Source organism: Lissotriton helveticus, chromosome 7 (assembly GCF_964261635.1).
Source record: "Lissotriton helveticus chromosome 7, aLisHel1.1, whole genome shotgun sequence".
Taxonomy (NCBI): Eukaryota; Metazoa; Chordata; class Amphibia; order Caudata; family Salamandridae; genus Lissotriton; species Lissotriton helveticus.
In genome coordinates, this window is record NC_136068.1 from 611,940,204 (window position 1) to 613,093,636 (window position 1,153,433).

Below are 1,153,433 nucleotides of genomic sequence, written 5' to 3' on the forward strand. Positions count from 1 at the left end.
ATCTATACATGGGTGATTTTGAATCCAATCACATTTACCAAAACAAAACATGGACGGACAATCTTAAACTTTATGTTCGTTACATCGACGATCTTCTGTTTGTCTGGAAGGACTCCCAGGCAAGCCTTGAACTTGCATTAACCGATCTCAACACCAAAGATGACCGTATCGACTTTACCTGGACCATCAACCATCAAGAGATCGCTTTTTTGGACGTTCTCATCAAAATCACCCCTCAGGGTGTACAGACAGACCTTTTTCGGAAGGCCACAGATCGCAATAATGCTCTACTGTTTAGCAGTTTTCATCGAGATTCTCTCAAACGACACTTGCCTTACAGCCAGATGTTGAGGGCAACCCGTATAGTCTCTGATCCAGAGATCAGGTTGAACCAAATGGCAAACATTGCATTCAGATTTCGTTGCAGAGGTTATCCAGAAACAATCCTCAAGGAAGCTATGGACCGCACGTCCTCTACCTCCCGGACTGAAGCTCTCAAAAGCAAATCCAAAACCGAAGACCAGCGAATGGTATTAGTTTCTAGATATTCTACCTCCAGCAATAAGTACAAAAAAATCATTATGAAACATTGGCGCATTCTCGCATCAGAACCTGATTTCGGAAACCTCTTCCAAGATCCTCCGATCTTTGCGTACACCAGACCTATGAATTTCAAAGAAATTTTATCTAAACAAACGACGGCAAGTACCTCAACCACCCACACTGGCACACGACCATGCCATCATTGCAGCAATTGCAATAACGTAATGAAAGGAAATATCATTTGCCATCCCATGAGAGGTTTTGACATCAAACTAAGCGTAGATGCAACTTGTGACTCTTCAAACCTGGTCTACCTGTTAAAATGCCCATGTGGCAAGGTCTACGTGGGCAAGACAAGCAGGAAAATTAAAACGAGATTAAACGAACACAAATCAAATATAAGGACTAAAAATACCAAGTCTAACATTGCCATCCACTTCAATGAAGCCAACCACAGTGTGGCTCAACTCAAGTACATGGTCCTAGAGATTGTTTCCAAAGTTGAAGGCAGAGACAATAATAAGACTTTACTGCAGAAGGAAACCGCCTGGATTTACAGATTACAATCTCAGAAACCGTGTGGTCTCAATGACCGGACAGAATTAAGTTGCTTTCTTTAAACGCCACTTGTGGGCACTTATTGATGCATAACCACTCTGCTCTGCTATATGCCCATATCTCTCACTGTATTCACCCTCCATTCCATCATGGCCGTTTCATTCACCGGTTTAACACACCTAACTTCCGAAGTCCCTTTTCTCTCTTTACGATTCTCTAATCACTCACTTAACCTCGCATTCGCTCTGCGGAACCTCACCCTCGAGGAACCCGTTTTACGGTCCCGAAGCGTTTGCTGCCTAAGTAAGTTTTCCGCATTTTCTTACGGCTTCTTTCACTTTTGGCCGTTTTATTTTTCATTATTTACTGTGCCGACACCGATCCGATTGTTTTTCAGGATCGCCGTGTCATTTTCTGGCATGCACTTTCGAGCCTACGGCTTAATTCTTTCACTACTTAATTTTCGCACATGTGTATACTTATCCGCTATGTCTGTTAATCACCTTCGAAGACCTCACCCGTTTTAAACCACTTGTCTCACGCCGTAACCTTTGTTCTTTTCGCATGTTGGTACGCACGTTTACAACCACATTTGTCAAACTTAACCTCCAACCAGCACCTTCACTTTTTCTGTTGCCGCTATTGAGATACCCTTTTATGATGGGGCGCATGAGGTTGACACATCAAGTCACTCGCACCAATACCATTATGTTGCATCAGATGTTACAATGTATATATTGATTGGCATTTATTCTCTCTGTTTTAGTGCTCCTTGAGAAGGGACACTTTTGTCCGAAATGCATCGGAGCCACCAGATAATGGATTAAACTTGATGGTTCATTTTCATATGAATGTAATATGAAACACTAACATGAAAGACTTTGATTAAAAAGAATTTTTTTGAAACTCTCCTTAAGAAAACTTTATTCTAAATTGGGAAACTCCCTGTGTTGTTGATTCACAACACACAGTTCCGCACAAGTGTGCCCACCGCAGGGATGCGCCTACACTCCTGTAGCGCACTCAACCCCTCAACTCTTTAGGACGCACTCGAACAGTTGCGTTACCTGCAGGAGCACCTTAATCCTATACATTGTTGACCTGCACACTTACAACTGAATATAACTGCCGCGCGCCACGCCCAAGCTTTCTATTTTCATTCTCAGATTTGCCATAAGTGGTAGACCTGGGAATGCTTCAAAATGCTACACCTTCCAAGGTGAGGTATAACAGACAAAAATAGCATTCTTTCTCCGTATTTTTCCTCTTTCTGCGCGTGCTTCATTCTGCAATGCTCCTCAGGGTTATTCTTGTGCAGGAAGATGCCCCTTCCTGCACAAAAACAATCCTGCCTCCAATGCAGGCACCTTTGCAACATGAAGCAAGGGTGTCTACTTTGTTGCTGGCAGTGAAAAGTTTGCCAGTGCTAGGAAAGAACAGGAATGTGCTGCATAATGTTAAATCTGTGCATTCCTGCCCTTGGCTTGCTCCACTGCCAGAAAACATGTTAAATACGGCTTGTTTAATATTGCCCGTAGAGTTTTGTGTTGGGTACTCAGTGAAAATGCCTCTGAATAGAGGTGAAGAAGGTGTAATAGATAAAAGCAGCATTATTACCAATAAAACCGTTGGATTTTAGCTTTTAGCACAGTTTATAAAGTCCTTTTCTGCAGTGATTTTACTCTATCAGCCGAGGACAAACCTCTCCAGGGCACTCCCATTTATTGCGAGCACTGAACCGCTCCTGGTCAGTGTATCCATCATTACTAATAAGCTGTGCATTTAATGCATGAGCAAAACATATGTCGGATTCACAATAGGAAAGCGAGTGAAAGAGCCTGGAGGGTGGAATAGGCCACAATTGAACTATGAGTAGTTTGAGCACGACCACAATCCTCTCTGTTCAGGAGGCACTAGAGTACTGTGTAACAGCCATGACATGGGAAAAGAGACGGTAATTGGAATTATGTGATTCTGTCGCCGCAGAGACTTCTTTATAATTATGCTTTCCTATGTTTGCCACATAATCCATCACCTGCTGAATAATTTGCAGATAAAAAAAAAAAATTCTACTTTAGACAGAGCAAAAGTTACTAAAAACATGGGAAGTGTTGCTGTGCAGTAGAAAGCCTTTTACAAAGGTTGACTAGTCACCTTTCAACTGCTCATTGCTAAATGTGGCTGTTAAAGTGGCAATGATGAGGGGTAACCTTTACCCAAACAATTTTCATATGTGTAAAACTGACAACATAATCAAGTACTACTATCAGAAAATGTGCCACATCATGCTGCATAATGTGCACAATTTAGTCAAACCTACTGCACGATTTTTCATTTTCCTGATGTATAACTTCAGTGGCCCCATATGAAACTTAGGGTCATATTTACAAGCCCCTGTCGCCACCACAACATCACTTTTAGAGACATTGTGGTGGCTTTATGGGCTTCGCCTTATTTACAAGGCAGTTTTAAGCCACTACACTTAGCGTGAAAGGGGAGGGCAATGGGTGTTGATCAAGGCGCTGTCCCATATTTACAAGGGCAGCATATGGAGCAGAACCAAAATTAAGACCAGGGAAAACCTGTTCTTATACTGGCGAAACAAGGAGAAATATTTAATTTCACCTCGGTTTTGTGGTTTCCATGTGTGCTGTGTTGTGCACACATAGAAGTTTCAAATCGCCATTTCAGATCGTTTATGTGCAGGAAGAGACACCAGTCGATATCTGCCCAGGAGATTCACAGCTAGAACCTGAGATAAGCCTCATTACAGTATAAATGTACATATTATTATTCCTTCTTCTCGTAAAAGTTTCCAGGAAAAGATCACTGATTTGTAATATAGAACTATTCATCTAGCGCACAGAATGTGCCTGCACTCTGAGGATTGTACTACTGAATATCAACACTAACGATATTGTGGTACAAGAATATCAGGTACAGAATATCTAGGGGCGAAATATTGAATGGTCAACAAGAAAATTATGTTGTGAAAAAAAATATCTAATGGTAAGTGCATTTGGGAATTATAGGTTTACTATTCCTAATTACACATCTATGTACCTTGAGGATATATGTACCACGTATAAACATATATGAGGAGTTAGGTATAGAAAATCTAGACTGACTCACCAGCCAATATTTTATTTTCGATATTCCGTCCTTGATATTGCATCGCATCAATTTTGTGGTTTTGGTATTCAGGGGGACACTCACTTGGAGGCATGCTGCTGCATAAGACCACTTAGAATCATTCAGTTTCCCATGTAGAATCTTGAATACCTATTGTGCTGTAATATTTATATAACACTAAGCCTGTGAATATGAAAATGTGTCTCATCTCTGCTTCTATAAGTTCCTGAAGTTAATAAGTCCTTAAAAATATTCCTTCCATGTGTTTGTATAATATGTTTAAAGGCTTCCCAATCTGTGAAAACTGTATAGCCCCTGGCAGTGTTTGTTGTTTTCAAATAGCTGCTGCATTGCTCTGTCTGATTTACATGTTAGTTACATTAAAATGTTTTAATGAATTACTCACAAATGTTGTTGTTTATAATGCATGCACAGAGGCATCGTTAGTAAACATCAAAAATATTTTTCAACCTATGTCTTCTTTTCATTATATTTCATACAGAATAAAAATGATGTTGAAGCCAGGGTATTTGTATTAAGGGAGATGCAACTACTGACGAAAGTGTGAGAAGTAAAACCAAAAAGGAAATATCTAAACAGCAACTCACTTGGAGGGTCTAAATAACCAAAGAAGCAGAAATCCAGTGATTTTAAATTTGAGACTTATACTTCCCTTTGCATTTTGTGAAACTCCGTATTTCATATCTGCATTACCTCCTCAATGCTCATGTGTCTTTGCTCCATAAAGCATTACATTAAAAGCTCTCATTTCAGCAACTTGTCTCACATTATTATTATGGTTTCCCCTAACAATTTGTCTCTACCGCCTGCATTTTTTACTGTGTGCTAGATTTTGTTTTTGCTGGCTTAGATGCTTTGGGCACTTTGCCACTTGTGATCAATGTCAAAGTGCAGGTGCTACCTCTGTAAATTATGATTATTATTGGTAATCTATGATTGGCATTTTTGATTTACTGGTAAGCCCCTCGTAAAATGCACTGAGGGTACCAGGGTCTGTGCCTCAAATGCTACTAGTGGGCCTTAAGCACTGGTTGTGCCAAACACACAAATAGCCTTTTTCAAATGTGACTCAGAACTGCCACTTCAGTGTCTGCACAGAGTTTTAACTGCCATGTCGACCTGGCAGGTGATCCCACTTGCCAGGCTTAACCCTTCTCTTTTGCTACATGTTAGTCACCCCAAAGGTAGGTCCAAAGTACCCCCATGGGCAGGGTACAGTGTTTGCGAAAGGTAGGACATGTACTGGTGTGTGTTACATGTCTGAATAGTGAAATACTGTGCATTTCGTTTTTCACTATTTCAAGGAATAGCTCTCCCATAGGCTATCATTAGAGCTGCTTCAATTAGGAACAGCTAGAGATTTGCAGTTTAGGCTCTCTGAATTCAGAATTTACTAACCCACCTTTTAGTAAAAGTGGTTTTTAAATTGTGTGTTTGAAAATGCCACTTTTAGAAAGTGGGAATTTTCTTGTTTAACCATCCTGTGTAACTCTGCCTCTTTGTGTATTCACCATCTGGTTTTGGAGTTACAGTAGCTGGGGATGTGCATTCACTCAAGACAGTCACAAAGGAGGTTGAGGTATATCCTGCCTTTACTGGGAGACTCATAGCCAGGCTGAATAGACCATTATGTATTTAGAGTGGTGGGAGGAATTTTCACTAGCACCTGAATAGGCTGTGTCTGCTCTGCGCAATGTTGTTTCAACCTCCTGTAGTGAAGCTGGACCAGGGAAGACAGAACTGTTTTTTACTGAGGAACTCAGAGACTCTTGATACAAAGACTACAAAGAGAAAATGCAGTATGTGTATTGGACCTAAGTCCTCAAAACTTTAGATCACGTCTGGAACTAAGAGGACCCTGCCAAGAAGAAGAGCCGAAGAGCTGCCAGGAGTACAGCCCCCTTGTTGTGTGTTGCTTTGTTGGGTTGTCCTGCAGTTGCTGCTTCTATATGTGGGCAGAGGAAAGGACTGAAACATTTGACCTGCTGTGGTATCCTGCTTAAAGAAGATATTTAAGGGCTTGATGTAGACCACTGTGCCCTCGGCCTGGTTGCCCCCTCGCTCCCCGCCTGCTGCCTGCCACTTACCTGCTGCCTGCCTGCCTGCTGCCGATCCATCCCGGCGCCCCAGCCGCCGCAGGGCCGCCCGCCTTGATCGCCGATCCAGCCCGGCGCCCCAGCCGCCGCAGGGCCGGCCGCCTGGATTTCGCGCCGGTTTTTGACGCGACCCCGCCCCCCCGCCTACCGATAGGCCCACGCGCTCCCCGCCTCCCGCCTGACCCGCCCTCCCGGATCCCTTCTTAAGGGGACACCGACCCCATACTTGCAGCGACCACTGTGCCCTCGGCCTGGTTGCCCCCTCGCTCCCCGCCTGCTGCCTGCCACTTACCTGCTGCCTGCCTGCCTGCTGCCGATCCATCCCGGCGCCCCAGCCGCCGCAGGGCCGCCCGCCTTGATCGCCAATCCAGCCCGGCGCCCCAGCCGCCGCAGGGCCAGCCGCCTGGATTTCGCGCCAGTTTTTGACGCGACCCCGCCCCCCCGCCTACCGATAGGCCCACGCGCTCCCCGCCTCCCGCCTGACCCGCCCTCCCGGATCCCTTCTTAAGGGGACACCGACCCCATACTTGCAGCGACCACTGTGCCCTCGGCCTGGTTGCCCCCTCGCTCCCCGCCTGCTGCCTGCCACTTACCTGCTGCCTGCCTGCCTGCTGCCGATCCATCCCGGCGCCCCAGCCGCCGCAGGGCCGCCCACCTTGACCGCCGATCCAGCCCGGCGCCCCAGCCGCCGCAGGGCTGGCCGCCTGGATTTCGCGCCGGTTTTTGATGCGACCCCGCCCCCCCGCCTACCGATAGGCCCACGCGCTCCCCGCCTCCCGCCTGACCCGCCCTCCCGGATCCCTTCTTAAGGGGACACCGACCCCATACTTGCAGCGACCACTGTGCCCTCGGCCTGGTTGCCCCCTCGCTCCCCGCCTGCTGCCTGCCACTTACCTGCTGCCTGCCTGCCAGCTGCCGATCCATCCCGGCGCCCCAGCCGCCGCAGGGCCGCCCGCCTTGATCGCCGATCCAGCCCGGCGCCCCAGCCACCGCAGGGCCGGCCGCCTGGATTTCGCGCCGGTTTTTGACGCGACCCCGCCCCCCCGCCTACCGATAGGCCCACGCGCTCCCCGCCTCCCGCCTGACCCGCCCTCCCGGATCCCTTCTTATGACGCCCCCTCAGCGACCGCGCAGCGGACGCGCGCAGCGGGAGCACCAAATGAGCGCCGAAGGTGCGCCAAAGGTAAGCCCGTCTGCGCCCGTCCGCGCCTGGACCGCGCCCAGTGCCAGGACCCCTGGCCCCCGCAGATCCCAGCCCACCCGCCGGACGTACGACGCCGCCACCCTCATCGCACTCAACGACGGACGAGCCCCGGGATGCTACCGTGCCACCCCGAGGCTCTCCCACGGACCCTTCTGCTGCACCGCCTGCAAGTTCACCTGCATCCGGACCTGCCTCGCACCAGCACCCGCCAAGACGAACACCAGCACCAACCACCTCAAGTGCATCCTGCTCAACACCCGCTCAGTCCACAGACACGCCATCGAACTCTGGAACCTCATCGACACCACAGCTCCTGACGTTGCCTTCCTCACGGAGACCTGGATGAACGCCTCTTCAGCGCCCGACATCGCCATCGCCATCCCGAACGGCTACAAGATCATCTGGAGGGACCGCACCGCCAACCAGATGGGAGGAGGCATCGCCATCATCCACAGGGACACCATCCGCATCACGACCCACACCGACGACATCCTGACTACCGCCGAACACCTACACTTCCAGATCCACACCGACCCGAAGACCACCCTCAGAGGCACCCTGATCTACCGACCCCCGGGACCACGCACACAATTCAGCGAGGACATCGCCGACTTCGTCAGCCCGCATGCCCTCCCCTCCGCTGACTACATCCTCCTCGGGGACCTCAACTTCCACCTGGAGAACAACAACGACCGCAACACCACCACCCTGCTCGACAACCTCGCCAACCTCGGACTCAAGCAGCTGGTGACCACCCCCACCCACCTCGCCGGACACACACTCGACGCCGTCTTCTCATCCTGCAAAGACATCGGCTTCAGCCACGCCACAGGACTCCACTGGACGGACCACAGCTGCGTCCACTTCACCTTCAGAAGAACGACGATCCACCACCACCAGCAACAGGTCGCCCGCAGAAACTGTAGCAAGATCACAGTCGACCAGCACCCTCCCGCCAGCTCAGCGAACCCCAGCCAGGCCGCCGACAACCTCACGAAGTGGATCAGCAACTGCGCGGACGAACTTGCCCCACTGAAGACCCCGCCCAGCAGACCCGGCAGCAAGAAGGCCCCATGGTTCACCGACGAACTCAAGAGCTCCAAGAAGAACTGCCGAGCCCTCGAGAAAGCCTGGAGAAGGGAGCCAACACCGGACAACATGACCACCCTCAAGCTTGCCACCCGGAAGCACCACCAGCTGATCCGCGACACCAAGAAAACTGCATTCAAGGACCGACTGGACAACAACGCACACAACTGCAAGGAACTCTTCAACATCGTGAAAGAGCTCTCCAACCCCAACGCCGGAAACAACGACATCACCCCATCGCAAGAACTCTGCAACTCCCTCGCCTCCTACTTTCACAACAAGATCGCGGACATACACAACAGCTTCAACACCCAACCGACGAACGCCACGTCCGACTCAACCGAACCACCGCCCCCCACCACCACCCTCCGCGCCTGGACTACTATCAGCACCGAAGACACCATCCGCACGATGAACTCCATCCACTCCGGATCTCCGACCGACCCTTGCCCTCACCACGTCTTCAACAAGGCCGACGCTGTCATCGCACCCCACCTGCTTGACATCATCAACACCTCATTCGACACCGCCACCTTCCCTGAGAGCTGAAGCACGCCGAACTCAGCGCTCTACTCAAGAAACCAACAGCGGACCCCACCGAACTGAAGAATTACCGCCCCATCTCGCTCCTCCCGTTTCCAGCCAAAGTCATCGAGAAGACCGTCAACAAGCAACTGGCCGCCTTCCTCGAGACGAACGGATCCCTCGACCCCTCACAGTCTGGCTTCCGAGCCAACCACAGCACCGAGACCGCCCTCATCGCGGCCACCGATGACATCCGAACCCTGATGGATAACGGAGAAACAGCGGCCCTCATCCTCCTAGACCTCTCCGCGGCCTTCGACACCGTCTGCCACCGCACCCTAGTGCAGCGCCTCTACAACGTCGGAATCCAGGAGAAGGCACTGGAATGGATCATCTCCTTCCTCGACGGAAGAACCCAGAGAGTCCGCCTACCTCCGTACAAATCAAAGGCCACCGAAGTCATCTGCGGCGTACCCCAAGGATCCTCGCTGAGCCCAACCCTCTTCAACGTCTACATGAGCCTCCTCGCGGCCATCGCACGCCAACACAACCTGAACATCATCTCCTACGCCGACGATACCCAGCTGATCCTCTCCCTTACCAACGACCCCGCCGCCGCCAGAGCCAACCTTCACGAAGGAATGAAAGAAGTAGCCGAGTGGATGTCGACCAGCCGCCTGAAGCTGAACTCGGACAAGACGGAAGTCCTCATCCTGGGATCCTCGCCCTCCGCCTGGGACGACTCCTGGTGGCCCCCCGCCCTGGGAACTGCACCCAAACCGACAGACCACGCACGCAACCTGGGCTTCATCCTGGACTCCTCCCTCTCCATGACCAAGCAAGTCAACGCAGTCTCCTCGTCGTGCTTCAACATCCTGCGCATGCTACGGAAAATCTTCCGGTGGATCCCCACCGAGACCAGGAAGACTGTCACCCAGGCCCTCGTCACCAGCCGACTGGACTACGGCAACGCCCTCTACGCCGGAACCACCGCCAAGCTCCAGAAGAGACTCCAACGGATCCAGAACGCCTCGGCCAGACTCATCCTCGACATCCCACGACACAGCCACATCTCCGGACACCTAAGAGACCTGCACTGGCTCCCGGTCAACAAGAGAATCACCTTCCGTCTCCTCACCCACGCACACAAAGCCCTACACGATCAAGGCCCGAGCTACCTCAACAACCGCATCAACTTCTACGCTCCCAAACGACACCTCCGATCAGCCAGTCACGCCCTCGCCTCCGTCCCCCGCATCCGAAGAACGACAACAGGAGGAAGGTCCTTCTCCTACCTGGCTGCCAAGACCTGGAACTCCCTCCCGACCGACCTGCGCCTGACCCAAGACCACCTCGCCTTCAGGAAGAAGCTCAAGACCTGGCTGTTCGGGCAGTAGCAGCACCCCCCCCCCCCCATGCGCCTTGAGACCCTCCGGGTAAGTAGAGCGCTCTATAAATGTCTATGATTGATTGATTGATCTTGCCTCCTGTTCTGAAGTCTCGGGGACACAAAAACTTCACCTACAGCATCCTTGAATGCCATTGCTGGAAGTTCTGACCTGCCATGCGGTGCCAACTGAAATTCTGGGCCCTTGGAGGCTGTTCCTGCGGCAAAGAACTGCAAAGAACTAAAGAAACCCGAAAATTGATGCATCGCCCTTCCAGCGCTTTTTTTTCTGACGTAGCACCACTGTGCAGGAAGAATTTCCACGCACCGCCACCGTGTGGCCAAAGAATCAACGCAGTGCCTGTCAGCGGCTTAAAAATCTGCTGCACGGCAAGTCCAGTGCACCATCCTCCGAAGTCTGAGATCACCGCACTGACTCTGACACAAGCCCTGCTATGTGGGTGAAAGGATCGACACATCAGGGGACTGCGGCTGAAGAAATCAAGGCAGCACCTGTTTTGCCGCTGCCACATCAACCTCCAGCACATCCAGATATCACGCATCACACCTGTGCGACAAGTTTTCAACACATCAACCGTAGATTAGAATTGTCTCAGAACCAACCCATCACTTCCCCTTGCAGTCCAGACTTGATGCAAAACTTCTCCTGTGTGCAGCAGAACTGCACATCTCCTCCCAGACGACTCAGGAGCTGACGCATTGCCTCCCGAGGACTCAGGAACCTATGCATTGCTGTGTTTTTTTACGCTTCCCTTCTCTGCGGCTGTTTGGCTTTGTGAATTTTGATGCATTTGAAGGTACATTGTGTAAAATCATGCATCCATAGATTTCTATGGACATAATGGCTAGAACCCTGTAAAAAGTGATATTTTGATATATGTATGTTGGATTTTCGTCGTTTTGGTCTTGTTTGGTTTAGATAAGCAGACTATTTTTCTAAACTGGTGTGGTGTCCATTTGTAGTTTTTTCACTGTGTTACTGTAGGTGTTATGTACAAATGATTTGCACATTGCCTCTGAGATAAGCCTGTCTGCTCGTGTCAAGCTATCCTGACCAGAAGGAAGGGTCCCTACTTGGACAGGATACATACCACTGCTAACTAGAGAACCCAATTTCTAACATTGGCACTCAGAATGCCAGATTATTTTGTCACATGAGAAGGTAGAAATATGAGAATTTATAGGATATGACTCCTTATTTTACCTTTCTGGATCTGTAGCCAAAATCTTCATGACAAAAATATTCCACTCATTTTGTTCAGTTATTGCAGCCTCCTCCATTGGAAATGCTTCCAGAATCCTATCTTTTCCCACCATTCTACCCAAGAAGAGAACCTTGAGGGCGGCATACAATCTTCTCCAGTAAAGGTAGCATCTAAAAAATCATGATCTTCGGGGGAAATCTTATCTACAGGAGTAGGATCAAGATAATTCCATATAATCTCTTCATCTTTTTCCCCACTGCTTAATAGAGCCTCCCGTAAAATACTCAAAACACCTTATGAACCCCAGTAGAATCAGCAACAAGATCACCTTTGCTGTCTCTAATTTCTGAGATCTCTCCTTGGCCATGTTCTGTCTTGTACAAACCACCAGTAAATGTCCCACCCTCTCAGTGTAGTCATGGCATTCCTTCCTCCATGCCAGATAGTTCTCTGTGGTGCCCATTAGTGAAATTACACTAATAGCTGCCTCGCTAATGCAAGTTTATGCTGTATTGTTTCAATATCTGATCCAATCGAGACTGCAGCAATAAGTTGGTCCTTGATATCCCCAAGTTCTCCATATAGTTCTAACATGAGCTGATGTCTTTTTTGCCAATTCAGGCTGAAACTGAGCATTTCTCCCCCTACACCAGCCTTAAAAGTATCCCACACTACTCCCATAGAGGCAGTGCCTCTATCGCAGTCCAGAAACTCAGGGATCCACTTACTCATGTGAGAGATATATTCTTGGTCCGTCAACATACCTCACTGAAAGGACCAACTTTGTCCTTCTCCACCCAACCCAGTGGGTTATGATCAGACATAATAGGGGATATTTTTCAATTTGGCATTTAAACAACAAGCTATGCAATACCAAAAAGTAGTCCAGCTATGCACACCCTATGAGGGTCCCAAAAGAATGTATTCGCCGGGTCTGGCATTTTAGTCCTGTGCCACATGTCAACTAGCCCATGGTCCACCTTCAGACGTGACAGAGCTTTAAAAACCCTGGGTTTACGACCTGCATAACTATCCGTGCCTGTATACCAGAGCCCACCAACCCCATTGATATTCAAGTCCCCACATATTGTAATTGGGGTAAGCCAAATAACCAATTTGATATCCGAAAAGTCAATTATCATGGGGTCGTCCATAGTATTCCACTAGAATTTTCTAAAGTTTTCTTTCCTCTCCTCGGTCCTGACCTAATCAACACACTCTTGCAAGTGCAGAAGGGGCAACTGGCCCAGAGTCATGGTCCACCCCCAATATAATTGTATTTCCGAAATAAGTAAAGCCCTCGATGGACCCTGGGTCTTACAGACCAATCACGCTTATTAATAGCGACACTAAAATATTTTCTAAGGCTCTAGCTTCAGGGTTATGTCAGGTTATAGGGAAGGCAATCTCTCCCATGCAGCACATCTTCATTCCAGGAAGGGGGACCACAGATAATATTAGGAGAGTTATTACAATGTTTGACGCAGCCGCTAACTCAGGAGACCCCATGGCACTAGTCCTGCTGGGTGCAGAGAAAGCATTTGATAGGGTCTTCTGGAGTTATTTGTGGCCACTTTGAAATGGTTTGGAGTTGGTCGGGGCTTCACAGATGCTGTACAAGCAGTCTACAATTAGCTCCAATTGATGGGGTGGCACTCGGGTCAGATACGGATTAGAAGAGGCACACGGCAGGGTTATCCATGCTCCCTGTTATAATTTGCCTGTTATATTGACCCCTTGATTCAAAGAATGGAAGCCAATAGTAACATTAAGCCTACGTATTTTCTGGGATGGAATACAAAAATGTTGGGTTATGTAATTGACTTAGCAGTTATAGCCCTGATCCAGGCTTGGCCTTAGGTGAGATCGATTAAGAAACCCTGGTATTTGGGAAATTCTCAGGCTATTCTTTAAATCAGCATAAAAAACAAGTAGTGCTTAACAAGTAGCTGCTGCTAAATGACACATGAGTAGTGGATTCAAATGAATATTTGAGAGTGAAAATTTTAGCAGATGTAGACCAAATTATGGAAACAGTTATTTAGAAAGCGAGACAAGATTCCGGTAAGATGGCTAAGCTGCCTTTATCTATTGTTGGTAGCTGTAATATAGTTAAAATTATGTTTTTGCCCAAAATGTTATACTTTTTAGAATGATTCCACTGGAATTTGAGAAGCGCTAGTTTAAAGCAGTGGATGATATGTGTTTTTTCTGAGCATATGCCAAAACACAAAGAGCACTACAATGTTAGATGCTTCACAGGGATAGAGTGGGCTGTCCCAAATTTGAAACTTTATCAATGGGCCGCAGCTCTTCAGTATATGTGTTCCCTCATTGGGGGAGATTCGATTGATCGATGGGATGGAGGAGGCACATTCACCATGTATGAGCTCTTACTTGGGGTAAAGGCCGAAAATTGCTTTCTTAGGAATATTGCGCCCAGTTTTTTATAGATGGTTCGCTTTAAGACTCTTCGGATGGCGTATGGGATTTGGTCCTCTTTTAAGAAAAAAACCGGATTGGGAGGGTTCAGGATTAAGATCTCTAGTTAGGTGGGGCTATAGTTTTATTTGAGTATCTACAAGAGAATTACGGGATTAACCAGAAGGAATTATTTTAATAATTACAGATTCATGATCTTCTTCATAATAAAGTCGAGGGGCCAAGAGGTTTTTCTAAAGATGCTCTAATGGAGGTTGTCATGAGCGAGGTGGGGTATTCAATCAATCAGAAATATGGGGGCTTGAATTTTATGTTCCAAAATTATCCCAAGAAATGTAGCGATAAGTGGCAAGAGAAGATTGGAAAAGCCAATGGTGACTTTTACGAATCTCTTCAGCTAGGTCGCAACTGTATAAAACAATACTTGATCTCTACTACACACCAGCAAAAACTTGCAAAGTGGGGGGGCATGGTAGGTGCTCGCTATCCTTGCTGTCAAGGCAGACATCATTCCTATCATTTGTATGTGCCCAGTTTTAGATACTCTTAAGAGGGATGTCACAAAGTCTATGGAGATATTGCTGAATATAAAGGTTACATTGTCCCCACAGCTAATGTTGCTGGGTGTGCATATCGTGGCAACTACTAGATTTGATCATTACTTTTTGTTTGTGGCCATGCAGTGGCTCAAATTTGTAACTTACCGCCTCATTTCACCAATAGCTGGCTCGGCTATTATACATATTTAATCTTGCAAATGCAAATTTGGTGTGTAAAGGATGAAGACCTAGGTAAGTAGGATACTGTATTTGGGCACCAATTCAGCGGTGGAAATGGAATCTGCAGACAGGTCACTCGGACTAACCAAGTTTAGTTATTAAGGGTGACTGCTCAGGTGTATAAAATGAATTATTGTGACTAGGGTGGTATAATCCAGCTGTGTACCAGATTAAATTTGAATTATATTACGGTTTGTTTTGCTGAATTTATTTGCGATCAGGTGTAATGCACTGTTACTGCACTTTATTTGATAAAGGGTGTTGCTATGTTCCCAGTGGATTATCATGGATTGGGCCATAATCTTGAAGCAACTGTAAACCTGGGTTTTAGTGCTTTGACCTAATTTGGATTCTTCACCCCGAAATGGTGGAAGAGGGGATCTTACATTATGTTGTGCTGAACTGTGTGTGGTACGCTGGGAGAGTGGCTTCTTTTTGGCACACTGTGTAATATTGCTCAAATATTTGACACAACCCTATGAACTTATCTGGCATTATGGTAATTTGATTATAGCTGCTATAGGAATGATCTTTTTTGGTTCCACTTAAATCAGCGAATCTTCTCTTGTATTTCTATATTTATATTTGGAAAATTCTTCAATGAAAATGTTTAAAATAAAAAAAGGAAATGCTTTCAATTATACAGCTCCCATTTCAGAAACATGGAGCTCAGGTGTTCCTCACGTTTGTCGTGAATATGGAAGGTTAGCATTCTAGATGTTAATTAGACTGTTGTGATGAAGCTGCAGTCGAACTCTGTGGAATCAAATGACAGACTGCTGCTGCTGTTAGATGGGCATGTTTTACTCATGAGAGAATGAAGAAAATATTTGTGAACTTTTGGAAACTGTCGGGGTCATTAGCGTCGGTTCCGCACCACTAATTAGGATGCGACCGCCACCCTGGCAGTCACATTCCGCATTTCTAACATTGCAGCCGGTGCTGCTGTAAGCAGGACCCTCTGCAAAGGTGAAATGGCATGTTGTGCATTGCCATGCACAACGTGGCAGGCACCACGCGGTGCCTGCCACCTTGTGCTTGGCAATGTAGGGAGGTACCCGCAACTGGCCCCCAAAGTGAATCCCTGCCAGCCCTTCCATGGCAGCATCGTCGCCATGGAAAGGCCTTGATTCCCACCCATCCTAATATGGATGGCGGTGCCAGCTAGGCACCGCCACAATATTGAGGCCAAATTATGCCCAGCCGGCAATCGGAACGATTGCCAACCAGTGGAAAAGCGGCGGACACGCGTTGCGTCCGCTGCAATACCCCTGCCATTATAATATGCCAGGGGTAAATTGTGTTGCGATGGCGGGCGGATCACCACCGCCGGGCCGACGGTGGCGATTCACCCATTATCCTAATCTACCCCTGTGTTCTCATTTTGAATACTGGAACACTAACCATAATTTCCATGAGAAATCGTAAGACAAATTGTTTTCTCTCAAAGATGGCTCATCAAATCCCAGCAGAGGATCAGCATTTTCACAGTGTAAAATGACCTTAGAACTCATCATATTATCTAAAATTAACAAGGCGCCACCATAAAATGAATGATATTGTGACTAAAGTCTATTATTACCCTTTCTCTGTACGCCTTTTTTGTGATCCTCCTAACAAATCTTTCACTACAATACATTTCATGAGGACAAAAATGACTGAACCTGATCAACAACAAAAATCCAGCAGGTGCACTTTTTGTAACCCTCTCCCAAAATAATGCCATTCAAAATAATCCATCTAATAAAAAATTCCACTCTAAATTGAAGGGCATGATTTACAAAAGCAATGTTATTGAAAGAGAAAGATACACTGATCATTTTGACAAGGGTGAAATACGGCCACGGCGTTCGCCTCAGGCCATCTGAGTTCACCCTGGTTAGTATTAGTATTTAAATGGGAGCTGCCACCCTCTTGGATAATATTGCTAAAGTGCCATATAGTGATTATAATGAGAGCATGTGTTTGTGCTGTTGGTTCATTGATGTACTACAGAATAAGCTGAAAGCATTGCAAAGTTGCCACTGGACAGTCACACTCTGAATTGACAAAAACCTTTATTCATTCAAAGTTTTGAAGCATTACAATTAATATGTTTTAAAAACTCCGAAAAACTATATAGGGAACACAGTTCCAGTTTCTAATGTATATCAGTATATCTAGAAAGGTTCTATTAGAAAAATAGATGTAAAATAGTCTTCATACTCATATCTAAATGGATCCCTTATCAGCAGCAGACTTGACTTTAATTTTTTCAAAATATAAGAATTTCACATATTTAATAAATTAGACACCAAAAGTAGTTCCATTAAGTGACTATAACAAGCTCTATTAGACAAAGGTTAATGGCAGGTGTTCTTAAAAAATGTTAACAAAGCAACCGATAGCAAAAAGATTTGGAACAGCAAACATACCCCCAGATGCATCAAGAACCCATTTTTCTATTCCTTAATAGCGAAAAATAACGATTCGCTATTAAGGAATAGCAAAATGCAATGCATGAAGAAATCACTAAAAAAATTGCGATTTCTTAAAATTCCTTAATTGCCGCAATTAAGGAATACCTCCCCATTCATTTCTATGGGCCTAGAGGCCCATAGGAATGCATGGGAAGACATTCTCAATTTGCGAATCGCAATTAGCGAATCGCAAATTGAGAATGTGATTTCAAGGGTGCATGGGTGTCCAAAGGACACCCTGTTGCACCCCTGAAATTGATCTGTGCACATATGTTGCGCACACACATGCCCTTAGGGCATGTGTGTGCGCAACATGAAACTTTGAAAAATGCACTTTAGTGCATTTTTCAAAGTTTTTGCAAATTACCACGAAGTTCAACTTCATGGGAATTTGTGATCCCTATTAGCGAAATCGCTAATTTTTTAAACTTTAACGCATTGCATTTAAGGAATCTCAATTTGAGATTCCTTAAATGCAAATATTCGCAATTTTGCGATTTCTTAATTTGCGATTTTTGCAATTGGGATGATGCATCCCAAATGCAAAAATACCGGTCGCAAAGGGGCAGATTCTGAGAATCTGCCTCTTTGCGAGCAGATTTTACCTTGATGCATCTGGGCCATAATTACGACATTCTGTCAAGATATTCTTGACAACTGGAATGATGATTTTCACTCATGTATCCATCATTCCAGGCAAAAATCTAACTTTCCTTGTTATGTTAAAAAGCACGCTGCTAAGAATTCACTTAGGTGTTTGAGTTCTGAGGAAAACAGTGTGGATCAATTACAGGGGTGGCCGGCTGTGGCTAGTGAATAGCAGGGCCATGGCAGACATCAGTATGGTGGTGCAATTACAACAATGCTGATGCCTGTTCCTCTTGGAAGCCTTGCGTAACCAGCAGCGGCCCGTGCAGGTAAGAGCGGTTGTGAGGGGGGCAGGGTGGGGGGAGATTTCGACAGATGACGACGAGGAAAAATTAATTATTTATTTAATTTTCGTTCGTAGTCGTCTGTTGAATCCCCTCCCAAACCAGCACCACCGCTTTTACCTGCAAGGGTCGCAACTGCTTGGAACCCTTAATCCCTCAAGAATCCATAGGATTTCACCTGCTCTTATTTGCATGCCCTTTTTGACAAAATAACTAAAGTGGTTAGAATAATCAGACTAGCTTTCCTGTAGCAGAAGATTGTCAGGTCATTCATTCCATAGTCTTTTCACATCTTGAGGAACAACATTTTTCAATTAAGGGATTGATGGGTGTTGGACTTGGCCCTTTTTGCAGGGTCATCCCTGAACTTTTTGCCTTCCTCCTAGCCTTTTTTCTGACATGGTGTTGGTGGTTTTAGGACTCTGGGCACTTTATCACTGCTGCCCAGTGTAAAGTGCGTGGGCTCTCTGTGGTAAACATGGTAAGATTGGTTTACACCTGTTTGGCATATTTAATTTACCTGTCAGTCCCTAGTAACGTGGAATACCCAGGGCCAGTAAATTAAATGCTACTGGTGGGCTTGTAGCGCTGATTGCACCAACCACCAAAGTAGCCTTTCAAACCTGTCATTGCAGGGCCTGTGGGTGCAGTGTTACTGCCTCTGTGAAGTGGAACCTAAAGTGCGTGCCATGTCTATGACCCCCCTTTTACTGCATGTCAGTCACCCCTAAGGTAGGCCCTAGCTAGCCATATGGGTAGGGTGCATTGTAGGTAAAAGGTTGGACATGTACCTTAAGTATGTGACATGTCCTGGTCGTGACAAACGGTCATTTTGGTTTCTCACTGCTTGAGGCTGCCCTCTCATAGGAATGCATTGGGGATTCCCTGATAAGTGTTTCAGTGGTAATTCCTGATATGAGAGGAGCAGTGTGGTCAAATCTGGTATGTTTGGAATAGTAATAATATATGCTGTGCAATGGTGTGCGCAGATTTATTATCACTATTTTAGAAATGCTACTGTTAGAAGTTGACATTTCTGTGTGCTATGTGTCTGCCTTCCTGATATGTATCACATGTCTGGCTCTGGAGTGACAGAGGCTGGTGAGGGGTGTGTGGCTCCAGGGAGGGCAGGGTGAGTCAGTGCTAGGCTGAATAGGAGATCTGCATTTGTAGTAGTGGGAGGAGTGGTCCCCATAATCCCTGAATAGGTCTGTGCCTGCCTAGGTGAATGCTGGCTCTGCCACTCTGCGGTGTGTCTAATGACCGAACCTCCACCTGACAAAGGGAAAGAGGAGCCCTGTAAACAAAGTGCTCCAATACACCCCATAACCAGTTGAGGCTGGTTCTCCAAGCCCTGTGCCAGGGCAGAATTAAGGGAATTACAGTATAAGTATTGGGGCTGTGACCCCCGGTGGGGGTGCTTCCTTGTGACTTGGGACTTGCTGCTGCTGGGCCCCAGGAGGAACCACCATGAGGGACTGCCTCCCTGCTGAAGGGCCCTGTGAGCTGGCCTGCCTTGGTCCAGCCTTTGCCCTGGAACTTTTGGGGGCTTAGTGCCTCGTGAGTGCTGTATCTTTATTCCAGGGAGCATGGGTGGCCTGCAGCGTGAGGCTGCAATGTGTGGTGGGAATCCCGGTGTGGGGATTCTGTCCTTGGAACACGTTGCAAGTAATAAAATCAAAAGGTAACCTGAAAGATTATAACTGCCCCTTCCATTTTTTAACTTCCTCCAGACCTCGCCCATGGCCCTCCTCGTCAATCTGTTTTCTGAATTTTGTTTTTAATATCTACATGCAATTTTATTTTCTTGCTTCTTGCACAGAAAGTCTGCATAAGAGCCTTCATGAATTTAATGAATAGAATAATTTAATTTTCTATTCTCTGTGAAGCAGATTTTGAACACCGGTGTGGGCGGCAGAGAGCTTAGTTCTGCAAACGTTTGTGCTAGTTCTATGGCAACCAAAAATACCTGCAGCACGTGCCTCTCTAATCCCTTGGATGACAGTCTGAAATTTGAGGGGGGGGATCGATCATTGGCTTTGTGCTTACACGGTTTACAAGGCTTGGCCTATCACCTCTGTTACTGCTAGAACATAGCCAAATGTCTATGAAGAGCTGTTTAAATATATGAAATGATAATTATGTGGCAAGGAGATCCGTTGTCTCCACAGCTCAGCATGAGGGATTTTATAGCTACTGCATCCCCACTTGTGAACTCCCACATCTTACTGAACTACATTCCCCAAACTTATTTCAAACACAGATTTCCACATGGGAGGAGAATTACAGTACCTAAGGGACTTTTTGTTTCTGTGTTCCCGTCCCCATACCTTTTGTCACTTTTTTCCAGTACATCTGCAGGCTTGTGCTCCATTGCTTCTTGTTTACCTGATGTTGGAAGTTCTAGGCAATAAACGGAAAAGGGCCAGTCTTCCTACAAATGGAGCTTAAGAGATACTCTCAGAAAAGGACACTGTGTACATCTCAACTAATCATACCATATGCTCTCCTGCCTGGAAGCAATATGTTGTTCCCAGCTGACTTCTTTCTCAACCAATGCGCTAGCAGCATTTAACCATAAGGAAATGTACCTACACACAATTGTCTATGTTAAAGTGAGTGTGTGCCTTGCCACACAACAAACTAACCCCAGAAACACAGTCCAGAGCACTTTTTCTAGGCACTTTGGAGACATATAGGGGCATATTTATCTAAGGTTTGCATCATCACTGTGCCAAACATGGGAGCATAGGGCGACGCAAAACCAATAATGCAATTTACCAAGCCACTCATGGTCACCTTACTAGGCCCTGCATGGCTTGGTAACTCTGGAGTTATGCAAGGCAATTCAAGCCACTGCCTTCTCTTACTCTGCCCCAGGGTGGCGTTCCATTGGTGAAGCGTGGGTGTGCCCATTCATCCGCCAATGGATTCTTAAGCTTTCCCGGGTTGACCAGTACTGGTCAGAATGCTACGCCTTCCCAGGGGAGGCATAATGAGGAGAAATATCTTTAATATCTTGATTTCTCCTTGTTTTTTCCTCTTTCTGCAGCACACGTAGAAAGAGGAAAAGGCATCTGAGAAGTGTTTTGTGCATGAAAGTGTCCCTTCTTGCACAACGACAATCCTGCCTGTAACGCAGGCACCCTTGCACCAGCAAGGGTGCCTGTATTGGTGCTAGGCAACTGTTTGTGTTCCAGCACAAGTAGAAAGCAGGAATGTCCCATATCTTGATACTGCCCTCTCCCGTTCATGCTGTGCAGCCGGATGTCTTGCTATGTTGCGTGAAATAATGCTAAACATGTCCCACAATTTCTCTGTTATTAACAGGGCCTTCTCCTCTTCAGAACCTAGTATGTTGTGACTGGAGGCAGGGAGCATTTTCACCAACAAGCCATCCTTAGCACTTACACATAAGGCAGTGTGTCAGCACACCTCTGATGCACGCAGCTTCTTAATCACTTATAACCCATTCCCAATACACTTTGTGTGGACACCGCAAGGGTCAGAAGATTCCATATGTCAGACGAAGCATGGTGCCAGACATACTGGAATGAGACTGCACTCCATAGGATCAAAGAGGATATTTCTCTTTTTCAATCCACCTCTATCTTTAACCCATAAGGCAGTAGGTCTCTACATGTCAGTGAGTGGGAGTTTCTCTGCCCTTGGCATCTCATTCCCGCTCTTGAAACCTTGAATTAAGTGTTCTTACTAAATACCAGACCATCTGAACACACCTTAGTCTAATGCAGTACATTTAGACATGTCTTCAGAAGGCGCGTATCAATCACTAGTAAAACACTGGAACAGCAGAAAATAGAGCAGTGTGCCTGCACACCTCAGAAGCAAGCATTTTTCTAGGACTACCCCATCACCATGCTTCATGGAGCAGGTAGCAAAACTTGAAGGCATTTCAGTTTTCTATCACTAGCAAACAACCCCAGAAGTAGTAAGTAACTCAGGGTCATATGTACAAAATATCGGATTTGTGATTTCCAAATAGCAAATCTGTGGAAATCGCTATAGAGGATCGCAAAATGAAATGCAGGTAACTGCGGATTCCACTTATAGCAATTCCTACGCTACACTATTAGGAAAGTTGCAATTTCCCATTTGGGAATTGCAAGTTAGGAAAAGTCATATTCTGGATGCAGAATGATGATATTGGGCCAGGAAGTTTACGAATACAGGGTGTGGCCACAACCCAGAGGCCCAGGAAGGTGCTGGAAGTGAGGTGTTCACCTGTCTGAGAACTGGCAAGGGAATATCTCTGACTGCACTTCACCTTGTCCAAGGAGGATGGAGACAAGGAATAGGGGAGCGGGTAGCAGAAGGTGAAGTTCTCCAAAAAGGAGCTGGAGCTCCTAACAGAGGAATATGTGTCTCATAATGACCAGATATTTGGAAAGGCTTCTGTCACTGTTCTTGAGAGGCAGAAGACCAAGATATGAAACAGTATCCTGAAGTAGGAGAATTCCAATGGCATAACACAGAGGACCATCCTAGAGATACGCAAATGGTGGTATGACCTGAGATCCCTTACAAAGGAGAAGGTGGCACATGATGACTGATGATCGTGGCACAGGTGGTGGACCCTAAAAAAAATTAAAACCTCCGACTCCCATAGAGGCATTAGGGTTAGTCAACTCCCTTTTACTTACTTAATATAACGTAATGTTTCTAATTATTTAAATAAAACATCACAGCAAATCTGACTCAAATTAGATGCTTGCACCACCTTGGCAATGCATCATGGGAGTTGTGGTACACCATAGTTGCATGCGGAACTGTCGGCTGAAGACTACACTACACAGATATGCACTCCACCAACATTTCACACACATAAAGCATTGTTACCACAATCTTGTGAACAGATATTACCCATTGATTTACACTAACTACATACATGCATTTCACAGAACACACCCAGGAACTGCAAGAAACAATTAAGGAGGAAGAAGCTACTGACACACATATTGAAATGGAGGTCAGCACATCAGCAATACCAATGCCCATCAGTCCAACTACAACAGCTCGGAGAACAACCGTTGCACCACTACCAGACTTTATGGATGGTGATAAGGGATAATCCCAAGGCAGGGACACAACAACACATGTGAGCAGGACACACAGACAGTGTAGAGGGCAGCAAGCAACAGTCCACAATGAGAATGTGTCAGATGGCAGCGCAGAGAGTTTGCCTCTGTTTGGTAGGCTAGAAAAGTCGATCATCTCTGTATAGCGCCTACAAACCAAACACATCAAGATTGTCAATAGGCATCTGCTAAGAATGTCAAGCTCCATACAGAAATTGCAGAAAGGGCAAGCCAGGTAAATTGCTGCCATGGAAAAAGAATGGCATGTGCAGATGCAAAGGCACAGACAGTACCTGGCTCTCTTTGATGCCTTCACCCATTACATAAACAGATTAGCAGTTGTCACAACAACCCTGGCAAGGAGAACTGTAAACATAGAGACTGACATGGTGTGCTGCTGTGAGGATGTTGCATGTGGGCTAGTTCAAGTGATCACAGCCCAGGAAAATACAGACCCACAACCTCTGTGTCCCCAACATTCTGTCCCCACCTGAGAGCAAAGTGGGTTCTAGCCTCAGTGGCACAAATGTATGCAGGAGGCATGCTGTACCTGGCGTACACACGCTGACACACTTCTGGGTCTGACATGTACATACTTCCACAGGCCACTGTTGTTGACAGGGCACCCAACCCCAGCGGCAACACTCGGAGTCATAAGTCTATAGATTGTTTGTTTGAAATTACATATGTTCTTGCCTAGTTTGCACAATGTAACATTCGCAATGGATACTGTTGCTTTAGGAGAGAAGCATTTATGTCACAATCTGAATAAAAGGTAATCTTATATAAGTATGCACCATGCATTACAATCATGTGTGATGTCCATTTTTTACATGTTGTCCTTGGAGTCAGGCATGGTGTGCTGTCCTTGGAGTCAGGTATGGTGTGAGTATCTAGGGAGGGAAGGCATATGCATTGTCTCCTTAAGAGCACGAGAAGGAAAACCATTAGGTCACATTACACAAACAGTTCTGGGCGCTGTATTCATTGAGTCCACAATTATCTTACCTAGTAGAAAAACATCCCCAAATTCACCTTGTGACAGTTATGTATTCCGCTATTGCAGAACATGAATGAGTCGTGGGTGCAGCCTGGGTATCTGGCCACAAGGTTTGTTATGATACAGGAGGCATCACACACTACCTGAACATTGAGTGAATGTGAACTTTACCTATTTCTGTATATGAATTAATTCACTGAGGGGAGATGTATGACGATATGTGTGCTATCGACACAGCCAATGATACTGGGGAACTGTACTACTAGGTAGAACATTAATTTAGTCTGTTGCAATTATTGGGGGCTATTTTAGGAAATATATGTATTGGTTAACCTTGCTAACCATGATGCCCAGGAACCTGTGAAAGAACCTGGAAGAGTCACTCTATGACAACCCCCACCCCGCCCCCCTACCAACTGCTATGACACCCTGGTAACTACCAAAGCCTAGGAGATGTAGGCAACATATTACCGGTACATGTGGTGGGATTGCATTGCTCATGAGTGTTGGGGTCTGCAGCTGGGGTTGTATTTCAGCCATTAAGTCCAGGATTACCTCACAACTGAGCCTGTACTTCTCAAAACTCTCCTCCTTTGTCCGTTCAAACAGGGTGAGCCTCACCCTAAATATCTTCTCCTGTCTGCCCCTCCTTCTCTGTCTACCAGCCAAAATTCTCACCTTCCTTGCCAAAACATACATGGCTACCATTCTGAAAGAGCCAGATGCATTTTGGGTGCCTCTTTATAGTTTGCACCTGGTTACCACCTGATCTGAATTGATAATAATTTAATTTCCTAAATGTCCATTTTTGAACTTGTCGTAATTAGGATATCCTTTGTACATGCAGTTAGCAAATCACAATTTAGAAATTCCTATTTGCGATTTCTTATTTTGCAATTTCCAAAATGCGATTTATACTAGGTTGAAATCTCATTTTGTACCACCGCAAATGCCTTTCGTACATACTAAAATGGCATTTTGCATAAGGCACGAAATTGCAATTTGCACCGTTAGGAAATGCAAAATGCCTTCATACATATAGTCCTTAGTGTGTCTACACTTGTCAAGGGCAGGGAGCTGCTCTGTCCCTAACAAGCTATCCACAGCCCCAAGCTAATGCGTGAAGAATGCACTGCTGGTGGAGGGGAAGGAAGAAAACTTGGGGGACCCCACCCACAACACCCGAACTTCTGCTATTAAGACAGAGGTCAGTTGAGGGCCCCACCAAGTATCCATTGATTCCCCTTTAGGAGGTGTGTGCATGAACTCATTGCATCTTCCGCAGAAGGATGTTGGGGTAACCAGGAATCAACAAGGACAATGGATAAAGGTAAAGAACTGAAGACCCAAGTAAAGGAAGATATGAGCCAAAGAACCATGCTATCACCATACTCAGAAATTAAATCATCAAAAACAGTCCAAATGGGATCAAACGCCTTACCTGTTTTATGCCTCCAAAATGCTAACCTCCCTACAAATATTTTATTTTTAAAGTAAAACTATCAAAAAAAGGGCCACAGGACAGCAGGGTATGTAGACCAGATGAATGCACTGGGCTGGGGTCTGCCGGATACAGACACTTGGGCTCGTCAGGAAAGTTTCCTTGGGTTGGACACAGGATCGGAGGGATCTCCTTGAGGGAGCTGCATGATGCAGGTTCTCAGAGAGTCTACGTTAGGTTAGTCTTAATCAGTGGGCAATAAAGTTCGAATGGTTTACGGAAACATATTTGCCCTTTTGGTTTAGAAGTGAATTTAAAAAAAAGATTAAGTTTTTGTCTTGCGGCTCATGTCCCTTTGGCTGTAGTGCAGGACTGGGGGAGAGAGGGGTGCTAGGAGCCTGAAGAAGCCTGATCTCTTGCCTGGCTGGTGCAGGCAGGAAGTAGCTTCAGGGTACTTTAACACCTTGACTGCGGCAGGAATTCCAGCCCGGTACTGGACATTCCAATCGCGGGCGGGGTCGTGACGGAACTCAGCCGTCATGCGCACAGGCCACCCGTGGCTCATGACGGCTGGGTTCCATCACGAGCATTGAAGGGGTTAAGGTAGGGCCCTTGCAGAGCATCAGCATTCTAGACTTGGAAGACTTTTAATTACCATGCCTTGGGGGAGGGGACTATATTCTTCCAAAGCTGGTACTATTCCAACCTCGGGATTGTCATTTTTATCAAACAAAAAATAGGCTTCCAGGCACTTTCGAGGTACCACACAAAATCCCCATCTGCGTGTTAATACTCCCCCCAAAAGGTGAACCTTGGTGAACAAATGTCAGGTTTTTAAAAGATTTGCAGACATTTCACCACTGAGCAAACACTGACATCCACTTGAACCGGAGTTTCCACCTCAGTGAGTGCCATTTTTGTTTTCTTTTTTTTACAGGGGTGCCCCCTCCATGCCCCCGCTCTTCTCCCCACCCAACCCTTTTCGCCACCTTCAACTGCAGCGCTGTTTAATTAGGCGCTGCAGTGCATGCAGCGAAATGTCCATAAGGTAAGAGAAAATCCTCATATCTTTCCAAAGGCTATCTGTTTTTCTAGGGACCAATATATAACCTGGGTTCTAGTGGATACGTAGAAACTCTCCTCCTGCTGCTTTTGCACCATGTTAATATTTCTACCAAATTGAGGTCCACTGTATTAACTCTGCTCCAATTTTGCATCGATTGGGGGCCATTTAGGAAATTACATTTTATCAATTCAGATCAGGTGGTAACCAGGTGCAAACAAATTTCTGGTATCCTGAGGAGTCTTCAAAGGACATTGGGTAGCATCGCATAATACAGTTATAGGTGAGCCCAATTTATTGAGCTAATCAAAAACAAAACATATATTACATTTACTTACATCAAGTTCAAAACTGTTCTAGTAAAAAAAGTTTACAAATATCCTAATTTGTTATTGTAGAGATGTGGGTTGGGCGGGCCGGAATAACAGGCTGGGAGGCCGGAGGCAGTGAGCTATGGTTTAGGATTTTATTCACAGGTAAAGTACACACAGTAGTGTTCCACAGAGATATAGGGGAGGTAGTCCGGAGAGAACGTCGTGGCGGGTGGGTTCTGTTGTAGGGTTGATGTCTTGTTCCGGGTCCTCGGTGGTTTGTTGTCATCAGATGTCGGTCGAGTGATGGGTCTCCTCGGAGATATGTAAGAGAGAGAACAAAGTGGGGTTAGTCCAGTCAGACAAGGACTACCGAGTACTGTCACCTTCACCAGGAGTGAGTGGCCAGGAAAGGAAACGTGTGGGAGGGGGAAGGGCAGAGGAGGGGTAAGGTCGACTGAGCAAGCGGGAGGGGTACGGTGCCTGGGGTGTCGGGGTCAGTGCGAGGAGGGTGAGATATATATACAAGGTGCTCGTGACACTTCCTTTATCTATGGGGACAGTGCAGGGTGCTCGTGACGCTCTATATACAGGTCTTACAGGTATGTACACTATAATTACAAAGGGACACGGAGAAAGGATAGAGGGTACTCACGTGCCCCGCCGCAACTCTCATCCGAGTTGCGGCCGCTCTCCAGCCACCTCCGGAGGTCGCCACCAGTCCTCCGACCACAGGTCCTCTTCGTCCTCCTCCTCTCCGCTTTCCGTCTTCTCTACGATCTCCTCTCGTCTTCCGCTCTCCGTCGGGGGTTCCGCGCCGTTCGCTTTCTCCTGCCACGAGTCCGCTGGGCTGAACCCTGTCTTGACTGCTCTCCCGACTTTTCTATGTTCCGGGTGGAGCGTAGTTGACGCACTTCCGCTTCCGGATGGTTCGGGTTCCGGGTCACTAGTAGGGACTTCACTTCCGGTTTCCGGTTTGTCAGTTTCCGGGGCGGCGTCGGTTAGCGGATCCTGTGGGTGAAAAGAGGAAGTCCGATGACCTAGGGATGCTGTTCGTGCCGGCGTGGGGGCGGGGGACCCCTGTCTGCTCCGCCCTTCAGATGAGGTAGGGACCCCTGATTCTCCACATCCCCTATCCCTAGCTGTCTTACTAGTAGTGGTGGAAGGTGCTGGATGACGTGAGAGGTAATCAGCATTGCCCTGGTCTAGTCCCTTTCGATGTAGTGTCTTGAAACGGAATGGCTGTAGCGATAGGAACCATCTAAGAACCCTGTCGTTGTGGCCCCGATTGCGGGCCATCCACTCAAGGGGGGCATGGTCCGTGTACAGGACGAATTCCCGGCCCTCTAAATAATACCTGAGACTGTCCACTGCCCATTTAATCGCCAGAGCCTCTTTCTCCACGACTGCATAGTTTTGCTCCCGCTGAAAGAGCTTCCGACTGATATACAGAACCGGTTTTTCGACCCCTTTTTCATCTTTCTGGGACAGGACCGCCCCCAAACCCTGATCGGAGGCGTCTGTCTGCAGGATGAAAGGTCGGGAGTAGTCCGGACTGATCAACACGGGTTCCGACAACAGGGATTGCTTGAGGAGATCGAAGGCCTGCAGCAGGAGAGGAGTGGGTTGTTGCAACTGCTCTTCGGTTCTGGCGGTCTTTTTCAAAAGGTCCGTCAAGGGAGCGGCTATCTGGGAAAAACGGGGAATAAACCTCCTGTAATACCCTAGTAATCCGAGAAAGGCACGTAGTTCTCTCTTTGTGTGAGGGAAGGGTATGGAGTGTATGGCTTGTATCTTATTGTTTTGGGGACGAATGACCCCCTCCCCTAAGAGATACCCCAGATACTTCACACTCTGGGCCGCCAAGGTGGTCTTGGCGGGGTTAATGGTAAATCCATGACTACCCAGAGAGTGTACCACTGCTTGTAAATGGAGTATGTGTTGTTTCCAGCTGTCGCTGTATATGACTATGTCATCTAAGTACGCCCCGGCATAGCTGGCATGGGGTCGTAAGACCAGGTTCATAGCCCTTTGAAATGTCGCCGGGGCCCCATGGAGCCCGAAGGGCATCACTTTGAATTGGAACAAACCCTCAGGGGTTGAAAATGCTGTTTTAGGTTTGTCTTCCGGTTTTAAAGGGATCTGCCAGTACCCTTTACACAAGTCAAGGGTACTGATATATTGTGCTTTGCCTATCCGCTCTACCATCTCGTCCACTCGAGGCAGGGGGTAGGAGTCGAAAGCCGAGACTTTATTCACCTCCCTGAAATCTATGCAGAAACGGGTGGAGCCATCGGGTTTGGGTACTAACACGATTGGGGAATTCCAACTGCTGTTAGATGGTTCAATTATACCCATCTTCAACATTTGGGTGGTCTCTTCTTTGATAACTGTTCGGCGTGCTTCAGGGATCCTGTAGGGCCTTTGTCGCACGATTTTCCCGGCTTCTGTGTGGATTGCGTGCTCCACGATGGTGGAGTGTCCGGGTAGGGAGGAGAACACTGCTTGGACCGAGGACAAGGCCCGTTTGAGGTCCTGTTTGTTTATGTCAGGGAGGTCAGGGTCTATACAGCCCTCAAAGGGCAGAGAGAGTGAGCCTGTCAGGACAGGGAGAGGTCCCTCCCACTTCTTTAACAGATTGACGTGGTATATCTGGGTGACCCTTCGGTTGGCATCTAACTCCAGTTCATAGGTGACGGGAGTCACTTGTCTCAAGATAGGGAAGGGGCCCTGCCAATGACCCAACAGTTTATGGTCGGAAGAGGCAGGAGTAACAACACCAGGTCTCCTGGGTTGAAAGAACGGGCCTTAGTACCTTTATTATACTGCTGTTTTTGAGTGACCTGCGAAGCTGTCAGATTCTGCCTCACTATTTCTCTGATTTGGGTCAAGTGGGTTCGGAGGTTATCGACATACTCGGGGAGAGGGCGGTTGCGGTCTGGCTCAGCTTCCCATGCCTCGCGAGCCATGTCTAACAGGGTCCTCGGGGCACGTCCATATAACAATTCATATGGGGAATACCCGGTGCTGCTTTGCACTTTGCAGCGAATGGCGAAGAGGGCGAGGGGAAGCATCTCCTCCCACCTTTTACTCTCAAGGCCTAGGAGCTTTTTCAGGGTGGCTTTTAGGGTGGCGTTATATCTCTCCACCAACCCGTCTGTCTGAGGGTGATAGGCTGAAGTCCTTATCTGTTTGACACCCAAATTGGCGCATACTTGACGCATGAGGGAGGATACGAAAGGCGTACCCTGATCTGTTAAGATCTCACGAGGGAATCCTACCCTGCTGAAGATGGAGATAAGGGCTTTAGCGATATTCTGTGTAGTGGGCTGCTTCAAAGGGATGGCCTCCAGGAACCGGGTGGCGTAATCTACTAACACCAGGGCGTACCTACAACCCGTCCTAGAGGGTAACAGGGGTCCTATCAGGTCCATACCCACTCGGGAAAAATGGACGTCAATAAGAGGAAGGGGCTGGGGAGGGACTCGGGGGGGTCGATACCGGCTGTTTCTCTGGCAGACCGGACACTCCCTACAGTACTGCTTTATTTGGCCATGTACGCCCGGCCAGTAGAACTTTTCGAGGATAGTTTGCCCGGTTTTTACATCACTGAAATGTCTTCCCAGCAAATGACTGTGGGCCAGGTATAGGACTTTGTCCCGAAATAATCCGGGGATTACTAACTGGGTGGGGTCCTGGGGCCCCCCTTTTCTATAGAGGAGTCCATGTTTGCGAAAGAAGTAAGGACATACGTGCAGCGGGTCTTCATTGTCCAGGGCACGAGTCCAGGCTTCCTGTAATACGGGATCCTCTTGCTGGGCAGCTCGGAATTCGCGGTCAGTTTCCCAGGGATGATCGTCGACATGAGCAGGGAATGCACCGGTAAATGTTCTCTTTTCTCTTTTCTTTTGTTGCTTAGTCTTTCCGGGTTTTGAGGGAGAGTCCGTGGTCGGAGACCCATGGGGAAACGGGGCCTCCTCCCACCATTTCTTAGGGAGTCTGTAGTGTCCTTCAGGAGGTGGGGAAGACCGCTATAGTCGCTGCCTAATATGGCTTGTTCAGGGAGAGTAGGAATCAGCCCGACTGTTAACATGCTGCCCTCATCTGTGTTTTGTTGTACCCTTACTTGGGCCGTTGGATAGCTCTTGGTGTCGCCGTGAACGCATTTTATAGCGACAGTCCCAGTATGGGGTCCGACAGGATGGGGTAGTTCCTGGGGTCTTAGGACGCTATGTCTACACCCCGTGTCTGCCAAGGCCATCATACGGTGTCCATCGATTCTCACGGGGCAGTGAAAAGGTGGTGGGGTGACTTCGTTGGTGAGGCATACATAATTCCGTGCCAACCCTATGTCCATAGGCTCCTCCTTTTGTGGACACACCCGGGCTATGTGTCCGTATCCTCCACAGTGATAACACTGCGGACCGGGTGGGGGAGGTCGAGGTAGGACAGGGTATGGCATCAGGGGAGCGGGATCCGGTCTTCTGACCGGGGTTGGTGGTCTTTGGGGCCGTGAGTGGTTGCCGTGTGGAATACGTGGATGTTGTTCTTCCTTGACCCGTTGGGACTCTTGGGCTCTACTGTAGGCGCTGGCTATTTCCACCGCACTGTCCAGAGTCAGGCGGGCGTGTTGTCTCACCCATTTCTGTGTGGCTGGATGAAGAGACGCCAGGTACTGTTCCAAATATATCTTTGAAAGGATCTCTTCCTTAGAGGCGGTGGCCGGTTTTAGCCATCTGTTTGCCAAGTCCTGTATCCGGAATGAGAGAGCACGCGGCGTTTCTTGGGGGCCCTCTTTGGCCTGCCGCAAACGAACCCTGTACGTTTCGTCGTCGATTCCCAGTCTCTCAAGAATGCAGGTTTTGACGTCCTGGTAGGGGGTCACTCCCTGGATATTGGCCTGCTGATAGGCGGCCTGTAGTTCACCTGTTAGCAGTGGACCAAGGTAGTGGCTCCAGCGATCGGCAGGCCATACGGCAGCTTGGGCCAAGCGCTCGAAATTTGTGAAAAAATAGTCGGGGTCTTCCCCCGACACATATTTTTGGAGGACCACTGAGGGTAAGGAGGTGGTGGGCCTTTGTTGTCCCATGACGGTGGTCAGTTTCTCGAGGGCTTGGTCCTGAGCAGTCCCCTGTCCTTTAAGGACATCGTGGAGTTGGCCACGGTCATCCTCCGCGGTCTTGAGGAACCGCTCCATCATTTTTCCAAGCACCTCCTGGCTCTCCGCTAGCTGTTTAACCGCGGCCTCCATGCTTCCGGCGGATCCCACTTCTGACACCACCTGTAGAGATGTGGGTTGGGCGGGCTGGAATAACAGGCTGGGAGGCCGGAGGTAGTGAGCTATGGTTTAGGATTTTATTCACAGGTAAAGTACACACAGTAGTGTTCCACAGAGATATAGGGGAGGTAGTCCGGAGAGAACGTCGTGGCGGGTGGGTTCTGTTGTAGGGTTGATGTCTTGTTCCGGGTCCTCGGTGGTTTGTTGTCATCAGATGTCGGTCGAGTGATGGGTCTCCTCGGAGATATGTAAGAGAGAGAACAAAGTGGGGTTAGTCCAGTCCGACAAGGACTACCGAGTACTGTCACCTTCACCAGGAGTGAGTGGCCAGGAAAGGAAACGTGTGGGAGGGGGAAGGGCAGAGGAGGGGTAAGGTCGACTGAGCAAGCGGGAGGGGTACGGTGCCTGGGGTGTCGGGGTCAGTGCGAGGAGGGTGAGATATATATACAAGGTGCTCGTGACACTTCCTTTATCTATGGGGACAGTGCAGGGTGCTCGTGACGCTCTATATACAGGTCTTACAGGTATGTACACTATAATTACAAAGGGACACGGAGAAAGGATAGAGGGTACTCACGTGCCCCGCCGCAACTCTCATCCGAGTTGCGGCCGCTCTCCAGCCACCTACGGAGGTCGCCACCAGTCCTCCGACCACAGGTCCTCTTCGTCCTCCTCCTCTCCGCTTTCCGTCTTCTCTACGATCTCCTCTCGTCTTCCGCTCTCCGTCGGGGGTTCCGCGCCGTTCGCTTTCTCCTGCCACGAGTCCGCTGGGCTGAACCCTGTCTTGACTGCTCTCCCGACTTTTCTATGTTCCGGGTGGAGCGTAGTTGACGCACTTCCGCTTCCGGATGGTTCGGGTTCCGGGTCACTAGTAGGGACTTCACTTCCGGTTTCCGGTTTGTCAGTTTCCGGGGCGTCGTCGGTTAGCGGATCCTGTGGGTGAAGAGAGGAAGTCCGATGACCTAGGGATGCTGTTCGTGCCGGCGTGGGGGCGGGAGACCCCTGTCTGCTCCGCCCTTCAGATGAGGTAGGGACCCCTGATTCTCCACAGTTATGTTATGTTATGTTATGTTATGTTATTTATTCTTTTATATAGCGCACGGCTACTCAAAAAGAGTGTCCCGGCGCTTTAATGGAGAAGGAAGGCTGCCACACAATAACATAACACTGATAAAAGAAAGAACAGAAATACAGAACAAGAACAAACAGGAAACCGGCTACTGAGTGAACAACCAGGTTTTCAAACCTTTTCTAAAAGCAAGGAGACTAGAAGCTCCCCGGAGGGCAAGCGGCAAAGGATTCCACAGCTGTGGTGCCAGCAAACCAAAGGAGCGGCCTCCCAGGCGCGCTCTCTGCACACGCGGGATGACCGCCAAAAACAGAGATTCTGACCTCAAGGACCTAGTCGGTTGATAAAAGACCAGTCTCTTTTGAAGGTATTTAGCTCCCACCATGTGGAGAGCTTTGTAGGCCAGAGTCAAAGCCTTGAAGGCAATCCGTTTCCGGATGGGAAGCCAGTGCAGAGTTATCAACAGGCCAGAAGCACTAGCCCGCCTGTTTAATCCAAAGATTGCTCTCGCGGCAGCGTTCTGCACCACTTGAAGCCGCTGCAGCAAGTACTCTGGAAGGCCCAGGTAAAGAATGTTGGAATAATCCAACCTGGACCCAATCAGAGCCTGCACTGTCACTTTCCTGTGCTCCTCGGACAACAGGGGAAGGAACCTCCGCAGCATCCTGAGGATGCCGAAGCAAGTGCCCGCCACCCCAAGGATCTGGGATTTCAATGTTAATCCTTTGTCCATCTTGACCCCCAGATTTTTAGCGACATGGGAAGAGCAGGATGGAGGAAACATATTAATCGGCCACCAGGCCTGCCAGTCTGGCTCTGTGTCACACCCGAAGAAGAGTACCTCGGACTTATCGGAATTGCACTTGAGGCTGTTCAGATGGAACCAATGGAAAACAGCCCCAAGGCAATCCCGGATACTCTCCTCCTCAAAGTCTCCTCCCCTCTGACAAGAGAAGAGGAGCTGGGTGTCATCAGCGTAAGACACGATCCGGGCGCCATACGACTCCGCCAACGCCGCCAATGGGGTCATGAAGATGTTGAAAAGGGTTGGGCTCAAAATAGAGCCCTGTGGGACCCCGACTCCCAGAGGCGGCATCACGGCGGAGTCTGGCGACGCCCAGACCGTTTGCCGGCGGCCGGCTAGGAAGGAAGAAAACCAATCGAGCACCGTCCCCCGTAGACCTATCTCAAAAAGTCTTGCGAGAAGGCCATCATGGGGGACGGTGTCGAATGCCGCCGACAAGTCCAGCATCACCAGCATGACTTTGCCCCCTGAGTCCAGAACACCTTTAATGGTTTCTGAGACCTCAAGGAGCGCAGTCTCTGTGCTTAGATGGGGACGAAAACCAGACTGGGTGGCGTGCAAGATCTCATTGGTTTCAAGAAAATTGGAGAGCACAGCCTGAACGTGCTTTTCCACAATCTTCGAGAAAGCCGGCAGCAGAGAAATAGGCCTGTAATTGACCGGGGCCTTCGGATCCAGGCCAGATTTTTTCAACAATGGAATCACCATCGCCTGTTTCCAGGCTTGCGGGACCACTCCCCGACTCAACGAGAGATTTAACAGCGGGTTTGCCAGAGGGTTGATCACCTCCGCAACTTTCGCTAAAAATTTAGCGGGGCAAGGGTCGAGGGGCGACCCCGATTTAAGATTGCCCATTATCGCTAAAGAGTCCGGGGCAGACATCGGTGGAAACACATTCAGCGTCACAGCTGGCAAAGCCAGCGGGGATAAGGTGATCTCAGGATTAGTCTGGACCATAGGTCCAGGCGATGGAAAAGAATCCTGTATGCGTTGAATCTTGCTCGTAAAGAAATCAGCAAGGTCTGAAGCCCAGGTGCCAGAAGGTTTATCATCCGAGGTGTTAGACCATGGGGAGATAAATTCTCTCACAATGGAGAAAATCTCCTTGCAGGAGTTAGAAGCGGCTTCTATTCTCCTAGCAAGATATGCTTTCTTTTCCAGGCGAATGTCCCGGTGATAGGCTTTGACCACCGTCTGATAGGTCAGCTTGGCTACCATATCATATTGTGCCCGCCAAGCTCTTTCGGCTACCTTACACTGCCGCCGCGAAGCCGACAGTGCAGCGGTAAACCAAGGCGCAGAGACCCGTTTCGGTGTCAGGCGTGGTGTCAATTCCGGGGCCAGATCATTTAGCCTGTCTAGAAGCCAATCTTGCAAGGTCTCCAGATCCCTGTCCAAATCGCCCGAGAGGGAACACGGGTGATCCACAGCGGCCTGGGCCAGCAGCTCTGGGGTCACTCGATGATAAGCTCTATGGACACGGCCCTGTTGCTGTGCCAGGGCAACCCTCGGTTTAGCTATGCCTTTGATCGTATATTTGGCAAGCAGATGGTCTGACCAGAGTACAGGTGCAATCTCAATCTCCTCAAGAGGGGAAGACGAGAATACCTGGTCCAGAGTGTGCCCCTTCTCGTGCGTAGGCCCCTGCAAATAGGGGATCAGTCCCAGCGGGGTCATAGCCTCGGAAAGTTTAATGGCAGCAGGGTCGGATGGATCATCCATCCGGAAGTTAAAGTCTCCTGCCACGATGCAATGTTCCGTTTTCAGGGCCAGCCCCAACAGCACGGAGTCCAGATCTTCAAAGAACGTGCCGGGTGAGTCCGGGGGTCTATACACGAGCAATCCCTTAACAGATTGCTGTGGAGACAGAGCGATAGAAAAAGCAAGGGTCTCCGAACCTCGAATGTCCTTTACTGGCAAAATCACACACGGGGTGCCCTTCCTGACCACCAAAGCCACTCCACCTCCCCTGCCCTTAGCTCTATCCTTCCGGAAGATGTTGTAATCAGGCGGAATTGCCGTAACGACATCAGGGTTGGAAGAATCACCCCACCACGTCTCAGTTAGCATAAGACATAGCGGCTTCACGGTATCTAAGAGCTCAAAAATGTCCTGCGCATGTTTACCCGCTGACCTGGTGTTAAGTAGCAAACAGCGGTAGCCCACACTAAGAGTATTATAGGTGGGGCATGAAAGCTGAGAGCGGTTAGGGCGCCAGCCACAGCCCGGGCAACGGGATTTCCCGCGATGACGTCCGGGAAAGACAGTGCGGCAGCCTGTGACCAAAGTGTCAAAAGAGCGAAGTTCCGCAGAGGAGTAGTGCAGCACCGGTACCCCAGGAGGACACATCCCTAGTGGAAGAGCCCCACCCGCCGCTCCGATCGCCTCCGGGACGCTGACGGGCGCAGACGGGCAGGACTCTGGCTTGACTCCGGCGCGAGTCCGGCACTACCGCTGCGCGTCACCGCTGCGCGAGGAGGACGAGCATTAAGTAGGGCTCACCTGTGGTCCTAGTGAGCGCTAGAACGCTCAAACAAGTGGCAACTCGCTACTCGCCACCCCCAAGATGGCGACCAGGCGCCAAACACGAAGGCAGGATGAAAGGTGAGACAGATCCGCGAAAAGCACGGTGGGGGGCACAAATTAAGGTGCAAGTATGAGGGCAGAGCAGGATTAAGATAAAATCAGGGGATAATGCAATTTAAAACGAAAAAAAATACAAAAGCGGTATTTTAAAATATGAGCAGCGCTGTAGATCGTAATATCTGCAAAAAACAACAAGTGATGGACTGAATGTGGATCAATGTCACACACTCCCCCAGTCAAAAGATCTGGGCTCAAATCCATCGTTTTTTTGCACTCCACACCACCCTGGGTCAGATAATGGCTTTATGCAAATCAGCTCTGACCCTGTTGCCCCATGGGAACAGTCCAGTCCGAACTACAACAGCCATATCTTTCCCAGACCGGAATCAAGCATCCGAGGACCGGACCGGTTTCGAGGTAACACCTCTCTTCAGCCCGGCTAGCTTGACTCCAAGTGGTGTGGAGTGCCTGGGACCCACGTCTGGGCATCCCCAGCGTACTTAGGGCGGCAATTGCAAAAAACAACAAGTGATGGACTGAATGTGGATCAATGTCACACACTCCCCCAGTCAAAAGATCTGGGCTCAAATCCATCGTTTTTTTGCACTCCACACCACCCTGGGTCAGATAATGGCTTTATGCAAATCAGCTCTGACCCTGTTGCCCCATGGGAACAGTCCAGTCCGAACTACAACAGCCATATCTTTCCCAGACCGGAATCAAGCATCCGAGGACCGGACCGGTTTCGAGGTAACACCTCTCTTCAGCCCGGCTAGCTTGACTCCAAGTGGTGTGGAGTGCCTGGGACCCACGTCTGGGCATCCCCAGCGTACTTAGGGCGGCAATTGCAAAAAACAACAAGTGATGGACTGAATGTGGATCAATGTCACACACTCCCCCAGTCAAAAGATCTGGGCTCAAATCCATCGTTTTTTTGCACTCCACACCACCCTGGGTCAGATAATGGCTTTATGCAAATCAGCTCTGACCCTGTTGCCCCATGGGAACAGTCCAGTCCGAACTACAACAGCCATATCTTTCCCAGACCGGAATCAAGCATCCGAGGACCGGACCGGTTTCGAGGTAACACCTCTCTTCAGCCCGGCTAGCTTGACTCCAAGTGGTGTGGAGTGCCTGGGACCCACGTCTGGGCATCCCCAGCGTACTTAGGGCGGCAATTGCAAAAAACAACAAGTGATGGACTGAATGTGGATCAATGTCACACACTCCCCCAGTCAAAAGATCTGGGCTCAAATCCATCGTTTTTTTGCACTCCACACCACCCTGGGTCAGATAATGGCTTTATGCAAATCAGCTCTGACCCTGTTGCCCCATGGGAACAGTCCAGTCCGAACTACAACAGCCATATCTTTCCCAGACCGGAATCAAGCATCCGAGGACCGGACCGGTTTCGAGGTAACACCTCTCTTCAGCCCGGCTAGCTTGACTCCAAGTGGTGTGGAGTGCCTGGGACCCACGTCTGGGCATCCCCAGCGTACTTAGGGCGGCAATTGCAAAAAACAACAAGTGATGGACTGAATGTGGATCAATGTCACACACTCCCCCAGTCAAAAGATCTGGGCTCAAATCCATCGTTTTTTTGCACTCCACACCACCCTGGGTCAGATAATGGCTTTATGCAAATCAGCTCTGACCCTGTTGCCCCATGGGAACAGTCCAGTCCGAACTACAACAGCCATATCTTTCCCAGACCGGAATCAAGCATCCGAGGACCGGACCGGTTTCGAGGTAACACCTCTCTTCAGCCCGGCTAGCTTGACTCCAAGTGGTGTGGAGTGCCTGGGACCCACGTCTGGGCATCCCCAGCGTACTTAGGGCGGCAATTGCAAAAAACAACAAGTGATGGACTGAATGTGGATCAATGTCACACACTCCCCCAGTCAAAAGATCTTATGCAAATCAGCTCTGACCCTGTTGCCCCATGGGAACAGTCCAGTCCGAACTACAACAGCCATATCTTTCCCAGACCGGAATCAAGCATCCGAGGACCGGACCGGTTTCGAGGTAACACCTCTCTTCAGCCCGGCTAGCTTGACTCCAAGTGGTGTGGAGTGCCTGGGACCCACGTCTGGGCATCCCCAGCGTACTTAGGGCGGCAATTGCAAAAAACAACAAGTGATGGACTGAATGTGGATCAATGTCACACACTCCCCCAGTCAAAAGATCTGGGCTCAAATCCATCGTTTTTTTGCACTCCACACCACCCTGGGTCAGATAATGGCTTTATGCAAATCAGCTCTGACCCTGTTGCCCCATGGGAACAGTCCAGTCCGAACTACAACAGCCATATCTTTCCCAGACCGGAATCAAGCATCCGAGGACCGGACCGGTTTCGAGGTAACACCTCTCTTCAGCCCGGCTAGCTTGACTCCAAGTGGTGTGGAGTGCCTGGGACCCACGTCTGGGCATCCCCAGCGTACTTAGGGCGGCAATTGCAAAAAACAACAAGTGATGGACTGAATGTGGATCAATGTCACACACTCCCCCAGTCAAAAGATCTGGGCTCAAATCCATCGTTTTTTTGCACTCCACACCACCCTGGGTCAGATAATGGCTTTATGCAAATCAGCTCTGACCCTGTTGCCCCATGGGAACAGTCCAGTCCGAACTACAACAGCCATATCTTTCCCAGACCGGAATCAAGCATCCGAGGACCGGACCGGTTTCGAGGTAACACCTCTCTTCAGCCCGGCTAGCTTGACTCCAAGTGGTGTGGAGTGCCTGGGACCCACGTCTGGGCATCCCCAGCGTACTTAGGGCGGCAATTGCAAAAAACAACAAGTGATGGACTGAATGTGGATCAATGTCACACACTCCCCCAGTCAAAAGATCTGGGCTCAAATCCATCGTTTTTTTGCACTCCACACCACCCTGGGTCAGATAATGGCTTTATGCAAATCAGCTCTGACCCTGTTGCCCCATGGGAACAGTCCAGTCCGAACTACAACAGCCATATCTTTCCCAGACCGGAATCAAGCATCCGAGGACCGGACCGGTTTCGAGGTAACACCTCTCTTCAGCCCGGCTAGCTTGACTCCAAGTGGTGTGGAGTGCCTGGGACCCACGTCTGGGCATCCCCAGCGTACTTAGGGCGGCAATTGCAAAAAACAACAAGTGATGGACTGAATGTGGATCAATGTCACACACTCCCCCAGTCAAAAGATCTGGGCTCAAATCCATCGTTTTTTTGCACTCCACACCACCCTGGGTCAGATAATGGCTTTATGCAAATCAGCTCTGACCCTGTTGCCCCATGGGAACAGTCCAGTCCGAACTACAACAGCCATATCTTTCCCAGACCGGAATCAAGCATCCGAGGACCGGACCGGTTTCGAGGTAACACCTCTCTTCAGCCCGGCTAGCTTGACTCCAAGTGGTGTGGAGTGCCTGGGACCCACGTCTGGGCATCCCCAGCGTACTTAGGGCGGCAATTGCAAAAAACAACAAGTGATGGACTGAATGTGGATCAATGTCACACACTCCCCCAGTCAAAAGATCTGGGCTCAAATCCATCGTTTTTTTGCACTCCACACCACCCTGGGTCAGATAATGGCTTTATGCAAATCAGCTCTGACCCTGTTGCCCCATGGGAACAGTCCAGTCCGAACTACAACAGCCATATCTTTCCCAGACCGGAATCAAGCATCCGAGGACCGGACCGGTTTCGAGGTAACACCTCTCTTCAGCCCGGCTAGCTTGACTCCAAGTGGTGTGGAGTGCCTGGGACCCACGTCTGGGCATCCCCAGCGTACTTAGGGCGGCAATTGCAAAAAACAACAAGTGATGGACTGAATGTGGATCAATGTCACACACTCCCCCAGTCAAAAGATCTGGGCTCAAATCCATCGTTTTTTTGCACTCCACACCACCCTGGGTCAGATAATGGCTTTATGCAAATCAGCTCTGACCCTGTTGCCCCATGGGAACAGTCCAGTCCGAACTACAACAGCCATATCTTTCCCAGACCGGAATCAAGCATCCGAGGACCGGACCGGTTTCGAGGTAACACCTCTCTTCAGCCCGGCTAGCTTGACTCCAAGTGGTGTGGAGTGCCTGGGACCCACGTCTGGGCATCCCCAGCGTACTTAGGGCGGCAATTGCAAAAAACAACAAGTGATGGACTGAATGTGGATCAATGTCACACACTCCCCCAGTCAAAAGATCTGGGCTCAAATCCATCGTTTTTTTGCACTCCACACCACCCTGGGTCAGATAATGGCTTTATGCAAATCAGCTCTGACCCTGTTGCCCCATGGGAACAGTCCAGTCCGAACTACAACAGCCATATCTTTCCCAGACCGGAATCAAGCATCCGAGGACCGGACCGGTTTCGAGGTAACACCTCTCTTCAGCCCGGCTAGCTTGACTCCAAGTGGTGTGGAGTGCCTGGGACCCACGTCTGGGCATCCCCAGCGTACTTAGGGCGGCAATTGCAAAAAACAACAAGTGATGGACTGAATGTGGATCAATGTCACACACTCCCCCAGTCAAAAGATCTGGGCTCAAATCCATCGTTTTTTTGCACTCCACACCACCCTGGGTCAGATAATGGCTTTATGCAAATCAGCTCTGACCCTGTTGCCCCATGGGAACAGTCCAGTCCGAACTACAACAGCCATATCTTTCCCAGACCGGAATCAAGCATCCGAGGACCGGACCGGTTTCGAGGTAACACCTCTCTTCAGCCCGGCTAGCTTGACTCCAAGTGGTGTGGAGTGCCTGGGACCCACGTCTGGGCATCCCCAGCGTACTTAGGGCGGCAATTGCAAAAAACAACAAGTGATGGAGATCGTAATATCAGCAGCATAGCGCGCGTGCGTGCTATAGCCTTCTCCAAGGTCGAGCTACTGCCAAGCTCACCTTAAGTAATTTGGGGTTTTAATACACAGTTATAGACTTCCAACAAAATGTTATGTAAACGGATTTAAATGATTAGAAAACATGCTTCACAAGGCCAATCGACCTTTAATCACTTGTGCTATGGTCACATAGCAGAAAGACACCTTGTACAACAAATATTACTCCACGCTAGTATACCATTAAAGGTTACACTGGTTTTGCCTCATTTTAATACTTTAAGTCATTTTGGATAGATAAAATGTAAAGTTATCACCATTATTGTGTAATTTCTGCAGAATAGACATAAGTATCTAAGCATTTAGTCCAAATGCTGTTTTAATGTGCATCACATATTTAGTTTTGTTTTTATTTATTGCATTTTTAATCAAAAATAAAAGAATATGTTATTATTAGGATAGAAAGGAACCTGTGCTAAAAGAATATTTTTTATTTGTTAAGTGTATACAGTCTGCCTGGAAGATGGATTTTTTTATATCATGTTTTGATGGTAACTCAGCACATTGCACTTTCGAGGGAATTCATCCATAAGGAACCAATGTTAATTGGACGGGAATAGTATATATTGGTCAAATATTGTATCCGGAACTTTATAGGCCTATACGTACATTTCATTATGCATGCCTTATCCTGAGTAATTCCAGAATTACGTGTTGTGCAGAGTATGATTTTTTTGTTGTCATTTGTATAAAGTAAAATTTTGAGATATCTCAAGTGACTCCTCTATTCGAGGTACGCTCTTGCCTTAATAAAACACAAAAGATGATTGGAGCTGTTTGCAATTACTCTAACCACTGGCAGTAGCCTGGGGTGGCACCGCAACCCATTGTTCTTTTGCTCACAATGACACCTCAGTCTGGACCCAACTGTATGCAAATGAGTCTTGACCCTGCTCCTCGAGCCCTTACCAGTGTTTAGACTTACCGCAAGCAGCCTCCTATCACCTTTTTGTGCGTTTCCTGTCCCGCCCTAAGTGGCATGGGTATGCCCAGATGTGGGTTCTGTGCTCACTGTGGCACTGGCATCAACCTGTACCCGGCTGTTGAGCCCATAACTAGGGAAAAACCGGTCCTGGGTTTCTTGTGTTCCAGTTCAGGGAGGACCTGGCTTGTCAGTTCGGACTGGACCATTCCCATGAGGAAAAGAGTCAAGACTGATTTGCATAGGGCGGGGTCCAAACTGAGGTGGCATGAAGAGCAAAAGAAAGATGGGTTTGAGTGTTACCCCGAGTGATTGCCAGTGGTTAGACTTATTGCGAGCAGACTCGCGTCACCTTTTGTGTGGCCCACTTGCCTTAGAAAAGGCATGTAATGTTCTGGGCCTAGTGTCATTTTGTGTAGCTTTCATGACGTTTTATGAACTTTCTGGGGGAGAAGAATATGCAGATAACGCACAGCCCTAACCAGCAGTAAAAGCATTCCAGGTGTGTGGTTGGCCTCCTCTACAGATTTTATTAATCCACGTGCCCACCACGACAGTCTCAATTTTTTTAGGCGTCTCAGGTGCTATAAAGGAGTACAGCTTAGCTTAGATTTACTTACTATTCTAGAGGCTTTTGGGAGCAGCACAAGTTGTGCAGCACCAAGTGAATGCCTGTGCAACCCTTGCCAAATCTAGGCCGTAGTCTTTTCTCCCGCTTACCTTTTTGAAGGCGCGTGGCAAGCACACACTACTCCCCTACTAGCTCTCAGCTCTGCATCCCTGCCCACTCCCTCTGCAGCTGGTCATTTTGGCTGCCACCAAATTATTTGCTGCTTTTTATATGGTTTGCATACAGTATCTTTCGTCTCTGCAGATATTCTAAATGCACGGATGAGCTATTAACTACTTGGGCGCGGCCGCGATTCTGCGCCTGTGCGGTACTTTTAAACAGTGGGCGGGTTCATGACGGCCCCCAGCCGTCATCAGCACACGCCCACCGTGATGCATGATGGCCGCGGGCATTCTTAAAGCACAACACCTAGAATGTTTATGGGAGGGGAGTTTTCCGAGACAAGAGATGTCTGAAAAATGGGGCACGATCCTGAGATACTGAGCCACAGGGAAAGGCAATTTATATTTATTTCACTATTCAACGTTTCTAATTGCTACAGGCAACCATCATACTCTCCACAAATATAGAAACATAACACACTGGTGGGAATATATATATATATATATATATATATATATATCACCAACATCCTCCAAAAGAGCACAGAGGCCACAACGGGGATCAAATTTGAAAGCTTCTTTATTTCCAGGTTAGTATCTGGACAGGGCGTATGCATTTCGGCTGCGTGTAGCCTCCTCAGCGCCCAGCGTGGTGTGTGAGGAAAGGTCCAGCGTCTCTGTTGATTCTGAAAGTTCAGCTGTTGTTAATGTTCGTAGAGCTCTGCCCCTCATGCTGACTCATTACCTCCAATTGCAGTGTCCTGAAGGTAAAGTGTACTACATGTCCCAGCATACAACAGCCTGCCAGGGATTGGCTGCTGAATTGTTCTCTACTCCACGAACAAGACTGTGGACCCAGTCTCTCGTTTTTGTCGTACCACCTGGAACAAAGGCTTTCTCCAGTCCCCAACTGCACAACCTTGACGTTCCGGACTCTTCATGCCGGGGGTAAGTGCGCGCTGCGCCTCTCCCAACGCGGAGTTGTGAACTCCGACACCGATACATATTGTCCATAATTGTCAGGGTGGGTCCGATCATTTTCAATGTTTTGTATAGAGAATTAATGTGAACTCCCCATCATCTCGGAAAATGAAAGCCTAGCTATCTTTGGTAACTTATGAAAGGTGGATTTGGGAATGTGGGAAAACTGGTGGAGGTTTTATGGTTTGGTTTGACAGCATAGCACAGCAAACTTATGTGAGCATCACTAGAGAGGGGCATTGCCTCCGCCCACATTTTGGGAGCTAGGAGTACATGTTTTTATTGACCAAGAGTGGTGTGCATCCACAACAAAGGTGCTTTCTCTCCACTTAGCTGTGATCCAGTGCTTAATTTGAGCACTGGCGGGTGGTACGGTATGGGGATGGTGGGCGGGGGAGGGGCTCGGAAAAAAACCTCACTTACCTGATTGCCGCGCCTCTCCTCCGTCTCTACCACATCGTGTCTCCTCAGCGAGCCTTCCAGGAGGTACCCAGGGTCCCCTGAGCCCACCACAATGCTGCATTGCAGCGTTGTGATTGCTCTGAGTGCCGTGGTTCGTTGCTCAGATGGGGACAGGGAGCCTGGGCATGTTCTCCAACTAGGCCTTAATGCAACCTGGGTGGAGAACATGCAAGGTGCGCATGACGGGTTGGCCTAGCCAAGACGGCCGGCCAAAGCATCAAGCACACTTTAAAGTGCATCAACCACTCCACCTCCCCGACATCAGGGGAGGCAAGCCCCACCCTGCCCTAAGCTGATGATTCTAAATAGAAAATGATAATAACTTCAGTTATTATCATTTTATTTTTTATTTTACACTGCTCCCTGAGCAGTGGGGTGACACTCCTCCGCCTTAGCGGAGGAGCTGCCACTGAATTTGAGCTGCTGATTTCTGCTGCTCAACTCCAGCACTTAATTCTCAGCATCAGACTAAAGACAGTTCACCACATTATGGCACTGTCTGTCTAAGTTTGAGATGAACACAACAGTGCTTAATAAGTCAATATACATAAAACAATTAATATGGCTAATACACACCATTCTTATAGGTACAGGTGGCTTGGAATAATCTGAATTGTCACACATATGGGTGTGATGGTAAGTAGTTATGTTTGTACTGCCATTGGTAGCTTTGACAGGGGCAATCAGCAGTGAAGGCTACAGTTCCCTCTCAGGAAGGGCCAGGTCACTTACTTTTTTCCAAATTAAACACTGCAGTGATCATGATGTTCATTTATCGAGCTGCCTGTGCTTGAACTTTAAGGGGCACACATATAAAATTGTAATGCTATTAAAGTGCCTTAGATAACCAGATAATTTATGGTGTTTTTCTTTGGCAGCAGCACAGATGGGAGGAGGGCAGTCATTAACCTACATGGATGTTTAGATCCTCTTTGACAGTGCAGCTGGCTCTTGACTTTTGAACAGGGGCGTAGTAAACCCCAGCTTTAGCAGCTACAGAGGGCATGGTGTTCTTTATGGGCTTCTTCTGTGTGCAGCTCAGCAGACAAAGGCACATCATTAACACTGGAATTCAGCATCAATAGAAGAGCAAGCAGAAGCAAGGAAAAATACAGCTGTCTAAATAGGACAGGAGAAGAAATACCGAACATCGGAAGGAAGGGTGAAAAGAATGCAGTATGGAAGAATGAGTGGCTGGGTGAATGATTATGCGGATGAATGAGTGGCTGAAAGAATGAAATAATGATAGGTGGATCGGCAAGTAAAAGGATAGCAAAGTAGAGGGAAGGGTTGGTGGATGAGTGAGTGAAAAAATAGGTGAATGGACAGGTGAAAGGATAGCAAAGTAAATGGATGGAGGGTTGAATGGATAGGTAGAAAAACAGGGGAAAGGATGGGAGTGTAAAGGGATGGATGGATAGCGGATGGACAGGTGAAAGGATGGCAGAGTGAATGGATGGAAGTGAATGGATAGGTGGTTGGGCAGGCGAAAGAATGCCTGAGTAAAGGTATTGATGGATAGGTGGATGAACAGGTGAAAGGACGACAGAGTAAAGGTATGGATGGATGAATGAGAGGGTGAAAAGATGTGTAAATAGATGGAAGAGTGGCTAGATGAAATGCAGAGTGGATGGGTGGATGATGGATGGATGGCAGAGTGGCTGGATGGCAGAGTCAATGGATGGAGAGTAGAGTTGATGAATGGCAGGGTGGATGGATGGCAGAATGAATGGAAGGATGGCAGAGTGAATGAATGAATGGATGGAAGGCACAGAGGTTTAATGCATGGCAGAAGGGATCATTTGATGGATGGATGACAGAGTGGAAAGATTGATAGATGAATGGCAGAGTAGATGGATCATAGAGTGGATGCATGGCAGAGTGGATGTTTGGCAGAGTGGAAGAGAGGATGGATGGATGATTGGCGGAGTGGATGGATAGATGTATGCACTGATAGATGGCAGAGTCGGCGGATGGATTGGCAGAGAGGATGGATAAATAGCAGAGTAGATGAGTGGCTGGTTGGATGGATAGATGAATGGATGGCAGAGTGGATGGATGGATGCCATTGTGGATTTACGGATGTCCGTTTATGAATGGATGGATAGCTGAGTTGATGGATGAGCGAAAGAGTGGCTGGATGGCAGAGTGAATGGGTGGATAGATGGCAGAGTGGATGGAGAGATGGTTGGATAGCAGAAAGGATGGATGGATAGCAGAGTGTAAAGTTGGATGGATGGATAGACTGTCGGATGGCAGGCAAAGTGGATGGATGGCAGAGTGGATAGATCCTTGGGTGGCAGAGTGGGTGAATAGATGACATAGTGAATGAATGGATGGCAGAGTGTGTGCATGACAGAGTGTATGGATGGATGGATGAGAGTATCTGGAGTTGGAAAAAATTGAATGATGGACGAAAGAATAAACTGATGGCAGAATGTAAAGGTGACAGTTACATATAATAAAGCAAGGCTTGCACATCCTCAATTGCACACATTTTTACCAAAAATCACCTTGAACATTTTCAAATGAATGTCGTTTTAAAAAGTAACTCAGGGTTAGGTGTGGCCACATTTTCTCTCACCCGGATTTCTAGGGGGATGAAGTATAGGAGCACATGCCCACAGACCTTGGTGAAACCTGATCCCTGTGTGCCCTGTTTCCTCACTGTGAGGCTGAGCTCATGTGGATCAAGAGTTGAGCTTTCATGGGGCATGGCTTGGCGCTGGTTCAAGATGGTTTGACCTGAGGAGCTCTGCCATGGTTGCAGAGAAGAACAGGCCTGAATTCTGCAAAAAGGAATGGAATGCTGCTTACCTGACACAAAGAGCTATGGGAAATTTTTTCACTCCATGCAGGTTCATTTTCCGATTGCCATGAATTTTTCACCTCAAACAAGGTGGGTGCACTGATAGAGATGGTGTGCCCGCCATTTTGAATTCTGTTTTAATTTCCATTGCCTCACAAACTGCCTAGCTTTAAACTCAGTGCTCCACAATGTTACTTTACTAAAATAATTCCACAGGTACTTCATAATGCACACCAAGTACAAAGTAATGTTTTCCTTCTCAACTGTATGACTCTTTTCAACAATTTCTCATCACTGCTCTGAGTGCATAAAGAATCTACATGCGGTAAATAAGGGGGAGGAGCCAAGATGGCGACCGAGATGGCTGCGTTAACACTCGGCTCCGTGAGCCTTCTCACCCCGCGCATACATCCTGGCAACTATCCTAAGCCGCAACGGAATATTCAAGTAGGCGATGGACAACTTACACTTACCATTTGCTTCCGAGGCTTCTACGTGCGGCAGACCCGTTGCAGTGTCCCCGATTGTTTTGCGGCCTTCACGTAGCTGGAACCGGGGTCTCGAGTGAGGAGAGTGGCCGGCCGCGAGTGCGACAACAGCGGCCTCTGGTGATGGTGAGGAGTCGGCCGGTGGGCGGCGAAGACTTGATGGCCGATGGCGACAGTGCCGACCTAGTTCAATTAGCGGAGGGCCTTGAGGGCAGTGCGATACCGCAGGGTCGAGGGGTGTGCACGACACTTGGCCCCCCCATTCCGGTGTGTTGTCCGGGCTTCCTACCGACTTTTCCCGGAGTCGGCGGGCAGCTCCCAGGGAGCGGCGGAGATTTTGTTTAGCCCTTTGGTGACCCTCCGATGAGAAACCTGCCTTGACTTTCGGGATCCCCGTGGTGAATCCTGTTCCTCCCTGGTGTGGGGCCCGGTCCCGAGGTGAGCTGGAGAAGGACGAGGCCGGATCAGCTAAGATGGCGGATAGCACCCTCTTACGCACACCTCATCCTGTGGTTCTAGAAAATCCACATACTCCTACTCAGGGGTCTTACCAATAGGTAGTCCATTCAAAAAGCAGCAAAGGAATTGACTACCTATCTGAAATATGAAAAGACATCTTTAATACATACAACAGTGAGGCAACGTCGCCCAGCCACGCCTAAAAGCGACTGAATGAGATAGCCTGCCTTCATGGACTCCGCACAGTCCTTTTATACAGTTTTTTATGCCTTAGGCACATATTTGAAATACATTCCCAGAACGTGCACACAGATGCAAAACCCACTTTCAAGATAAGTCCAGGCCATAAACAATGTCCACATAATGAATACATTCTTTAGCTGACAAGGCCGGATAACCCCAAAACAGTAAGATCACAGCCCATGGCATAAATAGCTCGTGGAGGCAGGAACAGGGACAGATGGAAGTAAGATAGGCAGGGTGTGTATGCGATGAAAAGGTTTTATGGCATGTTGGGCCTTGATGTTATCTTGCTCGGCCACTGGGAGAGGAACTGACCAAACAGGCTCGGCCTGGGGCAATGGTTTCACCTGGTCCAGGTCAGGAAAAAGTCAAACAAGGTGTACGTGGCCTTTTGGAATCGAATTTAGCTGTGTGTTATAGCCTATGTAAAGGGCAACACACAACATGGCTGCTGTACACAAAATGGATGCCAAGGGTTCAAAACAAAAATGACAATTTCGAGGTGAAATTGTTACTGGAACATAACGAAAATGCTTGTACATAGTGTACTGGCTATTCTCGGTCTTTTGATATAAAAATCGTCATGCTATGACAAAGTTTATTACATGAGTCCAGAATTTAAAGTACCACAGACGCACCTTTTGCCCTTACATAGGCAATAACCTATACTCACGCTAGTCTGAGTCCAGATCTATATTTTATAAAAATCCTCAAGATGTTACTGAAGCATAATCCTATTACCTAGCGTCTCTCTCGGGACAGGTCTCCCTACACACGCAGTAGAACAAAGGCCATATATGGCAGGACAAAAATAGGGAGTGCCTCTATCTGTAGTATGTGGTACAAGACCACACACCCAACAATAAGTGAGATCCAACTACTAACTGGTGTTGATGAAAACGATACAAAAGGGATTTATCAGTAAACTCTGATCTCCTAACTATCCGTGTTCGGGTAACATCTGGAAAGATGCAAAGAAGTAGAAGTAGGAAAAGACATAGGTTTGGGAGGTGGGTGCAGATGTGATTTGGGCAGCAAAAACAATCCCACCCATAAAAGACAATGCCTGCTTAAAACACACTAGAAAACGCGTCATTAGGAACATAAGAACAAAGTAGTGACCGCTATTACAAATGAATCATAATTTTCCACAACCCTAAGCAAACGTACATCCTAAAATTATCTAGTACATTTTAGGTCTTCTTATGCATTTCTGTAATTCATTATATGTTCAAGTGAAACAGTGGTGACTCTCATTAATGCTCTGAGGTGAAAAGGGAATACTCTTTCACAGAAAAGGGACGTTATTCTGCTTCTACTCAAGGGAATAGTACTTAAAAATAATGCTAGCAAAGCTGCAAAAATTAGTTTCCAAACTCCAATTCTATACCAGCTCACAGAAAATACCCAGAGTCCGTCAAAGCCTTTGCTGGTAGGCTTCTATTGTCCATCAAATCCGCTTCCAGTGTCTTCTTCGCATTGGGCCTCTTCATTCAGGCTCTTCGTGACTCAGTATCCGTTGGAGTGCCCTCCTGGCAAACACTCATGGCTCAATTACAAAGTCTCAATGTCTCAAGGCAGTGCACCAGTGTCTCTTCCTCGTGGCAGATACTACAGATGATGCACCCTTCATTGATCAAGGGCACAACGCATTTCATGCAGATCCAAGCACTACTGAGAAAAAAAACCAGCAAGATCAGCAGCACTTTCAGACTCCAACACTCATCAGAGTGTCAGAGGACGCTCAAGCTGCTCTCTCATGGGCACCGGAATGTAGTGTCTTTTTATCCTCGGGTGCACTGCCTTTCCGCTGGAGCAAAGGAAAAGAGGTGTGTGGAGGGCCAAAAACTTAGGCCAAGGGGATCAGGGGACCGCGCGCTGTCAGAGGTTCAAGCACATGACAGTTGAACAAACTGAACAAACTGGATGACAGCCCTGCCATCAACAACAGGGATCCTTCGCATCTTTGAAACCAGCTCCTCTTTTCTTTTTCTGTTTACCACGCCTTCTGATGAAACAAATGGCTTGCTTGGGAGGTCACGCTGATGATCGCTGTCACACTGATGATTGCTGTCACACTACTTGGTTGCAGGAATTGTAGAACCAAGAAGTCTGTCTTTCATCTGTCACTGATGGAGAGTGTGCTTAGTCTCGATCACAGGTCTGCAGGGTATCACTCTTCCTTTGACTCTGGAAGATTCCCGCAGAACCTAGTGATATAGGAAATGTGACAACTGTTAGTTTCCTTCAAATCAAGCACAAAAACAGTTCATGGGTTTTGACAAGGGGACTGAAAGCAAGTGGCCTGCAATCTGCAAAGGAGTGGCCACACGCCATGGGACAATGTTGGTCTAGAATGCACTGTCATTTTCAAAAAGCAATTTCAAACATAAAGGCAGTAGGCAAACGGTGTCTCTGGGTTTTTCAATTGGGTTTCCGTGTCAGAGCATATCCTTCATCATCTAAGGGTAAATAACTACATGAAAATTCTATCTAAATGGATGTTTTTACATATCGTGGCATTGTCTAATGGTGCAAATACATATTTTCCTCAATGATTAAGTGCTCCTAAATTCCTTATCTAGAACATCTCAAATAGAGAAATGACATAATACAAAATATCAAGGACATCACAGAAAAATCCCTTTAAAAATGTGCATTAAGTGCACTATGCAATACAAAAGGCTAATGATCAAATGTGCAGACAACAAGATCAGAACTGGAGAGTCCCGCTATTTGCATGATTAAAACACATCTGATCCCACCACAAATTAAAGCAGCAGGAATAAAAGAGAACTGAGGAATTAAAATACGTCATGTTAAAAAGGTAAACTTAAGATATCTCCTTTTGAGATGGAAAACGTGTCTTACTATAACATTGGGTCGGTTAACCAGCCTGTCACTACCCCGACAATCAGTCTGAAGAAAAAAACATTTTACATAACATGGGGGTCCCTAATACATCACTTCAATCTAGAAGTGTGCACATAAACAATACACCCATAATAATAAATGGGCTGACTGGTGAAAGGAATATGGAAAAGGGAAATGGAAATAGGACACAATTAAAACCCCTAGTAACTAAGCATAATGCGACATTGGTCAGGGGGGGGGCAACAATAGAAATAGGAAGAACAAGAGTTTGCTTGGGTGCCTCAGGCATGTGACACAGCACCAAGAGTACGGGGGATACACACAATACCAAAGGTACACACATTCTAATTCCACCATATACAGTAATCTTAGCTAATGTTCCAGTTCCTTCTTCAGGGAAAAATGAAACCTAGTTTCCTTTCAAGGGACAAAGCCATATGCTATTTGGGAAACAAAATATGATTACGTAATGCAATATAAAAATTAGGACACCTTGAGTCACAGATCTATAATTCTATCCTTAGGTCCAATCAAGGATACATAACAATTTAGGGCTGCCTATTCCTTTAAGGGGATGTGCAGTAGGTGACTAACATCAGGTGATACACTTTTGAACCTGTATATCTTTTGAGTTCTCTTTAATATCATTATAGTCAGATTTAGGCATGCACTGGTAAAAATGCTGCCTGTCTTCCTCACAGTATGTAAACCATATCTGTGAAATTTATCATTATACCAAATTCATCCAATTATTGTGTAACAATACGTGTCGTCACACGGATCCCTTCAGAACACTTGAGGAGAACTTGTAATAGTAACAACATAAAATAAAGATGCACAATGCACATGTCAAGCCATCAGATATATTCGCTGTATACTTTATGCACTGTAAACCTGCAGCCAAAAATGCAATATTTGGGCCTGTCTAAATTTTGTCAGGTCTAACCTCCATACAAACTCTATACCCCCCTTTTGACATTGAACACAACACAGTTGTAGTTCTATTGTCAAACATAACTTTACTGTCTTTCTTCTCACATACATGTCCAATTAAAATATCATGACAGTGCCAAATACCCAAACCAAAACATGAACATTTTTTCTTTCAAAGAAATTACGCAAAAACACATCTCCTTTCAATTAACCAAACTCACGTGTCTTGTCTGCCTTAGAATAATCCATGAATAATCTGTTGGCAAAAGCAACAAGAAAAATACACAACACACAAGAAAGACATTTTTGCTAATAAACGAATATTAATTATAACTTTTAATCAGAAGACAAAACATGATACACAGTTAGGGAAACCCAAAAATAAGTTCCTATTACTTAACTGTTACCATCTTGTCAGTTTACCTCGCCATTTCATTTTTACCGTTCCAAAAAGAATTGGTTACACTAATACCCCCATATGAATGTGGCACATATAATGTGCACTGAAAAATACTGCCTAATGAGCAAATCCCCCTTTTTGTTTTTTCTTACTAGGCCTGTAGCCTTCAAACCTGTGAGAAAAGGCTGTATGTTATTTTTATCTAAGACTCAATGCAACACTTCATTTTCTGTAAAATAAACGCAGCTTTCAAACATTATTTTCCTTAGTGTGGAAACACAAAATGTATCAGTTTTGCATATTATTTAGCACATATTTGGGACCTTCAGAGAAACCCCTATGTATTTTCCCCTTTAAATTAAGTTCGTTCATTTTATTGATGTTCACACAGAGAAACCTGAAACCCCACCCTTAGCAGCCCGTGCAGAGAGGTTATTCTGCATTCCTCGTAGGAAAAGTCCTAATTAAGAGATCGCAAATGTCAACATGACGGCCTTCTCCATTATTTACAGTGAACACTAAAAGATAACATCTCAGGAGCGCGGCCGAGTCAGCCATCCTCCCAGCCCCAAACTGCTGTTACACTGAACCCGTCAAAGCAGAAGGCTTATAATCTGCAATAATTCACTCGATGTTGAAAAATAATTTCTCTTTTTAGGCGCTAAAATTATCCCTATTCCCAGATCATTAAACTACATTTACTGTCAATGTGTCTCAAAACGTAAAGACACACAGACCATTTTTTTCAGAGTAAATGCTTGTTGCAATCCTATGATATACGCTTCAGTAGTTCTTAAATGAACAAACTTTCCATAGGCCTAGCTAAAGCTAGAACCTTCAACCCTGATATTAAAACGAGCCTTTTTACTGGCACATTAACCCACTGAATCATAAGAAGGCACAACCTTATATCAAAACCTAAATGCATGCATCTGCTTAAGGCTGAGACACTGTAAAAAGTACTCTGAATGAAAGCAAAATGCTGTTTAAACATTGATTTTACTCAAAATCGACTTTCACATTTTGGGCATTAAAAAATGAATATCCTACAATTTTCTTGCATAATATGCATTATTAGATTGTTTATTACATAACCCATGAGTCAGGCATTTGAAAATAATAACTTATACTTTATAAAAATGAGCTTATTTGCGCCTATGCTAAGGGAAAATTATACACACGAATGTTTGTCATTTTAGTGATGCAACATAACTCAAATCAAATTTTGATGCTAGGGGGTCATAGTATAAGTGTTAAGCTTCATAAATATTAAAAAACGATTTTTGTAGCACTTATTTCTAATAATTATTTTTCATAATTAATAATTATTTTTTCTCTAATAAAACCAATTATTCCTTTTTGTGATAGTTCTACATATAAGAGCCCACTTCATCCCTTGCCTCTTATTTTAAATGCATTAACTCACAAACCTAAGCACATATGCCTAACTTAAAACGCGTCACAAAACCTGCGTCACATTTCGCGCCACTTTTATGAAAAAGGGCTGTCATGCAAAATTCCACCCGTGTTTAACTAGAGAGGTGCTGGCTGAATTAACCTTCTTATTAAATATACTGCAGCTGAAAATGTTTGCCTGTGAACATCTAACACAGTGCATTTAAGGGAAAATGCTGTAAATTTATTTATTTTTGCAAAAACATGTAATTTCGTTTTTGTCCGAGGCCTTATTTATATCCATTAAATGTGACCCACACATATTGAGCTCATTTCAGACATAAACAGAAAGTGTTGAAAACATTTAGGACACACAATACAGCGCGCTCTAACCATTTCTTGTAAATAGCGTTGTCGCAATTTACAACAAAACCCACAAACAAAATAGACATTTAAACACACATTTTAAACACACATTTAAACACATATTTAAACCCTCAATTCAACACTCAGGACGAAAACAGGACAGTCCAGACTGTACGTAGCTGTAACCATATTTACAAGAAACACTTCTCAATAGTGTTCAAAAAGACTGCATAAACAGCTCAACAGACCACTGTATGTGCAAGAAACCAAAAATACACTCAATACACTGGCTTTAGGTGGCAGAACACCAAAAATCGTTTTGCATGTAAAATTGCCCAGAGCAAAGGATCCTTGTTTTGCATTATGTCATATTTTAATTCCCTGGGGATACAAAAATCACCAAGGAAGAAATATGTTTGTATATCTAAACCTATTTAGATATTCCCTAATGGAAGCCGGCAAATTCAAACGTATACCAAAGTTGGCCAACACAAATCTCCAAAAATGCTAAATCAGGCATCCTATATCCCACTAATCTAGCTTCTAAACTTCAAGGGGTTATCTCTATCGATACACTCGTAAATTTACAAGACCCTTGGTTATTGAAAATTGCAATGTTCAAATAATCTTAAGCGCAATACCAAAGTACTACGTAATGGGCGCGACCCACAAATACTTACCAAAATACCAAAGAACTAAGGAGTGGGCGCGACCCACAAAACTAAGGAATGGGCGCGACCCACAAATACTTCAACTGGAGCAGATGGAGAAAAGTCTCTTCATATCCGCCTACACAAATTGCAATTCGCATATCCAAACCTATACAAACCTATCAAAGCTATAGCAAACAAATAGTTGTCCAAATTCTAACTGCCAATTCCCAACTGCACTAACAGTCTCTTTTAAAATACTTACGCTACAAAAAGAAAGGGTTTCTCAATCAAGAGTGGCATCTTTTGGATATTCTGAGTCAGAAAAAATCAAAAACATACTGAGCCGCAAAGACAGAGAATCCCCCAGAACCTCTGTGCACAGAGTACCTTTTTTGTAGATTTCTGTCTTGCCTTCCCCAGCAGTTTTTCCATCCTCTGACACAATACTCCTCAGATAGCCACTGGACGATCGAGCCGCGAGTTGGGCGCCATTTGTGGTTCTAGAAAATCCACATATTCCTACTCAGGGGTCTTACCAATAGGTAGTCCATTCAAAAAGCAGCAAAGGAATTGACAGAGAATCTGAAATATGAAAAGACATCTTTATTACATACAACAGTGAGGCTACGTCGCCCAGCCACGCCTAAAAGCGACTGAATGAGATAGCCTGCCTTCATGGACTCCGCACAGTCCTTTTATACAGTTTTTTATGCCTTAGGCACATATTTGAAATACATTCCCAGAACGTGCACACAGATGCAAAACCCACTTTCAAGATAAGTCCAGGCCATAAACAATGTCCACATAATGAATACATTCTTTAGCTGACAAGGCCGGATAACCCCAAAACAGTAAGATCACAGCCCATGGCATAAATAGCTCGTGGAGGCAGGAACAGGGACAGATGGAAGTAAGATAGGCAGGGTGTGTATGCGATGAAAAGGTTTTATGGCATGTTGGGCCTTGATGTTATCTTGCTCGGCCACTGGGAGAGGAACTGACCAAACAGGCTCGGCCTGGGGCAATGGTTTCACCTGGTCCAGGTCAGGAAAAAGTCAAACAAGGTGTACGTGGCCTTTTGGAATCGAATTTAGCTGTGTGTTATAGCCTATGTAAAGGGCAACACACAACATGGCTGCTGTACACAAAATGGATGCCAAGGGTTCAAAACGAAAATGACAATTTCGAGGTGAAATTGTTACTGGAACATAACGAAAATGCTTGTACATAGTGTACTGGCTATTCTCGGTCTTTTGATATAAAAATCGTCATGCTATGACAAAGTTTATTACATGAGTCCAGAATTTAAAGTACCACAATCCGGGCAGAGAAGCCGCTGTGTGTGAGAGTCCTGGGGTCTGGCACCACGAGAAAGAGACCATGTCCAGAGATATATTGGCTGCGTTAACAACTCTGCAAATGACCCTGATCCGAGACGCCCGGGATCAGGGAAGAAGGATGGCCGCCATTGTTGTCCCACCGCTCCACATCGGCGTGGCTCGATGTCAAGGAAGTGCCGATGTGCCCCCTTCTGCGTCAGTGATGAATGCTCCGGCTACACCTACGTTTGTGGAGAAGCCAAGGAACCCGGTTCCTGATACCGCTTTGGATAGCTCTGTTGTATGTGTGAGTGACTCGTCGGGGCCCTTATCTGTTCGGCGGCTGCAGAAACAACATCGATCTATGGTTTGGACTGCCCCGGCGGTGTTTCAACGCTTACCGAATTGTGTGACTCTCTCTTCCTGGCTGGTGAGATGGTGCGCAGACTGGAGGTTGTTTCCGGTGTCGATACTGACACAGACGGATTTCCGCCATACATGTTCGGCTGGGTTTTGGGGGCTACGGTCCCATAGAGTGACGGCGCTGCCCGGTCCGCCCGGATCGGTTGGACCCTCCACACTGCTCAATATGCCGATTGTTAAATGGACGTATGTTGGTACTATTGATCGAAAAGGCCAGGGGTGAGATCGTCTGGGGCATAGTGGAACTCATTGTTGGCTGACGGTGCTGAGGGGGACACTCAGCGGGGATGTTATTGATTGTGCTATTGATGATTATAGTGTACTGTGGCTGTTCTGATCCTGCTTTTAGGATGTTTACTGTGCGCGGTGGGTGAGGGGGGGGTCGGGTGACTAGATCGATGGCCCTTCTCCACATTTTTTCTTCTTTTTCTTTTTTCTCTTCTTCTATATTTCGGGTCTCTCATTTAGGGCGATAGGCACGCTGCTGGGGGGGGGGGGGGTAGGCCGTAGCCTTCTGCAGGGGTGCAGGGTGGGGGGTAGGGGGATGGGGGATGGGGTCTGTTAATTTGTTCTTTCTTTGTCTCTACGGCCCTTTGTCCTTTTTCTTTTTTGGTGTCGCTGTTTTTCATGTTTCCTACAGTCTGTCTCGTTTTGAGGGGTGGGGTGCAGTTCGCCATGAAGTGTATGTGTTTTTTACATTTATCCTGATTCGTGTGCCCTACCCCCATTCCTTCACTGTATTCGCACTCTTTGCGGATTCCCGCTTCATGCTTGCTATTGTAGGAACATGTATGACCTTATGACATTGATTCTGACTTTTCTTTCTTTATTGTAAAATAAACCTACTCGAATCCTGAATCATACGCAATATGCTTGAATACAAGTTGTGTCCTGGACACTTATCGTATCCCGATTTTCGGGCTGCTGTATCTTTCTATACTGCTTTGCTGGACTTCCGACTTGACTAGCGGCCGGCCGGGATGGTTGTAGGCCCATGCTTGTATTTCCTTGGAATTACAATAAAGGTTCTCAAAAAAAAAAAAAAAAAAAGAATCTGTATGCATTTTTTTTTGTAGCATTGTCTTGATGGTTTGGTACCTTTAACCTTATGGCAGTGGTATTCAAACTGTGGGGCGCGCCCCCCTGGGGATCCGTGGCTACATTCCCAGGGGGGCGCGAATGCGTCTTCAACTATTTGCTATTTGTCACACAGTGTGTCTAGCGCTTTGCTGGGGAGAACCTAGTTTCAAGTTACAACAACAGAGTCTCCTCCCCCATTACAAACAGAGTGGCAGTGTGTGTGTGTGTGTGTCCTTCAGTGCGCCCCCCCCAGGCAGGGCAGGCACAACGTGCAACAGTTCTAGAGTAGAGTGCCACTCAGAGGCACCATCCCTCTGTGTGTGACATTGCCGCCAGCTGCTAAAGAACCCCCCTTTCAAGGCAGCTCCTAAACAAAGCTGCCTTGCTAACAACGTGCTCCATTTCGAAGTATGTGGGCCCATCGTGACGAGTGCTTGAAAAGAGTGCACTCCTGCACGCACAATACTGGTATGTGAGCTCAAAGGGCTTCAGCCCCCCCCCCGTCCTGTGAGACAGCTTCCCGGGAGCACACTCACTGTCCCCACCCCAGTTCTTCACAGGTCTTTAAAAGACCATTTGCTTGTTAATGAGGCTTCCTTGTTTTCACCCCTTCCTAGAGCCCCTGTGTCTCCACTCTGCCTACAGCTGGAAGAGTCCCAGTGTTTTTTTTGCACTATGCTCCTCGCAGAGCGGGAGAAATTAACAACGAGTTCACAGTCTCTTTGAGGCCACGATGAAACAGCATTAAATTCCATGGCCAAAGCGATCCTCGTGGTGAACTACTAAATTCTCCATAATACCAATATTTAAAGCGCTGGTGCCTCTGTGCCCTGCGTGGGGATACTCAATGGCTATATAACTGATAGGAGCACCAGTACGCGGCTTACTCTGTGTTTTTGTTGAGATCGTGTTATGTAATAGTCATATGGGGATTTCAGTGTTCTCATTATAATCAAGGTAATGCATTTTCCATGCCCTGATGTATGATGCAGGTATTTTTTAATACCATAACTGTCAGGATAACGAGTACCATGTCAGTAATTGCACGATGTGCACAGTATTTCTGATCTATGTCGTTTTGGACTATGATACATATATATACATATATATATATATATATAAATACTCACACACACAATATGACACATTTTTATATAATCAGATTTGTAGATATGATTAGTACAGCATGTGCTGTGGCACCAGGTCCCAGTGGTATAAAGGGCCAGCTAAACCCAAAGTCTGTTTTACTATTCGTACTATTAGATTATTATTGCAGTAGGGTCCAGTGGACACTTGCTTTGGCAGAGTTGCTTTGGGTCTCTGAGTAATGATCTAAGGGTGGGAAAATTGTAGCAGAGGAGACACCTTTCTGGGGGCATCAGAGAGAAGACAGTGACTAGGATGTGACAAAATGAGAACTCTTGTTTTTAACGAAGGGCAGAGGAGACATCCCACTTGGCGAGGCAGTACTGATCACTGGTGAAGTAGGTGCAGCAGCACCGGGGTCCACTGGTCTAAGAGGCCCACTGTATTACAGTTATATCTTTTTAAAAATAAAAATTGTATATGAGCTATTTTACCTAGCTAGCATTAGGACCACAGCCACCTTTACTGCAAAAAGGGGGGCAACACATGGGAGCTCATGTTTTTCTGGGAGAGGAAATGTGGCCTTATTATGAGAGATGCTCAATTTGGACCGGGGGAACTAGGTTCAAGTCCCAGCTTTTGCTAAACATCCTGTGATTCTTGGTGAATCACTTATTTTTTCTAAGTCGTACAAAATCTCACCTTGGGTAATGTAATTGGAGTATATTTCTTGCTGCTCAGGGCCATGGGTATCATTACTATAGCAGGTGCAATTGCATTGATCTGAGGAGTGTGATAGGATCACAGTTCACAGACACCAAATTATGGGGAGCAGAACTTTTCTTTGTTAATTCATGTATTTGCTTAATGAATTTGCTATTTTGTAAGTCTTACAGTTATTGTGGAATATATGGCATTGAAAACATCTCCAAGAAATGATCTTATAAGCTCCGCCCCCTGTGCTCAACCCTGCCCCTCCCCCAATCCTTGTCATAAAGGTTTGGAGGGGGGCCCTGGCGTCAAATGTTTTATTTGGGGGGGCTTAGAGCTAAAAAGTTTGAAGACCTCTGCCTTATGGGAAGAAACGGAGGATTGAAGCTTCTTCCATCTAATACAAATAGTTCCTCACATAACATTTCTGTACATACTCATTTTCTGTGCTTGCCAATAATATGGAATAGTCAAGAGTCAACTTCGTCATCCACTACGTCCTATAGTGGAAATTACAACTGGTCTTAAAATGGCTTCCAAGAAATACTCAAGTACCACCCAAGCTACTAAACCAGTTAAAAAAAGACCATCCTTCTCCCATGAAACCATCCAACGTTATATCAATGGAACTTTTGCTTAAGGAAATTTGAGCTCTTACACCCTGTATGGAAAAAAACAATAATAAACGCCAAATCTTGAATGATAATTGGTCACTCATAGATAACAGGGTCACTCACATAGAGCAAAGAGTTAGTGACCTTGAAGATACCATGCAGCCTTTTCAAAATCTAAGATCTGAAGTGTTGCAGCTTAGGAAACATGCTGAAGATTTTAAAAATCAGAATAGAAGACACAACCTCCATATTTATGGTCTGGCAGAAGGGGTGGGAGGCACTGACCCTATTCCATTCTTTCAATCCTTTCTTCCAAAAACTTTAGACCTTCTAACCTCCCCATTAGTAAATATACAACAAGGGCATAGATTGGGCCATTTTACTTGTCATCCTCTGTCCTCACTCAAACCAAGAGGAATCCTCATCTACTTCCTAGAATGCGTTGAACTTCGCCATGTTATCAAGGCGGCTAAAGCTAAAGGAAGAATTTATTGGTCTGGAGTGCAGTTATTCTTAACACAGGCTTATGCTGAAGCTATGACAGACAGAAGGAAAAGGTTCCTAGATATGAGACCAGCTCTGCAGTCCTTGAACGCAAGATTTGGACTTTTCCATCCATGTTTATTTAAAGTAACTTATAAGAAAAAAACTAGGACTTATGAGGACCCAGGGTTATTGCAATGTTTTATCTATAATTTTAGAGGAGAAGAGATGGATACCTCAAAAAATTCTTCATTTTGACTTTCAGTGTTGATTGGGGTTACTTTGAGATAACTCTTGCTTCAATCTAGTAAGATGTTACTCTTTATGTAATACAGTCATGTTTTTCCTTCCTCAGTGTGTGGACTGTTCCAACTATTGTTTTCTTTTTATCCTATCATTTCAGGTATTGGTTGCTATATACCCACAAGGTAACGTCACTATTTTTTTATGTGGTCTGATTCTCTGATATGTGGTGTCACCATCCTCAATTCGTTTTGTGTTTTTTAGGTGTGTTGTTTTTGTTGTTTTTTCTTCTATGTTTTCAGTCTCTTTCCTATCTCTATCCTTATCACATCTTTCTTTTTTCTCTGTGCTTTCTTTCCCCCTACTTGTTTTACAGTTGTTTGTCATTTTCCATTAACACTCTTGCTGCTACATTCCCTTCTTTTATCATTCAGTTTCAGTTAAAATTGTTTTACATCAAAAGTTATATATCTAATCATCATCATCAAGAAAATGTATTCGGCTTAAAGAATAAAACCATAAAACTCAAACAGCCTACAAAGTACCATCATACAAGTTACAAATTCAGAAGTGCACTAAAATCCAAATAATCAAGACACAAGATAAAATACATGATTTGCAATACAAATATCAATTGCGGCTTTTCCTAAGTCTAATGGCGTCCCGTAAAAAACTAACGGTGTGTAAAACAGTGTCGCTAGAAAGAAGTTGTAAAAAGATAAAAGCTGGTCTCACCCTCATAAACCCCATTGTTTTAAAATGGGAATAATAAATAACTTATTGGGTACATAATGAAAAGTACAAAACATTAAAAAGTGCATCATATCCTGAGGAGACTCTCTGTCACAGCCACAGGGCATAAGGCACTGACCTCTATGGGAACCTTGATGGTGTGCCAATAAATAGTGAAAAAGGTTGAGCCAGAACCTCGTCAAGAGAAACTGTTTGTAGGTACTTTTGAGTCCTAGAAGGTAAGGCTCAGTGGTAGGCACAGTTTTCACTATGACATACTTTCGCACGCTCGGTTTACACAGCTCTTTATCCTCTCTATAATGGTGACTATTTCTTAAAAAGCCCTCCTTGACCCAAACGAGGTCCCTTTTAAAAATGCCCTCTGGGTTTGTGTGAAGATCTACTCTTTCTACCCTGGCGAGGCCAACTCTTATGTACTGGAGCCAGCGGACACGCGAGGCATGATCAAGAGTGAGGTAATCCCATCTGATGTCTTTATTAAGTGTATTCTCCTGCTTTGACCAACGTTTGAGCCACAAGGACAAAGGGCGGAAAGCTAGATCATCAGCAAGGAAAGACATCCCCGGTTCCTCGTGAACAACATAAGATGGAGTACATTGCGGAACAGAGAGAACTCTTTGTATGAATGAATTCTCTGTGCTCTGCACGGCCCCAAGTTCAATATGACCCTAAATCTCACTCCCATACCTAACCTTAGAGATACATTTTGCTTGGTAAATCTTCAGGAGGGCCCCTATTGCTTCCCTCTCACTCTACTGGCAAAGTTAAAAACGGCTGCAAAGGCTTTCACTAGTTCCCCTTTCTTGCGATTAATCAAGGGGCACCAGCTCAGGGAGTCATCAAATACTACTCCCAGGTAGGAGAAAACATTAGTTTTAGGTATTGGTGAACACCCTAAATTAAAAACGGGCTGCTTTACCTTTGCCTTGCCAGGGCCCACTTGCATGATGTATGACTTAGAATGATTCACAGATAAGTCCAGCTCCCCATAAAAGAGGAAAAAGAGTTGAGAAGAAGTTGTAAGCCCCTTGCAGTCCTCCACATATAAGAGGACCAGCAGACTGTGATTGCCTACCTGAGGAGTGTTTGCTTTAGTATCTAAAGAATTAATATATACGTTGAAAAGGAAGGGTGGAGGATACACCCCTGGCACCCCCACCCCCTCTGTATATTGAATTGGCGGGATACTTTCAAGTCCTTTGAATAACAAACTACTGCCCTGGAGTCTCGGTGAAGATCCCTCAAAAACCAAATGGTGTTATTATCAATGCAGACGGATGTCATAACTTTGACCTGTCCTCAGCCTTTGACTGGGTAAACAGGTACATGAAGGCTAGTTATATAGGGCAGGCACGAGCCACTGTTTACTTGTTCAATACAAGATACAAATTAAGACACTGCTCCTCATTGGAATGACTGGGGCGAAACCCATATTGAATCTCAGAAAAGAAATCACTTTTGTCCGCCCAAGATACCAATCTATCGAGAATCATGCGGCCCACCGCCTTCACCATGGAGTCCAGGAGGGAGATGGGCCTAGACCATGAATTCGATAAAGCTCAAGAATCAGGGCGGCCAGCCTGGACCGAGGCATTAATAACAGCAGTAAGGACGGGCGACCAGGTATCTATATGGGCGATATAGAGATCGGGCAGAATCCTATGTGCCCCCGGGGCTTTTCTCTTTATCACACCTAGTATGCCCGCTCTAACCCCTAGTTCAGAGAAGACAAGATTCGCCTTACCTTCCACCCTAGGAGTATACTCCATGTGCAGGCCTGATTGACGTGCACAACCCATGGCTTCCACTCCTCCCTTTCAGATATCCCCACACATGTGGATATTAAAGTCCCCTGTTAAGAAGATATGATGAAAGTTCTGAACATTTAGGATACAGCCCTGTAATACTAACCCCAGCTCCGTTATGTGACCCTCACCCTCGAATTGGGCTCCTGCATTGTAAAAATTTACCAAGAGGAGTCTACTCTAGCCACTTGTCAGCAACATCACTTGTACATTGGGCGAGGGGTGAAGTACAGATACTGCAATATCAAGTAAGGCTAACAAGACAAATGTGATAAGCCCCCCCCCCCCCCTTTGCTCTCCCTGACAAGGACAGAGTTGCTGGGACAAAGAGAGTTTTATAGCCATCCAGGTGATAATTACTCTCAGTGGCCCAGGTTTCCTGAAGGCAAATCACATCAAATGTTTTCACAAGGGCCAGCCACCCAGGGCTGTCTATCTTACTTGCAAGCCCCTCAATGTTCCAGGAAAGGAATGTACATCCTCCAATCTTACACAGTACCTGTTCTGGGGGTGGAACATTTCCCTATATCTAATATAAAAGTAATCAGTGGCAATTTTTTACATTCTTTATTATATTCTTTATTTTCCTTTGTTCTGCTGCCAATTTTACTGCTATCTTTCTTACTTAAATGCAGATTACGCATATAATATTCACTTTGTAGAATTTGCTAAATTTGGTTTAATTAGTTGTTTATGACTTAACATGTAATCAATAGAATGTTAAGGGGTTAAGTACGCCTATTAAGAGACAAAGGATACTTACACATTTAGCTAAGTTAAATGTAGATGTTGCTTTATTACGAGACTCGCACATTATTGACAAAGCATTTGGAAGGGTTGTTCGTAACTGGGTAGGTTATGCTTTTTCATCCCTAGGGAAAGGTAAACGTAATGGGGTTGTTGTTCTCTGTAAAACAACTTTAGGTTTAAATCTTTTTTATTGAATGATGCATGAAACAAACGGACCAGAAACGAGCCATGTAGGCCCACCAGGTCGGCTAGCCGGTGCATTGAAAATATGAAAACCACACATAATTAATCCATTCCCACCCACCACCCAGAAGAAGAAGCAAAGGAAGAAAAAGGAGCGAAGGAAAACAGAGACAGAACCACCCCCTCCCTCCCCCGGTCCATCATTTCAAAACAACACTACCGGAACATGTAGGCTCCCAACCAATCTCCCCCTCCTCTCTTTGCACTCCCTCCACTCCTAGCCCTCATCTCTCCCTCAACCTCTCCCCCTCCTCTCCTTGCACTCCCTCCACTCCTAGCCCTCATCTCTCCCTTAACCTCCCCCCCCCCACTCTGAGCACTCCCGCCACTCCTGGCCCTCTTTCCTCCCGCAACCTCTCCCCCCCCACTCTCACTCCCTTCTACCACACCGTCATCCCCGCAACGCCCAGCCTCCACACGTCCCGCAATTGGCTCACCCCCCCTATCACTGACTCCCCGTCCAATAACAACAATACCATCTCTAACCCTTCCACTCCCTCCCCCCCAACCTCCCTACCTACCCGAACACCAACACACTCACTAACACCTCCAACCCCAACTCCACCCACCTCACTAACCCCCCCACCCCCTCCCCCCCTCCTACTCCACTAACCAAGACACTTGCTCTCCATTAATGCCCACCCCCAACTCTATACCCAACCCCACGCTGGACATGATCATGTCAATCCTCCTCCAAGTGAGAGAAGAACTCCACACCCTCAAAGAGTTACTTCTCACACACCCCAGACACCCCCCCACCTCCACTTCTCAACCTAACAACATATCCCCCTCACATCCTACTCACCCCCTACACTGGACCTCTATCCCCTCTCGCAATACCTCCAGCCGCCCTCGGCGCACTATCAAGACTCTCTCGGACCCTGACATACACACCCTTCTCCGCACTTATGTCCCGGTTCGACAAAACCTCTTAGCCACCACACACCTGCCTATTCCTACGATTCTCTCTAACCTTCTCGGACACCCCACGCATAACTACAGAGGCTCTGTCCCCAACAACCTCACAAAAATCCCCCTCACTTTAGATCCCTCCTCCTCCCTCTGCACCCCCAGACTCAAATGCGCACTCCTCAACTGCAGATCGGCCCAAAGACACGCCTCGGAGGTCGCTGATCTCATCATTTCTTTGAACCTTGACCTCGCCATCCTAACTGAAACATGGTTAACTGAATCTTCTACTCCTATCATGGATATCCTATTCCCCCCCAATTACTGCATCATTAGACTTGACAGGTCCAAGAAGGCAGGCGGTGGAATCGCATGCATTTACAAGAGCAACCTTTCAATTAATAAAGTCACCGCCCCTTCTCTTACCTCCTGTGAATACATCTGCCTTGATGTCATCAGTGAAAACAAACCTGTATGTTGTCTACACATCATCTACCACTCACCTGGGGACAACATCACCTTCTCCCAACAACTCATGGACACAATCTCAATTAACTCAGGACGGCAAAACACACAAATTTACCTGGGCGATTACAATCTTCACTGGAATGATTGTAGTGACGCAGTGGTCAATAGCCTCAAAAATTACCTTAATGCCTCTGACCTCACCCAAATTTGCAACAGCCGACCCATGACAAAGGCTCTATCCTCGACCTTATCATCTCCAAAGAAGGCACTACTCAACTTGATTCAATCCAACCATGTGACTGGTCTGATCACCATATTGTCACATTCTTCATCAAGGAAAAAGTTAAACGTATCCCGGTCCAAACTTCCAAGCCCAAAGTCTGGAAAAGAGACTTGAAGAAACTCGATCCAAACTCTCTACCCCCTGACAGCTGCAATCTCCTACTTCCCCCTACCGGTGTTACTGACGTTCAGTGCTTAACTGACCACTATCTCAACTCTATGACCTCAATAATCAACGAGGCTGCGCCGATGCAACTGAAAAGAGTCTCCACCAAGATCTCCAACCCTTGGTACGACGGGAGTCTCAATGAAGACAGAAGGGCCATGCGAATGGCAGAGCGCACCTGGAGATCTGTTCCCTCAGCTCTGCACCTAAAAACTCTGAAGAAAAAAAAAAACGCGTACTTCAGGAAAATAAAACGCTCAAAGTCAGATTTCTTCAGACTCCAGCTCGACCAAGCAAAAAACCGGCCAAAAAAACTGTTCGAGCTAATCCGATCACAATCCAAGGAACAACCCCAAGCAGTCGACACCATGGGCAATGCACCTTCCTGTGAATAGTTCTCTGCTTTCTTTAACCAAAAAACTGACAACATAAGGAGCGATCTCCTTATTGACGCAAGCCTATACCCCAAACCCCACTGCGTTACACCCAATGAACCAAAAAACAATGCGACATGGTCATCCTTTGACACTTACTCTGAAGAAGAAATTGACAGACTACTCAGCACCCTGAAACCATCCAATCACCTCAATGACCCTCTTCCGGCTAACGTTGTAAAAGACTTCACCCCTCTGCTCCTCCCACTCTGGACTAAAATTATTAATTGCTCACTTCAGCAAGGAACAATCCCTGACTCCCTCAAAGTTGGACAAGTTACACCTTTACTAAAGAAACCAACTGCCGACCCCACTGATCTAAACAACTACCGTCCTATTACCAACATTCCCACTCTCGCCAAACTGTTGGAAAAATGCGTTCAACTACAATTGACAAAGCACATAGAGCAGTTTGATCTCCTCAACCCTCATCAATCAGGCTTCCGAGCAGGGCACAGTACCGAAACTGCTATGACTCACATAATTGACGACGCCCTACAAATCTTAGATCAAAATGATACCTGCCTCCTCATCCTTCTTGATCTCTCTTCAGCATTTGATACTGTGAAACATGAGAACTTACTCGAGCTCTTAAGCACAAGAATAGGTCTTTCTGGGACTGTTCTTCAGTGGTTCACCTCTTTTCTACACAAAAGGTCTCAGAAATTCAAGAGCAACAACTTGATGTCCTCTCCGGTACCTGTATCGTTAGGGGTCCCTCAAGGATCCTGCCTATCCCCTACTTTGTTCAACTTAGTTATGGAACCTCTCACCACCCTGCTACAAGCATCCAATGTACACTTTCACATGTACGCCGATGACACTCAACTATATCTCAAACTACAATCCCCCAAAGACATTATCCGTCTGAACTCAACGATCAGAAACACCCAATCCTGGCTGGCCGATAACCACCTCAAGCTCAATGCTATGAAAACTGAGTTCCTTCTGATCTCACCTCCCGCGAAAATTTCTACCACTCAAACCTGGCTTAAATACCTAACTGCACTCAATGTCCAACCGACCATCGTGGATTCAGCAAAATCTTTAGGCATAACACTTGACGCCAATCTCAACATGCAGCTGCATATCAGCAAGGCAACTAAAGGAGCGAACTTCCAAATAAATACCTTGAGGAAACTTAAACCCTTCCTCCCAGCCAAAGACTTCCGAAATGCAGTACAAGTACTAATCATCCCTCGCATAGACTACGGCAGCATCGCCCTCTGCGGCCTCCCCCTAACTACAACTGCACCGCTAAGAGCCTCACTAAACGCGGCAGCGAGGCTCATCACTGGATCTAAAAAGCACTCACATATTTCCCCTGACTTCAAATCCCTGAACTGGCTGCCTTTTGAAGCCAGAATACATCTGTAAATTGCCTGCATGACGCACAAGGCTATACACCTGAACTCACCCGGCAACCTCACTCAGAAGCTGACAATCTCCGGCGGCTCCAGAACCACCAGAAGTGCAAACAATCTTCTGCTGAAGCCTCGAAGATTCCGGAAGGAAAGAACCTACAAACGCTCCTTCTCAGGAATGGCGCCTAGGATCTGGAACTCACTCCCTCCTGAAACCAGGCTCATCCCCTCCACTTTTCTTTTTAAGAAAGAAGTTAAAGCTATCCTCATGGCTAAATACACTTGAACTACTACTTTTGATCTTTAAGACTCTGCGTCGATCTGTACTACTTGTTTGATCCCTTTGCAATGTGTTTTCCTTGTATTATCGACCCTACCCGATTGTTCATGCTCCTTTGCACATGTGTTTTATTTGTATTATCGACCCTACCCGATTATTCATGCTCCCTCTTATTTGTACTACTTGCATTGTTGACCCACCTTCCTAACTATGCTCCCTCGTGTACCGACCCTACCTCCTACCTCCTGCCTATGTAAAGCGCTCTGTTATCTGCAAAGATCTTGTTTGCGCTATATAAAACTTTCAAAATAAAATAAAATAAATAAATAGGCTAGTTGTCGGAATCCAGGGTTGTGAGGAGTAGGAGATGTAAATTTTTCGGGCAATATACATCCCTGAATTCTGGAGCTAACAGGGTGAGAAATGGCTACCAGAGGTCCCCAAAGAAGGAGCCCTTCCCCACCAGAGTGAGGGAAATCTTTTTCATGCCTAGTACTTGCCATAATCGCTGATACCAACCTGTGTGTACACGGATGCAGGAGGTCTTCCAGTGTATCAATATGTTTTGGGCGGCTATGCCTAGGGCTATGACTATCTGTTTCCCACGTCTGGACCTCAAGGGGTAAGTTCTGTATCTAGATATTTATCAACCTCATCAAGAATGTGCGACCAGTAAGTCTGGAGGTGTTCGCAGTCCAATAGGAGGTGAACTAGTGTGCCCCTCTTCCCACACCGTCTCCAGCAGTCAGGAATGTGTGTAGCATTAGCGTAGTGAAGTCGCTCCAGGGTGTAGTACCAATAGTATACTAGCTTGGTGAATGCTTCTGTTAGGCCTGCATGAGTTGCTGTGTGTCACGCTCTATGACATGCACCTTCCCATTCTATAGAACTAAGAGTCCGTCCCAGGTCCCTCTCCCAGCGCCCACGTCCAGCGTGGTAGGTATGAGTGTATCGGGACAAGAGTATTTTGTATAAATCTGAGATTAACTTCTTGTCCGAGGACTGTGTAATGAGCCACTGTTCATACCGGGTGAGAAGTCTGGATGCTTGCTCCCAGTTATCAGGATGCATAGGCCAATGTCGTACTTGTAAGCAGCGCATTCATTCAGAGTCAGGGAGGCCGTAGGCGGTCCTAAGTTGCGAAAAGGGGATAATGTCGCCTTTGTCGAATAGTAGGCCTAATGCTCGGCAGCCAGCAGCTCTACACAATGGGAAGGTCTGCAGACCCATCCCAGGACTAAAGTCTGGATTATCGAAGAGGGGGGTGAGCGGGGAAGCAAAGGTCGTGAGAGCGTGTTGTGCGTTTGTCCGGTCCCAGACGTTAAGGGTTGTACGTGCCACCTAGGAGGCGTATAAATTGGGTGGGCGATGGGATTTCGGGAGAAAGGGAATTTTTATGAGAGACATACCTGCCACCGCCCTGTCTTGGAAGAGCCAATGTTTCTCGGATTCTGCTCGGCTCCATTCGACCAAGTGTCGAAGCTGCATGGCATAGTAATAGAGCGTGAAGTCTGGAATTCCGAGACCCCCCTTATGAGGTGGGAGGAAACTCACCAATCCTTTCATTCTCGGTCTGCGCCCCTGCCAAATAAAGAGAGAAAGGTCCGACTGTACCCCCTGGAGGCTGCCCGTGGGGGGTGGCAGAGGGAGCCTCTGAAAAAGATACAGAATTTTGGGCAGAATCGTCATTTTAATGGCCGTTATAAGGCCTAGCCACGAAATTGGATAATGTTTCCATCGCTGCAATGTCGAGCAAATCTGGGTATGGAGAAGGGAGTAATTAACCTTCCTCATGACTGGCAAGGTTGGGGCCATTTGTATGCCCAGGTAGGGGACTGTCTCATCGGACCAGTGTAAGGGGTGTCAAGCCTGCATTGTAAGGGGTGTCGAGCCTGTAAAACAACTTTAGATGTTAAGCTGATGTCACCAAAAATATACACATATACACAGAAGGTTGATGGATTTTATTAAGCCGAACCATAAATAAAACCCCAATACCAATTTTCATTGTTTATGCTTCAACGCATTTAGACAAATCCTTCTGGCCCACCATTACACATAATTTGATGTCTATTATAAATTAATATTTAATTTTTTGAGGGGATTGTAATCTTGGATTAGACCCTTTTTCAGACTGCTCTTCTAGTACTACTTTTACTCCTTCCTCCATCCATAAAAAATTCACGTCAGTCATCAGACAGCATGCCCTTATAGACTCATGGAGACTTATTATTTGTTTAAAGTTTTATATGGCACAAACTAGACCCGAGACATCAGGTATCAGAGCGCTTTACATAAGCACCAGTTTTGTTACATGAGGACACATTCATTTTTGATAGGCACGGGGAGATTAGGTGATTTGCCCAGAATCACAGGATGTAGAGCGTCGTTGCCGAGACTCGAACCTGGTTCCCCCGCTTCGAGGTCGGACGCTCTAGCCATAAGGCTACATCCTCTCCCCCCGTAGTAATCCATGTCTGAATGAACATACTTGCTTTTCCCTTGTCCACTTCTCACAATCCAGAATTGATTATTTATGAGTCTCTAAAGCATTCTCTCAACATATCTTACATGCTGATATGAAGACCATCTTAATTTCAGATCACACTTCAGTCACTTTAGATTTAGAGTTGCTCCTCATTACTCCTAAAGTAAACCTCTTGCGGAGGTTCTAAAATGTCTCAAGGGACTGCGGTTAGAGGGGGGTAGCCTTGTAGTCAGACTTTCATCAAACGACCTGCCCGCTGCTTCTCCTACTCGGTCCGCGTCTCCCGGCATTGCAAGAGGATGGATATAAAACACTACGGAACTGGATGAGAGATAAGTTATCTACTTAACTGTTTGTATGAGTGCAGCTTTCTGCACTCTATATCAAATTATAGGAAAACCTCCTAGTCAATAGCACCAGGGAGGGAAACCTATGTGCCCTCAAGAAAGTCCAGGACCCACTTGGGCCATTTTTAAGGGCTGAAACATGTTAGCATTAGGGTTATAGGACCATAACTTCCTTTCGACCCCCCTTTTTTCTAGTTTTAACATCCCCTACCACTCCACTAATAAAGGGATGCTTGTAGTCATAGGAGGACTTTTAATCTTTAAACCCTCTGGCCTTTTTATCTTAAGTGCTCCCTGAAATATGGTCGAGTCCACCCTGACCTTTAGGAGTCAGGGTAAACCTGATGATGAAGCATGACGCTACTACAGTGTGTGAGGGTTATTCAAAAAAGAGGAATTGCTTCCTTTCCCTCGCTTGAGCGGTTGGTGTGCCACGAGTTTAGATTGATGCCCAGCTGCCTCTATTCTAGGTGGGATACCTCTGTTTGATTAAGGTATGGTGTTTTCTACAATCATAGATTAGACGGGAACTATGTTTCTTCAATATCCTTGGCTATCAAGAAAGATATTCTTTAATCACCAATAAAAGCTTTCCTGGATTCCTCAGCTTTAACAACTAATTTACATCGACCCATTACTGAAGCAGTTTCAAAACTCCCTTAGCTTTCCTCCCTTTAACCTGATTTCATACTAATTGTAACTATAGGTTATCACTTACTGTATTGTTACCTTTTTCTGCACTGTTGTGAATGTTTTTAAGTTACATCACAAAACGGGGGGCGGCCTTGCTATCATTTTTAAAACCCATCTCCAACTGACCATTAAAAAACTCACAAATATTGGGCTGATTGAAGCCATGCACTTTTCTATTTCAGACGCTGCAGCAGTCTTTCTGACTGGCATCCTGGTTTATAACCCGCCTAGGGCATCTGCCTCATCACTAACGCAGCTGACCCATCTGATTGCGGACCTATCTCTTAAGCACCCACACTTCATTGTATTGGGTGATTTTAACCTTCATGTGGGAGATACTTCATGTGCTCAGGCTAACCGATTTGTGGACACTCTACAGAGTCTAGGTTTGCCGCAACTGATCCAGGGCCCGACGCATTCTGCGGGCCACACCTTGGATCTAATTTTTTCTAATCTCTCAGACATTACTACTCACTCTCCTCTACCCCTTACCTGGTCCGATCACTATCTCCTCATGTTTGATATTCAGTTGACATCTTCACCGAACCTGGTGGAACTAAAAAAGGACCACAGGAGAAAATGGCATAAAGTCACTTGTTCAGCCATTGAGCCCGTCTGTCGATGCCCCTGGGACCCCCATATAGGAGATATTGACACTTGCGTCAAAACGTTTAATACTGCCTTAGTGTCGGCCATCGATATCACTGCACCGTCGTTACCTGTTTCATCGGCAAGATCCCGTCCCTCAGCCCCGTGGTTCTCGGCAGCCCTGCGTGAGGAAAAAAGCCGATGCAAAAAACTTGAGCGTAGCTGGCGACTATCTTATGATCTAGAAGCTAAAAGTACTTACAGAATGGCTTTAAAGAAATTTATCAAACTAAAAAAATCGGCAATGAAAGAATTTTTTGCCCTACAAATCAAAAACTCAGACAACTCGGCAAAAACCCTATTTAACATAGTCAAAGATTTTGTTAAGACTCCCGCTATGACCTCTAATAACATCTCCAGTCAGACCCTATGCAACGGCCTATCAGAGTATTTTCAAGAAAAAATTGAAAAAATTTCTTCCTCCTTTCCAGTGGTCCCTCTACCAGCACAACCCTCTTTCTTTGTTAAAAATAAGAATGATAAAGGACCTGCTTTGATAGCCTTTAAGGAACTTGCTGCGGACTCAGCACTTAAATTGTTTACTCAATGCAAATCGGGCTCTCCTTTAGACCCAGCTCCCCCTAAGGTTATGAGTGACCTAGCTACCCTCCTGATAGAGCCTCTTGTCTCTATCTGGAATGCCTCATTACAGCTAGGCCAATTCCCTTCTGTCTGGAAAGAAGCCATGCTAGTCCCCATCTTGAAAAAGACAAATGCTGACCCCTTGCAATTCTGCAACTATCGCCCCATTTCCCTCCTCCCTAAACCAGCTAAGGTTTTAGAAAAGGCCGTTCAACTTCAGCTTGCGGAATATCTGGAGAATAATGTCATACTTCATGATTCCCAGTCAGGATTCCGCACTGGCTTTAGTACTGAAACGGCACTCCTGGAAGTCTCAGAGACCATTCGAGAGTGTGTGGATAGGGGAGAGGAGGCCATGTTGGTCCTCCTCGACCTATCCGCCGCTTTCGATACGGTATCCCATAAGATACTTCTAGATCGACTGGAGCAGATTGGACTGGGTGGTTCGGCTCTATCGTGGATCAGCTCCTTTCTTCAAGGTCGAACGCAGAGGGTCCTTCTTAGACCTTTCCAATCGGAACGTAAACCCCTTGTCTGTGGAGTGCCGCAGGGCTCTGCCCTGAGCCCATTGTTTTTCAATGTGTATCTGGCCCCCCTGGCGAAGGTGGTCGAGTCACTTGGGGTCAGAGTGATCTCTTATGCTGATGACACACAGCTTATGTTTTCTTTTAGAGATCACTCTGACTCCAGTCTCGCCAGTTTTCGCCACTGTCTGAGTGAAGTATGTTCCTGGATGGCATCCAACCATCTACGACTTAACACTGACAAGACGGAGGTCTTGTTTTTTAAGCAAAAAATTACCATTTCCTCTACCTTGTGGTGGCCGACCGTGCTGAATCCTCCCCCCATTCCTGTTCACACTGTTCGCAATCTGGGTTTTCAGTTCGATGATACTCTGTCGTGCAATCCCCAAATTAATAAGGTTACTGCTGCCTGTTTTGGGAAACTGCGGATGATGCGAAAGATCTTTCCTTTTTTGCCATTAGACGCTCGCAGAACGGTCACGCAGGCCTTAATAACATCACATCTGGATTACGCCAACAGCCTCTATGCCGGGGCCCCCCAATATCAAATTGAACGCCTACAGATTGTTCAGAACGCGGCAGCGAGGCTGATTGGCAACATCCCTGTACGACACTCAGTTGCAGCCTACCGTAAAGAACTCCACTGGCTTCCAATTGCGAGTCGTATTAAGTTCAAAATGCTAACTCTTGCTTTTCGGGCTCTCAATGGAACGGGACCGGACTATTTACGCAAGAGACTAACACTATCTCAGTCAGTGCGATCTTTGCGATCTAACAATCTGCGCCTCATTGTTGTCCCTCGATTTCGCCGCTCCAGAACGGGCGGCAGAGCCTTTGCAGTTATGACGGCTAAACTATGGAATAGTCTCCCCTTAGATCTTAGATTTGTTTCCTCTGAAACACTCTTCCGTAGCCGTCTTAAAACCTGGCTATTCTCATTGTTATAGGCTATACTCTCTTTTAGCTCACAGTCTAAGCGCCGGGACACCCCCGTTGGGGGTAGCCGCGCGCTCTACAAGTTTCAAAATAAATAAATAAATCACTAAATTTCTATACAGCATACATAATGTGTTTCTGTTTATGCTCTTTCTTCTCCTCCCCTATATATGATTTCTTTCTAGTTTCTGTTTGATACATACATTTCATAATTAGCTATGTAACTTGCAGATAACCCATTGTATTTAATCTATGGTTATTATGTACTTACTATGAATATTATCATTTTTTTACTTGTATTATCTATATCGCAATAAAGTTTTACTTAAACCTTAAAAAAGAGTTGAGCTTCCACAATTGCACTTTAAGGCCTAGCACATGTTACAGAAGCTTTGCACAGATACAAGGACAAATAATTTTGCACTATGTTGCTGCTTCAGCAACATGGAATGCAAACTAACAAAATTATTATTGCCCCAGTCACATGTGGATACTAGCCCATGGCTGACGAGCTGTGGTGCCTGGCACGCATGCACTGTGTTCCTGAGGTGATCAATGTGCAATAAAGAGAGTAATTTTAATCAAAAATGCCTGTGATGAGATGCAGAATAAGACCCTTAGTAGACATGTTGTAGGCTACAGAAGGTTTCAATGCACCCAACCTTGAGCTGGTTGTGAACAATGGTTGCATCGGGCATGGTCAGACTGTAATAGAAAATAGACCTGGGCACTAAAATAAAAGTAGCCCACATTTGTGGAATTGGGTAGCATATAAAGTGTCCACATTTGTAAAAGTGTCGTGTGTCACCAGGGAGTCAGTACATTTGCCCCATTGCGCTGCATAGGATGCGACTATAGCCCATTTGCCCACTGGCCCCATCCAATCAAATCTAGGGGCATATTATCAAGGGGGTTTATATCCGCTTTTTGGGCTTTAAAAGACAAGAAAGCAGAGATAAAATTATCTCCCTATTACCTAGCTGTCGCTAACACCAGTTAGCGACAGCTAGTAGGAGATAGCGACCATCTTGGGCCCCGCTTTGCATGTCAGTGAAATTTATCACTAATGACATGCAAAGTGGGTGTGCCAAGATGTTAGCGACTGGAAACAGTTGCTAACATCGCTATCTCCTATTACCAACTTTTGGAGATGTTCGCGCTAAGCGCGAATATCTCCAAAAGTTAACACCTGCCCCTGAGCAGTTCTTAGCCATGTTATCCAATGGTAGGTGGATAACATGGCTAAGAGCATTTGCTCGGTAATGCATGAATATCGGTGACTTTTCAGCGATATTCATGCATTTCGGCCGATTTTTATCGCTTAGGAGATAAACCTTGATAATAGCAAGGTTCCTAAGCGATAAAAATCGCCGCAGTTCGGCGATAAAAATATTTCCGCTAAGCCAACATAGCGATAATTATCGCTAGTTGTTGGTAATATGCCACCTAGTTAGCTGCTAGTGGCACTTCAAGTGGGACTGGGCAAGGGGCACTCACTGTTGCATTCAATGCTGACATGACTAGGGACAGGTTAGAGTCGGAGAGTGCAGAATTAATATATGGTGTGTCCAGCAGCCGAGGGTTGGAGGGCACACAAAATATGATATAAATCTGATAACATACCATGCAAGACTCCCAGTCCACTCTGCTGTATGCACCCAGTGCAACCTACAGTCATGTACACATCTGCCCAAACACAGCCACACAAATAAATAAATACCAGTATTTGTAAAGCACACAGCTACCTCCAAAGTGGTGTCCCGGCGCTGGGGGCCATCGGGAAGATTAAGCAAGCTATTGCCCAGAGTCACATCAGGCGCGCAACACCCCTTGGATTCACGGGGCTTCAGCCCCCCCGTCGTGTGTGTCAGCCCGGGCTGACACAGCTTTGCGGGCTGGCGACCATCTATTTGCAGCCGCACCCGAGTACTTAACAGGCCCTTAAATGACCGTTTACTTGTAAATTAGGTGTTTGTTGTGTTTTCACCCCTTCTTTCAGTCACTCTGTCTATGGTTGGAAGAATTAGCCCCCCGAAATATTTTTCAGTCCCCCCTGAAATTTGGCTCTAGTTGCCCGCCTGAGTCACATGGTGCTGGGCTAACCTGCCCCCAGCACCGTGGATCGAACAATGAACCCTGTGGTCCGGAGTCAGGCACCCTGGCCACTGCGCCACATCTCTTCCACTAACCGACCCACAAAACCACAAAATTAGCCCACACCCAGCCACAAAACCGACCCATACACTGACCAATCAGACGAGCCCTTCTGGCACTGTGAGGGTGTCCTTGAGGCCTGTCAATCCTTGGCAACAGGGCATTATTTCCCTTTCAAACAATAACAGCCCCACCTGGCTGGCTGGGTGGCTTCTCCCCCATGATGGAGAGAGCTCGGAGCCTGCAGCTACAACTAAAGGCGAGATTGGGAGCGTTCACGAAGTGGAAGTAATGAATCGTTTCTTTCGGTTGTCTTTTGCAAGGTTTATTTGTTTTAATAGAACATATTTTTATTGCTGTCTGAGAAGCGCACAGCTGCCATCAGAACATGGTCCCGATATATTCCGTGGACCCATGTTCGGATCAAATGGGCCCCTCTTTACCGTCAGCCGTCCCTGGCTGCGGAGGTCAAACAAACCTTGCAAGATTGAACCCCAGTATCACATACATACTTCTTGGAGGGAGGAATCTGCACCTGGCGGTCTTTACCAAACGTGCAAATCCACATTGGAATTAGACGCTTACAATATTTTAAAGGTTCTGCACTGTGCTTTAGAACAACTTTGCATAGGATATTCTTAACTAAATCTTAGTGACCTGGCACCAAGGTTTGTCCTGCCCTCCAGGGCCTGACAGGCCTTTCACCCCATAAGCTATTTCCCCATTTGACTGGAGTATTTGGATGTTGGTTTTAAATGCCAAGGTCCGTGTTATGTAAAGGGTGCTTCTGCTATGTCTCTGTTTGTACCACCGTTTCGTGGCCCACTGCGAGTGCGCCCCTTAAGGGCCAGTTTGCATCTGCTCCTGCATCTATAATACACAGGGCTCGAGTCAGGGTACCACGCGGGGTGGACGGCGTCCCCCCCACTTATTTTACAGGGAGGACGCCGTCCCCCCTGCCAAACAGCTGGACTTCACTCTTTGGCCTCTCTGGGACCGGATCGGAGCCACCTTTCGTGACGTCACTTCCTGTCGTGACGTCACTTCCGGTGACAGCGTCCCCCCACTTCTATTTTTAGGACTTGTGCCCTGATAATACAGCACGGATGCAGAGGCAAAGAGATCCCCTCATATACATGGGGGCCTTTACACTATGCAAATGAGGTAAAGGCCTCTCATGAGAGCATTAGTGCTACATGTGCACCATGGCTATCAGTATCACAGAAGGGGACGCACAGGCGTCTGCTGGCCCTTCTGTATAACACTTGTGCCCCAGGGGTGCGCAAAGCGGGGGAACACGGCTGCTGTACTTCAAGAGCACAATGTATAATACTGACCCGAGGGCGCTTCCGGTGCCTCTGTCACTGTTCCCGAGAATAATGGCAGCATGCACAGGGATGCTTCTGTAGAGAATAACAGAGAGGAGGGAGACGGGAAATAGAGAGAAGGAAAAGAGAGAGAGGAGAGAGAAAGAATAGACGGATGTAAAGAGAGTGGTAGTGCGAGGTGACGAAAGGAGTGCGGCTGGTTTCAGCATTTTTTTCCTGGTCCGCTTTTGGTTTCCCAGTCCAGCCCTGATGCACTCTCTTGGCACTGAGTGACCAGTCTTAGATTTGAGTTTTCTCGCACCATTGTCATTGAAAGTTAGATGCTTATTGTCGTATGGCGGGGCAAAATTAACCTAAGTGGGAATCTGTTACATGCTGGAGATATGTCTTAATGTTTGGCGCCTACACTGTGAGAGCCGCAACTCCAAATTCTATGATTTCACCGCTAGAGAATTAATGGTCAATGAGTGCCCTCTAGTGGAAAATGGAGCACTTTTTAGGTTAATGTTTCCAGACGTAGCACACATATAGATAGATACATTTACAGGCAAACAGATGTAAAAAGACACTGTTCAATAGACTCTACTTTATAATTACAATACAATACAATAGTCTTTTTAACATAATGGGTCTGATTCACAGAGATTTTGCAATGAGTATGCTATGACTTACCCTTGCAGAACCACTGGTTTATCTCTGAATTCAGGAGTACTCCTAGCTTACTCCTTACTTATTTGTAGTGCTCAATTCACAAAGTTAAATCTACAAATGGAATTCTGTGCCCCCACAGATTAGGCCTATGTTTAGGTGTAGATCTCTGTCTAGATGCAATTCACTACCAAAAAGGGAAACTTACATCAAGTAATAGGAATACATTACCCTGCCCCATTCTTTGACGGAGCGGAGACATGCACAACTAAAATACAAATGGAAAGTTACTACCAGTGGTATGTTTTAGGTGTACATTAAACGACCTTTGTTCTGCACAGTAAAAGTATATGTGTCAAGGCTATGTAGAACTATGAATTGAAAACAAATAGGATTACAGAAATCACACACATGAACAAAATAATATACGCCTGACAATTATTATTATTGGAAGCACATAAAAGAACACACTAGGAGCTGACATCTTCCACTTGTGCTGTCAGACGTTGTAGAGACAGACATCTCCTACATTTGATGTGTATGTCATTGTGTATCTTTATTTGTGTGTTTGGCATATATAATGCGCTATGCTATGCCTTGTCTTTGGGTTTCTGAAGAGCAGTGGGAGACATGAGATGTGTCAGAATGTCTTTTAAATATTTAAAAATGTACATATTTTGAATTGTTTTAGTATGTGGATCTATTATGTTAACATTTTTATAATATGATTTGTAAATCATACATTGTAATGTTTTGTCTGCAAAGTTTGTTGTTAAATGATACAATTTAAGCATGCTTTATGCTTATATTTCTTCTTATATTTTTATATTTGAATAATATAATATGTATGGATTGGTGCAATGATAAAATGTATGTGATCATTCTTTATAAATTAATTTAATTAATTTTTTTTTTGCATTTGTGAAATTTGGTGCTTGTAGGCGTCTGCAAAGTCTAAAGTAACATGACCATTTTTCCTTGTCTTTATGTTTACTGTTTTTTAGGTGCTAGGCTTTCGGCTGGTAGTGCTATTCCTTGACTCCATGGATTTGTTTGTGATTTCCTTGCAGTACTTTTGAGTGGCCAAGTGCTGTGTATGCCCTCCTCCAAGGCTTGGGTCTGTAGATTTCCATCTACACGCAGAAGCAGAGTTACTCATTTTTAGGATTCACAAAGAGCGCCAGACGTATGACTGCAGAGATGCTCAATGTAGAAGTCCTCACAGTGGGAACAGCGCTTTTAGTGCAAACCACATTTTTTCTCCACAAGGAATCGTTTTTGTGTGTGAAAAAAAGCCCTTCCTCTACTCCCCACCAAATATTGGGGTGAACAATTCCCCTCCCCACCTTGCAATGGGAGTTGCTTTTTACCTTTGCTGGAGTAAATCTCCAAGGTGGAAAGGGTAACCATATGTGTGCGGGTGTTCTCAAACGTCCAAGGCATATTACACCTTGGAGCTCCCATTTCCCACCACTTTAGTGGGATTTATGAATGCAGACTGGGTGTGGCAGGGAAATTCACACTTGTAAATGCATATTCACCATCCCTTTTGTGGATTCCTAGCTGATGTAGAAAAGGTGAAATCAGTCATAAACGTATGATTATAACCACATTTCCCTTTCAGAATTGTCTACTTTGTTATTGTGTTATTTGGATTTGGATTTATAAATGCAGATTGCTTGTGTCAGTTACATTCACACTTGTAAAAACATATACATCATCCCTTTTGTGGATTCCTAAAATCAGTCATAAACTTATGTTTATAACCAAATTTTCCTTTTTGAATTGGCCACGGTGTTTTTTTGTTTGCATGTCCCCATGCTGTATTTTGGCGCCCATCGCAGTCATTCAGAGGAACTCAAGAGTGAAATGGAGGGTACAGTGGTCCTCCTGTGAGTGGGCTTTAGAAAATTGTTGGAAAAATGTGGGAGCTGAGATTCTATGGGGAAGAGGGGCAGGTGGCACCTGTTTAGGTTGGTGCTGAGGGAGCCTGTTGAGTAGGAGGGATTGAGTGGGTAGTTATTGGATGGGAGTGGCAGAGTGGGCAGTGTGAGTGCACTTTGTGGTGGATGGGCTGGTCCAGAAAAGGGCTGGCACTTGGAACATGGTGTGGAGGGGCTCTGGGAACCATATTTGCAGCATATGAGTGGGACTATCAGTGTTGCTGGTTCACAGTGTTCAGGCTACACACTGAACTTACCACACAAGCAGTGAATATGGGATGCAGTTAACAAAAGGGGCCATTTTTTACTTATCTGAGTGGTACACACACCTGCAAGGTTTGTATTATGTGTACTACTGATCTAGATCCAACATGATCCGAAGTGGAAGAAGGCTGGTTACATCTGGAGTATTAAAATGCTGCAATGTAGCTCAGAGATGCCGGGTATCAGGAAATGCTGCATCGGGCAATTGCCGATTACTTTAGTTTCACTGTCGGAACTTCCCTGTCAGCGGCCATCTTATGGGAGGCCTTGAAGCCCACAATTCGAGGGTCTGATATAAGTTATCATACCAGGAAAAACGTCACCATCTGGCACAGATACAGGAACTGGAAGACAGACAGGTTACTTTACAATCCCTAATGTTGGAAGGCTCTGACACTGGTGCCCGCCACAATCTACTACATGTTCAGCAGCAGCTGCACCAGATGCTCATGGATAGCGCCAAGGAGGTCTGGTTGGCGACCCAATATAGGGTGACAATTCCAGCCAGATACTCCATAGGCTATGCCATGCCAGAGCATCCCCCATGCAGGTTCCTCTATTGAGGTCCCCAGATGGTGACATATGTGCCTCCCCCGAGGCGGTGGTTGATGCCTTTGCCAACTTCTATGGGGCACTGTACAAAGAACGTGAACTATTAGCCAAACCTCTCATAGATAACTTTTTCTCAGATATCCCCCCTCAATGCCTCTCGGACGAACAGCACAATGCCCTAGATAAGCCCATCTCCCTGGACGAGCTGCAGGCAGCGCTATCCAATACGCACCCAGGATGTGTGCCTGGTCCAAACGGGTTCCTGTATGATTTCATGCGCCCCCATATGGGGACTCTCGGCCCTCATCTAATTAAGGTGCTACATGCGGCCTCACAGCAGTGTATTCTGCCAACAGAGTGGCGGCACGTGGAAATAGTCGTCTTCCTCAAGCCGGGCCGCTCTCCAGAAGATCAGGGCTCATAACGCCCATATCCCTCTTGAATTTCGAGCCTTAATTGCTTGGGAAGGTTCTGGCCGACCGCCTCCGCATGCGTATCCAGGATCTGGTGCATCCAGGTCAATCTGGTTTTATGCCACAATGCTCCACCAGACACAACATTAGATGCGCCCATAAGACTGTTGGGGAGGCCCACCATCTGGGGCGCCCCGCAGCTGTCCTACTGGCAGACATTGATGAGGCGTGTGATTAGTTGAGCTGGACCTACCTTTTTAAACTCTTAGAGGCTGTCAATCTGGGGCCTTGTTTTCGAGCCTACGTGAAACTTTTATATACAAACCTCACCGCCACGGTCACCGTGGCCGGATATTGCTCTGTTCCCTTCCCCATTCGCAGGGCGACGAGACAGGGGTGCCCCCTTTCCCCGCTATTATTTACCTTAGCTATCAAACCTTTGGCAGCATGGGTGCGCCTAGATGCGGTCTTCCGAGGGTTGGAATGGTCGCCGGAGTGCTCGGATAGGATCGCACTATATGCTGATGACGCTTTATTCTTCATATCAGATCCTTGGGCCACCGGGCCGCGGGTACTCCAGATTCTGTGGTTATTTGGACTATGCGCTAACCCAATCAAATCCATCCTGTTCCCCATATGCAGCGAGCAGACGAATGAAGCTTAGGCCTCGCAGCTGATCGTCACAGATGAGGGTTTCAAATAACTTGGAGTTTATATCACAAGGTGTCCAAACGAAGCTTGGTTGCTCCCTGCGGTGTGCGACGAAACAACGGTGTGGTGCCACCTCCCTCTTTCGCTATATGGCCGGTCCACCATTTTCAAAATGGTGTCCCTGCCACGCTTGCTCTACAGGCTGCAGAACTATCCATATCCTATTCCCCCGTTGTGGTTTCTCCACATATATGCGTTCCTGAACAGGTTCCTATGGGGGTGCAGTCCAGGTGGCTCTTGCGACATCTATTCAGTCCACATATTGTGGCAGGATTGTTTAGTCGTATTACTGGGCTCCGCAGCTCTTGGTGATCAATAAATGGTGGTATAGCTCTCAGGCAGACCCAGCTTATGCTGTAGAAAGGCTCTTCATGGCAGATATCCCGCTGCTCCACCTTCTATACAGTAGCTCGTCCTTGGAGGTGCTCCCCCGGCCTGCCGGACGGTGATCCAGATATGGAGGCGAGTGGCCAGGACTATGGGTTGGTGGGGCATGTTGACTAGCGCAACTTCCCTTTGGCAGGGATCACACCTTCGGCCTGTTTCGACCTTGGTTGAGTTCCGCAGATGGACAATATAGGGATATCTACACTTGGAGATATAATGCAGGGGCCCACATTTAAGTCCTTCCAGAGGTTGCAGAAGGATTTTGACCTATACAAATCCCAGTTCCATAGGTATCTACAGCTCCGCCATGCTTCGTCTCCCCTGATACATCTCAAGTCTGTACCTGAATTTCACCCACTGGAGGGTAGATTGTCAATGGTAGATCTGGGTGCCCACAACATTCGTCAAATTTTTCCAACCCTCACTACACACTCCAAAACTACCATACATCGGACCCGGGCCGCATTGGAGGCGGACTTCCCTGCCCTGACAGACGATGATTGGGCAGAGGCGCTGGCAAGCCCGAGGTACTCTGCTGTTTCCACTAGATAGTGGCTGATCCAATTTAAGTACCTCCACAGAATATATTACACACGCCTCCGCCTCTGGAAGATGGAGGCCATTCAGTCCCCAGTATGGCTCTGCTGTAACTCGAACAAAGGGTTGTTTTTCCATACGGTATGGAGTTGTGGGGCACTGCAAAACTTCTGGTCTGGCATACTGTCTTGCATGGGACAACTCAGCAGACCCTAGACTGACACTTCTGCACAGCACAGAGGACATCGGGGGGAATAAATATAAAAGACACCTCCTATTCTTGTGTCTCACACTAGGCAAATGGGACATTGCACAACACTGGAAGGCTACCTCCCCCCCCCCGGTATTGCGACATGAAAAAAGGCCTTAGATAAGTGTATTTCAGCCGAAATAGCGGTGTTTCAGGTGAGGGGCTGTCCACACAAGCATGGGAAGATTTGGGCCAGGTGGGCTTAATATCGAGGTATTGACTTATCTCTCCTAAGCTCATTACAGATGTGGATTGATTGATGGAAACCCATTTGCTGTATTTATATCTTGCTTTTTACGGGATGTATGGTGCATGGTTGGGGGGGTGGGGGGAGGGGATGTTTTGGTCTGATGTTCCACAGGCCTCTTGGGGGGAAACTTTTCAGTACCTAAAGTCTTTACAATCTGCCATGTACATGTACGATGCTTGTCGGACTCTGCCCCCTTGGTACTGCAGAAAATCAAGACATTTCCTGCATGGTCACCCCAGATTTTTCACATTTTCTTAGAATTATTTTTGCTGCCATTAGAACTCTGTGCACTTTACCCCTGCTAAATACAAGGTAAGCGCATGTGCTGTCCCTTTAAGCGTTGTTGAATTTGCTTATCCCAGACTCACATATTTTAACTTACCTATAGGTTCTTAGCACACAGTGTGGAAAATGCATCCTGGACCAGGAAGGTAATACCAGCTGAGGATTGCAGCACATATTGTGCCATTCACAGGATTAGCCACAAAAACATGGCTTCAGGCATACCACATTTAGTCTGACTTCAACAGCCTAAAAATCTGCTGTCAAGCTTGTCAAAATCACCTTTTTTGACTGGTGAAAAACCTTGCTTTTAGATATTATAAGTCACACTTAGGTACACCTTGCCACCCACAAGGTAGGGTATCTGAGAATAAAAATAGAACATGTACCAAGTTAACTATGACATGGTAATCCAGTGACTAGACCTCAAAAGTTGTTTTCACTGGCAGTGCTGTAGCTGAATTCCAGAAAATGCCCAAGTACTGAATATAAACTTAGCTCTCTCACTTGTACCAGAAAATTACTAAAATGGTCATTCAAAGTCTATTTTCTATATTGATTCTGAATCTAATTCATTGGTGAAGTTGGACTTTTAATAAATATTTAGGACAAGTTACTTTTCCTGCCTTTATCTCCTGGAGGCCAATTTGCATTAGCCTACCAGCAGCTGCCAGCCAGTGCTTGACCTTAATGAGGTGGGAATCTGTTAACAGAACGTCTTGGGCCTGATGACAGGATGGCATTCAATCCCTATCAGCTCAAGAAGGATGGTTTGGATTGGTCCAGAAGCTTCATTTACTTGAAAGGGATACAGGTGAAGCCAGTCCATTCATAGTTTGGTGTGTGGACCTCATGAAGGGAAAGCTTTTGGACTCACTTCCCACACTAGTCAGGTTGGCTCAAAGCCCAGTGGGACGGAAGCTACCCCCTGAAGCAGTTTACAGTGGACAAAGTGGGGGAACTGCTCATTTCCTTAAATACACCCCTGACTGGCAGACAAACTCCCTACAAGGGCAGAAGGGCTGTGCCATGTTGGATTTTCCGTAGACCGGTAAAACTTTGGATTGTTTGCAGTAAGGCGAACAGGATGTGTTGCAAAAGTGGAGAGGGTTTATAATAAACTCAGTGGAATTACCAGAAGTTTTTGTTCTGTGGAAGTATCATGAATACACTGAGGATTGCTCCAACTCTCCCAAAGGGCACTCTAGACCCACACAAATTAAATGTGAATCACAATTACCCATGGGGAAATGCAAATGGGACAAAAAAGAAAAATATTTGGTGTGAGGCTTTCTTTACATCAGACAGATTTCCGTAAGCACATCATCCATTTACGTCTCTACAAAATAAAATTTCATTTATTTGTTGTCTTTTGACAACTGTAATAAGCTAAAGTCTAATAAAAAAAATGTAAGTAAACTAAAAACTGGTTTACAAACACCTCTTTCTCAGATACTCTCCTTAATTTTCTTATAGCATGTAAGTGTATCTATAAATAAAAAATCTCAGTGATTACTTTTTATGCTGACATCATCTATAGAGAGAATATAAAAAATGTGTGTTAAAGAACTCACCGTACTTGTAACACTATCTTAGACAAACAAATGAAATGTCACAATATCATAGTCAGTGAATTAAGAACACTCACAACCCATTAAAGTTCATGAAATAAGCAGAAAGTTCAGTCTTTGACTACTTGTTAAATGATTCCCATTTCAGCAATGTGTAATGCCATAGGATGAAGTCATCAGCAAATCCTTGTAAGAGATTATTAATGTTCAGGATAAAAGAGAGTGCTGGGTGAAGGTACAGCCTCCTACCAAACTCCCAAGATCAGTAGTAGTTGAAAGAGAAGCAGACATCCAAATCAACATGAAGAACCACAAAGCCTCAAGGGTTTCCAAGACTTCAGTAAAATGTTTTGGAAGTGTTTTGATTCATTTTGCTTTCTCCTTTTATACTGAAGATTCAAGATGGCCACTATGATAAGATCTCATATGTGAGATTTCGAAGACTCGCAAATATTTCATTTTGGTTTCACTTTGACTTTTTGTCATCTTTGTCCACAGTGACTGCCATCTTGGATAAGGCATCACATCAAACAAATAGCTGAAATAGAATTGTTAAAGGAACTTTGCAGTAAGATTCCATTTCCTTTTATTACAGCCTGTGAGCCTATCTCTGTATTCTTCTTTCACCTTATCTGTGATCATGACAAGATTGTCCCAAGGAACTTTCCAAATTGGTTATGGAGTATTTCAAGAGGCGCGCACTGGCTAGTGCAAACCATAAATGTGGCACCCCAAGATACCCACCTGTGAACACTTTCAAGGATAGTGGATGATCAGAAGAGGACTAGGGGGTATATTATCAAGGGGCTTTATCTCCGCTTTTTTGGCTTTAAAAGCCAAGAAAGCGGAGATAAAATTATCTCCCTATTACCAAGCTGTCGCTAACACCAGTTAGCGACAGCTAATAGGAGATAGTGACCATCTTGGGCCCCGCTTTGCATGTCAGTGATATTTATCACTAATGACATGCAAAGTGGGCGTGCCAAGATGTTAGCGACTGAAAACAGTCGCTAACATCGCTATCTCCTATTACCAACTTTTGGAGATATTCGCGCTAAGCGCGAATATCTCCAAAAGCTAACACTTGCCCAGGAGCAGTTCTTAGCCATGTTATCCAATGGGAGGTGGATAACATGGCTAAGAGCATTTGCTCGATAATGCATGAATATCGCTGACTTTTCAGCGATATTCATGCATTGCGGCCGTTTTTTATCGCATTTGCGATAAACCTTGCTAATAGCAAGGTTTATCTGCGATAAAAATCGCCGATGTGCGGCGATAATTTTTGTCTCTAAACAAGTTAGAGACAAAAATTATCTCTATTGGTTGGTAATATGCCCCTAGATCTGCTGTCTGTGACATGAGAGGAGACCTGGTGGACTGGTCCCTCCTACACCCAGGACAAATAGGTTGACTTCAAGTGTCAGGTGGCTGACCTCCTATGTAGCTACAGGGACACAATAAGGCGCAAAAGGAATTTTTCCTTCTGTGACCAATTGACTAGTTCTAACTTTGCCTGGAGGGGACTGTGCTGGTGGCCTTTGCTGGAGTGAGTCCTGGCTCCTAAGTAATGTCCTGGGGTGCCTGGGAGCTTAAAAGGCAATCCAGAGGCAGTGCTCCAGAAACCCTGAAAAGTTGGGACTTAAAGGTTCGGTACTTCCAAGACCTCCGTAGCAGACAGCAGGACCTTGCAGCAAGCGTGTCCAATTTTGATGCAACTTCAGATACAGCTTCAGGCTTGTCCCGCTGTAATATTTTGAGCTCATTTACAAGCCCTCTGCACTGCTGGAATGTCCCTTTTGTGATGGTCCAGTGGTACAGAGGGCTTAGCCACATCTCAAGGTCATCTAAAGCTACCCTGTGTGGCACTTTTCATGGCCTTATAGAAATGGAGTTAGGCAACACAGTGCAAGTCGCTGGGTTGCCTCACACTTAGATGGGAGGAGTGCTATTGGTGTTACAGTGGATGTTATCATGTAACACCCATGACATTTGACACATTCCCAGATTTATGCAGTTCTGTAAACCTGGGAATGCGTCAAAAGCCTACACCTCCCCAGGGGAGGTGTAGGGGAGATGCAGCGAGGAGCAATAACATTATTTCTCCTAGTTTTTTCCTCTTACTATGTGCTGCATTCAGCAGGTCACATAGAAAGAGGAAATCGCCTCCAATGATTGTTTATGTGCAGAAGGTGTCCCTTCCTGCTCAAAAACAATCATCCCTACTACGCAGACACCCTTGAGTGCCTGCAGTGGCACAAGCAGCCCTTTGAGTCCACCAGCACAGGGAGAACGGACAGGAATGTGCCATATCTTATAGATATATTTACAACAAGGGGTGGTGAGGGACAGAGTCTCTGAATTAAGCAGAATACTCTCACCTAGTCAAGAGATCTTACACTGGGAAGAATTGGCTTTTGTAGTCTGGTCTGCCCTGTTCCCATGATGCACTGGGCTAGGGACAGACTAATTTGCATACAGCCAGGTTCTGAAACTGGGATGGTGCAATGAGCTAAAAAACGGTGTTGGATCTAGCCCTGATCTCTTGACTGGGTGAGAGTATTCTGCTTAATTCAGAGACTCTGTCCATCACCACCCCTTGTTGTGAATAATTTTGTCCACCCTAAGCGTGGAAGGGTATACTCAGATGTGAGTCCCTTGCTCATTGCACCATCAGGATTCAAGCAAGCCGGGCCGAAGACGGCTGAAATGCCAGAAACCGGTCCCCGGAAGCTTGTTTCCTTCCCAGTGTAAGAATTGGCTTTTGTAGTCTGGTCTGCCCTCTTCCCATGATGCACTGGGCCAGGGACAGACTAATTTGCATACAGCCAGGTTCTGAAACTGGGATGGTGCAATGAGCTAAAAAACGGTGTTGGATCTAGCCCTGATCTCTTGACTGGGTGAGAGTATTCTGCTTAATTCAGAGACTCTGTCCATCACCACCCCTTGTTGTAAATATCTTATAGATATGGCACATTTCTGCCCGTTTCTTTTGATGTAGGGCAGCACAGCAGGAAGGCTTGCGACGATGCCCTATGGTACAAAATTGTAGTGGAGGTCCTTAGTCAGAAAGTGAAATCTTTGACCAAGACGAAAGCTCTTTGTGTTTCTAGCCTACCCTCCATCTCGGTTGGCTCGAAACCACCCCAATGTACCGGTCTACTCCTTCCATAGAGCATTATTGGTGCTTAGTGATTTTTGGCACTATTATTAGTAAATCTTTAAAAACTCAAAACTCTGGCTCCCATTATTGTATTTTTGTCATGTTGGTGTCATTCTTTTCATTACACTTATTAACATTTGTTTTATTTTTCTAAAGCAGTTTGTGATTTTTATTGTTGGGTATTTTAACTTGTTTACTGTTTTGGAACTGCATAAATTCTTTGCACGTTACCCTAAATTAAGCTGTCTGTTTTATGCCATAGATACCAGGGGGTTGAGCTCAAGTTAATTTAGTGACTTTGGGGTTCAACCAACAAACTATTGTCAATATTTCCACTTTCTTACATTTACACACTACATGAACACACCAGACTATTCCATGTCATCAGGGACACCATATTGCTGTTCAGTTTTTCTGTTTAAAAATCTGTGTTGTCCAGTGCTTTGGTCCAAGTAGTTAAAATGAGATGATCCAGAAATACAGCATTAGGCTGTCAAATGAAGGTACGGGGTTGAAACATGGCGTCCATGAAACCACAGAGGTATCTAGTAATCTTAACTGTCTACGGACTATGATAATGGATGGATTACATTACTAAAAAGTACAAACTAAGAGTCACATCTTGAAGCAGCGAGACATGGTTGCGTGCTGCAAGAAAGCATGCACTGTGTGTATTGTTTAGATGCACTAATCACATTTCACAACCAAATGATGTGTCATGCTTAATGCATCAGTGTACCTCAGCAGGGGGTGCAATATTTCTATCCCACTGTTATGTTAAACAAGCACTGAAGACTAAGGCTAGAAGCCATCTATGCTGAATCTATGTGGTTCACTCCATGAATATTTACAGGTCTTCCCTTTTTTAAACTCACTAAAATGGGCTCCACTTCCGGACTTCATTTAACTAAGGGTGGATTTATATGAAAATGAAGAAACCAGGAAAACCTACACAACACAATGGAAACATTACATTGTCATGAATGCTTTCAGGGCTGTAGGGGCAGCTCAGTTAAGGATAGGGGTGCGTTTGGGTTACGTTGGAGTTTAAGGTTAAGGTTGTGATTTGTGTTAGAACTAAACTAATGGCTGAGGTTTGGGTTAGGATAAAAAAAGAGTAGTGTGAACTCAGAGATAGGTATGGCTGGTTTTGTGTCACTGCATCTGTAAGCAATATATTGTTATTATTTATATTGCAACTAACACATCATCAATACGTACAATACTTATATTCTACCATTGGATTGTCAACGTTGCATAGTCAATGCCTTTACATCGTCACCTAGCTACCCTTACCAGGTCTAATGGAATTTGAGGCCCACTCATAATTTGGGCCATCATATTAAGTCATGTATATTCTTTTATAAGCAGCCAAATGAAAAAAGGGCTTATGTAAATGAATAAACACCCTAGCCCCTCATAGAAGGCTCGACTAGTACCCCTAAGTATGACTAGGGGAACAACATGTGGTTCTTAGTGCTCACAGCACCAACATCTGCATGTCGCTGTAAATACCAGGAGTTTTCATCCTAAGAAATTTTAGCAGGTTTGATCTGCTGAAATTGAATGAACTTTGCAAACTTTATTGCACCAGGTCCCTAAAGGGTACGAAGAACAGCGCACCATCCACAATTGCGATCCCTACGAAAATAGGGGGGCAGATTTACCAGTCCCTTGTGCCTATTTTATGCTGCCCTTGTGTCACTTTTGTGACGCAGCGGCAACACAAAAGATGCGCCATGGTGCGGGGTATTTACAACGTGATGCATCTGGGAGATGCGTCACGTTGTAAAGCAATGCGCCAGAAGGAGGCGTTCCTGTGCGGGGGGGGCCATTCCGGCGCAGGAACGCCTCCTAAAAGTGTCTGAGTGAAATCTACAAGATTTCTTTCAGTCACTTTTGAGCCCATGCTGCATCAAAACCTTGCGCCTGCAGGCATAAGGATTGATGCAGCATTGTAACAATAGGGCCCCCAGGGCATTGCTGGAGCTGCATTGCGCTTGCGACGCAACTCCAGTAATGTGCCGCTTTTGCGGCACAGATGCGTCACGCATCTGTGCTGTTTTTGCCCCATGGTGCGCTGCATTGTAAATACGTGCATCCATGGTGGCGGACGCCTGGCGCACAATAACTGGCGCATCCCTGCTGGTATGCAGGGATGCGCCAGTTATTGTAAATCTGCCCCTAGGTGTTTAAGCAGGGATTGCAATTTAACAGGCCACCCCTCATCAGGCCCTGAGATTTTTTGGGGTGGTTGCATAGGGTGAAACAACTCTAAATGTGCTGTGTCTTTTGATAGGGGATGGATTGCCCCACCCGGTGGTACAGAAAGTTGCTCTCTGCTGAAATATGCAGCAAAGAGAAGCAGATTATCTGCCTACACTGCTGCTTCTGCAAACAAGAATGAAAGGAAGACGTCAGGTGACTGTAAAGAATGTATTGAATCACGTTGACATATATACTGCCACGAGTACATAGCATCGCCAGCATCACCTTCCCAACCGTTGTCACAGAATCCCCGACCTCCAACATTCCACATGCCACCATTATACGCAAACCCTAACACATCCTCCCTTTTTAATAAAACTGACAAAAAATATTCACAAGGGAAGAGCGGAAAGAAAAGAAGCATCATAAAAGGAAAGAAAAGAAGCATAATAAAACATTATACCAAATCCGCAGAAAGTGGTTTAGAACTCAAACACCACAACATTTTAAAAACGTGAGAAAAAAGTACTTCACATCTCAAATTTGGCTTTTAGATGCCCAACATTGTAATCCCTGTGCCACAATGGTCTGTGTCTTTCATTACTAGCTCTGGTTACACAAGATTCCCTTGAACACTCCAACTCTTGTGTTTCTCTAGTCAAGCCAAAGAAAGCTTTATTCGACTAATTTTTTAACAGTCATAAAATCACATAAAAAGACAATAAAAGTTTCTCTAAGGTGAACTTGCACTAGACCAAGCTTACCCCCTGGAATGATAGAGATCTTATCCATGTTCCACACTTTACCATCATTGGTGTGGATAGTACTTTGCAGTACCTTCACCACTTGCTTGGGGGCAGATAATCTGGAATCGCCTTTAAGAATGTAACCTGGCTTCTTGATTCTGACCCAACTTCCTATCTTAAAATCACAGCAATCAGATTTTGTACCAACACCCTCATATCTCTTTTGCATTTTTTCTCTTATGTCTCCCACTTCTGCCAAATTGGCCTCATCAGTGTGATTACGATCCATCCACTCACACTTGAGTTTAGAATTGGGAACTCTACCCCGCAACAAGACAAAAGGAGAGACCCCCATGGAGCAGTGGGAGTTTTCCTGTACGCCCATAGGATGTTATCCACCTCTGATCTCCAATTTAGTTTGTTGATCAGTGTCAATTTCAACTGGTCCTTCAGCGCACGGTTGAAGCGTTCAACAAGACCATTGTTTCTGGGATGGTACAGGGATGTCTTTATGTTCCTTTATCCCCTGTGAATCTAAAAACACCTTCATTTATTCTGATAGCAATTGTGTATCATTGTCCATCACAATCTGCGCAGGCTAACCCTCCCTTATAAATAAATCTAGAAAGTGAATGACTGAACTAGAGGCAACACTATTTACAAACCCAACCTCAAGCCTTTTTGACATATAGTCAATGAGAACGATGGGTAATTCCGAATTTTCACACAAAATTTTGATAGGGCCGGCTATGCCTAATTCCAATTTGGCCCATGGAATCAAAGGAGAATTCACAGGGATAACCGGAGTAGGTTGGGCCACCTGCAATGTATCACTTTGGACACAAGGGCCACAGTCTCACACAAAAAGTGCCACTGTTTTTCAGTCCCAGGCCACCAGATATATTCACACACTCTGCGCTTCATTGCTCTTATACCATTGTGACCAGAATGTTTTGCTACCATCTAGTTGGAGCTACCAACTGACCTAGCCTCCTTAGTTGACTCTCTTCACATGTCAGTTCATTAGCTCATGCCCATACAGAGTGAAATCCTTATCCATAGACCAGGGGTTGGGCCACCTTTAGCTGACCCACAACTTGACCTTGCTAAGAACAGGATCCTTGACTAACTCATTCTCTTGCAACGCTCCTCTCAACACACTATTCATTGAATTTGTTAAACACACAATTTCATTATCATCATCATCTTCCACTTCTCCTTCTAACGCATCTAGTGGCATTCTGGACAAGAAGTCTGCGATGATGTTCTTCTTGCAGGGAACATATTCAATCTCATAATAACATTTTTGTAAGTGATGTTTCCAACTGGCAATCCTGGGAGTAGGCTTGTCACCCTTTTCATGCTAAACAACTCAATTAATGGTTTGTGATATGTACTTATTAGGGGAGGAACCCCCCACATGTGTATGTGTGGAAATGCGGAGCTCCCCAACAGAGTGGCAAAGCTTCCTTCTCAATGGTTGGGTATGTATACTCTGCACCCCTAAGTGCTCGGGAAATTAATGCTACCACGTTCTCCCTCATGTCACTTCTTTTCTGCTTGAGAACAGCACCCAACTTAAAGTTGCTAGCATCAGTAACTATGAGGCTGTCTCTTGTGTCAAATAATTTCAAAGGACCACCTGATATAATGTTAGACCGCACCTTGTCAAATGCCAGTTGGCACTCATCACTCCACACACAAACAAAGCTCCTTTTTTGAAGAAGTTCCTGAGGGAATGGGTTTTGCCCGCAAAATGGGGAACACATTTTGAGTAATACTCGGTCAACCTCAGGAAGGATCTCCATTGGTCTTTATTACAGAGAACAGGAGCTTCCTCTATGGCATTAAGAAGTTTTATTTTGGGACTGATGCCATCTTTGGATATATAGTGACCTAAATAGTCTACGCCAGGCTGTTCGAATTTACACTTGTCTTCCCTTGAAGTCATTCTCTTCTCTTGCAATATACATAATACCTTGTCCAAACATATAGTTGAAGACTTTGGCTGAAAATCAATATGTCGTCCTGAAAATAGGCCCCCTCATAAATTCTGAATATCTCCTTCATAGCTTTTCTCTATCTACAAGTCTATTGCAATAGGGAAACCAGCCATGGTGCCTAAGAAACTATGTACTACGGAGGGTTGTAACCGGATTGCTGAGTTCTTTGCAACAAAGGTTACCAACATCTATAATTCCTTTCCCCAGAGGACAGACAGCGGCCCTACTTACCCGGAACCCACTAGAATGAAAGGGGAACGACGGTTATCCACTTTTGTTACTCCCCCCACTGCGGAACTTCTCCGTGTTTGTGGATCTATAAAATCCGGTTCCCCTAGAGACCCGACCACTCCTAGTCGGCTAAAGGGTAGTTTGCCAGTACTTGAGCCTTATGTGCGTCATCTACTGGACACCTCCTTTGAGTCCCAGGTGGTCCCGAATGCCTGGAAGCAGGCAGTGGTACTTCCTCTGCAGAAGAAGGCCAACGTCAGTTTTGAAAAACTGGACAACCTCCGTCCCATCTCCCTCCTGCCGTATATGGCTAAGGTGGTGGAAAAAATTGCCAATATACAGCTTATGCAGCACGTGGAGATGGCTTCGCTACTCCACGACTCGCAATTTGGCTTCCGCCCCCGCCATTCGACGGAGTCTGCTCTTCTCGTGGCGGTGGAAGCACTAAGACAGGGTGTGGACGAGGGCCAAACTATGGCATTGATCCTTCTAGACCTAAGCGCAGCGTTCGACACTGTAGCACATTCCACCCTGCTACAGTGTCTGAACGGAGGAGGGGTGACAGGAGCTGCGCTTGGTTGGATCACGTCCTTCCTGTCAGACAGGTGTTTTCAAGTCAGGCTAGGTGAATGCTACTCTAGGGAGATGGAGTTGGGTCAGGGCGTGCCTCAGGGCTCGTCTCTGAGCCCAACCCTATTTAATATCTACGTCTCCCCCCTGGCGGCCATCGTGGAAGGATATGGTCTTCGTCTGGTGTCCTACGCCGATGACACGCAGCTGGTCATCTCCCTTTCGCGCGCGCCCGATCTTGCAGCGGACATCTTCAGGAACTGCATGCAAGATCTTGCTGCCTGGATGTCCGCAAACTGTTTAAAACTGAACGGCAGCAAGACTGAGGTGCTCGTGGTGGGGAGTGGCCCGTCTGCGTGGTCATCGGTGTGGTGGCCGCCCTGCCTGGGTGAAGTCCCAGTCCCCTGCTGTGAGGCCAGGAACCTTGGTGTGTGGCTGGACAGGGACCTTGCCTTCGGCCCACAGGTCGGTCGGGTGGCGGGGGTATGCTTCAGTGTCCTTAGAGCCCTTAGGAAAGTGTTATATCTGCTTCCCATTTCTGCTCGAAAGGCGCTGGTGCACGCCCTCGTCACCTCCCGACTTGATTATGGGAACCTGCTCTATCTGGGGGCCACGGGCAGGGTCATGGGCCGCCTGCAGGTCCTTCAGAATGCGGCGGCGCGGCTGGTACTTAGGCTCCCCAGGAGGTCTTCCGCTAAACCAGCTTTGCGGGCCCTCCATTGGCTTCCCATTGAGAGGAGAGTGGAGTTTAAGGCCCTTGCCACATGTCACCGCATTTTGAGCGGCAAAGCACCTAGACCGCTCCAGAGCCTAATAACCCACTATGAGCCCACACGCAGTCTACGGTCTTCTCAGACTGGGCTGTTAAAAATCCCCAGAGTATCTAAGGCACGTATGGGAGGCAGGTCTTTTAGATACCTCGCTCCCAAACGTTGGAATGCTCTCCCGCTGGAACTGCGACTTGAACCCTCTGAAGTCCTGTTCAGAAAAAAACTTAAAACACATCTATTCAGCAGATAGCCTTGTGTGGGAGGAGGGGGGACAGCTACTTCACTTATCACAGCGCGGGGACACGCCAGTGGCGTAACCAGGCGCTTAATAAATGTCCAAATAAATAAAATAAAATAAGTCTTTGGAAGGCAGACGAAGCAGATGCAACTCTGAAAGGCATCGGTTTGAAACTGAACACACCTTCTAAAGTTACAAATGAGGTCAAGTGCCTGGATTCCTCACACAAAGTACATGGTGGTATGCTGCGGACATTTCTAGGTGGTAAATATAATTGCTCCCTCCATAACACTCAACATTTCACTGATGTAGGGAAGAGGTTTCCTGTCCACCCAAATATTCTGGTTGAGGTTGCGCAAATCGACACATAGATGCAAAGCATTGTCACCCTTATGCACTAAGACCACTGGTGCCAGCCATTCCAAGCTCTCAATGGGCTCGATAACATCTAAATTGCACAGCTTGTCTAGTTCCATGCACAAATTGTTTCTCACTGTGGAAGATACTCTTCGCACCTTGTGCTCTACCTGGAGAGAACCAGTTTTCAATATGATTTTATGCTTGAACCTTGTCAGTTTTCTCAACTGCTTAGTAAATACTTTGGGAAACCTTGGTACCCAAAAGTTGGCAGAAGATACATTCATACACATTGCAATCAATTTGGACCTTGGTTTCATGCAATTTGTATGATTAGGGTTCAGGATTATGGCTAAATCACCCTGATCATGCTATCCCAATAGATTTGAACCCTTCCTTGCCACAAACACCACCCCATGTGTGGCTTTTCTTTCAAATTCTAACAGATCATTAATTTGACCCTCAACTTCAATCCTTTTCCCACCATAAGCACACATCTTCACCTTGGATGGCCGATATACCTGAGGTTTGAACTTCGAGAAGACATCAGGGCGAATTAATGTAAAAGGTGACCCTGAATCCGCCATTTGGCACACATGCACACCATTTATCGTCACATTTTATAAGGGTAGTTTCCTGTGTGCAAGTTTAAACTCTCCCACCGCCTCCTCATTTGCCTCAATCAATCTATTACCAGTAACACATACATCCTTATCACATGCAGTGATTGTTAGAAACACATCATCATCACTCTCAAATTTAGCTTTATCCACATTAGATATCACAGGGTTGCCTGTGTTCCTGCACATTCTCGCAAAATGCCCCTTATGATTTCACTTATAACATGTGACATAAAATGCTGGGCAGTTCTTTGCTGAAGCCACTTGACTGTGACTTCCACATCTAAAACATACTATAATGGCACCATTTGTTTATGTGCTCTCTGAAGTTGTGTACCTCTTCCCATCTCGTTCCAAAGGGGTGTTCTAATTTCTGTCTCTATGCCTATCTTTTATCTGTAGGGCATTCACCACCTTAGGTGTGCTTGTATCCTCCTTGGCCCGACAATTGATTGAAGTATGCATCGGAATTCTCAACAGCCCTGGTAATGGTGATCTTAATCTCTATAAATATACAATGCAGTTCGAAATGGAGGGTCTAAGGGAAATTTAGAGACCACATAGGATTGTATCCCCAATTGACTCAATCAAAAACAGTGTGAAATCCTAAGGTCTATCCCCAAAAAAACATATATGAATTATATTATGAATAGTACTCCAAAAAAACTGATCAATTGATGCACTTAATATCCACGGATCCCTTGATTAATGCTCACAGAGCTAACTGTGGGCAGATCCCTTTACAGGACGAAATCCCTCACTCACCAAAGATGACATGCTTCATCATATGGGATTCTCCTCCCAAAGGAAACCCCTATTTTCTTTGAGGGCTACAACCCCCTCCCTAAGAGGGAGGAGCTCTGGGATGTTTTAGGAGTATGAAGGGTGTTCTAAACCCACATACGTAGAGCAAAAGTGTGAGTGAGGATGCAACACGTACAAAGATTAATGTGAAAAACGTGAAATCTAAAATTGACTAAAGGGTATAAAAAACTTTAATATAGATATGCCCAATGCCAGGATTAAAACAGTGCTCCAGCAGTATTAGTCAAGGGATCTGTTGTTATTAAGTACATCAATCAATCAGTTTTTTTGAGTACTATTCACAATATAATTCATATATGATTTTTTAGGGATAGACCCAAGGATTTCACACCGTTTTTATTGAGCTTAATCTCTAGACTAGGATCATCGGTAGACAACAACCTTTCTTGAATGATTTTTTTCTATTATTTGATCACAAATTAGTTTGTCTTTGAAATCTCTCTACTTGCAAGTAATTGCTAGTTAATGTAGCGCTGATACCATATCATCCCTAGTGTCACCTTGTTGCTGGGCTCTTTGCAGTAACTTATGTCTTTCTAATACTACTTTTCTAGATGGAGAAAATCTATCAGGGTCTAAATTACAGAGTACTCAGCCACTATTCCAAATTGTATCACCTTGCCAGATGCCCCTTCCTACTGTAATTGTACTTTTACTTCTTTAATGGTAGTGTTGCTAAAATAAATCTGCCTTCTGGACCCAAATTATGTATCAGTATGCTTTTTAAACTTATTTGTAAAGTTTTCACCGTTAATGGCATCCAAGAGTGCCGCAAAGGCCTCTTCTCTTTGGACCATACATAGAGAGGGTGTACCTGCCATAGATAAAAAATGCAGGTGGTGCTGTAATGCTTTCCCTTATGGTAAAGTACTTTAAGTAAAACCCTGAACCCAAAGAAGTTCCTTTAATCTGATGTAGCCCTATCCAAAATGGAGGATCCAGTTACAGTCCCTGACTCGATAAATGGTACCACAATCCAAAGTCACTAAAAATAAAGGGAAACAGTATTTCACTTTGGCCGTATTCAAAATGGCCACATAATTAGTAAACACATAACATGGGTGCTGTAAAATGCAATAAAAAGACCAAACTAAAATGGCCATAAATCTGCCTGAAAGAGATAGCACACCATGGACTCATGCTAGTTGCCCACAGTAAAGATGGCGGCTGGGGCCATTATTGCCTGATGGGTACTCAAGGCCTACCTCAAGACTGATGGTGGGTGATACAAAGAACCATCATGCACAGGCCCCGCAGTGGATTGTTGAACTTGATGCAGTCGGCAGTGCTGGCTTCCAAGACATCCGCCACAAAGCCCCAGTCCCTGAACATATCGGGCTGCTACTCACAGCCAAGCCGTTAGCAACTCCCTCAGCCAGTAAGACTGCAGGGACCAATCAAGCAGCTTAGCTATAGTCCTGGGTTCTTGGGACTGCTCACAGCTCCGCACATCTCCACTGCGATGAAAGGGCGGATGATGTGAGAAACTGGTGGTGAGAAGGACTGCCACTCATCCCCAATGAAAATAAGATATCGGGTGACGGTGAAAAATGTATTAATTCAAGTTGCCATGTATGGCGCCACCAGTACATTGCATCACCCCACACAGTCCACATTCCACCATTACACACCAACCCCAACAAAGGACGTGTCACTTTCAGATGAAAGTCAAAAGCTAGATTTTTGGCCATGCGCCTATGTGGTGACATGACTCCCAACTGCAGCCATGACTGGAGGAGAGGAGGTATTTAATTTAATCACTGCCTGTTCTCACCTCTGGCTGCCTCACTCAAATGTTGGGGTAATCCATTTGGGCGAAGACCATCATTCTGGTCAGTTTCAACCAATTGTCTGGAGGAGAGGTAGATTTTTGCAGAGAACTGTCAATTGTACCTTTTGCCACTGCATACATTTATGGGACGAATGTAGAATATCCAAAATTGATCATAGGTTCCTCACCTGTTTGGCTGGGATTGTATACCGCATTTGTGGCAATGAAAATTAAATTGCTTCATTTTCAGATCTACTCACTAACTTATTTACCAATTAGGTTCCAATGGAATGCAAAAACGTGTTCCTCATCCAGGGTTAGATGCAGTCGTTAAAATTTGTGAAGCTGGATTTGTTGGTTTGATTTTCAGCTTCATTTTCTAAGCAGTTGTGAATCAGAATGTGATCTGCATAGATGCACTATTTAAATAGGTGGATGTTGAGCTTTAGTTGATTTTGTAAATGAACATCATAGTTATACATTTAGGGGCTTATTTAGGAGACCCCTACATCACTTTTGCACCACATAAAGTGGTACTTGCATGAAGCAGGGCTCTCATAAAGATTATGCAGCAACACAAAGCCATTCTGTGTGGCTTTGAGTGGCCTCATAAATCATGAGTAAGGTGACGCAGTGCAAATTGCTGTGTCGCCTTATTCTGTGCCCAGGATGCGCTGGGTTTTCCCATGCAATATCCATGGAATTTGATGCAGCCCCTGATTTACACAGTGATGCAAACCTGGGGAAGCATCTAATCTGTACGACTCCCATGGTGTGGCGTAATGAGGAAAAATATGTTATAGAACGTCTCATAGGATTGTTTTTGTGCAGGAAGGCGCCCCTTTCTGCACAAAAAAATACTGCCTGCAAGGGTGCCTACTTTTGCGCTAGGCTGCCAAAATGGCGTAAGCAGAGGCAGAAAAGACAGAAATGAACCGTATTGCTTAAATATGGTGCATTCCTGCCCTTTCGCTTTGGCGTAGGGCAGCGCAGCAAGGAGCCTTGCTGCACTGCCCTATTCTGAAATACAGTAAATAAGTCCCTTAATGTAAATATCAGCCACAGTTTTTTTAGATCGGTTTTGCAAAGTTTAATCTTTTAATTTTATGTTGGTTGAGTTTGTTGGTAGACCTGTGAATTAAGGGTTATAGGGCCAGATGTAGGAGCCTAAATACCGGTCGGTAACGGCCGATTTCGGCAGTTACCGACCGTTTTTTAAGAATTGGCATGTAGGGGCCCTATTTTCGATTCAGTAAAATCACCGAATCGGTAAATTTACCGAATCGGTAAAATATCGATTCGGTATTTTTACCGAATCCGTAACTTCCCGATGTAGGTGGGACTCTTCTGAGTCCCAAGGGCCTTACAGAATCGGTATTTTACCACCCAATCCAATTGGGTGGTAAAATACCGAATCCAGGTGTGCATGCACATTTATGCATGCACACCTATGCTATGTGACAGACAGACATGCCCTTAGGGCATGTCTGTGTGCCACATGGCACACATGCCTGTATTTGGGGTGCTAGAGGGTGTCAAAGTGACACCCCCTGCACCCTTGCAGGAATCGGTATTTACCGATTCGGTAATTACCGAATCGGTATTTCCCATTGATTCCTATGGGCTTCACAGCCCAAAGGAATCAATAGGAAATACCAATTCGGTAATTACCGAATCGGTAAATACCGAATTTTAAAGAATCGGTAATTCAATTACCGATTCTTCCTAAATCTCCCTCCTTCATATTTACCGATTCATAAATACCGAATCGGTAAAATTCGGTATTTATGAATCGGTAAATACGATTCTCCTACATCTGGCCCATAGTTCTCATTCTTTACTTCATTTGTAGCGCTTGGTGCTGCACATACAACAGGATAGACTCAATCGATCTGCAGTGCTGGACAGACCTCTCCAAGTATGGTCATCCTTGGAGTGAATTGCGATTGTAATGACACAAGTATGTGGGGCTTTTCAGTTCTATGCTTTCCTGAGCTCAGGAAGAGATACATTGAAATAGACCTGATTCATGTATCGCATTGATCCCTCAATAGAACGGTCATGAGGAGTCCGCATTTAGCCTCTGTAGTGGGAATTTCCCTTACGCTGCTTTGTCTTGCACTAGGTTTTGATCTTGGCCTGGTGCTCCTCTCAAAAGCAGAACATGTGCCATTAGTCACGCCATGGTCAGGAGCCAGCGACAGACTTTCATTGGTGTCTTGAAGATGAAGGTTGTGAAGTCATCTGGAGGTGCCCAGGATGGGGGCATTTAATGCGACAGGAAGCAAGAGATCAGACTCTTTTTCTCTCCACCACTCACTGGTATAACCAACATTCTGGAGCATCAAAGAGGCCTCAGAGTTTGTCTGCATGCTTCAGGACACTTTAAGGTGAGTGTGGTAGATGGGGGGGTGTGGTAGGCTGCAACGTTGGTGTAGCAGTGGTGCGTTCTTCTTTTGCTCTGGAAAAGCCATGTGTGCAAAGTGGTTATGGTCGTAGACTTTCACACATAGGTTAGGGCACCATATGCTGCACTGGTTGATTGCCCAGGTTACCATGATGAGGCTGATTCCTAGGACAGTTTGGAGGCCATCAATCCAATGTATGGTCTGGGGCTGATCAAGGCTGCTGATTGGGCGTTTGGTCAGACCAAGGGTACTGGGGTGGAGCATGTTGCCTGGCAAGGAGTTTTTTCTTTGTTCAACAAACGGTTTGGCCTGGGTGTGCAGTATGCACACTGGTGGCTTTCCCTATGTAAAGGGAGGCTTGGCACCTTGCTTGGTATTGTCAGGGGAGTGTTGGTCCAACAAATGCTCGGGTGCTGCTGGGGCAGTCGGTGAGACTAAGAGGACTTTAATTGGGCATGCTGTGTTGGCCAATGTGTCTTGCTCATTTAGAAAGCAGATGGCTTTGGTGTGCGAGGTGCACACTGGTATTTTTCCCTTGGGTATGGGGAAGCTCCACCTGGAGCTACTGTAATGGCCATTGGTGGAACGAATTATAAATCCCTAATAAAGAAGAAGGAGCTGGGATTACTCAGCGGTGGTGTAGGAAGTGGGGTGCCGTGGGTGCGGTCCACCCCAGGTGTCCTCACTGAGGGGGGGATGACAAAATGGCAAAAATATATGTTTGAAACACATTTTTTCCATTTTGTCAAGCCGGGGGTGACAAGAAATGTTCCAAATCGGGTATCACCTGACCTTGCTACGTCACTGAGCTGTGGGGTTCATTAAGAACCAGTTGAGGGGGACATTGTGCACTATGGTGCCTTCCCCAAGGACATATTCAAGTTGTATGGATTCTGCTGCGGGGAGTACTGTCTTTGTTGCAACTAAGGTGCACTCCACTCTAATGACCTCCTCACCCTGTGGCAGAATTTTAGCAGCAGAAAGGGGGACTGATTTTCTGAACTGACCCCTTGGCTGGGGGTTGATTTGTGTAGGCACTGGGCTGGCAGGAGGGAGAACAGACCTGCTGGTGGATCCTGGACCTTTCTGCCCTAACCCCTGATACCTGCAGTTGATCGTTTTGGGGACTTCGCCTGGTGACAGGTACCCCAGCAGGGTATTGAGGGTATCGTCCAAACCGCGTGTGATGGAGGGGAAGTTATCACTAATATATGCTTGCCAATCATCTCTCTGATGCCCTTGACGGAGGGCGTAATGTATAAGGAAAAGGGGCCCACTGGCACCATGCATTGTGGAGATTTGCGCTGTAATGGAAAAGTGGAGACCATTGTTGTTTTGTTCGTACAATCTGTGAGCTGGTATTGTACTGATGTCTACTTATCAGTGAGTTTTATCCATTTCTGATACCGAGTGAATAAAAGGCTACATCTTGGTTAAACCACCAAAAGCATAGTTGGTTGACTGTCTCCTTGGGAGGTTTTCCAGGGGGAAGGGCGTCAACTTGCATGTTGTGAGCACACTAAGGCCAGGCGCCCCTCACAAATAGTGGAAGGGGCACCATTAGTCATGCCATGGGCAGGAGCCAGAGCGAGGAGTCCATCACTGGTGTCTTAAAGATGTATGTTGTGAAGTAATTGGGAGGCCCCTGGGACCGGGGCATTTAAGGTGATTGGAGGTGAGGGATTGACCTCTTTTTCTATCCACTGCACACCAGCATAACAGGCATGCTGTAGCATCAAGCACACACCCATCCTCTCTTGGAAAAAGGTGGAATTGTGGAATCTTAGCAGCAGAGAAGAGGGCTACCCATGAAAGTTGGACTGATTTTCTGTACTGAGCCCACGGGCAGGGTGTTGATTTGTGTGTCCACTGGGCTGTTAGGAGGGGGCGGGGGGGAACTGACCTGCTGGTGGTCCTGGACAATTCTGCTCTAACCCCTGATGCCTGGAGTTGAACACTTTGGGGCTTTGTCTGGTGACACGGTCCCCCTGCAGGGACAAAGCTCTATGTGGTGCCCGGGAGTATGTTTTGGTATGGAATTGAGGGTATTGCCCAACCCTCTGTGTGATGGAGGGGAAGTGTCACTAATGTATCCTTGCCTATAATCCCTCTGATGCCCTTGATGGAGGGCATGATGTGTAAGAATATGGGGCTTTCTGGTACAATGCATTCCGGAGATTTGATCTGTAATGGAAAAGTGGAGCCAATTGTTTTGCTTGTACAATCTGTGAGCTAGTGCTGTACTGATGTCCTGGATTCATATAACCAATGTCTACCTACCTATGAGGTTCATCCCTTTCTGATACTGTGTGAATAAAAGGCTACGTCTTGGTTAAACCACCATATTCATAGTTGGTTGACTTTCTAGTTGTGAGGTTTTCCACGGGGAAGGGTGGCGAACTGCACATTGTGAGCGCACTGTCCCCCTTCGTCTGTCTCATCAACGGATTCCTGCCTTTTCCAACTGATTGTTTCTGTCCCTGTCCTTGGCGCATCACTAATTCATGCCCACCTGCCTAGCAGGGCTCCCCATTCATCATATGCCTTTTGACTCCATTATTCAGCAGTGCATCTCTTCTTTCTATCATGTGTGATACCTCAAGGTGATTGTTCATTCTCTTTTCATTTCTTCTAACATTATCTGAAACTGAGGGGAAAGATTACTTTAATCATAGCACAAAGCTACTTTTCATAGGGTCCCTGATTTTAAATGAGTTTCTGCTGATATCTAACTGTCAGTGATCATGAATACAAAAGGGCAGGTTAACTAATTCTGCTTAAATCTTTGCTTTGGGCTGCAAGTCCATCATTAAAAGCTACAGAGCTGGTGGTGTGAATGATGATGGGTAATTCACAATTTCCTCTCATGTCATAAATGGCAAAGTGCAGAAGGAATTCCTGGAAAAGGAAAGTAACTGCCTAACACTGTGAATTTATTTTCTGAATTATAAAGATTTTAATTCCATATTATGCCTCAGTGTCTTTCCTGTTTGCGTATTCCTTTCTAATTTGAATACTAAATTGGCCATGACGACGTACAAGTGATACATGTACTGGCAATCTCGTTTACAAAGGATCATTTATAGCAAATATGTAATTGTCACAAAATCCAAATATGGAATAGCTGGGCGGGACATGTGCCAGAAAATTCAACAAATCGCTGATGGACAGTGAAAATCACGTGACAGGTTAATGGAAGAAACAGTCTTTGCCAATCAAAACTGGGTGTTAAATACTACGACTACCTATACGTTTTTGTGAGCACATTCACTTATCCAGTTAAATACTACATTCAGCCAATAGGAAATGACATTCTGCACTACCATCACACACACCTGAACGCCAGCACTCTTATATTGTGCCAAAATCAGCCTTACCAGAACCATGCATCCAGAAACAAACAGTCACAAACTGATTGAAAAACTGTTTATAGGCATGATCTCAAAAAATAAATGCAAAAATGAGTCAAGGGATTGCTGTAGTATCTCAAGCCTTGGAATATTACATTTATTTAATTATTTGAAGTATGGTTCTTCTGTGTGAGACCTAAGACTGTAAGAAGTGTGAAACATCAGGGCTAGCTTTGTTGTCATCCATTAAAATGTATATTCTGGCTAACATATGGTATTACTCTGCCATTGTGAAACCTGTTGATTCGTAGGGTATCCCTCTGGCCAGATGGCTGTAAAATATGTGTATCTTACAAGATGGCTTTACTGTTTGAATCTTGAGCTGGTGAGATTGGTGTCACATAAGAAATAGCACTGTTTTCCAAAATCTGAGCCTGCCTGATCTCCAATTTTATTGAACGCTCTGGGGTCTGAGTCCGAGTCTGAGTCTATAAAATGCCTGTACACTGATGGATTGCTGATTGACTCTATAATAAAGAAAAAACCTGCAAGATAGCTTTCTTTTTTGAGTGAACCTTTAGTAGGTCATCTGACCAGTGCTATTGCTTTAGTGGCATAAGATTTTTGGAAATGTATTTTTAAATTTTTAAGGAAATACACAAAAACAAAACAGAAAGAAACATCCATGAATATGTCACACATTAAACAGCTACAAGTATGCATATGAAATATACAATGAGTAAGGAAGTGGGTGCCTAGGTGAAGGGAGGGGTGTCAGGAGGAAGGGTCAGAGAGTGGCACTATGTAAAATATTGGAGGTCCAGGATGTGACGGTGTCAGGCATATAGTATGAGCTTTATTCGGTATCCCCATTGGAGGCCACAGTGTCCAATGTTCGCAGCAAATATGCTTTAGGACTGGAGGTGGGGAGTTTGGAGCAAAGCATAAACTTCACTAGTGGTGTCGCAATAAATGATAGCATTTAAAAATTAATCTTTGATGGCCGACCAACCACTGCCCCAATATAGGGCTAGTTGGCGCTCAGCCAGTAGCAGTCGTAAAGCCGCGGGAGCTAGGCAGGGGAGGTTTAACTTAGCCTAGGAGTGTAAGCAGTGCTATGGATCTAACTGGAGTTCAATCATGGTGGAGATCAATGCCAGGATCTAGAGCCAGCATGACTGGATTGCGGGACAGGTCAACACAAGATGTAAAAAGTCTGCATTAGCAGATTTGAATTTTGGACATTGGTGGGAGTGAGTGGGGTTAATTTTTACTAATCAGTGCTGAGTGGTATAGGCATGGTGGAGGAACTGATAATGGCCCACGGGGCAACGGCAACCGATGGCGAGCCCCCAAGACAGGTGTAATCTGGTTAAGACCAATGCGGGCAGCACCAAGAGTGGCGCCTCAGTTTTGAATTTTTTCGGGCGGGACGCCCGCAATAGGTGATTGGCCGGTAGGCTGGCAGGGGTGAGGAGGGGCTCCTGGGTGGTGGCAGGGGCAGCCAGGTGAGGATAAAAGGGGAATGGCTGCCCTGGACAACCTTGTTGCTGTTCCCGCGCCCGGTACCTTGCGGCTGCTCCTTGAAAAGCTGTGGTGAACATGCCTTTTTTTTCCCACCCTCCCATCCCCTTACACAGTCTCTTCTTGTGGGGCGGGGAAGGAGTCATGTCTGGGCACAAAACAGGTGGACAACCTTGGCATAAGTAATTGAAGTGCAGGCAAATTCAGAATTAGGAAGCCTTTGGCTTACAACAAGGGCTGGGGTTGCCATGGGGTGCAGAGAAGGGGTAGGGACTCCTGCTACAGTGATTGCCCCTAGCTTCTCACGGTACTCCCTTACAAGGCCCCGGAGAATGTTGGGGGTGGCGTCTGTGCCAGGGGACCAAGGTACGGCCTGGTTGCTCAGGCCCATCCCATTGGATACCAGGGGAATCCTTTCTTGGGTGGCTCTGGCATGGTATGTTGGGGGTCCAGTTTTCATGCTGGCCCACTCACCTTCTAATTTAAGGGGGCAGGTGAGTTTGCCTTGTGAGATGCAACTTGCGGAATGGGGACCACGGTCCCAAATCATTTGGAATAGTCAATGCCATGGTGCCTGGGGGGATGGCCAGCCATGACTTCTTTTTGAGGACCAGTTGCTAGGAGATGACATGTATTAGTTCCTCTAATCAAAAGATTCTTGATGTAAATATTGTATATGTCATGTGAAAGTTTGGATAGTTAAATAATTTTGTTGATATAAAATGTTGTGTTTATGTGGATTGTAATAAATACGGCCTGAGAATTGTATATTCCTTAGCACAGTGATGGTGTCTGCATGTCTCTGTATCCCTTAAAGGAATCCCACAATCAATACTTGATACTAAATTGTGGCTACAAACTGCCATGTTTAATTTTCACATCATCACTCATAAACATGACAAGTTGTAATTACTTATTTACATATTGCACAAATCCATATTCACATTTAAATATTGGCAATCAGAAACAATCATCTTCACGAACTATCTTCATTATTCATAAGACATTCTATCGCTCCAGCACCAAGGGGGCCCTCTGGCTCGCATCCCCAACTGAGAACCACGAAAGGCGCAACCCACCTGTGTCCTTGAGAGGTGAGCCCTCAGCACTCTGGTCCTTGTCCAGCATTTTTGGGCTTACCCCTCTATCACCAGGCTGACAAGGAGGCTCTTAGAGAATAACATGGGGCCGCTGTCCCATGCCCTAGCTTGTGACCTGGCATCCTTGCCTTCCCAGCCAGTGTCCCCATTCTCCCTGCGGAGAGCTTACCATCTCTCCCCCTCTGTGCTGGCCTAGGGAGTATGTAGGCGGACTCCCGTTAACCTTGTGGTTCAAACTTCTGTGGCTTTACCGCTACACCTACCCCAATACCTAATCTCAGGGACAGGTGGGCGGTAGATTCCTTGGTGGCGACATGACTGGGACCAGCGCGATATGGAGAGAGATCGGAGTGTGGGGTCCTACAGCCTAAATAGGCCTCCAGCTCCTCCCCTCCCCCCTGCCGGTCCCAGCAGGAACTACGTCACCAAGGTGACCCAGAAGGACTTCCCCCATGCTGGTCGCCAAACGGGCTACCCAGGCATGCATGGAGGGTGTGGCTGGAATCACAGGCGGCCAGGCCCTAATGGCGCGCTCTCTGATTGCTCGTGCTTTCCAATGTAACCAGTGCTCATGTGAAGCACTCCAATACCTTCTGGTCGACTTCGCGCTATATAAATTTGCATTAAAAAAAAACAGTGCAGGCTGAGGGCTCGTAAAAATAAATAAAAAGGTTTGGATACTCTTCACCTAATATGTTTTTACAGACTAAGTACTGCAATTGGGTTTCGCAGGCAGAGTGAGCAAGCTAATCAAATTGGTCCAATTATTTTACTAGGGTTCCCCCAACTAACCTACTTATTACAAACAAATGGAATCCTGCAGTGCATTTTGGATCCAAGATTGGAAATGCTCACCCTTTTATGTTATAGAATAATACAACATTCGACACTGAATCATATATGCAGGTTGATTTTTAAAAATTAATATTTTCTTCGAGGAACCATTTAATGAGGTACTTATTCTCGCACAACGGACCTAAAGGTATCAGAAAAGGTTTGGGTGTCCATTGTACAAGAGGGTTACTTAAATTACTAATGAAACTACACAGGTTCAAGCAAAGACCTGATGTAGTTCCAGTTGAGAATGAAACATATTGGCTGGGCTGTTTTCCGTTTTTAAACAATTTGTTTCAAGAATACAAATATTCAATTATTGGACGACGATGGATTTAGCGAAATATTGTGAACCCCAGCGTAAGGGCCCGATTGAAAGATCTTTCACTAGCTTTGTTTCTAAAGAATCTCTTCTGAGTGCTTCTCCCTAGTTTTCAGTTGTTTTATACTGAGTAGAATCTGTGTGACTGTGGGGAAGCTGCCAAAATTAGGCCCAGGTGAAACTTAAATGACGCTGGCATAACTCTTGTAAATTTAGCAAAGCACGAGAACAACCCAATCAACCAGAATGTGAATGGCTGTTGTTCTCGGGAATTGTGTTATTCACACTAATTTTAAGCTCATAATTCATCCTTGTATCAAAAATGTATACAAGGAAGCATTTCAGGCTAAAATATAGTGCTAAAGGAAGGATGTGCATTTCAGGTCACTATGTGTTATTTCCCATAATTTTCCTGAAATTTTGCTTAGTTACACAAAGGCAAATTACACAAATTTTACACACCCTTAGTTCAGGTAAAACATACAGCTTTTGGTGCAGAAACACTGATTTCAGGGCCATTCCTCATTCTTAATGGTAAATCGTCAACAAAAAATTATCACACCTTGGAGTATTTTTTTATTTCACGATGCGAAATTACTGCAACAGACACAAATTAGGCAATGTCCCATATTCATCTCAAGCTCTACTACTCGCACAAATGGAGAGAACTGCAATGCATTTACAGGCGTTCACGTAACTGGCCTGTCTGGGGACATGGGCATTTTTCTGACCAACACTGTGTGAGGAAATGACAGAATTATTCAATGCTGTTTGACTCTGTCGTCTGTCTGATGTTTATATGAAGTGTACAATGTATTGGCTCCTCCAGGGTGCCAGACACAGGCGCTCACTGCTTGTTTGTCTTCAGGATTTATGGTAGTCAGTATGTGTGTATGTAACAGTATCAACCTAGCCTGCAGGGAAAAGTAGAAAGGCGATGGACATTCTCTCCATTATTCTGTCATGTTTTGTGACATACAGTCCTTAATTTGTGCCACTGGTTGTAGGTGGAGGGCAGGAGCATTTATTTTTGGGGACCATCATTTTTCATCATCAGACTTTGAACTAGAGCAAGAGAGAGAACGGTGGAAAAGGTAGGAAAGAGAAAGAAAAAGATAGGAAAACAATGACAAATGGAGAAAGCAGGGATGAAAAAGAAACTCCAAGGGTGAGATAAAGAGAAAGGAAATGTAGGATGGGGGAAGAAAGATGCATGAGGTGGAATCAGCACTAGGCAGCCTTAATATTCATCAACCTTGGCATTTAGCAGCACAAGTGCCAGAGCAAAACTTTGGGTTCCAACACTTTTTCTTAACAAATTAAGTGTTTGTGATTCGTGATCTGCTAAGAAATGACATTTAGAAGGCTGTGCTGTATGTGTAGGTGGCAAGCTCTCAAATGTGCATTGTGGAAAACAGCTGAAGTGAGAAAGTGTCACAGCAAGTTGGCTTTATCTAACTAAATCATGCCTTTATCTTAATACTTTGCCAACTTCATACAGTTGGAGACATTTTGTTAAAAAATAGATCAGTTTTTATAAGTGAAAGAAAACACAGAATCTACCTTTTTGTAGGAGACGTCTCCCACATAGAAGCAGGCATCCATTTTCCTGCAAATCGCAAGGAAGGGGTGATCACCCCTTTGCTCCTTCCCTTTCCTTATGTTTGGCAACAAATCTCAATCTTGGCATTTGAGATTCTCAGGGTCACTGTTATACACAGCGATTTGGATTTTCAAAATTGAAGAGCTGTCATTTTGCACAGTGCATGCTTTACAAGAGAGAAAAAAGCATCTAGTACATCTGGTCCAAGGATCAGTTCTGGCCCTTGCTGGTGGTAAGTCTGCAGAAAGTTTGCAGAACTCCACTGATCAGTTGAATGGTCTGAGATCTAAAAGGTAGCAGGAGAATGATAGGTTAAATCCTTTTTTAAAGGGCTGAGGAGATACAGGAAATGAATGACAAGGCTCCAGATCTCCTTCTGGCACAGCCTTTCACGGAGAAGAGCACGATTGACAGTGTCAAAGACCGTAGACGAGTCTACGGAAATAAGGTTCTTAGGTGTCACTTTACGTGTCATCCCCTGCGCATCACATGAGTCATTAATGCTTGATCCAGAGTGAGTGTTCCAATGTCACCCCCCAGACAAAGGACCATACCATGGTAATATCCAGGAGCTCTTCCTCATCTACCACAAGTCCATTTTGTGTGGTACATTAAAAATACATGCTCTTCAAGGTTCATGCAATGGTTACCAGCCTCGTAGTGCTTCATGCGGCCTCAGCCACCATCCAACACCATACAGTTTCATGCATGACATTGCAATTTATTTTAAAAATATTAAAATAGAAAATCATAATATAAGAATACATAATTTTAATTAGTAATGAAAGTGTATGTATATATACAAATAGATATACTCTGAAACATACAAAACAAATAAACATCTTTAAAAAGCATTACATTAAAATATAATTATATGTATATATATATATATATATATATATATATATATATATATATATGGATATGAACAGTTTATATCAAATAGTTCTAATTAATTATGTGAATTAAATATATAGATTTTATGTGCATATGTATATATATATTTATATATACACTCAACAAACAATATTTAAACAATTAACACAAATAAAAATATTAACAGTAACATACAAATTATAAATATAAACATCTATTAATATATTAACAAAACATTTAGCAAAATTAAAAATACAATTAATTGAAAAAAACTAGCATTTAAATAAAAAATACATGTTTTACCAATAATATAAACACTAAAGAAAATTATAATAAAAAAGTAACAATTACACGTAAGCAACACTAGCAAAGGTGTTAAACGTTAAAGGAGTCAGATTTACTTTCTAACTCCATTTTAAGCAAAAGTGGGAAACGTGTTGAACTTGGAAGGGTATAGATTCATTGTCACTCCAATGTAAGCAACAGTAAGGAAAATGTTGGACTTTGAAAGGGTTTGATTTACTATTCACATTCCAATGCAAGCAACAGCAGAGAAAGTGTTGGACTTTGGAAGGGAAAGATTTACTTGTCTCACTCCAATTTATTTCAAATCAGGCGAAGTATTTAGCTTCAGAGAGATTAGATGTACTATTGCCCTTCCTATGCCAGCAACAATAGGGAACATATTGGACTTTGGAGAGGGTTGGATTTACTAATCCCACTCTAACATAAGCAACAGTTGGGAACGTGTTTGTACTTTGGATGGGGTAGGTTTACTATTTTTACTCCAATCTAAGCAATAGTTGGGAACGTGTTCGACTTTAGAGGGCTAGATTTACTACTCCATCTTCAATATAAGCTCCAGTAGGGGAAATGTTGGACTTTGCATGAGTTTGAATTACTATTCCCACTCCAGTGTAAGTAAAATCAGGGAAAGTGTTGAACTAGATATACCATTTAAATTCCTAAGCGGCAATTTTTTTATCACCCTATTTACAAGGACACGCTAACAAGGGTTAGAGCATGTTTTCTTGCGACTATGCATGTCAGTGTTCAGTATCGCTAATGACATGTAAAGTAGGCGTTCCTGAGCACAACAACATGGGAATCCTCGCTAACACGGCTTCGCAATATTTACAAGCCATGCAGCAGACCCGCGAAGCGATAAAAATTACCGCGCTAACCGCGGTTATCGCAGGAATGTAACGTCTGCTTTTAAATTGACTTAGGCATACTGATAATGGGAGGTGGATTGCCAGGTTAGGTTCACACTCCCCTATCAGAGAGCTTCTCCTTAGCGCTGTGAAATAATCGCTGGATTTCACATGCTATTCCTGATAATCGGCCTCTATCGCTGGAATTACATCGCCTGTTAGCACAACGTTGATAATACGTCGCTAACACGGCAAAGTAATCCAGCGATAAAGTAAATCACGCTAAGCGCGATATGCGATAATTATTGCATCTCCTTGATAATATGCACCTACATTTTTCAACTGGCGATCCATTGAGAGTCTTTCAAGCCTCTTACGTACCCAACCGTCCAAATGTACAAATATTTTTGACTCTCAATTAAAGAAAACAAAAAACTGCGGATCAGATTTACACCAAATCACAAAAAGCACATTCTGCAGACCAAGATCAAACTTCCTGCCAAATTTGGTAAAATTCCATTTGGTAGTTTTTGCTGGAGCCCTGCCTAAAGATGTTTATGGAAAATGCATGGGGAGTTTGCATTTATGGAATCCTCCTTTTTTCTCAACCTCATCTTGACGGATCACCCCAAAACTGTCCAAGCCCAAACTAGTCAAAAAGTAGCACATTTGTGGAAAGTTTTGTGGAGATTCATCAAACAGGACCAAAGCTATTAGGAACATAGAAATACTTGTAGAAATTCACTGAAAAAAACAAAGGTTAAAGTGATGTTATAGTTAGGTGAATATCTCAGTGACAACATTAGTATTTTGAACCAAAAAAAAGAAATTCACCAGCTAACTATAACTTGTACCTGCCATGCACTGTATTTAACATAACATAACATGTGTATGTGTAAAGTGTACGTTCACCCAGAAGGGTATCTTGGCGCTGAATTACAGATGGTTATTGTTACCCAACTCAAAGGTACTAATTTTATCAACCTCAGAAGGATGAAAGGCTGAGTGGACCATGAGGTCGAACACAAACGTATTAGTCAACTAAGTCACCAGACCCGGCATTATGACATCACTCATGACATGTGCTGTGACATCTTTTATGACATTGTTCATGACATCTCAAATGAGGGTACAATGCACTTAAAAATGGGCGGAGACCACACAGACCCCTTCCTGAGCCTCATTAACCCTGGTAACCCACATATCTTATGCTGGGGACTGTGGGGGGAGCCCCAGGGCCCCGCAGTCCCAGCCATCCAGCCACATGGTGCAGGAGCCGACATTGCTCCTGCCCGGAGGGAGCAGCTGGTTTTGCATGCTCCCTCCGGGTGGTAGAAATATGTGTTTTATTTCCCTCCCTGAGGGGTGAGGGCTGGGAAATGGAACATAAGTGTGCTCTCAGCTGATGGGAGCATTTTTAAATCTCCCGCTGACTGGGAGCACACTTGTTTGTTTGCTCCCGTTTGGCAGGAGATTTAAAAGTGCTCCCACCAGACTGGTATGCGTACCAGCCCGTGATAGTGCAAGCAGGGAAAAACGACTTACCGGGGGTGGGCTCCCTGGGACACAGTGAGTGAGCCGGCCCCGGGGGCTAGGGTCCCCGGGCCTTTAAAGGCTCAGGGAGGTGGGCTGAGTTGCCCCCTTCATTTTTTATTGCAATTTACCCTGGGTATGTGGTCCCCGGGTGACATTTTCACCAAGTATAGCGTCCCTTTAAACTTTGTTTTTTTTCAGTCTAAGGTTTTTTTTAATGCAAAGCAGGATATCATTTTCATACCTAACTATAACATCACTTTGCTGGTTTAGTCATTGCATTTCTAGTTTTTTTTAACATTAAGTAATATTTTATGCAGGGTGGAGACAAGAAGTCAGGTGTTACCTACAGTTCCTGAAGAGTCTTTTATAGAAGTGACTCTCAGGGTAGATTTTTCATTAACAAAATGTACTTAGGGTCTCCCTCAAAATTATTATCGGATAGGCCCCAGGCACCTCAGTTCTTTAATGAGGCCCTGCGAATGAGAGACGAATAGTAATGGAGGACCGAATGTGGGAAGCATGTGGGGACGAGCAGGGAGAGAGCATTGCACAAGGGAGAGATCAACACAGGTAAGGGGAGAAGCACACAGGTGGAGAAGAACACAGCATAGTAGTGGGTTACAGAAGAACACAGAGCACAGGTTTATGGGAAGAAGCACACAAAACAATAAGAAGCACACAAAAACAATCTCAACAGGTAGGACTGATAGACTTGAGAGCATGTGTGAGTGTGAATGTTCTCCCATTCGATGTTTGCTTGTTCCTAGTATGACAGCAGAGAGCTGGTGCACGTTTCTGACAAATTCTGTAAAATCTGCTATGGAGCAAAGGGAGAGCTCAATTAAATTAGATACACTCTCAGAAGAGAAGCAGAAAAGGGTCTCTTTGTTATTGCTTTTATCTAATCAGTAGAAAGAAAGCATACTATTTAACTCAGTTGGGAAGTAAACACTGAGGTGAAATAATATTTGCACAGAGAGCAATGTTAATTGCAATAAAAATGTGAAAAAAAACATACAGGGCAGTGTAGGGTACCGGACTCTCTAGCCTGGTGGGGATGAGGCCAAACATGTTTTCAATTTTGCAGCAACTTTGTGTGCTTCCATACCCCTCGGGGAAGGCCAGGACCTGGGTGGGGCGGTGCATTTGCTAGGGGGAGGAGGGTTCATGGCTCAGAGGTTTGGCGACCTAACCCGTGGATCTGATACCTTATTAACAGGTAGGAAGCGCACATCCCTCCTACATGAGCCTAAAAAGGCCCCGGGGACCTCTTCCCCTAGGCTGTGTCATAAAGAAAGGGGAGGGGGCACGCGACCCTAAGCTTAAATTCCCCGGAAACCCCATCCTCCAGGGCTGTAAAACAAATTAAGGGGAGAGGCACGCAGCCCTCCTCCCCATCCTTAAAACCGTCCCGGGGACCCCATCGCCTGGGACCATGTTTTTAATAAAGGGTAGGTGGCCACGCAGACACCTCAACGAGCCAGGAGTGGCCTCAGGCATCCCACGTCCGGGGGCCAGCTCAGGTACGGTGTCCCCAGCCCACAGGGCACTTGCTATTTCCCCGCCCAATAGAACAGGCAGGGAAAGTGCAATATTCTTCTCCCACTGGTCTACCTCCCCCCCTCCCCACACTCTCAGGCAGGGAAATAGAGTGAATGGTTACACCCTGTGGGAACAAAAGAAAGCTGCTACCACAACGGTGGGAGCAATGCCAGCTTCCGCAATGGAGCCCCCAATGAGGAAGTAGCTGTGGCATGGCCTGCGTGGGCACTGGGGTACACCACTTAAAAATAATAAAGCTAGTGTGGGAATTTCAGGAGGGCACATGGGGTAAGAAGGAGGGACCGGTAGAATACATGCACTCTCAAAAGGCCAGAAAGGAAAAAAAAGTTCCTTGCAAATGAGCAGTGAAAAGATAGAAGACAGCCATTCAGAGAGATGGTAAAGAGGCTGGGCTCCAAAAAAGGGATGAACATGAGATGGACATGCTGGGTCAAGGAAAGCCAATGAACAGGAGGTAATCACATTAAAGTGAAAATAATGTCAACCATGGGCGAGCTGTAAGCCCCTGTAAATTCCTGGTGAGCATGGTAACACCTCTTCAGCCAAACATGGAGTCCCTCCAAAGATTGTAAGAGGGAAAAAAATCCCCTGAATATGGTCATGGATTGCACAGTGGTGGGTTCAGAGTCAGAGAATCATATAACGTAGGTACCTTTGAATCTGCAAAAATGTCCACTGTACACATGAACATCCTTAAGCTGAGAAGAGAGTGGCTGTTTAAAAATCTTAAATATATTTCACCTCCTATTCAAAAACTGCTTTAGTGTCTACAAAAACAGAAGAAGCATCTTTACCTTCAGAAAGAGATACTGACCACCTGTCATATAATATGAATATTGATAAGTTTTTCTATAGCAAGTGTTCGGAACAAAGCACTTTCTTTATTGAGGAGTTTGTGCCCTAATGCCTCAGGTTATTTTCTAGCCTGCCCTGTATTTTCTCCAGGCTTTTGGGGGTGCTCCTTGTTTTTGCTATGATGTTTGTGTTATCCTTAAATTAGTACTCGAACATGGTTTCCTTGGTCACGTTGATTTATTTAGGCAGAGGTAAATCCCACACCACAATCTCGCCAGATACAGTTGGTCCACCAACTGTCAACCCATCCCGTGGAACCACATGATATCATTATATTACATGTAGACATCTCAAAGGACTGCAGTCCGAGCCATGCTGGAACTGCCTAAGTACATCATAACACATCTAACCATCTTACAGAGATGACACCAAGTACATGTACAACCTACCCAAGGTGAGAACAAAGACAACACTGTAGTGACCCACTCACATATACCACAAACAACAGATAACCCCTAACCAAAAACAGAAGAACAGACCTGAAACATACAGTGGCTCTTACCAAGCTAATAATATAATAAGAAGCTCAAGGAACATATCAACAAACATAGTCTCCCAGATATGCTGGAGCTCTTCTCTCCCTTGCCTCCCTCCTGACACGTGATGTACCCATGGACTCATCTCCTCCTCTTAACATCACTTCCTCACCATTTGGCCCAACACTCTCAGCTACCAGGAGACTTCCTTCCATGCGTGCCCCTGAGAAATCCCTGTCACTCATCTTAAACCATGGTGAACAGGAATTTTGTAAGTCACCCCGCTCCATTGACTCCTCATGTACATCACCCTGTCTCTGGTATAGTGCGACATGCCTCAAGTTCCACGTCTACCATTTATCAGCATGACTCAATTCCTTCCAACAGCTTTGACTCTGAAGGGCTCCCTGAACTTGCTCAAAAACTTTCTGCATCCCCAAGGCTTCACCTTGACCCAATCACCCTCATCGATAAAGCGCCTACACCTTTCCACCCAGGCACTTGAACCTCTAGTGTTTTACTAGTCACTACTGAGATTGATCTCTCCCTCATCGATGATGGTACCAGTTTTGTCCCTGGAGATCCTCCATGCATCATTTGAAATGGACTTTCCCCAGGACTGCTATTGTTAGTGATGCGGTAGGCCCACAACATTTCGCTGACTGCATCTTGCAATGACAACCCGCACTATGTGCCAACTGCATTGTGCCCTTCACCATTCTGTTAACTCTCTCAAACAAACCATTGCCTTGTGGGTTGTACAATGAGAAACATGTGTGCTTCACTCCCAGAGTATACAAAAACCAAATAATTTCTTGCGAGGTTAATTGAGTGCCATTATCAGTCAGCGGCACTGATGAAACTCCTTCCCTCTTAAATACATCATTCAAAAAACGAATGGTGGAAGAGGTGGTGACTCCCCTCATAAGAAACACAACCTCCACCCACTTTGATTTGGCAAAACTTCTGCAAATCTCTCATATTCAGAGAGAAACCCAAAGGGTCTAATAAAGTCCAAGCATACCTTCTCCCAAACATTCTGAGCCTCTGACACATGTTGTTCCTCCTGTGAAGTCCCTAACCCAACTCTCAGGCATTTCTTAGAGTCCTTACAGGCTTCACATCTCTATACCCAGTCTTTGACTTGGCAGTTCATAAGGGGCCAACGATAGCTCTCCCTCAACCTCTTTATGGTCAATGTTAGCCTCAAGTGTCCTTCGTGTGCCAAACTTTTTTTATCTCACACGCAATCTAGCTAGTGGTACAAATGTTTCCTGCCGCATGATCAACCCATCATCATTTACTGATAACTCGGTGACAATTTTCAAATATGGTCTCACACCGTCTGGTATATTACTCTCTCTCTTCACGCTACCCCTCACCAAGTATGCAACTTCCTTCAAGGCAGTATCATCTTCCATTGCCTTGACCCAATCCTTCCTTGGAATGGCACGACCAAAATCCTCGGTGGAATCATCCACGTTTGCCACCACTTCCTCAGTAGACAACACAGCCGCTTTGTTAGGCAATCTTGACAGACAATCTGCAACTCGGTTTCTCCACCCTGGAACATACTCTTTTCTGCAATCAAACTCCTGTAGCCTAACAGCAAGTCTCGGCGGCACCCCAAACAGTTCTTAGTACCACCTAGCCCCAATACCTTAAGTAGTGGTTTGTGGTCAGTACGTAGAAGAACTGCACTACCCCACAAAAACACTCTGAAGTGATTGGTGGCTCACAGAGCTGCCAATGTTTTACGCTCAAACACAGAGTAGTTACACTCCGCTTCAGTCAATGAACGTGAGGCAAACACAATTGTCTTCTCGTCCTTACCATGTAGTTGTGCCAGGACCGCACCAATCCCTACCACACTTACATCCACAGTGACAATCGTTCTTACCCTACTATGAAATGGTGCCAGCACACCGGCATGTGCAATATCCCCCCTGATCATGGAAAAAAACTGTTTGTTGTTGCTAACCCCACTTGAACCTTTTCCCTTTCCTCAACAATTCTCTCAAAAGTTCAGTTTTATGTGCAAAATCATGTACGAATTTGGAATAATACTCTACAAGCCCCATGAAAGATCTTAGTGTCTCCCTGTCATGTGGCACTGAGCATTCATTATGGCACTAACCAAATTTGCTTTTGGCTTAACTCCTTCCCTTTTCACCAGATGTCGCAAGTATTCTACCTCTTGCATCAGAAATTCACATTTCTCCATACGCAAGGTCAAACCCGCTTTGCCGATGTAAGTCAACACATGGTTGTGCTCCCCCACATCCTCTCCAAACACCAACATGTCATCTTGGAATACAACAGCCTTGTCCAACTCTGAAAGTACTGAGGACATCAACCGCTGGAACACACTCGCAGTGGAGCACAATCCAAAGGGAAGTCGGCAGAACTGAAAAGTACCCTCATTCGTAATGAATGACTTGAGATGTTTGGAGTGTTTGCTAAATCTTACTTGATGGTATGCACTTCTCAAGTCTAGTTTTGCTAAAACTCCAGACACCAAGCAAGTCAACACAGAATCTGAGTGATCCATTGCCCGTCTTGGTGATGACAACTGGAGACAACCACTCAGCTGCTTCAACCGGTTCTCTCACTTTATCTTTCAACCGTTGTTGAATTATGTCCTTCATCCTTCCCTCTTGCTGCCATGGGCACTCTTCTTGCAACATATTTCATCGGCATGGAGTTCTTCTTGAGCTTAATGACATATTCATAGTTCAGGGCCTCCCCTAACCTCTTCTCAAATACTCATTTATGTAACTCCAACAATTCCCTCAACCCCAATGTATCCACAACCATTACTTGATCTGTTCCCTGGGGGTTCACCATGATGTTCGAGTCACACTGAGGAATCCAACCCAGAATGGGTGGCCCTTCCATAACCACGTACATCTTCCCTAACGTGTGCCTTCCTGCAAACTTAATTTTTGCTGATGTGAACCTCACAACACTTATTTCGATCCCTTGGTACCTTTTTAGAACAACATCCGATGTGGTTAAGTTCTCTCTAGGCCATGTTGCATCAAATAAGTCATTTGGGATGATTGTGTACAGTGAACCTGTGTCCACCATCAAGGATACTAAACATCCATTGACGTTGAACTCTTCTTTGGGGCTCGTCCTCCTCTTCTCATCTTTCTCCACATCCTCAACGATACCCTCCTCTTAAACAACTAAAACAATCGAACCTGTTTATTCTTCTTCCACCGTGCCTACTTTCTTCTCTGATTGCTTACACATGCATGCTAGATGCCCTTTCTTGCCACACTTGTGACAATCCTTACCAACAGCTAGCATTGCTTGAAATCAACCATATGGTAGCTGGTCCCGCATCTGAGGCAAAGACAAGCCCCAAATCTCCCTTTCGAGTTTCTAAACCCCTTCAAATAGCTGTTTCTGTTATTGCCACTAGCGGGTGTTTGAGTTTTGTTCCTAACTACATTGACAATTTCTGTGTCTTCCCCAAGCAGTGCCACCTCATTCTCTTTGTTGCCAGTACTTGAAATCTTCATCTCAGGCATGCACGCTTCCAACTCCTCAACTACTTTTTCAATTGCTATTGCATCTTTGAGTGCAGGATTACTAGAGAATCATAATCTTTCTTGTACCTTTTTACTACTGCACTGCACAATAAACAGATCTGTGATCATCTCTTCCGTCATGGCACCAAATTGACACTTAGCGGAGAGCTCCCTCAACCTGGTAACAAAATCCTCAATGGCTCCATTTGACCATTGGGGCTGGGTATAGAATTTGTGACATTGCATGACTACATTGACTTGTTTTGCAAATCTAGTTTGTAGTTGTAAAACAGCTTCCTTGCATTTAAAAATATGTTGTCCCTCCTTACCTAATGAGCCTAAAAGCAAAGCGTTTTTCCTTATAGCTGGAAACCTGGCCCCATCTAAAGCTAAGAGATAATTCTCAAAACAGTCAATCCTATCTTCCCACTCAAGGGGGGCTCCACTGGAATCATCAAAAAAGAAGGTGGTGTTACGATGGCTGTACTCAGATCCATTTTTGCTCTTTGCTTGTTCTCTCAATTTCTTCTTTGGCTACAAGATGGCAGGGTTGTGTGACTGGAACCACTCCAAATTTATTTCAAGTGTAATTTGGTCTTTTCTTGCAATAGAACCCAATGAGGAGGTGTAACACAAAAATGAATGGGAATTCAAGAAACATTTGACTGGCCAATCGGTGAGCGTGGGCTGGACCTTGCCCCTTCCAAACTATATGCCGGTGAATACGATGGTGCAGGCTTGCGAAAGAAAATATCAGAACGTCCTGGGCGACCGCTGGGCAAGCGTGTGGCTGGAACTTGTCCCTAACAGTGTTGAGCCAGTGGCTACAACAGTGCAAGCTTCTTTACAAAAAAACCCCAAAAGAAATGTCACGATTAGGCTTGCTCCAGCACTTCCAAATCACGCTCTTTAACCCCAGGCTCAATCTCCGCTTTTCTGTGAGGTAGCGCTTGCCATCTCATTACATGCACTGACTCCTTTGCACAGCGCTCGGGCTGCCTCACACACTTGCCTACACTTGACAGGCGTTAGTCGATTCAGGAGTGCGCTTCACCTCCCCCACCTTCTTTCCGAGACACCTCGGATGCCGCTCCTTACTGCCCTCAGTGCCGGTTGTCCACCGCAGCACCGCTCCTCTACCAGTTTGAACTTTTCTGCACTCACGCGCTGATGTGAGACTGATTTGACAGTCTCTTGCATCATTGGCTCTCTATGCCTCACCCTTCACCGCCAGCGACACTTCGTGCTCGCTTTTCTTTCCTCAGCTTTAACAGCCTGCTTTTCTGCTCTGCTGATGATGCTCCACACGCTTGAGTTCGTGGTTGGGGTACTTCTGCCCTGGTCCTGTGCCTTGCCCGATCGTCGCCAAAGTTGTTAGGCTTAAATTTGTACTAGAACACAGTTTCCTTCGTCACGTTGATTTATTCAGGCAGAAAAAATCACACCACACCACTGCTCCACCAACTGTCAACCCATACCCTGGAACCACATGACATCATTATAGAACATGTAGACATGACAAAGGACTGCAGCTCCAGCCTAGCTGGAACTGCTTAAGTACATCACAACATGTTGAAGGAGGAGCATAGGCACCCAAGTATCTTTCACTCACAGTCCACAGTGGTAACAAACACCCTCATGCCAGGGACAAACAGCCTGATTCATGTACGGGCCGTTTTGCGTGGCCCTAACAGCGAATCATAGCGACTCGCTATTGAGGACACGCAAAACGGCATTCATGTAGGAATTGCTAAATAAATAGCGATTCCTACATGTTCTCTATTTGCGAGTAGAAATTTCCTACTCGCAAAAAAAGGAATAACTCCCCATTCATTCCTATGGGCCAAAAGGCCCATAGGAATGAATGGGGAGTATCCCTTATTTGCGAGTAGCAATTTACTACTCGCAAATAAGATAGCGATTTTAAGGGTGCCAGGGGTGTCCAAAGGACACCCTGTAGCACCCCTAAAATGCACATTTGAACAGGTGTTGCGCACACACATGTCCAAAGGACATGTGTGTGTGCAACATGCAACTTAGAAAAATGCTTTTAAAAGCATTTTTCTGAGGTCTGACCTCTCGGTAAATAGCGGCCCAAATTAGCAAAATCGCAATTTTTGAAAGTGTCATGAATAGCATTTAAGGAATCTCTAATAGAGATTCCTTAAATGCTAATCCTCGCATATTAGCTAATTCTTCATTAGCGATTTTTGCATTTGGGATTGTGAATCCCAAATGCCAAAATTGCACTCGCAAAAGGCAAGATTCTGAGAATCTTGCCCTTTGCGAGTGCAATTTAGCTTCATGAATCAGGCTGTAAGGCCTTAGTAGCTGTAGCTCTGGGACTGTCGTCTGCCATTTCTCCTCTGAAAAATCAGAGCAGTTCACATAACATGGATTCTTACCTTTCCCATGTGTGTGGTCAAAGGGTCCTGTTTCTGGCTTTGGTTACATGTTTGTATGAACAAGAAACCATGGTGCATAAATACAAGGAAATGTCGGAGCGTGGAGCTGCGCCAAATTTGGAAGCGTCGGACTTCGACATTTCCAAAACGCTGGGATGCACCTGTATTTACAAAAATACCGCACACCCCTGTGTTTTCCCTAGCGCTGGTGCTACAATTAGCTGCCTAGTGCCAATGCAAGCACCCTTGCACTATGGTGCAAGGGTACCTGCGTTGCAGGGAATTATTGTTTATGTGCAGGAAGGTTATCCTTCCTGCACATTAACAATCAATAATGGCGATTTATTACTTCTATGTGTGCTGCCGAATGCAGCACACATAGAGGTATCAAATCATAATCATGTAATGATTGTTTATGTGCAGAAAGGGACACCTTCCTGCACATAAACACATTAATAGCTCTTTCCCTTTAGATGTAACAACCAAGATGTACTTTTGTTTTAGGAACAATGAATTTAAATAATGTAGCTGTTGGTTGAGTTTCAGCCAAAACTGTTTCTGCTTTCTTCCGTACCTCAGCCCCTTCTCCCATTTCTATGGTGTTCCGGTTATGGCTGAGAAACAATTGTGAAGACTGCTGCTGGCAGTTACCAGATTGGTACCAGTTGCACCTTCTAACTGCACCTACTCATAATAGCCATGAGAGGACTTAATTGGACCTCCTCATTGATAGACTGTTTTAAAGAAAAGACACAATTTGGCTGGCCCTGTCTTCCTACCAGCACCCCTGAGGGTGAATAATTACTTTCCCTCTCGAGCTAATAACACATATTTTGTCTGGACTCATAGGAAACTCTGTTCACTAGCCCAGTGAGACATCTTCCCAGTGATAGGGCTGTGCTTTTTCCTATTTTTAGGTCAAGCCTAGAGCCAGCGCACATGCGCACCTCTGCGAGACTTATTGTAGAGGAGTAGGGAATAGAAACCCCGCCCACTCTCCGCCCATATTTGCCATTGGCTTGTGTCATTGTCTGTCCTAAATGCTGGCTTCTGATTCATCAATAGGCTTGTTAGTTCCTCCTTAGTACCGCCTCTTCTTCATTTGTCACCTCCCATGGCGACTGGCCCCTTTACTTCGGTTGTTACAAGGTACGTTTTATTTTGACTGTGAGCAATATTTTCTTTAATGAGGTTCTCATACTGCAGGCACAACATGCTTTGGTGCCTTTTTTACTCTCCCCTCCCTTCCATAAATGCGCCTTCTTCCCCCGCCCTCCCTCCTATTGTCTGTGCCTTCTCCCCGCCCGCCTGCCCTCCCACTGTCTGTGCCTTCTCGCCCCCTGCCTGCTATCACAGAAAACCTTCTCCCCCCTCCATTCCTCCCGTTGTCTGTGATGCCTACCATTTGCAATGCGCTAGGTCTTGCGTAAACGTGAGACCTATTGCTTTGCAAATGCTTGTTTAGTGGTTGGGATTAAACCCTAGATTGTGGAGAAAGGAGGTGAGTTGACCCCAACCACCATGGCTAATGCAGAATTCAGCAGGTAGAAATGTGCATGAAGGAGGCCTCGAGGAACTCAGCTACACAGGAGTTAGAAGGAACTCGCAACACAGTTGGCCAGACAGGTCCAAGAGGTATCTGGGCTACCAGTGGTTTAGGACATACAGCACCAAGAAAGAGAGGTTGGTCAGTATCCTCTCTGACCCAACACATGCGTTGCTATAACTGACCCATATGACATGCTGTGATCAATTTTTTCATTTTTTGTAGCTGAAGGGCTTTGCCTTTGTTTTTTGGGACTGGGACATATTTTTCATCAACAGACTTTTACCCAGAGCAAGAGAGGGACAAGCAGACGAGTAGAAGGCTGGAAAGAAAGCAAAGCAATATAGTTTTGGACAGGATAATAGTATGCACTAAGCAGTTATGTTTCTCCTGGGATCATGTCGGTGTAAGTGTGAATAAAAACCGTGGAGGTTTCCAGAGAGTCCGTTCTGGCCTGGTCTTAGAGGAGACATAAGCGTGGGGACCAAAACTAGCTGTGTGCTCTCCACTGAATTCCACCATGTGAAGTAAGAAGAGTAGAAGGTCTTTTTGTGGTTTGAGCCCTGACACCACAGGGCTTCTTCCTGCAGGTTGACCTGGACTTGGAGTCCCAAGGTATGGCTAGTGGCTAGTCTGGCGCTAGCGCACTTGAGCCATCGTATGTTCTCTTTAAGCCCATCATCAGCAGGTATTCTTAAGCCCTTCCCGACATCCGCACTTGCTTGTTGATCCTCAGCATACTGAGCTCTGTATTAAGAATGTCTTTGGCGTCATAAATAATTCCAAGGCAGGATACCATTTTACAATGTCCTCAACGTACAATCTAGAGTTTCGTGCACAGCATACAATGATCCACATTAAGAAATGAATTCGCTATACAAAGCATTCTTGCGAGTTTTGAACACTGAAGAGTGGTTTGCTTCATTTTGAACACTGTTCAACTTAAGAGGAACTTCTGACTTCCATAGGAGCTCGGCTCACTGTTCCCAATCTGAATTGAAACAAATCACGGCTGTGCCTCCAGTAACTTTTTTTTAAATGTGGTCCGTCTACTCAGTTTCCAAAACCATAATGTTTTCAAAATGTCACTTTTTTGTTTACTTTGCTGAGGAAAACATCAGCATTATTAATTTATTTTCCTGTTGCAGCTACTGTGTTACAGATCATTGCCGAACATTGGGACCTAATCACAAAGGTAAATTAGATTTCAAGCGCATGTTTATCGCCAAATCTACCAAAAGTACACGTACTGGGAATGCGGAAAGGGAATCCTGGCACGGTTATTCATTTATTTGTGCAGAGATCTTTCTTGTGGGTGTGGAGTTCTCCAACCCGTAAATCCACTCAGGGGCTGACAAGTGGGCATGCCGGGTGTGGTTAGCTTTGGAAGCTTTTGAACACCCTCAAACATCGTTATTTGGCTTCATTCACAGACTCCTCACCATCCCATTTTCACCTTGAATAGGGTCAAAAATGAACTTCAGCCAAGGCCTGTTGTAATGTCCCTTCCACGGTAGGAACGGGAACAGATCACCCTCAAATTTTCTGGGGCTGTAGAGAAAGTGTTTGCTCCTTGTGAAAATATTTTCCCTGTGGATATAAAATAGCGAAAAATGTGTATTTGCCATGGAATCCTATTTCACCTGTGTGGATTTATCTGCGATGGAGAACTCCACTCATCAGGAGGAGTATCCTACCTGGAATATCGTGTGACACCTTCTCAGAAATGCAACTGGAATCCTAGACCGTGCTAAGCTTTCTAGCAGGTTTCTGTGAATGTTTGTGAATTCCAGGAACTTGTAAATACACTTGAGTGTAAGTGTAAATCTGTGAGTACAGTTTATGACTTTGTTTGTGAGTTGGGCCCCTTTGACTCTAAGAATCCACAGAACATCATCACATTCAATGATCCACCTTGCTATGCCTTTACCTTTCCCCCATTTGGCATTGCCATATATATTGAACCGCAAACCTTTGCGTCAACAACTTTTACATTGCTAATGCCATCTTAAGGCGCGGCGTAGGGCACTGGTGAGAGTAAACGATAAGGTGAGGGTTACGAGCACTGGTGTAAAAGCATTGATGATAATAGTGACGAGGTTTACTATGTACGGCGGTAGTGGTGTTGTAGTTTTCGTAATTGGCTTTTTAAGCACAGGCTAATGATGTAGTGGGTGAGAAGGTGCATGTGACAATGTAAATGCAGCCAGGATAGTAGCTAGACAGGGAGTGACACAGATCCACCAAGAGTGTTACAAACCGAATAGATCCCAGAGTAAAGAGCTGCAATGGTGCGTCGATCTAGGGATCAAATAGAGCTTGAATAACAATAAGGGGACACATAGCAATAGTAAATACAACCCGAGTATTCTATGCAGCTACTGGTGCTAACCTGTACGCCCCGTCGCTGGGGCAGCTATGTGCTCTACAAGTCTGTTAACATAACATAACATAACCTTGTGACCCCTGATTCAGGTATTTCAGTAATAAACAGTAAGCATTGCTACCTAAGAGCCCTATACTCTCTGTAACCCCAACATTTTGATCCAAACCATTGGCGGCCATTGAAAGGCGAAGGGTGGACCAAAGGGAAGAACAACAGCTCCTCCCCACCCCTCCTTCGGAGTTGCTTCCTTTTTGGTTGAGGGTAGAGAAACTTGTGAATCATTCCTCTTGCACATCAACAGTACAGAAAGGGTGGTCGATGAAGCTGTCACCATGAAGAGGAGTCAGTGTGCTGTGGAAGGCTTGTCCTGCTTACCCATTCTTCTCAACTATAGATGACCCAAAGAGAGTCCAGTCATCTTCTTGTGACAGAGGGCCCTACGGAAGTCAATGGAAGTGCACATTACTCAGAGGGTGACAGACGCTTGCAGCAAGGGCCCACTGAAGTATATGTAAAGTTTTTGTCATGTTGGGAGTGTGAAAAGTATTTCAAGATGGGAAAAACCCTCAAATGAGGATGAGGTGGAAATTAGGTCTTGGCCTTCCCTCATGGCTAGCGATGGCTGGAAGCATCTGTCATTGGGATAGTAGTACAAGGGTGTAAAGCAGTGCTGCCTTCAAAATAATGGAGCAGATCTCTGTATTGGGTTTTATGAGGAAATGACCTTGGAAATAAATAAAAAATGCATGTCTCAAAGAGGACACAGCAGCCATGACCTTGGAAACCATTGAGCATCCCTTTATTAAACGTCATACTGAGTACTGCCTTTGGAAGTGTTTGATCGTCCTTATTACACTGCTGCTCTTCTCTCACAGGTGTTTGGACAAAATCTAAAGTCAAAAATAGTGTGTGGACAAAGTATGGTGTAAAGAATATCGAGGACAAATATATTGTGACCGTAAGTTTCTATGTGTAAGCTAAGTTTTACTATACTTAACTCCACATGTATGTACCCTCTTTTTGTGGCTCAGAATCTGGACCAAAAGCCAAACTTCATTTAATGGGACTGTGCTTGCGGACTGCTTAAAACTCAACCACTGTTCCAGGATTCCCTGGCTGAAGTATTTCCAGAATACTTGTCGTAGTTTGGGACGCGGGACTTGTTTACCTCTCACATCAATGCACCAGCTAGCTCTATTAGGACTCTGAAGAATGAGTTCTTAGAGGGATGCTTGGAGGATAGAATGCGGAGTGCTGTAGATAAACCAATGGTCCAGACTATGTGGGTATTTGGCCAAATGTTAATCCTGCGCCATACTTAATTTGGGTGGGAAATATGCATCATAAATTCTTATTGGCTAGACTCAGTTTATGAATGGTGCACTTTCTTGCTGCTTTTCCGTTACAAGGGCCATATTTTTCACAGCTTCCCTTGTGTGCTTGTGACAACCAATCACCCCAAACAACTCTACATTTTATGTTATTTTGTAAATTTTATTCGCTTGTAAGAAAACGGTACTTGCTGCCCATCTTCAGGGTGGCCAATGTTTGTTATTGCAGAGGTGCTTTCATCTAACTGCTAACCTTGCCCACGATCAAGTTTTGGTTTTCTGCTGCCATATATATAGAATGCACCATTAATCAGAGAGCTACTGTTTTTATGTGAGGTTTTATGAATTTTAGGTGGATATTTAATGGATTTTTGTATATTGATTGTTGTGATTTTTATCTATGTATAGATTGTGTTCTATATATTTGATATTTAACTCATCTAACCCTGGTGACATAGCGGTTCCCTTAACAATCCCATTCCAAAGGACTTTTTTTGAGGTTTTTGTGCCTCTGGCTTTTGTCTGAGCACTGTGGTAGCTTTTCTGACAACTGATGTTGTATGACTGTTTAACATATTGTTATGACTTGAGATTTAAATTTATAATGTTTTTAAGTATGTACTTTGTTTTGCACCGTGCACTATGATGATCCATTGAGCCGAAATAAAGTTGTTTGAATTGAATTGATGTACCTTGATGATATATATATCTTCAAGGTGCGTAGATGTGGGTTTAAGAATAGTTAATCTATACTACCTATTTGCACTTACCTTCTCAATATTTCAGTCTTTGATATTTTTGACATGATATTATGGCCACACAATAATTTTTACCATTGATATTCCATCAAACAATCGATCTCAGGAAAGGGAAGACATTTTAAGAGCAGTCTGTGAGAGCCCGCAGCAAGTACCAGTGTGTACATGAGGGACTCTCACTAAAGCTATGACTGAATCATGGTTAAGCAGTGAGCAGGAATCAACTTTTTCATGGCACATCCTGACACTATCCCCAGGTGCCCCCGAAGGTGAGGTGTGAGCCTCTTAGAGCCACTAAGCGACTCTTTTCATGCAAGTGTGAAATTGATTCTTGAACTGCTTGCTTCATCATGTAACGATGGGCAGAGAAAAAGTGTCACACCATGAGAGTCCATCCGATTGCCATGACTCCTTAATAATTTGAAAATCATGAACATGAAAGAAAGACCACTATCAGAGCCAGTCAGACTTTTTTTTAATTCAAAGCAGTCATCGAACTTGCTTTCCTGAACCGTTTTCAAACCACTGTCAGTCGATGAATAAACAAGTTTTTGCGGTAGTGCAGAGCAAATATTCCTAAGACTCTTTCAATGGTACTTTTTGATCGCCTTCAAATCGACGTCGTCCAATCTGCTCTTTCCAACACTCTTGCATGGATCTTGTCCCTGTACTGACACAGGTCCATTACATTTCACAAAAGTAGTTCTTAGAACAATATCTTCCTTTATCAGAAAGTGCATTTGCCCTCTCCCCCAAGCGCCTTGAGACCCTCCGGGTGAGTAGCGCGCTATACAAATTCTTGATTGATTGAGTTTAGTACTGTAACAGAAGGAGAGGCGGGGCACAATTTCTGTGTAGCATCAGCCTTGACATTTCAAGCCAAGAAAAATAAGTCTTACAGAGGTTTTAATCACGTTTGTTTTTGACAAAAGAAGTAACTTGGGTAAGATCGCTCCCAGGAGAGCTCTTTACAGATGTTATGCTAATTCGACTGAATGAAAGCAACATCTGCAGGTTTCCAAGCGCAGGCACCTATTACAGTGTTTTATAGAGCAACTACTTGATAACTACTCATGCCTTATTCGGTGAAATAGAATTGCTTTTTTCACATAATATTTCCTGGTAAATATTTCCATAACTGATTGGTCGTTCAGCCATAATAACTTCTGCACAAATGGTCTCCTGCAATTCCTATCTTTGATATGGCAGATTCTCCTCCCAATGCTCCCATTCATTGTATGAACAGATGGGATGAAATACCAGTGGCCTCGCACTGTAATATCTAACTATTGTCTTGAATAAAGTGACCAGGCCATTCAACATGACTTAATTGACTGAGACATCTTTACCTTGAAAAAAGCCAAGAAACTTGCTGTTACACTTGACTCCATTCCTTCATTTGAGCTTCATTTCAACACTATTGTTTCTCCTGTAAGCTTGATCCAGAACTCAATGCATCTTCGGTCTTTTGCACCTAAATAGGATTATTGCAAAATGTTAGTGTAACTCTTCTCAAGAAGCTAATAGTATGAAAAACCTTGTCGGCACAGTTTAGTCCCAATACTGGGCATGAAGCAGTGTAACTTTGGCTCCACCCTTTCATGTTTAATTAGGCCACATATATGTGTACGTATGGCCTCATTAACTCATGTGATGTAACATTATTAATGTAATGGGCACTCGAAGAGTTACAGAAGTGCATCTTATGTGTAATCTCAACATTTATATGAGTGTGTATATTAACGTTTTCTTTACAGTAACATTGAGTTGCAGTTCTCACATATATTTGCATTTGTGCAATGACATTATAAGTCTTCTGTGTTCATGTATTCATTTAGATAATACTCTGCATATATTTTATAATGTAACCGTATCCTTTGAATAGTGTTTTACATCTAGATTGTATGGATCTGTCGGCGGCCTTTGACACCGTCCCCCATGAGGGTTTGCTCATCAGACTTCATGAGATCGGTCTGAGGGGGACGGTGCTCAGCTGGTTTACATCTTTCTTGGCTGGCCGCCGACAGACGGTCTGGGCCTCCTCTGGCTCTGCTGAGATGCCGCCATCCCGCAGGGCTCTGTACTGAGCCCGACTCTTTTTAACATCTTTATGACCCCTCTGGCGGCTCTGGCTGAGTCTTTCGGGGCCCAGATCATATCCTACGCGGATGACACCCAGTTGCTCTTTACCTGCCGGAAAGGAGAGGATTTTGACGGAGAGAGTATCCGCGAGTGCCTTGGGGCTGTTTTAAAATGGCTCCAACTGAACAGCCTCAAGTGCAACTCAGATAAATCGGAGGTACTCTTCTTCGGTTGTCAGGCCGATCCGGACTGGCAGGTATGGTGGCCTGCGGATATGTCTCCTCCGAAGCAGGCGTCTCAGTCAGCTAGGAATTTGGGGGTTAAAATCGATAACGGTCTGACCTTAAGATCTCAGATCTTGGCCCTCACTGGCACCTGCTTCGGTCTTCTCCGTATGCTTCGGAAGTTTTTTCCTTTGCTCTCGGAGGATCACAGGAGGATTACGGTGCAGGCCTTGATCGGTTCAAGATTGGACTATTCTAACATCTTGTATCTTGGCCTGCCCGAATATCTCCTACAACGGATGCAGGTGGTCCAGAATGCGGCGGCACGTGCCGTCTTTGGTTTGCATAGGCGAGTCGGTGCTTCGGGCCTGCTTCAGTCGCTGCATTGGCTACCTATCCAACAGCGGATAGCCTTTAAAGCTCTAACCCTTGCGCATAAGGCCTTCTATTCTACAGGGGCCAAATACCTGCAGAAGAGGCTCGTTCCTTACCGACCCTCCCGATCTCTTAGATCAGAGTCGAAATTTCTTGCCATCGTCCCTCGTGTGAGGAGGGCTCGTTTGGGAGGGCGCTCTTTTATGCTTCGGGCTCCTCAGCTCTGGAACTCTTTGCCTCTGACGCTACGCAGCACCCCAAACCTGTTGTCCTTTAGGAAGGGCCTGAAAACTTGGCTTTTTTCCTCTTAGATTTTTATCTTCCCTGAACCCTGTCTTTTATTTTGTTGTGTTTGCCTTTTTTTAGGATGTCAATAAAGCGCCGGGACACTCTTTTGAGTAGCCGTGCGCTATAAAAGTCACAAAATAACATAACATAACATAACATAACATAACATTGTAACTGTATATGTACCCCTAATCATGCATTTAAATACGTATCCAGAAGCTTGCCAAACTAAGTTGACCAAAGGACTTAATCAATGTTTAACCTTCAATGTGAATGTTTGCCTCAGATATAATGGGGCAGATTTATGTTAACTGGCGCATCCCCAGGGATGCGCCAGTTAATGTGCGCCACAGTGCGCCACAGCTCCGCCACCCATGGTGCGCCGCATTTACAATGCGGCGCATCATGGGGCAAAAACGGCACAGATGCGTGACGCATCTGTGCCGTTAAGGTGGCGCATTGCTGGAGTTGCGTCGCAAGCGCGACGCAGCTCCAGCAAGGCTCGGGGGTGCCCCATCTTAACAATGCTGCGTCAAGACCTATGCCTGCTTCAAGCAGGCGCAGGCTTTTGACGCAGCATTGGCCTGAAAGTGACTGAGTGAAATCTTATAGATTTCACTCAGCCACTTTTGCGAGGCGCACCTGCCCCGGAACGCCCACTCTGCGCCGGAACGCCCACAAGCGGCGCAGGGCTTTACAACGTGACGCATCTGCCTAGATGCGTCACGTTGTAAATCGTTCGTAGGGTTGCGCCACGTTTACGCCGACTTGCGTGACGCAACTGCGGCGTAAACGTGGCGCAAGGGCCTCATAAATCTGCCCCAATGTTTTTCTCTCCTCTACCGATACAGTTGCGTTAGTTCATGGCTAAGGAAAGGCACATTGTGTGATTGATATAGTGAGGCAGGAAAGGACTATCTCTGGCAAGTATAAGTAGATTTAACGACTGAAGGGAGGACTACTGTTTGAGTAGCATAAGGAGATGGGAGGAATCCAAGAACTTTTTAATGTGTGGACCAAGGAAAGAAATCACGAGTGTAGCTGCCAGGTTTTGTTGCTTGAATATAGTAATGAATGAGACATGTTACATACGATTCTCAAAGGCTCTGTTGTAGGTATAACTGAGGATTACACTTTAGCTTTGTTCAGATCCCCTTTAAATTCTGAGAGGTACAGACGTCTTAGTGACACTTCTGTTGTGTGGCTTGATGCTACACTATATTTTTCCCCTTTAGAGACTTTCTACACAAGTTCTGCTATGCTGCCACCTTCTACACTTCACTGACTTAATAGGGTTTTCCTGGTTCCTAGTTTAGGCTAGAGCTTAGTAGTTTTCGGGAGCCTCACGTATAGGCAGGAGGATCGAAACTTTCCATGTAATTACAAGACTTTATTTCTCATTCTTGTATTGCTGCTACAGAATTCCTCATTTGTTTTCTGCTATTGAGAATCAATGTTGTATGTCATTTTGTATATCCCTTAGTGAGTCTGTATATGTATACTATGTTTCAGCAACTGGTTAAGATCAGCTTGGCTTTAAATTTGTAATAAATTCAAACTTAATCCCATCAATCGACTTTCGATTTTTACTGTATGGGCAAAAATTGGTAAATAGTTGTTGATCATAACTCCTTTTATTCCGCAGGCACCTAGAAACTTCCATTGCAGTGGGCGCAGAAGAAGGAGTCCACGTTCTATGCATTCTCAGATGGTAGCAGAAGACGGTTAGGTCCTGAGATATGGAGTTAGGTTACAAGAGAATAGCTAAAATCCCAGTCCCAGAGCCCATGGTTTGATATGCAGGATTGGCGGAGTTTCATGGTTTCCGGTGGAGTGGTAGCAGCAGAGAAGTGAGTATTAGTAGGGTTGTGCATGTACGCCTTATGCTTAGCTTGCAGTGTTATAATAGCTGTGTGATTTTTGGCAGAGGTATTTTTAATGTTATGTGAATGGGGTGTTTTATGTGAAGAAGTTGAAGTTCTTAACGGGTCCAACATGGTCTAAGATCCCGGGATGATATTAAAAGTGTAGAAGACACTGTATTCTAATTGTCTGCTGAAGTTTTGTGGTGTCTGTCGTGAGACGGTGTTGACAGCCCAATTGAGATAGGGACATTTATCTTTATGTGTGAGAGTGAGGTATGATTAGTGTGGTGGACCTTTTGTGCAGAGGGAAACTGTACTGACCAGTATGATTCCCCATAGGGTGAGGTTTCAATCAAATGTGTGTCGAATTAGTTTTTGTGTGATTGAATGCTGATAATTTTCTTAATAAAGCACACAATAGTTATTTGTTGCTATTGTATTGCATTTGTTTGTATGAGTATTGCTGAGAAAAGTATGTTCATGAACATTGTAAAGGAGGGTGAACCGCTGCAAGGAGTGAGACTGAAGTCACAGTGGGTCATGCTGGGATTGGTTGGTTGGTGTAAAGCCTCACTGCTATTGGTTGTCTACATCACGGAGTGCCACGCTGTTATTTGTCATTGATTTGGAACAGGAATTGTGATTTAATTATTGGGTCCTATTTAGAAATAAACAATTTCAATTGTGATTATTGACATTATTTGTGAAAAATGAAAGGTTTTGAGGTCATACGGGATTTGATATGGGGAGGTGAGATGACAACTGTTAGGGATGGAGAAGAAGTACCAACCGAAGATATGGCTATAAATGTAGGGCTTAAACAATGACACAAGATCCCTGAAAAATAATTTGCACTGGCTTTTCCATGATATAGTAGATTTAATTTGAGAATCATTGAAAACTTGTGGAGGATTTGTTTATGAAATTTAACTACAGCCTAGACCTACAAAGTTTGAGGTGCTCAATGCTTGGGAGCATGTGGCTAATGCCAGAGAGAATTAAATGTATCAGGGAAGAGCTAGAAAGCCAGTGTGTTCCTATGTTGATGCAAGGTGGGATGCAAATCAGAGGAAGTGGTGAACAGCCATGATAGAGGGACCTAAGTTATATCTGGCATTGACCAGTGAGAAGTTGGGGAAGGGTAGACAAGAGAAGAAAAAGAGAAAGAGAGGAAATGAGGCAAAGGAATCGGCTGAGGGAGGTGAAAACTGTTACAGCGACACTAGTGATAGTCTTTTAGATGTGATGTTGTTGGAGCATCCCCTTCCATACAATGAGACCCAAACAAGGGGAAGTGGAAGTGCTAGTATTAGTGGACACTCTGGAATTGCTACTACAGCAGTAACTGTGAGCCCTAATATAATGGGGACCACCCCAGTGAATATGAATCAAACCTCTGTGGATGGGAGTTCAGGGATTTGCACCCCTCGACCCTCCACAGTTCTGAATGTTACTGCAGCTTCAAGTGTTACAGATGCTCTCACTGTTCCGGTCATCAATGGCCCGGTAGTACAAGTATATAATCACAGCTCCACAAGGAATGTTGCATATATTTTGGCTATTCCTACGGAGTCGAGAGCCCTAGAGAAGGCTCCTTCGAGTTTGAATGTAAAGTCTATTGTCGATGTACCAATGAATGCAAGTTTCCCTTGTGGCATAGACCCAATGGCAAATTAGACTGGATTTGGACTTTTGAGGTCATTTCAGGGATTGCCAAATAAGGTTTCACTCATTAGGAAGCCACCTGTGAATGTATATAGTAGCACCTCAAAGAAGAACCAGTACCAAAAACTTCAGAGGGCCCACATAGACTTGATGCTCAGGAGCTAGATAAATGGTTGAAGGTTCTCAATGCCTCCTAGAATGGAAGTTGAAGCACAGAAATAAGTCAATGAATGATTAAATCATCATTGAACGTGAATTTGGTGGATGTAGCTAATTTAAACTTGAATGAGATGAGATGATAAGTGGAAGTCTTGAATGGGCTTAAATAGACAATTATCAACAAAATGAGCTTGTGTTTATCACCAAGGATTTTACTAGGAGAATGAGACAAGCTCATGACTAATTATTTGAAATAGTTCAGAAATATGAAGTAGGTGTGGAGCGGACAAAGGCTTTACTGATGAGCCACCGGCTCTTCTTACATGGTCAGGACTTATGAAATAGGAGAATACCATGGTTGAAAAAAACAACTTCGGGAATTAATTCAAAGCATCCGGATTTGGTGTGCGCTGGATAAGTGGGAAGTTAAATCATCAAAGAGGGAAAATCCCAAAAGGTCAATGGAGGAACACCCTCTTTCCAGAGAGGGGGAAGCAGGAACTACAATTTTACTTTTACGAGAAGTACTTATTGGAGGTTATGTTTATGTACCTGGGAGCAAGAGTGTTCGTGAGCCATTCATTAATGACTTCCTTGGGCTAAGAGAGAAACCTGTGGCATGATACAAACAAGTTGAGTGGTGTATGAAGATTTCTAAGGTTTTGTAAACTGATTTGAATACTCTGTTTCATATTGTGGTTCCAAGTGATTTGTGGACAGCATGTAAAATAGCCTGGTGAAAAAAAACATGTGAGTAAGAGTTGACTTGAGCCTCGTTTGTGTGGGCCTTTCCAGGTGATCCTTGTCACCTGGACCACTATGAAGTGCGGAATTCTCTCCAACTAGCTGCATGCTGCCCACACTCTATGAGTTCTGTGTCCCCTTGATGATATAACAGCACCTCTCCCAGAAGTGCCAGTGGTGGTCGAGAGGCCATGGGAGCAGGTTAGTCAAGCTGTTGGGGATCAGCAAGAATCTGCCTGAGGTGGGTCCTGGAGAGCCGGTTGTCAAAGCTGAAAATAAAAGAGCTAGTCCCGTGGTTGTGACTGAGCCAGACTCAGACCCCGATAAAGGGACTAAAACTGTAGAACCATGAGTGGCTGCCTTAGAATGTTGGCCTGCGAGGGCAGGAGAGGGGGACACTGACTCGGCAGGGGGAAGGTGACCTCCCAGTCGTCCCAGAGGATACTGAGGATTGCGATCTGAATGACAGACACAGAGAGAGAATACACTCAGGTCAAAGCGGGTCCCCTGAATGGACTTACTTTCTTGCAAATGACAAAGAGAATAGGTCTGGGAACTCTGGAATCATTGTGAAAATTAAACTAAAACTATGGGAACTTGATCTTTGGTTTGATCTTACTATTGATCTTCCTTTGCTAGTAAAATTGAGGGCCTCGAGGCATATTATTCTGGATGTAGCCATGTTTACTTTCTTGGATGCCAATAAGTTCCCTGTGTTAGTGGATGAACTGAAACACTCCATTCTGGAACTGATTGTCAATGAAGTTGAACCGTTTATTTTTAGAGACATTTAAATAGACTATAGAGAAGAAAGAAGACTTATGAAGGCTTTGTACATAATTTAATTGCACATCATTTTAACATGGTATTGCTGCTTGTACAACTCTGTAACTACTGAGTTCTACCCCAAGGTTTAGATTCTAAAGAAATGAAAGCCAATTCTAATATTAATAGACGTAGATACATTATAGCAGGTTCACTAAAAGCTGTAGTCATTGTATTAATCATTGTGCTTATAGAGTTATATCCAGCTACATATAATTCAGTAGAAGTTAAACCTACTTTTGCCAATACTACACCACATCCAGCTGAGAGTAGCCTACAGTTGTGGGGTGCTAAGAAACTGCACACAGATCTATCATGGGGAGATTATGCTTCAAACACTTATTTTAAAATGCTTTATGAATACATTGACACTATGAATCCGAGAGAGTGTTACATGTGTATCTGATGCTTGCATCTGTTGCAGAAGGGATAAGATATCCCTTTGACATATGGAATTTCTTGTAGCCTTCTACTAAGTCTATTTTATGGACGGGATAGTTTTCATTATTATTTTTCAGAAGTCCCCATGTTCAAACATTTGCAGAGGTTGCAGTCAAATATTTTGCATGTCCTAAATCACTAGACACTGCATACGCACATAGACATAATTTGACTTTTTCCATGCCAGATGAGGTGAAGAAATTCTTGAATTTTGGTGGAAGACAAAAGGAGGGATCTAGAGTCCAAACCTGAAGCTGATAAAGATCTTAAGAAACACCACAGGTGGAGTAGTCAGGAAATTGAACATCAGGTGAATGGAAATTGACCTGCCATGACCTTAGAGTGGCAACATAAGGTAAAGCTGTGTATACATGTTGATCAAAACTAAACAGATTCATTATTGTTAGGACAGAGTGACTGTGAATGAGAGGGAAGAATTCATATTTTAATTTGCTCCATGGATGGCATGCACATGTTATCTTGGTATAGTTTTCCCGAAGATTTACCATTTGGTAAAAATATACTGGAAACGAAATCTGGAACTAGACAAGGTTAGCGCAGAGGAAGTAGTAGGAGATATTTTTGGCTCTATGATTCCATCTGTATGTGTGATTCTGAATGATCTAAAAATTAGAAAGCTGTCTGCAATAGTGGATAAACTGGCTACTAGCACTGCAAACTCATTATTGCTTGGAAATACTGAGATGGTTGCGATAAGGTCTATAGTTGTACAAAAACAACTTCCGTTAGACCATTTACTTGCAAAGGAGGACAGAGTCTGCAGAATGCTAAAAGTTCAGCAATGCTGTACTTATATCCCAGACAAAAGTCCAAATCAGGAGAATTTTATTCGGAATATATCCGGGTTGATAAAAGATTTGAAATACTTAGGGGTAGATTTTCAAACATTTTGCAGTGGGAAGCTAACCAGAAAAAAATGTTTTTTTTTTACCAATTTACTTTCCAGTGCAAAAATTATTTTGCATAGGAAAGTACCCTACAAGATACGCAAAGCAGAGCGAAGCATTGCTTTGCAATACTTAGCGCCAAGGGGGCGTTGTATGGGTGTTACATGGGCATTCCTATGCAACCACCCATGCCTTTTGATGCAAAACCCTATCTAAAAACAATTATAGACAGGGTTTAGCGCCAAAAGTTAACATCATCTGAAAGGAGGCATTAATAGGAGAAATGTTTTCATTTCTTCTTTCTTTTCCTACCTGCATGCGTCCTGCACTGTGCAATACATATACAAAGTGAGAAAAGAGTTTCAATTTGTCTAGACATAGTATTTTGTACAGGAAGGGTACCCTTCCTGACAAAAACCTATGCTAGACTCAGGCACGCACCTTAGCGCTATGGCGCTAAGGTGTGTGCCTGCTGCATGGCAGCTGAAATCAGCACCAGCACTAGGGAGAGGGGAGGAGAGAGCCATATCTCTTTAGGTATGGCGCTTTCTTGCTCCCTTCCTGTCACGCAATGCAGTGCAGCATTTTTGGATGCTGCTTTTCGTTGCATGATTTCCTTGAAAATCTGCTCCTTAGAAGCCACAGGAGCTTGGAAAGCCATTGGGAATGGATTGTCTGTTGTAGGTAAATGGCTTGGAAAACTGTGAAGTGGAATTTTGGCTGCCATCTTGAAACCCCTTTAGACAATTTCTCTTTGTGTAGTGTTCCTATTCATGATCTTTAAGAGATACATGTATGCCCAAGTTAGACGGGGATTGAAGTTGAAGAGAGCAGATGAAGAGTTAGAGGAGAGTCAGAGTAAATATTATACATGAACGTCTGGAGGATTCTAGACAAAAGATGCTCAAAGCCACAAGGCATTAGATGGCCTGTTTGCTAACATCAGATTTTAATCTGTGATGGCTTGATTCGCCATCAGAGGGGGGTCTGGATTAGCCTCATTTTGGCTCCATCTTTTCATGTTTAATTAGGCCACATATATGTGAACATATGGCCTCATCTATTCATGTGATGTAATATTATTAATGTAATGTAGCGCACTTAAACAGTTACAGAAAGTGCATCTACTGTGTAATCTCGACATTTATATGTTTATGTAAATTAACATTTTCTTTACGGTAACAATGAGTTGCAGTTCTCACATATATCGACATTTGTACAAGTTGAATGACATTATAATTCCAATATGTCCACACATGCATTTAAATAATACTCTGCATATATTTTATAATTGAAATTCTATCCAATAAATAGTGCTTTGCATTTATATTGTAAATATATATGTACCTGTAATCATACATTTAAATGTGTTTTGAGAAGCTTGCCACACTAAGTTGACCAAAAGCCTTAGGCTTAGGATTTTGCAGTGATTAACCTTCAAAGTGAATGTTGGCTTTGAATGCAATTTTTTTTCTCCTCTGCAGGTGCAGTTGCATTATCTCATGGCTAAAAAAAGGGCAATTGTGTGAAAGAGATAATGAGGCTCAAAAGGACTATCTATTGGAAAAGATAAGAAGATTTGAAGAATGAAGAGAGGACTACTGTCTGAGCGTAATAAGGAGGCAGGAGGAATCCAAGGATGTTCAAATGTGTGGAGCAAAGAAAAAATTCCCGAAAGAAGTCACCAAGTTTTGCTGTTTGAAGATGGAAATTTATGAGACATGTGACATACGATTCTTGAAGGTTCTGTTGTAGGTATAATTGGGGAATACATTTTTTCTTTGTTCAGCTTCCCTTTACACTCTGAGAGGCACAGACCTGTTTGTGACACTTCTGTTGTGTGACTTCATGCTATACAATATTGCTCCCCTTCAGAGAAATTCGACAGAGGTTCTGCTATGCTGACACCATTCTATGCTTCCCTGACTTAATAGGGTGTTCCTGATTCCTAGTTTAGGATAGAGCTGAAATGTTTTAAGGAACGTCATGTATAGGCAAGAGGATCAAAACTTTCAATCTACTCACCAGACTTTATTTCTCATTCTTTGCACTGCAGCTACAGAATTCATCATTTGCTTTCTGTTATTGAGAATCAATTTTCTATGTCGTTTTGGATATCCCTTAGTGATACTATATGTCTGCAACTGATTTATATCAGCTTGCATTTGAATTTGTAATAAATCCATACTTAATCCCATCAATTGACTCTAGGTTTTACTGGGTGGCCAAATGGGCTACATTGTAATTGGTAAATTGTAGTTGATCCTAACCCCTTCTATTCCTTAGGCACCTAGAGCCATCCATTGCAGCGGGCCAGGAAGAAGGAGTCCACGTTCTATGCGTTCTCAGACCCAATGAGTGATTGAACGTATACTCAAGTGCTCCATTGGCTACATGTCAAGGGCATAGGCCACTTTGTGGGTTTAGCTATTAACCCACAAATACTTTCTTCATGATTCTTGCAAATATGTCACAGATGTTTCATATAATATTGGAAAACGTCTTAGCAAAATGAAAAGAAACTTTCTTGCCCATCCACATTTCAGATCTAACACTAAAAGCAGCCAGTTTGCAGTAACAAGTGCCTTGCCCTGGACGTTTCTGTCTTAAAAACTGCAAGAAAATATACAATTTCACATTTTGAGGACTTTTAAAGTCCTGTATGTTAAGTATTTAACTAACTGGTGTCCTTGCCTTGTTTCTAATGTTACTGTTTCTTCCTTTGTTCATCTTCTGTCACCCATTTTTGTCATTCATATCGAGGCATTTGTAGCTGTGATGTACCTTCTAAATACACAATGTAAACAAAATACATTATTAATACATCAGGCATTCATGCTGCTATGAGGTTAAGCTGTCAACTGAGGGAGCACGAAGACAGCCAGACCCCTATGTCTTGCCGCATCTGGTATTGGTCAAAAAGTCACGTGTTCATAGCGGCCATTTTGTTTTTGCAAATAATAGTAATAATGAAGATCAGACTAATCCATTGATGAGTAAATCCTTGGTTCACATCATAATCAACACTCCTAGTGAGAAGAAAGAAGAGAGACAGATGCACAAAAGTATCAAAATAATTTTAATGAGGACAGCAATGGTTCATTGTTTCTATTTTAATAAATATGCTGGATGGTTCAGAACATCTAGCTTGGGCTTGCTGATGAGTTCACTTCTATTCTTGTGTTTCATGTACCAGATAGATGGGTGAGTGCCTGGCATGCAGCAAGAGTCCAACCAGAGTCCTTTTTGACAATTTCGGTAGGGAAAATAGCACATTGGATTTCTCTGTATCTGCCATTAATATAAAGATGTAAGTACTATGACTTGAAAAGCAAAAACGTTTTCTAAATTACGTAACTCAAGTACTGCAACAAAATATGGCTCAGATTTAGACACTTTTTTCTTATTGAATAGTGCTTAAGATAAGGATTTACAATGTATCATTATAGAGTAGCATTACAGCCAACTGCTGAGGGCTTTAATGGTGCTCAGGGCCGGACTGGCTGATGCGGGCATCAGGCGTTTCCCCAAGAAGCTGGAAGGGTGGAGTCGTTTTGCAGCTGTAGGTGCCAGTTTTGTTAATGGGGGCCAGTTTTGCAGCCCATGGGGGGAGGGGCGGCTCTGACAGAATTGCCAGTGCTGCTTTTGGGTTCCAGTCTGGCCTTGATTGTGCCTATAGGGTCTTTTGGAATTATAAGTGAAGGAGAGGGCCTTTAACAACTTATGCAGCCGAGGTGTGAGAGATATAAAACTTTACTCACTGAGGGTTGAATATTCTAAAATAAAAAGGGCAACAATAATGACAGGCTTTGGAATGTTAGAGAAGAAGGACCTCACAGGCTAATATTGGCTAAGATTCACCTCATTGTCCTCATTGGATCACTCAACATTCCAGGTTTCTAATGTAGCATTATGACCCACAGCCAAGAGTTGTAACAGTTGAGACAAAAGGCCTGTAATGCAATGTGAACACTCAGGGTACAATGTTCTAAAATAACATAAAGAAACAAAAAGATCAATAATTGAAATGTTGGAACAGAAGAATTACACAAGCCATTATTGACTCAGAGCCACTTCATTGTCTTTAATGCAGCTCTCACTATCCCAATATTCTAATGAGTGTTATTGATCGACCTTGGTTTGTTCCTTGTGAACCCTGATGGTGCCCTTGCAACCAAGAACGGCCTCCGCATTCTTTATTGTCTGCCTGTTTTTCAATATTCTAATAGTGACTAAAAAATAGAGCCCACTTAGGACCTATGTAGCCTTTTGGGTTGGAGCGTGTTTAAGTGAGACAGAGTGTGCCTATGTGTGAGAACATGTTTCTGTATGTGCAAACTTGTTTGTGTGGGTGAAAGTGAGTGAGGTTCAAGTGACAGGTATTGAGTGAGATTCAGGCACAGATGTAATACTCTTTGACACAGGCTACTCTGCACCAAAGTTGCTGACTAACTTCCGTCAAATGGGGGGGGAAACATTTTTATCCTGTGTATGTCAACAGATGTAAAGAGAAATGCAGGGAGAATGGACAATTTCCAATAGTCACATTAGAAGTTTAAATAAACAAAAGTGACAAAATGAGGCCTAACATGGACCCTGGCATATCTCAAGGAGCAAATGGCTGCACATTCAGGGAGGGGGCGCCGCCCAAACGAAGGCCTGTGTATATCTTTGGGGTATCAAGTGTCAGTGCTGAGTACGAGCAGGTGCACAGTTATATCACAATGGGAAGAACTCAGCCTGTGACCCCTCTCTCCCTTTTTCATGGCAGAGGTATGAGTTAGTGGTATGATCTGTGCCTCTTTGTATCACACTGCAGTTGGTTAATGGCTCTGCTCTATAAAGTCGCATACAATACGCTCTGTGACATATTGAGGAAACGGGAAGTTTTGCAATGGACACAATTTGGTCCAATAATTTATTAGAAACAAATATTTACTGGCTAACTGTACAAGCCAGACGATTGCAAAATGTGATATTGCTAATGACAAACACCACAATCTTAAAATGTCGTGAGTTTGACATTTGAGATTCTGGAGTTTGTTTAGATAAGTTAACAATTTAAGAAAATCTTCTGAACTGGGTGTCCAATTTATGTAACATCATGTCCAACAGAGAATACATGCATCCACCACAGTTTCTAGGAAGACCTATCCGCCTGCTCACAAGCTCAGACTCATAAGCACCCCCTATTCATAAGCATCTTTTATCGTGCCCACTAGATCTTGCAACACACCGCTGATGACGTACGCTCAATTCCTTGATGACCTGCCCAAAGTAGGCAATAATGTGCAATGTCTATCACCTCCAGTTGACACATATCAAGTCTATGCGTTTCTTTTCGGACCATTTCTGGTCCACCATGATGAAAACCCTCCTTAGACTTTGCCTTTTCAGTATAAAGCTATTAGAGGATGCCAGTGTGGGAGCAGAAATCCCAAGCTAACACAAAAGATGCAATGGTAATGCTTGCTATGCCCTGTTCAGGCATAACCCCTAACCGGTGGTGATGTCTGTAAGGCCCACATAGGCTAACATCATGCTGGTGGGAGCACAGAGGCAAAGTAGGTGAAACCGCCGGTAAACGTCGGAAGCGTCGGAAGCGCCGGAGGGACTCGGCAGCGGTGACTCACATCTAGGAGTTTCCAAGACGGACTCGTGATCTTTTGACACGCCGTCTTTCTGATGCTCGACGGTATATCCAGTATTTGCGAGCATAAGGTTCCCATATGAAAAATGGAGGATTGAGAATAGAGACCCAACCATTTGCCCTGACGAAATTTCCAATGACAAGGCAATGAAACATGTCGGTCCAGTCATAACAATGAATGGTATCAATTGAACCATTTTTTAGAAGGTGAAGTTTGGCAGCACCAGAATAAAATCGACTCAGCCAGCCAAACCTCACCATTTTATATTATAATTTATATTTGTCGGTGTTGGGTGTAGGTACTTGTCAACTTTTTCTTGAGCACTCCTCTCTGTCCTACCAGGTAGTGTATTTGTACACTCCCTGTCTGTCTCTCTATTCTGTCTTGTGCACATTCTTTTTGCACTTTTTCATCCTCCCAGCAAGGAAAGTAACCGATGATGAGAAGTGGGTAGACCGGTCATTTGCATACCGGGAACCCCCTTGGGTGTTACGTCCGTGAGGTACTTTCCTTGCTTTCACACATATTTTCTTTATGTGATGTATCCTGTGCACATCTGTTTTGTATATCTTAAGGCATGTCCGGACCTGTAACACAGCACTGGTTTAATTTAGCCGCTTGGTGAGCCAATATGAGGTATGGCCCCTTGAGTTACATAGTCTGAGATTTATACCATGCAGGCTGAATAGGGCTTTTTGTTTCAGATTTGTTGAGTGGGGGGCTGCCCTAGATAGCCTTTCTTCCCCCTTTCATCCCCTTTTGATTGATTGAAACCGCCGGTAAACCCTTTGATGAATGTGGAACTGCAGAGGTATCTCCCCCTACCTGACCATGAAGCATATTAACCAGTAATTAGGGATTTACACTCATGCCATTGTGAAAGTAGGAACATCCTTTCCGACAAGTGTGCATTCTTCCTAGTTAGAATAAGAGACAGGGATCCTATTTTCCCTGACAAATTCCCCTGGCCTGTTTTTGGCACTATAGATGGCAGAAACATGTTGGCTTGACCTAGATGAACAGGTCATTGAACCTAATTATCATCTATCCTTTTCTGTTTTTAAGTATACCTAAGGTACCCTCTATTAAAGGTACTCTTGTGGGTTTACCTTAAGGTATTATTAATTCAACTGGATCCTCCTTTATTGAATACCATCCTTATAAAGAACTCCCTCATATGCAGGTTGAACCACCCTAGTGGCATCATCTTATCAGAGTGGGGTAAGCTTGGCAAGGATGAAGCATGCCACAAGATGTGACTGAGATATCCTCATTCAGTATGACTTCCGTTTCTAATTTTGAAATTAATCGGATGTTAGCCTAAGTGGGGCCTTACAGACATCACCAAGGGTTAGAATTTATGCCTGGATAGGTTTAAGCAAATGTTATCATTGTCTCTTTTGTGTGAACTTATTGTGTTTCAGAGGATGTGCAATTGTTTTTTCTCCAACTCTCCCTTTGTGACAGAAACCTCAAGTCTACCAATCCCAGGAAACTTTGACAGGAACTTCCACACAATCTAGGAGCCATTTAATTTCCTGGCTTAGCTTTTAACCGGTTCCTTGTCATTAGGATGACCTTCAGTCAGCCCTAGTTTTTCACCAAACAGCACTAAGCATGCTGGGATTTGTAATCCATATTTATATTAACCCCTTCCATGCTGATGACGAGCTCAGCTCGTCATCAGCGTTACCTACCGTGTGCTGATGACGAGCTGAGCTCGTCATGTAACGCGGTAATTACAAAAATGCCCCACACAGCGGGAAAAACGGCCGCACGCATGCGGTTAAGAGAATGAACAGCAAGTCCTAGCATACTTAATTGTGCCTGAAAATCCCAGGCAGTACAAAGATCACCCACTTGATGTGGGTCCAGTGCCCAGCTATGACCTTGATGTACTCACTCTGACTGTTACATATTTACTTTCACTGACTGTTCATTTCTGGAAGATGGTGTTAAGGACCTGTATGAATTCAAAGTTGGCAGCACAGGCTCACAGAGTTTCAACACATAAGCCTGCCCAATAGCCAAGATTGACACTTTTTCCAGAGTGTGTTGCCACCACAATCAGAGTTCAGGGAACACTGTTGTTGAACTCATGCAGGGGCTTGGCATCTCCAACGTTTGCCACTAATAGTGATCAGACAGTTGTGTGAAGATGTTATGAAACAAGAACAAGGAGACATTACTTGAGCTTCAACATCTGATTTTCAAAGGACCTGAAGCCCATTACCCTACAGTATGCATTCTCTTGTTTCATATATTGGTGAATGAGGAGTCTATTGGTATGCTAAGAAATTGTACTGTGTGAAGTTGTCATTTGACAGTATCTCTGCGTGGACAGCACTGGTGAGGCTTGATGTGAGAAGCTGTTCTTAGCTCAGCTACTTAAGAGGACCCCAATGAGGTCCACAGGAAACCACAGCAGAACCCCACTCATGTCTTCCGTTACACCCATCCTCACCTAATCCATTGGTTCATCTTCAGATCAAACAACTTCTAAGGTGGCTTTGCAAGTAGATCTTTCCTACTTTAGGTTTAATCTTTGGAATTTAGGTAAAGTCTTTCCTGCTCAATCATCATTAAGGGGATGGATTAATAAGGTTACTTTAACTTGTTTTGTTATAAAAAAAAAAGTGCCCAGAATGATCATTTTTCTTCTTGGTCAAATGTTCAGAAACAGTAGTCCAAATGATGGTTTTACCTCGATTGGGCTACTGTAATTCCTTAGTCTTGGGTCTTCTTCAATAGCTTACACTATGATTCGAACATATTCAGAAATGTGCAGGCCACCTGGTCTAGGGACTGAAAAACTGATCACGGATCCCTGCTCATGTGAACTCTGTGGGTTTCCAGTTCAGGTAATGTTTCTGTTTAAAGCTCTCTCTATTTATAATCAGACCATTTCTTTTCCTGCACCTAGTTACATTCAAAAGACATCTACTCCGAATGTTCCCACCAGATCTCTATGCTCTGAGTCAATTCCTCTTGCCCATATTCGTATGAGTAGTCAAAAGATTAGAGGCTGTAATTGTTTTTGTTTTACCTGAAAAACTTGAAACTTGTTTACAATCTCTCTTCATTCTGCTTAAGTTGTTACCCTAAAACTGCTCGAAAATTACCTTTTCTCATTATTTTAGCTCCTTCACGGTTCTGAACAGCAGCAGGACAGCCTGTATCGAGGTAATCATGTGCTATACAAATAATTAATCAACTAGCAAAGTGCACTACCATGTTTTACTACTTTCCCAGGCAGACTGTTTGTTCCTCCTTGAGCAATTTTGGAAAAGGGGCACCATACCTTAAAGTAGATGCAACAAAGCATACTTCTAACCCCCTATTCTGAAACATTATATGGGCTGTAGTGCAACTTGTTTTATGATGTAGGGTTACTTGAACCAGGCAGATAATGCCTCACCCCTACACCAGGGCATGCAATGGGAAGTGTCCAGCACTTGTGAAGTCATGTTAGGCTGAAGTTGGACACTTCTTGATGGCAGGTGCTGGCTATTGGTTGTGTTATGAGGATGCATGACAAGGGCTTGTATGCATATTCTGTTTGGGTATTATGAAGGTTTCGGGTCGCGTCCTCAATCGATGTCCTCAAACGTGGACAATGGTTACTGTGAAAATGCACGCAATCGCTGGTGTGAACCTACATAGAAAAGAAAGATCAGGGCATGGATGGTTAAGCCAGAGAGGACATTCACAGTAACTTCACAGTATCACAGTGAAAATGTCAACACCAAGAAGGAATGGTATGGTCCTTCTATTAGTCCCAAAGCATCCTTTCCTGCCAGTTTTCAGATCCCTCTTGCATCACGCAAGACAATTCCAGTTGTATCTGGTGCTGTGTAGGCCATTACTTCAAGAGTCTTCCATAGCCTGCAGCAAGAACTGGTTTTGGATACGACACAAGGCAAACCTTTAGTTTTTCCACAAGCAGGCTCCACCGGACTCTGTCTTCTGACCCGCTCAACCCTTTTTCAGGTATAGCTCTGTGCTCCCTCACGATGAGGAGCGTTTTTGTGTCAAGTCCTGGCCTTGCTGTTGCATCATGAGAGACCAGAGGAAATGGCGGGGTGAGGAGCTGGAGGTGGGTCGATGTCGGCCCGCTGCAGCTCTGCCGACAGCACCGCTTCATCCTCAAACATGGGGTTCCACACACTCTGCTTCGGGAGGAACTTTGTCACCCACAGTCCTCTCCAACAAACCAACATATCCAGACATTGGCTGCATGACCCAGGAGGGTTCCTGTAAACAAGAAACACAAGGGAATTACAATCCATGTCATTTGTAGCAATTTTTTTTATTTTTACCATCTGGGACTGGTTGTGTGTCACTATATTGTGGTCGAAATACCTATCTACAAAAATGTCAATCAATTGTACCGACCGACTATCACTTTATGGTTAATGTAAGCACATCCGGGTAATTATACATTTATTATTTTTAACTCCACATCTACCTACTGGAAAGCATAGTGGCAGTCAATATAGTCGATGTGATATTTTTGGGGCTTGATTTTCTGATCACAATATAACGGTATAACACTGATCAGGAACTTAGGGCTGTGATATGGGAGAGGTGTGGTGCAGCGGCCAGAGCGGCTGACTCTGGATCACAGGGCTTATGGTTCAATCCCTGGCACCAGCGGCAGATCAGCTCAGCATCATGTGACTCGGGGCAATAGCTCACTTAATCTCCCTGATGACCCCCCAGCGCCTTGAAACTCTTAAGGGGTGATATACAAACAGAAATTATTATTCTGATACATTTGAATCTTCATCTTAAATTCTATAGAACTCTATCACACTACATCACATTCGGTATTTTAGATCCAAAGAATTACGTTCTATGAGGCTGTTAGTGACACAAACTGATGGCTGGTGCAGGCACATGGAGGCGCCTGCACCAACCGTCCGAGAGATTATCCAATGCTGGTGAAATCCCAGCCCCGGGCCTAGGGCCCTGGCTCCTGTCAGTAGAGAAGATTTGAATCCTTGAATCTGCAATTATGAGTGCTACTGTGTGTGTCAGTGAAAGTGAAAAAGAGTCAGTGAAGGAGTGAGTCAGACTGAGTGAGAATGACCGCTAGGAAGAGTGAGTACGAGTGAGAATGAATAAGAGTGAGGGAGAATGACAGTGAGTGTAACTGAGTGTTACTGTCTGTGAGACTAAGTGGGACCAATTGAGGCTCAGTCACAGTCTGAGTGACTCTGAATGAGTCAGAGTGAGTTGGAGTGAGAATCAGAGAAACTAATTGAGCCAGAGGAAATGAGTGCGACTGATCGAGAATGAGTGCAACTGAGTGAGGCTAAGTGAGTCAGAGTTTGAATGAGTGACTGAGAATTAATGATATTGAGGGAAACTAGGTGAGAATGAGTGAGACTGAGTGAGTCAGTGTGAGATTGTAGGAGTCAGAATGAGTGAGAATAAGTGGCAATGAGTGAGACTGAATGAGTACGGAGTGAATCAGAATGAGTAGGACTGAGTAAATCAGTGGGATCAAGTGAGTCAGATGGAGACTTAGTGAGGATGAGTGAGAATGAGTGAAACTAAGTGAAAATAAGCTAGTCAGTGAGGCTGAGTGAGAATGATTGAGAATGAGTGAGTTGGAGTGAGATTGCATGAGCCAGACTGAATGGAACAGGCAGTGGCGTAACGAACCTTGAGGGGGCCCCCCTGCAAAGCACATGGAGGGGGGCCCCTCCCCGGAGGCTTGACTCGCCACCTATGTGTTGTATTGTTAAATTTATAGAGGGCCTACTACCCGTATGTGGAGCACTGAAGCGCTTGCATACATGAGTAGCAAGCTACAATATGTGTAGGGTGTGTGGTTGGAAGGGCGTTGTATTTATTTTGACGCTATGTTGGAAGTGTTCCCATTCCATGTGGTGCATGAGGACCACTGACTGGGGTGCATGCAGCCTCTTGTGCAATAGGATGTAGCACTTAGCAATGGCTTACGAGGTGAGAGATATGCACACTATTTTGTTTTTCATCTCTCTGCAGGTCCCTTTATGGTATTTATTTTGTTCAAATCCCATCTTGGTGATTATTGCATAGAGTCGTCCAATCTAAAAATACTGTGCCTACTCTTTAAAGTTAATGGTCCTGAGTAGGCATAGATTAAAGAGTGCACAGTGAGTGATGTAACAGTGAGAGAGTAGGGTAAGAGGAGCGACTACAGGGTGAGTGAGGTGGCCATATGTAAGTGCAGAGTTGGACGAAAGAATGCATTGTTAGTGATTGGCTTATTTGAGTGAGATTGCAGATTGAGCAGTGAGGGGGACAGGTGAGTGAAGTGTGACATGAGTGCAGGGTGAGTAGTGTGCTTGTGTGACTGCAGGGTGAGGTACAGCGTGAACAGCGCAAGTCACAAGTGCATTGCCAGTGCAGAGTAATGACTAAGTGCAGGATGAGCGGGTGAATGGTGTTACTGCATGGTGGTCAGTGTAAGTGCATTGTGATTGCTGTGAGTGCAGGTTGAGCGTAAAAGTGAAGGGCACGAATGAGGAGTGAGATGTCTGAATGCAGGGTGCATTCCCAGACACTTGATGTAACTCAGCATGTGATTGACGGCGGCGTAGGGTTTCAGGTATTGTTATTCTGGCATTCATAGGGATCGAGGATATAGGAAATAATGTGCTGATCGTGGAGCAAACTTCCAGTCTTATGATTAGGGTTGCCAGCTCATTATTTTGATGCCCCTACAGGACAAAAATAAGCATCACCTAAATCCGTATTTTCAGCATTTATCTTTGCATACTTCGAACAGCAAATATAAATAAAAACACTTTTAATTGTGTTCTCGGGCTGCCTGAATGATCCTTGACTGATAATTAAAGGGAACAAAGAGAGAAAAGTTGCATTACAAATGAATACATACTTTTTTATTTATAGCACTATTTAGTGTCAAGACAAGGTCGTTCAGTGTCTTTAAATAACACATGGCTGGCATTTTTCTTTTGGCAAACCTTACTTTATATTCCTTTTCATGAAATTCATTCTCACACTACAGCAGTAAATGTAAATTTTAAATGTAAGGAACAGGCAGAGTGGGGGCCCAGCGGGTACTGGAACCAGCAAAAAAAACTACGCCTAGGTAACCAGTTTACAAAGGTATGTGAATATGCAAATGGTCTCTGGCCTCGAGGCAGTTGCCTTCAACCCCCTTGCTTCTGGGCCTGGTACCTTCATACTAATCAACAGCCTTTGATATTGTCCATCATCAGACACTAGTACTGTGACTTGAGAAGCTGGACCTATAAATAAATGATCACCTCCCACCTCAGCGACAGATAAAGCTTTGTATCTAAATCAATATTTACCTCAACTGCTCACATCCTGCTCTGCGACATCCCACAAGAGTCACTCATTTCACTAGTCTTGTTCAACCTCTACCTTACCTGATCAGCGCAATAACCTCACTTGCTACAACTGTGCAGATGACATGTAGATTATTCAAAAACTAGGAGACCCTACAGGCGTCAATAGTCAGATGTTCTGTCTTTAAGGCACTTTACAGTTCCATAGAGACCTTCAAGGGGAAGGCACACAGCAGCGGGGAAGGCACACAGCAGCGGGGAAGGCACACAGCAGCGGGGAAGGCACATAGCAGGGGGGAAGGCACACAGTAGAGGGGAACGCACACAGTAACTACAAGTGAAATTCCAATGAGACAGAAAATGACACTCACTACTGTTGAAACTAGCACCTCAACTTGTCACATCTGCTAATTACAAAAAGACCACTGGTGGAGCAACATTCTCAGTACAGGTGGAAAACACTCGACCTCATTGCCAGCAAATATACAAAATTCTAAAAGTAGAAGTAAAAACCTGTTTCTTCCAAAGATGAAAACCACAATAAATGGTTCCCCTGACTTCAAAACTAATTAACAGAAGAGAACACTTCAGTCAAGCATTCGGGAAGTCACAGAAACACCACCATTAGATTGCACGAGGGGTGGATGCACACCGCACAGGGTACATGAGAATAGTGCTCAGGTAGCACTGGAGTCAAAACCATTTGATTCTATCACTGCTGAGTGGAATGATTGCAGGCTAGATGCTAATTATACCCTCTCAGGGGTGCTAAAATGTCACAGGACCATAACCATTGCACTGCCAGTTGCAGGCTGAATGGCAAGTATACGGATTGCACATGGTGATAACTTACTTGTAGTCCAGCTAAGTATTACCATTACAGATCGGAACTGCAATTGGACACTGTCTGGAAACCACCAACAATCCACCGGAACCAAAGCACTCTATATCAAAGAGGTTATGCGCCTAATGCATGAAGAGATCTGCCATATGTGGCTGCCATCTTCGAAGACTTTATGATATTGCTTCCAACCAGAAGCTTCCCCCTCCCACGTCATCACTGACTCATAGGACATGAATATAATGCAAACCAACCAGGCAGATCTCTTTCTTTGTTGTCTTTTCTTTCTGTTTACTAGACATATATGATTAAGAGTGCAGAAGACTTAATTGGTGTGATCAACAGAGGAGGTTGAAAGAAAAATGTTTGTGATCACCATATTCTACACATTGGACTTCTAGAGTATATTGTAGTTGTCAGCTATATATAGTCACAGCCCTGTGCCTCACTTATCCTTTCTCTCATCACACAGCAAAGAGCTGTGACCTAAGACACAATAACAGAATTATTCTGGTTACACATAAACAACAAACATGCTGACCACATAGGCTCACAGAAAACACATCCTTCCAGCCAAGCACTCCCATATGGTGTAGGGTGCAAACCATCCGACAATGCAATATGGCATTCTGCAGAAGTGCATTAAGCGCCATATAAATGCATCTTTGATACAATGCAATGCAACACACTGTCTATTCATGTGGCACAAAGTTCTTGCACCATATATTTATACGCCTCAAGCTACATCTTCTCTGTCCTTGTGTGCAAGGTTTTCTCACTCTCCATTTGCCACACTGTGGTTGGGATCCCTGTACGGCAGAAAGCAAAACTGTGGCGCTTCTGGTGGTGGGGAGCTACCAATCACGCCCCCAGTCAGATGTGAACATCCTGATATTTTAATCTTAATTGGCTTTGTGTACTTTTTGCTGCATATGCACGGTGTTGTGTAATAGTTTTATAATAAAAATTGATGGTGGGGACGGCTGCACTTTAATAACGCACCGTGCGCTCACCTCACAGCCGAAGAAATCCTGGCCCATATCATGCTGCTGATGCTACCATTTGGTCCCACTATGCCTCGTTAGGCTAGGGACGTGGAGGGCGAGATAGAAGACGGCAGCGACACCCTGAACGAGCATGGCCACGGGCCACGGGCCACCACCACCCACGCACCACTCCTGCCTTGGACAGACTTACCTGAGACCTGGCCTGCAGCTTCAGTGCAGGTAGGCACAAGAGGCAGCAGAAGAGGGGACCCGGGGCTAGTAATAATTAAATTCTGGCCGGCACGGTGAAATACGGTCCTTCTCAAGACAGTCTCTGGCGTGGCTGGGTCCTGGGATGCCTCTCCCCTCACTGGTCACACGTACGCCCTCTATGCCTCAGCCCCACCCTGCGGACTGCGCAGAGCAGAAACAACTGCGCACCGCGCACCCAACCCAACTTTAATTAAATGAAGAGCCCAGGCCAGATGCACGGCTGCCAGCCGAGGCGGCGAGGCCCAGGCCTGCGCACCAATGCATAGCTGCCAAGGTTTCAGATCGCTTTTGTGTGACATTTTCATTATTTCACTGTAATTATGAGTGACATTCAGCGACTATGAGTGACACTTTCTCACGAGCAAAAATCAAGCAATGAAGTTGAGAGAAATATATAAATATCAGAAATTAGATCCATTTGAGCAACAACCAGAAACCCTAATAATAAAGTTGCAAAGCACCAGAAATGGAAGGGCACTAACCAACATGAAACATAGAGAGCTCAGGCCCCAAGCAGGCTACATAGTATTAAGTCTCATCTTCCATGCTCACAACAATACTAGTGTGCACATTAGTGTTATTAAAAACGTTAACTAAAAGTACAGAGACATGTCACGAAGAACGGGGCAGCTCTGCAGCCAGCACTTGACTAACACTTCATAACCTTCCGAATGACGTGACATTCCAGATGTAAAACAAAATAAAAAACAGATGATAACGTTCTTTTATCTTCTGATTCTTCTATGTAGTATGGTGGCTGTGACAAAAAACATTCAGTGCAGGGAAAGGTAAAGGCTTCGTTATGTAAAAGTATGTATTTCATACTGATTATTTAAATTGTCTTCATTTTAAAGTGTGTGCCCCGTTATGTTATATGCAGTCAAAGGTACTCTGCCTGTACCTCACACCCGGACACTGCTCACATTAATGCCTACCAGACATTGGGACCCATGTTAAAAGTTTAAAAGTAATATCTTAGACGATATTGCCTTACACTGATGGCCTGCTGTTTTTTACCACACAGTGAACGTGACACGATAATGCTCATTCATCTTCTTAAGTCAAGATTGGTTATTTTGGGGTCTGTTAGCACCCCAATCCTTCGTGCACCCATGTCTTCCAGTGAACTAATTAGATGAAGTCGTCAGGGATGTATGACGGTACAACGCGTGGTATTACCACGCGTACCGTTACAACGCAGGTTTTACAGCGCAAGTCGTTACAACGACTTGCGTTGGGGGGCGCTGGATAGTGAATAGTTTAATTTACTATTCCAACTCCAGTCCCCGTGGATAGTAGGGAAGGTGTTGGATAGTAAATTAAACCATTCCCTATCCTAGACCGCCCCCCAGCGCAATTCGTTGTAACGAATTGCGTTGTAAAAGTTGCGTGGTAATGGTACCACGTTGTAAAAGTTTCGTGGTAAAGGATGTTCCCCAGACGTCAGCAATAATCCGTAGTTTAGGAGCAATGCTTTAAATCTCAGAGAGGTGGTCACGCTAGTTTCAAACCTAGACCTTGTAAGAACTGAAAGCACGGTCGGACCCTTACAGGAGCACTTCCCAGCCCCGCCCCGGCATGCACACACCACTGCGCAGCCTGCCTCTGGTCAGAGTCAGAGAGATAAATAAATCTAGGGTAATAATTACCTAAGTCTTCGGACAGTTTGGCATAGCAAGCCACGATCCTGGCCACCAGCGTCATTAGGCTGCGGCGCTGAATCGCGCCATCTAATGAAAAGCTGCAGGTAGAGACAACAAAATACCAGCTGCAAAGTTGATAGCGGTGCAAGCAGCAAGGTGGTCCAGACAACTTCCTGTTCTCATAACTGCCTGCCCGCTCCACCGCAGGCCCACCTACAACTTGTCTCTCGCTATGCTCATTGGCCAAATCATGGGACACACACTGTCTATTGCAGTCCGTGAGGCCAACATGTAGTTAAGAGTCCGGGGCCCTTAATTGATGATGAAGATGCCTTGGACGGCGTACCACCATTTAATTCATGAGCCCGAGTGCGCACCATTTAGGCTTGATGGCTTTGCTGAGAGTAACGGGGCCCCCTGGAGCGCTGGGCCCCCCGCACCGCGGGGGCTGCGAGGAGCCTTTGTTACGCCCCTGGGAACAGGGAGAGACTGGCAGAGATTGAGTGAGTCAGAATGAGGGGGAATGAGTCAAACTGATTGAGAATAAGTGTGACTGAGTGTTTCAGAGTGAGAATGAGTGAGAGTAAGTGAAATTGAGTGCAAGTATAAATGAGAATACGTAAACGAGTCTGAGTGAGAATGTGCAAGAGAGTAAGACTGAGTGCAAACGAGTGTGAGAGAACCCTCCGCTAACTGGATTCGAGCCGAGGATTACACCCCATCGCTTTTAAAGGCCACCAGCCACCACTGGTTTGAGGTGGAATGAAGACTGGGCAATCCTGATATTCGACAACCGTGACACCCAGCAGCAATGGACTCTTAAGAACGACGTTTGAGTCCTGCAATTATTAATTTACTTACATATTTATTTTTTAAAGTGTAAGTACGTAGTAAAAGTTTTAATGATTACTTTCTGGTAGAAGGACCAATAAAAAGAAAATCACCCACTCTCATCTATCGAATGAAGCTTCACAGCATCTGCTATAATTTTCATGCCAGTGTTGATGTCCATCACAATTTTTTCCCCCACACCATGTTTTACAGAGAACCCCTGGTAGACCAGCACAGAGACTACAGGTACAAAACAGACTTGAGGGAGAATGTCCAGGCAGATTTTGTATTCTGCTCTTGCACTTATTCTGTTGAATTCAGCACTGCCCACCTGGGTCCTTATTACAGGCATTTGTGCACCCCCCCAGGGCACTTTCGTATTACACAGGGGGCAGCAGATGCTTGTGCAGCCCCTTATGTAATACCGATAGCACTGGCACACATGTAGCACCAGCGCTATGGCGAGAGTACATTCCCTCATTTGCATGGACATGTGGCTCCATGCAAATGAAGGAATCTCTTTGTCTCTATGCTTGCACCGCATTACCGACATGGGCACAGTGGCAAATATGCCTCTCGGAGGTGTGATAGGGCGCGCAGGTCACCCGACTCATAATTTTATCATATACGCATTGGGCCCATAAATTCAAATTACCATATTTGAATCGGGTAACCTTACACTCCACTACCTGTAACCCTGTTCCTTCCTATTTATTTCCAGTGTACCCAACTTACCAATCCACTGCTACGGGTACCTATGATCACACTGGATCAGGGAGCTAGCTGTAAAAGAAAGGCAGACACCAAAATACAAAAATACTATTTACTCTATTTGCACTCATATAATAACCACAGACTCGGGAAGTGTTGAAACCGTTATCTAGTTTTCATCAAGTTCAGAAAGCATAAGGTTCACAACAAGTAAACTGTCAATGACTAAGATTATAAAGAGTATAAACGTGGTGTGGGGAGGATCACCTACCCACCAAAATGCGCGCACAATATAGCATGAAACACGCTGGTTTCTTCATCAGGTTGAATTTTATTCAATTCGACAATTTTTAATCCATTCCAGGATCTTGATTCAGTTCAAATTCAATGTTATTTGCAAACATAATCTTTCTCTTATGGCGCAATTACCAAGGTTGTTCACATTTTTAGCAAAACCCAATAAATTTCGGGTCAACAACGAATGACCCTTCATCAGGGTTCTGTAAAGAAATGAGACAGGACCTGATCAGATACTCCACTGAGTAATACATGTCAACACAATCAAATGTATAATACTGTAGCTATACACAACCTCCCTACATAATTATAAAGTGCACACAAAGAAAATGTGAAATAGTGAATGGGTTTTAATTTAACGGTAGGTGAATCACGTGTTCTAAACATGGAGGGATGACATAACGTGCAGAACCTTATTCTTTCACTATAACACAAACAAAGTTCAAAACTTTATGAGCAAACACTGTAGTGTGTTCGGGTAGACTCGCTAACATCATGGTAACGCGCTCGATGTTAAAGGATCGAGGAATTCAATGCGCTGGTTGCGATAGCTTACCGGGGACAGAGTCTCCACTCTTTTCGTGAACAACAGCTATGCGGAAATAAGATTTACGTGCGAGATACAAATAAAAAAAGAACAGACTAGGTCGTTCACGTGATCGGGATCACAACCAATGGGTGCGCGCTGAATGAATGAAGTCAATGTCATATGATACGAGTGTAGCGGCTTCAACAGGAAATGTGCAACAATTCGTGAACAATAAAGATACATATTACACAACATCTATCCACCAAATAATAATGCACAGTTGTGAGAAATAACAGTAATAATGAAGCAAAACCTAAACAAAATATATCACATTGTGAAAAATAACTGCAGTTCATGAGACACATGAGTTATAAGTAAGTTATGGCTTCTAGTAAGGGAACGCAGAATAAGTCTATAGTCAATGTGGGTTGCTCTTGACTGGATTATTATAAAAAGCACGAATATTCTATCCGATCATTCAACCCCATGGGCTGGGTGGAATTCAATTTTTTAATCCAAAAGTATTCAGCCCTTAGTCTTTGTTTAACGGGATCCTTGTCTCGGTATTGCAGAATGGTCTCTAACACCATGAAGCGTAATTGCGAGATTTGGTGTCTTGCTTCAATCCAATGGCTGGCTACTGTGGATTTCATATTTGCGAGTCTTATGTTGCTCCTATGTTCTGTTATACGTACTTTCAATTTACGTTCAGTTTGGCCCACGTATGTTTTACCACATGGGCATTTTATCAAATAAATGCAATTCATGGTGTCACAAGTACTTGTGTGGTGCAGTTCAATTTGATAACCTTTCGTGGGATGTGTCAATTTTTTCCCAGTTATCACATTACTGCAATGAATGCAGTTTTGGCATCTTAACATACCTCGCCAGTTTGTATTCTCTTTGTGTGGTGTGTTGACAATTTCTTTTAAATTTTTTGATCTCTGAAACGCAAACGTAATTTTGTCATTATACAAACCGATGAGATCAGGTTCTGATTGAATCAATGGCCAATGTTTGTTGATAATACGTTTGATCTTATTGGCTTCAGTGGAATATTTTAACACACACACTGTTTTTTGATCTTGAGACTTTGTTTTTTCTTTCAACAATATTTCTCTGGGTTGCGTTGCTACTTTTGCCAAGGATGAATCGAGGATATCTTGAGGGTAACCCCTTTGACGATATTTTAACGCTTGTTGTGTTAAGGATTCTTCCAAATCTGCATTATTGGTTGTAATTATTTTCAGTCTTATATATTGAGAGGTTGGTAAATGTTTTTTGAGTGGTTCAGGATGAAAGCTTTGGAATAGAAGGCTTGAATTTCTATCTGTTTTCTTTGTGTGTACTTTAGTGCTGATTTTATTGTTGTGTAACATTACTTTCACATCCAAAAATGCAATGGTTTCTTTGTCAATATTGTAAGTGAATTGTATGCGCTCATTCACGGTGTTCAACATCATGATATTCTTTTCCAATTTTTCTCAAGAACCTTTCCAAATGATGAAGATATCATCAATGAAGCTTTTGAAAATCAAAAGACCTTCAGTCCAAATGGGATTCTCCAAAATGTGCTCTGTCTCAAATTTACACATGTAAATATTGGCATATGAGGGTGCCCCCCCAAAGCCCATAGATGTTCCATTGCATTGATTAAAAAAAATTCCTTGCCACTCGAAATAACTGCAATATAATGCGAATTGCATTAATTCCATGATAAATAATCTCTGAGTTTCTTCAAGATCACTGTTCAAAAGACTCCACTCAAGAGCTTCAATGCCCTCATTGTGGGGAATCGACGTATACAAAGCAGTTACGTCAATCGTACATAGCCAGTATGTCATATTTTCCTCAGGTTCCACTGTCTTTAGGAGATTTAAAAATGCTGTGGTATCCTTTATGTATGTTTTGTTTTTCTGCACAATCGGTTGTAGAAATGTGTCCACAAATTTACCGATGGGTTCAGAGATGGATCCGCAGGCCGAAACAATGGGTCTAAAAGGAGGATTAATAGAATCTTTTTGCATTTTTGGCAACATATATAGTTGCGGTCTTCTTGGAAATTTCATTTCGAAACATTTGTGGGTTTTTTGGTTGATCCATTTCATCTGTAGTGCGTGATCTACAATTTTTTGAAGAATCAATTGATATTCAAGTGTGGGATCTGACTCCAAAGGTAGATAAATATTTTCATCAGAAACGTGGTTGTAAACACTTTTGTTGTAAAACTCTGTGTCCATTACGACAAGGGCTCCTCCCTTGTCTGCCTTCTGGAACGTCAACTGTTTCTCTCGACTTAAGTTCTTCAGTGTATTCCATTCTTTGGAGGACAAATTGCTTTTCTTCGGTTTGGTGAAGGGAATACATTGGACTTCTGATAATATTGATCTCTCAAAAGCCTCAATGGTCTTGTGTGTAAATGGTGCGCAAAAGTTACTTTTGGGTCTGAAATCTTTATCCCATGTGTCTTCTTTTTGCGTGTCTTGGATATCTTTAAAGAAGAATCTTAATTTCAGCGACCTGAAGAATTTAAACAATTGTTTCAAATGCAGTACAGTTCAGCTTTGTTGTGCTGGGTCACAGGTCGGTTCCCATAAGCATCTTGTCTGTGGCAGCCAGCTGGCTGGGTTCCACTGGTACAAGGTTTTCTTCCCTCTGCTAGGATGACATGCGCAGTAGGGACTTCTAAGATGGGGTAGTAAACGCCTCCCAGGCCCAAAGGATTCGATTAATAAAAAAGTAAAGGAAAACAATTTAGGACATAGAAATAAATGAATACACTGTATACCAGGAATCCCTATATGACTCCCCTTACTTTATACTAACTTATAGCATTAAGATTAGTGCAAGACGAACAGCAGTGCAAAAGCTGCAGTGCAAGCTTCGGCATGTGAGAACACAAAGCGGCCATTTTAAAGTTAGTGCGCAAGCGCAAAGATTCCCACCAGAACTGCGAGTACGTCACGTCACGTGAGTGTGACCAACGCATGCGCAGAAGAAATTCCCGCTAAGCAGCGGCGATTTTAGAGGCAAGCGTATTACGGTTAGTAAAAACATATGCAAGCTTCTCTGGGACACCCAAAATGTAAGAATAAAGGGGAAATTAATAAGACAAACAGGTTGATTTAGTTCATTAAGGTTATTCGAGGTTCATGATTACAAGCAAGTTGCTTTACGTGCGAATCCTTCCTCCATCAGGTGCACTAAAAGTGCGCCACAAAAGGTGGTGCACTTTCAGTGCCCCTCCTACAGGCAGCCCTCTAGAGGGGAGAAGTGAGGTCCCATAGACCCCCAGACATCCCCTTGCAGGTGGGTGCAGTCACTCAAGGCACCTGCAGGCAAGAGGATCTCTCTCCCCCCTTGAAAGTGCAGGCAGGTTGCCACCTGCACAGAGAAATGCAGAACACCTTTTAAACAGCAGCTCCGTATTGCTCTTGAATGAGCAGGGACGCACTTTCCCTGTTTGCACCCGGCGCACCTGCTTTAAGGTACGCTGTGGCGCAAACAGGAAAAGTGAGCCTTATCTGTAATAGGGCCCCGGACTGACCATCGTGAAAAAGCTCTCACACACATAATAGTTCTGTGGGTAACAATAGCTTCTCCCAACTAATTTTGCTTTTATTTTGTTTGACCAACATTTCGTTCTCATCTGCCAACATTCCCTCCACTAAGACCTCCTTTTATAGCCAGTTTAAAAGCTTTCTATAGGTGAAAGCCTCTTGGAGACTATACCAAAACCTTCCAGAGTGCTTAGAGCTTTCTCATTGCATCATTGGTATGATTTACTGTCATTTTCATTTCCATGCTTCTTATTTGATGGCTTTTCCTTCTTCCTTTTGATTGGCTAACTTGTGACCTCCCACTGCTTATATTTAAGAAACAAATTTTTTTCATTAAGCACTCCTTGACAGAGAAGCGTTTTCTTTGTGCCTTACACTCTCTCTTGTGCTGCTTCCCTTTCCCTTTAATACCCATAACCCCAATAGTTCCCCTTCACCCACGCCCTACCCTATCCTTTGTTTCTCCCCTGCCTGTCTCTGTCCTTAAAAAATGCTTTCATATGACATGTTTCTATATTTTGGAGGGACTGGCACCTAGTAATGCTGTCAGGCCACTCTGCACACTAAAAGCAATTTTGGTTGCCTCTAGTACTCACTCACTCCCGTCCACTTCTGTTCCCCACATTTGCTCCCTTACCCACCTGAGTGGTTCTTTATACATTTGTTTTTGGAGGGTCTAGCAGCTTCGGGTGGTGCTTCAGTACCAAAAAGTAGTTTAGTGCAAATAAAATAAAAAAATTTAAATGTACTGATTCAAGTACATTGCCATCTTGGACTGGTGTATATATATATTTTTAAAAAAGGTGTCTCCATCATTCTGCAAGCACACACATAGAATTGCACAGTTAGCACTAGTGGCCGCGTCCTTGTGTCTTTTTTTTTTTCCCTCGGCAAAAACCATTGCCAACTACAACAGGTAAACGAGGCAAGACCTATTGGCTTTGCCAAATATTGTTTCTCTGTACCACATGTCACTGTATCCTGTTTTAGCTGCACCTTCCTTTTGATCACTCATGCCTTTCATTTCTAATCCTACGTTTTATAACAGTTTGTCCGCAAATGCTTTCTGATCTTTCTTACTCTTTCTTTTAACTCTTCATCCTTTAATCATTTTAGTGATTGCATGTCAGAATATGAAGGTACCAAATATCGTCTTGAGAATGTCAACTACCACCATATTGTCATGTTAAAGTATATATGGGCAAGTGTAGATTTACTTATTCGTATATATATATATATATATATATATATATATATACGATCCATCACCAACAGCCGCTGCCGAGAGTGAAGAGGCCACAGCAGGAGAACAAGTGGGAACAACCTTTATTCAGTCCGCAGCAGGTAAGGATACAGTGCACACCCGCTGTGTATATATATATATATATATATATATATATATATATATCCAAACACCAAAGTTGCCTGTAGTGAGGGGTCCACGCAGGTTACTTACATTAGCCAACTTCTTTAACCCCTTCCACGCTCATGACGAGCTGGGCTCGTCATGAAGTAGCCTCCTCGCACGCTCATGACGAGCCCAGCTCGTCATGTTGTGTGGGATTTCCGATTTCTCAGCACAGCAGGGGAATATGCTGAGCATCCATGGGGTTAATAGAGAATTACATTGCAGGCAGAGAAAAGAACTTCACATTCATAAAGTCCTGCCCGACGCGTTTCGTGCGGAGCACTTAGTCATGGGCTGCGGGCTTGTAAAAGAGTTCCAGTCACAGCTGTTGTATAGCACTGTTAAATTGCTCAGTCCCTGCCCTGATGGGCGTATCCCCTCGCATGGCTCACTGGACTTTGTAGTGCTAATGTCTTTCCCAAGTGGGTTGCAAGTGACTGGACCCAAATTTTCACCTTGTCTTTCCACAGTGGGTAGCGTTGTAACATCTCCTCCACTCACAATGCTGTTCATAATTCAATCTTGGGCTTCTCCTGCTCCCTAGGCCGTCACGCCGCGTGGCGCCACAGCGGGACTGTACAACGGTACAGCGGGACCTCCCTCGCGGCTCAGACTGCGCCGCATTAAATCCAAACACCAAAGTTGCCTGTAGTGAGGGGTCCACGCAGGTTACTTACATTAGCCAACTTCTTTAATAGAGAATTACATTGCAGACAGAGAAAAGAACTTCGCATTCATAAAGTCCTGCCCGACGCGTTTCGTGCGGAGCACTTAGTCATGGGCTGCGGGCTTGTAAAAGAGTTCCAGTCACAGCTGTTGTATAGCACTGTTAAATTGCTCAGTCCCCGCCCTGATGGGCGTATCCACTCGCATGGCTCACTGGACTTTGTAGTGCTAATGTCTTTCCCAAGTGGGTTGCAAGTGACTGGACCCAAATTTTCACCTTGTCTTTCCACAGTGGGTAGCGTTGTAACATCTCCTCCACTCACAATGCTGTTCATAATTCAATATTGGGCTTATCCTGCTCCCAAGGCCGTCACGCCGCGTGGCGCCACAGCAGGACTGTACAACGGTACAGCGGGACCTCCCTCGCGGCTCAGACTGCGCCGCATTAAATCCAAACACCAAAGTTGCCTGTAGTGAGGGGTCCACGCAGGTTACTTACATTAGCCAACTTCTTTAATAGAGAATTACATTGCAGGCAGAGAAAAGAACTTCGCATTCATAAAGTCCTGCCCGACGCGTTTCGTGCGGAGCACTTAGTCATGGGCTGCGGGCTTGTAAAAGAGTTCCAGTCACAGCTGTTGTATAGCACTGTTAAATTGCTCAGTCCCCGCCCTGATGGGCGTATCCACTCGCATGGCTCACTGGACTTTGTAGTGCTTAAAGAAGTTGGCTAATTTAAGTAACCTTCTGTTAACACTGCCCTAGCTGACATTCCCATAACTAAAGCTCTTTTTACAGTTGATTATTTCCTCTTCCATTGTGATGCTTTTCTTCTATCTGTTTCCGATTACCTTTCCCTCCTTCAGGGGCAATTCTTCCTCTGCATGGAGTGATTGGCAGCACTGCTTCTTTTCTCCTTTTTCATTTGAGACTGTCTGCTTTGTATGCTTGGCTCAGCTACAGTGTCTACCTTAGTATTCCTGGTCAAATTTAGGTTGAATCGCTATAAAGATCTGTAGCAGAGTTTGCTGGGCACCTCTTAAAATGACCCATAACAATCAGGAGAAAAGGAATATCCGCTAGAGACCTGTCTGGGGAGGGCACATGAGGTTTCTTACAGTACTGGCTAGCCATGCCATAATTGTGGCCATAATAGTCGAGGTCATTCATGCATGCTGCCACTAGATCCAATTTCAGACCTGCAGCATCTTTTAAAATAACAATATTCAGGTGTGGGCTGGAAGCACTGAAGTCAGAATATTGACGGGTTAACAGAATATCAAGGGCCAAGGGCCAAATGCAAGTTTGTATAGATTTTCAACGCCAAACTCGTCATATACGTACCACGGTGATATACATTCAACAAACGCCCATATTGGCACTCACCTCAAAATCCCATCATACAAGAAAAAAGACATAGGTGGCACATCCTTCTCTGTTCAGGCTGCCAAACTACGGTACCCCCAAACATAAGATGCGCGGATAACTATCTCATCTTCAGAAGACAACGCAAGAGTTGGCCTTCCTTATATCACCAAAGGGTGACCAATTGTCCATAAATTTCACGGATAGTCCGTAAATTGGACCTCACATCCGTTGTCCGTGAGGATCCCTTTTACGGACGCCTTGTGTCCGTAATTTTGGGCCTTTCAGGGAACAGAGCTGTTCCCTGTGAGAGGCCTCAGCTCCCTGATGGGGCGCCTTGCACTCCTCTGAGCACAAGAGCAGCCCCACCCCGCCCATTCTCATTCCTTGTGGGGCTGATTGCCATATACAGAATGACAATGGGTCAGTCTCGGCTGGCACAGCATGTGGTGGCCTCCTCCAGACTCGGTGCAGGGCATTCTGTCACATGGGAGTACAAAAACGCCCATGCTGCTGCTAGGGGAGAATCCAGTTAACCAAAAGAAGGTGGGGAAAGAAGTTCAGAGGAAAGGATTATAGTTATAGTATAGCAGCCATGGTTGCTGCTTTTTTATTGAATAGTCCTGGCTTGTTGAAGGTGTAACGTGAATTGTTGTATTATATATCTGGATGCAATGACAGAAGCAACAAAAATACCAGTCGGGTGGCACATTATATTAAGCACAGATTTTTAGCTTATCTATTTTAAGCCACGCATTTTATTACATCGAACACCCTTTTGGAGAGACACCCCTAGTTTTTCCATCCCACTTAAATCTCTGGAAACAACACCATGTCACAGTCGCCCCACGTCCAGGCACTGTGCATCATGCATGACTCATGCCTTCCACTTTTTCAGATTGCCTATGTGCATGGGCATAGTGAACCCTCCCCCACCCAACCCCTTGCTTTAGGACTACAGCGAGGGTGGAGTTCTTGATGGGTCTCATAATTAATGTGAAACAGTGAGTGAGTAAGTAAGTGAAGGGATTAGTGGATGGATGGCTGGATAGATGAGTGAGATGAAGGGTGGATGAATGAAAGGGTGGATGATGGGCGAGTGAATGGGTGGATGGATGTGTGAAATGATGGATGGATTGATGAATTGATAAGTGAAAGGGTGGACTGGTGAATTAATAAGTGAAAGGGAGAATGGGTGGACGGATGAGTGAAAGGGTGGATGTAAGGCTGGATGAGTGAGTGAAAGGTCGGGTAGAGGGACAAAAGGATGTATAGATGAGTGAAGGAGTGAAAGGATGGATGGATGAAAGAGGATGGATGGATGAGTGAAAGGATGGATGAATGATAGGTTCAACGGATGGATTCATGAGTCGAGTAGATGGATGGGTGGGTGGATGGAAGGATGTGTGGCTAAGTGAAAGGGGAATTGAAAGAGAAAGGGGGATGGGTAAATGGATGACTGAACGGGTGAATGGGTGGAAGTATGAATGACTGGATGGATGAATGAGTAAGTGAAAGGATGGCTGGATAGGTAAATGACTGGATGGATGAGTGAATGGATGAATGGGTGGAAGAGTGGGTGGATGAGTGTATGGATGGATAGGGTAAAAGGGTGGATGGATGGAAAATGGATGAGTAAAAGGGTAGATTGAGGGATGGATGAGTGAAATGATGGATGGAAGGATACGTGATGGATAGGTATGTAAATGGTTGAATATAGACATGGATGTTTAGGCTGAGCCCTGCTGCAGCACTTTCAAAGCACAGGGATGCGTCATATCTATAAGGATATGACGGATCCCTTTGCTCTTCCCTGCTGCTGAGGCACAATTTGCTGCCATGCGCCGGTCAGGCACCCTTGCACCATGGTGCAAGAATGCCTGCATCAAGGGGATGATTGTTAATGTACAATAAGGTGTCCCTTCCTGCACATAAACATTCTGAAATGGTGTTTTTCAATTAGCACACATAGAACTTGCAAAATGTCATTTTTATAATGATTGTTTATGTGCAGGAAGGGACACCTTCCTGGGCATAAACAATCACCAGATGTGATTTCCTCGTTCTATGTGTGATGCAGAATGCAGCACGCATAGAAAGAGGAAAAAAACTAGGAGAAACAAGTACATTTATCCTCGTTGAGCCTCCCCTTGGGAAGTGAAGCATTCAGAGGCATTTCCAGGTTCGCGATTTCTCGTAAATCTGGAAATGTGCCAGGTTCCATGGGTGTTACATGGGAACACCCACAGCAACACCCATGGAACGCCCCTTTCACACAAAGTGCTGCGTGTAAAGGGTCCATATTTACAAGGACAGGAAAAGCCATGCAGGGTGGCTTTTCCTGTCCTGGTAAATATAGGGCAGAAAAACCAACTGCTGGTATGTCACAAAAAGTGACACACCGGCATTGCAAAGGACTTGTAAATAAGCCCCATAGATATTAGTGAGGTGTATTTAACAAACATATTATTACTTATGGATATATTAGTAAATGCTTAACATGTATATAGGTCACTTTATAGTTTTCAAATGTCAATTAATTAGATGCTTACTGTTCCCTGTTTTTTCATCTATCACAATATGTACATTTTGATCAATTATTTATTTATTTGGTGTTTTCCATAGCAAACATGACCCTGCGTAGGGCATCAGAGTGCTTTACAGTTGCACAAACAAAACCTTTTATGTTACCAAGTCATCAGTTACTCTACCATGACTAGATCTAAACATTAAGCTTAAAATACATATATATATGTTTGACTTGTGCCTTGTGCTTTGTGCTCTGCCTGCCACCTATTTGGTTGTTGTTACTGCCCAGGGAGAACTGTGTACTGGTGGATCTGCCCGTCCACCTCCCGCCGCCTTACTCCTTTTACCAGCGTGGAGTCGGGCCGCTGAGCGGAGCGTGGGCGGGGCAAAAGACTTCAACCCCCAGCAGCCCTAGCGGCACCAAGATACAGCTTTTCGCGCCAGGAGGCGCTTAAAAATATCGTCATCCCGGTCGAGTGGGGGCTTCCTGTTTGACTTGTGCCTTGTGCTTTGTGCTCTGCCTGCCACCTATTTGGTTGTTGTTACTGCCCAGGGAGAACTGTGTACTGGTGGATCTGCCCGCCCGCCTCCTGCCGCCTTACTCCTTTTACCAGTGTGGAGTCGGGCCGCTGAGCGGAGCGTGGGCGGGGCAAAAGACTCCAACCCCCAGCAGCCCTAGCGGCACCCAGATACAGCTTTTCGCGCCAGGAGGCGCTTAAAAATATCGTCATCCCGGTCGAGTGGGGGCTTCCTGTTTGACTTGTGCCTTGTGCTTTGTGCTCTCCCTGCCACCTATTTGGTTGTTGTTACTGCCCAGGGAGAACTGTGTACTGGTGGATCTGCCCGCCCGCCTCCCGCCGCCTTACTCCTTTTACCAGCGTGGAGTCGGGCCGCTGAGCGGAGCGTGGGCGGGGCAAAAGACTTCAACCCCTAGCAGCCCTAGCGGCACCCAGATACAGCTTTTCGCGCCAGGAGGCGCTTAAAAATATCGTCATCCCGGTCGAGTGGGGGCTTCCTGTTTGAATTGTGCCTTGTGCTTTGTGCTCTGCCTGCCACCTATTTGGTTGTTGTTACTGCCCAGGGAGAACTGTGTACTGGTGGATCTGCCCGCCCGCCTCCCGCCGCCTTACTCCTTTTACCAGCGTGGAGTCGGGCCGCTGAGCGGAGCGTGGGTGGGGCAAAAGACTTTAACCCCTAGCAGCCCTAGCGGCACCCAGATACAGCTTTTCGCGCCAGGAGGCGCTTAAAAATATCGTCATCCCGGTCGAGTGGGGGCTTCCTGTTTGAATTGTGCCTTGTGCTTTGTGCTCTGCCTGCCACCTATTTGGTTGTTGTTACTGCCCAGGGAGAACTGTGTACTGGTGGATCTGCCCGCCCGCCTCCTGCCGCCTTACTCCTTTTACCAGTGTGGAGTCGGGCCGCTGAGCGGAGCGTGGGCGGGGCAAAAGACTCCAACCCCCAGCAGCCCTAGCGGCACCCAGATACAGCTTTTCGCGCCAGGAGGCGCTTAAAAATATCGTCATCCCGGTCGAGTGGGGGCTTCCTGTTTGACTTGTGCCTTGTGCTTTGTGCTCTGCCTGCCACCTATTTGGTTGTTGTTACTGCCCAGGGAGAACTGTGTACTGGTGGATCTGCCCGCCCGCCTCCCGCCGCCTTACTCCTTTTACCAGCGTGGAGTCGGGCCGCTGAGCGGAGCGTGGGCGGGGCAAAAGACTTCAACCCCCAGCAGCCCTAGCGGCACCCAGATACAGCTTTTCGCGCCAGGAGGCGCTTAAAAATATCGTCACCCCGGTCGAGTGGGGGCTTCCTGTTTGACTTGTGCCTTGTGCTTTGTGCTCTGCCTGCCACCTATTTGGTTGTTGTTACTGCCCAGGGAGAACTGTGTTCTGGTGGATCTGCCCGCCCGCCTCCCGCCGCCTTACTCCTTTTACCAGCGTGGAGTCGGGCCGCTGAGCGGAGCGTGGGTGGGGCAAAAGACTTTAACCCCTAGCAGCCCTAGCGGCACCCAGATACAGCTTTTCGCGCCAGGAGGCGCTTAAAAATATCATCATCCCGGTCGAGTGGGGGCTTCCTGTTTGAATTGTGCCTTGTGCTTTGTGCTCTGCCTGCCACCTCTTTGGTTGTTGTTACTGCCCAGGGAGAACTGTGTACTGGTGGATCTGCCGAGAATAGGTTCCTGCGATTTATAACAGCTACATCGAAGAGCACTCCTATATATGTCTTACATGCCGAAGTTGCTCTGCTTCACATCACGGACATTATAAAATTAGCCCCTGTTTTACTTTGGCATAATGTCTGGTCCAACCCTGCCACAGAATTGAATAGATCTATTATAGAGGACTGCTTAGGCTGTGATGGGATGAAAAATATTAAATGGCTGAGTTACATTAAGAACTTTGTCAGCGAGATTGGTCATCCGGAATATTTTACCGACCCAGCCTCATTGGAACAGCTCTCGCGATCCAAGTTCAAAAAGATTCTGTTGGAACATTTGGAATTGCAAAGGTGGAAAGGTGAAAGGAATAAAAAATCTGTCATGAGCCACGATGAAGTGACATCTCAGAGGGGCCCTCAGCTGTATATTGTATTAGATCATCCCCTACAGTATCGTAGGCTCCTGACATACTTTCGCCTGGAAACCTTTTATAGACTTGTATCATTTCCGAACTGCAATGACTGGGCGAGAGTAAAAAGGCGGTGTCCTTGTGATGACAAATCATTCCAATCAAATATACACTGCACTCTTTTTTGCACTTTATACAGCCACTCTAGAAGACAAATCTTAAAACCCCTCCTGTTAACTTGGGGCCTAAGGAAAGCAAGAGACGCCTATAATAAACTTAGGTCTTTAGACGATTGTATTACCATCAGCACAGTGAGCCTCTACTTGAACACAATTTTAAGAGTGAGAAGGACCATGGTCATGGGATAGCAAGAGTTAATTAAGTATTTTTAACTACTATGTATTTTTACTGACTCCATTGTTTTATCCTTTTTAACTCCTTTTTATTAATTTTAAAAATCAATTTTTAGCAATGTTTAATTCTGAATGGCAAAGATGGAATTTTAATTGTGATTTTATTTGTATACTTTTATGAATAGTGAATTCAATTCGAATAAAGTCTTTGAACTTGAACTTGAACTAAACCCACAACGGGTTAATGAACGATGAGAGGTAGCAAGAAAACAGTCATGATAGATCTGTAGACAATAGCTATACAGTTGAAAATTAAGGGAGATATTTCCTCATATAGAACGATTTTGCTTCCTTTTTGAATGCCGCAATAGATGGGATTCTTCTAATGTTAGGGGGGTGAGCGTTCCAGATTCTGGGAGCTGCCCCGGAGAACGCTCGGTCATGAGTTCCTTTCTTACAAAAGCGAGCCGGTTTCAGTAGTAGGTCTGCGTGGTTCCTGGAAAACCGGCACCCTCCTGATAGAGTGAGTTTCTGGGCTAGGTAGCCTGGCGTTTTGTAATGTATCGCTTTGTGAGTGATGCATGCCAACTTGAATTGAATTCTTGCTTCAAAGGGCAACCAGTTGAGTGCTTTCAAATGAGGGGAGATATGGTCAAATTTTTGGGATCCAGATATTGGTCTTGTGGCTGCATTAAGACAAGCATTCAGTGGGGCTGTTGAGATCTTGGGGAGCCGGGCCAGAGTTGTGCAACCATACTCTATCCTTGATATGACCAGTGCCTGAACAGCTGTTTTGAGATCTGTCTTATTTAAGAATGGTTTTAGTTTTCTAAGGTAGCTTGAATGGAAGCAGGCATTTTTTGCCATCATGTTGATATGTGCTAACATGTTCAGATTTTTGTCCAGAATAATTCCCAAAGATTTAGTAGAGTCAACAATCTTTGGAGTACACTTTATCAGCAGGAATTCGGTTTTCTGAGGGTTTAGCTTCAGGTGGTTGATGGTTAGCCATTGGAGGGTTCTCATTAGTGCCTGGTTCATGGTATTTATCTCTTCTGTCGATGTGACTTTGATGAACAGCTGAGTGTCATCTGCGTGCATGTGGAAAGAAATGTTCGCTTTTTGTAATATATCCGTGAATGGTTCTACGTATAGATTAAATAACGCCGGAGATACTGTTTGACCCTTGTGGAACTCCGATTGTATTTCTGGTTGAACCTGACAAAGCTTGGTTGACTATGAATTTTTGCGATCTGTTCTCAAGAAAGGAACTAAACCATTTTAGGACTGTTCCCTCTAGCCCCATTCTGTTTATCATGCGATCCAGTATTTTAGCATGGTTTACCGTGTTGAAAGCCGGCGAAAGGTCCAGCAGCAGGATTAGGAGAAATGTTTCACTGTAGTCGAGGGCAAGTGAAGCGTCATCCACGATGTGCAGAATTGCTGTTTCTGTGCTATGATTTGGTCTGAATCCTGATTGGAAATCATTTACCAGATTGAATTCCCAAATGTGAAGGCTCAATTGCTGTTGCACACATTTTTCCAGTACTTTGGCTCGCATGGGAATGTTTGTTACTGAGCTGAAATTGTTGGGATCAGAGGGGTTCTCTGTTGTGTTTTTTTAAGAGTGGAATGACTTGCCCAGTTTTTAGGCAGACCGGTATTTGGCCTTCTGTCAATAAAGCATTTATGGCCTTTGTCCATGACAGAATTAGCAGATGGTTTATAGAAGACCAATACTTTGCAGGTAAAGGATCGTTATAGTGATTGTTAGGTTTAGTGGTCGACATGATCTTTGCAATGTCTAGTTCACTGACCTGCTTAAATCCTGACCATCGAGCATTGTTTTTTGGTTTTTCTAATTCAAGTTGAAACTGTTGTTCATCTAAAGTACCCTTATCGCTTTCAATGTCTACGGCTGCTTTTTTAGCCCCCCTCCAGTGAATTTGCTTTGTCTGCAAAGAAAGAGGCAAAATCTTCACTATTTAAGTTTGTTTTTGTAGTGACTGGTGCCGATTTGGCAGATTTATTGGATTGTTCTTTTATTAGATCGAATAGTTTCCTTGGTCTGTTTATAGCATTATCTAGATCTTTCCTGAAAAAGTAGTTTTGTGATTTTAGAATGCTTTTATTAAAGGCTTTCCTGGACTGTCTCAGTTGGGTTAAGTGGGGCGATAAAGGGTGTTGTCACCATTTACCTTCTGAAAGTCTCAGTGACCTTCTTTCTTCATTAAGGACACTATTATGTACAATTGCTTCACTATTGAATTATTAAAAGAAATACATTTTTTTTTATAAATAAACAGAAATAAATTAAAGTACTTATGTATCTATACATTTATTACGTTACTCCAACTGTTAAAAGAAATATATATGTAAGTGCATATCCCAAACCTCATTCTACTCCTGTACTCCCCAAAATAACCCTTTCTAGACTCTTCCCTCCTCTATCCCTCCTTGCATCATCCGAAACCTCTTTTACTATTTAGATCTCCCAAACAAGGCTTTCTAAACCCTTCCCTCATGTATCCCTCCTAGACTCATCCGATATCTAATACATCTCCCTGATCCACTTCTATAGACTTTTCCCCCTCCATTTCGCCATTACTCATCCCAAACCTTTTTCTACTGCTATGATCTCCAAATAAACACTTTCAAGACCCTTCCCTCTTTTATCGCTCCATTCAGCTTTTCAATCCAACTAGAAGGCTCACATGTCCACTTCTCAAAATAATAAATGTTTCCCTATACTAATTCTTCACTAATCCTTTTTAGGTTCCGGAGTAGTGTGCTACTCGTTTCGATGCCTTGTCAGGGGTAGTAAGAACTATGTAAATGAAATTAATATATATATATATATATATATATATATATATATATATATATATATATATATATATATATATATATTCACTGAAAAAACCATAGGTTATAGACCATTTATAGTTAGGAATTAGCATTTAAAAAACCTTATTTTACTCACACAAAACAATTGAAATTCCATATATAGTTAGTTGTACTAACTATATATCGCGCACCCGCAATCCACTGCTGATCATGTCACATATTACATCATTCATGACATGGTCAGTGACATCACTGATGACATCACTGATGACATCTCAAATGACATCACTGATGACATCACTGATGACATCTCAAATGACATCACTGATGACATCACATCACAACTGAATGAGTGGATGTATAAGTGTCTGAATGAAGGTTTTAGTAGGTGCGTGACTGACTGTATGAGTGAGTGATTAAATGTGTCTCACTGAATGCATAGGTTAGTGACTAAACTGTCTTAATTTGTGCATCATTATGTCTGGTATTCTGTAAACTGCTGCATGTGTTGATCAGTAGCTATATGAGTAACTATATGGGTTATTGATTGATTGTCCAAGTATTTGTATGGGAGACTGAGTGTGTGTGTGGCTGGCTGGGAGATGTGTGACTCTGTGCAGATCAATGTGTTCTTGTATCAATGATTTATAAGAGAGTAAGTATGTGTTAGAATATGTTTGAAAATGTAAGGTACTCTATGTTTAACTGTATAGATTAGAACATGGAAGTGTGATTGATTCTTTACAGGACTGACTAGGTGTGTGAGTAACTCCAAGGATGAGTGGCAGAGTGTGAGTGTCTGTATAGGGTGTATGAGTGCATATGATAGTGTTGTAAAGATGAGTGATTGTATGTATGAATGATTGTATGGGTGAATGAGTGAATGTGTGTGTAGACGTAGGAATCAGTGAGTGCGTATGTAGTAACTAGTATTGGTGTGTCAATTGTTTAAAAAAATATATTCTGTATTTAACACTGGGTGTAACAGAGGTTATATTAAAGTGTGAGGAGATGCATTGTATTGTCACATGAATGATATCATCAGTGATGTGACCATTGATGTCAAATGAGATGTCATCAGTGATGTCATTTGAGATGTTATCAGTGATGTCATTTGAGATGTTATCAGTGATGTCATCAGTGATGTCATTTGAGATGTCATCAGTGATGTCATCAGTGATGTCATTTGAGATGTCATCAGTGATGTCATCAGTGATGTCATTTGAGATGTCATCAGTGATGTCATCAGTGATGTCACTGACCATGTCATGAATGATGTAATATGTGACATGATCAGCAGTGGATTGCGGGTGCGCGATATATAGTTAGTACAACTAACTATATATGGAATTTCAATTGTTTTGTGTGAGTAAAATAAGGTTTTTTAAATGCTAATTCCTAACTATATATGGTCTATAACCTATGGTTTTTTCAGTGAATTTTCAAGGTTTTGTAAATGCTAATTCCTAACTATATATGGTCTATAACCTATGGTTTTTTCAGTGAATTTCATTGGTTTTTTAAAAGCTAATATCTATAGCTGTAAAATGTATTCTTCTTTAAATCCAAAAATATATTTTATATGTTTATTAATAATTTTTTTTTAATTTTTTTTTGTTTCGCTCCCGGTCCGCGAACCGGGAAGCTTCCCGTTAGCTCAATTTGATTCCGCGACCCGGTCCGCGAACCGGTAAGAAATCAACATAGTGACGGTATCGCGTTGCCGCGTAATGCGTCTTATGACGTACTGCGTTAGCGCACCCGGAAGTGCCCCGGGGCGCGGACCGAGGCGCGAAACGCAGCTCCCCGGAAGCGATCCGCGGCGCGAAAGCGCGACGTATCGCGTTGCCGCGAAATGCGTCTTGTGACGTATCGCGTTAGCGCACCCGGAAGTGTCCCGGGGCGCGGACCGAGGCGCGAAGCGGAGCGACCCGGAAGCTAACCGGGGAGAGTTCCGCAGCGCGTAACATGAGCGTGAGAGGTCATGTGACTTGTTAATAAAACTTTTCATTGGTTCATTTCACTTTTGGTTTCATAATGATGGAAGGCTAGGTCAGGTGACTTAAAAATAACACTTTTCATTGGTTGAGAAGTATTGTTTTTTCCCAAATGATGAAAACCCCTCCTTCTTTCCTCACTCTGACTTTCATCATTGTGAGAGGAAGACCTATTTTGCTTGTTGGAAAATGGCTTCATTGGTAGCTTCAGCTGGTGGACCCCCACCACCACCACCACCTCCTCATGGGAAGAGAGAACCACCTCCCCAGGTCCTGACCAACACTGAGGAGGAAGAGGAAGAAATGGATGAGGAGGGAGAAGAACCACAATTTTTAGAAGAGTTGCCCCGGGTTTCCAGAAAGAAAGCCAGTTTCATCTGGCAGTTTTTTTCAATACCTCGTGGCCAAAAAAAAGTCAACGCGAGGTATGTCACCTGCCTGATATGCAAGGAACAATTGTCCAGAGGGACGGACAAAAAATATAGCTTTGGAAATCACACAATGCACAGGCACATGACGAGGAAACATCCCCTAAATTACAGCCGGGCGGAATTAAGGGATATGCACGACAATCCAAGACCAACTCCTGTGGCCAGACCAACAATACCGGTTTCTCTAACACCAGAAGAGGCACGGGAAACTGTGCCAAATATTCAAGAAAATTTTGGGCACATGATTCACTTATGTATGCACTGTCGTGCATTATTAGCTTGTGGCAACATGAGCATCAATGCACTCAACCTGGCGTATGAACACCATGATTGCCCTAACCGCCCCCAGTAATTTTTTTTTGCTCCTGTTGAGCCCTTTTCAACGCCTGTTTTTTGTTTTTTCCCCCCCCAAAAAAACCCAAAAAAAATATAAAATCGTTCAAAAAATACAAAAAAAACAAAAAATGTTCAAAAAATAAAAAAAAAATATAAAACAACAAAAATATATAAAAAAAAGTTCTTTTCAGAACTACCTTCCCTTTCCAAAAAAATTGCTAGAATGTTTAGCACTCTGGCAAGCTCTATTTCTTTTGGTTCGCTTCCGGGTTAGCTTCCCGGTACGCGGACCGGGAGCTAACCAAAAAAAAACAAAAAAAGTGTAAGTATAAGGAAAGGAAACAGAGAGTGATGTTAAAAGAAAGACAGCTATAGGGAGTAAAGAAGAGATACTGTTTAATAGATCTATTTACCGAAGAAAAGACAGAAGAGGGTATAATTGTGAAAAACAAAATAGATAACGAAGTGAAAGAAAAAAAAAGAGAGTATAACATTAACAAAGAAGAGTTTCTTGGAGAATGTGAGTGAATGTTCAAAATAAGATTAAAACATGAGGAATAACAGAGAGAAAAAATAGAAAACAGAAAACAAAAAATAACAGAAAAAGATTAATTGAAACAGCAAAGAAATGTAATTAACATAGAGCCATATCATCAACATAGGCAATAAAAGTTTTGCAGCTTTTATTGGCAGAAATGTGTCGCTAAAGCTGCTTTTGTGGCAGAAAACTGCCACTAAAACCACTTTTGCACCAGTTTTCTGCCAATAAAAAGAGCAATAATTTTATTGGCTGTGTTCATAATATTCCCCTTAGTGTGCTTCAACTACACAGAGAAAGCATTATGAACAAGTAGTGATAGAGTGATCAGTCAAAGACACTAAGAGTAATAGAGACGCAGTGAGTGAACAAGAGTGAGGAACTATGAGAAGAGAGGGACTGAGAAAAAGAGTGGAAGGAGTTGAGTAAGTAGGTAATAGAGAAAGGAATGAGGGAAGTAGCAAAGGCAGGAAACTGAGGGTTAAAGAAATGAAGCAGTGGAACTAATAGTAGTTAAATGTGATAGAAATGTAACGAAAACAGTACAAAATATTTACCTTATAATTGTCGTTAAATTACTCACTTTTTGTTTTTATACTTTCAATCTGTGAAAGAGAGAACAAACATTTGAAAAATATTAAAAAATGTATTTAAAAATTAGAAAAGACAAGGGAAAAGATTGAAGGACAAACAGTTTTTCAACAACTTTGACACTTACAGAAGCTTCTGCTTCTCCAGGCCCCCTACACAGTCCTAAAGATATACATTTTAAACTAACAGTATCTTGATGCAGATGAAGTGAGGCCTATCTTAAAACATGGTGCATCTTTTGCATTGCTGTTGTTTCAGAAAAGTGTCGCAAGACACTAAAATTTTAAATAATTGCTTCAGGATGCCAATAAGATGTCTACTATCCAGAGGTTTGTTTCAGGTGAGGCCTACTCAGGGTTGCAGATGAGATTTACACTTGTTGAAGAGTACAGAGGAGATAATACATGTGAAGGTCTACCAATGAAGTGAGTCATGTCCACTGCACTCTTCAACAAAGTCCAAATCTCCTATGTTTCCCTGGACAGACCTAAACTTGATCTGCACAATGTGATTCGTAATGATAGGAAACACAGGTGATGTAATTGAAATACGTGCAATTTATTTTGCTCATTTCACAATCACATCACTTGTGTTTCCTTTGCTTAGGTATCTCATTGTGCAGATGTAGTCTAGCATATGAAAGAATACGCAGAAGTGCAGCACTGCATGCAACAACTTTGACACTTACAGAAGCCTCACCTTCTCCATGCCTCCTACACAGTTCTACATATACATCATAAATGCAAACAGTACAGAATTATTTATACATCTTAAATGGTTTATTTTTGCTGTTCTCAGAATGTATCAAATTTCACTAAAAACAGTGACTTGAAGGTATTCATCGTGTAACAGCGGGGAAAAAAAACACAATCAAAATGATTGTGTTTAAAAAACCCATACAACATCAGAAATCAAAATTCAGAACTCCTTAAAGTTAACTTACTTTCCATGACGTCCAAGGATGTCCTATGAACAGCTTACACTCTTTTGTGCTGTTATTACTTTCAGCCCGCCACTTTCTGAAAGAAAATCTCCATCGTTTTTAAAAACACATTACATGCAATAAATGACTTCTTGCTCTCTACCACAATTTTCCACAAGGCCAAATCTGGTCAGAGCCATTTATAACTCTTGGATTTCTTGTAAGCCAATCCCGTCATTTGGCATTTCCGCAACTTTCAGAATTAAAATGTTGAAGATCATTTTCACAATCCTGGAATAGTAATATCTTCCCCTTCTTGCTCAGTCATGTTCTACATTTCCTATGACACTGATACTGCTTACTATGAAGCAGACTTACACTACCTCTATGACTACTACAATTATTTAATTCTCTACATCACTTTTAATCACAAAGCAATGTAAAACAGTAGACAGCATTGCAGACTTACATTCCCTCTACTCCATGTTTTGATTGGCTACTTCAATTAGCTTATAAAAAGAAACAGTTTTTCTGAACTCATTCAAAGTGCACGTATTTCTCCATGACGTCCAGTCCTATGGTTAGAAGTTATGTCTCTGAACTACACTTATCCTCAAGGCCAAATTGTGTAGGAGCCATTAGAACTTCTTGAAATTCCACAGAGCACATCCCGAGATTATTTCCCTAAAATTTTGGTTTTAAAAACACCAGGTAAGAGTTTTTAAGGTCATACGGCAATTTTTTTTTGAAAATTAAAACAGAATCATTGCAGAATGACCAGCCATTTCTAGACTTTAAATAAGCTGTGTAATGTCCTGATGTTATTGAAGGGCCGTCATGATATATAATTGCTGCAGTTACAAAAGTCCTTCCTGATATTGACAACTGCGAAGCTACAAAATTTTTAATTAAAGTTGTCAATTTTGTTCCATCAGGCCTACATCGTTGGAACATTAAAATGACATACTGGCCATATGTTCGTATAAATAATGTGGACATCATTTCAGATTTACATTGGCTACACTCCATGTTGTGATCAGCTGCTTTTACTAGCTTATTAAAGGAGACTGATTTACTGTCTGGCAAAGTTAAATATATAAATCTTTCTGAGTCTACACTAGTAGTACTTGATACCATACAGTTCTCGCAGTCATGCTGCCATTGATAAGAAAGCCCAAACAGCTGATCTACATCTACACCTTCAGCATGTAATACATCAAGCATATACATTAAAAACTCCTGACAATCTTGCTGAATATTTTGAGAGAATTGTGTTTGGCCTGAACATCTGTCTAACAGATTTCGAATTTCAGACACACTTTCTATGTTTCTTCTATCAGTGCTACATTTCTCTAACACAGAATTTAACAAACTGCAAAATCTTTGATCAGAATTGACCACAATCTCTTCTTTTACATTTTCTAGAGAAAACAAAACATTAACCACTACATTAGCATAGCAGTTGACACCAGAACTGTTTTCAAACTGAAAACCAACAACATCTTCAACAGAATCCTTTTTGTTTCTGCTTGTAATTTTAGGTTCATTGACTTTTTGTCTTTTTGCTACAACCTCCCCAGTATTGTTCTCATTTCTTCGTTTCCGGCCTACCACACGTTTCTCAAACAAAGGATAATGAGGCAAATGTGGCGCATACTCTCTTCTTAACCTATTGTATTCCTTAACACAATCTAGATCCGCACAAATGTTTGTGACATCACACTCAATCAAGTACAATCCCGATAAAGTTCTAACTCGTGACAATGCCACATATGCCATACCCTCCTTGAACACAGAACTGCCAATATTCACCAATGCACTGTCTACACTTAAACCTTGCGATTTATGAATTGTCACCGCATATGCCAAGCAAACAGGAAACTGCTTACGGCGAACATATAAGTCTTTTACAAGCAAAAATCTAGCAGAACAACGACCAATTAGCTGTACTTCCTCAATGCCATCAAATTTAATTTTTAAAAATTCAATTCCATCTCTATTTCTGTATTTCACAAAATCAACAACATTACCCATTGATCCATTTACCAGACCTCTTTCAACATGTAAATTCCTTCTTAAAATTATACGGCAGTTCAAGCACACATTCAGAGTCTTTTCAAAACCTGCAGTTTTAGATATACTCTTCTCTAATGAATCCAATTTTGTTTTCAGATTCTCAGACAAAATAATTGTTGATCCCATATGCTCTACTCTATCAATAGCTTCCAGTTTCACAATCTCTTGCTTTTCTAAATGCAACATTTTGTTGTTAAATTTGGCACATTCTGCAAGAGTTGGCATCAAACATATTCCAGATTTCTTCTCAGTAATTTTCTGAAAAATATTCTCAGGCACAACATCTTGTTCTGGATATAAATTTGACAGTAATCGTGCATGTAAAGCTTCTTTCCCATGCTCGGTCACTTTTCCAATTCTAACATCTTGTAGAATAGTCTTGTAAACTTCATCCTTTGCCTGACGCATATTTTCATGCAGTTCAGCATAATTGAAGTTTAACCATATATTGACATTGCCAATGCTGCCTAGGCACTTCCTGGTATCTTCATGCGTGAGCATTTTGAACACAGGTTGCCCTTTCACTGGTGTCAGCTGCAGAAGATCTCCGAAAACAATGATGTGTTTGCCACCAAATAACACATCATACTCTGTTTTGAGAACTTCTTGCATCCTCAAATGCACAAAGGCAAGCATGACATTGGAAACCATGCTTACTTCGTCAATGATAAGAAGTTTCATTTTCCTCAAGATTCTTGAAACTTCAAAACAAGCATCTCCAGATAGCTTGTGATATTGTAATTTGTTGTCATGCTCCACTGGCAGCATCAGTAAACGATGTAAAGTAATCCCTTTAATATTATGTGCTGCCAGTCCAGTTGGAGCAGTGACAACACAAGACAGCGATGACTCTGTCCTTTCCTGCAAATAGCATGAAATTGCTTTAATGAGGAAACTTTTTCCAGTTCCCGCTTCTCCACTCACGTACAGTCGGACAGGCTTCAACGACGTACATGAGCACTCTTTCTTGTCATGACTTAATCCATGATCAATTTGCATGGTAACTTCGTCATATATTTTCCTCTGCTCAACGTTGAGTTGTCTTTCCAACTCTTCTAAGTTAACCGCATCCTCTTGAGCATGTGCCATGGCTCTTTCCACTTCATTCATAGCAGTGGCAGCTTCATTTTCAATAACAGGTCCTCCTAGTGGATCCTGACTCAATGAAGCAGAACTCTGACTGTCCTGAGAACTGTCTCTGGCAATCTCGGCTGCAATCGTTGCTTCCTGCTCAATTTCCGCATTCAACATTTCTACATATTTGGGAAAAGCAGGACATTCTATGGTCTCCTTGGCGGCATTGAAAGAGTCTTCGTAACAGAGGAAATCTCCAAGCAGTTCCTCTTCTGCACGCCAAGGCTTGAAAAGTTGCAAAAGTGCTAAATAGAAAAACTCCTTTTTTTCAGGAGATTCGCCACTCAATTTTTGATGGTTTACCAAGTGGCATTTTCTTTGCTTGACCAGACATCCCTCACTTCCTATTACAGCATACACTCCTTTCTCAGTATCTTCTTTGATGTTCCTCTTGAATATGTAATTTTGAAGAACCTCATACAGACAAACATTGTCGAGGTGAATGCTTCGATTTGGATAATATGTATCCAACATGTTGGTCTTCAAAATGTCGGTACTGTTTGGCTCCTTTTCCGCCAAATACTCAATTTCCCGCACAGGTTTGAGAACTCGATTACGCGTTGCAGCAAGACCAAGACTCGCCCAAACGATACTCCTGGACTTGGCATAGAGACTTGCTGAAGACAACCGGTCAGAACATTCGTACGCTCCGATTTCTCGATGCGACAACATCTTCAGACTGAAACTGTACAACTTCTTGCTGAGGCTCTTTTCATGGGAAATGTCCTCCCACATATCCTTCAATTCTGTCTTCTCTTTTTTGGTGATGTAAGACGTCACATACCGAGCCACAGCCATACAGTTATCAGCCACAAACTGTATATCCATGTTAGCATTCCACATGGACAAAATCACCGGGTTGTAGTCGTTGATGTACTTGGACTCTTCGTTCCTCTTCAAATTGTAAGTGTTTTTAGGTGATTTCTTCATGACATTGTGTCGCAGCGAAGACATCAAACTGTTTACTCTTCCTTTAGAAATCACCGGTCGTGGAAAGCCGAAACGACATTTAGTGTAGAACTTGTCCTTGTTTCGGAATTTACGACGGCAGTACTTTCCACATCGATGGCTTTGGAAACGCAGAACTTTTTCTCTTAGGCTTTTCTTCTCCTTTGCGTTTGGAACAGCACACGTAGAATACTGTTGGATGAAACTCATCACTGAGTCTTCTGGATCCGTTCCAAATTTAGGTGCATCCTTGATCCACAGCAACATATGTATATGAGGAGCACCTCTTGCTTGGTACTCCTTTCTCCAGAAGAAATCCAACACCTCTCCAAGAGGTGGATTCTTCTTATTCATGATGAAAGACATCATAGCTTCAAATCTATGATTGAAGTACCTACATACATTGACTGGATCCAAAGAGCACAGTTCTCCGGGTGTCTTGAATTCGATGTTATCTACGTTAGCATTTGCCTCTCGTAGAAATTCAAGTAAGTCTTCCCAGCCATACTCGGCACAGCTCAGAGTGAGGAACCATGTGGGAGTTCCTAAGTTCCTCAGCATACATTTTAAATCACCATGACGACGGTACCAGTACTCATTAGTACCACGCTGACACGCCATGAGATTAATCAGGTGAGAATCCAAAATACTGTCTTGGACATTGACTTTATCCATAAAGTCACTTGCCGAGATGTTTTGCATGTGTATACCACTTTTCAAGATGTGGTTCACTGCATATGACAGTCCAGACAGATCGCTTTCAAACAGGAGATGAAACAAATAAGGAATGCATTGTCGAAACCTAGCATCTCCTGCATACAATCGCAAAGTCCGGTATTCAGAAGCAGGAATTTGATGAGGTCGCTCATCATATCTTCCTCCCTGACCTGTTGGAAAAAGCTGTGGGAAACACCGAGCTTCCAAACTTTCCTCCCAAACACTAATGGGACTCCCTTTGGCTTGTTTCATTTGAAACAACTCAATAGCATTCCCCATGACTTCCTTGGAATGCAAAGGATGAACACTATAATGTTCATATATTTCTTCACTAGTAGAGGGTTCTACTTTCTCAATTTGACCAGCACACAAATCGCTATCCTCTTCCTCACTTACTTCCTCTTCTGCAACATATACATTCTTATAGTATTTATTATTTTTTTTCAAATACAATGTTGCCTTTTTAACTTTCCTAACATCTACTAAATCTTGCCATATTTTCTTATTCTTTGTCGGAACCCCATTAACTAAGATAACCAGAGGTTCCTCTTCCACTTTTTCTACTCCAATTGTGTTAATGTTTTTCTTCAAATCTAGAGGCAAATAAACAACTCTTCCCTTTAATCCTCTCTGTAAATCGGATGGAGGCAATTTCCCTGTCTTTGGCTCCATTCTTACAATAGCCTGAAAGGGATGGATACTTTGAATCAAAATAGATTCATAAGTATTTAAATCCTTCAATTCAGAAGGAATCTCAACCAATTCCAGATTATTATGAACTGCTCTAGCAGGCATCTGGTTTTGATTTAATTTGCAACAACAATAACTACACACACGTTGATCCAATCCCAAATCAAAACAATTTTCTACCATCAAGTATGTTGCGAAATCCTTCCATTCACTATTATTTTCCCTTTCACTTTTTGCATATAAATCCACTAACTTAGTCTGATTCTTATAATAAGTGCGTCGACAACACACACAAGTGAAATTAGGCCTCTCACTTGATTTCACCTCAAACGTCGCAATTTCCCTCTGGAAATTATCTGTACTGGAAACCTGTACACTATCTTCCACATGACCCTCTTCTTCTTGCTCAATTTCAACATTCTCCTCTTTACTTCCAAAGTAACAAAACTCAATTTCTTCACATATATTCTTCACATCTATTTCAGAACCATGCAAAAGAGCAGCGCATAATTGTTTAAGCATAATTGCTGGACTCTTAGCATAATACAACATTCTAACTAATTTCCTCACTTTATTATGATGCACTGCTAGCATCCTGAAATGATGAAAAACACTCTGGCATACTCTCCTGGAAAGACAAGCCAGTGAATGACCATGCAAACCTGTCACTTCTCTTACTCTGCAAGGATCTAATTCTTGCAACAACCTTATTTTCTGCTTCAAACTTTTCTTATTAAATGACCGTACAAAATCACAAAGCAAATTGATGGAATCCTGTCGCACACTGCAAATACTACTACACTTCCAGGTGTACACAGGACCCTTAGCACGTCTTCCTAAAACCTCATTACCTAACACCTCTTCTGCCTCTGTTGTCACAAGTTTTTCTTTTTCAACTGGACAACCATCTTTCACTTCATAAGCACGACCACTGGTGTCAACTGCATGCACCAAATCATTATCCTGGAAATAACTCTCCTCATTAAAAAATGCCTCACAGCTTGAACTATGCATCCATTCTCCAGAAAAAACTTCACAAAAATTACTACGATTAACTATTCTCTTCCATCTACTATTTCTTTTGAAATCATAAATTGCCTTGTTTAGCTTCCTAATTCTATTGATTATCAAAATAAATAACTTACGTTTAATTTCAAATGCCTGATCAATAACTTTCTCAACTTTTTTTTTTCTCTTATAAAAAACCAATTTCTGTTGACCTTTCTTAATATTTTTTAACAAATTGCCAATTATCCTGTTGTGGAACATTCGTTTACGAATCTCCCTAAACTGTTGTTTCCTTCTACTATCATGCACAGAGTTATCTCTTGCTCTAGCACTAACATTTTTGATTGGCCTTTCCTTTCCATTTGAATTCCTTCTCGTTTTATGGACTGAAACATTTTCTGTAGTAATATTTTTTTTACTACACATATTTCTTATGAAATATTTTGTGCTCTTACCCGGTGCTTTCTTCGTGACTTGACAAATCTTTTTGTTAGAGGACTGCTGCTTATTTTCTTTCACCTGCTGTCTTTGACGTTTTGCAGCCTTTCTCTGTCTTTCTATTGTTGGCATGGTGAAATCTTGAAATGATCTGCAGTTGAATCTGTGGTAAAATATAATAAAAAATGTTATTAACCATTATTACCAAACAGTAAAACAATAACAGTGATCAAAAACTTAACACACTACTTGACATTTTAAATAGAAGATTTTTTAGTCCTTGCAAATTTACAATACAGAAATAGCCGAAAATAAATGACATTTATATTTATGTTACCTATGCTATTTTATATGTGAATCTGATCTAATTTTATGAGCATATTTTAATATTTTATTGAAGACACTACACATAACCTGCTTTTGAAGGTGTCTTTATTTTTAAATTAAACGGTTTACCTTTTTACTTTTTATTAATTATAAATTTTAAAAATAAATGTTTATATTTCCATAGGCTCAAGCAGGTCAGCTTCCCATCCTATGTCATATAATTCGGACAAATCTGCATCCTCATCACGCTCTTCTTCATCCTCAGGATTTAAATCATCCAAGGGATCAACATCCACTGATGTTTCAATTACAAGTTCAATGATGAGGTCAAAATCAACTGATTGCAGATTGTCGCTCATGTTGAGGTTGTCTTTATCTTTAAAGAAAGATAACAACAATGAGATGTTGCAGAGTAAGAGACAAATCTCAGAGATTATAATAGTAAAATTGTTTAACAAGAGTAATATTTTGCAGCTATTATTTAGCCATGTCCAGCGATGCTGAGCAGGTGAAGCCTATGTCTAATTTTTCACTGAACAGGACTCATCTCTTCTTAACCTTGGATAAGCCTCACCGACTCTGTGTCCCCTGCACATACTTAAATGTAAAGGGGCAGATTTATGTTAAATGGCACATCCCCAGGCATGCACCAGTTAACGTGCACCACTGCTCTGCCACCCATGGTGTGCCGCATTTACAATCAGATAGGAGAAACCTGCGTCAAAACCCTGCGCCTGCTTGAAGCAGGCATAGGTCTTGACGCAACATTGTGGAGATGGTGCACCCCTGAGCGTTGCTGGAGCTGCATCGCACTTGCGATACAACTTCAGCAATGCGCCACCTTAACGGCACAGATGCGTCACGCATCTGTGCCATTTTTGCCCCATGCTGCGCCGCATTGTAAATGCAGCACACCATGGGTGGCGGAACAGCGGCGCAGGATGACTGGCACATCCCTGGTGATGCGCCAGTCATCATAAATCTATCCCTAAGCTTCTTATCTTGTTAGAGATGAACTGCCATATGTATCATCAAAATATTTTGCATTTCCTAAATAGCGAATTTTAAGGAATAAATAGCGATTCTTTACCATTCCTAATTTGCGATGAGCAAATTGCTAATTGCAAGTTACCCATTCATTTCCATGGGCTAGGAGGCTCATAGGAATGAAGGTTTAATTTGCGATTAGCAATTTGCTCATCACAAATTAGGAATTTTTCCAAGGGTGCAGGGGTGTCTCAAGAACACCCTGCTGCACCCCTGAAAAAGAAATTTGGGGGCATATGGCACACATACATGCCCTAAGGGCATGTGTTGGCGTCATATGGGACCTTTTGTTTTTTTTAAAAAAAGCTTTTTGAAAAGAATTCACAAATTACCACCAATTTACCACAATAGTTTCCAAATCCTTAATGTCATTTTTTACATATTTTTTGTTTGATACATTGCATTTAAGTAGTCACAAAATTTGCAAATCCTTCAGTGCAATTGCAAAATAAGGAATAGCAAATTTTGCAACTCCTTATTTTGCATCAAACTTGTTTGATACATACCATTTGTCTAATTAACATTCGCAAAGGCCGAAATTCGTAGAATTTTGATCTTTGCGAATGCTAATTAGCTTGATACATATGGCCCCAAGTGAGGCCTGTCTTGCGACATGGTGCATCTTTTGCATCACTGCTGCATCGGTTTCATGTGGTACGTTTTTTTTACACCATGACATATCTGCCTAAATGCATCAATTTGTAATGTTGTCGCCTCATAGCAAATCTTTTGCACCGCCGCTGCATCATAAAAGTGACGCACAGTGGCACAAAAGAGGCATATACCTATCATAAATCTGTCCCTAGCATTTTAAATGATTAATCCAGGATGACGATAAAGTGTGGCCTATCCAGAGGTTTGTTTAAGGTGAGGCCTACTCAGGATTGCAGATTAAAGTTACGCTTGATGAAGAATACAGAGGAGATAATACATGTAAAGGCCTACCAATGAAGTAAGTAATGTGCACTTTATTGCGCCAGTCATCATAAATGTATCCCTAAGCTTCTTATCTTGTTACAGATGAACCACCATATGTACCATCAAACTATTTTGCATTTCCTAAATAGCAAATTTTAAGGAATAAATAGCAATTCTTTACCATTCCTAATTTGCAATGAGCAAATTGCTAATTGCAAATTAGCACCGCCGCTGCATCATAAAAGTGACGCACAGTGGCACAAAAGAGGCATACACCTATCATAAATCTGTCCCTAGCATTTTAAATGATTAATCCAGGATGACAATAAGGTGTGGCCTATCCAAAGGTTTGTTTAAGTTGAGGCCTACTCAGGATTGCAGATTAAAGTTACGCTTGATGAAGAATACAGAGGAGATAATACATGTAAAGGCCTACCAATGAAGTAAGTAATGTCCACTTTATTGCGCCAGTCATCATAAATGTATCCCTAAGCTTCTTATCTTGTTACAGATGAACCACCATATGTACCATCAAACTATTTTGCATTTCCTAAATAGCAAATTTTAAGGAATAAATAGCAATTCTTTACCATTCCTAATTTGCAATGAGCAAATTGCTAATTGCAAATTACCCATTCATTTCCATGGGCTAGGAGGCTCATAGGAATGAAGGTTGCAATTTGCGATTAGCAATTAGCTCATCACAAAATAGGAATTTTTTCAAGCGTGCAGGGGTATCTCAAGAACACCCTGCTGCACCCCTGAAAAAGAAATTTGGGGGCATATGGCACACATACATGCCCTAAGGGCATGTATGGGCGTCATATGGGACCTTTTGTTTTTTAGAAAAAAATGCTTTTTGAAAAGAATTCGCAAATTACCACAAACTAGAAGTTGGTGGTAGTTTCCAAATCCTTAATATCATTTTTTACATATTTTTTGTTTGATACATTGCATTTAAGGAATCGCAAAATTTGCAAATCCTTCAGTGCAATCGCAAAATAAGGAATAGCAAATTTTGAATTAAGGACATTTTAAGTCATTTCCACATGTGCAGTGTTTTCAAATTATGATTTGAAAATCGTTTTTGGGGAAAAGTAATGGTTTGCAAATTTATGACAAGGACATAATGGTGTATGCTTCTCTATAAGGCATTTCAGTGTCTCTGATGTCATTTTTCCCATATTACATTATAAGACCTTTCCCCATGGAGCACATTCCTTGTAAATATGCTCCCACCTGTGCATGGGGAATTTAGATTTTGACTGTTTGAGTCACATAGCCATGTTAAAAGTCACCCCAAAAAATTGCAAACGCTTTAAAAAAACACATTCATGTGTCTTAAGGACATTTTAAGTCATTTCCCCGTGGACAGTGTTTTGTAAGTGGCGCAAAAGAGGCATACACCTATCATAAATCTGTCCCTAGCATTTTAAATGATTAATTCAGGATGACGATAAGGTGTGGCCTATCCAGAGGTTTGTTTAAGGTGAGGCCTACTCAGGATTGCAGATTAAAGTTACGCTTGATGAAGAATACAGAGGACATAATACATGTAAAGCTCTACCAATGAAGTAAGTGATGTCCACTTCATTGCGCCAGTCATCATAAATGTATCCCTAAGCTTCTTATCTTGTTAGACATCAACCGCCATATGTATCATATAACTATTTTGCATTTCCAAAATAGCGAATTTTAAGGAATAAATAGCAATTCTTTACCATTCCTAATTTGCGATGAGCAAATTGCTAATTGCAAATTACCCATTCATTTCCATGGAGCAGGAGGCCCATAAGAATGAAGGTGCAATTTGCGATTAGCAATTAGCTCATCGCAAATTAGGAATTTTTCCAAAGGTGCAGGGGTGTCTCAAGAACACCCTGCTGCACCCCTGAAAACGAAATTTGTGGACATATGGCACACATAAATTTTAACAACATTCCTTTACCTCAAAAACGATTTTCAATTCATAATTTGAAAACACTGCCCACAGGGAAATTACTTAAAATGTCCTTAAGACACATGAAAGTGTTTTTTTATTGCCTTTCCAGCATGGTTGGGTCACTTTTAACATGGCTATGTAACACAAACATTTAAAATCTAAATTTCCCATGCACAGGTCGGAGCATATTTACAAGCAACTTGCGCCACAGAGAAAGGTCTTACATTAAAATGGGAAAAATAACATCAGGGACAGTCAATTGCCGTATAAAGAAGCATACACCATTATTTCTTTTTATTAATTTAAAAACAATTCCTTTTCCCCAAAAACGATTTTCAAATCATAATTTCAAAACACTGCACATGGGAAAATTACTTAAAATGTCCTTAAGACACATAAAAGCGTTTTTTGATTGCCTTTGCAGCATGTTTGTATCACTTTTAACATGGCTATGTAACACAAACATTCAAAATCTAAATTTTCCATGCACATGTGGGAGCATATTTACAAGCAATTTGCGCCACATAATTCATAATTTTCTCCTAAAAGCACACTATTCTCTATCTAAATTAAAGAAATATTTTCTCACCTTAGCAAATACTTTGAGTTTGAAAACAGTCTCAGAAACACACCAATTTGTCTTCAGCAGAGCAAAAGGTATGCACTCCAGAGTCTGCAGCTATCAAAAGCACAGAAATGCTGTAATTCTTCACACATATCTCTCATGTCACCCAATCAAAACTCTTCCCTCACTTTTTTTCAAATGAAAACCCTTCCCCCCTCTGCCCTTTCTGCCTTTTCTGCATGGCAACCACCTCTTGGAAGACTTCTGGTGTTTGCAAGTTCACACAACTTTGTTGCAATTGAACTCTGAACTCTCAGTGCACCTGCATATCCAGTGCATTCTTTCATTTAATGATTTTTTATTGACCATTCAAAATACATCTTTCAAAGAACACATCCGTGCACCCTAACTTTCTGTTTTCAGCAATCAAAATCCACCAATCACTGTTACTGCTTCATGAACACAGAAACTCCACAGTTTTTTTCATTTTAAACTCTCATTTTTTCAACTGCCATTTCATTGCCACACTTCATCTGACTGCAGGAGAACCTTCTCTCACCATGTTTTCTGTCTGGATTGTTGGACATAGTTATATTCACTGGGCTCAAAGGTACGTTGAAAACAGGAAATTACCTAACCTCAATTTACAAGATGTGGAAATTAAGTGGTTTGGCCACAGAGGATTAAAATGTCACCAATTGATACCATTGGTGAAAACCTTTATGCATTTGCCCAAACCTGACCTGTTAATTGTGCACTGTGGAGGTAATGACTTGGGCACTTTGACTGGTGTAGGTCTGGAAATGCTTTTAAAGGACACCTTTGAGCAATTAATGGCACTTTTTCCTCAGACTGCCTTGGTATATTCAAATATATGCCAAAGACAGAAATGGAGGTGGTCAAACCAATTTTGTCCACAAATTGAGAAGTCGAGGAAGCATGTAAACAAATCTGTTTCAGCTTACATGAGAGACCATGGAATGGGCTCCCTGTACAACAATAACTTGCGTTACTACATGCAAGATATCTACAGAGGAGATGGAGTTCACTTCTCAGATGAGGGCAACAGAGTTTTCACTCTGAATTTAAGAATGTGCATTGGTACCTACTTATAAGTACCTAAATGTACCATAAACCCAAAAGCTCTTCTCAGAGCTACCCTACATCTGATCACTCACAATTATTATTTTACTCTAACATTTTTCACTAATTTCCAACAAAGTACGCTCCCTGGGGCGCTACCCGGTACGCGAACCGGGAGCTAACCTCGCGAAATTTTTTTTTTAAATGTTTTTTTTTCGCACATATAAGCCTCCTCAGCCACCCTCAGAAAACCTAGGGGGTCAAGATAACTCTACCGTGCCCCCTTCTACCCATTCTGAACATTATTTGCCCTCCATCTTGTATCTTAATTCGACCGAAACACAAAATGGTGGACTCCCGGAACGCTTAAGGTTCGCGAACCGGGGCGCTCAACGGTACGCGTACCGGGTCGCTCCCTGGGAAGCGCACCATCAAAAAAGGTGGGAAAGTAGTTCACAGAAAAGCCACTGGAGACAATTTCACCAAATATAGATTAGCTCATACTACATACCAATCCCTACCATTTTCACAAATTTGATTGGAATTCCATTTAGTCATTTAGCCTGTAGACCTCTCTAAATACCCTGAGGTAAATTACTTCACAAAACACATCTGAAGTGTTGGAATTGAAAACCAATGAAAATGTTACTTTCATTTTCTACTTTTTTTACCTGACATTTCATTGGTTATATACCTGAATATATATAAAGGAAGAGAAGAAAACACAGCCATTTTGACTACTACTTCTTGCTGTACATTTCAATAGTATTTTCACTAATTCCTTCAACTTCTTTCTAAAGGTAAGTTTTTATTTTTAAAACTGAAGTATATTGTGCACTATAAGTTAATATGGTAAACTTTTTCTGATAGATATATACTATCCATCTGTAGTAGGTATAGATTTAGAGAGACTTCTATGTTATAGTTATGGATGGAGTTAGGCTTCTCTTGTATAATTATGAATTTACTTACGTTAAATCACATACACTTTTTTATATTCCTACTTCCACTCTGATACTATACACTGCCCAAAGATAAATTCACTGATAAAAAATGCCTATTTAAAATTATTCCCAAAATTGCCCTATCTCTACTAATATATATTTTTTTAATCCAAATTTCAGGCAAAATGGAAGGCGAAAACCAAGTTTCTTTTGAAATGGACCTGCAAGAGAGCAGCCAAGAATTGATTGATACAATTGATCAAATTGACATTGAATTTTTCGATGAAACTTGGGACAATGAACTACTGCAATGTGTACAAGCAGTAGATAACCTCCTTGCAAATGAGGACATTTTACACCCTCAGAGACTACAATGTATATTCCATGATAATTATATAATTTCTGACAATGAAATGTTAGAAAGTTTAATAAATTATGAAACACAATCACAATAAAAAAAATGCTTAAAAAATAAAAAAAATAAAAAATAATCAACAAAAACAACAATCAATTAACATACAGCATTTGAAAAGTCTATCATTCATTTTTCATTGCAGTACGCTGCCCAGAACGCTTCCCGGTTCGCGGACCGGGCGCTCCCCACGCAAAAAAAACCAAAAAAATATTTTTGTTTTTTTTGCCCCGCGGGGCCCTTTTAAAACCTCCACATTAAACCTAGGGGGTCAGGGAGGATCTAGTATGCCCCCTTATGGTAATTTTCGCTTTTGTTTTGGCCTCCTCTTGTCTCTCAATCCTACCGAGAGACAAGATGGCGGCCGCTCCGGACTGTTTAGAATGTTGACAGACACCGGAGAGCCAATCAGCTTAGCTACGCGAAGTTCCGGTACGCTTAAGGTCCGCGGACCGGAGCGCTGCCCGGAGCGCGCTTACAGATATATATCTTTTTTTAAACGTTAATTTCTCAAAATCCACTGGAGCACATATATTGAGACATAGAAAAGGCACATCGGGCTACCAGTCCCTACAATTTTGCCAAGTTTCGTGCAAATCCATTCAGCCGTTCGGGCTAAAAGTGAGGCCAACCGCCCTATGGAAAACTCAATGTTAAAAACACGTTTTGGGACCCCCCTTTTTTCTCGACCCCCCCTGGACGAACCCCCCCCAAATTTCCAGGGGCTGCTCAGAAACAAAATGTTCCATTTTCCAGAAAATTTCAGCCAATTCCGTCCACAAACGCCAAAGTTATTAGACATAGAATTTTCAAAAAACCCATAGAGAAAAAATCCTAACTATATATACCTACTGGCGACCGCCAGTAGGTAATATATATATATATATATATATATATATATATATATATATATATATATATATATATATTACCTACTGGCAGTCGCCAGTAGGTAGTTATAGTTAAAACCTAGTTTACACAGGAAATCCGTAACATTCTATTTGGAATAACTTTGGGGCCGGTGGACAAATCTTCCCAAATTTCTCCAAGAAGATGGCCTGCTCCACTCCGCTCCTCCTCTGAAAGTTTGGGGGTGATTCGTGAAGCGGGGGCTGAGAAAAAAAGGGGTCCCAAAACGTGTTTTCCCCATGCAATTTCCCATAGGACCTTTAGCCGGGGCTAGAGCCCGAACGGCTGAAAGGAATTACACCAAACTTGGCAAAAAGGTAGAGTTCTGTTCGCAGATGGGCCTTTTTGTTAAATGGTGTAAATCCGTGCAGTAGTTCCTGAGAAAATCAAAAGTAAAATCATAAGTACATCCAGCGGTGCATACGGTAAGCTTACTGTAAGCTTACTGTACTCTGTACCTTCCCGAGCACGAGCTGAATGCTAATTGGCTGTCAACTGTCTGTCAACACTCAAAACCAGTAAGTGTTGGCAGCCATCTTGTGCCTCGGTAGACTGAAGCACAAGAAAGCAGAAAAACAAACGTGTAGAACGCAAAAAGGGGGCAGGGTAGAAACACCCTGACCCCCTAGGCCTGCTCAGGGAGTCCAACAAGGACCCCCAAGGCCCCCCCCCCCAATTATTTTGTGGACAAAAATTGCGGGGTACGAGTAACGAACGAGTAACGTACACGTACCTTTCCGAGTACGAGCTGCATGCTCATTGGCTGTGAACACTCCAAACCAGGAAGTGTTGGCAGCCATCTTGTGCTCGGTAGACCGAGGCACAAGAAAGCAGAAAAACAAACGTGTAGAACGCAAAAAGGGGGCAGGGTAGAAACAGCTTGACCCCCTAGGGTCTATTTTTCTATTTTTGAATGTGTGTATCAAGGGTTATATTACGCTGAGAGGAGGTCTGCCACTCTTTCACAAGGATGATGTCATTAGTAATGTCATCAGTGATGTCATTTGAGATGTCATCAGTGATGTCATGAGTGATGTCACTGACCATGTCATGAGTGATGTAATATGTGACGTCATCAGCAGTGCATTGCGGGCACGCGAGTTATAGGTAGCTGAATTAACTATAACGGGGGAATTTCAATGGTTTTGTATGAGTGGAATGTCCAGCTAACGATAACATGTGTGAAACCTATGTTTTTTTCAGTGAATTTCTAAGGTTTTTTAAATGCTAATTCCTAACTATAACGTGTGTGAAACCTATGGTTTTTTCAGTGAATTTCTAAGGGTTTTTAAATGCTAATTTATAACTATAACATGGCTGAAACCTATGTTTTTTTCAGTGAATTTCTAAGGTTTTTTAAATGCTAATTTTTAACTATAACGTGGCTGAAACCTATGGTTTTTTCAGTGAATATATATATATATATATATATATATATATATATATATATATATATATATATATATATATATATATATATATATATATATTACCTACTGGCGATAGCCAGTAGGTATATATAGTTAGGACCTAGTTTCCATAGGAAATCCGCAACATTCTATTGGGAATAACTTTGGCGCCGGTTGATGAATCTCCGCAAATTTCTCAAAGAAGATAGCCCGCTCCTTCCCTGAAAGTTTTGAGGGGATTCATCAAGTGGGGGCTGAGAAAAAAGGGGGTCCCAAAATATGTTTTCCCCATGTTATTTTCCATAGGACGATTAGACACGGCTACAGCCCGAACCGCTGAACGGAATTACACCAAACTTGGCAAAATGGTAGGGACTGGTACACAGTACGGCCTTTTGTTTAAATGGTGTAAATCCCTCCAGTAGTTGTTGAGAAAATTGAATTTGAAAAAATTTAAATATCTATATAAGCTTACTGTAAGCTTACTGTACTCTGTACCTTCCCGAGTACGAGCTGCATTCTGATTGGCTGCCAATGTCTGTCAACACTCCAAAACAGAAATTGTTGGCAGCCATCTTGTACCTCAGTAGACTGAGGCACAGGAAAGCAAAAAAACAAACGTGTAGAACTCAAAAAGGGGGCAGGGTAGAAGCACCCTGACCCCCTAGGCCTGCTCAGGGGGTCCCACAAGGACCCCCCAGCCCCCCCCCCAATTTTTGTTTTTGAAAAATCGCGGGGTACGCGTGAGATCTGATTGGCTGTCAGCACTTCATCCAAGAAGTGTTGGCAGCCATCTTGGGACCATTATACATGATAGCACCTCATTAAAAAGCATTGTAGTTAATAGAAGGTTTTAGGACTTTAGTTACATTATAAATCATTTGTTGATGGTACCATACTCATTTTAGGAATTGTGGTGTGTTCTAAGGTGATTTTACCATGTGAAAAAGCCTTCTGCTGGGATATCATGAATCATGTTTGAAAGAAAACTATTATCTCATGCTTTTCCCACAGTGGTTTGGAAGGGGATCTATAAGCTAAACTGAAAGCATATTTTCTGTAAATTCACATTATCTTTCTCAGTCATGTGAGAATGAAGTCTGACATTCTCAGTAAAACATGTACATCCAACAAGGACAGAGACTGTCAGTTGATTCCTTTGTGTTCTACTGCAGCCTCCTAGAGTGTTCTAAAGAACAACTAGAGCGCTAACAGTCCTACTTATTACAAAGGTATGGCACACCTGAAGCCATCTTGATTGGAATAAAGTGGTAACTCTTAAAACATTTAATTTAAAAAGGAACAAAATGAGGGGGTATATTTTGCCATAGAAAGTATGATTAGTGCTGCAGAAAGCAAAATTAGGGCACATTTTGAGTGACTTCTCAAATCCTCTTCTATTTCATTAAAAAATTCTGACATGCAGTCTCCCAAGATGGCCACCAGAGACAAAAGAGCCCAAATGCAGCCCAAATAGCACCCAGATGTAGCCCAAGTATAGCCCAATGACAGAATGTCCCAGAGTGTTCTAAAGAACAACTAGAGCGCTAACAGTCTTACTTATGACAAAAGTATGGCACACCAGAAGCCATCTTGATTGGAATGAAGTGGTAAGTCTGAAAACATTTAATTTAAAAAAGGAACAAAATGAGGGGGTTCATTTTGCCATAGAAAGTATGATTAGTGCTTCAGAAAGAAAAATTAGGGCACATTTTGAGTGACTTCTCAAATCCTCTTCTATTTCATTGAAAGAATTCTGACATGCAGACTGAAACATGCACTTTGAATACCAGCAGCAGACTTCCCTGGTGAGCAGTAGCTTTACTACAGTGATCTAATGAGCAACTAGAGTGCTAACATTCAGAATTAATGGCAAATGTGTGACACGTCTAAATGCCTTCTTGATGGAACTAAAGTAAACAAGCATTGAAAATGCAATAGATCTCGCCCTCGTTTAAGTTAAAGCCATTCTGTTTGTAATGAGGTGGCTTTTTAGCTTTGCTTTTATTAGTGTTTTTAAAACTTTCATGTAAATAACATGCATATGTATGCATATATGTATATGTATGCATGCATTTATATTTGTATTTATATAGATATGCAGATTATATATGTTTATATATGTATGTATATATATATATTCACTGAAAAAACCATAGGCTTTACACATGTTATAGTTAGGAATTAGCATTTTAAAAACCTTTGAAATTCACTGAAAAAACCATAGGTTTCACACCAGTTATAGTTAGCTGGTCATTTTACTCATACAAAACCTTTGAAATTCCCCTGTTATAGTTAGTTCAGCTAACTATAGCTCGCGCGCCCGCAATGCACTGCTGATGATGTCACATATTACATAACTCATGACATGGTCAGTGACATCACTCATGACATCACTGATGACATCTCAAATGACGTCCCTGATGACATCACTTATGACATCATCCAGTGAATGTGTCGCTTTCTGAAAAATAAATAAATATTTTTTATATATGTATATCTAAAGGTCGATGGAAGATTGAATGGGTAAATAAGTCTCTAAATGGATGTTTTTTTTATAAAATTGATTGTATAACTGACTTATTAAGTATATCTTAGTGAATAGGTGTATTAGCGAGTAATCTTTAAATATTGAAATATCTCTATCAGTGTCTCACTTTGTATATAAGTGGCTGCATGGGGTGGTGAGTAGCTACATGAGTGTGCATATGGGCTATTAGTTTTTTTTTAAGTATCAGAATGAGTGTCTGTATGGTTCGGTGGGGAGTATTACTTAGCGCACAGATGCATGAATGACTGACTCACTGTTCGTATGTGTTTTGAAGACAGCATGTGTGCATGACTTTATAGGTGGATGAGTGTGTGTATGGGTGTGTTAGTGAGTGTGTTAGTGAGTGAATGATTGTCTCAAAAGTATCTTTATGAGTAACTACATATGTTTTAAACTAGTATAGGTGAGTATTGATGTATATAAATGAGTATATGTGAGAGCGAAAGATTGTAAGAGTTCCTGTTTAAATAAGTATGTGTTTCTATAAGTGATTGTTTTAGAGAGTAAGTATGTGTACGAATCTGTAGAAATTAGTGTAGTGGTAGGTGTATAGCTGTATATGCAAGTAAATGGATGTTTGATAGTTTATTTGCATGTGTGAGTAACTCTATAGATGAGTGTCGGTGTGTAATAAGATGTATAGGTGTATGAGTACATATGATGAGTGAGTACATGTATGAGTGCCTATATAGAACTGTTAGTGAATAACTGGATATGTATGTAGATTTTTGAAATACTGAATAGGTTGTTCTAACTGGAATTGGTATCTCCATTTTTTTAAAATGTTACTTTCTATTTTTGAACGTGTGTATCAAAGGAGAGGAGGTCTGCCACAAGGATGATGTCATCAGTGATGTCATCAGGGATGTCATTTGAGATGTGATCAGTGATGTCATGAGTGATGTTACTGACCATGTCATGAGTGATGTAACATGTGACATCATCAGCAGTGCATTGCGGGCGCGCGAGTTATAGTTAGCTGACCTAACTATAACAGGGGAATTTCAAAGGTTTTGTATGAGTAAAATGACCTAACTATAACGTGTGTAAAAACTATGTTTTTTTCAGTGAATTTCAAAGGTTTTTTAAATGCTAATTCCTAACTATAACGTGGCTGTAACCTATGGTTTTTTCAGTGAATTTCAATGGTTTTGTAAATGAAAATTTTTTAATGTAATAATTGTTATATTTTTTATACTGATTTACTACATTATTATAATTTTTTATTTTTAGATATATTATTTTTTAAATTACATTACATATATTTAATATAAATTGATAAAAAATGTTTGTACACCTCTCTGCAACGCAGCCCCCTGACGTGTTTGCAGAGGGGGAACTAATTCCACTTGCATACTGGGGGTCCCTGGGGGCCAACTAGCCCACCTGGTACCTCCAGTATGCTCCAGGGGGCCGCATTGCAGAGAGGTGTAATGAGGCTATGCCCCTTTTTACACCTCTCTGCAACGCAGCCCCCTGGTGCGTTTGCAGAAGGGAAACTAATTCCCCTTTTATATTGGTTGTCCCTGGGGGCCAACTAGCCCACCTGGAACCTCCAGTATGCGCCAGGGGGCTGCATTGCAGAGAGGTGTAATGAGGCCACACCCTTTTTTACACCTCTCTACAATACAGCCCCCGGGCGCGTTTGCAGAGGGAGAACTAATTCCCCTTGCATACTGGGGGTCCCTGGGGGCCAACTAGCTCACCAGGAACCTCCAGTATGCGCCAGGGGCTGCATTGCAGAGAGGTGTAATGAGGCTATGCCCCTTATTACACCTCTCTGCAACGCAGCCCCCGGGCGTGTTTGCAGAGGGGGAACTAATTCCCCTTGCATACTGGGGGTCCCTGGGAGGCAACTAGCCCACCAGGAGCCTCCAGTATGCGCCAGGGGGCAGCGTTGCTTTGCCCCGGAGGGGCAGTGTGGGGGGGGATTGGGCACCCCCCACACTTCTTTATTACTATGCCCCCACAATTTGGTCCCCCTGGGGGGTAATTTTTAAATAAACATACAGGGTTTTTAAAAAAAACATGTTTGGCCTTGGGGGTCCTTGTGGGACCCCATGAGCAGGCCTAGGGGGTCAGGGTGCTTCTACCCTACCCCCTTTTTTGTGTTTTACACGTTTGTTTTTCTGCTTTCTTGTGCCTCGGTCTACCGAGCACAAGATGGCTGCCAACACTTCCTGGTTTGAAGTGTTGAAAGCCAATGAGCATGCAGCTCGTGCTCGAGAAGTTTTAGAACTCAAAAAGGGGGCAGGGTAGAAGCACCCTGACCCCGCGATTTTTCAATTTTTTTTTTCCGCCTTGGGGGTCCCTGTGGGACCCCCTGAGCAGGCCTAGGGGGTTAGGGTGCTTCTACCCTGCCCTCTTTTTGAGTTCTACACTTTTTTTCTGCTTTCTTGTGCCTCAGTCTACTGAGGCACAAGATGGCTGTCATTAATTTCTGTTTTGGAGTGTTGACAGACAGTGGCAGCCAATCAGCATGAAGCTCGTGCACGGCAAGGTGCGCGCATGGTGCGTGCTTATAGATATATATTAGATTTTAACTTTCATTTTCTCAGCAACTACTGGAGGGATTTACACAATTTAAACAAAAGCGTGATTTGCGTATCAGACCCTACCATTTTCCCCAAATTTGGTGTAATTCCGTTCAGCGGTTCAGGCTGTAGCCGTGTCTAATTGTCCTATGGAAATTAACATGTGGAAAACACGTTTTGGGACCCCCCTGTTTTCTCGGCCCCCGCTTGACTAATTTTCCCGAGACTTTCAGGGAAGGAGCGGAGCGGAGCAGGCCATCTTCTTTGAGATAATCGCGGAGATTCATCAACCGGCGCCAAAGTTATTCCCAATAGAATGTTGCGGATTTCCTATGGAAACTAGGCCCTAACTATAACTACCTACTGGCGACTGCCAGTAGGTAATGTACACATACATATATATAAATGCATATGCATATATATGCATATACATATATGTGTATATGTGTGCGTGTAGAGAGAGGTAGAGAGGTAGAGGTAGAAAGGTAGAGGTAGAGAGGTAGAGACTAATAGAGAGAGAAGTAGAGAGAGGTAGAGAGGTAGAGAGTAGAGAGTCAGTAATAGAGAGTGAGTAGTAGAAAGTAGTAGAGAGCAGTAGAGAGAGTAGCAGAGAGTGAGTAGTAGAGAGTAGTAGAGTGAATAGTAGAGTGAGTAGTAGAGAGTGAGTAGTAGAGAGTAAGTAGTAGAGTGAGTAGTAGAGAGCAGTAGAGAGTGAGTAGTAGAGAGTAGTAAAGAGTGAGTAGTAGAGAGTAGTAGAGAGTGAGTAGTAGAGAGTGAGTGGTAGAGAGTGAGTAGCAGAGAGAGAGAATAGTAGAGAGTAGTAGAGAGTGAGTAGTAGAGTGAGTAGTAGAGAGAGAGTAGTAGAGAGTGAGTAGTAGAGAGTAGTAGAGAGTGAGTAGTAGAGTGAGTAGTAGAGAGTGAGTAGTAGAGAGTAGTAGAGAGAGAGTAGTAGAGAGTGAGTAATAGAGAGTAGTAGAGAGTGAGAAGTAGAGAGTGAGTAGTAGAGAGTAGTAGAGAGTGAGTAGTAAAGAGTGAGTAGTAGAGAGAGAGTAGTAGAGAGTAGAGAGCAGTAGAGAGTGAGCAGTGGAGAGTAGTAGATAGTGAGTAGTAGGGAGTGAGTAGTAGAGAGAGAGTAGTAGAGAATGAGTAGTAGAGAGTGAATATTAGAGAGTAGTGGAGTAGTAGAGAGTAAGTAGTAGAGAGTAGTGGAGAATATTCCAAAGTTTGGCACGGCACCATTTGCACAATAAGTCCAATCAAATCATATCACTTAGATTCCTTATTGAAGCGCTGAATCTTGGTGTATATTCAAATGCTTTTATTTTCCTTAAGTTTATGTACCACAGCCAGCCGACGCGTTTCGTTCTGTACAACAGAACTTCTTCAGGGCGTTCTTATTTCCTTCAAGTTATGTCGGTATCCTGTTGTCATATAACTAGATATTTCTTCCAAATGTTAGACGAGACGTAAGTACATTCTTATTCAAAGTGACTAGGTATCAATTTTACCCACACAATTCGGGCAGACTTGAGTAATTTATAGCATCCTCAAAGTCAGTCTTTCAAAAATTCCAAAGTATAGGACATGATAATCCAAATACAAATGTTTCTCAAGAAAAGTCATTTTCAATCGTTCGGAATATCTGCATTTGGGCAGATATGACCCAGGGACCCCCAGTATGCAAGGGGAATTAGTCCCCCCTCTGCAAACGCGCCAGTGGGCTGCGTTGCAGAGAGGTGTAAAAAGGAGCATAGCCTCATTACACCTCTGTGCAATGCAGCCCCCTGGCGCATACTGGAGCTTCCAGGTGGGCTAGTTGCCCCCCGGGGACCCCCAGTATGCAAGGGGAATTAGTTCCCCCTCTTCAAACATGCACAGGGGCTGCGTTGCAGAGAGGTGTAAAAAAGGGTGTGGCCTCATTACACCTCTCTACAATGCAGCCCCCTGGCGCATACTGGAGGCTCCTGGTGGGCTAGTTGGCCCCCAGGGACCCCCAGTATGCAAGGGGAATTAGTTCCCCCTCTGCAAACGCGCCAGGGGGCTGCGTTGCAGAGAGGTGTAACAAGGGGCATAGCCTCATTACACCTCTGCAATGCAGCCCCCTAGCGGATACTGGAGGTTCCAGGTGGGCTACTTGGCCCCCAGGGGCCCCCAGTATGCAAGGGGAATTAGTTCCCCCTCTTCAAACATGCACGGGGCTGCGTTGCAGAGAGGTGTAAAAAAGGGTTTGGCCTCATTACACCTCTCTGCAATGCAGCTCCCAGGCGCATACTGCAGGTTCAAGGTGGGCTAGTTGGCCCCCAGGGACCCCCAGTATGCAAGGGGAATTAGTTCCCCCTCTGCAAACAGGCCCGGGGGCTGCGTTGCAGAGAGGTGTAAAAAGGGGCGTGGCTTCATTACACCTCTCTGCAATGCAGTCCCCTGGCGCATACTGGAGATTCCTGGTGGGCTTTCAGGTCTTATATAGTTAGGATTTAACATTAAAAAAAACCTTTTAAATTCACTGAAAAAACCATAGGTTTCAGGCCTTATATAGTTAGGAATTAGCATTTAAAAAACCTTGCAAATTCACTGAAAAAACCATAGGTTTCAGGCCTTATATAGTTAGGAATTAGCATTTAAAAAATCTTTGAAATTATCTAAAAAAACATATGTTTCAGGCCTTATATAGTTAGGAATCAGCATTTAAAAAATCTTTAAAATTCACTCAAAACACTATAAGTTTTAGGGGTGTTATAGTTAGCTGGACATTTCACTCATACAAAACCATTGAAATTGCTCCTATATAGTTAGTTGTACTAACTATATTTCGCGCACCTGCAATCCACTGCTGATGATGTCACATATTACATCGTTCATGACATGGTCAGTGACATCACTGATGATATCTCAAATGACATCACTGATGACATCACTGATGACATCATCCATGTGACAATCACATACACCTTTTCATACACTAGTAAAATCTTTCATCACCTTTTGTAAAATACAGAGTATCATATTTGAATCCATTGTTACAGCAATACAAGTATCTAAAAACCCACTCAGTGATTCATAGATGTTTACACACATCTAATCACTTACCTGTAGATTCACTCATACATGCTGTCAATGAACAATAGAACACTATCAAAAATACTTATACACCTAAATCGACATTACACACCAGCACACATCCTATTCACATATGAAGTCATCCTACTCACTTATGCAAACAATGGATCATACTTACATATTTACTTAGCTACACACTTATACAAACACAACTTCATCTATTCATTTAGATAGTAAGTCATACTTTGTGAATTATAAAATCATTATTACAAGTATAAAGTTATCAGCAGTGGATTGCGGGTGCGCGAAATATCTTTAGTACAACTAACTATACAGGAGCAATTTCAATGGTTTTGTATGAGTGAAATGTCCAGCTAACTATAACACCCCTAAAACTTATAGTTTTTTGAGTGAATTTTAAAGGTTTTTTAAATGCTAATTCCTAACTATATAAGGCCTGAAACCTATGGTTTTTTCAGTGAATATATATATACTGCGTGTTACTCCAAAATAGATATGACCATCGCTAGGAAAATCAATGACTCTTATCGCTTAAACCTTCACAAGTGGAAACGTGAAGGCCTTTTGAGCAAAGATGAACTCAAATTTTTACAAAAAGACTCCCCTGTTATGCCCAATATGTACTTAATACCGAAAGTACATAAACAACAAATACCAGTGCCAGGCAGGCCCATTGTGTCCGCTATTAACAGTATGTTTGAAAATACGTCGAAATATATCGATTTCTTTTTACAGGAATTTGTGGTCGCATTACCGGCCTATCTGAAAGACACTACAGAATTTTTGTACCAACTGAGCCAATGTAAATGGTCAGATGAATTATTGCTTATCACTATGGACATAGCAACATTGTACACAAGCATATCTCACGACGATGGTCTCCGAGCAATGAAATACTATCTAGACAAGCGCCCAATTGAATTACACACACACAATAAAATGTTATTGGAGATGACAGAGAAATGTTTGCGTAATAATACTTTCCTGTTCAACAACGAGGTGTACAGACAAGAGAGAGGTGTCGCCATGGGGTCGTGTTTTTCCCCCAGCTACGCGGGGCTCCACGTGGGTTGGTGGGAGGAACACGTCCTCAGGGTTGAACATAAGGAATTTTGGCAAAACAATGTACTCAGGTATTGGCGCTATATTGATGATGTGTGCATTATCTGGAAAGGGACAGAGGAGACTGCGATTGAGTTTGTCCAGGCGATCAATACAAATGCATTAAATCTTCACTTCACAGCTAACATCAGCAAGTCTAAAATCAGCTTTCTAGATGTGATGGTAGAGATCAAGGACAGTAGCATACAGACGAGCCTATTTAGGAAAGAAACATCAGGCAATTAGAAGCATCCCCTATGGGGAGTTCCTAAGAATCCATCGATCTTGTAGTAGCCTTGAACTTAGAGATCGATGCCAGCTGGAAGCTAAAAATAGACTGATTAGTCGCGGGTACAAGTCTACACTACTGGACTCAGCAATGAAAAAAGCAAATTCACTGAACAGGGATGAGTTGTTAGACCCAAACAGACATACAAGCGAACATCTTAGGAAAGATAACACCATTAGACTCATCACTGGTTATAGTCGCCAAGCTAAAGAAATTACCAGAATTGTAAAACAACAGTGGCCCATCATTTTGACGGACCAGGTCCTTAGGGACATTGTGCCCAGAGTTCCGACTGTCATCTTCAGGAGAGCCTACACTTTGCGAAATGACCTGGTGAGCAGCCATCCTGAAACCAGCAAAGATAAAGAATGGCTCTGCCCCCGGAAAGGGTTCTTTCGCTGCAGCTCATGTAGAGCTTGTAAATTTGGTGTGAATACCAGAACTTACACAACCCCTTTTGAGGTTAACCCTATATCCCTAAGAGACCACTATACTTGCCGCACAGAATTGGCTGTGTATGTACTAACGTGTAGCTGCAATTTACACTATGTTGGCAGCACGAAGTTGCCAGTGTATCAGCGCATATTACAGCATCTGCGTGCCATTGTTCATGCCGATCAGAGCTACCCAGTAGCCCGGCATTTTCAAGCTGTACACAAGAAAAATCTGGCACAGTTATCATACTTTGTCATAGATGCAATAATCCCCAGTAAAAAAGGAGGAGATTTTGAGAAACAATTGCGGCAATTAGAATCACGCTACATAGTGTTGCTCAATAGTAAGACCACGGGAGGCCTCAATATGGGAGAAGACCTGAACAATTTCTTATGAATGTATTAATCAGAGGGGTTAGTGAGTAATGTTAGGTAGAACACAATAATCACATCTAATGTACAGACATGAGTTACATCTTTCCTAACCACAAAGGAAGACATTAGTATCATCTATAGTTAAACATATGAGTAATGAGTTGGCCTTAGAACGTCCAAAAAAAGAAGTTTTTTTCGTTCTTGTGTTTTCTTCCCACTACCGTTGTAAGAAAGTTATAGAACACACAAGCACTTTAGCACTTTTGCACTATGTGTATTCAAAATAATTTTTTCTGGTTTTTCCTTATTAGCACTATTTTTCACCTCTAAAGCACCCGATTAAGGGATGCACATCATTTATAACTAGGCCAGGTTTAAAGAAAAATATAGGCTGAAAGGGAAGTAGTATGTAATTTATCTCTGAATAAAAAGCGAAATGCATGTCATGAGTATTTTGTATATGAGATTATAATCATTGAGTTGAACCCAATAGGACAACCACATACATTATGAATTACATGATACAGTGGGTAGTTACATTGGAGTACCTTAATATGTATATACATCTGTTCAGATATATGGCCGTTGTATGTAGGCATATAATTTTGCTGATGAAGCCCCGCCCATTTTTTATGATTTATTCTACACTTCCCACTTAGATACTAGGTGCAAACGCTTTTTGTCAAAATGTATAATGAAGGCCAGATTGAATGATTACCAATACACAAAGCATATATACACATTTCAGGCATTTGTGCCTTTAAAATAAATGTACATAAATGTAAATACGTGTAATATAATATGTATATTGTATATAATTCATATAATGTCTGGCATTACATATATGAGATAATAATAAGTTTATCCATGTACCATGAATGTTACAAAATGGTGCCCATATTTGTTGGTCCATATGAGCCCTTGTACCTATGATAGTCTTTTCTTTATGCTTACTATCAGTGTGTCTAAATGTATAATGAAGGCCAGATCGAATGATGACCAATACATAATGCATATATACACATTTTAGGCATTTGTGCCTTTATAACAAATGTACATAAATGTGAATACGTGTAATATAATATGTATATTGTAAATAATCTAAATAATGTCTGGCTTTAAATATATGAGATAAGAATAAGTTTATCCATGTACTATGAAAGTTACAAAATGGCGCCCATGTTTGTTGGTCCATATGAGCCCTTGTACCTATGACAGCCTTTTCTTTATGTTTACTATCAGTGAGCCTTGGCGCCAAATGACAAAATGTAAGCGATTGTGTTTCGTTTGCCGAATTATCAGTGAGCAAGGGCACGGACGTGCCCGAAACGCGTCTGATGGCATTTTTTACCCACCAAATGAAATAAAAAACAGCAATCGACACCACCTGCCTCGGAGTGCTGATTTAGCTGTCTGCGTGCTTTTCTGTGCAGCAAGCACATTTTGGGAAGCTGGATTTGCATATATATATATATATATATATATATATATATATATATATATATATATATATATATATATATATATATATATATATATATATATATATATATCATCAAGGTATATAGGAGTGATGTTAATAAGATTAAATCCATATCTCCCCCGTGTACTTACCTCGTCCATATTATGTCTGTAATATATATTGTGACCCGTCAATATTATTATTCCCTAACATAAGCCAATATTAAGAAACACAAAACGATAACAAACAGCCTCAATCCTGAACCATAACATAGATGTCTCAGAACAAGAACTCATACAAAGGGATGTGAATGTACCTCGGCTATGAGCTGAAGGACCGCATATTATTCCAGCACAGAAACCATAAAATATTAGGTTTATTTCTGGAGTCACTCTGCAGAATCACTTTATGTTTATGGCATTTTAGATAATTTCCTTGTACAATGTACTTTAAAAGGCACTGAACTGCACCATTAATTCCTAAATATTCTAGATGGAGAGCCCTTTAAAATCCCTAGTAGAGAGTCATTTGAGCATTTTCATATCACTGGACATAGCCTTTCTGAGCTGAAACCCTGAAGGGGTGGCATATTGACGAGCAGAGAACTGTGGCTTATAGGAGCAGCATCGAGCTGAGTGTTCATTTTTCACATTTACCCATGCCTGCCAAGTATCATGCATGGGGTGTGACACTAACACATTTCAGTGTGGTGATCCGCATCACCACACTGAAATGCATTGTCACGCATTTTTAATCATGCCAGTCTGAAACTGGCTGCGCAGTGGTGCCAACGCGCGCCACCGGTGCCTATAGCATATTCTGTACCTCGGGTCTGTGCTGCTTCCCACAGACTTGCGTTGCCAGCAGCACTCTGGCTCCGGTTGTTAAACAGTTAAAGAGATCTGACTGCTCAGCTCTGGAGTCAGTGCTACAATGTTATAATCTGCCTCCCCTGCTGCCTAGATGCATTTAATTTCCTGCCGCGGCCGCATCTTTCCGACGTCACTAACTCACACTCTCATCAGACTGGCAGCTGACACTGTAGGGGGCCCCGGGATTGGATGTGACCTCATGCCTCGTCATGTCCTGGAGGAGCCAAGAGGAAGTGAGGTAAGGTGGTTGGCAGGTCAGAGAAACGGCGGCCATTCAAGTGTTGGCGAGTCCTGGTAGTGGTTCACTGCTGTCTGCCCAATAACAACCTGCGTTAGATCGGCGGGAGGCGGCCGGCATCGAGTGACTAACTTGTTACTCACTTGAGCCTTTCATGGCATCAGAGGTGCCATCAACATCGTGGTGATGATAAACCGCCTGCGCAAACTAAGAAGTGCAGGTGGCTACAATACAATTAAACTCGTGGTAGTGCTGCTCGCAGCATGACAAACACAATGGTTATTTCATCAAACAAGCAACGGGCCCGACCTACAGCACAGCTAAGACCCCTGCACAGACCGGGGCTGGGCAACCATTGGAGTTGCTGAGCCACACCATTATGCTCAGGCTGGTGTTTGCTGCTCCGGGAGTCATAAGGCAAGGTGCGGCCCGTATGAATAATCGTGTCCCAAAGTTTGTAAGTAGTGCCTCGTGATGTATGTCTCTATGCTGCAAATTGTTTTATTACTAGCGCGTCGCGGTGATGCGGGCGGTCGACTACATGCTTGTACTAATATGATTGAGCTTGGATATTAACTACATGCACCAATAGAGCAGGTCTAGGAAAAACTAGGACAGTTTAAACTTGATCAATTGAAATGAAATGAAATGAAAAATTACATTTATAGAGCGCATAGACTACCCGGAGGCCTCGCATCGCTTTAACTGAAATCCAAGCCAGCCGGCTGGGGTGATTAACAGGCTCTTCCAAACAAGTGAGTTTTTAAAGACCTCCTGAATGTCATCTGGTTGTTGTTCTCTCTGAGGTCAAGCGGGAGGGAATTCCAAATTCTCGCAGCATTGTGTGAGAATGAGCGGCCGCCCCAGCGAGCTTTGTTTATCTTAGTCGTAGTGGCCAGATGCAACGAGCTGGAGCACAGGGCTCTAAGGGGAAGGTAGGGAGTAGCTAAAGGGAACATTATGGCTAGACCTGTTCTGTGGATAACTTTTTGGACAAGGCACATGGCTTTAAATTGTACCCTAGCTGCCACAGGAAGCCAGTGTAGCTTTCTTAAGGCATGTTTGGCCGACTGCCAGCGTGGAATTTGAAAAAGCAGTCGGGCCACCCAGTTTTGGGTGACCTGGAGTTTGTTGATCACTGCCACAGGGGCTCCCAGGTAGAGAGCATTACTCCTCGCCTGGAATGGGAGCAAAGGGAGCACTTTCCGGAGCATTCTCATCAACCCAAAACAGATAGATGCGGTTTTGGTGGCCTGAAAAGTAAAGTCCAGTGATTTATCTAGCCAAACTCCCAGACTCTTTATCTGAGGTTTGGGGAGGGGAGGGGGGCCTAGACACGTGGGCCAGATAGAGGCCAGAATGGTAGGTGAAGAGTTGCCCAATAACATGATTTCTGTCTTCTCCCCATTCAGTCTGAGGCAGGAGGAGTTCATCCATTTAGCCACTGCTTCTAAACATGAGCTCAGCGTGCTAGACGACCCCTCAGTGTGGTCCAGTGAGACCACCAACTGAGTTTCTTCTGCATAGGTGACAATACGGACCCCAAATGGATGAACTATCTCCACTAGGGGCCTCATGTAGACGTTAAAAAGTGTGGGGCTCAGGGCAGAGCCCTGAGGAACCCCACAGCTGAGTGGCTGCTTGGTGGATACAGCCTCCCCCTCAAACACCTGGAAAAAGAGTACATCCAGGAAGGATGTAAGCCATGCCAGGGCCGCGCCCGACACTCCCATGCCCTTTAAATGATGTAATAGGGTGGCATGGTTAACCGTGTCGAACGCGGCGCTGAGATCTAGTAATATGATGGCTGCTTTCCCTACCCGGTCTAACACAGTTCTTGTTTCTTCGGTCACTGCTAGCAAAGCTGTCTCAGTCCCGTGTTGGGGACGGAATCCCATCTGGGAGGTACACTGCAGATTATTAGATTCCAAATAATCTACTAAGATGTTATTAATGTGCTTTTCTAGCAGTTTACTCATCCAGGGTAACAGGGAGATGGGGCGAAAGTTGGCTAGGTTGCTTTGGTCTAGAGTGTTTTTTTTTTTAAAAGGGCCATGACCATTGCACATTTTCACCCAGTCGGGACTATGCTCGAAGTAATTGAGGTGTTAAGGACGTCGAGAATGACTGGACGGATAACATCCATGACCAAAGTAAGGAACTGTGGGGGTGCTGGGTCACCAGGGGATCCTGAGGTGACTTTAGGAATTATTTTATTTAGGGAAGTAGAGTCCAAGAGAGTGAATTTTTCCAGCATACAAGGGGCTAGAATATTGGGGCATGCTAAAGTGGCGACATCAGATTCGGTTCCATCAGTGGAGAAAGAGGAATAGATGGTCTGAATTTTCTGAAAGAAGAAAGTTGCTAGATTGTTACAGCGGGCTAATGCGCCGTTTGAAGACATTCGCTCAGGGGGAGGAGAGATCAAAGATTTGGCTATTTTAAAGATTTCTCTAGGAGCGTTTGCAGCCAGGTTAATTTTTGAATCATAGAACTGGACTTGGGCTGATTTAATTTCCTTTTTATATAGCCTAATTGTGGCTCTATAATCTGCCTTTATGATCTGTGAGCGATCTTGACTCCACGCTCTTTCCAATTTACGGCATGATTGTTTCATGTCTCTTAATCTGGGAGTATACCAGGGGGCTACTTTATGCCTTTTTATAGAGTGCAAGGGTTCCTTCGGGAGTACTCAGTTAAGGGAGTTAGTGATCCAGTTATTAAAATTAGTGCTAGCTATATTGGGATCTATAACCTCCGAAGGTTTAAGTTCAGCGAGCGCTGATTCCCATTTGGAGGAGGGAAGTGTAGCCCATTTCCTGCCCCAATGTTTTTTAGGATCTTGTATAGGGGGGAATTCGTAGTAGTCCATATAAATGGTATTAAGTAGTGGTCGGTCCAAGGCAATGGCACAGGCGACTCAATATTTAAATTGTCTAGAGTGCTGTAGATGTGATCTAGAAGATGACCTTTAGTGTGTGTAGGGAGGAATCCTTTTTGTGCCAAGTCAATTGCTTGAAAATTCAGTCGAAGACTGTTGGCTGCCGGGTCAAGCGGGTCATCTAAATGCAGATTTAGATCACCCAGCACAGTAAAATTTGCCGAGGTAAGCACTAAGTTGACAGCTAGGTCAGTCATGTTCGAAACAAACTGGCCAAGCATTCCAGGCGGTCGATAGACCAGAAGGCCTGTGAAAGTGTTAGTAGGGGATAGTTCTAAAGAAACAGGAGGCTCTCACAAACTGGCGTAATAGAGGGGGTGGTGCGACATTTGTAATGCTTTTTATAAATGATGGCTAACCCTCCTCCTCCACCCGTGTTGCGATCGGATCTCTTTATGGTGTAGCCTTGTGGGGTGGCCCACACTGTAGTAGGATCGGCTTCCAGCTGGAGCCAAGTCTCTGTTAAAAAGAGAGCATCGGGCTTAAATTCTTCTATTAGCAGGGCCAGCTCTGTGTGATGTTTGGGCATTGATCTGCAGTTGAGAAGAAGCATCTTCCAACTGCGGTAAGTGGCATAATTCCCTATGGTTTTAAAAGATGCTTTCCAGTTGCAATAATTACAACTGACCTTGCTGCCTACAGGGCGTACCAAATGCAGACGATTGGGATTAATGGCTGGTCTTAAATCATGTAAGCATAGGGAGTCATAGGTAATCAAATTGCCCACCATATTGCCGGAGATCGTCGGATCTGGGAGCGGTTGGACGCGGACTGGCGCAGACTGGCTTCTCTTAGGCGCCTCTTCGGCGCGTCTACGGCGCTCCGGCTGCGCGTAACCGCTGCGCGGTAATGGCATAGGCCTAAGTAGATTGGACTAGTAAAAGACTGGAGCGTCACCCTACTAAGATGGCCGCCCGCTAATGGCACCACCAGGAAGTGCAGAGCGCTCTATTCTCCCTCCACAACAATCAGCATAAATCGCTGCGGTGGACCGGGGAGTCAGTGCACAATTTTACAAGTGACTAAACAATTTAAAAAAGGTACGTGGTTTTAAAAACGCTTGCAGCAGTAGTCACACTGTTGTACACCCAAGCGCTAGCGCAGTAATGGTCGAGGTTCCATTCAATTGCCGAGTAGGGGCGGCACTGTAAGAGAGACCGTTCGCCCTCTGCCTCCAGAATGCAGCAGTAGGGGGGTACAAGAAGGTCTGCATTGAGCAGGGGTTGCTGAGGTCAGACAGCAACAGAGAAGGTATTGAGCAGCTCGTTTTCTGAGTTTTCATGGAATGCAAGTTTCAGTTTTGGGCCGAATTTAACTGTGCATATTTATTTTTCTTGCTTTTGTTCAAGTGCGCAGGCCTGCTTGGCAATACCCTTGATAGTTCATTTTTTTTCTTGTGCCACAGCCATGATTTTCTTCTGAGCTGCCACCTGTCTGCCCTGTTACAGCTGAGAACCGACGGTACATCACATAGCAGTCTGTCTTCTCACTGACTGTAAGCTGTGATAGTAGTCGCTCGCCCCTGGGTCGGGTGATTGTGAGAGCCACTGTGGTGCTTGCCAACGTAACTTCTCAGTGCGCCAAGTATCACTGAGTCGGCAGAGCTTGTAGTGTAGCTCTGTGTGACAAACTGCGAGTGGGGTGATGGTGCCACCAGCAGGGTTTAGCAGGTAGTGGGCGGCATGCAGGACCAGGGCACACTGATCAGTAATACAGCTTGTGGATTATGATGTTACTCCTCTTAGAGGTCCTTGTTGCTCAAATGGGTGTCATTTCTATAATGTATATATGTTTCTTTTTTTCATTGCTAGAGTTTACTCTTGAGAAAGTGTCACTCATATTCGTTGAAATGTCACTCATAATTACAATGAATTTAGGAAAATGTCACACATAGCAATCTGAAACCTTGGCAGCTATGTTTGCCCATGGCAAACTCAGGTATATGAATTGCTGTGACAAATCCTGCAGTTCCTTCTAAGAGCTGCTTGTAGAGATCGAGGCTTTTAAGCTAATTTCGTTGGCAATGCAAATTATGTGGCATTATCCAGCACATTATGTGGCATTATTATATCTACCCTGCGGGAAATACCCATCCCCACTCCATCAATTGAGCACATTTTAACCTCATTAGCACTTTTCGATACCTGAATACAGCAATCAATAGCAGGAAAGAGACCAACTAGTGCCTGTCGATACATTGCACTATGTGTACCATGTGATGAAGTAACATTTGATCCGTTTGTGATATAACTATTTTTTTGTTGCAATCTGCAAACTATGCAGTAGAGGACGATTCTATGCGAAATCAGCTCCAGAAATGCATAGTTACAGTGTTCCTGTGGAACTATAGGTAGTAGGTCATTTTTGGTGAGCCCAACAGCCAAGTCCTTGATGGGGCAGGCACATCACTGCTGTTCTAGCAACGAAATGCATGTGGTCCTCCACAAGAGAAGTCAATAAGCAGATTTTTGCAACTATATATATTTTATAGTTCTCACTTCATTGCAAAAATCTGCTTATTGACTTCTCTTGTGGAGGACCACATGCATTTCGTTGCTAGAACAGCAGTGATGTGCCTGCCCCATCAAGGACTTGGCTGTTGGGCTCACCAAAAATCCACCCAGTCCACAAATTGAAGGCCATAGGTTATAAGTTATTGAGAGAGCGCAAACTGACCTAAATGTATGAGTGCATCACACTTACCTGTAGTAAGCACAAATCATGAGGAGAAATGCCATGAGTGCTAATAGTATCTGAAATTATATTCTGAATGTATAGCTAACGTAGAGATTTAAGTAGAAGTGGAACTAATGCAGAAATGTGTGACACTATATGATTTTATTAGATGTGATTATTTCTGAATCCATGTCGTGTAGCTGTTAAAATGTAAGATGGTATGTGGTTAAACGCAGAATGTGGTAGGCCTCAGGGCCAGAACTAAAAGGGAAGGTGTTTCTTTTCACGACATAGATTGTACTAATGTTTGGTCATTGCATTAATGGGCCATGATTTATAGATGTGTTTACTGAATAATAGAATAAGAGTATTAACATGCTTTAATTAATGAAGAAATTGAATGCTATAATCATTATGAGAAATATTGTAGGCCTGAAATGTTTTAACATTGATTTACACGTACATGTCTGGGCCAAGGAATGTTGCGAACCTTTTTGGAAGTCTATGAGAGTTGGGATCTTGGCTGCAGATGTCTGTCTGCAAGAGAAAAGGGGGAATCCAATTATAAATAAAATGAATAGAGGTCTGTTCAGTAGACGGCCCAGACATGGAGGAGGGTTCCGGAATGTTTAAGGGGTATCAGCGGGCCGGAGAAGAGTCTGAGAAGCAAGGTCAACTCCAACGTATGAGGCCCAACACAAAGCAGCATGGAAAAAGCCAGAAGCTACACCACGTGAGAGGCGTCTCGCGAGGGGCGTCTCAAATGTTGTTGACTGTTTGTATTAGGGACAGCACCCCTGGGTGGAGTTAGAGCAGATACCTGAGGACCCTTTAGAGAGCGGATGGGTAGGCAGAGAGGGGTCATGACTGGAGAACTATAGGTTTTCACAAAGAGACTTAGAGTGAGTGACTTCCCTTGGGGGTCATTCACTGCTGACACCTTTGTTAGGTTGGGATTTGGTTAAGTAGGGATACCATCTAGAGCAGGGTAGGGACAGCCTAACCTGTGCGTTTCCTCCAACTTAAATGAAGGAGAGATATGCGTCAATGCTGATAGCTTTATTATTCTTAGAACTTGTGTTAGTAATTTCCGTTGCTCGTCTGAGGGCTTTCAGAGAGCACATGTATGTAGTTGGACCTGTGTATCTCGTGAATCTCATTCTGAGATGCCTGTATTTGCAGCTTATCCTATCCTTACAATAAACTTTTGAAAGCTAGAAGTTGTTTGTGATCTTTTGGAGCAGGGTCCTTTATTGGGTGAACTGGTTTGGTAACAGGGGCACTTTCTTCCTCAAAGACAGGCAACAAAGGTTCAGTCGACCAGATCGAGGTTTGGATCAATAGTGATAGGGTATCGATCAAAATCTCGCCCTTCCAGTTGGTAGCTATAGAGGATGGTTGCCTTCTTGAGGACGGTGACCTAGGCCAGGTTAGCTTACCCCAAGGCCCCTAGAAATCGATGATCGGAAGAACCGCCCGCCGAAGAAGATCCGGATGACGTGAGACAGAAAAAGCAGCAGTATCGGTCGAGAGTGAGTATAAAGGGTCATGCGTGTTAGATTGCGGTGTTTTTGTATTGTATCTATGTTGTAATGTCTGGCGGAGTTGAATGTCTGTAGAGTGACTGTGGAACAGGTTGTGAGCGCGCGCAACCGGTGGAAATCTTAAGTGAGAGCTTAAGTGGTTCGGGTGTATCGGACACCCAGAGTAATTGTTAACTAGTGTGAAGGGGGTCATGAGGTACCATTGATCACCCGAAAGACCGAGATAGGGGGAACGTAAGAGTGAGTGCGTGAGTAACGGACGCTGGTCGGAGGTTACTGTGTGTGTAAGCAACCTATCAGAGAGACGATAGACATTTCGTCAGTTGTGTTGACAATTACATATAGACTGTGGACGTACAGTCGAGGGAAGTGACCGCTTGGTCGGAAGTAGTCATTTTTCGGTGTATGAATGGGACGCATGCATGACCGGGAGACGAGTTGAGAAAGGAGGGGTGCTGCTGCGAAGCGGAGAAAAGTGACGTCAGGAAGTGTCGCGCAGTGATTGGCTGACCGGAGAAAGACCGCGCCGTGATAGGCCAGCTAGCAAAGACGTCAGAAAGTGTCGCGACGTGATTGGCCGACCGGAGAAAGACCGCGCTGCGATAGGCCAAGTTAGCAAAGCCGCGACAGGATTGGTGGATTGTCATCAGGAAGTAAACAGAGTAGCGAGGCTGGATATTGTGCGCATAATTATGAAGTGTTTTAAATGGCTGAGAGCGGTGTTTAAAAAAGAGAAGCGGGGATCGTATGAAGGGGAAGAAGCCCCGCCGGAGGGTACGCCGGCTCGTTACATGGCAGTAAATGTTGGGTTGCATACGATCCTTTGGATATCAGAGTGGAGTAAGATTACGGAAGGAAATGAGGAACTGACGTTCCCGAAGTACGGGACGTTCAGATTAGAGGTGTTACATCGATTAAAATCAGTCATGACCTCAATGAGACCCTTGCCTAGACCGACCCAGTTTGAAGCCCTTGATGCATGGATTAGGGCAGCGCATGAAAAGAATATGAACAGACGACAAGAAAGGGTGAAACGATCGGTAAGGGCAGTGCAGGATGCCAGGTGGGATGCGGATGCTAAAAGATGGAGAGTGCATAACATGGAAGTAAATAAACTGTACCCAGTGTTAGAGGTGCCCGGAAATAAAAGCCCCCTAGAAGAAGATGATGAGAGCGAAACAGAGGATAGCCTGATAAACAGATTATTGACAGACAGGCCACCCCCGTATAATAGAGCAGGGGGAGAGGTCGAGCATAGTGAAAGAGAAAAGGGGGGCAATGCAGGAGAGCATGGACCGCTTCCCAGTTCAGAGTGGGATCCTGAGGCAAAGAAAGAGCTGTCCCAGCCTAGTCAGGTGCAACAGGTAGTCGGGAGGCTTGTGGTACAAAGAGCGCCGGAAACGGAAAGCGCCACATCCTACGCATTACCAGATGCACTACAGGTACCTGTTACCATAGGTCCTATAATATCGATATATGACCAAGAGAGAGCAAGAGGGGAAGAACGGGTACGGAAGGACAGAGAAAGAGCAGGGACGGCAAGGAGGAACGATACGATTAATTCCCCAAGTCAGATGCCGATACCAAGAGAGTGGAGCACCCCGATGCACACAGCAGGGGACCCAGGAGGGGATCTCGGGGGCCCTAGATGGCCAGTGGATCTGAGGGGATCTGGACGAAAATCCTTTCAAGAGCTAAATGAGTACATGAAGAAGTGGGATGAGGCAGTGGAGGCTCACAAGAGCATCATAGCTGCAGAAGCTGAAAGGGAAAGTCAGGACAGCAGAGCTCGGACTCACTGCGGGGCTGGGGAGAGTAGCCCGGAGTGGGACTGTAGAGAGAGAGATAGTAGGGGAGTCACCCATTGGGCCCGGAGTGGAGGTAGAACAGACCTGGAAAACGGGGGCCCCGGGAATGGGAGGGTGGCGCGCCCAATACTCAGTGAAGAGGAGAGGAGAGCGCAAGAGTACAGAAACAGCTTTAAGTGTCCACACTGTGTGCCCGGCACCAGAGAACTGAATGGGAGTTGTGAGAGGTCGCACCATAGTCCCTGTGATGACGGAAATGAGCGCAGCCCAGGGAATATGGGGAACCAGGAAGGATCGTATCGGATACTGAGTGATACTAGGCAAAGGGAGAGTAGCGACCAGAGGGAAAATAACAGAGAGGCGTACGGTGAAAGGAGAGAAGAAGAAGAGAGTGGGCAGAGCAAGAGTGGGGGTAACAGGCCCGTGTTCCATCACCTTCCAAGATCGGATGGCCGAGCATGGGACCTGGAGAGATGGGAGCAAGGGAAGGCACTCATTAACTCTCCCGAGCCCAAACGTAGAGCTCGAAGTTGGGATGGTAGGGAGACTAGTGAGCCCCCTTCGAAAGACATATTGCGAGCTGAGATAAAAGCCAAGAGACTCGATGTCGCCAGCTTAAGGTCAGACCTGGATGACATGATAGATGGTACCCTGCCTTTAGAAAGAATGGAAATGTATGAGCAGGATGAAATACTGTATATGGCAAAGGACATCACTCGAAAAGCGAGAGCAATCCATGAGAAGTTAGTCGAACTAGCAGGCAAATATATGGTGGACCTGTCAAGAACCAAAGCATTACAGGGTAACCACAGGCTACATTACACAGATCGAGACCTAGATGAGAGGAGAACGATTGGGCTGAAAACGCACATAAGGGAACTGATCACTGGAATAAGGACATGGAGGGCACTAGATAAGTGGGAAGAGAGGTGGTCCAAGAAAGGGACCGACAGGAGAAGCACGCTTGGTATGACACCAGGAGGACTGCAGGGAATAGAAGCTTACCCTTTGCGTGAAGTCGCAAATGGGAACTATGTGCATGTCCCTTGGAGTAGGGGAGATTTAGCTGCTTTTACCACCTCCTTCCCCAAATTGCGGGAAAACCCAGTGGAGTGGTACAAGCAAGTCGAGAGATTTGTAAAAATCTCAAAGGTCCTATGGATAGATCTGAACACGCTGTTTGACATTGTAGTACCAGGAGATCTGTGGACAGCATGCAAGGTTAGCGCTGAGTGGCCCACAACGGAGCCAGAGAGAGATGCTAAGACTAATGGGCCGTCCGAGATTGTGATGGCAAAATTCGAGAGAGTGATGACTTGGCTGAAAGAGAAAGTGCCAATGCAAGACATAGATTGGGTCAGAATAGACCGAACCAGACAGGAACCCAAAGAGACCGTCCACGAATATTACGAGAGATTGCTGAAGGCGTTTAAACAGTATAGCGGCTTGGATGTAATGGATCCAAAAGACATAGGGCAATTCGTGTCCAAGTTCGTCCTGGGACTGAGACCGGATATTAGTTTAATGATTCAGCAACACTCGATTTGTTGGCAAAGTAAACCCCTAGACGAAATACTGAGGTATGCCAGGTACTGCTGTGATGAGATAGACTCCAAGGCTAAGAAACTAAAAGAGAAGTTGATGGTGGTACAGATGCAGGCAGCAGGGAAGGGGGGACAGCAGCAACAGCAGCAAGGAACAGGTACAGGAGGAAAGAAGCAGTACAGTCAGAATAAGGGCAATGAGGAGAGTTCCACCTTTAGACCCAGAATAGACATAGCTGCCTTGAAGAAAACGACTAGGTGCCACCAGTGTAACGAGGTGGGGCATTGGAAACGCGAGTGTCCCTACAATGTAGAGATAGGAGAACAAGAGATAGAGGAGGAAGAGATCCAGAGCGCGCCTACAAGAGGGGTGACGCCATACCAGGGAAAGGTGCTCAAAGGGGGGGGGGCTCCTCCCCGAGCCCAGTTCCCGCAACCTCCTCGAGTAGGGACTATGGGTAAGACCTATAGACAAATGCCCCTGTTTGTAGAAGGAGAAGAGTGCTATTATGTGGACCCATTAACCGGACAGAGAGTGGAAAGAGAAGACTGCACCCTCGGGGCAGCCTTGGAGGTGGACCAGAGGGGACCCTATGTCGAAGCAGAAGTAGCAGGGTGCCCTACGACATTTCTGGTGGACACAGGAGCCACTAGATCCACGATCAGATCAGCTGCAGTTCCAGACCTGCCCATGTCTGGAGAGACCATACAAGTGGTAGGGGTCGCAAACAGGAGAATAACCAGCCAATTGACAGAACCGGTACAGGTGAAAATAGGGAAGTACAGCGATGAGCACCAGTTTGTGGTTTGCGATTCAAGTCCTGTGTGTCTGCTAGGGAGAGACCTGTTGTGTAAATTGAATTGTACAATATACTGTACACCTCAGGGAGTGGAGGTATTGACCAATGATGATGACGCAGATTTCAAAGTTGCAAACTCAAGAATATGCGTGGAGCTGTACCCTACTTTGACAGTAGATGAGCTCCCCTGGGACTTGAGAGAGACAGTGGCACCAGAAGTATGGGATTTCACTGGGGAAGAGATTGGATTGGTCAAAGGGGTGGACCCAGTGAAAATTGTAGTGAAACCGCATGCTGAGTTCCCAAGAACACCCCAATATAAATTGACTCCAGAAACGATTGCAGGCATAAAACCCGTGATTGAGTCCATGATTAAACAGGGAATACTGAAAGAAATCGTGGGTAGTCCATGCAACTCCCCGATTATGGGTCTGCAGAAACCAAATGGGAAATTCAGGATAGTGCAGGACCTTCGAAAGATTAATAACATAGTCGTTTCGTGTTGTCCAGTGGTACCGAATCCATCAGTGATACTGTTTCAGATTCCATTCCAAGCTGAGTGGTTCACTGTGATCGATCTTTGTCAGGCTTTCTTTTCGATCCCTCTGGACGAAGAAAGCCATTTTCTTTTCGCATTTAAGCTGGAAAATCGCGTCCTAACATGGTGTCGTATTCCTCAGGGGTATACAGAGAGCCCATCGATCTTTAACCAGCTTTTGAAGAAAAATCTTGAAAGTCTAGTGCTGCCCCAGAGGTCAGTTCTGGTCCAGTACATAGACGACCTCCTCGTGGCGTCAGAAACAGAAGAAGCTTGCAGGGAGGACTCCATTGCTTTGTTAAATCACCTAGCTGCCAATGGGCACAAGGTGTCCCCGGGAAAATTGCAGTACTGCCTGACAGAAGTGCAGTACTTGGGACACAGAATAGAGAAAGGCAAACGAAAGGTGTCACCAGACAGGATAGAGGCGATCATGAAAATGAATGCGCCTAAGACACAGAGAGAGGTCAGGATGTTCCTAGGGATGGTGGGTTATTGCCGACAGTGGATCGCGAACTTTTCACTGAAAGCAAAGCCCTTGCAAAAACTGACGCACAAGGAGGTGAGCGACCCGGTACCATGGGACAAAGACTGTTTGATGGCATTCCTACAGCTGCGAGAGGACCTGTGTCGTGCTCCGGCATTGGGAATGCCTGATTACCATAAACCATTTTTTCTTTACTGTTGTGAGAGAGAAGGTTGCGCGTTGTCTGTGTTAGTCCAAATCCATGGGAATGCCCGTAGACCAGTTGCTTATTTCTCGGCTACTTTAGACCCAGTAGCCGCAGCGTTGCCCGGATGTCTCAAATCCGTTGCTGCAACGGGTGTCAGCATTGAAAGATGTGAAAATATCGTCATGGGGCACCCGTTAGAGGTGTGCGTGCCCCATTCTGTTGAACTGTTGATGACCAGGACCAAAACACAGCATCTGACCAACAGCAGGCTCACGCGCTATGAGCAAGTTATTCTTGCTGCAGAGAATGTGACCCTCAAGAGATGCTCTGTTTTGAACCCTGCCACCTTGATGCCACTTCCAAATGATATCGAGGATGATGATGAATGTACAGACCATGACTGCCTTGATGTGACTGAACTATGCACCAAACCCAGACCCGACATCGTAGATGAGCCACTGACCGACCCAGACGAAATTTTCTTTGTCGATGGCTCATGTGTAAGAGACGAAGTTGGGCAGTTGAGAGCAGCTTATGCTGTTTGTACAATTACTGGAGTTGTGGAAGCTGGGTGCCTGGAAGGAGTACACTCCGCTCAGGTAGCCGAGATTATTGCCTTGACACGTGCTTGCTTGGCAAGCAATCAAATTCGAGTCACCATATACACCGACAGCCAATATGGTTATGGGGTGGTTCATGATTACGGGCAGTTATGGTCTCAAAGAGGGTTCATGACCTCTTCAGGCTCTCCCATTCGCAATGGAGAGTTTGTGCGCCTGTTGTTAGAGGCGTTGCAATGCCCAGCAGGTATCGCAGTTGTAAAGTGCACCGCACATACCAGAAATGAGGACTTCGTTTCGAAAGGCAATAGATATGCTGATGAAGTTGCGCGGTATTGCGCGGAGCAAGGGTACTCTTTCACAGAGGTGGAAGTGGGTGGAATAAATGTAAGAACTGAATTAGCCATGATATTGGAAACTGTTGATACTTGGGATGAACTGTCAAACATGCAAGAAAATGCTCCTGATTCTGAAAAAGAAACATGGGAAAAGGCAGGATGTGTAATGGGTGAGTCCCATTTTTGGGTCTCAGCAGACGGCAGAGCAGTGTTGCCCAATGAGATGGTGAGTCCAATGGCCAGACTCATACATGGTCCCGTACACTTGGGGAGAGATGCTATGCTGAGAGTGTTTAGACAGACTTGGTACAATCCTAAGTTTAGAATAGCAGCAGAAGCAGTGTGCCAGCGTTGTGTGACCTGTCAGCAGCTGAACGTAGGGAAAAGAACACCAGTTGCACTGAGTCACATAGGAAGGTCTGGAGGTCCATTCAATCGAATGCAGATAGATTTCATTGAGATGCCAAGGTGCAACCGCCTCCGATATGTCCTGGTGGTTGTTTGTGTATTCTCCAGATGGGTTGAGGCATACCCTACACGTAGGTGCGACACCCTCACAGTGGCTAAGTTACTGCTTAGGGAACTCATTCCGCGCTTCGGGGTGCCGGCCTTTTTGGAATCAGATAGGGGAACGCATTTTAACAGCGAGCTTGTGAAGATGATTTGTGCAGCTCTGAATATCGATCAGAAGTTGCATTGCAGTTACCGACCAGAAGCCTCAGGAATTGTGGAGCAGATCAATGGCACGATCAAAGCTCGAATTGCCAAAGTGTGCTCCTCAACGACCCTGAGTTGGCCTGACGCCCTGCCATTGGTCCTCATGAGCCTTCGTAGTACCCCAGACAGAAGAACGGGGTTGTCACCACATGAGGTGTTAATGGGGAGAGCAATGAGGCTGCCATCTGTCCCAACTACTGCACTGTTAAATATCACAGATGATATGATCCTGGACTATTGTAAGGGGCTGTCTGACGCCATTCGTTCTGTGTCCCTTCAGGTGCAGGCTGCCGAGGTTCCATCGTGCCAGGGCCCGTGCCATGACCTGTACCCTGGGGACTGGGTCCTGGTGAAAAAACATGTGAGAAGAAGCTGCTTGGATATTCGTTGGCGTGGGCCCTTCCAGATCATCCTGATCACGAACACAGCTGTGAAGGTGGGAGGCCTGCCCAATTGGATCCACGCGTCACATACGCGAAGGGTTCCAGCACCTCGGGAAGAAACAGCTCCTCTCTCGGATAGACGTCCAGAAGAGGACCGAGAAGCCATAGAGGGGGCTAGCCAAGCTGAAGAGGTGCCAGCGGAAGCAGGGAACGAGTCTGACCAAGCTGAGGACGGTCAGTACAACAGCGAAACAGAAGACGCTACAGAAGGAGAAAGTAGCTGGGAGTACGAGTCAGACACTGACAGGTCTGACAGGGAGCGAGAACAGACAAGAAGGAGAAGGAGTAGAAGGGCACGTGGAGAAGCTAATTGGCCGCAAAGAAGGAGCTCTAGCCTGAGGTCAACTCCAGAGGTAACCCTTCCTCCGATATCAGAAGACTCAGACCCGGAAGAAGGTGCTCAGGGCGCTGAAGCACCGGACCGAAGAAGGTCAAGAAGAGTGCGTGTGCCTAACAGAAGATACTCCACACCTGAGTGGACATATCTGGCGACAAATGTCTGTGAAACAGGAGACAGGGAGGATTCGAGCGGTGGTGGTGTCCAGTTCTGAGCCCATCGTCACCGTGGAAATACGACTGTTGGTACCCGGAGTCGAACAAGAAGGGTCACTAACATTCATGCTCCCCAGACCTCCCCGCCTCAGCAAGTTAAAACACATGTTTCTCTCAGAATTGCAATTCCCCGACTTTGGTACAACGATAACAGCACATGAAGAGCACAATCTTCGTTTGGAAATACTGAACTTTGCTATCGAAGCTGCAGGCACAAACCTGATAGTAGACTGTTAAAGGACTTTGTAAATAAAGCAAGCAGAAAAAGAAGATTACCTAGCGCCCAGGAAGCAGAGAATTTTAGGGAACTTCCCTTGAGTTGATGGAGAAGGGCTAGGGTTGTCTTTATTGAACTGTTAAAGGACTTTTGCGAAGAAGGTTGTCAGCTTCCAGTTGTGTGGATTCTAAAGACAAAAGGATTAAAAGAGACTGTAAAGGAACGAGAAGAAAAGAACTTTGTGCCAAGATAAGAGAGAGCTATATTGTCTGACGAAATGGAAGCCGGCACCCAGAACCGCAGAGCTAAATGTATAATAGGTACACTAATAGTAGGAGTGATAATATTAATAGCTTTAGTGGTAACAATTTCTTATGTAAAGGGACCTGAGGAAGAGGCAAAGGTAACTGATGTGAAATCTGTAGAAACGCTTACACCTACTGTTGCTGGTGAGAAAAGGGAAAACATTCAAGAGAAAGCGTTATTAGCTGCAGAAGCCCGCAGGTTACACGTAGATGAGTCCCAAGGAGACTTTAGGTCAAATGCTTATGCTAAACTCTTATATGAATACGTGGATGCCATGGAGGTTAAGGACTGTTACGTCTGCATGCAGTTGCCGGCGTCTGTAGATGAAGGCATTAGATATCATCACCTCCCGCTGACATATGGCATTACATGTAGCTTATTGCTTAGTATATTTTATGAGAGAGATAGTTTTGAATACTATTTCTCCAACTATGATTCAGTGTTGCCAGAAGTCCCAAATTATAAGCAGATGAACAAATGGGACTACTGGAAGAGTGAAGACAGATTGGCCAAGTTCTTCATTCCTTGGATTACCTTAGATACTTCACATGCCCGTAGAAATAACCTGACATGCAAGGTGTCAGAAGTCGAGAAGAAGTTCATAGGGCAGGTGGATGATCGTTACAGGAGACAAAAGATTTTGAAAAAATCAGGGCAATGGAAAACAGATTGGACCGAGGAAGAGAAGGCACACAAGAGAAAGGGTAGTAGTGGTCCAATAGCTTTAGATAAAACGCAGAGAGGAAAGCTATGTCTTCACCGAGCCAAAACGTATTATGAAAATGTATACGTGGGAGAAGTCGACTGTGAACATGCTTTCAATATAGAGTACTATACTAAAGATTTCCTGAAGGGAATGCAAGTGATTCCAAATGTGTATTTTGTATGTGGAAGAAATGCCTACGTGAGACTACCTGACAACTGGTATGGATCATGTTACCTAGCAATTGTTTTCCCCAAAATATATCATGCACAAGACTTAGTGATCATTGAGGGCAAGACATCATCGAGGGGAAGGAGAGATGTAGGAGATGCAGAAATGGTTGGAGATGTCTTTGGAGCTATGTTCCCTCTTTTGGGTCTAATCCTTAATGATGTTAAAATTAGACGACTGGCAACAGTCGTCGACAGGTTGTCTGCCAGCACTGCTCAGTCCTTAATGCTGGTAGAAGGAGAGATGCAATCGATAAGGGCTATGGTTCTTCAGAACCGTCTTGCGTTAGATGTCCTACTAGCAAAAGAGGGCGGAGTCTGTAAGGCTTTGAAGGTTCAGGAATGTTGTACTTACATTCCAGACAATTCGAAGCCCCTTGAGAAAGTTATTAGGAACATAACTGATATTCACAAGGAGATCGAAGACTTGAGTAGAGAAAATGTCTGGGAAAAGGTGGGTCACGGAATGAGTAAAGTTGGAGGGTGGATTTCCACCTTAGGCAAAAGCTTTGTGTGGTATATACTGAAACCTATCATCATAATATTGATCTGTGGGATCATATTGTGGGGATTGGTGAGGGTATTCAAATGGTACAGAGCAAGAAGGTCAGAAAGGGCCCAAAGAGAGCAGCTGCAGAGATTGGCTGCCATACAAGATAATCAGTACAGGAGTCTGAGGGCTCTGGAAGCGCAGAGACAAGTTATGCCAGCAATAACTGCAGTTTAAATGTTAGTGATGACCCCGAGAGGTCATCAAAGGGGGGAACTGAGAGAGCGCAAACTGACCTAAATGTATGAGTGCATCACACTTACCTGTAGTAAGCACAAATCATGAGGAGAAATGCCATGAGTGCTAATAGTATCTGAAATTATATTCTGAATGTATAGCTAACGTAGAGATTTAAGTAGAAGTGGAACTAATGCAGAAATGTGTGACACTATATGATTTTATTAGATGTGATTATTTCTGAATCCATGTCGTGTAGCTGTTAAAATGTAAGATGGTATGTGGTTAAACGCAGAATGTGGTAGGCCTCAGGGCCAGAACTAAAAGGGAAGGTGTTTCTTTTCACGACATAGATTGTACTAATGTTTGGTCATTGCATTAATGGGCCATGATTTATAGATGTGTTTACTGAATAATAGAATAAGAGTATTAACATGCTTTAATTAATGAAGAAATTGAATGCTATAATCATTATGAGAAATATTGTAGGCCTGAAATGTTTTAACATTGATTTACACGTACATGTCTGGGCCAAGGAATGTTGCGAACCTTTTTGGAAGTCTATGAGAGTTGGGATCTTGGCTGCAGATGTCTGTCTGCAAGAGAAAAGGGGGAATCCAATTATAAATAAAATGAATAGAGGTCTGTTCAGTAGACGGCCCAGACATGGAGGAGGGTTCCGGAATGTTTAAGGGGTATCAGCGGGCCGGAGAAGAGTCTGAGAAGCAAGGTCAACTCCAACGTATGAGGCCCAACACAAAGCAGCATGGAAAAAGCCAGAAGCTACACCACGTGAGAGGCGTCTCGCGAGGGGCGTCTCAAATGTTGTTGACTGTTTGTATTAGGGACAGCACCCCTGGGTGGAGTTAGAGCAGATACCTGAGGACCCTTTAGAGAGCGGATGGGTAGGCAGAGAGGGGTCATGACTGGAGAACTATAGGTTTTCACAAAGAGACTTAGAGTGAGTGACTTCCCTTGGGGGTCATTCACTGCTGACACCTTTGTTAGGTTGGGATTTGGTTAAGTAGGGATACCATCTAGAGCAGGGTAGGGACAGCCTAACCTGTGCGTTTCCTCCAACTTAAATGAAGGAGAGATATGCGTCAATGCTGATAGCTTTATTATTCTTAGAACTTGTGTTAGTAATTTCCGTTGCTCGTCTGAGGGCTTTCAGAGAGCACATGTATGTAGTTGGACCTGTGTATCTCGTGAATCTCATTCTGAGATGCCTGTATTTGCAGCTTATCCTATCCTTACAATAAACTTTTGAAAGCTAGAAGTTGTTTGTGATCTTTTGGAGCAGGGTCCTTTATTGGGTGAACTGGTTTGGTAACAGGGGCACTTTCTTCCTCAAAGACAGGCAACAAAGGTTCAGTCGACCAGATCGAGGTTTGGATCAATAGTGATAGGGTATCGATCAAAATCTCGCCCTTCCATTATAACAGGGCAATATTTGAGACAGTCAAATTCCAGTGTGACTTGCGCAACACAACGCACCGACTTAGTCTCTCTGTCCACGCAATTTACACCTAAATTATCCCTTCAGTGGCTATGTCTAAAATCATTTTGAGCCAGTTCCCGCATTAAATGGCTTCAGAATCTTATGCATTTTATTATGCATGGACACGGCCTGTGAAAAATGTGCACTGGTGCAAAAGAATGAGGCAATACTACCATCTAGCGGTGATATTAGGTATCTAGCCTGTATCAACGTGTTTTCTCTGAGCCCATAACCAAAATACTAGTGTTTTTCCACTGTATTAAATCTAAACTTAAGAGCCGCTCAACAGCTGAGAGTGAACAGGCTTGGTCTGCATAGAAACGGAGATGGAAAAGACAGATACATTCAAATTCACTAGGGACTTCCAAAAGGACGCCTCGAATTTGTACCACTTCCAGTTGACCTTCTCAAAAAATCTAATCATACACGTGGACACAAGCACTTTTCAGCCTGTATTACAGAGGCCATTTTGTTTAGCTATGGAACAATTAGTGAGGTCACTAACAGTGCTTCATTTGTAAAAAGAAAAATAAGTACCAAGGCTCTCGTCATGGGATCACTGCAGCTTGCACCACACATTGCCCTGCTGTGCTGCCAATGATACTAACAAAACAACTACTAACAATCACACAAGTGTGAGAATTCAGACTATTTCAGGCCCTCAAAGCTATAAGAATGGCTTGGGTTGCATGTAATAATCAGTTTAATGAATATAGCATTAATAATTAACTGTTGTTGTGGTTATCTCTAAATTAGCTAGACAGTGCCACCGTGTGGCAGGCTGTCAAGAGGCACTGGTGCTGACAATTATGTGCTGGCGCCGAGCACTAGAAACCACTGGCTCAAATTAAGCACTGGTCACTCGTCTTCCCCATCCCATAAACCCTCACAAATGATGCATTTAGAGGCTTAATCTGCTACATTCCATAATGCCCTTTCACCTCACACACAATATCATTGATCTTTGACTGTTTTCCACATTGAGCACTAGTCTTTTCAATATTCTAATACTACAGACCTCATGAATTTAAGTTTTCTCACCATGTAAATATTTTTGCGATTTGGCATCTCCCATGTCAAACAGGATTACTTTAGAAGTCATCCCAGAGGCATTGGATGATCATCCAACTACTCTAGAAGTCATTTTCACATCATCGGACATCATCAATCTCTTGAAGTCATCAGTAGAATTTAGAAACTTGAGCTTGATGACTTGAGGATGACTTACAAATGAGTATCTGATTACTTCACAAGCAGGGCCGGACTGGCTACCGGGCAGTTTGGAATGCTGATTAGCTGGGGCCTGATTTCGTTAATGGGGACCTGCGTGAGCTAAACGAAATTCGTTTTGCTTTCAGTATTTCGAAGCACACGCAGGTCTCCATGAACGAAATCAGCTCCCACTGCAGTAAAATCAGCCAGCAGCTCGGCAGCATTCCAAACTGCCCGGTAGCCAGTCCGGCCCTGTTCACAAGGTGTGACTATTCCTGATGACTTCAGGAGGGTTTAAGAATGAGTACCTGATGACTCCACAATATGTGATAGTTCCTGATGATCAGAGGATTAGCAACTGATTGAAGATGAGATTGTTTCTGATTTGAGGATGATGTGAAGATGACTATCTGATTACTTTATAGGGACTAACAAAAAAAACTGGTCTCCTGGCTAAAAGGAGGGTAGCCATTTGATGGAACAAGGGTCTTGTGCCTACTGCAAAGGAATAGTTTGTGGAGCTAATGTACATAGCTACAAGGTTCCCAGGTCCATGCGTGATATGCTACTCAAGTCCAGCTTTTCTTTGAATTCTGGGACATGTAATCCCATTTTATAATGTAATACACATGACTACAACTCCCAGAGTTCAAAGAAAAAACCTGGACTGAAGCACCACATCACATATGTATCTGGAAAACTAGGCTAATTGTACTGTAATGAATCGGTTGAGGTCTATTCCTTAGTTTTGGCATGCACTTTCCCATCCACAGATATGTTGGTACCACTAAGAGGATATTTATTAGAAATCAATGCTACTGATAAGGATACTTTAGAGCAGGGTATATTGGGGCAGCAGAATCTGCAGAGTAGGAAGCTTCTTTCTGCATCCTTTATAACTATAAGAAATAGACAAGGTCAATATGATTACCTATGTTGGCTGAGCCTAGTTGTAGAGTTACTTTATTAATGACAGTACACTATAGTCTGTTGCATTTGAAAAAAAAGTACATTTTTGTGATTAAGTTCACTTGCCTTTGTTAGGGAGTTTGAATATTTATTTATGTGTATTAACATGTTGAGTTTATGGTGCGCATTTGTTAAAAAACTATAAAGAAATACATTTAAAAAAGAAAGAGAAACCTATCAAGTGGCTCAATTTCGAAGTGAGAAACTTGAAAATCTTGGATTAATCCTAGCTAGTCGCCCAAAGTGTGTGATCTTAGGCAAATACTTCCTTTCACGGAGCCACCTGTTTGTTCATTATCTCATACCTTCCAACACGTGAGCTGATTATGTGTGCTGTACAACAACCTCTTGTGTTTCATATAGTAGTCTATAATGTTGCTCCATCTATAACAAGAATTGGGCTATATACAGGGTATGCATGATCTTTGACATGCCTCTTAGTTTAGTAAAGGCCATATCATCAGGCCGGAATGTTTCTCAGTTCATGCTTAAAAACTTTCACTATTAATAGATAGCAAGTATTCTGATTTACTAAGTTGAGACACTTCAGTGTGTTGAAGAAATACATTTTTTTTGCAGTTTGAAGGCACCTTATTTTCTTCTAACATGATCTTTGCAACCCTGCCAAGTGCCATGCATCGCACGTCAGACTGACTCATTTCAGTGCAGATTCCCGCATTACCGCACTGAAATGCAATGTCACGCCAAATTAGCAGTGCCTCTTTGCCTCCACGTTTCCTCTAGGTGCTTTCAACACAGCAATGCATGTGTCAGTGCAATGTCTGTGGTTGAGGAGAGATGAGATGTCAGCTGCATCTCACTGTTTGGTGTCTTCCTGCCCTCCCCTACTATATTTAAGTCCTGAGTCAGTTGTGTGTTCTTTATTGGTTTTATTTCTTCTCCCTTGCAAAAAAACAACAAAAAAACACACGTATTGGTTTATTGGGTAATTTTTAAATCTGCCTAACGTTCATATTTGGTATATTATTTTATTATTTCTTATGTTAAAACATTCAGTTTGGCAGTTATTTTAGATAAAGATAGTTTTGCGCTGTTGGAAGCATTTTTTCTTTTTGTATATGGCACTGAGCAAGCAGCATCTGAGTGTAAATGTTATTTAGTTAATTTTTCAGTGAATAACAATAACGAATTTATAAATGCCAGCACTGTAAGCACCAGTAGTAACCTAGCGGAGTGCAGGATTGTTGTTTTGGCCTTCGTAAATTTACCCGTAAAGCCAACAGGTGTTTACTGATTGACTTAACAAGCGCTCAGCAGGTGTCACCCAATTGACTTTTTACAGCAGCAGAAAAGATGCTGTAATTCTCCACACTATGGCTAGCCTTAAACTACAGATATATGTAGCTAGACTGCTGCCATATGAGCCACTTTCAGCTCGTTCTGCTTTTTTAGCCTCCTACAAGATTTAAAAACAAAACTACAAGTCCCAGAATGCAATTTTACTGTTGTCTTTAAATAAAAACAAGTAATGACTGAAGGTGCGACCTAATATTTTTCTGAAATATTGTGTTTCACTCGCATGACTACTGGGCTAAAGTATTAATTAGTGTCACTTAGAAAGCATTCGAATATCACGCATAATCACTTAGAAAACATCGAAATGTCACACATCATCAGTCTGAAAACTTGGCAGCTATGTCTTTGTTGCAGGCTGACATGCCAAATATTCAAGGATCGGTTCTTGTATGGGCTCTTACAGTCTGAGCCAACCAGTAACTCAGCTCTCTGTGTCCCTTTGTTGGTTGCCCCGCCTCTATATCCTATGGGGTAGCAGGAAAATGGCTGTGATTGCCAATGCTTGATGGCTGCTAAGTTACACTGTACATTTTCATAGTCCATTTTCTAGCTCTCACATCCCACAGTGTTGTCTCCACCTCAGAACGAAAGCAGAAGCTGAGTTGTAACTCGCAGTATGACCGAGCGGCGAAGAGAAGTTCCACGACGAAGAGAAGTTCCGCTGCTCGGACACTGTGCATATTCATTGCTCTGTTTTCTCAGTATTTTTTTAATGGTGGGACAGGGGAAAGAAGCACAAAGTGAGGTGCATGTGATTTTTGCTGCCTCCTCGTGCTTTGGGTTCTTGGCAAATGCTGCACATTGTTTCAAAGGTGGGAAACCGCCACTCTTTGATATTTACAAAAAGAACAGATGAAGGACAGAATACTGAACAAATCAAGCATTCACCTCCAGTCACAGATCTGGGTTATTTATTTTATTTATTTATTTTATTTATAAAGTTTTATAAAGCGCAAACATGATCCCGAGGTATATCAGAGTGCTTTACAGTTGTGGGGAAAGAAAGGTAACAATTGCAGTACATGTGTCAAATGGGAATACAAAAAAATCAGATATCAAAATAGAACTCACAGGACAAGAACGCTTACATGTACGTGGGATCAGCAGAATAATAAGAATATAACTGGTACATATCGAGATGGAATAAATCCATCGTTTTTTTGCATGCCACGCCATTCCACTTTAGACCCAGCCATAAGCAAATCAGTTTTGACCCTGCTCCCCGCGGGAACAGTCCAGCCGAACTGCCAGGCCAGGTCCTCCCTAAACCTGAAACACGCATCCTTGGACCGGTTTCAGGGCATCACTCCTCATCACTGTTCAGCTACTTACAGTACCCTACAGCAACATCAGCAGAAACTGATAACTCTCTCACAGAACTTTTTATTAAACGATTGACTCCCCTCGTTCCATTAAACCAGTTGAGACAATAAACACATAAGGTGCAATATCACTTGCCTCCATCACCTGTTCACTGACACCTCACAACACGATGTCAGCTGCATGCAATACCAGTCATCCCTTCAGAACACCACTATGATACACACTTGCAGCACCACTTACTGCACTCACTTGCCTTCAGGCAGTTGCAACAGTATTAACTTTTGGCACCAACCACTCACACTATCACACACACAAGATAACTTGTCCACACAACTATTTCTCACCTCATCCACTAACTTTCCCACTCACCACCTTACTCTGGCATTTGTGTCCCTTGACCATTCACGAAACCTCCTGCAACCATAGCCAGAATTGCAACCTTTTACTCACACCAGCAATGAGCTGCAGCCGCTCATTGTGTAACGTGCTCACAGCATCACCATCTAGGCCATTTTCAAACGTCACTCTGCCCCATGAGCCATTCAGTCACATCTTACCCACTGATATGCAAAACTCTATTCTGCCTCACAGTGTGAACCAACCGCTCAAATTTTCTTTCACATCCCATATCCCACTCACAAGATTCATTGCTATTTGCATCATTTGACCCAACTGAGCTCCATCAGCTACGTATACAGCTCACAACAAGACCAGTCACCCTCCTTTGCCATTTTCCAGTCTGTTATTGCAGCCTTCATTCACATCATGACTGAACTGCAGCACCCATTTGGCCACTAAAGGCTTACTTACAGACATACAACCACAACATTCTTCTTGAGCAGTCTCATACATGCACAATAGTTCACTCAAGACCAATTCTGCACTGATGATACTAACCTCTTTACTAATAGTCACTGTTTTACATCTGCTGTGAACAAATTACTTGATTGGAATGACAATCATCAAAATAAAGGAATACAGGCTCTGCAGAATTAAAAGGGGTGTGATAATATCATTAGCAGCTCTCTGCTTAGTGTAATAGGTTAACACACCAGTGTTATAAAGTTGTAATAGTAAAAGTTCCAATCATAGAAAACTCGTAAAGGTGTAAACATGGATTTATCTTGGTGTAACAGGAACATATCCTAAAGTCCTTACAGGTAAGGCTAGGTAAATTTTCAGTGGCATTCTGAAGTAAATTCCAAGCCAGGTATGCCATTTCCAATTTCCTCTTTTGTTTTCTTTGCACACCTAAAATAGTGAGAGGTTTTCTTGTGTTAAGATAAGGAATCTGCTGTTTTTTGTAGACCATTCCTGAATAAATTCTTGGTGTGTGTTTTTTTTTTATCCCGGTCAAAGCTTATCAGACAGCGTAGGTGTCTGGTTGCAAACACACTTCTTGTGGGTATTCTAAAAGCTTCCTTGGGAATGCATTCCAACCATTGCTTACCATTGGCTTTGTGGTTTGTTACTCACATTTCTGGCTTTCTATTTGCTAGCTTTTTATTTTAGGCTGTCCAGCTGTCTTTGTCCCTCCCGTTGGGCATATCCTGTTCACTGTATTCTTCCACAAGTGCTCACTTTATGTAAACATGACTTTACTTTTTGACACATTAGCTGTGCATTCAAAGACAGAGGTCAAGGGAGCTTGGTGTGTACTTTTTTTTCTCTGACTTCAAAGTGAGAGCATTTATGTGACAATCTTGCTGGAAACTCGGGGGAGGAAAGGTTTTTTGTTTTCTAGTACACAACATGTAAATGAATGCACAAATAAAGCACATTTTTGTTAATTCTGAAATTTATTGGAAACAAATACTTTAATATGACGAATTAAATAGGTGATGCAGTTTCCACACATTATCATTTGTGCACTGTATATTTTCATTTGTAAAACTGTGATGTCTGTGCGAATGTAATGGTCATTTTAATTGAAAATGTTGTCTCTGTAATGGCAGTGTACTACCACACAATTCACACTCCACTTTACACCAAACCACTCAACTGCACTCTACTCCAATGTATACCAGTCCACACCACCGCACTTTGCACCACTGCACTCTACTCTACTTCTTCTACTCCACTCTGCACCACTCCACTTGCTTCCCTACACCACTGTAGTCTAGGTCAATCTACTTTGCACAACTCCATGCCACTTTACTTTACACCACTCTGTGCCACTGCACTCTATGGCAATACACTCTATGCTAATACACACTCTACACCAATGAATTCTACTCTGTAACACTCAATTCTACGCCAATCCACTGTATACCACGCTAATCTACTCTGCACCTCTGTATTCTACACCACTGCACTCTATGCCACTATACGTTACAACCCTTGGCGCCAATGCACATTATACCATTCTACTCCACTTCTATCTACCACACTTCAATCAACCCCACTCTAGCCCACTTAGCTCAATCTACCCCTCTCTAACCCAGTGTACCCTACTCCACTCCAATCCACCCCAAACCACTCCACTACAATCTCATCTATCCCACTACACTCCCATCTACCTCACTCCACTCGATTCTAGTCTACCCCACTCTACTCAATCTAATCAAATCTACCCCACCCCTCCCAAATCTACCACACTCCAATCTACTGCACTCTGCTCCAATCTACCCCAGTCTGCCCCACTCCAATCCACTCCACTCCAATCTACCCGATTCGACTCCAGTCCACCCTAATCTGCACCCCTACAATCTATCCCACTCCACTCAAATTTACCCCACTCATATTTACCCAACCCTCTCCACCCCAATCCAATCTACCTCACCCCAATCCAATCTACCTCACCTCAATTGAATCTACCCCACTTCAATTTAACCCAATCTACCCCACTGTACCCCAATCTACCCCACCCCAATCCAATCTACCCCACTTCAATCTAACCCACTCTAACCCCACGCTACCCCACCCAATCAAATCTACTCCACTCTAAACCAGTCTACCCCACTCAAACCTAATCTATCCCACTCTCCCCCAATCTACCCCAATCCACTCTAATCTGCCCCACTCCACTACAATCTTCCCACGCCACTCCAATTTACTCCACTCCACTCAATCTAACCCAGGCAACCCCACTACAGTCTACTCCACTCCACCCCAATCTACTGCACCCCACTAACATCTGCTCCAATCTAGACCACTCGACTCTACCCAAATCCACCCACTCCAATCTACCCCATCCACTAAACGCCAATCTACCCCTCCCTGACTCAATCTACCCTGCTCCAAACTATCCCAATGCACCCCACTTCAATCTACCCACTCTACCCTGATCTATGTCACTCTACCCCAATAAACTGTACCCCACTGAAATCTAGCCCACTATGCTCCAATCTACCCCATTCCACTCTATCCCAATCCACTCCATCCCAGTCTACCCCTCCCCACTCCAATCTACCCAGCTCCAATCTACCCCACTCTATGCGATCTACCCCAATCTACCCCACTCCACTCCACCCCACTCTAATCTATTTCACCCCACTCCAATCTACTCCACTCCTTCCAAGTCTACTCCACCCCATCCCAATCTACCCCACACCACTCCACTCTGCCCCACACCACTCCCATCTACCCCACCCCACCTAATCTATCCCACTCCAATCTACCCCACCCAATTTACCCCATTACACTCTTCCCCAATATGCTCACTCCAATATATCCCACTCCAATCTACCCCAATTCAATCTACCCCACTCCAATCTACCACGATAATCTACCTAACTCCCCCACTCAAATCTACCCCTCTCCAATCTACTTCACTCTAACGCCACTCTACACCAATGTACCCCACTCCACTCTACACCAATCTACTCCATTCCACTCTACCCCAATCTACCCTGAGCCACAAACATTTAGCCATGCTGAACAGCACCAAACTGGTGTACATAATGGCCCATACACATTGCCAAAGCCAAAAGCTGTTGCATAGGCGAGACCTATTGCCTTTGTCAATGCTTGTTATTTTTGCTTTTTATTTATTCCACTGCTTCAAGTTCCTCTTTTGCTACCCTTCCCACTATCTATTGACCCCCACATATTTACTTCTCCTACCACCTGCACCTCCTTTGCTCGCCTGCCGTCAAAGTCCTTTACAAATATTTTCCTTTCGTTTTTTTGGGCCGGCCTAGCAGCTTTCATCTGCTGGCTGGTCATCTCTGTTTTCAATAGTTTTTGGGTGTCTTTTAAAATCATGACTTTATTTTTTTTTGTTTTTACCTACCATCCAAGTGAAATCCCCATCTTGTAATTGTAAATAAAACAAAAAATGTAAATGGCAGCCGCTTCATGGCGTTTGGGTGTGCGTGCATCGTGGTGCAAGCACGTGCACATCATAGTAAGTGGGTGTGGGGTTGTGGGCTGGTCGGACCGGAATAACAGGCGGGGAGGCCGAATATAGTGGGCTATGTTCAGTGGATTTTATTGTGAGTAGAGTACAAAGTCCTTCTCAACAGAGTGGTATGAAGGAGTCCCGGCTGGAAGCGTAGGGCTGAGTTGGTTCGTATGTAGGTTAGGCTCCGTGGGGTGTAGTCCTCTGCTGGGCTGATGTCGTCGTGGTAAGTGCCGGACGCTGGTACTCCTCGGAGGTATACAAGGGAGAAAGAATACAGGGGTTAGTCCAGTTCAGCAAGGACTGTCGAGTACTTCCACCTGCACCGGGGAGTGAGGGAATCGGAAAGCGAGCGTGGGGAAGGGCTGGTTGGGTAAGAGGGGACAGGACCAGTAGGAGAAGGAATGGGAAGAGAGTGTTGGCTGTGTCAGGGATCAGTGCGCAGGAGTATATACAGTGCCAGTGATACTTCTCTATCGCTATAGCTAGTGTGGTGTGCTCGTGAGGGTTTTTTTAATACGATATTTACACTATATACAAGGGAACACGGAGAAAGGATAGTGGTCACTCACGTGCCCCGCCGCAACTCTCGTCCGAGTTGCGGCCGCTCTCCAGCCACCTCCGGAGGCCGCCACCAGTCCTCCGACCAAACGTCTTCCTCCTCGTCCTCCTCTCCGCGCTCCTTCTCTGCTCCGTTCTCCGTCAGGGGTTCCACGCCTACCGCTGTCTCCTGCCACGAGTCCGCTGGTGTGAACGCCTCTCCTTCTTTCCAGCCGGCTTTTCTCTGTTCCGGGTTGTGTTCAGAGGAAGCGCTTCCAGGTCCGAAAGCGGTAGTTTCCGGGTCATCGACTGATGCCTCGCTTCCGGGGTCATGTGCGATCGCTTCCGGTTCGTTGGTCGGGGTGTTTGTTGTCGGTTCCTGGGGGCGGAGAGAGAGAGAGAAAGTCCGATGGGTAAGGATGCTGTACGTCCCGTTGTTGAGGGGAGGGACCCCTGTCTGGAATGCCGCCCCGGCGGGGTAGGGACGACTGCTTCTCCACAGTGGGCACCTCATGTTTTCCACTGAAGTAATCAGGAATCCATCCGGGAGTAATACAGCCTAATCCTGAAATCATTATGGGATCATCCTGTGGTAGTAAAACATCATCACGTTTTCTACTAAAGTAATCAGGAGGCAATTCTGGAGTAGCTTCTGTGATGACTCTAGAGTCATCTCATTTAAATGTGTTGCCCTATACACATCCTTCAGGATTGCTTGAGATGGCTTCCCCAGATAATTACAGCAATAGCCCAGCTAAAGTCATCGGATGACTTCAGAATAACTCCTGGATGATCTTACTTTTTGACTTGGGCTCTGATAGGTCTGTTATAACAGACAGAATTTATATACCGTACAGAAACTGCATTTGTGCTACCCTAATTCATCCTTAAAGATATCCTGAGATAGCTGCATAGTAGCTAAAATGCTTGTTGATAAAATATTTGTATGGAGCAAGCGGGCAAAGGAAGGGTCATTGGACAAGCATTTTCAAATCCCTCTGCACAAGTTAACGTACCTACTTGAACATCTACCTAAAAGTGTTGGGAACAGCTATAATCAGAGTAGATGCAACCCATAGAGTGGGTCATGCGTCCCCTCCTGCAAGTAACATACTACATTGAGCAGATCTGAATGTTTGCTATGCTGTTTTCTCATGTGCAATAGGTATACTATAAACAAATGTTTCTGAAACATCCGGAATACAAGGAGTTAAATCCGTGTAGTGAAATAAAAGTGTAATAACTATGCCCAGTGTTTCTCTAATCAGTAATTGGGCTATTACCCTCTGGGGCCATTTCCTCTTGCCCTTCGTTACTATGAAAGATGTACCAAGCTTGTGTGATACTTCATGTTTTACGGTATGACACGTGAAGACCACAATCATGTGAAAAGTGCACTGTAGTGGATCACCACATCAACCCAAGGAAATAGGAGGCAGGCAAGCCCCATGGTTTTCTTCCCAGGCATGAAGATGGTAGTCTAGATGACCCACAGGGGAAGAGGCTTAAAAATTCACAGACTTGCCACAACACCTGGGAGGAGACACAGAAGGTTGACTATCTTTCTGGGCTGATCCAAACTGAACAACTAAGGAAATTCCAGGGTGACACCCTGTTGTTTTTAACAGCTGGAAGACAATCGCCCTGTCTGGGGAGAAAAAGCGATGACGCTTAACAAAGTACACAATCTGTGAAAGGGTCTGTGGCCAAGGAGTATTTGAAAATGTTAAAAAATACCAGGATCCACGCCTACTTCATCGCTGTAGCGCTGTAATACGGATGCGTACCACGTAAATGACATTCTGTGTTTGTCTATGTAATGTACTCTCTTTGTTTTTTAAAACTGTTTATAACTATTTAGTTCGTATTTTGTGATTGTGTATTGGGCTAATGTGAACACTGCTGATGAGTAATGCTATAAACTCGGTTATATATATGTATTTTTCTCTTTTTAACCATATTGTGATTGCATGACTTTTTAATTAATAAATCAATGTATACTTTTGTATAATCCTATGTGTTCCGATTATCTTTGGGGAATATATGGCACAATATTCTTGAGTGCAAATGAGATTCAATGGAAGGTAAAAATCAGGTTGAATGAAATGTGTAGAATGGTTGATGATTAGATAATACGTCCAAAGGATACTACTCCCTTATCACTGGGGACAAAAAGCCACAATACAAGATGGAATTAGGACAGAAGTAGGAAGAGTAATGACCTGACCCAGATCTTCCAAGACAATTGAAGGGATGAACACAGTAAATGGACCGAGAGCCACCCTCGTCTGCAAGCACATGAACAACGAGTAATACACATATCAGTGAACCCCAGCCCCCAAAAAGAGCAGGATAATAGTAGCCCTGCAAGTGGCCATCCAATTCTGATGTAAAACAGGAGCATCCTGTTATCTAACCTGTTGGAGGGACAGAAAATGGGAACATTTGCAGCTGGACTTCTTTGTAGTGGAGCCCCACAAGTTGAGAGCCAATGTTGAGCTGCAGCGGAGATGACAAAAGACAACAACCAGCAGACAAACATCTACAGAGTGAGCGCTCCCTGCATGAAGACTTGACACAAACAAAACCTGCAGTGCATGATTCCACAGCCTACAGTACATCGAAGGCAGGGGCCAACCATCAGTGCAACGGATACTTATATTAACAGCCCACTGATAGAACTGAATGCGAAGAACCCTCTACAAAAATGCCAAACTCAACGGACTTCCCTGAGGAAGTTCTGAACTCAAAGGTGACATCCTTAGAAACTGCATCTCTCCAACCAACACACTTCTGAGACACCAAACAGTAGGAGGACAGAACATCACCTGAGTCAAAACAAAATGAGGGCAAGAGGTCTCTCAGGAAAGGAACATCAGAATTCAATCAGAATTCTGCAATTGTACAAAACCAGAGACACCGAAGACAAAACAAGTTCTTGCAATTCCTCTGTGAAAAGATCCATTTAGGTCCAAGCAAGGAACCTCAAGATTTAATGAGCACCTCATTAGACAATCCAATAGCAAAGGTAACAGTAGGATCCATGAAAAAGGAGGAGAAACTAAGAGCCATGCACCACACGGCGGCAAAAAGAAAATTAGTGGAATGAGGAAGCAAAAAAAGACTCCTCATCCACGGAGCTGTACAACCATAAGATATCAGGGCAGAAAGTCATCATGTAGGAGACTCTGAGAAGCAAAGCAAGAGTCATGATAACCCAAAGTCTGAGTTACTGGATTGGACAAGATGGAGCATACCAAAAGACTTTTAAGAAGGCCAAGCCCTCAAATTCTGGAACAACCATTCAGTCCCAGGAGACCTGGTGGGATGACCAAAAAAGGAAGGTAAGGAAGAGAGAAAGTAGTCAGTGCTCTGGCTTATTAGGCGAAGACATACAAATGCCATTGTCATCTCCCAAGAACTTGTCTAATTGTCACCATCAATTATGGTCTAGTAAAGTCCTCTACGGGATTTATGTATACTTTATGCATACTTTGTTCAGAGCTACAACTGATGTAACAAAAAGATATTACAAGGAGGTCTTCTGAATGTCCCCTGTCTGTAAACCTCTGGATGTGGGCAATTGAGAAGTGTTAAACCTTGAGGTTCTCCTCTCTTCTATTCTGGTTCTCTCACAGACCCGGATTATCTGTTTTTTCAACCGGGCAGGTCCACAATGGACTGGAGCCTTTGGAGGTCGGTTATTAGGGCAGTAAACAACTGCTGGAGCCTCTGTCTTTTTCTCCAGCTTCCTCAGATAATTACAGCAGAGAAAGGGGGTATTAATGAGAGCAAGAGCAAGAGAGAGGAGGGAAGGAGGAAGAGGTAAGAGAGCAAAGCGGAAGCGAGCGGTCTGGTTTGATCGTTTGCCCCACGCCTGCTTTTGGTGCCCAGTTGGGCCGCGCCCTTTCAGTTGATTTCTTAAAGGGACCGGCAGGAACTTCGGTTCCCTGTTACAGCGCAATAAATGCCCAGGAAACATCATGCACTCAGCTCCTAATGCTCTAAAGTCACCTCTGCACACCGTCTTTGTTGCAAACAGAGGCAGCTGATAAGAAGCCGCGCGCCTTTGTGGGCCTGCTATTGACTAGGTCACTGGAAAGAAGCAAGGCGCTCACCAGCCTGATGAGATTGTAAGCAAGCAAACACACAGGCCCCAGCTAGGAGTCTGTAACTTTAAACAAGGTCATGGAAATGCCATTCCATCTCCAAAAGATGGCACACCAGATGGGAACTTTGTCAGAAATGAAATTACTGAGAGCCCAGGGAGTGGAAAGGTCACCTCTCAGCAGGTTGTGCTCAGCAGACTGGCACTGACAGACACTCTAAAGCGCATAACGAGCTTGAGGGCACAGGGAAAACACGAGCTACATTTTCAAAGATGGTTCTGGGGGTTGGTAAAGGGCACAGAACTGGATCTATGTGAGCGGGGTCGGACAGGCCTGGAGGGAAATCAGGCAGTGCCCGAGGGGCTGGTCTGATAAGTCTGTGTGTGGGATGCTTTTTGGAGATTTGCGGGCCCGATATTACCACAAACCTTGCCCGTAGCAAGCATAAATGCATGCAGTCTCCCATACCTTCCTAAACCCCTATACACTGTGTTTTTACAAGTATGTTCAAAATGGCCCCATTTTCAAATGTGTGCCACTGTATTAGCTATCTGATTCACTAATGGGGGCCAATTTTATTTTGGCGCTCATGACTATTTTCTGTCGCAATCCGACCCTGCATGTGCGCCTTGACCGCTAATGGGATTGCCAGACATGTGCGCTGTTTCCCACATCTGTGGCATGGATTTTAACTTATACTGCTCGCAGATGGTGACTGTATTAGCTCAGGCTCACAAATCTTTTCACGTCTCACGCGGGTGGGCGCTTCAGCTTTGAAGCTGAGTGGGCTCCAGGGTTTTGCACAGCCAGCTTCCTCCATCTCAGCAACCTTCACTCTGGTTGGATGAGTCACAGAATAACTGTAAGAATGGTCTTTGCTGACTGACACTACTTGCCCCATACACCTCCTTATGATCTAGTGTGTAATGCCTCGTTATATTGAAAAGGTGCTATTTTGGAAGGAGTTGATTATGTTTTGGAATCAGGTGTAAACTGCCTCATAGGTATGAAATAAACTTCATTGTCAACCCTCATACTGGTGTTACACTGGGACCCACATTCACTACAGGCTTGCGTTGCCCTTCCGTCACGCGAGCCGATGCAAGGGAATGCAAGCCCTTAAGGCAGATTTCCTAAGATGTGCATAGCCACCTTCCGTGGTGCTGTGTGGCTTAGTAAATCTAGAGTAAAGCAAGCCGTTGCCCTGCGTTACTCTGCGTTCCATGGGTGGTGTGTGAGCATTCCCCACACATCCATTCATGGATTTTGGAACATTCCCCGATTGACTAAGAACAGTAAATCTGGGATGTGTCAAAATGCTATGCCATTCCAACAGGAGAAATATATTTTTTTCTTATGGTTATTTCCTCTTTCTATGTGTGCTGCATTCTGCATAGGAAGAAGAACATGTCTCTGAAGATTGTTTTAGAGCAGGAAGATGAACCTTCCTGCACAAAAGCAATCCTGCCTACAACACAGGCCCCCATGCAGCATGGTGCATGGATACCTGTGCTGGCACTAGGCAGCACTCAGTGTGCCAGGACAGAGACATTTATTAGTAAACATGACACACTCTTACTCTCTCCATTTGATGCAGTGCAGCAATTTGTCTTGCTGTTTTATGACAAAAGTTAGTAAATTAGGCCCTTTGTGCTTTTGAAGTCAAATTTGCCACTGCCACTCCGGGCCAATTCACCCCAGGTCCAAAATATGACAGGCATAACCTTTGCCTATTCACTGACGTCATTTACAAAATTACCTTATTCACAAAACATTCTAAATGATTCTCATGTGCTATATCCATGTTTGAGTACTTCATGCACATTATACACTAGAGTAACTATGTTAAGAGTTTAGGAAAGTTTAAAGATATTTTAATTGATTTTTTGTTTCTCATTTAATTTATTGTCCTTAACTTGTTAGGCCCTTCTAAGACAACAAATGTGAAAGAAGTGCAAGGGAAACAAAATCAGAGCAGCTGGAAACAGGTCCCTTCTTCTCACTTTCAAAGCTGCTTTCCATGTCCTACCCCATTTCTGCTCCTTTTGTTCCTCAAGGTTATGCCCAAGGACCAAGGATCCTGTTGCATTAAGGTCCTGCAGTACAGGCAGGGACAGAGGTGTCCCTTGCATCCGGTCAGACAACTTGGCCGGAGTCTCTGGGTGGTACCTGGGGTGTGGTGGATGTGCAGGGGCCTCTGTCACAGCCTTGGGTTCTCCTGTTCTATGCTGAAGGGTGATTGTCTCAAGGTTAAACCAGAATAGACACAGCTCTCAGGTCCCACAGAGGACTGTGTGGAATGCAGCAGCGGCTTCTCTGTTAAGGCGGAGGAGCGTCGCCCCACTGCTTTTCAGCGGTGCAAAAAAGGAAAAAGAAAATGATAATAACACAAAGTTATTATCATTTTATTTTTCCATGATGAAGCCAGTTTTGGGTGGGGCGGTGCTTGGCTGACATCACAGCCAGCAGGGGGTGGAGTGGTTGGTGCACTTAAGTTTGGCCCCTCTACCCACCTCTCCACTACTGCCCTGGAGCAGCCGCCTCTAGTGGACGTCCCCATTATCGAGCTGGACTGGTGGAAAGGCACAGCAAATTAAGCGCAGTCTTGAAAAGAAGAGAAGAGATGGCATCAAAGGAGTAGCCAGAAGAACAAAATACCCCCCTCTCTGAACCATGTCCCAAATAGCTCTAAGTAAGTGGATGAGGCAAGCAAACACAGCAGTCATTTGGCAGATTGCACACCGAAAGGAATTCAGAAATTCTTAAATCTTCTTCCTTCTCTGCATCCGTCTTTTAGTTTTTTGCCCGTCTTTCTTTGTCTTTCCATCATGCTTTCCATCTTCCTTTCAATTTTTTCTATACTTTTTCCATTTATCCAACATCCCTCTTTTGGTCTTTTTGCTCCATGCATCCAGCCTTCGTTCTCGCATCATACGTTTTTATCGACAGCCTTTCTTATCTCCATCCTTACCTTTTTCCTTCCTTTTTTCATCTTTCATTCATCCTTCTGGCTCTCCAACATCCAACCTTTTTTCTTTCCTTCCATCAATCACTCTATCTTCCGTCCATCATTCGTTCTTCTCTCCATTCATGTTCCTCTCCTTTCACCATCCAGCCTTCTCTCCATCCAAGAGTTTTCTCCATGCTTCCCTTCGTCTCCATCTCCATTGATCTTTTTCTGCATCCATCCATCCTCTAGATTTATCTCTCTCTGTATCCTCCTCTTCATCCATCCATCTCTGCATTCATCCATCCACTTCATCCTTCTGCCCATCCCTTCTTCACTCCATGCCTTTCTTCCTCCCTTCCACTGCAACAGATCGTATTTATGAGCTTCTTGGAGACCAGAGTCTCCGATCAAAATCAGAGCTACCATAAAGAAAAAACATTAATGTTCGAGGTCCATAAAACTGCCCCGTGATCACCCTGCCCCCCAACCTGCTTAAGGGGGTTGTTAATGATATCGCGGGATGGCATCCTCCATATTTGGAGAATAGCCAGAAGAGAAGTCAGGCTCACATTTAAAAAGATGAATGTGTGTCATCAAGAAGCAAATTTATTTTGGTAACTGTCTTTTAAAAGAAACACACTTCACTTCTTAGCAGGTAGCTCCCTTACAATACCTCTCAAAATGATTAAATGTGTGTCACTAGGAAGCTTCAAGTGATTCCATCAGTTAAATCAAAACCAGTTTCCAGGCACCCTTTACATTTGCAGATTGAGCATTTGTGAACATTTCCACTTCAGGCATAAGGCACCCTGCCAAGAAGGTTTGTTTAGCTGTCTGTCCCTCCCTCAGTTTCAGAAGGCTCCCTAAATGACACCTCAGCTGAAGGTTTTCAACTCACTGAATTAACCATCCCAGGACGAATGACTTTTGACAAAAAGTAGGGGAACTGCTTTCCTAAAATAAAAAAGTAAGGGCACACCATACCCCTCAGATCTCCCCACTCCGACCACAGATTGCGGGGGACAAGGTCGGTGGTGCAGCCCCATCACCATGTGATCGAAGAGCTAGAGAGAGAGTTGGTTAGACATCATGGCCGGACTGGCCGTTGCGGGCACCGGGCAATCCCCCGGTGCGCCGCAAGGGTGGGGGCCGGTTTTGGGCCCCCGAGGGCCGTTTTTGTTACAAGGCCGTTTATGCAGCATAGCTGCAAAATCGTCCCTGTAACAAAATCAGCCGACAACCAGCCCCAGCAAAGAGCTCGGTCGCACCCACAACCTCCCCCCGTGGACCAGTTGAGCACTTTGCCGGGGCCAGTTTTGGTTCCCAGTCCAGCCCTGCCCTGGGCAATGGGCGATTTACCTTTCTGGTTCGAGCATGCACTATAAATCGCTGTCAAAATTTGTCCCGATCACCATCACAATCTTCCAGTGCCTTTCAAAAATGAATGTGATCTGGAGTGGTGTATAACTGCTGCTCATGTAAAGCACTCCAAAACCTCTGGGTTGAGTTTGCGCTATATAAACACTAAAAACAATGCACAAAGAAATCAAAACAAAGTGTTTACATAAAAAGGAAATGCAAACACATACCCATTAAGGGGTTGATTTATACAAAGTGAAACCAGAAAAACTGGCTAAATCTCAGCTTATTGCTTAAATTGCGTGGTCTACAGAAAATATTTGACTTCAGCAAAGATCCTTTTTTTTCATTATCACTTAATAAAGCACTTTGAAGTATGTGAGTTCAGAATACTAGTTATATAACATCTACTGTGTTTGATTTAATAAACTTTAATGTTGCTATATACCAATCTGGGCCATGTACAAGGTTAATGTCACAACTTTCTTTCCTCAGTTTACTAATGTTTCATACTTAAAAACTTTCACTTTTAATAAGTATTTCTCAGTGCAGTGCTATAATGTGACCTATTAATGTCAAAGCTTCCATTTTGAAGAGGGGTTGTCACATTTTAGGTGATGTTTGTTATATGATTTACATAGCAAACATTTCCAGGGCTTGGCTCGTGAAGGTGCCCTGAGACCATGAGGCTCTCTAAGATTTGAGCCAACCCCTTGGCTCAGCTCTCCCTACCATTTGTGAGTTGCCCACCACTAGATGCCGTGAACAACTGCCTTAAATCACGAGTCTTCTAAAGCCACAGTAAGGAAGAACCTTGCTTCAAATGGAGCTGTGATGGTGGGAAGAGTGGCAGCTGGAGGACTGATTTGCATATGGCCATGTCTGAACTGGGGTGGCGGAGTGAGCTAAAGAACGGTGATGGATTAAACCCAGATCAGTTGACTGGGGGTGAGTGTTTGTATTGTCAACGCTCCGTCCATCATCACCTTTGGTTTTTCTTTGGTAGATCCTGCCTGGGCCCGGTCAAGAGGAGAGTGTGTATGGTTGTCCCTGGTGCCTGGTGCCTTCTATAGGACCTAGTCCAGCATAGAGACACCGCAGTAATAAGGGGGAGTTCGGGCCTGCGCCTGCCTCTGTCTCTGGGCTGGAACTTGTGCATCTGCTCCTCAGGGGCCAGTGGCGACAGTGACTGGGAATTCCTAAATATATTATAATATCTGCATAAATGATGTGATTGTGGAAAACAGAGAGGGGGTGCTTTTAATGAGTACCAGCACTTCTCAGTTTTCCTCTGTTGAGTACTGTAACTTCTCCTTGGCCAAGTACAGACTGGTACTCCAGGGCTTTAAGTGGGCCCGGTCCTGCTAGTGCTCAGCACCTGTAGTTCTAAAAAGCAGGTGCTGAGACGAGTCTCTATTGGGCTTTCCATTTTTACCCACAGGGTGAAAAAAAAATCTTAACTCTACAGCAGTACCACCCTTTACTGTCTTTGCGGTAACTTCAAAGAGACTTGTTATAGTTCTTTCACAGCCTCATCATTTCAGAACTGAAGCATTTTCAATATTCTATACAACAATGCCATAGTTGTTGCTTATTTGTCTTATACTCCCAAAAAAACCCTGCTCTCCCCTTTCGTAGCTTGGCATGAGCAGTCAGGTTTATCTCAGAGGCAGTGTGTAAAGCATTTGCACATAACGAACAATCATTCTGTGAAAACACTACAAAAAGACACCACACCAGTTTTCAGAAAAGAAACAATAGTTATGTGTAAACAAGACCAAAACGATCAAAGACCAACACACCTTAATCAAAAATATGCATTTTGTAAGTGTGACTTTAAAATGCAGTTCCTTGAAGCCAATAGCTAAATCCGGGGCTACTGCGGTGCAGAAAACAACAGAATCCAACAATTCCGGCCAACCTCGTCAATGTGGACCGGCGTTAATGTCAGTAGACTGCATAACCAGTATCTTTGGTTCCGGCCGACTGCGTCGGGACGGGCCAATCATGGCAAACCGTCGCGGTTGCGATGTGAAGTGTAGCGGTGCAGCGTGCGGTTCCCTCAAGTTGCAGTGCAGGTAACGGCTCAGTCACGGTCGTCCAGCTGCGTTGGTGAGACCAGGGCTGCAGTGCGGAGTGAGGCGATGCTCGTGGTGGTGCTGACAGGTCACGGTGCAAGCGCCAGGGCCGGTTGCTGGGAGCTGGCGTCGCTAGGTCCAAACTGTGGTGTGGGATGGGGAAGTGCATCATGTGTCGAGGTCAGTGGGCAGCGACGTTGTCAGCGAGAACAGGGTGGCAGAGTGAAGGAAGGCAGTGCGGAGTGCAGTGCACACGGGTCGCGGTGCAAGCAGCGGCTCGGTGGTGGAGGCGGTCGTCGTCGGCAGTGAGACCAAGGTTGCAGTGCGAAGTGCAGCTGTGCCCTGTGCGAAGCATTCAGGACACAGAGCCCGCAGAAGTGTCGGCGACAGTGTTGGCTGCTTTCCCCCTGTGTGGCAACTGAAACCCACGGTTCCAGTAGCAGTACCCAGAGGTAAGTAAAGTCTTTGTTGTGCCTGAGACTTTGTGAACAGGAGGCATGCTCCATATCAAGCTCTTGGAGACACTCAGTGACAAGTAAAGAAAGTTTGGCCCAGTCCTTTCACTACCCAAGGCAGAAGCAGTAACTGCAGGCCAACCCAGCAAAGCAACAACACAGCAAAGCAGCAGTTATCCTCCTGGCATTTCTTCCACCTCTTCTTCTTGGCAGGTTCCTTGATCCAAGCGAATGCTAAAGATCTGTGCCCCAATATTTAAACTGCATTTCTCTTTGTTCTCTTAAGCAGAGAGTGCCTGTGCTCAGTCTAAACCTGTTTTGTCCTCTCTGGCCCAACATCCCGCCAGGAGGTTTAGACAGCATTGTCTAGCAGGCCAGGCCCATTCAGGTGCAAGGAAATCTCCGCCCACTACTCTACACAGGATGGCTAAGCAAGAAAATATCTACTTTCAAAAGTGGTATTTTCAAACACAGAACATAAGAATCATATTTACTAAAAGATGCATTTCTACATTCTTAGTTCAGGCATACTAAACTCCATTTCTTCATCTTGTCCGAATGGGAAGATATACTCATAAAATGTTGCAGAGTATTCCCCATTCAATCCTATGGGACAGATGGCATTTCAACAGTGAAAAACAAAAAGGTGTTTCACCATCAGGACTAGTTACACAGACCAGGACATGTCCTACCTTTCACATACACTGCTCCCTGGCCATAGGGGTACTTTGGGCCTACCTGAGAGGTGAGGTACATGCTATAAAAGGGAAAATTAGAGCTTGGGAAGGCAGTGCCCTTGCCAAGTCGGCATGACAGAAAAAACTGCATGCAGAAACTGTAGTGGCAGGTCTGAGTACCCTTTGAAAGGCTGCTCATGTGGGTGGCACAATCAGTGCTGCAGGCCACTAGCAGCATTTTATTTACAGGCCCTGGCACTCTAAGTGCACTTTACTAGGGACTTACCAGTAAATCAAATATGCCAAACATGGAACCACCAATCCATAATACCATTTACAATAGGAGTACTTGCACTTTAACACTGAACAGCAGTGAGCAAGTGCGCAGGAAACCAGCAAAATCAGAGTCAAGGTCAGAAAGCAAAAAAACAGGGGAAACACTCCAAAAGGTGTATACCTGTTGTATTGAATATCTGTATGCAATGACAGAAGCAGCAAAATACCAGACAGGGCTAAGCACAGATCGTTACCTTGCGTATTTTAAGCAACGCCCTTAATTACATCGGCCACACCCCTTTGAGAGACCCCCTTAATTTTTTCATTCCACTTAAAACCCTGCAGTACTCTTGGCGGCAGCCAGGCACACTCAGATGTGTTGGTTAGTACAGAGCAAGTGGAGCTGATGCTGAGGCTTTCAGAGTGGAGTGTGTCTGCGCCCCGCCCTGTGCCTGGAGCATGGCTGAGCCGCAGTGGCTGATGTCCATTATCTCAGGGATTAACAGGGAGAGGTGTGGGCGTCACACTCAATTGACAGCGTAATTGTAATTGTATTTATATAGCGCTTACTACCCCTGACGAGGCCCAATTAGACCCTGAGCAGTCAATCAAACTACTGCATGTTTTACATAGGGGCGGCTGCCTGCCATGGCTCACAACAGGCAGGAAATTCTAATTGAACATGATGGCAGGCGCGTGCTATATAAGTGCTCTGCGACCAGGCTGTCCATGCTGAATGCTGATTGGTGGTGACAGCAGAGCGTGGGTCAAGACACAGCCGAAGTGAAAGAGACCACAGCCACGTGAATGTAGCCACGTAAAATGGCTTTGAATGTTGTCAGCGTGCCTCTTTGTATGTGTGTGTGTGTGTGCATACATGTGCAAGCGGGTGGTTGATGTGGCGTCTTCCTGCTGCCACAGCGCCACGAGAAGTGGAGGGAGTCAAGATGGCAGTCACTCTCTCTTGCTCAATTTCAGAGGCGCAGAGCCTCCCACTAATGTCCTTAAAAACGTTTCTAAAGTAAGCACCGCCACCAAGGGGACGCTTTCGGTGACCTCTGCCAAGAACCCCAGGATCAAAGCTAAGTACTGATACCGCGGGTGGAACTGCAATGCATCATGGGCACAGTCTCTCTATCCGATTCCGCATTGGATGGTGGGAAGCAGCATCCCTTCTGATGAGGGAAGATCTGAAAACACGAGCAGCCTCTGTCTCAAAAGCAGGACTGAGGGACTGGAGGGGGAACCGGGGAGCGTGGACAGTACTTTGTGTGTAGGCATGTTTCCAGACACTGTCTAGAATCCGTGCATGATCGAGTGTTATCTTCCCCGTGCTGCTGGCAGGAAAGCTCAAAGGGCTAGTGCACCTGCTGCAGAAATCTACTTTCAGCTACTTGCTTAGAATCCGGAAGCTATAGCCTTTCATTTGCCCAAATCTGATACAATGTTCACCACTGTACAACTACTAGCAATAAACTGTAGTGGGCTACCACGCCCCATAAAGTATGTTCGATCTTAACAGTGTATACGGACTTCTTCCTATCAACCTTAATTGGGACAAAAAAGAGCCCTGGGAAATAACATCAGTGGGCTAAGAACACTCGCATTGGTATACTTAGACTATCGGGATTCAAATGTTGGTCTCCTAGTTACACAAATTACAATTTATCTAAAAGAGACTACACCCACGCCGCAATGCTACACCTTTAACATTGTATTGTGCCATAAGCTGGTTGTATAGTGCCTTTCCACTTCTTTGCAAGTTTATGGCAAAATTGTGTTCAGAATTATTTATTTCAAAGATCACTGGCCGCTGAGGCACACCAATAAAATGCTAATGTTTTTATATCATTAATATTATTAAATGCCTTATAGCTATGACCTAGACCACGCCCCAGCAGCCCTTTTTGGCTCTTCCTACTCAATTTGGTGAGTACCTCAACTTTTTTTCCCCATTTAAAGCACTGCAGAGAGGATACCCGAATTACAACATGTGTAAATGCTTAGCCTGAACTGTGGTATGACCACTACTCATTCTCCTTTACTCCTGCTGACTTTAAGCGTCAACCCATAAGCACCGGACAATAATACCAGAGAAAATTAACACATCAGAGCCGTGAGATGGAACTGGAAGATATCTTTACTTTGATACTGTTGAATTGCCCATCACAAAAAATCAACAAATTGTGGTTGTTATGTGATGTTTACAATTCTCGAGGTCCAGAAAGTTGGCTATCGTTGAGTGTTGCTGCCATGGTTTGATTTTGTGACACAATGTGGGATTATAGGCAGTGCAAGAGTATAATGATTTGATTACAAGATGTTTTCACTGTTGGGAGACCTTAGGAGTAGGGCTTAATTTGAGCCAGTGGTTGCCGGGGGGGGAGGGGGGGGGGGCACAGCACTCTTTTTGGGTGTCGGCACTTATTTTTGTGCATTAGACATTTCCAGAGACAAAGAGAGGGAATAACACAGAAAGGAAGAAGAGAAAGATGGATAAACCACACAAAGGGAGAAAGCCAAAACCTAGACGAATGAGATAAAAAGGAAGGAAGAGTCTGGTAGTAGATTAAAGAGGCAAGTGGTTGATTTAAGACTATGCAGCCTTTGTACTTGGCGCACTGACATTTAATCGCACCAGCCACAGGCTTCAGAACAGAGCTTTTTGGCACCTATGCTCAATGTTTTACAAGTTAGGCACTGTTTAGGAGGCATGTGTAGAGTGCCAGGTCTGGCACAGTGTAATAGGTGCTTGTGGGGTTTAGGCCTTTCGATTAGTATGGGGCACTGCATCTTGCCTTTTTTGGGGAAGGGGCTGTGGGGTGTGTGATCAGCAAGAGGGAGCAGTGTGGAGTTTAAGTTATGAAATGTCTAAAAGTGAAGGATGTTTGTAGGATGTCAATCAGGGTGTTTTTTAAAGAGCTGCAGGAGGTTGTGGAAGATAAGAGCATCATGAAGCCCTTACTCTGGGAGAGTGGGTGTTGCCACTAGACCAACTTTAATGGGGATTTATGGTCCTTATCAGCTTTAAGCTACTCTGGAGTGGCCATTCACAGCAGTAGCCTGGAGGCATTGCCTTTAGATGACCGCCTAGTGGGTCCCCCTTTAAATGATTCAAATTTTGTCCAGATGGCCACATTTAAAAAATGAAAAGGCAGGTAAGTTTGACACACCTATGTGGCAGTTGCTAAATGTTAATTCCTCCAATGACTCTTCTTCTCCCCATCAATGAAATTAGAAGAATAACCTTTAGAAGCTTCACATGGTTTCTACTTAAGTGTGACCAGGTTTTGCGGGGTTGTGGAGAAAGTCTGGAGGCTGATGTCAGCACCCCCAAAGTTTGGATTGCTGAAACTGGCCTCCGCTACCATACGTAACCTCTCTAAAGAGAGAAAACATGTTTTTATGGTAAAGATTTTATCTGTAATGGGAAGTTTTATTTAGAGGATTGCCTTGGCGCTGGAGGGGGGCGGAGTTGGAATGAAGGCGAGCAGAAATAGGAAGTGGGTGTGCCATATTAATGAAGGAAAGATAGGTAAATAGCTAATAAAAACAAAAACTGTCACCACTGGTGGGGGAGGGGGGCGGGACTTTGTTGAGTTTTGGGATGGAATGGCTTGACATTTCCATGTTTTCAGTGTGCTTATTTCTATGCCTCAGGTGTGGCATGAGTAACATAGGAAATGCAGGGAAAGATTTACTTTGAAATGATGCAAAGCAGTGCTGTGCTGCATTGTGTGAGAGGAGGACAATGCCATATCTACACAGAAATGTTCCTGTTGCTGTCATCACCTGCACTGGTGCACTTTAGGCTGCCTATCATCTTGTTCGAGGGTGTATGTACAATATATACCACACTTCCAGTACAAAAATACAATGCTTAGACAGTTTAAAACGTGTCTAACCTTGTATGTGTGTTCCAGGGTTGGACAAGGACACAAAATAGGCCCAGACACCAAAAAAAGTGGCCCACATTAGCAAAGCATGTAGTTAAATAAGTGATAATATATGGGTAATAAACAGTAGAAACTGGCCCACCAGGCCTTAGAACTAGCCCAAAAATGATTAGGTCTGTCAGATCAACCCATTGGGCACTGCCTGAATGCCCCATAGGCCTGTCTGATCCTGTTGTGCTCTATATTACAGCACACATGCAGAAATGAAAAAGGAAAACGTTTCTCAAATGTTACTTCAAATGTTATAACTTCCTCGAGTCAAAAAGGCGATTTTAGTATGGACAAAATCTGCGTGTGTTTGCATGGGAAGTAGGAAGTAGCGCAAAGGGCTACTTTGCATTAATGCAAGGCTGCTTTTCAGTGCAGATCAAGATTTGTGCTGGAAAGTAAATACCAATTCAAGACTTTGCCCCAGTTTGCATCACTTTTTGTGACACTGCACTGCCTGCTGGCTCTTAATCTTCGACCCACTATAGTAATAAAATTGCCTCCTGCAATTGAAGACCTAAATACAGAGCAGAAGAATTATCCTCAACAGTAGTTGGAATTTCCTCAGCATAAAGAACTATGCAGGCAGAAACTTTTCTAGGGGTAATTGCCTTTGTTGCAGCTTCTCCGATTCACTTGCTATCCTTTGCTAGGGTTCCTAGCTGCTCTCTAGTCTTGCTTCCAGTACTTCTTCCTTCCAAGATGACAAGAAAGGGTGACCCGGAGAAGCCTCTTTAAGGCTCTTTAGCACTCCCTCCCCGAGTTTTCGGATGCACATGCCTCCTTCCAACCTGCAGCAACACTTCCTTCCCTCTAGCATCCTACATATTTCTCCCTTTCTTCCAGGATCCTGAATCACTTTCCTCGTTCCTGGATTTTGCAATACCTCCTTCTTCAAAGGACCTGCAGCCCCATACCTTTCTTTAAGGTTCCTCTTGCATGTTCTTGTACCTTTCAGACCTTTTTAGCCCCGGTAAATTTCAGCAGACTTAACCTTTTGAAAACTATTCAGGGGTGCAGACTTAGTCGCACCCAACCGACCGGTTGCAGTAAACTCCATACCACTTCTGATTGCAATCCCTGTGCAAACTGTTGCTTGTGCAAAAAATGTTAAAACGCTCCTATATGACGTGAGAATGTTCCTCTTAGTCAGTACAGACTCAAAGAGGGGATCACCACAGGAGCGCCCTTGGATTTGTGGGGCATATTTATGAGAAAATGTTGGAGAGCTGAGCTGCACCAAATCTGGCAGCACCAATCTCCGACAACTTTTTAAAATGCAGGGAAGTGTCGTATTCATAAGAATATGGTGCGCCCCTGTGTTTCACCTAGTGATTGTACTAAATTTAGCTGCCCAGCACCAATGCAGACACCCTTGCACCATAGTGCAAGGGTGCCTGTGTTGCAGGGAATGATTGTTTATGAGCCGAAAGTTGTCCCTTCCTGCACATAAGCGATCACTAATGGTGAATTGCTACTTCTGTGTCTGCTGCAGAATGCAGCAGACATAGAAGTAGCAAATCCTCATTATTTAATTATTGTTTATGCCCAGGATGGGACACCTTCATGCACATAAACAATAATTAATGGCATTTTGCTCTTTCTATGTGTGCTGCACAATGCAGCAGCACACATATAAAAAGAAAAAATGAAGAGAAATAAAAGCATTTCTTCTTGTTTCGCCATTCTAACGCCTGCTCTTGCATGGCCTTATTTTTTGCTGCTACCTGAGATTTACACCTCCCTCTAAATCTGGGGCAGCATCAAAGGCAATGGGTGTTGCAGGGGAACGCCCACAAACAGCACCCATTGCATGCCCCTTTCATGCTAAGTGATGCGTGTAAAGGGGCCTTATTTACAAGACGGCGTTAATCTACAAAAAGTGGCTTACCACTGCTTGGTAAATATGGAGATGGGCATATCACTACCAGACGAGATCCCCTTGTAAATATGCCCCTTTGTCCCTTCGCTATAACATCCTAACTAGAAGGCATGGTACTGACCCTGAATAAATAGTACTACTACTACTACTACTAATAATAATAATATTAATAATAATTAATATTAGAGAGGAGATTAAATGCCTTTAAAGCTGACTGAGATGTCACTTCACAGGAGGGACTGTGCTGAACGTTGTCACCCATTGGTCCACTGCACTGAAGCAGATATTACAGTCTTCAGTGACCCTGGTTGAACCCCCTGTCAGGATGTTTTGCTCTAAATGTGTCTACTTTGTTGTACACAGAAATGTTTTTGCTTTCACATGCAGTTAGTTATTGCTGCAATCCCCACAGGGTACAGGAACCCTGATTCCATTTTCTATTTAAACCGAATGCCTCATTATCTAATTACGTCTACCTCATTGCCAAAGTAACCTTTTCTGGTTGAGTGCCATTTGTCGTATGCTACAGAGTTTCTTCTCATAATTTATCCTCGCCCAGCAAAAATGTTTGCGTATTTCTTTATTAACTTATTTATTTGTGTATATATTTTTAACCCATTTAGCTCTGCATATCCAGAAAATTGAATGTCGATGGGCAAGTTGGGCAATCTTTTAATGGAGTTGCATAGATTGAGTTAGTACGCAAGCATCTATATATACAATTTATTCAATAAGTATTTATTAGCTTGCTTGCCAAGGTTAGCGAGTTATGCTATGGGTATTATTGTTGAAAGTATGTGTATTGAAAAAATGATTGGCTAGTAAAAAGGTCGCTTGTCTTTTTTAAACGTATTGTTTTATATTGTATCAAAGAAAAGAGAGGTAGATATTATTATCCGTGTGAGAAACATGAGCTACATTTTTAGTACAGGAACTGAGATGATCTTAAAATACCTACACAGCTCTTAAAGGACTATTAATTGTACTGTAGTATTTTTTCTGTAGAAATATGGATGACTAATTGAGTTGTATATTGCATTTTAATTGTTATGGCTTATTCGGCTGAAAACAATACATTTGCTTTGCCTTTGAAATGATTTCCATTGGAGCACAAAAATGTTCTACGGTCAGCATGTCATCATGCATAACCAACTGAAACAGAGGGAGGGAATGACTAATTGTTGATGGGAGGATAGAAGTGAGAAAAAAGAATAAGTCAGGTCTGAGGAGTAGTGCTTACTAGAGTCAGTCGCCATGCAATTGACAGGCATGAGCAGGGTAATCTCGGTTTTGTACGAACTGGCATATCCCATTTAGGCTGTGGCGTGCTGATCTATAGCACCTGGGACTCCGCGAATAGCCAGTTTAGGTCAAGGATGGGACTTCTGGGTCACTTCTGGCAGCAGTTATAAAAGTTATAAAATTCAGGCAGACCAGGGCCGGACTGGCCATAGCGGGCACCGGGCAAACCCCCAGTGCGCCGCACGGGTGGGGGCCGTTTTTGTTACAGGGCCGTTTTTGCAGCATAGCTCCAAAATCGGCCGAAAACCAGCCCCGGAAAAGAGCTCAGCGGCACCTCTAACCCCCCCGAGTGGGTAGGGGGGCCGGCCGAGCACTTTGCCAGTAGTTCCCATTCCGGCCTGAGGCAGACACTAGGAAGTGGCCTGGCAACTTTGGGTTGCATTGGCTCTTCATTGTCGCTAGTTGGTCCACCGTTGCCGTCCCTCAACACTGTTATTTTCTTCCCCTACAGTTCCTTGGATCCTTGACTTCCTCGCATGTATACCCAGACCTTGCTCTTGTACTCTGTTTTGGCTCTGGCATGCTACTGTGGCTTTCCCCTTTAAATCTCTTTGAACTTATGTAATGTCTTTGTATTCGGCCCCTGCTCTTTTGATTCTGTTTTGGCTCTGGCAGTTTACTGTGGCTTTACCTTTCCGACTCTCTGACTGTCTTGCCTGTTATGCTGACCTTACACCCTTGAGCAGAGGTCTTCAAACTGGGGGGGCTTAAGTAATCTCAGGGGGTGCACCAGTCTCTGGCCAATAGAAGCACAAAGCTTTGTTTGAAGTGTTAAAAACATGAGCGGCAGTAAGCCACCTTGTAATGGGCCATCACTAACAACGTTTGTCATTTATATGCCAACTGGGAGTATGTGTGAAAAGGGGTAACCGAGTGTAACTGCAATGTTTAAAAATTGCCAATTTAGCAGAATAATTGTGAAAAAATTGAGGGGGGCATGTGTTGGCTTTGTTCTGTGGCTGTATTTCCCCCATTCTGTTCATATTTCTCCTATTCTTGCTCAGACGTATCCCGATTCCTTGCCTGAGTTTGGGGCTTAAAAGGTTCACTTCCTCCTGGCTTAGATTCACTGTGATTCACCTGTCCGAAATTGGCAAGTATACAGGCTTATTGCATGGTTGCTTAGAGCATAATGTGTGTCTGATTAACACTAAAACACTGCATGTACCATTTTGATTAGTGAGTCACTCTACACCCTGAGAGTCTCCTTAAAATACCCACACCATGATCAAAGACGTGACACCAGAGAGAGACATATCAAACAAGTTTTCTATGTGCTGCTTGTCGCTCTCTCTTTCTCATCGATCTCCCTATCGCTCTGGATTTTGACTCTATTTGGTGCATCCTCAATGCTACAGACAAATTCACCCTCTGGGGAGTGAGGCGGAGAGTCATCAGTCCTTGTCGGCAAACACTTGGAAAGCCTGAAAGTAATTTTTATGATATGAAGTTTTTATGATTTTTATAAAATACAATGAGGAAAGTTTGGGTGTAAAGTTTTAAGATTTAACAAAATACAGCGAGGATGGGTTGAGTGTGGAGATAGGTGGGTAGTGTAATCCAAATTATTGATGCTTTTTTTCTGGAATGTACTGTCTTGATGCTGATTGGTTTCCATCTTGAGTTCTTCAAGGCTATCTGAGGTTTCACTCCTTAGGCCTGTGGAGTAGTCCAGTGCACACTTTTAAAAGTACTGGAGCTAGTTCGGAACCCTGAGGATCATTGCATGCCATGTTTATTGATTAGGAGCAGGGCCACTCAAATTATGAGATTCTGCCGCCCCAGAGTTTGTCGCATAATTATGAACTTGCCACAGCTGCCACATAATGTAGCATATGTTGCATAATTTAGAGATTTCAGTAAAAATAATGTTACTAGCTAAAAAGGACCAAAAGTTAGTAAATAAAACCACTGCAAGCGCAGTTGCGCAGTGCTGATCCAATTCAAGGGAGGGTTAACCATAACATACCTTACCATACCATACCTTCTAGTTGCTGTTTGCTGTTTTCGTTTTAAAACTGGTAGTATTAACTGACACATTTGCCTGGCACAATTTAGAGTGGTGGCAGGTCTTATTAGCAGTGAGGGGAGCGGTTGGGGCACAAAACCACACACAACCACTCACACTCATGCATTACACACACACATCCATTCACAACACTCACGCCCATATATTCATGCACACACACACAAACATTAAAAATAAAACCATACTTATCTGAGCAGCTCTGCCTTAATGATCCTACAAGGGTTTGGACTGCTTCCTTCCCTCATTGGCCTAAGGTCAGCCAATGAGAGAAGGCGCAGTGACAAGTCTCAGAGGTCGCCAGGAGGGTTGGGACTGCTGTCTTCCCTCATTGGCTGACCTTAGATCAACCAGTGAGGGAAGGCGGCAGTCCCTCATTCGTCACAGAGTTGGATGGGGTCAGTGAGACTGCTGACCCCACCCCACTCTGTGATGAGGTGTCAGTGATTGACACTCCGCTCTGGTCCCTTCACGGCTTTGAACTGAAGCGCCCAGGTCTGAGGCAATCAGTGATTCTCCCCTTTGTCATGAGGAGGGTGGCCTCGATATGCTTCGCCAGGCTGAAGATGTCACGCCCACAGGAGCCGTGACTTCTTCAGCCCAGCAAAGTTTACCTCAGTCAGCCAGGAGCCTGCGCATTTAGCACATGTCTGGCTCCTGGCTGCCTGACCTGGAAATAAAGAGTGTCTGTCAGGCTGACCTTTGCTCAGCTTGACCGACATTCTTTATAGTGGCCAAAAGGTGAGAGGGCATGGCCCTCCAGCCCATTAGGACAGGCCGTGGCTGACTATTAATGCATCTTAAAATTACTCAACTGTGAAATACTGCCACAAAAGGGGCTACAATACTCTGTGTGATGTGCCTTTTCTTGCTCCATAATTTAGTAGCTTCAGCTGCATACTTCAAGAGGCTCTGGTTATTAGTTAGCTCTGTATATCCTAATACAGTTCTACTTATTCTTCAGGAAAGAAGCAAACTCACCACACAACCGCAAGTACAATATCATGATTAGTTTTGGCATTCTGTGATCGATTATATCTATATAGCACAATAAGGACTCACATTCCTTATGCATTAAAACACGCATACTCATAAACGTTTCTTTTTTTTTATATAAAAGCAGCTGTATGTCCTGTAATTACCAATCTTAAAGAACAGAAGGAGAGTGAAATAACAAAGAAAATTACGTTAGGACAGTTTTGAAGTTCACCTCTAAAACTATGTTCCGGTATATTTAAAAATATTGCCTCCAGCCTCAGAACTGTGCATAAATATCACAGGCCACGATTGGCAAAACCTTTTATGACAATAAACCTATGTGTGAATTCACCAGAAAAGGTTTACAGTTACACACATACACGTAGCTTTACCCACAAGTGTAAAGGTAAAACTTTTGGAACTTCAAAATCTTTCCTAGTTTTATGCCTGGAAAACTGTTCCAATTGCTGCTTTCCAGGTGTACAATTATTCACTGGGGAAATGTGCAACTGCATATTTTTTTTTGTTTCGGGGTTTTTTTATCCAGGAAAAAGCTTCGTTTTCCCATTGAAAACTCCTTGCTCTATAACCCTATACATACGTTGGTCTTTTGGTCCTCTTCCGTTCTTAGAATAGGATTTACTCCTTTGCTGGAGCAAATCTCTTACTGTTGCCAAGGTTTGAAAATCTCGGGGAGGAGTTTGTCAATGCCCACAAGCTTACAGGGTTTTGGGCGTTCACAGTCTCAATGCAAACCCCACCTTGATCTACCTGCTCCCAAGCCAATGTGTTGGGCTTGCTATTGCATAAATACCCTATCTGGGCATCACACTTTCCTCTACCATGAGATGGAAGCCACTCATTAGTAAGGCGGTTGAGAAGCATATACTGATAACAGGTGCCATCTTAAAAGAGCATTGTTTTTCCTTGAGCAAATCTATAACTCCTGCTCTCCAGATCTATGAAGTTAAAGCCCTGGGCTCTGCCCTTTATGGAGCGGAACTCTGGGGCTTTATCAACATGAATATCAACGATCTGATTAGGTCTGAGAAGAAATTCCTGAGATCCCTCTCCCTTATACCTTCCAGCACTCCTTCTCATCCCTTGTCATTGGTTTTGGGCATGAAAAGTATTGAGGAAAAGCTAGATTGCGTCCATTACTGTATTGACAAAGGTTATGGCCTACAACTGAGCTTGGCCACTATACCGCTGCTCTGCAGAAATTTATCAAGGTTGACTGCTTTAACAAATTCTCATGGGGGGAGGAGCCAAGCTCGCGTCCGAGATGGCCGCGTTTTAGCTCGGCTCCGCTCGCCTGCCTGTTTTTATCGTCTATCCTGTCGTTATCCTGCCCCGGGAAGTCCTCTTTGCTATGCTGTAGTGCTAAGACAACTTGCAGGCACTCACCTTTTGCTCTGGTTGTCCTTGGGTGCCGTGGATCCTGCACATCGCTCCCGCTCGCTTCGGGGTCTCCAGAGCGGGCTGGCCTGGATCTTCTCGGCGGAGCCCGGACGGGGCGGAGCTCGATGGTCGGCCCTTGATGGCGCTGTGGATGCGGTCATGAAGGCCGTTGTGCGTGTAGGCCGGCTGTGACTTGCTGGCCGGCTCCGGTGGGCCGGTGGCCTTGGGTGGAGGCGCTGCCTTCCGTTGACGGGGCTGACCGTACATTCGGCTTGCTCCCCCTTTGTTCTCCGGTCCGGCCATTTTGATTTCCTCCGCCCGGACTCGGAGAACGGGACCGGCGGCACTGGGGAGCCGGCGATTCCCCTTCTTCTGGTGGCCCCCCTTCCTGCTCTGGAGGTGCCCTGCTGCCGGTCAGCTGGTCTTCATTTGCCTCGCTGCTGCCCGGACGGGGGTTGACGGACGCCGCGGCCCCGCCGGGCTTCCAAGATGGCGGCCGACCCTGTAGGTCTCGGCCGGGCCTGGACGAGCGCTGGAGGCCCGCCGCATGGCCCGGGTGCCGGATACTGTAAAGGTTTTCCTACACTTAAGAGCATCCTGGATGCCCTACTCTCCTGGCGAGCTTCGGTGGCCGCACCCGTTGTCATCCTGGAGGTGGATCTTCTCTTCGGGCCGTTTGGGCCCCCTAAACTGGGTGCGGCTTCGTCGCCGTTGCAGGGTGAAGCTGGATCTATCCTGGGAAGCAGGGGCCCGGCGACGGCCGCGTCTGTGGATGTGCGGAGTTCCGTTGCCCTTCATCGTCCTGTGCTATCTCCGGCGCCACTGGTCCAGGGGCCGGATCCCGTCTGGACTGGACTCAATGGTTCTTTCTGCCTCTCTTCACCTCGAATGACCGACCCTGGCTCCTGTGCCGACCCCGCTGAGTCGACTTTTCTCGAACTGTCCCTGAAACTGTGCCTGCATTGCGTGAGATGTTCTTTGACTTTTCCGGATCATCCGGGTTTCACTCCATGTATCTTATCTGGACTGCCGTTTGATCTCCCTGCTCTTTGCCTTCTGTTTTTCGTGGTCTGGTTCTTAGTGCATCGGACGGCTACAAATTTGGACAAACAAGGAAAGGGCTGAGACGAATTTGCCTCTGTGTGCGGTAGTCTTGTACTGGTTGGATGATCAGCATGTAACGGTATGACTATGTGTGAATTTGTGCTGCTCCTGGAACGTATCCTGATAATTTTTTGACTTCCCGAGGGCTCTGCCTTTTTCTCAGGCGGGTGGGTGGGTGAGGATGATTCTGTTCCTTGGCCCTCTCCCGCGCGTTTTCTTCCCTTTTCCCTTTCCCCCCTCCCCTCTTTTGTCTTAGATTTCCTTCTTGCCTTTGTTCTTCTATATTTCGGGTTCTAAATAGGGCGACAGGCACGCTGCTGGGGGGTAGGCCATAGCCTTCTGCAGGGGTGCAGGGTGGGCTTGTGGGGTGGGTGGGGGGGATCTGTCACTGTGGGGGGTCTTTTTCCACCCCTTTTTTCTCCCTTTTTTTGTTCTATGGCTCTTATGTATTCCCTTTTTCGGAACTCCGTCCCGTCATGTGTCCCCCTGGGGTGTTTCTGCTGCACTGGCCTGCCGGTCTTATTGTGATTCTGGCTCACTGCGTGTTCTGCCACTGACCTTCGATGTATGCCGTGTACCGGTTTATGTTTTCCTGCCTCGTCGCCAGGGGGCGCATGTTTGAGGAGGAGTCCCTTCCTTTTTCTTTTTTCTTCCTTCCCCTCCCTCCTTTGTGGGGGACTTTCTTTCCTTTTATTGGGGTGTGTACCGTATTGATTGATACGATGGGATTTTTCTACATCAGTTTGTTACGTCTGGTTGTAGCTGTGGTGGGTGGGCGCTGGACGGCGAGCGCAATCGCCTCTCCTTGTGGTACTTCCGTTGGGATTGTATTTACAGATATGTTTAGTTCTTGTTGGATTTATCCTGTACTTTTTATGATCGCCTGTTCGCGGCTCACCACGGCCCCTCCCTTTTTGTTTGACTCACTGCCCATCATGATCCTATATTTCCCGTTCCCATAATAGAAAATCAACCTTCATATATCCTGTCCATGCTGGTTGCTCTATAGCTTTCGGCCTATGTCTCCTGTGTTTTTGTTGTCATATCCTGTGGATACTGTTGTACTGCTGATTATGCTCCTGCTATGTGGTGGCCAGCCCGCTGGGTTGTAGGCCCGTATTTGTGAGCACTTTTTGTACAATAAAGGTTTAAAAAAAAAAAAAAAAAAAAAAAAATTCTCATGGCTCCCATATATGAAAAGGGGGTTGACTTCCCTTGATTTGTCCGATTTATGGGAGTCGAAAGTTGATGGCCACTTCCCCTCAAAAGAGTCACTGAAACAGCGGCATTAGCTTAGTGTATTGGTTAATGATGCCCAACAAGCTGCTAGTGCTACTTCATCACGGGAATTCCTTAACTTCAAGTTCTCCTGTGTCCTTGAGCCCTTTTTGGGCTCCATCACTGTTCCATTGGATAGGAAGCTGTATTTCCAGTTCAGAGTGGGCATATTGCCACTGAAATCTTTTACCTCCAAATGACCGGCTACAGAATCTACTGACCGTCCAGTGTGCAATTCTTTCAAGGAAACTGTTCCTTATGTTTTCTTTGCATGCCCAGCCTATGTTCGCCCACGTACTTTTTTTTTTTTTTCTATTACCTCTCTGTAGTCTGTTGGGCACATGCAGTCATTGCACTGCTCTTCGAATTTTTAGCTCTGACTGCTGGTCCCTATATGCCTGTGCAGTTGCCAAGTGCTTGGGTGCAACATGGATGCTCCGAAGGACGGCTCTCCTCCATCACCAGTGATAGGGCTGACCTACTATGTGGATTCTTCTTCTGGCACCCATTTGTATTTTCTCTCATCTCATTGTCCACCCTAAACTTGCATCTGTGCAGTCACTGTACTTGGATGCTCAAATGTAGTTTTGCAGCTCTGCAGTACTTGTATATGCTGTTATTGCTTGTGACTGATTGACTTTCTCACAATTGTGATGACTGTTTTATACTTTACTGGCCATGGACATGAACCTTTTATTTTATTATGTATTATGCACCAACAATGTTGTTTTAATGTGTATATACTGCTGTTTTAACTAATTATTCTGCATTTTATATGTTTTATGTATACTTGTATAGCCCTAGTGACTGATATGAATTATTTTTTTGGGGGCATAAATGTATGTGGAGTACTGTTACATAGTTATAAAAGCATTAACACCAGCTATATACCCTTTGTGGCTACCGTTAGCAGTTGTAAATGGAATTTTGGGCTGTCAACTTATATTTAAAGTTCAAAATGGCTCTTTGAGTCACCACACCCTACATTTTTAATGTGCTGCCCTTCTCTCGTCAGTTTAAATTTTTTATGCTGATAATACAAGACAGGATGTAAATCCATTGCGAAGTGACCAACAGAGATACCTCAATTAAGAATGCACGGATTTCCTTCTCAGTTGATGAACTGGCCCTCCAATCGGCAGAGCACCTTGATCCCACTGACATGGATTCTATCTCCAGAAAGCACACAGTCGCCAACCCGGCTTCTCAAGAAGACACCTGAGATCTGAGGAGCATTTATCTCACTCTTGAGCACTCTTAAGTACTGGTGATGTTGTGTTAGAAGGTGGATTGAGCTAGAGACTATCATTACCAATCACTGATCGTTTAGGGTGCTTGAATTGTGTACCAATAAGGTAGTCTGGTTTGCTAATACCATAACCTGCAGAGAATAACCAGCTGATGATGACAACCTGAAGAATAGTGCCCAATTGAGGGCCTGATTCACAAAAGGCCTCCGCCCTCACGGCGAAGGCCCCGCATTAGTGGTCGAATCTCCGCCATGAGAATTCTCATTGCAGAGATTTCGACCTGAGAGTGAAGAGCCCCATTCGACTGCAGGCAAACCGCCACGGTGGCAGAGGCCCTGTGTGAATCAAGGCCAGCATTTCTGACTGAGAAGCAGCAATGTCTTTCTCTTTCTTTACCTAGGATGCAATCATTCATTCCTTCAAAGTTGAGTAACCTGACCTGGCCAAAGTGGAAATCTAACTTGGGAAACCTAAGAGAAATCCTTGTGTGGGATGATAATGATGGAGTGTTGTTGGATGCTATGACTTACGGGGAGTCTGCACCACTGATGCCAACATTTAGCATTTCTCTTTCTCCCTGTTATGCTGCTGCTCGGGGATGTGCTTGGACATCTGTCCTAGAAGTATCTATGTTGCTTACTACCTTGAAGAGTGTTCTCGGGGACCTATACACATAAAGAATCAGTAGGACAGAATAACCATGTTGATTCTGTGGCCCTACCTTAGCGTCATCTGAACTCTTTGTGTGCCTTGTGCTTTTTACCACTCAAACTTGTTTGGGTACTTGTTCAAGCTGATCTAAGGATGTGGAGCTCACCTCTGTTATAACCACCGTCAGCTGTAGCTAGGGCACAACTTTTTCAAAGACAATTAGCAAGTCACTGCTCAGCCTACTGCAATATCCTTGCCCCAATCTGGAACACATTAGAATATCAATTTGAGAAATGTCAAGATCCCTCAGACTTTAATGGACCAATAGTTACTCCTCACTATTATAAACCCTTCATATATGTGCATTGGGCATAATTAAAATGGTTTTAAACATTTTTCTCCAGGATTCGCTATGGAGAATTTTGTAATTTTTTAATATAATACGTTTTATATCTGTATACTACTCTTATTTGGTCATTATTATGTATTAATCCTTAACTGAATAGAACATGTGATTGGTGATTTCTCAATCCTAGCACTTCTGACAGAGTTAAGCCCTTGAATGTGGCCTGCAGTAGCCAAATAGTGAGCCAAAGGCCACTTCCAAAACCACTCAAGCAAGCCTTTGTCGCTAAACTTCTAGACATGCATGTTGCAGAAATTCTGCTTATCAATGTTGGTCCTCTAACCACTCTCTAGTTCAGTGCATGTCTCAGCCTGTGATGACAGCAGCCTATTGAATTATAGCATCAACTCTAAACCTTCCCTTTTCTTCATGTTAGCCACCCCTAAGGTAGGCCCAACGTACCCCCATGGGCAGGGTGCATTGTATGTAAAAGGTAGGACATACCCTGATGTGTGTGGCATGTCCTGATAGTGAATTACAGCCAATTGCGCTTTTCACTATTGCAAGGCTACCTGTTCCTATAGGCCAGAATGGGCAGTTTGATTATAACATATATAATTCTAACTGACATAGGGAACTAGGTGGAAATTCAAGTTTAGTATTCATGAACTCAGAATGTTAAAATACATCTTTTAGTGAAGGTGATTTTTACATTCTGTGTTTGAAAATACCACTATTAGAAAGTAGGTATGTTCTTGCCTTAACTTCCAGTACACCTCTGCTAGTTTTGTGTATTCCATGTCTGGTTTGTGAGTGACAGGGGGCTGGAGAGGGCCTTTGCTCCAGAAATCTGATGGGTCAGGCTGGGCTGAATAGGACCTGTATTGAATAGGGAGTGAGGGGCAGAGATTTCCTTTCACTGACCTAAGCCCTGTTAGAATGGAGAGTAGGGGGAGGAGATTTCCTTTCAGCTACCTGGGCCAGGTCTGATTTCAACAATGCTATCCCCACCTCCTGCTGGGAAGCTGCACAGAACAGGTTTTGGCTGGGCACAGGCACCCTCTGCCTTCAGAGGACAAATGATTAACTGGTATAAATATTGTGGCCCAGACCCCAGAACTTTAGATCACTTCTGGGAATCAAGACAAACCTTTGCCAAGGAGAAGAACCAAGGAAGCTGAAGGAGGAGACTGCCCTTGTGCTGTTTTGCTATTTCTGGGGTTGGCCTGCAGGGGTTACTTTATTGCCAAGGAAAGGGGAAAAGGACTTTTGTGAACTTTTCATAATCTTGAGGAAGAATCGCCAATTGCTTAAAGTGTGATTGATGTAATTCAGAAGGTGGTTGGCAGGGTCATCATATCCAGAACGGTGTCATGGTTGGAGGAGGGTGACATTCTAACACATCTACAAGCGGGTTTTAGGAAAAAGGTCGGTACGATAGACCAAGTCTTCCGATTTATAGCAACCTATTGGAAGACTGTTTCTGTCGGTAAAGGATCATTATATCTGGCATTTATAGACCTAAAAACCGCCTTCGACCTTGTCCCTCGTATTAAATTATGGCAGGTACTTCAGGACATGGGTTTCCCCGCGCTACCTCCTTGAGCTTGTTAAAAGACTGCACGATGGCACATATGCAAGGATCCGATGGGGGAGTGAGGGCCAACTAACTGACAAAATACCAGTGAATAGGGGGGTCCGCCAGGGTTGCGTGATGGCTCCCACCTTGTTCTCCCTCTTTATAAATGGGGTGGCAGGCCATTTGAGGGAGGACCCCGTGGATGCTCCCACCCTGGCAGGCGAAAAATTACCGACCCTCCTTTATGCGGACGACACCCTCCTCATGTCAAAAACACCCTCTGGTCTCCAAAAACATTTGACCAAGTTTGATGCCTTCTGTGAGGAACGTGGGCTAACAATTAACACTACAAAAACTAAATTAATGGTGTTGTCCCAAACAAAGAGACCAAGGAAGATTAATGTTGTGCTTAATGGATGTTCACTGGAGGAGGTTGATGCATTTGATTATCTGGGAGTAAGGGTGAGCCGGAGAATGAAGTGGGACTCTCATTTAGCAAAAATGCATTTGAATTTGAAAAGGACCACGGGAGCCATTTCCAGAGAACACCGAGCCTCAGTAAGCAGGCCCATTGCACCTGTCCTTGCCATCTATGAAGGGAAAGCACTGGCAGCAACAACATATGGGTCAGAACTTTGGGGTTTTGATAAGATCACAGAGTTAACTAAAACGGAAAATAAGTTCTTTAGAGACTTGGTGGGTTTCCCAGTCTCTACCCCCTTGAAATCATTGTTGCAAGATATGGGCCGCCGTGCAATTAAAGATATTGTCACCCTTCGACCTCTACTATATTGGGTACGTTTGAGAAGGTCACCGGAACTGGCACACTACGCTGCAGTCTTGGACGAACTTATCATCCTGAACAAGTTATCAAGAATTCCGTGGCTGGACAATCTAAGGGACCTGACTACCAATCTGGGGCTAAGTGAAACATGGTTGTCCCAGTCACCACCCCCGAAAGATACAATTAAAAAAATATACTGGGAATGGGTTCAAGCCAGGGAACTCGAGAAATCAAACTGGGGAGTGTTAACTGACCGTTTGTTAGAGCATAAGCCGGTGAGGAAGTTTGAATCTTTTCTCGATGTCATTAAAGTACCTAGAGACAGAACTTTGTTTCTAAAGTTTAGACATGGAACACTTCCCCTGAACACTTTCACCAAGCATTGGAAATCATCTATGTCTAATCATTTTAGTTGCCCTGGTTGTTCAAACCCTAATGAGTCCTTAGCCCATTTCCTATTTGCCTGTAGAGCATATAGTGAATCCAGGAGAAGGTGGTTAAAGCCAGTATGTAGAGAATTGGGAGTCAGGCACCATGTGACGGCACTCCGCATATTGACAACAGATACAACATCTACGATGGTTTTTTGCGGAGTTGCCAAATTCTTGGGAAAGGCCTGGCAGATACGTTCAAGACTTGTAAAATGAGCATGGGGCAGGAAATTGTGTACAGTATACACACACCAGAATATGTCTGATCCTCTGTCCTCTGTTCCCTGTTTTAGGACTTTATTTAATCTATTTTTAAAATGTTGTGCTGTTTTTGAAAAGATTTCACTTTTTAAAAGTTTTAATATTTCTTTTAGCAATGAATTGTGTACTTTTATGATAAAGTTTGTTTTTATCGAATAAAAGTATAAAGTAAAGCTTAAAGTGTGCTTGCCTCCTGGCTGAAGTCTCAGGGGTACAAGACTTCACCACCAGCTCCCCTGAATCCACTTGCTGGGAATTCTACCTGCAGAGGGGTGCCTACTGTTGTTTGAGCCCTCTGAGAAGACTGTGTGTCACTGAGAGCTGGAAACGCGACTCAACAAGGAGAAGAGTGTCGCCGCTTCATCAGTTGCCGTCGCATCACTGAAGAAGAGTGCCGCCGCCACAGCTGTTTGCCATTGCATCACCGACGAAGAGTGTTGCATCACCGGAGAAGCGTGTCGCTGCTGCAGAGGTCGCCGTCGCATCACCGGAGAAGCGTGTCACAGAGTCTGTTGCGGCTCAGATGTTACTGAGTTCGCCGCACGGCCGCCGGGCAGGCATGCATCGCATCCAACGTTGTCGCATCAGAGAAACCATTTTGTTGCATCGCACCGGATCATTACATCGCATCGAGGCGCCATCTTGTCGTATCGTCACTGGGCCTCAGTAAGAAATGCAGCATCAACTCCCCACACAGTAAGTAAGCGAGCCTCAACTATCAAGCGCAGCAGTAAGAAACAGATGCTTCCACTCCACTGAGTGTGAGGAACAGCACATCAACTTCCCTGTGACCCTTTTGTTTGTATTGCGTGACGCATCCCAGGCACTTTGAGAGTAAGGTGTTGCATTTACCATGTACATTGAACTCAGCTATTTTCTACCATTTTAAAGTCTTATTTTTTATTACAGTACTGTGGATTTTTGTTGTTTGGTCTTGTGTTACGTCTAGTAAAGATTACTTATTTTTCTAAACTGGTGTGGGGTCCATTTGTAGTGTTTTCACTGTATTACTGTATGTGTTCACAAATGCTTTACACACTGCCTCTGAGATAAGCCTGTCTGCTCGTGCAAAGCTACCAAGGGAGTGAGCAGAGGTTATTTTAGAAGTGTAGCCCCTCACCCTGACAAGAAGCAAGGGTCCCTATTTGGACAAAGGTACCTACCTCTGCCAACTAGAGACCCCCAATTCTAACAGTGTTTTACTTTCTTTCACAGCAATGTGATGGTCTGATGTCAGGCACAGGTACAGTGATGGGTTTTATGTAGTAACAGTATTTAAACCTAATTTCTACAGGCCAAGGTTTTTCTAAGGACACAACTTCCAATAAAACACTTTATAATAGATGGTCACAGCTTACCTTAAGGCACTCATTTGCCTGCTTTGCAATCAGAATTTTGACCGTGGCACACAACTTTATCATAGTCACATATAATATGTATGGTTGTAGCGAAATAATGTTCTTGGGCAGCTTAGAGACCCTGAAGTATTACAAAAGTTTATGGGTGCCCCTTCAAAGGTGCCTATAAATGCTATGACTTTTAGTCACTAGGGGCCAGATGTAGGTAAATCTATTTTACCGACACTTAAATACCGAATTTTACCGATTCGGTATTTAAGAGTCGGTAAAATAGATGTACCGAGATGTAGGTAAATCCAGATGTGGATTTACCGAATCTTTAAAAGTCGGAATTTACCGATTCGGTAAATACCGACCTGTAATGCTCCATTCATTCCTATGGGCTTTGAAGCCCATAGGAATGAATGGGGCATTACAGGTCGGTATTTACCGATCGGTAAATACAGATTTTTGGCAAGGGTGCAGGGGGTGTCACTTTGACACCCTCTAGCACCCCCAAAAAAGGTTCGGGGGCCATATGGCAGGCATACCTGCCCTAAGGGCAGGTCTGCCTGTCATATGGCACAGGTGTGCATGCACACATTTGCATGCTCACCTGAATCGGTATTTCACCATCAAATTGAATTTGATGGTAAAATACCGATTTCTTAGGCCTTGTGGGACTCATCAGAGTCCCACCTACATATCGATTTTACAGAATCTGTAATTTTACCGTTCTGTAAATTTACCGACCGGTATATTTACAGATTCTGTAAAATTACAGATCGGTAAATTACAGAACGGTAAAATTACAGATTCTGCCCCCTACATCTCAAATTCCTTTTACCGGTCGGTAACGGCCGAATTCGGCCGTTACCGACCGGTATTTGGCTACCTACATCTGGCCCTAGGTTTTTTAAATTGTTAAATGTACCATTTAACAACAAAGGGGCTGATTATGATGACGGTGAACCCGCCACTGACACGCTGTCGTGGCGGGCTCATCGTCATCGTGAGGCCATTTCCCGCCCGCCATATCATAAGGGCAGGCGGGTCCATGGCTGCGAAAAATCCAACTGCCACGCATCCGACGGGCTCCTTGAGCCCGCCAATATGGCAGAGGCCTTCTCATTCCCAAAATGGTGGCGGTGCATACCAGGCACTGCCATTGGGATTAGAATGTGTCTCCCCGGCTGCCTTATCATGGCGGTTCACCCGTCATGAAAAGGCTGGCGGGGATGAAAGTTGGGGGCCCGTAGCGGGCCCCCTTTGCTCCTGAATCCAAGTTTTGAGCACTGGGGAGCACATTTCCCTGCACCATGTGGAAAGGCACCACAAGGTGCTTGCCACGTAGTGCAGGGAAATGTTATATGTGGCAATTTTACATTGTGGCGTGGCAGCCAGCAGCACCCTCCGCAATATAAAATATAGCCATTGCGATCTCCATGGTGGTGTTCACATGCTATTCCCTACTATGGGACCGCCGACAGCATGTCGGGTGGTCCCATTCCCCTAACCGATGGTGTACCGACTTCAGTCCTTCCGCCATCGCAATCACCCCCATAATGAGGTAAAGCAGCCATGGTAAGAAGAATTAAACTGGATCAGCGGAGTTCCAAGCTAGTGCATGGGAAGTATGTTAATTGATTAGTAGACTTTTTAAACAAACCAAGAGGAAATTGTGTACATCTTTGTTTTAATTGGGATGATAAAGATATGGGACTGCACCTCTAAAGACTAGTGGCCTGAGACAGTATCTATATCTAAGAAACCGCCACAGGAACCACTGTCTATGTAATTAAGGATGTTTCCTAATACACCTGTAATAGAATCCTATGCTTGACAAATTCATGACTAGAGTCTGACTCTACAAGGAATAACTGAAATTAGCAGGGAACAAGATTTTTATTTAACAGTTTACCCAGCACTATCATCCTGGGTATTGAACAATAAAACACATGGCAGGATACATTTAATAGAATGAACGATAACTTGGTTATTCAGATGAAATTAATTTTTTTTTTTTTCCAAATGTTCAATTTTGGGTAACAAATATTTTGTGCACACTAACGATTTTAATGATGAATATAGTCATAACTGATGAATTAATGATGTTGCTTTTAAAAATATTTCAATACGATGTTTGGAAGTGTGATTGTTAATGTAGTTCAGTTATGTCCCATTCTGATAGAGACAGCATTTTATTAAGATCGATGCGGATTCGAGTTTTTTGCTGTTGCATATTCCCCGTCCAAATCAATGTCTCCCTGTGAGTCTTTTCTCCCCACAGTTTCCGCAGACCACAGCACACTGTGACCCAATTGATTATTTTCCTTAGAAAGTATGTATTGTGAATTAAACTTCCCATCATTTTCCTGATATATTATTTAGAAGGACACTTCCACCAGAAGTTTTTATGCAAGCTTGCTAGCGCACTAGTGTATTAGTCTTTGAGAATGTTTCATAGTTTATTTTACATCTCCGGACTGCTGTGAAATTTTATGGAAGATTCCTGACTCCCTTAGAAATAGGTTTGTGTTACAAACCTTTTAATGACACATCTGATGTGTTCAGTATGTGCTATAGTTAGTCATGCTCTGCTAAATCTTCAGTTTTTGGTCATTGCTTATGTGTACAATGTGTGTAAAAAACCCTTGTTTTGTGGGTGAGCCATAGAGACTTTTCAGTTTTCTCACTAACCTCTGTCCATTTAGGAGATGATTTTCCTTTTCTACTAGAGATGCTCTTGGTTTCTTTATGATTAAGGCGAGGGTAAACTAAACAACCCGCTGAAACACTGCATCAACACTTTTTCAATTATAACCAATAGTAAAGTATTCTGTAATAGGAGGTTTAGTTTTTTGCAAGATTTGTCTTGAAGTGATACGAAAAAAATGTTTTAAAATGTATGTGATTTGATTTTATGTAGATCATTTTATATATGTGTAGATTTGTGCATTTGGAATACAAATTGTTTATCTGGGTATCAAAATTGATTGTCTTTTATAAATTAAATTTTGATAAAAAAGACATTTTAGGAGAAAATTGAATGAAGATCTTTTTAATGTACTAAGGAAATCCCGGAATTGTCTACTCATTAGATTTAATTTAAAAATAAATGTCTCGCTTTGACTGTGCAAAGAGGTTTTGGTTCAGTGCATATCCTTTTGATCATAATGTGAATTACAAATTAGCAGCACATAAGGGATTCCTTGTTGTTGAACTTAGATTTACTATTTCCACTTCATTCCAAGCGACAGTAGAGAAAGGGTTGTATTTTAAAGAGTTAGATTTATTATTCCCACTCCAATCTGAACAACGGTAAGATAACTGTTAGACTTTGAAGGGTTACCTTTACTACTCCTACTCCATTCCAAGCAACAGTGGGAAGAGTGTTGGACTTTGGACCAGTTAAATTAAGTATGTCTACATTGAGGTAAGAAAAATTAGGGAAAGTGTTTGCCTTGAGAGGGGATATATCTACTATTCCCACTCCAATATCAGCAACATTTAATAAATAATAATAAAAAAAGAAATACATTTAAAATACATCCACTTCCCTCCCTGCTATCCAGATAATGTATCAGCCCACCCAAAAAGTGAAAATACATTTTAAATAAAACAATAGTAACATTAAATTAGAAATTTAACACAAGATTTTTTTAAACAATATATTTAAATAGCATTTTACAAAGTTAATTACTAAATAAACGTTCTACTATATTAACAATAAATTAAATTATGACAAGAAATTTACATAACAAGTAATCTACATAATTACAGTAAAGTAACTAATTTGTCATAAAAAATATTTGTAAACAAACATTCACAATTTAATAACATTTATAATTAACAACATGTATAATTTACATTACTTCCCATGCTATTAAGCTACATCTCCAACAACCAACTATTAAATTATAAAATGTAAACGATTAGAACAACAAATAAACAATTAAAGTATTCACCTGATTAATTATCAATTAAATATTTATTACCATAAAAAGTAAAAAAAAGTCTTTTAAATGACATCTAACCTTGTTCCCCTACGAACCATTCAACCCACTACTAAACTATACATTATTAATTAAACTGCAGAAAAATACAAATTTCAAATTTGAAATTCCAAAATACTTTTAAGCAAATAACAATTAATAAATTAAATAATTTACATAATTAATTATCAAGTAAACATTTAATTAACATAAAGAACAATTTAAAATAAACAACTATCATTTATAATTTGGATAACTACTTACCATCCTATACCCGTACATATTTAACAATCCTCTACTAAGTTATAAATTACTAACAAAATATAAAAAACATCATAACACATTAAAAATGACAAACTATACTATAAAAAGTGAAAACAATCATTAATAATACTAACACCTAAAAATTAATATAATAACATATATTAAATTATTTTAAAAACTATATTTCATGCATCTGTATTATGTTGCTCTATATTTTCGTGTGCATGATATTTTGTACAAGATAGCAATGTGACTGGGTATTTTTGAAAGGATATTCTTCTAATTCCCCAAATGAAAAGAATCTAAAGCCCCAGGACACCAGTATTACCATTATTCACTGTGCTGCTTGGTCCCCAGGACTAATCTCTTTAGAGAACACTCCAATCAAGATACTTCTCATTCATTTCATACTTTGGGCTTGTTTTCACCCTTTACAGTGCCTCGTTGCTTGTCATATAGAGATAACACATACATACATACATACATAAATGCATACATACATATAAACGTACATACCGGGTCACAAAGGGAACATCTGGTGGTGGCAACATACAGGCACAGTGTTTCATCTACAAATAGTGATGGACATAAAACGGGGATCCCTTAGCGTTATGGTTCAATGGTTCTTTTTGGCTTTCCTAGTGCTCAGCACTGGTAGGCTCTGATCCATTTACAGCAGTGGTTTATGGTGGGCATGCCACACACCTTCCCTAGTCCTAGCCTGTTGTGCCAGATCTGGAAAGATGGCACCATGCTAAGATTTTTCAAGCAGTGTCTTATTTTAATGTATGGGCACTTGCCAATTCCTTCCCAGCATCCTTAGCATCCTCAACACTGAAAGTATAAAACCTTCCCAAATACTGCTAATTAGTGTCAATATTGCAAGAACTATGCCTCCCTTTACTACCATGCCTTGTCTTTACTGAAAGAGTCGTGCTCCACCCATCTTGGAAACTCAGAATTATGTTTTAATTCTGCCAAGTCAGCATTTGAAGTGAAACACATTCTACACTTTTTACCTACACTGCCAAAACTTGATGAAGCAATACTCCACAGATTAGTCCTCCTGTGACAATACTGAATGGAAAGGGCACATTTCTGGTGCTTTACTTCATCATCAGCTTTGCAAATACTTCACCTTCTGCAGCTCCCTCCCTTCCATTTCTTTTCTGAATGATGGACAACTTCATAGCTTCTATCCAATGTAAAAACTAAATAAATGCGGAGGCCAAACCTTTCTTATGAGCACAGCTCCAAAGCTTTTAAATGTTGGGGTTACCAAATACCAGGGCTACCTATCTTGATTCCACCTCATGCCTACCCTACATTTCCTGACTCCTCTACTCAGTGTGGTAGGCTTTTTTCATTCCTGCTTCCTCCCTCTGTCAGTTTTCCTTTCTTATTATTCTTCTCTCTCACATTTATGACCTTCCCTTTCTTGCTCTGGATCAAAGTCTGTTAATGTAAAATAATGCCTTGTCCCCAAAATGAAGGCTGATGGCCACTATATGCAAGCACCTGTACAAATTAAGCATTGCTACTTTCCCACGATCCGGTATTAGAAGACTTCCATGCAGGGCCGGCTTTAGTGTTGGTAGCACCCGTGCAACAATCATTTTTGGCACCCCAACATACCATGACCGCCTCCTCGCATTCTCTAACTACATGGGGCAAAAGTGCCCCTCATCCCTCCAATCTTAAATTATTGCTAAACACAGCATTTCCCCCTGAGGTCAGCACCCTCTCCACAGATCAGTGCCCAGGGCGGCCACACCAGTCGCACTGTCCTAAAGCCAGCCTTGTTTCCATGACTTCATCAGGGGATTGTCATAATTTTCCAAAAAATAACTTAGGGTGTGCTATGTTGTGGAATGTTGTTGTTGAACATTTCATAAAGTTGTTTGAGAAGCTATGAAAACTCTGTCAATGTTAACCCTTTCGCCACGGCGCGAATTCGGCCGTGGTGCTGGGGGGGGGGTGGGGCTTGGCGTGGCGCAGCAGTGCTCATGACGGCTCCCGGCCGTCATAAATCACGGTGGGCATATGCTCATGACGGCCGGGAGCCAGCAGAACTCCGCCCACTGATTAATTCGCCAGCACAGGCGGGGAACTAATCGCGCGTGGGCGGAGCGACAACATTCTGACGGCTCCCGGCCTTCATGAGCACACGCCTACCGTGACTCATGACGGCCGGGAGCCGTCATGAGCACGGAAGGAGTTAATAGTAAGAAAAATAATAAAGGATATAAAATCCCCAAAGATGAAACGTCCTCAGGCGTTTGCTACACTTATTTTGAAATTCCATGGCCAAATAAAAAATTAGAGCAAGCCCTGACTCTGACTTCCATTACTTGAAAGTTTGATAAAAAACACAAAGAAAAGAACAGATGAAGAAGGGACAGGAGCATGGTTTCTCTGCCCATGTTCAGGCATGATGTTTTTTGCCAACACATTTGGCTTTTTGGTTTCAACTGAACATGTGTCATCCATCAAATGGATACAATTTAGTCTCACCTCTATTTTCCTGCTCCGCCCAAAGAGCTAGTAGTGGACCGGGAACAAATGTCTGGGTGGGAGTGCTACCATAAATGCTATGTCACTGAAGTCACAGAGATTGTGGACAATCCAAGTGTCACTCAAAGAACAAGTGTAGCAAATGTATTCAGCAGGAGAGTTGTAACGGTGTAGAATTTAGCTGGTGGTGCTTTTGGAGAAAACTGTCACAAATATATTATTAAAGCATGGTGTGGTAGCTCAGTTTCATTTACAGACAGCCTATTTTCTGCCCAAGTGCATGTGAGCAGAGCTTGGGCACCACACTCAGGGGCTTATTTATAAGCCCCTTGTGACGCCGGTGCATCACTTTTTGTGACGCTCCAGTGGCGCAGGAGACTGCTCCATATTTAGTGGGCAGCACTAAGCCACTTTTCCTGGCTTAATGCTGCCTTGTAAATATTGTTCCCTTTGACACCGTTTTCTGCATTAAAGTGTCATGCAATGGGTGTTGCGTGGGGCATTCCCAGCAACATCCATGGCTTTTTGACACATTGTCAGATCTACGAGAAATTGTAAATCTGAGGCAGTGCCAAAAACTTACGCCTCTGGAGGCGTAAGGGAGGCACAACGAGGAGAAATATCTTTTATTTCTCCTTGTTTTTCCTTTTTAGGTTGAGCCTCGAGCAGCATACATGCGGTGCTTGCCAGACTTTTAGTAAGGGGCTTCGCAAAGCTCACCAAGCTCACCACACACTTGTGCGTGTGTCTTTGTTTTTTCTTACAGGCTATTGGGCTTTGCGTGCATCTTTCTAAGAAAGACAGCACGCAATTGGGCAAAGGCAGGTGCATGTCCCACCTTTGCTCCGCCCATGACCTTTTGCGTGAGGTTACCCGCACAGGCGACATCTGTTTTGAATTATCGTGCCCAGACACGGCACAATAATTGAAAACAGATCGCTCGCTGTGGCGCGCGCGCACCACTTGCGTGCCTTTAGAATTCCACAGCTGCTGAGTGGGCTTGTTATGTAATTGTACTTCAGTTAAATGTATTTGATTATGCTTGTAAAGTTCAACATTAAAAGCAACTTGTACCCATGACATGTAGCAGTCCCCAGAGTGCAAAGGTGCACAGAGAATAACAACAGGGGCCAAAGAGGAACAATGAAAGCATTTCATTTTAACAAGGAGCCGGCTTTGCACACCCCAAGTCGGAAGGCATTCTCAGGTTTCCTTGTGGTGGCTAAAAGATGGGCGTGCTCTTGAGCAGAAGCGATCTACTCTATACTCATGATAGTGGGTGTATAATGAGGTCACAACAGGCCTGGGAACCCAAACTAACACAATTAAACAATGAGACATTCTGGCATCCTTATTTGCTGTTGCGCGCACACTACTTGCAGGCTTTTTTAAATTTCATTTTAGCGCACCCGCACGCAACTCCCAGGCTTGTTTCAGAGGTGTCACGTGGCCCCAAGTCACAAGTGTCATTTATGGCCAGTTCTGGCTTTTTTAGGAAACTAAACTTTGACTTTGGAACTTGTAGGTCCATGCAAAGGCGAAAGATGACGCAAAACTCAGCATTCAAATTGTTGTTCGTTAAATGGCCAGGTCTGGCTCAGGGTCATAACGTATGGCTTATTTGGCAACCAGCTGGGCAGTGATTGCTTAACTCTACCACATTCACGTTATCCCTCCCTCCCTCCCCCTTCAGCAGAGACGAGCATCCTGGTGAATGAACAATGAGAGTCTACTATTTGCCTCGCCTCTCCTTAAAAGGTTACTGTGGCTGCCTCTTTAGCAGATCTTGCCATCCCTGCAACGATGGCAGACGCCGCAGAAGGCCTCAATGTCTGTGATGTGGGACCCAGCGTCTCCAAAAATGCTTCTAGCACAAATTGCCGCAGGCTGAGAGAGCTGGTGCCATAACCTGCCCTGCTTACGGGGCCATTTATGGGCATGGATCGGTCTCTCCTGTCCCAGCCTCCATCTCAGCCATGTGCCTTCTTCCATAGCATCTCTGTCCTTATGTCTGCCTTCCTGGGCCGGGGGGCGTCCTTTGATCTGGGCGCCACCAAGCTCACACCCCTGCCAGTGTGTTTTAAACAGGGATTGGTGGGGAGGGCAGTTTATTTCCAAAAGGAAGCTGCGAGTGTGGCAGGCCAGCAGAGAGGCAGAGTCCTCAGCTAGCTCACGGCACATCTCCCTCACTCATGGTTTACTGAGTGGAAATAAATTATCCAGTCACTCAGCCGAATACGTTTTTTGTTTTGTTGCTGGATGGGCTTTAAAGTCCCATTTTAAACACCTATGAAACCAAGGAGTGGGCATAGCTGGGAGTCATGGAACCTAGTGGAGGCAATGAACCAGACGTCAGCCAATATTAAAACACTGTTATAAATGAAGTGCAAGGTGCCTTTCAGACCCCTGGACTCCTGGTGTCACTGCACCTGCCACACCAATGTAATTTACAGGTCTCCAGGTTCCTCATTCTATTCGTCTTTCATTCTCGCCTCCCTATCTCCACACTGCTCTTTTTCATCCATTTAATGCTCTCCTCTCTAACCCCTTCCTGTCTCTCTTTTACTTCTTCTGTCTCTCACTCACCCCCATCTTCTCTTCACTCCTCACTTCTGGTTCCTTCTCTTCCTTTTCCCTTGCCCACTTTGCTCATCCATATCTCCTTTCTCACTTAACCTTCTCTCCTCTCATTCTGTCATCGCCTCCTGCCCTCCTTCCCTCCTCCCCTTGTCTTGCTCTATCCTTTTCTTTTATCCTTTTCCTCTCTTTTTCTTTATTGTTCCGGTTTCCTCTCCTCCCTCTGTACCCCCTTCCCCATAAAAGTCAACACAGCCAAGCCCCTGATGTGCACTGTGCGAAAGCTGCCAGAATGCAGCACAGAAGATGTATACACAACAACACCAGGGTTGGAATACTTGCCAGTGCTTTGTAAAAATGTTATGAACAAAGTCTGTTACACACCTAGCACTGTGCTCATCCCCTTTCTTTTTGAAGTGCATGAACTCTTTCTTGGAGTTGACCCATGAAATACAAAACAAAGGATGTCCTCCTTTAAGTTATGCACATGCATTGGTGTTAATATGACCAGCTGGACTTATTCAGAGGAACCCAGAACAGAAACAGTAATGAAATGTGACCGGTACTATCATTGAACAGAAAATGTAAGGACATATTAATGGCATTGTTATCATGCTCAGGGCTGCACTGCTCCTAGCTACAGCATGGCCATTCACCACTGGCAGATGAAGTAACTGTAGATGTTGTAGCACCCAGGATAATGTGCTGCATGGTTAAATACTTATAAGATCCCAAAGGCGAGACCTATTTGCTGTGCCAATGCTTGTTCTATATGCAGCACACATGGAAAGAGGAAAAAGCCTCCTGTTATTGAATTTGTGCAGGAAGGTTTCCCTGCAAAGGTACCTGCGTGGGGGCACGGCAGCCCATTATGTGCCGGCGCAGGGGAAAAGGACAGGAATGCGCCCTATCTGATAGATATGGAGCATCCCTGCCCTTTTCTTTTGCTGTAGGGCAGCACTGCATGACGGCTTGAGGCTCTGACCTACGGCAAAACTCATAAATGAGGCCCTAATTCTTATACAAATCAAGCACTCAATCCAAAGCAGTATCTTACACAATTATACTGTACTTCACATTGCATCGCGTGGAATCAAACTGTGACACAATCCGGCCCTGCAGACCAGAAGTCAGCCCTCAGCAAAAGGCAGTGACTTTGCAATAAGCTGCCTGTTAAGAGCAAGAGGGAGCTATTTGCCAATGTGATTAATGCATACTTCTGCTCACGAGTCAGATCATTTATCTTCAGAGTGGACAGAAAGTATGGTACAAGGCAGACACTGCTTCAGGAAGTTTCTTTTCAACTGAACCCATCGCAGTTAGTCATAAATCTACAAATGTTGTTGTCCAGCCTCTTACTAAAGGGCAGGCTGAGCCTGCCAGCAGTCTGTCTACACCCCAGATCTACGTTATTCAGGTGGTGTTCGGCACATGCAAGTTCATAATTGCACTCCTCCACCCCCCACCGGCCCCTCCCTCACCTTTAGGGTGTTGCTAATATAGACATTCACCCACCCTAGCGCCCCGGAAAGGGACATCACCAGACCAGAGGACGCCATCTTTGAGCCACAGTGTACTTAGCACAAAGGTGTAATTGTTGAAGGGTCTTCAAGGGGAGTGTGCAGCACTCAAGGGACTAAGGGCACACCCAGTGCTTTAAATAGGCTAGTACTCACCTGTACTAATTACTGCACTTCTGAATTTTCTGCCCTTGGGTACCGGAACTTCTCCTTGGCCAAACAGAGTACCTGTACTCACGGGCAGCATCACAGAAAGGACAAGCATTAGAAATGCAATCGGGCTCGGATTTATTTGAGTTTGAGCTAATGGCATTATAAATGCCAATGTATTGTTGCTATGTGTTGTGAAGTGTGTTCATGTGGTGTGTACTGCCAGTGATCTCCTTGTGAGTGTGAGAATATTGCACCGTTACTGCCTGTGATGTCCTTCTTGTGAGTGTGAGAAGCTTGCACCTCTGCTGGCTGTGGTCTCCTTGTGAGTGTAAGAAGCTTGCACTGCTGCTGCCTGTGATGTCGTTCTTGTGATTGTAAGAAGCTTGCACTGCTGCTGCCTGTGATGTCATTCTTGTGAGTGTGAGAAGCTTGCACCTCTGCTGGCATGTCTCCTTGTGAGTGTAAGAACTTTGCACTGGTGCTGCCTGTGATGTCCTTCTTGTGAGTGTAAGAAGCTTGCACTGCTGCTGCCTGTGATGTCGTTCTTGTGAGTGTGAGAAGCTTGCACCGCTGCTGCCTGTGATGTCGTTCTTGTGAGTAGGAGAAGATTGCACCTCAGCTGCCTGTGGTCTCCTTGTGAGTGTAAGAAGCTTGCACAGCTGCTGCCTGTGATGTCCTACTCACTACTCTACTCTGCACTCACTACTCTACTCACTACTCTACTCTGCACTCACTACTCACTACTCTACTCACTACTCTACTCACTAGTCTGCACTCACTAGTCTGCACTCACTAGTCTGCACTCACTACTCTACTCACTACTCACTACTCTGCACTTACTACTCACTACTCTACTCACTACTCTACTCACTACTCTACTCTCTACTCACTACTCTACTCACTACTCTACTCACTACTCTACTCACTACTCTACTCACTACTCTACTCACTACTCACTACTCACTACTCTACTCACTACTCACTACTCTACTCACTACTCTACTCACTACTCTACTCACTACTCAGCACTCACTACTCTGCACTCACTACTCACTACTCTGCACTCACTACTCTACTCACTACTCTCTACTCATTACTCTACTCACTACTCTACTTTTTACTCACTACTCTACTCACTACTCTACTCACTACTCTACTCACTACTCTACTCACTACTCTACTCACTACTCTACTCACTACTCAGCACTCACTACTCTGCACTCACTACTCACTACTCTGCACTCACTACTCTACTCACTACTCTCCACTCACTACTCTACTCACTACTCACTACTCTACTTTTTACTCACTACTCTACTCACTACTCTACTCACTACTCATTACTCTACTCACTACTCATTGCTCTACTCACTACTCACTACTCTACTCACTTCTCTAATCACTACTCAGCACTCACTACTCTGCACTCACTACTCACTACTCTGCACTCACTACTCTACTCACTACTCTCCACTCACTACTCTACTTTTTACTCACTACTCTACTCACTACTCTACTCACTACTCTACTCACTACTCACTTCTCTAATCACTACTCTGCACTCACTACTTTACTCACCTGGTTCTAGTGTGAAATGCGCAGGGACAGTGACCCACATGTGCAGAAGATGGGGCGGGGTCCGCAGGGAGTGAGTTTAGGCCAGAAGAAAGGGCTTGGTTGAGGTGTTAAGAGTGTAAATGTTTGCAAGCCTCATCTGAGCCTATAAACCCTCCAGCCTCCTAGTTCCAGCAGCACCCATGGGTGCAGGTGAATGTCAGCTTCACTCTGTGGTGCCCATGGAAGGGTGATTTGTGGGCCTGGGGTGATTACACTTCACAGGCAGTCTAGGAATCTCTTTGAAGTCTTATGTTCGTGGTATGCTTGCTGGTGGGAGGGCGCACTTAACCATTTCTTTCTGGACAGACATAACTCAGATAAGGAGGACGCAGCCCCCTCCGCCTCCTCGCGCTGCCCATTCACCTCACACGAGAATACAGTAAATAGCGAAGAGGAGAAAAAAACTGCAAACATCTAGCCCTTGCTGGCACATGTCCGCTACTCCAGGCGAGAGGAAAAAAAAGAAGGCTGAACAGTCATGTGCGCGCATCATCGGCAGAGCGGAGGTGATTGTCAGCCCAGAAGGGAATGCGGATTATGTCAGAAAAGGCTCTCTTTATTAAGGGCAGCCCCACGAGGAAGCGCCGTATTTATTAGGAGGGAGGAGGCGAGCGCGGCCGTCCCGAGCAAAACTTTTACCACTTTTATTCACTTCTTACAAACTACTGCGGCAGCCGAAGTTTTTCTGTCTTTTGCTCCGATATTCCCTTTTGAGGAGTATACATTTACATTTTATTTCAAAGATTTGAAAAACAGAAACTTCCCAAAAATGAAAGTGAAGCAGCCACCAGGTATTTACAGACGGGGTAATATCAATCATAACACATTGGTGTATACGGCTCCAAACTCTTCCTCTGAAGTAATTGCCGGCACTCCTCTCACGGCTACTTTCTGTTCTTAGAGAAAGGGTCCAAGTGTCCGCTAATGATGGCCGCAGCTCTTACAACTACTTTTCGTGTGTCCGTGGGCTGGAATGAGGTTTCTCGCGCACACAGCTCACGTGCCGCAGGACTGAGCAATAAAAAATGATGTAATATTTCACACTGTGTGATTCCGGCTTGGAGCCCTCTCGAGTGCCAGAGTCTCAGGAACACTTTTTCACATTCCCGAGTGCGCTTCGAGCGGGGAAAGCCGAAGAAATGGTGAAAAAAACAAAAGGCGCTTTATTCGAAATACACATAAACATCTTTATGAGGCGTGAACCTTGCAGTGCATTGTTGCGTACCTGTAAAAAATGTATTGTATTAAAAATATATATGTACGTTTAACTTTATTGCAACACATTCTTTTTAGCGCTCTGTAACGACGCTCAACATCCGTGATTCTGGACAAATCACTTAATCTCACCGTGCCTAACAAAACAAGGAAGCTGCGCGCTGAGCGCTGCAGAATTGTGAACGCGCCCGGCCATCTGGATTCACTAACGGAGGCACCCTGACAGCTCCTAATTATAATTTATGTACTTCTTTGCGCGAGCACGAACGAAATATGCCCAAAATGGCGGAACAAAACTACATTTACCCTATCACTTCAAGCCTATTAAAACGAAAACACAAGGAAGACGAATCACTGACCAGATGACAGAAAACGCTAAGGAATGTGTGGAATTCCTCTCACCAAGGCCCTAGGAGATACTTCTTTTTTTTCTCCTTTAACATTAGTTCTCGAAACTCCTCCCAGTTTCACTGGGGAGGAGTCCGAGCCCTAAAAAATGGGTATGTGCTGAAAGAGGACAGCTGACAATGAGTCGGCCTGTTTTCGTGCAGCACTCTGATAATCGAGTGATAACTTGCACTGTGCTAATTTTGGCAGCAGACCCAGGCAGGCAACGTTCATTGGAGCAAAAGGCTTCACGCTTCCCCTCCTCCCCCTCCCCGTCGTGTGTGTGTGTCAGCCCAGCTGAGACAGCTTCCCGGGCACACACACAGTCACGCCCGAGTACTTCACAGGTCTTTAAAAGACCATTGACTTGCTAACGAGGCTTTGTTGTGTTTTCACCCCTTCTAAGAGCCCCTGCATCTTTACTCTGATGATAGCTGGAAGAATCAGCCCCCCCACCCCTCGAAGTAATGTGCTAGTACATCAGGGTATGCCAACACTTGTCTGGAGCAAGGATGTAGGGAAGAGATGGTGACAGAGACACTGAGGCAAAGAGGGTGGGAATCAAGGTTTTGTAATGCGAGGTCAGCGAATGTAACCATTTCTAAAAACAAAAGTAATGAATGCAGTTGACTGTTGAAATGTGTTGTTGCCAGTAGAAGACTGGATTCAGAGAGTACATGCAAATAAGCAATCAATAAAGCCTGTTCCTCTATTATCAAATGTTGACAGTGATAATCAGGCTCACAATTTTAAAGCAAGAATATTTTCTCAAGCTTCATTGTGCATAAGTACTCGTGTGTCACTGTGCGTGATTTTGCATGCATTAGTGTTGGCTGCAGTGTTCAGCACAGCGAATGTATAGCTTCCATCCCGAAAAGCCTTGTATTACCACAGACCGGTGTGAAGCGCATGTGAAAGGGTTTGCTTATAGCAAGTACTAGGCCACTCTTTCTCTCCCCAGTGCAGATACGCTTTTTCTGCAGTGTCTCAACACAAATGTGTTTTGTTTTAAAGATGGTCATTTTCTCTAGGGTTGATGGAGTGGCTCTGGAAGAGGCAGAGTTGGGCAAAACAACAAATAAACTAGCATAGCAAGTCAGAGTCGAATCAAGAGTCCGGCTTGGCTTGAAGAGCCCTTACATAAATAGACTTGAAAACATTAAAATTGAAATAAAAAGTGTATTCTTTAACATGTGGAAGCATTTTACCTTGGTACATAAGATTATATAATCGCATTGAGAGCAGTTTATTAAAAGAGAGGGTGAAATTAGAAACTTTTGAGCTCCCACCATAACCACAATGCCACTAGTGAACTAAGAAGCAAGTCAGTTCTCATGTGTACATTATATATAGCCTATTTTGTTTTATGAATGAAGCAACATTATAGTGCATTACATCTAACACAAGATTTGACTGTACAGCATACATCCTGAACTTGTGTATCTGAATATACGATCATATGTGATCATGAAGAAAAAAGACGGTTCTGTATCATTATGCACATTTACACACCAAGAAAATCTCAATAAAATTAATTATGTGCTCCTGGACACGCCCCTTAGCACCGCCCATAGTCCCGCCCCCAAACCCACCCCTAGTCCACAAATCAATTTGGTGAGAACCTGCACTTATTTGTTTTTCCATTTAAAGCACTGGGCACACCTAATGGACGGTTTGATTACATCATGCTGTATTTGTCACGTGGGTATGCACGTATGGTCTTTAAGTGGTGTTGAGCCAGGGCCTTCCCTGCAGAATAATAATTAAATGTAATTTTTTCTGGTGTGGGATTGTGATAACCGGATCAGAGTGCGGATTATTAACTCTGATAGAGGCCAGAACGGATTTGTACATAACCATTTCTAACGCTTGTTACTCATTCCCCAGGACCACCCTCTGTGTTATGGAATCTGTTGAGTTATAATTTTTAGTCAGAGAGAGCTGTCCAGAAATTCTTTTGTTGTTCTACAGTCGCTGCAGAGCGGTAGAGAGTTTCGGGGGCACCTGTGCACTCATGAATGGTGCTATCTTCTCATGTCCCCTCTTGAATTCTGGGTTCACTCTGCACAACACCAAGAACTAAGTATGCCAGTATCAAGGGATGAGATGTCGAGGTCAGTGGTCCGAATGTCAATCACTTCTACAAGTTCAAAAATGAGACAGATAAATACATACCTATAGGATCGGACTGAAACAGAAAGTAGAACCGGGCACTAAAATAAAAGTAGCTCCCATTAGCAAATCAGATAGCTAAAAAGGTGCCCTGCATTTATGAATCAGAGCAGCTTTGAACTTGTAAAGCCACACTGGGTAAGTGTTTTGTTATGTATTGGAGACTGCATGCATCTGTGCTTGCTGCATGACATGTTTGTGGTAATGTCAGGGAAATAAACAGTAAAAAACAGCCCACCAGACCATAAAACAGTATTATGAACAGTCTAAAAAGGCCTACACTCTGCCCTGTCGGACCAGCTCTTCTGGCGCTGCGAGATTGCCTTATAAGCCAGTGGGATCATTCATAACTATAAGAGTGTAGGGTCAGTGTTTGCCCAGTAGGTGATTCTTCAGGTTACTCTTTTAGAGTGTGAAGGAGGTGCTGAGGCTGCTCTTATTTGGGAGGGCACTTCAATCTTAGTGACACAGCCAGAGAAACTACACCTTATGGTACAACATTTTATGTTTGGGAAGCTCGAACTGCAAGGAAACCTTACCTTTTAGATCACTGCTTGCTTTTGGTGAGGGCAGTTTAAATGCCACGCTGTTTAGAGTAGTCACATGTAGTGCCTTGTATGTGGTGTGCGCTTTGAATGGTAACCATTTAAGTGATGCCAGCACTGCAGTCAGGGCTGGACTGGGAATGCAATCCGGCTCTGAAAATTGAGTTGGGCCGCTGTGGGAGGTGGGGGGGGGGAGTTAGGGGAGCGGGTGGAAAACACAGCAGCTGCTTTTATTACAGTGGGCCGATATTGCAGCTATGCTACAAAACCGGCCCCCGGTAATAAAAACGGAACTCAAGGGGTCCAGAACCAGCCCCCACTCTGGCGGCACACCGGGGAAACGCCCGGTGCCTGCTACGGCCAGTCTGGTCCTGACTGCAGTGATGTCATCAAGTGTCCTGTTCGAGAGCTGAGTCGAATAGCGAAGTGTAAAACTACTATTAATGCAGAGGCGTTTTAAGGTATGGGCAAAGAGGGACATTACCCCGGTCTCACACTTTCAAGGGGCCCCTGAGAAAGTTAACTTTCTCTCTAACTCATATCTGTCTAGTCCTCCACCTCTACCATTAATGTGTTATTCAAAATTGTTTGACGTCATGGGGATTGAATTAGCAGAAAATGGTTAGAAAAATAAAAAGTAGCTCCAAACATTGGTCCCCCATAGTATGTATTTCCCAGAGCCCCCAAAATCCTTAAGATGACACTGCGTTAAGAGTTTTGGGGCAGACAGTGAATAAGGCATGACAGTAGTGTAAATGTAAATGTAAATGTGTGGGACTTGTAAAGCGCCCGTAAGCGTCCCGGCGCTGAAGACCCCTGGCGAACCCGTCCTGGCTTTCCCTGTGAGATGGTCCCTTCTGGGTATCTCCAAGGTGAAACCAGGCATCCCCGGCGTCTGTGGGGGGCCGTTGTAGAGATGAGGCAAGCTTAATGCCCAGAGTTGCCGAGTGTGATCCCTGGTTAGAGTAGGCACCGAGGCAAGAATTGTCGAGTCCGTTGACCCTGGTCCATGACCCTGCCGCGTCGGGAATTGAACCCTGGTCCCGGGCCATTCTCTGCTTCCGGGTCTGCTGCCTCTAACCAGTGAGCCACACCACTCCACAGTAGTCAACTCTTGAAACTTGGACTAAGTTCTTCTAGTCATCTTTGGGCAAGAAATATTTGATATTCCAAATGATTGTGAGAATGTGGTTGGTCTGCATGACATGCCCTTTATGTTTGAACCTGGGATAAGTTCTGCTGTGAATTTCCTCTCTCCCAGGATTTCTTATATCACGGGCAAAAGCAAACCAAAGGGGGGGGGGCATAAGTAGGAGTGATTAAGTGATTTGGGGGAATAAGTATGAGGAATCAGTGTTGATTCCTACAAGTGTTTGCCTGCTACTTTACCTGGATGCCTGGCATACTCTGAAAAGTCCAAGTGACTGGGTTAAATTTTCCCAAGCTGCGGAGTTACAGCAGATCTTGTTCTCCCAGTTGAACGGGTATGGGCCATTACTTCTGCCAGTGGTCACATATATGCATTGTAAATGGTGGAACTACATGATAATGTCTATCAACACCCATAAGGTGTCACCCTTAGAAGAAAATTCTCACACTTGTACATTCAGGATCCTTTGCTGTCTAAAAATATAATAAGAACATATGTGGAAAGCTTTGGAACTAATCTACATCCTTCACTGACTCCTAAACAGGAGTAAAACAACATACACATTTAGCCAGCACTGTAAGTATTACAGTGATCTGTTAAATGTGGTGTTGGATGAACAACCAGTAATTAAATGTAAGGATTGGATTTGGAATTCTTGAATACAATATCATAACGATGAGCAAATCTGTAATGTTTCTGTAGAAAACATAGCATCATCACTCTAATGCTTATCACAATCCTACAATAGAGTCCCTGGACAGGCAACAGATTTTCAGCTAGAAACAAGTTAGGGAAGCCTTACACCTCACTGAGTCATTAAGACATGGATAGATGTGAAAATAGCTGAAATCCATGCTAAAAAGCCTAGCAAGTTACCTTTCTTCACTGAACTTACCTAGGGAGGCTATATTTCTGAGTATGTGACTGATTTGTGGTTATGGTCTACTCAGTTGTTTTTTCAATTTAATTTCATGCAAGTTAAAAGCATTTACTGGTTGACGTACAGTCAGCAGATCAACTGCAAACAGAAGTAACAGGTGTGCACATGATGAGTCACCCTAGATGTAATCGGGAAGTTGAAAAAGCTCTGGAGGGAGCACCCTGTTAAAGAATGTTTAACACATTGCAAGCGCACAATAGTGTTGAATGGAGGACTGCGAAGGCATCTGAGAGTAAGAGCCTTGAGAGCAAGATGCCAGGGGAAAATGCATTTAACTTTTGTAGTAACTTAGTATATAAGTTTAAAACTCATAAAATTTTAGAAAACACTCAGAATCACTGGAGGATGTAATCAGTGATGTAATTTGAGATGTCATCAATTATGTCACTAATCATGTTATGAGTGATGTAATATGTGAGGTCATAAGCATGCATTGCAGGGGTGTAAGCTATTGAATTTCACTGGTTGTGCATAAGTGAAATCTTAGCCTAACTATAACATCCCTGTAACCTTTGGTTTCTTGAGTGAATTTTAAAGTTTTTTTATGCTATTTCCTAACTATAACGTCCCTATAACCTCTGTTTTTTCCAGTCAATTTCTACGTTTAAAAAAAAGTTGTTTCCTAACTATAAGGTCCCTGTAACCTTTGGCTTTTTCTAGTACATTTTTACGGTTTTGAAAATTGTATTTCCTAACTGTAACCTGTAACCTTTGAGAATGAGTATGTGAGTGTCTCAGTGGGTGTGTGAGTGGGGTGTATGAGTGTCTGAGTGGGTGTGTTAGTAGGTATCTGAGAGAGTCCATGAGTGTCTGAGTGAGTGTCTCAGTGGGTTTGCAAGTGCCTCCATGAGTGATCAAGTCAGTCTGCGAGTGAGTGCATGAGTATCTGAGTGGGTCTGTGATTGTTACATTAGTCTCTGAGTGGATCTGTAAGTGGGTATGTGAGTGTGTGAGTGGCTGTATTGTGTGGTGAACTCCTCACCAAAGTCTGTACAAAATGCGATGTGGGGCCACTTGTTAAGCTGTCCATCATCCTGGCAAAAGGCAGGAAGACCTTTGCATACTACTAAGGTGGGCGGGGCCGAATGAAGCTTCCAATTGATTTGCACATTTTCATAGTTTTAGGGAGAATCATGGACTCTGCTCTCACCAGGACAGGACAACGAAGGACCCACTCGTCAGAGACAGATTGAGCTTCAATAGATCAACAATGCAGTCACCTCCACAAAGGATTTCAGATAATTTTTCAATATGGAATTGTAGAGAAAACACATATGAGTTGCCTTTCCAAGCTCAGGAGTTAGGATCATTTGACCTTTACAAAATTGAAACTTTAACGGGGAACCCTGTTATGTTTATAATTGTAATTGCCTCCTGTTGAGGTATAATTTCTGTGAAATGAGCATTAGGGCCAAAACGTCTCTGCCAAAACCTAATGGGAGTGAGGGGCTGCAGGGCCCCCCACCACAAGTCAATTTTGGCCTCGGGGACCCCATCACTTGGGGCCCAGCCGATACTTAATGGGGGAGGGATGCCGGGTGGGCCCCCTCCCCGGGCCAATTTTTGTCCAAGGGACTCCATTCCCCAGGACCTGGCTACGTCTCCCAGGGTGCCCTGATCCTACCCAGGGCTCCCAGTGTGCATGCTGAGGACAGAGGGGGAAGACCCAAGTCTCCTGCTATCCAGCCGGCTCCCCCCTTCCTGCTGGACCCAGCATTGCTCTAGCATGCAGTGAGCTGCTGGAAAACAGCTCCCTGCATGTGAGAGCAATCCTTTTTCTCTTTCCCTGCCTGCCCACATGTCTGCAGGTAGGGAAAGGGATGAAAACTCTGCGTTTAGCAAGTGGGAGCAGTTTGACAGCTCCCGCTTGCTGGAAGCAGAGTGTTTCCTTTTGCTTGTCAGGAGCTGGCACAGCTCCCACCAAGCAAAAGTAAGCAGGTATCTCCCAAGGATTGGCACATCAGGAGATAGCAGGCGCCGACACTGGGGGGTAGTGTTTCGCAAGGCCATATACGGCCTGAGGAAGGAGGCCATGCGGCCCTCTCCTTAGGTATTCTAGGGCCTACCCCGGGGAGATGGTGGTACCCAGGGCCGTATAAGGCCCCTCCCTCTTTTAAAAAAGTAAGGCCCCACCTATCTATTTTTGTATTTATAGCTGAGGCCCCCCTTTTATTATTAAAATGAGCCTTGGGAGGTGGTGGTCCCCAGGGAATAAATAAACCCTTTCAGGGGGGCCCTATGAGCCCCCCATCTTTTTAAAATAAAATATCTACATGCGCCCGGGACCTGGCCCATGCAGAGGCTTTCTTTGAAAACAAGCACGGGAGACCAAGAGAAGGGGCTTAGGGTATTCGCACCCTGACCCCCTTTTTCTTGCATTGTTGCATTGTTTTTGGAAAAATGGCTGCTAACACCTCCTGGTTGAAGGTTGGCAGCGTGGGCAGGGAAAGGTAACAAACCCTCCTGTGTGCTCACTGAAAATCAGTACTGGGATAAGTACTGGAGGTAGTGCCAGGCTGTCTATCTAGTAGGACAATAGAGGGGGTAGCCCCAGATGTGAGTTGCAGCTACCAGTTACAGGCTAGGCACCCTTCCAAGTTAATTAAGTTCATGGGCAGAGTCCAGATGGCCATCCTGTCAGGGGAAGGTCATTCCCTCGCCCTTTGTCTCAGCTCTGACAGCCACTTCACTCCTAATCAAGGAGCAGTTCAGCTCCTGAATGACACTGAACACTGGCAGAAAGGCACATTTGGCTCAGGCAGAAAAAGGGCAACGTTCTAAAAGTGTAATTTTCAAAACAGTAATATAAAGTTCGACTTGACAAATAAGATATATTTTAAACTACTATTAAAACGAGTACTTGATGATTTTTCCACTATTCTCACACTCCAGTTAAGCATTATAAGGTGTTATACTGTAACCCAGTGATTTCTTACCTGAAAGCCAGTCTTCACACAGTGAAAAATGACTTTGGAAGACTTCCACTGCCAGGACATGTAAAACATAAAATATGCATGTCCTACCTTGTAAATTTTATGCACCTTGACCTGTGGGCATTTAGGGCCTATCTTAGATGTGACTTATAATAGTTAAAATGAAGGTTTTGGCCTGGCAAAAGGTTTATTTTGCAAGGTCAAATTGGCAGTTATAAAATTAGATACCCAGTGTGCAGGGTCAGGCCTGGAGACATGTTTTACACTGTCACTTTAGTGGTGGCACAATATGTGCTGCTGTCCAGAAGTAACATTTAATACATTACACAGTGGCTGTCATCAGTGTGTAGCCACAGTGAGGTCAGAGTTTCTTTCCATAGGTGAGCCATGTTTTATTCTTTTAGTAGAATCTGCACAAAACTTTCCTAAAAAAAGTTTATCCACTTTGATTCCTTAATGGAAACTTTTGAGCTGATCTGCCAAGCAGGGGGCAAGAAAAATGGGGGGGGTGTCCAAAAGTGTGGTTTCCCATTTTAATTCCCACAAGAAATCCAGAAAAAAAGTAGCTCAACAGAATAACAGCAAACTTGGCAAAAAGTTAGATCTTTACTTAAAACACATGCCTTTTGTGATTTGGTCTTAATCCGTTCATCCTTTTTTGAGAAATTAGTGTTTACACGCCGTTTGCAGCAATGCAAGCTATGGGTGTCCATGGGAAGCTGGGAGCATGTAAAGTGCAAGGAGTTGACCTCAGGGCCCTGTGGTCAACCCCTTGCTAAGCATGACTAAAGACTGTGCACATTGGTGGATGGCTGTTCACAGGGGGTATGCAGTACCTGGCCCAAGGCTGGACTCTGCAACTAGCCTTGTGCGGTGGGGGAACTATACATCCAATGATGTAATCAATTATGTCATCTGACATGTCATTTAGCATTTCATGAGTGATGTCCTATGTAAGGTCATAAGCAGTGCATGATGTAAATGCAAGCCATAGTTAGTTCATAAAACTCCAACTATGCAATTTCAGTGGTCTTTTCATTTTTAAACATTAATTTGTATCTCATTTCAACAGCTCTCTAAAACGTCACTAAAACTTTGTTTTATATATGTATATATGCCATCTGGGTGTGAAACCTCACCTTGGGAGGAGCGTACTAGTGAGGAAATTTGGCACCAATCACCACCAAAAGCATATGAGAAAAGAATGCTCACTTTGTCTGACCTCAGTGTCAGCAATCCATTATTTTTGTGAATACAGCAAAATGGAAATTAATCATTTCAGCCAATCGAGGCCTTGATCACATGTCAAACCACCCAGCTCACCAATTTGAAATAGTGTATAACACAAAAGAAGCACTCTAAAACAAATCACACAGATGGGCTCCATTTTTAAATTTTATTTCATTCTCATTAAGATTCAAGCAAACTCCCACTTAACAATACATTTCTCATTATGCCACCAAATACATTTTAAAAAGGGAGGGGTCACGTGGCTCACTTAACCAACCCATATTAGGCCCCAGGGGCTTCATCTTTATGTCCAAATATAATAAAAAAGGGGAGGAGGGCGTGCAGCCCCCTAACCGAGCCTTATTAGGCCTCGGGACCCCATCCCCCGGAGCAGTACATTTTTAGGTGCAAGCGCTGCTATGGTTAAGATCTGCTGTAGTTCTGTACGTGCTGGAAGCCCCACCCATTCCCCCATTCATAGTTATCATTGGCTTGTGTCTTTGTCCTTCATAACTGCTACCTTCGTATTTCTTTATAGGCTTGTTAGTTCCTCCTTATTACAGTCATGTCGTCATTTGTATCCTCCCATGGCTACTGGCCCCTTTACTTCGAGGGTTACACAGTACGTGTTATTTAGACTGTGAGCACTATTTTCTTTAATGAGGTTCTACTATTGCCTTCTCTACTCTCCCTCCCTCCCGTTGTCTGTGCCTTCTCACCCCCTGCCCCCACCCGCACTCCTGTTGTCTGTGCCTTCTCACCTGCTTCTCTTCCCTCCCCAGCTCGCACTCCCATTGTCCGTGCCTTCTCGCCCCCTTCTCCCCCTCCCCGCCCGCACTCCCATTGTCCATGGCTTCTCCCCCCTCACTCCCGTTGTCCGTGCTTCCCCCGCCCTCCCTCCCATTGTCCGTGATGACTACCGTTTGCACTGCAATAGGTCTTGCGTAAATGCGAGTCCTATTGTATTGCAAATGCTTGTTGATGTCAAGTTTTAAGAATTATAGGTATACGTCAGTGGGAGTTTCGGCTGCTCTAAACTGCAGAGTTCACTATTACTCACCAATTTACAGTCCTAATGTTGGACTGCGCTCAGCAAGTTTCCTATTCAGTCTGTTTGCTGGTAAAATACAGCTGTGGGATCTCACTAAGCCTGGAGAGACCCACATGAGGTGTTCAGTTAGTACATAAGCAAAGAACATTGTGCAGAACTGGAAACGCTTACACCCCTTACACTGACCGACCCGATGTTATCTGCATGCGAGACAAGTCGTTCACAAACATTTGTTTCGCATCAACGCACCCGGAAGACTTTTTTGACTACAAACTGTTCAGGTGCACAGTGAATAAAGCCAAGGGTTTATTTACTGCCTGCTGGGCTCAGTTGGGGGCCTGGAGCATTGTTGTACCTATGCAGTGTGGTGGGGAAATGGAGGGTTTGGTGGGGTGGCCAGTGTGATCCTGCAGCGATAATACCAAAAGTGGTAGCAAACTAAGGCACGGTACATTTAAAGTGAACCGCAAATCCTTCAGCATTTGTTACTATGCTGACAGTATATCTCCAGTCATGCACATTAGTGAATTGGAAACTGGTAATAGTCCGAACCAGGTGTGAAATTAAACAATAATGCTTAAAGAGGACCCATGTCACGTGCTACCTTTAGCTTGTCTCGGCTTTCACAAAACTTCACATTGCACTCCAGTTTCCCTTTTAGCATTAAGAAGATGGATTGTAAATCTATCTTAGAACATATCTTTTATTGCAATGTTTTATTTGTGACTGAATATTCATCACAACATATTGAATTTCAGTGATTTAGAAAATATTTTTGCAGTATGTACATGAATTGTTTTTTTTTTGCTGAATCAGCTGTTTAACATTTAACTATTTACTTATATGGTAGGCCATGTTTACATTGGACTTCTTTCTGCATGGCTTGGGCTTGTTTTTGGCTTTTTTCTAGTAGGAATTGGGCTTCCTTTTCTTTTATGATACTTCACTCCAGACTTTGCATCAAGTGATTTTTACATTTGAATGTCTGATTTTTTAGCTTGAATGTCTGAATTGTTAACTTAAATGTCTTTGTGCTTCTTAGTGTGATTTTTTTCTCTTAAATGTGTTTATCTAACTAAAAGTATCTCCACACTCCCGGTGATGGTGCAGTAAGATTAATTTTGCGCCACAATTTGATTTTCTTCTTAACTGTTATTGCGAACATGAAAGTGAAAATGATTTGCATGTAAAATTGATTTTTCACCTAAATGTGTTTTTACATCTAAATGTGATTTGAGCTTGGAAACGTATTTCCAAACTCTTTTTCAAGTTGCACCAAGGGTGATTTTTAGGTCGCCGCCTACCAGACAGCGCAGGTTTCTGGCTACTGTGCGAAAGACATCTTGGGGACTTTCAGAAAGCTGACTTGGAAATATATTCCGCTTGTGGATTGCTGTTGGGTTTGTGGCTTGTAACTCACATTTTATGTCTTTCTATTTGCTATCTTTATTTGCTTCAGGCTGTGAAGCTTGCGTTTGTACCTTCCCATGCTATAGCCATGTTTATAGTATTTTTCCACAAACTTGCTTTCTGTAATAAATAGGCATTTAAATCTTGTTCTTATCTCATCACTTTGCTGGGCGTTTAAAGGTCGCGGCCACATGTCAGCTGTGTTTTAGTGGCAGTCTGTTTTTTTTTTCTTTCGAATGACTTCCAAGTGAGAGCGTTTAAAGGAAATAGGAATGTTGCAAGTTTCTCCATGGACCCTGCTGGTGCCCTTTTAAAATATATATATTTTAGATATAGTCATCTCACTAGGTAACTAGTTCCTCATCTGCACAAAACATTTGCACATTTTTTTCAAAATTCCTCTTAGGTGAGTCCATCTAATTAGTGAAACTGCCTTTTTGGGAATAAAGTACAAAACCGCATTTCAGTCTCATCTTCAGCCTAACAAATGGTGATCCTGGGAAATTTACACTGCTTATAGCTATTCACTCTCAAGCACATGATAATATATTTTAACAAGAAAGATCCAGCCACCTTATAACACAATTTAACAATGCTTGGTTTTTACTTTGATGTGTAAAGCATATTCCCTCTTTATGACATTTGTGGCAAGTCGTTTTGGAGAGTTGGATAACTTCAAAGGCACTTTTTATAAAAGTTTTTATGTTTATGTTTAGCTACACAATAATTATGCTTTCCGTATGCCACTGTGCCTTTTTCTGAACATATATATTACTGAATTTAAATTAAATTAAATTAAACTATTTCTTCATTTGTCATTGCAGGCAATAAGGTCATGATTTGAATAGTGCAGCAGGTGCAGTGGCACAGTGTCCAAAAGGTTTAGGAAACACAATGAGTACTGATAATTGAAAAATGTTACTACTAAACAGGTACCCACAAGTGCAGTTACCTTGCAGACACCAGGGTCATGATTTGAATGGCACAGCAGGTGCAGTGGCATAGGAGCCAACGGATCTAGGAAATCCACTGAACACTGATTATTGCTATATTTATCTGACAAAACAAGTACAGTTACCTTGCAGGCACTAGGGACATGATTTGAATGGTGCAGCAAGTGCAGTGGCACAGGATCCACATGTTCTAAAAAACCCACAGAACACTGATTATTGCTGTATTTTACCACTAACCAAGCAGTCAGGAGTGCTTTTTTGGGTCTTTTATAACCATTGCACCCAAAGTAACACCTAGCCTAAAGCATACACCAATAAAAGCTATAACCTATTGAACTTTTCTGTCCACCTACAACTTATATTAGATTCAGCGCATTTATATGGGACATTTTCCCAGTTTTTGTATGGTCCTAAAATACTTCTGAACCTGAAGACATTAGCACATTGACAAGAGCATTCGCCATTCTGTAGCATTAGCACTTCAGCCGTTGTAAACATTATATAAATACTTATAACTTACCATATGACATTCCATCCCAAGCATTGAAAAAGTCAATAGGGCTTGCCTATGCAAGATTTATTGGCTTTATCAATGTTTTTTTAGCCATATTAAACAGCAGCGCTAGCTTCATTGCAGCATAATAAAAAAAAACTATAACGTGGACAATGCTGGCTGTGTCATACAGCTTTTTTTTACAGTACTTTCAGCCATTTAAACCATAGCTAAAAAAACATTAGCAAATCAATAAATCTCACTAAGACCTATTAGCTTTGCCAATGCTTTCTCTTTTTGATTGCACGTTGCACCTAAATGCGAATTTCCTCATATATTGGGGACTGCAGAGTAGCTTTAAAACCAAGGGTGATTTTGCATCTAAAATAATTTGGCACCTAAAGTTTTTCACACTCATGTGATGCTATAACAAGGGTGTTTTTACATCTTAGAATGCAACCAACCACATATGATGTCATTCTAATGTATATCTTTTACACCTAATGTGGCATAGTACTGCTACATTTTCTCAGTGTATTATATGATTTTGCACTTATATGATATCTCAGTCTAGCTGACTTTGCGCTAAGGGTGATTTTAGAACCTTGGTACAAAACCATGGTTTTTCTCTAAAAAATGGGTTTGAATCTAAAACTGTCCCCACATTTCTTTTGATGTTGCATGAATGTGATTTTGTACTCAAGTGTATTTTTTTTTTACTTAACCGCTACCGCGCTAGCGGGTTTTCCCGCTGTGCGCTGATTTTTGAAAAACGCGCGGTTTGTGACAAAGCCAGCCCGTCATCCGCGTAGTGCAGGTAACGCCCATGACGAGCTGGCTTTGTCATCAGCGCGGAAGGGGTTAAAAGTGTATTTGGCATCTAAAGTGATTTTTTGACACAAATCTGTTTTTTAACTTAAATGTAATTTTTCTTCCTGCAAATCTTTTCACACTTCTGTGGTGATTTTAATCATAAATATGATTTTGCTCTTAAACTTTACTTGTACTTCTGATTGTATTTTCACACTCCTTTTTCTTTTTGCTGCTTTTATTCCACAAGCTTGTTGTATAAGTGTCATGCAGCGCTGCAAGCTTGGGGAATAAATATAGACCACAGACACAAGAGGCAGAAGAAGAGGTATGGGGTACATAGACACCAAGAGGCAGATTTATCAAACTTTCAAGCAAAGCAATGCAGTAAGACACCTTGCTGCACTGCGGTGCGTGAAAGGGAGAGGGCAGGAATGTGCCATATTTAATATTATATGGTGCATTCCTGTCCTCCCCTTGCGCTGGCGCACAATATGCTGCCTTTCGTCAATTCAGGCACCCTTGCTTGGTGCAAGGGTCCCTGTGTTGTAGGCAGAATTATTTTTGTGCGGGAAGGAGTACCTTCCTGTACAAAAACAATCCCTAGAGGCATTTTCCTCTTTCTAAGTGTGCTGCAGATTGTGAGGAAAAAACAAGGAGAAATAAAGATATTTCTCCTCCTGGCACCTCTGGCAGGGAGGTGTACAATTCTGACGCATTTCTAGTTCTACCAGTTTTGGTAAATTTGGGAATTTGTCAGAATGCATGGGTAGATGCATGGGGTCACCCATGCTCCCACATGCCCTGCCACAGAGTAATGCAAAACACACACAATTGATGGACGGAATGCAGAACAAATCAAAACATTCATTCCCAGTCAGGAGATCTGGGATAAATCCATCATTCTTTTGCTCACCATGCCACCCCAGTTTAGACCTGCCCATATGGGGTTTCACCCCTCTTCAGCCAGGATAGCTTGATTCCTGTGGCACAGTGAGCCCAGGGCCCACGTCTGGGCATACCTGGCGCACTTAGTTGGTGTCACCCCTCTTCAGCCAGGATAGCTTGATTCCAGTGACACAGTGAGCCCAGGACCCACGTCTGGGCATACCTGGTGATATACGCTGACTTGCGTTACTTTAGATTTATCAAGCCACACAGGGCCATGCAAGGTGGCATTGGGGGATTGATAAAGCTCATTTAGGTTTTGCGTCACCCTGGCGTCCCTTTGCATGGCGCTATATACTGGCCCAAATAATTAGTCGCTATGCACTGGCATGAAAGCCTGACCTACTAGTGTTATCAATGCATTTTCAAAACAGGTGAGGCACCAATACGAACTCAGCTGCACTGTGAATTAAAATTGGAAACCAGTCAAAGATTCTAAGATTCAAATCAGAACCGGATCAAACCGACTACTCTGCAGAGGTGCTCTCTCTTCCCACCATGACACAATCTAGTGCACATCAAAGAATGTGTCAGCAGGGATGCAAAGAAATGTGTACTCAAAAATCAATGATACAACAGTATCGGGTTGTATGATTGCATGTGAGTGTGTTCTAACAGGCAACATTGTCTGACTGTGCTCACAAGCAGCTAGAGCACAAACAGTGGGTACTTTAGATGACGTCATGATAATTACTTAAATTTTTGCACTAAACTTCAGAGTGCATCGTTATAAAACAGGGCAACACAGTGGTTCCTCTCAGGCACTACCATATTATAATTTGGACTTATTTGGAAAGATAGTCAAAGTACTTGCCTGAAAAATATGCACCTCCCACCTGTATAAGACTTTTTTAAGGGGCCAAAAATGTTACTGCTAGTGTTAGGGTTTCTTCATTATTTGTCTATGTAGCAGTATCATTTCAATGAACACCGCACCACCCCCACATAATTCACGTATTGTAAAAATCCTCTTTATATTCCATATATGTATTTTCTGTTTTATTTTCGATAAATTAATTTGTGCTTGCCCTTATTGTATATGGCTGCATTCATATTTAACTATCACCCAGTAATATTTTTTAATACTGAGGAGCCACTGTTGTTGTTGGTCCACATGCATCACTCCCGCAAGTCGCTGATTTACATCCGTGTGTAATGTAGCTACCCACCCCTAGTGTCGGCCTTTGCCACAGTAGCGTCCTGGGCAGAAAGATATACAACCATTTGCAATGCCATCGTTCTTGGCTTTGGGACCCAAGTATTTAGCAATGCAGCACATTGTTGTGGGTCCAGCAACATTTACTGGTTCATTAAAAGTGCCTGGCCTCCCGAATCCTCTGCATTTGATGAAAGCGCGCGCCGTGCTGAAAAATGAAGTACGGCGCCCATGTAGAGAAAAGTTCTTTATTATATGTCCTTTTTGTGCTCCAACCGGGTAGAAGGGTAGCCGACAAACACCCTTCAAACATAGCTGATGCCCAATATTACTGTAGATGCCTGGTGAGCAAATCAACAATAACACTTCAGGCCTATGTGCTAGGCCTGAAGTGTGATCCTTGACTAGGAAAAACCCTGGTTATTGGTGAGAAGAGGCTTATTCAAAAGCTTAACATGTTATTTAATAAATACCAAATCGATGAAATTACGCTATAGTACATTTCATCCCCTCTCTCTATTGTTTTATCAAGCCCTTACAGGTTCTCATTATCGTGCGTAACATGATTACTCTTATGTCAGACACATTCAAACCTAAAAGATGTCTTAAAACTCCTCTTAATGAACGATCTGGTTCTTGGTTGATTTTTTTTACAGGTCTAGTGGCACCCCATTTCCAATCCTGTAGTAACGTCCTACAGTGTGGTAAATGGATAACATGCTGGCACTGAAGGTTAAATATCATGCTGACCTCTGTGTCCCATATTCTCTGAATGTGCTACTTTTTACATTGCTCAATGGCAGACATCGGTACAGATTACTTTTAAGTTTTACATCATCTGTTGACCCCAAGAAAAACATCTGAGCAGAACCCCCGGGCCACCACACTTACTTCATCAAGGGATCATGCCTGCTTTGCACCTAAACATTCTTTCCAAATTGCTGCTGATACTGAGAATGTTGCTGGCATATTGGGTGAGTGCGTCCCCACGTATGATGGCAGACGTCGTTCACCACAGCTGGGGTCATGGATATTGTAGTTGCCAGTGATGACTCTATGTACAACAGCCAAACTTTTACAGTTTATCAGTTTAGCCTGTATGCCCCTATTTATTTAGGTGGATAGTGGCGAGTAACTTATTAGAAATTTAAGAACAATGAACATGTCATTTTACGTAAGGGATGGAAAAGGGTGGGGGGAGCTATCAAATGCCAATCTCTGTGACATTGTCACCATAGGTACAGGGAGGCTCATCAGGCTGCTAGTCCTGCATTGCCAATCAAATGATTTCTCAAACCAAGGCAGTGTAAATTAGTAAAGCGTTTTTGTATCTGTTGATTCCATGCAACCTCATCGTTTAGCCCCTTTTTAGGGCTCGGCCTACGTCCCACGAAATGGGCGTGGCTTAAGAGTCTTTTTATGAGGGCATCGAAAATCTAACCTACCGAATTCCAGAAAGCTCGTGATTTTTGCTAGTTTTTTTGGCGGCTGCATGGCAATTAAGCCTCGCATGCCTGTGTTTTTACAAGCCATCACGCAATAGGCTATTGGCGTTAGAGTTGCTCCGCCTAGTGCATATTCCATGCGGACACGCGCAGCAGAAGGGCATATGTCTTCAATTACCAGCTGTCAGGGCCCGCGGTAATTGAAGACAGATGCTGGGCAAGCGTGCACCAGTCTCCAGTTTGTTTTTATTTCAGCTGTGTGTGTGCGCATGCTGGCTCCCGTCCCGGCCAAATCTTGTTTGTGTAGTGGAAAGCTGAGCACGATTATCGCGCTTTCTATCCTTGCCGTACATTTTCTTTTTAATAATTAGACACACCCTTAAGCATCTCGAAAACTCGGAAGGCGCATCTACAGAGCGCCGATTTCAGTTTTTGATCCATGCTTTACCGAGACATCTCACAAGCCTGCCCACGATCACACCGTGCACGCTCTCTGCCGTCTCCCGGAGGCCCCGAGACCCACCTGTGAGGCTTCTTGCACCGCGCACCGGGCCCTCCATGAATTAGGTCGACATTTCCTTCCCAGGAGCTTTGCTGCTACAGATTTTGCCTTCACTCCAGGACTTGTGCGAGTTTGTAGAATTTTCTTTCACGTAGTTACATGAAATGCAAATACATAATTTTGTGCAAAAAGTACAGAATTATGCGTAATTTACAGAAGCAGAGTATTAAATGGTCTTTAGAGGTAATTGTTCGACATCATTTTGGTGTCAAGTTCTCACAGTTCAAGTGAAGGAGACGGGGACAGTGCGCTCTCAAAAGCATCCCACAGGGGCGTTGTAGTAGGAGTCTTCCACGTGCCTCCCATTACACAGAGTGCTACAAAACTCGGCGCTATGCCCCCTAGCCCCGCCGGGACCCCCCACTCGCAGAGTATACGGCGGTTTCCCTGGTGATAATCAGCGGGCGCGCGCTTGTAAAGTGACAGATGAAATAAACCCGGAGCGGCGCGAGCGAGAGGGAGCCGCCACCTGTGAAATAATGCCCATATATCATGCGCGAGGAGCGGCACCCTCCTACCAGCCGGGGATAAAAGGAGGAGCGACGAGAAAGGCCCGGTACAGGGGATGAAACAGGTACTGACCGCGAAAAGATGCAGCTGACAACCCCACAAGCATCCTCTGTACACGTCTACGATGAAAGGTGACGCTTTTCTTGACATTAGAAATGTTTAATTGCAGGAGAAAAGGTCTGCACAAAATGTTGTAAAGAAAAGTAATTCCACAGAGCTTTTGGAAATGTTTTTTTCAGCAAAGTAAGTGGGATAGAAGTGTTAAGTTTTTTTTTAGCTGAAAAAAGTGCAAGCAAAATTAACGTTTTTTGGAGTGAGTGCAAGTGCAGAACGACTGCAGATTGAGTGTGACTGCAGAGTGACTGCAGCGTGAGTGTGACTGCAGAGTGACTGCAGAGTGACTGCAGAGTGAGTGTGATTGGAGAGTGTGTGTGTAGAGTGAGTGCAGGTACAGAGTGAGTGCGAGTGCAGAATGACTGCAGAGTGAGTATGACTGCAGAGTGACTGCAGCGTTAGCACGACTGCAGAGTGACTGCAGAGTGAGTGTGACTGGAGAGTGACTGCAGAGTGAGTGTGACTGCAGAGTGACTACAGAGTGAGTGTGACTGCAGAGTAACAGTGACTGCAGAGTGACAGTGACTGCAGTGTGTGAGTGTGCAAGGTAAACAGTGTGTGAGTGTGCAGGGTGAACAGTGTGTAAGTGTGCAGGGTGAACAGTGTGTAAGTGTGCAGGGTGCACAGTGTGTGAGTGTGCAGGATGAACAGTGTGTGACTATGCAGGGTGAACAGTGTGAGTGTGCAGGGAGAGCAGTGTATGAGCGTGTAGGGGCACTGTGTGAGTGTGCAGAAGACGAACACTCGAACTAAGTCCACCACACACATACATAAGACCACACACAAAACACCACACCACACACACATACCACACTCACACACACCACACACACACACCAGCCTCTCATCAGCACACACTCATCACCACTCACCACCACACACTCACCACTGCACACTGACCACCACAAACTCACCCCCACAGACTCACCACTACACACACAACCACACACACACAACCACACACCACCAGCCGTCAGTGCACCCTTTCACCAGGCGCAAACACCACCAGCCATCAATGTACGCTTTCATCAAGCACAAACACCACCAGGCGTCACTGCAGGCTTTCACCACGTACACAACACCAAATGTCAGTGCATGCTTTTACTAGGCGCACACACCAGCAGCCAACAGTGCACAATTTTTACAGGCACACACAGCACCACCCATCGGTGCACATATCAATTGTTAACGCATCCACAATTAACTATTGTAGCAATTGTGATATGGTGCCCTTTACATTTAAACGTATTCATCTAAAGCGCAGCATGCCACCATTCCTAATATTCCAATCCAACACACATATTACCACTACACACCACATGCATACACTCCATAACCCACGGCTAAAAGACATTGCCATTTACAATTCCATTAGCTCTAACTCAAAAAAATCCGAGACCTATTGCATTTCTAATGCTTGTTTAACATGTGTTAAATTGATAAATTCAGCATTGTTCAGAGTAAAACTGTTTGGAGCTCAGATTAGGGGTATGTGGTGAGAGTTTCTCAATTATCATACATGCCTGCACTCTCAATTCAGGCAGGAGACTACCGATTTCAAGGCTAATCTCTCGCCTCCGGATTCCTGCAGGCAAAAACCTGATCCCTCAGTGGGCTCTGCCCACAGGGACTGGTGTTGTGTGACTCAGAGTATGCACTGTCATTAACCTGCTCCTGCGGCCACTGCACAACATTTTTGTAACACTCTCTCTGACTGCCATAGCACTTTCTCTATGTTCCAAACAGTTAAGGAGAAAAACATATATTTGCATTTCTGCTGTCCGATCCTCCAGCAGCACACTTACAAGTCCTATACATGACAATAGACCCAATTCAAGGCTATGAAAACAACCATTTGCAAGGCAATCGGTCTTGCCTTTGGGTCCTTATTTGTATTTAGGTAGCACACATTAGCTTGGGTGTTGAAACATCTACTGTTCTTTAACATGGAGGGAAAGTAAGCACCAAACTGCATGAAAAGGCCATGTATGGGAACACATGGAGAGAAATATTGCCTTTCAGTGGGAAATGGTATAGTCCTGAACTCTGTTTTTAACATAAAATCAGTGCCTTCAGTGGTTCTATCATTGAAACTACAAGATTTGAAAAAAATATTGTCTACAGGTGCTCGTGGGAGACAATTTCTATGGACTGGAATCTTGAGAATGCTAAACTGATTTTGGTATTTTACTGACCTCTGCTGGTCGTTTTCTATCAAGAAAGTTAAATAGAGGCAGTTGCCAGAAAAATTTAAAAAAGAAAGTCCCTCAGCAGAAAGCAATCCTGGTATTTTACTGACCTCTGCTGGGCGTGTTCGGTCAAGACAGTTAAATAGAGGCAGTTGAACAGAAAATAAAAGTCCCTAAGCGGAAGCAGACAAGTCCTAGGGCTGATCTCCAGAGCCCACACATTACATACACATATACGTATATAATAAGTATATACTAAAGTATACACAAGAGGTCGTGAATGCTCGACCTAAAAATATATATTATCCCAATAACTTTTTTAAATATCCCACTTTCATCTTCTAATATATTAGCATGTATGAATTATGGAGCAAGTAGGGACATTCACTGTGTGTTTTTTTGTAAGTAATGTTTCATCAGTTTAGTTGGTGTTTTTTTTAGCATCAAGAGCCTCTGTGCTCGTTAGCTCGAACCTTAACCTTTCTCGTTGGCATTCCTATATACCTTAGGGCACAGGGTCAAGTTAAAATATAGATGACATTTCAGCTATTGAAAGTGGTTAGGTCTTATAGGAACCATGAAGTTCTGAACCCCAATTCCAATTGTTGTGCTTTTTTGGTAAATGTGCATCTGTTGCACTTGCTGCAGGGGAAATGTCCTTTCGTGCCACAATTGTTTTTTGTCAGTACTTGTAGTCTTAGTCTGTTCTGAATAATGTCATCTTTAATTAAGCATCCTCTCTTAAAAGCAAGCAGTGGTTTGGCATACCACAGACCACCGGAGGTCAGGATTTTCCAATGTTTGTTGAATGGCTTGCTCTGAGTTTGAATGTGTCCCATAAGTGGTGACATATATCAATCTGCCAGTTTCTATCTTTTCATGGACTGTCAAAGTGAGGCCTTTCGGTAAACCTCCTCCCGCAATTTCTGACAGATCTTTTTTTTTGCACGTGTTTTATGTTTTATAATCCTTAATAGTGGTACAGTTCTTATGAAGTCGTAGGAACTGACCAAAATGCAGATTTTCTTTCAGTGATCTGGGATGAAAGCGTTCAAACCGTAAAATACTATTTCTACCAGTTGGTTTGTGGTATATATTGCACTTTAGTGAAGAATTATAGGCGAAAGTGTCTAAATCCGAAAAGGAAATTTCTTGCCTACTCCTTGTCACTGTTCAAAAGCCAGTCATTCTGGAGGCATGTTCTCAGTAAGAGGAGTGAAGTTTAACTTTTCTTGGACGGATCTTTCGAAAGATTTGTTCCATACAGCACAATAATCTCCTTTAGTCAACTTCACTTTATCTATTATTGTTAGGCCAGAAGAGGTGTTTTAATTGATGGCAGCAGTTAGATGCAACTCTTACCATAAACATCCTGTGACTATAAGTTTGCTGTGTAAAGTGAACCAGCACACTAACTGCAGTGCACCAAAACTCTAACTGCAGTGCACCAATACTCTCCAGTTGATACGACAACGATGCCCAAAAAGCCCATTCTTAGCCATTCAAATACCCACAATGCTACCAGACGCTCCACCCACACATGTGACGTGGCACTAAAGCAATCTAACTAGCAAATTGGTACTGCATCAGAGGAACACCCTAACCCTCTATAAATCATCTTGACAGCAGGGCTGTTTCTACCATTAGGCAAGACTAGTTGGCCGCCTAGGGCGGCAAAAGAGTAAGGCAGCATTTTTTTTATACCTAATGCATTAATTCTTCTAGACTGGATGACGGGGGAGAGAGTGATGGTGGTAAAAGGGAGGGCCGGCAATTTTCAATTCTCGACTAGAGTGGCAAAACACCTAGAAACAGCCCTGCTTAACAGACCGACGTGTACAAACCAGGACAAGCTAGCACCCTGAATCCTGAGCCTTCCCAACATACATACAACAGAGCACCACAGATTTTCTCTAGCAGTGGGAGGACTTCTCGTCTATGAATCTCGTCACATCTGGCATGTCATTAGAAAATTGTTCTGCCTACGAACAGTGATAACTGATATCATCCAACATTTTAATCACGATGGCACAAACACACCCATGAAAGAGTCCTATGAACCAAATTTCACTCAATATGGCACAAACACACACACACACCAAAAAATCATCAGCAAACGCGTAGCTGAGCACATACCAATCACAGTGACACTTTGCCACAATGAGTTTAGTCAATGGTAAACACCATAATCGTGCAAAGGGGCACACCCAGACGGCCCACAGAGCTGCAATGTCATACACATGGCAAAATATGGCATGTAAATAAAATTACGTAACATAATGTCTATGCTTGTTTTTAATGTACCTAACATTTTTACTATGTTTTTTAATGTACTTTTATGAATTCTTTTGTACCTCAATAACAAACTAATTGAATTGAATGTCTATTTCTACCTTAGAACCTGCCCCCCTGTGCTTGTTTGTCAAATTGGCACAGTGAACAAAAAAAGATTAATTGGAATGCCATCCCAAGTAATTACCCGCAGCTGAGATCGATTAAAGCATTCTCTTCTTTTTCTGGCATTTTTCATTGTCTTGCCCTAAGTTTAATGGATAGACCTAGACGCGGGTCTCTTGCTCACTAAGCCACTGAAAACAAGCTAAAATGGCCCAAATGACCAAAACCAGTCTTTTGAGTTGCTTTTGTTCTGATTCAGAGAGATGAGGCTGCACTGTTCCTACTAGTGTAGGGTCAGGACTGATTTGCATTTGGCTGGGTCCAAACTGAGAGTGCATTGTGGGCAAAAAGATGATGGCTGGGATGCAGCCATGAGTTATAACCAGTGGCTGAGATCAATAGAAGCATTCCAATCTTTCTCTTTTTTTATATTTTTCATTGTCTGTCACAGTGATGCAATGAAGTCTGTTGCTCCACTTTTAGAATATCAGAGCTCTTGATCAGTTTGGGAGCTCTATGTATTTCCCTCTCAAACACTCCATTACAAAAGATGTCCCCACACGTTTAGGCTCACACGGTAGAAGGTAGTACATTCCCTGTTCCACTATCTTTGTGATATTTCTCTCAGTTTCTGTCTCTCATCCTCTCTCGCTCTCTTTCGCTCTTTTGTCCGTTCTATCGCTTCACTATTTTCTCACGCTCTCGACCAGTGTATGTTTTCTCCATCTGATCTCTTTCTCTCACTGGCAATGCCTGACCAAATGCCTTAAGGGAAACATACTGGAATTGAAGAGTGTGTCTAATGAGCCAGTCTGGCTTTTAATGGACATGATGTATTCAGGAGCACGTGGTTCGGGCGCCCGGAAATCTTAAGATTATGTGCTTTTCATAATAACTTGGTGTGTTAACATATTCAGCTTGTACAATATAGTCCACTGAAAGTAATAAAAATTGTTGATCCAGACAGCATTTGACGTTCTGTCATGTAGCGACAGACAGGTAGGACGTGCATCAAGTATTATTAAACATTTGTCATTGCATCCAATTATATCCCAGTGCTCACTCCTTTATAAGGGGCCGGTACTGCGTACCACATCATTTTATTTTGAGAGAGAGAGTACCGGCACTTCTCAAGAGAGATGTAATACTTTTAATTGGAGAGTACAGGCACTTCTCAAGAGAGACGTAATACTTTTAATTGGAGAGTACTGGCACTTCTCAGAAACAAGCAGGTACTCTGATACAAAGTACCAGCACTTCTATTTTTCCATTTCCAGCACTGCCAGTGCTCCAGCTTAAAGTAGAACTAAAGTCCATGTCAAACTTTAACTGTCCCACCTTTCCCTCACATGCATTCCCAAGTGTGAGAACACTGAGCTCATTATTAGTGACAGGAGAGTCCAGCCTTTAAATCAACTTTAGGCTTAGGCTTCAAGTACCAGAAGCCCAGCCCGTGCCCCCTGCCCGCCCCCCTTCTAAGGTATAGAAGAACATGTAATGACACTCCTTTCCAACCAGTTCACATTCTCCCTTTCCCGCTACCACCCTCCCAATCACATTCACCCCACCAAGGCCAGTTTGCTCCCATTTCCCACTTGCTTAGAGCAAGCCTCAGAACATGGCTGTTGTTTTCACTAGTCCACAATTGCTTTTGGTCAGGGACTGGAAGTAATTTACAGGCCATGGGCAGGGTCTTTCTTACACACCTTCTTAGTTGTGGCTTGACCATGGAGAGTATGAGAACGGAGGTTGGCAAGTAAACACGAGAGATAAGATATGGCGGTCAATGCTTTACACTCTTCACAACTTGGAAGGGATGAATGTATATTGATTGGCATATAGAAAGGATGGAAGAAAAGGTAAAAAAAACTATTGGTATGCTGCCAGGAAGTAGGGATGCATGGAGGTTGTATGAGAACTAAATATATAAAGGAAAGGGTGAGGGGTCTGTTTCATTTGGAAAATTGGGACGTGACATGTATTTAAAAAAAAGGAGGGAGCATATGTGTTGAGTGGTTAGGAATTTTAGTAATATAAGTCCTGTGCAAAGGTTTTGTAAGTGGCAAAAAAATGTTTTTGGTATCACGCAGTATATATTTTTATAAATGGGGTAGCACTGAGAGATGTTAAACCATAGTGATCACAGTTTGTGATTATGTTAATTTATGATTTACTTACAGTGACCCCCGAAGAAGGGCGTTGAGCCCGAAATGCATTGGGTATTTTTATGGAATGAACGCTGCCTGAAATGAATTTATGCTTCAGGCATGTTCCTGCAAAAGGTCCGGTTGGACACAGTTTGAACAGTAGAAATTTGGAAATGGCATGTACACTCGGCGTGTGGACTCGAATAAAAGGTGGAGAACAAGTTTGGAATACCATGGAGTGCATTGATTACTATTGATTACAGTGAATAAATAAATTAATTAATGCCTAGCAGGCATAATTAGCTGTGCAATTGTCTGGGGCGAGATGATGCCCTACTTCAGTGATGTTGACCATGGAGCTGTCATCAAGGCTATTGTTTTCAATATAAGGAGAGTGGACTGTGGGTCAACTTCCTTCAGCTATTGGCTTTTTTTGTGATCCCCCTTGATCCATTAGTTTGAGACATTGTCAGTCACCTCTAGGATCACCAGATAAGGATATATCTCTCTTACAGTCATGCTGTTGGTAAATGGGTGCATCAATTTGCCTCCTAGGAAGTATTTCCACAATGAATATTCTCACCATAGTGAATCTTATCTTCAGAAACCTTCACTCCCCCCTCTTTTCTCCAGATGGCCCTCTTGTGTCCCTTCTTAGTAAACAGGATTAGCTGAAATACAGAACATCTCAGCCAACTGTCCAGTGACTGGTTTCAGTGTTCGAATTAGAGGGAGACTGGGGAAAGGTGGCCGAATGACGCTGCATTCTGCTGTTGTGTGGAATGGACTGGAGGTAAGCACCTGCTAATATCCGGTATATATTTTTTATTCCAGTGGTAGCAGTGGATAGAATTGCTTCACATCAGAAGTATCACAGATTGGCAGAGTGTATTTGATTTAACACTTTGTAACATCAATAAGAAGGTAAACAAATGGTGTTCTTACAACATCTGACACCCTGCTACCAGCAGGCGCTGTTGTAGTGTCTTCTGAAGGCTTCTGCTACCAAACAACAAGCATATATGACAATGGAGGACACAAACAGATTATGAGGTGAACACAAATTCAGCAAGTGACTCCGTAATTATAGATATATCCATTACAGTATAATGGATCCAGGAAGAGGGTAACAGACATATAATGAAGAAGACCTGTCTTGGTTCTTCTCCCTTCTACCCACAAGAGTTCTGCAGTGGCCTGTCCGATGTGGCTTTCAACAGGGATCTTCAGTTTCTCCTATCCATTTTAACTTCTACATGCTACTGCTACAAGCTGTCATACGACCTTGTGGCAGAACCTGCTTCTTCTATGCAGACGATATCCAGCTTATACTGCTGCTTGATAACCCTCACTATGAGCTTTAGTAGAACCTTCAGACCTGTCTGTATTTCAGACAGACTTAGGTGAACAGAAATCTTCTGAAACTAAATTCCAATAAAACCGAGATCGCCATCTTTGGCCAGAATACTTTTTGATACCACGCCGTGTGGTCTAAGAAGATAGGATCTCTAAGTTCCTCATTAGCCAAGAGAAAGCAACTTGGCATCTGTTTTAATAAGGAACTATCAATGAGAGATCAGGTCGATGCAGTGGTTTCATAGGGAAGAGAACAGTCTCCAGTTGTGTGTACATCATTTTCCATTCTGGCAAGATAGTTTTAATGGCTATGCTTGCTTGAGTAAGAAGCCAAGATTTGAAAGGCCTCTAATGATTCGAGAAGCATCTTCTTGCTTGGTTTTTTTATACTTTGGCCACAGGTAGAAAAATAGAAATCAGGTGCCAATTGGATTCATCTTGTATGTCCACAATTTTTTTGTTTAAAGTAGATGCACACCTTCCTTCCCACTTTTCAGTACAACCCGACTACAGGAAGTGGCATTTAGCACCAAGGTGTAATTGTTGCTTAACTATCTTCAGAACAGATTCTAGATAAATATTGTCAAGGGATCCTGATTAAAGAAATTATTAAAAACAACATAACATCAAACTCGGTGATTGTAGGTAAGGATTCTATCAAACCAACTGGGGAGACACCATCAAGAGGATGGGGTACGATGGACGAGATAGCATGTTTCCTATCGTGAATTCTTCAGATGATGCTCAATTCCAGCAGTGGCCCATCATTATGGGCAGGGGGGCCCTCACCCCCACCTTTTACCGAGCAGGAAGAGTGTCTGTCAGGCTGAGCAAGGTCAGACTGATAGACACTCTTCATAGATGGGGTAGGATGCCATGTGCTGTACATGCATCCCACCCTACATGACTGCGGTAAAGTGTGGGAGCTAGCGCTAATGCCCACTCCTGAGAGTTTGAATGTTTTAGTGACTCTGAAACGAGGTAGGAGAAAGCCAGTAAAATGAAATCTTCCCACTTAGGGCACTTCATACAAAACTCAGGTGGTCAATCTTTTTCAGCCAAAATTATATCTCATCCCTATGTCAGTGTGAGGATGACAGCACCGGAGCGGACCGGAAGTGGAGAAAGACTGAGCCAACTCAAACAGGACCGGAAGCAGGCAGCGGTCTAGTGTTGGCCCGAGTGAGTGGGGAGGAGCTTCTGGACAAAGCGAAAGCAAGAGACTCAAAAGACGCAGAGGGAAGAAGCAAGAGAGAAGGAAGACGGACGGAGTGGATGGAGAGAAGCAGCTTGGCAGAGAACAGCTTGAGAAGAAGAACGGAGGATGGCGAGAGCAGAGGAGTGGAGGACGGTGAGAAAGGAGGAGAGGTGGACAAAGGCGGAGAGGAGCGGAGAGGATGGAGGCAGCAGAGTTCACTGTACATAGTGTCCATACCCGGCAGGCTGAGAGAGGGAGAAAAAGCCTCGGGTCCAGATGCCACAGCCCTGGAGACGGGCTGTGGCAAAAGGCAAGTAGCCCTCCGGGGAGCGCTCTAGTGGGGGTGGTGGGAAGGCACGGGAGATAGGGCACCCGGGTGATGGTGGTTCGTATTATAGAAACCTGCACAACCCTTCCCACACTTACGACTGGGTGACAGTAGCACTGACCAGAGCTAAAACCACAGGATTAGTTACTGACCGACCTGTTCTTTCTTTTGCCTCCCCTGCCCATCGAGAGCACCCAAGAAAGCAAGAGAATACCCAAGAAGCCCGACCCAGACGTCCCAGAAACCAGGAATCCAGGAGAGAAGCCATCTCCTTCACCTTTGTGTTTTTTTTTTATCGGAACCTTTGTTTTTTTTATTTCATTTTTTTGCAGTCCTGTCTATTCCCATCAAGAGAACATTAATAAATCATGTGCTCTTTATCACGGCTTATTGTGTTCCCTTAAGCCCTTCTGGCGAACCTATCCCCTACATTTAGGTTCTCCCAAAAGAGATGGTTCACTTTCCTGGGTATGTCCCCCTCCGTTTGGAGCGTATTTTGTGTAAATGAGGTGGGACACTTACTCTGGTATCCAGTGTTTCTACCGCTACATGTTCACACAACGCTTCTGTCACCTAAAATTCCATCAGGTTCTGGCGAGCTATTGTTACGTCTGCTGTGCTGTCTAACATCGTCAGATACTATCAAAAGTAGGGGAAAGGAATAGCTGGGTTCACCCTCCTCAAATGTATAACTTTAGCAAAACAAAGACACCCAGTACATTTGAAAAAATAGAGATGGATATACCCTCACAATGAGAGAAAAACTTTGTTTTTCTTAAAGATCCCTCACCCACCAGGGTTGCCCCTTGGTGTCATGCTTCAACATTGGGGTCCTTCCAGATCCGCTGTGGATCGAGGCGTGCTGCGACCAGACGAGATATGTGGGAAGACTTCTTGCTGTTGTCTATGATGAAGATGGAGTTGTGGGAGGGGAGTGGAGTGAGAGTGCTATGCAAGTTTAAAAATACCTGACTAGAAGGTTGCCATATTTTATTCCTGCCTCTAGTCGGTAAGATAAAAAAATTAGAGGAAAGATGAAAAAGAATTTCAATTAATCTCTTCCTTACTGTTTCGAGCCCTTCCCCTATTGGCTCTTCATCAGGAACTAAGGAACCTAGTTCCTATCAGTACTACTCCTCAAAAGTCCCTGTTAGGAACGTTTTGTGATGCAAACCATGCAAAATGACACAATCTAGATCCAGTATTAATCTCAGGATATTATCACTGCGTTTCGGTAAAACAAGAAAGAAGGGAGAGTTTAAAAACATCAGCCGGGGGCTGACGACAAATTAATGTCCAAAGCAACGAATGTGCAAAAACACCCATGGTGCATTGGTGCTTCAAACGCACAAAAACCAGTTGTTATACTGCATAAAAGCGCAAAATAAACCTTTAGTCTGATGTGACTTGATCGTGGTTGATAAACTGCTTATAAATAAGAATAATACATAACAACAAGACGAAAAACCCATATGTATAGGAAGACATACATTCTAGACGCCGTATTTGTGGGTCATGATCACGCCGGGGAGGAGGGCGCCTGTAGTCATAGCCTGCAAACAGGAAGGTTTAATGCCATTAGTTATGCGCTTGTTTACAAATAAAGGCCAGCTCAATGCAAGGTTTTACCATATATCGAGGTGTCTCAATAAATAATAGTTTTGTGGTAAAGTGTACACACAAACAGACATTCACCGCTTGCTTCGTCAAGGCTGCCCTCAGCCACTGCACCTGAATCGCTCACCCAGGGACAGCATCCTACCAGTGTGCGTCCCAAACCAGGTTTTTTTGTGCCAGCATGTAGTGGAGTGCTTCCGCACATGTGTCTAGGTTTATTTATTTTATTTTATTTATTTAATGGATTTATATAGCGCTTGAATCACCCCCAAAGGGGTATCTCAGCGCTCACGGACCCACAATAAAAAAGCTGTCACATGGGAGCAAGACTAGAACAGAACATTTTTCAAAGCCTTTCTAAGCTGCAGATGGTCCGGGCACTGCCTCAATGAAATGGGGATCTGGTTCTAGTAGAGAGGTGCCAAATATGAAAATGCTTTTCCCCCTGTCCTTAATATCTTGACCTTAGGTATCTTGAGAAGGGATTTCGAACCAGAGCAGAGATCCCTACGGGGAATGTAAAGGTTTAGTTTCTCTTCCAGATAAATAGGTCAGAGTCTGCTCAATACGAACCCCTATATTTTTTACCATTGTCTTTGGTGCTGGAATAATCCCCAGCTCTCTTGGCCACCACTCTTGGGTCTACAGCAGCGAAGCCTCTCCAAAAAGTATGATCTCAGTCTTTCCAGCATTTGGTTGTAAAAAGTTGTTACGCATCCATTGAGAGATTACCAACATGCCACAGGAGAAGGTGGCTTGAGCTGTCTGGAAAAATTTCTTCAAAGAGAAAGTAAGTTGTGTGGCATCTGGATATGATATCGGGATGAACCCGTAATTCCTTAGAAGTGCGGCCAAGGGAGCGATATAGATAGTAAATAGGGTGGGGCTTAAACAAGAGCCCTGAGGCACTCCCTTGGTCAGTTCTTTAGATTTAGAATGATACGGCCCCAGATTAACGGTCTGGGAGCAATTTGTAAGGAAACTTGTCATCTACTGCAGTGCCCCTCCACCAATACCAGATTCCTCCAGTCTCCTGAGCAAAGTCTGGTGGTCGACCGTATCGAATGCGGCGGAAAGATCTAATAACACCAGGAGAGTGGATTGGCAGCTATCGAGTGCTAGCCTGATGTTATCAGTGACAGCCACCAGGGCTGTTTCGGTGCTGTGCTTCGACCGAAAGCCTGATTGCGATGGATCAAGGCAGCCTGCTGATTCGATATGGTCTGACAGGTGTTTACTAATGTGCTTTTCCAGCAGTTTGCTCATGAGAGGTAGGAGAGAAATTGGCCGTAAATTAGAGAAATCTTCCATGGAAGCTTTGGTATTTTTCCGGATTGGAATAATCTGTACTGCCTTCCAAGCCAAAGGCAGCTGTCATTCCTTTAGTGATAAATTAGGTAGAGAGTGAATTGGGGTTGACAGCTGTTTAACAAGAGAAGAAGAGATTCTGGCAGTTATAACATCAAGCAGCGAACCTGATTTCACATTGCACATTAAGGTTTCCACCTCCTCCTGAGTTAGAGGAGGGAAACTTACCAATGAGTTTACCTTCGAGGAAGGTGAGGGTTCTATATTAGCGGCAACCAGCTGCAAACTACCAGCCGAGGTGATCTTATTATAGATAGTATCTATTTTCTGTATAAAATAATCAGCTATTTTATCACAGAGGGTTTGAGATGAGACCTCCTCTAGATCACAGGCTTTAGGATTTGTAAAAGTTTTCCCAATCTGTAACAAAGCTTTAGGTGTATTCTCTGCCTGACTTAGCTGTTGGCTAATATAGGATTTCTGAGCCAGCTTTATGTTTTTGTGAAACTGGGTAAGGGCTGTCCTATATTTCTCTTTATCTTCAGTAAGATGAGTCTGTCGCCATCGCCTCTCCAAATTTTTGCTATGCCTTTTTTCGTTATGAAGCTCGATTGTAAACCAGGCTGCCTGAGTTTGCCTGGATTTACTAGATCGAGCTCTTAGTGGGGCGATCTGATCAATGGCGGCTTTAGCCACCTCATTGAAATGAGCTAGGCCCTCCTCAGCATTCCTGAGTTCAATATCCCCTGATGAAGTAAAAACTGCTGAGAAGGAGTCAGGGGTAATTTTGTGCAATTGCCTGTAGAGGAACTGGTAATCTGGGCTGGGTAACTCTTGTCCTCTAGGTCCCTGCACTTGGAGGTCAATGAGTGAATGATCCGATCAACTAAGTGCCCATAAGGATTTACATGAGAGGTGGGGTGAGTTGGAGAAGATAATGTCTAGAGCATGTCCCGCTTTATGAGTTGGACCGTCATTAATTTTAGTTAAGTGCAATGTGGCTAGATCAGCCAGGAAAGACCCAGTCTCCGCATTGCCTGGACTCTCACTATGTATGTTGAAATCTCCCAGCAACATAAAGTTATTGGAGGAGATCACATGAGGTGCAATCAGTTCCACTAATTGAAGTGAGAATTCGGCAATAGGACCCAGAGGCTGATAAACTAATGCGCCTTTGCAAATGTACTGAGGGAGTAGATCCATCAGAAATATCAGGATTTCAATCTTATCATTACTGCGTTGCTCCAGTACAGTAACTTTCGCACTATCATTATGGTTTATAGCTAACCCACCACCCACTTTAGTCTGCCTATCCAGTCTTTGAATCCTGTAACCCTCCGGGATTGCTATGATAATTGCAGGGATGGAGCTTGGTTTTAACCAGGTCTCAGTTAGAAAGCCTAGATCTGGTTTCTCTGGGTTGAGTAAATCCCATATCTCCATTGCGTGATTTGGAAGCGATCTAACGTTGCCCAGGAAGCTCTTTCATCTCTGCCTGGGACTGGCAGGTGCCTGCCCTGGATCCTGTCTTATAGCTTTCATAACGGGGAAATTTCTCATATTTCTGCAAGATTGACCCAACAGTGTAGGGCCGTCTGGATTGTATGGCTCTTGATCAGGTCCTATACTCTGATACCTACTGTATATACATGAAAAAGGGCCTTCCATGAAATTGAGGCGCTTCAGCCTATTTGGTAAGTGAGAATGGCACCGACATTGAGGGGTTTTCCCTGAGGTACAATAGTTCTCTATTAGAATATCTTAACCTAAGGTCAGTACCTTGTTCTAGATTAAAATGAGCAGGGGTCCTGGCTTCTGATGACGGTCGGGCGCGGAAGGGCGCAGAGGGCTTGCCTTTGGCACATCTTCGGTGAACCACCGGCGCGTGCGCTGCGTGCGTCCGCTGGTGTGCGTCCACTGCGCGCATCTTCTGCGCGCATCTTCTGCACGCTCCATTCTGCATCTGGATTTATGGAGGAGTTGGCGGACTAGACCGCCAACCTCCAATCAGCCAGGAGTTGCCTCCCGCCACACAAACGGGAAAAAACCTGTGCTAGACCGGGGAGAGCAACCCAAGAAAAATGGCAACAGAAGTAAGGATTAAGGTTGCGGAATACAAGACCGCTCTAGATTTTCAAAAATGGCTGCCAAATCTGGCTCCAAATTGGATCCATTAGGGAGGAGCCAAGATGGCGACCTGAACGGACGCTCGATTCCCGGCTCCGCAAGCTTGTGCGTTCCGCACCTATATCCTGCCCGCGAATCCGGCCTCGCACCACATCGGAACGTAGCTAAGATTGCACTGAAACTTCCAGTGTTCCGCCGAGGTCCCTACCTGCCAGATTTCCGGAGATATCGTCGTGAATGGCGGCGGTCTCCGTATCCAGGCTCTGAGACCAGTGTCGCTCCCTGCCGCCGTGGACCTCCAGCCCTGCTCCGGTCCGTTGAGCCCTGGAGGCGTGGATCCATTCCTTTGTGGCGCCGTCGCTGGGGGGGTCGGACGGATCCCTTTTGATGCACTTGGGCGCCCCGACCCGTGCGATCGGCACACGGTGGTGAGGAGTTCCTTTGTTGCGATCGTCCCCCTTGCTGAGGCTGACCTGCGCTGTCCAGTGTGAGTGGGTCGCCCCCGGGCTGCCCCGACTTGCGTCACGGCGGCAGTGTGCTATCCCTTGCTACGCTCCGGAACTGTGTGCCATACTTGCCCGGACCCAAACCCTTTGAGACTGTAATCGCCCCCCTCCTGTTGTGTACCTCCCGAGGCATTGGAAATGGCGGCTGACCTCTCTACAGCGGCGACTGTAATCTTGCCTCGTACCAGCAACCCCCTGCCCGACATCGGCTTGGGGGCCGCGCTGTACACATTGTCCCGCGCTGAAGAGCAGCGGTGCTTGCATACAAAGTCGGCCTGCCGGAATATCTTTGATGCGCTAGTTGAGCTCAGGGCGGAATGGCGAGCACTCTCCGGCAAGGTGGGCGACGGTGCGGCGCGGCGGTCGGAGGGGGTCCGATCGGCCGCCTCTCGGCACTGTGCTGGATCGACTTTGTCAGATGCGGAAAGGGATGTCGTGGTGCCGAGCGCTGAAGGGGAGGTGAGGATTATCTTTCGATGCCACGACTCCTGTGAATGGCGGTCTGACAGTATTACCGGGGATACATTGTTGCTACCATCCACGGAGTCTGCGACTTTGTTTGTGGGGATGTTGCTGTTTCCCCAACCTCCGTCCACGCTGCAACTGTATCCCCTTGAGACTGCTGCCTCCCGAGTGCCTCCTTCCCAGCGACGGATTGTATGTCGGCTTGTGAGTTTGACTGTACTTCTCCTGCTTGCCTGTGGCCCGGCTGATGCCTTCGGACCTCCATTTTGTCCCTGCCTCCCACTTCTTCATCGACGGTGGCCATTTTACTTCCCGGTTTTGTTTGGATCGGGCCCTCCTCGGACACTGTGCTTAAGGGGACTGTCACGTACTGGCCAGGGCTGAAAAACCTCTGTTTCATGACCGGGACTGACAGGCTGGCGGGGACTCGGATTGGAACACTTATAACTACGCGTTGGATTGTGCGCACCGGGCTGTTTCGCCCTGTTTCATACCGTAAATGAGACTGTTATTGTTTCTTTATTTCACGAGATGGGGATGTACTGCATAGCGGGATTGACCGGGAATGACTGTACTGGGCCCTCCTCCGGCTTTCTAGCATGGGTTATTTTACTGAGGGGAGGGGCGGTATTCATCGTGGGCTGGGATCGGGGGGGCTCCTGAGATCGGGATGGGGTTCGTCGTATTCCTGGTTGTATCTTGCCAGGTGGGGATTGGGGTTGAAATGTTGTACGTACTGGCTACATTGATCCTATGTATGGTGTGGATTGTTTTCCCCCATCTGTTTCTATTATTGTTAGTGGTGGTTCTGCTTTCCAATCATGGCGTCATTCGTGATATTGTGTCCTTTGTCAACGGCACGGTCGGCACCATATACTGGCTACCCTGGTAATTTGCGGGCAATCGGCTCCGCCACGCTCTCTCTGGTTCCTGCCTGCTGGTCGTGGAGGTTTATTGTGGCTGGGGGGCTATTTGTTTAGGGTGGCGTCCATCTTGCTCTCCTTTGTTTGCGTTCTTATTAGGACGGCCATTTTGTTTTTTGTTCCGACCGGGGCGGGTTTCTGCTGGGCGTCATGGTGTAGTGGTCGCTTCGCGACCTGATTAGCGATGGGGGTCTCCGGGGTTCACTTTTGTTAGACTAGCTGGTACGATCTCGAACTGTGCCGCCTCTCTGGCGTATGTAATGATTGTAGCTCCCCACGTTTGTTCTGCTACTGATGTTTATCCTGGTATTTTTGCATGTGGGGTGGGTCTTTGCGTATCCTGTTATTGCCCTTATGGACGGGGTGGTCATTCCAGTACTGGCTCGGGGTCCCGGATGTATCTGATTCCATTCTCCTTTTGGTTGTGTGTACTTCTCGATATTATTGTTTCATTCGGTGAAAGGGGCTTTACTTGGCTGGGAGACCGGGAATCTTGTTAGTGTTAGGGCTCCTCCTCCCGTTTCCTTTTCTCTTTTGGGAGTGGTAGAATGGCTGGTTCTCTTCTTCCTCCCGATATTTCAAGTGTGATTATCTTTCTTTTCTTCTCTTTCCTTCTTTCTCTTCTCTTCTTCTATATTTCGGGCTCTTTACTGGGCGACAGGCACTTTGCCGGGGGGGGGTAGGCCGTAGCCTCCGGATTGTTGTAGGGTGGGGGGGTAGATTTAGTTTTTCTCTTTTTAGTTTCTATGGGCCTTATTTCTCTAATTTCTGCGCTTTCTTGTGCTGGTTTCAGTTCTGGGTCTGCAATAGGGATTTGTAGGAAGTGGGTGGCACTTAGGGTGGTGCGTAACTATGGACTGCATTTACTGTTGTTTTGTATTGTACTGCCATATTGACGGGGTGTTCTTCCTACTGTTGTTCTTATTGATGCCGCCTGCTCCTGTTATGTAGCTACAGTCCGGACTCAGTTCTCCTTGACTCTATTCTTTACTGATTCATATTTCAATCGAAACTTTAGAAATTTAACCTTCAATGCTTCTTCTACTTGGCGGCATGAATCCATTCAGTGTAACTGTTCCTAATTGCTGCTATCTTGCCTGACGCCGCTGTGTAACCGCGTTGCTCGCACCTGTGCTTATAATCTCCGTGGCCGGCCTGCTGGTTGTAGGCCCGTAATTGTTTCTTTTTATGCACAATAAAGGTTTTTCAAAAAAACAAACAAAAAAAAAAAAAACAAATTGGATCCATTTTGGTATTGAAAATGGCCCATACGGTTATCGATTCAGACCAATATAATTTTGTTAACATCTTCTGAAACACCAAAATTCATAGAAATCAAGGGCGTTAATTATCGGGGTGAATTGACGAGGAGTATGCTTGATGAATTTAAATAGATTGGGAAAAAAAACGACAAAATGAATGGACTGTAAAACTCGAGGAACATAATTATGGGCAATGAAAAATAAAAAAATTGGAACTGTTCCAAAGAGCTGATTTAGATATCTGTTGAGCGAGTTCAGTGTTACTAGTGAAAATCCTGTCCTTTGAAAAGGCAGTACTCAAAGGTATTGGAGAAATTGATCCCAGAACCACAAAAGTCTTGCACAGTGCAACAAGGGAGGAACAAACGGTGATCTATGAACTATCAAATGATAGTAGCCTGGTCATAAAACCTGCAGACAAAAGGGGTGCAACGGTATTACAAACAGCGGTTGCCAATCAAAATGAATGCCTGAGATTGTTAAGTAATGAAAGAAATGACCAACGCCTGATAGAGGACCCCACAGAATGCCTAAGAATACAGAAAACAAGCATGATAGAGGAAGCCAGGGCACATGACTGGGTTTCACGAAAAGAGGGAGAAATTTTGAATAATTCTAAACCAATCACTCCCTACTTCTATACTATCTCAAAAATCCATAAATCCTTGACTAGTCCTCAAGGATGACCCATTGTGTCCAGTAGTCGCTCAATTCTTGTCCCTTATCAAAATTTGAGGATGCCTTCCTCAGGCCTCTCATCCAGAAAAATGATAAGTATTTAAAAGATACCCAGGTAATACTATGCCTCCTTAAGGAAGCTCCATTAAATCCTGAGACAGATACTTTGATCAGACTCGATGTGGACAGCCTCTACACCAGTCTACCCCATCAAGAAACTCTGAACATCATAGAAGAGACATTATTTGAAGCAGATTGGTGTTACCATGCACCTAGGAACCTGATACTAGAATGTTGTAAGTGGGCTCTCACAGAGAACTTTTTTTGTTTTGAAGATATGCTATTCCTTCAACAGCACAGAACCAGCATGGGGAGTATCTTTGCCCCCAGTATAGTGGCCCTTTATGTACATCATCTTGAGACACATAGAATTCTCAATCAAGAAAACCCCTTTTTTCAACATATTACAATTCGGAAAAGATATATTTATGATATTTTATTAATCTTGGAGTGCAAAGAGGTAACAGCTAATGCCTTTCTAACATGGCTAAATGATCAAAATACTTTTTTGAAGTTCACTCATACCATGAGTAAAAAGGAGTTGGTATTCTTGGATCTGAATATCATTGTAGAAAACAGCACATTGAAGACCAACACACATGAAAAACCTACAGCAAAACACTGCCTCCTTTAATACAACAGCTTCCACCCCAGGCATCTTAAAGAGAATCTACCATTTGGACAGTACCTGAGGATCAAGAGGAAATGTACTGAACTCAAGAATTACAAGAAACAAGCAGACCAACTAACTAAAAAATTGGTAGCCAGGAACTCCCCAAGATGAATGGTGGTGCAAGCAAGAAAACAAGCATTAACCAATCACAGAGATGCCCTCCTAGAAGCCTGCTCTTTAGAGAACGACCAAGAAGCACGACCTATCTGTATTACAACATATAGTGTAGCTTCCAATCTTGTCTCTAAAATCTTCCAGAAACACTAGCGTATATTGAATTGTGAAAATTTGTCGAGAGTGGTCTACCTGATAACTTGCCCTTGTAAAGTTCACTCATACCATGAATAAAAAGGAGTTGGTATTCTTGGATCTGAATATCATTGTAGAAAACAGCACATTGAAGACCAACACACATGAAAAACCTACAGCAAAACACTGCCTCCTTTAATACGACAGCTTCCACCCCAGGCATCTTAAAGAGAATCTACCGTTTGGACAGTACCTGAGGATCAAGAAGAAATGTACTGAACTCAAGGATTACAAGAAACAAGCAGACCAACTAACTAAAAAATTGGTAGCCAGGAACTCCCCAAGATGAATGGTGCAAGCAAGAAAACAAGCATTAACCAATCACAGAGTTGCCCTCCTAGAAGCCTGCTCTTTAGAGAACGACCAAGAAGCACGACCTATCTGTATTACAACATATAGTGTAGCTTCCAATCTTGTCTCTAAAATCTTCCAGAAACACTAGCGTATATTGAATTGTGAAAATTTGTCGAGAGTGTTCTACCTGATAACTTGCCCTTGTAATTTGCACTACATGGGCATGACCACTGGAAAAGTGAGGACAAGAATCTGTGAACACCTTAGCAACCTACGATGCCAACAGACTACTACTAACATGTCATCCCAATATCTAGAACAAAAACATACACCCAATGATTTGAGATGGACAGTCCTGGGACATATCAAAGACACAGACAATCTAGAAAGGAGACTTTCCAAAAAAGAACAGAGATGGGTGCTCAACTGATGACAGACACCCGGGTCCTTAACGGCAACATCCCACTTGGCCAATTTCTGTAGATTTGCAGTTTTGATTGCTGTTTCAAAGCAAATTTGTACAGTGGGGTCACATAAAACCAAAATAGAATTTACAACACTTACCCAAGAGCTCAATTTTCTCTTTATCTATCTCTGATAATAATGTATCCTCAACTTAAACCTGTAGCAAACATTTTTAGGCTTTACAGAAAAGACACCCTCAACAGATATCTGAATCAGCCCTTTGGAACAGTTCCAATTTTTTTATTTTTCATTGCCAATAATTATGTTCCTCGAGTTTTACAGTCCATTGTGGTTTTATTTTCCGATCTATCTAAATTCATCAAGCATACTGCTAGCCAATTCACCCCGATAATTAACTCCCTTCATTTTTGCGAGTTTTAGTGTTTCAAAAGATGTTAACAAAATGATATCGGTCTGAATCGATAACCATATGGGCCATTTTCAATACCAGAATTGATCCAATTTGGAGCTAGATTTGGCGGCCATTTTTGAAAATCTAGAGCGGTCTTGTTGTCTGCAACCTAGACACACGTGCGGTAGCACTCCACTACGTGACGGCAAAAAAGACCCGGTTTGGGACGCGCACTTGTAGGATGTGTTTCCCGGGTGAGCCGATTCAGGTGCAGTGGCTGAGGGCAGTTATGATGAAGTAGGTGGTGGCTGTCTGTTTGTGTGTACACTTTACCATAAAAAGCAATTATTTATTGAGACACCTCAATACATGGTAAAAGCCTTACATCAATCTGGCCTTTATTTGTAAACAAGCGCATAACTGATGGCACTAAACCTTCCTGTTTGCAGGGTGTGAATACTGGGCCCCTCCGTTCCGGCTTGATCATGACGCACAAATACGGCATCTAGAATGTATTTCTTTCTATACATAGGTGTTTTCTATCTTGCTGTTATGTATTATTCTTATTTATAAGCAGTTTATCAACCACAATCAAGTCACATCGGGCTAAAAGTTTATTTCACACTTTTATGCAGTATAACCACTGGTTATTGTGCGTTTGAAACACCAATGCACCATGGGTGTTTTCGTACATTTGTCTCTTTGGACATTAATTTTACGTCAGCCCCCGGCTGATGTTTTTTAACTCTTTTTAAAGAAACGCAGTGACATTATCCTGAGAATAATCCTGTATGTAGATTGTGTGATTTATCATGGTTTGCAACACAATACGTTCCTAACAGGGACTTTTGAGGAGTGGTACAGATAGGAAATAGGTTCCATAGGTCCTGATGAAGAGTCAATAGGGGCAGGGCTCGAAACATGTTGACCAGTAAGGAATAGATTAATTGAAATTCTTTTTCTTCTTTCCCCTGAATGTTAATCTTACCGACTAGAGGTAGGAATAAAATATAGCGACCTACTAGTCAGGTATTTTTAAACTTGTAGAGCACTCTCACTCTACTCTCATCCCAAAACTCCATCTTCATCATAGACAACACCAAGAAGTGGTCCCGCATACCTCGTCTGGTCGCAGCATGCCTCGATCTGCAACAGATCAGGAAGGACCCCAATGATGAGGCATGCCACCAAGGGGCGACCCTAGTGGGTGAGGGATCTTAAAGAAAAACTGAGTTTTTCTCTCTTTGTGGAGGATATGTCCATCGCTATTTTTTCAAATTTAATAGCATTGTCAAATCCCATTGCCCGTTCAGTAGTACAGTCCTCAGTAGCCTGGGCATTTCTTATTTTAAGGCTAGCTAAATTCTTCTTTTTATATTGAGGTTTACTTTTGGTTTATCTTCTTGTTTGGTAATGAAGTCTGGAGTGCGATGGGCGTCTCTTGGCTCGCTCCCTGAAAGGAACGTGTATCAGTAGCCTGATACCTGTCAGGTTTTTAATGCTAGCACAGTTCCTAAGGTTGTATTTTCTTTCAGAGGGTTTCTGTTGAGGAGACCACCCCATGATTATGATGCATTCTGCTCATTATTTTTTGATTGTTTGTTATCCCATTTCTTTTTGAAAGAATCGGGTGCTTTCTTTGAGTTATCCTTTTCTGGATTGCTTGTTATTTGTGGTTATCCAGGTCTTGCTCCCAAGTTATCTCTACCCAGCGAAGCAGAGATTTATTGGATAATCTTAGGTAGTTCTTGCTCATGTTGTGCAGGAGTGACTTCCCTCAGGCTTTCTCGTATTGCCACTGCTGCTGCCTCCTCTTTTATGTTACCTAACATAATTGTGGAGACCTGGGCAAAATTGCCTATCAATTTCATCCCTAAGTCCAGGGCAGGTTCTGCCTGTACTCATTCTGTATTTGTTTCAATACTTCTGGTATAACTGCTATGAGGGGGTACCATGAGTTCTGGTATAAACGGCAGCGAAAACTATACCCCAAGTGGTACAATTCTCTATCGGGGAGCTAGCAAATCATTAGTATTTTGTGTTTTTCCAGTGGACCCATATGGGAAAATACTGCTTCAAGCTGTGCTATTTTCTATGCTATCCAGAATGACATTTGCTCATGTTTAGTGGGCAATCTTCTCATAATTGCGTTCAGTGTTTGTGGGCTGATTTTTGTCGCATTCACTTGAGGTTGACCTGTTTGAGTGACCCTTGTAGGTTGAATTGTAAGTGTTCGTATTACAAACTGCGTAAGGTTTATGTTCAGTTTTACTATCTCTGTGTAAAGTGTACATAAGTCTGCTTCTTGCACTTTATCAATATCTGGAAGTGGTGTGTAAGCAGCTAGGACTGGCCAGGTCACTCCTTCTCTGCTGAGCGGACCGAGTCTCACATTGTCTGTGGTGTGGGGGAGGGCACCTTTAAACCAATTATTATATTCTTGGTAGGTTGACAGGTCTTCTAAGTCCACGTATCGAGAATATTCTTCAGGTATTTCATCTTCAATGTAACTGTGAAACAACTGCAAAGAGGGAATCCGACCCAAGAATAGAATACCACTTTTCTGAGTGACTCATGTGCCCCAATCATGAAGGTAACACTACTACCCATTGCTGGAAGGCCGTATTCCACTAATTTTAAAGTAAGTGAATGTCTACAATTTTCTATAATATTAAGAGTACCTTCAAGCTCTTTCTCCCCTACATTCGCAGCACCGTCTTGGACAGATATTATGAAAGGAAGTTGTAGGGAAAACAGATGTTTTGCACAATATGGGGAACTATACTCCTTCAAGCTTGAAAAATCTGCAGCCAATACCTAGGATATATCTACTCCACTGCAGCGAATTTCCCTTCCCATTCCAGAAGTCTGATGAAATGTGAGTAGGAGTTTCTGAGAAAGCACGACTGAACTACTCAGATTTGACTGTTAAAAACAAACCAAACCAATGTTGGTGGTGCTGCGTTGTTTAGTTCCTACAAATACGTAGGTTCTGCGTGTTTAGACAACATAAACTAGGGATTGGTGTCTAGACTGATTCCGGACACCCCCAGAGGATGTTATCCCTTTAGACCAGCTAGCTCACTGTGCCACCATAAGCTCCCTTACCTTAACAAGGAGCGAATAGTTTCTGGCAACTATCGAACATGACAACCCTTGATCCTGCAGGATCGTGGAAACAGTGCCAGTCAATCGTGCTCCCTTAATCTCAGGGAGATACACAGAATAAATGGTGGGGACATTTTTTATTAAACATTTATTCAACCAGCTGCATTCTAGTATAACACATGTTTGCTGCAACAATCATTAGACAGAAGCAAATATATAATATTATAAGCACCAACAGAGTAAATATAAGGTACCATAGTGTTAAAACAGTGAATATATGCAGGCATATAATCATGACAGTAATCAAGCATACTCCTACTATGCGGACCCTATCTAAGTGTACCTAGCATGTATGTGGGTGTAAAGCCAAGTATCCCCTAGGAAAGAGCCAACCCTATTACCTGATGGGAGAGAACAAAGGACCCTGTCTTGGTCCCGAGTTGGGCACCCCGCAAGGGATGTCAGACCGATCCCTGCATGTTGTAGCTTCTGCAGGCCGGGACCCCAGTGTCTTGTGTCATCATGGAAGCTTCTCCGTCTATCTAGTGTAGGTATGGTTCTTTTATACCATAAAGATAGCATTGAGGTTCCTAACACAATCAATGTGTTGTGAGTATGATTATGTAAATGAGCCTACACCAATACCTGGAATTATGCAAAGTAGTTATTTCGCCCTAGGATGAAGATTACCCTGACTTTTATACAGAGTATGTTAATCCTGTTATCTACTACATGTGCGTGGGACTTTTCTGAGAATCCTCATGCATAATAAATTAGGCTAGTTTCAAGAAAACCGACCAACATTTATTCAGCACATTACTGGGTAAAAGGTCAGGGCTTGAACAATTATGCAGAGCAAGGTAGGACAAATGTAAGAGAAAAGTCATTTAGCTATTAAGGCCTATATTGGGGTGCATAACAGGAGAGATGGGCATTATTTTAGACTCCTTTATCCATTGGTTTGTTTAGGCCTGATCCTTTCAGCCATTGCTTGAATAAAGTGTCATCTACATTTTGGACCAGCCCAGGGAGTATTTTTTCTCACCAGCAATTCATTGGTGGATTAAATGTATCTGTCCACCTATGCAGTTCTGTGTAAAGCAATTCATTGCAGTGTACAGACTACGAAGTCCTTATATTTTGTTCTTTTATATATGCGTATCAGCGCCATGGTGTGTTTGTATGTGTGCGCATGCGTATGTGTGTGTGTGTCAGAGAGATGCTAAGATGTGTACTCCTTGCAGTGGGACCAATGAATCCAGGTACTGCAAGAGTTGGTCTTTCAGAAAAATTATTTAATGGCACACATCAGTTTCACTCAATTGGGGCAGATGTAACAATGCCAACATCAATAAGTTATTCCTTTTTTCCAGAAGTAAAAAAAAATTGCAATTTTGAGTTGTCGATAATTTACCTTTAAGACATTTCTCCAAATGTGGTGGACAACTAAGTGTCAGGATTTCTGTTTGCTTAAAGGCTCCATTTCCATATTTTAGTGTGCTTATCTATGGCATTTCACTGTCATCTTTATGACACTGAGGGACACCTTATCACAAATAGAAGAAAACAGCTATTTTCATGTAATGAGTTAATCAGTTACATTTTTCCCTTTCGGGCAATTGACTAGCAATGGCATTAAAACATCTTTAGTGTCCTGAAATGGTTATTAAAGTACAGCTGCCAAGTTTGGAACACATATAGGTGTGACATTTCCATCATTACTGCGTACGTATGTGTTTCATTTGCATGCCTTATGAGTGACAGTTTCAGTGACACTTTATCACAAAAATCAAAACAAGAAAACTGCTAAGAGAACCAATCTTGCTTTTCTTTGCATTCAGGTAAATTGAGTTGTGTTTTTATAAACTAAACATGAAAAATACAAACTTCTTGTGCCCAATGGGGCAAGTTTATGTCTTTAAGGCTGCCCTATCAGTCCCAGCCCATTTTTTTCTTCTTTGAGACTTGGACATCTAAACAACATTAAAATAGAGTTCGGCAAGCTACTTAAAGCTCGTACCATAGAACTGGTTCTGGCTTAGCTCAAGGTCCTCATGGCATTTGGGGACCAAAATGAGCCTAGCATTAATGTGGCTTCTGCCTACCACCCACGGTCTGCCATCATGCTGCAACAATTTAAAACAAAGCATAAACCTATGGTGTTAAAAAGGAGAGAAAGAAGGAGCCATTGAGTGGCCGAATTGCTTAAAGTGCAAACAGAAACCTGAGATCCATCATGGCTTCCCTGCTATGAATACATTGTGTGATCCCAGGCAAATATTTTACTTTATAGAGCCTCCTTTTCTCTTCCCTTTCTTTTTGTCACATACAAGAATACATTCAAATACATGAATTCAAGATGTGTACCGTACAATAACAACGTATTAAACAAATGCATTTTTAGGAATTTTAAAGAGACTATCATATTTCATCATGATGCTTGATGCATAAAGTAGAGGCTAACTATGTTCAGGGCTTGCTTGTGCATGGGCTGTTAGAGGCAAGCCAGGCCCTTGGGTAATGATAATTTGTTGGCTCGCCTAACTCTACCTTATAGCAACAAAAAATATTTGACGTACAAGTACATTCTGATATTATTACAACATAAAATAGATATTTCAGCTCACCCTTTGTTGAATGTGAGCAGCTCCGAGAGGGCCATAGTTACTAAGCATTTTTATGATAGAAAATGTTCAGATTCAGCATTTTTTTTACTCCTAAATTGGGACTGTGAATGGATGTCAGAATGGATATCTGGTAGTTGGAAGGGATGTGTTGTAGGCATCCATTCGGAACAACAAACCAGTATGCTATGTATCAGTGTTTTGTGATAGAAATCCAGTCACAAAAAATTGAAAAGTTACTAAGACCTCAAAGAAGGGGTAACCCATCCACAAAATGGAAGGGGTTCCTTTTGAACCCCTTCCCCTTTATGAATTAAAAAAAAGTTTATTGGCAAATAGTCAGTGGTCAGCAGGACCACTGTCAATTCTCAAACAAACAAAAATACTTTTCGTAATAAATGCAGCCGTGTTTCCTTTAAAAAAAAACATACTGCATTAAAAAAAATGATTTGCTATTTTAAAAACTTTCACAGACATAGTGGGTTGCTGACCCCAACAGGTCATCATCCCTGGCATGGCCTCTAATCGTACTACTGAGTTGCAATTTGTAACCAACCTCATTAATATTGATGAAGTAAGTCAGATTGCAACAAACTACATTTCAGAATTTTATTTACTGTCCTATTAGCACATTTGTCAGTTCATAAAATTCTTCACTGGTCACAAAATCCTTGTTGCAATATGCAACCGTTTTCTATACATCTTGCCTCAAGTTCCGTTTTTTATTTTACAGTCTAATAAACTGCCATTTACTTTTCCCTTTAGAAATACAGAACTCCATGTACGAAAAAGCAAAGAAAACACAATAATTGATGGTCCATTTTCATTTGACATGGTACACCTTGATTTCTCTTTTCATATTGGAACATGTTCTACATATAGTTGTAAACAGGTACTTTCAGGATGGCTCTGAAAATCGCAGTTATCATTTTGTTCTATTGTAAGTGCACTTTCAGAAATGATCTGTCCAGTAATGTTATTTCCATTATGAATTGAACCTACACTAAACATTGTCATTATTTTGAAAAATGTTGCTTCGTGTGTATACTCTCACATTCAAGGCTATTGTATGAAATGTTTGGACAATAAAAAATGACAAAATACACTGCAGTGACTAGTGAAGAAAACATTCCAAGCTATTCTCCATGTCTTTACTCAGACAAACACAACTAACCTATTCAATACTTCCTCGCCCATTGACTGTGACCGGTAGGCCAGGCTGGATTCCGATTAGCGAGACTGGGGAAACAGCGTTTACAAGAATGCCATTCCTCTTTACCACGCATTCCTTTACCATGCATGTAAGCATTGGTAAGATAAGCATATATATATTACCTATTGGCGGTCGCCAGTGGGTAGATATAGTTAGGACCCACTTTCCATAGGGAAAGTGTCTTTTGACTTGGCTATATCTGTGGCGCCATTTGTCGATTCTTCATTTAATAAAAAAATGTGTCCTTAGGGGCATGCTGTACATGGAAAGTTTCAAGGAGCTCCTTCAAGCGGGGGCTGGGAAAAAGGATGGGGTCAAAAAAGTGCATTTCCCATGTTAATTCCCATAGGGTGAAAATCCATTCAGTAGTTTTTGAGATATTAAAGGAATTCCAAATTTGTATATCTATGGTCGCAAAGCCTCTGCCAATAATGACGATCTTGTGTAGAGACCTGATTGACAGCCAACACTTCAACCAGGAAGTGCTGCCAGCCATTTTGGGCCTCGGCTTCAGCAAAGTCCCAGAAAATAAATGAAAAAATAAAGAAAGAGTGGCAGGGTAAGAATACAGTGACACCCTAGCTCTGGTGCCGGGGTTCCGCAGGGACCCTGCCGGGGCAAAAAAGCATTTTTTACCCAAAAAAACACTTGCAGTGCAATCAGGAATATTCACGAATTTGTGGCAAAAGAAAAACAAGTGAGTTCTCCCGTGCTTGTTTGAAGATTTTCATCCGAGTGGGCTAGGTCCCCAGGCTTAATTTTATGTTAAAAAAGGGAAGGGTGGTGCACAAGGCCCCCCTCCCCATGGCCAATCTTGGCCCGGTGACTTCCTTCCTCCCCAGGGCAGGCTGATTAAACAAATAACTGGAGGAGGCCACGCAGCCCTCCTCTAGAGGCTCGGTGACCACAACCTACCCGGGGCTGTATTTAAAAAAAGGAGGGGTGCCCATGGACACCCCTCAATTGCCCAAAAGGGCTCCATGGACCACCACTTCCCCGGGACAATGATATGATAGAGGTAGGGAGCCATGCCTCGGGACCACCACCTCCGGGGCAGGCCCTTGAAAACAAAATGAGGGGGGCCAGGGGCTCCCATCCTGAAGCCACTAATAGCCCTGGGGACCGCCACCCCTCCTGGCCGGCTCCTGCTATCTACTGATGAGCCCACTCTTGGGAGATAGCGTTGCTTTCGCTTGGAGGAAGCTGTGACAGCGCAAGAGCAAACATTAACTCTGCTCCCAGCAAGGGGGAGCTGTCAAACAGCTTAAGCTTACTGGGAGGGGAGTTTTCATCTGTTTCCCTGCCTGCTGTCGAGTGGTAAGGGAAAGAGATGACAGAATTTGCTCCCACACGAAGGGAGAAGTATTTTTTGCTGCTCTCTGCATGTAGGAGCAATGCCGGCTCACGCATATGACGGGGAGCAGGCTGTGACCGCAGAGGCACTGAGGCTCTCCCCATAGTCCCATCAAAGCACTCTTGGTGCCCTGGCTGGGGCCAGATCACAAACGGTAGACATGGCCGGGCCCCAGGGGATGGAGTCTGCAGGGCCTATATCAACCTGGGGAAGGGTGCCGCACAGCCCCTCTCCCCAATTTATTTTTCCCTGCCCAATCTGGCCCAATGCTCATTTAACAGAAATTAAACCTCAATGGGAAGTGCTCACAAATATAAACATAGCAGGTGCCCCTGTTGAGGGTTCACTTCTGTAAAGGACAAATGATCCTGACCTGGCTATACAACAAAGAGATCATGCAGGGCCATCAATAGCAGTGCCAGGAACATCTACACCTGGCCAGAAGATTCCTGTGGAGGTGGAACATCAAAGTCAAGAAATTGCTCCAGAATTCTCTCCTCAAAATCAAAAATCTTTATTTGACTATTAAAAAAACAGCCATAAAAGCACACACAATATAATTCAATAAAAAGTTTTGCACATATTAAAAAATACCAACATTAAGGTCATTCGTTTCTAAGTTATAGCACATTGCTTTTCCTTAAGTTAATCGATTTTAAAATGAACAGGGCAGTATTATAACACTCCAATAGGTCCTCTAGAGTTACAAGAAATGTCATTGCCATTTTATGAGACCTAGTTCCATGATTAACAAACCGGGGCTTCAGATAAAAATATCTAGAATTACAATAAAAATTACAGTATAAATAAAAGTGCAGCGTGCTTTGTTTACTCTTATTGTCACACGGGCAAAGTATAGTGTCTGGGGGCGTGTCTTCAATTTTGGAAAAGCAACACAATAATGTACAATACCAAATCTCAGCCTCAGCAAAACAAATCGGTGCTGTGCATGGGTCACATGCAACAGATCACGATTAACTCCCTCTTCTAGCATAAAATATTTATATAAAACCACAGTCGGTTTACTCAGATCCAATTTTGCTCTGAGATTCTGTCTTGATGACAGAAAGGAATCCTTGATCTCTTTCCTCGTAATGGTTAATATTTTTCGAGGGTCCAACTGTACGGATATATTAAACAGATTCCCCAATGTGGTATTAATATAAAGCAAACACCGAATTTTTAGAGCTTTATCCAAGTTTAAACAATCTGAGATAAAAGTCCTGGTAAAAGCGGTCTCTTGACGTCTCCAGATTGATTCCCATAGTAACAATGGCCTTACCATCAAGGTGTCCCCCAAAAATTGCAACCCCAGCTCGTGTGGTACGATGGTATTCAATACTGTTGATGGTAAAGACAACAAGCATTTTAAGAAACAATTTTCTTCTGTTTGCAGGGCCACGCTGTTTGTGTTGCCCCAGAGTCCTGCCCCATATATGGCAGTGCTTACTCCTTTAGCTTTATAAATGGTTACCATCTCCTTGATTGGTCGATTACCCGATTTGGCCTCAAATTTAAAAATCCCTTGGTTGACCCTCACATTTTAGCTCTTGTATTTGTGATGTGTTGGGACCATGTACCATTACCTGAGAATGGTATGCCAAGATAAGAGAAATAATTTACTGTACATAGTAGGGTAAAAAAGGTTTTACAAGGTTTCTTTTTGGACCCACATACCATGGTAAATGTTTTCAGTTTGTTAATTACCATCCTTCGGTGCTTCATAAAGCCTGAAAAACCATCCATCAGTCTTTAGAGGTCTACTGGGGTCTGTGTCAATAGTTCAGCGTTGTCCGCATATAGTAATACAGGTATCGAATGACCAGCCACCCTTGGTGCATCAGCGTGTATTTTTTGTAAATAAATATCAACCTTATTGATAAAAAGGGAGAATAAATTTGGAGTTAACACGCTTCCTTGTCGTATACCCCATCCTACTTTAAATTTAGGTGTACATTTGGCCTGAGGGCCAAAAAAGACCGCACTAGTTAGTTTTTCATACAGACAAAAAAGAAAACTGATAATCACCCGAGGGGCTCCCAGGTCGGTCAGAGTTTGCCTAAGTAGATTATGTTCGACTAAATCAAAAGCACTACTCAAATCGGCAAAACATAAATATAGGTTACCCGTCTTTGCCCTGGTGTATTTGCCAATGAGTAGCTCCAAGTGAAGACATTGTTCAACTGTCCCCAGGTGATGACGCTGGGATTCACATACAGATTTTTCCTTACTATTCCTTGGAATCCCTGGCCGACTAGATCTCTTTAGTCTGCAAAGAAGTGTAAAGGAAAGTTCTCTAGGTTCATGCTTACGAAAAAATTTCCAAGGGCCAAGTACATCTCAATCCAATGTGACCACTGACTGATGAAGTTTAAAGATTTATTACAAAGCCAAAAATAACCGAACATACAAGCACCTCAGCAAGAGGTTTAAAAAATAAACCGGCACTAATACAAACATAATCCTATGCAGAAGTCTCAGAGGACTCAAAATAAAGAGCACTGTGAGTTCCAGAAGCATTAGGTAAGCAATAACAGTTCCCACTGGAAGTCTCGACTGCATCTGTTCCAAAGGGAAAGAAAGGATTAGTCTGTCCCTACACTAACTCTAAAGTGACATCCCTACATAGCATTCCTCCCAGGCAATAGAAAAAGGTGTCAGCTGTGAAGGCTCCCTAAGAAGCCCATTCACTTTTTCCAGGTACGTAGCCCAAGCTACCAAGCTCGTTCTAAGATGCTCCTTAGTTTCTCCTGCCTAGTTCCCACTGAGACCCATGTCTAACTGCATTTCCAATTGAACTGCCTTAGACAGGACTCAGTCTGACTCCCACTGACTCTAACCCTAACTCTGATTGTGACTGACTCTCCTCCCTCGGGGCGCTTTCCCTAATACAAAACCCCAAAACAGTAGGCACGCCCATGGCACACCTCCCTCAGGCAGGTGCAGCCACTCGTACTTTTCCAGCACAGATGCATCTTCTTCCAAAAACCTTTGCTGTGTCCTTGAGTCCAAGGCACCTTCTCCGCCAAATGTTGCATCTCTACATTCCAGTAGATTCCCTTCGTTCCCACTCCTACCAACCTAACTCCTAAAACAATGGATTATTCTACCTAACGAGCTACTTGGCCTTGCACCTGCAAGAGAAATACATTAGAAACAATCCTACACACGCTCTAAGTTACATTTCAAATTCAACTGTGAAAAGGAGCCTTTTCCCAAGGGATAACATTCAACCCTACCTTTCTAGTTATGCTAAGAAAACTACAGTTAGGCCTCTGCTGGCCATTTCATGTCTCAGGCCTTTACACTATTAAATGCATTTCTAATACAACATAAGCATTACATTTAAACCATTCTAAAGCAATATTTAATTCCTCTTCTAAACGTTATTCCTTCTCATGTTAGAGCATCACCCATTTTCTTAATACGCAACCTAAACGTGCAACTTTAATATGGCACGTTCAAATCTAATCCAACAATTTAAACATGAAGCAATAATTTCTATGTTATTTAAGACACATTCTCGAACATGGCACTACATTAATCTTTAAATGATATAAGCACACAACTACATATTGCACTGATCCCCGGCCTAGTACTACATTATAAATGTAGTACTAGGCCGGGGATCAGTGCAATATGTACCCACAATAACATGGTCCTCTAAATATTCGGGTGCTGACTACTTATGATTATGATGCACCCCTACAATTTTCAAAATAACATGGCGCTCTATCGCAGGTGTTCCCTGAACCTGTACTGCACAGGCGTTAAAACATGATACTCCTCAACCCAGTCCTCCAACCTTTTAAGTAGAACCTTACTCATAACTTTTAAGGAGTTATCTAGGAGGGGGTCAGTTTTTCCCCCTTTTTATAGATCGGGACAATGATAGACTCGCCCCATGTTTGTAGTGTTTTATCTGTTTTTAATTTTTTTTATTTGAAAATACAAAAAGCCGATACAAAGGTAGAGACTGCCCCATTAAAAACAGAAACTACCAATAAGGTAAGGAGAGCATTTTATTGAGGGGAGAATATTTTGTAGAACTCAGCCGGGATACAGTCAGCACCAGCCGCTTTCTCATCTGGTAAGCTTGCCAGGGCTTTAGCTATCTCATCACATGCGGGAGATTCCTCTAGTTGGTCATGATCTTCTATACTGAGCTCTGCTAGATTGATTTTGTCGAGATATTAAAAAATGTCTTCCTCTCTCAAATTTCATGACCCTACATTTTCCTTGGAATTTCGATTTTGGTAGAACTCGCAGAATGCTTTTAGAATCTTGATTGAATCATTCGTGATCTCTCCTGAGTTAAGTTGGATTGATAGTATTTCACTGGCAAACACCTGTTGTCTGATTCTGAGGGCCAACTGATGGTCAATGAGGTCTCCACATTCATATATTTTCTCCCTGATGGAAGCCCATTTAGCGATGGCTTTCTCAGCAAATATACACCCAATTTCAGCCTTGCTGGCTATTACTTCAGGATGAGCAGCCTCAATTTCAGCTCCCAATGAAACTGCCAGAGTTAATTTTTCCTATAGGTTCTTTCTCGTTCTTGTTTTTCCTTATAGAGAACCACAAGGTCTCCCCTTGGATGCCTCCCTTCAATGCATCCCATGCAATTCTCACTGTTGCAGACCCTATATTTAACTCCAGAAACTCTTTGTTCCACTCCTGCATATATATTTGATATCCCTCATCATAGAGTAAGACATTTTCAAAGCTCCAATTCGAGGTGTCCCTCCTAATACCCACCCCACTGATGTTTGAGATGAAAGGGTTATGATCTGACATGAATCGTGGGGCAATCTCTAAAGAGCAATCTTGGAGTAAAGAAGAAGAAACAAGAAAGAAATCTAACCTTGCAAGGGAGAGATGCGGGGCTGAGAAGTACGTATAGCCCGGCTGAGTAGGTTTTAAGGTGGCCCACACATCACTAAGCCCATGGGTGTGTATTAAATTGAGCAAGGCTTGATATACTTTGGGCTTTCTACCTGTATAGGGCTAATGATCGCTTGCTTTCCAGTTACTAGGTAAATTGATGTTTAGGTCCCCACCGATGACAATTGGAAGTGACCAGTGAGCGAGTTCTCTTGTATTCCAGTTAATAACTCCGGGATCATCAGTGTTGCTCCCATATATAGAGCATAGCGTAAAAAACAAATTAGGAGGAAGATGACATTCCGCAATCCACCACCTACCAAGAGGGTCAGATTTCACGCGGTTTGAATTCAATGGGTGTCTGTTTTGTACCAAAACCCCTACCCCTCTTGTCCTTGCCCCCTGTGTGGTCCCTCCATTAACCCTAAACCCCAAAGAGTTCAGTAGATGCTTCTGGGATTCCTTCACATGTGTTTCCTGAAGGGTAACTACTTCAGCTCCCAGTAAGCGCAGACCCTTAGCTACTTTCTGTCTTTTCAGGCCATCATTCAGATCACAAATATTTACTGACACAATTTTTAAGGAATATTGGTTACTCATTCTAAATGATTTTTCCCCTCAAATAATCAGATTTCACCAACATACACTTTGTGTACCCCACATTATCATTGTTTTGAACTAATGTGTAATGATGCCTCGAGAGGCTCCGCAGACTCTTCCCTACTAGTGCCACATATTTACTCAATATGTACATTTTTCCTTTTCTCTTTTCCCCTTCTTTTTCTGCATTTTAGTGACTCCTAACAATATCATAATTTCAAGTGACGTGATCTCCACCACCACAGTGCAGTTACTCCCCATCCCTCCCATTCCCTCCCTCTCCCATAAATAGAGCAATCAAGAAAACCCTGAATGATTGTTATCGGTGAGTGTCTTTGTCGCTAGGCCGCATCTTATATTTTAACCCGAGAAAAAGTTGGCCTTGATCCATTTGTACCATATATGATTGAACACAAGAGGAAGAAGGAGAAAAAGCCCAACATTGGAAGAAAGGAACGCAAAAAAAACCCCAAGGTCATAACCAATAAAAGAGGGCACCCCCAGCCCCTAATAGTCTGCCACAAAATGGAGGAGCAGGAGAATCCACAGCATAAGAACAATCTCCGCTTGCTAGGCATCCCGGAAGGAGTCGAGGGAGATGACCCAAGGCGTTACATTGTGAAACTTTTGCGTAAAACATTACCGGATCAATCGAACTGGAACTGGGATTATGAAGTCCAACGGGCGCATTGCTTCCCCTTCAACTTGAAACAACGACGAAATGGCAGCAGCTCATTCGGAGCAAAACCCAAGGCATTCCTAGTGTTCTTTGGGAACTTCCTTCTCAGATAATTTGTCTATGACCAAGCCCGTCCAAACTCATTAAAGGGGGCTAACGGCGTGATGTTCTTTGCCAAACCTGACTTCTGTCACACAACGGTAGAGCGTAGATGGCATTTGCGCCAACTAATCATCCCCTTTCAGCAGCTAGGAGCCCAAGTGTTTTTAATGAATCCTGCCATATTAAAAGTTATTTGGAATGGGTCCACTCAGATCTTTTAGTCTGAGGTCAAGGCAGGGGAATTCCTGGGGAAGACCAAGGCAAAAAAAAGGGAGCAATTAAAGGCTAGAGGAAATTTACCAGAATGAGAGAAGCATACTAAATCTAGCAAATGAGTATTAGCCCAATGGAATGCCTTTCCCTTATTATACCGATTGTCGGGGATGTTATTTGCCAGACATATATTCTGGGGTGGTGTTTTTTCCGTTGCAGCTGAATTAAACACTCTTGTTAAAATAGGTCCCCATAGTTCTGGTTCGGATTTATAAACTTCAACCGGGACTCCATCAGGACCTGGTGCCCGCCCCCCAGCATTCTCCTGAATTGCCTGGAGGACTTCTTTGCATGTGATGTCTAAGGGCAGGGCCTCTCTTCATGGGGTTGCTGATCTAATCCCCCACCATCTCCTCATTGTTATAAAAAATTCTGGAGAAGTGTGCCACCCATTTATCGGCCGGATCAAATTAACCAAACTCTGGTAGATCAACATGCTTAAGAAATGGGGCATTTACTGTGTCCCAGAAGAGTTTGCTGTTCCCGGTTTCTGTGGAAATAATCAGGTTTTCCCATGCTTCTTCTTGTGATACCTTTTTCTGGGCAACTAGAGCTGTTTTATACCCTTGTCATAGGGATTTAATCACCAGTGTGTTGCACGGTGTTTTGGACAGTGCATAATTAAGCACCTGAAGTACTTTGGTGCAGGTACTGTCGAACCACCCTTTTTGTTTTTGGGTATTTTATCAGTTTGTCTAATTAAAAGTGTTTTACTAAATGTGGTAATACAATTAAAATTTCTAATTAGTATGGTTGGGGAAATCTCATCTTGGAGGCAATAGGCGATTTCGCACAGATTATGTGTTATTATTTGCTTTAATGTCCTACTTGGATCAACACCCGTCTACTTTCTTCTAATTCCATTTTTCCTAGAAGGGGTAATATGGTCAGTTAGAGTAAAAACATCACTCTTTGGGCCCTAAAAATACAGAGCTAGGGCCAGTAAATTGTGGTAGCTCAGAATGGAGGGAACAACAATGGGGTTGTCACACCTTAACATATCCCGGGTAGACACTATTACGTGGTCAATAGCCGAATACATGTTTCTCCCAATAAAGGTTGGGACTATGACCTCGTTTTGGCCACAACCTCCTCTAAGTAGGAGGAGATCATATTTAGATATCATCTGGTTTAGGGCTTTCCCAAACTCATTATGGCAAAAGTGGGCAGTTCAGTTCCATCCCTTCACCAAGGCTGGGGCTACATGCCTGAAGGTTGGGCATATCACATGCCTTTATATTAAAATCTCCTGCCCACAATAGGACATAATCTGTACTGATTAGAGCTAAGAAGGTTTAAGTTAAGAGCTGTTACCACATTAATACGACTCGAGTCAAACATTTTATAAAAATGTACTAGGATAAGAGCTTCCTCCCCCTTCTTACTTAGCCATTGGATCTGGGCATGAGGTACCACTGATACAGCTTTTTTAACCCTTACAGAAATTTTATTAGAGATGAGAATCTGTAGGCCCCCCTTCAGTCGACCTGATTGTGAAGCGGTGCTGGAAGGAAATGGGGAGAGAATCCATCAATATGTACAGGATTTATGCACCATGTTTCCTGAAAACATATAATATCATAACAGGAAATAAAATTACCCTGTCAATATTCTCAACCTTATTTGTCAGCTCATTCACATTCCAGGTTGCGAAAACAAACCCTTCCCCATGGTGTTGTCCAGTTTGCCCGGTGTATGTTGCTCTAATTCTAAAGTGGTCTTTTTCTAGTTCCTCCTATGCCTCCCCTGCATCTGTCACCAAAATTTCAACCTACCCACCCATAAGAGAGATCTTTGTTGTATGTGAGCATCCCTGGGCCCTAGTTTGCTTATCTGACTATCAGTAAATGATGGAGTGGACAACCCTTGCTGCTCTGGATTTAGTGGTGGCTTCAGTCAATTGCATTGTTCCAAATTTCTGAGTGGGGCAAATCTATTATCGAGGGCTAACTCTCTATTTCCACCATCCATTGGGGCAACAGATCTCGTTTGTCCCCTCCCCCCAGCGATCTACATTTTTTTACTGGAACTGAAGGGTATCTAAAAAAGAAGAACCCATAGGGTAAAACTTGTATCTGTGTACCCCTTGGGGGTCTCCCAGCAAGTGGTCCAGAAGAGCTCTAGGGCTGTAATGATTATTAAAGTTCAGGATAACACAATCCCCATCCATTGGTTTATTTGTCGAGCCCAGCCACTCCACCCTTCTTGCCATAATAATTTTTTTTACGAGTGGGACAACCCTGGTTACCCCTCTAGGGACCTGGCGGGACAGCCAGTGCAGAGATTTATTTAGCAATTGGATAGTACTTTTCGACCGATCTTTCCCTAGGATTGGAACATTCGCCAAAATCAGGACAAAATGGTCTGAGGCCTGAGGGAGATGCAAAGGCTGGTAGGTTTTAATAGATGCTCCCCTAAGCAAACTATGTTTGTTGGAATGAGGGACCCTCCCCTCCTGACCCTGTGAAGTTAGTTGAATATTATTGTCTAGATCGTTAGTGGCAGTGACAGATGGCAATGAGGGGGTATGATCTCTCTGATGAGGTCGGTGTTGGTGTACAGGATGTGCCATTTGTACTTGGGGCTCAACTTGGGCAGTAGATGACAAACTACTCGCAATGGGGGGTCTATTTGTATTCCCCTCTTTTGTATTTGGGGATCTCAATTCCTCCCTCTCCCCCCTGGGTAGGTTGATTCCCCTGTACAGTACCACTGCTTAGGTGAGGCAGAGGCCCAGTGTGTTGATGCTGGGGCCCCATATGTTGGTAGGAGAGCCCGGAGGAACAATGGCAACATGATGTAACAGACCCTCAATATGCGACATTCGCTCCTCAATCCTGTTCAGTTGTGTTTGCAACTGGTTCAACAATACAGTGATTAGTGTCTCAAACGTCTTCCACGTGTCATCACCTTCTGTTAGTGGGAATGAAACAGAGTCCTGGGTTATCACAGGAGACAGAGTGGGATTTGAGCCAGGGTCAGTTCTTTCGGTTCCATCCTTCCCTCTGCATCTTTTAGGTAGGGATTTCTGTTTTGCCGGCTGCTTTGCCGGTCCACCCCCTTCTGCATTTCTCTGGGGGCTCACAATTCTTGTCAGGCACCACTATTGGGCCCTGGCTCACTATTGATAGCTTAGGTCTAGTATTAGGCTCCTCAAGTGGGTGAGAGCCCACTGGTGCAGCTGGGTGTATGAGTGATGCCAGTGGTACTGATAGGATAGGGGGTGAGGCTAATAGAGGGGTTAACAGAATAGTTATACCAAGTGAAGATTGCTTCTGGGCAGTTAAAGCAATCTCATGAGTCAATACCGATTCTGCCCTTGTTAGAAAGGCATCCAATGGTCCTGCCACACTCCCCACTGTCTGGTCAGCACAGGTCTTCCTTTTAGCCATCAATTATGTCTATATTAGAGTAAATCTAGGCAAGATAAAGAAAGACCCACGCAATCTAAGTTGGCTACATTAGGCTGTGGAACGCGTAACAGTACCATGTTTGATGTATTGTGGGGTCCTGTATCACAGATGACAGAGGGTGGCCCCAGACCAGTCTCTTCTGTGCGCTGATGGGCGCAGACAGGCCCTCCCTTGGCCCGGCTTCACCTTGGTCGCGGCCCGGGCCCGCCCACGCTGCGGTAGTCCTGGGCGCAAGAGAATCACGCTGGCGCCTCCTAGTGCAGAGCCTTAGGGGGGGACTGAAGTCACCGGAGCAAAGTGCGGCATACCTGGTGGACGATGGTGCCCCAAGAACAAAGTGTGGCATGCCTGGTGGATGGTGGTGCCCCACGAACAAAGTGCGGCGTGCATTAAATCCAAAGTGGGCTCCTGCGCTGCGGGAGCCCTGGGCTGTTTTTATATGCCTCAGGGCACAAGTAAATCACACTAGCGCCTCCTGGTGCAGAGCCCTATGGGGGATGGAGTCCCCGGAGCAAAGTGCAGCATGCCTGGTGGACGGTGGTGCCCCAAGAACAAAGTGCAGCATGCGGTAAATCCAAAGCGACCTCCGCTCATGTTGCCTTGTACTGCATGGATTGTGGTATATTTCTAATTGCAGGAGAACAGGTCATCTGCGTACTGCAGTCAAAAACTACAAATGTTAACTTTGTTTTCAACTTTACTTGCTGCACCTTGCCTTGAGTGCATGTTCTAATTTTGCAACCTGTTGTTGCTGATTTACTCAGCATCATAACTGCCAACAAATAAAAAACAAGTAAAAAAAACAGTAACAAAACCAACAAAAAAACGCGGTTGTTTTAGAGCTGCATTGTATGAATGCATGAGTAGTGCCTAGGTGATTAGATGAGCGAAGGAATAGTGCCTGGCTGATTGCATGAGTGTATGAGTAGTACCTGGGTGATTGTATGAGTGCCTAGGGGATTGGAAGAGAGTATGTGTAGTGCCTGGGTGGTTGGATGAGTGGATGGGTGGAACCTGGGGCAGTGTATAAGTGCATGAGTAGGTCTTGGGTGATTGGATGAGTAGATAGGTAGAGCCTCGGTGATTGGATGACCGCATTAGCAGTGCCTGAGTGATTGGATGAGTGGATGGGTGATTTGATGGGTGCATGAGTAATTCCTGGGTGATTGGATGAGTATATAAGTAGTGCCTGGGTGAATGAGTAAGTGGTGCCTGGGTAATTACATGAGTGGATGGGTAATGCCTGGGTGATTGGATGACTGCATGAGTAATGTGTGAGTAATGTGCCTGGGTGACCCTGCTTGATACATTCCGGAGTTTCATGGAAGAGCGTGAATTAGAAATTAACAACTCTAAATCTTACATCATGCAGGTCGTGTCTCGCCCAAAGAAACATGCCCTTTTAAAGTGGGTAATGAGAATGTTTCAGTGACTACCTTATTTTCTTACCTCGGTGTCTTAGTAGATGAGCGTTTACATTTGGGGGCCCTGATCAAGAGGAAAAAAGGGGAGGTTATAAGAGCGAATGCTGCAATTTTCAACATCATCGCGTAGATGGGTAAGCGCCCAATTGCGGCTATGGTGAAAATTTAACAAGTTAAAAGTGTTGCCATTGCCAGCTATGGGAGCGAAATTTGGGGCTATGCTGACACTACTGCTTTGCAGGTGGCGAAGAATGTTTTTTTAAAAAGTCTCTTAAGAGTGCCCAGCGGAACATCAAACCTGGTGGTACATGATGAACTGGGATTGCCATTTATAGGGGATAGCCTGGCTATACACCCTCTGTTGTTCTGGCTTAAGTGTTGGCTAAATAAAGATCTAGCTCTTAGCTATCAGATTTTAAGAGAAAACTTGAGCCTCGAACATATGACACGCATTCCTTGGTTAACCTATATTAAGGGACGTTTTGAAGAGCTGGGGTGGTCGGACCTTTTTATAAAGCCTGATTCCATTACTCGGGGGGATGTGGAAATTGTCAAGAAAACTATCACTACCTTAAAAAAGTTGGGCAGAGATTAATCAGAAATTGGAAATTCTAGTGTCCGCAAACACATGGTGCTCAAAACATCTCCATCTGAGCCCTATCTTTTGTGGCCACTTTCATCGCATGAGCGGTTTTTATTGATAAGGTTCCGAGTAGATTATCTTCATTTGTTGCTTGCTGTCCCAAAAGGGAGCTGCAGAGGTCAGGTGTTAGCATCCTGTGGCTGCGATGGAGTGTCTCCTTAGGATTTGTTACACTTTATTTTTTTTGTAAGTTTTATGAAGTACCTCGCAGAAATTGTTTAACACCTCTCCTGAAGAAGTTGAATTTTAATCAGGTCCGTCCAGCTCACTTTTATTTACAACCGATTAAACTAGAATGTGTATCCTTTATACTAGGTTTTTTGAAGTCCTCATTGCGATCCAGGGATCTGTATGGAGAGCTAGTAAACCTCTAACGCTGATAGGCACTCCCTATCGTGTGTTTTCTCCGTTCTCTTAGTCTTTGCACTAGATGTATATATTGCTGCTTTTGTTTTTATGGGAATATTTCCCCTCATTTTTATTGTTAAGTTTTAACTGTTATATGGATTTGTGTAACTTTTATGGTTTTAATTTAGAAAACTCAATAAAGTATTTTTGAATTTGAATTTGGATGAGTGGATGGGCAGTGCTTAGTTGATTGTATGAGTGCATGAGTAGTGCCTGGGTGATTTCATGAGTTCATTAGTGGTACCTGGGTGATTGCATGAGTGGTGCCTGGTTGATTGCATGAGTGCATGAGGAGTGCCTGGCTGATTGAATGAGTGTATGAGTAGTTCCTGAGTGATTCTATGAGTGCGTAAGTACTGCCTAGCTAAGTGCATGAGTAGTTTCTGGGCAATCGCATGAGTATTGCCTGTGTGATTGGATGAGTGAATGGGTACTGTCTAGCTGATTGCATTAGTGCATCAGTAGTGCCTAGGTGTTTGAATGAATGGATGCATCAGTGTCTGTATAAGTGGGTAAATGGGTGCATAATTAAGGGTACAAGTGAGTGATATGGTGCATCAGTGCTTGTATAGGTGAGTAAATGGGTGCATTAGTGTGTGCATGGGTGAGAGATTGTGTCCTTCAGTGTCTGTATAGGTCAATCATTGGATGCATCAGTATGTGTATGTGTAAGTCATTTGCGCATAATATACCTGTGTAGGTGACTAAATAGGTGCATTAGTGCATGTGTGTGCCAGTGATTAGATACACCACTTCATGCAACTGTGAGTGATTGGGTGCATCGGTGTCTATATGGGTTAGTGCTTGCGTGTATCAGTGTCGATACAGTTGAGTCATTGTATGTGAGTACATCACTATCTGGATGCATGAGTGATTGGATGGATCAGTGCATATATCTGTTATTGATTGGGTACATCAGTGCATGTATGGTTGAGTCATTAGGTGCATCAATATCTATATAAGTGCGTCATTGGGTGCATCAGTACATGTATGCATGAGTGACTGTGTGCAGCAGGTCTCTATTGTAAGTGAAGGGGTGTATCAGTGTCTGCACTGGTGAGTGAATGGGTGGATGAATGCTTGTATGACTGAGGGTTTGGATGTATCAGTGTAAGTTTGCATGAGTGAATGCATGCACCACTATCTCTATGGGTGAGTCATTGGGTGCATCAGTGCGTGTATGTGTGAGTGAGTTTGTGCCTCAGTGTATGTATGGGTGAGTAAATGGGTGTATCAGTGTGTGTAAGGGTGACTGATTAGGTGCATGACAGCATCTAGGTGTATTGGATTGGGTGCATCACTGTCTGTACGTGCAACTGACTATGTGCTTTACTGTACATTTGTAACAATAAATGGGTGCATCATTGTCTGTTGGGGTGAGTAATTGCATGCATTACTTTATGTGCATCTGTGAGTGAGCCATTGTCTGAGTGGTTCTATGAGTGCCTCTCTGTTTCTCTCACATGCTCCTGAAATGGGTGGGTTTCTCTGTGAATACATTATTGCTTATCAGTTACTTTTTTGTTGTTGCCAATGTTCGCAAATACTTACATACCATTCACACATCTATACAAGCACTCACACATTCCTGTACTCACCCATATACCCATTCCGACAGACACTTTCTGTCCAATACAGTCACTCACACATGCAGTCACTTATTGAACACCTACTCAAACAGCCACTCACTCACCCATAGAGCAACTTACACTCCCAGTTACTTACTCATACAGCAATTCAGACAGCCACCAACTCACCCTTACAGTCACTACACACCCACTGATAGATCCACTTACACTGTCTTTTACCCACCCATGCATCCACTGACACACCCACTGACTCACCAATCAGACGCTCACACAGCAACTCACTCACCGACACAGCTACTTACAGAACCACTTATACACCCATACAGCCACTCACACACCCATACGCACAAGGGTACATACAGTCACACAGCCACTCATATGATATATATTAAAAGTAGTGTCCTTCATTTGTAGACCTAGTATACTACTTTAAGCTTTGTAATACCTTAGTATATATGTTTAAAAATCATAAACTATTACAAAATACATACACTCACCGGATGGTGTCATTAGTGATGTCACTGACCATGTCATGAGTGCTGTAATATGTGAAGTCATAGCAGTTCATTGTGGGGGCATAAGTTATAGTTAGCTCAGGTAACTATAACTGCCAAATTTCACTGGTTTTGTATGAGTAAAATCTGACTCTAACTATAACTTCTCTGTAACCTTTGGTTTTTTCAGTGAATTTCTAAGTTTTTTTTAATTGTATTTGCTAACTATGATGTCCTTGCAACCTTACAAAAATGCTTTTCTTACGAAAGTAGGTCCTAACTATAACTACCTACTGCCAACTGGCAGTAGGTAAAAATATATATGTGTGTGTGTGTGTATATACTAGCTGAAAAAATCAAAGTATAAGTGACATTATATGACAACATTAACTAAAACACTAAAACAACCCACAGAAATTCACCAGTTATAGTTAGCAGTACTAACTATAACATGTGTCCCCTCTATGTATTCTTATGACTTCACATATGACATCACTGATGACATGTTATGACATCATCCAAGCATCGTTTCCCCTCATATTGCTCTATAAATTGCAATGGCATTAGAGACCTGACAGTAGTTACAAAATAGCTCTGGAGTATATCAGCCCTCATTACTGCCATCACAGATGCAACTCCCTTAGGTGTAGAAAGCAGGCATTATGTCCACCACTGATCCAGTGCCATACACTTCACAACTAGCATAGTTCACATTAACAATCAACCAAGATTTTTCCTTCCTCCTCGAAGAGTTAAGAGTGCCAGTGGTCTTTGCGCTAATAACATCTCGCCTAGAGAACTGTAACACTCTGTATTCGAACACCAACCAGTATTCCCTTAATACACTTCAGGTTATTCATAGTGCAGTGGTACAACTGGTTTTGGGAGTTCATAAACATCTATCAGTGAGGGAGGGAATGAAGGCTCTTCATTGGCTTCCAATGAGGAAGAGGCTATTCTTCAAAGCCCTGTGTCTGTTTTTTAAGGCGCTTAACCAGCAGGGCTCTAATTATCTAAGAACCGTCTTTAACTGGTATCTTTTTAGTAGACAGTTGAGATCTGCTGGTCAGAGGAAAGTGACTACCCCACGCTCTAGGAAGGTGAGATGGGGTGAGCGTGCATTTTCAGTGGCTGCTGGTAGGTTATGGAACATTCTCCCGGTACACACTGCTAGTATTGCCTCATAATCTGCATTTCTCAAAAATGTGAAAACTTGGCTTTTTTCACAGATGAAATTGCTTTGTTGGTCCCCCTATATGCTCCTGTTGGTTACAGCACTTTGATGCCTATGGTTTAATGGGCTTTATAAATGTACATTTACATTTACATATGGGAAACCCTTATTGAGTATGGTGCTCAATCTGTATACAACTGTTCACAGAATGGCAAGTTTGTAAAATATTGACTGTCAGTTCCAAAACAAATGCTCTTCTACAGGCAGCTTTTACCTGTATCAAACCCCTGATACTCAACAACCTACATTGAGAAATGAAGTTGATATCAGTAGAAAACAGGGTACTGTAAACAGTGCTTACTCTGTGGAGAGAGTTTACTCTGCACCACACTGTTTGTAAACAGTGAAACTTTAATGAGAAATACACCACAGAGTATTAAATAGTATTTACTAAGAACAGTGTCAACTCTATGCAACATCTATAAAATAAGTACAATATTTGCTAAAATAACCAATATATGAATGTGCTAAACATCATCCTACCTGCACCCTTCATGATGTGGCGAAAACTTTACAGATAGCCCATCTTCTCAAGCATAACAAGAACATGTACATAGGCTAATTCTGGTGAACAGTCTTTTATAATATGTAGAAATTATTGTGCTGACATGATTCTGTCTAATAACTCAAGGCTGCTTACAAAAGTTAGCATCTACTAGGTAGAAGCTTAGTCCTGGTGAAAATGTTTTCCACATAACTAAAAAACTTGTGTGAACACAAATCAACTGTCACCTGCACACAGAGATATTCTTGAATACAAAGTTTTATAACATGTTCAATACCTCTGCACATGTGTTTTGTAAACCATTACACCCATTAGCTGGACCCAGTCTGTACAAAATTAGGTAGACAAGTAATATGATACTTACTGTCACTATGTAAACAATAAAACAAACTAGCACGCTCACTGGATGATGTTATCAGTGATGTCATCAGTGGCCATCAATGATGTCATTTGAGATTTCATCTGTGATGTCATAAATGAACATGTTGTGAGTGATGTCATGTGAGGTCATAAGAGTATAGCATATGGCGGGGCCACAAGTTATAGTTAATGCTGCTAACTACAGCTGGTGAATCTCTAGTTTGTCTTAGCCCAAAATGTTAGTGTTGTCATTGACAAATTTACCTAACTATAATGTTACTTTAACTGAGGAAAATGAAATTTTGCCTGACCAGGATGCCCCCTACGTATACCCTATGTTATATGTGTGTGCATGTCATCCATGCATATTTCCTTGTAGTGGCCTGAATCACTAGGCCTCTGCATTCATGTCCTGCATTAGAAATGCCAGTCATCAAAGTCTCCCAAACGTTAAGGTAGCATAAGGCCCATGTATTTGCATTTCATGACTCCTGACACACTGAAAGCCGCAAGAAGCCCAGCAAGAGGCCTGCCAAGACAGTATTATGAATAACAGTTATCTGTTGCTTCACAGAATCACATTTCAGTCTGGTGAAGAAGGTACACAGAACCCATCTGCATAGATAGGGCCCAGCCATTCTGTCTCTGTTTAAGTGGATTACAGTGCTTGCATCCATAGAAAGCTCATGCAACGAACGAATAAATATGGCCTCTCTGTCTTTTAGTGATGAACAACTATTGCTTCAGATAATACATCCCCTATCATATCAGATTGTACAAGATGTGCTAGTCACCCTGACACAAGAGATCTCTCTACTAGGTTGAAAGTCAGCTTCCTCCCAGTTACACGTCAATTGCACGTCATGCTCAAAGTTGCACAATTAGGGCATAGTTCCAGCTAGCTATCCAAACTCCTCCTCTAAGTACCCACCCACCTATGACACCTACCTATCACCTACCTATGACTCATCAAAGTGTACACCCACATGTTCTTATCTCATGTTCTCTCTGCTCTGCCTCGAGCGTTCCTTCTTACGTCCTATGTACAAGATAAAATGTTTATAACCCATGTTCAGTAAATAATTGTTAGAAGACTCTTCCTGAACCTCTGTGGTGATGGAACATATTCTCCCATGACTCGAGTTATTGGAATAAAGCCCATTTAACTTGGACACCACGGATCCTGTCTCTCATTTGATGCATGATACTTTGTTAATGCCTAGAAATTTTGCCAGGGTAATATTTTATTTACCACATAATTTGGCCCCCTTACAGGGACATATCCCTTTCCTCACTCGCCGGAGTTGTAGATCTAGTCTTTGCCCCCTTCTACAGCCGTGACGGACTTCAAAGTGCGCACGCCATCGGGATTTCCCGCTACTCCCTCAGGCCCAGGAGGAGGACGGACTGCGACCAGGCATCCATGCGAGGCGGTGAGGAACGCGGATCGTCTCAACCAGAGCCCAGCCCGTGAGAGAGCAAGGTCCGAGGTCTCCAGAGGTCCACCTGTTCCAAGGCGCAAGCGTAGTCAAGTCAAGTTTCCGAGGCCTTCAAGTTTCAAGTTCTGCTTTCCCGGTGAGTACCACTATGGGGAATGTATCAAGTTTCAAGACGGGCTCATTTTAAATGAGAACGGTCAAGACGGGTCCACGGTTAAACGTGGGCCCGGTAAAGACGTGTCTCATTTCTGAGACCGGTATGGTTGTACTGTATTCCAGTGCACAAAACTGTTTTTCAAGTACATGTTTAACTCTCTGTAATGGTATCTGTTTTAGTGTTTCAATGTTATGTTGTTTTAGTGTGAATGATTGTTGATTGTTACAGTCTATTTTTTGTGTATTGTCCTCAAAATTACGTCAGATAGGGACCAGGAAAGGTATACTAGAAGAGTCAGTTAACATCCCGCCAAGAGATACACCTGGTCATGATATGTATAAAAGAAGTCAAGACCCTCTCAGAAAGACGCTATTGAGTTATGGCGCAAAGAGTCACATAGGAGAACAGAGAAAGAATTCAACAAAGTAGAGAGAAATAAACTAGCAGAGGAAAAAGCCAAAGAAAAAGAATCACGTCCTCTCAGAAGAACTAGCTAGAGCTAGAGTTGGAGCTATAAGTTTACTGTGGAGTTCCTTGTAAATAGCGCCTTGTAAATATGCCTTGTGAATAGCGTGACATTTTTGTGACATGTTGAGTTTCTTGTAAATATGGCTTGTGAATAGCGCCATGTGGTTATGTTTTGTGCAGAGCTTGTTATCATTACGTTAGTCAGGAGAGAGCTGGATCTCTTTCAAGTACTTGGAGAAAACGTTTTGAAGATGTGCGTACGTGTTATGTGATAACGTGGAGAGATGAGTTCATGACTTTCCCATGTACTGCAGTCATTGAGGAAAGATTGTGCTTCAGCTGCCAAAGAGTTAATATCTTATATTGAGAAAGCAGTATTTGTTTTAACATGCTGTTTAACAAGGTGTTGAGGGATTTTGGCGTTTTTTGGTGTTTGCGGGGGCGTGTTTTTGAGCGGAAATTCGTACCCGTTCCAGTGGAGGGATTTGGTTGCTTTTTGGTGAGGATTTAGGGAATAGCTTGGACTACTGTGATGCAAAATTTGAAAAGGATCTGAGCTGTGGAAGTGGTGGAAAAAGCATGTTTTGTGTGGAGGTGCGATTTGCCATGTTATCCAATGGGCGTATTTCTGAAATTGAGATAAAGGTTTCCTTGATTTTTCATTCTGGGTCTGCCTATGTGCTTTGTCAGTTTGCATATTGAATGGTAAACTATTGCATGGAGAGTAAAGAAGTGTATTTGTAAAGGGTTTGCCTTGGAACACTTGATTTTATTGTGTTTAACTCAGAGGTCGGTAGTTGTAAATAAACCAGTCTTATTGAGATAAGGGTTTTTACACGGAGAGTGCTTTAATGTTTTTCACGGTTGAGAAGAAATTATAGAATAGACCCAGTAGAGAATGTGCTATTAATTAGTGTACTGCAACCGTGTGTTTTTTTAAATAGGAATGTTTCTACAGAATATTTTTCCCAATGCAAGCTGCCCTTTAGAATAGCGTTGTGACAGTTAATAGACTCAATTAGAAAACATGGGTTTTTATATTTATTTTGTTTGAAAAATTATGAATCTGGCCCTTTGAATAGGTAGAATAGAAGAGCTTGCACACTTAATTAGGAATAGTGGCTATTTGTAAAATAATGAACGTGGCCCTTTTTGATAGCTATAATACATTACCATCTTAATGCATTGCTATGTGTCCCCTACATTAGTTACATTTGCATTTAGTTTCAAGGCTCACCTATGTACTTTGACAGGCTGCTGATAGAAAGGTAATATCTTGCACGGTAAAAGCAGTGTTCATTTAACATGCTGCCTGTTATATGTCCACTAGCCTTTGTAAATAGGGTTTATTATGTCTGATTCAGAGGTCAGTTAGGCTGCAATGCTTACACAGATGGTTACAGATAAACATTTAGTGGAGACACTTCAATTGATGTATGCAGAGAACAGTCCCAACCCAACAGTCCATGATAATTCGTTTTTTCTCTCATCTGCAAAATGCATAGCCTTGTGTGCAGAAGCAAACTGTCCCTTTTTGTGTGTTAATTTGCCTGCTAAACAAATGCCCATGTTTCAAATGTCTTGCCTTCTAGCTGAATTAGTTAGACAAAAGTGTTTATTAGAAAGTGGAGCTTTTAAGTAGCAGTACATTGTAACAGAATTATTTTAAAGTACTAGCATGTCACTTAGTTACAGAAAATATGTCCTTATTAAATTGGCTTCAGTGAAATTAGAGAATGTTGGTTTAGCTCCCTGGCATGGGTACAGATATGTTTTGAATTACAGAGAATGTGTTTTTCGACCTTGAAGGTCCTGGCTTCCAGTAGGGGGGTTTTTCCCTCTTGCCGTGCCTGTCTTGTTGTTATTGGCCATACTCCAATTCTTTTCCGCGGACGAGACCGAGCTCTGTCTTCAGTAACTTGGCAGCTGTTCTCAGCTCTCAGAGCCTCCGTGATGAGCCGCAGAGAAATGTTTATGTAAAGGGAGGGCTACTCCTCCGACTTACACTAGCTTCCTTCGAATGTGGAGGGAGGAGGCTTGCAGCTCACTCTTTCAGAAACTTGGCAGACGTTTGACTCTTTCAATGAGCTCAGCGTTGGCAGCGACCCAATTGTAGGGAAGAAGAGACGAGTGAGAGGCTTGTCTCCTATTTTGTTATGTTTGACACTGAGCCAGCTCCTGGCTCTGAGCGGAGGGGTAGGTGAGCAAGGAGTGAGTTTGTAGCGAAGTTACCTCCCCAGCCCCTCTGACTTGTGTACAAAAAATTGTTCTTCCTTACAGTCAACACTAAAAGCTTCATTGACTTCAGATAAAGTCACGCTTGCAAATGAATAGTTTTTCCCTCGGTAGTGTAAACAGAATAATTGGCAGGTGTTTTGCTCTTGCAATGTGTTAAGCATCTGGCAGACATTCAATTTTAGATCACAGTGTAGCCCGGCTTGGAGTTGATTCAAAACTCCGAGCGCGAACATCTTTCTAGAGGGAGGGGCTGCTTCTAATAGGAGTGAGGAGTAGCGAGGCTCCAAGTTTTCTGTCTATGCTAGAATAATTTGGATTTTATTAAAATACATTTAGAGAACATATTGTAGGTAGTATGGACATACTGTTCCCAAGATTTAGAGTAGGATTTTTTTTATACTGCAGAGCTTTTGGAAAGAGGTTTCACCAAAATAAAAATTGTGCTTTTGAATTGAAAATTCATTTTATTTGGATATTTATTGCTATATAAATAATTTTTGCTAGATTGTTGACAGTGAGCCCTAGCATCTACAGTCAGACACTAAAGGAACGGCTGGACAGTATTCACATGCCTGCCAACACAGGACTGATACAGTACGTAGACGACATCCAGGCACAGAATGCGAGAATGCATCACTGACAGTTGCAATTCTGTGAAAAGCAAGTGGTGTCACACTTGCTTTCCAAGGGGGGTAGTCAGCTGTAGACAGCTAACACAAGAACGTATTCAGTTACTTACTAACCTTTCACAGCCCATGACACAAAAGGAAGTTCGTGCATTTATTGGCCTCACTTCCCCAGTATGCATATCTAGCCAAACCACTCATACAGTTAACTACACAGGAGGCAGCCATTCTGACTGTACTCCCTAGGACACAAGAACACACCTTGGCATTTGAGGAATTAAAAAGAGCATTATGTCACGCGCCATATTATTTTAATTTATTTTTACATTTGACTGTAGCGAGACTGACAGGTTATGAACTGACATTATTTCAGCCACACATAGAGATCAGACGTTGTAACATTCTGAATCCTGCAACACTTTTGCCCTCAAGTACAGTAAATGCACCACCACATGACTGTGTAGAAGTAATGAATATAGTGACAAGACCAAAACAAGACCTGACAGATATTGTACGCTCTATGTAGATGGATCATGCATGAGAACGAGTGCAGGAGAGTTAGTAGCAGCGTATGCCGTGACCACAGAAGTCATAGAGACACAGAAAATAGACACACTGTCAGCACGAGCAGCAGAGCTCATTGCTCTGACACAAGCCTGCATAAGAGCTAAGCACTTGAAAGTGAACATTTATACTGAATCACAATATGCCTATGGCGTAGTTCATGATTTTGGGGTCCTGTGGCAAGAGAGAGGTTTTTTGACCTCTCATGGTGCCAAGATTCAGCACGGCCAGCTTATTCAGGCCCTGTTAGAAGCCATACATTTACCTACAGCCATTTCTATCCTGAAGTGCAAAGCTCACACCAAAGTTACAGACATCATTTCCCAGGGTAATGACCTGGCAGACCGAACAGCTAAACTGACAGCCCAGACACCAACAGACACGACAAAGACAGAGGTACCATTACTGACAAAAAGTATGACAGTCAGGGATCCCACTCAAGATGTACTCGACATACAGACACATGTCACTGCAGATGAGATAAAGAATTGGACTGAACAAGGAGGGGTCCAGACTAACCAAGGTTGGATGACTAAGGGAAAAAGTACACGGTCTCTTTCAGATTCTATGGTACAAATAATCATAAGCACGACACATAGTCCCGCACACTTGGGAGAAAAAGCAATGTTAGACAGTTTACAGAACATTTGGTTTAACAAGCACATGCGTGCAGCAGCGAAACAAAGTCAGAACATGTATGATCTGTTGCCAGTTCAATCCAGGTAAAGGCATTCCGGTGGAACAAGGCGGATTTCATCCTCCTGACCACCCTTTTGAAGTTCTCCAGATGGATTATATCCAAATAGACAGATGTAGAGGTTACAAATATGTCTTAGTAGTTGTGTGTGCACTATCTAGATGGACAGAAGCATATCCAGTTCCAGATTATAATGCTGTGACAACAGCCAGGCAATTGGTGCGCAAGTTCTTCCCCAGATATTGCCCCGTGTCATCTATTCAGATAACGGTCAGCCATTCTCCTCTGAATTAATGAAACAAGTGTCACTTCTGTTAGGATAGAAGTTCCATTGTGTCCGACACCCAGAAGCAGCAGGCCTTGTAGAAAGACATAATCAGACAATTAAGACAAATGTTGCTGAGATCTGTACAGAAAAAGGTGTGGATTGGATGGTGGCCTTGCCGGTTGCCCTCTTTTACATGCGTATGGTAGCTCATTCCAGAACAGGCCTATCTCCTTATGAAGTAGTTTTCGGTAGACCGCCAAATATGTGGGGTACACCTATGCTTAAGTAAATAACTGATGTTGACAGTAACATGCTGACAGATTACCTGGCTTCCTTGATTTCTGCACTACTCTCTTGTTGTTCACAGGTTGCTGCTGCCTTCCCTGACATCACCCAGGTCAAGGAACACGCCATTGTCCCCGAGAATTTTGTATGCATCCGGAATTTTGATCGTTCAAGTCCCCTTGAGCCACGTTGGAAGACGCCGAAGTTGGCGGAAGGACGTAAAGGCCGAACTCACCTTCATCACTACAAAAGATACTTTGGAACTTTGGAACTTTTATAAAGAACACTGACCTTTGCTAGAAAAGACCCCTCAGCAGGAGTATAAATCTAAATTAAGATCTAGTAAGTCAGACGTAGTTTAATTGTTTAAGCCCACCCGGTGGTGAATCGGTTAGACTTGGTTTCTGACATGTATAAGATCACATATGAGAATAGCAAGAAGAGAGATAAGAAGGAAAAATACTGCAAGATATTACGCAGTAGATGTATAGTTACCTTGATCATTTTTTTATTCTGTGCATTGTTATAATTGGTATCAGTTAATTGCTACATGTTTTCTTTCCCGTTTCCTCACATATACATTCTTCCAGTAACAGCACCGCAGAGCACACATTCAGTGACCTGCCTCCTCATGAATTGTCATATCGACTTGCACTACGTAACAATACATTTATTCGAATGTTACACCATTCTCACCAGACCAGCAATGCAACTGATTGCTGGGTATGTGGCCAACTGCCTCCTTATCAAGAAACGAAGGGAGTTCTGCCCTTCTACCCTTTACCATTCTCACACAATGGTTCGTGTGGAGCATGGTTTGCTCTAATGACCTCAATAGATAGAAAGTACATAGCTTATCCAGGTGGCTGGATATATGGAAACCTGAGTAGAGTAATGAATGAAGCATGCTTTCCAGACAAAGACGGATTCCCCCAAAGAAAGGGAACCGATTTAGAGAATGAAGAGTACGAACAGGGAAATGCATCTGTTAATTTCATAATGTTAAATGTTCAGCCCAAGCAAAATACAGGTCCACCGTTTATTTCAGTTCTACCAGCAAAAGGTGATTTATGTGTTAGTAAGAAAGGCTCAGTACTTATGGGACACAGCGAGTGTAACACTGTAGTAGAGTTTAATGATAAAGGACTTTCTTCTTTCAAAACATCACGCCATACCTATTTCATTTGCAGTCAAACAGCCTATGTACATCTGCCCTTAGACTGGGGTGGGACTTGTTATATAGCATTCTTATTGCCACCTGTTTTCTTGGCCCCATCCAATTATCATAGAGATTCACAACTAGAACATGTTAGACAAAAGAGAGAGACAGATTCTGCAGGGATTGATCAGACTGAAACAGCTTGGGAGCAATATACAGATTTCAACAAAGGATTCTTTTTCTTCATAGGTCCCGTCTAAAGCAGTAAACTGATACGCAGGTTAACAAGGACTCTTGAAACAGTTGTAAATATAACTGCATCTGCCCTGGCGAACTTGACCCAGGAGCAATCTGCTATGAGACTTGTCGTTTTACAAAATCGCCTCGTTCTAGACGTCATCTTGGCGGATAGGGGCGGAGCTTGTAGAGTCATCCGATCTAGTTGTTGCATTTTCATCCCAGATAATGCACCATCTGTGTACGAAGCAATAACAAGGCTCCACAAAATTGCTCATGCCATACATCAAGACCCAGGCACATGGACTTGGTCCAGTTGGTTCTGGGGTATAATATCAGCTTGGGGATGGAAGGTCATGACCTTCCTAGGAATGATCCTACTTATGATATTTGGTTGCTGTCTCTGTATGCAGTGTGGCCCGGCCATTTGCGGCCTGTGTGCCACTGCCTGTGTTCCCCATCCACGTAAACAAAGAGTTAAAGATGAACAAATGATTCTGTATGATGAACTATACGGTCTCATGAATATAGATGTATCCTGAAGGGTTAAGTAGGGGACAAGGAGGGAATGAGGAAAATGAAATTTTGCCTGACCAGGATGCCCCCTACGTATACCCTATGTTAGATGTGTGTGCATGTCATCCATGCATATTTCCTTGTAGTGGCCTGAATCACTAGGCCTCTGCATTCATGTCCTGCATTAGAAATGCCAGTCATCAAAGTCTCCCAAACGTTAAGGTAGCATAAGGCCCATGTATTTGCATTTCATGACTCCTGACACACTGAAAGCCGCAAGAAGCCCAGCAAGAGGCCTGCCAAGACAATATTATGAATAACAGTTATCTGTTGCTTTACAGAATCACATTTCAGTCTGGTGAAGAAGGTACACAGAACCCATCTGCATAGATAGGGCCCAGCCATTCTGTCTCTGTTTAAGTGGATTACAGTGCTTGCATCCATAGAAAGCTCATGCAACAAACGAATAAATATGCCCTCTCTGTCTTTTAGTGATGAACAACTATTGCTTCAGATAATACATCCCCTATCATATCAGATTGTACAAGATGTGCTAGTCACCCTGACACAAGAGATCTCTCTACTAGGTTGAAAGTCAGCTTCCTCCCAGTTACACGTCAATTGCACGTCATGCTCAAAGTTGCACAATTAGGGCATAGTTCCAGCTAGCTATCCAAACTCCTCCTCTAAGTACCCACCCACCTATGACACCTACCTATCACCTACCTATGACTCATCAAAGTGTACACCCACATGTTCTTATCTCATGTTCTCTCTGCTCTGCCTCGAGCGTTCCTTCTTACGTCCTATGTACAAGATAAAATGTATATAACCCATGTTCAGTAAATAATTGTTAGAAGACTCTTCCTGAACCTCTGTGGTGATGGAACATATTCTCCCATGACTCGAGTTATTGGAATAAAGCCCATTTAACTTGGACACCACGGATCCTGTCTCTCATTTGATGCATGATACTTTGTTAATGCCTAGAAATTCTGCCAGGGTAATATTTTATTTACCACATAACCTGAAGTTCTTTTCATTAAATTTCAATTTTTTTTTACAGAAAGTAATACTTTATTACCGTACATAAATGCAAAACCCCTCTGTTGACGGCCTTCAGTTGTGAGGGGTGGGGGGCTGCAGGTCCTAGTCAGTCTATACAGCCAACCACACACAGCACAGCCTTTGGCGGGTGCATTGGGGGTGCCAATAGCGCCTGGCCCTGGGGCCCCACCCTCATGGCCATTCATTTTATAATTAAAGTGGAGTAGACCTATGAGGCCTGCCTCACTGAGCCTCTTTAGGCCCTGGGATTTCCATCCCCTATGGTGTACATATGTCTAAATAAAGTGGAGGGTATCTGTGTGGTCCCCCACCCCAAGACTCTATTGGCCCTGGGGACCCCAACTCCTAGGGCCATGTATTTTTTTAAGAGGAGGTGGGCTGCACAGCCCCCTTCCCCATGCTGTTACCGTCCCACAGACCCCATCCCTTGGTGCCACTTATTTAAATAAAGGGTAGAGGGATGCACATTGTCCCCCTCCCCAGACCGACTTTCACCCCGGTGACTTCATTCTCCAGCACCATTTGTTATCTTTAGGGCCCCATTTTTAAGCAGAGGGGCATGCAGCCCCCCTCCCCAAGCCTATTTAGGCCCCGGGGATCCCATCAACCAAGGCCCATCATAATTTTTAGGGGGAAGAGGGCCACAACCCCCTTCTCAAGGCTTATTTTGGCCCCAAGACCCCATCTCCGGGGCCCTGTACTGTGAAAGGTGGGTGCGCTGGAGCACATCCAGGACACCCACCATGATCTCATAGGGACCCGGGAGGATAGCCCCAAAGTCCTCGTGGCCACAGTCACCTGCCCATATAGAAGAGCCAGCACTGTTCCTGCCCGCAGGGAGCAGCTACTTATGCTGCATCTTCCGGGCATAGGCAATCTTTGATATGTTTCCCTGCCCGCATCAGTGCGGGAAGGGAAATAGATCAAAAGTCGGCTCCCAGTGGGCGTGAGTTTTTTTTAAGCTGCTGCTGCCCTCGAGGAGCTGAGTTCATTTTTGATACCGCTTTGAGGAGATATAAAAAGGCTCTCACCAGGAAAGAACAAACACAGGTTTCGTTGCCCACACCGCTGTGGCTAGGAAATCCGCTATAACCTGAGGGTGGCTCCCAGGGATATAGCATCTGAAACAGCCCCAGGACTTGGGGTCCCCAGGGTCATTATTGACTCAGGGAGGAGGACAGTGCATTCCCCTTCCCCATTTACTTTAGTTTAGCTGACCCTCGGGATGGGATCCCGAGGGCCTTTCGAAGCTCGGGTAGGGGACCGTGTGGTCACCCCCGCCATTCATTAAATAATTCAGCCCCAGTGGAAGAGGTCCCTGGGGCCTCTAGAGGCTCAGGGAGGGTGACCGTGTGACCCTATCACCTCTTTTTATCACAATTCAGGCCCAAGCTTGGGGAAAGGGGCAGTATGGGTCACTCCCCGTATTAACATATTTCAGCCCCAGATATGGGCTCCCCATAGGCTTTAATGGCTTGTGCAGCACCTCTCACCTTTTTTATGATTTCCGCCCGGGGAGGGGGGGGCGGTCTTACAACTAGGGCCACTGGAATTATGGAACTGTGCGGATGCTGTATTTTTCACATATTATATAGATTTTCCACATTTACCACATAATCCACCACAAAACATAATTGTTTCTAGCTCAAACGGTTCAGAGGTTACTGAAAATGCATCGACACATGTTGCAGCACAATGAAGGCCCTTTGATAAGGTTGATTGGGCACTTTGATGTTGCTTATTGCTATATTTGAGTGTTAAACTGGTCCTATTAGAGTGCAACCAATGCCCAGACAGTGTAGACAAGTGTAAAAATGACAAAATAACGAAGTAATACTATAACAATATATTCTGCAATACACTGCATAAATTTGCCTTTTCTTGCCACATAATTTATTCAACCCTGCCACATTATTTGGCCCTCAACTGCTGCATAATTCCATTTGCCCTTTTATAACTAAAGATTGAGACCCGGCTGCCATTATTTTTGCTGCATTTTTTGCAATTATTTCCTTTTGGGGACGTGGGAGGTGGGTTTCTCTATGTTCCTCCCATGGGGATTAGCGATTTAGAGTATCCCTTCGCTGCGCACATATATCTTAATTTTTATAACTTCAGGACAGGGGTCTAAGTCTCTGAGTCCTGAAATGGCTGCTAGCAACATTTTCTAATGTTGCTGGCAGCCAATCAGAGCGCTCACTCTTGTGGCTCCCATGGGAAAGAGATGGCCAAAGGGGAAAAAGCTTCTTGGGCCAGTCAGAATGCTCTATTTTTAATTAGGCACTTCCGCCAAAGTCTCTCAGAGCCTTGCGAGCCCAACCATCCAGAGATACAATAATTTTTTTCCCTTAAAGTCTCAAAAACTACTGAATAGAATTACACAAGATCTAGCTTCTGACCAGATTTTGTGTAATTCCATTCAGCAGATTTTGCAGAAATTCTTCTTAAAAAAGTTTATGGGAAATGTATGGGGATTTAGCATTTTGGGGCCCCCTCTTTTTCTTTCCCCACTGTTTGATGGAGCAGCACTTTCTATGCACAAACTAGGCAAAAAAGAGCACTTTAAAAAAAATATTTTGGGAAGATTAGTCAAAAGCTGCCAAAGTTATTAGCAAAACAAAAAAGGCATTTCCTATGGACATAATGGAGCAAGGTTTCAAACGTACATAAACTTGCTTGTATTCAATCCTCTCAAAATAACCTCTAATTAATTAATCAACATGTTTTATTTACTAATATCTGCATTATGCAACATTTTTAGTATCCAGTGGAAGGTTGACAATGGGCCTTTACGAGTGTCTTAAAATGGACGCCGAAAACATAGGAATTGTACTGCGCATGCGTCCGCCACATCTACGTGGTGTGACGTACTTCTGCTTTTGGTGGGAACTTCTCGCGTCTGCGTACTAGTGCCAGACATGGCCGTTTCAAGCCTCGCATGCTAATGCTTATGCTGCTGTTTGTACTAAGCTAATTCGTTCTGCGTAACTATTAATGCAAAAGTCAAAATAAAGTAATGGGGTTAGAGTAGAGATAAGTGGTATACAGTGCCTTCATTTATTTTTGTATTCTAATATGTTTCCCTTTGACTTTGCTGATAGCTCGTACTTGGGCCTGAATACTGATACAAACACCATCTTGGAAAAGCTGCGCGTGCGCACTCTAGCTCCGAAGTTGCTGAAGCATTGGCATTGAACCCCAGCCAAGAATCATCTTACCCACTATGTCTATGAGAAATTGCCCTTCTGACCTTAGGAGGAACTGAAGCTATATAAATTGTATCAAATTTGTTGAACAGTATTGCTGGGTGGAATAAAAGTGCATGGGAAAATAAATTATGGGCGGTAACCGGAATCAACTGAAACCAATAATGAAATGATCTCATCTTAGTATGGTGTGATGACCTCTCCTCGCCTTTCTGACCAATCACTGAAGGGGAACACATAGATTTGCAACATTTAGGGGTGGTACATTGCCCTCGAAATGGTATAACTAAGGTAGGTTTAGATAGAGAAATTGTCCGCTTGTCCGAGTAGCTGACCTGTCACTGACCCAACGCATGCTATAGGAGATCGAGAGCAGAGGTGCTGGCGGAGCACTCTGTCAGAAAAATCGAGGTGATGTGGGAAATTATCGATTACCCAGTCGGGGTACTAATTGGCTTGGAGTGGTGTGACGCAGGCGTTGCACTTAGCAAAGGTCACCTGTCCGGATCTGCACCTGTCTTGTCCCATGGGCACCTGATTAGTCTGGAGCCTGGTCTTTTGCCCCAGCCCATGACCAGGATTGGTCATTGCACCATTCTAGGTAAATATAATCCATGTGGTATGTCCTTGTGCTATTTCCCTCTCTCACCCTACCCAGGTACCAATGTCTACAGGTGTTGCTGTCATTTCTTTCAAACTTCATGTCCTATTGATTATATTCTTGCTTGTAAAATTTATGGTCACTGTATTGTGGCCTTTCGTTTTGACTCAGAAAATCTTGCATAGATAAAGCTTTTAAAACTTTCCCCGAGTCTATTGTTATTACAGGAAAAGTAAATGTGTTTAAATACTGCCTGTTTATTCAAACTCGTTATTTAATCCCAAGGACTTATATAGCAAAGGTGACAAGGATTGGTAAGACATGGTTTACAAGCATAAGTCCTAAAAGGACTCAAGGTACTGATAGGTGATTAGTTAGTAATCACAGGCAGGACTGCTAGTTCAAGGTATGAATGTTTTATGGGCCCAGGCGAGTATGATAAAATTGAGCTAGTGGTCCCACGCGCTCTATCAGTATACTTTTCTGATAGCAGATTGATGGTTAGGGGTTAGGTAAAAATAGGTAGTTGCATATTGATTATAGATTATGGATTATTGATTGTTATTGATTTTATGTAATAACCAAAATCCGCTTGTATTGTTAAATGTTGTCTGGAATATCCCTGCAAACACAACAATGATGGACAGAATGTGGATCAATGTCACACATTCACCCCAGTCCAAAGATCTGGGCCCAAATCCATCGTTTTTCCACTCCACACCACCCTGGGTTAGACAATGGCGATATGCAAATCAGCGCTGACCCTGTGCCCCATGGGAACGGTCCAGTCCGAACTACAAAAGCCATGTCCTTCCCAGAACGGAAACAAGCATCCGAGGACCGGCCCGGTTTCGAGGTAACACCTCTCATCAGCCCGGCTAGCTTGATTCCAGTGGTGTGGAGTGCCTGGGACTCACGTCTGAGCATCCCCAGTACACCTAGAGCGGTATCTGCAAACACAACAATGATGGACAGAATGTGGATCAATGTCACACATTCACCCCAGTCCAAAGATCTGGGCCCAAATCCATCGTTTTTCCACTCCACACCACCCTGGGTTAGACAATGGCGATATGCAAATCAGCGCTGACCCTGTGCCCATGGGAACAGTCCAGTCCGAACTACAAAAGCCATGTCCTTCCCAGAACGGAAACAAGCATCCGAGGACCGGCCCGGTTTCGAGGTAACACCTCTCATCAGCCCGGCTAGCTTGATTTCAGTGGTGTGGAGTGCCTGGGACTCACGTCTGAGCATCCCCAGTACACCTAGAGCGGTACCTGCAAACACAACAATGATGGACAGAATGTGGATCAATGTCACACATTCACCCCAGTCCAAAGATCTGGGCCCAAATCCATCGTTTTTCCACTCCACACCACCCTGGGTTAGACAATGGCGATATGCAAATCAGCGCTGACCCTGTGCCCCATGGGAACAGTCCAGTCCGAACTACAAAAGCCATGTCCTTCCCAGAACGGAAACAAGCATCCGAGGACCGGCCCGGTTTCGAGGTAACACCTCTCATCAGCCCGGCTAGCTTGATTCCAGTGGTGTGGAGTGCCTGGGACTCACGTCTGAGCATCCCCAGTACACCTAGAGCGGTACCTGCAAACACAACAATGATGGACAGAATGTGGATCAATGTCACACATTCACCCCAGTCCAAAGATCTGGGCCCAAATCCATCGTTTTTCCACTCCACACCACCCTGGGTTAGACAATGGCGATATGCAAATCAGCGCTGACCCTGTGCCCCATGGGAACAGTCCAGTCCGAACTACAAAAGCCATGTCCTTCCCAGAACGGAAACAAGCATCCGAGGACCGGCCCGGTTTCGAGGTAACACCTCTCATCAGCCCGGCTAGCTTGATTCCAGTGGTGTGGAGTGCCTGGGACTCACGTCTGAGCATCCCCAGTACACCTAGAGCGGTACCTGCAAACACAACAATGATGGACAGAATGTGGATCAATGTCACACATTCACCCCAGTCCAAAGATCTGGGCCCAAATCCATCGTTTTTCCACTCCACACCACCCTGGGTTAGACAATGGCGATATGCAAATCAGCGCTGACCCTGTGCCCCATGGGAACAGTCCAGTCCGAACTACAAAAGCCATGTCCTTCCCAGAACGGAAACAAGCATCCGAGGACCGGCCCGGTTTCGAGGTAACACCTCTCATCAGCCCGGCTAGCTTGATTCCAGTGGTGTGGAGTGCCTGGGACTCACGTCTGAGCATCCCCAGTACACCTAGAGCGGTACCTGCAAACACAACAATGATGGACAGAATGTGGATCAATGTCACACATTCACCCCAGTCCAAAGATCTGGGCCCAAATCCATCATTTTTCCACTCCACACCACCCTGGGTTAGACAATGGCGATATGCAAATCAGCGCTGACCCTGTGCCCCATGGGAACAGTCCAGTCCGAACTACAAAAGCTATGTCCATCCCAGAACGGAAACAAGCATCCGAGGACCGGCCCGGTTTCGAGGTAACACCTCTCATCAGCCCGGCTAGCTTGATTCCAGTGGTGTGGAGTGCCTGGGACTCACGTCTGAGCATCCCCAATACACCTAGAGCGGTACCTGCTTGTTTCCGTTCTGGGAAGGACATGGCTTTTGTAGTTCGGACTGGACTGTTCCCATGGGGCACAGGGTCAGCGCTGATTTGCATATCGCCATTGTCTAACCCAGGGTGGTGTGGAGTGGAAAAACGATGGATTTGGGCCCAGATCTTTGGACTGGGGTGAATGTGTGACATTGATCCACATTCTGTCCATCATTGTTGTGTTTGCAGGTACCACTCTAAGTGTACTGGGGATGCTCAGACGTGAGTCCCAGCCACTCCACACCACTGGAATCAAGCTAGCCGGGCTGATGAGAGGTGTTACCTCGAAACCGGGCCGGTCCTCGGATGCTTGTTTCCGTTCTGGGAAGGACATGGCTTTTGTAGTTCGGACTGGACTGTTCCCATGGGGCACAGGATCAGCGCTGATTTGCATATCGCCATTGTCTAACCCAGGGTGGTGTGGAGTGGAAAAACGATGGATTTGGGCCCAGATCTTTGGACTGGGGTGAATGTGTGACATTGAGCCACATTCTGTCCATCATTGTTGTGTTTGCAGGTACCGCTCTAAGTGTACTGGGGATGCTCAGACGTGAGTCCCAGGCACTCCACACCACTGGAATCAAGCTAGCCGGGCTGATGAGAGGTGTTACCTCGAAACCGGGCCGGTCCTCGGATGCTTGTTTCCGTTCTGGGAAGGACATGGCTTTTGTAGTTCGGACTGGACTGTTCCCATGGGGCACAGGGTCAGCGCTGATTTGCATATCGCCATTGTCTAACCCAGGGTGGTGTGGAGTGGAAAAACGATGGATTTGGGCCCAGATCTTTGGACTGGGGTGAATGTGTGACATTGATCCACATTCTGTCCATCATTGTTGTGTTTGCAGGTACCGCTCTAAGTGTACTGGGGATGCTCAGACGTGAGTCCCAGGCACTCCACACCACTGGAATCAAGCTAGCCGGGCTGATGAGAGGTGTTACCTCGAAACCGGGCCGGTCCTCGGATGCTTGTTTCCGTTCTGGGAAGGACATGGCTTTTGTAGTTCGGACTGGACTGTTCCCATGGGGCACAGGGTCAGCACTGATTTGCATATCGCCATTGTCTAACCCAGGGTGGTGTGGAGTGGAAAAACGATGGATTTGGGCCCAGATCTTTGGACTGGGGTGAATGTGTGACATTGATCCACATTCTGTCCATCATTGTTGTGTTTGCAGGTACCGCTCTAAGTGTACTGGGGATGCTCAGACGTGAGTCCCAGGCACTCCACACCACTGGAATCAAGCTAGCCGGGCTGATGAGAGGTGTTACCTCGAAACCGGGCCGGTCCTCGGATGCTTGTTTCCGTTCTGGGAAGGACATGGCTTTTGTAGTTCGGACTGGACTGTTCCCATGGGGCACAGGGTCAGCGCTGATTTGCATATCGCCATTGTCTAACCCAGGGTGGTGTGGAGTGGAAAAACGATGGATTTGGGTCCAGATCTTTGGACTGGGGTTAATGTGTGACATTGATCCACATTCTGTCCATCATTGTTGTGTTTGCAGGTACCGCTCTAAGTGTACTGGGGATGCTCAGACGTGAGTCCCAGGCACTCCACACCACTGGAATCAAGCTAGCCGGGCTGATGAGAGGTGTTACCTCGAAACCGGGCCGGTCCTCGGATGCTTGTTTCCGTTCTGGGAAGGACATGGCTTTTGTAGTTCGGACTGGACTGTTCCCATGGGGCACAGGGTCAGCGCTGATTTGCATATCGCCATTGTCTAACCCAGGGTGGTGTGGAGTGGAAAAACGATGGATTTGGGCCCAGATCTTTGGACTGGGGTGAATGTGTGACATTGATCCACATTCTGTCCATCATTGTTGTGTTTGCAGGTACCGCTCTAAGTGTACTGGGGATGCTCAGACGTGAGTCCCAGGCACTCCACACCACTGGAATCAAGCTAGCCGGGCTGATGAGAGGTGTTACCTCGAAACCGGGCCGGTCCTCGGATGCTTGTTTCCGTTCTGGGAAGGACATGGCTTTTGTAGTTCGGACTGGACTGTTCCCATGGGGCACAGGGTCAGCGCTGATTTGCATATCGCCATTGTCTCACCCAGGGTGGTGTGGAGTGGAAAAACGATGGATTTGGGCCCAGATCTTTGGACTGGGGTGAATGTGTGACATTGATCCACATTCTGTCCATCATTGTTGTGTTTGCAGGTACCGCTCTAGGTGTACTGGGGATGCTCAGACGTGAGTCCCAGGCACTCCACACCACTGGAATCAAGCTAGCCGGGCTGATGAGAGGTGTTACCTCGAAACCAGGCCGGTCCTCGGATGCTTGTTTCCGTTCTGGGAAGGACATGGCTTTTGTAGTTCGGACTGGACTGTTCCCATGGGGCACAGGGTCAGCGCTGATTTGCATATCGCCATTGTCTAAGCCAGGGTGGTGTGGAGTGGAAAAACGATGGATTTGGGCCCAGATCTTTGGACTGGGGTGAATGTGTGACATTGATCCACATTCTGTCCATCATTGTTGTGTTTGCAGGTACCGCTCTAAGTGTACTGGGGATGCTCAGACGTGAGTCCCAGGCACTCCACACCACTGGAATCAAGCTAGCCGGGCTGATGAGAGGTGTTACCTCGAAACCGGGCCGGTCCTCGGATGCTTGTTTCCGTTCTGGGAAGGACATGGCTTTTGTAGTTCGGACTGGACTGTTCCCATGGGGCACAGGGTCAGCGCTGATTTGCATATCGCCATTGTCTAACCCAGGGTGGTGTGGAAAAACGATGGATTTGGGCCCAGATCTTTGGACTGGGGTGAATGTGTGACATTGATCCACATTCTGTCCATCATTGTTGTGTTTGCAGCTACCGCTCTAAGTGTACTGGGGATGCTCAGACGTGAGTCCCAGGCACTCCACACCACTGGAATCAAGCTAGCCGGGCTGATGAGAGGTGTTACCTCGAAACCGGGCCGGTCCTCGGATGCTTGTTTCCGTTCTGGGAAGGACATGGCTTTTGTAGTTTGGACTGGACTGTTCCCATGGGGCACAGGGTCAGCGCTGATTTGCATATCGCCATTGTCTAACCCAGGGTGGTGTGGAGTGGAAAAACGATGGATTTGGGCCCAGATCTTTGGACTGGGGTGAATGTGTGACATTGATCCACATTCTGTCCATCATTGTTGTGTTTGCAGGTACCGCTCTAGGTGTACTGGGGATGCTCAGACGTGAGTCCCAGGCACTCCACACCACTGGAATCAAGCTAGCCGGGCTGATGAGAGGTGTTACCTCGAAACCGGGCCGGTCCTCGGATGCTTGTTTCCGTTCTGGGAAGGACATGGCTTTTGTAGTTCGGACTGGACTGTTCCCATGGGGCACAGGGTCAGCGCTGATTTGCATATCGCCATTGTCTAACCCAGGGTGGTGTGGAGTGGAAAAACGATGGATTTGGGCCCAGATCTTTGGACTGGGGTGAATGTGTGACATTGATCCACATTCTGTCCATCATTGTTGTGTTTGCAGGTACCGCTCTAAGTGTACTGGGGATGCTCAGACGTGAGTCCCAGGCACTCCACACCACTGGAATCAAGCTAGCCGGGCTGATGAGAGGTGTTACCTCGAAACCGGGCCGGTCCTCGGATGCTTGTTTCCGTTCTGGGAAGGACATGGCTTTTGTAGTTCGGACTGGACTGTTCCCATGGGGCACAGGGTCAGCGCTGATTTGCATATCGCCATTGTCTAACCCAGGGTGGTGTGGAGTGGAAAAACGATGGATTTGGTCCCAGATCTTTGGACTGGGGTGAATGTGTGACATTGATCCACATTCTGTCCATCATTGTTGTGTTTGCAGGTACCGCGTCTGGAATATCCCGGCATAAGGAAGGCGGGTGGTAAATAGAAGCCACACTGCTGTGAGGTTACTTACCTTGAGGGATAGGTGTGTAAGAGTGATTGGTAGCAAAGGAGTTCGCTGGTGAAATGTTGGTCTTATATCACCTAGAAAGGGTTGTTTTTACTCGCAGTGCGTGAAGAGTAGGCGGAAAAAGGTTTACTTGTTGTGAAAGAAATTATCTTTTCTTTGAATCTAGTCAATCAGGCACTGTAGTGAATGTTTTCATGTTGTCAATTAATGAAATGTACAATTGAATTTTGAAAGAAATTGAATTATCGTATTACCTTGCAAAGGAGGGAGTCAGTCGCTGGTGCTGCACTGACGTCATAGAGAGCTGCGCTGGGATTGGTAGAAACAGCAGGTGTGTAGCCGTGAGAAAATTGCAAAAAAGGGGTGAGTGCAGAGAGTGAGATTCATGTCACAGAAAAGCCACGCAATCATTGGTTAACGCTGCTTGTAAGTTTAAACTGCATTTGTCATTGAAAATAAAAGATGCGCTGGTATTGGAGAAATATTTCTGCAAAGTAAACAAACAGAAAGATTTGAACTAATTGACAATTCATACAAAATTAAACAGCGGTATATGTGGCATTTAGATCCAGCACTTACAGTAAATCGTCCTGATCGAAAATATTTAGTATTTGCTAAAGAACAACAGATTAGAGGAAGACCCTATAACATGTACGGAGGAAAGAGAAAAAGTTCACTTTTCAAGAAAATAAAGAATTACTTTAAGAAAGACAAAGCTATTAAAGCAAGAGAAGGGATTATTATTCCACCACCTAATACACCCGCATCATACATGATGGTAGAAAGGGGCTACCACACTTGTGTGTGGTTAGAAAATTGGATAGAATATACTAAAAATTAAGGCGCACTAGCTTTTCCAGAGCATGGTACATTTAATGGTAGAGTATTGCACACTTTGTGAACTTGCATGAATGAATTAGATCCCAGACCAAGATTAACCCAATATGTGGCATTAGAAGAATGGGAGACAGAGGCTTTTGAGCGAGATAGATCTCGAGGTGACAAATGTTTTAGCAGATTTTACCACAGAATTCCAAAGGATACTCGAGCCAAGCAAATGAAAAGATGGAGACAGTTCATGTTAGTAGAAAAATTATATCCTGTTTTTACTACAGAAGAACCATCAGGAAGTAAAAGTACAGAGAAAACGAAAAATGTAATTACTAGTGGTGATTCGGATGATGATTATTTAGATGATTTGTTAATGAAAAATCTGCACCTTACCAAGAAGAAACCCATAGAGTTACTCCCAGTGCTCCGTTTTTACAACCACCTTTAGTTCCGCAGATTATACATAAAACCTCATTAGAAAAGGTACTCCAAGAAAGAGAAAAAAAAGCCTTAAACAAAGAGCGTAGTGAATTAATTCAGAAAATTTCTCAATTAAATACAAGTCCTGAAGCCCTGACAATACCTGTAACCATAGGTCCCGTAGTTCCTTTATATGGAGATAAGCAAGTTAATCTTAAAACTCCCGTTCTAGCTACACCGATAGTGCAGCTCAGGAAGGAAAATCTAATAGTCAATGGCCAAGCAAGTGAGTGTGAGTCAGTAATTTCCTTGATGGATTTACCTATACGAGAACCAGTTAGTGACTCGGTCAGAAAAATTTCTCCCCATGTTCAAAAGAAGTACAGATGGAGACATCCTCAGGAACGAAAAACGCAACTGTAGTAAGCCCAGAAGAATTAGATTGATGGACTCGAACCATAGAGAAGCCAAAATCACAATCAAAGGTATTGGGCATATTCAAATTGAGGGTCGAACTAGAAGAAATGGTAGTAGGAAATGTGGCATTAGACAGACTAAACTAATTTGATGAAGATGAATTGTTGTTTTTATGCAGAAGTATTACTCGAAATACAAAAATATACCATGAAAAGTTAATGAATTTTGCTTTGGGAATGGGAATTGACATTGGTAAATCAAAGGTATTACAGAAACCATATAGAGCTGAATTTTCTGACAAAGATTTGGGGAATATGAATGTATCAGGACGAAAATTACAGATAAAGGAACTGTTATCGTTGTTGCAAAAATGGGGAGATTTAGACAAATGGACAGCTGGATGGACAAAGGAAGAGGCACAGGCAAATAAAACCACTTCTGAGTATTTACTAGAAGAAACTGAAAAAGGTGAAAGGTTGTGTCCGATGAGAGAAATACCTGTAGAATGGTATTGACTAGTTGAAAGGTTTGTGAAAATGTCGAAAGTACTGTTAAAAGATTTAGATGGGTTATTTGACATTGTTGTTCCAGCTGATTTGTGGACTGAGTGTAAAATTACAATAGATTGGCCACATGATGAATACCCTAGAGATCCTAAAACAGGAGCCCCATCGGAAGATGTGATGAAGAAATATAATCAGGTGATAACTTATTTAAAGGGAACGATTCCTCCAAAAGAAACTGATTGGACTAAAATAGACAGAACCACCTAAAATAAAGATGAAGCTGTACATGCATATTATGAACGCCTTTTGCAGGTATTTAAGCAGTACAGTGGATTAGAAAACATTGATAATAAGGACATGACACATTTTATTTATTGTTTTGTGTCTGGACTAAAACCAGAAATCTCCCAGATGATTAAAGAACATAAACTGTGTTGGCAAGCAAAGCCTGTCAACGAAATTCCAAGTATGCAAAATACTGTGAAGATGAAATTGATAATAAACTAAAGAAATCTGAAGAAAAGGTAATGTGGGCTCAAGTAAAAATGGCAGAACAACAGGAACTTCAACTAAGTCAGCAAGCAAATAATCAGAGAAGAGGGGAAGGCCAAGGTGGAGGAAGTGGGGGTAAACCCAGAGGGAAAATGAGTAAAGAAGAGGCAAAGAAAAAGTTTCCTTGTCATGGGTGCGGAAAATTGGGGCATTGGAGAAACAAGTGTAAATTAATACAGAATAATAATGTCCAAAATCAAAATTTAAATCCACAGACGCAGATGAGGTGTCAATGAGACAGCTGCAACAGGTAATACAGAATCAGTTACCTCAAGCCCCTATTCCAGATTTTGTGAGTCAACCCAAATACAGTGTGGACACCGGATTTCAGGAGGGAAGCGGTAAGAAAAATATGGTAACACCACAGTTTCTTTTACTGGACACATTTTTTGAAGACCAGATATATTGACGGTGCCTGAGAGGGTGGGAAGAGGATTGCGTACTTGGCGCATCCTTACCGGTAGATCAGTCAGGTCTTTACATTGAAGGGAAAGTGGAGGGAACTGATGTTACCTTTTTGTTGGACACTGGTGCTACCCGTTCTACTGTGAAAACAGCAGACATCCCAAACCTACCCCTCTCGGGAGAAGCGATCCAATTAGTGGGCGTTTCTAATAAACAAATTAGGACCTCTGTCACAGAACCTATGGAAGTCTGTATTGGCAACATCTGAGAAATGCAAAAATTCGTAGTGTGCGATCTAGCCCTGTAAACTTGCTAGGAAGGGATCTACTGTGCAAAATGAAGTGCACAATCTTTTGTACAAAAAATGGTGTTGAAATTCAGACTCCAGATGAAGATGGAGTGTATAAAATTATGCTAGCAAGACAAGAAGCAGAAGTTAAAAAGATGTGCCTAGAAGATTTACCAGAAGAATTAAAAACGTTTGTAAATCTTGATGTGTGGGATTTTCAGGAAAAGAAGTAGGCCTAATGGCAGATGTCGATCCCATAAAAGTGACTGTAAAGTAAGGTGCAGTTTACCCAAATTTTCGACAGTACAAAATGAGTCCTGAAATAAAAGCAGGAGTTGCACAAGAAATAGGGCCTTTGGTTGAACAAGGCATTCTAGAAGAAATAATGAGCAGTCCTTGTAATTCATCTATAATTGGCATAAAGAAAACAAACGGAAATTACAGAGTGGTCCAAGACCCCAGATAGATTAATAAAATTGTCGTCCCATGTTGTCCAGTAGTACCAAATCCAGCAGTGATTCTGTATCAAATACCATGGGGAGCAGGATGGTTCACTGTAATTGATTTATGCCATGCCTTCTTTTCCATCCCACTGCATCCAGATAGCAAGTTTTTATTTTCGTTCAAATTTGATGAGCATGTTTATGTTTGGAATCGTGTTCCCCAAGGGTACCCGAAAAGTCCATCTATTTTTTATCAGATTCTGAAAAAGTGTCTTGAATCACTGGTGCTGCCCGGACAATCTGTCCTGGTGCAGTATATCGATGACCTATTATTGGCATTGAGAACAAGAAATGACTGTGTGATTGATTCCATTGCTTTGTTGAACCATTTAGCAAAAGGTGGACATAAAGTGTCCCCAGAAAAATTGCAATACTGTACAACTTCAGTCAAGTATCTGGGACACCGGATAGAAAGAGGGGTCAGAAGAGTGACATCTTACAGAATCAAAATAATTCAAAACATGAAATTACCCTGTTAGACCTGGCATCATTGGCGTGAGTCTCCCTTCCATTTTGATGGATTGCCTCCTGTGATTTGATATGTTTTTTCTGGTTTTATGCTTTGAGCAATGTGCCACTGCTAATCAGTGCCACAGTGCAAGTGCTCCCTATGTTAAATTTATATACTAATTGGTTATTACATGATTGGGTTATTTCATTTATCTGTCAGCCCCTAGTACAGTGCACCATGTGTTCCCAGGGCGTGTAAATCAAATGCTGCTGGTGGGCTTGTCACCCTGGTTGTGCCACCCACAGAAGCAGCTTGTAAAGTATGTCTCAGGCCTGCCATTGCAAGGCCTGTGTGCAGTCTAGCACTGCCATGTCGACTTGGCCAAGTTCACCCACTTGCCAGTCCCTAAACCTTCCTTTTGCTTCATATTAGACACTCCTATGATAGGCCCAAGGGCAGGGTGCATTGTAACTATAAGGTAGGACATACTCTGGCGTATGTAGCGTGTCCTAATAGTGAATTACAGCCATTTTTGTTTTTCACTATTGAAGGCTACCTGTTCTCATAGGCCAGAATGGGCAGTAAGATTATTACATTCATATAATCCTAACTGACGTAGGGAACACAGTAGAAATTCTAATTTAGTATGCCTGAACTCAGAATAATAAAATACATCTTTTAGTGAAGGTTATTTTAATATTCTGTGTTTACAAATACCACTTTTAGAAAGTAGGTATTTGCTTGCCTAACCATTTGAGCCTGCCTCTGCTGGGTTGTGTATTTCTTGTCTGGGTTTGTGAGTGACAGGGCAGTGGGATTCCAGGAGACAGGCTGGGGCAGCCCGGTGGTGAATAGAGAGATCTGCATCTAGATGGGAGGGAGGAGTTGCACCTGAATAGGGCTGGGTCTTCCCTCTACAATGCTGGCTCCACCCCCTGTGGCGTGTCTGATGTCTCTGTCCTGCACTGGGAATGGAGAGGAGGAATCATGTCAACAGAGTGCTCCAGCGCTATATCTTCCCTCCCCTGTGCTGGCTCCACCTCCTGTGGGGCGCCTGATGTCTCTGCCCTGCACATTGAAGGGAAGAAGAGAGTCTTGTAAACAAAGTGCTCAGGGACTGGTTTGGACTGGGCAGAGGCCTCTCTGCCTTCAGAGAACAGAGGATTTGGGGGTATAAATATTGGATTGCGACCCTGATCCCAATTAATTAGATCACTTCTGGAACAAGAAACCTTTCTGTCAAGGAGAATAACCAAGGAAGCTGCAGGAGTTGTACTGCCCCTCTGCCAGTGTGCTGTTTGCTGTGTTGGCCTGCAGTGGTTGCTTCATTGCCAAGGGAAAGGAGAAGGAACTTTGTAAATGACTTTCATCTACAGAATATTCTCCAAGGGCTTGAACTGTGCTTGCCTCCTGCTGAAGTCTCAGGGACAAAAGACTTCAGCTCCTGAATTTCCTTGCTGGGAATTCTGACTCCATTCACTTGTGTGCCGCTGGGAGCTGGAAGCGCGACGCATCGAGAAGAAGCATGTCGCCTCCGCAGCTGAAATCATCGCAATGCTGGAGCAGCGAGCCTTTGTCTCATCTCCCTGGAAGCGTGTGTTCATCGAAGCTGCCTGTTGTCGCATTACCGGAGAAGCGTGACGACATCGAGAGAGTCGCCATCGCATCACCGGAGAAGCGTGTTGCACGGCCTGTAGTGGCTCCAAAGTACAGAGTTGTCGCAAGGCTGCCAGGGCGTCATCGTCATCGCATCGCCGCATCAAGGGCGCCATCTTCTCGCATAGCAACTGGATCATCGCATCGCATCAAGGCGCCATCGTGCGCACCGCAACGGGCCCGCAGGCCGAGAATCTACGCATCACCTCCGCACCGGTAAGGCTCACGACGAGTCCCCTACTTTGCGCAAGTTCCCCTGGGTCACGGAACCGACGTATCTCCCCTTTTGCGAGCCTTTTGTTCACTTTGCGTTACGCATCCAGGTACTTTGTTGAGAACTTTGTCGCATTTACCAACAACTTGAACTAAGAGACTTTAATCCTATTTTAAGTAATCTTAAGTGTAGTCTTTTGGATTTTTGTCATTTGTGGTCTTGTGTTAAGTCTATATAAAGAATACTTATTTTTATTAAACCTGTGTTGTGTCCATCTGTAGTGTTATCACTGTATTACTGTGTATATTCACAAATGTTTAACACTGCCTCTGAGATAAGCCTGTCTGCTCGTGCCAAGCTACCAAGGGGGTGAGCAGGGGTTAGTAAGGAGTGTAATCCCCTTATCCTGACTTAGAAGTAAGGGTCCCTATTTGGACAAAGGTGAATACCATTGCCAACTAGAGACCCCCAGATCTAACATTGGTGGTCAGCGGTGAGGATTTGGACCTTGCATTTGTGTTTCATATATAGTGATTGGTGTACACTACTAGTGAGTGCAGACCAAACGCGACAACATACTTTTTTTTAGAATCCTTTTTTCTTGGACTGTGAGTTTTTCCTGAAAACTCTCAATTCTTTCTACCATGAGTAAACCAGCATCTGTTGCATCTATGGATCTTGATTTTGAGGAAGAGAGTTTGGAAACCTACACTGTGAAACAGCTCAAGTATCTCTGCAGGAAATTGAAAGTTGCTACACCAGGCATTTCTAAAAATGAAGACTACCAAAAGGCGCCGAGGGTCTGGGCAGAAGCAAGAAATGTCCCTGATCTAGTGGTGGAGCCTGTTGGGGATGCAGATAGGCAAATTGATGGGCCAGAATTTCCAGCCCGGGGAGGGGTGCCATCCCCACCTGGCAGCAGCATCTCTTACAAAGACCTGTCCACCAGACAACTGAAGACAGGGAGAGAAATAGAGCACTGAAGCCGGAGTTGGCTAAGCTTAAAAAGGAGAGTCAGAGGGAAACAGAGAATAATAGGTTGTCCTTGGAAAGGGAGAGAATAAGAAAGGAGCATGAGAGAATGTTGAGGGAGTTAGCGATCAAGGCCAATGGCTTAGAAATCAATCCCTCTGGTGGACGCGTACCATCTGTGCCTTCAGAAGGCAGGGTACATATTCTCAAGGATGTCATCAAGGATTTCCACAAAGGTGAAGATATTGGGCAGTGGTTTGCAGCCTGTGAGATAGCAATGTTGGCCCACTGGGTCCCTGAGAAGGATTGGAGAGCGGGGTTGTGGGGTCACTCTTTAACTGAAGGTAGGGATGCTTTGTTAGACTTGTCCAGTACTCATAGGATGTCTTATACCCACATGAAAGAAGGACTGATGACAAGGTATGGGTTAACTCCAGAGCTCTATAGACAGAGGTTCAGGAATTGTAAGAAACTGGATGGAACCACTTGGGTAGAATATGTGTATTTCTTTTGCAGAGCTATGGATGGTTGGGTGAGGGGTAGCAATGTTGATAATTTTAAAGCACTCTATGATTTGATTGCTAGTGAGCACTTGTCTGCTAATTGTTTTCCAGAGCTATGCCAGCACCTTATTGATAGCAAATTTATTCAAAAGAATTTGCACTATTCTGTGACACAAGAGACAATTGTGCTCTTTCAGTCCTAACCCAGACCCATGGATTAATGCAAGGACCTGTGGCATTTTTTTCTGAAACATTGGACCCAGTGGCATCAGCACTGCCAGGTTGTCTGAAAGTGGTAGCTGCAACGTGCATGCGTCTGATTCTGTTAACCAGAACACGTACTCAACATTTAACTCATAGTCGGATGACTAAATATGAAAGAATCATCATTGGTTCAGAAAACGTGACAATAGTGAGATGCACTGTTTTAAATCCAGCAACCTTATTGCCAGATTCTCACTTTGAGGAAGTGATAGAGGAAGTCGAACATGACTTAATCGACTTAACTGAATTCAGTACTAAACCTTGTGCAGACATACAGGAAGAACCTTTAAAAGACCCAGAGCATGAGTTATTTGTAGATGGCTCGTGTATGCGCCATGAGGAGGGAGGACTAAGCGCTGCTTATGCTGTGTGTACATTATCTAATATAGTCGAAGCATCCTATTTACCAAGAGTCAAGTCTGCACAAGTAGCCGAATTGATTGTTTTAATAAAAGCGTGCAAAATTGGGAAAAATTGGAGAGTAACCATTTACACTGATAGCCAGTATAGTTACGGGGTTGTGCATGACTTTGGCCAGCTATGGATGCCAGCTAGGAACCCCTATTAAAAATGGACAGTTTGTAAAAGAATTACTTGAAGCAATTCAATTGCCTAAAGAATTGGCCGTGTTCAAGTGCGCTGCTCACCAATTTGGACATGACAAAGTGACAGCTGGTAACCGTTGTGCTGACCAAGTGGCCCAACACTGTGCCAAATATGAAATGGCAGTAAACAAAAAAATCGAACCATGTGGAAAAAGCTGCCAACTTATGCTATTGAGAGGTATGAATACATGGGAGGAAGTGAAGACTTACAAAGTGAAGCAGAGCCCAAAGAATAGGAAGACTGGCAGAAAGTAGGGTGTCAGATGAGACCTGAAGATGGTATGATTGTCTTCCTAGATGGGAGACCAGTACTACCTGACTGTATGCTTGCACCAATGGCCAGAATGTACCATGGGGACACACACATAGGGAGAGATGCTATGGTTAGGTTGTTTAGACAGGACTGGTTCAATGTGAAGTTCAGAAACATAGCAGAGAGTCTTTGCCAGACATGCCTAACATGTCAGAGATTGAACCCTGGTAAGAAAACTGTAGTGTTGTCCTGAGAAAATTGGGAAGGCAGAAGGCCCCTTTATTAGACTCCAAATTGACTTCATTCAGTTACCTGCTTGTTGAGGATTAAAGTATGTCTTTGGTCATTGTCTGCCTATTTAAAAAATGGGTGGAAGCGTACCCTACCCGTAGGAATGACAGCTTAACTGTAGCCAAACTCTTTTTGAGAGAGCTCATTCCTCGGTTCAGTTTTCCAGTAATGATTGAGTCAGACCGAGGGAAACATTTTAATAATTAAAATATTACTCTAATCTGTGAAGCATTTAAAATTGAGCAAACGGTGCACTGTGCATACCGCCCAGAGGCTTCTGGAGTGGTAGAACAATTGAATGGCACAATTAAAGCAAGATTGGGAAAGATGTGTGAATCTACCCAATTAGAATGGCCTGATGCTTTACCTCTTGTCCTGATGGGACTCAGAAGCATTCCAGACAAGAAAACAGGCTTGAGTCCCCATGAAATACTCATGGGAAGGGCAATGAGGCAAGCATGTGTGCCAGGACATCAGCATTAACTATATCTTATGATTTACCGTTGGAGTACAGCAAAGAGTTGGCTGACCAAGTGCGTTCTATCTCTCACCAGGTTGGGGAAGACGCTGAAGCCAGACATTCAACTCCAGCAAATGATTTGAACCCTGGAGATTGGGTAGTGATAAAGAATCACACCCGGGAATCTTGCCTAGCCCTAAGGTGGGCAAAGCCACATCGAGTGATACTGGTTACCACCACAGCTGTAAAGTGCAAGGGAATCCCCAACTGGATCCACCCAAGTCATACCATAAGGGTAAAAGAACCTGACGAAGTTGAGGCTGAAGGTTGTGCAGCTGAAGGGTCCCAAGAAGTTGATCCTGAAGTAGTTGACGAAGAGCAACCGAGCACTAGTCAGGATGAAGGGATCCCAGTGGGTAACATACATGAAATAAGAGTGAGAACAAGAAGCCAAACATATTTAGATAGTCAGACTGATAGTGAGGTAGTGAGGACGAGATAGGAATAGAAGAACGTACTCAGATTACCGGAATCCAAGCTAATGATATTCACGAGGAGGACCAGATAAGGACAGAGCAATATACTCAGACCAACAAAACCCCTACCAGAACTCCATTGTCTGAGGAGGGACAGATAGGCTCTAGACAAAACACACAGGCAGAAGACAATCAAGAAACTGCAAGATCTGTGCAGGACCAGAGAGAATTAGCAAAACAGGTTTAGGACAAAGAAAAAACTCCAGGCCCTACAAAGTCATATCCTGAACCAGGTCAGATTAGTCTAGAGGAATCCATACAGGCAGAACAGTCAACAATAATAAGCCCTGGACAAGGTCAGTTAGACAGGATACCGGAAGTTGACGAAAATCAAGTTGTGCCACAACTTAAAGAAAACAAAAAGAACATTTGAAGAATCAGAAAGCACAGTGCCAGTTAAAAGACACAGAAAAGGAGATAAATGGCCTGGTTTTGTTAAAAGGCTGAAAATTCGCCTAGTGACAATAGATGAAGAACCTGAACAGGTGGACGAAGTAACCAGTCCAACTGAACCGTCTACAAGCAATCAAAGAAAGAGAAGTCCAAGCCTGGAAAAGCTGAACAATAAATTCAAAGGCCCTGAATGGACTTACGTCATCCTTGAAGATTTCGAGAATCTGCAAATCAGTAATGAAAGTGATGAAGAATTGATTGCTGATGAAAATATTGAAGAAGAAAGGCCAACTTGAGATAAATTCACAGGTGTATTCCGAGTAAAATTCTCAAAGAGGGGTTAAGCCTCCTTAGTCAAAATGGCTAATAAAAGAGTTACTGGAAACTCGAAAAGAAGTTGTATAAAAACATGTTGTAGAATATGCATATGTAGTGTGCTTATAGTACTTGTAATATGGTTAGGACTGACAATATCAATATCACACTTAATGGCTGCTAAACAGAATGACACTAGTATACACGGAAAGATAGCGCACAACAAACAAGATAGAGTAGACTTAGAAGCACCAGAATTACATCACTTTAGAAATAGAAACTAAACTGATATGAATGTATTCGCTAGTCTATTAGTACATTATGTAGAGACTATGCAAATTAGTGACTGTTATGTCTGTATGAAATGATCTACTTCAGTAGCTGAAGGAGTTACATACCACCATTTACACTGACCTATGGTATTTCCTGTAGTATATTAACTAGCCTGTTTTTATAAAACTGGGAAGTTACAGTATTATTATTATAACATAGATGTTATTTTCTCTGAAATTCGTATCCGTAGAAGAATTAATCCTGTCCTTAGTAGTAAAGACTCACAATTCCTGGGTGAATGTTTCCTAACAATGAAATCAATAGATATAGCTGATGCACACAAAGACAATGTAACATGTAAACTACATGAAGAAGAGAAGATATTTTTAATTTTAGTATAGAAAAGGAGACAGGATTTCCATAGAAAGGCCACTGAAACGAAACCCCAGATACCCAAATGGGCTGAAAGGGAGGAATTTATTGCAACTGGCAAACCTCATGCTGCTATGTCTTTGGACTTTGAAAAGAAGGGGAAAATCTGTCTCCATTGAAAGAAAACTGAGTATAATAATGTATTCATGGGTTCCAGTGAATGTGAACACCACATTCTCATAATTGGGGGTTGGGGACTAAGAGGGGGAACTGATCCAGTATTTCCTGGAGTCTATTATATTCGTGGGAACAAAGCTTACTTTAAGCTGCCTGATCATTGATATGGATGTTGCTATTTCGGAATAGTATTCCCAAAGGTATACTATGTAAAAAGAATCACTGGAAGCAATTAACACAAAAATGAACTAACAAGATATAAAAGAGCTAGTTTTGCAAAAATTGTAGGTGATATATTCAGTGCATTGATACCTTCAGTGGGAGTAGTTCTGAATACTCAAAGAATCTGTAAATTGTCTACAGTGGTGGATCGCTTATCGACTGACACTGCTGGAGGATTCTTATTGATCAATACCGAATTGGTTGAGATCAGATCAATGGTTTTACAAAATCGACTTGCTCTTGATGTATTATTAGCAAAAGAGGGCGGAGTCTGTAAAATGTTGAAAGCACAACATTGTTGCACTTACATACCTGATAAAAGCGTTGAAATTGGAAAGTATGTAAGAAATAATATTCATATGGAAGAAGAACTGAAACCACTGGAGGTTGATAGTGCATGGAAGAGACTGACTGATGGTTTCTCTTCTGTTGGTAATTGGATTTCTAATGTAGATAGAAGTATTGTAGGTAAAGTACTGATGCCAATAATAGGGATATCACTAATAATGTTGATGATAATGATTTGGTGCAAATGCTGCAGAAATAGAAAAAGAAGAAAAGAAAATTACATGAAATTCAAATGGAAGAGCTAAAAGGGGACATATATAAGAGAATGAAAGTTTTCCAGAATGAGAGTGGAAAAAGAGCTCCCAAAGTAATTGAAGAAATTGAACTTGGAGAGTGTTGAAGTTAGCATCTGGTTCCTTAATTTGTGATGATATAAAATATCATCAAGGAGGGGATTGATGGAGCAAGGTTTCAAACGTACAGAAACTTGCTTGTATTCAACCTTCTCGAAATAACCTCTAATTAATTAATCAATGTGTTTTGTTTACTAATATCTGCATTACACAACATTTTTAGTACCCAGGGGAAGCTTGACAATGTGCTTTTACTAACATTAACCCGAGTGTCTTAAAATGGCCGCCGAAAACGCAGGAATTGTCCTGCGCATGCGTCTGCCACATCTACGTGGTGTGACGTACTTCTGCTTTTGGTGGGAAATACTCGCTTTTGCACACTAGTGCCAGACATGGCCGCTTCAAACCTCACATGCTAATGCTTATGCTGCTGCTTGTACTAAGCTTGTTCGTTCTGCTTAACTATTAATGCAAAAGTCAAAATAAAGTAATGGGGTTAGTGTAGAGATAAGTGGTATACAGTGCATTCATTTATTTTTGTATTCTAATATCTTTCTCTTTGACTTTGCTGATAGCTCGTACTTGGGCCTGAATATTGATACAAACTCCATCTTGGAAAAGCTGCGTGTGCGCACTCTAGCTCCGAAGTTGCTGAAGCATTGGCACTGAACCGCAGCCAAGAATCATCTCAAATTGCCCTTCTGACCTCAGGAGGAACTGAAGCTATTTAAAATGTATCAAATTTGTTGAACAGTATTGCTGGGTGGAATAAAAGTGCATAGGAAAATAAATTATGGGTGGTAACCGGAATCAACTGAAACCGATAATGAAATCATCTCATCTTAGTACGGTGTGATGACCTCTCCTCGCCTTTCTGACCAATCACTGAAGGGGAACACATAGATTTGCAAAATTTAGGGGTGGTACATTGCCCTCGAAATGGTATAACTAAGGTAGGTTTAGATAGAGAAATTGTCCGACTTGTCCGAGTAGATGACCTGTCACTCTGTCACTGACCCAACGCATGCTATAGGAAATAGAAAGCAGAGGTGCTGTCGGAGCACTCTGTCGGAAGAATCGAGGTGTTGTGGGAAATTATCGATTACCCAGTCGGTGAACTAATTGGCTTGCTGAGAGAGAGGGGTGTGATGCAGGCGTTGCACTTAGCTGAGGTCACCTGTCCTGATCTGCACCTGTCTTGTTCCATGGGCACCTGATTAGTCGGGAGCCTGGTCTTTTGCCCCAGCCCGTGACCAGGATTGGTCATTGCACCATTCTAGGTAAATATAATCCATGTGGTATGTCCTTGTGCTATTTCCCTTTCTCACCCTTCCCAGGTACCAATGTCTTAAGGTTGTTGCTGTGATTTCTTACAAACTTTACGTCCTATTGATTATATTCTTGCTTGTAAAATTTATGGTCACGGTATTGTAGCCTTATGTTTTGACTCAGAAAATCTTGCATAGATAAAGCTTTTAAAACTTTCCTCGAGTCTGTGGTTATTACAGGACAAGTAAATGTGTTTAAATACTGCCTGTTTATTCTAACTCCTTATTCGATCCCTAGGGCTTATATAACAAAGGTGACAAGGATTGGTAAGACATGGTTTACAAGTATAAGTCCTAAAAGGACTCAAAGTACTGATAGGTGATTAGTTAGTAATCACAGGCAGGACTGCTAGTTCAAGGTATGAATGTTTTATGGGCCCCGGTGAGTATGGTAAAATTGAGCTAGTGGTCCTGTGCGCTCTATTAGAAACACTGACCTAACTATAACTACCCAGCGACAACCACTGTGTAATATATATATATATATATACACCATGCTTGGTAAAGACATGCATGGCAAAGGCTGCGTGGATAAGGCATGCTATGCTACGTCAGTTTCTCTCAACAGGCTCAGGGTGACTCAATCTGAAGCTCACTGGGCGCTATGACTATAGTACGCTTGCTTGTGTGTTCTCTTGTGTTGTGATTTTGAAATATGTCGATATACGAGAAATCTGTGTGTGTGTGTGTAATTGTAACACACACCTTTTTCATTTTGGAAAGTTTTTTGTTGCAAGGTCGGTCATTTCACAGTTTTTATTAATTTAACTAATTAACTACATTAATTTACCGGTAGCTACATAAAAAAAATGTGTTCGATTAAAACAGCTCATAAAATAGAGGGCTACAACGTTTCCCACATTTGCTTTTTATGGAGCTCCCAAGAAAGTCGGAGTGAACGAAGGCCAGCCCCATAGAAGCTCAGGAATTCCGCCTATCTCTTTGGCTTTTAAAGACCGCCAACCTGTTCATCTCATGTCTTACCCTTATGACTCTGTGTGACCTCAGGAATTCCTTTGACGAATCCCATTAGAAGTATCTGAAGATATCTCTAGGTTGGAATTATGTGTGTATCCATGTATATACTGGAGACTCATTGGAAGACAGATTGTTCTTTTTATTTCTGTATACCAGGAAACCTGGGGTGTTTGTTCTGCACGCAGGATGTGACAAGGCATGCCTTTCAAGTAATAAATCTGTCTTTGTTCAGCTTTTCAGCTGATCCAGGGAGAGCGGAGATGCCCTGCAGAGAAAATGTCATCAGACAGAGATGCTCCCGCCAGTATCGGCTGTCACATGCTGTTCCGGTGTGACACCAGCCAGACCTCCCCGTTAAAACCATAGCAGTGTGTTTGTCATGTTTTTTAACCTGACCATGCAGGGACGTAGGGCTCACTAAATATCTGGGGGCGAACAGGGAAAGGCCGTTCACCCTATACAAAGTGCCTGTGATCTTCGCGCTGTATTCCATTCTGAAGTGAGATTGAAAGACATGTAGTCACAGTTTGTGAGTATGCTTTGTTTTTATTTATATTCTGCAATATTGCAAGGGTGGGCATGTGATGTCAAGCGTATGTTTTGAAGTGGAACGGTACTCTTTAACACTTTTACAGGTTTATATGTATGGAATGATGTGCAAAAAGCATGCGCAGTTTGCAAAGTTGAGAGAAAGCAAAACTTTTCTCAAACTCTACGCCTGCCTCGGGGAGGCGTACATTTTTGGCAGGCAGTCCTGTCTGCTGTTTTTCAGTAGACAGTGCTTTGCCTCAAAAATTGTGGGTGGGTGCATGGGAATGACCATGTACAATCTATGTCGTTACCCCCCAGTAGCATGTAGCTCTACCTTGCGTAACGTTAGGCAACTTTCCAATGCCAATCAGAATTCGTGCTGGAAAGTAGAACCTAGCGCAATACTTTGCCCTGGGTTTGCAGCACTTTTGTGATAGAAACCTAGTGAAAAGTGTTAGTATATTTCCCCCATTTTGTGGCAGTCTGTTTTATGACGTATCCAGTCTATCACACACTGTGCGTAATACATTTTTTAAACTGACCTCTATACAATGCTTTATCTCCCAGGCTGAGACCTTATAGGACTATAAGCACACAAGTCGCTTGTACCCGGTGCAACAAGCACTTATGCACATAGATATCTAAAATAATAATTGTAAACAACTAAGCTTTCCTACCAGAACAATGCAGTGCCCACAGAATAGTTTATCTTGCAATCATTTATCATTTAAGGTGTCTGCATTATAGTTTACATGCAGTTATCACCCACAGTTAGGGCCACTGGAATTATGTGGCAGGGAGGACCAAATTATGTGGCAGAACTGACCAAATTATGCAGCAAGAAAATTTAAAATATGCAGCATAACGTGGCACATTTTGTGATGCTATTAAGTCGTTATTTTGACACCTTTACAAATCTTAATACCGGGAAACGGTTTCACATCATTAGTGCCAGTAACAGCCAAATACAGGAATAAGCAACTAAAAGGATGACCAATCACCTTGCAGATGACTTTGCACTGCACAGCGATTTGTAACGCTGCAGTTTTAATAACTTTTGATAAGCTTGAGCTACACATTTTCTCTTAATAGACTCTGAGGAATATGTAGCAAATGAATTACGTGAAAAATCCTAGAAAAACCATGATTGTGTGGAAAATGCAGCAGTCGCAGAATTGCCATATTTCAGGGCCCTGCTCATGGTGAAGTGCTTGACAGGATATTAGTAAAAGCCACAAGCTGGCCCACACACTTGTACAAAAGATTAGCATAACACAGTATAATAATACTTGTCGTGAATGGTTGTGTTCAGTCTGATGTGAACTGCTGTCACCATTTTGTAATCCATCTTGAATTCCAAATGCAGCAAATGGCATCTTTGAACAATGAATGTAAGTAAGAAAATAGAGAACAGTAAAATCACCTGGCAAAGGTAACAAAACAGTAAAGCTTCAAGACAGAAGCGCTGAAGATCCCACTACCTGACATTCAAGCACATAGTGTTTCAGTGGATTAATTTACGCAATCAAATCCACCTCTGGCTGTGGGGTCCAGGCCTATGCTTAAGTAGAACAGATCTCAAGGATCTTATGTAAGAGACACACGCAGCTGCTTCTTGAAAACATCCATGGAGAATTTAAGTTAGGAATGACTATGATTAATTCAAGGATTTTAAATGGGTTTTTCTTGGCTCAATTTTTAAATCTGAATATATTTATTAAGTATTTCAATAACCAGAATAAGACATAACCTTAGCATTGTGGTAAAAAAAACCTGCTGGGTCTATGAATAAAATTGTATTTACAAGTTATATGTAAGTCAACACCACTGAAATGATCAAATAATATTTTATTATTTTCGCCACATCTCTGCTCCCACTTCCATTGTAGACAGGATCACAGTTCCTGTGCACTGAAAAACGAGTAAAATGTAAACATGGACTACATTGCTCTCTATTTTTAAACTTCACACATTGTTGGAGTGTGCATGGTTACACTCTGACAATAAACTCTTACATGACAGTGGCACTCTGTAGGCATTGAGTGGGATGGTACATTGGTCCTCCTCTTTTTTCAGGGTGAAGTTTGGCTTCAAATCGGCAAGCTGGGTGGGGATGCATAACTGCCAAGCTTCCCAGGTCCATGCATGATGAGCTCTTACAGTCAATGATTTTTAGGTCTCGCCTACGCAGCGTGCATGCGCTGTATAGGAAAAAGACCTTTAGCCATCGATTCCCTTTTTCACCCAAAAACGTGCATGCGTTGCATTGCTTTCAATGGCAACGCGTGCACGTTTGGTGATTCCCTTGCGGAAGTGAGCAGCTGGCGCCATATGTTATCAATTATCGCACCTTGCTGCTCGCTCCTGCAAGGGAATCCCGCAGGTCCCCTCCTCCCTCCCCTCCCCCTGCTGCCGCGCGAGGCGCGAGCGGGCTTGTGCTTGTTTTCTCAGCAAACTCTTTGTGTAACATCATATAGGAGTTAAAGTCAGCACTTTTCCTTAATTACTGATGCTTATAGCTAGGAGAAAATTCATGGTGTTTAGATTCTCATTTACCAATTCTCATTCGACACAGAGCACGGACTGCCATTTCCAAGGAGGAGAGCAGCGACAGGTTAGGTTTTGTTTATGAAAGCAGAGGAACCCATTTTGCTCTCTCCAGCTCACCTCTCCTTTGAAAACTTGTTTTTGACAAAAAATATTCAACAATTTAAGGAATCTATGGGCTCTTTCGGGAAAAGTACAGTATTGTGAGATCCGTAGAGTTTCAGACATACTTATTCTATATATGTTTTTTAAATGGGAATTTGATGATGTTCAAACCTACTAGTTGTACAATTTTAAGTGCCAACAATTCTGATGGTCCTCTGGCTCTTGTAGGCAAGCCAGACTTTTGTCACGGTTGCTCATATAAATTGGCTGGCTTTCCCACCTCTAAGTCAGAAGCGCACTAGTCTCTCACCGTTCCAGACTTCTGTTTATGCACTATATGTTGGCGGGCGTGCGTGACACTGGTCAGCCGCCCAAGGGCCTCGCGCAGCACCTGTGCCTCAGTAGTGTTCGGGGGCGCATTTAATAACAGGCCCGAACACCGGCGAGGCCAGTGGGATTCTGGGGACTCCATCGTGCATGGGGAATTGACAGATTGTTTTCAATATGAAACTCCGAAGCCTTCCTATTGGACGCAGCCCAGAACTGAAACTATGTCACGTGAGTGATGTGGAATGAAGCTAAAGAAAAGACTAACATTTTTTTAAAAATGCGAACTTCACGGCCATCACAACTGCGCTCCATTCTCATAGTGCTAAATATAGATTTGTATCCAATGCATCTGCCCTTTACAGATACCATCTCTGCTAACACTGTTAGCAGCAGCCTACCAGCATTAGTTTACAGCAAAACACATTTATCAGTATGTACGATTTAAAATATTTGTGCATGTACAACATAGAGACAATGAACATGATACTTTGTATTGAATTGCAAAATTTACATAGTGCTTACTACCCCTATGTGTGGCGCTGAAGCGCTTCCCTATATCAATCAATCAGTGGGACAATCAGTTACATTTTGAGGCGCGAAGCTTCATACAAATAGTGAGACAGATTGACGTTAAGCCCTCAAATGAGAGATCACACACAGTTTCTAAGCGGCTCCTTCTCATTTTTATACCTAAAGAAATACAAAGGCGAACCACCAACTGCCTTGTTTCAAACACCGAGGCAAAAACTGGAAAATATCTTTGTAATGCCAACATTTCATTCTGGGGAGGGGATAAAGAAATAAAACAAGAACAAGCATTGGCATAGCCAATAGGTCTCGCCATTGGGACCTTTTAAGTTTTTAGCCATGCAACAGTTGATGTTGTTGCACCAAGGATATTGTGCTGGATAACTAAACACTTATATGGTCCCAGAGGCGAGACCTATTGGCTATGCCAATGCTTGTTTTCTTTGCATTCTAGGGCTTGTAGTCTTGGTTTCATAATGAAATACCCAAGACTACAAGTCCCACAATTCAAAGACAAGCACCTGGCCTGGAACAGCTCATAAAGCAAAGACCTGGGAAACATGGCAGGATTGTTGCTGAGCCGGGCCTACGGCACTAGGCGACCTAGAGCCTGAACCTGGCAGCCAGTGGGTATGGGGGCCCTGGTTCTCATCCAGGGCAGACTGCAAGCAGCAAACAGCTTACTACTTTTATTTTGTCCTCAGAGGCACAGGATGCTTTGTGCGGGCGAGCAGGTGGGTGAACACACAAAGAATGGGCAAAGCCTGGAACCTAAATAAAAGGGCACAGGGCTTATGGCAGGGTTGACCTTTGCACCGTCTGCCTCATTGTGTGACTTACAATGTGGTCAAAAGAACTAAAGGCAAGTCCTAAGAAGGCGAAAACAGACATCACAGGTTAGAGTGACCACATTTTGAAAACCAAAACACAGAAAATATCACAAATATAGAAGGACAGCTATTTGGCCTCGATTAAGGGGCATAGAAGGACATAGTTGACAGAACTGACCACCAATAGAAAAGACAAACAATGTGGCACTAAGTGGAATTAAATGCAACTTGTATACATAATAGTATCTATATAACAGATCCACTTTGAGCCATGCTGCTGCTCGGGGGTGGCACGTGGTGCCGAGTGTGGCTTCTGACATAGGATAATCCGCCACATATCATAAACATGAGTCACATGCACTCAGGATGATGTTTGCCAAAACAAATTATTTATTTAAAGTGCTGGCAGCCCCTGCAACGCGTTTCAGCCTCACAACCTTGATCACGCATAATATTATCTTTGTTAACAAAATTGATTTTTGATAAGGCTTAATAATTTATTCTGAACCCAAAAACATGACAACTTGCCTAACATTTGCTAGAAAAGGTAGAGAAAAAACAGGACTGTGCCAGCAAATCAGGGACGCCTGGTCACTTTAACTGCACTTAATACCGTAGAAGGAGTACACTGGTGCATACCACAAATCTATGATGCAGACTATTTGAGAGCGATAAACAAGATCAGTGTTTTAGATATTGCATTGAATTCTTAGTTCAATTTCAGAAGCTTTCATTGGACAAAGGACCGGATTACAGAGATCTCAGGTTACCCCAATGAGTAGCTCATTAAGTCAGAGGTGCACAAGGCAACAAATTATTATAAAGAGTCAAGCTGAGTATCGGCACTGCTTCTATCAGCCTTTACATGAGTCAATCTCTGACAATATCTGCTATGTAAATCATGAAACAAGCATCATGTTAGACTTTGATAAATTGTCTCCAAATTCAAGAAAGAGTATTTATTTCATACAATTAAGCTGTTAATCTAGGAAAATCAGATTTACAAAAAAATATTATTAAAAGTGAGAGCCTATAAACTTGAACTGAGCAACATTCCTGGCCCTGTCCTGATGATAACACTGTTAGTGATCAAGGGGCAAGTTAGTGGTCATGTGTGCCCTATATGTGGCCTAGATTCTTAATATAAATGGAATACAATTAGAGGCTAGTAAATCAAACAGGGAAGCTGGGTTTGGTCCTAGATTTTCCAGTTTCACACTGAGCAATTCAGCCACTTCATGGGAATCTTTTTCTGACATTGAAGGTTAATGCTTTGTCTGTAATTCTTGGAGGATAGGATTAGCATGCAAATGGCAGGCAGAATCCACATTTTATTTTAGGCAGTTTTTTCCCAGCACAGTGAAATTTGACAGGACCCACAGGATGCATAGCCAAGGACTGTATTCAAACCTGGTTCCCTATGTTAGAAAGTTGGCAGTTGTAGCCGTGAGGACACATCATTCCCTTTGAAAGTTTAGATCATTTTGGGCTCGATATTCCAAGAGGAACTCGAGCTGATCCAGATCCATGCATCTGCCTGGAGCCTGGCTAGATCTTTCAGCGACTCGACCGTCTATACATTCAGCCTATTTGCATCTTTAGACTTGTAGTTTTGCATCTATGAAGTAAAAACAGAACTGAAATTCCCTGAAAGCAAATTACAAAACCAAGACTTACTAAGTGTCAAAACGTTCCTACAATACAGAAAGAAAGGTGGTGGAGAGAGGCACAGGTGCCATAAAAAATTGCAATTTCTATAATTTGAAAAACAAAAGAAAACATGCGTGGCCTTTTTATGAAACTTGATATAGCATCAAAATGTTCCCAAATTCCACTATTATTCAAATGTGAATAGTGCAAACGTGTTTTCATTAAAGAACCCCTTTCCTTCTTTTCATAGATTTGTTTTGATACTAAAGGGAAAGATCATGAGCTTGGATGTTAGGAGAGGGTCTTCTCTGACCCTGTTTTGACTCACTTTACATCCTGCTGTGCTGCTTCACCGAGACACTGCAGCACAGGTAGGGGAGTCTATAAAACCAATGTAAAACAATTACCTTGTGTCCCAGTGGTGATATAAGAAGCGTCTGACAGAGGAAATGGCCCTGATAACTGTATAGGTGCTCAGGAGATTGTTCTTATCCTCCTCGTCCTCTCACCCTTTTTTTGCCTATGCCCCCCCCTCCAAAATCTAGGAGAGATATATGCCTGCCCCACTTCCCCATGCAACATGCATCTATAACTCAGCAGCTTGTCATGCCAAGGCTGTTACGGCTCTCCAGGGTGGACAGACCTTTTATTCCACTGGGCTTTTCCCTGGTGGGATGGAGCCTTTGAAGGCAGGGCACAAGTTCTAAAAAATGAAGTGGGGGTCGCTGACGTCATGACAGGAAGTGGCGTCACGAAAGTTGGCTTGCACCATCAGACTCATTGCCTCCCTTCGCAAACCCCTTAGATGCGATTGCATCAGAGAAGCCAGCGCGCGAGCAGCATTCTGAATGGGCTCCGATCTCACCCCAGAGAGGCCAAAGAGTGAATGTGTGGCTCCATTTGCTCCAGTTATCGAGCTCTCGGTAAAATAAGTGGGAGTACGCCGTCCACCCGCGTGGTACCCCGACTCGAGCCCTGTTTGAAGGCCAGCTTTGAAAGCCCAGGCCTCTCTGGTACCTCTGTCACTTTCTCCTCTCTGCTAGGTTAATTGCGGAAGGCTTGCGGAAGGCACGTGGAGGCTTCAGAGGGAAAGAGAAGAGAGCGAGGGAGGGTGAGGATACACAGAAAACTATAAGAGAGGGAGAAGAGAAAATGCGGAGAAGGGGAGAGAGCATGGAAGGATTTAAAGAGAGAGATTGTGCGAGGAGGTCACGGGAGGTCGGAGGAGGAGGTCAGGGTAGGGGGCAGGTTTGAGCGTTTTTTGCCTGGGCTGCTTTCAGGTCCTCAGTTTGAATCTGTAGAGCTCTCTCTGTTGCTCTGCTCAGCTTGTGGATGCTGCCTGCCTGATTAACAGTGACAAGGTGGGAGCTCTGGCAATGGCATCTGGTCCGTTGGTTCCCGTCCAAGTGCCTTAGTTTCTGTGACTCAGTCCATTGCCTCGGTAATTTTCGACCCTGATGCACAAGTTTGCTCAAGCTAATTGGGCGCGGCACACGTATTAAAGTAGAGGTGGGTGAGCCACTAAAGGCTCGAGTCGCACTTGAGCCAGATGTAAATGTAAATGTAAATGTAATTTGCACTTGTATAGGGCCTATCACCCAGGGGTCTCTAAGCGATGTACAAATACCGCTGTGGAACCCTTCCTGGCCTGTTCCTGTGAGGTGTCCACTCCAGGGCACCCCCAAGGTGAAGCCAGGCATCCTAGCGTTGTTAGGGCCGGTGTGGAGATTAAGCAAGCTATTGCCCAGAATTGCAGAGTGGAACCCATGATTATAGTAGGCACCGAGGCTAGAATTATCAGGTCCGAGGACATTGAGCCCAAGATCCTGCCGCGACGGGGATTGAACCCTGGTCCCGGGCCAGACCTCTGCCTCAGAGTCTGCTGCTCTAATCGGTGAGCCACACTTCTCCAGATGGCTGGAACTGGCTGAGCTCGACGCTGTCTTGGGCCCTCACGCCCAAAAGGAGCGGTGTTTTCATGTGGGGTAACCCTGCCACCCATGCTGTAACACCATGCACCACAAATGAAAGACAAAGCATTAGTGAAGGAGGAGCAGGCTTAACTAAATATGTACATACTGCCAAGCAAAGCATTTGTGGCGTGCTGCTACGTATACTATCAAGCTCTCATTTATTTCTTCAAGTCTAAAAAAAGGGGCACCCCTCTTTAGGTCTAGGCCAGCCAGGGACTTTGTTTTTAAGTAAAACAATCAGGCTACAACAAAGTCAATGGATCAGACTTTGATGTGCTAAAGCATACAAGCAGAAGCATACAAAAGTGCTGATGGTATGCATTAGCACTTTAACATCAGACCGATTGGCTTCGTCAATGCTTGTTTGGTTGAGAATGCGGGGAGCCAAAATCTGAAAACACTTTCTCCATATTTTGCAAAAGAAACCGAAGCAACAGGTCAAAAGAATGAACAATAATTATTCTGAACGCAGAAATCAAAAGGCAGGGGAAATACTCGTCATAAGTTCCAAAAAAGGTATGTTCCTTCCTACCTATCTTTCCTCTTAACTTCCTTACTTCCTTCCCCAAATTGCCTACGTTAAATATGTCACTTCATACAGTTGTCAATTTTTAGCCATCAAAACATTTGATTGTGGGACACTCAGCTCCCCTTTTATCATGGTAGGCATGTACTTAAAACAATCACAGCCTATACATGTTATGGGTCAGAAACTCTGGGCTGTCTGAAGGTGTCATGTGACAAGGAATCATTTGGCAACTTTGCACGTGTGAATTATGTATCTACATGTATCTACCTCTATATGCCACTCTGCTTGTTGGCTGTGTATCTGTGATGTATATGTACACAATGGTCAGTCTACATATGTTCATGCATGTGTGCATATGATCCTGTGTTGGAAAATGGGTTTCACCCATTTAGTATGTGCTGTATTTTTCGCTTTTTAATCACTCGGCTATGGATTTTTTTTACTGTGGGTGAGCCTCACTACTTGTGTCTTACACACTATAATGCCATGGTAAATGGACTGCATATCTTTACCGCCAGTGTTTGCCTTTTCTGATGTGGCTGCTGCGATTAACCTATGGCAATGTGCACTTGTCTAGTTACACATGACTACTGTTGTGTGCAGCCCCATAACTGCGCACAGGGAGCCTGGCACATGGGGAACGCTGTAGAGTTAGATATTGACCTAGGGTAGGCCTTATAATATTAGTGGGCACTCATAGGTAAAGTCAGTATGGTTTACTGTTTTGCCTGCAGTGACCCTTTACAGGAAGAAACCTGCCTTAGAGTGCAGTTCCGCTTCCCTTCGGCCAACAAAGTCCTCTGAGGTATCAAACTGGGGTGGAAATTTTGCACCCAGCTCAAATGCCCAGGTCCCAAGAACACCCACATACACTTTATGGGTCAGCCTTAATTTTAATATATTCCTGGATCATTTCAGAATCAGAGCACATGCCTTTTGTCACCCTGCTGGGCCAAGTTAATTAAATTTCTCCCCAACAAGGGGAACAATGGCCTTCCCACCAAAAAGAACTTAACAGTGCTTACCTCAGCTCCTGAGGAGGAAGGGCTGAGGAGGACATTCTTCATCTGTCAATTAGCTGTCACACTGTTCCAGGGTTGGGGATAGCCCAAGACCATTGAACAAAGGGGGAGGTCCAGACAACAGGAGCCAATACAGGAGTGGGCTCCCTTTTGATGTTTTGGTGGGAAAGGCCCTGATAGTGATGTCAGTGATGGGCATACCTGAGGCTCTGTGAGGAGGTGTGACCAGTGACTCCTGGATGACGCCATCCTGAACTGTTCCAGCATGCTGTGCAGGAGGGTTGGGACAGGGGTGGAGAGGTGACGTGGCACCCTAGGATTGTCCAGGAGTACCTGGCTTCTAGAAACTTCCACCCTCTGTTTAAATTCTCACTCAATGGCTGTTTGTGCTTTTTGCTGCTGGACCCTCGCCTTGCAACAGTCACGGACAACTGGAAGGATAAGCCTACTGAGGCAAATAGCACTAAGGACTTTACACCCAGTTGAACCGAGGACCAGTGGGTTTCTCCAAGGGCCAGTGAGGCTGGCCCCCTTAAACCCACTGAGGACCAGTTTGGGAAAAGAGCTGGACTTTTGCACCCAAAGACAAAGACCAGGTGGAAAGCTGGTGTGGTAAACTAGTGGAACCAGCTCCCTGCAAGGTGCACAACATTTTAGGTTAGGAGGCCTGCTGGAACTGCTCTTGGTGGCTAGAGCTGCTTGCCATCAGGGTTAAAACAATCCCAGGATCGTCCAAATCGGCCCAAGGGAGCCTGACTTATGGCATTTTCAAGTTGGTGACCTTTGGTCCCCTTTTTGAGCAATGAAGCATGTGGGGAGCCTGGGCTGGGCCAGGGCCCAGGGTCAGAGCAAGGAATATTCTGCCATTACTGCCCATTGAGAGGGCATGCTTGGGGCCTCTTCCCCAGGCTCATTCTTGCCCCTGGGAACCTCCATTCCTCCAGGGTCCCGGGCAAGAGGCCTGGGTGAGTCCTGTCGCACCATCCCCCAATAGTATACGGCTTGTACCTCACCAGTAAAATGGTGTGTTTGTTTGACAACATAAATGCTGGGATGGTGCGAGTCTGATTCCCCCCAACTACTCAGAAGATATTAACCTATAGTCCTGCTAACTCACAGTGCACCATTTGCACCCCTAACCTCACAGAGTAACAAATGTGTGTACAATCTCAGAACATGACAATCCCAAATGCCCCAGGAATCATGGTAACAGATCTAGAACCCTTTCGCTCAGTCACTTGTGCATACCCAGAGAGATACACAAGAAATGCACTTAGAGGCATTACAATATTTATTGAAGCATTGTGATTCTTTTGTAGAAGACATGTGCTGCAATGGTTAATAGACCGAAGTAGAAGAAAGGAATTAGAATTATGAGAACAGTGAAAAGGATAAACAATTCCACCATTGTGCTAAAGCGTACTCCTACTTTGCGCTACTTAATCTAGTTGCCTGGGGCAGATATTCTGCCAAATCCCTCACTGGATGATCTAAACCCCCTTTACCTGAGGGTAAGGGTATGCAGGCCCCGTCTTGTTCACAAATTGGACATCCTTCCTCACAGAGGGAAAACAGGATTCAGCTGGGCTGAGATTTCCAACAAGCAGCGACCTAGCACTGACAGAAGAGTGCTCCTCTCCTAATACCCAGAAATGTTTGTGTATTTATAATAAACAGCACCCAAGCTTCTGTTCCGAGGTCTCAGCCAAGCTGACATTTACCCTCTTGTGATAGCTGGATCACCTTATGGATGATCAACAACCAACAACATTTGAAATATATACGTTTAGCCCTTGTACTAAATGTTTAAGGCGTTGTGATAGTGTGCCTATGAAGTTGAAATGTAAGCAATATGATTCTAGAGAAATTAATCCTGCACAGTCACGCAAGCAAATGTATGTCAAAAGTGATCAAGTAAGAGAAGAAGGCAACTTAAGAAATGTGTGCATATAAATGATGGCATTTTTTCCTGGGCCCTGGTCCAGCCTCATGACACCAACAAAGAGAAAAGGGGCCTGGGACTCCATCTCTGTACTCCCGACATCAGCACCTGAGGGAGAGCACAGTTACGATCTCCCTAGAAGAGGAGGAGGTGCCTGGGATCCAATCTCTAGGCCCCCAAGGATCCGGGGGGAGCACCGCCGTGCTCCCCCAGTTGCAGTACTTATGCAGTACTCGAACAGTAATAAAGTCAAAACCCAAAATACTTAAAATCCCAAACCACTTTAGTAAAATAGAGTAAATTGTAGTAAAGAAAATTATACCAAAACAACAAAATCCAATTAGTAAAACAGGAGTTATGATTTTTTCAAGTTTATGGTTCAAAATAGTACCAACAAAAGCGTTAGATGCCAACCGCCGTCATCTGGTTGTGCATGAGCAGGAGCATGACAAAGGTAAAGTTTAGGGCTGACCACAATGAAGCGAGGGTCGGCTACAGTTCATCTTGGCAAAATGTTTTGCCTTCTGACTTAGTTTCTGAAATTGAAGTTAAAATTCTCAATGCAGCAGGCTGTGGCTGAAGAGAGATTCACATCATCAGATAGTCACTGGACAAGGTCTCAGTGAAGCCACTGGCTTTTCATGGGAAACCTGACGCGGACGCGCGTGAAGGTGGTTGCATTTTACCTTAGGAACTGCCCTGCGCTAGCTACTTGACACTACTGCCTTGAAACTGTCATAATTTTAATTACTTGCACTCGTGTTTTTAAATCAATTATTAATTTCTTTTCTGCACATTACTGGCATTGTTTGAACTATGTGAGCTGCTTACGCTGACCTCTGTGCTGATCCTCTGTTCCTCCTGCCGGTTTCCCTTCCCCGGTCCACCGCGGGTCTCTGTCCCATTTGTGTGGAGGGAAGTGGCAACTTCCGGTTGGTGGTGGCAGTCTAGTTCTCAGACCGGGTCTCACTACAAAAGGGACATGCAGGGCGGAACGCGTACACGTGTGAAAGTGGTTGCATTTTACCTTAGGAACTGCCCTGCACTAGCTGCTTGACGCTACTGCCTTGAAACTGTCATAATTTTAATTACTCGCACTTGTGTCTTTAAATCAATTGTTAATTTCTTTTCTGCACATTACTGGCATTGTTTGAACTCTGTGAGCTGCTTACGCTGACCTCTGTGCTGATCCTCTGTTCCTCCTGCCGGTTTCCCTTCCCCGGTCCACCGCGGGTCTCAGTCCCGTTTGTGTGGAGGGAAGTGGCACCTTCCGGTTGGTGGTTGGCGGTCTAGTTCTAAGACCGGGTCTCACTACAAAAGGGACATGCAGGGCGGAACGCGCAGCGGACACGTGTGAAGGTGGTTGCATTTTAACTTAGGAACTGCCCTGCACTAGCTGCTTGACGCTACTGCCTTGAAACTGTCATAATTTTAATTACTCGCACTCGTGTTTTTAAATCAAATATTAATTTCTTTTCTGCACATTACTGGCATTGTTCAGACCCCCCAGGATATAGCGGCATGGATTAGCAAATTTAGCGGCACAAAAATGGAAATTTAGCGGCACAAATATGGAAATTTAGCGCCAATTTTGCGGCATTTTATGTGGCCATTTTTCCTACAACAAACACAGATATCTTAGTTTTTTTTAGTTATTTAACAACATGAAGCTATGTTTATTTGGTTTATTTACAATGTGGTGCGGTGGGTGAAGGCTCACAGCTACGGTAGGTTTCATGTCTGGCTGCCGCTCGCGTTTCCATGACCATTAAATGACATCACTCGGGTCGGAGGCTAAAGATAGCTCGCCATTCACGAAACGAGAGGCTACGTGTGTGTCTGGCCGTCACGTGTGGATCAATCCCTCCCCCCTCAGTCCCCACCCGTCTCCCACGATGCCCAGAAGTGCAGTCCCTGAGGGAGGTGCAAGTCTGCGGGACAGCAGTCTCCAGCTGATGGAAGTTAGAATAGGCGACAGGTGGCACGTGGTCTCGATGTTGCCCCTCCTTACTTTCTAGGCAATATTGTTTCAGGTAGCATTGCGTTCTTTACTGCGGAAAACTACTCTATTTGGTAGAAAAAACATTTTCCAGTGTTACTTTATAGAACCAACACGCAGGGGCGGCTGGTGACATTTGAAAGTGGTGGGCGTAAACTAATTTACATATTGCACCGCAGCGAGCGAGCCCGAACCACCTTGCATCCATCCATACATCATTCATGCATCCACCCATCCATCCACCCACCCATCCTGCATCATACATCATTCGTTCATGCATCCACCCATCCATCCACCCACCCATCCTGCATCATACATCATTCGTTCATGCATCCACCCATCCATCCATCATGCATCCACCCATCATGCATGCATCCATCCATACATCATTCATGCATCCACCCATTGATCCACCCACCCATCCTGCATCCATACATCATTCATTCATGCATCCACCCATCCATCCACCGACCCACCCATCCTGCATCCATACATCATTCATTCATGCATCTATCCACCCATCATGCATCCACCCATCATGCATGCATCCATCCATACATCATTCATGCATCCACTCATTCATCCACCCACCCATCCTGCATCCATACATCATTCATTCATGCATCCACCCATCCATCCACCCACCCAGCATCCATACATCATTCATTAATGTATCCACCCACCCATCCTGCATCCATACATCATTCATTCATGCATCCACCCATCCACCCATCCTGCATCCGCACTTCCTGCTTTTAACGTCATTGACTTTGTTGAAAGGGCTTTCTCTGGGCACGGCACCTGCTGCGAAGTGCCTTCTGGCCACTCGGCAATCCCTAGGAACTGGGAGACAAGATGCAGCATTAAACACCATCGGAGGAGGGGGGATGATGAAGCGTGTGCGTCACAACATATCTAGGACTCGACACATAAAAAATGGGCCGGTTGTCAGAAAGTAGAACGGTAACGGAATGATAAGAAGAAAATAGAGTTAAATTACAAAAGAAATTAAGTCCTAAAACAGAGTAGACCCAGCTGGCAAAAATCAGCATGGATATTAAAGATGTTGAGGAAGGCTCGTGATAAACGAGGCTAATGTTGCTGGATGACCGTCAGAACAGTTCGCCTAAGCGTGAAGGGCAGAAATTGAAGGTTGCATGCTGTATTGTAGCTCAGTGTAAATTTGAATGCCCGTGAAAAAGAACTGCTGAAGGCCTTAGTTTGTATTAGTTGTGTAGAAAATGTAGGTACTAAGACTGTAATATAGCAGTGGTCCTGGTGAGCGAGACATTGTGCAACAAGATGGACGCTGCACACCAAATGGAATCTACACACTTGGATGTATTTCAGACCCCCCTGGATATAGCGCCTTTTGTAAAAATGCCGCGCGATTTCTACAAAAGTGCCGATTTCGCGGGCACTTTGGTAAAAATCGCGGCATTTTTACAGAAGTGCCGTTTTCGCGGAAAACCACGAAATCGCGAAATCGCGATATCCTGGAGGGTCTGATTGTCTGATTGTTTGAACTCTGTGAGCTGCTTACGCTGACCTCTGTCATGATTCTCTGTTCCTCCTGCCGGTTTCCCTTCCACAGTCCACCGCGGGTCTCAGTCCCACTTGTGTGGAGGGAAGTGGCAATGGATGGTGGTTGGCGGTCTAGTTTCCAGAACGGGCCTCACTAAAAAAGGGACATGCAGAGCGGAATGCGCAGCGGAACACGCAGCGGACGCGCGTGTAGGTGGTTGCATTTTACCTTAGGAACTGCCCTGCACTAGCTGCTTGACGCTACTGCCTTGAAACTGTCATAATTGCAATTACTCGCACTCGTGTTTTTAAATCAATTATTAATTTCTATTCTGCTCATTACTGGCATTGTTTGAACTCTGTGAGCTGTTTACACTGACCTCTGGGCTGATCCTCTGTTCCTCCTGCTGGTTTCCCTTCCCCGGTACACCGCGGGTCTCAGTCCCGTTTGTGTGGAGGGTAGTGGCAATTTCTGGTTTGTGGTTGGAGGTCTAGTTCCCAAACTGGGCCTCAATACAAAAGGGACATGCAGAGCGGAAAGCGGATGCGTGCATGGGGCGCACCGGCGGCACGCCGAAGGCGCGCCAAAGGCCAACCCGGCTACGCCCGTCCGCGCCATAACGCCGCCAGGAGCCAGGGATTCTGGTCGATCACCTATAAAACACAGTCATTCAATACAATTATCATACACTAGACAAGAGCTTTTTAATCTACAGACTAAACTGCCCTATACCTGTCAAACAGAGTCTTGGCCTTGCCCTGAAGGCCCATTCTCTTGCCGAGGTTGCCATTTCCAATCAACTCTCAATTTATCTAGCTGCTCTAGTGATCTTTCCTCGAATACCACTCACAGAGGATGGAAAAATATGTTGTGCAACATCAGGTCTCTGCCAAAACATTCGATTGAAGTCTGGGACCTTGTGTCTTCAGCCCAACCTGAGATAGGTTTTTTTTCTGAAACGTGGATGAAACCCTACTCGGTCCCTGCCATAACCTTAGGCATACCAGAGGGATATAAAATGATCAGATTAGACAGGCCCATAAAAACCGGGGGGCCTAGCTATTGTACATAAAGACGGTATCAACATCTCTGTTTTAGATCAACGTAGCGATGCGACTGTAGAGATGTTGGTCTTTAGGCTAGACCTGCCCCCACAGGAGAGCTGGAAAGGGGCACTAATCTACCGCCCTCAGAACCTCTATTGGACTTTTCCTTACAACTTGTGGAGTCTCTTGCTCCTCATATGAATGGGGGAAATGATTTCTTAATATTAGGAGATTTTAATGTCCATAGCGAATGTCACTCCAACCCAGATGTTCAGACTCTTCTGGCGGATATATCCCTCCTAGGCTTGCTGCAGCTCAATGAGGGGCCGACTCATATAGATGGCCACACTATTTTCTAACTCCTCTAAGATCAAGTGCAAGTCTCCTCAACAACTTACCTGGTCAGATCATTCAGTCATTGAATTTGATATCCAGAATCTTAATAAACCCAAAACTCCCAATCCAGCTGTACCGTATCTGCGAAGACAGTGGCAGAAGGTGTCAGCAGAAAACTTTCAAAGTATATTCATGAATCCCCAATTTTTGGCATCAGACCATACTGAGGAAGCACTGTCGAAATGTAATTCGACGGTTATTACAGCCATTGACCACATTGCGCCGCTTAATCCTTTCTGAGTCAATCTAAACGCCCGCAAGCCATCTGGTTTACACCCCTCTTGCGAAGTCAGAAACAACTGTGTAGGAAACTGGAAAGAGTATGGTGCCCCTCACATAATGAGGTGGATAGGGAAAAGTATTGTGATTCCCTGACTAGCTACCATAAAAAACATAAAGGTAGCTTGCACAATGCACCTAATGTCTCAGTTAACTCAGGCTGGTCAAATTTGTATCATACTCTCCATTCCTTCACCAATCCTAAGGCATGTGAAAGCTTGGAGATTCCTTCCCAAAACCTGTATGATGATAGTGCCCTACACTTTGCCCAAAAGATAGAACTCATATACGAGAAAATCACAGCAGCTGGCAATTCGTCGCAGACTCCTATGGCCTTGGACCATTTGGAAATGGCAAATCAGCAAAAACTAGAGCTTTTTCCTTCCATCACATTAGCAGAGGTTGAAATTCTGATCCACAGGATTAAATCCGGATCTCCTACGGATCATATCCCAGCTAAATTCATCCCTTCGCTGGATAATCAGCTGTCCCCCTGGTGCTGTCTCTTATCAATCTCTCTCTCTCAGAGGGCTATGTCCCACGGGAATGGAAGGTTGCCAGGTTAGACCCATCCACAAGAAATCCAATATTCCGTGGACTGACCTCTCTAACCTCCGTCCCATCTCTCTTCTTCCATTCTGGAGCAAGATAGTGGAGAAACATGTGACACCCATCTGTCAAACTATGTTGAACTGACTGGATGTTTAGACCATTCCCAGTCCGGTTTTAGGCCCAAATACAGCACCGAATCTGCGTTTCTTACAGTAACGGATAACATCAGAATGACCCTAGATAAGGGCCATTCTATGATTCTGGTGCTGTTGGACCTATCCGGGGCATTCGACACAGTTTCCCATAGTGTCTTGCTCAGAAGATTGGAGGAAGTTGGGTTAAGAGACTCAGCCCTATCCTGGATGAAAAGTTTCTTGTCGGATCACTCTCAAATTGTCAATCTGGGCCCGTATCAGTCGGCTCTGGTGGGTATGACCAGGGGAGTACCTCAGGGCTCCTGTTTGAGCCCAACTCTTTTGAACATCTATATTACTCCCTTGGTCAACCTTATGAGGACTTATGGGTTTATCCCCATATCGTATGCCGATGATACTCAGTTCCTCTTTCCATTCAATACATTTCCATCCTCGCTACAACTAGCATTCGCCAATGGGATGAGGGTCATATCGCACTGGATGCGGAATAATTTCCTCCAGTGCAATGTAAGAAAGACTGAGATCATACTTTTTGGAGAGGCTCCCCTCCTATGGACTCCAGATTGGTGGCCAACGGATTTGGGCCCCCCTCCCTCTCCCAAACTCACAGTTAAAAACCTGGTGATCCGCTTTGACGGTGACCTCAGTCTGAAAGAACAGGTGTCCCAAACAGCGGGTTCCTGCTTCCATGTAATCAGCCTGCTACATCGAGTCTTCCCCTTACTTCCTGACTCTGCCCGTAAAACCTTAGTCCATGCGATGATCTTAAGTCGCCTGGACTACTGCAGTGGTCTGCTGAACTCGGCAAATGATGCCTTGCTCAGCAGACTACAGGTGGTGCAGAACACAGCAGCACGGTTGGTCCTTAATGTTCCACCATGGACCCCTTCACTTCCCCTTCTTGTGAAATTGCATTGGATCCCTATCCGTCAAAGGATTAAGTTCAAAACATGCTGTATCATCCATAAGGCTCTGGTTAATCATGGTCCTTCCTGCCTTGCCGAAAAATTCCTGCCTTATGTTCCCCCTAGATCCCTACGTTCAGGTGCTACACACCTTTTGGGTGTCGTGAGTAAAAAGGGTCATATTAGGAGGTAGAGCTCTCTCATATCGCGGACCACACCTTTGGAATGAGCTTCCGCTCTCTTTAAGACAGTGCTCTGAACATTTGCAGATCAGGAAAATGCTTAAGACCTTCCTTTTCTGTCGCTGCTGATCCTGTCGGAATATGCTGCCTTCACTTCATAGTTCTGCTGAAGCGCAGAGATACCCCTTCGAGAGTCGATTCTAGCGCTATATAAACTATTACAAATACAAATACAAGTACAAACCTCAGAGTGGGAGAAATTAGAATTTTGCACCGAGAGAAAGCCCTTTGCCAGTCGGACACTTTTCATACCTTTGCCTGATGAAGATTTCTGTCTTTGGATTTAGGGCCTAATTATGAGTTTGCTGAGGTGGCCGTCCCTGGACTGCCAGATTACAACTAGAGTGGGAGGACCACTATAGGACTGATCCTGCAGTGGTGGCACAGTAGTGTGAGGCTGGTGGCACAGTAGTGCTGCTGCGGCACCGCCAAGCATATCACGAGTTTCGTCACTGCAACCCTTTTCATGGCGGTGAGCCTGCCATGAATAGGGTGGTGGTGAGGAAACTACTGTTGCCTCTGTGCATGGGGGTGCATGCAGAGGGGCACATGGTGTGCCCTCCTGTTTGTATGCACCCCCTGTCCCTGCATGGAACGAAATGCACAACATTATGCATTTTGTCCCGTGCAGGAACAGGCTGTGGGGCTCGCTCAGCGGTGCCTTTCTAAGGCTCTCCTATGAGCATTATAAAGGCACCCCCACTACAGGACTACCTGACCTGTATTCCAGTCGGAATATGGCAGATGTGCTGACCATGGGTTTGGCAGTGTTGCAGCAGGCGCTGGTGTGGTACCCCACTGCAACACCACCAATCTTGTATTCAAACCCTTAGCCTCTTTTTTGCAGCTCGATTCTTCCAGCAGGATGTAGCTGCAGGCTATAGGTGAAGAGTGCTCTACAAGGCCGGATCCCTTTTCCGGGAGGTCTTGGTGAATTGGAATTGGTGATGTGTAGATGAAAGTAAAGGCACAAGCCTGAATCTTTGACCCAGTGGCCACACACCTTCATCCTATCATCTTGACTGGTCGGTCCCAGTGTTTTGGCGTTCACAGAGCAAACAGTTGGCAAAAGGTTTTGAAGCCCTAGATTTCAGGATTTCTTAGGAGGGGTACACTTTGACACCAGCTAAGGGTCCAGGACATTGGCAACAGCATCTGGGGGTCAAGACTCACTACAAGAGAGGCCAGTAGCAGGGTTTAGGGTAGATCTGGTTATGTTAGAACTAATCAGCTGGGAATGCTTGTTGTTTCCATGTAGCCCAAACAGGAGGTAAGCCCTTTGATTCTTGATTCCACTGCTTTATCCTGGGTACAAGACGGGTAACAGTACCGTTACTTTACGGTTCTTCTCAGGTCACAGAACAGCAGGTTCAGTCTTCTTCTGCTCTTCCACAGCTCTAAAAGCAATCTGTGGATGGTACTGTGAGTAACAAATGTATGCCCAGTGGATGGGGTCATCTCACAGTACCCATCTCTGTCCAAAACCAACATGGCAGAACCTTTACCCCCCTGTGCAGAGCTCCTGTGCCCACCCTAGAGGTGTGATTAGAGAAATGAGCAACTCCTCCTCTGCAGTCACTCAAAACTGGTTCTTGGGATAGGTCCTCCCCCACTGAGTCTGCTGCCTGACTGGCTAGAGGGAATAAGTAAAGGCAGGGCTAGATGTTAGTTACCTCTGCCTTTCTCAGTGTAGGCCCTTTTAAAGTTAATATGGTTTGTGGGCACAGCCCAGATGGTCATCCTGCCAGAGAAACAGAACACCGCCCCACCGCCAAGACCTTTTCCTCAGCTTTGAGGGCAAGTTCACATCTCATTAAGGGGGCTACTTATGCCGCCCTCCCCTGAACATGCTCCTCCTTAACATAGCATTTGTTAATGCATCTTTTCACCAAACTGTTCCAATGAACTGTAGTAAACCACTTCTCCCACATTTGTCCAGCAACGGCATGGACCCCATTGTTGATGTTCCCTACCTCGGAATGTTATCCCCAACTGTTTCTTACCCTTATCTGTTTCTTTACCAAGCTTATTTAACCTTCTGCACCTATCATTGTTGCCTTTCTGTTAATGCCACTGTACAATACATGAAGAATGTGCATGCTTTAGAAGCCTATATTGTGCATTGTGTGTACATGTGTAAATGCAAATAAAAAGATCTTTTTTTAAAAGGGAGGCTAGTCGTCTCCTGGGTGACAGCTGGTAGCTCGGACAAGAAGGCTTCTAGAGGCTCATGAAAGTTAATATGCAACTTTTTTAAAGTACCAATTCTGAAATATAATTACAAATTCAACTTTACCAACTAATTGGGTTTATTATAAATATTTTAAGAAGTGCAAGAATGAATTCCGTAGCTGTTTCCTACATAGAGCTAGAAATGTTAAATGACATTTGTATCCCAATGCTGTCCTGTGGAACAGCTAACCCTGCTACAGTGAAAATAGCCTTTTGCGCGTTTTCACTGTAAGGACATGTTTTAACATTAAACTTTTACATGTCCTCCCTCAAATCCCATGCACCCTGCCTTAATAGGCAGTAAAGCTTCCTTAGGGATGACATTAATATTTTGAAGGAGGGTATAGGCCTGGAAAAAGAGGTTATTTTGGCAGGTCGAATTTGCAGTTTTAAAACTGCACAAACAGGTTACAGTGGTAGGCCTACAGTAATGTTTACATTGTCACAGTAGTGGATGGCATAAGATGCTGCAGTTCACTAGTGACATTTAATTTACAGGTCCTAGGTACACCTTGGTTAACTATACCAATTAGGTGTATATCAATTTCATCATGTTGAAAGGAGAAGCACGAGCGCTTTACCAATGTTCAGCGGGAGTAAAGTGCACAGAGGTCTATAGCCAGAAAAAATAGGGTTCAGCAAAAAGGCAAAAAAACGAAAATCCATGGTGACTATGGAGAAAGGGCAAATTTCCAACAAAGTCCAATTCATCTAATCGTAAAACATCATCCCATTTTTCTTGATGTCACTTTGTATCCATGTCCATCAAAATAGTGATGAAATATCCTTTCTTAATTAAGTCCTCAATGTGCGTTATCACCTCCCTACGCTTCACAATCAGTAATCTGAGACCATTTAGATTAATGCTCCATCCGTAAAATTACATCTGACCTATTTCCTAAAATTTCCCTATTGTGCCACATACTATTGGCAGTTTACTGCCTCATTTTGCCTCTAAAAGAATGCTTCCACTGGAATTAATGAAATACTATTTTATATCTAAAAATTTGAAAACAATTATTGCCATATCATATGTTTATCACATTTAAATGTTTATATATGCATTGTGGAAACAATATTTTTTTGTTATTGTTTGGTTTCAACTACAGATAACTTTAGCTGTCCATTAAAGACTCATTGTTTCAAATACGTTACATATGCCTAAAGAGGGCTGTGGTTCAGTCCCTTGCTCATGATAGGATGACATTGTTGTCTATCTCACTTCCCTATTGCAGATCTGATTGCTTTCCTCCCTAATCTTGCAATTGTTTGTCATTCTCAGGAGCATTTTGGTCTCACACTATTTGACTGGATAATGTAGCCTTTCACTGTCAGACCTTCCTTTGCAGTTCATGAGAGGCACTTCTTTCTGTCTCTTGCTCCTGCACTCCCAGCTCCCCTTGCCCCTCTTTTTAGTCTCTCCATTCCCACCCAGTATTCTCTTGCACCCCAGTCCTTTTGCTCATTGTGTGCTTCCCTCAGCGCTGTTGGTGAGCATCCACCTTAAAATGATTCATCAATCATTCCAAGATGATTGCCCCCTGATGCGCATGCACATACAGCAGGCATCTTGTACTGCAATTTGTTTATATCACTAATCCCCATTCAAAGATCAGCGCCACAGATGTGCACATACATGTTAGCTATCTTTAAATGAGATCTGTTAAAGGAAAACTAAATGCATTCAAAGATGGCCGCCAGTGATGCGCACACATTTATGGTGACTCGTCACAGCAGACTGAACTGAACCGTTTCTTTTTTATAAAATTTTATTTTCCATGAAAGGGTAACAATAAATCAAAATTCCATAACAAAACACAAAAATAACTAAAGGTGTTACGGACCAATCACAATATCATTTCATACTAAATAAATATATTCCTTCTTTTCCATTGCAACATTCAGTTAATTGTTTAGGTAATTAGTGGGCTCCATTTTTGTTGGAATGTTGCATGGCTAAACCTCATACTGTTGTCTTTACTTAGTGAAACCTGGATAAAATGTCATGGTCTCATTGAAAGCTCGACATCGAATTTGTATCCTGATAAGATCAAGCTAGCAGAAATCAAGCAACTGCCATAATGTTAAGAATTAGTAGTTTGTGTTGTGCAGGAACAGATGAATTTGAATCCTACTCATAGATTATAAAAACGGTCAAGGGTTTATTAAAGGATTGACAGATTAAATTTCATTCTAGCAATTTGATAGAGCATTATTTTATTCATAAAACTAACACAATCTACCATTCCTTTGGGCCTGGGTAGGTAGACCAAGAGGGAACATTCCTTCGGGAAAATATTAGCCCTCCCAGCCAAGAAGTGTTACCAGATATTACGGGTGAGCAAGTGGGTTTCTCATTAGTTAACGTAAAATCAGGATCCCCACTAGACCCAGTACCACCCGCCGTCTTGGCAGAACTCACCTCGGTCCCAGCTGATGTGCTTGCCGAAGTTTACAACATCCCATTAGCCACAGCTACGTTCCTTGATAAGTGGAAAAACGCACAGATTAAACCACTGCTTAAAAAGGCGCTAGCTGACCCGACAGATCTTCAAATCTATAGACCAATTTCGCTCCTCCCTTGTTGCTTTAGACAGTGGAGACACTAATTAACCAGTACCTCTCTTGGAATCTAGAGCAACATACCTAATGGATTCATCCCCGTCCAGCTTCCGGGCTTCTTATAGCACTGAAGCCGCCCTACTAGAGGTCACCGACACCATTAGGATGTCATTAGATAAGGGGACCGAATCGATGCTAGTCCTCCACCCTTTGACAGCCTGTTGGATAGGTTGCAAGAGATTGGTGTCAGAGGCATGGCCCTTAAATGGATCCAAAGCAATTTATCGGACAGAACACATTGCGTCCAGCTGGACTCCTTTGTGTCACAAACCACTGCGGTAGATAAAGGAGTCCCACAGGGATCTATCTTGAGTCCCACCTTGTTGTATGTGGCCCCCCTGCCGGAGTCTTCAGAAGGTGTGGGTTTGAGACTATATCGTATGCTGACGACAAGCAGCTGATAGGCCCTATTGAGGATGACACTGCAGCAACCAAACTAAAGTTTACAAACTGTATGTCAAATATAGCCAGATGGATGAGAAAGAACTTTCTGCAGCTTAACTCCACCAAAACAGAGATGCTGCTGTTTGGTAAAGCTGAGGAACTGTGGACCCCGGATTGGTGGCCATCTGAACCAGAAGAGGCGCCCTCCACAAAAAATTGTGTCAAGAATCTAGGCATTACAGTCAATAATAAATTATCGATGTAAGAACAGGTGAAGACATTGTCAGGCACCTGTTTTGGTACAATGCGGATGCCTAGAAAGATCTTACCCTGGATCCCTTTATCGGCAAGAAAAACCCTCATCCAGTCGCTCCTGGCCAGCCGACTGGATTATGGCAATTCTTTGCTGGTTGGAATAAGGGAAGACTTACTATCAAGACTCCAGGTGGTACAAAATACGGCAGCATGCCTTGCCTTCAATAAACCGGCCCGCACCCTTTCTTTACTGCTACTATGCCAATTACACTGGCTTCCTATTAGGAAACAAGCTATTTTCAAGCTGCTATGTACGGTTTTTAAGGCTCTTCAGGTGAATGGCCCTGCCTACCTCAAGAAGAAACTTGAATTGTACCGCCCCGTGCGCCAGCTGAGATCTAGTAATCACAATCTGCTTTGCACTCCGAGAATAAGGAAGGTCAAAATGGGTGGTAGGGCCTTCTCTCATCTAGCCCCCAATCACTGGAACAGTCTACCTGAGGAGATCCGTGCCTGCACCGACCTGTTTCGATTTAAGAAATTGCTTAAGACCTGGCTGTTTTAAGACTCAGTGGGTGTCTTCTCATGCGCCGAGAGATCCCTCTGGGGATGAATTGTTGCGCCATACAAATGAGTAATAATAATAAATATTTGACTCAAACGGATAGGAGAATAAAGACACAAATGTGAATGCCGTGCTGTGGCGCCCAATGGCCATGATGGTCAATATTCCACATCCCCCCACACAACACCCTGAGTGCAGGGGTATGCCTCAGGGGTCAGAACAATTACCGGAACAGCTGCAGTCCCCACCGATGGCAATTATGTGTACCCTGCAACTGACATGTGAACAGCGACATGGAAGACAAGATGGAGGACACCATATCACCAGCGCCTGCAGCCCACCGGGTGAGGCCTCGGAGTAAAGTGCAGCTCAGCCTGTTGAGACCAGGTAGGGGCACTGCTCTGGTCTGGCATCTGCCCCGGTGATGGATCATGCTCAACTCCCCCAGCTCCTGTTGGAGCAGATCGTTCAGGAAGAAGATGATTAAGTGGGAGAGCCAGGAGCCGTGGGGGCCCATTCGGCTTCTGAGGTTGAGCAGCATGGAATATGGCCTGACGAGGGCCCTGCCCACAGTGACTGTAAATGCATCAACCTCTCCCCTCTCTCTGTGCAGAGGGAGACCCCAAACTGCTAGCATGGGATGAAGAGGGCCAAGGCATTGGGGGAAAGATGGACTGACATGAGGTACAGGTGACCGCCCACAACATGGCGTCGGATCTACATGAAACCACCATCTGATGGCTTTGGCCCAGTGGTGATGAGGGGGCCACTGGTGTCTGGTAAGGTGCAGGGGGAGGACACCTGCGAAAACCAGAGCCGACTGGGGAGACAAATCAGTGAAGAGCTCAGACACCAGCTACGGCACATGGCAAAGTCAACCATCTTGGCAGAGGTGAAGTCGAGGGGTGAGACCCAGTTGGGGAGAGATCAGCCAGTGAGGGTGCCTGTGCCCAGAGTGAAGCGGTGGAACCAGCCTGGGAACGGTGAAGGGCCGACCTACTTGGTAGACCTGACAGGGAGATGAGAATTCAAGAGTACGCAATAGCACCAACCCAGGCTCCCGACGAGGCACCCGTCGGTAGTGGACTTACAACCTGACTCATCTCATACCCCCCTGTGTGACCAGTGTGGGGAATTGCTCCATCCCATCACCACATTTAAGGGCCAACAGACCCAAGATGGTGCGACCAAAAACAAACAAACTTTGCCACAGGAAGGAGACACCCTTCCTGAAGGATGATAAGCACTCACGGATGGAAGCAACAGCGGAACATGACCTGGGTGCACACATGTGCATTATACTGGCAGCCATACAAGACCACAAGCTGGCCATGGAAAACAAAATTGAAATGAAAATTGAAATGGTGGTACAGGATGTGGCACTGTTGCAGGCTGGCCCAAAAAAGCTGTCAGAGAGGGTGACAGAGGCAGAGTTCATGCTGGCACAGGCGCAGCCAGGCATCTGTGCTCATGCCTCCCGCATACAGCCCATGGAGAAGGAGATGAGCTGGCTGAAGGGATGAGTGAACGACTCTTAAGGGTGTCCTTGATGCAACAACATTTGCCTGGTTGGTCTTCCAGAAGGAAGCGGAAGGCCCTAGTATGGAGTTATTCCTGAAAGACTGGCTAGCATCAGTGGTGCTAGAAGGGAAGGCGTCCCTTTGATTCTTGATGAAACTGGCACATTGGGTACTGGGCAGGCTGCCACAACCAGGGGCAACACCGCGAGCCACTGAGGCACGACTTCTTAACTTCCGCTACAGAGATGCCATACTATAAAAAGAGTAGATACATGGCCCCATGTTCACTCCCCCACTCATGTCAAAAAACACCCATGTTCACTCCCCCACTCATGTCAAAAAACATATCTTAGATCAGATCTTGTCCCTGAATTGTCCGGTAGACTCCTTATCTATTTCACCCTGTACCTGGTCCGACCACCATCTGATCTCATTTTCCCTTCCCATTAACCTTTCTGTGAGGCCCCCGCTCCCCAAGAATGTGTGGGTCCGATCATGGAGTCGAGTGGACCTCGAAAAACTATCCACCTCACTAACCTCCTCCTACCCCACCTTACATGGTTTATCCACCCTCTCTCAGGCCAGTGCTATTGAACACTGGCTCTCCTCAAGTTGTGACTCCGTCGCCCCGTTAAAGCGGGTAACTTCAAAGCGAGAGAGGGACGCCAACCTGTGGTTCAATGAAGATCTCAAAACCTCCAAACTAGCGGTACGCCAAGCTGAGCGTGCCTGGAGGAGGAATTATTGTCCCGCTCTCAGATCTGAGTTTATTAATACTCTGACCCTATACAAAAAGGCCATCTTGGCTGCCAAAACGGCCTACTTTTCTTCTAAAATCCTCGCAGCAGAGAATCAATCAAGGGAAATTTTCTCTATTGTCCACAAGCTGGCTTTCTCCAACAGGACATCTCTCAAGCCCACTCCCTCCCTGGACCTCTGTCACTCCCTAAATAATTTCTTCATAGAGAAGATTGACATTATTAAAGCCAATATCCCCCCACCGTCCCCATCTTTTGTTGATCCTCAGTGCCCTCCTCCTAAGGGACAACTTAACGCCTTCCCTTCTCTGACTAACGAATCACTGTCCACGATTATTCCTCTTGTTAAATCTGGCTCCCCATTAGACATTTGTCCTGCACACATCCTCCGTCATATTTTTACTTCGTGCCCGGATCCAGCTCTTCACTTCCTCAATGGTTCTCTTGCTCAGGGGGTTGTTCCCAGCTCCCTGAAGACTGCAGTCATTGTTCCTATTTTGAAGAAACCCGGAGCAGACCCCTCGGTTCCCTCCAACTATCGTCCCATCTCAATCCTACCATTTCTAGCAAAGGTGCTCGAACGTCATGTCACCAGTTCCCTGAGCACTTTTGTGGAGAAGCATGGAGTCTTAGCCCCCCGCCAGGCCGGTTTTCGCCCCGCACACTCTACTGAGTCCGTTATACTCTCGGACCTCGACAACCTCAGGGAGGGTATGGATACTGGCCAGACCCAGGCTCTGGTCCTTCTCGATCTCTCAGCCGCCTTTGACACGGTTGACCACACCATCTTGCTTTCTCGTGTCAGGGCGGCTGGGATCGGAGGGACAGCCCTGGTATGGCTGTCTTCCTTCCTGAGTGACCGCACCCAGGCCGTCCGCCTGGGTGATTTCTCTGCGGACTTTCAGAGAGTGCAGTGCGGGGTCCCCCAAGGTTCCTCTCTTTCACCCCTTTTGTTTAATTTTTACATTTCCACGTTAATTTTTGCACTGCAGCAAATGGAGGTCGACGTATACAACTATGCGGACGACCTCCAACTTGTGTTCAATCTATCCTCCTCCCCCGCTTCCATCCTTAACTTCCAGTCTATTATGATTTTTATCCGGGACTGGATGAGCCACAATCATCTGAAACTTAATCCGGACAAGACCGAGTTGGTGTTGACGGGTGGTTCATCCAGTCCCTGGTCCTCACTTTTCTGGCCCCCTTCCCTTGGCCCTCCCCCCATCCCTTCCACCTCAGTTAAAACTTTAGGCATCAAACTCAACTCTGACCTCACCCTTCACTCCCAGGTTAGCGCGGTGGTGTCCTCCTCCTTCCTGTCACTCCGCACCATTCACAAGGTATCCCGCTTTTTTTCCTTTGATGCCCTGAAAACGATCATCTTGGCAATGGTTATCTCCCGCCTGGATTATGGCAACGCCCTATATGCAGGCTTACCTGCATATAGTTTAAGGCGTTTGCAACTGATACAGAACCAGGCGGCACGGCTAGTTTTTAATCTCCCAAAATTCCATCATGTAACACCCCTTCTTAAATCCCTTCACTGGCTTCCTGTTCGTGAACGTGTCCAGTTTAAGCTTGCTTCCATCATCTGTCAAGCACGACTGGGCATGGCCCCGGCCTTCATCATATCAGAGCTAGCCCCCTACGTTCCCACTAGGGCACTACGTTCAGCTTCGCAAGCCCTGCTGACAGTTTCCCGCTTCCGAAGGAAGAAATGGGGAGGATCTAAGTTCTCTGTCCTCGCATCTACTCTATGGAATTCCTTGCCTTTAGAGCTGAGGTCCACCCCCCTTTACCTTCAATTTCGAAAAAAGCTTAAGACCCATCTATTCACCAAAGCTTTTAATTAGACCTCTCGTCACTTCTTCCCCCTTGTTTTTACCCTCTCTCACTTTCCCCTTCTTTGAGGTTTGTTGCAGCGCCATGAAACTGCTGGTGAAAGCGCACTTTTCAAATAATTGTAAATTCAAATTAAAAAAAATTAAATTCAAATGGCCCCTGAAGGGTAGATGGGCACAATGTACATACCTACCCTGACTATAAAACCACAGTAAATAAACAACATAAGACATTCATGAGTGAAGCAACATCTGGGGTATCTTGCTCTCCCCTATGTTCTACAGTTCCCGGCAAAGCTAAGAATAACTGAGAAAGTCACCGCACATTTCTTCTGGGCCGCCGTGGAGGTATGGGACTGGTTCTTAAGCTGTGGTTCCTCACTACCACAGGAGAGGGAACCACCCACAACTGAGCACTGGCAGGAATAACAGAGACAATGCAGACCCCGGTATGATACCATCATTACTCCCACCAAGGACCAAGTCACACTGGAAAGAAAAAAGTGGAAGTGAAGATTCGGAGAGACCAATCTTCAGGGACCATAAACCACTGGAAAGCCCTAGCTCAGGAGCAGGAAAACAATGCTAAGGATGACTCACAGCAGGGAAACCAGGAGTAACCACTGTAAAAACCTAGGACTGTAGACATCCACAGTTGAGAAAATGCATTACACAGAAAAACTTGACCCCTCACTCGATAGACTAAGCCTGACCCATACAGTCACTCCCACACCCAATCAGAGACTCATACAACTAGTCAGACACCCACTCAAACACCCATTCACCCACTCCCACAACCAGTCAGAGACCAAGAAACCACTCATACACCCATATACACACTCATACAACCACTCACACACCCACTTACAGACCCAGAGAACCACTCATACATTCACTCATAGACCCACACAGGCACTCACACACCCACTCAAACACTGACATACAGACTCATACAGCTAGTGGCACACCCACTCACAGACATAGACAGCCACTTATACGCCCTCTCACATACCCAGCACATACTCACACACACTCAAACAACCACTCATGCACCCATATAGCCAATCACACACCTATTCAGAGACCCAGAAAACCTTACCACTCGTACACCCACTCACACACTCATTCAGAGACCCAGAAAACCAAACCACTCGTATACCCATTCACACACTCATACAGCCACTCACACACCCACTTACAGACTCAGAGAACCACTATCACACCAACTCACATACCCACCCTGCCACTTACACACCCACTTACATACCTATCACATGCTCACAGACACACTTACACACCCACTCACACACCCATATAGCCACTTCCACAACCAGTCAGCGATCAAAAAATCACACATACACCCATATACACACACACCACCATCTATACACCCACTTACAGACACAGAGAACCACCCATGCACCCACACAAACACCCACTCAGTCACTGACACACCCATGTACACACTCATACAGCTAGTGACACCCCCACACATCCACTCACACACCCAGCACATACTACACACACTCACCAAACCCCTCACACACCCACTCACATATACATACAGCCAGCCACACAGCTATTCAGAAACCCAGATAACCATTTGCACACCCATACAGCCACTCACACACCCATTTCAAGACCCAGAGAATGACTCACACATCCACTCACAGACCAACACAGACACTTGCACATCCACCCACACACCCATGTACACACTTATATAGCCAACCACACACCTACTCACAGACCCCTACATCTACTTACACACCTATTCACACACCCGGCACACACTCACGCACCCACTCACACACCCATACAGCTAGTCACACACCCATTCTGAGACCTGAAAACCACTTGCACACCCATTCACACACCCATACACCCACATTATAGTTAGGAAATAGCATTTAAAAAACTGAAATTTGCTGGGAAAAAAACATAGGTTTCAGGGATGTTATAGTTAATCCTGGGCAATGAACTCCGCTCCACTAGCCGAAGTTGCAGAGATTGTGATATTACGCATTTCATTAAAAACATGGAATTCATGCAAGAATTCCCACTCGGCTGCAATGGAGTTACCTACTGTTCCCACAAACCTTTGGTAAATCAATGTTACCTTTACATGCTAAAAAAAGCATATAACCAATTCACAAAGGTGAACTTTGAAAAACATCAGGCAATGAGAGAGGTGATGATTTTGGGGTCACCCCGTACCGGGGGGGGGCAAGCAGACGCATTGAACACAAGGAGCATATCATGCTGAACAATTCAGTGGTGGTCCCATCCTCCTAGGACCACCACAAGCAAAGTTATGGGCAAAAATACAATGCCAACCAAAAGGCCGCGCAATGCATTATGGGGCAACATTCTAGAGTTTAGTGAATATTATAGTATTAGCTCTCAGCTGAGCCGGAGAGCCTCTCCCCTTGAGGACTGTTTTGATATTGAATACTATAATATTCTCTGCACTCTAGAAATCGTCCCATAATGATTTGCAGGGCCTTTGGCTAGGATTGTATTTTTGCTCATAACTGTGCTTGAGGTGGTCCTAGGAGTATGGGACCTCCACTGAATCATTTCAGCATGATGTGCTCTTTGTGTTCAAGGCATCTGCTTGGTCCTCTCCCTAGGTTAGGAAGGACCCCAAAATCATCACATCTCTCACTGCTTGCTATTTTTCATTTTTGTGAGATGACTATATGCATTTTAGCATGTAAAGATAGAATTATTTACTGTTTAATTAAAAGCAATGCTTGCTATATTTTCATTTTTGTGAGATGGCTATATATATTTTAGCATGCAAAGAGAATTTGTTTTTTAACTAATGGTATGTGAGATTTCTGTTTAAAACTTTTATTGACAACGGAGTTCATACACAAACTCTGGAATAGGCTACTGCAACTACATTCCTTCGATAAAACAATGTTACCTTTATATGCTGCAAAGCATGTAGCCAATTCACAAAAGTGAGCTTAGAAAAATATCAGTCAATGAGAGAGGTGATGATTTTGTGGTCCCCCCTTACCTAGGGGAGGACCAAGCAGGTGCCTTGAACACAAAGATCATATCATGATCAATGATTGTGGTAGTCCCATCCTCCTAGGACTACCCCAAGCAAAGTTATGGGCAAAAATACAATGCCAACCAAAGGACCAGAAAAGCATAATGGGGCGAGATTAAAGAGTTTAGTGAATATTATAGTATGAGCTCTCAGCCGAGCCAGAGAGCCTGTGCCTTGAAGAATGTTTTGATATTGGATACTATAATACTCACTGCACCATAGAATATTGTTCCATAATGCTTTGCAGGGCCTTTGGTTGGGATTGTATTTTTTGCCATAACTGTGCTTGGGGTGGTCTTAGGAGGATGGGACCACCACTAATCGTTCAGCAGGATGTGTTCTTTGTGTTCAAGGCATCTACTTGGTCCTCTCCCTAGGTTAGTGAGGACATCAAAATCATCACCTCTCTCACTGCTTGCTGTATTTTCATTTTCACTTTTGTGAGATGATTATATGCATGTTAGCATGTAATAATGTTACTTGTTGTTTTAACAAGGCTATGTGAGGAATCTATTCTCATAATTGTGGTGAGACAGAGTTGCGGAGCGGTAATCAAAGAGTTTTTTTTATCAATTCCACAGAATTCTGTGTAGTAGTAGTCCGCCAACTACGCCCACCCTTAGTTATAATTAGGTTCAGATTTTACACACACAAACCCATAGAAATTCAGCCATTATAGTTATCTCAAGTAACTATAACTCGTGCCCTTGCCATGCACTGTTAATTACCCCGCATATTACATTAGTCATAACATCTTCTATGAGATCATTAATAATATCACTGCAACATTTGCAGTGAAATTATCAATTAGACAATTGTGCACGGGGGGCAAGAGTAATAGTTCAGTCAGAGTTTGCATCAGAAATGCATTTTTTGTGTTGTAATTTGGCACCGTTTGATGACTCTCCACTAAACTTTCCAAAAAGGTGCTTTTGTTTTGTCTAGTTTGTGCATGGAAAATTTCAGTGTGATAAGTCAAGCAGGGGCTGAGAAAAAGAGTTTCACAAAATACTAAATACCCATGAATTTTCCATGGGCGTCTTTAAGAAGCTCGGAACAGAATTAGACCAAATTTGTCAGGAAGCTAGATCTTGGTCCACAGATTGTGCTTTTTGTGTTCCTGTAAATCCGTTCTGTCATTTTTGATAAATTAAGTTTAAAAAATATTTGTATATCTGGAGTCTCTCAAGAGTCTTGCGGGAGAACCAATTTAAAAATAGAGCATCTGATTGGTCCAGGGACCTTTTTTTCCCTTGGACCATGGGAGTCAGACTTCCACAGGAGCGAGTGGTTTGATTGACTACCAGCAGCATGAGAAAAATGTTGCTGGGCACATAGGGCCATATGTATCAAGTACAAATGCGTTTGCAATCACAGAATTTCGGCCTTTGCGAACGCATTTTCACGAAATGGTATGTATGTAGCAAATCTGCGTGCAAAATAAGGAATCGCAACATTTGCGATTCCTTATTTTGCGATTGCATTTAAGGAATCGCAAATTTCGCGATTCCTTAAATGTAATGTAAGAAGCACCAAAAAAGTGCAATTTCGCATTAAGGAATCGCAAATTACCACCAACTTCAAGTTGGTGGTAATGTGTGATTTCTTTGAAAAATGCCCTTTTTTGCATTTTTCAAAGTGCTATGTGAAGCACATACATACCCTTAGGGCATGTATGTGTACCACATGTGCACCCATGCTTATTTCAGGGGTGCAACAGGGTGTCCTTTGGACACCCCTGCACCCTTCAAATTGCATTCTCAATTTGCGATTCGCAAATTGCGAATCGCAAATTGAGAATGTCTTCCCCTTCATTCCTATGGGCCTCTAGGAGATTCGCAATTAAGAAATATGTAGGATTCGCAAAATGTATTGCAAATCTCAAATAGCGATTCGCAAAAAATCGCTATTTGGGAATCGCAAAATGACATTTTGATACATATGCCCGTAGTCCTGTGTCCTGATGTTTAATCTAAATAATGATAAAAGGGGGCAGGGTAAGGATACCCTACCCACCCATGCCTCCTGGGGGGGTACCCCTCATAGGGCCAAATAAAAAAAAATCTACACATTTTTTAGTGATTCAGCGAGACTCATGCGGGATCACAGAACAAATCCCCCAGAGTGGCGGCCACCATTTTATATTAGATATATGGGAAGGGGGACATCAGTAGGGCCCCCTCTCAAACTCATTTAGGTCCCCTCCCCCTAGGATGGATATATTTAAGGGAAGGGGGGCACATGGCCCCCCCTCCACAAGCTGTTTTGGTCCCTGCAGCCCCATACCTTGGGGCCTAATGCATTTATTAAGGGGAGAGGCACATGACCCCCCCTCCCAGAGCAATTGTCGACCCCAGGGAACCCATTCCCCCAGGGATGTCGGTTTAGTGAAAATAGAGGGGTCATGGCCACCTGCCTTGAACCTTTAATGGCCCCTGGGACCCCCAGGGTCCTTTTACTTATGGGTCCCGGGGAGCCCACCCCAGGGACACAGTAGTTTCTCTGCCTGCACTACCGCTGGCAGGATAACATGTGTTTTCTCCCTTCTGGTTGGAGCATTTTAAAATCTCTCACCAAGTGGAAGCAAACACTAAGTTGGCTGCCAGCAGGCAGGAATATAAAAAATGCTCCCACTGGCTGGGAGCAGACTGGTGTTCTGTTTCCCTGTCTGCGCTGATGCAGGCATGGAAACAAAACATATACTGCTCCTGCCCGGAGCAGTATATGTTATATATGCCCGGAGGGAGGAGCACACATGCAGCTGCTCCCTCTTCAGATGTGAACAATGCCAGCTCCCACACCTTGCTGGGGTGCCAGCTAGGGCTGCGGGGGCCATGGGATGCCCCCGGGGCCCTCAATGTGTCAGTTGGTGGGTGCCTGAAAAGGAGGGATATGGGCACCCACCAATAACTGATGCGGGCCCAGGGAGATGGGTTCCCTGTGGCCAAAATATCTAAATTTCAGTCCCAAGGACCCTTGGGCCTATTTAGGCCCAGGGAGGGGCCGGGCATTAACCTCCCTTTATTAATCAGCCCCAGGGTATGGGGTCCTCGGAGCCTTATAGGGCTTGGGGGGGGCACATGCCCCTCCTCTTTTAATTAAATTTGGCCCCAGGGATGGGGTCTCCAGAGCTCAATATGGATTGTGGAGGGGGGCTCCATGTACCCTCCCCTTTTTAATTACCTTTGTCCCAGGTGATGGAGTCCCTGGGGCCTGATAAGACTCGGGAAAGGAAGCTGCACAGCCCCGCTCCCTTTCAAACAAAAGAAGTGCAGGGGAATGGGGTCCCTGGGCCTATGAAGGCTTAGGGAGGGGGACCCCATGGCCACCTTCCCTTTTATATTGATTCAACTCTGGGCGATGGAATACCGGGTTCTAATATGGCTCGGGAGAGGGGTCACATGACCCCCTCCACTTTTTTGGTATATTTGACCCTGGAGGATGGTGTCCCAGGGTCTAAAAAGGCTCAGGGAGGGGGCGGTATGCCTCTCTCCCCTTAGATCTTGAAAGCTTGGGGAGCCATGTGCCCCCTCCCTTTTTTATTGGAACTGGCCCTGGAGCATGGGGTCCCTGGAGCCAATTGAGTGTCAGAGAGGGGGCTACATGCCCCTCCCTTTAATATGTCATTTTTTGCCCCAGCAGATGGGGTCCCATGGTTCCAAAGGCAACCCCTATGCCTCACACACCAAAGGATGTGCGCAGTGTGGGTTTGACAGCATTCTAAGGGTTTGGCCATGAGACCTGGTGGCAGACAAAACCCCCCCTGTGACGGCCAAAGATTGTGCGCAGCATGGGGTTGGTTGCCTGTGGGGAGGTTGTCTGCCTCTCTGTGGGTCAGACACAGGCCCTGGATGACCCTGTGCTGTGCACGGCCAAGGCAGTGTGGAGCATGAGGTTGGTTGTTTTTGGGGGGTGGTCGCAGGACCTGGCCACAGATCCTAGAAATTCACTGAAACAACACAGTTTAAAGTAATGTTATAGTTAGGTGTTAATAAAAATTCACTGAGAACACCAAAGGTTACAGTAATGTGAGTTACAACATGTGTCAGTGACAACATTAATGTTTTGTACTAAAAAAAAAACTGAAATTCACCAGTTACTGTTGGCGCAGCTAACTATAACTATAACTTGCACCCCATTGCACTGCCTATGACCTCACATATTACATCACTCATGAATTGTTCTATAAAATATTTTTTTACATCACTAATGGCATGTCAAATGACATCCCTGATGACATCATCAGGGCTTCTTTTGTACACTTTAATCTATAAACTAGTATGGCACTCGAGGCCTGAAAGTGAGTACAAAATAGCTCAGAATTATTATTAATGTCATCAATGATACAACTCCCTTAGGTGTAGCAAGCATGTGTCATGTTTAACATTGACCCTACAGCATACACTTTGTGGGTAGCCTAGTTCACATTATCAATCAACCACAGATATATGGGACAACCTTATTGCACCAGGTGAAAGAGAACTTCATATGTAGGTGAAGATTTCAGTTCAAACATAACAAAACCACGAAAATTCACCATGTATATTTATCTATTCTATCCCTCCACTATCCGTTTCAATCCAAATAAAGTACTAACATGTCCACCACTCAAATATATTTCATGTTTAATTATGCTAATTCACCACTAATCCTTTGTGGGTTCCAGAGTAGTGTGCTAATCGCTGAAAAGGGCTTCAACACCTCATCAGGGGTAACAAGCACTATATAAATACAAACCTTTTCCCTCTTCTATACCTCCACTATCCTTTTCAACCCAAATAATTGACTAACATATCCATCATTCAAATTACTTTCATATTTCACTGTACTAATTCAACACTAATCCTTTAAGGGTTCTGGAGTAGTGTGCTGCTCGCTGAAAAGTGCTTCAACACCTCAGCAGGGTTAGCAAGCACTATATAAATGCAAAACTTTTCCCTCTACTATCCCTACACTATCCTTCTCAATCCAAATAACTGACTAACATATCCACCACTCAAATGACTCTCATATTTCACTATACTAATTCACCACTAATCCTTTATGCGTTCCGAAGTAGTGTGCTCCTCGCCGAAAAAGCACTTCAACACTCCATCAGGGGTAGCAAGCGCTATGCAAATGCAAACGTTTTTCCTCTTCTATCCCTCCACTATCCTTCTCAATCCAAATAACTGACTTACATATCCACCACTCAAATGACTTTCATATTCACTATACTAATTCACCACTAATCCTTTAAGGGTTCTGGAGTAGTGTGAAAAAGTGCTTAGACGCCTCGTCAGGGCTAGTAAGCGCTATATAAATGCAATTACAAAACAATGCAAGCTCCGGTAAATATAACTTGTGCCCTAAAGTAACTACAAATCACACCCTCATCATGCACAGTGTTCTCAATGATGTCAATTCAGATGTGATTAGGGATGTATCAGTGCAGTCATTCACCATGCCATGGGTGATATAATATGTGAGGGTATAAGCAGTGCATGATGAGGGCGCGGGTTGTAGGTTTCTTTAGGGCACAAGTTATGGGCAAGATGGCGGACACGCTCGTGTCCGGCTGAGGCAGGCTATGCGGACTCTCCACCGATAATCGTACCTTCCCCTCTCTGGCCGCAGCGGTTTGGAAAAAGAAGGAGGGAATCGACTCCTAATTATTAACTGTCTACCTGGGTATGCAGCCTGGACATGCTGCTTGATCTTCTGCGACTTCAACCCTCTTATTGGCCTCTGCACTCTACAGCATACACTTTGTGGGTAGCCTAGTTCACATTATCAATCAACCACAGATAAATGGGACAACCTCATTGCACCAGGTGAAAGAGAACTTCATATGTAGGTGAAGATTTCAGTTCAAACATAACAAAACCACTAAAATTCTCCATGTATATTTATCTATTCTATCCCTCCACTATCCTTTTCAATCCAAATAAAGTACTAACATGTTCACCACTCAAATATATTTCATGTTTAATTATGCTAATTCACCACTAATCCTTTGTGGGTTCCGGAGTAGTGTGCTAATCGCTGAAAATGTATTAATTATTAACTGTCTACCTGGGTATGCAGTCTGGACATGCTGCTTGATCTTCTGCGACTTCAACGCTCTTATTGGCGTCTGCACTCCCATCTCTTGTTCAGGAGAAACAGGTACAGCCTTCGGCGGCCCGCCGCAACTCCTGTGCCTTCTGCATCTGGTTCTCGCTCACACTCGGCTTCCACGCTCTCCCCGTGGTGGTTGCAGGGGACGCTGGGCTGCCACAAAGGCCTGGGTCCGATCTCTATTCCTGCTATGATGGCACCCATAAATGCGAGCAGCACAACAACAAAGGGACAGAAGACGCGAGCGGCGGCCGCCGCTACAAGGGGGGTCACAGCCGCGATCACTGTGGAAGCTTCTGCAGCGACGGGTGCTACCGGGGGGCTGCAGAGTCCTCAGAAGCTGTGCTGATTCCAGCAAGGCTTAACACTGAAGCTGCTGCAGCGAAAGCCTCCAATCCGGCGCAAGGTGATCAAGGTGAATTATGGGCTTCTCCTGCCTTGGCTAGAACGGAGGGCGAAGCTGGAGGGATCAAAGCTAAAATACGCGGCATGTTTAAAAAGAAAACCCAGCCTAAAATTCAATCTAAAGGTAAGATTGCTGCCGGAGGTGAGATGAGCAGTAAAAACATTCATCAAGCTTGTAAAGTTAATGACAATGCCTGTATCGAGTCAGTCTCGGCTAAAAATGAATTGCCATTAAGAACCATTTTAAATGATGCGCTTCAGGTTGGAAGCAGTGATGGCTATGCTGATAGTGAATTGTCGCTAAGATCCGCTTTAACTGATACGCATCAGGCTGGAAGCAGGGAGGTCAATTCTAATCCCAATACCGATAGCAATACTGTAACGGAAAGGGACACTGTAACCAGCCCAAGAAAGACTGTGTCATCTCTCTGCAAACTAGAGGCTGCGCTCAATGTTCAGAGGGACAAGTTAATAGCGGTGGCAGACGTTAATGGCGATAAAAATCTGCATAATGCCGGGGCCATGAGCGAAGCAATGATTGAGGTCGACTCCGGGGATTCTGCTGGCCAGTTTTACTCAATGTCAGACCTTTCTAACACTTCAGATATCGAGAGTACAGAAGGGGATTGGCCAGGTGACAGAAGCTTAACAAGCTCTGCTCTTTTGGAGGATGAAGAAAGTGGTATGTCAGCAGCAGGTGGGAGAAATACAATACGCAAGGCCAGAGAAGCTAGGGCTTTGCTTGGTTCCCTCTCTAAAGGGTGTCCTGAAAATGATGGATCTCTCACAGTGGGTCCCTTCTCTATCGAATCTGAGACATCTGAATTGGAGCTGGCCTCAACAACTGAATCCAGGAGTGGGTTTATCGATGCTCTACCAGAGGACCATGTGGATACCGAGATTACCCTAGCCACAATTTATCATCAGTGATGCAACACCGTGAGGAGACGAGGGCAGAAGCGCTGCGAATGCAAGGAGCAGTTCGCAAGTTGCAAAATACAGTACGCAGAGTGGAGATGTCTGCCCAAATTGGTGAGGCGGAAGCTAGAATTTCCTCAGTGAGGGATGAAATGGTCCAACAGAAAGTAGAAGTTTCTTCTTTGAATGCTCTTAGGGATGATATTATTTGGAAGCTAGTCGACCTCGAGAATCGATCGAGACGGAACAATTTGCGAGTTCTTGGTTTCCCCGAAGGAATGGAAGGCACTGATACGCGACAATTCATTCAGGAACTGTTTTCAGAAGCCTTCCCTGATCTGACCCAATGGAGATGGAAAGTTGAGCTACAATAAGCGCCCCGATTCTCCTTTCACAAATGAGATGGTACTAGGCTGTCAGATGGGAAGTCTAGAGCCATACTAATTTGTTTAAACAACTTTCTGGTGCGTGAAGCCTTATATGATTTAGCCAGGCCAGATCGCAAGAGAAAGGGGAAGGGGGTAGATTTCTTTGTACGCCCTGATTATTGCCAGGCCACTGTGCAAAAGAGGTGGCACTTGAGACAACTTATACCTTTGTTCCAAGCCAAGGGAGCCCAGGCTTATTTGCTGAATCCCTCAAAACTAAAAAATATATACAAGGAGAAGACACAATTTTTTGTCTCTGATATTTCTGCTAAGGTAGCTAGGGTAACGTACATAGTGTGTAATTTAGAGTATGAGAATAATGGTGTTGTGCTTTCTCCTTTGAATTTAAACCAGGGGGGGTGGGATTGACAGGTGAAGAGAAACCAGCCTATCTCTACATCACCAATGGGGACTAATCAGTCCCCTTGCCTCATTTGAGTGGGTTTCTGGGTGGGTGAGGGTGGGTTTCAGGGTAGGAAGGGTGGGGAGGGTGGGGTGTGTGGGGCAAAGAACAGTAGAACATTGGTTCTAAGTTTAAGATACAGCCAAAACTTGTTGAATAAAAATCCTATAAGCATATACTTGTGTGTAACAGCTTTAAGTAGTAATGCAGCTGGAGTTCATGATCAAGCTCCGCTAAGTTATTTTGTCTATGAGAATGGGTAGAATGTGTGTTTGTTCCTGGAATATCTGTGGGCTAAATGAGAAGAAAAAAAGAGGAATAATGGCTCAATTACTCAAATCTATGAGAGATGACTTATTATGTGTACAGGAGACTCATATTCCCTGGAATAATAGAAGTTGGCTCAAAGATTTGGGTATGGAATTAGTTGGGTGTACACGATAGGGTACTACGATAAGAGGAGTAGCCGTTCTTAAAAGATTCGGCTGGGGGACATGTAATCGTGTAAAAGAAGACTTGTCTGGTCGCTGGGGGATCACAGAGCTTTGGGGCAGATTTATGTCGGACTTGCGCCATGTTTACGCCGCCGTTACGTCACGCAACGGCGCGGAAACGTGGCGCATCCCTGCGACCTATTTACAACGTGACGCATCTAGGCAGATGCGGCACGTTGTAAAGCCCTGTGCCACATGAAACCTGCGTCAGGTTTCATGTGGGCGTTCTGTCGCAGGGTGGGCGTTCCCTCGTAGGAAAGCCCCGTAAACTGACGCAGTGAAATCTAGAAGATTTCACTGAGTCAGTTTTACGACGCTGCTGGGTCAAATCCTTACGCCTGCTTGAAGCAGGCGTAAGGAGTGACGCACCACGTTATCTATGGGTGGCCTCTGTACATTGCAGGAGTTGCATTGCACTTGCGATGCTACTCCAGCAATGCGCCGCACGTACACCACAAGATGCGTCACGCATCTGCCCTTCCTTGCACCATGGTGCGCCGCATTGTAAATGCGGCGCATCTGTGGTGCCGCAAGGAGGGAATTGCGTGACGCATCAGTTCTGGCGCATCCCTGCTGATTTCAAGAGATGCGCCAGAACTCATAAATCTGCCCCTTTGTTTGGAAGGTTCCTCGTGGACAATATGTACAATCTATGGCCCTAACTTAGACGATCCAGCTATGATGAATCATCTCAGTATTGAGTTAGCGGCCTGGCCCTCACCTCTTATTTTATGCGGGGACTTTAATCTTCATTTGGAAGGGAAGGTGGCTATAACTAGTGATTATATGTATCAGGGGAAGGAAAACAAAGTTTTTAAGGCGACTAGAGGGTTAATTAAAGAGTTTGGCCTAAGTGATGTCGGCCATGTAAAGGGGATGGGAACCCCAGAAAGCACTTTCTTTTCTATTCCTCACCAAAAACATGTTCGCTTAGATTATTTCTTTATCACTACTGGTCTTGTCAACAATGCTAAGTTTGATATTTTGCCCAAAATAATTGGTGATCACAATCCGATTACTTTAGAGCTTAAAGCTAATTTCACCCCCCTTCCGCGAGCCTGGACTTTTGAGCACAAATTGTTACTTGACTCACAGTATGTCGAATATATGTGGAAATGGATTGCTGAATTTTTCCAAATCAACCGCGGGTCTGCTTCTATCCCTATGGTGTGGGATGCTTTTAAACCAGGGGTACGAGGAGAAACTTTAAGTTATTCCATTAATAAACAACGAGAAATCCGTGAGACATGTGCTGCCGAGTCAAAAAAACTTCGCGATATAGAAATACAACTTATGACTGCGGTAGGCAGAGGGTAGGACACCGACCCAATTATGAGTGACTTAATTGCTCAGAAGACGAGGCTGTATCAGAACTCTGCCACCAAAGTAGCCGCTCAAAATGCAATCTATAGAGCAAAGATCTATGAGGTGGGTGAGAACTCGGGCCGAATTTTGGCAAAAAGGCTACGTCAGAAAGAAGTGGCTAAAAGGATAGACAGTATACAGGATGAGACTGGACACATTTATGATAAACCGGCAGAAGTATTGGAGGTTTTTCGCAAATTTGATAGTAAGCTGTACACTGAGGAAGTGATATGTGGTAGTGAAGATAATTTACTGGATTTTAGGGCAGATATCGAAAATTCCTCACTAACATCTGATCAGAGTGAAGAACTGGATACCACCATTATATGGGATGAGGTTGAAGCTGCCTTGACATCATTGGCTGTTGGTAAGGCCATAGGCCCTGACGGCATTCCTTTAGAATTCTTTAAGACCTTTCGATCAGAGCTCAAGGAAGAACTTATCACAGTTTTTTTGGAAGCCCAGATGGAGAATGCACCTCCGTCCTGGCTGGATTCCATAATTACGATTTTTGTTAAAAAAGATAAACCACCTCTGATTCCCCCCTCATACAGGCCTATATCACTTATTAATGCCGACAGTAAACTATATTCTAAAATCTTAGCGACTCGATTATCTGGCATAATTACACCGCTTGTGTCTAAGTATCAGCATGGATTTATTCCTGAGCGTGATACTGCTGATCACGTTCGTCGATTGATTGCTCTTGTGGATTGGGCGCAAGCTACGAACTCCACAATGCCGAAAAGGCATTCAACAGGGTTTCCTGGCCCTATCTGTGGGATATTTTAGAATTAAAGGGATTTGGGCCTGGAATATCACTCGCTTTGAAGGCTCTCTATCACTCCCCAACTGCCAGTATCATGTGGGCGGCCTAAAATCTACTCAGTTTTCAATCTTACGCGGCACACCGCAAGGGTGCCCATGTTCCCCACTTTTATTTGCTTTATACATTGACCTTTTTTTGAATAAATTAAACATAGCTGAAAATATTAAACCCATTTGTGTAGGCCATACAGATTATCGAGCCCTTGCCTACGCGGATGATATCGTTGTCGTTACTAGCGACATAGTTACTGCACTTCCAGTTATAAACAAATTGGCCGACCGGTTTGGGTTATTTTCGGGGTATAGGCTAAATATCTTGAAGCCTCATATTCTTTGTGTTGGAGGGGATCCTCCGGCCAATATAATTACTGTCAAAGAGGTTACCTATTTAGGAATTAAGATCTCACTTTCAGTCTGTAATATTCCAGCATTAAATATGAATGTGGCGCTGACAAAAGTTAATTTAACATTAGAGAGACTAGATCATCTTCATTTATCATTGTATGGTAAAGCGAATGTTTTAAAAATGCTTATATTACCTACATTTTTGTATATGTTCTGCACAATCCCGATTGAATTTCCCGCTACGTGTTTTAAGAGACTAGAGAGGATTTTGTCCAGATTTCTGTGGGGCTATAAGAGGCAATGAAGAGCCTATAAAAAGCTGGTGCTTCTGAAAGATCGAGGTGGCTGGGGTATACCGTACTTCTTGTATTACTATGTCGCTGCAGCACTGCAATATATCAGCCCACTGGTAGTGGGGGGCAGTGCCCGAATCTTGCCTTGTCATGCCCCTTCTATTTTTTAATTTGGGATGGGAGAAACAATTAAGGGCTGTTTGGATTCCATAGTTGAACCCAGTTATTTAAAAAAAACAAGATTTAAAATTTTAAGGGCAGCTTATTCGATATGGAGATTGACCAAACGTCTGTTGGGGATTCCGAAGTTAAACATGTCTACCCCATTTGCAGCATCTGAGATATTACCTTATATCTTTAGGGATCAAATTGCTAATAGATGGATGCTCAAGGTGATTCAATGTCTAGGTGATTTGCTGCAAGATGGTCATCTAGCCTCGTTCAGTGATCTGCAAAAGAAGTATGGCTTAGCAAAGCATGATTTTTTTAAGTTCCTTCAGATTCGTAGCTTCTTGTAGACCTTGGCTCCTGGACTAGAACAGCAATTGAGGAAATTCCCCCTTGTTGAGAGTATGCAGAAAAAGACATCTATAGGACAATATTTTTCTCTTCTTGTTGCAGTACTACCAGATGACCTTGAGAGTCGTCAGTGTATCTGGGCAACCAAGTTAGGTCTAGAAGAAGTTAATATTGCTGAATCATTGAGGTTAGCAAATCAGGTACTTTGACAGGGAGGATGCAGGTGCAGCATTACATGGCTATATTTGACTTATATTATACCCCCAAAAAAGTATCTAAATGGAGCACCACAGCAGGGATTAAATGCAATAGGTGTGGCCAATATGCTGCTGATGATATACATATGTTTTTTTTGTGCCCTAAGTTATCTGCTTTATTTGCTTCAGTTGAACAGTTCTTAGAATCAATAATGGGAGCACCGGTAATTATAATTGGCAAATTGATTTTGATTGGCGTTAGTTCAGAAGTGTCTGTCCAGATAAGATCGGAGAGTATGAAATATTTTTTATTCATATGTATGGCTGTGATACGCGCATGTATAACAAAGGATTGGATTAGCCCGGATTCACCCTCTTTTTTTTAGTTGGCATGCCCGTCTACTAGCAATGTATAATTTAGAAATTGCTATACATAAAACTAAAGGAAGAAGAAAGAGGGCTATGGGAATGAAGATTTGGACACCTATAACTGACTGGATTTAAGTAACATTGTATATGTTTTGTCCTTTTTTCTTCATTTTTTTATTTTGCATGTGTCTCCTTGTCCGATGCTTCTGTGACAATATTTGTTCACGTATCTATTGTTTCACTGTTTATCTGATGTGTCTTGCTTATTCTACATTCCTTGCATAAAACTGGGATATAATCAAATAAAAAAGTTTTTTTTTTTAAAAAGGGCACAAGTTATAGTTACGTGAGATAACTATAACTGGTGAAATTCAGTGGTTTTGATAGTTTAAAACATTAGGTTTTAACTGCAATGTTTACCTAATTTCATTGTCCTTTTAACTATTGGCTTCGTCAGTGAATTTCTAAGGTTTGTTTTTAAATGTAAAGATATTACTACAATTCCTAACTATAATGTCCCTTTAACTTTTGTGTGCAAGGGGTTGGCCTGCGGCCAGGCCCTGCAGCCAATCTCCTGTGGGTACCCCCCCATACCACACATGGCCTTTCGCCATGTGCACACTGGGGTAGAGTTAAAAAACAAAATGGTACCTCACCTCCACTGCGATTCTCAAAGGGGCCGCACTAGGCTCGCTGTGGATCTGTGGACTCCACCTCAAATTATTTTTCAAATTTTGGCCTCTATGCTGAATATGATAATGGTGAACACATTTGTTCATTAACCTTTGCCGATACCATTTTACTATCTCAAACCCCAAGGGGTCTTCAAAACCCCTTAAATGCGTTGGATGGGTATAGACAAAAGGGTCTTGAAATTAATCCAAAAACAACTAAGTATATGACCATCAGACCGCACAAATGCTTTACAAATAAAATGCAGTCAAGTGGAGTTAGCTTGGAGCGTGTGAACAATTTCGTTTACCTGGGGGTGACCATTAATTTTAATCTTTCATGGAACCCTCAGATTGTGAAATCTAAAACTATTCTCAACCAAAATGCTGGCCCAATTGCAAAAAAACTTTTTTCAACATCATCAAAAGCAATTACCCCTGCTTTATTAGTTTATAAAGCTAGGGCTCAATCAGCTGCCTTATATGGCTCAGAGTTATGGGGAGGTGGGGTTCTTTCTCCATTAACCTTAGCAGAGAACAAAATTGTGAGGAGATTCACTGCCCTCCCACAAAACACCCCGGTGATTCCTCTTAAGTTGGATTTAGGCCTTAAACGGATCGAGCACTGGGCCATATGGATGTCTCTTTCCTACTGGATCAGAGTATGGACAACGGAAGAGCTGCAGACATACACACAGGCACTAAGCGAATTGATTGCTCTTGATACATCTGGCACATTTCCTTGGTTGATTCACATCTGTAAGTGGTTTTTGTGCCTGGGGCTGAGCAGTTACTGGGAACACCCGGAACAGCTCACCCCTGATACAAAAAAGGAGTGTAAAACCATCTTCCGGAATTATATAGATCAAAGTATTGTAGTAAATTCTGGTTACAGCTCGCTCATTAATCAGTTTTTAAGCTTTAAAATAAGCTCCCTCTTCGAGCCCTTCAAGGACGATATTGAGCCCCTTCTAGCCAAAGTTTTGTACCTAAAATTTAGATATGGTACCCTGCAAATCAAGAAATTCACGTCTAGGTGGGGAAAAAGGGCAGACGAGGGTAATGATTCAATTTGCACTGAGTGTGCTTTCGGCAGACAAGAAGACCTAGCTCATGTCTTATTTTTTTGTACTTGTTACGAAATCCCAAGGAAAAAATGGATATGTCCTTTGTGCAGGAATCTTGGTATTAGACAGCACATTGAAATGTTACGTATTCTCAAAACAGATACTTCCAGGCTGGTTGTATTCGGATTGAGCAGATTCTTACTATCAGCCAATTTTATTAGATTAAAACGAGGTTTAAAATTCTAACAAGTGAGTGAATATGTTAACATATGATGCTAGGCCTTGCTCAGGAATTGGATTTTATCTATCTACGTTCGTATATCTTGGTAATGAATATTATATGGCTAAAAAGTTGACCTACAATTATAATGAAACATTTTAGGGTATATGTTTTCTAGGAATCAAGGACCCTGTAAGATGTTCTAATGCCTATACTTTATAATGACCAGGAACTGTAACGTACTTATGGAATTGTGAATTTATAGTGTTGTCATTACCAGTTGATTGCAGGTCTATATAAATATTTGTAATATGCTGCTAAAATTAGAATCAACAAAAAATGCATTTTATGATGAGAATTTTAGGGAATTGCACTTTATGAACCATTGAATACACTGTCAAAATTGCACTTTACATAGATTGTTTTTATTCTATTTATATATACTTTTTAATGTAATTGAAGAGTTTTACTGCGTTGATGATTCGGTGAATCGAATAAAGATGCTTTATACAATAGTGTTATCTCAGTAATGTCATCTGAGATGTCATCAGTGATATCATCAATGATGTCATTTAATATGCCATTAGTGATGTAATATGTGAGGTCATAAGCAATGCACGGCAGGGGGCACAACTTAACCTTTAACTGACATTTTCACCTAACTATAACGTCACATTAACCTTTGTTTCTTCAGCAATTTCTGAGGCTTATCTTTAGCTTAAGGTAAGGTAGTATTACCAGACCTAACTATAATGTCACTTTAATCGGAGGTTAATCAGCCGTTTTATATATATATATATATATATATATATATATATATATATATATATTGTAGCAAAAAAATAACGCCGCACTCTTCTCGGGTGATTTCAACACGATTTATTTCAGCTCCATCATACTTCCATCACCTACGCGTTTCGAACAAAACTGTTCTTGATCAAGAACAGTTTTGTTCGAAACGCGTAGGTGAAGGAAGTATGATGGAGCTGAAATAAATCGTGTTGAAATCACCCGAGAAGAGTGCGGCGTTATTTTTTTGCTACAAAATAACCACGAGCTGAGTCCTTGTCTCGTCGCCGGCACCAGCTGGAAGCCGCTCCTCCTCAAAATGACATTTGCTACTAAATATATATATATATATATATATATATATATAGATACATATATACATATATATATATATATATATATATATATATCTATACTACTATTATAAAGAGACAACTTGCACCTTTTGGCAAGGTAAACTCGGGCACCACAGCGCCAATCTACACACCCGATACACCGTTGAAATCGGCAGGGTGTGTAGATGGTCATAGGCTTTAAAAATGTAAAACATAAACGTTATAGAAAAAGTTAAATTTTTACAAAAAGTAGTTCCCCCAAAGTAGAGCCGGCCGCGACGTGCGTCGTCACATCAGGAGCAGGGGAGGAGCAGCGTCCCAGGAGCGGCGGACATGGCGCGCAGGGGAGGAGCGGTGAAGTGAGGCCAGCGGCGGAGCGGAGGGGCGGACATGGCGCGGGGAGGAGCACCGGCGGACAGGTGGTGAGTGGCAGAGCGGCGGAGCGGAGAAATATGGACCGGCGGTGTGAGCAGCAGAGGCAAGGTAAGAATCCGGGGCAGCCAGGGTCAGGGTGGGGGCTGCTGGGGAATGTCAGGGCAGGCGGGGGTAGGGGAAGCCAGCATTTCAGGCTTGCGTGCTCTCCCGCCCCGGCCCCCGCCCGCCACAACATTGTCCGGGACACAGACAATGTCGTGGCGGGCGGGGGCCTGGGGGGGAGAGCACGCAAACCTGAAATGCAGCCCCCAGCCCCCTTCTACACCAGGCAACGCAGGGGCGGGCTGCTAGTATATATATGAACAGGTGAACAAGGCTCGTGGAGCCGAAACGTCTTTGACATACCCGCACTGAAATAAATTGAAGAAAAGGCTTCTGTGGTCCGTGTCCGTGAGTTTTTCTGGTGTGCCTTGGCTAGCTATCCTGGAGCGGGGCGAAACTGCGGAGTACCGAATATATATATATATATATATATATATATATAAATATTTATTCCAGAATTCCGCCACTCGTCTTCTTGGAAAAACAAAAACGGAACGGACCACGGTAATGTGCCTCATGTTTTTTTATTTCGTCAGGGTGCAGAGTCTCGCCATTATGCGTTTCAGTCCACTACAGGCCTTGATCACATGACATACGATACGTGTAGTTGCCGTTATTTAAAGTGAAAGGTGCTCATAGATTCTTGTCGCATGTGCAAAAAATACCATAGACATAGAAAACATTATGTCCGCCACATATATATATATATATATATATATATATATATATATATATATATATATATATATATATATATATGAATAGAACCTCATTGCATAAAAAACATAATTATATCTGTATAAATACAGTACATCATGAATTGATTTCAAAGTTTTCAAAGTTAAAACTCATTTTTAAAAAAAACTTTAAAAACCTTAAAACAATGGATGTTCAAGCAAAAGATTAAAAGATAAAAACAGACGATAGAAAATCTCATCATCCATCCAAAATGTATACCAAGTGGTTTAAAGTATTTCTGATCTGTTATCTGTGACATGTTTAATGCATCTAATCTCGTAAAGTCCTTTTGCATACTCGGTCATCTAAAATTCAATAGATAACCAAGCCAATCATTTATCCATTGTTTATATATTAATTCAAGACATATTTCAAAATAAATATTGAGGTATATTCAAGGTATATTCAAGAAAAATACTTATGGTGGCAGTCCTAAACTCTATGTCTATGAAGAAAGTGCTAGTGCAAACCCGGTGTGCTATGTGCAAATTATGTGTTTGTGCAAAATTCGCAATCCTATATTTTATCTTTGAATCAAGTTTAAGGTGAATTAATTGAAATGTAGGTTTAAATACCCATGAGACCTTAAAAACGTTATGTTTAGTAAAATGCGCTTATTATCAAACATATAATATGTAAATGGTGGGATCTAGAGCCCTAGATCCGATACTCTGTTTACTTGTTGATTTGGACTTAATTCACAGCCTTTAACTGACATTTTCACCTAACTATAATGTCACTTCAACCTTTGTTTTTCAGCAATTTCTGAGGCTTATCTTTAGCTTAAGGTAAGATAGTATTACCAGACCTAACTATAATGTCACTTTAATCAGTGGTTAAGCATATATATATAGTTGACCAACAATTGCTTTTTTTTTTAAATGCTGTTTTTACTTGTTTTCATTTTATGCTGTTTGGTCTGTTCTCATTACCTGGGAGTTCCCTGAAAGTAAAAAAAAAAAATAGACTGGTAAACATTTAACCAAATCTGCGGCATAGGATGGGCATTTTAGGGGCTAAGCATTTGGAGATATCTTAATCTTTACTAGGTCTCACATTGCTATTTTTATAAACGTGCATGATTGGTTTAATAGCAATCGAGTAAGAATATTTCTGATTCTGATTCTGAGGTCTCACATTCAGGAACGTACTGTGATGCAGACACAGTAGGAAGCTGTAAACCAGGTGTTAAATTGTGCTTCCGCTTCTGTTTCTTCACATTCTGAAAACATTTTGTGCATCAAGCAGGATGATGATAACTGTAGACTGGCACAAGGACTGATACTTAAGACTGGATATTATTATTATTATATTGTATAGACACAATGTTATTGAGGTCTGTATGTCACTGAACTGAAGACCCTGTATGAAGTAGTATTTTATTTGCATTAAAGAGAAAATCTTTTCCTGTTACTCTAGAATCACATGCTGGGGTGTTTATTGGCAGCTACACAATCGCTGTTATTGTTAAATAAGTGCAAAATGGCTATATACACAAAGTATCTATTTTTTGGTTTTGACTTGTGTTTGCTGATGCTTCCTGGCAGCTTCAAAGTGCCATTATGCAGCTTGGGTAGCCAAGTTAAATGTGGAATTTCATGTAGTGACTTTTGATCAACTTTCACCCACTTCACAGATGAAAGGCAGATTTGATCCTACTGGGATTATTTGTCCTAAACCCAGTGCACTGAGCTGTCAATATAATGCCCTTATATTGGTAAAACATTTGGCACAGATAAAACAGAATGTCCCTTAAGAGTCTGATTTTCAGTACTTAAAACACAGCTGTTGTGTCATGATCTCATGTTTTGTTGTTCGATAGAATTGTTTTCTTTCAAGCTTCTGTCTCTCTGCTCTTGCTCTGTAACATTCTATGGTGGATGTGGAAGAGCAGTTGCTGTGGGAGAAGATCTGTGTAGGTTGTGTCCTACCTTGCTCCTGTGTTCCTGTGATAAATCTATTACTTCTTAAATTATCAGCGTCTTGACTTTACAATTGGCGACAAGGACTCTGCAGTGAACACTAGGACACCACTGAACCCGTTTAAATTTACTATTTTTATTGAAATTGGCTTCAACGTGAATTTCATTGAAACTGAACTGGAAGGAATTCTGGTATCTTTTGCTAACTTCCATGTGAGTACCTTCTTCATTCAAGCATTTATTTGGAAGGACAACTATGATCTGTGATTTACATTCTTATTCACCTCGAAGGATTGTGAACCTTTAAAGTTTCCATTCGGCAGTAACGCTTTAAAGAGGTGTTATTAATTTTTGTTGTGAAGCTTTTTGCGTATCGGAAGTTTAAACGAAGCTGTAATTTGTTTTGGCAATATGCGCAAAGTAATCTGTGTAGCGCGTTTGAATATGAACTAAGTTTCACTGCCTAGGAAGTGTAAACCGCAACTCTGTGAAGCGTTTGCATAATTATTCAGTAAATCGCGCAAAGCGAACAGCGCATTTGGATGGAAATGATATTTTTACCGTATTGCCAGGAAATTCAAAGACATTACTTTTAACTATACAGCGCATGCAGAGATGTTCAGTAAATCACGCAAAGCAATTTAAAAACAGCGCGTTTGAGTGTAAACAATTCTTTTACCATCAAGAGGGGAAACGTCACAGAACATGCACTACCGGAGTTTCGGAACGAGACGGCAAGAGTCTGGATTCTTCTTGTGTGTTCAACCGCGTACGCGTTTACCGAGACGTCCTATGCAAGCACGTCGTATTGGGCGTAACGTGCTGATGTAACACGTCAGGAAACTATTTTTTTTAAATCTTTATTGCGATTACACCTTGTTGTTAACTTTAACTCTTCCTTTTGAGCATCGATCTCCAAGTGAGTGGAAAAGATTTATATATTTAAAAGGAAAAGAATTTCGAAGTGTGTGCATTTTAGCTGGAAATCTTTCTCATTGTTAATTAAAGTACAATAGACTTGCAACCTATGTGCTGACTTTTTTTTTTTTTTATTATTTTTATTGAGATTTGAGTTGCAAGTTTAAACAGATTATAACATATCCTTCCCTTATTCAAAGTATACATATACATTTTGTAAAAAAAAATATATTCAAAAAGAAATGCAAGACATAGAGAATGGAAGAACATAGATCTTCTTAAGTCATTACTCCATCAATCCACTTTTGAATTGGTGTCCAAATTTTTATGCCAATTAGTTTCCTTTTTCTTCCCTTAGTTGCATATATTGCCAGTTCAAGTTTATATCTGGCTAAGAAACGACCCCTCCACGTAGAAAACGACGGCGGTTCTGGGCTGATCCAATCCTGCGTGATGCATGCGCGCAATTCAGACATCATGATAAATAATAAGTTAGCTTGTTCTAGATCCATTGAGTCTTTGGAGACACCAAATAGTAATAATTCAGGTGATATAGCAATAGCTTTACAGAAAATGTTTTCAATAAAGTTTTGAATATCAGAGATTAACCTTGCAAGTTTTGCACAAGAGTAAAACATATGTATTGTGTCAGCCCCTCTCATGTTACACCGATTACAATTAATTCCCGCAATAGACCCCCATTTCAAAACCTTAGCAGGTGTATAATAAAGATCACACAGAATCATATAATGTTGAGTGCGGGTGCGCCCAGAAAATAGGATAGAGGTAGCCATTTTAATCGAATCTTTTAAACATAAATCCTTTGTTCCTAACTTTTCTTCCCATTTACCACACAGATTATTAAAGTCATCCGGGAGGTAAGTCATTAGGATATTATAATAATAGCCTATTTTTCTTTTATTGGTTATGCTATCTATAAGCAAAATTGGCTTTAAATCCTGCCTTGCTACATTAGAGGGTAAGTGTAAAAAGCTATGAATCTGTAAGTATTTAAAAAAATCATGGTAAGGAATTTTGAAATTCTTTTGAAGTTCACCAAAAGAGAGTAACGAATCAAAATTATGTGTGTATAAGTCAGAGAGAAAAAAAATCCCTTTAGTATTCAATTTTGTCATCGCTTGGTCTCTAAATATTGAAGGGAAACAATGGATTGAATTTAATGGAGTGTATCTTGTGACTTTTCGGATACCAACCACTTTTGTAATAATTCGCCAAGCTTTATACGCTGCCGTTAGAATCTTAAATTTTGTTTTTTTATAGTAGCTTGGTTCTATTATTTTTAGCAAATGATGATTAGCTTCAGTACCTAATACAAGTTCAAATATATTTGGATATAGTGCCAAAGAAGTAGGGATTTTATTACCGACAATCAACGGAGATATATATTGAAGTACAGCTGCTAGATAGTAGAATAGAAAGTGTGGTACAGCCCAACCCCCTCTATGTGCTGACTTTAATAAAAAGAGTTAAGCCATGAAGTACAATAGACTTAACACATATCTGACACGTTATGGTCACACAAAATTTTACCATACAATTTCCTCAAGCAGTTTGGCCTTCTGGCCCGGAACCTAGTATGAAATGGTTACAGTGGAAGGCGTATTTTTTTAACTTTATTGAGACAATTGATGAGGAAAACAAAATGAAACCAGAAAGGAAAGAGAAATTATTTTTACATTCAATTGGAGCTGGTGGTTTAAAAGTTTATGATGACATGGTCAAGATTGCTGGTGGGGGTGACTCTAATGTTTTTTGTGATATTTTAAAGGACTTTGATAACCATTTTTCTCCTAAGGTTTGCATAGGCATCACAAGGTACAATTATTTTCACAGGAACCAACAACCAGGTGAGACTATCGATGTTTATGTTGCTGAATTAAAAAAAATTGCGGAAGATTGTAAATTTGATCATCTTCAAGAACAATTCATTAGAGACCAGGTGGTTATGCATGCCAATGATCCAGCAATTTAAGATAGACTATGGATCAATGGTGATGCTGATTTGAAGGATGTCCTTGCTATTGTCAGAAAAGCAGAGTTGTCAGGCCGCAGCGCCAAAGCTATTAAAAAAGAGAATAAGGACATTTTGGAACAAGTCGTCTCTAAGATTCAGAAGAAACACAAGCAAAAATTGAAACCACAATTTAAAAACAAATCGAATACAGTTAAAAAAGATTCAGTTTTAAAATGTTTCAGATGTGGTAGTGAGTCACATTTGGCTAATAGTAAATTGTGTCCAGCTGTTAAGGAAAAATGTTTAAATTGTGGTCTAATAGGACATTTAACTAAAGCTTGTATTAGAAAGAAGAATAAGAAAGTTAAAATAGTTTGTGATTCCAGCTCTAGTCAGGATGAATTCATTGTTAAGAAAATTTTACATTGTTCTATTGAAGATGAAGAAAATTTGCAGGAGGAAAAACAGTTTTTATTCAACATTAGAGACCCTACAAAAAAAAGTTTAATTAAGAAACCTATTTGTAATATGTCATTTGGTGGTATATCCATTGATATATATGCTGATTCGGGATCCCCGTACACTATTATCAGTAAAGAGGTGTGGAATTCAAAATTTTCAACATTTTTGGGGAATACACTTTACGCTCCCGATATTTCTCCTGTAAGTTATCTTGGGGGAAAAATAGATTTGATCAGTTTTAGACTTCTGAACTTTAGGTTTAAAGGAAGGGAATCTTTAGCAAAATTGTACATTGCTAAAAAGGGACCTTCTGTCCTTGGATGGAAGGACCAAGGACATCTTGACATCATTTTGAATCCCAATAGCCCTGACCCTGCCATGGTTATTGAAGATGGAAGTGGTATGGGGGACTCCATGCTTTCTAAATTTAGCAAAGTGTTTAGTGGACAAATTGGTAATTTCAAGGATGTTTCTCATCGTATTGTGTTAAAAGAAAAAGCTAACCCTAAAGTCCACAAAGTTAGAAATATTCCCATAATATTACGCAAAGAAGTGGAAAATGAATTGGATAAACTGGTCAAACAAGATATAATATAACCCATTGAGTCATCTGAGTGGATTTCACCAGTAGTTGTAGCAAGACGTTCTAATGGTAAAATCCGCTTATGCATAGACTTTCGTCACTTAAATGAAAACATCGTTATTGATACATTTCCTTTGCCTAAAATTGCTGAAATGTTGTCCCTAGTTAAAGATGCTAAATTCTTTTCTACAATTGATTTGTCATCGGCTTATCATCAGATTTCTTTGGATGATGAGAGCAAACATCTTACTGCTTTTATTACACCTATGGGGTGTTTCCAATTTAAAAGAATGCCTTTTGGGTTGGCATCTGCCGCTGCCATTTTTCAGCGCATCATGCACCAACTTTTTGGCAAGCACCCTAAAGTAAGATTTTTCGAAGATAATATCCTCATTTTTGGTAAAGATCAAAATGAGCATGATTCTGTTTTAAATGAGGTTTTAAGCACCTTGGAAGAGACGGGTTTAACTGTGGAACATTCCAAGTGTAGGTTTGCTGTTAAGTCCGTTACATATCTAGGTCATGTTTTGTGTGCTGATGGTGTAGCGACAAAACCTAAATTGGTTGAGGCTATCAAGAATACTCCTCCTCCATCTAACAAAGATGAAATTAGATCTTTCCTAGGGATGGTGGAATTTTATTCTAAATTTGTCCAGGGTTTCTCAAGTAAAGTGTTTAATATCAGACAACTTCTTAAGTCCAATGTTAGATTTTCATGGTCTGAGGAGTGTGAAAATGAGTTTAACTCCATCAAAGAAGCCATTATCCATGCTCCTGTCCTATCTCCTTTTTATTTCGATAGGAAATCTATTGTTACAGTTGATGCTAGTAATAAAGGTTTGGGAGGTGTTCTATCTCAGATTGATGAGTGTGGTAAAGAATGCGTGATTGCTTATGCATGTAGAGCTCTTACTCCTCCAGAGTGCAAGTTTTCGGTCATTGAAAAGGAAACTTTAGCAGTAGTTTGGGTTTTGGAACATTTTAGAAATTTTGTATGGGGTAAGGAGTGTACAGTTAGGTCTGATCATAAACCTTTGGTGAAGCTTTTAACAACTGAAGGGTTATTTAAAGCATCAGCTAGGATTGCAAGGAGGTCCATGCGGTTACAGGAATTCATTTACAAAATTGAGTATGTCCCAGGCAAAAGTAATGTTTTAGCGGACTTTTTATCTCGCATGCCATCTGAATTACAAGATTGTGAGTTTAATGAATGTGATTCATTACAAGTGGCTTTAATTCATGATGACATCCAATTTTGTATTGATAAAGAAAAACGGTGTGAAGAGTATCTTAAGGATAATAATTTAGTTTCACTTATTTCTTTTATTCGGGATGGTTGGCCAGAAAAATCAAAAGTAATCCCTCATCTCAAGGCCTTTTGGGAAGTTAAAAATGAACTTTCTGTAGTAGATGACTCTGTTTTCAGAGGTGACAAGGCTAGCCCTCCTTCATCCTTAAGAAATCCTATTTTAGAATTGTGTCATGAGGATCATTGTGGAATTGTCAAGACTAAGAAGAATGTTAAAAAATGGTATTGGTGGCCAGGTATAGACATCAATGCTGAAAGAATGGTGCAAGATTGTATTGTATGTGCAAACTCAGACAAAGCTCTTATAACTTTAAGACCTGACATGTGTGAACCAATTATTCCGGATGGGCCTTGTCACACTGTTGCTATAGACATCATGGGTCCTATTGGCCCCAATTCGAAGTTTATTATATCAATTGTTGATATTTTCTCTAGATGGCCATGTATCACCATTGTTGACAAGGTTAATTCCGCCACGGTTTTACAATTTTTGGATCGTGTTTTTATTGAGGAGGGTCTCCCTGTACAAGTTATCAGTGACAATGGGGAACAATTTGTATCTAAATTGGCTGAGTCGTACTTTGAAAGAATTGGTATTAAACACAGAACCACTTCCTTATATCACCCTAGTGGTATGGCATGTGTGAGAGATTTAATATGGTTCTCAAAAGTGCAATTCAAATTGCTGGAGTTAAAGGTGGTAATTGGAAACTTCAAGTATTTAAGGCAGTTTGGACGTACAGTACTAACGTTCATGAAGCTTTGAAAATGTCTCCTTTTGATATGATGAGAAGACGTATAGCTAGAACTAAGTGTAATCCTGATTGGTTGCATAAAAATGCATGTCATGACATTTGTATGAATTCAGTTTAAAACAATGTTCTTGAGAAACACTTACAGTATAAATGTACTTTTGATAACAAGTTTGGAGGAGGTTTGGCAGATGATAAATCTGGAATGTGGGTCAAAGTTAAAAAACCTTGGAAGGTTCGTAAAGGAGAGTCTCAATTTTCTCAACCCCTTAAGATTAAAAAAGTTTTACGCAATCCTGTTCTTTTAAGTGATGGGAAGGTATGGAACATTAGAAGAATTGCTATTTACAAAGGTAAAAATACTGTTCCTGTATCTTCTAGTAGGAAGGATACAAGCAAATTTGATGATTTTGTTGAGGAGGGACAAGGTGATGTGATTACATCTAGTTCTTCCGAAAATACAGCTGGAATTTCTTCTGATATATCTGAAAATGTTACTTCTGGAAATGTGGGTGATATTGAAACTTCTATTTCACCTGAGGCATTTAACAATACAGATAATTCTGTTGTTGATTCTGCAACCCCTGGTTTGCAATCTGCGTTGAAGAAACGTGTTGTAGCAAAACCTAAATGGTCGGCAGATTTTGTTTGTTGATTTATTATTTATATTTTCTTTGGACCTATTTATGTTTTTCTTTTCTTTTTGAAAGGGGGAAGATGTGTTGTGTCATGATCTCATGTTTTGTTGTTCGATAGAATTGTTTTCTTTCAAGCTTCTGTCTCTCTGCTCTTGCTCTGTAACATTCTATGGTGGATGTGGAAGAGCAGTTGCTGTGGGAGAAGACCTGTGTAGGCTGCGTCCTACCTTGCTCCTGTGTTCCTGTAATAAATCTATTACTTCTTAAATTATCAGCGTCTTGACTTTACAATTGGCGACAAGGACTCTGCAGTGAACACTAGGACACCACTGAACCCGTTTAAATTTACTATTTTTATTAAAATTGGCTTCAACGTGAATTTCATTGAAACTAAACTGGAAGGAATTCTGGTATCTTTTGCTAACTTCCATGTGAGTACCTTCTTCATTCAAGCATTTATTTGGAAGGACAACTATGATCTGTGATTTACATTCTTATTCACCTCGAAGGATTGTGAACCTTTAAAGTTTCCATTCGGCAGTAACGCTTTAAAGAGGTGTTATTCATTTTTGTTGTGAAGCTTTTTGCGTATCGGAAGTTTAAACGAAGCTGTAATTTGTTTTGGCAATATGCGCAAAGTAATCTGTGTAGCGCGTTTGAATATGAACTAAGTTTCACTGCCTAGGAAGTGTAAACCGCAACTCTGTGAAGCGTTTGCATAATTATTCAGTAAATCGCGCAAAGCGAACAGCGCATTTGGATGGAAATGATATTTTTACCGTATTGCCAGGAAATTCAAAGACATTACTTTTAACTATACAGCGCATGCAGAGATGTTCAGTAAATCACGCAAAGCAATTTAAAAACAGCGCGTTTGAGTGTAAACAATTCTTTTACCATCAAGAGGGGAAACGTCACAGAACATGCACTACCGGAGTTTCGGAACGAGACGGCAAGAGTCTGGATTCTTCTTGTGTGTTCAACCGCGTACGCGTTTACCGAGACGTCCTATGCAAGCACGTCGTATTGGGCGTAACGTGCTGATGTAACACGTCAGGGAACTATTTTTTTTAAATCTTTATTGCGATTACACCTTGTTGTTAACTTTAACTCTTCCTTTTGAGCATCGATCTCCAAGTGAGTGGAAAAGATTTATATATTTAAAAGGAAAAGAATTTCGAAGTGTGTGCATTTTAGCTGGAAATCTTTCTCATTGTTAATTAAAGTACAATAGACTTGCAACCTATGTGCTGACTTTTTTTTTTTATTAATATTTTTATTGAGATTTGAGTTGCAAGTTTAAACAGATTATAACATATCCTTCCCTTATTCAAAGTATACATATACATTTTGTAAAAAAAAATATATTCAAAAAGAAATGCAAGACATAGAGAATGGAAGAACATAGATCTTCTTAAGTCATTACTCCATCAATCCACTTTTGAATTGGTGTCCACATTTTTATGCCAATTAGTTTCCTTTTTCTTCCCTTAGTTGCATATATTTCCAGTTCAAGTTTATATCTGGCTAAGAAACGACCCCTCCACGTAGAAAACGACGGCAGTTCTGGGCTGATCCAATCCTGCGTGATGCATGCGCGCAATTCAGACATCATGATAAATAATAATTTAGCTTGTTCTAGATCCATTGAGTCTTTGGAGACACCAAATAGTAATAATTCAGGTGATATAGCAATAGCTTTACAGAAAATGTTTTCAATAAAGTTTTGAATATCAGAGATTAACCTTGCAAGTTTTGCACAAGAGTAAAACATATGTATTGTGTCAGCCCCTCTCATGTTACACCGATTACAATTAATTCCCGCAATAGACCCCCATTTCAAAACCTTAGCAGGTGTATAATAAAGATCACACAGAATCATATAATGTTGAGTGCGGGTGCGCCCAGAAAATAGGATAGAGGTAGCCATTTTAATCGAATCTTTTAAACATAAATCCTTTGTTCCTAACTTTTCTTCCCATTTACCACACAGATTATTAAAGTCATCCGGGAGGTAAGTCATTAGGATATTATAATAATAGCCTATTTTTCTTTTATTGGTTAAGCTATCTATAAGCAAAATTGGCTTTAAATCCTGCCTTGCTACATTAGAGGGTAAGTGTAAAAAGCTATGAATCTGTAAGTATTTAAAAAAAATCATGGTAAGGAATTTTGAAATTCTTTTGAAGTTCACCAAAAGAGAGTAACGAATCAAAATTATGTGTGTATAAGTCAGAGAGAAAAAAAATCCCTTTAGTATTCCATTTTTTCATCGCTTGGTCTCTAAATATTGAAGGGAAACAATGGATTGAATTTAATGGAGTGTATCTTGTGACTTTTCTGATACCAACCACTTTTTTAATAATTCGCCAAGCTTTATACGCTGCCGTTAGAATCTTAAATTTTGTTTTTTTATAGTAGCTTGGTTCTATTATTTTTAGCAAATGATGATTAGTTTCAGTACCTAATACAAGTTCAAATATATTTAGATATAGTGCCAAAGAAGTAGGGATTTTATTACCGACAATCAACGGAGATATATATTGAAGTACAGCTGCTAGATAGTAGAATAGAAAGTGTGGTACAGCCCAACCCCCTCTATGTGCTGACTTTAATAAAAAGAGTTAAGCCATGAAGTACAATAGACTTAACACATATCTGACACGTTATGGTCACACAAAATTTTACCATACAATTTCCTCAAGCAGTTTGGCCTTCTGGCCCGGAACCTAGTATGAAATGGTTACAGTGGAAGGCATATTTTTTTAACTTTATTGAGACAATTGATGAGGAAAACAAAATAAAACCAGAAAGGAAAGAGAAATTATTTTTACATTCAATTGGAGCTGGTGGTTTAAAAGTTTATGATGACATGGTCAAGATTGCTTGTGGGGGTGACTCTAATGTTTTTTGTGATATTTTAAAGGACTTTGATAACCATTTTTCTCCTAAGGTTTGCATAGGCATCACAAGGTACAATTATTTTCACAGGAACCAACAACCAGGTGAGACTATCGATGTTTATGTTGCTGAATTAAAAAAAATTGCGGAAGATTGTAAATTTGATCATCTTCAAGAACAATTCATTAGAGACCAGGTGGTTATGCATGCCAATGATCCAGCAATTTAAGATAGACTATGGATCAATGGTGATGCTGATTTGAAGGATGTCCTTGCTATTGTCAGAAAAGCAGAGTTGTCAGGCCGCAGCGCCAAAGCTATTAAAAAAGAGAATAAGGAAATTTTGGAACAAGTCGTCTCTAAGATTCAGAAGAAACACAAGCAAAAATTGAAACCACAATTTAAAAACAAATCGAATACAGTTAAAAAAGATTCCGTTTTAAAATGTTTCAGATGTGGTAGTGAGTCACATTTGGCTAATAGTAAATTGTGTCCAGCTGTTAAGGAAAAATGTTTAAATTGTGGTCTAATAGGACATTTAACTAAAGCTTGTATTAGAAAGAAGAATAAGAAAGTTAAAATAATTTGTGATTCCAGCTCTAGTGAGGATGAATTCATTGTTAAGAAAATTTTACATTGTTCTATTGAAGATGAAGAAAATTTGCAGGAGGAAAAACAGTTTTTATTCAACATTAGAGACCCTACAAAAAAAAGTTTCATTAAGAAACCTATTTGTAATATGTCATTTGGTGGTATATCCATTGATATATATGCTGATTCGGGATCCCCGTACACTATTATCAGTAAAGAGGTGTGGAATTCAAAATTTTCAACATTTTTGGGGAATACACTTTACGCTCCCGATATTTCTCCTGTAAGTTATCTTGGGGGAAAAATAGATTTGATCAGTTTTAGACTTCTGAACTTTAGGTTTAAAGGAAGGGAATCTTTAGCAAAATTGTACATTGCTAAAAAGGGACCTTCTGTCCTTGGATGGAAGGACCAAGGACATCTTGACATCATTTTGAATCCCAATAGCCCTGACCCTGCCATGGTTATTGAAGATGGAAGTGGTATGGGGGACTCCATGCTTTCTAAATTTAGCAAAGCGTTTAGTGGACAAATTGGTAATTTCAAGGATGTTTCTCATCGTATTGTGTTAAAAGAAAAAGCTAACCCTAAAGTCCACAAAGTTAGAAATATTCCCATAATATTACGCAAAGAAGTGGAAAATGAATTGGATAAACTGGTCAAACAAGATATAATATAACCCATTGAGTCATCTGAGTGGATTTCACCAGTAGTTGTAGCAAGACGTTCTAATGGTAAAATCCGCTTATGCATAGACTTTCGTCACTTAAATGAAAACATCGTTATTGATACATTTCCTTTGCCTAAAATTGCTGAAATGTTGTCCCTAGTTAAAGATGCTAAATTCTTTTCTACAATTGATTTGTCATCGGCTTATCATCAGATTTCTTTGGATGATGAGAGCAAACATCTTACTGCTTTTATTACACCTATGGGGTGTTTCCAATTTAAAAGAATGCCTTTTGGGTTGGCATCTGCCGCTGCCATTTTTCAGCGCATCATGCACCAACTTTTTGGCAAGCACCCTAAAGTAAGATTTTTCGAAGATGATATCCTCATTTTTGGTAAAGATCAAAATGAGCATGATTCTGTTTTAAATGAGGTTTTAAGCACCTTGGAAGAGACGGGTTTAACTGTGGAACATTCCAAGTGTAGGTTTGCTGTTAAGTCCGTTACATATCTAGGTCATGTTTTGTGTGCTGATGGTGTAGCGACAAAACCTAAATTGGTTGAGGCTATCAAGAATACTCCTCCTCCATCTAACAAAGATGAAATTAGATCTTTCCTAGGGATGGTGGAATTTTATTCTAAATTTGTCCAGGGTTTCTCAAGTAAAGTGTTTAATATCAGACAACTTCTTAAGTCCAATGTTAGATTTTCATGGTCTGAGGAGTGTGAAAATGAGTTTAACTCCATCAAAGAAGCCATTATCCATGCTCCTGTCCTATCTCCTTTTTATTTCGATAGGAAATCTATTGTTACAGTTGATGCTAGTAATAAAGGTTTGGGAGGTGTTCTATCTCAGATTGATGAGTGTGGTAAAGAATGCGTGATTGCTTATGCATGTAGAGCTCTTACTCCTCCAGAGTGCAAGTTTTCGGTCATTGAAAAGGAAACTTTAGCAGTAGTTTGGGTTTTGGAACATTTTAGAAATTTTGTATGGGGTAAGGAGTGTACAGTTAGGTCTGATCATAAACCTTTGGTGAAGCTTTTAACAACTGAAGGGTTATTTAAAGCATCAGCTAGGATTGCAAGGAGGTCCATGCGGTTACAGGAATTCATTTACAAAATTGAGTATGTCCCAGGCAAAAGTAATGTTTTAGCGGACTTTTTATCTCGCATGCCATCTGAATTACAAGATTGTGAGTTTAATGAATGTGATTCATTACAAGTGGCTTTAATTCATGATGACATCCAATTTTGTATTGATAAAGAAAAACGGTGTGAAGAGTATCTTAAGGATAATAATTTAGTTTCACTTATTTCTTTTATTCGGGATGGTTGGCCAGAAAAATCAAAAGTAATCCCTCATCTCAAGGCCTTTTGGGAAGTTAAAAATGAACTTTCTGTAGTAGATGACTCTGTTTTCAGAGGTGACAAGGCTAGCCCTCCTTCATCCTTAAGAAATCCTATTTTAGAATTGTGTCATGAGGATCATTGTGGAATTGTCAAGACTAAGAAGAATGTTAAAAAATGGTATTGGTGGCCAGGTATAGACATCAATGCTGAAAGAATGGTGCAAGATTGTATTGTATGTGCAAACTCAGACAAAGCTCTTATAACTTTAAGACCTGACATGTGTGAACCAATTATTCCGGATGGGCCTTGTCACACTGTTGCTATAGACATCATGGGTCCTATTGGCCCCAATTCGAAGTTTATTATATCAATTGTTGATATTTTCTCTAGATGGCCATGTATCACCATTGTTGACAAGGTTAATTCCGCCACGGTTTTACAATTTTTGGATCGTGTTTTTATTGAGGAGGGTCTCCCTGTACAAGTTATCAGTGATAATGGGGAACAATTTGTATCTAAATTGGCTGAGTCGTACTTTGAAAGAATTGGTATTAAACACAGAACCACTTCCTTATATCACCCTAGTGGTATGGCATGTGTGAGAGATTTAATATGGTTCTCAAAAGTGCAATTCAAATTGCTGGAGTTAAAGGTGGTAATTGGAAACTTCAAGTATTTAAGGCAGTTTGGACGTACAGTACTAACGTTCATGAAGCTTTGAAAATGTCTCCTTTTGATATGATGAGAAGACGTATAGCTAGAACTAAGTGTAATCCTGATTGGTTGCATAAAAATGCATGTCATGACATTTGTATGAATTCAGTTTAAAACAATGTTCTTGAGAAACACTTACAGTATAAATGTACTTTTGATAACAAGTTTGGAGGAGGTTTGGCAGATGATAAATCTGGAATGTGGGTCAAAGTTAAAAAACCTTGGAAGGTTCGTAAAGGAGAGTCTCAATTTTCTCAACCCCTTAAGATTAAAAAAGTTTTACGCAATCCTGTTCTTTTAAGTGATGGGAAGGTATGGAACATTAGAAGAATTGCTATTTACAAAGGTAAAAATACTGTTCCTGTATCTTCTAGTAGGAAGGATACAAGCAAATTTGATGATTTTGTTGAGGAGGGACAAGGTGATGTGATTACATCTAGTTCTTCCGAAAATACAGCTGGAATTTCTTCTGATATATCTGAAAATGTTACTTCTGGAAATGTGGGTGATATTGAAACTTCTATTTCACCTGAGGCATTTAACAATACAGATAATTCTGTTGTTGATTCTGCAACCCCTGGTTTGCAATCTGCGTTGAAGAAACGTGTTGTAGCAAAACCTAAATGGTCGGCAGATTTTGTTTGTTGATTTATTATTTATATTTTCTTTGGACCTATTTATGTTTTTCTTTTCTTTTTGAAAGGGGGAAGATGTGTTGTGTCATGATCTCATGTTTTGTTGTTCGATAGAATTGTTTTCTTTCAAGCTTCTGTCTCTCTGCTCTTGCTCTGTAACATTCTATGGTGGATGTGGAAGAGCAGTTGCTGTGGGAGAAGACCTGTGTAGGCTGCGTCCTACCTTGCTCCTGTGTTCCTGTAATAAATCTATTACTTCTTAAATTATCAGCGTCTTGACTTTACAATTGGCGACAAGGACTCTGCAGTGAACACTAGGACACCACTGAACCCGTTTAAATTTACTATTTTTATTGAAATTGGCTTCAACGTGAATTTCATTGAAACTGAACTGGAAGGAATTCTGGTATCTTTTGCTAACTTCCATGTGAGTACCTTCTTCATTCAAGCATTTATTTGGAAGGACAACTATGATCTGTGATTTACATTCTTATTCACCTCGAAGGATTGTGAACCTTTAAAGTTTCCATTCGGCAGTAACGCTTTAAAGAGGTGTTATTCATTTTTGTTGTGAAGCTTTTTGCGTATCGGAAGTTTAAACTAAGCTGTAATTTGTTTTGGCAATATGCGCAAAGTAATCTGTGTAGCGCGTTTGAATATGAACTAAGTTTCACTGCCTAGGAAGTGTAAACCGCAACTCTGTGAAGCGTTTGCATAATTATTCAGTAAATCGCGCAAAGCGAACAGCGCATTTGGATGGAAATGATATTTTTACCGTATTGCCAGGAAATTCAAAGACATTACTTTTAACTATACAGCGCATGCAGAGATGTTCAGTAAATCACGCAAAGCAATTTAAAAACAGCGCGTTTGAGTGTAAACAATTCTTTTACCATCAAGAGGGGAAACGTCACAGAACATGCACTACCGGAGTTTCGGAACGAGACGGCAAGAGTCTGGATTCTTCTTGTGTGTTCAACCGCGTACGCGTTTACCGAGACGTCCTATGCAAGCACGTCGTATTGGGCGTAACGTGCTGATGTAACACGTCAGGGAACTATTTTTTTTAAATCTTTATTGCGATTACACCTTGTTGTTAACTTTAACTCTTCCTTTTGAGCATCGATCTCCAAGTGAGTGGAAAAGATTTATATATTTAAAAGGAAAAGAATTTCGAAGTGTGTGCATTTTAGCTGGAAATCTTTCTCATTGTTAATTAAAGTACAATAGACTTGCAACCTATGTGCTGACTTTTTTTTTTTATTAATATTTTTATTGAGATTTGAGTTGCAAGTTTAAACAGATTATAACATATCCTTCCCTTATTCAAAGTATACATATACATTTTGTAAAAAAAAATATATTCAAAAAGAAATGCAAGACATAGAGAATGGAAGAACATAGATCTTCTTAAGTCATTACTCCATCAATCCACTTTTGAATTGGTGTCCACATTTTTATGCCAATTAGTTTCCTTTTTCTTCCCTTAGTTGCATATATTTCCAGTTCAAGTTTATATCTGGCTAAGAAACGACCCCTCCACGTAGAAAACGACGGCAGTTCTGGGCTGATCCAATCCTGCGTGATGCATGCGCGCAATTCAGACATCATGATAAATAATAATTTAGCTTGTTCTAGATCCATTGAGTCTTTGGAGACACCAAATAGTAATAATTCAGGTGATATAGCAATAGCTTTACAGAAAATGTTTTCAATAAAGTTTTGAATATCAGAGATTAACCTTGCAAGTTTTGCACAAGAGTAAAACATATGTATTGTGTCAGCCCCTCTCATGTTACACCGATTACAATTAATTCCCGCAATAGACCCCCATTTCAAAACCTTAGCAGGTGTATAATAAAGATCACACAGAATCATATAATGTTGAGTGCGGGTGCGCCCAGAAAATAAGATAGAGGTAGCCATTTTAATCGAATCTTTTAAACATAAATCCTTTGTTCCTAACTTTTCTTCCCATTTACCACACAGATTATTAAAGTCATCCGGGAGGTAAGTCATTAGGATATTATAATAATAGCCTATTTTTCTTTTATTGGTTAAGCTATCTATAAGCAAAATTGGCTTTAAATCCTGCCTTGCTACATTAGAGGGTAAGTGTAAAAAGCTATGAATCTGTAAGTATTTAAAAAAAATCATGGTAAGGAATTTTGAAATTCTTTTGAAGTTCACCAAAAGAGAGTAACGAATCAAAATTATGTGTGTATAAGTCAGAGAGAAAAAAAATCCCTTTAGTATTCCATTTTTTCATCGCTTGGTCTCTAAATATTGAAGGGAAACAATGGATTGAATTTAATGGAGTGTATCTTGTGACTTTTCTGATACCAACCACTTTTTTAATAATTCGCCAAGCTTTATACGCTGCCGTTAGAATCTTACATTTTGTTTTTTTATAGTAGCTTGGTTCTATTATTTTTAGCAAATGATGATTAGTTTCAGTACCTAATACAAGTTCAAATATATTTAGATATAGTGCCAAAGAAGTAGGGATTTTATTACCGACAATCAACGGAGATATATATTGAAGTACAGCTGCTAGATAGTAGAATAGAAAGTGTGGTACAGCCCAACCCCCTCTATGTGCTGACTTTAATAAAAAGAGTTAAGCCATGAAGTACAATAGACTTAACACATATCTGACACGTTATGGTCACACAAAATTTTACCATACAATTTCCTCAAGCAGTTTGGCCTTCTGGCCCGGAACCTAGTATGAAATGGTTACAGTGGAAGGCATATTTTTTTTACTTTATTGAGACAATTGATGAGGAAAACAAAATAAAACCAGAAAGGAAAGAGAAATTATTTTTACATTCAATTGGAGCTGGTGGTTTAAAAGTTTATGATGACATGGTCAAGATTGCTTGTGGGGGTGACTCTAATGTTTTTTGTGATATTTTAAAGGACTTTGATAACCATTTTTCTCCTAAGGTTTGCATAGGCATCACAAGGTACAATTATTTTCACAGGAACCAACAACCAGGTGAGACTATCGATGTTTATGTTGCTGAATTAAAAAAAAATTGCGGAAGATTGTAAATTTGATCATCTTCAAGAACAATTCATTAGAGACCAGGTGGTTATGCATGCCAATGATCCAGCAATTTAAGATAGACTATGGATCAATGGTGATGCTGATTTGAAGGATGTCCTTGCTATTGTCAGAAAAGCAGAGTTGTCAGGCCGCAGCGCCAAAGCTATTAAAAAAGAGAATAAGGACATTTTGGAACAAGTCGTCTCTAAGATTCAGAAGAAACACAAGCAAAAATTGAAACCACAATTTAAAAACAAATCGAATACAGTTAAAAAAGATTCAGTTTTAAAATGTTTCAGATGTGGTAGTGAGTCACATTTGGCTAATAGTAAATTGTGTCCAGCTGTTAAGGAAAAATGTTTAAATTGTGGTCTAATAGGACATTTAACTAAAGCTTGTATTAGAAAGAAGAATAAGAAAGTTAAAATAGTTTGTGATTCCAGCTCTAGTGAGGATGAATTCATTGTTAAGAAAATTTTACATTGTTCTATTGAAGATGAAGAAAATTTGCAGGAGGAAAAACAGTTTTTATTCAACATTAGAGACCCTACAAAAAAAAGTTTCATTAAGAAACCTATTTGTAATATGTCATTTGGTGGTATATCCATTGATATATATGCTGATTCGGGATCCCCGTACACTATTATCAGTAAAGAGGTGTGGAATTCAAAATTTTCAACATTTTTGGGGAATACACTTTACGCTCCCGATATTTCTCCTGTAAGTTATCTTGGGGGAAAAATAGATTTGATCAGTTTTAGACTTCTGAACTTTAGGTTTAAAGGAAGGGAATCTTTAGCAAAATTGTACATTGCTAAAAAGGGACCTTCTGTCCTTGGATGGAAGGACCAAGGACATCTTGACATCATTTTGAATCCCAATAGCCCTGACCCTGCCATGGTTATTGAAGATGGAAGTGGTATGGGGGACTCCATGCTTTCTAAATTTAGCAAAGTGTTTAGTGGACAAATTGGTAATTTCAAGGATGTTTCTCATCGTATTGTGTTAAAAGAAAAAGCTAACCCTAAAGTCCACAAAGTTAGAAATATTCCCATAATATTACGCAAAGAAGTGGAAAATGAATTGGATAAACTGGTCAAACAAGATATAATATAACCCATTGAGTCATCTGAGTGGATTTCACCAGTAGTTGTAGCAAGACGTTCTAATGGTAAAATCCGCTTATGCATAGACTTTCGTCACTTAAATGAAAACATCGTTATTGATACATTTCCTTTGCCTAAAATTGCTGAAATGTTGTCCCTAGTTAAAGATGCTAAATTCTTTTCTACAATTGATTTGTCATCGGCTTATCATCAGATTCCTTTGGATGATGAGAGCAAACATCTTACTGCTTTTATTACACCTATGGGGTGTTTCCAATTTAAAAGAATGCCTTTTGGGTTGGCATCTGCCGCTGCCATTTTTCAGCGCATCATGCACCAACTTTTTGGCAAGCACCCTAAAGTAAGATTTTTCGAAGATGATATCCTCATTTTTGGTAAAGATCAAAATGAGCATGATTCTGTTTTAAATGAGGTTTTAAGCACCTTGGAAGAGACGGGTTTAACTGTGGAACATTCCAAGTGTAGGTTTGCTGTTAAGTCCGTTACATATCTAGGTCATGTTTTGTGTGCTGATGGTGTAGCGACAAAACCTAAATTGGTTGAGGCTATCAAGAATACTCCTCCTCCATCTAACAAAGATGAAATTAGATCTTTCCTAGGGATGGTGGAATTTTATTCTAAATTTGTCCAGGGTTTCTCAAGTAAAGTGTTTAATATCAGACAACTTCTTAAGTCCAATGTTAGATTTTCATGGTCTGAGGAGTGTGAAAATGAGTTTAACTCCATCAAAGAAGCCATTATCCATGCTCCTGTCCTATCTCCTTTTTATTTCGATAGGAAATCTATTGTTACAGTTGATGCTAGTAATAAAGGTTTGGGAGGTGTTCTATCTCAGATTGATGAGTGTGGTAAAGAATGCGTGATTGCTTATGCATGTAGAGCTCTTACTCCTCCAGAGTGCAAGTTTTCGGTCATTGAAAAGGAAACTTTAGCAGTAGTTTGGGTTTTGGAACATTTTAGAAATTTTGTATGGGGTAAGGAGTGTACAGTTAGGTCTGATCATAAACCTTTGGTGAAGCTTTTAACAACTGAAGGGTTATTTAAAGCATCAGCTAGGATTGCAAGGAGGTCCATGCGGTTACAGGAATTCATTTACAAAATTGAGTATGTCCCAGGCAAAAGTAATGTTTTAGCGGACTTTTTATCTCGCATGCCATCTGAATTACAAGATTGTGAGTTTAATGAATGTGATTCATTACAATTGGCTTTAATTCATGATGACATCCAATTTTGTATTGATAAAGAAAAACGGTGTGAAGAGTATCTTAAGGATAATAATTTAGTTTCACTTATTTCTTTTATTCGGGATGGTTGGCCAGAAAAATCAAAAGTAATCCCTCATCTCAAGGCCTTTTGGGAAGTTAAAAATGAACTTTCTGTAGTAGATGACTCTGTTTTCAGAGGTGACAAGGCTAGCCCTCCTTCATCCTTAAGAAATCCTATTTTAGAATTGTGTCATGAGGATCATTGTGGAATTGTCAAGACTAAGAAGAATGTTAAAAAATGGTATTGGTGGCCAGGTATAGACATCAATGCTGAAAGAATGGTGCAAGATTGTATTGTATGTGCAAACTCAGACAAAGCTCTTATAACTTTAAGACCTGACATGTGTGAACCAATTATTCCGGATGGGCCTTGTCACACTGTTGCTATAGACATCATGGGTCCTATTGGCCCCAATTCGAAGTTTATTACATCAATTGTTGATATTTTCTCTAGATGGCCATGTATCACCATTGTTGACAAGGTTAATTCCGCCACGGTTTTACAATTTTTGGATCGTGTTTTTATTGAGGAGGGTCTCCCTGTACAAGTTATCAGTGATAATGGGGAACAATTTGTATCTAAATTGGCTGAGTCGTACTTTGAAAGAATTGGTATTAAACACAGAACCACTTCCTTATATCACCCTAGTGGTATGGCATGTGTGAGAGATTTAATATGGTTCTCAAAAGTGCAATTCAAATTGCTGGAGTTAAAGGTGGTAATTGGAAACTTCAAGGGCCAGATGTAGGTAAATAATATTTACCGACCTCTTAAATACCGAGTCATACCGACTCGGTATTACCGAGTAGGAAAATGAGATGTAGGTAACAATGACGGTATCAAATACCGACTCGGAACCTGTCGGTACTCGGAAACGGTATTTACCGACTCGGAATATACCTACACGGTAAAATCCGAGACGGAAAAACCAAAACCGATCCACCGGTGCCATGGCCCATAGGAATGAATGGCAACTCCCGACCCGGAAAATACCGAGTCGGGAAAAACCGACCCGGTATTTACCGTGTCGGAACTATCCGCCGAAGAATTTGAAACTGACAAACATGTGTGCCTGTGAACCAATCAGGTACTTCAACCACACCCAAATTCCAAGCCACAGGGGAACTAACCAATCAGATCCAAGCACCACACCCCAGTACCTGGGACAGGCCACGCCCATGCAGGTGCAGAAACAAACAGTCAGGAGAGCAGGAGGACAGAGTGTGGAGCAGCCTTTCCTGAGACAAACTACACAGCAAGATGGAGAGCCAGGAGGCACAGAGAGATGCTGCTGAGCGCAAAAGGAAGCAGAAGTTCAGCCAGGAGGAACTGCAGGTGCTGATTTCGGAGGTTGTCAGACATTATGGGAAAATATTTGGAAAGCAAACTCTGCATGTTGCAGAATCAATCAAGCGCAGCACCTGGTTGGACATACAAGGCAAGGTAAATGCCATTGGTGTCACCCACCGTGACCTAGAAGACCTAAAAAAACGGTGGTATGACATCCGCATAATCACCAAAAAAAAGCTTGCTGCCCACCGCAAGGAAAGTGCTGCTACAGGAGGCGGAAGAAACAGAGCCCCCAGACTCACCGACATTGAGGAGATGGTCGCAACAACCCTTGAGAAGGAATGTATACACGGAATAGGAGACGCAGACAGCTCAGCAAGAGGAGCAAAGAAACCAGGTAAGATGCAGGAACATTATCATTTACCCTTTTACCTATTCCCCTCACAGGACAAATCAGACTCCACAACAGGTTTAACTAATGTCCTGCAATGCATCCTGGGAAATGTAGTCATGTGTAGATACCTCAGAGCAGTCAGCGTGCATTGCAGCAAGGGGAGCAACAGACAAGTAGCATAGGCAAATGAGAGACAGGCAAAAGTGCAATAGAAGTGTTTTTAATCTCATGACACAGGTGAACAACATTACTGACACAATGTCCATGTCTGTCCACAGGAGAGTCAAAGCGCAGCACAGCTGAGGTCAGAGAGAAGAGGAGGGAAGGAGCAGGACCTAGCACATCTCACGGAGGGCAGGACCAAGAGCAGGCTGCCCCGATACCTGAGGAGGCAACTGCAGAATATCCACAATCCCCTCTCCTATTTGGTAGTCAGGACACAGGAGCGGCAGAACTATCACCCACCCCCACATCACCATCCCCAGTGCTGGGAAGAGTCAGGAGCCATGATGTGCCCCCTCGCAGAATACTGCAAACATCATCGGAGGAGGAGGAGGTGGAGGGTGACACACAGGACAGAGGCAACACCGAGCAGCAGCCCAGTCCCAGAGTCACGCGGGCCAGTGTCCGAGGGCGACGGCCACGGGAGGTAGAGGATGTGCGGCAAGTCCAAGGTGTCTTCTGCGGACTGGAGGCCACCATGGTGAAGGTGCAGCGCCTGCAGGCAAAAGCAATGATGGGGGTTCAGAGGCACGCACGCACAACTAATAATAAACTGGAAGCAGTAGGCAAGGGCATAGGGGAAATGGCAGAAAGCATGCAATCCATGGCGTCAGGAATATCAGATATCACACAGTGCATGACTGTCCTGTGTGACAAATTGGACAGGGACCATTTGGAGAGACGCAAGGCCCGTGTGGATGTGCGCCAGCAAACCAAGGCCCTGAACAGGTTTGCAACTGCTACCACTGTGCTGTGCAGACGGTCAGTCACGATGCAGGATGCCATAGTGCAGTGCTGCAACAATTTAAGTGAAGGTATGGCCAGGATGACCTCTGCCATGGAGCTAGTGCTCGCGCATCAGACTGGCACTGGAGGCGACACTTGTGCTGCCGAAAGCGAGGGGTCCACCAGCAGGAGTGGTGCAAGCACTCCTGTGCATGACTTACGGAGGAGTGGCAGGCGTGGGGGAAGTGTGACAGGCCAGCGTGAGGACATTGTTTCACAGCCACAGCAGCCCCGCCCTGTGGCCCGTGGCCACAAACAATGACTTTGCACTCCACCCAAGGCTGTAGTCACGGTGGTGTTAACCGTGACAACACACTCATGGAGTGTCAGTATTAGTGAGCCCAATGTGAGCTAACAATGCTGTGGCGTAGTGAATATTAAACTACTTACACAAAGTTACATTCATGCCTGTGTCTCTTTACTCACTCAGAAATATTGTTGTGTAACCTCTGCCCGTCTCAGTCTCCCATCTGTAGCTGCTGCTGCCACTGTGGCTTGGGGCTCTGCCACCTCTGGGTCGTCATCAATGTCCTCATGATATGTGAGCTCCACCTCAGTGCCTTGCTTGGTGGCGAGATTATGCAACATTGCACAGGTCGCTATTATTTTGCAGCAGATGATTGGGGTGTACTGCCGTGCACCTCCACTCTTGTGGAGGCAGCGAAACCTGCTCTTTAGGAGTCCAAATGTGCGCTCAACTACGTTTCGTGTGGATCTGTGAGCCACGTTGTATCGCCTTTCACTCCTGGTGGATGGGTTGAGGTAGGGAGTGAGCACGAAGGACCGCAGGGCATATGCACTGTCGCCTAGGGGGAGAAAGATAGACATTAATTGCAAGTACTTGAGACGTAGATCTAATGTAAGTGTCAGGGTGTGTCAATGTGATTTACCTAGCAGGTATCCATTTCCAAATTCTCCGGCAAGTAGGCGTGTGTATATTCCACTATTCTGGAATATGTATGAATCATGGGTACTTCCGGGGAACTTGGCTACGATGTCAGTGATGAGGTTACCTGCATTACATATGACCTGGACGTTGATGGAGTGCGTCGATTTGCGATTCCTGTATATGTGCTCTGTGGCTGCAGGTGGACAGAGTGGGACGTGGGTGCCATCGATGCAGCCGATCACGTGAGGGAAGTGTGCCAGTTGATAAAAGTCAGTCTTGGTTTTGGCTAATTCTGCCGGTGTAACAGGGAATTTAATATAATGCCCCATCCTCTGCATCATGGCGTCAAGAAACCTCCTGAAGAAGCGGGACAGGCAGCCCTGGGACACGCCACCCACTACAGCTATCACACTCTGGTAGCTCCCTGAGGCCAGCAGGTGTAAGCTACATAGCACCTGGACATGAGGTGGGATGGCATGGGCCCTGGGTGTTGGGTGGTCCAGGAGAGGGTGTAGGTCCCTGATCAATTGCTTGATGGTGTCTGGGTGTAGCCTGTACCTCTGCAGTATTTCAGGCTCTGTCAGTTGGAACAGTGTTATCCTCTGCCTGTACACTTGTTCCTCCCTTAGCCATTCTCTCTGTCCTGCTGCCTGTAGTCTCTGCCGTCTTGCTATGATGTAAAAAGCCGCCATCATGGGTCCTGAGGTGCATTTTGGGACTTTTTTTATAGCCCTCCCTTGGTTACCACCTGCTTTCATTGCATGGTAAATACCGACTTAAAAATACCGTTTTTCGGCAGAATCTGTATTTTTGTGCTTACCTACATCTCCAAGGCTGATTTTTACCGTTTCTGATTTACCGAAAATACGAACTCGGTATTTATGTATACGGTAGATTCCGACACGGTAATTTTACCGGGTCATTCTTACCGAGTCGGTATGTTTCCGACTCGGATTTTATGAAATCGGTAATTTACGGCCTCCTACATCTCATTTCCTCGGTAACGGCCGATTTTACCGGTTTTCGGCCGTTACCACCCGGTAAAAGCCTACCTACATCTGGCCCCAAGTATTTAAGGCAGTTTGGACGTACAGTACTAACGTTCATGAAGCTTTGAAAATGTCTCCTTTTGATATGATGAGAAGACGTATAGCTAGAACTAAGTGTAATCCTGATTGGTTGCATAAAAATGCATGTCATGACATTTGTATGAATTCAGTTTAAAACAATGTTCTTGAGAAACACTTACAGTATAAATGTACTTTTGATAACAAGTTTGGAGGAGGTTTGGCAGATGATAAATCTGGAATGTGGGTCAAAGTTAAAAAACCTTGGAAGGTTCGTAAAGGAGAGTCTCAATTTTCTCAACCCCTTAAGATTAAAAAAGTTTTACGCAATCCTGTTCTTTTAAGTGATGGGAAGGTATGGAACATTAGAAGAATTGCTATTTACAAAGGTAAAAATACTGTTCCTGTATCTTCTAGTAGGAAGGATACAAGCAAATTTGATGATTTTGTTGAGGAGGGACAAGGTGATGTGATTACATCTAGTTCTTCCGAAAATACACCTGGAATTTCTTCTGATATATCTGAAAATGTTACTTCTGGAAATGTGGGTGATATTGAAACTTCTATTTCACCTGAGGCATTTAACAATACAGATAATTCTGTTGTTGATTCTGCAACCCCTGGTTTGCAATCTGCGTTGAAGAAACGTGTTGTAGCAAAACCTAAATGGTCGGCAGATTTTGTTTGTTGATTTATTATTTATATTTTCTTTGGACCTATTTATGTTTTTCTTTTCTTTTTGAAAGGGGGAAGATGTGTTGTGTCATGATCTCATGTTTTGTTGTTCGATAGAATTGTTTTCTTTCAAGCTTCTGTCTCTCTGCTCTTGCTCTGTAACATTCTATGGTGGATGTGGAAGAGCAGTTGCTGTGGGAGAAGACCTGTGTAGGCTGCGTCCTACCTTGCTCCTGTGTTCCTGTAATAAATCTATTACTTCTTAAATTATCAGCGTCTTGACTTTACAACAGCCCTTTCATGTTTTTATTTTGTGTGTTTACCTGCATCTTTGTGCAGGTTAAGCACAATAAATACTCTTCTCAGGGTGCAGACAGTCTGTGGATGCAGCTTTCCTTTATGTCTGTTCAGCATTATCATGTGAAGAAGGAGCACAAGGGACAGCAAGAGTAGAGCGTGGTATATTTATTTATACACACAAACTAACGTGGGTGTGTGAGGTGTACATTATAAGACTCCATGATAAAGTTGGTTATACTAGAAATGCATACCTCATGATGACCCAGCCAACCACCTTCAGTCATTACATCTAGCATAAACCATCTTAAGCTACAAGTAGTCACACTTTCAACCTGATGATTGCAGTAAGGTATTATGAAAGGGTCTAAAAGTGTTGATACCTTTGTAATAAAACTTGTGATATCTAACACTTACATTTGATGTAAAAATGTATCTCTCTGTCCATCCGCCCATCTCTCTGTCCATCCGTCCGTCTATCTATCTATCTATCTATCTATCTATCTATCTATCTATCTATCTATCTATCTATCTGCAACACTGAAGATCTATAAAACCCTCTCTAGCTGTATTTGCAAGTCACTCAATTTCTATACAATTTAAACCCTCTTTAACTATTTTTAATAGTTACAAAAACATTCCAAAGAAAGCATTATCAAATACAGCAAGCTGGCAGCCAGTGCCAGACCAAGGGGCTTTTTTAAGTCTGCTGTTTGCCAATACCTTTTGATTTTACTAAAATTGTGTGTATAATATAGTTAAATACATGGGGCTTCAGTCAGACTTCATCCATTAGTTTGATGTTGTGTCATTCATGTTTTTGTTCCACCCACCCCCTGCATCATGGGTCAATGTGTCAGCACACACAACGCAGCTCCCTTCGATGCCAGTGACTACTATGGTAACGTGTGCTTTTTGGAAATCAAAAAATGTTATACCTTTAGTCAATATTTTTTTTAGATTGATGAAGGCCCGGCCGCTTCCCCAACAATGAAGTTTTGTAAAATCCATGACAGAAGAAAAACAGAATTGCCAAAGCCCAGAGGCTAGTGCCCATTGCTTTGGCAAGGCTTGTTTTGAGTGCCTTATAGCAGCTCCCGACAGATCTTTGTTTCTACTTTCCTGCACCTTCTTGAATCCCCTCTTCTGTATAAATGATGTATCTGAGCATACTGCAACTCCTGTGATATGCAATCCTTTTGCATCAGTGCTGAGAAGATTGCCTTTAGGGCTCTTCCAGTCTCATGATTCCGAGAAGCTGGATGGAATATGCACCTGAATGGGATTCATAAACATAGATAAAATAGAAACCTGCCGACATGACACCTGTAAACCATATTTAATTAAGTGTAACAGCTTTACAGCCACCAATGGAGAAAAAGGCAATCCTTTTTGTTTACCAGAGTACAGTTCACCCTTCAGTAAATTTGTTTTACAGATGTGCAGAGTTATGGCCCTGCTTTCTTCCATCCTTCACACGGCGGACACAACTGCCATATACAACTATAACCGAAACCACCACTAGATAGACATAGGTAATCAGTTAGCTGTCAGAGATTGTGCAGATCAGCTAGAAACTAACTGGTATAAAATATGGCTCACTTTAAATTTCATAAAGGCTTAACAGTTTTAATGCAATGAAGTCTAGTTTTTCACATGCAACCCCCATAGCTTGGGTAACTCGCCAGACTGTCAGTAAGCATATATGAACCATCACAGTTGCCATTACAACCATCACCATTAACGCCACCACAACAATTACCACCACCATTATCACAACCGTCTTACCACCATATCCACCACTACCACCACAATACCATTGCCACCACTATGACCCCTTTACGACCACATCCATCATCACCACCAACATTGTCTTGAACAATTGGCATTACCACCCTGACCATCACTGTTACCACTACCACATCATTAAAACTACCTTTACCAGAACCACATCAACTACCACCATTATACTGCCATTAGCACAACCTTTACCACCACAAACATTATCACACTTACTATTATTATCACCACCATTACAACTACCACTATCACCACTACTACAGCTACCACAATCACTACCATTCCACCACTACCATTACCGCCATAACCACTATTCTCACAACCGCTTTCACAACCATCACCAGCACTTCCAACATCACTACCGTGAGCACCATTAGACTCCTACCATCATTGTGTTCACCATCACCTTCATTACCATCCCTACCCTACCATCGCACAGACACCATCATCACCATCGTGGAGAAGTGTGGCACAATGGTTAGAGCGGCAGACCCTGATGCAGAGGTCTAGCCCGGGACCAGGGTTCAATTCCCCTCCTCGGCGGGTCTTGAGCTCAAAAATTCCACGGACCTGATAAGAGAGGCGGCAGACCCGGAAGCAGAGGACGGCCCGGGACCAGGGTTCAATTCCCGACACGGCAGGGTCATGGACCAGGGTCAGCGGACTCGATAATTCTCGCCTCGGTGCCTACTCTAACTAGGGATCACACTCGGCAACTCTGGGCATTAGCTTGCCTGATCTCTACAACGGCCCCCCACATACGCCGGGGATGCCTGGTTTCACCTTGGAGATACCCAGTAGGGACCATCTCACAGGGAAAAGCCAGGACGGGTTCCCCAGTGGTCTATAGCGCAGAGATACTCCTTCGGGAGTCGTTTCTAGCGCGTTAGAAACCCACAATTAATTCTCGCCTCGGTGCCTATTCCAATCATGGAGTCCCACTCTGCAACTCTGGGCAATAGCTTGCTTAATCTCCACAACGGCCCCCACAACAAGTATCAATATACATTACAATTTACACCAACTTGCTTCTTCATAAAACTAACAGAAGGAAAAACGAATCACCGCTTTTGGGTAAACCATTTCCCAAACATTGTGTCTCATAATAATCAAAAATCCCTCAAAACACACTCAAGTTCCCTTTCTTATTTTTCCTCTTCCTTTAGTGCGGTTCGGCGCTCAATCTCTTTTTAATAAATGCCACACAAATCTGCTTTTAGTTTTCAATAGCAGAATCATTTTCTTTCAATTCTTCAGTCAGTAACTCACACAAGACTGCCTTCTGAATAGATTACAGAAGGACCTTGTCTTTTATCCCGCAAGGAGAACCATGTTGAAGTTGTTGGCACTGTCGTCCACTCCACCTGGCTCTGCTCTAATGTCTTGCTGCCGGTCGAAAGAAGAGTTCACAAGACTGCATAGAGCGCAGAACCTGGTTCTTAATTTGTAAATTTGAGCCTATTTTTTCACTTTGCAAAAATATCCCCTATTATCTACTAATTCCATTGTTTGACATTTAGAGGCCTCACTCGCTGACAATAGCCTCTCCGGGCAAAAGACTAAAAGGTACCAACCAATTATCTAGTTTCAGTCACATATTGTGTTTTGGTCTGATGTTGGCAACGACCTTTTGATATGACTAAAAATGTATGTATAATATACTTGTAGGGCCTGTAAGTAATCCCTCACCAAGCATTAATCTGTTGTTGTGTCATTCACATTTTCCATCCGCCCACTCCAGCAAACTCGTACAAACTGTGATTAAAACTGTGGCATTCCTAATTAAGACAAAACATCTTCTTCATTAATTTTTTGTCATGTCATGTTCTTGCTCCTCCCTTCCAATCTCAAAGATATCGACAAGGGAATATTAGGCTTCCTGATTTTTTTTTTTTTTTTACTCATTGAATTACCCGTTGCCTAACACCATGTCAACTCACTTGCTACAAAACAAAAAGTCCAATCAAAACAAATAAAATACGTGTATTGCCGAGAATCATCAGTGTGGTAACTGAGCTCTGGTGATGCAATAACAGGTATGATATTGAACAGCAGCTTGATGAAAATAAGTCTCATGCCGGAAGTTCATTAAATCCAGCTGTAGGTGCTTAAGTGAAACAATGTGTAGATTGTGGTAAAAAGTCATCTACAGCTCTGCCGAAGCTGTATAAGAGTCAAAGAGGTGCTGCCACGGCTGCCTTCAGCACTGGTGGTGCCCCCCAACCATGGTGGAGGAGGTGACCACCTTCACCACGAATTCCCTCACCACCTTCTAACAGTGCAAGGGTCCATAATCACTCTCTTTCAGATGTATTTAATTAGCTATATAGCATCACTAATACCAGTATAGGGTGTCAGAGCACTTTGCATCACACACACAGATACAATCAATCATCATGTTTAAATCAGTGTATAGCAAATGTTACATAAGCCAGAGGACTACAGGGTGTAGGAGTGACATGTCATCCATACTGGTAGGCAGTATAGTTTAAGAGTGCTTGGTCTGGAGAAGCACAAACTCAGAATTGAAAACAGAACGCCATAGTTGGGAGTTCTATTTAAAGCCTGAACCGCGGCAGCAATTCCGCATCTGGGCCGGCGTTCTATTGAGTGGGCGGGGCTGTGACGGCCATTGGCCGTTCGCTGCACTGGGGAGGGAGTGCTCCCGTCGGCCAACGGCCGACGGGACCACGGAAGGGGTTAATAATAAGAATTGATTTCTACCCAAATTAACCCTTTTTGCAACATTCATGAATGCTCTAATCTATACTTTGCAGTATGCATGCAGTTCTTTGATGACAAATAATAAGTGATATACTGTCCTATATGAGGATTTTAACGTATAATCTGCAAGTAACAAAAGGATGTCTCTTAGAAAAGCAGTATCCCACTGACCTATTTAATTTTTTTGGGTGGAGTTTTATATAGCGCGAACTAGACCCGAAGGGGTCAGAGCGCTTTACATGAGCACCAGTTACGTTACAGACGGACACAGATGGATACATTATATGCACTTTGTGATCTGCAAGGTACACCTTCGTTGCAGCATGCATGTAACATTTTATGATCAGTTACAACCTCAACCAGACAAAACTCCATCTCTCTCCACGAAGAACATTAATCACTGGAGTTATCTTGGCATTTTTATTGTTGCATTGAAATTGCTGGAGGCAAGGAGCGTGGAAGCAGGGGTTTTTAAAACCAAAATAAACTTACAAACCCGGCACCCCCTGAAGGGTGCAGTGGCACTGGTCGCATCGCCCTAAAGCCGACCATGAGTGCTGCTTAGTTGGCACAGTAAGTTGAGCGCATGCTGCATAAAACTGGGTGGTTCAGGGAGGTCACAGGTTCAAAACTCATTAAGTTAATAGAGGGCGTTGCATTCCCACTGCAGAGATATGTGATTAATCTAAAGGTCAGATATTTCCATTCCAAAAAGACAGCTCAGTAGGTATAAGAGTCTGCTACAGTAACCTCGCTGTAGCCGACAGGCCCCTATCCTAGTAAGATACTGTGAGATGTTCCTTGCATGCTTTAGGCATCTCTGTGGAGCCCACAGGTTGCAGATGTCTATGCCAGTGAGGTGCTTTATGGTAAATGCACCTGCTGCAGAGGCTGTGTGCACAGTGCATGTGAAAGGTTCTAACCCCAGCATCATAGCCCAAGATGGAAAAATACCTGCTACAGAAAAATGAATGCATCCTCAATTCACAAAGTACGATTGTTGGAAATGGCCCTTTTTGCATGGTTATGGCCACACTTTTTGCTTTTTCCTCCTATTTTTTCCTGGTCTGTATTGTTGGCTTTAGGACTCTGGGCATTTTACCACTGCCGGTCAGTGCTAAAGTGCATATGTTCTCTGTGTAAATTGTTATTGTGAATGGTTCTCATTGATTGGCATATTTGTTTTACCAGTAGGTCCCTAGTAAAGTGCACTGAGTGTGCCAGGGCCGGTAAATCAAATGCTACTAATGGACCTGCAACTCAGATTGTGCCTCCCACATGGGTAGCCCTGAAAAGATGCCTCAGGCCTGCCACAGAGGTGCCTGCATGCAGTTTGTTAACTGTCATGTCGACTTGGCAAGTGCACCCACTTTCCAGGCCCTAGCCTTCCCCTTTCTTACATATAGGGCACCCCTATGGTAGGCCCAAGGTATCCCCTGGGCAGGGTGCAGTGTATGTGAAAGTTGGGACATGTACTGGTGTGTGTAACATCCTAATAGTGAAATACTGCTAATTTCGTTTTTCACTATTGAAAGGCTAATTTGCCCCATCGGACAGAATGGGGAATAGTTTGTAACATTTTACAAGCATATCTTTCCATAGGGATAAGATAGAAAATAGAGTTTGGAATCCCTGAACTCAGGATTTAATAAGACATCTTTTAGTAAAGATGGTTTTTAAATTGTGTGTTTGAAAATAGTACTTTTAGAAAGTGGCTATTTTCTTATTCAACCATCCTGTGCACTTCTGCCTGTTTGTGAATTGACTGTCTGGCTTTGGAATGACAGGGGCTGGGAAGGTGCAGTGGCTCCAGGAGTCTGGATGAGTCAGTACTAGGCTGAATAGGCCTGATCTTCATTTGGAGTGGTGGGAGGAGTAGCACCTGCACCTGAATAGGGCTGTGCCTGCCTTCTACGATGCTGGCTCCACCCCCTGTGGAGTGCCTGGAGATAAGGCTCACACTGGCAATGGATGTTGTTGTGCACTTGCAGAGTGTCTCCCAGAACTGATTTGAACTGGGCTCAGAGCCACTTGCACGAAGAGAACAAAGACATTTTGGGGTATAAGTATCAGACCCAAAACCCCAGACTTTAGATCGTTCCTGGAATTCAAGAGGAAGCTTTGCCAAGGAAAAGAGCTGGAGAGACTGAGGAGAAGTCCTGCCCTTGCTGTGTGTCTTGGGTTGGCCTGCAGTTTCTGTTTCAGCCAAGGAAAAGAGAAGGACTTTTCTGTATGCTGTGTCCCCTGCTTGAAGGAGATCTCCAAGGGCCTGAAGTGAGCTGGCCTCCTGTCCTAAAATCTCGGGGACACAATGACTTCACCCCCAGCTCCCCTGAACTCTGTTGCTGTGAGTTCTGACCTGCCAAGAGTTGCCTGTGCCAGTTTTGGACCTCTGGAGGCTGTTGCTGTTGTTTGGGAGCTGAAAGAAAGAAGAAACTCAAATGACTACAGAAATTGACGCACTGCTCTTCATGCGGCTGTTTTCCCAACGCATCTCCACGGCGCTAGAAGAATTTCCAAGCATCGCTGCTGTGGTAACCGCCGCAGCTTCTGTCACCGCTGCAAGAATCGATGCATCAAGGGATCGCGGCTGAAGAGAACCAATGCACCGCCACTCGACGCTGCCGCATCGATCGCCAACGCATCCTGGATTCCTACGCATCATACCTGTGCGGCCAGTTCTTCCGACGCATCACCCGCGGACCGGAACCGACACGAAGAATCGATGCATCACTCCCTGTACAGACCGGATTCGACACAACCCTTCCTCTGCGTGCAGCGGGCCTGTTGCATCACCTCCCCAAGGTTTCAGGGGTTTCGCATCTCTTTGTTTTCCAACACTGCGGCTGTTTAGCTTGAGAACTTTGACGCATCTACAGGTACTTTGATGAAAAGTCACACATCCATAGTTTTCTATGGTACACGTTCTTGAAACCTTTTGAAAGTCACATTTTTAACTCTGTATGTTGGATTTATGGAGTTTTGTTCTTGTTTAGTTTAGATAAAGATACTTTATTTTTCTAAACTGGTGTGGTGTCCTTTTGTGGTGTTTTCACAGTGTTACTGTGAGTGTTGGTACAAATACTTTACACATTGCCTATGGGATAAGCCTGTCTCCTTGTGCCACGCTGCCAAGGGGGTGAGCAGGGGCTATCTAAAGTGTGTATCCCCCTTACCCTGACTGGGAGAAAGGGCTCCGTTTTGGATAAAGGTACATACCTCTGCCAACTAGAGACCCCCATTTCTAACAACAATCATAATTAGTGAGGCCAAGGATTAGTGTGCCTGGTGATGAGGTAGGCATGTAACCTACAAATAAAAGGTTCCAACTCAAAAAGGGCCCACTTGACCTTTCACCCTTTTGAGGTTAATAAACGAAACACCTCTGAATCTGCTAATCGTAATAGAAGCTACTGCATGTCTTGGAGAGTATTGGGTTTCGTGCCTTTAAGCAGTGAGCTTGAGTTACCAAAACACCAGGAAAGCCCCTACAGAGATTTTGATCTTTATCTGGTTATAATTATTTTTCAGGTCACAAACATTTACAGTAGGCCACCCAGAAAGCTGCTCCAGCTACTGGTTCCCTGGAGTGTTACTAAGAGTGTCATGTGATATTTACTGTGGGCTCCTGTTCCCTTTATGTTGAAATCTACACAGCAAAATTACAACATAGGGTATGAAGCCCGCTGAGCCAGTGCACATTTTTCGTTTTTTGGGATTGTTTAGTGGAAATCTTATTTCCTTTGGACAAAGCTATTCTGCAACACCTCCGCCAGATCTGGAAGTGATCTGTTCCTCTTATCATTCTCGAAGGGGGCTTTATCGAGCCCCTCGTTGAAGAAAATTCTATACCACATCCAGGGTGGGGAGGGATCATTCAGATTTTGTGGATGCTCAAGGTACTTAGGAGGGAAACCAAACATTTTATTGGCCACTTCCTAGCATGGAATTTACTCCTGAGAATTTCTCTATAATTGTGACGGAAAATCCCCAGTAGAAAATCCTTTTAATGCTGCCAGAAATCATTTTGTGAATTTCTTTCAGGCATATATTGGCAAGTGTCCCTGATGATGACTACCCATGGTAATGCAGTCTCTGTCTCTCCCAGACTACTTTCAACTGCGCCTATGTAGCCATTTTCTAGATCTTTAGGTCTCACCTACCGACAGCTTTCTGTTGTTGAAGAACTATTTGTGCCTTCCAGTGCTAGCACTGAGAGGACTACTTTTCATTAGCGGCTGGCACTGATTGGGGGTGGCAGGGCGTGGGCGAGGGGGGGTAAAGGGATATTAGGAAAAAGAAAAAAATACATCTGTCATCTCTCCTCGTGTCAGGAATGGAACAGTAAGCAGCCAGGCTCCCCCGACCAATCACAATGCTGCAATGCAGTGATTGGCTTGAGCGCTGTGATTTGGCACTCAACCAGGGACTGTGAGCTGGGCATGTTGTCCACGCAGTCTGTAATACAGCCTGCATCGAGAACATGCTAAGTGCTTGTGAATATTTATGCCGGACTAAGAGGGCAGCCAGACAGTCATTGCGCACTTAGGAGGGTGCTACCACTCCTCCCCAGCCCCACCGCCATCACGCAAAGCTACCACAGCAACGCAAAATAAAATGATAATAACATTACGTTATTATCATTTTCTTTTAACTTTCCTTCACTGCTTCAAAGCAGTGGGGCGATGCTCCTCCACCTTAGCGGAGGAGCCGCCACTTCTACTTTTAACTTTTCCTTCTACCACTCCATGGGAGTGCATGCATTTTCATTTTCGCTTCATCAAGTGCTGATTCCTCTCCAAATCCCACCTATGCTATTTATGTTGCTCTCCACAAAGCCTTTCCATTACTCTTATCATCAGATTTTTTAAAGACATTTTAATTCCCTCCCTTCTGCTTCCCTGCAGTGACTGCTGCTCAACAGCATTGAATTATTTCTATGGTAATAACCTTCTCCTTCTCTGCTTACCTGAATATATATATATATATATATATATATATATATATATATATATATATATATATATATATATACAATTTTTACATACAGCTGCAACTTGCTATCGCATTGCTCCATTCTTTTTTATGTGCTTTTGATTATCCTGTAATTTAATTCATCACTCCAAGATTGACGTCTGCTACCATGGAATTCTAAGTTTTAAAAAAAATGGCCACCGTGTCATGATGAATGTACGCATATTCTTGGACACACATGCACCCATACAGGTTTTCGCTCAGTGACTTCCGTAGTGTCATTGCAAAACCAATTTTTTGCCTTTTTGCAAATGCTGGACAGCATCGGCAAAAACCATTGTAAAAGCCAATACTTCTGCATTGGCAACCCAAAAGTCGAGACAGACAGGTTTTGCCAGTGCTTATTTCTCCTTCCAAAATAAAAACTTCTTGTTCCTGGAATTATTGCACTGCTGCATTACGATGTCTGTCACCTTCAAAGCTCTTTTGCGCCCTCTCTTTTCCAGCACCTATTATACATACATTTTGGGAAGTTGGAAACCCTGAGCAGCAGTAATACTGTGCCTTGTCTCTCTGTACTCCACCCCCGCCCGTTGTCTGAGCTAAAATAGAAAGAGGGTGATTTATTGTGTTGTGAATGAAAAAGACAATCAAATGGAAAAGGAGAGAGTGCTACAAAGGCCACAGGGGGCGGGACGCGAAATCAATTTTGCTTGTTCTTAAACTTAAGTAGGGGCTTAGATTTAGACGCTTGTTGACGTTTTGCAATTTGCTAACCTTAAATGATTGCTCTTGGTCATCGGTCAATGCTATTACCTCTGAAGCGGTCCGCGCGAGAGAGGGACATAGATTTATTAATGGTTAAATGAAGACATTTCAGGCGAAAATTATCAGGTGACTCCATGTCATGATCGGGCAGTCCTGGTGGACCTCAAGTGAAACAATTGAATCAAATTAATAGATTATAATATTATTTACAAAAAAGCAGCATGGTAACAAGTCCTGGGTAGGGTGGAAACCTGCTATGGGTAAGGATAGTGACAGCTTTCATACAAGAACTTAAACCATACTCTAGATAACGGTTTACAGCTTTTGGTCTGATCCAGTCTCTTCTACAGGTCCCTGTGTGACAAGTGCAGCTACTATGTGACGCATAGTGGCAGTATGTGTTGACAGGTCTGCTGCACTATTATGTGCACCATGATATGGAGTCACATGGTATGCTCACCTAGTGGATAAGGTGTGAGATGTGAGTAAGGACGTACAAGTAAACAATATAGCCTGCGAACCCACCGTAGTAGGCTCTATTGGCCAATAAAGGCCCGCTCTAGTGCCTTTAACAAGGAAGCAAGCCTTTAATGGCCTGTAGAAACCGCAACAGAGGGCTCTGAGGCTATTAGACTATTCCATCCCTAGAGGACAGAATGTTTTAATTTGTAAAACAAAGGCCTCATGGAGCCTGAGGGAGTTGAAATTCACTCGGACTCCGTAAGGCCTTTGTTCACAGCTGTTGGTGCGAGCAAACATAGGAATGTTGATGCTCTGGGCTCAGGGGGCTGATTTTCACCAAGGGGACCGATTTTCACCTATCAGGGCCTCTCTTGCTAAAGACTTGGAGAGGCAACAGTAATTCTATAGTATCAACCTGTTATGTTTATAATATTGCCTGGTACATGGTTGCTGGACTTACTACAATTTCCTGCAATGAAGTACGATGAAAACACAAGGCTCAGTGTAGCCAAACAGAGCTGCCTGAGACGACTATTCAGTGAGAGGGATGGTCCAACAAAGTTTGCCAGGGCTGCTTTTGGCTCTCAGTCCGGCCTTGTCTGGGCTTCTACCAGTCATTAGAAGCCCGGAGCAGTCCATTGTTTTCAATAGAGCGCTCAACATTCCAATGTTCTAATAAAGTATATATCCATTAATTGTTACAGGCCCTCATCAGGTCTTTCGGAAATGTAACCGCTTCTTCTCAACTCTGGTGGAACTTCACTGGCTTCTCTTGCCACACCACACCAACTTCAAGGCTAGCTACATCACCTACAAAACCATCAGTATCACCCCCTGCCTATGTAAATGAAAAGCCCATCATCTCTGTGTTGTCTCAGCACATCCACAGTCTGGACACCATCTGACTGGAGACATGGAAACAAAGACACCAGTCCTTTGGGGACTTTATTGCTGCCCGGAAATTGGTTATTAATAATAGTAAAACTTATACAATGGTATGAAGGCCCAGAGTTAAAAAACGTAGAACCTTTTTTATGGACAAATCACCTGTGACTTCTGTCGATTCATTCTGCTACCTGTGCATCACTTTCTCTGGTTATGGTTCATGGACTCGTGAAATTACCAATGTCAGGAGCAAAATGGACAGAAGTATCCATGGCATATTCAGATTTTCAGCCAAGCTGGGTTCTAGGCTGGTCAAGGAGATGACTGCAATTTATAGTGCAAGGGTTTTATCCATCTCAACATATGAGGCTGGTGTGTGGAGCCACTACGGTACTAAAGCATTGCACACTAAGGAAAATAGTTTTCTTAAACATCTTCTTAGTCTGGTCATTTCGGGTTCCTCTGAGATTACTCACAGAGATGTAGGGCTTCCGTACCTCAAAGATATAGTCACATCATGCCTCATATTGCTTTGGCACTCTATATGGTCCAAAGTAGAAACTAGTTTAACAAAAGCAATTATTCAAGACTGTTTTACTTTGAATAATACCATGACCATCCCTTGGCTAATTTATATTAGTTCTGTGTATAGCAAATTGTTTAAAATGTCAGTCCAGACTAACCCTTTACAAGTTTTAGCACTTAGTAAGCTGTCTATCAGAGAAACTTTTGGAATACTAGGAGGGAAATCCAGCTTGCTAGGGAGAGCAGGAAATCAACAGTCATGTTTTATTTAACACTTACCTTAGCAGCTGGCTGTCAGGATTATCTAATTTATTTTCCCAATCTTATGCACCGTTTTGTCCTGGTCAGATTCAGAATGGGAATTGGCCATCATTTAGTCACCTTTCACTCAATGAAAACCTGTCCTTCGGACAGTTTTCCTTGTCCATGCCATGGATGGAGTAAACAGAGCACCATGCACTCTATGCTGTTTTGTGACTTTTATTCTGATGATTTGACGAAACCGTATTGCTCTTTCAAATTGAAATTGTATGTGTTCTTATGATGTGATCGACTCTGACCGCATGTTGTATATTAATTGCTATTCGACACATTTTTAGCTGATATTAATTAGTTGTAATGTAATTTGTTTTATGCATACTTTTGTGGTTGTTTCATACACACCGAATAAAGTTTATTTTATTGAATTAAATTGACACCAGGCCTTCTCTGTCGTGGCACCCGGGATGTGTACCAGCATCCCTGGATCCAACAAGAGCTCTTCCGCCCGCTTCAATTTAGAAAGAGTTGAAGGCACACCCTTAAAAGTGGAGCACCACATGGTGAGGGGACAAATAAAATGCCCCACATCCCCCTCCCAGAAACGAGAATGTCCCCACCGGCTAGTTTATGTTTCTGATCAGCACTCTAACTTTGGCCTAGTACAGCACTTCTCTAGCTTTCACTGTTTGCACTGTACAGACCTCAATGTTAAATTGATTCTTGTGAAATTTCGTGTGGATTTCACACCGATCAGTCGGTTGTTTGATCTACCTGTCGGAGAACACAGCTAATGTTTTGCATGCCACTATTGGTGACTTATCTACACTTTTAGACGTTCTGCTGTCAAATCTCTAAAAGTGCCAGACAAAGAAGTAATACATATTGGATACAAATTATGTTGACTCAAGAAAACAATACTTAGAGAATGAGAATAATTCCTTCATAACCTTAGGTGTCGACTTGTCCTGAACTTTGAAGTACCCTATAGCCAGAAGGTCAAGTGATGAATGCAGACCTCCCCCCTCGGCCTAGATCAAGCAATATTTAAAATGGGTTTGAAGAAGCATTTGGGCCAGCCTCCTCTTTCTCTCCATAACAGGGAATATCACCCCAGCAACACAATGATTTTCTTCAAACTAGCTCGTCTCCATCATACCAGTTATTTGCCATAGTTATCAGGTATCATCTGGGTGCTTTAAAAAAACTAGAATTTTTTTGGGGGGGAGCATCTCGTCCGAAATACTTTCCAGAGGTTACTTTAAGCAAACACCACATATTCATTTACAGCGTACAACAGAAGCTAGTGCAAATGCCTCCAAAATCATCATTTAATCATGGTCTTCATGGTCATGGTGGCCCACATGCCAAGAATGAAAAACTGTGGTTCGCCCATAAATCTTAAACTGGAGAAAAATCTTGCTAAATCTATCCCTTCTTAGGTTTGGCATTAGCTGAGATCTTTTAATTTTTACTAAAAGTATACACATGGTCTGTTGTTGTGTCATTCACATTTTTCTTCCTCCCACTACAGCATACAGCATGGGGAAGTGGGTCACCTGACTTCAGTCACAGGCTAACTTCCCAGTGAGTGAAAGCATTCTGCTCTTTCACAAGAACACATCCACATACAAAATAGTTCCGTGCAGAGCCGGTGACTGCTATGCCAATGTGTTTTTTATTTTTATATATTTGTGAGGGTCTGGTCGCGCCCCTAAAAATAAAGTTTTGCAAAACAAAAATGCCAAAATAAAACAAGCAGTAACAAAGCCAAACAAGCTGATAAACAACACCAGACCTGCTTGGCTTTGCCCATGCTTCTTTTAGTTTGGCGAGCAGTGCTGACCAGTGTTTGCTGAGCTGCACTGTGCAGCGCATGCGCTAACTGAGAATTTTTAACATACGCATTTTGGACAGTGCAATCATATAAAATCAGGCGCAGTGAGATGCTGTAACATTAAGATTGCAAGAGTAGTCACCAGTTGCAGCAGGTGCTTAAACCTGACTGCACATAGAACCTGGCTACTGGTCCGAGCATGTAGGGTTGAGGTGCTCGCTAGGCCCAGCGGTTTAGTTAGCCAGCAAGACAAGAATAATGCACGTGTCCTAGTGGTGGTCAGTGAGAGCAGCAGTGAGCCTTTTGATGTGATAATGTTATCCATAAAGGACTCTCAGATCTCAACCTCCTGCCTCTATTCAACATTCACATTATGCAACAGGGTCTTAAGACGGGTGTAGCAGTGAAGGGCCTGGGACGCCCAGCCTATATGTCCAGACTTACCTCTCCTTGTTTAAGCAGTTGGATGGTTTGGGCTTGTATAAAATCCTCTTTTTCTCTGCATTTGATGTTTTTTGTGTTCCTTACCCTTTCCGCTTGTTTGCTGCTTTATTGTCTTTTCTCATTTACCGGACTGGGAAGGCAAACTGACCCCGGCAATTGAGTCTGGCCGCCCATGGGCAGTGGAGGGGCGGGGCGGTGGCAGGGTGCGTGTGGAAAACAGAGGTGGCCCAATATTGTAGCTATGCTGCATAACCGGCCCCCGGTAACAAAAAAGCCCCCCCCCATGGTGGCCCACCAGTTAAAACGGCCAGTGCCCGCTACAGTCAGTCCGGCCCTGGTTGTTTCACCTCCTTTCGCACATCTGCCAACCATTCCGGACTATCATCCCTCCTCTACCCTTTCATGTACTTTACCTTCCTTTATGTCTTAACCTCCAAATCTCTATATCTTTGTATTTTTCACTTTCATCTTTACTTTACTTTCCACTGGTCCTGTTTATAGTTCTGTTTGCTTCACATTTTTACCCCTATGTATTTTGTATTCTACTACTTTTCCTGTCCTCAATTCCTGGTTGCATCTTTCCTTATCTTCTCCTCCCCCAATTACCTCGAGGGGAGGACTAGGGAACCAAAAACGGACCCAAAATGCTCAAACCTGCCCGGCTTCCTTTGTCCCCGCCAGGCGATCTCTCCCTTTCCATCCATCCATTCTCTCTCTTCTCATCTCTTCTCCCACTCCGATCACTTTCTCTGTAACTTCAACCTCCCTCCCTCTCCTCCCCACATCTGCTGCAATAATTCTTCGGGAGCTGGGAAAAGTAATAAAAGGCACCAGCAGCGGTCCGGCTTTTCAAATTGGCCTCCAGGGCCCGATCCCACAGGGAACTGCCCGGTGGAATAAAAGGCCTGCCCGGCTCCCACTCATCTCTACGCCTTTACCGAGCCGTTTTCTCATTGCGTACACACATGTATAATTCTCCCAACTCCTCCTCGCGCTTCTTTTTATCCCAACTTCTGATCTCCCTACCCCCCTTCTTGCAGTCTGATGAAGTAGGAAATGACGCCTCTCATTTCCAGAAGACTTACATCTAACAGGCTCAGGGATTTACGTGTAAATTTAATATCTCACAACATTATCAGCCAGCCGAATCCATCCGATATCGACCTCAGCCAGCACGCTCTCATATTTTTCGACTCCTTAATATATAAATATACATCTGTATATACATGTTTTTGGGCTCAGAAAGCAGAGGAGCGGCGGCTTCCATCAGAGCCCCTGTAAATTTGCTGGCGCGTGAGCAGGATGGATCCCAGCAGGCTTTCCCGTGGTTTCATCCGGTAACCGTCCGAGCATGAGCCCCCCCATCAGGCGGGAGCTGCGTTATATTACCCATTACAATGTGCGATTTGGAAAGCTCCAGTCTCATCATGCCCTAGCGAGATTGTTTCCTTTTCCCAAAATCCCCTACTTTCTGGTTAGTTTGATAGTTTCGGATACTTTTCCCACACACCTGCAGTGCTTAATTTGATTTTACTTGAGTATTGATTTTTCTTGAGCACCTGCAGCGGACCTGCTGAATCCATTCCCACAGGTGCTGAATACCAAGTCTGTCCGGTCTTGGCTTCACCTCCATACACTTCCTCTCTTTTTATATCACTCTTGGAAGCGTTTCACCCCTCTTTTCGCTCTTTGTCACTGTTGAGCCATCTTTCTTTTTCCTCTTTTTTACATTTTCCTGCTTTTCTCTCTGTTAATTTGCGTTAGAGTCTGACGAAGAAAAATAGGTCCTGGTCCTCAAAATGAGTTCCATTTTTCCTCACCTGCAAGCACAGGCACAAATTAAGCACTACCTGCCACAACCAGCCTATGAACGCATTACTCTCGCATTTCATTGCTTTCCTAAACTGCCCCTGTTATCCAGGAGAACATCCATGGTGAAAATGCAATTTATGACTTCATTTAGAGGGTGTGCTACTGGCAAATAATACTCCACAAGAAGATTTACCAGTTTTCCGATTTTGCTCAGTATTTCTCTAGAACACATCCATCCATCCATCCAATCATTCATCCATCCATCCAATCATTCATCCATCCATCCATTCAACCATCCATCCATCCATTTTTAACCCCTTCGCTGCAGCGGCAATTCCGCCGCAGCGCTAGGGGGGTGGGGGGCCGCGCGGCGCTCCCATGCTCGTGACGGAACCGCTCCGTCACGAGCCTCGGGTGCGCTGTGCTGATGACGGAGTGGTTCCCTCACGGCCCCGCCCGCTCAACAGAACGTCCAGCGCAGGCGCAGAATCCGTGCAGCGCAGGCGCGCCGAGCGGGCCGTGACGGAACCGCTCCGTCATCAGCACAGCGCATCCGTGGCTGGTGACTGAGCGGTTCCGTCACCAGCATGGGAGGGGTTAATACTCTCAATTTGGGGGGTTTCAGAGAACCTCATAATCTCGATGTCCCTATTAGCTCCTCTCACTGGGTGTATTGGGATTTCCACAGGATTTACAATGAGGCCATGAACTGGGCTCCCAGTCCCTTGTAATTAGATTAACCTTCTCGGTGGGACATAACAGCAGAGGGGGCATGCTGGGATTGTAACACCGAAGTGATGGACTTCGCTCCGTTTCACATTGTGTGCTGCTTCAGTACATAAAGTCATACAATACAACTACAATCCGTCAAATAGTGGTCAAACAGAACTTCTCATTGCACAAGAAATGCTGCCACGCCCAAGTGTCATCCAGCCTGCTCCACTGATGATCAAAGATGGGTGTGAAATGGTGATAACCATGCTAGCACCGGCCATACCGCACAGATTTGTCAAGCACACATTCATCCCTTGCATCAGCTTGACACTGAATATTAGGTATTTATTGTTACCCAGCTCAATGGTACTCATTTTAGCATTCTCAGAATGATGGAAGGCTAACTGGTCTCACTAGGATTTGAATTTATGTCCATGAGGCCAAACAGGGTTTTTTCGAGTGCATGATTTATTCCATTGAGGCATCAGACCCAGCTTACTCCTGGGCGACTGTCACCTTAAATGCCTTTACTTTGGTCTCAGAGACCCACACCCACTGTGTTTATATTTAGCTTTAATTGTGACCAATATGACCTTTGTGTGTCTATGCAGTGTTCTTTGATTATTTTCCATCACATTCTGAAGGGGATAGAATAAGCCTAACAAATTACCCATGAGGGAGCCATAGCAGTGAAGGGTTTAGTAGATTGTTTTCATATCCTCTCAAAGTTTCCAAATGCCTTCATTATGTTCCGTAGGATGTATTATTAGAATCTCTCTACCAATCGTGTTTTATCATCTCAAGACAATAGAGCTGTAAATCCTGAATAATGTTTTAAATTACAATGATCTGATTCAGCCTCACCCCACCGTTCTTCTCAAATCAAAAGAATCTTTAGTTGGATAAAAATATCCATAATAGAATTGCACAGATAACATTTACAACTCATCTTAATAGGAATTCTATATAACAACCATAAAAAGGATCTCGTAACATGCACAGTTAAATGTACAGGCGCAGAACACCAAATACCAGGCTAGGCGTCAACTCAATGGTCATCAAGTTAAAAGGCATTAACTGCTCCCTTCACGATGCACATATGATTTTGGTCGCGAACAGGAGCTTTTGTTGGCTGGGCTTACATTATGAATAAATACACACCGGCACAGGATTAGAGAGGGGCATCTGGCAGAGGATCCATTTATAGCTTTGAAGACCAGGATTGGTTGCTTGTACAGAGCCCTGCTTTTATCTAACATTCTGCTGTCTTGGTGGTAGTGCTATGAAGCAGGTGGGTATCTAGGGAGATTGAAGAGTGTGCTCCTAATGAAATGTAGATTATTATAGATCTTTATCCACTGTAAAATAATATCGGTACAAGCTACTAGTAAAGAGTTACAGTAGCTAAATGTGTCAAGGACAACTGAAGTGAAGATTGACTATGTGAAAAGAAAGTTTAGAGTGTATTTTGCTTGTACTGAGTAATTGAAAGGGCCTGCTATGGCCATATCAGTTATGGATATATCCATTGAAGGGTTCAAATGCATCTCTAGGTTTCTGATGGAGTGTGTTGTTGTTATAATCTCTGGTGGGAAATTGATAGGATAGAGGAGAGGAACATTTGCAAAAGTAGCTGCAAGGTAAAATAATTTCCATTTTGCGAGTTACGCATCGCTGGGAGAACTGTCTCCTGAATGGCTATGACACATTTTGTGATGTGTGTGTGGATGTGAGGAGGGAAAGCAGGATATAAGTGAAAGGTTTGAGTTTCATCTATAGCATATTAAGAGATGAGGTGTTGAGTGAGAAGAGGAGCAGATCCAAGACTGAGTCTTGAGGGGACCGGACCGGCAAAAGTGTAGGAGTGAAAGTTTTGAGAAGCAACTGACTGAGTTTGATGAATCAGAGAGACACAACGAGAGTCAGTTGACAGTGGATCCCAAATTTGGTTAGGGTGGTTATATGAAGTGGTATGATCAACAGTATCAAAAGCCACAGAGAGGTCTTGGAGTATGGGAACAAAAAATAGGTGAGTGTGGTGGGCACAGATTATGACATCAGATATGTGAGTCAGGGTGGTTTCTGTGGATTGAAGCACCCTGAATCTTGAGTGAAAGGGGTCTAGTAGATTGTATGTAGTGAAGAATGGTGTAAGATGATTAAGAAGTGATAGGTATTGCAAGGACATCAGTTTATCAATTCAGTTATCTCAACCAGGAATTACTGATATCAGGGGCATTGGTTGTTCTGGAATGTGGAATTATAGGTCTATTACAAGGCAGGCCTTAATCAAAGGCCAATAACCAAGAATTTGATTTACTATTCCACATGTTTTACCAGTTTTCTGCATCACTTGCATTTTGATTCTGCTGGTTTCTGTTGGGACTGGCCAAATTGGAATTAAGAGACCTTTCATATTGATAGCTCATGTCTACCAGCAGGTTTTCTATTTTGCATATTGCCTGTCACTAAGCTAGGTTTAATATCATCTGTGATTTCATGTATCATATCATGAGCAATGGAAGAGTAGACCACGTAAAGACCCTAAAATGATATTTTTTGTTTAGGTTTTCCTTAAGGGTCCTGCTAATTCGTACGGAATCTTAGTGACTATTCAACAAACAATTATTCTTGGAATTTCAGTTGCTTTGTAATGATATACCATAGAAAAACACTATCTGCTAGCATTAAATACTGTTTCTACGCATTCATTCTGACCTGTTTGAAAGTACACTAATATCACTCCCTTTATTGCTCCTGCCAAGTCACAGCAAATGCTCCGCTTCCAGCAAGCAAGAGGATTAAAAATGCTCTCGCTTACTGGAAGTGGAGCAGAATTACTTCCAGACACAGGGAGATGCATGTTTAGTAGCTCCCTATGTCTGAAAGCAATGCCAGCTCCAGCCTTGAGGCTCCCCCCGTGGCCCCAACAGATGTGACTGGGTGGTGCCAGAGCACCCACAATGGAGGCCAGGCCCCATTGCTGAGAGCTGATTGGTGGCCCACCCCCTTTCTTCTCCACTCTGCAAACGTGTCTCCTGGCGCTCTACTGGTTGGGGGATGAAGTCCCCTTGTAAGCTGAAAGTTCAACAAAGCGGTATTGCTGTGAGCTGGTTGGAGGCCCCACCCCTTTCTCTACTACTCCACAAAAGTGCCTACTAGTTAAAAAAACATAGAAATTCACTTTAAAATCCAAAGGTTAGAGAGACGTTATAGGTCGGAAATAGAATATAAAAAACCTTAGAAACCCGCTTACGAAACCTAAGGTTTCAGGAACTTTATAGTTAGCAAATACAATTAAAAAAAATTAAAAAACTGAAAAAAAACTAAGAGTTACAGGGATGTTTATAGTTAGGCTCAGATTTCACTCGTACTAAACCATGAACTTTCACCAGTTATAGTTACCTGAGCTAACTAAAACGGACGACTCCGCAATGAACTGCACATGACCTCACATATTACATCACTCATGACATGGTCAGTGACATCACTAATGACATAACTTGTGGCACCTCAAATTACATCACTGATGACATCATCCACAGAACCACTCACACACCCACTCACACACTTATGCAACCTTTTGTATGCTCACTCACACACTCACAAAACCAGTCACATACCCATTTACAGACCCATACAAGTACTCAAACACCTACTTACTCATCCATAGAGCCACTCACCCACCCACTCACTCACTCATACAGCCACTCACACAACCACTCGCTCACCCATACAGCTACTCATACAACTAGTAACTGACCCAAACAGCCGCTCACACAGCCACACACTCACCCATGCAGCTACTACACACCCACTTATTACTGTGAGGTGGTTGCAGGCCATGCCCCTTTCTACACCACTCTGCAAATACCCCACCTTGTGCACTACTATTTGGGGGATGAAGTCTCCTTGCCTCTTGAAGGTACAAGCGGGCCACCTAGCCCTCCTATTACCTCCAGTAAGCACCACACAGCTGGATTGCTGAAAGGTAGTAGGAGGCCACGCCCCTTTTCTCCACCACTCTGCAAACCCACCTCCTGGCTACACTACTGCTCACGGGATAAAGTCCACTTTACTCTTGAGGCCCTCAGTGCGCCAAGAGGCACATTTGCAGAGTGGTGGAAAAAGGGGTGTGGCCTCCGACCACCTCTCAGCAATCCATCTGTGTGGGGCTTACTGGAGCTAACAGGTGGGCTGGTTGACCCCTAAGGACCCTCAGCAATGAAGAGGACTTCATCCCTCAACCAAGAGCGTGCCAAGAGGCGTTTGCAGAGTAGTGGAGAAAGAGGGTGGGGCCTTGCAAGTTGCTGGCTTCCGTTTTCTTTTTAATTTTAGGAAGGGGGGCCACGCGGCCCCCTTCTCATTACCCTTATGGGCCCCAGGGACCCTAACCACGGGGCCTGACCCTTATTTTTATTTTTTATATTGTAATAAAACAGGAGAGGGGCCACGCTGGCCCCCCTCCCCAGACCAAATTCTGCCTCTGGGACCCATACTCTGAGGCTTGGCCTTTGTTACTTTATTTATTTTGAAAGAGGAGGCGGCTGTGCAGGCCCCCCTCCCCAGGCTGATTTTGGCCCCGGGTACCCATTTACCAGGGTCTGGACATTAAATAAATATATACTAAGGGAGGGAGGCAGCGTGGCCTCCTTTCACTGGGCTAGTTTTGGCCCCAGGGACCCCATCCCCCAGGGCAAGGCCTTATCTGTTTTAAAAAAGATTTAAAAATATGGGTAGGGGGCATACACAGCCCCCCTACCCCGGCTGATATTGCCCCAGGGACCCCATGCCCCAGGGCATGGCCACATCAAAAGGGGGCCGCCGGGGGAGCATGCAGGCCTGGGCTCAGTCCCTGTCAGCTCCCCGTCTCCTGCAGGAGCAGACATTGCTTTTGGGCAGAGGGAATGCAAACATGCAGCTCCTTCTGCCCAAAAGCGATTCTGCTCCACTTCATGGAAGCGAGAGCATTTTTCATGCTTTTGCTTTCAAGAAGGGAAGCAGAGTTTGCTATGGCTTGGCGCGGTCAGTGGTGGTGGTCCAGGGGGCTGGGGGACTGCAATGGACCCCCTCTTTACTTAATTTGTGCCCCAGGGAGGTGGCAGTCCCAGGGGTTATGGGGGCTGTATGGCCCCCGCATTATAAAACATTAGCCCCATGGAGGTGGTGGTCCTTGTAGCTGAGTGGGGGGCTGGAGCACCCCCACACATTCTATTATTTATAGATCTCATGGGAGGTGGTGGTCCCCGGGGCTGCGGGGTAGGCTGGAACCCCCACTCATTCCATTATGTATTTAACCCCGGGGAGGTGGAGGTCCCCAGAGCTGCAGGGGTCAGCGCAGTCCCCCCATTATTAATTCAATTGCCCCTGGGACCTGGCCCACCCGGGTTCCAAATTAAACAAAAAGCGGGAGACCGTGCTTCCTTTAAAAAAAAGAAATGCTGCGGGATTCACGGATCCACCGCAACTCCTGCCGAAAAAAAAGACAAATGCTTTTTTTGGGCCCTCTGGGGTCCCTTTGGTACCCTCTGATCAGGCCTATGGGGTCAACGGTGCTTGTACCCTGACCCCTTTTCATATATCTTAACTTAAAAGAAAATTCTTGTGACTCGGTTCAACCAAGTCACAAGATGACTGCCAACACTTCCTGGTTTTGAAGTGTTAGCAGCCAATCAGATCACAGGCTCGAGATCAGGAGGGTTCCTGAATCCTCCGCAGTCACTGTTGTATATCTGAGAAATGTTCAAATTTCTCAGGAACTAATGAACGGATTTACACCATTTAACAAAAAGAGTGCTTACTGAACCAAATGTTACCTTTCTGCCAAATTTGGAGTAATTACGTTTAGCAGTTCGGGCTGTAGCAGTGTGTAAAGTTTCTATGGAAAATAACATGGAAAAAATGTGTTTTGGGACCCCTCCTTTTTCTCGCCCCCCGCTTGACGGATCACCCTGATATTTCCAACACAGCAGCTGACCTGACAGCCCTATTTGTTTTAAAACTTTTGTGAAGATTCGTCAAAGGACGCCAAAGATATTGGCTAAAGAAAAAACACTTTTCCTATAGAAACAAGGTCCTAACTATAACTACCTACTGGCGACCGCCAGTATGTAATATACACACACAGAAATACATATATGTATGTGGCTTTGTGTATAGACATATACACATATATATCTTTAAAGTTTAGTGTCTTAAATTTGTGACAGTGTTCTAAATTACTTTACATTTACTTACTATTATTTACTTTTTGAGAATTGTCTTTTTAAAATGCAAGTGAGTTTTTGGGGGCTACAGGATTGCAATAGAATTACGGGTAATAAGGAGCTTTTAGCGTTCAGAGATGGTAGAGGCTAGGTATAGTAGGGGGTTCTAGGGTTGAGGGATGGGAAGTGTTTGGAGTTAGTAATGGGTTTTAAGAATTGAGGGCTGGGTACTGTTTAGTGGTAGTAAGGTTTTTTTAGGTTTCAAGGATAGCTAGATTTAAGTGGTAGTTAGGTATTTTTGGAATGGAGAGGTGGTTTCTATGGGTATTAAGAGGTATTAGGGGTTTATGGCTCAGGGATGGGTGGAGCTAAGGATTAGTAAGGTTTTTTTAATAATTAGGAAGGGGAATTGTTTAGAGTAGTAAGAGTTTTTAAGGTTCTGGGATGGGTAGTGTTTAGTGGTAGTGTAAGTTTTTTAGGGTTTAGGTATGGGTAGACCCTAGAGGTGGTAAAGGGCGTAGGGCTCTGGGACCAGTAGTGTTTAGGGGTAGTAAATGATTTTTAGGGTTTAGGGATGAATAGATCATAGTGACAGTAGTTTTTTAGGGTTAATTGATGAGTAGACTTTAAGGGTTTACTGCACTTAAAATCACACAAGGGATTACAATTACACAAGTGAAGAAGAATATTAGGTTGCCAGTAGGTACTTATAGTTAGTACCTCTTTTCCATAGGAAAAGCATTTTTTGACTTGCCTATAACTTTTACATCATTTGACCAATTATCATAATTTTTTTTAAGGTCAAAGTAATTCTGTGTGCCATGGAAAGTTTGTGGGTGATCCGTAGAGTGAGTAACGAGAAATAGAGGTGAAAAATAATGGTGCGTCTGTAATGGTAATTCCCATAGGGGAGCATTGTCGAACCCACGGCCTGAACCACTGGACGGAATTACACCAAATTTGGCAGAAAGGTAGATGTTGTTACACAGATCGCGCTTTCTTTTATTTAGTGCAAATCCATTTGATAGTTTTAGTGAAATTAAAACCAGATAATATAGTGATATCGCTGATCGTGGATAGTTCACGTCGGTTTGGCGATTGTCGCGTATATTTTGTGACGATGTTGCGGTAAATCGCGAATGTGCACACCAAAAGGAGTTCTCTGGTCGGCTGGATGCAATTCGAACAGAAAGTTGTGGCTGCCATTTGATTGATTGGGAACGGTTGCCAGGGCTGGAAATTTGTGTCAAAGCTAACATAAGGGTTTAGGGTGGAGATACTCTGACCCAATGTTTGAGAAATAGGGGTGTTAATGACAGAAGTTATGTGTCCAAAGTTAATTTTTTTGATCACACGCGATATTCGTGATGATGCTGTGACTGCCAGCATGGCCCCGTGTACCGTTATGGGGACATGGTGAATATCGCAACATCATCCCGTTTATTGGTGAAAATACATAACGGATATATATATATATATATGTTTACACACTCACCGGTCACTGTCATAGACTCATGTACTCACTCACAAACTCACTCAGGCACTTATACACCCATTTACATACCTACTCACACACATAAAACCAGTCACGTACCAACTCATATTCTCATGCACCCACTCACATACCCATTCAGGTACTCATAGACCCACTTACAGTCTCACTCGCAGAGTGATGCCCCCATGTACAGACCCACTCATAGACTCACCCAGCTGCTTAGAGACCCATACACTAATTACCATATTTTCAGATTGGACAGAGAGGGTAAAGTGGGCGGAGGTATTGCCATTGTATATAAAGAAGCATTGAAAGTCTCCATCTTTGACTCCACCTCAGACAATAACATAGAAATCTGTATGGTTAAGATTGAACTCAGGCCTCAGGATTGTTGTAAAGGTGTACTTATCTACAGACCTCCTGGCCCATTCAAGGATTTTACTCTAAAAATGATGGAAAATATTGCCCCCACACTATCTCTTCCAAGCAATTTTGGGTGCTAGGGGACTTTAACATTCACAGTGAAGATAGTGCGAACATTAAGTCCACTAACTTCCTTGCCGATATGGCCTCCCTAGGTTTAGTAAAGATCAACAAAGGCCCTACTCATTCGGCCAGCCACATCCTGAACATTATCATCACCAACTCATCCCACATATTTGTTGAACCTCCTTGTGCAGTGATCTGGTCAGATCATTCTTTGATCTGTTTTCAGATTAGAGGCACTTAACCTAGCTGCACCCTTACTTGTCCCCTTTGCAACCTTAGAAGACAATGGTATAAGATTACGCACAAATCCTTTAGGAAAAGTTTTGTATCCCCCACATCTGAAGAAGCTGTTGACATCGACACTAGGCTAAAGGTATTCTATGAGGCCATAAAATCAGTCATAGAAACTCTGGCACCGTTGAAACAACAGTACGTCAATCCCTAAAGAAAACACGCAGCCTAGTATATCTCCAAACTTCAAAGGGAAAAATCAAACTGCAAAAAATTGGAAAAAACGTGTCGAAAAACAAAAACTGATAAGGAGAAAGGAATTTATAAAACTGCCCTAGTATTCTATCATAGGAATATTAACCCCTCCCCTGCTGATGACAGAACCGCTCCGTCATCAGCCGCGGTCGCCTGCGCGGCGCGGATTCCGCGCCTGCGCTGAGCGGTCTATTGAGCGGGGTGGGCCATGACAGAACTGCTCCGTCATAAGCACAGCGCAACCGACGCTGGTGACGGAGCGGTTCCGTCACCAGCATGCGCCCGCCGCTCTTCCGCCCCGCCCCCTTAGCACTGCGGCGGAATACCCGCCGCAGTGAAAGGGTTAAAAAGGCAAGGAAAGTCCATATTACCTGTAGGCTAAACCAAGCTAGCAACTCTACTAAAGAACTCTATAACATTGTGGAAAAGTACATTTTACCATGTTCTGTGTCCCTACGTGTCCCCCATCCTATGTTATATGTGCATGATTAATATGCATATGTATTCCCCATGATCGATTAAAGACGCAATTACAGCTGTGTCCATCTCTAGTATGCCAGTTCCTAGTTTTCGTGAATACAACGAGCATCAGGCCTATGTAAAGTTATGTTGCCACGTTTTACAGTGTGCACGTTATTTCATTGTAAAGTCCCTGTTTCTAGGCCTCAAAAGGGCCCGGACTCAGATTCAGCTCCTGTCTCCTGAACCCTCTCCGAGGAGCGATACAGCCCCCACCTGTATCCCTGACCCTTCACTTACTTCCTGCCTCACAGTGCCCGGCTCGGCCTGGCTCTGCCTGCCAGTCTGCCAAGAGTATGTTATGATTCCAGTTATCAGTCCAGCTCTCCTTCTCTGCATTCCTAAGCTACTGAATCGCATCAATAGTTTCAGTCATCGTCTAGCCTTTACGTCTCCATGTAAGAGAAATACTGTATTTATGGTCATTTAATATTCCTCAACACACACTACATGTAGAATAATGCATGCACCAGTCTTAGTGTCTGTTAGCCTTTGCCCTGATAACTTTTGGATTCTATCAACATGTTCTCTAAACATCAGATACTAGATAGTGTTTAGGTACATGCCGCTCTGACTCTCCAGACTTTCGTCTCTTCTTCTAGCGCAGAAGTCATAGCCCCCAGCTTCTCCTTAGTAACACGTCATTGCCAGCTTGCGCGCACCACTAGGTTAGAGGTCCCGGCTCCTTAGGTAGCCCCCTCCATGTTTTCGCCCCATTTGTGACATATTCCGTTACGTTTACATCACATGTCTATGTATACGCCTCCTGTTACACCCACTTTCATCCTTATCTTTCGCGACTGTTGCTAACTCCACCCACTGTCACACCTACTGTATGTACTGTAATGCAATTGTTTTAGTATATATACTTGTGTATTGTTATTAAAAGCCAGCGCGCTCATTCCAGCTCCTGCCCGACAGCTGTCGGGGCCCCCCTGTTGGCTAGCCATCCCAGATCTTGCCCGTGCAGGTTGTCCTGTTCCTGTCCTTTATGCTGTATTAAACCTGCAAACTCCTACTACCTCGAATCATGACTCTTATTTATTGAGCTATCTGTTATTGTTATGTCCAGTCAAAAATAGAGGTATTATTTATTTATTTACCACATAATGGCGCCCGAACAGGGACTTGCCCTTTCCCCACGCGCCGGAGAAGCCACGCAAGCCCCCTGATCCTCTGCAGCCGTGACGGAACCATACCGTGCACGTGCAGATATTTCTGCTTCAAGTATCCCTCAGGCCCACGGAGGAGACGGAGGTTGTGGTCCAGCATCCAGACGAGGCGGTGGAGGAACGCGGCGAGTCCCGACCAGAGCCCAAGCCGAGAGTCCAAGGTCCGAGGTATCCGGAGGCCCACCCGTAACAGAAGTCCGAAGTCCGTCCGTCGTCGTAGCAGTCCAGTCCAGTCCGAGGCCTTCCGTTCTTGCTGCCCGGTGAGTACCGTTGCTGGGGTAGTATCTAGACAGGGTCAATTGTATTGTCTCTGGTCCGTGGGTTTGGGGTACACAGATCCAGTACGAAGTGTCCACTTAGGTGGATGCGGGTCCTGACGTGTCTCTTTATGAGACCGGTAAGTTTCGTACTGTTTTAGCAGTACATCTAGTTTCTGTTCTAGTCCGTTCTGTTCTCGAGAAATTCATGTATTCTGTTTTCAGTATTCCAGGTAGTATTTTGTCAAAACTGTTAATTTAAATGTCATTCATGTATTTCAATGTCGTGGTATGAATGTGTTGTTTAGTAATCATCGTGTTCATTGTGTATTGTATTGTGTCTAGACTCCAGCCCAGTCATGCCATTGTTTTCCAAGTTACGTCAGTTAAAAACTAGAAAAGGTCTGTTAGAAGAAGCAGTTCCTGTCCCGCCTAGGGACAGTCCAGGTCATTTTATGTATCAGAAGCATGGCATAAGTGCCATATTATATCTAGATTTATGGGTGGAGTACACCAAACAGTTAGAAGAAAAGTACAGATGGCCCGTATCGGGTACATGGGATGCCGAGTGCATCATGCGAGTAGAAGAAGTATTATGGAAAAAGAAAGCCAGACAGTCACAGAAAGATGCCATCGAGTTATGGCGCAAAGAATCTCATAAAAGAACCGAAAAAGAAATCAGAAAGTCAGAATTAAGTAGAGAATCCTCAGAAAGAGCCCAAGAAAACATCAGATACTAGATAGTGTTTAGGTACATGTCGCTCTGACTCTCCAGACTTTCGTCTCTTCTTCTAGCGCAGAAGTCATAGCCCCCAGCTTCTCCTTAGTAACACGTCATTGCCAGCTTGCGCGCACCACTAGGTTAGAGGTCCCGGCTCCTTAGGTAGCCCCCTCCATGTTTCCGCCCCATTTGTGACATATTCCGTTACGTTTACATCACATGTCTATGTATACGCCTCCTGTTACACCCACTTTCATCCTTATCTTTCGCGACTGTTGCTAACTCCACCCACTGTCACACCTACTGTATGTACTGTAATGCAATTGTTTTAGTATATATACTTGTGTATTGTTATTAAAAGCCAGCGCGCTCATTCCAGCTCCTGCCCGACAGCTGTCGGGGCCCCCCTGTTGGCTAGCCATCCCAGATCTTGCCCGTGCAGGTTGTCCTGTTCCTGTCCTTTGTGCTGTATTAAACCTGCAAACTCCTACTACCTCGAATCTTGACTCTTATTTATTGAGCTATCTGTTATTGTTATGTCCAGTCAAAAATAGAGGTATTATTTATTTATTTACCACAACATTCTCAATTCTTTTACCAAACCCATGGCTTGTACCACTCAGATCCCCCCGCTCAGGTATCATGTGATAATGTTGCCTATTATTTTGAAGAGAAAAGTAATATGATATATGATCTATATACTAGTGACTCTAAATCTCTGGATATCTCTGTCCTACTGTCTACATCTTTGAGAGAGAATGATGCTTGCTTAGAGAGTTCTCCTGCTCTGCAGGGACCTCAAGTAGAAGAGATGCCGAGAACAGCCAAATCTGGTTCACCGCTTGATATTTTATCAGCCAATCTGTATGCCTCACTAACCACACAACTCGCCCCCTTCATCTCTACTATATTAAATGCCTCTCTGAGTGAAGGGATACTTCCACTTGAATGGAAGGCAGCACAAGTGCTTCCTCTCCGTAAAAAGGCACATGTATGCACAACAGAGTTGGTAAACTACCGCCATATCTCACTCCTCCCACTCATGAGTAAACTCCTGGAAGGTCACATGAATACCAAACTTATGGGGTACTTGGAATCTCAAGGCAGCCTCGACCCCTCGACCTAATTACTCTAAGGAAACCACCCTCATAGGTGTCACAGACTACATCAAACTTGCCATGGACAACAATAAGGCAGTGCTGCTAGTGTTGCTGGACTTGTCAGCAGCTTTTGATACTGCGTCGTACCAGAAGCTACTCTATAGATTGAACGAAATTGGTATACAGGGATTGGCACTAAAATGGCTCGCAAGTTTTCTGGACCAGTGTACCCAAACTGTTAACTTGGGGTCTTTCCGGTCACGCACCATGGAGCTCTCTAAGGGGGTACCACAGGGCTCCAGCCTCAGCCCTACCCTGTTCAATGTGAATGTGGCCCCTCTCGCTAAGATCATCAGAGATCATGGGTTCACTCTCTACTCTTATGCGGACGACACCCAACTCCTCTTATCTTTTGATAATGACAAGGCCTCGACAAAATCTCTCTTCGCTGATGGTATGCGGACAATAATTGGATGGATGACAGAAAACATCCTCCAGCTTAATGATGCTAAAACTGAAATTTTGTTATTTGGCAGCGCTCAAACTCTGTGGTCCCCTGACTGGTGGCCTACAGAGTTAGACTTAGCCGCTACCCATAAAATAGTGGAAAAAAACCTGGGTGTCCGACTGGACCACTCTCTAACTATGAGAGACTAAGTCATGGCCACCTCAGGGGCTTGCTTCCACACTTTGAGTCTTCTCTATAGAGTGTTCCATCTCCTGTCCCTATCTGTCCGCAGGACCCTGATTCAAACCTTTGTAATCAGCTGCCTCGATTACTGCAATGCCCTTCTTGTGTCCGCTAATGAATCCCTGCTGAATAGGCTGCAGGTGGTTCAGAACACTGCAGCCCGCCGGGGACTCAACATGCCCCCAAGAACCTCTTCCCTGCTATTGCTGAGGCAACGTCACTGGCTTCCCATCCAGCATAGACTCAAGTTTAAAATCTGCAGTGTTGTCTACAAAGCACTATATGGCAGAGGCCCAAGTTACCTTGCGGAAAAACTTAAGTACTATCTGCCTGGCGGATCACTTTGATCAGGGGAAAAAGCTCTGCTTGTTATTTCCTGCTACAGAAAACTCTGGGTTGGGGGCAAAGCTTTTGCATATCTTGCTCCAAAGTATTGGAATTCATTACCTGTTCAACTACGTATGTGAACTAATGTCCTCATCTTTAGGAAATTTCTAAAGACAGAACTTTTTAGTAACTGATTGCTCTAGCTTTGAATATTCCGCTCCTCTAGTGTTGTGATACCCCTCCGTAGAGGATTCTGACGCTTTACAAATTCCTTCCTCATCATCATCATAATAGACTCAAGAGCACAGTTTCATACACACTTAGAGACTCCTACACCCACTCACAGACCGACCTCGGCACTCTTGCACCCACTCATAGACCGACTCAGATACTCATGCACCCACTAACATACTCACTCGGAGAGTCATGCACCCATGCACAGACCCACTCAGAGACTCACGCACCCATGCACAGACCCTCTCACACATGCACATATGTACTCACAGACCAACTGAGACACCCACCCACACCCCCACTGACAGACCCACTGCTACATTCATACACCCTCTCAAAGATACACTCAGACACTCATACACCAACTCACACATACAGTCACTCACACACTCAGTCACAGACCCACTTAGAGACTTATGCACTTAATCACTCGCTCATACAGTTAGAGATTCACACAACCACTCACAGAGTCACTCAGATATACATGCACCCACTCACTCTTCCACTGAAAGACTCACACATCCACTCACAGACCCATTCAAACACTTGCCTTCCCAGTCAGACCTACTTACTCATGCATGCACCCATTCACTCGCTCACTCAGAGACTTATGCTCTCACTCACAGACCCATTGATACACTCATATATCCACTCACAGATCCACTCAGTCACTCATACCCCCAGTCACAGACCCAGTCAGATGCTCACATACGCATATAGTAACTCACACACCACTCAGACTTATGCACCCCATCACTAATACATTCAGAGACTTACGCACCCACCAACAGAACCACTCAGACACTCATGCCCCCAGTCATTGATCCACTGAATGACTCATGCACTTACTTACGGAGTCACTCAGACACTAATGCACCCACTCACTCACTCACTCATTTATCCACTTTGACACTGATGTATTCACTCACAGATCCAGTCAGACAGGCATGTACCTACTTCCAAATACACCAAGGCACCCATTCACCTACTCACAGATTGACTGAGAGACTCCTGCAACCAATCACAGACCCATTGAGCAACTGATGCATCAGTCATAGATTCACTGAGATAGTCATGCAGTTTGTTACAGAACCATTGATAGACTGATGCACAGTCTCACTGGTTCATTTACACACTTGTACAGTGACTGAGAGACTTATTGATAGAGAGATGCAGTCAGTCACAGATTCCACTGAAAAAGGTATACACTGTGTTATAGACATATTAAGGAAGTTATACATGCCATTATAGAGTCTTTTAGATAGGAATGTGTTCAGTGTGTTAGTTTTAATCTATATTGCAGATATACGTTTTGTATGTGGTGGTGGCTATTGAATATCTGTTTTTGTTTTGTCATTTTATGATGTACTTGCGGTGATCGCGACTACTGATATAATTGCGGTGCTTGGAATCATCGTGAAAATGAAAAATCAGTTTAAAAGATTGTTTTCATACAAACTCCATATTACAAGGATGTTGTAGTTAGGGATTAGCAGTTAAAAAACTCAGAAATTCACTGAAAACACCAAAGAATACAGGTATGTTATAGTTAGGCTGACATTTTACTCGTTCAAAACCAGAGAAATTTAGCAATTATAGTTACCTGAGCTAACTATAACTCACGCCCCACAATGCACTGCTTATGACCTCACATATTACATCACTCATTCCATGGTCAGTGACATCACTGATGACATCAACCAGTAATTGTGAGCTTTTTGTAAAAGTTACTGAGTGCTAAACATATATACTAAGGTAAATCACTGTGAAAGTGCCTGTACGCAGTGCTTTAAATGGGTTGGTCCTGTCTGGTACGGAGTACCAGCATTTTTTTTAATTTGAAAGGGAGAGTACCGGCAATTCTCAAGAGAAATGCAATACTTTTAATTGGAGAGCACCAGCACTTCTCAGAAACAAGCAGGTGCTATGTTCCATAGTACCTGCACTTATATGTTTCCATTTCAAGCACTGCCTGTATGGGTTAGTGAGTGGGTGTGTAAGTGGTGTATAGAAGAGTGACTGGGTATATAAGGGACTGTTTACATGAGATAGTGGGTGTGTGAGTTTTTGTATAGGTGAGCAAGTAGGTGTGTCAGTGCATGTATGAGTAAGTGAGTGCTTGTGTGAGCATCTGTATAGTTGACTGAGTTAGTGTATCGATGGGTATAAATGGTGAATCAGAGGGTGCATGAGTGGCTGAGTGGGTGTTTCAGCAGATACATAAGTGTCTGTATGGAAAAGTGACAGGGTATGTGAGGGGCTGTCTCAAAGCATCAATGGGTGTGTAAGTGGGTGTATGGATGAGTGAGTGGGTGTATGAGTGTCTGTATGTGTGAGCGAATGGCTGCTTGAAGGGTTGTATGGGTGAGTGAGTGACTGTGAGAGAGGTTGTATGGGAAAATATGTGGTTCTCTTAGTCACTGTAAAGCTGAGTGAGTATATGAATTAGTATATATATAAGTAAGTGAGTGGCTGTGTGAGTAATTGTAGGGATGAGTTAGTGGCTGTGTGAGTGACCATATGGGTGAGTGAGGAGGTGTGTGATTAGGAGCATGGTTAACTGGTTTACAATGTCAGTAGCTGTATGGGTATATGAATGGGTATGTAAGTGTGTCAATGTCTCTATAACTGAATCTGTGACTGGCTGCATTGGTAAGTGAGTATGTGCATGAGTGGCTTTATATGTCAGGTTGTGGTTCCATTACGGGCTTTATGGATGAGTTGAAGTATTACAGGCTGTATGGATGAGTGACGAGATGTGAGAGTGTTTGTATGGGTTCTGTGAATGAGTTTGTTAGTGATTGTGTGGGTGTATGACATGGCTTATGGCGGTGTAAGTGATTGTGTCAGTGTTTCTCTGGCTGATGTCATTAGTGATGTCATCAGTGATGTCATTTGAGATGTCCTTAGTGATGTCATCAGTGACGTCACTGACCATGTCATGAGTAATGTAATATGTGTGGTCATAAGCAGTGCATTGTTGGGGCATGAGTTATAGTTAGCTCAGGCAACTATAACTGCTGAATTTCTCTGGCTTTGTACGAGTGAAATGTCAGCCTAACTCTAACGTGCCTGTAACCTTTAGTTTTTTCAGTGAATATATATAAATGTATATATAAAAATATACATATATGCACACATATGCATATATGTGTGTGTGTTTGTGTATAGACATTTACACATATATAACTTTAAAGATTAGTGTCTTAAATGTTTGATAGTGGTCTAATGTAATTTAAATGTAGCTAATTAGAAAGTTAATATTATTTACATTTCTGACAATTGTTTTTTAAAAGTGTGAGTTTTTTGAGGGGTACAGGGTTGCAATAGAATTATGGGTGGGAAGGAGCTTTTAGGATTCAGAGATAGTAAAGTTTAGGGATAATAGGGGGTTTAGGGTTGAGGGATGGGAAGTGTTAAGATATAGTAATGTGTTGGGTACTGTGTAGAGGCAGTAAGGGTTTTTAGGGTTCATGAATAGGTAAATTTAAGTGGTATTTTTGGAGTTGAGAGGTATTTTTTATGGGTATTAAGGGGTGGGTAAAGGTTAGAGGTTTTAAGAGAGTTATGGGATCAGGGATGGGTGGAGTTAAGGAGTAGTAAGGGTTTTTTAAGAATTAGGAATGGGAAGTGTTTAGGGTAGTAAGGGTTTTTAAGGTTCTGGCGTGGGAAATGTTTAGGGTAGTAAGGGTTTTTAAGGTTCTGGCGTGGGTAGTGTTTAGTGGTAGTAGAAGATTTTTAGGGTTTAGGTGTAGGTAGACCCTAGGGGTGGTAATTGGTTTATGGTTCCAGGACTGATACTCTTTAGGGGTAGTAAAGGGATTTTAGGGTTTAGGGATGAATAACTAATAGGGGCAGAAAGGGGATTTTAGGGTTCCTTGATGGGTAGACTTTAAGGGTTTACTCTGCTAAAAATCTCACAGGGGATTACAATTAAGCCCGGGTAGAGACCTCCGCCGCGCCCACGGAGTGTGCAGAGATTTGCCTCCTCCGCGGTCTGCGAAGAAGGCAAATCTATGCACACTCTGCAGCGGAGCGGAGTTGGCCAGCCCCCGCCTCCACCCCCCTATATTAACAATGAATTCTACATTTAATTTTCAGTAATGTAGAATTCATTGTTAATATAGGGTGGTGGAGGCGGGTGGTATAGCGGAGTTCCACGAAGTTTGTTCGCAACTCCATGGACCTCCGTATAGCCCTGCTACGCCCACTACGCCCAGGGTTAATTACAATTGCACAAGTGAAGAGGAATATTAGGTAGTGTAAAGTCATAAGACCAAAATTTGTTAGGCACCACTTTTGAAGGAGGCTCAATGATACACAAACTGTCTGCACACCATTAGTTTAGTGATTAAAGGTGCCCGTGATAGTCAGAATTTTCAAGACAGAGGAGCTATGGTAAGGTTCAATTACGGCAGATAATGTTTCCTCTTTGCAATTGTTATCCGGAAATGGAATTGTGCTAGTTAAGAAAGGCATGATGATTGTGTATTTTTGCAAAGCTGTTTAGTGGTTGAACCATGCACCTTTTCAGGGAGAGCCTAGTAGTTTGATAGTCATCTTTTGTTAAAGGCCCAATCCGTCACTTAAAGTTAACGCAGAATTAAACTTTCATGCTCAAGTACAGAAAGGCTTCTTGGAAATTACAAATTGTTAAGGATTTTTAAATGGTAGAAAAATTGTGGAATAAACATCAACACAGCCGCAACCACTACGCACAGCTTTGTTTTGAAGAATCTGCTGGGGCCTCCACCTAGGAGGCCTACACTTCAGCAAGCTGGGGAGTTAGAACCCACCATGAGCTGACACAAACTGCTAAGGTTGTGTGGTTGCAGCAGCAGCCCCATAAGTCAGCAGGACAAATCAGCAAGTGAGGATCGCACAGGGGATGGCAGGGGCAGATGCTCAAAGACAAGGGCCATGAAAGCAGCCGCCTTCAACACACCACTGTAGCTCTGCAGTCCCCTCTGAATCGCCACAAGATGCCAACAAAGACTGCACCTCAAGAACGGCTGGGCGGACCCTCTTTCTGGCTGCACATGTATTATCATATTATTTTAACGTGTTTTTATGAATGTGTCATGTAGTGATTGTTTGCTTTATATTTCACAGATATGTCTGAGGAGTGCAATTTTACCCCACTGGAGCCTTATATTGTTTCATTGTTAGTATTATGAACTATGATATTATTGAGATATGCCCTTACTTTTTTTTTCAAACACAATTATATGTATGGATGTTTGCGGACATCATATGAAAAAATGAAATGTTAATTATTGTAGGACCAATTTAAGACAAAATACAATTATAATGTGTCTGGTATATTCCTCTGTCTCCTCTCTAAAGGGAAGATTGACAGTTCTAGATCAACATAAGTAATGATTTTTCTTTAACTTCACCCCATCCCACTCAGTATAGGACGTCATCAATGGTGGATGAGCCCGCCCCAACGAGTGACTAAAATAGACATCCACTTGCTTCTGAAAACCCCCAAAAATGACCACCACACAAAGGCAGTTTTGTTTCCTGAAAGTGGAGGCCAATGCTGATTTTTCCTGCCTGGCATGGCAGACTTTGACAGTGTCTGCATCAGGAAACCCACCTAAAATAGCAGACCTCCCTGATGCACTGATGGCGGGGACCCTGTGGTCGATAGACCACCGGCTATGATAGACTGTCTGCAGACTAGGGTCAACTTTTAGTAACCGTTATCTTTGCCGCTCTGAGTTACTGGTCACACTTGTATTAGTAACTCTGGGATGTTGAATTACCAAAATTACCAGGTGCTACACTCGGTCACTTAGAATAAGGCCTTAAATGAAAAGGGGAGCTGCCAGTCTTGTAGAACAGGAAGTCCGCAAATTTATGGAATGCCAAAATATAAATGGCCTGCTTATTCTTCACCTTTTGATGGCTAGTATTAATTTGCATCTGATTATCCCTTACAAACCTACTCACTTATTTAAGCGTCAGTGAGACAAACATACAATCAGCCCTCAAAGTTCAATTTTATTAGTAAAAATAATAGTAAGAATATTTTAATGAAAAATATGAACACAACTCAGTATGTAGAGCATGCTTTTTCCACAAGGATAATGTTTTTCTCTTTGATGCTAACCGTATCATGGAAACTCCTGCTGACGACATGTGGATGCAGGAGGCAAAGGTGAAGTACTTCTACAGGGTGGTTGGCGACTGCGAGAGTATAGACATTGTCAGGAACCCCTCTCCATTCTTGCATGATGCCCACCCAAGGATTTGTCATGCCACTGGTTCATTAAAACACAACACACATTAACACCAGATGCCTGTTTTGCCCATTGGGGCAGAATACTAATGCTATATTTTGGTGATTAACTAATCATTATAATATGATAATGGCAATGTGATTCACAGCAAAGTGAACGGTGCAATTATTCGAGTATTACTCCTCGTTCTGGGTTGTCATGTTGCATCTTGGGACAGAAAACTATTCTGTATGGTAATGGGTATGCACCCCTGCCCTGAGTGTCCAACTGTACTAATGCTGATTTTTGGTGTCATAGGTAAACCAGGATCATGCGTGTGCACCATGACATAGGCTTGTCTCACGGATTGCAGTCCTGTTGGTCCGAAAGCGCTCCCAAAGTTCTACTCCCAGAGTGGTGGAAGGATACTGCCTTCACCAGGATCAAGCAGCAAGAGTGTGGAGGTGGAACATACAGTTTATGTGATGAGTAGGATTGAAAAGCTAATTTTTAATCTGTTTCACTGAAGTAAGGCCTACAGATTCACTCAGTTTTTAAAAGTTCATCTGTTGTCTGCTTAATTCACTCTTAACTACATCAGAATGGTGTGAAGTGCTATGCAGCGCAGAAGCAGTGTATCTGCCCTGGGTTTATGTGTACCTGGGGAGAGTGGTAGAGTACCTGAAGGATATACTGCTGTGCATGCAGGACATGTGCATGTGCTGGGTGTGTGTACCTGTGAGTGGTACAATACATGAAGTGTCCAGTGTGTGCAGGATGAGTGCATCTGCTGGGTGTATGTGTGACTGTGAGTGGTACAGAACATAAAGGATACAGTGCTGGGCAGTGGACCCCTGTTATATGCAAAGCCTGTATGTATGTGTGCCTCTGAATGGGACAGTACATTGGGAGTACAGTAATCTGCAGTGTGTGCATGCTGTATACATATACTGGATGTATGTTGAATGTGGATGGTACAATAAATGAGGAGTTCTGGGTTTCATTTTGGGAGACCCAGGCCTGCATGGTGAAACATGGAGTAGAGTTAGAGAGAACCCCCCATTCAAATTTGTAGATTGTTCCATTCCCGTAAGCTGAGTGAGACACACAGTGGGGAGAGGAGGACCAGTCCGCCCTTGTACATGCTCTACGATTCAGTGAGAGGTCACAAGAAAGGGGCTTGGCACATCCCAAGAAAGAGATGAGGCTGATAAGAGAATCATAAAGAGTACGACTGGGAGCCCTGGAATAACCTTTTGATGCACATATCACTGTGTCTGACATCCTGGTGTGAACTCTAGTCACTCCTATGGCCTATGTTGTGGCACTATCAGCTTCAGTGACATACCTGATGTGACAGAATTATTTTCAAGAGTAAAGGAGTATTCACTCCAAAGAAGCAGAACCCCAACGTAAAACTTCAAAGATTCAGACCCTAAATCAAATTTGGTGTCTGGATTTGGACTATAAGGAGAGGTTAAGACCCCAAAAAATGTTATCTGACAGGCTGGGTGAGTAGGGGAAGCTCTGTGGCCAGGACTGAGGGCCGAGCTTTAGGGTCCCCTAACCCTGCTGGGTGAGGGGACATCACCCAGGGAATCCAAGACCACCTGCTCTGAATCCTGGAGCACCAGCACCTGCCTGCTTGCCAAGACCAGTTTGCCCAATCTGGAAAAGTAGATCATTGGAGGAAGCGAGGTTGAGTGGGAAGCCCTGTCGAGTGGACTCCCTGTGTGAGGTGTGAAGAAGCAGCTGCAGCACCAATCAGGTCATTATTTGTGTGCATGACTGAGTCAGCAACCCTGTATGCAAGGAGCGGCCACTGAGGTGATAGACTGCTGAGTGGTAAGGGCCAATTTCTTGAGTGGCAGTGGTGTAGCTACCCAGTGTGAAAGGAGGGGCTGCCATGGATAACTTTGCTGAGTTGATCAGGCTGGAGCCTGTGGATAGTGAGTAGTGGTGACTCTTAGGTCCCTGAAGCAACAAGGACTGTGATTGGTTCAGTCCTGTTGGATGAGTGAGGATGTAGTGGAAGCATCGTCACCCAAGTCTGACCAAGAACAGGATCATTGTAGCTTTCCACCCATCGAAAGCATGTGAACACTTACTCTGCAGAAGAAAGCCACAGGAAACCTCCAATCATTGCAAGAGAGTGACCCAGAGGGAGAGAGTCTGCACCTGCAGAGTGCATCTGCTTAGTCTGCAAGCATCTCACCTGTGTGGGACTAGAGCCACTGAAAGCACCTGGGAAGGGGGTGCGCGCCATGACTTCAAACAATTCACTTCTGCCAGAGTGGGTAAGACTTGTTCGAGCCAGGCAGCCCCTGGTGAGCTTTTAGCTAAAATCGAGGGAAGGTGTGCCGGAACACTTTTGACTGTAAATTAGAGTTGTAGTGGACTCTAGAGACTAGGACTCCTAGTGAGGCATACTCTGGATGTGAACAATTGTGAATGGGAAATAACCACAATTCGTAATGCAAGAAGTGAGTAGGACAAGGAAGCACCAGAGAGACACTGGAGCCCCGACATCAGGGGAGGATTGTGTAAATTGTGTGTGCATGTTCCATTCTTCCTTTGGGTGGGTAGCATTTGGAAATAAATACTTCTGTTTTGTTATAAAGTGAATATTTGTCTGGGCAATGATATATTGCTGTGGCTGCACACATTTTGAGATGTGAGCCTGTGTTCACTAATCCGTACCTACAAGTTTCTTATTTCATTTAATTTCATTTACAAAGCTTGATTCACTACTTCTGTATAATGGCACCAATTCCATTTTAGGCATGGGGTTGGCGGCATGCGTGGGTTGGCTGCAGGGCCTGGCCAGTCCCCGCTGTGCTAAAAAAGATGTAGAAATTTATGAAAACAACAATGGTTATTGGGTTATAGTTAGAAAATACAATTTAAAACACTTTACAAATTCACTAAAAACTAAGATTACTGGAATGTTATAGTTAGATTCAGATTTACAAACAGAAACTCATAGAAATGTAGCAGTTATACTTAGAGTTATCTCAAGATGTAGATGTAGATGTAGGTACATAATAGGAGTTACATCACTAGTTTCAGTAATAGTACTAATTGGGTTGCTTATAAGGCTATATTGACCTAAATATAATATAGTAAGGATCAGACTAAACCCAACTCCAAATCATTGCATGTTACTGAAAGTGATCGTTATTCACTTGATGACCAAAACCTACACGTGGATTTAGCCAGATGAGATTATCCCTAGATTGCTTTAGAAATATGTAGATACTATGCAAATAAGGGACTGCTGTGTCTATATGCAGTTGCCGCCATCAGTGGCAGGGGGTATAACTTACCACCATATACCTTTAGCCTATGGGGTCTCATTTAGTCTTCTGTTGTGTCTTTTCTATGGACAGGGCCATTTCCAGTATTATTATTCAAACTATGACTTGATCCTCTCAGAAGTTCCTATGTTCAAATATATCAATAAACATGGCTATTCCCAAATAAGTGACACAGCCAAAAGATAGTTTGTCCCTGTTAAAACATTCAACACTGCTTATGCCCGCAGACATAACATAACTTATCTATTATCAGACACTGAATAAACATTTTTTAACCTAGTGGAGGATAGATACAGAGAAGTGATAGCAAATGCCACTGGGTTAATGAAGATACCTAAATGGTCACAGGAAGAAATGGATCATCAGATAGCAGGGAATACAGGAGAGTTGACCTTGGATTGGCAACATGAGGGAAAATTGTGTGTGTAGAATAACACAAACAAATTAGACACTGTATTTGTGGGAAAAAGAGCGGATGTGACCATACGTTTGAAGCTAGAGCCAGGTGGGAATTATATTTAGATGGGGTGGATCCTGTGATTCCTTGAGTTTATTTTAGTTATTTAAGAGGAAGGTAATAGTTGCAGTACAATCATCAAAAGGAATACCAACCCGAACAGATCAAATATGCATATCAAACAAAAAGGTTACGAACAAAAGGGACAACAAAGGGTAAGATAATAATTGGACCATAGAGAACTGGGAGGGGAGCAAGTGACTAGTAAAGCAGAATGACAGCAAAGGCAGGACTTAGGGTATAAATCCAGAGCATTAGAGCAGTTGATCCGAGACCCTTTTAAGGTAGGAACTTGTTCATGACGAATCTTTTTACTTCCAATTTGAAGGGCACCTTGGACGAGATTCTGCAAACTTCCGGTGGGAGAGAGTTCCAGATCTTCGGCGCAGAGCCGGAGAAGCTCATTGACACGTTCTCTTTTTGCAAAAGATCTGTGGTTTCAGGAGGAGAGAGTTAGCACTCCGAGAAGGTCTATCCCCTTCGGATAAATCTAGTGTGAAAAGTATGCTTATTTCAAGTTACCCAAGAAGTGGTGTGGTACATGCTATCTGAGTATCGTTTTCCCCAAAATCATGTGGAAAGTTTTGATGATCCTGTGTGGAAACAGAGGTCTGGTCTCAAATGAGGAGCTAGTGCTGAGAAATGGTGGGAGACATTTTTGGTGCTACAATCCCATCTGTAGGAGTAATATTGAATGACATTTAGATTAGGAAATTGTTGACTGTGGTTGACAAGCTAACTACCAGTAGCTTTGCTACTTATAGATACTAAAATGGTTGCTAGTAGGTCCATGGTATTGAAGAACAGTCTTGCATTAGACATTCTTGTTGCAAAGAAGGGTGGATTCTGCTGAATGTTGAAGGTTCAGCAGTGTTGTACTTACATTCCTGACAACAGTAAGGATTATCAAAAATATTTGGAGAATATTACTGATTTGCAGAACGATTTGAAGGGTTTGGTAGTGACAGGAGTATGGAAAGCCATCTGAAATGGATTCAGTGAAGAAGTCAAATGGTTTGGAAACTTGGGAAGTGGAATAGTGGGTTCTATCTTGAAGCCTCTTGTGATTATTGTTCTTTGTGCAAATTCTAAAATTGTGCTCTTTAAGGTGTACTGAAGGATAAAGGCGAGTAAGGCAATGAAAAGAAAGAGAGCAGATGTAGAGTTGGAGGAGAGTCAGAGCAAATATTATGATGATATGAAAAGTCTGGAAGACTATAGATGAAAAAGGATGAAGACCACACATTTTTTGATCAAGTTCATCTGATAAGAGATCGGTATAATGATCTAATTGCTTGATTTGCCATCTGGGTGGGGTTAGGAGCAGCATAATTTTAATCTTTACCCTTACACGTCACAGAAAAGTAATATACTCATGTACATTTTTCATTCTATAGGTTCAATGTGTCCTAATATGGCTAATGAAAGTGGAGTATTTGATTGTTCTTTTGAAATGCTTCATTGTAGAGTGTTAGAGAATTTTAAACATGTGCATATTAATGTCTAGGTTTACAAGGAATATTTCGTTTTTTTATATAGTTATCTGTATGTTTCAACATTTGTTCAAAATGTCATCACATATGTAAACATGATTCTTACTTACAGTTACCTTTATATAATCTTATTAGCTTTGTGACTGTTTGTGCACATGTATCTGTATGTCGGGTACACATTTTTTAAATTTAAGTTAACTTGACCAAAGGCCTTAAGCCTTTGGGCTTCAATGTTTAAACTTCAACTTGACAGTTTTGCTCGCTTTGCATGTTCTTTTCTCTGCAGGTGCAGTTTCAAGGCTTTGCTAGTCTGAGAAAGGCATACTGTGTTGTAAAGATAATGAGATGCAGGATGAAACCTTTGGCAAGAAGGAGGCACTTTAACAAAGAACGAGACTGACTTCCATGCCTGGGAAGGATGCTCAAGATCGCCCTGATGCTCCAACTGGAAGGTGGGAAAAATGAAGGTTGTAGCCAAAATCATCTGTGAGACAATGAAGTAGATTTGTGTTTGTTAATTGGTGTTCAGATTGTTAGTTAGGCAGCAGATGCCCCTTAGACTTTGAGCGGTACATACCTCTTGCTATATTTCCCATTGAGTGGCTTTATGCTACACTTTCCCTTTGATTTGGAGAACTGGTTCTGAAGTCTCCGCTATACTGACACCTTTCTTGCTCCTCTGATCTAATTAGGGATTTCCAGATCGTTAGTTTACGATAGGATTAATTAGATGACCTCTAGATGTCCTCTTTCTTATATTTTGTGTTGCTGCTACTGAATTTCCTGTATACTTCTAGGTATTGAGACTTAATTTAATCAGACGATTTGGATTTGCATTGGTGATTCTGTATTTCTATAACATTTTTCTTAGGCTCATTTATATCAGTCTGGTTTTGAGTTTGTAATAAACCCCTTTTAATCCTACTTATTCATTTGGACTCTCATTTTGTAGTCGCAAGATTACACTGTAAATTTGACATTTAATTTGACGTTAACTCCCTTTTACCTCTCAGGCAACTACAAAGGTCTATTGCCAGGGGAGTGATGGTAACAATGGCACAGTGCCCTCGCAGCATTGAGCTCATGAATAAACCAAAAATATAGGGAAAATGGAGACTAAAATTAAACAAATTGTTGAGGTAAATATATGCAGAGAAATCAGTGCTTTTGATTTAAATAACAGTCTTTGTTTGCAGTCAAATTGTCCATATTAATCCTAGAAGGCAATTTCACAATTTGACCCATGTTTGCTGTGTACTCTGTTTTCTCTATGACGTCTGCTAAACATGCCTCACTATGCTGTAAGTGGCATTAGGGCAGAGACCCCTGGGACAGGTTTACTGACAATGCATTATCTCTAATAGGATTGCTGCTTAAGCATAAATACAATCAAATGTATTTCAGACAGGTCTGTTACAAGCTTTATGTAGCAGTCCTTTGCTGTCAAAATACAATTGGATTTTTCTTTTTAGTTGGGTGTCTCTGCCTCTCTTCCATTCATACAGAATGCTCCTCCGTCCTCGCTGCATACCACAATTTTAGCATAGAGGGGACTTCAAGAGAATATGGCTGTAGACGGCCTTTTACACATTTCTGTGACAATGCCATGGCGGACTGGATTGTGGAGGGATATGTAGTAAGGAGCATCAACTTCCTCAGTCCTCCAAAATAAGCAAGGGATGAGCAGAGAAGGAAGCATTGACAAAGCCCTTCGGTCTGGGTTTGATGGGCTAATGCATGTAGCAATAGCACCCTGTAGCAAGACACCTGGAATTGATTCAGCAGGTGCAGACAGAATTACAGTTGTGCAGTGCTCCCTCGTGCAGTTCTATGGAGGCCTTTGAGTGGAGGTGAAAGGATACAGACAATCTGTGAATAGGATTAAGGGAGAGATGAATATTCCACTGCTGAACCAAGAAGTGATTGATTACGTCTCAAGCCAATAGATGAAAGAGGGTGGTTGAAGAAAGCCAACAGCTCAAAAAGGCTGACCCAGACCCACTCTATGTATATTATTAATAATGGATCTGTTTGACAACTAAGCTGTCAGTTCCCACACCTAATATGTTGTCAGTACCCAGACCTAAAAACAAACCAAATCACAAATAGTAGGCAGCAACAATTTCTTTGTGGCAAGCCCCAACTTAACTACACACGTGTCTTTAAGAATCTATTATGTTGCCCATTTATTAGCTTTGTCCCCCTGGTTACTCATAAAAAATGTACTGAGATTTGCAAATTTCTCTCACTTTAACTAAGTGTTTGCACAAGGGGGATTGGACACACCCCAAATTCGTGTTTTCTCTGGCTGGAGAACATTATGCAATACAGCATAAATACTAAAAGAAATGTTTAAAAAATGTGAAATACATAAGCTCTCCTGTTTTTAGTTTTAATTTGTTGTGAATTGTGGTTGGCTTTTGTCAGTATTTTCCAATGTTGTGAACATTTTTAAAAATTAGTGGTAATCAGTACTTAGTCTTTTTTAATCTTTCAAAAAACATAAATTTTTTATTTTTATAGTAATTATATAGAATGTTCCTGCTATGTTCTTCTATCACTCTTTAATTCCGATTGTCAATTCTTCCTGCTCATCAATCCCTTCTTTCTACCCTTTACTTGAATTTGGTTTTTCAAATAAGTTTCCACTGTTTCGTTTGCTTCCCTGCCTGACCTGTTTTCCAACATTCAAACTACTCGTCAGCAGTCCATTCTCATTCCATGTCAAGGATGAGAATGGAAGGAGATATGTTTGTATCTCATAAAGTTTTAATGTGGGCTTTTATTACCCCCTCTGCGCTACTCTGTTCTTCAGTCAAATGGCTACAATTGGCAGAATGATGATTTTTTATTTAGGGCATGCGATATATATTATTGAATGCTCTGTGCTGTGTTAATACAAGTCAGTGTTGCACTGCCTTGTTGATTCCAGAGGCATATGTATGCACAGCGACCATTTTTGCCAACTCTTGAGGATTCAGAAGTTGAAGCTCTACCTCCTGTCAGCAAAAACGGATGACATCATGGTGGTTCCACTTGCCCTGGGATCAGACCAGGCCCAGAGTTCTGCTGTACTCCTGGGGCCATAATACACATTGTCATTGGTTGCACCGGGGGCACCTTTTAAAAAGGTGGGCTCAGCGCAAACAATGACAATGCACCATATTACGATGTATGCACTGCCCCCAGGGCAGCTGGGAACTTGCACTGCCTTGGTGGCAGCGTAATCATGTGAAAACACGGAGCGGCTGCTGGCAGGCACTCCGTGTTTTCCCAGTGCAGGTGGAATTTACTATTAAAGAGGATTAGAGATCCTCCATAGGATCCCCTTTCTCCCCTCCAGAGGGCTGCTCTCAGGGGGCGCACTAACAGTAAGCCACCTACAAGCAGCGCTTCATTTGAGCCGGAGCTTTCTGGTGCTGAGTACCGGCACTTAATTGGTTTCGGTGCTCAGCACCGGCACCTAATTGTAAACACCACACTAAGGGGCCGATTAGGATGGCGGACGGACTTGCGCCCGTCCGCCACCCCTGAGTTGGAGGGACCGTCCGCATGGGCAGCGGCGGTCCCTCCATAGCAATTAGGATGTGACCGCCACCCTGGCGGTCACATCCTGTATGTTTTACATTGCGGCGGATGCTGCTTGAAGCAGCATCCGCCGCAATGCAAAAAACGAAAGGTGTGCATTTGCATGCACAAAGCGGCAGGCACCGCGCGGTGCCTGCCGCTTCGTGCACGCAAGGGCAGGGGGGTACCATAGATACCCCCCATGTGCACCCCCCACGCAACCTTCACCCAGGGGGCCCGCAACGGGCCCCCAAACTGACTGTCCGTATGCTTTTCCACGGCGGAAAAGCCGCCGCGGAAAAGCATGACTCACCCTGCATCCTAATATGGCTGGCGGTGTCTGATAGACACCGCCAGCCATGTTATTGCTTTTCCGCCGTGGTCGCCTTCCGACCGCGGCGGAAAAGCGGCGGACGGATTGGGAGACCCACCAGCCATCCTGATTTGGCGGTGGGTCTTTCAGGCCTCCTCGGCGGATTTCCCGCATACTCCGGGCCGGCGGTGGCTTCCGCCGGCCCGGAGTATGCGGGAAATCCGCCATCCTAATGACCCCCCTAGTGTCTGCCACAAGGTGGTGCTGCTCATATAATTTAGACATGAACAGTATAACAGTTTTTTAGGAATACAATATATATTTTAAAACATTTCTAATACCTGCCTGCCCAGCCATTACTTTTGCTTTGGGGACCTGGAATAATCTGAACTGTTGCATTACATGCAAGAGAGATGGTTAGTAGTTGTTTTGGCAGGGATGACAGGGGCAATGGGTGGTGTAAGCTGCAGTGGCCTCCATGTCAGAACCCTGGCACTTAATATTTTACAAATTAAGCACTGCCTACAAGGTGCCTAGGTTTAGTTGCTCACCCACCGGTCTATTAGTAGGTTCAGACATGAGAACAGGGGGCACATTCGGAGCAATCCTATCCGCAGGTAATAGGCCTTTATTGGTGGAAATATGTTTTGGCACTATTTTAACCTTGGGTAGGAAAAACTCCATAACTTGGCTATATGTCCTGCACAAGCTTCCAGCGAAGGAGCCAGTGGGCAGGGATGTGGCACTGAGGGGTGGGTTAATATTAGACGGAGCGCTAGGTATGGGAATCGACCCCTCCTCAGTGGCAGCAATAGTTTGGGTTGTCTCTTGCCATTGACTAAACTTGTTCATAAGAGTGTCCAAATGATCTAGGCACTTCCATAAATATATACATTTCAAATCTTTCTTATCAATTCAATTAAGTCTTTATTTTGGTCATACTGATCATAAAAGACACAATAATATATAATATCACTAAAAACATACAGTCATTCTCACCAATGCTTAACAATGAACAATTCATAGAAAATAGACAATACAAAAAAATAGAAAATACATTATAAAAACAAACACATTAATATTTGTTTAAAAAAGCTTCCACATTGTTAAAGGTTTAAAATCAGTACTATCCTTTGGTAGTAGTTTGTGTGGGATGCCTTTCAATGCGTCTAAGATCTAAAACCGTTTGAAATGGTCACACTGTATGCTAGGGTCCCGGTACAGGCTATAAATTGTAAGACATGACAAAGCGACAAATACATGATAGAAGATGGCGATAAAAAATAATCACTATCGCCAGCTACTAGCTTTCAGCCTTGTGTCGAATTCTCCACTCCCAACCTAAAAATTTTGCTAGGGCAATCACAATGACCTTCTGAGTGCTTGACTTCAGTATTCGTAAAGCAGTAGCACTCAACCTGGTGCCCATATTGGAGCAAATTCGTTTAAGCCATTTCTCAGTGGATAGCTATATGCTGGACATACAAATAGGATGTGAGGTATTGTCTCATCCATGTTGCAGACAATATGAATATTTGCTATTGAGGGTATTATGCCAAGTTTTAGCAAAATATTTAATCAGTAGTGTACCTATTCGATACTGAAAGAAGTGTTTTCTGTCAATGGGCTTTGTTATGAAGTCCCAGAAGTCTTCATACATTGGTTCCGACTTGTGCCCCAGGAAGATGCTGGTAGGTGGAGAAGTGTTAGAAGAGCACAAATTACCAAATTGCCCAGTATGCTTCTTTAAAAGCTTTTTTGGGGGGATACGTGTTGTTTGCTATATCTTCTGACAAATATCTCATACCCATGTTCACTAAGGAGCTTTTCACCCTCTGTAACCAACTAATCTTGTGAGATGTGTCGGCATCTCTAATGTCTTTGAGTGCTTAGGCATAGTGAGCTAGCTCTGGGGTGGACCATAGTCTTCTCCAATAAGTTAATGGTCTAAATCTAGTGACCTCTGCCAGTGTGTTGCACCCTAGATCATAGTATAGGGGAGTGAGTGGTGTACTTTGGGGGAGTCCAATTAGTCCCCTTACAAATCTATTTTGAGCCAGAACTAATGGGGACAGATTTTCAAATCCACAGAGTTCCGCACCATAGAGGATAAAAGCCATAACCTTGGTATTATATATCTTAAGAACGGGGTCGACTGGCTTAGTCTAGGAGAGCCTATGTTCTTTCATGAGGGCTCCTGCCAGCTGGGAGTGCTTGAGTACCATTAGATCTATCTGGGGTTTCCAGTCTAGATGGTGGCCCAACGTTATCCCAAGGTAAGTAAATATATCTGTTTGGTCCAGTGGCTCCTTATTCATAACAACTCCAGCTTTAAATGCTTTATGTTTGTGCAGAACCATAAATTTAGTTTTTTCCACATTTACCACTAAAACGTGTGCATTGCAGAAGGACTCAAAACGACTTAATGCTCGCTGCTACCCAACTTGTGTTTTTGATAGAATTAGCGTATCATCAGCGAACATAAGTATTGGGATGTTTATGCCTGCCACAGAAGGAGCATCGGTTGGGTGTGCTGAAAAATAATTACCCACCCCGTTAATAAACAATGAAAACAGGGTGGGAGCCAAAACGCACCGTTGGCGTACCCCTTTTAAGATTGGAAACCTGGGGTTGATATTTCCTTGTGATCCCCAGCGGACCTGTGCATAGTTAGAATAATGCAGTTTAACTACAAGCTGTAGGACCTCTGAAGGTAGCCCTAGATCTTTCAAAACGGCCCAGAGCTTATTTCTCGGGACGGTGTAAAATGCCGCTTTGAGGTCTACAAAAGCGGCATAGATGGTGCCACCCGCTAATAGTACATCAAGCCAATAGATCGAAACAAAATGAAAGACTTGGTTGATTGTGCTTACAAGGGCCCTAAAGCCTGCCTGGAATGGGGATAATATATTGTTCTCTGCTATCCAGGTCTATATTCTGTTCAGCACTAGCCTGGCCATAATCTTTTGGGTGGAGTCAATTAAACTGATTGGTCTATAATTGCTAGGGCTAGAACGATCCCCCTTTTTATAAATGGGCAGTATTTCGGATTCTCGCCAAAAGTCGGGAATGGAAGCTCCACTGGCTATCGAGTTGGTAAGTATCTGAATGTACTGAAGCCAGTTGCCTTTATGGGATAAAAACAAGTACGCCGGAATACTGTCAGGGCAGGGGGCCCTACCCTTTGGCACTGAGTTAATGGTGGCTTCCACTTCACTGATAGTAAAAGTTACTGTTGAATCTATGTTGGGCACTTGAAATGAAGAGACGTTCTCTTCAACTGCAAATTGGTCCTCAAAAAAAGAGACCCGCTGATCGAGTGTTATGTGATTTTGGGGTATTTGGTCTGAACCTCCTCTGCCCCACTTTACCACCTGCCAAAATGATTGCATATTTTTCATTTTGCTAGCCTGATAAAGTTCTAGCCACCGTAATGTATCCCATTCCTTTTTTGGTTCTGTTTGTGTAAATTTATACTTTTTGCGTGCTATTTTAATTATACCCATGTCCTTGGTTCTCAGTGCCTTGGATAATTGCTTATATGCTTCCTTATAGGCCTTGTTGTACCAGTGGTCATGTTTAAGTGGGGGCCTCTCGGTTATTTTGTAAGGTTTGACAAAGAAATACCTGTTCTTGTCAAACATGGCCTCCTGGACTTGGGTAATGTTAAAATTGATTTCACCCTGATTGTTAAGTTTGTGTAGACCATCTAGTGTGCTCGCCATCACTTTCTTCATTTTCGCAAGTGAACTTTCATTTACAACAATCCTAGACCATTTGACCCTCCTCATGTTGTTGCTTATAAAAGCATCAGTGGTCTCACTTACGTTGACTATGGGCAAGGATGTTGTGTGGCCTGATACCCTAAGTTTTAACAACAACGGATAGTGGTCATATTTGTTCCTTGCACAAACCTCCATATCAACAAGAGATGGCCAGTTCTCTATATTGATGAGAATATAGCCGATACAGCTGCTTCTCAGGCCATTACCATATGTGTGGGTTCCTAGGTGATCTGAAGGTGTTCTACCCTTCACTGCTCTGACTCCCCTTTCTAAGCTAAATGCTTTAAGTTGGAGTGCTGCCTCAGTCCATTTTTTGATTGGTGGAATCTCCAGTAGGGGAATACCCCATTGGGCATCTTTGTCTGCCCTAAGGTTGCTATCCTCATTATCCAGAGGCTCAAATGTGGTGTTAAAATCACCTACTATAACTAAGTTAAAACCATCACTCACTGAGTCTAAAAACCACAGACTTCAGAGATTGTCTTAGATGATCTTCCTCCCACCATACCACTGGTGTACACATTAACGACAAGTAGGTTAGGGGGTGTTTGGGCTGGACGAGTATTGCCATGATATCAGGCTTGTCGATTTCCTTTTCTTCGATCTTATAGTTGGTACTCTGCCTTACCCAGATTGTTAACCGTCCTGAGGGTCTACCTTTAGTTTTCATCCACCTATCGCTGGCTTTGAAAAAGTTAGGTAGCCAGGGAGGTAGACTGTATTAAGTGCCCAAGTCTCCTGAAATGCTATTATGTCCTGATTATCTATGAAAACTGACCAGTCCAGTGAGGTTATCTTAGACGACAACCCCGCTATGTTCCAGGATACTAATGTAATTTGAGAAATGCCTTGATTACCAATAGAGTTACACAAACTATCCTCCATAGCATTTCCCAGATGCGGAGTCACTGGTACTGTAATATGGTTACCTGTGGTGCAAGATAGGTCGTCCTGCGATGTAATTATAGGTCTAAAAGGATCTACTACAGAGTCGTTCCCAACAGTGCTACTGTTGTAAATTGATCCTATGCAATGACTAACATCTGCCCCTGATTGTGTGGCTTCTGACGATCTAAATGAGTGGAATGAATTCCTTAAACATCAATCTATGTTTTGTAGAGACAAGTCCCCAATACAACCTAACGCTGGGATGTTAAGTGTTTGATTGGAGACTGAATCAGGGGGATTAAGTTTCATCCTGATATTTGTGGGTATCAAGTGAGATGTCCTTAGGTCAAAAGCCACCAGATTATCTACCAATACCGAAAAAACAAGTGTAAGACACACGTAGTCAGAGTTGTTACCCATAGATGGAAATCTTATGGCAGAAGAAATATCTTCCCTAATTATGGATCTGCACTTACGCACATCTCAACCACTGAGTACATTTGTTGATCAGGGATTGCTCATCTTCCTTAATTAAACTAGAGGGTTTTTTTGGTACCATAATCAGAAAGATTTGTATTTTAGTGGAACGGGGCAGGGGTTTGTCGTAATGAATAGCTCTGGCAGGTGGAATTACTCCAGGTTGGTAGCTAGGCCAGAGGTGTTTGAGGGGTTATTTTCTATTGTCTGCAAAATGCAGACTATGATCTCTTTCCCCTACCCCAATATTAGTAGTGATGTGCTGCAAAGTGTTTGGGCCAATGGGTAATTGTTAGTTGTTACAAATTGCCTTAAAGCATTGATTTCGTTGCTTAGTCTGCCTGTGTTCCCATTAAGGGGATCACTTGTTTTAAATACTTGGGGTCTAATCTGGGCTTCATCGGCTGGTTGGGCAGGACTAATGTACAATTTAGGTGCTGTTGAAAGTATGTTTAGCATACCTTTGAGTAGACTAACTTCCTCTGTAAGCTGTTTTGTCTGTGCCTTTAGGTCAGCTATCTGGCCTGTAAACTGGTCCGTACATGAACTTGTACACCTGCTAGATGGCCTGTCGTGTCTGGCAGGTTCGCCTTCTGACCCCTTGGTACCAATAGGGTCACAAGATTCCTCTGTAATTTCCATTAGGGGTAGGAATCTGTTTGTACATATAATGACAGGCACAATGACATTTATATTGGCCGAACTGGGACTTAAAAAAAGAGTGTTGTCATACTGCTAAGACCCAGGGTTTTAGTGTAAAGGAACCCCTGGACCTGGAGTAACTCTAGTGCTGCTGGAGGCAGGTGAAAGCGGGTTCCACACTGCGGAAGCCCACGGCCGAATTTAAAGCGCCCCCTGGTGCTTACTGGTGACAAAGGAGGCCAAGCGCCGCGATGACAGGCAGGGAGGGCGCTGTAGTCCCCCAGGACCTGGTGCAACCGGAGTGCAGCTGGAGGCAGGGCAAAACGGATCCTGTGCTGCGGGAGCCCGCGGTCGAATTTAAAGTGCATCCTGGCGTTTATTGATGACAAAGGCGGCCAAGCGCTGCGAAGACAGGCAGACAGGCAGGGCGCTGTAGTCCTCCTGGACCTGGAGCAGCCAGAGTGCAGCTGGAGGCAGGTGAAAGAGGGTCATTAATCCGTGAAGAAACGGTATTGATAACAGTATTGATAAAGTTGTCCCCAAAGTCCCTATAGTCAGATGCAACAGGTGACACCTCAGTCCGAGTGCAGATACAGCAACTCGACTTACCATTTGGGCTGCTTCTGGGATGCTAACACTCGATGAGGACTGCATCCACGTAGACAATCAAGTACCAGATAAACTAGTATGGGGGGTGTTGTTTCCTTTTGGAACAAACAGGCTTCCTAGTCTTCCTTTTAGGCTTCGCAGTTGAGACTGCTGCAGTTGTTGGAATACCCATAGTTAGTTGTGTCTCAGCTGTATCATGCCCTTTTGGGCTCCCACTAAAAAAACAATGTATTATTGGGGCCGGATCTCTGATGCGGTTGAACACAAAGTGCAGTAGTAGATGCAGGTACAGAGTCAGAGAGAACCCCTCCAATCAAGAGGACAATCTGCTAGGCCTCACTTCCCAAGGACAATCGACACTCAGTTAGTTCAGTCTCGCTGGACACGATGCTAACCACCCTTTCCAACATACTGTCAATGCTACTAGAATAGAAGCGGGGTGCGCAGACGGTATCCCAATGCATTTTCCCATCTTGGGGGCTTAGGTCCAGCTCTTGTTAGTTCAATCAGTATAGGCGAACACTCACCTCAAGCCTCTTGGTTAGCGTTGCTCGAAAGAGGGTGGGCCCAGCCCAGCCTCTGCAAGCTGCTGATGGGCGCCCCTTGAACGTCCCGTGCTGTGGGGGCTCTGGGCGGCCTTTCTGTACCTCCTGCCACTGCGGCGATGGCGTTGATGTAGTCAGAGCCGCTTGGCAGGCTGGGGCTTTGAGTTCTGCCCCCTCTGCAGCAAAGAACATCAGACAAATGGGCTTCAGTGCTATGGGAGCCCAGGGTGGCCTTTATGCGCTCCTGGTGCTGAGGTGATGGCATGTTGTTGGTGGCATCAGAGCAGCTTGGCAGGCTGGGGCTTTGAGTCCTGCCTCCCTGCAGTAAAGAACAGCAGGCAAACATTCGCCCGTGCTGCGGGAGCCCTGGGCGGCCTTTGTGCGCCTCCTGGCGCTGCAGTGATGGCATTGGTGTTGGCGGCATCAGAGCCACTTGGCAGGTTGGGGCTTTGAATCCCCCTTCCCCGGGCAAAGAAAAGCAGACAAAATGGCATTCATTTTTACTTGCTTTAGTGCTGTCCATGAAAGACTAAGGAGTGCTAAATAGTATACTCATACTAATTGTAACTGAAAACCAGTAGCCCTAGAATTACACAAATCTCTGTAATCAATAATTGCACACATTTTATTTCTTTTTACTAAAACATCTCCCCGCTTCGGTACAGCAACATCAACCTCACATTTACAATGAAGTGTATTAATCTTCTTGGTTATTTTACCCATAGAGACTGCCTCACTGTCTTCAATTAGTGCTCACAATTTGCATCTTCGTGAAGTTGTAGACTCTGAAGTTTAGTTGGTGTGTAGTACACCATATGTAAAAAGTAATAATGAATTGTTCTGTGTCGGCTACTCATTAAGACATTGGCAGCAATATTTCTGCTGTGCCTCAGTTATCTGTCTTTTGAAGCTTTTCTGCCATTTTCTTTAACCTTGAGTGGTGTTTTGGGATTGGTCATCACCAACATATGACAGAGTTTCAAAACTATTTATTTTGTCTCAGGAGCTACTATGAGGAATGACAGTTGGGGCATCTCAGGGGGTCATGAGGGAATTCTCTCACCTTCTTCTTCAATAGTAGCTTTAATTTATGGTAAACACATTCAGGGCCCTCCCCAAGCTGTCCCAAAATGTATAGTTGGACGTATGGGGATATTCTTTAATATCTTTATTCGGCAATTTTATCACCATAAAAGAGTACATATACATATACAATTCCGATTTACCAATAAAAATTTGTAAAATACATAAGAACAAGGAGATCTCATTTTGATAGATTTACAACACATCCAGATTAGTATCGGCCTGTAGGGCCCCCCGGGATTTTAATAAACGGGAGCGTGTCAGCCATACATTTCCCAAAAATTTAGCCACCCCACAGATCATGAAGGCAGACGAAGAGTCTGTAGAGAGGACAGGAAGTGCCTGTTTATGGCACCTCAACCCTAATTCCCTGCAGACAGGTTTCAGCCAAAGCTTCCTCGCCCCTTTGTAGGCTGGGCATGCAAAAAACAGGTGGGCCACCGATTCCTTGGGGGCCGCACAGCCGGGGCATGTACGTGAGAGAGCATCAGAGGTCGACCAACTCGCCGTGAAATCAAGTACCGGAAGCGTCCCATAGCGCAGTTTCAGGTACAGCGATCGATCCAACGGTTTAGTTATTAGGTCTAAAAAGGGTTCCAATTTCCTTACACACTTAATTGATAAAAATTGGTCCGTAAGTGAACCCACATTCATAGCCCTCGTGGCCTTACTCTGAACCCAATCCCAGTAAAGTTTTTTAATAACGGCTTTAGGTGGCGGGGATTGCGACTCCCATGCCTCTCTTAGACCCAGATTAATGGCCAAGTCTTTCAGTTTTTTTAGCCATCCTATTTTATTACCTGTGTCCAGCAAGAGTAGATCGTCCATCCCTTCTGCATACTTAGCAAGCTCCTCAGTTCTTCTTAGTCGGGACCAGAAGAGCAACGGGCGAAGCCTCACCAAGTCTTTTAAAGATCTTCTGCCCAAATCTAGTCTTAGGGGGATCATTGGTGTTGAAGCGGGGAGAGCAACCACTTTCCTAAAGAAATTATTTTCTGCCACCATCAAATCTGTAACCCCTTCGAACCCCCAAAGTTCGGAGCCATATAGTGCTGAAGGAAGAATCTGTCCCTCATAGATGGCCATAACTGGAGAAACCGGTTTACTGCTTGATTCCCGGAGTTCCTTCAACGTCACCCCGGAAACTCTACGATGACTAAGGAGCATTTTGGAAAGATGATCTTTCCAGGTCATACGACTGTTTATCCGGACTCCAAGATAGTCAAAAGATGTGACCAGCTCAAGGGGGGCACTATTGAGCACGAGGTGATTTTTAAATCTTTTAGAGGGGGCAAAAGCCATCAATTTGGTTTTTGAGGTGTTGATGGTTAAGCCTCGAGTAGTACAAAAGGAGCTAAACAGGTTCAAGAGTTTTTGTAAGCCCACCGGGGATTTAGAGATTAATAGGGTATCGTCCGCGAAGAGAAGTGTGGGGATTTTCTCCCCCGCCAGGGATGGGGCGTCCGTCTCTTCCCCCTTCAGATGGTCCACAACTCCGTTTACAAATAGGGAGAAGAGGGTCGGAGCCATGACACAACCCTGGCGTACTCCTCTCCGCACAGGGATCTTATCTGTTAATTGTCCCTGCGATCCCCATCTAACCCGCGCATAATTCCCCTCATGCAGCTTCATTATTAAATACAGAAGGCTACTGGGAAACCCCATTTCACCAAGTATTTGCCAGAGTTTTGCACGAGGGACCAGGTCGAAAGCAGTCTTGAGATCTATGAAGGCCATATACAAACTGCCTTTCTTGATGGTAACCGCCTTCCAATAGATTGCAAAAAAGCGAAAGACCTGGTCCATCGTGCCAACCTTCTTTCTAAACCCCGCCTGCAAGTGGGAGAGAACACTAGCCTCCTCTATCCAGTCATCGACTCTCGAGATGATGACCCTGCCGACCACTTTCTGGATGATGTCAATCAGACTAATAGGTCTGTAGTTCGCAGGGTCATCTCTTGCCCCCTTCTTGTGCACAGTAACTACCTCGGCTCCTTTCCAGGAGTCTGGTACTTGATGACCCCTCGTGATCAGATTCATAATACTGGCAATTAGTTTGGCCCAAACTTCTGGCTCAGCCTTCAGCAAATCTCCGGGGATCCCATCCTGCCCGGCGGCTTTCTTAGGGATAAGGCGTCTGATTGCCAACAATACTTCTGAGGGCGAAAATAACAAGTCTGTATCGTCCGGTTTTGCCCCTTCACCCAACCCATTCACCCCAAAACTCGATGTTTCCTCTATGTCGCCATATAGGGATGAAAAGTGAGTAAACCATTGCTGGCTAGTTATATGAACAGCCAGTGGTTGCGATTTACCCTGCCTTGTTTTGTTAATCAAATCCCAAAAGAGGTTCGGGTTCTTACTGCTCACAGCCAAGGAGAGTTCCCGCCAATGCCGTTCCTCCCACTCCCGTTTGGCTAGAAATAGTGCTTTCAGATAATCCTTCCTGGCCGCTCTAACCAGCAAGGAGTCACCCGAAAGCAGAGCTCTTGTCAGATTTTTCCTAGTACTCTTGCAATGTTCAGTATACCAAGGTTTGCAAAGAGTAGACGGCATAGCGGGAACCCTGTTACCTTTCCCCTTGGAAGTAAAGAATTGGCCCACTTGGTCTATTGTCGATTTATAGACAGAATCAAGTAAGGGGTGATGGGGATCAGTAGGCCGGTTGTCTCCCTCCCAGATCTCTAATTTAGAGGTCAAACCCTCAATCAGGGTCTTAATGCTATCCATATCGTCCTCCCCTAGGTTGGCCTTGTCCCATTTTAATCTGCGGTTGTTATTACATGGGACCACCTCTTTAGATATTTTTAAGGAGTCACTCACCCCCCTGGCATTAAGACCCCCCCAATTGAACTTACAGCACAAGGGGTTGTGGTCACTATCCTGACTAGGAGAGACCTTCATATCAATGAGGTCCGCCCAGAATCCAACATTCATTAAGATGTAATCTATTCGGGACGGGCCTGATAGTCTATTAAAGGTCACTGCCCCTGACTGGTCGGATAAAGTCCTGCCATTAAGGGCTCTTAGTTTAAAATCCCTAGTCAGTGCGTTCAATTGAATAACCTTAGGTGACCATTTCTTAATAGTGGGGAGGGAGAGCGTTGGAATGGACCATTTCGAATCCTCCTCTTCAATTCCCAAGGGGTCATCCCCAAGGAGGGGTTCGAAAGTACAATTAAAATCACCCCCCACAAGAATTTTAGCCGAACAAGAGCAGTTGGCTAAGGCCATTTCAAGGGCTGATAGAGTCGAAGAGGTAGAGTCACCCGGTGTCCCTCTAACGTAAACATTAAATAGGTCAAGCCTGGCTGCATCCTCCCGTCCTCTCGCCGAAAGGTGGAGTATATCATTACAGTCCACATTGTGGCGTGTGACCCCATATTTGTTAAAGAGGTATAGGAATTTGTGCATGACAACCATCTTCCCAACCATGGTCAGCTGTAGTTTTACCCAGTGGTCAACCTGCTCAGAATACGTGCCAACAGTTTTGCCTTAGTTTTCTCTCACAACTTTTTCAGCCATTGGATATATGTAGATATCAATGTTTTTCTACAGCAAACAGCCATTACAACGAAACAACTACAACACATGCCATTAGAAAGCATACCATCACAACACAAGTACCATCACATCGCAATGGCATTACAACGCATATGCCTTTACCACGCATGCTTTTACAACGAATTTTGTTGTAAAGGCATGAATAGTAAAAGCATATGTGTTTTACATGTAAGTATACGGTAAGTAAAGGGTTTAGAGTGCGTTTGGGTTTTGGGGTATAGGGGTAATTTTAGGGTTCATGGTGGGTATAGGTTTTGGGGTGCAAAAGGTAATTTTAGGTTTCAGGGTGGGTTTGGGTTTTGGGGTGACAAGGGTAATTTTAGGGTTCAGGGTGGGTATGGGTTTTGGGGTGCTAAGGGTACTTTTAGTGTTCAAGGTGGGTATGGGTATTGGGGTGCTATGGGTACATTTAGAGATCAGGGTGGGTATGGGTTTTGGGGTGCTAGAGGTACATTTAGGGTTCAGGGTGGGTATGGGTTTTGGGGTATAAAGGGTAATTTTGGGGTTTAGGGGTTATTGGTATTGGGGTGATTAGGGTAATATTAGGATTTTAGAGGGGTGTGGTTATTGGGGTACTGAGGGTAATTTTGGGTTTTAGAGGTTATTAAAAACACACACATATATACCATTACTTACCTTAACCACTTTTACCAAGACTATGCCTTTACCACACATTGTAATGGCATTCGTGGTGAAGGCATATGCATGGCAAAAGTGTGTGTTGTAATGGTAATGTGTTGTTACAACCGCGTTGTAATGGCATGCGTTGTGATGGCATGCAATGCACCCACATATACTCTCACATTACCAAAGGTAGTGACCACTCAAATGGGTAGTATAATGTAAATTTTGGGGTATCTTCTGTTAGGGGAAATATAGTGGATTTGCTCCAAATCTTTTAAGCATTCTGGTTACAGGCAAAAGGTTATTGCCAGTATCTTACGTGAAGAGGATGACATAATCTGAGCATAGTTATACAAAAATGTGGCAAGTTTTAAAAAGTAAACTCCTATGTGCCTGATGTTGCCGTAATATGCAAGCAATGGGCTCTGTGCGATGTCAAATAGTAGTGGAGAGACAAGGCACCCCTGTCTCATACCTCGCTAAAGAATGTTTGGTGAAGAGAGCATATTGTTGACCCTCAAAACCATTGTGGGAGAGCGTATAGTAGACACACTCACTTTCTAAAGACCAGAAAAAGGCCTAGTCAATTGAGGGTCAAGTATTACTCCTCTATATATCAAAGGCTTTAGCAGTATCAAGAAACACCGCTTCACTTGCATTTTGGGATCAATTGGTGCATAATTACAAAGGCCGTACGCAGGATGTAAGGCACGGACTTTCCTGGTACACGCCCGATTGCTCAGACAATGCAATAGCGGGTACCAAAGGGAGCAGTCTACCGGACAGTGGTTTTGCTACTATTTTGTTATCAGTGTTAAAGACAATGGACTATAGTAATCGTAACTGATAGGGTCTTTGCCGGGCTTGAGCAGAGTGTTCAGAAGAGCTTCCCTCAAAGTGCCAGAGAGGTGTCCCACATTGACTGCCTGCTGAAAGAATTTAATGAGATTTTGAGCAAAACGTTTGCCATATTCTTTATAAAATTTGATACTCAGTTGCCAATGCCAGGTTCTGTACCATTAGCCATGCTAAGGATTGTGGTTATACTTTTCTCCTTAGTTATGGGGTGGAAGAGGTGTTCTTGGTGACCATTAGTTAGCCACGTTATAATAACTTCATCAAGATAGTTATCAATTTCATATTGAGGGTTTTCATCTGTTGATTGATAGAAGAACCTCTTGAACGTCTGCAGAATAGCATGGATGCTCTAATAACCACATCCTCTAAGTGCAGTTTTCTGTGAAATGTCTATGACAGCACCTTGAAACAGGAAGCCAAAGCAAAAAACGCAGTGGAAGGATGGCACAATGCCTTCCAATCCACATTATTCAGAACTTAACCTGCACTACACAAATGTATTCAAATTGGCCCAAAACTTCATAAACAAACCAAAAGAATGACATGACATCATTCATCAAAAATAAGATAAGTGAATCCACAAATCCCTACAAAAATGGAAAAATATGATTTCAATTGAAATCCCTCAAAGTAATCCTGAGTATCAAAGTCCCTTTAAAAAACTGTTTTAAAAAAGAACTACTCCAGGAAACCCGCAAAAAAAGAAATCAAAGTAAAAACCATTGGTTTTTTATGAACCAAACTGACTTCCCTTAAAAAAAAAAATGAGGACCCCAAATGCCCATAGAACATGTTTGTTAACAAAAAGCTGTAAAAGAAATTGACAAAACCCACCTGCAAAACACATTGCTTTCAAAAAAGTACATATACATAACAGTTAATCATCAAATTATAACTAACACCACAAACATTAACATACAATTGCAATACATTATTAAAACAGAGTAAAACATGAAAACTAGTGTAAATTAGTAACAGCAATAGATCTAAATATACCAAAAACCAACAAACAACACTACAGCTAACTTTAAAACTTCACTCTTAAACACCCCTACCCTCAAAGCCATTAAAAAATCCTTTAAAAAGGGCAAACCTGTCATAAAGAACAGCAGTACCTTACCTGGTGCCAGGAAACAAGACTAAAAATAGCACAAATGGATCACAAGATAGAAGGTTGCAGTAAAACAAAATGGCAACCTACTAAAACTAATAAAAAGACTATGTGCCCATAGAAATAAATGAGAAATATTATTAAAAAGTTGAATAAATGTTTAAAAAGCTTTTCTACACATGCAACACGTATCAAAGTTATAAATAATTATGAAAAAATTGCATAGTATAAATTAGATAATAGTATGAAATATATACAGTTATTTAATATATATACTAATAAAACATGTGAAAATAATGTTCAACATATATATATATTAAAAAAGTTAAGAAATTTTAAAATAATGTAAAAAATATTAAACATAGCAATCAATGTTATACAACAATTATGAATACATTTTAAAGTATTAATTAAACAACAGTGTATAATGTATGCAAATATTTAATATATACTAATTAAACATATATGACAATGTGTTGAAAATATATACGTAAATACATTATTAAATGTAAAAAAAATTTAACAATGAAAATTAAAAGTTGAAAATGTATAACATACAAATGTAAATAAATATGATTTACCTGATTTTTTATGTTTTTGATTGAAGTATGTATGATACAAATTGTACAACTATACAATGATAAAAAATTGGAAACAAATGTGTGACAGGTTTATAATTATACAAAATTTGTGAAAGGTGTTGAACACAACACAGGCAATATCTACTATTTGCAGTCCAATCCAAACCAATTTGAGGAATATTTTGACAGTAAAGGGGCGACACTTACTATTCACACTCCAATCTAACCATATTGGGGAAGGTACTGGACACTAAAGGGGTAACATTCACTATTATCACTCCAATTTATACCAATTTGTGGAAGGTGTTGAATGTTAAAGGGGTTACATTTACAATACCCACTCCAATTTAAACCAAATCAAGGACTGTGTTGGACACTAATGAGGCAACATTTACCAGTCCTTGTCCATCCAATCTAACCCAATTTGAGGATGGTGTTAGACACTAAAGGGGGTACATTTACGATTCCCACTCCAGTCTAACCATATTGGGGAAGGTGTTGCACACCAAAGAGGTAACATTTACTATTTGACACTTCAATCAAACCCATATTGGGGAAGATGTTGGTACTAAAGGGGTAACATGTACTAGTCCCACTCCAATCTAACCCAATGTTGGGAAGATGTTGTACATTAAAGAGGTTACATTTACTATTTCCACTCCAGTCTAAACCAATTCAAGGAAGGTACTGGACACTAAAGGGTGAACTTTACTATTCCCACTCAAATCTAATCCCATTTGTGGAAGGTGTTGGACAGTAAAGGGGTTACATTTACTATTCCTGCTCCAATCTAAACATATTGGGGTAGGAGATGGACACTAATGGAATGACATTTACTATTCCCACTCCAATCTAAACCATATTGGGGAAGATTATGGACACTAAATGGGGGACATTTACAATTTCTACTCCAATCTAAACTAATTTGTGAAGGCTGCTGGATGCTACATGGGTGACATTTACTATTCCCACTCCAACCTATACCATATTGGAAAAGATGTTGGACACTAAAGAGGTTACATTTGCTATTCCCACTCCAATCAAAACCATATTGGGGAAGGTGTTAGACACTAAATAGTTTAAAATTACAATATCTACTTCACAATAAAACATTTTACATAACATATTACAAAATACACATATTACAAAAATTACAGATTCTCACATTTTTTGTGTAGTACAAAATCTAGTGGTATATTTTGTAAAAATGCACAAATTTAACTACACACCTTTACATTTACAGGTATATTTTACATTATAAAAGTACTTTTTGAACCTAATCATCAAAAAATATTTATTAATTTTGATCAATTAAAATGTTTTTGACAAAAATACAAAAATTAACAATAATAAAGTTTGAAAAAACGTGTTCATATTTTAACATTTATAAAAAGATAACATGAATTTTAAAAATCATTTAACTAAAAAGTTTTGTAAACTACACTATTTTATTTAAAATTAATAATTGTTTTAATATACAAAAAATTCTACAGTCTCCTTATTTAGAAATATATATGTTTTTAGTATTCAATATTTATACATATATTTTTTTCTTCAAGAAATATATCATCCTATTAACATAAATCTTAATTAACATCAAAATAAAATGTATTAAAATATTATTAGCATAAAACACATTTTAAAATTCTAAATCATTAATTTCCATATCATTAAAATATTTACTTTATATATTAAAATATAAATATACATTCTTTAACAATAATTTATTACAAACATTATTACAACTAAAAACACCAACTTTAATGTTTTCATAAAAAAAGAATACAATTCTAATAAAATGTTTTATTAAAACACACAATCAAACACATTACAATACATAACATACTAATTAACACTTACAAACAATAATACATGAAAATATTTTCAACATTGATCAAAAAACTTTACAATGATAAAAAAAACAACACTAAAAACTGTATTTTTACCTTCAATATTCCTGTCGATTATATTTTTGTTGTCCTGATATTCTTGAGACTATAATTTTTTTTTCGATATTCTGTCCAAACACGACCTGGTCTAACTATCAGTTCTTTGTTATTCCAGAAATATTCAACAATGCTTATTCTCAGCTAGTTGGGGAAAATAGAACCACCAAGACCTTTGAGGGGAAACACCATTGTCTAAGCCTGCTGTACACAGTGGAAATAGCCAGTGTGAGTAGGTCAGGTGGATGGTCAGACAAAAACCTGGATAGTAGTTTGATATCTACTGCCCATGTGCAAGTGCCTTTTGAGGCAAATCAGTAGTATAGCCAGTATATTGTGGCATATGGTGTATTTTTGCAGGGGTTGTGATATCACCAGCTGTATTATTGTTTTTTCAGTGCACAAGCAACTGGAGGCATTGTGTGCTTTATGTTAGATGTCCTTTCTGTAGGAAGGTGAAATCTGACTATATGGTTACCCCACTTTTTGTCTGGTGTTTTGCTGGTTTTCGACTTAGTTGGACAGGGACCCTGCTATTCAGTGCCCCAGTCTATCTGTTTTCTCTATAAAATGGACTCCATGTACTTTAGGTACATACCAGATTGGTTACTGGGTCACCCTTGTGAGCCCCTGTATATGGTACCTTAGGTACCCAGGGCATAGGTGCACCCAAGGCCTACCAGGGGCTGCAACATGTATTGTGCCACCCCTGGTTAGCCTTCCAAACTGACACCACAGGTCTGTACTCACAGCCTGGGTAAGGTGGTGTAATCATCCCTTACTTAGATATAGTATACCTATATCTATATCTATATATATATATATATATATATATATATATATACATATATATATATCTATATCTATATCTATATCTATATATATATATATATATATATATATATATATATATATATATATATATATATATATATATATATATTCAAAAGCAAAGGCGCCAAGCGCTTCAGGAGGGCTGCCCACGGCACATCCAGACTCTCCAGCCTTCTTCTGCCCCAAGCGACCTCACAGCCTCCCTCCAAGAGGTTAATCAGAAGTCCGACGTGTTTCAGGGTGGACACGCCCCTTCATCATGGACATTGACAAAGTGCACAGCAACTCACCATGTTGATTCAAATGCAATTTATTCAAATCAAGGCCGCCCTAAGTGGGTGTGGCTCATCACGCTGTGCTGCCAGGCATGCTGGTAGCCGTAGTCTTGATGGTGAGTATGAAAATATTCCTTAAGTAGGTTGTGCATCACTGCGCATTTCAGTCATCTTGGTTAATTTTCCTAATATTGAAGGTGGGTGGTAGGCTCTGGGGTGGTGGTTATTTGCGTGATGCGTCGTGCTGAACAAGCAAGGAAAAGTATACTCGCTCCAGTCCTCGCCATGTTTTTCACTCCAGGCGTCTGACGAGGCGGAGCCCCTCCCACGGTCATGGCAGACCGGAAAAATGTTCAAAAGCAAAGGCGCCAAGCGCTTCACGAGGGCTGCCCACGGCACATCCAGACTCTCCAGCCTTCTTCTGCCCCAAGCGACCTCACAGCCTCCCTACAAGAGGTTAATCAGAAGTCTGACGCGTTTCGGGCGGACACGCCCCTTCATCATGGACATTGACAGAGTGCACAGCAACTCACCATGTTGATTCAAATGCAATTTATTCAAATCAAGGCTGCCCTAAGTGGGTGTGGCTCATCACGCTGTGCTGCCAGGCATGCTGGTAGCCGCGGTTAATGGTAACTTTGGTTTGCCTTTATCAAAACATGTTGTGTAAGGTGTCAAACACTTTGGAATACTACCCCCTGCCAGTTCTGGTGGCGGGGGTAGCATTCCACCCTTCTAGAGGGAGAAGACATGTAGTTACTGGTAAACCCGGTTAAAGTTAAACAGAGCCCCAGCATCACAAAATGGATGCTGCTGCCACAGACACGAGTCTGCCCTCCTGATGCTGGACGGAACTCCTGCAGGGGAGGCCTGGACAATAGGTTTCCTGTCCAGGGAGGTGCCAGCTCCTCCCCAGACAGTCTTTAGTGTATTGGGGCAGAGTGGGTTCCATTCAGTGAATGCTTTTCAGACACTACCTGGTGCACACAAGGTGCTCCATGCATTTCCCAGTTCACACAGGTTGCTGGGGCACTCAGCCCCAGCTCTGGTGCGAAACTGGACATAGGGGAAGGGGTGTAACCACCCCCTCCCGAGGTCCACCCATAGGAGGGACCTTAGAGTTAGTCCAACCCCTAAACTTGCTATAGTATAGAACCCCAGTCCCTAGGACTTTAGATTACCCTGGACGAAACTCTGATACATAATTCCTGGACCTTCGACATTCCATATCGACTGGAAGACAGAAGAAATCTCCCTTCAAGGGTGATCCGCGGCTGTGTTTAGACACTGCATGCGTCCCCCGTGGGCCTCCTGCATCCTAACCTTTAGTGATTTTATGCAGCCCCAGCAGTTCTACAGGCCCTAGGCCTGCATTCTAACTCTCACGTGGTTCTTACACCACTATTTTAGTATATGGTTTGTGAGACCCCTAGGGCAAAACATATACTGTGCAACTTATCGTTTGCTAATTAAGTTCCTTGTATTGTACTTTTACCTCTGACCTCATAAAGAGTTCAGAGGGGTTGTGTTTAGAATAAATACATATATATTTGATATATACCTTGTTTGGTGTGCTTTCATTTGATCATTCAAAAGATTATAATTGGTAAAGCAACTAGCTTAACTCAGCTTTAAGTCTTAGCCTGAAGGCTGCTCTCCACAGCTGCCACTCGGATAGCTTTCTATAAGGTTGACTTTATAACCTACCATCAATAAGGGTCGTTTGGACTAGTGCAAGGTGCCCACTAGAATAGTGGACATCATATACCAGGTCAACTTCTCACACTATCTATTTAAGAATCTACGACAAGTTTCAAATTGCCTCCCCAAAATAGCAGACCCAGCGGGATCTATTGCAACTCATCTATGAAGTCATGGAAAAAGGTAGACAGGTCTGAATTGGGGCTGTGCATATTAATTATTGCAATGGGTGTCTTTTCTATTACTCCACTGACTGCTAGATAGCGGCCATTTGGATCACTCATCAGTTGTCCATGTGTAAAGGGTGTGCCCTTTTTTATTGTAATGAATACCCACTGGCATAGTTTAATTTGGAAGCAAAGCATTTATGATCTCGCCAGTGAGATGCAAATCCTTGTTCCTAATGAGGATTCAAATGCGTTTCTTGTAATAAACATATGTTTCTGCATTATGAGGCTCTGCACTGTACTTATGCAAGTCTACATTATATACAGTGGAAGACGTTAACATGTGTATTAACATCTGAATTAATTTATTGGATACCACACAAAAACCTCCATAACAATTCAAGCTTTAAAGAGCCTCACAGAATGAAACATACAGTACCCAATAAAGAAAAAGTAGGAACACCTCTCACTGAGTATGATCATAAGTGAGAGACAGGACCTAAAGAGCCATGTGGAGAGAGTCTCGAAAGGCACTTCAAAGCTTCTGAATTAGATGCGATGGAAGAATTCATGTGGTTTAAATAAAGGCCTTCTTGGTCCCAGAGCCAGCAAAGGCCAGTGGCTCTGGAACAATTTTCTGAGTGGGGATGCTACCATCAATGGTTTGTCGCTGGATACAATAGGGTTGTGTAAAATGAAAGTATTTCAAAAAGAACAAGTGTAGCAAATGAACCGTGGGCATCCAGAAGGAAAATGGCCGGGGAGCAGTGTGTGTCCAGCGGCCCATTTTGGAGCACATTGTCATCACACATATAACTAAATCATGGTGTGGTAAGGTACTACCATTTACAGAGAGCCATTTTTACACTGAAATGGGATATTGAAAAGACCACAAAATATTCTAAATGTATATGCAGCACAAACGATAATGTATAGAAATTGGGTTTCTCATCCATTTATGCATCAGGATTACTAAATTATACAACAAGAAAAGACAAAAAAATGCAGCACATTTTGTGACAGTATTACTTCATCAGTTTGTCATTTTTACATACAGTAACAATGTCTGGAAAAAGTGGATTATGTGGCAAATCTGTAATTATGCAGACAATGTGGTAGCCAGGGAATTGCGCAATTCCAGTGGCCCTGGCAATAGCCTGGCCCAGGAGGGGATAGCGTTTTATGGACCCTATTACCTGCACTGAGAGGTGGGTGAACCACTGAATGCTCAAGCCTGGCTCTAACTCAGCTTGAGGTCCTCTCAGAGCCTCAAGCCCAAAACGAGTTGAGTTTTAATGTGGCTTTTGCCTGCCATCCACGCCTAACCTATGTGGCAGCAATTAAAAACAAAAACAAAAACATTAACCTTTGATGCCAAACAGGACAGGGAAATAAATACCCATCAAAAGGCTAAATACCCCAACGAGGAATCAGAAAACCTAGGACATTTCCAGGCTTGACCAAATTGTGTGATCCTAAGCAACTCTTTTATTTCATCCTGATTCCTTTTAATTTATTACATTTAAGAGCACTTTGAATTACGTGAGATTAGGGTGTGTGCTATGCGAGTGCCTCTCTTGTGTCTGATTTAAATAGATTATAATGTTGCTGCATGTAAAAATCTAGGCCACTTACAGGATGCGCATGACAACTGACTTGCATCATAATTCATTAATGGCATTGCTGTCATGACGGGTGATTGGGTGGACATGAATATCTTTAAGTTCATGTTTAAAAACCATCAGTTTTAATAAATGATCCTGTGAATGATGTAAAATAATCTGATATACCAAATTGACATGCCCCTGAGTGTTAAATAAATCAACTTTTTTAAAATTTTGGTGCGACTATATCACATTAGTATATGGTGCTTGTTGCAGTTAAGGTGCCAAACATTTTCAGGGCTCGGCTCATGCACGGGCTCTGAGAGCCCAGCCAGACTTATGGCTCGGCTCTGGCTGGGCTCCCTCTGTTATTTTATGGGCTCGCCCATCACTGTTGCTACAGAAAAGGACATGCCCCTTAGACTCCATCTAAACATTTTAGGGCAGATTTATAAAGAAACTAACGCAACGCAGTACTGCAAGTCATTTTGCTGTGCTGCGTTAGTTTCGAAGCACAGGGATGCAACATATTTACAATATGTAGCACCTCTGTGGTTCCCCCTGTGCTGGCGCACAAACTGCTGCCATGCGCTGGCATGGGCACCCTTACACCATGGTCCAAGGATGCCTGCGTCGTGGGGTGATTGTTTTTGTGCAGGAAGGGGCACCTTCCTGCACAAAAACAATCAATTGAGGTGATTTCCTCTTCCAAACGCATGCTGCAGCACACATTGAAAGAAGAAAAAAACCGAGGAGAAATGAAAACATTTCTCACCATGGCACCTCTCTACCCCTAGGGTGGCGTAACATTCTGACGCATGTTCATATTTACGATTTCTCGTAAATCTGGAAATGCATCAGTGGACATGGGTGTTGCGTGGGAACACCCAAGCAACATTCATGTCACGCCTCTAACAAGAAAAGTTGCATGAAAAGAAGCGAGAAGCACAGGTAAAGTCACACAGGGTGGCTTTACGTGTGCTTGTAAATATCACTCAGCAGGTTGCGCCGCAGATGCGTTACGCAACGTGATGCACCAGCGGTGCAAGAGGCTTGTAAATCTTCCCATTTGAATCAACATAACACATGGAAATGACACTGCGCTCTACTCTAGCTTGAAAAGATTCCAACACGCGTGTGAAAGCCCGCCGCTCCCTCGTTTTGGACGCCCTACAGGTTCTGTAAGTAGAAATACCCTCTAGAGCCAATTTTACCGGCAGCATTGCTCCCACTTGGGCTCCTTCACTTTCTGCAGGGCGTCAATCGTTCCTTTCATTTCTGTCACTTTGGAGGGCGGAGCATGTTGGGGGAGCCCAGGAATTATGGGTACACACAATTGCTGGTTTCCAGCGGTTTTCGAAAGAGTGTCTCGCCAGTCCACGGGGACCGCGCCTAATTCCAACCCATGAGAGCGCGGCAGAATCGTGACCGGCGATGTATGTTGTGTTAATAAGAAACTGAACAAATAACAAATGTGTTCTATAATGGAACCCCTGGCAGCCTGCCCTGTCGATAAAGGCCTTTTTCCCACCAGGAGCACTTGAAATGCCTTTTTAACTGCTACTGGTCCCCTAGCTACAAGGACTGGGTTTATTTCAGGAGTGCCCCCACTTCCCTTCCATCCGCCCAAGATACGTTTCTGCAACATTACCAATATCCTAAAATAATCTATTAAAGGTCGCAGCAAAAAAAAAAGCACTTTCAAACACTGTCAGTCCATTTCCCCTAAATCTGGTTATGGCTGTTTTTTAATTAATCTCTCGGTGCACTAAAAGGCTGATTTAGGTCAGAAGGACAATGCACTTCAAAGGAGCCCATGGTAAACCATCCAATAGGCGTTGATTTGAGGGCAGGTATTCTAGAGACTGGAAGATTCCTGCAAACAGCTGAGCAGCATGTGGAGAGGAAGTAGGCACCACAGCGGTGTTGGAAGGCGTGAGATGCCGCTGGCCAACATGTCAACAACATTAGAGGTTGAATGCAAGGGGGTGTTAGGAAAATAACTTGGCTCACAATGTACCCTACATGAAGAAAACCTTAATGGAGAAGATGGAGATGCTACGGATAAGGGTCAAATGGGTAGCCGCGGTCCTTGCCGGTAAGAGCGGTGGGGCCGGGTTGGTGGCGGGGGGGGGGAATTCACAGACTGCCACGATGGAAAATTAAATAACTAATTAATTTTCCCTCGTCCTTGTCTGTCAAAATCCCTCCTCACCCAGCCCCACCCCCCACCATTCTTACCTGCACGGGCTGCGGCTGAAAATGGGTAAGGGGAAGAGGGAGATTACTGCAGTTGGAATGAGGGGCGTGAGAGTAAGTACCCACATTTTACAGAACTGCTAGAAACAATATCATTTCAGCCTCTCGGAATAGGATGCTAAAGGGTGGCGAGTTGGATGCATACAGTTAAACAATACATTATTCGGAAGGTACAACACTAAGCAATGACCACTGGGGCAAAGTTTAAGGTTTGAGTTTATGAGCAGGCGGAGGGTGGTTAAGTCCACAGATTGGTTGTGAACAAGTCAGTACTGAAACAAAAACATACGAGCAGCCACTTAACCTTATTACTTGACTTCCTTGGTCTGGTGGGGACAGTTGGGGAGTTGAGCTACATCTTAGGAAAAAATCATGTGTGAATAGCAAAGAATTCAGCTCTTTCAGAAATATGTAGCGAGTTGGAACAAAACACACTCCAGAGTGGCTCGCCTTCCACGACATTGAGGCACCACCAGGTAGAGATTGATTCAGGACCTGTTGTCTTTTCGAGGTGGGATTTCCAGGTAGAGAATCGCTTTGTTGCAAAGGTCTCTATGGTTTCCCTAGGTTGAGAGACTCCCTCTATGTATGTAAGAGTGCTTAGGTGCGGAGTGCTCATATATGACACCCAGCAGGTAGTTGGAACCAATGAAGTGGGATGAGCTCTCGAGTGATGAGTTGTCGGAGGCAAGCTCCTAGTAGTGTTGTTAAAAGTATGCCCATGTCAGTGTTGGGAAAGGCACACTCCATGGTAGTGTTAGGAAACGAATGCTGCATTGTATTGTTGGCAAAAGTACTCACAGTCATGCCATGATGGAAGGTTAACAAAGTCATGCACCACAAAAGAATAGAAATAGGAAAGGTCTCACAGTAGGTCTGACAAAGGCAGGCCTCACAGTTGCTGTAGGGGTTGAGAAGGGAATGCCCTATGCTGTTTGGGAAAAAGAGTCACCCAGATATAGATGTAAACATAGTAGATTCCAAGAGTGTGAAATGAATGCCCAGACACTTCCATCAGAAAGAAAACATTTTCTGCCCTGTACTTGCAGCAAAGGAATATCCCAAACAGCTGTTTAAAAATAATGGCTTGTGACACCCATGTCAAAGGCATTTCCCAAGGCATAGTGGATATTTTTGAAAGAACCATCAATGGTATTGTTGAGAGATGAACATCCCCTTACAAATGCAGCAAAGAGTGCCCACAGCTCTCTGTGACCAAAGAATGTCCAGAGATATTTGTGACAAAGACTTTCAAGGTAATTATGACTGGTGCTTAATATGTAAAAATAAATGCTGGGGTTCAAAGTTTCTCAGAAACCTTCAGGCATCAAAATTCAGGTTTGCTGAATAATAAGGCTATCCATGATTTATTCCACGTCATGCCTCTGTCATCCGCCACCTATACTCCCTGGCCCTTTATCGCTCTCTTTATATTTATTTATTTATTTATTTATCAGCCCAGCTGTCTCCCATTGACAGTGTCCCTTCGACAGTGTTTTTCAGTTTTTCTCTTCTTCCTTCTCTGCCCCTTTACAGCCTATCTCTCTTGTTCTGTGTCAAAATATCTAATCCTGAAAAATAAGTCTTGGTCTTCATAAATGAGTGTTAATGGCCCCTACCTGCAACCAGTGTCTTAAATTAAGCACAGATTGTGACAAAGGAACTTGCTCTTATACTGTAAACAAGGTAAAGAGATTGAAAGTTGTGACAGAGGATTTTCCATGTGAGCTCTAAAACAGGAATGGCTCTCGATAGCATTAATGTGCAGTTTTAACAAGGGAACATGTCCTGTTGGGTGTGACGAAGGATCCGCCACACGAAGATGTAACAAGTGAATCTTGGACAGATCACTATATCTTGAGAGCTTTGAATAATTAATGTGCAGTAGGAGGTGTGACTAGGGTGACCAGATTTTGAGGACCAAACACCGGGACAGGCTAGAAATAAAAGTAGGACTAAAGCTGGCATGTCCCGATTTTTGCATACCCTTGTAAATATAAAGGTGTGGTTTGAAACGCTGTGTACTCTCTGGAACCAGCCTATGAAGAAGGAGTTTTATCCGAAACGCGTCAGGCTACATCCTGCTTGAGTGTGGTGTTTGGGGAATTTGCTGCAGCCTGTGTGCATCCTCGCCTGTGGGACTTTGGAGCTTTATATTTTCACGGCAGCCCGGCCGTGGAGACTGCACCATCGCAGTAAGGAGCGGGCTGTGGGGCTTGAAATCTTGTCAGGCTCGCATCACGGGGCAACAGCACCAGGAACCACTCACAATTCGGGGCCCATCATAGGGCTTTGATTGGGGACTTTGAGATCACAGCACCCAACAGGGTAGAATTAACCGCACTGCATATCCCATGACACCTTGGGGACTGTTCATTGGAGCAGAGCTGGCCTATCGTTAGGCAGCACACTGTTTAAATATAAAGGTGTGGTTTGAAACACGGTGTACTCTCTGGAACCAGCCTATGAAGAAGGAGTTTTATCCGAAACGCGTCAGGCTACATCCCGGCTTGAGTGTGGTGTTTGGGGAATTTGCTGCAGCCTCTGTGCATCCTCGCCTGTGGGACTTTGGAGCTTTATATTTTCATGGCTGCCCGGCCGTGGAGGATGCACCATCGCAGTAAAGAGCGGGCTGTGGGGCTTGAAATCTTGTCAGGCTCGCATCACGGGGCAACAGCACCAGGAACCACGCACAATTCGGGGCCCATCAGTGGACTTTGATTGGGGACCTTGAGATCGCAGCACCCAACAGGGTAGAATTAACCGCACTGCATATCCCATAACACCTTGGGGACTGTTCATTGGAGCAGAGCTGGCCTATCGTAGGCAGCTCACTGTTTAAATATAAAGGTGTGGTTTGAAACGCTGTGTACTCTCTGGAACCAGCCTATGAAGAAGGAGTTTTATCCGAAACGTGTCAGGCTACATCCCGGCTTGAGTGTGGTGTTGGGGGAATTTGCTGCAGCCTGTGTGCATCTTCGCCTGTGGGACTTTGGAGCTTTATATTTTCACGGCAGCCCGGCCGTGGAGGATGCACCATCGCAGTAAGGAGCGGGCTGTGGGGCTTGAAATCTTGTCAGGCTCGCATCACGGGGCAACAGCACCAGGAACCACGCACAATTCGGGGCCCATCAGAGGGCTTTGTTTGGGGACCTTGAGATCGCAGCACCCAACAGGGTAGAATTAACCGCACTGCATATCCCATAACACCTTGGGGACTGTTCATTGGAGCAGAGCTGGCCGATGTAAGGCAGCTCACTGTTTAAATATAAAGGTGTGGTTTGAAACGCTGTGTACTCTCTGGAACCAGCCTATGAAGAAGGAGTTTTATCCGAAACGCGTCAGGCTGCATCCGGGCTTGAGTGTGGTGCTTTGGGGGATTTGCTGCAGCCTGTGTTGATCCTCGCCTGTGGGGCTTTGGAGCTTTATATTTTCACGGCAGCCCGGCCGTGGAGGATGCACCATTGCAGTAAGGAGTGGGCTGTGGGGCTTAAAATCTTGTCAGGCTTGCATCACGGGGCAACAGCACCAGGAACCACGCACAATTCGGGGCCCATCAGAGGGCTTTGATTGGGGACCTTGAGATCGCAGCACCCAACAGGGTAGGATTAACCGCACTGCATATCCCATAACACCTTGGGGACTGTTCATTGGAGCAGAGCTGGCCTATGGTAAGGCAACTCACTGTTTAAATATAAAGGTGTGGTTTGAAACGCTGTGTACTCTCTGGAACCAGCCTATGAAGAAGGAGTTTTATCCGAAACGCATCAGGCTACATCCCGGCTTGAGTGTGGTGTTTGGGGAATTTGCTGCAGCCTGTGTGCATCCTCGCCTGTGGGACTTTGGAGCTTTATATTTTCACGGCAGCCGGGCCGTGGAGGATGCACCATCGCAGTAAGGAGCGGGCTGTGGGGCTTCAAATATTGTCAGGCTCGCATCACGGGGCAACAGCACCAGGAACCACGCACAATTCGGGGCCCTTCAGAGGGCTTTGATTGGGGACCTTGAGATCGCAGCACCCAACAGGGTAGAATTAACCGCATTGCATATCCCATAACACCTTGGGGACTGTTCATTGGAGCAGAGCTGGCCTATCGTAAGGCAGCTCACTGTTTAAATATAAAAGTGTGGTTTGAAACGCTGTGTACTCTCTGGAACCAGCCTATGAAGAAGGAGTTTTATCCGAAACGCATCAGGCTACATCCCAGCTTGAGTGTGGTGTTTGGGGAATTTGCTGCAGCCTGTGTGCATCCTCGCCTGTGGGACTTTGGAGCTTTATATTTTCATGGCAGCCCGGCTGTGGAGGATGCACCATCGCAGTAAGGAACGGGCTGTGGGGCTTGAAATCTTGTCAGGCTCGCATCACGGGGCAACAGCACCAGGAACCACGCACAATTCGGGGCCCATCAGAGACTTTCTTTATTTGGGGACCTTGAGATCGCAGCACCCAACAGGGTAGAAATAACCGCACTGCATATCCCATAACACCTTAGGGACTGTTCATTGGAGCAGAGCTGGCCTATCGTAAGGCAGCTCACTGTTTAAATATAAAGGTGTGGTTTGAAACGCTGTGTACTCTCTGGAACCAGCCTATGAAGAAGGAGTTTTATCCGAAACGCGTCAGGCTACATCCCGGCTTGAGTGTGGTGTTTGGGCAATTTGCTGCAGCCTGTGTGCATCCTCGCCTGTGGGACTTTGGAGCTTTATATTTTCACGGCAGCCCGGCCGTGGAGGATGCACCATCGCAGTAAGGAGCGGGCTGTGGGGCTTGAAATCTTGTCAGGCTCGCATCACGGGGCAACAGCACCAGGAACCACGCACAATTCGGGGCCCATCAGAGGGCTTTGATTGGGGACCTTAAGATCGCAGCACCCAACAGGGTAGAATTAACCGCACTGCATATCCAATAACACTTTGGGGACTGTTCATTGGAGCAGAGCTGGCCTATCGTAAGGCAGCTCACTGTTTAAATATAAAGGTGTGGTTTGAAACGCTGTGTACTCTCTGGAACCAGCCTATGAAGAAGGAGTTTTATCCGAAACGCGTCAGGCTACATCCCGGCTTGAGTGTGGTGTTTGGGGAATTTGCTGCAGCCTGTGTGCATCCTCGCCTGTGGGACTTTGGAGCTATATATATATATATATCACTCGCGCGCAAACATATTCAAGGTTTGCTCCCTTTAAATGGCAGAGCAGGTTCACACTGGTGGCTAGTCTTTGTAGAAAGAGAAGGGAAATCCAAAGAGAAAATGTGTCTCTTTCATGGATTTCCCTTTGCGCTAGACTTATCCTTCTGCAACAGTAAGGGATCCAATGGTTTGCTCAATCCAGGCACTGAACAAAAAAAAAACGGGACATTTCTCTGCTACACCCGGGCATTACACAAAAACTGGGATATTTTCTTAATTTAAGGGATAGTGTCGGGACACCAGGGCACTTCTCCAAAAACCGTGACTGTCCAGGGAACTCCGGGACGTCTGGTCACCCTAGGTATGACACACGTGTGCCAGATAGATGATATGGTACATCAGCTTGGCACAAGAGTTGTAGGAAAGCAGCATCCCTTAACTTCTAGTGAAAAAGAGTTTCTTCTAAGAGCTGTATGCCACAATACCCACAAAATGGCCTCTGGAAGCAATAATCAAGGAATAACCTCTGGACATATCACAAAGTAATACCCATATGAGTTGTGACACATTCACCTTAGGGGTCTGTGAAATTCATGACATTTCTGCAGAATTAAATTGAATTCCGTGTAATTACGATAAATGGCAATCTTTATTTTGCACTATATTTGTAAATTGTGCACTTGTAATTGTACATTTTCTGAATACACATGGGTCCGTGCCAGCAGCCTGTACACTCGTCCTCAACAATGATGTGGGGATTTCCAAATCCAAAGGCACAGCACATGATGTACAAGCAGATGAGTTTATTATAAATCACAACAAGCTTCTGGCAGAACTGAAGCCACACCACAACTATCTCAATACAAACCTTTATATTGCAGCTATATCAACTGACGTGAATGTTGTGTCAAAAATATTGTCAACAAAAATAAGTTTCTTATGTGGACATTTGGCTCAAATCAAAGCATGGCAAAAACAACAGCAGCAGTGGTATTCCAGACATGTAGTCCTGTGAGGCAGACCTGAGCATGCCTCTGACTGTTTCCATGGGCAACGTTACTTTTGTATTGGTAAAACCAAATGCTCACATAAAGATACAATAGAACCTCATTCCAGGTACAGTGTTGAAGTGCCTTCCTAAGAAGCAAATTCAATTCTGGGAACTAGAGAACATTTCCCTCAGAGCTGAAAAGCCCACATCAAACATTCTATTTGCATTTTCTTTTGTCATCCAAAAGCATTGCAATTTAGGTTTTTGATTTCAACTTGGTATTTTCTAAGTTAGGACTTCTAGCCGTGTCAACATATTCACTTTCTCCATCACACCTCCCACTTCTGACTTTTAGCACACGTTCACTGTTCCATCACTAACCTCCATTCACTTTAACCACTTCTCATCACTTTTGCCACTTTAACAGGAGGGCCATATTCCAATTCACCTTTCTGTACACAAATTGGCTTTACAACACTTACTAAATCTCCAACATCTATTTCAAACTACTTTACCCTTTTTCTTTCATCATACCACTCTTTCTGTTTTCTTTGAGTTGCTTCTACTTTTCATCTTTCTTTGCAGAAACAGAATGTTTTCCTTAACCCATTTCAACATATGCCCTGGAGAAAAACGTGTGGCAGCTTCCCATCTTCTCAACAATTCAAATGGTGACACACTAGTATAAGGGTGAGGAGTATTGTGAGAGAAAACCAACATAGCATTGCTGGCATTGCTCACAACACACTATTTTCTCCACTTGATGGAGATTGATGACTTCTACATGAGCTACAGCATAGAACACGATTATTGACTCTCCACAAGAATGTTACCATTGCTGAGATTTACATGGGAGCTACTTGGGTATCAGTGCATGCCCTTGGCAACCTCTACTAGCTTTGTTGAGGCTGGAATCTTAGTTGGTCAAGGATGCTCTCCGCATATTTCGCCTTGTATCATGGTTCTCAGCAACACTATCTTCTCCACCTGTGGCGCTACTCATGTATTGTGCATTATATCAGGACGCCTGTAATAGAAAATGCATTACACCTTCATGGTGGACCTTGTAAACTGAACCAGACCTGTTATATGCATACACCGAACATGCCCATCTTCAATTCCTTTGGTAGGATGGGCCTTCTAGCAGTGGACAGTTGGTGTGCAGTGGTGGGATGGTCCTGGAGTGCCCAGGCACAGCTGTGATTTGACATGATCAATTCTGCACACCAGTTTCAGGATAAGTGATTGGGCCTGGGCTCAGGGTCACATGAGCAGGCCATGCTTCTTCCTTCACCCCTTGCACAGCCCTTACGTTTGGGAAGTGAACCTTAAGCTACCCATCTCCATTTTGAGCCCCAAGCTTCTGTAATCCCTGAGCAGCATAAAGAACAAGGCACAAGGTAAGGTGGTAAGAGCAGGCACGTTCTGCTGTTCAATTTCACTCAAAATCTGATGTTTTTTATGTGGTATATATGTGACTGTGAACATGCCTTTCCTTGCATTACCTAAACAAAACTAAGGTTACTAAAAGCCAGGCCTACCACCCACCAAAGTCAAATCAAAAAGGCAAAAAACAAAACCCAGACCCTACCTGAGTGCATAGAGACTGCTTTGTCTGTTTTTTGTGATTTAAATATGGTTTGGAGTGTATTTAATACTCATTTTGGGGTGGTAAGAGAAGGTTTTTTAAGTGTGTGAAAAACATTATTTAGTGGATTTACAAGTGGTGTTACCTACAAGGAACAGGAACTGGCAAGTGTTTATTGGGCCAGTCTGCAGCAAAGGAGATTGTGAGCTTAACAGCCACTCCTTTCCCACCTCTACACACCAGTTTCAAGCTAAGTGATTGGGCCTGAGCCCAGAGTCACTAGACCTCCAGCACACTTCGCACATTTCCTTATGTTTATGGTCACATGTTCTTAGAATAGGTTTTTATTGGATTTTACACATGCTTATTGATTGGCCCAGTGGCTAGGGCTCCTATTTGATCTAAGGCTTAGGACTTGGGTTCTGATATGTTGACGTACCTAGGGTTCTGATTGGCTCTCTTAGCTCAGATTCCATTGGACGTTGGGCTTAGGGTTTGGGTTCTAGTTGGTTTAATAAGGCTAGGGATCTGATTTGCCCTCAGGGCTAGGGTTTCTATTGGACCTAAGACTAAGGGCTTGGATTCTGGTTGTTTGACAGGGCTAAGGCTGTGATTTATATCTAGGGCTAGTGCTCCCATTGGACCTAGGGTCTAGGTCCAGGGTTCAGATTGGTTGGGTTAGAGCCAGGTTTTCTCTTTGTCCAAGGTCACTTGATCACTAGGGCAATTAAACAGTAGAGCTCAAGAAGTCCACATAAAGGATGAAAGGTTAAGGGTGTTACACATTTGGAAAGGGCCTAGGTCCAGAAACCCTAAATCTCCACCATAAGAATTTCAGGTAAGCCACCACAAATCTATATCAATTAATACTACCTTTACTAAATACACACTCCTCATATACAAATACTGAGTGATGTTAACTACTAATAAATCTCCACTTCAAGCATCTAACTTTTTCAAAACAAAAACAACCAAGACACCGCACAACCTATCACAAATAATGCAACAATTCAATAACTACATCCCATATATCCTGTAAACACACTCCAACTTGCCAGAAGGAAATTAAACATCATACGAAGGCAGAAACAGTTGATCACATGGTTCCCTAACTGTACCTTCCTGCCACAACTCCCCACACTCTACACAAATCATAAGACAACTAAGCAGTTACATCATTATCACCACAAAAAAGACCCCCACATGCAAACATATCTCAAAATTATAATTTCTCTCACAAAACACCCTCCCTTCCACCTCCACGCAAGTAAACGCATATTCTTCAACGCAAGATCCATGAACAAAAATCACTTTAACATCATTGACCTACTCTCAGAAATAACATCGGACCTCACCTTCATTATTGAATCATGGCTTAGTGGAAATTCTGAATCCAAATGCTGCAAAATACTTCACTAGTGAAGCCACTTCTTTTTACTCGCCGATCGCGCCACATTCATCATCCTTGAAGCTGCCTTTTTAACCATTGCGATGCATCAGACGTTACGTGGCACAGCTTAAAATATTTCACGAAATCTAGCGGTGGCCTCACCACGAGTCAAGGATCTGGACTCCTTGCAGTATCCTTCCTTCAGAAGACGCACGCGGCACAGCTTAAAATATCTGTCGACATCTAGCGCTGGCTACATCATGAACCAAGGAGCAGAACTCTTTGCAGTACCATCCTTCAGAAGATATTACATGATTTTAGCTCAACATATTCTACGACTACCAGTGGCTGCCTAAACACTAATTTATGATTTAGACTCTGCAGCACCAACTCTTTCAAATGCAATATGACGGTGACCTGATGAAGGCGATAACGCCGAAACGCGTGTAGTCTCTATACCGCCATTGCCTCCATCAATTGTCTCGGTTTCTATTGTTCTGTGTTTTATGCACTGTCTTCCAATGTATATAATTCTGAGAAATATATTAAAATAGGAGAAAAAAATCTTTGACAAGTGAAGTTAATAATAATAAAGATTTTCATAAAGATACTTAATCTATGTGGAATACATATCCTTTATGTATAATTAGCTGCATATGGGATGATAGAACTATCCATAGGATGACCTGTTCATAGTTCTCCATGTCAATTTTATGACCGACTGAGCTATGCAATCTTCTATATTGTGTTTCTTCGCTATGTATAGCTATTCTATTTAACAAAATAGGGGTCCCCTTTTTCTTAACCTTCCAAATGCTACAAAGCCAACCCTCCTGATTTTCATATCATATAAAAAATCTTATCAGCCAAATTGGATGTGGCCTCGCTACATCGATAAAAAAGACCACAAATAACAATAAATTGAAAACCTCACCATGGTTGGCTATGAATACTTGATGATAATATGCCACCCCACTCCAAATATAACATTCCTTCTCCGTAGTATATAAACCAACAAGCAGTCATGACTACTATAAAGATGTAATACTTAATACAGTAACCAACACCCATCTGGACCACCCAAACCTATAAATTCTATGAGACCTAGGGTTTTAAGAGAATACCTTTACCACAGCTATCATAACCAGCCTTGAAAACTTCATACTACAACTCCACTGCATTGCGCTAGACAAACAGATACCGACACAAAGCACATCCAAGGTTTACCACAAAAGAACCACACATGGGTTAATGACAATATCAAATTAATTAAAACACAACTCAACATACTAAAATCCAAGAAACTCAATAGATGAAACAGACAAAGGCATGCTACAACACTATAACCGAACCTACAAAAGAGCCATTAGCACCGAAAAAAGAAACCACTATGAGCATAACTGAAATACACTTCACTTCTATAGAACTCTATAAAATTCTAACACAATTCCACATCCAGAGTGCCTGTACTCCGAAACACCACAAGACTTCTATGACAACATTTCCAATGAATTGATCTCAAACATTAAAAAGATAGAAAAGGACCATCCATCAATGCATACTTTCAATTGACTGTCACGAAAAGATTTCCTAGATTTTGCCATTGCAGCCAGGCCATCAGGATCAATTTCAGACCCAACATCACTAAAAATCCATAAAGATATCCTTTGCTCAACCTGTGCAGGGGAGGAAGCCAGATGCCTACTCAATAAGTCCCTGGAACTAGGTCAATTCCCACCTGAGCTGAAAGCCTCTTACTTTAGAGCTCTCCTGAAAATAAAATACCTCAGCACATCCAACCTAGCAACGTATGAGTTCATATCAAATGGACCATTATTGGGAAAATAGTTTGAGAGAGTAGTGTTTGCACAACTTTCTAACTCTACAGTACATTATGACTTACTGTCAGACCAACAGTCTGGATTCAGACCATGCAGAGGCAGATGCAGCCATTATATCCATCTGGGATGATCTAAAACACATAGTGGGCAAAAACAGAGTAGCTGACTCATTGTTTGTGGATTCATTCACTGCATTTCACACTGTCCACCAGTACACAATACTGCAAAGTGAACCCAATTTCGGAATCTGTGAAAATGCTCCAGAATGAGTTTCTTCTGATCTCACAGACAGACAAAGTGTAGTCAACTTTTAATACTACATCCTCAAACACAACACAGTGGCAGTCCTCTGAGGTCCATCTTACCCCCTCTATTATTCAACATCTTCTAACCCCTTACCTAATCTGATTAAATTATACAACCTCACCTATTACAACTCTGCATTTTAAGACTGGATAGCCCCAAAGTCCTCCACAATTCACAACTTGATGGCTAACTTCATGCTATAAACACATTGATAACCATATTAAGCTCAATGCCATAAAGACAGAGATTATGACCTGTGGACAATGACAATAATACCACCATATACTATAAGGAATTTCAAGTCCCTCCAATAACAACAAGAGAAGTTAGAAACCAAGGGATAACTATGGATTCAGACCTACCCTTGAGACTGCATGATAACAATGTCACAAAGAGTGTCTTCAACACAATGAAAACACTACGTCCTATCTTCCCATACCTTATACATCGGCATAAACTGCAAGCCAACCTCACACTTGTAATCTTCAAGCTTGACTATGCCAACATCCTAAACCTTGGTGCACCAGCATCCATCATATGCAAAAAAAAAAACTCATCCAAAATGCTGCTGCACGGCTTCTCCACCTTCACCCAAGAAAATGCAAGGCACCAGTCCTTCAATCGCTCCACTGGCTACCTATAGCTAGAGGAGAAATGTTCAAGACACTCTGCATTGTCCACAGAGCCAGCAAGGAAAAAGGCCACTACAAATACATACAAAACTCAAGCAATACAAACCAAACAGAATACTTGGCTCTAGACATGTACCACTTATTGTATCACCTTACCATAATAAATCCATAGGAGGCACTTCTTTCTCGATACAAGCCACCAAGCCACCAAGCCCAGAAGCCCCCATGAGCATATACACATCTGAAGACAGTTGAAAACATGGCTATTTCGTAGATAACTGCACCATGGATAAATCAATCAGTTTATTTGTGTCAATTAATTTAAATTGATACAATTAATTGCAACGAATCGCTAAAACATGAAATTAGAGCAAGACTTTAAAATACTAATCCATTTCAAAATAAATAAATATGATTTTAAAATACTGATTCAGCAAAAGTGTCAGTAACCAACGCTTACTAATGCTTCACTGCCTGATGGCAGTAAAGATCGAATTAACACATTTCCCAAAGCGTGCTAAGTACATGGAAACAATGGTAGTCACACAAAATTCCAGTGCATCGTTAGAGGAGGAGACTCCATTTCACCTAAACATAGGTTTAAGTAAAGTGCTGCGAACAGATAAATACTCTGGACAACAACAGAGTGGGTGAATCATGGACTCTCTGTACTCGCAGAATGTGCAGGGCCTGCTCCCTGATGTTCCTGCCCACTCTAATCGAAATTCATTAATTGGAAGAACCATCATTTGCACTCTAAGAAAGCAGTGCCTGGTCTCCTTGGTTAATGCTGACTTTAAATACTGTTGCTTTTTTATTTCCCTGTATTTTTTAAGAACCTCAGTTAGTCTAATGTCCACTATGGGAACATGATAATTGTTACTGTATCGAGAAGTGAGAAAACAGTCTTTTTAATTCCCTCCATTTCTATGAATTGATGGACTAAGTGTGTTGTGTTTTAAAGAAATGTTTGTATATTTTAAAAGCTTTACTTTTATGGTGTTATTTAAATGCCGAATAAAGATTATTGACTGACTGACTATTTCCCTGTATGATTTTATAATTGGGATGGCATAAGTGATTGAGTGTACGGTTGCTGAGTCAACTTTCCTTGAGATGAATGTGGCCTGTTTCCTTAAAATAGCTTTTATGCTGGAATAAGGAACAGTGAGGAATGTCAGCTACCAGCTAGCTGAACCACCCACACCCCGGCAACAGAGTTCAGAAAAGAACTGCACCCTCATGCGCAATTATCAGCTTCATACCCACGAATTGCACGCACCTCAACACACAAACTGTTTGTGAAATGTAGGTAAGCTAAGAATGGCTGACCTATGGTTTTCCAAGGCATATATATAGTTATGTGCTTGAATATATAAAGGTTATGGCTCACAGTAACACTAAAACCATGATACGCAGCGATCAGCAGCCAATTATAAATTAAACCTTTTAAATTTGCATAAGACATTTCTATACTGAGGGTGGTCCATCACTAGCACTGTGAATCCCAAAAAACAGACATCACTAGATGAACAGGCATGGAATAACTGAAGGAATCTGTCACACAATTATGTTAATTAATCGCTGACGGCCAACCTTCGTGTAACTGATCAAGACGGCCTCATCTGCCTACAACATGTCTGAAGCGCTGAATCCAAACAGCTTTGGGGAATGAGAGTTAAAACTGTTGAGAGCAGTTGTCATCTCAGCTCGATACAAACTAAAAAGGGACGGAGCTAATACGTATCCTTTTTTAAGGTCGTAACTCGCAGCAAACAAGCCTTGAAAGTACAATATGTTTATCAATAACGACAATAATACTGTAAATCTACAAAAACGGTCAGAAATAATGAGCTCCAATATTCAAGAAAACATCAGGGCAATCTAAGATTGAGGACCCTGAACATTAACTGACAGATTTTGACAGACTTCTTTTCGTCTCTCCTTATTGTCTCTTTCCTCACATTCCCTTTCTCACCTCCCCTGCCCCTCCACTACTTTTCTCTCTCCTCTCTCTTCTCTCCTCTCCTAATTGTATTGCTTATGTTTTGAATGCTTTGTGTAATTGTTGAACTTTTTCTGTTACATTGTTGATTCTCATGTAAAGTGCTCTGATAACTCCGGGTCTAGCCAGCGCTATATAAAAGAAATGAACCTGCGGCTGCTGACAATATGTGCTCCCACTTCCCCCAACCCTCCCCCCCCCTCCGCTCCTACTCTTTCCAGCTTCTGTCCTCTGCCCTCGCTTGCCCCTGGCCTTTGTCCCCACCCTGTTTTTCTGTGACCCTCTTCCCTCACCACCTGAGACTGAACTATTTTGTATGATGCCCGATGGAGCTACCTGGTTTTAGCTATAGGGGAGATGGGCCGTGGATTCCCTCCTTGGTCGTCACCTACCCAGTCGGTTTTTAGACAGACTTCCTTACGTCTCTACGGTTGTCTTATCCTCACTCTCTCTCCTCCCCTACCCCCCACTACTTTATCTCTCCTTTCTTTCCTCCCCTAATGTAATGCTGACTGTTCTATTTAATGTTTACTTGTTGTTCTTTTTCTGGTATATTGTCGAACCACATTGTTGCACTTCCTTTCGTCTCTCCTGTTGTCTCCTCCCGCATCCTCCCTCTATTTTTGTCTCTCCTTCCCTCCTCTCTCAATGTATTGAGACCAAACTATTTTGTCTGATGCCCGATGGAGCTACCTGATTTAGCTATAGAGGAGATGGGCCGTGGATTCCCTCCTTGGTCGTCACCTACCCAGTCGGTCTTTAGGCAGACTTCTTTTCGTTACCTACCCAGTCGGTCTTTTGACAGACTTCCTCTCGTCTCTACGGGTGTCTCTTCCCTTATCCTCACTTTCCCTCCTCCTCTACCCCCCACTACTTTCTCTCTCCTTTCTCTCCTCCCCTAATTGTATTGCTGATTGTTTGATATAATGTTTACTTGTTGATCTTTTCTGGTTTATTGTTGAACCACATAGTTACACTTCCTTTCGTCTCTCCTGTCGTCTCCTACTGCATCCTCCCTCTATTTATGCCTCTCCTTCCCTCCTCTCTCAATGTATTGAGACTGAACTATTTTGTCTGACGCCTGATGGAGCTACTTGGTTTAGCTATAGAGGAGATGGGCCGTGGATTCCCTCCTTGGTCGTCACCTACCCAGTCGGTCTTTAGGCAGACTTCTTTTCGTCTCTCCTTATTGTCTCTTCCCTAGCTCCTATCCTCTCTCCCCTGAACCTCTCCCCTTGTCTGCCCTGGGATCACACCTTACTGACTTTGGACGTTGCCTTGACTTGTCTACCAGTTTGTGTCCACATCACCCTTCCTCTCCTCTTCCCATGCTGTGTCTCTCACCCGCCCCTCCCCTTTCCCGTCCTCATTATCTGTCTACTTCCTGTGCTCCAACCCCCCCTCCCCTGAATCTCTCACCTTGCCTGCTTTCCCCCTTACGTATTTGTGCTTATTGTTTATCTCGACCTTACATGTAACTATGTTGCCATTCTCTAAGAACTATGTAACCTTTGTAATGATGTAATCTGTAACTATGATCTGATGCTCATGTAAAGCGCTCTGATACTTCCGGGTCTAGCCAGCGCTATATAAAACTTTTAGAATAAATAAATAAATAAACACATTGCTAAACAATTTGGAGAACTTAAATATATATTCCACCACTGCAGGTCCCAAACACCTATACAGTCTGAATGCTACTTTACATCTTACTAAGACACTCTGATATAGTATGATAATAAAATGCCCATCCCAACAGATCTCTCCACTACTCTCTTCCTCTAACAATGCCAGCTCAGCACCACAAGTATGCACAAAAACTCAGTTTAGACTAGGGGTGGGTGGAACTCACGGAGTTTCCATGGAGCTCGGCGGGCCAGAGTAATTCTGCACGTCGTGCTGCTCATGCCGATTTTTAGCACCGGGTGCCTGATCAGCACTGTCACCATACAGTGCGCCAGAGGACACTACTTCTATATGCAGCTCAGGTGTTTTTTCTACGTGAGCAGCAGCTTTCTCAACACAAACAGCCGCAACCTGCTGTGACTACCCGCATTCAGAAATCTCGCTGGGAGGCATTGTAGTGCCTGAAAATCATGCTAGGGGATGCAAATTCTCAACCTCCAACTTCCCATTATTTAGAACGTTGTTTGGTGTGCCCCTCCATGTTCTTCTCCATTTTTTCATCAGGTGCCCCCTATATCAATTGGTCCTGATGAGACCCTGCATTGCCAAGGGGGTTGAATCGTTGTAGACATTTTGCAAAACAAACCAATTATCTGACCTCTTTGATTGATAAAAGGGCATTTTGGAAACCTGTCTTTCTTTTCTTTTTAATTGTATATATAATTGTATTGTTCTTCCTGTTTTTTCCTTGTTCCGTTTCACGTGGGACATTATGCACTATATGCATTGCACTGACAAATACAGGGTATTTTTCATTTTGCCACAATCAGTGTTTGGCTATTTTGTATTACCTTCTCTTTCTACATCCTACAACAGTTTCCTTGTGCCTATTTATGCATCATATATACATTTATTATTCCAATAAGAACCACTGTTCTTTTTGATATTGTACTAGTGGTCCTGTAGCACTGATTCTGCAATCCACTTAAGTAGCCATTTAAACACGCCTCCAACATGGCACTGCAGCCTGCGCGTGCAGTTTTAAACTGCCATTTCGACCTGGCAAAATAAACCTTTTGCCATGCCTAAATTTACCTTTTTCATACACATGAGTAGGCCCTGAGTAGTCCATATGGCATTGTGCAGTGTATTTAAAAAGTTGGACAGGCACTTTTAAATTTTACATGTCTCTGTAGTGAAAAACTCTTAAATTCATGTTTCACTACTACACAGCCTGTCTTTCACATATGATAACATTGGGTTAACTTATTGCATTTTATAAGTGATAACTTCCAATTGGGAGCAGGTAAGAATAACAAGTTTATTGTCTAAAGAATTGTAATGTAACACCCTCTTTAATGGTAAAATACGGATTTTAAGTCACAATTGTGAAAATGCCACTTTTAGAAAGTTGGCCTTTTCTTGTCCCAACCATTTGGTACTTGCAGCCTGTATCCTGGGTCACATGACTAGATGTAGCTGGCAGCTAGTCTTTGTGTTTTGCTCCCAGACAGTAAAACCAAGGGGGAACAGGTGTTGGCAGGATGGGCCATCTCTGACTTGATGAGGGGGGGAGCTGTCACCTCCCACACTTGCACATCACAAAGGCTCTGCCTGAGCACACTCACTAATGCTTTGGCATTAGTCTTTTATCACTCCAGACAATCTGGGGCTGGGACAGGGAGGCAAGAAATTTCAAGCACCTTTGGTAGGGTGAAAATCTTCAGAACCCCTACTTGAAAGTGGGCAACAGGTAAAACTAATAAACCTTCAGACCCAACTCTTCAGTGCATCTCTGGACCTGTGAAAGACTCAGAAGGACTGCTGTGCTGACTGCAAGTATGATTGCTACTCTGTTGCCCTACCTGAGTGAAATGATTGCACCTGCATCTTGAACCCAGGAGCACCAGAGTGGCTCCAAGGGCTAGTTGTGTGGACTCCTGATCAGAACCACAGGGACAGAAAAGGCTCCAACCATCTTGAGAAGGACGAGACAACGCACGAGTTGGCGGTGCGGGCGGAATCAAATATAGAGATCAGGCCTGGAAGGCAGGAATTCATAGCAGGATCCCCCTACATCTTTGAGAGCTGGTACGACTGACCCTGGCTCCGTGATGTTATTTTGAAAGAATACAAGTGACTAACAATAGCGACGATTTGACACTGCCCTGACGAAATTGCCACTAAGATTTAATGGCGATGAAACATGTCGGCTGAAAAGAAGTGGTTTGCATGTATGCAACCGCTTTTAAATACTTGAGTAAGGACACGAGAGAAGAATAAAGTTGGTAATCGGTGTCGCTTACTTTAGTTTTTAGTTTTTATTATTTTGGGTCCTGTCTTGTTTGGTAGTCGCAAAAACACATAAGGGTGTGTGTCATTTTGAATCTTTTTTTGGGATCTTTTTGGGAGACTTATAAGTTACAGCAAAATGGTTGCCGATGATGATAAAAAGTGAGCATAGCTGGTAAGGAACAAATAAGCAAGCTCCACTGGTGGTGCGCACGTGAGGTACCATTTTGCTTTTTTCACAATTTTTGTCACAAACACATATATGGGTGTGCTGTTGGGTACATATACCGTTGTGCCCCTTTTTAAATATTGATGGGGTATAGCTGGCATTTGACAAAGAGACACTTTTATAAAGAAGGCAAATAAAGTGGAATTACACTACCTTGTAAATATTAAGGAGTGTTTTAAAAGTGAAGGAAATAATTCCATATTCCAAAACGGAGATTTGATAAGCCTGAGAGAATAGGTCCTGTATGTGTATTGATCCAACCATCTTGAACCAGGGCCAGACTGGTCGTAGTGGGCATCGGGCGTTCCCCTGGGAGGCTGGACGGGAGGGGCTGGTTTTGCACTGGTGGGGGCCGGTTTTGTTACAGGGGACTGGTTTTGCTGTAGTGCTGAAAATCAACCCTCAGTAGCAAAAACAGCAAGCAGGCGTTTCCAGCCTCCCCGGGCCAGGCAGTGCTTCCCCAGTCGCTGGTCTGAGGAAATTGCCAGGGCTTGTTGAGCTCCCAGTCTGGCCCTATCTTGAACCCAGCAGCTGGACTCTGTCTGCTGTGAATTCTACACCACAAGTGGTACCACCCCAGTCCTGGACTCTTTGAAGTGGGCCTGAAGGTGCTTTGTCAGCCTCATCAATGCAGGCCTTCGCATTCTCAATCCCCTCGTTGACAACACAGGACTCTGCATTGCATCGCTGCATCTTCCTCTGAACCGCTGATGTGCAATGCATCCTCTAAGCGGGATCTTGCAACGTTACACAAACCAGGATTTAAGGTAGTATGTTCAGCGGGCCTAACTTAGTCCCTGTATCTGGCCCGTGCTCCATTGCATTCGGCTGAACCTTTGACTTTGTCACGTTTTGGTGCGACCAGATAAGCACAGTTGCTACTTTGTGCTTCAAAGTCACTATTTTTAATTACATCTTTGAAATTGCATATTTGTTGTATTGGTCTCAAATAATTTATTAAATGTTATTTTATTTTTCAAGATTGGCCTGGGATTTTTCTTGTGTTGTGTCTTCACTTTATTACTGTTTGAAGTGCTGTACAAATGCATTACACATTTGGGGTTTGCTTGTGTTTCACCTTGAGAGGAATTATGGTTCCTGCTGGAGCAGGGTTTCACCACCCTCAACTAGTAACACAATTTCCTACACTACACATGTTGGCAAGCATTTCAGCGCCCAACGTAGGGTTAGTAAGCACTATATAAATGTTGCAATGCAATACAATACAATTCAATGAAAATAAGCTATGGTACTCTTGGCTCCACAATTCCACCATCATGTATGGATGCTTCTCTAGCTGTCGAACTACTTGTCACGGCATCTTCAGGAAACAGCTGAAAACCCTCCTCTTCCCGTAATACTCCCTCCCGTCCCATCCACCTACTGAGTAGCTTCGCCTAGCGCTGGGAGGCCTCCGGGTAGCCATGCGCTCTACAAATGCCCTTTCATTCATGTATTCATTCACTTGTATTTTAATGTCTGGTGTGTATTTGCCCCAATTCTTTTATGGAAATGATCTGGCCCAGTTGTTTTTGCACTGCATTTATCCTGGCAATATCCTTGCTGTTTTGGCTCTTAGAAATAAGTTGAATATGCCTGAGACTTGTCCCCTAGTCATCTTTAAAATGTTGTCAAGTGCCTGGCATGCAGTCAGTTTGATTTGGTTAGTAGTGAAAACTGAGTTCATCAAGATGAGGGAAGAGGAATAGCTGTCCTATCTGTTCCCCAGAATTAGGCAGGATTAATCAAAGGTGGATAGGACACTTGTAACCACTACTACCAAGAGAAATATTTGGAAAACCCTCATAAACGTTGTGTATAACGTAAGCGGTATATGTTGTTGGCCGCCCCACACAAACGTTATGGCAGTAGTCATTGGGTTTAACAATTTGTAAATTGCCAGCCTCACCCGAGGCGTTCTCTGGTTTTGTGGCAGTCTCCAGAGAATTTAGAGTTACCCCACTGAGAGTGTGCAAAAAGGGTTTTGTTAAAAAAGCTTCCAGACGACATAGATACTCTTTATTAGTATCGCTGGACCGCTAGGTTAAAAAAGGTTGGGTATGCTCGCAGGAAGTTAGGTATCCATAGCATGTGATTAATAGTTTTGCAAGAACGTCGACATGTTTCTGCTCTGTTGGCCAGGGTGGTCTAAGAGCATTCGTCAGGACAAGTACAACATTTAACACAGATAGAAAAACATATCACTACTTGTGATGTTGATGGGTAGATTTTTAAACTTATTAGTCTTACCCTTCTGTTTGCGGTATATGAGGTCACCTAAAAATTATTAAAGAGAAAGGTGGGGTCACTCCTAGCATTTATCCAATATTCAGGAAATGGTTAATACACAGAACTAGATACTGTTTTTGTAAAAGCTCAATTGAGACATAAGGAAACAGGTTAATGGGGACATTAATGGCGAGTAATGGGTGGCGACTGGCAAGAAACTAGCGTTTGCATAGTAGGTCTGTAACTTAGTGATGATAATAGTACAGTACCTAAATTAATTCATAGACTGTGACATACCTCTAGTTAGGTAAGCTATTAAACCTAACGGAGGAACTAGCGTTTGCATAGTGAGTCCGTGACTTTAGTGATGACAATAATGCAGTAACCAAATCAATTCATAAACTGTGACATACCTCTAGTTAGGTGAGCTTTCATATAAACCTTAAAAATGAAGAATCAAGGTTTCATCAGGAGGAAAGGACATTGTCCCAGGCCGCTTTGGAAGTGTGCCGCGTCTTGTGCTGACTCTGCCTCCTGGACGCCAAGAGCACGCTTTCAATGGCGTTTTTACAGGGCATTTCATGAAAATAGAAATGGGACTTATAGCAAGGTGAGAACGAGTTAGGACTAAGTAAAAGAACAATGTAAAATTTGTTTTTTACGCTCGAAGTCAATTATAAGTAAACTCCAAAACGATGTGGTAATTATCATGGCGTTATTTATAAAAATTGAAAAAATGAATTATGACACTGAAATATGGATATCACGTATATTTACAAAACTAAATCTCGTGACTTTCGTACTGCAGAAAAAGTAGTTCTTTTTTGGGGTCTATTAGCGTGCAAAGTGGTGCCAGCAAATATCATCATTTAGACCGATCTGATTGGTCTTAAGGCGGTCCACCCAACGCTGTTCCTTTTCATATAATACTTTATCAGCATTGGGTGTTGTGTCTGGTATTCTTTCAATAACTGTCCACTTCAAGTCCTCAATTTTGTGTTTCTGTTCTGTGAAGTGTGTACAGAGCTTGGTCGTATTCTTGTGTAAGCGAATGTTGCTTTTATGTTCCCCTATGCGTAGTTTAACCTTCCTGCAAGTCATCCCAATATATTTCTTGTCGCAGGGACAGGTGATCATATAGATCACGTGCGAGGTGTTACAATTACTGTGTTGCTTTTGGGTCCAAGTGAATGTTGCAGACAGCTGTAGAGTCTTTGACATTGAGGTGGATGTGCAGGCAGTGCAGGAGCCACATGGGTAATGGCCCGTCACTGGTGTCATGTTGGTATTCCTGATAGGATTGGTTGGATTCATTTGTTTTGGGCGGGTATGTACCAGCATGTCACGCAGATTCTTTGTTCGTCTATTCGCAAAACGAGGTTTTGGCCAGTTGAACTTTCCGGTGTTTACAATGTGCCAATTCTTGCTTATAAGTTTGTTAACCTGATATGATGCAGGTCCAAATGTTGTGACGCAGGTCATGAGGTCCTTGTTCTCCGCTTTTTCAAAAGTTGTCAAGAGGTTTTCTCTGGGTTGATTTGAGGCTCTTTTTTGACATTTCGATATTGTGGATTTTTTATAATGTCTTTGTTGGAGTCTCATGCTGAGAGCTTTAGATTGTGTTACATAATCCTTTTTTTGACTACAGTTCCTTTTGAGCCGTAAGAACTGGCTGTAAGGTAGATTGTCTCTTAATGGTTGTGGGTGAAAGCTGTAATAGGACAACAAACTATTGCAAAAAATAGTTTGTTGTCCTATTACAGCTTTCACCCACAACCATTAAGAGACAATCTACCTTACAGCCAGTTCTTACGGCTCAAAAGGAACTGTAGTCAAAAAAAGGATTATGTAACACAATCTAAAGCTCTCAGCATGAGACTCCAACAAAGACATTAAAAAAAATCCACAATATCGAAATGTCAAAAAAGAGCCTCAAATCAACCCAGAGAAAACCTCTTGACAACTTTTGAAAAAGCGGAGAACAAGGACCTCATGACCTGCGTCACAACATTTGGACCTGCATCATATCAGGTTAACAAACTTATAAGCAAGAATTGGCACATTGTAAACACCGGAAAGTTCAACTGGCCAAAACCTCGTTTTGCGAATAGACGAACAAAGAATCTGCGTGACATGCTGGTACATACCCGCCCAAAACAAATGAATCCAACCAATCCTATCAGGAATACCAACATGACACCAGTGACGGGCCATTACCCATGTGGCTCCTGCACTGCCTGCACATCCACCTCAATGTCAAAGACTCTACAGCTGTCTGCAACATTCACTTGGACCCAAAAGCAACACAGTAATTGTAACACCTCGCACGTGATCTATATGATCACCTGTCCCTGCGACAAGAAATATATTGGGATGACTTGCAGGAAGGTTAAACTACGCATAGGGGAACATAAAAGCAACATTCGCTTACACAAGAATACGACCAAGCTCTGTACACACTTCACAGAACAGAAACACAAAATTGAGGACTTGAAGTGGACAGTTATTGAAAGAATACCAGACACAACACCCAATGCTGATAAAGTATTATATGAAAAGGAACAGCGTTGGGTGGACCGCCTTAAGACCAATCAGATCGGTCTAAATGATGATATTTGCTGGCACCACTTTGCACGCTAATAGACCCCAAAAAAGAACTACTTTTTCTGCAGTACGAAAGTCACGAGATTTAGTTTTGTAAATATACGTGATATCCATATTTCAGTGTCATAATTCATTTTTTCAATTTTTATAAATAACGCCATGATAATTACCACATCGTTTTGGAGTTTACTTATAATTGACTTCGAGCGTAAAAAACAAATTTTACATTGTTCTTTTACTTAGTCCTAACTCGTTCTCACCTTGCTATAAGTCCCATTTCTATTTTCATGAAATGCCCTGTAAAAACGCCATTGAAAGCGTGCTCTTGGCGTCCAGGAGGCAGAGTCAGCACAAGACGCGGCACACTTCCAAAGCGGCCTGGGACAATGTCCTTTCCTCCTGATGAAACCTTGATTCTTCATTTTTAAGGTTTATATGAAAGCTCACCTAACTAGAGGTATGTCACAGTTTATGAATTGATTTGGTTACTGCATTATTGTCATCACTAAAGTCACGGACTCACTATGCAAACGCTAGTTCCTCCGTTAGGTTTAATAGCTTACCTAACTAGAGGTATGTCACAGTCTATGAATTAATTTAGGTACTGTACTATTATCATCACTAAGTTACAGACCTACTATGCAAACGCTAGTTTCTTGCCAGTCGCCACCCATTACTCGCCATTAATGTCCCCATTAACCTGTTTCCTTATGTCTCAATTGAGCTTTTACAAAAACAGTATCTAGTTCTGTGTATTAACCATTTCCTGAATATTGGATAAATGCTAGGAGTGACCCCACCTTTCTCTTTAATAATTTTTAGGTGACCTCATATACCGCAAACAGAAGGGTAAGACTAATAAGTTTAAAAATCTACCCATCAACATCACAAGTAGTGATATGTTTTTCTATCTGTGTTAAATGTTGTACTTGTCCTGACGAATGCTCTTAGACCACCCTGGCCAACAGAGCAGAAACATGTCGACGTTCTTGCAAAACTATTAATCACATGCTATGGATACCTAACTTCCTGCGAGCATACCCAACCTTTTTTAACCTAGCGGTCCAGCGATACTAATAAAGAGTATCTATGTCGTCTGGAAGCTTTTTTAACAAAACCCTTTTTGCACACTCTCAGTGGGGTAACTCTAAATTCTCTGGAGACTGCCACAAAACCAGAGAACGCCTCGGGTGAGGCTGGCAATTTACAAATTGTTAAACCCAATGACTACTGCCATAACGTTTGTGTGGGGCGGCCAACAACATATACCGCTTACGTTATACACAACGTTTATGAGGGTTTTCCAAATATTTCTCTTGGTAGTAGTGGTTACAAGTGTCCTATCCACCTTTGATTAATCCTAGTAGTGAAAACTGCCCTATTCGGGCATGTTGAATTCCCTTTTGATGCTACATATGGTACCAGTGGATAGACCAACCACACATCCACGAACAATGTATAAGCTCAGTATAGCTATGCACAAAATTAACCTAATGACACAATTTGTAAAGGCAAGGGTGCTGAACAGAATGCACTATTGCTACCCATTCGATGCACACAGAGTGTCTAAAAGCCACATTCAAAGAAGACGTGTAACAGATCCGGAACACACCTCCAGACAAAGTCCCTAAATAGAGCATCCCAGAATTATAGGAATGTAGATTAAAAAAAATATTTCATGGATATTTTGAATACAAAAATACAAATAATTCATGTCCACGTATCAACAAAAAATGAAAAAAAGCAAGTAAAGGATTGAGGCAAAGGCATGTGGAAGCTCATAGATGGATTCATCAGAAGCTCGAATTTATGAACATGAACAGAGAGCACAACTTGTGCAGTAGTAGCAATAGCCGACACGTGTTTCGTCAGAGACAGAGCCTTTGTTAAGGCTTGATTAAGTTTTCTGAAGAAATGACAAATTGCTCATGACAAGAAAGCTTTTTTATTAAGTAAATAACTTCCTCGGGAAGTAAAATAATTTTTATATTAAAAATCACAAATGGACTTCTCAGAATGTAAGTAGCAGCCAATTAAAGAATAAGGTGCTCCTACGGAAACATCTGTTAGAGAGTCGGGTCGGACCTGCTTTGGCATGAGCCTTACCACAGCACAGAGTCTTTGGTGTGAGATGAAACGACTTTTCAAATATCGGGTACCCTGAGACTTCTCCGGATTTGCCCAATTCCTGCATCAACCTCCGAACAGAGTTAGAAGGCTCCATGACTGCAATCAAGCAAGATGCCACCCATGGACACTGCAACTTTGTCTGTCCTGTTGCCTGTCCTTACTTCCTTAAATCTGTGTTGGTGCAAATTCTCTCTACTGTGATCACTGCTCCACCTGCAAAACAGGAGATGGGGAAAAACTGCATTCCTGTCTGCTTTCTGAATGTCTAATGACAGTAATATTGATTTTTCTATTGTCTACAATATGTGTTATTTGTTTTGTAGTGTCTACAGAGTTTTGACCTTCTATGAAGCATGATTGGTCAGGATCTATTAAGCCTGGCATGATTAGGCCCCATTTGGTTGCTAGGATACCCGTGAAGAGGTTCGCGCCTGTATTAAATAACAGGTATACACAGTACAAGCTGCAAAGGCTGTGGTCTTTCCCTTGTTTTGAGGAGTTATGTCACCATCTCCTCCAGCATAGGTTTCGCTGTCATGTGTTATTCGACAAACAAGTTAAAAAGCCTAGTCAGAACAGGGGTGAGAGGCCCACAGAATGTTTTGTGAAAAAGGAGCCCCAACAGTTGGGTTTAGAGGATTTTCGTACTTGAGATACCTATACAGGAGAGATAACTTCCTCAAGTCCAATGGGGTGCTCTGGGGGTCAGCCTGAAGCCTGTTGAATTTTCGAACTCTTGTGCCCTTCAGTTTTCGGTCTCCATTTAGGGGGCTTGGATCTTTTCACCCATATAACTCCCATAGTAGGAGCTGAAATCCCTAATTCTCAGTATTGAATACCTCGGCAGCAGGTTAAGCCGCTATGATGCAGCCCCAAGTGGATTTTGCTCTAATTTTGCGAGTCAAAATCTTTAAGCTAAAAAAGTATTATCTAAAACTAATGTTAGACCCGAAGAAGGACTGCTATGGTCTCAAAAATTCAGGGATCTGCCTGAAAGCGAATTGCTGCTAAAAACCCTGTTATCGCCCAGAGGAGAACAAATACCTCAGGAAGCTGTGCCCTCGCCCACCCGCCTCCCGCTGCCTGACCCCTGCTCTATCTTTGGGTCTGGCCGCCGAGCGGAGCGCGGTGCTGGGGCAAGGCAAAAACTACACCACCCAGCATTCCCGGCGACGCATTCCGCGTCAATCGAGCGCCAGGAGCCGCATAAATTTGCTGTCAACCCGGTCGAGGGGGGGATCTGCCTGAAAGCGAATTGCTGCTAAAAACCCTGTTATCGCCCAGAGGAGAACAAATACCTCAGGAAGCTGTGCCCTCGCCCACCCGCCTCCCGCCGCCTGACCCCTGCTCTATCTTTGGGTCTGGCCGCCGAGCGGAGCGCGGTGCTGGTGCAAGACAAAAACTACACCACCCAGCATTCCCGGCGACGCATTACGCGTCAATCGAGCGCCAGGAGGCGCATAAATTTGCTGTCACCCCGGTCGAGGGGGGGATCTGCCTGAAAGCGAATTGCTGCTAAAAACCCTGTTATCGCCCAGAGGAGAACAAATACCTCAGGAAGCTGTGCCCTCGCCCACCCGCCTCCCGCCGCCTGACCCCTGCTCTATCTTTGGGTCTGGCCGCCGAGCGGAGAGCGGTGCTGGGGCAAGACAAAAACTGCACCACCCAGCATTCCCGGCGACGCATTCTGCGTCAATCGAGCGCCAGGAGGCGCATAAATTTGCTGTCACCCCCGTCTCGCGGGACGCCAGGCGAAGCCCGGGCCAAGGGCGGGCCCGTTTCAGTTTGATCCAGGTTGGGCTGGGCCACCCCCCTTGCTTCATTCCATCCGGACCCTACCCTAAAGGTATCATCTTTGCCCATTGACTTTGGACATTTTGAACATTCAACTGTGAGATCTTAAACTGATATAACTATGACTAGGGGTTTAAGAAGTAAAACAGCCCTTAAAGCTGCCTCATTTACAGGACCTATTGATTTATTCATTTCTAAAACAACTGAGGCCATTAATCAAAATATTGCTGTTTTAGAACGTAGGGTGTCCCAGGACCTTGCGATTGCCCGGAGATCTTCCTTGGGCCCTATAGCAACAGCCTTAACCCCACTGCCATCAGCTACCCCTATCCCAATTCTGATACAGTCTGGCACCACAGCACAAGTTCATTCCATCCCTAGTGCTGTAGATTTATCAGCCACTAATCTGTCACTGGAATTGGATTCGACTGAGAACCTTGAGACAACCCCAGACCTTGAGCATATTTTATCCGAAGACCCGGCTCAGGATCTAGCACAAGCCAATAAGCTTAGGGGGGTCAGAGAAGGTGCCGTCCCAAAACAGCCTGAAGCGCACAATAAGGGGAATACCAATATAACCCACCATACTTCCAATAAAAAGAAAGGGCTTATTGTCCCATTAGTCAACAATCCCCTTTCCAGTAAAAACCCTGTTATCTCAGATCCATCTAGTCTACAATGCCCCAATTTGGACAATGTTCAAGAGGGCGGCCCAAGCCCGTCTGACAGTGATACTTCACAACTCCTTGCTAGTTTTAGGGACTTACTAAAATTTCACCTTCAACCCTTGGAGAGGAGTATTATGGCAATAGAAAAGCAACTTGCCATACTCCTCACCAAAATACCCAATCAGACTAGGGTGGGAACTTCTAAAACTGGAGGGGTACCAGTAGCAATTAATTCTGGGTCTACATCGGTTAATCCACCCATACCGCCTGTTACACCTAAAGTACAGGCAAAAACTAAAGAGCCTTTAACCACCTCATTACCTGCTTCAAATAATCGTGCAACTTCCAAACCCAATGCTAAACCCACATCTCAACTCACACCCCAGTTACACATATCCAGTCAACAAAACTCTACCCAACTCCCTCCTGCTGTTATACCCCCAGCCACCAGTGCCATCGCGGCCAAGGGGTTTCTGCAGCCACTTCATGACAAACCCCCGGTTACCCAAAAATTACATCATACAGATACTAAGAGGGGGCCTAGGCCTAAACGCCCAGTTCATCTTCCACCGGAGGTCTCCCCATTTACGGTAATTTTAACGGGAGTCCCGGAACTTCCAGCAGGTACTGATGAACCTTCCTGGTCCCTCTTGAATAAAATTCTCCAATGGCTTAGTATCAACAGGCCACTACAGCCTACTAATACCTGTAGAATATCTTCAGTCCGTAGGGTATCATGGGTGGGGGCGAGTCCTAAGAGTATTCAGGGGGATTGCGTCATTGTTACCTGCGAAGACGCATCCTCGGTGAATCATATTTGTTCATGGCCAGAGTTGGAGAAGAAAGGGGGAATCGACACTCAGCGGCTCTCCTTTTTCTATCCACCTGTATTTAATTTTCATGCTCCAATTTTAGCCCCCAACTGGGTTATTCCTCAAGAACAAGCCTGGAATTATGGAGGCCCCTGGATGACACAAAAGAGCAGGAATAGGGATTGGCTACCCCGTCCCTGGTACCCCAACAAAGGCCATCCTATGGGGAATGGATGGCAAGGTATTCACACCAGCAACAGATTCGACTGTCTGGAGATGGTCGACTGACGTAGTGCCCCATCACCCTCTAGCCTGGGTCCCCCTATGTTTGCAAGCTACCTGTTAACGATAGAACTACAGCATCCCGTATCTCGGACTGTGTACCCGCTGTTGATCGGGCGGGCCGACTATATGATACGGTAAATGAAGGAAGCCCCACAGAACCTTTTCCACCCTATACTATTACCAGTATTAACCAAACCACCCATTCTTGTAAAGGTGCCCCCTGTATTAGCCCTGAAGTGAGTGCGTCCTCTGATGCCTCTAGACCGGGCTTAGTTGTGAGTACCCTGGAAGTTAGTCCAACCATACCTTGTGTTCCTCAGCCGGTGATGACCGTTTATGATACTATCGAGTCTGCCGGTCTTACCCTTATCTCCTGGAACATAGCCGGTATTGCAGGGAAATTAGACTCACCCTTTTGGTCCAGGTTTATTGGGGAAGGTTTTGATATAATCCTCCTCCAGGAAACCTGGTGCCAGGATCAAATCAACATTGAAGGTTACTCATCCCATTGCCTCAAAGCCACCAAATCTAGTTCAGGTAGGGCTAAGGGGGGTCTTCTGTTGCTTCTGTCCAACAAGTTATGCAACTGTGTAGTCAGAAGCAGTTCGACTGTGGGAACCCACAGCCAGGTAGTGAGGGTTGATTGCAGTAAGGGAATCGATCTGGTTATAGTAAATTTTTATAACAACATCTTTGATGCCTCCAGAGGGAATATTTTATTCCCCCTTGAAAAGGAAATTGTAAGGGTTATGGGCTTTTCGAACAGAAAGGCAGATGTTATATGGGCAGGGGATTTTAACCTACAGCCATGCCACCTGTCCAAAGGGAATCCCTGTGGCCTTGGTACAGTAATGTCTAACCAATGGGGGGGAGTGGGAGAGAGGGAGGATTTCCTCCACTTCCCACACTGTCACTATGGATCTATACTTAATAAAATGTTAACCAAACTAGACCTTCACCTTTTAAACTGTAACAAAAACATCCAGACAGATACGTGTCCCACCTTTACAGGAAGGGATGCTGGAACATTTATAGATCATATTTTGCTGTCTAGTACAGGGGACTTTTCCAACCTGTATATCAAAGAGGAAAGCCTCAGTGACCACAATAGCATTTGTATTACCCTCCTGGGTCACGGTACTTCACCAGCGATAGGAGAAAAGTGCTCCACTGATTTAGTACCTATCAGACCAAATGGTCTAAGGATCAGATGGTCTGGAACCAACTCCATGGCCAAACAGAAGGAGGTTATATTTAGCTGTAAAATCCAAATTAGCTATTGTTTAAAAAATGTAATTAACCCTGATTCCCTATTGTCACACTTCATCACTATCAACACTATTATTGAAGGTATTTTTACTAAGGCTCCCTCATCTAACAGAGGCATGAAGCAGGGATGGTTTGACAAACCTTGTATACTTGCCCTTCGGGAATTGAAGAAGGCATTAGGTACCAAACCACGAGACCGTGACGGAATAAAACATCTCAGGGCCAACTATAAAATGGTAATTACCAACAGAAAAAAGATCTTACAAAGTGAAGCATGGGATAAGTTAAAGGAAGCAGCTGAGACCAAAAACTGCAAACTATATTGGGATACAATTAACAGCCCTTTTCTCAACAAAGATGGCATCCCTGAATTAACTTCCTATGTCGCATGTAATGACTGGATTATCCATTTTTCTAACATCTTTAACCCAGAAGGGACACCCTTAGTTGTATCAACTATTGAGGCTTCACCCTGGATACCTCTACCCATGGGAGTAACACTGGATGAAGGTTATGAAGGACTTTCCAATAGTAAAGGGGGAAAAGCTCCAGGCTCGGATGGGGTTCCCATTGACTTACTAAAAGCTGAACCGAATTTGTGGGTCCCCATCCTGGTGAGGATTTTTAATTGTGCGGCAGAAGGCAACTTTCCTCCTTCTTGGGGTCAATCAGTTATAATTCCCCTATTTAAGAAAGGTAGCAAATCTGAGGCCTCCAACTACCGGCCGATTTCACTGCTGGATGCCTCAGTGAAGGTCATGAGCAGGATTCTGCTTAAAAGGTTAGAAACCTGGGCAACTGATTCGAATATCTTAACTAAAGGGCAATATGGCTTCCGGAAAGGTATGGGCACTCTGGAACAATGTGTAAATTTGGACCTTATCATTAACAAATATACTGTAGCCAAAAAGGGCAACCTTTTTTTATGTTTTGCTGATTTGAGCAGCGCGTTCGATTTAGTTAATCATGCTATTCTTTGGGAGGTTTTGCTAGAGTCAGGGGCACCAAAGGAAATCGTCCACTTTTTAGCCAGGCTTTACGAAAAACTCTCTTGTAAGGTCCGTTATGGCACCCTAGGCGAATGTACCCCATTCCTCAAAGTCTCAAGGGGAATTCGCCAGGGATGCGTTTTGGCCCCTCTTTTATTTTCCCTTTTTATTAATGGTGTTGATCGTACCCTGGTTGATATTTCCGCGGATGCACCTTTGATTGGAGGTAATCCCGTCCCACTTTTACTATATGCGGACGACGCTGTTCTTTTATCCCGTACCCAGATTGGCCTTCAGCGCCTAATCGATAGTTTTATGTTGTTTATTCAAAATAGAAGGCTCTGTGTGAATAAATCGAAGACTTATGTTATGTCATGCGGGCAGGCTGCAAATAAGATGAAGCATAGTTTTTTCTTGGACAGTGATAAAATGACACACGTTAAATCTTTCTGTTATTTGGGAATCACCTATACCAACAATGGGTCTTGGACTACTGAATTTGATAACATCAGTTTGAAAATGCTGCGGTCCACCAGCAGTATATTTCGATTCGCCGCTAAGCTTGGATTGAGAAGCATCCCAGATATGACCAATATATACAATATCCGTTGTGTTTCTTCTGCACTATATGGGGCGGGTGTATGGGGCCATAGTGAAGGCCCTTTGCTCCAAACTGATGAAAACAAGTTTTTAAAGAGATTGTTATGTGTTCCTTCTTCTGCCTCTGTACAACTAACCCATGATGAGGTAGGGATCGAGTTTATATCTGACTTAGCAGCATTTCGGCCACTTTTACTGTGGCGTTCTATTTGGGCTAAGCCAGAGACTCGATTCACTCAAGAGATTATTCTTGATTGTATAGGTTTGGACCACTCGTTACGCATACAATGGCTGAGATACATTCAGTTCTGGTACAACCTTTTATTTGATATTGATGTCTTTCTTGATCCAGAACTGGCAGTCGCCATCTCCAAAAAAGAAATCAAGCAAACGTTTTTAAATTTTAAAAAGGCTGAGCGTGACAAAGTGTACGGTAAGTCAGCCACCGTGAAGTTCTATAAGGAACTGAATTTAATTCCGGGGCTTCAATCCTACCTTGTGAATGTGACTCGCCCATCTCATCAATTCGTATTAACCCGAGTCAGATTGGGTTTCGTACACCACCTTGTTGCGTTCCCAAACCAGAAAGTCAGATCCGAGACCCCCTGCCCGTGTGACAACACTTCACGCCAGAGCTGTTGCCACTTTTTACTTTTCTGCAAATGTTACCAATTTTTAAGGGTAAAATACCTTAAGCCCATTTTTATAAAATACAACATCCGATCCGCAAAGACCGCATTGATATTATTATCCTCTTTGGAGAATATGGATATTTGCTTTTTTTTGGCCACTTTTATCTTGAAATGTACAGCTGCCAGGAAAAGTATAGTGTTGTAATACCCTTATACATACCTGTCTGTACTGAACGACCTGTATATGTTGTATACAAAATATTTTTAACCTTGTATTTTGCTAGTTTTATGCCCTTTTGAGACGTACAGCTGCCAGGAAACGTATAGTGCTGCTATTACTTTATACATTCCTGTCTGTACATAAAAGTTGTGTAAATGCTGAATTATCTTTTATGTTATAAATCTACAATATGTATTGTATGGTCCTTTTTCATACGCAAAATTTTTCCTCTCATGCCCATTCGAGCCGCCCTGACTTTTGTCTTGTTTTAAATGTACAGCTGCCAGGAAACACCATTTGGTGTGATAAATATATTTGATTTCCTGTCTGTACACATATGATTCTTTTGTATAACTTTTATATTGCCCATATTATTTAACTATTATCTGTTGCCTACTAATTGTTGCACATGTTTCTTATCCCCTTTTTGCACACATAGGGTATTGTATTTTAATGTTTGCTTGTATGATTTGTACTTTCAGATCGAATAAAAGCTTATGAATTGAATTGAATGAATTCATATCTACACTTTTTGATTTCTTTAATAGTATTCCTCGTTTACCAGAAATAATATGGTCTTTTGGGAAACAGGAAGTTTTAAAATATACTAATTCCGAAGAGAAACACTCTGTAGTGTGTCTCAAAATGTCATATTTTTAGTAGTAGCTTGCCAGAACACAAGGAGTGCAACCCTTAGCTCAAACGTGAGCATTGGTGGCTCTGTGGGGGAGGGGTATTGGAAGGGGTGGTCCATGAGGACAGAGGGACCTATGTTCAGGGCCGGACTGGGAACCGAAACCGGCCTTGGCAAACTGCTCGGCCAGCCCCCCTGGGGTGAGCAGGGAGGTGCCGATTTTGTTACAGGGGGCCGGTATTGCCGGCCCCCAGTAACAAAAACACCCCCTCCCCCCCGGCCTAAAACTGGCTCCCACCCTGGCAGCCTACTGGGAAAACGCCCAGTGCCCGCTACAGCCACGGCCCTGCCTATGTTATGGCGTACAATATAATCCCTTATCTTTAGTTTAAAGAAAGGATATCTAGTAAATACCACCTGTATCTTCAGAGAAAAGCATTTTGGAATTTTTCAAACCCCCCCTTTGTTTCCAGCACAGCACTCATGAAGCAACCCCGGTACATGCATGCAGGTTATAGGTGAGGTATCCGGCATTCTGATTTCAGACGTCAGCAGACTTCACAACACCAACTCTTGCCTTTGTTCCCTCTCCAAGAAAGAGCCGACCAGACAAAGAACAAGATATGAAGTGGAAACTTGGATTGGGGCTTATCAGGTAGGAGCATGAGTTCGGATTGCAGCGCGAAAGCCTCCTCTAGCACCAAGGAGATAAACAAATGCAATTCTCGTTGATTCTTTCTCACATATCTGAACTGCATGCCTTCCATATCATATCTCTCATCTTCGTCTTCCCTAAGTTGGTAAAAGAGCCTGCCAAGGTTAAACTTTTCCAAAGGTTGCCACAAGAAACTGACCAATGCTCGCTCTCCTAACACAGGATTCAGAAATTACCATCGGAACTGGTGGCCCGAAACAGCACTGCCGACAATATCTGGCGTCAAGAGTGCTCAACTCCAGTCCAGTGACGTAACAACGGCCCCCCAGCCCCTGCAGTGGGAAGGGGGCTGAGCTCCAGGGAGCCCCCTCAGCACAGTACCTTGGCCTGAGAGCTCCTGAGTGAGTCCGGAGGAGGGGGGGGCGCCTCTATGTACTTTGCAGGGGGGACTCCTCAATTTTCGTTACGCCACTGCTCCAGTCCTGAGACCTCAGTTGATCTGTTGGCAAATGGGCTTAAGTGTGCTGGAAGACATACTCTAAGCATGCAACAAGCTTACCATGGAATAGCAAACCTGGAGTGCCTAGGTTTAACGTCAGTCCTGGCTAAAGGAGGTTTCAGGGCCAAATGAAAGGACATAAGTAAATCTAGGAGTTTAAAAAACCTTGACTCCTTCCCTATTAAGGGCCTCGCTATGAGTTAAGGGCTACATTTGGATCCCAGTGCAAACACGTACTATTATGAATTTCTATAGCACTAGTTGAGTACACCTCTCTTTCACGCAACCATCGTAGACCCAAAAGCCATATAGAATGCATTATTTCAGAAAACAATGGTCCTAAGGAAACAAGGGATTTTTTAAGAAAAATTCATATAAACCATGATGGGTACTATATATATCTCCAATACCCAGCCGGACATGGAATTTTATTTAAACAATGTTTTCTATAGAGTCACGAATGAACGCAAGGACATTTAAAATGGGGCACAGTCCTGTACCCAACATTTAAGAGGGAAGTGCGGGAAAACACAGTAAAAAACACAGTGTAGACAAACGAAATAACAGGCAAACACTTTAGAGCCAAGGTGGCTTGCACTCAAATGTATAGTACAGCAAGCACTACCAAATAGTATCCCCAATGGACATTTATGGTACTATTTTATGTCGACGACGTTTCGATCCCAGGCTCCTAGATCAGAGTGATCATCATCAGGACTAAAATTAAACAATTGCCTGGTGTCAAACAATGAAGCCTGTGGAAATAAGGAACAGGGAAAAAGAGAACATTGACCCGTCAGAATCAATGTAAGGGTCTAATTTCAACATGTCAACAACTATATTCCACTCATGCATAAACTAAGTGACTTAGTGACTCCAGACGAACATCAAAATTGGAAGACGGTTTAGCTCAGTGACTTCAGGTAAAGGTTGATGTTACAACCTAAAAATTACAGCTTCCTAGGTATAGCTAGCGTGTGTGTGGGGGAACTGGACAGAAGTGTTTGTTAAAAGTATATTTACCGTGGTGCCTTGGGTCACGTGGTGTTTGTTCGTGAGTTATCAAGAAAATACAATCAAGAGTCACCCTCGGCATGTGGTCGAAAGTTGCGGGTAGCGAAAAAATAGGCCGCGTGGTAGAGATAATTAGTTAACGTATGGACTCGATAGAGTGCAATTACTTTCAATACCTAGGTGAAAAACTCTTGATCGCCCGAGTTCGAGGCACGTGAGGGAGGCATAGAAGATATGCAAGTCTTACCACGATTAATTAGGAGTGTTGATACATCCGTGAATGTTAGGTGTGAAGGCCCGAACCTTCGAGCCGCAAACCCAGAACACTTACTTACCCCTATGATATGGCACTTATTAACATCTAACAAAATACATTGGAAAGAAGTAGTATTGTACATTCAACATGACCCAGCGGCACTATGTAGAGCCTCGCTATGAATGACCCAGTGCCCGTCCCATTATCTCTGCTCCCTAACATCTGCCAGAACTACTGATATGACAGACAGTGGTGACTTTGGGGGAGGAGACAGAGTTAACAAGGATTTCAAGTGGGAATGAGGAATTACTGGGAGAATCAGTAATTTAGTTCTTACACCTGGACATTTTGGCTGCTTCCAGCTGCCATAATTTCCAAGTGAAACCCACAGTCTCCACGGATTTACTTGGTACTCCACCCTGAAGTCAGATTTTAAAGCACCTGCCACCTAGAAAAACCAAACACTCATCTCCTGCTGATAATGGGCATATTTATTGACTAAGAAGACACTCAAGCAATAGGCGTATCCTTCAGTTCATAACCGCTAGTCACTAAAGTCACACACCCACAGCACAATCAATAAAACACTCCAACTTGGCTGAGAATATGACCAAACTACATCAGCTGGAATATCACAAGCTGAATGAAGCTTGGGATCAGTGATGTAGCTAGGTGGGGTGGTGGAGGGGGCGGACTCCCCCCGCTCTTACCTGCCGTCTCGGACAGCAATCGCAAGCACACACCCCCTTCCTCAATGCGTTTGCGGCAAACGGGGAAAACTCGCCAGCACCACCCCTGCTCTACACTGCGGCCGCGGGGTGACAAAATCAGGGACCGCTATGGGCGACCAGAGGGCTAGCTACGCCACTGATTGGGTCTGCAGTGATGAATCCAGTGGAAAGTCACCAAACTGCAGGAAGCCATTGGCCGAATGTGAGGTGTATAAATGTAAACATACCAAGTTGTTAAAACCTGGCAGTATTCATTTCTAAAGAGCAACCGTAGCTCATATTTAGGAGTGGATGCTCAAAACCTCTCTACCGCCTTCAGCAGTGAATGCATTGCCCCACAGTATGATTTCTTTATTCAGCTTTTAGCAGAAAATACTGGAAATAATGTGTGGTAACAAGGATATTGGTACTCTATTCCACAAGATTTTGATGTTGACAAAACTGGCTTTCACTAGATGGAATTCTGATGGAATTGCTAGAAGTGGCAAGGTACTTCCATCATAGAGGAAACAGTAACAATCTGTGAAAAGACAATGCCTTCCGACAAGGGTATCAGTTTGGTCACCTTTCTATCACTCTAAAGTTATAAGGTAAGGGTGGGAGATGCCATCCAGGCTGACTTCATTGTTCACCTTTGGGGAGGAAAAAGATACAATATTGGATACAAAAACAGTTTTTTTGAAATATGTAAGTAACATTGTTGTCATAAGGAGACCTTCACACCCCTGTTGTCTTTCAGTCAGCTCAGCGGATTAATGTGCTTTCAACAAATATCCCAAGGTAACAAAAGGGTGAAATGTGTTAGTACTGAAGGGTCAAACGTTGTGTTATCAGAATCCCATAATCTAAATATCATCTGACTGAAATACTATTCCGTAAATGCACTTTACAGAAATATCACTTCATTGAATTAAATTATAGAAATTCTACACATATTTTTGTAGATGGTAAGCAGGACACAATGTTTCTGACATAATACCAATCATATTCTGACCTACGACCAACATAGTTGGTGATCCTTAGGAGTAAAAATATGTGGTCACCATAGAGCAGAGTATTTGTAATGGATGGCATTCAGCAAGATTATGAGTGATAATATATTTACATATTAACATGATATGGCCATACATTAGTCTTACTAATCAATCGTAAGTAAAACATTTACAAAAGCAAGAACATGCAGCATAGGCCCTTTTAGAAGGGTGTAAGGATGTAGAGTACAATTTCTAGTTGCTTGAACAATGACTGTCAAAAGTTAAAAGTTGTGTTACCTCTCTATGGTTGTTCCGCTGCTGAAGGAGCCCTCCTTCCCATTCCGCATCTCCATTGTCAGCGGTGTGTCTGCCATCTTCTCCTCCATCTCTTGATGGGCCCTTTCCCCACAGCGATGAGGAACAGGTGTCAAAGGGGGCTCTCTGCTGGTGGGTCCTACCCTCTGGCAGCGCATCAGACGCTGGTATGCGGTTCTGAAGTCCCTGTTCAAGGCTGCGTACAGAATAGGGTTCAGGGCTGAGTTGGCGTAACCTAACCACAGGACAATAAAGAAGGCTGTTTCATCGACTAGAGTGTCATTCACCCCCTGGTAGGTGAACACGGTGAAGTAAGGGAACCAGCAGATGATGAAGGCCCCCATGACTGCTGCTAGCGTCACTGTGGCTTTGTGTTCTCTGACAGTGGGCAGCGCAGGGCTTAAAGCATTACAACAGTTTGCATGGTTTATCCTTTTGGCTTGTTCCCGGGCAATTTTGAAAATTCTATAGTACATCATACACATAATAACCAAAGGTAGATAAAATGTCAACAGGCCATCCACCAGCACATATTCCCGATTGAGCTCAAACTGGCATTCACTCTTGTTATCTGAGTCCCGAAAGTTCTGAACTCTTTTGTCTTTTGTGTTCCATCCCATGTGAATTGGAAGGAACGACACCATAAGTGACACCACCCATATGACAAGCATTGCTATGGCAACCCGGCAGGGAGTGACCAACATAGAGTAGCGAAGTGGGGCTGTGACCCCGTAGTAGCGGTCCAGGCTAATCATGAAGAGATTGAGGATGGAGGCTGTGCAGAGCATGACATCTAAGCTGGTGTAGATGTTACAGAAGGTGGCGCCAAATGGCCATTCTCCATACAGCAGGTCAACTGCTGAAAAAGGTAGCACCAAAACACCGAGCAGGAGGTCAGTGATGGCCAATGAGACAATGAAGCAGTTGGTCAGGCTCCGTAGCTTGCGATCAAAACGCACAGCGAGGCAAACCACCACATTGCCACAGATGGTGATGAAGATAATAAGTACAAGAAGCAGACCAATCAAAACATTGTAGACTACAGGTCTCCAGCAAGGAACATCAGTGTGGTTGAGGCTGTCGGCCATGCTTTCACAGTAAGGATCCACCTTCCCTGTCATTCATGCTATCACCGGATATTATGTTTTTTGTTTTCCTTAGGGCAAGGGCATGAGCAAGGCATGAGGTGATTTGCTTTCTTAGCCTAAAGATTTCTCCAACACTCTTTTTCTTACTTAGAGAAGCCCAATGTCCCAGGAGGTAGGGTTCAGTCTCATGAAAAAGCCACCTTCCATCTTGAAATAACACGATGTTCGGAATCTTGGGAGTCTTCACTGAAAATTTGACAGATACCAAGTGCTTTACGTGCCATGAACATGGTGTCCTGTTGTTCCCTTGAAGTATTGTTTTGAAATCTCACTCCAATCCATGTACACTGGATACCTTGATGGCAGCCAGCTGTTCTAACAAGAGTTTTCTTTATTGAAGATTTTCTTCGGACTCCTCCGCTTTCTTTTCTTGCATATGATTGGTTCCCTTTCTTGGTTTAGGAGGTACAGGTAAGGTGGGTCTTGAGTCTGCTCATCTGTTACTGGCCACAACCACATGGGAGAGATGGATGAGACAACAAGAATTCTGCTGCATGGTTCTCTGTTGGCATAAGAAGGAGGAAATGCCAAAATTAGCAGCTATTCACGATCTGAAGAAGTCTTGAAGAGATCTTCATGGCCAGAAGATGCCACAGATCAGTATCTGGGACATAAAAAATAATACATGTTAGAAGCTGACATTCAAATTTACAAAATGAAAAAACAAATGCTATTGTTTTTGACAGAAAAAGCACAATGACTATTACATTTTGGGGGAATGAATGGTTTGTTAGAGCATGAAGATGCCTACAGCTTCCTTGAATTGATCAAATTCATACAACACTGTAGTTTAAGTAACTCCAAGGCAGAGGTCTTCAAACTGGGAGGCACGCCCCTCTGGGGGTCCATGGCTGTATTCCCAAGGGGGGATCAAATACCTAAGCAAGTACTTGTAAAAGAAGACGGCATGGAAGTGTAATTGATATATTTGGTGTGTTTGGAGGCTGTCTTCATTTATTTGACGTGCATAAAAAAGTATGGGAACTGTAATGCTGAGTGTCATGAGGTCAGGGTCAGTGAGTTTGGTGGCAGGGTCATAGAGGTGGCTTAAAAGAACAAAATATTGTGGTTGTTTTGAAGATTTTTTCACCTGCATGTAACTGCATATAAAATCATGCACACATCAAATGAAAACTAAATGCAAGTTAAGCTAATCAGTTGGAATGTACTCTTTTTCATTATGAAATCTTAGTTGGTTAATGTGATCACTGCAAATGTCTGTGAAATTGACCAGAGAATCATTTATAGTGATATGTGGTCCCAGATGCTCACAGAAAGCACAGTGAAGAGTCAAGTTATTTTTTTAAATGGTATTACATTCAGTATAATTCGGCTGTCACAACAGGATGTAGTATTTAAGATAAAATGGGTGCTTTCAGAATACATAATTTAGTAATATGTAATCAGATTGTACCTAGCGCAGACATATCTTTGTAAAGTGTCCATTTAAAAGATGCACCTCAAAACTCAGCAGATAGCATCCTTGCATTATTTCTTAAAAAACAATAAATCTCTGTCTCCAGTCTTCAATGGAATCTTTAAGTGGCTCCATCATTTATAGCCTTTTCTGGCTCCCGAGCGGCTTTTACATTTGGTGTTTAACCAATTGTGCACATTTACATTTTTTTGAGGTAACAGGGAGCATGGAGAGCAGTCCTATTTCTTCTGTAGCTCTCTGTTCATACCTCTGCTTCACAACACAGATGAACCTCTCAACCCACACAGCTGCTTTGTTTATGTTTTTATTTTGCAATTGCTATTTTTTAAAGAGGTGGCTCAGAAGAGATGTGTTCTATGTGCAGGCTATTTTTTGCTTATAAATGGACAGAGAAAGCTTCCTCAGACAGGTGCCACGAGTAGGGGCAAGAACTTGAGGGTTTTCTTTTAAAGGGCCAGGTATAACATTAGTGCAGCAGATGTAGTGCTATTGGGGTCAGGAGTGTGAGGGGCCACTGCACAACATTTATTGATGTCTCACAATCAAAAAAGGGAATGTGTGGAAAATTAGTACGGTTTGGTAAACATTATCTGCGCCATCTTGCCTTTTCCCTTGATGCCACACTTTTTGTCGTGCGCACCCGCAATTTTAGGTGCCTCAATCAGAACCACCCTCTGCACGCCACTGACCCCCAGCACAGCTCTTCGCCCTCGCAAGCCCCCCCCGCACTGGCCACCCCCGCTCTCACATGCCCTGGGTCATAAACCCCTCTTCAGCGCAGCTCTGCCTCGGAATCCCATCCTGTTCCCAGCGCAACACCTCCCTTCATTCCTTTCATGGTCCCAGGCCCTTTGATACAAACCCCCTTTTCCTGTGTGCCCGTTTGTCTTCCTCGTTCCCAGGCCGCCACCTGGCTCTGCGGATACTGTTTATTGCCCCCCCCGTACAGTAGGAAGCTTCCCCCATTAAAGGACCCTCGAATTGATCAAAGGAAGCCCCCACCCTATGAGATCCGATCAACCCCACGCACTCCGTAAATCGGCGGAATGTCCAGCTGCGCGATAATCATCACCTGTTGTGACCGGCGTGGGGACTTCAACTGTAAATGTGTGTGGGAACGGGCCTGAAGGGGAGATTCCAAGGATGTCCTTTCATACTTCAAAGCATTGCAAGAATGTGTTACCTGCAATAAAGATCATAAACCTGTGTATAAGAGGCCAGGCCTCAGAGATGCGGTTAGAGCACCTCGTGACGATACTTGCTGTCCGAACTGATGTGTTCTCCTCCGGAGAGAATAAACCCTTGTTTCCTGCCTTCCAGTCTCCAGCGCCTGCCTCTTCATTGATTAATATTTTGTGGGTTAAAGAGGCGACACCGCCGGGCAATACTTAAGGATCTTTGTTTATTGGTTGTCCCTGACCCTTTTTTCTACAAATGGGTGCCCAATTTGCTTGCTAGTATTAGGGGGCAGGTCATGTTTGATATGCAGTGTATAAAGCACAAGCAACAAAGGGGTGAAGGTCCAAGATGTGGGATTTCTATTTTACACAATGGGGCCGTTGCCTTCTTTGAGCATCAGGCCTAAGAGAGATGCTCAGTGGAGAAGGCAGAGGAGACCGCAGGGCTGTAGGCATCATTGGGGCTGCAGATCCAGAGGCAATGGGGCCCAGGGCAGGACATGGCCAACTAAATGATAGTTATGGCGGACCTCCCTTGCTTGCATTAGGGCCCATGTTCACCTATGCCATGTCCATGGTACTTGGGACCTCAAAATTATGATCCAAAGGTGGGGAAAATTGAAGCATAGGAGTCACCACAGGTTGATCCTTAGAGCAATGATGGAAGCTTAGCAAAATGGGAGCTCATGTTTTTTATTAAAGGGCAGGGGAGTCAACCCACTTTGCACAGCAGTAGCTATCAGAAGCGAAACAGGTGTAGTGCCCACTGCATCACAGTTATGAATGTCTTCACAAAAGGTGCATTGGGGCTTATTTACCTTACTAGCATTATGGCTGAATTAATTCTTGGAGCAAAGGGGGGTTGCAACAAGTGGGAGATCATTTATTTCCAAAAGAATCAGAGAACCTCTTTCAAGATTGGAGCGTTGGTCAGGCATGGTGGATAAGGTGAGAAGGAGGCAGAGGAGACAGCCTGCTACACATGGCAGAATTAGTGCAGTAGGTACAGTTGCATTGTGGACCAGAAGCATAAGGGGCACACAACACACCATTTGTTTTTGGTAAATTTCTGTTTTTGTTTGATGCATGTGCTCTTTTATCATTCACACACGTAGTGTGGAGTATGAGCAACAGAACAAGCAACCCTGAAATAATCTAATAATACCAGCACCCTGAACTCAGCCTGTCCCTTGTGCTGGCATAACATGATGGGGGGAGAGGGGTGACTTCAATACCTTTTGCTTTGGTGAGTTCACAGCAAAAGTTGGTTGAAGACCTCGGCTCGAAGGATAGCACTTTATTGAAAAGCATTGTTATCCGAGTAGTAAAATGGCCTGACTTTAATAGCCACATCTCATTAACAAATATCCATAGCCTGTTGTCTGCTCTGCTGTCTAGTGTATTGTACATAGGTTGATTCATGAATGCAACATATTTATAATGGTGTATTTATGCTTCTTAGGGATGCATCATTAGCTGCTTTATTTTATATTGAAGGTCTTTGGGGAGAGTGTTCCAGATGGTAGGGGCCTTGCCAGAGAAGGAGCGGGATTGGGAGGAGCTTTTTTTGTAATGTCATCAATAATCGCAAGGGTATGGACATATGCACCTTTATATGAGTACATTGTACAGGATTGTGTAGGACCTACAGAGAGATATTTTTGTGGTTTTTATGGTAACATTAATCACTCTTGTAAAGAAAGTGATCTTGTTTCCAAGGAAACTACCCCACAACAACCACCCTACATTTGACCATGCCTTCAGCAGGGTTTCAGGAAAAGTATTTGATCAGCTGTCAATGCTGGGTTATGGTCCATCCTCTCAGTGGGCCCTCACTTTCTATAACTCAATTCAGCCCAGGTGAATTTTAGAAGCTCTCTTCCATATTTTGCAGTGGTTCATTGGTGACCCAGTAATATGAGCAAAAAGGGTCAAAATTATTGACTTGAGAAAACTGTTTTGAAATGGATTCATCTTTTCATGATATAGGTTTTTTAGTGACCACGTCCTATGTTTTTGAAATGTTCTCCTTTTTAATTTTATTTCACTTTGTTCACAGGCAGAATTATTAGGGCACTTTCTTTTACAAATTTAAGTTTCTATACCATTTTTCTTTCTTTCAATTCTGTCACAATTTTCTTAGGGCACCACTCTAGACCTTATCATAAGGACGTCTTTTTAAATCAGTAGAAGTGGACCTTTTTAATATTGTGTACATATATTTATTTCTGCTTTATAATTTGTTCACACCAGAATTTCATACATTACCAAGCACAATTGCAAACTTTAACAGACTATTCCAACCTATTTTTATTTATTTTAGAAAAACGTATATGAGACCAGCATTCTGACCTGGCAGGTTTGAAATACACCTATTTCATTTCTGCAATTGTAATAGCTAATTCCACTGGTATCAGTAATTTCAGGTTGAGGAAATAGTCTGGTATTAGGAAATTTGCTCCGGGGGTGCATTGAAAAACGGGTAATTAACCAAAGCTGATTACCTTGATATTTCCTGATTTTCCGTGTGTTTCCCATCCAGAAATGTCATCTGCATTTAGCTGGTTAACATCAAAATGTGGTATTCTCACATTGACTGTGAATATAATTCGGATAGCAAATTGAGTCTAAGAGAGTCACTTGGGGGGCAGGTGGGAGCAGCGCATTTGCCAAAGACCAGCAGATGCCCTGTTAACAAGATTCGAGGGCCCTCTACCAGATTTACAAGAACTTATCCCTGCTGGGCAGGTAGAGGCAGGGCGTTTGTATCCCAGAAACCTGGCAGAGGAACCCCAGCTGCCATAACACAGATATTAAAATGGACTCTTCACTTTAGATAAATGCCACAACCCTACCAATCATGAAATCATGAGCCTGTTGGCTTTAACATCTTGCTGCAAATTCATCAACACTTTGCGCTGGCATAAGGTCACCAAAAGTGGCACAAACCAGTGTAAAGTGTTAATTTGTTTTCTATTTCCAGAGCATAACCAATTTTTACTAAAATGTTTCCTAAAAGTAAGGCAAAGAAACTTTCTGTTACTTTGGTCAAGGTGGTGCCCCGTGGGTGGTGTGTGCACATTCCGGTACTTAGGGGGGCCCCCTCCGGGCTCAATCTGGAGCTCTCCCGGCTAGAGTTCAGTGCCGAGGGGGCCTCTTGGAGCTAGGGGCCCCCCGCACCGCGTGGGCTGCGGGGGCCTGTGTTACGCCCCTGTATGCTACCACCCATTCTTTTTGATTTAAAGTCCTATCCACTACAATAGTGGACAGGCCTTTGTACCAAAAACGAATGCCTCCTTGACGGAGACGTTTACTTGGGAGCATATTTTTATCTCTCCAAACTTTGCATGCGTGTTGCACTGTATGGACAAAATACGACGTTTAAAAGGTTTAATAGTATGTCTTCGTGGCGTTTTCTTGTGCCACAAGGGTACTCCTCCAGTACAAGCCTATGCTAGACATCATGCACACACCTCTGCACAATGGTCTTAAGACATATGAGTGGCACTCGTCTGCAGGCGCTGCTGGTACAGGTAAGAGTGGTGGGGCGGGCGGAGGCGAATTGACAGACAATGGAATAGAGAAAATAAAAATAAAAAATAAATAAAACCACTTACCTTGGGCTTGCCGCATTGCCGACTCAGCGATGCGGCAAGAGCAAAGTGAGTGGTTTTATATATATATTTTTTTTATTTAGATATTCCCTTGTCTGTCGACTCACCCCCAGACTCACCTGTTCCGGTCGCACCTGCTAGGCTGCATATTTGTGAGCCACCACTTGGGAATAAAGCAGCAGCACCATATTTTAATATATATGTGATGCTCTCTCCTGCCAGAGCAATGCCACACAGCAACTTTGGTTGCTGCATTGCGCTGCACTAGAAATGACTACATTTGCCTCCTTGTGGCTTGTACAAAAACTTAATTTAGGAAAAAATACTACTGCACATTGATCTCTCGCACTATGTGCATGGATAGTCTGATCACGAAGAGGCACATCCGTGCAGTGACCTACAATCCAACTATACTGAACTGCACACTAACATAGATCGTAGTTTAAGCATGTCTTGAATGTGGGATTCTCGTTTGAAGTGCACTAAATGTCAATTGTTGCATTCAGTTATTTATAAACATAATTTTCCTTACGGTTAGTGGGACTGTCAATTTTTTGGGATGAATTGGATGTTTACAATGTGCAGCCAATGTAAAATAAACACTGCTCAACATATGCATTTTCTTCAAGGTTGAATGGGCTGTCAAAATGAGTGTGCATCGTTACCTCTGTTCAAGAGCTCTTTACTGTATATTAGTTATCCATAAATCATAATCGAAGCTGTTCGAATATAAGCACATAAATCGAAATGGTTAATTAGCTAGGTTAAACACAACATACATTTGACAAAACCATAGAAGAAATGTGAACCAAGCAACATAAGGCTGAGCACAAGTTTTGAATCTGGTAAACAATGAACTGCAGTTAATCTACCTATAAATAGTACAATTAAAATGAACCATGAAGAAAATAGCATAACACATCGATCTGAAAAAATCATCTAAAATGCACAGTAAAACATCTACAAGTAATTCCACTCATTATGTACATTGTAAGTGTTCATTTCTGCCATATATCGTTTCGATAATTAGAATAACTAGAGAATTGCAGACCGATAAAATGAAACTACTTGTAAAACTTACTTACCCACTTCTCCACCGCCTCTGCTCTAATCCATATAATCAATTCTGATCTAGCATTTGTAAAGAGCAAGTGCAAGAGTGCTATTATATTGTCATAAACATTTTGCCACTTTATTACTCAGTCCATTTATCAATTCATTAAAGGAAAACAAGTGCTGTGGTGCTAATAATAATATAATCAATTCAGAATAAAGTGCGTTAGTGCTTCTAGCAAATATTATATCTTTGGGTGCACTGCAACTTCAGTACAAGAAATTACCAGATAAGAAGTAGATTCAGAAAAACCAGTGTTCTCGTATTAAAATTTTGGAAAAAGAACATGCAATTCATCTAACAATGGATAACCAGTTCATTGGTACCTCAGCATCCTACTTCCAAAATTTCCAAGTGGCTGTGTATCTTTTGAGTCCCCCTACTCGCTTTGCATAGGCCTCTTCAAACTTCATGGTACCGGTCATTTTGTCCTTCCAGTGCAACTTTGTAGGAGCCTTACTGGTTCACCAATTCGGAAGGATCAAGGAGTGTGCAATCAACAATACTACAAAAAGAAAATATTGTGCACTCATTTCTTAGACACCAAATAAAGCCAAATTAGGATCTGGCAGAACTGTACAGCCTATGGCCTGACTTTTATCCTGAAACACGTGCTGCCAGAAATTGGTAAGGTGTGGGCATGTAAAGAGCGTATGGAGCCATCCCCCTTCACCTAATCGCTCAGTTGTTGGAGACTGCTGGATACACGTTGTGAAGATTTTCTTGGGGTATAATATGCCAGCCATCTTGACAGAAATGCCATTCTTTTATAGTTGGCTGCCCGTAGAGATTTAAAGCCTAACTCTGCAATTCGTTTCCACTCATTGATAGCTGACATTGTGTTTTTTATAGCACCCTTGAAAAAAGCCTGCTAGATGTAATTTGCTGGAAAACTCCTTTAATGTTCTCTACCAATTTCCAATTCCTTGCAATTTACCCACATCAAGAATACTGATAATCAATTGAAGCTCTTGTGTATTTTTTGTAGTGGATCTGCAGGAAATGCTTTATCTTATTAAAACGTAGAAAGTGTTGCTCCCACTGAGGGATCACCCTAGCTATTAGATCTCCCCATGAGATAGATTTCCCTTTACCCATTAAGTCACTGAACACTTTGTAATCTAAAGAATTCCAAAATCAGATCTCACAAGCTGTCAGGCAGAGGCCCAAGTAGCTGCCCTCCTCTAACTTTAGCGTAAGTCCATCAAAAGAGGACTTATATACTTTACCCAGGGCGCCCATCCGACTATATATATATATCGCCCAAAAACATATGTCTAGTTCTTTTTGGAAGCTTCCCTATTTTTAAAAACACTGAATCTTTGTTATGAAAAACGTATCTAATCCCCCACTTCTGTTTGGGCACTGAGAGAGAACATCTAGTAAAGCTGCCTGGTAGTAAATATGCATTCTGGGACATGCTAACTTCACCCTGACCGTCTTTTTACTCCAAATAAAACTCCTAACAACTGAATCAAGTTCCTGAAAAAAACTATTAGGAATTTTTATTGGTACATTAGAAAATAAGAATATTAACGGAGGGAGGATAGACATTTTGATCATGGAAATACGACCTATGATGGTCAAGGGGAACCTAGACAATCTGTCTAATAATCCCTTTATTTTACCTAGCATTTTTTCATAATTCAAATGGAAAAGACTAGAAAAATTATTTGTGACCAAAATACCAAGATATCTAAATGGAGACACTATCTTACCTTGCTGCTGTAAAGAAGATGGAAGGTCTAATACTGTCAGGTTAAAAAGCAACAATTCTGTTTTACTTTGATTTATCTTGTATCCTCCAATCTTCGTAAAATCCCTCATCAACTGTATAGTACATTTTATAATATCCTCTACCGGCTGAAGATATATTATCATATTATCCGCAAATAATTTAAGCCTCACCATGACTTCAATGGGTGCCCAGATGTTATTATCGTTGTGAGGTTGAATTGCCAGAGGTTTCATTAAAAAAGTAAACAGAATGGGTGAAAGAGGACATCCTTGACGAGTGCCTCCTTTAATCACAACCGACGCTTCCATTTTGGAATTCACCAACGCCTTGGCTTGAGCGCCATTACATAAATTAGATAGCATCGACAAACACTGGGCGGGAAAACCAAACCTCTGGAGACAATAGATTAAGGCATCCCAAGTCACCATATCGAATGCCTTTTTGGCATCGAACATCATGGCTAGGGCTTTGATTTGATTAATTGAAAAATAATCTATGGCCTGAATTAGAAACTGGGTGCTAGATGCTATTGACCGGCCTGCCAGAAAACTGCTTTGATCTATATGTATTACCTGTTGTGCAACAGCCATCATACGAACAGCCCAGATCTTCCTTAACAATTTGTATTCAGAATTAAGCAGACTAATCGGCATATATGAATGAACAGATGTTGGATTTTTATCTTTCTTAAGGAAAGAGACTATTGTTGCTTCTTGAACCGTGGGAGGGATCTCACCCCCGCCTCTAATGAAGTTAAAAAGATCTCCTAAAACTGACACAAGCTCGCTGAAAACTATTTTATAAAATTCTGTTGGAAAACCATTGTTTCCACTTGGTTTGGCATTAGGCATTTGCTTTAAAGCGTGTTCAATCTTGGTGGGTCTAATGGGCTCCAAATTAGCTTGAAGAGCTACTCTAATAAATGAGGAAGAGGCATGTTCTCATAGTACTGTTGAATCTGACTTATTGGCACTCTATATTGAGTCTGATAAATATCTGAGTAATGCTGCACCAAGAGTTTTGCGATCTCTTCCGGATCATGTACTAACTTTGCTGTTAAAGGACTCTCTAGAGACTTAATTATTACAGTTTCATTCTTAACTCTTGAGGACCAAGCCAGGAGCTTGCCAATGTGCGGATTTTCTTCATATATTTTCTGTTGGTGGCTATTAGAATTATTTACTTCTTCTAAAATAAAGAAATCTCTAAAATTTTGTTTTGCCATTTCTACTTGGCAGACCTCAGGCTCGATCTCTCCACTTCGCTCCCTGGCACCAACAGCGTTATCTAATGCTATCTGGAGACTTGCTATCTGCTGAGAGCTTTCTTTTCTTTGACTTGCTTTATATGTTATCACTCTCCTTCTTAAAGTTGGTTTCAAGGCTTCCCAAATTGAGAATGAATGATTTATAGTAACAAACACAGCACTGAACTGTTTCTTTTTGGCTACCAATCGTGAATTTGAGAGCAACGATTTATCCAGTTGCCATCTTGGTCTGTACCTATGATTTAAATTATCACTATTGCTAGGGAGACTACGGAATGTTCGGAAAAAGCATTAGCCCTAATTTCAGACTGCCCCCTACTTAACGATTTTGAAACAGAAAAGAAATAAATTCAAGAGGCCGTTCTAAATCTATGAAAAAAACATGTATATTGTTTGGTTTCTGGATGGTCCTCTCTCCAGGGGTCCACTAGTTGAAAGCTTGACTTAAAGGCTTGTATTCATTTTTTCATTCTGGGTTTAAGCTGTTGTTTATTATTATTTGAGGTGTCTTTAGCCATACTCAGGATAACATTTTAAATTCCCACCCCAGCTCAAAGGCCCAGATGCTCCCAAAGCAATGTCCAAAATCTTTGAAAGGGAGTCTGTCTCATCAGTTGTAGGATACATAGATGTGGGGTTGAACAAAGTCCAATCCCATCCCTTTAGGGCACACAAGTCTTTCCAAAGTGGGAGCAAGCAACAACGAGCGTGAAAGAGGAGGTTCAAGATTTGCATTGTCAGTGTCGATTCCCTGATGAAGGGCATGAGAGAAATGCCCAAAATGCATTGGATATCATTGAAAGACATGGCCTGAAACATAGTGGAATGTTATCCACATGGAAAATGTCATAAAGTTATAAAAAAAGATAAAATGAAACAAAAATAAGAACATTAAATGAACCACATATTCAACTAATTCTGGAGTGTGTTAAAGAATTTTTTTCCCACTTTGGAAAGACTTGTGTGCCCTAAAGGGATGGGATTGGACTTTGTTCAACCCCACATCTATGTATTTCACGAGACGGCGCCGGACCCTCGTCGTCACCTCTAGGAGCACCACCTAAAATACATGACCTCAAATAACATTGTCTTAACTATAGCTGTGCATCTACCCACAATATACGATTGTTTCATCAGTTGTAGGCCCATAATAATTTATGAAATTTAAGTCCCTCCTGGACTCATTAATGAAACTTGCAGGGAGAGTGGTCCTGACTAAGATACAGACGTGGGCGGAGGAACATGACATCTTAACTCCCATACAATATGGGTTCCGGCCAGGGATGGGTACGGTAGAGCAGGCTCTAAACTTTGCATTGCTACAAGGGAAGTATACCAGGGTAAAGGACGGTTACTTGTATGCAATGTTTGTCGACCTCTCCTCTGCCTTTGATTGCGTGGTGCACACAAAGCTTTGGGATGTATTAGAGGAGATGAATATGGACCCAGCTATTGTTCTCTTCCTGAGACAATTATACGCAAACGCAACGGCCAAAGTAAGGTATGGATTGGGGGGGGAATGCACGGGCTCCTTCCGCATACAGAAGGGGGTTAGACAAGGCTGCGTGCTGGCCCCACTACTTTTCTTGTTATATACGAACAGTCTAGAAAAGGAGTTGGTTGCTAGCAATATAGACTCACCAAGGTATGGTAATACGCAGATAGTTTCCCTCCTGTATGCGGACGACGCAGTGCTGATGGCTAGGACCAAGGTGGGAGCACAAAAGGCCCTGACCAAGTATGTAGAATTTATGCAGGATAGAGGCCTAAGAGTTAATGCCAAAAAGTCTTTTGTGATGTGCTGCGGCAAAGGCAGTGGTAGGTGCAAACAACTCAAAGTGGCAAGTCTCCAAGTAGATCACACTAATACTTTTCCATATTTGGGAGTTGTAATTGAAAGATCGGGAGCTTGGGGCCCGGAAGTGAAAAAAAGAACCTTAGCTTTCAAACGATCGATTGCGGCTGTCATACATTTTGCTAGTAAACTGGGTAAAAAAAAGCCCGGAATTATGCTCAGCATTTATGTGGCAAAATGCAGAAGCATAGCTCTTTATGGTGCAGGGATTTGGGGGTACCATGATGTAACACCACTGCAAATTGTTGAAAACTATTTCTTTAGATATTTGCTGGCCCTTCCTAAGGGAACATCGGTCCATAATTGCCACGCAGAATTAGGTATGGACTACTTAACTGACCTGGTCAGAATCCAACCAATTCTGCTATGGCGCAGAGTCTGGGCGACAGAAGAACTCAGTTTAAACCAAGGAATAATTAGCGATGTGATGGCCCTTGAAAATGTAAGGCGTATTAAATGGCTTGAGTATGTCAGGAGGGTGCTAAATGATATACAAAGGCCAGAATGGTATAGTAACCCTAAATTAATAGGGGTAATCCCAAAGAAAGTCTTAAAGAACCTATGTATGGAGCATTTTAAAATAATAAGACTTGGAGGGGAGGTCACCAAGAAAACTGTGCTTGAGCATCAAGCGCTGTTGACCACCCACAAAATACAACCCTATTTAAACCTCGTGACTTTGGGTTTTGAACGCTTTATTCTCATCAGATTCAGATTTAATTTATTCCACCGCCTAGTGTCGTTTCCAACTAAAAATGATTGGCATAGAATCTTGGCCTTATGCCCATGTGATAACACGTCATCTCAATCTACTTTCCATCTGGTCATGTTCTGCAAATTATACAAAAAAGAACGCTGTAGATGGATTAAGCAATATTTGAGAGGTGGTGCATGGCGGCAATGTAGGCCAGCGTTCCTGAATTTTCAGCAATTAGGGAACCCCGCTTGTATAATGTTTATGACAATGTTTTTAAAAAATGTTTTAAAATTACGGAACTCGCTATGAATTGCTAAATATTCGATAGATTCACTTTCTGGATTTAATAAGTTTTTTAAATGAGACGTTATATATTGATATTGGATTGTATGGATATATTTTTGTATGTACTTGCTTTTATGATTTTTAATATTGTGAAAATCGAATAAAGCTTATTGAAATTGAAATTGAAGTCTTGACCACTGCTTGTTACTTTGACCCAAATCCACCTTCAGGGTGTATTGTGGAGTAGGATATGGCGAGTCTGGGGACTCTGGAGCTGGGTCAACATATGGCTGCTCAGGACCATCTCCAGTTCTCACAGGCACTTTGGAGCATGCTGTAGGTGAGTTTAGATACGGTACTGCAAGAGAAGGAGTGTGCCTTCTACATCCACTGCTGCGGGTGAGCTTCTACAAGGCGGGGGAAAAGGAGTTAAAAAAAGGAGGAGAAAAAAAGAAGGGAGGAAAAGAGGGGAAAAAAACAACTATAACCTGGAGACTAGCGGCTGTAGCTAGTGACTTTTAGAGCCTTGATAGATTGTGAGCTGGCAATTTCGCACTGGTTTGCCATTTGAATGACAAAGGACTTTTGACTCTAACTGTAACCAGAGACTATGCCTGGAAGAATTGCAGATGCATTGAACTGCCAGGTTTTCAACCGGGATGGTATGTGCTTTTTGATTTAAACCTGTAGTTTTCTGTGAAGCATTACATTTACCACCCGGTTGGCATCGCTCGGTGGGTTCCCAAAGTCACTGAAATAATTATGAGGAACCACTCTAAGGTGTCAGGTGCCTTGACCAAACGTGAGGCTGCAGTGTTGGAGCGAAGGGCTAAAAAACGTGGAGGGCAGGCAGCAGTTTGGGCCAATCATACCTCCTTGCTATTTGAGGAATTGATGATGGCTACTAATACAGGCCCAAGCACAGGAGATATCAAGAATAATCTGACATCACCAGATGCTGTTGAATATTCTGATTCTGAGTCTCCAGAATCTCAAGCCCAGACAGATCACAAACATTTGACTGATACAGAAGCTTCCAAATCCAAGCAAGGGACTGGTGAAGACACAACAGTATCACTGCTAAACCGTGAATCAGATTTAGAACAGCACACAGCCCTAATTAGGAAATACACTTTGTTTCAGAAAGTTAAGTCTGCAGTTGCAGCAGATACCCTAGAAGTCTCTCAGATCACTAACTCCCCTGTCACTACCTGCTTCTTTTGTATAAGGCGAACAGGAAATCATGGAATTATCTTTGCAAGGTCCTCAGATGGTGGGTTTTAGATTTTTCCAGCCAAAAAATCTGGATGTGCAAATAGCTGGTGTGGAAGGGGCAAAAACTCAGCAACAAGCCTTTCAGCAGCCTAGTGAAGCCCATTCACTCCAACTGGAAATTAAGGGTATGCTCAATCTTATTCTTGAGTAGATTAGGGAATTGAAGGTCTCTCAAGCATTAGAAACTGCTGCCCTTAATGTCAGTTGAAACAAAATTGAGGAATCAATAGCTCAGCTTTCTGAGAGAGTAAAGGTGGATGAATTCAGGATTTCAGAGCTAAAAGACCAGCTCACCACGACCCAGAAAGAAATTGGCCAATTTCTCAAGCAGAAGTCATTTATTAAATCCCATGTTCTGCCAAGTTTTGGGGGATTTAACTTTAACGAGAGCCCATCGAGTTCCAGCGCAGAGTTCTGCTACATCTAAATTTTTCCAGATAATCCTAGTCAATTTTGGGGATTGTCAAATCATAGAGCTGGGTTTGTCAAAGGCAATATAGCAGAGACAGTTTTCTTCACCGGTAGTGCCCCTGTGTCGAATCTTTTCTGATCTGTCCGCTGTTGCAGCCAGACGCCGACAGGACTTTGTTAACATGCTCCATCTATATAAATAGCAAGGGGTACAGGCTAGTCACAAATCAGTTGAGTTTTTCTTTTCACTGTACTTCTTCTACGAATGAAGAACATCACTGCATTATGATATAAGCCTCTGCCGCAAATCAATGTTAGTGTTCAAGTCCATGAAGAAAGATTGGCTGTAAGACATAAAAGAGTCTTGTAGGACAAGATGATGTTGAAGGCTACTTTTTTCCGACCACCTAATTAATGGTGGCCAAAACGTCATCTGCTGTGCATTAATCCCTGAGAGGATCACAACTTAAAGTGTTATTTATACCGTTCTAACATGTGTGACCATTGTTTGACATCTGCAGAGACATCCATAAAACAGTGAACTTGATTAACCAAGTCATGAGTGCACCTGTTTGATTATGAATTCCTCCGATAATTGCAGTATAAGGGCAAAATCACACACCTGCAGCATAGAGTCAGGAATACCTGGTTATTTCCCTAGTAAAAAGGAAATCCTTGCACAGAATTGCCCCCTGGCATGTTTAATGTCAGCTTTTTCGGTGTTCCATTGTGGGCCCAGCTGCACTGATTGGTGAACACTCATTGACTTGCATGTTTGTTGGTGTTTTGCAGGCAGTTTCACAATCAGAACACTTTCAGAGATTTCTGGCAACTGATAAATACAGAATACTATATCTAAAATGCAATCGGATTTTGGGATCTCTTACCCCAGGAACATTTATACATACATTAGGCACCAACCTATCACATGTTCAAAATAACTTCCTCACTTTAGTGATTGTCGGGTGAAGCCACCTGATAGGCACGTGCCACACCAAGAATTGGGCCCTGTACCATCATGTGTGAACCCCAGCAACACCCACCCCGTGAATGAGCTAAACATTTTGTGTTTTGTCAATCATCAAGGCCAGAGAATGGTCAAACAATGCGCTCCCTTTATCCACAGTTTTCTATTTTAATATTTGCTCATTTCCTTCTCCTGGATTAAATGTCCCTAACAATGTATGCAGCTGTGTCATCTCGCCCTTTTCCTTTGTCAGTACCTTTTTAGAATAGTTTGTGGAACCCTGACAGCCCTTTAAAATTGAAAACAGGCGATCCACCAGTACACCTAAGTAGTGTGCCCTGAGTGGGGAGGCCTTCAACTGGTCTCCCCGCTCTGTACCCTCAATGGAGTACTGCCCTATTGAACCCTCTAAGCAAGCATTTTCTGGGGACAGCAAAATATATTTTGGGGGAGGCAGTACCTGTACTCAAGATCCGGCCCCTTTGAGTTTAACTTTTTTGTTTGTGCGGGATATTTTGTAAAAGTAACGAGCAAACCTTTGGGAATTCTGATCGTGGTTGTATGAACATTTGTTTGTATGTGCATGGGAGATTCTTCAAGAATTCTAGCTGCTCACCTGTAGTTTGCTGTTTTCAAACATTTATTTTCAAGAATGGTGATGCAGGAGGAAAGATGGATGGTGCCCACAGGGGAAACAGTGACAGCCTGGTCCTTCTTTCGGTTATTTTCCTTCGCATGGAGGGTTTTCTAGATGCAGAACACAAGGTGCCCCAATAGAGTAGATCATGGAAGGCGTATCTAGTCATCTAGACAGTGATCATTGAAATACATACAGCAAAGAGGGTCTTCCAGAAGATATCTTCAGCAAAAGAAACTGCTCTCCTGCCTCACTGACTGTATCCATTGAATCTGTAAAATGCACCGGTTTCATTGCTATTAATGTGCTTCCCAGCTCCCTGAACTTGGATGTGCAATCTAGATCTTCCCTCTGCCTGTTGAACATTTCTTGAACACAAACCTGCGTGGACCCTTCTGCTGCTGTTGCTTCCAAATTGTGAAGCTGAGTGTTGTCGATGCCCTGCTGGCTGGGTGCAAAGCTGCAAGTCCCTGCTGAAGGTCTGCTGGTCTGTCCTGCTACTGGCCTTGCTTACTGGAAGACCCCTGCCATCCCAAGGGGTGTAGAGTCATGGACACAGTCCCTTACAGGTTTTTTCTACTTCTCATTAGAGACTTTTTTTTATTGTTGACAACCACTTGTTTTCAGGTTTTCGTGAACACTATAGAAGTGAACATTAAGGGTTTTCAAGTTCAACCCAAAGTATTTCAGCTTTGGAAGGGGCTAAGCAATTCTCTATTTTAGAGTTGTGATTATGATCAGTTACTGATAGCAGACAGTGTGTGTTCAGAGCCAGACAGGCCTTTTATTCAAGCCCTTGGAGACAGTTTTGAAAGTCATGCCTGTCACTTTCCCCAGCTCCCTGAGGTAATTACAAGGAGCACAGGGAGGCTTCGAGGGAGGGAGGGGGAAAGGTAGAGAGACAGCGTTCAGAGATGGAGAACAGGGAGGGAAGGATGAAGAGAGAGAAGGGATAGATGGATGGAAAGAGAGAGATTGAATGAGGAGGCAAAGGAAGAGGGGTTGGTTTGTGCATTTCTGTCAAGTCAATCTTAGGTTTGCCAGTTCAGCCGTGTACATGGTTATAAACATTGATGAATCGTTCCAACATTCTCACAGCTGCATTGTTTCTGTGCTCTGTTTTTGCGTCCAGGATTATGTCTCAGTTCATCAGTTAGTGAGTGTACATATATGTTTTCATGGTGTTGCTTTACATTACCATTTTCATTGTCCATTATGTACTTTTTACTATTTTTTATTCCTATTCCGTACTATAGATAGATATATTTAACTATTTTGAGATAATATTGATGTGTGGAATAAAGCAAAACCGAAGCTTTGGCTGTATATTTCCATCTTTAATGCAGATGTGATTATTGCTAAAAGGTTCAAAATATGTGTTGCTTTAGAATCATAATTTAGTTTCTGTGTAGAGGGCCTGACTAAAGATGAATATATCAAGAAGCCTCAAATAATGTAAAAAAATACGTACACGTTGGGTAAGTGATGCTATTTAATTTTATTTGTTGTATGTTTCCAGTGAAATTTCTAATTATTTTTATGGGTTGTTTCCTGACTCCTGCATTGAATTTGTCCTTCATAAAATATAAAGGTTTTGAACTGGTGATTGTGCTGTATTGTGCCTAGACTCGCTCTTCATCATCTCCTGTGAAGTAGGCATTGACTGCAAGTGTGCACCCACCTGGAGAGTCATATGAGCATTTGGGCCATGTGGGTTTTATTGGCATTATATATTTCAGTCTATCTGAGTGTTTAACATCACTTAAGGGTTCTCATGCTACAGCGCTAATTGATCCACATTTTGTGTTAATGAGCAACCATTATTAATTTCTGGGGGCAGGGGTGGGGTGGAGAGGCACAAGAGATCTTTAAAGTGTTGGTATACAGAAAGCCTTAGGGCCTGATTTAGATCTTGGTGGTCTTCCCACTGGCCCTCCTTGGCGACGGTCTCAGAAAGACTATCGAGCTGACGGTGGTCTGCCCACCTTATTTAGATGTATATGTGATACACAGAAGACTGCCGCCGAAGCCGTCTACTGTGCTGGTGAATCACACGCCTTTGCCGTTCTGTCAGCGGAGTACAACTGAGCAGATTTGGCTGCTCCCGTTGGGCTGACGGCGTCCTATTGGCAGAATAAAGACGGGGTTGGGGGTACAGGTAAGTGATTTTTTTATTAATGTATAACACGTATATGTTGTGTATGTGTCCATCCATATGTGTATGTAGGTTATGTGTAGTGACACCATGTTGTACATGTATGGCGCCCCTTATCTATTGAATTGAATCCTATGGGATATTGGTAACATCATATGCTGATGATACCCAACTAATAGTATCCCTTGACAAAAATTCCAGACTGGCCGAACAAAACTTCCAGAATTGTCTTACCGACGTCTTCCAATGGATGAATGACAATTGTCTAAAATGCAATTCTGGAAAAACGGAAATACTGCCCATTGGGAAAGATGTTAACTTTAGTCCCAATGAGTGGTGGCCTAAAGGAGCCACTCCGCCCCCTAGTTCTGTAGAAACGGCCAGGAATTTGGGCATTCTTTTTGATTCATCGCTATCTTTCAACCAGCAAGGTAGGAGTTTGGCAGGTAGCTGTTTCAACATCATCAAATCACTGAAAACATTCTTTGACTTTCTCCCCATTGATGTAAGAAAGTCTGTGGCAGCGGCCCTAATACTTTCCCGCCTCGACTATTGTAATGGTCTTATGGCTGGAGTAAAAAAAGTGACATTAAAAAAACTACAAAGTGTCCAACATGCAGCGGCCCGTCTGGTACTGAAGCTGCCCAGAAAATCATCGGCCTCTGCGGCTCCTAGACAACTACATTGGCTTCCCCTGCACAAAAGGATTCTCTTCAAAATCTTGTTGACCTCTTTGAGAGCTTTAAATAATATCGGCCCTAAGTATCTCTCAAAAAGATACTCCCGCTACTGCCCCACCAGAGCCCTGAGATCAGCAGGCTGCAACTTAGCCAACATTCCCGCCTTCCACTACAACACTAAAGGGGGAAAAACCCTCAGTGTCCTGGCTTCTAGGGCATGGAATGGGATGCCAAAGGAGCTAAGGCTACTTGATCGAGAAGTTCTTTTTCGTAACCAACTTAAAACTTGGCTCTTTACCCTGTCAGATGCTTATGTACTGACTGCCAAATAGATCTCACGTCTGTTGATTTCCCCCCTCCACAGCGCCAGGATGCTCCTTTCGGAGCGACAGTTTGCGCTTCATAAATTCTAAATTAACATTAACATTACCATTAACATTCTGCACTTCACCCTGCCAACATACACACTAGGCACTATATACCCGCACACACCAGGCACTATATACCCGCACACACCATGTGCACTTAATTTCGAGCCCATCAAATCCACATGCCGGTCCGTAGCAGCTAAGGTGCGCCAGGGCAGGGGGGACCTACACGAAGAGGAGGAAACCACAGACTGTACCTAAAAAAAAACATGAGTTTTCTCCCCTTTTACATCCTCAAAGTAGGAGGGATTCCAGTCAGAATTCCCTTCTAAACTCACCAGAACCAAATACTGATGGTGAGAATCTTGGCTGGAGTCCTGCCACCGCCTGCCTCAGCCCACCCCGCCGAAGGGGCCAGGAATAAAGTCCTGGTGGAGTCGGTGGACCAGCAGTGGTCTTCTCACCCATTGAACCCCAGCATCTAAATCAGGCGGGAAGACAACCACAAAGCCCCCTCCTTAGAGGTCCTACCTAGATCTAAATCAGGCCCTTCGTCTCTAAAGAAGGCCCTCAACAGGGTCAGAAATCAAACCTAAAATAGGTCCACCTTACATCAAATTTAATTGGATTCAAACTTGAAAATCCTGTTGACTTCCCTGCATGGATTTTAACAAAGGGTCCATGTTTTGGGTTAAATCTTGATAGTATGAGTATATTCGATCCCTTACGTTGTTCTGCATTTAGTGCAGAAATCTGTGTATGTCAATAGTTGTACACAGTGAAAGCTCCTTGTGCTTCGGTATGGCTTACCCAATGATTTGGCAATGCTTTTGGGTAGCCACTTTAGCTTTCAATGAACTTTTAGCACAATTGCTAGACAATATAAAAAAAGTTCCAGACAAGAACAATGGTGGAGCCAGGTAGCTGAAGCTTTAATGATCAGCAGGAATGAGCAGAAGACAGCACTGAAGGAAGCAGTAATGAAATGGACCAAACCTATAGAGCAAGGTACACTAAAGAAAATCCAAGGAGAAAGGTCCAGTGAAAAAACTCACAAATGTAGCGAAACCGGATGAAAAAGAAGACAAGTAGGTGATAATCATGCTGTAACAATTCAACAGTATTGGGACATGGCTAACTGTTGGCTTGTCTGATTTTTATACTGTTGAACAGTAATTAGGAAGTATAAACACATCACAAGAAATATGACAGCCATATTGGATTGGCCTTCCTTCGCCATTCAATATGGACAGGAAACCTTTATAAAAGGGCTCTTTGGAGAAATGTAATTTGTGGTACAGACCTCAGGTGTGTGGAAACTCAAGGCCACTACATTGGCACCATGCATGCATTCCACCCCCAAAAATGCTTAAGACCTCAGCTGTCATACGCTCACAATTGCCAGAGTCTCGTCACCAAAGAGAAGGCGCCTCACCACCTGCAATGCCAGAAGTGGCTGAAAAGGAATAAGACAGCCTCCACACCTGACCCCTAGGTGGACATCTGGAGAATCACAGGCCCTCTGAAGTCAGAATGGCTCAATCAAGCAGCCCAGAAGCGATGCTCTATATGCCTCTGACCTACATCAGTGATAAGTTGAATGGCTTCCCTGAGTCAATAGTCAAGCAAGAGGAGCCCTGAACACTCCATATAATCAATCATCAGTTTCCAACTGTGTCCAATGCTGAGATTTTTAAAAATTCTTATCATATAATCGCCTGTGATGTTTGAAGGTCTATGAACCAGTATGCCAATGCAATCTCGTATCCAAACAGGAGGGGCACACCCCGACCATTAGTACCTTATTCCCAGAGTGGAGTACTCTGGTTCGTAGACCTTCAAACATCACCGGCTATTATGGTCGCTGTCGTTTTTTTTTATACAATATTGGAATAAATAAGATTTCCGTACTGTGATACTGATACACAGGCCATTATATGATTACAGAAACAGGACGTGTTTGGACGATTGGTGATATGTCAAATTTTATATTATGCAATGCAGCTATTTAACGCAGTCCAGAGGAAGTTGGCAACATATTCACCAGATAATGAAACATGTGTTGGTTGTTTGCGTGTGGTTGTTTGTACCTTGAATCGACATATCCTGGACTACAGAATGTTTATGAAATAAGAAAACCTAAAGAATAAAGAATATCTCAACTTTGGACACTTTTGGAAACTGATGATTGATTATATTGAGTGCTCAGGACTCTGCTTGTTCATAATCACATTTACCCCTATGGGGTTCTTGTATTAAGGTTCTATGGTACCCAGCCTTTGTCCTTGTAGCACAATTCTACTAATTGAGTAACAGATTACTTGGTCCTGAATATCCAGTTAGCGCCGTTCACGAACCTGACCTCCTTCTTCTTTTGGGTATCAATAGTCAAGCAATCACGTAATAATAAAAATTGAATCTATAACCGTAAAGTGTCAGATATACGCATAGCAGCCTGCCAGTGCTATATTTACTATTCTGCTATTTTGTGTTAAAGGGGAAATTTTTTAAAATATATTCATATGTCAATCTATTTTATAAAGCTATTTATAAAGCTCTTGTACACCTAATTGGCAGGGTAGTGGTAGATCAGATAAGACTCCTCATAAAATGTGTAAATAAATGTGACACACTTTAGTCACATATTTGTCAATAAGAATGCATAGGATTCTGTCTACCTTTGATTTAAGTGATCTTAAGAAAAAAATATGCCCCCACCACACGAAGCACCACTTCACTATTGCTCAAAACTAAGCTATAGCATTACCTTATTATCTAACATTTGACCACTATTAAAAAGATGAGTTACGGTTAAAGCAAAAGTAGCAAAGCTGTAGTTTATTTACCTTTCAAATATAGTACTAAAAAATACATTTTTTATTTAATAAAATATCAAAATGTTTTTTTGTTAGTAGGTGTGGGAGGGAGTTAAGAGGGACTGTTGTTTAACACGCATCAGTAAAGACTCAACACTTGTGGTGTTTTCCTCCCTATACTTTCCAGCTCACATCACCTAATTGATCACTTCCAAGACCACCTTAGACTATTTATGCCAACTACTATTCTCTTTCTGTATGGTATTGCTTTAAAATTAGGGATATGTGAAATCCAGGAGACTTTTGCATGAAATTTCACACAATTTAGGGAAAATGATGGGAAAATACATGTGAAATTACATGGAGTTTTACAATACTTGGTTTGCAGGTATCGAGGGAAGATTTCTCATGGGAAATATCTTGGCTAAAAGATAAATGGAAATATAAGGAGGATGATCGCTTGAACAGAAAATTCTCATGAATTGATACATTTGTTTGCAAAAATCAGTTTTCTGTGGCTGAAAATTACTCAAATTCGTATAATAAAAAATCTTGTAAATTTCATGTTTGGTGATTTTTAAAAATTCTGCTGGCATAAAAAAAATTCCAAAGGCCAATGTGAAATATGACACTTATAGCCTGGCACTTAACCTATCTAGAAGATCATCAGGTAAATGTGCCTTAGCCACCCTTCACTGGCTCCCTATACGTGAGCGCATTACATTTAAAACAATGTGTATGACTCATCGTATCGCCCAAGGAAAAGGACCAAGATACCTCCAAAAACTACTGACCAAGTATCAACCCAAACGATTTTTAAGATCCCAAGGATGTATGCTCTTCCAAGTGCCCAGAATTTGGGCGGTAGATCTTTCAAATACTTGGCCAGCAAACAATGGAACGCACTTCCCACTGAACTCAGAATGGAACCTTCAGAAAAAAAAATTCGCCAAAAATTAAAAACTTACCTGTTCCCGAAAGTATGAGCTTCTTCCTCTGCTCCCTCCGAATTTTCTCCCCCATCTTCCCAATATCAGCCCAGTCCTTGTTCATAAAGCGCGGGGACACACTGTTTCTCTAGTGTATATATATAAAAGGCTTTTATTATTATTATTATTATTATAGCAATGAAAAATCTCGTCTCTGGGTATTTCACCGTCTACTTTATTCTGTTTTGAATCTATTCCTTTGTTTCTTCATTGAAATCCTTTAATGTTTTGGGAGAAGAGGGCCTTTAACATCATTGATTAGCACAGAGAAGTTGTGGTAAAAGCACAACTAATGAGCAGATTTTTCTTAATGGTATTTCCCCCCAGAATCCTGTTATTTTGCATCTGCATATGAAAACAGAATTGTTAACAAAATCTCAATATTGAAAATATTTTTGTAACTAATGGGTTCCTCCCATTTAGCCCAACAGGATTTTTTGTAAATGACTAGCGTTTTTTTAACTCTTGTTGTGAGTGAGTCTCACTACCTTAGTCTCACGCATGCTAAATTCAAGGTAATTGAACAAATAGTGTCCACCTTTTAAGATAAGGCCTCTGCAGCACAACTTGGGTAAGAGGCTTTGGGCGTGTTGAATGTGAACACATGTGTAAATTCATGTGGGCATGTGTGCAAGTTGCACATGAGCGACTACCGTCTTGATCAACACATTATCAGGGCAGAGATAGCTTATTGCAGAGGGATCTTCGGGAATTGGTACTGACCAGGGATGGCGGTATAATGTGAGAGGGCATTCATAGTGAATGCTCTATGGTGTTTTCCCTGTATTACACATTATAGGCAAAATCTGCCGTAAAATACCATTGTTTGCTACTTAAGCCTACAAGGTCCCATGAGGTATCAATCTGGTGTCAAATATGCACCCACGTATGAATTTTAAGTCCTCAACATTCCACATACACACCTCAAGGCACTTTAAAATGTATAATATTTCACTTTATCAGCTCAGATTCAGATTCCAGGCCTTTGTCACTCCCACTGGGACAAGATAAGTACTCTTCTCCCCATCAGAGGATCAATGGCTTCTCCACACAATAGAGCGATTAACAGAGCTTCCTGGGAAAAGACAGGGGTGGGGAATTAATCTGCATCTTATGGTTAATTTCTCACACAGCTCCTGAAATAAATAAGGCAGTTGTGTCAGTTAGTGGCAAAGTTGAGGCTCTGAGGGGAACTCTTACTTTCCCAGAATGCTATGCACGAGGGTTAGGACAGGGGTGGAGGGGTGATGTGGCATCCTATGATTGGCCAAGGTTACCTGGCCCCAAAAACTTTCCACCCACACTTTAAAATTCCTCCACAAGGGAAAGAGCAGACCGTGGTCCTGGGGGCGACGATGGCAAAAGGATACCCAGGTGGAAGGAGAAGCCACTTGAGGTCCTGCAAACATGGACTAAGGACTTTGATTCAAGGTGACGCATAGGACTAGAATGGGTCTTTGAGTGCCAATGGCACTGGCCCCCATTATGACCCATGAGGAACTTCTGTGGACTAGTCCTGGACTTCATGGACACATCAATGCCCGTCAATAAGCTTAGATGCTCAGTGGCCATGGAAGTGTGGCAAGGAGGATGTTTTGCTGGCTGGTTGTGGAGTGGATGTGCAAAATGTCCCATACACAGGAGAATAGCACCACTAGTGAAGCAGAGGACAGGTCTTGTGCAGGGAAGCAGAACATTCAGCTCTCCAGAAAACATGCATTGTAGACCTAAAGGGCTTGAGGCCTAAAGAAAATTCTACTGGTGGCTGGCTAGGGCTGGCCAATAGGAGAAGAACAAGCCAAAGATGAGGAAAATCACCCCTACAGGCCAGAGCTATTCCTCTGTAAAGATTTGGCCTTTTAAAACCCAAAACAAAAGAAACTAAGCATATGGCACTCTGCCCTATCGCCTTTGAATTCCATTGGGGAGGGCCAAGCCTGAGGGTTTGAAAAATCCATTGATGATGTTTAAAAACTCAAGGACTCCATCCCCCGGGGTCCAATGCAGGACTGTTCCAGCGATCCAATCCCAATGGACAGAAACAAAGAAGTGAGAAGCCCTCATAGGCAACTGTCATGTCTAATGCCCTAGACCGGGCGGGCTTCCTTCCCACACTTCTCATGGGCAGCGGACGGCAAATCAAAACTGCTCATGCTGGACAGGAGCAGACCAGAAACCATGCCGGTACTCCCACAGAGCAAGCAACGGCTTATGTGTGTGGGGTGCAGTCTTAGGCCCATGGGCCTTGACTTCACTTGCAGCCCCCACCATCAAAAACCTGCTTGGGGTGCTCTGGATGAGACCAGGGCAGCACTAAAACAAAAAAGAAAATGAGGCCTGAAGCCGCCTTAACCACGGTGGCTAATTTGATATTTTTTTAGCTGGGCAGCGGCACCACCAACAGTTATCAATGTGTTTTTTTTTCAAAGATATTTTTATTGAGTTTTTTGTACAGGAATAAGTATCACATGAGCTATAACCTGTATGCAGGTTTTTGAGGCATGCTGATCTGATTCCAACAATATCTTTGTCAAGCCAGATGCAATAATCATAGATTGGGTGGCTCACAGGCCCATCAGCCATAGTTATACATGTGTAAGTCTTGCACAGCACCCATGATGTCCCCAGCCACTGCCCTCTGCCTCCTTTCCAGGCTGCCCCAAGTTATTAGCGGACTCCATCTTCAGCGACTCTCCAAGGGCCCTATAACTTCTAAAACGTTTGTGGGCACCCTTGTGACTGATACACTAGTTTGTCTGCCCCCATGCAAAAATCAAGGATAGCTTACCAGGCCTGCATCATTGGAAACTGGTCTCACCCCCAGTGTCTGATCACATTGTGATGTGCAACCATCAGGTTGATATTACAGAACAATAGTGCATTACGGTCCAGCGTCTGTTTTCCCGCAAGATACCCAGGGTCACTGATTGTGGGCTAAATTCTACTGAAAGTTCACGACTACTGATATCCTGTGACCCACCACCCCCCATAACCCTAAATCTTGGGGCAGCCCTAGAGCGTGTGCACCAACGTTTGCCTCTGATGGCAGCCCCTTTGACAATGATCATTGTTAATCTTACCCATTAATTATAGCCAGTTCTTTGTAACGAGCGGTCTCATACTGCTGCTGTCAAGACCACAAAACGCTGCTAAAACCTGCACAGGTCTCTTTCTCTGACCCTTTCAACCTCTTAGCACGCTGTTACTTCGCTATTTTGCACATCTCTGGTTACAATCGTCTCAGGTTTTTAAAATTGCTCTGTATTTTCTTGTGTTTTTAATCATCAACTGTTTTTAAGCTCTTTACTGTAATAACTGCGTTTCTTCTCACATTTTGCACCCACCTGATTAGCGAGGCTTCCCTGGTCTGCCGCGGCTTCAAGCCGATTGTTGCAGAGGGAAGACCTCACTCCAGGCACTCACTTCCGGCCTGGTTAGCGGTCCAGATTCCAGAGGCACCTGTTTAGGTGCACGCTGGAACGGACGCGCAGCGGTCTCATACAGCTGCTGCCAAGACCACGACACGCTGCTAAAACCTGCACAGGTCTCTTTCTCTGACCCTTTCAACCTCTTAGCACGCTGCTACTTCACTATTTTGCCCATCTCTGGTTATAATCGTCCCTGGTTTTTGAAATTGCTCTGTATTTTCTTGTGTTTTTAATCATCAACTGTTTTTAAGCTCTTCACTGTAATAACTGCATTTTTTTCTCGCATTTTGCACCCAGCTGATTAGCGAGGCTTCCCTGGTCTGCCGCAGCTTCAATCCGATTGTTGTGGAGGGAAGACCTCACTCCAGGCATTACTTCCGGGCACTCACTTCCGGCCTGGTTAGCAGTCCAGATTCCAGAGGCACCTATTTAGGTGCACGCCGGAACGGATGCGCAGCGGGTGCACGCAGCAGGTTCTCTGTCAGCGCCATAGGCACGCCAAAGCAAGCCCGTCTGCACCCGTCCGCGCCTGGACCAGGGCCAAGAATCCTGACCTGAACACTGCATGTAAACCTTTTCTATACTATTCAAGTGAGAGCATAAAAGCCTTTTGCCCGCCGACGCGTTAGGACTGTAATTTACTCAATTGGGAAAACCTAATAAGTCCGGACCACTTTCCATGTTCAGGTTGCGACACTAAAATCCCCATTATTCTAGATTTGTCTCCAAATCTACAGAGAGAACCCATGACTCTACATCAAACGTACAGTGACTTGCAGTTAGCCCTTTTTAATGATTAAACACAAATACGAAATAGCTGACTTTATCATAGATACCAAACTCAATGTACTATTTGTAACAGAAACCTGGGGTGATGTCACATCTGACTCTGACTTTAACATTGCTGTTCCGCATGGCTACAAAGTGTTTAGACACGACAGACAACTAAATAGAGGTGGTGGATTTGCATTGATACACAGGATTAAATTAAGCGCCCACTGCTCAATAACCTCCACGCCTGAATGTGAGGCCTTTCTTTTTAAAATGACTCCCTTGGACCAAGATACTCTTAAAGGCCTCTTATCTACCGCCCTCCAGGCCTCAGACACAATTTTCTGACTAACTTCCACTCATTGTTAGAGCTCAGTCTCCATTTCAATTTTTTTACAATTTTAGGAGATATGAATTTTCACCTAGAAAAAAACGAAGACAGAGACACAACGGAGCTCCTCAAATTGACATCAGAACTAGGCCTCAGACAGCTTGTTCAAGAAGTTACGCATCTTGCAGGGCACACTCTGGAAGGTCTTTTTACTAACAACTCAACTATCTCCAAAATATCTACCCTTCCGCTAACCTGATCTGATCACCATGCCATTCTTTTTAGATATAAGCTCACTCAACCCAACAGTCCTAATACAGTCCATTCCAGTCTAGTATTGTAGGGTGTACAAGACCTTTCACAGGATTGGCCCTTTCTTCCCCAACTTGATACTTTACATCTCATGAAGATCCCAGAGATCAGAGGATCATTTGCTGCTTAGGGTTCCCGGTTTTAATTGACCAGGTGCACTGGTATATCCTTAAAAACCTTTGGGCATCCACTGTTGGATCTTCACCATATCACAAAATGTGCACAATTGCACAATTGTCTTAAGCTAGACTTCTCCTAGTATGTGCTTTCAGTACTTATTGTGGAGGGGAGATTACAGGGTTGATGGGCCTACAAAGTAGGAGCACAAATTAACGGGACCCACACACAATGAGACAAACACAAGCGATTGTCGCATCTTTATTTATTGCCTCCGGTACGAGCACGGGCAGGAAGGCTGAGTGCGATACAATGTATTGCAGTGGCCGGATGGCTCACTACATCCCTCATAACCTTTCATAAGAATGTAACCATAGTTATTGAACAACTAAATATAGATCCCTTTTAAGACCAAGTGTTCAGCAACTAATTCAACAAATAAAGTCTTGCAACCTTTGGCTTGGACAGGGGTTCTCTCTTAGACAAGAGGGATGTCTGCGCTGAGTAACCCCCGCTCTCTCTCTCTTGCGCGGTGGCTCTGGACTCCTCTCTTGGCTCAGGTTCTCCCTCTGTTCTGTTAGGCTCAATGTTCTCATTCTCACAGGTCCAGAGAGTTGATACGTTTCCAGCAGAAAACAACCACTGCACTTTTATATTTGTGCCGTAAATTCAACATGTGTTTTTGTTGACTTTAAGCTGTCTTCCCACTCTCTTGCCACTGGCAGGTGATGAATTTGTATGTGGAAAATATTTTTTCTCTAGATCTAATGCTCATTTATATCTGTTTGATCGCGTTCACAAGCACCACTTTGTAGATAAACCTTAGCCGATCTTTAAAGTTACATTCAACTGTGGTATTAAATATGTATTTTAGAACTTATATTTCAGTGAATTAATAGTTATTTTAAAAAAAATACAGCTCATTGGAAGGTTGTTGGTGATGGAAAAAAAACCGTAAACTTCCTTCTGCAGCCTGAGCATCTGGTCTGAGCATTTCTTCAATTGCCCCTACATGTGCATCTGGACTAGTGGGCGGCTGCAGATGTAGGGGCATATTCAACAAATAATCATTGAGAGCAGCAAGTCACCTTGCTATGAAGGGATGCGAGATAGGGAAAGGGCAGGATTGCGCCGTATTTAACATTATATGGTACATTCCTGTAAGTTTCTAGCACTGGCGCACAATCTGCTGCTGGCACCAACGCAGGGACTCTTGCACCATGGTGAAAGGGTGCCTATGCTGTAAGCAGGGTTGTTTTATGCATGAAGGGACACCTACCTGCACAAAAACAATCACCTGAGACATATGTCTCTTTCTATGTGTGATGCAGATTGCAGCATGCATAGGGAGAGGTAACAAGGAGAAATAAAAATATTTCTCCTTGCTATCCCTCATCTGTGGAGGCGTTGAGCTTTTACACGCACCAAGGTTTACCAGCAATGATAGATCTGGGAATGCACCAAAATCCATGGGTGTTGGGTGCGAACACCCATGCTCCACCCATGGAATGTCTCCCTGGGACAGAGGAATGCAGTGCAGCAATTTGCGCTGTGTAATTTGTACTTGTAAAGCGCACTAATACCCATAGGTGTCCTGGCGCTGTATTGCATACCGCTGTGGAACCCTTCCTGGCTTTTTCCTGTGAAATGTCCACTCCTGGGCACCCCCAAGGTAAAGCCAGGCATCCCAGCGCTGTTGGGGCCGTTGTGGAGATTAAGCAAGCTATTGCCCAGAGTCACAGAGTGGGACTCCATGATTGGAATAGGCACCGAGGCGAGAATTATCAGGTCCGAGGAAATTGAGCCCAAGAACCGCCGAGGCGGGAATTGAACCCTGGTCCCGGGCCAGACCTCTGCATCAGGGTCTGCCGCTCTAACCATTGAGCAACACTTCTCCACAATGGTCAGCCATGCAACACTACGGAGGGTTACCTTGCCTGGCTTCATAAATCAAACTTAAGATTGCGTTGCTTTTGTGTCCCCATTTCATGGTGCAAAGGCGGCGCAACTTTCATCTCGCAAAGTGTTTGGGTGCAGGGAAAGATGTTAGCGGAGTTATTTGAAGCATTAAAACGATCGAGACACATTAGATGCATGAAATGGTATCCTTCCCTCTCAGACATTGATTTTTTAAGATCAAATAGCATATAGGATTTAAAAGGCCGAGACAGGACTCCTGTGGGTAGCCAACACTCTATATAATGCTATAGTGTCTGGTCCACCTATCACACACTTGGTTTCACTGAATATAATAAGAGGCCCAAGGTTGCCCAGGAAGCCTCTCGCAGCCACGGGCTCTCTCAGAGGCCTTAAGTGCTTTCAAAGCAGAATTGATCAGAATCAAATGCACTGTTATCATTAAGGCGTCCTCCTAATTGTCATCTCTGCTCGGGGCATGAGAGCTGAATCACTGGAATTCAAGTACCAGCAAACAGAATGGTGATTCAGGAAGAATAATCAAACCGGTTGCCATGGAGATAATGGATGCCCTTAATGTCCAGAAACAGTGGCTATGCAGAACACCTGGAGGTTGGGGAGAGGGAGGCGGACGCTCATCCACACAAACTGCTTGGTCAAGCTTGTAGCAGAATCTCTCTATTGCTGACAGTATTATGCTTCGCTCCTAGGAAAGCAGCCACCCCATTTATGAAATCTCACCATCTCGTAATTGGATTCCAGATGCTTAACAGGGTGTTTTAACCATATTAGGGTCTGAAGCCATCTGAGCAGGGTTAGGACATCTATGCTTGTTTTAAAATGGTTTTCCCTTGCCAGCGCCCTCCAGAGGAGCGCTCACTCATTGCATGGTCCTGTTGATAGGTAACTTGACTGACACTCAGGATGTAAAATATTGGCAATCAGGGCAACATTGACACTTTGTTAGTGGCGAGTTATTAAAGTCAGGATTTGATCATGGAATTCGTTATAACAGGGTTGTCATTTCATAAAATATAATGTCAAGTGACATTTTGATTACTTAGATTTATTCAGCGGCTATTCTCCATAGCTTAATTTAGGATGCTATCAGACTATCTTCTGAATATCATCTGGGGCCGTATTACAGACGGTGCCCTGGGATGCAACGGGCGTTTGCACCGCTTTGTGCACCCTCGGGGCACTTTGGTATTATAGAAGGGGGCGCAGATGCTTGTGTGTCCCCTTCTATAATACCGATAGCGCTGGCGCACTTAATGCACCAGCGCTACCTTTGGAGGGTGTTCCCTCATTATAGGGGTGTGCCCTGTGTAAATGAGGGAATTCCTTTGACTCTGCGCCCGCACCATATTACAGAGTCAAAGAAGCTCTCAGGGGCGCACTCACAGTGTTGGGAGCAGCCCTCTGCAGGGGGTAAAAGGGGTCCCATGGACAACCCCAGACATTCCCTTGCAGGCGGGTGCAGTCACTGACTGTACCCGCCTGCAAGGGGATCTCTACTCTCTAAATTCCCCTTCGAAAGTGCAGGCGAGTGCCACCTGCACAGTGGAAACATGGAGAAGCTGCTCTGTGTTTTCACTTGAATGCGCTGCCCCAGGGCGGCGCGAGTTCGCGGTTGGCCTGGGGGCAGCACATTCACCAGAATAGGGAACATTATCATTGTTTGCGCCCGGGGCACCTTTTGAAAGGTGCGCCGGGCGCAAACAATGATAATTTGTAATACGGTCCCTGGCGTGTCCTAATTAAAGCGCACAAAGATATTGCAGCATTGGAGTTCCTAATATAAAATCAACACCCAATGGGGAGAACTCTGTGTGAATGATATTTAGGACATGATATTTATGTCAGACAATACCAAGTAGGTGGTATTATAACATACAATCATCCATGTGCTTGTATGGGTATTGTCCTTAATAACATAGATGCCCCAGTGGAGGCTGTAAAACCACTAAACAAGAGATGTACTTACAGACACAAGTGAGTAAAGCGAACATCTTTGAAAAGTTTACCTTAATCAGTATAGTTGTATGGACTTTTAAGGGCTCAGGCAAGGCATATTATCAGGTTCCCTGTCCGTTACAACTTTAAATTATAGTACCTATTTTCTACTAATTGAAGCTCATATTTTGCCAAGCAAACATTCAGAAACTGAGTTCACACAAAAACAGTTGTCATTTGTCATTCCTGGGCCCCAAAAGCCCTTAATATGCCACTGAGCAAAGAGAGACAGATTCAGAGGTGGAGGCAGACACCGTGGAGAGAGGCTGAGATATGAAAATAGAGGTGAGCTAGATAGAGAGAAAGTCTGTCTTTGTGTGATTTGAGGAAACCTGCAACAGGAGTGTTAGAGGCAACATGGAAATTGACAACAACCGTTTTTGGGCAACATCTACTTTCTGCGGTATTGTAGAAACATGCAGCATTTTATTTTCTAGGAAATACGAAAACTAGAAACGTCACAACACATGTATACAGAGGTTAGATGGAGAATGGCAATGCCTACTCACAAAGGCACTGTAAAAAGCAGTATTATATGTTTCTATTGGCAATGAAGATATTTGCAATATCTGATTTTCTTGAAAAAAGTGTAAATTTACAATATCTTTATGCTTGCTATGAGAAAAGTGGGAATGTCACCTTTTGAGTCATTGTGCTAATTGGTTTATTTATCAGAAATGCATTGCTGCAGAAGATTGAAAAGCCCAGCACACATTTCTGGTATCATACAATTTAAAGTGCATGTGATGCAGAGACTGCTGCAGCATTAAACTACTGACTGTGTCAATAATGTTGGCGTCTGTGACTTGCAGATTACTTACAGCTCTCTGCAGCAAGAGTATTAACCCGCCGAGATATTTCTATGGGAATCAACCCTGTGATTTGGAGCACTGCTCCTATTCACGCAGCCAAATGCTTTTAAAACTAAAAGTCTAAAACCTATTGATTTTGTCAATGCGTCTTTCTTGACGGGGTGTAGTTCTGACTGAGGTGAAGTGAAGATAAAATGGCTCAAAGATCCAAAGTGCTGAGGCTTTTATTGAGCTTCAGGCTTTGATGAAAGGAATCTTTAACTTAATTTCAAATATATTGCAGTGGAAAAGAGCATTAAGCCAACTTAATTCACAAATTCCCGGCGATAGTCATCGAGAAAATCGTCAATACACAACTGACCCGCTACCTCGAGGTCAACAACATTCTAGACTAGTCCCAGTCCGGATTCCGAAAAAAACACAGCACCGAGACAGCCCTCATCGCCGCTACAGACGACATCAGGATCCAACTAGACAACAGCGAAACATCAGCCCTCATCCTCCTGGACCTGTCAGCCGCCTTCGACACGGTCTACCACAGCACAATAAAGACACGCCTCGAAGAAGCCGGAATCCAAGAGAAGGTCCTGGACTCGACCACATCCTTCCTCTCAGGCAGAACTCAGAGCGTCCGCCTCCCCCCTTCTGCTTCGAAGCCACCGACATCATCTGCGGCGTACCCCAAACCTCATCCCTCAGCTCGACGCTGTTCAACATCTACATGGCCCCCCTCACCCACGTCCCTCGCCAGCATGACATCAACATCATCTCCTACGCCAACGACACCGAGCTCATCCTCTCCCTCACCAAGGACCCGCACACCACCAAAACCAACCTCCACCAGGGAATGAAGGCCGTCGCCGAATGGATGAAGAGCAGCCGACTGAAGCTCAACTCGGACAAGACGGAGGTCCTCATCCTCAGATCCACCCCCTCGGCTTGGGACGACTCCTGGTGGCCGACCACGCTGATAACAGCACCGACACCCACCGACCACGCACGCAACCTAAGAATCATCCTCAACTCCTCCCTCTCCATGTCGAAGCAGGTCAATGGCGTCACCTCCTCCTGCTACAGCATGCTCCGTAGGATCTACAAGTGGATCCCCACCGAAACAAGAAGAACGGTGATACAGGCCCTCGTCAGCAGCAGGCTGGACTACGGCAACGCACTCTACGCAGGTATCCCGGCCAAACACCTGCGACGACTACAATGCATCCAAAACGCCTCCGCCCGACCGTTCCTCGACGTCCCCCGTCGCAGCCACATCACCCCCCACCTCAGAGACCTACACTGGCTCCCCATCAACAAGAGGATCACCTTCAAGCTACTCACCCACGCACACAAAGTACTCTACAACACCGGACCAGCCTACCTCAATAGCAGACTCAGCTTCTACACCCCCACCCGCCAGCTCAGCTCCACCAGCCTCGCCCTGGCCGCTGTCTCCCGCATCCAACGAACAACCTCCGGTGGTAGATCCTGCTCCTTCCACGCCGCCAAAACCTGGAACACCCTCCCTACCCACCTATGGCAGACCCAAGACCTGCTCACCTTCAGAAGGTTCCTTAAGACCGGTCTCTTCGAGCACTAGCGGCACCCCCTCCCCTCAGCACCTTGAGACCCTCACGGGTAAGTAGCGCGCTTTATAAATACATTGATTGATTGACAAATTAAACAAGAGGAATGACAATTAAAGCTGAGGGTACTTTGAGGAAACTTTGTCAGGGCACTCTGGTACCTTGTAATGTGCTTGTGAGTTATAAACACATAATAAAATCAGGAAACAGCCTTCACAACAAGGTTTTTATCTCGTTGTGCATTTACCACGCATTTTTTAGCGAATATGCATTTACACGCATGGCAAGACCACGCATATAAGGTAAGTTGGGGCGTGGGGGGGTTTACACCCACAAATACATTGTTTTGCCTGGTATTGGCATGCGTTTTAAATGCACATTCGCGGTAAAATCATGCACGCTAAAAAATGCGTGTCATAGGCATGCGAAGTAATTGCATGCGTTGTATCATGGTACACCTAATAAAATCCCAACTGCATGTAGAAATGCTTACACATTTAAGGACACCTAGAAACAACAGACTGTCCGTGATTTTCAAGACTATTTATGGATTTCTTGGAGAATTCCCCCAGAAGTCTGAAATTCACTTTTGTCAGATGAGAAAAATAACAAAATCAGATGTTCACCTTTGTAAAAAATATTTCCAAATTTCTGGTTTAAATCTATTAAAACGAAATGGTTTCATAAGAAAGGTGTCAAGCTGAAAGCTTTTCAAAGACAATGATCTACCCTGAGTGCCTGTTGCTGCTCTCAGTCGATGACTTCCCGATTGTTTCTTACAGATTAACAACAAAGTGATCAACATAAAAAAATGACATGATTTTCGAATGTATCTCACATGTTAATTTTAGCCGATTGACAAAAAAATAATAATTGGACATGTCCAAGCTAGAATGAGAACACATCTAAAAGATTATAAACTGATGATTTTGTGACTTAAAGAAAGTTTCAATGAGGTTAAGACCCTTCAATCGTGGATCTCTTCTGAGTATGTCCACTTCAATCATAGAAGAATGGTAATAGGGAGTCGTTGTAGAGTGTACTAAGCAGCTGTCGAAATGCATAAAGAAAAGGAAGGGAGCTTTGATCCTATGTAGTGGAGGCAGGACCACCAACTGTGGAGTGGGTTCAGAGATGTGGCTAAAATTAACGAAATAGTCTGTAACTATTTTGTTAGCCTTTCATCTACAGGTAATTCCATGTAAAATATACTGCACACCTTAAATGAAAAATAAATGCAACTTAAATTTGAGTATGGGAAATGCACTTTTTTGGTAGAAAACTCGGTTGTTTAATGCGATCACTTAAGATGTGTGCGGGTAGGTATAACCGGAAGGTCCTAGATTTGAATGTTGGTCAGTGCACTGGGGGAAATAGTGATGTTTATTTATAATGCTAAGAGACCCAAGCCTGTGAGAGAAAGCACCGTGAATATGTAAGTCATTAGCATAAAATATTGATTACATTTTAACACACAGTAAAGAACAAGTTGCACACAGTATAAATAGCCTGTTTCTAAAGGTGCAAAAAGATAGTTTTTAAATCTTTACTGTGGTTTTAAAGTTTTGTTTTTAGTAATACGCTGACTATGCAAATGTTTTTTAGGTTGAGCCTAGAGGCAGCGTGCATGTGCTGCTCTGTGAGCCTTGTTGCATTTGAGTATGGAATAGAAGCCCCGCCCACTCTCCGCCCATATTTCACATTGGCTTATGTCATTGTCCTTCGTAACTACTGGCTTCTAATTCCTTAGTAGGCTTGTTAGTCCCTCCTTAGTTATGTTATGTTAAATTTTATTTATTCAGCGCACGTACGTGCCCGTAGGCTTCATGGCGCTATCGAAGTTTTATGAGAGCACAGCATAACACTTAAAAGGTACATTTCACAAGGGTACATTTCGCACTTATTTAGGGGTAGGCCTGTCTAAAAAGCCAAGTTTTCAAGGTCTGTCTGAAGATAAGAAGGGCGTCACACTGTCTTAAAGATAGTGGCAAGGCGTTCCATAAGGAGGCGGCAAGGAAATGGAAACCGCTGCCACCCTGACGTTTTTTCTTAAATAAGGGAACCATTAGCAGTTCTTGATGGGCAGAGCGAAGGATACGTGAGGGGGTGTATTTGCATACCAAATTTGAACGCCACTCTCTGGGCTACCGGCAGCCAGTGAAGATTTTTTAATCCTGGTCTAATGGATTGCCATTTAGGTTGCTTGCAGATAAGCCTGGCTGCCTGGTTCTGCACATACTGTAATCTCTTTAGCTGACCACCTGGAAGACCTAGGTACAAACTATTCGAAAAGTCAAGCCGAGATAAAACGAATGCGATAGTTACCTGAATCAAAGCAGAATGAGTTAAAAAATTAGCGATTTTCTTTATCTTTCTCAGTTGAAAGAAACTAGATGAAACTACCGTCCCTATGTGACCCTTAAGTAATAGATCCTCGCTGAGAATCACCCCTAAGCTCTTAACTGTGTGGGATTTGGTGGGAGGAGTTCCCATGTCAGATGGCCAGAAATGGGTCCCAACTAATTTCACTTTTCCCGGGCAAGACGAGTTCTGTCTTGCCCGGGTTGAGTTTGAGGTGATTCAGGTTCATCCATCTCTGGATATGAGACATAGTTTCCTGAAATTCCACCACAGCATCAGGGGAGTCCAGTGCAAAAACAAGTTGCAAGTCATCTGCATAGTTAAAAATTGTAACTTTGTGGTTTTTCAAAGAATACAATAGAGGGCGTAAATACAAATTAAAAAGTAACGGGGACAAAGATGATCCCTGAGGAACTCCACAGTCAGAAACAGTTTTTGGGGCTGTAAATGTCCCCAATCTAACCGATTGAGTGCGTTCAGAAATGAAGGACTTCAGCCAGCTCAAAGCAGGGCCCCTGAGGCCGGCCTGCTCGACACGGTTGACATGAATAGAAAAGTCAACCGTGTCGAACGCAGCCGACAAATCAAGGAGCACCAATGCCTGATGAACGTCTCTATCTGCGTTAGATCTCAGGGTATTCTGGACCGCAAGTATCTGTGTCTCAGTTGAATGGCATGGGCGAAAGCCTGCCTGATTTGGTTCCAAATATTGAGTTGATTCGATAAAATTTGAGAGACAGTTAGAGACATGGGCTTCCAGAATTTTTGATAGGTAGGGTAGAAGGGAAATCGGCCTGTAATTCGTAAGGTCATATGGGTCGATGCCGGATTTGTTAGTTAGAGGGATCAGCAGAGCATGCTTAAACCTACTGGGTACTTTGCCCTGTGCAAGTGATTCATTTAATAAGGGAAGAATACTTTGAGGGAAGGCAAGTCCTATTTCTTTAAAAATGTGGGGCGGGCAGATATCATCAGGCGATCCAGATTTGACACGCACAAGGAGTTCAGAAAAGGTTTTTGCCTCAATGGGAGAGGAGGTATCTAATGTGAAAGGATTATAAAATATATCGTCTAAAGGGGTTAGAGTGGAAGAGCTGATTATGTTCTGTTTTATGATGACAATTTTTTCCCTGAAGAACTCATTCAAAGAGTCACATAATTTTTGGGTAGAAATTATCGGGGGTGCTGTCCTATCATCATTGCAAAGATCATTCACTATATCGAATATCTCCTTTGATTTATTCGAAGAGTTCATGATCTTTGTCGAAAAATAATCAGTTTTATGTTGTAAAAGAGTTTTTTGGTATGTTTTCCTAGCTGAGCAATAGATCTCTTTATCCTGTGGTAAATAGTTGGCTCTCCATTTCCTTTCTTTTTGTCTGATCTCGAGTTTTAATTTCTTCAATTCTGGAGTGAACCATTTGTGGGCATCCCTCCCCTGCGATCTGGGGAAGCTTACCAGCGGGGCGTGGAAATCTGCAGCTTGGCACAACCAATGTGAAAGTGCCTTTTCACTGGGTTCTATATCCTCACATTGAGGGGGACGGGTGGTGGCCAGAGTGTTTAGAAAAGCAGGTAGGTCCAGAGACTTCCATTTCCGAATTTTTCTGCCTGCCTGTGGCCTAGGTTTGACAGTCCCGTTGATTGTAAATGAAAAATGTATAAAGAAGTGGTCTGACCAACTACAAGGACGTATAGAGGGCGGAGGTATAGACAAATTTTGTGACCAAATTTGGTCCAGACTATGGCCCTTCTGATGAGTAGAGGAGTGTATATGCTGTTTCAGATTTATATTCAATAGTAAGTCCTTGAGTTCTGCTGCTTGAGAGTCTAATGCCACGTTGTCAAACCAATAGTTCAAATCCCTGATTAAAATAATTTTGGAGTAATTAATAACACAGGAAGCTAGTTGTTCTGCTAAAAGTGAAGGAAACGTGGCCATAAACTGAGGAGGACGATATAGTAAAACTAATAGTAATGCCCCAGTGTCAGTGTCTAACTTAATGACAATATTCTCCGTGTCCGGGAGAGATAGGGGTGAAAGTTCTCGAAACTGATAGGTTTTAAGAATAATAGCAGCTACTCCCCCCCCTGTTTTCCTGGGTGGGTGATTAGCTGAGAGAATATAATAGTCAGAGGGGAGAGATGCGAGTATGTCTGGTAATGAGTCATGGGTAAACCAAGTGTCTGTCAAAAGAAGAATGTCTAGCTTTTCATAAGTCAATTGAATAAAAGATGTCTACCTGGTGTTTGATCATCGACCGTGTGTTAAGGTACATGCAGCGGAACTCTGGCATAGGTTTATTAGGTGTGCCATGATCTATAAACAGTGAGTTCATGGGCAAAGGGTCGACAGTTGGGATAACTTTAGAAATACCCAACTGAGAGATACGTTTTAAAGTGTGCGGAGATAATGGCGGCCACGATTTTCCATTAGGTCTAAGTGCAACTAAATCAGAGGCAGAATACATAACATTTTGTCCAGTACGCCTTTTCATCATTTGTAAACTCCCATGGCAACTGGCCCTTTTACTTCGGTTGTTACACGGTACGCCTTCTTTAGTCTGTGAGCACTATTTTCATTAATGAGTTTCTCTTACTGCAGGCAGCACATGGGCGCCCACTTTCAATAACAACACTGGGACCCACTTTCACTTTAACCCGAGCGCCCGGCATTATCTCAATCCCCCACCCACACCGTCGCTTCTTAATCTCGCTCCTTCGCCCTCATCTCTGTTCCCCCAAATCAATCAGACATAAAGTCCTGCTTCCTCCACAAGACTGTCTACATTGCAGCTATCCTTGCCTGTTCATTTACTTACTTTATTGCGCAGCTTTTCTGTTCTTCACTGGAGCCATATGGGTGCTCCAAAGTTGGAGTATAATCATTTTTGTTTTAAAAAATGCAAAAACATTTGCCATTTGTCAACACTTAACCGCCTTCCATGCTGATGATGGCCCCCGGCCGTCATGCATCACGGTGGGCGTGTGCTGATGACGGCTGGGGGCCGTCATGAACCCGCCCACTGTTTAAAACAGCCGCACAGGCGCAGAATCACGGCCGCGCCCAAGGGGTTAAAAGCCTCACACAACCCAGAATAATACAGAAACTGCATGATTTTGAAGAATAATATTGAATCATATTTTCCAGTTATATCGCGCATAAACTTTGTTCCTTCAATGGCAGTGTGGTTAATGTACCAATTTTCTTTCTTTCTTTTTTCTTTATTGACCACGTAAGGATAAAAGGCTGAGTCGGCCCTGCGGCAGCGATTTTACTTTTCTTCCCCTCATAAATTGCAGATCAGGCGTGTCTCCTTTAATTCTTTAATTTCTCAGCGAGCTCAGAATCGTAATAGATACTTTCCCTTCCTCCATTTGACTGCTTATGTTTTTGTGTAATCTTATGGTGCTCCAGGATGTAGAACTACCTCAACGTAACAGTGCACTTACGTATTGTTAAGTAGATAAATAGTTGAATGAAGTGACCGACTGTCATTCCTTGGAGAAGTGTTAGACGTATTCTGAGCATTGAGTTTTTCACAGTCTGTTGAGAGGACTGCTACATACCACCAGGGTATTCCTTACTCCTGATTTTAACAATAGAGTTTTTTATTGGCACCTGGGCATCAGCTCAGAGTCTCAAAGTCACCCGGAACCCTATAATGTTGTAACTTTGGAAGGCTGTGGAAGTTTTTTTTTAGTAGAGAAGACGTGGAGGTGGTACCTTAAATCTCCTATTAGACAGACAACAGCAGTCGGCCACTGTCCAGAAGGTGCTGTGCAGCTGGCCCTCCCGCCGGTTTCTGCCATGAAGCTACATTCCATTCCAGCACAGCAGTCTGACACTGTCCAGAAGGTTCCATGCAGCCTGGCTCTTCCTGCTGTTTCTGCCCAAATGTATATTACATTCCAACACAGCACACTGCCACTGTCAAGAAGGTGCCATGAAGCCTGGCCCGCCCGGCTGTTTCTGCCCGAAGGTACATTACATCCCAGCAAAGCAGTCTGCCACCGGCCAGAGGTTGCCATGCATGCAGCCTGGCATGCCCAACTGTTTCTGCCATGAAACTACATAGTATTATGTCTGGGGTGACCAGGTGTCCCGAATGGCCAGGACAGTATTGTTTTAGGTAGAGCCTGGGCAGCGGATGCGCTGCTCTGCGAGGCATGCTGTATTAGAGTATGGACTTGAAGCTCTGCCCACTGTCCGCCTATATTTTTCATTGGCTTGTGTCATTGTCCTTTGCAAATGCTGGCTTCTGATTCGTTTATCGACTTGTTAGTCCCTCCTTAGTACTGCCTTGTCTTAATTTGTAACCTCCAATGAGGACTGGCCCTTTTACTTCTGTTGTTACAGAGTTTGTCTTATTTAGTCTGTAAGCACTATTTTCTTTGATGAGTTTCTCCTACTACCGGCACAACATGCTTTCCGGCAACATTCAGCGCCCATGCACGCTTTCCCTTCCCAAGCAGCCCAGAACAAAGGTGGCCACTTCTTTGAAATGAAATAGGTCTCGCATTTACAAGAGTTCGAGCAATTGGCATTGTAAATGACAATGCCTTTTATGTATGTGTGAATTATCAAAACAGATAAATAAAAGGTATTGTTATTTACAATGCCAATAGCTTAAACTCTCACAAATACGAGACGTATTGCATTGCAAATGCATGTTTTAAAGGATTCCATTAAAAAGACAAATTACTGATTTTGTCAATTAAATCCTATACTGGCTCCAAACAGAGTCTGACTGGGACTTAAAATATTCCCTATTGACGAATAAGATTGCTTAAAAAGTGGCTCACCTTTGCAAATGTGGCAGTTTGGAACTTGTAAAGACACTTGTAAAGACACACACCAGACCATAATCAGATCCACAAATAGAAATAAACAAGGCTCACATATTCACCAATCGAACCAGGCCTACGGGCACTGCGTGATTACCCTGAAGGCTCCCAGACAGCCCTTTGATTAGACGATTAACCAATCACCTTTTATTTACCGGCACCCTGGAGAAAAGACGTGTTTCTTCTTGAGGAAACAATCCTTTATTATTCAATTTTAAAATGCCTATTTTTCTTGCCTACATCCAGAGATCGACGAGGTTACACTTCCTGATGAAAGAAGTTCTCATAACATTATTGTGCAGCTTAACAGTATCAAATTGACCCATTTCCCTCCCTAACCCAAAACAGATCCAACTAGCTCACCATATTTTCGTTTCTCTTTATATAATGGGCCTCGGGTCTACTACTTTCTATTCACTAGTTTGAAATATGAGAGGTGCCTATTGTCTTGTCCTACAGTCAGTGCTTAACCCCTCCCATGCTTGTGACGAGCTCAGCTCGTCATGAGCCACGGTGGCCGTGTGCTCATGACGAGCTGTGCTCATCATAACAGCTGCAACGCTCACACGCGGGGCTAATTCCCCCGCTGTGCTGAACATTCTGTGGAAATGGGTGTGGCCGTGACAAGCTCATCTCGTCATGAGCACACGGCCACCGTGGCTCATGACGAGCTATGAGCACCGGGGCGCTGTGCGCGACCCCCGCCCCCCAGCACAGCAGGGCAATTAGCCCCGCAGGCAAGGGGTTAATGTGAGCCAGTGGTTTCCGGTGCGAGGTACCAGATCTTAATTGTCGGCACCAGCATTTAATTTTCGACACCGGCACTTATGACAGCTGCCACATGGTTGCACTATTCGTATAATTTAGAGATGTGCAGAACATCAAATGTTTAATAATTCAGTATGCATTAAAATCAATTAATACCTGCCGCCCAAGCTATTTTATAGCTTTGGGTGCCTGGAATATGCAGAATTGTCACACTAGTAGTGGTGTAAAAAAAAACATTGGCATCGCTGGCAGTGGCAATGGGTGGTGCAAGCTACAGAAGGCTCCTGACTAGAGCCCTGGCAATTATTTTCTTACAAAAGCACTGTCCACATCTTAACTCATCATGTCCTAAACCCTGACCCCCCCCCCTAACCCAAAACAGATCCAACTAGCTCACCATATTTTCGTTTCTCTTTATATAATGGGCCTCGGGTCTACTACTTTCTATTCACTAGTTTGAAATATGAGAGGTGCCTATTGTCTTGTCCTACAGTCAGTGCTTAACCCCTCCCATGCTTGTGACGAGCTCAGCTCGTCATGAGCCACGGTGGCCGTGTGCTCATGACGAGCTGTGCTCGTCATAACAGCTGCAACGCTCACACGCGGGGCTAATTCCCCCGCTGTGCTGAACATTCTGTGGAAATGGGTGTGGCCGTGACAAGCTCATCTCGTCATGAGCACACGGCCACCGTGGCTCATGACGAGCTATGAGCACCGGGGCGCTGTGCGCGACCCCCGCCCCCCAGCACAGCAGGGCAATTAGCCCCGCAGGCAAGGGGTTAATGTGAGCCAGTGGTTTCCGGTGCGAGGTACCAGATCTTAATTGTCGGCACCAGCATTTAATTTTCGACACCGGCACTTATGACAGCTGCCACATGGTTGCACTATTCGTATAATTTAGAGATGTGCAGAACATCAAATGTTTAATAATTCAGTATGCATTAAAACCAATTAATACCTGCCGCCCAAGCTATTTTATAGCTTTGGGTGCCTGGAATATGCAGAATTGTCACACTAGTAGTGGTGTAAAAAAAAACATTGGCATCGCTGGCAGTGGCAATGGGTGGTGCAAGCTACAGAAGGCTCCTGACTAGAGCCCTGGCAATTATTTTCTTACAAAAGCACTGTCCACATCTTAACTCATCATGTCCTAAACCCTGACCCCCCCCCCCCAACCCCACCCTGTTGTCTCACTGTCCCCATAGACAGCTGGACAAACTCTCAAATATTTGGAGCAGGTGAACTGAATTCCTGGAATCCCCAGTGAGTAAGCCTACAAACGGTTGCCAAATTTTCTGCAACTGTTCTGTCCACCACCTGTTGACATAGCGATTCTGATCTATACTTAATACCTCCCACAATGTGTAAAGTCAGGAGCATTGACCTGGTATGGTATCCCTGCCCCAGAGTGCCATGATTATACATTTTTCTGCACAAAGGGCCAAAGCCATACATTTCCCCATGGGGGAACATAGGCAGTATATTTGTTTGTTGGGCAGGCCCAAGATCACATAGATCATTAATTTAGGAATGTATGAGTAAAATATGGTGTCTATATCATCTATGACCCCTTTTCAATTCTGTGGTCCTGATTTACCAAAGCATCTCTCAGAGCTGACTCTGGTAATGGTGCATTTTCTCCCTTTCAGGTATGTTTAATTCCTTTTTAATTTGTTCCAAGTTTCAAATATCATTCACATTAAATAGGGCTCCTACATGTTTACAGCCCCTTTCTCTCCATATTACATAACCTTTGGAGGCTGTTGGGAACTCTGGGTTGCTGTGTATAGATATAAATGCTGATTGGAAGGAAGATGGTCAGCCCCACTTGTAATGCAACATTGCCCCAAGCCGCTAGTTTATCCCCCCCCCCCCAGGCGATGTTTCAGCGGGAGAAAGGCATTTTCCAGATATGGATGCTGGTGATTAACAAATCGACTAAGCACCAGTGTATCTCTGACTCCCTCTTTTGTCATCCAACAAGGTAGTAGAGCTGTGTTGCCAGGTAATACTTAGTGAGATCTGGAATTCCTAGTCCTCCTTGTCTGGGTGTTGTATTCCTCTTTGCTTGGCCAATCAAGGCTTTGTCTCAGCCCATATGAACCAGTCTATTGTTTGCTGCAATCTCTATAGAGTCTGCTGTAATGGCTGGAGTGAGAGCATCTGGAACAAGAAAAGAATCTTCGACAAGATTATCATTTTGGTTGCCACAAATCGGCAGAGTCTTCAAAGTCCTATGTTGGATGTCGCTTCCAGGGTAGTTGCCATTCGAAATCCCAGATATGTGGCTCCATCCTCGGCTCATTGGAAAGTGATCCTGCTGCTCAGCTGGAAGATGGATGCTGAGGATGACGGATATCTGGAGATTCAGGTTAAAGCCTGACATGTCTCTAAATACCTGCGTTCCTTTCATAAGTTCCGGCAGGGATCTCGCCGGGTCTGGCAGGGTTATCGGGACGGGGCAAGTCTAAATTGTATAACAATCTCATTGAGGTAAAGCTGGGTACATGGTTGAAAGCCTTGTCGGCATCCATAGTGAGGGGTAGTCCACTCCAGTGAGCTACGTCAGCCTTGTCTATAATGTGAAGGCGTATTTTGATTTTATCACTACAGTTCCTGCACCATATGATACCAGACTAGTACATCAAGCCAGAAATGAGGGGGTTAAGGTGGCTTTCCAGAATCCATGTAAAGATTTTGGTTTCAGCATTGATCAACAACATGGGTTTGTAAGAGGGGCAGAGAGGGCGGTCCTTTCTTGGTTTTGGTATAACCAAGATGTAGGCATCTAGCACTAAAGTTATAGGTGTGCCGGTCTCAGCAAAGCTGCTATAGAGTCTAGTTACGATAGGTGCCAGATAGATCCAGACAGGAAAGTTTACCAATAAGCAGGGTGAAACTGTCAGGCCATGCTGCCTTGTCGGTCTTCAGGTCGAATGTACTAGTTAGAACTTCTTCAATTTTTATAGGCTGATCTAGGGATTCCACACACTCCCGGGGGAGTGCAGTTATCTTGAAATGCTGGAGAAAGGTTGATATAGTGTGACCCAATTTATGCTCTACCTGTTATAGCTGTGCATACAAATCACAGAATACTTGTACTATGTTTCTGTCTTGAGTGTAGGTTTCCACATTGGAGTCCAGTACTCAGGGCTGGACTGGCCATACTGGCATCAAGCATTTCCCTGGAAGGCTGGAAGGGCGAGACTGCTTTTGCAGTGGTGGGAGCCGGTTTTGTACTGGGGCCAGTTGTGCAGCAGTTCTGCAATATTGGTCCCCAGTAACAAAAGTGCTTCACACTTGCAAGAGCTCACCGCCATCCTCCAGGGGGCTGGGGTGCCAAAATTGCCACTGCTTCTTTGGGTTCCCCGTCTACCCTGCCAGTACTGCTGCTACTTTATCCCTGTTGATCCTGGCCCTTAACCTGCAGGCTAGCAAATGGCCTGCTGCATTCCCTCCAATATAGTATCTCTGTTTAGTGCAGAAGAGTGGCTGTCAATAGGTTTGTGCCAGGCTTTCTTAGAGCCTGTCTGTTTATGTATGTGTTTCAGCTCTTTCAACTGTGTGGTTAATTCTTCCGTATTTTCCCCCTTGCCTATCGATTCTAGTTGCTATGGCAATGCACACCACTCTTGCCACACTACTAAGGACATCACAAAACATGGCCAGCGAGAACCCACTGCTTTTGTTGAGTGCAATATAATACTGTATCACTGTTTGAATCTCCACTCTATGTTGCTGAATGCAGATGAGTTTTGTAGATCCTCCAGCAGTTTTGCTGCAAGGTTTATTCCACTCAAGAGAGGCATTAAGGAACATTGGTGAATGGTCAGTAAGTGAGATTGTGCCTATTTCGGTCCTGGTGATATTTGCTCTGAAGCAGATACCCGGATGTGATCCTGGCATGCATATGTGGCATGTGCTGTGAAATTGTAGGTGCCGTCCACAGACTTGGATGTTGCGATCTCCAAAAATCCAGTAGGTCAAGTGAATTCAACCACTCCCTGCCTGCGAAAAGGCTCCCCCTTTACACCATCCTTGAAGCGGATAGGCTAAGTGTGCTGTTCATTACCAGATTTAGATCAACCCCAATGATCGCATCCATGTGTGGAAATTCATAAGATCTTTTGGATTGTGCCACTCGGAAAGGTCCCCAGGACCTCATTTGGCCCATATATATTTGCCAAACGGAATATAGGTGGGACATAATGGAATATAAGCACCAGCCTCTACCCTCCTCCTCCCACACCATCTCCATAACCCTCCCTTGGAAGGAGCTAGACAATAGGATTGCTATACCACCCCTATTAGCCTGATCAGATGACAAGAATTGCCTCGGGAACTACTTTGATTGAAAGTAAAAGCTGTCCCTCCCCAGTAGGTGGGTTTCTTGGATTAGGTAGGATGACATCGCACTTTATCTCGTGACATAGAGATAGAATCAGCACTTGCTTCACGGGGGCTTTGAGGTCTCATGCATTGAGACTAACAGTTTTTAGGGGTTTAGTCATACTGGTATCTTGGTGTAATTGTGTGCAAGTGCCTTACCACCCATGTGGTTTCCCTCACCCAATTCTTTGGTTTGGTAATGCCTCTGTGTCATTAGGATATGTAACTCCCTGTGTAACCAGAATGAAAAATCTATGAACAGTTTTAAGTAAACCAGAACTAAAAATTTCATTGTCCTTCCCCCCATTTGGGACTACACTTATGTCCTCTTTGGGCCCACTTGACCAGGCCCTGGTTTGGATCTGCATTCTTCTCTGTCTCTGTTAACACCCCAACCCCCAGCAAGACCACACAGGTCCTATTTGACCATTAAGAGTAGTCCCAGGAGCCTTTGGTTCGTCCCTCAGGCTCAAAAGTAGGGTTCTGTGTTCCTGTGTCATTTAACGGAGTTAGGCTTGTTTCTTCTACAGTTACACTGTACTGTGATCAAATGCCGGAATTTTGAGCCTCCATGTGGGTCAGTCTGCTGTAGGCGTAGAACACTTTTGGCCTTAGTGAGAGACCTCAACAGGATGGAACGTCCCTCCCATGGGAAGATAAACATAAAGGGGTGGCCCCATCTAGTCTCCTAAAAATTGGTGACAGGGCAAAATTACAACTGTTTCTGCAAGTTGATCTGTGAAAGGCCCTGCAAGAGATTCCTCAAAAACAATGGCGCCTACTTACTGGTATGGGTTATAAAATCCTCCTTCTTCTTGAAATTGTTTACACAGGTATGAATGTTTACAAGGCAGTTACTTCTCACTGATGGGCCTCCACCCTGTGGGACCTGTCTAGTTTGATCGAGGCCGCACCTTATTGTCCAAGATTAATTTGAACAGATATTGTACATATGTTTCATTATCTGATGTCTCTGCCACCATTGGCGCCCTTGGATTTAGATGTCTTGGTGAAGGGACCTGTTTTCTAAGTCTTCTAGGTGGTTTTGCAGAGTATGTTTTGGTCTTTGTAAAGATTGCCCTGCTTGAGAGCTTCTAGCTCTTCCTCCCTAGTGTTGTCTGCTTTCTCCAGTGTTGACACCCTGCCCCCTCTATCAGTCAGTTCCAGACGGAGGCCCTTCACCTGTAAATCTAGGTAGGGATGACTACGTTTATTCAGGAGACCCCTGTAGAGTTTGGGCATCCCCGGCCTCCACCTGCAGGCCCCTACCCCAGTGACTGCCTGTAAATGCTACATCACTATTAAATTAATTTTGAATGAAACTTTAATAAATGGAAATATATTAAAATTAATTAAAATTATTTTTATGAAGTGCAAATGAAAAAAATCCAAATAGAGGAAAAAAACGTTGCACATTAATGATTATCAAAAGTGATGTATAGAATTGATTAAAATTAATGAAATATTTCTTAATATTATTTAAAGTTACATTATATAATACATGAAAATTAGGTTATCATTAAATAATGTACAATTAAATATATACCAAGTTTATATATTTTTAATACCAACTTATATTTATTTATAGTTCTGTGCTGTTGCAGTACCGATGGTTGGCCACATGTAGTTCTGAACTTACTACAAAAGTGCATATTACTACAAAAGTGTAAATTACATGTGTAAGTTACAACAAAAGTATAACTTACTGCAAAAGTGCTGTTTGTGAATAACACTTTGAAGTACGTTTTGTAGTACTACTGTTGTACTGAAAACCTTACTACAACGTGCAGTTTGGGAATCAGGCTCTATTTGTTTAATTTTTAAGACATTTATTATGGTTTTGGAATTGAAATAAACTTAAAATGTATTATTAAGTAATTGCAGGTATTTAAAATAATTAATTACAAAACTGTTAATACATTTTAATCCATATTAAATTCATGTTTTTAACATAGGTGGGATTATCAACATATATTCTGTCACAACATTATTATTAAATTAAATAAATATATTTTAATATACAGTTAAGTTAGTGTGATGTAATGTTTTATTTGATTATTTCTAGGTTTAAAATAAACATATTAAATTATTCTTCATTCATATTTTATAACAAAAAATATGATTTATTTTCAAATATTTAATAAACTTTTATTACATTTTGTTATAATTTATCATAGAGAAATCACTACCCTGGTGGTGGAAACCTCTGCCTATGAGTGAAAAGGTGTAAGTTGTAATTTTTCACGAGTAAATCCTGTTCTATTCAGCTCCGCCAGTGGGTGGAGAATTGTACGTTTACACCCAGGACTAACTTTACATTTGGAAATGGTGATAAGCAAAAACGTGGAAAGATACTACTTGTTACAGCAGTAGATATGCACATGAGTACATTTACACATGTAAATATACATTTGTTTATTGCTACTAAATGCTATTAAAATTACGATTACAGTGATGAAGTTAAAAAAAAGATGTGCAGAAAATCGGTCTTCCACAGCTGAAGGTAATAAATAATTCTGACTATTTAGGCATTTGGGTGGGCCCACTATAGAACTGTATGGCTCAGATATAAACTTGTTTTGTTCCAGACATCTGAAGGAGTATAAAGTAAAAAATCTGTGACTGCTGCATTGCAAGTGCCAAATGAGCACCTTGGCGCTGTACTGTTCCAAATTGTGATCATAAGCTTAAACTCACTGTGCGGCCAACTCTTTCCTGAGCACGGCCTTTGGCTGTGTGAGACAGCATATTGGGTGCAGGGCCAGGAATGTAGGCCAAGAAGTGTCCTCAAACTCCTATGGAGCCAACATTAATTATTCATGGCCATTACCCTGTGCAGAGCGCGTTGGCTGCAACCCATGCTTCACAAGGATGTTGGCCTGTGCGAAGGGGGTTGGGAAATGGCTGCAGGGACTGGTTTGTGGCAAGGTTCTTTGCTCATCTTCCCATTCAGCCATCACTTCCTGAGCATAGCGTTTGGCTTTGAACAGCAGGGCTTTGGCTCAAGTGTCTAGTTTTTTGGTAAGCACTGTGCTCAACATCCCTTTCATCCATTTCCACTGCTCAGGGCCTCTAGCTGTGCACAGTAAGGGCTGACTGTGTACCTGACCTCTGGATAGTCCCTTTATTCAACCTCCCCTGAAAGTGGCTGTTTATACATACATTGTCTGCTTGGCCAAGCCTGTAACCAGCCCCATCACAGTGATCAAGCTGCACATGGCCAGGCCAGCCCCTGCGCTAGCCTACAACCCACAAATCTAGCTGTCCTTTCCCTTTGGCGACTTGCAACGTACACTGGGCGCTGTGCCTGCACAAGCTCCCATGTCCACAGTGTTCACTGAGCATGGTCTTTGACCATGAATAGTCATACTGTGCATTTTCTTTTCCTGATTTCTCTTTCAAGATTCAAAACCCCCTAAAACTGTGTAAACAATTGTGGATCTGAGTTTGGGTCCATGAACCAGAAACAAAATCTACAAACCTGTACCCCAGGCTAACGAGCCGTGAATCATAAACCATTGGAAAAACCTACCGCGGCTGCCTGTGGGACCTAATATCTGCGTGTTGTCAATGCAGTACAGCATTAGCAAGATGCTGTGCAGCATGGCCAAAAGAGAAAGAAAAAGTGCATACAAAAAAAGCATAATGATGTTGCTGCAGCTGTGTAATTTTGCAGCTGCACGCAAACATGATGATGTGTGCATGTGTATAGGTTATTACGCATGCACACCTACAAAATTATTTAGGCACTGTTCTTTTAATTTACCAATCTGTCTGAGATAGATCAGTAAAAAAAAAAAAGTAGTGACTGACGCATAAAGTACATTTTTTAAGGTGGAGGAGCTGACCACAATTTCCTGCCTGGACATGCCCACCACATCCCAAAAAAATCATTAAAAAAAGACAGTGGGGGTGGAAGGTAACAGAGAATTGTTTGGAAAGAAGCAATGGGGAGTAGATGGTGAGGGGAGGATAGCAAACTAGGGTGAGCAACTGTGGGGGAAGCACACAAGCAAAGAATCATAGACGCGAGAAAGCAACATAGAACACTGGGAAGGAAAGGAGTTTGGAAGGGAGAAAAGTACATGAGAGCGCTTGCAACACAAAGTCAGCAATATTTAGTGCGGAGGCGGGCATCGGCTGGGGGACAAGCACATGATGAAGTATTAAAGATTTGTATGTGTTTATATTTTAGTGAATCATTAATAAGTTGCAGTATACTTTGTCACTCAATTACATATATACACACTGATATAGTACTGTTGTTTTTGAAACAAATTCTCTAAGATGTGTAGAAGTGTGTTTTTCTGATCCTTGTATAAATGCTATCTTGTCCAAAATAGTGCTCACCCTTGTCATTCACGTCTTTCCTCCTGCCCATGTCTCCTCACAATTTCTGCAGCCCTCAGTCAAGCTGATATGTACCTGTTTATTTGCATTGTCTTTGGTGATGCTGTTCTTGCTGAACTTTCCCGACCCAGTCACAAACTGCAAATTTAAACTCTGGTTCACTGTGCCCTATTCATTCATGTATCACGTTATTGTTCATATATCTAGTTTGTTCTACCCTTTCCGGATGGCAGTAACATAGAAAAGGAGGATAATTATTCATGTAGTGGGATAGAATTTAGGTGTTATGGCAATATGGCGTTTATTTTTCATGTGTTCTAATTTGCTCACTCCACAGTGGTTTTGCTGTTTCTGTTAATTTCATATCTGAAAATAATTTATTTTGGTGGTTAGACAGAACTTTCCTGTACTATTCGGAATGCTGCTCGTTAATCTCCTAAATGTGCTACTCATTTTGGACTTATATATTAATAATAATATAACTTAATAACAATTATAACGTCTTATTTTGCATTCCTCTGTACTACCTTTCCATTGAGAGCCTTTGTGCCATTGACTCTGTACTTCTTTACTTTTACATTTTGCAATACAGCGATGTAACCTTCTTTATTGATCTAGACTCAGTCATTGAGCGGACCCATGTACTTAATTGATCGTTTTCCTGATATTTTAATGCATTGGGAGTTGCCTTATCGCGGGACACATTGCCTTCTGAAATTGAGGTTCAATCCAGTCTCTTATTCAGTAAAAGTGAGTATATTGATTATGCTGAATTAAAGGGAGTTTCAGGATTTCCACAAAATGGAGCTAGAAAACTCATGCACTCTCACAAAGTGTGTAAACAAAGAGTAAAAAGTAGTTTCTTAAAAGTAGCCCCGCGAAGGGTCACTCATAAAGCACTAAACTAACGCATTTTTGTGACAGTTACACATTCCCGCAGAAAAACATTTTGCCACACAATTCAGAGCTACTGTACTTGCATGCATATTACTGTGTCCCTACAAATGACATGGGTTCATCAGTTTAGCGTGGAGTCTAACCCAGTGTCTGATTGCTCTTCTGCTGCTGAATGTGGTGAAAGAACTAAGAGCCTGGCAGAGTGACTTGGTTTTGTACCTGTACCTCCAAAGCATGGGCTTTTGAGGTCAGCCCTACCTGGAAAGTCACCAACATGTTCCTGCGACTGGAGCGAATCTGTACACAGTATGTACCACGCACCCACTATGGTACGCAGCAGGTGGGCAATCACTGATTTCTTTCTGTATCCATTAAAAAAAATGTTGTGCCAGGGGTACTTTAATGAATGAAATATGGCACTTTCAGGAATGAAATATGGCTTAGCTAAAGAATTTCAAGATGCTGGCCAAGGAAAGAAAACAATAAAGAAGTAGAAAATAACTCGTACAAACATTTGCAATGCTTTAAAAAGATTTTATTTTTCTGTAAGGATTACTGGAACAACTTGAGACTTTTGCAAACCCGAGACATGAACACCGATATTGGCCTATGGCCAATCTGTTTTTTTTTAACATGGCAGTACTAACAATGTAACATTTTAATCATAACTAATGGTTTCCCTCTAGTTGTTTACATGCGTCAGCATCCTGAACGTAAGAATTGGATTACTTAGTGAGGGGGGTGTGTGCCCCACAAAAGAAATAAACACAGTTCTCGTCAGGGTGACCCACAAAAGTCACTAAATAACCCTGTACTTGACCCTCTGTTAGCTTTGCACAAAAGTAGCCAGGACTAACTTAAATGCAATGTGTAAAGTATTTAAGCAGCACTCAAACAGTAATTAAGTGAAAATGCAACACAAAATAATCCCAAACCAATTTGGAAAATCAAAGGTTATTTTAATATATAAAATGACGCAAAAATTATAAAAATCCAATCAGTAGAAAGGAAGTTATGATTTTTTAAAGTTTAAGGAAAAAAATGGCTCCAAAAAGGTGGGAAGCGGCAACTGTGGGTATCTGATTGCGCTGGACCAAAACAAAGTCACATGTTCAGGTTGACCACGATGGAGCGCCGGTCGGGTATGGGACCAGGTGCAGCACTCTGCAGAGTTGTACCTTTGTACTTGGTGCAGGCTCTGCATCATGCAGCGTCAGATCAGTGAAGTCACAATCAAGAAGTGCAAGGAACTGCAATATGAAGTCCGGCATTGTTCTGCGTGACACAGCATCGGGGTGAAGCTGCCCATCACGAGCTGGAAGGTACTGCAATGTGAAGTCCTGCGTCGGTCTGCACTGCATTGGTTCCGGTGAAGCCGCTGATCATGTGAGGACCTGCGTTGGTCTGCACTGCGCTGCATCAGATTTGGTTAAGCTTTCAGTTGCACAAGGACGAGTACACTCTGACTCCAGCCAAGGGTCCAGGACCCAGAAGACAGCACTTTGGGGGTCAGGACTCACTCCCACCATGTCAAATCCTGTTGGGTCTGGGCATCTGAGAAGAAGTGGAGGCCTCTGAATGCCTGCTGTGTCCTTGTATGCCAAGAGGTCGGGCAACTGACCCTAGGAGTAATTTCTGAGGATCCTGGGTACAAGGATAGCAGTTCTAGTCTTCCTTCTTCAGACTGACAGTCCTTCTTCTGAATCTTAAGCAAGTTTAGGAGTGTTCTGATGAGAGGGTCCGAGGGTGACACTTCTATACCCAATGTGAGAGAAACAAGGACCCCCTGGGTAGTAAATACGAAGAACTCCTAGGGCAGGGAAAAACAAATGTGTGCAAAAATCCAAGGCAGTTATAAATCCTAGACAACAAGTAATGGAGTCCACCAATGACTAGGAACAGGCGTGCAAAAAATACATAATCATACGTAAAGTACAGACATATTTTTAATAACCATAATAAAAAATTCATATATAAAAGAGACTAACATTGTACAGATCACATAACAATACAAAATTAAAAAGTATTATATACACTTGTACATAATAACACAAAATAAAAAGTTACACCACAATTGATGGTTGCTAAGTCTCTGAAACCAATTGAAGAAGAATAACTCGACGCGCGTTTCGGCGAAAACGCCTTCTTCAGGAGTCACATATAACCATACGATGTAACAGAAACAACCTTCAATTTTTCTAATGTTTCCACATGGAGCGATGATCAAACAAGTATCTGTTGAAAGGATTCTTGCATGGGCGCAGATTTAATTTTCACAGATATCTGTAATGATTCGCATTACTGAATAGCGGTAACTTCTGATGATAGGTAAACCATGTATATGATGTCCATGGATATAAGGTGGATGGGAGAATGGGGTTTGATAAAATTGTTGGTTCTCACGAGATTAAAGCAGAAGGTATTGTCGTTTCTATAGGTATATTCAAAGAACGGTCCACGTAGCGTTGCAGTCGTTTTTAATCTGTATTTTTGGCAGGATAATGGCTGATATATAAGTACTTAGAAAACCGGATGGTATTCACGGCATTCCTATGGTGTGGAGTGCCGTCGGTACAAGTGAAGATCTTCAGCCATCTGAAGCCATCTATCAGCCATTATCCTGCCAAAAATACAGATTAAAAACGACTGCAACGCTACGTGGACCGTTCTTTGAATATACCTATAGAAACGACAATACCTTCTGCTTTTATCTTATGAGAACCAACAATTTTATCAAACCCCATTCTCCCATCCACCTTATATCCATGGACATCATATACATGGTTTACCTATCATCAGAAGTTACCGCTATTCAGTAATGCGAATCATTACAGATATCCGTGAAAATTAAATCTGCGCCCATGCAAGAATCCTTTCAACAGATACTTGTTTGATCATCGCTCCATGTGGAAACATTAGAAAAATTGAAGGTTGTTTCTGTTACATCGTATGGTTATATGTGACTCCTGAAGAAGGCGTTTTCGCCGAAACGCGCGTCGAGTTATTCTTCTTCAATTGGTTTCAGAGACTTAGCAACCATCAATTGTGTTGTAACTTTTTATTGTGTGTTATTATGTACAACAAGTGTATATAATACTTTTTAATTTTGTATTGTTATGTGATCTGTACAATGTTAGTCTCTTTTATATATGAATTTTTTATTATGGTTATTAAAAATATGTCTGTACTTTACGTATGATTATGTATTTTTTGCACGCCTGTTCCTAGTCATTGGTGGACTCCATTACTTGTTGTCTAGTATGTAATAACTGCCTAGGATTTTTGCACACACTTCTATACCCAATGCCAGTGTATGGGTGCCCTTCTCTTTGTTAATTCCTGAGCTGGTTCTGGTCAGTTCTGCCCCTTTCCCTGGGCCTGGCACCACATTATCTAGGGTACCAAAGGCTAGGCAGGCCCAGGTGTCAGCTGCGTTTGCCAGTGACAGGGAGGGCACCTCAGAAGTGAAGAAGGGGGAGGGCACAGCCCTTAGGCTACCCTTTGAAGCTCACGATGGGCTGAGTACAACCCCAGGGCCATTTTGCTTAGGAGACCACCAAAGGACCCTTTATTGTCTGTGTGGAAGGAATACACATCACATCACAGGAAAGCCATTACAGTCATGTGGCCTTGGACATTGGCAGAAAGGCACATTTGGTTTAGGCAGGATAATGGCAACTTTCTAATCTTGGAATCTTCAGATTAGTAACTTAAAATCTTACTTTACGATTAGAGAGAATTTTCATTACAATTCAAATGATTGGAAGAAGTATTTCCCTATCTGCCCCCAAATAACAGTTATCACTTATTAAGTGCAATAAGGTAAACCAATGTTATGCTATGGGAGTACTTTGCCATGTTGAAATGGCAGTTTAAAACAACACTACAGGCTGTAGTGGCAGGCCTGAGACATGCTTTACACACAGCCCCTTAGTAGCATTTAAATGACTGGCCCAGGGTACATATGATACCCTATACTAGAGACATATAAGTAAATTAAATGGACCAATCAGTTGTGCACCAATTTTGCCATGTTTAGAATGGAGAGCAGAAGCACTTTACCATAGCGTTTTCCCCATCCTGGGTACATGCAAATGATCACACCATACAATGTCTTTGTTCCTCAGCATGCAACCATTAAGTGAACATTCTACTTCATGAATTCCATCACCCTCGCATTTATGCCATGGAGTCCATCAGGAACCAAAATGGTCCTGTCATCTATAACTCACAAAACACTACACTGTCCCACGTTGTTCAACTAAAAGTGTACCAATAATACATATATACATTAAAACTCTTCAAAAGCTGTTTCGTTGCTCGAATCAATCACCTAGATTTAGTCATGTGAGGCTGCGGAGATACCAATGAAGTATCCATGACTGGCATTGGTGACAGAGACATCGGTACAGTCATTAGGCTCGCTGGATTATCAGGTGGACAAGTCTTACTCCTGACATCTCGAGTTGTGTATGAGAGAGGAAGGTTCTTGAAATGCAAAGAATCTCACGTGATGGACTTTCCACGATGGTGAGCAGTCTCTATGTGTTCTTTACTAGTCATAACCCTCAGTGGATAAGCATCAAAAGGAGCATCAGACTAGCTTTTCTGTTTCTGCCTGACAATAACTTGGTCTCATCTGTTGAATGCAGTGCTCTGAGCACAAAGGCATCTGTAAGTATAGGTCTTCATTTTGCATTTGTGAGATGAATAAGTGGTTCTCAGTTCATCAGTCAATAGATCTCTCAGTCATCCAAACTACAGAAAAGACTCCAACGCATCCAGAACGCCTCCGCACGTCTCATCCTGGACATCCCCTGTCACAGCCACATCTCCGGACACCTGAGAGACCTGCACTGGCTCCCCGTCAACAAGAGAATCACGTTCCGACTCCTCACCCACGCACACAAGGCCCTCCAGGACCTGGGCCCCAGGTACCTCAACAACCGCCTGACTTTCTACACTCCCACCCGCCAACTTCGTTCGACCAGCCACGCCCTCGCCGCCGTTCCACGCATCCGAAGAGCCACCATGGGAGGAAGATCCTTCTCCTACCTGGCAGCCAAGACATGGAACTCCCTCCCCATCCACCTCCGTCAGACCCAAGACCACCTCTCCTTCAGGAAGAAACTCAAGACCTGGCTGTTCGAGCAGTAGCAGACCCCCCTCCCCCAAGCTCCTTGAGACCCCCCGGGTGAGTAGCGCGCTAAATAAATTTTTTGATTGATTGATTGATCCATTGTGGCAATTTGGTTGCTATGCTTCTCCCAAACATTAAGGTGGCAGGGCTATCACCCATGGTAGAAGGGGGAGTTGACCTTAACGGACGAAGCGCAGACTGTAGAACTGATTTGAGTTTATACTTTTCTAGTGCAGCGTGTGAACGGTCTTCTTGAGGGTACTCATAACTCTCTCAAGCACACCTTTTGTCTGCAGCCAGAGAGGTGTGCTTTTCTGATGTTTGACTTTTAAATGAGTAAGAAAGTCTTTAAATTCTCAACTATTGGAAGATGGGCCTTTGTCAGATATCAAAATTGAAGGAAAACTCCATGTTGCAAAAATACTTTCTCGTCTCTAAAGGACTCTGACATGAGTAGTTGACAACAGATCTTCCACAAGGGGAAAACGGGAATATTCATCAACAATTATTAGTAAATGATATCCATTGTCAAAGGGGTCCAAATAAATCAATTGCAATCTTCTCCCATGCATGCTTTGGGAGATCAGACATGTTTAACAGATGTGGGGGTTGACTTAGATGACAAACAGTTGCACAAATGACATGCCTTTCACTCTTTTTCAACTCTTTCATCAAGACGAGGGAACCACACTCTGTCCCATAAAGCTCACTTTGTAGCAGCAACTCCATGATGTCTCTCATGGGCCAGTTCAATAACTTGTTGTCTCAGACTCTCAGTAGGGCAATTCTCGAACCTACTAGATGATGCCTTCTGGGGTAACGAAAGTTCTTCTTTCACACTTTAGAATTGTTGGTATTCAAGGTCATCATGAAGAGGTTGAGTATGTTTTTACCATGACTGGCGTGAAATAATGTCTTTGAGTATAAGCAACTCTCTGTCAGTACTTGTGGCAGCAATGATTTGTTCTACCGATATGGCAGCAGGGTACTGGACTTCACAATGAAGTTAACATAGGCATCAGCCGCTTTAGAAGTAGTGCCATGACACTGTATTGGCACACATGAGAAGTAGTCAGCAGAGTTTTGATCTTTTCCTGGACTGTGTGCAATCGTATAATCATACGACTGTAATTGCAACCCCCACCTCTCAATACTAGGAGGCCTCTTGGCTTTAGGATTGCCGAACATGGTGAGCAATGCTTGTTGGTCAGTGATAACTGTGAAAATGTTTTCCATACAAAAACACATGGAAATACTCACAATCTCACACCACAGTGAGGCTTTCTTTCTCAGGTTGTGAATAGGCAAGTTCTGACGATGACAGACTTCGGGTAGCATAAGCCACAATGTGTCTTGGGGCATTGGGATGTCCAGTTTGCTGGGCAAGGATGGCACCCATCCCCACTGGACTTGCATCAACAGCAACCTCTGACTGCAATTTTAGATCAAAGTATGCCATTTCAGTGGCATGCTCGATTGTATGCATGAGCATGATTTTCTTAAAGCTTTGCTCACATTCACTTAACCATTGAAATGGGACATTTTGTTTTGTAAATACTAGCGCCCCCGCCGTGCGTAGTTTTTTCATCAATACTTTGACAGCGAATGTTGCACTCATATTATCGATGATCTCATAGAAGATGTAAAGAGTGATGTAATATGTGGGGCAATTAGTAGTGCATGGTGTGGGCCCGAGTTATAGTTACCTTAGGACACATGTTTTAGTTCCTTGAGAAACCGCTATGGTTTTATGTGTGCAAAATCTGAACCCAACTAATATGTCCCTGTAGCCTTAAGTTTTTTGGGTGAATTTCTACGTGTTTTCTCAATTCTATTTCCTAACTATAACGCCCCTGTAACCTTTGTTTTTTCAGTGAATTTCCAGGTTTTTGTAAGTAAAGTAATATATAATTACCATACGTTAATCCAACTGCTACTGTGCATTGCGGGCAGTTGGCCCCAGGGACCCTATCACCCAGGCCCAGTGCATTTTTTAAGGGCAAGGGCCAGAGAACCCCACCCCAGGCACCTCTTGGCCCTGGTGACCCCATCCCCTGGGCCCACCATTATATTTATAGAGGAGGGGGCATACAGCCCCTCTCCTCAGGCCAATTTTGGTCCCTGGGACCACTGCTTCTGGGGCCCAGCCATATTCTAAATGGGGAGAGGGCATGCAGTCCCCTCCAAGGGCCCATATCAGCCTGAGGGACCCCATCCTCTGAGGCCCAGTGCATGGTTCTAGGGGAGGGGGGTATGTGGCCCTGCTCTGCAGACCGTTTCTTACCCCAGGGACCCCTCCTGTGGAGCCCAGTGCATTTTCCTAGGGGAGGGGGTATGTATACCCCCCTCCACGTGAAATAATTCGCCTGGGTACCCCATTCCCTGGGGCACAGCATTATAATTTTGGGAAAGAGGGGCACGCAGCCCCCTCCCAAGGCCGACTTTGAACAGTGGGACCGCCGGGTATCTCATGGGCCTGGCCATACTCTAAATGGAGAAGTTAGCAGGCAGCCCACCTACCCAGGCTGATTTTGGCCCCGAGGAGTACATCCACCGGGACCTGTCTGCAAAGGGTGAGTGCCCTGATGCCCACCAAGGGCACCCACCATATCCGTGTTGGGGGCCCTGGGGGAGCCCTGCGCCCCCACGGCCCAAACCATCTCCTCACATCCAGGGGAACCAGCATTGCTCCTGCCAACAGGGAGTAGCTAAAAATACTGCTCCCAGCGGGCGGCAGCAATATTAAGATCTTTTTCCCTGCCCGCATCCCTGCAGGCAGAGAAACAAATCTCAAGTCCACTAACAGCTGGCAGGGGCATTTTCAAAGCTACCGTCAGCTGGAAGCAGACTTCGTGTTTGCTCTCACTTGGCAGCAGCTTTGAAATTGATCCAGCAAAGAAAGAGCAAACACAGATTTCCCTGCCTGCACCAGTGCAGGCAGGGGAGGCAAAATGTCCCGGGTGTGTGCACCCCAGACATAACAAGAGCTGTTCCTGGGGGATGGGTCCCCCAGGGCCCTTAAGGGCTCTCCTTTCTATTTACAGGCAAGCTTCGGAAGATGGGGTCCTGAGGGCCAGAATCAGCCTGGGGATGGAGTCCCTGGGGCAGAAATAGGCTTGAAGAGGGGGGCTGGGTTCCTCCTCACCACGTTTAACTTTGGTCAAGCCTTGGGGGATGGGGTCTTCGGAGCAGAAATCAGCCTGGGAGGGGGGGTCTCGGGCCCTCCTCCGTTTTTATTAAGGCCGTCCTTGGGGGATAGGGTCCTGGGGCCAAAATAGGTCTGGGAAAGGGAGTTGCCTCCCCCTTTCTATTTAGTGGCTGGGGGGATGGGGCCAGGGTTGGGGGCTGCGTGTGCCACCTCACCCATATTAATATTCTAAAATATCACCTGGGACCTGGCCCACCCAGGGGCAAAAAAAAGCTTGGGAGACTGCGATTGTTTTTTTTTTTAAATGTTGTCGTGGATCCTTCATGAATTTGCATCAAAATTTAAAAATAAAAAAGTTTTTGGCCCTCAGGACGCCACAACCTGGCATAGGGGGTCAGGGTATTCCTACCTGTCCCCTTGTGCTTTTTCTTGGGAGTCAGACCGACTTCCAAGATAGCTGCCACAACTTTCTGGTTGAAGTGGTGGCAGCCTATCAGATCTCAGTATGAGACCTGTTGGATCCGTAGACACTCTGCGTCCCTAGATATACATAAATCTTTTACTTTTTTTATTGACTGAAAAACTACTGAACAGATTTACACCAAATTACAAAATGGAGAACTTTCTGGATCAAGATTTAGCTTTCTGCCAACATTTTGTGCAATCCTTGCCTTGTGGAGTACCGCAGGGCTCGTCTCTGAGCCCTATGTTATTTAATTTATATATTTCTCCACTCTCCACCATTATACATTCCTCTGGGCTGCATGCAATATCTTACGCTGACGTCACCCAAATTATTGTGACCATTCCTAAAAACTCTGCATCCACAGCAGTTAATTTCTTACATTGTATGTCTGTGGTCGCAGAATGCTAGGGAAGAAATGCCCTCAAACTCAAAGAGGGAAAACTGAGGTGCTGCTCTTTGGAACACATTCTACAATTTGATGCCTAGTGGCCAGACTCCCTTGTCACTTTGCCTGTCCCAGCGGATAAGGCTAAAAATCTTGTAGTGATTCTAGATACTGAGCTTTCCCTTAATGGGCAGGCCAATCACACTGTTGCCATGTGCTGTTGGCTAATAAGAAAGCTGAAAAAAATCTTTCCCTTCATTCCCATCTTGGCACGAAGCAGGTTGCTCTGGCATTGGTTATGTCCAGAAGTGACTACTGCAACGCTCTCTATTTGGATTCTAACATCAGTACCCAAGTTTAATTGAAGTAGATTACCCAGAATATAGTATAGACAATGAGTGGCCTCAATTGAATTTAGAAAAGCTGTAACCTTTCCATTCAAATGTGATTTTTTATTTTTTATATAATTATTTGTGAATTTAAAAAGTATTTCATAATTTGTGCATTTGCTTGATGAAGCTTATTTCTCGATTTTGTGTGTATTGTTTTGCAGTTCAAATCATTGACACTGCTTAGGGCGGGATCCCTGGCTTCCAGTAATGACTCAATGGGTGTCCCCAGATTCAAATAATGGTTTCATAAATTAATAATACCTTCTTCAGCCCTGTGAGAATAAACTTTGACACACTGAATAAAGCATGTTGATTTCCCAGTGTACAACTGCAGCCTCTTTCAGTGTTCTAATGAACAACTAGAACACTAACATTCTTATTTATGACAGAAGCATGGTACATCTGAAGCTATATTGATTGAATCAAAGCTGTATAATGTAAAGCATTTCATTTAGAAGTGAACACAGCGAGGGAGTTTGTTTTATTTATTTATTTATTTATGTGCTTCTATAGCGCCTGACTAGATCCCCGAAAGGATATCTCTGCGCTTATGGTGGAAAACAAGTACATTTGACCCATGCCTGATCATCAACAGAAATAATGAATCATGTGCAGATTAGTTAGAGGGAAAAAGGTGAGTCTTTAGGTTTTTACGAAAGGATAAGTGGTTGGTAGTGAGTTTCAGATGAATGGGGAGGGAGTTCCAAAGGACAGGTCCTGTATGTGCCAACGAACGACCTCCCTGGCGAGATTTTTTTATTTTTGGGACCTGTAATAGATGAAGATTACTCGATCGAAGTGATCGGCCTGGTACATAGGGTAGAAAGGCTTTAGTCAGATATTTGGGGCCCTTTCCTATCAGACACCTATGAATGGTACACAGAATTTTAAACTTCGTGCGTTCTCGCACTGGCAACCAGTGAAGTTTGGCTAGTAGGGGGCGGGAGGGTGTTCTAGATGGTACATTGAGAACTAACCTCGCCGCCGTATTTTGGACTACTTGTAGTTTGTTTAATTGGCCTTCATTAGTTGACAAAAGAAGGCCATTACAGTAGTCCAATCTACTGATCACTAGTGCCTGGACTAAGGTTTTCCTGTGACCATCAGGTATATAGGGAAACACCCTTTTCAAAAGTCCGATGGCTCTAAAGCAGGTGCCCGCAACTTGGTTGACATGTTGTTTAAAAGTCAGGGCTTGATCGAATAACACCCCCAAGTTTTTGACAGTCTGCTTTGGGACAGGAACTGGTCCTAATTCTGTGGGCCACCACTCCCCAGACCATAGTTTTGCTGCCTCCCCGAACAATAAAACCTCTGTTTTGCCCACATTGCATTGTAGGCAATTCTCAGCCATCCAACATGACACAGCCCTCATGCCTTCTGCAAAAGATTTCTGCAGAGCAGGTGAGAAAGTTTTAAAGGGGAACAGCAGCTGGGTGTCATCAGCGTAGGATATCGGGGTAAACCCAAATGGCCTCACTAAGTCGGCTAGGGGGGCCACATACACATTAAATAATGTGGGGCTAAGGCATGAGCCCTGTGGCACACCCCTGGTGAGCTCCCTAGAGATGGATTTATGGGAGCCCAGCCTGACTTCTTGTGAGCGGCAGGAAAGGAAGCTCTCTACCCAAGACAGGGCCGTTCCTCCCAGCCCTACACCCCTCAGACGGTCGATAAGCACTTCATGAGACACCGTATCGAAAGCAGCAGACAGATCCAACAGCACCAGAATCATAGACCCCCCACTATCAAGTGTCAACCTGATGTTATTGGTCACTTCTAGTAGGGCCGATTCGGTGCTGTGGTTTGGCCTGAACCCAGATTGAGAAGGGTCCAGGCCTTCTGCTGCTTCAAGGTGATTCGATAGGTGGGTGTTAACGTGCTTCTCCGTCATCTTACCGATGTAGGGTAGGAGGGAAATGGGCCGAAGGTTGGACAAATCTGTCCAGGGGAGAGCCGCCTTCTTCCTGATAGGGTTTACCGCCGTTATCTTCCATTCTCTCGGGACTTGTCCTTGCGTCAGTGAGATGTTCATAACTGACTGGATGGCGGGCCCCAAGATGGAAATTAACGGGGCCACCATTTTTGCAGGAAGGTGATCGTTCGGGGAGCCAGTTTTTATATGGTTAATGAGGAGTGGGAGATCTAACTCACTAACTGGTGGAATAGTAAAAAAGGTGTTTTTAATCTGTGCAGGAAGTGCACATGGAGGGGGGGCCCTGTTGCAGTGCCTTGTGAGGCCAAGATTTTATTATAAATCAGATTTATTTTGTCCTCAAAGAACATGGAGATTTCGTCACACAATGTCTGTGAGGCATCGTCAGGGCTCTCACTAGCTGATGGCTTGACAAAGCTTAGCAAGATTTTGAATAATTCTCTCGGGCAGTTTCCGGCCTCTTCTAATTGTAGGGATAAGTCATTTTTCCTTGCGAGTTTTATGTTTTTATAATATTTTGACTGAGCTTCTAAAAACATTTTCCTTTCTTGCTCAATTTTTGATTTCCTCCATGCTTTTTCTAATCTCCTGCATTTCTGTTTTTCCTTCCTGAGATCCAAAGTGTACCACTTCTCTTGTTTAGTAGGAGGGTACTGTTTATGAAGTTTTAACGGGGCGAGAAAATCAATAGCTGATTTAAGAGATTTATTGTATTTTTCCAGTGCCTCTTCAGCTGAGTCTCCTTCGGTGAATTGGGGTTGTTGCCAGTAATCACTCAGATTCTCAACTGATATTTTGTGCCATTGGCGACGGTAAATAGGAGGAGATGGTGTTCTGGATGATTGTTTGGTGGGTCCTGCCAGATAGAACTCAATCAAGAAGTGATCGGTCCAATGGATTTCTGTTGCAGGAAGGCATCTTATTTTAGTACAATTAGTGAAAATAGAGTCAAGGGTATGACCAGCTATATGAGTAGCTCCGCTATTTCTTATCTCTAATCCAAGATTGGACAGATCTGCAGTTAATTGAATAGATTCATGATCTTCGGGGTTATCCATATGTATGTTAATTTCCCCAAGGAGAAGAAAGTCCTCCTTAGCTCTGACATTGGGGGCCAGTAATTCCAGAAGAGACAAAGCAAAATCTGGATTCTGTCCCGGTGGGCGATATGTTAATGCGCCCTTCCATGAGATATTGCTTGTGAGAAGTTGGCCTGATAGGGGATGTTTCCAATTCTGGAACCACCTATTATCAGACCAAACAATCCCGTATGGTGTCAGGTTGTAAGTCAACCTTGTTAGACAAGCTATCCTAGGGGTAGCATGGACTAAGCAGCCTAAAGGCTTAACTTAAGAGGTCGTGTTAAGCGAGCTGTTTTACCACATACAATCCTGTAATATCAAATGAAAGGACACCACACAAGTATATATTATAAAAATATATGTGTTTATTACTAAAAACAATCCCCAGTATTCTTTATGAATAAAGGGGCACAAGCGTTAAATCAAAAGCACAGTTTAAACATACAAAGTTGCACAGTTATGGATGAGGGCGGGTGGCCACTCAAACCATATACTAAACAAGTGGTATAAGAGATACCAATCGAACAGTGGTTAGGCCTAGGGCCTAGGGAATCGCTGGGAGCAGTCAGGACAAGCAGTGCTGAAGTCGGGAAAAGCCCGCGGGATTTGGGTGCAGTGCAGAAAGCGCACGCATGCACCAATGTTAACCAATGGTGCGTAAAAGTTGTAAAGTTAAAGTTTAAGGACACTTCCGCTGAACCTAGAGGAACAAAACTTAAGACACAGACCCTAGAGATGTGTACCAGTGTGGGAACACTGGCGGAGCAAAGTTACCTCACCCACAGGAAGCGGGTGCACAGGGTCGAAGTGGCGTCGGGTTTTGACACGCAGGTTCTTGGCGCTTGAAGCTGAAGATGCTGCAGGCGATGTGAAGGAGAAGTGTCCGGTGGATCCAAGGGTGGATCTGAAGTGGTGAAGACCTGAAAGCAGAGGGGACAGTGTTCAAAGTCACTGACCAGTGGCCACCGTGGAACCAGATTGGAACCAGGCAAAGTCGGGTGCAAACAGGTGATGAGGTGTTGCTTCTCTCTGCAGCCACGTGGACACAAAGAGGTCAAGGACGTCCAGAAGTCGACCACAAGCTGTCCCTCAAAGGCTCTAGCTGATGGCGGTGTCGGCAACTCGATTGAAGCAAACAAGCCTTGGCTAATGCAAGCCATGGGGAAAGTGAAAAAGGCTTATTACTCGGACCAGCAAGGTCAGAGCGGGTACTCCTTTCTACAGGAGCGAGGGCAGGTCTGGAGCAACCAGACTCACAGTGTAAATCGTAGGTTTCGTTGCCAAGATGGCCGCTGACCACGTGACAAGCGGCCGGGATGGCGAGTCGAGTGGCACAAAGCAAAAGGGCCCCACGCAGATCGTGGAGATGCTGGAGGGCTGATCTTTGGTGCAAATGCTGCTCGATTGTGGGGCTTCTCAAACCCCAAAGCACAGAGTCGAGGGTGCCTCGGGTGCTGCGCAGTCAGCGTCTCGGAAGTCTTTCAAGATGTCCGCTCCCACGTCTCTCGGTGCTTCCACGGGTCCCTTCTTTGCAGGGACTGTGGATCGGGCTGGGAGAAGTCTGGGAAGCTGGGTCTTGTCAGGCTCTGCACTCGGGCTCCGGCGGGAGGCGGCGGCAAAGCAGATGTCGAGGTGCTGGGTAGTGCCTGTGTTCACAGGGTGGCCCCTCCTAGGCCACAAGGGAGATGCTCTTCAGTCTTCTGTTCATCAGAATGTCGAAGTCCAGTCGTCTTCTTAGTTTAAAGGTGATTTCAGGATGATCTAAAGTGCATTGGCACTGCTCCCAGTCTTATACTAATTTTGGGGGCTGGATTACCTGCTAGGTCCCCTCCTATGGGTGGGACCCAGGAAGTGGGTGGATACACCCCCTTCCTTTGATCCAGGCCGCCCTGGCATGAGGGCTGGAGTGCCCCAGAACCGGTTTGGCCGGATTATGCAAGGGGCAGCCTTGTGCTCCCCATGCAGTGTCTGGTTTCTTTCAAACCTCCCTGCTACAATCCACTATCTCCTGTCTGAGGGGGTGTAACACCTCCCTGCAACAGGAAACCCTTTGTCCAGGCCCCATTTGGCTGAGTTTCGGTCAGCTTCAGGGGGTCAGACTCTTGTCTGTGGCAGAGGCATCCATTTTGTGGATCTAAGGTCCTTTTAGAAATTAACCGCATTTAAGTAAAGTAACATGTCTTACCCCTCTAGAGGGGTGGAATGCTATCCCCGTCGCCAGAACTGGCGAGGGGATAGTATTCCAAATCGTATGACACCTTACACGACATGTTTTGATAAAGCCAAACCAGAGTTGCTATATAACCGCGAGGATTATAAGGCACTTAAGAGTATATGGTATGGCGTTATCCTGAAACAGCTTAGGGAGTAGTTCCCGACAGCTGCAGACAGGCTCAGCTCATGCTAGAGCTCCATCTCACATGAAACCACGCACTCTGCCTCCAGGATTGATGAGGCCTTCCATAGGAGTGGCTCACAGGTTAATATGTGTCCAGATATAGGTTTAGATATAGGTATACTATATCTAAGCAAGGGGTGATTACACCACCTTACCCCAGCTGAGTGATCAGCCAGTTGTGTCAATTTAAGAACCAGCCAGGGGTGGCAAAAGATATGCTGCAGCCCCTGGTAGGCCTTGGTGGCCCCTATGCCCTGGGCACCTATAGTGCATTATACAGGGGCTGACAAGGAGTCCATTTCCAATTGTGGTATGTACCTAGGGTACATGGAATCCATTTTACAGAGAGAGCAGATGGCCTGGGGCCCTGATTAGCAGGGAACCAGGTCAACTAAGTCAAAAAACCAGCTAAACACAGGCAAAAAATCTGGGGTAACCATAGTCAGGTAGCCACCTTCCTACACAACCCCCCCCAAACGAAAGGAGATAAGGCTATCCTTGGCCAGGTAAGCCTATATTGCCTGAGTGGCCATATAAGGAAGTACCTGCACTAGCATGGGTACCGCCTGTCTCATGGTCCACTAAGCAGTCCCTCACCCTTGGGGTATTAGAGGGTCTTCACCATAGGGAATCACTACCTTGGGTGTGTTTATGCAAAGTTAAAGGCTGGTTTGGATATGGAGTATTGAAGTGAGGCTCTACTAATTTAGGGCTTAGCTTCCTCCAATTATCTTCCACCATGTGTGCCTTTCTTTCTTCAACTGAGTTGCACTGTGCTCTCAGGGTCAACCTCTGGCTACCTAAAGCTGGAGGCTGGGTCCCTCTGTTTGGCTTGCTGGAGGGACAGTTCAGGTTTGGGCCCTTTGGGTCCCAGGTTTGGCTGTGCCCAACAGAATCCATCTGTGGGAGGTCCCTAACAGTTTTTAAGGGGGCTCCCTCAGGAGTTTTTAAAGTTTTCACCTCACTAGGGCTACTAGTTTTGGTGCCCCTAATCTGTTGATGGGGGTGCTTTATTTGACAGGGGGCCCTCTGGGTCTCACTGTCCTTCTTGTCCTCTGCAGCCCTGGGCTGGCTAAGGCAAGGGAGAGAGGGGCAGGTTACCTGCTCCAGACTGGGTCCCACCAGAGAAGGGTCCACCGCCATCAGAGGCTCTGTCAGGCCAGGCCTAACAACCTCTGGGGCAGTTCCTTCATCAGGGGTAAGATCAGTTCCCTGAGGAGGCTGATCCTGTCCTAAAGTCTGGTGAGGGGGAGATTTCTCTTCCTCCTCCATGCTCTCAGTTTGTGTGGAGTTATCCATCATTTCAGGCTTCACAACGCACATATCAGTTTGAGTTGGGGCTGTGGCCATCACAGCCCCACCAACCTTTTCAGGAGGAGACTCAGTTTGGGTTTCTGCTGTTATCATAACAGCTTTGCTATTCTGTTCAGGAAGAGCTTTTGCTAAAGATGGGGCAGAGAGTTTCTCAGCCCTACCAACCTTTTCAGGAAGGACATCTTGGATTGGGGCTGTAGCCATTACAGCCCCACTAACCTTTCCATTGGAATTTATCATTCTAGAATGGATTTCCTGTTCAACCTCAGCCCAGGCTGAGATTTCCAAATCATTACCAAGTAGGCAGTCTACAGGCAAGTTTGGTGACACTGCCACTCTCTTTGGGCCAATGACACCTCCCCAGCTGAGACTTACTACTGCCATGGGATGATTTGTTTGGATTCCATCAATGTTTGTAACCTGGTATGTGGCACCAGGTAAAAGTTGCTTAGAGGGGACTATACCATCAGCCACCATGGTGATGCTAGCCCCTGTGTCTCTAAAAGCTTCAACTTTCAAACCATTGATGATGGGCTCTTGTCTATACTTGCTCAAGGTATTTGGGCAATCAGAGAAGTTGGCAAACCCCATGCCAGTCTCATAAACAAGATCATTGGGTGATGGGGACCTGGATAGGCCAGGGTCCACCTGAGCTCCAAAAGTAAACCCACCCAGATTCCTGGGTGTGCTCCCACTTCCTGGGGGATTACTGCTGACAGTAACAGGAGGTGGTGGAGCTGGCTTTGGAGGTATATTCTCTTTATTGTTATTCTTGGGACAACAGTTGTCTGTTTTGTAATGCCCAACCTGTTTACAGGCATAACAATAAGGCTTTTTCTCAGTTGAAGAAGTGTCTTGGGACCCACCCCCATTCTTGGAGTTTTGGGGCCCTGGGGAAGTCTTTTCTTTATTTTTATCCCCACCCTTATCTTGAGGCTTGGTAGACTCCTTCTTCTGGTTACTGTCCTGATTCTTAGGCCTAATCCTGGTTCTGACCCACTTGTCTGCCTTCTTTCCCAATTCTTGGGGAGAGGTCAGATCAGAGTCCACCAGGTGCTGGTGTAAGAGCTGGTTCTGACAATTACTTAGGATCTGCTCCCTCATAATCAAATTATACAATCCTGTAAAGTCATGTACTTTGCTGCCATGTAGCCAACCCTCCAGAGTCTTAGTTGCACAATCAACAAAATCAGTCCAGTCCTGAGTCTGTGTCTTCTGGGTGTCTCTGAACTTCAACCTGTACTGTTCAGTGGTTAAGCCAAACCCATCTATCAGAACACTCTTCAGGACTTTGTAATTGTTTGCATCCTCATGTCTAACAGTGAGGAGCTTATCTCTCCCTTTCTCTGAAAAGGAGTACCATAAGATTGCTGCCCACTGTTCCTCAGGAACCTGCTGTACCATGCAGGCTCTCTCAAGAGCAGTTATCCACTTGTGGATGTCATCCCCTTCCTTGTAGGGGGGCACAATCTTTGTCAGGTTTCTACTATCATAGGACCTGGGTTTCTCTTTAGGAATATTGCTGCCACCAGTGGCATCTAAGCCACACAATTTCTGCTCTCTTGCCAAGGCAAGTCTAGCTTGAGCCAAGGCTACCTCCTCCCTCTCTATTTGGAGTTTGACAGCCCTCATTCTGGCCCTATGCTCTAGCTTTTGAGAAGCAGTCATGCCTCTCTGAGATTCTCTTGAGGCACTAGAAATATGAGAGTCCCCCGAGGGAGATCTCACTCTTCTGTTGCCTGGGAGAATGACATGGTTGGATCTGGGGAGGTGCTGGCCCTCTCCATTTCCCAGTAGGTCTAAGTTGGCCTGGTTAAGCCTGGCAACTTGGACCTGGCTACCCCTCTGATCCTGATCTTCTGGGTCCTCTACATCTGAGTCCTCCTCCTCCTCTTCTTCTTCCTCTTCTCCTTCCTCTTGAGGGGTATCAGTTACAGGGGGGTTCACTCCTTCTCCTGATTCTAAGGGAGGTTCATTTCCCTTCTCTAAGTCATCCTGCTCTAGAATGGCTATCAGGATAGGACAGGTGGGACTTCTGCCCCTTTTTAACCCTCTTGATATGCACAAGGCAATCAAGTCCTTTCGGGTTAGTTTGTCATAGCTGGAAGTTGCCTTGGTAAGGTCAACTGTCACAGGAGCAGACCCTGAGGCTTTTCCTGTGTCAGACATGACTACTAGTGAGGTGTAAGTGGTGCACTTACCTACACTAAGTGTTTTCCTACTGTACCTTGCTAGTGAGTTGTAGTCAGGGTGTGCTAATCCCTTTAATCTACAACTACTAAGTTCAGTAGAACTTAATATGCTAAGCTTTTGATTTATATGTACCTAGAGGTACTTGATGTGATCTTTCAATTTGATAAAAGATTGCAATGGTAAAACAACAGCAAGCTCAAATCCGCACCGCTGCTCACCAATGTGAGAAGTTGGCCTGATAGGGGATGTTTCCAATTCTGGAACCACCTATTATCAGACCAAACAATCCCTTATGGTGTCAGGTTGTAAGTCAACCTTGTTAGACAAGCTATCCTAGGGGTAGCATGGACTAAGCAGCCTAAAGGCTTAACTTAAGAGGTCGTGTTAAGCGAGCTGTTTTACCACATACAATCCTGTAATATCAAATGAAAGGACACCACACAAGTATATATTATAAAAATATATGTGTTTATTACTAAAAACAATCCCCAGTATTCTTTATGAATAAAGGGGCACAAGCGTTAAATCAAAAGCACAGTTTAAACATACAAAGTTGCACAGTTATGGATGAGGGCGGGTGGCCACTCAAACCATATACTAAACAAGTGGTATAAGAGATACCAATCGAACAGTGGTTAGGCCTAGGGCCTAGGGAATCGCTGGGAGCAGTCAGGACAAGCAGTGCTGAAGTCGGGAAAAGCCCGCGGGATTCGGGTGCAGTGCAGAAAGCGCACGCATGCACCAATGTTAACCAATGGTGCGTAAAAGTTGTAAAGTTAAAGTTTAAGGACACTTCCGCTGAACCTAGAGGAACAAAACTTAAGACACAGACCCTAGAGATGTGTACCAGTGTGGGAACACCGGCGGAGCAAAGTTACCTCACCCACAGGAAGCGGGTGCACAGGGTCGAAGTGGCGTCGGGTTTTGACACGCAGGTTCTTGGCGCTTGAAGCTGAAGATGCTGCAGGCGATGTGGAGGAGAAGTGTCCGGTGGATCCAAGGGTGGATCTGAAGTGGTGAAGACCTGAAAGCAGAGGGGACAGTGTTCAAAGTCACTGACCAGTGACCACCGTGGAACCAGATTGGAACCAGGCAAAGTCGGGTGCAAACAGGTGATGAGGTGTTGCTTCTCTCTGCAGCCACGTGGACACGAAGAGGTCAAGGACGTCCAGAAGTCGACCACGAGCTGTCCCTCAAAGGCTCTAGCTGATGGCGGTGTCGGCAACTCGATTGAAGCAAACAAGCCTTGGCTAATGCAAGCCACGGGGAAAGTGAAAAAGGCTTATTACTTGGATCAGCAAGGTCAGAGCGGGTACTCCTTTCTACAGAAGCAAGGGCAAGTCTAAAGCAACCAGACCCACAGTGTAAATTGTAGGTTTCGTCGCTAAGATGGCCGCTGACCACGTGACAAGCGGCCGGGATGGCGAGTCGAGTGGCACAAAGCAAAAGGGCCCCACGCAGATCGTGGAGATGCTGGAGGGCTGATCTTTGGTGCAAATGCTGCTCGATTGTGGGGCTTCTCAAACCCCAAAGCACAGAGTCGAGGGTGCCTCGGGTACTGCGCAGTCAGCGTCTCGGAAGTCTTTCAAGATGTCCGCTCCCACGTCTCTCGGTGCCTCCACGGGTCCCTTCTTTGCAGGGACTGTGGATCGGGCTGGGAGAAGTCTGGGAAGCTGGGTCTTGTCAGGTTCTGCACTCGGGCTCCGGCGGGAGGCGGCGGCAAAGCAGACGTCGAGGTGCTGGGTAGTGCCTGTGTTCACAGGGTGGCCCCTCCTAGGCCACAAGGGAGATGCTCTTCAGTCTTCTGTTCATCAGAATGTCGAAGTCCAGTCGTCTTCTTAGTTTAAAGGTGATTTCAGGATGATCTAAAGTGCATTAGCACTGCTCCCAGTCTTATACTAATTTTGGGGGCTGGATTACCTGCTAGGTCCCCTCCTATGGGTGGGACACAGGAAGTGGGTGGATACACCCCCTTCCTTTGATCCAGGCCACCCTGGCACGAGGGCTGGAGTGCCCCAGAACCGGTTTGGCCGGATTATGCAAGGGCAGCCTTGTGCTCCCCATGCAGTGTCTGGTTTCTTTCAAACCTCCCTGCTACAATCCACTATCTCCTGTCTGAGGGGGTGTAACACCTCCCTGCAACAGGAAACCCTTTGTCCAGGCCCCATTTGGCTGAGTTTCGGTCAGCTTCAGGGGGTCAGACTCTTGTCTGTGGCAGAGGCATCCATTTTGTGGATCTAAGGTCCTTTTAGAAATTAACCGCATTTAAGTAAAGTAACATGTCTTACCCCTCTAGAGGGGTGGAATGCTATCCCCGTCACCAGAACTGGCGAGGGGATAGTATTCCAAATCGTATGACACCTTACACGACATGTTTTGATAAAGCCAAACCAGAGTTGCTATATAACCGCGAGGATTATAAGGCACTTAAGAGTATATGGTATGGCGTTATTCTGAAACAGCTTAGGGAGTAGTTCCCGACAGCTGCAGACAGGCTCAGCTCATGCTAGAGCTCCATCTCACATGAAACCACGCACTCTGCCTCCAGGATTGATGAGGCCTTCCATAGGAGTGGCTCACAGGTTAATATGTGTCCAGATATAGGTTTAGATATAGGTATACTATATCTAAGCAAGGGGTGATTACACCACCTTACCCCAGCTGAGTGATCAGCCAGTTGTGTCAATTTAAGAACCAGCCAGGGGTGGCAAAAGATATGCTGCAGCCCCTGGTAGGCCTTGGTGGCCCCTATGCCCTGGGCACCTATAGTGCATTATACAGGGGCTGACAAGGAGTCCATTTCCAATTGTGGTATGTACCTAGGGTACATGGAATCCATTTTACAGAGAGAGCAGATGGCCTGGGGCCCTGATTAGCAGGGAACCAGGTCAACTAAGTCAAAAAACCAGCTAAACACAGGCAAAAAATCTGGGGTAACCATAGTCAGGTAGCCACCTTCCTACATTGCTTGTCAGGTTAATTTTGAAAATCATGATTTCCAGAAGAGAGGTAAAACTCTGTTCTATCATTACTATCTTAAGGGAGTCTTTAAAAATGATAGCTAATTCTCCCCCAGTTTTGATAGGCCTATCCACATGTATGATTTTATAACCCACTGGGACCCCTAGTGTAATAGCAGTAGTAGTATGGGGTTTCATCCACGTTTCAGTGAAGAAACATATATCGGGTTGCTTAGAAGAGATCAGATCCCAAATCTGAAGTTGGTGTTTTGGAAGGGATCGTACATTAAGGAGAAGACACTTAAGTTCTGTGGGGGGGTAGATATGGAAGCATTAGCATGAGAACTGTCAATTGGCACCATAAATTGATAGCGACATTGTTGACAAGAGAAGCAACCCTCAAGTACCTTGCCAGGGAACCGTGCAGCGCAGGTGCGCGTGGGTTGAAGCTGGCGCAGAAAACTTGAAGAATACGAAATAAATCGAGTACCTGCAGTAGCGGGGCCCATAGCACAAAGGGCCCTAGCCCCTACGCCGCGTCCTGTCGCGGACGGGCGCAGACGGGCAGCTCTTTGGCGGGTCTTCGGCGGGGCTGCGCGCGACCGCTGCGCGCTCGTAATCCTGCGAGGGCTAAATAACCCCCAGGAAGTCAAACACTAGAGCGCTACCCGCTCTTCGTGCCGTCCGACCGGAAGTGCCTGCAGGTCCCCGCAAGGAGTGTCAGGGAGGCGGCTCCGGTGATCAGTGATGGCGTGTAGTGCAAGGGGGAGGTGAAATTTTAAAAACAAGTTATACGTTTTAAAATACAGCACATACAGCAACACTAAATTTCTAAGCGCTAACAAGCACTTACTGCCAGGACAGGTCAAATGCAAAGCGGGTCGGAGACACTGCCACTGTCTCCTTCCCACAGCGAAATGCGCTCCTGCTCCGCCTAAATAACCCCCAGGAAGTCAAACACTAGAGCGCTACCCGCTCTTCGTGCCGTCCGACCGGAAGTGCCTGCAGGTCCCCGCAAGGAGTGTCAGGGAGGCGGCTCCGGTGATCAGTGATGGCGTGTAGTGCAAGGGGGAGGTGAAATTTTAAAAACAAGTTATACGTTTTAAAATACAGCACATACAGCAACACTAAATTTCTAAGCGCTAACAAGCACTTACTGCCAGGACAGGTCAAATGCAAAGCGGGTCGGAGACACTGCCACTGTCTCCTTCCCACCAAAGGGCAAAGAAATTATAGTTAATGATATAGAAAGGATAATTAGGACCCACTTTGTATGATCTCCTAAATAGGGGAAACAACCTTTACAATGCAACTTTTACAACGCACTACCATTACAACGAAACTTTTACAACGCAACATCCATTACATCGCTTGCCATTACAACGCAACCATTACAACGCATGACACTACAACGCATACCACTACAATGCATGTCATTACAACGCATACCATTACAACGCATAACATTACAACGCATAGTACCCTTACACTATCCAACACTTACCCTTCATTACTCCTGAGGCGGAAAGCCGGGAGCTGTATTTGTGTTGCTTATTTTTAAACCTTTTAATCATTTGAGTGTCACTTTAAACTGTTTTTAAAAACGATCCTACCTGGACAAGCCCTGTGCACTGCATTCGATCTGGGACCCTGCTGAAACGAGCAGCGCCTCCCAAACACAGACAACGCCCTCTGGCTGACGCCATTGACGGCGTGCACCGAGGCCACGCCCCCTTTCTGGCCACGCCCCCCCGCCCAGCTTGAAAAGGCGCTGAATGCGAGCGCGCTTTCAGATTCATTACTCCTGAGGCGGAAAGCCGGGAGCTGTATTTGTGTTGCTTATTTTTAAACCTTTTAACCATTTGAGTGTCACTTTAAACTGTGTTTAAAAACGATCCTACCTGGACAAGCCCTTTGCACTGCATACGATCTGGGACCCTGCTGAAACGAGCAGCGCCTCCCAAACACAGACAACGCCCTCTGGCTGACGCCATTGACGGCGTGCACCGAGGCTACGCCCCCTTTCTGGCCACGCCTCCCCCCCGCCCAGCTTGAAAAGGCGCTGAATGCGAGCGCGCTTTCAGATTCATTACTCCTGAGGCGGAAAGCCGGGAGCTGTATTTGTGTTGCTTATTTTTAAACCTTTTAACCATTTGAGTGTCACTTTAAACTGTGTTTAAAAACGATCCTACCTGGACAAGCCCTGTGCACTGCATTCGATCTGGGACCCTGCTGAAACGAGCAGCGCCTCCCAAACACAGACAACGCCCTCTGGCCGACGCCATTGACGGCGTGCACCGAGGCCACGCCCCCTTTCTGGCCACGCCCCCCCGCCCAGCTTGAAAAGGCGCTGAATGCGAGCGCGCTTTCAGATTCATTACTTCTGAGGCGAAAAGCCGGGAGCTGTATTTGTGTTGCTTATTTTTAAACCTTTTAACCATTTGAGTGTCACTTTAAACTGTGTTTAAAAACGATCCTACCTGGACAAGCCCTGTGCACTGCATTCGATCTGGGACCCTGCTGAAACGAGCAGCGCCTCCCAAACACAGACAACGCCCTCTGGCTGACGCCATTGACGGCGTGCACCGAGGCCATGCCCCCTTTCTGGCCACGCCCCCCCGCCCAGCTTGAAAAGGCGCTGAATGCGAGCGCGCTTTCAGATTCATTACTCCTGAGGCGGAAAGCCGGGAGCTGTATTTGTGTTGCTTATTTTTAAACCTTTTAACCATTTGAGTGTCACTTTAAACTGTGTTTAAAAACGATCCTACCTGGACAAGCCCTGTGCACTGCATTCGATCTGGGACCCTGCTGAAACGAGCAGCGCCTCCCAAACACAGACAACGCCCTCTGGCTGACGTCATTGACGGCGTGCACCGAGGCCACGCCCCCTTTCTGGCCACGCCCCCCCGCCCAGCTTGAAAAGGCGCTGAATGCAAGCGCGCTTTCAGATTCATTACTCCTGAGGCGGAAAGCCGGGAGCTGTATTTGTGTTGCTTATTTTTAAACCTTTTAACCATTTGAGTGTCACTTTAAACTGTGTTTTAAAACGATCCTACCTGGACAAGCCCTGTGCACTGCAAAAGATCTGGGACCCTGCTGAAACGAGCAGCGCCTCCCAAACACAGACAACGCCCTCTGGCTGACGCCATTGACGGCGTGCACGGAGGCCACGCCCCCTTTCTGGCCACGCCCCCGCCCAGCTTGAAAAGGCGCTGAATGCGAGCGCGCTTTCAGATTCATTACTCCTGAGGCGGAAAGCCGGGAGCTGTATTTGTGTTGCTTATTTTTAAACCTTTTAACCATTTGAGTGTCACTTTAAACTGTGTTTTAAAACGATCCTACCTGGACAAGCCCTGTGCACTGCATTCGATCTGGGACCCTGCTGAAACGAGCAGCGCCTCCCAAACACAGACAACGCCCTCTGGCTGACGCCATTGACGGCGTGCACCGAGGCCACGCACCCTTTCTGGCCACGCCCCCCCGCCCCTTCCTCAATATAAAATGTGCCACTGGAGGAAGCGCAGCGGACGAGCGCAGCGGGAGCACCGTTTGCGCGCCGAAGGTGCGCTTAAGGCAAGCCCGTCTGCGCCCGTCCGCGCCAGAATGAGCCTAGGGCCAGGCACTCTGGACCTTTCTCCTCAAACCAGGCTGTCGTACTCCAGGGACTCTCTACTACAGCTGAACCACCCTCTACAGGCCTCCTGCGCCAACTCCCTTAAAGGTGAGAACCAGTGCACCCAATGTCGACATTGTCCATTTAAACTCTCTAGTACATTTAAGAACCAACTACCTCCGACAATCATCAATATGGCTCTATTAAATTGTAGATCTCTACCCAAACACTCCCAGGAAATTTATATGTTACTAAAAGAGGAGAAATTTGAGATCTTGTTTCTTACTGAAACGTGGCTCACACCAGACTCGGACTATGACATTGTTCAGGCGTTACCCCAGGGTTACCTCCTGCAACATTTAGATCGAGCAAAGGGAAAGGGAGGAGGGATTGCTATCATTTACAGGGACCAATTTACATGTCGATTTCACGACAGTCCCTTATTAATTTGTGAAAATGTACATTTTAATATTCAGCTATCCCCTTGCAAATCCCTCTCAGGACTCCTCATTTACCGCCCACCAGGGCCTTTGGGCCAATTCTGTAGTTCCCTGGTGGAATCTTCAACTATACTGTCCAGTACCTCGCCCAATATGATAGTCCTAGGGGACCTTAATATTCATTTCGACAGCAGCGAGGAAAACACCGCCTCAGAGCTGATTGCAGACCTAGCGATCCTCCAGCTCCACTTACAGAGCAATCAACCCACGCACATGCTCGGACATCTACTTGACCCCATCATAAGCAACATGAACAATTTTAAAACTAAGGCCCCGATCCCGCTGCCATGGTCGGATCATCTACTTATCCCTTTCAGGTGGGAAATACCCCATATCCCCCTCCCCAACAGATCCTCAGATAAACCCACGCGTTCATGGGCCAAGCTAGATACCGAGAAGTGGAAGCAGGCTTTGGAATTCCACAAACCACCCCTGGAAACAGACCCTATCAAAGCTGATAGGAAGTTTTCCTCCTGGATTGAAAACTCCCTTAACACAACCCTCCCAAAAAAACCTTATCCTACCTCCTGTAAAAAAACACCCGCTCCTTGGTTCTCCCAGGAGACTCGCCAGCTAAAGAAACTTTGCAAGAAAGCTGAAAGAGAATGGCGGAAGGACTTCGACCCTAGCCGCAAAAAGGACTACAGACTGTCCATCCTTACGTACAAAAAAGCCCTGAAAAATGCCCAGACCGCTTTCTTTCAAGAGAAAATCAGTTCGGCATCTTGCTCATCGAGGGAGACTTTCCGAATCGTTAAACAACTTCTTAAAACACCAGAACCCACCAGCTCTATGGACCCCTCAAACAATCACTGTGATGAGCTGGCTATGTTTTTCGACCAAAAGATCCAAAATATTTTGCAGTCACTCCCACCCCTCTCCCCGACAGACCAGGCATTGCCACCGGTACTGCAGGGCAACGATCCCAATACGGGATTTGACTCATTCATCCCGATAAGTCCTGAGACTGTGTTCCCTATCTTCCAATCACTTAAAAGTGGCTCACCTTCGGACCCTGCTCCATTCAAAATCTTAAAACTGGTCGCACCCACTATCCTGGAACCACTGGTAAATGTGATCAATGCCTCGCTGACCAGCGGATTGGTTCCCCCCAGCTGGAAAAAGGCGAAGGTGAGGGCCTTACTGAAAAAATCTAACCTAGATCCATTCAACCTCTCCAACTTTAGACCGATCTCCCTTCTTCCGTGCACCAGCAAGATCACAGAAAAATTTATCAACTCTCAGCTGTCTAAGTATCTTGAATACAACGAATTACTTAAACCATCACAGACAGGCTTTCGCCCGGGCCAGGGCACTGAAACAGCGATGGTGACAGTGGTCGAGGAAGCCAGAAAGATCATGGATACAGGAGGATCAGTGGCAGTGATCCTCCTGGACCTAAGCGCGGCCTTCGACACGGTCAACCACCAGATCCTGGTCCAGCGACTCAGCGACCTTGGGATTACAGGCATCGCCCTGTCTTGGCTGAAATAATTCCTGCATGACCGCTCTTTCCAGGTCATAGAGGGCAACTATACATCCAAAGAGACCCCCATACGTTGTGGAGTGCCTCAGGGCTCCTCCTTGAGCCCTACACTCTTCAACGTTTATATGTCCCCCCTGGAAAAGATAGTCACCCCGTATGGGATAAAACTCCTGACGTACGCGGATGACACGCAGCTGGTGGTTTCCCTCTCCCAGCAGGAAAATCCCATCATAGACCTCTACTCCTGCTTAAAAGACATAGTCAGCTGGATGGACAGATCTCACTTGAAGCTGAATAGCGACAAGACCGAGATCATGGTGATGGGGAACCAAGCCCACTTCCATCCAGGCTCCCTCTGGCCCCCCTGCATGGGCAAACCCCCAACACCCAAGCCTGAGATAAAAAGCCTCGGTCTATGGCTTGATAAAAACCTCACCATGCAAACCCAAGCCAAGAAAATGGCTGGAGTTTGCTTCGGTCTCCTACGGTCAACCCGAAAAATCCTGTCATTGCTCCCTTTCCAGTCAAGGAAACTTTTGATCCAAGGTCTTGTCCTATCAAGGCTGGACTACGGCAACGCTCTGTACCTGGGTGTACCCCAGAAAGTTACAACAAAATTACAAATAGTACAAAACGCCGCCGCTAGGATTTTGACCAACACTAAGACCCGTTGCTCGGCCAAACCAGCTATCCGTGATCTACACTGGCTACCCATCATAGAAAGAGTGCAGTTCAAGGCGCTTTGCCTCACGCACAAAATTCTTAATGGAAAAGCCCCCCCTCATACTCAAAGATCTGGTCACCCCTTATATCACCTCAAGACCCCTTCGATCATCTAATGCCCACCTCACACGAGTTCCCAAGATCAATAGAGCACGAACAGGAGGCCGCTGCTTTTCGTACAACGCGCCCAAATTGTGGAACTCCTTGCCCTCTGATTTGCGTGCACAACCCAATCTGCTGTTATTTCGAAAGGGACTGAAGACATGGCTGTTTCCCTGAGCATCTCTCCTCCTCACCTCATCAGTAATGGGTCAGCGCTGGGACGCTTACAGGCAGCTACGCGCTCTAGAAATCTGGAAATAAATAAAATAAATAAATAACTGTTGCACCCCCCTGGGGTTAGAATAGTCATTTCTACACTTACACTATCCAACACTTACCCTACTGTTGCACCGCCCTGGAGTTAGAATAGTAATTTTTACCCCTAAACTATCCAATACTTACCATACATGCAATGTAATGTTATGCGTTGTAATGGTATGCGTTGTAAAGGTAGTATGCATTGTAATGTAATGCGCTGTAAAGGTAATTAAAAACAATTTGTTGTAATGGCATGCGTTGTAATGGAATGCGTTGTAATGGATGTTGCATTGTAAAAAATGCATTGTAACGGTATGCGTTGTAAAAGTATGCGTTGTAACGTCATACATCCCTTAAATAGTGACAAACAGCTGTTAAACTAGTTGTTATTTTTATCCATTTAGCCATATCTTTTTGGTATGGCATTGGTGATGTTATCCATGATGCCATTTACCATTTCATGAGTGATGTAATATGTAAGTTTATAAGCTCTGCATGGGAGAGGTGCAATTTATATTTAGTTTATTGGACTATAAGCGGCAAATTGCAGTGCTTTTTATGGATTTTAAGTATTTGTTTTTAACTGATTTTAATACATAACAATAATGTTAAGTTAACCTTTTTTTTGGTGAACAAATATATTATGCCACTATGTAGTCATGGTAAGGTCAGAGTTTCCATATGGAGAGTGTTTTTAGTTTTGTTAATAATATTGGTACTTTTTGATGAATATGCACAAAACATTCCTTCATGGAAAGTTTTGCACAGATCCATTAAGTGAGTTCCAATAAAATGGTGGGGTCCCAAAACATGAATTTCCCATGGCAATTCCCATAGGAAACTTTTCTGTCCAATACAGAAACAAGCTTTGGCAATGCCACTACTTCTGGTTTATGAATGAAAGTGTATTTTGTATCATTGATAGTTTAGGCACTCAATGAGTCATCATACCTGTACTCTGTCACTCATCTTTGCACTTATGCATCCATTCATCGATCCACTGACTCATTCTTGCACTCACTCACTGATACCACCTCAATAAGACACACACAATCTCACCACCATATGATTGACAAATTAAAGGAATACAAGTAGAAAAAAGAAAACATGACAGACATATGCTTGCAATAAACAAATCTAAACATAGCAGCAGGTATCCATCTCGCAAATTTATTGTAGCTATCATATCATTGTTTTAAGGTTCAAGCACAACTGCATCATTTAGAACCAACGTGCTGGCCATCTTGAATGATACACAATGGGCAACAGCATTGCATAATAGTCTCCAAGCTTAGAGGAAGTAGCCAAGTGGGATGTGGCATACTACAGGTTAAATGAGTGGCAAGCAAGTGACCCGTTAGAACTGCCTAAAGAGCTGAAGTATCCTCTTAAAACACATTAAAATAAAAACATTAGATGTAAAGAAATTGAAGTGGAACAATAATAGGAGAAACTTCTAAGCTAAAGGACTGACTAACCAGCTCTAACATTGAAGCACATTCATTTTCAGGTGGATGTACACGTGTGATCAGGAAATGCAGTCATTCATAGAGCAAGAGAGCTAAACACTAATGTAGACTGAACCATTACCCCATGCAGTTCGCTGTCATGGATGGATGTACCTATATGGATATATATTTGTACATATGGATGCGATCAATATTTCGTTCATTTTTTTATTACAAGATCCTGGCAGGCCACTAAGAAGAGATTTTAGCAAGAATTATTCTCCCTGCCACACCCTATGTTTGTCAGAGGCAGTAACAAACACTAAAATCATACCCTACAAAGATAATATATGATAAATTCATCAAACAAAATACTTATCTGTAGACTTTAATACAGAGTAATAATAATCTAGCTCTAAATATCTACTGATATTAACATATGATTTTTCTAATCAGCATGTCAGGCAAAGTGCCTTTATCGTAACTTTTCATGATAAGCAAACCTATAACCTTTATCATTGGCGTGTGTCCATAACCAACTAAGATATATTGTTTTGGTTCATAAGCCTTCCCACAAGGCAATCATCAGATATTTTGTGATAAAATTAAAAATATGTACAAAATAAACTTGGCAAAAGAATGTTAAATCCCTATTAACAGAGCATAATAAGGATTACCACAGTGCAAATCATCTATCTGGTGGATCACGAACACCAAAACCCTTGTCTTCTTCAGCAATCTGTGGGATTCTATGTAACAAAATACCTGCCTACAGGCTTTAGCATTGTGTAGTAACAACATGCCCTTTAATACATGTTTTTCACAATACCTATGATGAAAGACCTACTTGCGTTGTCAGAACTTTTCACTAAAAACAGATCACACTTCTGACGTAATTGTTCCTAGTGAACCGATAAGGTCTGTGGTCATTACCATTGACTTGTCACCATAACCAACTCAAGTCCATTGTTCTGAGTGTATGCTTTCCACAAAGCAACCATCCGTCAAACAGTCATAAAAGTACAAATGTAGTTATAATTACAGTTGGCAAAGCAAAATATTATCTCTTCTAAAATAGCCTAATAAGGAGGATTGTAGTGCATATCTTCTGTCCCCATCATTTGTTCGAGCAGATCACCACCACCAAAGCCATTGCCTGCTACTGTAATTTGAAATGCCATGTAACATAATACAGGTTTACGGGCTTTATCACAGTATGATAACAATCCATCCTTAAAAGCCTATTGTCTTTAATGCTTATTTTTAACAATAGGTAGCTCAAGTCTACTGGCTTTGTCATGACGTTTTATAATAAACAGATCAAACCTATGAAATATGCATGACTTTTCCTAATGAACCAATAAACCCTTTACCCTTTGACTTTAGCTTAACACTTTACGAAAAACACCAGCCTATTTGAGTGCACAGAAACTGGCAAACATCATGCATACAGTTATAATATCAGGAGTAGCTAACGAAATACAGCTTGAAATTCACTATACAAGCCCTCTCAACAGGGCCTAATGAAAACCAACACAGTGAAAACCCCCAGAGTTTGTCAGGGTGGGCGGCCTACACCAAAATACTTCCAAACAGTTTGCTTTCATTCAGATAGTGACTTCAGCCATCCAGGTGGTGAACTGGTTTCTTGTGTTGGGGGTTTTCCAACTGGGAAAGTGTACATTGCATGTTGCCGGCGTAGGAGAGGATGATGATGTGGTGTGAGCGTATGGCTTTTGCCAGGTATATCATATATCCATTGAAGAGGGTGGAGCAGAGCGATTACCCTTGAGATACGTTTGCAGGATTCTGAGGAGTAAGGTGCTGGGCTGACAGCTTGTCTTCTATCTATTAAGAAGGAGCAGATCTATGTCAAAACGGATCCTTGGATGCCAATCTCATGCAGGTGCCTGATGAGGATAGGGTATGAGACTGTGTCAAATGTTGTAGAGAGGTCCAGAAGAATGCGGGCTGCCATGTCTCGTCTGCCGAGTATGTAGATGTCATCTGTGGCAGCGATGAGTGTTTTTTATGTACTTTGGTTGGACCCGAATCTGGACTGCGAGCTGCGAGCTGCGAAGTTGGTGAGGGGGTGGTGAGGTGTCAGTTGATTAGTTTCTCTAAGACCTTGGCATACCCAGGTATGGTAGGTGGGAGATGGGTTTGTAGATGTTGAGCATGACTAGGTCAGTGGATTGTTCTTGAGCAGGAGTGTCACAATGGCATGTTTGTTGAGACATTGAGGATGGGTGTTAGTGTTTCACTCATAGGTAGGAGTTGTTTGTGGGGGCATGTATCAGGTGGGGCACCCAAGTTGATGGTCTTCTTTGTAGCTGTGATTTCGATAGTAGTGACAGTGGGCCTAGTCTCTTTATCATAATGTATCATAATAACAGACTAGGCCTAATACCATGATAATTGGCTTGCCACCAGAACAAACTCAGTCATGCTTCATTGAGTATAAACTTTGTCACAAGCCCAAAAAGTTAAATACAAGCAATCTTTCTAGTGGAACAACACAATCAAATCCTGTACTCAGAGGGAACTAAAAAGTGAGTGGATCATAAGCCCCTTCCTCAGTAGGACTCTGAAAGCATTTTTTGTTGATTAGGTGTGGTCAGGTGACAGTTGCACTGTCAAGCTAGACATATTTCATGTATATTAGTGTGTCCCTGGGCTCTCAAACACAAAATTGCACTCTGAAGACTAAAGTTAACAACTGCCTTCGTCACATCTTTTCTGCAGCAACAGAATAGCAAACACTGTAAATTATTCAGTTATCTAAGACACTTTCATAGCATTAAAATGTCATTTGTATGCTCCTGAAAGTGCAAGCTAAGTTATACTGCTGCAGGATCAGGCAGCTGGATAAATAAACAAAATGATCATAGATGGGTGAAGGGCAAGCACTTTTTTGTGGAAGCTCACAATTTCTGCCCTATCAGAACATGTATTCCTGGCTACAAACATGTGGGTGAAGCCGAAGCTCCTCTCCTGGTAGTGCTTTTTAAGGATCTTTTGTTAGGATAATGACATAATGGCTGGTGATAAATGAGCTGTCAAGCCAGACCTAAAAACATATCAATGGTATTACACCAAATTTGGCAAAAACTTAGTACTTAACCTAGAAAGTATAAGCAAAGATAGGTAACAGGGAAAGGGCGCACAGCAAAGAGTTTGGCTAAAAGTAAAAACTCACAAATTCCAGGAGATTGCTTCTAGGCAGGAAAGGAAGGTCACCTAACTTCCCAACTTGTTCCCTGATCTAAGTTCAGGGTGTATAGGTTAAATCAAAGTTCTTGCCGAGCAATCAGTTAAACATTCATAATATTTTCAGAGTTCATACAATTGAAATTGACCAAAGCAAGTCCATATATTGTCCAATAGCCAATCAGACACCAGAGTCCTGAAGTACGTTGATCCGTATTTATTTCAAGATCCCAAAGTTCAAAATATTATCTGCAACCAAGGTTCAAAACATTCTCTGCAGCCAACACGTGTTTCGTTGGGCATCTATCTTATGCCAAAACAACTTCCTCAGGGCTGCAAGCCAAAAACAATAAAAACATGGTATAGTATACCAACAACAATAAACTATTACAGTTTATTCGAAAAGTTTAATATTAATAAATCTATCACCACCTAAGTGAAAAAAAGAACATAGTTCCCAAATCTTAGTGACAGTAATTAAAATCCTAATAAATTCTATGTGACTCCCGGTGTCAATAAGTAGTTTTCAACAAAACATTCAGGTATTTTCGCCATACATAATATGCATAAATATTCATTATCTAGGTTCAGTAATTTTTTCTTCTGTAATTGTTTCTTCAAAGAATTATTTTTCATAGAATAATAACTGTATCTGGAATGATATAAGGAAGCTCTTAGCTCTGTCCCCACAGTTCACAACCAGTCAAACAAATTGTAAAACATAGGATATACTACTTATCGATTTTAAAAATTCATTAGTAAAGATACATTCAAATCTTAAGTATGAGGTCTTAGTGTTTATACAAAATCGAAACTCAACCCCAACGTGACTACGACCTGTTACGCTAATGACACATATTAGAAGTAACTTATTACCATGCGTGCATACTACAAACTACGTTCAAAAGTGCAAGTAACTATCTAGGTTCTATATACATAATCACAAACCCTCACTATCATTAAAATTACAGAGGTAAAGCCCTGTTACCTCTCCGGTGTTCCACACCCGTATATCACTATTTTCAACGTCTTTAGTAAAGTCGCATTTGCAGCATCTATTAAAGGAAAGACACAAGGTCGGTATCTTGCGTATTAGCTAATGACACATATTAGAGGTAACTTATTACCATGCGTGCATACTACAAACTACGTTCCAAAGTGCAAGTAACTATCTAGGTTATATATACATAATCACAAACCCTCACTGTCATTAGAATTACAGAGGTAGAGCCCTGTTACCTCTCCGGTGTTCCACACCCGTATATCACTATTTTCAACGTCTTTAGTAAAGTCGCATTTGCAGCATCTATTAAAGGAAAGACACAAGGTCGGTATCCTGCGTATTAGTGTACCGATTCCAACCTCTATTTAGGTTTTCGCTTACCTATCTCAATACGTAGTCCCGTATATCTCCTGCTCAGTCCTACCGTGTTCGGTTTCACTGGCGTTTACCATCGCCGCCATCTTACTTAAGTATTCTACGTCTGAGTCAGATTCAACTGAAGTGGCTATCGTTAGAGCCACTCAAAAAGAGTTAGATTCTTATAACGTATAGTGTGAGCAGTAAATCAATACGTCGCATTTTATATAGTGATCATGTTCCATAACGAAAATTAAGTTTAACTCTAATTTATCAAATATAAAAATAACGTTTTAAGGTTATTGGTCCATAATAAATCTACCAATTAATTGCACAAATCTAAAGAAAGATACGGCGTATTTTATCGCCGCCTGCACAAATTGAAATCGCCTCTATTTCATGAAAACTGAAAACAAACCCGTGTGTTCTTACCCCGCCATATTGGAACAGGTAAGTCTACCACTATTAAAACAAATTCGTGCATAATCCTGCGTATTATTACGCCAACATATTTAAACGGCTAGAGGATACACAGGATTCACAGGTGCTCTACCTAATATGAGTTTTGAAAACCATAATCATATTCTAGAATTGAAAAGTAGTTCAATTTAAATATATAAAAAAATATATGAGCTACTGGGGAGCGACTGACAGCGACAGATCATCGAGCGCCTCACATCATTCCACTACATATTTTAGCAAATCGTTATGATATTTTAATAGCAACAGCAAAAGGGGTCATGGCATTAGCATTTGAAGCACCCAAATATCATCAAAGTAGTTATTTAACAGGTGGTCTGTAAAAAACTGTTACACTGAAAAGCCAAATCAAATCCGAATATTTACACAGCAACTATTATAATCCAAGATGTTACTGTTCTCCCAAATAATATTGTAGTTCTGTGTCCATGTTGAGTCCATCTTCTACAGCTCGAAGGACCATAATCCATCTTGCCTCTCTACGTCTTAATTTTAATAGCCTGTCTCCTCCTCGTCTGTCTAACACCACTTGTTCAATACCATGATAGAAAAATGTATCCTGTGTATCCTCTAGCCGTTTAAATATGTTGGCGTAATAATACGCAGGATTATGCACGAATTTGTGTTAATAGTGGTAGACTTACCTGTTCCAATATGGTGGCGTAAGAACACACGGGTTTGTTTTCAGTTTTCATCAAATAGAGGCGATTTCAATTTGTGCAGGCGGCGATAAAATACGCCGTTTCTTTCTTTAGATTTGTGCAATTAATTGGTAGATTTATTATGGACCAATAACCTTAAAACGTTATTTTTATATTTGATAAATTAGAGTTAAACTTAATTTTCGTTATGGAACATGATCACTATATAAAATGCGACGTATTGATTTACTGCGCACACTATACGTTATAAGAATCTAACTCTTTTTGAGTGGCTCTAACGATAGCCACTTCAGTTGAATCTGACTCGGACGTAGAATACTTAAGTAAGATGGCGGCGATGGTAAACGCCAGTGAAACCGAACACGGTAGGACTGAGCAGGAGATATACGGGACTACGTATTGAGATAGGTAAGCGAAAACCTAAATAGAGGTTGGAATCGGTACACTAATACGCAGGATACCGACCTTGTGTCTTTCCTTTAATAGATGCTGCAAATGCGACTTTACTAAAGACGTTGAAAATAGTGATATACGGGTGTGGAACACCGGAGAGGTAACAGGGCTCTACCTCTGTAATTCTAATGACAGTGAGGGTTTGTGATTATGTATATAGAACCTAGATAGTTACTTGCACTTTGGAACGTAGTTCGTAGTATGCACGCATGGTAATAAGTTACTTCTAATATGTGTCATTAGCGTAACAGGTCGTAGCCACGTTGGGGTTGAGTTTCGATTTTGTATAAACACTAAGACCTCATACTTAAGATTTGAATGTATCTTTACTAACGAATTTTTAAAATCGATGAGTAGTATATCCTATGTTTTACAATTTGTTTGACTGGTTGTGAACTGTGGGGACAGAGCTAAGAGCTTCCTTATATCATTCCAGATACAGTTATTATTCTATGAAAAATAATTCTTTGAAGAAACAATTACAGAAGAAAAAATTACTGAACCTAGGTAATGCATATTTATGCATATTATGTATGGCGAAAATACCTGAATGTTTTGTTGAAAACTACTTATTGACACCGGGAGTCACATAGAATTTATTAGGATTTTTAATTACTGTCACTAAGATTTGGGAACTATGTTTATTTTTTCACTTAGGTGGTGATAGATGTATTAATATTAAACTTTTCGAATAAACTGTAATAGTTTATTGTTGTTGGTATACTATACCATGTTTTTATTGTTTTTGGCTTGCAGCCCGAGGAAGTTGTTTTGGCATAAGATAGATGCCCAACGAAACACGTGTTGGCTGCAGAGAATGTTTTGAACCTTGGTTGCAGAGAATATTTTGAACTTTGGGATCTTGAAATAAATACGGATCAACGTACTTCAGGACTCTGGTGTCCGATTGGCTATTGGACAAGATATGGACTTGCTTTGGTCAATTTCAATTGTATGAACTCTGAAAATATTATGAATGTTTAACTGATTGCTCGGCAAGAACTTTGATTTAACCTAGAAAGTATGTTTGTCATGATTTTATGTAAATACATTCAGACGTTTTGAAGAAATTAGTGTTTAAAAGATAGGCCCAGATTGGGCATGTAGGGGTTGAAACATGAGCAAATCTGGACTGTGGTATCCAAATAAGCTCTGATTTGCCAATTTAATAGGGACTAGTCAATCCTGACTGCTGATCATATCATGAACAACATGCTGTTGCAGCCATTACATGACTTTGGCACATTGTCTCCATTCAAATTCAGTGTAGGCAATGCCAGGTTTTGATAGTCACAAAAAGGAGCAAATGATAAGTGTGATAACAGGTTTTAGGCACAATAGAAATCATTTTTTTGTTGTGTTATACCCATTTTAGGAATTTTGATGTGTTCTCACTTTTAACCTGTGGAAAATGCTGAGCTTCTGCTGAGATTTGATGAACCATGAGAGATAACTGCGCTCTCTTTTCATTTTGTCATAGATGTTAAGGAAGATTCCCCAGAAGCTATAATGAGAACATGTTTTCTACAAATTCACACTATCATCCTCAGACATATGAAAATGAAGCCTACTATTCTGAGTAAAAAATGTACTTCCAACAGCCGCAGCTGCCCGTCAGTTGATTCCCCGGGAGCTATTGCTTTTTTATATTTTTATTGTTTTTTTTTGTCAACACAAAAATGAAATTTGTAGCAATTTTATACAAACTAAATCATAATCACAAACATAATCATAATAATCACATCTTATATATAGAATTAAAGAGAGAAAAGGTAGAGGGCAGAAAGCAGTCAATTATGGAGCTACATTAATTTCCCTAGTACCAAGTGGCAGTAAAAATAAGCAATCATTTATATACACATTTCAGAACAATGATCCCCAAATCAGCTTAAATTTGGTCATGGATTGAGCGCCCCTTGATCTAGCTAGTGCTTCCTCCATGTCGTGTATTTGCCTGACTAATACCCACCAATCCATTACTGTGGGAGCTTTTGGCGATATCCAGACCCATGCGATTGTAAGTCTAGCACAGACAAGCATAATAGTGAAGAGATTTTCGCTATCAGATCTCAACTCCCTACCCCCATCAGTATTTCCATAACCGTTAGTGGTGTTTTGATCTCCAATTTTTGCATCAGAATAGGTTCCACCTTCTGCCAAAAGAGCGAAAGTTCAGGGCATGTGACAAACATATTTTGTATATCTGCCGCATATAATTCACACCTGGGGCATTTTGCCCTATCGATTGCCTGGGTATCAGACAACCATTTTGCAATTCTATCCGGCGTATAATATAGTAAGCAGATTGTACAAAACTGTTGTAATCGCAGATTGGAGGATTGAACTGCCCCAGAAATGTTACTAAGTGCATCAGCGATATTCTTAGCTGAAACCGGTATACCCATAATTCTGGTACAGCGAGCAGCTAGTGTGGGGCTATCCTCCAATCTGGGACCACATAGACTTTTATATGCTCTACTTATTAAAGATTTTTCACTTGAATCATATAAACAATCCGATATGTCTGAATGAAATAAGCTCGACAGTTTAAGATAGTTGACAAAATAGTCATGTATCTGTATATATTTAAACTGCATATTGTCTGTCAATTTGTACACAATCTGCATTTTTCCGAACTCCATAAAGTCACCATGATCGAAAAAGTCCCCTAGGCATGTTACTCCATAGTTAGCCCAGCCTTTCCCCGTTGTATCCTGAAAGATGCTAGACAACCCTGGATTGCCCCAGAGAGGAAACTTATCATTCATCAGTGTCAAGTCATATTTTATAGCAATAGCGCGCCATACAAATATGCAATCACGAATCGTCTTGAATTTGCCCCTTTTGTAATAATTTGGGTTGTTAGTTCTAACAGAAATTGATTGCTCTCTCCTGCCAGCAAAAAATGATGATAGTAGGTTCTCTTTTCACTGTAAATAAAGCTACGACGGCAACCAAAAAAAACAGACCAAAAATAAATGTTAAAATCCCGGAAATCTAAGCCTCCATGATTGAAGGGGAGTTTTACAATTCCAAGGCTTTTCACGCCTTTTTTTAGCCCCAAATGAAACTGCTAAGAGTCCCGTCCAATCGCTTAAAAAAGGACATAGTCAATTGCAGCAGAACAGATCTAAACATGTACAAAGTTTTTAGCAAGATCTTCATTTTTACAATGTTTATACGCCCTAAAATACCAATAGGCAACCTGTGCCAATTCTTAAGTAGTTTAGCCGTCTATTTCAGTAAGGTCTCATAATTTAGAGGAATAATTTTTTCGATCTGTGCCACCATCTTAATTCCCAAATATGTAGCAGTTGAAAACACCCCCTGTATCGGAAGCACAGATTTAAAATTCAATAAAATCTGAGTTTTATTAATATTCAGTTTGTACCCAGATATCAGGCCGAACTCTCGTGCCTCATCTGTGATCACTTGCATAGCCCCCCACCCCCGGGTCCTTTGAAAACACCGCAATGTCGTCGGCATATGCTATGACTTTAAGGGAGCTATCCCCAAGCATATACCGGCTAATTAGCTGTTGATTTTGAAGGGTTGAAACAAAAGACTCTATATAGAGGGCAAATAAAAGTGGCGATAGGGGGCACCCTTGCCGGGTGCCCCGAAGTATCGGGAAAATAGTTGATTGTAGCCCTGCATACATTATCTTAACGCTAGGTTTGTCATAAAGAGTTTTTATCCACACAAGATATTGCCCCCTCATACCAAAGGCAGCAAGTGTAGCCCATAAAAGTCCCAACCCACTCGATCAAATGCTTTTTCAGCATCTAGCAGTATCATACCGAGTGGGGTTGATTGTATCTTGGCTGTGTCAAAAGCGGAGACAGCCATATTCACGTGGGCAGTCGCATCTCTCCCTTGAATGAAGCCGTGTTGGTAAGGCAACACCAAGCTGGGTAGCACGGGAGACAGTCAGTTCGCAAGAATCTTTGCAAATATTTTTGCATCGGCATTAATGAGTGAGATAGGTCGATACGACCCACACTCCTCTGCCGGTTTGCCTTTCTTTAGGATAAAAATCTTATAACCTGACTGAATGGTATCGCTAACTCCTCCATGAACCGCTTGTAAAATTCTAAAGGAATGGTTTTGTCTCCTGCGGCTTTACCTGATGGTAAAGAAATAATTGCTGATTTATGTCTTCTATTACTATATCACTAATTAGAGCATTAGATGTTTCAGTCTCCACCCGTAAGGGAGAATTATTTTGTATGTAATTAGCTAATTCATTTTGCTTAAGCTGATGTTCCGGAGTATCTAGCATTTGATAATAAGCCACAAATTGTTCCAGTATCTGTTTTGGATGTTCATATAATTTGTTATCAATCCCCTTAACCTTCTTTATAATTGTCTTGGCCCTATCGTCTGCGACTCTAAATGCTAGGATCTTACCTATCTTCTCGCCTGATTCGTATTGTGCCAGACAACACTTATTCAATTTTGATATGCTCCTTTCCCAAAAATGTTTTTTTCAGGGCTGATCTATGATCCACTAGGCTATACCCCAAATCATCTGCATTTTGAAGACCTCTTGAAACTGCATCAATATGGTTGTCTTCTATCTTCCGTATAGCCAATATAATAGCTTCCATTTTTGTCTGCTGTTCTTTATTCTGTCTCAAGATGAATTGCTGAGTAAAACCTCTAATTGTTGCTTTACATGTGTCCCACACTACTATAGGAGAGACTGTCCCTATATTTGTTCCAAAAAATTCCTTGAGATGTGCCCTAGTCTGAGTTACAAATTCGATATCTATAAGTAGATATCTGGGAAAAGAGGAATAGCGGGAGTTAATATTTTCGGGGGTGATCCTAAATGTAAGAAGAACAGGATTGTGGTCTGACGTGACCCTCGGGCATATTTCCATACTACTGGACCATAAAATATTATCTGATGCCCAAGCCATGTCAATTCTTGAGTATAGCTTTGCAGGGGCAGAATAGTACGTGTACCCTGCTATATCGGGATAGAGAGTCCTCCAGACATCTTTGATTACATGCAACCGCCCCAGGTCCCATATAGCTGCCCGTGTCTTTCGCATTCTTTGAAACGCCCCCCCTCCGTGTAGTATCCACTCCATAATCCATTATACAATTAGAATCCCCCATCACTAACCGCTCCGCCTCCCAATTTAATAATTCCAAAGTAACTGCTTCTATTGTGCTTGGGTCATCTGCATTGGGGCCGTATAGTGAACATAAAACATATTTTTTTGCCTGATAATTTTAGTTGAGCGATAGCCCATCTACCCCCATTATCCGACAATGTCCTACACACTTCCAATCGGAATCTTTTGCTCCTTAAAATAGCTACGCCCCAAATCGACACAGTTTGTGCTGAACAAACTATAACCTCATACCCTAAATGTCTCAAAAAGCCTCTATCTTTATAGGACAGGTGTATTTCTGACAGCATAACAATCTGGGGGTTGTACATTTTTAATTTCTCTGCTACTAGCTTACTCCTGATCTTACTGTTGAGGCCAGCTACATTCCAGGCTAAGCACCTTATCATTGCCATCCCGATGTTAATTCTTCCCTGCCTCTTCTGTAATCCACCTCCGATAGCTTTTGGTTGCCTTGGTGCATTCTTTCCCTTCTACAAAAACATTTGCTTTTTTCCTCTTTCCCTTCAATTGTGTTGACTTTTTCTGTTGCTTGACACTCCCCTCCCCCACCAACCCACCCAAACCCCCCACCTCCCCACCCGCAACTTAAAGGAGGAATCATCCCCTTCTTTCAGCTGCCGATGATGTGGCAGGTAAACTGGAAGCCTGCTTCCACAGTGGCCACCAAGAAATCTCGGACCCCTGACTTCATTGGAACAGAGAGCGAAAAGAGAAAAAAGAAAGGAAGAGAAAGAGAAAAGGACTTCAACCTGGGTAAGCTAACCAATCTACTTTGGCTAGCTTAGAGCCTTAACATTAGTCCTGATTCAGTCTTAGGCAGTCCCCTCTTTCTCTTTCTGCCACTTTAGTAATATTTCCTTGACCTCAGGTTCAGACATGAGAAAGAGCGATTGACCACTCAAGCGTGCTGGTTCCTGTAAAGAGGCTTGTGCCCCTGTAGCTTTCAGGGGGTCAATTAACTGTCTCAAACACCACCGTCTGTCCATAGTTGCCTTATAGAAGTCGGAGCGAAAGAAGATTGAATAAGACCCTACAGTTATCGGTGTTCGAGGGCCCTCTTTCAAAGAGACTCCCTGTCTTAGCAAATACGGCTTTGCATCAATGGGAGTCTGTGGGCCCTCTGAATCTGGCAATCCCAGTCCCAATCCACCACACCCGGAAAGGACTTCTTCATCACTTGCATAATAAAAGTTCTTGGGTCTGAGCCCTCTAGCCCTTCAGGAATACCAAATACTTTTAAATGTTGCCTCCTTTGCCTATTTTCCAACTCTTCAAGTTTGAGTTCCAGGCTTGCTAATTGATCGTCATGTTACTGTGTAAGGTTTACCACTTTGGCAGTGACCTCTTCCGTAGAGACCACTCTCTGTTGTAATTCCGTTATCTCGCCAGCCATTTCACCAACTTTCCCTGTTACTTCTTTCACGGATGATTGGATGTTAAAGTTATCTGCACTAATCTGGGCAAAAAGCTCTCTGGTCTCTTCCCTCTGATCTTTTAGAGCTTGTAATATCAGGCAGAGTATTGGAGTGGCATTATCCTCAGTAGGTCCCTTTTGCAAGTCCTACCCTGGACTTAAAATTGGGGCCGTTGAGGTGAGCTAAGTACCATAAGTGGTTCATTTTGACCTGAGCCACCCTCTCCCTCAGGTGTTGTGCAGGGCTCCGAATTCAGATCAGTTTCTGAACAACTTACCCCACGCGCTGTCCCACCAGACTTTATAGCACTGGTGACACTTGTAGCTTTATCCATCAGCCCTATATCAGATAGCCTCGACATCACAGTTTTTATTACTCCTTTTGATTGTACCCATCTCCGCATAGATCTATTAGCAGGCATTCCCTTAATTCGTGACTTTTTCTTTCCGACTGGCCCAACACTAGATATACTTCGGCTCCTATTTGCTTCTTTCAAATTTTTAGCTTTTGAGCTATTCTTCTTTTTATTTAATATTAATAATGCTGGGGAAGTCGCTTGCTCTGTCCTTATATCAGTATAGATCTGCTGCCCTGCATTGTCTTCTTCAGTGCCCTGAATCACTTGTTCTACCCCTCTACCCCTCCTTGAATCACAACTATCTCTTCAGAATCCATAGAACCCATAGCTGTAACAGAATGCTCCAGTGCTGCATGCTCTGTCATAAGTGTAGTGGATCCATTCGCTTCATTAGGTGTATGCTGGTCAGTTTCTATAACATGCTCGTGCTCATTTGATCCGATATTTAAATGTAAGATTTCTTTCTGTGACACTGTCTGCCCAGTTCCTGTCACTAGTTCATCTGTAGCGTTTGATAGTTTAAAATTATTTTTCTCAACCCCCTCAATTTCCTCCACACGAAAGCACCGCCCTGTTTCTCAATCCCCCCTGAGTCACCTTCCATTTCTGTAAGCACTGCCTGCTCTGAATCCTCAACATCATTCTGTGCAACAGCTTGGTTATTGCCCCCATAGGTGCTATCGTTGTTAGCTTGCTCTAGATTAATTGAGTTAGTGAATATTTCGACTAAATTGATACTAGTTGTTAGATTTGCATCATTTTCTGTCTTCAGCAGTTTCGCTGCCTTTTTAGACTGCAGGTAGCGCAGAACTGGCTTTCCAAAATTCGCCGCTTGTTTCACGCCCTCTGCCCCAGCAACATCAGTCTTCCGTGTTGCCTTCGGTGTCTCCCCACTCACCAGCAATCGACTCGTGGCACGAGTCCCTCTTACAGGGTTCTTCTGTGGGGCCATCTTGGGGAGCAGAGGAAGTCACTGAATTGGTGTATGCTATGCGCCAAGCCGCCAGTCGCGCTGCCTCATAGGTGAGCAACAATCGAGGCAGGCGAAATTAAGAACTCAATCCTGTTCTAACAAGCAACTGCATCTGGCGCCGCAGTTGCCAGCGAGGAAGTCAGGTGAATCCAATTTGGCCAAACCGGTTTGAGCCTGGAGTGTACCAAATTCTCTTGTCTCCCCCACGGGAGACAAGAGAATTTGGTACGCTCCACTTCGCGGCTTCACAGGCAAGCTCTCCTCCCGCCATAATACATTTTGCGGTGTATTCCGGTACTCTGTTTATCATTAGCGGCTATCGTGTTTTCTCTTTCTTCATACGTTATCTCCGGAAAAACATTAGCAACAGCATTCCTCTCAGCAAGCTTAACAGGAGTGCAGGAGTCACCAGCTTCCTAGCGGCCACCTCGCGTTGCAGGTTTCATGGACGGCCTCTCTCCGCCATCTTGCTCATTCCCAGGTGCTATTGCAGATTCCTGCAGTGTTCTATTGAACAACTAGAGTGCTCACAATGTGTATTCATTGCAAAAGTGTGGGACTGCTGAAAGCCATCTTCATGGAATCAAAGCTGTAAAACTGACAGCATTTTCATCAGAAATGAAGAAAATGAGGGGGTTAACTTTGTCATATAATTTATGGTCAGTGCTCTGCAAAGTTAAAATTAGGGCACTTTTTCTATAAGATCTCAAATATGTTTTGCATCCATGTCAGTAAAACGTTCTGACAGCAGACTGAAACATGTACTTTCAACACCAACAGTTTATCAGTTAGCTCCTTACTGATCAACTGTAGCTTCACCACTGAATTCTAATGATCAACTAGATTGATAACATTCTAAAGTTATGACAAAAGTGTGGCACACCTGAACACCATTTTGATGGAATCAAAGCTGTACAACTGACAGCATTTCCTACAGAGTAGACAGCAGTAAAGAAGCAATGTTAGTGGGTTGTCATAGAAATTTTGATTAGTGCTCTAGAGAGCTAAAACAAGGGCACATTTTCTATGAGTTCCTAAATATCTATCTCATACATATCAGTAAAACATTCTCAAATGCAGAGAGAACCCTGTACTTCCAACACCAGCAGCAGTCTGTCCGTCAGATCCCTAGTAATTCACTAGAGCTTCACCACAGAGTTCTAGTGATGAACTAGAGAGCTAACATTCTGAAATTGTGACAAAAGCGAGGCACACCTGAATAACATCTTGATGGATTCAAACCTGTAAGCCTGAAAGGAATTTCCTACATGTAGGAAGCTGTTTCTTTACATATTGTACCAAAAAGAGATGTACTGTGCAAAGAGTCCATGTATTACCTTATAATTTGACAGGGGCTTGCTCTCGCAATCCCAAGGTGCTCTTCTAGGGGGAAGTGTGGTCAAGCAGCCTTAGGCTTATCAGAGAGGACTGTTAGATATCTGCAATACACACACAGTCAATAAATGATGCAGACAACACAATATGGAGAGACACACCAATTTATAACAAGCATTCGCAATGCAATCGGTCTTGCATTTGTGAAAGTTTGAGCTATTGGCTTTGTACATGACAATGTATTTTACTTATGGTATTGTGTTTGCAGTGGAGTGATCATTTAGAAAATACAAGTTAGAGCTAGTGGCGTTGTAAATGTAAATATTTTTCTAAGCACATTAAAAAATATATATTTCTGGCGGTGTTCTGACATGCTAAGTGGTTAACAAGCATCCTGTGAGTAAGGGTGGGCATAGTTGGCGGAGTCCCACTACACGGAATTCTTCGGAATTGATAAAAAACTCAGTGAATTCCACTCAACTATATTCCGTCTCACCACAATAAATACAACAGAACCCTCACATACCCTTGGTAAAACGACAAGTAACTCTATTACATGTTAAAATTCATATAATCATCTCACAAAAGTGAAAATGAAAATACAGCAAGCAGTGAGAGAGGTAATAATTTTGATGTTCTCACTAACCTAGGGAGAGAATCAAACAGATGTGTTGAACACAAAGAGCACAACATGCTGAACAATAGGTGGTGGTCCCATCCTCCTAGGACCACCCTAAGCACAGTTATGGGCAACAAATACAATCCCAACCAAAGGCCCTGCAAAGCATTATGGAACAATATTCTAGAATGCAGTGAATATTATAGTATGCAATATCAAAACATTCCTCAAGGGGCGGGCTCTCGGGCTCAAGTGAGAGCTAATACTATAATATTCACTAAACTCTTGAAACTCGCCCCATAATGCTTTGGTTGGCATTGTATTTTTGCCCCTATCTTTGCTTGGGGTGGTCCTAGGAGGATGGGACCAACACAATCATTGAGCATGATATGATCTTTGGGTTCAAGGCACCTGCTTGCTTCTCCCCCTAGGTTAGAGGGGACCCCAAAATCCTCACCTCTCTCATTGACTGATATTTTTCAAAGCTCAATTTTGTGAATTGGGTACATGCTTTGTAGCATGTAAAGGTACAATTGTCTTATCAATGGAATGTGGGTGCAGTAGACAATTTCAGTGTTTTTGTATGAACTCCGTTGTCGTGTATTAATAAGTTTTAAACAGAAATCTCACATACCTTTAGTAAAAAAAATAATGATCTTTGCATGCTAAAATACTTATAGCCATCTCACAAAAATGAAAATATAGCAAGCATTGCCTTTAGTTAAACAAGAAATAATTCTATCTTTACATGCTAAAATGCAGAAAGTCATCTCACAAAAGTGAAAATGAAAAATAGCCAGCAGTGAGAGACGTGATGATTTTTGGGTCCTTCCTAACCTAGGAAGAGGACCAATCAGATGCCTTGAACACAAAGAGCACATCATGCTGAAATGATTCGTGGTGTTCTCATCCTCCTAAAACCACCCCAAGCACAGGTATGGGCAAAAATACAATCCCAACCAAAAGCCCTGCAAAGCATTATGGGCCGATATTCTAGAGTGTAGTGAATATTATAGTATCCAATATCAAAACACTCCTCAAGGGGCAGGCTCTTGGGCTCAGCTGAGAGCTAATACTATAATATTCACTAAACTCTAGAATCTCGCCTCATAATGCTTTGCTGGGCCTTTGGTTGGCATCGTTTTTTTTGCCCTTAACTTTTCTTGGGGGTTGTCCTAGGAGGATGGGACCGCCACCGAATCATTCAGCATGATATGCTCTTTGTGTTCAAGGCATCTGCTTGCCCTCCCCCTAGGTAAGGGGTGAACCCAAAATCATCACCTCTCATTGCCTGATGTTTTTCAAAGCTCACTTTTGTGAATTAGTTTTGATGCTTTTTAGCATGTAAAGGTAAAGTTGATTTACCAAAGGGTTGTGGGTACAGTAGATAACTCAATTGGTAACAGAGTGGGAATTCTTGCTTGAATTCTGTGTTTTCAATGAAATGCGTTGTTACCAAATCTACGCAACTTCCGCTAGCGGAGCGGAGTTCATTACCCAGGGTTACCTGTCAGGTAAAGACTAAATGTACTCGGATACATAAGAACATGTGGTGCCATCAGAATTGTCAGCAGCAAAGAGTGTTATTTAAATAAACTAAGCATGAATTTTACAGTAAATATACTTTATGTGACATTTACGGCAGATTTTTATGACACAATAGCACTTCCAAAACTTCAGGAGTTGTGGGCCATAATGGAAAAAAGGAACACCCACATTCTTACATGGTTGGATATTGAGCTGGAGTTCACACAATCTGTGCAGAAAGCTTAATACAGCGCGGTCATGAACTGGCACAGAGCTGCATTGTCGATTAATGAATTCTCACCACTGTGCACAGCGTTAGCTGCTGAAAACACCACTGGAAATTGAGAATTCAAATCCCACGTGACGCCCTTGGTGCAAGAAAGCTGTGTTTTGAGAAAGCCAAGTGTATTAAAACAGATATATGTCCACACATTACCCTGCCCTTCTACAACCGAATGCTATGCATGCCAGCAAGCAAATGGCTGAGCGGGCTGCTGGTACATGCAGGGAAGGAAAGATGAAATGTGGTTCAAAACAAAGGCTGGGGTCCCTCCACACACCTAGGGTAAGGGTAGTATTTGTAACACCGGTCAATGTTTTATGCCGCAGTTTGTCTTGAAACCTTTTATACACCTCTCCCGGAATGCATCACACCCACTAGCCTTAGCATTAGCCATATATTTCAGCACTTCCACAATTTCTACCTGGTTCTATAAAGTTGTTAAGCTGCTTAATAAGTTCCCTCGATAATTGATGCAGATCTAAAAATTATATTAGCAAATTTTCAGCTATTGTCTGCAGTTCCGTATAATTTCTTTTTAAATGCGTGAGAAAAATATCAGCGATCTTATGTTTATCTTCTACTAATTGGTGGGAGACTGGATCATTTAGGTGATTTATGATTTGGGTACTTTTCTGTCTCTTCGTAGTCCATGCAAGAAATTTGCCGATATGCTGGTTCTCTCCGTAGAGTTTTTGTTGATATGCTTTACTTCCTGAGACTTCTTCTAGCACAAAAAAATATTTTACCTCCTCCTTAGCTTTAGATAATTGCTGCTGCAGTATTTTGAGAGAGTGCTCCTCAGTTGAGGCTAAATTTATTTTTTGTTTAGCTTTATCCACTGCGACCTGCAACTCCTCAACTTTTTGCTTATGCTGTTTAGTAATCCATGCTCTGTAGGAAATAACTTGTCCCCTAAAGGCGGTTTTAAAAGCATCCCATATGAAACTCGACGTGGTGTTTAAGTTGAACTGAAAAAATTCCTTAATAAAAATGTTTGTTTTCCTCAGCCAAGTGGTATCCTCCAGTAATGACTTATCAAACTGCTATCCTGATTTCTTTTTAAGAGTAATCAGAAGAGAAAATGTGAAACAGACTACCGAATGATCTGAAAAGGTGTTAGCCAATATCTGTTGTCCCATAAACCAGCAATTTATCTACCAGGAAAAAATCCAATTGTGATGCTGTTCTGTATCTGGAAGAATAGCAGGTAAACTGGGAGAAGCCCGGATGCCCCATCCTCTATGGATCTAATAATACCAAATATGTTTTTATCGCACTAATGAACTTCACTGTTCTAGGTTTCAATTGAGGTTTAGTTTTGTTAGAGGTATTGAGGAACAAACTTTGAATAAAATTAAAATTTCCCCCAATGATCAAGACACCTTCTGATTGTAGCACCATATCATAAATGTGATCTAGCACTGTGGTATCATCATCAATGGGGCCTTAGTAATCCACCATATTAAGCCTCACTTCCTCAATTTTAACCTTGATCCATAACCATCTTCCCCTCCTATCCCGTATTACTTCCTTAACCTGCAAATCAATAGAATTTGATAATAAAATCCCAACTCCTCGAACTACTGTAGTGGCGGGTGAGAAGTATGCATGTGCATATTTCTTTGGCAGGCTAATCTTGGGAACATTAGTGCTAAAATGATTTTTTTTGCACAAACAAATTACTTCCGGGGCAAATGATACTAACCATTTAAAGAGAGCACCACCCTTACGTGGATTCAGGAGTCCATTCACATTACATGAAATTATTTTTATATGATGTGACATCCCTTTTGATCTCTAAATACATAGACTTGTATCGGCTTTTCCTGCAGCATTGCGTCCTCCCTCTCACTTTCCTTTCCTGTTCCACCTAACATAATTTGCAAAACATTAGTTCTTGCCCTGTTCACTTTTCATCTGCCATCCTCCACCCCCTTGTGCCCCACAAATCCACCCCACTCCCCCTTCGCAGCGCTGGGGCCTCACTACCTGCCAGCCCTGGACCCTCCCTCCACCTACTGCTGCTATGGTGATGCACCTATCCCCAGAAAACGCTAACCCTCCCACCAAAAAACTCCTACAACAACAATAAAAGATTATGTAACCTCTCCTGCAATTGCAATTATACTTGAGAGAAATTTGACAGAAAGACATTTGCATCTTCTACTGCGGAACAAACATGAAATTGGCCCTTTACTAACACTTTTAGTCAGGCTTTTTGTACCATAGAGGCTTACCCACCCAAACATTTTCATTCTTCAATCAGACCCTGGAATGTTTTACGAAGTTTAACTGTTACAGTAGCCAAGTCCAAGAACACCTTCATATGAACATTCTCAGAAATGGGAAATTATTTTTGATGAATTGCAGTGGCCAAAACCTGTTCTTTAATGCGGAAGTCCGCAAAATTAACTAAGATTGTCCGTGGATACTTGGCATCTGCAAAATGCTGGGCTGGGACCCTATGTGCTCTCATGATGGATACATTATTTGGGGCATTTGGATGTATAAGTTTCTTGATGAGAGAGTTCATCAACTGAGGATAGTTCTGAATCTTCCTCTGTGACTCACTTCCTTCAGGAATACCAATAAACCTAAATTACTGCATCGCAAGTGATTTTCCAACATCTCCATTTTGAATTCTAACGGTTGCATGCATTTTCTTTAATTCTGGAATAATGTTCCTATCCATTCTTTGAAAACGATCCTCAAGCACCGAAATTCTTGGTTCAGCCTCTAAGAGACGCTAAGCAATTGTATCAGGGTAGCATCAATTTTAGACAGTCTTTGGTTGATTGTTGCTGTGTGAAGAGCTTTTTTTAGCCCCCGAATCTCTGTTAGAATAATTTCCAATAGTGGTCGCAGTGCCTCCAAAGTAGAGTCTAGATGGAGTTCCACACTCTCTGGTCCCGATGCTGTTGCCTGTATGATTTTTTCCCCCTGATATGGATCTTGTTACTTGTCATGAACCGAATTTTGGCCTACGCTTACTGGTTCGGGAATGCAAATCAATCCTGTGGCACTTAATACCATTCCTGTTTCTGGTGCGTCTAATATCAACTTTGCCTGAATCTGGGTCAAATGTGGTTGTTCTTGCAAGCTTGGGACGGTTTCTGTCTGCACCTGGCCTAATTTAGAAGTGATTTTTTTTAAACGGAGGATAATCTTTGGATTTACTTGAGGTAGAAATAGAAGCGATAGCTACAGCAGCAGTTAGGGAGGGGATGGGGTGGGTATTTAATGAGAGAGGTTCCACCTGGAATGAATCATTAACCACCTCTACTCCATCTTCCTCTAAAATGGTTTCCTCCCCTGTTGAACACTATGAGTGGGCGGTCTCCGCCATTCCCACCCGCTGCATTTCCCCGATAGATGGCACGTTCGCACTAGCGAGCATCCTTTTCTCTCTCCAGCCTGCTACCAGCACTGGGAAACTTTTTTTCGTTGCTTTAGTATGACCGGAGCGGCTGGTGGGTTACCGGTTTACTTGGCACGTTGTTGTCACATTACATTGGGATGCATAAGCATAAGCTCCCCCTGCCTTGCAGGTTGAGTCCACCCCACAACTCCTCGCACGCTGGGCCCACCTACATCAGGTCAGTGGAGCTGCCCTACACCCTCCGCAGTATACTGCTGTTCCTTCCACATGAAGCTGCTCTTGTGACTCTGCCACTGCTTTTCCTTTATTCCTTTGATTCCAATTAGGTGCTGCGTTGCTCCCACGAGTGCTCCCACAAATCCCTATATGAGGCAACGGGACCAAATAAGCTCAGTCCCTGATCCTATAATGTGGGCGCCATCGTCACTGCGTCTCCAATCTCCTCCAGGGGGCCGCCATCCACTTCCCTGGCAAACTTTTTCAAAATGCAGGGTGAGAGAAACACAGCGGCTCTGCGTCTTCAATCCCACTGCTGCTACTACTGCCTTGAGCCATTCAGCAGCGTCGCACGGGAGCGCTTGACGTCAGTTGGTGGGAGGGATTGTGCCTCGGAGATCAGCAGCCAAGCATGGGGATTCCGCTGATGAACAACTCCCTTTTTAACTAATCTTTTTAACGATATAAAAGATGGGGCTGATGTGCCTTAAAGATTTAAGGAGTCGGTGGTGGTAATTTTTCTTTTAAAAGATGAAGACCCTTGGGATCCCAATTCTTATCGTCCAATTAGCCTGTTAAATACAGACTACAAGATTTTCAAGAAAATATGGGCGATGAGAATTGCTCCATGTGCCCAGCAAGTAGTGCACGCAGATCAGAATGGTTTCCTTCGGGGGAGAATAATGGCCACCAATACTTATTAATTAATACATGGGATCAATTACTTTTCTGACAATCAGATTAAAGCTGCAATACTTATGATGGATGCCGAGAAGGCTTTCGATTTGGTAGATTGGCGTGCTTTATTCTTCATTTTAGAGAAGGACGGTTTTCCATTCCAGCTGATTGTTATGTTTAAAGAAGTATATAGTCCAGCGGAAGCCAAGATTATTATTAATGGAGCAGAAGCAGGGAGTGTGAATATTTATCGGGGCACTCGGCAGGGATGTTCATTATCTTCCCTGTTGTTTTCTTCATTTCATTGTGCCGCTCACAGTGAAAATACGATCTAATCTGCAGGTAATACCACCTATGGCAGGGACGTTGAAAATTAAGCTGTACGCAGATCATATCATTTTATATCTGAATGCGGAGGGAGTAAGTATAATAATGCATTGGACGAAATCGAGAAGTTTACAAGAATTGGGGGTTATAGAGTAAATCAGGCAAAAACATAAATTTTCACATTTAATCTGAGCCCCTCAGAGAACCCAGCATGCTTATCGCTTAAATCTTCTGGCCCTTTTAGATATCTTGGTATTTTAGTAATGAAACAATATGCAGAACTGTTCTAATTAAACTAAGGAAATATGCTGGAAAAGGTAAAGAGATTGCTAAATAAGTGGACCTCATTCAATTTATCATTAATTGGAAGGATGTCCATGATTAATATGTTGGTACTCCCACTGTTCCTATTTCTTTGTAATAATCTTCCTTAAAAAATCCCCAACTCCTATTTTAAAGAATTAGACGCAGTGATTCGGAGTTTGTTTGGAATGATAAGCAACCCAGTGTAACATTTTAGACATTGCAATTGGATATAGCGCACAGGGGTCGTGCATTACCACATTTCAAAATATTTGGTTAATCTAATAACACAGGTAGGTGAGCCAAACTCGCTCTATGATCATTTTCTTTTGAACCATATCATAAAGGATAGTGCAATTAAATTACCAACTTTTTTACGAGTGGCAAAATTCCCCATGACAACCAGATATAAGGTTTTATTGGCATTACTAGGAAGAATTAAGCTGTTTTTTAAAACCTCAAGATATTCCTGCTTACCATGCCTATACCCCTATTCAAGATTGTGCAGTAGTTGGTTTAATGCTATCTAAAGGGCTTTTAAAACTATGGCAAGAATTGGGTGTGTTCGATTTTGATATTTTTATAATTTGGCAAGATTATTCACATGGAAAACAGTACAGGTGCAATCTGGTAATCAAAGTACAGTTTTGTGTTAAGCTTCCATCAGGTAGCAAGTTTAAAAAAAAAAGAATTATGGCAACATGAGTGAAACAGCATGTCAGATCGCTAGACAGATGGCAATCAAGACAATGGGTGTAGGTAGGCATATGGTACAGCCTGCTGCACCAGAGCATAAGAGGGGAAAAAGCTATTGTGAGTAGACTTCAGAAAATTCATTCCAAGATAGGTTGTAAATTATTATAAAAGATTGGATACAGTTTAGTGTGATGATTCAGAAAGGGCTTCGGGTGCCAATTTTAAGAGAATACATTTTTTGTCAAGATAGCTGATGTATTATATGCCATCAAGATTACATAAGATGTATCCAACGATACGTAACCAATGTTTTTAGATGTAAAAAACAGGATGCCGGTGATTGGGTACATATATGTTTTGAGTGTAATGATTTACAGCAATTCTGGAAAGAAATGTTTATAAATATTACTCGATGCATGCCAATCACAATTGATCCATCTTGTATGTTGGTCTTATTTGGCTCTTCTTGCGAGACAAAATGTTTAAGGATATATCATCAGTATTTTATACTGATATCCATAACAGTGGCAAGATCACTTATTTTACAGAATTGGAGAACAACTATTAAACCAACGATTGGTCACTGGATAAGTAAAATGTGTAGGACATACAGATTTGAGGAGGCTTATGCGAAGAGGGTTAGTGCCACTCACAAATGTAGGGCAATATGGCAAGTTTTTCATCCCTTTTTATAAATTAATTAATTCTTATTTTATTTTTATAGGATGAGTACTGTTTTTCCTAAATTGCACCTTTTGAACCTTAGCTTAAATAGCTTTAGGTATCCAAATAATTCTGCTGCTATTCGTGTTGATCTAATTAAGTCTTGTATGGTTTTATGTCAGATTAACTAGTAATCAGAAGATGTTACGTATTTATGTGATCTGAAAAGTACTGTTCGCCGCAGTAGCACTTTGACACTTTCTTGAAAATTATTTTAAGATGTTGGAGGTCTTATGTAAGAACATTCAGTACTTAAATCGCTGCTATATACATATGCATTTTAATGGCTTTCTTCTATTCGCGTAAAATATATGTTTGGGCCGATATGTTAAAAAAGTATATGCTCTTGCTCTGTTCTAATAAAAAACATCAAAATAAAAAAATGTTTTATGCCGCAGAACACGTTTCACTCTGCAATACGTAGCGACATACAATCACGGAAGGGCTCCTTTCCATAACTCCGAAGACTATACCTTTAAGCGCGCTTCTTCTCTTCTCTGTGAAGCAGCTAGCGGGAGGAGCGGGGAGGCAGAGCTTTCGAAATTTATGAAGGAACACTTTATAAATAAATAAAGGCATGCTTAAAATGAAAGCTGTGCCGTTCACATTGGGAGGCGTGGGTTGAGTAAACAATGACGACAGAAGAAGTTGTAGGCGAATTTTGAAAAGAAGCTTGTTGTCCATGTACCGAAAAAACACCCTGCCTCCCGGTAGTCATGCTGTCGTCTCATGTTCAGCTTACCTGAGGCATGGACATGCTTCATGGTGAGGAGGGGAGAGCCAAAGGCAGGGAGTGCACACCCTGATTTCGTCTTATGTTCAGCATGCCTGAGGCACTGACACGCTTCACTGTAAAAACTGAAGGGGAGCAGGAGCTGTGAATTTTCAACTTGGACAGCATGAGGATGGGAGAGTGGGGCTAAAGGCAACAAGAACAACGGGTGAATTGAATGTGGGATACGTACCTGAAATCGGGATGAGTGACATTGCTTTAAGCTATGAGCAGGCAACATGAACAGGAAATGTAAAAAACAAATTGAGGAAAATGAAAAATTAGTGCAGGACACTAAAGTATATGGCCGATAGTGAATCCATGTAACAGGGGCTGTCTCCAGGGCATGACAAATACAGCAAAAGGAGGGACAAATGAAAGCAATTAACCAATTAAAACAAATGTATTTGTAAAAGCACATGAAGGAACCAATCATATGCGATGGATGTGCTGAATGCCCACACATTTGACACGGTGATGGATCAAGCCCTGATCTTTGGACTGGGTAAGAGTGGTCTGCTTAATTCAGACACTCTGTTCATCACCACCCCCTTTTCTGAATCGTTTTTGGCCACTATAGGTGTGGCAGGGTATACTCAGACATGAGTCCCTTGCTCACTGCTCCATCAGGATTCAAGCAAGCCGGGCCGACGACGCCTGAAATGGCAGAAACCGGTCCCCGGAAGCTTGTCTCCTTTCTGGTGAAGAATTGGCTTGGTAGTTTGGTCTGCCCTGTTCCCATGATGCACTGGGCCAGGGACAGACTAATTTGCATATAGCCAGGTTCTGAGCTGGGATGGGGCAGTGAGCTAAATAACGGTGATGGATCAAGCCCTGATCTTTGGACTGGGTAGGAGTGGTCTGCTTAATTCAGACACTCTGTTCATCACCACCCCCTTTTCTGAATCGTTTTTGGCCACTATAGGTGTGTCAGGGTATACTCAGACATGAGTCCCTTGCTCACTGCTCCATCAGGATTCAAGCAAGCCGGGCCGACGACGCCTAAATGGCAGAAACCGGTCCCCGGAAGCTTGTCTCCTTTCTGGTGAAGAATTGGCTTGGTAGTTTGGTCTGCCCTGTTCCCATGATGCACTGGGCCAGGGACAGACTAATTTGCATATAGCCAGGTTCTGAGCTGGGATGGGGCAGTGAGCTAAATAACGGTGATGTATCAAGCCCTGATCTTTGGACTGGGTAAGAGTGGTCTGCTTAATTCAGACACTCTGTTCATCACCACCCCCTTTTCTGAATCGTTTTTGGCCACTATAGGTGTGGCAGGGTATACTGAGACATGAGTCCCTTTCTCACTGCTCCATCAGGATTCAAGCAAGCCGGGCCGACGACGCCTGAAATGGCAGAAACCGGTCCCTGGAAGCTTGTCTCCTTTCTGGTGAAGAATTGGCTTGGTAGTTTGGTCTGCCCTGTTCCCATGATGCACTGGGCCAGGGACAGACTAATTTGCATATAGCCAGGTTCTGAGCTGGGATGGGGCAGTGAGCTAAATAACGGTGATGGATCAAGCCCTGATCTTTGGACTGGGTAAGAGTGGTCTGCTTAATTAAGACACTCTGTTCATCACCACCCCCTTTTCTGAATCATTTTTGGCCACTATAGGTGTGGCAGGGTATACTCAGACATGAGTCCCTTGCTCACTGCTCCATCAGGATTCAAGCAAGCCGGGCCGACGACGCCTGAAATGGCAGAAACCGGTCCCCGGAAGCTTGTCTCCTTTCTGGTGAAGAATTGGCTTGGTAGTTTGGTCTGTCCTGTTCCCATGATGCACTGGGCCAGGGACAGACTAATTTGCATATAGCCAGGTTCTGAGCTGGGATGGGGCAGTGAGCTAAATAACGATGATGGATCAAGCCCTGATCTTTGGACTGGGTAAGAGTGGTCTGCTTAATTCAGACACTCTGTTCATCACCACCCCCTTTTCTGAATCGTTTTTGGCCACTATAGGTGTGGCAGGGTATACTCAGACATGAGTCCCTTGCTCACTGCTCCATCAGGATTCAAGCAAGCCGGGCCGACGACGCCTGAAATGGCAGAAACCGGTCCCCGGAAGCTTGTCTCCTTTCTGGTGAAGAATTGGCTTGGTAGTTTGGTCTGCCCTGTTCCCATGATGCACTGGGCCAGGGACAGACTAATTTGCATATAGCCAGGTTCTGAGCTGGGATGGGGCAGTGAGCTAAATAACGGTGATGGATCAAGCCCTGATCTTTGGACTGGGTAAGAGTGGTCTGCCTAATTCAGACACTCTGTTCATCACCACCCCTTTTTCTGAATCACACATTTGACACAGCATGTCTCAAGAGACAGCGCATGCGCTGCCTAGTCGAGACCTAAAATATCTATTATATTTATATACTTTTAGGCACCAAGATCTTCAAAATGATGTAAGTACGTTTTGAGATAGAAATACTTTTAGGTTTCAAAAGTAGACACAATGCAATTTTCAGAGGTGGCAATGTAATCCTCTAGAGGAAAATCATACACTGCATACAGGTACTTCAGAGCGACTTACGGGACCAATCTCCTGGACATAAAGGCAAGTATGATGCAAGGTCCAAGGCAGCACCAACAGGTCACCTCAGGCGGCACTGTGTAGGCCTGGTGCAAAAGTGCTTTTCAGCGCCGGGTGCCCAATGTTATCCTATGGGGGAAAAACATGTACTGCATTCGGGCAATTACCAGAGACTTACAGGACCAATTTCCTGGACTTAAGGTGAGCATGGGGCAAGGTCCAAGGCCACACCAACAGGTCACCTCAAGAAGCTCTTGAGCATCCAGGTGCTGAGGTGAGTTTTGGTGTCAGGTGCCCAATGTTAGATAAAGAGGATCGGTCCGGTCGTAAAGAGGATGCAAGTTTGGATTGAGAAACCAGTCAGTCTGAATGAACAATGGAGCTCAGGTCTCACGGTGTTCGGGGATGCGGGGGCACCTTTGGTCCACTTTCACTCAGGCCAGGGACAATGGGTGCAGAGGTGTCTTAAGGGGTCAGGTTTTTCACAGCAGAGTCACTCACAGTCAGGGGGGCTACAGGAGGAGGCTGCAGGCTGTATTGCGGAGTCCCCTCCCAGCAAACCCACAGTGGCCTTCTTTGCTTGAGGGGTGAGGGGTGAGGGACCATGTTGGCACCGTTGGCCCATTTCACCTCTGGCTTGGAGCGACAGGTGCAATGGAGTTGACCAGTGCCAGGTTTAAGCGTCTGGAGTCCTCACAGTTCTTTCTTTGGTACCTGCTGCCCCACTGGAGTTCCTGAGTATTGACAGAAGCACTGGTATTCCTCCCAGGCTTTTGGAGGCACAGCACCTTACTGGCTGAGTCGACTTTGGCGCAATCATCAGGAACAGTGCATAGGCCAGCAGGGTTGGCGCAAAGTCAGTTACTTGTGCCAAAGTTTTTGCTTTTTGCAGTTCTTCTGTCCTTCTTCTTTTAGTTCAGCAGGATCTGATTTCCTGGTTTCTGGGGCTCCCCTAAATAATAGATTATGTGGTGTTAGGTTAGTGTAGTAGCCAATGTGTTACTAACCCCTGGGGTCACTACGCCCCCTATGTGACCACTTTCTATGGGAAGTGGGCATAATCCTGTCTCAGAGTTTCTATGTTTGCCATCACAAAGATGACAGACTTCTGATTTTTGTATTCACTTCAAGTAGCCCATCTTAGGGGTGGAACTAGCCTGACGGTGAACACGCCTCTCTGACTACTAATTTTCCCACCTGTCTAGGTGCCAAATTGGCCCTGGATAAGGAGGTCGGCACCCTCTCCTGTAAGGGAAGCCAGGTTTGCTTACCAAAGGCAGTGGGCTCTTTGAAGCTCCCTGCCTTGGAATGCTAATTCGCAGGTTGCCCTGTGGGAGGGGGTGTACCTCTACCCAAGCAAGGTTTTTTCCTGACCTTCTGAGAGCAAAGGGCCTCACCCCTGGGGATCAGACACGTCTGTGATAGCAGTCTGGCTAGGACCAGTCAGTTAGCACACTGGTAGTTGGTAGGTTTCCGAGAGTACCTCCGAGGTGCCCTCAGGATGCAGTATTAATAAATCCATCACTGGAATCAGTGTGGGTTTATTAATACAAGTAGTTTAAAAGCAAACATTTCTAGTTTCAGTGAATCCATCAGGTAGCGGGGTAACTCGTTGTTGACCTGTGTCCAGCACATGTACTTATAATCCCTTCCCTGATCACTTGTACTGGCAGAAATTGAACTGATCAGCAAGGGGCATATATGCTCATGCAGATATGTCCACACATGTAATATAATATTATTAATAATATAATGCACCCTGTCTATGGGCTGTAAGGCCAGCTATAGGGGTGACTTACAAATATTTAAGGTGTGTGAGGATTATCCCATAGAATTTTTTTCCCAAGAAGAGTGATGCATCGATTTTCTTGTTTTTGCATTGCTTTCCAGCTCCCAGTAGCAGAAACAACCTCCAGAGGCCCCACACAGTCACAGGCACTCCTGGCAGGTCAGAACTCCCAGCAAGGAAGTTCAGGGGAGCTGGGGGTAAAGTCTTTGTGTTTCTTAGACTTCAAAACAGGAGGCAAGCTCTAGTCAATCCCTTGGAGACTTTCCTCGAGCAGGGGACACAGCACACAGCAAAGTCATCCCCCTTTCCTTGGCAATGAAAGGCCAACCCCAGACACACAGCAAGGGCAGTACTTCTCCTCAGTTTCTCCAGCTCTTCTCCTTGGCAAAGGTTCCTCTTGATTCCAGAATTAGTATAAAGTTCAGGGGTTTTAGGTCTAATACTTATACACCAAAATGTATTTTTTTTGTACAGAGAAGCCCTGTGCCCAGTCAAAACCAGTTCTGTCCTCTCAGGTGCAGCTTCCTGGCAGGAGCTGGAGACAGCATTGTGGAAAGCAGACCAGGCAAAACGAAATCTCCACCTGCTCTAAATACAGCCCAGGTCTATTCAGCCCAGCCCTGACCCATCAGGCTCTCTGGAGCCACTGCTCCTCACCAGCCCCTGACACTCCAAAACTAAACATTCAATCCTCACCCTAGCAGAGGCACACTGGATGGCTAAACAAGAAAATACCTACTTTCTAAAAGTGGTATTTTCAAACACAGAATGTAAATGTAATGCATTTTAACATTCTGAGTTCAGGCATACTAAACTTTATTTTCCTACCTTGTTCCCAGGGCAGTTATGTTCATAAGATGTTATAAACAGACTCCCCATTCTATCCTATGGGATCAGGTAGCCTTGCAATAATGAAAAACTAAATTGGCAGTAATTCACCATCAGGACATGCCACACACATCAGGGCATGTCATACCTTTCACGTACACTACACCCTGCCCAGAGGGGTACCTTGGACCTACCTTAGGGGTGGCTGACATGTAAGAAAAGAGAAGTTTAGGGCCTGGTAAGTGGGTGCACTTGCCAAGTCGACAAGGCAGTAAACAACTGCGCACAGACACTGCAGTGGTAGGTCTGAGTTCACTGCTGCATGTCCACTAGTAGTATATGATTTACCATCCCCGGCAAACTCAGCGCACTTTACTAGGGACTGACCAGTAAATCAAATATGCCAATTAGGTAGAAACAATCATAATATCAATTTACACAGAGAGCATATGCACTTTAGCACTGATCAGCAGTGGTAAAGGGCCCAGAGGCCTCAAACCAACAACAACAGGTCAGGAAAAAATAGGCGGAAGAAGCAAAAAGTTTGGGGATAACTTTGCAAAAAGAGCCAAGTCCAACACCCATGATGTTCTAAAGTCATGTCTCTTCCCCAAAATTGAGGCAATACAATCCTTCTGACAGCACTTGGGTGGGCGGCTGATGTTTTTTAACCTCAATCTGCCCCCGGTGAGGGCAGAAAGCCCATTAGACACCAGAGATTTTACATTTGGGTAAAATAAAGGGATGCAAGAGTCTCACCCTGGCAATGGACCATATCACTACGCCAAATGGGTCGTACACATTTTCCAGCCCCCCCAGGCTGACAAACATGGGGTTTCCTCCAATTTTACCCTACGTCTCATTGAGCCATAACCTGACTTCTGAAGAGCCAAGAGAGTTTTTCTATCACCCTGGTGGGCAGTTAGGAGGTTTACCCTGACTGGGGAGGTTGCCGCTAATCTGCCACTGTGGACAGTAGAAAGCCCACTAGATACCGGAGATTTTATATTTGGGCAAAGCAAAGGGGAATGGGCATCCCACCCTGGCAGTGGGCCATAACCCCACCCCAAGAGGGACAAACCAGTCTTTCTGCCACACCAGGGACAGAGAGGGTACTTGTCCCCAAATTCCCCACAGGGAATGGATGTCAGGAATATGTTTTAAAAATTATGAGGTGTTGTCTGCCCATCCTGACATTAGGCCCCTCCTGCACCATCAAGCCTCTACAGTCTTTCCACTTTCCTAGCGACTAAGGCATTCCCATCCCTATGGCAAGCGAGAGGACATTTTGATTCTTTTAGGTGTTATTTTCACATATGGGCCAGCAGGGTGTAGCTAAATCCCAATATTGTCCCGCTTGCTATGCTGACTGGCTGTACTTTTCAGGCTCAGATTGGCTGCCACCAGGGAAACCTACCAAACCTAGATATTTCTGAAAACTAGTCCCTGAGGGGAGTCCAGGGTTTGTGCCTTGCATGGATCCCACAATTTGTTCATATCCACAAAGTCTTGCAAACCCTAAACTTTGCCTAAGATCACATATTTTTCTTTTATTTACTTGAAGAAAACTTCCAGAATCCACAATGATCCAGAACATTCCTACTATCCAATATTCCACCACTTGTCCCGATTAAAATACTACCCCATTTGTGTGGGTCAGCCCAGTGCCAGCAGCAAAAAATGCCCCTAACTGTAACTTCAAGACATCAGCAAGAGGTGTAGTTGTGGTAATTGGACCTGGGTTCGTCAGTAACCTAGGAATACCTACCAAATTCAGACATTCCTGATAACCTAGGGCAACCCAGGGTGGTATATCTCATATGGATCGCATGAAGTTTTCTTACCCACAATCCCCTGCAAACTTCAAACTTTGCATAAGATCACGCTTATGACTTACATGTCTGTGATGTAACCCTTCAGAATCTGCAGGGGTTTTGTGCAGGGATAGACAAATTCCTACAACCCAACATTCCCCCACGTGCACTGATAAAAACACTACTCCACCTGTGTGTCTTGGCCTAGTGCCCGTGTCAGGACTGTATCACACCAGGGTCAATGGGAGTCCTAGCACTCAAAAGTTTAAATAGTCAACATGTAACACAAAATGTGTTAGGTGTAGAAAAATGAGGTGTGCATCCAGTGTTTCCAGATGTCTTCATATATACTATATTCCATGTTTTTGAACCATGATTTCGTTTAACAAATGGTGCATTACAGAAAATGTAGGCTGTGTGCTATTCATTTGGGCTAGCACATTTGATAACCGTGACACATAAAATAGAGACTAGAAACAAGCTGCTTGGTGTAGAGCAGGGATCTTCAAACAGGGGGGCAGGCCCACTCAGAGGGCCTTACCTAATCATAGAGGGGAGTGCCAGGGTCTGATTAAAAGAAGCAGAATGCTGATAGAAGTGCATTGTTTTAAGCTGAAAACAAATGATCAGCAGTAAGCCACTCTGTAATGAGCCATTACTAACATCTTTTGTTATTTGAATCTGGCTGGTAGTATGTGTCAAAAGGGAAGGGATGCCAAATACTTCAAGCTAAATACCCCATGCTTAGTTATTCAGTAGAATCCGACATGACTATCAACGACTCTTGGCTCAGATCCTCACTCAATGTATTGGTTCCTACCACAAGCAGGAAACATCATAGAATTCTTTCTCCTGCCCTCTGGTATAATGACTCACTGCACAAAACCAAAGAGATATGAAAAGGTCTGGAAACAGATTTGCAGAAAACGTATTGTTGCTCTGAACCCCGAATGCCGCAACACCTGCTGCTTCATGTCCTCCCTGCGCTCTACTGCAGGACCCTTACCTGCCACTACTGCTGCTTCTCCTGCCTCACAGGACTGCCTACCCACAATGGACCCAGCTCCACAAGTGCTCCGAAGACCTCTAACAACTCGGAACCACTCCAGGGCATACTGCTCAATTCCCGATCCCTCAGCAAACAAGCCACAGAAATCTGGGACATCATCACCACCATCGCCCCGGACGTTGCCTTCATCACTGAGACATGGCTCAGCCCCGCATCGAACCCAGGCATCGCCACCGCCACTCCCGACAGTTACAAAATGATACACTGGGACCACATCAACAAAAAAGGTGGGGTAATAGTCATAATCTTCAAGGAAACCATCCATTGCACTGCTGCAAACGATGGCCCAACACCTCTCACGGACCCCCCCATTTCCGACTTCAAATCAACTCCAAGACCACAATAAGAGGCACCCTCGCTTACAGACCCCCAGGACCACGACCAGCCTTCTGCGACGCCATGCCCAACCTCATCGCCCCCCCACGCCAGTGACTCTCTCCACTTCGTCCTGCTCGGTGATCTCAACTTTCAAATTGATGACCCCAAGGACGCCAACTCCATCTCCCGCCTAGAGAACATCAACAACATTGGTCTCACCCAACTAGTCACCGAACCCACACACAAGGCAGGACACTCACTTGACATCATCTTTACCTCCAGTGACAGATTCTAATTCACACACGTCATAGAGCTCACCTGGACTGACCACACCATTTTCCACTTTAATATACCCAACACCCCATCACCAAACATCACAGTGCCACCCACCATAGCTGGAGCAAGGTAACCAAGACCTAATGGATTCAGACACTCAGCTCCACACCACCGAAACATCAGCAGATCTTGACCAGGCCATCCACAACTTCTCCACCTAGATCAACAAATGCGCCAACAGTCACCCCACTGAAACCAGCCAAAAACAACCAAGCCTCAAGACAAGCTGCCTGTTACACCCTTGGGCTCAGAACCACCAAGTGAAACTGGTACCAACTCGAGAAGCCATGGCGCATCACCATGGACCCCTCCGACAGAGCCACCCACAAAGGGGCCCTCACCAGCCACCACCGGTGCAGCAAGGAGGCCAAAAAAACAGCCATCAACAACGGCATCGACAAAGCACCAAACCCAACAAAGGAACTCTCCAAAATCGTCAAGGAATTCTCCAACCCGGCAGCCAGAACACTGTCCCCTCCTCCCAACAACTCTGCAACACTCTCTCCGACTAATTCCACAGCAAGATTGCCACCATCGATAATAACTTCGACTCCCAACCCTCCACAAACAGCCTAAACAACCTCTACTAACTTTTGAACACTGGGCAAATGATAATAATCTGGTCTCAACTCAACAGCCAGACCGGGAAACATCGTTTACAATGCGGTGTTTACACCGCACTACCTTTACAATGATGCCATTACAACGCAAGTCGTTGCTACGACTTGCGTTGGATGGCGCTGTTGGATAAGGAATATTGTAATATTCCAACACCTTCCCTACTGTTACGTGGGCTGGTGTTGGAATATAAAATTACAATAATCCTCAATCCGCGCACACCAACGTAAGTCGTTGTAATGACTTGCGTTGTAATGGCAGCTTTGTAGAGTACCGCGATTTAAAAGATCGCGTTGTACTGACATACATCCGCCAGACCACCATGAACATAATGTCATCCATCCACTCCGGAGCACCATCCGACCCCTGCCCCCACCTTCTCTGTAAGCCTGAAGCCAACATAATCAGCAGAGAACTCACCAGCATCCTCAATGCCTCCATCTCCACAGCAACTATCCCCGATGGATGGAAACACACAGAGTTCAAATCCCTCCTAAAGAAGCCCTCTGCTGACCTCAGCAACCTCAAAAATTGCCGACCGATCTCCCTGCTCCCATACCCAGCTAAAGTATTCAAGAAAGCCATCCACCAACAACTCAACGACTACATGGAACAAAACCACCAACTCAACACCTCACAGTCAGGATGCCAGGCCAACCACAAAACTGAGACCATGCTAATCGCCTTCACAGATGACTTCTGAAGTTTCCTCAACTGGGGAGAAACTTCAGACTTGATCCTCCTTGACCTCTCTGCAGTGTTTGACATCATCTCCCACCACATCCTCATCAACAGACTCCACAACATTGGCATACAACAACACGCCCTCAAGTGGATCACCTTGTTCTCTCAGGATGCGCACAGAGCATCCAATTACCTCCCTGCACCTCAGCGCCCAAGGACATCATATGCAGCATTCCCCAAGGATCATCCCTCAGTCCCACTCTGTTCAACATCTACATGATCCCACTCGCCGACATCGTCAGTACCCCTGGACTCAACATAATCTCCTACGCTGACAACACCCAAATTATCCTCTCGCTCATCAAGGACCCCTCTAAAACCAAAACAAAATTCCGCAATGCAATGACTGATGTAACCAAATGAATGTGAGACAGCTGCCTCAAACTGAACTCAGATAAAACAGAAGTACTGATCTTCAGATAAGACAACTCCGCATGGGACCATGGCTGATGGCAAGCAGAACTCACACCAACAACCACATGAAGGATCACACACAACCTTGCCATCATCCTAGACAGCCAACTAACCATGAAGCGTCAAGTAAAACTAGTTGCGTCCTCATGCTTCCACACCCTGTGCATGCTTGGCAACTTTTCAGATGGATCCACATCAACACCAGAAAGACCGTCACACTTGCCCTCATCACCAGCCTCTCCAACTATGGCAATGCTTTCTACACCATAATCTCAAACCAGACTCCTGAAGAGACTCCAGAATATACAGCACACTGCAGCCAGACTCATTCTGGACCTCCCCAAATGGATCCACATCACCACTCACCTTAGAGACTTCCACTGGCCACCATCCAGAAGAGATGCCAATTCAAGATGCTCACACATGCATACAAGGTGCTACACAACCTAGGACCATCTTACATCAATCATCGACTGAACTTTCACCTGCCTGCAAGACACCTGTGCTCTGTCTTATTCCCCCTCACACACACACCCTGCATCCATTGCAGCCGCAGGCGGGGGACGCTCCTTCTCCTATATCGCCACCAAGACCTGGAACGACCACCCACTCCACCTTCGAACACAGTTTCCCTGGCGAACTTCAGAAAGCAACTCAAGACCAGACTCTTTGACAGAGACGTGGTACACTCAGATACCCCTAGGGATGACAATGCAGCGCTATACAAATATTGATTGATTGATTAACTTATAGTAATGAGGACAAACTAAGATACAAGCTCGCCTTAAAGGACTACTGTAAAAAGTGCAGTATTGCTAGATCCAAATTTGATTCAGATAAAATCAGCAGGAAGGCCAAAAACTTCCTGAGAACTCTTCTGAAGGTGGTTGGAAATGTGTCCGACCAATGAAACACTGGCACAATGACCCCACTCTCACAAACCCACTGTGATTAAATTGCTGATTTTTTCTTCAAATTTGTAGTAGATATGCATATCACTTTCTCAGGCACATTCGCTTTCAGTTCTTCTGCCAGTACGACTTGCGCCTTAAATATTTTTCACCTTTAAGTGTGACGTCATTTAGTTCACTGCTTGCAGATATCATATCAGGCTCCCTGCTGTACCCTTGCCCCCCTCTTCCCCCGCCTCATCGTTACTGAGTAAGCTTGCTCTCCCAGTCATTGAACAACTTTCATATCTCTTGAATGCTTCCTTGACAGAGGGCATCGTTCCCTTAGCTTGGAAACAGTCCTTGGTCACACCCTCATTGAAAAAGACAAAATTAGACCCTCTCATATGGTCAAATGGTAGGCCTATTTCCCTACTGCCTACCCTGGCTAAAGTGTTCGAGAAACATGTTAATTTACAGCTTACCACATATACTGAACAGATTGACCTATTGCACCTTTCGCAATAGGGATTCAGAGCGAGCCACAGCACTGGGTCAACCCTCCTTGGAGTTACTAAATACCTACAATGTCAGCTAGATCCTGGTGGGATCTGCAGCACAGATCCTTTTAGAGCTCAGTGCCGCATTTGACACAGTAAACCATTTCACTCTGCCGTACAGAATGGGAGAAATGGGAATACAGGACATTGCCCTATCCTGGCTGAGGTCCTTTCTGCACAATCATTCCTTCCAGGTTCACTCGCACAAACACAGGTCTAAATTACACCAGCTTGCCACAGGTATCTACCCAGAGCCCAGTTCTCTTTAATCTCTAAGGTAGACCTCTAGCAGAGATTGTTGAATTCTTTGGGCTTACTTTGTGTCCATATGGAGATGACACTCAAATTGTGGTATGCTGATCTTCTAGAGATGACCACAATGCAGACGCCCTTAACATTTGGCGCTAGGCTACAGAAAGGGCGCCAGGGCAGGGAGAAAAGACAGGAATGCACCGTATTGAATAAATATGGTTCATTCCTGCCCTTTCACTTTGGCAGCCGTGGCCCATGCTGGTAAGAGTTTATTTAATGTTACCTCATCATTGTCCTTTGAAATCACCCCCCTACTGTGCCGCACCGATCTTACCTGCACTGGCTGCAGCTGCACTTCGGTGTAGGGCAGCACTGCCCCTCGCCATAATCATGTCAATAAGCAAGGGCCACAGACTCTCCATAAGAAATTACAGTGGTAAATGTAGAATTATCTGGGGAATAACCTGGAGATACCTAATACTCCAGTAATTCCACATTTCTTAGTTCACCCTGAGCGTCCAACTTTTAATGGGCCAGATTTTCCCCACCCCTAGAATTACCAGTGCCAGCATTATTAATAACTCCTCGGTGGGGAAAATCCAGTATACGAACTGAGCTGAGCTCTCATAAATAATGAGGCCCTTAACGAAGCGGTGCCGCGCAGCAGCCAATCACGTGCCTCTTAAGGATTCTACCGTGTCCCCTCATCAGACCGGCGCTCGTCAGGGGCGGACGCAATAACCATTATCAGCAAAGCTATATCGAGACCTACTTAGAGGAAATAAGCTTTTCTAACGAGAGCCCGACCACAGTGATGAATGAATCATTTATATCACGTCACATTCGTTTAAAAGTCCCATTGCCTCGTTACAGGTAGATGTGCTCACTCTGAGCGCCCGAGAGCGAAAAACAACCTTGAAATCCAGGGAAATTTGTTTCCGTAACGAGGGAATTTAGCAAAAGTTCAGAAATTGAACAGCTGCTGGCGATCAGCACTGTCACCTTGACAAAAAGGAGGAACGCTCCGGGGCTGCCTTACTCCAAGGTTATTGCAAGGAGCCAATGTTTCGCACGCGTGGAAAGGTTTAAACGGCGGCAACATTCACTTTCTGTCACACTTTCTCGCCAAGTGTGTCTGGTGCAAGATTACATTGGATGATTTTATGTTCTGTCAACAGGGCTCCAGATAAAGGGGCGTCTTGGAGTTATTCACCTCGCGAAACCGCGTGGGTTATTCCAAAAACAAACATAAATTAAAAAAAACATAACTCGCATGGACACAGCCAATAGCTTTCAATTTTGAATAGCGCGTGCACACTGAGACAACGATATAATTTATGTGCATAATGGTATACGTCATGGATACAAGCACCAATGCAAACAGAGCAATACATCTAGAAAGTTCCATTCACCCTCGGATGAACAAACCTGCAGGCACCAGTCATGCCGCACTCCAGCAGACTTAAACGCACCGATGGACGCAGCCAAACAACCATACAGGAAACCAAATAAGCCCCCATGGTTGGCAGCCAGAATCTTCAGGTGAAAGTAAAGAAAGCCGCAGTGTTTCCTTGGGTCAGATAATTTCAATGGGGTTGGTAACTGCTGCACCTTCCCATGAGACTCAGGAGGTCAATTGTAACATTCTGTATGTCTCCCACAAGTAACACATATTTACCTCAAGAGCACAAAGTACCCTGGCTTCCAATCAGAGAAAATGCATTAAATATCCACATCCTTCCTTGTGTGTGTTTACCTCCTCAGAATCCATGTATGTACATGATTATGATTTATGTTTCCTCAGTAGTTTGCATGTATGTTTTTTTACACCCTGCCCTTGTGCATGCAATCCAATCATGCGCATCCTTCCTGCATTGCTCGTACCTGTACTTGTCTCGTGCCTTCAGGACTGCACATGCAACAGTTCTTTGTCCACGGTCATTGTATGGATTCGAGGCCCCTGCGTTAGTGTTATTATCATATCTATCTATGTCCTTCGCCATGTGGGTATACAGAGTCCCCCTGACATAGTTCTGCACGTGTGGCTGCACATGTATGTCACCATGCAGCCATGCGCCCCATCATTTACCCAGCTACCTGTAAAAAACGATTTTGCCCTTGATCCACTTACATTCACGTTTTTCCCTCTTTCCGTACACATAGTCTATGATCTTCAATAGCTTCTGACTCTCCCCGTATAATTTCTTCGTTTTCTTGTGGATTTGGCCTAACGATTGGCAGGAGGTTTTAACCCATCTTCCAGTGCCTTCTACTGATCGAAAAACGCACTCATAGAATTTCTGCCTCTTGCTTTAACGTTTTCTGTTAAGGTTAAGTTCTCTTTGAACCGTGCTTCGACAGATTCAGAATAAGGGGTCACACATATGTGGCATGGACTGTACCAATTTGTCTTCACAGGAACTTATGATTCTCAAAGTTTCTTCTTTGACCTACTCTTGCAAAACACCTGGATTACTCTTGCCATCTGATTATCTTCCTGTGAATGGAAATCCTCATATGTTTCCTATCAGGTAAATAAAGAAATTAGTTTGTGTAAGATGCTGCAAGTGTCATCCATTTACACGTCCCATAGAAAGTGGCACACCATTTCTTTATGTATGCAGTTGTCTTAATTGTGGATCCCACAAGTAGGTCCAGAGAGTCAGCCTGTACCGGCAATTACTAAATTCCTGTTTAGAGCTTACTGTACTCACACGGCCAGCTGAGTCACAGTTCAGTCAAAGTCCTCTCGCGCTGCGGTGGTGTTACCTTTGGTACTTTGGGTATGGTGTACCGTCATCCCCTGTTTCAGGCTCCTCCATAGATAAAATAAGACTGGGATTTTAAGTCCCGCACGGTGAAACCAAGGTCCAGACACAGTCTGGAGGTAACGATTACTGGATTTGTTTTTCCTACCATGTCTCTTGTGCGAATAATACATTTCAGCGTATAAGACTTTTTTAGTTTCCACTGAACCATTTTCCTAATCTAGGATTTCTCAGATGATCAGGACAACTTCATGAAAAATAGACAATTTCCAGAGTTTCCCTATTTTACTAAACATTTCTTGCATAAATCCTACTTCATACATTCTGGTATCGATCGTGAACTTGAAAGAAGAGTCAAGTACACGGATAGCCTGTCAGTTTCACCAGACAAACATTGGAGCCCTTTGAACAAAGCTTATTACCCTATTTGCATCAGACCTTCAGGTGAACAGCTCTATTTGCCAGAATGCAAAACACCTCCAAAACAAGGGCTGGAGTTGGAGAATAGAGTATTTTCCTTTCCTGGTAAGTAAAATCACGTGTTCTAATTTCAATGTGGGTTGTGCTCAACTTTCACCAATGTAATAAGACAAGCTTGCCTTCAATCTAGGAGCTTTCTCCATTGTGGTGGTCGGTATTCAATGCCTCTTACATTCCTCTTGAGGGTTCGTTTCAGAGATCAACTGATTACTCTAACCTACTACTACTGCTATAGGACTTCCCACTCACAAGATCCATACCCCTGAGCCTTATGTGATGTGGTGGATTCCCGGAGCCTATTTGTGTTCGAAACAGTCCCTTTCTTGGCACTGTGCAGCAGGTGTCGGTGGAGTCTGTCCAACAGTTGCTGTTCTGTGAACCATTCCCTGGATATCTCCTGGCAGGGGTCCTGAAACGAGAATGAGCGGAACGAGGAGGAGGGAGGCTAGCAGATGGCTATCAACGAACATGACTCGCTACTACGCAAACATGCGCACTAAAAACTTGCTTAGTAAATTATTTGCGAAGTTAAAACTTCGTAGTAAAAATATGAGAACTATTGGTTTGCGTAGTAATGAGTCAGATTCGTTAACGAGTCTCATCCAGTGGAACATAAAACAAACCTCTTGGAGTGGCAGAGTTTGGATCACCTCCTCCAGGGATCCCAGAGTATGTCTTGATAGCCCATTGCAAGATCAGTCAACAATATTTTAAATAGCACAAACACAAACGACCTCATATAAACTACCTATAATGATAGGCTGATTTTCAGACCCTGAGGGCCAGCGTATCCATACATTGGGGAAAGGTGACACAATTGTTAGGAAAAACACCTGAGCTCTCCTTTACATGTGAGAGCAAGGATGTACTTGATTACTCATCCATCAAAAACTCACAGTTTAGCTATTGGAATGTGCTCTAGATCATAAAAGATCCCTCACAGTACCTGGTGTATGTGGTTTCCAGCCATGAATGCAACTTTCAGCAGGAAGAGAAATAATTCAGATTTCTGCCACACGATGGAGCGCGATTGGGATCACAGGAGGTGCAGAAGTACCTGTTCTTATAAAAAGTGCTTAATTACCCTTTTTATCTTTTTTACATTTTATAAAATTGTCAATAAACAAAAAAATGCATTTGGACTAGATTGGTTAATACCAGATCCCAATGCACATCTTGTGGTATGTGGTTAGGAAATTCAAAACCCAACTCAACCGCTTGATGAATCTAAACTTCCCAACCTGTCTTCAGCATTTCTGTTTTCCATGCCTTATTATTCTGCCAGTATACGAGTCTTCCTCCTTCCTGTTTGACAGGCATTCTTCTATGGATAGGTGTTAAATTCTTCATTCTAATATATCAGAATGGAATTTACATGAAATCTGGAGGCTGATGACTCTTCCATCAAGTCTCCCATGCAGAATATCAAAGCTGGGAACGTGTAATTGATTCTGTCAGGTTGTTTTCCAAAAATAAATCAGTGTCTGAAGTTGCTTTTACCAAATATAGCCATATCACATCATTTTCTGTTTTCATACATATGCACCAGTGAGGGAACTATCCCCATGCTCGAAGGTAAATGTTGTGCTTGGAAGAATGATACATGAACAGTGTTCTAGAAGATGTGTGGACTGTCCAGTTTTTGTAGGAAGAATCTGATGCTGCACCCTTTTACAAAACAGTGCACTGTTTATAAGACTGAGTACATTTCATATGGTATTCCATATTTTATTTCCAAGGGGAAAAGAACAGTTGATAGAAGGCGTGCTGAACAATGCAAACATTCAGCCCCTGTCACAGATCTGGGTTTAATCCATCATTTGTTTGCTCACCATGCCACCCCAGTTCGGACCCAGCCATATGCAAACCAGTCTTGACCCTGCTCCTCACGGGAACAGGCCAGTTCCTTCCTGGACCGTAAATAAGCACACTAGGACCAGTTTCAGTGTATCACCCCTTACCAGCCAGGCTAGCTTCAATCCTGTGGCACAGTGAGCACAGGATCCAGGTCTGGGCATACCATTCCCACATAGGGCAACAAAAGCAAAAAAACGAGAAGATGGACGGAATGCTGAACAATGAAAACATTAACCCCTAGTCAAAGATATCGGTTTAATCCATTGTTTTCTTGCTCACCACACCACCCCAGTTTGAACCAAGCCATATGTAAATCAATCTTGAACCTGCTCCTCATGGGAACAGTCCAGCCCTAACTCCCAGGCCAAGTACTCCCTGAACCGGAAACAAGCATCCTGGTTGCGGTTTCGGGGTGTCACCCCTCATCAGCCAGGCCAGCTTAAATCCAGTGGCACAGTGCACATGGGACCCACATCTTGGCATACCCTCCCCACTTAGGGCAACACAAGCAAAAAGAACAGTTGATGGATGGAATGCTGAACAATGCAAACATTCACCCCCAGTCACAGATCTGAGTTTGAACCATCAATTTATTGCTCACTACGTCACCCCAGTTTGGACCCAGCTATCTGCAAATCAGTCTTGACCCTGCTCACCATAGGAACAGTCCAGTCGAACTGCCAGGACAGGTCCTCCCTGGACCAGAAACAAGAATCCTGGGACCGGTTTCAGGGTATCACCCATCAGCCAGGCTAGCTTGAATCTAATGACACAGTGGGCACAAGACCCACGTCTGGGCATACCCTTCCCACTTATGGCGACAAAAGCAATGTATTGCATCTATTTTTTTCAAAATCATTCACCATCATCACATCACACAACAAATTATTGTACGCCACCACATAACACCAGGCAACACTACAAAACACAGTATCTACCAAACCACTTCACCTTTAACACACACCATCATACCTCACCACCAACCCAACAATACATCACAAGGAATAGCTCCACACACCTCATCACATCTAATCACACTACAGAAAATCACTCCACATCATGCTACACATGACCACACCATATGTTACCATTAGAGGCGCTATACAAATACATCTAACACTACACATCACCATATCACTCCAGCAGCAATCATCACATGCAAGACCACACCATACGACACATTAGGAGGTGATGCACAAACACATGGAGTTGGGGAGGTAATGAGGACAGTACTAATAAAATGATTGTGACTTTAATGAAAAGTAGAATCATTAATATTGGATGAATCACTTTGGTGGTTATGAATCACTGGAATGCATCTGCTTCTTGAAGGGACTTTGTGTTACCTGGAGCATGAGGGTCTTTTTTGGAGCAATGTTCTTGTGGGTTAAGCAGTCAGAGTAACTGAAGTCCTGGAAAATGTTGCTTGGTAAAAAAGGGAGTGGAAATGATATGGCCTGCCCATGTTTGTGGTGTCATCACTAAGGCCAACTGGAAGCTACACTGGGCTTGTTTTGCTACCAAAGGCAAAAATGAGATGCCACTCACTGACAGTTAAGTGCACCCCTATGTTAACACTATACAACATCAATGAGTTTGTTTTTGGATTCCAACGAAACTGACATGGCACATTACTCTTCACTGACCAAGGATCTTTGCTGGCACACAGCATTTGTCAGAAATACACAAAATTGACTCGATTGATTGCCCATAGGAACTTAGGAGTCAAGGCAATGGGGAGAACATATAGTATTAATGTAAGTTATAGCAATGCATGAAGCGGGTGGAGGTTAAACCCCTCCTCAAGAAAGCTACAGCCTACCCTACAGACCTGAAAAATTACCGGCCCATCTCTCTCCCCCCCTTCGCAGCCAAAGTCACTGAGAGACTCGTAAACACCCAGCTGACCGCCTTCGTCGAAGGGAACTCCATCCTAGGCGCCTCCCAGTATGGATTCCGCAGGAATCACAGCACCGAGACCGCCCTCCTCGTAGCCACTGACGACGTCCGCATGCTACTCGACCAGGGACACACTGCGGCCCTCATCCTGCTAGACCTCTCCGCAGCCTTCAACACTGTTTCACATTGCACGCTCACAACCAGACTACACCACACAGGGATACAAGGAACTGCCCTCAACTGGATCCAATCCTTTCTCTCTGGCCGAACCCAGAGGATCAGACTCCCTCCTTTCCTCTCCAAACCCACCAACATCAACTGCGCTCTTCAACATCTACATGGCCCCCTCACGGCCATCGTCAGACAGCATTGGCTCAGCATAGTATACTATGCCAACGACACCCAGCTCATCCTATCACTCACGAAGAATCCCGAAGACACCAAACTCTGCTTCCATGAAGGAATGAAGAACGTTGCAGCCTGGATGAAAGACAGCTGTCTGAAGCTGAACTCGGGGAAGACCGAGGTCTTCAACCTCGGACCCTGCACCTCCGCCTGGGGCAATACCTGGTGGCCTTCCTCTCTCAGGAACCCACCCACCCTTACAGACCACGCACAAAACCTCGACTCCTCCCTCTTCATGAACACCCAGACCAACGCCGTCGCCTCCACCAGTTTCAACTGCCTGTGCATCTTCCGCAAGACCTTCAAGTGGATCCCCCCAACTGCAGAGGACCGTTACACATGCGCTCCTAACCAATGGACTTTGGCAACGCCCTCTACGCCGTAATCAACAGAACTTTTCTACACAAGCTGCAAACCACCCAGAACGCTGCAGTGAGACTTGCACTCGGGACATCGCAATACGAACACATGACCCAACACCTGCAAGACCTCCCCTGGCTCCCCGTCGAGAAGAGGGTCACCTTCAAATTCCTCACCCACGCCTATAAATCCCTCAACAACATTGGACCCAAATACCTCAACAAGAGAGTCTCCTTCCACGTACCCCAGAGGAACCTTCGCTCCGCTGACCTTGCCCTGGCAGAGATCCCCCCTCATTCGCAGAAACAGAGCAGGTGGGAGAGCTTTCTTCTACATCGCAGCCAAGAACTGGAACGATCTCCCTGTGAACATCAGACGCTCCTCGACCCTGCACACGTTCAGGGAGGACCTCAAGACCTGGTCTTCAACTGATCCGGAGTTGCTCCCTCCCCCCCAGCACCCTAAGACTCTCACGGGTGAGTAGCGCGCTCTACAAACCCGCTGATTGATTGATTGATATGTATGACAGATTGGAGCAAAGAATTTTGGAGATAATATCATTTACGGACAAGATAACACAATTAAATGTGTGGTACGAACACAAACAAGGGTTAAGGCTCATGATTCTTTGTTAGAAGTAAAAGTATCCTATGTTTATCACTCTAGTAACTTGTATACTCCTAAGTCACTCTTATGAGGTGAGGACCAAATTATGTGGCAACGCTGCCTAAATTATGCAGCAAAAAAGGGGGTATTATGTGGTGTAATGTAGCACATTTTGTGACTCTATTACGGTATTTATTTTGTCATTTATACCCATTGTCAACACTCTCAGCAAAGGTTTCATCTCACAAGTACCACTTTGAGCTACTAAAAAGGTACTAGTTAACTTTCGTGAATGGCCTTACACTGAGCAGCAACATGTCACTGCACTTTTCGTAGCTTTTGATCCATCTGAACTTTTTATTTTTTTGTGCTGCGATCTGCAAGTTATTCAGCAGGTGATGGATTAAATGGCAAATTAGGCAAATCTCTAATTATGCAACATATGCTGCAATCACAGAATCGCATAATTCCAATGACCCTTTTTTTATTGTTTACTGAGTACCTTATTCCACCAGATTTCTCATAATATAACTGAGAAACATAAAAGAATAAACAGGTAAAAAGGTAACACTATGTTGCTGTAAAAACAAACCAACACAAAATTAAAAATACTGATGTATATGCAACCTACAGACCTTTAGATAAAGTCACACGTCAGGACCATCGAGTCAATTAGACAATATCAGTAAGGAGCACCCAATCCCCACTGGTTCATTCTCAAACAGGATCACATCACCAGAACACACCACGGAACCCTAGAGTGGCTGGGCTCATAGATATGCATCCCAGCTCCACCAACACAGGGCATAAGTTACCAACAACAGATCACCCACCTTACACTATATTCCAAAATAGCCTCCTGGTTCCCCTGTGCTCCATTCCTAAATGGCATGTGCCGGGCATGACTCGACTGCGTCCCAAACTAGGAAGGTCTATGCCTAAGGATGCAGCTACAATTTAACTATGTCGAGAGGGTGATATCCATTTCTTTCAGGAGCCACAGTGTAAACAACACCATAATGTTGGAACCTGGGTAGAGGGACACCCCCTCAGTAATAAGCAGGAAAAATGTTCAACTCCTTCCTGGCATCTATTTTATCTCCATATTGGAGGGGGTATTGAAAACAAAATCAGGATGGAGGCCCAAGGTGAAGGCCAGGCCCTCAATGGGTGGAAAGGTTGCCGGATGAACTGGTACTTTCCCCAGAGAATCAGAGGAGTAGTCAGGAGAATTCACTGCCGAAGGATGTGGATGAAGTATAACATATTTACTATTTGAGAAGAACGCTGAAACTGCGATAGATCATGTCTGCGATGAACTCCATGGCTTTCAAATCAAAATATATACTACAACATAAAGGGTGGATGTTTCCAAACCCATTACACCAGGGCCAAAGTGCCTTTGTTAAACAGACCTCTGTAAAACAGTTTCGGCCCTTGATGTTGGGGAGAAAACGCTCTAGAAGAGTGTACCAGACAAGCCCCCTAAGACTACCTCTGTGACTATAAAAGTTAACTTCTAGGGCCTCATACCAGTCTGTCTCAAAGATATTTGACTTTTCATTCATCATTTTATTAACTATAAGGTCATATATGACATATAGTGGGAGTGAGAAGATTCCCAAATTCAGTCAAGTAACTGCAAAAAGGAGGGTTAACCTTTTCTGTTGTAATTGCTCCATTCTGGAAGATCAGTTGACCTGTTTGTCATTCCTCATATCTTAAGATAATAGGAGGATCCTCAACCAGGTATATTAGTGGGACCCTGGTATATCTTAGATTTTATAGCCGGGTCCTCACTAACAGTTATCACCTGTGGCATGCTTCATCATTGAATTGTGTGGGGAGCCAAGTAGGTAAGAAGGGAGGATGCTGTCCCTTGTTGAATGTGTGACTACAGGGATCACCCACCCTCATTGCTTATAAAGTCTAACTAATATATGCTACATAGACTATAAAGAGGAAAAGGCACATGATGGGCTGTATGTTGGTTCATGCTTAATTTTGTATGTTTAATAAAACTGTGAAGGTGTTGGTACTACCAACTATGAACTGTAGGGTTTAAACATAGACTTTGGTCCTGAAGTAAGTCTGTTGACCCTGAGAGTCACACAGAAGGCTGAAACATGTTGATCCACTGATGTTACAGGTCATTATATCCAAGAACATCTTTCTGTTCTTAACCCTGCCGAAGAACCTCAAAGTAATACGGAGTTAGGATAGAGATGACATTTTTAATTAACACTTAATACCCCTCATTCTTAGTCAAGAATTACAATTAAAACTGTGTCAATCTCACCCACTCACACTAGGTGTAGTGGGTGAGGATCTAGTGATGAAGCATGCCACAGGTGGTACCCGTGAGTGAGGATCCTACTATAATAGCTAGGATATGTCAGATCCCATCAATTTACCTGGGTGAGGAACCTACTATTAGCTTAAGATATGTTAGGACCCCGTAACTGATCTTTCAGAACAGAGGGATGACAGAAAAGGTTAACCCTCTTTTTTGTAGTTATTTACCTATAAGGTCATCATAAGGTCATCATCACAAGTCGGCTGGCCAATTCTAGCCAGTATCTTTGCACCTATATCCATACGTTACACGTTTTTGTCCCTGAAATGGAGAATAGGTATTTGAACCCATAATTACTGTCTCATTATCCTCCCCTTTTCCCTGCTTCTGGGGACACGTTGCAGATATTTACCACCTGCTCTGAGCAGGAGGTAAGCATCAGTGGTGGTGGTCTGTGTGGTTTAGGGATGATGGTGGTAGGCATGGAGGCTGTGGCCTTGTCTGGGAGAGCATTGTTTTTGCCTGATGTTGTGCTGGAGGAGGTGGGGAATCAGGGGTGTGGCGCTGCACCTCTATCAGAAGTCTGTACCGCTCTGCAACAGTGGTACTACTAGATACAGATCTGCAACTGTTTTGTAGTGACCACTCATAGTATGGCAAAGTAGTATCCCTCCTGGGAATACTGAACCTCCACTCTTGTGGTTGAAGTGTGAAATACTGAGTAGGGAATATTGTTATACCTTAATATCATAGGCAAAATAACACAGACCGAAAGGAATATCGAAAGGTAAGTAAATACAGGGGAGTGCGGTTTTATTATTCTTAATTCCACATCTACGTATCTTGGATTTATTTATATTGCCAAGGTACATATATGTTAGGGTGACCAGGTGCCCCAGAGTTGCAGGGACAGTCTGAGTTTTTCACCAGCTATCCCAGCTGTTTTCAGGAATTTTGGTTCATGTCCCGGTTTTTAGAGAGTGTGGACTGAAACCAGGGATAGCCACTATTTGGGTGTTCTACCACAGTGTTATTAAGTAGCTTTACTAAGTAAGCAATTTAATTAACAGGTAGGATACTGGTTTTACAAATTACATTTTATTTATTATTAAAATTGTAGTCCTTCTAATTTTGCAAAATGTCCCGGATTTTGGTTCTCAAGTTCTAGTCACCCTAATGTATGTTGAGTTAGCCATAGAAAACCTACACATGCTTTCCTGTTGATATTTTTTGGTCTTTGATATTGTGGCTGACGATAATGATATTCCAAGCTCGTTATTCAGGGCCAGTGGCGGCTCCTCCGCTATGGTGGAGGAGCATCGCCCCACTGCTTTCAAGCAGTGCGAAGTAGAAACACAAGATGATAATAACTTTGCGCTATTATAATTTAATGTTTGTGCTGCTTTGCCGGCGGGCAGGTGGGTGGGGCTGCTCTTCTCTCGGAGCAGGGCAGGGGAGGAGTGGTTTGCCCACTCCTAAGTGCACATAATGGTTTGGCCCACCCCCTCGGCCCGCCCAAAACAGTCATGCAAACTTTCCCTGTTCTCCATGCAGGCTGCATACAGCCTGCATGGAGAACATACCCAGGCCCCTATACCCTGGCTGAGCGTCAAACCAGAACGCTCAGACCAATCACAACACTGCATTGCAGCGTTGTGATTGGTCTGGGGAGCCTGGGCGCTTACCAATCACAACGCTGCATTGCAGCATTGTGATTAGTCAGTGGGGCCTGGCTGTGCTTCCTGTTCCTCAAGGAGAGCAGGAGCAGAGACGCGGGACCCGGCGGCAAGGTAAGTTTGTATATATATTTTTTTAAATGTTATATTGCGCTCCCCCTCTTGACCCCCTCCCACCGCCCCCGCCCCATCAGCCGTGAGTCATGCCGGCCACCACTGACCCCTCTACACTGGTTCCAAGTTACTTAGTGAACACCCTTTCTGCTTCCTTAGCCCCTGAATTTCACCACCGAAGTCCGCAGAACTTTTCTGCCACCTCACTCTGTATGGATATCACTTTGCTTTCAAAGATAATCACAAGTCGGTTTCCTTTTCTTTGGAAATGATGAAAGCCCCCTTCAGGGCTGTTCGCTGAGTCCATCGAGGCGTCTTGATCTTTGAGAAGCACTCTGATTGGCCCTCCGCGCTGGCTATTGAGGCCTGCCCCTCCTGGGAGGCAGCAGTGGCTTGTTCAGAAGCTTAGGAGACTCGAGGGGGTTGGCATCACAGGGACAGTCGTTTCCAGCAAAGGCACACTTTCAAAGTCATTTCACACCTCTCTAGGGCTTGGCGAAATAAAGCAGGGACGCTGATAAGGTGCAGGCGGGGGTGGGCGATTAGAACCTCTTTCTCTGAGAAAAATACATGTGGCAGGGGCAGATATAAACGAGCTAGAAATGAACACTTAAGACCTGGGCTGATAACAGCAGTGAGAGCACACGGCAGAATCTTCACTGGTGGGCCCTGGACAGTCCACATTTTCTTTGCCTCGCTGTGGCTTTGATAGTCGCAAAAAAAGCCATCAAAATTTTGAAATGCATGTCACTTGAATATTGCTACTTCTGTTAAAATACTCTGAGAGCAGTTTTAACTGCAAGCTCACATTACATCATTTTTACTGCAGAGCCAAATATTGAGCAGTCTGACTGTGCATATTATTTACTAATTATGTAATGAGAAATGTTTGATGTTAAATTAGGTCACCGTTTTCAGGTTGGAAGCTGACTGTGTTTTTTTTTGCACACAGCAAACATAAAGCACTGCAAACCTGCAAACTTGCATTCATTTTCGCTGTGATGCACAATCCTGATGTAGACAGCGAGTCGGCTATTCCTTCTGGCTCCATTCCTCATTACCCAAGTGGCTAAAATGGCGCAGAAAAGCATTGGCGCCATTTTGCCTCCAAAAGAACAGTTTTACGGATGCTCTGACTTACACCACCAAGCGCACCTGAATTTCACAATATATAAATCCACTATTGATTTTGAATGTTTGAAAATTAGAGCGTTTTTCCCAAGAACTTTTGATTTTACTAAAATTATATGCATAATATACTTACATAAAGGGGCTTCTAGCCACCTCTCTTCATCCATTGGTCTATACTTGTGTGATTCACATTTTGCTTCAAACCCACTACCAGGCGCGCAACACCCATTAGGCTCACGGGGCTTCAGCCCCCCCCGCCCCCACCCCCCCTCCTCGTGTGTTTCAGCCCGGCGGAGACAGCTTCGCGGGCTGGCTAGCATCTCATTGCAGCCGCACCGGAGTACTTAACAGGTCTTTAAAAGACCATTTACTTTGCAATTAGGCTTTTGTTGTTTGTTGACCCCTTCTTACAGCCACTCTGTCCGTGGTTAGAAGAATTAGCCCCCCCGAAATACTTTTCAGCCCCCCCGAAATTTGGCTCTAGTTGCCCGCCTGCCCACTACCGCATGTGGCATGGAGCAATGACTCCACTGACTTCAGCCACTGGTAAACTTCACTTTGGGTGTCTGCTTGTAGCCCTTTCACAAGGTAGTCATTCAAGTTAGTTCCCAGTGCTAGTGTTTTTGTTATTACTTTATTATTACTTTGGTATTTATTGCTAGTAGAGCTACCAGATAAGACAACAGGGCATATTCCACCTTTACTAGTTCATATCTCCTGCCAATGCTGTTGTAAATACCTTTTGAAGCGGCCTTTGTTTGTTTATATGACTTCTGCTTTTTCACACTATACCAGCAGCTCACACGAACTCTGAATATAAGCCCATGATGGTGCCCTATCTATGCAACCCTTACTGCCTGTCTGTCAATTGTTATTGCTGTCCTTCTTTCTGTCTTTGTTCCTCTTTTTTTCATTTCTTCTTTCTTTTTTCCACTTTTTCCCTCCTTTCCTTCTTTTCTCTTTCTTTTCTCTTTTTTCCTCTTTTTTCCTCTTTCTTTCTTCTATCTTTTCTTCCTCCTCCTTTCTTTTTCATGCTTTCTTTCCTTCTTTCTTATCTTCCTCTTTATTTCTTTGTTATTTCGTTCCTTTGTTCTTTTTACCTCTTTCTTTTCTATCTTGCCTTCCTCTTTCTTTGCTTCTCTCTTTCTCACCTTCTTTCCCTAGGGCAAGAGGCTGGCAGCCAAAAGCAGACCCATTAGCTGTTTAAAGTCCATGTTAGCCAAGACCTTTTGAGTTTATTAAAATTATTTGTATAACACGGTTACCTATAGGGATTTTCAGAAAGACTTCGTCCATTAGACTATTGTTCTGCCATTCACATTTTCATTCCACCCACTCCGGCATGCATCAAGGGGCACTGTGTCAGCTGACTTCGGCCATTGACTGACTGCACTATGAGTTACAGTTTGGGGCCCTGTCACAAGGAGCACGTCAACACACAAAGTAGTTTCCTTCAGTGCCAGGAAGTACTACCACAATATGTGATTTTTTGGAAATACCTGTTAGCCAATACATTTGTTTAGATTGATCAGGTTCCTAGCAGTTTCCCAAACAATAAAGTTTTGCAAAAACCATGATAAAAAAACAAGAACTGCCAAAAGGCTGGTGGCCAAGGCCTGACGTATTGACTTTGCCAATGCTTGTTTGAATGGTGGCAGTTTGCAAAATGTGTATTTCTTCTTAGACCCTTGTGACCGCTCTCGAAACAAACCAGCTTTTTTTCATTTTTTTGCCTCATCCGCTTGAGATATATGGCAGAAAACTTATCAACACTTCAAGAGAGGCTGTGAAGCTGAGGGAACTTGGCTCGGTGTCAGACGTTTCTCATGTGACTGCAAACGTAAAAGTGTTATTTCTGATCTTTTATTTACCTGAGAAAACATCATCTGAGGGGCACTGCAAAGTAGGCCAAGGCACAATATGTCCTGTGAGGAACAGTAGATTCAGTCTCATCCCTCACATCCACACTCACTTCTCCTTTTCCTTTCTTTGGGTTAAAGAGCAGACCTAGGGCCTGATTTACAAATGTTTAGGTTGGGTGTTTGCTTGATGCAGAGCAGGGCTAAGTGAAGCAAGAATCAGTGTTGTGAGGAAAAGGTTTTTTTGGCCAGAACGTTACTACAAGCGCACTAATAAATTGCTTTGAGTTGTGTAACACAATCCCATGATATCTATCTGAAGTGGGCATTATGGGGTGGTAATTGCTCAAACCACTGTTGGATTTTACACAAACCCAGATCAACAGAAGAGAAGTCATACAAAATAGTGCAACCTGGTTTTCTACGAAGTACTAGTGGAAAATGAAAAGAGGAGCAAACAGTAGGCATAAACCAATTTTGTTTACCTTGAGCGATTCCATGGATGCTGCACTTTATGCAACACAAAATTAATATTTTATCCTTTCTTAAAATGCATCAGTAATTTTTAAACTTTCCCAAAATATTCCTGGACTGGAGTCAGACTAATAAATAAGATTCCTGGAATATTTTAGGAAAAGGTGCACTTCCCTAAATTTTCAAGAACTTGAGTTACAATAGTAAATTTGCCTTTCCAACACCCATAAAATGCCTAAAACGCTCAGCTGCCCTGAGTGCAAGGTGTTTTTTTTGTTTTTTTAACAGTTTTGTATGGCGTGATCTGGACCCGTTACTAGATCTTTACATTAGCACCAGTTAAATTACACAAAGGCACTTTTTTTTTAGACAATTGGAGATTAAGTGATTTGCCAGAATCACAGGATGGTGAGAGGACACTGAGAATCTAACTCAAACCTGGTTCCCCAGTTCCAAAGTCAGAAGCTCTACCTGTTACACCACATCCTCTTCCAGTTGAAGGCAAAAAACACAAACATGCAGGCAAAATGATAATTATTTTTCCATGCTCTATGCATGTGATTTTCATGAAAAATACACATACAATTTGCATTTGTATGCATTTGTGTATAGTTGTACTTTAGGGTGTTCCTTCCGCAAGTATAAAAGTCATAAAAGCTACCGTTATGCATGCCATTATGCTGTTGCACAACACTAAATCATGTTAGCCTGACACAAAATTTTTATTTTTAGCACAGCCAATGACACCTCTTGCATACAGGCATTTTCAATGAAGGTCAGTCCGAATTTCCCCAGATTGTGCAGCATTGCCATGCAAAAACTTTGGAAAATCAAGGTTTTCGTATCTCACCCATTTACCTACATCAGCTGCATGTCTTAGAATTTTTTTAAATAAATCAAATGTAAATATGAAGTCTCCAATAGTAGGTCATGTAGACCCAGTAGTGGCCGGCTTGGCTAGTGGGTGGCGGGGTGGGGTGTCGCGGCGCAATATAAAAAATAAATAAGTGTATCTTGCCGCCGGGTCCCGCCTCTCTGCTCCTGCTCTTCTCGTTGAACTAGAGAAACAGGAAGCTCAGCCAGGCCCAACTGACCAATCACAACGCTGCAATGCATTGTTGTGAATGGTCTGAGCATCCTGGTTGGACGCTCAGCCAGGGAATGGAGGCCTAAGCATGTTCTCCATGCAGGCTGTAATGCATTCTGCATGGAGAACTGGGAACATGTGCATGACTATTTTGGGTGGCCTGAGTGGGCCGGCCAAACAGTCATGTGCACTTAGGAGTGAGCAAACCACTTCCTCCCCTGCCCTGCTCCATAAGCAGAGCAGCCCCACCCACAAAGCAGCATGAAGCATAAAATGATAATAACTCAAAGTTATTATCACTTCATGTTTCTACATCTCACTGCTTAAAAGCAGTGGGGCAATGCTCCTCCACCATAGCAAAGGAGCTGCCACTGTGTAGACTATGACCGAACAGAAATGGATCATCTAGTACTGAAGAAAATCTTTCCTCAGTAGAGCAATGCAGAAACACAGGTGATGGTGGTATTGAGCCAAGAAGCATTTAAACAATATCGTTTTTGGTAGGGATCTGGAAATAGTATAATACATTTTGATATAGGAATGAAACTGGAAAGGATATGAACAATGTCAATATCTGTGCGGAACTAGAAAGAGCTGAAATATTTTTTATTATTAATGCATGTAGGAAAGTAGTCCTTTTTGGCAAGGCACCCCCACTTTTTGTCAAAAAACAAAGTGATCCACCCTTCTGGGCAAGTATAGAAGTGTTCCTCCAGACTGCGTGTGTCTCCTACAATGGTGGAAAGCACACCGCTTTGTTTAAATACCCCTCACGCACCAAAAGGACCCTTGGTGGCATGCTTCATCATCGGGGTCTTCCTGCCCTGCTGCGGGATGAAGCATGCTACGACCTACGACTACGAGGGGGCACTGGTTATGAAAAACAATACTATGTGGTGTAGGAGTGGGAGTGGAAGGATCAGAAGTGAGTGAATGGTGAAAGGTGAAAAATTACAAAATACCTGGCTCAGTGGAAAAGATAAATGTTAATGCTCCTTTGAGTGGGTTTCGTTAAAAGTGGGGAATGAGATAGAGATCCTATGCATTATGCTCTCAAAACTCACCTGTTCCGGTCCGTACATGTGTAACCTATCCCTGTCTGGCCTCCTCATATTCTCTCACTCTAGCGCGGGGACACGCCGGTGCGCGTAACCAGGCGCTTTATATACCTCCATAATAATAATAATGAGCAGTGTCTCCTGTGTCGACATGTTTTGAAGCCCTCCCCTGGCTTCTTATTAGGACCTAGAAGAGATCCCTTCTACACTCAAATCAAAACAACTGTGTAATTACATATAATCCTTATTAAGTGGTGCACATAAATTTAACATGCACAGTATACTATACCCCAGTAGGTATATTGCGGAATGGGTTCTGGAAAATAAAAACAGAATTAACATAACATAACACATCCAAACTGCACCATATGTGGTGTTGACCTGTAAAGAAAAGTGATATTTTTCTGTGATATATTTTTATTATCTTTATCTGTTATAATTGGTAATCAGTGCTGTGTTACGCCAGCGAGATGGGACAATACAAAACCATACAAGCATAAAACATAAAACACACACTCTATATGTAAGGACCGCATGGTGTGCGTATCCATATGATGAGTATAACTGAGAGTATCTTTTAAATATATCTCTCCTCCAAAAAACAGTTTAGTGACAGATAAAGAAGCCTCCAAAGTTTAGGCTGTTCACGTACTGTTATATCGCCCAGATAATGCCCCATGAGCCGTCAAAACGGGAAAGAAGGGGTACCTATAGTCACGCACTGTTAAAAGAAATTGAAAAAGAAAAACTGTTGGTTTTGAGATCCTTCCTAATTGAACAGCGTTTCACTGTTGCAAATCGGCTGTGCTGTACTTACGATATCAAGGTTACCTCCTCACCGGGACACTGCCTCGCAGCGGCTCCGTGGAACATTGAGCCAGTGTGGGCAGTCTCCTTAAATACTGAGTATAATTGGTAGTTTTGACGCCAAAAAACTGCACTAAGTGGTACAAACACTAGACCGTCAGAAAATCCAAGATGGTGACCTAGTATGGTATAACGACTGCATGCAGCTGTGGGAGCGATCCAGTATTTCTGACTATTAGGTATCAGAAATATTACAGATACTATAGGATGTCATTGAACCCTTCAGAATCTCAGACACAATCATAACCCACACTTCTATCACCTTTATTTTTCAAGTACCAGAGTCCCAATATTTTGACAATGGCTGAAGCAACCGGCCTCACTTTTTCAGAGGAAGAAGTGGATAGAATCCTGGCTTCCATCAATCGCTTTGAGGGATTAAATACCTCTGAAGCCGATGCAAATAATGGGGATTGGGAAGAGTTGGCAACTTTGAGGAGTACTCATATCAAGACAGCACTTCATGGTTTGCTGATGACAGTGTATCTCAGGGCGAACGCAGCACCACAAGGCCTAATCATCCATAATGAACCCTTCATATTCCAGCACGATAAGATGTTCAAGAAGGACAGATAATTGATATCATGGCATTGTACCCATGACTGGCTCATCCTAATCATCAAAACGGCCACATGGTTGACCCAGGAACCCAGGAACTAAAGATTCAGATCCAGGCTTTGGAAGTACAACTGAAGAGTTACCAGTCCCCAAGAGTTCTCAAAAATGCCTGGAAGGATTAGACCAGCAAATAAACCAATTTGAGATAACACTAAAACAAAGCAAATACAACAAGCAGAAGAAAGACACAGCGCGTTTCAGTCACGAAAACGTATACCCATACATTCATGACGACTACGTGTCTAGGAACTCAAACCAAGATCAGAGCTCAGAAGGAGATGCATCGGGCTCAGGGTCAAAGAGTTCCAGTTCCAGCAGAGGGAGTGGCCCAAGATACCAACGAAGGGGTGGACAACACCAAAGACCCCTCAACAGAGGATGAAGAGGATGGGGCACTATCAAGGGCCACCAGCATATCCGCTATATCCCTATGGCCCACCACCAATGGGAGGGGCCTACCCACACTGGTTACCCCCACCACAGGAGTATGACTATAATTATTATGGACCGCTACCTTTTTTAGGGTCACGCTCTGGACCACAAAGGGCTCAGAACCGGAGGGGCAGCAATGTCCACTGGTCAACCATAGAAGACGAGGCGCCACGTGTCTCCATCAGGAGCATGACGTACACACTGCCCAACAAACCATCAATGAACCGGAAGTTTCCTTAGTGGTCAACGTAACAGACCATGAATTGACACTAGCACAGATGATTGTTCTAGATCAAGGTTTGGGCTTTGTTCCAACCAACAACCTGGACAGATTCAAACTCTGTGCCGAAATGAAGGAATTAATTTGCTAACTCAAGTTACGCGCTTTGTTTAAAGGAAAAGAACCATCTGTGGAAGAGCGAGAGGACATAGGGCTACGAGTAAAATCCTCCTTAACCCCTCCTGACTCAACACTCCCTATCGAACTACTAACTTTCGAGAAAGTGGTGATGAAAGAAGTGGAGAACTTAACCACCGTGAATAACCAACCTTCCATAACACAACCAAGAAAGAAAAAGAATCAATACGACTACTCTCATCCAACAGTGACATTACGAATCATTGACAGAGCCATGAAGAGGGTACGTAACAACAATAGGGAAGCACTGCTTGAAACAAGAGTACCTAAAGGCCCAGAAGAGAGACCAATATGTGTCACTACTGACAATACCAACTCCAATCAAGTGACACAAATTGTAAACAAACATTGGAGACTCCTGGCATGCGGAAACCTCAATCTTCCCAAACCGATGTTTGCACACAAAAGGGGAAGGAGCCTGAGGGACATGCTGGTCCACACAAGACCACAACACACCGTAGCAATTAAGGCAGAAAATACCCTCCTAACCCCAGTGAAGAGCCATTATCCTTGTGTTAATTGCAGCACTTGCCACCTGACAAAAAAAAGCAAAGTATAAAATTCAGGAACGGTACGGAATGGGAGCAGGGGAGATTTACGAACTGCAACAGCAAGAATGTGGTTTATATCATCGCTTACCCATGCGTGATGGAATATGTCGGAATGACAACTAGACCTGTCAAGAGACTCATAGGAGAGCACAGGAGCAACATACGTTACAAAAGAAGCACTACGAAAATGGCTACCCAATACTTGACAACCCAAAACACAATGGAAAACCTACTTTGGACCATTATCGAACAACTGAATAGTGAACATGGTCTTCTCGAGAAGGAACAGCAGTGGATATTACGCTTGGGGACATCATTACACGTCTGAACAACAACATCCCCTGGGTGACTTTTGTCACTATCTCTGTGAAGAGAAAACTACTACAAATACACTGCAAAGAAACTCTTGAAACGACTGGGAAGAACCCTTACGTTAGCCATATTAAACACCTGGGCCCAGCAGAAAAACGACCCTGAAATAATGTGGCCTATACATTACTCTGTGGAATTTAATGTCCTGCCGCTTTTTTTCCACTCCTATTCACTTTTGCCATCTTGAGCTCACCCTTCTGTAGAGAGGTTCATTACCACTATATGTCCTCTACATAAAAATCTATTGATGCAACTTTTTGTCGTGCATATCATGAAACATGAAAAAAACACTTCGGAGTAACCTGCATGTCTGGCTGCACACTCCCTTGGTACAAAGTCTACCCTAAATGCGATTACATGTACCCTTAGTAAATACTTGCCCAGACCTGGTTTACTTTATTTTTAATATTATTATTATTTTTATCATTATCAGGCTGGTCCACATTTTACGCTTGAATAGTTTAAAGAGTTTGGAAGAGGTAGTGTCCTTTTAGTTAGCGCACTAGTATTTTTCGCTCCTAGGGCTATACAACAGGCACCCTTGAGCAACAGGAAGTGAGGAACAAACACATTCAGCCGGAGGTGCCATTCTAGGTCACCATCTTGGATTTTCTGAGAGGTCTAGTGTTTGTACCAATCAGTGCAGTTTTTTACCCCCAAAACTACCAATTATGCTTAGTATTTAAGGACACTGCCCACACTGGCTCAATGTTCCACGGAGCTGCGGCGAGACAGTGTCCTGGTGAGGAGGTAACCTTGATATTGTAAGTACGGCACAGCCCATTTGCAACAGTGAAACGCTGCTCAATTAGGAAGGAACTCAAAACCAACAGTTTTTCTTTTTCAATTTCTTTTAACAGTGTGTGACTATAGGTACCCCTTCCCTCCTGTTTTGACGGCTCGTGGGGCATTATCTGGGCGATATAGGAGTACGTGAACAGCCTAAGCTTTGGAGGCTTCTTTATCTGTCACTAAACTGTTATTTGAAGGAGAGATATATTTAAAAAATACTCTCAGTTATACTCATCATATGGATACGCACACGCAGTCCTTAGATATAGAGTGTGTGTTTTATATCTTCTGTGTGTATGTTTTTGTATTGTCCCATCTCACCGGCATAACACAGCACTGATTACCAATTATAATGGATAAAGATAAGAAAAATATATCACAGAAATACAACACTTTTTTTACAGGTCAATGCCACATATGGTGCAGTTTGGATGTGTTATGTTATTTTAACTCTGTTTTTAATCTTCCAGAACCCATTCAGCAATATACCTACTGAGGTATAGTATACAGTGCATGTTAAATTTATGTGCATCACTTAGTAAGGATTATATGTAAATACACAGTTGTTTTGATTTGAGTGTAGGGGATCTCTTCTAGGTCCTGATGAGAAGCCAGGGGAGGGCTTTGAAATGTCGACACAGGAGACACTGCTCATTAAAGCATAGTATCTCTATCTTATTCCCCACTTTTAAAGATACCAGCTCAAAGGAACATTAACATTTATTTTTTCCACTGAGCCAGGTATTTTTAATTTTTCACCATTCACCATTCACTCACTTCTGACCCTTCCACTCACACTCCTATACCACACATAGTATTGTTTTTCATAAACACTGCTCCCACGTAGTCGTAGTCATTGGTCGTAGAACGCCCCCTCCAGCAGCGGGGCGGGAAGACCCCAATGATGAAGCATGCCACCAAGGGTCCTTTTGGTGGGTGAGAGGTATTTAAACAAAGCTGTGTTCTTTCCACCATTGTAGGAGACACATGTACTCTGGAGGAACACTTCTATACATTCCCATAAGGGCGGATCCCTTTGTTTTGTGACAATAAAACTTGAGTAGGACATATACACCTCTTCTGCTCGTTTGAGCATTACCTCTTCACTCCCTTCTTGTATTACTTTGACACCCCAACTTTTTGCCTGGTAACAGATGTGATTTCAGCTGGAAGTGCACTGGGTTCCTGCTAACCAGGTCCCAAGGACAGGAGCAATTTCTCAAACCTGTACAACTGTCCCTCCAATTGGCAAAACCTTTGGCACCTGCTGTATGCCCCTAGTAAACGGTACCCCTGCTACCTAGGGCCTGGTGTACTAAAGAGGTTCACTAAGGGCAGCAGAATGAATTGTGCCCCCCCCCCCCAGGCGACCCTCAACAAGCATATGCAAGGCTGCCATTGCAGGCTGCATGTCTTGGTGCAGATAAAAGTGAAAATGCGACATGTCATACATTTCAGTGTGTCATGTCCCCTAACACTGCTTGTAATATTTGTAAGTCAACCCTACAGCATGGCTGACAGCCCTAAGACAGGGTACTGAATATTACATGTGAGGGCATACCTGCATGAGAATATATTCCCCTGTGCTGGTCAGTCCCATTACTGCCAGTACAAGTGACCAGGAAAGCCATTTCAAAATATGTGCTGGACACTAGGGAAAACAAGTTCCTCAGCTACATGATGGCTTCACTGAAGATAGGGATGTTTGGTATCAAACATCTCATAGTGATAAACCCACATTGATTCCAGTGATGGATTTACCAATACATGCACCCTGAAGGCATCTTAGAGATGCCCCCTGATAACCTACTAGACTCTGGTGTGCTCCCTGACTGGTTTCTGCCAGCCTGCCATCCTAGACACTGTTATGACCTCCTTGGGTGAGAACCTTTTGCTCTCAGGAGAACCAGAACAAAAGCTTGTCTGGGAAAGGGTGTCACAGGATAGCCTGCTGATTAGCCTGCTGATTAGCCTTCAGGGCTGGCAATCTTCTAAGAGCTGCCGCCTTGGAATTGCAAATCTGACTCCCCTCACAGGAGAGGCAACCAAGCCCGCCTTTGTCCAGAGCACCTGGACAGGTGGGAAAAGTAGCTAGTCACATAGGCATGCTACCCCCAGGTTAGTACCACCCCTAAGGTGGGATAAACTGAAGTAGACATTATTTTTCAGAAGTAGCCATCTTTGTGATGACAGACATAACATTTCTGGGACAGCGTTATGCCCACTTCCAACTGGAAGTGGTCATATAGGGGGCGTAATGACTCTAAGGATCAGTAGCCCATTGGCTACCACCCTACATGCCTTTAACAACCCTAAATTCAGTATTTTTGGGAGTCCCTGGCACTAGAGAAACAGATCCTGATGACTTGAAGAAAGAAGATGGACAAGAAGAGTTGCACAGCAAGAACAGAAGACCAAGCAACTGACTTGGTGCCAACCCTGCCGGTCTGCCTGCGGACTTCGCCGATTGCACTAAAAGTCAACTTGTCCTGCAGCTATTGAGTCCCCAAAACCCAAGAGATCTGCCAGCCTTTGCCAGGAACCAATAACTCCAATAGGACAGTGGAACTGTCGTCTGCATCCTGCAGACAGCAAAAGAAGGACCAAGAGGACTCTGGCCCCGCCAAAACCAGACGCCGCCAAACACCACTGCACATGAAGTCCGCAGCCCATGTCAAAGTGGACTAATGGTGTCAGCATGGTCCCCAAGCCCTCAAGGTGGTACCAAGTCCACTGTGGAGTGACTTCTTGTGAACTCCCCAACGTCACCTGCAGCCTCTGTTGGCAGGCCCATCAACCACTAGTGTTGCAGAACAGAGAAACCGGACATCCCAAATACCCTCTGTACCTGGATGACCCGTCCAGAGGAGAAAAGGACCAAAGGTGTCCCCATGTCCCCCAACATCACAAGAACCAAAGCCACTCATTGGTTTCACCAGACTGGCCTCTCAGTCCCCTCCTGCAGCCTTTTCCCACTGAGACCGTTCTCCATAGAATAACATTCGTCATTGATGCCGTTTTGCACCTCTGCACCTGGCCATCCTAATTCTGGTGGTGGTGTTCTGCTGATGCTATCTAGGACCTTTCCCACCACTCACCTTAACTCCTGAAGCAGGGTCCCATAAGTCTCTGACAAGAACAGGTAAGTCACATATGATTTTCCTCCCGTAGGTTAACATTGCAGAACATCCCGTAATTGCACTGTCGTCTTTTTTAACTGAACTTAAAAACATACTCACCTGAGCAATTTTTTTCTGATGCCTAAACAGATACAATGATGCTTGCTATTTTTGTAAATTGGTGCGGATCTCCTGCTTGAGTTGTGTGTCTTGTTTATTGACCATTGTGTGTATTTTCAGATTTGTTGCACTCCTCTGTGTTAATCCTAAGGCTGCTTGACCACACTATCCCCTAACAGAGAACTTTGGGATTGCCATAGCAAGCCACTGTCCACTCATAAGGGAACTCCTGGACTCTTTACACAATATATCTCATTTTGAAGTATCATATAAAGAGCCAGCTTCCTACAATGCGCAAAGCCAAAAGGAAATATCAGCGCATACAAAACAATGCATGCTTCAGTTCTGAAGTCTACTTTAATATTTGAGTCTCAGAGGTTGTACTCTAGAGCGTTTGTGGATGTATTGAAGAGTGATGCAGAGTTATAATAGTGGGAAGCGATGCAGAGTTTAGGATTTTGAAGACCACAAGATATATCCTCTATGTCAACATTATCTAATGCTACACATATTCTGAGAGAGTGCCCAGTGTACACAAGTTGCACATATCTCTAGAGAGCGCCTTGTTTTTCTCAGTTATGGTCACATGGTATTGCCAAATGTGATGTGGGGTGCATCTTATGTGTTAATTATCTGGAAGAACTTTAATTATAAGGCTGGATTTTGAGTGATAAGATCAACAATAAAACCTCTGAGCTGTGTGGTGCATTGAGCACCCATAATCTTCAGTAACCTATTATCGATCATGCACATTCACATGGGAAAATACCTGGCCCCGTATTGTGTACATGGCACACTTTTCCAGTTTGAATCAATCCCCTGCAAATGAGGGAATACCTTCTAAAGATACATGTGTGCCAGCGCTATCTGTATTACTGAAGTGGGCACACAAGCATCTGCTGCCCCTTTCGTAATATTCAAAGTGCCGCCGTGGCACGCACAGTGGGCACACATGCCTGTTGCACCCGTGGGGCTCTTTCTGCAAAACGGCCCCATGTCTCATTATTTCAAAGGAATGTCTCATAGTCTTACACCTCCTATGGTAGTGGCCTGGAATGCAAACACAACAGTTGAAGGACAGAATTCAGGACAATGTTATACATTCACTCCAGTAGAGAGGTCTGGGCCTAAATCCATCGTTTTTTTGCTCACCATGCCATTCCAGTTTGAACCCAGACATATACAAATCAGTCTTGACCCTTTGCCCCATGGGAACAGTCCAGCCCGAACTGCCAAGCCAGGTCCTCGGTGGACTGGAAACAAGCATCCTAGGGCCGATTCCGGGCTTTCAGCCCTCATCACTGGATAGCCTCTGAGGCGGAAGCCGGAGGTGTTTGTAACTTGCTCGATTTTAAAACTGTCACTTAAATAACTTGTATTCACTGTTCTTTTTAAGCATACAAACGCTCTGCCTTACCTACTGGAAGCGCTGCTGACACGCGCTAATCCAGCTCATCAGCCTCGGGGAATCACCATTACCGAGAGCACGCCAAAGGCGAAGCCACGCCCCCTGCGAGGCCACGCCCACCGACCCAGCCTATAAACGCTCTCCTAGCGCACCGATCCCCAATCACTTGATAGCCTCTGAGGCGGAAGCCGGAGGTGTTTGTAACTTGCTCGATTTTAAAACTGTCACTTAAATAACTTGTATTCACTGTTCTTTTTAAGCATACAAACGCTCTGCCTTACCTACTGGAAGCGCTGCTGACACGCGCTAATCCAGCTCATCAGCCTCGGGGAATCACCATTACCGAGAGCACGCCAAAGGTGAAGCCACGCCCCCTGCGAGGCCACGCCCACCGACCCAGCCTATAAACGCTCTCCTAGCGCACCGATCCCCAATCACTTGATAGCCTCTGAGGCGGAAGCCGGAGGTGTTTGTAACTTGCTCGATTTTAAAACTGTCACTTAAATAACTTGTATTCACTGTTCTTTTTAAGCATACAAACGCTCTGCCTTACCTACTGGAAGCGCTGCTGACACGCGCTAATCCAGCTCATCAGCCTCGGGGAATCACCATTACCGAGAGCACGCCAAAGGCGAAGCCACGCCCCCTGCGAGGCCACGCCCACCGACCCAGCCTATAAACGCTCTCCTAGCGCACCGATCCCCAATCACTTGATAGCCTCTGAGGCGGAAGCCGGAGGTGTTTGTAACTTGCTCGATTTTAAAACTGTCACTTAAATAACTTGTATTCACTGTTCTTTTTAAGCATACAAACGCTCTGCCTTACCTACTGGAAGCGCTGCTGACACGCGCTAATCCAGCTCATCAGCCTCGGGGAATCACCATTACCGAGAGCACGCCAAAGGCGAAGCCACGCCCCCTGCGAGGCCACGCCCACCGACCCAGCCTATAAACGCTCTCCTAGCGCACCGATCCCCAATCACTGGATAGCCTCTGAGGCGGAAGCCGGAGGTGTTTGTAACTTGCTCGATTTTAAAACTGTCACTTAAATAACTTGTATTCACTGTTCTTTTTAAGCATACAAACGCTCTGCCTTACCTACTGGAAGCGCTGCTGACACGCGCTAATCCAGCTCATCAGCCTCGGGGAATCACCATTACCGAGAGCACGCCAAAGGCGAAGCCACGCCCCCTGCGAGGCCACGCCCACTAACTTCCAGCACAAATGTGTCGACCCCCCCAGCGCAGCGGACGAGCGCAGCGGGAGCGCCGTTTGCGCGCCGAAGGCGCGCCTAAGGCAAGCCCGTCTGCGCCCGTCCGCGCACGACCGGGCCTAGGGCCAGATCCCCTGGCTGCCAGAGCCTCCGCCAAAACCACATATTCCCGCCGTGACCTTTTAAGCCTCAGGCCTTCCCTCGCCTCCTCATGCAGATATATACATGACATGGATGGACCCTTTGTCAGCTGCACGAACTGCCAGCCTGCTCAGCTTCAAATCCCGACACGAGTACTGAAGCATTCAACCCTCAAACTGGCCTCACTCAACTGTCGCTCTCTCCCTAAACATGCGACACAAATCCACCATCTTATAGAAGACTGTGAGATTGACATTCTCTTCCTAACGGAAACGTGGCTCACCCCACACTCTGACTCGGACACAGTGTCAGCCACACCTCAGGGATTCCTCATCCAGTCCCTCCCTCGACCACTTGGCAGAGGGGGAGGCATCGCCATTATTTACCGTGACTCCTTCACCTGCAACGTTAGCGATGCACAAATCCCAGACTCGGAAAGTCTTCAATTCTCAATTAAACTTGACCCTACGAACTCCCTCTCAGGGATTCTAATCTATCGTCCCCCCGGCCACCCCGGCCCTTTTTCCAATGCCCTCCTAGACATGGTAGCAACACAGGCTCACTCCGCCTTGAACTTCATCTTAGTGGGAGACTTGAACATCCACTTTGAAGACACGGCAGACTCCGGAGTAGTCGACCTGATCTCCGAACTAGCGGCCTCGGACCTCCGTCTCATTAACTCAGGAGCCACTCACATCAAAGGCCACCTGCTGGACCCAGTGTTCACCAGCACCCCCGCGATGCAAGAAATAGACTCCATTCCCCTTCCCTGGACGGACCACTTCTTGGTCCTATTCCAACTCCCAGGACCCCTCAAGAAACCTCAGAAACCCCCCTCCTTCACCAAAGGCAGGACCTGGTCCAAACTACCGATTGAAGAATGGGCCAACACCCTGACATCTACCACCCCTACTCTCGACAATATCCCGGACAACGCCGATAGCAACTTCAGAAATTGGATCACGACCTCCCTTGACTCTGTGCTTCCACTCAGAATGCGCGAAGATAAGACCAACAACATCGGCTCTGCTCCGTGGTACACCCCAGAACTCCGCCAGCTCCGCAAAAACTGTAAAAGAGCTGAACGGCTTTGGAGAAAAGACTGGCACAACGCCAGCAAAGAGGCATACCATTCCTCAGTCAAAACCTATAAAACCGCAATCAAGCTCTCCAAAGCCTCTCACTATGACACCCGGATAAAGGAATCATCCAATTCCTCTAGGGAATCTTATCTCATTGTGAAGGAGCTTCTGAAAGTTCCCATCGCTTCCTCGCCCACTACCCCTCAGGTAGATAGAAGTAATGACCTAGCCTCATACTTCAACAACAAAATTGCCCGCATCCTCACATCCCTCCCTCCCCCCAGCTCCCCTTCCCGCAGAAACACTATTCAACCCCCCAATGAGACGGGATTACGTCCCCAACTCGAGACATTCAAGCCGACAACGCCCAACGAGGTGGAAACGATATTGAATAAAATAAAAAGTGGATCTCCTTTAGACCCTGCACCTCTGAGATTCCTTAAAAACGTGGCCCCCGCTATCACCCCTACAATCACGGAGCTTATCAACTGCTCACTTGCTCAAGGATCAGTCCCCCACAGCTGGAAAAAGGCAGTGGTGAAGGCACTTCTTAAAAAACCCCAGCTCGACCCTACTGATATGGCAAACTACCGGCCCATATCACTCCTCCCGGGGATTAGCAAGATCACCGAGAAACTGGTGAATAGTCAACTCTCCAGATTTCTCGAGACTAATAACATCCTGCGGCAATCCCAAACTGGGTTCCGTCCGGGACACGGCACAGACACCGCCCTGCTTGCCGTCATCGAGGAAGCAAGGCGCATTCTAGACTCAGGGGGATCAGTGGCAGTGATCCTCCTGGATCTGAGTGCCGCCTTTGACACGGTCAATCACCGTGTTCTTCTTCACCGACTGACTGAAGCAGGGCTCACCGGGACGGCACTCAAATGGATAGAGTCCTTTCTCACTGAACGTACGTTCCAGGTTTGGGACGGCGAATTCCACTCGGCCACACTCCCACTCTCCAGCGGGGTTCCTCAGGGCTCCTCCCTGAGCCCCACACTCTTTAATGTGTACATGGCCCCCTTGGAAGATGTGGTAACACCATACGGGATAAAAATCGTGAGCTACGCCGACGACACACAATTGGTCGTCTCCCTCTCCCAACTTGACGACCACCCAGACAAATTACCAAACTGTCTTACCGAAATTCACGGGTGGATGTGTGAATCGTCATTAAAACTCAACGGTTCCAAAACCGAGGTGATGCTCATGGGCAAACAATGGGCGACCATCCCCCCGGCAATATGGCCAGACGTGTTCGGGGAAATCCCCACCCCGAAACACGAAATCAAGACCCTCGGAGTCTGGCTAGAACCCGCTCTCTCAATGAAGACCCAAGCGGCCAAAACCGCCGGAACCTGTCTGGGGCTTCTGCGAACTGTTCGCAAAATTCTCCCCCTCCTACCGCCCGTGTCTAGGAAACTAATAGTACAGGGCCTCATACTGTCACGGCTGGACTACAGCAACTTGGTCTACCTAGGCGCGCCGGAAGCCACCTTAGCGAGACTGCAAAGAACCCAGAATGCTGCAGCCCGCCTAATTATGAGCGTACCTCCTAGAGTATCCGCCAAACCCGCCATCAAGGCGCTGCACTGGCTGCCAGTCCGCCAAAGGGTGGAGTTTAAGGCCATGTGCACGGCCCATAAACTAATCAACGGATCGGGACCTGCGATCCTTAGGGGTCTGGTCACCCCCTACACTGCACCAAGGGCCCTACGGTCGGAGAACGAGCACCTGGCCAACATCCCTAAATTCAAAAGAACACGCACTGGAGGCCGACGCTTCTCTGTCAATGCGTCCACCGGTTGGAACTCTCTCCCACGTTCCCTCAGACTGGAACTCAACCACCTGACATTCAGGAAAAAACTTAAAACCCTTCTGTTCCCTAAATAAACCCTCCACCTCTCACCCCCTCAGCAGGACTCAGTATTAACAGCGCGGGGATGCCCTCGGGTCACCAGGCGCTATACAAATTGCTAAATAAATAAATAAATAAATAAATCAGCCTGGATAGCTTGGCATGGAGAGCACGGGACTCACGTCTGAGCATACCCGTCCCACTCGGGGTGACAAATGCAAAAACAACAGTTGATGGACAGAATGCAGAACTGGAATGGCCATTGTTTCTATTGTGTGTATGTTATCATCAACACTCTGAACTATCCTGTTGAAGAATCACAACAGAAGTGATGGCCCATTGCTAGAAGTTACTTGCTACAAAGCTATTCACATTTTGCAATAATTTCTTATCCATGTCCTCCACTGAAGTCACAGTTCTGACTGATGCATATCAAGATATTGCTCATAATATTGAGAGAGAAGTTGTGCATGTGTTACGGATTATCATTCATAGGGTTCCTCAATTCCTCAATTCCCTGAAACTTCTCTATCTTAATACAAGACAAGCTCTCAGTGTGGAGCAGTGGCGGTTGGTGATGGACGGAGAGGCTGTGCCACCTCAACTTTACATGCCTTATGGATGGTAATGCTAAAAAGGAGGTACCATCCATATTTTCATTACATTGAAGTGCCTTTGCTCCCGAAGAGGACATCAGGCAGCCGGGCAGTTTTTCTCAGGTCTATGAGCCAGATCGCATTGCCAGCTATGGCTGTGAATGTTCAGTAGTCCTCAGGCTGACATAGTGTCAGACCGGTCATTCAATACTTGGGGTCCTCAGGAACAGCCCAGTAATGACGCAATGGAGCATCATATTTTTGAAGCAGCCTTGGGCGTGTACAGGGGTTACAGTCTTTACAGGAGAGCTTACAGTTGTGAGAGACCTGATGTCACAGAGTTATGAGGCTCAACTCATGACACTGCAAGGCCGGGTCATGTGTTGCATGCTCTAATCAGATACACTGCACATGCTTCTTCGCCTCGTGCATTGTGTTTACAGCAATTCAGCCAGAGAGAGTGTCAGCAGCTGCCAACCTGAGGAAAAGAAGCAGGATTGCTGGTGTGTAGGACCTCCATTTTGGACACCTACAGGACAAAGCTGTTGGGGTAAGTGGTATTTGCCTTGGTCTAGAATCTGCATACAGGCCCCACAATAGAAATCCCTGCAACCTGTAGTTTCTATTCTCCCCATATCTCTTTCCACACAGATGTCCCATTCTCTGTCACTCCATACCTGATGATTCCACTCCCCCACCCCTGCCCTTCCAGTTTCCATTTTTCAACTTATCTCTCCTGCTGCAGCTTTTCTTCCCTTCTCACATCTTCACCTGCATTGAGATTCCTTGCCTCTCTGCCTCCAACCCTTTTTCTTTCGCCTCTTGTAGTTCTATTCTTCCTCGTATCTCTCACCCTGTAGCTGCCCCATCTCACTCAAATACCTCCAGATTCACTGTGCCTCCATCTCTTCCGCCCTTGAAGTGCCCACTCTCCTTCTCACCTCCTCACTGCACAAGCTCCTCCGCTCACCTCTCAAACTGCAAATAATTTTACTCTTTTTCTCTCAATGTTTCCTCTTATCACTCTAAAACCAGGTGTACATGTCCTTCTACCCCCTCTAGCTGCAGAATCTACCCCTCTGTTGCAGTTTCTGTTCTTCCTCTCCTCCTCTCTCTCTCCCTTCAGTTGTTGAGGCTGAGGGCAGTGCGAGTTTCTCATTTGTCAGTCAGTGGGTCATGAAGGTGTTCAGAATACATGTTCATCCAATCCTGGGCCTCTCTGCAGAGCGCACTGAGCAATGATCATGTATTCCAGTTGTAATTGTTATTCTGTGCAAATATATGTGAAGGAGATAGTTGTCAAAATTTTGATAAGGCAAAAGTAAAAGAGCTTGTGTTTACAGCTGAGTGGGTTCATGGTGTGTTTGGGGGAGGTGAAGTGAAGAAGACGCGAGGAAGGGTATTCACGAGATGTAGAGAGAAATAGGGCACCAAAATACACCATTTAACACCTTGCCTGCGGTGCCGATTCTCCCCCGGTGCTGAACATTCCATTTGCGGGTGTGGTCGTGACGGAACCATTCCGTCATCCGCACAGCTCAACCGTGAGGCATGACGGAATGGTTCCGTCACAAGCATCGAAGGGGTTAAAAAAGAAATTCATGGGGGGGGGTGGAAAGCCCTCGAACCCCCCTGATAAGCGTAAGGCTTGTTTGCTTCACTCATGTCCAAAAATGTATTCATTACCATTACGCCCCTCCACTTTCAAATTCCCCAACCACCATTAAAGAAAATCTCAAAACATCTCTCTTCAATTAAATGTTGTCATACTGTAGCTGAGTCACAAAATGTCTCCTGAAGAAAAAAGATTGCACCTTTTTTAAAGTCACGTATCTGTTGCCATGAACCTGCTCTGTGCACTGCTTTTGATATGAAATCAGTCCAGAAATACCCTTCAGAAACTCACCAACCTTTTTAAAAAAGGTTTGTGATTCCAGCTCCTACATTGCGAACAACAGTGAATCCACCGATCACAGGTCTCCGTAAAGAGCACCCAACTTCCCTGTCCTTTCTACAGACCTCAGTTGTTTGACAACTTGTAATGATTTTGTGCCCACTTTCTGAGATCGGGTTTGTAAGTCTTCAACAATCCATGAGGACTATCTTCTTTGCTGACAAGTCACTTTCGAGAACAGTGATAACCTCGACCTTGTAATTATTATTTCTAATCATTGTCTTCCTCTCTTAAATGCCTGGCCAAATCTTAGGTGGGTGGCGTGTGTGTTCTCCGTTTTTTTTCTTTCTGAGAAAGCCAGTCTTGGTTTCATCGATGGAATATCAGGTTGGTCCTTTCCAGGCAGGCTCCAGAAATGATGTGTAGCATCAAGACTTTTTTGCTACGTTTTTTTCCATAAACAGCATTCTGGGCTTTGGTGCAGTGAATCTACAAGTGGTACATGGTCCGACCTGTGGTGGGGAGACAAGATTGTCTCCATAACCCCCTGGGTCTTCCAGTGTTCTTAGGCAAAGTCGGTCATTGGGCACGGATTAATGTCTGGGTTTGACAAATTAATTTTTTTGTCAAAAATATTTTTATTGGTTTTAGAGGTAAAACAGTACAAAAAAAAAAAACCTTGGCAGGAGACACCAATGCATCGTATAGGCGAGGGTTAGAGAAAGCTAAAGTATCATATACAGTTTGTGAAGAGAAGAGACGCGGGCCCTTCAGGAAATACCGGATGCCTGACCCCAAAATGGCGGCTCCGTGAGGACATCCAAAGACTAACCCGGATTGGGCCTGCACAGACTCTGCAGCCCTGATGACCAGGAGATTCCAGACGGCACCCCTGAGGGGACATACGACCTGCGAGGGAATCATGCCTTGTCACAGCCGCACCCCGCCCCCTTCACCACGGTATCCTGTAAATGGGACTGACTCACCTGGATGCGGCCACTAAACAAATGTGGTAAGACCGTTCGCCTGGCTGGAAGGGGGGCAGAGGAAGCCATAATTGGTACTGTTGTGGTGGGGCAGACCAGGGGTCGCAAATTAGCCAAAAGAAAGGTACACTGGTCCTAATGGAAGCCCGATTGGACTGTTTTTGAACCCCTCCCCCCTCCCCCGGGGGGAATACTTGATAGAGCTGGAGGGGCCTAATTTGATGGAGGGACATATTTAACATTGCGGCTCGACCCTAAAATGGCGGCCGTTTGAGGTCTTTTGGCGAGCGTCTCATCCTTTGCCTAAGGAACCGTGCAGCAATACTTTAACTGTAGGCTGACGCAAGGGATCGCTCCAGAGCTGCCTGACCCTACGATAGCGGCCTATCCTGAGGAAACTTTATCTGTGGGACTTGTCGGTGCCTACGCGGAGAAAATCAAAATACCGGAGACCAAGGCGAGGGGCCGCGAGAAAACTCCCCTAAAAGGCTGGACCGAAGTCCTCATGCTCTTAGCACCGAGTGAGCTTCAACCAGCTGAAGAGAGATGAGTGCTGAAGAGACGGAGGTTTGAGGTGGACGCGCCTCCCAGTAACATCTGGACTGGTGCGGCCGATGGATCTATGATGATGCCCCCTAGGTGAAAAACGTTTTATATTGTCCTGACCGCTGTGCCCGAGCAACATGGCTGATGCCCGGTGGAGCTGTTTAGTCAGCTAAAAAGGAAATTGACTTTGGTTTTACCCCCTTGGCCGTCACCTACCCAGCCGGACATTGGACATTGTTCTTCCTCATCTCTCTGCTGTGTCTCCTTTCCTTCCCCTACCTCCTCCCTCCGTGATCCCGTAGCTGCCTCCTCCCCCTTCCAGCCCTGCCTGACTTTGTTTTGCTTTTTTCCCCTACACTCTTGTCTCACTCTTCCCCCACCCATCTTCATGCTCCTATTGACTCGTATCTGTTTCTATTGTATACTATTGTAACTGATGTAACTATGCACAATCTGTTCTCATGTAAAGCGCTCTGATACCTCCGGGTCTAGCCAGCGCTACATAAAACTCTTCAAATAATTAAATAGGTGTACTAGGACTCGACGAGACGATAATGTTCTCAGCATGATCCTCCCAGGTCTCCAATAGGCACAGCATATGTCACAATTCAACAGGATCTCTTGACAAATTCATATTTTTTTAAGTAGATGCGAACCATTGGCCAATGTCGCCCAAATTCACTCATTTTGGATTTGCCTTCCCAGCAGTAAAGAAGACAAAATGCAGGCGGAACATCTTGCAGCACAATAATTCCTCTGTCTGCGTAGTGAGGAATATATAGAACGAAGAGTTCTTGTGCCATCCAACACTGTCAGGGACTAGAAAATGTAACTACCTTAATGTTAATTGCTTTAAAGTAATAACCTTTGTTGGCCATCCTGACACTGCATCAATGTAAGGTCCCAGCAGGGTAGCCTGCGCATGGCACCTGCCTCGTAGAGTGCCCGGAGGATCGCGCAGGCAGGCACTGCTGAGGGAGTTGATTTCAAGAACAATAGCACAGGTCTGGGCAATGCAATTATTATTAAGGCAGACATAATATTACTTGTTAAAAATGATATACAGAGCATCAAATATCAACATCCCAGACACACCAACTTATCATCCCAAGAACACAAAATACTACCTTCGCTAAGTTTGAATACAAATCTAATTTTTCAACCCGCAGACAAGGGAGGGGCCATCGTAGTAATAGACAAAGAATTTTATGTTCAAAAAGTGAATGACCATGTTCTGAATACAGATACATACATCCAATTGACATCAGATCCTGCGAAGGAAGTCATGGCTGTATTGACACAAATTCTCACACATGCTGAAGAGATGGGATGGATCACTGACACGACTAAGCTGTTTTTACAACCGTCAGTTCTACAAATACCACATCTGTGCATGTTGCCTAAGATGCACAAAAACGAAGAAGATCCTCCGTTCCGCCCCATTGTTACAGGATGCGGCTCCATACATGAATCGATTGGACAGTACATTGATTTTTACCTGCAACCGTTGGTCCAAGCATGGAGTTCTTATGTTAAGGACACTATGGATTGTCTCAATAATCTACAAAGCATACAAGACACATTCAATGAGGACACATTACTATGAACCGTTTAGGTAACTTTGACAGATATTCATTAGCACTCTGTTTACACTGTGGAGGTCGACTTGGTACACTTCCTAATCTCAAGGGGGCTCGCTTCAAGTGGATTTCATCTTTTGTCCTTTATGCACCTAGTGAAGCACTAGTGGTCACATTGTGATTCTTGTGATTCTCCTGACTTTCGCGCTCGGTTCAACCTCACCCTTTCACAGCTCGGCACTCCTTGGTCACAATATGATTCTCGGGACTATCGCGTGCGGTTCAGTCTCGTGCTTTCACCATTTGGCACTTTTCTGGGGATGTGCTTCCCTTCTCTCTTTTGCTGGCATAAATCATATACTCTTTCACACTCTTTATTTTCGATAGTGGCTGCAACCACAGATATTATCATGGTGTATATTGTTTCATTGAGCAAGGCTGATATAGTTTTCTTCTTGTTACAGCAGGTGGCTTTAAATATTCAAGAACTGAATTTAAAAGCACAATAATGTTATAGCCCTGACGAAGGGTTGTACCCGAAATGCATTGGGTTTTTGTTATAAACTTGTTATAAGCCTAAAACTAATGTCTAACATATGATTCATATAATGTTTGTGTTTCATTTTGATTTCTGTTTCGATTTCTGATTTTCATGTTTCTATTGAGGTAACAACCGTGAGGATGGTTGTTTATCTGATCAATTTATGAATTGAATAAAGAACTACGTTATTGATTACACTGTATACATTTTTTTGAAAATGTTCTTATTGTTTAACTATTCGAAGAAACCCCAGGGACACTATACACAAGTGAGCTGAGTGTAAGGGACGGAATTGTCCGCATCCTTTTTTGTATACAGATATAATAGCAGAGCATTCCTGATTTAGCTTTCCAGGAGCAAAAAAAAACAAACAACCATTGGTAAAGTCAATCGGTTTCAACTATGGGAGAGCTATTGGCTTCATCAATGTTATTTTTACAGGTTGCACAGAAGCGTGAGCTGCAGTGCAAAATTATTCTATGTAAAAAGAAAAGTGCTATAATGCAGCCAGTGTTCACTGCATCATTGCATTTTTTCCCCTGTAAATGTTGCTAAATCACAGTGGGAGGATGGTGGGGGAGGTTGGGCGAAAAAGCAAGAGACAGCAGATGGAGGGAGTTACGGGCGAATAGATCAACAAGAGGGAGTTGAGGGGAAGTGCTGGTGGTAGGGAGACTGCACAGTGCCATGCACTCTTGCAGAGTGCATGGCACGTGGTTTTAAAAAAAAAGGACCTGAAACACCTTGTGGCCAGTGAAAGGACACTGGCCACTCACAGGAAGCTGTGATAGGTCCATTCTCCATGGCAGGGTCAGAAGACCCTGGAAGAATACAGGTAAGCAGCCAGCAGGAAGCAGGAGGTGTGACCAGTAAGAAGCAGGGAAACGATAGTGACATGAAAGCCTACCATTGGTAAGTATTAGTAAGCAATGGGTGGTCTCAAACCAATTTTTAAGCTTTTTAAAAAAAACTATAGCTTTAGCTGAGAGTGCCTGCGCGTTGTAGGCTAAACCTAAAAATCGGTGACTTTCACATGTTTCAAAATTCTCCTGAATATTTTGTACACCCCGATTACCATCCTCTCTCCAGTTTCATGGGGTGGGAGCGTGTCGAGTTTTGAAGTTATTCACCTCTTTTAGGAAGGGAGTTGCTCTGCTCTTAGAAATGGAATTCTCTCGTAGGGAGTATGGGGGTTCAGCGATATACACTCACAGCCCAATCCACAAAGCTAGTACGGTAAGAGTAAGTCACATCTACTCACTCCAAAATCTTTGCGAATCACACCCCATTATAAATATAGACTGGACATCCCTAGTTAATATGACTCTAAATTGTTAGTTCATGGTTTCTCCATGAGCATATTTAGAGATTGGATTTGCTTTCATCTTACATCGGAAACAATATATTCGTCAAACAATATTTGGTACACAATATAGGGCACCATATCTTTTTACTGTGACTTATGCTATATGATAAGGCCCGAAAATGGGCAAGTGGCGCTCACAGCGTTTTTTTCTCTGCCCTGTCGTCACGAACCTGATTTGGAGGTGATTTGTGACTCTTGGAGGACTCGTGCCCTGAACTCGGCCTTGGATTTATGGTCCCCGCTCCACGGGTGCCGTTTGGGTGACTGCTGCCTGCTGTAATTGGAGGGAATTACCGGGGGACTGCGAGGACCAGCAGGCTACACTTCCTCACAGCTGGTGCCTCTTTCCCCGGCGTTCACGCCCACTGCCAGGAAGGTTAAATTCAATATCACTTCCCCGCGACGCGGGACGCGCGCGGGTCGGCGCCGGGCGAAGCTCGGGCAAAGGGCGGGCCGTCTGTGGCCGTCCGGGGTTGTCCGGGGCTGGGCTGGGCCACATCAATGACGTTTTATGCGGGACATCTCTAGAAGTAAGGAACACTGTTTGCAAATACCCACCGCCATTTCATGTTTGTTGATATGATTGAATTGACTTCACTTAATGGTTTTAGGTAACAGCGTAAATAAACCCAAGAGGTATAATTATTACGAGTTAAGGAATCATCAAGTCCTTGTACTATTATATGATTATTGTTTTGGGGTTCTGATTAGTGTAATCAAAGCAGGCAATGAGTCACCGTAGTAGTCTAGGAAGACTTTCCTTGCTAGGGGGTTCTGTCAGGGGGACACTAGACGCTTTTATCACCAGGGCTGCCTCCGTTTTAGAAAAGGAGATAGTCCTGACAGAAAAGCGTCTCTCCTTGGAGCTAATGAACCATAAACGCTCCTCATTGGGTCCTATTAATCTAGTAGTTTCTCCTCCTAGGCAGACCACAGACAACATTCTACCCCAATTCCAAGACTCCCAAGGTGTAATTGATCCATCGCAGTTGCCACTAACCGAACTGTCTACCAACGACTCTAATGGATCAGAATCAATACAAGAGACATCCATAGACATCTCCTCTGATCCTGTCATAACATCACCTATTAATAGGCCAATTTCCGGGGAGATTCCGGTCAGACCAATCACCGACACTGGTCCCACGTCAAAAAAGAGGAAGCGTGGGAGGACTAATAGAGGTGGTAAGAGTCAGAAATCCGCTAAAACATCGCAAAGTCCGATGAAGAGCACTCGAACAAATTTCTTTAAGAACACTCCAGTCCAACAGCTTCCACCGACCCTATCTGTAAACTATCTAATGGCCGGTTTGGAACAACTGGTAAATCACTAATTCTCCCCTTAATAGAGAGGGTTAAGAGATTAGACGAACACCTAGGGTCCATAAATAAGGAAATGGTAAAGTATACTGAGCTACTTAGTAACGCAGTTTCCTCGAGACCTACGGCCCCCCTGAAGAACATTGCATCAGGACAGAGGCCGTTACTTAACCCTGCTAACAAGGACCATTTACCATCCTTAACCCAGAAAAAAAAGATCCCAAATGTTATATCTAAACCCATAGAAGATAACCAAAAAAAGGGTGAACAAATGGATAAGCGAGTAAAAAATCAGGATATACCCCAACCGAATGTCAACGTGTCCACCCTCCCTAACATGAGGAACAGAGTAATCCATAAAAGAATAGACTTACCGCCAGAATCAGCACCTTATGTTGTGGTTATGGCGGGAGTCCTGGTGCTTCCGGATGGAATTAAAGAGGACCATAGAGCTTTGAAAAATAAAGTAATTGTCTGGTTGGGTAATAATAGACCTTTACCGGCTCATATTAACGGTGAAATCCTTAATGTAAGGCGTGTGAACTGGGTAGGAAACCGGACGAAAGACAGAGGGGGGGATGCTGTTATTATCAACTTCAAGGACCATAGAGCAGTGAGACACATTGGTGACTGGTATGATGTGAGAGGTAGTGAAGAAATCTCCACACACTACTTAAGTTACTTTTACCCTCACTCGATGTTCCCTCACCCTCTAAGACACCCCACAGGACAGTTGGTTCCTAACAGGCAAAGCTCAGTAGGTCACAGGTTTAATCTTCCCACCTTTAACCACTTTTCGATTCTGTCTGGGCTAGAAGGTGACGACTGACTCCGAACAGAGGTAATCGAGGAAAAACGCACCTCTGCCCAGGCTGTAACTTCTGAAATTCCAATACTAATCGAGTGAGATATCCAAGAAGTGATTACTAGGGATAAACCCACATGTGCACAGACGAAAGCTGTGAGAGGTAGTATAGTAGTCCACAAGGTAGCCACAAAATCAGTAAGATTAACTGCTCCCAGTACCAGCCGTAAAAACGCAGTGGAATTATCCATTGCTGATACTGGGTGGGACGCTCATTCTACCTCTTTAGTAGATAGCTCCACTGTTAATGATAGGCAATCGATGAAAGTCATTTTCTGGAACATCGCGGGCCTTCGCCCCAAGGTTGTAGATGGAAGTGCTTTGAATTTCCTCCAGAAACATCATGTTATTTGTCTCCAGGAGACGTGGTCAATGTCAGAAATCCATCTGGTAGGATATAAAACCTACTTTACTTCCGCATTAGCAGTGACATCGGGCAGGGCCAAAGGAGGTCTGAGCATTTTCATAGCCAACACATTGGGGGGATTGAAAATAACAGTAGTAGAGCTGGAAGTAAATTACCAGCTACTTCAGCCTTTCCTTTAATAACTTGGACACCATCGTTATGCTTAATTTCCATAATAACCTATCAGATGGTGAGGTTTTGCGGGTCTTGTTTAACTTGCGAGACAAGCTCTCTCGGTTGACACGGGACTCAGGAGATAGAGTAGGTGTAACTATTATTTGGGGGGATTTTAACCAACATCCCTGCCGAAGTAGTAATAGTAATCTTTGCGGGTTGACGGACGAAAACGAGGATCCAATTGCCCACTTCAACCATTCTATCATAGGGAAGTACTTGAATGAAATTCTTGCCGAACTAGATCTTGCTATAGTCAATAAAATGGATATTACTTCCGGTCTGTTAGACCCAACATTTTTGGGGAGGGGGTGTGAGACAACAATAGATTATATTTTAACATCAAATGTTTTGGTTAACCGAGTTATGAGTTTTGACCCACTAATCAACACTTTAAGCGACCATTGTGCCCTCAGCTTAGAACTCCGCTTAATTCATCCTCATATCTCGCAGAGTGTAGCTAATGCTTCAAATCAGAATACTTTGTACTTGGATAAGACCAACGGATATTCTTTACGATGGGAGATCAAACCAGATGAGGAAGTTCTGAGTAACTTCGCAGTAATTTTCGTAACTATAAAAGAATTAACAACGGTAAAGATTAAAAACGGTCGATCCAAGAAAGAAGGGTGGTTTAATCATAGATGCACGGCCGCCCATACCAAATTAAAAATAGCATTGCAAAAACCTGATAGAGAACCACAGGAAATAAGGAAATTAAGAAAAGACTACATTGCTGCACTAAAGGATAGGAAGGCAGAACTAAAACAAGCACTACGGGAACAGCTCCATACAAGCTCAATGGATAGAAACAACATAGTATTCTGGACAGTCGTTAAATCCCCCTTTTTAGCAGATTTTAAAATCTTCCAGCCATAGAAGTAGCTATTGAGGAATAAGTCTGGGTGGATCATTTCTCTAAGACATTCCAGAAAGGCCCAGTTTTTTTTTTTTTTTTTTTTTTATAGAGTTTTTATTGAAGAAAAACAAGAGAATATACATAAATCGGGTGTCACGCTCCTAAAACGATACATCAATAGGTGAGCAAGTACACAATGTGTAGAAAGCAATTTACCGACGGTTGCAATTGTGGCAACGATACATACTTAAAGGGGAGAAACAAACAGCAATCCGACAAGACAGTAGTCCACAAAGTTAGCCCACCCATGATAAAGGAATTAAAGACCAAATTAGACACCCGACAATTAAGAAAATCGATACAGGATAATCGACCCATCTCTTGTAAAAGAAGAAAGGAAGAAGAAAAAAAGGCCATAGAACTAAACTAATATAAAATAATAAACCCCTCCCCGTTCCCCCCACCCTACACCTCTGCAATGGCTACGGCCCATCCCCACTAGCAGCGTGCCTGTCGCCCCAGAACTTGTACCTAAAAGAAGGAAAGAAGAAAGTGGAGGAGGGAATAACAAACATGCCCCCGGTCCCCCTTGCCCCCAGCCAGCAGCAACCCACCCCATAAATCTCCAGGATAAGAAAACGCAACAAGTAAAATCCAACAAGGGGGGAAGCTTGTAAAAAACCCACCCCCCTCCCGTGCAATCATGAGGTACAATCCCGCGTCAAATGAAGTCATTTTCCAAACCCATATGAGAAAAGTCAACCCTGGCCGCTACGATTCTTCATGCGAGCCCTGTCCATTCGAACCGCCATTACAACAGGAGTATCAAGAAATAGAAAAGTTTCAAAGTCAACACGGAAGGATTGGTGCCAGGATAGACGTTTACAAAGTCCAAAAGTCAAACAAATTTCACTGCCCACCAGCAATAAGTCAGCAGAGCGTTTTTGATCCATCTGAGAGAAAAAGGGCGAGATATTAATCCGACAGTCATTGGAGAACTCACACTGAAGTATAGGAACAGTCACATCCATCTCGACATAGGGCAAAACACACAGCCGATAGTTTTGGGCTCGCTCGCTGCCATCTGGGGGTCGCAGAAAAATTCAAAGTCCGACTTCCGCACAGGGTCCTCGGTAGCAATCGGAGCTTGCTCCGCGGGTAAAGCATCTTGGTTCACAACCGACAAAGGGTCGGAGTCCGGTCTCCAGCAGATGTTATCAGCAGTAACAACCATCCTCTGGATGATAGCGGTGACTCGTATGTGGAGCTCCCCAATGGCGGCCATTATAGTATGCAGCGACGGTACACATTCAGCCCGCCCCATCGCCCCTCACTGAGCGACTGGGCAGGTCTCTGAACCCCGGAGGTCGACTACTCCGGGGCACTAGGCAAAGGCAATGCAGATGGCAACTGTGGGCACCTCCAAAAGCACGATCTCCACACTGTCGCCGCCAGCGAGGAACCAAGCCCATCGACCCCGGGAGCTCAGCGGGGCCTCTGGGCAGCGGATCCCCGACCAGAGCAGTCGATACGTCAAACCGCTGCAGTTTGCGGGATAAAGCTGCCACCAGATCACCATCCAAAACGGACAAGAAAGACACCACTTCGGGAGACCGGAAGCCACCTACGTCCCGCAGCCGATGTTGTTCAACTCCAACCCGGCTGGGTTAGAACTCGAGGCCCCGGCTTCAACTCCGGGTTAGGCCGAGAATGGCGCACAGCTTATCTCCACCATTTGAGCAGCTAGAAATTCCGGGATCGCACCTTTAGAGTCAGGCGCATTTCAGCTGCATGGGAGTCCGGTGGGAAATCAGGATGGTAGTCAGGATTTAGGAGCAACCGGCAGAGGTCGGCGGAGCCGGGAGCTTATGCGGCCATCTTGGTTGCTAGCGTAGCTCCTCCCCGAAAGGCCCAGTTTTAACGGGTATTGACGTAGCACCCATTAGTGGTCGTCCTGCGGTGTCTTATCCTATCCCCTTAGAATTTGCTATAAATGAGGTACTCCAAGCGTTAAATGCAAGTAAAAATGGTAAGGCCCCTGGCCCGGATGGGGTTCCATTGGATATATTTAAGCCTCAGTGCTGACCAGGGTTTTTAAGGCAGTTACGGAGAAAGGCATGTTGGACTCCTGGACAAAATCCATCATGGTCCTTATATTTAAAAAAGGAGACCGTCAGAGGGTAGCTTGTTATCGCCCGATCTCACTGCTGGATCCGCTGGGTAAGGTTGCGGGAAGAGCTGTGCTTGAGCGTCTTCAGCAGTGGGCTGACGATGGCGGGGTCCTCTCGGACCTTCAATTTGGGTTTCGGGGGGGTTTCGGCACGACTGAACAATCCTTAAACCTTTCAATGCTGCTGGGCAAATACGTTTGTGCAAAGCCGGGTAAAATATAGATGGTATTCGTTGATTTGTCCGCAGCTTTCGATTGCGTTTCCCATGCAAAACTTTGGTCTGTTCTGTTAACTATGGGGGTCGATGTACCTTTAGTGGACTTTCTAAGGGAACTTTATTCGAATGCCACCGCGAGGGTACGGTTTGGGGTTAAAGGTGATCTGTCAGCGTCGTTTAGAGTAGAGCGTGGAATTCGGCAAGGTTGTGTCCTGGCCCCCTTTCTGTTTTCACTCTACACAAATGGCCTGTAGTCGGCCATGTTGAGGGGGGGCCAGGATCTACCGCAAGTAAAGAACCGTCCGATCCCCGCTCTGCTCTACGCAGACGACGCCGTGATACAGGCCCGTACCCCTCGCGAAATACAGAAGGCGCTAGATAGATACGCAGATTTCATTAGGAATTTAGACCTACATATAAACATAAAAAAGACATATGTAATGGTAGCAGGCTCAGGGAAGAAAGGGGTAAAGGAAATATACCCTAATAACGAAAAACTAGCCACTACTGCCCAATACCCTTCTTTGGGTATTATAATTGATGACAAATTGAACTGGAAAGCTGCGATTGAGGCTAGGAAACACCATCTAATGAGAGCAATTGCAGCACTTATCAACTTTTCACAAAAGTTAGGTAAGTGGCCACCCGTAGAACTGTCACAGATTTATGGAGCGAAATGCCAGGCAATAGCCCTTTACGGGGCTGGAGTGTGGGGGCACGCTAATATTAGCACTCTGCAAGTGGCTGAGAACACTTGTTTAAGATTTGTATTAGCGGTACCTAAGTCCGTGTCCACGTTTGCATGCCATATCGAACTGGGGATCCCGTTTATGGTGGATTTAGCAAAAAACCAACCACTTCTTCTTTGGCGTCGAATTTGGACATCGAAAAAAAACTTATTTACCCAACAAATATTTGCAGATTGTATGACACTAGACCATTCACCGAAAATTAGATGGTTATCTTATGTGAAAAACTTTCTGAATGATCTAGGGCTAGGGAATTATTACACTGCACCTGATACGATTTGTGAACTATCAAGGAAGACATTTAAAGCAAGGTCACTCGGCCATCTAGAAGAATTACGAATCGCCAAGGAAGTAACTAAAGCTTCCGTGCAACATTCTATGGGGGTTCAAACCTCTTTTTCAATTCAGCCGTATTTAGCATACAACCTCACTACTTTCGAGAGATTACTCCTGACTAGGTTCAGGCTAAACATCTTCCATCGATTAGTCGTTTTCCCAGTGAGAAATAGCTGGGACCCAGTTTTACCTCCCTGCCCATGTGATGAGATTTCGGAGCAGACAAATATTCACACTTTTCTATTTTGTAAATTCTATGATGGGCATCGAAAGATCTGGTTGATACCTTTGCTAAAATTGTTGGGTATTAGAAGATGTCGCCCAGCAATGTTGCGATTGCAGTTCCTAGAGACAGAATGGACTTGTAAATACATAGTTAGATTCCTGAAATGTATTTTTAGACATAGAATGAATTTGTGATAAGCCTTCCCTTTTGATAACGAAGAGCCTTAGATACTTTAGAATCACCATGTATTAGGTAGAATGGTTAGGGATCCCCGTTGCTGCACATGGATAATTGTGTTTAAAACGAATTGTAATTAGTTTTCAATTGCGTATTATCTGTTTTTTATCTGTGAAACTGCTTTTATGGTTTTTTACATTATAAAACCGAATAAAGAGAATAATAATAATAAAATGTGCAAGTGGTGCCTGCTGCCATGATTCCAATAAAATTCATTTTTATATGTTTTTATTTTTTTACATTTTCAGTAAAGCTACATCTTACTCCTGGAGGGTTGCAGAAAATCAGATGGATTTTTAAAAAAAATGTTGGTTAGGTACAAATGATTAATCTAAAGAAGTGTTGTCTATAGAAATGCTCCAACCCAGATTAACTGGGATAATTGCACTTCCAAAGAAACTAATTTACATACCCAGTGGTTTTTCTGAAAAATTGGCATAGATCTGCCCTTCCAAATGGACCTACCTTGGATATCCCTGACCTAAACTATAAAAAATTAATAATGGGAGCATATTCATCTTCAAAGCAGCGAGACTTCGAGACAGAATACTCATATTCCTTTATCAAGTATGAAGTATGTAGTAACTGTCCTGATTTCTTTTTTTGCTTTTTTCAATTGCGCGAAAAATAGAAAATGCTTGAAAATGTGACCTTTTCTTACTTGATTATTACGAAGACTATTATCATGGCGGTGTCTATGTCTAATGGGTACCTTGAAGGTTATCAGAGAGAAATAACCAACCTGCATCAGACTTAATGCAAGAAACAGCAGCCCAAATTTCTTGGCACACAGAGACAACCTTTGTCACTATTCGCCAAAGCTTCTTTCAGCCTCAGTGATCCCCAGAAATGTAATGGCATTTCGAGCAGGATTTTTGAATATTTGAGCAATACCACATACAGGCAGGATCATTAGGCATCACATTATTAGAGGCACTCTAGAATACTTGAGCAACACTCAAATATAATTTGCTGCATCCTCAAATATTTGAGCATCTCAATCAAGATATACTGCATGCTTCCTCGCATAAGACAGCAGCAACTTGGAAAGTAATCGAATCAATTTTAATCTGGTGTCTCATGCAGACTTTGTGATGGGCAGTTAAATGACACAGAAACAGCGATGGCAATATGTCTTGGCACAGGGTCTTAAAGAGGTGCAATTTTCTTTCTGTGGTGTTTCCACTAGGCCACTTTTTTTAGCGGGATGCCCTCCATTTTGTGAAAGAAACATTTGCCTGTTTTGCATTCAGTTTTGTATCAGGCACGCAATTCTCTCAGGAGCTAAGCCATTTCTATATCTAGGCCTCATGGGCAGATGCCATTGGCATCGCTTCCTTGTGGGTACTAAAGTCAATACTAACATGTAGCCTTGCAGCACATTAAAGGAGGTGAGGAGCAGCTCACAGAAATAGGTGGGTGTAGAACACAAAACAAGTACTTTTCATTGGGTGCCCAATACCTAGAAAAGGCTCTGCTCACAGGGACACATTTAATTTGCTGCTACAGAGACACAACTATTGGAGTATTTCATTATGCCCCTTCATATCTGTCAAATTCATGGGTTGTTAGGATACATTTTAAAAAAAATGTGCTTTAAATTGCACAGTAAGATGGTATTTGTTTCCAATATTTTTTGTGGGGAGGAAGCCCCACGGCAAAACCAATTTGTGGAGGGATGTGTAAAAATTCACTACACTTATCTGGCTCATTGCAATATGAAGGTGTTATGATTTTTTCTCTGCTAGGCTGCTTTTGGTTCCCATTCCATCCTGTTAAGGTGGTACAGTATGTGTAAAGCCTGTATAAATTGAATATACTCTTTCGAGATTGGGATACTAGGGGTCTGACTTAGAATTTGGCTGAGGTGTACTCCATCACAAACGCAACCAACAACCAAAATGTAAAAATGTCTTAATCCACCTCCTTTTTATGTCATCCACAGAGAGAATAGTGGCTAAAATGTAAAAATCTACGGTGCAATTGACTGAAAAGAGTGGATGTCTGATCTGAGCACTATGGGCCAGAATTAGATTTCGGTGGACGGGTTATTCCATCACAACAGTGAGGGATATCCCGTCCACCATGATATAAATCCAATGGGATAATATGGGATTTGTATTCCCGAAGATGGGATATCCTTCATCTTTGTGACAGAGTAACCTGTTCACTAACATCTAAATCAGGCCCTATGATGCTTCACAAGTGCCATGATGCTCCTTGAAGTGATAGCTTGTGATTTATAAGTAAATAGTTATGACATTGGAAGCCACTTGTGTTCTGGCTAGATATGCTTCCCCGATTACAGATAGATGAAGGGTGGGGGACATAGGCACATGCTCCCCACATTTAGTTTGAATTGGCTCAAACGTTTCTAACTACGTAGAATTATTATGATTGGCTGAGGGTAGCCAATTATAGTATCAGAAATAGCACACTGTTCTGATTGGCTGTCATAAACCAATCAGAACGGGTCTAGGAGGATAGACCTTCCGGATTGGCTCTGAATAGGTGTGTACCTGCTCATCTATCCTACCATGAACTGTCATTCATGTGATTGGCTGGCCGCAATCATGTGGCTATGTGTGCTTTTTTTAGCGCATGGTAATGAGAATTGGGTCCCAACAATATATATGTTTTCCTCAAATTCACTTACACTTATCAGAAACTAGAAATACAATCGCCCAGCACTATTTGTTGGAGATTGTCATCTACAAACAGACATACACAATATGCTTCAACGCAACTCAAATCTTGCCTCAGTCAGGATCCATTGAGAAGTGTGTGAAGTAAATTTGAGAAGTTTCAAATAAATCCACAATTCCTGTCATTCAGAGGCATTCACCCTCACTGTCAATCACACAGTCAAGATGATGTAAATATTTGCCACATAAATCTATACAGGAAACAAAGTGAAAATATTTTCTCTGCAAGTTATACTTTGCAGAGCTTTTCTGGGCCCAATATCATTGTAAAGTTCCATAGATTTCCACGATGCAAACTTTGCAGGACACCGCAAAACAGTTCCATGCCTTGGCTAAAACCCTACATCACATGTGAAACAAATTACATGTACATGTTTAAATTTAGTTATTGATTGTATAACACGCACTTGTGCCACCGAACTGATGATACAAGCTGGACTATGTTGCTCCTATGGCATAACCCAGACCCAAGCCTCTGAGGGTACATAGTTTGAAAATCAACAACTCTTGCTACTGGTGGGCAGACGGTGTCTCATTATTGCTGCCCCATATTTTGAAATTTTCGATTACTTTGTATGTTGATATTATACAATTATGAATCGCACACAGACAAATTGCCTAGATTGTTTGCTAATGACCAACTAGCAAAGTAATGCCTTTTCATGGAAATTAGTCATTAGTCTAAGATTTTGTCATCACAAAGCATTTTTTGCTTCGTGACATGTCCTGCTGCTTTGCGGCCGGGCGGGTGGCTGGGGCTGCTCTGCTCACGGAGCAAGGCATGGGAGGAGGGGTTTGCCCACTCCAAAGTGCGCAATGACTGTTTGGTTGGTAATCTTGGGCTGCCCAAAGCAGTCATGCGCACTTCCCTGTTCTCCATGCAGGCTGCATTACAGCCTGCATGGAGAACATGGCCAACCCTCCAGCCCCTGGCTGAGCACCCTGTCATGGCGCTCAGACCAGTACCAACGCTACATTGGCTTAAGGGAGGGAGTCTGGCTGCCTGCTTCCTGTTCCTGTAGACGGAGACAGGAGAGCAGAAGCAGAGCCACGGGACCGGCCTCAAGGTAAGTTTTCCATTATGTTTTTATTTCCCCCTCCCGCGCGACACCACCCACGAACCCCCCCGCATTGCCCATGCCTGCCTCCCCACCCGGGAGCCATGGGGGTTGAATGCTGAAATTAAATGACCCGTTTAACATACTTATCATTTTCCAGCTGTAGTAATTCAGATGCTTTGTAACTGCTATCGTTCTTTGAGTGGGGTTTTTACATGAGATTGTTACCAGTGCAGCAGTTAAGTCCATGTAGTTGCAATAAGGAGCATTTTACTGCGTTCCCGAAATCACACATTCATTAGAAAACCTTTACTTTTTTTGTTTTCTACTTTAGACAAACGCTGGAAGAGCAAATCAAATTATATATCATATAAGCTGATTTAGCTGAAGGCCAAATAGCAGTGCTGGACCATTTCCTAAAACTCTTAGAAATACTGTTAGAAACTTGACACCTGGGGCCGTTTTATGTATGTGGTGTATTTTTCTGGATAGTGCTCGGAGCACCTTGTGTAAATACGGCTCCAGGCTTACACTTTGTCATGTGAGTTACTCTGTCACAAAGGTAACGGATCTCCCACCCACTTTATTGCAAGTGCATTATATCCTATGGTAGTTGGAGTCACCCACCCATCCCACCCTAATTCAGGCCAATGTCTCTGGTATACCCAAGTCTTCAAAGTGACATGCCACGATCAGGAAACAGGCTCTGGAGCCAGAAGTTATCTGCAGATTCACGGCTGAACAAAAGAGTGAAGTGTCCTGACACAGCATTGTGAGTGCAGAATCTGCATGCTTGTATCAAAATATTCATTCTTTTTCATTGATGAGCGTGAAAAACAATCATACATATGGACAAATGCAGGTTATTTCCATCTGCTCTAGGGCACACATCAATACTCTGAAATTTCATAATTCAAATATAAATATCTCATTTTTGATTCTATTTAGTGGTTCTGGTGTATGCATATTCAATTTTTTACTAAACTTGCAAAAAATTGGATTGCATTCTAATGAGACTGTATCATCTCGATGCTTCGGGACAGTACAGTACATATTATGTTCTGGTACAATCAACTTAAACAGGTTTCAAAGAAAAGAAGGGTTGGGCATTTTAACCAACAGTTGTCCAAACTTTCACAGGCTGATCTTCCTTTTTAGAAGGCCATGTACAACCCTGCATATTGCATTTATTTTCTGTAACACATGATTTTAAAACGTTTTTCCAAAACTATTAAAAAATGCAAAACGCATATTTGGACACAAGCCAAACATGATCTTTCTAATGAGTTGTCGTACATATCTTCACAGCTATGAACGATGAATTAAAAATGTCAATATTTGCATTAATCACATTTACCGTGAAGAAGGCTTCAATTGCCTCTGTCCTGAAGAAGATCACACAGAACGTGGTAGTCCTAGCTAATTTCCAGCCATTTATTAACTTAAAATTCATTAGGTTACGAAAATATTGGAAAGTTATCAGTAGATACCTCCTAGTCCATCTAAACCATGTTAATGTAAGGGGGTATGAGTCCTAGGATGCTATTGTGTTCCAAAGCAAATGAGCAAGCACTACATGTGTACTCCTTGCATAGCACTTGATGACTAAGTAAACAGTCCGTGCATAAATAAGGAAGTAGTAGTAGGGTGGGAAGTCAGATACAATATGACACAGTAATCACGGGCTAGAACAATATCAGATAAATTGATCTTCTTCTACATGTTGGAATAGTAGATCAATCAAATTAAGGCAGAACACAATAACCCAAAAGGTCCTACTCCCTTGCAAGACCAAAATGTGATTAGCCCATGCAAAATATTGTTAAAATTCTTTGTATCTCTGTAAGATCTGCCTGCAATGACTATTAAAATGACTGGGGCAACCATCAATCATGGAGCAACTGTTTGATTGGGTTGCAACCACAAGGGGCCAATGAGACACCCTAGTTTATGCACATTTTAACTGCTCCTAAGGACATAAATGCCCACATTTTAACTGTATCTATAAGCACATTAATGTCTATGGTGGTGTGCCCTCAGATATGTTAATGCAAGTTAAAGTTCTCCTGCCTTGCTACACAGATGAGGTATTGGTCAAGGGGATCAGCCAGAAAAATAAAATTCTCTTCAAACTAAAAGTAGAACAAGGACAGTGAGCATGCTATCTACCATTTTGAAGATGTTTTGAGGGGAAAATAATATGAAAAATTGTGTGTATTGGACATGCAGCATTTATCGAACAGTTCCATGTGCCAATATAAGCTGATAAAAGTACACAGTAAAAGCACAGTCTGGAAAAAATGTAATGACCAAATATCAACATTTCAAAATATCTCTGTAGGGTAACATGAACCAGTATTTTAACCGTATTGTTATTTCTATCACATTATACTAGCATTACACATGCACCATAAGAACTGAGAGTAAAGTCTCATATTTGTACAACTAGAGTACAACAAATGACCACAACATTTTTAAACATGTTATTCAAACGCTATGATAAGTTTCTAAGGTGAATAATTAAAGTAGGTGCTTGAGAAGAACTTTCCCTGCCCCTGTAGGTCCATAACCCCAAGTTAGGAAGGGTGCTGTATTCAATCATGCGGAGGAGCTTTAAGAAACCAAGCCTTCTAGTCAGTCGGTGAAAATATCATTGTGTGGACAGGGAAGTTGCAAGAGTTTTAAAGATCTTGAGTGGGAAATCGATTCGATTCGATATAGTCTTTATTTCGATTATTCAATCATAAAAGACAGGATATTTCAATATTAAAAAAATATACAAAAAAGATAGTTCATCTCCTAACATTTTCCCCAATTAGCATTAAACAATAAAATCAACTGTGGTAATAGTTCTTTATAAAATAGTCAATAAATATGTATCCATTATTAAAAGTTGTGATTGTACATAGACATTATTAAAATTAATTATTAAAATACAGCATGGGGTTCAACAGTTATCATATCACATAGGCTAAAACCAGGATACCACCATTTATACATTGACCTTTTTTTAGCAGAAAACGAAAAGATTTTTAGACTAATATGTGGTCCCTCATTGCAGTAAAGGTTGCTCTACCCCATTTTCTTAGCTCGAAGGGTCCAAACCCAACTCAAAAATGTTGCCATGCCAATTACGATAAGGTCCATGGTATCTGACCTTAGAATCCTTAAATCTTCCTTTGCGGTCTCTATGCCCAAGACCTTACAAACAAGTTTGAGCCATTTTGTCCTTGGAAGATGGTAAGCTGGGCAGACAAATAAAATGTGGGCTATGGTCTCAACATGGTCATGGCAGAAGATATATTTATCACGTGCTGATGGGAGCCATCTACTTGTAAACGCTCTTACTGGTAGGGAACCTACTCTAAACTGGTGATAAAGTTACTGATCGAGTGGCCTAGAAATGAGGTCCCAGTAGCCTTCTAATTTAACCTGGAGTAGGAAATCTAAACCGCAAATGATGTGGCAAATAATGCATTTTAACACAGGTGACCAGTGGTACTGCTGAAACCTTGATTGTTCGAGTCTGCTTTAGAGTTATTTATTAACTGCACTATGTATTGTTTTCACTCACTGCATAAATGTCACCCTATTTTTCATAATTTCCTATGCAATGTAAGTGTTCTTGAAGTTGTTTCACATGTGATGTATCACGTTTTCTTGTTTTATTGTTGGTTCATGTTATGTATCCTTGTTGTTACATCCCCATGAAGCTGAATCTTACCAGGCGGAGTGTGCAGTTTTTAACTGTCTGAAACCTGTAACCTTTTAATGTTCCCTTTCTGGGATGTGTGCCAGACTTTTTCTTGCTTTTCAGCTGAGCAGTCTCCATGGTATGACTGGTTGCTGATTTGCCCTATGTCTCATTCCTTAAAGTCAAACTTCGTGTCAGTCCTCTTGTTTATTTATATTTAGACTTCCCCGACTCATGAACTAAGTAGATTTTTCTATATTTTGGTTCTGGCCAGTTGAATGCTTGAAGGTTCACATATGTATTATCTCCTGCAAAATGTATTTTTTTATGGATTATTGATGCTGATTTGAATCTGAATCTGTGAATCTTTTGAATATACTTTTTTGTGGTTTTAACATTGAATGTTGTACTGAGAAGGCTTGTATTCTAAATTTGTTTTTCTTTATACCTCATCACATCCTTACACTTTCTAATCGAAGTGTAAGGATGTGATGAGGTATAAAGAAGAATGAACAGATCCACCTGACAAGCCTAGGATGTCCAAAAAGAGTAAAACAAAGAAAAACGTGATTCTGAATGTGTCTGTTAAAAAAAAAGTTTCTATTGAGAGAAATGTAGGAAGGAGCCTATGTATATGTACCGTGGCAAAGGAGTGATCTTTACACATTTACAAATAATTTTCTGATGCTCAGAGAGGGGCCCAGGAAGTGGTATACAGAGGTGGAAAGGATTGTGAATATTTCTAAGGTACTTTGGGCAAATTTGGTTGTTTATTTCATTTTTTGTGCTTTGAGATTTGAGGACTGATTGTAAGACCATATTACAGTGGACTGAAGAAGAACAGCAGAGTGAAGGCCCTCACAATAAGCCCTCTTCAATTGTTATGCAGACATATAAGAGGGTCATTGAGCATTTGAAAACAAAGGTCTCCCAGAAGCAAATGAATTGGTCAAAAATCATGAGAGTCACGTAAGATCCAGGTGAATCAGTGTATTCATATTTTTGTGATTTCTGTGATGCTAAAAAGCAACCAATGAAAGAGAAACTGATGGTGACTCAAGCATGGTTTTTCTAAATAGGTGGTCAAGATGGTTTTCATTTTTAAAGAGGTGAGCAACCCAATATACCCTTGCGGGCTTGGGCAAATAATGTTATTGAAAAGAAAGGCCAGCAAGGGATTTCATTTGAAATTCACAGTATCAGCACTGAGGGACTCAAGTTAAATAGAGTACCCGATTACCATTGGTTGGTGGCTGAGTGTAATTTGATCAAAAGACAAATCAACAATGTTACCACACTAACATGATGATATAAAGAATAACAAAAACCAGGTGATTTATTTCAAAGGATTATTATTTTCTTTGTGGAGATTCAATTCAAACAGTAAAGACAGGGTACAAAAATGCATTTGAGATAATGAAGGAGAAATTCAGTTGCTCCAAACTAAAATCACAAAACAAGTCTAAACTGCTAATCAATAATAATACATTGATTTCAAATCAATACAAGGAAATCAATGATAAATGAAACAGCTGTTTCCCAAGAGAAGCGCTGCTGCCGAGGACGCAATTTTGCCGTTTCGCTCGTTTTCTGAAAGTTGAGAACTCAAAGTCTGACGTATCAAGCAAAATTCTCAGTTATTTTCATCCTGATTACGCTACAGACATCAAATAAACAAGCAATACTGCTGTTTTTGACCTTTGACCAGCCAATTGGCAAAGTTATCTCACTGCCTCGACTCAATTCGCTCAAGTATCACAGACCAATTGTGGAGGTGTACGTTGTGTTATCTTCATCAATCTCTTCCCAGGGTCATCAACTGCAATGCATAAAGTTTTTGTCCTGATGATGGTCTTATGAATCCATTTCCCGAAAGACCGAAACGTCGACCACTAAGTCTAATTCTGCCTACTATTCATCAGTTATCATTGATTTCCTTGTATTGATTTGAAATCAATGTATTATTATTGATTAGCAGTTTAGACTTGTTTTGTGATTTTAGTTTGGAGCAACTGAATTTCTCCTTCTTTATCTCAAATGCATTTTTTGTACCCTGTCTTTACTGTTTGAATTGAATCTCCACAAAGAAAATAATAATCCTTTGAAATAAATCACCTGGTTTTTGTTATTCTTTATATCATTATGTTAGTGTGGTAACATTGTTGATTGGTCTTTTGATCAAATTACACTCAGCCACCAACCAATGGTAATCGGGTACTCTATTTAACTTGAGTCCCTCAGTGCTGATACTGTGAATTTCAAATGAAATCCCTTGCTGGCCTTTCTTTTCAATAACAAGATGGTTTTCAGGCAAATTGTTTTAGTGCTGGTTCTGCTGTTTGTATTCAAGGTGTTAATGCACAAGGCAATGGTTTACAATTTGTCCAAGGTGGAAGTTGTGGTCCTTGTGGCAGAGCTAGGTCATTTATTATTAATTCTAACATGAGTAACGTAAATAATAATGCACAGATAAGAAGTGTTCCTTGCTATTTCTGTCAGAAAAATCAATGCTGAAAATGGGATAATAAAGTTGATCCAAATAGATTTCAAAATAAGTCACAAATTAATCCCCACATGCAGCATAATATGAATCAAATGGCACAGAAGGGGATGACACAGTCAGTGATTCCAGTCCTACCAGCCTCGATGCAGAACATGCAGAACCCTTGTCAATGTAATGGGAACATGCCTTCAGTTGTAGTCATTCAACAGTCTATGGAAAACAACATGCAGGGATTTCAACTACATTTCAGATCCCAGCAAAGACCTTCAGTGATTAACGTCAATTCCCCTGAATTTGTAGCTACACGCAGAGTTCTTACAGGACCAACTATAGCACAATGATGTGCCTGAGAGGGAAGGAGGATTGCATGTTTGCTTCAGTCATAGAGAATGACCAGTATGTCCCTTGTGTAAGGAGAAGTAATTGGCCACCCAGTATAATTTTTTTATCAATACAGGTGTTACCTGCTCCTTGGTTAGACCTGCGGAGGTTCCAAACACACTCCTCTCAGGATAATTAGTCCAAGTTGAAGGCATATCAAATAACAAGTGTCCCCTAATGTCCCAGTTAAAATTAGGTCAACTCTAAAATGAATAAATCACATATTCATAATGAGTGAGATGATTTCAGTTAATTTGTTGGTATGCTATCTCTTATGTAAAGTTAACTGTGTAATTTACTGCGCACCAGTTAATGTTGGTATCAGGACAAAAAATGAAGATGACAAGTTTAAATTAAAAATAACAAGAATCAATTAATAAAATGGACCAAGTTGTCACAGCAGACTTAAATACGGATTTAAGACATGCTCTGAACAAGGAAGTGTGGGATTTTCCAGGAAAAGAAACTGGGTTGATTTAAAGTGCAAAGCCAAATGCAGTGTATCGCCGCATTCCTCAAAACAAGATTACTCATGAAGCATGGGAAGGGATTTCACCAGTTATTAATAAAATAGTTGATCAGGATAGTCTGAAAGGAGTATGAGGGAGTCAATGTAATTCTCTGACCAAAAGAATATAGAAGCCTAGTAAGAAAGGGAGGATAGTGCAGGACCATTAATGATATAGTGATCCCATGTTGCTGAATCCTGCAGTAATATTGTGTCAGATTGCCACAAAAGCTGAGTGGTTCATTGTTATAGACTTTATGTCAAGTACTTTTGTTGAGTTTGTTTCTAGGGATGGTTGGCAAGTGCTTTCAGTGGATTCCACACTTTTCATTGATTACAAAGTGTTTACAGACACAGACCCACAGTGATGTGGGGGACCCAGTACCTTGGGACAATGAATGCACGCAAGCTTTTCTCTAGATCCCAGTTTGTGTAGCGCCCTTGCTCTAGGGATGTCAAATTATGAGAATGATCAGTATTTATTTTTACCTAAAAGGGAAGGGTTCACACTTTCTGTTTTGATTCAGCAACATGGAGTAGAGAAACAGCTCATTGTAAATTGTTCTGCTACATTAGATCCAGTTGCCACCACCCACCTGGAGTGCATGAATAGTATTGCTGCCATTTCTTTGGAAGTTGTTCAAAGTGAGATGATTGTAATGGGCGACAAACATATTGTGTTGGTTCCACATTTAGTTTAGACATTGTTGACTCATACAAACACTCAGCAGCTTACAAACAGTTGCTTAGCTAACTATAAGCAAATAATTTTGGTGACAAGGAATATTTCAATTAAAGTTTGCAATACACTGAATCCTGCAACACTTCTTCCATTGTATATGAAGGAGCTTGATAATGATATGGATGGAAGTGACCTATTATTTTATTGATGTGACTGAGTTGTGCCCTTAACCAAGACTGGATAGTCAATATGTGCAACTTCAATTGGCTGGTTAGATTTGTGAATGGTTCTTGTTTGAGAGAGTGTTATGGAGCTCTTCAAGTACATATGTCATTTCCACAATAGCATACAATATTTAAGCATCATACTTTTTTAATGTAACTTCTGCACAAGTAGCAAGATCGATCGTAATCACAAGAGCATGATGTGTGGCAAATGGATTGAGTGTTACAATCAATACAGATAGACAACACGATTTTGCAGTGGTCCATGTATTTGGGCAATTGCGTCACAAACAGGTTGCGTGGCATCTGATGGCACACCGATTAGAAATTAGGGAGTGAGAATTGGTAATAATGCCGCTGAAGCAATGGAAATTCAATTACAGGAAGAAGCTGATGAGATCTAGAAGTTAACAGATGAGTTGAGACTTATAAGACTGAACAGGAGTTTGGCCAAGTGCATAGGTAAATATTTGGTGTGTCGATTCACCCTATTGGTGTGGCTTTGGATGAAGAAAAATAGAAAGTTGTCTACTTTAGTGGACCATTTTCCTACTAATACTGCAGGTGCTTTAACGAAAATGAGTAATATCTTACTAGCAAAGGAAGATGGTGTGTGCTCTGTAATAAAGTCTTGCATTGTTGTGCATTTATTCCTAACAGCATAGAAATTAATTAATATATTGCTAATAGAACTCATATTACCAGTGAAGCTAAAACATTGGGAGCGATTGGTGTATAGGAAACAGTTTGTTCATAGTTTAGTAAGATTGGGAAAGGGATTGTAAATATTGATGAATGGTTTGGTAAAGTAGATGGTGGCTTACTAAAGAAGATATTACAACTCATAGTAATAATAGATCTGCTTATAATATTAACATTTTTACACATTATCTATCTTAATGAAGGTCTGAAATGTGATTTAGAAAAAAGAAAAAGAAAACCAGAAAATGGAAAAGAGAGTAGATTGAAATGGATGACCTCAAACTGAAGGTGTTTGATGACCTGAAATCCTTGGAGAAGATGAAGCAGAAGCCACAAAGAAGAATTGATGATGATTTATAGTGTAAAGTAGTTTGATGATAATTTTGAAATCATCAGTGGGGGGGGGACTAAGAAAATGTTTTTAATAAATAGAAATACAGTGTATTTCGCTGTGTTTAGTTTAGCATAAATAGGTCTTAAATTGGCATTACTGTGCCTCGGACTGCTTTCACTGACATCCATTTTAAAGCTGTCGAAGAACAAGCTTTCGCCTTCACGTCTCTACCTAGTGTTTTTACATTTCAGAAAATAAACAAAATAGATTTCATGGTCATGGTGCTGTAGCAATTATAACTGAAATGTATTAATTCATCTCCTCAGAAAGGAAGCTATTTGCTGAATGTAACTATATTTGTAACATATTCAACATGTTCAGGTTTCCTTGACAGACTGTGCTTTAGGAGTTATTTGTCATCTGCATTTTGTATCGTTTTTATTCACTGTCATAATTGTCACTTTATTTTTTATCATTTCCTATGTGAAGTAGGTGTTCCTTGGGTTGCTTCAAATTGACTGTTTCATATTTCCTTGGTTCATGCTATGTATCCTTTTTAGTAGAGCCCTATGATGTTGAATCTTACAGTGTTGAGTGTGTGCTTTTCCACTGTCGATGATCTATAAAATGCAGCCTTTCTGGGATGTGGGCTAGACTTTTTCATGCCTTTCAATCAACCAGCTGATTAATACCTAGTCATTTTGGCTTATCCCACAGAGGCAGACTTCATGTCAGTCCTTTTGCTGATTTATATTTAGACTTCCTTGACATACAAATTTAGTAGATTTTGCTAATTCTTTGCTGAACTATATTTTGGGTATGGCTAACTACTTGCTTGGATATTTCCTCATGTCTTACCTCTCACAAAATATATATGTTTGATGCATTATTGATGTTGATTTGAATCTGACCAAATAACTATTTTGCCTTCTATAATGATTCTTAAGTTTTCAATAAACCTTTATGGTATTGACTTTTAATTTTGCCTAATGAAGGCATTCTTTTTTGCATAAGGGCCCCCATCCCCAAAGACTCACACAACCCGGATCCTGCACATCAATCGCTTTAATGTATTTGTTAACAGTGTTGACACTTGTAAAGGGAAAAATTAAACCAACGGTCCCAGTAAGCTTAGTGGCTGTATAGCCAAGTCTACACGAAAGTGACTCTGATGGCTTGACTCTAATTGACAACTATAAATCTGTGTTGAACTGATGTGTGCTTCTCGACAATCAGATTCCGACATAGTACTCACGTCCTGGCGGTCTGACTCAATCAGGGAGCCATCAGGACGTGAGCACTACGTCGGAATCTAATTGTCGAGAAGCACGCACACGTGTTTGACCGGGAGTAGCGCGGATTCAAGCGCACTCTAATATTTTACACCATCTGTGGCCTCAATTCGCAGCTACTTAGATTTACTCTTGACAGTACTCTCTATTTGTATTGTGACTTGCGCCCTACCGGGTTGTAATTATCACCGGTCCAGGGACGTTAATAACCTTGGAATCAACTATTAAGCCCTGATGAGTCGGAGTCCACTGTTTCTCTGACGAAACACGTGTCGGCTGACTGTTTTGTGTTATGACCAATTAACGAAACCAAGATACCAACGTTGAATTTTGTTCCAATTGCTTTCGAATTAGTTCTACATTGTTTACTTTAATACTGTATGTGTGCACTGGACTCTTGCTAAAATCCCAAGTATGTCTTCTCTCGGTTGTGACTCTTAGGGGGCATGAGGTCAAGCAGTCAAGCCATATTAGTGAAGGCTCATCTGCTTTTAATCTCAGATGCAAATAACACATTAATGGCATACAATAACTTGAATGTCCAGGGATGTTTATAACTTTATAACAAGCATAAGACCTTTCTTCACTAAAGGCTTTGATAATATAATAAACGTAATAGAGCCTTGCTGTAAGTTACTTTACTATCCCACAGTAACATTCAGGGTCACTGTAAATTATCTAATGTTGCAGACAAAGCTTACATGTTCTTAGGGGGATCTGGGAACACCTGAGAATTTATTTGATATTGTGTCTAACAGGGGCTTTGGCTGGTCTGTACAATCAGTTCCAAAAGTTATGCCTAGCTTGTAATGGTCACTCTGACTCTGGTGCTAGTAATGGTGAGTATCGGAAGTTTCCAACTATACGTTGCAGCAATCAAAATTGGGTCAGCAGAAAGATGCACTAGGCCAGCAATTCTTAACCTTTTGAATTCTGTGGACGCCCACTTAATCATTACTGGAATCCAGTCACCCCAGCTGAATCATTATTGAAATGCGGGGACTCCAACTGAGTCAATATTGTCTGATTTGAACTTCAAAACAATACACAAAAATACAAAAACAAGTATACACCAAGCAAATACTCAAATATTTGGTGTAATTCACTATCAAATATAGAAAAAGTGTGTACATTTTCAGTTTTGAAACTTTATTGGTGTATACTATATTAATTTGAAGCTGCGATCCAAGGCCCCCTATGGGTCCATAAGGCCTACTCAGGGATTTTTCGACTGTTATACAAAATTAAATAATAAGAAAATGAAACCACACTTGCTTAGCCTTGACCATGTGCACAAAGTTAGGCTGATTAATATTTTACAGACGTTTTGCGCTCGAGAAAACCAGGGAAGCTTACACCTCTATCAAGGATTACAGCTAACTTTTCACAATGGAAATGCGGATGTGGAGCTAACACACTTGCTTAGGCTTAATGACACCCACAAAGTTAGGCTGATTTATACGTTACAGAAGTTTTGCTCTCGAGAAAAGCAGGGATGCATTCCCCACCATCAAGGATTACAGCTAACTTTTCATCCTAGACATGCGGAGAAAACACACTTGCTTAGCCTTGACCATGCGCACGAAGCTAGGCTGGTTAATACATTACAGATGTTTTATGCTTGAGAAAAGCAGGGATGCATACACCTCTATCAAGGATTACAGCTAACTTTTCACAATGGACATGCAGAGATAAGAACACTTGCTTAGCCTTAATCATGCGCACAAAGTTAGGCTGAATAATATATTACAGAAGTTTTGCGCTAGACAAAAGCACGGATGCATAAACCACCATCAAGAATTAAAGCTAACTTTTCAAGGTGACATGCGGTGAAAACACTCTTAGCCTTGACCACGCACATGAAGTTAGGTGGATTAGTATGGTACAGCGGTTTTGCTCTCAAGAAAAGCAGGAATGCATACACCTCCATCAAGGATTTCCACTACGTTTTCATGATGGAAATGCAGAGAAAACACACTTGCTTAACCTTGACCATGCACACAAAGATAGGCTGATTAATACGTTACAGAAGTCAAGCTTCAACTCTTTATTTCTGTAAGTGCTTCCTGTTGAGGTTTAATTTTTGTGACACTGACCTGCCCGTTACCAACAGCAATCAGATTCTGGACCAGGAACATCAGAAGACAACGCCTACGCCGCATCATGTGTAGAAACATCACAACTGGGTTTCACACTTGTGCAGTGAATCAGCTTAAAGCCCCACCCACTGAAAATTGTGCTGGTTGAGAGTATCCAAAGCAAGTAATAAAATAAAAATGTGACAAAGCATTAAGCAGGGTGGCCTGCCATCGAGTGGGAAGGGCTGCATATTTGGCTTGTTTACGTGACAAAGGGTATCTGTGTTTCCCAAACAGTGTGCTTGGTGCGGTGCCCCTGGCTATTTTTTACAGCACACTGGGGTGCCGCGACCCACATATTGTGAACCACTGAAAAGCTGTTCATTTTAATTAAACAAAAAAAAAAACGCGATCTCGGAGGGGTCCTGGTGGCGGGCAAGCAGTGTTGAGGGAAGAGTAAGGGAGTCGGCATGCTTAAAGTGAAAGCAACTAGTAACAAGGCTACCCCACTCTGGATAAATGGCAGCGTGAGCAAAGCGAAAGCCCTGCTGTATCCACTGTGAGGCGCGGCATGAAGAACAAAAGCAATGCGCGACTGCCATATTTAAAGAATAAAGCACAGTGAGCGCAGTGCAACATTTAGGGGAGGAGGAGCAGGAGAAGCGCCCAAGGGGTTATTTGGAAGAGCTGGATGCAAAGGGTCAGAAAGGCACTTGAGGCCTGCATGCTTAGAGTCACCCTGGTGGAAGAGCCTGGCAGCAAAGACAAGCAGGACTCGTGCCACAGTGCAACAATTAGAAAAAATAGTTCTCCCCAGAGCAGATAAAGAATGTATAAAGACACTGTAGTTAGGCAGTGCTGCCCCGCAGAAAAACAAAAGTAAGGTATCACTGCCAGAACCAATTAGGAGGCAGCAAAAAATAGCGACACTACACTAAACTAATGGGAAGGCACAGGCAAAAGCCAAGTCCTGTTCCAAGGTTAGAACATTCTGGAGCAAAGTGTGGGACCTCATTGACAAGGTAGTGGGACACAACATACAGCCAGACTTCGGAGGGATAACCACCGCATTCATGACACCTGAACTCGAATCCAAAGAGGACAGGGACCTGATCGACCTCCTACTCACGGCAGCGGTTAAAACAATTCTAACAAACTGGAAAGACACAGGGAAGGCGTCCTTCAAAGGGTGGTTCAATTGGGTCACCATCCTCAGGGGGGCGGACAACATCACAGCAATAGTTTCGCCCACTCACAAGGCAAGGGTGGAAATGTGGGCCTCCCTGGACAAGATCATGGAACCACACAAACCTCCCTAGACAGCACACAAAAGCGCTGCAGGCTCTGAAGGCTTGGCACACAACAGCCACCACACCTACACGGTTCCCTTTTCCCCTTTCTTTTTTCCTTCTTCTTCTTCCCACTGTCTCTTCCTCCTATCGAGGGTAATACAATACTAAGCGTAACATGACACGCCAAGCATTTAACCGTGGAATAGATGTCCAACCGACCATTAATTCTTGCTGTCACGCCTTTTGTAACCCCAACGGCGTCTGGAACATTCATATTTTACCCTCACTGCATCATACTGTACTGTATATACAACAATCCTCCAATAAAACCCTTTAAATTAATACAGCAGGTCTTCCATACAGTGCATACACACTGCCTAGGCTCTACCTAAAAAAGGTGAACAGCTGATAGTCTAAAACAATGGCAATTGTAACCACCAGCCAATCAAAAATGGTGCTGCATTTGAAATTTTTGGAAGACCAACTTAAGTACAAATAGAGTCTTTCTTCAGGTCCAGTTGTGTCCCATAGTTGGAAATATTCAATAATGTTCACAGTGTCTCTCATTCATGGTTATAGCCGGCATTTTAAAATACTACGTGGGAACGTGTATTGCTTTCAGTCGTTCCCTTCAGGGTTTTGTGGCTGGGATTCAGCTCTCTTTAAGAAGGTATGGCCACAGAAGTTATGACCCATTGAGTATATGTGTCAAGTCCTGCACCTTATAAAGATAGAGGGTTTAGTTATCACATAGTATCCAAGACGTGAACAAACAACACATAGAAACCGCTGTCACAAACTAACATTTAAAGCTACCCAAAACAATATAACATTTAGTACCTATCCATCTAATTGTGAATACAGCAGGAAATTAAAAGTCCCTCGACCCGAGGACACCCTGGACATTTGTATCTGGAAATTTGTATCGAACACATCAATGCTATCTGACACATCTTTAATCCCAAAGTAAATGAAGAAAAACTGCATATTTTCTAAAACATATTTAGCAACTATATATGTAAAACAAGTATACTAAATATATGTCACATTATTCATAAACAAATACAAAACATCAGACAAGCATATTTTAATCGCTGTATGTTCCATAAGAAATCCATGGCAATAAGAACTGCCTTATCTAATAAGGACACCCAAATACATGACATACTACTTTCAATCAATTTTGACTTCGCTCACTTTTTTTTAGATCATTTTATAATTCTATGTATGCTGGATTGCAAAGGTTTCTTATTAATAATGCAACACAATTATCTATCCAAGGCCTTGCATACCACTAGCATTCAAGTCCACTCTCAGAATCCATGACACAGACTGCTATCCATCTCCAGTGGGTGTAGTGTCAAAGATTTATGAAATCAAACAGACACTAACTTATTCAATATATTTATATATAGATAATGTGAAACGGTTTTGGCTTCCTCTTGTAATTGCACAAAGCTCAGGCAGAGTCAGATTATTTACAGATAATTAAATACATCAGCTCTAGCAAAATAGTTAAGGGCGTATTAATGTAGCTTTCATGCAGCACAGCAAGCAACCTTGCTGCGCTGCATGAAAGGGCAGGAATTTCCAGAATTTAACATAATAAGACGCATTGCTGTATTTTCCTTGTGCTGGTGCCCTTTTGGCTGCCTAGTGCTAACACAGGCACCCTTGCACTGTGGTGCAAGCGTTGCTGCATTCCAGACAGACAGAATTATTTTTGTACAGGGAAGCCTTCCTGCACAAAAACAACCCAGAGGCATTTTCTTCTTTCTATGTGCAGCACACATAGTAAGAGTAAAAATGAGGATAAATAAACATATTTCTCCTTGTTACACCTCCCCTGGGAGCCATACCATTTTGACACATTCCCAGGTTTACCATTGTTGGTATTTGTGGGAAAGCACCAAAATCCATGGGAGGATGCAAGGGAACACCCACTCTCTACCCATGGAATGCCTCCCTGGGACCGAGTAACCCAACGCAGCGATCTGCAATGTGTTGTGTAACTTCTGATTTACCAAGCCATGCAGGGCCACACAAGGTAGCCTTGTGTGGCTTGATAAATCTGACTTAGGTTTTGCATCGCCCTTCCGCCCCCTTGCGGGCACAAGGGTGAACGAAAACCTTCATAACTATACCCCTTATTTGAAATGGCGCTCAAACCATTATTCTAACACGGCCCATTAAGTACTGTTTTTGCAATGTTGCTCAGCCTACACAGCTCAAATATATTTGAGAGCTGAAAATCTCCAGCATAAGAACCTATAAATTACAAGGACTAGTCCTCAGTTGAAGACAATATCAATTTACATGCTAAAAAATCTGCATTCCGTGCTAACAGGTTTCTCTCACAACTCACCTTTAAGAAAAAAAAGGAGAAAATAGTGCTTTTTAAAACTCCTTGATACACTGGGCAACAATATTACCAGTTTTCCCTATGCTCCTGGAAACTTCTTGGACGATATAATACAAAGTATATTTCCTGACGTTTCTCTAGCCCTCTCATCCACATAATTCTCTTCCATAATGGCGCCCTCTTTTTTGTTCCCTTCTCCTTGCCCCTTGCTCATTTACCCTTCCCTCTCCTTGCTCTTGTCTGCACAGTCCCTCTTTAAGTCCGTCTCCACTCTCTTATACTTTATCTCTTTCGCCTTTCTCATGTCTCTCATTTGATCTCCATTTTTTCCCTTGCCTCCTCTTTGTTCTTTATCTTCCCTGTATTTCCATGTTCCCCTTTTCCTGCCTTGTTTGTTATTGTTTCCATTCTGTTTCATTCTCCCTCTCCCACTTTTTCTTATTTCCAAGCATGAACAGCTTATTAGGCTACTTAGGGCCAGTTTCGTGACGCATCACCGTGACCATTCATCATTTTTCTTCCCCTCAAATCTCCAATCCATCCCCCATCCTTCTCGCTTTTCTCCCCTTTTTTTGATTCTCCCTTTCACCTTCATCACTGCTCATCTTTTCATCCCTTTTTCTACTTGTCTCCTTTTACTGTCCCAAGTTCAAGAGAAGGAAATGTAGAAGAGAGAGGAAGAAGAGAAGATCTGAAAAACAGGGATAAAGTAGGCATGGAAAAAGATCCTGCAAGACTGTGATAAAAATACAGGAAGTGGGGTGGAAGAATGGCAGAAACAAGATTAGGCAGTCTTGTTTTTGCCAAACCTGGTAGTATCATTGGGCTCATGAAAGAAACTTTGGCCTCAACTTATTTGAGTTCTGCAGGCAACAAAGCATGCCTGCAACAGCTACAGGGTCAACACAACAGCAGCACCAATCGCTCCCCCATCTCCCTTAGAAGTCATACATTTGTTGCCAGCTAGCACAACACCGCAGGCAGCTCACGTGCCAGCCTCTTCTGCCATTTGTGCACCAAGCAGAAGTGTCTCTCCTAAGTTATAGACTTTAATGAAGGGTCCTTAAAACACTTCCCTTAAACTCACATATCTTTTGGGTTTGGCAGCCGCAAAATCCTACTAAAGTGTTGCTGATCTTATGGGGACCTCGTAAAGGCAGCTCCACAGCACTCCTTTGTTATCCTTTATTTCGACTCATATCAAAGAGGGCAAAGTGGCATTCAAATTCAGAGATGAACAACGTCAGTGTTTATAAACATAACACATGGATGCTTACTGCTGTAACCCAAACAAAGTAAGTAAGGAAACAAATGTGGCCAAGATTATGGCGGCCTAATCATGGCAGCCTGATCTCAACACAATGTCTGCAATATGGTTTTGGAGATCAACTAATGACAGATTTGACCACTTAATTCCAAAAATGGAAAGTAGCACTGAAAATGTAAACATAACGTATGTTGCATGTGAGGAGACTGAGCTCATACTGCTGTGACATCAGAGTTTCACTCCTTATTTTTGAAACAGACAGCACTGCACTACAGTGAGTGGCACTTTGTGTTGATAGAGCAAAAGATGTGTTTAGGGGGCCTGGCTTGCGCGCCGCTACAGCATGGCGTGTCGCGCTTGAGCTCTCAGACGAGTGAGGCCCGTTGGAGATTATCCTCCGCTTCCTGACTGCCCCTCATCAACGGAACGGCATTGCTATGTGCCGGAATATGCCAGGAGTTATCTGACTACGTTTTCGGCGAATTCTGCCGACGGCTGCATATCTTCCCCGTCAAGCTGTTGTGACGCTCGATTTCCTCACGGGCAGCCGCCATCTTCCCGCTTGTGACGGAGCCGGCGTTTTCTCTTCAGAGGTGCCGCTTTGGATACATTCTTGCTGGCTGTGGTGGTTTCCGGGTCATTTTCCTTACGGTGCCTGCAGTTGGTAACATTTTTCTTTCTTTTTCTGCTTTTTGTGCTGCTTGGCTGGATATTATGTTGCCCACGCTCTGATTTCCTCAGTGCAGATCTAAGTTGCTGGCGCTATTTCTTTTTTTTTTTTCTTCTCATGATGTCTTGGATGTGACTTCTTGCTTTATATGAGGCTCTATTATACAATTATGTGCCTGAGAGAGCACGAGTTTGAAAAAAATGTATAAGTACACCATATTTACAAGCACATAGTTAGTTTAAACATGTTTTGCACACGAGTGGTTTATATTCAGTAGTGAAACATATAGAATGTTAAGTAGAGTAACTATAATTATAACGGTGTGAGATTAATGTAGAAATGTTGGAATATATGTGAAAACCTCATGTTCTCATGTTAAAAAGAGTCATGTCCGAATTAAATATAACTTTGAAAATCCAGTATTATGTGTAGGCCTTAGGGCAATTCACAGCAAACCTGAACGTGCTGCTAAAATAATGTGAGATAAGGTTGACATGGTTCTTCCAAATGTACTATTGAACTTAGGGTTAAAAGTATATGCTTTATAGATGTGTTATTTTAGAAACGTATGCTAGTTAAGAATGTTTGCTGTTTAAATCAAGTTAACGTTTTAAGAGTGCAGGGACCTGCTGCATGTAAATCAAGTAGGCCAGAGCAGATAATGTCATGTAGTTTAAATTGCCATGTGCTCGTTAGAGGAGAGGTCGTGAGGTGTCCAGCATGGAGCTTTGAGAGTGTTTTATGACCAAAGATATGGTGGAGTCTGGAATTTGAGGCCCACTGCAGGATGAGCTGTATGCAGGTGCGAGGGTCCTAATCAGCTCGAATGAAAGGGACTTTGTTCAGTGGCGCCTTGCGCAGGCCCGTAGGAGTTTCCAGGAATTTCAGGGGGTATCAGCGCACGGAAGAAGGAGCCTGGGAACCAAGGTCATCTATAACGAGGGTCTTCAAGAGTACCATCATGGAGTTTGCCACGCAAAGATGTACCACGTGAGGGGCGTCCCAAGGGGCGTTTCTATTGAAAATGTGATTTGGTATTAGGGAAAGAGACCCGGGAGGAGAGCAGAGCAGATGATTTTGGGAGCCTAAGGAAGCGGATGGGTAGGCAGATAGGCTGATCAAGAGAGACCCATTATCAGAGAAGAGACAAAGAGAAGTGCGTGATCTTCTTAGGAAGTCACCACGGCTGACACCTAGAGGGTTAAGATCTTGCTAAGTAGGGATGTCATTTAGTGTAGTGTAGGGACAGACTAATCTTAATTTTTCTTTTCTGTAATGACTTTGAGGTTGCAACTTGTATCCATTTTAGCAACCCTGATGGTTTTCGAGCTTGTACTTATTATTTTGTTCTTCAGACTCAGACTATTCAAAAAGTTCATGTTCATAGTGATACCGATTTACCTTCTTAATCTCATTTTGAGAAGTTTGTATCTTCAGTTATCTTTGACTTTATATTAAATCTTTAAAACTTAATTTTGGTCAGTGGTCATTTAGAGTGGTGTAAGTTCTTAAATTGATTGCTTTATTGCGAGATTACCTTTTACTCAAGACAGGTACCAACGATTCAGTCGACAGGAAATGGGATTTGGTAAGATAATTAGTAACCAGTAATCCCGCGTTAGCAGTTGGTAGCAGAGTGAGGATGGTTATCTTCTTGAGGAAGGTAATCTAGAGAGGTTAGTTTACCCCAAGGCCCGAGACGCCGAGAGACGAGCAGCGGAAGAATCGTGTGCCGAAAGGTGCAGACGATGCGAGAAAAGCAGCAGTATCGGAGAGTGAGTATAAAAAGGGTCATGCGTGAACAGATTGCGGTGTTTTGTGTTGTATTTGTATTGTAATGTCTTGCGGAGTTGAATGCCTGTAGTGTGAATGAGAGAAGGTTGTGAGCGCGCGCAACCTGGAAAACTGGTAACCTGGTAAACGGGTGAACTGGTGAAATCTTAAGTTCAGGCCAGAGCTTAAGTGGTTTTGGGTGTATCGAACATCCAGGGTAGTTGTCGACCATAGTACGGAGGTCACAAGGTACCATTGACCGCCGTGGATCCAAGATAGGGGGAGTGTAAGAGTGAGTGTATGAGTAACGGACGCTGGTCGAAAGTTACTGCGTGTGAGTAACCTATCGGAGAAGGCGATTGTCTGGAAGTAAACGGAAAGACATTTTGCCAAGTTAAGGTGACAACTACAGAAAGACTGTGGGCGTACAGTCAAAGAAAGGTGATCGCTTGGACGGAAGTAATCATTTTTCAGAGTATGAATGGGATGCGTGCATGACCGAGGAGACGAGCTGAGAAAGGAGGGGAACTGCTGCGAAGGGGGACGGGTGACGTCGGCTAGAGCCGCGCTGTGATTGAGCGGTTGGTGTGACGTTAGCTAGAGCCGCGCTCTGGTTGGGCGGCTAGTGTGACGTCGGAGGAAAGTCGCGTACGGATAGGCCAGTTAGTGAGGACAGCGCTGAGATTGGTGGAGTGTCATCAGGAAGTAAACAAACGCGGAGAAAAGAGAAATCATGAAGTGTTTTAAGTGTTTGAAAGGGATTTTTAAACGTAAACGAAGTGAACATTATTACGGGGAAGAGGCTCCCCCAGAGGGTACGCCAGCTCATTATATGGCAACGAATGTTGGGCTGCATACGATATTGTGGATTGGGGCTTGGAATAAGCTTACGGAAGGGAATGAGGAAATGCAGTTCCCGAAGTACGGGACGTTTAAATTAGAGGTGTTACATCGGCTGAAAGCAACCATGTCCTCATTGAAACTCTCGCCCAGACCAACACAGTTTGAGGCTCTTAATGCATGGATTAAGGCTGCACACAACCGAAATTTGAACAGGCGTCAACAAAGGCTGACGCGATCGGTAAGGGCAGTGCGAGATTCCAAATGGGATGAGGAGGAAAAGCGTTGGAGAGTACAGACTATTGAGGTGGAGAAAATGTATCCGATGAGGGAGGTGTCAGGAGGAGGAAACCTCATGGAAGAAGACGAGGAAAGCGAGTCGGAGGACAATCTGATAAACAGATTGTTAATGGATAGACCACCTCCGAGAGTGGAGTTGATAGAAGATAGAGGGCTCGCAAGGGAGGATGGGAATGAGATAGAGGGATATACACCACTCCCTATATCGGAATGGACACCTAGCAAAGGCGGAGAAACACCTCCAAACAACACTGTACAGAGTGTAGTGGGAAGGTTTGTGGTGCAGAAAACGCCAACCACAGAAAGGGTTGAGTCTGTGGGATTGCCAGACGCTCTTCAAGTGCCTGTTACCATAGGACCCATAGTTTCGATCTATAATTCTGAGAGAGATAGAGGGGAACAACAAAGGCAATTGGATAGGGAAAGGATTGAGATGGAAAGGAGGAATAATGTGACGAATGCATGGAAACAATTGCCAGGTTCGGTAACGTGGAACACCCCATTAGACACAACTGTCGGTCCCAATTCAGAACAGGGAGGTCCGAGAGGACCAATGGATCTAAGGGGACCGCGACCAAGACCCTATTCAGAATTAAGAGCTGATTTGAGGGAATGGGACGGGTCCATAGTATCTCCGAGTAACAGGACAAGAACGGAACCAGAGTGGGAAAGCAGGGGTAACGGGACAGTATCTCATTGTGGGGCCAGCGAAAGCAGTCAGGGCCGGGAAGGCCAAAGTCAAGAGAATAGAGGGGATGCATGTCCTACAAATCAGAGAGAACAGCCGGAACAAAATACTAGGATTGTAGAATGTGAGGAAATGTCCCGTCTCTGGGGGAAAGGAGGAGATGAGGCGGTACGGGCTTTTCAGAATAGGTTTAGGTGCCTTCATCATACACTCGGGGAAGACGTTCAACATTGGAGAAAGGAGAACAGCGATAAGTCCCGCCACGCCTCGAATAATCAGGAATCACAGGGAAGTAGGGAAGAAAGAGGGAGTAATGGAACATCTTACCCTGCATCCCGTGAAACTAGCCCGGAGGGGGAGAGAGGGGCTATGAGGCATGAAGGAGTGTTTCACCACCCACCCCGAGAAGACGGAAAGGCATGGGATCTAGAGAGATGGGAACAGGGGAGGACTCCTTATAATTCACCCATACCTAAACGTAGATCTCGGAGCTGGGATGGGAGAGATGCGGATGGAGGAGCTAAATTGAGTGTCTTGAAAGCTGAAATTAAGGCAAAAAGGCTTGATGTTACCAGTTTAAAATCAGATGTTGATGAGATAATAGATGGAACATTGCCTTTGGAAAGGATAGAATTGTACGAACAGGATGAGTTATTGTTCATGGCAAAGGATATTACTAGGAAAGCTAGAGCGTTTCATGAAAAACTGACTGATTTGGCAGACAAGTATGCCGTGGATTTGTCTAGGACAAGGGCATTACAGAGTAACCACAGATTACAGTACGCAGACCAGGATCTAGATGAGAAGAGAACTACTGGATTAAAAACACACATAAGAGAGCTGGTAACAGGGATAAGAGTGTGGAGAGAACTGGATAAATGGGAAGAAAGGTGGTCGAAAAAGGGCACAGTTAGGCGAAGTACAAATGTGATGACCCCTGAGGGAAGGGTAATGCAGATGGAGGCATTCCCTTTGCGAGAAATATCAAATGGAAATGATGTACATGTGCCCTGGAGTAGAGGAGACTTAGCCGCATTTACCAACTCATTTCCGAAGTTGCGGGACAATCCAGTCGAATGGTATAAGCAGGTAGAGAGGTTTGTTAAAATCTCGAAAGTACTGTGGATAGATTTGAACACGTTGTTTGACATCGTGGTCCCATCTGATTTGTGGACCCCGTGCAAGACTAGTGTCGAATGGCCAAATGCTGAACCATTGAGGGATGCTCGAACAAATGGACCATCTGAGATTGTCATGCGAAAGTATGAAAGGGTAATAGCATGGCTGAAAGATAAGGTACCACCACAGGACATAGATTGGGTAAAAATAGACCGAACAAGGCAGGAACCCAAGGAGACAGTTCACGAGTTTTATGAAAGATTGTTGAAAACATTCAAGCAATACAGTGGACTAGATGTAATGGATCCCAAAGACATAGGGCAGTTCGTGTCAAAGTTTGTCTTGGGGTTGAGACCTGATATTTGTTTGATGATACAGCAACATTTAATCTGTTGGCAGAACAAACCACTAGATGAGATTTTACGATATGCGAGGTACTGCAGTGACGAGATAGATTCTAAAGCCAAGAATCTAAAGGAGAAATTGATGGTGGTGCAAATGCAGTCCGCTGGGAAGGGTGGCCAGCAGAAGCAGGGGATGGGACGAAAACCAAATGGTCAGAGCAAAGATAATGAAGAAGGGCAGAGACCTAGGATAGACTTTGCCACTTTAAAGAAAACGACAAAGTGTCATCAGTGTCACCAGGTGGGGCATTGGCGACGCGAGTGTCCCTTTAACCCTGAAAATGGAGAGTTAGAAGTAGAAGAGCAGGTCCAAGAAGACCCAGTGCAAAAAGTGACAGTCCCAAGTAATAAGGTGGCCAAAGGGGGGACTTCGGCTCCACGGGCCCAATTCCCACAGCCACCGAAGATAACAGCTGGAGGAAAGGTCTTTAAACAAATGCCTCTGTTTATCGAGGAAGAAAAATGTTATTACATTGATCCATTGACAGGACAACGGGTGAGCAGTGAAGAGGACTGTACCCTCGGGGCAGTTCTAGAAGTGGATCAGAGAGGGCCATTTGTTGAGGCAGAAGTGGCAGGGTGTCCCACTACGTTCTTAGTGGACACTGGGGCTACTCGTTCGACTCTGAGATCAGCGGTAGTTCCAGACTTGCCAATGTCAGGGGAAACAATTCAAGTGGTAGGAGTCGCAAATAAAAGAATGACTAGTCCCTTGACAGAACCAGTGTCTGTGAAAATTGGAAACCACATGAACGAACATCAGTTTGTGGTTTGTGACTCGAGTCCGGTATGTCTGTTAGGTAGGGATTTGTTATGCAAATTGAATTGCACCATATACTGCACCCCACAAGGAGTGGAGGTACAGACTACCGACGATGATGCTACCTTTAAGGTGGCCAATTCAAAATTCTGTGTAGAACTATATCCTACTCTGACTGTAGAAGATCTTCCACAAGATTTAAGAGATGCAGTGGCGTCAGAGGTGTGGGATTTCACAGGAGAAGATATAGGATTGATTAAAGGGGTAGAACCGGTAAAAATTCTGGTAAAACCAAATGTTGAGTTTCCAAGAACGCCTCAATACAAATTGTCCCAGGAAACGATTGCGGGAATAAAGCCTGTGATCGAGTCAATGATACAGCAGGGAATACTGAAGGAAATCGTGGGCAGTCCTTGTAACTCCCCGATTATGGGTTTGCAGAAACCTAGTGGGAAGTTTAGGATAGTTCAGGATTTACGAAAGATTAACAACATAGTCGTTTCATGTTGTCCCGTGGTACCGAATCCATCAGTAATATTGTTTCAAATACCATGTCAAGCAGAATGGTTCACAGTGATAGATCTTTGTCAGGCTTTCTTTTCAATCCCATTGGATGAAGAGAGCAGGTACCTTTTCGCTTTTAAAATGGAAGATCGCGTTTTAACATGGTGTCGAATCCCACAAGGATTCACAGACAGCCCATCCATCTTTAATCAGTTGCTGAAGAAGAATCTTGAGAATCTAGTACTGCCACAGAACTCGGTTCTGGTACAGTACATAGATGACCTACTTGTTGCGTCAGAAACAGAGGAAGCTTGTAAAGTAGATTCAATTGCCTTACTGAATCATTTAGCTGAAAATGGACATAAGGTATCTCCGAGCAAGTTACAGTATTGTCTGACAGAAGTACAGTATCTAGGGCACAGGTTAGAAAAAGGGAAACGTAAGGTGTCCCCAGAGAGGATTGAGGCGATAATGAAAATGAATGCGCCTACAACACAGAGAGAAGTTAGAATGTTCCTAGGAATGGTGGGTTACTGCCGACAGTGGATAGTTAACTTTTCACTGAAAGCAAAGCCCTTACAGAAACTGACGCACAAGGAGGTGAGTGATCCGGTACCATGGGATGAAGAATGTCTGGTGGCGTTTTTACAGCTGAGAGACGATTTATGTCGTGCTCCGGCTCTGGGAATGCCAGATTATGAAAAGTCATTTTCACTCTATTGCTGTGAGAGAGAGGGATGTGCTTTGTCAGTCTTGGCACAGACCCACGGTAATGCCCGTAGACCAGTTGCATACTTTTCGGCTACATTAGATCCAGTAGCCGCAGCGTTGCCCGGATGTCTCAAATCCGTTGCTGCAACGGGTGTCAGCATTGAAAGGAGCGAGAGTATTGTGATGGGACATCCAGTAGTGGTGTATGTACCACATTCAGTTGAATTGTTAATGACCAGGACGAAGACGCAGCATCTGACCAATAGCAGGCTCACGCGTTACGAGCAAGTTATACTTGCCGCAGAAAACGTGACTCTCAGGAGATGCTCTGTCTTGAATCCTGCTACTTTGATGCCATTACCTACGGTAATAGAAGGCGAAGGATGTGAAGACCACGATTGCCTTGATGTGACTGAACTATGCACGAAACCCAGACCAGATATTGTGGATGAGCCATTGTCTGACCCCGATGAAATTTACTTTGTTGATGGCTCATGTTTAAGAGACGATACTGGTCGGTTGAGAGCAGCTTATGCTGTTTGTACCATTACTGGAGTTGTGGAAGCCGCTTGCCTGGAAGGAGTACATTCCGCACAGGTAGCAGAGATTATTGCCCTAACTCGTGCCTGCATAGCAGGAAATGGAAAGAGAGTCACCATCTACACGGACAGCCAATATGGTTTCGGTGTGGTTCATGATTTCGGGCAGTTGTGGTCTCAGAGGGGTTACATGACCTCCTCTGGTTCGCCCATTCGAAATGGAGAATTTGTGCGATTGCTGATAGAAGCATTACAAGGTCCTGTTGACATTGCAGTGGTGAAGTGTGTAGCTCATACTAAGAATACAGATTTTGTGTCACAAGGTAATAGATATGCTGATGAAGTCGCACGCTATTGTGCGGAACAAAGTTATTCTTTCTCAAAGGTGGAAATAGAAGGTGCAGAAGAAAAGACTGAATTAAGTATGATGTTAGAAACTGTAGACACTTGGGAGGATTTAAGAATAATGCAGGAGAACGCACCTGAAACAGAGAAAAAGGCATGGGAAATAGCAGGTTGTGTGCGAAGTGAAATGGATTTTTGGGTTTCAGCAGATGGGAGAGCTGTGTTACCTGAAGAATTAGCTAATCCCATGGCGAGAGAAATACATGGTCCAGTACATCTAGGAAGGGATGCTATGATGAGAGTGTTTAGGCAAACTTGGTATTGCCCTAAATTTAGAATAGCAGCAGAATCAGTATGTAAGCGATGTGTTACCTGCCAACAACTGAACGTAGGCAAACGAACACCAGTCACACTGAGTCACATTGGGAGGTCGGGGGGGCCTTTCAATAGAATGCAACTAGATTTCATCGAAATGCCAAGAGTCAATCGCCTTCGGTATGTGTTGGTGATTGTATGCGTATTTTCCAGATGGGTTGAAGCGTACCCTACACGTAGGTGCGATACACTCACAGTGGCTAAATTGTTGCTCAGGGAGTTGATACCGCGCTTCGGGGTGCCTGCCTCTTTGGAATCGGACAGAGGAAAACATTTTAACAGCGAAATAGTGAAGATGTTGTGCTCCACACTGAATATCGATCAAAAGCTGCATTGTAGTTATCGACCAGAAGCTTCAGGAATTGTGGAACAAGTGAATGGCACTTTGAAGAATAGATTGGCTAAAGTAGTGGCATCCACATCTTTGAGTTGGCCAGATGCTCTTCCTTTAGTGCTCATGAGCATGCGCAGCACACCTGATAGGAGGACGGGTCTCTCTCCCCACGAGATCCTGATGGGGAGGGCCATGAGACTTCCTACAGTTCCAACTACTGCTCTATTGAATATTACAGATGATCTGATCTTGGATTATTGTAAAGGACTGTCTGACGCCATCCATTCTGTGTCCCATCAGGTGCATGCGGCTGAAGTTCCAGCAGCGAGGAACCTGTGTCATGACCTGAACCCAGGGGACTGGGTCTTAGTTAAAAAGCACGTCCGGAAGAACTGCCTAGATGTTCGCTGGCGTGGGCCCTTTCAGGTAATCCTGATCACGAACACCGCGGTGAAGTGCGGGGGGCTGCCAAATTGGATCCATGCATCCCATACTAGAAGAGTTCCAGCACCTCTAGAAGGAACAGCTCCCATCCCAGACGAAAGCCCGGAAGTGGAAGAGGAGTCGCAAGAAGGGATTGAGGCAGCTGAGGGGGTGTCGGAAGAAGTTGGGAACGCATCGGATTCAGAAGAAGAGCGAAGGCAGGACGGCAGTGAGACAGAAGACGCAACTGAAGGAGAGAGCAGAAGTGAATACGACTCAGACTCAGATCCGTATCGGAGCGACCAAGAACCAAGTGGGAGGACAAGAAATAGGAGAATAAGGCTTGGAGCTGCCACTTGGCCAACAAGGAGAAGAAGGCTAAGTTTGAGGTCGGCCCAGGAAGAAACGCTTACTCCTATATCCGAAGACTCAGATCCAGAAGAAGATATCCAGGATCAAGCCGAGGAGGGTCTTAGAAGATCAAGAAGGGTGCGAGTGCCTAGCAGAAGATACTCTACTCCCGACTGGACCTACCTTGTTGCAGATGTCTGGGAGACACAGAACAGGGAGGATCAGGGAAGTGGAACTGATCAGAACTGACCCGATCATCACAGTGCAAATAAGGTTTCTACTGCCAGGAGCGGAGACTGAAAGGTTGCTGACACTCAACATCGTTCATCCTGCTCTTTTAAGTGGAATAAGAAAATTGATTTTAGAGACAGTTGAGTTTCCAGTTTGCTGTTCACGATATCCAATATTGGAGGGAACTCTTCTTCGTTTGGAAATGCTTGAGCGAATAGTAGAAATGCTAGGAGCGCTTATTGTTGTGGATTAATACCATATTGTGAATGTCTTCAAAGGGGCGCAGAACTGGGAAGGTGAAGAAAGTGATCTTGATTAGAACGGACCCCTTTGTAATTGTGGATGTAGAACTGATAGTACCAGGAGTGGAAATTGAAAAAACGCTAACTCTCAATTTTGTCCGTCCACTTGTCTTGAGCGAAATAAGGAGAATAATCCTAGAAAAAGTTGACTTTCCATGTTGTGGTACGAACTGTCCAGAACCTGAGGGAATGATACTTCGGATGGACATTTATGAAGAAGTAGTGTCACTCCTTGAGTCATACATAACTTTAGACGAAAATAAGACTGTTGCAAAGAAATTGTAAAAACTTGTTGCAAGATAACCTAGCGCCGAGTGGAAGAAGAAAAGTGATAGGGGTTTCATTTTAGTGGATGGAGAAGGGCTAGGGTTGTCTATTTTCTACTGGACTTTGAACTGTTTTGCGGAAACAAATTGTCAAGCTTCCAAGGGTTCAAAGAAAGACATTGCAAGAGAGAAAGACTTTGTTTGAAAAGAAGAGGAAGTGAATGCTGGAAGAAAGTCGAAAACTACACTGTTTGAGAACATGGAGGCTGGCAACCCGAACCGCAGGGCAAAATGTATAGCTGTTATACTTTTAGGAGTAGTGGTTTCTCTTATAATTTTAGTGGTAACTGTTTCATTCCTAGCGGGACACGAAGGGGATGAAACCACAGTTAAGGAGGATAAGGGAGTGTCAACACCGAAAACTACCGTTATTAAAGAGAAGGGAAACATCAATGAAAAAGACAAAGCATTGTTAGACGCAGAGGTAAAAAGGTTACACATGGATGAGTCACAGGGAAATTACAAGTCAAATGCTTATGCTAAATTGCTTTATGAATATGTTGATGCCATGGAAGTAAAGGATTGTTATGTTTGTATGCAATTACCAGCTTCAGTGGAGGAGGGTATCAGATACCATCATCTCCCGTTGACATATGGTATAACGTGCAGTTTATTGTTAAGTATGTTTTATGGACGAGACGGATTTGAGTATTACTTCTCGAATTTCGACTCGACATTGCCAGAGGTTCCGAATTTCAAGCATTTGAACAAATGGGACTACTACAAAAGCGAAGACAGATTACACAAATGGTTTATTCCATGGAAAACGTTAGATACTTCACATGCTCGAAGGAACAATCTGACTTGTCAAATATCAGAAGTTGAGAAAAAGTTTATAGCACAGGTAGATACTAGATACAGGAGGCAGAAGATATTGAAGGCATCAGGACAAGGGGAAACAGATTGGACCAAGGAGGAAAGGGCACAACAACGAAAATGAAGTATTGGTCCAATTGCTTTGGATAAGGAGAAACGGGGGAAACTGTGCATTCACAGGAGTTACTCCTATTATGAAAACGTTTATGTAGGACAAGTCAATTGTGAACATGCCTTTCAATTGGAGTATTACTCTAAGAACTTCATGAAAGGGATGCAAGCAATACCAAATGTATATTTTGTATGTGGAAAATATGCCTATGTGAAGTTACCAGATAATTGGTACGGATCATGCTATCTGGCTGTTGTCTTTCCTAAAATATATCATGTTGAGAATTTAGACACGCCTAAGAAAGAAATATCAACTAGATGGAAGCGAGGGCTGGGTGCAGCAGAAGTAGTTGGAGATGTAATAGGTGCTGCATTCCCTTTCTTAGGATTGATAATGAATGACATTAAGATCAGGAGGTTAGCTACAGTCGTAGATAGGCTATCTGCCAGTACTGCAAGATCCTTGATGCTGATAGAAGGGGAGATGCAATCGATTAGGGCAATGGTTCTTCAGAACCGACTTGCTTTAGATGTTCTGTTAGCAAAAGAGGGAGGAGTCTGTAGGGCCTTGAAGGTCCAGGAATGCTGTACTTACATTCCAGACAATTCAAAGCCTCTAGAGAAGTATATACAAAACATCACTGCCATACACTACGAAATTGAGGACCTGGCAAAGGTAAATGTGTGGGAAAAAGTAGGCCATGGAATGGGTAAAGTTGGAAGTTGGTTTGCCAACTTAGGAAAGGGTATCGTTTGGTACATATTGAAACCCATCATCATAATAGTGATTTGTGTAATCACTTTGTGGGGATTGGTGCGTTTGTATCAATGTTATAGAGCAAATAGGTTGCAGAGAACTATGAAGAAACAGGAAGAAGAGTTGACAGCGATGCAGGACACTCAATATAAAAGTCTGAAAGCATTAGAGAGTATGAAAAGAAGTGGTACTGTCCTGACTTCACTTTAAAAGGTTCTACATTTTTAGTGTCTTGGTGATGATGACCCCTGAAGGTCATCAAAGGGGGGACTGAGAGAGCACGAGTTTGAAAAAAATGTATAAGTACACCATATTTACAAGCACATAGTTAGTTTAAACATGTTTTGCACACGAGTGGTTTATATTCAGTAGTGAAACATATAGAATGTTAAGTAGAGTAACTATAATTATAACGGTGTGAGATTAATGTAGAAATGTTGGAATATATGTGAAAACCTCATGTTCTCATGTTAAAAAGAGTCATGTCCGAATTAAATATAACTTTGAAAATCCAGTATTATGTGTAGGCCTTAGGGCAATTCACAGCAAACCTGAACGTGCTGCTAAAATAATGTGAGATAAGGTTGACATGGTTCTTCCAAATGTACTATTGAACTTAGGGTTAAAAGTATATGCTTTATAGATGTGTTATTTTAGAAACGTATGCTAGTTAAGAATGTTTGCTGTTTAAATCAAGTTAACGTTTTAAGAGTGCAGGGACCTGCTGCATGTAAATCAAGTAGGCCAGAGCAGATAATGTCATGTAGTTTAAATTGCCATGTGCTCGTTAGAGGAGAGGTCGTGAGGTGTCCAGCATAAAGCTTTGAGAGTGTTTTATGACCAAAGATATGGTGGAGTCTGGAATTTGAGGCCCACTGCAGGATGAGCTGTATGCAGGTGCGAGGGTCCTAATCAGCTCGAATGAAAGGGACTTTGTTCAGTGGCGCCTTGCGCAGGCCCGTAGGAGTTTCCAGGAATTTCAGGGGGTATCAGCGCACGGAAGAAGGAGCCTGGGAACCAAGGTCATCTATAACGAGGGTCTTCAAGAGTACCATCATGGAGTTTGCCGCGCAAAGATGTACCACGTGAGGGGCGTCCCAAGGGGCGTTTCTATTGAAAATGTGATTTGGTATTAGGGAAAGAGACCCGGGAGGAGAGCAGAGCAGATGATTTTGGGAGCCTAAGGAAGCGGATGGGTAGGCAGATAGGCTGATCAAGAGAGACCCATTATCAGAGAAGAGACAAAGAGAAGTGCGTGATCTTCTTAGGAAGTCACCACGGCTGACACCTAGAGGGTTAAGATCTTGCTAAGTAGGGATGTCATTTAGTGTAGTGTAGGGACAGACTAATCTTAATTTTTCTTTTCTGTAATGACTTTGAGGTTGCAACTTGTATCCATTTTAGCAACCCTGATGGTTTTCGAGCTTGTACTTATTATTTTGTTCTTCAGACTCAGACTATTCAAAAAGTTCATGTTCATAGTGATACCGATTTACCTTCTTAATCTCATTTTGAGAAGTTTGTATCTTCAGTTATCTTTGACTTTATATTAAATCTTTAAAACTTAATTTTGGTCAGTGGTCATTTAGAGTGGTGTAAGTTCTTAAATTGATTGCTTTATTGCGAGATTACCTTTTACTCAAGACAGGTACCAACGATTCAGTCGACAGGAAATGGGATTTGGTAAGATAATTAGTAACCAGTAATCCCGCGTTAGCATGCCTGCTCTTCATATAAGTCCGCCGTTGTCATTTATTTGGCGCTCCTTACGCTCAGTGTGCTGTATTTCACGTTTTTGGTGTGAACTACGCAGTTTCTGTCCTCTTATTTTCCTCAAGTGGCTGTGTATTTTTCTTGGGAACTGTTACTTCATGGCTGCTAATATGGGCCGTTCCTCAACTAATAAGGACTCAAAAGATGTGGGCACCTCGCTTAAAAGACTTAAGCCATTGTCTCCTACGCCTGAGTCTGCTCAGTCGGACACCAACTCTACTCTTGACACAATATTAACGCGCCTTAATGAGGTGCATGATATTGCGCAGTCAACAAAAACTAATACGGATTTACTACAAGTGGAGATGTCCGCTATTAGGAATGATTTCAAAGCCCTTTCTCTTCGTGTGTCGGCCACGGAGTCACGTATCAGTTGCACAGAGGATAATATGCAGAAACAATCCAGGTCCCTCAGCCACTTGGAGCGTTCAATGGCGGCATTGAGAAAAGATCTCACTGAGCAGGAGGACCGTAATCGTAGATCTAATCTACGCATTTTTGGTCTGCCGGAGGATGCAGAGAAATCATCTTCGTCTATGATTGATTTCTTATATCATTGGATTCCTGACACTCTACAAATCTCATTCCAAAGAGATTTTGAGATAGAGAGAGCACATCGTGTTCCAACTTTTCATTCTAAGTCTGCAACCCAGCCAAGAGCAATAATTTTTAAGCCACTGCGTCATCAACATACCGAACAAATTCTTTCTCATATGCGCAAGACTAAAAATATCGTCTGGGAAGGACATCGAATTTCAATCTCTCAGGACTTTGCCAGGGATACAGTCATAAGGAGGAAGGGCTTCCTTAATCTTCGGAAACGTCTTTCTGAGATGAGCATTCACTTTTCCTTTTCTGGTCCATCGAAATTCCGCATTACCTACAAGGGACGTTCCAGAATTTTCAATGAGCCGGCTGATTTAGCTACCTTCCTGGACAACCAGTTGGAGATACAGATGGAGATTCAAAGGGCGACTTCGCAGGATCCTGGTGCCTCGGGCACTTGAAATGTCTCCTTTTGTCCCCTTTATGGTGGTTTTCTGTATTCCTACGTTTCCTCTTCTTTCTCCTGCTGATCGTATATTACATTATTGATTTCTAACTCCGCTACTGGAGTTTTTCCGTTCTGTTTCATGTCTGCACTGCCTTCTCTTTGTTTCCCCTTTAATTAGTTTCTCCTTTTAGATTTCTATACTGCTTCTATTTCTTACTATTATTGTTGTTTGCTTTTCTATTTTTTCTTTCTATATGCTCTATTTTACTCCTCTCCTTAGTATATCTCCTTTCTGTATTCTCTACTTCTTTCAGTGTCAGGTTGCTTACTCTATTATATTTATCTTATTTTTCTTCTTTGTACTCTTTTACTATTCTGTATATATTGAGTGCTTCTTAGTCGGTCACTATTTAAATCTCATTATCTTGTGTTCAGCTCTAGTGGTTAGATATTTTATATCAATTTTCATTTTAGGACAGCTTCTTTGTTTGATGCTTGTCTATTAATAACAGTTGCCTTTCTCTAATGTGTATCACCTTTTCACTTTCTTTTTCGCTTTCCATTCTCCTATTCTTTTCCTTTCTTTTCTGATGTTTTTCATATGTTTGTGCACTTTCAAATTCAATTACATATCGTACATTTTATGCAGTTAAGGATTGTTCATTAATTGCTTACTTCTTTCTAGGATTCACTTAGTTCTCTTCATGGACTTGTGTATTCTTTTTTACTTTACCATATTGTATTTTTCGATATTAGATTGACTACTATTTCTACTACCTATGTATATTGATTGCCTCTTACTCAGTCACTATTTAACTCTCATTATCTTGTGTTCAGCTCTAGTGGCTATATATTTTATGTCAATATTAATCTCAGGCCAGTTTCATTGTTTGATGCTTGTCTATTAGTAACAGTTGCCTTTCTCTAATATGTATCACCTCTTCACTTTCTTTTTCGCTTTCTATTCTCCTATTCTCTTCCTTTCTTTTCTTCTATTTTTCATATGTTCGTGCACTTTCAAATTCAATTACGTATCGTACGTTTTATACAATTAAGGATTGTTCATTAATTGACGTTTTTTTCTTTAGGATTTACATAGTTATCTTCATGGAATTGCGTATTCTTTTTTATTTTACCATATTGTAGTTTTCGATATTAGATTGATTAGTATTAATATATATTATATGTTACATACTTGATATTAGTTTACTAACTCAATGTGGCTTTACAGTTTTACTTGTTGGATTGTTTATATTTACATTATTATGCTGATATTCGTTTCTATTTTGATTCTTCCCATTTCCTACTTCAATGTTATCAGCTAGTACTCTATTGGGGCTATTGATATCAATTATTCTCTCTCCTTGTACGGGTCCCTTGCTCGTCTTTCCACGTTCTCCCTAGTATGAATTTGGTCTTTTTCAGACCTCCCCTGCTGTTTCTTCTCTCTCTTCTCTTTTCTTCTTTTCTGTCTCTTTTCCCATTTCGGATTTCCCACATGGATTCTCCCTCTTTGCTCTTTATGCTTGCTGTTTGGGTGCTTGTCTCTGTGTGGTTGGTTGTCTCTCTTTCATCTATGGTGTCTTTTCTCTGTTTTTATGTACTTCCATGCCGGGCTTGAATGTATTATCCCTTAATGTTAAGGGTTTAAATCATCCGGTGAAGAGGTCAAAAGTCTTAGATTATTGTAAATCTCTTTCTTCAGACCTGATCCTTTTTCAAGAGACCAAGGTCTCTACCAGAGAGGCGTTAATTCTGAAGAAAGAATGGGTTTCTGATGTTTGCTGTTCCGATGCCTCTGGTAAACAAAATGGGGTTATTACATTAATTTCAAAGAATTCAGGTTTATCTATAATTTCTTCTGATCACGATTCTGAAGGTCGTTGGTTGTTAACTAAATTGTCTGATGGAAATAACGATCTTTATGTGATGAATATCTATGCCCCTAACATTGATGATCCGACCTTTTGGTAATCGATTACCAAAAAATTACATGATACCCCGCATTCTGGGAATCTTATTGTTGGCGGTGATTTTAATTTACCAATGGATCCCATTTTGGACAGGAATTCAGCTTTTCAGTTTCGTCCTCCAAAATCCCATAAACAAATGATTAACATGTGCTCCCTCACTCAGCTTCAAGATCTATGACGTCTTCACAATGCCACTGGTAGTGATTTTTCTTTCTTTTCTTCACCTCACTCTTCCTTTTCTCGTATTGATTATTTACTTGTTCACTCTTCTCTTGTTTCGTCCTCCTCTTCTCCGCTTATTCATCCTATTTTGATTTCTGATCATGCCGCGGTTACTTTTACGTTGATGTCCTTTGCTCCTAAGTCACGTGCTCGCTCCTGGAGATTAAATACAGAAGTTTTGCATGATACTGCTCAGGTTAATGAATTCTCTAATGCAATAGAAACTTTTTTCCATGAGAATGAAGGTTCAGTTTCTTCCCCAATTGTCCTCTGGGATTCGTTTAAATGCACTTTCCGTGGTCAGGTTATTAAATGTATGTCCAAACGGAATTCTGCTATTAAAAAAGAGCTTACAGATTTATCAACTGAATTTAAAATCTGAAATCTACCTTTAGACAATCTAGGGATATATCCTGTCTACAGTTAATAAAACAATTAAAATACAAATATAATACTATAGTTACCAAAAGAGCCCATATTGGAGTTCAAGCGCAGAAATCCAAAAGATTACTGTTAAAGAATAGAGCTGGGAAGATTCTTGCTGCTACATTAAAATTTCAAGATTCCTCATTTAAGTCCTCTCAAATTTCTTCTATTACGGACCACTCGGGCTCTAAAAAATTTCAGACTGGGGAAATTCTTGAAGTTTTTCGTGATTTCTATAATAACTTATATACCCCTTCTACTCAATCTTCTTTTGAGCAATGTCAGGATTTTTTAAAATCTGTTCCGGTGCAGTCGATTTCTGAAGATGATCGTACTTCTCTAAATGGCCCAATTTCCCCTGAGGAAATTATTACCGCAATTAAAGCTACTGGTTCTGGCAAAGCCCCGGGCCCTGATGGTTATCCTATTTTATTTTATAAAACTTTTCTTCCTGCGCTTGTTCCCAAGTTGCAATCTGTCTTTGATTCTTTTGTTACAGACGGGTCTGTATCTGGAACTGCAGCTGAAGCTACTATTGTAGTAATTCCAAAAGAAGGGAAAGATCATTCGGATCCCAAAAACTTCCGTCCTATTTCTCTTCTCAACATGGAGGCTAAGATTTTTGCCAAAATTCTGGCCAAAAGATTAGAATCCTTTATTCCTCAACTTGTCCATCCCTCTCAAACTGGTTTTGTGAAGGGTCGTCTTGCGCGCGATAATATACGCACTTTTTGTCATATTCTTGGATCAGCTAAACGATCTCAACTCCCTGCCGCGGCCTTGGCCCTTGACGCTGAAAAGGCCTTTGATAAGGTCTCTTGGCCGTTCCTTCGTGCTGTCTTGTATGCACATAACCTCGGTGACTTCTTCATTAATATGGTAATGTCCTTATATTCTCAACCTAGAGCTAATATTAGAGTTAATGGTGCTACGTCGTCCTTTTTTAATCTTCGCCAGGGTACTAGACAAGGTTGTCCTTTATCTCCGCTTTTGTTTTTATTATCTATTGATCCTCTTCTCAGATTGATTGAGTTACACCCAGACATTAAAGGTTTTTCTTTTGGACCTCACTGTATTAAAACTGCTGCCTACGCAGACGATGTTCTTATTTTCTCAGACGATATCGCCTTAGCAATTCCTGCTATTTCAAATACCATTTCCCTCTTCTCAAAGGTTTCAGGCTATACCTTAAATAAAGATAAGACGGAAATGTTCCCTTTGAATGCCTATTGTTTCCCTTCACATATGGGCTCTGCGGGATTTAAATGGCAGTCTTCACATTTAAAATACTTAGGTATTTATTTCTGTTCTACCTTACATGCCACTGCTGCCTATAACGAATCTCAGACTATTCTTAAAGTGCGTCGTCTTTTGGATACTTGGTCCCCGAAACATATTTCCTGGTGGGGCCGCCTCCAGACTCTTAAAATGATGATAACTCCCATTATTAATTTTGTATCATCCATGCTTCCGGTTAAGTTATCAGATTCCTTCTTTCATGAACTTGATGTTCTGACCTCTAAATTTTTGTGGAATGACAAACGTGCTAGAATTGCTTACAAATTCTTGCGAAAACCTTGTGATATGGGAGGTTGTAATTTTCCTGATTGGGAAAAGTACCAAACTGCATTTTTGGCTTCTCAAGGTGCTCTATGGTTCTCTCCTCCACCTTTTCATGCTCCCTCTTGGCTGTTAATAGAACAGGAATTAGCGTCTCCTTTGCTGACTGCCTCCTTTTGCACCACATCTACTTCACATATCCTGTTCTCTCGTTCTATCATTATTGATACAATTGTTGCGATCCGCAGAGTAGACAAGAAAGTGGCAATCCCATTACATAAAACTAGGTGGGTGTCTATTTGGCGGAACTCTAAAATTAAACTCAATATTACTCCCACTCTCATATCCTATTGGGCGGTTACTGGGATTTCCCTTGTTAAACACCTTTATGGTGCTAATAATGAGCCATTACCCTTTTCCACCTTGGCTCAACAACATTCTTTAACTAACTTAGATTTTTATACCTTTCTTAAAATTAAAGTGGCACTTGCTAAGGTACATCTTCATCATACCTCTCCTATCATTTCTCTTTTTCATATCTGGACTAAATCTGGTCACGTAGCCTCCAAAATTTATAAATTTTTATCATCTGTTTCATTACCCTCACATACGGTTGCTCAACAAAAATGGTTACATCATTTTGATCATGGAGTTACGGATCATATTTCTTCAGACACTTGGCAATTGATTGGTAAACTTTCTCTTCGCAATAAAATCGCCCCATCATTAATGCAATCTAAATTTTTCTCTGTCAACCTCCTTCACTGGACGCCTGTTCGTCTACACTCGCTCAATCTCAAAGATGACAATTTATGCTGGAGCTGTGGATTATTGCCGGGCGATTTTCAACATATGTTTTTTGATTGTTCCCTTCTCCTGCCGTTTTGGAACCTCATTCATAAACATCTCTCTCTCATCTTTGGTATTGAGTTCCAACTCTCGTTTCCATTAATTTTATTGGGTCCACTGGCTGCCCCTGTTCCTCTCCCCTTGGATCCAATGGAATTGCAGTTGATGGATCTCCTTTTGACTATTGCGGTGAAAGTCATACTTATGGACTGGAAATCCTTTTCCTCTATATCTTATCATACTTGGTGGGCTTGGGTCTCCTTTCTACGTAGTGCTCACATTTCGGTTGATCAAGCTCACCTTTCTCCATCTATCTCTAGTGGAGTGTGGAAAGCTTTGGATGATTATATGGAATTGTCATCAAAGGGGTTGGTTGCTCAGTTTCCTTTTTATGTGTCTCTTTGACTGGCGTCTTGTGTTCTGTGTGTCGGGTTAGTCCATTGGGAATCCTTCTTTTTCTTCTTCTTCTTCCTCTTTCCTGTCTTCTGTCTCTTTCCATCTTTCCTTTGGTTCTCTCTTTCTTTCTTCTTTCTTTCTTTCTCTATCCTTCCCTGACCCCGATTATAACAGCTGACAATGATACATTTGTTTAGTGATTTGATATTAGCCGTTACCTAATCAATATCTCTGTTTATAACAGGCTACTTTTTTTCGGGAATTCATTTAATATGCTTACTCTTCACGTTTAGCCTCTGCTTGTTTGTTTATCTTGCCTCAATTGTATCACCTTTATTATATTATGTACCTCTTATTCTTTGTAATTTCTTTATAAAATAAAATGCTTTGAAATCAAAAAAAAAAAAGATGTGTTTCCTACATGGGGTGCTTGTTAGGTGTGCAATATAAGCGTATGTAAAATACACTCACATATTACTCAACCTTAAGGACCGGTTCTTTAAGTATGTAAGTCACACCGGGAAAACAGAGAGTTACTTAAACCGTCGGTGAGAGAACATTTAGTTGCCAGATCCACCGAGGGCATTGAACCATATCTGTCCTGTATAAGTAGTGCCCATGATAGATTTTTAATAACTCGGTTCAGGCTAAACCTTCTGCATCACATTTTAGCAGAACCGGCAGGGTTTAGAGTTGAAGGGGCCCTGTGGCTGCGACCATAGGTCTCCACAGGAAACCCTTCGTTTTGTTTTATTCTGCCCATTTTATTCTCATCCAAGTAGAGTCTTTCTGAGGGGTATCCTAAAAAAAGCCAGATTTAAACAAGCACAGGTGGCACTTTTATATCTGAAATTGGCCACAGACACCTTTACACTCTTCTGTATCACAATTTTTTTAAGGATAGCATTTAGATTAAGGACTACAAGGGGTACATGAACTAGACCAGCAGATGGGGGTGCTTTATGAGAGATATGTTCCATGAGATGTTTATTTTTTAGCTAAATATATTTAATCTGTACCATGTAGATTTTAAACTGTTGTATTGTTCCTTTTAAAACAAATTAGATTGGTATTGTAACCTATGGATAAATTGTTACTTTTATGGTATTTTTATATGCAGAATAAAGGAATTTGATTTGATTTACTCAACCTTATGAAAGAATTAGATATTAAAAGAAAATGTGAATCAACTAACATGTTACTGTAGAAATTTACATAACCCGATGTAAGGTTCAATGTTTAGTGCTCAGAGTGTGTACTCAAGGTAATCAATGTAACTTGTTTTAGGTTTCATTATCACATGTGGTTCATAGATGCATTAGTGACAATAAGTACTTTTCTAGGTTAGTGATGAATACAAAATGTGCATTCATGTAGTCGGTTGATGTATTTGCTAGCCTATCTTGTATGGTGAATTCTTTAACTTAGCTAGATTCCTAGGCCCCGATTTTTATGGAATTAGAAGAGTCTTTATTGCTGAAAATGATGTTTAACTTCGTATGTGAAATTTGCAGAAAGTTTCTGTCTCACGTTTGCATTGCAGCTGGACGATGTTTACGAGAGAAGAGTAGGGGTATTGTTTCATTAGGCAAGGTTTCAGAATGGAGGAGTTACAGTTAGCTTGGTCGCAGGAGATAAGGTGGAAGGAGGTGTTTTTCACATGGGAGATGGAGAGAAGACCAAGGACGGGCTGCTACAGATGGGCCTGTGCGTGGAGAAGGCCGTGAAGGAAGTCGACGTCATGGAAAAGTTTGTGGCTGATCCCAGTGTACAATTAGACGAAAAAGCATTATGGGACATTTGATGAACACTATCATATATTTGAGGCCTTGCAGAGAGCGAGAGTTACCCTCAATCCCGCTTGAACTCCTGACAGAGTGCACCTACGCGCTGATGTGCTCTTTCTGTTGCTTGTGGCCTCATGCCTCTGACCCATCTTATGGCGAAGTGACTTCTTAGGGAGGCTTTGTCTACTGAAATCTTTTACCTCTTCTCTATCGCCCCCGCTTGTGATTTAGTTTAGGAATGTCACTTTAGCATTGGAGTGGGGATAGTTAGATTTAAATGCTGCATCTAGAAGAACGGCCAATGAAGGAGATTTGAGCCTCTGTTTTCTCATCTTAAGTATAATCGAAATTGAGCTTCGTGCTCTTCTTATGCTTCAGCAAGTGACGCTTTTCAGAAGGATTGGCTTCCTTTTGTATCCTTGGCAGTTCCATACCCTTATGTTGAGATGTGAATATGTCCAACTTTTATGGAATTTGTAATAAATTGTTGTCCATTTGGATTCTGGCAGAGCCTTTGGTGTTACATTGAAATTCAGTTGACTAATGACTTTATTTTCTCTCTACGCATTCATGCTGCTAAAAGGAATCATCAGAGATCTGACATGGAACTGAACCTAGCAGGTGGGCCCATACTCCTTCAGTTGGTAGCAGAGTCAAATGGTTAGCACAAGAGGCGAGCCGAGAACCCAGAACCCACATATATAATAGCCTAGAACCCAGATAAAAAAAGAGGCCCAGGTAGAGCCCTGGCGGTCAAGAATCAGTGAGGACGAACTTCGGTAATCAGTAGAGAGAGCGGCAGGACAAGAAGGAGTGAATATTAATAGAATATGTGTGGAGTGTGTTGAATTGTGGTGATGATTGATTGTGGAATGTCTTTTGAAGTGTTTTTCGGGTCCGACTTGATCCAAGGAATTTATTTATGGTTATCGGGTCCGACGTAGCCTAAGATCCTGGAATATTCACAGGTGTAGAAGACACCTAACTTGTGATTTTCTGACCAAAGAGTTAATGAATTTGTGGTTAGACATTGTCTATGGCTCCACCTAACACAGGGAACTTTGTGTGAATGGGACACATACGAACCTTATAGAGGACCCTGAGCACAAAGGGAGAACCGCACTGGTCCAGATGATTCACCGCTGGTCAAGGTTTCAAAGCGAATGTGTATTCTTGAATGACTTAATTCTACCGATTTTTCAGAAAGGCAGATAGTTACAGATATAATCAATCAATCAATCAAGGCATTTATAGAGCGCACTACTCACCCGGAGGGTCGCAAGGCGCTTGGGGGGGGGGGGAGGGGTGCCGCTACTGCTCGAACAGCCAGGTCTTGAGCTTCTTCCTGAAGGAGAGGTGGTCTTGGGTCAGGCGAAGGTCGGTCGGGAGGGTGTTCCAGGTCTTGGCGGCCAGGTAGGAGAAGGACCTTCCTCCTGTTGTCGCTCTTCGGATGCGGGGGACGGCGGCGAGGGCGTGGTTGGTCGATCGGAGGTGGCGTTTGGGAGCATAGAAGTTGAGGCGGTTGTTGAGGTAGCTCGGGCCTTGGTCGTGTAGGGCTTTGTGTGCGTGGGTGAGGAGACGGAAGGTGATTCTCTTGTTGACGGGGAGCCAGTGCAGGTCTCTCAGATGTCCGGAGATGTGGCTGCGTCGGGGGATGTCGAGGATGAGTCTGGCTGAGGCGTTCTGGATCCGCTGGAGTCTCTTCTGGAGCTTGGCGGTGGTTCCGGCGTAGAGGGCGTTGCCGTAGTCCCGTCGGCTGGTGACGAGGGCCTGGGTGACCGTCTTCCTGGTCTCGGTGGGGATCCACCGGAAGATCTTCCGTAGCATGCGCAGGATGTTGAAACAGGACGCGGAGACGGCGTTGACTTGTCTGGTCATGGAGAGGGAGGAGTCCAGGATGAAGCCCAGGTTGCGTGCGTGGTCTGTCGGTTTGGGTGCGGTGCCCAGGGCGGGGGGCCACCAGGAGTCATCCCAGGCGGAGGGTGAGGAGCCTAGGATGAGGACTTCCGTCTTGTCTGAGTTCAGTTTCAGGCGGCTGGTCGTCATCCACTCGGCTACGTCTTTCATCCCTTCGTGGAGGTTGGTTCTGGCGGCGGCGGGGTCGTTGGTCAGGGAGAGGATCAGCTGGGTGTCGTCGGCGTAGGAGATGATGTTGAGGTTGTGTTGGCGTGCGATGGCCGCAAGGGGGCTCATGTAGACGTTGAAGAGGGTGGGGCTGAGCGAGGAGCCCTGAGGAACGCCGCAGATGACTTCCGTGGCTGCAGATCTGAACGGTGGCAGGCGTACTCTCTGTGTCCTTCCAGCGAGGAAGGAGATGATCCACTCCAGAGCCTTTTCCTGGATTCCGATGTTGCTGAGGCGCTGCACTAGGGTGCGGTGGCAAACAGTGTCGAACGCCGCGGAGAGGTCTAGGAGGATGAGGGCTGCTGTTTCACCGTTGTCCAGCAGGGCTCGGATGTCATCGGTGGCAGCGATGAGGGCGGTCTCGGTGCTGTGGTTGGCTCGGAAGCCAGACTGTGAGGAGTCGAGGGATCCATTCGTCTCGAGGAAGGTGGCCAGCTGCTTGTTGACGGTCTTCTCGATGACTTTGGCTGGAAACGGGAGGAGCGAGATGGGGCGGTAATTCTTGAGTTCGGTGGGGTCCGCTGTTGGTTTTTTTAGTAGAGCGCTGATTTCGGCGTGCTTCCAGCTCTCAGGGAAGGTGGCGGTGTCGAAGGAGGTGTTGATGATGTCCCGCAGGTGGGGTGCGATGACAGCGTCGGCCTTGTTGAAGACGTGGTGAGGGCAGGGGTCTGTCGGAGATCCGGAGTGGATAGAGTTCATCGTGCATATGGTGTCTTCTGTGTTGATCTGGGTCCAGGCGCTGAGGGTGGTGGTGGGGGGCGTTGGTGCGGTCGTGGGGAGCGTTGTTTGTGGGCTGAAGCTGTTGTGTATGTCAGCGATCTTGTTGTGGAAGTAGGAGGCGAGGGAGTTGCAGAGGTCTTGCGACGGGGTGATGTCGTTGATTCCGGCGTTGGGGTTGGAGAGCTCTTTCACGATGTTGAAGAGTTCCTTGCAGTTGTGTGCGTTGTTGTCCAGCCGGTCCTTGAATGCTGATTTCTTGGTGGCGTGGATCAGTTGATGGTGCTTCCGGGTGGCGAGCTTGAGGGTGGTCATGTTGTCCGGTGTTGGCTCCCTTCTCCAGGCTTTCTCGAGGGCTCGGCAGTTCTTCTTGGAGCTCTTGAGTTCGTCGGTGAACCATGGGGCCTTCTTGCTGCCGGGTCTGCTAGGCGGGGTCCTCAGTGGGGCGAGGTCGTCTGCGCAGTTGCTGATCCACTTCGTGAGGTTGTCGGCGGCCTGGCTGGGGTTCGCTGAGCTGGCGGGAGGGTGTTGGCTCAGGGAAGTGGCGAGCTGGTCTGCTGTGATCTTGTTCCAGTTTCTTCGAGCAACCTGTTGCTGGTGGTGGTGGATCGTGGATCTTCTGAAGGTGAAGTGGACGCAGCTGTGGTCCGTCCAGTGGAGTCTGGTGGCGTGGCTGAAGACGATGTCCTTGCTGGAAGAGAAGACAGCGTCGAGTGTGTGTCCGGCGAGGTGGGTGTGGGTGGTCACCAGCTGCTTGAGTCCGAGGATGGCGAGGTTGTCAAGCAGGGTGGTGGTGTTGCGGTCGTTGTTGTTCTCCAGGTGAAAGTTGATGTCCCCCAGGAGGATGAAGTCAGCGGAGGGGAGGGCGTGCGGGCTGATGAAGTCGGCGATGTCTTCGCTGAATTGTGTGCGTGGTCCCGGGGGTCGGTAGATGAGGGTGCCTCTGAGGGTGGTTTTGGGGTCCGTGTGGATCTGGAAGTGCAGGTGTTCGGCGGTTGTCAGGGTGTCGTCTGTGTTGGTCGCGATGCGGATGGTGTCTCTGTAGATGATGGCGATGCCTCCTCCAGTCTGGTTGCCGCGGTCTCTTCGGGTGATCTTGTAGCCCTCTGGGATGGCGATGGCGATGTCGGGCGCTGAGGAGTCGTTCATCCAGGTTTCCGTGAGGAAGGCGACGTCAGGAGCTGTGGTGTCGAGGAGGTTCCAGAGTTCGATGGCGTGTCTGTGGACAGAGCTGGTGTTGAGTAGGATGCACTTGAGGTGGTTGCTGCTGGTGTTTGGCTTGGCGGGCGCTGGTGCGGGGCAGGTCCGGATGCAGGTGAACTTGCAGGCGTGGCAGCTGAAGGGTCCGTGGGTTCGTCTCGGGGTGGCTCGGTAGCATCCCGGGATTCGGCCGGTGTTGAGTGTGTTGAGGGTGGCGGCGTTGTACGTCCGGCGGGGGCCAGGGGTCTTGGCCCTGGGCGCGGTCCAGGCGCGGACGGGCGCAGACGGGCTTACCTTTGGTGCACCTTCGGCGCTCAGTCGGTGCTCCCGCTGCGCGCGTCCGCTGCGCGGTCGCTCTGGGGGCGTCATAAAAAGGGAGCTGGTCGGGAGGGTCTGCGGGAGGGCGGGAGCGGGAGCCAATCGGCTGGCGGGGGGGCGGGGCCTCGGGTGGCTGGGGTGGCGGGAAAATCTGGCGCGGTCTCGGCGGGCCTCGGGTGGCTGGGGTGGCGGGAGGCTGGAGTGCTCGGCGGCCCTCGGTGGCTGGGGCTGAGCAGGCAGGCACAGGAGCGTGTGGGTGACCAGGCCAGGAGGCGCAGTGGTCACTCCCTGGCTCTGGTCGGGCTCCCCTTAAAAAGGGAGCCGGTCAGGAGGGTCTGCGGGAGGGCGGGAGCGGGAGCCAATCGGCTGGCGGGGGGGCGGGGCCGCGGGCTAGGGCGGCGGGAAAATCTGGCGCGGCCTCGGCGGGCCTCGGGTGGCGGGAAAATCTGGCGCGGCCTCGGCGGGCCTCGGGTGGCTGGGGTGGCGGGAGGCTGGAGTGCTCGGCGGCCCTCGGTGGCTGGGGCTGAGCAGGCAGGCACAGGAGCGTGGGGGTGACCAGGCCAGGAGATTGTGTCAGAGAATGTATACGAATTAATTGTGAAGGAGCGTTGTCCTGTACGAAGAGTGAAGGTGACGTCAATTTGTGCCGCGCTGGGATTGGCTGGTTGGTGTAACGCCACACTCGCATTGGTTAACGATTGTTTATGACATCGGGAGAGTTTGAAATTGCAGCACCACATTAAGTGATTTAAATTGAATTCGGACTGCTGAACCATAAGCAGGGAAACTATGAGGTGTTTTAGGGTTCTGGGAGACTTGTTTCAGGGAGATGAGGGCGTTCTCACGAAGGTAGGCAAAGAAGCACCACCAGAAGACACAGCGGCTCATTATATGGCAACCAATGTGGTATCCAATGTGTGTATCCTGAAAAAGAGCCTTGAGTCCCTGGTTTTACCCCACATCTCATTTCTGGTCTAATGCATGGATGATCTCTTGATTGCATCGAACACAACATAAGCTTGTAGGGATGATACTATTGTACTGCTAAATCACTTGGCTGAGAACAGGCAGAAGGTGTCTCAGAGTAAGCTTCAGTATTGTCTGAATGAGGTACAGTACTTGGGACATCGGATCAAGAGGGGCAAGAGGAAGGTTTCCCCAGAGCGAGTGTCGGCGATTATGCAAATGAATCCACCGTGCACCCAAAAGGAGGTCAGGTTGGTCCTGGGAATGGTTGACTACTGTTGACAATGAATCCCAAATGTCTCCCTGTTGGCTAAAACTTTGTAGACTCTGATACGTGAGGATGTGTCAGATCCTGTACCATGGGATAAGAAATGCCTGCTTGCTTTCCTGGAGCTGAGAGAGAGCCTGGGGCATGTTCCAGCTCTAGGAATGCCTGATTAGACGTTTACAACAAAGTCTTGCCGCTGGTATGCCATGAAAGAGAAGGGTGTGCACTCTCTTTTCTCACACAGTTACATGGTAGTGCCCATAGACCAGTTGCCTATTTTTCTGCTACTTTGTATCCTGCGGCTTTACCGTTGCCCGGATGTCTCAAGTCCTTTGCTACAACAGGTGTCAGTACTGAACCATGCAAGATTATTGTGATGGGTCCCCACCTAACAGTATATGTTCCCCATTCAGTTGAAACTTTGTTAACAAGAACTAAGATGCAACATTTGACAAATAAGCGGTTGACCAAATATGAGCAGATAATGTCCCCTTGAAATATTGTTCAGTAGTAAACCCTGCTACCTTGTTGCCTACTCCAGATCCAGGGGGGAAAGAGAGCGGAGATCACAACTGGCTCGATGTCCCTGAACTATGTACCAAACCACGTCCTGACATTCTCGATGAGCAAGTGTCCAATTCTGATTACGATCTGTTTGTTGATGGCTCATGTTTAAGTTAGACTGGAGGACATTTGAGAGCAGCTTTTGCTGTCTGAACTGTTACTGGAGTGGTGGAAGCCACTTGGTTACAAGGAGTATACTCTGCACAAGTGGCTGAGGTTGTTGCTCTGACTAGTGCGCGTTGCGTTTCTGAGAACCCTTGAGTGACGATCTACACTGACAGCCAGTATGGGTTCGGAGTTGTTCATGACTTTGGACAGCTGTGGTATCAAAGGGGATTCATGACCTCATCTGTGTCCCCAATCAGAAATGGGTAGGTTGTGAGAAAATTGTTGGAAGCATTACAATTGCCAAAAGAAGTTTTAGTTGTAAAGTGCTCTGCGTACTGCAAGAGAGATGGCTATGTTGCCGCTGAAAATAAATATGCATGTGAAATTGTGTGTTACTGTGCTTTGAATGATTGTACCTTTAATGCAGAATATAAGAATGAGGAAATGGATCAGGGTGTTTTAAGAGAGACAACGACATTTGGGTGTCAACAGATGAGAGAGCGGTTCTACACGACTGTTTATTGTACCCAATGGGAAAGAAGATCCATGATTTAGCACACATAGGCAGGGATGCTATGGTAAGGGTTATCAGATAGACTTGGTTTAACCCCAAGTTTCGAGTGGTTTCAGAGGATTTGTGCCATTGATGTGTGATTTGCCAACAGAAGAATGCAGGGAAAAAGACTGTTGTTATACTAAGTCACTTAGGGAGGTCGGAGGGGCCTTTCAACAGGATGCAGTTGGACTTTGTTGAGATGCCTATGTGCAATGGACGGAGATAAATGTTGCTTGTGGTGTGTCTATTCTCCCATTGGGTCGAAGCCTATCCAACACAGATGTGTGACAGTCTCAGAGTGGCTAAGCTGTTGTTGACAGAACTCATTCCAAGGTTTTGATTTCCAACTACATTGGAATCAGACAGAGGGACTCATTTCAGTAATGAGGTCCTGAAACTACTGTTTGCCGCCTTGAAGATGGAACAAAGATTGCATTGCATTTACAGGCCGAGTCATCAGGAAAAGTTGAGCAGGTCAACGCCATCCTGAAATCCAGATTGGCAAAAGTATGTGCTTCCACTTCCTTCAAATGGTCTGATGCGCTGCCCCTAGTGCTGATGAGTCTGTGCAGTAACCCTGATAGGAGGACTGGCTTGTCCCCTCATGAGATCCTTAAGGGAAGAATGATGAGGTTGCCTGCAATGCCTGCCAATGCACTTCTTAACACGATGGATGATTTAGTTCTCGACTACTGTTAAGGATTGGCTGATATAGTCATAAGTTTGAAGCAGCGACTGCACCAATGAGTAGAGACCTTTGTCACAATCTGACCCCCGGAGACTGGATACTTGTTAAGAGACATGTGAGAAAGAACTGCCTTGAACTCAGCTTGCATGGACCATATCAAGTGATATTGGTAACTACGACTGCTGTAAAGCGTGGCGGAGTTCTGAACTGGATCAATGCCTCTCACACACGAAGAGTGCCAAGTCCCTCTGCCTGGAGTACTGAATGTGACTGGATGATCACCGCAGAGGGTGAGCCAAGCTGTAGAGGGATGGGTGAAGGCTGAACAGGATTTGGAATGATCAGAGGGGGTTCTAGTTGAACAAGGTGCCGACACAGCCCCCGAAGGAGACAAGACAGTGGTGTCTGAGAAGGAGTCTGACCCTGATGAGGGAGTCAGTGAAGGAACGGGGCAAGTGAAGTCAAAATCAAGGACGGACCTGATAGAGACCTGGACAGAAAGAGAACCAAGAAAGAATCTGGGGCTTGCACCTGAAAGATGGCTTGTACCTATTGCAGAAATTTCTGAATCTGAACTAAGTGATGCTGAGGGTGAGATTCTGAGTTCAAGAAGGTCCAAAAGAGTTATAGTGCCTTGTAGAAGGTACTCTTCACCTGAGTGGATGTATCTAACTGCCAGTGCCGACGAGGGCGAGCTCCGAGACATCAGTGCTGATAATCGAAATCCTGTTGAAGATTCCTGGAACTAAAGTGCATGCCCTCCTTTCATTGGCTGTCACTATCCACCAAGACTGAGTGGCCTACGATTCTTGATCCTGAATGATGTCACTTTCCCTCCTCTGGGCATAGAACCAGGATCGGTGGAGGAAACAGAGTTGAGAGCTGATTTAATGCAACTGATTGAACAACAATTGGGTTTGGTGCTCATTAGAGATGTTGCATGAAGCCTTATGAACTTGTTTGATAAGAGTGTTTAAGAAGAAGATTACCTAGATTTGAGTGGATTTATAATAATATTAGAGATTACACATAGAAGAAGACGAAGTAGAATTAAGGACATTTTACTAACTTAAATATATGGAGAAGGTAATAAAAAACTAAACAAAAAAGCAAAGAAGTGTCCAAGACATGCTTGAGAGACTTTTGTGTTATCTGCTTTGTTCGAGTGGAACCTAACCGAGACAAGAGACTCTGTGGCTGCTGTGTTTCCACTCTAGTTGAAGCTGAAATTGTTAACATGGAGTCTGGAAATAGGAACAGTAGTTGCAGATATGCTATAAGCACACTTATAATTATTACTAGAGCAACCACAACTGAAGACTATAGGAGCTGCACTTCACTCTCTGTTTCCTTTTGTTCAAAACGTATGTGCACAACAATTCCTGTACCTGCCGTCGCTCAGTACAACTGCAACGCAGAATAGAAACTTGAATTTGATTTTGAATGGTGCACCAATAGACTTCCTAGGCAAAAATGAGGAAAGTAGACATAAGGATAGGTGTTCCTTTTTATTTGTTCTGTTTTGATCCTTTAATTCCATAGAAAACATCCAGCCAATGCGTTTTGTTTAATTAGATAACTTGAACTTCATCAGGGCTTTCAAAATATCACCAGATAGTCCAAATAACCGCCATTAAATTTGTATGAAATGTTGATGAGATTCCTCCTCAAAGTACGGGAAGATCAATCTTTAATAAGACCTTCCTTTAATAATGCCCTAAACATAAGGCCACGGATTTGATAGCCCGTCAGTTGTGCCACTAACAAGGATAGGGGGAAGGATGTTCCGGAGGTAGTGGGCATCTATAACCTGCCTTCAGCAATGTATTGTCCTGTCAACATTAGCGGCCGAATACTAGTAGACGACCCTCTCTTTCCACAGTTGCGAAAATCACGCACCCGCGCAAAAAAGGTAAATAATGGACAAGGCACCATATTCTCCAGTCATTCGGCTCGCGCTCGGACTGGCTTGAATGTTGACAGGACAATAATGCTGCAGGCAGGTTATGGATGCCCACCACCTCTGAAACATCCTTCCCCCTATCCTGGAGGGTTGATTTTCTCATACTTGAAGGAGGAATCTCATCAACATGTCGTACAAATGTAATTGCAGTTATTTAGACAACCCAGTGATACTTTGAAAGCCCTGATAAAGTTCAAGTTATCCAATTGAATGAAACGCATTGGCTGGATGTTTTGTATGGAATTAAAGGATCAGAAGAGAAAAGAAAAAGGAACACCTATCCTTACATCTACTTTCTTCATTTCTGGATAAGAAGTCTATTGGTGAACCATTCCAAATCACACATAACTATTGGAGTGGAACTAATATTAGTTCTAACCTCTTCGGTGCTCAGGACGGCCCCTGGCTGTTCGACGTCACTGCGGGTGTGTACTGAGGACGGCCGGGGACCGTCCGAATCCCGCCCACTTATTAATTCTCCTGCACAGCAGGAGAATTTGCGCAGTGCCGAAGGGGCTAATAGTAGAATTAGCTCATAGATTTTTAGAAGAGGTACGAAAGAAAGTTGTCCATGAGGTGGCTACCCTTGGGCCAGGGGTTCCAAAAAGAGGTACTCCCAGATCAACTGACGATTCAGTTGCTAAGGGAATCAACATCTCCACGTAGATTTATCTATGGGTGATTACATCCTTCATGCTTAAGCTAGATTGCTGTATGAATAAGTAAACACCATGGAAGCTAGGGATTGCTATGTTTGTATGCAACTACCCGCATCTGTAGACAAGGGCATCACCTAACATCTACTACCTATGACTTATGGCATTAGTTGTAGTTTGCTTTTTAATATGTTTTATAAAAAGGGCCATTATAAATACTACTATTCCAATTATGATGTAGTATTGTCTGAAATGCCAGTTTATAGGCATTTGAACATATATGACACCAAAAAGACTGTTGATGTGATAGGGAGTTATTTTGTACCCTTTGTTGCCTTAGACACTGCTTCTGCTCATGGACACAATTTGACTTGTACCTTAACAGATGTAGAGAAGAATGTTATAGATTAAGTAGAAGATAGGTTTAGAGTTGTAGTAAAGGAAGAGTCTAAACCTTACACATCCCCTAATTGGACTAAGGAGGAGTTGGATCATCGTGCAAAAGGGAGTTCAGGGCCATTAGCTTTAGATTGGCAAAACAAAGGAAGGTTGTTTATTAAGCAGGCTGAGGGTGGGTACAGCTCTACGTTTATGGGGGAGAGTAAGTGTGATCACACATTTTTGGTTTATGGTCCATGAAAGATGCTTTTGGATTATAATGTATATCCTACTTCAGGAGTCTATTTTGTGTTTGAGAAGAAGGCGTACATGAGGTTGTCTTGTAAGTGGTATGGTACTTTTTACCTGGCTGTGATATTTCTAAAGATATACCATGTGGAGAAACTGGATGCTTTGAGCGGCGTGACAAACGCTAGACAAAAAAGTAGAGCGAGTGCTTGAGAGGTTTTAGGAGACATCTTTGGAGCCTTGATATCTGGCTTGGGAGTAGTTTTGCATGAAATTAAGATTAGGAAGATGTCTACCATAGTTGATAAGCTATCCACGGACACTGCCAGATCTTTCTTGCTCATAGATGGAAAGGTACTTTCGATCAGGGATAGTGTAATGTGGAACTGCCTTGCTTTAGATGTTTTGCTCGCAAAAGAAGGCAGAGTTTGTTGAATGCTGAAGGTCCAACAGTGTTGTACTTAAATCCCTGCCAGGAGTAAGGATTTGCAGAAGTACATTAGTAACATAACTGAATTACATCAGGGATTGAGGGACCTAGCTACTGAGGATGTTTGAAATAAAGAGGGAGAAGGATTTGGTACCGTTGGGAGAGGGTTTGCAAATCTGGGAAGTGGATTGATGGGATATATTATACACCCCATATTGATTGGTACCATCTGACTCTTTATGTTGGTTGGATTGGTGAGGGAATGCAAGAGGTATAGAGTGAACCAAAGAGAAAGAGATATGAAAGCGAAGGACAGATGAATAGAAAGGCTGCAGGACAGTGATTACAATAACTTGAGGAGTAAGGAGAAGTTCAGTGAACAGTGAATGGCAATCACATCTGTTTAGATCGTCCTTCTTGCTGATTACCTTCCTAGATGACCAGCGATAGGCTTATCTGATGAGATAGGATAATTTGTGATGACTTAATGACATCAGAGAGGGGAGTTGATAGAGCGAAAGATTTGTATCATGCATGGGGTACCTGCTAGGAGTGCAATGTAATCATTTGTAAAATGCACTCACATATTATTCAATAATATGAAAGAATTCGAGATTAGAAGAAAATATTAATTAGGTAACATGTTACTGTAAAAATTAATATAACCCAATGTAAGGTTCAATGTTTAGTGCTTAGAGTGTGTATTTTTCTAAGGTAATCAATGTAACTCATTTTAGGTTTCATTAACATGTGATTCATTGATGCATTCGTGATGATAAGCGCTTTTCAAGGTTATTTATGAATACAAAAGTGTGTATTAATGTAGTTGGTTGATGTATTTGCTTGCCTATCTTGTATGGTGAATTCATTAACTTATCTAGATTTCTAGGCATCAATTTGTATTGTATTAGAAGAGTCTTCATTACTGACAATGGTGTTTAACTTTGTATACAAAATTTGCAGAATGTATCTGTCTCATATTTGCGTTGCAGATGGACAACGTTTACTAGAGAAGAGTAAGGGTATTGTTTCATTAGGCAAGGTTGAAGAATGGAAAAGTTACAGTTAGCTTGGTCACAGGAGATAAGGTAGAGGTAGGTGTATTCGCATGGGAGATGGATTGCTACAGAGGGGCTTGTGCATGGAGAAGGCCGTAAAGGGAGTCGACGTCATGGAAAAGTTTGTGGCTGAGCCCAGTGTACAGCTTGTGAGATGATAAGCATTATGGGACATTTGATGAATACTACCTTATGTATATGATGCCTTGCAGAGAGGGACAGTTACCCCCATTCTCGCTTGAACTCCTGACAGAGTGCACCTATGCGCCGGTGTGCTTTTTCTGTTGCTTGTAGCTTCATGCCTCTGACCCATCTTATGATGAGGTGACTTCTTCAGAAGGATTCGTCTACTGACACCTTTTTTGCTTTTTTTCTATCGGCATGTTTGGGATTTAGTTTAGGGATCCCTCTTTAATGTTTCAGTAGAGATAGTTAGATTTAAATTCTGCATCTAGAAGAAGTTGCCAATGCAAGGAGTCTTGAGCTTCTGTTTTCTCAACTCATGTATAATCATAATTGAGCTTCTTGTTCTTCTTATGCTCCAGCGAGCGAACCTTTTCAGAAGGATCAGCTTCCTCTTGTTTCCTTTGTATTTCTATACCCTCATGTTGAGATGTGTATATGAACTGGTACCTGTGCTTAAACAAGAAGTGATGCAAGAGTGTGTAATGAAAATTCAATTGCTTTGTGAATTTGCGTAGCATTGGTACTAGTTGACTGACAGAAACCTGAGAATGATACATTTATGTAAACACGAATCCAAGCAGCCATTTTGTTGCCATCATTGCTATCAGGGTCACATATTTAGAATCACAGTTCTATTGGCGCCGACCTCGTATTTCCTTCTTTTGATATCCAAATAAGTGAATGAATCACCTTCATAATGTGACTAAGGCATATCAGGAGATGGCGGTTTGCCGGTAACAGATTGCTGCAGCCGACTGAAACCCTCAGAGTAAGTACAGGATGCACCCTGGGAGGGCATCATAAAATGCTCGAATTCACAAACTCCATTCGGGCCATCCCAGGAGCGCCAGTCATCATTAGAGGTGTTTCCATCTGAATGATCTTCTCTCTCCCACAATGGCGGCGATGCTGTGCCCCGCTGCTGTTCAGGTGACTTCGATTTACATGAGTGATGCCAGCTCGCACAGCTGAGGCCTCCTCCAAATCCCACCAGCAGGAGTGAGCGCTGCCATCCTGAAATTGACTGCCTGTGATGTGATCCCAAACGGCACCAGTACCGCTCAGAGTTTGCTGCAGGGAAAGACAACCGAATACACAGGTAGCGCGCGCACAATAGCAGCTGCGTGTCCGCCAAGGCCAGCCAGGTGGCCAGGTCTGAACAGGATTAGCCAAGTGTTAACATTCTCTATTATATCCATATAAGAATACTTAGGACTTCAAAGCAATTTAGTCACGTATGTCCTCCAGGCATTGTCCCAGATAACTACGGGGGTTTTGTAATACATACATGCATGCGCAGGAGGAATAAAGGCAACACTGAAGACTTACATACTTCAGAGAGATATGAAGATCGAGAGCAAAGGGGAAGCACAGCAAGAGTGAAGGGAAGTTATGCATTGTATAAATAAACCGTATATGCAGTGCTTTAAATGGGCCGGTGCTGTCCGGTACTGAGTACTGGCACTTTTTTTTATTTTGATCGGGAGAGTAGCTGCACTTCTCAAGAGTGACGTGATACTTTTAATTGGAGAGTGCCGGCCCTTCTCAGAAACAAGCAGGTACTCTGGAACAGGTGACACGCACTTCTAGTTTTCAATTTCAAGCACTGCGTATATGGAACGGAAACCAAACAGGAAACAATTATGTATTGTTTTACAGATCCATTGGTTTTGTCAACAGTATCCATGCTGTGGTGCAAGGGGTGACTGGAGATAGCAGGATATAGAATTCGTCCATTTTGGTCTTAGCACCGCAGATGCTAACTAGATATAGTGGAAGGTGACTCGCACAGGAAGCTGTGTTCTCTCGCACACAGCAGTGTTTCTTCAGGCAGCAGCAGTACAGGCTTGCTTAAAACTGAGAACAGGTGCATCACAGAGAGCAGCAGTGAACGCTGCTCGAAATTGAGATGTAAAAGTGCAGGTGCTGACTGTGACAGAGTACCTGTGCACCATTGAGACGTGCTGATACCCTTCTCATTGAAGAACTGCACATGTGCTGAGAAGTGCAGGGACTCTAACAGCAATGCAAGCTTCCTACACACATGCACACTTTCCTTCAATAAAGAGCTATAAAGCACACACTTACCATGTAGGCTTACCGAAGACACAGCACAGTACAACAGGCATCGGCAGTGAAAGTCTTCATAATAAAAAGAACAGGAGCAACAAGGCAGGAGCAATGCGACTGCGAGCTTCACTCGACAGCGAAGAGGAACTACACTAACTGCAGTACTGTAAGCTTCTCTCATACAAGAGGTGCACCAACGATAGCTGTGGATGCTAAACTGCACAATGAAATTGTACAGTCGAGCAATAGTAATGCTAACTGTTACTTCTCTCAGACACAGATCAATGCCATGTGCTTGTGCAGAAGTTGCACACAGAGAACATTACAGCCTAGAAAACAGAGAAATTCCCCTCACATCCTCAGGACAATCAGTGAATCCAAATACGCTGACAATGACATTTGAATGAAATAATAGCGAAGTGTTTTGCTCATAATGAGAACTTCCCCTTTCAGACGTGTTGTAATTCTATACAATATTTGAGATCGAGATTCACAAAAAGTGGGATCAAACTGTAGAGGAACAACATAATCATGCATAGTTCCTGGTGTGCATGGTATTTTTTGCTGTTTTCTTTGCTATGAAGGGTGTGCGTCTTCAAATGCTAGCTCGTCATTCGACGATGTCCACCCAACCTCAAAAGTGGAGTTGGTTTAGATCAGGCGCGCAACGCCCATTGGGATAAAAGGGCTTCGGCCCCCCGTGCAGCTCCACTCTAACTATTGCTGGAAGAGTTAGCCCCCCCCCCCCCCCCGGAATTATTTCTTTGCCCCCCGAAATTTGCCTCTAGTTGCGCCCCTGGTTTAGATGATCTTTGTGAGATTTTAAGTGCATCCATTTGACTGGCTTTGGTTCTAAATGCTTTAAATAATAATGAATTCAAGATTTGTGAAGCGCCGGCTTATCACCCCTGAGGGTATCCAGGCACTGGAGGCCATCGGGGAGATTACATGAGCTATTGCCCAGAGTCAGTGATGCTGAGCTGCCACCAGGGATCGAACCGTGACCCCCGCGCTCCAGAGTCAGCCGCTCTGGCCGCTTTGCATTATGGAATTCTGACCTAAAAAGTCAAAAAGGAAAGAGGAATCCCCATCCAAATTAAATGCCCATTTCAGCCATAACCTATGTAGGGAAAATGATGGAATCTGCTGTACCTAAATAGAATTAATGTCAGAGAGTGTAATTCACAAGACAGACTGTTAACTGACTTCTGAACAACTTAAGGTACAGACTCAGTGGTTGAAGTGGGTGGGATTGTCAGGGCATGGCATGCCCCTACTTCTTTAACTGCTTTCATGCTCATGACGGAGCCGCTCCGTCATGAGCCTCAGTTGAGCTGTGCTCATGACGGAGCGGTTCCGTCATGGCCCGCTCGGCGCGCCTGCGCTGGACGTTCCATTGAGCGGGCGGGGCAATGACGGAACCGCTCCGTCATGAGCACAGCTCAACCGAGGCTCGTGACGGAGCGGCTCCGTCACGAGCATGCGAGCACAGCTCGGCCCCCCTAGCGCTGCGGCGGAATTGCCGCCGCAGCGAAGGGGTTAATTCCATAGATTCTGTTCCCTTACTTTTTTATTTTGAACATGCATCCCAGGATGGCAGAAATAGCCAACGCCTATAGATAAGGTTTGCCGTTCATGGCCGTTTGGGGACAGGCGGGGCGGGCAGAGAAGGAAAGGGACTCTGTCTTTTCCTTCTTGCCCAGAGAATATACCAACAGTGTCCACTTCTGCTCTGCCGCTTCAGCTGCCCCCCATCTTAGTTCCTCTTATTCCCTTTCTTTATGTCTAGCAGCTCCTCACTTACTGAAAACCGTGACTTCAAGAACTGTTTCTCACTCTCTTTCATCCTTTTGTTTATTTGTTCCCCTGTGAAATGGATAAAAAAAATAAACACTTTTGCTAGAAATGTTGTCTTTTTACTCTAAGGATAAATGTGTAAACCAGCAGCTAAGCCACCGGAGCGACCACCACTATATTGACAATTCGCTGATGTTTATATGTTATTGGTTAAATGTTTATGTGCAAAACCTTATAAAAACATTAAAAAATATATATGTGAAAACTAAATAAATAACTTCAAAAACCAAGAAAGAGTTGTAGCAAAGTGGCCAGATTGATTTTACTCACACCCAAACACATTAGCGCCACTTTACAGAGTTTGCCAGTGAAGTGCTACTTTAGTTTTCTTGTCTTTCTATGAACAGCATTGTTTTCCCTGGGCGGGTAACTAGTGCACCAATCCAGGAGGTACTGCAATACGTGGATTGGAAAACAAAATGTGAACTGCGGCTCTGTGTTCAGGGAGGTGGTCTTTTTACCATACTGCTTACATGTTGAAAGAATGTAAGCAATGGACATTGAAATTTATCCATTCCGGGCCCTGTAGTCATGTCCTTAGCCTTTCAGGAAAAAGCACTCACTGATTTCGGAATAGTGAGTGTAAAAGGGTTCTGGCAACCATGTTGTTCTGTCTTACATTTCACATGCTTTACTTAATTTTGCATTCCCTATGAGTGATTGCTTTTTCCAGGATGTTGTTACTTTTTTTTTGTAGGCAGCATATTTCTCTTGTCTAGTGCGTAATTTAAATTGAGCTGTATCCAGGTGTTTATAGCAGGGCACAATTGGGCTGTAGTTTAAGGCAGTGAGAGTTTCTCTCAGTGGGGCAGTATGGTGGTCAGTGGGGGAGAGCATGTGGCACTATGGTCAGAGCTGCCAAATTTGGAACTGGTGAACCAGGTTCAGCATTCATGACCAGTCCACCATACCACTCTCCTGAGGGAACACATTCCCATGCTAGACCTTAGAAGGCCCGCAAGACCTGAGAAGCCCTGGCGTGTTAGCACCAGCAGGTGAACCCTAGCGGTGGCAAGTGTGGGTTTACCTTCAAGGCTTGTCCCCCACAATACATACTGAAGTTCACCACCAGTCATGCGGGCAGGCCCATGAAGTAGCACACCCTAGAGCAACAGTGACTCTGTCATTGAGGTCACAGGACCCTTGAGAAGGGCCAGGTCTAGGGCAGTGAAACTGGTATGACCACACCGGGGGCTGACTTTGAGTGGGGGTATCATGCTTGCAAGTATATTATCATTTTAAAAGTGTTTGCTGCCTCCTTCCTGGACTACAGCAATTTTCGACAACAATAAAAATGTAATGATAACTCTGGTAAATAATGTTCTTCCTAGAGAGAGATCTGAGTTTTGTCTCGTGGTAGTTTTAACTCATGAAAAGGTAGCTCAGAGGGTTAATGTGCCTGCTGCAAAGAACATGTACCACGCAGATCACAAATTGCACATAATGTGAATAGGTCAGTGGGTTACTGCTTTTGTCAGAAACATCCTTTTGTTACTTGCAGTTTATAAGTTAAAATCCTAACATAGAACACTGAGCTATTAACTGTCATCTTAGAGCTGCATACAAACTGCAAGGTGTACATTAGAGAGTTATGCCCCCCCCAGCCTTTGATTATCCTAATGTTGCAAAAAGTGTACATTTGAATCAATTCTGATTATTAATGAGAACCCCCAACCATGGCATTTCAGTTTAAATTCTGAGTGTGTTTTTCTCCAGACCCATCACTATTAAACAATACAGCCTACTTGTATGGTTGTCATGCAACACCTACACCTTGTAGTCCTTAGTCTTCTGTAACATTTTCTATAGAGTGATTTACACACGTATAATTGATTGTCTCTGTATAACATGTATGATGTAAAGTGCTCTGACACACTACACTGGTATGAGTGGAGCTGTAAATCAAATTAAATGCAACTGAGAGAGAGTATGGTATGGAGACTTGAGGCACTGTTAAAGGGTGGTAGTGAGGGAATCCATGGCAAAGATGGTCATTAGGGGACACCAACAAACATTGTTGCACAGGACGCCACCAGCGCTAAAGCCGACCCTGCCCTTGAGGCCAGTCCGCCTCACCCATTGGCTTTGTTTCAGCAGTAGTAGCTGCAACTCACCAGGGATCGGCCATGCAGGATTTGCACGCACACCAAACAAAGTTTGCAAACTTCACGGTCTCTCTGCTTCATTCACAAACACTTTTAAAATGTTCTGCCTGCTTTGGGAGCACTGAAATTATGCAGCAAAGGAGGACAAAATTATGCCCCAGTGTTAACTAAATTATGCCGCAAAAAAAAGGCTGCAGCGTAATGCAGTATATGTACTGAATTTTTATTATTTTGACATTTATACACATGCTAACAGTCTCTAGAAAGATTTTTCCTTATTAGTACTAGTGTAACAAACAAATGCAGCAATGAGAAAGGTGATCAGTCAACCTTTGCAAGGGGCGGTCCACTATGCAGCAACACACGTCATATCTTTTAGTAACTTTTGATCCATTTTAGCTACAAACAATTTATTAGTTAAAATTGTCAGATTGTGCAGCAGATCTTGTATTATGTGGCAAATATGGGAAAGCCATAATTATGTAGAAAACGTTTGCAAACTAGGATATTTTGCCATTCATGTTTGAACTGCTATTGTGGGAAAAAGAGGAGAATTGCTGATGACAGAAACTCAATGACTCAGAGACAAATGGCTTGTGCTTCCAATTTTAAGTGTATCTGCGACATTCTGTGATTAGATATCCACTTTGTGAATGTATTTTAATGTCAATAACTCACATTAAACCTTAAATAATCATGTGTATCCATTGGTTGAATTAAATAAAATAAAATAAATGAAATGCCAAACAAATACAAAAAATCAAGATATTTTTCACATTCTGGCCACACCTCTGACTCCACCCACTGATCCAATCCTTGCGTTATTCCCGCCCTCTGATTTTCCGCTCACAGTTCCCCTACTTTTTTCCCACTTCGATCACTGTTCAGACTAGGCAGTCATGGCGATGCACATGAAGTTATTCTCTTTGGGTGTACAAGTAGGCTGTCCAGAAGTCCAGGATTTGCCTGGACAGTCCTGGTTTTGGATGCATGCCCCGATGCACCAACAGTTTTCTCCAAACTGAATATATGTCCCGGTTTAAAGAGAGGGGTCAAAAGAGCCGGAGCACTGGTTTTGAACTGTTGCTCATAAATCTGACCACCTCTTGTGATGATGCTTATTGCAGAGTGATCGAAAGTCAGCATCTCTCTCCCAAAATAACTGCTTCATTCTCTGAACTTTATTCATGAGAAGGGGTAGCAGCTGAGCTTGACATGTAACATGGCACTACACAGGCCTGAGCATTCCTTCGTTTTGTGGCATATTCCATTTAAAAACACAACTGCAAAAACGTCTGTTTGTGACCTGCAAATGAGGCACGACAAGATGAACAAGAACTAGGAGTCTGCAGGAAGCACTCCACCTCACTGGCACCACCACATCAGCACTACCCTTTGCCAAGCATAACAACCCTAACCTTGTCTTGACTTAGTCGTTGCCGTGGTTTTATGCTGTTTCAGGAAATGTAATGTGGATCAAAGCATTTGCATTTATTGTCCTCTATGTTTACCACCAAAATCCGCTATTAATATAAAAACCACGTCTATGTGACCCCCCCAGGATATAGCTGCATGGATGAGCAAATTTAGCGGCACAAATATGGAAATTTAGCGGCACAAATATGGAAATTTAGCGGAATTTTTGTGGCCCTTTATTTTACTCATAATCATTCATTTTCAGCCTTAAATCAATAGAAACTGTTTTAGCAGAGTTTCCACTTTGAATGGGCAACCTGGGATAAGGAACCGAGGAAGCAGTCCACAGGTGAAGGCTCCTTAACCATCGCCTCCCCCTCCACACACCCACCAGGCATTTCCGCTCTGCCCAACTAGCCCTGGCCCCCACCCCACGGGTCCACAAGACCAAAGCTGGAGGAAAATCCTTCTGCTACCTTGCTGCGAGGGCTTGGAACTCCCTGACTCTACACCCAAGCCAATCACCGTCTCTGCCTCAATTCAGGAAGGATCTCAAGATCTTGCTCTTCGACTGAACCGCAGATCCACTCCACCCAATCAGCAACTTGAGACCCTAACGGGTGAGTAGTCATGCTTTACAGTTGACGCTGTCAGCAGTTTTGCAGCAAACCGCAAAATTGTGAAATCCTGGTGGGTCTGGATAGGAGGCTGTACCAGGTATGTGTTGGCCGCAGCAGTGTATATTATATTGTAGCTGCAATTAATTGGTCACGGCTGGGCCTATGACAAGTACCTGGCATAGAAAACAAGGTCCAGGAGATGTAAGAAGCTAAAGAGGAAAAACAGCAGAGGAGGGCTGGAGCTAAAAGGAGAGGAAAGGCTCAGAAGTGTGGGGAAGGATGCGAGAGGATGGATTTCTGACCTACTAGAGAGATAAAAGTGTAGAAGATATTATGTGGCAGCCCTAATATAGGTCCTGGACAGCAAGCACACCTTCCTTCTGTGTAACGTCTTCAGGTAGAGTATCCCCTGCAGCCTTACACTAACAGATGTACCTACAGGCTCATCGCCGACCAACCAGGAGGCGGAGAGGAAGGGCAGCTAGAAGAAGTGTTAGTTTCTCTGAGTGTTAAGGTCTATGGGAAGCCTGAGGGGTCTTGGCTTGTAGAGAAGCCTCCTACAAGGGGCTGGTGGCTTGCCCCTAACCCAGTTAATCTAGTTTGGCCTGAGTTGCCTTTTCCGTGCTCAAGATCACACCCTCGCCAGCTGTTACGGTGAGACCAGTTCAGGCACATGGAGGTCACAGTGCACAAAAAGATGGCTGTTTCACTCTAAGGTTTCCTGAGCAAGAAAAATCACAAGGTAATTTATTGGTGTAATATGATGTAGTGCATTGGGGTATGTCTATGGTGCGTCTCTTTAAAGTCATTTAGTCTGTCCCCTGGGGAGAACTGTAGAGGCTGTAATAACCTAGTGGAAAGAGCCCACGCACCTTCCAGATGAACCTTTCATGCAAGTTGACAGCAAAACATCATGCAAAGAGGAATCCTACTAAAAATAGTTTGCTTTGAAATTGCTTTATCCTTTTTAGCACAGAGAAACCGACAAACAACTCCTCATTCCTTGATGAAGTGAACAAGCAAACTCGATCTAATCTGTGGTCTAAAAGCTGCAGACAGTACTATTGTTGACGGTTGAGGAGGATGATAAAAAGATGGAGCCATAACCTTTCTGTAACTAATACAAATCGAAAATCTCCTTCAAAAGAATGACAGTCACATTGGGAGCAACACAAGCGTGTGACGGAGTTCTGTGGCTACAGTGCAAGCAATTTGATGAATGTGGAAGCTAAAACAATAGCCACCAAAAAGACAGTTTTTATATTAAGAGGATAAAAAGACAAGAATACATTGGCTCCACAAGAGTATCCATTAAAAATCTCTGGATCAAATTAAGCTTCCAGGGAAAGTGGGCCTTAGTGAGGAAGTTTTCTGGAGACCCTTCAATATGTATTAGAGCGAACCTTGTTCAGGGGGCATTTTGAATTTAAAGTGGAAACAAAATAACCTCGTATTGTCCATACATTGAGGTTCTTTTTTACCAAGAAAGGAACAAAGTAAAAAAATTAGAAGTACCCTGAATGAAAATCTGTCTTCCCTATGGTTAGAGCTCCAGGAGGAAAACCTTCGCTGATAGGTGAAATTGATTGATTTGCATCACCCCCTCTCCTGTTGAAACTGAAGGTGTTTCTGTTTATTTAGGTGTTCTGTATAGAGATTAAATGCTCTATTCACCTGTACATGCAGGACATTGAGGGTGCTAGAAGACACCGTAATTGTGAAAAAGAGCCCCCAACAAAAGGGACAGTGGGGCTGTGTCTGGTGAGCCCTTAATCTCTGCAGGGAACCCCGAAAGGCTTAAAACCAGGCAAGAATGGTCCTCTTCTGTATGTGAGTGGCGGTAATTCAGAGATGCAATCAGCTAGAGTCTTTGCGTCAATGCAAGAGGAACCGGAGCCTACCATTGTAAGTCCCTTTTTTCTTCCAGCAACAGGCGCACATCGGATGCTGCTTTTCTTCCAATCCTGTGCCTGATGTTGCTGCTTGAAACAGAAGTGATTTCGTGGGCACTTTTGTAAAAATTGCTGTATTTTTACAAAAGTGCCGATTTCGCGGCAAACCGCGAATTCGCGAAATCCTGGAGGGTCTGATTGTCTCTAGCCTTTGTGTTATTGTAGACTTTGTTAAAGAGGGCTATAATTGCAGTCCTACTTCTTTGTCATTGGAATGTACCAGTTTTTGTTTTTGAAAATCTAGTCACCCGACATCAAAGGCACTAAAATAGTCCTTACATTACTTTATATATTACTCCCTTTAACACTTATAGCCCACACAACACAAATGGATGAACTTGAGCATCATAAGAGATGGATTTCACCTACAGAAGACCACATTGCCAGTGTCATTTCACTTTAATTTCAACAACTAAATGTTCTGGCAAAACACATCCTAAATGTCTAGGCATAGGATGTGAGGTGCTAGTGGATTCTCTGACACTCTAACATTACATTTACACATAACATACATCGATATTCGGTTTCCCAACAAAAGAGAAAACCATGAAAGCATACATTAAATAAACTCACAAGAATAAAAAAAATTATCATCAGCATGAACATCTGTATTCCATAAATATTCGGTTTAAAAATTAGACATTGTTTAAAACTGTATTTTGTTAAATTTACATGAAATGTATCAGATTTTAAAATTCATAAAATGTGTCCTGTCAGCATATTAAATATCAAAGTGCATCAACTTACTTAATCAAAGAAATTTCTTTACAAAATCTAGCAGCACCACATATATAAGTAGAAAGTCCAATTTTTGAAGAAAATCAAAGCAGGCCTGCATTGCTTAAAATTAAGAATGAGAGGCTCCACACAGATGGATCACGGGTATTTATAAAACTTACAGAAGAAAATAAAGTGCATAGTGCTGTGCAAAGATACACCATCACAGGGACAGACACCAAGGTCATTTCACCGGTGACCCATTATCAGACAAGCTACTAAGTGGTGTATCATATTAGGCCAATACCTGGTCAATAAGAAACAATCCTACAAGTGTGCCACTACTACAAGGTACATTTGCATATTTAAGGTCCAGCAAATCATAATTCACAGTAATCTTAATTTTTCTATAATTAATTTACTCTCTCTCCCATTCCAAAATAGATCTTATTTTGTTGTTCATAATAGCTTTGGGAATCTCAGGAGAATCCCCAAGGGATGCTGCTTTTAGAAATGCACTCATGCTCTTGAGCATTTTCCTAATATAAGCCAACCCGCAAATCTTCATGGCAGTCTCAAGAGTTGGCCTGCCCCAAATATTGCTGACAAAACACCTTACTTCTGTAAATTTTGCACATTTCCTTAATTGATTTGGTACGCAATTTAGTGGCAAAACTAAAACACTTGCAACATTTTTTTTCATGAGTTGTTCCTAGTGAATAATGAGGTGTTTCTGGTTATCCAAGCGATTGAACAAGGCACACAAATAGGAAAACGTATCAACTTTGGGTATTATAGCACCATTACTTGTAAATTTGTATGATTTAGAAGTTCCCTTCCCACATACCATAGTTAAAGTTTTAGATATAGTTACTTTCAAGTGAAGGTCCTCCATAAAATGTACAAAAGCATCCAAAAACTTCTAAAGGCCCTGTTGAGTTTTTGCAAAGAGAACGGGATTGTCAGTATTCAGAAGGACTGGATCTATTTTGGGCATGTTAGTGTTAGTTTGAAGAAGGGCACTTTCCAGACCATCGATATATAAATTAAATAAGAAAGAACACATCCCTGTCTGCCTCCCGCCCCTCCCCTTTCTGATCTTAAAGAGCTTTGAACATTCTTCCTTAGGGCCAAAATGCACTTGAGCAGAAGCATGATGGTATAGCTGACTTAAGAAGACAATTATAGGATTATCTATAGCCATAGATCTCATGATGTTCCAAAGTTTAGATATGGACACACGATTAAAGGTACTGTTCTGCTTCATGAAACCCAGATAAAGAAAACCCTTCTCGACCTTGGTGTAGTTGCCAATTATACGTTTAGTTTATGCTTTATTTCGGTCATAGACCATAGAAGTCACGGATTTGAAAGAAAAATACAGCATATAAGCCCAATAAGAGCACAATGTTTTTTTAAAAGGAGAAAAAAAATTATATGAAATGATAAGTGACAGTAAGACAAATATCATAAATTAAAAATCATAGTAAGAATAATAATAAGAAACCTAAAAAGGGAAAATTTCATTTTTTTTAAAATTGCAGATAAAATTAGCACATATACTACAATTAAAACACTGTCCATGCAACAGGAATTTTTCAATTCGACATATTTGTGCGAAAAAAAATGTATCTCAGCCCTAGAGGTTAGCAGGAGGTGACTATGCTCTGGAACGCCCAAACACTCTCTAAAAACTTGGCGATCGAAAACACAATAGTGGGTTAGGAGTCATCTCTACAGATTCTCAGGGTGACCCTATACTGACGCACTCCTAGCGACCGTAGAAGGAGAACAATGAAGCGTTTGCGCTACCTCAAGTAAGAGGGCTGAAGAACAACAGATGGTTGTCAGTTCACACCCATTGCATGCTGGGCAGAGGCCACTCCTCTCTGAACCACATTTCCATTTAGAGGTAAATAAAGCAAAGGGGAGTGCCCAATCTAAACCTAACATAAAGTGCTTTGGTGGGGGGAGGGTCAATCTGGTCTAAATAAGCCTCAAAAGCTGAAAAGGACTTGATCCCTATAAAGCGGTTGCTAAGAAACCCCGGATTTGGTTGATTGATCAGCTTCATCTCTTCTTTTTCCGAACAAAGAGACTTCATTTTTTTAACTGAGAAAGACGTGATGGTGGAAGTGTCAACACAGAGCTCTTGCATCCCCAGTAAGTAGAAGGCCTGCTTAATATAGCTTTGTCATGGTACCAAAGCCCAGCTTTTTGTCTACTCAAGATGTCGCTCAAACCTTGCGACTGCTCGGGAACAGACCAAAGGTGTAGCCAGTAAAGTTGGGGTTTGAGTCGCACCAGAGAAGTTATAGGGCAGATACCAAGGTCTTGCCTGAAGATCAAGAGATTGCTCCGGAGTGGTTTAAGGGTGGTCCTCAAACATTTGTTTTCAGCTGTACACAGGAAACCTATTTTACTACTATGCAACTAAAGTTCTACGCCATAGGTGGCAGCTGCTGCTGCCTGGGCTCTCCAAACTTCGAGAAGTGGATAGACAGGGTGAAAAGTGATCTTGCTGGCAAATCTTAAATAGCAGAGACAGCTATGGTTTAGCCTAAGAAAACTCTTAAAGACGTTACTGTCCCTGTAGTTGGTAGTAGAAAGCCGGATTCCAAATCTAGCCCCTCTGAAGTTAATGGCCCTCTGAGGTACCTGTGTAAGGGGTTATTGACATAAACTTAATTTTAGGCCAGAGGAAATGCAGAATGAGTGAACCCTCTGGAGGAGTGTCTTAAGGCCCATTGCGGTTTTTGAAATCAGTAGCTTGTCAACTGTGAACAATAGCACTGGAATTTTAGTGTCTGCAAGCACCAGGGAGTCACTGTCATAGCCCGTAAGGAAATCGACACAGCTGCTGACTTCAAAATGGTCAGTTTTTTTTTTCTGTTTGCTCCTCAACAGATGTTTGCTAAGTTATTGCAATGGAGCCTTGTTATGATGTCATACAAGGGACCCGGTAATCCTAGAGCCTTAGGGGAGGACCAAAGTTTAGTCCTGGGGACCATGGCAAAGCTGCCTTCAGATCAACTAAGGCAATATATAAACTGCCCTTGTTTGTATCGACCTCCTTGTTTATATCCCCTGATGGACATTGCTGGTTCTGGAGTGGAACTCAGTCTGAAACTGAGAGAGGATCGTGTTGTCATCAATCCAGGCATGCAGGTGATTCAGAACCTGCTTGCAGAACATTTGTGGATGTGTGTCAATAAGGCTAGTAGGCTGGTAGTGTGCAGGATCAGACTTAAGACCCTTCTACTCAATGGGGAGACTCTCAGCACCTTTCCAGGTAACAGGGATGGCAGCACCCGCCATTATAGCATTAGCTACACAATTGAGATAGGGTGCCCAAATAGCTGGTTCAGAGAGGAATAGGTCAGCCCGGATTCCATCCAATCCTGGGGCCTTGCCAGACTTCTGGGAGCAAATAGCAGAATAGGTTTCTTCTAGAGTGAAGAAGCCCAGGGCATCTCCTGATGCAAGCCCAAAGGAGGTCGAGTGGGCTTTTCCAGTAAATAAAATTGCTGAGGTGAACCTATTCATAGAAACAGAAAGGGGGGAGGCCCCTAGGTCACTATACAAGAAGTGAAAGTGGTTGACCCAGTCTTGCATGGGAATATGGGCTTCATGCCTAGATCTGTACGTCTCAGCCCCAAGAGATATTATGTACCAAAAGGTGCCTTGTCAATTTTCATCTCTAAGCTTCCACACTGTTTCTCTGTGCCTACTCCTTTTCTAAACCCAATTTGGATGTCCAAAAGGGCCACATTCTGATGTGCCCAATCTTCCAGTTTCTGTAATATGATCGTCCACAGGACTGATGAGTCTGGAAGGGAGATTAGGTGATGACTGTGAGGATCTGCCCTGTTCCCTTTTTTAAGATTGGCACAATAATAACCAACTCTATGTCATTCATGTTACATACAAACTGACTCATCAGCTAGGCCCCTTGTAGTGTTGTGACTTGTTGAAAATGTTCCTCCTTAAAAATTGCATAAATTGAGTTATCCATTGTGCTTCCCTTACCCCTGCACTAAGAGTTGGATTCTTAGTATCCTTCAGAAAGGAAGAGTTGATAACTTGCCAAAATAAAATGTCATCATTAGTTACACTAGCTTTTACAAGGTTATCCCAGGCTTCTTGCCTCAAAGCTGCTGTTCTTTCATTTATAACTTTTTTATATATTGATTTTCATTCCTATATTAAGCCTGTTGGTTTTGGAGAGGACAGAATAAAGATTATCTTGGGCCTTTTTTTTTATCAAACTTTCCTCTTATATGGGTAGGATCAGCCTTTTGAATTTTTTTGTTTTTGTAAGTAAACAAAGGGTTGCTCTGCATATGTTCTCAAAGGAGGCAATAACCTGGTAAGATAAGGGGTCATTTTGCAAGCAAACCTCAAACTCTGTTCGTTTTAGACTCACCAAATCAGCTGAAACCTTTTCAGGAGGGGTCCCAGACTATTTTAAATGAAACCCATTCCGTCTATGGCTCTTCATAATATTACATCTTTTTTGGAAGTGAGTGGGTTCGAGCAGTGGTAGGGCAATCCCCATTGATACCATCTTATGATCTCTCCAGACCTTATGTTTAACAATGCGTTCAGTAGTATATGGGACTAAGTAATTTGTCTGAAATTAAGATAGGGCCTATAATAGATGAGGATCCTCGAGCAGAAAAGCCTGGTAACATGTTACATGGGGTAGAGCTCCCTACATCGAGTACGAAATTCAGATTAAGTCTCACAACTAGATTATTTAAGGCTCCTCAATACTGGGAATACACTAAATGAAACTGCCCCCCCAACCTCCCCAAGCATCTTCCCATCTACAAACTTTCTTTGCTGGTTTCAAATATAAGTGGGCATTAAAGTCTCCTACCCATATGAGGTAAATGTATTAAGCAACCAAAATCATGTTGCATGCGGGGACTATCATTCTTTTTGAAATGCCAATCTGAAAGTGAAACATAGGGATACCCCAGTGGATCTAAAAATAAATGCTGAATTCATGCCGAACTGTAAACAACAATTGTGTATGGATATTATAAAAGGAGAACAAGGTGGCCTCAACAACTAACTTCTAATCCCATTCAAATGATCAGATATGAAAACACATCTTCAAGAGCAATCATGTCAGAGTCACGACTAAACACCGATGTCAAACCTAAATCAACTACGAAAGGCAAACCTGGCAAATGGAATAGGCTGAAAATCTTACTTTTACAGCTAGTGCTAAGATGCAAAAGTTACTTAATTCAAGTGAGTTTTCTTGTGTTTTCGTATGAGTTCTGTAAGCAACCACACAATCCAGAATGCAATGTGTTTCACTCACCTGAGGGAGCCCATCCATGGGCGTGTAATTATAAATAATGTGGGTGTGTCAATAAAGTACAATCTCTTCGTCGAAGCCTCTGATGAAGGCGGATGCCCAGAAACGCATCAGGCAAATAAGTGTCGACATGAGGACTGAAAGGACAAAGTGAGCAGAGAGCTTGTACCCGGAGTTGTTGTTGGAGGGTGCTGCCGTGCCGGAGGGCAAGTTGGAGCTTTGAAAAAGAAAAAAAAGAAAAAAAAATAAAAAAAAAAAATATATATATATATATATATATATATATAAATATATATATATACCACCAAAGAGCCCTTGCGCTCTGAGAAGGCACACAGTGTTCTCCCCACTTCACGTGTTGCTTGCCTCTCTCTCACTCATGATTTCACCTTCCACGCATTTTTCCAGTAGTCGACGCGTTTCGAGGCTGGTACGCCTCTTCTTCCAGGACAGGGCAGGGGGGGGTTGAAAAAACAAACACTGCTCCCTTCATTCTCCATTTATTTCATAGAATGAAACACCGCCCTAAGTGGGCGTGGCCTTGTCATCACATCCAGCGGAATGCTGGTACTTATAGTCCAATGGGCAGTGAAGTATATGTAGCCTGTAGTAGGCTCTGTTCCCCTTCCTTAATATGCCGTATTGTACACCTTATAGTAAGGAGGAAAGTCGAAATTCACGAGTGTTTGATTGCCGGGAAATCGCGCTGTCCCTGGAAAGGATCGTCCCCTCCATCAGCTCTCCGCACTCAGCCACACAGTCCAAACTGAGCCGGAGTTGGTGCTCTTCTCCACGACTAGGGTAAGCCGTGCAACAAATGAACCACCAAAGAGCCCTCGCGCTCTGAGAAGGCACACAGCGTTCTCCCCACTTCACGTGTTGCTTGCCTCTCTCTCACTCATGATTTCGCCTTCCATGCATTTTTCCAGTAGTCGACGCGTTTCGAGGCTGGTACGCCTCTTCTTCCAGGACAGGGCGGGGGGTTGAGAAAACAAACACTGCTCGCTTCATTCTCCATTTAATTCATAGAATGAAACACCGCCCTAAGTGGGCGTGGCCTTGTCATCACATCCAGCGGAATGCTGGTACTTATAGTCCAATGGGCAGTGAAGTATATGTAGCCTGTAGTAGGCTCTGTTCCCCTTCCTTAATATGCCGTACTGTACACCTTATAGTAAGGAGGAGAGTCAAAATTCACGAGTGTTTGATTGCCGGGAAATCGCGCTGTCCCTGGAAAGGATCGTCCCCTCCATCAGCTCTCCGCACTCAGCCACACAGTCCAAACTGAGCCGGAGTCGGTGCTCTTCTCCACAACTAGGGTAAGCCGTGCAACAAATAAACCACCAAAGAGCCCTCGCGCTCTGAGAAGGCACACAGCGTTCTCCCCACTTCACGTGTTGCTTGCCTCTCTCACTCATGATTTCGCCTTCCACGCATTTTTCCAGTAGTCGACGCGTTTCGAGGCTGGTACGCCTCTTCTTCCAGGACAGGGCAGGGGGGGGGTTGAGAAAACATGAAATGAAATGAAATTAAAGCAAATTTATAACGCGCAAAACTCAGCCTAATGGGCATCAAGGCGCCTAACCAAAATAATTGCAAGTCCAGAGAGCTAATTACTAGTAGGCTTTCTTGAAAGACCATGTTTTAAGGGCCTTTTTAAAGAGGGGCAGTGAGGATAAAGACTTAAGCTCCAGGGGGAGTGCATTCCAAAGACGAGGGGCAACTGTAGAGAAAGCTCTTCCTCTCCATCTGGTCTTCTTAGTCCGAGGAATTACCAGGAGATTCTGTTGTGATGAGCATAGACTTCTGCTGGGGACATAGCCAGAGAGAAGTGATCCCAACCCATCAGATGTTCCTGCTTTCAGAGCCCTATGCACTAGACAAATGATTTTAAAAGAGATACGGTGCTCTACAGGAAGCCAGTGGAGGCTCTTTCTGGCTAGAGTTGCAGAGGAGGAGCAGGGGATGTCTAGTACAAATCTTGCTGCCGCATTTTGTACTATTTGGAGACGCTGGATCAGTCCCTTATTGATCTCTGCGTACAGTGAGTTGCAATAGTCTAGTCTAGATCCGACCAACGCAACCACTGTCTGTTTCCTAGCTTGCGGGGAAAGGTAATGCACTATTCTTCGAAGAATTTTGATAACTCCCCAACACGTGGCCACCGTTCTATTGACCTGAAGGGTCATTGCCAGCGAGGTATCAAAAATGACCCCAAGGTTTCTAGCTGAATGTGAAGGGACAGGGCAGGTTCCCAAGGAAGGCGGCCACCATTCATTTGACCATAAATCCTGGTCCCTTCCAAAGATCAGCACCTCGGTCTTATCGCCATTCAGCCTCAAGGAGTTGAGTATCATCCAGTCAGCGACTGATTGCATACAACTCCTGAAGCTGGACGCAGAGGTGCTAACCGATTGAGCCAGCAACACCATGATCTGAGTGTCGTCTGCATACGACACTACTTCCATTTCCTGCGCTTTTACTAATCTCGCTAGGGGGGCCACGTAAATGTTAAATAGGGTCTGGCTTAAGGCCGACCCCTGTGGCACCCCACATTGTAGAGATTTAGCAGGGGAGAGGTATTCTCCCAGTTTGACCCTCTGTTCTCTATGGTCTAAAAAAGAGGACAGAAGGCTCAAAGCGGGCCCCTCTACTCCTATCTCCCTCAACCGAGATGTTAAGATCGAGGGAGATAGGGTGTCGAATGCTGCGGTCAGATCAAGTAAGACTAGCAGCGTTGTCTGTCCCCGGTCCACTTTCATTCTGATGTTGTTTGTCACAATAGTAAGTGCGGACTCCGTGCTATGGAATTTCCTGAGCCCATGCTGGGTCTGAACAAACACTGCTCGCTTCATTCTCAATTTATTTCATAGAATGAAACACCGCCCTAAGTGGGCGTGGCCTTGTCATCACATCCAGCGGAATGCTGGTACTTATAGTCCAATGGGCAGTGAAGTATATGTAGCCTGTAGTAGGCTCTGTTCCCCTTCCTTAATATGCCGTATTGTACACCTTATAGTAAGGAGGAAAGTCGAAATTCACGAGTGTTTAATTGCCGGGAAATCGCGCTGTCCCTGGAAAGGATCGTCCCCTCCATCAGCTCTCCGCACTCAGCCACACAGTCCAAACTGAGCCGGAGTCGGTGCTCTTCTCCACGACTAGGGTAAGCCGTGCAACAAATAAACCACCAAAGAGCCCTCGCGCTCTGAGAAGGCACACAGCGTTCTCCCCACTTCACGTGTTGCTTGCCTCTCTCTCACTCATGATTTCGCCTTCCACGCATTGTTCCAGTAGTCGACGCGTTTCGAGGCTGGTACGCATCTTCTTCCAGGACAGGGCAGGGGGGGGTTGAGAAAACAAACACTGCTCGCTTCATTCTCCATTTATTTCATAGAATGAAACACCGCCCTAAGTGGGCGTGGCCTTGTCATCACATCCAGCGGAATGCTGGTACTTATAGTCCAATGGGCAGTGAAGGATATGTAGCCTGTAGTAGGCTCTGTTCCCCTTCCTTAATATGCCGTATTGTACACCTTATAGTAAGGAGGAAAGTCAAAATTCACGAGTGTTTGATTGCCGGGAAATCGCGCTGTCCCTGGAAAGGATCGTCCCCTCTATCAGCTCTCCGCACTCAGCCACACAGTCCAAACTGAGCCGGAGTCGGTGCTCTTCTCCGCGACTAGGGTATGCCGTGCAACAAATAAACCACCAAAGAGCCCTCGCGCTCTGAGAAGGCACACAGCGGTCTCCCCATTTCACGTGTTGCTTGCCTCTCTCTCACTCATGATTTTGCCTTCCACGCATTTTTCCAGCAGTCAACACGTTTCAAGGCTGGTACGCCTCTTCTTCCAGGTCGTGGATAAGAGCACCGACTCCGGCTCAGTTTGGACTGTGTGGCTGAGTGCGGAGAGCTGATGGAGGGGACGATCCTTTCCAGGGACAGCGCGATTTCCCGTCAATCAAACACTAGTGAATTTTGACTTTCCTCCTTACTATAAGGTGTACAATACGGCATATTAAGGCAGGGGAACAGAGCCTACAACAGGCTACATATACTTCACTGCCCATTGGACTATAAGTACCAGCATTCCGCTGGATGTGATGACAAGGCCACGCCCACTTAGGGCGGTGTTTCATTCTATGAAATAAATGGAGAATGAAGCAAGCAGTGTTTGTTTTCTCAACCCCCCCCTGCCCTGTCCTGGAAGAAGAGGCGTACCAGCCTCGAAACGCGTTGACTACTGGAAAAATGCGTGGAAGGCGAAATCATGAGTGAGAGAGAGGCAAGCAACACGTGAAGTGGGGCGAACGCTGTGCGCCTTCTCAGAGCGCGAGGGCTCCTTGGTGGTTTATTTGTTGCACGGCTTACCCTAGTCGTGGAGAAGAGCATCGTCTCCGGCTCAGTTTGGACTGTGTGGCTGAGTGCAGAGAGCTGATGGAGGGGACGATCCTTTCCAGGGACAGCGCGATTTCCCGGCAATCAAACACTCGTGAATTTTGACTTTCCTCCTTACTATAAGGTGTACAATACGGCATATTAAGGAAGGGGAACAGAGCCTACTACAGGCTACATATACTTCACTGCCCATTGGACTATAAGTACCAGCATTCCGCTGGATGTGATGACAAGGCCACGCCCACTTAGGGCGGTGTTTCATTCTATGAAATAAATGGAGAATGAAGCGAGCAGTGTTTGTTTTCTCAACCCCCCCTGCCCTGTCCTGGAAGAAGAGGCGTACCAGCCTCGAAACGCGTCGACTACTGGAAAAATGCGTGGAAGGCGAAATCATGAGTGAGAGAGAGGCAAGCAACACGTGAAATGGGGAGAACGCTGTGTGCCTTCTCAGAGCGCAAGGGCTCTTTGGTGGTTTATTTGTTGCACGGCTTACCCTAGTCGTGGAGAAGAGCACCGACTCCGGCTCAGTTTGGACTGTGTGGCTGAGTGCGGAGAGCTGATGGAGGGGACGATCCTTTCCAGGGACAGCGCGATTTCCCGGCAATCAAACACTCGTGAATTTTGACTTTCCTCCTTACTATAAGGTGTACAATACTGCATATTAAGGAAGGGGAACAGAGCCTACTACAGGCTTCATATACTTCACTGCCCATTGGACTATAAGTACCAGCATTCCGCTGGATGTGATGACAAGGCCACGCCCACGTAGGGCGGTGTTTCATTCTATGAAATAAATGGAGAATGAAGCGAGCAGTGTTTGTTTTCTCAACCCCCCCCCTGCCCTGTCCTGGAAGAAGAGGCGTACCAGCCTCGAAACGCGTCGACTACTGGAAAAATGCGTGGAAGGCTAAATCATGAGTGAGAGAGAGGCAAGCAACACGTGAAGTGGGGAGAACGCTGTGTGCCTTCTCAGAGCGCGAGGGCTCTTTGGTGGTTTATTTGTTGCACGGCTTACCCTAGTCGTGGAGAAGAGCACCGACTCCGGCTCAGTTTGGACTGTGTGGCTGAGTGCGGAGAGCTGATGGAGGGGACGATCCTTTCCAGGAACAGCGCGATTTCCCGGCAATCAAACACCCGTGAATTTTGACTTTCCTCCTTACTATAAGGTGTACAATACGGCATATTAAGGAAGGGGAACAGAGCCTACTATAGGTTACATATACTTCACTGCCCATTGGACTATAAGTACCAGCATTCCGCTGGATGTGATGACAAGGCCACGCCCACTTAGGGCGGTGTTTCATTCTGTGAAATAAATGGAGAATGAAGCGAGCAGTGTTTGTTTTCTCAACCCCCCCTGCCCTGTCCTGGATGAAGAGGCGTACCAGCCTCGAAATGCGTCGACTACTGGAAAAATGCGTGGAAGGCGAAATCATGAGTGAGAGAGAGGCAAGCAACACGTGAAGTGGGGAGAACGCTGTGTGCCTTCTCAGAGCGCGAGAGCTCTTTGGTGGTTTATTTGTTGCACGGCTTACCCTAGTCGTGGAGAAGAGCACCGACTCCGGCTCAGTTTGGACTGTGTGGCTGAGTGCGGAGAGCTGATGGAGGGGACGATCCTTTCCAGGGACAGACCGATTTCCCGGCAATCAAACACTCGTGAATTTTGACTTTCCTCCTTACTATAAGGTGTACAATACGGCATATTAAGGAAGGGGAACAGAGCCTACTACAGGCTACATATACTTCACTGCCCATTGGACTATAAGTACCAGCATTCCGCTGGATGTGATGACAAGGCCACGCCCACTTAGGGCGGTGTTTCATTCTATGAAATAAATGGAGAATGAAGCGAGCAGTGTTTGTTTTCTCAACCCCCCCTGCCCTGTCCTGGAAGAAGAGGCGTACCAGCCTCGAAACGCATCGACTACTGGAAAAATGCGTGGAAGGCGAAATCATGAGCGAGAGAGAGGCAAGCAACACGTGAAGTGGGGAGAACGCTGTGTGCCTTCTCAGAGCGCGAGGGCTCTTTGGTGGTTTATATATATATATATATATATATATATCAATGCTCGAAGGTGTCCACCTTTGAGTAGCACGCGAACAGCAGCTTGGTTTATGTATAGGTGAGGACGGGTATCCACTCGTAGACGCCGCTCCGTACGGGATCTGCCCGACGCGTTTCGAAGCTCCATATGCTTCTCTTCAGGGGCTTTAACGGGAGCGGTGTGAGCAACCTCCGACCCACTTCCCCATTATATATATAACACACCCACCGATGGGAGGCTCAAATGAGACTGTGCATTCTGGGAAGTGTGGTCCGGGAAGCACATAATCAAGTCCTGTATGGACTCCACAATGTACAAAACGGCTTTCACGCTGTGAAACCTGGCAAGCACTTTGAATTTTAGCTGTGCAAGGGGAAGAGATGCGACAAGCAGTTTACGGTCTTTACCTTATGCCGCACAACATGAGGAGCGAGGGTTATGCGCCACCTAGCATTTCACACAGCGCTTTCTCCTGCTCTGCTGCACCCGTCAACACGTGCCCGCCTCTTCCACACCTCAGAGGCTGCTCGCAGAAAGCAATGCGTGCAGCTCCGAGGAAACGAGAGTGCTCCGACTGCCAACCTGCCCCCTCCCCCTTACACACTGGTACGCACGCCCCATCCGTTCCCCCATTTATTCCAATGTCCTACCTCGGCGCTGGGCACCGCGTGTGTGCGTGCGCTCCGCTCTTCCTGGCGTCAGGTTCCTTTCTCTGCGTGCGCCGCTGCAGCTGCTGTCCAAGCGGTGGGGGCTGCCTCCGAGTGTACGCACCGCTGCTCTCTCGCTCAGTGTCTCGCGGTGGTGGCGGTGTGTGTGCAGAGGCACTAATAGCAGGCAGGTGCACTTCATCACACCCGACCCACAGGAGGAAGGAGGAAGGCAAGGAAGGAACATCAGCAGGAGGCTCTACAGGAGCTTCCGCCCACAGCTGCGTCCCAAGCACATGTAAATCCAGTGAAGGAAGTCTGAGCTGCAGCACCTACAGGAGGTAACAGGACCGCCAGGTGAGCTTCTGGGCTAGACACATTGGAAGCCCCGCCGGAGTGCTGCTATAGGGGTGCTGTGCTGGCAGCCTCCACAAAGTACATTTGTGTGACACGTGTCTGTGTTTTCTTTAGCTCCTGTTTTTATTACAATGTTATTTTTTTTAATGTATTTAGTTGTATTGGTCTGCATAGGGTTCGAGTAACAGGCGATGAACTTCCCTTGAATTGCTTTTCCTGCGTACAGAGTTACAGTCCGGGTGTCTGTGTTGGAGCTCGGGGTGTGTCTGTGTTGGGTGTGTGTGTGTGTGCATGTGTGCGCGTGTGCGCGTGTGCGTGTGTGTTGGGTGTGTGTCTGTGTTGGGTGTGTGTGTGTGTGTGTGTGTGCTTAGGACTTCTGTTAGCAAATGTCTTTCTCTCCATAGTTCCCAGAGGAATGTGTCTGAAATTCTTTATCTCCTTGTAGCAAGGCCATTCTCTCTCCACACCTCTTATTTTCAGCTTCCGCTTTTTTCTGGTGTGTCTCAGTGGTGCAAGGTCCTTTTTGTTGGCATTTTTTTTAAATTTCATTTGAATTGATGAAGCCGGTTTCATATATCAGTTCATTAAGTGTCATCACAGTTCTATCATTTAGTCTGGATCTGCTTGACTGTGAGCTGCAGTTTAAATTTCTACATTTACATGCTGGCCCGTACACTTCACAGTCAGGAGTGGACAGAGGTATTTACAGTACTTTGCTTGTTTCACTGCAGAAGTTCGGTACAGGAAAAATGGGGTCTCTCTGCAAGTCATCACACCCTTTAAATCACAATGCTGTCTTTAAAATCCAGTTACACAACATTTTTTGTCTTAGAATGTGTTTCCAACAAAGTATAAGCTGCATGTTGGCATGTTTATTCCCACACTACAGATCCCAGATTCAGTTTTCAAGTCAGTAACTGAAAGATCTCTACAGTCAAAAGCAGCAAAACATTGAAATGTCGAAAACGAGTGAGTGACGGGCTTTTTCCCAGCTGTGGAGCCCCCAAGAAGAATCAAAGCCCCCCACCCCATCCCAACCCGAAGAGTGCACTGCATAACCCGCAGCTTCCAGGCCTGGCTTTTGTTAATATACTAATGCATTCTGGGTGTTGTAGTCTTGTTTTTGTGAGCTGCCTTCTTGTGGCCACAAGACTCCACACTACAGTGGGCACCTCGGATCTGTGTGCTCAAACACATCAGAAACGCTCTTCCTCCCAGCACAGTTGTCTCCTGGGCTCACGTGCCTTGCGCAGTACCCAGAGCTTTACAGGCTGCCTCTTCCAAGGGGCTTGCGAGGAGGAATCCTCCTGAAACAAGCATTTGCAATGCAATTGGTCTCGCATTTAAGCAAGTTTAAACTATTGGCTTTGTAAATGACAACGCCCTTTATTTATGTTTTGGTTTGAACAACATAAATTAAAGGCATTGTTATTTATAATACCATTTGCAATACCAATAGCTCCAAAACTTGCAGTTGCGAGACTTATTGCATTGGAAATTGCTTGTTTTGTATGGTCAACTCCCAAATTGTTGGACTGAGGCTGCTTGTTTGACGACTCTGAAGTGCACTGGGCCCTGCTGACCAGGTCCCAGTTCTTGTGCTCTGACCCCTCAAAGTAAATGTACAATTGGCTGATCACTGATGGGCATATTAGAAATTGCATATAAGTCCCTGGTAGATGGGTCAAAGTGTACCGATGGCTTGTAAATTAAATGTCTCTTCTGGATTGCAGAACTACAGTGACAAGGTGAAAACAAGCCACTGGGTCTGCCATCACAGTGTAGTCAGACAGCTTTTAAACTGCCAACCCAACATGATCAAATGAACCTTTTCGACAGGTCACAACCTTCTTTTTTAATGTATATAAGTCACCCCTAGGGATGTCCCTGGTAGCCCACGAAGCAGGGGGCTAAATATTAAAAAAGAAGGACATGTTTATCATATGTTTAACATATCCCAATAGTGAAAACTCGAAATTGTTGTTTTCACTGAAGCAAGGTAGGTAGTCCCTTTGGCTAACGTGGAGTTACACTAGACCAACCACAAAATGTTAATTTCAATTTGTGACTACCAAGCAGAGTACTGTAAGATAGAAAATCAGTTGTTACATTAAACCTGACTTATTGTTGAAGTTGTATTTAAAGGTGTGTATCACTTACAATGCAACTTTTACGTCGTAATGCTGTTACAACGCAGCTATTACAACGCAGGATCCATTACATCGGATGCCATTACAACGCATGGCATTACATAGCAGATGGTATTACAACGCATACCATTACATCGTAAATATTGGTAAGTATATAATTTTTTTTTATTTTATTTAATATTATATAATTGATTTAATTATTATTAATTATAAATAAAAATAAATAAAAATATTTATTAATGTATTTAAATATTATAAATTAAATTTATTAATTTAAGTAATTTTTAAAATAAGTAAGAGTATAGGAGTATATGTTTTGGGGTACTGAGGTATATGTTTTGGGGTGTTTGGGTATTTTTAGGTTTTAGGGCAGGGTTTGGGTTTTGGGGTACAGGGGTGTTTTTAGGTTTTAGGGCAGGGTTTGGGTTTTGGGGTACATGGGTGTTTTTAGGTTTTAGGGCAGGGTTTGGGTTTTGGGGTACAGGGGTGTTTTTAGGTTTCAGGGTAGGGTTTGGGTTTTGGGATACAGGGGTGTTTTTAGGTTTTAGGGCAAGGTTTGGGTTTTGGGGTACAGGGGAGTTTTTAGGTTTCAGGGTAGGGTTTGGGTTTTGGGGTACAGGGGTGTTTTTAGGTTTCAGGGTAGGGTTTGGGTTTTGGGATACAGGGGTGTTTTTAGGTTTCAGGGTAGGGTTTGGGTTTTAGGGTACAGGGGTGTTTTTAGGTTAATTTAAATTAATTATATTATATTAATTACATTTCTTAATTAAAATAATTAAATTAAATACATTATTTTAAATAATTTAATTTAATTACAATCAAAAAAATATTTAAATTAAATTAATTTAATTATATTAATTAAATAAAATTAATTACAATTTTTATTAAAATTAATTTAAATAAATAAATTTAAATTTATTAAATAAAAATAATTACTATTTTAAAATGTATTTTAATTAAATTAATTAAATTAAATTAACTTAATTACATTTTTTTTAAAAAGGTATACTTACCTATACTTACGATGTAATGCCATGCGTTGTAATAGCATCTGCTATGTAATGACATGCGTTGTAAAGGTTTGCATTGTAATGGTTCCTGCGTTGTAAAAATTGCGATGTAACGGTCTGCGTTGTAAAATAACGCGTTGTAACATCATAGATCCGTATTTAAAATACCTTTTTTTTAGTTTTGTATAGCGCAAACTCGAAGATATTAGAGCACTTTACATGAGCACAAGTTGCATTACCGATAAGGACATTCATTTTGTTAAACATGTGGAGAATAAATGACTTGTCCAGAATCACAGGATGTTGAGCATCACCGCTGCACTCAAATCGGTTTCTCAGCTTCTAGGGTGGCTGCTCCAGCTGTTAAGCCACATCCACTCACCATCTAATGTAAGGGAGAATTTAGAAAGTCACCACTTTGTTGCACAAAGCTCTTGCAGCCTCTTATACTAGGCAACAGTAGTTGTCACTTGAGACAGCCTCTTGCTCTCCTGCTGGGGGTGTGAAGCATTCCTAGGAATGGGGAAAAAAAGGGACTATTGGTTGGAGCAGGTGTGATCTCCTTCAGCAGGATGGCTCCAGGACGGTGGCTACCGCCTCTGAGAAGCAAATGCAAGTAATTCCTTATCCTGCCCACTCCTTTGTGTAGGTAGTCACGCTAGCATCTCTCCCTGAGGTACAAAACTCATTGCAGAACCAGTTTTCCCAGAGTGGTGGCAAATTATACTGGACATATCTCAAGGGTATGACCATAATTCTGGTCCAGAGAAGAAGGCCCAACATTTTTGATTAGGGCAGAGAGAGATTCACTGTGGGATTGTTTAGTGCCAACCCCACACAAAATGATGTAAGAAGGAGTAGGGTTGCTCCATCGGAACGGTAGCCCATTTGCTAGGGAGTCCAATCCCCCCCACAAACTTGAACTTTTAATTAAAGTATCACACCTGGTCCCCAGGCTCAGAATACTGCTGGACTCGGAAAGGACAGAAGGAGGACTGCACCTGCTGTACCTTGGAAACAAAGCCTGCACCAAGGATGACTTCACCTGCTGCATCTGCTGAACCAAGACAGGACTTTAAAGAGAGAAGGACTGCTTGTACTTTCGACTTTGTGGTGAGAGACTCTAAGGGCTGGACGTGCTTCCACTTGTGCGAAGGACCAGCGGGGGGACTCCAAGGGCTAGTTGATTAGCCTCCAGTGAAGCTTCAGGGATGCAAATATCACAGAAGCCTGCACCTGCACAGTGCCCAACCGACCAGTAGCCCTGGCCTTGCCCTGGACCCTACTGTTGTAGCCTGTGAGATTGAGTCTTAGGGCCCAGGAGGTGCCTCTCAAATCATGGACCCTTGGCTAGTGCTAGAGTGTACTCTTTTTCCCTAAGAATTGCAACTTGCAAGCCAAAGGCAAAGGCAAAAGAAAATGGTTTTTGGACCGTCCGACTTCGCCTGTCTCTCAACATCAAGCCAGCTTCAAGCTGCAGAGGCCTCACCCGACCTCACTGTCAACAAAAAGAAGAATCTGATTTTTTTTTTATATAGTAGAATATTGACTGGGACCAACCAGGTCCCTGTATGAAATTGGCCTGAAACTATGACTTTTTCCGGACCCCCATGTTCGTGGCTCATAGACTACTGCTGAGAGTTTGTTTAAACTCTCAGCACAGGAGTACTTTATGGACTGTATGTCTTAATATTAAGTTCACAAATATAAACCTACAAAAATATGACTATGCCATCAAGGTGGGTAAAGGTCTGCAAAATGTTACTATGTTTAATTCCAAAAAAGTTGAAGTCCGTGCAGAGCTTATGCTGCAGAGAATTTGAAAGAAGCGTTTAGGCCTTCATTAGTGTGTAAGGTGCTCCCGGGGTATCGCTCTCCTAATCAGAGCGTGAAGATAATCAAATGATTTGCACCCCCTTGGATTGTGGTGGGTCCCCCTAGGCACACATCTACATACTATAAAGATGCATGTACAGTTAAGGTACAACAGCAGTGACTTACTACTTTTTGAAACTTTGAAAACTTTTTAGAGTGAAAAGCAGCAATTTATAAAAACCTTGCAACAATCATAACTGTGGTTTCCTTCATCTGATTTTTGTTGTTTTGGTGTAAATTTAAAGATAAGAATATATAATATTTGTATAAATTGGAGTTAGGATTTTACTGTGCCATGTTTCTTACGTATTGACAGTTTTGGCCCTGATAAATTCTTTACAAGTGTTTGCCTTTGAGTGAAGCCTGACTGCTCTGTGCTACAGCTTCCCATGAAGGAACTAAGCTTTGATTTAGAGAAACCTAACTTGACCTGATACAGAATAGTAACAGTATTACTTGGTGAGGTCTCACAACAATCTCAACTAATAGTTCACTTTCTCACTCTGCGGAACAGACGAGAGCACATTTTCCTCAAGTGCCCAATATAACCCTATGAAACCCTTAAAAGGCAGGTTTCTCTAATGCAATGAACAGGCATCAAGCTTAACCTACCAATAAATCTTTCTTTGGCAACATATCTGGTATCTTAAGAGCTTTGCTTACCCAAGCACATTTTCAGGGTTTGTGGTCTGAAACAAGGTAAACAGCCCTTACAACGAATCCTTCACACAGCATGCAATTACAATACGGTCTTGTAACAACGCATACCATTACCTCGCAAGTCGTAACAACGACTTGCGAAGAGTGGAGAAGATGTAGGATTTAAAATCCAACACCTTCCCTACTACTGCACAGACTGGAGTTGGAATAGTAATTTATACTATTCCAACATCCAGCGCCCCCTCCTCATTGTAATTGCATGAGTGAAGGCATGCATTATAAGGAGGCATATTCCTCAAACAATAATGACATTCTCAGACCAACTGATCTTTATCTTTTCACAGACTCACAAGTGTAATCTTCAGGAATTTGGGTAGCCCAGCTCAAGACATATTTTAAGGTCCTCAGAACGGAACAAATTAAAGTTTTATGTAAATAAATACTAAACTACATGTTAAACTTTAACTGAGTCACACAAAAAAGATAGGACTTGCCCCGGACCGCAAACATCCTTATAATGGCACTGGGTAGAGAGGCAGAGACAAAGGTAAAGGTAGGTAGAGAGGTAAGAGAGGTTTAGAGAGACAAATAGAAGAGACAGGCTAAACAAAGACAAAGTTCGCTTTCCTAGCATCCTCTTTGAAGGTAGCGGCCCTGGGCAATAGTCCACTTTGCTGAATCCTTAAAATGTCTCAGGCGGTCACTGTCCAGCTCCCAATCTATATTAAAAGAAGGCCCTTGCTCTTTTTACCTATCATCCACCGTATTCCAATCAAAGCTAATGACCACTTAATAACACTGTCAACCAAAAAATGGCCCACCACTCCCTCGGGAGAGGTGTGGCGCCGCGGCCAGGGCGACTGATGCTGGAATCTGGGGACCACGGTTCGATCCCCGGCTCCGGCGGCAGGTTAGCCCAGCACCATGTGACTCTGGGCAATAGCTTGCTTAATCTCCCCGACGGCCCCCCAGCGCCTAGAGACCCTTACGGGTGATTGTGCGCTTTACAAATGTGGACTTTACTTTACTTTTACTCTTTCCTCCTCCCTTACAGGCTCACTGGATTCATATAGTCTGTTAGTGAGATTGCCTTATTCCAAACCATCTGCCAAAGGAACCCTACTACGATACTCTCAGAAAAACGACCACAATATTTGTTTGTGTGAATAGCTTGACTTTCACGGAACGCTGCAGAAACCAGAAAATTTGTCCAGGGGTCTCTTTTACATTATAGACAGACTAAGAAGGATGCTTTGCTTCCACTTACAGTGCATGCTTCGGGTGCCTCCTCATTACCATCACCCAAGACAGAAAGGATGCTCATCCAACACAACTTTAAACACACCTCATGAGATTTCATTATAAGTTACATAAGAAAGTCCCTCAGGAGTCTCACCTGTCTGCATTTGGGTTAACGGGTCAATGTTACCTCATTTGGCATACAGCAATGCCACATACCACAGTCATTTGATACTCAACTATAATTAAAAACTGAGGCATATGGATAGCATTTGGCAGCTTGCCAGTTACCTTCAGGACATCAATCAATGGCTGTTCACCATCTGTCAGTCCCTTAATTACTCAAATATAGAGATACAAGTGGGACATACTATACTCATATCACTCTAAATCATTCGTCTATTTAAAAAAAACACCCCAAATCCATTTTTTTCTAACTTTCTGTCATGAATAATAATCACATATCATGATTTATAGTCCTAAGCCCCATACACTCTGACCTATCTTGTTACCGGTTTGCTTGTCCTTTCACTCCCCGGCACCCACACCCCCACCTGGAAGAACGTGGTTATCAATTATGGCCCAACAACAGCACTGAGACATTTAGGGGCATATTTACAGGAACGCCACTTTTAATGATGTTCCTGTGGCGCAATGTCCTGCACCATATTTACAAAGCGTTAAGCCACTTTTTGTGGCTTAACGCTGCTTTGTAAATATGCTACCCTTTCACGCAGGTATCTGCATGAAAGGGGCGTGCAATGGGTGTTGCTGTGGGTGTTCCACCAAAAAACTGACTGCTTTTTGAAGCTGCCTTAGATTTACAAGGAGGTGTAAATCCGAGGCAGTGCCAAAAACGAATGCCATGCAAGAGCAGGCGTTAGAATGCCACACAAGGAACAAGCATTAGAAATGCAATCGGGCTCGGATTTATTTGAATTTGAGCTAATGGCATTGTAAATGGCAATGTCTTTTCGCCATGTGTTATGGAGTGTGTGCATGTGGAGTGGAGTGGAATTATGTGGGTTGGATTGTAATTTTAGCAATGGTGGCATGCAATGCTTTAGATCAATATGTTTAAAAGTAAAGTGTACCATACTGCGATTGCTACAATAGTTAATTGTGGATGCGTTAACAATTGATGCGTGCATTGATGGCTGGTGGTGTGTGTGCTTGGTGGAAGAGTGCTCTGCCGGCTGGAGGTGTGTGTGCCTGGTGGAAGGGTGCACTGACGGCTGGTGGGTGTGTGCTTGGTAAAAGCGTGCACAGATGGCTGATGGTGTGTGTGTGTTTGGTGAAAGCGTGCACTGACGGTTGCTGGTGAGTGCGCCTTGTAAAAGCATGCACTGACGGCTGGTGTTGTACGCCTGGTGGTGTTTGTGCTTGGTGAAAGAGTGCATTGATGGCTGGTGGTGTTTGGCCCTGGTGAAAGCGTGCACTGACAGCTGGTGGTGTGTTGTTATGTGTGTGGTTGTGTGTGTAGTGGTGAGTCTGTTGTGGTGAGTCTGTGGGGGTGAGTGTGTGGTAGTGAGTGTGTTGTGGTGAGTGGTGATGAGTGTGTGGTGGTGAGAGTGTGGTGTGTGTGTGTGGTATCTGTGTGTGGTGTATGTGTGTGTGGTGTGTATATGGTGTGTGTGTGGTGTGTGTGGTGTATGTGTGTGTGGTGTGTATATGGTGTGTGTGTGGTGTATGTGTGTGTATGGTGTGTGTGTGGTCTTATGTGTGTGGTGTGGTGTTATGTATGTGTGTGGTGGACTTAGTTTGAGTGTTTGTTTCCTGCACACTCACACACTGCCCCTACACATTCACACACTGCTCACCCTGCACACTCACACTGTTCACCCTGCATAGTCACACACTGTTCATCCTGCACACTCATCTTGCACACTCACACAATGTGCACCCTGCACACTCACACACTGTTCACCCTGCACACTCACACACTGTTTACCCTGCACACTCACACACTGCAGTCACTGTCACTCTGCAGTCACTGTTACTCTGCAGTCACACTCACTCTGCACTCACTGTCACTCTGCACTCACTTTGCACTCACTGTCAATCTGCACTCACTGTCTCTGCACTCGCTCTGCACTCACTGTCACTCTGCACTCTCACTGTCACTCTCGCACTTACTCTGCACTCACGGTCACTCTCGCACTTACTCTGCACTCACTGTCACTCTCGCACTCACTCTGCACTCACTGTCGCTCTCGCACTCACTCTGCAATCACCGTCACTCGCACTCACTCTGCACTCACTGTCACTCTGCACTCACTCTGCACTCACTGTCTCTGCACTCACTCTGCACTCCCTGTCACTCTGCACTCACTCTGCACTCCCTGTCACTCTGCACTCACTGTCACTCTGCACACACTCTGCACTCACTGTCACTCTGCACTCAGTCTGCACTCACTGTCACTCTGCACTCATTCTGCACTCACTGTCACTCTGCACTCACTCTGCATGCGCTCTGCAGTAACTCACACTCAACTCACTCACTGTCACTCAGCAGTCATTCTACTTTCCCTCTGCAGTTATTCTGCACTCACTTCTGTCAATCTTTAGTAACTCACATTTTCCACTCACTCTCACTCTGCACTCACTCTCACTCTGCACTTACTCTCATTCTACACTAACTCTCAAATTGCACTTACTCTCACTCTGCATTCACTCTCCAGGGTTGAATTCAAAAAATTATCTTTTCTCTCCCTTTGTGGTCAGTGTCAGTTCTTCTGATATATCCTGCACTGGATATATTGTTTTTCTTACACGTATTCAGTACATGTTTCAAAGTAATTGTATTCATGACAGAATCATTGTTTTTTGTTCAATTACCCACCCAGGTTCTGAGGGTTACTGGGTTATCCCATTATTATAATGTTATTCCTCAGTAGGGTCACGGAACTCGTTGGTGACCTGCAATATCCTTAAAAATACCTGACAGGCGGTACTTTATCTCATTTAAAAGATTTATATTGTAGATGCTCCGATGGGTGAGCTAATAAATCAACATGCCACCCCAGTAGCCATTTCAGGAAGCTGGAACGCTAAGGACGGAAAGAAATTCACAAAGAAAATCACTATCTTTAAAGTAAGTTCAAAACATAGCATATATGAGGAGAGTTTTAAGGGGCTTTGTGTGGTGTGTCAGGCATGCATCCAGAAAAGAAAACTTTTCTCCAACATTATCTCTGCTTCTAGGAGAAGTAGATTTTTGGCGCAAAACCATGGATTCCCCCCTTGATGTTTTGATTACTTTAGGTCTACTTTACAGTGTGAGTATTGTTTTGCATTTGAAAGTAAATCCCAGTACAACACTTAGGGCCTTTTTCACGACAAAGTAAGGCAGTGAGGTGCCGCAAGCCATTTGGCTGCACCGCGCTGCTTCACTTTGGAAGAAAGGGGTTGTGTCATACCTACAATGATATGACCGATCCCTTTGCTCTGCCCTGCATTGGCGCACAATTGGCTGCCATGCACCAACGCAGGCACCCTTGTACCATGGTGCAAGGGTACCTGCATTGGCGCTAAGCTGCCAAAAGGACACCAGCACAGGGGAAAAGGACTTCCCAGTAGAGACTTGGTCACCAGCAGGACATGGGATCACCACGCCACACTGCGTTAATAGACAATTTACTGTTCCATTTTCAAACTATTATTCATCCTGAGATATTCCAACTCATGACACACAGACGGTCATTTGAGTACCGAGTAGGCCTCTTCATTACCAATTGTCCTACACTGGACGTACCACCGATGCCCTTTGTCTTGGCACGATGTTCATAGTGAATCGCAACGTCGCATTGGCTGCCTACATTGATGCAATTTGAGCGGATGTATGTCGTTACAACGCATGCTTTTACAACGCATGCCTTTACGACGCAACTTTTACAACGCAAGTCGTTACAACGACTTGCGTTGGGGGGCGCTGGCTAGTGAATAGTTTAATTTACTATTCCAACTCCTGTCCCCGTGGATAGTAGGGAAGGTGTTGGATAGTAAATTACAGCTATTCCCTATCCTACAGCGCCCTCCAGCGCAAGTCGTTGTAATGACTTGCATTGTAATGGTTGCGTCGTAAAGGTACTGTGTTCTAAAAGTTTCGTTGTAAACGCTGTTCCCCAATTTGAGCACACTGAAATAAATTATTCAAGACTGCAATCAACGACTTTGTGTGTATCTATCTGTATACCTATTTTCGTTTTGCATGAGTATATTGCCTCTCATCCACCCTATTTGAAAAGGACAGGAATGGGCTGTAGTGGATAATTGTGGCACACTCCTCCCCTTTCCCTGTGATGCAGGGCAACGTAGCAAGGTGATTTGATGTGCTCCCCTGCCCCACAAAAGTCATACATATGCCGCTTTTTTTTTTATATAAACGCCATAATTGTAATGATGATTACAACAAACCCACTAGACGTTCTCGGATGCAACCAGGGCTTTAAGTGGGCCGGGTCTGAAGGGGTCTGAGCACCGGCAGTTTTTTAAGGGGGTTCGAAACGGGTCTCTATCGGGCTCTGTTTTGAGCCCTGGCACAGGCGTCTGTGGGTTTTTTTCCGGACTGCAGTGACAGTAGTTTGCTGTCACTGCAGTCCGCAAAAAAGTGCCAGGGCGCAAAACAGCCCGATAGAGACCTGTTTCGAGACAGCAAGTACATCGATGTGCGCTGCCCACACTGCTCACTTCTCACTAGTACATCGATGTGCGCTGCCACGCGGGGTTGCAGCGGCAGTCGGGTGATGGGCCTTTGTAGTGTAGTTTCATTTTGTGCAGAGTTGTTGTACAGCACACCGTGACCAGGCCTGGGGAAGCGTCCGCCTCACATCTCCGTTACCACAGGGACGGTGCGTCTCCAGCCCCTGTCTATTTGTTGCTTAGTACGACATGCAAGCCTTAGTCCAGACACCCAGCCAGTTTCGATGTTTTATTAAACATAATATAGCCCAGTTGGATATTAATTGATCGATCCCCCAATAAAGCCTTGGAATGTAAATTGGCTGTAGTTCTTTTAAAGCCCAGATTGCCCGGTTACAACATTTGCCTTTGTTCTGCAGCAGGGGGGAAAGCTTTGCGAGAGATTAAGCTAATGGCATTGTAAATGACAATGCCATTTATTTATCTGTTTTCAAAACCAACACATAAATACAAATTTTGTCATTTACAATGCCAATAGCTCTAACTTTTCCAAAGGCGAAACCGTTGCATTGTAAATGCTTGTTTTAAAATGTAGTAACCTTTGACTATCCTCATTAGTTTAAATTCTACAATTTACGAATTTAAGGAGTCAATGCGTCAAGTGAACAGTCCAGCGATGAAATATCTGCCTTGCCTTAAACACAAAATGTTGGAAGAAAGTGAGGAAATAAATGTTATACTGTAAAGAAGAAGACAGTAAAAACTTTTCAGTTAATAATACGAATTTCTCAATACGATATGAAGCAAGCATATTTCCAGGTGCTCTTTCAAGAAATCAATTAGGAGATTTCTCAGAAAAATGAGTGTGTCAATTCACAGCAAAACATACACCGAAGACGCACAAACAGTCGACCATGTGGGGATCCTTAGATCACTACCTGGCATCACACAAGCCGCCATGAACACCTGGGGTCACGGGACGAAATAGGCTAGCGCCAACAGAGCACCGAGCACATCTCCTACTCAACCTACAACCTATAACCTAGACTTCTCTCCACTGTCCCCCGGGGTGGCGCGGGGAGCAAGCCGCCTGGTCACAAACGCCAAGGAACACCAATGGGCGCAATATGGACTACCGGACTATGAGACTTTGGGACTATGAGACCACGAACGGGCGAATGATCTCAAGAGTATGGTATGCCCCCCCCCTCTCTCTCTTCTTTTCTCTCTTTTCTTCTTTCCACTCATGTATAAGCCTCCTCCATGTATGTAAAATTATATTTTTCTATATACAATAAAGAATTTCAGAAATAAAAAAAAAAAAGAAAAGAAGTCGGATTCTTCTGCCTGGAAAGCCAGCCACCGGTCGCCCCCCCCCCCCCCCCCCCTTCCCCCTGTACAGGCGCGCAGTACATATATTGCAATTCACCTGTGAAATGCGCGACTAACTTCCTGGCACAATGCGCGTCCCCTGGCAGGTCCGGATGTCCGCGCTGATGCGGAGACAGAGCAGTCTCCAGTGCAGCGCTTAAGGACACGGACACTTTCATCAAATATGCAATTTGTTTGCAGAGCTCTCTAACAGCCTACAGTGTTGCACACAATGCTTCTATTAATTCTGCAGAATTACAGGCCAAAGTCGCAGGATTTGATTTTTATCTTTGTTAAAGTCGTCAGAGATTTACTAAACGGAGATTTGAAGTTAAGGGCGTGAGGAGAGGAAGTGGGTAACAACTACACTGACTGATCCACGCGGCCTTTGTGGAGAAGAATTTGTGCTCTCGCATTGTGTAAGACCATTTTTTCCAACAACATCGGAGTCACAGTGAGGTGATCTCGCACCTGAAATTCCCAGGACAGTATATGCAATGGCGAAGGAAAAACTGGGGAATTTGTTAGTGCACCGATTTCTGCTACAGATTTCTGACTTCCGGGACATATTCAGCTAAGTTTGACCTGGCAAAAATCGGAAGGTCGCGAGGCATCTCGAAGGCCTTGCGGAGGAGGCATGAGCAGACAGGTGAAACCAGGGACATGGCCAGATGTGAGGAGCAAGGCTTAGAGATAAACACACCAGGGAAAACGTAGGAAATGAGAAGCAGCTGCAATAGGGGGAAGCGAGGAGCTAAACAAGCGAGAAGCTGAACAGTAGACTGCTGGAAAGGTCATCATGGGTCGTGCTTTACTCTTCAGCATTGCATGGCACACCTTCAGAGCCTGCCTCATGGATCTACAAATTTGCAGATCCCTCGAAGTGGCGGTGAAGAGCTTGAACAACAATGTATTTATTTATTTTATGCGTTTTTATATAGCGCGGACTTTACCCGAAGGTGTCAGAGCGCTTCACAATAGGAACGTTAATGATACATGAGGAGAAAATTACAAGTGAACAAATTACAAAAGCAAACGTTCAGTTACATGAGGTACAAGTGACAATTGTGAGCAAACAACATCTGCTGGTTCAGGCAGATGGTCCTTCCTTCACATCTGATGGCTGTTTTTCTTTTTAAACAAGCCCATAGCTACCGAGTTTCCCAGGTCCATGCATGATGAGCTGCTGCTGTCCTGCTAAAACCCAGGACTGAGACCAAGTGTTAGCAAAACTCAACAGAGAGCTGTGAAATTAAAAAGTATGAACTTTTATCGCCTCATGGAACTTGTACTATCACAAGGTTAAGTGTGACCGCACTTGTTTGATCGACACATAGGAAGAATGTGTCACCAATTCAAATATTTATTTTCAGGCACGTTGAAAAAAATAGTAAACTAAATGAATGGTTCCCATTTCTGAATTAATATGTCACTACTAATTGCTTAGGCCACATTCTAGATCTTTTTTTGTTTATTTGCTGTGCTACTCTCCACTCCAAAAGGGGACATGCATATCATTTAAATATGGCGGACCATTATCTGTAGTAGCATGATGATCAAAAAACAATGAACTGGAATGCTGTCCGGAATAATTACCATTGGCTATGATCAATTGAACCATTCCACCATTTTTAATGAGTTATGTCTAGTCTTGGCTCCAATAGATTATTGTGCCATACGGCTCAAGCTGCACTTCGAAGATGAGGCACAAGAAGGAAAAATAGCCTGGGCTGTTCACGGCAAAGCCGTTTAGGTTGGTGCACGGCATAGCACTTTAGGCTGGGTTGATCCAGACCTGCCAACATACATTTTTTTGACCATGTAAGGAGGGGGCGGAGTCTCAAAAGGGGTAGGCCACATGCCGAGAACTACCTCCATAAAGAGGAACTTCTCCTTACAACCTTGGTTCCCTATCCTCAAAAAAACATACAAAAAAGTTGCTGCCACCAATGTCCTAGATTCTTTTCTCACCCCTTAATGGACATCTGCCAATTGTTCAGATACTCCTAAAAGAGCTGAAAACCTACTCTCTGCAGTGGTTTCAAGCTGTTTTCCCTACTACTGTCTGATATCTGCTCCTCATCAGGTGGCAGTGAAAGGAGCCAATATTGTGTGATACATGGTGGCAGCGTGTGCATTGGCAGGTCTGCTGTCCCTCTAGTGATGGGACTAAGACTGCTTTGAGTATGACTACTTTCAGTCTGGAGCAATAAACAATGATGAACTGGAATATGACCCTAAACAACTACGAATGAGTGAGATTAATTCAAGTATCTCTGCTACAATATTTTGTTTTTCTCATTTTAGGATCCCACAGGGAATGTCTACCTCACACACTGAGATCCACAGCTGAGAGATAGATTATTAGGCTATCACAGCAACATCATAGATGACTTTGTGAGCAGGAGTCAGCGCCTAAAAATAATTTCTTGGTATGAATATTGACAGATTAACATAGGGACTACCTCAAGTTCATAGAGTCCCAGCCTCGGCCCATTCAGGGGGTATTTCGACGGACGATGATAAGGGAAATTTAAATAAATAATTAATTTTCCTGCATCATCGTCCGTCAAAATTCCCCCCACATGGCCCCACTGCTCTTACCTGCACGGGCCACGGCTGTAGAGTACTGCACAATATGCCCAATGAAAGGAAAGAAAGACTTATTTAAAGTATGGAGTGAGCATATACTGTAGATGAATTGCAACTGTGCAGATAATTGCAGCTAGCACCACCCTGCACAGAAGCCAGTTTTCCCTCTATAATAAGGAATACAGGTTAATATGGGTCTATATTAATGATCTGCACTGCCAGGCACATACCCTATATTTAACTGCTGTCACAATCATCCACCCATTCAACAAGCCTCACTCTCTTACCAATTAACGGCAAATAAATCTGTGTTTAGCTTGCCTGAGATGAATGAGTGCAGAGAGGGAGATACGTGCTCTTTTAAAGCAACACCGCTCAAAGGGGGTCCATTACACATTCCACCATGCTACCGGCAATCTAAAATTTTTTGCTGCAGGTAAGGGAAACATTAATTTCTCTCAGTTGCATTAATATGAGTGTGGCACCTTTTGAATGGTGAACGTGATCACAGTTGAAACAGAGCCTTTGAGAGGACCTGTGGATCATTAGTCATTTTGAATAACTATTAATAACCATTACAGAAAAATGTACTTGACTTCCCATTGAAAGAACAGAATATTGTAATTCTATGAGTTTCTAAGAATGTAAGTAAGGCATGGAACATTGTAATAACATTTTGGGATCTGGCTGTGAGAAATGGATGAGTATGTAAGAGTCTGTATGTAACAATTCTAAGAGATAGTCAATCTGTGAATCATCTGAAAAAGCTGTATATCAGGATTTTATAAATTAACTGGGAATGTTTTTACATGATTATAATCAATAACTTGCTTTATTGAGGGATGTAGCAAATCACATTTTAAATGTAATGTATGTATGTGTTCAGTGGGTTGAATAATTTGAATCAACATATTTGTTGATGGATTGCTTGATTGACCTATTGACAGATCTTTATCCTGTTTAAGAATTACTGTGAACAACGTCTTGAAAACAAAGTCGGGTCCTATGATCTCTGAGTACTTCAATACAGATATCCATACACTTGAAGGATACCTTCTTAAAAGGTCACAAAAACTAATCACGTTCCCTTTTGGTCCTTCCTCTTGTAAAAAACACATCTTAACAAGATATTTCTTGCTACAATAAAGTAACACTCACAACTAAGTAAGATAAATCAAGAACTTCTAACAACCCCAAGTGACTCATGGCCTAGAGAAAGATCTTCATGGAACGAAAGTCCCCTAGAATAAGTTAACAGCTACACGATTTCTACTTTTGTTTTTTTCATGGGCGAGTGCAGTGGTTGACCATTTGCGAAAGGGCAATCTCTTCCATATCCTCATTGGCTGTACTTGTTGAAACCAGCTTCAAATAGAAGCGGTGAGAGTATTGCCAAAAAGCAACAGCAGGGAAAAACAAAAACAAAAATCAAAAAGTTTTTGAGTCCTGATCTATTTAATAGGACTATATATCTTCTCCTTATAGCCGCATTGTTAGTAATCACTGAACCCTGTTAGCAGAGCAGGATCTGGATTTTCATATACTGAAAGCGGATATCTGATATGACTCGAAGGTCACAAGCTAAAATCATGTTAAAGTCCACTCAGACTTTCGGTTTATAAATTGACTATTATTGAATTGAATTAGAAAAACACTTTTTATTTGAAAAAGCAACAAATAATATAGTGTTAAGCATTATGTGAAAACAAGCTATCCTGTTAATATTACTCCATTGGATTGGCAAGGTAAGAAAATATAATGAAGGATAAAAAAATCGGAACTGGTGGTAAAAATTTCAAAAATGGATGGCCAACTATTATAGCTTAGTGGTGGGTTACCTGGAGGCTATGTTGGCTGCAGCACAAATGCAGCCAGGTAGGGTGGTTCTCCCTGCAAGATGGGCACTCTTGGGTGGGTGTTCTGTGGAGTAGTCTAGGATATTTCAAGGGCCTTTAAGACTGAGAAGTGAGAGCAATGTATATAGTTAAAACTGACAGTCAAGTGAAAATCAAGACAGTATTGAGTTAGGGTTTTAAATATTAAGAGTGTTGAGAAGCTAGATCAGAAAAAAGAGGAGGAACACGAGAGAATGACTCCAAGGTCGCCCTTATGCAATTTTTTAAGATTAAGTACACTATTAATAAACATAAAAAATAATATTAAGCAAATCTATCTAAGAAAAAACATTATCATGGTCTAAAATGGTGACTGAAAACATTATCATTGCCATAGTTAAGTGCTGCTAGCAAAATAAAAAATGACATTTTATTTTTAAAAAGAATATCATGTAAATAAATATGCCTAGAACAACTTGAGGTCTGGGTGTTTCTACCGATTGTAGGATTTGTTAATTAACACATTCTACTTCTATCATCCTTTTGAAAAACTGCACTTTATGTTGTCACTGAGCCCATGAACATTTGTCCTTGCTAAGAAAAAACTATTTTTGTTTTTGTTTAATAGGTTTGTGGCTACGTGTTGTTCAGGGATCCACAGGCCTCTCTATTGTAACATAGTCCAAATAAATTGTCTCATGTTGGTTTACTGTTCGGTAGTGGATCACCAGTTGGTTGTTAGTTTTTATTGTCCAATCATACTGCTGCATTCCTGCATTCTGATATTAACTATGCAAGCTGCTATTTCAATGAAGTGCATGTTGCAGGGATACACTGTGAAATAGATTTCATTGGTGGTGCTGTAATTGGTATGATTCGTTTATTGCCACAGGTGATAACATGACCATAGCACTTGCCTATGACAAGTTATTTCTCTAATTGGACAGTAAAGATACACCTGTCTAGAGGCAAATATAAGGTTTCATTATCTTACGATCTCTTTAAAGTGCAACAGCAATGTCTCACACCAGACTAGAGTCATGTGCACTACAGCCAGATGAAGACAAAGCACCGCACACACACCAAAGTAGCAATAATTAATCAAGATCCCATTGACGGTCTATTACATATCCCACACTTTCACCTGAAACACCTACTATGCTATAAAATGTGCGGCCACTCAAAAACTGTCAAAAACAAGAGGGCTGTGAGAAAGTGAAAGTTGAGTTGCCGGTTATTGAGAGAACAGTGAAACATTACCCTTTGGACAGTGAACTAGAATACCAAGTGACTACTTGTCAGTGACATCCCCAACCTAGTGATTCAGAGCTTCTGTATTGCTTAATCTACCAACACAAATCACAAAAGCTCCCTTTGATATTTACCAACCTTATAACTAATAATATTATTCAGCACTCTCATTCACACAATATAGGCAAAACACAATACCACAAATAATAAAAAAATAAAAACAATCATATATAGTAAAGGCAAGAGGCAACAGACCCTTTCAAAGGAAAACCAGCGAGGCTTCTGAAGCGTCTACCTTGGTTTCAGATTTGAGTTTGGCTGCTGAAAGCGAACCTGAAGGTGACATTTCAAGGGTGCATGGATTGGTGTTTACCAGATTGTCCCTGGAACAGGAAGTGGACTGCCTGTGTCAAGACCAAAGGGACACGTTGAGATCCCTGGGACAACCTGGCAACAAAACCAAAGACGCAACTTCAAACACAGCAAAAGAAGAAAATGCCATAAAAGACGGCAAAGCAGGTGGCAAAAAACTGATGAGGGGCAGATGGAACCGATTCCAAAATCGGAATCAAGCTCAAGCACAAGCACCAACGCAGTAGTTAATTTAACCAATCTACAACTGACATTGGCCGAGAAACGTTTTTTTGGGTTAGGACTTTCCTATAGTCCACCATGCAATTTTAACTATGCGGATGTGCGTATGGATACTTTTAGGTTTGTGAGAAAATTGAAACTCAATAAATTCCATATATTACAACCTAAAAAGAAAACAGTACCCATTAGCGATGGAGCCAACACAAGCCCCTCTTTGTTGACGGCTCGAGATCATAGCCTGTTTCAAGATGTTTGGACCCTACAGAATGAATCACAGTGTGTAATGCCCATCATGGATCAAGATCTTTTGGAAAACAGAAGGTCATGTATAACGCCTTTCAAACCTAAATTTGTCTTTCAGCCAATCATGCTGCACGACAATTTGGATGTAAACCATGATTTAGTCAGTAGGGATCTGAAAAAACTGTATATGGAAACTAACAAAGTCCGCCATTGAATAGATAAACAAAATCTTTGCTACAAGCAATTAATGAAAAAAACTACAATCCGATAACAACATAATCGTGAGACAAGCAGACAAGGGTGGCAATGTTGTCCTATGGCCGCGCCAGCGTTATGTGGAGGAAGCGGGACAACAATTGGCTGACCCTGCATGTTACAGAAAGAGCAATATCCACATAGTCAAAGCGGCATGGAATGATCACTACCATAAATTACTGGCCTGGAAGAATGGGGGTTGATTACCGATGATGAATATCGTTTTTTTAAAAAGGAACATTGGGTCATCCCCACCCTTTATCTCATTCCCAAGGTTCACAAATGTACTGACAAACCACCTGGGAGACCAATAATTTCTGCCATTGACAGTATAATGGTGAATGCCTCCAAATACGTGGACTATTTCTTGCAATACTGGGTCAAGGGGCTGGCATCCTATAATAATAATAGTTACATTTATAAAGCGCCTGGTTACACTGAGCCAGTGTGTCCCCGCGCTGCAGTGGCAGTAAAGAACAGAAGCACCTATTACACAGATTAGGACCCAGGGAAAAGGTAGGTCTTCAAACCTTTCCGAAAGATTGTTTCGGAATGCTTCAAACGAAGTGTCTGCGGGCGCGAATTCCACAATTGGGCAGCCAAGTATCGAAACGATCGCCCACCCATCCTGGCTCTCCTAACTTTAGGGACATGTATAGTGCCTTTCCGGCCGGACCTTAAGAGTCTGTTCAGTACATAGGGTATAAGAAGATTGTGAAGATATGAGGGGCCCTTTCTTTGTAAGATCCGATGACTCGCGCACAAGGCCTTGAACTTAACCCTCTCCCTAATGGGGAGCCAGTGCAGAGAAGCCAGCGCATCAGTCGCTGAGGCCCTTTTAGAGAGCCTGAGAACTAGTCTAGCCGGTGCGTTCTGAATGCACTGTAGGCGCTGCAGTCATCTTGCAGTTGTGCCCAAATATAATAGGTTCCCATAGTCCAGGCGAGATGTTACCATGGCGTGGACCAGGATCTTTCTAGATGCAGTGGGAAGGGCATCAAGGGTTTTTCGTAGTCTCTTCAATATAACAAAACATGCATCTGCCACCTGCCTGGTGTGGTAGTCGAAGGACAGTTTGTTATCCACCCAGACCCCAAGATTCTTAGCCCGCTCACAAGGTGTGGGAGTCGAGCCCAGAGACTGGGGCCACCATCCTGAGGACTGAACAGAAGGAGCCTTCCCAATCACCAACACCTCGGTCTTGCTGCCATTCAACCTTAAGCAATTATTTGTCATCTAGTCAGCCAGTTCTTGGAGGCAGGCTACAAAGTTGGAGGCAGCATCTGCCGAGCTTGGGTCAGGGAGACTACTAGCTGAGTATCATCAGCATAGGACAAGGCTATGTGCAGGACACATCGTACTTTCTGCGTAAAATTGAACATGTGGTGTGGAGTTCTGATATGCTTTTAATAACTCTTGATGTAGCATCATGCTACACCTCTATTTGGCACTGTGATGGTCTTAAAGCTGTGGAGCATTATCTGAATTTGCGTCCCATGAATCTCTCCATGCATAACAAGATGTTAATCTCAATGATATCGGCATGTTTTGAACAAAATGTCTTTCTATTTATTAACTAGGTCTATCAGCAGATCAGGGGAGTCGCAATGGGGGCCTGCTTCTCCCCTAGTGATGCTTGTTTGCATATGGGGCTGTGGGAGGAGCAGGTCCTGATGAGACAACACAAAGCGACAATGGAACAACATGCAATTGTATACCTACGATACATTGATGATTTGTTTTTAATTTGGAGGGGCACTGAGTTGAGTGCTAAAGAATTTGTGGACACGCTAAATAACAACTGCCTCAACCTTCAATTCACATCGACCATAAGTGCTATGTCTGATTATTTTTTAGATTTAGAGGTCTATTTAGATAACAATTCTATAGCCACCAGCTTGTTTAGAAGGCCCACCTCAGGCAACACGGTCCTGCATGTGACGAGCCATCATCCGCATCACCTGATACGCAGCATCCCATATGGTGAGATGCTGCGTATCAGGCGGATCTGTATTACAGATCTGGAGTGTGAGGCTGCACAGGAGGCTAGCAAGCTGAGATTCTTGGCAAAATGCCATGCTCACAGCGTCATTGACAGTGCTATTAGAAAAACAAGGAGCTTGTCCAGAAGGGAGGTCCTCACCCCTAGAATCAAGCAGACAGCAGAGAGTATGACAATCACAGGAATTCAACCCTAGATTATATTGACGTTTAATAGTCAACATCAGGAACTTAGAAAAATATTTTACTGTAACTGGAATCTGGTACAAGGAGATCCAGTTATCGGTATGTCTGTTCCAGCAAAACCAGCAGTGACCTTTAGGAAGTCTACGTCAATCAGTAATGCCCTAGTGAGCAGCAGCCCTGAAGTGCTTGCTCCAACTACTTGGATGGCACAGTGCAAGCGGTTCAGAAAGTGTCCAAGTTGTAAGGCTTAAAAGTTTGGATGTAACAAAACACAGTACAACAGCCCCTTTAAATCAGACCCTATCCTGATCAACAAGAAATTGACTGTGCTGGAGTGTCCTTGTGGGTTGAGGTACATTGGCAGTACCAAGCTGCCAGCCCACAAAAGGATACTCCAGCACAAAAGGGCAATCAATGGTAAAGATCAAGCCTACCCGGTCGCTAGTCAATTTGAAGAAAATCATGAGAGTATCCCTATACATCTCCAATATTCTGTAATTGATACGGTTTTACCGCTTAAACGAGGTGGAAATAAGGAGGCGAAACTACGCCTCCTAGAAAACCGTTATATATTGGAACTCAATACTAAATATCCATCAGGGTTGAATGCCAGCAAAGATTTTTACACCTGTCTCTGAATTTTAAGATTTTCAGATTGGAATATACTAAGTGGGCTCACTTAGCATTTTGTGTGTGAATCAGCTATCATGTACATATTTGAAGTATCAATTTCGTTTTAAGAAAATGAAATGAACTGTATAGCCACATCTCTTTAATCATATATGTAATTTAGATATTGATTATTTATACAATCTCTTTTCAAGTCTTTTGCTTTTTTCATAGATTTGCACTGTTTGCACAAATTTAGAATCAACTGGGTGATTCTAATGCAAGTTAGTTAATGAATGACATTAGTTTATGATGGCCCACTTGGGCATTATTGCATATTACATCTAGCAGCATAATAAGTTGTGCGCTCAACAGCACTTTACCGCTATGCATAAAAAAAGGAACATGCATTGTTTTGCACAGAAAATTGTATGCTGATATTAGTAACTCTTCAGTTACCATACATTTGCACTTTGACTATATGTCGTCACTTCCTGCTGGGATCACTTGAAATGTCACTTTTCCATTATGCAATGCGTCATGTGATCAAGACCCGAGTGGGGGTCGAAACGCGTAATGGCGGACTTGCTGGGCACTAAATAAACATCACTTGATTGGCACCAAGAATCTGGGGTTCGCTTTTTGTCCTTTTGTCCGTGAGAGGCTACTGTTGGCGGCGAATTTGGCATATATATATATATATTTCTATATATATATTCCCAAAACAAAGTCAATCAATTACGCTCTCAGGAAGAAATCAGGACGCTAATAATCCGATATCCAGTTTATTCACACGACGCGTTTCGGCTGCCGAAATGCGTTGTGTGAATTAACTGGATATCGGATTATTAGCGTCCTGATTTCTTCCTGAGAGCGTAATTGATTGAATTTGTTTTGGGAATATCGAAGTACCGGCACGCTTAACTGGGATTTACGCCACCCTTCGAGGGGCCCAGCGTTCCAGGAGAAGCAACTTGCAAGTATATATATATATATATATATATATATATATATATATATGTATATATATATATATATATATATATATATATATTCACTGAAAAAACCATAGGTTTCAGGAGTTATATAGTTAGGAATTAGCTTTTAAAAAACCTTTGAAATTCACTCAAAAAACTATAAGTTTTAGTGGTGTTATAGTTAGCTGGACATTTTACTCATACAAAACCATTGAAATTGCTCCTATATAGTTAGTTGTACTAACTATATTTCGCGCACCCGCAATCCACTGCTGATGATGTCACATATTAGATCATTCATGACATGGTCAGTGACATCACTGATGACATCTCAAATGACATCACTGATGACATCACTGATAACATCATCCAGTGAATGTGGTTTGCTTCGTTATTTAAATATGCATTATATATATAGCAATTTGCATCGAAGAATAAGTGGATATATATAAATAAATATTTGGATGGAGGATTTAGTAGCAGTGTAATTGACTGTTTACTTGACCAATTTATAATGTCTCACTAAATATAGTGGATAGTGACTAAACTGTGTAAATATCTGTATCACTTTGTCAGTTGTTGTGTAAACTGATTCTACAGTTGGTTACTAGCTATGTGAAAGTCTATATTAGTTATTGATTAGTTAACTGAGTATTTGTATGGGAGTGTGAAAGTGTGTGTGGTTCGGTGGGGGGTGTGTGACTGTCCAAAGATGTGTGAATAGTTGATTCAGTAGATATATGAAGTTAAAACTACATGTTCTAACAGTTGTTTGGGTGAGTGAATCTCTTTATGGGTGTGGTGATGAGCAAATATATTTCTAAATGGTACATGTCCAACAAACTAGAAAAATAAAAGGCAGTGTATGTGTCAGTTGTTGTATTTAAATAAGTATACATAAGACACAATGATTGTGTGAGTGACTGTATGGATAACTGTATACTTGTAATAATGATTTTATAATTCACTAAGTATGACTTACTATCTAAATGAATAGAAGAAGTGGTGTTTGTATAAGTGTTTTGCTAAGTAAATATGTAGATATGATCCATTGTTTGCATAAGTGAGTAGGATGACTTCATATGTGAATAGGATGCGTGCTGTTGTTTAATGTCGATATAGATGTATAAGTATTTTTGATAGTGTTCTATTGTTCATTGACAGCATGTATGAGTGAATCCATAGGTAAGTGATTAGATGTGTGTATACATCTATGAATCACTGAGTGGATTTTTAGATACTTGTATTGCTGTGACAATGGATTTAAATATGATACTCTGTATTTTACAAAGAGTGATGAAAAAATTGTAATAGTGTATGAAAAGGTGTATGTGATTGTCACGTGGATGATGTCGTCAGTGATGTCATCAGTGATGTCATTTGAGATGTCATCAGTGATGTCACTGACCATGTCATGAATGATCTAATATGTGACATCATCAGCAGTGGATTGCGGGTGCGCGAAATATAGTTAGTACAACTAACTATATAGGAGCAATTTCAATGGTTTTGTATGAGTAAAATGTCCAGCTAACTATAACACCACTAAAACTTATAGTTTTTTGAGTGAATTTCAAAGGTTTTTTAAAAGCGAATTCCTAACTATATAAGGCCTGAAACCTATGGTTTTTCCAGTGAATTGCAAAGGTTTTTTAAATGCTAATTCCTAACTATATAAGGCCTGAAACCTATGGTTTTTTCAGTGAATTCGCAAGGTTTTTTAAATGCTAATTCCTAACTATATAAGGCCTGAAACCTATGGTTTTTTCAGTGAATTGCAAAGGTTTTTTAAATGCTAATTCCTAACTATATAAGGCCTGAAACCTATGTTTTTTCAGTGAATTTCAAAGGTTTTTTAAATGCTAATTCTATTAGCGGATAACGTTTAAATATATTAATATCCTAGTGGGACCAACTGAGCAGCCCTAAGGGGTCAGGGTGTTTCTACCCTGCCCCCTTTTTGTGTTCTACACGTTTGTTTTTCTGCTTTCTTGTGCCTAATTCCTAACTATATAAGGCCTGAAACCTATGTTTTTTTCAGTGAATTTAGGTGTGCCATACTTTTGTCATAAGTAAGACTGTTAGCGCTCTAGTTGTTCTTTAGAACACTCTGGGACATTCTGTCATTGGGCTATAGTTGGGCTACATCTGGCTGATATTTGGGCTACATTTGTTTTTTTGGTCTCTGGTGGCCATCTTTGGGCTACATTGGGCTACATTGGGCTACATTTGGGCTCTAACATATATATAGCCCAATGTAGCCCAATATATATTTTTTCAAAGTTAATTTTCGTAAAAACCACTGGAGCATATATCTTGAGACATAGCAAAGGCATATCGGGCTACCAGTCCCTACAATTTTGCCAAGTTTGGTGGAAAACCATTCAGCCGTTCGGCAAAGTTAAGGAAAATTTCAGGAGGATTCCTCAACCGGCGCCAAAGTTATTCCCAATAGAATGTTGCGATTTCCCTATGGAAAACAATCCTAACTATATATACCTACTGGCTATCGCCAGTAGGTAATATATATATATATATATATATCAAAACAATACCCTTTCAGGCATTGAGTGATGCATAAATTATGCAAAAAAATAAAGCAGAGAACTCTGTGTAGTTCTCAAGTTTAGGTGGAAAGCAGCTCCTGTTAGAGCACTCTCAACACCAGTGACACTCTAGATCTGCTCACCTCAAATGTCTGCTTTCCTATCAAAATCTTTAAGCATAGGATTATCACAGTGCCATCCATGCCGAGATAGAAAAGGACAAAGTCTTTTGCCATTTCTACAGCAAAGTCTTTAAGCATAGGACTAGCACAGTGCTGTCCATGCCGAGCTGTAAAATGACAAAAGTTAGCTGGACCGCTGCTTTGCTGCTTGGCTGCCCGCCCCTTGAGGAACCTTGACATTCCTGGGTCCGCACTGTTGGGAGCGCTGTTGTCTGGGCACCTGGTCCCCCCCACCGCGGCTTACCAATCGCGGCCGCCAAGCGGGGGGACTACAGCCCCCACAATCCCATGCTGTCCCGCCCACCTACGCCCTCGGAACGCCCGGAGGCGCACAAAACACCGGCGCTCTGCTGAAGGAGCGGGAGACTTTTACCTGTGCGAACTCGCTGGAACGCTGCTTTGCTGCCCGCCCCTTGAGGAACCTTGACATTCCTGGGTCCGCGCTGTTGGGAGCGCTGTTGTCTGGGCACCTGGTCCCCCCCGCCGCCGCTTACCAATCGCGGCCGCCGAGCGGGGGGACTACAGCCCCCACAATCCCACGCTGTACCGCCTACCTACGCCCTCGGACGCGCCCGGAGGCGCACAAAACACCGGCGCTCTGCTGAAGGAGCGGGAGACTTTTACCTGTGCAAACTCGATGGAACGCTGCTTTGCTGCTTGGCGGCCCGCCCCTTGAGGAACCTTGACATTCCTGGGTCCGCGCTGTTGGGAGCGCTGTTGTCTGGGCACCTGGTCCCCCCTGCCGCCTCTTACCAATCGCGGCCGCCAAGCGGGGGGACTACAGCCCCCACACTCCCATGCTGTCCCGCCCACCTACGCCCTCGGACGCGCCCGGAGGCGCACAAAACCTTGACATTCCTGGGTCCGCTCTGTTGGGAGCGCTGATGTTTGGGCACCTGGTCCCCCTCCGCCGCCGCTTACCAATCGCAGCCACCGAGCGTGGGGACTACAGCCCCCACAATCCCACGCTGTCCCGCCCACCTACGCCCTCGGACGCGCCCAGAGGCGCACAAAACACCGGCGCTCCGCTGAAGGAGCGGGAGACTTTTTCCTGTGCGAACTCGCTGGAACGCTGCTTTGCAGCCCGCCCCTTGAGGAACCTTGACATTCCTGGGTCCGCGCTGTTGGGAGCGCTGTTGTCTGGGCACCTAATTCTATTAGCGGATAACGTTTAAATATATTAATATCCTAGTGGGACCAACTGAGCAGCCCTAAGGGGTCAGGGTATTTCTACCCTGCCCCCTTTTTGTGTTCTACACGTTTGTTTTTCTGCTTTCTTGTGCCTAATTCCTAACTATATAAGGCCTGAAACCTATGTTTTTTTCAGTGAATTTAGGTGTGCCATACTTTTGTCAAAAGTAAGACTGTTAGCGCTCTAGTTGTTCTTTAGAACACTCTGGGACATTCTGTCATTGGGCTATAGTTGGGCTACATCTGGCTGATATTTGGGCTACATTTGTTTTTTTGGTCTCTGGTGGCCATCTTTGGGCTACATTGGGCTACATTGGGCTACATTGGGCTACATTTGGGCTCTAACATATATATAGCCCAATGTAGCCCAATATATATTTTTTCAAAGTTAATTTTCGTAAAAACCACTGGAGCATATATCTTGAGACATAGCAAAGGCATATCGGGCTACCAGTCCCTACAATTTTGCCAAGTTTGGTGGAAAACCATTCAGCCGTTCTGGCTAAAAGTGAGTCCAACCGCCCTATAAAAATTAACATGGGGAAAACACGTTTTGGGACCCCCCTTTTATATCGGCCCCCGCTTGACGGATCCCCCCCAAACATTCAGGGAAGGACCGGAGCGCCGCGAGGCAAAGTTAAGGAAAATTTCAGGAGGATTCCTCAACCGGCGCCAAAGTTATTCCCAATAGAATGTTGCGATTTCCCTATGGAAAACAATCCTAACTATATATACCTACTGGCTATCGCCAGTAGGTAATAAATAAATATATATATATATATATATATATATATATATATATATATATCAAAACAATACCCTTTCAGGCATTGAGTGATGCATAAATTATGCAAAAAAATAAAGCAGAGAACTCTGTGTAGTTCTCACGTTTAGGTGGAAAGCAGCTCCTGTTAGAGCACTCTCAACACCAGTGACACTCTAGATCTGCTCACCTCAAATGTCTGCTTTCCTATCAAAATCTTTAAGCATAGGATTATCACAGTGCCATCCATGCCGAGATAGAAAAGGACAAAGTCTTTTGCCATTTCTACAGCAAAGTCTTTAAGCATAGGACTAGCACAGTGCTGTCCATGCCGAGCTGTAAAATGACAAAAGCTAGCTGAACCGCTGCTTTGCTGCTTGGCTGCTTGGCTGCCCGCCCCTTGAGGAACCTTGACATTCCTGGGTCCGCACTGTTGGGAGCGCTGTTGTCTGGGCACCTGGTCCCCCCCACCGCGGCTTACCAATCGCGGCCGCCAAGCGGGGGGACTACAGCCCCCACAATCCCATGCTGTCCCGCCCACCTACGCCCTCGGAACGCCCGGAGGCGCACAAAACACCGGCGCTCTGCTGAAGGAGCGGGAGACTTTTACCTGTGCGAACTCGCTGGAACGCTGCTTTGCTGCCCGCCCCTTGAGGAACCTTGACATTCCTGGGTCCGCGCTGTTGGGAGCGCTGTTGTCTGGGCACCTGGTCCCCCCCGCCGCCGCTTACCAATCGCGGCCGCCGAGCGGGGGGACTACAGCCCCCACAAAACCACGCTGTACCGCCTACCTACGCCCTCGGACGCGCCCGGAGGCGCACAAAACACCGGCGCTCTGCTGAAGGAGCGGGAGACTTTTACCTGTGCAAACTCGATGGAACGCTGCTTTGCTGCTTGGCGGCCCGCCCCTTGAGGAACCTTGACATTCCTGGGTCCGCGCTGTTGGGAGCGCTGTTGTCTGGGCACCTGGTCCCCCCTGCCGCCTCTTACCAATCGCGGCCGCCAAGCGGGGGGACTACAGCCCCCACACTCCCATGCTGTCCCGCCCACCTATGCCCTCGGACGCGCCCGGAGGCGCACAAAACCTTGACATTCCTGGGTCCGCTCTGTTGGGAGCGCGGATGTTTGGGCACCTGGTCCCCCCCGCCGCCGCTTACCAATCGCAGCCACCGAGCGGGGGGACTACAGCCCCCACAATCCCACGCTGTCCCGCCCACCTACGCCCTCGGACGCGCCCAGAGGCGCACAAAACACCGGCGCTCCGCTGAAGGAGCGGGAGACTTTTTCCTGTGCGAACTCGCTGGAACGCTGCTTTGCAGCCCGCCCCTTGAGGAACCTTGACATTCCTGGGTCCGCGCTGTTGGGAGCGCTGTTGTCTGGGCACCTGGTCCCCCCCGCCGCCGCTTACCAATCGCAGCCACCGAGCGGGGGGACTACAGCCCCCACAATCCCACGCTGTCCCGCCCACCTACGCCGTCGGACGCGCCCGGAGGCGCACAAAACACCGGCGCTCCGCTGAAGGAGCGGGAGACTTTTACCTGTGCGAACTCGCTGGAACGCTGCTTTGCTGCTTGGCTGCCCGCCCCTTGAGGAACCTTGACATTCCTGGGTCCGCGCTGTTGGGAGCGCTGTTGTCTGGGCACCTGGTCCCCCCTGCCGCCTCTTACCAATCGCGGCTGCCGAGCGGGGGGACTACAGCCCCCACAATCCCACGCCGTACCGCCCACCTTCGCCCTCGGATGCGCCCAAAGGCACACAAAACCTTGACATTCCTTGGTCCGCGCTGTTGGGAGCGCTGATGTCTGGGCACCTGGTCCCCCCCTGCCGCCGCTTACCAATCGCGGCCACCGAGCGGGGGGACTACAGCCCCCACATCCCACGCTGTCCCGCCCACCTGCGCCCGGAGGCGCACAAAACACCGGCGCTCAGATGAAGGAGCGGGAGACTTTTACCCCTACGTGGTGGTCATGACTGGGGTTCCGGAATTGGCCGATGCCGTAGAGGAAGCTAGCTGGTCTCTAAAAAATAAGGTCCAACATTGGCTTAATTCAAACCGGCCATTACCTCCCCATTGGTCGAGTAAGATCCTGACGGTGCGTAGGGTGCCGTGGGTGGGTCACGAGAGGAAAACCGTCCAGGGCGACTGCCTCCTGGTTAACTTCGAGGATCCTCACGTGGCCGAACACATTTGCTCATGGAATACGCAAGATAGGTATGAGGGAATTGAAACTAAACGACTCTCCTTCTTCTATCCCCCGAGGAGTCGCCCTACCCGTGACTGTCCCCATGAAGGGAACTGGTATAGAGTAGGGCACCGAGAGTGGGGGGGAGATCGTGGGGTGTGGGGGGGGGGCAGCCCATCAGGGACCCAGTCTTCGGGGATAATTGAGGTGGATTGCTGACTACTAACCATTTCAGCTGCCTTGATATGGTTGACTGACGGTTATTAACTACTAGTTCTTCTAAAAGAAAAAGAGTGCGTATTACTAAGCTTTATAGAGGAGCGAGCGGGACTATTCATGCCTGCCCAAATGTTTCAATCACTCTAATGGATAAAGATAAACCTGTAGCCCCTACCACCCCTGGCCAAATAGCAACAGGGCTAGATAGCATTGTCGATTTAGTGACCAATTCAACTGGTGATACTGACGGGAATATTTTGACCAGTCCCAACTACCAAGGTGTACTAGTAGGGGGTGTTGGAGACACAGTAGGAGAAAGTATAGAAACTACAGCTCTGATAGATGTAAATTCATCAGTAACAGTAGATCTTTCACTAGCTGAGCGTAGGGGTAGGCTGACCTTGTCATCTTGGAAAATAGCGGGCCTGTCTAGTAAAATAAAGGACACTATTTTCCTAGCATTCATAGACAAATTTGATGTAATTTGCCTTCAGGAATGCTGGGAACAGTTTGAGATCCATCTAAACGGTTATCGTACCTTCTTTTCACCAGCGCAGCAGTCTAGTAGGGGCAGGTGTTCAGGTGGGCTATGTACTTTTATATCTAATACTGCCAACCTGACAGTTAGGTGTTTACCTAGTAAGGAGAATAACCATTACTATCAGGCACTTACACTTAAAGTGGGAGATAACCAGCATATTACATTGATTAACCTTTATAACAACATTCCCGGGGATGATCGAAAGAGGGTTTTAGAAGAATTAAAAGAAGATCTATGTAGGGATATTGGTCTAGAGCAAGATGGAAGGTGTGCCATGGTGACAGGAGACTTTAATTGTCATCTTTGCCCCTACCAGTCCCTACAATTTTGCCAAGTTTGGTGGAAAACCATTCAGCCGTTCGGCAAAGTTAAGGAAAATTTCAGGAGGATTCCTCAACCGGCGCCAAAGTTATTCCCAATAGAATGTTGCGATTTCCCTATGGAAAACAATCCTAACTATATATACCTACTGGCTATCGCCAGTAGGTTATATATATATATATATATATATATATATATATATATATATATATATATATATATATATATATATATATATATATCAAAACAATACCCTTTCAGGCATTGAGTGATGCATAAATTATGCAAAAAAATAAAGCAGAGAACTCTGTGTAGTTCTCAAGTTTAGGTGGAAAGCAGCTCCTGTTAGAGCACTCTCAACACCAGTGACACTCTAGATCTGCTCACCTCAAATGTCTGCTTTCCTATCAAAATCTTTAAGCATAGGATTATCACAGTGCCATCCATGCCGAGATAGAAAAGGACAAAGTCTTTTGCCATTTCTACAGCAAAGTCTTTAAGCATAGGACTAGCACAGTGCTGTCCATGCCGAGCTGTAAAATGACAAAAGTTAGCTGGACCGCTGCTTTGCTGCTTGGCTGCCCGCCCCTTGAGGAACCTTGACATTCCTGGGTCCGCACTGTTGGGAGCGCTGTTGTCTGGGCACCTGGTCCCCCCCACCGCGGCTTACCAATCGCGGCCGCCAAGCGGGGGGACTACAGCCCCCACAATCCCATGCTGTCCCGCCCACCTACGCCCTCGGAACGCCCGGAGGCGCACAAAACACCGGCGCTCTGCTGAAGGAGCGGGAGACTTTTACCTGTGCGAACTCGCTGGAACGCTGCTTTGCTGCCCGCCCCTTGAGGAACCTTGACATTCCTGGGTCCGCGCTGTTGGGAGCGCTGTTGTCTGGGCACCTGGTCCCCCCCGCCGCCGCTTACCAATCGCGGCCGCCGAGCGGGGGGACTACAGCCCCCACAATCCCACGCTGTACCGCCTACCTACGCCCTCGGACGCGCCCGGAGGCGCACAAAACACCGGCGCTCTGCTGAAGGAGCGGGAGACTTTTACCTGTGCAAACTCGATGGAACGCTGCTTTGCTGCTTGGCGGCCCGCCCCTTGAGGAACCTTGACATTCCTGGGTCCGCGCTGTTGGGAGCGCTGTTGTCTGGGCACCTGGTCCCCCCTGCCGCCTCTTACCAATCGCGGCCGCCAAGCGGGGGGACTACAGCCCCCACACTCCCATGCTGTCCCGCCCACCTACGCCCTCGGACGCGCCCGGAGGCGCACAAAACCTTGACATTCCTGGGTCCGCTCTGTTGGGAGCGCTGATGTTTGGGCACCTGGTCCCCCTCCGCCGCCGCTTACCAATCGCAGCCACCGAGCGTGGGGACTACAGCCCCCACAATCCCACGCTGTCCCGCCCACCTACGCCCTCGGACGCGCCCAGAGGCGCACAAAACACCGGCGCTCCGCTGAAGGAGCGGGAGACTTTTTCCTGTGCGAACTCGCTGGAACGCTGCTTTGCAGCCCGCCCCTTGAGGAACCTTGACATTCCTGGGTCCGCGCTGTTGGGAGCGCTGTTGTCTGGGCACCTAATTCTATTAGCGGATAACGTTTAAATATATTAATATCCTAGTGGGACCAACTGAGCAGCCCTAAGGGGTCAGGGTATTTCTACCCTGCCCCCTTTTTGTGTTCTACACGTTTGTTTTTCTGCTTTCTTGTGCCTAATTCCTAACTATATAAGGCCTGAAACCTATGTTTTTTTCAGTGAATTTAGGTGTGCCATACTTTTGTCAAAAGTAAGACTGTTAGCGCTCTAGTTGTTCTTTAGAACACTCTGGGACATTCTGTCATTGGGCTATAGTTGGGCTACATCTGGCTGATATTTGGGCTACATTTGTTTTTTTGGTCTCTGGTGGCCATCTTTGGGCTACATTGGGCTACATTGGGCTACATTTGGGCTCTAACATATATATAGCCCAATGTAGCCCAATATATATTTTTTCAAAGTTAATTTTCGTAAAAACCACTGGAGCATATATCTTGAGACATAGCAAAGGCATATCGGGCTACCAGTCCCTACAATTTTGCCAAGTTTGGTGGAAAACCATTCAGCCGTTCTGGCTAAAAGTGAGTCCAACCGCCCTATAAAAATTAACATGGGGAAAACATGTTTTGGGACCCCCCTTTTATATCGGCCCCCGCTTGACGGATCCCCCCCAAACATTCAGGGAAGGACCGGAGCGCCGCGAGGCAAAGTTAAGGAAAATTTCAGGAGGATTCCTCAACCGGCGCCAAAGTTATTCCCAATAGAATGTTGCGATTTCCCTATGGAAAACAATCCTAACTATATATACCTACTGGCTATCGCCAGTAGGTAATAAATAATATATATATATATATATATATATATATATATATATATATATATATCAAAACAATACCCTTTCAGGCATTGAGTGATGCATAAATTATGCAAAAAAATAAAGCAGAGAACTCTGTGTAGTTCTCACGTTTAGGTGGAAAGCAGCTCCTGTTAGAGCACTCTCAACACCAGTGACACTCTAGATCTGCTCACCTCAAATGTCTGCTTTCCTATCAAAATCTTTAAGCATAGGATTATCACAGTGCCATCCATGCCGAGATAGAAAAGGACAAAGTCTTTTGCCATTTCTACAGCAAAGTCTTTAAGCATAGGACTAGCACAGTGCTGTCCATGCCGAGCTGTAAAATGACAAAAGCTAGCTGGACCGCTGCTTTGCTGCTTGGCTGCTTGGCTGCCCGCCCCTTGAGGAACCTTGACATTCCTGGGTCCGCACTGTTGGGAGCGCTGTTGTCTGGGCACCTGGTCCCCCCCACCGCGGCTTACCAATCGCGGCCGCCAAGCGGGGGGACTACAGCCCCCACAATCCCATGCTGTCCCGCCCACCTACGCCCTCGGAACGCCCGGAGGCGCACAAAACACCGGCGCTCTGCTGAAGGAGCGGAAGACTTTTACCTGTGCGAACTCGCTGGAACGCTGCTTTGCTGCCCGCCCCTTGAGGAACCTTGACATTCCTGGGTCCGCGCTGTTGGGAGCGCTGTTGTCTGGGCACCTGGTCCCCCCCGCCGCCGCTTACCAATCGCGGCCGCCGAGCGGGGGGACTACAGCCCCCACAAAACCACGCTGTACCGCCTACCTACGCCCTCGGACGCGCCCGGAGGCGCACAAAACACCGGCGCTCTGCTGAAGGAGCGGGAGACTTTTACCTGTGCAAACTCGATGGAACGCTGCTTTGCTGCTTGGCGGCCCGCCCCTTGAGGAACCTTGACATTCCTGGGTCCGCGCTGTTGGGAGCGCTGTTGTCTGGGCACCTGGTCCCCCCTGCCGCCTCTTACCAATCGCGGCCGCCAAGCGGGGGGACTACAGCCCCCACACTCCCATGCTGTCCCGCCCACCTATGCCCTCGGACGCGCCCGGAGGCGCACAAAACCTTGACATTCCTGGGTCCGCTCTGTTGGGAGCGCGGATGTTTGGGCACCTGGTCCCCCCCGCCGCCGCTTACCAATCGCAGCCACCGAGCGGGGGGACTACAGCCCCCACAATCCCACGCTGTCCCGCCCACCTACGCCCTCGGACGCGCCCAGAGGCGCACAAAACACCGGCGCTCCGCTGAAGGAGCGGGAGACTTTTTCCTGTGCGAACTCGCTGGAACGCTGCTTTGCAGCCCGCCCCTTGAGGAACCTTGACATTCCTGGGTCCGCGCTGTTGGGAGCGCTGTTGTCTGGGCACCTGGTCCCCCCCGCCGCCGCTTACCAATCGCAGCCACCGAGCGGGGGGACTACAGCCCCCACAATCCCACGCTGTCCCGCCCACCTACGCCGTCGGACGCGCCCGGAGGCGCACAAAACACCGGCGCTCCGCTGAAGGAGCGGGAGACTTTTACCTGTGCGAACTCGCTGGAACGCTGCTTTGCTGCTTGGCTGCCCGCCCCTTGAGGAACCTTGACATTCCTGGGTCCGCGCTGTTGGGAGCGCTGTTGTCTGGGCACCTGGTCCCCCCTGCCGCCTCTTACCAATCGCGGCTGCCGAGCGGGGGGACTACAGCCCCCACAATCCCACGCCGTACCGCCCACCTTCGCCCTCGGATGCGCCCAAAGGCACACAAAACCTTGACATTCCTTGGTCCGCGCTGTTGGGAGCGCTGATGTCTGGGCACCTGGTCCCCCCCTGCCGCCGCTTACCAATCGCGGCCACCGAGCGGGGGGACTACAGCCCCCACATCCCACGCTGTCCCGCCCACCTGCGCCCGGAGGCGCACAAAACACCGGCGCTCAGATGAAGGAACGGGAGACTTTTACCTGTGCGAACTCGCTGGAACGCTGCTTTGCTGCTTGGCTGCCCGCCCCTTGAGGAACCTTGACATTCCTGGGTCCGCGCTGTTGGGAGCGCTGTTGTCTGGGCACCTGGTCCCCCCCCCCGCCGCCGCTTACCAATCGCGGCCACCATGCGGGGGGGACTACAGCCCCCACAATCCCACGCTGTCCCGCCCACCTACGCCCTCGGACGTGCCCGGAGGCGCACAAAACACCGGCGCTCCGCTAAAGGAGCGGGAGACTTTTACCTGTGCGAACTCACTGGAACGCTGCTTTGCTGCTTGGCTGCCCGCCCCTTGAGGAACCTTGCCATTCCTGGGTCCGCGCTGTTGGGAGCACTGTTGTCTGGGCACCTGGTCCCCTCGCCGCCGCTTACCAATCGCGGACGCCGAGCGGGGGGACTACAGCCCCCACAATCCCACGCTGTCCCACCCACCTACGCCCTCGGACGCGCCCGGAGGCGGACAAAACACCGGCGCTGCATGCGGGTCAAGCCAGGCTAAGGACGGGCCCGTTTTAAGCCCGTTTAGAGACCGTGTGAGGCTGGGCTGGGCTGGGCCCCCCCTCTAAAATCCGTGGCACGAATGAACTGCACGTATGTGTATTCCTGATAATACTGTAATTTAAACTCTGCATTAGTGACAGTGGACTTTTTTGTTTACTTGCTTGTTCTCATTATGTGTACACGTGCGAGTAGAAGTAAAACAGCTGCAGGGGGAGCTTCTCTAACTGGCACACTTGACAATTTTATTATCAGGGCAAACACATTTATAGATCAAGGGATTACCCTAATGGAGCGCAGAGTGTCCCAAGATTTAGCTTTGGCAAAAAGGTCGTCTTTGGGCCACTTTGCCTCAGCTAAACCCCCTGAACAGTCTAGGGAAGTGGGTCGAATAGACACTCATGCCGAACGATACAGCCTGCCCAATACAGTAGATTTGTCAGCGTCTCACTTATTATCTGACTCCCAAATTAGTTTGGAACTAGAAAAAACCCCGGACTTAGTCGTTAACATCACTCAGAAAGACATAAGCTCTAGTCAGTCGAGGCAAAGGAGGGAGGGGGCCATCCCTAAAATACCTAAGTTAAAAAAATCTAGGGGTAGGGGTGACCCACTCAAAAAGAATAGGGGGGATTCTGTCCAAATTTTACAGGCGAAATATGAACAATCACGTACTGTTGTCCCAAAGGAGGGCATTAGCTCTGTAAATGTAGAGGCTTCAACCAGTCCGGCTGAGAAAAGTGTTAATGGTGATGAGGCTGATAGTATACTCCTATTAAAAATAGGGGAGCTCTTCAAAATGTACCTCTCCCCAATTGAGACAAGACTACGCTGGAATCTTTTCCTTACCTGCCGTGAGGGGAACGGCTGCTGATTCTTCTTGCCCCACCAGCGCGAGGGAGACGCCGTGAGGGGAGCGGCTGTCGCGCCTACACCGCCACTTCGCCTGCAGCCACCCGGGGGTCAAACACTACACCTCCCAGGTGCCCCGGCGGCTGAGTCACGTCCCTGACGCCACCTCTGCGCCCGGAGGCACCAGAAAAGAGAGGAGCGCCGAGCGCTCTGTGGGACGCTGGAATCTTTTCCTTACCTGCCGTGAGGGGAACGGCTGCTGCTTCTTCTTGCCCCACCAGCGCGAGGGAGACGCCGTGAGGGGAACGGCTGTCGCGCCTACACCGCCACTTCGCCTGCAGCCACCGGGGGGTCAAACACTACACCTCCCAGGTGCACCGGTGGCTGAGTCGCGTCCCTGACGCCACCTCTGCGCCCGGAGGCGTCAGAAAAGAGAGGAACGCCTCTCGCCCCGCGGGTCGCGCGCGGGTGCGCCCAGGGCTAAGCCCGGGCAAAGGGCGGGCCCTCTGTGGCCCTCAGAGGACCGAGAAGGACGGGTCGGGCCACCCCCCTTGCCTCCATCTGAAAGAGGGTACAAACGTCTACCTCCTATTGAACTCACCAACAAGGTACTTTTTATCATCCGTTTGAGTATTCCTATTAACTGATTGATCATACTCCTGTTATCACGATGACACGAAAGGGGGCAATTAATAAAGCTATCTCACATAGGGGCTTGCCAAAAGGGACACAAGACTTACAAGGAAATAAGCCCACTCAGCAATCTCCCTTAAACCCAGGGGTAAACGATTTTATACAGTCACCTGAGTGTATAACTACTAAACATCCTCGCGTATCTGTCTTTGGCTATGGGAATAGCTTAACAGGGCTAGGCGAACTAAACAGACTGTGTGGAACTAAGTACACTAAAGTTGTAAGCAGTCCTGAATACATTAGCACCCCAACTGGTTCACAAAACTTGAATAATAGTCCGTACGAACAACTCCAAATCAATCCAGCAGACGCCCAGAGTACAGCAACTGTACGGCCTCCACCTGGTAAAAGGAAGTGCGAAACAGACAAACAAAATGGGAATCAACCTAAACATCCCAAATTGTCTTTTAACTCCTTGCTGCCTGCGACTACTTCCCCTCCAACTCCAGAACCGGGTGAAACTGTGGGAGGAATAGATCTTTCAGCATCGCCCTCACAGTCGTCCTTACTGACTCTTATTGAATGGCTAATTAACTCCGCCATTTCACCATTGATGGCAAAAATAGACCTTCTGGGGGATAGACTTACAGAATTAGAGACGACGATCAACACAAACTTGGCCCCCTTAAAAAATCAGGTATATATCAGGCAATCCCCTTCATATGCTGTTTCTGGAACCCCGAAACCAACTGCACTAAGCACCAATGCTCAGACTCAGGCCTCAGCGCCTAATATACTAGATCCAAAGGTTCCTTATCCTCTGCCAAATCGTGTATTTCCACAGCGCAACATCGCCAGTTCGGGGTCAAACATAGTACCTCATATTCACTTACCACCAGAGGCTGCTCCCTTTGTTTATGTTCTATCAGGAGTACCACCAATCACACGGGGAAAAACTGAAACCCAACACGAACTACAAAACAAAGTTACCCACTGGTTATCTAGGAATAGACCCCTGCCTGCTGAACTTAATGGCAAAATACTAGCTGTTAGAAGGGTGGGCTGGTTAGGTCCCGTGCGAAAGGATATCGTGGGGGATCTGGTCTTAGTGAAATTTTGCAACAGAAACATTGTTTCATTCCTCCAATCTTGGTACCGGCAAGAAGAAGATGGACCGATACATACTGGGGACCTCTATGACTTTTACCCTCATTTCCCCGCACTTAGACCAGGGGCAGGCTACACCCATGCTATCGGTAAATCTGTTTGGAGAACGATCAATAGCAACCTCCCTGCACCTAACCATCGCGATATGCAGCACTACAGAGGCTTTTATTAGTAGCCCATGGGGAGGGCGATACCTATGTAAAGGCAGGACTGCTAGAATATTTAAATGCCTAAATATTGTGTAAAGTTGTTTTTACTATGAATTAGGTATGCACATTTTAGGACCGGGATCCTTTCCTTTTGAACAATCTTTCAAATTTTCACTTTTAACTTTGTCAATATTTTTTGGCCCTTGTTAAGGTTGTTTTAATCGTATGTTTTTAATATTGTACGCTTTTATGATTTGTATAACAAAATCGAATAAAGCTAAATGACTGACTGACAAGACTATCTCATATTGAAAAACAGATAGCCGATTTGTGTGTTTTGCCTAAAAACTTAAAACCACAGGTGGCAACAAAAGCAGGGGGTAACAAATCAAGTAACACTAAACTTCCAGGCCCAGTAGTTAAAAATTCACTAGCCCCAGTGGTTAGCACTAAACTAAAGACTGTACCTGCCCCAGAGAAGATAGTTGTGGACAAATCTAAAGTCTGTGCCACCTCCTTGCTAGAGGGGGCCATTCAACCTAGGGCGCTTACTCCGCAACGTAAAGAGATTAGGAATAAGGGCACATTAGATAGGAGACGAACTGTGAATCTGCCCCCTGAGGCAAGCCCCTACGTGGTGGTCATGACTGGGGTTCCGGAATTGGCCGATGCCGTAGAGGAAGCTAGCTGGTCTCTAAAAAATAAGGTCCAACATTGGCTTAATTCAAACCGGCCATTACCTCCCCATTGGTCGAGTAAGATCCTGACGGTGCGTAGGGTGCCGTGGGTGGGTCACGAGAGGAAAACCGTCCAGGGCGACTGCCTCCTGGTTAACTTCGAGGATCCTCACGTGGCCGAACACATTTGCTCATGGAATACGCAAGATAGGTATGAGGGAATTGAAACTAAACGACTCTCCTTCTTCTATCCCCCGAGGAGTCGCCCTACCCGTGACTGTCCCCATGAAGGGAACTGGTATAGAGTAGGGCACCGAGAGTGGGGGGGAGATCGTGGGGTGTGGGGGGGGGCAGCCCATCAGGGACCCAGTCTTCGGGGATAATTGAGGTGGATTGCTGACTACTAACCATTTCAGCTGCCTTGATATGGTTGACTGACGGTTATTAACTACTAGTTCTTCTAAAAGAAAAAGAGTGCGTATTACTAAGCTTTATAGAGGAGCGAGCGGGACTATTCATGCCTGCCCAAATGTTTCAATCACTCTAATGGATAAAGATAAACCTGTAGCCCCTACCACCCCTGGCCAAATAGCAACAGGGCTAGATAGCATTGTCGATTTAGTGACCAATTCAACTGGTGATACTGACGGGAATATTTTGACCAGTCCCAACTACCAAGGTGTACTAGTAGGGGGTGTTGGAGACACAGTAGGAGAAAGTATAGAAACTACAGCTCTGATAGATGTAAATTCATCAGTAACAGTAGATCTTTCACTAGCTGAGCGTAGGGGTAGGCTGACCTTGTCATCTTGGAAAATAGCGGGCCTGTCTAGTAAAATAAAGGACACTATTTTCCTAGCATTCATAGACAAATTTGATGTAATTTGCCTTCAGGAATGCTGGGAACAGTTTGAGATCCATCTAAACGGTTATCGTACCTTCTTTTCACCAGCGCAGCAGTCTAGTAGGGGCAGGTGTTCAGGTGGGCTATGTACTTTTATATCTAATACTGCCAACCTGACAGTTAGGTGTTTACCTAGTAAGGAGAATAACCATTACTATCAGGCACTTACACTTAAAGTGGGAGATAACCAGCATATTACATTGATTAACCTTTATAACAACATTCCCGGGGATGATCGAAAGAGGGTTTTAGAAGAATTAAAAGAAGATCTATGTAGGGATATTGGTCTAGAGCAAGATGGAAGGTGTGCCATGGTGACAGGAGACTTTAATTGTCATCTTTGCCCCCATGGTAACTTGGATATATGTGGTATGGTCAACCTTAAGGGAGATCCCTGCTCTCATTTTGAGCATTCTACGTTGGGGAATCTCCTGAATAATCTATTATTCGAGCAAGATCTAGGCTTTGTTAATGAGCTTTGTATGCCCCAGGTTAAGTTTCAACCGACTTTCAATGGGAGGGGATCAAAGTCGGTGATTGACTATACCCTGGTCACTACTAGTTATCATCGCAATGTCCTATCGTTTAAAACAGAGGACATCGCTCTTAGCGATCATTTTCCTATCAGTTCAACTTTTAGTAGGGGGTTGAGCTGCGGTCAAGCACCCAATGTAGTAGAAAACCTATATAGCCATGGGGTTTATTTGAATAGAACTAATGGCTATTCAATAAAATGGTGTAAGGTTGATCCTATAGGGTTTCTTCAAAGTCTGGTAGCAGACCATTTCTCTGATTTCATGACTTGTCTTGGGGAAAACCTAAATCCACATGAGGTTACTGCAGCATTTCAAAAAATTACCCTACAGATCAGTAGTAAACTAATGGGGACTCTACGGGGGGGATAACCTTAAGGTTGAGGGCTGGTTCAACTCTGAATGCAGTAAGGCGCCCTCTCATTTAAAGAAAGCTTTGAAAGATAGTGCCCAGAAACCCCTTAGATATAAAGTCTGCAGGAGCATCTTATAAACTTGCTCTGCGGAAACGAAAAAATGAATTGAAAGAGGCCGCCTGGGGAGCCTTGATTAAGGCGTGTTCATTAAGAGATAACACTGCCTTCTGGAGTGCAGTAAATGCTCCCTTTTTTGTGGAAAGGAAATGTGACGTGATGGAGATTGCCATTGAGGAGACTGTCTGGGTTAATCACTTTACTGAGCTCTACAAGAAAGATGATTTGGTCAGTTTGGCCAGCACTAGTACTGTTCAGCTTGTAACCTCAGAGTTTGATTCCCAAGATTCTTTCCCGTTGGATATAGTTTTTTCTTTATCAGAGGTGGAACTGGCCCTGATAGAAAGTTCCAACTGCAAAGCCCCAGGTCCAGATGGCATTTCCATTGACATCTATAAGGCCAATATCGCCCTATGGGCACCGCTCCTGACAAATGTGTTAAACAGCTATAACAAAAGTGGATTCCCTTCCACTTGGCAGGATGCGATAGTAGTGCCAATATTTAAAAAGGGCGATCGAAACGATCCAAAATGTTATCGTCCCATTTCCTTGCTCGACTCCCTAGTGAAAATAGCTGGACGAGTCATTTTAAACATACTACAGGTATGGGCTAAGGACGAAGGTATTTTATCTAAATTTCAATATGGGTTCAAGTCTGGTCTGGGTACGATCGTACAAGGACTTAATCTGGCAATGCTTATAGGAAAATATAAGACAGCCAAAAAGGGAAATTTATTCATGACATTCGTTGATCTCAGTTCAGCGTTTGACTGTCTGAGTCACGATGTCTTGTGGGACACTTTGGCAACACTGGGTGTTGATGTAAATATTCGAAATTTCCTCATGGAACTATATAGAGGGGCAGGGGCGAAGGTGCGCCACGGTAAGAAAGGTAAATGCACTGACTTTTTTTAATAATGAAGGGTGTACGTCAGGGATGTATCCTTAGACCCTTTCTTTTTAATCTTTATATCAATAGTGTAGCAGACCATTTAACAAAATTGGCTGTGGATTGCCCTCAAATTGATGGTGCCGCAGTCCCTATTCTACTCTACGCAGATGATGCGGTCATTATGGCAAGAACCCAATTAGGCCTCCAGAAGGCGTTAACTAGTTTTTCAGCATATATGGGATCTAGGGGTCTGAAAATCAATATTGGGAAAACTTTCACTATGTGCTGCACATCAAAAGATAAGGTCGCTTGTAACACTTTTTTAGAGAAGTCAAAGATAGAAAAAACTAATACCTTTTCTTACTTGGGGGTTGTTTTTAATAAAAAAAGGCACATGGACTACAGCGAACACTACTAGATGTTTAGCTTTCTCACGTGCTATTGGGGCTCTTATACAGTTCGCTAACAAGCTGGGAGGTAGGCCTGCACGCATTTTGCTCGATATTTATAGAGCTAAATGCGTGTCGACTGCCACTTACGGGGCTGGGATCTGGGGTATCTCAGATTGCCAGGAAATCCAGTCGAAGGAAAATAGCTTCCTTAGATACTTGTTAGCTGTCCCCAGATCCACTTCAACTTATGCTTGTCACATGGAACTCGATACGGCTTACATTTCTGATATAATCAGGATTAGCCCGTGTTGCTTTGGCATAAGATCTGGACCTCTACTGAAACTGATCTTAATAGGGCGATTATTACAGACTGCATGCGTCACGAGAGGTCCAAAAACATACAGTGGCTTTCTTATGTCAAGGAATTCCTAATAAACATAGGGCATTCGGAATTTTATAATACGCCTGTATGTCTATCTTCCATATCAAAAAAAATGCTTAAGGACCGATGTTCCGCCTTTCTGGTTGATCAACGTTGGTCCACTGAGGGGAAGAAGGCCTCTGTTCTGCACCATCATTCACTATTGAAGGACTTTGGCTTGCAGTTGTATCTGTCCCCCGAGTTGGCCAGCTATGATAGAATGCTTTTGGCACGGTTGAGGATGGGTATCTATTTTAGGATGGTTACCTTTCCAGCTATAAATGACTGGTCCAAAAATCTAATCAACTGCCCATGTGATAACCATTCTGCGCAGTCTACAATTCATTGCATTCTCTTTTGTAAATTTTTTGGATGGGGAAGAAAAAGATATTTAATTCCTCTGTTAAAGCTTTGGGGCTTAAGACAGTGCAGACCGGCCCTTTTTAAGATTCTTTTACTTCAGGATGAAATGACCATAAGAGCCGTATCTAAGTTCTTAAAATTCATTATTAGATGTAGATCTACTACGGGTTGAATGAATTTTCGCACTGTAAACAGCACTTTGTGTGTAATTGATTAGTAATGTACTGACGTTAATTAATCTGGACTGATATATGTATATGCACTATAGAGAAAGCCCTAGTATGTATTGCTTCCATTTGCACATTTTTATAACATATGCCTGTACTTTTTATATATAATCTGTTTTGTATTTAACTATAATTGAATTTTTAAATTGGTATGTTTTTATACTGTGCTTTTATGATTTTTTTTAATGAAATTGAATAAAGCTATCTTTGACTTTGACTTTGACAAAAGCTATTTACCACTCCAGGCACAGTATTACAGCTTTGAATTGGTAAACTACCATCCAAGCCAACCTGTAATGAATGAGTAAGGTTGGCTTGGATAGTATTTTACCAATTCAAAGCTGTACTACTGTACCCAAGATATATATATATATATATATATCAAACACGCTGTTACCTCAGGAATACTCGCCAGAATCACGTCGAGTCAAATCACAAAGGAGCCGTGGCCACAAATAACGTAGTGCAAAGAAGTTTATTCAGGCACGATGTCCAACGCGTTTCGGAGTTGTAGTCACTCCTTCATCACGGGCAATAAACAATGTTAAAGTGCAAGTAAATAAACGACGTGATTCTGGCGAGTATTCCTGAGGTAACAGCGTGTTTGGTATCAAGGGGGTGGCTACCCCAGCCGTGAGCCCGCCGAACCTGTGGCTTGGGTCAGCCCGACTTTTGTGTTTGATTATTTAGGAAAACCCTTGCCCACCCCAGAACGCGATACAAAAACTCCAACAGTTGTGCCGGACCGGGAATTAGAGCGGAACGCGGAAGTTACGAGTGTGAGGTGTATCACACGGAAGACCTGCAGTACGCGACCGCCACACCGGTAAGCCAGCAAAGGTGGAGGTTTGTGATTCACTAAAGCGATTAAACCATTGGGGAGACGGATTGCACAACTCGTTCGTATCCTTACCGAACGGCGTGCTCAAGTAGTGCCTTAAGAAGCGTCCGCTGAATCAAAGCATAGGACGAATACTGTCAGTAACGCGACGGTATTACATGATCCATGGCAGACACGAGAAATGACAAGCGGAAACAAGCAGCCTCCAAGCTGTTTGAAAAAACAATGCAGCACTCTGGTACAACGACGACAACCACACCGGTTGTAAAAACAAGTGCCCAAACAGACAAAAAACAACTTTGGGATAATCTTTGGAAAGTGCTTAAAAAAGAACAGTCCAAATGGTGGGAGGCGACGGCCCTGCAACACTATGTGGACTGTAACCGAATACCCAGGGGTTTACGTATTTTTATTACCCCTACTCTGCAGCAACCTGATCTGGATATGATTCACAAATGGATGAAAAATAACCACATGTGCTCACTCAACATGTTGAAAATTCTTATAGAATATGCCGAAAAAGAGAGTATCAAGTTAACTGAAGAAAGTGAGGTTATTATACAAAAATTAAAGGATTTATACTCATCCAGTGAGTTTGACAGTGAAATGGATAAAATGAACAAGAGACTTGAAAAAATCGAAGAAGAAATTAAAATGAAAAAATTGAGTAAATTCGAAAGAGATAAAATTGATTACACCAATGGACAAATTCTGACCTATGGAAAAAAATTCGACAAACTGAGGGAAGCCAAAATCAATCCACCAATCACACCAATGGGAAACGAACAAGCTGGTACCTCAACCAGCCCCACCATGACAACTTTAACAATGGAGAATATAGAGTCACCAGGCCACACAGTTAATGGGAACTCAAGTACAGCAACAGTGGATAACACAGAAAGGGTAAAAGCCCAAGTTTTAATGGAGTTCACACTAATGGCCAAAGAGCGGGCCAACGCACAGGCTATAAGTGGCAGCCCGGCAAGAGGTCGTGGAAGAGGAGGAAGAGGAGGCAACAGAACAAACTACTTAAATCCGACAGACAGCCCAGTAGGAACCCGGACCAGAGGTCGATTTGCCAAGAAGCAGTAAACACCATGACCGTGGTAAATCTTTCGAATTTTACTTTAAGTAAAGAACAATATGATGTACTTTCTCTGGGTTTATCGTTCTGTCCTACATCTGGTTTCAGCTACACAGACTCCAGAATTGACTTATTTTATTTCACTAGAAAACTAAAACTTAAAAAATGGTTTAGTACCCAAACGTGTAGACAAAAAACTATGGGCACTATTGATGATCAACCAAACTTAGCCATAGGAGATCTGACTATGTTACAGACTGTACACGAATTAGCTGATGTGGACAATTATAATGATGACCCTTTTGTTAACGTAATGAACACTGATCTTGTACTTAATGACAAGGGTCATACCAGTTTTAAACCTAAATCAGTTTTTCTTCCACAGGTCAATTGTGATGCTATCAATTGTTTCGAAAGAGGAGTAACAGCAGAACTTAAAAAACTCAATAAATGTAGACATCATGACAAACACAATCTGACACGCACACAACGATTAGCGCTGAAAGAGTTGGAGGCAAATAAGAGTTTTGTCATCAAACAAAGTGACAAAGGGGGAAATGTAGTGATCTGGCCACTAGATATGTATTTACAAGAGGGACTGGACCAGTTAGCAGACCACACTAGATACCGCATCTCATCCAAACAGGAGTATAACAAAGCAATGACAGGGGTGGCTGGTAAATTAATGGAGTGGAGATCTAAAGGTTTACTGAGTAAAGATGAATATGCATTCCTTAACTGCAAACACCCTAAATTACCAGTGCTATATTTGCTCCCCAAACTCCACAAAAACGCCACGAGACCACCAGGGAGCCCGATTGTCTCGTCGTGTGGCAGTGCTCTCGAAAACACTTCTAAATACGTAGATTTTTTTATGCAACCCTTTGTTCAGGCTATCCCTTCGTTTGTCAAAGACACCACTGATTTTTTACAACACCTTGAACGAATACAATGGCAGGAGGATTTCCTCCTCATAGGCTTGGATGTATGCAGTTTGTATACTTGCATTCCCCAAGATTTAGGACTCAAAGCATGTCGCACATTTTTCAGACAGAGACCACTATCGTCACTTCTTCACACAGAAATGTTGCTTGATATGGCACAATTATGCCTAGTTAACAATTTCTTTCTCTTCGACAAAACCATTTACCAACAAATCCAGGGGACGGCGATGGGAACTTGCTTCGCCCCCAGCTTTGCAGTTGTTTACCTCGGCTGGTGGGAGGAGCAGGTGGTGTACCAGTGTCATCTGTACAAAACCCACGCCGTCCTCTGGTTAAGGTACATAGACGACATTTTTTGTGTTTGGAAAGGCACAGAAAATGAGGCTCATGAATTTCTCACCAATCTAAATTTAAATGAGTTAAATCTCAAATTTACCTATACAAATGACAAATGGTCCCTAGAATTCCTTGACCTCAAGCTGGAGATTAAAAACAACAAAATCTGCAGTTCCCTTCACAGGAAATCCACCTCAGGCAACAGTTTACTACATGCAAACAGCTGCCATCCGAGAAGCCTTATACGCAGTATCCCCTTCGGGGAATTTCTGCGGGCTCGCAGGAATTGCAGCACTAAAGAGAAGTATGATTCTGAGAAACAAATCATGACTGAACGCTTCCTGGCCAGAGGCTATGATGCCAAATTCATCAAAGCTTGTAGTGACAAAACTGACAGACTAGATCGTAAAGACATTTTGTCTACAGAAAAACCACCAGAAATGACAGAAAAAACACCCATCAGATTTATCACCAAGTACAATACCCAAGCCTGGCAAGTTAGAAAGAGTCTTATCAAATTCTGGCAAGTGCTTAAACCTGATGAAGACCTAGCAGGTTTTGTAGGGAATCACCCCTCAATTACATTCCGCAAACCCAGATCCTTAGGTGACCAACTTTGCCACAATATGGTACACAGTCACAAAAAAAGCAAACAGCGTAAAAGGATTCTACACATGTAATCAGTGTAAGGCATGTAAATACAGCTGCAACCTTAAGTCCATAAAATTCAATGACCAGGATGCACCCTTCAGTATCGACAAACACACTAATTGCAATACTGAGTTCGCGATATACACACTGAGATGCCCGTGTGGGAAGTACTACATTGGCAGTACCATTCACTCAGGAAAGAAAAGAGTACTAGAACACCTGCGCGCTATCAATAAAAATGATAGAAACTATCCGGTAGCGAGACATTTTCATGAATTCCACAAGAGCAATCCCAATTTAATCAGATTTGCAGTCATCGACTGTATAGAACCCAGCATCAGAGGAGGAAACATGTTAGCCGAATTAAGATGTTTGGAATCCAAACTCATTATTCGGTTTAACACTCTGGCGCCCAATGGTCTAAATAAGGATGAAGGTTTGGCAGCACATTTGTATATTTAATTGTCTGATGTAGCATTGTAGAATACATTGTCCGGCTTTGTCATTTTTTAAACTTGTTTATGTAGCATCACATGTACACTAAGTCACTGGTCTGGTTTTAATGCACATCCCGTCTTTGGTTTTTTACAGACATGTTCCCTGATGTGAAAAAAGAACCATGATAAATGATTTCACCCCCTTTTTCTGCAAGACTTAGTTAGTCACTGTGGCTTATCTGGAACGCTATTTGAACATGAACTCTCTCACGTATCTTATGGACTGTTGCCCACTCGGGCAGTACTTTCGCACAGATGGCACAGTGGTGCTGACTATTACATTTTCATACAATTGCCTATATATCCACTGATGATGTGAAGGTTTGCAAGCCCACTCGGGCAATCTAGCATTTCATGCTTACAGCATTTAGCCAGCATAAGTCACCAGTTGTTAACACAGCAATATCAACAGCGCTTGGTAACATATCTCTCGATAGCGCTAAGCGATAGCCGGTGCTTTTTGCCTTTTGCTCTTAAATACAGGTAATGAGAGTTCGCGCCAGCACAGGATGACCGTTATATTTATGGTTTTCCAGTACCTGCCCATATATATATATATATATAGATCCAATCCTGGTTCTTTAGGCTTTCAAAAAACAGGCACCGACTCCGTGGGTTTGAAGATCAAAGGATTTTAATCAAAAAACGACCAGTTATAGGGCTGGTAACTATTGCGGGAAGCTTTTGTGATTTGGTTTAAATAACCCTGTACCCTTGGTTTGAGGGGTACTTTCATTCATTTTTTTCAGAATCTATAAACACAGTCATATACTCTAGCGAGACGCTAATATTTCCATAGGTGGGCCAGGGATAGTCAGAATAGGCCCGCACACACTCCTTCCTTTCTTATAACTGTACGAAAGCAACTGAAATCCTAAATAAATCACTCCAGTTCTTTGTCCTAACGTCATAACTACAGAAATATTGGGAAACACAAATTCGCTCCAAAAAGATCAACAACCAAAATATCGCTGAACAGTATATACTGGTTGGATATATTTACAATTCTTAACTCCACATCTTTTCACATTGAAGATAAATATGCTGTCAAGGTATAAATATGTGGAATTAAGCCTAGTAAATCTATACTTCCGTATATACATCTAACATGTCAATCTTTTGGTCCTCAGTATTTGTGATACAATAATTGCGCAGCACAATATTTGGTACTATGGGGCTTATTGCTATGACGGTCGGATGCTCGTTCCTCCGGCATTGTGTCAGCATGGAAACTGCCCGACTAGTAGTCCATTTGACAAATTAGGATGCAACCGTCCATGAGGAAGTCAGAAACATACATTTTTCCATTGCGGCTTGTGCTGCAGTCGGAAAAGGGCCACAGCACAAGCCACATTGGTAAAATGAATGTTTTCAAACATCCATGCACTGTATGCCAGGCAGCATGTGGTTCCTGGCAAGTGGGGTTTGGATGTTTGGAGCTACACCACGGATGTTCCCCAGGCCTTATAGCAGAGGCCGCAGAGGGATGGGGGCCCTGCTAGGAGTCCATTTCCGACAGAATTTCCATGGCAGTCGAACCGCCATTGAAAGGCTTTCTGATAGGTACATCATAATCCCTATGGTGATGCCTGAGCAAGCACCGTCCTTATTGTAGGAAAATACATTCTGACCGATGGTCGGACGAGCTCCTTGTGCCCATCGGAAGTGTTGGGTGGTGTCTCCACCCTGCCTCCAACTGCCCGTATCTGAATGCGGCAGTCGGACTGCGGCAGCAGATGTCGGTCAGTCAGTAAGTGACAGCCTGTCGGTTGTGATCCAACCAACCTCATAATGAGGCCCTAAGTAATCTGGTACCATGCCACCCTTCATCCCTTCTTCTTTTCACAGTGCATGGCCCCACAACTATTGGAACTAAAGCCTAAAAAAGAAGTAAGAGGGCTGCCCCTGAAGCACAGGCCAAAAGTTTGGCCTTTCTAGTAGTACCAACACACAAAAGGTAACAAATGATCACCACTCCTAAATGTAATTGAAGAACTTGATTGAGAGGTATTACTTCTTGAGAGTGAAGTCATCTAGAAAAGCAACGTCTTTACCCGAGGGTGTGTATCCCATTCTCCCATTTTTTAAATATATTTTTCATCTATTCTCTTGTGACTGTACGGTACAATTTAGAAAAGAAAAAGTAATGGTGCTAATTACATCTATGTGTAACCAATACCGTAACTGCAACACTGCACAACGGTCTCTAGTAACTGAGTACTGACAAGTTTATGCCCTAATAAATCTACCAAAACAAATGAGGGTAGAGAAACATGTCAACCTTCTTGAAAAAGGTAAACAGGCCATTGTAATATTTTTAACTCGTGAATAGGTATGCATAGTAATTTAAAAAGTGATATTTCCATAGCGCGGGGACACGCCGGTGTGCGTAACCAGGCGCTTTCTAAACTTCCTTATTATTATTTTTATTATTATTATTATTCGTAACAAAATGTTAGATTTGATTTTTGAGGCACAATACCATATTGCCTAATACTTCTTTCCCAGACATGCACCATACTGTCTGGGAGAGGAGAGACAATGCTATAGCACCATTGGTATTGTCACAGGCAAGGCAAGGAGTAACCTCTACCTCATACATCCATACAGCTGCCGTTGAGTGAAGTTTGCTGCCACACTAGCAAATCCCTAGAGAGTCTTTTTAGATTTTTGTATCAAGGCAATCATCACGCTAACACAACCCAGACGCAGCACACAGGAGGTCCTATGGAATAAACATTTGGTACAAAAACTGTGTTAAGATGTATCATCTTCTTAATAAAACTATAACTTTTGGCTGTGATTCATTTTATCGAGGAGAGTCTGACATTAGTTAAAGCTTGGAACGTACACCAATGATCCTGCAGATCGAGCCCTGCATTTAGACCAAGTTAGAGACCCACACAAATGCACCAGTCATGTCTAGCATGACTCGCAGGTAGCAGGCAGCTTACATCTCCTCCCTAAAGCCAATCACAATTCTGCAATGGCAGTGTTGTGATTGGTCGGGACGCCGACCAGCCAGGCGGCTATGGGGAGCCCTTTTTCTCCATGGAGGCTGCATGCAGCCTACATGGAGAAAGGGCAGAGTGGGCATCACTGGTTGGGGCTGACCAAACAGTCAGCGCCCTCAGCATTGGGCAAACCCTAGAGCAGACTTGCCCACCTCCAACCAAGCACTTCTGCTTTCTCGCAGTGCGAGAAGCGGAAACATAAAACGGTAGTAAATTGTATTTTTACCATTTTATGTTTCTGCTTCTTGCACTGAGAGAAAGCAGTGGGGCGACGCTCCTCTGCCCAAGTGGAGGAGCCGCCCCTGAAATGCACTAATCCACATGACAGGAAACCCTCTTAACGCAATTGATTTAAAAAGCAATGACAGAAATGATGGTGGGGTACCCATAGTAAGTAAATACAAACACAAGTATTCTCACATCTCTCTGCATCATGTCATGCTTAGGCACAGACAAAAACCCACCACCACATGTGTAATACTCACATCCGAACCCAATATCTGACATCAAAATAATTCCCACATAGACTTTTTTATAAACATGTATAACACACTGATCAGCTGCTTACTTGACTATCCAGGACGTGGTTTGAGGACTCGTTAGGGGTGGGAAAGCACTATACAAACATTACAATACCAACAGGGCCACTGAAATTATGATATTTTGTGGCTGCAGAGTTTTCTGCATAATCATGTTTTTGCCGCATTTGCCGCATAATCCACCATCTGCTGTATAATGTGCAAATTTTAACTAAAACATTGATTCTATCTCAAACGGATCAAAGGTTACTAAAAATGCAGAAAGTGTTTCCGCACAGTGGGTAGCCCTTCGGAAAAATATATTGGTCATCTTTCTGATGCTTATTGTTGTATTTGGGTGTTATAGTAGTACTAATGAGGTGAAACATTTACCCACATAGTGTTAACATGTGTATAAAGTACAAAATAATGAGGTACTGCTATCACAAGGTGGCACATTATTCAGCATAATTCGCCTTTTGTTGCTACATAATTTAGTCAGTCATGACACATAATTTGAACCTCCCTGCAGCATAATTCCAGTATTCCGGAACATAATGAACTCAATCGAGGTGTATGGTGATAACGTTTATTCTTGTTTGTTGGACATTGACAGTGCACAGAGTTGAGTGGTTTGTCCTTATAATTGACAGCGAAGACAGACTTATGCTTTCTCAGCTAGATACATCAGATGAAGCAAACGCCCATTATTACTGCCATATATTTGCAGTTTTCATACACTCATTTTTATGTGGCTAACATTGACAGAACGACAGCATCAGGAGAGTTGCTGTAAAGTAATAACATGTCTATACCATTGTATTTTATGTTATCAATTAATTTCACAGTGCACAATGACCTTAGTCTTTTTTCCCCAGGATAGCTTACACTACAAGCAATGAGGATTCGAGTTTTTGTACAAAAATCTGTAATTTTACATAGCCCCAGATTTCCACTTGACACCTCACTTGAAGGCGGCTTCGTACAAATCCATGAAGCAGATTCACAAAGCCAATTTTGGTAATTTACATATGTTTATGTCCATAAATGACACCAATCAAAAATTGCCAGAAAGTCGCAAAAGGATTCTAGACATGAGTAAATGATTATACTATTGCAGATTTTTCCGATTTGAGTGTGGAAGCATCTACAGTAGTAAAACCTAATCAAAGGGTGGGGATTTGGGCAAATCAAAGCATAGTTTGCCTTGAACGTTTGCTAATGCCCAAAAGCCCGTGAGTTTATTGGCTTTAACAAACCCTGGTCTCACCTTTTCCAATCCAGAAAATGTTCAGAGTTTTACTCCAGCACTGGGCCTTTCCAGGATTGTAAGTGGAACAGACGGATCATCTCCAGACTTGGAGGAGGTGTAGGGTATGTGGATACTCCCTGCAGCAAAATTTCCATTGCACATCCAGCTGAATTTTCCAAGGGTGGAAATGCACAATACGTATAAAAAGTTCTGCATTGGTAAATGGGAGCCTTAGAGATGTGTCAACTACCATCCCTAGTAGTATGCTAGGAAATATATGCCTAGCACAACTTCCCACTAATGTAACTTGAATATGTGTAAATTCAAAAGAAGGCTGTGATGCCAGAAACCGGTCCCCGGAAGCTTGTTTCCTTCCCAGTATAAGAATTGGCTTGGTAGTTTGGTTTGCCCTGTTCCCATCATGCACTGGGACAGGAACAGACTAATTTGCATATAGTCAGGTTCTGAGCTGGGATGGTGCAGTGAGCTAAAAAACAGTGATGGATTAAAACCATGATCTATTGACTTGGTAAGAGTATTCTGCATCATTCAGAAACTCTGTCCATCACCTTTTCCAAAATCGATTTTATCCACACTATGTGTGGGAGGGTATACTCAGACGTGAGTCCCTTGCTCATTGCACCATCAGGATTCAAGCAAGCCGGGCCGAAGAAGGCTGTGATGCCAGAAACCGGTCCCCGGAAGCTTGTTTCCTTCCCAGTATAAGAATTGGCTTGGTAGTTTGGTTTGCCCTGTTCCCATCATGCACTGGGACAGGAACAGACTAATTTGCATATAGCCAGGTTCTGAGCTGGGATGGTGCAGTGAGCTAAAAAACAGTGATGGATTAAAACCATGATCTATTGACTTGGTAAGAGTATTCTGCATCATTCAGAAACTCTGTCCATCACCTTTTCCAAAATCGATATGTGTAAATTCATACATTTTTTAAAGCTGTACCCATTCCCAGCAATACTGTTACTGGTGGAGATTTACTACTTTTTGTGAATTGAGCCCTGTATGTTTATGATGATTGCTTTCATACCAAAAGTTTCTTTGCCACATGAAAAGAGATGAAATGCAATTTCTTGTATGTTAACTTATAATTGTTTAAGTTACATGTTTTACTACTTTCTCTCAGAGGAAAACTTCTCGAACCCTCCCTTCATACAATAGTGAGTGAAGTATCAGTAGCAACATGACGTCCTGCAATCGCCACAAAGTTTCCATGCTCCCCTGCACACTGTACCACCTATTAATGACATCAGAGCCAACCACAGGCAAGGATTTGCTTCTGTGCAGCTAAAAGACAGGCATCCTCTTGCATTGGGTATTAGAAATAGAAGAGGCCTGGCACACAGTATGCTATACGGAAGATGGGTATCCCTATAGAGCCTATGTACAGCCTCTTAGAGGCTAATTTTACCTAGCCTACTGCTGGAATGTTTTGCACTGTTTTACTACTTTGTTACTTCTGTTATCATTATAAACAGCTTATTAGTTTAGAATTGAATTGCATTGTATTGTATGGTGTGGTATTGCAGTATTTATATAGATAGTGCTTGCTATCCCTGTGTGGGGCGCTGAAGCACTTGCATACAAGAGTTGCAAGCTACACCATGTGGGGTGTGTGGTTGAAAGGAAGTTGGTTTTGTTTTGATCCTATGTGGGAAGTGTCAGTAAAAGGCAGTAAAAGTGCAAACCATAGACAAAAGTGTCTCATTATACTATCCATAGAGATGGCAGGAGCCTACAAAAGGGTTGGAACCTAAGAGCCAATTAATTCCATTTTGTTTTACATTTTATTTTACATTTGAATTAGAGCTCTTGCTCAGGGTACCCTGCCTTTCCTTATACCATCTATCAAGCTATGTGCTTCTTCTATTGACCGTATGTTGCACATTTGATTGTTCCAAATAACATGGAGTATTGCTGGGAACTTTAATTGGGCCTTAGCACTAAGATTATTTTGCTCCCCCATTCTTTTGCCCAGTTCCCATTGTTTCTGGTCCGATACAGATATATAGATATATACGCCGGGGTGGGGATGGAGGGGTGGGATGGGGAGGCATGGTTTAATCATTTGGGTCTTGTGAGGTAAGTCCCTTCTCTCCAGTGGCCCAACAGGCTTTATGCCTGATAGTTTAGGGAGAGTTCCTATGGGGGTAAGGGGTAAATGGGTGCAGAGGATGGCACTGGGTGGGGAGCAGTGGGAGAAAATACAAAATCAGTCCTCTATAGACATATTACTATGGTCCATTTTTAAAACAGATAATCAGAGATCCCCGGGTCCAAGAAAGTTGGTGCATTTCAAGGCAAATGGTTGGGGTTGACAATAAATTACAAATTGCAACCTGGAACGTGAATGGTTTAAGATAAAAAACGCAGACAGAGACTGGTAATGAAATACTTAGAGGAATCTAAAGTCCACGTTATCATTATACAATAGACCCACCTAACGGCGAGCGAAAGTAGGGGGCTATATGTAAAACAAAGATATATAGATATATACACCGGGGTGGGGATGGAGGGGTGGGATGGGGGAGGCATGGTTTAATCATCTGGGTCTTGTGAGGTAAGTCCCCTCTCTCCGGTGGCCCAACAGGCTTTATGCCTGATAGTTTAGGGAGAGTTCCTATGGGGGTAAGGGGTAAATCGGTGCAGAGTAGGGCACTGGGTGGGGAGCAGTGGGAGAAAATACAAAATCAGTCCTCTATAGACATATTACTATGGTCCATTTTTAAAACAGATAATCAGATATCCCCGGGTCCAAGAAAGTTGCTGCATTTCAAGGCAAATGGTTGGGGTTGACAATAAATTACAAATTGCAACCTGGAACATGAATGGTTTAAGATAAAAAACACAGACAGAGACTGGTAATGAAATACTTAGAGGAATCTAAAGTCCACGTTATCATTATACAATAGACCCACCTAACGGCGAGCGAAAGTAGGGGGCTATATGTAAAACAAAGATGGGTAGGGAGCTACGTAGCATCGGATCAATCAGAAAATGGTAAGGGAGTTGCAATACTTATAAGGAATTGGTCAGGAGTTGAGTTGATCTCATCTAAAACTGACAGCTTAGGTAGGTGGACTTTAGCTACTCTTAAATGTTCTGGTACAGAATTTGTCTGTGCCGGTTTCTATGGTCCAAATGTGGACGTCCCCCAGTACATTGTGGATATGCAATTGACATTTGCTGGGGTAACCACACCTATAATAATAGAGGGTGATTTCAATACTCTTTTAGATCCAACACTGAGCAGGTCTACGAGTAGGAGGGGAACCCAAGCCCAAGCTTCAAAGACTAGATAGGCCCTCAAGCATATGTTACATAAATTGGGATTGGTTGACTCTTGGAGATTTTTAATGAAAGACAAGCGAGGCTACACCTTCCATTGCACAAAGTACCATCATTTTTCAAGACTGGACTATTTGCTAATGGATAGAGTGTGGGCTGGGAAATTAAAAGAGGTCCATATATCACCAAGACATATTTCCGATCAAGAAACTGTCAACTTTTCATTAAAGGGAATTATTGTGAGGAATAATGCGAGATGGACGTTGAAAAGATCTATCTTATTAGATCCTGACGTCTCCCTCCTCTTGGAAAAAACAACCCTAGAGTTCTTCCAGGACAATGCTCATTGGGCCCCAATTGAAGTCATTTGTGATACTTTTAAGGCTTATGCATGAGGAATTTTACAAAGTCAGGTCTCGTATAGGAACAAGGTGGATAGGGTTGGGTAAAGGAAGTTGGAGGAGGAGATTGGGATATTAGAAGCTGTGACGCAGCAAGAGAGAAAATATACAGAACAGGGAGGAGATTTTGAAACAGCTGGAGGAAGTAAGACTGAATTATAAGATCAAGTTAGAGACAAAATGAAGGGAAAGGTGGGCTATGAGACGTATGCAACATTTTGAATATGGTGAAAAAGATGGAGCACTTTTAGCCTGGAAGACGAGGGCTGAAAGGGTGCGAAACCATATTGGGGAATTGGCCATTAACCCCAAGGGTGACATTACGAACAAGGATGAGGAAATACAGGCAAGTTTGGTTTCACTCTTTTCGGAACTTTATGCAGAAGAAGAGAGCCCAGATGAGGAGACCTTAAAGTGTTGGCTAAATAATGTCGGCCTTCCGGCTCTAACGATAGAGAGCAGGAACAGTGTAGATGTCCCTATTACAGAGGGGGAAATAAGAGAGCAGCTCCAAGATATGAAAAATGGAAAGGCGGCAGGCCCAGACTCCTTACTGGCCAAAGTTTATAAGCTAATAGCCGATGAGATAGTGCCGGGAATGAAGTCACTCTTTAATTCAGTTTATAGGGAGGAAGGCTTGATCCTAAATTCTTGGAGAGAGGCCATAATTACCTTGATCTTAAAACCAGCTAAGGACCCGAGGAAGGCTGATTCATATCGGCCAATTTCCCTGCTGAATGTAGACCATAACATTTATACGGTTATTCCGGCAGGGAGATTGTCAAAGGTGGCCCCCCAACTGCTACATATCGATCAGAAAGGCTTTGTCCCGAAGAGACAAATACAAGAACTTACATTGTCATAAATAGGAACTAAAGACTTAGCAGTCGCCCGATTGATTCCCTTTGCGGTGATTACTGTAGACACCAGCAAGGCTTTCGATCATGTCAGTAGGGCATTCCTTTGGGCAGTTTTAGGCACAATGGGCTTCAGTACTGATTTTGTTAGGGCAATTCGAAAACTATATGAGTACCCTATGGCTAAAATCCTCCTATATGGCTCCCTGACAAAGAGTTCTAATATTTACAGAGGGACGAGGCAGGGCTGCCCCATGTCTCCCCTCCTTTTCGATATATATATATATCAAACTCTGGCGCACATTTTAAGAAATGACAATCAGATTATTCCCATACATCAACTCCTTTCACGCAGTAAAATTGCCTTGTATGCCAATGACTTGATAATTTACACCTCTGACCCGGCTCAAACATTAAAGAGAATGCAACAACTGACAAAAGAATATGGGGCGTTCTCTTGGCATTTAGTGAACCTATCAAAGACAGAAGTAATGTGTTGGAATATGGAGGAGTGGGGTAGTAGAGTGTGCACAGAGATGAAATTTCTTGGGATAGTCATGGTAGATAAAATTGATGAGATACCTACACGTAATTTGAAGAGGGTGGTAAAGGAGGTAGGGAGGCTATTAGCTAGGTGGAAGAACCTACCTTTGCCCATTTTCCGGAAGGTTAACTTAGTTAAAATGTCCGTTCTGCCAAAGCTATCATTCCTCTTCAACTGTATTCCACTCAATTTCCCCAAGGATGAAATCGGGAAAACACAGGGGAAAATATCTAGTTTTATCTGGGCTTCCCGGGGTGTGCACGTCTCTTGGAAAAAACTCAGAAGTAGCCTTAAGAAGAGAGGGGGGGGTTAGCATTGCCGGATCTCAGACTTTATTGCATGGCCTTTCAATTTAAAAATATTTGTATGTTGGCAGGGGAGCCCATCAATTCTACCTGGAGTTTAAAAGTGGGGGAAGTGACCAAAGAGGTGGGCCCAGTAGCCTTTCTATATACATTTGGAGCCCAAAAATTCTGTAAAAAAGTAAGGCTAAAGGTTTTTAAATCCACATTGAGCCTTTGGCTTGCAGTAAGGAGGTTACTAAAGATTGGTTATTTTTCAGAATTTGCTCAATTTGGGAATCCCTGGGGACGCCAGAATGCTTGAAAGATGCTCTAAGTCTGCCCTTAAACCTGGCAGGGTTAACTAACTGAGGAGACTTGATAACAACAGGAGGCATGACACCCAATTGAAGGTTCCCTTTGAGATCTGGGCGGACTCACTTCAGGAGGGAAACATACAACCTCTGTGGACAGATTCTCTGAAATTACTATATGCTACAGTAATACCTGCCCATCTTAAACTACATAATTTCTTTGTCTTCAATAGGTTGTATTAGACTCCGCAATGATTGTCCAAGTTTGTGTCACAGCTGGTCCCCAGATGTAAGAGATGCAATCATCTAAGTGCCAATGATGTTCATGTTTTTTTCACATGCCCGTTATTAAAAGAATTCTGGAAGACTGTGGCGGCCAGTATGAGGGATATTCTAAAAGAGCATGTAGTTTTGACGGAAACCTTGGTGCTTTTGGGGGTAGATAGTGTCATACAACATTCCCTAAAGAGTAAGCAAAAAGACTTAGAATTCTATTTGTTGCTCTTGGCCAGGCGGGAGATCTACAAACGTTGGTTGGACCCTCTTCCTCCAAACCCCACTGTATGGTTAAGTGTAGTTAAGTGGACATGCAATACAGATATCAAATGCAATCCAAGGCGGTCAGAAGAAATTTGGGGGGACTTTTTGAAGTGGTCAGGTCAGGCCCCAAGTTAAGCCCTAGAGTGGCCATAAACATCGACATATGGTCCTATGATTACACCAGGCCATGGATCTGGGGGTAAGGTCTTTGCCCTCCCCCCCCCCCCATAAAAAGATCAGTGCTGTGGAGGTTAAGGGCGTGAAGCTTCAATGGACCACAGAAGGACCAAGGGTGTTTAAAAAAGGCCCAGAATGTAGTTGCCATGGTGATATGAGGAATAAAAATAGAAAGAAAGAAAAAAGACCCAATTAATTCCTGTTCATCTAAGATAAAGTACCCTGTGGGGTACATTATAAGGATACACAAAGTCACCCAAAACTTCTGTAAGCATATAGTGGAACAAGGCTGAGGGCCGGGTTGCTTAGTAAGGTCATGGAACTGTGAGGTGGCTTGCTAGATCCTTTTAACTTATGCCTGGGGATTTTATGCATTATTATCCATGGTCACAAAATTACTCTTCCAGCAAAAAAGCCTACATCATTGGCCTCTTGCCCCTTCACATGAATGAGTGTAAATGGAAACGTAGAATAAATGTAGCAAGAATTTAAACACACCAGGATTCAACTGATAATTTGTTACAAAAACATATTATATGCATTTTAACATCTCATCATAAAAAATTCTATGGTTCATTATGTGTGGTAACATACAGAGGGGTTGATGTTTAATGAACTAGCACTGTGCAAAAAATAAACATGCTGCTATAAATGGCTTAATTCTCCTAATGACTGCTATTTCAGAAAAACACATTGTCTGCTGGCTCTGGCAGCCATCATAGTGACAGCTAGAGCTCAACTGTAAACGATTATCACAGTTCAGCTTGGTCACTTTGTGTTTGCATGTGACTAGTGATCTCACAAGCATACTTTAAAAGAAAGCTATAAAGAGGTATTTATACGGGGATTGCAGGCTTTCATAAATTAAAAAAACCGTGAGCATGGAAATGTGTACCGTATGTTATGTGATATGAAATAAATATTCCTGAACTTTAGTTTGCGATGTTCTGGAGTAGATTATTTTACTTTTTTTATAGCGCTAGTTGCAATGAAAAGAAAATTTTAAAGCGCCTGCAAACAAAGATGGGACGGGAAGGAAGAACTACAAAGAGGAAGCTTACTTTATTTCTAGCCTGCAGGCATGATGGAAGATGAGGTCTTAAACGCTATGTTACATTCTGAAGGCCTCCTCCAAATATAGAGGTAATGGTAAGTATTTCCAAAGGTAGAGCCTTAAGAATCTATAGCTCTTCCTTCCTGCTGAGGTCATAAGGTTAGCTATTACTCTGACTGGAGCCTCCCACAAACACTAATCTCCCCTTCTGTGCACTGTTTTGGCAGTTTATTTCATTACTTGATCCCCAGACTAATACTTTCCAATTTAACAAATAAAGTGACAAAAACAAACCAATTTAGAAACATTGATCTGTAAGCTCTGAGCCCTCACTAAATATAAATCTGCTAACGCCTGCCTGCCACCTGGAGCACCGCCCTCAGATTTTGAAAGGTGAAAAAATTACATTTTCATACTTTATTCTAACTAAAGAAAGATCATAGATTACAAATTGAACACCATCTGCAAGGATTAAATGGTATTAAAGAATGTGTGGAGAATAAATGGGAATTAACTGTCTTTATAACCATTCTTGCATGTTGATCCTGGCAGGTACTGGGACTCAGCACAAAGCCCAGGGATTTGATCTATTTTGATAAGAGAAAGTGTTGTCATCCCCTATCACATCCTTGAGAGAAACTGTGATAGATAGGCAGGCCCTGCGAGCCAGAAAAACAAACTACAAAATATGGAAAGCTTGAAACAGTAACTGGAGCGAGTGACCATTAAAATGTTCTCCTAGCATACCTTGATATGATGTGCCCAATGCCATAAACTGTTCTGACGCTGCTAAACCTGCAATTTGCAAAATTACATGCTGCGACCGCAAAATAGCGAGTTGCAAAATATTAAAGATTCTGCGCAGGTTGGAAATGTCTTAATGACACACTAACTGCACTTTTCGCTTCTTGTGAATTGGCAATTGGAGAGGGCATGAGAGGGGCGTCTCCTTCATTCTTCAGATACACAGTGCAATGTATGACTGGTCTGCCGTCCTTAATGATGCTACAAACCATGGACAGGTAACGGACCTGTGAAACCATGTGGTACAGGTAGGCAAAGTTGGTGCTGTCTTTTTGAATGACTGGGGCCACCAGAGCAGCAGGTGGTGATTATCGGGTCCTCTTCCTGCTCTTCCAATACCATTTGAAGAATGTTTTAAAAGACAAAAGTAGGCATTCTGTGAATGCAGATCCATGGGTGGGGGTGTGCTGTCCCTCACAGACCACCGTCCCTGCCTTCACTGCCTCTATCAAAGCGTAATGAAAGGAACCCAGCCTCATGTATATTCATCATTCAATACTTTTTGAGAGTCCTTGGGATTTGGATTTTGTGCTTCTTCTGATATGTATATCAAGCACAGCACAATATGGAGGCCATTTTGCAAAAGCAGTTGCTGTTAAAAAAAGGTGTCTGCTTAGCAATCACCCTTTGTACACAGAGCTCACTCCTACCATCAAACATATGCAAAATCTCAGGGTACAGAGATAAAATCCAGTGTATATACATAGACACATACCACATTATGTATTAAAATTTATAGATAAAGGCTGTGATTTAATAACAAGTCCTTGAACATAAGTATTTAGATCAATTCAATTCAAAAATGTCTTTATTGCGATTATTCATCTTAAAAGACAGGACAGTCAGCTGATTACAAGTTACAGCAAAATGCAACCATTAATGCACCATAAAAACTGTCTTTACAAATTTGATAATAAAGTTAAAAAATATAAATACCTATATTTACAGTTTTAAGATTCTATACATTAAAACAGAATTAAATATATCACACGCACAAGACTTTACACAATCTAAAATACTAAGGGGAAAAAAACCATAAAATTCAATTTCTTAAAATACTGAACCCTGCAAAATCAGTATATAGTTGTTAGGACCCCCCGTTTTTCTCCCGCAAAACCCAAGCCCAACTCAGGAACTTAGATACACCTATTACTGTGATGTCATTACAACCAATTTTCAGTAGACTTTTAGCAGTCAGCGCGGAGCGCGTCCCCAAGGTTCTACATGTTGGTTTAAGCCACATGCTTCTGGGTTGTTGGTACACCGGGCAAACATATAGAAAACGATCAATATCTTCTATACAGTCCGGGCAGAATGGGCATTTGTCACTAGTTCCTGGTAGCCATTTACATGTAAACTTTCTGAGCGGGAGAGTCTCAACTCTAAACTGGTGGAAGAGCTTACGATCTCGGGGTTTCGTTATTAAATCCCAACAGCTTTCCATGCAGGGTTCATCTTTAAATTCGCAAAAGTCTCTAGACAAAGAAGAACTATTATTATTATTATTATTATTCCGAGTTTTGTATAGCGCCTGGTTACCAATAGGCATCCCCGCGCTTATCAGAACATAACACAGCTACAAGAATGCAAGGGTCAAACAGAGAACAAAAAAGTTTTTAAAAGTTTACGAAACCTGAAGAGACTGGCTTCGGAGCGCAGTTGTAGGGGCAGTGAGTTCCACAAGGAGGCCACATTTATTGAAAACCTTCTGCCCCCAGTTCTTGCCTTTTTCACCCTGCCAACCTGAAGGAGATGTTGGTGGTCAGAGCGGAGGGAACGAGAGGCCTTATAGGGCTGGACCATCTCCTCAAGAATAGGTGGACCCACCCCGTGCAGGACTTTATGGGCGATGCAGAGTGACTTGAATTTCACCCGGTCCTTCACAGGGAGCCAGTGCAGTGCCCTCAACGCCGGGCGGGCAGATTGCCGCCTAGGGAGACCCGTCAAAAGCCTGGCAGCCGCGTTCTGCACTTGCTGCAGTCTGCTCAGGGTAGATTCGGGTGCGCCCAGGAAAAGCGCATTGCTGAAATCCAGCCGCGAGATAATAAGTCCCTGGATGAGAAGCCTTCGAGTGGCCACTGGGAGCAGGGGCAGAATCTTCTGGGCTGAACGGAGCAGGCCAAAGCACACGCCAGCAGTCTTTTTGGCATGGGTTTTAAATGATAGGTCCTGCTCCAGCCATACCCCCAAGCTCTTGATCTCCTGCTTGGGGGGGGGCATCGGTCCCAAACAGTTTGGCCAGCTGCTGGGGGGCAAAGATGGAGAGGAGTACCCCAGCAGCATCAGTTCCGTTTTGGAGCCATTTAACTTTAGGGCTGAGCTGCACATCCACGTGTAGATCTTTTCAAGACACATGTGCAGCCGGTCGGGATGGTGCGCCGACTGGGAGAGGCCTACCACCAGCTGGGTATCATCAGCGTAACTGATGATCTTGATACCCAGCGGCCGTACCACATTCTCCAGGGGGGCCATGTAAACGTTGAATAGGGTAGGGCTCAATGAAGAGCCCTGTGGCACACCACACTGGAGAGGGGTAGAAGATGATTTTTCCTGGCCTTCCCACACCTCAAATGTACGACCTTCCAGGAAGGAGGCGAACCATTTGAGGGCCAAACCCGTGACCCCCACCCCTGACAGCCGTTGGAGAAGCACCTGATGGTCCACGGTGTCAAAAGCAGCGCTGAGGTCCAGGAGGATCACTGCCACTGATCCCCCCGAATCCAGCATGCTCCTCGCATTCTCCACGACCGCCAGCAGGGAGGTGTCGGTCCCCTGACCGGGCCGAAAACCCGTTTGGGAGTCGCCCAGGAGGGAATTGGCTTCCAAGAAGTTGGAGAGGCGGCTATTCACCAGCTTCTCAGCCACCTTACTGATACCCGGCAGCAAAGAGATAGGCCGAAAGTTGGCGAGATCGGCGGGGTCAAGGTTAGGCTTTTTCAAAAGAGCCTTAACCACCGCCCCTTTCCAACTGGGGGGGACCACCCCTTGGGCGAGAGACAGGTTTATCAAGTCCGTAGCAGGGCCAACGATAGAAGATGACACCTGTTTAAGATATTTAATAGGTGCTGGGTCTTTCGGGGAGCCGCTCTTCATAGATCCCAGCACCGACAGGACTTCCTCCTTAGTAACTGGACCAAGGGAAGCCAACTCCGCCAATGGTGACTCAGGTTGGGAGCTGGGATTGTCCTCCAAAGAGGAGATCTCACCTAGCCGGGGAAGGGAAGCCAGTATGTTGTCGATTTTACTTTTAAAATACGAGGCCAGTTCTGTGCATTTTTTGCGAGGGTCCTCGTGGAAAACCTGGGGGTCGGGGGCATTGAGTAGCTCCTTAATGACCCTAAATGACTCTTTGGAAGAGTTGGCCGCAGAGCCAATGCGCTCTTCGAAGAATCCTGATTTTGCCACCCGAATAGCGGATTTGTACCTGCTCAGGGCCGCACGATATTCTTTACGATTCGCCTCACTCCAGTCTCTCCTCCAGGACCGCTCTAGCCTCTTACATCCTTTCCTCAGAGTTCTTAATTCTGATGAATACCAAGGTGCCGAGCCCACTCTCTTCCCCCTCGTAAGTTGTTTCTTTTTGGGTAGGAGAGTGTCTAGAGAATCCACGAGCCAGGTGTGGAAGTTCGCGTCAGCGACTATCGGGTTGGCTCCCTGAGAGGGCTGCGTGGCCTCCAAGTGTGCCGCCCAGGTGTCAACTGGGAGCCTCGACCAGGCTCTCTCCAGGGTGTGAACCCGTGGGACCATCGCAGCTCGGCTGTCGAATTGCCATAACGCGGACACCAAATAATGGTCTGTCCAAGGTAGGGCAAGAGCCGGAGATGGAGTAAGATGGTCCAAGTTAGAAAATAAGGGATCAAGCAGGTGACCCTTCTCGTGGGTCGCGCCCGAATTGGCCAAATTGAGTCCAAAAGATCTGAGATCATCGAGCAGATCGACTCCTGTGGCATTGGCTGTGTCCTCAAGATGGATATTAAAATCGCCGAGAACAACAAAGTTGGCAGTTGAAGAGGCAAGAAGTGCAGTCATTTCCAAGAGAGAGTTAGGGAAACTACCCAAAGGTCCGGGAGGGCGATAGATCAACAAGCCCACCAGAGACACTGTAGGTGACAACCGAAGGGAGAACTGTAAGCTCTCACAATCAGCCACCCCTCCATTCTGGATCTTACAGGCGAGCGTGTCTCTATAGAGAACTGCAGTTCCTCCTCCCCTCCCTTTAGGTCTATCAAGGTGGAGTATATGAAAGCCTGGGGGGAGTGCTCTGACCATATCAGGGCCAGAGCTGGGGGAGAGCCAGGTCTCCGTGAGAAATAACACATCGAGCTCGTGGTCTAGGATAAGTGAATTAATTTCAATGGCATGGCTCGGCAAAGACCGGCAGTTTAGTAAAGCCATGGAGAGAACGGATTTCACAGCCACCGAATTGTGGCCGGAGGAACACGCTCTGCACGGTAAAAATGGGCTACTCCCCTTCTGTGCAAAGCTACAACTAGTAGGGTGGGGCGGACGCAAGGCGATAAGGGCGTCTCTTCCGTATTGTAACCTGGAGGTGACAGGCGTCACTGTGTGAGGCATGGTGTCAGGCCCTGGGCCCGCCTGGGCGCGAACGAGCGGAGTACTTCCTGGTTTTGATTAGATACCAGTATGCTTCCCTATATATTTCTTTGGATGGAAAATCCGCAGACTCTGGACTGTCCCACAAATCTCTCATCCCCATATCAGTAAGCAGGGTTTTATTACCAGTCAACCATGAGATTTTATGCGAACGGTCCAATCCCCTTACTTTGGTCAGAGCCCTTGCAAATAGATGTAGTTCAGGAGTGATCCAAAGCCTTCTCCAGAAAGCCAGCGGCCTATACCGTGCAGTATCCTCAATTGAATGGCAGCCAAGGTCTAGGAGGAGTGGGATACGGGGGGAGGATTGGGGCAGGCCCACAACCATTCTCATAAATTTATTCTGGGCTGTTGATAGTTGGGCTAAATTACCAAATCCACAGATTTCAGTGCCATATAAAATGGCGGGGATGATTTTAGTGGTTTAAATGTTAACAACTGGAGCTACAGGCTTAGTTAGTGAAACCCTATGTTCCTTAATCAAAGCTCCTGCTAGCTGGGAGTGTTTCAGAGCAAGGATCTTAACTTGGGGTTTCCAGCTTAGTTTATCGCCAAAGGTGACACCTAAGTAGGTGAAGACATCGGTCTGCTCCAAGAGTCTTCCGCTCATGAAAACTCTTGCTTTAACAGACCTGGACCCATGGAGTACCATAAATGTTGTCTTCTCTACATTGACCACAAGCCCATGATCGCAGCAAAACTCCTCAAAACGAGACAGTGCCGACTGTAGCCCCTGTCTCGTCTTGGATAGTATTAAGGTGTCGTCTGCGAACATGAGCAGGGGCACCCTTTGGCCAGCTAACATAGGCGCATCCGTGGGGTGGTTAGCAAAATACTGCACCACACCGTTAATGAAAAGAGAAAACAGTGTGGGAGCCAACACACAACCTTGGCGAACGCCTTTCCCTACCTCAAATCTCTGTGTAACTTCACCAGGTTTCCCCCATCGAACCTGAACATAAGTGGATTTGTGGAGTCTCACCACGAAGGCAACTAGCTCCGTGGGCATCCCCAATCCTAGTAAAACTTCCCACAATTTGGCTCTAGGGACCAGGTCAAACGCGGATTTTAAATCCACAAAAGCGGCAAAGATCATTCCCCTATCCAAAAGGACCTCCTTCCAATAAAGCAGGACAAATCGAAAAGCTTGATCCAGGGTCCCCATATGGGACCGGAACCCTGCCTGCAAGGGGGATAAAATATCTTCTTCAGACATCCAGCCCTGAATCCTACCCAGTAGCACTTGTGCTACTATCTTTTGCAGTGCATCGATGAGGCTAATGGGTCTATAGTTGGCCGGAGCGGAATGATCACCCTTCTTATAAATCGGGATGATTTCCGCTCCAGACCAAGATGCAGGAATTGGAGCCCCCCCCCGCTAGCGAGTTCATTAAGTTCGTAATATATGGGATCCAGAGGTCAAGATCCTGCTTAAATAGATTGGCTGGGATACAATCAGGCCCTGGTGCCTTACCACATGGAATGATCTTCAGAACTCCCTCTACCTCTTTAGTGTGAAACACCAAGGGAGCATCTATGGTGATATACGGGACAGGGGCTATGCTTTTCGTGCCCAGTTGAAATTGGGCTTAAAAAAAGGCGACCCAATGCTGTGGATCTGCGTTGTTATTCGGGGTAATTGGCCTCTGCCCATTCCCCCATTTGATGAGATCCCAGAATTGGGTCATGTTCCTACCATTGCATGCTAATAGCAGGCAATGCCATCGCTCCTCATCCCAATCTTTCTTTGTGTATCTTAAAATTAGCTTATAAGATGCTCTAAACTGTTGGATATTGACTTGGTTCCTAGATTTAATGGCTACCACTAAAGCTTTATGTGCTAACCTACACAAGTCATTATACCAAGAGTTGGGCTTAAACGTACAAATCTTCCTAGCTGGTTTGGGATTAGTAAAGAACCTTTTCAGCCCGCTAAAAAGCTCGTTGTGTATCCCAGCTAATTTAACGTTTAGGACCTCTTGAGAGCCACATTATAAAAGTTTCACTAGAGACCCTGATACTAATGCCCTAATCGCTACCACATTCCTGTCATCTAAAACCACCTTAGCCCATCGAACGCTTCCAAATCATTCGCAATGATTAATTGGTTAGACCGATTGTCAACCTCCGTTGACGCTGTGCCCCGAAAACTCCTAACATTCAATTTAAAAACCAGGGGATTATGATCGCTTCAGGACGGCATTGGACTACCATATCAAGGACTAGGGACCATATCTTCATATCTTGTGAATGTAGTCTATGCAGCTTTTGGAACGCCCATTATCAAAAGTCACCGCCCCCATGGCATCGGACTTAGTCCTGCCATTAACTGCCCTTAGGCCCCATTCTAGGCACAACGCTTTTACTTGGAGTGCTGCCTCTGTCCATTTTTTGATGGGCGGGAGATCCAATTGTGGCACCCCCCAAAGTGCGTCTACCTCATCACTAAGTCTGCCATCTTCAGAGTCTAAAGGTTCAAAGCAGGTGTTAAAATCTCCTGCAATAATTAGGTTGGCGTAGGGTGCTCCATGGGTCAGGTGGGACTCTAGAGCCATAATAACCTGTGAGTTTCTACCACCCGATTGTCCCCTAGCATATACATTATACAAGAGTAAATCGAGGCCATTTGCTGATCTGACCCTTATGACTAGAATATCTGGGCTAGCTATACAAACCTCTTCCACAGTTATCCCCTCAGCTTGCCTTACCCAACAAGTTAACCCACCCACTGGTCTCCCCCTAAGGCCCCTTATTGCTAGTTTAGAAAAATTTAAGTATCCGGCTTGAAACACATCAACTACAGACCACGTTTCCTGGAATGCCCAAATGTCTGCACCTTCAATATAGGATATCTAATCGGCAGAAGCTATTTTTGATTCAAGACCCGCTATGTTCCATGAGGAAATAACCAAATATTCCCTCGGTGGTCCTGGGTCACTATGCCCAATAGCAGCTGCCGCCACCTGTGAGCAATCTTCGGGCACTATTGTCACGGGGATAAGAGTTTGTACTTCCATTACAGCTCCAGATGGGTAGCCTGTTGACGTAGAGACCAATTCATCCCCCTTCATTACTCCACTAGCTGGTCCCACTTGAACATTTATTCCCAGTCAGTCAATTTCTTCGAGTGAGGAAAGAACCTCATAACGATTGTTGAGCTGAATGGGAAGATCGGGCCAGGTGCAACCACCCTGTGGTACTCGAAAGTCCCTGGGGCTAGGCGTCATATGGTGCTTGTAGAAAAAGCCAAGGGGGAGGATTCTAATGGCAGCGGCATTAAATGGGAAGTGGCCATACATCTTGAGGATGTAACGAACCAGGGAAGGTGACCTAAAGCTCAAAACCACCCAGTCACCTGGCATGGTTTTAGTGGAATGGCCAACCCATTTTATACGTCTAACCATTTTAAACTCATGGAATAAATCATCCCCAATTCCAGTCTTCTTATTCAAGAAGTGTAGGGCTTTGTTTTTAAGTGCCGACCAGTGCTCGCGTGACCCCGGCAGGAGGGGGGGGTGGGGGTTCGCTAGAATGACTGAGTAGGGGGTTGCTTCAGGTGGGAGATGGAGGTAGGGGGGCTTATGTGCCCCACCATCATTACTATTATCATCCTGTCTCCAAATCCCCTCAGTCCCAAGAGACTTCCGTTGAGGCATGTGCTTGTCGTTACTAACACCAGTAGTGGATACACTACTAGCGCTCCCTGCTGGTTGGACCCCACTCCCCATTATCTGGTCATTCGCCCTTACACCTCCCTGAATCCTATGTGGTTCCCCCGCTCTGACTGGAATATCTTCTCCTAATGCCTGTATAATGGGCTGTACCTGGGGCGCTTGAGGCGGGCGAGACAGAGCTTCTTTAATCTTGGGAAGTCTGGAATCAACAGAACCTAATCTATTCAAAAGTGGTTCAAGGAAGACTGCTAATTGTTCCTTTAATAGGGTAAAAAAATGTCTTCTATTCATCAGGGGGTTAGTAGAGGCCAAAGTGGAAGAACCAGGTATAGTGGAGCTTGGGTTACCGAAGACAAATGCCCCACTAGGTCCACAAGTACCTATCGGGGACTTTTGCTTTTTTTCACCACGCCCCTTCCTTTTTTTATTTGGAGGTTCTATATTTGTACCACCCAAGGCCTTCTTCCCTCTTGTCATAATCCTAGCTGGACTCCCGTCATTATTCTGTGGCAGTGGAGAGCACGGATCTGGGCTAATTGGCAGCAAGCTTAGTGACCTTGATGAAGAGGGGTCATTTGATATAACTACTTCGGGGGTCAACTGGATGACAGGTCTCTGGGCACTGGGTAATGATCCCCCCCTTGATAGAATCGGATCGAGCGAGAGTCTACGCTCGGTAAGCCTCAATCTCGTGAATTAAAACCGATTCAGCTCTTATTAGAAAGTCATCAAAGGTACCCGCCACCCTGTCCCCCACCTTCCTCTTACTCATATCAGAGAAGTACAATCGAATAATGCTAGCCCACAAACAAACCCCTGCAGCCAAGTGCTACAATCCTAATTTGTTTAAAGCTTACTGTCCAAGAGTAGAAATTTCAATAAGGTGGCCCAGCCCGGCCTCCTCTGGCCCCAGACGGCCTCAGACGGCCCGCCCTTTGCCCAGGCTTCGCCCGGGCAGTTCCCGGGCATGCCCGCGTGCGTCCCGCGCTGCGTGTGGCCGCCCGCAGTTTTTAAGCGCCTCCTGGCGCTGGGTGTTCACGCAATAGGGCGGCGCCACAGAGGCTTCTGGGGGATGTGGTGCCACCGGGCCAGCAGCGTCGGCGGCGGGCTCAGCCGCGGGTCACCACGGGGCAGTCCTGGCGCACAGCGCCTCCCCAACAGCATAGAGGGCAGCGATCCCAAGAAGATCAGGTAAAGGATTTAGCAGCATCCATATTCAGCAATTAAAGGGGGCCTTGGTTTACAACAGGTTTATCCTGGTTTAAAATAGCCTTAAACCAGAGATCTTCAAACTTTTTGATGCAGAGAGCCCCTTGTCAAACATTTTTAGACGTACGCACCCCGTTCTGCGAAAAGTTCTAGAACCTGGTACTCATCATAGACCTGCTATGTCTTACTCCATATCTATGAGGCCATGCAGGGTGAAATTGCAGAGCCTCATAGGTATGGTCGAGGCGCTTGCACTGCCTGAGCATCAAAAAAAGTGATGCTTTGGCGATGAAAGCCTTTCATAAATAAGCCCCAAATTATTCTGTACGTTTTTAGGTCTCTCATTATCAGGTATCTACATATAAAATAATGGGCAGCGTAAATGAAAAATAAACTTAAAAACTTTTACTCAGTGGGAAATGCACTGTAGTACATTATGAAGCCTCTATTAGTTAAAGCACTACAGAGGTCTGTGTGGAACCACCAGCGTATCTAGGGGGGGGTATGTTGGAGGCGGCGGCCCGTGGCGGCAGCCTTTATAATTTATTTGGGGACACTCACTGACATTACAGTATGAGTCAATCCCCAAATAAATTATAAATGCCGCCGCCACTGTGGCCCGCGCGCCGCCCCCCGCGTGAAGAGCAAGCGCACCTGATTGGATTGGAATGGAAAGCATGCTGCCTGCAGTGCAGCATGCGCGAGTACCCTGTTGTGGCTGTTGTGGGTCTAGTCCCAGGCAGGGGCGGGCCGTAAATCTTGATTGATGCTCTTTCGCACGCTACTAATGACGGCCCTGTGGCCATAAAGTTTGGTTGCCCTTGCGTGCAGCATTGCGCTGAAAAGTAGCGCGGCCGTGACGTCACGCGCTCCATTTCCGGCACAGGCAGCACAAGGATTTTGCTGCAGGCATCGGGATGATTGTCTGATCACGGCGGTTTGCGTCGGGTGATTTAGATGAGTCAAGTTGTTTTAGGTGAGCCGTGACATGGAAGTCACGTCATGGAAGTGACACCAGAGTGAATGCTGAGGGAATGAGTGTGTTGGGTTGAATGTATGTTAGAATGAGAACAACGGTTATGAGGGGAGTCCACTTATGCTTGTAGTTGGTATAATTTGATTTCATTGAAACGAAACAAGCGTGTTATTGATTTGGAAACAATGATTATGTCACAATACATAGAAATAATCGCTGAATCATATATGTAGACTGTTCCAACAAATAAACTGTTTATTTGTTTATTTATTTTTTCACAGGCAGCACTCCCGATCATAGTCATTCACTCCAAAATTAGGGGACGTGCACTTGTCAGTTTTAATGTAAGCAGATGATTGTGAGTTATTAGATCTCCCCTTAGTGAGTTGCAACATTAGTTAACAGTGTTAGCTAACTATGCCCAAGAAATAATTTAATACAAAAGTTAAAACAAAGTAATCATCATTGGAGCAAAAGACTTACATTGTCATTGCCAGCACATAAACAACAAACTCTGTAAGTGTAGAAGAGCTATCAGGGCTTTAAGTGGGATGAAAAAACTGGGGGGAGGGGGGTCTCTCGAAGGGGCGTAGCTTAAAACACCTAAGCTAAAAATCTGTGTTTAGCATAGTGTGCCACCCGACTTGTATTTTGCTGTGTCTGTCATTGTATCCAGATATATTGTACAACAAGTAACATCATACCTACAAGTCAGGACTATTGGCTTTGTCAATGGTTGTTAGTTGCATAAGATAAATAAGCAGCAAATATGGCTTGTATATAATATTGAAAAATCTTACACTTAAAGCCCTGGTGACACCACCAAAAATTGCTCCTCCTAAGTTTCAAAAAAGAAGGGAAATCCAGAGAGAAATTAACTCTCTCGAAAGGATTTCCCTTCCCCTACAATGCTCACCTGGCATGACGTCATGCCGTAACGCCGTAACTTCTCCACTAGTGAGAAGTAAGCGCTGTTGCCAGGGCACAAACCGGAGCCCGATAGAGACCTGTTTCGAGGCCCCCTTTAAAAAACTACCGGTGCTCAGCACCGGTGAGACCCGGCCTACTTAAAGCCCTGAGAGCTATCAATATTTACAAATTACAATAACCAATACCTTTCCTTAGTTCTCTCATGCCAAATGTCACTTAGCTAAAGAAAATTATGTTGGGCGTGGTATTTTTCAGTTTATTAAAACTTTATAAATAGAGACTTGTATTTCTTTTAAAGGTGCTCTCCCAAAAAATACTGTCTCTTGTGCTCTACACAAGTGAAAATCAAATTCCTAATTTCTTAGCCAAATCAGAAAAAGTGGAATTCCACCTCTGGAAATGATTTCTGACCTTAAAAAAACAACGCTGATCAAGGCTATTCAATATGAAATAAGTTTCCTCTGAATAAGATATAGACACCGGGTAAAACACCGAAGAGAAGCAAACTAGGAAGAGCTGTGTAATGATGTTAATTTAAAGTTTTCCTTATCAAACATATGCCTCTGTTGCTAGATTTTCTCAGATTTACAAAGAATGATCGTAAAGGAACTGTCTAATAGAGCAGTAATGAAATCCTGGCTAATGTTTCTAGTAAAAAACATAGGCAAGAGTGTGACACACATCCTGCATCAGACACAGAGAATATAGTTGCTTATTTGCCCATTTAGGATGAATTGAGATATTTATAAAAGCAGAACTTGATGCAGAGTTAGTAAATGTTATATGGTTTTTTTATTGGTGGGCTTGCAATTGGAGATTATATAGGGTAGAAATGCAAAAATATTAAACATGTCTTCTCTAATACTAGATCTTTCATAGATTCACATAGTTGGAATATTCGACGGATGACTGGACAGCCCTCACCACCGAAGACACACTGAAGACAATGAAGTCAATCCACTCAGGGGCCCCCACGGACCCCTGCCCCCACCACATCTTCAACAGAGCCGCCGACACCATCGCACCCATGCTCCGCCACACCATCAACCGCTCCCTGGCGACCGCCTCGTTCCCCGACGACTGGAAACACGCCGAGGTGAACCCCCTCCTAAAGAAACCCTCAGCGGACCCCACCGACCTCAAAAACTACAGATCCATCTCCCTGCTCCCGTTCCCAGCGAAAGTCATCGAGAAAGCCATCAACAGCCAACTCGCCACATTCATTGAAGAGCACAACATCCTCGACTCTTCCCAATGCGGCTTCAGAAAAAAACACACTACGGAAACCGCCCTCCTCGCCGCAACAGACGACATCCGCACCCTACTGGACAAAGGAGAAACAGTCGCCCTCGACCTATCAGCGGCGTTCGACACAGTCTCCCACCGCACCCTAATGCGCAGACTCTACGACGCAGGAATCCAGGACAAAGCCCTCGACTGGATCTGCTCCTTCCTCTCCGGCAGGACGCAGCGGGTCAGACTCCCCCTTTCCACTCGGACCCCACACCTACCACGTGCGGAGTCCCCCAGGGCTCCTCCCTCAGCCCGACGCTCTTCAACGTCTACATGGCTCCACTTGCCCCCATCGTCAGAACCTACGGACTCAACATCATGTCATACGCAGACGACACCCAGCTCATCCTCTCCCTATCCAACGAGCCCAACACCGCCAGACGCAACTTTCGAGAAGGCATGGAAGCCGTCGCCAAATGGATGAAAAACAGCTGCCTACAACTAAACACCAACAAAACAGAAGTACTCATCATGGGCCCAAACCCCGACGCCTGGAGCGACACCTGGTGGCCCACCGCCCTCGGAAACCCGCCAACCCCCACAGACCACGCACGCAACCTGGGAATCATCCTGGACTCCGAGCTCAAAATGGACCGCCAGATCCACTCTGTCTCATCTTCCTGCTTCCACACCCTCCGCCTCCTTCGTAAGACCTTCAAATGGATTCCCCTCGAACACCGAAAGACAGTCACTCACGCCCTGGCCACCAGCAGACTCGACTACGGCAACGCACTCTACGCCGGAATAAACAAAAACCTCATCCGCAAGCTACAGAACGCCGCCGCAAGACTGGTCCTCAACCTGCCAAAACACTGCCACATCTCCCAGCACCTGCGCACACTCCACTGGCTCCCCGACGAGGCAAGAATCACCTTTAAGATGCTCACCCACGCACACAAGGCCCTCCACGGCACCAGACCAGCATACCTGAACAGCCGACTCAAATTCCACGCACCCGAAAGGACCCTACGATCAGCCCAGCTCTCCTCCGCCGTGGTTCCCCGCACCAGAAAGACCAGATCGGGAGGCCGCTCCTTCTCCTTCCTCGCGGCCAAAGCATGGAACGCCCTTCCGCTCCACCTCAGACAGACAACATCGCTCCCCATCTTCGCAAGAAACCAGAAAAACCTGGCTCTTCGACAGACCCCCTCCTTGATGGAATGGAACCTGCACCCCCCCCACCCCTAGCGCCTTGAGACCCTTACGGGTGAGTAGTCGCGCTTTAACAAACCACTGATTGATTGATTGACATTGTCATGCCTGGAACTCTTGGTAAACAATGATAACATAGCAGTGTACATTAAGACTCAATAACATTGGGAGACACTGATACAAGTGCGGAGTGTGAGCAGGGGGATGCATTGGACTCACAAGTTTCACCCAATAGTGAACAATTGTCGAATCTGACTGGACCTGACAGTAGTCCCTTTGAACAGGTGTTGCATCAGACTTGGATCTGAAAATTCTACCCCCCACCTCCCCGTTGGCCACACACATGCACATTGTGTAGTAGTAGTAACGTGTACGACAGAGGAAGGGTTTTTGTTCTTTCTTCTTTCCCTCACGAAGTTGAGTACATATTGGGCTCCCCTGTCTAGTCTCTGCACCCACCACACATACATAAGCGAAACTGTCTGTGTCAACTGTAACTATGCTGCAATGTTAGTTCTCTGTATTTTTTTGTTGATGGAAAACTGAATAATCAAATTGAAAGAAACACTCAACAGAAAATTGCAAATACTCAGGGTGCTCTGCGCAGCCCTCTACAACTGCAAGTTCAGATAGTTAACACTTACTTGCACTTGTTAATAGACCAATAAAAAACTAGCATTACAATGATACACATGAGAAATATTTGGGCCCGAAATTTGACAGTGAGGTGAGATTCCAAATTCAAGTCCGAGACTTAAGCTCACACAATAATCACAGGGCTGCGGATGCCAGGGGCGGCATTCTGAGGGATAGCCCGGGGCGCCACAAGCTCTAGCTACGCCTCTGTGTGGAACCAGAGAGCCACACAATTAAATCTTGATTGGTGCAGTGCAGAATAGTGACGTGTATTTTTAGTGCTACGAGGTCACAGTCTATGACAGAAAGCACTGTAAATATGTAAGTCATTACTTTATACTTGCATTACACACAGTGCAAGATAGAGTGCTCCAAAACGGGCAAATAGTTTTACAATAAAAGGGTGCTTCCAAAATGTCGATTTTAGTAATACCAGAGCGTATGTAATGCAATTTTACTTTTTACATTACTGTCCCTTCAACACACCTTTAGGGGTACTAAGGGCTGTGTAAATGCAGGTAAAATTAAAAGCACACACTTCACAGCTCAGTTATTAATCTTTGCACTACCACTCAAAAAAACTAATCTTTGTCATCAGAAAGCGTGAAGTGATTTGATCAATTAAAGCCAGAACCAGCTACCAAGCACCCTTTACACTTGCAGATTAACTGATTGTCACATTTGCATTTCACTCAGGCAAGCAAGGACCCTGGCAGGGAAGCTTTTCAAAGCACAAGAGACTCAATTGATGGAACTTCAGCTGATAACCAAAACTAAAGCAAATGTTTTGAAATCCAGGCACAAGTGAGGCTGGGGAATGCGCAACCCCCTTCCAGGACTCCAGGCGCCCCTGGGGGTCGTGCCCCACAGATTGCACACCTCTGCCTTAAACAGACTTAAGAATGCCAATTTTAATTTACAACAGCCTAAAAACTGCCTCAATCCAGGGGGAAAAATAATAATAAATCAGGTGTATGCCCTCAGGCTTAAATCTGTCTGACATAGATAAACCTTGAATAAATCATACTACAGGCACCTTTCATACATAGTTTGCATTGTGCGTCATATTACAGAGACAACATTGGCAACTCTCTGGCCAAGGGGATTGCATCTTTAGTGGGTTGACCGTTCTGAACCAATTTCCCAAAAATATGTTGACCAAGAATACGGTATTTAACAGCCTACTAACGTCAGGCACTATACAGTGTATATTGTACAAAGACCACAGCGTCCTAACCCGCCAGCCTTTGCAAACAGCACAGAGTGCATACTGAGTGAGGTACAGTCATGCACCATAATACACTGTTTGCACTATGCATGAGCAGCCAAGCAGGTGCCTCACACATAGTTTCCACACAAGCTCCATCATGTACACCGATTAAGATATCAACATTGTACTCTACATCCCACATCATACGGGGAAGCCTATATTAAATGTAGCACACAGTTGACACAATAGCTGTTATGCACACAATGCGGGCGCTCCAGCCCACACATACATATTTTCTTATAATGAAAATACAATGTTATCAGAAGGCATGTAAGTGCACTCTTATCTCAAAGTTTTCAGCTCCAGCTCTTATCTGGAGCCTGTCTGGTGCACAGGAGTTCCAGGAGCCCAGATACAAGGGGAGCAAACAGTGTGCTTAGGAACAAGACTTTGCTCCTGGTCTCTGTAACCACAAAAGCTTGAATGAGGCTCCGCTGCTGACAAATGTAACCCCGAAAGTGTGAACGAGGATTCGCCACTGTCCACTGTAAGCCTGAAGCCTTAACGAGGCTACACCCCTGTCCACTGTAAGCCAAAAAGCCTTAATGAGGATTTGCCTTTGTCCATTGTAACCCTAAAAACCTTAACGAGGCTTCGCTACTGTCTGCTGTATCTCCACAAGCCTTAATGAGGCTTTGCTACTGTCAACTATAACCCTAAAAACCTTAATGAGGCTTTGCTACTGTCTGCTGTAACCCCAAATGGCTTAATGAGGCTTTGCTACTGTCCACCGTAACCCTAAAAACCATAATGAGGCTTCGCTACTGTCTGCTGTAACTCCACAAGCCTTAATGAGGCTTTGCTACTGTCAACTATAACCCTAAAAACCTTAATGAGGCTTTGCTACTGTGTGCTGTAACCCCAAAACCCTTTATGAGGCTTTGCCTCTGTCCACTGTAACCTCTAAAGCCTTACCCAGGCTTTGCCACTGTCCACTGTTACCCCAAAAGCCTTAACGAGGTTTCACTACTATCCACTGTAACCCTAAATACCTTAACGAGGCTTTACTACTGTCCACTGTAACCCTAAAAGCCTTAACAAGGATTCACTACTGTCCCCTATAACCCCAAAAGTCTTAACGAGGCTTAGAACTGTCCACTGTATTCCTGAATGTGTGATTGAGGACTGAAAGAATCTTCGCTGCTGATCATTATAAGCATGAGAACCGAAAGAGACTTTGCTACTGGTCATTATGACTATGAGCAGCAGAAAGAGGTTTCGCTGCTGGTCATTATAAGCATGAGCGAACTTTCACAGCTGGTCATAACAGTATGAGCAACTGAAAGAGGCAATATAAGCGTGAGCAGCTGAAAAAGGCTTTGCTGCTGGTGATTACAACTAGAAGCAACAGCAAAACACTGAGTTTGTCGTTTTAAACAAGGCGACTGAAAAAAGCATTGCTGCTAGTCATTATAGCAAGAGCAACTGAAAGAGACTTTGCTGCTGTCATTATAACGATGAGCAAAGGAAAGAAGCTTCACTGATGGTCACTATAAGCATTAGCAAATCAATGAGGCTTCACTGCTAGTCATTATAAGCATGAGCAAAGCTTCACTGCTGGCCATTAATTTCTTGAGCAACTAAAAGAGAGTTCGCATTTGGTCATTATAACTATGAGCAATGAAAGAGACTTTACTGATGGTCATCACCCATCGTCCGTCCTCCTCGTCCGAACCTTGATGACATGACTGGGACAAAGAGGACTATGCTTCAGGGTTATCAGTGGTAAGTAATGTATTCATTATAGGCACGAGCGGCTGAAAGGGGCCTTGCAGCTGGTCATTACAACCATAAGCAACTGGAAGATAATTCTCTGCTGGTCATTATAAGCATGAGCGACTGAAAGAAACATGAGCAAAGTTTTACTTCTGGTCATCAATTGCATGAGCAACTGTGAAAGAGACATTATAAGCATGAATGACTGAAAGCGGCTTCTCTGCTGGTATTTATAAGTACGAAGTTTCACTGCTGGACGTCATAAGCACAAAAGACTAAAAGAAGCTTCACTGCTCGTCATGATAACCATGAGAGACTGAACAAAGCAATGCAATTGGTCATTATACACTGAACACCTCAGCAATGCTGCTCTCCTGGTCAAATTAAATGTAAGAGTCTGATCAAGACATTAATGTTGGTCATTGTACCCATTACAGCCTAAACAAGACCTGCATTCCTGAGCTAGGTCATGCTGCTGGTCCATAAAATGCTAGAGTTATGGATGACGCTCTGTTGATGGTCCCATTGAAAAAGCTAGACAGATGCTCATTCTAACCTAGTGCCTCGAAGCGGGGCTGGTCAGCTTAGTGTCATGCGGGGCTGGTCAGCTGAGTGTCATACGTAAAGCACCAGGATTGAGTAAGGAAGAGCAGGTGGATGGTCCCTGTATCCACCAATTTAACCATTGGCCATGGTAGAGGTTTGATGCTGCACATCCCTCTACCAGGCACTTACTTGGGCAAGAAGGTGCTGCTGCTACGCAGCACTATGGACAAAATAACACCGTTACCCTGATGGCTTTACGACGCTGGTCTTCCAAGCGCCATGTCTTTGTACCCAGTTCCTGTTCTCATAAAATGAGTTGCTTGTACTAGGGGACTCCTCTTCTTAAAGTTGTTTCCATGGGTTCTTGACAATGATTCAAGACAACGCCACGCACGTTTGCAAAAAGTGACACTGAGCTAAAGCAGTTGTTAAATTGCGTCTTTCGGTGCCAAGACTTAGCAACAGAGAGAAACGAGAGGACTCCCTGCTCACGGTCATGGGCACCCTGTCACGTCTCACTTAGTAAACCAATGTTGCTCAGTGTTTGGGAGGAGAGATGTCTTCACGGGCTGGAATGTCACCGGGGGTGCCACAGACTTGTCTGCGCTTCTTGGCGTTCACCAGACACTTCCGGTCAGCCCCTTCCCCCACCCCCACTCTTGTATCAGTCCCTCTTTCTCTGCTTCTTCACCCCAATGCCCACCTCCTCTCCGACCCCTACTGCCTCTTCATCTCTACGTTATGGCGTGTTTCCAGACGTTTGTATACAAGTCTCCCTTCCCTGGAGAGCTTTTTATGCGCCCTCCTCATTCCTCAGCTGTGACTTCTCTCTTCTCCTTCCCGCCTCTTTTCTCTTTTTGTCCACTCGCAGGTTTTCTAAAGGCTCTGTTATTCCTTTCACTTTTTTTCCTAGTCTTTCTCCACACCCTGGTCTTCTTAATTCCCTCCTTTATGTTCTAAATGTCACGCTTGCTGTCACAGCCCACATTTCGCTGCACGTTCACTGGAAGTGTTATTGTATTCCTCAGACGTTCACGAGAAAAGCACAAATCAGGCGTCCTGAGATGGACGAGCCCACTGGCAGCAGCAGCAGCGCGAGGGCTGCGCGACAAGTGTGGCTAAGGAAGGAGAGGCAGTCAGTCAAACCGTCAAAATAAAGGGAAGTGAAAGCACGCGCACCGAACGTAGAACCTTCGGTGGAAAGTACGAGGGGTTTAGTGAGATCAGGTGACACTGTTTCACTTCCCCCCTCCTACCTCCTTCGCACCCCTCCATGCCCGCGCCATGCTCTGAAGCCACCTGTCATTTGCGCCACACCTTTCAAGTGCATAAGATTCAGACGCAACGCAATTTCGGGGCGCCTTAAATCCTTCAAAGAATGAATAGTGAATGATTTCTAATCTTGAGTCGGGAGTTGGGGTAAGTAAGCAAGTTAGTCAGACGAGAGGAGCCCTCTCTAGGGACCGGTTCGAGGCTGCCCATCTCGCTGCGCACCTGGTAGGAGACGCACTTGACCCTGCCCTGACCTTCCTGCGTAGCGGTGTCCCCAGGAGCACCAACTGCACGTCGCTAGAGCCCCTTTTCCGAGCAGAGCCAGGTGCAAGCCCTCACCTGGTAGACGGTAGATGCGCGCGCGTGGAAGGGAGCGGCTCCTCGGCTCCGCGGTCCTGCTGCTGCTGCTGGGAGTCTCGGCATCCACAGTGAACGGGCGCCCGGGAGGACCGGTGCCGGCTGAGGGCGGGAGCAGGGGACGGGCTGCGGCTCCTTCTTTCTGATGCTCGCTGCCAGGCAGTCCCTGCGATCACGAAATGACTCAGAGCCAGCTGTGGGTGGGCAGGTGGGAGGGAACATGGCCCAAATTGAAAGGACCGGAGGGACTGGCCGCCAACTTTCCCTGCCTGTGAGTGGATGTGGCGGTCCACTTTACGTGACCTCAGAAGTGTACTGTATGTTTTTAAACAAGCGACACTCACTGGGGGACGGAGGCGAAGGGAGGACCTCGAAACCTGAGAATGACCTGACAGGACAATAACACACACACTGGGTACCTGATTGCAGCCGTTTCTCCTGAAGTGTGTCTACTACTCCCGACAGAAGAGGCTGTGGACAGGGCACTTTTCATGTATTTTGGGAGGTTTGTCATTTAACACTGTGCCCTGCCCAACCCCCCACCCTCCTCCCCCCATACCGTCGAGGACTACTGAAAGTTGTGGAAGAAGGAGAGCTGATATTTGGCGTACAAATAACCTCTTTGAGATGTCAAGAGAGATAGGGAGAGAGCGCGTGGTATACCTCCCACTGGTGACTGACATACTGAGGTAGCGATATATAAGTGAAGAATTGCTCCATTTTAGTTGCTGATTAACTCCGTTATTGATATTTTTTTCTTCAACAAATGAATCTGTGACGGCCTTTGCCAAAGCACAAATCGCATCTCACGGCCAGATTACACTCTCACAAATACAAGGTTCTCGCGCACTGACGGAAACCGCTCTCGTGTAAGAGCGCTAATGTACAAATATTGCCCAATCCGCGAGTTGGAAGAGGCGGATGGACTGATAAGAGCAAGTAACCTAGCCGTGTCGCCCCCACCCGTTCCCACCGGTTTACCTCTAAAATCCCATTTCGTGAATTAAGTGTGACATTATTTTACATCATAAATAAACTTGAGGTTGGATAGCCACGTCATCATAGCAAGATGCTGTACGTCATGGGTACTTACAAACATTTGCTCGTGCCCGGGTCAAAAAGTACAGTCTGGATATGACCAAGGGCTGCTCCGATGCCCGGGTTGGAGTGTTGGGGCCATTTTTTCAAAAGATTGAAATACAATACAATAAGCAGACAAAGCCTGGCTGCAGGGCATACAAAATAGACCTTATGTCTAGTGCACACCGCTTTCAAGAATCTGTTTTAAAAGTGGTGGAGCGCAATGGTGCTCTAAAATTTGTAGGGGTGCATCATTACCATGGATAGTTCGCACCCCCATATCTTCCTGTGTCATATTAATGTTTGGTTATTAGAAATGTGTGGTAATAATAAAGGTGTTAAGTGAAAAAAATAGAAATTGCTTTGGGCCATGCAAGAGAAACGAAATGGAATTTATGTTGGAAACTGTAACCTTTGGTACATTGCAATTGCTTAATAAAAAGTTTACGTGTAAAGTGATGCATTTTGATTTAAACGTGCACCATGTTTAAGTCTGCACGTGAAATGACTAATTGTGCTTAATGTGTAATCATTTGTAGATGCCTGCAAAGCAAATCATTGTTACCCTGTGTGTATAATTTGAAGTTTAAAGGTCTAATTGGAATGTTCACGTTGTGTATATGAAAGGCCTATTTGTTTATTCTTATGTTGGCCGATCTATGTAGGCCTGCAAATGTAATTTCCCTGGTAAGCTCTCGCATTTGGAGGTAGTCAGTGAATTTCATGTGCATGCAAGGTTTTTCTGTTCTCACGTTTCAGTTGCAGGACGTGCTTGCTATGGCAGCCCTCTTCCTGGACTTTCGGACTTGGACCTTTATGCTCCCCGCCATTTTCTTTTTATGACTCGCTTCTTCTTCTACCTTTCTCCACTGCCATTTTAGCGATCTCTGACCTCCCCCTCTGTCCCAGCTGCCTTTCTTTTGTCTCTCCTGTTGCTTCTGACACACTCCTCACTGTCTTACTCATTACTATCTGCTTCCCTCTCTCGTTTGTCTCACTTTCCTGCCCTTCTCTGTCCCTCCCTTGGTGCTGTGACTGCATCCCCCCTCCGACCCCACTTAATGGAACTCTGCTTTTCTGTATATAGAGATAACTCTAATCACTAGTATATGCAGTAGACCTTTGTACTCTCTACCATTCCTATGTGACTCTTAGAGTATATCCATTCATATCCCTTCCCTATGTATATAGAGATAACTCTAATCACTAGTATATGCAGTAGACCATTGTACTCTCTACCATGCCTATGTGACTCTTAGAGTATATCCATTCATATCCCTTCCCTATGTATATAGAGATAATTATAATCACCAGTCTCTTCTTTGTGTGACTTTACATCTTGTACATTTGCAATTTATTTCTGTGTGTATCTTTTATGTAACACATGTAATCCTAAGTCCTTATGTTTTGCAACTGGTTCTTATGTAAAGCGCTCTGACACCTTCGGGTAAAGTTCGCGCTATATAAAATCGCATTAAATAAATAAATAAATAAAAATAAGCTGAACATTGAAAGGAGTGTGGAAGACGGTGAAAAACTACCTAGGAGAGGTGTCTGTTGGGATGAGATGATCCTTGGGCTTGTTTTACATCTTTGCGTTTTGTATTAGGGACAGTGTCAGGGGGTTGAGTTAGGAGAAGGGGGTGAGGAGATCGATCTGGAAAGAGCATCTTAGAACGAGCTCTGTAGCATGGCTACTTGACCCATACAACATGAGTGTACTTCTTAGGAAGTTTTCATGAGATAACACCTTTGACTGATCTTGCCTGGGAAATGCTAAGTAGGAATGTCACTTTAGAGATAGAGTAGGGCTAGTCTATGTTCTTCACTTTTCAGCCGCAGATGACGTCTTACTTAAATATTGAAGCAGTCCTTGCTTTTGTTCTGTTTTTGGAACTTTTCCTTCTTTACATGATCCATCGGATTAAGCTCACTTGCAGATATGATTTTGTATTAGTTCCTATATACTTTTACAACCTCGTCTTGAGGTGCTTGTACATTCAATTGTTTTTGGCTTTGAAATAAACCCACTAACTTGGAGTTCGGAGTTTGTGAGCCTTTTGAGTCATAGTTATTACAGACTTATGAATTGTCGATAATGAGTTATTTCTTCTCTTTACACTTCTCAGCAGGTAATAACGATACATCGACCCAGGGTTCCTAGTTAAATTCAGGTAGTGGAACCCGGCCTTATCAAAAGGAACAATACAATGTAGCATTTTGAAAGAAAGAAATATGTGAATATGCTTGTAATACAACTACATGTGGGCATGTTGGGGACGTCCTCAATATTATTATCTAATTAATTCATGGAAAAGATTCCATTATGAAGCATGCTTCACCCATCACGTTGATAGAAGGTCCAGTGTTCCCAGGCGGTTAGGCTTTGTTAATTTTTAAAATGTGCTCAAGTGCAGTTGCAGTTTAAGAACATATGTGTGACCAATAACTGAGGTGGTAAACTTAATTTTTGCATTGCTGTCAGATGTAATAGATGCCATTTGACAGGCACGTATTAAGTTCACCAAAGCTTGATCAATGAAGCAGAACCAATTAGCTTTTAAATTAACTACACTAGTAAAAAAAAAAAGTGGAAAGCTCCCAAATAATTAAGCTAAATTTCCCAGAGGGACAACAATTGCCACTACTATTGATTTATTTGAATATCTGGCACATATTTCTAGTGCTAAGAAAGTCAGAGCCGGAACATTTTAAAACATGAAGAGCTGTGCACCACGTGATCACTCTGAGCATCTACAACGCGGCCAATGTACCAATTCATGTTAGTGCAATGATGTGGGGAAAATAATTGATTTTCCCAGAACCCCAGGATGTTGAGCTGAAGCCAAGCTAGTTTCCTTGTTCCAAAGTCACAAGTTCTTCCCATTAGCCCACACCTCCTCGCCAGTTTCTCTAAGAAATATGAAAACACTATGGGGCCTATTCCGATTTTGGACGGAAGGGCTCCGAACGTTGTTCGGAGCCCTTTCGCCCGCATCGGAATGTGCCGTCTGGATTCCTTTCGGACCGAGCCATTCCGATAGGCTCGGTCAGAAAGGTATCCAACTTGGATTTACAGATGGCTGATGACAGGCTCGGAGAGCCCCTCCGCCATCTGGAAATCCTTCAGTACTCCCCCGGCCACCTCATTACGACCGAGGGAGTACGATGGCAGTTTTTCACTGCCTTTTCAAGCCGGTGTTTCCGACATGAAAAGGCAGTGGGAAACTGTCTATGGGGGCCCCCAGTAGGGCCCCCATGGGTGCCTCTCTGTTGATCCCTACACCCAAAGGCAGCCACCTTAGGGTGCAGAGATGAACTGCACCTCTCCATTTCACAATACGGCCCGGAATGCATGTTCCCATTGTGTGACATACCATTGCGACCGAACAGGGTTCGGTCGCCTCGTACTTGCAGAGCCGTAACCGACGACAGTATGTAGGTCGGTTACGGTTCCTGACCGATGTCAGACATACTCAGGTCCATCCGACATCGGAATCGGCCCCTATAAGGGAGAAGGTATTTGTGAGTAGATTCAGAGGACGAGTTAAGATTAAACTGAAGGGATGCCCAAACAGCTTGTGCAAGAAGTCTTCTGTGTTTTTTAACTGTAAAAGTGTGTTTTCATATTGTTTCAAATGAAATGTTTTCACTTTATTAAAATTAAGTGACACTGTGTTTTAATAGATTTATGCTTTTTCAACAGTCATTGCAGCTTTGTATATGATCAGGAACAGCCCGCTCATCAAACAAGATAAACTGACTGGAGAGGAAATTGTGAGAAATAAACTGATGTGGCTTGGACACTTAAGTATAAATGGCACAGCTATAGCAATACAAAACAGAACTTTTCAAATTTAAAACAAACACAGAATGCTTCACCTTTGAGATGTAGAAATTGGCTTAGTAGGCACAAACTTTAACATTTGCATACATGCTAATGTTGCAGTGGCCTTTTTAGGTCTGTCTTGACAGCGCATCTACTTGCATACCTATTGCTATCAATACTTTAAAATATGCATAGAACATTGAATGGGCCATGGTGCCACTGAACGGATCGTGTCTCTATCATCGCATGCTATTAGATGTTTGATATATCCTTCAGTGCTCCACCCCATGGAGGGGTCACTTTGCAATACAAAAATATACTGAATCATCCTGCATTACATTCTTTAAGTCATAAGTGTACTCTATATCCACTTCCCTGCATCGGATGCCCCAAGGCCATCTGACGTCACGGTGGGCGTGTGCGGAGGACGGCCTGGCGCCGTCCGAACCACGCACCCGTGGAAGTCTCCCACACAGCGGGGGAATTCCAGCCGCAGCGAAGCGGTTATAGAAACCAATATATTTTCCTTTGTTGTTTTTCATGAAACAGGCTTTTATAATGGTGCAATCAGATCTCAAAATGCAAGTTAGACCCATTGGCTTTGCCAATATTTGCTCACACTGGTAGCCACTGCCACTTTGGCAGCCATCTTCGTAAATGGAAAAAGAGCATGCTTGGCTTATGTTTCTTGTGGTATGCACTTTCAAAAAACTATTAACAACACACACTTGGAGAGTCTTGGATAACTTAGCCAAATTGCGCCCTATTTCAGTGGCATGTAGCTGTTGCTCTGATGCCAGCTCCCTAAGCAAAATCTTATCCCATTTAAAAAGTGGAAGCTGCCTCTTTAGGACAGCTTCCATCTTGTGACTTTGTGCCTTTTGTATAGGGGTACCCGACAAAGGTCCACAGGACTACTTCATGCTCATGCAAGGCCATTTACTGAATGACAACTTCTTTTTATGTTCAAAAGACATTATTTAGTGCTATTCAATACATCAATACATGAAAAGGAAAAATATTATAGCAAATAGATAGCAATTAATACCTTATCCAAGATATTAAAGTCTTTATACATTTTGGGGAAAGGGAAGGGAAGAAAAAGGGAGAAGGTTAAGGAGGGTAAAGCAATATGTAGAATTCTTAGATATAAATATAATATTATATAAAATTCACATCCTCATCTATGCCTTAATGTGAGTGAACAATACAACAAACTATGTTTAGACTAAAAATTACACTCAAGTGCACAAGAAAACAAAGAATAAAATAATAACGGGGGGTGAACATTTTCCGATAATGCGGAAACAGTATGTTAGAATGTACCACCAACCTAAATAAGAGACACATTAAGCAGTAACCATAGCCACAGGACATTGTGAGACGGTTAACATTGCATCATATACAAGGTATCCAATTTAGGACGTGAACATACAGAATCCCGTCACACTTTGTATGATAATTTAGCTGATTGTTTCCGGTTAAAAATGATTTGCTGAAATGCAATTGGCAATAAAATATCTAATAACTTGTCATTGGGAAACAATGGAATAAGGGACCGATGGAATGTGCCCCAAAATATATAAAGAGTATTGAAAGAATTGTTTATATTAAAAATCTGCCTAATTTGGGGTCAGACGTTATGCCAAAAGGAAAGTGTCTCAGGGCATTGAAATAACATATGTATAAGATCCACTCTAGGGAATTCACAAGAGCAATGCTTAGCAGAAACCTCTGAGGTGAACTTACAACATTGTACAGGGGTAAAGTGAAGTCTGTGATATATTAAGAATTAGGGATTGTGTAATGCTAGCTGATTCACAGATTTTATAAATACGTGCCAATATCATATTCCAAAAAACAACATTCCAGATTACCCCAAAGTCCTTTTCTCGTAAACATTCAATCTTGGACTTACTTTGAGCAGGATCCGGCAGCAAGAGATATTTATAAACAGCCGATGTGCTAGGACTTGTCTTAAGGAACTGAGTAAATCCAGAGGAGACAGGAATTACACTAGAAGAATACTCCAAAGTGAGATAGACTTATCAAGAACCACATTCATCAATACAATACAACGAGAATAAAAAAAACCTGGCCAATGATATGTAGCACAAAATTGAGGAACAGAAATAGGAGCATCCTCATGAAAGAAAGGATAAACCCACATAAGACCCTTATTCTTCCAAGTATGCCAAAAACAGGTCTATTATTAATCTGAATTAAAGAATTGTAACATAACGGCATTTTAAGTAATATGGAAGGAGATATTTGAGTTGGGAGAAATGTGGACCTGATCAAAGAAACTGTTTGCTATAAAACAGCAGATTTAAGAAGCCACTTGATAGAATAGATAAATAAAACCTCCTTAAAAGTGAAGGACATAAGGAAAGCTTTTTCAAATTCTAACCTTAATGGAGAAAAAGATTAAATCAAGTCAGAAGTCCAAAGGGCAGCTTGCTGTAGTGCAAAAGCTCTATGATAGGAATAAAAATCTGGAAAATTAACTCCACCAGCTATTTTTGGTAATTGCAAAACAGTTAAGGCTATTCGTGATTACTTATTGCGTCATAGACATTTTTGAAGTAATGAATTAAACTTTAAAAAAAAGGTTTTTGGGGCTATGAATTGGTAACATAGAAAAAAGATATAACAAAATAGGAGAGACCATCATTTTAATTGCATCTTGGCATCCCCACCTTGATAGAAATAAAGAATTCCAAGAGGACAGAATATTTTCTATCTTCATTGTTGTCTTTAAAATTAACTTTATCGTTTCTGAAATAGAATTTGTAACCCAAATACCTAGATATTTAAATTTAGCAGATGTGGACTATTCAAAACCAGCGACACGATAAGAATGACTAAAGGTGCATCTAGTTAGCCAAATAATTTCCCTTGTACTTTTATTAATTTTATACCCAGATACCTCAGAAAACAAAGAAAAGTGTTGCATAAGAGAAGGTAAAGAACTTTTTGGAGAGGAAATAAACAAAAGGATATCATACGCATAGGCAGAGAAACTTAAATGATGGTCACCATAAATAAAGCCCTAAATGGAGTGTTTACGACAAATCAGGGAGAGAACAGGTTCAAGTGCCAAAACAAATAGTAAGGGAGAGAGAAGACAACTCTGCCTCAACCCCTCTACAAATAGTAAAATAGGAAGAGACCTTACCATTCACCAATACTGCCACCTTAGGAGAATGATATAAAAGAGAAATATAAGCTATAAATTTAGGCCTGAAACCCTGCCAACTTAGTGACGAAGCTTAAAGTCCAACTGATTCTGTTCAATGCTTTTTCTGCATCTATTGTTGTTGTCACAAGCGAGGATTTAAAAAGAGGAGTTTTGCTAAGAACATTAAACAATAAACAAGAGTTGTCAGATATAAGCATAACCTTAATGAATCCTAATTGCTCCTTTCCTATCAAATACCGGATGAGGGACTCTAAACGAAGAGCTAGGAGCTTAGCAAAGATCTTATAAAAGATCTCCTTGCTGCCCTATCTCTCCAAGGTAGCGGAGAAGGTGGCAAATAAACAGCTAATGACATATGTGGAGGAAGGCAACCATCTTCATCCTACCCAATTCGGGTTTCGGCCCCGTCATTCGACGGAGTCCGCCCTTCTGAGGGCTACCGAAGCCCTCAGGCAGGGTGCCGACGAGGGACAAACAATGGCGCTAATTTTATTAGACCTTAGCGCCGCGTTCGACACTGTAGCACACTCCATCTTGCTACAGTGTCTGGACAAGGTCGGGGTGAAAGGGGCAGCGCTGAAATGGATTTATTCATTTCTCACTGGCCGGGGTTTCCAAGTGAGGCAGGGTGACTACTACTCGGAGCGAATTTCTTTGGACCAGGGGGTGCCGCAGGGCTCGTCCCTGAGTCCAACACTCTTCAATCTTTATGTCGCTCCGATTGCCACCTTAGTAGAGAGTCACGGCCTCAGCTTGGTGTCGTATGCCGACGACACGCAGTTGGTTATCTCCCTATCGCGCGCACCCGGTCTTTCGGCGGACACCTTCAGAGCATGCATGCAAGACCTTGCTGCCTGGATGTCCGCCAATTGCCTCAAGCTCAACGGGGGCAAGACCGAGGTGCTGGTCGTGGGGGGCTGCCAGTCTGCGTGGACGTCGGCATGGTGGCCATCTTCCCTGGGCCCAACACCCATTCCGTGCCAAAAAGCGAGGAATCTGGGCATCTGGTTTGATGCCGCCCTCACCTTTGGCCCTCAGATCAACCAGGTGGTCGGACTATGCTTTGGGATCCTTAAAAGCCTTAGGAAGACGCTGAAGTTCTTGCCTGTGAGAGCCCGACAGACCTTGGTACATGCACTAGTCACATCAAGGATGGACTATGGCAACCTTCTCTATTTAGGCACCCTGGAGAAGAACCTTAGCCGCTTACAGGTCCTACAGAACGCCGCTGCCCGATTGGTGCTTAGACTACCCAGAAGAGCTGCTTCTGCAGCGGCTCTCCGGTCCTTGCACTGGCTCCCGGTCAGAAGCAGGGTAGAATTTAAAGCACTTTGCACGTGCCATGGGAGATCCCCTCTCCCTCTACAAGGACTTTTGCCACCTTATGAGCCTCCCCGTTCCCTGAGATCTTCCGGCTCTGGACTCCTGGTTGTCCCTAAGGTGTCCAGAGCACGGATGGGGGGAAGATCTTTCAGATGCCTTGCAGCCGCTAGATGGAATAAACTGCCCATGGCGTTACGACTCGAGCCATCTGAATCAATTTTTAGAGCTAAGCTCAAAACTGCTCTATTCGCTTAGTTGATGCGCCGTTTCTGTATGGTCCAGTAATAAAGTAGCTCCTTAGCGCGGGGACACGCCGTTGTTGCGTCACCATGCGCTTTACAAAACCCCCTAAATAGAAAATAGAAATAGAAATAATCAACATTTAACAAAGAAATAGGCCTATAATTTTAACAATCATGGGGATCCTTACAATCCTTATGAATGAGGCATAATATAGGCTCCTGAAAGGCCCCAGATGTCAAAGAGGAATTTATTGAAATGGGTAAATAAGCAAAATAAATATGGAAGTCGAATGGTACAAAAATTAAGATAAAATTCCACTGCAAAACCATCAGGACCTGGTGTTTTCTCCAGATTAATGCTCGTAATGCTTGAGAAACTTCATCTAGAGTGCGATAATTTTCTAAAGAGTGAAAATTCAAATCTGGTGGAATGGAATGAGAAATTTTATCTAAATAGTCTATAATGGTAGACTTTTGAGCCGGTAAATCTGGAGTATAGAGAGTTTTATACAATGTAAAACAATTCCTTGAAAATATCCTTATGGTGACTAACCAATTTAACTTGCGAGGTTGTCTCGAAATCAATAACTCAGCTCTCCTTTCTAATTTTTAAATAAGTTGCCAATTATTTACCTGTTTTATTATTCCGCCATTATCCTACCACCAACGTATAACCAACAAAGGGGATTCCGACCGAGATGTTTTGCCATTAACCCCATACCTTGTATTCTCAGAGGCGGGTAGCCCACATAACAACTCCCGTCTGTATTGTATTTTTACTCTCCATTTGCTACCGTAGAAAAAAAATGGGCCTTCAGCTGTGAATTTAATCTCTAATCTCTATTATTTTGGTCCAACCTATGGAACCGATTTTGTTTACATTAGCATTAAGTGCACTATACAATTGAATTTGCTTATAGAATTATTGAGGTGTCCTCCCGTCTCATATGATTTTTATTGTATGCTCCATGTATATTCCACTTCTGTTGCATAGTTATATAGAACGCTTTTTATTTTTCTTTTTTAAGTGATTGTTTCTATTTTTATTGAAATGTAATTTTTATTGAAATGTAATGTTTAAATTGTTCTTTTATGGCGCAATGCCGAAATAAAGATTTTGAAGAAGTATGTACATAAAATACCATAAATAAATAATAAAAAATAAAAAAACATAATGTGCATTCTTTTTAAGAAGTATAGAGTTTGCCTCATTAGCAGAAATATAATTACATTTTAGTTTTGCTTGGAGTAAATTATAAAGATCCAATGGCAATTTAGAAGATAAGTATTGCTGTTCTAAAGACTTGATGGAAGAAAGCACAGCATAATGTTCCTTAGCACCTCTCTTTTTAATCTTGGAAACATAGCGCAAAATAAAGCCTCTCGCCAAAGCTTTAAAAGTATCCCATAACAAGGAAGGAGAAATAAAGTATTAGCATTAAAAGAAAAGAATTCAAAAGTAAAGGAAATAAAAGAACTAGAAAATTGAGTGTCCTCAAAAGTGAATTATTAAAGCTCCATCTATGTGAAGGGGGATAAGGAGGCTCCAAGTCAGTAATAACCATAGTATGATCAGAAATTCTAATAGTAGATATATGAGATTGTATAATATGTTGCAAAAGGATTTTGAAAGAAAAATGTGGTCTAATCGTGAAAGGGTACCATGAGAGAATGAGTAATAAGTGTAATCTTGTGATGTAGGATTAGGGAGCCTTCAGGAATCCACTAGGGCACTTCTATTAATTGCGTAACCAAATTGTTTATGCATTCTTTGGGACAATAATTGGGTTGAAGAGTACCTATCTAAAAAATAAAATAGGAATCCTAGTGTTGTGTACATTTCCTATCACTATATAACAACACTATTCTTTCTATGCGGTCCTGGAGAAACAAACACATTCCCCACCCAAATTTGTTTAAACTGTAAGGCTTCCAATTCAGTAATGCGGATTTCTTGGAGAAGGACTAAATCTGGATTGGACTTACCCAACTGGGATAAAAACCTCTGGTATTTATCTGGATAAAAGGAATCTTTACTATTCTAAGATATTTCCTGGAATTGTATGTATGAGAACCTTACTAAACAACACATAGGACATATACTAAACACAACAAAACGATCATTTGGAACAATCTGAAAAACTTAGCAAGTTGAAAAGAACATCAACCAGCCGTGTCCATATTGACATATATGAGATTGTGTAAACGTTTTGAGTTTAGTCAGATCTTCAAATGTAGTAGTATTATTCTGGAATATCACTTTAAAGATGCAGGGATGAAAAAGACAATATCTGGCTCCAAGAGAATGTAGAGGAGCTTGAAGATTAAGGAACTCCTTCCTTCTAGCTGCACTGGCGTTGGAAACGTCTTGGGACAAAAAAATTCCTTGACCCATCCAAGTGACTTACCTCTTAGCTTTAGGCGCAGAAAGAACTGTTAATAAATCAGTAAACTTCAGAAAAAGTATGATGACTCCTCTTGGTTTGCCAGAAGATGTAGACGATGTAAAGTGAGGATCAAGCCTGTGGGACCTCTGAATATTAGGCGAGGTTGAGGAAGGCATGTTGAGAAATTTTGGAAGAAAGGAGGTAAAAAAGGAGACGGGTAATTCCCTTCTAATGCTTCAGGAAGACCATAGATATGGAGATTGTTCCATCTGTTCTTATTTACCAAATCCTCTGTGTGTTGCTTGAGCCGGAGAACCTCCTTTTCCAAATAATGAATCTTTTTAGTTTCATCATGCAAGTCTACAATCTGCTGCTCCACCATAGAAACACTACTCTCCATTGCTGACCATTTATCAACCAGAAGTTGCATTCGGTTATTAGTCTCCTCAACAAAAGGATGCAGTGCCTGAATTTCCTCCAACAAGAATTCTAGCGATATAGAGGATACAGACTTCTCAGGGGAAGGAGGATTCTGTTTTATTACTTTAGAAGCAGAAGAGGGTGACTGAGCCTTACTTATAGAGTACTGTAATGTAACAGTACAAGGAGTAGGGGAATTAGCCATGTGTGAAGGTGATAATGACCTTGAAACAGAACCAGCACACAATTTAGAAACAAATGACACATTGGGTGTAAAAACAAACTGTGGCTTCCATAGTTTTCCCATAAAAAAGCGAAAATACAGTCAGACAATATCATAAAAGTGAGGAAAGCCTGAAGGTCCACACTACCACAGATGCTGCACTTGGTATTATTGGGAGAAACCATTGGAATTCGAATCTCACAGCATTCAGAATGAGGGGAAAAAAAGAAAAGCACACTGAAATAAATTTTGCTTTTAAGCCTGCATCATATTCCACAGCAAGAAAAAGCTCCAAAGAAAAATAAGAAATAGAAAAAAACAGTCACATTTGCTTACTGGCAGCTGCTGGAGGCATGGGGGTGCACAGAATGTGCTAATTATGGTCCTCACCAGCAATACAGATATATCCAAATGGTGGCCGCTACTGAGGAGTCCTCTGCAGTGCTGATAAAATGTTCAGAAAAATGCAGTATTGAAAAGAAGCAGCGCAGCAGCATCGCGCTACCTTCTGCTGCCTCCTCAGCCAAAAACCTCCATCAATGATGCCGGTAGAACGCAGAATAAGTCGCAACAGATCTGAAGTGTGGTGTAGCTGCCCCTCTAGGTGGCCATCTTAGGTGGCACCGACACAACGACCAACAACTTTTATTCTTTAAAGCAGCCCCTCTGACTGTTTTTAAGTTAAAAAAACTTGGTATTCAGTCAGTGCAAATGCATGGACCGGGGGCTGTCACCCCAAGCAGGCCTTCATGCCTTCCCAGCCATGTGCAGGAATTTGCCAAAGGACTCCTGCCTCATAACTGTAAATAAGACATGGGATTTCATGACTCCCTGCGAATGAGAACTTTGTGATGCGACCATTAATACATTAGTTGTATGACAAAATGAAGTTGGTGCCGGCTGTTTTATGACCCCACTTTCATACATATGGCCCTTTGTGCCCAATCGTAAACAGCCATAGCCCATTAGCTCCATTGGCCATCCAGGAGCATATTATTAGTTTAGAGGTGTATTATTGTGCTAGTTTTAAACCCTTTAATTAATGACGTTCAGTGGTTAAATTGCTTAGCTATGCTTTCCATCTTTTATACACACACTTTATTGGATTTTATTTTATCCACATATATATAGCAGCATTTTCAATAAATAGGTGTAATAGCTACAGGGAAGTAGGTAAAACAACTGTGCAAATACAAAGTTTGCAAATTACACTTTCACATACGGACACGCATGCTCTAAAAGCCATGACATTTTGGGAAGCACATCTTAGATTTACCATGTTTATTCTACTGAAGGTCAAGAAACATAATATCAATTTGTTTTTTATTAATATTATTGACTTATTGAAACCAAGTTTGTCCTTTTAGGTTACTATGTGAACCCTTCACTTACAACTCTGTATTGTCGATTTTACCATTACATGAACATTACAACTTCTCTATCCTATACCTGAAAGTTTTTTGACACTCTAAAAATAACTTTAGGTGGATTTACCTCAACATTAAAATTAGTTCATGCATATATCTACTTACATATTTCCAATATGCAATTACATTAGGCATCTTACAGACACACAGCAAGCTTTCACTTTTGCTTCACATTTCACACTGGCTTGTCTTTCTTCATTTCTGACAGTTTGATAAGTACCCACTACTATATGAATACAAATGAATTTTCTTCTAGGTTGCAGGTTTGCCTACTTAATGTATTTATATTTTTTTCATTTTTTCCAGAATTTGTTTTTGTATGGAGCAACAACAGTTCAGGGCGACAGTGCGCTTTTCACAACAAAAACATAAGAAAACAGCCATAGGAGGGAAAAAGACCTTGCCAGTTTGTATGCAGTGGATAACAAATGTATATTTATAACTAGAAGAGGATATTACAAAGTACAATGACTCATATTATACATAGAGTTGCATTATGTACTTGAAACGATCGTTTGTTAAAGTTTCTTTAAGTATGATGAATGGTCATCTAGCTTCGAACTTCAGAAGTATCGACTGTGTGCTTTTTATTTAATCTTTTTTTATTGACAAGCATTATATGTGAACTCCACAGAGCAAATTAAAAGGAAACACAAAGGAAAAAAAAATAATTAGACGATGTACGAAATCACATTTTTGTGCAAGTTAGCAACACGGGCAAATATCCAGGGTATTTTTATTAGAACTGTATGCATCTATAACAAGCCAAACCTACATGTGAGGCTCCTAGGAGAACATGGGGAAATGGTGCTGAAGGGAAGAAGAATAAAAGAAGGTAAAACAAAGGAGAAGAAAGGAGAAGAATACACTAAGGAATGAGGGCTATGTGCATTAGAAGGGTGTACTTATCAATAAAACCATTGGCAAGGCCATTAAATCTGGCTTAGAGCAGGACAGACAGGAGGGAACCAACCAGCAGAAGCAGATAGAAGTCTATAGTTGTAAAGCAGTCCATCATGCAGATCAATGCAAGCACTGGAGTGGAGGTGGAATTATATATTCCAAAGAGCCAGTGGCATTAGGTCAGTGATGAATGCTCCACTGGTCTGAGCCTTGTCCCGACTGATAGATTCTCAATTCAATGGTAGAAAGAGGCTGTCCAAGGAAAAGAAATAGATCTAAGGGGAGAACCCATAGCTCAATGTATGTAAATTATTAGCAATAGGTCAGTGTGACCACAGTGCTAGCAGTACACAAACCTTAAATGTGAAAAAGAGCACCTCTACAATGTATGTCACTCTCAATCTTCCGAATGGTTCCATTTTTCAGGGTCATCTATGTTATTTGAGAAGAAAGAATCATTTGGTGGTTGTGAAAAAGGTACAAAGTACATTTAATTTGAGATGTGGTGCAATTAGCCTAATTTGGCTTAACTTCTGTTGCAATCCAGAAAGAGTTGTACCACCTCTGAGTATGAGAAGGAATATAACATGCCTACCTGGGACAGTGGCGTAACACAGGTCCATGCAACTCCACAGTGCGGGGGGGGGCACCAAGCTACAGGGGGCCCCTCAACACAATACTCTGACTGGAGAGCTCCTGATTGAGTCCAGAGGGGAACACTCCATGTATATTTCAGTGGGGGCCCACTCAAGTTTCCTTACTCCAGTGACCTGGGACTCACTTGAACTTGCAGGGTTCTAAACTGATACCAAAATCCTAAAATGAAAAACTCTTTCCAAAGTGTTTGCATGTGTTGTCTCCTCTGTTATGTCTCTGTACTGAAACCGGGAACTTGTCAAATCACCTGTAGTGATTTAGTTCCATTACTTTCCTTAACAACGGGGTTGTATATATGGAACCATGAGTATTGGGATGAAGGCACCACAGTCTCACAATGTGGAGGATGAGGAGACCTTGGGGGAAGCCCATAAGCCCTTTTCACAGTTTCCTACCCTAGAGGCCAGAGAGTACAAATGTTGCACGCAGAGTGATTGCATCAACTCAGATGTCTGTGGGACTCCCAAGACACTAATGTTCTCAGCCCTTCCTGCATTTTCTAGCTCCTCTCACTTAGGGCCAGATTACGATGCCGTTAGGAAACTGTCACAAACAAATCTGTTGGGGACTCGTTGCCTACCGAATCACGTCCTGTTAGTCTGGAAGACCGATAATGATGCTTCCCAACATCGTTCGGTAGGGCTCACATTGGTTTCAATGGGATCCTGTGTTCTGACCGAGAACATGGGCTACCATTGGAAAAAAGGGGTGTTTAGGGAAAACCTTGCACCCTGTGGCGGGCGACACATGGTGCCTGCCACATTTTTCATGATTGGAAAGAGGAGTCTCTTGGGTACCCCCAAGGGCCACATTCAGACACCTCCGGGTGAAGGGGGACCCGCAATGAGCCCTCAAAGACTGATTCTGAAAGCTGTTTCGTCTCAGGCAAACTGAAACAGAACGGTTGTCCGAATCGGTCATCGTCTTCACTCATCGGAAACCGTGTCCATAGAGCTGTACGGTTCGGCTCCAAAAGATTCGGGCTGTCCGAATGCCTTCCAGAGCTGATTCAGACTGCTCCTACAGTTTCCGACATTGTAATTGGTCTTTGGTAAAACTGTACGATCCGGTAGGAAACAAGGTGTGAGAAGTTGGCTTGGCATATGATTCCACTATTCTAGTGGGCACCTTGCACCAGTCCAAACAACCCTTATTGATGATAGGTTTAAGACAAACTTTATTGAAAGCTATCCTAGTGGTAGCTATGGAGAACAGCCTTCAGGATAAGTCTTGAAGGAGTGTATAGAAGCTTGGTTTACCAGATTATAACCTCTTGAATGTCTAAATGGAAAGAGACCCACACAAGGTAAATATATAAAATATATTAATTTATTTCTAAACACTCTCTAGTAAACCCTTTATGAGATTGCTGAGCAAAGTACACAATTTCAATACAATAGAACTTCAGTATATAGCACAAATTGACACTGGACCCCAGGGGGGTACCAAACCATATATTCAGAAAGTGATATAAGAACCACAACTTGACTAAACACAAGGCCTAGAGCCTGTAGAAACGCTGGGACCACAAGGAACCAATCATCAACAAAAGAGTGACTGTTGGTGTAAGAGCAAGATAAAGTAACAAAAAGAAAAAAGGAACTGGCGGGTGTGATGGAAAAAAACTCTATTTTTTAAAACAACCCTCACTCACCAACCTAGTTGGTGACATGCTTCATCATAGGGTTCCCACTAGGAAGACCGAGTGTCTCCCTGGTGTGCTTTAATGTCTGAGTTACAGCGGAGCTGGTTATTTTTGGCAGTGTGCTAGTGCAAAAAAAGGAAGGTGCAGTTTTAAAAGATGGCAAGCTGCACCCAGAAATAATTTTTATAACGGGGCAGCTTACAATCGTTAAAAACAATTGAAGCGGACACGTTCTGGCCTTTAAAATGAGCCAACTGTGTTCTAATTTAAAGTGCAAGAGTGGTCAACATGTTTCTGCTTATGACAGCTATTTTCGCTAAGCTTTCATCAGGACCAAAAAACTCCCCAACGGTATACGCACGCTAAGGCGTACCCTAACCTGAGGAGTGTGTGTGTGGGTGGTAAAACTCACGGTTTTACCAGAACGGGCGCTCCCGGGATTTCCAAGGGCCATAATCTGAAAGAGAAATAGACAAGAAACAAAACATAAATGCATCCATAGGTGTATACTTATTTCTCTCATGGTTTGCCAAGGTGTGTTTCCATCCGTGACCTCATGTTTTATGGATCACGTCATGCCCACACCAGTGCTCATATGGTTTCTGACACTAGTGAAAAACCTCTGTTACCTGGTGATGCCAGAGGTTTAAATGTAAAATCTCGTATTATACATTTTATCTTTTTGGGATACATTGTATCTCTTTGTGAGCGTACTCAAGTGGTACACGAGTGGCAACTATAAGTGTACCCGACAACGAGTACGTGTTTAATTCGTACTTTCCCCTCAAAAGTTGTTAAAAAGCATGATAAAGTTTTTACGCTACACACATTACCCCTAAAGTGTGTGCACTGTAGCATGGAAGAATATCAGCAAGATTGGGCGGATTACGTGAAAACAGAAATGGCTTCAAGTCATGGGATCCGTGGTGGGGGAGTCCTTGCCATGTAACTTCTTAAAGTAAATGGAGAAAGCAGTGAATGAGTGAGTTCGGTGTTCCATCATCTAGGAAGTGACGGCTCAACAGAAGTTCTCACACACAAACACACACTTACTTGTGTATACAGGGGGTTTCCCTCATCAAATCTACAGTACGGTCGTCCGCGGCCCGAATGTTGCTGTGAAGACGCTGTAAAGTCAATGAAATACTGGCGGGTGCATAGGCGTCTTTAGGTGTCTGGAATCGTCGTTGATTGTGATGCAAAGTGCTGCTGCAGTGGAGAAGAAAAGTGTCCGGTGTGATCCAAGCCTGGATCAAAGATGTGAGGAACCTGAAAACAGAGGGGACAGAGTCTGGGTCACTTACCAGTGACCATGGGCACGATAGACGAATGCCCACCGATGTCAGGTGATTCAGGTGTGAAGAGGTGAAGCTTGACTCTGCAGCCATGAGGACCAGGAGTCGTCGACAACAACCAGGAGCTGGATTCGGGCTATCCCACAAATGATGTCGAGTGCTGCTGTGTCGTTGGAAACAAAAGAGGAAGAGACTACTTTATTATGATGGTTCATGAAAGGACAATCAGCAAGGTAGATACCAAGGGACTTAACTTTTAAAGACGGAGACGGAGCAGAATGAAGTGAATTAGGCCAGATGGAGTACTGCCATCTAGTGGCACGGTTTCTCATCTAGACATTTGTCCTATTAGAGATAAGCGAGAGAAAGTTAACCTGTTAGCCGCGGCCGTTTTTTCACGGCAGTGCGGCGGTTTTAAAGAGTGGGCGGGGCTGCGTCGGCCGTTGGACGTTCGCAGCACCAGTGATGTAGTGCTCGCGACGTCCAACGGCAACTCGCGCAAGAAAGTCACTGTCCACAACTTCTTAGTCAGCAAGAAAGGCCACTTTATTAAGACAGGTGTGAACACATCAAACACATTGTTTATTTATTTAATTAATTATTAATTCAAACAGCTCTCAGCCTAACAGAACATTCCTACCAACTGATAAACCCCCCACCAAGTTAACCCTAAACAAACCAGAAGCCCCTAACTCTTATGTATACCCCTTCCTTTCCTACAACTGCCCTTTGAGGATGGACCAACCGCTCCAGGCTGCCCACCCCCCACTAAAAATCCGCCTACAAAGAAAAACAACCTGTCTTAAAGTGGCAAAAAAAAAAAAAAAACAGCCCAGCACGAAAGCGCCGGAAAAACAAAAAGACCCAACGAAAAACAAGGGGGAGGGTGGGTGGGACAAAAACGAACCTCGCCGCCTGCCTCCCTAGTGCGCAGTGATTTCCAGCCCTGCCTGACCCTAACTACCCCACCTGACCCTCGCTAATCAGGACCCACCTGCCGTGGCCACTGACACGCGCGAATCTACCCGGGGAGAGACCGGCTCGCGCACGGCTCTCCCCGTGTCCCCCATGGAAGGGGTTAAAGGACATTCAAGATTTGATTGCAATGAAACATAAAGTTATATTTACTGTTTATCCAGGTGCAAGCTGATCCAATCTCAGGATCTTTTGTGTGTCCTCTGCATAGAAAACAACAGAACATCCCAAAGATGAATGTAAGACCGCAGAAACATGTTAAAAAATGCCGGCGACGGGGGTGAGCCCTGAGGAACCAAGCAAATACTCTACCTCTAAATCCTAGGTCTGCAAGAAAATCAAAATGTCATGATCTATATCAAATGCTCTGGACAAATATAAAAAGAAAAGTTCAGCTATGTCATTTAGAGGCCGTATTACGCATAATGCCCAGAGGCACAATGAGAGTGTGAGCTGTTTTTGTCATCCCTGGGGCACTAAAGAAAGACAGACATATGCGATCCCTTCTGTAATACTGACAGCTCTGAGCAGTTCCCTCATTTCCATGGGAGTGTGGCCCAGTACAAATGAGGAAATCCCTTTGCCTCTGCTCCCACTCCCTATTACAAACATGAGCGCATGGACAAACCGTCCCTTAAGGGGCACACTGTCAGGGCGCTCCTGAGGTCGGGAGGCGGGAAAGGGGGGTCTCTTGGACCCCGAGATATCCCTCACTGATTGCACCTCTCTCCAGGGGGCATCTCTATCCGCTATTTGAAGTGACGGCAGGAGCCACCTGCACAGAGAAAGAACATTGGCTGCTTCAAACAGCTACCATATTGCCACCATGAAAGCAGCACATTATGGCAGCCTTGAGGCCAGAGAATTATTTGTAATAGGGTGTAGTATACCTGTTTGCACATGGCACGCCTATTTACATGTGTGCTGTGGTGCATATAAGGAGAGTGCACCCTGTCTATAAAACGGGTCCGGATCAAAAATCCAGCAGAGCTTATCAAATGTAAGAACAAGAGCAGTCTCCGTTCAGCCTTAGGGACGGAAACTCAATTGTCACTCATCAAGGCAATTCTCTTCATCTAGCAGCATTGCCAGCTGTTTGGATAATACCCTTCCCACAATTTGATCCATCGCTGTTAATAATGTGATAGATATGTAATTATCAACTCTAGATCTATCTGAAGCTCAAGGAAGCCTGCCAGTGCTGTTGGCGAGTAGGAGAAAAACAAAGAGAAAAAAGAGAAAATGTAAAAGATTGAAATAAGAAGTGGACATTAAAAAGTCCACCATTAGGAACAGGTACCGGCTCCTAAAATTCTGAAACTGGCTTCCAATACTTCTCCAACACTCAGTAAGTCAGTGAAAGAACTGCAGCCCCAGCCAACAAACTAAATACTGCAATTTACGGCGTAGAATAAAAGGCTGACTCAATATTCTACGTTTTTCAGCATAACCATCGCTGGTATATTACGGTTTTTCAAAAGGAAAATAAACATAATAACTTTGCCTTTTAAGTTAATGTGGTGCACTGAAAAGAAGGCAACCACACAGCCTACTACTATGCAGCAGGCGCCAAACAAGCACATTTTTGTACACACAAGCAGGAAATCACTTTAATGGTGCTAATGTGTAGGTGTGAGATGCTGAGCCTTTATCAATGCTGCCAAATTGCTATAAGATGAAATATTTCAATAGATGCTGTTGGGATCACGTCTCCCGGTAGCACAAAAGTATTACCTTCAGTGTTCTACAGGAATAGTTATGGAGCGCCGAGAAGGATCCCTCTTCCCTTGAAATACTACCCATTTCGACTTCCTTTAACAAAGCTGGGGCTCAAAGAGAATACACTGATCTACTGATGTAACGTGATGTCATTCAAAGGTTTGCCTTTCATTGAGTAAAGTCTAGTAATGACTGCGAAGCTTAGAGACGCTTTCAAATGTAGTCATGGGCACCATTCTCACCCTTTTTTTCAGTTCAATAAAAGTTTATTAAGCATAATATAAAGGTAACGATACATAGTACACCAAAAATAATTATATGGGGAATGGGGAGGGAAAGGCAGGAAAGGGGGGAGAAGCAGAGTACAATTTATAATTGAGAAAACAATAACAAACTTAACATGGGCAATAATAAGCAAAGAGTAAGGGCATAAATATTAAACAATAAAAGAAATGCAAGTAAGGATAAGCAGATATTAATGATGAAAAAAACTGTGAAATGACAAGGACATCAGGGGGGTTTGGATACTTCCTGCTGAACAGGTTGTGGACGGAAGGAGTGAGTGGTACAACTATCTAAATACATTGTGAGAGGAAGCCAGAGATCTGCACGTTTGGCTGCCAACTGGGCAGGAAAAACAAAAGCAGTGTCTAGTCTGTGATTATGGCAAACATTGTACCACCACGCTTTGAAAGAAATAGTAGAGGAACTTTTCCAATTAACAGTAATCTGTTGAAACGCAGCAGCTAATAATAAATCCACAATACGAACATGAAGATCAGTCCCATCCCAACAAGGGGAGAGACTTCCCAGAAAGAGGTAGGTCGGAGATAAAGGGATACAAGTACGAAAAATAACATTGATTTGAGCCCAGACCTGTAACCAAAAATCATGTACATGCTTGCATAAAAATAACATATGAAACAAGGTAGCATTAGGCAAGGAGCAAGACCAACAGATATCTGGAGTGGTAGAGAAACGTTTGTGAAGATTAGAAGGAGTGTGGAGCAGACGGTTATAAATGAAAAACATGGATTGTGTCAGAGATGCCGCCCTTGATGTTTTACGGACTTTTGTCCAAATCTTGTCCCAAAAGGAAGTAGGCCATGAGGAAGAAAGGTCATGTTCCCATTGCTCTTCAACCTTAGATTTAGGCCTGATGAGTGCATGCGCATGAAGGTGTCTGTATAGAATGGAAGCTTTGTGAGTAGCTCGCAGGGTAGAATGAAGTTGGAGAGTAAGGTCAGGAGAAAGAGGGAATGAAGAGGTCTGCATGAGTTGTGTGTAGATCTCCATCACCGCTGCTTTGAGTTGGAGGTATTTGGGAGCAAAAGATGAGGGCAAGTCAAAGGTGGAACATAGGGAGTGGAACGGCAAGAAGTTGGAATTTGAGAACAATTGCGAAATCCAGAGCAGTCCCTTGGACCTCCAATATTTCCAATAAAAGGGTTTATGGCGGATTAGAAGGTACCTTGTTATGCCAAATAGTAGATGAAAGGAAATCAGCTACAGAAGTAGGGGGAGGAGGATTAGAGGAGAGAAGAAGTTTGACAGTAAATTTATGAATGGGAGTAGGAATCGAGGAAGGTTTACGTGAAAAAGAGATATATTCAGCAAAGGAGAAAGGGGAGAGGAAGAGGCGCTCAAGTTTAGTCCATAGCGGGCATGGGGAGGCAGGATCTTGCAGCCAAAAGGAAGCTTGACGTAACAAAAATGCCTTCTGATAGGCTGGAAAATCCAGAAAGTTAACTCCGCCTTCAGAGGCGGGGCGAATGAGTCTGGCAAGGGACATTCTGGGTTTTTTATTATGCCATAAAAAGGAGGATAAGACTGATTTGATTTTCTTAAAAAATTTAGTTGGGATAGGGACAGGGATATTAGAGATCGTGTGTAAAATAATGGGGATAACATCATTTTAATAGTGTCCAGGCGACCCCACCAGGACAAGTAGAGAGGATGCCACCTAGCTGTGAGATCGGAGATTTTCTGAGTACATTTAGTCAAGCAGAGGGAGACGGTGTCAGGGATGGATGGAGCAATGTGCAAACCTAAATATTTAATATGGGAAGGACTCCAAGTAAAATTAGAGGCGCTGAAATCAGGCTTAAAGGTGAATTTGGTCAGGGGTAAAATCTCACACTTATCATTATTAAGCTTATAGCCAGAAAGTGAGGAATAAATCCGCACTTCCTCTAAGAAAGCAGGAATGGAAACGGTGGGATTTGAGATGAAAAGTAAAATATCGTCAGCATAAGCAGCAAGTTTAATAGAAGAGTCAGCGACCTGAAAGCCATAGATATTAGGGTTCTGGCGGAGTTTGGACAGGAAAGGTTCTAAAGCAAGATTGAATAGGAAAGGTGAAAGGGGGCAGCCTTGGCGAACTCCTCTACCAAGGTCAAAGTAGGGGGAAGTTTGACCATTTGCATATACTGCAGCCCGAGGACAAGAATACAACAGGGAGACTAAAGAAATAAATTTAGGGCCAAAGCCAAACCATCCAAGAGTGTGGAAAAGGTAGGACCATTCCACCCTGTCAAACGCCTTCTCGGCATCCAGGGCTATCGCTGCGAGGGAATGTTGAAAATGGGAGGATTTAGATAATATGTTGAATAAATGTCTGGTGTTGTCGGTGATAAAACGACCCTTAACAAAACCAGATTGTTCTTCCCCTAGGAGATCAGGAAGAAAATGATCTAACCTAATTGCCAGTGCCTTAGCGAAGATTTTATAGTCAATATTGACAAGGGAGATGGGCCTGTAGTTCTTACAATACTGCACATCTTTTCCAGGTTTGGGTATTAAACAAATGTGTGCGTCGGAAAAAGTTCCTGACGAAGCACCGAATTCAACAAAGGAGTTAAGAAGGGAGTGACGTTTGGGAATCAATAGCTTGGAGAAATGAATGTAAAATTCAACGGTAAAACCGTCTGGACCAGGGGCTTTATTAAGTTTAAGACGCTGGAGCGCAGTGAGCAGTTCCTTCTGTGAGATGTCAGTTTCTAAAAGGGAGAGATCGAGAGGGAAATGTGCAGGCTTTTGGATGGATGAGAAAAAATGTGTGAGTGAAGATAGAGAGGGGTGGGTGTCAGAGGTATAGAGGGTCTCATAAAAGCGGGAAAATGTAGAGAGGATATCGGCATCTTTATGTTGTAAATGAGCATTGGTATCAAAAACAGATTCAATATTCATCTTGTTGTGTTTGACCTTTAAGTAATTGGCAAGAATTTTGCCAGCCTTATTCCTACCACCATAAAACCTAGCACTGGACTTTAGTAAATATAAGGAGGCATCTTCAGTAGATTTTTCATTAAATTTAATCTTAGCAGCAATCAGGGCTGTCAGACTATCTGGGAATGGGAAGTGAAATAGGCGTGTTCCAATCGCTTAATGTCATGAAGGAGGGTGTTAGTAAATTGGCGAGCAGCCCTACGTTTTCTAGCAACATAGCCAATAATGAAATCACGTGCAGCCGCTTTGAAAGCGTCCCAAACAGTGTGTTTCGAAAAGGGCGGGATATCATTAAACAAAAAAAATTCATCAAAAAAAGCAGTGAAAGAAGTGGAGAACTTGGGATCCAGGAGGAGAGTATTATTAAAACGCCATCTCTTGGGTCCCTCAACCTTGGGAATTACGTCAAGGCTAGCTAGAACCGGGGCGTGATCTGAGAGTAAAATGGGACCAATTTCAGCAGCAGTGAGTGTTTGGGCAAGATTATGTGAGATAAAAAGATAGTCAATCCGCGATTGAGATCCATGAAATGGAGAGTAAAAGGTATACTCCCTCAGAGTCGGATTGCAAAGGCGCCAGGAGTCAACAAGTTTGTGCTGGGATATGGCTTGCGAAAAAAGTTTGTGTGGCTTAGTTGGAACATAAGTGACAGTAGAATTTCTATCTATAAACGGATCTAAGGGTTGGTTACAATCCCCAGCAAGGATGAAATTATCATCCATGAATTGTGTTATGCGTGGGGAAAATTCAGCCCAAAAAAGGGGTTCACCAGTGGTGGGACCGTAAACATTAAGAAGAGAGATTGGAACACCTCTAAGCGATAGTCTGACATGCGTCCATCTACCATTGGTATCGGACTCTTGGGAAATAACTGTAAAAGGGAGTGATCTGCGGCATAGAATTGCAACCCCATTGCGTTTACCATCACCTTGCGAATAAAACACCTCACCCACCCAACCTCTACGAAGTTTAACAGATTCTACATCAGAAAGATGAGTTTCCTGGAGGAATGCAATATCAATATTCAGTTTGGCAAGGTGTGATAAAATACGCTGCCGCTTAATTGGGGAGTTAATACCCTTGACATTCCATGAAATTATATTCAGAGACATAGCATGTAAAATAAGTCAAAAAATACAAAAGAGATATAACAAAAATGGCAACCCATGAGTAAGAAGGGAGAGAAATTTACAATGAAAGTGAAAAGGAAAGAAAAAAGGAGGAAACATACGAGAATGAGATGGAATAAAAGAAGAAAGGAAAGGAATGTAGAAAAAGCGGAGAAGAAAGAAAATAAGAGAAGATGAATGAGAATATAGCAATATATATAAAGGAAGGTAAAAGTGGAACTGAGAAAGACGCTCAAGAAGACGAGGATGAGAAGAGAGAAGGCATAAAGATAAGACCAACCAAAAAATAAAGAGGTATCTTTCCTGTACCAACTAGGAAACTGAAACAACAAAGGAAGGACAAAGAACAAAAAAGGGGAGAGGAGGGGGAAATTCAGGAGGAACATACCTACAAAAGGAGAAAACGAGAAGGAGGATCCGGGGGAGGGTGGAACCACACGGGCAAGGTAACACATCCAAGGTCAGCTAGGCAGGAGGCCGGGGAGACAACATCAGACGGGTAAGGGATCCTGTGAAGACAAAGAGGAATATATAAGAAGAAAGTACCAGCAGACGTCGAAAGAGAACAGAAAATGACTAATAACAATAATATTTAAGGGAGGTAACAGACAGAACAATGAACATTATAGAAAGAGAGAACTTGTCGAAAACAAGAGCATCATGAAAACAAGCGAGAAGTCCACTCAGCCAGGAGAGGAGGAGGAACGCCCGGAGGTGTCCATAGCAGAGGTCTTATGTGCGTTAATGAAGCTTTGTAGTCGCGTTGGATCTTCATAAGTAGTCGTCTTGTTGTTGTGGGTGACTTTAAACAAACAAGGATGATAAAGTCCATATCTAGCACCCATAGAACGAAGGTCATCTCTCATACTTAAGAAGGCTTTCCGGCGATTCGCACTCGCCCTTGCATAATCCTGGGCGAAGAAGAGAGAGGAGCCAGACCATGATAAATTGGGTGAAGCTTTGGCAGCCGTGAGAACCTTCAAAAGATCAGTGTACTCCAATAAGTAGAGAATTACTCCTCTTGGTCGATGAGAAGAGGAGGCAAGAGCAGGAGGACGACCCAGCCGATGAGCACGCTGAATGTTGAGGTTAGTGCCTTCTGGTAAGCGGAGCATTTTAGGGAGGCAAGATATGAAAAAGGCACGCGGATCTGAGCCCTCAAGACCTTCTGCCAAACCATAAATGCGAAGATTGTTCCGTCTGTTCCGGTTTTCCAACTCCTCCACCTGTTTCTGCAGGGTGTTCACCTGCGCGGTTAAATGAGAAACCGAGGAACGAGTTTCCTGAAACGATGCCACAGATTGCTCAACTGAGGAGACTCTGACATCAATCTGCGACCAATTATCTGTAAGAGTTTGAAATTTAACGTTGGTTTCCTCCATGAATGGGCGTAGAGTCCCAATTTCCTCCAGAAAGGGACGAAAGGAACGTATCTCTTCCAACAAAAGCTCCATCGAGACAGGCTCAGACTGTGGAGACGGTGAAGGGGGACCTTTTTTCAGCCTTTTGATGTTAGTTTTCCCCAGATTTGGTTGAGATGACTCCATGGCTGTGTCTGAGCTGGAGGAGTTAAGGGAATCCTCTAACTTGGAGAAAGCAGTGAATAATTTAGAGTTTTTCACATAGATGGTCCTTGTTGATTTTGCAGCAGGTAAGTGCGACATAGAGCTAAGCCGTCCCATAGGAGAACAATCCAGAAGAGAGCACCTACTAGGATTACAATATCTGCGCAAAAAATGAACAGTATTCCAGAGAAAATAGGTGAAAAGAAAGTCTCTGACTGGGGGAGAAAGACATCTTTGGCAGTGAGGGACGTCGCTCCTGAGAAATAATGAGTATAACGATGAAACTGGTCATCAACAGAGTGAGAACTAAGTCCAAAAACTGAAGGGCATGCCACCAACTTGATGTATGAAGAACTGCCACTGTGAAGAGCCTCAGTAATGAAGTAGAAGTGCCAACGGTCAAGGATAGCTCTCACCGCGACAACAACAAGCAGAGCACAACATTATCCAGCATGAGTCAGGCGAGATATCAGCATTGTCGGTGTGTAACCACCAAAAGGCAAAGAAGGCGGAAACTTGAGGGAGCACAAAATGGCGGAAGACAACACCGTGAAGCAATTATGGCTTGGCATGTCATACAGCGGTGAGTGCAAGTAGAAGCTCCAAATATAGTGGCAAAACAAAGCGCTAGAATTGGAAGCTTAGTCCAGTTAGAGCGGAATGGCTACAAAACAGCAAAACAGGAGACTCGGCAGTGAGCGTTGTAATAGCGAGGTGCGTCCGACATCGCAAAATGGCGGCCGCCCTCGCAGTAACATGAAGAGAAACTCACGGCGGTAAAGTGGATCGCGCCGGAGCAAGAAAAAGCAGCGGTGAGCGCCTCATCGGTGTCCCGGGTTGTTCCGACGTCTCTGCATGCCACCTGCACAGGAAAAGATGTTCCGCAAGCGGCAAGTCTCCAGAAGCCTCAGCGGAGCTTCACTCGAGTGCCGCCATTGCCGTCGGGCGCCAAGCCACGCCCCCCACCATTCTCACTCTGAAAGGAGAGTAAGAACTCTTGGCTATCAGTGACAATTGTACAATTGCCCTCTATGTGATCTATATCCATATGACTGACACAATATCGCCAACAATAATGTTGTATAACAAAAATATTGTGTCGAAAATATAGTCCTCTATACTTATATTCGTACGAACAAATACATTGGAAAAAAATGTTTTACACCAATATCATTAAAAACTAAATTATGTTTTTTTAATATATAGAGTTTTAAATAGTAAATATTTTAATATTTAACATTAATATAATGTACATTAAATACATATAAATAATATTTAATACTATATTGTGCTTATATGTATGTACTTATATAAACACACACACATATATATGTGTATGTTTAAATATACATGTATATAATGTAACACTATTATTACAATATATATTTTACATTTATTAACACTTTGGGCTTTTTTGAATTTACTACTATATATAATATTATTACTATTCCCACTTCACTTTATGCAACAATAGGGAAAGTGTAGTCCTTCAAAGGGGTTAAACTTACAATTCACACTCCAAACAGGTCATCAGTAGGGAAAATATTGGACTTAGGAAGGGTAAGATTTACTATTCTACCTCCAATCTGTGCAATAGTAGGGAAAGTGTTGGAATTCGGAAGGGTTATATTTACTACTCCCACTCCAGTCTGTGAAACAGCCAAGTAAGTGTTGCATTTTGGAGGGGTAAGATCAGTGACGTAGCTAGGCCTTATACCGCTGCCCCCAACACTTGTGAGAAAATTATTGGACTACAGAGGGCTAATATTTACTACTGCCACTCCAGTCTGTGCAACAGTGGAGAAAGCGTTGGACTTCAGAGGGATTCAATTTATTATTCGCACTCAAGTCTGGGCAACAGTAGTGACAGCGTTGGACTTCAGAGGGGTTGCATTTACTATTCCCACTCCAGTCTGTGGAACAGTAAAGAAAGCATTGGACTTTGGAGGGGTAGGATTTACTACCCCCACTCAAATCTGTGCAACAGTAGGGAAAGTGTTGGACTTCAGAGGGGTAGGATTTACTATTCCCACTCCAGTCTCTGCAAAAGTAGGGAACATGTTGGACCTCAGAGGGGTAAGATTTATTATTCCCACTCCAGTCTGTGTAATAGTATGCAAAGTGTTGGACTTTGGAGGGGTAAGATTTACAATTACCACTCCAGTCTGTGCAATAGTAGAGAAAGTGTTGGACTTCAGAGGGGGAAGATTTTCTATTCCCACTCCAGTCTAAGCAACTGTATGGAAAGTACTTCACTTCAAACACGTTACATATTTGAATAACCCGATTAATTTAGAACTATTACAAAATTCTTAAAATCAATATTAATTAACCAAAAACAATATATACATATATAATAAAAAACATTGAAACAATTTACATGATTATTAAACAATATAATAATTCATTATTAACTGAAATAAATTGATACATATTTATTACTTAATTAACTTCCCACACTATACCCCTACAAACCTAGCAGCCCAATCTTAAAATATAAGTAAAATAAATAAGTAGAACCCAATTTAAATATGTGATAATCAATTGACTAATTAATTATGATTGGGATGCGTACTTGTCCTCCTATTGTATGGCGTCGGCAATGATTGGAGAGTCTGGTGTACAGAGTCCTACGGAGCGGTTTCTGCATAACGCAGCACCTGACCGCTGCAGGAACCTATGATTGGCACTTGGCGGTCAGGAGTGGCAAGATGGCTGCTTCAGGAACTAGAGTGCTGCCCTGGCTGAAGCACCCCACTGCAACTGGCCATGGGGAACAGGGTGCGGAGCCACCAAGTCCGGAGGCTGGCTCAGAGGATGACTGAGGCCGGGCAACAGGAGAAACCGAGCTGGAGAGTGGAGCCACTTACGCCGCAATAGGCAGGTACTGCAACGGGGCCACTCCCTCTTCGGTGAATTTATCTGCGGCGCGGCCCACAACACTGATGCTGCCGGGAGGCTTGAAGGAGGTGGCCTTGGAATTCCCCAGCGGCCTGGTAGTGGGCCGGAGTGGGGCCGCCCAGGAGGATCAACTGACAGGCTTGATTGTCGAGCTGGGGTGGTTCCGTCCCCTTGGGCTGGGCTACGATACTCCTGCTTGATCCTTTTGGGAAATAGACCGCTGCAGTGTGGCCTGACCTTGGGACTGAAAGACTGCACCTTGTAAATCAGTGGAGGTGCTGCATGGGAGGTGGCTTCTTCTGACTCTATGCCTCTGCGCAGGGAGGAGGAGTAGTTTCCCTCATGCAGCACAGTGAAAAGTCCTGTTGACCTCCTGTGTACGGGCGTCCATTCCAGTCAAAGGCCTCTCTTTTTGCTATAATTTGCCCAGACATCAGGGGCTGCATTGTTTACTGACACACCGCAGCAAGCTGGGACACTGGAATAGTCTTAGAGGAGCACACGGCGTATGAGGAGCAGGTAGGAAAAGTGGCACATACTTCCATACACATACTTTGTGACTTTCAATTTTTTTTTGTTGCAGCGGGGGGTACAGGGCCAACCCATGTTGTTCCATTGTTCATTGTGATAGCATTTTTTTTACCCTGTGTCTCTGAGCTATTTTGGTCAGCAGCATGCTTATCAACCTTATCGTAGTATTGTAGCATCAAGTGGACATTGTCCTAGTTTGGGACAGAAATTGGAAAACGTAAAGTGGCTACGTTGCTCACAAAGGTCTCTGCAGGTACAGTGGTTACCATGGACTCTTTTTTGCAAAGGGCGGTTGGGGTCCTCAACAAGGAGATTGAGCTGGTGTCCCGGCATCTCTCTTTCTCCCCGTTAATCATCTCCTCTCAAGTCCCTCTAGAATGTTGGCGATCTCTGTATCTGTTCAAGGATTTTCCCTTAAGTCTCCATCACAAGATCTCGGTGATGTGCTTAGTTGTGAGGTTGGCCAACCCTTACCCATTTCTCCCCTCATACTGTCTACTCTCGCCCCTGTGGTCAAACTACCTTTCCCCAGGTGCAGGTCAGCAGCAGCCCATCAAGTCATCAGCTGCCTTTCCCTCAATCTTTGGGGGGGTAAAGGAGGAACGGTGGCTGTTTCTGGTGCTAAAAGAAAGGGATTTTTTGATTGGGGGAAAGCCAAGAGGCTGAGAGCTGAGGGTACGCAGCAAAGAGCACACAACGAGCAAGCCTGTGCAAAGGCGGATATGGTGGCGACACTGGAATCCCATTTAGGTTTGTTACGGGCTCCACTGGACTCAAAACTAGATCCGCTCACCTCTATAGAACTGGGACTTCTCAACCTCAATCAGTGTACCTCATCAAGGGAGCAGGCACCCCTTGTGGTGTAACCCAATGCCTCTGCTGGTTGTATCATCACGGAGGCCCCCAACCAGGATGTTCTACACAGAAGACACAGGAAGCAGACACAATTACAAAATTATTCAAGGGGTAGTGCCACTTTTCCCCCAGGGTGCATGCAGCCTCTGAAGCCCCCACAGAACCATCTGGGCTCATTAACCAGGCGAGTAGGAGGGGCACCTTCCTCGGAACAACCCAACTCATGAAACTTTAAAAAAGGGGAAACATTGAATGAGGGGGAGTGGAGTTTAATCCAGAACCTAGTAACCGTACACCTTCCACCTGAATCAACACTGTACCTTTTGGTCTTGGGAATGTGCCAGCATTTACACCGGGTGTTACGGAAGACTTTTCTCAATTGAAGAATAAAGAAATGGACTGGGCTTAAGGGTGGGAAATCATATCAACATGGTGCGCAAGGTTAACTTGTTAGGGAGGTCTAAATAGACTTGTAAAGGAGACTGCGTCATTATCTACTTTAATAGACTACATGTTGCGAAAAGGATTTTTAGCTTTGACTACTCTTAGCATCCCCTTTGGCCCTCACTCAACTATCATGGCCCTTCCCCAAGATTTCTTTTATAAACCAACACTCACTGGCTGGCACAGTACAAACCACACCAACAGACCTCGCATGGTGGTCAGATGACCGCCCCACCTCTTTTAACACTTTCTAACATCTTTGCACCTCTGAGTTCCATGGATGCCTGTGATTGACTGAGTCGGGCGGTTCCTGTGGAAACGGGGACATCAAATAACCAGCATGATCGCTCCTGGAAAGGCCATAGCCCCCTGGATGGATTGGACTATAACTTCTTTCTTGGAACATCTCTGGCCTGGCAAACAAGTTCCTTGATCCGGCATGGATTTTATTCATTAAAAAGTTTAATTTGATTTGTTTACAGGAAATGTGGACCAACGAGAATAGCATCCAATTGGAGGATTTCAAGTCCTTTTTTGTATCTGCTATTCCCTCGAGATCAGGAAGATCCAAGGGTGGTCTAGTGTTTTATGTTTCTCTAGCTATAGAATGTCCATGTTGCCTACAGACAACCCCTGTTTGTAATCATTGTTGCTTAGTGAAGGGTCTTGTAAACTGTGTCTTTTTAATTTATATAATGCTACTTCCTCTTTTCTGGACGTTTGTAACATATCTCTGTGGGTTACTTCTTCGGGATCAGTCTACCTCAGATTACAATAATTTAATGATTGGAGGAGATTTTAACTGCCATCTATGTTGGGATCCAATGATAACTGGTCATATTGACCTGGGCTGCTCATAAGTGAAGGGCATCCATTTTGAGCACACCCCTCAGGGTGATTTCCTTAATGCCTTAGTTAGTGAATTTGACTTAACCTTGCCTATGTGCAAACTGGAACCTGGAACCTTGAAGAAAGGATCTTAACCCCTCTTTTGTGGGGATGGGAAGTGGTTCATTTATTGATTTTATCCGCGTGTCAACCCCTCTCTTTTATCTGATCTCAAATTTTTCCATTGAGGACAGCATATACAGCAATCATAATCAGCTATGTGCTCAAATTAGCTGGCCACTATTAGCACCAACTAAGGGGGCAGGAAAGTGGGGGTTATTGAAAGCTATGGATGGAGGCAGAGGACTAAAATGGGCTTGTATAATCCCAGAGACATTCCAGGAATTGCTATCTGCCTTGAGTTAGCAACTTGTATAGCCCATTGGCGGATCCACGTCACTTTATAGAGGCTTTCAAGGTCCTTTTTTGCACAGTAACAGACCTCCTTAGTGCCCCAGTGCGGCGACCTTCTGTTTTGGCCCCTAGATGGTTTGATTCATGCATCTAGGAAACTGATGGAATCCCTAGGCCAGAGTCCGAGGGACATTGCACTAATTAAGATCCATCAAAGGGCGTATAAAGCTGAATTAGCTAGACGAAAGGCAGCGCTGGAGGAGGAAGCATGGAGGGAGATAATTGAGGCAAGCACCCTAAAGGGTAGCACAAAGTTCTGAAGGAGATTTTATGTGTGCCAACACAGACATTTTTGACTTTGTCTCTAGACTAGGGAGGAGACCGATCGGGGTTGTACTGCAGATATATAGGGCAAAGTGTATTGCTAAATTCTCCTATGGGAGTGAAATTTGGGGCTATACCACCCAGGAGGAATTCCACATGGTTGAAAACAAATCTTTGAAATGCTTTCGATGTGTGCCCCAGGGAACCTCAACCCTAGCGGTCCATGAAGAGCTGGGGGTGTCCTACCTCTCCAACCTGCTGGCCTTTCATCCACTCTTTTTGTGGTTAAATGTCTGGCTGAGACAGGGAATAACCCTAAACAAATTGAACCTGAAGGTTTGTATGGTCCTCGGCCATGCCCGGTTAACTATATAAAGGGATGTTTCTCGAGTTTTGGAAGAGCTGACTTATTTTCCAACCCAGAATCTGTGAACAGGAAAGACCTGGGGTGAGTCCTTTTTTAGATTGAGGACCTTAGACAGGGAAGCTTGGGAGCCGAAGAAGACTAGTGTACGCAGATTTGTCATCCTGAAAACTGTGCAATCTACCAAATCATATCTTTTGGGGCCACTTAGTGTCTACGATAGTTTTTTATTGACTAGGTTCCGTTTTGATCTCTTTTACCTCCTGCTGGCACAGCCACATGGGTGTAGCAGGGGACAGAGCCTAGAGACCTGTGGCTACAACAGAAAGTCTCCACAGGACATGCTCCATTTTATAATGTTTTGTAATTAGGGCTGCCGGTTTTATGGTATTAATTTGTTTAACATTTCCATCCATATTTATCCATAGTTATCTTTTGGCCATTTTATCTGTATTTATCCGTATTTATTTTGTGTTGTGTGTATAAATGAAGTTGTAAAACTGTACACTTCCATATTTATTTAACTGATAGAAGCACACTCATACTTTGATGCCTGTCATGTTTTAGAAATTCAACCTGCCAAATATTACATACCAATACATCCACAGGTAAATATTAGCATTATACCATAAATGAGATTGACACGTCATTGTTTAAAGAAATTTTATCCTGATTTTTAATTTCCCATGCTGTCCATCTGCTCAGCTGTTGGGCTATAATTCACGAAAGACAGCATGGAGAGTCACTTAAAAACAGCACCATTTTCTGTATTTATCCACTATTAAACATAAATGCAAACAGAAAACACATTGTTTTCTGTCTGTATTTATCAGTAAAAATCTGTAAAAATGGAAAACAGGGAGCCTTAATTGTAATTATTATGAGGTACCCAGGAAAACATTTATTGTCCGCGTTTTGAAAAAGCTGTAGTTTAGGCAGGTGCGACCTGCCTCTATCTTTTTACAAATGTTATCTGGAAATACCGTCTCCTATGTCCTAAATTTCTTAAACGCAGCTGTCAGACTTAGAGCCTGTTGTAAAGGATTGGTTGAAACATGTCCTTGTATGCATTGCTAGGTCATATCTTGCCCATGTATGGACTTTGTTTTATCTCTTTTTAAAGACAAATTATGCATCCATTTTTATATATTGTTTTAGGCATATTTGATGTCATGAAGTAGATCTGTTTACCGAGAGAGCTTTTTAGACATACTGTTTCATCTGACTTTTATGATTTATGCAAAAACTGAATAAAGGGAAAGTGATTGTTTGATTGACTAATTCATTAACAATTAATCATTATTTGTTAGTTTATTATTACTTAATTAACATCCCACCCTATACCCCTACAAACCTAGCAACCCACAACTAACACATTAGTAAAAAAAAATCAGTATTACATAATGTACATTATTAATTATAAATTAAATAATTGATTATAAATAAATAATTTATTGTCAAATAATTATTACTTAACTTCCCACCCTATATCCCTACAAACCCAACATCCCACACCTACAATGTAACTAAAATATAGGTATTATGCAATTTACATAATTAATAAACAGCAAAATAATGAATTATACATTAAAAATAATTGTTAATTAATTAGGAGTTATTTAACTCCCCACTATATACCCTTTACAAACCCAGCAGCCTGCACCTAAAATATAGCTTTATAGGAATATTACACAATTTACATAATTATTAATCAGTTAAATAATTACTAATAATGTAATGACTCATTAATTAATTATCGTTTAATTAACTCCCCACCCTATAGCAGTACACACCCAGCAGCCCACACCTAAAATATAACTCAATATATAATTATTACACAATTTACATAATTATTAATCAATTACATTATTAACAATTTTTTGTTGTTGCAATCCATAACATGGGTGAATACAAACTCATTTCATAAATGAGATAGATATCAAGAAGTATCCATATTTCTTAAAAAGGCTAAGACAAATCCAATATAGGAGTAAAACAGGATAAAAACATCACATGCAGGGTACAAAGGGAGCTGATACATAAATAAATTCATATTAATCCTTCATATGTTCAATCATAGGTCCCCATATCTGTAGCCCTAGCTTCCGTTTTCTTACCCCCTTAAGAGCATAAAGACTATGTTCCAGATTGAAAATTACATTAAATCTAGCTCTCCAGATCTCAAACGTTGGGGTTTCCTTCTGCACCCACATTAAGGCTATAAAAATCAGATATCGAAATTCAAAGGCTGGGTGGCCATCTGTCATATCTTCCCCTATACCCAATAGCATAGTAGATGGTGTAATACTTATTCCAACCCCAGAAATTTCTGAGAGGAATTTTTCTAAATGACCCAAAAACGGAGTTAATTTCCTGCACATATAAAAAATATGTACAATATCAGGCGAGTCTACACCACACAGGAAGCATTTCCCATCATTTACTCCTCCCTATTTCAGCATTTGCGCAGGGGTGTGGTATAGATTGAATATGGTTTTAAAATGCTGTGCAGCGGAAATTAGGATCCTCTCTGCTATACCAATCGATTGTTCTATATGGACATCTTGACACCTCAGTCGATTCCCCCATTTCATATTTTGGGCCTCTAAATCATCTTTCTGTGTATCTAACAAATAGTTATAAATCACACCAATTCATTGTTTATTTCTAATGGCCTCAACTATCGGATTCAACTCTATTATCCTCTGTCTTTTCTGCAAGAAGTGCTGCATCTGCAGAAATTTAAAACAATCTGTTTTAGGGAGTTTATATTTAGCAGCTAACATTGAAAAGGAAAGCAGGTCCCCATCCCTATATACATTGCCTATATATAAAATCCCTTTATTCTTCCAATTATACACTATCCTATCAGAAAAGACAGCAGGCAATAGAGTGGGTGTGGCTATAAGTGTATGGTAACAAACTCCTTTAATCTGCAACTTCTTCCGAACCACTTTTCACACTTTATAGGCAGCAATTATCATCTTAAAGCGTTTTTTTGGTAGTAGTTAAAATCCAACATCCTGAATAAACAGTTTTTAATCTCCGCACCTAGTAAAATCTGATATATAGATGGAGATTCTGCAGGGGTGCGTACCTCCTCCCCTGTCAACATTATCCGCATATTTTGTAGGATACACGCGTAATAATAAAATGTAAAATCCGGTACAGCCCAGCCACCTTTCTCTCGAAGTAATGACAAGAAATGCATTGCTCTACGTGGCTTCCCTTGAGACCATAACAATCTAGTACAGTATGATTGTAATTGCTGCAGCTGTCCCCGGGATAGTTCCCATGTTACAGATCTGAAATATTAGAGGACTTTGGGTAAAACCATCATTTTAAAAATATTACACCTCCCCACCAGTGAGAGGTGGAGGCATTCCACTTTCTCTAGTTGTTTCACACATGTAAGGATAGCAGTCCAATTAACTTTTTCTAATTCCTTCAGACATATCCTGATCTTAACACCTAGATATGTCACTTCATTGGTCACCCTGGGACTCCACTACAGGCCTGGTTGGTGCAACAAATCTGTGTCTTTGATGTATTGAGTTTATTGCCAGACACGGCTCCAAACCTGTGTGCCAATCATTCTATCTGAAGTATCGCTACATCAGGATCAGATGTTACGACTGTGATATCATCTGCATAGGCCAATACCCAGAGTTGCTCCTGCCCACAGTCTACAGGTTTAATTCTCTTGTTCCCTTCTAACAAAGTTAAAAACGGGTTTATAGGATCTTCGCGCGCAACCAAGATGGTCGCGTGAGCACAGGGCTCCCGGACCCTCGCCACCTCCACCGACTATCCTGACTTCTATCCTGATTTGGACGACGGGTTGTTACTGGCACTGCCCCGCTGATCAATTATCCGTTTACAGACTTTGATTTGGACTTTGGGAGCCGAAGATATGGATCTCTGACTTTTTCAGGCCTGCTCCATGGCACTGCCCCGGGCTCTGTTTCTCTGCCAGCCGGACTGCAATTGAACAACAACGGACCACCCGAGTCATCTCGACTCGGTCGTCTACTTTCAGTTTTGTTTCTCACCCAGGGGCCTCATTGACTCTGCCTGAGTGGCCTGTTCCGACTGCCTCCCACCTTATTACTTCTCGGAACGGTGCCTCTGGTTCATTTGGCTCACTTCCTGGTGAGAGGCCTGTATTTCCTCCTTCTCATTGCTGCGGCGACTTGGTTGTAGCCATTTTTACCCGGTATCAGGCTTCCCTCTGGGGCTCCAGATCTAAAATGGCCACCAAGCCTGAGGGTGAGAAACGCAAGACCAAGCCGGGTGTCCGGGGGAATTCCGTGCAATCGAATATCATGGATAGATACACCCTCACTAAGGGCTCTCCTGGAGGACCGACTAAATCCCCGACTATTGCTGCAGACGACTCCTCGATTGGTGAGGACCTGTCGCTACGGGACGTCATGGGCGCCATATCTGCGATGAAGGCCACAGTGGGACAACAATATGAGGCCCTGTCCCACAAACTGGACACTGTTGCTATTGATGTTAACTTGATCAGGGCTGACCTTGTAAAGACCAATGAAAGGGTTAAGTCCCTTGATCTTAAGACATCTAGCCTCACGACCGACGTCTCCGATCTACAGGCTGAGGTCGGTAACCTACGGACTGCCCAGGCCTACTTTTCTCGACGCCTGGAGGATTTCGAGAGCAGGGCCCGGCGGAACAACGTCCGCCTGATTGGTGTCCCGGAAACGTTGGGGGCCTCTCCGGTGGACTTACTGGTGGAAGACGTTGTATTGAACCATCTAGCACCCAAGGGCCTTAGTAAGTTCTTTGCTGTGGAACGTGCGCATAGGATCCCTGGAGGCACGCCTAAGCCGGGTGCCACTCCGCGTCCCATCATCGCTCGGATTTTTAATTTTCGGGACAGGGACGCGATCCTGCAAGCGTCACGCCAGTCGGGTCCGACTGCTTTCGAGAATACTACAGTCAGTTTCTACCCAGACTTTACCCAGCAGGTCCAGAAACAGCGACTTGGTTTCCAAGGAGTGAAGAAGAGGCTGAGAGACAGAGATATGAAATATGCTATGCTTTTCCCGGCCCGTCTACGTGTGGTGTATAAAGTGCGGACATTTTTCTTTGACCATCCTGAGGCCGCAAGTGACTGGCTGGACTCCCTGCCTACGGGGAAGGAACATTCTGGGAACTTTGGACATTCCGGTGGTGCAGAAGGCGGCCCGGTGGAACAAGAATAGAGATCGAGATCGGCCCCCTTTCCATGGACTTGACTTTCAGCTGTGGTTTGATGCCATGATATTATTGCTTGCAAACTTTTCTTCCTTTTGGGGGTGGGCGGGGGGTGGGTGACCCTTCCTCCTCTGGGGTTCTTTTCGTAGATTAGTTGGGTACTTGGGCGACAGGCACACTGCAAGTTGGGGTGGCTTTTTAGTCTCACGCAGGGGTGCGGGGAGGGGGGTGAGATGTATGGTTTTTTTTTGGGAAAGGGGGGTTGAAGTTTAGGTTTCATGTTTATTCACAAGGCACAGTAATGTCGAGCTTTTCTTGTACAGCGTTGCGCTGGGTGTGGGATGTGGGCGGGCTGCATACTGGGATGGGGGGTAGGGGACTTCGATTGTTGTGTTGGAACGTCAACAGGTTGGGGGATAGGATTAAACGGGGAGTGGTGTTGCAACTGTTGAGACGTCTATCCCCTGATGTTGTTCTGCTCCAGGAGACGCACTTGCTTGGTAATACGTGCCATGTGCTGAATAGGCGTGGCTATCGTCTCCTGGCGCACTCGGGTTTCACTTCTGGATCCAGGGGGGCGGGCATTCTGGTCCGGAACTCCCTCTCTCTTGCTATTGATGAGACCATCCTTGACGATAGGGGACGATATGCCGCCATTGTTGGGCGTTGGGAGGGGAAGGTGATAACCCTGCTCTCTGTCTACATACCACCTGGCCTCCAGACTACTACCTATGCTGACCTGGGAAGGGTTATCCTGGGAGTCCCAGAGGGCTTATTGGTGGTGGGCGAGGATTTTAATTCCGTAGTTTCGGGGATGTGTGATCGCTATCCTCCCCGGGAACTTCCGAAGGCTCAATCATGGTTAAGCGACTTCCTCGAGACTCTGGGGCTCACCGATTGTTGGCGATTGCTTCACCCGGGGACTTCGCAGTACACCTTTCATTCTGGGGCACACAGTAGTCTCTCGAGACTCGACTATGTTCTGATGCCCTCTGCCCAGGCCTCCGCAATACGGGAGGTAAAGCATCTTGCTAAAGGTATATCAGATCACTCCCCGATCTGGTTGGTGGTAGATGCGCAGCTGGGGACGGAGGGCCGTTTGGCCCCGATTAACCCCTGGTACCTCCGTGATCCCAAGGTTAGAGTAGAATTGATCAAGACGCTCGACCATTATTTTGCGGAGAATGTCGGATCTGTATCCTCCTCGGTCTCATTGTGGGAAGCGTATAAAGCTGTTATCCGGGGCCAGGCCCTCTCCCTGATTAGTAACGTTAAGAGGAATAGTCAAGAGGACATCGTCCGTATTGAGGGTGAAATTACTGCTCTGGAGGGAGAACTGGAGTCCGAGGTCACCCCAGATGGATTACACCTATTGGGTCTTAAGCAATTTGAATATAGAGCGTTGGTCACGGATGCTGCAAAAGTGATGAGCAGGGAACAGCGGGGACGCCTGTATGATGTTGGTAATAAAGCGGGAAGCTGCTTGCCTGGCTGGATAAAAGGGAGAGTGCGAGTCGAGTGGTTCCTGTTATTGTGGATGTGAATGGTGTGAGTCACACTGAGCCGGTTGCAATAGTTGAATGTTTTGCTGATTATTTCCGGGAAGTGTATTCCCCTGTGTCCGATAGACCTGAACAGGATTCCCGCTTGCTTTTGCGCGACATTGCGCTGCCCTGTCTGTCTGATCCCGAAAGGGAACTTCTTGATGCGCCGCCTACGGTGGAGGAGGTTGCAATTGCTATCCGCTCTGTTCGTTCCGGGAAAGCCGCAGGCCCCAACGGGCTTCCTATTGAGCTCTACAAACTCCGCCCAGATACGATAGCCCCACATTTACGCTCGATGTTTCTAGAATCACTAGAGACAGGTTCCCTCCCTCCTGACCAGAGACTGGCGTCTATAGTGGTGATTCCCAAGGAGGGTAAGCCTCGTGATCGCGGCACCTCCTTCCGACCTATATCTTTGATCAACGCTGAACCGAAGATCCTGGCTAAATTGCTTGCTAATAGATTGGTCACTGTTATAAGCGACCTGGTTCATCTGTACCAATCCGGCTTTATACCGCGTCGCAACACTGCGCTTAACCTCCGGCGATTGCATGGCGTTCTCGCGCGAGCGGGAACGTTGCGTGAACCGGCCATTTTGGCGTCTTTAGATGCCACTATTGCGTTTGATACGCTAGAATGGCCATACTTATGGGCGGTCCTTGCTAAATTTGGTTTTGGTTCGGCCTTCATTGGCTGGGTGAAACTACTTTACACCGACCCCTTGGCTCAAGTGGTTGTGAACGGTCGAGTCTCTGCTTCCTTTGCGCTTGGTAGGGGCACGCGCCAGGGCTGTCCTTTGTCTCCTCTTTTGTTTGCTCTTGCCTTGGAGCCACTGGCGGCCTGGTTGAGGTGGGAGCTGTCCTTGAAGGGCATTAGATGGACTCCAGAATTTGAAGACCGCATATCCCTATATGCGGATAATATTCTGCTATATCTTACTTCCCCGCGAAAATCACTGATAGTCTTCTTTGATGTTTTGACTTCGTTCCGCAAGAACTCTGGGCTTGTCATTAACTGGTCGAAGTCTTGTGTCTATGTCCTTTCGAGAGACGCTCCTATTTTGCCCCGTGGCTGTCCCATTACAGTAGTGCGGGAGGGATTTAAATATTTGGGAATCTTTATTACCCTGGACCCAGGACTTTGATATGAACGCAATTTGCTACCTCCTCTCCAGCGCCTCCGTGCCGATGTCCTTGCTTGGGGTAGACTCCCTCTCTCTCCCCTCGGAAGGGCGGCGTTGTTCAAGATGATGTCACTACCCCGTTTCCTCTACGCGTTGCAGAAAACATTAGACGCCGTGCCTGCTACATATTTCCGAGAGATTGAAATTTTACAGAGACAATTGGTATGGGGGGGCCGCTCTCGTATTGCTATTGCGAAATTGATGCTTCCATGGTACGATGGCGGTGTCGTATTTCCTGATATTCGCCGATACTACTGGGCGTCTCAGTTAGGGGCTATTAATCACTGTACCTATGCTCCTTCGCCGAATCCGGCCTTTGAGATGGATAAGTGGCTACTGCCTGGCGGAGATTACAATAGGGGTCTCTATTCTAGATCTGCCGGTAGGACCCTCACGGGCCCGACTAGGATGGCAGTCCAGGTCTGGCATCACGCTACGGTGGCTCTAGGTTGGGCTGATAGGTTGACCCTTTGGCGGTCGAAGGGTTTTGACAGGTGGGATGTGATCGGTATTAGCAAGGTGAATGACGTTTGGACCAAGGGGAGAGTTAAGACGTTTGATGAGTTGAGAACTGAATATGATTTGAATGATAGGGAATTTTTTCGGTACTTGCAAATTCGACACGCGGTAATCTCAGTCTTTCCCTCGGGTACGGAAGTACCGGAGGCGTCCCCGCTCGAAGATAGGATACTGGATGGGTAAGTTCCTGATAGCACGATCTCGCTTACATATAAAAAATTGATCAACTCCAGGGCTGATCTCTTATGTCACCTTCGAGAGGTGTGGACTAGCGATGGGCTGGAACTTGATGATGAAGACTGGCAGGCTGCGATCTCCTCCCCTAAGGAAGTGGCGATCCCGGCGCGTCTCCGGTTCGTCCAGCTTAAGATTCTACACAGGGTGTATGTGACCGGTCCTCGTCTAGTACGCATGGGCTTTTCTGTTGATGGACTGTGCAGGCGTGGCTGTGGTCTTGTGGGAACGTTTCTCCATATCATTTGGGAGTGTCCTGTAGTGATGCAATATTGGTCTCGTGTGCATGAAGTTATGAGTGAGGTTACGGGTGTGCGGTGATGCCTGAGGCGAGGCGATGTTTGCTGATTGTTTGGGAACCGAATGATTATAGTGTGGCGCAAATTCGTTGGGTGACCTTAGGAAATATGATTGCCAAGAGAGACATTGCTCAGCTATGGGGTGCCCAGAGATCGCCGACAGTTCAGCTCTGGAAACAGAACTTGGACTGGTGTATATTCAGGGAAAAAACGGTGTATATCTCCCGGGGCACGCCCCGGAAATGGGGGAAGGTATGGACTCAATGGAATGTGTATCGTGGTGAGATATGTACTCCCCCCCTTCCAGAACTTGATATTGACCCGCCATCTCCCCAACCCGATGTTTCCTCCACGCAGACTTAGGCATATTTGATTGCTTCTGGTCCCTCTGCCCCCCGCACTTAAGAAATGCCTCTACCTCCTCTTTAACATGTACTTTCCCCCCCCCACACGCTGTAACTCTGTTATGATAGTACTGCCTTGTGTTTGTTTTTTGTTTCTGTTTCTGTTTTTTTGTAACTTTATATTTAATAAAAAGTTCAACAAAAAAAAACGGGTTTATGTATAGCGCAAATAGTAATGGTGACCACGGGCAAACTTGTCTTGTACCTCTCGTTATGCACACTGGATCCGAATCTAAGCCATTGTTACAGAATAGAGCTTCGGGAGTCCTATACAGAGCTTGAATTGAATTAATAAACTCAGACCCGAACCCCAAATGACTTAAAACCCCCCATAAAAAGTTCCATAAGACATGGTTAAACGCCTTTTCGGCACCTAACAACACCAGGCCAAGGGTGGTACCCTGCACACTAGTTGTATCCAACAGGGCTACCACCCTGTTTATGTGGTTGACCGTGCCCCTGCTGTCTTAATGATACTAATGGGGTGATAACCGTAGTCAACCGTGAAGCTAGGATTTTGGTGTAAATCTTCCCATCGCAGTTCACCAATTAAATAGGTTGGTAAGACCCTGGAAGCACAGTTGGTTGAGAAGTTAATTAAGTAAGAATTCATTATTAATTACCAACAAAGTACTAATTCTTAATTAATTATTAATTAATTATTACTTAATTAACTTCTCAGTCTATGCTGCTATAAACCTAGCAACACGCTACAACACTATAAATTACTTTTAACAATCAAATCAATAATGAAAAAATCACTTTAAATTACAAACTATATTAAAAATATTATAAACAATTACACAAACAATTTTAATACATAACAAGTTCAGGACGATCCACTCAGTCATTCCTGCTTCTGAGATCGATATAATGAGCACTGTTGAGTAGCATCTGTTAATTCAGCACCAAGAGAGACAAGGGTGAACATGTGGATGCATCATAAAAGTATTGAAATAGTGTACAAAACCCTCCTCATAATTTGCTCTAAAACGCATAACTTTATAATTCTATTTGAAATTGGTGATGTAAAATGCACTATTTGATCCCCTTTGTTTAAATGTACTTGAAGGGAACAGCCTCCCAACAGTCATATTTAAAGTCAGCTCTGCTGGCTAATACTTGCTTGTTTCAGAAGTGCCTAATAAAATCTGGCCAAAAAACTAAGGTTGTGCGAAATTCTTTATAAATTGTGATGTAAAATGCACTAATTGGTCCCGTTTTTAATAAAATGTCCTAAAAGAAGAAATGCTATGAACTTATAGGTGGGTCTAGTTCATTCCCTGTGCTCGCTCACTTGCTGCATGCCATTAAGGATATGGTCATAGTTGGGGTTCCTTTGTTTTTCTGGTAACTCAATTGCTCAAGCATGATGTAATATTCTGCCTGAGTAGGTGATCCCCTTTGCAGGGACTTTTAATATTTCTGACTCCCTAGAGAGTTCAGCTCTTTTTTCATTTCATTAGTAGACTTGTGATTCCTAGACTTTGCGTTTCCCAAACGTGTGGTTAGTATGCTCTATGCCCAGGTCATTTTCCGAGACACTGGAAAGAGGGGAAAAACTTGAGAAATACGCCTGTAATATCTCACAACTTGTTGTGGATTACTAACTGATGTTGATTAAACGAGGTTTTCCCATGAGTGATGTTTGCAGTCCTAGCTGTTTGTGGATAAGAATATTTTACAGAAAGGGTGCCTAGTTCATATTCCCATTGCGTGTCTTGGTTCTCTCTTTTATAGTCATAGGCATGTCTTCAACCTCCTCATTTTTTACTTACCGAAGGTCTCAGTCAAACGCTCAAGGTCATGGCCCTGCCAGAATATGCAGATTATTTGTCTTCTTCCTAACCAGGAGGATCTTCGAGCTGCTTCAGTCCGTCTTCCAGCATATCAAAGATAAGGGCACTACAAGAAATATATTATATGAAATATGGGTTAAGTAACAGAAGACTAATGTCACTGGTCCTCAGGCTTACTGTCTGCCAGATGATTGGGTGGGGTGCAAATAATTCTCAGGAATGTCTGAATGAGGCTGTCTTTGGAATGAGGCAAATGATGAGTAAACATTCCTCTTTCCCCTTCCCCTCCTCTTTTCTCCTCCTCCTCCTCCTCTCCTCTTCCTTCCACTCCCCTACCTCCTTCTCCTCTGCTTCCTCACCCCCCTCCCCTTCTCCCTGCCTTCCCTTCCCTACCTCTGTCACAGTCCTCAGCATTTTAATACAAGGGACAGAATGCAATCATAGTGATGGTGGCTTCAAACAGGGACCCAATATTTCCAGTTTGATAAGATGTAACCATGTTTTCTTCCATTATTTTCTATTTTAATTTTGAGGGCTGTAAAAACACAGATAAGAACACAGTGCCTGATTACGATGCTGGTCGGACCAACCGTCCGACTGCTGCGATTCGGTTCCGACCGCAGAGGCTGGGAAAGCGCCCCCCACCATGTTGCGATGCAACCGCCGCTACCACAGAGGTCTCATGTACGGCGGTGCATATACCCCCAAATAAGTCACTGCACATGCGTGAAAAATCACAGGAAACATGACATGTACACACTTCCCTGACATATGTGGAGATATGGCTTGTGCACCATGCTGGATTGTGGCGATCTGTGCAGTGCAGTCAATGGAGATACATGCCACCTACGGACTTACCTGCATGCTGCTGCCCCCGGGAAACATCGTTTACAACGCAGGGATTACATCGCGATGCTATTACATCGCGGTTTTCACAACGCAAGTCGTTATAACGACTTGCGCTGGATGGTGCTCTAGGACAAGGAATAGTATAATTTACAATCCAACACCTTCCCATCTGTATGTAGACTGCAGTTGGAATAGTAAATTATACTACTCCTAAGTCCAGCGCCCTCCAACAAAAGTCGTTGTAACGACTTGCGTTGTAAAAACCGCAATATAATGTACCGCAATGTAAATGTATGCGTTGTAACGTCATACATCCCTGCCCCAGGGTCATAGTCTTCGTAGTTCACCTGCCACGGGGTAGAGGGGATCTGGAGAAAGGGATCCATGCTAGAGACTGTCGGGGATAAGCTGATTTGGGTGAGTATGCACCGAGTATGTTTCCGATGACTCGAGGCAGACGGTTGGACCACCATGGTCAGATCGTCAAAAACCCACATCATAATCCAGATGGTGGTTGGAGATTTCTGTACTGCCCTATGAATGCTGTTTTTCTCTGACCGCCATCTCGGCGGTCGGAGAAAGGCTATTAGAGTCGGAAGCCCAGCAGCTGTCGGTCAGAGTATAGGAGTCATGCATCGTAATCCAGCAGTCGGACCGAATGCTTCTGACAAGACCACAGCGATACAAAAGAGGATAGCAGTCGGACCGCCTCCAAAAGGAATGCGGAAGCCGGTCCGACCAACATCATATTCAGGCCCACAGTTTGCACTTGTCCAGAGAAGGGAAATCTACTTGCATACTCTCGCTTTACTTCAACATCTTATCTTTACATTCATAGTAAATGTATGGGGTTCATTGTAGGCACAAATAACCACAGGTTCTGTGTTAAAACCATTGGAACTACTGGGCTACAAAGGTGTTCCCAAAAGGTATCAGCGCCATGAAACCCTTGGGTGTATGTGCGCTTAATAAATTCCTACTAACATAACATAACATAACATAACATAACATAACGTATGACAGCAGAGGCTGCCTTTCGGAGACCGAGGTCCAGACCTTGATTTTTATAGACTGAGGGAAACATTTATTGATTTGTCATGCCTCACAGCCCAGCTCAGCTATCATATTTGCTGCACTGCGGTGTGCAAGGGGGACAACAGAGTGTAGATCCTTATATACTAAGACTGGAATTCTGTTGCTTTCATTCCTTCCACTGGACCTCTAAACAGCTACCGTGCAACAACACAGAGGTCAGTGTGCACTGTACTAACATAGGATTTGTACTGGAAGCAGAACCCTTCAGTGTAGATTCATTTGTCTAGAAAAACAGAAAGATTCCACCCCTGGATGTGTCCTGTGTACTTAAGCAGAAATGCAATGTGTGGATTGTTGTAGAAATTAAATAATTTATGTTTTTCAATGCCTGCTTCAAGGATGTGTTATTTTTTAATGTAAATCAGGTCTGACTTTCTTACTAGACTGTGATTAGTGTTTTCCACTCCAAGCTTTGTTTATTAATGCAATCCCATCATTGCTGATAATTCTAGCATCACAAACGTTTTCGTTTTGTGGTAGGAGAAGAACTGCCAGAAGTTTATTAACCTTGATGACACACACAGGTAGGGTTAACTTACAGGCAATCTGAATATTCAGCTCTGAGTTAAAATCGATTTGCTGACACCCATAATGAATACCAAGCCAGAGCAACGAGGAATACAAAACTTTTTGTAGGACATCCGGTGCTCGCTGTTAATAAATCACACCTGGGTACCTCCAATGGGTTTGTGCAGAGAGCTATTTAAGAGGCCGCCTCCCAGCTGCTCATCGCCCTTTTTCCTCCCACTATATTATTGTTGGTGCTTTTCTGAGCTTCCCTGAGTGTCTGGTTTATTTTACGATTGTGAAAGCCCACATATCTTGTCTCCGAAACACACTGAGAGAGTTATATAGTTTGTTTTTCTAGAGCAGGTGAGAATTATTTTTTAATTACTTTGTGTATATAAACTTTGAGATATGTCTATTTGATGCCAATGGATGTATTTGTACCTACATGTATGTATATCTTTATGAATATGATTACAATAAACAACATCTTTTGAGAATTATAACACTGAAATTGATGATTTTTGATGCTATTCCTGAGTTATTGTAATGCATATACGTCATGTGATCAAGGCTTGGAGAAGCCGAAACGCGTCATGTCGGACTGGTGTTGGGTCTCTGAATAAATAGAAATTCTGCACTACTTATGGGTCTTGCCTCGTCTTTCCAGGTGCTGGTTTTTGACGTCTCTTCATACTGTATATATATATATAATCCTGAAAATTCGAACATTGCATTTGACATTTCCCCCTGCACTACTTACCAGGCTCCGGACATTGGATGCTGGGATTTGCAGTTCCTCGAGGCTTCGAGGAGTGCCACAGGTGTGCAGTACTACTACAGGGGGCGGGGCGGATACTTATCCAATCCGAGAGAAGCAGGACACTGAAATTGAGGCAAATGCCATTGTGACTGTTGCTGAAACTATCGAGGGCGCTGACGAAGGCTAGATGCCGAAATGCATTCGCTGTGATGTTTCTTTAATAAATTTCCTCCATGGTGTCTCCCATTGCTGGCCTCTGCCTTTTCTTCGAGGAGGTTGTGTTGGATATATATATATATATATATATATATATATATATATATATATATATATATATATATATATATATATATATATATATATATATATATATATATATATATATATATATATCATATATTGTGATCAAGGGCTTCGCAAGCCCGAAACGCGTCATCAGACCGTGCTGGTTGTAATGGTGAAATAAACATCTTGCCTGGATTCAGTGGTCCGTCTCTCCTTCTTGGCCGCCTGCGTGTGGAAGTGGTAGGAGTTGTAATTCGAATATATATATATATATATATATATATATATGTATATATATGAATGAATGGTTCCGTTTTTGTGTGTTGCACTCTCAAGGTGGTAAGCGTTGTCCACTGAAAGGCAGATGGAAAAGTGACGTGTGCCTCCAGCTCTTGCCGACGTGTTTCGGGATTTCCCCCTTCTTCCATGGGCATTACCGCATTCAAGTGGCAAAGACCAAAGGTAACTCCCCTTTCTTTATTTAACAGTTTATCTTGTATAGCGCTCAGGTGGTAAAACACGCTCTGAATTATGGGACCTGTAGTCTGTAAAATCAATCCCCAGTGGGTTACTGCCACATAAAATTTCAATATTGGAGTAAAAGGAGGCAACAATGGTGTCACGGAACTCCCTCCAGTGACAACTGCACCCTGCTCCGCATTTACTGCCCCATAAGCAGCAGCCGACCCACAAGGTTCTTGTGGCGGTGCGGCTCGTGGGTCAGGCAGGGACATATAATTTCTGTCATAGTGATTTACTCAATTGTTGTGCATAGGCAGTTCTTGGAGACTTTAATATCCATATGGATGACGCTGAGGCAGCGGACTCTTTGAAACTACACGATGTTACTAGCACTTTTGGCCTTTCTCCGTATATTTTCTCGGCAACACACAATAAGGGCCATCTGGTTGACCAAGTGTATTCCTCCATTCCCATCCTGTCCTCCCCGCCGATACCCTTAACCTGGTCAGATCATTGTCTGCTAAATTTCGACATTCTGGGGTTATCTAAATCCACCGGCAGTGGGATAGACTCTCAGCCTGCGGTGCTTCGCCCCTTTCATCGAGTCACTTGCGATATGCTGGAGCAATCCTTGGCAACCCATCCTTGCCAATTAACGGGAAAGTTAGAGCATGACCTTTCCATCTTCCAGTCATGGCTTATCAGCGCTTTGATGAGTTAGTCCCTACTCCTGCTAAGCCAAAATTTGGCCAAGGTACTTCAGCCCCTTGGTTTACTGCTGAACTCCACGAGATCAGGAGAAGCTGTAAGAAGGCTGAAAGAATCTGGCGCAAAAACTATGAAGCCCCTTCTAAGGCAATGTATAAAGATCTTATTAAAACTTATCATAAGGCCATTGTGGTGGAAAAGAAACTGTACTTTGCCAAAAGGATCGACTCGGCTAGCATTATTAGCAAGGACATTTTTTTAATTGTGAAGGAATTTACGACTCCCACTGCTCTCCTTCCCAAATCTTCCCCTTCCGAATCCTGGGTGAAGCAACTGGCAAGTTTTGTCTCAAATAAAATCCTCAATATTCAGGCGTCTTTTCCGCCTGATATTCTTACTAACGATCCTGGCATTTTAGCACCTGGGTTGTATATCTCGTCTGACTGTCCCACTTTAGCAGTCTTCCCATCCTTGACTCTTCAGATGTCGCTGGATCTACTACTTAAGCTGAAATCCGGATCTCCATCTGACCCCTGCCCCGCTAAAATCTTGGCAAAAATGGCCCGCGTTCTTAATCCTTTGGTTAATCCTCTTCTTAATGCCTCTCTTGAATCGGGTGTCGTCCCCAAGGCGTGGAAAAAGGCGCATATTGTCCCATTGATAAAAAAAATGAATTTGGACCCTTTGGTGCATTCAAACTACAGACCGATTTCACTGCTCCCTGCCCTGGCTAAACTAGTGGAAAAACATGTGCATTCCACTTTGTCTGATTCCTTAGAAACACATAACATCCTGCACTCAACCCAGTCAGGGTTCCGTTCCAATCTGAGTACCGAGACAGCACTGCTGGAGATAACTGAGTCCATCAAGGAGGTGACAGATCGCGGAGGGAAGGCGATGCTGGTATTATTGGATCTTTCCGCGGCCTTTGATACCGTCCCTCATAACCGTCTTCTTTTAAGACTCCAGGAAATTGGACTTAGAGGGACGGTATTTAATTGGTTTGAGTCCTTCCTGTCTGAGCGCCAACAACTGGTCTGGGTCCCTCCTTTCTCAGCGGTTGTTCCTCCACTGGCAGTAGGTGTGCCACAGGGGTCGGTACTGAGTCCTACCCTTTTTAATGTTTTTCTATCCCGCCTGGCTGAATTGGTGGAGCCCTATGGTGCCTTGATTGTGACCTACGCTGACGATACGCAGCTTCTTTTCACTTGTGATAAGAACACTGAGTTCGATGGCGGTTCCATCAAGAGCTGCCTTGAGGCCGTTTTCTCCTGGTTTCAGCATTACCAGCTAAAATGTAATTCAGATAAATCTGAAATTATTTTTTTCGGCGGTGCCCTTGACACTCAATGGAAATCTTGGTGGCCTGTGGATATGCATCCCCCATCTTCACCCACCCTGGTTGCTAAAAATCTGGATGTCAAAATTGACAACGGATTAATTTTTAAGCCCCAGATTCTCAGTCTGGTTGGCCAATGTTTCGCCTTACTGCGTATGCTCAGGAAATTTCTTCCTTTCCTTTCTTTTTCTCACAGGAAAATTACAGTCCAGGCATTGATCGGCTCTAGGCTTAACTATGCCAATGTTCTTTATCTTGGGCTCCCAGAGTACCTTCTAGCTCGCCTGCAAACTGTTCAGGATTCTGCCGGGCCATTTTTGGCCTTAGTCGTAGGACTCACACTTCAGCCCTTCTCGACTCGCTCCACTGGCTTCCAGTGAGAAAGCGTATACTTTTTAAGACTCTAACCATGACTTTTAAATCCCTCCATTGTATTGGTGCTGTCTATCTGAGGAAACGTGTTCAATTTTACTTCCCTTCCAGATCTCTACGTTCTGCCACTCAAGCTCTGGCCATCGTTCCAGCTACCAAGCGTGCACGTATTGGGGGCCGCTCCTACAGATTATTGGCACCCCAGCTTTGGAATAAGCTTCCCCTCTCTCTTAGGAAATTAGAAAATCTGTTGGGCTTTAGGAAGGGTCTGAAGACTTGGCTTTACGGCCTTTAGTTTGCTTGTGTTTCCGGTTTCCTCTGCAGATCTATATAGCGCCGGGACACTCTGCCCGAGTAGCCGCGCTCTCTACAAGACACTCCCATAACATAACATAACATAACATACATTGTTATTCATTAAACAGGCTTGTATACTGATCACATTGACATAGTGCCATATATCCCCAAAGAGTAAGCCATCCCTGAGCCTGACCAAGAGAGTCCGTCTTTCTAATGTGCTACACTTTCCAACACAGATTTCTTTTGCAAAAAATCAATCTAGTGCAGTATAAACACATTATTTACAATTAATAAGTGCTTCCCTATTTCCCATGATTTGCTTAAAAAAATATTATGTACAGTAAAGAACACAAATGATTATTAGGAAGAGATGGGTTCTCTTATCTGTACATTTTCATCACTCTTTTCCGTGATGTCGAAGAAAAGGGTAGAGGGGATTTTGAGTTCACTTCTGGGTCGGCCCTTTCCTTTCCTCCTGTGATTTAAAATAAAACACAAAGAAATTCCATAATTATATTATGGTTATGGTAAAACCTAGTTTTACATATATGATTCACAGACTATTCTGCAAACTGTGCTCCAATAAGAATCTACACAATTATAGTTATGACTATGCATTTGTAAACCAGTCTACCCAAATTAATGATAGTTAAGGTGTAGTTAATGTTCATGTAGAAGGCCTTATACCTAGACATAGTTTTAATAATGTTTCATACTTCAAGATAATTCTTTATAAGTTTATTGTGAGAAAGGAAAAGAAGAGTCTGTTCTCAGAAGAGCACCGAAAGCTGATTGGACGAGAGGAGAAGAAGATAGAATTGAACTGCAACAATTCTTTTTGAATGCTTATATTAATGCGTGTTCCTAGAATAGATTCACGCTATACACTCAATTCTGGATACCTTTTTTCAGACTCTTGCTCCAAACGCTTCCCATATCCTTTACGCTGGATGCTGACGGCTTAATGCTGTAGGCTGAACGCTGATTTGCTATCCTTTTTCTGACTTGATTTGCTAATTGCAGTGGCTACTGCTACTGCATGACCATTTTGCTGTATTGTTAAAAGTCTACTGAGTTTGGTGAACCTTTCTTTACAGAAAGTTCAGCAATTTGAATTTTGAGCTTCATGGTCTATCTCACTCTTGCCTCTCAAACTTGAACTCTTTATGGGCTCCAGCTAAAACCATATTCGCCCCATTCTTTAGAATAGGGATTCTTTCTTTTATGGAACATACTGAATGCATTATTTGTTATGATTTGTTCTAACCATATTTTTATGATCAATTCTGTAATTTGACTGATACATTTTAACTAATTGAATAAAAAGAACGAGAACTTACTAAACGTTTAATGAAAATGAAACTTATAATTAATCAAAACTCTCATTACTGACTGGACTTAGAAATAATATTGTGATTTTTCTGAGGCTTAGCTCCTGATTTTCTCATAAATGTTGACAAAGTCAGTGGCAGAGAAGTAATAAATAAACACCTGAGCGGGTATTGACCCTGTTGCTATGAGATAGAAATGCTAAACAATATATATTTAAATTTGATTCTCCCACCAGCAATCCTAGAACAACAACCTCATTGAAAGTCAAATACCTTTGTCTGCAACATTAACTACTTGATACGGTTTATTGGGGAGATACACACTCAGTAGAGATTCTGGTACAAGTTGCATACTCATGCGGATGTACGTTGTTACAACGCATGCTTTTATCATGCATGCTGTTACAACGCACGTTTTACAACGCAAGCCTTTACAACACATTGCTTTGGGGGGTGCTGGATAGTGAATAGTTTAATTTACTATTCCAACTCCAGTCCCCGTGGATAGTAGGGAAGGTGTTGGATAGTAAATTAAAACTATTCCCTATCCTAGAGCGACCCCCAGTGCAATGCGTTGTAATGGTTTTCGTTGTAAAACCTGCGTTGTAAAAGCACTGCGTGGTAAAAGTTGCGTGGTAAAGGATGTTTCCCACTCATGCAATTAAGTGGCGTACTTCCAAGACTGAAGGATAAAGTAGACAGTACTTCCTGGAAAAAGTTTATCCTTAGGATTGAGGGTATATTTGTTCTGTCCAAGTGCTAGTAGACTGTAGCGAATGGAGTGGTAGCCTGGAACAATCTCTAACAGGCAACACATTTAGCTAGTTTGGAAATATATGGATTCAAGACTACTTTTTTAATAATTGCAAAACCTAAGAATTTTGGGGGGGACAAGGTAGGAGAGATATGTAGGCTGTTAAGGCATACTAAGTACTTGTGGACTGAGATGGTGGACTGTGAGAGTAGGGAAGGAGGAATTCAGTTTTAGATGCACTTTGCATGAGGGAGAAAGCATTCCTTCATTTTGTTACAGGTTTCCTGAAGACTTGGAGAATACATTATTTCCTTTAACATGTCTCCTCCAAATATTGCTTAACATTTATTACACCTCGTATAAAGGGAGGTATTGTGCCTATTACCCTCTGTATGTGCTACTGTAACTTTGGTGAGCTTTCAACAGGGTGTATTTTTTCTTACCTTTTTATAGACTTGCTCCTTCATGGGAGAGGAACACATCTAAGATGACACCATCACTGCTTGCACCCAGGCAAAGATAAATGCTAAATGTTATTTTTAAAGGCAACTTTAATAGTGGCATTAACATTCGCAAGAAGGGCTGGTGATATTAAGGTGCTGTAAGTGTATAAGATATTTGCTGTCTGTTATTGAGATAAGGACATTTTTACTACTATCTGGGTTTTATCATAAGGCTGTTTTCAGATTTCCACGTAAGGGTCTTAATTTCATATAGGTTTGCTTTAAAAATAAAATTTTCTCATGGATGGGAATGATTCATACTTCAGAAACTGAAATTGCTGCCCATAGAAGACTGGCAGTCAACGCCTAGACGCAGCTGTTGCTTAGTATCAGTGTGTGTCTCAAGGACATTGTCAACTGGATTGCCTGATGCATCAGGGACTGCTTTTAAGGTATGACTTGAACCTCCTAAGTTTTACAACACATTTTTGTGGGTGATAAGGTGCTACTTCAATATACTTGGACATCGTTCCACCGGAAGGAATAAGAAAGGCTGCGACTTTGTGGTCTGTATATTCTAGGTCAATCACCACAATCGTTAAGCTTTGCTATGATACAGATACCTGATATGATGTACATAAGTCAAAAGAAACAAGGAGGAACAGGGAGCGTGTCTAAGGTCCAGCATCCATGCCCCCTCCGTATTGAATTTCTGCAGAATGTATGCAGTTCCTATAAAGGTAAGGAAGAGGAGGCTGTCAGTCAAAAAGGGCTGATCTGTTCGTTCTTATCAGGGGAATCTGATTGATCAGAAGCAAGAGCCCTCACACAGCCAGATGGGTGTCATGCTTCATCATCAGACAGCTCCTCAATGGACCGGCACTGCAATGTCCAACAATTCCCTCAAAGGGGCTCTTTAACAGAATCTTTAATAATAAGATGCTGTGAAGAAGTATGTAAGAGGGTGTGGTGTATGTGGCTGGGTGAGAAGAGTGAACTAAAAATGACTAGCAGGAACTCTTAAAGTTTTTTTAATATGTAAGTGTTCCTGTCACAAATAAAAACAAGGTTAGTGGTTTAGGAAATAACATTCCAGGATACCTCTACACTGCACCTTAGGTTAGGGGGAGGACGGTTCTTAGCTGCTGATACTAAATCTACATCCTCAATCATTTGTAGATTAGATAAGAATTGGTCCTGGTTAATTTCCAAGATCTGCCAAGACTACTTAAGGCAAGAAAATGTTGAGTCCCGTTTATGCCACTAGTTAAGATGCCCTGAAACATAATTTCCTGCACAACCACATCATGTTTTTATTTATGACAAGAACACTCACATATTAAATAAAACCTTAAGGGTTCCTCCTAGTTTTTTTTAGATCACACTTCTCACCAATCTATATACACTCTACCCTCTCACTTACTTCATCATAGCATCTTATTCTTAAAGATCTCTGGCAAAGAGCTTCCTTGAGGGGCCTGTTGGGCATTGCAGCACCAGCCCAATGAGAAACTTCCTGATGATGAAGCATGACACCGCTGCCTCCCTGCGGCCCCGCCCCCCGCCAGCCCATTCGCCGCCCCGCTCCCGCCACCCAGCTGACCCGCCCTCCCGGCTACCTTCTTATGACGCCCACGCGTACGCGCAGCGGGCGCACCGATTGTGCGCCGAAGGCTCGCCGATGGCAAGCCCGTCTGCGCTTGTCTGCGCCCGTCCGCGCCCGTCCGCGCCTGGCCGGCGCCCAGCGCCAGGACCACTGGCCCCCGCCTATGCAAGACGACCCGACAGACCTACGACGCCGCCGCCCTCAACGCACTCAATGCCGGCCGGAACCCCGCCTGCTGCCGGGCCACCCCGAAACGCATCCACGAACCCTTCACCTGCAAAACCTGCATGTTCACCTGCCTCCGAACCTGCACCACACCCGCCAAGCCAAACACCTGCAGCAACCACCTCAAGTGCATCCTGCTCAACACCCGCTCCGTCCACAGACACGCTGTGGAACTCTGGAACCTCCTCGACACAACATCACCAGACATCACCTTCCTCACGAAAACCTGGATGAACGTCTCCTCAGCCCCCGCCATCGCCATCGCCATCCCGGACGGGTACAAGATCATCAGGAGGGACCGCGTCAACCAGACGGGAGGAGGCATTGCCATCGTCCACAAGAACACCATCAGCATCACGACCGACTCCAACGACACCTTCGCCGCCGCGGAGTACCTCCACTTCCAGATACACACCGACCCAAAGACGACCCTCAGAGGCACCCTCGTCTACAGACCCCCGGGACCACGCACTCAATTCAGGGAAGACATCACGGACTTCATCAGCCCGCACGCCCTCCCCTCCACCGACTACATCCTCCTAGGGGACCTCAACTTCCACCTGGAGAACAACATGGACCACAACACCGCCGCCCTGCTGGAAAACCTAACCAAGAGAAGCGTGGCTCAGTGGTTAGAGGCGGCAGACCCGGAAGCTGAGATCAACCGTGGACCAGGGTTCGATTCCCCGCCTCGGCGGGTCTTGGGCTCAAAAATTCCACGGACTCGACAATTCTCGCTCTGGTGCCTACTCAACTCACGGGGTCACACTCTGCGACTCTGGGCAATAGCTTGCTTAATCTCCACTACAGCCCCTCGCGGCGGGATGCCTGGCTTTCACCTTGTGGACACCCTGCCGGGGTTTCTCACAGGGGAATACCAGGACGGGTTCCCTAAGCAAGCGCCGGGACGCTCACGGGCAGCTGTGCGCTTTACAAATCCAGCACATTTACATTTACCTCGGACTCAAGCAACTGGTCAACACCCCCACCCACTACGCCGGCCACACGCTTGACCCAGTCTTCTCTTCCAGCAAGTTAATAACCTTCAGCCACGCCACCGGACTCCCCTGGACCGACCACAGCTGCGTCCACTTCAGCTTCAGAAGAACCACGACCCACCACCACCCGCAACAGGTTCCTCACAGGAGCTGGAGCAAGATCACCGCCGACCAGCTCACCACCTCCCTCAGCCAGAACCCACCCGCCAGCACAACGGACCCCAATTAAGCAGCCCGCAACTTCACACAAAGGATGACCGCCTGCGCCGACGAACTCGCCCCACTGAAGAACCCTCCCAGCAGACCCAGAAGCAAGAAGGCCTCCTGGTTTACCGACGAACTCAAGGACACCAAGAAGACCTGCCGCACCCTCGAGAAAGCCTGGCTCCTCGACCAGACCACTGACAACATGACCGCCCTCAAACACGCCACCCGCAAGCACCACCAGCTTATCCGCACCACCAAGAAGAAATCACTGAAGGAACGACTGGACAACAACGCCCACGACAGCAAGGAACTCTTCAGCATCGTCAAGGAGTTCTCCAACCCCAGCACCGGCAACAACGACACCACTCCTTCACAAGATCTCTGCGACTCTCTCGCCTCGTTCTTCCACCGCAAGATTGCCGACATCCACAACAGCTTCGGCGCACCATCCACGCACCCAACCGTCGAACCAACGCCCCCCCACCGCCACCCTCCGCACCTGGACCACGGTGACCACCGAAGACACAGCCCGCACGATGAACACCATCCACTCCGGATCTCCGACCGACCCCTGCCCCCACCACGTCTTCAACAAGGCAGACTCCACCATCGCACCCCAACTCCGGGACATCATCAACACCTCCTTTAACACCGCCACCTTCCCGGAGAGCTGGAAGCATGCCGAGCTCAGCGCCCTACTAAAGAAACCAAAAGCGGACCCCACCGACCTCAAGAACTTCCGCCCCATCTCGCTCCTCCCTTTTCCTGCTAAAGTCAAAGAGAAGATCGTCAACAGACAGCTGGCCGCCTTCCTCGAGACGAACGGATCCCTCCACCCCTCGCAGTCCGGGTTCAGAGCCAACCACAGCACCGAGACCGCCCTCATCGCAGCCACCGACGACATCCGAACCCTGCTCGACAACGGGGAAACAGCGGCACTCATCCTCCTGGACCTCTCTGCAGCGTTCGACGCTGTCTGCCACCGCACCCTAGTTCAACGCCTTAGCAACATCGGCATCCAAGAGAAGGCACTGAAGTGGATCATCTCGTTCCTCGCCGGAAGAACACAGAGAGTCCGCCTCCCCCCGTTTCAATCCGAGGCCACCGAAGTCATCTGCGGCGTACCACAAGGATCATCACTCAACCCCACCCTCTTCAACGTCTACATGAGACCTCTTGCAGCCATCGCACGCCAACACAACCTCAACATCATCTCCTACGCCGACGACACCCAGCTGATCCTCTCCCTCACCAGAGACCCCGACACCGCCAGAACCAGCCTACACGAAGGGATGAAAGACGTCGCCGAGTGGATGAAGAACAGCCGCCTGAAACTGAACTCAGACAAGACGGAAGTCCTCATCCTGGGACCATCGCCCTCCGCCTGGGACGACTCTTGGTGGCCCCCCGCCCTGGGCACCACTCCCAAACCAACACACCACGCACGCAACCTCGGCTTCATCCTGGACTCCTCCCTCTCGATGACCAGACAAGTCAACGCCGTCTCTTTATCATGCTTTCACACCCTACGCATGCTCCGCAAGATCTTCCGATGGATCCCGACCGAAACCAGGAAGACGGTCACCCAGGCACTCGTCACCAGCCGACTGGACTACGGAAACACCCTCTATGCCGGAACCACAGCCAAGCTACAGAGGAGACTCCAACGCATCCAGAACGCCTCCACCCGACTCATCCTGGACATCCCCCGACGCAGCCACATCTCCGGCCACCTGAGGGACCTGCACTGGCTCCCCGTCAACAAGAGGATCACGTTCAGGCTCCTCACCCACGCACACAAGTCTCTCCACGACCTGGGCCCCAAGTACCTCAACGACCACCTGACCTTCTACACGCCCACCCGCCAGCTACGATCTACTAGCCTCACCCTTGCCGCCGTACCACTCATCCGATGAGCCACCGCCGGAGGCAGATCCTTCTCCTACCTGGCAGCCAAGACATGGAACTCCCTCCCCATCCACCTTCGGCTGACCCAGGACCATCTCGCCTTCAGGAGACAACTCAAAACCTGGCTGTTCGAGCAGTAGCGGACCCCTTTCCCCAAGCGCCTTGAGACCCTCCCGGGTGAGTAGCGCGCTATACAAGTGTTATGATTGATTGATTGATTGATTGATTGGGTGTGTGAAGGCTCTGGATTATGATCATTTGTACCCCCCGGATCTGAACAGATCATCCTTTTCCGACTGACAGCCTCCTTCCCTTTCCTTACCTTTATAGGAACTGCATACCTTCTGTGGAACCTGATATGATGTACAGACAGTAGCAGATTTCGATTGCCCATCCTTCCTTCCTACCGATCATCTTTAAGTCTCCAGAGTCACTTCACAGCAAACCGAATAGTTCAAAGAAGCAGAACAAGCAAAATGTGTTTTTCTGTAATGCTGTTTTTCTGGCTTTAAAATACTTTATGGACTCAATTTGTGCCGATCAAATTATCTTCCACCCAGACATCCTAGTACAGTGAACCTTGCTGTGCCTCATGTAATTCAGTACAAAGAAATGTGCTCAAAGGTGCTGAAGGTATTGAGAGTCCTCTATGATTTAAGCTTCCTCTTGTGCTAATTCTTTAGAGTGTCCTGAAAGATACTATTACAAGTCCAAAGCAAATACATTAATTCTTTAGAGTGTCCTGAAAGACACTATTACAGCTGGAAACAGAGAAGTTTTCATCATATTTTATCGGTAGAAGATATCATAGCAGGAGGCATGGCACGAATAACCCTTCATTTTGAGATTATATTCAAGTTCCGTCAAAAGAGATTCCTGTAGTTTTCTGGATAAAAGATATTCAAAATAGAAGTCTTACATTATGAATACAATCAATGATTCAGAAACAGGGCAGGTATAGAAGGAAAGGAGAAAATACACTTGGAGAAATGGGTCGAAACAACTACTGTATGATGTGAAACTACGCCCAACACCGTTCATGAACTGGCATCATCCAGTAGAGCTACGGCCATCACCCCCCCTTCCCAGTCCCTCTGTAATTTACTCAATGAATTCTTCATTGACAAAGTTATTAAAATCAAACACAACATCCCGTTGCCCTCCCCCACATTTGTCAATCCTTCCCCGCCCCCTGCTACCCTTAAACTTACTAATATCCCGCTGCTAACCAATGACACACTCCTTCCTCTGCTTCACCGGGTCAAATCTGGCTCTCCTTTGGACTTTGCCCCTGCTCACATCCTCAAGAAAATCTACTCAACCTGTCCCACACCTCCCCTGACCCTTCTTAATGACTCGCTCATACACGGTATTGTCCCTAGCCCACACAAATCGGCGGTTGTCATACCAATCATAAAAAAACCTGACGCCGATTCATCCTCCCCCTCCAATTACCGCCCTATTTCCCTCCTACCCTACCTAGCAAAAGTCCTTGAAAGCCATGTCACGACCACCTTGAGCACTCACGTAGAGGCAAATCATTGCCTCTCTCCCTGTCAAGCCGGTTTTCGTCCCCTGCACTCTACAGAGAAAGTGGTGATTTCAGTAATGGACAAATTGCATGAAGGTATCGACATCAACCTTCCGCAAGCCCTGATCCTCCTAGATTTGTCCGCCGCTTTTGACACGGTGGACCATTCCATCCTTCTCCGCCGTGTCAGGGCTCGGCCCTCTTATGGCTCGAGTCCTTTCTCACCGGGAGGGCCCAGGCGGTCCATTTAGCTGACTTCACCGCGGCCTCCCGCAAGGTAGAGTGCGGGGATCCCCAGGGTTCATCACTTTCCCCTCTCTTGTTTAATTTATACATTTACCCCCTCATTTTTATGTTACAGCAGCTGGAGGTCACAGTGTTCAACTACGCAGATGACCTCCAGCTAATCTTCAACCTCTCCCACCCATCTTCATCCGCCCAGAATGTCCAGACAGTTATGACATTCATCCAGGATTGGATGAACTGCAACCACCTCAAACTCAACCCGGACAAGACCGAGCTGGTCCTGACCGGAGGTGGTTGCAGTCCATGGTCCCCTTCCTTTTGGCCCTCATCCCTTGGTGTCCCTCCACTTCCCGTATCCAAAATAAAAACTCTTGGGATCTTCTTAAATCCACAACTCACTGTCCATCCGCAGGTTAGTTCTGTGGTCTCTTCCTGCTTTTTTTCCCTCAGAATAATCAGAAAAGTTTCCCGTTTTTTTTCTCCTTCTGCTTTAAAAATAATCATGTTGGCCATGGTACTATCCCGCATAGACTATGGTAACATAATCTACAACGGGGCTCCTGCTTATGCAATCCATCGCTTGCAGTTGGTGCAGAATCAGGCTGCTCGCCTGATTCACGGCCTACCTAAATACCACCGGGCCACACCGCTGCTCAAAGCACTACATTGGCTTCCTGTGAAAGAGCGTGCCCTTTTTAAACTTGGCTGCCTCACCTACCAGGCTAGGTCGGGTACCGCCCCTGAGTTCATCTGCTCTGCTATTAAATCTTACCTTCCAGGCAGAGAACTTCGCTCCACTCATTTGGCCCTACTAGCCATTCCCCGCTTCAAAAAACAGAGGGTCGGTGGAGCGAGGTTCGCTGTTCTGGCTCCAACTTTCTGGAACTCCCTCCCTGTTGCCCTGCGGACCTCACCTTCCTACCTTCAGTTTCAGAAGGACCTCAAAACCTTCCTCTTCACATTAGCTCACACTACTTAACTTCTCCTGCTGCTGCCGACCTCCGGTTCACTCATAGCGCCATGAAACCGCTGGGTAAAAGCGCGCTGTACAAATGTTTTTAAATTCAAATTCAAATCCAACACACATGCACAGCAGCAAATAGGAGTGGGTGTGGCTGGCACATTTACAAACTGTTGGAAGTTGAGTTACTAGTTAAGGGGGGCAAAATCCTTCTCAAACAGCAACTATAATTTCTGTTAGGATAAAGTCATATGTAAACCCAAAATAAACCTGTGCGTCACCCCCTAGTAGCTTGTCGCAAAGCAGTCTGGCTTAACTTTGAGGCAATGTGTAAAGTATTTATGCAGCACTTCAAACAGTAATAAAGTGAAAAACAACACAAGAAAAATCCCACACCAATGTAAAAAATAGAGTAAAATGTAATAAATTATTTGACAGCAAAACAACAGAAATCCATTCAGTAGAACCAGAGATATGCAATTTTAAAGATTTCCAGTAAGTATGTATAGCGCCAGAGATCACAAAGCGCCATGGATACTGAGTTGTGTGAGACTGGGTGAAAGTCCTAACTTCAGGCCGACTAAGGAGCACAGGTCAGATAAAGGAATCAAGTTGAGCCTGTTGAACAAAAGTACCTGAAATCCTGGTTTGCAGAGTATTGCAAGATCTTCAGTTGAGGATGTGTTGTGTAGCAGGAGTTTGAGGAGCTCCAGGACTGTGATGTGGAGTCCTGGGTTATTGATGAGGATGCCATACATGAGAGACTTGTGATTTAAAGTCCTGCGTTGAAGAACAACACAACACAACATATCAGTCTACACCACATAACTCCACATCATGATTCACAACACTGTTCCACAGAATATAACTTCAAATGGCAACATCACACACAACACATCGATAAAGGAACTATCCCACACCTTACCACATAAATACATCACACCCCACCATTACAGATAACACTACAACATATCACACCACAACACATAACATCATGCATTAACATATCACACCATCCAAGACCATACCATGCAACATCACAATACCACGTACATAGTGCCATTTGCCATCACTCTGTACTAAATTATACAACACAACATTGCTCCTCAAAAATCCTATGATACCACACTACATTTCACCATACTCCATCATATGATTCAGCTTCACATCACATCACATCATGTAACACCATGAAAGGCTATGTTATACAGCAAACGTTACTACCCCACACTAGTACTTACCACATTACACCAAATCACATTACATTAGAACACCTTTCAACACAATACACCAAGCCTTAAAAAACTACATTACAGCATATAACATGCCAGGAGTTGTGCTTATCTGTGCTAGGCCCACCACTCATCCTGCCAGAGCATCACAGTCACTGGATAGTTCCTTGTCACACTTGATTATTCTATGTTAATTGAGTGCTTGTAACTAAAGGTGTTTATGCCTTTTTCCCTTTTCTCCATCTTCCCCCTCCCAGGCAATAGAGGCTTTCAACTACTAGGCATTAATGAATGTCCTGATGATGGTCCCCATGATTATTTAGTGGGACCGAAACGTCGTCGACCTTTATGTGCACCTTATGCAAAAATGTAAAATTATATGTTATGTATATGCGAAGGTGCCCGCCTGAATTTTCTGTGCATTTGTAAACTACAGAAATCTGCAGCTTTTGCCTAGAAAGCCCTGTTTTGTTCCTTGCTTTCCTCACTGTATTGATTTGTATGTGCTCGGGTACAGGCGTGTGCCCCACTATGGTGATTTGTTGAAGGAATTCTTTTCCGTGCATCTTTTATTAAGTAAAGATTGAGACCTCTGTCCGGCTGGACATGTCAAATTTAATATAGAATCGATTGTGTCTATATTTATTGCTTCTGAAAAATTTCTTGTGCATGGGACCATTGTTGTTTTGAAAAATTATGCTCCCCGAGGTCCTGTGCTGACTCCTTTAGGGTCCCCTTGTTGGCTTTAATATGACCACTGGTGCTGCCTCTTGAGCCGGGGGGTAGTCACTCAATGGACATGCAAGAAATGATTCAGAAACAGGGCAGGTATAGAAGGAAAGGAGAAAATACACTTGGAGAAATGGGTCGAAAAAACTACTGTATGATGTGAAACTACGCCCAACACACATGCACAGCAGCAAATAGGAGTGGGTGTGGCTGGCACATTTACAAACTGTTGGAAGTTGAGTTACTAGTTAAGGGGGGCAAAATCCTTCTCAAACAGCAACTATAATTTCTGTTAGGATAAAGTCATATGTAAACCCAAAATAAACCTGTGCGTCACCCCCTAGTAGCTTGTCGCAAAGCAGTCTGGCTTAACTTTGAGGCAATGTGTAAAGTATTTATGCAGCACTTCAAACAGTAATAAAGTGAAAAACAACACAAGAAAAATCCCACACCAATGTAAAAAATAGAGTAAAATGTAATAAATTATTTGACAGCAAAACAACAGAAATCCATTCAGTAGAACCAGAGATATGCAATTATAAAGATTTCCAGTAAGTATGTATAGCGCCAGAGATCACAAAGCGCCATGGATACTGAGTTGTGTGAGACTGGGTGAAAGTCCTAACTTCAGGCCGACTAAGGAGCACAGGTCAGATAAAGGAATCAAGTTGAGCCTGTTGAACAAAAGTACCTGAAATCCTGGTTTGCAGAGTATTGCAAGATCTTCAGTTGAGGATGTGTTGTGTAGCAGGAGTTTGAGGCGCTGCAGGACTGTGATGTGGAGTCCTGGGTTATTGATGAGGATGCCATACATGAGAGACTTGTGATTTAAAGTCCTGCGTTGAAGAAGTATTGTGCACCCGCAGTGCTGGAGAAGCTGCAGGGCTGGGATGCAGAGTCCTGTGTCATCGTCAACAATACTGTCAATGAGGTTCATGATGCGAAAGCTTGCGCTGAGAATGTGTTGTGCAGCAGCAGTTCTGAGGGGGATGTGGGCTGGGATGTAAAGTCCTGCATCAGGGATGCTTCATGATGGGGCGGTACCGAAGATGCTGCAAAGAGATTAGCCACACTGTTCGCATCTTCTTACAGGTCCACATCTAGGCTGACAGAGCACCTTCAGGCCATCTCTCAAGGGGCCAAGACTGGTGTGGCAGCACTTTGGGGGGGGGGGGGGGGCTGACAGACGACTGAGTCCAGGTGCAGGGTTCAAGGTGTTTGGAGCCTTTTCTGTCACTGGGGCTCTGATCCGGAGGCCAGCCAACTATCTCTTGGAGTCACTCTGGTAGTCCAGAGATCAAAATGGAGGTCCAGTCCTTTCTCTCAGGCAGCAGGGCAAGAGTGTAGCATTCCTTAGCATTCCTTCTTGCAGAGCAGAACAGGAGTCATTCTGAGTCTTCCACAGGTCCAGAGGTTTACTGAAGAGTTGGCTCTTGGGGTCCATTATTTATACCTGGTGCCCACCTTTTAGTAGGAGAAGATTCTGAAGGTGTAGGGAATTTCCTGCCTCCCTGCCCTGGCTTAAGCTTGTCTGGGGTCACAATAGAATAGTGACAACCCCTTTTTGAGTATGCTCAGTCAAAGCCTTTTGTCTTGGGTCCCCATAGACTAGTGGCAAACCCTTTTTGAGTATACTCAGTCGAAGCCTTTGGAATGTGCAGGTGTAGTAGTTGACATCTCCTCCCCCTCATCAAGTAAGAGTTGGCCCATCCTGTTAACACCTATGCTACTTTGTGTCACTGTCTGGGAGCAATACACAAAGACACTCTGCCATCTACACCTAGGCATGAGGCCCAGGACACAGGCTAAAGAGTTAAAATCCAACATACTATTAAAGAGTGTTTTGAATTAGAATTCGTAGACACCAAATTCAACATTCCTTCCCGCTATCAATTGAAAGTTGTCACTTATTAAATGTAACAAGGAAACTCAATGTTATCCTGTAAGAGAGGTAGGCCTGGCACTAGTAAAAAACAAATATAAGAGTTTTTCACTACCAGACCATGTAAAACTTAAAAGTACATGCCCAACGTTTTAAATATACTGCACTTTGCCCCATGGGCTGTTTAAGACCTAACCTGGGGTGACCTACATGTATTAACAAGCATTAACAAAGCCAATAGATCTCACTAATATGCGAGTGAACCTTTGGCTTTGCCTGTGTTTGTCTGTAAAGTATTGTGTTAAAGAACATTTCAAATACTGAAGGAAAAGTAAACACAAATCCTTTGGTATCTCCAAACTTCATTGAATTTTTTTTTTAAATATTTATAAATTACATGGCTTATTTTTCACATACTTCTCACTCAAGAAACTCTGAGCAGAATTTATAAAGGATATGGCAATGTGAGAATGTAAATGGAAATATTGCCAAGATCTAAGTTACTTTCCACAGGCATCAGCCATTTGTTCATCTTGTGTAGCCCAGGTGCTATGCTCTTTACAGGAGGAGAATAAACTGAAGAAGAGGAAGGCATGTCATTAAATAAGAAGCAAGTAAATGAAAGTGACAATAAAGTCAACCAATGGTAAACAATGGGCAGGCTGTAGTCTCACTGTAAGTTCAAAATAGGTCTTTTGCCACCGGATAGCTTGCACTGTCTGGTAGACTCAACCTAAAAATTGCCACAGTGCCATAACAAAGGTGCTAAGAGCAAAAAAAATTTGGGGAATTTTACTCCATGCCACACCCACCACACGTAATGATAATGGCCCTAATTTGAATAACACTAATACATTTTGTTTAAAAGAAATCTATAATCTCCTAAAGGTCCTTTCTGGAGGAGTGCAGTCATGCGCTCACCTGATAATGTTCGCCACTATGATCCAGGGTTAAAAAAAATGGCTTCGGCATTTGAATGAAAAGTGTGAAACTCTGGCAAATCATTTTACATCCCGGTGCCAACAATTGTAAATACATGAGGCAATTATAACATATAGCGCAATTTAAATCTATAAAACCCTATTTGATGTTCACCATCTTGTTGAGCTGGATATGTGCGTTATGATTAATAATACGTTATGCTACCAATGTTAATGCCTATGATGATATTCGAGATTTCTCTGAAAACGTTCTTCTACCTTTCTTCCAGCAGATGAAACCTAAACAGTGATCTTAACCCACGTTTAAGTTTATTTTAGTGTGAAAATAGCTAAATGTCATCGACCTGAAAAGCAGGAAATATTCCACAATATTGCTCCATTTAGATGACAGATAATGCAAAACAAAAAATGCCCTTCATTTGGACGTTTCCAATTCTAGAAATATAGGCACAGTTAATTTACAGACATTTACATTTTATTGTGTGCTAGAAAAAAATAACATTGTACAGCCTTCCTCAAGCACTCCCCCTCAGAGACAGCATGATTGGCACATAAATCCTCACACTTTGAAGTCGAAGAAAGAAAAGTAAACACTAAGGTCATAGGAAGACAGAGCCTGACATTTGACCTCTGTCTTTGAATGCACAGCAAATGTGACAAGATAAGAACAATATTTAAAGACTTGCTTACAGAAATTGTGTACTGGTGAACAAATACAGTAAATAGAGTTGGTCACAAGAAGAGAGAAACCAGAGCTGGACAGCCTAAAACAAAGACAGTCAGTAATGGAAATCAAGCAAATGTGAGTTACAAACGACAAAGCTAATAGTAAACAACAGGCAGATTGCATTTACAGAAAAGTTTTCTGAATGTCCCCTAGATGTTGTTAGCGTAGGCCTCAACCTAAAAAGGTATAAGTTATAAAAGACCAAAAGGTCCATGTGCCTTTTGAATGTATGCATGAAATGCAGGTTAAAGACTGTAATGACACTGATAATAACTCATTACACAGCACACACTTTAATCAGAATTATTTTTGCTACATAATAATAGGTGTCAATTACTATTCTACTTAATGGTAAGCTATTTATCAACCTTGTAAGAATTGTAAGAAAGAAAGATTGAGTTAAACCAGCAAAGGTTCAAACATCAAACAGATGGCCTGCAAATTACATGCAGGTGTTTTCATTAAACACATAATCCACCACCATAATACCTATGTTGAAACTCGTGAATCGCAGAGTACACAGGGGTGACCACAGCAAGCCCATTAACCAAATGTGCTAAATTTTGCAATAAAACAAAAATTGTAACGAGTAGGCTACACTCAGTGGGAGGCATTTGAAGCTGTAGAGCAGTGATTTGAATCAAAATAAAGAAGCGCGGCTAGCCTTTCAAATTCAAGAAGTACTGCTACTCAGTACCGGACTGCACCTGCCCATTGAAAGCAATTCTGTGAAGTATTTTGTGGTGATGCAAGCCAATATAATAATAGCACATAGGTCTCTGCAGCAGGTGCATTAATCACTGCAAGTTCATTACAAGTCACTATGATACATTGAGTCTTAATGTTTACACACCATTCTCTGCTACAGGGTCCTTAACACCCAGAGCTTTGACAACAATATTTGCTACCAGTTAAAAGTTTTTACAGCATTTCCAGTTGGTAACATTGTCCCTGGGACTAAAGGATATAACACAAATCGAAATGTCCATTTGTAATCAAAATTTTAAGACTATATTGTGTTGTTTGAAAACTTAACAAAAAGTATCCCTGTTTAGAAGCGGCAATAGGCTGGCTTTCACTGATTCTGCCCCCTTCTGATTCCACCCCGTGTATGATGCCCATCAGCGCTAAATTTGTGGATTCCCGGACAATTTTTTTGTCTTTTCCAGCACTTGTTGGTATCTTGTATATGAACAGGAGATGAGGCCTCCAGTCATCCAATGATGAGCTTACACCGGAGACATAATCAAACTGCGACCATTCTATTAGTAGAGGAAAACTCCAAATCTTCTTGCAAAGGTGGACAAGGCAGCCGAGAGCGCTACAAGAACATATCAATGGAGGAATGTGCCAGTCACATAATACAAGTAACCTTTCTTACCTAGTGTCCCCTGGCGGTTAGGTAGTGGCAAATGCAACTTCTATTGGCTTCAACTTCCAGAGTGTCGCTGGAGTGCCAGATGCAGACTGTCAATTTCACAGGACGTGGGTCCCTTGCTCACTTTGCCACTGGATTCAAGCTAGCCTGGCTGATTAGGGTGTTACCCCGAAACCGGTTCCAGGATGTAGCCTGTCCAGGGAAGACCTGGCTTGGCAGTTCAGGCCGGACTGTTCCCATGAGGCACAGGGTCAAGACTGATTTGCACATAGCTGGGTCTGAACTGGGGTGACGAAGTGAGCTAAAGAACGATGATGGATTAAACCCAGATCTGTGACGGGGGTGAGTCTCTGAGAAAGTTCAGTGCTCTCTTCATCATCTCCTTGTTTTTGGTTTGTTCTCTCAAAGTAGGCAGGGTATGCCCAGGCTTGGGTCCCTTGCTCACTTTGCCACTCAAATCAAGCTAGCTTGGCTGATTAGGGGTGTTACCCTGAAATCCGTTCCAGGATGCATGTATCCGGTCCAGGGAATACCTGGCTTTGCAGTTCGGGCTGGACTGTTCCCATGAGGCACAGTGTCAAGACTGATTTGCATATAGCTGGGTCTGAACTGGGGTGGCGAAGTGAGCTAAATAAGGATGATGGATTAAACCCAGATCTGTGACTGGGGGTGAGTGTCTGAAAAGTTTCACTGCTCCGTACATCATCTCCTTGTGTTTGCTTTATTCGCCCTAAGTTGGCAAGGCATGTCCAGATGTGGGTCCCTTGCTCACTTTGCCACTGGAGTCAAGCTACCCTGGCTGAAGAGGGGAATTACCCCAAAACCGGTCCCAGGATGTTTGTGTCCAGTCCAGGTTAGACCTGGCTTGGCAGTTTGGTCTGGACTGTTCCCATGATGCACAGAATCAAGACTGATTTGCATATAGCTGGGTCTGAACTGGGGTGGTGAAATGAGCTAAAGAATGATGACAGATTAAACCTAGATCTATGACTCAGGGTGAGTGTCTGAGAAGTTTCAACGCTCTGGCCATCATCTCCTTGTGTGCGCTTTCTGAGTCAGCCTTCGAGCTGCCATGCCCAAAAGAGCACCCCCAATCCAAGTGCTCTCAATGTTGATGCTGTACCATTTGAAACTAACAAAACCACTGAAATTCTCCAGTTAGAGCTATCTCAAATAACTATATAAGTCATACCCTAAAGTAACTATAACTTGCGCCCTCGTCATGCACTGCTTTTACTGATTAAATATTCATCAACTACATTTATAACATCCCTAATCACATCTGAAAAGCCATCACTGTTGATAATACGGTGCATGGTGGAGTGCAAGTTATAGTTACCTTTGTTTTTTCCAGTGAACATATATATACACACACACACACACATATGTGTGTGTGTATATATATATATATATATATATATATATATATATAGATAGATAGATAGATAGATAGATAGATAGATAGATAGATAGATAGATAGATAGATAGATAGATAGATAGATAGATAGATAGATAGATAGATGGATGGATGGATGGATGGATGGATGGATGGATGGATGGATGGATGGATGGATGGATGGATGGATGGATGGATGGATGGATGGATGGATGGATGGATGGATGGATGGATAGATAGATAGATAGATAGATAGATAGAGATATAAACACACACACATACATCCAAGCATAAGCAAGTGCCATAGAAATCATTAGTGTGACCGATTATATCAATTATATATTAAGGAGCGGTACCCCTAAGTCATTGTATGAAAGTTTGCTCACCCATTACTCGAATCAATGGGCTGAGAAAAATCTCAGTGGGGTCTTGTGTTTTTAGTTGTGCCCACTTCTAGGTAACCAATCTGACTGATTGCCTTTACAAATGCATATGAAGTACCCTGGAAGGCCATGTTTTGAAACTACGGTAGGAACAGAGCATAACAATCAACATAAATACATGCATTCATTTTCAATCTTTATTTCGGTCACTTGAACCCTTAAAGATGTACATCAAAGTGTTTAAAACATCACAATGCTACATAATTAAAATACAAGATCTTAAAAACATTCCAATTGACAATGTACTTAAAAGTGCTAGTGCGAAGTGCAAATTAGACTGCTAGAGAACAGAAACGACACAGTTGGCGTACTTAATAATATTAGTTGCAATCCATTCAAATATATGATTATCAATGCAATAGACTTTTAAAGTGCCTGTGCCAACTCGTTGTCAGGGTTCGCGATATAGCGGGTGCGCTTATGCCATATCGCAGTCAGGAATTTAGCTACCGCAAATACAATCGAAGGAGATAAGTCCGTCTTGAGTATTCTGAAGGCTGAGATACATTGCCTACAGCCTAAATTTTTTAGAAGGGGAACAAGCCAATACTTTCTGGGTTTATGGTACGCATTGCAAAAGAACAGGACATGTATATCGTTTTCCAGCTGGTATGAGCATGCAGGGCATTGCTTGTTGCAGGAGGACTGAGACCAGGTACTTGTAAGTGCTCTTAGAGGGAGGGTGCCATACCTCCACTGCAAGAGTAGCTTCCTGGTCAGGGTGGGGCAAATTCCGTCGAGGACCTGTTCCAGATAGTAAGCGTCTTTAAATTGGATAAAGGAGTTAGTTAGGGACCCATTAGTGTGGCCGATTATATCAATTATATAATAAGGAGCGGTACCCCCAAGTCATTGTATGAAAGTTTGCTCACCCATTACTCGAATCAATTGGCTGAGAAAAATCTCAGTGGGGTCTTGTGTTTTTAGGTGTGCCCACTTCTAGGTAACCAATCTGACTGATTGCCTTTACAAATGCATATGAAGTCCCCTGGAAGACCATGTTTTGAAACTACGGTAGTAACAGAGTGTTGGACTTTGGCCCTTAGGGCAGGTTCACCCCTAGACTTTTTGCGTGAAATGGTGACCTGGCAATTGTGATTTTTGGGATTCTGCGCACTTTCACTGTGTCCCAGTGGAAAGTGCGTGCGCACTCTGTGTGCATGTGCTGAGCTAGGCCTGCCCGCCCATAGGAATGCATGGGGAATGTATGTGTCCCTGGTAGTTCCTGATGCGTGGGGTGTACAGGCTTGAGTCTGGTATGTGTGAACTCGTGAGAGTGAATGCTGCGCAACGGTGTATGCAGCATGTATGTGTCTAGTAGAGAAGCGCCATTTCTAGACATGGCTGTACGTGTGCTGTGAGGGTGCTGGCGTGTGATTGGCTGGAGCTGGCTGGCATGCCAGGCTCCAGGAAGTCTGGATGGGTCTGCCTGGTGGTGAGTGGGAGATTAGCATGAGTGATGTGTGGGAGGAGTGTACCTGTGTCCTGGATGGGCTGGGTTTTCCCCACACAATGCTGGCTCCGCCCCCCTGTGGTGTGTCTAATGACCCAAGCCCTGCCAGTGAATAGAGAGGGTGGTTGAGGTAAACAGAGTACTCAAGAACCAGCTGCGACTGGTTCCGCCCCCACTCTGCACCCTCAGACAAAGGAATGCACTGTATAAAAATGGGGCTGTGTCCCCACTGAAGTTGTTCTCTTCCAGGATCCTGAGGGGGCTGTTGCTGCTGCTGGGCCAGAGGACCGCCACTTGGGGTGTCTCCCTGCCTGGAGACCCAGTGTGCTGGCTCTGGGCCCAGCCTTGCCCCCGTGCCTTGCTGAAGGACCTTTTTTTACTGGACTTTGTTGTCCTATAGCGCCTGGGGGTGCTGAATTGGATTGATAGCGCTGGGAGCGCTTTCCTTTTCCCTCCTAGCGCTAAGAGCGCTTTATTTTGCATTTAGAGCTGAGGGAGCGCTTTGTTGGGCACCTAGCGCAGGAAGCGCTGTATTTGTACGCCCCTAGCGCTTGGAAGCGCTTTATGGTGGGCTAGCGCTTGGGAGCGCGTTATCTTCACAGCCGGTGCCCACCCGGCATTGCCCCCGAGATTGCCGCTGTTGCCCGTGCATTGTTTCCCTCGAGGGAGCCCACTCCTCGGGGAATTCATTCTCCGCCTGCGGTGCCTGAGCCGGGCCGCCGCGCTGCCCGCGACGACCCGGAAGGAGCTCCCAGGCCGGCCAATCGCTGCGCGGCCCTGGGAGAGGTTGCCGGAAGTCCCGCCCCCGCAACCCGGAAGTCAGGCAGGCCGGGGGCAGGAGGAAGCTGACTGCCGGGGCTCCCATGTGCAGGGAGGGCCCCGGGCCAAATCAGCAGAAGCGCAGCCATCGGCGAGGCCCCGGAGGAAGGGAGCCCCGCCCGCGGCACCAGAGGAGCAGCCGGAGCCCCAGGGACGATCCCCGCCAGAACCTGGTGAGTGAGGGTGCTTACAAAGGGGAGAGGGGGACGTCGGGACGCATTGCCGGTGTCCGCCCCCCCCCCTCTCAGGAGCACGACGTCCGGGGCAGTTCCCAAGAGCCTGAGAGGCTCCAAAAACGGCCGCATTTTGTGTAAGAGTCCAGAGAGGCTCAGGGGGCAGGATTGTGCTCGAGTCCCCAGGAGGGGGGACTCCAACAAAGCTGCCCCAGTTGTTTAGAGCCAGAGAGGCTCTACCTTGTCGGGGCACATTGTCGGTGCCCGCGCCCCCCCCCCGTGTTCAGAGCCTGCGAGGCTCAAGGGGGCAATTATTTCACGAGCCCTGAGAGGCTCAAGGCGCCCCAGTGTTTAGAGCCCAGTGAGGCTCAGGGGCAGTCCATGTGTTTTGAGTCCAGAGAGGCTCTTTGGGTGCCATATGTGTTTAGAGCCCAGAGGAGGCTCCAGGTGGCATTTCCTTTTGCCCACCAGTGTGCTTGAGCCCACAAGGCTCCCCACGTGGCCCCCTCAATTGCACCAGTTGCCCAGCACTTTGTGGGCAACTGCTACGTTTAGGACCCTGACACTGGACACAGGGCGTCCTAGCCCCAACAAGGCCAGAGGGCCTAGGGACAGTCACAGAGGGTGACTTACGTGAGTTTGGCGCAATTGTACTTTCTATGCACCTCTGAATGTATTGTTTATGCGTCATGTGCCTTTACACCTCTGAATGAATGTTATGCATTGCATCATGTGTATGTTCTTACACCCCTACAGGTATTGTGATACATAGGTGGTTGTTTTCTCCCTAGTACAGGTGGTGCTAGTGAGATCCTGGTTACCAGTAATTACTGGTTGTGCGCTCTATTGTTATATTTTGTGCTATATTCTATGTACTAAGTGCTATTTCTGAAAGTGCTACTTCTGATTCCTGACAGTGGTCCAGGTGGCCCTGTCTTGTAAATAATCCCTTGTAAATTCTGCCCGTGCCTCTGGCACATTGTAAAGTGTGTGTTTTATCTAATGTGTTTTGGTGTAATACAAAGGCTATTTTTTATATAACCTTGTGTGGAGTTTCCTTTGTGGTGGGCCTTTGGTTGTTGTTGCTGGGGTGCGTGCGCAAATACTTAACCTACATCGCCTCCAAGTTTAGCCTTGCTGCTCGCGCCACGTTACCTAGAGGGTGAGTAGGGGTTATCTTGGCGTGTAACTCCCTTGCCCTGACTTGGGTGTGGTGGTCTCTGACTGACTTTGGCGAAAGCCCTGGCCAGCCGGGGATCCCATTTCCAACATTGGCGGCAAGCGGCGGGATAAGGATTTGTGTTTGCCTTGTACCTTGGTAGCGGCTGGCTGCACCACAAAACTCTGCATTTTAGATGACCACATTTTAAGGGGATTGTTTTTTTTGGAAGTTTCATATTTTCTTCTCCTGAAGGTATCATTGTGCAATTGTGTCCAGTGCATTTGTTCCCCTGCCCCGCGCCCAGAGTCTGGTACCTGTGTCACTTGTGGTCAGGTTGAGAAGTCAGGGGTGGTAGAAACTGCCTTACTAGTCCGAGGGGGGGGTTGTGTGTGGATGAATGGTGTGTGGCACTAGGCAAGTGAGTGTGAGTTCTCTGAGGTAGAGAGCTTGCTGAATACCTTGTGAATTGTGTACTCCTGTGTTAGCTCAGACCCCTAGGTTCCCTGTGTGATCTCTTCACTAGAACGTCCGCCAGAATGGTGCCTGCTTTTGATGTCTGTGATCTGTTTAGATACAGTATGGGAGAGTTGGTAAGGTTCTGTGAAGAGAGAGACATAGGGGTGGATGAGTTAGACACTCAGTCCGAACTTAGGAGCAGCCTGATCCTATGGCAAAAGTGTCAGTGGGACCTTGAGCGCAGTGAGGAAAGGGCCCGGGCTTCACACCAGGAGGGTGGTGGGTCTGTGGGGAGCCCTGAAGATTCAGAAGAGGAGGAAGAAAATGATAGCACAGGGACGCCAGCAGATAGTGAGGACCCCATAGATAGGGAGTCCCTTGCTGGGTCCAGCATAGGAGGCAGCGCCTCATCCCTTTCCCTGTCCCCAGAGGAGCTGGAAGATAGGAGGAGAGAAAGGGAGCACCAGCTGGCTTTAGAGAGGCTCAGGTTGGAGCATGCCCAGGCTATGGCACAGCTGGGCATTAGAAAGCAACAGCTAGAGACCGAGAGGGTCTTAGCGCAGGAAAGGATAGAGGAGGCTGAGAGGGCCTCCACCAGAGGCGAAGTAGCTCTGGAGGGTAGACTATCCCCTGCGCGCAGTGTTGAGTTTCTGGATCCCCCAGGGAGGGTTGGGTCCAGTGGTGGCAGCTATTTAGATTCCAGTGTAGGAAATCCCAGTCCCAGTTCCCCCAGTCTGGTACCTGTTTCCCAAGAGGAGGAGTATAGGTTGAAATTCAGGGGCAGTAGGAAGCTGCCTCACCAGTCGTGGGAGAAGTTTGAGGATGAATGTTGTGGAGCACTGTGGGCTTGGGTAGAGGTTCACACTGACTCTGATTTTGAAGTCTTGTTTGATCTTATAGTCAAAGAGCAGGTGCTCAGTGGTTGTTCGCCAGAGTTGCGCCAACACCTGTTGCAAGTTGGATTTACTGATACAGAGTTACTGGCAAGGGAAGCCGACCGCTGGGAAAGGGCCAGAGGTTCTCTAGGGTCATTGGTGAGTGACTCCAAAAGTAGTGGTTCAGGGATCTTCCAGCCCAGCGTGGTGGAAGAGGCTCAGTGTAGCCCAGCTAGGTCCCAGTATAGTGAGAAGGGTGTAGGGGCTGACTGCCTGGCTCAGTGGAGCAGGAGTCAGTGGGTGGCTGAGAGCCCCCAGAGGCCCGAAGCCCTGTCTCAGAACCTGGGTGGTTTCTTGAGGGAACACCAGGTTGGGGACCTAGGCTGTCCTGTTAGCCCATTTGAGGAAGATCTCCTAGTGAGTAGAGGACCTGGAGTGTCTGTAACCAGAGCTCCTGTGGTTCTAGAGTCTGGCGGTACCGCTCCGGTAGGGAGGGTACAGGAGTCCAGAGTGAGGAGTGATTGGGGGAGTTCCCCAGTGGAAGGACCAGTGGGTCAGGGACTACCCAGTTGGGCTAGGTTCCCGTGTAGTGACCATGGTGACACCACTTCTGGTCTGGGGGATCGTCACGCACTGTCAGGTGGACAGAGGGCGGGAGATCTGCGCCAGACAGACAGTCACGCAACAGATGTGACATTTGTTAGCCTCAGGGGGATTGCGAGTGAATCCCCAGAAGTCCTGGAGTGCCAGGCAATTGTTCCACCGAAGGTTCTAGACCAGAGGTTGGGAGGCCAGGTTCAGGATCAGCCTGACCTGAAGGGTAGGACGACTGTAACCAGTGTCCTGACCGGTTCTTCTTCCAGAGGAACTTCTCCAGGTGGGAGAGGGCAGACCTCTGGAAGGGGGTGCAGAGGGTGGGAGAGCCCACCTCTGACCCCGGTGCAACCTGAGTGGATAAGTCCTGGGTTGGAATGGCGTTCTAGGGGTACCCCTCGCAGAGGGAGGAGGAACCCTAGGAGAAGAGGTAAGGGGAGGAGAGCCTTCCCTGAGACTCCTGGTCCGCCTGAGGTTGTAGGCCCTAGGCTGGAGTACCAGTGGCAGTCTAGTCCTGTCTTGCAGACAGGAAGAGTGGAGAATGGCTCCTATGTGCCAGGGGTTACTACCCCCCGCTCTGCGAATTGGCATGGACCAGTGGCACCTGGGTGGCCCAGGGCCTGGTCCTGGCCGCGGACAACTTGGGAGTACCAGTGGGGTAGCCCAGTTGGTCCAGACAGTGTGTTTAGAAGGAATCCCATGGGTTCACCGTGGCGTAGAACAGGAGGGTGTCCCTGCAGTTGCGGGCCTGCGTCCGTGTTCTATCGCCCCAAGCAGGGAAGTCCATCACGGTGGTGATTGGTCTCCCCTGCGTTTTGGCTGGAAGGGGGTTATGTTGGACTTTGGCCCTTAGGGCAGGTTCACCCCTAGACTTTTTGCGTGAAATGGTGACCTGGCAATTGTGATTTTTGGGATTCTGCGCACTTTCACTGTGTCCCAGTGGAAAGTGCGTGCGCACTCTGAGTGCATGTGCTGAGCTAGGCCTGCCCGCCCATAGGAATGCATGGGGAATGTATGTGTCCCTGGTAGTTCCTGATGCGTGGGGTGTACAGGCTTGAGTCTGGTATGTGTGAACTCGTGAGAGTGAATGCTGCGCAACGGTGTATGCAGCATGTATGTGTCTAGTAGAGAAGCGCCATTTCTAGACATGGCTGTACGTGTGCTGTGAGGGTGCTGGCGTGTGATTGGCTGGAGCTGGCTGGCATGCCAGGCTCCAGGAAGTCTGGATGGGTCTGCCTGGTGGTGAGTGGGAGATTAGCATGAGTGATGTGTGGGAGGAGTGTACCTGTGTCCTGGATGGGCTGGGTTTTCCCCACACAATGCTGGCTCCGCCCCCCTGTGGTGTGTCTAATGACCCAAGCCCTGCCAGTGAATAGAGAGGGTGGTTGAGGTAAACAGAGTACTCAAGAACCAGCTGCGACTGGTTCCGCCCCCACTCTGCACCCTCAGACAAAGGAATGCACTGTATAAAAATGGGGCTGTGTCCCCACTGAAGTTGTTCTCTTCCAGGATCCTGAGGGGGCTGTTGCTGCTGCTGGGCCAGAGGACCGCCACTTGGGGTGTCTCCCTGCCTGGAGACCCAGTGTGCTGGCTCTGGGCCCAGCCTTGCCCCCCGTGCCTTGCTGAAGGACCTTTTTTTACTGGACTTTGTTGTCCTATAGCGCCTGGGGGTGCTGAATTGGATTGATAGCGCTGGGAGCGCTTTCCTTTTCCCTCCTAGCGCTAAGAGCGCTTTATTTTGCATTTAGAGCTGAGGGAGCGCTTTGTTGGGCACCTAGCGCAGGAAGCGCTGTATTTGTACGCCCCTAGCGCTTGGAAGCGCTTTATGGTGGGCTAGCGCTTGGGAGCGCGTTATCTTCACAGCCGGTGCCCACCCGGCATTGCCCCCGAGATTGCCGCTGTTGCCCGTGCATTGTTTCCCTCGAGGGAGCCCACTCCTCGGGGAATTCATTCTCCGCCTGCGGTGCCTGAGCCGGGCCGCCGCGCTGCCCGCGACGACCCGGAAGGAGCTCCCAGGCCGGCCAATCGCTGCGCGGCCCTGGGAGAGGTTGCCGGAAGTCCCGCCCCCGCAACCCGGAAGTCAGGCAGGCCGGGGGCAGGAGGAAGCTGACTGCCGGGGCTCCCATGTGCAGGGAGGGCCCCGGGCCAAATCAGCAGAAGCGCAGCCATCGGCGAGGCCCCGGAGGAAGGGAGCCCCGCCCGCGGCACCAGAGGAGCAGCCGGAGCCCCAGGGACGATCCCCGCCAGAACCTGGTGAGTGAGGGTGCTTACAAAGGGGAGAGGGGGACGTCGGGACGCATTGCCGGTGTCCGCCCCCCCCCCCTCTCAGGAGCACGACGTCCGGGGCAGTTCCCAAGAGCCTGAGAGGCTCCAAAAACGGCCGCATTTTGTGTAAGAGTCCAGAGAGGCTCAGGGGGCAGGATTGTGCTCGAGTCCCCAGGAGGGGGGACTCCAACAAAGCTGCCCCAGTTGTTTAGAGCCAGAGAGGCTCTACCTTGTCGGGGCACATTGTCGGTGCCCGCGCCCCCCCCCCGTGTTCAGAGCCTGCGAGGCTCAAGGGGGCAATTATTTCACGAGCCCTGAGAGGCTCAAGGCGCCCCAGTGTTTAGAGCCCAGTGAGGCTCAGGGGCAGTCCATGTGTTTTGAGTCCAGAGAGGCTCTTTGGGTGCCATATGTGTTTAGAGCCCAGAGGAGGCTCCAGGTGGCATTTCCTTTTGCCCACCAGTGTGCTTGAGCCCACAAGGCTCCCCACGTGGCCCCCTCAATTGCACCAGTTGCCCAGCACTTTGTGGGCAACTGCTACGTTTAGGACCCTGACACTGGACACAGGGCGTCCTAGCCCCAACAAGGCCAGAGGGCCTAGGGACAGTCACAGAGGGTGACTTACGTGAGTTTGGCGCAATTGTACTTTCTATGCACCTCTGAATGTATTGTTTATGCGTCATGTGCCTTTACACCTCTGAATGAATGTTATGCATTGCATCATGTGTATGTTCTTACACCCCTACAGGTATTGTGATACATAGGTGGTTGTTTTCTCCCTAGTACAGGTGGTGCTAGTGAGATCCTGGTTACCAGTAATTACTGGTTGTGCGCTCTATTGTTATATTTTGTGCTATATTCTATGTACTAAGTGCTATTTCTGAAAGTGCTACTTCTGATTCCTGACAGTGGTCCAGGTGGCCCTGTCTTGTAAATAATCCCTTGTAAATTCTGCCCGTGCCTCTGGCACATTGTAAAGTGTGTGTTTTATCTAATGTGTTTTGGTGTAATACAAAGGCTATTTTTTATATAACCTTGTGTGGAGTTTCCTTTGTGGTGGGCCTTTGGTTGTTGTTGCTGGGGTGCGTGCGCAAATACTTAACCTACATCGCCTCCAAGTTTAGCCTTGCTGCTCGCGCCACGTTACCTAGAGGGTGAGTAGGGGTTATCTTGGCGTGTAACTCCCTTGCCCTGACTTGGGTGTGGTGGTCTCTGACTGACTTTGGCGAAAGCCCTGGCCAGCCGGGGATCCCATTTCCAACACAGAGCATAACAATCTACATAAAGACATGCAACTGGCTAAAATCCAACCCAAGTTAGGGATAAAATGGCACCATCACTTGTAAAATAAATTAGTGGTGTGAAAATTAATGTCTTTAACTTAAAGCTGTGCTCGATGGAAACATGACTGTCCTGAACGTGCAGAAAGCTGCAGGTCGAATAAGCTGTTGCCCTCATCAACCACAGGTCTCTGTTCTGCTACTCAACAGCGCAGTTTAAAAGGCAACTACAAAATGGATCTCTCACATTCATTAGGTACTCGTTCTGGACCCACTAGGCAACAAGAAACAGTGGTGAGCTATTGGGACCTCAGTTGTGTTTTGTTAATTCTGGGTAGGAAATCTTTGAATCACACTTCTTTAGGAATTGATTGTGAAAGTGGTGCAGACTCAGTTTTAACCATTGGTTTAATTTATAATTATGTCCCCTTAAACCTGAAATACGCATAAAAGATTTGGTCAGAGATTAAACATTCTATTCCTTTTTTTTTACCCAGTCCTTAATATTCACAGCAAAAATGTAGGATACCCCGGAACTAAGACTCCTGCTGCTCAGAATTTCTGTCAGGGCAACATCTACCCCTAGCATCTTCTCACAAACAATACTCCCACACCTGAAGTGGTTGTCAATAGAAGCAGACCGTGTCTAAGTGCCTGGCCCGGGCAGCTCATTGCCCTTGGACAGCGATGCATAATGCGGGGGTGTCTCAGCTTGTGAACAGTCCACCAGCACTGACCGAAGTCCAGAAAGGAGGCAGCGGGGGTAGCTGAGCGTTACAATACTGGGCTCTCATGGGAGAAGCACCCCAGCTGTAGTGTAGTGATTAAAGCACCCCAGCCCAGCAGCAATAGCTCAAAACAATTTCTAAACTTCCAATGCCGGTGTGCGGTGCTATAGACACGCGGCCCTGCAGCGGAATGGGCAGGACCACTAGGCTTACTGAAGGCGTGTGGTTAATGGGATGAAATGGGGTAGCTCCAATGGGAAATTAATATATAAAATTTGAGAGCCTTGCATTCTCCCATTTTCTTGAATTGACGAGAAAGCCATTGGAAGAGGGAAGGAAGTGAACATGAATAACAAAAACTGTTCATCTCACACGTAAATGGATCTACTAACATTCAGGGGTTTGCGGAGGGTTAGGTTCTTCTGCCTCTCCCAATTCCCTCTGCCCACAGACTACACAATGATGAGTCATGCAGTTTCTACTTTAGGTTTTTTTGTTGAGAAGATCTTACTTCTTTCTTTCTGTCCTTCGAGGGAGTCGGAGAGTCAAGACTAGCCGACGGGACAACTCTCCCTCTCTCACCTGACCTAGGCCAGAGACAGTCAGAAGGAGTCTGAGTCAATCAGGTTGATGATAAAGAGACTGGGAGAACTGGCAGTGATGGTGCTGTGCTTGCCCTCTTTTCGAATCTATCTCAGATTCCTGTGCAGCGCGAGCATGCCTTGTGGCCCCGCCCAGAGCAGAGCCAGGCAAATCATGACCTAAAAAAAAATAACAGGCCTGCCCCTCAAGACAACATTGGTCTAGACACTCTGGGGGCAGGCCAGCAGCTTGCAGCAGGGACATCATAGGTTGCGCTTTTACGCAATCAGTGATTGACGGCACTGCCAAACCGCATACAGGGGCCTGAGAAACGTTTTCCCTGGTGATGCCGCATCCAAATATTTTGCGCACAGATAGACAAATAAAGCCCACATTTGTGCAATTCACTGGGAGAGTTATTTCCTGCTTGTGTCCCTACAGGCGGAGGTGGACTCGGTTGGCCCCCGGACGCTAGACCTCAAAGCGAAATGCCAAGAGCTGGAAAACCATTTGAGGCCCCTTGAGAATAGTTCCACCGACATGCACCATCAACTACACGCCAAAGCGCTCAAGTGCGAAGGTCTCGAAAATCGCTCCTGTATGGACAATATACGGGTACGGGGGCTGGAGGAGGGCTGTGAGGGACCCAACATGGAGTTGTTCATGGTGGATCTCTTCTCCACAGTCTTGGGAGAGGAAAGCCTGGAGGTCCAGCTCGAGTGGGTAGATAACAGATGGCACAGAGACGTTCTTGCTAAGTTCAGCTCCTTTAAAAAATAGGAAATGGTTCTTCAGAAAGTGAGAGGCAGAGACAAGATCACATTCCAAGGCGCATCTTGTTCCTTTCAGGATGTGGCCCAAGCTACACTGGCACGTAGGCAGCAGTTCTGTCCGATTACTGAAGCCCTGAGAGAAAGTCAAATAAAATACAGGTGGACCTACCCCTTTGGCATAGCCTTCCTGATGGACAACAAACAAGTTCACTGCACTGAAATCGAAGAAGTTGCGGACTTGCTAGGACTCAAGCTCACCAACCTGAGTCAGGCGACAACCTCGAGGGACAAAAACATGTGTCAATCAATGGAGCGACGGGCTTTAGGCCCTTAGCAGACACCTGGAAGAGGCGGCAAAAAGACAAAGGGCTGACCTTTTCGGAGACTTTTGATGTTTGCTTCATTCTAAACCCAATCCACCCCACGGATCTAACATGACTGGGGCGATGGCACGACGGCGCAGAAAATGGCGGACGCAGAGGGGACTCCCTCCATTTGGCGAATGAGGAGCTGAGACTCTAATAGGGAAATGTACTCAATACACGCTCTGTTGTAATAGTTATGCTTGGCCCTAAGTTAGATGGTGAAGATGCGATAGGCGACAAGCGCCTTATAAGGTATGTAAGCGGGGCTCTGTGGAGCTATTGAAAGTGGAACTATCATCTGGAATGGGGTCCGCTCTGTTCACAGTTACTGTTTGTATTGTTTTTTATTATGGTGTCCAAAGAGTTACTAACTCTGCCGGAGCCACGGGGTGGTGGGGGTGTCGCCCACAACAAGCCACTTATTGGCTGTTCTGATGGGAGTTGCCCGGTATTTAATGTTAAATGGCGGTTAATTGCATGACTTGAAATGTTAGGGGGCCTAACTCCCCCCCACAAGAGGCAGCTCCTGTGGAAATACCTAGCATATCATCATATTAAGATACTAACCCTACAGGAAACATCTAAAAAAAAACTGAAGAACACCGGCTGAAGCATAAAGCTTACCCTCTAATTCTTCGGTCCTCGGCCATCACAAAGCAGAATGAGGTTGCCCTGCTTTTCCACTCCTCGGTCCACTTTCACCCACACGCCACCAAAACTAACAAAACAGGGAGATTCCTGATGGTCAGGGGAGACTTGAGGGGGAAGATCATGTACTATACCTCCGGTTTACGCACCCAACACAGGGCAAATGGGCTTCCTTCTTACATTTCTAACAACACTGGAGGGGTTTGCCTCAGGAGATATCATTCTTCTAGGCGACTTTAATTTAATATGAGACCCACTGCTCAATACGACTCACCCGCACAGAACGTCAGGAGTGGTTTTCAGCAAATCGCTTAAGACTTCCATGCAGCGCCTGGGTCTAGTAGACGCTTGGAGGGGATTTCATCCCACGGCACGAGACTACTAATGTTTTTTACCACTCCCATAGAACTTACTGCAGGATCGATCACATTTTTATCAGTCAATCACTTTATTACGCGATTTCTGCCACCCATTTTCATCCGATATGTCTCTCAGATCATGCCCCACTCTAGACAGTATTCAAAGTTGCAGAGAAGGTCCAGGGATCCTGGTCCTGAATGAAATTGGAGGATGGAGGAGCTTGGCTCGAGGCACTGGCCCTTTCCGGCCTCATATCTGTAACTATGCAGTGAGGGTTTGAGCATATGCTCCTCCTAAGATAATACGGATAATTTCAAACAATCAGATAGTTTCCTTTTTATGTTCTTGGTATTATTAGAAGAAGGCAATTGTCTTGTGTTGTAGAGAATTTTTTTTTATTATTGGTTTCATAGAAGACTATCACTACTTACAGCTCATGCATTGGGTGCAATTAGAGACCTGCTTCCAATTGAGAAGTTTGTACAGTCAGGTATTACTACCAGTGGCTGCATTTCATTGTTGTACTCTCTTATTCAGGTGGTGGGCCCCCAGTCGACCACACTGCATCGATAACTTTGGGTCACTATTCTTACCGCCCCCTTAGGGGAGAAGCAATGGGGTTCCCTGTATAGAGATATTACTAAATACAATCGCTCCATGTTCTTAAGAGAATCCCACTTTAAAATCATGTATGAATGGTACCTCCATCCCCAGAAACTAGACAAACTATTCCCTAACACTTTAGGCACATTTTGGAGGGGCTGTGGACTGTTGGGAGACTTCCGTCATATTTGGTGGAACTGCCCCTCTCTACAGCCATTCTGGACAGAAATACTTTCCCAAATAAAATTGATTCTAGGCTACCCAATTTTAGACACCATAGACCACACTATCCTCTCGATACAGGACCCCAGCCTGAAACGCCAAACACAAGGGGATCGGTCTATAATGTTGCTTTGCCTGGAAGCAGCCAAAATGGCAATAGCTGCAGCTTGGAGGAGATCGGAGGCCCCTTCCCTCACACAATGGCACACTAGACATTGGTGGGCCCTGGCTCTCGAAGAACGGACATATTGGAGAACACAAGAAGGGATTTGACTATATCTGGACCCCTATGGTTGGATACTTGTCGGAGGGGCTACCTCTATTTGCTTGTGGCCTCCACCTCTTCCAGGTTTAATAGACCAGATATTCTCTCTGATTCCATGTGCAGAAGAGTCTTTTCAAATTCCAAGATACAATATGTGGGATATGCAAACCTGCTGCATGCATGGGGTGGTGGCCACCCCCCGAATACACTAAGTCTCCGACTAAAATCTTCTTAATGCAGGACACCATTATATGGTTTTAATGTTAATGTTTTGTTTTATTTTAAAGTTACGCACCCTATAATGGGGCTCAATCACTAGTCGCAGGCAGATCCTAAAAAAAGGCAAACCCTGTGTTGTTGGCCTAGCACAGTCTGGATTAATATAATAGGGATATTATTGATGGAAACCAAGTTATGCTGAGAACTTGTAAATATGCTGTGTATTTCTTGCGAGATCTGTAACTCTTGGCTTCCGAAATGTGCTCGATACAGTTACATCTACTGTGTTGTTCACATTTTTTTTTAAATCAATGAAAATATTTGGAAACAAAAGAGATTTGGGGAAGAGACTGGTACACTTCTGTCAGAGAGCACCACTTTGATTATCAGCTTTCTTCCTTCTGGGATTGTGATTTGTGTTCCTACCACAGGGCACTATGAGTTACTTGCTTATCTCTTAGATAGCAGGGATAAGGGCCTTGTCTATGGGTGAGTGATGCACTCCTGTGGCTGGGTATTAGTCGAATATCGTATGTCCCAAAGCAATATTATATCATTGAACATTGCATCTCGTCATCGTAAACATACATCTTCATCACACCATCCCGATATCACATTAGACCGTACAACCACAAGTTACACTATGGAGCTGCACACATCACCACACCATCTACTAACATTACATCATGGTATACCAAACCAAATGACACTGTTCCAAATGTGGTAACTCTATTATTTATTATATTACACAAAACCTTAATAAAATACCTTCCCTTGATGCCCAATCACACAATGCTTTAATTAACATGGACTTCCATATCACACAGTATAATGCCATACGTTTCGTTTCATAAGCTTTATTCGGTACATATCAAAGAAATGACCATAAAAGCGCAAAATAGCATACAAATATAAACAAGCAAGGTTTACAGGGGTAATTAAATCAGTTAACGCACAGAATATTAAAAAATTCATACTTTTCCTCACATTATTTGATTTGTTCAAAAAGGTAGCAGTAAAAAAGCAAACATCCAAGTTATGCATATTAAAAAGCAAGTTCATCGCCTCATTGACAGTGCGGACTCCATATTTCACAAAGATAGGTTTTAAATAAACAATGCGGTAATTCATAAATAGTTTACATAGCAAAAGAAAGTGCAAAGTGCTTTGCTTATATTGACCGTCACAGTGGCACGGGCCCACCGGGTGTTTTTTCGGAGACGAGAAGGCCACCAGATGATGTACTAACCCAAGCCTCATCCTCGTAATGCCATACAATACTGCACCATTCCACTTCAAACATCACATATCACACAGTATCACTCTAACTCATTCTATTGCACCCTTACAACACATCATCCCTTACTAACATAGCAATGTACCACATGACACTTCAACTATATGGCACTTTACCTCACGACAGAAGATACAACACCAATGCAACAATTCACCAGACTCTGTGGATTACAATTCTTAAGATTCTGGCTTGGATCAATAGGTTGGGTTTTGATTCTAATTTGGATGACCACCAGGCTGAGTGCAGCATGAGGTGTCATTCCTAAAGAGTACCACTTCTGTCTTGTCAGAGTTGATCAGTAGAGACTTGGTTTTCAACCAGTTGGTGATTTCGTATATGCAGGAGTTGAACTTCATGTTAGTGGTGCGGTGTCATCGCAGAGGGAGAGGATAAGTTCGGTGTCGACAGCTTATGAGAGGATGTTGAGACTGGAGCTTGGATGATGTTGGCGAGCAGTATCATGTAAACAGAGCATTGGGCTGAGCAAGGATAGGAGGACTCTTCAGACCAGGTTGGAAGCAGAAGAGGTGGACGAAGCCAGGCCGATGGACTGAGTGCATCTAGTGAAAAAGGAGGGTACATCTGGGAACACTAGTCTGATGGACACAGAAAATGAGTATGTGGAGTGAAACAATGTTGAACGTAGTGGAGAGGACGAAAAGGATCAGTCCTGCCCTTCTTCCTTTCTTCATGATGAGATGGCAGTGGCAGCAATGTGGGAAGTCTCATTGCTATGGTTGGGGCTGAATCCCGATTGTATCGGGTCCAGGAGGGGGTGGTCATTGAGGTGGTAAGCTACTCTTTTGTTGATAAGTTTCTCTTTTGTTGATAAGTTTAGCAAGGTGTTTGCTATGTAGTTGGCTAGGGTCTTTGGGTCCACAGAAGGTTTCTTTCATAGACATCGTGTGCTAGTGTGTCTCCAGGCATCTAGGAAGGTGGTGAAGGTGAGAGAGTCGTAGAGTATCCGGTGAGGGCCTTGCAGATGGGGTTGAACCTTTTGGTGATGATGAAGTGTTGGTAGAGTTCCGATGGGACTGTTTTCTCCAAACATTTCTAACTTTGTCCAAGTGGTGTAGTGTATAACGCGTATACAAACTTGGAGAAGTTTTAATACTTGTATAGGAATAGTATTTCTTACTGGATGAAAACCCTTCCTGTAGAAAACCTATGCTCAATATCACACAGACATCCTTTTACTATTGTGTAAAGGGATGTGTGTGTGGTGCATGGCAGCCTAAAGAGATCCAGCATGGGGTAGAGGGCAATAGTACCATGTATTAATAAAGATGGTGTTGTCCTTCTCTCTCCCTTTCATGCGACACAGCACAGCAACTTTAGGTGCTGTGTTGCATTGCCTGCGTTCTTTGCAAATGTACCCTATTTTCTGTGAATATTCTCTGTGGCTTCAAAGCAGTCCTAAATCCCAGAAAACACAAAGGAATATCACTACCACCAGCAAAGTCTGCCTCAGGGAAAGGACACCAGAAACACAATTTTGGCTTGTACTCTGAAAGTTGAAGTTTATTTCAATTCATGAGCACATTTTCCACTAACAGGTCCCATTCAGGTTGAAGTGAGCAATGGTGAAATTCCTACAGAGATTCAAGAAAATGGCTGGGGCCAGAGCTTCAGTAGATGCTGGGAAGGGTGTAGTTCGCTTAAATAGCTTAAACAGTACAGGTTAAAGTCTCTCATCTGCACTTCAGACCAGAAGTGATGCAGACCCCGAATCACTAGCAATCCCCCAATCTCACACCACTCAATACAAGGCACTGTTTGATCAGAGAGTTGACTGTAAAACCTTTAAAGTCACCTGCCGCTGTCCCATAATGCTGCACTTAACACAGCTCTTTTTTTATACTTATATACATGCACTGCAAGCCGGATAAAGCACTAAGGGCCAGATGTAGGTAATCCCCGATTCTTAAATACCGAATCATACCGATTCGGTATTTAAGAACTGGCAATCGGGATGTAGGTATATTTACCGAATCAATTACCGAATCGGTAAGATTCGGTAATTACCAAATCGGTATTTACCGATTCAGTAATTGCCATTGATTCCTATGGGCCTTGAGGAATCAATGTCAATTACCGAATCGGTAAATACCGATTCGGTAAAATTACCGAATTTACAAGGCGGACAGGGTGTCACTTTGACATCCTGTTGCACCTCTAATTCTGGCTTGTGTGCAATGTGACACACATACATGCCCTTAGGGCATGTATGTGTGCCACATGGCACAGGTGTACATGCACAGATGTGCATGTACACAGGAATTCGTTATTTACCATGAGATAGTATTTCATGGTAAATAACGAATTCTTAAGGGCCTGTGGCACTATTTTAAGTGCCACCTACATCTGGAATTACCGATTCGGTAAATATACCGAGTCGGTATTTTACCGAATCTGTAAATTTACCCAATCGGTAAATTTACAGATTCGGTCAAATCCAGGCCCCCTACATCTCAAAAACCAATTACCGGTCGGTAACGGCCGAAATCGGCCGTTACCGACCGGTAATTGGCGACCTACATCTGGCCCTAATACACTTAAAGTGCTGCACATTATTAACGCACATTGCACCTTAATTGCCGTACGTGCACCTTCACACTTACAGAGACAATAACAACCGCTAGAAGTGCAAGTCGTGTTCCTGTTTGGGGGAGGGCGGGTACTCCCAGATTGCGATCTTCACCTAACAGGTGTATTTTACTCACATGCACCAGCCTCCAAGCCACATGGCACACAAAGTCGTGAGGCCAACCTACTTTAAGATATAGGGCAGGTAGAGAGCCCCTATCCTGAAATCTACTGATCTACGGTTTGGTCAAAAGGGTTTTATGCGTTTTAATGCTGATGAAGATGGCATTATTATTATTATTATTATTATGCGTTCTTATATAGCGCTCGATTACCCGTAGGCATCTCGGCGCTTGCTTTGGGAACCGTCCTGGCTTTTTTCCCTGTGAGATACCCGTACTGGGCATCCCCAAGGTGAAAGCCAGGCATCCCGCCGCAGGGGGGCCGTAGTGGAGATTAAGCAAGCTAATGCCCAGAGTTGCAGAGTGTCAACCCGTGATTCGAGTAGGCACCGAAACGAGAATTATCAAGTCCGTGGATATTTGGGCTCAAGACCCTGCCGCGTCGGGAATTGAACCCTGGTCCCGGGTCTGACCTCTGCTTCAGGGTCTGCCTCCTCTAACCAGTGAGCCACACTTCTCCACTTGAAAGCTTTTAACAATCAAGAAATAAAGATCTACTAGCCTCCGGGGGAGGGGGGGGGGGTGGAGAAGGACTCCAGAAATAAAACACAATTGTGGCATGTACTTCGAAGTTAACGTTTATAACGTTTATTCCAATTCGGGAGTAAATTTTCCACTAGTAATTGTCCTCAGTAATTGTGTCTGCTCTTTTGAAGAGAATGCTAGAGAGTTGTATGTATGTCAGTCGAATGCAACTTAGTTGAGTACAGGTAGTATGTTTGTTATGTCATAACTGCTATGAGTGTACTGCATTAATGGAATCTAGCTTCACCATTGACCTTTTCAACCCAGGTTACCTGCTTCTGCAGATGTGGTTATGACTATATTGTGTAATAAAGTTGCAAACTAAATGTCACATTGATTTCAAACAGTGGTTCGTTTGTTTCCACTGCCATTGCTGCCAGGAAAACATGAGGTCTAAAACTACAACTATGGTAAAAAGCTGACAAATCTATCCTTCATTATCCCTTTCTATGTTTGTATTCTTGGTATGTGTGCAGGTAACATGCACACAGACAGCTGTCCACGAGAGGACTAGGTATGGCAATCTTGCAATTTAAACACCTGTAATTTAAACAGAGCAAACATGGATGGTCATATTTAGTGGACTTCATCCGCCGAAGATGGCAAAATGCCAGATATCTCAAGATAGAAAAGACCAAAAGATAGATTTACATAAAGTCGTCACTTGTTTGGCGTTAGGAGGATAAAAGTCTGAGCCAGGCCCACCTGAATTTGACCCTGGAAGTGAAAGTTTGTGCCCAGATATCTGCAGTATATTCATTAACCTACTCCCAACAGAACACATCCTACGATTTTGAAGAGTTTCAGCTCTATAGATCTATTCATTGAACGAAAATATGGAAATGAGGCAGTAAACTAATAGTTTATTTCTTTTTTAGTTATATATAGGACTATGTGTTACCCTTTGATTACTCCAGAACTCTAAATGTGTAGCTTGAGAGCGGAGGGGTGCAAGTTAGAGTCCCATCAGGTGGATGAAAAGGCCATGTTTGCTTTTCTTCAATCGCCACCCTTCACCTGTACTGAGTCCAGATTGAACAAGCCAAAATAGTCCACTTTTCAAAAGCTTCCTTAACTAATTGTAGCTGGTCTCTACATGACTGATTGGGTCTCATGAGCTCGGGCCTTGCACTCACAGGGATCTGATGGTTGCTGGATAAGGTGGCCAGGTTAACAGAAAGCAGGGTTGGAGCTCAGGATTAGGGGGAACTCGTTCTGCAGATGTTTCATTTGTCTCCAGGAGGTCTCTGGTGAATTGACTTAAGAGGGTTTCCTGTTTTTGCAGAAACCGAAAAAAGTACGTTTTTGAATTGTCATGATTTATATACAGTATTCAGTTCAGACCAACTTGTTTCTAGTTTCCTCCGGATACAGGACGAATCCAGTACAGTCAGCTTTTTCCAGAGGTTAGGCAAACCATTGCTCAGTTGTGTTCTAGTGATACCAAATAGACTAGAGGCGACACAGACGTACTACACTGATAACAAACAATCCATCGTCCAATGAAGACGTGTTCTATTTTCATTCACAGAAAATTATGAATTCAAAAGTTGGAGATGGACCTATAATTTTCCCACTTAGGCGGGCACAAGAAGTGAGAATGTTTTTGAGGGTTGGTTGTTGAACTGAGGTAAGAAGGTATGAGACCAGGCATGTGTTTGCTGAGAATAATCCTATTTTAGTTTTTAAATATTTTTATTTAATTTTCTTCTAGCTTTTATAGGTAACCAGTATATCACTGTTCTGATAGCCATAATGAGCTCTGGTCCCAAATGTCCTTTCAGCTGTAAAGATATGTTTATTGCCACAAAAAACTATATTTACTCCCAAAGGTAATTCACAAAGGGATTCATAGTGGGTGTAAATAGAATTCTCGGGTTCTGCTCCCATGCATTTGTGTTAATGTTTTCCCGCAAATGGTTCATATATACATGCTGTGATATAAAAACTTTATTTCTGGAATTTTACGTAAAAAGTATAACACGATGTTACCGAAATTACATGCAATTTCACTGGGCCAAGTGTTATTCACATTTTGTTTCTGTCCACGCAGCATACAACATGAGGCAGCTGGAAATGATTGGATCACACTTTGGGAATGTCCCAAAATTATCATGTTTGTCAGGATTCCCAAACTTTCAAGGCAAACCACACCTTGGAATGCTCACTTTTCACCCGTGCAGTGAGAGTGAGATTTACAAGTGTGGGTTTCTCTGCACTCATGATGACGAAATCCACACAGCAAATCCATTCGCAGTGCTTGTGTATTTTGCCCTAGTTGTAGCACAAAATACTTTCTTACATCCATAATGGAAGCACACTACTATAGCTGGATATACATACTATTCGGCCCCCCACGGCCCCCCACAGAGTCTGTTCTAGAATTGATATGGTATGGGCAACTGATAGTATTTTGGATAACTGCAATATAGAACTCTGCCCGAGAGTAACATCTGACCACAACCCTATATTGTTTGAATTTAAAACTCTCAACAAAGAGCAATCCCCTCGACAGTTTACATTTCCTAGATATCTATGTACAGATGCTGAATTTGTCTTGGGTATCAAAGCGCATATCAATGAATTTATAACATTTAATATTAACTCAACTACGGTTAATTTTGTGTGGGATGCATGCAAATGCAGCATTAGAGGCTATGCGCAACAATACATTTTAAGGAAAAATACCGAAAGGCGGAGGGCAGATAAGTTAACTTTATCTAGTATTCTACTAGTTGAACAACAATTGATAGACGCAGTAACACAGGGGAGGACAAATATTGAAGAATTGAGACGAAGACTGGTGTCATTGAGGTCGGCACTAAAAAAGACTCTCAGGGAGAAATTTAGCTTTAAAATACATAAATACAAACTAGCCCAATATGAAGGGGGCGATCGAATTGGCAAGATCTTGGCCTATAAGGTAGCCGATAAAAAAGCTAAATCTACTATAAAATTAATAAAAGGGTCAGACTCAATCGAATATAAAAAATCTGAGCAAATTTTAGAACAATTTGCTGAATACTATTGCCATTTATATACCCCAGATAATACACCCTCACAGGAAGAAATTACCAATTATTTAGATAAATATTTGCCTTGCCGATTAGTTACTGAAGCAATTAAGCAACTTGGTGCTAAGATTACTATAACTGAAATAGAGACAGCCATCCAAGCACTACCTTTAGGTAAGGCCACGGGAGAAGACTGTTTGCCCCTAGAACTATATAAAATTTGCGAGAAAGAACTTGTACCGCTTTTACATTTGGTGATAGACTCTGTAGGTCAAACAGGAAGTGCTCCTATATCTTGGAGAACCGCAAAAATAATATTCTTCCTGAAAAAAGGCAAACCGCCAGAGGATCGAGGGTCATATAGGCCTATCTCATTAATAAATACTGATGCCAAGGTCTTTGCCAAAATTTTGGCTAATCGCCTTGCCCCTATTATGCCAGATTTAGTAAACTGCCAACAGCATGGGTTTGTGGTGGGGAGAGACACCACTACTCATATTAATACTGCTGTGACTGCATTTGATGTAGCTTCGACTACTCTCACCCCACTCGGAATGGTTATGTTGGACGCGGAGAAAGCGTTCAACCGAGTGGGGTGGGAGTATCTATGGGCGGCGTTGAGAGCATTCGGCATACAGGGACAATATCTCAGATGGGTTCGATCTCTGTATGAACTACCAATGACAATAGCTAGCTATGCTGGATCCAACTCAGTTAACTTTGCAGTTAAAAGGGGGACAAGGCAAGGGTGTCCTTTATCACCCCTGCTTTTCGCTCTAGCACTGGAGCCATTCTTAATTGCATTGTCGGCTCAAGAGAATATAATACCAATACAGCATGGGGGCAAGTGTTTGAACATTACCGCTTTTGCGGACGATATAGCTATATTCACCACAGATTTAGTTTTGGCACTCCCTGAGATAATTAAAGAAGCTAGTAAATTTGGCGAGATATCAGGGTATAAACTAAATGTTAATAAAACCCAAGTAATCGCGAATTACAAACCTGCCCAACCGATATTGGGACTCTGCACTAATGCTACCTATTTGGGAGTTAAGCTTGCAGCAGAAACAGAAAAAATTGTAGCTTTGAACTATGGCCCCTTACTTAAGCAAATAACTACATCCTTAAAAAACTGGCACAAGATACCTTTGAGCCTGGTAGGATGTATAAATTTAATAAAGATGAAGATTGTACCAAAATTGTTGTACTTATTTAGATCTATCCCTCTACAACTAAACAACATATATATTAAAAAAATAGAGGGTATATGTAGCAGCTACATTTGGAGTTATAAAAAAGCTCGTAGATCAATGGCATGTTTGAAACTCCCAATTGAAAAAGGGGGTTTAAACTTCCCGGATTTTAAAATATATTTTTTGGCAACTTTTTTTCAACGTATACGTAGTTTAATAACCAACGATGCTCCCTTATTTTTCCATCAATTTATGTTGGGACAAGATAGTAACCAGTTCTTGTACTGTGTGCATGACCCCAACTATTTCAAGGGAGTTAAGTTTAAGACCGCGAGACATATTAAAAGAATTTGGGACCAAATAACGATCTTTGGTAAGATACCCTTCTTTAATGCAGAGTTGCAGATCTGGGGTAATCCCGGGCTACCAGGTTTTTTTTCCGATGGTGCAGCAGCCTTGTGGCTGGAGCATGGTATATGTATACTAGGTGACTTATTTGGCCCGGATGGTTTTTTGAGTTTTAATGCACTAAAATTAATCTACAAAATTAGAGATACTATGTATTTTAAATACATACAGATGAAAGACTTTTTGGTTAATAAAATGAAACTTGAGAAAATAGAAAACTCGGATACCTTAAAACATCTCTACTCCAAACATACTAAATCATTTATTAGCAAGAGCTATGCTTATTTATGTAGCCACAAGCAAGGAGACTGTGAAAACCTGGCCGAAAAATGGACTAATCGACTAGGTGTGAACATCAACCCTAGTCAGATCGCACGCTCGCTTAAACAAATAAACCTAGTTGTTCAATCGTCAAGCTTGAGGCTTCAACTATATAGAACAGTGACTCAAATATATTATACTCCACAAAGAATTGCTAGTTGGACCTCTGGAAATGTTCTTAGGAGCGAATTAAATGTCCCAAATGCAACCTAGAAGCCGCTGGTATAGAACACATGCTTTATCAATGCCCGGCACTCATAGCCTTTTGGAAAGAATTAACCGTGGCTTTAAACAGTAGACAAATTGTACTTCCAACACTTTCGGCACATCTAGTATTGCTAGATATACAAGATACAAATTACAAACATAAAGACTTGATTACTATTGCTATTGCTTGTGCTAGGTTGGTTATTGCACGGACTTGGATCTTTAAGGAACCACCCAATATCATGGACTGGTGGAATCTTATCAATGAAATACACACGATGGAACTTTCGCTGGCCAAATTAAGGGGTACTAAGTCATTGAAAGCGAGGCAAAAAATTTGGGATACTTTTATTTGATCTAAATGTACCGGCAGCAACTAAAATGATTAATTTTTTTCTTTGGGAATGTACATTGTTATCCTCTGTATTTATTCAACAATCTATTTAATGGCTAAACTCTTTGTTTGGATATTTTTGCCTCTGAAATTTGTACGTAATGTGATGCTGTTTTCTTTTTCCTGCAATAAAAAAAAAGATTTAAAATTAAAAAAGAAGTGAGGACTTATTTTGCACTAAAATATGGCACCAAATAATGGATTTGCATTTCACATAATGTTTCTGAAAGTTTATGTAATTGAGCAAAAGCATATTGCCCAATTTCGCACCCCCACCCTCGAATAACACTTGAACATACAAATGGACCAAGAGAGCTCATCAAACCCCCCCTGGATGTTTTTGTAAATGTGTGCATTATTATTAGGAATTTTTGGCAAACAGGAGGCTTACAAGAACACTAAAGGTGTGTTTGGGCCAGACACAACAAGCTGCTTCAAATTATACAGGGGACAACTGCATGAATCATAGTACTACTGGTGGTAAAGGAGAATTAGAAACTAAGAGCAGCTTTCCCAAGAGACTAAACGCGTGGCATTTACTTCAATTCTTAACACAAATTTATTAATTTACCAACTTCCCTTACCGCAAAAATTATGGATGGAAATACTTCAATGAATTTGAATCGACTGATAATTATTCTAGGTAAACTTCAATGAATAGTGTTTTAGTTGCAGGGAGTAAGCCTATGCTAATAAGGCTTGGCTCGCCCCAAAAGTCACAGCCCTTAGGCCAGGCCCTTTCTGGATGGAAAGAAGAGTTGAGGACCCAGACGTGATTATAACCTCTGACATTTGGGGTGACCTAGCACAAATATTATGGGGTAGAAATGTTTATGTGAATAAGAGCATGTCTGGGTGTTGAGAAAGGAACTTATCCAGCAGTTTCCGCTAGACATTTCTTTAGGCCAAAGGAGTCTAGAGTGGCTAAAGGTTAGCAAGCATTTCTATCAGTCAATGCTTGCAGCACATGTTCAGACATGTTGGTCTGGTGGCCTTGGGGCACTGATAAGCCATGGAACTGCCAAGGACCTATGTACTAGTCGCACATTATAAGGACAACATCCATCTGGACATCTTAAAAGCATGGTAACTGCCATTATGCAGCAGCAATAGAGGCCCAAATTAGTCTGCATGCTTGACTAAATTGTATGTCAAATGGTGCATACTTACACAACATAGAGTAATTTCAGGAATTTCTCTTAACAAGCTTAACATGAAATTCCTGAAAGACTACTCCTGCATTTCCCCATAGTCCAAGGGTTCATGTGTTATGGCCAGAATAGCTTTTGTGCAGGAAGGCATAGCTTCTTGTACAAAAAACTATCCTTGTAGTCCTTTCCTGTGTATATGTGTGATGATGCACACATGCAAAGAGGAAATAATGAGGAGAAATAAAGATATGTTTCCTTGTGAGGGCAGTCTCAGGCAGGCACACCATTTTGGCGCAAACTATTTTCTAACACTCCTTCTAAATATGGGTTTACATCAAAATCCATTGGTGGATGCGCAGGAACGCCCTAGCACATACCATGGAATGCCTCCCTTATGCAAAGTAATGCAAATCGGCATTTGTGTTGCTTTGAAAATACCAAACTGTGCTTTAGTCCAAAAAGTGAAGCAAACCTGTTGTAAAATCTTTGAAAATATGAGGCTACAATTTTAGAGGAAGCAGGGAATCATGTCTTGGAGCAGTTTACAACAGAAAGTTTCTCATATGCAGACTCATGCAATGGACAAATGTTTCCCTGAAATGCAGTTTTCTTATAAGAATGCATCTCACCTCCGGACACGTAGCGCCTTCATCTTGCATGTTGAACGAGCTAAGCTTGGAAAAAGATAAAAAAAATAAACCGAATTTAGGAGACCGCAGTGGTCCTAATAAGAAAATAGACCTGGAGTAGAGTACATATTGTAAAAAAATGGACAACGCATGCGCAGATGCACATGACATTCATCTGAGAAATAAGCACATTGAGGGCCACATTTGTCAAGCTTTAATGCAACGCAACACAGCAAGCCACCTTGCTACACTGCATGAAATGGAAAGGGCAGGAATGTGCTGTGCTTTACATCATACAGTACATTCCTGCCCTTTCCTTGTGCTGGCGCACAATGTTCTGCCTAGTGCCAACACAGGTACTCTTGCGCTGCTGTCCAAGCGGGCCTGTGTTGCAGGCAGGATTGTTTTACGCAGTAAGGGACACCTTCCTCCACAAAAACAATCCTGAGAGGGATATTCCTATTTCTATGTGTGCTGCATAATGTAGCACACATGGAACGAGGAAAAAAGGAGAAATAAAGATATTTCCCCTCGTTACACCCCATCAGGTGAGGGGTAGACATCTAAAGCATTCCCAGGTCTACCAGTAATGTTATTTCCCGGAATGCACCACAATCTATCTGTGAATGCGTGGGAACACCCACGCTCCACCTATGGAATGCCTGCCTGGGGAAGAGTAACGCTGTGATTTGCGCTGCGTTGCGTTACTCTAGATTTATCAAGCCATGCAGGGGCACACAAGGTGGCATTGCGTAGCGTGATGAATCTGACTTAGTAGTTGCATCGACCTTGCACCGTCTTGCGTGGCACCAAGAAGACACAACTCAATGATTAACATGCCCCTTAGTTTAAAAAGTTTGTAACTTAGTGAACCCTGCAGTTTCTCAGTAAAACCAGTAGATTAAGCTTGCATGCAAAGCCTGTTGGGTTCTCTTATAAAGAAACTTTAGTTTTTTTCGCATCAGACACCAGGGGGATTATTTACAAACCACTTGTGCTGCCGGTGCCTCACTTTCAATATGAGGAAAAAGTGAAATACCGATGGCACTTGTAAATAAGCCCCCAAATCTCACTGATAACTCCTAAAGGCACATCTGTCTCATACCAGCATTGCTCCCCAGAAACCGCCTACACGCGTGTGAGGTGACCGCAGCCAAATTATCAAGGAAGATGCATTTTACAGATGTGTTTTGGATCTCAGCCCAGCATGGCTTCTTTAAGAAGCTGCCAATGCAAGCACAGGAGTCTTGGAGCTAGGCACTTCATCTGCAAATATGGCATTGGTACAGAGTGATGGGCAATGCAGTCAGCAGCTGCACTGTGCCCGCCTCTGACGTCAGGCCTGTCTGTAGTTTCTAATCCGAGACCCTGCCAAACATACCATCTGCTGACGATATTCAGTCGATGCATTTGAAAATGTTACAAAAACACGTAGAATTATCTACCCAGATATAGCCTGTGTTCCGCCTGGTTCAGAAAAGATTATTTTGGAGGACTATTTTCATATTAGGAATAAAGAGTGGTGACCATGATTGGCCCAGTGGAAGTCAGGGCCTTTCTTGAGATACAGGTTTCAATTTCTAGTGGGTCAGTAGTTGTGATTTCAGCTGAAAACATGTTTGCGAAAATGTATTCGAATTTCTGGGCACAGACCCACTGGCAAAAAATAGAGAAGGAAATATGCTTGGTAATCGGAAAGGAATTTGGGAAATATTAGGCACGGCTAGTACAGGTAAGAGTGGTGTGGCGGGCTTGAAGTCAACCTATGATGGGATAGGGAGAATACAAGAGATAAAACCACTTACCTTGCACTTACCACATCGCCGATGTGGCGAGCGCAAGTTAAGTGGTTTTATTTATTTATTTATTTTTCCTATCTCGTATGTTGACATCCCCCACCCGCCCGCACCACTGCCCCACTGCTCTTACATGTACCGGACGCACCTGGAAATTATATGGAATATGGTGTGGCAATAGCACTCTTTGTGGTATTCCCCATTCAATATGTCAAAACTCAGGCTCCTGGTACGAATGCAGGAAGCTTGCTACCAGGACATTTGTGATATGGCCCTGGGTGTGTACAGGTTTATATTTCTTTGGAGCCCCTATAGAATTAATTGATTTACATTTTTTTATGACGCCTATATGAGACATGTCCAGGAAATTGGTAATGTTTACCAGGAAATTGGTAATGTTTACCACCATACTATTGACAGAAAATAAACAATGACAGTGAACCGGATGGATGGATGCAGCTTTAATTCTGTGTGAACAACATGGCAGTCTGAACAAAGGATGCAGCCCTACAGTTTAATACAAGAACTACTATTACCCTCATAATAGGAGACTACCACTTTTCCCACCTCCATTGCCATCAAAAGGTAGATACAAAAGGGTAGGTAGGACATTGTTCCTATGCTTCTATCATTTGATAGCCCACGTGTCTGCGATTGATAGTATTCTCTGTGCCTGATTACGAGTGTCCTGGACAATTTGCATGTAATATCCAATTTCAGGGAAAACACACCTTAGGTAGAATTTATTTTACCTGATAAATTCCGAACCTAGGGGTTTCAGATTTTATTAGGTGAGATAAAATCTGCATAGCCTTTCTGCATTTGTAAACAGGCCCTATGAAGGTAGTCAGAGGTTAACAAAAGATAAGGCTTCTCTCTTATTGGGCTTTGGAGGCAGCAAGCAAACATTATATTTTTAGTCATCCTGCCCTGAACCAAGTAGATTGGGTAGAGAGGGAGGGGAACCCCTCCAAATGTGCTTTTCATAGCTTCACATGATTGCTCTCCAAATAGTGTTGTGGTAGAAGACAATTCCAAAGAGCAGCTGCCTATACATGAAAGGCATCCCTACTGATTCCTGTAAGACACAAAGTGGAAATCATTAACAAAATAATTAAAACAACAGTGACTCAGACCTCAATGGCTACTGAGGTAAATATTTTTTTTATCTCTCTTTACGAAGAAACTGGTCTCAAGTAGGCCTGGGCTTAATTTCAATTCTGCCGGAGTAATTGGAGCGATGTTATATACTACTCTTTGACGCAGAATTACCAATAATTACTTGATTACTCCTCCTCTTGTAGTTAGAAGTAATTTGGGGGAAAGAATCATAACACCAGAGCACATTTAACATGCGCAAGTGGGCACTCACGCTCATTATTTGTGTTCTGCTGCATTAGCATCCTCCTGTCCATTTGGATGCAAGGTGCATTTTGTGCTAGGAAAATATCATTAAATGTCGATAGTAAGTTCGAGGAAAATCCTACCCCAAATGCACATTTAGCAAGTGCGAGTGGCTGCTCACGCTCACTATTTGTATTCTATTACATTTATCGCTATTTCTTACCACAAAATGTATCCTCGCATCCTTTTTGGATGCAAGGAGGCATTTTTGCACCATAGAAATAGCACTAAATGTGGAATTACTCTTCTCACGTCAGTCGTGTCGCTGAATTTTAGGTAATTCTGCGTGATTACGCTACACTGAATCACAGCTCTGCCCAACCCTAGTCTCTAATTAGAAAAGCCTTAAACTCTTAATCAGCCAAATGCCCATTAAAAGAAGGTAAGAAAACCTCCTACCTCATAATTATTATTAATGCAGGAGCCATTTTATGACCACCTGTGAATGGCTGTGAAATAAGTGATGGATGCAATGATATTCCCTGGATGCCAACATATTTTGTAAAAACCTTCCACGTCCCTTAAAGGGCCAGGTGCTGCTTTAAAAATTGTTGCTATCCAGGAAACACATTGGCGGGAGCATTCCGTGGTCCTCCTGACTACTGTCTACTATTCACGGGTTCACCCGCCATGATTCCCACAGGAGTAGCAGTCCTATGGAAACAGAGTGCCATTTGCCAATTGTTTAAGAACCCAAGATGGGTAGCAGTAGCTGATCAATGGTTTGCCCTAGCACTTGCAGCTGCTAATTATTGTTACATTATCATGCAGCTCACAAATGGGAGGGGTCACGCCACTCCATTGAGACCTCTTTGTAATTGTGATTCAAAATGTGTCACAAAAATTGCATTGTGAGCAGTCATCTTTCAACAACACATAGTAATTCTAGTATACTAGCACAGATTTCTGCTGTGGCAAAACCTTTTTTTGTGAATTGCAGGGGTTGAAACTCAAAGAATATTTGTGCTGCAGGCCGTATGCATCATGGACAAAGTGGCTAGTCCTAGCATAGATTTTTCCATTGGATTGAGACCATGCTCCACCATTGCATTGAGAGAGACCCTTGTAGAAGTTACAATGGAAGGGTCTTTTCATAGAAACTCACACACCAACTGGCTCTTGCATATTATTGAAGAATGGATTGACTTGCAACTCCTTTCCAAAAGTAATGCTGGGATATTCCATGAAAAATTCCAATGCAGCATTTTCATTCACAATGAGCCTGTGTTGCGACCTCCACCCCCTTAAAGGGACACGGCTCACAATGCCACGATTAGTGGAATATTGTGAAGGAACATCTGGGGGAGTATGAACTTCCACTGTCTTCCCCTCCATATGGCTTCTGCCTGTTCATGTGCAGTGTAAGCTGACAAATGTTGAAAGCTTACTCTTTCTAAATAATTACTTGCCTCCACTAATTATAGTATCACATAGTGTGGGCACAAGAAATGGCTACAAGGCACCAGCCGCAGCCCGTGCAGGTAAGAGCTGTGGGGCCAGGTTGGAGGGGGATTCGAAGGTCGACCACAAAGGAAAAATAAATAATGAAACCACCCCATGGGCCCCACCACCCCACTGCTCTTATCTGCATGGGCTGCGGCTGCAAGGCATTGAGCGCGCTATTGCAAGTTGCATAGAGTCAGTAATAGCCTTCAGCCGCCACCATTCTCTAGCGACTTGTAAGGTTTGCAGTGCTCGAATTGTAATTCATTATGCCAATTACTAATGGCAACATGTTTTATTACATTGCAAATGGGAACTTTGAATTTCCAAAGTCAGTTGCACTGACTATGTGAATGCAGAGCCTTTTCTGCTTATGGCCTACCTTGTCGAATGTAGAAGGGTGTAAAGGTAATCTGCTTCCAAACGAGGTACGCCGACCCCTGTTCTGAAGTAATGTGTGTATACAAAAATCAACTAGAGAGTAAGGGTATGGAAAGTCACTCCTGTACCCCTATCATACATTTTTAAACAACTGAAGAGTCACTAGGTGAAAAAGAAAGAAACCAAAAAAAAAATATTTTATATTTCTGTGTTATCCTATCCTGCTAAAAAGGCAAAGTAGAATTAGTGAAAAACTCCAGAAAAAGGGCGAAATTTGCCTTTATATGAACATTAAAAGAGAAAGGAATCTTTCTCTTTTAAAAGGACTCTCACTCACCACTAGTTGGTGACATGCTTCATGCTTCATCATAGGGTCCCCGCTGGGGTGGCCGAATGCCTCCCCATCGTGCTACAACACCTGAATTACAGCGGAGCGGGTTGATGGTATGTGCAACAGTGCTACAACTGATATGTGCTTCAAACTGTGAGTGAAATTAAAAAATACATGGTTGTAACCTATAGAATTTTTTTTAATAAAAGCCAACCAGTATTGGATTAAAAACAGTGCAAGGTGGACAAAACAGGGCTCTATTCTATGAAACCCGTGTCCTTAATGACAAGTGGTCAACATGTTTCTGCTGTTATGATAACCAATTTGCTCAGCATTCGTCAGGACCTATAAATATAAAAAAGTAGTCCTCCGGTGGTATGCACTTGCTAAGGTGCACCCTCCCGTGAGGCTCTCAGTGTGAAAAAGATTATCGTTCTGTAGTGTTACTCACGGCTATTGCCCGTGGCGGCTCACTGAACTTCTCAGGAGCTAATTGCCTGCAAAAAAAAGGGGGGGGAAGAAAGGGGACAAACATAATAACATATAGAGACATAAACTGACATATAACTAGATGGTTGCTTTTGCCAGGTAGTCTCATGCAACATGTATATACCACTCTCATCCACATGTGGCATTCATTAACCATTCCAGTGTTAATACCCAAATGGTGATCCTCTATTTGCATTCTTAGAGGATATGACCCCTCCTCTTTACTTTTTCTAAAGGGCCGGGTTCTGTTTGCCGCATTTCATAACAGCGACATATTATTCCAGAGAAGCGCACCAGAGGGACTATTCGGTTGCTCCCGACTTCCCAGTGCACTAAAGCAAATACTAAAATCAAAGTAGCGGCACTCATTTCTCATTATTAGCCAAGTTTTAAATTGTGTTACCACCACCTGTAAGGCTCGGACTCGTGATGTAAAAAGAAAAAAGAAAAAGGGAGGCACTAACTTGGTAGAGGACCAGTACCCTCTTCCTGAGCACAAGACGGCATGGGTAATCTTCACGCCGTGTCCAGACTGTGTATGGGATAGATACATCCGCAATTACGCTCAGGGCAGGTTCTGTTACCAGGAGCTGGTATTGCAAAGAGGCTCCATCTTTTGCAATTGTAAGAAAAGGCCACTTACTTCAACACGCGCGGCTCCCCGCAGAACACCTACATTCGGTATTGCCGTCGGCTCGAACGATAATGGTGCCGGCGATGGCAGCGTATTTTGAATGTTCAAACTTCCTGGTCACGTGATTGACGTGCAAGGGTGTTCCTCGTTAGGTGCTAGTAGCTTAAAGGGAACGCAACCCATTAGTCAAACAGATCAGTGTTCGAGCCCCATTCTAGGCTGGTAGTTGGGAATGTTAATTATTAATTGATCTTAATTAAATGTAGATTTACCTTTGTTCAATTCAATAAAAGAATACAAACTGCGCCACTATTCTTGTTAGTTACGGAGGGGCCGCCAGTAGTATTCAAAATTCTAAAGCTTTATTGAGCACGTTTGTTTAACGACACCAAATCAAGCTTATGCCCTCATATCAGCAATGGGGCTCGCGATAGTTAAGCTAATGAATACTTCCTCTGTATCAGGACTGGGTGAACAAAAAGATACTATGCTGACAACCATTTGTACCATTCAAATGTAAAACTAATCGTACTCACTGCCGTTGTTAGGACCATAACCTTCGGCAAACAACAGTAAATCTGCACCTCTGTCTTGTTGTTGGTATAGGACACGCATGTAATGGACCATAATACATCATGTAGCCATTTCCGGGAAAGTTCAGAATCATTCTTTACAGTTAAGACACCATAGCCCGTCGGACCATAGATAGTGAGCAAGCTTATAACTCCAAGGGCAGAATGTCTGTAATAGTCGCGCATGACTCTAAAAGGAAACTGCCGTGTGTTTCTCGGTATTAAAGATACACTTACATAGATCAATATTTTTTGCAGGTATCAGTTATCAATATCTCGCGAGTATCTGCTGATAGAATCAGACACGATGTGTCCCACATTGTATGTAAGGGATACATGGGCTTGGCAGGATATATTGGAGGACAAAGAGTACTCCTACACTAACAAAAGGGGGGTTAAGGATGTGGAATTCAGATGTTTACCAACCCTTTGCTCTCACTGCCTCATGAATGTGCCCCAGGGGATATCATCATTTAAACCTTTCTTATTAGTGGCTAGACGATAAATCCACCTTTGCTCCTTTTCAAACAACTTTGTCTCAGATCCTGCGGTCAGGTGCTCTATTACCGTCCAATGCATATCATCTGGGGTATGTCTTTTTTCCAAATAATGCGCAGTTAGCTTGGTGGTTGTTTTCTGGCATCGGATGTTGCTGCGATGTTCGCATATCCTAAGCTTAACGCGTCTTGTTGTCATGCCTATATACTGTAGGCCGCATGGACATGTTTTTAAATAAATAACATTGTTAGTATTGCAGTTTGTATGACTGCGCTGCTCCCATTGTTTCCCTGGCTCGATGTCCAGTGATTTGGTGTGGGTTGTTAAGTGACAGATGTTACAATTCCCACAGGGGAAGTGGCCAGTCACGGCAGGTAGGCCCCAGGCGTTCAAGACAGTTGCATCTTGTCTTCTCACTGTGTCCCTAGGGCGAGTGTGAACCAAAGCATCCTTAAGAGTCGTGGCTCTTTTGTAAGAAAAAAGCGGCTTTTCCCATTTATGTTTGTGACTGGTGATTATTTTCCAGTGTTTGTAGATGCATTTGCTAACTGCATTAGAAATGGGATTATAAGTAGTCACGCAAATCAAAGGGATTTCATTACTGTTGGTCTTAGGGTAGTTGTCTAAAAGCATGTCCCTTTGTTGGTTCCGGGATCTCTTCTGGCTCTTATCCAGAATTTTTCTTGGGTACCCTCTCTGTTCCAACTTGCAGGTTAAGTCCCCTGCCTGTTGTTTGTAGTCCAACAATTCACTGCAGTTCCGTCGTATACGGAGATACTGCCCATATGGGAGATTCTCCCGCAGGGCCCGAGGATGAAAACTTGAGAAGTGCAGTAAATTGTTTTTTGAGGTTGGCTGCTCATAGTAGGTTTTTGTCTTTAGCTAGTTGTCCTGTTTCGAGATTGTCACATCCAGAAAGGTTAGAGTGTCCACTGCATGTTCATGAGTGAACTTCAAATATGGGTCACATTTGTTGACCCAAACAAAAAAGTTAAATAGTGAATTCTCCTCTCCTTTCCAAATCATAAGCACATCATCTATATAGCTGTAGCGATCACCCAAAACGGCACAAGAAGGAAAAAGTGAGTTTTCATCATAAGTCCCAAATGGAGAAACTACTGGTCCCAGAAGGCCAAGCGGCGCCGTGTAACAGGGAAGTGGGCGGACACTATATAGGTTCCTCCCTATCACTGGACCGGTGCTTGTCAATGATGTTCCAGAGCCTGTTCTGTTTCCTGTCTTGCGAATGCCTGTTCCTGCACGCCGTCAGTGTGTGCGGCGGAACCAACGTTTTCGTGTGTCACGAAGCCAAAGAATAACCAGCGTGACCAGACGTTTTGGAGAGTTCACCGCCGACCAAGAGCCAGCGCGGTCAGAGTCCGTGGAGAAACCCTCGCCGACCAAGAGCCCGCGCGGTCAGACACATTGGGAAATCCCTCGCAGATCAAGAGCCAGCGCGGTCAGAGTATTCACACGCGCTTCTCAAGGAGATCAAGCGTGAAGGATTCCCGTCACCGTGAAGTCTGCACAAGCCATATCTATCAACAGCAAGTATTATGGGGAGAGCGGGATTGCTTTCTTGATTCCGTTTGAGTTTCTCAATATTTACTTTTGACCTCGTTTTGCCGCCTCTCCAATTAAAAAACCCTACGTGCGTGGAGAATTCTGTGTACCCTGTGTCCTCCTGACGTGGGTGATCAGAGGATGTTTGATTGTTCTGTTTAACACTTTGTTCACACGAATTAGTGTGGTGATTATTAGACGTGCTGTTAACGTCTATTCGGAATTCAGCTACCAAGTACAGTAACTTAGTCGAGGTGAATGCCCTTGTTTAGAAGTGACGTAACTTCTTGTACTTTCTTTGCTACTCTACGTAATTCTGATTTTCCTGGGATCTATCTGAAAGAAGAAGAATAGATCTCGGTAGGTTTAACTATCACGGGAACGGCAGGGAGGACAACAACCGCATTAATACTAAGATCTTGTTGTCTTTCTTCTCATCCTCTTACAGTATTGTCGACCCCTGTGTCTACTATGGTAGTGAGTGTCTGAGGCACTCGAAGAACCCTAGACGTCCTCTGCCCATTCACCTTGCGGCCTCTTTCCAGATTCCCTCAAACAGTGGTGAAGTACCCAGTGTTGAGGTATTACGGAGAGAGGCTTTGAGGACTATCATCTTATCGTCCCTGCTGGTCTTTGGAATCAGGTTAGTGGCGCATGCGTGTTCTTGCGCTGCTTGTAATCACGACAATAGCGCTGCCATAAGATGATGTTGGCTGAGTATGGATTAGTCGCGCTCAAGATGTGATTACACTCAAAATTAAATACATACAGGCCCGCTACCGAAGGGGCAAATGTGCTGCCCATCGAGGTGCCCTTCGCCTGGAGGAAGATCTTACCCTCATATTCAAAGAAGTTTCGTTTCAGAGCTAAGTGGCACATTTCACCACAAAGGAATGAGTCGTCATGTAGTTCCATGGTGTTCTGTCTAAAGCCTCCTTCAACACCTTTATAGTTTCATCCTGAGGGATGCAGGTGTAGAGGCTTTCAATGTCCATGGTGACTAGAAAGCATGGTTCATCTGGCATATTGATAGTTCTTAGCATTGAGAGAAGACTCTTCATGTCTTTTATATAAGTACTTGTAGATTGTATTATTGGTCTTAATAAGAAATCAAAGTACTTTGAAAGGGGTTCTAAAAGGGAGCCAATCCCCGAGACGATGGGTCGTCCAGGGGGTGGTAACACATTTTTATGTGTTTTCGATAGAATATAGCAATACGGAACCTTCCCTTCAGAAGCTGTTAAAAAGTCTGCCTCCTTCTTGGAGATCAATCCATCTCTTTCTGCTGTGGAGACCAGTTCACAAATTTCAGCCTGTAAGTCCACAGTGGGGTCTTCTCTAAGGGGGATGTAGTTTGTAGTGTTATTCAGTAGGCGCTTGCACTCTTTATCATAATCCACCTTATCCAGAACAACCACCCCTCCACCCTTATTAGCGCTTTTGATTACTATCACGCTGTTTTGTTTCAGGGTCTGGATAGAGCCTGGAATTCACCAGCCGTCAGATTTTTGAAGGAAACAGGTTCATCTAGTAGTTCCACTTCCTGGAAAACTGCCTGCTCGAAAGCTAGGATTTCTGTAGGAACTGTGTGTGGTGGTGGTGTGAAAAGGGATTTCAATCTGAAATCAGTATCACTTGAACTGGGTTCACTCACGTCCTTTTCCTTAGTTTCAAAGAAACTTTTCAATCTCAGTTTCCTAAAGAACTCACTTAGTTGTGTGTATACCCTTTGGCAGAATGCACAGAAACAGACACCATTGGGAGGCAGTAGAAGATAGCGTTGAAGATAATGACCAAAGAAAGGGCTTTCTGTGGGGCCATTTGCCAATAGTAATTCGGACCTATGACCACAGCTAATTACTCAGCAAAGTGACCCAACAAAGTGCTAAATATCATGGGAGTGCCTTACATCTAACTATTGAAAGATTGTATGGACTGAAGGTTCCTCTGTGTCCTATCAGCCCTAAAAGAAACGGGCTTTGTATCCCATGACAAGCTTTTAAATCAATGACATTATTGAGTTAAAGACTCTGGGCCTGATTTGGTGTATGGCAGATAGTCTCCGGCCTTCAGGGTGGCAGAGGACATTACCTCTGTCACCTAGACACTTACCGTCTGCCAAAGTTAGAGGTGCTGCTGGCTCAATTGTCATCTTTTCAAATAAATTAACTGCAGTCATGGTGTTTCCTTACAATGTACAAAGAGTTTGCGGGGATGACAATCATCAGTTTTGATGGTCGTTGGAAAACCTTCTCAAAGTTTTTGTTCTTCAGAAAGAAACTCCCAGAGTGGGAGTTTCTTTCTGAAAAACATAAAAAGTAATGGCCCCACACCCTGGGAGTTTTCTCCCAAGATGATGGCGTCATTGTTTATTTTTCTTGCCTTCAATGCCCATTTTGTCCTAGGGGGGCTGCAAAGGGAAAAAAACATTACATTGCCCACCCTAAATAGGACAGGCGGTATAATATCCTTCCTCTGATTACACCTGCTCCTTACAGCCATCGGAGAAAGCTTTCCCTTGAGTGAGTCAACTGGGGCTCTGCTGATGTAAAACTTAAAGTTCATATGTCTTTAAATGAGGTGGGCGGACCAAAGGTTTGATGAACAGGGTACTCTGTTACATTTGCCCTGGATTGCTTTGTCAACCAGGCACTAAATGAGAACCTCTGTTTCACATAGTGCTCTGTGTCCAAACATCCCTCATGGCAACAGGTTCTTCATTCTTACCCAGTGTGAAATATCTATGGCATCCAACACTGGACGTGACATGCTCTATATCCCTATGATCCATGACTCACACTTTTTTGTGTACTTAAAATGATCCTACTCCATGTCTGGGTTTCCAAGATCTGGTGGCTCAGGGCAGGCTCAAGGGTGGTGCGATCTCAGCCACCGCACCGGGCGCTGACTTGGGGTGGGGGCGTCACGTTTATTGTTTTAAAAGCAACTGATGCCACGTTCCTTGTCCCGGCAATTTCCATGCATCAATAACAATGTCAAGATAACTCTGGTGATTCGGAGATTTGCCTGGTAGTGGAAGTTTTGACTCATCCTAGTACAGAGGGTTAATATGCCTGCTGCAATCAATGTGTGGCTTTCAGATCACAAAGTGCATATACTATAAATAGGTCAACGGGGTGTCTCTTTGTCAGAGAGATCCTTTTGTTACTTGCAGTATAAAAGCTAAAATCCTAATATAGAGCAGGGAGCTCTTAACTGCAGTCAAAGAGCTGCATGCAAACTACAAGGAATATATTACAGCTACATGTTTTTTTGTCCAGTCTTTCCTTATCCTAATATTGCAAAAAGGCTTCATTTGAAACAAAATCTTATTATCAAAGAAAACCCCTAACAATGGTGTTACATTTTACATTCTGAATTTGTGCTTTTCCAGACCAAGGACTCTTAAACCATACTGCCTTCCGGCATGGATGACATGTGACTCCTACACCTTGTAGGCTTGTGTCTTATGTAACATTTCCTATACACTGATTTACACACCTATGATTGTCTCCGTGCAATGTATGTGTGATATAAATGTAATTTAATTCTTATAGAGCGCAGTTTTCACTCCAAGGAGCATCTTGGCGCTGAAAACCCGTCACCTAGAGTAGAATAGGCCGGAAGACTAGTCAAGCATCAGTCTGCTATTGCCTATAGCATTATACTTATATCAGAGCTAAACATGCTTTGTCTGAAAGATTAAAAACCCAGGACTTAAGGGACTTTCTGAAAGGGTTCTCCAGAGGGATTTGGCGCAGTTGGAGCGGAAGCTTATTCCAGGCCCTAGAGCCCAGTACTCCAAGAGATTTTCCTCCCCTGGTGGATAGCCTGAATTTAGGAATCAACAGCAAGTTCAAGTTTGATGACCTAAGGTTCCGAGACGGCACATATCTCTGAAACCGATTTAGAAAGTATTTGGGTCCTTGCTGGTGGTATGCCCTGAAGGTGATAACTAAGATTATAAACAGCACCCGTTTGTGGATAGGTAGCCAATGCAAGGTCCTGAGTGCTGCTGAGGCAGATGACTTCCTTGGCCATCTCAGGACAAGACGGGCGGTGGCATTCTGGACCATCTGCAGCCGATGCAGGACTGATCTATTTGATCCTGCATATAGGCTGTTGCAGTAGTCCAGACGAGATGTAATAAGTGCCACCGCCGCCGTCTTCCTGGCTGCCAATGGGAGGAGGTCAAAGAATCTTCTTAGCCCCTTGATTATACTAAAACAGGACCCTGCCACAGCCCCTGCATGTTGCTTAAATGATAGTGCCTCGTCAAATCTAATCCCTAGGTTACGGGCCGTAACAATGGTGTTCCGGGGGGCCTCTGCATCTAGCGGCCACCATAGTCTTGGGGAAAAGAAGTTTTGCTGTCCGAACGGTAGAATTTCGGTTTTGCCCGAATTGCACTTAAGATGATTGTTTCTCATCCAGTCAAAGGTGGCGGCGAGGCAGTCTCTAAGATTTTCCTCAGCCTTCACCGTTTCGCCATCTAGTACCAGGATGAGCTGAGTATCATCAGCATAAGATGTTGTGCTGATGTGGAAGGATGTAATAAGCTCAATCAGGGGGGTCATGTACAGATTGAACAGTACGGGGCTTAAGCTTGAGCCTTGCGGCACCCCTGTTGTCAGCGCTTTCTCTTCCAAATGGTACTCCCCGAGCACCGTGACTTGCCTCCTGTGACTGAGGAAATTCTTTAGCCATTCGAGCACAGCCCCTGCTATCCCTGATGCTACTAGGCGGCCAATCACTACGGAGTGTGACACCGTATCGAAGGCCGCCAACAGATCAAGCATGACCAGTACAGCCTTCTTCCCCTGATCCATGGCAGTCCTCAAACTCTCCATGGTGTATAATAGAGCGGACTCTGTGAAGTGCTTGGCCCTAAACCCGGAGTGATTCGTGTGCAGAATATCATTATCCTCTAGGAACCTTGTCCGTTGTTTATTCACTGCTGTGTTCTGATACCTTACATTGGTTTTAGTGGTGCTATAAAACTGAATAGATCTAAGAGACAGTGGTTATGGAGACTTGGGGGGCATTGTCAAATGGTGGTAGTGAGGGAATCCATGATGAGGTGGCCATGGGGGGCAACAAACATTGTTACACAGGGCGCCACCAGCACCAAAGCCGGCCCTGAGCTGGCTTGTTTGGGTGTCCATTTAAGTAAAGGTAGTATTCGTTGCATTGGCACTGATGGCGATTCAGTAGCAGGGTTGGAGCTACATAAAAGCCATTTTAATCAGCTGCCTTATAGAAACACCACATATGGTCTATGTAAATATTGAAATATCAAAATTATATTTTCCCATCTTGTGCTCTGATCGTTCTTGCATTAGAGATTCTCAGAGGGCCAATTAGTCACTATAATTTTACGTTTTGCAACAACCCCCTCCCCAATAATCATATATGTTCCATAAAAAACCACACCAGTATGGATGGAGATTCCAGAATGCAAGCAACACAATTTTAACGTTAATTGCACTTTAGCAGTGTAAGAAAATAATTGAATTTCTCTTAAGATTATTTTGTTATCACTTAAGGAAATATATCTCACTTAAGGAAATAATTTATCCCCCACACGTATGCAGCTTATTACAAAAGATTCTAAGTGGCAGTGGCCACCCACTTACATTTAACAACTTGAACTTTTCATTGACATCCATTGAATTTATGAATTTTTTACCGGGTCAAAGCAGGACGATTGCCATTTATTTCCATAATGATGATGGTAATGATCACTATTGTGATGCAGACGATTGGCAGCACAGGCTATACAATACAAAACTTGTCTTGTTGCATTCGGATTGCTGCTTTTAATTATGTACAATTGTATAAAGATTAATAAATAAAGTTAGGACTATACGCCTGAAGTACATTTCCCACCTATAAATTGGTGATGCACAATTTGGAAATGGGAATACAATGTGCGATGCGATCCATGTATTAACAGGTCATGGCACACACTGTACATTTGCAGGAGGTCACAAATGACCAGTCTAATGAATATTATTAGTCAGGGCGCAAATTGTGACAACCTGTGATTAACTGCAAATGCAGGGAGAGAAGCCTGGAAGAGTGCACAGATCTGTATTTGCATTTTTCCCTTAAAAGAAGCCTATGACCATTGAAGGGACAGCTGCTGCTTTAAAAATAAATGTTTACCATTTAGGAAGACATTGCGGGAGTCGGCAGTGGGACTCTGGACAACACAAATCCCAAAGAGGAAGTTGTGTTCTGAGGTCAGCTTCCCCTTTGTGAATCAGTTACTTCCCTCCAACACGGGGTCTGTAATAGATGCATCACAATCCCTTTCTAAATGACAGAACAGGAGGGGAGCGCCCCCTTATTGCCTCTTCCTATTTGCGACTGGGAAAGGGTTGCAAAATCCCTTTTATGAGTCTGAAAGATGTTTCCATAAATGTAAAAGAGCCTTTCTATATGGCAACAAATTGATGTTGTCCTCATGCCCCATGATCTGTGATTAAACTGACAGCATGGAAAGGAGCTTTTAATTTGAGTGCATAGATATCTAAAAGGAGAAGCAAGACTAATGATTAATGCTCCCTACTTGTTCAACTTCTGTAACTGCAAGGAGAATGTAGTGTGGTCATTGGTATGCAGGAGGTTGTCCGAGTTGGGTCAACACAAGTAGTTTACACAGTGACCCACAATAGCTTCTGAATAGAATACCCACTAAAAGTGAACAAAACCTTCTCCAGAGGAAACAATGTTAAAATAAGAAGACCTCACAATTGTGAAAGATGTAAAGACAATAGTGAAATTCGATATGTTTTAACAAAGAAATTTTTTTGGGTCCTCATTTTCTACCGTGGCTTCCAGTGATAAAGCCGATAGAGAGCGACACACTGTCACAGTGTAAAATCTGGGAGAGAGCGCTAGATGGGCTAACGTCCACCTACAGCAATGTCGGATTCTAAAAGGCCACACCGTAGCGAAACCATAAAAGTGAAAAAGGTTGCTGTCTTCGTACCCAAGCCACAAAACTCAATCCGGAGTACAGATAGAGCAGGGAGTTTAAAAACCACAGCAGCATAATCATTGGACCATGGGGAAAAAAGAAAAAAAAACACAGCCAAGATTCGGTTTTAATCCCATTTCAGCAGAAACCAGAAGGCTCTTTTCTCTTGGTTGCCAGCCCTGACCAAGTCCAGTTTTGACACCTGCACAACAGAGGCACACCAGTCCAGAATAGAGGGTGGTGCAGGATCTTTCCATTTTTTACAGATTTCCCTTCTGGCCAATAAAGTGGAATACAAGAGAAGATTTTTAGCTGGACTTCGAGCCCCGTCTATGACCCCAAAGATTGCAAGAGGAAGGTCAATCGAAATTTGGAAACCCAAAGAGGTCGTGAGTAAAACACTTATAGAGTCCCAAAACGACTTCAGGAGGGGACACTCAAAGAACATATGAGCATCTGAGGCAGCTGTCAACCCACATCTAGCACATGCCACAGCGGTGTCTTCAGAGAATTTTGATAGCCTCTGTGGAGAGTAATAAGCTCTATGAAGAGTGAAAATATGGTTCCTCCGAAGCCAAGCAGGCTTAACAATGTCCCACATTACTTTGAACGATGTAACCCACAAATTTTCCACATTGTGACCTGCTAAGGAGGAACCCCACAATTTGTCTGGCAGCAGGAATTCGCCATCCGCCTCCTCTAACATTAGGTTATACCATAAGGAGACCTCCTTTCTTACTGGGGGTTTATCGAGCAATAGGGACTCGAGATGGCTACCCCCTCCTACTGGAAATCTACTGCTATAAGAGGTAGATGAGGCATATGAATGGGCCCAATTTACAATCTGGATGTATTTAAATCTAGAAAGATTTGGCCCAACTTTAACCATCAGGGATTCCCATGATAGCAAACAACCCTCCACAAACAAGTCACCCCAAACCTCTAAGCCTGCCAGTCTCAGAGGCACAGCTAAGCTGTCCTTCAGCCACCCAAGGCTCCCAGGACAATCCCACAATGGTGACCTGCTAGAGAAATACCCCAGCTTTATAGAATGTCTGATTTTGACCCAGGTTTTTGCCATCCCCTGCAATACCTTCAATTTAATCTTCTTAAAAAATTGGGGATCTCCAAATTTGAACAAGAAGCCAGATTGAGCCACTTCATCCAACCTTGAACAAGGCTGAAAACATACATCCAATGCCGAAATCTGTGGCAATTTTTAATAACATGCGTGAATGAGAAAACTGAAAAGCCCATGCGTATATTTGGAGATCTGGAGCTGTTAAGCCACCTTTTTCTCTATGTCGCCTGAGTTTTTTCAAGCGATTCTTGGGATATGTTTATCCCAGATAAAAGAACTGATTTCACTCTGAAGTTTTGACAAAGATGATGGGTCAAAATAACGCGGGATAGTATTAAATAAAAAAGAAACTTTTGGTAAAATGGTCATCTTTATCAGATTAACTCTTCCCAAGATGGATAATGGGAGTTGTGACCAAGATCGCATAAGTCTACGGCAGTCTTTTGCTAGGGCAGCAAAGTTAATTGAAGCAATTTTATCTATATCTTTAACAATATTAAGTCCTAGATAACGCAAAGTTGGACTAGGCTGAATACCTGTCCCATAGCCATCATCATTCCAGACTAACATCTCAGTTTTTGAGGAATTAACCTCATAGCCGGAGATTTCCCCGAATTCCAAGGCCAACTTTATAACTGCCGGAAGGGCTGTGCATATTTCTGAAGAAAAAATCAGGATGTCATCAGCGTACAGGGCCACCTTCTTCTCCCATCCCCTATACTTAAAAGATTTGATGTTAATATCATCCCTCAGTCGCTGCGCAAAGGGTTCTATATATAGGTCAAATAGGAGAGGGGAGAGAGGGCAGCCCTGACGTGTTCCCCTTGTGATAGTAAACGGGTCTGACAATTCTCCATTTACCAACAGACAAGCTGTGGGGTTCTGGCAGAGCAATCTGATTGCTCGACAGAAACCATCACCGATGTTAACATTTGCCAAGACCCCCGACAGGTAAGACCAATTCACCCTGTCGAAGGCCTTGGTTACGTCGAGGGTCAGAACAGCCAAAGGGAGGGAGTCAGATGTTGCCATGTCAATGGCCCCTATCAGATCGTATGTCAATTCGTAAAGATGACGGCCCTTGACAAATCCCTTCTGATCTTGATGTAGAATACCGGGTGCTACAGCACCCAACCTCTTAGCCAGAACTGTGGCAAAGATTTTGTAATCCACATTTAAAATGGAAATTGGTCTATATGACCCACAGCATGATGCTGGCTTACCAGGTTTTAGGATCAAAGTTATTGATGCACTATCCCAAGAGGCGGGCGGTGGCAGACCTTCCTGCAAGATTTGATTAAATAATGTAGTAAGAAAAGGAACAATTGTCTGTTCCAAAACCCTGTAAAGTTTAGCAGGAAGGCCATCAGGTCCTGCAGCCTTTCCCTTCTTACTACATAAAATAGCTGCTCTAACCACCTCTTCCGTAATAATGCTGTCAAGAGAAATACGCTGTTCTAAGGTCAATGAGGGGAGAGAAATCCCACTCAACCAACTCTCAATTTGCTCTAGTTTAATTTGTTTGTCTTCGTGGTAGATGGTTTGAACAAATTGTCGAATTTCTTTCTGATATCATCATCCGACGTAAATACCACATTATTACAGGTGATGGAATCTATGTTGTTACGAACCTGGTCGGTTTTTGCCTTCCAGGCCAATAGTTTCCCTGCCCCTTCTCCATACTGGAAAAGTGCAATTTTACTGGCTTCCCATTTTTAAAAAATCCGTTTGTTTAGGACTGAGCCCAACTGGCCCTTTAGGGAAAGTAATTTATTATGCCACAGCTGCAAAGCGTTGGTAGTCGAACCTATATTTAAATCAATTACAGCTTGAGTTTTGACCATCTCAGCTTCAATAGATGACACGTCTTCCCTATAAAGTTTCCTCCGATAAGAGACTTTATTAGTAATTAGAACCCTTAAAAAGGCTTTAAAAGAGTCCCATACAGTCCCTGGTGCGGCAGAGCCAATATTATCATTCATAAAGCACTGGGCTTCAGTTATAAAGAAAGCTTTGTCTTCTGATGCCGAGAGTAATGAGCGGTCCACAGACCAAATTCTAGGGGAAACTTTAGAGAAACCAAGGAGTTCCATAAATACAGCAGAGTGGTCCGATAAATGGTAGGGAAGGTAACAGACGTTCTTAACCAGATCAGCCAGTTTCTGGCTAATTAAAATAAAGTCGATTCTTGACTGGTGATGGTATTTTTTGTTGCGAAAAGAAATGCCCTGAAGCTGGCCCGACTTAATTCTCCAGATGTCCATATAGCCATACTGCTTCATGCAATTAAGTAAGAAGACCCTGATTTTAGAATGAGTTAAAAGCTGGCTACCGAGGGTTTTATCGAGAGAGGGGTCCAAAACTATATTAAAGTCCCCCGCCAAAATGGTCGGTTCCAGGAAAGACAATAAATGAGAAAAGATAGACTTCAGGACCGATGGATCATCCTGGTTAGGCCCATAATAGCCTAAGACAGTAATTTGGGCCCCAGCAATGATTACCGTTACAATAACCCACCTGCCACCTGGATCTACTAGTTTAGAAACTAGCATTGCTTTTAAAGGTCTCTTATAAATGATCGTAACACCCCTAATATTCATGGTTTGTGTTGTTGAAATAGAGAAGTCAATCCATCTGTTTTTTTTTGTTAAAGCGAGCATTTCGGTCTCAATCAGGTGCGTCTCCTGGAGAACAATGACCTGCGCATCAGAATCTCGCAGATACTGCATAATCTTATCCCCTCTAGGTCTGATGCGAAGGCCATTGACATTCCAGGAGAGGATTCTCAAACTATTCATAAGAGTCAAGACCCACTGCCCTCAAACCTCCCATAAAAGAAAAGCCAGCAATCCCCACTCTATTGCAGAAGAATCGCTCATCGCTAAAACTAACCAGTACCAAGCGAAAAATGAGGACATTTTTTATTTTTCTCTTTTGCCACACCCACCCTCTACCCCAGTGCCCTAGACTATACCCCCCCCCCTTGAGAAACCCTTGCTCTATCTATCCGGAGCAAGTTCAGATGATAGTGCCCCAACCCGAGACTCCCGTCAGGCCTCTATATTGTACAGACTAGAGACTGCGGAAAAGACGTATAATAAAATAGTGTACCGAAAAAAGTTAGTAATCCCCCTAACCTAATAATTCAACTAATAAAACAAAAAGGTAGAGTTTAAGATTCTATCTAAACCGGACTTCACCCGTCCCCTTCTATGTGTATTTTCCAAATATAAAGGATTTTATTATTGAAATTTTTTTAATTTTCCTTTCCTTACTTTCCTTGTTTTCTCTTATTTTTCATCTGGAACAGAGATTTAGGTGAGAGGAACTAGATAAATTAGGTACAGTGGAACTACATTAGTATGATAGTTGCCTATGACTTATATCTAATCAGAGGACCCCTTATCACTCCCCAAGGCCAACAATAGCTCATCTGCCGCCTGAACAGATCTGATGTTATACATCTTATTATTATGCATTATCTTCAGCGCGGCTGGAAACATGAGTCGTGCGGTTGCCCCTAACTTCCTAAAGGCTTCGAGCCGCCTCCCAAACTCCCACTTTTTTTTTTCAAGGTGACCCTGGAAAGATCTGACCTAATCTGGAAATTTAACCCCTTCCCAGACAAAGACTTCTGCCTCAGGGCTAGGTTAAGAATGACTTCCTTCAGAGTATAAGTGTGAAAGTTTACTAGAATCTTTCTAGGTTTAGACCTTTAAGGGCTCTTTCTAAAGGGATCCCTATGGATCCGTTGAATATCAATAGCCAGCTCCTCCACTGATTGTTCAAAATTCAATGAATCTTTTAGGAGTGAGATTACGTATTGTTTGATGTCTGTACCCTCACTCCCCTTAGGAACATTAAGAATGCGAATATTGTTGCGCCTAGCATTGTTTTCCAACATTTCCATTCTCTCAGATAACATAAGGTCTTCCTTTTTAAGCTTGCTAATATCACCCTTAGCCTGATCTAAATGCAAAGTAAGACCAGCCACGGTCTCTTCAAGGACAGCTGATCTGGAGGTAAGGCCGTCTATCTTGTTCTCCAGGGATTCGCAAAAATTCCTAATCTCCAGCTGGTTTGTGGTTGACGCATCAAAGCCTTTTTTGATATCTGTGGACAGGGAGGAGAACATAAGTTGCAAGGAAGCGGCCATCCCGCCAGTATCGTCACCCTCCGTAATGCTGCTAGGGAGCAGAACCATACAGTCCTGTAACGGCTCTCCTTGTTGCCCTTGTATCACTGGTAAGCCAACCTCTACCGCTGCCTCTGTAGCAGCTCCATTTGGTGCTTCGACAACGGCCTCACTTAACTCTTCTAGTATCACAGGGTGCTGAGGGGGTGGTTGTGGAGATGATATTACGGGAACAGAAACTAGGGACACAGCACTCCTTCACTGACCTTAACTCCCTCCACCGGGGCTACTACGTTCATGACTCCGGCCAGAGGAGTCTTAGATAGTGGAGAAGATAACTCAGGGTCCATAGGCGAAAAGGGAGAAATCGAAGATACAGATCCAGGTGTATCACGGGCCTCTGATAGATCTAGTACTTGCGGTATTACCTTAAAATAAGACCGGAGGGATGGTCTGATCTTGGACCCAAGGCTAACAACAGTCTTAAGACCCTTAGCTGCTTTACAACTTTTTGAGCGTTTCTGCACAGAGGAATGTGGAGTTTTTCTTTTTCTTTTTTACTGTGCTTAAATCCGGGCTAAAGCCCTGAGTTGGATTTGAGGATCCCCCCTTAGTACTTAGCTTGGTACCTAGCTCTGAAGTTACAAGATCCGTGTTTCTGACCCCTCTAATGTCCTTCCTTCTAGGCTCACGCCTACCTCTTCTTCCTGTAGGTGTGCATGCAGGAGAAACGGTATCAGACAAAGACGGTAAAGGTGGCCCCAAAACAGAAGAAACAGTAGTCTCACCAATTTGTCCAGCTCCTTCAGTGTCCACAGTACATTCCTCTGACCGCTGAAGAGATGATTCCCTCGCCTCCTCTGTTGCTCTTGAAACTCCCCCACTCCCCAGAGGCCCAGCAGCGATGCTGCGGGTGCCTAGAAAGAGACTGTGGAGCTTTCTACCTCGGCTGAGCTCCAGGGCGGCGTGCTCGACGGACCGAGTAATGCCGACCGCGGGTGCTCCAGCGATGACGAACACGCCCCCTCCAAACACATGGAGAGGAAAGACAGACCCGATCCCCGCAGCAAGTCTCAGGAGACAGCGAAGATTGTGAAAAAGTAGCCGCGCAGCAGCTAAAACGGTAAGCTTCTCAAAAATAAAATCACTGTATGTCGAAGGGGGGAATGAAACAACCTCCAGACCGCGTCTCTAGCGATAAAAACCTAGCATAATTTAAATAATTTAGAACAGTAGTGCAAGTAGCCAATGGAATAATGCAAGATAATCGTACTCCACTGCAAACACCTAATGTATATTTGTGTAAAATTAAAAAATGGAATCCTATACTTCCCTGTGTGAATCAGAGAAATCATCAACCAGAGAAGTCAAGAAGAATGGCCCAGCTGACTTAAACCAGCCTGGAAGATGCCACAAGGAAGGCAGCCTTCCAGGAGCCACTAGGAACTTCTGGGAAGTTACAACTCAAGAATGATCAGATTCAGCAGATGGTGAAGGAGCTGCTATTTTAGAGTATAGAAGATAAGCCGTTGCCCACTCTCGCCCATATTTTACCTTGGCCTGTGTAATTGTCCTTCGTAAATGTCACATTCGGATTCGTTTATAGGCTTGTTAGTCCGTCCTTAGTATGGCCTTGTCTTCATTTGTAACCTCCGATGGCTACTGGCCCCTTTACTTCTGTTGTTACACAGGACCTATTATTTAGTCTGTAGGCTCTATTTACTTTATTGAGTTTCTCTTACTGCAGGCAGGACTTGCGCTGCTTCAGCTGAAACCGCTCGTGTTTTTTTAAGCAGCACGGCCACCTCCGTACCATTGGCGCTTGCTTACAATCACTTTAACCCACCATTATCTTGTGTCTTTTTCAACCGTCCAAGTAAAATGGATTTAGAAATGATTAGTGAATTAAGTTATGTGAATTCCAGGTAGCACATAATTGTGTGCTTATGGTCTGAAGTTGACAACAGCACATCTGTGTTACATATCATCTGCACTAAAGCCACCTGACAGGGTTGTTTTCAAAACTATGTTTTATTAACAACACCACCACCACCAATACCACTAATACCACCACCACCACCAATGCCACCATCATCACCAATACCACCACCAATACCATCACCACCAACACCACCACCAATAACACCACCACCAATAACACCAACACCTCCACAACGACCAATATCACCACCACCAAGACTCATCAATGCCACCACCAATAACACCACCACCAATACCACCACCACCATCAATACCACCACCAACAATACCATCACCACCATCACCATCACCACCACCACCAATACCACCACCAATACCAGCAGCATTAATACCACCACCAATACCACCACCACCACCACCAATACCACTGCCAATACCACCATCACCACCACCAATACCACAAATACCAACACCACCACAAACAATTAAGTATGGGCGAAATTTGCGAATTCGATTTCGCAATCTGCAAAGGATTTTTGGTTTTTTGCGTGTTTGCTGGTTTTTTTGCGTGTTGGCAGGGTTTTTTGCGTGTTCGCGGGGCTTTTTGCTTCTTCGCAGGCCGCTTGCATGGCGAAGTTACCCATGCAGTCGTTTATGGGCACAGCACTCTCTGGTTCACCACTGCCACCCTCTGGTTCATCACTGCCACCCTCTGGTTCACCATTGCCACCCTCTGGTTCACCCCTGCCACCCTCTGGTTCACCACTGCCACCCTCTGGTTCAGCACTGCCACTCTCTGGTTCACCCCTGCCACCCTCTGGGTCAGCACTGTCACCCTCTGGTTCACCACTGCCACCCTCTGGTTCATGACTGCCACCCTATGGTTCTTCACAGCACCTCTGGTTCACCACTGCCACCCTCTGGTTAACCACTGTCACCCTCTGGTACAGCACTGCCACCCTCTGGTTCACCACTGCAATTCTTTGGTTCACCACTGCCACCCTCTGGTTCACCCATGCCACCCTCTGGTTCCCCACTGCCACCCTCTGGTTCACCCCTGCCACCCTCTGGTTCACCACTGCCACACTCTGGTTCAGCACTGCCACCCTCTGGTTCACCACTGCCACCCTCTGGTTCACCCCTGCCACCCTCTGGTTCACCCCTGCCACCCTCTGGTTCACCGCTGCCACCCTCTAGTTCAGCACTGCCACTCTCTGGTTCACCCCTGCCACCCTCTGGTTCAGCACTGTCACCCTCTGGTTCACCACTGCCACCCTCTGGTTCACGAATGCCACCCTCTGGTTCATCACAGCACCTCTGGTTCACCACTGCCACCCTCTGGTTAACCACTGTCACCCTCTGGTTCACCACTGCCACCCTCTGGTTCACGACTGCTACCCTCTATTTCATCACAGCACCTCTGGTTCACCACTGCCACCCTCTGGTTAACCACTGTCACCCTCTGGTTCAGCACTGCCACCCTCTGGTTCACCACTGCCACTCTCTGGTTCACCACTGCCAGCCTCTGGTTCACCCATGTCACCCTCTGGTTCCCCACTGCCACCCTCCGGTTCACCCCTGCCACCATCTGGTTCATCACTGCCACCCTCTGGTTCACCCCTGCCACCCTCTGGTTCACCCCTTCCACCCTCTGGTTCAGCACTACCACCCTCTGGTTCAGCACTGTCACCCTCTGGTTCACCCCTGCCACCCTCTGGTTCACCCCTGCCACCCTCTGGTTCAGCAATGTCACCCTCTGGTTTACCCCTGCCACCCTCTGGTTCATCACTGTCACCCTCTGGTTCATCACTGCCACCCTCTGGTTCACCACTGCCACCCTCTACCGAGACCTTTTGTGACGCAGCGGCAGCACAAAAGATGCGCCATAGTGCTGGGTATTAACAACGTGACGCATCTCTCTGTGAGATGCGTCACATTGTAAAGCCCTGCGCCATCAGGAGGCGTTCCGACTCAGCCTCCTAAAAGTGGCTGAGTGAAATCTACAAGATTTCACTCAGTCACTTTTAGGCCAATGCTGCGTCAAAACCCTGCGCCTGCTTGAAGCAGGCGCAAGGCTTGATGCAGCATTGGGGAGATAGGGCCCCCCCCAGAGCATTGCAGGAGCTGCGTCGCAAGCGCGACGCAGCTCCAGCAATGCACTGCTTTTACGGCACAGATGCGTGACGCATTTGTGCCGTTTTTGCCACATGGTGCGCCGCATTGTAAATGCGGCGCACCATGGGTGGCGGAGCTGCGGCGCACAATAACTGGCGCTTCCCTGGGGATGCACCAGTTATTGTAAATCTGCCCCTATACATTTAGCCAATGAGGGAGCACTTACTGATTAGACAGTAGAAAGTACTCCAGTTGAGTAGAGGTATTGCACAAAAACCCTCTGTTAGACTCGTTTTTCCCCTTGTTTTTCAGCCCTTCTGTCCTCTGTTAGACTGCTTTTTGTGCCTTTCTGCCATCTGCATCAACACGAGAACCAAAACTGGGTCTAGACTCCTGACCAGTAAGGCTAAGTCTAAAGTAAACTAGCAAAACAACACAAGTGCCAATACTGGGCTAACTTTATATAACTAAAAGACCTGTTATGAATTAAACATAGCAGTCTAATTGACACAATTTTTTCGAGTTTATTTGAATATTTTTTTCATAGAATTTCTGAGTACTTTTCAAATGAAAACTTTTTAGTGCATAACATAGATATAAAAAAATATACAAAAACTTTTTTACAAATATTTACAAACAACAATACTCTAATCACAGCCACACTGAAACTTACACTTCTCAAGCATACCATTTATATTCAAAGCAATATTTCTAGGTCAATAAACCAAACATGGAAAATAATAACTCTGAGGTGAAGGTCCGTGTCAAAGTTTCGCTGAATTGTAGGCTACCCAACTCTATATCGTTGGGAACGCAAATCGCAATAATTTAAAGCACAATGAGTTGTAAATTCTTTTATATGACATAGGACCAATAAGGTCGACGCGTTTCGAACCCCCTCAGTATAGGGGTTCTCCTCAGGACCAGACACGGTTTCTACAAAACAAAAACCATATACAACGAGTTACCTATCTGCGCAGAACACTTTGTACTACATAGCATAAACCACCACCTGCAGCTTGGCCTCCGCCTACCTTAAATGTCTTGTGTGTTGAAGCAAATCTGTACAAAGAAGCAACAAATAAATGAGAAGACACATGAATGACATTCTATCGGGGGTACTTACAACTGAAGTTTTCATGGAAGCTTAGGCTCACCTTATCTCGAAAAAGTGTGGGCATCAAAGACCTAAACATAAGAGTGGAACTAAGTATGTTGCAATAGTCGCATAGCAGACTCTAACGTATGATGCAATTGGGTTATCGGCCCGCTTACCAGGAGTTTGCATGGTTTCCGTGGGACCTGGCTTTTGTCCAAGGCGTTGGTTGATTCGGTGCGTAGTATTCACCTTTGTTGGTGTCGGAGCCTGCAACTGGACAGGGAACGTATTTAAAAATTAATTCAGCTCATCAAGCCTGCAGGGTCCTAAGAGTTTGTGAAGCATAGACTGCGCGAGCGTTCTTACTTCAATTGCCGGGTGATTCTGAACACAGTGCGTCGTCACTGGGAACAGGGTGTCGACTTCCTGAAACTCTTTACGGCGGCGCCCGATTTCTTAAAGGGGCCGGGTGCGTGTTAGTGAAATGTTGTCATGTCTTCTGTCGGCGGTTAAAAGACATCCTATGTTATATCGCCTTGCGTTGGCAAAGTGCTACTGCCTTTTGGGTGGTAGTTTTTTAACAAAACCGATAAGGACCATGCATTATTCAAGATGCTCCAACCCAATGCATTCTGGTTAAGGTGGTCCAATGTTGGCTAGTTAGGGCGCCCCAAAGGGTCAATGTCAAATTTAGATGTTGTGTTCGTCAGAGTGATCACCATGGGTAGGCATGGAGCCATTAGCCCATGGTGCCCCTGCAGTTCTCGGAACTCTCAACGCTTCCCTTTGGGCCAGTTTTTGTACCATGTGTCCACCTCTTGAAGCACGGAAAACGCTGGAAGCCATGTACTATTCGTGCTGCTCCACATCAGCGTATTCTGATTGTGGTGGACCGCTAATTCGGGTGCCAATAACGGTTTTAGATGTTGTGTTCATTAAATAAATGATCTCCATGGATGGGCATGAGACCATTAGCCTGGGGTACCCCTGTAAATCTCGGAAATCTCATTAAGTCCAGATGAAGCTGTATCATATTTCATTATTAGGAATGCTTCCCTCTGGGCCACTTTCAATTCCATGTCTCCACCTCGTGAGTCATTTTCAATCTTGGAAATGATTGTCCAGTGGAGGTCCGTTTCTTTATGGTCATGTGTAGTCCAATGTTGGACTAAAGGTGCATTTGGTACCTGTTTCCTAATCCTGGACTTGTGCTGGGTGATTCTTTGTCTGGCTTCTTGTGTCGTTTTTCCAATATATAATTTCGGGCAAGGACACCAAATTCCATAAACTACATTTTTCGTCAGACAGTTCGTAAAACTTGTATGTTTCCAGTGTATGTTTTCAAAGCAAAAAACAGTCCCTTCTTCCGTTGAATCACAACAGGTGCAATTGCCACATTTTCGGTGTCCAGTAACTGGGGGTAGCCCCAACATGCCTCTGAGTGTTGGTTTGGGTTCTTTCGGTAGGTTTGCCCTTACGATGTGATTGGCCACACTTTTCTCTTTTTTATAACCAAAGGTTGTTACGCATACTATCCTTTTCACCTCATTGCGTGTTCTTTTTTGCAACAATGTTTCACGTGGGGCCCACCAGGCTCTTTTAAGTGAATGTTTTAAAAGTTTTTTGGGGTACCCTCTGTCCAGCAAGCGGTCCTTAAGGCTATTAGCATGTTTAAAATATTCTTCCTTATTGGAGCAATTCCGCCGAATTCTTAAAAATTGGCCAAAGGGTAGGTTTTGCTTCATACTCCTTGGATGGTGACTGGTGAAATGTAATGCCTTATGCCTGTCATGCAAACTCCTGGTAAGCGGGCCGATAACCCAATTGCATCATACGTTAGAGTCTGCTATGCGACTATTGCAACATACTTAGTTCCACTCTTATGTTTAGGTCTTTGATGCCCACACTTTTTCGAGATAAGGTGAGCCTAAGCTTCCATGAAAACTTCAGTTGTAAGTACCCCCAATAGAATGTCATTCATGTGTCTTCTCATTTATTTGTTGCTTCTTTGTACAGATTTGCTTCAACACACAAGACATTTAAGGTAGGCGGAGGCACACGCAATGAGGTGAAAAGGATAGTATGCGTAACAACCTTTGGTCCTAATACACATCAATTGCGCAAACTGGTATTGCAAAATTGGCACCTAGTTAGAGATCTCCATTGTGAACTACTGGACCCTCCACTGTTTGCTTATAAAAAAGAGAAAAGTGTGGCCAATCACATCGTAAGGGCAAACCTACCGAAAGAGCCCAAACCAACACTCAGAGGCATGTTGGGGCTACCCCCAGTTACTGGACACCGAAAATGTGGCAATTGCACCTGTTGTGATTCAACGGAAGAAGGGACTGTTTTTTGCTTTGAAAACATACACTGGAAACATACAAGTTTTACGAACTGTCTGACGAAAAATGTAGTTTATGGAATTTGGTGTCCTTGCCTGAAATTATATATTGGAAAAACGACACAAGAAGCCAGACAAAGAATCACCCAGCACAAGTCCAGGATTAGGAAACAGGTACCAAATGCACCTTTAGTCCAACATTGGACTACACATGACCATAAAGAAACGGACCTCCACTGGACAATCATTTCCAAGATTGAAAATGACTCACGAGGTGGAGACATGGAATTGAAAGTGGCAGAGGGAAGCATTCCTAATAATGAAATATGATACAGCTTCATCTGGACTTAATGAGATTTCCGAGATTTACAGGGGTACCCCAGGCTAATGGTCTCATGCCCATCCATGGAGATCATTTATTTAATGAACACAACATCTAAAACCGTTATTGGCACCCGAATTAGCGGTCCACCACAATCAGAATACGCTGATGTGGAGCAGCACGAATAGTACATGGCTTCCAGCGTTTTCCGTGCTTCAAGAGGTGGACACATGGTACAACAACTGGCCCAAAGGGAAGCGTTGAGAGTTCCGAGAACTGCAGGGGCACCATGGGCTAATGGCTCCATGCCTACCCATGGCGATCACTCTGACGAACACAACATCTAAATTTGACATTGACCCTTTGGGGCACCCTAACTAGCCAACATTGGACCACCTTAACCAGAATGCATTGGGTTGGAGCATCTTGAATAATGCATGGTCCTTATCGGTTTTGTTAAAAAACTACCACCCAAAAGGCAGTAGCACTTTGCCAACGCAAGGCGATATAACATAGGATGTCTTTTAACCGCCGACAGAAGACATGACAACATTTCACTAACACGCACCCGGCCCCTTTAAGAAATCGGGCGCCGCCGTAAAGAGTTTCAGGAAGTCGACACCCTGTTCCCAGTGACGACGCACTGTGTTCAGAATCACCCGGCAATTGAAGTAAGAACGCTCGCGCAGTCTATGCTTCACAAACTCTTAGGACCCTGCAGGCTTGATGAGCTGAATTAATTTTTAAATACGTTCCCTGTCCAGTTGCAGGCTCCGACACCAACAAAGGTGAATACTACGCACCGAATCAACCAACGCCTTGGACAAAAGCCAGGTCCCACGGAAACCATGCAAACTCCTGGTAAGCGGGCCGATAACCCAATTGCATCATACGTTAGAGTCTGCTATGCGACTATTGCAACATACTTAGTTCCACTCTTATGTTTAGGTCTTTGATGCCCACACTTTTTCGAGATAAGGTGAGCCTAAGCTTCCATGAAAACTTCAGTTGTAAGTACCCCCGATAGAATGTCATTCATGTGTCTTCTCATTTATTTGTTGCTTCTTTGTACAGATTTGCTTCAACACACAAGACATTTAAGGTAGGCGGAGGCCAAGCTGCAGGTGGTGGTTTATGCTATGTAGTACAAAGTGTTCTGCTCAGATAGGTAACTCATTGTATATGGTTTTTGTTTTGTAGAAACCGTGTCTGGTCCTGAGGAGAACCCCTATACTGAGGGGGTTCGAAACGCGTCGACCTTATTGGTCCTATGTCATATAAAAGAATTTACAACTCATTGTGCTTTAAATTATTGCGATTTGCGTTCCCAACGATATAGAGTTGGGTAGCCTACAATTCAGCGAAACGTTGACACGGACCTTCACCTCAGAGTTATTATTTTCCATGTTTGGTTTATTGACCTAGAAATATTGCTTTGAATATAAATGGTATGCTTGAGGAGTGTAAGTTTTAGTGTGGCTGTGATTAGAGTATTGTTGTTTGTAAATATTTGTAAAAACGTTTTTGTATTTTTTTTATATCTATGTTATGCACTAAAAAGTTTTCATTTGAAAAGTACTCAGAAATTCTATGAAAAAATTATTCAAATAAACCCGAAAAAATGGTGTAAATTAGACTGCTATGTTTAATTCATAACAGGTCTTTTAGTTATATAAAGTTAGCCCAGTATTGGCACTTGTGTTGTTTTGCTACTCTGCATCAACACATCATCACTCAGCGCTACCCCAGCATCACTCAGCTCCACCACAGCACCACTCAGCACCACCACAGCATCACTCAGCATCACCACAGCATCACTCAACACTACCACAGCACCACTCAGCACCACCCCAGCATCACTCAGCACCACCCCAGTATCACTCAGCACCACCAAGGCACCACTCAGCATCACCACAGCACCACTCAGCACCACCACCACAGCACCACTCAGCGCCACCCCAGCATCAATCTGCGCAACCATTCAACAACAACTGGTTCAAATATGTTCTCTCAATGTTTCACACTTTATTACAAATGTCACAAAAAGATGTTAATATTTCACTTCTGTTCTTGGATTTTCGTCACAATAAAATACACTGAACATAATCTTCACAAACGTTATTTACAAAAGTTTAAGCTATTGCCATTATAAATTGAAATCACTTTTATTTAGGTATTAATTATTTAAAAAAATTAAAAGCCATTGTAATTTGTAATATCAATACAGCTAAGTCACGTAATACAAGACATGCGAGACCTATTGCATTGCAAATGCTTGTTTGTACTTTGTCATCTACGAGATCTTTGCAATGTTTCGAAAGAGTGAGAGATAGAGAGAGAGGGAGGGAGAGAGAGAGTGAAAGAAAGAAAGCAAGAAAGAAAGAACGAAAGAAAGAAAGAAAGAAAGAAAGAAAGAAAAAAGAAAGAAAGAAAGAGAGAAAGAAAGAAAGAGAGAGACAGACAGAGAAAGAGCAAGAAAGTGAAAGTGAAAGGGAAAGAGAGGGAGAGAAAGGGAAAGAGAGGGAGAGAAAGAGAAAGAGAGAGTAAGAGAGAGAGGGGAGAGAAAGAAAGAAAGAAAGAAAGAAAGAAAGAAAGAAACAAACAAACAAACAAACAAACAAACAGGGAGAGAGAGAATGAGAGAGAAAGAATGAGAGAGACAGCGAAAGAGCAAGAAAGTGAAAGAGAGAAAGAGAGGGAGAAAGGGAGAGAGAGAGAGAGGGAGAGAGAAGAGGAGAGAGGGATCGAGAGAGAGAAAGAGAGGGAGAGAGAAAGAGAGAACGAGAGAGAAAGAAAGAGACAGAGGAAGAGCAAGAAAGTAAAAGAGAGAGAGAAAGAGAGACATGGAAAGAGAGAGAGAAAGAGAGAAAGACACACAGAGAGGGAGAGAGAGAGAGAGGATGAGAGAGAGAAAGAGAAAGAGAGAGAGAATGAGGGAGAGAATGAGGGAGAGTGAGGGAGAGAATGAGGGAGAGTGAGGGAGAAAGAAAGAGAGAGAAAGAGAGAGCGAGAAAGAGTGGATGTGAGAGAGAGAAAGAAAGAGAGGGAGATAGAGAGAAAGAGAGAGAGAACAACGGAGAAAGAAAGAGATAAGCAGAGAAAGAGGAAGAACTTAAAAGAGAGAAAGAGATAAATAGAACAAGAAAGGAGAGGGAGAGAGAGATAGATAGAGAGAAAGAGAGAGAAAGAGAGGGAGAGAGAGAACGAGAGAAAGAAAGAGAGGCCGGATCTCTGAAGGGACAGATTCCTGAGTTGCCCCTACAGAACATACAGCTTTTTATTTTTAGCAAAATGCATATGAAAATTGTGCTGTAAAGGTCTCTTTTAGTTTAACCCCTCCTGACAACTCAAAATGGGTGTATTTGCCATCCTCTCCCTTCTTCCTGTTTTTTATATCTGTAAGTGCTTCCTGATGAGGTTTAATTCCTGGGACAGGTGCCTCGTTGCCTACTTGTAACTATTCTCTGACCCTGCTTCAAGGGTCAGAGCAGGGTCAGAGAATAGTTGCAAGTAGGCAACGAGGCGCCAGGAAGCACTTAGCAGTAGGTGCCCAAGTTGAAGTTAATTTCTTTGTAACCCTTTTGTAAAAGGTTACAAAGAAATTAGGTTCAACTTTTGCACCTGCTGCTGTAACCCTTGCTTGGCTGAAAATTCGTCCCCGCTGATTCGTGGATTTTACCGCGATTTCGCGAGATTTGCGGATCGCGAAATCGCGGAAAATCCGCAAATTCGTCCGCGAAACGGATTTTACGCCCACCCTTAGAAACAATACCACCAATACCAACACCACTACAAACAATACCACCACCAATAGCAACACCACCACCAATACCACCTATACCACAATACCACCACCACCATCAATATCACCACCACCATCAATATCACCACCACCAATACCCCCACCACCAATACCACCACCACCAATACTATCACCAATACCACCATCACCAATACCACCACCAATACCACCCCCACCACCAATACCACCCCCACCACCATAACACCACCACCAACACCACCAATATCACCACCACCACCAATAGCAACACCATCACCACCACCACCACCAATAGCACCACCACCACCAGTACCACCACTACCAATACCACCACCACCAATACCACCACCTCAAGTCCTCTCGCTCACTAGTAGTAGCAGGGGCACTGTAGCAGGCCTGAACTGCAGCCGAGACCATCCCTCCCTCACCTCCATACCTACCATAATGCACAGCCCGCCCAGCACTAGGAGGTGAAGCCAGGGCCCTACTACAGCTGGAGTGTTTTTTATTAGGCCAAAGATAGCAATAACATTACGCAATGCCACACTGCACACTGAACTCATGGAGAGGGCAGGAAATAGCCCCCCTTCCGCTCTTCCTCCTGAGCCGCAACAGTGTAATCAAAGAGTGAATGGTGTTGAAGCGCTTTGTGAGTGTTTATAGCTCAGATTATATGTAACTCTCACTTCACACTTTGTGTCTGTGTAATTTACAACACTTTCACATCTTTTTCACTGCACTATTTTTCATTACTTTGAAGACGTCGCAGGCCGGTCCTTTGCTCTGCTATTTACAATCTAACAAGCGGTCGAGAAGACCCTTTATTGCAATGCAATAAGTCTCGAATTTCGAGAGTTTAAGCTATTAGTATTGTTAATGACAATGCCTTTTATTTATGTTTTAAACCCCAAAACATAAATAAAAGGCATTGTCATTTACAATTCCAATAGCTCAAACTCGCGTGAATGCGAGACCTATTGCATTGCAAATGCTTGTTTTGTTAGGAAGACAGCATAGCTATTTCTTCCTGAAGGAGAACCTATAGAAAGTTGATGTGTGTTTTTTGCTTTAGAGAAAAAAAAGTAGACACAAGAAACACTGTTAGCTTTAGTCTTGGTGTCGGTTCCTCCAGTTATTATAGGCAAGTTGCAAATGATGATAAAGCAAGAAGGTTGGTGAGTGACAGCCAACTGCCTCATGGTGGTCACTTACTTGAGGAACTTTCTATATTTTCATATAACTTTTATGAACTATTTGATTTGTATGTTCTCAGTCACTCGGCCAGAAAAAAATATCACACCTGAACATAGAATCTGTCTCTGAATGGGTATTGGAGCTTGACCTCCCCCTAATAAAGACTCGGGCACAGGGGTTGCCCTTTGAGAAGCATAGCTTTTGTGTGACAAATATCAAGGGCTGTGCTGTTGATATTGCTCGTTTTCCACAACAGAGGTTGCGAAAGGCAATTAGTGCATGTTTAACACTTTTCCCCTTGGCAGCAAGCATGGTGTTACATCCTGCACCGTTACCTTGTCTTTCATTACTTCCCCTTTAAGTGCATGAGCCTTCCTGCACAGTGTTCTGGTTCTCAGAACTTTCCTAATGATGCATTCTGCATCTCAATGTCAGTTGTTCTGGAACTTGTAGCTGACTACATGATGCTGTGCTGCTGAATAAACCTACTTGAATTTCTACCTGTTTCCTGGATTATTACAAAATTTGGCGACGAGGACTCCAGCCATCTACAGCACAGGAGCGGAGTGAACCCTATTTTATTTCAATTTTGACCTCTACAAAAAAAAAATTTGGGGGGAATTTTGCCTTTCCTGAAGAAATATTCATTTAATATTCTTCACATTCGTTTTATACATTTTCTTGGATTTATGCCTTCATTTTCCCACCTTCTGGGAGAATCTACGCTTTGTTTTACATGAGCTGCGCATAATTGAACTTGTGCATCTTTCAACCCTGCCCAACGCACAAGCCTCGCTGAAGATTCCAGCCTGCTGCCTGCTGCCCAGCCGCGGAACATACCTCACGCTGAAGTTCCAACTCATTGCTCGGATACCGTTACCAAGCAAACAGAGCTTCGTGACGTCTGTGCCTTGTTGTGACAAATTCTGCATCGCCCAGTTACCAAATCGTCACCGACGTGCTGTGTTCCATCTGGAGACTCAATCACCGTCACACGCAGCGCATACAACATCATACGCACGGACGCTGCGTACAACGTGCAGCCATTTTGTTTATTCTTCGTTTCCTAGCAACGCTAAATTCACACGGAGGCCGATTTCTCTGTTTTCTTCACTGCGGAGAAACTATTTGCTTCAGCGTTTCTTCATTTATACACAGCAATTGATATATTTAATGCTCAGCGCTTCATAAACATTCAATTTCTGACTTGTGGAACCGTTTTGTTCGCTCTATTCACAAAGGTACAATTTCTTGACATTACATCCAGGAACTTCATCTTCCAGTAGTATAATAACAATTGTTATTACATTATTATAATTATTTCTATTCACAGATTGTTACCCATGATATAATACAAGGCGCTCATAATACTACTTTACATATATATTTAGTACATTTCACAGCTTTAACTTAGCATATTTTATTGTAATTGAATTATTTAATATGCAATTTGATCCCCCAGCTAAGTTTTTGCAAGTCAAAGGTGATCCTCCTTTACCTTGGGCAAGATGGAAAGAAGAATTTTTCAATTATATGAAGGCTATTGATGGAGAACGAATGGGGGCAGAGAGGAAAAAGAGTATTTTATTACACTGCTTGGGCTCAGAAGGGCAAGACATTTTTAGAACTTTGCCTCCTATTGTACTACCTGCTGGAAGTGGTGATAATCTTAATGTTTACTCTGAAGCACTTGCCAGAATAGAGAAAAGATTTAAACCCACTGCTAATATTGCTCTTAATCATTTCAAATTTTATACCAGAGCACAGGAACAGAATGAATCGTTTGATGATTTTCTAACTGCATTGAGAGCGTTAACTTTACGCTGCAATTTCGGTACAATGGCCGATGAAATGATAAGGGACCAAATTATAGTTCATGTCAAAAACAAAAAGGTCCAAGATAAGTTATGGTGTTTAGGTGATCCTACCCTAGAGGAGAGTATTGCCATTGCTAAGTCCACAGAGATGTCTGAAAAATGGATGAACATTGTAGAGAAACAGAGTACCAGTTCTAGTAAAACCAATGTTGAGGAAGAAGTATGTCTTGTTAAGTCCAAAAATGAATGAAGAAATTTTTCTGCTACACATATGGGTACCAAGAATGCGTCAAATAGTAATTTCAGGAAACCTGATTTTAATAGCAATTCAGTTTCTTGTTTCAGATGTGGAAACAGATCTCACATTGCCTCTTTCCAAGGTTGTCCTGCCCTTAATAGAACCTGTAGTATATGTGGGAAAATGGGACACTTTGCGAATGTCTGTAGAGAAAAACGTTTCAATACACAGGGGCGAGCGGGGTTTCCACGTCCTTTTTCTAACTTTCCTACTTCTGCCAAAGTTTCTTCTGTTAATACTCCTGAAACCACAACACAAGAACTGGATAGAGGACATGTTGTCTCTATCATTCAAAATGGTACTGTTGTTTCAATCAGTAAGAAATCACCTAAGTGTATGTTTAACATTTGGGGAATTGAAGTTGAATTGATGGTAGATTCTGGATCCCCATGGACCATCATTACTAAGCAATATTTTGATGAAATGTTACAGAATGTATGTGATTTTTCCAAACTACAACCATCAGATATTTTAGCAGAAAGTTTTAATGGAGGCAATATTTCTATTGAAGAATTTTTATGTGTCCCTCTAACCTTCAGGGGTAGGTTGGCTCACATCAAACTATACATTGCTATCAAGGGTGTAAATGTTTTAGGCTGGCAAGATCAATGGGAGCTTGGCATCAAGTTGAATCCACGAGCTAAAGATCCCATTGAGCTTTGTAGCGACCAAGAGATGGTTAACACTATTAGTGATGGAGGAGAGGATGTCACTTCATTGTGGAGCAGTAAATTTAATAAAGTGTTTTGTGATCAACTGGGGAAGTTGAAAGGGTTTGCACACAAAATAGTGCTAAAAGATGGAGCTATTCCAGTTAAGCAGAAATTAAGAGGCGTACCTTTAAATGTCAGGTCTGAGTTGAAAGATATGTTGGATCACCTATTAAAAGATAACATCATAGAACCCATAGAATCTTCAGAATGGGTTTCACCCATAGTTCTTGTACGCAAATCGGATCAAAAGTTGAGAGTCTGTATTGATTTGAGAGCTCTCAATTCCAATATTGTTATAGACTGCCATCCACTCCCAAATATTAATGAACTGGTGTCTCTATTTGATGGTGCGCAGATTTTCTCTACCTTAGATCTTAGGTCAGCGTACCATCAAATAGAGTTGACAGAAGAATCCAAAAAATGTACTGCCTTTATTACACCCATGGGTCTATTTCAATACAGGAGAATGCCATTTGGATTGGCTTCGGCTGCTTCTGTTTTCCAACGTGTAATGTTTCAGATATTCAGGGATCTTGATTCTTTCGTCAAGTGCTTTCAGGATGACATTTTAATTTTTTCGAAAAATACTGTTGAACATTCTGCACATCTTGACGAAGTTTGTTCCAGATTGCAAAGCCATGGTCTTACCCTTAAAGCACATAAATGCAATCTATTTAAAAAATCAATAGAATATCTGGGGCATACTCTTTCAGGAAAAGGTTTGATTCCAAAGAAATCTAATGTTGAGGCCATTCTCAATGCCCCGACTCCTGGTACTAAAGAACAACTTCTATCTTTTTCAGGAATGTGCGAATACTACAGCAAGTTTGTTGCTAACTTTGCTACTAAAATGGAGCCTTTAAGGAAATTGTTAAGGCAGAAAAATGAGTTTGTTTGGACCTCAGAGCAAGAAAAGGCTTTTACTGAGATAAAAAAAGATATTGTAAATTCACCAACTTTGGGACCTTTTAGGATGGGCAAAGAGTGTATTATCACTACGGATGCCAGTTTATATGGTTTGGGGTGTGTATTGTCTCAAACTGATGGTGTGTGAGAGTGGAATGTTGCTTTCTCTTCCAGGACCTTGAGTGAAACAGAACGCAGGTATGCAGTTATCGAACGAGAACTACTGTCATGTGTGTGGGCAATTGAACACTATAGGATCTATATTTGGGGAAGCAAGTTCATATTAAGAACTGACCACAAGACCCTTATTCATATTCTTTCAGTAGGAGGAGGATGGAACTCTACAGCGAGAATTGCACGGTTAACATCAAGGCTACAGGAATATAGTTTCACAGTAGAATATATACCAGGAAAGAAAAATGTCACAGCTGATTGTCTATCACGCCTTCCATGTCTTAGTATAGTTGACAGAATCTCTGGGTATAAGGATGTTGATTTTGTGTCTGGTTTGCAAGATTTTATTGGTACTCAGTATCAAGACATTACTGAACAACTTTGGCTCAAGTGTCAGGAGGAGGATGATAGACTGAATACCTTAAGGAAATATTTGTTGGAAGGTTGGCCCAACAAAGCTAATGTCAGAGAAGATATTATGCCATTTTTTAATGTTGCTGATGAGTTATTTTGTGAAGGGAATTTAATTTTTAAAGGTGACAAGTGTGTCCCACCTGTTGGAGTTCAGGATCTGATACTCAAGTTAGCACATAAGACCCATCCGGATATTTCTGCAATGAAGCGGCTTATTAGATTGAACTTTTGGTGGCCAGGTTTGGACAGGTTTGTGGACCGTGTGGTTAGAGAATGCAGTGAGTGTTGTGACAAAGATAAAATGTTGAAAGTCTTTGTTCCTCCTCTTAAATCGGTAACGTGGCCTGAATTCCCGTGGAAAAAAATTGCTTTTGACATCTCTGGTCCTTTCAATATTTTACCTGACTCTTCTCGTTTTGCTCTGGTAATTATAGATTACCATTCCAAATGGCCAGAGGTAAAATTTGTATCCAAGATTACCTCTGAGGTCATTATTATGTTTTTCCAGGAAGTGTTTTCCAGAGAGGGTTGTCCTTCTGTTTTGGTGTCAGACAACGGAGTTCAATTAGTCTCGTCAGAGATGCAGTCATTTTTACAATCCTGTAATATCAAACATATCAGAACTTCTCTTTATGAACCGCACGAAAATGGTCAGGTTGAGCGTTTTAATCGAGTGTTAAAAAACTTTGTTGTTGATTCTATCAAGGAAAAAAGTAACTGGTTGAATGCTCTTAGGGAGAAACTTTGGAACTACCGCATAACTCCCCACACTACTACTGAGGTGAGTCCCTTCAAACTATTAAAGGGAAGGGATCCAGCATCTGTCATCTGTCCTTGGTGGTTCAAAGAGAAATGTAAGGGTTTTGGTGAAGATGCTGTGGATGTTAAGAGTCTAGCGGACAGAGTTTTTTGTAAACAAAAGAAATCGGCTAAATGGTATAACAAAAGGTGGAAAGTAAGAGAACATGGTTTAGCTGTTGGTGATTGGGTCAAGATTATGAAACCTTCTTTTGTCAATAAAGGAATGAGCAAATATGGCAGACCTATCCAAATCAAAAATGTTTTTAATAACTCTGTTATCACACAAGATGGAAAGGTCTGGAATGTAAGCAAAGTTGCAAAGTGCCCTGTCCAATATAATGTAAATACCCATGATGTGAATACTCATTTTGGTTCTCATAATTGTGATAATTCCGCACCAAGTTTGTGTTCTAGACTTCCTCCTGACACTATTGCCGCTAGGATCAAGGAGGATTCCCGCATTCGTAAAACACCCCTGTCTTTACGAGACTATGTATAAAATATTGCCTTACTTATTTTATGATTCTGTACATATGTTTAATTGTTTTATGGTTTTGTAAATATGTTTTACTTCTAAAAATTTAAGGGGAAGATGTGTTACATCCTGCACCGTTACCTTGTCTTTCATTACTTCCCCTTTAAGTGCATGAGCCTTCCTGCACAGTGTTCTGGTTCTCAGAACTTTCCTAATGATGCATTCTGCATCTCAATGTCAGTTGTTCTGGAACTTGTAGCTGACTACATGATGCTGTGCTGCTGAATAAACCTACTTGAATTTCTACCTGTTTCCTGGATTATTACACATGGGTTGTATTCAGTTGGCAGACACCTATTATCCTGTTTCAAATGCTTGAGTTTTGTATGCCTGGGAACATGAAAAAGGAGGGTACAATGACATAAGAGTTCATAAAGCATGCTTAGTGGCTTCAGAAAGGCAAGCCTACTTGGTTAGTGGTAGAGGTCTCAAAATGAGGATATTTCACTACTTGGAGTTTAAAAGTATTTGGTTCAACAGCTCTTTACTCGGGGGGGGGGCAACCCCAGTGCTCATGGAGGCAGATCTTTCTCTGACCTACAGAAGTGAGTACATGGAGTTCTCTAAGGACGCACCTGGTGGTACAGTGAGGGAGGATTTTCACTCATCTCACCCCATTGTTTCAGTAGATGTCTTGAGCTGTTCTCCTTTGGTGTCTAGGGAGGGGTAGAGAGCACTTTAAGGTGCTGTGTTTGCATATCTGGCAGGAGCTCAAATTGTGGGAAGGTGAGGAGAAGGGCAGGCCAGCAGAGTTTCACCATAGGACTTCTGGTTTATTAACAGCCAGGAGGAACTAACTGGCCAGCACTCAGCTCCATTTTCTGGGAACTGTGAGAATTTAGGTTGTAGGTTGAGTGGAGTGTTAACCCGGCTCAAGCAACAATCACAATTACCATTAGGGTGGACCAGAAAAGTCACTAAATGAATCTGTGCTTAACCCTCTGGTAACATGGCATAAAAGAAGCCAGGCTTAATTTAGAGGCAATGTGTAAAGTATTTATGCAGCACACAAATAGCAATAAAGTGAAAACACAGCCCAAGACAAATCCCACTACAAATTATAAACATAGAGTACATTTTAATAAATTATTTGACACCAAAACAACAAAAATCCAATCAGTAGATTTGGAGTTATACATTTTTTATAATTTAAGGTAAAAACTAGTGCCTAAAAGACCAAAGCATCAACTGTGGACATCTAGTCACGCGAGACCAGATGAAAGTCGAAAAATATGACTGACCAAGATGGAGCACAGGTCAGATATAAAAGTGGATTTGGCCCAGGTGGCATTTACTTTCCGGCTTAGATGAAATTTCAACAAAAAGGCTCTGAGAATGTAGAAGTTCAGTGGGGAGGAGGTTTCGTCATTGGAGAGCTGCTGTACCAAGTTGCGGTGAAGATTTCTTCATACAGATGTAGTTTATTTTTTGGTAGTTGAAAATCTCCAGTGGGAGAAGGATGGAGAACTGTAGCCGATGAGATTTCGAAGAAACCTGATACCCTTCAGTGAAGGACAGCTGAACAGGATTTGTTGCTGACGGAGAAGAACGTAGAGGGAGTTGCCTCAAATTTAGGCCAACCAGCAATGCATCTTGGGAGGATAGATGAGCAGGTTGATCCTGGTCTCTTCTCGCTTCTCAAAGCAGTTTTTAGCCAAAAGTTTTTTAAGTCCCAAGTTTTGGAGTTTGGCTATCTAGGCACCATTAACATCATATACAAGGGTCCAGGACTGGAGAGGTAGCACATGGGCAGTTAGGGCTCACTCAGGTAGGGTACATGCATGGTTGGAGTCTTTTTTATCCCTGAAGCTCTGATCAGCAGGCCAGACAACTAGCTCTTGGAGTCACTCTGGCAGTCCTGGATTCAAGCAATGAAACAGGGTTCAAGCTGCAGGGTAGGGCTCTGAGGGTTCAAGGCGGGCTCCAGGCAGCAAACAAATCCTTCCAGGTGCAGCAAAGCAATTTTGTGTAGTACACAGCCGGACACAGCAGCAGGCAGTGCTCTTAGAGTCCTTCCACAGGTTCAGAAAGTGAACTGGAGAGTGGGTCCTATTTTTATGCTTGGTGCCGCCTTTGAACTGAAGTAGGAGAAGCTTACAGAGCATTCCCTTTGTAGCTCTTGAAGTTTCCCGATTACCCTGCTCTGACTCCTGTTTGTCTGCATGAAAAATGCAGGGGTGACAAGTCCTTTGTGTGAAGGCAGGGTACAGTCTGTTGATTTGTAAGTGGGGCTGTACCCAACTCAGCCCTCCTGGATTCAAAGCTAGCCCAGCTGATGGGGGGGCGTTACACCAAAACCGGTCTCAGGATGCTTGTTTCCGGTCCAGGGAAGACCTGGCTTGGCAGTTCGGGCTGGACTGATCCCATAAGGAACAGGATCAAGACTAATTTGCATATAGTTGGGTCTGAACTGGGGTGGCGAAGTGAGCTAAAGAACGATGATGGATTCAACCCAGATCTGTATATGAAAAGATTTAGTGCTCGGACCATCATCTCCTTGTGTTCACTATTAGAAAGTTGGCATTTTCCCACCTAAAGCCTCTAGTAGACCTTTCAGAGATAATCCTCAACTGTCACTTGGCGGCCTGCTGGGAGGTTTCAATATTTCTCAGGAAAGGGAGCAAAACGACCTTGGCTAGCAGCAGGTGTGACCTCCTCATGACAGGATACCTGGGGGGGGGGGGGTTGTCCCAGAACTGGGTTTGCAGGGAGAGTTCCTCATTTCTGTAGACAGACCTCAGGAGTGTGCCCAGAACTCTGACCAGGGAAAGAAAGATTCTGCCATGATGGATTTTGACAGAGCAGGGCACTGCGTGATTCTTTAGGGCCAAACCCCAGGAAATTATGTCAAAGTGGGATGGGTTGTCTTGGGAACTTTTTCTTTATTGATTAGAGTGTCACCCCTTACCCCACAAGCTAGTGCCAGGTGTAAAAGCGGCAACCCCAGGCTACCTTCCTCAGAACACTGCTGGACTTGTGTAAAACTGAAATAGGATTGCACCTGCTGAACGAAAGTACTGGAACTGAGAAGAAGGACTGAACCTTTTGTTTTACCTGTGGAAAGAAATCAGAAAGGTTGCACCTACTCTCATTTGAACCCAGGACAGATGAGTGGTCTCCAAGGGCTAGTTACCTAGCCTCCTGTTAAGCTTGAGGAACACAAAAAAACTGCAAGAGGCCTTCTACAAAAGAGAGCTCAGCTCACTAGTTCCACCTGGATTTGCCCTGGACCCTGCTAGTGGCTTATGGAAGATTGAGTCCTAACTCACCAAGTCATGCCCAAAAGCTCCTGGACCCTTGGCTGGCGTAAGAGTGTACTCTCGCCCCTTAGAATTGTAAATGTGGACACTTAGAAACTTTTTCTGAACTTTTTCATTAAAGAACTAAAGGCTACCACAGGTCTGCCGCCGAACCTCAGCCGCCATCATTGCTTCGCTGGTCGGGGTCAACTTGCTGGTTTGCCTCACTGAGAGCAGCTCTACTTCCAGAAAAGTTTCTGAGTCACAATGTGAAGGAGTTCGCTGGGCGCAGCACCAAGCAGCACACCACTGTCGTCAAGCCCTCTGTCGGATCCGGATGTAAACCTGCTCTGCCAACAAAAACATTTCTCCAGAAAAATAGACTAAGCTAGACGATAAACTGGAATGAACCTAGTTCCTGTAGGCAAACCACACTCCATCAATGTCAGCTTTAATTTTTGACTTTGACCCGGTCTTGCCTGACACATACCCGTTGTTGTTGCTTTGCGATGTTTGGCGCTAGAAAACTCTGAAACTCCTAAAAATCACAGCTGCGGTTGCCCTGACCTGATTTTTGTTGTTTTGATGTCTATTTGCTCAAAAAAATTTATACTTTTTTGATAAACTAGGGTGAGATTTTTATTGTATTGTGTGTAAGACTTAATAAATGTTTTAGAACTGATAACTGCTTTGCACTTGTCTCCTTTGAATTGAGACTGTTTGCTCTGTGCCACCGCTATCCTGGTTTAAATTAAAGTGATCTAACGGGACCCGATACTGAATAGGGACATTATTACTTGGTGAGGTTTCACAAAAAAACCTTTCTCAGCCAATGGAGGTTTCACAACCACCCCTACTAATAATCCACTTTCTAATACTTAATGTACATCTTGTGTTAAAAAACCTTGTGCGATATAAGCAGGAGACAGGTTGCACATAAACCGTCTCACTAACAGACACTTTCTTTTCAAACCAGACATCTACCACAATTTTAGAAGATATTTTTTACAATGTGCATGCTTGGTGTAGCAAAAGAGACACATGATACCAGCAAAAAACATTTTGTGAGATAAAAAATTACATGATTGCAACCAGTCCTAAGCACAGCTTCCACCCCCAGAAACGAGACTGGAAAGATCCTTTACCTAGATAGTGATGTAATGTAGTGTTCACTGCCTATGTGCATATGACTAGGGAGCTATTCTGGCAGGAACCCTTGCATATCCCCCCAGACAGCTCTAGATAAAAAAAAAACAGTAGAGGTAGAAGATGGGGTGGATGGAGGTGCGCTCTGTGACAACAGCCATCCTTCATCTTCAAACCTTCATTCTTTCCAAAACAAATGTTCATGAATAGCTACAGGTCACCCTAACAACAGGTGCACAAGCAGTGTTTGCAAAGCATTAACCATGTGAAAATCCCAAACATACAAACTAAAAAAATACAGGGCACTACTTGCCCTAAGCTAAGCCTCTGGATTTAATTTTCATGATGGGGCTACTAGGTACCTCTCCTGTTATAGCTACACAATCTAAAATATACAGACATGCCAAAACTAGTCATAGTTTGTGCACAAAGTATTGAGATTACCGGGCTGTGAGAAAAATGAGGGGTATGCTTTCTCATGGTGCACAAAAAAAGGGTCTCTTGGGTGTTGGTTCAAACTGCAGATTGGTATTTGTAGTTTGATGGGTTTCACAGGATCAGATGGCCCAAGGAATGTTGATAAAAAAGAAAATACAGTTGAACTTTCAGGGACAAAGGAAAAACAAGCATTTGCAATGCAATAGGTCTCGCATTAGGAAAGTATGAGCTATTGGTATTGTAAATGACAATTTTTTTATTTATGTGTTGGTTTTGAGAATAGCGAAATTAATAGCTTTTAGTTTTAACTTTCGCAAATGTGACATCTTTAGCATTTGTAATGCAATATGTGTTGTATTTACATGACTTAGATGTATTGATATTACAAATAACAATGGCTTTTATTTTTTTAAATAATTAATACTTAAATAAAAGTTATTGTAATTTATAATGGCACTAGCTTAAATTTTTGTAAATAACTTTTGGTAAGATTATGTTCATTGTATTTTATTGTGACGAAAATCCAAGAACAGATGTATATTAACATTTTTTTGGTGACATTTGTAATAAAGCGTGAAACATTGAGAGAACATATTTGAACCAGTTGTTGCTACCAGACTTCAACATCAGCCAATCGCGTTGATAAAGAGGTTTTAATGAAAGGAGGGATTCCAGCTAGTCATAAATCTGTAAAATACCTATTTTAAGTTGCTTTGAAAACGTAATACTCGTTTTCGGGTCAGTAAATGGCCATCCCTCCATGAGGTCACGAGAGGAGCTGGCAAGAGGCGCTACAAAAAGGGACATTGGCGGGCGTGCCACGGCCCAATTTCTGGAATACGGCTGACAGGGAAGAAGTCTAAGCCGGGAAGCAAAGCGTGGCGCAATTGTCACGATACTAACGTTCCATTCCGCGCTGGACGTCGGCAGGGTCAGAACTTAGGGCACCTACCGATACCCTGCAATGGAAACAATCTTAGCCCTCCCGCTCTTCAAGTCCGGACATGAAAGGAATGAGAAGAACCTTCGTTTTCCACGGGGAAGGCAGACGGAACCTATGAACCGCCCCCCACCCCTCCCCCGGCAGCGTATTCAGCTGAGCGCGGCTGGGACAGTGCACGCACAGCTAGTAGCCAGAAGGAGGCGTGCTCGCGACAGGCTGGGGAGCGCGTGCACAGGTTCCAGGCAGCGACGGAGGCCTGGTGCGCACCGCCTCCCTGTGCCGTGTCGCGCGCCGTGGGTCTCGTCCCCTTTTCCTCTTCCCAGTGTGTGCACCGCGGGCCTGTTTCCTACGCTGGGGGCCTGCAACAGCCGCTCCCTGCGATGTTGGCGGAGGCTGGCGGGGATGCGCCCCCGGTCTGGGGGAAGCTGCCGGTTTTGCAGCCACTCTCGCCACCTTCTTCCCCAGCGGGAGATGATCCTATCGGTCCTTCACCTGAAGCCGGGCCCGCCTTCCCACCACTGCCTCCTCCACCCGGAGCCTCCGGAGCTGCAGAGGAGCCTGACTCTCGACGGGCCGGAGTACGAGGAGGAAGAGGTGGAGATTCCGCTGACCGCTCCGGCGCCTAACCAGTAAGTACCGATTCGGGGGTATGGCAGATCTCCCGGTGCATGGGGCGGGGGTGTGTGTCTGTGTGTGCGTGCAGGGGGGGTAGGGGGTGGCAGCGTGTGTGTCTGTGTGTGTACGTGTCTGTATGTGTGTGTGTGCAGGGGGGGTGGGGGGCGGCAGCGTATGTACGTGTGCGAGCGCCTGTGTGTGTCTGTGTGCAGGGGTGTGGGGGCTGGCTGTGTGTGTGTGTGGGTGTGCACCGTTAGTGCATGCGAGAAAAGCGAAAGCAGGGGCTGTGGCTGTTTGTACGTCTGCACAAGCGCGTCTCAGACGCGTGCTCACACACACAAAACTGAGACTGGAAAAGCGCGCATCCGACTCGTGTTTACATTCCCAGAAACGGACAGCAATAGGTTTCGAGCAGACAGCAAGCAATGCTTCGCATTGCTTACACGTCTAGCTCGACCTAAAAACTGAGATTATTGGGTGGAACACCGAACCACTACACATCTTTGCCGTACACCCACCACGGGTCAGGAGTTATCCCTTCCCCATGACCCCTACTCCTAAACCCAGCCCTTCTCCTTCCCGTACCTGTGCCAGTTATTTCAGAGCTGTTAATTTGACACGGTCCACCCTCGCTTCAGGAACTATTCTGTCCCCATTCCCATGGACTAGCTGTCATCCTTGAAGCCATATCATTTATAGCCGATATTTTGGGCTGTTTTTGGACAGGTAACCTAAGCCTGCTTCTTTACTGCCAAACAGCATGTGTCATTAGTTTTCGTGTGTTTTTATAAAATCAATAAAACATGCTTAATAAAAAAGGAAAACACCTTGGATGGCACAGGTGCCCCGATCAATGAGGACTACAAGCCCTCATCCACAGAGTTGGCATGCTTCATCATCAGGCTGTGCTCCTCACTAGGGGGCAGATGTATCAAAATACCTATTTGCGATTCTCAAATAGTGATTTTTTGAGAATCGCTATTTGAGAATTGCAAAATGGTATGTATCTACAAAAGCACAATTTTTTTGCGATTTCCTAAAATTCCTTATTTGCGAATAGCAAATTGCGAATTCGCAAGTTAGGAATAATTTCCCATTCATTTCTATGGGCCAGGAGGCCCATAGGCCCATAGGAATGAATGTGGAGTTATTCTCAATTTGCGATTCTCAATTTGCTAATCGCAAATTGAGAATAATTTCAAGGGTGCAAGGGTGTCTTAAGGACACCCTACTGCACCCCTGAAATTTACATGTGCGCATATGGCGCACATACATGCCCTAAGGGCATGTATGAGCGCCACATGGCACCTTTACAAATGCCAAAAAGTGCATTTGTAAAAGAAATCGCAAATTACCACCAACTACAAGTTGGTGGTAATTTGCAATTTCTTAGTGTAAATTCGCAAAACCTGAATGCTTCATACATAGCATTTAAGGAATCGCAATTTGCGATTCCTTAAATGCTGGCGCAAAATTAAGGAATCGCAAAATTTGTGATTCCTTAAGTTTGCGATGCAATTTCAATGATACATCGCATTTTCAGATTTGTTTGTCGCAAACGATGCTATTTTGCGAATCGCAGCGTTTGCGACAAAAAAAAACGTTTGATACATCTGCCCCTAGGTGGGCACAGCAAGGCCCAAAGGGCCCCTATGAAGGAGGGGCTCTTTGCCTGAGATCTTTACTTACCCACAAAGATTGTGGGTAATACCCTGATCTGAGTTAGGTAGGGAAACAGGAGTGTGGTAGTTTGGGAGGGTAAGTGGTGTTAAAATCGGCTACGGGGACCAACAACAAGAACCCTTTAAATATGACAGATGACGGACTCATGCCATGCTTAAAAAACAATGGTTGAACCCAACAGGTCATCTATGCGTCCTGGGTTCAGGAGGAGGACGACATATTTCTTGCCATAAATTGCTCCAAAAAGAGTCAAATGGCAATTCCTCAGGATCAGTGCAACGAAACCTAATCTACCTAATAAGAATTGTTAGTAAGATATCCTTTATATACCTAGGCATCAATGCATCGATTTAGTGTCATAATAGACAAGTTTGTGAAGGAACCTCTCTCTGGGAATCTTTTTCTGTGCCCTGTAAGGCGTTGAAAGACATAAAGAAATCCAGACTGGACACACATAAATCATTTAAAACCGGGTTTCAATGTTCCTTCACACACCTTGTGGTCGCACGTTTCGCATGCAGTGCAGTGAGCATGTCACACTGCAAACAGGAAGAGGAGTATCACAAAACGAATGTGTAGTTGCACAGTTTTATGCTCACTAACTAAAATGATGTGCCAGCTGAATTGAGGCTAATAATTTTGACCTTCAGAGTAATCCAATCATAACACATATGCTTAAAATATTAGGCCTTCCTGTCAGGAGTGTTGGACAGGTCGTTTTTAAGTGGGGTGGATTGTGTCAGTGCATGTGTCAGTGCATACGTCAGTCGCGTGCAGGGATGATATGTCCTGTAATCACTAGACCTCTAGGTGCTGTTTGGTCTGGAGAGGTAATGGAGTAGATCTTGCCAGTGTGCATGTGCGATATGGCAAAGAACTAATGAGTTGCTGGGCTGCTACTTGTGACTAGTCTCAGTGCTGGCCAGTGAAGTAGCATCTACACTGTTCATTACGGTTCTGATTAACCCGTTCGGTACTGAGGACGGCCCCAGGCCGTCCCACGTGATGGTGGGCGTGTGTTGAGGATGGCCCCCTGCCGTCCAAACCCCGCCCACTGATTAAAATGCCTGCACCGCGGCGGAATTCGCGCCCAGGTCAACAGGTTAAGGGGGGTCTCACTACTGCTCATGCATGAATTGAATCTAGGGCTGCTAGACTGCTGAGATCAGTTATTCAATGGCACGTACATTTGGGGGCAATTTTATTACAACATATGTGTGTTGCAGTAGCATTTTTCAGTTAAAGTGATGAAACTTAAGATCTGATGACCAATTGCTGAATCCATTGATTCGATGGACATGTTTGTGTGATATCATTTGTATGCAACGGACATGTTTGTGTGATATCATTTGTATGCAATGCTGAATAGATCATAATGACTCAGATGGGTGAATATTGCAAGCGTAGAAAGGTGTGCCTAGGGCAACTGGACCACTAAATATAGTTGTTGTATGGAATGTCAATGATAGCCCTACAGCGATACCATGGGTTATAGTAACATTTTAGTAGATGGAGTGTAGATATATAGTATTCAATAATTACTCTAATTGGTGGGTAAATTGTTTTGTGTCGTTGTGATTAATTATAATCATATGGAACCACACGGATCCAGGATAAGTGACAAGCGAAAATATTAAGCGAGGAAAGCATTGTGTAATATATTGGCAGGAAGTTTAAATCTCTTTGTTTTAAGCTTGGATCTGCTGAAGCTTTTAAAGTCAATGTGAGAGAGTGAGCCATAGTATGTCATCATCAAGTCCTGGGGTGTTATTGTGAAGTTTATACACACATCGTTGCTCTTTTCTCAAAAGCCTCTGCTGCATATTAGGACCATTTTGGAATTTTTCGACGACGATCCATCTTAGATCTCATGAATTCCATGGGCTTTGAGTAACTTATTGACTCCCCCACCCACAGGGCTGGCCACACTCTGGACGACATTTTTGTCAACCACAGTAACCTTAAGATCAAAGCTGTTCTGCCTCTTAGCAGGGCTGACCATAGGCTGGTTGAGTTTGATATCACCTTTCCCTCTCTTACTAAGGTCACGTCTAATTTGCCTCGGCCAGTAGCTCGACTGCTTATCCTACAACGGCAGAGGGTTTCCGTGACTGGATTACCAATGCATTGGACAGTGTTGCTCCTGTTAAATGCTGTGTTACTAAGAGAGCCAAACCTCCAGCCCCGTGGTTCTCTGTTGAATTTAAGACTCTTAGTCAGCTCTGTCGTTGGCAAGAATGGAAATGGCGGGCAGCCCCTTGCCTACAGGAAAAAGTGATACAGAGATCCTTGCTGAACGACTATAAGTGTGCCATCTTCCAGGCGATATCCCAATATTTTACTGACAAAATTAGGTCAGCCGATAACTTGTCTAGCATGCTCTTCCAAGTCATCAGAGAAATTACTGAACCCCCAGGAGCTTCCCTCCTGAATCCTACCCAAGACTTTTGTGATGACATAGCCCTTTATTTTCAGGAGAAAGTCTTGAAAATGTTTCACGAATTCTCCTCTTCCGAGGAAAGCAAGCCTGCCACAGATTGCACTTTAGCTGCCCTACCTGCTTCGCCTAACTTGGCACAGTTCCCAGCTATCACAGTCTCTCGTAATATGGAACTCCTACTTAGCCTCAAATCCGGGTCGCCTATCGATTCTTGTAGGGTTTACACATTTAAACATGTGGCCGATCTTAAAGAGGAGTCCCTGTGCAAAGTTTGTAATAACATTCTTCTATCTGGACACTATCCAAACATCTGGAAGGAAGCCACGATCTCACCCCTCATTAAGAAATCTAATGCCGACCCCTCAGAACTGAAGAATTATAGGCCTATTTCTCTTCTCCCTACCCCAGCCAAAATGTTGGAAACATTTAATAATACTGAACTTATGAAAATCATTGAAACACATGACATCCTGGATAGCTCCCAGAACGGGTTTCGGGCAGGGCACAGCCCCGAATCTGCCTTGGTTGCAGTCTCAGACTGTATCCGCATTCAGGTAGATCAGGACGGGTCAGCAGTGCTGATCCTGCTTGATCTCTCGTCAGCGTTTGACACCATTTCCCCAGTTCGTATGTTTCAGCGACTGCAGGATGTTGGTGTCACTGGGAAGGCCTTATAGCTCCTCCACTCTTTTATGCAAGACAGAACTAATGTAGTCAGCTATGGCGGGTTTAAAGCCAAATCCTTCAGTCTACCTTGAGGGGTCCCCCAGGGCTCCTCACTTAGCCCCACTCTTTTCAATCTTTATGTGTCCCCCTTGGCTTCACTGGTGAGAACTTTCAGCTTCCAAGTCCTCTCCAATGTGGACGACATGCACATCATTATATCAATCTCTGATGATTTGCAGCTGGTTGCTCAAAGGTTCAATACATGTATGACCAGCATAATACGCTGGATGCAGGACAACTCTCTTAAAATTAATACAGAGAAAACCGAAGTTTTGGTTTTCAGCACTCAGCCCTTAATCTGGTCTGCCGCCTGGTGGCCTGAAACCTGCGGCCCTCTTCCCGCTCCAATGACAACTGCCAAAAACCTACAAGTAATTTTTGACAAGGGGTTGTCTTTCGATGCCCAGGTGAATCGCACGGTTAGCACCTATTTTCATATTCTTAAAATGCTTAAGAAAGTGCTGCCTTACATTCCCTCAGATCTTCATCGGCCCACTATCATTGCCCTAGTCACCTCTCGGCTTGATTATTGCAATGCTTTATACCTCAATGTCAGTAAAGGCTCCCTGAACAAGTTGCAGGTAGTACAAAACGCTCCGGCAAGACTCATACTGAACATTCCCAAACATCACTCCATTAGAGAAGGAACCTTGCATTGGCTTCCGATCAAGAAGTACATCACCTTTAAGGCTCTGAATTTGGTGTACCATGCCATGCATGGTACTGAACCATCTCACCTTGCAACCTTATACCACTGGTACACCCCAGGCAGAACCTTGAGGTCCTCCATCCAGAAGAAGCTTGTCTCGCCCAGATTTCGTCACTCCAGGTGGGGGGGTCACTCATTTTCTGTGGCGGCCGCCAAACTTTGGAACACTCTGCCTCTTTTTATCACCATGGCAAACTCACTCGCTTCCTTCAAGAACAGATTAAAGACCTGGCTTTTCGCCTCGTAGTTGGTGACTGTCTGCTCCTCCATCGTCCCGCCTAGCGCCTTGATACCTTCCTGGTTTAGCGTGCTCTACAATTTTCTATCCTATCCTATCCTAGATCATTTGGTGTATGGTTATTGGTAATGTAATGGTTGGTTAGTTAGTTTTGTGGGCGGACATCAGCATCATATGGTGCTGCAATGTTTAGTTATCCTGGTCTTGACCGGTCTAGTGGTCATGCTTATGTAGATTAGATCACACAGACATTTGATCAAATAAATGTAATTCTTTGTGTTGCAGTTGGTGTGTTGCGGAAGCTCCCATTTGCAGAGTAGACCCAGGTCGATCGCTTTTGTGATTGCTGAGAGATGACTAATGTTGAAGTCACCACAAGGATAAAAGTTTGGTCCTATGCAGACAACTCAGTTGTGTTGGAGAAGATGGTTTTCGAGGTCTTGTGCTGACCAGCTGGTCCCTTAAGTTCTGTGACCTTTTAAAGGTAAAAGGGGTTTGGGTCGTTCAAGTTTACCCATGTTCAGGATATTCAATTTCTTCTGGATGATTTTTTGAAGATCATTAGATTGGAGATTGAAGTGTGTAACACATGTTCCTGTTGTTGCTTGGTTTCGAAATGTTTGATAGTAGTGTGTTCCTGTTGTTATTCCTGGCTCTGATTTTAGTCTTGTGAGTGATCTTTTACGGATGGCCTTTTTCCTGTAGTTGGTTTGCTAAATCACTGGATTGCTTGTCATAGTCTTGCAGCTAGCTACAGTTTGTTCTGATAAGAACTAATTGTCAATTTGGGAGATTTTCCCCTAGGACTCTGGGATGATAGCTGTCAAACCGTAAAAGGTTATTGTGATCCGTGGGTTGGTGGAATGTGAAGGTTGTTAAAATGTAATTTCCATACTTGATTTTGAGATCCGGAAAAGATATTTGTTCTCTGGAGTACATCTGGGTAAAGCGTAAAGAAGGATAAAGTGTATTGCCGCATGTGAAGAATGTTTCCGCTTGTGTATTGTCTCCCCTTCAGATTATTATGATGTCATCTACAAACCATTTCCAAACAGTTATTTCTTTTGTGAAGGGGTTGGTGGTGTTGAAAATGAAATAGTTCTCAAAGGTGTGCATGTGTAGGCATGCCAAACTGGGTGCAAATGTGCTCCCCATAGAAGTGCCCTGCTTTTGGAGGTATAGGCTCTTTTCGAAATGGAAAAACAATTCTTACAATGCTAGGCTCGTGCACCCTATGATGAATCTGACGGGGGTAATGGATGTCACTGGTGTGGCTCTTAGCAGTTCCCCAATTACTCTGAGTGTGACACCTTTGAGATGCTAGTGTAGAATTCCTGAACCTCGAGAGTGATGTATAGGTAGTCGGTATTTTCCAGTTGAATGGTCTGAAGAATCATTAGCATGCCTTTGGTTTCTTTCAGGAATGATGGAATCTGAGAGACTAAAGGGCAGAGGAACGAGTTGGAGAACATGGACAGGGGTTCCAGGAGTGAATCAGTCCCTGAAACAGTAGGGCATCCTGGTGGGAGAATGTGTCCTTTGTGGATTTTGGGAACACTGTAGAAGTACGGGATGTGTGGTTTCTGTTTCTTTAGGAAAACGGATTTCTTGCTGGTAATCGAGCCCATCATCTCAGCTTCATGGGTGAGGGATGCAATGCGAGTTGTCAAACTCGACGTAGGAACCACGTTGATTTTTCTGTAACTAGTTGCATCTGAGAGGAGTCTTAGGCATGTATATCTGTACATCTGTGTGTGCATTATTACCACCGCTTCCCCTTTATCAGCTGGTTTGATGGTGTTTGTGTTGTCATTTGCCAGGGTATTGAATGTTTTTTGTTCCACTTTAGACAGATTCTGAAAAGTGTGTTTAGGTGGTAATTTGGATACTTCTTTTAGAACAGCCTGTTCAAATGTCTGTATTTCATTGCGTAAGGATGCTTTTGGTGGGTTAAAGGTAAAACGATTCCTTAGTACAGTGTTAATTTAATCATTGGTTGAAGGATTGTCTTGGAAGAAAAAGTGCAGGTGTCTTTTTCTAAAGAAACCATATACAGCTCACATTGTAGTTTAAAGTGGTACTCTTCAGTGTTGAGACAAAGCTGAACCCCCGGTTTAGAACCTTAGTCTCATCTGACGTGAGTGGCCTTTCAGATAAATTCATGATTAAGTTGGGTTTGTGTTTGTTATCTCTTCTGTCTTGCTCCTGGTCTAAATTTGTGGTTGGTCTGCCCATTGTACCTGTATGCTTCTTTTCCTAGGTCTGCCTCTCCCTGTGGCCCAGCCTCTTTCTGAAAAAGGGTCCGGTTAGAAGGGGTGTCCAAATCTAAGTTGGAAATTTCCCATGGGGGGCTGCCAAAATGGTGGTGGATTGTACTTAAGGTTATTAGGTGGTTGAAAGTTAAAATTGTTTCTGGGTTGTTGATCATCACTGCTCCATTCTTCCAAGCTGCATGACCATCTATGATTCTTGGACTTGTTTTTCGGTACTGTATGCTTCACTGATTTTGTGGTTTGTTGTGTCTGGTATTCTTCACTGGTGTATGGATAGACTTTCTCCAGACTGAACTTCCTAATATCCTTTTGGAGCTTCTGGATCTTTTGCTGGGTGAGGTATTTTTCTTTAATTTGGTTTCTATGTTGATCTCTTCTAGTTCTTCTTAAATACAGTCAGCTAGATAGTAGCTTTCAAAGCAATTTCTGTGATTGCGATCCTGGCAAGTAAGGCATCCGATAGTTGTTTAGCCGTATTGATTCTAAGTTTGAGCCAGTTGATGGTGCATTTTCATGCTATTTTGGCCCAATTCTTACGGAGTCAATATCGTCAAGAAATATCCTAGGTACATTGGTGACCCAGAGATCTACCAAGGCTGTGTTTGCACGAACATATTCTGTCATTATCGCCCCATGTAGGGCTGTTTTGACTTGGTTTTATTTTGTGTAGCCAGAAATTCCCACCCATCCTGCGAACTGGTAGATGATTACTGTTGCTATCACCCAGAAGAGATGGTGTGCTTTGGATTGCATTTATCCCATCATAGTTAAAGCTGTGGTCTTGAAATTCTGCCATCATTTAATGTGGTGTAGATTGTGCTTTTTATCGATAGAAAACAAGTTAATCTCTAATTCAAAGAAATTGTGGCCCTGCAGCTGCGCTTCTGCACAAGTATTCAAACAAGTAAAAATGGGGGTGCTGAGGAATTGTTCGGGCTTCCATACGCCCCTCTTTGTAAATATAATAAATTCTCAGAATGGTATGCAATTGTGAAATAGCTGCCCTACAGGTGAAGTTATGCTCCTTATCACTTCAGAGGCTGGGATTTCTTCTTCAATGTTTACTAGGTATGTCTTTGTATAGCCAGGTCAAAAGGGGGAGCACCCCCTATCAGAAACACAAGCCCTCACCCACCGAAGTGACATGTTTCATCGTCGGGCTGTGCTCCTTGATGGGCGTGCAATGCAATGCCCAGGGAGCACCTGCAAGGGTGTTTCTCTGTTGTAGATCATTTACTTACCCACAAATATTTTGGGTAATGCCCTCCACTGAGTTAGGTAGGGAGGCAGGAGTTTTGTAGATTGGGAGGGTAAGTGGTGTTAAAAATGGCTATGGGTCTCACCAATGAGAACCCTTTAATTATGATTGTGGACTCATGTCAAGTTTAAAAACAACAGTTGAACTTGACAGGACGTTAATGTGTCCTATCCTAAGTTCAGGAATAGGTTGATTTGTTTCTTGCCATATACTGCTCCGAAAAGAGTCAAACTGCAATTCTTCAGGACCAGTGTAGTGAAATCTAATCTACCCAATATGAATTGTTGGTAAATTATACTTTATATATCAAGGTATTAATGCATCAATGTAATGTCATAATAGACAAGTTTGTGAAGGAGCCTCTCACTGAGGATCCTTTTTTGTGGTCTGTAAAACATTAAAAGACATACAGAAATCAAGACTCAATGCACATAAATGATTTAAAATTGAGCTTCAATTTTCCTTTGTACATGGGTGGTCGCACATTTCGTATGCAGTGTGGGAGCATATCACACTAGAACCCGGAAGGTGAGCATCCCAAAACTAATATGTAGTTGCAAAGTTTCTTACCCGCTAACAACAATAGACTGGCTGCATGGGGTGCTGGTGAAGCACTGTTGGAGCTCCCAGCTATATGGAGGTTAGCAGAGGCGCAACTAGAGGCACATTTCGGGGAGGTAAAAAAATATGTCGAGGGGGGCTGATTCTTCCAGCAATATGCAGAGTGGGGATGCAGGGGCTCCAATAAGGGGTGAAAACACAATAAAGCCTCGCTAGCAAGTAAATGGTCTTTTAAAGACCTGTGAAGTACTCGGGTGCTGCTGTGTGTGTGTGCCCGGGAAGCTATCTCAGCCGGGCTGACACACACAATGGGGGGCGGGGGGAGTTAAAGCCCAATCAGCCCAATGGGCGTTGCGTGCCTGGAGGTTAGTAATCATGACCTCCGGAATAATCAAATCTTAACACATATGCTTAAAATAGGCCTTACTTACTTTTTATCCACAAACAGTGCAGTTACCCTGTCAGTGGCAACCCGAATGTTAAACGACCTGCCCGACAGTCCAGGTATTATGAAGAATTTTAGGAATTTAAAAAAAAAGCAGCTTAATGTCCCCTTTTCTGTTATAAGGTTCAATAAAATCATGATAAAGTAAATTTTCTGTCTTACTTTCAAAGCCACATCAGTCATCATTCAAACCCAGAGGGTACATATCCCCTCTCTCTCTACCCCTATGCTCCCTTCTCTCTCTTTCTTTCTCTTTTCTCACACTCTTTTACCCGAGCTCTCATTGACTCTGTCTCCCACTAATTAAAACCTGGAAATATGTGCTTTAAATGTGTCTTCTTTGCAAGTGGAACCCACCTCCTCCTGAGAAATATCTTTTACCTACAGAGCTTGGAGGCATTACAAATTGTGGCATGAAGTGCCATAGAAAGAACCAGGTATTAGAGATCACTTTCATTTCTTGTTCCAGAACTGCCTTAGTGTGGGTTGTCTCTGCCCCCAGTCTCATCCCTAGGCTTTCTACCCTTTCCTCTTCTTAGGTCCCATAAAGAGTGCATAGGCGTAGTTATATCCATATACACTTGTAGAGTTTGTTGCTTCTCCTTCTCAATTGAAGAACGTATTTACCACATATTTCACACAGACATGAGTTGTGTGCACAAAATAGAATCCAGAACATTGATCTGTTTGTTAACAATGGTTTTAATTTTGTTATTTCAGATCACTTGTGATTAAAAAATGTTTTCCACCCCCAACTCAAAGCATTGTTTTTCAAAACTATGATTTTTATTTATTTATTATTTATTTCTAAAGTTGTATTTGTATGTACAGTGACTAATTGTATGCTGCTAATTAATTTGATCTGTCCACAGATCTATGTAGCATTAGATCCAGGCCTTAATTTTATAATAGCTCTGTTTAGTGTATGTGAAGTGTTACATGTGGTCCGTGGCACAAGCTTTACATATTATATGTGGAAAATGATGAATATATTCCATGCACTATATTTGTCATAGCTCCATATTGTATGGGTCGCATAAGCCCATGAGGCTCCACCTATTATATATGAGATTTATATATTTTATGAGACATAAACTAAACAACCTAAGCCCATTAACCGATTTACCCATCCTGGCCTCAGTACTGGAAAGAGATGCCTCCTTGATGAAAATGACCTACTACATGAACTAGAATCTGGCTTTACAGGAAGACACATCACTGAAACTGAAACCATGAAAATAGTTGATGATTGCCTCAAAACCCATGTCTCCCCACCCTCCAAAACCTTTCAGTGGACTTAAACACAGGAAATCACTCCTTATTTCTAAAAATGCTGAAGGTAAAAAAGTCTTTGAATGTCATGGTCCTAAGTTGGTTAGCATCTTTTCTGAAAAACTATGGACATTGTATCCTAACTCTATCTCCACTGCAGCAAAATTTCATCAGAGTCTCACAAATCTCTATTGTCTCGTCCACACAATTCAGTATCTGCATGGACTCACTTAACTCATTTCTAATCCTACCAGTCAAGCATTGTCTCTCCATGTCTCCAGAAGACACCCTCCTGTCATCACAAATCCTCATTTAGATGTGATAATGGATGACCCAGCACCATCTAAAGTTAATTTCACTGAAAAACAGGAATTCCTGTTGATCGACCCCCCGCTTTAGCCACACATCTGATAAAAATTCAACAGCAAGATAAACATTAAAGACTGTGCAAAATCTCTAGGTTTCATCCTAGATAAACTAAACCTTCAAGACCACATCAATGATTTGCCAAGGGAGCCTAGTTCCCACAGGGGCAGCTCCTCCATTGGAGTAGAGGAGCGTTGCCCAATTTAAATACCGCCAGAAAAGTTCCAGAGATGTAAAACAAGTGCACTAGTTTATAGTGTAGATGTCCCTTTGGCCTGCCATCTTGTGACAGTTGGCCTGACATGCGCACTATAAACCTCTCAACCCAGCTGTCTCAGGCAGCTGGATTTACAGCCTGCACAGGCCTTTACTGTCCTCAGGAACACCGAGAGACGCAGCTCCCTCCAATCCTGGTGCTTCTTTCATGCTGGTTAACCGCATGAGAACAGTGCCAGGATTGGTTAACTAGGTGAGCGGGGGCCCTGGACGTCAAAAAAAAAGAGGACTGGAGCGAAGAGGACATGTCTGCGCAAGCAGGTAAGTGACTTTTTATTTATTTCATGTATATATTTATTTTATTGATGGTGCGTATTTATTTTATGTATGCACACATTTGCCTACCTCTCCAATTGTCGTACTTGCCAGCCACCACTGGCTTGTGTATCCGATAAGGGATGCTCTCCTACTGACCTGTATATACAATGACATACCAAGTAAAAATTGTAGGAGGAAGCCCGGTGTGGCCCCCTCTAAAGTGATAAGGAGCATACCTTCACCTCACTTACTAGAGAACAGCATACCATTAGGTCCATTTAATATATTAAGAAAGAGGAACGTGTGCCGGACCGAACAATCCCTCAGCACCCACCCACCAACACATTTGTAGTTGTTTGGGTAGCAAGAGTGGTGCAAGGGTACCAAACAGCAAGTCAGTCAAGTCAGTTATCACAACTGGTACATCTGACGGCCCAACATGGACCCATTTTTTTTTTTTACATTTTTTTTTTTTTTACATTAAAAAAAAAAAAATTATACAAAAAAAGAGCAAAACAGCAGTAACATTATAGGTTTCCCGTAGCTGGTGTGAATAGTACATTGCCAAATAGTCTGATTGCCCGGGACCCACTTCGTTGTTTATACATGTAGAGAAGTGAATCTAGGAAAGGAAATTGATTGGATGCTGTCCGTCTTGACTGGCTCCGTATATGCCTTGACCTTCAGTGTGTCTGCACTCTGAGACAACAAGTGCGAAGTTTGAGACTTTGGGTCAGGTAAATAAATAAAAAAATCTGATATTTCCGTTTGCAAAAAAAAACGGTTTTAGGTCCAACCGTTTTGCCTAGATCTTCAAAGTTGTCATGAGAAATACGTTTGTTTGCTCCTGTCCTGAGGCCACCCCCAAGCTGTCAAAAGACCGACGCTGAGCGGAAGGCTCTTTGGAGCTTTGCAATATTGGATAACTAATGAGACTTGAAAGGCTACAGAGAGGAATCCGTCGAGGAAGGGGAGCGTTTTATTATTCTTGACTTCTGTCAACAGAATATGTAAAATAGATGCCACATGAAACAGCGCACATATAAAAGGGAGGGACATGAGAGGCCTGAGTGATAATTAATACAAGTGCGCAAATGATGCGTTGCCTCCAGGGCTGTCTGCACAGGTGGGCACAGCTCTATAATGTTGCCATTCAGAAAGAGACGAAAGACAACGACCGTGTCCGTGGTGCTTCCAGAAGATTCCGGTTCAAATGTATGAAACAGACAGAGACGTTTGACGAGAGAGGCGGCAGCGGCAAAGGGAACGTGAAACCGTTGAATGAAGGGGGAGAGATTACAGATGAAAGTTGGCAGACATATGGCGCTGATTATGAGGAATGCTTAGTTTGAAACGTGGGGTTCCAGGGTCTGTTTAATGCTCATTTTGAAGCAGTTCATTCTGAGGCACGACTGCTATGGGATATTCTCTGCAAATTGTATGTTGCTTTCATGGATAATCCAGTTATTATTTTATCATTTTGACAGATTCATGGGTGCACATCGTGGGGTGACGTTTTCTCATTTTGATGGCGACTTTAGGAAAATACTCAGCTCTCTGTGGGCAAGGCACCATGTCCGGATCTTTTAAGCCCAACACCAAAAAATGACGTCATGTTTTCAACTTTGCCAGTTGGCTTTTTTATTGTTGCTGTAGAGTACAACTATATGTACTATATATTTCTTAAAATAGCTACAATTTCTTTCCGAAAAACTGTATTTTACTAAATAAAGCACCATTTTTTTGGGAAATGTGTTAATATTGATGTACAATTTACAAAATATTGCAAGCAATTTGACTTACCCCATAAGAAAACTTTGTTGTTCTTCGATAATGCTGTCTCTGGTAGGGGAGGCAGATAGGACCATTTTGGGGATCTCTCTTGCCCAAAGATGTTTCATCAGACACTAATTTCTGGATGAGGCAAGGAGAATAGCTTGCTGCTTGTCAAAATGGCATCTATGAGTATCACCCACTGGGTAAGCTTCTTGGCGGCCTATTCCGAAATGCGGATGCTATCTGAAAGGCATCCCGAGTGATGCCTCCTTCGAAGGCGAAGGTTCCACTACATGTTTCAGATGTGCCATCAGGCATGAGGCCCCCGGAGAATGCACGAGACAAGGAGATAGAGAAGCCTCAGAATCACCCCTGAACAAAGTTTATATCTGAAACCTCTTGATCTTAATTTGAATGTTATATTTATTTAGGAGATTGATAGGCCTTCAAAGCCACAGTTTTCAGGATGGCCTCTATAACGGGAACCCTCTACACTAGCGACTTCAGATTTCTGATTGAGAATTCCAGTGTGGACAGAAATTAAACAGTTTCTTGTCCCTGGTTTGAGACTAGCTACGGTGAGTCCACCTTCACCAGCCAGTGCTGGATTATGGATTCATGCGAACAAGGGCCATGATCACTGACATGATATTTGTGAACACCTGGGGGCACAAAGTAAGACAGAAGGGCAGGACAGTGAATTAAAAATGTTTGACCACACCAAAACCAGTGGCATGGCCTATGGGACTGCATGATTGGCACATGAAAGTACACATCCTGCAAGTCCAAAGGGATCATCCTGTCTTGAGGGGCCCAATGTTAAGAAAGCACAGCTAACATTATCTTCTTGAAGATGTCCTTCCCTAAGATGATGCTCAGAAACTGAGGTCTAAGATTAGCATCGGTGTAGAAAGATGGTGGCCAGCTAGCTTACCTGTGGAGTGCTGCACTCGAGCTATGTCCTCCCAGCAGCCGTAATACCTCTTTTGACTGGAAAACAAAGCCTAACCTTCAGCATACCTGGATGGGGCTACCGTCTAGTCATATTTAGGGGGTCTTTGTGTGTGGACTGGATATCACTGTCAGGCGCTTTTGAGGGTGTTCTAGTCACTCAATGCACCTAGTGGATGCAAATATAGTGCTCCTTTTTATTGGTGCTTTGATGGCACCAAAGGTCCAAAACAGGTCCTCGGAGCCAGCAGAGTGTCAGCACCCTCCTGTTGATAGGGTAGGTCCTCCACCTGGGTGACTTGAACCAGTTTTAAGGGGGTGTTTATCAATCTCTCAATCTCCATGGAGGTAGGGGACTCTGAAAAAAGTGCTGGTCTCTGGGAAATGGGAAAGCCCAAAACACCCACTCTGCCTCCACCTTAACCATATCAAAGTGATTTGTTTTCTGCCGCAGGGGCAAAGCTGGACATTTTGATGTATTCCCCACATCTGCCAGAGTTAACAGCATGCACAAACATTTCTCTTGATTGGTCCACTCTTGCACCACCCTTCCGTCTTGCGAGAGGAGAGGCAATAAGGGAAAGGTGGATTTTGGTGTTCTATACCGATGAGTTTTCTATTAAAGTGAACAATGCAAAGGAGTGCAGAAAGAATCCAACTGAGACCGATAGACATGCTGTATTCTGAAAGTTGTAGTTCTGTTTCTAAAGAATTAGAGGGTTTTGGAAAATCATTTGTCAAACTTACTGAGGCTTCGAAGAAATGTCAGGAAGGAGAAGAAGTCAATAGCAACAAATGGAGCAAGGTCTTGACACTTGGTACAGAATCGCGTACAGAACAGCAAACTAGTTTCATCTAATGCAGGAAAAGAAACAGTTTGTGCCAAAGAGAGGGAACTTGTCGAATAAGGCATACCCCTTGAAACCTCGAGACGGAGAGGCACTAAGAATGGTGCCAAAATCAATGACAATTTTATTCTGGTTCATTGGGTTCACCTCTAACTCTAATAATCCTGGCTTCAAAGAGAATGACATTCCTGAGCAATGTTTTACCTCTCAGACCTTTCTTCTGATCATTCTGAAAAAGATGGCTGTAGCAATTTCATACTGATTGCATTGGAGATGGCGGTTGTGGTAATGTGGAATTAACAGTTAGAAGGCAGGACAAAGCTTTAGCCTTGCAATTTGAAACACCCAATCCAATGTCGCTGTTACAAATGGGTTCCACCCAATTAGTATTAGTAGTCGAGCAAAATATAGAGTAAAAAATATTGAATGCAAAACAGTTTTTAAAAGCATGATCCACAAATATCGTGATGCAGGAATATCATTGACAAGAATATCGATTTTCTAAGGTAAGTAATATCAATGTCAAAAATATCATTGTTGGTAATATCAATGTTAAAAATATCTATGTTGGTAATATTGTTTACAAAAATATTGTTAATATCGTTTTTTAGTTATTTTTATGTATTTTAGTATGTGTTTTAATTATATATGTTATAAATTGCCTGTATAATTATTGTTAATGTTTTAATACAGTTTGTACATTTATAGTTACTTTTTAATTTAATGTAATTGTTTATTGTAATTTTTAGTATTGTAGCAGGTTGTGGGTTTTGTAGGCGTACAGGGTTGGAAGCAAATTAATGTACATTAATTAATTTTAAAATATTAATTATTTAATTGAAAATTATTTATGTAAATAATGTAATTAATTCATTATTTAAATTATGTTTTAGGTGTGGGTTGTGAGGTTTATAGGGGTACAGGGTGGAAAGTAAATTCATTATAATTAATTAATACTCAATTTAAATTATTTTAATGATTCAATTGATAATTAATTATGTAAATTGTGTGATTAAGATTTTCTTTAACATTACATGTCAGGTGTGGGTTGTTGGCTTTGTAGGAGTACATGGTGGGAAGTACATTAATCATAATTAATTAAAATTGTTCATTATTTAATTGATAATTAATTATGTAAATTGTGCAATTAAGATATTTTTTACAATATATGTGCGGAGTGGGATGTTTTGTTTTTAGGGTTACAGGGTGGGAAGATGATTAAGAAATAATTTCTTGATAATTAATTATTACCCTGGTATTCATTTTTGAATTGATAATTGTGTTAATCATGAACTTATATTTGTTAAGTTTTATTTTCGATGTGTGTTGTTTAGTTTGTAGAGAAATGGGGAAGTCTTAAGGAATCATAAATAAAAAAAATGCATTTATTTAATTTGTTTTATTATTTAATAGGGTAATTGGGTTATCCCTTTTTTCTATTCCATTTTAATTGTTGACTGTTGTGAATTAGTCTTCAAACCTATTTCTTGTCCACTCAACATCTGAAACAGGGGGTGCCTCAGGGCTCACCTTGCGCCCGACCCTCTTCAACCTGTGTATGAGATCGCTGGCAGACCTGTTGGACAAACATGGGGTGCAGACGGTGTCGTATGTAGATGACACACACAGCTGATCCTCACCTTGGCCCAGGACAACAGCAAACCAGCAGAGAATTTTAAGCTCTGCCTAGAGGACATGCCAAACTGAATGAAACACAGTTGCCTCAGGCTAAATGTCAGTAAAACCGATATCTTAGTGGTAGAAAAACAACCTTCTTTCTAGTCGACTTGGTGGCCTAGTATGTTAAGGTCTCCAACTTCTCAGAGTCATAAAGTTAAAAACCTTGGAGTCTGGTTTGACTCCATACTTTCCTTCTCTGACCAGATCTCCGCCCTCACAGGTACCCGTTTCAGGATTCTAAAAATGCTGAAAAATATTCTAGGGCTTTTCCCGGATGCTGCCAAAAAGACAGCAGTCCAGGCTCAACTGACTTCTAGATTAGGTTATTGTAACATACTCTATGTGGGGGCACCAAAGAGGAGCATATATATACTCCAAACGGTGCAAAAAGCGTCAGCTCAGATGGTATTAATATTCCTAGATGTCCACCCATCAGGTAGTGCCCTGGAAACTCTCCACTGGCTCCCTATTGAAGAGAAGCCCTCCTTTAAATCCTTGAGCTATGTCCATAGAATATTGTAGGGCAAGGGCCCGAAATATCTCCGCCTCATGATACACTCCTACCACCCCACGCGTTGTCTGGGACCGGCTGGAACTGGATTGGTCTGCATTACAAAATTCAACAGAAAACTCATTGGTGGCATCTCCTTTAGACACCTGGCAACAAAGTGCTGGAATTCTTTACCTTTGCCCCTAAGACTGGAGACATCAGAATCAGCCTTTAGGAAACAGCTTAAAACTTGGCTGTTTAGGAAAAATCTCTCTATTAGCTATACAACGTCCACTTTTTCCATAAGTATGATCTTAGCCTCAAATGGAATTCAGCACGGGCACACTCCGCAATGGAGTAACCATTGAGTTCTACAAGTTCCAATAATAATAATAAGTGCTTTAATTATATTAATAATATTTGTGTTAATTGATCATTATTAAAATGTTTAATATTTTTATGTTATTTTTAAACTTTTTGTTAAAATGAAGACATTAAGGGCCTCATTACGATGTGACTTTGCGGTCGGAGGCTTTCCGAGTCACATCGTGGGTTTCACTTTCAACCGCGGCATTACAATGCAGATGGTCAAAAGCGAAACCAGCCGCTCATTCCGGCTGGATTTCGATGGGTTCAAGGAGCCCGTCGGCCAGTCAGAGACTTTGCCGTAATCCCTATGGTCGGCGTTTCTGCCGTCGGGATTGCAATGTTGGTTTCCGCCAGGCTTTCGATGTTTGGCTTTCTGACATGGAAAGCCTATAGGAAAGAGACTTTGGGGGCCCCCAGCAGGGCCCCTTCTCCCTGTGGGCTCCGGTTGGGGGCAGAGGGGACATCTATTGTGCCCCCCTGTTTATCCCTGCACCCTGTGGCTACGCGGTGCAGGGATGAGTAGATTCTCCCTTTTCTCTATAGGAGCTTGTGCTACGGCCGCTTTATGGCCGCAGAATAATCTCCCATAGAGAAATGGGAGTGTGCAAACACACCATGTGTGGTCTCATTGTAATACTGTGATTGGGAGCGTCTGCCAGAGGTCGGTCGGTCCTGATTCCACATTGGTGTCGGGTGGACATGAGTACCCCAAAAAGGCGTAATAAGACCCTTAATTTCTATATTTAGAATTTTATGTTTTGGGATATTTAATAGAGTTGTTAAAAGATGTTACTAGTTTGAAGTGAAGTACTCTCTCTGTATTGTACCAGTGAATGGAAAGGGAATAGTACATTTTACCCCTCCTGTGTCCAACGCTTTCCCTACTGTTGCACCGACTGGCGTGGGAATAGTACATTCAATCACTCCTGAGTCCAACACTTTCTCTAGTGTTGGACCTACTGTAGTGTGAATAGTAAATGTAACCCCTCCTGAGTTCACCACTCTTCCTACTGTTGCACAGACTGTAGTGGGAATGGTAAATGTTACCCCTCCTGAGTCCAATGCTTTCCCTACTGTTTCATTGACTGGTGTCGGAATAGTACATTTAATAGTCCTGATTGCAGCACTTTCCCTAGTGTTCCACAGACTAGTCTGGGAATAGTAAATGTAACCCCTCCTGAGTACAACGCTTTATCTACTATTGCGCTAACTAGTGTGGGGATAGTTAATTTAACCTTTCCTGAGTCCAAGACTTTCCCTACTATTGGACCTAGTGGAGTGGGAATAGTTAATTCAACCTCTTCTGAGTCAAATGCTTTCCCTACTGTTGCACAGTGGAGTGGAATTAGCAAATGTTGGGGGGGATTCGTCAAGCGGGGGCCGAGATAAAAGGGGGGTCCCAAAACGTGTTTTCTCCATGTTAATTTCCATAGGGCGGTTGGACTCACTTTTAACGGCTGAATGGATTCCCACCAAACTTGGCAAAATTGTAGGGACTGGTAGCCCAATGTGCCTTTGCTATGTCTCAAGATATGTGCTCCAGAGGATTTTGAGTAATTTAGCTTAAAAAAAAATATATATCTATAAGCGCGCCCCGGTACGCGCACCGGGGCGCGCACCAGCGCGCTACGCGAGTTCGCGAGTGGAAAGCTGATTGGCTCTCGGGTGTCTGTCAACATTTCAAACAGTCCGGAGCGGCCGCCATCTTGTGTCTCGGTAGGATCGAGACACAAGAGGTGGCAAAAACAAAGGGGGAAATGACCAAAAGGGGGCAGTGTAGACCCCCCTGACCCCTTAGGTTTGATGTGGGAGCTATAAAAGGGCTTCGCGGGGCAAAAAAAATAAAAACATTTTTAAAAATGTAGCACTTTTTTATAAATTGGAGGTAGTTCTAAAAAGAATTTTCTTTTATTCTTTTTGTTGTTTTATACTTTTTTTTGTTTTTTTGAACATTTTTTACTTTTTTTGGCTTTTATGAACAGTTTTATATTTTTTTTGTAATTTTTATGGGGAGAAACAAAAAACAGAGAATTGTAAACGGCTCAACTGAAGCAAAAAAAATCAGGAAAAAAATTAAGATTTTTTTCTGCAGATATGGTTATCTCCTGCACAGTTGATTAGGTTTATACTTTTTTCGCCATACGTAATTGTAGTCCCACAATAGATACAAACAATTTTAAAACCTCCAAACTTAGTTTGTATGTTTGGAACCATCTCCCTTGCCTCTGGACCCGATGGAGTGGGTTCTTTGCTTGTTGAGGTTCTGGAAGAAGATTGGGGAAGGTTTCTGCACAGTTCTCTCACCTCTGCCGCAGAATAGTTGTTAGGATGCCTGCGTTGCATGTGGCGAATCATGGTGTAATTACCAAAAGAATATTTTTTTGTAGGGTTCCCCCTGGAAAGTTCACAGCCACAGATCAGACAAGTCACTTTTGCCGCATTGACTTTCTTCTGGCCTCTTGGGAATTTAAAAAACTCCCACACAATGTGCTCTCTCGGTTTGTAAGGGGGATTGTCTTCAGGCAGGAAAGTCCTCCTCTCCTCCTCCTCCTCCTTCTCCTCCTCCTCCTCACCACCAATGTGGTGTTGTGGTGGTCCTTATGGTGGTGGTGGTGGTGGTGGTGGTGGTGCAGATGCTCCTGCTGCTGCTGCTACTGTAGCCATTTCTCAATTAATGAAAACAGGTCTTCCTCACTCAAAGAACAAAGTGAGAATGAGGAAAAAAGGTGTGGGCTTTCATCATTTGGAAAACAAAACTGTTCTGAACCAATGAAAAGTGTTATTTTCAGGTCACATGACCCGACACGCTTACGCTACGCACCCCGGTGCACGCCCGTAGGGCACGCCCCGGGGCGCGCCCGGCGACGCTTACGTTGCGCGATCGTATGCGCTCGGGCACTTCCGGGTGCGCTTACGCCGTGCGTCATAAGACGCATCACGCGGCTACGCGATACGTCACGATGATGTTTTCGTTCGTAGCAATAGCGCTAACGGGACGCTCACCGGTACGCGCACCGGGGCGCGCCGCAAGATTGCGCTTACCGGTGAGCGCATCGGTACGCGCACCGGCAGCGCACCAAGGCAAAAAAATAAAAAATAAAAAGGGAAAAATATACATAAAAAAAACTAGTATTACATAAACATACAATATAAAATTCATTATAAAAAATATTACATTTCATACCTAAAGAGATTTGCAATTAAAAAACCTTTGAAATTCACTGAAAAAACCATAGGTTTCACACCAGTTATAGTTAGGAATTAGCATTTAAAAAAACCTATTAAATTCACTGAAAAAAACATAGGTTTCACACCAGTTATAGTTAGCTGGAAATTTTACTCGCATAAAACCATTGAAATTCCCACGTTATAGTTAGTTGAACTCACTATAACTTGCGCGTGCAATGCACTGCTGATGACGTCACATATTACATCACTCATGACATGGTCAGTGACATCACTCATGACATCACTGGTGACACCATCCTTGTGACAGAGTGACAGACCTCCTTTCACTGTAATGTAACCCTTGAAACACATATTCAAAAATAGAAACTAAAATTTTCAAAAAAATTGAGATACCCATACCAGTTACAACAACCAGTTCAATAATTCCACCATCTATATACACATCCACTCATTCACCAACAGTTCTATATAGTCACTCATACATATACTCACTCATCATATGTAGTGATACACCTATACATCCTCTTACACACCGACAGTCATCCAAAAGATACTCTCACACATGCAAATAAACTATTGAACATCCATTTATTTGCATATACAGCTATACACACACTACCACTTTACTTCTAAGGAAGCTTACACATACTTACTCTCTTAAATAATCACTTATAGAAACCCATACTCATTTAAACAGGAACTCTTACAATCCCTCACTCTCACATATACTCACTTATATACATCAATATTCACATATACTAGATTCAAACATATGTAGTTACTGATAAAGACACTAGTGAGACAGTCATTCACTTACTAACACACACATATACACACTCATCCACCCATACAGTCCTGCACATATGCTGTCTTCAAAACACATACAAAGAGAGAGTCAGTCATTCATGCATCTATGTGCTAAGTAATACCCCCACCAAGCCATACAAACACTCATACTGATACTAAGAAAAACATCTAATAACCCATATACATACACATGTAGCTACTCACCAACCCATGCAGCCACTTATACACAAAGTGAAACACTAATACATATATTTAAATATTTAAACATTACTCTCTAATATATGTATTCACTAAGATACACTTAATAAACCAGTTAACCAATCAATTTTTTTTAAAAAATCATCCATGTAAACACCTATTTAAACATATATTCTTCCATCAACTTTTACATATACATATATAACACATATTTATTTTTTAAAAAGACACACATTCACTGGATGGTGTCATCAGTGATGTCATGAGTGATGTCACTGACCATGTCATGAGTGATGTAATATGTGACGTCATCAGCAGTGCATTGCACGCGCAAGTTATAGTGAGCCCCACTAACTATAACGTGGGGATTTCAATTGTTTTATGCGAGTAAAATTTCCAGCTAACTATAACTGGTGTGAAACCTATGTTTTTTTCAGTGAATATATATATATATATATATATATCAGCATACTCCATTCAGTCCCTCGAACATCACAGGTTACTGCAGGAAACAGAGTAGGTGCAAAGAAGTTTATTCCAGCCTGATTTAGTGCACCTTCAGCATGACACGTTTCGATCCCGTGGGATCTTGTTCACATGACGCGCTACACGGGGAATGTTTCAATTTATAGGCCATTTTTTTGTTTTTTTAAAGTGATTTAACCAATAAAGTGACCAAGTGTCTTATTATCCATGTCTATTAGAAATACCTAATCATTACAATTGCTGTACCCTTGCATACGAGGTTAAGGATTGTACATATGCACATGCTAAATAAATTATACAAATCATATTATAGTAAAATACCTTAAAAACCTTATTAAACATGTGCCTGTAATCCTCTGGTTGATGCTTTTGTTGTAACTTTAAAAGTGTAGTTACTAAAATGTATGTGTCTATGGGGATCTTGGTGTTTCCTTCCCTCATAATATTTCAATTTGATTATGTTGTTGTCCAGGTTTAAATACCAGAGGGTGTTGTAGCCACCCTTCTAAACAATACATAGCGAATCATCAATACAGTACTGCAATTGTAAACTTATGATTTTGTAAACTTTGTGAACAGGGATATGTGCAAGTTTTGCTTGATAAAAAGTGCTAAGTGCTGATTTATCTAAAAACATAACATTTGTCTTAAAATGAACATAAAACCGTTTGTAAGAATATAAAGAGTAGTTGGGAGGCGGATTCTTAAAAATCTAGTGTTTTGTTCTTAACTGACATATGGCTCAATCTTTAACACTCATGTTGTTATACTGATTCAAATTGCGTTTTTTTAAAGATTCCTTAGGCTATAGGCAAGTGTAGAGGTCCTCGGTGATGTAGAGGCCCCCGGGAGACTTGGAATCGAGATCTAAAATATATTTTGTTTCCAGTCGTCTTAGTGCCTTCACTCTGTCTCCTCCTCTTCTCTGCATCGGTACACTATCAATTAGAAAGTATCGGAGGTATTGGGGGTCTGCCTTATGTTTCGCGCCAATATGGCGAGCCACCGGATATAGGGGGTCTTGTTTCTTGATTGCCCTGATGTGCTGGAGCACCCTCTTATGCCCCTGCAGTATAGTACTGCCGACATATCTGAGATTACAAAGGCACTCCAGCACATAGACCACATGGTCTGTTTTACATGTCAGGGTTTTCATGATCAGATGTTCCTGTTCTCCAAAAGGTGTGTTGTATTTGGTGGTGTTGACCCCATGTGTACAGGCTTTGCATGACCTACATTTGAAGAACCCCTTTGCGCCGATTTAGCCAGGTAGTGTTTGTGCTCCCTCCTGGGTCGTTGTGTCCTAATGTGTCCCTTATAGAGGGTGCCCTGCTGTAAGTAATGGCTGCTTTCTTGGGCAGTAGGTGACCTATTATAGGGTCCCCAAATATTATAGGCCAATTTCTCTTTATAATTTTCTTGATGGTTTTTCTCTGTTATAGCTCAGAATGAACCTGAAAGTGTCAGTCTGTTCTTCTTCTGACGATGTTGTGTTTGCCCCTTTGTTCAGTAGGGTGTCACAATTCTCTTTATTGCTTCTCTCAATGGCCCTGTTGAGGCATGGAGCGGAGTATCCCCTAGCTAAAAATCTATTCTTGCTAGCTTGTTGGGCTTCCCTTAGATCCTCGGTATCACTGCATATACGCCTCAGCCTCAGCATCTCCCCGTAGGGTATACTTTGTATTGGGTACTGAGGGTGGGCGCTGCTGGCATGGAGTACAAAGTTCTCAGCGGTGGTTTACCTCTGTAATTTGGTTTGTATCTGGCCCTCCTTCTCATATATCTGTGCAACCAGAAAATTAACAGTTTCTGAACTGATAGATACCCTGAAGTTTAGGTTTAAATTATGAAAATTCAACTCTTCTATAAATTTCTCCTCTTCCTCTCTAGTGCCCTGCCAAATGATAAAAAGGACATCAATGAACCTCAGCCATGTTTTGATGCCGTTAGTTATATACATTTAAAATTGGTTGCGCAGGACCAGCTCCTCCCACCAGCCCATATGTAAACAGGCATAGCTGGGGGAGAAGCTGGCCCCCTTGTTGCTGCTGGTATATCACATTCTACAAATATAAAGAAATTATTTTTAGAAAGAATTCAACCATATTAATTAGCATTGTACTATGTAGTTCAAATTACAATACTCTCTTTGCCAGGTACTAACGTAAGGCTCTTAGACTGTCCTGATGTTGGATAGACGTGTACAAGGATGTAACATCAAGTGTTATGAGCAGGTAGTTGTCTTGCCAGTTGACTGTTAGTAATTTCGCCAAAAAGTCACCAGTGTCCCTTATGTGGTATGGTTACATACATTTAAAATTGGTTGCGCAGGACCAGCTTCTCCCACCAGCCCATATGTAAACAGGCATAGCTGGGGGAGAAGCTGGCCCCCATGGCAACCCCTTGTTGCTGCTGGTATATCACATTCTGAAATATAAAGAAATTATTTTTTAGAATGAATTCAACCATATTGATTAGCATTGTACTATGTAGTTCAAATTGCAATGCTCTCTTTGCCAGGTACTAACGTAAGGCTCTTAGACTGTCCTGATGTTGGATAGACGTGTACAAGGATGTAACATCAAGTGTTATGAGCAGGTAGTTGTCTTGCCAGTTGACTGTTAGTAATTTCGCCAAAAAGTCACCAGTGTCCCTTATGTGGAATGGTAGCAAATGTTACTCCTCCTGAGTTCTATGCCTTGTCTACTGTTGCACACCTCAAACCTACAGTTTCCCTACTGTTGCACACTGGAGTGGGAATAGAAATTTTACCCCTCCGATGTCCAATGCTTTCCTTACTGTTGTGCATACTGGAGTAGGAATAGTATATGTATTATTCTTGAAGTTTAATGGATTCTTTAGTATTGTTTACATATTTAATATTATTGTGTATTAATGTATTTAATATATATATATATATATATATATATATATATATATATATATATATATATATATATATATATATATATATATATATATATATATATATCAAGCAACACGAAGGGTCCTTCCGGGATCCTTTCTCCCAAGTCAGGTGGCGCATAGATTCGGCGGACCTCTCCAATCCGAAAATGTTTCAATAATCCACAGTTTGCTTCAAAGCACAACGCGCACTCAGGAAAGTACAGCAAAAATGATTTCTTTTTAGTTACACGCAAATATATATATATACACACATATAAATAAATATATGTATATAATTTGTAACATTTTAGTAAAACCTATTTATATTTTTTGTTTACTGTCTTATGCATAATTAAATTTGAAATATTGTAATATTTTTCAGTTTGTTACATTTATTAATTATTTTATACATGTATTTGAAAATACATTTATAGATAGTTGTTATATTAGGATATTTAGTAAAAATAGAAAATGTAAATATAGATTAGGATTAATTTTTAAAAATATTTTTGCATATTACATATGTGTATATAACTATTCACACACTCATATATGTGTGTTTGAATAAGTTTGTTTTCAAATATATGTTTAAACATTACTGAAACATATATATATATATATTCACTAAAAAAACATAGGTTTCACAATCGTAATAGTTAGGAATTAGCATTTAAAAAGCCTTTGAAATTCACTGAAAAAACCATAGGTTTCACACCAGTTATAGTTAGCTGAACATTTTACTCATACAAAACCATTGAAATTCCCACGTTATAGTTAGTTGGACTCACTATAACTCGCGTGCCCGCAATCCACTGCTGATGATGTCACATATTACATCATTCATGACATGGTCAGTGACATCACTAAGGACATCACTGATGACATCTCAAATGACGTCATTTGAGATGTCATCAGTGATGTTTATAACTGGTGTGAAACCTATGGGTTTTTTCAGTGAATTTCAAAGGTTTTTTAAATGTATTCCTAACTATAACGATTGTGAAACCTATGGTTTTTTCTGTGAATTTTAAAGGTTTTTTAAATGCTAATTCCTAACTTTAACGTTTGTGAAACCTATGGTTTTTTCATTGAATTTCATAGTTTTTTTAAAAGGTAATTCCTTTGTTATCGACTTTGTTACCTACAATTTTTTTTATTACCTGTTTTTTATAACTATTATAATTATTATTATTAATTTTTTTATTATTTGTTCACTGTATTTTTCTTTTTTTTAATCATTTTTCCTGGTGCGCTCAGGGTGAGCGCACCGGTGAGCTTACCCGTATCATTTTGACTTGGGGCGCTCAGGGTGCGCACACCGGTAAGCTCTCCCGAGAGCGTAGCGAGAGCGCTATTTCTGCGTTCGTAAAAAAAAATATGTATGAAAGCTAAATAATAATGCAAGACATTCAGTACCATGCTTATAAAAGTAGTATTTTTGATTTTCTGAATGAAAACGATTTTGCATTTCCGTAAAGCTACCAAAACGTCACTCAGGCGCGCCGCGTAAGCGCCACCGGAAGCGCCTACGTTCGCGCCGCGTAAGCGCCCCCGGAAGCGCTCTGGTGCGCGCAGCGTAAGCGTGTGAAGTCATGTGACCTTAAAATAACACTTTTCATTGGTTGCTAACATTTTTTTTTACAAATAATGAAATCCCCACCCATTTCCTTCACTTCTTCTTTCACTTTTGTGACTACAAGACCTGTCTTTTTCCTGCTTAATCTTTTTTGGATTATCATGGCTGCTAGACCCACCAGTAGCAGTGAGGACTCAGATGGGTTCATAGAGGAAGAGGCTCCTCAGCCTAGAGTAAAGGAGCATTTCATATGGAAATTTTTTCCATACCTGCAGACCAAAAAAAAGTAAATGCTCCAAAGGTGGAGTGCCGAATTTGTCACACTGTCCTGTCACGGGGTGACCCTACCAGAAAATACTCATTCGGAAATTCGACCATGATTCGGCACGTCCAGAGGAGGCACCCCCAGAACTATGCCCGGGAGAGTGTCAGGGCTCTGGCACGAGAGGCTCCAAGGGATGGTGCTTCTACTTCAACTGGAGGAGCAACTGTATCGGTGAGGGGGCGACCAGTACAGCTGATCCCAAATATTCAGCCTGCTTTTAATGAAGCCACAATCAAATGCAACCATTGTGATCAACTACTTTGTTATGGGGAACAAAGTGTTATGAACATGGTTTGAGCAAGAGAGAACGACCGCTGCCGTCCCCAGCCCTAATTTTGATTCTTTTTTTGCTCCTATTGAGCAGTTTGCCATTCCCTGTTTTTGTTTTTGTTCAAAAAAAAAGGAAAAAAGAAGAAAAAAAAAGTTCTTTTTAGAACTACCCCCAATTCTCAAAAAAGAGCTGTATTCTTAAAAAAATGAAAAAGAGTAACTGAAGTGGAGTGCAGTGAGAGAGGAGAGGAAAATGAATGAGAAAGCAAAGAAAGGGACGAGAGGGGAAGGGAAGTGAAGTAGGGGGACTGAAAGAAGGTGAGTGTGGGGAAGGAGAGTGAGGAGAAGGAGAGTGAACATGGGGAATGAGGATAAGTGAAGAAAATGTAGTAAAGGAACGGGGGTGTGGAAGGGTAAGAAAAGAGCAGTGATGTTTAGGAAAGAGTGGAGATACAGACTGGATAAAGACAAGTGAGTGTGAGACAAGGTGAGTAAGGCAGTGAAGAGACAGAGAAAGTAAAAGAAAAAGTAAGAGTAGAAGACTGAAGGCCTCATTTATGAGGCCATGCGTCACTTTTACGCCGCCGGTGCGTCATTTTTTGTGACGCACCAGTGCTGTAAAAAATGCACCTTGTTGAGTCATATTTACAAAGTGACGCATCTAGGTAGATGCGCCACTTTGTAAACTCATGCGCCACATTATACCTGCGCCAGGTGTAATGTATGCAAAGGGGGCGTATTGACGCAAGGAAGGGTTGTAGAAGTGACGCAGTGAAATCTATGAGATTTCACTGCGTCACTTTTAGGACACCGTTGCGTCAAAATCTTGCGCCTGCCTCATAGCAGGCGTAAGACTGATGCAGGCCCTTTCACATAGGGCTGGCCCCATGTGAAAGGATGCATTGCTGGAGTTGCGTCACTTTTGTGAAACACTGCAGCAATGCATCACTTTTGCGCTTACAGATACGTCAGAAATACTGACGTATCTGTAACTCCTTGCGACATAATGTGTCATACATTAAATATGACGCATCAGGAATGTCACAAGGAGAGCGCACTGAGAAGTGATGCATCGCTGCTTTCACGCAGCGATGCGTCATTTCTCATAAATGAGGCCCTGGCTGAGAGAGGAAAGAAACATAAGTGAGGGAGTGTGGCTGTGTTATAGGGAGTGAGTGTGCTAGAAGAGGAGTGACAGACTAAGGGGTCAGAGAGAATGAGGCTAACAGAGAGAGAATGAGGTAAGAGGAGTGTAGAAGTAAGAGGACAGAAGGAGTAAGAGAAGGAAATAGTGAAGTGGAGTAAGGAGAGTAAGGGAAGGGAAAACAGTGAAGGTGTAAAGAAAGAGAAGTGAGAGGAAGAGAAGTGAGAGGAAGGAAAGTGAAGGAGAAGGTCTGAAAGAAGGAAAGTGTGGGAGTATGGCTCAGTTATAGGGAGTGAGCGTGACAGAAGAGGAGGGAGAGACTAAGAGGACGGAGAGAATGTGGGTAACAGGGAGAGAGTGAGGGAAGGGGAGTGTAGAAGTAAGACGACAGAGGGAGTAAGAGAAGGAATTAGTGAAGTGGAGTAAGGAGAGTAAGGGAAGGAAAAACAGTGAAGGAGTAAAGAATGGTAAGTGAGAGGAAGGAAAGTAAAGGAGAAGCTCTGAAAGAAGGTGAGTGTGGGAGTATGGCTCAGTTATAGGGAGTGAGCGTGATAGAAGAGGAGTGAGAGACTAAGAGGAAGGAGAGAATGTGGGTAACAGAGAGAGAGTGAGGGGAGGGGAGTGAGTAAGTTAGAGGACAGAGGGAGAAACAGAAGGAGTTAGTGACGTGGAGTTAGGAGAGTAAAGGAAGAGAAAAGAGTGAAGGAGCAAAAGAAGGAAAGAGACAGGAAGGAAAGTAAAGGTTAAGGTCTGAAAGAAGGTGAGTGTGGGAGTATGGCTGAGTTATAGGGAGTGAACGTGACAGAAGAGGAGTGAGAGACTAAAGGGACGGAGAGAATGAGGCTAACAGAGAGAGAATGAGGGAAGGGAAGTGTAGAAGTAAGACGACAGAGGCAGTAAGAAAAGGAATTAGTGAAGTGGAGTAAGGAGAGTAAGGGAAGGGAAAAGAGTGAAGGAGTAAAGGAAGGGAAGTGAGAGGAAGGAAAGTAAAGGAGAAGGTCTGAAAGAAGGTGAGTGTGGGAGTATGGCTCAGTTATAGGGAGTGAGCATGATAGAAAAGGAGTGAGAGAGTAAGAGGACGGAGAGAATGTCAGTAACAGAGAGAGAGTGAGAAAAGGGGAGTGAGTAAGTTAGAGGACAGAGGGATTCAGAGAAGGAGTTACTGAAGTGGAGTAAGGGGAGTACGGGAAGGGAAAAGAGTGAAGGAGCGAAGGATGGGAAGAGAGAGGAAGGGAAGTAAAGGAGAAGGTTTCAAAGAAGGTGAGTGTGGGAGTATGGCTGAGTTATAGGGAGTGAGCGTGACAGAAGAGGAGTGAGAGGCTAAAGGGACGGAGAGAATGAGGCTAACAGAGAGAGAATGAGGGAAGGGGAGTGTAGAAGTAAGAGGACAGAAGGAGTAGGAGAAGGAATTAGTGAAGTGGAGTAAGGAGAGTAAGGGAAGGGAAAACAGTGAAGGAGTGAAGGAAGGAAAGAAAGAGGAAAGAAAGTAAAGGAGAAGGTCTGAAAGAAGGTGAGTATGGGAGTATGGCTCAGTTATAGGGAGTGAGTGTGATAGAAGAGGAGTGAGAGACTAAGAGGAGGGAGAGAATGGGGGTAACAGAGAGAGAGTGAGAGAAGGAGAGTGAGTAAGTTAGAGGACCGAGGGATTGAGAGAAGGAGTTACTGAAGTGGAGTAAGGGGAGTAAGGGAAGGGAAAAGAGTGAAGGAGCGAAGGATGGGAAGAGAGAGGAAGGAAAGTAAAGGAAAAGGTCTGAAAGAAGGAGAGTGTAGGAGTATGGCTGAGTTATAGGCAGTGAGCGTGACAGAAGAGGAGTGAGAGAGTAAGGGGCCGGAGAGAATGAGACTAACATAGAGAGATTGAGGGAAGGGGAGTGTAGAAAAAAGAGGACAGAGGAAGAAAGAGAAGGAGTTAATGAAGTGGAGTAAGAAACTGCACATTTTAATTGGTTGTACTTTTGAACACTTTGAAAGTCACATAACATTCACCCATCCCTCCAGTGCTCATTCCCCTGTTACCATGGTAACTCCCTACTCACCCAGCACACAGTTCAGAAGTTCATCATACTATGTTGCAAAAAAATGCAGCAAGGGTGTTTGACCACTCAATGTACCAGCTAATCATGTGCAATGTTTCTTGAAATGACTTTTCCTCAACCATTGAAATGACTTCTTTCAAAAAACAAAAGCATGCACCCTAGTTTACAGTGGAGAATGTTAAGAAAGCACCAATCATTTTTTGTTTTTCAAGTGCACTGATTCTCAACCACTTTTTTTTCATAATCAAACTGCCATTTCATTTCCACAACTCATCTGACTAGAAGCACATCTACCTTTAAGATGCCAAAAATCTGGTTTGTGGGTCATAGCTATGTCCACTGGAGTCAAAAATACGCAGCTAACAGAGGTAATTTCAACCTTGATTTACCAAATGTGGACATTGTATGGATTGGACAGAGACATGCAAACTGCACAACAGAGGATATCCAAGACATCTTCTGACAAAAAGCTACAAAAGGGCTCGCAATCAGAATCGCGAGTCCCTTTTAGAAGACCTTCCAAAGAATAACACCGACGAGGTTCCTTTAACCTGTGTTACCACCTTTAATGCAGCCTCCAATTTGGTGAGCCGTAGTATTAAAAAACATTGGAGGATTTTGACATCCAACAATCTCAATTGGGAGAAACCTTTGTTCTCTTATAAGAGAGCCCGGAGTCTTAAGGATTCTCTGGTACACACACACCCACAGAAATCACAAGCAACGCTCAGAAGTGTTTTAAATGCCTGGGGCTTACCACCAGTACTGGGCCACTACCCGTGTGGGAGTTGTAGTGTGTGCCCTTTTACCTTCAGCTCCAAAACATTGGATTTAGAACCTGGCAAAGTTTGGGAGTTAAGAAATCACACTAATTGTAATACGAACAACGTAGTGTATTTGATAACCTGTCCGTGCGGTTTGAGATATGTGGAGATGACCAAGAGGATGGTCAAACTCCGCAACTGCGAACATAGGAGTAGCATAAGATGTGGCAAGAATAACACGAAAATGACCACACATTTCTTAGAGAACAGACATTCCCCTGATCAGATCAAATGGACAGTGATTGAGCATTTACAACATGGTACGGAAAAGAGACTCTTTGAAAAGGAACAGAGGTGGATACATCGTCTGTCGACCCATCTTGTGGGTCTTAACGATGATATCCCATGGGGGAGTATTCTAAGACAGTGACCACTCATTACAATTTCTGGTTCATTACATAGCGATCAGCCTTGATTAATGTCTCTAAATACCGGCCTAGACTATATGACTTTGTTGTTGTTACATGGGCACATCCAGGTCGATCTGTGGGTAATGAACCCTGGATCCGATGGACTCAACTTCTATCGGTTATTTAGTGGAGATATGTCTGGAAAGCTGATTATTTTAGAGCGAACTTCTGGCTAGTTGTGTGATTTTACGATACTATCACTAAAATCGTATTCTCATTTCCCTATGAGATATGATTACTAACTGAATTGTATAATTCGTGTCTCCTAGTAAATAGGCTTACTAGCCGAATGTTGCTTTTGTTGTTTCATATGTTTCCAGACTACTATAGCTTGGGCGCACTAGCCGAGTGTCCTTGCTGTCACATAGGACACTAGACGAATAAAGCTTCACTTATTGACTAGTAACGAGGTCAGCAGTCTAGTGTTACTCTTCCCGCGAACCGGAAGTGAGTATCTGGTGTCGAAACACTGATCTCGCATGTCGCGAGTTTGTTTTTAGAATGTTAATCGGGGGATGTTATCTCCGTCTGTATCGCTATTGCCTACCCTTAATGTAAAATATACTGGTTATCTGCTGTGCTGTAATCTGCTTAGACCTTCGGCAACTCCGATCACGTGACCCGGCTGGCACACGTGACCCGGCTCTTCCCGTTAAGAAGCAATGGCGTTCTATGCACAGGTAAGATCCGGACTGCGGTAAGCTGAGAGCTAGGTTATTGGCGGCGAGTCGCTGTGCCTTAAGTAAGTGCGCTATTTATTGGAAAGGGTTTTTAAGATGGTTGGGAAGTAGATTTATACCTATGCCGGCCTTCGCCTTTGCTCTCTCTTTACCAGTGGAAGCACAACGTGAAGAACCCGCCGTACTGACAGTCCATGCGGCACGCCTAGACTTCGGGCGATGTAAGTGTATTTTTGATCGAAGTCCATGAGATATCTATGACCACGGGTCCTTTGGCTCTTACATTAGGGCACTGGTTCCGTTTTTATTACCACGGGGTTTACATTGATTTTAACTTGTTAATACGATTCCTTGACGATTACAGGGGCGAATTGCTACCATTAATCAAGGATACCGGTTGTTAATGTACAAGAATTCTTTCTTTATATAAAAAGGTTCAATTGGAGACATCGACCTAAAGATAGTCTGTGTCATTTTGCATCTGGGATGATTACTCCCCTATATTATAAGGTTCTGACCCCTTGGGTGGTTAAGGCTGTTCCTTAAATATATAATGTTTATGTGTATTAATTTACAGGTAATCTCCAGGCAAATCCCAGGAGCATTAACTACGGGCAAAACCGTGAGTTGGATAAGGAAACAATTTTCTCCTTGTTTTTCACATTTGTCTCCACGGAGTGGACACGCCTTAGCGTGCGTGGACCCCCGGGGGATTTTTTCTTTTCACTGGTCCGGAAGAAAGCTGAGCTAAACATGCATTAAACAGCAGAAACATGTTGACCTACCCACACTAGGACACTGTGGTTCTAATAATAAACCATCATGTGGCCTCACTGTTTTTAATGTGAGCAACTGTTCCACTATTAAAGTTTTTTTGGGTCCAGCTGTGATCTTTTAATATTCACTCACATCACTAAACACCTCTTTCACATAAATACTGTTTCACAAATAAACTGCTCTGCTGCAATTGCAGGCATCGCAGCACACAGGGGGGGCATTCGGTCCCTCCTGTGGGAACCCCATGATGAAGCATGTCACCACTAGGGTGAGTGAGGGTTCTTTTAAGAAATGAATTATTTTCTTTTCTCTTTTCCTTTCCAGTCTTTGGACCTTATTTAGTAGCACTTGTTTTTCCATATAATGTTTTTTTTGCAAGTAGGGATACTGTCACTCGCGTATTTGTAGTCTATCCCAATAGGCACTCTCGTGTTGTAACGTGATAAAAATAGGGGTTGGAGAGTGGCCTCCTAGACCCTTACTCTCCCGTTGTTTGTATATAGGATTGAGAAGTCACCAATTGATACCATTGGTAAAATCCTTTATGCATTTACCACGCCCTGACCTTATAATTGGGCACTGTGGTGACAATGACTTGGGCACTTTGACTGGGGTAGGTCTGGAAATGCTTTTAAAGGACATCTTTGGGCAATTGATGTCACTTTTTCCAAAAACTGCCTTGGTATTTTCTAATATATGCCAAAGGCAAAAATGGAACTGGTCCAACCAATTTTGTCCACAGATTGAGAAAGCAAGGAAACATGTAAATAAATCTGTTTCTGCTTACATGAGAGACTATGGAATGGGTAGTATATACCACAACAACTTGCGTTACAACATGCAAGGCATCTATAGGAGAGATGGTGTGCCTTTTACAGATGAGGGGAATAGAGTTTTCCTCTTGAATATAAGACTCTGCATTGGTACCTACTTGTAGGTACAAAAAACACCCACATAACACAACAGCTCTTTTCAGAGCTACCCTACCTCTAAGCACTCTAAGTTATTTTTTTACTATAATTTTTTACACAGTTTTTCCCTGTGGTGCGCTCAGGGTGCGTGTACCGGAGCGCGCCCCTGGGAACGCACCCAGTCCTTACCCCGCGAAAATAAAAAAAAAATAAAAAGTTTTTTTGCCTCTTAAGGGTCCTTCTAGACCCCCCTCAGAAAATCTAGGGGGTCAAGGGGTGTCTACTCTGCCCCCTTTTAATTATTTCCCCCTTTCTTTTTCACCTCTTGTGTCTCGATTCTACCGAGACACAAGATGGCGGACTCTCCGGACTGTTTAGAATGTTGACAGACACCCAACAGCCAATCAGCTTTCCGCTCGCGCACTCCCGTAGCGCGCCGGATGCGCTCCCCGGTACGCGCACCTGTGAGCGCCTATAGATATATATGTGTTTTTGAAGTTAATTTTCAAAAAAACAACTTGAGCAATTTTCACCAAATATAGCAAAGGCGTAATTCCGTTCAGCGGTTCGGGCTGTAGACTTGTCAGACCGTCCTATGGAAATTAACATGTTTTGGGACCCCCCTTTTTCTCAGCCCCCACTCCACGAATCCCCCTGAAACTTCCAGGGAAGGAGTGGAGCGGAGCTGGCCAAAATTTTGGAAGATTACACGCAAATTCCTCAACCGGCGCCAGAGTTATTCCCAATAGAATGTTGCGGATTTCCTATGGTAGCCAATCCTAACTATAACTACCTACTGGCGACCGTCAGTAGGTAATATATATATGGGCGTCTAGGCGTTTTGCGGAGTGCTGTACCAGGGATTCAGATGGAAAAGGTGTAGCTTAGTTTGAAAATGGCCATGTCTTTAGCAACTTTCTGAATCCGATCAACGTTGGGCAGCTTTTAATATCTAACAGAAGCGAGTTCCAAAGTTTCACTGTACCCAGGACAAAACTTCTTGCAATTATGGTATAGTCCCTTAATTCTCCAATGATAATAGCACAACCAACTCAGTTTAACCTTAATTACAGCCAGTGGCATACATTTTCACATTCACCATGGAACTAATGGGGAGAGATACAAGTGTCCCGTAATAAATACAGAAACAAGTGTGACCAAAAAAAAAAGTATATTAAGAGAATTCCCAAGTTGACAATAGTTAGTAGGAGCAGTGATTGTTCACTGGAACATCTGTCCACCCAGGTGCTCTTAACCAGAAGATGGGTGAATCTATGAGATCCTTGCTCCCCCATCATTCAATTCCTATGAAAGACAAAAGAGAATAATTAGAGCTATGCTAGTGCCTAATAATATAAGGACAACTATGAACACTAGATGTACGGTATGTAGGTACATGATTCACGATGAATAAAAATCTGAAATACCACATGAAAGATATTAACCAAATGTGTGGAAATCCGACATACACGGGGAGGAAAAAACAAAGTCTTGCCAACATCCTGTGAACAAAAGGTATGATAATAATTTTATAAATGAGAATGTATCTCTTCCTCCTGGTTCATCCCATCAGGGAATTTAATGCCAGCCCGCAAAATATAGCGGGATTCCAGCCTGCGTAATGCTGCAAGTCGGTTACCACCTCTCTGATGCATTGCAACTGTGATGGTGATGGTTCCCTAATGCTCTAATATCCGTTTTTTCACTGGGAATGTGGTTGAACCGATATACCACATATTACAAGGGCACGTTACTACATATACTACAAAGTTAGTGCCACATGAGATGATTTTGGTGATTTTCCATCTAGTTTTTATTCTTTCAAGTGACCTCAGTAATTATTTTCACTGTATCTGCAAGCTTTGCAGTTACCACATTTGTGGAATCCTTTGGCTGGTTTTAGCCAATTCCATGGTAGGTAGATGGCTTTGGATGAGAAGGTCTATCAGTGAAAGGTTTCTTCTATAGGTCTTGGATGGATTCAGGACTACTTTATTTGTTAGGATAGGATCCTGTCTCAATATGCCCCACTTGGACCTGAGTATCTTACGTAACTGTCCTGTTTGACTGCTGAGATTGGTAATGAACCTGATGGGCTCCTGTGCTCCTTCCTTAGTGTTGCTAGATTTGCCAGGCTGACCCAGAGCCTCATCTTTAGTGACAATCTCAGCTATCACCTCTGCCTGCTTTAAAGCATTACGTGGGTACCCTCTCACCTTAAATCTACCTATCATTTCCTGTTTTGTGTGCAGATAACTGTCAGCTGAACTGCTTTAGCGTTTGGCTCTAAGGAACTCACTATATGGTATCCCCCACCTGAAACTTGGTGAATGGCAACTAGAGGCATGTAGGATCGAGTTGCCAGCAGTTTCCTTCCTGTATAGTTCTGTGTGTATGGCACCGTCGTCAACCACCAGTTTTAAGTCCAAAAAGTAAATTCTCTTTTTATTGTATTGCATAGTAAAATTCAAATTCATGGTGTGGAGTGCATTCACAAACAATTTCAAATCGGATTCAGTCCCTTTCCACAAGAAGAAAATGTCATCTATATACCTCAACCACTTCTTTACATTGTAGATCTAATGTTCGGTGTTATCGTTACAGACCACCTGATTCGCCCACCAGCCCACAACCAAAGTGGCGTATCTGGGAGTGAAGCAGGTGTCCATTGAAGCCCCTTGTAACTGTTTGAAATGTTATTTTTCAAACATCAAGACATTCTCTTTGAGGCCTATTTCAATCATAGACAGAATCATATGAGATTGCTCAAGTAGATGGATACCTTGAGATTTGTAGGAGGCGCAGTTTCTCATAAAAAGACAGTTGTTCTGTTGTTTTAGACGAGACACTGTCTAGTCATTCTTGGTCCGAGCTGAGATCCATGATTGATCCTCCTCCTGTGTTTGCTTCATTTTTATCAAATTTTCTGGTGAAGGTTAAAATTTGGCCAGTGGCTTAGTCTTGTTTGTCTCTGATGAATTTTCCTTGTTTACGTGCAATGATCTCTTTCTCATAGACTTTGATTTTATCATCAATTTGTTTTAGGATTTTAGTCGTTTCCACCTGATCTTCTTTTTTTAATTCATCTATTAACTGTTGTATTTGCAACATCAGATCCTTGTGCTCATCCTAAGCATTGGAAATCACGATTTGAACCATCCTTTTAGCATGCATTAGTATTATCCATTCAGTCTTTTAATACTTGCGGTTTAGGGACAGCCAGAATCGGTACTATAAAACTCCTAAGTCGTCTGGGAATGCGATTGACTTCAATGTAGTTTTGTAGTGGTGTCGCTTCCCCCATCTACTGATTTCTTTCCTTCTTAACTGGGTTGTTGTTTGTTTGAAGATTAACTTGGCAGAGGCCTCCCGGCCCTTTAAGAACAGACCTGCCATATTATTGCAGCTTGGAGAAAACTCCTTTGCAATTCAATGACTACGCGTATCTGAGCTCTAAATAGTTCACGTGAACTCTGACTGTAATACAACACAGAAGGATTGTGGTGGTAGACTTACCACATTTTTGCTGTGTCGCGAATGGTGCAAAAGCACAAGTGGGGTCACACACCGAGGTGCACAGCCACTTGCCTGCATCTCCCCTAGCTATCTTGGAAGCATCCGAGGTGTTCCTGGCTTCCGCAATGAGAAATAGTCGACAGGTGTCCTCCGTTCAGGATCCAAATGCAAAGTGGTCGGTAGGACAGCGGACCCCCTCCGGGTGAGTCCGCGCTCGGAGGCAGTAGCCGCTGCTGTTTACCTACACCGTACAGAGTCAAAAAAATGAATTGATTTACGGACCCGCTGGTCATAGAAAAGTACATTTCGACCACAGCTCTGGTCTTGACCACATGACCCTCGCAGACGTCATGAAGTTCTTAAAGGTACAGCAATTAGCATCCTTGAAAACGTAACAATCAATCCGACATGGAAACACTGTGGTATTATGTTTTATGTTTTAGCATACATAACAGATCGTAACGTGAATCGTTCAAGATGATACATGTAAAAAAGGGTCTGTCAACACCCACACAAAAGTTTATGCATTTACAATAATCTTAAATGATCATGTTCCAAATCAGTGTCCTGTTACATCACTGTTTTCAATAAAATTACAGTTTTAACAAAAACACATTTGTTTAAAGGTTAATCAAGAGACACAGAGGCATTTCCATTCAGGGTATAGTACCCCTGAGATCTCAACTGGGTAATTGGTTGTTACCAGGGCTGATTGCATCCAATTTTTAAAAAATATTTTTATATTACATATGTGCATATAACTATACACACATATATGTATGAGTGTTTGTTTGAATATGTTTGTATTCAAATATATGTTTAAATATTATTTAAACATCTTTAATTTTACATTATATTGATGTTGTATTGATGTTATACGTAAAATATTTAATGAAGCAGGCATGCTGTGTGTGGGTCGCTGATCTTTTTTACATTTCTAAAGGATTGGCCCTTGTTATATATATATATATATATATATATATATATATATATATATATATTCACTGAAAAAACCATAGGTTATAGACCATATATAGTTAGGAATTAGCATTTACAAAACCTTATTTTACTCACACAAAACCATTGAAATTCCATATATAGTTAGTTGCACTAACTATATATCGAGCACCCGCAATCCACTGCTGATGATGTCACATATTACATCATTCATGACATGGTCAGTGACATCACTGATGACATCACTGATGACATCATCTAGTGTCTGTGTGTTTTTGTAAAGTTTAAATACGTTTTACATATTGAAGAATGACTGGATGGATGGAAGACTGAGTGTGTGTGTGGCTGGCTGGGAGGTGTGTGACGCTGTGCATATCAATGTGTACTTGTATCAGTGATTGTATAAGAGAGTAAGTATGTGTTAGTATATGTGTGAAAAGTATGGTGTTCTGTGTTTAACTATAGATGAGGAAATCGAAGTGTGATTGATTCTTCACAGGACTGACTAGGTGTATGAGTGCATATGATAGTGTTCTAATAATAACTGACTGTATGTATGAGTAATTGTATGGGTGAATGAGTGAATATGTGTGTAGACGTACGAATCAGTGAGTGTGTATGTAGTAACTGGTATTGGTGTGTCATGATGTCATCAGTGATGTCATTTGAGATGTCATCAGTAATGTCATTTCAGATGTCATTAGTGATGTCATCAGTGATGTCACTGAAGTATGGTGTTCTGTGTTTAACTGTATAGATGAAGAAATGGAAGTGTGATTGATTCTTTACAGGACTGACTTGGTGTGTGAGTAACTCCATGGATGAGTGGCAGTGTGTGACTGTCTGTATAGGTGTATGAGTGCATATGATAGTGTTGTAATAATGAGTGACTGTATGTATGAGTGATTGTATGGGTGAATGAGTGAATGTGTGTGTAGACGTAGGAATCAGTGAGTGCGTATGTAGTAACTGGTATTGGTGTGTCATGATGTCATCAGTGATGTCATTTGAGATGTCATCAGTGATGTCATCAGTGATGTCATTTGAGATGTCATCAGTGATGTCATCAGTGATGTCACTGACCATGTCATGAATGATGTAATATGTGACATCATCAGCAGTGGATTGCGGGTGCGCGATATATAGTTAGTGCAACTAACTATATATGGAATTTCAATGGTTTTGTGTGAGTAAAATAAGGTTTTGTAAATGCTAATTCCTAACTATATATGGTCTATAACCTATGGTTTTTTCAGTGAATTTCAATGGTTTTTTAATAGCAAATATCATAAGCTGTCGAATGTCAAGTACGTGGTAAGTGAAAACATTTTCGTGCTTATGCACACTGATCTGCTTTGAATGGTGCCCCCCCCCTCATTTCTATTAGGAGTACTCTCTCTTTGCAGATAGTGAAAGGTAGTTAACGCAGGCCTTTGCCCCCGTTGTAATCCGTCGTGCCTGCTTCTCTCTCCATTTGATTGATTGTTATCCAAGTATTTACTGTTTTAGAATTAGTTCTCTTTGGTTCATTCTCTATTTACAAACAAACACAGAGTCGCAATACTCTGTTTAGTCTTTGCAGATAACGAAAAATCGTGTAAAAAAAAAGAAAAGGAATCGAGCAAAATCAGTAGGCCACTAATGGGATCTCTTTTTGACCTCGCTAAAATAGAAACATTAGGAACAACCCCACATGACAAATACAAAACTAGTGAGATGAACTGAACTCCACACAATGATGGCTGCAAAACAGCTCGGCTCCGCCACCCACCCCGCCCAAAATAACGATAAAGAGCGGCTGCCATGATTGGTTGCGGAATGGCCACGACAGAGCTATGAAATGGTGCTGCTCTCATGCTAACCCCAGTTTCAGTCTGAAACATCCAGAAACACTGTAGACTACCAATTCGATCAGTTCCGGTAGCGCCCCAATGTAACCCGGTAGAGAAGAACTAGCCCTCCCCTCTTTGACTGATGGTTCTTGTTGCCTGTCCCTTCTGTTGTCATTTAACAGAACTATTTAGCCTGCTGAAAGGGGTTGTGTTCCGACCGCTGGTTGGTGGCGACATTTTGACTATATTCTGGACCTGCGTTGTCGCGTAATGCGTCATATGACGCGCCGCGTTAGCGCATCCGGAAGTCATCCGGGGCGCGCAGCGCGTAACGTAAGCATAACAAGTCATGTGACTTGTTAATAAAACTTTTCATTGGTTCATTTTACTTTTCTTATTGTAATGATGAAAGGCTTGGTCATATGACCTAAAAATTACGCTTTTTATTACTTCCGAACATTATTTTTTCTTAAATATATGTTATAATGTTCCAGGCTAATGTACTTTCCCGGAAAATTTACAACTGTCCTGCAAGTAAAATATATTCTTTTTTCGAGAAAAAGAGCGTTTCTTCGTCCCATCACGGAGCCGTTGAGCAAAAGAGGGTCGACCTGCTGTCTTAGTCGCCGATACGCCTGAATATGAGATTCTTATCGATCACTTTATGTTGCAGGAATAGAAAACACAACAGCCCTTGACCATTTATCTTTACTGCGTTCCTTCGTATTATACCTTTTACCCTTCATGTAATTGGTCTGCTTTATTTCACTTGCCTTTTAATGATTCTAAAACAGTGACTATTATTAAAAACTTTACCAATGTATATACTACTACCATGTTTTCTTTTAAAAACCTTTATTGTGAAAATTTCATTATACAAATACGAGCCTATAACCACGTGGGCCTGCCACGGAGCAAACTGTAATCGTATATGATGAATAGACATTTACACTGTAGAGGAACGTAACGGGCGGGCCATTAGGTTGCAAGAACTAAGGTGTCTAACAGTTACGGAATCGGTGGACGTACATTTTATAATTAAAATACGACAGGGCCAGTTACAATAAAATTATCTAGATATACATTTGCGGGCAAGTACCATGGGTGACGTTAATTCGAACTTTCAACAGTACAGTAATCAATAACACATCAGAACTTAATATCAATAGGGATGTCAAAATATTCAATCAATTCTCGTCCCCGCCCGCCATGTGCTTCAAAACTGCATACGTATCTCGTGATTTCAAGGTTCTGCAACCAGTACACAACAAGGAGTTACGAGTCCCATTTATTCCGGCGCCATTTTGGGCGAGGACGGGCAGGTCCAGGATATAGTCAAAATGTCTTCACCAACCATCGACTATGATGATGTTCATATGCTGTATTTATTAGAGTAACACTCATCTGTCCACATGAAATTAATTTGCCACAATCTAAACATGTCATTTTAATCTTTCCAAAGTTCTTCTAAATATTTGGGACCGTTTCCCTTGCCTCTGAAGCTCTCAGTGCCACTTCTTTGATGAATGTACTAGCAGGTCAGGGGTTCTCCTCCAAATCTCTCTTTTATGCAGCACTATAATTAATTGGTGCCACCTCTCCATATGACGATGCATGGTATAGTTACCACAACGATATTTTTTTTCGGTTCCTCTGGAGAGTTCATCGTGGCAGATGAAGCGTGTAACGTACCGGGCATTTACCTTTTTTTGCATGTACAGGAAAGGAAAAAAAAATCGAGCGTCCGAGTTCTAAGGTGTCCCAGGGCCATTTTAGTGGACCAGGCCCAAATCCAAAGAACAGGCCGCCATTTTGAGAGTCCTGTTGCAGCCGCCTGTCGCTGTAGCATCAAGAGCAGCCGAAACTCAGCTGAATGGCAACTGAAACGGTAAAGGGGCGCCCCACTACAGCAGACGAGCCTCCACCTAGGAAGGCCCGTTCACGCCGCCTCCCCCCCCCCCCCTTCGGGCACCCCACGCCGTTATTCGGAGCAGTATTGTAGGATGGCCACACCAGTGCGGCAACTTGCTAGACATCACCTCGGTGGTAACCGAATCTCAACGCCTTGTGGTGTCTTCTATTCAGAAAACATTGTTATGCTGCCTTCGACCTATTCGCCGCAAGTGCGCACACAACTCAACTGCATAGCTTGCTAGACACCACCTCGGTGCCATCCGGATCTTGGAATCTCAGCGCCTTTTGGTGTCTTCTCTTCAGAAAATATTGTTGCGCTGCCTTTGGCCCCATTCGCACATCGGTCCGCTACTGACGCCATCTCACAGGCTAATGGGGCGCCCCACGCCGACTTTCAGCATTGTAGGATAACCACACCAGTACAGCAACTTGCTAGACATCACCTCGGTGCCATCCGGATCTCGGCGCCCCACTGCAGATGAAGTGCCTCTCAACTATGAAACCACCACGGTGACATCCGGATCTTGGCGCGTTGTGCTGCCTTCGGCCTATTCGCACATCGGTCCGCTACTGACGCCATCTCACAGGCTAATGGGGCGACCCACGCCGAGTTTCAGCATTGTAGGATAACCACACCAGTACAGCAACTTGCTAGACATCACCTCGGTGCCATCCGAATCTTGGCATCTCAACGCCAGTGGTATCTTCCATACAGAAAATATTGTTACGCTGCCTTTGGCCCCATTCGCACATCAGTCCGCAACTTAGACATCACCTCGGTGCCATCCGGATCTTGGCATCTCAGCGCCTTGTGGTGTCAGTCAGAAAATATTGTTGCGCTGCCTTTGGCCCCATTCGCACATCAGTCCGCTACTGACACCATCTCACAGGCCAACAGGGCGCCCCACGCCGACTTTTACCATTGTACGATGGCCACACCAGTGCCACAACTTGCTAGACACCACCTCGGTGCCATCCGGATCTTGGCATCTCAGCGCCTTGTGGTGTCTTCAAATCAGAAAATATTGTTGCGCTGCCTTTGGCCCCATTCGCACATCGGTCCGCTACTGACGCCATCTCACAGGCCAACGGGGCGCCCCATGCCGACTTTCAACATTGTAGGATGGCCACAGAAGTGTGACAACTTACTAGACACCACCTCGGTGCCATCCGGATCTTGGCGCGTTGTGCTGCCTTCGGCCTATTCGCACATCGGTCCGCTACTGACGCAAACTCACAGGCCAACGGGGCGCCCCACGCCGACTTTCAGCATTGTAGGATGGCCACACCAGTGCGGCAACTTGCTACACACCACCTCGGTGCCATCCGGATCTTGGCATCTCAGCGCCTAGTGGTGTCTTCTATTCCGAAAATATTGTTGCGCTGCCTTCGGCCCCATTCACACATCGGTCCGCTACTGACGCCATCTCACAGGCCAACGGGGCCCCCCACGCCGACTTTCAGCATTGTAGGATGGCCACACCAGTGCGGCAACTTACTAGACACCACCTCGGTGCCATCCGGATCTTGGCGCGTTGTGCTGCCTTCGGCCTATTCGCACATCGGTCCGCTACTGACGCAAACTCACAGGCCAACGGGGCGCCCCACGCCGACTTTCAGCATTGTAGGATGGCCACACCAGTGCTGCAACTTGCTGGACACCACCTCGGTGCCATCCGGATCTTGGCGCGTTGTGTTGCCTTCGGCCTATTCGCACATCGGTCCGCTACTGACGCCGCCTCACGTGCCAACGTATTTTCTCCGCATTTTATACCCTATGCCGCATAACAGGTCATGTGACTTGTTTATAAAACTTTTCATTGGTTCATTTTACTTTTGGTTTCCTAATGATGGAAGGCTTGATCATATGACCTAAAAACAACACTTTTCATTGGATGAAAACTTTTTTTTTTTCCCAAACGATGAAAGCCCCACCTTGTTTCTGGATGTTTCAGACTGAAGCTGGCGTCAGCATGAGAGCACCACCATCTCGTAGCTCCGTTGTGGTCATTCCGCGAGCAATCATGGCAGCCGCTCCCCACCAGAAGCCTGCAGGAGTCGGGGCCCCCAAAACTTTTGATGAATTCTCAAGGCGGAGGAGACGCTTTCGAGAATGGGGTCCAAGACCTAGCAGACAAGCGTCCGATTTCCAAGGTGTCCCAGGGCCATTTCAGTGGACCAGGCCCAAAAAGGAAAGAGCCTGCCGCCATTTTGAGAGTCCTGTGACAGCCGCCTATCGCTGCACCGCAAGAGTGGGCGCAACTCAGCTGAATTGCAGCTTTTGACACAGTGGACCAAAAACGGACGGAATGGCAACTGAAACGGTAAAGGGGCGCACCACTACAACAGATGACACTCCACCTGGAGAGGCCCGTTCACGCCGCCTCCCCCGGGGCGCCCCACGCCGTTATTCGGAGCAGCATTGTAGGATACCAAAACCAGTGCGGCAACTTACTGGACATCACCTTGGTGCCATCGTTCTGCTGCCTTGGAACTATTCGCACAACAGTTTGCTACTGATGACCCACCCCCCGCGACGCCCCACGCCGGAAATCTGGACGTTGTGCTGCGTTGGGACTATTCGCACAGCCGACCGCTACTTCGTTGTTTTTCCCTAAAAATGTTTATATGTTATTACTATTTTTGTTTTCTTGTATATATTTATAAATTATTAAAGTTTTATAATCTTACTACTTTGTCGGAGTGCTATATATTTTTAATGTGACACATAATTGTAAAAACTTTGATGTACAAAGAGTCATCCCTGGAATCTTCCGCTTCAGGCTCGGTCCCCTCCCCAATCACAATACAGGATGGTTTTCAGATAATAGCAACGCTTCTGCTGTGACGGATCTCATCGAGTGTGGGCCTTGATCTACTATAACTCCTTTGAAGAGGGGTGATTCTTTACAGCTGGGGCCATAAACTACATCTGTAGGGCTAGCTGATACCCTAGGACCAGCCTGGACAATCGGACACAGAGGAAAAGGAGTGTCAGAGGGTGCGGTAGTGAATAGGGCGAAAGGGAGGTGTCGGGCGGGCACAGGGTGTGATTCTCAGGGAAGAGCAGCGCAGATGGGGGGTGGTTTATTACCCATGCATAAGACAGAGAGCGGGGGTGACCACTGCCTGGGGGAGATGCTTGCGAGGGTGGGGAGCCATGCTAAGGATCGACAGCGTGCACAGAGTGGGTCTGGTCAAGGCATCTCAAATGACTGCCGTGCACGACAAAAGTGTGGCATTTGAAAAAAGGCAAGATGGCGCAGACAATGTTTTTCAACACTTCCTGATTTCCTTCGAATCGAACGTTAACAGACGTTGGGGCATATTACCAAAGTTAAGCGATATTTATCCCTAACGACGCTTAGCAACGATTTTTTTACCGCTAAGCATCGTCAGAAATTATCGCAGATAAACCTTGCTATTATCAAGGTTTATCGCAAATACGATAAAAAACGACCGCAATGCATTAATATCGCTGAAAACTCAGCGATATTCATGCATTACCGAGCTAATGCTCTTAGCCATGTTATCCACCTCCCATTGGATGACATGGCTAAGAACTGCTCAGGGCAGGTGCTAGCTTTTGGAGATATTTGCGCTTATCTCGAATATTTCCAAAAGTTGATAATAGGAGATAGCGATGTTAGCGACTGTTTCCAGTCGCTAACATCTTGGCATGCCCACTTTGCATGTCATTAGTGATAAATATCACTCACATGCAAAGTGGGGCCCAAGATGGTCGCTATCTCCTACTAGCCGTCGCTAACTGGTGTTAGCAACAGCTAGGTAATACAGATATAATTTTATCTCCGCGAAGCGGAGCGCTGTTACAGATATATATCTTGTTTTTGAACGTTAATTTCTCAAAATGCACTGAAGCACATATATTGAGACCTAGCAAAGGCACATCGAGCTACCAGTCCCTACAATTTTGCCAAGTTTCGTGCAAATCCATTCAGCTGTTCGATTATTATTATTATTTTTTTTTTGCCCCGTGGGGCCCTTTTAAAACCTCCACATCAAACCTAAGAGGTCAAGGAGGATCTACTATGCCCCCTTATGGTCATTTGCCCCTTCGCTTTGGCCTCCTCTTGTCTCTCGATCCTACCGAGAGACAAGATGGCGGCCGCTACGGACTGTTTGGAATGTTTACAGACACCGGAGAGCCAATCAGCTTCGCTTCGCAAAGCTCCGTAACGCGAAAAGTACGCGAAGCGGTGCGCTGTTACAGATATATATCTTTTTTTGAACGTTAATTTCTCAAAATCCACTGGAGCACATATATTGAGATCTAGCAAAGGCACATCGGGCTACCAGTCCCTACAATTTTGCCAAGTTTCGTGCAAATCCATTCAGCTGTTCGATTATTATTATTATTTTTTTTTTTGCCCCGCGGGGCCCTTTTAAAACCTCCACATCAAACCTAAACGGTCAGGGAGGATCTACTATGCCCCCTTATGGTCATTTGCCCCTTCGGTTTGGCCTCCGCTTGTCTCTCGATCCTACCGAGAGACAAGATGGCGGCCGCTACGGACTGTTTGGAATGTTTACAGACGCCGGAGAACCAATCAGCTTCGCTTCACAAAGCTCCGTTGCGCGAAAAGTCCGCGTACTGGAGCGCTGCCCGGTCCGCTGTTACAGATATATATCTTTTTTTAAACGTTAATTTCTCAAAATCCACTGGAGCACATATATTGAGACCTACAAAAGGCACATCGGGCTACCAGTCCCTACAATTTTGCCAAGTTTCGTGCAAATCCATTCAGCCGTTCGGGCTAAAAGTGAGGCCAACCGCCCTATGGAAAACTCAATGTTAAAAACACGTTTTGGGACCCCCCCTTTTTACTCGACCCCCCCTGGATGAACCCCCCCCCAATTTTCAGGGGCTGCTCAGAAACAAAATGTGCCATTTTCCTGAAAATTTCAGCCAATTCCGTCCACAAACGCCAATGTTATTTGACATAGAATTTTCAAAAATCCCATAGAGAAAAAATCCTAACTATATATACCTACTGGCGACCGCCAGTAGGTAATATATATATATATATATATATATATATATATCCATACAAAGAGTTGCCCCCAAAGATGAAGCCACAACACAACGTGCTATTCCATTATTCCTTGGATTTATTTAGCCAGAAAGCAGCACACAAATGAGCCAAACGCGTTTCGGGCGTTATGACGCCCTTGATCACTGGCAATGGCGACCCCATCCAAGCAGTCCATTTGAAATGTCCCGCCCATGTGGGCGTGTGCTGAGGGAATTATGGTTACTGTAGTCCGCTTGTAAATACAAACCCCAGTGGGTGATGTGGGCCCCCAACAAGTTATGAACAGTCTTACACTGGGTATGTGCGGAATGAGGCTAAACGCTGGTAACATCCTCCTCGGAGTGGACACGTTGTTCAAGTAGTGCCTCTTCGTCTTTTGCACTACCGACCTGCGATTACACAGTGGGGCCTCATCGCGGCCGAGTCAGCTGCTTTACATCCACACAAAGAGTTGCCCCCAAAGATGAAGCCACAACACAACGTGCTTTTCCATTGCTCCTTGGATTTATTTAGCCAGAAAGCAGCACAAAAATGAGCCAGACGCGATTCGGGGGTTACGACGCCCTTCATCACTGGCAATGGTGACCCCATCCAAGCAGTCCACCTGAGCACATTTGAAATGTCCCGCCCATGTGGGCATGTGCTGCGGGAATTATGGTTACTGTAGTCCGCTGGTAAATACAAACCCCAGTAGGTGATGTGGCCCCCCAACAAGTTATGAACAGTCTTACCCCAGTGGGTATGTGCGGAATGAGGCTAAACGCTGGTAACATCCTCCTCGGAGTGGACACATTGTTCAAGTAGTGCCTCTTCGTCTTTTGCACTACCGACCTGCGATTACACAGTGGGGCCTCATCGCGGCCGAGCCAGCTGCTTTACATCCACACAAAGAGTTGCCCCCAAAGATGAAGCCACAACACAACGTGCTATTCCATTGCTCCTTGGATTTATTTAGCCAGAAAGCAGCACACAAATGAGGCAAACGCGTTTCGGGCGTTACGACACCCTTGATCACTGGCAATGGCGACCCCATCCAAGCAGTCCACCTGAGCACATTTGAAATGTCCCGCCCATGTGGGCATGTGCTGCGGGAATTATGGTTACTGTAGTCCGCTGGTAAATACAAACCCCAGTAGGTGATGTGGCCCCCCAACAAGTTATGAACAGTCTTACCCCAGTGGGTATGTGCGGAATGAGGCTAAACGCTGGTAACATCCTCCTCGGAGTGGACACGTTGTTCAAGTAGTGCCTCTTCGTCTTTTGCACTACCGACCTGCGATTACACAGTGGGGCCTCATCACGGCCGAGCCAGCCGCTTTACATCCACACAAAGAGTTGCCCCAAAAGATGAAGCCACAACACAACGTGCTATTCCATTGCTCCTTGGATTTATTTAGCCGGAAAGCAGCACACAAATGAGCCAAACGCGTTTCGGGCGTTACGACGCCCTTGATCACTGGCAATGGCGACCCCATCCAAGCAGTCCACCTGAGCACATTTGAAATGTCCCGCCCATGTGGGTGTGTGCTGTGGGAATTATGGTTACTGAAGTCCGCTTGTAAATACAAACCCCAGTGGGTGATGTGGGCCCCCAACAAGTTATGAACAGTCTTACCCCAGTGGGTATGTGCGGAATGAGGCTAAACGCTGGTAACATCCTCCTCAGAGTGGACACGTTGTTCAAGTAGTGCCTCCTCGTCTTTTGCACTACCGAACTGCGATTACACAGTGGGGCCTCATCGCGGCCGAGCCAGCCGCTTTACATCCACACAAAGAGTTGCCCCCACAGATGAAGCCACAACACAACGTGCTATTCCATTGCTCCTTGGATTTATTTAGCCAGAAAGCAGCACACAAATGAGCCAAACGCGTTTCGGGCATTACGACGCCCTTGATCACTGGCAATGGCGTTTAGCAATATTTGTGTGCTGCAACCAGGCTGATGCACTCCTTGGATTAAATTAATTAACACGCTGTGTTGTGGCTTCATATGTTGTGGGCAAATCTTGTTTTGGATTTATAGCGTCTAGCTCGGCCGCGGTGAGGCCCCACTGCGCAACATGCAGGTCCGTAGTGCAGGATATTAAGAGGCACTACATGGAACAGTGTGTTCGTTCTGAGGAGCATGAAAGTTACGTCAAGCCTTGCTGCAGCACATACCCACTGGGGTAAGACTGTTCATTTTTCTGGGGACCCACATCGCCTACTGGGGTTGTATTGAAGAGCGGACTACATTTACCAGAATCCTTCACAGCAAACGCCCACATGGGCGGAACATTAAATTGTGCTCAGGTGGCCTGCTCGAGTTGTGGGGTCTCCTATGCCAGTGATCAAGGGCGCTGTGACGCCCGAAACGCGTTTGGCAATATTTGTGTGCTGCAACCAGGCTGATGCACTCCTTGGATTAAATGAATTAACACGCTGTGTTGTGGCTTCATCTGTTGTGGGCAACTCTTGTTTTGGATTTATAGCGGCTAGCTCTGTCAAGAGGACTAACCTGTACTCCAGTAGTCTGTGGGGGCGATCTAGTAGGGGTCTTCAGAAGATAAGTTCCCAACTCCCAATCACCCCTGCACCCAGAATACTCTGAGTCCAAGAACGAAAGGGAAAGGGGAAGTGGATAACATACAAGAGAGACTGCCACACCCTGGTGCCTTCTAGGATTACGATGTGTCGAGGACACCTGCAAAAGTAACAAAATATTAATACGTTCCCTCAAGATTTGGAATTCACAGTTCACAGTTTACTCTTTTAAGAACTTATTCATCTTTTTATGACATTACAGTTGTCTAGAAATACCTGATAAGAGTGTGGATTGCGCTGCTCTCTTTAGATGACTCTATTGCTGGTAAATGAAGATAGACCTTTTTTCCAGAAGAAGCTTGGACCCTTGATGTGAGTAAGGATATAACCTATATGCGCATATATTATAACCCCTAAACACTTCTCCAATAGATGCAGTTCAAGGAGGAAGTAGATCCACAGAATTGAGTTTGGATGCTCCTTACTGGAATTCCGTTTTATTTTACTTTCAAGTCTATTTAAATATTGAAGACTGCATTGCTTGCTTTTAAATCAACAGTGTCTCTCTATGACTCTTGACTCTAGAGTTCATGTGTAAGATGTCACTATGATGTTCAAAAAAAGGTAATGGCAGATGAAGCAGAGATGCTGCAAATAAACTGTAATGTCTTATAAGGCAGGTTTAGCAGAGATGCTGCGCAGGAACTGAATGAACTTGAGTTTCAACCAGAACTTTTCGCACTGCGAGTTTTTTCAAAATAAACTCATAAACTCCAGCGCAAATGTAAACTTGAAGAAGCGCTTGATATATTCAGCTCACGAAATCAGATCGGAAGATAATCCGCTACAAAATGTCAAGCGGCTTACCTCTGTACTGTCGAAGATCCTAGGCTGAGTGACAGCGACTCGTAACTGACTCCTTACTGAGAACGAGTGACTGACAATGTCTTTTTCTTCCCAGCAGATGAACTCTCATGAAGAAAAAACAATAACCAAAATGAGAATCCCCAGAGACTCTCCGAAATGCTGCCGCTTGACTCTGAATGACGGTTGAAGTGCGCAGAGCTCAGAAAGAACGCACACGAAATGGCCGCTTGTAATAAAAAAGACTAGAACGCTAACCTTGCGCTAGAGCGGCACAAGCTGACTTGACCAGTCCCCAATATCTTTTCTGTACCAGGGAATTTCTATGACCACAGGAACGATGAAACCAGGGGAACTTCTTAAATTTGGAACCTGGCAATGAAGAACAGCATGTTGACACCAGGGCGGGCTTGACAGTACCCCCCACCAAAACTCCCCTTCCAGGTTTCACTGGGAAAGTCTTGTGGAATGCTGCCACTAATCTGGGGGCATGAACATTACAACTTGGCTCCCACGATCTTTCTTCAGGACCATAACCTTTCCAATCCACTAAGTAAAACAATTTACCCCTCTTCAGTTTGGAATCTAAAATTCTTTTAACCTCAAACTCTTCAGAAGACTGGATTGATATTGGCACTGGAGGGACCTCCCGCCTTAAATGAGGTGGACTTTTCTTGACCAAGGAAACATGAAAAGTGGGATGGATCTTCATACTACTAGGTAGAGAAACTCTTACACTAACAGGGTTTATCATTCTGTCCACAGGAAAAGGGCCTACAAACCTAGGTTGGAACTTCTTATTTCCCCCCAGTTTCATGTGTTTTGTGGAAATCCAGACCAAATCTCCTGATTTCAACTGAGGATTGTCCCTTCTTTTACGATCAGCTGACCTCTTGTAACTAGCCTTAGCTTTAGAGAGGTTAGAAAAGGCCAACTGATAAGATCGCTGTAAATTAGAAAGGACCTCTTGAACAGCTGGAACCTCCACCTCGACCTTACCCACTCTCATATTAGGATGCCTCCCAGAATTTAGAAAGAACGGGGAAAAACCTGTAGCAGAATGAACTGAATTATTGTAAGCAAATTCCGCCGTACTAAGTAAGGAAGGCCAATCGCCTTCCCGATCCATTAGATACAAACGGAGATATTGCTCTAAATCTTGATTTACCCGCTCAGTCTGTCCATCTGTCTCTGGATGGAAACTGGTAGACAGACGAGAGTCCACCCCCATTCCTTTTAGAAAAGATCTCCAAAACCGGGACACAAATTGCGGTCCACGATCAGAAATCACAACTTTTGGAATACCATGTAACCTGACCACATGTTGGACAAACAATTCCGCTAACTGAGGAGCAGTTGGTAGGGATTTTAGTGGAATGAAATGGCTCATTTTCGAAAACTGATCTACCACCACCCAAATGATCGTACTCCCCTGACTGGAGGGTAGATCAACGACAAAATCCATAGAGATAGTATGCCAGGGAGATGGGGCCACAGGTATAGGTTGAAGTAACCCCTGCGGGAGTTGTCTCATAACTTTTCCTTTGACACATTGCTCACAAGTGGCTATGAACTGTTTTATCTGAGCTTCCATGCCCGGCCAGAAGAATTCTCTCTTGATCAAATCCAATGTCTTTGCAACTCCTTTGTGACCTGCTAATAGATGATCATGAAACTGCTGAATTATCTTCTCTCGAAGATCTTCACTGGGAACAAACACCTTTCCAAACTGATAAGGTTTTCCATCCTTGATTACTCGATCAGAACCCTCTGTAACCCAATTTTCAAACTTCTTTTGGGAAAAATCTACACGAATTTTATCTCCCAATTCATCTTCCACTGAGGTTGCCACTATCTTTTCTGTAGGAATAACAAAATTCTTCGTTTGATGCTCAGCTTCGCTACCAAACTCCAATCGAGACAAGGCGTCTGCCTTTGCATTTGCAGCTCCGGGCTTATATGTCAGAACAAAATCATAGTCTGCAAAGAAAAGAGACCACCTCAATTGCCGAGGAGTTAAAGTTCGAGCGGACTTCAGAAACTGAAGATTTCTGTGATCAGTGAAAACTGTAATGGGATGCCTGGCTCCCATAAGATAATGCCGCCAAACCTGAAAGGTGTCCTTAACTGCTAATAACTCCTTATCAGCAATAGAGTAGTTAATCTCTGCCGGGGAGAGTTTACGTGAATGATAGGCAACTGGATGAAGTTGACCTGTGTTCTTATTTCGTTGAGATAAAATTCCTCCAATTGCTAAATTCGAAGCATCCGCCTCCACAAAGAAAGGTAAATTCAAATCAGGATGCTGAAGAATGGGTGCTGTGGTGAATGCCTCTTTCAAAGATTGAAAAGCTTCTTCCGTTGCTGATCCCCACACAAACTTTTCATTCTTCCTCAACAATTTAGTTATGGGACTCACTTTACTTGAAAAATTATGAATGAATCGCCTGTAGAAATTTGCAAATCCAAGGAAACTTTGTATTTCCTTGACTGATCGAGGTGCTGGCCAGCTCCTTATGGCTTGTAATTTGGTATCATCCATAGACACCCCTTCAGGAGACAGAATAAAACCCAGAAACTCTACTTTGGAAGAATGGAAAACACACTTTTCCAACTTTACAAATAATTGATGCTCAAGTAGTCTTTCAAGAATGGCTCGTACATGACTCACATGCTCTTCTCGACTGTTGGAGAATATTAAGATGTCGTCAATGTAAACAACAGCAAAACGATCCAAATATTCACGAAGTATGTCATTTACAAAGTGCTGGAACGCGGCTGGGGCATTACAAAGCCCAAAAGGCATCACCTGATACTCAAATAATCCCAGCCGAGTGCGAAACGCAGTTTTCCATTCATCTCCTTCAGCCATACGAACCAAATGGTACGCTCCTCTGAGATCTAATTTTGTAAAAATATGTGCTTCCTTAACCTGATCCAAGAGCTCAGAAATGAGAGGCAATGGATAACGATTCTTTTTAGTGACCAAATTGAGCGCTCTATAGTCAATACATGTTCGCAAAGATCCATCCTTCTTTGGAATGAAGAAGAGAGGAGACGACACTGGAGACTGGGAATGTCGTATAAATCCATTGGCTAAATATTGGTCGATGTATTCCTTGAGATGCACATTCTCTGGTTCTGAAAGAGCATAAATACGACTACACGGGAGTGCCGCTCCTGGCTCTAATTCAATGCGACAATCATAAACTCGATGAGGAGGTAACTTCTGCGCTTCCTGTTCATTGAACACCTCCTTCAAGTCTAGGTATTCATCTGGAATCTCTGGAATCTCCAAGGAACAAATGGTTTGCACTTGATCTGCGAAACTAGATGACATGGACTGATGAAGATCCGTCGGGAGAGATGATTGACAGTGTTCTAGGCAATATTCTGATGACATATCCAGCGTACGCTTGGCCCAATCAATCTTGGGATTATGTTCAGTGAGCCAAGGCAAACCAAGAATTAATTGAAACTGCGGAGCATCAATTAAATTGAATCGAACCAAACTCCTGTGATTTCCAGGACCAAACACCGTGATGATTTCTGTATCTGCTACAATGGGCCCTGAAGACAGATTTGTGCCATCCACGGCTCGGACAGGCTCTGGTCTTAATTTCTTTTCAAATCGAATACCCAGAGATTTAGCAAATTGAATGTCACAGAAATTTCCAGTAGCTCCCGAATCTATCATAATTGAGATATTTAAATGAACTGCTTCTCCAAACTGGATTTTACTGGACAAAATAAGATGAGGAGCGGAACATTGTAACGTGTTGGCTAAGGACTGCAATTTTGGAGCTGACTCTTGCTTCGCTTCCACCAGTGCAACTCCGTCTACTGGTGGAGCCGATCTTTTACCATCGTAGACATCTTAGGCCTCCTAGTACATTCCCGAACAAAATGGCCTGATTGACCACAATACATGCACAGTTTGCCAGCTCGACGCTTCTCTCTTTCTTCTTTGCTGAGAGGACCCCGTACAGATCCTATTTGCATAGGTTCCTCAGTCTGATTACCATCATGACTCTTATTAACTTCGATCCGAGCTCGATCCAACCTTGGTGGAACCGACCTGAAATCCTTGCGTCTTTCAGACCTCCTCTCCGACTGTCGCTGATCAATATGTAACACTAAATCAATTAACTCAGATAAATCCGTTGGTCTCTTTGGAATCTGAGATAAACCATCCTTAAGCTCATCTTTAAGACCTCTGTAGAATATTGCAGCCCTCTTAGCCGTAGGCCAATTGGTCTCTACAATGAGTTGATTAAATTGCGCAAGATAAGCTACAAGCTCCTTATTCCCCTGCTTTAAATCTAACAATTCATTGTCAGTAGCCTGTGAAATGGTTCTCCTATCAAAAATGCGTAGAAATTCTGCCTTGAAATCTTCGAACTTGTAGAGTACCGGATCATCTGTTGATACCAAAGGAAGAGACCATGCTGCTGCATCTCCACTCAGATAAGACAGAACAAAAGCCACTTTGGATTGATCCTCCTTAAACAAAATGGGTTTGCACAAAAAGTGCAACGAGCACTGTGTCAGAAAAATTTGGGCCTTAAGTGGATCTCCCTGAAACCTCTCAGGAGGTGCTAGAGGAATGGTAGGTGACATGGCATGTACTACTTGGGTAGTTAACTCTGTGGATGACGAGGATGGAGCAAAACCCTGAAATTTTGATCTCTCAAAACTGGGACTTGGACTACTAGCTAACTCATCTAATCTTTGCCGTAAATAGTTAGTCTCTAGATTGGATTTCCTTATCTCTTCTTGAGTGTCCCTCAACTGTTTTTGCATACCCTCCAGCACTGAGGTCAAAGCTTTCATATCTAAACCCTCAGCCATCTCGCCCAGACAGAAGGCACAATGTCTTTAGGCACTTCAATCTGTCAAGAGGACTAACCTGTACTCCAGTAGTCTGTGGGGGCGATCTAGTAGGGGTCTTCAGAAGATAAGTTCCCAACTCCCAATCACCCCTGCACCCAGAATACTCTGAGTCCAAGAACGAAAGGGAAAGGGGAAGTGGATAACATACAAGAGAGACTGCCACACCCTGGTGCCTTCTAGGATTACGATGTGTCGAGGACACCTGCAAAAGTAACAAAATATTAATACGTTCCCTCAAGATTTGGAATTCACAGTTCACAGTTTACTCTTTTAAGAACTTATTCATCTTTTTATGACATTACAGTTGTCTAGAAATACCTGATAAGAGTGTGGATTGCGCTGCTCTCTTTAGATGACTCTATTGCTGGTAAATGAAGATAGACCTTTTTTCCAGAAGAAGCTTGGACCCTTGATGTGAGTAAGGATATAACCTATATGCGCATATATTATAACCCCTAAACACTTCTCCAATAGATGCAGTTCAAGGAGGAAGTAGATCCACAGAATTGAGTTTGGATGCTCCTTACTGGAATTCCGTTTTATTTTACTTTCAAGTCTATTTAAATATTGAAGACTGCATTGCTTGCTTTTAAATCAACAGTGTCTCTCTATGACTCTTGACTCTAGAGTTCATGTGTAAGATGTCACTATGATGTTCAAAAAAAGGTAATGGCAGATGAAGCAGAGATGCTGCAAATAAACTGTAATGTCTTATAAGGCAGGTTTAGCAGAGATGCTGCGCAGGAACTGAATGAACTTGAGTTTCAACCAGAACTTTTCGCACTGCGAGTTTTTTCAAAATAAACTCATAAACTCCAGCGCAAATGTAAACTTGAAGAAGCGCTTGATATATTCAGCTCACGAAATCAGATCGGAAGATAATCCGCTACAAAATGTCAAGCGGCTTACCTCTGTACTGTCGAAGATCCTAGGCTGAGTGACAGCGACTCGTAACTGACTCCTTACTGAGAACGAGTGACTGACAATGTCTTTTTCTTCCCAGCAGATGAACTCTCATGAAGAAAAAACAATAACCAAAATGAGAATCCCCAGAGACTCTCCGAAATGCTGCCGCTTGACTCTGAATGACGGTTGAAGTGCGCAGAGCTCAGAAAGAACGCACACGAAATGGCCGCTTGTAATAAAAAAGACTAGAACGCTAACCTTGCGCTAGAGCGGCACAAGCTGACTTGACCAGTCCCCAATATCTTTTCTGTACCAGGGAATTTCTATGACCACAGGAACGATGAAACCAGGGGAACTTCTTAAATTTGGAACCTGGCAATGAAGAACAGCATGTTGACACCAGGGCGGGCTTGACAAGCTCGGCCGCGGTGAGGCCCCACTGCGCAACATGCAGGTCCGTAGTGCAGGATATTAAGAGGCACTACATGGAACAGTGTGTTCGTACTGAGGAGCATGAAAGTTACGTCAAGCCTTGCTGCAGCACATACCCACTGGGGTAAGACTGTTAATTTTTCTGGGGAGCCACATCGCCCACTGGGGTTGTATTGAAGAGCGGACTACATTTACCAGAATCCTTCACAGCACACGCCCACATGGGCGGACCATTAAATTGTGCTCAGGTGGCCTGCTCGAGTTGTGGGGTCTCCTATGCAAGTGATCAAGAGCGCTGTGACGCCCGAAACGCGTTTGGCAATATTTGTGCGCTGCAACCAGGCTGATGCACTCCTTGGATTAAATGAATTAACACGCTGTGTTGTGGCTTCATCTGTTGTGGGCAACTCTTGTTTTGGATGGATATATATATATATATATATTTCCAAAAATACCCTTGCAGGCAATGAGCACACACTCGAGGGAATCTTTACTTTTCAATTCTTTATTGCACCATAGTTCTTGCAGTTAGTTACCAACGCGTTTCACCGCCTACAGACAGCTTGAAATCGCTAACAAGCGCGGCACAGTTTCTGGATCACCTGATATTCCTCAAGGCACCACCCCAGTGGGCATGTACCGTCGCAAGGTCCACTGGCCCTTGTAGTGCTTTGCCATCCTTCTACAGTGAGTTAGTGCCGCGCTGTTAGCGATTTCAAGCCCATGAAGAAGTGCGTCTTAGCACGAAACGCGTCGGGCTCCTGAACAAACATGATGTATTGCCCCGACATCTCAACTGTTGCTGTTTTTCATTAAAGCGCCGAAATTCATTCTCCTGTGTGTGGCCTTACTCGAAGGGACAACTCTCTTCGATTTGGGTATTTGACATATGATAAATTATTTTGAAATGATATTTCTGCATCACAATATTTTTGGTTTTCATGCTGTGTCAGTGATCCAGTAGTATCCCAGGACTTTTTGCTTTTGATCAACCGAATTTTGGACCTTCACTGGGAATGAATCTCATGAATTGAGTCTCACTACCCTTCATTTCATGGTAAATTGAACTGTGCATGTTTACGCCAGTGTCCACCTTTTAAGATAAGGCCACTGCAATGCAGCTTGGGAAAGGGGTACTGGGGTGGATGCATGTGAACACGTGCAAACGCGAGTGCGCATGGGTTTGGATGAAGGTAAGAGACTACAGGTGTGTTCAGCCTGGTAGCTGCACAGAGATAACCTGCCTGTGGCAGATTTAAACTGCACACCTGACCTGTCAAAATACCCCTTCTGACAGGCCGAAATCTTCCTTTTAAATATTAATATGTCACCCATGTGTAGGCCTTATTGCCCATAGAGGCAGGGTGCAGATATTTAAAAGTAGGATATGTAGAAATTAACATTAAACGTCCTTACAGTGAAATATACCCCTAAATTGGTTTTCATGGTAGCAAGGCTATCTGCTGCCATTGGGAATCATTGGGCTACATTGTGACATTTACTCAATGGTAGCATCTAGAAAAATAATTCTTCTACCCATTTGAATTGTAGTTTAAAGTCCTCTTTAATGGTGATGTCGGATTTCAAATTCTTACTGTAGAAAGGCTCCTTTTTAGAAACATGGTTTTTTTCTGCCTAAAGTTTCTGGGAGTTTAAAGCAGCCTGGACTTGTGATGGCTCTTTCAGTGTGAAAGGTGTATTGTAGCCAGACAGTGTGCAAAGGGACTTAGGTGTAGATAGGGTGGCCAATTCTGACAGCATGATTAGAGAGGGGCTGGTCCAAAGGGTTTTCCCCTGCACACTCACAGATACCTGAAACCAGCCTTTTGTGTCAATAGCTGGGTCGGAGCCAACCCCAGGAAAGGGGATGGCACACAAAGTGTAAATCCCTCAGTGTTAGACCTGAACGCCTTAGGGTGGTCTTCCCCTGACTTTTTGCCCCATCCCTCCATTTTTCTGAACTTGTTTTTGCTGGTATTAGGACTCTGTGCACTTTATCACAGCTAATGCATGCTAAATTGCTTGTGATCTCTCTCCTGAACATGGAAACATTGGTCCATCCCCAATTGGCATATTTATTTTACGTATAAGTCTCTATTAAAGTGGTAACCCCGGTATCCTGCATTCAATGCTTCTTGTGGGCCTGCTTATTATGAAAAGACAAGGAGACCCAAATATAATTGGTCAGGGACCTTTGGGTAATTGAACTCTCTCTAAAGATAGTGGTTCCCAGACCGAAAATAAGTTATAGTCTATAAACATAGACTCAATCAATTTTATATTATAGAAATGTGTCCAGCCGGACAGATATTCAATATAAACTCAATTCGCCATTTACAGAAAGTAAACATGGAGCAGTTTAAGTGGGACATAGGCCTGCATCCAACTTTAGCAAGAAAGACAAACAACATAAAGTAAGGGATTCAGGCAAGGGAAATTGTTTGTTTTCAACAAATTTCTTACAGAACAAACAGAATATACAGGGGACACTGTTACACAAAATTTAGAACATTTTCAAAAGCGCATATAGTGTACAAGGTGTCGACGGCGTTTCGATCCCTTAAGAAAATGCTGGGATCATCTTCAGGACATTATAATAAGCATGCCTGTTTACATATGAGATTAATTGCTAGAACCATGGAAAAAATTCGAAGGAAGGAAAAGGAGAAAGGAGATTGAAGTTAATTTTCAGACAAGGGGAATTCAGCGTTTGAAAAAAGTGCTCGTGAGATTGCCTTTAGTGTGGTTTCCAGGTTTGATGCGTGAGGATCCTGTACGTGGAAACAGGCATGTGGAATTAACGTGCAGGGAAAATCTATCTTTATACTTCAACTTTTGGAATTTTTTCTTACCGTTTGATGACCAATATTATCATCAGGACAAGGGTACGTCTATGGGGCAGTTTTTGCCCAAAACCTAGCCATACTTTACATGGACGACCTGTAAACCAGTCGTATACTGTCACCTATGAACCCATTCCGCACCGGGATCTCCATGTGGAAAATGTATATAGATGACATTTTTATGATCTGGCAGGACACTGACACAACTATGATACAATTTCGCCATTGGCTTAATAACAATTGTGATGTACTCAACTTTATTTTGACATACAATAAGTCCACCATCCCATTTCTTGACTTGAACATTCAGCACAAAGACGTGATACTAATCTCAAGTTTATTTAGAAAGCCCACAGAGAGGAACACCCTCCTCAGATATGAAAGTCACCATCCCCGTGCCCTGAGGGATTTACTATCTTACTCGTAGTTCCTATGAATCAGGAGGAATTGCACACTAAAGGAAGAATACTTTCATGAGGAGGCTAGTTCGCAAATCCCTCAAAAGAGCCTGGTATTGTCCCAGGGATACACTTTTGGAACCTAAATAAAAACAACCCCAAAACCGTAATGTCTGTGTGACCAATTTTTCACCAGTATCACACTCCATCAGGAACAGCGTCATCAAACACTGGGAGGTTATGAACGCAAGAATAATTACTTTAGAAAGCCCCTTGTTCGCATTCCGCAAAGCAAGAAACATTCAAGATCACATGGTATGCGCAGCCCTACCATCTACCTAAAGCACAGGAACCCTCAATAAGCTTTGGGGCCTCCCGCCCCTAACAGGGCATGCTAAATGTGGTGATTGTATTGTTTGCCAGTTCAAAATTGAGGGTAAAGAATTTGTATTTGATAAAATTAGGATTGAATTGAAAACCTTTTTGAATTGTAACACCAACAATTCAATTTATGCTAATTCTTTGCCCTTGCAAAAAAATATACATTGCTCAAACAGGGCAAAAGGCAAGGATAATGATTTGCCAGCACAGCAGCAGAATTCGCTGCAATACTCCAAATTTCCCTCTTGTGGAACATTTTCAAGCAGCAGGTCAGGTGCGAACTCCCTCACAACAATACTAAGACCATCATTTCTAAAGGACCCACGTCGGTGCTCTTCTGTCTTGCTTCCTAAGTCAGTCTGCCAATTTGCCCAGGGTAAGTGACCTCATGACCACTATCTACCCCTTGCCTCCCAGGTCCTCCATGGAATACCTTAGACACGCATATGAAATAACAGCGCATTCTTAACTTTCAGCATTTCTGTCATTTCCGGCACTCTTTCTCCATTTATCTATCTCTTCGCATCACCTTTTCCTAGAAATTTTCACTGCAAGTTAATTCCAAGTGCCTGTTTCCATGTATAGGAGCCTCACGCATCGAACCGGAAACCACACTAAAGGCAATCTCACGAGCACTTTTGTTGAATTCCCCTTGTCTGAAAATTAACTCCAATTTCCTTTCTCCTTTTCCTTCCTTCCAATTTTTTCCATGGTTCTAGCAAATAAAGTCATATGTAAACAGGCATACTTATTATAATGTCCTGAAGATGATCCCAGCATTTTATTAAGGGATTGAAATGCTGTTGACACCTTGTACATCATATACGTTTTTGAAAATGTTCTAAGTTTTTGTGTAATGCTGTCCCCTATATTCTGTTTGTTCTATAAGAAATGTGTTGAAAACATTCAATTTCCCTTGCCTGTACCCCTTACTTTATTTTGTACGTCTTTCTTGCTAAAGTGGGATGCAGGCTGGTGTCTCACCTAAACTGCTCCGTGTTTACTTTCATATTGAATTGATTACATATTAAACATCTGTCCGGCTGGACAGATTTCTATACAATAGTACTGATTGGGTCTATATTTATTGACTATAACTTATTTTCGGCGTGGGGACCACTATCTTTAGAAAACACTTGTGGGCTCGCAGCACTGATTGTTCCACTGACTAAAGTAGCCCTTCAAAAATGTCTCAGGTCTACCACTTCAGAGCCTGTGTGTGCAGTTTACACTGCCATGTGGGCCTGAAATAATAGCCCTTTTTTGAAGCCTAAACATTCCCTGTTTATACATAAAATGCACCCCTAATGTAAGCCCTGACCTACCAAGAGGGCAAGGTGCGATGTATTCAAAACACAGGAAATGTACTTTTAAGTTTGACAGGTCCTGGTGGTGAAAAACTTCCAAAGTCTTTTTTTCCTATTATTATTGTATTTTATTGCTTTTTGAAAATACAATGAAACTCAAACATACATACAATAAACAAAAAGAAAGGAAATTAACATGACACCAATATGGATCACGGAAGCCAAAAGCAAATGTGAACATAATAATGTCTATAAAGAGCATGGCAACAATTAAAGGGAGGGCAGATGAGTAGCACGAGACATAATGATTGGAGAAATAATAAACCAACAGTGAGATACAGAGGCGGGGACAATTCTGTTATATAGATTGCTGATGGGCATAAGAACATCACAGGGTAATACAGTTAATCTGCAGAAACATTCTAGGACATTGATTGTTCAGGTGAAAAAAGAAAAGATGCATACAGTCATTCACTAATCTGCAGGAGTGTCTGCCGCAACTTGTTGTGAGGCTCGATATTGAGCAAACATACCCCAGAAATTCTTCGGGACGTTACAAGGAGGGAGCATTTCATTATAAACATTGGACTGGGTATTGAAGTAGACCATATTGTGTTCCCACTCTGCCACCGTGGGTACAGGGCCTCTCATCCAACGCATCGCCAGCCGACGCTTGGCGAGGAGAAGACAGATTGCTACATATTTATGTACATTTTTCTTATGAGGTTTAGTATAATCCAGGAGCGCCAATAGGGGAGCTGGAGCAAGAGATAGGCCAAGTATGTCATTCAGCTGCTGGAAAATTGAACTTCAATAATGTTGGATCTGTGGGCACTGCCTGCCTGATGAAAAAAGCCAGCCTAATAAATAATAAACTCTATTTAAAAATGTTAAATGGGTGAGACGATGACGGCCATTAATAGAGATCATACAGGTAACCTCGCAGCAGTAGAACCATATGTCGTCTGTAATGAGAACGCCTATATCTAATTGTCAGGCTTGCCTCACCTTGCTAAGGGAGGAAGTCTTCACGTCCAGAGCTGAGGCACATAACTTGGAAATAGGCGTACACGGGGGCTGAGCACTCAACAGAGCCGTCAATGGAGGAATGACCAAGGGCTCCTGCAATTCTTCCCCCAGTATAGCCCTCAGACCATGCCGGGTTCTGAAGAAGTGGAATCTAGTCAGAGCTGAATGCGCACTGTCTGCACCCACCACCTCCCCCCACGTACCCACCCACCCATGTCTGAAGAGGTCACCTATGTTTTGTATGCGTAATTTTTTCAGGGAATCCAGGGTCTCTTTCTCAGAACTAAGGGCGAACCATTGGCACCATTCAACTTGCATTCGGGGCGAGTATAATTGCGCCCCATCTTACATTCTAAGCAACGCATCCCACGCGTGAACGACGGAGTCGATCTAGTCCAATATACTGCAGTGCTCCGTTACGTGAGGAAGTGAGGCAGGGAGTGCGGGGCAGCAGCTATTTTCTCGATATGAAGATGAGGCAAATCATGGGGCCCGTGCACCCAGCTGTATCCATGAGAGGCCTGTGCAGCCCTGTAATACAGTTCAAAATTCGAGGCATTCAGTACGCCAGCAGAGTACGAAAGCAAGAGGGTGTCCAAGGCGACTTACCAGCCCATGCTAATCTGATCATCAGGGATCGGAGTTCACGAAACAAATGTTGAGGTACCACCATGGGTATATTACTGAAGAGAAAGAGCAGGCGAGGGAGTACAACCATTTTCATCAAAGAGACTCTACCAGCCAAGGACAATGGGAATCGTATCCATCTATCTATATCATCCCAAAGCTTATCGATCACTTTACCATAATTAACTTTAATTGCCTCATCAACGTCGGAGTGAACCTGAATACCCAGATAACGCACCCGTTCAGTGGTCCATTGTAGTGGGAAATCAAGTGGAAACTGTTCTGTAGAGGGTGTTTAGGCCTGAAAGACTACCAAAGCGCAGCACCTCTCGTATCACTGGTGATAGCTGGATCTCGGGATCTCTAATATATAAAAGTGTATCATTCGCGTACGGTTGTGCGAGAGAGTGCAACCCGGGATGAGCCCAGCTTGTTCAGGACCAATAAACTAAGGGAGAAGCAGTGATAAATGATTGGCCAAGACTTTCGAGAACAGCTTAGTGTCCACATTGATTAATGAGAGCGGACGATATGAGGGGCATTTACGGGGGTCTTTATTGGGCTTTAACACGGTAATGATCAACGCCTCTCGCATGGACGAGGGCATATTACCATCTGCAGCCATCTCATGAAATAGAGATATTAGATGTGGAATTAGAAGATCACTAAAGCCCTTATAGAATGCGACCGCAAGGCCATCAAGCACTGGGGCACTATCCTCATGCATCGAACCCAGAGCGAGGCGATCCTCCGCAGCCTCAACAGGGTGCATCAAAAACTCCTGATGCCAATTCTGTAACCAGGGAAGCTGTACATAGTTAGAGATATCATCATCACTGGGGGCAAGTTTAGAGCTACACAGCTCCTGATAGTAAGAGAGAAACTGACCATTAATGTCAGTGCGTTGCGTCAGGAGCGAACCATCATCCCCCTCTAATTTGACGATACTTCCAGCATCAAGTCGGCGGCAGGCCATTGCCGCCAGCACTGAGCCAGGCCAATCAGACTCTCCGTAAGCTCTAGCGGAAGCATACTTGCCCATATGCTTGACCTCACTGTCAGTCTCCTCATGGAATTCAGCCAGCGTGGTCTAACTTGCTCAAGCAACTCAGGGTCGTTAGAGATTAATAGGCGTGCTTCTAGATCTAATGGACGGGTCTCCAGCAAAGCAAGGCGACCACGAATAGCACAAAGAACACCCGCTACACCTCTGATGAAGACCTTAAACACCTCCCACACTGTGGTAAAGGAGTCAACCGATTCCACTTTGATCTCGAAGTATTCCAAGATCACACCACTCAGCTCTGAGTGGAAAATGGAATCTAGCAGCGAATAGGGTGGAAAGCGCCACAAAAATGTAGGAGGGGAATGAGGGGGCACCGCACGCCTGATCGGGGAGTGGTCCAAAAAAGAACGGGCCAGGACAGAGCAATCCAACACCTTGGGCAACAGTGATTGTGAAATAAACCAGCAGTCAATGCGCGTATGAGTGTCATCTTGCACAGAATAATGTGTGTACCCCAACGGTCTCCCGAATGAGACCGCCAGACATCCGCCAGCTGAAGTTGTAAAGCAATGTCCTCCACTGCCTTCGCCGAGGCAGAAAGAGGTCGAATAGAGCCCTTAGAGCAGTCAAGAGTCGTGTCCGTTATACAATTAAAACCTTCCTCCCAGAATATCGGAAGGGAACAGCGATCTTTGAGTAGGCCAAGCAAGGAGCGATAAAACCCCGGATCGTCATAGTTCGGACCATATGAGTTGATAACCAGGAATTCCCACTCTGGGCTATAGCATCGAGACATTACATATCTGCCCGCCGAGTCTGTCATTACTGGTTCTAATTTGAAACTTGCCTTAGGGTTAAGCCATGTCAATACACTCCTAGAATGGGAGGTGAAACAAGCCGCATGTGAAATCTCCGCCAATCTGCTTCCAGTAAGAAGCGTAGAGCCCGGAGGCAGATGCTTTTCCTGAAGCAATGCAATGTCAATCTCTTTACGTTTCAGATATGCAATAACTTTCCACACCTTGCGATGGTCATTTAAACCGCAGACGTTCCATATCATAAAGGTCATTTGTTTGGGCAAGTTGGCCCTAGCCTCATGTTCTGTCTTGGCAACAACAATTGCGCAAAGTGTGATCTCCACCCACAGCCCCACCTCCCACCCCTCCCACCATGTAAACAGAAATTGAGCATGTGATCCATAAAGGAAAAAAAAAGAAAAGGACAATCCGACTAAACATACCTCCCCCAACAATGCCTTGCACTCCCCAACTTTGCAAAGGCGAGCATACACCCTTCCATATACCCCCAAAAACAGCGCCCATGATGCAGTCACACCTAAAATAACATAAAAATAACCAAAAACAAGACGTGATGCAGTGGTTAACGCCGCAGGGCAGATGTTACCCAGCAACACAAACTGAACCAACCCACCGTCACAGCACCAGATGCAAAATACCAAAAAAAACCTCAATGATTGCATGACACAAAGCAATGGACCAATAACAAATAGCAAATGAAGATGTGCCAAGTTATTACCATTAGAGTACTAAAAAAAAGCACCTCTTTGAGAAGTAATATAAAGCCCTGACCCTCCCATCTAGGTAACCGCACCAGAGGCAGAAGTTAATATTGTTAGAGAGAAACCGACCTGGAGCAAGCTCCCAACTTCGAATCTAACGAAACATATTTGTCAACCCGCAAAACAGGTCAGTGATGCATACATAACGCTATGACCATGCAGAGCTATTTCAAAAATACAAACAAAGCATCATTGCATGTATAAAATGCCAACATTATCTCAGTCATTGTCGTCTAGACTGCCGGGTGCATCATACGGTACAGGAGCGACATTCTGATCCTTTGCACGCTTGTCAGCTTTCTCCCATTCACAAAATGCTTCCTGCAGGGACTGTGTGTCTGAATATATCCTGGGATTACCATCAAATAGAACTTTGAGGCGCGCTGGGTATAACATAGCGTACTCGAAATGTTGGTCACACAGGTTCCGTTTCAAGGGAATTAATAATCGCCTAGCCTCCTGTACCTTGAGAGTGAAATCCGGGAACAGAGAGATGGAAGAGCCTTCATATTGCAAAGTTCCCAGTTCTCGTGCCTTGCACAATACAGCATCTCTGTCCCAGTAGTTTAAGAGTTTCGCTGTTATAGACCAAGGCAGGACACCAGGCTGGGGGTGAGGGCCAAGCGAACGATGTGCTCTTTCAACAACAAATAAATGGGAAAAAATCTCCGCACCTAGCAGGGAGGTCGAAAGCTTTGCCAGGAATGTCTCCATATTTCCGGTCGCTGTAGATTCTGCCAGGCTCGTAATGCGGAGGTTGCTGCGACGCGACCGGGCCACCAGGTCATCAGCCCGATCCTGTAATGCAGACAATGTACGCTCGACCCGTTTCTGTGTGCCACCAACGTTGGTTTGGGCTTCTTCAATTTCAGTTATTTGTCGCTCTGCCATGTCTATGCGCTCTGAATGTTTATCGACCCTCTCGGACTTCCTGTTCATCCTGTAGGCCAGCATATCTATGTTGGAGTCAATGGCAGTGAGCTCCTTCTGCATAGACGCAATAATCTGCTTGCTGTCACCAACCGGGTTGTCCGCAGGGGCCTCCGTCTCGGAAAGCGCACTGTCTGCCGCCTCCTCGTAGCGCTGGGACTTGCGTTGCTCAAAATTGAGCTTGGGCTGGGACTTGTCAGGCTTCCCCATCGCCAGATCTGCGCACAATGGGCAACCCAGGAGGACTCACCCTGAATGCAGCTGCGAGGTGGAGACCAGGAGCGGATGAAGACCGACTCTGCTGAATCAGGCCAGTAGGGGTGACGCGGGCACCGCAGTTAGGAGAAGATAGCCAGCAAGAAACCAACCAAGAATGCAGACAGGATGAGATGGCAGTGCAGAGCATGTGTCCGAGCCAGGGTAGAGGTAGGTATTGTTATACGGGCGGCAGCACCTCAGAGCAGAAAAATCTCAACCACAAGATGCAGCGCTCACCACCAGTCCCAGCGCCAAGCATGAAAACGCTAATGGAGCAGAATGGAGTATGCCACAGGTACGAGGGGGTTTCAGGCGCTGGGCAGGTCTGAAAATGCAGCCAAAATAGTCTTCTCCACAGGCAGCCCTCCACGCCAGGCCCAGAACAAGGAGCAGGATAGAAGAAAGGCTGCTTTAGGGTACATGCGACGCCCAGGGGAGCAGGCACCGAGTCGCTCCCCTGCAGCCCAGTGCAAGGATGCCTCACGTTCCCAGGAGCCTCCGCCAGCAGTGATCACAAGTGCCGCAGCCGCAGGGGAGCACGGCCAAGACCTGTCACTCCACAAGTCTTGACAGACCAGCAGTGGCCGCGCTGCTCTGTAGGCTCCGATGCGGCGCCGCTGTCCTTACACCTCCAGGGGGGCCCAGGCCGGGCCGGCAGCGGGTCATAGGAAATCACCAGCGGTCACGGGCCAGGCCAAATCAGCCGTCAGCTCCGACGCCACGGACGCATCCCGGGAAGCAGGAAACCCCTTTGGATTGCTCACATGAGTGCGCGGGCAGTAGGCGGCACCGCACCGTGCCCACGAAGCAGCAGATCAGTGGCTTTTAACAGGGATTTTCTAGCCAAGCAAGCTCCGCCCCCCTCCAAAGTCGTTTTTCACTACTGCAAGGCCTATCTATCCCTTCGGATAACATTTGGATTACCGTATTACATTTTATAAGTGTGATTTCCAATTAGGAAGTCTTAGACCTGGCATTTCTTGGCGTGATTACCCCCGACTTTTTGCCACTATCTCCTCTATTTTTGATGCTGTGGTGGATTGCGTTTGACTGGCTTAGATGTTTTGGGCACTTTGCCACTGCTGATCAGTGTTAAAGTGCAAATGCTCCCTGTGTAAATTGTAATGGTAATTGGTTGTCCATGATTGGTATGTTAGCCTTACCAGTAAAGTCCCTAGTAAAGTGCACTATGTGTGCTAGGGCTGGTAATGCAAATGCTATTAGTGGGCCTGCAGCCCTAATTGTGCCACCCACAAAAGTAGCCCTAAAGAGAGACCTCAGGCCTGCCACTGCAGTGCCTGCGCACAGTTTGTTAAACTGCCTTGTTTTCCTGATAAGTGCACCCACTTGTCAGGACTTACCCTTCCCTTTTTATGCACATCAGACACCCCTATGGTAGGCCCAAGGTACCCCCCTGGGCAGGGTGCAGTGTATGTGAAAGGTAGGACATGTACTAAGCTGTGTACCATGTCCTGACAGGGAAAAACTTCCAAATTTGTTTTTTACTGTTGCAAGGCTATCTTGTCCATAGGACAGAAAGGGGAAGGCTGTGTAATATGTTTCCAGCCTATCTTCCCATAGGCTTAAGATGGAGAGGTAAAGTTTAGTGTGCCTGAACTCAAAATTTAATAACATCTTTTTGTGAAAGTGGTTTTTGAATTGTGTGTTTAGAAACCACTCTTTTAGAAGTGGCAGGTATTTGTGCTCTAAGATTTCTGTGTGTTTCTGCCTGGTTATGGATTGACTGTCTGGTTTTGAATGTGATAGGATTTGGGGAATATCTTGACCCAGGGGAGGAGGTGAGACAGCAACAGGTTGACCTGCATCTGGAGTGTAGGGGGGAGGAGTAGCCCCTGGAGGTGAAGAGGCCTGGGCTGCTGCCATAAAATAATGGCTCAATCTCCTGCTGAGTGATTGAGGATCCAGACCCCCACTAATCAAAGGAAGAAGGTGTCACTGGCAGGGAGACACCCATAACTGGTTTGGACAGGGGTCAGTGTACCCTTGAACACAAAGACTTCGAAGACATTTAGGGGTATAACTATAAGAGCTGAAACCCCTGAATGTTGGACTGATCAAGACTGAAAAGGAATGAAAACTACTTTGTGGTCAAGAGGTGCCTCTGCCAAAGGAAGAATAGCTGAAGAGACTGAAGAGAAGGACTGGCCCTTGCTGTGTGTTTTGGGGCTGGCCTGCAGTTTGCTGATCTACCTAATGTGAGGCTAAGGGACTTTGCTGTGTGCTGTGTTTCCCTGCTTGAAAGAACTTTGCTGTGTGCGGTGTCGTGAAGTAACTTGTCCCCAAGGGACCGAGGAGAGCTGGCTCCCTGTTGTGGAACCTCAAGAACATAAAAGTTTCCAAGTGTGTCTCAGCGACGCTGTGTGTGTGTGCTTTTTGCAGCCTGAGACTTTCATAAGAACTGCCCCATGATCGTGTGCACCCGGAGTCCATGGGAGTCTCAGCATTGCTGTGTGCATGTGCTTTGTGCAGCCTGAGACCTTCTTGAGGATTGTCCTGTGATCGTGTGCACCCGGAGTCCTAAGTGAGTCTCAGCAACGCTGTGTGCGTGTACTTCGTGCAGCCTGATACCTTCGTGAGGATTGCCCTGTGATCGTGGACATCCAGAGCTCAAGTGAGTCTCAGCAACGCTGTGTGCTTGTGCCCTGTTGCGTCCTGAGATCTTCGTGAGAAATTGCCCCTTGACTGTGTGTCCCGGAGCAGTCTTGCTCTCTGCTTCGATCGACAGCGTGACCAGAAGTGCTGCGATCGTCGTTGCCATCGGCCCGGACCCGCATCCCCAGAAGAGCTGTGGGAATTCACAGCCGCCGGCCCGAGCCTGTCTATTGCCAAAGAGAGACCTCGAACCATAACCGTCGGGAGTCCGAGGTACACTGCCCAAGATCAAGGAAGTGGCATTGGAGGAGAGTGAGATCGTAACCCCTAGGTAACGCTCAGCGAGCGCGCGTGTGTGTGCCGCCGCCTGGGGCGGGGGGGGGGGGGGGCTACTAGAGAAACACTCTCTGCCTTTCCCCTCTTTGGCAGCACGAGCCTAAGCTCAAGTCTGTATCGCAGCCTGTACTTGCTGAGGAGTGGCAGTATCAGGGCCAGAGTGTGGAGCTGCACTTAGTTTTCGACCATAATAGTTGGGGGCATATTTTGGCAGTAGCTGACCGCAAGTCAGTAAGAGTGGCATAGAGACCGTCCAGAGCACCGCGATTGGTGCTGGAGTACATTCTTTTTGCACTACGAACTGCCTGATTGTTGCATTACGAATTGCATTATTTTTTGCATTATGAACTGCCTGATTGTTGCATTACGAATTGCATTATTTTTGCATTACGAACTGCCTGATTGTTGCATTACGAATTGCATCATTTTTGCATTACGAAGTGCCTGATTCTTGCATGACGAACTGCATAGCATTGCTTTAGGACTGCATTGGATCATTGAGAATTGCTCATTAATACTGCAAGAACCTACAAGGGCTTGCTGGCCTAATAACCGGCAAGGTGAAATATTACAAATACCCTTATGTTGGATTTTATCGTGTGGTCTCATCGTATAACTTGTTTTTACAAACATATAATTGTTTCTCATGAAACTCATGTGGAGTCCATTTGTGGAGTTATCACTAGCTTACTGAGAGCGTGGTTGCAAATACTTTACACATTTGCCTTGGAGATAAGCCTGGCTGCTCGTTCCAAGCTACCGAGGGGGTGAGCAGGGGATATCTGAGAAGGTGTCCTCCCTTTTCCTGACTTAGAAGCAAAGCTCCCTATTTGGACTAAGGTACCTACCTCAGCGAGTGGGGTGATTTAGTCCCTCCATTTGGATTGATTTTATTTTTTATGTAGGAAAATTGTAAATACGCTGCATTGAGACGCATGTCGGTTTTGTGGGAAGAGGGAACGTAATTGTTGGAAAAAATTTCTTCAACTTTTAGTTAGGTCGGTTTAAAGACCCTAATGTGTCAAGCGAATATTAATGCCTTTGGTCTTCTCTGCCTGGTGTCTATCCGAATATAATATTATAATGCTTAAGACGATAATTTGGAAGGATGAGACAGCCTATCACTATTGACTGGAGGCGAAGTCTTCACAGACGGAGCATTGTCTCACCTTTCTAAAGGTGGCATTTTCAGAATTCCAAATCTGACTTCACCATGAGTTTGTAGTGTAGTTCCTATATTCCCAATATGCTCTGCTCATTGGAATAACATAAACAGCAGTTTAGACGTAGGACTGAGGTCATCTAGGTCTCCACTGACTATGTTAGACTTAATTAGTTTTGTCAGCTAGCTCAGAGGTCACTAGAAACTTTCTCGAATGTTCAGGAAAGAGTTAACCGTCCTGATTTAGACAAGAAGGGATTAGCTTCTGACAACCGCATAAACATGACAACTTTGCTCCCTCAGAATAAAGAGTGTATCTCTAGAGTCGTGTGACAACAATAGACAGTTATTTCACTCAGTCAATCGTGCATGCTTAGTTTAGACCAGAGTGCCGAGAAATAGAGAGACGGGAGTTTTCAATAAAAGGTGTTATTTATTGAGCAGTCTTCTTTCTCATGCAAGAGAAGTGAGTTGCCACAATTGCAATACTTATCATAAAGTAAAGTGCTTATAGTAAAAGGAGTATTATGAAATAATACTGTAAAAGCATTGATATGGTTTCTTAGCCATATGATACTTTAAAATGGTTAAAATATATATACATACATAAAAACATTTACTAACGGACTCAACTGGTGCTTTTAGCCACGTGACGCCAATTTACATGCAAGCATCAGGGGTGTGCATTAGTTGATCAATGTGTAGGCAGACTCCGCCCCTAAACTCAGCTCCAAAAAGAGACTTGGAATATTCGGCCAATGAAAAACGAGGACTTTCCAATCCCCGGGTTAAGAGGGCAGAGCTTCCGGGTCAATATGGGAAGAGCGGGAACCAAAATTGGGAACACCTGATACAAGGTTAGGGCTACCAATAAGATTGAAGCCTGGGTAATATTTAAAGATTCCCTCGCTAACAGGAAAGATAGCCAGCCGATTGCAGAGACACCCGACTGGTGGCGTGACGGAGGTCGGAGCTTTGAAGTCAGCGCTCGTGTTTGTGCCGGTAAGGAGAACTATGCCCGTAGAGTTAGGTCCCCCATTGAAGAACAAGGAGGACTTTAAGTGAAGTAGGGGCCATAATGAAATTATATCCGTTTTCTTTAAATTAGGTCAACCCAAGACGGACTAATAATTTTGTTGAACAGCTTACCTGATGATTTTAACTGAAAGTGAGGATTCCACCCATCCTTTTTAACTGTAAGTGGTAAAAAAATCTTTTGTCACCAATAAGTTACAGAAAAATGAAGTATTACAAAGCAATAAATTTGTATTATGCTTGGTTAACTTATAGTGAGGACAAAAAGATGTACATCCCACAGAACTACATACAAGCAGGTTTTTAACAACGTGGGGCAGGAACAACCCCCCTTTTTTGGGAACAGTCTTGCAAACCAAAGGAGGTACGGTATTTTATTGTTACTGGGGGTCGCCTCAGTATATAGATAGCACAAAGATTATCATATTAATTTATCTGATTATGCTCATATATTTTATTAGACAGAGTCAGGAAACAAGCAGCAAGTCGACTGTCCTTTGAACGCTGCCGACCAGAATCTTAGAGTAAAGAGGTAACATTTAGACAAAGTTGGAAAATTTTAAATAGAAGGTAATAGTGTAAGAAAGAGTGATCTAGGCTAAAAAATCAATTTAAGAAACAGGAGATATTGACCTAAAAAACTGTTCCCTTACAGACCCACTGTGAATGACTGGGAAAATTAAGAATAAGGATCAAAAGATTCAATAATGCAAACTAGAAGAAGTGGAACATAAAATAAATATGATATAAGGTAAAAACATGAATAAGACCTAACCCTTGCCAGATAGGTTCCCCAGGATGGGGGTGAAGGGAGGAGGGAGCGAGAGATATAACTCCCCCGGAGCTTTAACATAAATGGGTAGAGAAAAAGGACACGTATAGCCCATATATAAGAAATATGTAAATTAAAAACAATGGTTTGGCGATATTTCTCAGTGATAACAATGATATAATAAATATCGGTAACACGAGCTTACTTAATCATGGTGGTATAATTGGAATTAATGTCTGCAACACTATATAGAAGCAGGTTTAAAATGAATTATGCTGATGGGCCACAATGACAATTTTCACATAAAAGCCCAAATGGCTGGTTTGTGATGTTGGTAATATGTCTAATGAATTATGGACAGCCTGTGGAATACAAGTGCAGAATAGAGTACAACCATGTAAGAATAATGACATATAATTGCATTAAGATAGGGTGGAACAACTATATATGTAATTCTTATTGAAGTATGTCTACTTACAGGATTTCTTCGAAATTGGCAACCATCCAGTGCCTGATATAGGAGAGACATATCTACTTGGTCTTTAAAAAGATGGTCGATTGTTTTTAAACCATCGAAACGCTTCGACGCCCGGTTCACATAATCAAGGGAAAGAGCTTACCCCATAGACACCAAAATTAGAGTGTGTCCTGGAGTAGTTGTTTATATTAAGGTTCCCTGATATGTATTCATATGACAAATAGGATTGTCTGCTGTTTTCTCTCCTTACTCTTCCTTTTTAATGATTTTGTATTTCGTATATTTTTATGTACTGGCAAATTCCTCTAACAAAGGATTGTCTTTTTAATAGTTAAAACATTCTTTTAATGTGATGTAATTGTACATGTTTCTGAATGCATTTGTAATGTACTGTTTTTAATTTTGTGGCATAATTCAAACTAAGTTTTTTAATATAAAAAATAAAGAGGAACCATACAATTTATTTATTGGTTTGTGTATATCAATTTCTAATATATGGGCTGAATTGGTGTCAACCAAATACCATTGTGTGTTGCAAGTATTTGTCCCCAAGGGATTTCCCCATTTCCTACTACTTACTAGTACTCTAATCCCCTGGGTGTAACAGGGTCTCTCTGTACATTTTACCCGCTTCTAAGATACGCCTACCCCGGTGTACCTGGCCTAAGCCTAATACGTGGGAAGGAGTAAGTAAATTGCAGTTTAAGTTAAGTTAAGGTTTTGCCAAGAATCTGAATCAAGAATTCTCTTAAGGGTTTATTCAGCTCTGTACCTTGGTAATAGAATGTAGGAGGTCTTGTATTTCTCTCTCAGGACTCGATCTCCCAGCAACCCGCAAGGGTGACTGGAAACACCGGAGCTGGATTTTCTCAGCTGGAGAAAAAGACAGCGTCTCTATCAGTGCGTCAAAAGGGAGGGGCGGTTTCCTTCGGCTTCTCGCATCAGCTGGGCTTCGGGTAAGTAGATAGCCGCTCTGCTCCAAACCACTGTGTGTTTGCTTAAGGCAACGTTGGTATATTTATACCTGGAAGGTGCCGGGTTTGACATAAGGTTGGACATAAGACGTCACTAAGAACTAACAGTTCTTGCTGGACTCTAGAAGTTCTTGTGCAAATCAAAACAAGAGCAGGGGGATTTCCCGGGCTGCTGGAGGCTTGGTTTGTTTAAAGAACGTGTTGTACTTTCTAGGAGTGTATGGGAGTAGCCTTGCCATATTTGGACTGCATGGGCTTTTACTAAATATGGATATGATTCTTATGCCTTTATAGGGATATTATTTGTTATAACCACATAAGGGCATAAATCGGGAATATCGAATTAGGGTCCTAGATAGAATCACAACAAGTTGTGATTTTAAATTGTGATTCCAGAGACACCATACTTGGAAGTCGTATTTCTACCTGTTAGAACTAGGGGTCTCTAGTTGGCTGAGGTAGGTACCTTTTTTTTTCAACTTTATTTTGCATTTTCATCAATACAAAAGAAATATGCATGAATGTACATACATCAGTCAATGAAAGAGGATTTTTGGGGGAAAATATTTATTATATATGCTTTTATATATCATTTGTTAATTTCATTGGATTCTAAGTGTTGTAATGTTTATGACGAGATTTGCATGCACTGAGTACTAGAATACGATTTTGCACTCTCTCAGTGCCATAGTGTAGTGCGCAAGGAGGCGAAGTCTTCACAGACGGAGTATTACTCACTTGTTTAGTAGGAGGTGGGCTGTACCTCCTATCCAAGTGTATACCAAATAGACACACTTTAAAAAAAGGTCACTACTTGATTAAAGTTGTTGTGTAACTGAGTGCATATCCAGCTGTTTTTTCTCACACCTTTAGAAAGGTGGCATTTTCTTACTTTAGCCATTTGGCGCCTGCTGCCTGTCTCTGATCACTTGTCTTGAGGAATATGACTCGTTATTTTGCATGCAATTAGTTCGCATTCCATTACTACTCGCTTTTTTCTTAGCAAAAACCGTTACTACGAAAGTTTTTAGTTCGCATACCAATACATTGAAAATGTTAATGTATGCAATCTAAAAACTTGCCTAGTAATAATAAAACGCAACACTACATACAAATACACTACATTACACATCCCAAAGTTAAAAACACTACCAAAACCCTAAAAAATACACTACCCTACACTACTAAAACACCCATACACTACCCTAAACACTAAATCACAACCCCCTGCACAACACTGCCCCTAGCCCCAGTCCTGCCCCTACTCCCTAACACTACCCTGCACGACCCGACAGCCAAAACCGTTTGGGGGACATACCCTGGGCCACTGCAGCACAGCTCCGACGCTCCCTCCTGCCGCCGCTATCCCTGACCAGCGGCCGCAGTGCGAGGGGGGCGTGCCCGGCCCAGAACTACACTCACCAGCAGCCCTAGCGGCGGGACACGCCGCCACACGGATTTCCTGCGCCAGGAGGCGCTTCAAAAGGGCTCCAGCATCGGTGGAGCAGGGAGACAGCCAAAACCGTTTGGGGGACATACCCTGGGCCACTGCAGCACAGCTCCGACGCTCCCTCCTGCCGCCGCTATCCCTGACCAGCGGCCGCAGTGCGAGGGGGGCGTGCCCGGCCCAGAACTACACTCACCAGCAGCCCTAGCGGCGGGACACGCCGCCACACGGATTTCCTGCGCCAGGAGGCGCTTCAAAAGGGCTCCAGCATCGGTGGAGCAGGGAGACAGCCAAAACCGTTTGGGGGACATACCCTGGGCCACTGCAGCACAGCTCCGACGCTCCCTCCTGCCGCCGCTATCCCTGACCAGCGGCCGCAGTGCGAGGGGGGCGTGCCCGGCCCAGAACTACACTCACCAGCAGCCCTAGCGGCGGGACACGCCGCCACACGGATTTCCTGCGCCAGGAGGCGCTTCAAAAGGGCTCCAGCATCCGCGTCGCGGGACCGCGCGCGGGTCGGCGCCGGGCTAAGCCCGGGCAAAGGGCGGGCCCTCTGTGGCCCTCAGAGGCACAAAGAGGACGGGACGGGCCACCACTCTTGGTTCCATCATAGTATAAGGTACAGTCAGGTTCTATCCATTTAACCTCTAGCGCTCTGAACTAATTACTAATTACGGTTGTCGTCCGGATCCAGACTACAAACTATAATGTCCATCTGGGAAGAGCTGAACGACCTCTGTGGCACAAACTATATCCCAGATGCTATAACCCCCCCCATAGCGGCCAGAGACACTGATTTAGTATATTTCTCTCCCCAGGCATCTCCCGTTATAACCCTCTCTCCATCCAATAAATGCTGCTCCTCTCTACTTGCTCCCAACCCAGCCTCATTTATGTTGGATAAAGCAGAGACTCGACCAAATGACTCCGCATCCCCCCTTCAAGTGACCCTCCTGGCCCAAATAGAGCGACTGTTTATCATTGCTCTATCTCCACTGGTAGTAAAAATAAATGACTTGGGAGACAGGCTGGCCAGAATCGAAAAAACTGTAATTGGGTCATACCCATCAACTGGTAACACTGTTATACCCACACGTTCTACCCCCTCAAATATCCACCATAACACCCGTGAAAGGTCTAACAATGCTCCCAGGATAATTGAAACTTGCAACTCCCCTTTGATACCACCCACTCATACTGGAAAAAAAGCGACTTGTAATTCTGAACATGCCCCACATAGAGCTCATATGATCCCCCTAGAGAGAAGACATCGTATTGATCTACCCCCCGAAGCTGCCCCATACGTCACTGTTCTCTCTGGGGTCCCCCCTCTCAGTCCGGGCAAACGCGAGCTACACCAGGACCTACTGAACAAAGCCATTTTTTGGCTTAAAAACAATAGATCATTACCACCTACACTAGACGGTGGGATAATGAGCGTCAGAAGAGTGGGGTGGCTTGGTCATCTACCCAAAAATGTTTCGGGGGACCTGATCTTAATTAAATTTAAATATAGGAACATTGCCCCCTATTTGAGATCTACCAAACCCAAACTTGGAGATGGTTCCATCTGTATCTGGGACCTGCACGATTTCTATCCTGGTCCCCGAGCACCGAATCACCATAACATCGGGTGAAACAGGGGGGATTCTGTGTATCTTGGGTTATTACTTTGAATAGTAGTTTTTGTTAAACTATTTTAGTTGGGTTCAAGTCAATTCATATTTTTAACTATGAAATGTATTGTTGAGATATTTTTGTATGAAATGCACTTCATTTTGCTGCTTTTATGGTTTTTAAACTAAAAAGCCGAATAAAGCTTATTTTGATCCTTTGATCCTTTGATCCTTTGACCCGACACTACCCTAAACCCTACAACAGTACCCTACACTACACAAAGACTACACCATTACCCTAAACCCTAAAACACTAGCCCCAGCACGACCCTACCCCTACTCCCAGTCCGTCCCCTTCACTTAAACACTACCCTGCACGACCCTGACACCACCCTAAACCCTAAAACACTACCATACACTACACAAACACTACTACACAACCCTAAACCCTAAAACACTACCCCCAGCACGACCCTACCCCTACTCCCAGTCCGTCCCCTTCACTTAAATACTACCCTGCATGACCCCCTAACATTACCCTAAACCTTAAAACACTACCCTACATTACCCTTATTACTAAAACACTACCCCAGCACGACCATGCCCCTACCCCCAGTCCATCCCCTACACTGAAACACTACCCTGCACTACCCCCCAACACTACCCAAAACCCTAAAACACTACCCTACACTACACAAACACTACTACACTACCCTAAACCCTAAAACACTACCCCCAGCACGACCCTACCCATACTCCCAGTCTGTCCCCTTCACTTAAACACTACCCTGCCCAACCCCCCTGACACTACCCTAAACCCTAAAACACTACCCTACACTACACAAACACCACAACACTACTCTAAACCCTAAAATACTACCCTAAGAATGAACCTGCCCCTACTCCCAGTCCTGCCCCTGCACGCAAACTCTTCCCTACACAACCCCTTGACACTACCCTAAACCCTAGAACACTACCATAACTACACAAACACTACTACAGTACCCTAAACCCTAAAACAGAATCCTGAGCATGACCCTGCCCCTACCCCCAATCCGCTCCCTACACTTAAACACTACCCTGCATGACCCCCCTGACACTAGCCTACACTACACAAACACCACTAAAGCACGAACCCCTGCAGGGCCCTACCCAATCCCCCACTCCTGTACCTACACACAAACAGTACCCTACACGACCCACAACACCTCCCTTAAACTAAAAACACTACTCCTCAAACACAAACCCTACCAAGTTAAACAGTCCCTCTTACCTGTATCTCCTCAGTGGGTGCCCAGGGCCCTCATTGCTGCCTCCTCGGAGCCGTCATCGCTGCCTCCTCGACTCCCTTATTACTACGCATGCGTTGTAACAGCGCATGCAAAGTAATAACATGCATACTAAAGGCTATGCGTTATTACAGCGCATGTGTTGTAACGCATTCGTAGTAATGGTACGCGGTGTAATGACCGCGTACAAAAGGATGTTTCCTGTCTGGAGGCGTGACAGCTGGGCTCTGTGTATCCCCCCCTAGACAGCCACACAAAATGGGAGCTTAGGTGTGACTTGATAGGCCATTCTGGGAGGGAAGAGCCGGACTCAGCCTCACTTACACCGGAATAGGCTGTGTTCTGTCCCCACACAAAGGGCTGCATACTCCCTTGTAGTGAGTCTGGAGCCAGGACAGGAAGCACAGGATCTCTGTGCACTTCAAAGGTCTGTCTTTGAAGTCTCCTCCACTTCATAGGCTAAACTGCGTATAAATATTGGACCTCTGACACCACAACATCAGTACACTTCTGGACCTGTGACTACTCTGCCAGGAAGAACTGTTGTGCTGCTGAAGGACTACCACTCTGCTGGACTGCTGCTTACTGGGCTTCTGCCTTGCAGTTTTGCCCTACTGCCTACTGCTCTCTCTTGCCTGTGTGAAAAGTTCTGAACCAAACCATTTGAACCCAGACTGACTGCAAGGGCTAGCTGACTGACCTCCTAATCTGAAGTCTCAAGGACATATGAGATTTCCAACCACCCTGCTCTTGCACCTGGTCTCTGCCATTTATGAGTCTGCCCTGCCAATTGGTGCCACCCCAGTCTTAGACCCTTGGAAGTGGGCCAAAGGTGTTTGCTCCAGCAGAACCGATGAATCCTCTGCTGCGGGAGCAGAATCAATGCATCAACGTTATTGCGAGGAACAGAACTGGTGCATTGCCTTCAGAACCACCCCTGAAGCACTTTTCCTGGCACAAGGTCCTCGCATCCCTGTTGACAGCAGCCTCAAAATGACACCACAACTCTGCATAACAACCTCTGTGCTCATCGGAACTCATGGATCACCTCGACTGCACCACACATCCTGGACTCCGGTCTTTGCATCGCAAGCCCTGGCGCCTTGATCCTCGACATGGACACAGCAGGAACTTGCACCATAACCCCGCCGCATCTCAGAACCAATGCATCACTCCACAACCAGGATTTAAGGTACTTTGGTTCAGCAGGTCTAACTGAGTCCCTTTAGTCGGATCGTGCCACATCGCAGTCAGTCTGAAATGTTTACTTTGTCCCAGTCCGGCACAACCAGATATCCTTTTTTAGCACGTTACGCTTCTTAGCGCTACTTATACTAAAAACTTACAAAAAAACAATATCTCAAGTCCTACTTATTGGATTTTTGTCATTTTGGTCTTGTTTTATGTATTAAATTAAGTTCTATTTTTCTAACCTGGTGAAGTATCTTTTTGTGTTGTGTTTACACTGTTTTATTGTTTGAAGTGTTGCACAAATACTTTACACACTGCCTTTAAGTTAAGCCTGACTGCTCAGTGTCATGCTACCAGAGGGTGAGCAAAGGTTCATTTACGGGTCACCTGACACTTACCCATAATTGGAAAGACAACAAAAACTGCATGTGGCAAGGCTCTTTGCACAACATTCTCAATCATCCCCACAATTAAATACAGAAATATAAAATTGTGTGCTCCAAGGAAGAGGGCAGCCAATCATACCCACACAAACGGACTAGATAAATCCAGTCCTGCAACACGAGACAGATTATCCTGAGCACCACTAAATGTGTATTATAGAATTAGAGTCCAATCCGTCTTCTTTCCAATCTGTTGTTTATTCTTGAGATACTCTCTTCAAAGATCACAATTCATCCTTTCTTGACATGCTACAATGTTCTTCAAATAACCAACACGTGTTTCATCAGACATGAAGAATTTGCATCTCTGACTTCATCAGGGCTCTCGAAAAATCTCTCTATTAAAGTTGTCAAAAACTTTAATTCGGTTTCACCATTCCTTTCTTGTCCTTCATCCAGGACACTAGATACCCACATTAAAACCCTTCTGGCCCGAGTGGCAGAGAGCACTCCACACTCGTTTTTCTTCGGCGTTCTGTTACACATTTAGTGGTGCTCAGGATAATCTGTTTCTGTTACTTACCCATAATTGGGTTGTGGTCGCTGTTTGACTAAAGGTTACACCACAGTCAAGCAAGAACGCTATTTCTAAAACTCACCCACAAGCAGTACTGGGCATAGAAGTACCAGGCTAAAACATGAAAGAGAGCAAGAGTCTGAACCCAGAGTGTGATAGTGGCAACACTATGGAAAGCTGGAAAGACAAGCCCTCTGATGCCCTCAAGGACTCTGTATACAACTAATCCCAGGACTAACGGGTCTCTACAAGGGTCAGTGATGCTAGTCCCCTTAATTCCCCCCGAGGACCAAATGGGGGAAACCTTGGACTCCACTGACTTCCCAGATGCCCTGCAAGTCAACCAGGAGGTCAAAGGTTCTGTGGAGGACTCAGCAAAGAAGAAAGCTGGTGCAGGGGGCCAGTGAGACCAGCTCCCTGAAGGTTGCAACCTTTTTGAGGCCAGAAGACTTGCTGAAACCCCTCCTGGTGGCTAGAGCGTGCAACCAGAGGTAAAAGAAGGCCAAGACCGTCCAAATTAGTCCAACATGGTCAGAGTTATGCACATGTAAAGTTTGTGAACTTTGACCCCTCTGTGTGGGAAAAGGGGTCAGTACTAGATACACTTATTTATTTCTCCAGATGGGGGTGTGTGTTGCACCCCCTCGCCAAACTTTATTTGGGCTCAGGGAATTATTTCCAAGTCTGGGCAACTTGCAAGGGGTCCAGGAATCCATGCCGTGGCCTCAATGGCAGTGTCCTGTGGTGCCACAGACGGGACCCAGAATGAAGGAGCACCTATCAGCCCCCCTTGACCAGGTGGAGCGGGGATGCCCAGCACCAACAACAGCCTGCCCTTGAGGACATGGGTGGGAAGATTGACATGCTGGCTCCCATGTCGGCACCACAGTGTGGGCCTGGTGGAGAGCCAGCAGGCAACAGGGAGTTTGACTACCTGCATGCCCCAACAAAAAAGAAAGCTTGGTGGTGTCCAGGGTAGGACCGGAAACCATCTATAAACAAAAAAGAAAACAAAAAGGAAGGAACAGGGCACGAAGCTGCAACGTGGCTTTCCTTATAGAACGGGATGGCCACTAATCAAATATTCACTGCTCCATGGAAGGAGCACACCATAATTCCACGCAGAGCAAGATTTGAATGTTTTTCCTCTGCTTGTGGTAGCCCCAGAATGGCAGAGACACCACAAAAAAATTAGGAAGTGTTGTCGGGAGCTGCAGCAGCCCCCGGGAGTGATTTATAAAAACTCACGCTAAGTTTCAGGAGTCATGTAATGCATGACCCACAGGCTTTACTTCATTATTTTGCAAGCATTACTATGGTTGGAACTTTTGTTTTACAGCCTGGGAGCACAGCAGTCTATGGTGGGTGGTTTTATGGTTGCATGTTATTTGGTCTAAATGTATTTAAGAAAGACACAAACATATGGTATGCTTGTTTTAAATGCTTTATTGACAACATATTGATAGTTCTGGTTTTAGACGAACATTGCAATGCTTTATTGACAATAAGGATTACATTTAAACATGGTTACGGATTGTAGTAATACAATGGTTGTTTTTAACATGTGGTTTATTGTTTTTTAAATGTGGAAACTTGTTATAAAGCCAATAGGTGTACCTTATACATTGCTTTGGCAAACTTTTACAAAGTCAATAGGCCTGAAGCGATGCTCCCCTCATATTCTGATGTTCTATCTGGTCTAGATGGGGGATACTGTGAATTTGGAGCAATGACCCATTAGGGGTCAAATGTGATTTCAGAATGTCACCTAAGGTGTTTTAATCAAACCTGATGTATATATTTGTAAATTAATGCATAGTATTTAGTGGTGTGTGTGTAATATATGTACTTTTACTTTTTCAAAGAGAAAGCACTGACTGAACGACTATTGAATGATTGTTATTATTACATGCCAGAGAATGGTGATTACTATGCCACACCACTTCCCCTAAGAAGGCCTTGGACTGCTCGGCTTTGCTATCCTGAGAAAGTCAATAGTACAACCGAATGCTTGATTCCCAGTTAGGAGAAATTGTGGGTCTATTAAGTGTGCTGGACTCACATCCTGCACAACTAAAAATAACCCAATTTCTTACAGTCACTGAAATGGAAGTATACTGCCAATTAGCTCATGCCCGTTACCAGTCAGAAAGAGCAAGAATTTAATAGTCATCCTCTTCATAAAATTGTGAGTAGGGGGAGGGTGGGTGGTCGGGTCTGAACCCTTATTTAATGAAATGCACCAGCTTATTATATCACAAAAATGAGACACACAAATATAGTTAACAGGTTTTTGCAGCAACTAGGAAAGTTCAAGGTGCTGTGCATACATATTCTAAAATATGTGCAAATATGATGAAGAGGGTGAAAAATGGAGAACATTTCCACTCTGGAAGTGGAAAACTGTTGGGCACAAACAACAAAACAGGTTGCAGGACAGTAAAACCAACTTACTGATATACAGTGGAAGCTGGACGTTTTTGAGGCGCACTAATATTGCAATAACCTGATAGCTTTGGTTATTGCCCAAGGTACAGAGGCTCAGCTCCCACAGCTTTTATCATTGATTTGTTTAAAATTGCAATTGTTTTCCAGATCTAAATGATTGGGTCTGTGATTGGCAGGTCCAACAAGGCCATCGCTTTCCTTTGAATACTAAACAATCATCTACAGCAGTTGACCCACAGGGTAATCCTATAGCAGTTTTGTTTTTATATTTGGGAACTTCCTAATCAGATTTTTTTTTAAGCTAGGCCTGAAGCAACAGTACATTTTGATGGCCATTTCATTTTTTGTAAGACCAGACTTCTATCATGCCACTTTGGAAAAAAGATGGTGCCTTCAGCAGCTCATCAAACCATTTCATGATAAGAATTTACATGTTTTCCTTTTAGCATCAGCTTGACTCAAGGCCATGAAAGACTCCTGAATTCATATATTTTCCTGAGAAATCAAGGTGAAAGGTATTACTCAATAAATTAACATGAGTCCTTGAAACCATTTTTTTTTCTTTCAATATATTTTCAATATCTAGCCAGGGAGGGATGGGATCAGCTGAGGGACCAATTGGCTGTCTGCTGACAGCTATACTTTGGATGATTTCCCTTTAAAGGGAGCCTTCTCCATTGAGAAAGGCATGGACACCAGGGTACAGTTTATTGAGAAAGCTGTTTGAAATGGGTGTGTTCAAAGGCACAGTATGTGTGGAGGAGGAGCTTACAGGGAACAAAAAGGAAAAAAAACACAAATGTAAAAAAACTTCACTAAAAAACGATGTTTTCATATTAGTCTTCATTTTAAGAAATAGTTTCCCTGTACCTGAGTAATCTAAGAATACTCTCATGGAATGTGAAAATCTTAAACCAGTTTTCTATAAGGAAGATGTTAACAAAATAACTAACTGCCACATGCATCAAAAGTAGGATTTGTGATTACCAAATAGCGATTTCTAAGGAATCGCTAATTGGGAAATAAAAAACCTTCCGCATGAAGGAATCACAATAAATTGTGTGATTCCTAAACATTAGCTAATAGCAATTCGGTAATTGCGAATCGCTATTAGCTAATGTGACTCCATTTATTCCCATGGGCCTATAGGCCCACTGGAATGAATAGGAATGCATTCGCAAATTGTGATTATCAAATTGTTCATCGTAAATTGCAAATGTTCTTCCAAGGGCGTTAGGGGACCTAAGGCTCCCCTGATGCACTTCCCCAATATGGTAATTGTGCACATTTGGCACACACACATGCCCTAAGGGCATGTGTGTGCGCCACACGTCACTTTGAAAAATGCACTTATGTGCATTTTTCAAAGCATGAGCAAATTACCATCAGCTTAGCGTTTCCTAAATGCACAGTTTGCATTTAGGAAAGGCTTGATGCATCGCCTTTACGATTCCCTAGGTCGGTGGTTCCCCAACTGTGCGCCATGGCTCCCCGGTGCGCCTAGAGGAGTTGCCAGGGGCGCCGCGCACGATTTGGGAAAGAGCTTGTGCCGAGGTAGCAGCTAATGATGTGGTAATTAAACATCTCCTTTACAAAGCCTTCGATCCCATGCAGTTCCACTGCTGGATGTGCCACGCTTCAACGAATCCCAACCTGGGGGGCGCTCACCTAGGGATGTTGATAGCAGGGGATGCACTCCCCTGGAGCGGCGTCAGAAGGAGGCGCTCTCATCTGATAGCACTGAAAGCAGGGGCGGCCTCTGGCAAGCCGGGTTGGATGGATGACAGCAGGTCCACTATGGTGTTACTGCGCTCAAACAGCAGAATGCCACTTAGGTCAATTAACTCCTCACATTTGCCGAGTGTTTGGTATTGCTAACGCGGGATTACTGGTTACTAGTTACCTTACCAAATCCCAAACTAAGTCGACTGAATCGTTGGTACCTGTCATTGAGTAAAAGGTAATCTATCAATAAGTCAATCAATTTAAGAACTTACACCACTCTAAATGACCACTGACCAAATTTAAGTTTCAAAGATTTAATATAAAGTCAAAGATAACTGAAGATACAAACTTCTCAAAATAAGATTCAGAAGATAAATTGGTATCACTATGAACATGAACTTTTTGAATAGTCTGAGTCTGAAAAACAGAATAATGAGTACAACTTCCAATAACATGAGCGTTGCCAAAATGGATACAAGTTGCAACCTCAAAGTCATTACAGAAAAGAAAATTAAGGTTAGTCTGTCCCTACACTATGCTAAATGACATCCCTACTTAACAAGATCTTTACCCCTCTAGGTGTCAGCCGTGGTGACTTCCTAAGAAGATCACGCACTTCTCTTTGTCTCTTCTCTGATAATGGGTCTCTCCTGATCAGCCTATCTGCCTACCCATCCGCTTCCTTAGGCTCCCAAAATCATCTGCTCTGCTCTCCTCCCGGGTCTCTTTCCCTAATACCAAATCACATTTCTGATAGGAACGCCCCTTGGGACGCCCCTCACGTGGTACATCTTTGCGCGGTAAACTCCATGATGGTACTCTTCAAGACCCTCGTTAACGTTGACCTTGGTTCCCAGGCTTCTTCTCCAGTGCGCCGATACCCCCTGAAATTCCTGGAGACTCCTACAGGCCTGTGCCAAGCGCCACTGAACAAAGCCCCTTTCATTCGAGCTGATTAGGACCCTCGCACCTGCATACAGTCCGTCCTGCAGTGGGCCTCAAATTCCAGACTCCACCATATCTCTAGGTCGTAAAACAAACCCAAAGCTCTGTGCTGGACACCTCTCGACTTCTTCCCTAACGAGCACATGGCAGTTCAAACGCTATGACATTATCAGTTCAGGCCTACTTGATTTACATGAAGCGGGTCCCTGCACTCTTAAAACATTAACTTGATTTAAACAGCAAACATTCTTAACTAGCATACGTTTCTAAAATAACACATCTATAAAGCATATATTTTAACCCTAAATTCAATAATACATTTGGAAGAACCACGTCAACCTCATCTCACATTATTTTAGCAGCACGTTTAGGTTTGCTGTGAATTGCCCTGAGGCCTACACATTTAACTGGATTTCAGAGTTACATTTAATTCTGACATGATTCTTTTAACCTGAGAACGTGAGGTTTTCATATTCATTCCAACATTTCTACATTAATCTCACACAGTTATGATTATTGTTACACTGCTTAAACATTCGAAACCTTTCACTACTGAATATAGAACACTCTGTATATTTCACTCCTAGATATAAAACACTCGTGTGCGAAACACGTTTAAACTAACTACGTGCTTGTAAATATGGTGCACTTATACATTTTTTTCAAACTTGTGCTCTCTCAATCCCCCCTTTGATGACCTTCAGGGGTCATCACCATCAAGACACCATCACAAAATGTAGAACCCTTCAAAGTGAAGTCGTGGCAGTGCCACCTCTTTTCATTGCCTCCAATGCTTTCAGACTCCGGTATTGAATGTCCTGCATCGCTGTCAACTTTTCCTCCTGTTTCCTCATAGTTCTCTGTAACCTATTTGCTCTATACCATTGATACAAACGCACCAATCCCCACAAAGTGATTACGCAAATCACAATTATGATGATGGGTTTCAGTATGTACCAAACGATACCCTTTCCTAAGTTTGCAAACCAACCTCCAACTTTACCCATTCCATGCCCTACTTTTTCCCACACGTTTATCTTTGTCAGATCCTCAATTTCGTAGTGTATGGCAGTGATGTTTCGTATGTACTTCTCTAGAGGTTTTGAATTGTCTGGAATGTAAGTGCAGCACTCCTGGACCTTCAAAGCCTTACAGACTCCTCCCTCTTTGGCTAACAGAACGTCTAAAGCAAGTCGATTCTGAAGAACCATTGCCCTAATCGATTGCATCTCACCTTCCACCAGCATCAATGATCTAGCAGTACTGGCAGATAGCCTATCTACGACTGTAGCTAACCTCCTGATCTTAATGTCATTCAATATCACTCCTAGGATAGGGAATGCAGCACCGAATACATCTCCAATTACTTCTGCTGCACCCAGCCCTCTCTTCCACCTAGTTGGTATTTCTTTCTTCGTCGTTTCTAAATTCTCAACATGATATATTTTAGGGAAGACAACAGCCAGATAGCATGATCCGTACCAATTATCTGGTAGCTTCACATAGGCATTTCTTCCACATACAAAATATACATTTGGAATTGCTTGCATCCCTTTCAAAAAATCCTTAGAGTAATACTCCAGTTGAAAGGCATGTTCACAATTGACCTGACCTACATACAAATTCTCATAATAGGAGTAACTCCTGTGAATGCACAGTTTCCCCCGTTTCTCCTTATCTAAAGCAATTGGACCAAAACTACCCTTTCTTTGATGTAACCTTTCCTCCTTGGTCCAATCTGTTTCCCATTGTCCTGAGGCCTTCAGAATCTTCTGCCTCCTGTATCTAGTATCTACCTGTCCTATAAACTTTTTCTCAATTTCTGACACTTGACAAGTCAGATTGTTTCTTCGAGCATGTGAAGTATCTAACGTTTTCCATGGAATAAACCATTTGTGTAATCTGTCTTCGCTTTTGTAATAGTCCCACTTGTTCAAATGCTTGTAATTCGGGACCTCTGGCAATGTCGAGTCGAAATTCGAGAAATAATACTCAAATCCTTCTCGTCCATAAAATATGCTCAACAACAAACTGCACGTGATTCCATATGTCAACGGAAGATGATGGTATCTGATACCCTCCTCTACCGAAGCTGGTAATTGCATACACACGTAGCAATTCTTCACCTCCATGACATCAATGTATTCATAAAGCAATTTAGCATAAGCATTTGACCTGAAATTTCCCTGTGACTCATCTGTGTGTAACCTTTTTATTTCTGCATCTAACAACGCTTTGTCTTTATCATTGATGTTTCCCTTATCATTAATAATGGTAGTTCTCGGTGTTGACACTCCCTTGGCCTCCTTTACTGCAGTTGTATCTCTCTCGTGTCCCACTATGTATGAGACAGTAACCACTAAAACTATCAAGGAAATCACTACTCCCAACAATGTGCCAACTATACATTTTGCCCTGCGGTTCGGGTTGCCAGCCTCCATGTTCTCAAACAGTGTGGTTCTGGACGCTCTTTCTGCATCAACTTCTTCCTCTTTTCGAACAAAGTCTTTCTCTCTTGCAATGTCTCTCTTTTGAACACTTGGAAGCTTGACAATTTATTTCCGCAAAACAGTTCAAAGTCCAGTAGAAAATAGACAACCCTAGCCCTTCTCCATCCGCTAAAAGGAAACCCCTACCATTTTTTCTTCTTCCACTCGGCGCTAGGTTATCTTGCAGCAATTTTACAATTTCTTTTCAAGAGTCTTATATCCGTCTGAAGTTATGTATGGCTCAAGGAGTGACACTACCTCTTCATAAATGTCCATCCGAAGAAACATTCCCTCAAGTTCTGGGCAATTCGTACAACAACATGGAAAGTCAACTGTTTCTAGGATTATTCTCCTTATTTCGCTCTGGACAAGTGGACGGACGAAATTGAGAGTTAACGTTTTTTCAATTTCTACTCCTGGTACTATCAGTTCTACATCCACAATTACAAAGGGGTCCGTTCTAATCAGGATCACTTTCTTCACCTTTCCAGTTCTGCGCCCCTTTGAAGACATTCGCAATATGGTATTAATCCACAACAATGAGCATTCCAAGAATTTCTACTACTCGCTCAAGCATTTCCAAACGAAGAAGAGTTCCCTCCAATATTGGATATCGTGAACAGCAAACTGGAAACTCAACTGTCTCTAAAATCAATTTTCTTATTCCGCTCAGGAGAGGAGGATGAACGATATTGAGTGTCAGCAACCTTTCGGTCTCCGCTCCTGGCAGTAGAAACCTTATTTGCACTGTGATGATCGGGTTAGTTCTGACCAGGTCCACTTCCCTGATCCTCCCGGTTCTGTGCCCCCCCGACATATGCAACGAGGTAGGTCCAATCAGGAGTAGAGTATCTTCTACTAGGCACTCGCACCCTCCTTGATCTTCTAAGGCCCTCCTCGGTTCCCTCCTGGGTATCTTCTTCCTGATCCGAGTCTTCAGATATAGGAGCAAGGGTTTCTTCCTGGGCCGACCTCAAACTTAGCCTCCTGTCTCTTCCCGGCCAAGTGGCAGCCTCACACCTTGTTCTCCGATATCTCGTCCTCACACTCGGTTCTTGATCACTCTGGTACTGATCCGTGTCTGTTTCGTATTCACTGCTGCTCTCTCCTTCAGTTGCGTCTTCAGTCTCACTGCCGTCCTGCCTTCGCTCTTCTTCTGAATCCGATGCGTTCCCAACTTCTTCCGACACCCCCTCAGCTGCCTCAATCCCTTCTTGCGACTCTTCTTCCACTTCCGGGCTTTCGTCTGGGATAGGAGCTGTTCCTTCTAGAGGTGCTGGAACTCTTCGAGTATGGGATGCATGGATCCAATTTGGCAGCCCCCCGCACTTCACCGCGGTGTTCGTTATCAGGATTACCTGAAAGGGCCCACGCCAGCGAACATCTAGGCAGTTCTTCCGGACGTGCTTTTTAACCAACACCCAGTCCCCTGGGTTCAGGTCATGACACAGGTTCCTCGATGCTGGAACTTCAACCGCATGCACCTGAAGGGACACAGAATGGATGGCGTCAGACAGTCCTTTACAATAATCCAAGATCAGATCATCTGTAATATTCAATAGGGCAGCAGTTGGAACTGTGGGAAGTCTCATGGCCCTCCCCATCAGAATCTCGTGTGGAGAGAGACCTGTCCTCCTGTCAGGGGTGCTGCGCATGCTCATGAGCACTAAAGGAAGAGCATCTGGCCAACTCAAAGATGTGGATGCCACTACTTTAGCCAATCTATTCTTCAAAGTGCCGTTCACTTGTTCCACAATTCCTGAAGCTTCTGGTCGATAACTACAATGCAGCTTTTGATCGATATTCAGTGTGGAGCACAACATCTTCACTATTTCGCTGTTAAAATGTTTTCCTCTGTCCGATTCCAGAGAGGCAGGCACCCCGAAGCGCGGTATCAACTCCCTGAGCAACAATTTAGCCACTGTGAGTGTATCGCACCTACGTGTAGGGTACGCTTCAACCCATCTGGAAAATACGCATACAATCACCAACACATACCGAAGGCGATTGACTCTTGGCATTTCGATGAAATCTAGTTGCATTCTATTGAAAGGCCCCCCCGACCTCCCAATGTGACTCAGTGTGACTGGTGTTCGTTTGCCTACGTTCAGTTGTTGGCAGGTAACACATCGCTTACATACTGATTCTGCTGCTATTCTAAATTTAGGGCAATACCAAGTTTGCCTAAACACTCTCATCATAGCATCCCTTCCTAGATGTACTGGACCATGTATTTCTCTCGCCATGGGATTTGCTAATTCTTCAGGTAACACAGCCCTCCCATCTGCTGAAACCCAAAAATCCATTTCACTTCGCACACAACCTGCTGTTTCCCATGCCTTTTTCTCGGTTTCTGGTGCATTCTCCTGCATTACCCTCAAATCTTCCCAGGTATCCACGGTCTCTAACATCATGCTTAATTCTGTCCTTTCTTCTGCACCTTCTATTTCCACCTTTGAGAAAGAATAATTTTGCTCCGCACAATAACGTGCGACTTCATCAGCGTATCTGTTGCCTTGTGACACAAAATCTGTATTCTTAGTATGAGCTACACATTTTACTATTGCGATGTCAACTGGACCTTGTAATGCTTCTAACAACAGCCGCACAAATTCTCCATTTCGAATGGGCGAACCAGAGGAGGTCATGTAACCTCTCTGAGACCACAACTGCCCGAAATCATGAACCACACCGAAACCATATTGGCTGTCCGTGTAGATGGTGACTCTCTTTCCGTTTCCTGCTATACAGGCACGAGTTAGTGCAATAATTTCTGCTACCTGTGCGGAATGTACTCCTTCCAGGCAAGCGGCTTCCACAACTCCAGTAATGGTACAAACAGCATAAGCTGCTCTCAACCGACCAGTATCATCTCTTAAACATGAGCCATCAACAAAATAAATTTCATCGGGGTCAGACAATGGCTCATCCACAATATCTGGTCTGGGTTTCGTGCATAGTTCAGTCACATCAAGGCAATCGTGGTCTTCACATCCTTCGCCTTCTATTACAGTAGGTAATGGCATCAAAGTAGCAGGATTCAAGACAGAGCATCTCCTGAGGGTCACGTTCTCCGCGGCAAGAATAACTTGCTCGTAGCGCGTGAGCCTACTATTGGTCAGATGCTGCGTCTTCGTCCTGGTCATTAACAATTCAACTGAATGCGGTACATACACCACTACTGGATGTCCCATCACAATACTCTCGCTCCTTTCAATGCTGACACCCGTTGCAGCAACGGATTTGAGACATCCGGGCAACGCTGCGGCTACTGGATCTAATGTAGCCGAAAAATATGCAACTGGTCTACGGGCATTTCCGTGGGTCTGTGCCAAGACTGACAAAGCACATCCCTCTCTCTCACAGCAATAGAGTGAAAATGATTTCTCGTAATCGGGCATTCCCAGAGCCGGAGCACGACATAAATCGTCTCTCAGCTGCAAGAACGCCACCAGGCATTCTTCATCCCATGGTACCGGATCACTCACCTCCTTGTGCGTCAGTTTCTGTAAGGGCTTTGCTTTCAGTGAAAAGTTAACTATCCACTGTCGGCAGTAACCCACCATTCCTAGGAACATTCTAACTTCTCTCTGTGTTGTAGGCGCATTCATTTTCATTATCGCCTCAATCCTCTCTGGGGACACCTTACGTTTCCCTTTTTCTAACCGGTGCCCTAAATACTGTACTTCTGTCAGACAATACTGCAACTTACTCGGAGATACCTTATGTCCATTTTCAGCTAAATGGTTCAGTAAGGCAATTGAGTCTGCTTTACAGGCTTCCTCTGTCTCTGACGCAACAAGTAGGTCATCTATGTATTGGACCAGAACCGAGTTCTGGGGCAGTACTAGATTTTCGAGATTCTTTTTCAACAACTGATTGAAGATGGATGGGCTGTCTGTGAATCCTTGTGGGATTCGACACCATGTTAAAACGCGATCTTCCATTTTAAAAGCAAAAAGATACCTGCTCTCTTCATCCAATGGGATGGAAAAGAAAGCCTGGCAAAGATCTATCACTGTGAACCATTCTGCCTGACATGGTATTTGAAATAGTATTACTGAAGGATTCGGTACCACGGGACAACATGAAACGACTATGTTGTTAATTTTTCGTAAATCCTGCACTATCCTGAATTTCCCACTAGGTTTCTGCAAACCCATAATCGGGGAGTTACAAGGACTGCCCACGATTTCTTTCAGTATTCCCTGTTGAATCATTGACTCGATCACAGGCTTTATTCCTGCAATCGTTTCCTGTGACAATTTGTATTGAGGCGTTCTTGGAAACTCAACATTTGGTTTTACCAATATTTTTACCGGTTCTACCCCTTTAATCAATCCTATTTCCTCTCCGGTGAAATCCCATACCTCTGACGCCACTGCATCTCGTAAGTCTTGGGGAAGATCTTCTACTGTCAGAGTAGGATATAGTTCTACACAGTATTTTGAATTGGCCACCTTAAAGGTAGCATCCTCGTCGGTAGTCTGTACCTCTACTCCTTGCGGGGTGCAGTATATGGTGCAGTTCAATTTGCACAACAAATCCCTTCCTAACAGACATACCGGACTCGAGTCACAAACCACAAACTGATGCTCGTTCATGTGGTTTCCTATTTTCACAGACACTGGTTCTGTCAAGGGACTAGTCATTCTTTTATTTGCGACTCCTACCACCTGAATTGTTTCCCCTGACATCGGCAAGTCTGGAACCACCGCCGATCTCAGTGTTGATCGGGTAGCCCCAGTATCCACCAAGAACGTAGTGGGACACCCTGCCACTTCTGCCTCAACAAATGGTCCTCTCTGATCCACTTCTAGGACTGCCCCGAGGGTACAGTCCTCTTCACTGCTCACACGTTGTCCTGTCAATGGATCAATGTAATAACACTTTTCTTCCTCGATAAACAGAGGCATTTGTTTAAAGACCTTTCCCCCTGTCGCTATCTTCGGTGGCTGTGGGAACTGGGCCCGTGGAGCCGAAGTCCCCCCTTTGGCCACCTTGCTACCTGGAACTGTCACCTTTTGAGTTGGGACTTCTTGGACCTGCTCTTCTACTTCTAGCTCTCCATTTTCAGGGTTAAAGGGACACTCGCGTCGCCAATGCCCCACCTGGTGACACTGATGGCACTTTGTCGTTTTCTTTAAAGTGGCAAAGTCTATCCTAGGTCTCTGCCCTTCCTCATTGTCCTTATTCTGACCGTTTGGCTTTCGTCCCATCCCCTGCTTCTGCTGGCCACCCTTCCCGGCGGACTGCATTTGCACCACCATCAATTTCTCCTTTAGATTCTTGGCTTTAGAATCTATTTCATCACTACAGTATCTTGCATAACGTAAAATCTCATCTAGTGGTTTGTTCTGCCAACAGATTAAATGTTGCTGTATCATCAAACAAATATCAGGTCTCAACCCCAAGACAAACTTTGACACAAATTGTCCTATATCTTTGGGATCCATTACATCGAGTCCACTGTATTGCTTGAATGTTTTCAACAACCTCTCATAAAACTCATGCACGGTCTCCTTCGGTTCTTGCCTCGTTCGATCTATCTTTACCCAATCTATATCCTGTGGTGGTACCTTCTCTTTCAACCAAGCTATTACCCTTTCATACTTTCGCATGACAATCTCGGATGGTCCATTAGTTCGAACATCCCTCACTGGTTCAGCATTTGGCCATTCAACACTAGTCTTACACGGGGTCCACAGATCAGATGGGACCACGATGTCAAACAACGTGTTCAAATCAATCCACAATACTTTCGAGATTTTGACAAACCTTTCTACCTGCCTATACCACTCTACTGGATTGTCCCTTAACTTCGGAAATGAGTTGGTAAATGCAGCTAAGTCTCCTCTACTCCAGGGCACATGTACATAATTTCCATTTGATATTTCTCGCAAAGGGAATGCCTCCATCTGCATTACCCTTCCCTCAGGGGTCATCACATTTGTACTTCGCCTAACCGTGCCCTTTTTCGACCACCTTTCTTCCCATTTGTCCAGTTCTCTCCACACTCTTATTCCAGATATCAACTCCCTTATGTGAGTTTTCAATCCAGTAGTCCTCTTCTCATCTAGGTCTTGGTCTGAGTATTGTAGTCTATGGTTACTCTGTAGTGCCCTTGTCCTAGATAAATCTACAGCATACCTGTCGGCCAAATTAGTCAGTTTCTCATGGAATGCTCTAGCTCTCCTAGTAGTATCCTTTGCTATGAACAACAACTCATCTTGTTCGTACAAATCGATCCTTTCTAAAGGCACCGTTCCTTCTATAATCTCGTCTAGATCGGATTTCAGACTGGAGACATCAAGTCTTTTAACCTTTATCGCAGCTTTCAGCACCTCTGGTCCAGATGTACCTTCCACATCCTTCCCGTCCCAGCTCCTAGCCCTGCGCCTAGGCACTGGTGAGTTAAAGGGAGTCCTCCCCTCTTCCCATCTCTCTAGGTCCCATGCCTTTCCATCCTCTCGGGGTGGATGATGAAATACTTCCTTGTTTCTCAATTTTCCGCCTTCCCCGATCTGCCTGTTTTCTCTGGGTGCATAGTAAGGCATCCCATTGCTCCCCCTTTCCTCACTATTTCCCTGTGATTCTTGATTACTCGAAGCATGGCGGGACCTGTCACTGTTCTCCTTCCTCCAATGTTGAACGTCTTCCCCGAGTGTATGATGAAGGCACCTAAACCTATTCTGAAATGCCCGTACCATTTCATCTCCCCCTTTCCCCCAGAGACGAGACATTTCCTCACACTCTACAATCCTAGTATTTTGTTCCGGCTGTTCTCCCTGATTTGTAGGACGTGCATCCCCTCTATTCTCTGGACTTTGGCTTTCCCGGCCCTGACTGCTTTCGCTGGCCCCACAATGAGATACAGTCCCATTGCCCCTGGTTTCCCACTCTGGTTCCGTTCTTGTCCTGTTACTCGGGGATACTGTGAACCCGTCCCATTCCCTCAAATCAGCTCTTAATTCTGAATAGGGTCTTGGCCGCGGTCCCCTTAGATCCATTGGTCCTCTCGGACCTCCCTGTTCTGAATTGGGACCGACAGTTGTGTCTATTGGGGTATTCCACGTTACCGATCCTGGCAATTGTTTCCATGCATTTGTCACATTATTCCTTCTTTCTATCTCAATCCTTTCTCTATCCAATTGCCTCTGTTCCTCCTCTCTATCTCTTTCTGGGTTATAGATCGATACTATGGGTCCTATGGTAACAGGCACCTGAAGAGCGTCTGGCAATCCAACAGACTCAACCCTTTCGGTGGTTGGCGTTTTCTGCACCACAAACCTTCCCACTACACTCTGTACAGTGTTGTTTTGAGGTATTTCTCCGCCTTTGATAGGTGTCCATTCCGATATAGGGAGTGGTGTATACCCCTCTATGGCATTGCCATCTTCCCTTGCGAGCCCTCTATCTTCTATCACCCCCACTCTCGGAGGTGGTCTATCCATTAACAATCTGTTTATCAGATTGTCCTCCGACTCGCTTTCCTCGTCTTCTTCCATGAGGTTTCCTCCTCCTCCCGCCACCTCCCTCATCGGATACATTTTTTCCACCTCAATAGCCTGTACCCTCCAACGCTTTGCCTCCTCATCCCATTTGGAATCTCGCACTGCTCTTACCGATCGCGTCAGCCTTTGTTGACGCCTGTTCAAATTCCTGTCGTGTGCAGCCTTAATCCATGCATTAAGGGCCTCAAACTGTGTTGGTCTGGGCGAGGGTTTCAATGAGGACATTGTTGCTTTTAGCCGATGTAACACCTCTAACTTAAACGTCCCGTACTTCGGGAACTGCATTTCCTCATTCCCTTCCGTAAGCTTATTCCAAGCCCCAATCCATAATATGGTATGCAGCCCAACATTCGTTGCCATATAATGAGCTGGCGTACCCTCCGGCGGAGCCTCTTCCCCATAATAATGTTCACTTCGTTTACGTTTAAAAATCCCTTTCAAACACTTAAAACACTTCATGATTTCGCTCTTTCTCCGCGTTTGTTTACTTCCTGATGATATTCCACCAATCTCAGCCCCGTTCTCACTAGCTGGCCTATCTGTACGCGACTTTCCTCCGACGTCACTCTAGCCGCCCAACCAGAGCGCGGCTCTAGCTAACGTCACACCAACCGCTCAATCACAGCGCGGCTCTAGCCGACGTCACCCGTCCCCCTTCGCAGCAGTTCCCCTCCTTTCTCAGCTCGTCTCCTCGGTCATGCACGCGTCCCATTCATACTCTGAAAAATGATTACTTCCGTCCAAGCGATCACCTTTCTTGACTGTACGCCCACAGTCTTTCTGTAGTTGTCACCTTAACTTGACGAAATGTCTTTCCGTTTACTTCCAGACAATCGCCTTCTCCGATAGGTTACTCACACACACAGTAACTTTCGACCAGCGTCCGTTACTCATACACTCACTCTTACACTCCCCCTATCTTGGATCCACGGCGGTCAATGGTACCTCGTGACCTCCGTACTATGGTCGACAACTACCCTGGATGTTCGATACACCCAAAACCACTTAAGCTCTGGCCTGAACTTAAGATTTCACCAGTTCACCCGTTTACCAGGTAACCAGTTTACCAGGTTGCGCGCGCTCACAACCTTCTCTCATTCACACTACAGGCATTCAACTCCGCAAGACATTACAATACAAATACAACACAAAACACCGCAATCTGTTCACGCATGACCCTTTTTATACTCACTCTCCTCCGATACTGCTGCTTCTCTCGCACCGTCTGCACCTTTCGGCACACGATTCTTCCGCTGCTCGTCTCTCGACGTCTCGGGGCCTTGGGGTAAACTAACCTCTCTAGATTACCTTCCTCAAGAAGATAACCATCCTCACTCTGCTACCAACTGCTAACGCGGGATTACTGGTTACTAGTTACCTTACCAAATCCCAAACTAAGTCGACTGAATCGTTGGTACCTGTCATTGAGTAAAAGGTAATCTATCAATAAGTCAATCAATTTAAGAACTTACACCACTCTAAATGACCACTGACCAAATTTAAGTTTCAAAGATTTAATATAAAGTCAAAGATAACTGAAGATACAAACTTCTCAAAATAAGATTCAGAAGATAAATTGGTATCACTATGAACATGAACTTTTTGAATAGTCTGAGTCTGAAAAACAGAATAATGAGTACAACTTCCAATAACATGAGCGTTGCCAAAATGGATACAAGTTGCAACCTCAAAGTCATTACAGAAAAGAAAATTAAGGTTAGTCTGTCCCTACACTATGCTAAATGACATCCCTACTTAACAAGATCTTTACCCCTCTAGGTGTCAGCCGTGGTGACTTCCTAAGAAGATCACGCACTTCTCTTTGTCTCTTCTCTGATAATGGGTCTCTCCTGATCAGCCTATCTGCCTACCCATCCGCTTCCTTAGGCTCCCAAAATCATCTGCTCTGCTCTCCTCCCGGGTCTCTTTCCCTAATACCAAATCACATTTCTGATAGGAACGCCCCTTGGGACGCCCCTCACGTGGTACATCTTTGCGCGGTAAACTCCATGATGGTACTCTTCAAGACCCTCGTTAACGTTGACCTTGGTTCCCAGGCTTCTTCTCCAGTGCGCCGATACCCCCTGAAATTCCTGGAGACTCCTACAGGCCTGTGCCAAGCGCCACTGAACAAAGCCCCTTTCATTCGAGCTGATTAGGACCCTCGCACCTGCATACAGTCCATCCTGCAGTGGGCCTCAAATTCCAGACTCCACCATATCTCTAGGTCGTAAAACAAACCCAAAGCTCTGTGCTGGACACCTCTCGACTTCTTCCCTAACGAGCACATGGCAGTTCAAACGCTATGACATTATCAGTTCAGGCCTACTTGATTTACATGAAGCGGGTCCCTGCACTCTTAAAACATTAACTTGATTTAAACAGCAAACATTCTTAACTAGCATACGTTTCTAAAATAACACATCTATAAAGCATATATTTTAACCCTAAATTCAATAATACATTTGGAAGAACCACGTCAAACTCATCTCACATTATTTTAGCAGCACGTTTAGGTTTGCTGTGAATTGCCCTGAGGCCTACACATTTAACTGGATTTCAGAGTTACATTTAATTCTGACATGATTCTTTTAACCTGAGAACGTGAGGTTTTCATATTCATTCCAACATTTCTACATTAATCTCACACAGTTATGATTATTGTTACACTGCTTAAACATTCGAAACCTTTCACTACTGAATATAGAACACTCTGTATATTTCACTCCTAGATATAAAACACTTGTGTGCGAAACACGTTTAAACTAACTACGTGCTTGTAAATATGGTGCACTTATACATTTTTTTCAAACTTGTGCTCTCTCAGTATTGTAGAACTATTACACCGAACATGGTATTCAGTTGTGTTATGCTGTGTTATAAACTGATGCTCAGAGAGATAATCAAAGTAACAGCACTTATCATATGTCAGAAGTCCGTCTTTTGTCCTAGCGGCCGGATATGGAAAGTATAAACACGTACTCTGGGTCTCTCTTGTGGGTTGAAGGCAGTGGTCAAAGTGCTTTAAAAAATGTATGTGTACTGAGATGTAATGCACAATGGGTGAGATTTGGGCGGGGTCAAAGCCATGGCTAAATAAACAAAATATTCTGTATTTTTTTTTCTTTTACCTTCAGATAACTACTTACTAAAAATAATGCACAGTGAAAATGAAAAATAAATGCAAGCTAATTTAATCAGTGGGAAATTTTACGGGGGAAAGCAGGATGCTCACCAAGCACGAGCACTGACTGCAGAGGGCGCTCTCACCAATGACTCTGGGAACAGAGGGGCATTCGCTCAGCTGGAAACAAAGTCAGCAGAGGGGCTCGCTCCCAAGGTGCTGGTAGGGGTGGCACTATCACCTGGGGCCGCAACCTCTAACCTTGAGAGACAGTCTGCAGGGGGCGCCTCTGACCGACCAGTTACAACAGAATCATAGGAAATAAAACATTTTTAAACAATCTTAGACGGGAAGAAGCAGTGTCCTGTGAAATGTTCCACTTTGCTGTGAGCAACAAGCATTGGCAAAGGCATCAGGTCTCACCTATGCGAGATCTATTGGCTTTGTCAATTATTTTTGAGCCATGCTGTACAGCAGCACAGCTTCTGTGCTCCATTGTTAAAAGCAATGAGTGTGGCAGGATACTGAATGGGAGGGGGGGAAGTAGGATGTGAAGTAGGATGTGGCGCTAAGGCAGAGCTGCCATCCTCAGAACTGGGGTATCTGGTTTGAGTCTCGGCATCAGCTCAACATCCTCTGGATCTGGGCCAATCACTCAATCACCTTTTCTTTCCAAAAATAGAAAAATGTGAAGTTGTTTGATGTAATTAGTGCTCGTTTGAAGCACTAAAAAAAAGAAAAAATATGAATTTGTGGAATGTAACTGGTGCTCCTGTAAAGCGCTGATACCTTCAAGTCGAGTTCACCCTATGAAATAAAAAGCCAAAAAAAGAAGAAATGGTACATTAATCACAGCATGAGCAGCCACTGGACACTAATTAACATTAATTAATCTGTACTTTGGTCATGCGCTCGCAAACAAAATGAAGTGACGACTCAAATATTCTACAGAATTAGAAGGCAGCAAAAAAAAGAGTTATAAGGATGCCAAAAAATGTTAAGTAATGGGTGGGCTAAACGCCCCATTTTAGAGGTTTTTTTTTAGACACAAGTGTTCATCACCATAGCGCGCTGCCTGCAAGCGAGACCTAAAAACAGGCTTACATCCACCCACCGGTAAAAAAAAGTGACATGATGGGGAGCCCCGGCCAACTGCCAATTAGGTCGAGGGAGCCACAGGTCGAAAAAGTTTGGGAACCACTGCCCTAGGTGCATCCGCAATTTAGGTAATCGCAAAAAATTGCGATTACCTAATTTGCGAATGGAAATGGGTTCCTGCATCAAAAAAGGCCTTTTTCCGGTCTTGCGAATCGGCCCGTTTGCGACCGGGATTTTTTTTCATGAATGTGGCTCTAAGATTGTTCTACTATGTATTCAAGAAATGCATATCCGTTTTAAAGACAGGAAATTGTTGGAGAAACTAGTTTCCCAAGTACTGAGATGCACATCACAGCAAGTTTATATTTGTGGTGTTGAAATATTAAGTTTCCCAAATAAATGCAGGATAGTCCCAAAATAGTTGATTTAAAAGGCAGATGGTCAAAAGTGTGTGTCACATGGTGAACAAGCTTTGCCCTTTGTTCATTATATAGTCCATTTGTAGATGAACCAGAGATTATGAATTTTTGGCAAAAGAGTTAATGTAATGGTGTGACCATATGTGGTGATTGTAACTGTTCTTCAGATGGAGTGAAAGCAAAGCCTGAAATGGGTGTCCGCGGATGCCCAAGAACAGAGCTTCTCTTTTGAAACTTACGAAAATATATGGGTTAATAGACTGCTTGCATCTCGCGAAGTCCAATAATCCTGACTATGCTTTTTATTCTATTCTTTTTTACATAAGAAATATACTCATATTGATGGAGTTCTAGCCAGCAACAAGGCTGTATTAAATGCTCAGAACAAAATCTATACTGAGGTCTTTTCTGATCATAATATATCCTCTAAAATGGCTATTGAAAGCTTCTTGATACTGGACCCTGGTATTCAACTAATGCAAGACTGGATTCCAAATTGTGTACATCATAATTTTGATAAGGCAGCCTAGCCTATCGTACGGAATACTTTACACCCCTCCCCAGATTGCGCAAACAACCACCGAGTTCAAATTATAGACTACTAAAGGATCACCTGTTGAAAACAACACACACACATAGAGGAGAACCAGCAACTTAGCCCCCCTGGCACCGTACCACCCGGGAGCACCCATGCCAATAAGTACCAACCCCTACGTTCAGCTCCTCTCACATCAATCCCCAGGGGAATCATCAGACGCACCAGGGGGTCCAGCCACAACCCTCTTTAATCCGCCCACCTCTTCCATATTTTATAATGCTTCCATGGACAGCCACGGGCAAAAAAGATGGGTTGTTCTAACCCCATGTTAAAATCCAGACCATTCCTCCAGGCAGAGAGCGGGGGCCCGATCGTTCTTCCAGCCCCTGGCGATATCTCGTTTTGCCAGGGTGAGCCCCAGGGGCAGCAGATGCTGTTTATAGGCGTTGCCACCGATCCCATCCACCACGTGGAGAAGAGCCAACTGCGGGGTGCGCGGGAGCGTCCACCCCAACACCTCTGACAAGCATGGAAATCCCACCGCCAGAAGCGGTCCAAGGTGTGCAGGACCATACCGTATGAAGAAAGGTGCCCTCCTCTCGGCCACATCGAAGGAATTCCGGGGATGCGATCAGACCTGACCGCCACAGTCGGACCCAGGTAAAGTAGACGCAATGCAGAAATTTAAATTGAATGAGCCGCAAGCACATGGCTATGGCGCCCCCCCCCGCTGGGCCGCTAGGGCCTCCCTCCAATCCTCCTCCTCAAGTGCACCTACGTACTCCTCCCACACTCCCCGCAGTTTATCCAGCTTCGGGGCACTATTGGTGACCAGGGACTGGTAGATCCTCGAAATCTTCTCAGTCTCCAAATCCCCCATAAAGACCTTGGCCTCCAGGGGGCTAAACTCCGGGAGCGCATAAATGCCCTCCAAGCTAGGGGAAAGGGCATGGCGGAGCTGTAGGTAGCAAAAGAATTGAGATCGAGGCATGTGGAATTCCCTCTGCAGGTCCGTGAAGGATTTGAGCGTCCCATTCCGCACCACATCACCCAGTGTCGAGACCCCTATGGCATCCCAGTCCCGAAAACCCCGCAAGGTCGCGAGCTCCGGCAAACGCCCGTTATGCCACAGCAGGGTCTCATCCGTCAACTTATTCCACCACCCCATACGCTTCAAGAATTGTCGCCAGATGTTGAAGACTAGCTTCGTAGCCGGCGGTAGGTCCCTCTGCAACGGCGCCGAATACAGTACCGTGTGCAGGGTGTGTGGCTCCATCAAGTGCCGCTCCAGTGTGTATGCCGGGTCCCCCCTGTCCCCATACCACCACTCGTTCAAAATCAGGAGATGGGAGGCCTGATAATAGGAGAGGATATCCGACGTCGCCAGTCCTCCACAATATGAGGACAGGAAGCACGTACGGATTCCAACTCGGACCGCTTTCCCCCCCACAGGAATTGTCCCAGCGCAGAGTTCACCTGTGAGAACCATCTAGGCGCTATCGGATATAGGTGGTTCTGTAGCTGGTAGAGCAACCGCGGGAGTGTGACCATTTTAAAAATCGCCGACCTGCCATCGATCGTCAGAGGCATACGGGACCAGATTTTCATGTCCGATCGCGCGCACTCCCAAACCAGTGCCAAGTTCCTCTCCCATGATACCACGGGCAGGTCCGTCAGGAACACCCCAAGGTACTTGAGCCATCCAACCGCCATCTGCAGTGTAGAGGCCCATGGCCCCACCGTCCCGGTATCTCCCAGTATCCATATCGTGGACTTGCGGGGGTCATATACAACCCGGAGGACTCGCCGAAGATTTTCATGACCTCCAGGATTCTCGGCCCGACTTGTTCAATTCAGTCAGAAAGAAGAGGACGTCATCAGCGTATAATGCAATTCTATCGAAGGCCCCCGGAGCCCACTCAAATCCCTTCAATTGCACGTCCATGCGCACCCTTGCCACCAGCGGCTCCATAGCCAGAGCGAATAGGTACGGGGATAAGGGGCATCCCTGCCTTGTGCCGCGTTGCACTGAGAAGCGGGAGGAGACGGCCCCGGTCACCCTCACCGACGCTGTCAGCTCGGTGTAGAGGAGGAGGATATAGGATAAGAAACGGGGGCCAAAATTGAGTCTGTGCAAAAGGGCAAAAAGGTAGACCCAGCTTAGGGAGTCGAACGCCCTATCTATGTCCGCCAGAAGAAAGGCAGCCGGGGTCCCGGATCTCCGAATGGCCGCTAGTGCCACATGCGCCCGCCGGATGTTGCGTCGCGTCGCCCGCTGAGGCATAAAGCCTGCCTGGTCCGGGTGTACCAGGGCCGACATATGTGGCAGGAGACGGTTAGCCAGCGCCTTGACCAGCACCTTGACCTCCACATTTAGGAGCGAAATCGGCGGTATGAGGCATGCTGCTCCGGGGGCCAGCCCGGCTTCTGAAACACCACCACTTCCGCATGGCGCCAGTCCGGAGGAAGCGTACCCGCCTCCCTGGATTCCTCCACCACCGCACGATAATGTGAGGCCAGCTGGAGATGGTATCGCCTAAACAATTCGCTCAGAAACCCGTTAGGGCCTGGCGCCTTCCCAGAATTGAGCTCCCCCAGGGCCCCAGCCAGTTCTTCATCTGATAACGGTAGGTCCAATTGCTGCCGCGTCTCATTCGACACCGCCTTCGGCGGGAGATCCCCGAGGAATCTCTCCACCCACTCCTCCGCCAGGCACTCCCGCGGGGCATAGAGATCGGCATAGTACTCCGCAAAGCTATCAGCTATTGATTGGGGGACTACCAGCGGTGCTCCGTTCCTGTCCAGTATTCCCGGAGGGCCTGGGGCGGAGGGTTCCCTGACAGAGCCTGTGCAGCATTTTGCCAGATTTATCTCCCCATTGGCAGACTCTGCTACGTGTTGCGAGCCACGCCCGTCTCGCCTCTTCTAAAAGAAGAGAGGCATATGACTGCTGCGCCTGAAGCAGGCGTCACACCCCCATGCCCCCACTATCCTCCCTACTCTGTCGCTCCAGTACCTCCACCTCCACTTCCTCCCGAACCAAGGCGCCCCAGCGCCGTTTACGCACCGCCGCGCACCAGGCTATGTCTGCCCCCCGGAGGTTGAGCTTCATCGCCTTCCATAGTGTTGTTGCGTCAGAGACTGAGCCCAGGTTAGTAGTCAGGTAGTCCGCGATTGCCTCCCTCATGTGTTTATCATACTCCGCATTCTGTAGATGCCACACCGAGAGGCGCCATCGGAACTGAGGCCGCGCCCCGCCCAGCTGCAATTCTATGAACACAGAGGAATGGTCCGATAACCCCCTAGGGTGAATACCAGCCGACACCACCCTCGGGACCACCCCCCTTGGGACGAACACATAGTCAATCCTTGAGAAGGACGCATGCACTGCTGACAAATATGTATACTCCCTCTTGGTGCCATGATGTAGCCTCCACGTGTCCACCCAATCCAGGCTAGAAACCAGTGCGTGTAGCTTTGTGAGTTGGGAGCCCCCTGGACCCCGCCTGCCCTGAACCTGTCCTTACCGGGGTCTATGACATTGTTCCAATCCCCTCCCACCACAGAGACCATGTCAGCATATCAGACCACAGCGCCAGCAAACGCTCCACCAGGGACCATTGCAAAGGGGGGGTCATACACACATCCTATTACCAACGGCTCCATTCCTATCATATCGCGGATGAAGACATAGCACCCCTGTCCGTCCAGCCACTGTTGAGCATGCACATATGGAACTCTACGATGAATAAGAACAGCCACGCCCCTGGACCCCTGTGTGAAGCCGGCATGGAACACCTGCTGATAACCATAGCGCTGTAGACAAAGCACCTTGGAGCCCATCAGATGAGTTTCCTGCAGAAGGAGAACATCCGCCCCAACCATCTTGGCCTGTCGCAGGACTGCCCCTCGCTTGATTTTATCTAGAAGCCTACGGACATTCCAGCTCACCACACGAAGGGTGCCCTGGGATCCCGGGACCCTCATCAACCCGCTAGCCATCTAAGTACGCGCTGTTTGGTAACCCCAAAAAGTAGCCTTAGTGATGTGTATGTAAAGCATGTGATGTTCGGTGTGAAAGCGCAACCTAACCCCATAACCAAACCCCCAACAAACCCCCCACCCCATACCTCATGAAACATTGAAGTACCTGTCATGGTTGGATTGGAGCCAAGCCCCCAACTGGGGGACCCGGGCCTCTCCCACCAATTGATCCCTAACTTACCAAAAACAACAGTTGATGGACAGAATGCAGAACAATGTCATACATTCACCCCAGTACAGAGATCTGGGCTTAAATCTATTGTTTTTTTGCACTCCACACCACCCCAGTTCAGACATGGCCATATGCAAATCAGCCTTGACCCTGTGCCTCATGGGAACAGTCCAGCCCGAACTGCCAAGCCATGTCTTTCCTGGACCGGAATCAAGCATCCTAGGACCGGTTTGAACCCATAACAGTTCAACCCGCTACCGACAGGTGTGAGAGCTGCAGGGTTCGAGCCCACGCAGGGGCTCCCTCGTCATTACAGCTAGCATTATTGCAAAGGGTCCAATCACGAGGGTTCTCCAGTACGATCTCCACCAGCCGGGACTGAGGATCCTGCCTTCTGTGTCGGGGCACAGTGTCTCCCCCGACCCCCGAGCCGCATGATAATGAACGTCTCCGGGACCGGGACCTCCGAGTGCCCCGCCGGCGCTGTCTCTGCGAGGCCCGCTGTGCCCCCTCGCTCAACGATGAATCGGAATTCAGGCCTGGGGGGATATGAACCCTTACCCGCACAGTTTCATCCGTCCATTTGAAGACGTCCACCGGAGAATCAAAGAAAAACGTACGTGACTGAAACACCAGGCGGAGGCGCGCCGGAAACAATAGGGCATACTGGAGCTTGAGTTCTCTTAGCCGGGCCTTAGCTGCCTGGAACGACTGGCGCTGCTGCTGTACCATGCGTGTGTAGTCCGGGAACACCATGATCCGGTGATTTCCGAACATCGGGGGTTCTTTGGCTGTGGCCTGCATCAGGATGTCATCGCGGTTAAAGTAATTCAGCAGTTTCACGATGACCGGACGGGGGCAGGCCCCGGCCGGTGGCTTCTGTACAAGCGCCCTGTGAGCCCGTTCGATGACGAAGCAGCGGGAGAGAGCATCAGGAGGCATCCAGCCCTCCAGCCACTGCGTGAGGAACCGCTCCATGCCGCCAGACTCGCACCCCTCCGGGAAGCCCACAATGCGCAGGTTGTTTCGCCGGGCCCGCCCTTCCGCATCCTCCACTCGCAGTGCCAGGCCTTTCTGGGTACTCTCCAATTTCGCCACCTTCTGCTTGAGGGCCACTACATCGTCTTCCACCCCTGATATGCGTGTCTCCACCGCCGTTATGCAGGACAGCGCATTCTGCAAATCCTGCCGCAACAGCATCACGTCTGACCCAACTGCACCAATCTTGGCATCAAGCATGTCCCTGGATTGGGTTATCGGGGCCAGCAGCGTCGCGTTGTCCGGCGGGGCCTCCTGTGAGTGTCCGGCAGCACCACTCGCCACCCCCGGGCCAGTAAACTTGTCAATGGGCCCGTGTGTAGTAGGGCCACTGCCCCCCTTGCCTCTCGTCATGGTGAACGCCGGTTTGCTCCCCACCACCGCCCCCGGGGACGCTGCCAACCGCACCGCCGCGCGGGGCCTCCACCGGCTACACTGCCACCCGCGTCTTCAGGTGGGATGCCCTCGGTATGGGGCCTGCAGGCTTCGGGGCCAAATCCAGGCCCGGGGGACAGAAATAGTTGTGGGTGAGGCCTGGGGAAATAGTCAATGGGCATATACCCTGCCTGGTTCCCGTAATGTCGCGCCACTCACCGCCAAGGCCCAACCGTTGTTCTGGAGGAGGCGGGCCGCCCCCACCTAGGCCGCAGCGTAGACCCCTGCCCAAACCACCCGCCACGCGGGCACCTCCGCTGTCCAGCCTACACCAGCCGCACCGCCACTCCCTCAGCGCGACCCGACCTGGCCGCCGATCTCTCTGCAAGGGGGGGGCCACGCTGTCACTCGTGCCTTCCAGTGGGAGGCCCTCGTAACGGGGCCCGCAAGCCTCCGGGCCGAGTTCAAGCCGCAGGCGAAGCAGGGGGAAGAGTCAATAGGCACTCACTCTGCGGGGCTACCATGATGCCACGCCGCCCACCACCGATGTCCAGCCGTAGCTCCCAGGAAGGCGGGCCACCCCCTTCAGGGCTGCAGCGTGCATCCAGGCCCACGCCACCCATGTCTTGGGCGTCTCCGCCGTCAAGCCAGCACCAGCCTCGCCGCCACTCCCCCAGCGCGACCCTGCCCGGCTGCCGATCTCCCGATGTAAAGGGGGGGCCCAACTAAGGGGGGCCCCGCAGTCAGAATGGGGCCCCCACTCACCTCTCCAGGCGCCGCCGCAGACCAGTCCAAGGCCCCAGGCAGCGGGACGCAGGGGCTACTGCCCGCACCTCGGCAGTGCCGGGACCAACCCGGCAGATGGATCGGAGCACTCCCCCTGCCGTCTCCTCACTGGGGGGGCGCTCCTAATGGCGTTCCTGGGCCGGTCTGCCCTCCACACACCCTCGCCACTGACCAGAATCAAGGCCGGCGCTCCTCCGGCGAATACAGACCGTCCGCCGTCAGCTACGCTGTCCCGGACCCTCCAAAATTTAGGTCCCGGCTTCGCAGACTCCCACCAGGCCGCAGCTCGCAGGACCCGCTGCCCCCGTTCACAGGCACCGCAACCACTCGAAAGGGGCACCGGACCGTCCCGGCAGGCTACGGGAGGAAGAATATTCCCTCAAGGACCACCAAGGCGTCCGAGGGAGCAAGGATCAATGACGGATAATTGCTGGGCTGGACGGAGCTAACTAGCACACGTCCGCCATGATGGCCTGCCTAGCCACGCCCCCGTATGGAATACTTTTAAAGCTAGACTCCACAGGCCTGCACAAATCTGTGCAGTCAGTAAGGAGAAAGCCATACAAAAACAAATTTAAAATGCATATGTATAGTCATTAAATCTAGAATTTAAGCGTATGCAGACCTTTGTAAATAATGATCCGTCTGATCCAATAACGCAAGAATAGACTACCTTTCCAAAAGCTGGGATCCAAAAACATTACGGTGACACGTCTGCTGGAAAGTACATGGCTAATACTGGAAAAAATATGAGTGCAGTGAATAAATTAAAAAACTTCTTGTAATAAAACTAGACACGCTGTAACTTGAGAGAAGCAATCCAAAATACATGAAGGCATCTGATGATATTTTAAAGGTTTTCTATGAATATCATCAGCAGTTTGGTCAGCTACAAGGAAATATGATATTACGCAAACATGCATTTTTAAAAATATCTTCACATGTAGGATCTTTCTCAGAGGATGAATAAGGCTAAACACAACTTAGCATATCACCCTTTTTTTTTATTTTTAAAACACCAATCAAAGACTTCAGGCTTATTGCTTAATTGTTTCTGAGGGCTGTGGAAATGATTTAATTTTGCAAACAAATGACTTGTGTGCTAAGTATTTGTATTTGTATTTAATAGTATTTATAGAGCGCATCAATTATCCCAACGGGCATCGCGGCGCTTGGACAGATTAGAGTGCAGTGCAGTTTGGTTCTTAGGTAGGTTCAGAGTCTAGGGAACAGGGTGGTTTTCAGTTTTTTCAGCAGGTAATCGTCTGTCAGGCAAAGATCAAGGGGTAAGTCATTCCAAAGGACCGCAGCTGATTTGGAAAAGGACCGGTCGCCCATTCTAACCTTGGATGTGCGCTTGACTGAGGCAAGAGCTTGATGGCACAATATCAGGTTTCATGAAGGGACATGGAATTGTAACTGGTCTTGCAAAATGTGTGGTCCTTTTTTATGCAAGGATTTATGCGCAAAACAAAGGAGCTTGAAACTGGCTCTCTGGCGGACTAGTAGCCAATGTAAATCCTTCCAGCAGTGGGAAGCAGAACTGTATTCTTTTTTTATTGCATATTAATTTAGCGGCAGCGTTCTGGACCACCTGAAGTCTGGAGAAAAGATAGTCAGCCATGCCAACATAAAGGGCGATGCCGTAGTGAAGTCTGCTCAAGAGCAAAGCCTGTGTTACTGTTTCTCTGCAATTTAGTGGGATCCAGGGAAAAAGTCGTCTGAAAAGTTTCAGTGTGGAAAAGGCTTTTCCGCACAAAGTGCGTACTTGGTCCTGCATAGATAGGGTGTCATAAAAGATGATGCCCAAATTTTGTGCTGCTAGCTTAGGTTCTGGGGCAGTGCCTAGTGCTTGGGGCCACGAGCTATTGTTCCAAATTGCCTTGGCACCCCCAAAGAGCAGAATTTCAGACTTCCCGGCATTTCGTTTTAAGCAGTGCTGAGACATCCAGTCTGCGAGTTCAGTGAGACAATTTATTACGTTGTTCTTCATCTCAGTGTTGGTCAATCTGTTTATCAAGGGGATCACCAATTGCATGTCATCAGCATATGAGCAGATGTCAAAACCCCATTTCCTACTGATATCTGCCAGAGAAGAAACATATGCGTTAAAAAGGGTGGGACTTAAGGGGACTTGAGGTTGCTCCCTCTGGAACTCCATACTTAATGCTCTTTGAGGTGGAGGTACAAGATCCCATATGAATTGTTTGCGTTCGAACTTTCATAAATGAGGGGAACCGTGACAGGGCTTTAGAACAAATTCCTTTTTTGTGCAGGATATGGAGAAGTTTTTTGTGTGATACTGTATCGAAAGCTGCAGTAAGATCTAGTAGAATCAGTGCTACGGCTCTGCCTTGATCTAATATTGTTAGACACAGCCAGTAAAGTGGCCTCGGTGCTGTTATTAGTCCTAAAGCCAGTCTGCGAAGGGTCAAACAAATTATTAGATTCGAGGTAGGTGGTAAGTTGCTTATTGACTAAGCACTCTAGAATTTTGGATAAATAAGGTGATTGAGAAATGGGGCGATAGTTGGCTGGATCATATATTCCAGGTCCTGCTTTCTTTAAAAGGGGAAAAAACACAGGTTTTTCCAAATGTCTGGAAATAAGGTTTGCTACAGAGATTGGTTGAGGATTTTGGTGATGTGAGGAGATAAAACCGACACAAGTCTGGTGAAGATTAGATGCGGGCAAGGATCAAGTGGAGATCCTTCCTTGACCTCAGTCATAGCCTTGGCCACCTTTTCCTCTGAAAAAGGAGTCAAAGTGTCAAGGTGGATTTTTGCAGAAGGATGAGGTGCCAAGTTTTCCCAGTCAATATTAGAGTCTTCATTGGGGTTGTCATAAAAGGCGTAGATTTTTGTCACTTTGTCATTGAAAAAATTAATAATTAGTTCACAGTTCTCTGTCATGGGAGCCATGGCTTGTGATAGAATGGTGGGTTTACAAAGTTCGCAAATAACTTTGTAAAGTTCCTCGGATAAACTGCCGTTATCTTCAATCCTTCTTGTATAATAGTTTGTTTTGGCATGTTTTTATAGCATGGTAGTAATTTTTCAGTTCGGCTAGGTAGCTTTGTCTATCTCTGCTGTCCTTTGATAGTCTCCATTTATGCTGCAATGTTCTGCATTTTCGTTTGTTTGTTTTTAATTCGAGAGTGTACCATCTTTCAGATCTGCGATTGGAAGCCGGTTTGCTATTGAGCTTGGGGGCACATTTTTCAAGGGCTTTCTCAATCTCTTGTTGTAGGTGAGCAGCTTATGTGCTAGCAGATTGTAAGTGAAGTGTGCCCAGGTCGTGATATGTGAAGTGAGTAGTGAAGGCTTCCTAGGTGATAAGGTTCCAGGCTCTTTTCCCTGATTGATATGTAGTTTCCACCTTAGATGGCTTTCATGGCAACGCTAGGGAAAAGGAGATTAGGGAATGGTCTGTCCAAGAAAGTGGTTTAATCTCATGGATGTTAATGGTTATTATGTTGGAGAACATTAAGTCCACGGTGTGTCCAGCCACATGGGTTGGTTCTGAGATGCTCTGAGTTAATTGCTTTATGGCCATATAATTTCTCAGGTGTTTAACGCCAGGATTAGGGAAGAGGTGTGGCGCCGCGGCCAGGGCGACTGACGCTGGAATCTGGGGATCACGGTTCGATCCCCGGCTCCGGCGGCAGGTTAGGCCAGCACCATGTGACTCTGGGCAATAGCTTGCTTAATCTTCCCGACGGCCCCCAGCGCCTAGAGACCCTAACGGGTGATTGTGCGCTTTACAAATGTGGATTATTATTTTCATAATGAAGGTTGAAATCCCCTATGACTAGAAACTGATTCTGTTTTAGGCAGAAGGGGAAGAGTTGAGCGAGTAAGTTAGTGCTTAATCCAGAATGATGACCAATGGGGGTAGTAAATGACTGCTCCTCCCAGTAATATGTAGTCTCCATTCAAAACTGAAAAAGCTAAGATCTCATGGGAGCCTGCTTGGGTAATTGTGGTGGGAATACAGGAAAGATGTTATTTGAAGAGAATGGCTATGCCACCGCCTCTCTTGCCTTTTCTATCCTGTTTTAGTATTTTGTAACCAGGTGGTAGGGCAGAGACAATGTCAGGGGTATTATTATCATCCAGCCAGGTTTCTGTGGCAAATGCCAAATCTGGGCGTAAATCGTCAAGTATGTCCCAAATCTCAATGCTATGTTTAGGGAAAGATCTGGTGTTAAAATAGATACGCTTTAGGGTCAGGTTACTGTGATAGTGATTTAAATCTACCGCTATGGGTAGGATGGGAACATCTTGGCTTCCCATTTGCAGTCAAGGCAAGAAAAAGCTCCTTCGACGCGTGTGCTGCGCGTAGAGGCAGACATCTGTATTTATGCAGCCGGTTGGGCAGCTAGACTGCTAACCGCCGCTGTGCTTCGCGCCGAGAGTAGGACACTTCCGGTTTGCGTCGGATTCCCTCAACACAAGCAGAACAATCCATGGTGGAACAGGGATGACGCTGAGTTGACTGAGTGCAAAATACAATGTGCAAATGAGCGTAATTACTTTCAGGTGAGTCTGAAATGAAGCAAGTCTAAAAATGGATTAAAATGCTTAGTCTGTTGAAATCAGGGTATTTTAAAAAACACATTTATAAATTACTGGGAGCCCTTAGCCAGGCGCTCCGTTCACTGCCCAAACCGTTCAGATGCAATGCCTAGTTGCCTCTAGCACGTCCGCTGCGCGTCGAGGCAGGCATTCTTGTTTATGCAGCCAGTTGGGCAGCTAAGTTAAGTCTTTTTTGGATTTGGCTACTTTCCAAAATGGAAGTAAATTATTACTTTCAGAGAATCTCAAGATTCAGCTCTTTATAACTATTAAACGTTTTTTTTGTCTGCATTATACACCTGAAATATTACTCCTATGCAATCGACCCAGCCGCTCTGTTAGCCCCCATTGCCAACAGGAATATAATTTTAGCGTACATATGTTTGCACAATGTCCAGTGCTAAAAGATTGCTGGATACATATATTTCATATACTATCTAGACATTTGATATACAGGTCCAATACTCTACTCAGCCTATCATGCTAGATATTGATAGCAGTCAAATAGATCTTAATTCTAAATTTGAACCAAAGATTGTGGCTATTGCAAGTGTGTGCAAGACTATGTATTATCTCTGCTTGGTTAAAATGTGATCCTACAACAGTCTGGCAATAATGGTCGAGAACTGGGCATGCTTTCATATAGAGAACTCTGTATATAATTACAAAGGGAGATTTGAGGTTTAGTATGAAGTTTGATAAATCACTATCCATTTTCTTCCTAATGCGCTGTGCAATCTTTCATTCAGTTGCATGATTTCTGTATTATTGCATTTACCCTTGCGACAAATTTAAAGATTCTAATACCAGTCACTTAAGTGCTAGCTTTAACACTATTTATGATGTATTTTCTGCATGTTATTTTTTTTGTTTTTCATTTTATGATCAGAAACTAAAATTGGCCTCAGGCCTTGTCCCTCTTGAGGAACACGATGTAACAGGAGCAGCTTACCGTACTCCTTTCTGCCTTTGACATCACCTCATTCACGACCTTGCAAACAGTGTCTGAACTTCTCTGAAGACAATATTTGCAGTGGTCTTCGGATGCATAGTCAACAACTGGAGAAAAGGGGGAAGGAGTAGACAAAAAAGGGAGGGCATAACCAAACTGGTCATCTTGAGGCACCCACTGATGTAGGGGATATTAAAGCAGCTTGGCCGCAGTTGTAGCAGGCGAGGAAGAAGACAAGGGCTTCTGCAACTGCTGGAGGCCAATGTCTCTGCCTCTCCCATTTCCCTTGGACCACCAAAAAGGCTGGAATTGTCATTGGACACATTGTAAAGTTGTCTCTGGGAATGGGCAAAGCTACTCGAGCAATCCTACAACTTCTGATATTGTAAGAGGAACCGGCCTGAGGAGAAAAGCAGTCCCCAGAATGAGCTCTACCTCTTCTGCCCTTAAATAGTTTCAAAGCTTTCTTACCAAAGAGCCTGACTACACCAAACTCCTCCAGTTGATCAGGGAGGCTTGGACATCTCCAGAAAACTCAGTAGCACTTATCCAATTGTGCTACTGAATAATGATGCTGATGCCCATGATTTGTAAAACACAATTCATAGTGTCCAGGCCGGGCTTAAATCTATATTTAGCTGGGTCGAGCTATTATAGACAGTCTGTGCAAAGAAGCTCCTAATGCCCCCAGGGTGGACATGCAAAATTTCACTTGTCATATCTCAATGGGTGTGTGTATTGACCCAAGAGGCACATAGTATTTTAGGACAGGAAAGAATTACTGGCAGGCAGCACCAGGGAAAATGTTGGAATTTACCTAGCTTGTCGATGGCTCCACAAAAAGGCTTTCAGGAGTTAGATACCCTATCAGAAAGGGTGGTTTCCTCTGCACAGATCTGTGGTACCAAGCAGTTGTCTGGCTCACTAGGGGGGGGCAGATCAAAGTTTTCACCAGGCCACTATAAGGAACTCAGTCTGGGCTTCACTAAATGGCAGTTAATGGTTCAGATGTCAATGGCTCAAGAGGTTTAAGTTAGTCTCAAATGTGGTAAACTGTAATCTGACCACTCAGAAGCCCTGTGGACAATCACTACTTTCCTCTGTCATGAGCGGCCAAGGCAAATTTTGTTTCGTCTATGGAGTGGTGACTAAGTTACTTGCAGTCTAAAGGTCAAGGTATTAGCCAGTATCCATGTAATGAGGGGGAAGCAAATTATTAACCTTGTTGTGGGTAATCTGCTTGAGCCCCTGAACCACATTTGAATCAGAACAAAGCATGGCTTCAACCTACCTGAAGTAATGTCTGCAGGGTGAAGGAACAGAAGGGGAATGAGCCTGCTTTTGGCGCTGCGTGAAGGAAATTGTGGCGTGTTGTCATGGAGCGTGCTCTGGCTGAAGTTAGCTCTGGATCCACCACAGGAGTTGAGAATGGATCCAGAACTGCCACCTCTGGAGCTGAGGCCAGCATCAGAATGCGGCCACATGGCGGAGCCAATGGTAACAGCTTTGAAATGTAATCTGCACTGGAAGGAGCATGAACTGAAGCTGAATGGGGTTGGCCATTTCCAAGGGAGGCCCCACAGGCAGACAGCCAACTGCAGACTTCAGCAGAGCAGAGGAGACCAAAGGCACACAAGAGTGATTTGAAAGCAATTGGAAAAGCTGCAGCATGTCCTGTTTAAAGGCCGCTATGTGCTGCAGAGTCAGTGATAGCACTGGGGAATATGAGGCACCTCAGCTCCAAAGTTGGGATCAGCTCAGACTTGGGCAACAAAGCTGGAGTCGGTCCTAAGGAGTATTGATATTTATCTCTGGATGATCATTGAGTATCACTTGGAACTTTTTTTGTCCTTGGGTTTGTATTTCAACTCCAGCATATACTTACTGGAAGAGGGTGAACAGGACCGAGATCGCGGCAGCCATCTTGCAAATTGGAGTTTGATGATATAGAGTTTAGGTTTGAATTCATCAGAGAGGGTTTATAGTAGGAGTTGGAATCGTGATTGGTGCTGAGTCACCAATGGCAGACATTGTTCAAGACTGTCACTGACATGTGATTTAAGAGTGGCAAAGCTTAAACCCTGTCTTTTTGAGGCGGCATCAATACACACAGTTGATGAGAACGTTTTGAAGAAATGTTGCCCAAAGGATAACATGGTACAAAAGGGGGTGGTGATGGACGGAGCATCTGAACCAATCAAACGCTCACACCCAGTCAAAAGATCTGGGTTTGATCCATCACCGTTCTTTAGCCCACTCTGCCACCCCAGTTCAGACATGGCTATATGCAAATCAGTCTGACCCTGTGCCTCATGGGAACAGTCCAGCCTGAACTGCCAAGCCATGCCTTCCCTGGGCCGGAAACAAGCTTCTGAGGACCGGTTTCTGGCATTCCAGCCGTCTTCAGCCCGGCTTGCTTGAATCCAGTGGCAAAGTGAGCAAGGGACTCATGTCTGAGCATACCCTGCCACACTTATGATGGCCAAAGCGGTACAAAAGGGGGTGGTGATGGACGGAGCATCTGAACTGGGTGTGAGTGTTTTATTGGTTCTGATGCTCCGTCCATCACCACCCCAAGATGGCTGGAATGCCAGAAACCGGTCCTCGGAAGCTTGTTTTCGGTCCAGGGAAGGCATGGCTTGGCAGTTCGGGCTGGACTGTTCCCATGAGGCAAAGGATTCATAAAGGGGGTGGTGATGGACAGAGTATCTGAATTAAGCAGAACACTCCTACCCAGTCAAAAGATCAGGGCTTGATCCATCACCGTTTTTTAGCTCACTGCACCATCCCAGTTCAGAACCTGGCTACATGCAAATTAGTCTGTCCCTGGCCCAGTGCATCATGGGAACAGGGCAGACCAAACTACCAAGCCAATTCTTTACTGGAAAGGAAACAAGCTTCCGGGGACCGGTTTCTGGCATTACAGCCGTCTTCGGCCCGGCTTGCTTGAATCCTGATGGTGCAGTGAGCAAGGGACTCACATCTGAGCATACCCTTCCACGCTTATGGTGGCCAAAACGATTCATAAAGGGGGTGGTGATGGACAGAGTATCTGAATTAAGCAGAACACTCCTACGCAGTCAAAAGATCAGGGCTTGATCCATCACCGTTTTTTAGCTCACTGCACCATCCCAGTTCAGAACCTGGCTACATGCAAATTAGTCTGTCCCTGGCCCAGTGCATCATGGGAACAGGGCAGACCAAACTACCAAGCCAATTCTTTACTGGAAAGGAAACAAGCTTCCGGGGACCGGTTTCTGGCATTACAGCCGTCTTCCGCCCGGCTTGCTTGAATCCTGATGGTGCAGTGAGCAAGGGACTCACATCTGAGCATACCCTTCCACGCTTATGGTGGCCAAAACGATTCATAAAGGGGGTGGTGATGGACAGAGTATCTGAATTAAGCAGAACACTCCTACCCAGTCAAAAGATCAGGGCTTGATCCATCACCGATTTTAGCTCACTGCACCATCCCAGTTCAGAACCTGGCTACATGCAAATTAGTCTGTCCCTGGCCCAGTGCATCATGGGAACAGGGCAGACCAAACTACCAAGCCAATTCTTTACTGGAAAGGAAACAAGCTTCCGGGGACCGGTTTCTGGCATTACAGCCGTCTTCGGCCCGGCTTGCTTGAATCCTGGGAGATCTTTTTTTTCCAACTTCTCGATGCTGACCCCTGGTTCATTCTGCTCCTTCAATTGCTTGGGAGTGCGTGGGGGCATCGTGATTACCACTCTCGTTCGAGAGAGAAATACTGCAATTCTTACAAAGTAGATCTTGATGGCAGAGAATACTACAGCCGTAGGTGACGCCAACCGGTTTGTAGTTCCCAAGTCTCTTTGCCTCGCAAACGTCTGGCTTTTCGAGCCTCCAGGGGTCCACAGCATCCTACTCAGAACTCCATTCCGAGATCAGGAGGGAGAGGGAAGAGTTGCGACTGCGCTACAATCCAGCTGCAGCTATCTTGCCATGGCCGACAGGAGATATTGCAGTGTTTTCCGGATAGAGGCTGCGTAGATTCAAAATGTGATGAATGTGTAGTTAGAAGTATCCATCAGAAAATTCAGAATTTTGTTCATTCATAAAAAGTTAATGAACCACAAAGGTTAACAAGCATTTGCAATGCAATAGGTCTCCCATTAGGAAAGTTGGAGCTATTGGTATTGTAAATGACAATTTTTTTTATTAATGTGTTGGTTTTGAAATTAATAGCTTTGTCATTGATAATGCCAATAGTTTTAACTTTCGCAAATGTGACACCTATAGCATTTGTAAAGCAAAATGTTTTGTTTTTATGTGACATATATGTATTGATATTACTAATAACAATGTCTTTTAATTTTTGTAAATAATGAATACTT

The 1,153,433-nt window shown here is 44.0% G+C and overlaps 2 protein-coding genes across 2 annotated transcripts; one reads left to right on the top strand and one right to left on the bottom strand.

Annotated features, from left to right (window-relative positions):
• Positions 1-147,507: 147,507 nt before the first annotated feature.
• On the bottom strand, positions 147,508-892,059 carry HRH2 (histamine receptor H2). Its single transcript, XM_078650619.1, has 3 exons — positions 891,898-892,059; positions 564,923-566,692; positions 147,508-149,109 (listed from the first exon to the last, which is right to left on the bottom strand). The coding sequence occupies exons 2-3, from the start codon at positions 566,059-566,061 to the stop codon at positions 148,911-148,913; spliced, it is 1,338 nt and encodes a 445-aa protein (XP_078506745.1). The 5' UTR covers positions 566,062-566,692; positions 891,898-892,059; the 3' UTR covers positions 147,508-148,910.
• LOC144766923 (uncharacterized) lies at positions 453,049-455,184 on the top strand. Its single transcript, XM_078650618.1, has 2 exons — positions 453,049-453,782; positions 454,058-455,184. The coding sequence occupies exons 1-2, from the start codon at positions 453,356-453,358 to the stop codon at positions 455,047-455,049; spliced, it is 1,419 nt and encodes a 472-aa protein (XP_078506744.1). The 5' UTR covers positions 453,049-453,355; the 3' UTR covers positions 455,050-455,184.
• Positions 892,060-1,153,433: the final 261,374 nt, after the last annotated feature.

Coding starts and splice junctions, on each gene's coding strand:
- LOC144766923 (XM_078650618.1), top strand. CDS start 453,356: ATGGAGAGCCAGGAGGCACAGAGAGATGCTGCTGAGCGCAAAAGGAAG. Junction 453,783..454,057: donor AAGAGGAGCAAAGAAACCAG/GTAAGATGCAGG, acceptor GTCTGTCCACAG/GAGAGTCAAAGCGCAGCACA.
- HRH2 (XM_078650619.1), bottom strand. CDS start 566,061: ATGACAGGGAAGGTGGATCCTTACTGTGAAAGCATGGCCGACAGCCTC. Junction 149,110..564,922: donor AGCGGAACAACCATAGAGAG/GTAACACAACTT, acceptor TCTTGTTTACAG/GAACCCTCCTGGGTCATGCA.